Source organism: Canis aureus, chromosome X (genome assembly GCF_053574225.1).
Source record: "Canis aureus isolate CA01 chromosome X, VMU_Caureus_v.1.0, whole genome shotgun sequence".
Taxonomy (NCBI): Eukaryota; Metazoa; Chordata; class Mammalia; order Carnivora; family Canidae; genus Canis; species Canis aureus.
The window spans coordinates 86,395,685-87,549,117 of record NC_135649.1 but is presented as its reverse complement, the minus strand read 5'-3'; the positions used below and the strand labels follow the sequence as shown (position 1 = coordinate 87,549,117).

At 40.3% G+C, this 1,153,433-nt stretch overlaps 6 protein-coding genes, 3 non-coding genes and 3 pseudogenes across 32 annotated transcripts; 7 read left to right on the top strand and 5 right to left on the bottom strand.

Annotated features, from left to right (window-relative positions):
* Positions 1-22,767: 22,767 nt before the first annotated feature.
* Positions 22,768-22,870, top strand: LOC144309301 (U6 spliceosomal RNA). The gene has a single exon (XR_013375349.1). It is a non-coding gene; the product is annotated as a U6 spliceosomal RNA (small nuclear RNA).
* Positions 22,871-57,608: 34,738 nt separating this feature from the next.
* On the top strand, positions 57,609-58,259 carry LOC144308616 (large ribosomal subunit protein uL16-like; annotated as a pseudogene).
* A 44,234-nt stretch (positions 58,260-102,493) lies between these two features.
* On the bottom strand, positions 102,494-103,411 carry PPP1R2C (PPP1R2 family member C). Its single transcript, XM_077887851.1, has one exon. The coding sequence runs from the start codon at positions 103,301-103,303 to the stop codon at positions 102,677-102,679; it is 627 nt and encodes a 208-aa protein (XP_077743977.1). The 5' UTR covers positions 103,304-103,411; the 3' UTR covers positions 102,494-102,676.
* A 214,451-nt stretch (positions 103,412-317,862) lies between these two features.
* Positions 317,863-787,171, bottom strand: LOC144308397 (uncharacterized). Of its 24 annotated transcripts, XR_013374856.1 has the most exons (12): positions 771,073-771,312; positions 767,527-767,613; positions 753,957-754,061; positions 740,032-740,145; positions 689,379-689,476; positions 680,402-680,458; positions 594,757-594,907; positions 521,856-521,940; positions 460,263-460,507; positions 395,950-396,068; positions 332,068-332,266; positions 317,863-318,198 (listed from the first exon to the last, which is right to left on the bottom strand). XR_013374856.1 is itself a non-coding variant. In XM_077888794.1 (5 exons), the coding sequence occupies exons 1-4, from the start codon at positions 771,191-771,193 to the stop codon at positions 680,445-680,447; spliced, it is 327 nt and encodes a 108-aa protein (XP_077744920.1). In that variant the 5' UTR covers positions 771,194-771,308; the 3' UTR covers positions 662,034-662,327; positions 680,402-680,444. The 24 variants fall into 24 exon arrangements, 2 of the variants coding, with proteins under 2 accessions (XP_077744920.1, XP_077744919.1); XR_013374855.1 differs by lacking the exon at positions 395,950-396,068; XR_013374871.1 differs by lacking the exons at positions 317,863-318,198; positions 332,068-332,266; positions 395,950-396,068; positions 740,032-740,145; positions 771,073-771,312 and adding exons at positions 400,687-401,801; positions 621,173-621,262; positions 649,237-649,382; positions 785,309-787,165.
* LOC144308934 (dynein regulatory complex protein 9-like) lies at positions 378,669-440,732 on the top strand (annotated as a pseudogene).
* LOC144308933 (large ribosomal subunit protein eL28 pseudogene) lies at positions 554,602-555,032 on the top strand (annotated as a pseudogene).
* Positions 739,189-739,884, top strand: LOC144308967 (small ribosomal subunit protein eS19-like). The gene is made up of 2 exons (XM_077889911.1): positions 739,189-739,268; positions 739,545-739,884. Exons 1-2 carry the CDS (start codon positions 739,189-739,191, stop codon positions 739,882-739,884), a joined length of 420 nt encoding a protein of 139 aa, XP_077746037.1.
* On the top strand, positions 785,368-855,587 carry LOC144308396 (amine oxidase [flavin-containing] A). The gene is made up of 15 exons (XM_077888791.1): positions 785,368-787,084; positions 805,910-806,004; positions 817,827-817,964; positions 833,748-833,852; positions 834,620-834,711; positions 839,748-839,889; positions 840,546-840,695; positions 840,982-841,141; positions 842,059-842,155; positions 845,210-845,263; positions 849,351-849,408; positions 850,507-850,604; positions 852,267-852,378; positions 852,584-852,646; positions 852,840-855,587. The coding sequence occupies exons 1-15, from the start codon at positions 785,572-785,574 to the stop codon at positions 852,984-852,986; spliced, it is 3,024 nt and encodes a 1,007-aa protein (XP_077744917.1). The 5' UTR covers positions 785,368-785,571; the 3' UTR covers positions 852,987-855,587.
* An 18,591-nt stretch (positions 855,588-874,178) lies between these two features.
* On the bottom strand, positions 874,179-992,510 carry MAOB (monoamine oxidase B). Its single transcript, XM_077890271.1, has 15 exons — positions 992,382-992,510; positions 951,054-951,148; positions 949,572-949,709; positions 909,999-910,103; positions 909,179-909,270; positions 902,915-903,056; positions 896,992-897,141; positions 895,736-895,895; positions 889,330-889,426; positions 888,340-888,393; positions 886,955-887,012; positions 883,782-883,879; positions 877,312-877,423; positions 876,655-876,717; positions 874,179-875,170 (listed from the first exon to the last, which is right to left on the bottom strand). Exons 1-15 carry the CDS (start codon positions 992,425-992,427, stop codon positions 875,018-875,020), a joined length of 1,563 nt encoding a protein of 520 aa, XP_077746397.1. The 5' UTR covers positions 992,428-992,510; the 3' UTR covers positions 874,179-875,017.
* On the top strand, positions 959,105-959,211 carry LOC144309275 (U6 spliceosomal RNA). Its single transcript, XR_013375331.1, has one exon. It is a non-coding gene; the product is annotated as a U6 spliceosomal RNA (small nuclear RNA).
* A 51,130-nt stretch (positions 992,511-1,043,640) lies between the features above and the next one.
* Positions 1,043,641-1,043,747, bottom strand: LOC144309266 (U6 spliceosomal RNA). Its single transcript, XR_013375324.1, has one exon. It is a non-coding gene; the product is annotated as a U6 spliceosomal RNA (small nuclear RNA).
* Positions 1,043,748-1,060,920: 17,173 nt separating this feature from the next.
* NDP (norrin cystine knot growth factor NDP) lies at positions 1,060,921-1,086,981 on the bottom strand. Its single transcript, XM_077887599.1, has 3 exons — positions 1,086,608-1,086,981; positions 1,071,897-1,072,279; positions 1,060,921-1,062,189 (listed from the first exon to the last, which is right to left on the bottom strand). The coding sequence occupies exons 2-3, from the start codon at positions 1,072,068-1,072,070 to the stop codon at positions 1,061,962-1,061,964; spliced, it is 402 nt and encodes a 133-aa protein (XP_077743725.1). The 5' UTR covers positions 1,072,071-1,072,279; positions 1,086,608-1,086,981; the 3' UTR covers positions 1,060,921-1,061,961.
* Positions 1,086,982-1,153,433: the final 66,452 nt, after the last annotated feature.

Here is a 1,153,433-nt window from a genome sequence, read left to right as displayed (position 1 = left end):
CCTCTAAAATAAATAAATAAATCTTAGAAACAAATAAAATTCTGTGAAATTACTCTCCCCAGTTTTCCTTTAGGTGAAAGTTACATGGGCACAGAGGCAAGCTATAAATGTAACGGTCAGCAAGGGGGCATGATCCGTTTCCCAGACTACAACTGTAAGGAATTTCTCAAGTATCCTTTATGTCTGATGTCTTAAAGATGATGATATTGATTGTATTTCCATCCAAAAGGTCAGTAGTGCAGGATTTCCTAAATAAAGGATATAAATATAGTGACTTTTTGAGTGGTAGTTTAATGGAGAGATTTTAGATTAAATGTTACAATGTTTAAAAATGTAAATTTTATTTATATTAAGAAAAAATTTCTTTAATTCTGAATTATATTTCTCTTACCCTGCCATGGCAAATATTTTCTCTCTTGCAATTTCATTTGGATGTAGCAACAGCTAGAGAAGGAAGACTACAACTGTGATCCCTTTGCAGTTAGAGACATCTGATAACAATTCCAGCTCTGCCACTTATTTTCTCTGTGAACTTAGGCAAGTGACTTTAGTTTGCTGAACCTTAGGGTCTTCACTGAGAAAATGATAGCACTTCCTTCATATGGCTGCTGAGAGGGTTGAATGTGAAGTACCTGGCACATAGGAGGATCCCTGAAGTGCCAGTTCTTTCCTCTTTTTCCTCTGTTCAACTTGCAGAATGACCTTTGATTAAAAAGAATCATATTAAGTTCTTACAGAGGAGCAAGTCCAGTTTCCTGAGTTGAATTCCTTGTTTTGTCAATGACACGTGTATTAGAAAATCCTCTTCCTATTGCTGTGAAAAGTGTGTGTGATAGTCTCCCCCCTACCATAAACTCCAAAGGATTAGTCCAAGTTTTGGTTTTTGAGTTGAGAACTCTTTGTTGATAAAATTGTTATTGGCTTGGGTACTGCAGAGCTAGAGTTTTTGAGGAATGGAGAAAATCTCCCCAATCAGGTTTTTGTTTTAGAAATTCTGGGCCCCGACAGGCAGAGATGAGCACACAAGGAGATGGGTGTCTGGGAGGGCAATTTTCCCCAACGCCACAGAGGGTTTATTTTAGAGAAGGTATCCTATGTAGTATGATAGATGTCCGTGACTTTTACTATGCACAAGAGGTTGCCAGAGGCCTGAAGGCTAAGAGATATGAACTTGAGAGTTCAGATATAGATCTTTGGACCACTTTCAAGTTTGGATAATAAGCATCAGCTAAGATTATAGGCTCCTGCCAGAATATGCTATAAGAACCTCTGTGAACCAGGATAGGCAAAGTTTACTGTGGAAACAAGGAACTCATGAATCTCAGTGACTTCAAATGAAAGAAGTTTATTTATTGTTCACAGCCTTCATGGTTGACTAGGGACTCTGCTCCACACTGTTGACATCCTTACTCTGGGGCCCAGACAAAGAGAGTAAACACTCTCTGGAAACATTGCAATGCATGCAGTGGTTCTCGGAGAGCTTCTTCCTAGGGTGGTACACATCATTTCAGCTCACTTTCCACTAGCCAAGGTAAGTCACATGGCTGCACCCAACTTCATGTGGGTAGAAATTCAATCCTATCACGTGCCGGGAAGGAAAGTGAATGGAATACTGTGAACAATCCTACACTTTTGATCACTGAGTGCTCAGTTTACTCTCCCACTTTTATTTAGAAAACAGTCAACTCAAAGGAGGCAATCTGAAAGTCTTGTCTCATCTTGGCATCAAAGTCAAAGTCCAATGACTCTGGGTCATGCATGGTAGTCTCTACATCTCAGAGTGATATGTAATAATGACTACATCAGGTCTGGATGGAAGTTCTCTTCATCCAGAGACCTACAGACTAACACCTGAAAGCATCTCCACATAATATAACATTCACAGTAGAATTGAGGCAGGCTAATAGCAATAGCACTTCTATTTTAAAATTGGAAAAATGGACAACATTGGTCTGTAGCGATTCTACTGGGCAGACATTAGAAGGGTCCTCTGTCAAGGGAGTGGAGAATGCTTAATTATTCGGCCCCAGTTCTATTTCTTAGTTATGTTCTCCTTCGGGGCTAAGCCACTTATTCCTCAATCTACTTTTGCTCAGTCAAGACAAACTGTCACAGACTTTCTTCAGCCAGGCCCGTGGTTTCTTTGTCAGTACGGCTCCCTTAAAACATTGTTTTTTTAAATCTATTTCATTCCAGTTATGTGTAGATGCCAGTAGCCATACACAGTTCTTTCTAGATATCTTTCTTTTGACTTAAATGGGGCGGGGGGACTCTGAGGCCATCACTCTTTGGTGGGAGAGCTGTGTTCTCATGTTTGTAATAATCACGAGAGGTTAGTTGTTTATGCTACCTTAACAAACAAATGCAAATGCAAAATTACAGTGGCTTAACTAATAAAGGTCTGATTGCTCACTAGTGTTTTGAGTCCATTGAGGGTCAGCTGAGAGCTCTTCTCTATCTCCTCACTCTGGTAATCAGGCCAAAAGAAGAAAGCATAGTGAAACACACTATGGCTCTTAGAGCTCCCTTCTTGAAGGTATATATTATACCCATTCACACTTCACTGGTCAATGGGCACATGGGCACATAGGCCCAATGGGCACAACTAATTTCAAGGCAGAAGAAAGTCCTGCCAAGTGCACTGGAAGGAGAAAGACATGGAATATTTGTGAAGAGCAATAATTATGATCACAAACTACCTGAACTTTCTATTGTAGAGCTTCCAAAATATGACTAAGATAGCATTTCCTACCAGTCAGACCCATGAGGCTTTGGGAGAGAGGATCTAATATAAACATAATTGTAGTGGGGTAATATTTTACTATCAATTGGTATGTTTTCCATTATTTCTAAGTACCATTGTCCCATGGTTTCTCTCTCCCCTCATCTCCTTGAGCATCCAGGACTCACTGAATTAGTGAAGAAAAGACATAGCACAGTAACAGAGTAAATTCTCAGCTGGGGTGGAGACTTGGAGATTTCAAAATAGATGGTTCAAACTCATAGCACAAACAGTGGGTTGAAAGAATGGGTTTTAAATCCCAACAGCCTGTGTTTTGAGTAACAAAAATCAATATTTATGCCACAAACAGTAGACTGGTGATAACACATGCTGAGAAGGTCGGTTCTCCTTCCTTAGACTTGATAAAGATTCTATTGCCAGGGTAGCAGAGAAAAGAGGACATGCAGGTAAAAGTTGGAATGGTCTGAGTCTGTGCTGCAGGCTCCTTCCCCAGGTTTTCCTGATCTCTTATAATTTTTTTTTAACCTGACCGATTTACAAAGTAAATCAGGCATGGTCCTTTTTCTTACAGAGCTCAAAACCATGGGGGAGGGAATAGATATATTAAGAAATAATTATAGAACATTTGGCTAAAATGTAAATACATGAAGTGCAATTGTTAGGGGAAAAGGAGAAATTGATGCTTTTTTGGGAATCACAGACAAGAAACAAGCTTAAACTTTTCCACCTCTTCTAGTGAAAAAGCAGGAATAGAAGTCATGTAGCATTTGTTGAAAATTCGATTATCACTCTTATTCTATTCCTTCCATGTCCTCTACCACCAGTACTCCCATTGTAATCATGCTCGGAAGATCCTGTTTTTTTCCCAAATTGGTCCTTCCTTTCCACAGAGGTGTAAAATCTTCCTTTTAGACCTTCCTCAACACAACCACCATGGTTGCCTTGAGGCAGAGGAAGATCTACCATGAAGCTAATGAGTCTTAAGCTTCATGGCCCCTCATTGCTTGGGGCCCTCCTTAGCCCATGGGAGGGGCCTAGGTGATAAACTCACATTGTCATATGGTTTTCTACAGTTTACAACAGTTATTTCAACAGCAATTGGGTAAGATAACTGTCTCCTTTCCCTCCAACTTCTCCTCTTTCATTTTTCCCCAAATATAAAGTGGTCATGGAAAATCTATGGCCCTCTGTTGGATCTGACTATAAGGAAGTGGAACTAAGAAACTATATTAGTTCCCTAGAGCTAATGTTACAAAGTATCACAAACTCAGTGGCTTAAAACAACAGAAATCTCTTCTTTCATAGTTCTGGAGGCCAGGTGTCCAAAATTAAGGTGTCAGCAGGGCTCTCTTGGGAGGCTCTGGAAGACAATCCATTTTTGGCCTCTTCTAGCTCTTGGTGGCTGTCCGCATTCTTTGATGTTCTTTGGCTTGTGACCACATCATTCCTTTGCCTTCACATCACCTTCTCCTCTCTGTGTGTCATCTCCATTTGCCTGGCTCTTATAAGGATACCTGTGACCGTTTTTAGGCTCCACCTGGATATTCCAGAATAATATCTTTGTCCTTAAGATCTTCAGGATTCTTAATTATACCCCCAACACTCTTTTTTTTGTTTATGAGGCAACAGCTGCATGTTCCAGAGATTAAGATCTGATATCTTTGGGTTGCCATTATTCAACCTACTAGAATCATTTGAGTTGTGTTTAGTGGGATATATCTATGTAGCTTGCAGTCATTTCCTTGCACAGTTAAGCAGTTGCTAGTGACCCTGATAGAATTACCCTACTTCCCAAGGGGTTGACTCATCTCATACTGTAACATGAAGGTACAGGGCCATATTGTGATATGAAACTGCCCCACAGGGACTGGGACCAGAAGTATATAGAGTTAACCAACTGGAGTTTAAATAAAAACTTAAAAAAAAAGAAGTATGTAGATAGGTAGTGGAGGAAAGACAAATGTAAGGAGCCTGAAACTGATATGTGAAAAATTATTCTAAATATCACCACATATCTATAAAAGAAATTCCACAGCGGTTTTCCTTAAATGAAAAACAATTCTAAAAATGCACGTGCCACTATCCATAACAGGTTGTGACGTGGAAAAAAATTGTCCTAAGCTGTCAAAAAGAAAAAAACAAATGTTCTGTCATCCATTCTAGAAGGAAGTGTGAATGATCTTTCTATTCTTTATATAGGAAATGATTTTTTTTTAATTTTTTTTTTATTTTTTTATTGGTGTTCAATTTACTAACATACAGAATAACACCCAGTGCCCGTCACCCATTCACTCCCACCCCCCGCCCTCCTCCCCTTCCACCACCCCTAGTTCGCTTCCCAGAGTTAGCAGTCTTTACGTTCTGTCTCCCTTTCTGATATTTCCCACACATTTCTTCCCCCTTCCACTATTATTTATATTCCCCAAATGAATGAGAACATACAATGTTTGTCCTTCTCTGACTGACTTACTTCACTCAGCATAATACCCTCCAGTTCCATCCACGTTGAAGCAAATGGTGGGTATTTGTCATTTCTAATAGCTGAGTAATATTCCATTGTATACATAAACCACATCTTCTTTATCCATTCATCTTTCGTTGGACACCGAGGCTCCTTCCACAGTTTGGCTATCGTGGCCATAGCTGCTAGAAACATCGGGGTGCAGGTGTCCCGGCGTTTCATTGCATTTGTATCTTTGGGGTAAATCCCCAACAGTGCAATTGCTGGGTCGTAGGGCAGGTATATTTTTAACTGTTTGAGGAACCTCCACACAGTTTTCCAGAGTGGCTGCACCAGTTCACATTCCCACCAACAGTGTAAGAGGGTTCCCTTTTCTCCGCATCCTCTCCAACATTTGTTGTTTCCTGCCTTGTTAATTTTCCCCATTCTCACTGGTGTGAGGTGGGATCTCATTGTAGTTTTGATTTGTATTTCCCTGATGGCAAGTGATGCAGAGCATTTTCTCATATGCATGTTGGCCATGTCTATGTCTTCCTCTGTGAGATTTCTCTTCATGTCTTTTGCCCATTTCATGATTGGATTGTTTGTTTCTTTGCTGTTGAGTTTAATAAGTTCTTTATAGATCTTGGAAACTAGCCCTTTATCTGATATGTCATTTGCAAATATCTTCTCCCATTCTGTAGGTTGTCTTTGAGTTTTGTTGACTGTATCCTTTGCTGTGCAAAAGCTTCTTATCTTGATGAAGTCCCAATAGTTCATTTTTGCTTTTGTTTCTTTTGCCTTCGTGGATGTATCTTGCAAGAAGTTACTATGGCCGAGTTCAAAAAGGGTGTTGCCTGTGTTCTTCTCTAGGATTTTGATGGAATCTTGTCTCACATTTAGATCTTTCATCCATTTTGAGTTTATCTTTGTGTATGGTGAAAGAGAGTGGTCTAGTTTCATTCTTCTGCATGTGTATGTCCAATTTTCCCAGCACCATTTATTGAAGAGACTGTCTTTCTTCCAATGGATAGTCTTTCCTCCTTTATCGAATATTAGTTGCCCATAAAGTTCAGGGTCCACTTCTGGATTCTCTATTCTGTTCCACTGATCTATGTGTCTGTTTTTGTGCCAGTACCACACTGTCTTGATGACCACAGCTTTGTAGTGCAACCTGAAATCTGGCATTGTGATGCCCCCAGATATGGTTTTCTTTTTTAAAATTCCCCTGGCTATTCGGGGTCTTTTCTGATTCCACACAAATCTTAAAATAATTTGTTCTAACTCTCTGAAGAAAGTCCATGGTATTTTGATAGGGATTGCATTAAACGTGTATATTGCCCTGGGTAACATTGACATTTTCACAATATTAATTCTGCCAATCCATGAGCATGGAATATTTTTCCATCTCTTTGTGTCTTCCTCAATTTCTTTCAGAAGTGTTCTATAGTTTTGAGGGTATAGATCCTTTACATCTTTGGTGAGGTTTATTCCTAGGTATCTTATGCTTTTGGGTGCAATTGTAAATGGGATTGACTCCTTAATTTCTCTTTCTTCAGTCTCATTGTTAGTGTATAGAAATGCCACTGACTTCTGGGCATTGATTTTGTATCCTGCCACGCTACTGAATTGCTGTATGAGCTCTAGCAATCTTGGGGTGGAGACTTTTGGGTTTTCTATGTAGAGTATCATGTCATCGGCGAAGAGGGAGAGTTTGACTTCTTCTTTGCCAATTTGAATGCCTTTAATGTCTTTTTGTTGTCTGATTGCTGAGGCTAGGACTTCCAGTACTATGTTGAATAGCAGTGGTGAGAGTGGACATCCCTGTCTTGTTCCTGATCTTAGGGGAAAGGCTCCCAGTGCTTCCCCATTGAGAATGATATTTGCTGTGGGCTTTTCGTAGATGGCTTTTAAGATGTCGAGGAATGTTCCCTCTATCCCTACACTCTGAAGAGTTTTGATCAGGAATGGATGCTGTATTTTGTCAAATGCTTTCTCTGCATCCAATGAGAGGATCATATGGTTCTTGGTTTTTCTCTTGCTGATATGATGAATCACATTGATTGTTTTACGGGTGTTGAACCAGCCTTGTGTCCCAGGGATAAATCCTACTTGGTCATGGTGAATAATTTTCTTAATGTACTGTTGGATCCTATTGGCCAGTATCTTGTTGAGAATTTTTGCATCCATGTTCATCAGGGATATTGGTCTGTAATTCTCCTTTTTGGCGGGGTCTTTGTCTGGCTTTGGAATTAAGGTGATGCTGGCTTCATAGAACGAATTTGGAAGTACTCCATCTCTTTCTATCTTTCCAAACAGCTTTAGGAGAATAGGTATGATTTCTTCTTTAAACGTTTGATAAAATTCTCCTGGGAAGCCATCTGGCCCTGGACTCTTGTGTCTTGGGAGGTTTTTGATGACTGCTTCAATTTCCTCCCTGGTTATTGGCCTGTTCAGGTTTTCTATTTCTTCCTGTTCCAGTTTTGGTAGTTTGTGGCTTTCCAGGAATGCGTCCATTTCTTCTAGATTGCCTAATTTATTGGCGTATAGCTGTTCATAATATGTTTTTAAAATCGTTTGTATTTCCTTGGTGTTGGTAGTGATCTCTCCTTTCTCATTCATGATTTTATTAATTTGAGTCTTCTCTCTCTTCTTTTTAATAAGGCTGGCTAATGGTTTATCTATCTTATTAATTCTTTCAAAGAACCAACTCCTGGTTCTGTTGATCTGTTCCACAGTTCTTCTGGTCTCGATTTCGTTGAGTTCTGCTCGAATCTTTATTAACTCCCTTCTTCTCTTGGGTGTAGGATCTATTTGCTGTTTTTTCTCTAGCTCCTTTATGTGTAAGGTTAGCTTTTGTATTTGAGTTCTTTCCAGTTTTTGAATGGATGCTTGTATTGCGATGTATTTCCCCCTTAGGACTGCTTTTGCTGCATCCCAAAGATTTTGAACGGTTGTATCTTCATTCTCATTAGTTTCCATGAATCTTTTTAATTCTTCCTTAATTTCCTGGTTGACCCTTTTATCTTTTAGCAGGATGGTCCTTAACCTCCATGTGTTTGAGGTCCTTCCAAACTTCTTGTTGTGATTTAGTTCTAATTTCAAGGCATTATGGTCCGAGAATATGCAGGGGACAATCCCAATCTTTTGGTATCGGTTCAGACCCGATTTGTGACCCAATATGTGGTCTATTCTGGAGAAAGTTCCATGTGCGCTTGAGAAGAATGTGTATTCAGTTGAGTTTGGATGTAAAGTTCTGTAGATATCTGTGAAATCCATCTGGTCCAGTGTATCATTTAAAGCTCTCGTTTCTTTGGAGATGTTTTGCTTAGAAGACCTATCGAGTATAGAAAGAGCTAGATTGAAGTCACCAAGTATAAGTGTATTATTATCTAAGTATTTCTTCACTTTGGTTAATAATTGATTTATATATTTGGCAGCTCCCACATTCGGAGCATATATATTGAGGATTGTTAAGTCCTCTTGTTGAATAGATCCTTTAAGTATGATATAGTGTCCCTCTTCATCTCTCACTACAGTCTTCGGGGTAAATTTTAGTTTATCTGATATAAGGATGGCTACCCCTGCTTTCTTTTGAGGACCATTCGAATGGTAAATGGTTCTCCAACCTTTTATTTTCAGGCTGTAGGTGTCCTTCTGTCTAAAATGAGTCTCTTGTAGACAGCAAATAGATGGGTCCTGCTTTTTTATCCAGTCTGAAACCCTGCGCCTTTTGATGGGGTCATTAAGCCCATTTACATTCAGAGTTACTATTGAGAGATATGAGTTTAGTGTCATCATGATATCTATTCAGTCTTTGTTTTTGTGGACTGTTCCACTGAACTTCTTCTTAAAGGGGAATTTTAAGAGGCCCCCTTAAAATTTCTTGCAGAGCTGGTTTGGAGGTCACATATTCTTTTAGTTGCTGCCTGTCTTGGAAGCTCTTTATCTCTCCTTCCATTTTGAATGAGAGCCTTGCTGGATAAAGTATTCTTGGTTGCATGTTCTTTTCATTTAGGACCCTGAATATATCCTGCCAGCCCTTTCTGGCCTGCCAGGTCTCTGTGGAGAGGTCTGCTGTTACCCTAATACTCCTCCCCATAAAAGTCAGGGATTTCTTGTCTCTTGCTGCTTTAAGGATCTTCTCTTTATCTTTGGAATTTGCAAGCTTCACAATTAAATGTCGAGGTGTTGAACGGTTTTTATTGATTTTAGGGGGGGATCTCTCTATTTCCTGGATCTGAATGCCTGTTTCCCTTCCCAGATTAGGAAAGTTTTCAGCTAGAATTTGTTCAAATACATATTCTGGCCCTCTGTCCCTTTCGGCGCCCTCGGGAACACCAATTAAACGTAGGTTTTTCTTCCTCAGGCTGTCGTTTATTTCCCTTAATCTATCCTCATGGTCTTTTAATTGTTTGTCTCTTTTTTCCTCAGTTTCCCTCTTTGCTATCAACTTGTCTTCTAGGTCACTCACTCGTTCTTCCACCTCGTTAACCCTCGTCGTTAGGACTTCTAGTTTGGATTGCATCTCATTCAATTGATTTTTAATTTCTGCCTGATTAGCTCTAAATTCTGCAGTCATGAAGTCTCTTGAGTCCTTTATACTTTTTTCTAGAGCCACCAGTAGCTGTATAATAGTGCTTCTGAATTGGCTTTCTGACATTGAATTGTAATCCAGATTTTGTAACTCTGTGGGAGAGAGGACTGTTTCTGATTCTTTCTTTTGAGGTGAGGTTTTCCTTCTAGTCATTTTGCTCAGTGCAGAGTGGCCAAAAGCAAGTTGTATTGGGAAAAAGAGAAAAAGAGAGGAGAGAAAGAAGGAAAGAAAAGAGAAAGAGAAAAAAAAGGGAAGAAAAATAAAAAAAAACGAAAAAAAAAAAAGAAGAAGAAAAAGAGAAAGAAAAAGAAAGGAGAAAAAAGGGGGTGGGGGAAGGAAACAAATGAAAAAGCAAAACAAAACAAAAACAAAAACAAAAACAAACAAACAAAAAAAGAACCACCGGGGAGTATCTTCTGATTCTGTGTACTTTAAGTCCCTTGGCTTCTCCTGGAAGTTGTCCGTCTAGCTGGTCTTCTGGGGGAGGGGCCTGTTGTGCTGATTTTCAGGTGTTAGCAGTTGGGGGAGCTGCTGTGCCCCTGCCTGGTGCAGGGCTCGGTGGGGGTTGTTTACCCCGTGAGGCCGCAGGAGGAACAGCCCCAGTGGCGGGGCAGCTCTGGAAACCTGGATTCAGCTCCGGCAGGAACTCCGTCTGCAGGGCCTGGATGCTCCGGGGCGGGGCCGCTGATCTGCTCAGCTGGGGCAGGAGCGTCCTCGCTGTCCTGGGCCCTCCCGGCCTCTGCCTGTCCCGGGGGAGGCGGGATCCTGGGCTGTGTCCCGGCGCCCTGTGCTCCGGAGCCTGCGCTGGTGGATTCGCGCTCCCGGGCCGCGCAGCCCCCTCCGCGGAGCCGCCGCCCGAGCCCCTCCGAGCTGCTCCTGGAACCGCGCAGCCCCCTCCGCACGGAGCCTCTTCCTCTGCCCGAGCCCCTCCGAGCTGCTCCCGGGGCCGCGCAGCCCCCTCCGCGGAGCCGCCCCCGAGCCCCTTCAGCTGCTCCGGGTCCCGCCGGGTCCCGCCGTGCGCGCTGCAGCCCTTAGGGAGCTCGGCGCACTCTCCCGGGGCGCAGGTGTCTGTTAGTGTCCCGGGGAGCCCGAGGGCATCCCCGCCCTCCTGGGTCCTGCTCCACCTCCCCGCGAGCCCCTTTCCGCCCGGGAAGGTCGGTGCAGCTCCTGCTCCTCCGGGACGGGGCTCTCCTGTCCTGGGGACACTCGCCCCAGCCTCAGCCCGGCTCCTCGCGGGCCCCTCCCCCTTGGAGGCCTTTGTTCCTTTATTCCTTTTTCCCCGTCTTCCTACCTTGATAGAAGCGCGAACTCTTCTCACTGTAGCATTCCAGCTGGTCTCTCTTTAAATCTCAGGCCGAATTCGTAGATTTTCAGGATAATTTGAAGGTTTTCTAGGTAGTTTGGTGGAGACAGGTGATTTGGGGACCCTACTCTTCCGTCATCTTGCTCCTCCCCCCCCTCAGGAAATGATTTTTAGAAAAGATCCAGTAATTCATGGCCCCAAATTAGGAAAGCTCTATTGTTGAGGTAGGTCAGGCAGTTAATTCACAAACAATATTCATTTTTAGAGATTCTCGTGATACCTGACAAGTTTTTCTAAAAGTTGTAATTGTTTCGTGTTTTCTCATTCTAAGTAAAAATCAACTTTTGCAGTTGATTTTGTATTTATGTCTTAAAGTGACTCTCAGAATTGTGTAAGTTGTAGGTGCAGTAAAACCTAGATGACCCCTGAACTGGGAGCCCCTCAGACCGCTCTACTGTGCAGGCTTGCTCTGGAGTGAGTAAAGGGGGCAACTTCTTACATGTATAAAGGGAAATTGCCCCAGGAGTTGGAGCTCCTCAGCATTCACAAGGAATCATCCTTATTTTGGAGGGCGCCTAGGTGGATCAGTTAAGTGTCTGCCTTTGGCTCAGGTCATGATCCCAGGGTTCCTGGGTGGAGCCCTGAGTCTGGCTTCCCGCTCAGCCTGCTTCTCTCTTTGCCTCTGCCCCTAACCCTCTGCTCATGCTCTCTCTCTCAAATAAATTAAAAAAATTTTTTAAGAGAAATCATCCTTATTTTTCCAAGTTGGCAAAGCTGGCAACACAGAGCAGTTCCTCTCCAGCTTTTTGTCTGAGGCATCGACCTGAACTCAGTGCTTCTCTCAAGATTGGGCAAAAAATCAGGTACTTTGAGGTGATTGGTTGAATAAGTGATGGGCCATGCATCCACCCATTTTTTTACATACACTAATAATAGTCCCCAGGTGCAAGCCAGACCATCAGAGATGTGTGTAGAGTCGCACACTGAATTGCTTTTCCTGGACAATGTTTATGTGGTGGCACCAAGTGAAGTATAAGAAACTGCCCTATGAAGCTGGTTTCTGTATTTACTGTAGGGATGCTGTTGAGGAAGTTGTCCATTATGCTCCTGTTTGTGAGGACCCAAGGGAGACATTTCACTCTGGCTCTCCTGTGCATCATGTTTGATTTTTATCTCACGATGTAAATCATGTATCTGGTATTGTCCCTCACATCTCAGGTTCTTAGTGGACTGACGAGGACTTAGAATGCACATTTTAATATCAATATTACCCTTGGCTCCATCTTATAATAACTACTTGAATTTTTCCTTCACCTTGATTGTCCTATTTGCTTCTTATTAATCTTTTTTTTTTTACCTTATATTATTACATGTGTTTACATCAGTCACCCTAAAGTCAGTCTGCAACAATGCAGGCATAAACAAATAATAATCTAAAAGTCACAGTAAGTGATTAAAAAATAACAAAACACCTGAAAGCACATTTCCCTTCAAGGCATTATTAATGATATGATATTTCTGCACAGGCCTTTTGCCAGCAAGTCAGAACCTCATTTGGTGAGAAAGGAGCCAAGCTTCATTACTGAAACCTTAGACATTCTCAGCTGAGAAGAAAAAAAAAGCCACTTTATTTTCTTCCCTCTTACTTTTTTCCCCTCTTCCCTTTTTTTTCTTCTTGCACTATGATTATTGTTCACTTAGTAGCACAAAATTTCTCTGAAGCCTCCAGTTCTTTCTTATTCAAGTAGGTTCCATGAAATTACACAAGAAACAAAGGCCTTCCTCCTCTGCATGGCTTTCTGCTTCTGGGAGAACTGGCCATGCACTCTCCTTTCCTTTTCCCAAGTCAGCAATTTGGCTCATCCAAAGCTTTGGGGCTGCTGCTCAGAGTGTCAGAAGTAAGAGCAAGCAGAGAGAAACAGCAGCCTGTTTTTTAAAGGTGAAAAGAAACCCTGCTTTTTAAATGGCTGAACGAATCGTGTTATTAATATGGTCCAGAAAAGACAGACCAGGGCATTCACTTAACTTGATTGTGACACTAAACTCTAGAGTGAGATGGTACTTTTCAGGCTCAAGAGACACCCAAGAAATCTAGCTAAGATTATTTTACCTACCCGGGGCCCGAATCCCCTTATCTTCTTATTCCCCAAACAAAGGTTCTTCTGGTAGGTCGCTGATTAAGTCATATAAGCTGGATAAGTCTATGTGAATTCAGATAATCTTTTTTTTTTTCCATGTTTTCTCCAGCCCCAGTTAACACAACCTCCAGTCAACTCTTCACACGATTTTTGGACATTTCCAACTGGGATGTAATCTGATTTTTTTAAGTTACCATTATTGCTAAAATCTCTTGCCCCCTCAACATGGGCAAATTTTAACTACCTATCTATATTAGCTTCCTCTTAATTTATGGTGCTCATTGATTTCAAGTTCAGGTAGTTGCATCTTGTCTCAGAATTTATTAATCAAATTTCCATTCTACATCTCCCTGACTGTTAAGGTTCTTATGACCTTGAGACACCATTCCTTTATTTACTTCCCATAGGCTCACACTCCATCTTACACATCATCCTCCACCTTACGATTTACTGTCTGTTTCTATGTTCTGTCCACTGGCCATTCCACAGGAACACTTCCTATCAATGTTCGCCCTGGGGTCCTATGCAAATTATACTCCCATTTTCATGAAAATTTCTGCTCATTCTGTGCCCATTCATGATGGCTCCTCAGCAGCCTTTTCCTGAGCTACCTTAGAGCTCCTCAGAGGTCATATTCTATTTTGAATGGTAGGGACATGAAAGTGAGGCCCCCAAACAAATCATCTAAAATAAACAAGCAAGTCTAAGTGAAAACATCCATCAGAGAATGACATTTGTAGAGAATAAAAATGATTAAGATTGATTTTGAATGGCTCTCTATACTTGGGGAGGGGGGAGGACATGTGCATGTGTGTATGTAAGAGAATCTTTGCTGTCTGAAGAGAAATAGAGGCAGGACCTCACAATGTAGAGGCTAACCTGAGCCCATAATGGGAAGAGATGTGAGTGACATTACCAGGGTCTTCTTTACTTTGCCTCTCTACTTGGCACACAGGATGCTGGCTTTTTCTGAGGAAGAAAGAATGCTAGGGAGTCTTTTTACTTGACTCTCCTTACTTCTTAGTAAATAACAAGGAAACTGACACATCTTGCCACCATGCCATGTCCCAGAGGGGATCCACCTGCCATCCCCAACTGTTTTATATCCACCTTTTGTGGATTCATACAAGCGAATCAAGCACTCCATGAATGCTTAATTCCAATGTTCTACTTAGAGTGCCATTTTTACTCCACGTTTGACTCACTGAACTTGTTTACGTGACATTTGCTCAATCAAAATCCTTTCCACTCAGTGGCTTGTCATAAGACTTTAGAAGCTTTGTGCATCATGTGTAAATCATGCTTCACCTATGTTCTCTCTTTTTTTATCCTAACCCCCATAATTTCAATGTGCCACATTAACAAAAGCATCCACAAAAGGAGTCCAAGAAAGATGTTACACGTCATTTAATTGGTAAAGACCGTATTATACAGCCAAAGGAACATTAAACAAAACAATAACAATTCTTAACATGCTGAGAATTTATAAGATGAAAGGTACAAAGATTTAAAGCAATTTGCATGTAGTTTATCTAATCCTAATAGCCACCCTGAAAAGTGGGTATTGTGGAAATATAGAAAAGCACAGTTCTTGTTCTCCACTTCAGAAGGGGAAAGGCCAGCTGGCTAGTTCCTAGAGGAATTTGTTACCTTTGTGAATTTCAGCCTGACTCCCAGACTCATGGGCTTAAAAACTTGACTATATTGGCTCAGTGAATGTGAAGCCATCTCTCAGGGGTAAATCATAAGCCAAAGAGAAATCACCATCAGACAAATCAGATATTCAAACCCACATGCTTAGCATATGTATCAGTCAGGGGCTCAACAGGAGACAGATGGTGTGCTGAAATCAGGATAATTGGGAAAGGGTTTAATAAAAGAGTTATTTACAAAAGTGTGGGCAGGAGTAGGGAAACCACATAGGATAGTGCAGAACTGGAGGCTAATAAAAATTGTTCCATTTTTATCTCTAGGCCTGAAAAGATGAGAGGAAGGATTGGTTTCAAAGAGAGAGTTTCAGAGAAAGGATCACCTTAACAGGAGCCACAGTCTTCAGTCCAGGGACTCAGCTTACCCAAACCAATCTTATAGGGAGAGACTGTAGGGATCAATCCTCTGAAATCACTCTCCTTCCTCCAGTCTTTAGGTAGAGCTTCCCATTGGTGTAGCCCAACAAGAAGCCACAAGGCAAGATTGTTCCTTGAGGCAATCTATACATATCCACTTTCTGGAGTAAAGAGCAGGGTAGAGATGAATGGAGAGTAAGTGTTTAGAGACAGAATACTTGCTCCCTAAGCCAAACCTTGGTCAGAAGCAACTTCATTAATTTATCATAAATAATTACCATACCAAGGCCTAGGAATCCTTGGTGTTCATGTGGTCAGTCTATGAACACAGCCACTGTAGGCAAACTATGTGGCAGGACAGACCATGGGTAGACATTTGTTGGTGAGCATTGTCTCAGAGTAAGGGAAGTCAGGAGAATGGAGTCATTGATGATGTCAACATAAGATTGCCTGATACATCCATATACATGCATGCAGAGGGGATGACCTGACCCCTGGGACCAGAATACTGAAAACTAAAAAGTCTCTGGTGTCTAGTGCTGCATAACAAACGACCCCAAAAGTAGTAGTCACTACTATTCAGTTACTTAAAACAATAAACAACTATTTTTCATAATTCTGTGGGTTAGCTGTGGTTCTATAGTTTTCTTGAGCTGACAACTTGTTTGAGGCTAGAGGGTCCAGGATGGCCTTGCTCATATGTATAAGGCCTCAGTTGTGATGGTTGAGATGGCCAAACAGTTGAAGCCTCTCTACAGACAGACTTTCATCCTCCAGGAGGTTAGCCCAGGCTTGTTCACATAATGGGAAAGGAGTTATCAGCAGCAAGAGAAACTAAGCCTCACTATGTAAACACTATTCAAATCTTCACTTGTGCCATATTTGCCAGTGTCCCATTGGCCAAAGCAAGTCATGTGGATAAACTCAGATTCAAGTCTGGAGGAATAGACTTTACCTCTTGATAGGAGGAGCTTTCAATCTACTGCACATTTATTTCTATATTAGGATAGTTTATCTCCTGTGGGACAGGAAACACCCAAAATTTATTGGTTTACATTCTGTCTCCATTTCCCAATATTTGAACAATTGTATTTGTAATGTTCCACTATGTTTCTATAATGACCTGCAGCTCCTATTTTAATTGAATTTGTTGCCAGGTCTTCTAGCCATTTTGTATTTTTAGGGCTACTGGGCAATAAGTGTTGATGTTTAAGTTTAATTCTCAGACATGACTTTATTTTCCTTTTTTTCTATTTTTAGGGGGCTATTTTTTAGTCTCTTTGCTTTATATTCAATTACTTCTCCAAATTTACATAGTTTCTAAGCCACAAAGTACTAATGAAAAATAGAGAAGCAGCAGCAACATTTTTATTATTATTAGAACTGTCAGTATTATTCAGAGTAGAGTCCGAGTTCACAGTGAGGTAACAAGCAATTTTTCATTTTTCCCTTTTCTCAGGAACCAGCAATTAACACTCCATAAGAACTTACATAAGAATCAGTCTTTATTAGAAGGATCTGAGCTTAATGGTTTTCCATTCTATTAAATAGCCATTTATTCTTTTAAATTAGCTGTCATTTCAATAAGGAAGCCAATTGGTTGAGCAACTGGCCTACAAGGTGTACAAATTAAGCCATCTGTGGAGCAAGCATGTCTCAGGCTCCCATTATACTCCTCATCAGGGACAAGGACAAGCCCACAGGTTGATCAGTCCCTTCCTTCAGGAAAATTTCTGCCCAATTTAGGTCCATCAACTAATATCTAATTATGTCCGATATTCAAACACACTGCAGTAGCAAGATTTGGGATTTGTACGTCTTTTGGGTAACACCTAGCACACAGCACACATAAGTGTCTGAGGATATTTTCACTGATGAATTGATTGAAAATTGAAAGAAACAAATGGGCAAGGATTGAGGGGCAATAGTGGCTTCTATTGTAAAATACTACTGGGTAAATATTAATAGTTTAGATCAGTAAAGAATTCTGTTTGGCTGTAAAAATAGACACCCAGAAAAAATAGCTTATCAAAGATAGGGGGTTTGTTTTCATTTCAGATAACATTAAATTTAGAGCAAGAAAAAAAGTAGGTATGTTGCATTCATGAGTGTCATCAATGACACTATCTTCTTGGGTTTTCTTGCTGTATCATCTCAAGCACAAGCATTTACAATGTGCATTATCAATTTATTAGTATCTCATGACACATACTTTGGAAAACGCTAATTTAAATGAAACCCTTTATTTTATAGATCCAACATAATTTTTAAATAAATACTTATTAAGTAGACACTATATGCCAAAAACTGGTTTTGAAGCTCTATAAAAGGACAGATAAAGAAATCAAGACCCAAAGGGGTTACTTGAAAGGTGACACATCAAGTAAATAGATTGAGCCAAGGCCAGAGCATGAGCTCTCCAACTGCCATGCTCTTTGACAAACACAACTAAGTTTCACAAAAAATTATATAAGACAGGTATTATAATAATTCTTTTTCAGATCAGTAAATGTGACTCAGAGACAAAGAGTAACCTGCCCAAGTTCACCCAACTAACAAAATATTGATCAATAATTCTGTCCTGACCTGTCTGATGCCAGATTATTTACTCTTTTACTACAGCATGTTTATTATTTTCCTATTCTATCTTTGATATGGCAAAATATAGAACTGACTTTGGGTACAGAAACCGGCAGTCTCTAAAGACTTCAGGACTGAGATTTAGGGTTAGCTCCTTGTCTTAGAGGGAACTCCTGCAGGGACATGGAAACAAAGGCTTGGACATTCATGGTGTCAGTGATCTGACCATCTTTGATGGGGGTTACTCTACATATCAAGCTGTACTCTGCCCATCTGAGATCGTTGCAGACCCTAGATGTGTTACTGCCAGACTATTTTAACACCCCTATCACCAATAGAGAGTCTTCAGTGCATTATGAAGACATCATTGTCTTAAGTCCTGGGCAGGGCTGAACTTACCAGATATATGGAATAGTGGCTTCCATGAGTTTTCCAACACTCCTTTCATAATTTTGTCTTTTTTTGCTACACATTCCTGTTGCTGTACATGCCCTTTACAACCCATCTATCACTAAGTACTTTCTAAGATTTCTTCCTTAGATAAGTATTTTGGAGTGTTTCCTTTATCTTTTCCATTGCTGGTTTTCAGTGCTGCCTTCCTGGATTATTGTCATGGAAAGACCAAATAAGAGAGTGTCACCAGCCTCTTTCATTCTACAATATATTGCCCTACACTACCAGAAGAATCTTCTTTCAATCTATGTCATGTCCATGTTCAAAATGAGTTCACAATACCTAGCCTGTCATTAATGTCCGTTGTCAAATGTGTAGACACTCTTAATAGCTTATCCATGTCCTTTTTCTCTTTATGGCTTAACAACAGAACTCTAGTTTTATTCAGGGCAACAAGAAGCCTAATGAAAAGACTACATTTGTTTGATTTATTTATTTGTTTGTTTGTTTTTATTTTTATTTTTTAAGTAATCTCTGTACCCAACATGAGGCTCAAACTCACAGCCCCAAGATCAAGAGAGAGTTTGCTCTACAAACTGATACAGCCAGGTCTCTCTGAAAAAGAATACATTTGTAAGCATTTCTTGAAGATATGATTGACCTGTCCATCACAGTAAGAGAAAAGCAAGGGATAGGCCCCTAGAATAATTATTAAAAGAAGGCTGATTTAGCTAGGAGGAGTTAGAATGTGGGCTTGATGACTAATGCTCCATCTGGTAATTCTGAGGGAGATGAAATTCATACACTAAGGAGCAGAAAGACAGAAGGCACTTGTCTCTGAAGACTTCATGAGCTGCCATGACAGCTCTAGACAGGCTACCTCCAGAATTTGCATGCAAGAGAAAAAATTCTAAGCCTAAAAGTAATATTTATAGGCATTTTCTAATTAACATCAATAATCCATTACAGAAAATAAGACATGCTACATAAAAATGCTAACTGGAAACTTAATTCCTATTATTTTAAATGAGAAAAAAAAAAACAGGTTAAATGTCAACCAAAAGCAGTTCACCAATTTCTTAAAACATAATGGAAACATAGTTAAATGACAACATGTAAGTTACAATAAATTGTTTTGAGATGTAAAATGCTCAAACTATCACTTTCTAACAGGCAAACAATCAATGTGGTTAGCAACAAATAGTTGGAATTCCACTTCCAGCCAAAATGGAGTAATAGGCACCAGATTTACCCACCCAACAAAAACAAACAAAAATTGCACAAAACCTAAGAAACAATGATTTTTTTAAGACAATGTAGATCATGTGACAAAAGACAGTGATTCCTGAGAAAAGAAAAACAAATGAAGTAAACCCAATGATTAACCCAGTTTAGTGATTTGGAAGAATTCACAGGCTGGAGTGCAGAGAAGAGGAACTGAGGCAGAACCAAGAGGAATCCCTGAGTTAAGGAGATGTGTATGAGAGTCTGGAAAGAAGACTATGGGTAGAGTTTGCAAGACAGAGTATCAGAGAAGAGATAGCTTCCCACAGACAGACCTTTGGTGATTTACGGGGGGATCACTCTTGAGTATTTAGCAGAGTATTGACCAGTGCATGCAAGTGTGAAAAATCTTAGGCTGGAGAAAGAATCACCCAAAAGGACTATAAGTTATAATGCTTGGTGCTCATAGTAAATTGAGAGTAATCCAAGTAACTAGACTGGAAAACCTCATGATTCATGAAACATCAGAGTACACAGAAGGATTTTACCTCAGAAGTGAAGGATAATCAGTACTAGACAACACTGTTTCAGTCCCACTAATACATTTTAAAAGCAAAACTCAGAATATCTGGCATTTAGTAAAAAATTACCAGGCTTACAAAAAGGCAGAAAACCTGATGTATAATGACAAAAATAATCACACAATCAAAACGGGACTCAGAATAGGTACACTGATTAGAATAAGTAAACAATGACATTAGAACTGTTTACACAACTGTCTTTCATATGTTCAAAAGTTAAGTTGAGGTAAAAAATACAATAGAAGACCAAATTGAAATTCTAGAAATAAAAACTGCAATGTCAGAGATGCAAAATACACTTGATAGGATTAATGGCAGATTAGCCATTGTAGAAGAAATTATTTGCAAATTCAAAGACATAGCAAAAGGAACTATACAAAATAAAACACACATAGAAAAATTAGCTTTAAAAAGTAAAAAGAGCTCCCATGAATTGTGAGCAACAGCAAGCACACTAATCCACATATAATTGAAGTTCATGAAAGGAAAATGGGGGAATAAAGTATATGTGAAAAAAGCGATGGCCTCCAAATCCAAATTTTATGAAAAATATAGACCCAGTGATTCAAGAAACTTAGAATACCCCAAACACAAGAAAGATGAAAGTAACTACTGCAAAGCACATTAAAATAAATTTGCAAAATCAGTGATAAAGAGAAAATCTTAAAAATTAGTGATAACAAAAAATGTGTTACCTACAGAGGAGAAAAATAAAGATGACAGCAAATTTCCTGTGGGAAACAATCAAGTGAGAAGACAACAAAGCAACATTTTACTAGAAGTGAAAAAGGTCAATTTATAATTCTATACCCAGTGAAGATATCTTTCAAAAATGAAGGCAAAATAAAAATCTTTCAGATGAAAAGGCTGAGAGAATGTATCACTAGGACACAGGCACTATATGAAATGTTAAAGGAACTCATTCTGGCAAAAGGTAAGTGATACCAGATGGCAATAGAAATCTACATAAAGATGGGCTCCTGGCTGGCTCAGTCAGTAGAGCCTGTGACTCTTGGAGCTCTGAGTTTGAGTGCCACAGTGGGTATAGTGATTACTTAAATAAAACTTTAAAAAACTGGGAGGAGAGCACTCTCAAAGAGAAAAAAAAAATAAAATCTGTACAAAGAATTTAAGACACCTGAAAATTGTAACCATATGGATAAATTTAGATTTATCTTGTCATTTAATGATTTTTAAGCCACAATGGACTGTTTAAAATAATACCAATGTAATTTGGTGTTTATAACCTATGTTAGAGTAAAATGTATGAGAATGATACAGAAGTTGGGAGGCAAGAAATATACAATTGTTAAGTACTTATGCTATATGTTAAATGGTATAATATCATTTTAAGGTAAACTGTGATAAGTTAAAGTTGTATACTATAAATTCTAAAGCAACCACTAAATAAGAAATCAAAGAGTTAAGCCAACTCAGAAGAGAAAATGGAATCACAAAAATACTCAATCGAAAAGAAGGCAGAAAAAAGAGGAAAAGGAGAACACAGACCAGATAGAACAAATAAAAATCAAAGAGCAGGAAGATATATTTAAACCTAAATGTACCAATAATCATATTACGTGTAATTAGTCTCAATGTCCCAATTAAAAGGCATAGATACCAGATTTGATTTAAAAAGTAAGGTTTGATTATATGCTGCCTACAATAAAACACTTCAAATATAAATACGTGGGATCCCTGGGTGGCCCAGCGGTTTAGCGCCTGCCTTTGGCCCAGGGTGCCACCTGCAGCCGGGGATGTGATCCTGGAGACCCGGGATCGAATCCCACGTCGGGCTCCTGGTGCCTGGAGCCTGCTTCTCCCTCCGCCTATGTCTCTGCCTCTCTCTCTCTCTCTCTCTCTCTCTCTCTCTCTCTGTGACTATCATAAATAAATAAAAAAAAAATTTTAAATATAAATACGCAAGTGGCTTCAAAGGATAGAAAAATATATATCATCCTAAAACTAGTAAGAAGAAAGCTTTAGTGGCAATATGAATATCAGACAAAGTAGATTTCAGAACAAAGAATATTGCCATGGATAAAGAACTCCAATTCACAATGATAAAGGATCACTTTGTCAAGAGTACATAAAAATCTAAAATATTTATGCACCTAATAACAGAGTTTCAATATACATGAAACAAAACTGATAGAATGTCAAGAAAAGCTAGATAAATCCACCAATACAGTAAAAGATTTCAATATCCCCCTCTCAATAATTGATAGAACAAGTAGACAGAATATAGGATATTCTCTAAGGATAGAGAAAATCCTAACAACAATGTGACCAAATTGATGTTTAAATAGAACGTGCCACCCAAAGACAATTTTGTCAAGGGCATATGGAACATTTACCAAGGTGAGCATATGCTGGGTTCAGAGTATGTTGTCTGACTGTGATGGAATTAAATTAGAAATTAATAATAGGAAAATCTCTGGAAAATTCCCCAAATATTTGGAAACTAAATAGTCCACTCTTAAAAAAAAAAAAAACTCATGAGTCAAAAAAGAGAAATAAAAAGAGAAATTAAAAGTATTTTAAAACAAATAAAAAATAAAATGCAACTTTTTGTGGGATGTCACTAGACAATATTCAGAAAATATATTTTCTGAATTTATAGCACTAAACATCTATATTAGAAAAGGAGAGAGATCTCAAATCAATGATCTCGGTTTTAACTTTAAGAAACTGGAAAAAGAGTGCCCACTTCAGCAACACATATACTAAAAGTGGAATGATATACTAAAAGCATGGCCCCAGAGCAGGGATGGCACAGAAACTCGTGAAGTGTTCCGTATTTTTAGAGTATTATGCTAAGCGAAGTAAGTCAATCAGAGAAAGACAAATACCATGTGACTTCACTCATTTGTGGAATTTAAAAAACAGATTAACAAGGAAGAAAAAGAAACAAACCAAGAAACAGACTCTTAATTATAGAAAACAAACTGATGGTTACCAGAAGGGAGGTGAGTGAAGGGGATGGATGAAATTGGTGATGAGGATTAAGAAGGGCGCTTGTCATGATGAGCACTGGAGTTGTATATAAGTGTTGAGTCACTAAATTGTACATCTGAAACTAATATTACATGGTACATTAATTAATTGAAATTTAAATAAAAATTGGAAGAAAAAAAGAAACTCAAAAAAGAAAATAATTAGGAAAAGTAAAAATAAAAAAGAAAGTTTGGAGCAGAAATCAATGGATTAGGAAAGATAAAAACAAGAGAAAAAATATAAAACTGTAAATAAGTTCTTGGACAAAATGAATGACATTGATAGAACTCTTGCTAGACTAATCAGCAGAGAGAGAGAGAAAGAACACAAATCACCAACATCAGAAATGAGAGACAACCTCACTACAGATTCTATGAATATAAAAAGGATAAAAATGGTGTACTGTAAATCGCTTTATGCCAGTCAATTTGATAACAGAGGACATGGATAAATTCTTTGGAAGACATGAACTACTAAAGCTCTCTCAAGAAGAAATAGATAATCTTAATAGTTACTAATCTATTTTTTAAATTAAATATGTAGTGGGGTGTGGCTCAGTGGCTTAGTTTGTTGAGTGTCTGGTTCTTGATTTCAGCTCAAGTCATGAACTCAGAGTTGTGAGATAGAGCCCTGTGTTGGATTCCATGCTCAGTGTGGAGTCTGCTTGAGATTCTCTCTCTCCCTTGGCCTCTGCCCCTTTCCCAATTCTCTGTCTCTTTCTCTCAAAATAAATAAGTAAAGAAATAAAAAGTTTAAAACCTTCTCACAAAGAAATCCTCAGGCCTAGGTGGCTTCACTGGAGAATTCTAACATGTTCCAGAGAAATAACCTCAATTCTTCACAAACTCTTCTGTAAAATAGAGGACAGTAAACAAGCACATGAGAAGATACTCAACTTCATCAGTCATTAGGGAAATACAAATTAAAACTGCAGTGAGATACTACTACATACTTATTTGATGGCTCAAATTGAAAAGATAAACCATACCAAGTGTTGGCAAGAATTTAAAGGAACTGGAATACTCATACACTTCTGGTGAGAACGTAAAATGGTACAATCACATTGGAAAACACATTGGCAGTTTCTTAAAATGTGAAACATACATCTGTGATATATGACCCAGCCATTCCACCCTAAGTAATCACCCAAGAGAAAAACAAAAGTACACATCCATACACATACTTGTACAGGTAGTCCACAGCAACTGTTTAAGACATAGCCCTTAACTGTAAATAACCCAAATATCCATCAGCTGGCAAGGGAGTAAATAAATCCTGATGTAGTTATTCAATGGGATACTACTCAGAAATAAAATGAAATGACCTACTGATGCACAATGTGACATAAATGTCAAAATAATTATGCTGCATAAAAAGACTGGACCAAAAAAGAGTATATATTATATATATAATATATAGTATGATTCATTTACATAAAATTCTAGAAAATGCAACTTAATCTATAATGATAGATAGTAGATCAGAAGTTTCCCAGGGAAGTGAAGCTACAGCTCAGAGGGCAATGGGGAGCTCTTCCAAAGTGACACAAAAGACCTTTTTATAAAAAATATTTATTTATTTATTCAGAGAGAGAGAGAGAGAGAGAGAGAGAGAGAGAGGCAGAGACACAGGCAGAGGGAGAAACAGGCTCCATGCAGGGAGCCCAACGTGGGACTCGATCCCGGGTCTCCAGGATCACATCCCGGGCTGCAGGTGGCACTAAACCACTGCACCACCGGTGCTGCCCACAAAAGACCTTTTGCGAGTGATGGAGATGTTTATTATTTTGATTGTGGTATGGTCTCATGCATATCTATATATGTCAAAAATTGTAAATAGCATTCTTCAAAAATGTGCAGTTTATTGCATGTCAATTATATTTTAATAAAGCTGTTTAAAAAAAAAGTAATTGTTCTGGGGGTACCTGACTAGCTCAGCTGGTAGAGCATGTGACTTTTGATCTCAGGGTTGCGAGTTCAAGCCCCACACTGGGTATGGAGCCAACTTAAAAAATTTTTTTTTTAATTAAGTATTGTTTTATTTGCAGTTACTTAGCTTTTCGTAGCACTGGCAGCACGCTGGCTTTACATTCACTTTGTTGTCCCTTTTCAAAGTGTCTTCTCCACATATTATGACGTTCTACCAATTGTACTTAGAATGTTACTTAAGATTTCTTCCACATAGTATCATGTTTTAAAATGTCATGTTTCAATGTGAAAACAAAGTTTTAAATACAATTTTTACTATAGAAATACAAATTCAAAATGATCTTGTGCAAGGTACCTACATTTGTAACTGGAGTTCAGCAGAAGTCAGTGCCTGAGGCTCCTGAAGCTCAGGTGCTTGTATTTTATCAGGGATCCTATTCCAGGAAGCAGGAGAGGAACAGACAGGGAGACCACTACTGTAGAACAAACATAAAATTGTGTTGTCGAGCCCACTGTGGTTAGTGCGACTGAATGCTAGATTTGTGGCACTCGACCCTCAAGAAAATATTGCCATAAAAAGCACTCAAGGACTCCGCTGAGGACAGTGTGTGGATAAAGAGGAAGAGATTTATCCACTGGTTCCTGGATCCCATGGGCCAAAGGTTTACTCCCTGGGATGCTAACCAGCCTACACTTCTGCTTTAAGCAGGCCAGGGTGAAGGAGTCAGGCAGCGTACCAAGGAGACAAGCATCAGGTACGATCAGGAAGGGAGGCACTTCGGTTGGGAGGTAGGAAGAAAGCTCTCATCACACTGCCTGTCACCACAACAGCTGAAAAGGAAACAAAACAAATGAAACAGAGGGCAAGAGGATTGGAAATGACTGACACATCTGTGCTCTATGGTTTTGAAGAACTGGGGTGAGTCTGAACTAGTTTTTTATTCTGTGTCCTAGGTGATATAGGTAACCTAAGGTTCATCCTACTTGACATAATGTGACCTACTGCCTTGTTTCACGGGAGTATGCTTTTTCATTTTTTATTTTTTTAAGATTTTATTTATTTATTTGAGTGAGAGAGTGCAAACATGACAGCACAAGCAGGGGGAGGGGCAGGAGGCGAGGGAGAAGCAGACTCCCCTGGCTGAGCAGGGAGCCCGACCTGGGGCTCCACCCCAGGATCCTGAGATCATGACCTGAGCCAAAGGCAGCCACTTAACCAAGTGGGTCACCCAGGCACCTGTGAGTATGCTCTTTTAGTCAGTCTTGCAGCACTCGGCCCTGCTCTACAGTGCATTTACCTCAACCATTTTTATTTTTTATTTTTTGTATTGTTAGCTTAAACAACAGATATTTATTTTCTCACAGTTAATGGCTACACGTTCAAGATCAAAGTGCCGTTAGCTTGAGCACTTTTATAAACCACTAACTTCTGGGCTTCCCCTCCTACCAGTTAGAACACCACACCTGGGATTAGCCTGGGAATCAGTATTTTAAAAGGTTTCTAAGCGATTCTAATGCGTTGCCACAGTAGAATCACTTCTCTCTCCCGGCTGTCCCTTCTATGTTCCATACTGGTTACCAACTCCAACTAGTTTTCAGGCTTTCACTGTGTAATGAAATGTTCTCTCTTCATCTCTAAATACTATCCACTATTTGATGTACATTTCAACTCCTACCTCACCGACATCTCTTTCCCTAACCAGTTTACCCTTTGGGATCTTTCTTTCTACATCATATTTAATAGCAAAGCAACCTCCACACCTCTCAATCTATAGTGAAACTTTAAAAAAAAATGTCTTTTCATGGGTACCTGGGTGGCACAGTTGGTTAAGCATCTGCCTTCAGCTCGGGTCATGATCCCAGGGTCCTGCGATGGAGCCCTGTATTGGGCTCCCTGTTCAGTGGGGCAGTCTGCTTCTCCCTCCCCCTCTTCTCCTTGCTACTCTTGCTCTCTCTCTCAAATAAATAAATAAAATCTTGGGCAGTCCGGGTGGCTCAGTGGTTTAGCGCCGCCTTCAGCCCAGGGCCTGATCCTGGAGACCCAGGATCGAGTCCCACGTCAGGCTCACTGCGTGGAGCCTGCTTCTCCCTCTGCCTGTGTCTCTGCCTCTCTCTCTCCCCGTGTCTGTCATGAATAAATAAATAAATAAATAAATAAATAAATAAATAAATAAATAAATAAATAAAATCTTTAAAAAATTCTTTCCATACTTAATTGCCTTTCTCTTTCCACCCACCTTTGAGCTCCTGGGTTTTAATTTATACATGTTCTTAAAGTAAAGGGATTCTCCTCCTGAAAATTCCATTTGTTTTATTTATTTTGAAAAAATATCAGCATGCTGAACAGATTTTAGGGTGAGGTCCATTAATCTCCATCTTCTTGTGTTCATGTCCTTATATAATCCTATCCCTTGGAATGTGTGTGACATCTGTGACATGCTTCCAATCAATAAATTATGGCATAGGTGAGAGATGTCATCCCAATGATTATGTTACATTATGTAAGAGTCTATCTTGCTAGCTGTCTCTCTCTCACTGGCTCTGAAGAAGCAAGCTTCCATGAATCCTATAGGTCCAAGAAAATGAATTCTTCCAGTAACCTGAGTGAGCTAGGAGTCAAATTCTTCTCCACTCAAGCTTCTGACTCCTGGCTGATTCTTTGATTTCAATCTTGTGAGACCCTGAACAGAGGACCAAACTAAGCAATACTATAACTTCCGACCTAAAGAAACTGAGATAACAAATGAATCTTGTTTTAAGCTGCTAATTTCATGGTAATTCGTTATGCAGTGATAGAAAACTAACGGATATTTTGGTACAAGAAGTAGGATGTTGGGTAGCAAATACCTAGAAATGCGGGAGTGGCTTTGCAACTTAGCCGTAGATAGACTCCGGAAGAATCTGGAGGAACATTATAGAGAAAGCCTAAATTGCCTTGCACAGACTGCTAGTAGAAATCTGGAGTTGGAGGATGCTGTTGGTGAGGGCTCAGATGAAGTAAGGAATATGTTTTTGAAAACGGAAGGAAGGAGAATCCTTGTTATGGAGGGGCAGAAGGCTCAGAAAAAGGATCTCCTGCTGTTCCGGGCAAAGCACAACTTAGAAGCAATGAACTTGCTTATCTAACTAAGGAGATTTGCCAGTGAAGTGTTAACAGTGTTGCCTAGTTTCTTGTTGCTTGGAGTGAAATGTGAGAGGAGAGAAATAAATTGAGGGAAGAAGAAAAAAGAAAGAGGACTTGGTGATTTCGGAAATACAGTCTTTTCAGATGGCAAAGAGATGCTAAAATTAAGACAGCTCGGTCTAGAGAGAAAGAGTGTCTAGGAAGAGTAACCCTATAAGCTTTTGCTAAAACATCAGAAAGGTCAAGAAGTCAAAGGGTTCAGTCATACAAAGGACCCTTTCAAGAGATTGTGTTTCATAGATCCTGTCAATCAGACCATAGCCTTTCTAGAAAGCTTCTACGCCCTCTCAACAAAAGGTCCAAATAGAGAAGGGATTGTTTTGAAAAAAAAAGTCTGTGGGTGTGGCTTTTGTCTAATGGAGTAAATCCCATTGAGATCCATGAAACACCCACAAAGTTTCTGAGAAAACTGTCCCATGATAGACACTGCCAGCTTGAACTGAAAAGGACAAAGGGAGTACAAAATGGAGAGACTGTCGGATCCCCCAAATTATACTGGCAGGAAGCAGGCTGATAAAACTAGTAAGCAGCAAACACAGGCTACCTTTCATGCAAACGGAAGGACCATCAACCCAGAACCAAGAGCCCAGAGGGTGGAGCTGAGTGCCATGAAGAGTGATTCCCACACTGAAATCTAATGAAGTAACTCGCACAATTTGCTGGGCTCATTTTCAGAATAGCTGTGGACCGTTGACTCCTTTTTCCTTTCCATTCTGTCCCTTTCCGAACTGGAATGTCCAAGCTGTTGGACTGTGCTTGTCTCAATCATTGTATGTTGGATACGTTGGGAGCAGATAATGTGTCTCTTTAGTTTCAGGGGCCTGGGGCCCCAGAGCTGCACTTAAGTGCCACCCAGGAGCCTCCTTCATATTTGGACTTGATCTTTTTGGACTTTGAGCTGATGCTATAATGTGATGAGACTTTTGGGAACCTTTAGACCTGGGTAAATATATTTTCCATGTGAGAGAGACATGAATAATCATTGGGGGCCAGAGGGCAGACTGTAGAAGACTTTAACTCGGCTTTTATGATCCCTATCTCCCTCTGTTCACACCCTTGTATCATCTCCTATCTTCCCTTGAATGTGGGTGAAACCTGTGACTTGTTTCTAACCAATAGAAAATGTCAAGGTGATGGATGGTGACTCCCATGACTGTGTTATGTTACATAAGATTTCATTTAGCTCAAGGTTTCTCTCTCCACGGCTGGCTTTGATGAAGCAAACTTCCACAAATCCTATGGCAACAAGGAAATGAGTTCTGCCAACAATGTGAGGGAATTTGGTAGCAAATCCTTCCCCAGTCAAGCCTCTGACGGGAACCCAGTCCTGCTCAATACCTTAATTACAACATCATGAGATACTAAAACAGAGGAGCTGGTTAAGGTCATGCCCAGGCTTGGGACCCACAGAAACTGTGAGATAATGAATGTGTGTTGTTTGCAGCTAGTCAATTTGAGGTCATTTGTCATGCAGAGATGGAAAAATGAATAAGATCAGACTTTCCACTGCTGTTAACCATTCCTACTCAGGTAAACCACAGGGAAATTATGAGATCATAGTTGCCTTCCATTTTTCAACTTTTATTTCAGTCTCTTCATTATTCACACTCTGCGTGTTTGGACCCTGGGAGGGGAAGCCAAACTTCCCAACCCTTAGGGTGGTGGTTCTCAAATTTTAGCATGCACTGAAATCATTTAGAGAACTTATTAAAACACAGTGCTGGGTCCCACCCCTGGAGTTTCTGATTCAGTAGGTCTTGAGTGGGGCTCAGGACTCTGCATGTCTAATAAGTTCCCAGTAATATTGATGCTGTGGGTCCAGAGCCAGTACTTTGAGAACAACTTCCATGGATCATCTCTACTATAGTTCTTCTTTCTTATGGCCTCCATGATACACATTTTTTGCAGTTTGCTCTGACCCCTTTTCTCATGATGATTGATAATGTAAGCTGCTGGAATTTCCAGATTCTGGCTGGCGGTTGCTATGGCAACACACACAGGATTGCCCTGTGCTTGAGGCCCTGAGTGAGGACGGCCCCAGATGAATCATTGACATAAGTGACTTATAAGTGGCACGAATGTTTCTCTCGAGTTGTCTGCTTCCTTCTGTGACCCTATTCCTGTTGTTTTTTTTTTCCTTTTCTGGGAATGTGTTTTTTGAGTCTCACTCAAGATTCTTCCCTCTAAGATGATAATCATGAAACCTTTAAATTTATGGGGTTCTCCACATTTATAAAACAATATCTTTTCCAGCACAAAGCTGAATTTTATTAACCTAGCCACCCTATGAGGCATGCTGGGGATGCCTAATTGTTCTCATTAAACGTTAATGAGTAGAGAACTCAAAAACACTCAGATAACTAAGATCTAAAGTCACACAAGACAGAAAACAACAGAGGCAAGTCTGGAACCCAGAACTCCTGATTTCTCCATCAGCACTGGTGCTGCTGGTAGAAAAGATGGCACAGTCAAAATGATAACTGGAGAGAGCTTACCAAAGAGAACTAACAAGTGACAGTGAAGTACCCCAGTATGAGAAGGTAGCCCAGAGGCTCAGAGGTGACAGAGTGGTTAGGTAACCTGAAGAGAGAGCTAGAGTCACCGCTGTCACTACAGGAGGGTGTCCAATAGGAGCTGTGGCCTTCAGTGGCCGAATGCAGACACTGCCACCCCACAGACCAGCAGGAAGTGGGTTGAGACAATAAACAGCCAGCTTCTCTCCCCAGAATACGAGGGAGGCTTAGGATGAGGTCGAGACATTTTGCCTTGTGGCTGTCCGACTGGGAGGCTGCTGTAGATTTCTGAACAGGGAGCAATAGTTGAAAATGGGGTGTGAAGAGAACTGGCCTGCCAGTATGATCCAATGCAGATGGGAGGGAGGAGAAGTTGGAGGCACAGAGATGAGTTCGACGGATGGTGTAGAACTTAGAACATCTTCCATTTCTGTCCACACTGCAGTGGCCCTGAGCAGAGTGGGCAAAGACAGACACATGAGAGTTGTGTCAGGCTGTGTCACTCCTCCATTCCTAGGATATGTTTGTGTAAAAGAATCATCCTAATATACTCGGATATTTGATATTGAGTTTGAAGACCTTTTCAGGTTTTAAGTGGGTTATGACTGGCCTTTTGGTCTTGGTTAGGGTTCCTGAAAAGCAGACTCAGACTTTATTCTGGATGTCTGAGGAACCCCAACAGAGAAAGAGTGAAGTGAGGGAGAAAAACCAAGAAAGGTAGTATTATCAATCCAGCTCTCACAGTGAGCTACTGGCACTTAATTGCTGGAGTAAATTCTGGCAACAGGGTAATATGCACATCTCAGGAGCATCCCACTTGGAAGGCAAAGGACTTGGAACATTGGTCCACTGACTCCTGAGCATCATTGGTTGAGGGCTTCTCTTGGGGAATGTTAACTTCTGACACTTCCGGCCTGCCACACGCACAGGCAGAGTGGCCATCATGGTTTGGGACATGGCCTCCTGACCCAGAGATGGAAATGCTGGCAGTTGGAAGCCATTTTGAGTGCAATGAACCGGGTGTGGGTGGGGCTTCAACAACACCTGCTATATTGTCATTTCCAGGATGGTCCTCATCAGCTCTGTGGTCCCTACCCACTTAATACAGTGCCCTAAACTGCTATGTCCAAACAGATTTTTTTATATATAAATTTATTTTTTATTGATATTTCTCATTCATTTTCTCTCCTTTCCCTTTATTCCCTTTCACTAGTTTTTATATTCCCCAAATGAATGAGACCATATAATGTTTGTCCTTCTCCGATTGTCTTATTTCACTCAGCATAATACCCTCCAGGTCCATCCACGTCGAAGCAAATGGTGGGTATTTGTCGTTTCTAATGGCTGAGGAATATTCCATTGTATACATAGACCACATCTTCTTTATCCATTCATCTTTCAATGGACACCGAGGCTCCTTCCACAGTTTGGCTATTGTGGACATTGCTGCTATAAACATCGGGGTGCAGGTGTCCCGGCGTCCAAACAGAATTCTAGTTTATCGTGTACAAAATCAAGCCAGCATGTATAGCACTGTTGGAGAAGTACCATATTGGGCAGTGGAATTGGTGGTTAAACACAGGAGTGAATTTTTATAATTTTTTAAGGTTGTGGGGAAGACATATTGCCAGATTGGTGGGGTAATCAGTGAAGCTAACATATCAGCTGGAAGTTAACCAATGATTTGCACCCAGGACTCTGCGCTGTCAATCCAAAAGCAAAAGAGGAACACAGTAGGTAAGGAAAGTTGCCAGACAACATTCCCCCTGCTTTGCATTGCATATCTCTTTGTTGCTCTGACCTGGCTGCAAAGGACACCGAAGAGCCCTTACTCCACTGAAAAACAAAAGGTTCAAAGTGGTGTCATTTTCCATCAAGTTTCGGAATAGTCAATCATCCCATGACTTACACCTCACTGAGTTTGTATCTCTCGACTCTGCCAGGACATCTGCCCTGCTCTACATCAGAACACTCAGCATGATCTTGAATCCACACAGACACAAGTTTTTAAAAAATGAGTTAGAGGGAAGCATTTTCTGTGCCACACTGTGCTGAATTATTTACTCCCAGCCTGGGATTCAGAGAGCTAGCTCTTCCTCAGCCTTGAATTTTACTGCAATACCAAGAAAGAAAATAAGTAAATAAGGAGAGGGAAGAAATCAATCCCTTGGAGACCTCCTGGCATCTGAAGTATCTTTTGAAATGGAGCCTGATGCTGAAATGATTATGTCATTTCAGAGTGCAATGCTAATATGCTCACAACTCTGGCTAAATGCTGGAGCGAAGCACAATTTTGAAGCAATAAATTTGTGGCCCTGTGTGTAAGCAGGAAAAAAAAATGCACCTAAAACTTGCATGCATTTATTAATTAAGCGTCTCAAAATTTAGAAACAGACTCCAAGATGATGCCTTTTTAGCGTTGTGTGCAAAATAATAATAAATGCAGGTAATGGAAATGAGGGTCTCTCCCTTTCCTGTGAGGTCAGGGTCAGGAAAAGGGATACAATTGCACATGGAGTGGTACTTAATATGTCCATAAAAGAAAGCAATCACCTGCCTCCTTCTAGGATATGTGTCATGGAGGGGGATCACAAACATTCCCAATGTATTCCAAAAGCGCTGTCACCACGTGGCTACCTAAGTACAAGGTAACTTTATATTTTTTTTTGTCTCCTACTGCTCCTTTACATTTATTCAGAAGGATAACTCCTTCCCCAGCCCCTCGACAAAATCCTGGGAGTCCCATTTCTTTTCTGGAGTACTTAGGTAATAAAAATTCTTATGGTCACTTCTGGTCCAAGACACATTTTTTTTTTTTTGGTAATTATAAGTAACCCAAATTTCCAGGTCTGTGTGATGATCAAAATTTTGAACCTGACCTGGTGCTGGTAGGAAGCCTGGAGCAGGCATAGGGTGGGGAGAGACGTAATCAGCTTTTGATCTGGAGAAGAAATGGTGCTTTTTTTCTTTTTTCTTCTCCCAGTTGTTCACCTGCTTCCTCAGTCCTGCACCCAGTGTTTGAGGAGGGAAAAGTATGTAGTTGGGGGCAGCAGGGAGACAGGCCTTCTGTAACTAGAGTGTCTCCCCCTCCCCCCCTCACCAAATGCTGGGGCTCTCTCAACTGCAGTTCTCTTGTTGCAGGTGATGGACTGTCTCCTGTCTCATCTCTTTGCTGTTTTCTTGGCTGCTGGCTGTCCCCTTGGGTTTACTGTTAGCTTTATTCCCCAAAGATTCTTTTTCACTGTTTTAAGTGGGCCCTGCTGCATAGTTCCTAAATTGATCCTGCTGATGCTTCTCTCTCTCTCTCTCTCTCTCTCTCTCTCTCTCTCTCAATCACACACACACACACACACACACACACACACACACACACACACATCCAAATCTGTTTCACAGGAAACACTTATGCATCCTTTTCTCCAGTAGATTCCAGAACTTTTGGTCATGGTCCACCCAGTGTAGCCACCCACTAGAGCAGTTAGTCTATCCATTCCAGGTATGATGTAGATATTAATCTACTGTATCTCCCTTCCAACCATGGGCAACACATATTGCCCTGCCAAATGGTTTCTGCGAAGTCCCTCTCTCATGATCTGAGGTAAAGAGAGAAGTCATTCCTGGCCATCTCAATAGAGCTTCCTCAAATAAATCACATCTAAAAAAACATCTAAATTCTTAATCCTCAACCCTTCCCCCCTCCCCAGTTGTGAGTGAGTCACAAAACTCATAATTTTGGGTTTTCACCATTTCTTTCCGCAAATCCTATAGGAAACTTTATCTCACAAGTCCCTTTGGTATTAGTATCTATTAGTGTCTCAGCAGAAATTTCTATTTTAACATCCAATTACAAAGTAAAAAGTATGAGGAGGTTGTTTTTTCACCTCAGCCAGAACTTGGAATTGCCCACAGACTCAGCAATAAGGAACCCTTGGTTGGTATTTTGGAATTTGCAGAGGACTTCAGAATCACTTTTACTAAAAGCTAGGATGTTGACAGCATTTATTGGGAAACCACTGTGTGCCCTCAAGATAGCCATGATGTGTAAAATGTCATTTCTACCCCCCACCCCACCCCAGAAGAACTAGAATATAGAAACAGGAAGTGGTTTTCCTGGAGACAGTAATAGGTTGTTAGAACTTGAGAAAAACTCTTGTGTGATCAACCAACTGACTATGCCTGTTAACGAACATATGACAGGACTCAATTTAAGCATTTCTTTCCGTCCCTCAGGCCCATAGGCTTAGGCTGATCTGAAGGATAAGACAGCATGTGATCCAAGATCAGAAGAGTCAAGGAAAGTCCTTTCTGTAAAAGTCTTCAGGAGCCAGAAGTAGTACCAAAGCTAGAGGGCAGGATTGGATTAATCGTATGGGTAGACAAGAACGTCAGAAGAATGAATGCACCAGGGGCAAGAACTCACAGCTAAAGCTGAAAAGTGAATCCCCCTCATGAGGAAGAGATACACCTTGGAAAGGACCAGAACTCATCTCTCTCAGAACACCTTGGAAGCCTACTGGGGAGCTCACCTGCCTAGCTTTCTGCCACCCTACTTAGATCCATCTTGCTCCAGATAAACCCATGTCCAAAGCTGCATGCACGCACACACACACACACACACACACACACTAAATGGCAGAGAATGGCAGCTGCTCATCAAACCTTTTTTCTTATCTTCCTGAACACACAACTAGATCACATTTTCAAGCCTCTCTTGAGGTTAGGTGTGGCCATGTGACTGAGTCTTAGCCAATAGAATGAATTGCAAACTGTTGTGTACCACTGTCACATCAGGCCCATAAGAACCTCCCACATGCTACCCTCCATGTTGTTTCCCATTCTACTGACTTGATGCAAATGAGCCCAACAAGCTTGGAAGCTACGTGCTGAAGATGGATCTAACATCATGGAAAAAGCCTGAGTCCCTGAATCACTACTTGGAAGATTGCTGCCCACCAGCTGGAGCACCCATTTTGGACTTCACCCAAGCAAGAAATAAATTTCTATTATTTTTGGAGCATTATATATGTTGGGATTTGTATGTTGCAGCATCTAGGGTTACCTTAAGCAATACAGACACCAAGAAAAGTTGTTGGACCAATACACATCTCAGCTTGGGTTTCCTCTGAGAAGTTCAGAGTAAATATTGTAAATGTGACTTCGAGCTCCTTTGGGGCAGAGTCTATATTCTAGCTATCTTTGTATCCTCCTAAAAATAGTTATTGAAGGAGTATCACATATAGTAAGAATTCAGTAGCTGTTTTTTTGAAATGTTCAAATGTTCAAATCTTAGGCAGAAGTCTTGGCTGTGAAAATACTGAAGAGCCCTTACTAGGGCTAAATGAAGGTATACTGAATAAATGAATGAATGAGCAAATAAATGGCATAGTTTGGTGAAAATAAATCCCACCTGAGGAGTTAGAGAAACATTTTCTCATCTGTAAAATGAAGATGATGATATCTTGCCATATTACCAAATCAGAAAATATACTTCCAGGCCTTTAATCACTAAATTAGGAAGTGGTAGACACATGTAAGTTCTCTAATATAATTTGGATCAGTTACTTTATACGTTGATATGTTGTCAGTACATTGATGATAGGGTTGAAGCACAAGGAAGGAGAATTAGCTGAAAAGCATTTGGCAACATCTTAGGGAAAATAAAAAAAAAAAAAACTTGTATGAGGGTACTCAAGACTTCAGAATTCTCAAAATTCTGAGTCTCTTCTGATTTTCAGGCAAAATAATGCCCACCATTTGCCACTGGACTCAAGAGAACATCTTTGCATCAACAATGCTCTGCAATCATGAGCAGACATATGCCATCTGTACCTCCCTGGAGAATACCTGCCACTTCTTAGGTTCTTGCTTGGTGATCACAGTCAGAAAAGAATTAAGCAACACTGCTGTGCCAAATACTATGGAAGTTCATTCAGCCGTATTACATGATTGAAATGTCAGAATGTTTAAACACTTTCAGCCACATGAAAATACATTTGGACATGTTTGGAACAAAGCTAGCAGAGAACAACCACAGGAAATGTTCCTATAAATTAAGAATGATCCAGTGATCGAGGGAGTGGTTCTGGGTTGACTTTTGGTCACAGAACCCTGGGAGTGGGTGACAAAAGTGGTTACCCAGTGTGCCAATGGTGATGACAACCCCTTCCCAGCTAGAGTGGAGAGGTATATGCTGGAGGCTGCAATGGCTACACTCAACCCTGAAAGAATATTTCTTGCATTGGCTGGGCAAGTGACTATCATCAGAGGTCAAGTGATTTCCTGTAAGTTCAATGTAAGGTCACCCCTCCTTTAGTTCCTAGTCCTCCATCAGAAAGAGGAAGCCCACAGGCTAGGAAGAGCAAAGATTCCTTTATGCAGATTTCATCCTCCACCAGTAGAAGCCAAGGAATGGCTACCAGATTCTATGTGTTCCCATCACTGTTCTCAAACTGCCCGACACTTAATAGCACAGTCTGCTTTGGAATATCATGTCCTATATTCCTGTCCATGTCAGTCACTGGAAGAAACCTCGGGCTTCCAGCAATCCCCTATTCCCTGGCCTCTAGTCTCTTATGGCTCTAAGCATTGCCTTTTCTGTAACCATCCTTCTGTCCTATCTCCTGAAAGAACAGGAACTTTCTGTCAAGCATCTATCAATCAGCAGCCAAATTCCTCATAATCCCTTACACTTCCTTGGCTATTGTCTTCACTTTTTTGCTCTAACTGAAATTGACCTTTCCTCAGAGACCCCTGCTTCCCTTGCAGCTTCCTCAAAGAGTAGCTGTTTTCTCTCCCAGACCTTTCATAGCATTGAGTCTAGATGTGAGGTAGTATCTTCCTTCCTTCTCATTATCTCTTCCAGGTCTTTCTTCCTCATTCCTCCCTAAAACTACACAGCTTGGATGGTCTCAATATTGCTAAACCCAGTGGTCCACTCTATGATTGCATTTCACTTGATAGATCAGCAGCATTTTACTGAATTGATCACTCTTCCTGTTGAGACACTTCCTTCACTTGGCTTCCAGGACACCATACCCTCCTGCTTGCTTCCTACTTTATTAGTTGCTTCTTCTCCATCCCTTTATACTTCCTTCTTATTCCACTGACCTCTAAGTGAAGCCCCAGGACTTCATCTTTGAACGTTTTCCCTTTTCTGGGTACACTTACTATCTTGATGAACTCATTCAATCTCCTAGATTTCTAGACTCTGTATGCTCACAACTCCCTAAGTTATATCTTCACCCCAGACCTTCTGCTGAGCTTCAGATGTATACAGCCAAGGGCCCACTTGACATCTCCATCTGGGTGTTAATAGGCATGTCATGTGCAAATTGACCAAGTTCTTGATCTTCTCCAAACCTCTTCCTCTTGAAGTCTCCCTCACACCGCCAAAATCAGTTAATGACAATTCTAATCTTCCAGTCATTCAGGCCAGAAATCTTGAAGGCATCCTTGAAGACTCCTCTCATTCTCATGCTATACATCAAATTCATCAGAAAATCCTGTTTGATCTTTTTCTAAAATAGATATGGAATCTGACCAGTTCTTACCAAATTTACTACTATGACTCTGACCCATGCAATCGTTATGTCTCACTTGGATTGCTGCATAGCCTCCTAACTGTTCTGTCTACTTCTGTCCTTGCCTCCTTCATTTTGATTCTAAAAACAGCAGCCAAAGTAATCCCATCAAATATAGGCAGAACATATCAATCCTTTGCTTATACCCCTACAGTGGCTTCCTAGCTCACACAGTAAAAGTCAAAGTCCTTACAATAATGTTCAAGGCCCAACATGATTTGGTCAGTCACCACATCTCTAACCTCATCTCCTACCACTGGAGACTCCAAAGCTTTCTTGTCGTTCTCTAACCATCCCAGGCATACTTCTGCCTTGGGGCCTTTGCATCTGCTCTTTCCTTGGCATAGACTATTCCTTCTATAAATACCCATATGGCATACTCCTTCTTCTGGGTCTATCTAAAAGGTGATCATTACTCCGTCTTTGACTCTATCTCCATTTCCTGCTTAATTAATTTATTTTTTTTTACGTTAACTATGATTGCTATCTATCATACTCAATATATTAGCTATTTACCTTATTAGTAGTCTGTCTCTTCCACTAAAATATAATTCGCATTTGGGTAGGGATTTTGGCTTATTTTACCCACAGCTGTATACCTAGAGCCTAGAAGTAAGCTGGTAGGTAGCAGATGCTCAATAAATATTTGTGTAAATAATTATCTTAAAACATACCCAATGCATGGAAAGTGTTTAGAAAGTGTTTATCAAATACTGTGTGACTTCCCTTCCCTGACCAGAAATCCAATGCAGGGCCTCTTCTGACCCCAGAATCTTAGTTAGAACCATGACCAGTGATCCACATTCAGCATCTATATCTTCCTCAGGTGCAATTTCCATTAGCATTACCTGGGGTGTATCACCATCCCGCTCAACCATCGCTAGCATTTTACCCACACTGACCATGTGGTTTGAATTACAGTGTCACTTCGTGTTTCAGCATTTCTTCTTTTAGTGTCTGTATTTAGAGTCTGAAAGTAGTACCAGAAGACTCTACAATGATCCTGGAGGAATAGGGCTGAGACCATACTAGTGGTCATAATGGGTCAGACCATTCTTAATGTCCTCTAAAGTGTCAGTCTAATTGCAAACTAGCATGGTTCTATGCTCTTTATGTGATTAACTCATTGAATACTTTCAACAGCGTAATGAGGTTGGAACTATTATTATTTTCATTTTTAAAGACTTTTATATTTATTCATTTGAGAGCACAAGCAGGGGGAGAAGCAGAAGGAGAGGGCAAAGCAGACTCCCTGTTGAGCTGGGAGCCCGATGTGGGGCTTGATCCCAGGACCTGGAGATCATGACCTGAGCTGAAGGCAGATGCTTACCCATCGAAGACCCCCAGGCTCCCCCTATTACTTTCATTTTAGATGTGAGAAAACTGAAGCACGTAGAGATTAAGTGGATCCAGAAGTCACATAGTTTGAAAGTTGCAGAGACTGGATTCAAACTTAAACAGTAACCACTGCTAGAGTACCATGGGAAGCAGTGGTCCAGACGCTATCAAGCTGCAACCATAATGTTGTAATCCTGTGACTTCCTTCTCCAGTGGATGAAAGGGAAAGAGCAGGAACTAAGTCTTCTACCCTGGCTGTGTGGGAATTTGCTTTTCCTGCTCTATATTTCCCCCTCTCTGCCCTCCTATATGTTGAAATGGTAGGTGAGGGAATATTCTCAGCTTCTGCTGTCAGATAAGCAAAGATGAGATGTGCTTTTCCACCTTTTGCGCCAGCTCATACTTTAATGGTTGGAAGTTTCAAATCACATCCCAAGTTTCTTGGAACTCAAAATTGAGTTATCTGATTCAGTAAAATGTAGCTTTCTCACTTAAAAGGATTTGCCCAAGGGACCTCTGGGATTTCAAATATACTTAAAAGAAACAACTGTGTTGAATCACAGAAGCATAAGGGATTGCATTTCCCCTGGAGAACACACAGGATGTATTAAACAGAGGGGGAAATGTTTGAAGTCCAACAAGCTTTGAGCTTCATCCCACCCACCACATCTGAAAACTATCTGAGTCATTTGATGGAGGCAGACTACAGCTGGGCTCCCTCATTCTCACTGCTATTGTGGCCTACTGCCTTGACGTTGAGATGCTAGCTCTACAAGCACATTTTTACCTACATCTGCTCACCCCTTTTTAGTGGACTCAGGAAGAGCCCATTTTTTAAAGCCTATCTGAAGGAGGGTGGGCTGGGAGCTGCTGGGAGCAACTATCCCATCAACAGAAGACTAGATTTCTCATAGCAGCAAATACAGCTCTAGACAGAAACAGTGAAGGGGAATGCATTCATGCTTGGCTGCTATTAAAGAGATTCCAATAAAATATTAATAATTATATAATTAGATTTTGGGAAAATTACCTAACCTTTTTAATTAGGTGTTATTTTCATTCCTTTAAATGGGGGTAATACTAGTTACTGACTGGAGCTGGTGTGAGGGTAAATGAGAAAATATTTGTAAGGTGCTTGGGACAGTGCTGAACACATAGCAACTAGTCAATAGATACAAGGCATTACTATTATTGTTTTTTTTGTTCCTGACTGTCTCTCTTATGCCCATTGCTCTTTACTTTTTGTTAAAACCTGCTTTCAGATGTTTTCTTCACCTAGGGAACGGATGAAATTAATTCAAAGTCATATTTCCCTTCTTAAATCCTTGATTCCAGAACAGCACCTAACATGAAGCTCAGAGAGAAAAAATAAAATAAAATAATAAAATAAAATAAAATAAAATAAAATAAAATAAAATAAAATGTGAGGTTCTTCCAAGGAGCAAATTTGGTCCAGGACTATCCAGACCTCCACAATAAGGCAGTTTAGTGGAAAGAGGACTGAGGTGCAGGTCAAATCTAAGGAAATCCACATAACTTTGGAATCTTGGACAAGTCACTTCAACATCTTGGGCCTCTTCATAATATGAAAAGACTTAGGGCTCTTGGATCAATGTTTTCCAAATCTGTTCTTTGATATGAAACTATTTATTTAAATAAATTATTACAGGGAAATACCATATGTAGATCAAATTAAACAGATCTGGGAGGTAGGTTTTGGAAGCTCCTCTCCCCAAATTTCAGGAGAGTTCTGTGACCCTCTAGGCCACATAGAGTCACACTGCATACTCCTTAGCTTCATGAACACCAAAATCCCATCTGGGCCTAATGCCCTAGGCATGCTACCTTCCGTCCTTATATTGTTGCCGTCGTCCTCTGAACCTGCTCTGCTTATACCTACCTTGCACCTGGAGATGCCTCCTACCTGAAAGACATCCTATTTTCTCCTCCCATAGGATCTATATCACTAGGTGTAGTCTCTTACCCTTAGACCTCATTCACTCAATCTGCATAAAAATTCTAGACCGAAATAGTTCCACATGCATTCAGTGGTTCCTAGCAGGCCCCATTCAAACATGCCTATTGCCTGCTTGGCCCCCGAGGGCATCTGAATTTATGATGCTAGGTCTTCCCTGTCCTTCAAGGTCCCGCTCAAGTTCGGAGTTCTCTAGTTACTCTCATCTCAAGCATCTTGTTGTACTTATAGCTGTAATGATAAAAATAACAAACATAGGACAAAGTAGAGAATAATTTCGAGTTTAATTTTGGAGAACTAATTACAAAAAGAGAACAGCTGGTCAACTTTTTCTGGATCTCTTACAACAACTTATAACAAATATGCAATCTCTTCTTGATTGAGTGGTCAAATATGTGTTCGTGGAATAGAATTAATTTGAAAAGATTCCATCTGATAATTATGATCAGCCGTATATTAGGATGACACTAATTTCAATTAAGAAAAACCCTCAAAATTTCCAAGGCTTAGCACAATAGAATTTGATTTCTTACACACAAGTCCAGTGTGGGAGTACTTAGTATGGGGAGAACTTAAAAATCTTTTATTTTGAAGTAATTTTAGGCTCACAGAGGAATCACAAAGACGGTACAAAGAGCTCTCAGATACCCATTCCCCAGCTCTTCCTAATGTTAACATCTTACATAATCACGGTGCATTTATGGAATGTTCTGGAATTAACATTGCTATAGCCTTAGTAACAAAACTACATACTTAAATCATTTCACTGGTTTTCCCACCAATATTCATTTTCTGTTCTGGGGTCTAACCCAGAATACCACGCTGAATTCAATTGTCATGTCTCTTTAGTTTCCTCTCATCTGTGGTAGTTTCTCAGCCTTCCCTTGCTTCTCATGACCTTGGCACTTTTGAAGACAAGTGGTTTGTCAAATGTCCGGCAACTGAGGTTAGTCTGATGTGTTCCTGTGATTGGATTGGAGTTATGGATTTCAGAGAAGAATACCTTCTTACCACATCATATTAAGGGGGTACAAAATACCCACATGACTTATCCCTGATTATGTTAGCCTCAGTCTTCTTGCTTAAGCAGTGTTTGCCAGTTTCTCCACCATAAAGTCATGATTTTTTTCCATCCCATACTCTATTCCTTGAAAGCAAGTCACCAAGACCAGCCCATGTTCAATCCAAGTAAGCTGGATTTTCTGGAGGAAGGAGTAGCCAGGACTCTGTGGACATATGCTAAAAGCACCACCATAATTAATAAATATTTAGGGGGAGATACTTTGAGGCCATGCAAATATTTTGTGTCTCCTTAAAGTTTTTCCCATTAATTTTTGCATCCATCAGGGCTCTGCCGGAAGAAATTATTACTGTGGAGCTCCAATGCTGATTTTCTATTTCTCTCATTCCTTTGACATGTATTCTGTGGAATTGTATTATAACAAGTTTTTCCGTTCTTCCCCACTTATTTTTTATTCAATTATTTATATCAGTGTGAAATCATGGATATTTATTTGCTCTCTGGGTTTATAATCCAAAATTAATGTTATTTATTTTGTTACTCAAATCATTCCAGCTTTGATCATTGGGAACGCTTTCAGGTTGGCTCCGGTATCTTTTTGACATGCTTCCAACTTTTAAAATTTCTTTTCTATTTACTTTTATTTATTAATTAATTTCTGTTTTAGAACGTCCTTACTTTCTTTTACTACAAGATGCTTTAGGGTGATTTTCTGCCCAAGCTCTAAAATCAGCCAAATTTTTAAATGCTGCATTTTCATTTTCATTTAAGCCAAAATACTTTTAACTTCCACTGAGACTTCCTTTTGGACCCATAAATTATTTAGAAATGTGTTGTTTAATTTCCAAATATTTGACATTTTTATAAATAGCTTTTCATTACTGATTTCTAGTTTCATTCTGGTATGGTCCAAGAGCATACTTTGTATGACTTTGATTTAAAATATCATAACTTATGTTATGTCCCAGGATGTAATCTATGTTGGAAAATGTGCCCTGTGCACTTAGAAAAAAATGCATATTCTGCTGTTGTTGTTTGGCACATTACATAAATGTCAACTAGGTCAAGTTGGTTAATAGAGTCGTCCAGATCATCTGTAGTAGTACTGATATTTTGTAGTCAAAATATCAATCAGTATATCCCAGTCAGAATTGTGGATCTGTCTGTTTGTCCTTTCAGATCTCTCCTTTTTATTCCTCATTATTCCTCATATATTTTGAAGCTTTATTGTTAGATACACACACACACACACCTATAGGATTATTTAAAGAACTGACCTCTTTACCATGATGTAATGGCCCTCTTAAAAAAAAATTACCTATTTATTTGTGAGAGGGCGAGTGCAGGGTGGTGGAATAGAGAGGGAGGGAGAGGGAGAGAGAATTTCAAGCAGACTCCACACTGAGCACGGAGCCCAATGTGGTGCTTGATCTCATGACCCTGATCTTGACCTGAGCTGAAATCAAGAGTCAGACGCTTAACCGACTACACCACCCAGGTGTCCCTCTAATATCCTTCTTTATCCTGATAATATTTCTTGTTCTAAAGTTTACTTTTGCTGTAATTAACATAACTACTCCAGTTTCCACTCACAGTATGCATTACTCCATTCATTTATTTTTAACTTACCTATGGCTTTATATTTAACATGGGGTTCCTGTAGACAGTACATAGTTGAGTCCTGATTTTTTTAATCCAATATGAAAATCTCTTTAAGCTGGTATGTTAGACAATTCACACTAAATGAGATTATATATGGTTGAATTAAAATCTACTATCTTTTTAGCTGTTTTCTATTTGCTCTATATGTTCTTTTTTATTTCCTCACTTCTGCTTTCTCTAGGTATAATTTAACATTCTTATGAGTACATTTTATCTCTTCTATTGAACTATTATTTATACCTCTTTAAAAACATGTTTGTTGGTTTACAATCTGAGTTTGCCTTCAAAGACTATTACACTGCCTTCACATGTCATGTCAGAACCATATAACAGTATATTTTTAACTCATCCTCCCATCCCTTGTGCTTTTGATACACATACAGAAAAAAAGGCAATGTGAAGAGAGAACAGAGGGATTTGAAGATGCTGGTCTTCAAGATTAGAGTGATTCAGCCCTAAGCCAAGGAATGTTGGCAGCGACCCATAGCTGAAAAAGTCAAGGACTAGATTCACCCTATAGCCTCAAAAAAAAGTATGCCTTGATTTGATTCTGGCCCATGATACTGATCTTAGACTTCTGGCTTCCAGAGCTATAATAGACAAAATCATCACTGTTGTTTTAAGCCACCAGGTTTGTGGTGATTTCTTTTGGCAACCACTGGAAACCAATACACCTAGGTATTGTTTTTTCCTAGCTTGGTGTTCTCTGAGCCTCTTGGATCTATAATTTGATGTCTGTCACCAATTTTGGAAAATTCTCAGCTGCTATTTCACTATTTCTTTAAATATTTCTTCTGCTCTGTTTTCTCTTCTCCTTCTGAAATTTCGTTACAAATATGTTAAATCATTTGGTATTGTCCCATATCTCTTGGATCTTCAGTTTTTCTTCCTGCTCTTTTTTTCTTTCTTTGTATTTCAGGTAGGATAATCTCTACTGATCTGTTATTATCAAGGTCACTGATTATATCCTTGGCTGTGTGTTGAGTTTACTGATGTGCCCCTTGAACACATTCTTCATCTTTGTTACTGTGCTTTTCAGTTCTAGCATTTCCATTTTCTTTCATCTTATTGTCTTCATCTCTCTGATGAAATCAACTATCCTTGTATATAATCTACCTTTTCAATTAGAGCCTTTAACATGTTAATCATAGTAAATTCCCTACTAGTTCCAGTATCTGTGACATAAATAGAGCTGTTTCTGAAAATCGCTTTGTCTCTTCAGACTGTGTTCCTCTTGACTTTTTGTTTGCCTTTCCATTTTTTTTTTGATGAAAGCTGGACATGTTATGTCAGACAGTAGATACTATGGTATACATTTTTTAGTGCTTGGAGATGAGCATGCTATTCCATCTACCATGTTTTTAGTATTAAAGGTTGTAATAACATAATTGGGAGATGGGCTGAGTTTGAAATTTGCTTTCCACTTGGTTTGGGTCTTCTCATTGTCATGCTCCTCAAAGACAGTTTTTATTCTGCAGCTCCCCAGTTCTATTCCACTATTATTTTCACTTGGCACTAGTTAGCATGTTGGTGGCAGTGGAGGGGGTGCATTCTCTGATGTTCTGCTTTAGCTTCAGTCTTGGGCAGGTGCTATAAACCTGGGTTAGGGGTTGTAGCCTTCACAAGTATCCCTGCCCTTCTTCCAAACATAATGCTGGGCCAATTATGGGTTCCTATCTTATCCCCGGAGCAGAAATTTAGGGTTTTTTCCCCGCATTTCTTTCTCCCAGATAATACCTGGTTTCCACCAGTGCCATAAGGCTACAGTTTCCTTTGCCCCTAGCAGATTGTTTTTGTTTCTTATGAGAGACAGGCATGGAGTCTAGGTGGAGTTTTAGCAGTGGCAGATGTTCTCTTCCACCAGTCAGCACCACGGGGAAGGGGGAAGCTTTCTTAGAACTCACCCCCACCCCACCCTGTGAGGACCTGTGAGTCTCAATAGGAAAATCCTGCAAGATATGAACTTTTCTATGTTTTCAGCTAAGGGGTTTCAGTCTCCCACACTAGCACACACTCAGCCTTTTGCAATTTGATTTTTTTTAATCTAGTTAAATCCTCTTCTCAGTTTACGTGGCTTCTGGCGGGCTCTGTGCCAAGTAACTAAATGCTAACATTCTGTTCTTCCCTACCATCACCTCTCTCTCTCTAGATTTCAGGATAGTTGTTTGCCCTCTGACCTCAGTTTTCTCTTGTGTTCAATAAAAAGCCATTTCTTTGTAGTTTGTTTACCTTTTTGTTGTTGTAGAAAGGATGAGAGCAAAGCTCTTTCCGGCTTTCTATGGCTGAGAGATCCAAGCTGAAAGTGGTGGATGAAACTTTTCATGCATTGATTCAGGGACCTAGGTTCCTTCCTCTTGTGGTTTTACCATCCACTAGGGCTCATGTGTAATTATTTACAGTCACAGTAGGCTTTAACGTAGGATATATTCTTAGACATTAAATTACTGGGTGTTGCAATGTGCATTCTCCAGGAAGCAGACTCTAGGATGAAGATTACCTTGCAGAAGTTTGTTAGAAATTACCCTTGGAATCAAAACTTCTAGAAGAGAGAGGGGGAGAAGGAGGATTGGATAAAGGGAGAGGTTCAGTTGTGGTAGAGGTGCAACAAGGGTTCACTTGACCCCATGGGAAGCTCTGCAGCAGAGATGGTCCTAAAGAGTTGTCCTAAACACAGTGAGGAAGCTAGGCCTTTATATTTCTACATCATCTGGTCATTGCACACGGGCTGGTCCGAAGGCACATGTTGACAAGGCAGAAGTTCCCAGCTGAAGACAATATCTAGAGAGGCCTGAGAGATGAAGACCATCACATGGCAGCAGCTGGAGGAATAAGCCTTGAAGAGAATCTGGGGAATGCATCACAGCTTCTACTATAGAGAGTCAACACATACGCATATTTTAAGGCTCTTACCATCAAAAAATACCATCAAAAATTTCAGTTTCACAAACACTGTTCCAGAAATGATATAATCTTTTGTAGTTTTCTCATCTATAAAGTAAAAATGATTTAAAAAACATCTACCTCACAGTTTTCGTTGTAAGAATTAAACGAGTAAATATTTACAATATACTTAGGACAGTGGCCAGTATATACTAAATGCTAAATTTTCATTATTATTATTGTTGTTGTTGTTGTTGTTATTGTTGTCATTGTCATTTTACACTGGTACCAGTAGTGAATTCTTTCCAATAAAAATAAAAATTTCAGGGCACCTTGGTGGCTCAGTCAGTTAAGTGTCTGTCTTGGGGTAAGGTCATAATTCCAGGGTCCTGGGATAGAGCTCCACGTTGAGCTTCCTGCTCAGCAGGCAGCCTGCTTCTCCCTCTCTCCCCTATCGGTGCTCTCTCTCTGTCTCTCTCTCTCTCAAATAAATAAATGAAATCTTAAAAAATTAAAAAAATAAAAATAAAAATTTCTGGGGCACCTAGGTGGCTCAGTTGGTTAAAATGTCTTACTTCTGCTCAGGTCATGATCTCTGGGGGTCATGAGATTGAGCCCCAGGGTCCCCACAAGCGAAGAGTCTGCTTCTCTCTCTTCATCTGCCCCTCCCCTCATGCTTGTGCGTGGATGTGCAGGATCTTGCTCTCCCTCTCTCATAAAAAAAATAAAATCTTTTAAAAAATAAAATAAGAAATAAAAATAAAAATTTCCAACCTAAGACCACTTGTATCTTCTATTATTAATTATCTGCTCATGTCTCTTACTGACTGTTAGGATGTCATTTTTTTCTTACTTATTTGTGAGAATTTTTCTCATTTATTTAGAATATTCATCCTCTATTAGTCATATGAGTCACATAAACTAGAACATATTTCTAGCTTCTTGTGTATCTTTGAGTTTGTTTATATTATTATATTTTGATGTATTTGCTGTACAGAGCCTAACCAGTGGATCAATGTCAAAATAACATTAGTAATTATTATAATTATAAAAATACTGTTTAATGTTGGCTAACACATAGCGAGTATTTACTATCTGGGGGTGGTAAAAATTACTGATTCATTCATGCATTATCTTATTTCATTCTCAGCACAAACTGTTGAGGTAAGATCTACTTTTACTCCCTCTTAACAGATAAGAAAACCAAGGATTAGAGAGATTAAATATCTCGCTCCAAACTGGTAAGTGGTGGAACTGGGAGTGAAACTCAGGTCTGTTAGATTCCACAGTCAACATTTCCCAAGATGCACTCTGTGAAACACTATCCTGGGCAATACTACATATACACTCATGTGCAAATATATGCATACACACAAACACGTGTGAGTGTTCCAGAGTCAAATCAATGTGGCAGAGCCTTGAATGTCTGATTCCAGACATAGTCCATAGATATTAGCATATTAACGGCTCTGTACCACCAACTCACTGCAAAAATAGTGTTCTATATCTCACACTTGGTAAAATGTAAAATACCACACCATACTACTTGAGAGGAGGTCTTCAGCACCTAGCGGTCCAGGATTCTGCTCAATCATCATCAATACGGATGAAAACAAAGAGAACAACCTAATGAAATTAGCTAGTGACTCAAAGTGGAGAGGAAAAGCTGCTCCACTAGGTAACAAAATAAAGATTTAATAATCTGGAACAATGGACAGAGGTAAATAAGATAAGATCTGACAGGGATGAATGTAAAATCTTGCAGTTAGGTTAAAAGAAAAATCAATGACATGAGTACAATTTAGGAGAAAGCTTGATTTCACTGTAGTTTGCATGAGGAAGCCTGGGGGATTTAATTGATCATAAGCCCAATTAAAAAACAATTGAAATGTATTCAACAAGCAAGGAACTCCAGTTCTAAATCTGCATTATTAATACAAAGGTAGCGTTCAGAGTGGCGGAGATTGGTATCCTTTACCCTGGCCACTGTGCCACTCAGAGAGTGTGTGGAGCATCGTGGTATTCCTGGCAACAGGCTTCAGGGCAGGCAACAAATGGCAATCCAGAACCTACCCTGGTGGTGCTGACTCAGATAATAAGGAATCCAGCAGACACCACCTTTGGTCCAATAGTAGAAACAACTCAAGCTGTTTAGCCTGGCAAGAGTAGATTTGGGATAGCTATTGGAATTGGATGATGGTTCTGGGTATTTTTCATTGGTTTCTCCCTATTCATTTATTCTCCACCTTTTTCCATTGGGCTCTGTATCCTAGGAGGCTCCCTGCCCTTTATCTGCCAGTGGGAGGCACGGGGAAGATTAGAAGGTGGGAGGAGTGTGGAGTGGGTATTTATTCCCTTGGCTGCCTCCCTACTGGGTTGCTGGGTGGTCTTCTCCAGCTCAGCTGCCCTCTCTGGCCTCAGGTAAGCTTTCCTTCCCCTTGACCCTTCATGCTTAAGATTCTGCTCTTGTTAGCTCTGGGGTGCTCCTAAGATTCACTCAGCCCTGCTCCCATCTTTGTAAATCCCCTTCTATCACGCTGTCCCCAATTACCCTGCCCAAGTGTGTGATTTGTCTCCCACTGGGACCAGATTCGTACTGATGCTGGAATGATTAGGATGATGGCCTTTGAATATTTCAAGGGCCGTCATATGGAAGAGGGAGGGTAGAATTAACACAAGAGAGTAAAAGCTACAGGAAGATCGGGTTCATGTACTCCTTTAGCTAATCCTATTAAGCCTCTGCCACGTGCCAAGCATTGTGTTAACCCCTCAGCAGTGCTTCAAAAGCTCATAGCAAAGGGATTTCATGTAGGTTGGAAGCTGGAGAGGCCTCCCAGAAAAAAGACCTGCAGGATGAGTAGAGAATGCAGGGGAGAGAAAGGACAACCTAGGCAGCATTGTTTCCAGAAGAGGAATTTACAGGTGAGAGGGCTGAAGGGCTGAGAGCGAGAGGCTTGTTCTAGAAGATCAATGGAAACCTGATGTTGAGTGTCTCTCTCTCTCTCTCTCTCTCTCTCTGTCTCTCTGTCAGGTGGATAAGAGACTGTCATCAAGGACGAGGCCAAGGGTGCAGAGCTGCTGTGAACGTGGGCTTGATTCCAAGGGTCCTGGGAGCCCCTGATAGGTTTTAAGCCATGGAGGCCCCAAGTGTGATTTTTTCTTCCCATTGTAGAGGCAAGGAAGCCATAATGGCCAAGGACCAGAGCTGTTCAGATATAAATCCAGCTGCCTCCCCCAGGAATGGGGATCGGGTTCCTGGAAACAGCCAAGGAGAGCCTTCTTCTTCCTAGATGATGGCTCCAGGATATCTCCCAGGGGGAAGCCACACTGAGTGGAAAGTTAGACTCTCAAACATCTTTCCTAAATCTGAAACTTCTAAGACTCCTGTGGTCGGGGCCCCCAGACTTCACAGTAGGATAGAGGGCACCAGAGTTGGAGAATGCATTCACTGTCATCCAAAGCTAGATTGTCTTGTGCTCCAGCTTCCCCCCTTGGGCCAAGAAAAAAGGATACATGTCCAGACATGGAACCTCTGGGAATACGCAGGGCTCTAATGATTGTGCTCTCTCAGCTCCTGCTGAACACACAGGAGAGGCACCGGCCATGGCAAATTCACGGACACTGCTCTGCCAGCATCCGACCTTTGGGCCTGCAACAGTTGGCACTATGGGCTAGGATATTAGACGGTTTCACCAGTTTTTAGGGTTTTTTTTTTTCTTTTAAAACCAAACCCCACAGAAAGTAAAATAAAATAAAATAAAATAAAATAAAATAAAATAAAATAAAATAAAATAAAATAAAAATTTTAAAAAGGCAAAGCCCTCAGGCCCTGGGTCAGCGTCCCGGTGGGGCCTGGGTTGAGGTCTGAGGTTCTCTGGAGGCTGCGGAGGTGGTGTCAAGGACAGCAGTCCTCTTGTTTCGGAACTCCCTCTCAGGGACTGGGCAGACCTGTGTGTGCGATAACACAGCTGTGTGCAAATGCCAGCACTGGGGTGATAATTATAGAAACCTTCCCATTATGCTTGAATGGGGGCCAAGGCCTGGCCCTGGCAGCGGGGTGGGGGGCGGTGTGAGGCTGCAAAACTGGCACTCTTTAGAGCAGGTTGGCTTTTGCAGCCTGCATGGGCATGTGTGGTGTACCAGAGAGCCCAAGTTAGCACACCCTGTTGTCAAGTGCCTCTAGTGCCCACTTCTGCTCTCTTACCGTGGCTAGTCTCTCTATTCTGAACCAGACTGCAGCAAAAGTGGCACTCTGGCCTGTCAGGCTCAGTTTTCTGGTCCCTGTTCCACTCTGTTGTTCCCACGACTCCTCCTCTCTCTCTCCTGGCCCCTGGAATGGGTTCTTGCTCCTTAACATTCCGGGTAGAGAATAGATTTGATCAGAGCGAGGCTGTCCCTGCTCTCTGGCTACAGGGACACCAGAAGCAGCTTAACTTTCCAGACACTTCTAATGGCCTTAAATGAAGACAGACTTATTTTGGCTGAACTATCCAATAGCCAAAGATAATTAGAAAATTATCACAATAATAAAAATAAAAATAAAATAAAATAAAATAAAATAAAAAAGAAAAGTATTAATTTAGGGGCGCCTGGGTGGCTCAGTCAATTAGGGGTCTGCCTTCAGCTCAGGTCGTGATCCTGGGGTCCTGGGATGGAGTATCGCATCAGGCTCCCTATGGGGAGCCTGCTTCTCCCTCTGCCTGTGTCTCTGCCTCTCTCTCTCAGTGTCTCTCATGAATAAATAAATAAAGTCTTTAAAAAAAGAAAATTATCAATCTAGGGGCACCTGAGTGGCTCAGTCGATTAGGCATCTGCCTTTGCCTCAGGTCCTGATCCTGGGGTTGTGGGATGGAACCTCTAGGGCAGGCTCTCTGCTCAGTGGGGAATTTGCTTCACCCTCTCCCCCACCCTCCTCCATTCATGCTCTCTCTGTCTCAAATAAATAAATGAAATCTTAAAAAAAAAAAAGAAAATAATCAATTTATGCTTTGAGTCATAACTTTAACAAGAGCACAAGATAGGTCCTCCTAGTCTGGCCAGGGTCACCACACCAGAGCAACAGGAGGGACCAGCTGGGTACGGGTTGGGGGGAAGGGGAGAAGGAAGGAAGGAGTTGATGTAGGAGGGAGCCAAGCACAATGAAGTGAATGTGCAAGGGTTTCATCTTCTTCATGGAAAATATGCTGTTATCAAAAAGCGACTTCCTCCATAGGCATTTTTGCTTTTTCCAGTAGAGACGAAGAAGGAGAGTTTTTATGTAACGCATATAACAGGGAAAGTAGAACGGTGACCCTGGGAAAATCACAGCATTAAAAGTAATAAGCCTGCCATTGCCGATAAACCACACAGACACCATGCTGCGCTACCTTGAGTATAAAGGTGACATTTTTACAGTTATTCTGATAGTAACTTCTCCGACCGCAACTGCATTTGAAATAGCATGCTCTCTGTGTGAGAGACTCTTTCCAGAGTTCGAGGATTTCTGAGGCTTCGTCCTTCAGAGTCCATATCAGGCTTCTTGTTCCTAAAAATGCCCCCCCCCCCCAGCCTGGGTTTCCTGCTCTCACGGTATCTCCCTCTCACACAAATGATTCCCAGCATTGGTAACTGTTTACTTCTCTTTTCCACCCACTAGATTACGAGCTTCCTGAAGACAAGAACCACATGTTCATTTCTGAACCTCTGGTGTCTGCCAATGCCTGGCTTTATAAATGTTTAGAGAGTTGAACAACTAACGAGCCCTATTTCTTGCCTTATCCTTTAAACCAGTGAGAATGCAACTGGGAGCCAACTAAGTTAAATTAGATACATTGACTAATCCCTTCTATCCCCAAGTCGCTGTAATTTTAGAATGTGCTGTTTTCTGCCTAAATCAGGAAGTGAATGAGGTTCTAAAGCAAGATAATTGTTTGGCTACATGAGAATGTTAAAAGAGCGAGAAAGAGAGAGAGAGAGACGGAAAAAAAGAATGTCTCCTAAGCAGGATCTTTCATTTAAAAGAGTGAGGTAAGGTGTGCCAGAGGTGGACTGGAATTTTGGCCAGGCGTATACAAAGATGTATGCACAAAATTATGGAGACGTAGAAACATGAGTTCTCATTGTTAACAGAGCAAAGTCAAGAATTAGAGTCCAGAAGCAGTGACAACCAAAATTCTGACTGCAAGGAAAAATTGGAAGCCCTCCTTCCTTTTCTTCTGAAAAAAAACAAAAACAAAAACAAAAACAAAACTCTGACTTCATAAAAATAAGCTAAGAATGAAGGTGAAGCTTGCTTCTTTTCAGGATCAGTGGCTCGAAGGAGGTAGAAACCATTGGCAATCAATACAGAAAAGGCAATTTAATTAGGTTTTTATTGTTTTTAAAAGAGAAATGTATCAATTAGACTTTTCTAAGTTGTACAAGAGGAATAGAGAACATAAAAAATTCAATAAATAGAACAAATAATATATATATGCACTTCCATTCTCTCTTATCCCTAGTTACTGGAATAAGAAAGAAAGAAGATTAGGGAGAGAGAGAGAGACAGAGACAGAGAGAGACAGAGAGAGGAGATGGACTGGAAGAGGCTTCAGATGCTCTAACAGAAGATACAGAAACACATCTGTAAACCCACAAGGACACACAAACATTCTGGACTAAACACCCAGATAATGTTTTCTGTGGCTTAGAATCTCTATTTTGTGTTTTAGAATAAGCTAATAAAGAGGTTTTTTTAAAATCATGTTTCATTTTTTACTTCGGAGACCTCCATTTCTGGTGTATGAGTTTATGAGGCTGATGTTTGTGGTCTGTGTGTGTGTGTGTGTGTGTGTGTGAGAGAGAGAGAGAGAGAGAGAGAGAGAGAGAGAGAGACGAAGAGAGAAAATGACTCTAAAGGAATTGGCACAAAACATATGATAAGAACCTTTGTTCAGAGTAAGGACTATTTTAGATAGTGTTTTGAGATTTTTTAAAAATATTTAATTTATTTATTCATGAGAGACACACAAAGAGAGGCAGAGACATAGGCAGAGGGAGAAGCAGGCTCCCTGCAGGGAGCCCAATGCGGGACTCGATCCTCAGACCCCGGGATCACGACTTGAGCTGAAGGCAGACGCTCAAACTCTAAGCCACCCAGTTGCCCCTGTTTTGAGATTTTGAATGGATCCCTTTGCAAACTTATTTGGTTGCTGAAAGAGACAACATGATATTGTCTGGAGGAGGGTCAAAAAATAGATTTCATTGACTGCTGCTCCTCTTCTTAGATATCCGGGTCATCTATTTGTCCTCAGCTCACATTAGTCAGAATCCTGCAGTTGGATGGGGCTTGGGGTGCTTGCACCGCTGTTAATACACTGCTCCCTTCAAGACCCAGTGGAAGCGGGGGGAGGAAACGAAGTCAGCATATAAGATTTTTCCATCTTAGAAAAGAGATACTTGAGCAGAGAACCAGTCATTGACACAAGATAATTAATCACGATCCACCAATGTGTCTACTCAATTTGTCATGGTGAACATGTCTGGGTTTATTCCATGCTAAACCTTTGAATATTTTTCCTCTTACGTAGCTACATACTGGAGCTATCCTCTGGATAATCAACTCTGCGCAGTTCTGTCACCCTTATTATTGCACCTTTTGAAAAGATCCCACTTTCTTATTCAATTCCATAGCTATCTATTCAGAAAAAAAGATAGTATGTATCAGTGTGGGCTTATTATTTCATGAACTCAATGTGCTCATGAATCATTGAATGTCTTCTGTCACTGATTGCTTCTCGTGCCCATGTTATTATGTATTATTGATCCACAATGACTTCGTAATAAAATCAGTTTTCTCTTTATTCTTTCTATTGATGTTCCATTCAGTATCATTTAAACCTCTGTTAACTCACTTGTACCCATTTTGTTTTGCAGACAGAAATCTTTTCTGAGTTTATTCTATGGCTGAGACATCATGCTAGCCGCTGGAATTGAATGTCTTATGGCCATGACTCCACACTGCAAAATGGCTTCTAGCTTTGTTTATTGATTCATAAACTGATTTCACTTCTCAGCTCAGTTTCAATTAAATGAAGTATTATCATGAATAGCTCTTTAACAGTGGAAAAGAAACCCAAGTAGGTATGTGTTTTAAACAAACCAGCATCAAACATCCCTCCCCTAACTCTGCCCTCTTGGCCATATGGCAAAATATGACCAATACAAATGTTTATAAACTGTTGCCTTTTCCTCTTGGCATAGAAGTGGTTTACAGAAAAGGAGATATTCAAGTCTTATGTGAGATCAAGGCTTAGCTGTGCTGGTCTTGCACGAAAGGGGGTCAGGGGCTTGAGTTTGGGTCCCTTAACAAGATGGATATAATCCCGGCTGTAGCATTCAGAATGCTGATGAGATTCCCCACTGATTACTCTTCTCCATCTGAACTGGGCCAGGCCTTTCTTGTTTCTCTCTCTGGAGTAGAGGTCTCCTCCATTTTTCTTCTTTAAAAAAAAATAGAATTTAATAGTAAAAATAAGAACAATTATTTGGCTATGGCATAACGGCCTGTGCAAAGTTAATTCTGATTCCAAGACATATTTTAAGCCAAAATATATTCACTTTCTGAACTCTCAATGTGGCTAGAATGACTTTTGCTTCTTTCCCCCCCAAAGCAGAAAATCATAACCATATTGTATAAGAAAAATACCTAAAACACTATCTGAAACTTGCCTTACTTTTTCTTAATCTTCACGATTAGATATTACTGACAGAATTTTAGAATTTTGGCTGTAAGTCAAACTGAACCATTACAAAATAGATATTAAAAAAAAGCATTGAAGAAAGAGAAATTTATTACACTGGAGGATAAAGACCTTTTATTAAGAATGTTTCACAGGGGAGAGAAACTTTAAGGAAATCAGCTGGCTCACAGACTACCCAAAATATTTTGATAAAGAGAGAAGGAAGGAAAGATTATCAGGTGTGAGTGAAGGCATGCCAGTGTTATTGTGTTTGAGGTGTGTTTGGGGAACAAGGAATGGTTTAATGTGGTCATGATGTATGATTGGGAGTGGCTGGACACCAGGCCAATGAAATATTCTTCAACTAATTCTGAAACATTACTAGTGGGAATCAGAAAGAATACCAGGAAGTAAATCATCAGTGTATATAAATACAGCCAGACCACTTCATTGATCTGTATTCACAAAACCTGCCAAATCAGAAACAGAATCTTTTCTCTTCTAGACTTATTTCATTCTGAATCCCAGGCAGGGGAATAGTAATAATCATTATTGGCTCAATTGCTTTAGACCCAAAGGAATAGATCTCTATTGTCAGAAATAATGGCTGCATAACAATTTCTTTCCCCTGACCCCCCAAAAATAAAACCATAGCTCATGGATCTGTGGATCAGCTGGGTGGCTCTTCCGATCTGGGTTAGGCTCAGATGATTGCATCTAGAAACACTCCTGTGTCACTTGTTAGTAAGCGGATCAGCCAGGCACTGGTTGGTCTATGATGGCCTTGCTTGAGATGCACTCTCCTCCTCGAGATCGCTCATGTCCCCGAAGGCTGGTCCGGCATTGTTCACATAGATCTCCAGGGTCCCAGAGAGCAAACAGAAGTGCACAAGACCTTAAGAAGCTTAGTCTTGGAACTGCAACACCACTGCATTTTATTGGCAGACCAAATCATACGGCTAGTCCAGTTTCATAGGATGGGGTACAAACTCCACCTTTGATGGGAGAAGCTTCAAAATCAGGTTGCAAAGGGCATGGTTTCAGAGAAGCATAGAAAGTTATGCCATTTTTACAATCAATCTACCTTGCAATAGGAGGCCTAAAATTTGAAAAGCAGGTATCAGGTTGAGGAAGTGTCTCCCAGGTTGGAAAGAACTAAAGCATTGTTTGGTAGTGAAGAATTGCATCCAGCTATGTCTCTGTTGGTTTTTCTTTTCCTTTCACAGTGGCATCCTGGAAAATTAAAGATCACAGTATTAACTTGATCAAGAGCCAGAAATTATAGCGGAGTTAGAATCGCGTTTTAAAAAAGAAACCCACTTCTCCAAGTCTAACTCAAAGCATATAGTGAGATAATCCTTTATAAGTAAAAAAAAAAAAAAAAGTTTGAATAAGAGCTGAGATTTCATGAAGAAATATGCAAAACTTTTTTTTAAAAGATTTTATTTATTTATTTGACAGACAGAGAGCACAAGCAGAAGGAGCAGCAGAGGGAGAGGGAGAAGCAGGCTCCCTGCTGAGCAGGGAACTGGAAGTAGGGCTGGATTCCAGCACCTGGGGATCATGACCTGAGCCAAAGGCAGACATTTAACTGCCTGAGCCTCCCAGGGGTCTCACAAAACTTATTTTCAATCTTAATTTGAACTAATCAAAGTGGAAGTCATAATTTGATAATTTCAGTTTGTATACAAAGCAAAGTTTTATAGCTTGTGATTATGCAACAAGTGGCAAGGTAGAAAAGAGACTATCTTCTCTCTTCCTTCGGTGTGTCGCCATGGGCTATGCACTGGCCAATGCTACTGGTATTGTTAAGAACAAGCCATATCCAAAACCTCACTCCTACAGAGGTGTCCTTGATGCCAAGATCTGCATCTTTGACCTGAGGTGGAAGAAGGCAAAGGTGGATGAGCGCACACTATGTGGCCACATGGTGCCAGATGAATATGAGCAGCTCTCCTCTGGAGCCATGGAGGCTGTCCGTATTTGTGCCAACAAGTACAAGGTGAAAAGCTGAAGCAAAGATGGTTTTCACATCTGAGTGTGGCTCCACCCCTTCCACTTCATCCTTATCAACAAGATTTCCTATGCTGGGGCTGACAGGTTGCAGACAGGTATGTGGGGTGCCTTTGGAAAGCCTCAGGGCACAGTGGCCAGGATCCACATTGGTCAAGTCATCATGCCCATCTGTATGAAGCTCTAGAACAAGGAGCATATGACTCAGGCCTGACACAGAGCCAAATTCTAGGTCCCTGGCTGCCAAAAGATCCACACTTCCAAGAAGCAGGGCTTAACTAAGTTTAATGCAGATGAATTTGAAGACATGATAGCCGAAAAGTGGCTCTTCCTAGATGGCTGTGGGGTCAAATACATCCCTAATCATGTCTCCCCTGGACAAATGGTGGGCTTTGCACTCATGAGAACCTTGGCACTGTCCCCTCCTTATTCATGCCCACTGACAAATCCTACTTCCTGTCTAACAAAGAGAAAGACAGTGAGTGAGTGAGTGAGTGAGTGAGTGAGTGAGAAAGAGAGAGAGAGACTAGCTTCTCAGGAAAACCACCCTTCATTCTTGGAGGGGTTGCAAGTGACTTTCTGTTGCCTCCTGATGGCAAATAACTTAAATTGCAAAGACCAGCCTAAAGGTTTGACTCATTCTTTTACCATTATAAGCTTTGTAGCCTGTTTAATTTTGTTTTCAATAAGTGTTTGACTAATAAATCCTAATTTTGATTAAGGAATCTCCCAGACTCATTTTTTCCAAATACCACCACTAGTATAGATGCAATGAGCACTGTTCCAAGAGCATAAGGAATGGAGAAAGCAGGCTTATAGTTCTGTTGTTAACACTACACGCCCTTGATTTTTCTGTACCCTAATTTCCTCAACTGCTAAATATGGATGCCTTACATTTTTCCTGCATAAAGGTTATAAGTACAAATGAAATCTCATTGAAAAAGTACTGCATGCATTGCTAGGAGATTAAATTGGAATGGAGATAGTTTTGGTATCAGAAACCTTTGAATTTTATACACTTCTTTACCCAAGAATTCCACTTTTAGGGAATTATTTTAGGGAAATAATTAGGGATGTACATAAAGCTTTAGCTGCAAGGACACTGATTCCTGTAATTTCATGACAACAGATGCTGAAAATGACAAAAATGACCCAAATTAAGAGTTTGGATAAATAAATTACAGTAGACGCATACATTGAAGTGCTAAAGAGCAGCGAGAAATAGTAATCTAGAGAATTTTTATGAATATATACTCAATAGTTTCCATGTCACTAAATGAAAAAGCATGTAAAAATAATATGTTCAGTATAATTACATTTTTGGATTAAATATGAGCATAGAAAGACTGAGAGAATATGCTCTAAAATGTTATCAGTGGTTATCTATGTTGGAGATATGAATGGATTTTATTTTCTTATGTTTGATTAACACTATTTTCTACATGTATTACTTTTATGTAATAACTTTTATTGTTTTATTGTTATTGTTATTATTACAAACCTTATTACAAAGGTTTATGGAATAAAATTTATAACTATAAAGTATTTTTTATGCTTACTTCTTGAATCAGGGCAGTATAATAATGAGAACTCAAATTCAAAAGTCTGCATCTTTAAGGGCTTTGCCAACTGACATTTGTCCTTGTCACAGACAAAACACTTTTCTATTTATGTTTACAGCATTGAAAAATGCACAGTATCCTACAGCACAAGGAGGGAGATTTATAATAAAGCCCTTCATCTCGGTGCATGAGTATACCTGTAAATCATTCAACAGACTCACATTAAGTATAAGCCTCAAAGCAGCAGATGTATCAAACAAACAATAAAATTTGAGTGTGTCTGCACTATCTGCATCTTTGTTTCTCTGTGTAAGCATGAATGTGTTGCTAAACTCTCTATTCTAGAGCCATCTCATTGTTCATTCAACATATATTTACTTTGAGACTATGTATTATCACCTGAGCCTGGTACCATGATTCTGGAAAATCAGGTGGCTGGTGGTTTCTTGGAATCAGAATCCTTACAAACACTCAACAATGCCTCTAGCATAGTGTAGATTCTGTACATAATATCAAATAAGCAAAAATACATTAGCTCTGCCCTCAGGAAACTTATTTTCTGGTTAAAAAGGAAAAAATACATACATTGAATGACTAGGAAAAAAATGCCACTCATCCTTTCTTTCAACAAGATTTATTAGGAACTTATTGATGATGGGCAACTTGCCAGACACAGGACAGAGGATATAGGACACAAATTTAGAATATAATCCAGAATCAATTTATGCCAAATGGTGTAATTTAGAAAGGGGAGAGAGTAATAGTAGCCCCCACAAAACTTTCTTCAGAGTTGCAATAGACCTTGAGAGCATCTGGTCCAAACAAACCTAGCATGACTTTATAGAGGTAGAAATTGCATAGGTGTGGAAGTTTTCCTAGTAGAAATAGAGCTTGGGATGGGGTTGAAATGAGGGACACAATTTGATGGAAAGAATGACAGAACAGTACTCTTCCAGAGGAAGAAACAAAGGTTCTGAACTGGGCAAGTACATGACCTATAAGTGAGTCTAAGAAATAAGAACAGAAGCAGAATGTTTATCCAAGATTCAAACACAGACAGAAAGGTTCTCTATTGATTCACAACAAATACCAGGCATCAGAGGATGCAGCTCTTTAAGGACATTATTCTCCCTGAAAAGAGAGATAGAGTAGATACACAGTCCCAAATAGTTGCTCACCTTTACTCCTAAAAACAAACAAACAAACAAAACTAAGGATTAAACATAAATGAACAATCATTAAAAGCAATAGGTTGCAAAGGGGAGGGGGAAATCCCTGCAGTTTCTCTAGCCATACAAATACTTATTCTAAGATGTTGTTTTTGAAGTAGGAGTGAAAAGAACTAGGCACGAATTCCAGCTCTACCATTTACTACAGCACTAATTCCTCTTGAGATCATTTCTTCATTTTAAAATGGAACGATCATATTTCCACTTCTAGTCAGGGTAGAGCAAGAGGGACCAGATTTATATTCCTGGCTAAAACGACCACAGAAACCAGACAAAATATTTGAAACCAGTGTTCAAGTCATTGAAAATCAGACAGTGGACAGTGATCCCAAGAGAAGAAAAGGTATGAGATGAGACCTATTATAACCCCACCTTGCTGTTTGAGAGTGTTTCCAGGTTGTGGTGCAAAAAAGGGAACCCAGGCAGAGCCTCCTGGTCTCCCTGAGTTGGGCAGACAGATGTGAGAGTCAGGGGGACCAAGGCAACTAGAGATAGCTGGTCAGAATACCCGAGAGGAGAGAGGCACACAAAGAGAGCTCTGTGAAGATCTTTAAAAGGTTCCACTCAAGTACTTAAGAGAGTATTGACCAAATCATGTGTGTGAATAAGCTATCTGAGTTTGGGGAAAGAACCATCAGAGAGAATCAGAGATAACTGTGCCTAATACTCACACTGAGCCAGGATTATATCTTATCACCAGCCAGGCTGGGAAAAGTTGTAATTCATGGGGCGTAGGTACAGTACTCAGGAAGTTTTCTCCTTAGTAGGTAATAATTAGCTCTAGACCTATGTAACAAATTATAAAAACACTTCCTGAAATAACTGAACTATTTTCAAATAATGTAACTACATCCCAGAGCAAAACTGAAGAATACTTAAAGAAATATAAAAATATCCAGAACCCAACAAAGTAAAATTCAAAATGGCCATAATGAGAAGAATAATCACTCACTCACTTACTCAATCAATCAAATTCAACCCAGCATTGGCACACAGATGTTAAAATTAGCAGATTAAAAACTCTAAAATAGTTACTATTATTGTATTTTATTTCTTAAAGATTTTATTCATTTATTCATGAGAGACACAGAAAAAGAGGAAGAAACATAGGCAGAGAGAGAAGCAGGCTCCCTGCGGGGAGCCTGATGTGGGACTTGATCCCAGGACCCCGGGATCATGCCCCTAGCTAAAGGCAGACGCTTAACCACTGACCCACTCAGGTGCCCCACTATTACTGTATTTTATATGTAGAAACAGGAAAAAAATCAAACTTCCATACCTGAGAAAACATGGAAAGTACCATGAAAACTACCATGTTTGAGACAAAAACAAAACAAAATATTGAATGGGATTAACAGAAGATTAGAAAGAGCAGGAGTAAAAGCCAGTGAATACTGGGACACAGCAATGGAAACTATCCAAAATGAAAAACATAGAGAAAATAGGACTAAAAAAAGGGAGAAAGACTGAGAGAAAAAAAGGAAGGGAAAAAGAAAGGCAGGAAGGAAAGAAAAGAGCATTAATGGGCTATGGAACAACTTCAAGCAACACCAAGGGTATGTAACTGGAGTCTTTGAAGGAGGTGGGGGGGGGGGACAGAAAAAAGTCTTGAAGAAGCAACAGGTACAACTTCTCCAAATGTGATGAAAACTATAAAGCCAGAGATCTGAGAATCTCAACGAATCCCAAACACACAAACATAATAAGGAAACTATTCCAAAGTGCATAATAATCAAATTGATCAAAATCAGTGATAAAAAGAAAAACTTCAAAGCAGCCAGAGAAAATAAGACATATTATGTATAGTGGAATAAAGGTAAGGATGACATCATATTTTCTATCATAAACAATACAAACTCGAAGGCAGTGGAAAACATCTTTAAAGTACTAAAAAAAAAAAAAAAAAAACAAAACCCTGTCAACCTACAATTCTATGTGTAGTCAAAACCATCTTTCAAAAATGAAGACAAAATAACAACTTTTTATGATAGAACATTGAAAGAACTAATCACTAGCATACTATCAATACAATAAATATTAAATGATGTCTTCAGGCATCATACCAGATACCAGAAAGAAATGTGGATCTATACAAAGGTCTGCAAACTACTAGAAATGGTTAACTACCTGGGTAAATTTGTAAGAATTTTATTTATGATTTAAATCTCTTGAAAAGATAACTGATTGCTTAAGAACAACAGAAACAAATTTTAACAACCCAATGTATAATAGAGTTTTAAACATAAACATATGACAACTATATCATAAAACCTGGGAGGGGAGAAATAGAATTATGCTATTGTAGGATTTTAAAAAAGATTTTATTTATTTATTCATGAGAGACACAGAGAGAGAGACAGGGACAGACGCAAGCTCCCTGAAGGAAGCCTGATGGGGGACTTGATCCCAGTACCCTGGGATCACACCCTGAGTCAGAGCCAGAAGCTCAACCACTGAACCATCCAGGTGTCCCAATTGTAGGATTTTTATATACTATGTGTAAAGTGGTATAGTATCACTTGAAGGTAGTCTATAATCAGTGAAAGATGCTTGGTGTGAACCCTAAAGCAACTACTAATACAATAAAACAAAATTATAGCTAATAAGTCAATAAAGGATATAAAATAAAGTTTACAAACACTCAATACAAAGAAGGCAGAAAAAGAGGGAAAATAAGAACAAAGAACAGACAGGAAATATAAATAGAAAACAGACAGCAAGATGGTAGATGTGAACCAATGTAAATGATCTAACAATCCAGTTAAAAGGCAGGTTATCAGATTGACAAAGAAAACAAAACCCACTTACATGCTACCAATAGAAATACAATTCAAATATAGCATCAATAGGTTAAAAGTAAAAGAATGATGAAAGATAGTAATACTAACATTAGTCAAAATAAAGCTTTAGTAGCTATATTAACAACAAAGTAGATTAGTAGATTTTGGAGCGAGGAATATTACCAGAGAGAGAAAAGGCCATTTCATAATGAAAACAAGATCAATGCATCAGGAGGACATAACAATCCTAATCACTTATTAACCTAATAAAACAGTTTTAAAATGCATGAAGCAAAATCTGATAAAGCTGTAAGGAGAAATAGACAAATATATAATCATAGGTGATTTTAATACTTCCCTCTCAATAATTGATACAAGTAGATGGAAAATCAGCAAGGATAGAGAAGACTTACACAATGTGATCAAACAACTTCACTTAATTGACATTTATAGAACTATCCATTCAATAGGAGCTTCAAATCATCTCCCTTTCCAGTGCACAAGGAACATTTATCAAGATAAACCATATCCTGGGCCATAAGACAAGTGTCAATAATTTAAAAGTAGGTAAGTCATACAAATTAGATTATCTAACCACAATGAAATTAAATTAAAAACTAGTAACAGAAATATTTGTAAAATCCCCAAATAGTTTGAAACTAAATAACAGCACACTTGTAAGCGACCCATGGTTCAAAGAAGAAATCAAAAGAGAAATTATAAAGTATTTTGTACAAAATGAAAATGAAAATTCATGGGCTGCTGCCAGAGTGGTGCCTACAAAGAAATGTATAGCACTAAATGCTTATATTAGATAGTTTCAAGGGAGCCTGGGTGGCTCAGTTGGTTAAGCAAGGGAGTCTTGATTTCAGATCAGGTCATGATCTCAGGGTTGTGAGATTGAAACCCGTGTTGGGCCCTGAGCTCAGCATGGAGTCTGCTTGAGATTCTCTCTCTCTCTCTCTCCCTCCCTCTCTCTCTCTCTCTCCCTCCCTCCCTCTCTCTCTGTCTCCCCCTCTGCCCTTCCCCCTACTCATACTCTAAATAAATAAGTAAATACAATCTTTTTTAAAAAGATAGTCTCAATCAATGACAAACTTCTCTCTTAAGAAACTAGAAAATAAAAGCACCGTAAGCAGAAACAAGAAGTTGATAAAAGTCAAAGCTGAAATCAATGAAATAGAAAAAAAAATGCCAGAAAAGTAAATCAATGAAACCAATAATTCTTTATTTGAAAAATAAAACAACAGAATTGATAAACATCTCACCAGAAAAAGAGAGCAAAAACACAAATTACCAATATTGGGAATGAAAGAGGTGACATTACAGATCTTACATATATTGAAAAGTTAAGAAGGAAATGTTGTATATGGACAACTTGATGCTAATAAATTTGACAACTTAGATGAAATGGAAAAATTCCTTGAAAGACAAACTACCAAGGGCAGCCTGAGTAGCTCAGCGGTTTAGTGCTGCCTTCAGCCCAGGGCCTGATCCTGGAGACCGGGGATCGAGTCCCATGTCAGGCTCCCTGCATGGAGCTTGCTTCTCCCTCTGCCTGTGTCTCTGCCTCTCTCTCACTCTCTCTGTGTCTCTCACGAATAAATAAATAAAATCTTTAAAAAAAAAAGAAAGACAAACTACCAAGCTTACTTAACCAGACATAGATAACCTGAATAGGTCTACATCCACCAGAAAAAATGAATTTGTAGTTAAAAACATCTCCACAAAGAAAACTCTAGGCCCAAATAACATCACTGATAAATTCTACAAAAGATAGAAAGAAGAAATAATACCAATATTACACAAAATCTTCCCAAAAACTGAACAGGAAGGACTACTCTCTACTTGGTTTCATGAAGCCAACACAAACGCAAAGCCAGGCAAACACATTATGAAACAAACAAACAAACAAAAACCTATAGACCAATATCTCTCCTATAGCATTAACATAGGTGTAAGGATTATGAACAAAATTTTATCAAGTGGAATCAAACAATATATAAAAAGGATAATACATCTTGAGCAAATAATGTTTATCTCAGGAATTCAGTTTTAGTTTAACATTTGAAAATTAAATCAGTGTAAACAAACCTTAAAAAGTCACCATACCGGGGTGCTTGGGCAGTGCAATCAGTTAAGCGACCTATACCCTTGGTTTCATCTCAGGTCATGATCTCATGGATGGAACCCCACCATTGGGCTCTGTGCATTAAGTGTAGAATCTGCTTGAGATTCTCTCTCCCTCTCCCTTTACCCCTCCCCATCTTTCTCTCTCTCTCTCACTCTCTTACTCTTTCATTCCCTTGCTTTCTCTCAAATAAATAAAATTTTTTAAAAGTCTCCATATAAACAAACTGAAAAAGAAACCACATGAAGTATAATTCATTTGACATGATCTAACATACAGTTTTGATAAAGACTCTCAGCAAGCTATGAACTGAAGGTGATTTCCTCAACTTGATAGAGGGCATTGTGGTAGGCTGACTCTGACATGGCTTCCAATATTCCCTACCTCCTCTATAAGCCCTTTCCCTGAGTGTGGGCCAGACCTAGTGATGACTCACGTTTTTACAAATAGAATTCTGCAAAAGTGATAAGATGTCACTTCTGAGATTAGTTAACAAAATGAATGTGACTTTCATCCTGCTTGGCCTCTCATGCTCTCTCATTGGCTTGTTCTGAGGGACACTGAGCTGCCTATGGAAAGCCCCATGTAGCAAAAGACTGATAGATTCCCCAGGTCAATAGCTAAAGAGGAACTGACATCCACGATCAAATAGCCTATGAGGAAATGAATCCTGCCAACAACCACATGAGTAGGCTTGGAAGACTTTGGATGAAACAACAGCCACAGCTAATACCTTGAGCACAGTCTTATAAGAAACTTTGAGGCAGAGGCACCCAGCTAAGCCATGTCTGGATTCCTGACCCATGGAAATTGTGAGATAATAAATGTTGCCAAGGGCTACTGGGTGCCTCAGTTGGTTAAGCTGCTGCCTTCGGTTCAGGTCATCATGTTAGGATCCAGTGATCAAGCCCCGTGTCAGGGTCCCCACTGAGCAGGGAACCTACTTCTCCCTCTTCCTCTACCCCTCCCTCCACTAGTTCTCTCTCTCTCTCTCCCTCCCTCCCTTTCTCTCTTTTTCTCTTACTCTCTCTCTCAAATAAATATATACAATCACAAGAAAAATAGATGTTTGTTGCTTTAAGTTGCTATGTTTTGGGGTTATTCATTATGCAGCAACAGAAAATAAATATAGGCATGTACAAAAAAATCTACTACTAACATTATTCTTAATAGTGAAAGATTAAATACTTTGCCCCTGAGATCAGCAACAAGACAAGGATTTTTGCTCTCACCACTTCTATTCAACATTGGATTGGAGGTCCAGTTGGTATGATCAAACAAGGAAAATAAATAAGAGGTGTTCAGATAGAAGGGGAAGATGTGAAACTCTTTATTCTTAGCATGATCATCTATGTAAAAAATCTGATTACATCTACAAAAAAAGCTGCTAGAACTAAAACATAAATTTAGCAAAATTGCAGGATACAAATCAATACATGAAAATCAATTGTATGCCTAAATACCAGCAACAATCAGAAATTGAACTTACATAAGCAGTAATATTTAAAATCACATCAAAAAATGTGAAATACTCAGGGATAAATCTGACAAAAGATGTGAGAGATTTTGTATACCAAAGATGACAAAACATTGTTGAGGGAAGCTAAACAAGACCTAAATAAATGGAGAGGTATGCCTCGTTCATGAGTTAGAAGACTTAATATAATTAAATTATGAATCTCCTTATATTGATCTATAGAGTTAATATAATCCTAATCAAAGTCTCAAGAGGACTTTTTTGTAGAAAATGAAAATCAAATTCTAAAATTCATATGTAAATGCAAAGACCTAGAATGGCTAAAACAACCTTGAAGAACAATAATTTTGGAGGACAGATACTACCCGATTTCAAGACTTATTTTAAAGCTATAGAAATCATGACAATATAGGATTGCACCAAGATGGACAAATACATCAATGAAACAATAGAGAATTCAAAAATGGACTCATATCCATATGGGCAACTGATTTTAGACAAAGGTGTAATGGTAATCAGTGGAGAGAGTTTTCAATAAAAAGTGCTGAAACAATTGAAAAACCATGTGCCCCCCACAAAAGACCCCCAGTCCATATCTCATACCATATACAAAATTTAACTCAACAAGGATCCTAGACTTAAATATAAAAGCAAAAACTAAAAACTTCTAGAAAAAAACAGGAGAAAATCTTTGTGATCTTGAATGATGCAAAGATTTCTTACAGACATATCAAAAGCACCACCTATTTAAAAATTGGTAACCTGGACTTCAACAAAGTTAAAAACTTCTGCTCTTCAAAAGATACTGTTGAGAGAATGGAAAGACAAATCACAGACTGAGAGAAAGTATTTGCAAAGCATATGTCTGATACAGGACTTGCGCTCGGAATATATTTTTAAAAAAGTCTCAAAACTCAATAATAACAAAACAAACCACCTAATAAATGGGCAAAAAATTTTAACAGACACTTCACCAAATGTATACTGATGGCAAATAAGCACAGGAAAAGATATTCAACATAATTAGTCAGTAAGGAAATGCAAATTAAAACCGCAATGAGATGCCACTATGCATCTATTATATTAAATTAAAATTAAATTGAAATGATAAAGGCTGACCATACCAAGATTTGGTGTGAATAGAAGAAACTGGAACTTTCATACACTGCTGCTGAGAATATAAATGATATGAAAATGTTGAAAAGCATTTTTGCAATTTCTTAAGAAATTAAGCATATACCTACCATATGATCCAAGCAATTCACATGGAAGCACTTCCCAAAAGAAAAGAAAGCACATATTCATACAAAGACTTGTGCATGAAGGTTCACAGCAATTTCATTTGTAATAAGCCCAGATTGGAAACGACCCAAATGTCCTCAACAGGTGAATGCATCAACCTGGTGGTATACCCATACAATGGAACACTACTTGACAATGAAAGGAATGAACTTTGATATATGCTGCAACACGGATGAGATGCAAAATAATTACATTGAGTGAAAGAGCCCCAGCAACAACAAAAATGAATACATAGCGTATGATTCCATTCACAGCAAATTTGAGAATGTGCAAACTCACCTATAGTGACAGAAGGCAGATACCAACTGTCACCAGGTTGTTTGGGAGCAAGGTGGGAAGGGTGGGAAGGAGATGATAAAGGGGCACCAGGAAACTTTTGGGGGTGATGCATATGTTCACCGTCTTGATCATGGCAATGGTTTCACAGATGTATGCGTATGTCAAAACTTATAAAATTATGTATTTTAAATACACACAGCTTATTGGATGTCAATTATGCCTCAATAAAGCTGTTGAAGACTAAAAAGCAAAAAATAAAAGGATCATAACTCTTACAGGAAAAGACTATCATGATAGTGAGATGGGACAGGGGCTTTGGAAACCGTGTACAATGTGAGCCCCTATTATGATCTGTGTCTGTATCTTATCAACTTTGTTATGTGTTGATGATATTTACTTACACAAATTTTCACAAGACCCTTCTTGGTGTGTGGTGAGTGTGTCCCTCATGATTTTACCACAAATGATGGTTTTGTTTTTTTTTTAAGCCTAGTCTGGCATAAATCAAGAGTTCTTCACTTGTCAGAACATGACATACATTAAATCTTTCTCCCTCCCTATCCTGCTGTCTCTCAATCTTGACCCTGATTACCTTCCAGATGCTCTAGAAGGATAGCTGAAAGCACAATTGGGTTCATCATTTATTCAGCATATATAACGCAGCTATTTAAAAATTTACTGCTGAGATGTATATCATCATTGAAGTTAAAATAAAATATACTAAGTACAAGTTCCATTTTTTAAAAGGCTTATCCAATAAGTCAAACCAGAGAAAGCAGGAAGTCTGGCTCTTAACTGCAGAATCAGGAAAAATATTTGTGCCTTGTCCAATCAAACATTTGAGGCCAAGCAAACTCCTTGGGAAAGCTTAATTTTTTTTATTACCAATTTATGGGTTTAGGGATGAAATGTTTTAGAAGCCTCATTGCTAAGCCAGAGGAATCAATATTTTTCTGTTAACAGGCAAGCTGTCACATAAACAAATCAGCCGAAAACCTTCATTTAGCAGCTCATCAAAAATGCCTGCTCCAGAGGCAAACTGAAGCCAGTATTCTGCTGTATTTTGTTTTCTTAAGTTGGGCCAGCCAAACCCTTGCCAGCCAAATCTCTCCTATACTTACTCATAGTGAGTATATGTACCTCTGTGTCACGCCTTTGAGGAGATTCTAATTCTCTTGGCTAAATAATGTGTTGTAATTCGTTGATTCAGGAACAAAGCTCATCTTCTCTGTTATTTGGGAAAGGGGAATCCGAGACCTCATGTTGGTTCCATGTATCATGTCACTTCTCCTCTTGGAGTTACAAATGTAATAGATCATAAAGCCTCCTTGCAATGCAGAGGTTTATAACTTTTAAGGTTAGAAAGACCCTGAGACTAAGGTAACCATGTTTCTAGAGGCTTCTCATTAGAAAGCTATTTCAGTATCCATGTTATATTTTGTATTTCACCCTCCCGAATCGCCAGATAAGAGCAGTGCTTTACAGTCATTAAATGGAGCTAAGAGTGAATGATGTTAAGATGTACTGCTGTATGCTGAATGAGTCTTTGACCCGTCATCAAGCTCTATGCAGGCCTATCCCCTCTTTGAGGAAATTGGACATTCATTGGACCAATATCTGATTCGATCAAAGCTAGGTATCAGGCATTGTGCTTAGGTGCTTAGGATAAAAGCACCTTTAAGGTATAGTCCTTACCCCGAAGAAAAACACTCCGTGAATGTGAAGTATTTCACATGTGAAGTGATATATAAAATGTGATAAACATACCATCTTTTGGAAAACAGTTTAGTACGTAACGCCAGAGATTCCTCTGTGGGTGTATTCATGTGTGTGTTCATGTGTGCCTTCCAGCTCTTTGCTACAGCACAGTACCAATGACGAGGAGGTAGTTAGGCAGCATTTATTAAAGCTGGCTATGTATCACCTCCATCAGAATTCCACGGAAGCACTTGGAAGAAAGTGAAGTCTTGGGTCCCATTCCAGCTCTAATTAATCAGAATCCCTGGGAGGTAGGGCCTGTGAATCTGAACATGAACTCAGGTCCTAGATGACTCTGCACATGTCAAGTTGACAGAAGTGCTGCTATATAAACAAGTTACAAGAATGACCTCAACTTGTAACGTGTGAAGGTACAAATGGCCTTCCATGACTCTTGGAAAAGACATATAAGCTTTGTGCTGGTGGTTCCGGGATACTACCTCTGAAGTAGGGCTGGTATATTCCCAGAGCAAAAAAGAAGTGTTTACAAGGGAGGATGTCTGACCAGCAGGAGAGGGGTAGGGGGAAGAAGAGGTTCAGCATTGGGAAAAGGAGCATTTGGTTCTCACCCCACTTCTGCTGCCCAGTGGTCTTGTGATATCAGGAGACTCACTTCTCTGATAGTCAATCACGAGGCATTTTTAAATCCAAGGCAAGAATCACACACACACACACACACACACACACACACACACACAAATCACCCTTTTACTCCACTAAACATAAATCAGTGCCTTCCTTGCCTATCTGATGAGGTCATTGTGAGATGCTGGTAAGATAACATCATGGCAGTGCTTTTCTTGAAAAGAAGGGAGTGTTTAACAAACGCTAAAGTGTTCAGTTTGTTTCCCCATTACTGTTTCTCCTTCTGAAAGTATCTGAAAACCCAAGTGATGCCTTGCCATTTGGCTGGAAGCGGGGGACCTAGCTGGCCTGCCTTTACCACCATCTTTCTTGCCAAAGATGAAGAAAGATTATTCTCCGTACTTAGTAATTACCCCCCAGAAATTACTCAGTCCTGAAAGCAACCAATGGATTATCAAAAAGGCCACTGTGGTATGATCCCTGGACCAAAGGCCATGTGAGAGGCCCACTGACTATGTCTCCCTCAACACTGATTTCCACTTTTAATTGAAGAAATCTGTGAGCTCAGAACCCTCAGGATTATTAGCCCATGTTTACACTGGGCATAAAAAAAAAAGTAACTTGTTGCCATGGCAACAGGATTTCGTGTGAGATTTTTTTTTTTTTTACCCCTCTCCCCCATTGGACTTTCTCAAATGGAAACCTCTACATATTGCCACCCTTTGTTGGTTACAAGAATAGAGCTGTGCTGTATTAGTTATTTATGGCTGCATAACAAAGTACCCCCACAATTTAGTGGTTTGAAATCATGAGCATTTATTATCTCTCAGTTTCTGTGGGTCGGGATTCTGGGAGCACCTAGACCGGATCCTCAGATTCAAGATCTGTCACAAAGCCACAATCAAGGTGCCAGCTGGGACTGCAAGTCTCATCTTGGGAAAGATTGGCCTCCAAGCTCGCTCACATAGTTATTGGCAGGATTCAGTTTTGCAGGGACTGTTGGACTGAGGGCCTTAAGTACTCACTGGCTGTGGGCCAGGGGCCTCCTTCAATTCCTTGTCACATAGACATATCCACTGGGCAGTTGACAACATGACAGTTTGCCTTCCCCATGGTGAGGACTCTCTGAGAGAAAGAGGGAGAGTTTTCTGTAACCCAATCTGAAAAGGAATATCCTGTGACTTTTTGATTCCTAATCAGAATCAAGCTACTAGAGCCAGCCCACACTCAAGGGGAAGTGATTACACAACAGGCATGAATACCAGGAGGCATGACCACAGGGGACCCTTTTAGAGGCTGCCTACCACAGGCATTTAGCTCATTTTGTTTAGAAACTTACTAAAAAAAAAAAAAAAAAAAAAAAAAAACTTCTTCCAAGATCAGCCAGTGGTTTGTCAGTCAACAAACAATATTTGTTGTGTATCTTCTCTATGTAGGTGGTAACTAGTCAGTTAGGTGTTCCAATAGTACAAAATATGCTTGAATCTTCCCTAAAATATTTGCCCTATCTCCTCCTGTTCCGATACATGGTGCTCATATTTGTTTCTTTGTTTTACTTACTCTAATAGTTACAGACTATAGAAAGCGAAAGTTATCTGGGGACATGGGATAATCTATTCTAGGTAAGCATGTTGGCGAAGTCTACAGGAGCACATAAATATTATCTAGAGGTAATAACAATAATATAGCATAGAGCTTGAGAGTTTGGACTCTGTAATCAAAGAGGTTTCAATTCAGATATTGACTCCACCACTTAGTAGCAGTGTGGCTTTGGCCAAGTAAGCTCATTTCTCTATCTCAACTTAGTTACCTACATAACGAGGATTAAAAATAGTTCCTGTATCATAGGTTATTATACAGATTAAGTAAAACCGTGTATTTGAAAAGAGAAGCAGAGCTTAGCACACAGTCAGTACTCAATAAATACCATGTTATAATATGATTTATCGGGATCTTGACGTAGGATAGAGGTCACTCGACGTAGGATAGATGTCACTAGATTACTTCTAAGTGAGGAATCTGGAATTTGGGGCTTATTCTACCATTAGAACCCTCTACACTATGCTAGTACATTTTCCTTTATTTTCCCCCTTTATACCAATAACTTGATTGTGCTTTAATGTTCATTAAGAATGTATTTCACACTTAACCCCTCACACCTATCTTCTTGGGGGGTCAGGGGCAATCCTTATAGTTTTGACATATTCCTTAGCAAAAACCACCATTATAGTTTTATGGCAACCCACTTGCAGGTAAATATGATGTATTAGAGGAAGAATTCCTGCCTTCTCCAAGCTTGAAGAGTGATTTATGGACAATGACAGGTTAAAATGAGCTAGTTTCCCACGCTGATATAAAACAGGTATTGGGAATTTTGTCCTTCCTGGTCCCTGACTCTGCTCACTTAAAAGGTGATTTATTCTGATCTAGTCTCTATTTTTCCTGACTTTGCCATTATTTTCTCATGAGCAGACATCACTCTATGTTTTCTTCCTGCTTTTGTCCAGGGGGCAAGTCTCCAGAAATCATTGGCCAAGCCCTCTTGCCTTTATTTTGATGAGGCTTTTTTTACTCCCTGCAGCAGAGTCAGTATGCATTACATTTTGAGTTTATATCAGCCCCAGTCTTGGGATTTGAGGGGTCCCACTCCCTGCCCCAGCACCCATCTCTTTGTTTCCAGCTCTATCTGGTACCAGCCAGAATGAGCTGATGGGAATAGGGACTGCTGTTGTTCTGTGTGTTCCTGGGAATGTTGTAGCTCAACATTCATGTTTATCTGCTCCTCTGAGTTCTCGTTAGTTTGATGCCTTTGGTTGCCTGGGGCATAGGAAATAACATGTGTTTTGATTGATAGCTTTGAGTTGTAATAGATCATTGATGCTGTTCATCCTCAGCCTGTTACCCAAACCATATAGTTTTATATGACAAGAAGAGCATCCGGTATATAAAAAAAAAACACCTGGAATATCAGCAGGTTATTCTTGTAAATATGTACACTTCCAGGTATTTCTTGAAAACAACCGAACTAGGGCTTCACTCTGAAACTTGAGTACACTCTATATTTAACACCACTGAAGAATTGAAAACCAGTTGGCTTCTTCTTCTCTTGTGCTGAGAGTTTCATGCTATGTAGAATCGAAAGGGAGGCTGTAGTGCCAAGTTGATCCACAATTACCACAACACTTACTGCATGGCAGTCTCTGAGCCCAGCACTTCACTTGGCTAGTTTATCCAATGCTCATGACCTTGAGGAGTCTTACTATCCCCCTACCACAGATGGGAAACTTGAGGCCCAGAGAAGGTTCCAGAATCACATATAGACAGGTGATCTAGGATTTAGTCTCAGTTCTGTCTGCCTCTAAAGGCTCACTCCCATGGTGTGGAACAGAAGGGCACTGTACCGATCAACACTGTTGAAGCCTAGTTCTGAGTCATAATAATAATAGCTAAAATCTACATAAGGGCTTCCTAAGTTCCAGGCACTATTGTAAGTTTTCATTTGTTCCACCTCCAGAACATCCCTGTGAGGCAGTTATTATGATTACCTCCATTTTACAGATGAGAGAATGGAGGCATGAGTTGTTCAACATCATAGAGCTTTTAAGTGGCAGAGCCTGAATCTACAGGCAGACGGTGTTTGGCTCCACAGTCTCAAAAATGCATTTACCCTCCCATACTCACCAGTATATTTGATTAATTAATCAGGTTATTAGCAAATCTCTTTGTTTCAGTCATCAATTGCTCCATAACAAACTACTACAAAACTTAGTGGATGGAAGAAATCATTTTCTTCCATCCAGCTGGGCCCTTCCTGAATCCATGCAGCACAAGTTGAGATGAGTTACTTCCAAGGTGACTTCTTCACATACATGCTTGGTGCTTTGTTATCTCTCTCTCTTTTTCTCCCTCTCTCCCCTCACTCCTCCCCTCCCTCCCACCTTCTTTGTCTCCCTTCATATGGGATGGATCTCATCATCTGTGGGGCTTGGGTTTCTCACAGTATGATAATTTCAGGGTGATCACATTTCTAACCTGGCAGCTGGCTTCTAAGATGCAGAAAGAAGAATTTGTCAAGCCATCTAATGATGATACCTAGAATTGGCACTGTGTCACTTTTACCATATTCTGAAGGTCAAAGCATTTGCAGGGCCTACCCAGATTTAAAAGGTAGAGAAATAGACTCCACCGCTTGCCGGGGTGGTGATAGCAAGGTCACATCGCAGAACAGCATATAGGGTGGGCCATTTTTGAAAAATGTAGCCTGCCACACCCTCCTTCCCAGCACAATCAGTCATGGTTTGGAGACTTAAATGTCACAAACAGAATCAATCTAGTAAAGGAATTGCTGTTTATCTCACAGCGCTGTGTCATTTCTTTTAGCACTGTAATTTAAGAGAGTGTCCTTACATAATATATGAAGGCATGTCTTATGCATTAAGTCTACAACAAAGCAATCCAATGTGTTTCTTGATGGAATAAAATTTTGTAATTTTTGATGCCCAAGAAAAGTATCCATCAAAAGAGACCCATTCTTCACCAAGAGTTGAAATAACTCTCAATTTAATGTAAAATCTATTGAGGGCAGGGGTCAGAGATGAGACACAGTTTGTTTTGTGGAATAAGCATTGTACATAAGGCACAGACATAGACCTTTTGTCTTCTGGACTGACATAACACAGGGAGGTCTATTGATCATCCTGGACACACATCAACCATCCCAGTACATGGAGGTATATGCACTCAAGGATGTTAAATGCACACTGTGCCTGAACTTGGACTGCCTTCGAAGGAGTATGGCAATTAAAGGCTGTTAAACTCAGTTCAGAAGCCATGAGAGCAGGTCACGTGGCCTGGCTTCAGTACCAACATGTTTCGACACCACGTGGCATTTGCAGTAATGTGCAGTATGGCCCCAAATTCAAAATGGAGGCGTCTCTGTTCTGTGGAGTCCATAACTGGCAATGACATTCCTAATCTTTTTTTTTAATGCCATTTCCCAGTGCTGTTAGAATTATTAAGCATTCATCAAAATAACAATGATAACTTTTCTATGAATATAGCATGCTGCTACAATCCACACTAAATTTCCATAATTAACTGCTACCATCTCTATTCTTTTATGTGCTCGGTAAGTATTAAACTAATATACCTATACTGTTTGCTTCTGTGTGTTGTTACAAAAGAGCATAGTAAGAAAATGTGGGGCCTGGCTGGTTTATCATACTGGGCATTGGTGTTCAAGCCATTAGTACTGTTAGAATTACGTATCTTCAGGAATTTTGCAGCAGCATTCTCAGGGCACTGTGAGGACTTGGGTATTCACAAAGATAAATCCATTTAAGCTGGATCCAGGTCTTGACCCACCTCATATCTAGGATGAAAGCATATGTATTTCTCTAAGCTTAAGATGAAAAATAAGGAAGATCTTTAGCATCTAATCAGACCAAATATATTTGAACAAAACAGGTTGTCCAACCTTTCTTGGCTATGCTGATTATGCAATCGCATGAGCAGTTCAAAGAACAAGGCATTTAAACAGCACTTACACTCATTAGTGTTCCATAAACTCCTTGGTTTTCTTTCTGAGAGGAAAGTATTACATGACTTGACTTCACCCAAGATTACTTCACTTGTTCTTCAACAATTGTAATTGGAATAATTTAAACACTCATTCATCAAGGATTGATTTCAGTGTAGGACTTTTAGTTGGACAATTCTATTGACCCTGGACTTGGCCATTGTTCTATGGAGAGAGTGCATTCTTGGATTCTGACTATAGCCAGGTGCTTTAATGAAGTCTGATCCAGGGACCAATAGATGATGGTCTTGTTGAAGAAATTAAAGAAGCCCTTAAAGAAGATTGCAGCACATAAAGATATCCCTGTGAAAAGGGGAAATGAGATATCAGAATGCCCATGGTTTCATATCACCATAGCTGGTACACACTCTACTCAGTGTTCACCTGCTGCAGATCAAGTTTCCAAGAACTAGGCACTGGCACAGAGATTTGCATGCAGGAGGTTTATTGGGGAGTGCTTTGGGGATTAATAACTATGTTAGAGTGGAAGAAGCAGCATTGGTAGAGGAAGAAGTTGAATTGAGAAGCAATTACTACAAAAACCTGAGATGGCCATGAAGAATTTTCTCAAATTGGGTCACATGGGGCAGGCCTTTCTATACCCAGGTTGAGCAGTCATTGGATATAGGTTCAATGGAGAGAGAACGTAAGACCGTGGATGAAGCAGCTCTCATCAGCAGAGGACAATTTCTAGAGAAGGCTAACAGGTAAAGGTTTACAGCTGCCAACACTCTCACACCCTGAAGAAATGGGTGTTTCAACCTGCAGGTAGCATCTGAGCCACACATCATAGCACCCACTGCAGTGTTTGCAATATATAAAGCAAGCACCCCTGTAACAATTAAAGACATTTGGGTCTTTCCACTTATTAATGTCTACTGAGTTTTCATTCTACAAATGGCACTCATTCCTGAGCTCCTTCATGATAATACTGAAAAAGACATTTCAGGAATGTCAAGCAGTTGTTGATTTCTCAACCTATCAGTGCGTTTTCATGAATATGTATTACTTTTTCTTACAACTCATGCCTCATCTTAGGGGGAGAAAATGCCAGATAGTTCTTGAGGCATTGATTGCTTTCTACTCAAAAACGATGTCATCTGCATAACCAAAATCCCACATAAATTGGAAAATGAAGACCTGCTATTATTTCAGGATTCTAATACTTTCTGACTGCCTCATTGTCGTGTGTTCACAATTTGTAATAATCCTTTTGTTATTTTTTTCTAAAATAAGCCTCATTTATTTATTTGCTTAGTTTTGCTGTTTATTAGTAATAAAGTGCTTACTATGTGCCAGGCACTGTTCCAAGTGCTTCACAAATCTTAACTCATTTAATTCTCATAACAACACTATAAGTTAGGTAAAATCATTAAACTCATTTTACAGATGAGCAAATGGAGGCACAAAGGTTAAGTGACTCATGCAAGTGGTTACTAGTAGAGTCAAGATTTCAACCCAGAGCGACTAGAGTCTCTGCTCCTTATCCCAATGCTATGCTCCCTTGTAATATCAAATGCTGATGCCATGTGTCTTCTGATACCCCACATGAAAGATGATGTGAGATTGTAGATGTAAAATCTCCACTTCTCACCTCTCAGAGCTGCCTAAACAATTTATTAATGCCATAGTATCCCAGACAGTTCTGTCTCTTAAATGTGTATATGTATAATGGTGTGTGTGTGTGCGTGTGTATGTGTGTTTTGAAAGTGCTATCGATGGTCATAAGGGTATAAAGAAGAGAGTATGAATAAAAAGGAAAAGATTTCTGTACGTATGCAATTTATGTTCTTATTCTAAGAGGCAATAATCATATTATTCTGCCAAGATAGTATCCTAGAATATCATGGAAGTCTACACTAGAATTTAGGAGGACTAGGCTGGTGGTCTAAAATTACTCCTGATGAGAAAAATTTAAGGATGGAAACCTGAAGCAGTTCCATCCAGTCCAGGTTAGTCAGGAGAGCCTACCAAAGCAATCTATTTTTCCATGTGAGATTAACTAAACAACTTTGGTCAAGAATATATAACCATTTTTCCAGACCACCATAAGATTTTTTTTACTATGCTCAATTCCTTTACAAAATATCTTGGAGTTCTTCCAATTTTATCTTAAATGTCAGATACGCACCAGTTATTGTGACAGATATTGCCATCTACATTCATTTCTAGTGGTAGGGCCCTATTTACCTCTCTTGTGTTATGCTTTTTGAAATAGAGCTTCCTCAGAACTGTCACCTAGAGCAGTGCAGCCTCCTAAGACATGGGCAAAAAGCCATTTTGCCTGAGCTTCATTGCCTTACATGCTCTTTCTCTCCTAACCCTGAGACCAGTCTTGCCATATGACTGATGGAGCAGCATCATAAAATTTGCTTTCAGGCCTCCCTTTCTGGCTTAACTGTAGATTTCAGGTATAACAGGAATGGTGCAGATGCTGCTTGCCTACACTCTAATCTCCTCTATATATTGCAAAACTGACAGAGTTGCTTCCTGCCCAGATAATTGTGGGCAAGGGATCTAGGTGGTTCATAGTCTAAATCATAGAAGCATTTCTCACAGATGGGTATGACAAAAAAGGCTGAAGATTGTTGTTTTGGATTTATTTTCTAGCCAGGCACCCCACAAATTCCCCAACCATGTGTCGGATCATTCAGCCACATCACAGAGGCTGAAATGGAGAAATCCACTTCAGAAATTCACCCACTACTGTAACATATGGCCATTAAGCCAGTCAGTAAGAAGGCCAGCTTCAAAGCATTCCTTCCTGGTTTATTAAAGTGGGACTCCTCAGACCACATGAGAGCCATGAACACATTGTCAGAAGTCTATGAATATTCTGTGAAAATTTACTGATTTTCAATATTTAGATTTTGCTAATAATTTAAATATATAAAATTAAGAATAGTCTATATGATCCCATTGACCAATTAACCCTAAGTACTGTCATTGTATCTCAGTGTCTGCATGTATGGTTATGTTTACTATCACATTGGTGTTAAATAATCCATCAATTTACTGTCATTACCTGTATTAGGGTTCTCCAAAGAAACAGAACCAATAGGATCTAGACAGATAAACAGATGATGACAATGATAGGTAAATAGATAGATGATAGATAGATAGATAGATAGATAGATAGATAGATAGATTTATAATAGAAATTGGCTCATGTCATTATGGAGACTGAGAAGTCCCACAATCTGCTATCCACAAGCCAGAGAACCAGGGAAGCTAGTGGTATAATTCAGTCTGATTCCAAAAGCCTGAAAACCAAAAGGCCGTCAGTATAAGTCCTAAGTCCAGTGATCAGAGAAACAGGAGCTTTGATGTCTGAGGCCAGGAGAAGATGGATGTCTCTGCTCAAGAAGAGAAAATTTTCCCTTTCTTTGTATTTTTATTCCATTCAGGCCCCAGTGAATTGGATCATGCCCACCCGTGTTGGAGAGGGTGGATTTCTCAGTCTATGAATCAAATGCTAATTTCTTCCAGAAACACCCTCACAGACACATCCAGAAATAATGTTTTATCAACTATCTGGGCATAGTTGATGGCAGTCAAGTTGACATGTAAAATGAACCATCACATTACATAATTCAAACAAAATGAAGTAAATATAGTATCTACAAGATGCCTTTAGACTCCAGTAAAAGATAAATTGTGTAACAGCCAACACAGTAGGAACAAAAGTTTCACAATAGTTTGCAAAAGGGGAAAGTGGTGAGAAAATTGAGTTGTTGTATGGCACATGGTAGTAAAAGTGTGCCGAACTCAAAAGAACCTGCCCTGTAGCAAAACCACTTAGAAACAGGCTTACTCATGCCTCAGAGTCTTTGTACCCACTGTCCCCTCTGACTGGAACACTTGCCATGCCCTACCCCAATAATAGCCAAATACTCAAAGTTTTTATCCAATGTCACCTTCTCCATGAGGCACTTCGTATATTACAGACTGCAATTCCCTTTCCTTCAAATTCTCTACCTCTCCTTCCCTAGATTTTTCTCCTTAACCCTCATTATCACCTGACACACTCTACAGTTCACCTATGTATTTGGTTTATCATCTGTCTTATCCCAGTATAATGTGAGCTTTGTGAAGGCAGGAACTTTTGTTTTGCTCACTGAGGTATCTGCAGGCCCTAGAAGAGAGCCACTGAAAATGACAGGCCCTCAATTAATGTGTATTGAATGAATAAATGCATAAATGAATGAATATTTACACCGCGAGTCCCAGTTTGACTTTATCACATCCACCTTATTTATCACATTGATGTTGTTAATTTGTATTTTGTCACTTTGTAGTTTTGCTCATATTTCATTTGTAAGCCTGTTTTGATTTATATTTGTACAGTAACAATACATATGAGTGGCTTATTGTGCCTCGCATTATGTCTCTACATATTTAAATAACATAATAAGAGATAGTAAAGGCCACATGTGAAGTCTTTGGATTTTTTTCCTTTTTAGACTTTTTTACATTGTTCACACTTAAAAAATAACATTGGCTAAAAGATTGCTGGCTAATGAGAGTCAGGAAGGGTCCTGTTTGCTGGGGCACTCTGTGATTCAATCTTTGTGTTTGATTTTTCAAAATCCCCCTCTCCTCTTGGGCCCAGCCTTGGGTAGCAAGAACTTCTCCCCGAAGCTAAAATGAAAATGTGTGCCCAGAGGGAAAGAACAGCATTCTGAAGCCACCGTGGAAGGATTTACTAAAATGTTCTTAAGACGGGTGCTTGGGTGGCACAGCTGGTTAAGTGTCCAACTCTTATTTTGACTCAGGTCATGACCTCAGGGTCATGAGATGGAAACTTGGGGACAGGCTCCATGCTCAATACAGAGTCGGCTTGAGACTCTCTTCCTCCCCCTTTGCAGCTCCCCCCACCCCATTGTCTCCCTCTCTCTCTAAGATAAATTAAAACAAAACAAAACAAAAAACAGAAGAACAAGCAAGAAGTAGAACAAACAAGAGGACATAGGTTGTTAAGTAGTAGTTTTTACCAAAAACATAAAACACTATTACCGAAGCCAGCTCCTGCCTTGCCCATTAGTGTTACTCAAAAATTGGAACTGCTTTAAGAATCCATCTTTAAAATAAGGTCTCATTTCTCTGAAATTGTAGCTATTGTAAAGCACATTTAGAGGTTTATATGGTAGTGTATATTTTTCCCCTTAAGTTGATAGGTGTAACTATTAGCCAGTTGTTGAATGCACTGAAAAATCAATTGTTCTGGGGAAGATTTCCCCACCAATTATTCTATCCCAAAATGTTTTGATGGTGTTAGCTCAGTGCTTCAGATGCTTGCTAAGCTCTTTTTTTTTGAGCTATTTCTTTGATTGTTCTAGAAGGCCCAGGACAGTGCTTTCAAGTATGAGAAGGGACTCCATAATTCTGAAGATATTTTATAAACTCTTACAGCTTCAATCTTAAAGGTAGGAATAAAACACTGTATTCTAGGATTTAAAATGCTCCACCTCAGTTCACTCCCTTAGCCCCACATCAACCATGGATACCATATGCAGTAATTCTCAAATCCTTCATTTAGCCATAAAATAATAACTATTTTACAGCTTAAGCTTCAGAACTGTATATAGGAAATCTAGCCATCACAAAATGGCAGAGAAGAGAGGATGCTTCAACCTGTATGTGGAAAGTATAGATTACAGATGAGCAAACTCCCCTTTCTCTCTTTCTCCTTCTGAACACACAAAATACCCATTGCTATTGGATTCTACGACCAAAGAAAGCTGAATAAAGCAACATTCCTTTGTGATCCGCACCACCAGACACATTTTTCTAAGACCAATGATTTGTTCTTTAGTGTATGCATTATCTTACTACTGCATCAAATGCAAAAGTGATCATTGTAAATACCATACCATCTTCTTTCAGGGCTAGGATGTTGAATCCATGTGTCCAGTGGTAGTCTTCCATCTTCTCTCCCTTTGTGAGCTCCCCTGGAACAAGTAGCAAACATAGAGTTTACTTTCATTACTGAATTTCTCTTTCTTCAGTGTCTTATAGAGGGTGTGGGCTTTGAGAAATCTTTGTCTGCTTCACCCAACCCGGCTACACATTATCATAACCATATAATTACTTAAAGCAAAAGGACATGGGCTACTCCAAACCATCTGGGGGAAATCTTACTATGTGCAAAGCTTTGTGCAAACATGTTTCTTCGTCAGTGTCTTATGGGCTCTGATTCTAACACACGAATCACACAATTGCATCGAACATTCTTATCATTGAGCATTTCTAATTGTAATCTCCTAAAAATATCTTTGAACTTGGCAGTAGGATTTCAAGACCCTTCCTCTTGCCCAAAAGGATCGCCATATCTGCACCTGATATCCAGCCTGTTCTATTCTTCAGAGCCTTTTTATTTTACACTAGTACTTCCTAACTCTCACCAGAGGCTCATCTTGTTCCTTAACCAACCCTCTTAGCCATGCCCCCTCTTGGATGCTATAGTAGTTATCTATTGCTGTATAACGATATTACCAAAAATTTAGCAGCATAAAACAACACATGCTTACTTATTATTTCAGTTTCTATAGGTCAGAATCCAGTGGGTCACTCATGAGGCATGAGTGTTGACTAGGGCTGGAGTCTCATCAGAAGCTCAAATTGGGAAGGATCTGCCTCTAAGTGCATATGGTTGCAATAGGATTCTGTTCCTTGGGAGCTGTTAGCCAGAGGCCACTTTTGTTTCCTTGCCATGTGGACCTCTTCAACATAGTGGCTTACTTCATCAAAATCAGGAAGGGAGAGAATCGGCTAGAATGATAGAAGTCACAATTATATGTGGCCTAATCATGGAAGTGACATCACATCAATTACTCTACTGATTGGAAGAAAGTCACAGGTCTCTCCCACACTAGAGTGGAGGGAAATCACACAAAAATTGTGAATAACAGGAAGCAGGGAAAATTTGGGGCCATCCTAGAGTCTATCCACCACAAATACTCCACAATGAAAAATGATCTCTGAAACTTTACTAATAGAAATGAAAAATTAGCACATTTGCCAAACCAGTATCAAATACTGTTGATACCTCTTTCGTATTCCTCTAGGCTCAAGCAGTTGTAGTACACCTTGGCTTCACTTCCAACTGCTGGCCTCTGTATCTCTGTGTTAGAAACCTTCTCTTAAAGCAGGAGAGAAGGCCTGCTCTGTCCAGAGGATACATTTTTCTTTTTCTTTCTTCTACTATGGTGGACTGTTCTGAGATGCAATAGTTCATACAGCGCTTCTGGAGATGCCTCAGAAGACCAGGCAATCGCCTCCACTTGTTATGAAGCTGTGGCTAGCTTGAAAAAATAGCCTCTCCTCTCTTTCTCCTGCCTTCCCTGCTTCAGTACCCCCTCCTCCTCACTCCCTCTTTCTCAGATTTGCTCTCTCCAATGAAGTTCGACATATGAACCTTTTGCCTGAAACTGTTTCATGGGTAACCCAGGCTGAAACCTGTAAAATAAAATATTTAGAATTTGGCATGGACCTAGGGTAGGATGGTGGTGCATTCAGAGGAATGAGGACACATTCTTCCCGTCATTTCATTCCCAAACCTAGAGTATTTTTCAAACATACTTCTTCCTCACCCCCAGGTATCTATTGTGTTTAAACTTTTCCCTGAGGTTACACTGAAGTATTAACACTTCTGTACCTCTCAGTCCCATTTTCCCATAGCCAAGATAGAATGCGTGTCCTTCCTGGGGCCCCTGTTCCAGTGTTGGGAAGTATGTTTAGTATATATGATACTCTTTTTACCTACCCTGAGGGTTTTCCTGTTGATCTTTCAGGGTCATGGTTCATCTTGTGAGCTATAAAACCACTAAGGAAGAAAGAGTAGTTCTAGCTCAGATATAATTTTAAGAAGACACACAAAACAAAATGGGAAAAAAAGGGCCCTCAGGCTGCTCTATACTTCTAAAGTAAAGCTCCAAAAAATAAAATAAGCAGGCCACACACAAGGAAGCAGGCAAACTTTGTTTTGCTGAGAGGACTCTTTTCCTTGGGTTAATTCCAAGAGGGAACAGGCGCTGAGTGAGTCACAGAATAAGTAGGGCAGAGTTTGCCTTTCAGGGAATGCAATAGTGTAGGCGTACCCGTAGCCCCTCGAGGATGCTCAGCAGGCACGACTTCCCAAATCCCAGACTATGTCAGGCAGAAGCCTACCATGCAAAACTTACACATCCATGCAAACTTGCTCTGGTTCTGTTCCCATGCCTACCACAAACTGAGTTTTCAGAGTGAGCTCATCTCTCTGTTTGATCTGCCTTCTTAGTGAAAAGATGAGCGAGGCAGAGTTGAGTTTGTTGACAGTTGGTAAGGGATACCCCAACCTGGAGCTGTGCCAGGCTGAGGGCAAAGACAACGTAGAAATTTGGCCAATGCGGTTTGAGAGTTGATCAATGGGCTATCATAGCAAAGGGTTCCAAGATAGTTTCTGAGGCCAGTATACAGAGCTAGGTGTGGGATGAGCAAAAGGAGGAATTCTAGAAGGAAAAAATTCTAATTGGCAAGGTTAAGTGACCGTGTATAGTACCATATTCAGAAGACTAGTGTCCATGGCTGGGTGTTTGTGGAACTGGGCAGTCCCATGTTCCAGAGGCAGCAAAGACACTGCCCTAAAGTCAATCAATACATCATAGATTTCAGTGTGGGAGATAGACTCAAATCCAATAACTCATGATTTAGTAGTTATTTTGTGGCAATTTTTTTCCCCTAGAAGCAAACTCTTTCTTCAAATGCAAACTGACGGGCAAGTATAATAAATAAAGCAGATAATAGAAAAGCTGCTGTAATTGAAAATGAGGTAGTAAAGATGGATAGGTTAAGTGTTTCCCCACCTTCTCCAAAATCTGAGCCCCCAAGTCCCTTCCATGCCACTTCTAGTGCTCCATGGGATATCCTCTGAAACAAAAACTCTATGCTACCCGAAAGCAGCCAAGTAAGGAGACTAAGGTAGAGCACTGGGGGTGGCATAGGGGAGGGACTTGAAGCAGACGTTCCCATTCTTCCTGCCACTGAGAAGTTTACGAGTCAAATATTCTAGAGTACAATTTTCACCTCCACCATGCCCATGGAAAACATGCATGAGTGTTCAGAGCTCTAGTCATTGTTTAGAAAACACTAACAGTCTTAAATGCTGTTCCTCATTATCCACCCGTGTGTGTGTACCATAAAATAAAGACCTCTTTCTTGCTTTTTATCCTCCAGATAAATTACCTAATAGTTCTTGTGCCTTATCAAAATAAGCCTTTCAGAATCATGACCTTTGATCAATGCATGATCTTAGAATTTCTTCTGCATCATCTAAGACTAAATTATATTCAAAATAGCTTTAGTGTTAAATTTATTTTATTATACATCACTTCTTTGAAAAGCCATCAATGTCTGTGAGGTGTAGGTACTCAGAGTCTATTCCTATTTACTAGACATTTGGTTTCTAATATTTTAGATAAAAGAGAATGTACTAACTCTAGTTAGAATGCTATTATTTTACAGCTCCACCCTCCTAAAACACCCTCAAATTTTCTGCTTTCTTCACCTTCTCTACTTTGCTTGGTAAAATTTACATCATATTTTATTTTGCTTTCTTACTTTGACCATGTTCTTTTTTATCAGTTTTTTCCCCCTTTGGGCTTTGTAATTGCCTGTGTTTTCCCCTTCTTAATAAATACAGCATATGCTTTCACCTAATCACCAAGACTACCCACTTCAAAATCATATACTTTGTAAAATGAATCCATATGCTTAAAGATAATTTTATAGAGACTTTATGCACCTGTGTTTAATACTGACCTGTTGCTTTAGAAGCTTGCTGTATAATTGTCATCCTGGAATTTCTTATTACACAGTTTCTTGGCTCTCAAGTCTTCCTTGGTTTTTCTCATTCTTGGATTCCTTCTATCTTGGGTTTTGCTGTACCACAATCTCAAGAAACTTTATTTTTTTTAGAAGTGTGTGTAGTTATTAAACTTCTTCAATCCTTGTCTGTCCAAACTGTCTCTATTTGGCTTCTTGACCTTCTTAAGAGTTTTCCTGGATATAAAATGCTGTGTGGAAAAAAATTTTCTTTCAGAATATTGCCCCACTGTCTTTTAAGATGTGATGGTTGTAATGTCATGTATCATTATGGTTTCTTTTTCCATTCCCCAATGATCCCCAGAAGCTTTTAGGGTCATGCTTTTATCACCATTATTATGAAATTTTAATTACATGTCTCACTGTGGGTTTTTCTGTACTTATTGTGCTGGACATTTGTTGAGCTCTTTAAAGTTGAAGATAGAATTTTATTACACCCTCAGAAGTTTTCTTCTGTTATTTCTTTGGTTATTTCCTTCCCTCTATTTTCTTGTTCCATCTTCTTGGAACTCTGATTAGGTAGATATTCAACTTCCTATAAGTGATCTTCTGTATTTTTTAATTTTCTTTTTGTTTTCTCTCTTTTCTCAAAAGTACTTAATAAATTATATTTTTATTTTTCAAGAATGTTTCTCTTCTTTGCATGCTCCTTTTTGTAGCATCTTATTTTTATTTTATGCATGCAATATTTTCTCAAATCTCCCTGAGGATCTTATTTTATTATTTTTATTTTTTAAATTTTATTTATTTATTCATAAGAGATAGATAGATAGAGACAGAGAGAGAGAGAGAGGCAGAGACACAGGCAGAGGGAGAAGCAGGCTTCATGTAGGAAGCCCAACATGGGACTCGATCCCAGAACTCCAGGATCATGCCCCGGGCCGAAGGCAGGCACTAAACTACTGAGCCACCCAGGAATCCCCTCCCTGAGGATTTTAAGTAGATTTCTTCTTAACTGATCTTATATTGCATGAATTCTCTCATTTTTTTTCCTCTGGAGTCTTTTAAAAATTATTACATTAGGTTCCTCTATCATGAGTTATTGGTTTCTTCAAATGCCATGTAATCTTGTGTTGTACATTTGAACTAAGAAACATGGTAACATTTATCCAAAGAATACAAAAATACTGATTCAAAAGGGCACATGTATCCCAGTTTATAGCAGCATTATCAACAATAGCCAAATTATGGAAAGAACCCAAGTATCCATCAACTGATGAATGGATAAAGAAGATGTGGTACACACACACACACACACACACACACACACACACACACCTGAAATATTACAGGGCAATCAAAACGAGTGAAATCTTGTCATTTTAACAACATGGGTGGAACTGGAGTGTATTAGGCTAAGCAAACTAAGGCAACCAGAGAAAGAAATATATGATTTCACTCATATATGGAATTTAAGAAACAAAAGAACTTAGGGAAAAGAAGGAAAAATAAGATAAAAACAGAGAGGGAGGTAAACCATAAGAGACTCTTAAATGTAGAAAACAAACTGAGGGTTTCTAGAGGGGAGGGGATGGGGGGGATGGTCTAAATGGGAGATGGGCATTAAGGAGGGCACTTGTGATGAGCACTGTGTATTATATGTAAGTGATGAATCACTGAATTCTACTCATGAAACCAATATGACACTATATGTTAACCAACTTGAATTTATTTTTTAAAAGATTCATGTATTTATTTAAGAGAGAAAGAGCATGCATGTGCACAAGCAGAGAGCAGGGGAGATAGAGAGGAGAGAATCCTGAAGCAGACTCCATGCTGAGCATAGAGCCCGATGCAGGACTCAATCCCAGGCCACCGAGATCATGACCTGGGCTGAAATCAAGAGTCAGATGCTTAACCAACTGAGCCACCCAGGCACCCCTAACTTGAATTTAAATTAAGAAAAAAGAAAGAAATATGGAAACAGATTCACTTTTTTAAAAGTAGTTGATATTAATTTTCCCCTGGAGCTGTGTAGATCTTTCTCCACCTGAAAGGGAAAGCGTATCGTTCATGAAGGAGCTTTATTTGGGGGTGTAAAGGGACAGAAATAAAGGAGGCAAATTGAACATCTCCCTTGTAATCAAAACAAAGAAGCTTTTACTCTAGGGCCGCCAAGAAGCACAAGAGGACTCCAGACTTTTCCATTGCCTTATAGAGCCTTTCTCCTCTTCTTAAGTAAAGGTAGTCCCTCTATATGGGAGCGCAGGGTGTGTAATACCTATTATAGCTATTTTTGACATAGTGTTTCTGTTAATCATTCTGAATTCTACCCTACTTCCCAATCCAACTCTTTGTACCTGATAGCTCCTAGCTCAGAACCCCTCCACCTTCAGAAGCTGTTCAGTAACCTCCTCCCCTCTGTTGTGAGCTGTTGCATCCACCATGATTTCATCTGTCAAAATAACCCCTTATGTTTTCAGCCTTTCAAAAATTTGTCAAATATCTCTGGTCAATCCTTGCCCTTAATCCCCTTTTTAGTTCTATTATAGATGTATTCCCTTTTATACTTCTTTACTGTCATTTCAGTAAGGTTTGGAAAGAAAAAAATGAAGCCTGCCATCCTTAAGGAGGCTGAATGAATTTTAGATAAACCTCATTCTACTGAAGTCTGCTCCAAGGGAAAGAGAATTATAGAATGGAGTCAGGCTATTTATGCTAATTTTTATGTAGCAGTTCTATCTTTCAAAGTCTGTTTCCAGAAGTTCCCTTGGCATTCTAAATATTAAAATGCTGGTTGGCATAAGCTATTACTAAATTATACATGATCCAAATTTAATAATTGTCCACAAATGTTAATTGTTATTAAACTACACCTACTGCACAATTAAAATCTGTATGCACATGTTCACAAAGTTTATAGTTTTACAAAGTATTATGTATATCTCAGTTGAGCCTCATTACAAGCCTTTAAGGTAGGTTTATCAGGTTACACTAGCTGCTGCAGAGCTGTGAAGACAATTAGATTGCTTTATTTCTGGTCTGATTTCACTTAACTTGCTCAAAACTATCTTCATCTGTACAAACTGCCTAACTTTTCTCATACCTGATTTTCTTATCTGTAAACTTAGATTAATAACGGTAATGTCCCCAAAGGGTCATGGTAGGAAATTAGAATATCTGTAAACACTTAAAACAGGGCCTAACACATAATAAGTGCTCAAGAAATAGTAGCTATTTTTGTTGTTGTTGTTATTTTCTTCATAATTGTCTCTTAGTCCCTTCTAGGATGATAAAACTATGCACCATAAGTCAAACCACTCTTAGACTCAGTTAATAGAAAACAGATCCTGGATACAAATTCATGTGTTCTGACTCCAATTTCAAGTTTTATGATCATAAAATTCTATTTCTTCTCCTTAACCACTAACCAACAATGTGATGCTATGCAAATTCAATGGATGGAAGAGGGGGAAGATCTATTTAAAATAGACATTCAATATCCTTTATCTGTGCCTTCTCAACACCAGCCTATTAAATCTTCGTCACAATGTATTGTAGCTATTGAGTAAACATTTGGCCCAGTTAAAAGACTAAATCACTCACTTTTGTGTTCCTGATGGAATATAAACAAAATTTCTGTAACATTTCAAGTTCAAGGATATTTGATTAAAGTTATTTAAACAACGGGCGTTAATGACAATACCTAATTTAGGTACTCACTTCCACATTCTTGGGCCCTCTAGAGACAATGAACTTATAATGGTGAGACTCACTGAATGGATTTCTTCAGAAAGTTTATGACACTACTGTTCTTCAGATCTCAGATGAGTTGAACTACCAACACATCAATACATAGAGGGTGAATGTTTAAACAAACAAAATGCTTGGAGTCCCAGAGGGTCACGAACCTGCCAACGCACATATTTTCTACTGCTAGTGGTTACTATTATTTCTGATCCTGAAAAGAGATTTAGGATGTAGATTCTACAATTCCTTTGTTTTTGTTATTTTTCCTTAAAAAAATTGTTTTTCTTCTGCTTGCATGATGCCTACCCACTCCAGAATGTTTGCACACATTCTTTCTGAAGCTTCAGAACAGTGGAATCAAAGCCTCTCAGGGCATGGAAGTTTTATTTGTGGCAGGAAGAAAACAGATGGGATATAAACAGGTTTGGATACCCCCAGGGATATTAATGGTATTGCATGAAAATAAGTAAGTAATGCTAAATAGCATGCATGTTACTTTTATTGTTCCCCATCATACTATTTTTCAAAATCCAGTGTCACAGACAGAAGATAATTTTTAGGACCAGAAGAAATAGAAAATTAAAATACAATTTTCTTCTTCCTTATCATGAGGCACCAGAAGGGCATAGATTATAGTCTTGGAGTTGATACACCAAAACTATATATAGCATTCAAATTATGATCAACCTTTAGTGAATTTCAGAGTTAACGTGGAGATGCTTCCATCTCATGATGATCACTTGCATGTCTTTTCTAACAGATGGCATGACCATCCACATTTTGGTATGTTGGATGGATTTTTAAGAATGAAGCTCATACTTCAGGGCACCTGGATGGCTCAGGTCATGATCCCAGGGTCCTGGGATGGAGTCCTGCATCGAGATCCCTGCTGGGCGGGGAGTCTGCTTCTCCCTCCCTCTGCCCCTCTCCCTGCTCATTCTCTCTCTCTCTCTCTCTCTCTCTCACACACACACACACACACACACACAAATAAATCAACAAAAACCTTTTTTAAAAAAATTTTTAAAAGATGGAGCTGATATTTTTTTGTTATTCATTGGACTCGAGATTGTCATCAGTCAGTGTCTATACAGGGGGTCACTACTGATCAAAATCGGACAAACTAATGGGACAGAAATCCCCAATACCTTGTGGGTAAAAAGATTTGGCGGGGCGCCTAGGTGGTTAAACATCAGTTAAGCATCTGCCTTCGGCTCAGGTCATGATCTCAGGGTCCTGGGATTGAGCCCCACATTGAGCTCCCTGCTCAGTAGGGGAGTCTGTTTCTCTCTCTCCCCTCTTCCTTTGTCCCCCCAGCTCATTCTCTCTCCCTCTGTGTCAAATAAATAAAAATCTTTTTTAAAAAGAGATTTAGCAGCCCTATTGGACCTGAACAACAGGCTGATTAAAGCTCCAGCAGAGCTGACTGGCCAAGGGCAGCCCTGGATCCTCCCAGGTTCTATACTGGGAAGAAGATTTGGGAGCAGGGTGGGGCTGGGGGGATCCTGTGAAAGCAATCCCTAATGCTTAAGGCAGGTGTTCTGTCCCCTGTTTATTTCTCACTGCCAACTACCTTTTGTTATTAGCTTTGCATGCCACCCTGCCAATAAAAAGCCAGTAACCAGACACCTCTGTGACTCCATAGTAGCTATAGATGACTCATTTCTGAGGACTGAACAGAGACGTTTGGGTTTGACATTAGATCATTCAGAGCTCAGCATTTCTAATGTAGAGGTCTGTCGCAGGTTGATTTCCCCAGGAAGCTGACTCAGGGAGTAATTAGAGGGGCCTCTGGGAACTACACCAGTAGGAGGGAGAGGAAGGATGAGGGACTGGGCTGAAAAAGAAGTCCAGCTGTGATGAAGTCTCAAGGCTAAGCCTTGGCCAGCTAGCTCTGAAGATGGAATGGCCTTTCAAAGTCATCCTGAGTCACGTCCAAATAAACAGGCCCCTTAGAACCCTACACTGATCAGTCATTGGGTTTGGGCCCACCCTGGGAAGGAAGCATTATCTTGAGCCAAGTGTTTCTTTCAGCTGAGGCAGAAGAGTGGGCAACACTTGAGGGCTGTCTGATGAGGGCACCCTTTTTTTTATTATTAAATACATGCAACGGTGCCTGACCCCGTTCTAAGCCCTCTCCTTGGGTGACTTCATGAAGTCTTCCCAACAACTCCATGACATGGGTAGTTGGGTGTCTCACGAAATGAGGAGACTGAGGGGACGACGAGGCAGAAGGGGACCACAAGGGGGCACCTGGGTGGCTCAGTAGTTGAGCATCTGCCTTTGGCTCAGGTCGTGATGCCTGGGTTCTGGGATCAAGTCCCGCATCAGGCTTCTCCCTCTGCCTATGTCTTTGCCTCTCTCTGTGTGTCTCTCATGAATAAATAAAGAAAATCTAAATAATAAAAAAAGAAGGGTATCACAAATGCCTCTTCTTCCCTCACTCAAAAAAGATGAGGAATTCAGGGCTAGTGGGTTGTCCCATGTGCACCTTGATCTTTCTTATTTTCCCATACTCCCTTCATGCTCAGGTGCCCCCACAGGAGTTAAGTACCTCCACTTCCCCACACAGCTGTCCAAGGAGCAGTGTCGACCAGAGAGAGAGGGTGCCCAGTGCTGGTCTGAGGGGAGGCTTTCTAAGAAAGGACAGATGCTCCTTGAAGGCTTTCCTGAGTTCTAAATGCAAGAGGAGCCCCCAAATCAACTTGAAAACACACTTCAATCTGTCTTCAATTTATGTTCCCCATATACAAAAGGAGAGATCTTGTGGCTGTATACAAACATCACCTCCCTTGGCTTCATAAGCCCTCGCTGATCTTTTGGTCTCTGCCGCTTATGAGACGTAGAAATTTACCTCTAAGGTGAGGGAGTTGGAACAAAAGGTCTTGAAGGCCCCTTCCAGCTCTAAAAATTGTGTGTTGCTATCAAAGTCCATAGTAACTAGTAAAGAGACTTCAGAAGAAGAAGAAGAAGAAAAAAAGGAACATTCTAGGAATACAAAGTATTGTGTGTTACTATAAATACCTGAATGTGGTTCTTACCTGTGGTTTGGATTCATGAGACAGAATTAATTCCTTTCTTTCATAAACTTGGCGCTGTCCTGGAAGTTTCAATGCATTTTAAAATTAAAATGTAGACTGGCTTTACATCTAAATCCTGCTTCCTGTCCTCCCATTTCATCTCCTACTCTGCAGAACTTAGTGGCAATGAAAACACCAAGGACATCTTCAAAGAGAAGGTTACTTGAAGCAGCTGCCACTCAAGACTTGCTTTTCGGGAGTGTCACCTTTTCACTTTGTCTTCACCTGTGCCCCCTCATGGCTCATGGCTCTGGAGCTTGAGAGAACACAGGTAATGAGCTCTGAGTGTGTGCGCAGCTCCTGTCCCCAAGGGGCCCTCAGTCTGCTGGGGGAAAAGAGATAGGCTCAGATATACCCCACCCTATTACAGAAATGATCAGCACGTCGGCAGATGCAGAGCAAATGCGTGCACATGAGAAAAAATAATACTGGCTCCTGTTTATTGAATACTTACTAGAGGCCATGTGTTCTACTAACATCTTTTCATTTAATCATTCCAACAGCCGAGAATGGAAGGTATGATTTATGATTACTCCTCATTTGATTGTGAGGAAACTCGACTCAGAGAGGTGACCAGCTTCACCTCGGGTGGACTCAGCTGATGTTTAGCAGAGCCCTGGTTCAAATCTAGATCTCTGGGACTGGAAATCCGTTCCTGTCAATTATTCTGCTCTTCTTCCCCCAAGGCAGGCACCCACTATTCTGACTTGGGAGTTTGGAGTGCGGTTTGCACTGGAATGTGGAAGAAAGTAGAACACGCAGTAAAAAACAGGAAGACATATATTCTGGGAAAAAGGAAGAGCTCAAGCAAAGATGGAAATGTGGAGAAATCCTGGGACTCGGTAGTGAATGCCCGCGGCACCGGTGACTGCGTGTCTGTGTGCGGGTCGGTGGGTGAGGACAGCGTATAGGAAGGTGAGGAGGAAGGATCAGGAAAAGAGTAGCATGGGGAGGGGTGGTGACAGATTGAGTACAGCTGTGATCCGAATCAGCATACCTGTGGAAGCTTCTGGGCACACCTGCCCACAGTCCTGCCATTCAATGTGATGCATTTCTGCAAAATCGTATACACATCTCACACACAGGTGTGTGCACACGCGCAGTAACAGTGAGGTCTGTCCCACAGAGTTGAGGTCAGCTAATTAAAAAGCTGTATTGTGGGCAGCCCGGGTGGCTCGGCGGTTTAGCGCGGCCTTGGGCCCAGGGCCTGATCCTGGAGTCCCGGGATCGAGTCCCACGTTGGGCTCCCTGCGTGGAGCTTGCTTCTCCCTCTGCCTGTGTCTCTGCCTCTCTCTCTGTGTGTCTCTCATGAGTAAATAAATAAAATCTTAAAAAAAAATAAAAAGCTGTGTTGTAGAGGAGTGCTTCTTAAACTTGAACATCTATAAGAATCCCCTGGAAAGCTTCTAAGAGCACCCAATGGCCCAAACCAGCCCCAGAGATGCTGACTCAGGTAAATCTGGGGCTGGCCCTGAGAATTTGCATTCCTAACCAGCTTCCAGGTGATGACGATGCCACCAGCCTATGGACCACGCTTTGCCTGGCATCACGTGGAGCAGGGTTGCACTCGGCTGTGAGTGAAAGGTGAGATTTGGCATTTGATCATTAAAATCTTTCACTTCCTGAGACCAATGTCACATTTGTGCTCCTGTCTCCAGCTCTGTCCACCCTACTCCGTTCCACTCCAGATCCTACTGTGTAGCCATAGGGGCTTTTAAAATTAAGGGTCTGGCTGTGTCGTCCTCCGGCTGAACATGTTAGCAGTAGGTCCTTTGCTTTTGTGCGGCACATCAACCCTTTCAGAGCCTTTCTTGCCTCTGTAATCCCTCATTTTGTCCGGAAAAGATACCTTGCAGGTCATGACAAAGGCCATATTGCCTCTTTTCTACATCTGGAATGCCAGTCTCCCAGGGCCTGCCTCCCTATCTTGGTGAAATTCCATTTCTCCTTCAAGTACTTCCAGACCTCTGGCAATGCCTCTTCGGTCCCCCTGTGCAGCACTCTTGCACAGTATAGAAGTGGCCTGGTGACAAGGCCAAGCTCTCCACCAATCTGGCAGCTCCTTGAAGACAGGCACTGGGTCTCAACATTTAGGGCATGAATAAACAACTTAATAAATCATAATTGAACTAGTGTTATTCCAGACCTGGCAAGAATTAACTGTCACATCTGTTCTTCCTGGAGCAAAGGATTATGTGCTTTCTTAGAGTCTGAGCTACCACGGGGCAGGGGGTGGGGGGAACCCTCGCTCACAAATAGCATAAGGAAATGACAACATGCCATTAATAACCCAGAAGAAGCTCTATCTGTTTTAGGATTTTTCCATCTCGGCATTACAAACCACAAAAGCAACTGTTTTGCTTCCACAAAGAACATATTTTTTTTTAACAGCACACTTTCCAAAAGGACACTCCTTCTGTTGCATTTTGATCTATCCTGATTTAATTTAAAGTTTGGATATGGGGTCTGACCTTATCTATCAGTGGCTGAGCTGTTGTCTCATGGAAATGCAGTTTGAAACCCATTAATAGGGTAGCCTGTATATTATAACTTAGAAGCTCTGGGTTATCACTGATGCTTGCAATTGCTATGGAAACCGGGTTCATATGCACCTTTCAAAGAGTCTGCTTTAAAACAGGGGAAAAAAGGAAGAGGAAAAAAAAGGCTCCTTGAAAGAATGAGACATTAGTATCCAACATGCATAGGCAGGGTCCGTGATGCAAAAACGCTCTGCCTACACAGTGATAAAAACAATCCTTTATATTTTTTAGGAGCTAATAATGTATAACCTTGTATTAGAGAACTGTGTTTACACTGATGAGGAAGAAAGCCTCTGGCAACTTCCCCCCCTGCACACACGCACATGCACACACACACACACACACACACATGAACACACATGCACCCATAATTTTTGGCTTTCCCCAGACTTTTCCCAGACTGCATCCTTAAATCCTCCAAAAACCCCTGCGTGTGCAGCTTCAGGTGCTAAAGCTCAACCAGTGTGGACACTGGCAGAGAGCTCAGCCTCTTTCACCCCCACCTCTGATGTGTATTAAATGTCGCATCCATTGTGTATGGACTGAATCCCCCCCCCCCCATGTTGAAATGGCAGCACTAATTTGATCAGGTGTTTTCTTAAAAAAATTCGGATTGTCTTCCACCACAAATCTGGGTTTTCGAGTCTCCATCCTTCATCTCTCTCCTTGCCCACATTTCTTCTTAATGATCCTATTGCTCCAAGTGCCATATTGTATTGGGTAAACAAAAATGTGAACAGTCACCAACATGGAGGGGGAAACTCAACTGCCACCTGAGACTGGGGCAGGGGTGGGGAAAGCTAGAGAACAGGGGCGCCTGGGTGGCTCAGTCAGTTAAGCGTCTGCCTTCAGCTCAGGTCATGATCTCAGGGTCCTGGGATGGAGCCCTGAGTCGGGCTCCCTGCTCGGCAGACAGTAGGCTTGTCTTTCTCCCTCTCCCCTTTGCCCTGCTTGTGCTCTCCCCCCATCTCTCTTTCTCAGACAAATAAAATATTTAAAAAAGAAAGAGTGGGAAGGGGGCTATTTGATGACAAATGTCAGAAGTGGCTTCTGAGTGGTGTGACCCTACACACATCATCACTCTCTTATTCTCAAATGTCTTTTTCAGCACCTCATTTTGTCTGCATTTACTTATCTGTCCTCCTCACTCTGTCCCCTCTCACCAGTTTCTAGCTAAGTTCCCCTTCCCCACAGAGACCTGATTTGTCACCAGGGTAGCACAGGACTCGCAGGACTCATAAACCATTTATAAAACAGAGAGGAACTGGCTCAATAACCCAAGAAAAGGACACACAATTATTAACACATCAGAAAAACCCAAGAGGTTTATGGTCTTGGGTGCTGTTGTTTCTTTCCCTACAAAAATTTTTCCCTACAAAACTTGGCTCTTTCATCTCATTTCTTCTTCCCTCTTTCCCTCTCTCCTTCCTCTCTGCTCTGCTCCAGCCTGATGTGCCTCTCTCCCTCACCACTCCCCTGGCCTTCCACATGCTTCCTCGCCATCAGCCTGCATGTGGAGGATTGTTGAAAGTGCAATTGATACATATGCTCCATTCATCCAGTGGTATCTTTGAGTGAATATATCAGGTTCTTTGCTGAGCAAGGGCTCAGAGCAGAGGGTGGGAGGGAGAAGCACTAGAACTTGAGGCTCAGAGCAGCGTGTGTAGGGGGAGAGGGCAGCTTCTAGACCGGAGAACATTCTCCTTAGACCACTCCCTCTTTACAGCTATACAGAAAAGCAGCCCTTGATGCACTGTCAGGGTAGACATGTGTGCTTAGGAGTTGTGCAGGAAGAAGCCTCAGTCCCCACCAAGGACCTGCACAGAGCCAGTGTTGTATAGTGGGGGGAAGACTATGCCTGAGGAAGCCAGACGGGCCCGGGTTTGAATCCTGATTCCATCATTTAGCGGCTGTGGATTTGGACAAGTTACATAAGTCTCTTTATTATAAATTTCCTCACCTCTAGGGGCACCTGGGTGGCTCAGCGGTTGAGCATCTGCCTTTGGCTCAGGTCTTGATCCCGGGGTCCTGGGATCAAGTCCTGCATCAGGCTCCCCGCAGGAAGCCTGCTTCTTCCTCTCCCTCTGTCTCTGCCTCTCTCTGTGTGTCTCTCAAGAACAAATAAAATCTTCAAAAAATAAATAAATTTTCTTACCTCTAAAATGGGAAAAATACTATTTCAAAGAGTTGTTGGCATAACTGAAGGAGACAGTGTTTTTGAAGCCCCAGTACAGTGTCCGACACGTCACATATACTCAGTAAATGGCAATTATTAGTCGTAGTACTGGTAATAGTATTGATATAATTATTTGGTTGGGTGGAAAAGAGAATTATTCTTTTCCTTATCATCCCGTCAGTAAGATTTTGTGTCCTTTTTATGATAGTTCAGAGAGTTAATGACTCATTGAGAGCCAGTCGTAACTTTTAGAGCCAGTGAATTCAATCCTTCATTCTTTTTTTTTTTTTTTCCCTCATTTTTTCCCCTCCCTTCCAAACCCCTCACTCTGGCTACCTCCTTCTCTCCTTTTGTTTTTATAATGACCCCCAATTTTGGCCTACTCCCCAATCAAATTCTTGATACAAATTCTTCTTCATTTATTCTAAGTTGTGAATGGCTTATAAGCACCTATAATGTTATTCCCAGGTGATATTTGCATACGAAGAACAGAATCCTTTAACTGAAAATATTAAGATCCTCTGAGTTCAGTGTTTTTCAGATTACAGGCTGCAACTGAAAGGAACCAATTTAGTGGCTCTTGACTACCATTCTTTTATATTATTATGCCTTATTACATGTTATTTAGTGTACTAATGTAGAGGGGGAATGCAAACAATTTCAAAGTCTAGGGGTACATGTAATTGCCTTACCCTTCAAGGGGAAGTCACTCTTATTTGACAACCCATTTATCCTATTATATGTCCCAGATTTTAAATGACCAGCCTTGCTGAATCTCAGACTGAAAAATGAGTAAACAAAGGCTAACATGAGAGGAGTTACTAGAGGAGATGACATTGATAAAGAGTTGAAACTGAAACTGAACACTCAGATTTCTTTCTCCAAAGGAAACTCAATAGTTAATAACTTAAAAAAATAAAAATCCATTTTCCGTACAGCCCAAGACCATGTCACTTAATTAGGAAATCGCGATTTGGAAAAAAAAATTGTTCTGGATTCATTTGAGTAGGGTACCAAGAGCACCATGCATAAAAGGAAAAAACTGATAAATCAAACTGCATCAAAACTGAAACCTTTTGCAGAGCAAAAGTCTCCATAGGAGGGTAAAATAAGCTACAGATTATAAGAAAAGATTTGCAAATCAAAGAACTCTCAAAACTCAACAGTAAAAACAGATAATCAAACTAGAAAATGGACAAATGACATTTCACAGATGATGTATCATGCTTGCAAACAAGCACGTGGAAAGATGTGCAACATTATTAGCCATTAGTAAAATGCAAATTGGGACATCAGGACACTTTTATTTAAAAAAAGACTCAAAAATAAGTTCTTTATAGATCTTGGAAACTAGCCCTTTATCTGATATGTCATTTGCAAATATCTTCTCCCATCCTGTAGGTTGTCTTTGAGTTTTGTTGACTGTATCCTTTGCTGTGCAAAAGCTTCTTATCTTGATGAAGTCCCAATAGTTCATTTTTGCTTTTGTTTCTTTTGCCTTCGTGGATGTATCTTGCAAGAAGTTACTATGGCCGAGTTCAAAAAGGGTGTTGCCTGTGTTCTCCTCTAGGATTTTGATGGAATCTTGTCTCACATTTAGATCTTTCATCCATTTTGAGTTTATCTTTGTGTATGGTGAAAGAGACTGGTCTAGTTTCATTCTTCTGCATGTGGATGTCCAATTTTCCCAGCACCATTTATTGAAGAGACTGTCTTTCTTCCAATGGATAGTTAAAAATATACCTGCCCTACGACCCAGCAATTGCACTGTTGGGGATTTACCCCAAAGATACAAATGCGATGAAACACCGGGACACCTGCACCCCGATGTTTATAGCAGCAATGGCCACGATAGCCAAACTGTGGAAGGAGCCTCGGTGTCCACCGAAAGATGAATGGATAAAGAAGATGTGGTTTATGTATACAATGTAATATTACTCAGCTATTAGAAATGACAAATACCCACCATTTGCTTCAACGTGGATGGAACTGAAGGTATTATGCTGAGTGAAGTAAGTCAGTCGGAGAAGGACAAACATTATATGTTCTCATTCATTTGGGGAATATAAATAATAGTGAAAGGGAATATAAGGGAAGGGAGAAGAAATGTGTGGGAAATATCAGAAAGGGAGACAGAACGTAAAGACTGCTAACTCTGGGAAACGAACTAGGGGTGGTAGAAGGGGAGGAGGGCGGGGGGTGGGAGTGAATGGGTGACGGGCACTGGGTGTTATTCTGTATGTTAGTAAATTGAACACCAATAAAAAATAAATTAAAAAAAAAGACTCAAAAATAGTGACAACACCAAATGTTGGTAAGGATGCAGAGAAACTGGAATGCTCATATATGCTGGTGGGAATATAAAATGGCACAGCCACTCTGGAAAACAGTTTGGCAGTTTCTTAAGAAATTGCAACCACCATACGAGCCGGCAAGTGCACTCCCGGGCATTTATCCCAGAAAAGTGAAAACTTATGTTCACACAAAAACCTGTACACGAATGTTCATAGCAGTTTCTTTTGTTATACCCAAAACTGGAACCAGTCCAGATGAACTTCAGTGGATGGATGGATATACAAAGAGTGGTACATCCCAAAAGTTTACATACTGTATGATTTCATTTATAGAACATTCTTAAAATGACAAAATTCTAGAAATGGAGAACAGATGTGGCTACAAAAGGGCAACATGAGGGATCCTTGTGGTGATGGAATGTTCTGTATCTTGATCGTATTGATGTCAATATCTGGGTTGCAGCGTCAGGCTATAGTTTTGCAACATATTATTGGGGGTATAATGATTTATGAGTAGAATATATTTGTTCATCCCAATGACCCAAATCATATATCTCAGATATATTTGGACTTCATCCACAGTTCCTGAAAAAGGTAGCATTCCCCTGTAAGCACTGAAAGAAAATTAGGAGCCATAAAGGTGAAATGGGTGTCTTGCTGTTAATGAAAGTGACTTTTAGACCTCACCCAAGGGCAGGGGCTGGTTGCCAGGGGAACCAGCCATGTGATTATTGGGTTGAAAGTGAGCCCCACCCCCTGACCTCGGGGGGTGGAGATGCTGAAGGTTGAATTAGCCTATGGCCAATGACTTAGTCAATCTTAACTTTGTAATAAAGCCCCTGTAAGACTCTAAGGATTTTTTGATCTTTTTTTCTTAGAGAATTTTCATGCTTGTGGAACCAGATCCAAGCTCCATGACAACAGACGCTCCTTTGTTCAGGACCTCCCCCTGTGTATCTCTTCATTTGGCTATTGACTCATATCCTTTAATAAACTGCCAAATGTAACTGTTTTGCCTGAGTTCTGTGAACTGCCCTAGCAAATTAATCAAACCTAAGTTCTTCGTGGTAGGAACCCGCAATCTGTAGCTGGTTAGTCAGAAGCAAAGGGGCCAGGCTCCGGTACTGACTAGGGTCTCAAATGGGAGTAAGACTGAATCCTTAACCTGAGGAATTGGATGCTATTCTTCAGGTAGCATGAGAATTGCTTGCTGAGTGTGAGGGAAGCCCCTCCTCCCACATCAGGACTGGGTCCAGGAACCCTAAAAGAGTTATCCACGGAGGGAAGCCAGGTAAAAAGAGCTCAACATCTCTGTGTATCACTTCTCACAATGGCATGTGAACCTCCAATTATCTCAGTAACATTTTAAATAAAAAGAAAAAAAATTCACACACGAAAGACCTTTGGACTTATTTCTGTCCAGGAGCTATAATCATGTCACTGGCTCGGAGGAATCTGTCACAAAAGAGAAGCTCAGTTTTCAAAAAGCTAACTAGGTCAAACAATAAAGTAATAATAGCAAATTATTTAGCAAGCTATAAACCCAAAAGGTATAAAAAGTTGGCAGTTGAAGTCTATTTCCTATTTCTCCACACCTCAGAAGACTGAATAGGCCATAGTGATCAAAGTAGAAATAACACTGTTTCAACAAATGATAGAATATTTGAGAGAAGGAAGGGTTCCCAATGTCTTGAGAATCGAAGATACTCCATAAAAGGTGGTGTGTGTATGTGCCCGGAGGACTGAGGAAACTAAGAGTTGAGGCTAAGACAGTTATGAGAAGGGAGTACGGAGATAACATTAGATTTTTTAAAATACTGACAGCAAATCTGCCCACCTGGTGGACGGGACACAGCCCGAATAGACACTGGCACAATTTTAACCCAGTAATTAATGAAAAAGAACTTTTTTTTTTTTTTTTTTTTTGTGGAGGAAAAAAAGGTAGCATTCCCCTGTTAAGCACTGAAAGAAAATTCAGAGAAAATGTAAAGGCACTAAGCCAAAGGAAACGCAACTCTTGCCCCACCCAGTTAAACAGGCAAATCCCCCCAAAGACAGGTGTTTTTTCAGCCCAAATATTCATCAGACTAAGTAACCTAACTGTACCTATTGCGCTTTGATTTCGTAACCAAACCTTTCTCTAAAAGCGAACACATGAAGGAAGCTAGCACAGGTACAAGCGAGCATAAGTTAGTCCCCTTCACATCTAGGGAGCTATCTAACATATACAGCACCCAGCGTATTTTTTTTAAGGAACGCAGTTTGAAATCGCTCCCAGGATCTGCATCTGGCGCAAGGAACCACGCACCAACAGCATCAAGCAGTCGTTCTGCCTTTAATGTGTCGTTTTAGAAGTTCACCATGGAGTGATCCAGGGGCAGGTGGACTGCCGGGCGGCCCGGCCCTTGCGGCCCGGACTTGACAGAACGAGCAGCGCTGCGTCGCGGCCACCGGGTGGGCGGTAGGCGGCCAGCGGCGGCGGGGCGGAGCGACGGTCAGCTAGCTGTGGGACGGCTGGCTTTGCGGTTCGTCGCTTGTAGAAACTTCATCCGAGGACTCTTCCAGGCCGGTGCTGTGTTCGCTGGCACCACGTGGTGCTCCTCCGTTGTCATCCTCGTCTTTCTCGTGCTGCAGGTCGTTGGAGATGAGTCGTCTGGCCAGCTGGATGTTCAGGCCTTCGTTGTGGTGTAGTTTCCTTTTCATTTCGAACTGCCGCTGCTTTTCCTGCGCGTCGAAAAAGGTCTTGCTACTGTGTGCTCCATCACTGTCGGGCTCCCCCACCTGACGGCTCCATCGCGAGGTCCCGCTGGCGGCCAGGTTCTTAGCTACGACGTCCGGGCTCATGGTGTCCTTTGCGTCCAAGTCGCTCCCTGGGTCTTCTCCGTAGTCTCGCTGGCCGCAGTGGGGGCTGCTGGGCTCGTTTATCTTCATTAAGTCATAGTCTCTGTAGGCCCGACGGTGTGTTGCCAGGATGTTGGATTCATCCCATTTTTGGGACTTTTTTCTCCGTACCTCCTGGATGTTCCCTCCGGACTGCGGGGAGGAGGCCGCCACAGAGGAAGCAGTGGAGCTTTTATTCTTCAGAATCCCCTTGATGGGCCGGTGCGAGGCGGCGGAGGCCGCCATGCCTGAGGAGCCAAGGGCCGCGGGGCGAGGGTTGGGCCGCCGCAGACGCCTGCCCGCTCTCCTGGCTGAAACTGCAGCTCAGTCTGTTCTGGACGCTGGTCCCAAGGCGCTGGCGGTCTGACTCTGACCCTGCGTCACAAAAGGACAACGCAGACGACGCCACAGAGGTGGCCACTGCCGTCACGGCCCACGTCATGGCCGCCATCACCGCCTTGCAGGCCCTGCCGGGGTTTGGGGGTTTTTGAAGGAGTAATATAGGAAGTGTCCCCACATTGCCCTCGAAACAAGAAAGCACTGTGTTGTGAACGTCTGTGCAGCCTGTCTGTGTGCCGGAGGCTGTGTAAAACATGTCTCATTGTGGGTCCCGTCAGAAATTTGAGTCATTACTATGGCTGGAGAGATTGGAGGTGTAGGGGTGATTATCTTCTGCTCCTTCCTTCTGTTGCCATGCACATCTCCCTCTCCCCTACCTACTTACAAACACACACACACACACACACACACACACAACCCCTGGTCTTCCTCTCCTACTCTGCCTCTTGGTTAATGGCCCCATATCCAGCCACTTACACCAGCTGGAACCTGGCATCATCCTCCATGCCTTACTCTCCAATCCAGCCCTCAGACACTGGCCTAAATATCTCAAGAAACTCTCCGATTCTCTCTCTTTCACCATCACCCCATTTCAAGTCACTACCATCTCTTGCAGGGAATACAGCCACAGCCTTTGAACTGCTCCCCCCATAACCCCTCTTGCTGCCTTCCAACCTCTTATCCACCTTCTAGCCAGAGTGGTCTTTCCAAAACACCCATCAAATCTTGTCATATCTCCCTTTCAAACCCCTTAACAGCTGCCCATTTTCTGTAACATAAAGACAAAAAAACAGAAGAGATCAAAATAGGCAGCTCTCTGAACTGCTCAGACATACATCTGGAGCATATACCCCCCCCCCCCCGCCCCTTCGAATTCTGGCCTTTCTGTGGCCAGTAGCATCCACCTTCCTTCTTGTCCCAGAGGCCATTTCCAGGTTCTTCCCTCAGTCTGGAATGCCCCTTCAGTTTTCAGCTCAAACATGATTGCCTTATGCGGGCCTGTTTCCCGAGCCCCAGGGCAGACAGGCCTTCCTGTGCTATCATGGCCTCTATTATTTTCCTTGGCACTTGTGATTATACTATCTGTGGACGCTAGATGGGAAACTCTGAGAGAGGAAGGAAGATGTGTTTTTTTGGCTCATGATCATCTCCCGCTCTGGATCTTCACAACATGACGCTGTACTTGGCACATAGTAGGTATTACAAGAATATTTATCTAGTGAATAATGAGAGGTGATGGGGAACTGGAAGAATGAGATGTGTGAACAGAGAAAAGCCTTTACAGTCCTACAATTTGGCCAATCAGTCACGTGAGGAAGAAAAAAAAAACCCGTATGTGGAATTTGGGGGCTGTTAGAGGAGTGACTTTGGAACATTTTGTCCTTCACAGGCCTCATATTTCATAGGCAGTGACATTCTTCTAAAAAAAAAAAAAGAAAAACAAAAAGGAAATTAAGATCCAGTTTCACATTCTCCCCTCCAGGTAGTATTCACAAGATTTTTTTTTTCCTTCTGATAACATTTTGCTTCCTCTTCTCTCCCTCAAGGTCTTTCTGCATTTGTGAACCACAAAAGCAAAAGCATGAAAGAACCATAAAACTTTTACAAGGGTCTCAAGCACCTTGAGTTCAAGTTGTCCTGTATTCTCCAAAGTCCTACTAACTTCAGAAACTCTGCAATCACTTTAAAACTGTGTTATTCATCTCAGAAAAAGAATTTCCTGATACCCTACTCTTTGAAAAAAAAAAAAGCTGTATTATGTGGTGAGGGCTTTCAGGGATTCAAAAGCTGATAGTCAAGGCTATAGGAAAACCCTCCGGTATGTGGGGGGAAGAAAAAATAACCTTCATTATTCAAAAATACTCCGGGCTACCCTTCTAAAAAGCCTCACTGAAAAGCAGCACAGATCTGCACAAACGTGGTTTGTCCTCCTGGCTGGTAGGCACAGTGGGTCTGTACATGTTTAGCTGTAAACAGGATGTTAAGGGAGACGCTGATTCCAGTGCATTGGGATTTTGCTTTTGTCCATACACAGCACCCACCCCCACATACTGTGATCTGAATATACAAGCTGCTCAATATATAATGAGTCAGCGATCCGGTAGTTCTTACATCTTCTGAAATTCATCTTTTCAGTAGCACAAAGGCAGTTCATGCTGGGCAGGAGCACTGTGATTGTGACCTATTACATGGGCCACAAACAAAATGGTTTGAAGAAGGAAACCACCAGGCCTGACAGATTTCCGTTGTACGTTACTTAAAAGTAATTCTTTTTCACCTACCATTTGCTCATTATCTGCTTAATTAATGAAGGAGTCCCTAAGAAAAACCCGAATTTTGAGTTCTTGTTATCAAGCTAAAAATTCTCAATCTCAGTAACGTTATCACAAGCTTGAGTTGGAAAAGATCAGCAGGCTTTCCAACATTCCTCTCTCTTTACGTGATTCACTTGTTATTGCCCTAGGACAAGAGCTGAGCAGATATGTCTGAAGCTCCATCACACACACACACACACACACACACACTCTTCAGGGCTAACTAAAACTTTCCCAGTCAATGATACATTATATAAAATTTAGATGTATGCCTAGAAAGTTCTTTCAACAAATATCTAGTGACCATCCATTGTATTTCCAAGACTAGAACCTTCGTTTCAAATGCACAAAAAAGCAAAGTGGTGCTTCGGTGGTCCTCATTGGGTTAATGTTTGATGAATACATCTAAGTATCTATGCTGTTCTATCACTGCCATTTAAAAAATCATTTAAAAAATAATATTGATATTTAAAATGTCATTTGAACCCTCCCACGTTTGCACAGGATCAGAGTATTTGGCAGAGTGTGGATTGACTCCAAAGGTTTGTTTCTTCCCTTGAGAATCACCTATTTTTCTATGGAGACATTCTCCAAGCACTGTAAGTATGGGGGTTGGTTCAAAAGGAGAACCGGGCCAGGAACAAAGAAATTCCCAAGTAAAGGTGGGAACACCTAAGAAACCAAGAGTTTTTACCAACAAGGAAGATATCCTAGATGTCCCACTGGTTGCCATTAGTGAGACATTAGTAAAACTCAGAGATGGTAGTGGGCTATTCGGGGACCAATTGTGCTACTGGAAGTGGAGATTAATACTAGTTTAGCCATGTGGTATCTTAAGCCCTGCATCAGTTTATCTAAGAATTATCCATAGTACTTGGAGAATTATGTTGGATACATAGTATGAAAACAAAAGTGCTCTTTGGTTTTGAATCTGTTTCTTGCTCAATTTCTCTCTCCAATATTCCAAACCCAGATTTCTGACATTCTGCTAAATATCTCTATCTTAGATCGGTTATCTTACAAACCAACCTTGTGCCAAGGATTCAAGTGCAAGTAGTCTATACTTGGGAAGAGGTTGGCAGAGAACATTGGTAATGGAGTGGGGAAGTGAGAGAGGGGAGGTCAGGAGACAAATGGCACATCACCAAAACAGTTCCTCCTGTAGGCCACTAGAACTAAATCGTGCTGGGAAACTGGGAGTCAATGAAGAGGAGGGACCTCCGTGGCTCACCTCCACCTCATGAGTGAGAGTGCTATAGTATATTTATGCATCAACTGCTGCCATCTTTACTTAACGCTTGCTGCGAGTGGGGAGGGGCATTAATTCCCTGCACTTTGGATTTCTGCTGGAGCATTGGGAATGGATGGCCAATGTGCTGATGCAGCCTCTTGTTGGCTTCCTCCCATCCCTCTTCACAAACCTTCCCCTGCTATCCTGCTCCCTGGGCTCACAGTCCCAGATAAAAGTCTTTCACTCCAGCTCTGCTTTTACTGGCAGAACCCAGACTAAGACAAAGATTGTGCATCTTGGGGCAGCTGGGTGGCTCAGTGGTTGAGCATCTGACAACTTTGGCTCAGGTTGTGATCCCGGAGTCCTGGGGTCAAGACCCACATCAGGCTCCCCACAGGGAGGCTGCTTCTCCCTCTGCCTATGTCTCTGCCCCTCTCCCTGTGCCTCTCATGAATACATAAAATCTTTTTTTAAAAGAAGGATTGTGTGTCTTATCTTTAGTTCCCCCACACCTAACATATAATTGACACATGTCCAAACTTTGGCACATGCCCTTATTTCTGTAAAGCAGGTGAATGAACTGAGGTAAGTGGACAGAAATCTTTTGAAAGGAAGAGTCTGACAATATGAGCTCATCTAGAGAGGTTCAGTGAGGTGATGGTTTTCTATATTTTTCATTAAAAGTTTGAAAGCAGTAAAACTTTTTTTCCAAATGAAATATTACATAGAACTCCAGAACAACAATTGATAACTTTGGAGCTTAAGAAAGCAATGGAGTTAGTCTAAGTGAAGTGGGGACTCCAGGGTTATCATCCCTTGGCACCTCAGAGGTGGTTCCTGAGGCATCACAGGGCCCAAAGGAATGGGGCTAATTTGAAAACCGCCACGAAAGTGAGTTGTTGCCCAGAGCATGAGTGTCTGCTTATGCCAAGTGTTGATTTTCTGAGTGGTCACTTGTCTTGAGATTTTCTACCCTAGTGATTGACAATCACATTCATTGAGAGCGGGTCACAAAGGAGACAGGACATCACTGAAAATTTCTGATGTTACAGAGTCAACATCAACTTAGCCCCCCTCCAAGGGAATAATCCAGTTTGGGAATATTAAATAAAGAGAAAGGTCATCTGTGGGAGTGTTTGGCAGCAGTTATACAGAAAGAAAAGTCAAAGATATCAGAAAACAGGCCTTTCAGGGATTGGCTGCAGAGGTTGTAGGAGAGAAGTGTGCTTCCTTTTCCCTAAAGGATGCTATGATGTTTCATAGGAAAGTGAAACGGGGTTCCTCTTCTTACTTCTGACCCTGCTTGGTCAGGGAAGGAGCTATGGATAAAATAGAATATGGTTTTATCAATTATTTTCGTATATACACATAAAGTTAGATTCCAGAAAGTATGTATTATTTTGGCCTGATGGAAATCCTGAAAGTTATCTCAGCCAAGCTCAGGAGCCAGAGATGAGAAGGGGGTTGGATCTAAACTTGGGAGGTATCTTATTTGAATATGAGACACATGCTAGAACCCCTGACTCCCACCACTTCTAGAAAAGGGTGTAACACATGGGAAAGTGCACTGCTGTAGCAGTCCCAGAGGACCCATTGCCTAGCCGAGAAGATTGAGGATCAAAAAGGTATGATGGCTTGTTCAGGATCAGGCAGTGAGTGCCACAGCCAGCAATAAAATCCAGGCCTTCTTGGACCGCCACAGCAGTGCCCTTTCCCACTTGCTACACGCCCCTTCTAGAAGTGGTGGGAGTAGGGGTCCCAGCACGTTCTCATATTCAAATCAGATACCTTCCCAAGTTTAGATCCAACCCATTTCTCATCTCTGCCTTCTTTGCCTGCACCATTCTCCAGTAGCACTGGCCCTTGGGGAAAAAAAAGCAAAAGAAACAGAACAACCACCATTTCAGAAGGATTGAAATCCTGAACCTTGTGTCCTCCGGGTAGCAAGCTAAAATATGAGGTGCAAGCTCAGCTTCAGGCACAATTGGAAAAGTTTTTTGGGCAAGGAATCAATAGGCCAGCTGACCAAGTTTTCTAGTTCTGGATGAACCATAGTCAAATTAGAAAAGCAATAATGTGATCCAGGGCAGCAAAATTCAATTTTGCCAACAACACTGAGATTCCTGGAGGCAGCCCTTTAAAGATGACATTATAGACAGGATTATTTCCCATGTGTACAAATATGGCTGGGGAGAAAAACACACACATGGAGATATAACCCAATGTGTGATCCATTCTATTCGAGAAACAAATTTCCTTGTTATTATATATCTATATTTTTTAGAAAGAGCATTATAAAAACAGCAAGAGAGGGTAATAGAAAAAGAAATGAAACACTGCAAGTCTTTTTTATGATGTTTCACACGCAAAAAGAAAAATAACTCACAGAATCGTCAGATTTCTTAGAAGCTGCAGTAAATATATTGTTAGCATCCCCATGACTCACTAACAAGATGCTGTCTGCAGGGAGGTGGGGCAGGGAAGCTGTCACCGAATTCCAGTCAATGATTTATAGTATTTGTGACTACCACATGCAAAGATTGTCAGCTGGCAATTTATTCTGGCTGATGTAACCTGACAGAATCTTCTTCCTTTCTGACAACCAGTCCAGTAAGTAAGGTTAACACGTTTCAGCTCTAATAAACAGAAGTAAACCTAGCAGTGAAGTTTGGTTCCATCTTAGTCAGGCCTATGTGTTGGTTGTATTTAAACAGAGCCAGCAAAACAGTTCATGGCAGCCACCAAGACACACTGACAGGAAGGAGGGAGTCCAAGAGAGTAGAACAGTGGTTGTCAAACCTCAACGTGCAGCAGAACTCCCTGGAGGGCTTGTTAAGACACAGAGTACTGGGTCCCCCCGCCAAAGGGCTTCTGATTCTGTAGGTCTAGAGCACAAGGAATCTGAGAGTATGCATTTCTAGCAAGTTCCCAAATGATGCTGATGATGTTGGGCCAGGGGCTGCATTGAAAACCAGTGGAGTAGAACATGGTCTTGCCTCATCTAGCAGGTGACTCAGACAAATCCAGGTCCACTGCTGGAGACCCTGTGCTCTACACTCTGGAAAGATGAGCAAGTACAATGGGCAGTATATAGACAGGGGAATTCATGAAGGCCTTGTAGAGTGGGTGTTTTCTTAACTAAGCACTGAAGTAAAGAAAAGCCAGAGAAGGGGACCCCTGGGTGGCTCAGTGGTTGAGCATCTGCCTTTGGCTCAGGGCATGATCTCAGAATCCGAGATTGAGTCCCGCATCGAGTCCTGCATCGGGCTCCCTGCATGGAGCCTGCTTCTCCCTCTGTCTGTGTCTCTGCCTCTCTCTCTCTCTCTCTCTCTCTCTCTGTGTGTGTGTGTGTGTCTCTCATGAAAAAATAAATTTAAAAAATATTAAAAAAAAAAAAAGAAAAGCCAGAGAAGGAGACTTCAGGCAGAAGATGGAGAAGGTGGTCTGTGGTAGGTGATGAGTACAAATGGCCTTTGAGGAAGTGGTTCATAACATACTGCAACAGCAGAGTGACTACTCCCTTTATAACTAGATACAAGAATGGACCACTGCTCTTTGCTTAATCAAAGATTTATACCGACTACTTGAGTTGATTGCATACGTAGAAAGAAAAGTAGAAGAAAGAGTAGGCAGGGTGGGTTCCCCTGGCATTCCCTCTAACTAATTCTCGACTATTGTCTGCACTTGCTCAGTACAAACCAGAGCCACATGAATAATGATTCCTCAAAGGCAGAGTCAATTTCTCTTAGCTGATAGTTTTTCCCAGGGAATTGTCATTGTAACAGTTGCATACAGTTACACACAGACCTAAATATACTTGATAGGATAGTGGGTTGGGTTGGTGGTATTTTAGGCATCTGATAATGGTTGCAGGGTATATTCTTTTGGATAGTGCAACTTTCTTGGCACCTTTGAAATCTTGTCTCACAGATGGTCCTCTGCAGGTTAGACTGGCCATATCTGTCCAAGCATGCTTCATCCAAGAGCCAATTTCAGTGGTTCTCATGGCCCAATTTTCACAAGGACTTCAATTAGAGCTTGACAGAAAGTACCTCACATGTAGAGATCCTGTTTTTGAAGTCTTATATGTCTTCTGTAACTCCTAATGCCCACAGTAAGGGCTTGATAATGCTTTTGTTAATAAATAGCAGGGATCAATGCAAACATGTCCATCAGACAGTTATTGTTTGGGGCTGTTCCAGCTGATGGCTGTCTTCGCCCTAATAGAAAATCCTCAAGCAGTAGATGGACACAACTCTTCAAAGGGACTAGCTCCCATCCCAATATAAATGGTCACTCCAGATAATTGTGCTCAAAATAATACATTTTATTATCTGGGGTTTTTTTTTTTTGAGAAATATGCACGTAACAAAAGATAAAACAGAATATTACTTCATGGCTCAGGCAATATATCTCTGTCTCCATTGTTTGTTTAAGTCTTATTAGGGTCAGTTGTGACCTGAATTGTTTCATTTTCCATTTCTCTGTGCCATTACACTTCCAGATATTTCAGAAATAAAGTCCCGTTTTTTCATTTTATTTTTTTTCATGGGGAAGTACTGTGTATGACAAGGCCTGTCATCTCCTAATAAGAAATGACTCTTGGGCCACTTATAACTATTATTAAGATGACGTTCTCCTGAGTATCAACAAGAAACTGAGGTGCATGGCCTCTAAAAAACAAAACAAAACACTGAAGGACCAAAGAGAAGACAATAGCCAAAGCAAAATAGAAGAATCAGGTTTACAAATTTAAGCTTGGACTGGTAATATTTTCAAAAGCATCTTGAAATTTTTCCTTTAGAGAAAAAAGAGAAAAGCAAAGGAACATGAAGAAAATGAAATTTGGTATATCATGAGGTTTATTTCTTTTCAGTAGGCTTCTTGAATTAGTGACCCAATCTTCTGACAAAGAAAAAAGTCCCTCCCATTGTCTGCTCATCAAGGAACTTGTAGCAGAGAAAGTCATTTTCAGATCAGTTCTGAACTACAAGATGAAAATCATTAGTATGACATACATGCATACATAATGCATTGCCGCAAAATTGATACTGAGTATCACAGTGCAGGCATGAAGTAATGTATTAGAAAACCACCATAAAGTATTGAATACTTACAAACACCGTTTTTCTTTTTTGACAGCATAATGAAAAGTTTCAAAGCACTCTTGTCTTTCAAATTATAGTACCATTTTGTTTTTATGGTTTCATTTCCCAATAGATCTTTAGATATGTGCCAACAGTCATGGGGATGAGGATGGGTATGAAGATGAAATCACAAACTCAAAACTGTCGCAACTAATGCTTGGAATCCGGAAAGTTAGAGCAGATGCCTGAGTTATGAATTTCAATTTTGTGTGGAAACAATCTGTCAGCAACATAGTGCCGAGTAGCAACTGTTCTTTAGAAAATAGTTTGTCTCTTTTGGTAGCATGGCCATGCTTGAAGGATAACAGGTCATCAAAAGGTCATCTGAAATTTTGGAGGCATGGAAGCAGGGATACGAGGCTAGATTTTATTGCAGGTGCTGATGTCATACCCAGTCCTGTCATTTTTACCTAGGCTTCCCAAGTCTGTGACTTAGAAAGAATTCAACATTTACCTAGGCCAGTGCTTCTTGACATGAACATGCTTATGAAACATTGGGAGATCTTATTAAAATGAAGATTTTAATTCTGCAGATCTGGGGTGGGGTCTGAGATTCTGCAGATCTAACAAGCTCCCAGGTAAGACTGCTGGTCTTTGGAGCATATTTTGAGTAGCAAAGTCTAAGACCAGTTTTTATTTGTTTTTGTTTGTTTGTTTTAACCTATAGTATTTAGACATATAGTGTTTTGTAATTATGTCACAGGAAATTTGTTACCAATTCTAGTTAATCACCAAGTTTCTTCCACTGTAACTGTATATGTATGTATATTTCTCTCTCTAGTTCTATCTATATCTATGAATCAAAGTAATTTATGATTATCCCCATATTACTCTCCTTGACATTGTTGGGGAGGAAAAATTTTCCTCTACCTTTTAAGATTCTTTTGGCTGGTCTAACAATGACATTGACATGAGACAGACTAACAGGAGAAAATAAAATTTAATTACATACACATGGGGGTTCTATAAGAATATGAGGCCCCAGGCAGTCAGGCAGTTAAGGTTTATATGTTGTCCAGAAATAAGGAGCCTAAAGTCTGGGACTTCAAATGGAAGAAAGATATTTCATAGGAAGGTGAAAAAGAGTAGATGTTTGTTAAACAAATATTTCCTAGACCATACAGAAGCAAAGAGACACATAGGAATTTTAATAGACTTTACTAGGTTCCTTTCTGTCTACCACACCTAGTTCACATTATACTGTAGTTATCTATGGCTCCTTCTCTGGAATAGGTCCTCTATCCAAATTCTTTTAGGCAATTAGAAGGAAGGTCAAAGATTATTCCTAAGCCCTTTCTTTCTTTCTTTCTTTCTTTCTTTCTTTCTTTCTTTCTTTCATGAGACACAGAGAGAGAAGCAGAGACATAGGCAGAGGGAGAAGCAGGCTCCTCAGGAAGCCCAATGCAAGACTCAATCCTGGGACTCCAGGATCACACCCTGAGCTGAAAGCAGACACTCAACCACTGAGACTCCCAGGCATCCTGCATCCTGTTTCTTAAAAGTAATCAGCCTGAGAGAATCCACATGCCATAGAGATCCATTTGGGGGTGTCAAACCTTGCTTCACTGCAACATCTAGCTTCTGACACACTATTCTTAGTGGAAAAGAAAAAGGTAGATTCCTGACAGGGAATTACACATAGGCCTGATCATGCCTTTGGGAATGTGTTACACAAGTGAATGTCAACTGCCATGAGTGGAGGAAGGACAGAGAATTGCTAATCTAGTTCAATCTTTCAATTGGTGACTTGAAAAACAGGTCACATTAGCCCCTAAATATGTACTGGATTTTTTTTAATTTACAAAAAGAATACATCTCCATTTAATAAATGTAAACAGTGAATATCTATGCAAAGGAAGAAGTAATCAATTTTATGTATATTTGTATTCCCTCCAACCCTGTGTTAACTGTTTGTTGTGTGTACTTCCCGATGGAGTTTTCATACTTACACAAACATATTTTTTAATAAAGTATATCAATTGTTTTGCAACTTGCTGTTATTATTTAATATTTTGGAAACAACTATTGCAGGTCTAGTAGAAAAATATAACCAAGCATTTTCTTATTTAAAGTTTTAATCAGCTTAAAAATGATTCTCCTGGTCTTTAATTCTGCTTTTGTGATTCATAAGCTACTTTTATTAAGCAGGAAATGAATACCAATCAAAGTGTATTCCCAGGACACTAGAATGTAAATTCTATGAATTTCAAGATCTTTGTCTGGATCAGATGTATCCCAATTTCCTACAAAGGAGCCAGATACATACTAAGTACCTGACAAAAATGTATTTAATGATAGCTAAAAATAAAAATAAAAATAAAAAAGAAGAATACATTCATACAAAAAAAATCAACTAAAGTGGAATCCCTGTTGGGGGGGATGTATTTAATGAGTCAACATCAACTAGATAGTATGAGGGCAACTAGGAGATGGGTGGGGTGATCAGAATAGACTGTTGAGAGAAGGGACTGAGGTATGCCTTATATGTATTAAATGTTGATCTTGGGATCCCTGGGTGGCGCAGCGGTTTGGCGCCTGCCTTTGGCCCAGGGCGCGATCCTGGAGACCCGGGATCGATTCCCACATCGGGCTCCCGGTGCATGGAGCCTGCTTCTCTCTCTGCCTGTGTCTCTGCCTCTCTTTCTCTCTCTGTGACTATCATAAATAAATAAAAATTTAAAAAAAAATAAATAAATGTTGATCTTGACATCATACAATAAGAATCAACGTAATAGTTGGGCAAATTGTGTCTGTGTCTAAATTTTGTTTAATGGCTGTCACATAAATGGTTTTTCTTTATCCTAGCAATGTGATAAAATGGATATGCATTCTATTTGCCTTTTTATTGTACTAAAATTACCCTAAGGAGATCAGTTAATTTAAAATAACCTAAAGAACACTATGTAATTGATCAAATTCTAATTTGCAATCTATTGATATTCTCTTCTCTGATAAATGGTCATGATATATCTATATCTATAGTAGATACTTACATAAAGGCTTTTGACCCCAGTTCTTTCTAAACTTCAGAAAATGTTCATTTGTTAAGCAAATATTTTGATCCTTAGCACCAGGACCTAGGGGCTATGTGTATAGATCTTGGCAGTGAAGTTAGGGTGTGAGGGCAAGATGGAGGGAAATACCAATATAATAAAGATCCTCATGCTTAGCACAACACCAACCCTTAGAATGCTGAAAATCTTTACACCCACTCAATAATTATCATACTCAACTTCCAAGTAAAAGAAATCTGGGTATCCATTTCATGTATCAGGAGCAAAAGAGGCTTAGCCATATCCTGTACTGTGCTGATACCCCTCAAGTGCACTCTTCCATGGCCTTTGGCTCCATCTGGGGACAAAAAATTAGCAAGTCATGTGGCTTTCAGATGATCTTGGACAGCTAGAATTTTGAAGTTGTTCTATAAAGAGGAAAACAAAGACTCTTTGCTTCAAGGGAATTAGTTATAAAGATTCACTCAAGCTTTGAACTTGTTTGTATGCAATTCTACAGCTTTTAAGATGCAAATAATTTTGCCAGATAAACCAGAGGAGATCTGTTGAGAAAATACTGTGGACTTTGGCAGTTTAATAAAAGGCCCATTTTCAAAACATTGCCTTATGTACTGTAGGTCATGTCAGGTGATCTCATTTTGATGCTACTTGAAGTTAATAAAGTGGTGATAACTTCTGACAAAGGATGTTGCAATTTAAGATAGTTAACACTATCTTAAAGGGTATAAGGTGGAGGGTGGAGGGTAAGGGTGGAGGAGGCCAGATTCTACCCTTGTTTCTGTAGCTTAGAATCTTTGTGAACTGAAACAAATTACATAACCCCTCGGTTTCCCCATGTACAAACAAAATAAATGGTAATATCTTCTTGATGGGGTTGTAGAAAAAAGTCATCTGAAGGACACCTGGCTGGCTCAGTGGTTGAGTCTCTGCCTTTGGCTTAGGTCATGATGCCGGGGTCCTGGGATCTAGTTCTGCATCAGGCTCCCTCCTGGGAGCCTGCTACTCCCTCAGCCTATGTCTCTGCCTCTCTCTCATGAATAAATAAATAAAATCTTTTTAAAAAATCAACTGACATATTGTGTAGAACATTGGCTCAGTGCCTGGCACTCAGTAAATGGTCAACAAGATTAACTAGGATTATTGCTAATAAGAATAAAACATACATTCTAAGCATGAGAGTATTTGTATTAGTTTGTTTTACTGGAAATTCCTTCCACTTTTCTATTGAAGATAGATCTAGCCAACACATGGACTCAGCTTCCTGCTTGTAGTTGGCCAGCATTCTAGTTTGCTTCTAAACTTTTGTTTTGGCTGGATCTTGAGCATCAGAAAACTTAAAGGAGGAGAACACAGGAGAAAGAATATTATTTTAAAATTGCATTTCCTTGCAATCTAGCCTTGAACTTATTTTGCCAGATCAGTCCAGAGTGGTGCTGATGACATCTTTTGCCCTCTTACTAGCACAAGAAGAGCTGTCAGGAATTGATTCCCTGTTCCACTTTAACAAGCCCATTTTGAGTCATTATGGTTTCTTGGTTAAGTACTTCTAAAATGCATATTCTTTAATTGACAAATTATTTCATCTACTTCAGAGCTATTGCCATCTATAATGTCGAGCGGACTTAGTATTCAACTTTTGTTAAATTAATATGTATATATGTAGTAGAAAAAAACATGAGGAAAAGTTACTATGCCAAGGCCTGTGATAGAAAAGCAAATATTTCAAAGACTTATGTATAATTTAGTAGTCATAAGCTTGCATCTCCCCCAAATAACACGAATAGTGAAACTTGTTATTATCCTCCAAACATGTATCAGTCCTTCATTACTATAGGTATTGTAGGAGAGAAATGAACCTCTGTTCCTTCTAACAACCATTCTCTAGACAGGAACCAAAGTGCTACTTTTCAGTAAATCAGATCATGTTATTCCATTGCTCCAAAGGCTTCATTGTCTTTCCATTGGATCTAGAAAAAGAATCCAAATACCTTCCTCAACTGGTGGTATATTATTAGGGCCCTGACTCCTCCTTTCTTTCTGTCTTCATCTTCCACTGTCTCTCCTCCATCACTGCCTTCTGTTTCTCCAAATGCAGTTTGCTTCAGCCTTGGAAACTCTGCATTTGCTCTTCTCTTTATTAGAATGCTCTGTCCTTGATCTTTTGCATTCAAGGCTTTAATGTCTCAGCCCAAAGGCCACTTTCTTCATGCCCTCCTTGGCACTTACACTAAATTAACACCCTCACCATCCAAACACTTTCTATCCTTTTGTCTATTATTATTATTAAATACAGCCGTCAACACCACCCAAAATTATATTCATCTTGTTTTTTCATTTGCTATCTGTTTTCCCACCAGCATGAAGGCAGGACCTACTGCATCTTATTCATTGGTATATCCCTAGTGCCTGAAATCAGTACCAGGCACAGACTAGGCATTCAGTAAATATTTGGATGAATCTATGGTGATGCCTCAGAGAGATGGTATGTCTCTCTTAGATGCCTGATAAAGTGTGTTATTACCTAAAAGCAGGTTCTCATTCAAGCTCTGCCTTTCCTTAACTGTGTCACCTTAGACAAAGTATCCACATTGTTAAGCTGTACTTGATTCATCATTAAAATAAGGAGAAGGATATAGCAGGGTCTTTCAAACTAGAAACAAAAAATTAGTAATGTATACCCTATTTTTAATATTTCAAAAAGATTGATGAAAATCTGACATTTGATCCATATTATATTTGTAGAGAGCAAATACAATACCATTTTTTTGGTTTTATCTAGAGTTCTATTAGTTCAGAATAATTAGCAGTTTTATGTCTTTTATTAAATCAAGGATAATTTAATTCTTCAGTAGAAAATTTTCAAACGGGAAAATAAAAGAATGAGTTCTTGGGGCTGGAAAGGAATTGGAGAAAATAAACTTTAAGTGTCTTATCAGCTTCAAAATTCTGTGATTCTTAGTACCTCATTCAGAATTCCTAGTTGTGAGCAACAGTCCATTCTAGCTGGTTACTGCAGAAGGGGATTTAATAGAGAATGGCAGGTACCCTACAGAATCTCCAAGGCAGCAACTAGCAAGGACTAGACACTCCTTGGAACTGCAAAATAATGATACTCTAATTCTATCATTGTCAGTTGAATTTTACACAGAAATTCTTGGTTAAAGCTTATACATTATTTGATAGACAATACTAAATTTATACTCACAAATCATATGACCAACAATGAATGGGAAAAGAAGCCCTTTCCCTCACATCCTTGCCAAGTTCAGGCCATTAATAGATTGTTGGCCATCCATCTATTTGAGGCCATATTGAGACATCTTACTCCTCTTTGTGTGGCCCTCTTCACAATCATTTGTTCTCCTAGACTTTGTTCCCACTTTGGGAATCCAAACATATTTAAGAGGTAAATCCCTTTGTCCTTTGGTCCTCCAGTTTCCAATGAGGTATTACTCCTCAGGACACTAACTTAAAAAGAAAGGTTTGGAATTATTTCTCTCTCTTTCAATCATTGGCCTCTAGGCTCCATGCTTCCCCTCTGTCTCTCCTTCTTCCCACCATCCCAAGAATATTTTTCCAGTCTGAGTAGGAGTAGTGCTCCATTGCCACTCACATGATTCTTCCAAATACTGTCTATGTTCCAGATCTGCTCTAATTAAAACTAAAGTCACAATAAGGTGGCTAAGAAGCCAAATTTGACCACAGATTAATTTTATTTGGGTAGTAATTTTAAAAGAAATTATTTGAAAGCTTTTAAGTAGGCCAAATACTTTTTGACTCAGAAAACATTTTGTCACAAAAACAAAGAAAAACTCTCCATAAATGTTTAAAAGCATTTTCTTCTACCTTTGTGTTTTCTTTGACCCATTGGCAATTACTAGAACTTCTTCAAAACTCGATACTAGACTTTTCTTCTCTTCTTCTCTTTATTTTGTCACTAGCCCATCTCATCCATGCTCAAGGCTCTAGTTCCCATCCATTTGCAGTGATTCTCAAATTTATATCTCTGACACAGGTCTTTGATTTTTCAGCCTCTTATTTGTCATCTCTAGTTCTGTGCCTTGAATATTTTCAAGCTCAACAATTTCAAAGCCAAATTTATGATCCCTTCTCCTTGGTCTTCTTCCATTGTGCTGTATTTCAGTGAATGGTACCATAGTCCCCCTGGTAGTACAAAATCATGCAAAAGAAAACAGAAACAAAGAACAAAAGCTGGAGTCACCTTGACCTCTATCTCCTCTTCATTCCCTGTATCTTACCTATCAATCCTAACTACTGCCAATCCTTTTTACTGTTATAAAGCATAATGAGTCTGTCCATTTACCCCCATTTCTATCATGATCTCTCTAGTCCAAGCTACCATCATCTCTTGCTTGAACAGTCTCCTAAGTGATCTCCTAATACACATTTATTTCCCTCTAATTGGTTCTCTACCAAGGATCCTGAGAGAGCTTTCCAAATGCACATCTGATTATGTTAGCCAAGCCCCCTCTTCCCCAGTGACCTCAAGTGGTAGAAAGATTTTCTGTAATTCTTAAAATGAAGATTACAATCTTCATAGCCTTGTATGGTCTGGCCCCTGACTTTCCTATCACACCTTGTACAATGATGCTCCTAGATTTCCCTGCTTTAATCATACTGGCTTCCTTTTGGTTCATCCACTAACCATGTTCTTTCCTTTAATACTTTAGCAATCCTTTCCACCCCCAGTCTCACTCCCAGGCTGGATAACTCTTATTTCTTCAGATCTCAGCTCAAGTAATACTTCCATATGGAGACTTTCTGCAAATTCCCAGAGAATCTCAGATCCCCATGATGTATGTGTCATAATACCATGTATTTCCTTTCACAGATGGGTGCACATCTGTCTTTTGTTTTTCTTTTGACCTGCCATTAGCCTAACTTCCTAGTTCGGAAAATTCCCTATTGTAGATATTCTGGAGCCAACATATTTGGGAACAAAGTCAATTGACTCTTGGTAAGCATGCAACACTACTGACAGGAGAGAAAGAGCACAGGAAATCAAGAGAGAGTCTATATATTTCAAATATGCAATGCACCATGAACACCTGTCAGCATGTTGAACAGTGGGAATGGAGAGCCCTACCAGACATCAACTGCATGTGGACTTATTTGAATAAGGTCTCTCTATTAGCTTCCTACTGCTGCTGTAATAAATGATTACCAACTTGAGGGCTCACAACAACATACATGTATTCTCTCACAATTCTGGAGGTCAGAAGTCTGACATTAGTACCACTGGGCTGAAATAAAGGTGCCCACAAAGACACACTCTCTCCATAACATCTAGGGAAATATCTATTTCCTGCCTTTTCTTCTAGAACTTGTATTCCTTGGCTCAGAGCCTCTGCCACCATGATCAAAACCAGCAGTGTAGAATCTTGTTTCAGTCCTCACATTTGTACTTTTCTGTAGTAATGTCTCCCTCTGTCTTTTATAGGACATTCCATTACATTGGGCTCACCCAGATAATGCAGGATAATCTCCCCATCTCTAAGGTGCTTAACTTAATCACATTTGCAAAGTCTTTTTGCCATGTATGGTTACATTCATAGGTTTCAAGGATTAGGACATGGAAATCTTGGACCATTATTCAACCTACCTCATCTCTCTCTTATATTAGATTTTTGGCTTTAGGAGGGCAAGACCTGCATCTATTTATGTTCACTGTTGTGTTTGGCAGACCCTTTGTCCTCTAGTCAGAACTCAGAAAATATCTTCTAATGAGTAAATATGATTCAGCATCTCTTTTGAAGGATTATTAAGTCAATGTGGCTTATTTTTGAAAAATTTATTTTGTAGTTTATGTTGGCATAACAGTAGAGCACCTTATTAAACTTTGATTTACTAATCCTTCATAGAATGAGTGCATACTTAGTGTTAATGTTACTTAATATAAGCACTAATGTTTAATAGGTATTTGATAAATGATTTATATAAATTTAGGGCTATAAGACAACAGAGGAGACAACAAAGGTCTAGGAAACAGAAAATAGTTTGCTTAAAAGTTGACTGTGAAAGTGAGGTCTAGTAAGGATTTGAACTGAAATGGTGTTCATTGCACCAAATGAGATCTTGTGATATGTTGAGGTTCTTTCTATCGTTTACATGTTGTGAGACTAAAAAGAAGTTACTTTTTCTTTCCATGTTTTAGTTATATGTTCTTTGTAACAAAAGCAGCATTTGTCTTTCATATTTGTGATAAGAATTAAGTTATACAATGCATATAAGTACATCTAAGACACCAACAAATGTTACTGACCCTTTTCTTCAATTGTGGATGGTATATTTAGGACATTTGAATGTATTTCATATTTGTGACTTTCTTTCAAGAGCAATCACTAAACACAGAAAGAAAATTTCTATAAAAAAATATTTCCCAAGAAGGATGGAATGCAGGGAGGATTATGGATACTTGAGAATTCTTAAGAATAGATTTTGGGGGCCTAATTGCTGACCAATTCCTAGTTGTAATGGCTAGAACAGCTAATTTACCCTGACAGCCCAAGTTGCCAAATAATTCAAAGCTAACAGGCATAAAAGGTAAAGATTTAGCAGCTTGATTTTTGCCTTTAAGTATTTGTGAAGAAAAGCATCTTAGGGAATTTAATCCTACCTTTGTCCCTTGAGATAGGAAATCATAATTCTATAATACAGAGTAAATGTCTGAGTGCAGAAATAAATCATAAAAATGATAGTTTAGAGATTTCTGTCAGAAGGCCCCTTAATCTTACTCAACACAACACAGAAGGAAAGAAAAGATCATGAACCTTGAATGACATAACAAAACTTGTCACATTCACAGAAAGCTAAAACAGGGAAACAAGGAGGTCCTGGTGACATTCATCATGGGCGAAAAAAGAAAGAAAAAATCAAGAGAAGAGTATTTTTGCAAAAAATTAGAACCTTGGGCACTAGGAGGCTATTACAAGGGTGTTCACTATTGCATTGTTTATAAAATTAAAAAAAAAACTTGGGAAGAGTAACTCTGTACCAATAGATGAGTGATTAAATTAAGTCATAATGCATTTATATGCTGGGATATGACACTGCAGTCAAAACCAATGATGTAGATCCCTATGTGCCTATCTATAAAGAATATAGATATGTTCTCATATTGAAAAGCCAAACTACTATTTATGTTAAAAGGAGATAATATAGAAAATTATTTATTTATTCTTTATTTATATAGAAAAACATCTAAAAGCATATACATCATAATGACAAAAGTCATTGATAGCCTCTTTTTTGTTTTACAAGGAGATAATTCTGTGATTGTTTTCAGCAGACAAGATTTGCTTTATATAGATTATGGCTTTTTAAAAACCTATAACATTTGTTTATTTTGAGTATTCATTGATGTAATAATTAATTAATAGCTTTTTTCTTTTTAGAGAGAGAAAGCATGCACAAGTGGGAGGAGGAGGGGCAGAGAGAGAAAGAGAGAGAGAATATAGCAGGCTTCACAATCAGTGCAAAGCCTAATGTGGGGCTCCATCTCACAACCCTGAGATCATAACCTAAGCCAAAACCAAGAGGTGGACTGAATCACCCAGGTGCCCCTATTTATTAATTATTATATAATGATAATTTGGTTGGATTAGAATTCTACTTGAAAATCATGACTTAATGGTATTTTTTAAAGACTCTATTTATTCATGAGAGACACACAGAGAGAGGTAGAGACGTAGGCAGAGGGAGAAGCAGGCTCCCTGTAAGGGACCCCAATGAGGGACTCGATCCTGGATTCCAGGATCATGCCCTGAGCTGAAGGCAGACACTCAACCGCTGAGCCACCCAGGTGTCCCACTTAATGGTACTTTTAAAAGATTGCTGCATTCTTTTCTGATATCCAATGTGAATGATTATGTTAAGGTTAAGGTAATTCTCATTTCTATGACATATTTTTATCTTTATGGAAGGCTTTAGAAATTTTTTCTAAATCTCACAGTGTCTTTAAATTTCACGCGGTAGACATTTAAATTAGACCTTCCAATTAAAGAACCACCATTCTTCTCAGGTTTTGGAAAGTTCCTTATTTATTTACTGATATTCTCCTCCAGACTTCTTTGGTATGTATCTGTGAAACATATAGATGATTTCTATATCCTAACATTTTCCTTAATAATTTTATTCATTTTGTCTTTCGAGGACCAATATTCTGGAAATTTCCTAAACTAAATCGAACAAACTTTAATTGAACTTCTGGTAATCATATTTGTAATTTCAAAGAGATCTTTACTGATTTGGGATCATTTCTTTACCATTGCATCCTCTTCTTGTTTTCTGTATGCAATAATGCCACAAATTGCTTGTGTACTCTGCTTTTAAGTTTCCAACTGTTTATAGAATTATCTTTCTCTAGAAACCTTGTTCTCTATCTTAATTTTTTTTCATTCATGTAAGGTATTCCCCCAGATAGCTAAAGATCCTTGTTTTTTAATGCAAATACAGGAATTGGCATATTTACAGGAAGACTAATTGCAGTAGTTAAATGTATGTGTTAACTTGCCTGGGCCAAGAGGTACCCAAATATTTGGTCAAACATTATTCTGGGTGTGTCTGTGAGGAAGTTTCTGGATGAGGTTAACATTTGAATCCATAGACTCGAAGTGCCCTCCCTAATGTGGATAGACTTCATCCAATCAAGGATCCAAACAGAACAAAAAGGCTCAGTAAGAGGAATCTCCTCCTGCCTGACTGGCTTGGGACATTGTTTTGTTTTCCCAGCCCTTAAACACAGACTGAAATATTGGCTTTTCTTGGGCCTTGAAGTTGCCAGCATTTTTTTAAAAGATTTTATTTATTTATTCATGAGAGATTGAGAGAGAGAGAGAGAGAGAGAGAGAGAGAGAGAAGCAGGCTCCATCCAGGGAGCCCGATTCAGGACTCGATCCCGGGTCTCCAGGATCACGACCTGAGCCGAAGTCAGACACTTAACCACTGAGCCACCCAGGTGTCCAGAAGCCACCAGCTTTTCAACTGGAACTTATGCCATTGGCTCTCCTGGTTCTCAAGCCTTCAAACTCAGACTGGAACTACCCATTAGCTCTCTCGGGTCTCCAGCTGGCTGACTGCAGACCTTGGGACTTTTTAGCCTCCATATCACATGAGCCAATTCCTTACAATAAACCTCTTTATATTTATATATAACATATATTTTATATATTTGCAAATAGGTCTCAGTCATTTTGTTAGTCAGGGTTCTCCAAAGAAATAGAACATATCTGTATAGTCTCTGTGTCTACCCTATTGTTATATAAATTACCTATTATTAAAAATAATCTGTTGATATATATGCATGTGTGTGTGCATGCATGTATATATATATATATCTGTATCTATATATATTTCCAATAAGATATTGGTTATTGTTAATAATTAGTTAATTTATATAACTATAGGCTATCCTATATGTATATCCTACTGGTTCTGTTTCTCTAGAGAACCCTGACTAATAAACTGACCAAGAACTTTCTGCAAATGCCTGGCGTTTGTCAGCTCTGGACTTCACAATAAAAGAATCAGTTGAGATACAGTCAGGAAGGTGATTATCATACTGGGATTCCCCAAATTCCAGCATGAGGAGGCTGTTTTCTGGGGCACCCTAATCCTTCATAGATGCCCAAATTTACCCCATATATTTTTCTTTCTTTTATTTGGATATCCCCTCTTCTTTATACATTGAGGGATGAGGAATGCACAATAACATCTTGCATGCTATTTTGTACGCATGTATTGGAGAGAGATTCAGGAAGCCAACAATTACATGTACAGATCCTGTTTTTACCACCACTTCTTATTCCTGCACCTGTCATGCCTGCTAGCTTCCATGCTGAATTCCTTTCTACTCTTTTTCCATGTCAGTTATTCCCCCTCCCTTATCCACTACAACCCATCCCTGTGTATACACTCTAGACTTTGGTTTTCTCCTCTTTGCTCCTTGTGTTATTAGTATCTTTGTTTTCTTTCCATATTCTAGAAAGTTGTTGATATCTCTTATCTGATAATGACTTGCATTCCCATTTTTTCATTCTTATGAGTTCATCCCCTTTTCAGTAGCTTTGCTATTATTTTAATAGGGTTTCTTGAGAGAAAAGAAAAAAAATATATGTGGTCATTTGCCATCTATAGCCGAATAAGGGCTTTAAAGGCACTTTGGGTTATAGAAGAATGTTGAAAGGAAGGAATTCTTTTGATTATTCTTTCTCTGTAGTAATACTTTTTTTCTTTTTTTAGTCAAAGCTAGTGTGCACTCTATATGACTTCTAATAGTCCTGTAGTAGGGTAAAACTAGACCTTTTAAGGCCACTCATATAGGTGTAAGTGTGTATGTGTGTACCTATGAATGTGTGATTGTTTCTTGGTACAGTATTAGAAGTTCATCAAGGCTTCTACAAATGGGGGCTTAGCCTGCAGGAAATAGTCTAAAAATATAAATAGATAAATAGATAGATAAGATTTGAGATGAATCTGATCTCTGAGCTTGGGGGTAAGATGAGGATAGAGGTTTATTTAAAGCAAGAAAGGAAAATAATGGTCTTGGTTATATAGCAACAATGTTATCCTGGCCTTAGGTTATAAGTTGACAAGACTACAAAGGACTAAATACTAATGTCTATTTCAAGATGTTGCCTATGTGACATGAGGATGGGAGGAAAGTCAGGAAGAAAAGCAGTTATCGTTTCTGATCCATGCTCAAACACTTCTTGGCTGATTCAGATGTCATCAAAACCCCTTCTCGTCTCCATTTTTTCTATTGGCCAGTAACAAATATGGTTTTGTGGTCTTCCTTTCTCTCTACCAGCATGTATTGGACTCCTTCATCTTGTAATGTCTTTCTGAAAATCCTCTTACATCAGTAAAAAAAAAAAAAAACAAGTGTGTGAATATGTGGGTCTTCCCTATCCAGAAGGTTATTTAATCCTCAATTTTATTCATCAGGTCCTAGGTGAGAAATAGGCCTGTTGACAACTGAAACCACATTTCCAAACAAAATGAAGCCCTGATTTATGCATAAAACAATACTACACTTGAAGATATCTCTGGTCCCTTCTAGACATGAATAAATATCTTACCCTTGGTGGTCATGGTCTGAGAGGGAAAGTTAGCCTTTCTTTTCCCACTCCATTGATTTCTTGAATTTTTTAGTTGAAAAGGTCCTTATGGTACTCATTTCACAGATGAAAAAACTGAGACCCAGAGACATCGTCATTTACCCAAGGTCAAATGTTTAGTTTGTCAGAGATCTGGGTCTAAAATCCTTATCTTCTATTCTTTCCAGTTCTTCTTCCATAATAATCAAAATCATGCTAACAGCCAAATGTACAGACATAGCTATAAATAATCAAATTTTGCATATTGTTGATTTCCAACTGTCTTAGGAGCTTCCTGGATCTGATCTAAAACTGATCCCCATAGGCAGAGAGCAGGAAGAGACCAAAGCCACACCAAGCTGGTAGGTAGCAGTTTTATTTTATTATTTTATTTTATTTTATTTTATTTTATTTTATTTTATTTTATTTTATTTTTTTAAAGATTTTATTTATTTATTCATGAGAGACACAGAGACATAAGTAGAGAGAGAAGCAGGCTCCCTGCAGGAAGCCTGATGGGAGACTAGATCCCAGGACCCTGAGATCATGACCTGAGCCAAAGGCAGATACTCAACCACTGAGCCACCCAAGTGTCCCTGGTAGGTGGCAGGCTTGTCTTGGGCTGCAGCAAGATGAATGGATCCCCACACCAGCCCACTAAATCTTAAAAAGTTTATAAAGAGGCTTTAACTGGGTTCAGTCAAGAATACGGTGCAGGTGTTCTCAACAGCACATGTGATCTTAAGGCTCTGTCCCTGGAGCAGCCTCTGGGAGAAAAAAAGGCAAGTGGAACCCATAGTCCAAGGGCAGGGGAAGGGGTGAGGAGCCTCTTATTGCCCAGGTCCACCTTGAGGGTCAACTGGTGGTCACACCTTTTTAATGACCTTCCCCAACACATGTACTCTTATAGATCCCCAAGGTCTTCACGACTGTTGTCACACCCATTTGGCAGATGAGAAAGATAAAGCAAAGACATGTTAAATAACCTATCCAAGGTCACACAGCCACTTGCAGACCTAGGGTTAAAACCAAGCAGTCTGGCTCCAGAACCTATATGCTTCGCCATTACAACTCTTCTTCCTCTTTACCTGGGGAGGGTTGCGTTTTGGTGGCTATGTTTCTAACATGAGACTTTTCTCACTGATTTCTGGTGTGATCAGTAGGATAAATAACACCCGAGGCACACAAGTACTTCACCTGAGGCTTTGTCAGTGAGGAATTGGGCCAGAAAACCAAGAAACTTGGATTAAAAAAAATGACAGAAGAGAGAAATTAGGAAGACTTCCCATTTGAACACAAACGTAAGCTGCAGAGACACTGGAGCACAGCTGGGACATTGCCATTGGAAAATGAAATGATCAAACAGGGACAAAGTTACCTAGAGTTGCAGAAGCTTTTTGTATGCTTTTCTCCCTAGGCATTTTGCCAGTTGCTCTTAAAAAAGCAGGTCATGTCTTCCGCTGTACTCTCCGACCCTGTACATAGTAATATAAACTGGAACTGAGAAATACACATCACTGGAAAACTTGGCTTCGCAGGCTCAGATGAAATAGTTGGCTTCAACTCTCCTCCTAAGGATAGGCCCATGCAGGGGAGCCTGCGGCTGTAAGGCCAGGCAGTTCACCCTTGTCAGGAAAACCACCTCTCAGCACCTGAAACCTTTATAAACAATAACACTATCAGTTATCTATTGCCGTATAACAACTCATCTCAGTACTTAATGCCTTTAAGCAACAATTTATTACTTCTCACGATTCCGTGGGTTAGTTGGCTGGTTCTTATGCTGGTTTTGCCGGAATCACTTACGCAGCTGTATTGAGCAGTGGGGGCAGGAGGGGTCCGAGTTCTGTTAGAACAGCTGGGAGAGCCGGACCTCTCCATGTGGTTTCTCATCTCAGACTTTCTGCAGCATGATTGTCTTAGGTTTCCCAGACAGCATAAGAAACTGCTGTAAGACCTCATAGGGCCCTAGTCCAGGGCTTGTATAGCATCGTTACTGCCATGTTTTATTGGCCCACGCAAGTTATAAGGCCAATCTTCATCTGAGATTAGAGTGGACTGCTCAAATCCACGAATTCAAGGCAGTATGAGTCACTGGGGACTATTTTGTAGCGATCTAACACTCAGGATTTTTAAAAGCCAGACCAGTCTTTCTTTTCCATGATTGGCTGGGAATAATAGCAGCTTAAGCAAGAGGAGAAATAGCATTCAGGACTGAGCTCGCCTTTCAGGAAAAGGCATCAGGCCAAAGGAAATGTAAGCAACAGGGTTACTTATTGAGTCTTTCCTTGCTTAAATGATTCTCATGGCACTGAAATGACTCTGACATGGCCACAGCCATAAGAGGGTGGGCCAACGTAGATTTTACCTCAGGATATAGTGGAGTATTTCTGTCTTAAAGTTGGTTAGGGCTGAGAGAAGGGAAGGAGGTTGTGCAGAATAGTGTTGCCATAGGGCTGTCATACCTTAAAGTCAGGGTTAACAAAATAAATAACCATGTAGAAAAGGAGGAGGGGATTACCACACAAGTGTTAATTAAAGCTTTGTTTCCCCCTTCAGCATGCTCAGGAACAAAGCTGGCAACAGTTTCCATTGATAGAAGGTTGGTCCTTCCCTGTCCTTTACTAAAATATGTTGCCAAGAAGGTAGCATAGTAAGGACTGTGTCTGTGGTGTGTGTGTGTGTGTGTGTGTGTGTGTGTGGTGTGTTTTGGGGGAAAGGTGGCAAGAGTTCTTCTGGGAAGATGCTCCAAACTATATGTGTATTTGCATCAGATAATCTTAAAATGTAATCTTGCAAAAACTTTAATAAACTTCTACTTTTGTAGAAAACACTAACAAGACAAGCATCCAAGTATCACAAATGGATATAATAGGAAAAAGCTTCCTTCTTTTATCCAGACAAAGCCTGATTAACCACAAAGCAAGTGGGATAAGGTTGATCAAAGTCTGGTTATCAGGCTATTTCTGCTACATTTCTTGTTGGTATCCATACCCAAAGCAAGTGCCAAAGGTCAAAGTATTCTGCAAGAAGTCCCTATGAAGATGCCTGGTCACCATTTGGAGTAGTTCTACAACTGACTACCTCTGAATGGAAGGTTCCTGCATGTTGGGAGTGGGGAAAGGCCTTTTTTGGAAGAAAATATCAGATATAAATTTTGCTTCATTTACACTGTCTGTCAATCCACCTAAGATTAATCTTTAGATACACAGGTGGCTCAATTCTGTCAAATGGATCTTTAGCATGGCTTCCTGCTTGAAAGAAGATAGGTCAGCAGTCCAACTAATGCAGTCAACACATTCTGGTGTCTGTCCAGGTAAAAGGTACTAAAAAATCAATAGTGAAGAGAAAATTAAACACATTTTATATTGCCTCAACAGTACTTAGCATCCAACTTGGAAATCTCTTTTCTTTCTCTCTCTTTTTACCTAATGGCACTGGTTAGAGCTTCCAGCACAATGTTGAAGAGAAGTGGCAAGAATAGACATCCTTATATTGATCCTGATGTTATTAAGGAGAAAGCTTTCAGTCTTTCACCATTACGCATGATGTTATCTGTGGGTTTTTCAAAGATATTATTTAAAAGGGTGAGGAAGTTCCTTTTTATTCCCAGTTTGTTGAGTGTTTTTATGAAAGTGTATTGGATTTTTTTCAAATTCTTTTTTGCATCTACTAAAATGATCATTTTTATGCCCTTAATTCTATTAACGTTATGTATTAGATTGATTAATTTGTGGATGTTAAACCAATCATGTGTTTCTGGAATAAAATTTTATTAATTATGTTCTTAAAAGCTTGTGAGAGTATATCTACAGGGGTAGTAACATTAGTGAAAGCCCACCTCATAAATAGGAGAGGATATCGTACCGGGTTTGTGTGCATGTTGTATGTGTGTGCACGTGCACATGCATGTGCATTCTTGCACATCTATGCTTTCTACCCCTCAGGCTTAATAAGTTACAAAGATAGATTCTCTAGCCACCTATCTGGGGTTTCATGTAGAAGAGTTACTCAAGAGAAATAGAATCTCAAATTCATACAATGCATGATTTAAATTCTATATGCATAGTCTACACAAGAGGAAATAACTGTAAGTACTGAAATGAACTTTAAAACCTCATTGAGAACCAGTAAGGGAAGGCTGCTGCTGTCTTTTGGGGAGTCAGGAAGTTACATTTAATAGTTGTAGTGGTTTTTAGGGGCTGCCATAAGAAAGTGCCACAAAGTGGGTGGTGGCCCCCCCCCAAAAAAAACCCACCCAGAAATGTGTTCCCTCACAGTTATGGATGCTAGAAGTGTGAAATCAAGGTATTAGCCAGCTTGGTTTCTACTGAGGGCTCTGAGGGAGAATCTGTTCCATTTGTCTCCCCTAGCTACTGATGATTGCTTGCAATCCCTGCTATTCCTTGGGTTGTAGTGCCACCACACCAATCTCTGCCTCCCTTTTCACATGACATCTACCGTGTGCTTCTTTATATAGTTTTCCCTCAGTGCATGTCTGTGTCTAAATTTCTCTCATAAAGACACCAGTCTTTGGGGTAGGACACACCTTAATCCAATACACCCTCATTCTAACTTCATTTTATCTGTAAAGACCCTATTTCCAAATATTCTGAGGTTGCAAGTAAATATAAATTCTGGGGAGATAGTGTTCAACCTTAACTTCCTTAAACCACAGAATGCAGGAAACCATCACGGATGTTCACAACTTCCTGTAGCACCTTGACAAATATGTGAGCCAAGTATAGTCTATCCAATCAAGTTGTGTTTAAACTACAAAAGGATAAAGACAGATAGTTTTGAACATGCCAGAGCTCAGGAAATATCATTGCCATGAGCACTTTCTGAGAAAACTAATGGAGGACAAATATATGACAATAAAGAGATTAACAAGGAAATTATGAAAGACTTTACAATGAATTTTGAATATATTTAACAGTAGAAATAAGACTAAACCACATGTGGGGAAAACGTATAAAATAGTATGTAAAAGTTATACACAATAATAATGGAGAAATGATATAATATCTTAGGGGACTCTGTTAGTGCCTCAAATATATCACTGCAGCTTTATCACTTCAGGTTGTTTTAGCTGATTCTATGTACAAATATATGTATCTTTTCCCCAAAGGCACCATAAAAGAAGTACCATGGAATTAAAGTCCCCCCAGGAGAAGAACCTCAACAAATGATTGATGAGATTTGGTGAATAAATGCTCTGGATCCCTTGATCTTTGGAGAGACCACTCTAACGCATGTGTATTACAATCTTTCCCAGAAATTCTTCACAACATTAAGTTCTACTTAACCACACATAGCTGGCATAATACTCTTTTTATTGGTTGCTTTGTCTTTCCTGTGTACTTCTTTACTTTCCTATTGGTAGTCTTGCCTTTCACAAATAAAGAAGTTATACTTGAACCATTGTCTTATGATGTGCCTCTGAGGGAACTCAAATTAAGATAATGTAACTAGCTAAAATTGATTGGGGGAGAGAGAAAGAAAATATAAAGTATTGCACATATCCAATTGCTTCATCTGTAATTGCTGAGAGTCCAAGGAGATAATTTAAAGTTGCAAATATGAAGTCATAGAAGCATAAGCATAGTTAACTATAAATGGTAAACAAAAATATAATATAATTAACTAAAACTGAGTGGTAGAAGTGAAGGAAGGAAATGAAAAGGAAGAAAAAATATCCTAAGTTTATCATTGCTCAGATAATAGATACTGCTTAAGAAATGGAAGATTAAGGGTATTATGTAAATTTACAGTTATAAAGTGAAAATGGCAAAGTAAGGATGCCAAAAATTCTCTTCTCCATAAAAGCAATGAGAATATATGCAAAAAATAAAGAATCAGCTTTTTCAGAACTCTGGAAATTAACTAAAGGCTTGAAGTAATCCAGGGAATGTTTATGCAAGAAAAACAGCTGGTAAACCTTGGTTAAAAACAGCAAGCTTTGGGGCATCTTAACTTGTCCCATTCTCCTCCTCCCAGAGTCACGATGGCCTTAAAACATAACAATCCACATTGATGGTGAAGATTGGCAACACTGGAGAAAGCAGAATAGCACCAAAGCTCTTTCAAAGCATCATTCCCTCAAACTGTCAATTTGTGACCTGCCTGTCAATTGTGACCCCATAAGACCATGTTTGCAAGCTATCTGTATCTTACCTGACTGGGAGCTTATCCAGTGTGAAAAGCCTGATCCCCCAGGGACATTTGTCGAAAAGCAGTTACAGCCTATTGCTGACCTTCATGGATGCCTGAGGCAGTGTATAACAGTTGAGGCAAACAATAGACTAACCAAAAAAAAAAAAAAAAAAAAAACCCTGAAAACAGCAGTTGGGACATGAAATTCCATTGGGATATTCAAAAGCTCTGATATGTTCCCGGAAATCTGCAAGTCCAGGCACAATGCCCAAGGCTGTTTGTATGCTCAGGGCTGTGCACATGCACAGAAAGGATCTGAGGAGGCCCTAAGCTCTCACCTCTGGCTGTCCTTGAGATTTTGTGCAAGTAAGAAGTGAAGGCTAAGGCAAAGTTTTAAACTGCCTGACTGTTGAAAGCATACACCCACACATACACAGAGCCCCTCAGCAAAGACTGGAAGAGATTTGCCAGTCTCAGGCATTTAAGAAAATCTCTGGCCAATCATTAGGTGACCACTCAGCTAACCAAGTAGAGAGTCAGTGGCCACACATGACAAAGACACAGACTTTATGGAACTGGTTCAGAAAACTGATTCAGAAATAAATAAAAACTGCAAATAAAAAACAAATCCTAGAGAAAGGGAAGAATCTGATTTTCAGAGTTATCACATTATATTACTTCAAATATCCAGTTTCCAACAAAAAATAAATTATAAGACATGTGAAGAAATAAGAAAAAATGACCCACACACAGGTAAAAAAAAATAAATCATAGAAAATATCCCTGAGGAAGCCCAGACTTTGGATTCATTACACAAAGACTCTAAGTTAGCTATTGTAAATATGTTCAAAGAACTAAAGGAAACCATGTCTAAAGAATTAAGTAAAAGTATGAAAGTGATGTTTCACTAAATAATACCAATACTGAGACAGAAATTGTAAAAAGGAACCAAGTAGACATTTTGGAGTTAAAAAGTACAATTACTGAGATGAAAAATTCACTACTGGGGCTCAATAGCAGATTCAAGTAAGCAGAAGACAGAATCAGCAAATTTGAAGATGGGTCAATTTAAATTATCCACTGAGGTATAGAAAAAAAATAATGAAGAAAAAGAAACAAATTCTCAGAGACCTGTGGCATATCGTCAAGCATACCAACATACACATAATAGGAGTCCTTGAGAGGGAAGATAGAAAGAGGTAGAAAAAATATTTGAAGAAATGATAGCCAAAAACTTTCCAAATTTGACAAGATAACCTGAATCTACACATTCAAGAAGCTCACCAAATCCCAAGTAGGATAAACTCAGAGATCCACACTGAGACACATAATTAAACTGACAAAAGCCAAAGTCAGAATTTAGAAAGCAGAAAGAGAGAAGTGACTCATCACATACAAGGGTTCTCAATAAGATTAATGATTGAGCCCATATTGAAACCAGGGAGCCCGGAAAGTAGTGAGATGACAGAGCCAATGTGTATGTGTTTGTCCGAGGTGGGGAAGGAGGTCAGAGCTCTTAACCAAAAATCACATACCTGGCAAAACTGTCCTTCACAAAGGAGATATTAAGACTTTACCATAGAAACAAAAACTAGGAGAATTAATCTCTAGCAGACCTATCTCACAAGAAATACTAAAGGGGCCAATAAAGATATACAAATGACCAGTAAGTCCATGAAAATATACACAACATGGGGCACTTGGGTGGCCCAGTTGGTTGAGTGTCTGACTCTTGGTTTCAGCTCCGGTCACGATCTCAGGGTTGTGAGATTGAGCCCTGAGTTGGGCTCCTTGCTCAAAACGGAGTCTTCTTGGGATTCTCTCCTTTCCTCTCCTTCTGCCCCTCCCCCTACTTATACTCCCTCTCCCTCTCTCTTTCTAAAATAAATAAATAAATCTTTAAAAAGAAAAGATGCACAACATTCATCATCAGCAAAATCCAAATCAAAAACACAGTGAAACACCATTTCAAACACATTCAGATGACTAAGATAAAAAACTCAGATAAAAAGTATTAGCAAGGGGGCACCTGGGTGACTCAGTGGTTGAGCATCTGCCTTTGGCTCAGGTCGTGATCCCCGGATCCTGGAATTGAGTCCCACATTGGGCTCTCTGGGGAGAACTTGCTTCTCCCTCTGCCTCTGTCTCTGCCTGTCTCTGTGTCTCTCTCTAATGAATAAATAAATAAAAATTTTTAAAAAGTATCAGCAAAGATTTGGAGTAATCAGAACCCTCAGATACTACTGATGGGGATGTAAAATGATGCAGCCACTTTGAAAAACATTTTGGTAATTTTTTTTCATTCTGGTAATTTCTCAAATGATTATACACAAAGTTGTCCTATGACTGGGCAGTTTCACTGCAGGTATATATCCAAGAAAAATGAAAACATGTTCACACAAAAACTTGTAGATGGATCTTTATAGCAGCATTATTCATAATAGCCAAGAGTTGAAAACAGCCCAAATACTCATCAACAGACAAATAGATAAAAAGTAAGTGCCATATTCATACAATGGAATATTATTCGGCCCTAAAAAGGAATGAAGTACTAATACATACTACAACATGAACAAACCTTGACAATAGAAAGTAGAGACAGAAAGTAGATTGTTAATACTTAGGACTGGGGAGTGGATAGAGCAATAGGTGAATGCTTGCTAATGGGTACAGGTTCTGAGGTGATGAAAATGTTCTCAAATTGATTGTGGTATTACCTGCACATATCCATGAATAACTAAAAAACACTGAATTGCACATTTGAGCTAATTGTGTGGTATGTGACTCATATTTTATTAAAGCCATTAAAAACCAAACATACTAATGGGAGTCCTTTAGGCTTAAATGAAAGGATAGTAGACTGTGACTTGAATGCACATGAAGAAAGACAAAGAACCAACAAAGATTCAGTCGTCCAGCTTTTCTCAACACCATCATGCTGTGCATGCATTTTTGCAGAGAACCTTTTATACACTAAGTTGCATGTTAATGAGATCAGCGATTGTACCCCTTCAGAAATTGTAGACCAGGGAGGAGGACAAACATGGAATATATCTCCTCACCTGTGGTAAGTACTAAAACAAGGGATAGGCCGGTCACTGCAAATTATTAGCCCAATGCTGGAGCCTTTCATGCATCAGCTCATGGATCCTTGGTACTTCTGTGAGGCAGAGAATGTTGACTTCTCTGGAACCCACTTTTCCCGTCTTTGAAATAAACTCTAAAGATTTACCCCCAGGTCTCAATTCATAATAGAAAATAGGCTCAACCCCAAATTCTAGTAAGTTCATTATTATGTCACATCAACTTGATGGAATATTATATAAGTATTCTTTATGTAGTTATTAAGACAATGTTAAAACATGGCATAGAGTACTTTAAAGGTATTTTGACATGTTAAATGAAAGACATGTAAAATTATGTAAAAATGAAACAGATTACAGTTAAAAGAAATTACTGGTATAAGACTATAAATCTTCCTAAAAAATATGAAGAGTCCACATAGCAGAAGACTTGAAAAATTATAAGTACAGAAACATAAAATTAACTATTATGACAAAAATAAAACTGACTATATTTTTCATATCAATAAATTTAAATGGCCTAAAGTCCTTCATTAAAAGAATTCTAGGTTGGTTCATAAAATAAATTCAGACACATAAAAAAAAGTGATTCCAAAAAGTTAAAAATAAAGAATTGGTAAATATATACTAGGCATAAACCAAACCAAAAGGAAGAGGGTTCATTATCTTCATTTCAAATATAATATGGTAAATAGAAACCCACTAGTCATTGGAAACTTAGAAAATATTCTCGTTGTCCAAGATAAATCAAGTTGTTAAAAAATTAGAAAGTCTATAGGATATCTGTGCCACTGGATCTTCAGTTTGCTTCTCCAGATAAACATTCTTCCCTCTTCCATCCTGCTCTGATGCCCTGAGAAACTAAACAGCTCTTCTGTGGACTATGCCAAGTGCATCACTGGGTCCCCATGTCTCTGGCTCCTGGTTGGGTTTGGTCCATGGGAAATGCTAGTGATAGAACAAAAGATGGAAAGAGAATGAGAGCAGAATATTTATTCTATGTCTCCCTTCCTGCTGGATTGCTGCAGGTTAGCAAGATCCTTCTACCAAAGCTCCTGTCAGGTGGCCTTTTTCACATATGTTCTCCATCTCAAGGTACAGTGGCTTTCCTTCTTCGCCTAATTTGGACTCATATGTGGTGATGGCACCCCTTAAAATATCTGAGTTACTGTTCTGTCCCTTTTGTTTTCCCCTCTGCTCTGCCTCTAGCATTGTAGATTATCCTTTTATTAATCATCTCTCTTCAAGTTATCCCATTTAAGTATGCCCCACCTGTTTTCTGATGATACAAAAACTAAACGTCTTTCATAAGATGGATCTAATATTAATATCAAACTCTATCCTGAAAATGCAGAATAAACCTTTTCGAGTCTCCATCAAGCAATCATGAGAAAAACGGACCATGTATTGGTCTATGAAGAAAAACAAAATAAAATAACAAAACACAAAGCTCAGTTAATTCCAAAATGAAGGGAAACAAACAAAACCAAGAAATATTCTCTTGTGCCGGTGCAAAAACACTAGAAATCAAACACAGAATCAGAAAGTACTATCTATTGGAAATTCAGAAAAAAAGTTGTTAGTTGAGTCAAGGAGGAAATACAAATGGAAATTGCATTCTGAGTCCCAGGCAGCATTTTTTAAAAAATCAATATCTAGATACACTGTAATACATGCCTAGAACAACAAAGACCAGGGGCACCTGGGTGATTCAATTGGTTAAGCATCTGACTCTTGATTTTGGCTCAGGTCATGATCTCAGGTCACGGGTCTGGCACCGTGCTCATTGGGATCTGCTTGTCCCTTTCCCTCTGCTCCTCCCCCAGCTTGTGTTCTGGCCTTCTCTCTCTCAAATAAATACATAAATACATAAAATATTTTTTAAAAAACAACAAAGACAAGGTTTTTTTAAGCAGTCAAGGAGAAAAGAGACCTTACTTAGAAAGATAGACAGTGGGCCAGTTATGACAGAAGAGTATTTCCAAAGTGTTGAGGGAAAAATATTCATTACTCTAGAATATTATGTCAGATAAAGGCATTAGAATTCTATGAGAACCAGGAGAAATTACTGTTCACAGAAGCTGGCTGAAAGAATGAAAGGAAGTGCTTGTAATAATCCAGAAGGAATATATACAATATAAAACACAATGGTGAGCAAAGAAGTTGGAAAGCATGATAGTAATTCCAACCAATTAGAGAATATTAAGGGAGAAAATAAACTAGCTTTGGTGTATTTCAGACAAGAAGGAGCTAAAATACAATAAATCTGAAAATGGGAGAGTAGAGAGTAAGCTTTTAAAATGTTCTGGCTCATTCTATTCTTTGCACAGAAGCTAGAGTTGAGGATAAATTTCAGTTTTATTTTGTATGCCTATTCAAATCTAATGGCAAAGTCACAAATGCCAATTTACCTGGCATCCAACTGATACTCACATCTATACTAGTCAAGTGTTAGTAGATAACCAGCAAGTAAAGGAAAAATGGAGGCCAGTCCATCTTCTGAGCTGTACTTTATAGAACAGAAGAAAACAACACCAAGTGTTATTGATATCCAGGATGCTCATTGTTCACTCCTTTTTTTAAAAAAAGATTTTATTTATTTATTGGAGAAAGCACAAGAGAGCACAAGTGGGAGGAGGGGTACAGAGGGGCAGAGGGAGAGAGAGAAGCAGACCCCCTTCTAACCTGGAAGCCCGACTCAGGGCTCAATCCCAGGACCCTAGGATCATGACCTGAGCCGAAGGCAGACACCCAACTGACTGAGCCACCGAGGTGCCCCTCTCCTGAATTGCTTTTTTGGTGACTTACTCGGTGTCAAGGTAAATGGCCTGCATGTCATTGGTAGCTTCTCATTCTAAGGATCTGTTTTCAGAATGAAATGAACTTAAATAGAGAAGCCGACTTGTTGAAAAGATTCAAAGTCACAATGCAAGTATTTGGAGCCTTTGAGACAGGAGACTGCTTTCTAACATAGTACTGTCTGATTGTAGTTTACTTCATGGCGAACTTCATTTCCCTGTTTTCTCCCACTGACCTTTCGTATAGCTGACGTGGTCTGCTCTGCTAACTTGTGCAGTTCCAGAGACCAAAACATGAGTATTGTGTGTAGCAGTACAGCAGTTTGTAGCCCTGGCAAAGAAAGGCCAGCATCCTCTGCTCCAAATGAGTATTTAACTATCCAGCTATGCCGAGTTTCAGAGGCCATGAGAGGCTGAGAGTTGCTAGGAATTTCATCTGATGAACACTTCAGATTGTTCTAGAATGAGATTAATTGCCTTGTCCCTAGATATAGATGGCACATTTTATCTCTGAGGCCTGCAAAAGAACTCTCATCTTCATTTTAAAGCTGGCCTGGAGCCGCAGAAATTTAATGTTTGGGCTTGCACAAATTGGAAGGAAGATCCGGGAAACTCCCTCTCCACATTTCACTGTCTTCCCCTCCCCCCCCCAGATTCCTGGGATTTTGCTGAGTCTGCTCCTGAAAAAGCTTGCTCATCTCCCACACCCCATCTAATTAACTGGAAATTAACCTTCTCATTAACCCACAGATGGGGAAGACCAGTACACATATTTCAGCATGTGTACACTCACGTGGGCTCTCACTGGCCATGATTAAGAACAAAATTCCAGTTGATATATGCAGGAAGAAGAGTTAGAAGATATTTAAAATGGAATTTTCATTTCAGAAATTGGTTGCCAAAACATATATTCTTCTATGTTAACCAGAAGCCCACATTTGGGATATAATCTTTAACTGAAGAAAATATTGAGTTGTCCCAGGATCCTCATCCAAGTTTCTACTGATTTTGCCACATCCCGTGGCTCCAACCTACTAGCCAACAACACACCCAACGTGTGCATGCAGGTTGGTTTACTCATCTGCATGAGAAGACCCCAGGGGGTCTTCTAAAAATCCACCTCTATACTGAGGCCCTTACCTCTGCTAATCCTTTGTCATGTCCAAGCTCAACATTTTCCCCTTCAGCAAGACTTATGTAACACAGTAACTCTATTTATTGATTGCCCAGCATTTTTTTTGGCACTAATTCTACTGAAATTTCTTGTCTTTTGATAAGTCCCAGGCAAATCAGTGCCTAATTAACACCCATGCCTCAATTGTCTCTCACTTTACCTAGTCTTTTGGAGTCTTACTGTCAAAATCCAAGTATAAAGGCAAAAAAAAAAAGCAGACAATGGGTTTCCAGTTTTATGCTTGTCTTAGCAATTCTATGAGAGATATTTTGAAGCTCCTCTTGAAAACTCTGTGCCAAAGACCTGGTAATTGTTTTTTATGGTTTTCCAATGAAGTGTGAAGTCCTTCTAATAGCTGTCAATAGCTTTCTCTCTGTGTAGCTGTGGACACGAAGAAAGAGGCCTTTAACAACTGTTCTTGTTTTTCTTTTTTTTTCCTCCCTCTCTCCCATCATCACTACTTTGGTCTGATGTCTGGTTAAAGACTAAACATTTGGCTTTCTACCGTTGAATAGCCTAAAAGGAGTTCAGGATAGGTCAAATTCATCGTGTTGGATCCCTCCTAAATTTCAAAAGAAAAGATGATCATCGCAGTCAATATATATCCAATATATATCCAAATCACTGACTTTGACTCTGTGCCAGGCATATTGCTAGAACCTGAGGATATGTAGATAAATAAAGGAGGTCCTTGTTCTGAGGAGAGAGGTAACCAAAAGAAGGGGCTGATTCTAAGGAACTGTGAGCCTAGACATGTTTTGTCATCACTATGTTTCTAGTACTTAACACAGGGGCCAATCTTCGATAGATACACAACGAATGGATGCTGAATTAAATCATATTACCTTACTCTTATTGAGCCGTCCATAAGAACAGTGAAATCATCTTCAATACATTGTTATTTTAATATGCAAAGTCTATTAAAAGAAAAGGAAAGCCATCTTTTCCAGTTTTCCTAGGTATCTCTTCAAGGAGACAAGTCAGCAAAACCACCCCTTAAAAAGCCCTTTAATTTTTTAAGAAGGCACATGAAATTATTGATAACTAAACGTTTAATTAGTGTTTGTTATACTTAGCATAATAGTTTAGGTCAAATTTATGATTCACGAGAGCTGTATTTTTACGTGCCATATATGTTTTTTATGGTACATCAGAGTCCCTTTTGCGTAATCAATGTGCACAATATATTTCTGCCTATTATACAGGACTTGACACATAATTTTACTGTTTTAAATTGTTACAGTGGTTTGTAGTTATTGTATCTTTGGCTCTCTAGCACACTGTTGTCCCTGTGTATAATTTATTTTATATCATATTCTTGGTTAGAAACACCATCTCAATTATTACATTGTTCCTTGAGGAGAAAAGATGACCTGTTTCAGGAAAAATGCTCTCCTCTTCGAAAGCAAGAATGCACTGTGCCAGCAACAGGTGACTACCTCTGCAGTCATGTATCACCAGTTATATTTTCACAGGGATGTTGGAGTTTTTTCCTCAATCTGAATGTAAACCTTTCGAGGAGTCATTATTTGCCTCCAGCTCCTCTCTCCTGGCTTCTCCATCACCTGTCTAGCTTCCTGTAACCATTGGTAGGTTTTCCTTCTAGGCAAAGGGTGGTCTTGGCCCCAAGTCAATCCTGGATGCTGTAAATATCTGAAGCTCCAGCTCACATCAGGAGGAACTTAGAATTAGAACTTAGAACTTTTAATGCAACCTTGCTAAGGATCAGGTATATTAGGGATGTGTATTCTCCTCTAATCCCCATGCAGTAGCCCAATTGAGTTAATCCCACAATCTCCCCATGAATCCACCTCCCACTTAACTGGGTTGAGGTCCTGCTCAATCCTTGCCAAACTCTTCTCTAAAGTTACTGGACCTCATTTGGGATATCCTCAACCACCCCCCAAGGTCTGCCTTTGAAGGAACAGTGTTCACAAACATGTCATTGAGGGGCCTGGGTGGCTCAGTCAGTTAAGCGTCCAACTCTTGGTTTTGGGTCAGGTCATAATCTCAGCATGATGAGATGGATCCCTGCATCCAGCTCTGTGCTCAGTGGGAAGTCAGCTTGAGATTCTTTCTCCTTCTCCTTCTGCCCCTCCCCCAACTCACACACATGCTTTCTTTCTCAAAAAGAAAAGAAAAAGAAAGAAAGAAAGAAAGAAAGAAAGAAAGAAAGAAAGAAAGAAAGGAAGGAAGGAAGGAAGGAAGGAAGGAAGGAAGGAAGAAAGAAAGAAAGAAAGAAAGAAAGAAAGAAAGAAAGAAAGAAAGAAAGAAAGAAAGAAAGATGTCATCAACTTTCATCCAACTAACCTTTGCCATTTAATATCCAAACTGGACTTTCCCAAAGACCTTACCAATCTGAAGATTGGGCCTCCACAGTTAGAATGCCTGACATGCAATATGTGCCCTTAGGACAATGGATTCTCTGTTTAGCCATCTTTCCTAGGGCAAGCTTCTGCAACTTTCCCAGACTACCTGTCCTATTTTTGTCTCCTTTTCCAGGAGTTCATGCTTCTGAAGTACCAAGATGTCTCACAGCATCACTCATTGGACCTCGGTTCCACAGATAAGAACATTCTATTAATCCCATGCTCTACATAATATCTAGCACAAGATGGAGCACACAGAAATTTCTGCTGAGCCCATGCTTGGCCTCCAAACAGGGAGCGTCTGCAGATTCTGGTCCAGGGATGTGGGGCAAACGATAGTAGAGGAAATGTAAATTAAACATTAAACATTATGAGTTTATAATTTAATGGGGAAAAGATCAACAAACAGGAAATGAGAATGGATAATGCAGATTGTCTGGGCCCTATGTTTTCCATGGAGATAAATGTTGCCCCTTCCTACTCAGTCACTCAAGCAAGAAAGTAGGCTACCTCACTGCTTTTCACCCTTATGCACATTATTGGTGATCAGGTGCCACCAATTCCAAATATTTTAAAATTTTTTTATCTTCTTTTTTCTTTTTCAAGTTTTTATTTGAATTTCAGTTTATTAAAAAATAAATAAATAAATTTCAGTTTATTAACATACAGTGTAATATTAGTTTCAAGTATAGAATTTAGTGATTCATCCCTTACAAACAACACCTGGTGCTCATCACATTATGTGTCCTTCTTAATCCCCACCCCCATTTACCCCATCCCCTCACCCACCTCTACTCCAGCAACCCTGAGTGTGTTCTCTAGAACTGAGTCCTTTACAGTTTGCCTCCCTCTCTGTTTTTATCTTATTTTTCCTTCCTTTCCTCTATGTTCATCTGTTTTGTCTCTTAAACTCCACAAATGAGTGAGATCACATGGTATTTGTCTTTCTCTGACTGACTTATGTTGCTTAGTGTAATACCCTCTAGCTTTAACCATGTCTTTTCAAATGGCAAGATTTCATTCTTTTTGATGGCGGAGTAATATTCCATTGTGTGTATGTAATATACATATATACAATGACAATATAATATACAATATACATATAACATACATATATAATATAAAATATTTCTGTTATATAGAATATAACATCTTCTTTATTCATTCATCAGTCAATAGACACTTGGGCTCTCTCCAAAGTTTGGCTATTGTTGATAATGCTGCTATAAACATTAGGGTGCATGTATCCCTTTGAATCACTATGTTTATAGGCTTTGGAGAAATACCTAGCAGGGCAATTGCTGGGTTTTATGGTAGTTCTATTTTTAACTTTTTGAGAAAATTCCACCCTATTTTCCAGAGTGGCTGAACCAGTTTGCATTCCTAACATCAGCAATTCCTCATCTTTAATATCTCTCATATTTATCCTTCTTTCCCACCATCAAACTTACTACCTCAATTGAAGTCATAACTGTTCACTTGGACTATTATTATAGACACCTAGTTGACTTCCCTGCCTTCAGATTTTTCCTATCCTATCTATTCTTCATTTAGCAATTGTATTTTATTTATTGATTTATTTATTTTTAGCAGGCAAAAAGGTTTTATTTTTTGTTTCAAAAAATTTTTTTAAAGATTTTATTTATTTATCCATGAGAAACACAGAGAGGAGAGAGAGAGAGAGGCAGAGGGAGAAGCAGGCCCCATGCAGGGAGCCCGACATGGGACTCAATCCTGGGTCTCCAGGATCACGCCCTGGGCCAAAGGTGGCGCTAAACCACTGAGTACCCGGGCTGCCTATTGTTTCAAATTTTTATTGAAGTTCTGGTTATTTAACATATAATGGAGTATTGGTTTCAGGAGTAGAACTTAGTGATTCATCACTTACATATAACACTTGGTGCTCATCATAACAGGTGCCCTCCTTATCAGCCATCTAGCCCATCCCCCACTTACATCCCCTATATCAACCCTCAGTTTGTTCTCTATAGTTAACAGTCTCTTATGGTTTGCTTCCGTCTCTCTCTCTCTTTTTTCCCTTCCCAGATGTTCATCCGTTTTATTTCATTTAGTTATTTTAATGATGTCTTTTTTATTTATACCATTTAAAACTATTTTTTATTATTTTTTAAACCAAAGACATGTGTTATTATTTCTAACACTATAGAATAGCAAAAATGGAAAATAATTCTCCTTGCCACCTCAGATGTTCATTTCCTTCCAGTGGTGATTCCAGAATATAGGAAGGCTTTCCTCACCTCCCACTCCTTTCTTCAACCACTCCCATCTGCTTTTGTTCCTATCATTTGATGACAAAGGTTTTCACTAAGGACAACAGCAATATCTGTGTTTCTAAATGCAACAGAATTGAAATTTGCCATCTCAGCAACATGTGGCTCTGTTGGCTGCATGTTCCTTTAAGAAACTCTCATTGAACTCTGTACTCATTTCCTTTTGATGCAGTAACAAATGACCTCCAACATGGTGGCTTGAAACAACATACATTCGTTTTCTTACAATTCTGGAATCTAAAATCAGTTTCAATGTGCTGAAATCAAAGTATGAACTCTAAGGGATAATCTGTTCCATTTATTTTCTTTCTTTCTTTCTTTCTTTCTTTCTTTCTTTCTTTCTTTCTTCTTTCTTTCTTTCTTCTTTCTTTCTTTCTTTCTTTCTTCTTTCTTTCTTTCTTTCTTTCTTTCTTTCTTTCTTTCTTTCTTTCTTCTTTCTTTCTTTTCTTCTTTTTTAAGAGCTTCTGGAAGCTGTCTGCATTCCTTGGTTCATGGCCCCTTTGTCCATCTTCAAAGCCAGTCATGCAACATCTTGCTTCGTTCATCACCTTGCCTTTTCTTCTATGTCCAATCTCTTTCTGCCTCTCTCTGTAAGGATACTGGATTATCTGATGGGTCCTAAATGTAATCATAATTGTCCTTACAAAGAGAGGTTGTGTAATGGTTAATTTTACATGCCAACTTAACTAAGCTGACGGATGCCCACATAGCAGTTAAAACATTACTTCTGAGTGTGTTTGTGAGGGTGTTTCTGGAAGAGATTAGCATTTGATTCAGTAGACTGAGTAGATAGATTCACCCATAGCAGTGTGGATGGGCATGATCTGATCCACTGAGGTTCTAAATGGAATAAAAAAAAAACAAAGGAAGGGCTGATTCTCTTTCTCTCTCTCTTCTTGAGCAGGGATGTCTATCTTTTCCTGCCCTCCAACATCAGAGCTCCCAGTTCTCAAGCTTTTGAACTCAGACTGAATTATATCATTGGTTTTCCTGGGTCTCTAACTTGCAGACAGCAGATTGTGGGACTTTTCAGCCTCTATAACCATGTGAGCCAATTTCTATAATAAATCTCTTCTTGTATATATCTCTATATATATCATACTGGTTCTGTTTCTCTGGAGATCCCTGACTAATACAGACTGTGTTCTACTTATTTACTATTTATGAATCATAGTTCTTTTGAGGAAGTGTATTTTTAAATAAATTAATTTAATTTTGATAAATTTAAATTAAATTGAATAAATATTAACATATCTGAATATTGTGAAACATAACACACTTAGAGAAAAGTGCAAAAACCATAAATATTTAGCTTACCAAATTATTATAACATGAAGACATGCAACCAGCACTCAGGTCAAGAAACACATTGTCAGCAACTCAGAAACCCTCAGCGAGCTCCTTCCCAATTACATCCCCCTCCTTGTTAAATTTATCCCCAGGTGTTTTAACTTGTACAGCTTGAGATCTTTTATTCCTTTTGAGAAAGAGGGAAGCAGTGCCTGACATCCAGGAACTGGCTTGGCCCTTTTCTGGTAAGCATAAACAAAAAAATATTTCATAGAACACCAACACCATTTAGGCCACACTGTAACCCTGATCAAGACAAAAGCCAGACTCTTCTGTAAGCATATCTGAACACAGACAAAAACATGAACTTTTCTGAACTGTAGAAATGATCCCTCTCCCAGCTAATATGAGTGACTGCTGTTTCTTTATCAGTTAGAGCTTTGGCCTCACTTGAATCTTCTCTTTCCAGAGAAGATTTATTAAGAGCCTCAATCACAGAATTACCTCCATTTCCTGACAGCACACAATCCTGAACAAAGTCTCATGTGGACTCTCTCCTAAAGCACCAGAAGTGAGCCTGAATCCTGTAATAAGTCCTTTCTGGCATCCTCTTAACTGAGATGATCCCTTGTGGCCTGCCTTCTCCCTCATGACAATGAACCACAAACCTACCTTGTTCAACTCTGAGAATGTTCATAATGGTCTTTGCTTAAAGGGCACTGACATTTTCTAAGGTCATTGGTTTTTCCTCAGCAGGGTTTTCTAATGATTTTTAAATTTTTCATTTTATTTCTTATTTTTATTTAATTCTAAGTGATTTTTATTTGTGTAAAGGCAGCTAACTTTTTTGTGTATTAGTTAATTGATTTTGTGAATGGTCTCCTTGCTAATTTATAAGGTTTCAAAAATTACACTTACAAAATTGCAGAAAAAAAATTCTACCCTCTCTTTCCCAACATTTATTCCTCGGATTCCTTTTTCTTATTTATTTGCATCAACTAGTACTTGCAGAACATTATAAATATTTCTGATGATAATGGGTATCTTTGCCTTGTTTTTGCTTTATTGAGGATTTGTTGAGTTTCTCACTGTTAAACATGATGCTGGCCTTTGGTTTGAGATGTACATAATTTAAGAAATTATCATGGTTCAAATTCTGGTTCTGCCTCCTTGGTGCTATGCACAACCTTGAGCAAGTTACTTAAATTTTTAGTACTAATTTCTTCATCTGAGTATATGGCAATAATAATACTGCCTCATAGGGCTCTGTCAATATGAAATTCATTTAAAAGTGTGAAAAAATGCTTAGAACAGTGCTTGGTTCATAGTAATTGCTATAAAAATGCTTAATTATATAATTTAGCATATATGCTATTATATATTATATAACATAATACAACATGATAAATACTACATAATATAATAAAACAATGATATTTCATATAATGTATAAATATTATATATTACTACTCTACTCTGATTTAATTAAGAACTTCATCAACATTAAAGGTTGGATTTTATCAAATGCATTTTTGGTATCTATAGTGATAGTCATATGGCATTTCTCCTTTCATGGATTCATTTTTCTTAAACACTCATCTGATCATGTTATACCCCTGTCTGGACCCATCTCACCTGCACAAGATGGTATATATAATTCCTTAGCGAGACATTCAAGAAATTCCATGATATAACCCTGCTTTCATTTCTAACCTCACTACTTCCTCCCTCCACTCTCTGTTTTGGATTTCTTAAAGAATCTGCTCCATCAAAGTACCATACTCTATAATATTTTTACCATGTAAGTTTGTTGTGACGATTAAATATATTTTTACAATATGTGAAATGTATCAAACGGTGCCTGGCATAGTGTAAATGCAATATAAGTGTTCCTATAATTATTTTTTTTACTAAGAGTTTTACCAGTACAAGATGCCAAATTTTATCACATTCTTTGGGAGCATTTGTAAAGATATTTATGTGATATTTTTCCTTTGATCAAATAATCTTTTAAAACACGTATCTGATTATACGACACTATCATATAGGTTCACCACTGACTGCAAGGCAAGACATTCAGGACCTTGCATGATTTAACTTTGCTTTTGATGACTTGACTGTGGTCCTGTATATAGGTTTTAAGATTTCTCTTAATCCCAAACAGTTTTCACCAGGCTGTGAATTTTCAAGTATTTCCCACTCTTACATGATGTCCCTGATGTTAGTGCCAATTACAAGACAAAAGCATAGTATCGTAGGTGTTGGTGTTCATTGATCTGAAACCTTTTAATTTATTGGAGCACTTTTTTGCCAACCTTGTGTCTTCTTTGAGGCCCGGATGCCATTCCGTTAAGTCCTCATTAGTATGACTTCTATACTGCATATGTAAAAATCCCACATGTATTTTAAAAAAATGTCTCTCATTTCAATACTTAGGTCCTTGTTTTAGGAGTTTCCTGTTTACCAAGCATACATTATAGACAACTAAACTGTATTTGGAGATCCCCTCAGGGCTGCCTGAAAATTCCAAGGTATATTAAAATTGCGTCAACAATACCTTGCCCTTTCATAATATATTATGTGAAGGTTTATAATCTCTCTTAGGGAAACACAATTAATTTTTCAATGTTTTTCCCTTGTGAGAGAGGAGAGCATAATGAATACTCCTTCTCTGTACCTTTGGAGATAATTGGCTGGAAAACGATTGGGTGAAAATTGTTTTCTCACTCAAGGTCACTCTGTTGCACATTAGCACCACTGAGGCATGCTTCTGAATACCAGGAACATGCCCTTCAGACAAAGATTAATTAGATGCAAAAGTTAAAAGAGAAACAGATGAATCCTCAGCATGGCTTTCACAATATAAGAAGTGCAGTCCATGTTAATGGCTGAGCTAGTTTTCAAAGCTAGCCTTTTGAACTCATCTTATTATGTATCTAGTTTAAAAGGCTTGTATTCCTATTAATAATGAGATTTTAAAATGAAAGAGAGCCATATAATGATCTAGCATTCATGCGAAGGAAATTATTATTTACCATAAAAGAATTAATTCAGAAATGTCACCTACGGAGCCAAACAGAAGAAAACCCTGCTTTGCTCAGTGTCTTTCATCTGTTTACAATCTTCCATTGTACTGGAAAGGGCTACACCAGGGTTGCAAAGATGAGTCCCACTACCTGATGGCACACTTTTTAAGAGCACCAATCAGGACAAATATACAAACATCTTTGATGCAAGGGAGAAGATGGTGGGGCCCAGAAGAGAAATTTCAAAAAAGGGAATGATTATTTTCCTTGTTTTGCATTACAGATGCTTTGTCTTTTTTAAAATTTTATTCATTTATTCATGAGAGACACACACACACAGAGAGAGAGAGAGAGAGAGAGAGAGGGAGACAGAGGCATAGACACAGGCAGAGGGAGAAGCAGGCTCCATGCAAGAAGCCCAACATGGGACTAGATCCCGGGACTCCAGGATCATGCCCTGGGCTGAAGGCAGGTGCCAAACCGCTGAGCCACCCAGGGATCCCCCAGATGCTTTGTCTTGCTTCATCATTTTATCAAAAGTTTTGTAAGTCACAAGAATAAAGAGACATTGCGTAATAAGTCAAATAATACAGAGGCATAAGAGGACATAGCTCATAATCTGTTCCTCCATCTCTTCAATCTCCACCCCTGTTCAAGATAACCAATGTGAATGTTCCTTGTTTAACTTGTACGCCTTTCCAGACTCTCATATTAAAATATCCAAACTTATTTTATTCTTTTACCCAAAAGAATGGGATAATCCTACATATCTTTTCACACAACTTCTTTTTTCTTTTTATCTCTAGTTTAAGGTAAAAAAAGAACTAGAGATACTAATGCATTTCAATGGAGGAGATAGGAGTCTTTTCAATGAGCAAGAAATGAGTAGGTCTGGAGCAATTGAATATCTGTGTGGAAAAAAAAAAAAGATCCTTGACCCCCTCTCCCTCACACATAAATAAAAATCAATTTGATATGGATCACAGACTTAAATATTAAAGCATATAAGAATGCATAAAAGATCATTGTGTATATATTGTGAATATATGACCTTGGAATTGGCAAAGCTTCTTAACAGAACAAAAAAAGGACCAATCATAGTTGAAAAAATGCGAAATTAAACACGCACATATACACACGCGTACACACACATACACACACTCCTTCTCAGATTTCCAAAACAAACGTATTCATGTATACTTTCATCAGTATCATCTGAGGGCTCCAGTAGCTCCACACCTTGGTCAGCATATGATATTATAAGGTTCTCAAACTTTACTATTATTGTTGTTGTTTCTGTTTTAATTTTAGCCATTCTGGTTGGTGTGAATCTCATTGTGGTTCTAATTGTACTTTTTTGATAATTCATGAAGGTGTGCACCTTTTCATTGGCTACTATTTGGATATTTCCTTTTGTGAAATTTCCATTAATAATATCTTTTATTCATTGAAGAAAAGAGAAGAAATAAGTTGTCAGTTTCCCATTGATTTTGGAGATTTTTGTTTCCATTTTTGTTTTTTGGTTTACACGACAGAAGTTAATTTTCTCACAATTCTGGAGGCTGGAAGTCCAAGATCAACATTGTCAGTAGTGTTGGTTTCTTCTGTGGCCTCTCTCTTTGGCTTGCAAATAACCTTCTCCTAGTGTCATCACATCATCTGCCCTCTGTGTGTGTTCTAACCTCTTCTTCTTATAAGTACACAGTCAGATTGGATGAAAGCCCCTTATATGACCTCACTTTAACCTTTTATTGGTCTTTTAAAGTCCCTATCTTTGGAAGCATTTTTTAAATCTGTATTCTGAACATGACATATATATATATATATATATATATATATATATATATATATATATATATCTCAAATATCTTCTCACAGTCAGAGAATTGCCTCACCATCTTAATACAGTCTTTTGATAAAGAGAAGTTCCTAATTTTAACAGAGTACAATTAGCCAATCATTTCCTTTATTGTTAGTGCATTTTGTGGGAGCCTAGCTAAGCAAGCCCAAAATCTGTAGGGCAGGCAATCAGGAAGGCAGGATCATGAGTGGGCTGGCACCCCACAGGCATGGGCTATAGCTCATCTGCAGGCAGGCAGGCAGGTAGGCAGGATGGGAAGATCACCAGCAGGCTAGAATAGCACAACATGAGTAAAGCTTATTGTCCACAGACAGCAGGTAGGTAGGAAGCTCCAAGAGGGATAGGAGAGCAGTTGCAAACCCAGGTGCTGTTTGGAGTCTCCGAGCTCAGGAAAGGCCAAAGGCCTTTATCAAAGGTCTTCCAACAGATTAAATTGGACTCACAATGAAAATGTCCCTTTTAGAAAAATATTTTATTTATTTGAGAGAGAGAGAGAGCAGAAACGGGGTCAGGGGCAGAGGGAGAAGCAGGCTCCCCACTGAGCAGGGAGCCTGATGCGGAGCTCCATCCCAGGACTCTAAGATCATGACCTGAGCTGAAGACAGATGATTAACCGACTAAACCACCCAAGCACCCTGAAAATGTCCCTTTTGATTAACTTGAAGTCAACTGATTATGAACTTGAATCACATTTGCAAACTCCCTTTACAGGAGCACCCAGATTAGGCCTGTGTATGCTACAAAAGGACTATTGCCTCCCTTCCATTCCTCAGCTCTAGCCAGAGAATCTCCCTTGAAACTATGGCTCAGCCCAGTCAAGTTAACACATCTTCATCATATCAAACAGTTATCACAGAAATTCTCGTGTGTTATCTTACAGAACCACAATACCTAGTATGGGAACCACATGTGCTACTTACATTTAAATTAATCGAAATTAAATAAAATTAAGAACCCAGTTTCTCAGTCATGCTAGTCAGCTCCAATTGCTCAATAATCACTTGTGGATACTGTGTTAGCAAAGAGAACTTTCTCTCTGCTTACTTTCCATCATCTCAGAAAGTTCTATTGGATAGTGCTATTTCAGAAACTTTATTGCTTTGCTAGGTCTCCCATTGGAGTTCATTTTTTAAAGATTTATTTATTGGTTTGAGAGAGAGAGAACCTGAAAGAGAGAGAGCAAAAGCAGGGAGGAGGGGCAGAGGAAGAAGCAGACTCCCTGCTGAGCAGGGAGTCTATTGCAGGGCTTGATCCCATGACACTGGCATCATGACCTGTGGCAAATGCAGCCGCTTAACTGACTGATCCATCCAGGCACCCCTGGAGATCATTTTTAATGTAGGATGAAGTAGGGGCCAAGTTTTATTTATTATTATTTTTATTATTATTATTATTATTATTTTAGATTTTGTTTATTTATTCATGAGAGATACAAAGGGAGAGAAACAGAGACATAGGCAGAGGAGAGGCAGGCTCCTCTCAGGGAGCCCAATGCAGGATTCCAGGATCATGCCCTGAGCCAAATGTAGATGCTCAACCGCTGAGCCACCCAGGCATTCCTCAAGTTTTATTTTTTTCCCATGTGGAAATCTAATTCATTGAGCCAGAATTATTTATTAAAAAGTCCACACATACTTATTACATTTCAGTAGCTGGCACCTTCATTATAAATTGGATGACCATGTATGTTAATCAGGATGGTCTATCTCTTTTTTTATTCTGTTCTATTTGTCTATTAGTTTATCCTTTACCAATGACACCCTATCTTAATTCCTGTCTCTTTATAATAAATATTGATATTAGGGGCAGCCCGAGTGGCTCAGTGGTTTGGTGCTTGCCTTCCACCCAGGGTGTGGTCCTGGAGGCCTGGGATTGAGACCCATGTCAGGCTCCCTGCATGGAGTCTGCTTCTCCCTCTGCCTGTGTCTCTGCCTCTCTCTCTCTCTGTGTCTCTCATGAATAAATAAACAAAATCTTAAAAAAATAAAATAAATATTGATTTAATAATGAAAACTTTGCAACTCTTTTCCTTCTTCAACATGGATTTGGTGAGTTTTGATTTTTTGCATTTTTATATGCATTTTAGAATCAGCTTGTCAATTTGCATAAATAATTTTCTTGTGTATTCAATAGGATTGCATCAACTCAATAAATTAATTTAAAATAGGCATTTTATTTTGAATTTTAATGATCTTACATAACCATCCAGGTTGTTCAGCTAAGTTCTTACACACATTCCTATTAGCAATATGTGAAGTGTTCACTTCCCTGTGCTCTCATCACCACCAAATATTATCAATTTTTAAAAAATATATATTATCTGATATGCAAATGTCTGTTTTAATTTGAATTTTCCCAATTTCTCATAAGGTTGAACATATTTTAATATTTTTCTTCCATTTGAATTTCCTTTTCAGTGGATTGATTTTTTTTACTTAAAATTATTTGCACTAATTCATTTGTAGATCTCTTGGTGTATTATAGATGGAGTGGATACTCCACTATGTCACTCAGATGCCCTTTCAGGAAACAATCACTCCACCATTTGCCTGGAGCGTTGGCTACTAGCAGGTCACAGCTGTGCCCTCTTTGGAACTTACCCCTGGACAGAGGATGCAGCTCTGAGTAAGGTTATATTTCATGATTGGTCAATGCTGGAATACAGAGGGATGGTTTCTTTGTCTCAAGGCAGGACATCTCTGAAGGGCCATCCTGGCTCCAGAACACCCCCATCAGACTAGCTGAATTTGCTAGCACAACTGTACCATCATTCAATTTCTCCCTCTGCCTAATCTTGCTTCCCTGACTTTCCCATAGGTATTTTGGTCTAAGAACATTCCCCAGTAAACTCTCTGCATGCAAATCTCAGAGTCTTAAAGTCTTTTTCTCCAGAAATCTGACCTGTGATGGTTCATCGAGGAAGTGGTCCTAGGTAGCACAGTCTAAAATGGTATTTTGAAGATGGATCATCTATAGGCTGGCTGGCAACACAGAATCCAACGTTGGTGGTAGGTGGACTATGGAAAGCCTCTGGCATGTTGTGGTTGTATAATTGTTAAAATTTACACCAGTGGTAAACTCTTGTGAGATATTGGTGGAGTGGAATGCACCAGTAAGTACAATGTCTCAGGCATTTGGGATTTTTGAGTAAAGTAGTAATTGTAAGGTTTTGAGACTGGATGGCTATTGGGGGCCATTGCACTGGATAAAGTCAATGCAATACTGAAATGGATGAATCTGTGATTTAAAAAAGCTACATGGCTAAGTCAGATAGTCTCATTGGCAGCATAGAAAAAGGGGGTCCTTCTACAGTGATGAGGCAGAAAAAGTGGGAGATCAGGCCCTGTACTTAATTACTAGAGTAGCAAAGCTCTACAGGAAGTTGAATTCTCAGAAGGAAAGTGTTGGAAGGGCACAGCCAGAGATCCATAAGAATTTTTAGGAGGTGAGGTTGAAACTATCATATATTTAAACATGTGAATGAATATACATTTTAGCTCTCCCATTTCATCTTTTTTGGCCCAATAGACATAGGTATCAAAGGTATGGAAATTAGGGTAATCTGACTATAACCTATAAAATTATTTATATCTTATTTATAATCGGAATAGTAATTCTACTTTGGTCTTCTCTTCCATTTTCCTTCATTTATTTGAGTTTTTAAAACAACCTGGGAAGTTTATCTGATTCCATTATGCAATTTTTGAGATGTTTCAGGAGTACTTGAAGGATAAAGATTCAGGAAAATCTTTCAAAGGGGTTAGAGTAAAAAAAAAGAGTTTTATAATGAGAGAAAACCTACCTCCCTTCTGTTTTTCAATACTAAATAATCAACTTGCAATATTGGAAAACCTGAAAGACAAGAAAATTCACTTGAAGGACAAGTGCATATGGAAAAAAAGAAAGAACAACATGGGATTAAGAAAAGGAAATTAATATTAAATCAAGAGTAAAATGACAGTGTGTAGTCAACAGGGTCCTGGAGTTTTGTTACTAAGACTGCTTCACAGGATATAAGCCTAAATTGAAATGAACAATTTTCTTAAAGTCAATATTGACAGAATAATAGAAAAGATTGCATTTACTTGCCTCATGAGTCCAATGCAAGACCTTTTTGTAATCACACAAGTCAAAAAGATATTGCTTCTTAGGTTTTCATTGCTCTACTGTTTTTAAATTAAACCAGAAATACAGAAATGCCAATAAAAATTAATATTGAGAATCCTTCACGGAATTGTATTTTTCTAAATGCTAAACTTTTAGAAGATGAAATGACAAGAAATCCCTAGAACATTGACTATGCTAGGACAGAAAGATCATCTGAGAACATAGTTTTCTTATTATTTGGTAGAACTTCAGCGTGAGCTGTGCACAATGTACAGAACATATTCTTGCCTATGAAAGCCAGATAAAGCTATTTTCAAATATTCACTAGGCTTTTTTATTTTAAAGAGGAGCAAAAATGATGATATCTAATATTATCTTATGTAACCACATTGTAGGAGTAAAAATTCCAATATTGATGAGCATTGCACTATATTAAAATGTGTTTCAAAGAGACCAAGTTGTCATCATTTTTCATTCTATTAATATGTATTTTTAGTGACTTCATTGACTATTAGAAGCCTCTGCATAGAGTGATAGCAGGTGGAAAATATGGCTCTCCATTTGGAATTTAAAATGATCTTGACTCCAAAAGCATTGATTATTCTCTACAGAATTTCCATAGAGTGACTATAACAGCATCTTAGCTGATTTTATTTAGTCTGGCTTTGAAAAACAAATGTAAATTAAAATCAGGACATAGGTACAAGAATTGGTTTTGTTAATGTTTTCAGTCACTTTGTCGAGCCTGGAGCATCATTGTGGTTCCTCAGGGCGCTGTACTACTGCAATATTAAGGCCCTGGGAGAAGTTCAGAGCTTCTTTCATTAAGTCTCCTACCCCTTCCTTTCCTCACTCCCTCCTCACCATAGTTTCTGATGTTTGAAGTCCTGGGAAAATTATATGAGGATGAAGGCATGTAGGAGTTGCCAACTGAGCCTTCCATTTGGCACTTTCTTGCCTGGCATTTTTTCAACATTTGTGAAAAATAGATGGGTCAATTAACTACATTTCTGTGAGTATTATGAATCCAATTGCTCTTTTTCTTAAAAAAAAAAAAGAAAGAAGAAATGCTAACTGATCTTTTCGGGCTATAATACAGATGCATATTAAGATAATTTATCTTGAAATGATCTTTCAACAGGATTTTAGTGAGCGTGGGGGATGGGGGAGACATTTAGGGCACATCTTTCTCTCAGGAAGTTTCCAGGCTCAAGGGAGGAGCTAAATAAATTTACAGTGAACTAAACAAGTGTAGATGAATAAAATTATCAGAAGGTAATTAGCCCCATCAAACTTTAGCATGAATCAGAATCACTTGGAAGACTTGTTAAAACACAGATGACTGGGTCCACCCCATTATTTCTGATTTCTCAGGCTCCTGGGGTGGAGCCTGAGAATTTGCATTTCTTTCTTTAAAAAAAAATATTTTATTTATTTATTTGAGAGAAAGGGAGAGAGAGAGAGAGCGCAAGGAGGGACAGTAAAGGCAGAGGGAGAAGCAGACTTTCTGCTGAACAGGGATCCTGACTCGAGGCTCAATCTCAGGACATGGGAATGACTGCAGGAACTGAAGGCAGATGCTTAACCGACTGAGCCACCCTAGGTGCCCCAGAATTTGCATTTCTAACAATTTCCCACTTAATGCTGATGCTGCTGGTCTGGTCACCCCCTGATTACAGACAGAGTCTGAGAGTTTGCTATAATAAGTGATGAAGATCTGATACAAAGAAACCTGCATTTACAGGGGACCAATGTGTGGCAACATCAGTATGAGTTGTGCAGGAAAAAGGGAATAGAACTTTTGCAAAGCTGGTTCCTGTAAACATCTTGAACTTGTGGGAATTGAAGGAGTTTATCATTCCCATTTTATCGATGAGCAAAGAGAGGCTAAGGCAGGCCACCGGACTTATCTAGGATTACATAGCCAACACAGTGCAGACAGTGTAAGCGTTCCAACCTAACCCAGTTGGTATTAGTACTGTTTTTACACATACCTGTGCAGAAGAGTGTTGCAATGGAAGTGTTGGGAAGAATATAGAGTCCTGGAGAAGTTCAAGCTCCCAGTGAAATTTAAAAGATAACAAGTTGTAAATGATAGAAAGCAGTGTGAATGCTCTGGGCTGCCATGGGCAATGATGTAGTGGTAAGAACAGAATATGGATGTATAAGAGAGGACAAATAGGGATCTCTAACTATGGATGTAGCAAGAGATGGAAGGGAGAGGCAGATCAAAAGTAGCTAAGGAAGGGCCCTTAGAGACCAATTGCTGCAGGAGCTGGAGTGTCACACAGGAAATGCTTAAAATTTTCTTTTTTGTACAACTGAAGATCTATTCTTAGATTGGGGCCAATCTGGAAATTAGAGGTATTATACTAGTACCCCCACCCCATTACTCTACTGGGGCTGAGAACTGAAGCAGCAAGAGGTGCTTAGGAAGGAACCAAAGGAGGAAAAGACATGAAAATAAATAGCTAAACCATTCTCAGGATAGTGAGTAAATAATAGAAAGTGTAGAGAGTTTTCAGAGTATTTTTTTCTGAATTGATTGCCTATAGTTTCTTTTTTTAATTTTTATTTAAATTAGATAACATACAGTACAATATGGGTTTCCGGAGTAGAATTCAGTGATTCATCAATTACATACAACACCCAGTGCTCATCCCTTAATCCCTCCTTAATCCCCATCACCCATCTAGCCCATCCCCCACTCACTTCCCTCCATCAACCCTCAGTTTGTTCTCTATCATTAAGAGTCTCTTATGATTTATTTTCCTCTCTCCTTTCAACCCCCACCATATTCATCTATTTTGTTTCTTAAATTCCACGTGAATGAAATCATACGGTAGTTGTCTTTCTCTGATTGATTTCACTTAGCATAATACTCTCCAGTTCTATCCATGTCATTGCAAACGGCAAGGATTTGTTTATATGGCTGAGTGATGTTTCATTGTATATACATACCACATCTTCTTTAACCATTCATCAGTTGATAGACACTTGGGTTCTCTCCATAGTTTGGCTATCATTGATAATGTTGCTATAAGTATCAAGGTGCATGTACCCCTTCAAATCTGTATTTTTGTATCCTTGGGGTAAATACCTAGTAATGCAATTGCTGGATCGTAGATTGCCTATGGTTTCTAATAATTCACTGTAATTAGTGATGAAGATCTGATACGAAGAAACCTGCATTATAAATAACCAGTTTGTGGCAAACCCAGCATGAATCTTGCAGGTAAGAATGAGTAGAACTTGTGCAAAAACAAGAAAAGATAATTCAGAGCTATAGCCAGTGATTCCATCAGGGATCTCATCACTGTTTAGATGGAAGCAAACCCCTCACCCAACTCACAACATGTAAATATCTTTTGGTGAAAAAAATGCAGTTGGATTTGATGGTCAAATCTTTTGAGGAGGCTTCCTAAGATGTTCCCTTAAATTTAGGCATCATGTCTATCAACTACCAACCTACCTACATCTACTTACCTCCATATCATCCATCTGTATGTCTTTCATGGTCACAGTTGGCATTTGGTAATAGGTGTTTGGAAGACCTTTAGCCTAAAATTCCTGCGTGCATGTTCTATGGTAGGAATCTTGATTCTCAATCATCTATTATTAATTCATATAGGAGGGAGGACCCAAAATTATTTTTCAAAAATTCAGTGCCCTCTCTGCATATTTGATGACCTCTATAGCCACTGATTACTTGTTTTGCTTTGCATGAGTTCCACATTTTATTTTTTTAACTTTTAAACATTGATTTCACCAGCAACATAGAATATATGTACTTCAGATCGATTTGAGGAGTAGAACATTGAATTCATTTTTAACTAATATTACCAAAAATCTTATTCTGTGAATCAAAGACAATCAAGAGACAGGCAAACTCCCATTTCTCTAAAAACTCTAAAATTTATCCTTGATAAAAGATACCTAAATCTTCAGAGAACCACACACCTGGACCATGTTGTTTTCGCCTGTGCCCTCTCTCCCCAAATTCTGTTTTCATTGTATCACAATTTGGTTCTATGTCATTGACCTACACTGAGGGACATTCCAAGACCACATTCAATGAAACTGGTTCTGTTGTATTTATTGCAAGTGTTGTTGAGGATATTTGGATATTTTTTGGTGCACTAAATTTGTCTTCTTTGTATGACATCATAGAAGAAATTTCTTTCTGGCCTTTGCTGTACTACCTCTCAAGTCATTTTTGTTTTTATTTTCTGGCCAAATTAAATAACATTTTTCCCTTTTGAGTTGATCACTAGAAAGCTTCGAGCCAAATTCATGACTCCATCTTATGAGTACACAGGTCTTGCATTTACACTAAGCATTTTCTTCCGAACCTCACATGTGGGTTCAACTTACTTTTCTTATGTACATTCTCCTTAACTTCCTCATTTTCTCACTTGCTATCTGTGAATATATGTGTATATATATTATATAAATTTTTTATATAATATATACCATATATTTTTTATCTGCCTAATGTTTGTTTTTTAAAAAATATTTTATTTATTTATTGATGAGAAGCACAGAGACAGAGGCAGAGACATAGGCAGAGGGAGAAGCAGGCTCCCTGCAGGAAGCCCGATGTGGGACTCAATCCCGGTACTCCAGGATCACACCCTGAGCCAAAGGCAGATGCTCAACTGCTGAGCCACCCAGGTGCCCTAATGTTTGTCTTTAAGTGTAAATTCAAGGCTGTTTTTTGCCTCCCTCCTCATAAATTCATCTTCAAGAGTGAAGAGTGCTAGAATAGGTCAGGGAAAAAAGCACCACCATGATCTTAGAATTACATTCTATATAGTCTTTTTTTTGCATTAGCTTCTTTTACATAGCATAATTATATTGAGATTTATCCATACTGTTGTATGTATCATTAATTTGTTTCTTTTTATTACTGAATGATATTCCATTTGTAAATATACATACCCCAATTTGTTTATCCATTCACCTAATAATTGAGCATTTGGGTAGTTTCCAGCTTTTGGCTATTACAAATAACGTTTCTACCAACATTTATGTATAAGTCTTCGTATGAACAAATAAATGCTTTCACTACTCTTGGGTAATTTTATTAACATAGCCACTCCAGCTTTCTTTTGGGTAGTGTTAGCATGGTCTATATTTTCCCACCATTTTACTTTTAACTTATTTGTGTCTTTATATTTAAATGTGCTTTTTTGTAGATAGAATACAGTGGGATCTTGCTTTTTATCTAATCTGACAACCTCTGCCTTTTAATATGGTATTTAGACTATTTACACTTAATATGATTATTAACATATTCAGATTTACATTGTCTTATTATTTGTTTTCTATTTGTCTCATTTGTTCTTTGTCCTCTTCTTCTGCTTTCTTTTAGATCAATTAAAACTTTTTTTTTTAAATTTAAGTGTACTGACCACGTGATGTTACATTCGTTTCAGGTATACAGCATAGTGATTCAATAAGTCTTTACATTATGCTTTATTCACCACAAGTGTAGCTACCATCTGTCACCATACAGCGCTATTATAATATCTTTGACAAAATTTCCTATGTTGTACCTTTCATCCTCGTGATTTATTTATTTTAGAACTAGAAGCCAGTATCTCCCTCTCCTCTTCACCCATTTTGCCCATCCCTCCACCTTCTCCCCTCTGCACCCACCAGTTTGTTCTCTGTGTTTATGGGTCTGTTTCTGCTTTATTTGTTTGTTCATTTGTTTTGCTTTTTGAGATGCCACATATAAGTGAAATCACATGGTATTTGTCTTTATTGGACTTATTTCACTTAGCATAATACCCTTTAGGTCCTAGATTGATTATTTTTTATAATTTCATTTTAATCCCTTTGTTGGTTTATTGGCTCTATTTGCTTTGCCCTTTTACTGTTTTAATGTAGATTATACATTTCAAATTTGTCTACCTTCATTTGATATTACACTACTTCACAGAAAGTATGAGGACCTTAAATAGTAAATTTCCATTTCTCTCCTCCTGGGCTTTGTGCTTTTGTTATCATACACTTTACCTCTACCTGTGTTGTAAACCCCACTACATTATTCTACATTAGTTTTACCTTTGTTTAAGCAGTCAGTTGTCTTTAAAAAGATTTAAGTAACAAACTATCTCACATATTTACCCAAATAGCTACCAAATAGCTACCATTCTTATGTGCCTCATTCTTTTGTGTATATCTAGATTTTCATCTATATGATTTTTTAACCTTTCTTGTAATATGAGTCTTCTGCATTCTTCAAGCATTTTATGTCCAAAACGGTCCTTATTTTACCTTCATTTTTGAATGCTGTTTCTGTTGAGTAGAGAATTCTAGGTTGACAGTTTACTTCTTTCAGCACTTTAAAGATGTCGATCCACTGTCCTTTTGCGTTATTTCTGATCAGAAATCTGCTGTCATCTTTATCTTTGTTCCTTTGTAGGTAATGTATCTTTTTTCTCTGATTGCTTTTAAGATTTTTCTCTTTATGACCGGTTTTGAGAATTGGATTATAGTGTGCCTTTGTGTGGTTTTCTTCATGTTTCTTGGCTTGAGGTTCATTGATCTTCTTAGATCTCTAGGATTTGAGTTTTTACCAAATTTGGAAATTTGGGGGCCGTTATTTCTTCAAATATTTTTTCTATCCACATCTATCTTTCCTCTTCCATAAGTATACCAATTATACGCACATTAAGTGTGTGAAGTTGTCCTACAGTTCCCTGGTGACCTATTCATTCTTTTTTTTTCTTTTCTGTGTTTTAGTGTCCGTGTTACAGATAGTTCCTTATACCACATCTTTAAGTTGACTAATCATTTATTCTGCAACATCAAATCTGTCATTCATACCATCCAGTGTATTTTTCATATCACACATTGCGGATTTTTTCTCTATAATTTTTGTTTAGATCTTAATTTTTTAAAAGATCTTTAATGATTCCACTTAACATGTTCAATCTTCCCCGTGGCTTTTTTTTAACGTAAGAAATTGAGTTACATTAACTGTTTTAATGTCACTGTCTGCCACATCTGTGCCTGTTCTGGGTCTGTGTTGGTTGGTTTACTATTCTCTTCATTATGAGTTATTTTTTTCCTGCTTCCTTACTTGCCTCCTGATCTTTAATAGGATGTCAGACATTGTGAATTTCACCTTGTTGGATGCTGGGTATTTCTGTATTCTTACAAATATTCTTGATCTCGCTGTGGGATGAAGTTACTTGGAAACAATTTAATCCTCTTGGGTCTTGCTTTTAAAACTTGTATGTCAGGAATGGAGCAGCATTTAGTCTAAGACTAATTATTCTCCACTACTGAAGCAAAATTCTTCTAATGACTCTATTCAGTACTCCATGAATTATGAAGATTACCAGTCTAGCTGGTGAGAACAGGCTCTATTAATGTTCTTGTGTTCTCACCAAGTGCTCTTCCCTCTGGTCCTTTTGGGTGGTTTTCTCTTGGTTTTGGATACTTTTCTTACATGTACATGCAGTTGGGTACTCTGCTGAGTACTTGAGAGGGACCCTTTATAAATCTGGAGAATTTTCCTCCTGTGTAGCTCTCTTCTCTCCAGTGTTATGTTTTGTTAACTCTATTATTTACTTCTCCAAAGCCTCCTAACAATATCAGCTCAACTCAAGGGATTTGGTGCATTCCATCTGGGTTTGCCTTCAATACACTATGGCCTAGAAACTCTCTCAAAACTTTAAGCTGGGGCAATAGTAGGTTTCTGTCTCTCAGAGATCATATCTTTTATAGCCTGACATCCAATGACTTAAAATCTACCCTTTCGTGTGTTTCATCTAGTATTTTATTTGTATCAGATGGAGTGGTAAATCTAGTCCCAGTTACTGCATCTTGGTTAGAAAAAGCTCCCAATCATCCTTTCTTTGGCTTCAAGCTTCAGCTCTCTTTTGAATCAAATCTCTGAGGATTTTTCTTCCTCAAGTGCATGGATGGTCAGCACAGGATATCTCTGCTCTTGTCTCTGGAGGGAATAGGTATTTCCCTTTCTATTTTTTGCCTTGGATTAATCCTTCCTTAACTCTACTTGCCATCAATTGGAAAGATGGTGTGGCTCAAGATTAGCAAGTGTACCTGGTAACAAGGGCCCTGGAGGCCACCCTGTCTCCACTAAAATGTAGTCTTCACACAGGACAAAAGCTAGCTTTGTGTTTCCATTTAGCTCATGAAAGATCAGGATCCTCAGATTGATCTGCCTCTCATCACACCAACAGTTAGCTGAGGATTTGAATATTCAGAATTCTAGTCATGTATCTTTTCATCTTCTAAGACTAATATAGTCAATCCATTTCAGAATAAAGTAGGAAGAAAGAAAGAATTTTCACTTAAGTGCCAATTTTATATTTCTAAATATTTATACTTTGTTGCATGTGATTCTGTTAAAGTTAATTATACATGGTTCTCTCCCCCAATGTATTTTCAGTTTTTCTCTATCTTTATTATTTTAAGAGTTTTAAAAATCCCCTCGATATCTGCTTATATGTTAAGTACTTGAACTTGGTGGGCCCAGATGATAAATTATAGTTCAAATGAACAGGATGTGCAGACCAGGTAAGCAGCCCCTTTATAAGTGACTGGAGACAGAAACTTTCCTTTCTGCACATGTCATAATCCACACTAGTAAATCTGAATGTGCAGATACTTGTTATGGAAGTTGAGCCCTGAAAAATTTAACAAATATCAAAATTTTATACTTAAAATTCTAGTCTTACTCATGAGAGTAATTAGCCTTTCCCCAGACAGAAATTATCAAGCAATTTTTCTTCATATACTTACTCTTATCATTTATTGCAAGAATATTTTACTGTATTGGAAAATGTCCTAATGGAGAAAGGTTAACTTTTTTATGAGACTATGATTTTAGGGTCAAGTGACTGATAATATTCAGTCTTGCTTTCAAAAATAGGTAATAACTAAAAATCAGTTGAGAAAAATGTTCCTTAGAAAACAGACTGATAATAGATTTTCAAATACTTAGATTGAATCACTGGAAGGAAGTGACTGAAAATCCTTCTTCCTCCAACGCCTTTCCTTGGCAACAAAGCAGATCAAGTCATTAGCCTACAACCACTCTCCTTGAGAGGAATCATCATTCAGTTGGGAAGTCTTAGGAAGGTGGTATGATGCAGCTAAGACATCTGAGCCCAGATCAGCCATGAAAAGATGTGAGTTTTAAGAGATCACAGGCCAAATTTCCAATTCCCTATTTGTTAACATTCCTACCAAACAGTACATTTTTCATTCATTAAACAGATATTTTATGAGCATCTACCAGTTATCATGTACAGTGAACCAAAAGGAGAAATGGCAAAGGCAAATGAGTGCGAGCTTTGCCTCAAGACACACTCAAGTTGAAGTCCATCATAGTCATCCACGTGACATAGCCACCACCCCTCATGTTTCTCCTGTTTGGTAAAGGGCATTGATGGGAAGGAGAATACTACAGCTTTTATGATCATAACTGTTTAATTAAGATGGATATGTCTGTCTACCTTTTGTGCTTTATTGCATTTGTCTTTTTCTACTAATTAATAGTCTCTCCAGAGATAGGATTTGTATCTAAGATTACTTTCCCACAGTCCTTCACGTTTTTCTTCTCCCCACTGGAACCATAAGACAGTAGATTCCACACACGATACCAAGCAACCGTTTCATAAGTTTCAAGTATTCAAGCTCCTATGAGTCTCCATTATATCAGGTGTGAACCTAAAATTGTCAAGAAGCAATAATTAAAGAAAAGTGTTTATTTGGGATCAAAGAACTGCAATTCGAGGTACACAGATTTGAGTAGTAACCCAAATAGTGTCCTTCTAGGGAGTAAGAGTCAGGGGTTTACAAAGCAAAAAGGGAATATTTGTATATATACATTGTTGACAAAGAATTTCTGATTGGGTGTTGGCAGCAGAAAGCTAATCTTGACTGAATATAATTGGTTGCTAAGGCTATCACTAAGCAAAGTCTGTTACTATAGCAAGTTGCAGGTGTTTGGGCTGAGTCGTTGAAGTATTCGTGGTTTGGCCCAGTTCAAAAGTTCATGGTTCCACCAGTGAGAACATGTATAAGGCCTACTTTTTTCATGGCTTCCTGGCTGCATTTGAAAATCCGTTGACATAAGTGACCTCATTTCATTTCCCCTTTCACACAGGTAACATCAGGTACCTGCTACTTTTGACAGACTTTATATGATCTTTACCTGGTTTAAAACTGTGTATTCTTGGAGCTGGGGGGGAAAAACCCTATAGGATAGAAAATAGATCAGTTATTGCCAGAAGCCAAGAGTGGGAGAAGCAGTATTGACCATGAAGGAGCAGGAGGGAATTTGGGGAAGTGATGGAAATGTTCTGTATTTTAGTATAATGGTGGTTACTATATGCACTTGTCAAAATGTATAGAACTCTACACTAAAAGGGTGAGCTTTATTCTATGTAAATTAGACTTCAGTAAACCTGGAGTGGGGAAGACTGAATTCTAGGGCATAGCCAGTGTCCTTTAGGACCTATTACCTTAAGTCTGTGTGTGTTGGAGAAATGCTTAGAGGTGTGAATTCATACAGACATGCAATCTTTGGGGTAATATATATTTCTACTAAATGCAAGGGGTTAATGGGATGAATAGTAGTTATGACTTGAATTCTGGATGGGGACTATTATTTCCTAATGTTCTATCTAAAATTCTCAAATTATTAGAAAATCAGCAAAATGGAGTGATTAAGGGTCTGGCTCTGGAACCAGACTGCCTGGGTAGAAATCCTAGCCTTATCAAGTTACTAACCGTGTGACTTTTGGCAATTTACCTCTTGGAAAACAACGTAGTAGCTTGTACCCAGCCATATCAGTCAGCTGATATGTAAAAGGATAAGTATCTGTGTATTTTCCTAATCAAGGCAGTGAAAGAAAACCATACTGCAGGGCACCTGGGTGGCTCAGTCGGTTAGGCATCCGACTTCAGCTCCGATCACTATCCCAGGGTCCTGGGATTGAGTCCTACATTGCGGCGGGGGGGGGGGGGGGGGGGGAGGGGTTCCATAATCAGCAGGGAGTCTGCTCCTCCCTCTCCCTGTGCCCCTCCCCTTGCTTGTGTGCATGCTCTCTCTCAAATAAATCAAATCTTTTTTTAAAATAAAAAAGTAAAACCATACTGAAGTTAAAAAAAAATAAAACAAAACAAAAAAATACCACTAATCAAGCTGACTACCTGCTAGGTACTCTTTTAAGCATTTTACATATGTAGATTATTGAGTTCTCACAACGACCCTATGATAGTACCATTATCATCCCTGTTCCACAAATGAGGCAGCTGAGGTGTGGCATGAAAAGGCACGTTGCCAAAGGTCACACAGGGACTGACAAGGCTGGGATTCAAACTCAGGCAGTCTGGTTCCAGAAGCCAGGCTTTTATCCATTCCACTCCACTGCCTTTCTAATAATTAGAGAATATTAGTTACAACATGAGAAAATAATTGTTCTCATCTAGAACTCAAGTCAAGTCTGATTTCAGGGTTCACTTGTAATAAAGGAAGGGTGATGTTCTCATCCGCATCCAAACAGTGTTCACATCATTCATTTCCAGTCACGTTAAAGCAAACTACACAGGACTCCATTTTTGACAGGGAAGTGAAACGTAGGACAATATTTTGGAAAAAGAGGAAGCAATTTCTTTGTGGGAAGATCAAAAGCCAGGCTATGTCACAATTTATTGTGTTTCAGCTATCTACAGAACTGCTCTCCCCCCAACTTGGTTTATTACACGACTTTTTCATAGCTACAATTCTTCGCATTAGCCCTAAATGTCCTAATATTACATCGGGTTTTAAGACTGCAACTCAGTAGCAAAGCCATGACTCTACCACACACAAAAAGTCCTCAGCTATAGGTTTCTCTCCTTAGATTTTATGCAACTGAAAATCTGTAGGAGACAAATCCATTTGGATATTGTTATTTACTTATACTCTACCTTGTTCCAAAAGGAAAAAAAAGATATGCCTTTTTCTTCTGCAAAGTCCATAAACATACACATTTAAAAATGTATATTTTCTATAATTTTGTAGTAGATGATGTACTGACCAAATAAATCTGCTACATATTAGAATTCATAATGGGCATCACATTCATCCTCAAGCTACAATCTTTTCCCATTTTTCTTTGTCAGACTTCTGGAAATGTTATGCTAAAAATAACACTTTTAATGTGAGTAACAGGTTAACAAAATGAAAGTTGCTATAGAAACAGAATGCATACCAGAAAGTGGAACTACAAGGAGAAATGATGGTTATTGGCTGTAATGAATTGGCAAGGGCTTATCAATATATATCCCGTAGTCAGTTTCAGATAGCTTGGTACCTGCTAATAGCAATACTTCCCAATATTTTCCTGAGTTTTAAGAATGTGTGTAATCAAGGATGTTCACCAAGAGGCAGGAAGAAAAAAAGATGGCTGCTTCATGGATTCCTGCACCACTTGGTATAAGCAAAAGTGGGTCTGTTAGGACAGGGCCCTCGTGTCTCCTTAATGTCATGATTTATTTTGATGTCTTAACCATTAGTATTTGCAAGGTTGTCGGAATTATTCATGTCAACAGTAGGGAGTTCCTGAGTCTCTGAGAATTATCATTTACATGGGGTTTGGTGTGCTTGGTTTGCTCTGAGTACTAAGCTGGCAGCATTCTTGAGCAAAGCTTTAATAATTGGATATCTCTTGGTTAACTGCATGATTAAGGGATATTTTATTTATTATTGCACTCCAACTGCAACTTTTGACTGAATGTTGCCATGATTTGACCATATTTTATTAAAGAGGAACAAACAGCAGTTTTTTACATCGTGCACCACTCTGCTTTTATAGCCTACATTTTTCATGCCATAAATCCAGACACTTTGCAATCATTAAGACTATGCAAGGAGCCTTGGCTCTGTAACATCCTCTCCCCGGAGTTCAACCTGTGCTATAAAACAAGCCCCCACAGAAAACATGCATTCAGGCTCTGCTCTCCAAAAGCCAAAATGCCCCACTGGAAATAAGTTATTTCTGGTGGGCAAGTCCTAGGCCATCTGTGTTCAATGTTTTGCTACCTTTGACCCGGGTGGCTGTTGCTTCTTTCCCCCTCACCTCCTTCCCATGACAATTTGCTGTCTTTCTCAGTGTATTAATAATGGAGCCTCTGGTAAATGCATGAGGCCTTAAATGAGAGATGACTATATTGTAGTTGCTAGGACCCAGCTGGTTTCTGCAATGAGATCATGTAAGGCTTTAACGAGGCAGGTTTTTCCCTCCCTTCATGCATCTATGAAGCTTTCTTCCAAGGAATTTTGAGAGATTTGGGATGAGCACTGCTCTGGAGTTCAGTGAAGTTGCCCTGGGACTCCCTTATTCTCATGCTGTCTCCCCAGAACCTGGCTCCTCTTATGCAAGAGCCTAGGGCTGGTGACAGAGCTCTTGGGCTAGACAGACAGAGGAACAGTGAATAAGCTCAGGTTTAACTGCTTTCCTACCGGAGACTGCAATTTCCTCTAAGATATGGGAATGGCTCTCCAGAGAAAATGGAACCAAGATAGATCAGGGCGATTTTCCGACGTTATGGAATTCTGGACTTGAAACAGTATAAATGGCCTGTCTTTCTTCCCTTGACCACAAAGGCAGTCTTGACAATAAGAAAGGGTCATGTTCGTTGGCAACAGTACCTGATGAAGATTGTGCCACATTGGAGCAGAGGTGCTGTTTACTGAGCCTCGACTATGTACTGGGCTTTGTGCCTTATCTCATGCGTTAGCTCATTCCACTTTCACAACAGCCCTGTGAAGTAAGAATTAGCCTTACAATGGTTGATCAATTCTCTTTTTCACCCCACTTCTTTTGAATGCTGGTTCTCTTTCTTGTAGAACACAGAAAGAATTCAGAAAAACTGAATGCCCTTTTTCCTTCTGTCATTTTTTAATGCTACATCTTCCTTGGGGGAGACCCTAGTCTTTTCTCCTTCATAATGTTGGTCTTGAGATGATAATTTTAAACTTCTTTTTATGGCATTTATCCTTGATTTAATTCAGGAGTCAGTATGGCCTGGTGCGGACAGACGTCAGTAAACTATCTATAAAGAGCCAGAGAGTAAATATGTTAGGTTTTGCAAGCTATATGGTCTGTCTCAGTGACTCAACCCTTCTGTTGTGGTATGCAAAAGCAGCATAGATAATACAAAAAGGAATAGGCGTGGCTGTGTTCCAACAAAATTTAATTAACAGAAATAAGAGGCCTGCCCATGAGCCTCAATGTGCTGACCACTGGATTAAAAATAAAAATAATAAAAATAAAATGTGGCAGGAGATAGGGGGCCAAGCAAGGCATAGCCCTCAATTAATTAATTTCTAGGATCATGTTATTAGTAGTGTGGCCTTGGGCAAGTTACTTTATTCCACTGAAGGCTTAGTTCCCTTATCTGTAAAACAAGGGTGATGGGTCCCTCCTGGGATTATTGTGAGGATTAGAAGAGAGAAACATGCACTCTTGGGCTTCTCTTTCAGTTTGGTTAACACTGCTTGGTTGTTTCCAATATTCCAGGCACTTGTTTAAATACTGATGATAGAACCATAACACAAGGCCCTTGTTTCCTGTACCACCTCCCAGGAATCCAGGGAGCATTCATCCTGCCTCAGAGGATAAAGGAAGGCTCCAGATGGGAGGTATTCAAGGTCAGTCTTGAAAGGTGAGCAGAATATTTTAGGTTGAGAAGCAAGAGAAGGACATTCCAAGTAGAGATAACAGTGGGAGTGAAAAGATAAAAGCTTTGTAGAATTGCATGGTATTTCAGGAAACTATGAAAAATAGTCCAGTATAGAGAACATGAGAATGCATGGCGAGGTACATACTAATAGAACCTACCTGATATCCATTTCCCCTTTGTCCTTACTCATAGGTCCATGATTTTTTCCAGGGCAGAAAAATGTACTCACCTAAAATTACTCAATCCTCCAGTCTCCCTGGTTAGCTAGAGGTGGCCATATAGTGCAGTTCTAGCCAATGAGTTGTAAGTAGAAGTATCTAGGAAGGGTTGCATTTCGTTTTCTGGATAAATATAAAACTATATAAGGACAAGGCTTTTTTTTCTGATCTTGAAAGTAGATGTAACACTTGGAGATTCAGCAACCCTTTTGCGTCATGAAATCAAGAGCCACACTTGACAGTGATGAGGAAGAATGACAAAAGGAGCCCACCTGTGTTCTCTGTGGCACTGCTGAGCCAGCCCTAAAGACCTATTTCCAGACTTTTGCTATATGAGAAAAAGACAGTCCCATTATTTAAGCCACTGTGTATTGTGTTTTCCACTGTTCACAAATGAACAAAAGACTGATATATGCAGTGGCTTCAGAAGTGGTGGAAAGATGATGCATAGGTAGATTAGGCTAGTGCCGAATGTTATCCTATAGAATTTAGACCCTATTCTGTAAACAAGCGAGAAACAGTAAAGATTTGCAAGTGAAGGAGTGATATAAAATAACTTACTCAACAGTAGACCTCTAAGATCTAAATACATACCAGGTACTATGGGTACAGATAAAGAACAAAACCAAAACAAGGAGACATACTACCAAATAAAACTATTATAAATGACAATGTCTTATGAAGGAAACTCATGTTTTTGTTCAAGAATAATCAGAGTGGCCTGCATCAGATATGTAGGAAGGCCTCTTGGGTAACAACAGAGCTCAGACTTATAAGATGAGAAGTCAGTCATCAAAAATACAGATGAAAATAGCATTCTATGCAGAAGGGCCAGCATCAGCAAAGGGCTGAAATAGGAAAGAGTCTAGCAGCTCCTAGGAACTTTAAGAAACTTAGAGTGACTGGAGCTTATTACCCAAACTGGGAGTCGATGGTTTGGGATGGTGTGACATGGCTCAAGATAGGCAAGGCCTTGTAGGTTATGGCAACAGGTTTTAAGTGAACAAGAAGCCACTGAGGAGTTTGAAGCAAGTGATATGATCCAAGTCATGTATTAAAAGAATGTTCTTGATATGGTGTAGAGAACAGATTAGACATGAGCAAGAGTGGGATGGTACAGACCAGATAGCATTGTGGCAGTAGTCTAGGTGAAAGGTTATGGCAGGATGATGGTGGCCTAGTCTCAGGTGGTAACCATGGCAATAGAGAAATGCAGGCACTGGAGGTACACCCACATGACTTGCTGTATGGATTGGTTGTAAGGAGGTCAGGGAAAAGGAGGAATCAAGGGTAATCATCTCTGAGCTGAGCTTCTAGGTGGAGAGCAATACCACTTACTAAGGGAGAGAAGACTATGGTTGGGAGGGATACATTTTGAATGGGAAATTAATTGTTCTGCTGCTGCCATGTTAAATTTGAGATGCTTATGAGACACCCAAATAGGAAACCTCAAGTAGACTGTTGAATATGTGGGATGTCTATGTCAGATTCAGACAATTCCTCTGGCTGGAGACGATCTCACTACTCATCAGTAAAATTATGATATGTTAATCCAAAAGAATGGGTGAGCTCCCTTTGGAATATTGTATAAAGAAAGAGAAGACCTGGGGTCTCTTTGGGAAGACAGGAGGAGAATGGGTACAAGAGAGAGAGACTGGATTCAGGGAAATCAGCTCAGAAGTTACTGGATTTGTTTTGAGTGAGAAGTAAGGGAGGTTTGAACAAAAGCAGGAGCAATGGGAATGGAGAAAGAGGAATGAATTTAAGAGATGGTCCACAGAACTTGGAGCTTGATTGGATTGCAAGGGTGAGAAAGTTGAAGTCAAAGGCAGCTCTGAGATCCCTCCTTGCTTGATTAACTGTATCCTACTGCTCTCAATTAGTATGTGATACACAGAAGACAAAGGAAACTCCAGAGTAAGATAACAAGTTTGATTTGGGTGACACAAGGGTGAACATCAGATAGGCTTAAAGCCTGGGACTGCTGGGCGCTGCTTTTTAAAAATTGTTCTCTCTTTACCTAAACTGGAAGCAAATGCTCAGGAATGGTCTGTGGTTGCTGTGAAGATGGTGGGAAAGTAGACGGTTCCCAGAATAACCATGTGGGTTGTGGAGGACTTTTAGAACGTTCTGAATCTCCGTGAGTATAGCAAAGGGAAATCATTCTTGCGCTCAGTGCAATACTTAGTCCATGTTGGTTGCATCATGCACAGCTGAGCGTACCTTTACCTGGAGGTATACTGTGGACCTCCTACTCCATTGAACCATCTCCATAGAAACTTTACATTCTCGATGTGTCTTTTGTTGTCTTTCTGTGGATCATATCACTGATTCACTGTTAAATGGAATTGCTGCCAAGCCCTTGGGTTCTGACAGCTAAGTTGATAAAAAGAACTATAGAAACCACAAAGGTGTTAATACCAGAATGCTATGTTAACAATAAGTGGACCATCTTGCTTGAAAAAAAAAAGTGTGGCTAAGAATAAAGGAAGAAGTGCTTCAGTGAAGATGTCAATTGTCCCCTTGATTCCCCTTAGCTTGGTATCCTGGGTTGAATATTGGAAGTGGTCACAGTTATAATTTCTTGGTTGCTTCTTTTGCTTCAAGCCAAAGGGGTGAGAGATACTGGAGGTGTTGTAGCAGAAAATAAAATCACAAAACCCAGTCTGAGTAATAACAAAAATGAGACCAAGGCTGTTTCTTTTAGATGGCATTTTAGATGTCGACGAGGGAGGTAGGGGGTTAGTAAAGTTAATCAGAGAAAATCATTTACCTTTTATTTTGGATTTTGTCAGAGGCATTATATTTTCAGAACAATAAGAATTTACAAAATAAGATGTTATAAATGTGGGAGGAAGTGGAAGTAATGATAAAATGAAGTCAAGTTCTATCTTTACTGACCTGACCAGAAAAAGTGGATAAAGAATACCTGGGTCCTCATTAGAGTTATAATTATAAATAATTATGCTTTAAATTTTGTGTACTAAATCTTTTCCTTTACTGTCAGCTCTGACCTTGGAGCTCTGCTATTTGCGCAAACTAATTGGGGTTTTAAAAATGTGTTCTGAGACAGCCACTCAAAAATAATTTTCTCTTTGGATTGGGCACTCTTCAAGTAGAAATCACAAGTGTCTAAATGAGGTATAAAACATCCATTGATTAAAGAGTACAATTTGTTTTTGGAACTTCTTTTTGAAAGAGAAATGTCTGGTTGCAGAAAGGCTAGCCAGGAGATACTTGTTTAAATATTATTGAGCAATAGATATCTCCAAGTCACCATTTTTGAGATAACCAACAATTCCTGCATATACCAATTGAAATGGCACTGTGACATTGCAACTAAAACAGCAAGTAATTGACTTTATAATTATAGATATAATTTTGCGAGAAGGGGGAGGTTGGCCTCTCCAAAGTCACAAATCTTGGAGATGGCAAAAGGGGGCACATGTATGTATATGTTTTCAGCCATCTCAGAGCTTGGAAATAAGGAAAGATTTGACAAATCTACTCTCCCTGAAAACTTCAGCAAAAGATAAAAGAAATACTATAAAAGCTTTCTTTTTAAGTTGCACAAGGTAGGGAAGGTCTTAAAGAATAAGTAGACACTAGTGAAAAACACACACATCAAAGTGAACTAATAGAAGGTCATGTGCTGTGGCACAGACAGCCCATCTTAGCCTGCTCGGGCCACCATAACAAAATACCACAGACTGAGTGGCTTCAGCACAGAAATTGATGTTCTCATCATTCTTGATGTTCAGGATCAAGGTTCTGGTCTGGTTTTGGTTTCCAGTGAGAGCTCTCTTCCTGGGTTGCTGACAGCCACCTTCTATGCCCTCACATGGTCTTTCCTCAGTGCATTCCTGGAGGGGAGTAGGGGCAGGAAAGGGAGCACTAGCTCTCTGGGGTCTTCTTATTAAAGACATTAATCCTATCTGATTGGGCACCTACCCTTGCTACCACATTTAACCTTAATTACCTCTTCAAAGTTCCAAATACAGCTACACAGAGGATTAGGGTTTTGACATAGGAGTTTAGGTGCAGAAGAGGCAAACATTCAGTCTATAACATGGCTCGGGAAAGAGCAGCAGGTGGAGAAGCAGCCCCACTGGGAGACTGTGGGGGCAGGGCGGGGTGAGGTGTCCCAGTCCCTGTGCAGGCCCAGCCCAGAGCTATTAAAAACAGAAGTCCCAGGGATCCCTGGGTGGCTCAGCGGTTTAGCGCCGCCTTTGGCCCAGGTCATGATCCTGGAGACCCGGGATCGAATCCCACGTCGGGCTCCCGGTGCATGGAGCCTGCTTCTCCCTCTGCCTGTGTCTCTGCCTCTCTCTCTCTCTGTGTGACTATCATAAATAAATAAAAATTTAAAAAAAAAAAAACAGAAGCCCCTTCTTCCTACCCTTCACCCATCAGATATAAGGAAGGCTGAGAGGCAGGTGGGGGGCAGCAAGCTTAGATAATTAGCTGCTGAGAGGCCAAACTGTGGCTGGGCTGGGCGCCTCTCCCATCCCAGGGCCAATTGAGCTTGAGGCCAAAGTGGCACAGGCCACCCCCCCGGGGAGCATGCTACTTCAAAAAGTGACAGGAAAAAGGTCTTGGCGGGATAACACTTCAGGTAGCAGTGTTTCTACTCCCTGTGTGAAGATCAAAGAAGACAGGCAAAATGTCAGTTCCTGGGAATCGCTTGGGTGGGAGGAGGCTGGGACATTCCAGGGGCCATTTAACAGTGTCTGCCAGTGATGATAACAATACAGAGATTAGCCTTAAAAGCAGTTTCTCCAACTGTGGACATCTTGGGCTAGATAGCTCTTTGTTGTGGGGGATATCCTATGCATTGTAAGATGTTTAGCAGCATCCCTGGCCTCTCCCCACTAGATACCAGTAGTGTCTACCCCCCAAGTCTTGACAACCAAAAAAATGTCACCAGACATTGCCAATGTTAAGAACCAATGGCCTAAAGAGATGGCTGCTGGTGGTCTCATAAAGACAATTCATGCACCCAATTAAAACGACAGTAATTTGTTCAGTGAACTGAAACACTAAATAAGTTATAAGTCTACGATAATGCTGAAAAGGAAGCTGTAACATAATATGCCACAGGAAAAATCCGGCCTGTGTGAGTCAGTTAATTGGTACTCAGTCTTTCATAAAAGTGAGAGAGATTAACAAATTGTTCAATTACAGGAAAAGTTACAATCAATTCATTATTTAATTGTGCAAGACTGGCTAATTCAACAAGTTATCGTAGTCTGCCTGCAATGTCAAACATCTACACACTCACACTTACAAATATAACTTGATACTGCAAAAACAATATTCAATGCGAGGTCACACACTCATAAATGCAGTAATTGAGACTGCAAAAATACTCAAACTTATGTCAGGGTATGGATTAAGGGGTATAACTAAGGCAGACCTGAAGCCTGAATCTTTTGGAGATTGTCTTGAATAAACTGACCATTTTATGAGGGGTTGCTGTAAACACTCAAGTGTGTCCTGATATTTTTATATAATTCTTTGCACCGAGTAGCATCCAGACTTTCCAAAGGCAAGTGGTAGGTGGCCAGGAGGGTATAAACTTGGGCGAAGAGAGGTTCCATATTTCTGTGGGGGAACTTCAGGAGACCAGAGGCCTTCTCCATCCAACAGGGAGCACTCCTGTTTCTGTAGGGTATCTCTGTAAGTTTTGAGGTCTTTTGCCATGGAAGAAATTCTCTATCTTCAACAACAGTGTCCGTTGGTGTCTTTCTGTCAATCATATCACTGTCCTGTTGTGATGACTGAGCAGGTGCCTTTTGAATTTTCTGTGTCTTTTTCCCATCCTACAGGGTTACGTGCTAGGCATTAGGAAATGTAGAAATAAAACTTAAATTGGCACCAGTCTCTCGTTTTTCCCTTTGGGTTTTTCCTCCTCCTTTTATCTTTTGGGTGCATCAGAGGATCCTGTGTACTCACATTGCTGTCTCTGGATTCCCCCTCCTTATTTCTCTTTAGCCTAATTTCTTATTCCATTATAAGAATTTTTAGAACCTCTCATCTCTCTTGAATACTTTTTAGAAACCCTGATCATGAGATTATAATCACATTCTATCTGACTTTTTAAGAATATGATGTTCTAAAATGTGGGCTACCTTTACTTCTTTTTCCAACATTTCACTTTTAGAAACTCCAAGATCACTTTCTTCCAACATTCCTGTCATACTCACTGTAAGAACTCTATTCTTGTTGGTGGGAATTAAGCCCAGAGTAAGAGTTCAGCTTGATATTTTCCTCTACATGCAGATATGACATTGTCAGTAAGAAAAGTCAAGAATGTGTCAGATACTTAGTAGACTGGAGCTTTCTAGAGACATAGATTCCTTGCCTACACACCAGATATAGAAACAGTATTAGGAAAGTATAGTCTACTTTTTAAGTCATAATTGCAGAGAAGCTTTTGATTCTGTTTTTAACTTTTACATTGACATAATTTCAGACTTCCAGAGACATGGCTAGAATAGTACAAGGAATCCCATATACCTTCCATCCAGATGCCCACATGTTAACATTTCTCCACAGTTGCTTTATCTATGCAAATGATCTTAAATGAAAGACACGGGTAGAAAACCAAGATGCTCCCAAGATATGCAAACTATGACCCCAAAGATTGCCTCTGCCTCCCATCACACAAAACCCTACACAATTGCATGGCCAGATCTCGGCAGCTTCCTGGTTGCTCCCTTCCTCTGATACCATGCTGCTTATGTCTGTTTCTATCACTAGACATAGTCTTACCACCCCGGAGTGTAGTGACTATCATTATCTTTCAATTCCTAGCCTGCTACTCAGGGCTCATCACATTGTAAAAGTACTCAAGGGGGTATGGAATATTTTTTTTCCTTTAATACAGTCTGGTTTGCTGTTGGTTTTGATGTTTTAGCACTGGTCTTCTTCTGAAACAGATGATTCCCTTTATACATGGGTCTTCCAGTCAATATAGACTTTGAGGCATATAATGCCACAGCTGAAATTCTTGGGTCCAGAATCTTTGAGTTTGGTGCCAGCAAATACTTGGCGTGGGAACTTGGCCAAGTGGGAACCAATCCTCACTTGAGCGTGGGAACCAATCCTCACTTAAGGAAGAGCAAGAGGTTGGTGGTGTTAAAGAAAGGTTTTTTTTTTTAAAGCAGTTTGGTACAGGATGGCTAAAGTATAAAAATGTTACAGACCATTATGTGTTTGAATAAGGTTGCATTGCTGGTTAACAAAAACTGAAAGTTTGGAGCATTCAACAGTGGACTTTTAACCTAGCCAGTATAGCCCAGATAGTGGAATTAAAGCCAGTTAGTTCACACATGCAAATATTCAAGTATAAAAATGTTGGAAAATATAGTATGGAATCTAGCTGATGGAATCATAGGCTAAAGAAGTAATTAGAACACAAATCGAAATGCCGGAAAACAAAGAGAGACAGAGATCCCTCCACTGTTTTAGTAAGCATCTATTATAAGCATCTCTTCCCATCATCTTTTGAAAAGCTTTTCTGCATTTACGGAAACCTCCACCTCCTGAGTTCTGCCTCCACAGTATTGAAGTCAGAACTCAAATTCCCGGCATCCTTTGCAGCAGGCACGCAGTCATGTGACTTAGGCTCCCTGAGTCAAACAGATCTGTAAGAGACTTCAGTGTAAAAATAAGCGAAAAGCAAACAAACTTGGTATGGAGGTTCTGCATGAGGGCACTTCTAGTTCTGATTCTAGTGCCACAAATTTCGAGTTCCTGATGCAGAAATAGCATCGTGGCTGGCAGCAGTAATGGTTGAGGAAAGTCAAAGTCTTGGTGTTTAGTGCTTGGCTGGGGCAGAGATGGTTTTTCCTCAGGCCAGTTCTGGGATATGATTTTGACCACTTCTCTAGGAAACAATTATTTGGGCAAACACCATTGTCTTTATCTATAGTCTTTTTTAGTCAAAACAACTAAATTACAGGGGTGCCTGGGTGGCTCAGTTGGTTAAGCGTCTGCCTTTGGTTCAGGTCATGATCTCAGGATCCTGGGATGCAGCCCCACATCATGGAGCCCCACATCAGGGCCCCTGCTCAGTAGGGAGTCTGCTTCTCCCTCTGCCCCTCCCCCTGCTCATGCTTGTGCTCTCTCCTTCTGAAATAAATAAAATCTCAAAAAAACCCAGCCAAATTATATTCTGCTGTTTGCACCTGCCTAAGACAACATTAGAAATATTCCCCACTTCATTTCTCAAGGAGGCAAGTAATCAACAGTCAAGTCTGTAGCTATCAAGAGATAAAAAGGCTTTTCTTTGCCTTTAAGAAAAGCAAATCCAGAAACTCAAATGGTATAAAAGCATTTTGGGGGTAGCTCACACTTTATTTGGCTCCTCAGCTCTTACCTTACACCCACTTTGAATTCATACTGCCCTTCCTAGGAGTTCCCCAAAACAGAATCAATTCTACAACACCTGACCAGAAGTGGATATTTTCTCTGAGGAGTTCATGGACACATAAAGGACAGGTATCACTGTACCATCTCAAAATAGTACACTATGTTCCCATTAGACATCTCTGTTCCTTTCCTAAAATCCTTTTCTGGGTGATGGAAAGGCTAGAAGAGGTACATTCTGCTTTCAAGAACATAGGAATTTTTAACTATAGCTTTCAAAGTGGAGAATCCCTTGTAAGTATACTTCCCAAGAAATGGGTACCACATACTTAACAAATTCCTGCCTTATGAAGATTAGGGAAAATCTTTTTTTTTTTAAGGGAAAATCTTTTACCACTCTCTATCACTTTTGCAGGGTATCCACTATCTGGAGAATATGTGTCTTATTTTCCTTTCTTTTTTCTTTTTTTAAAAGATTCTGTTTACTCATTTGAGAGAAAGAAAGGACAGAGAGAGCAGGGGGAAGTTGCAGAGGGAGAAGCAGGCTCTCCCCTGAACAGGGAGACCCATGTGGGGCTCAATCCCAGGACCCTGGGATCATGACCCCAGCGGAAGGCAGATCCTTAACCACTTGAGCCAGCCAGGTGCCCCTTATTTTCCTCTTTTAAATGGAAATATAAATGACGATAACCATGGAAGATGGTGAAGGAGCAAGCAGAAATTGTTCTTTGTTGTCTCCTTCAGTACATGTCTTCTCGCATACGTGTGCCCACGCCGGTGTGCATGTATTACACAGGGATGCAGAGGTTAGTAGATGCATTTACATGGCCACCAGCCAGTGTGCTTTCTGTGAATTCTCCTGGTGTTTCTCCCAACTCTTTATTTTTTAAAAAGATTTCATTTATTTATTCATGAGAGAGAGAGAGAGAGAGAGGCAGAGACACAGGCAGAGGGAGAAGCAGGCTCCATGCGGGGAGCCCGATGTGGGACTCGGTCCCAAGACCCCAGGATCACGCCCTGAGCCAAAGGTAGACACGTCCACCACTGAGCCACCCAGGTGCCCCTCTGCCAATTCTTTAAATGTTCCGTTGTAATGGGCTTGCCCGTCGCGGCCCTCAGGAAGAGCAGGCCCTGGTCCTTTCTAGGAGCAGGAGTGTCTCTTTTCCCCGTAGCTGCCTGCCTGTGTTTGTTTTCATTAGTGGAAATGAAAACCCCTGGAAGCCCTGGAAGCCGAGGTGCCCCAGGCAGAAGGGATGCTGCCCGGCCCACCGGCCCACCGGCCCACTGCCGCAGGCTGCAGACTTGTGAAGTCATCCAGACACCCAAGAGACGAAGGCTCCGGCTACACCTCTCTTCTTTAGAAGCTCGGGAATGCGGGGGGGGGGGGGGGCGGGGGGGGACGTTACTTTGAATTATTTCAGGAGAGGAGGCTCTCGGCCGATCAACACGCAGCACTAACGTCGGCCCGTTTTCGAGGGCATGGACAGCTGCGGAGAGAGGAAGAGCCTCCCCAGATCTCCCCATTTCCGGGCTGCCTGCTCCCTCGGCCCAAATGGAGCCGCCATCTTCAGGCCACGGAATCTCTGCGTTGCTGTCGCTGGGCCTGGGCCTGGACGAAGGATCTGAGGAAGGGCCGCCGTTCGTCGTTGGCGTTTGTGTTTACAGAAGTTCGCTTCCTGTGGTGCCGGCTCGCTCGGCTCAGCAGGTGGGGAGCTGCTTCCCGTCGCAGCTGCTCTGGCCCGGCCGCCGCGTTCTGTCCGCGCCCCGCCCCGTGGCCCGCAGAGCTCGCTGCTTCCCTGGCCCCTCACAGCAGTGCTGACTGAAGCCTGCGTTGTTTTTCTCCCGAACCCATCTCTCCACACTTAGAGCTTTTCTGTCGCAATGAGAAACGTGACGGCTACAAAAATGCAGTGGGCTGTCAAGAAGGTCTTTGAGTAATAATATTTGACCCATTCCTCTCTTCGGTTTCTTTTGTATTGAAGGTAAACTCAATTTGCTGCTGAAACCAATTTATCCATTATTACAGCCAACTGCTTGGTCATATCTCTAAGCTCTTACAGTAGCATCCTCATTGATCATCACATCTGGGGCCTTATTTCAGCAAATGTTTATTGGTAGGTGAGGAGATATTTATTGAGAAGTTGCTTCTGGAGTAGACTCCTTTTTGGGCATGGTCTCAGGCTTCTGGAGACTTGTGAAGACCACAGGTCTTTTATTTTACAGACAGAAGGAACTCCTTTCCTACTTTCTTCCAGATGGTCAGAATGATCAGATCATTTCCTGATCGGATCAGGAAATGAGCAATGAGAAGAGGATGAGCATGTGATTCAAAGAGGGGGCATTATCTGAGACAGATCATGGCTCTGCAACAGAATCTCCCAGACACCTGGGCATCACGGGAGGAGGTTCGCCTATAGCCGGTTGTGAAATTCAACGTTCTGTTTTAAGTCAAGCGTTTTCCTTGATTAATAAGCTGTCTGATATTCTGTGCCAACCGCTGTGTTTGAGGTTTTGGGAGACACAAAGATGTGAATATGAGGGTTTCTTCCTCTACTCATTTATTGCATATTCCCACTTAGACAAAGATGTCCTCCCTCCCAGCAGCCACCTGCACAGAGAAGCCTTCAGAAGCTGCAAGAAGGAGCAGAAGGTTAACAGGATAAAGGTGGTTCCCCAAACTATCCACTGAGGATGTAAACATCTGCTCCGATGTTCCGCAGAGTTCTAAACATCTCCGTGTCTCTCCAATGTCCTCTCCCTCCATGTGTCAAAGTGATTGTCAAAACTGAGTATGCATTAGAATTACTAAGAAACTTAGAAAATAAATCTAAACGTCTAAAAATTGGTAAGTTTTATTCTGTATAGATCTTACCATAATAAAAAAAAAAAAACATATAGTGAGTCCTCTACTCTCAAGGAGGTGGAGCATAACTCTCCATTCCTTAAGTGTGGGCTGTGCATAGTACCTTTCTTCCAGAGAAAACAATATGGAAAGGGGGAAGAAAACATAGTTTACAGTGGAGAAACCTGACAAACCTCAGCCAGGTGCTCAAGGACAACATCAACAGTGATAAGTTATGTTGACAGCATGTACCGCCGATATGATGTGATGAAAAGGACACTACCTTTCTGGTCTTTCTCTCCAAAATCTATAACCCCAGTCTAATCATGAGAAAAACATCAACACAATCCCAATTGAAAAACCCTCTCTGAAATACTTAACCAGTAATCCTCGAAATTGTTAAGGTCACGAAAAACAAGGAAAGTGTGAGAAACTGTCACAACTCAGAGGAGCCTCAGGAGACATGACAATTGAATGTAATGTGGTATCTTGGATGGGATCCTGATACAGTAAAAGGACATTAGGGCACAACTGAGGAAATCTGAATGAAATATAGACATTAGTTAATAATGATGTTTCAGTAGAAGTTCATTAATTGTCACAAGTGTCCCATGCTAATAGAAGGTGTTGAGAAAGGTATACAGGAACTCTCTGGGTTTTTTTGTTTGTTTGTTTGTTTGTTTGTTTGTTTGTTTTTTGTTTTGGTTTTTGGTTTTTTTTTGCGATAACTCTATACATATAAACTATTCTAAAAGAAAAAAAAGGTTATGAAATAGATAAATATTCTTGGATCTCAGCCCAGATAAATCTGTGCCTTTGGGTGTGGTGTCTGGGCAACTAGTTTTACAAGCTCTGCAAGGGATTCTAATGCGCATTGGTATTTAAGAATCATTGGTTCTTGAATCAGAGGTTCTTGACCTCTGCAGGTCAAGATCCTGATATTAGTTTGCTGTCTTATTTCACCTCTCACTGTCTTCCTCAGTTCTTACAGCTAGATTTATCAATGAGCCTCATCTCTTGGCCTGGACTCAGCCCATTTCCTGGGTCAAATCTGAGCAAGCAGAGATCCGATTTATAATGGAAGCGAGCTCAGGCTGGGCTGGACATTTTCTTCCCTTTACCCAGTCCAGACTTGGGATGCTGTTCAACAATCATTGGCTTCCTGCAGCCAGCCATGACCCAGTGTGTAGGAGGGTGCTTCTGTGCCAATTGCTTTTCTATGGTCTCTTTAGAGAACTGCTCATGTCAAGACTTCCTCTTAGGTAGGAACCTCAGACCTCCTACACAGAAACCTCCCCTTTGCTAGTTGCCTTCATTGAAGGCTTTGGTCCCTCCTCCTCACTCACTGATTAGACCAATGATAATAGACAGAGCCCCTCCCATGATTCTGCCTGACTTCTATGTCATTGACTTCCACTTGTCTGGAAGGTTCCCTTACCGAGTACCATCTGCAAGGTGACACCTCCTTAGCTCTATGCCATGAACTGCCCAGCTTCCTACCCTAGGCTCTGCAGGCTTTGGGTAAGTTTGCCCCGTCCACACTAGGAATATTGGAAATGATCTTAGCTCAACTTTATCTTGGTGGCCTTGTTTTGCTCACCATAACATGTTACAGCTTGAGCCCATCTCTCTTATAAAGAGTCCTGTCAAGCCAGACTTTTCTTTCTCCTGCTATCCAATTTGTACCGCTAATGGATCTGCCACCCTATTATCCAAATACTTCAGTCTGATAGCAACATTTGCATATCTCCCACTCTCCACTAAGACTTCATCTTTCCCCCACACTCCCATTCTTCTGCATTTCATCTATATATTCTTCTTACTCTTGCTTTTTTGCTATTACTAGTGGCATTCCTTCAATTCTTCTCCCCAACCCACCAATATCACTAGACATTTGAAGAAACCCTGTAATTTGAAAAATTGACAGAAAACAAATGAAGAGCAAAAAAGGAATTTAGAAGAAACTGAGACAATACAGGAAGTAGAAGAAAATTCAAAAGAGAAAGAAAAGACCCATTATTGTTATGATCTTCAAATAGAGGAGTGAAAATAGGGGCACCTGGGTGGTTCAGTTGGCTAAGCATCTGCCTTTGGCTCAGGTCATAATTTCAAGGTCCTGGGATTGAGCCTCACGTTGGGCTCCCTGCTTAGCAAGAGTCTGCTTCTCTCTCTTCCTCTGCCTTTCTCCACTGCTGTTCTCTCTCTCTCTCTCTCTCTCTCTCTCTCTCTCTCTCTCTCTCCTCCAAATAAATAGATACAATCTTTAAGGAAAAAAAGAAGGGCAAAAACATTTCATCCATGAAACATAACAAAGTCCTATATTTAAAAATGTAAAATTAAGAAAGAGTTCTTAGAATCAAAATTTTGATACAAAAAATTTAAAGTATTATTAGAAAAATTTGATTTGGTTTTTACTTGTGCTTTCAGTTCTGGGCAAGAACATGATAGGTATCCTTGAACTACTTCTTGCTTCATTAAAATGATTAAATCAATCAGAGCCTTTTTAAGCTTCTGCTGCTGGGTGTTTGAGGCTGCTCTAGGACCCTTGATCACAAAGCTGGTTGGATTAAATGGGCCTAAAGTCTACACTGCAGGGCCATTTGTGTCTCTGCAGGGCCACCTAAGCAAGTAGGTCCCAAGATCAAGATTTAGGCTGAGGACCAGAAAGTTCCCTTTCAGCCTCAGGACAAAATCAGATTCTTAAATCTGATCTTACTTCAGAGCCCTGTACTTGGTGGATATTTTGGGAGCACCTATCAAGCTAGTAATAAATCCTATTTGGGTCCCATCTGATATTGACCTTTGTGTGTTTGTTTTAATGGACAGAATCCCAGATAGGAGGAGGTAAATGGTAACCAGAACCTCTGACATACCCCTTTCTTCCAGTAACTAGAAAGAAGTGTCAAAAACCTGCGGCATGTCTGGAATGTGGATGTTTAAAGAAATATTAGTAACCAAAAATAAGATAAAACAAAATATAATAAATTCCAAACATTATATCAGGACATTCATGTGACTCTATAGTCTACCTCTTCAGAGGTCTTATATTCTATACCCTCCCATTCCTCTTATCAATCAAAACAATAACAACAAAAATAATAGTTTAATTGGGTACTTACCTTGTGCCAGACATGTGCTAAGTACTTTACAAATGCTGTTTCATTCAACCATCATAAAAAAGTTTTCAAGAGGCCAGTACAGTTATTATCTCTATTTTACAAATTAGAAAACTGAGGCACAAAATATCAGGTAAATTGCCCCTGCTATCAGAAGACAGACTCAGATTCGAATATAGGATGACTGACTCCATAGGCTATATGCTCATTTTCAAACCTGCTGTCCACAGTGCCTTTAGCAAAATGCTGGTTCTTTGACTACAGTCTCTCTTCCATGTCTGTAGAAAGCTTGTTACTCAAAGAACGACTCAAATGTCATTTCTTCTATGAAACAGTCCTAACTTGAAATTCCTCTCTCCCCTCAGTATTCTCATCAATTTTTAAACATACCTTTATGACTTAGGTCAGGTTTCCCAGAAGCAGACTGGAAAATGAAGTTCTGTGTCCAAGTGATTTATGATGGAAATGATCCCTGGAGAAACTGGTAAGAGAGTGAGGATGCAGGACAGGGAAGGGGAGGGATCCAAGGAAAGGTAGACTTTCAGCCAAAAGGCTTTTGATCTTGGAGGGCAGCTCTGGAGTTTAAGTTACAAGAGTTTATCTTGATCCAAAGTAAGGGACCTAGAATCCCTCCTCACCTGCCAGTCATTGGCTAAGCTCCTCAACCCTAGAAGACATAAACTCCTAGGCATTTCAGGCTTTCAGTATGTCAAGGCAAAGTAGCTTTATCTGTCAAGGGCAGTTCTCTAGTGAGAACGTGCAAGCCAGGTTCACTTAGAAGAAAAGCCATCCAGAAACTGGGGATGGGCTCACAGAAATGGTAAAAGGGACCTGAGGGTATCTGAGCAGAGCCCCAACAGCATCTCGTAAACTCTATAATAGAATTTATAAAATTACTACATCTGCTCTATCTTAATATGTATATTCTTTGCTACACTACTTGATGAAACCCCCTGCATTTTTATTTGTAACTAACAAATGTAATTTGGATTTAATTCCCCTTAATAGTGAAGGGAGACTATGACCAGACTCATAAAATCTCTATTCATTTCTGGGCTAGTCTGAAAACCCCTCCTCCCCTATCACCTATGCTGGGTCCCATTCTTATTAAAATCTCCAAAGACCTTAACATCTACTAAAAGTTTCCTTTTAAATATGATGAGGGAAATGTGCAGAGTACCTAGCTAAGGACCACTGCCAAGGGCTATTTCCATTTTAATGAAGAATTCATTACTGAACAGCCAAGTTAGCCATTCCATCCTTCTAGAACCAAAGAAGTTCGTGCCCTCTCAACACCATCCTTTTCTCCCTTCCTAATCTCAATAATGAATTAAAAAATTTAAGGGTGACGGTGAAGGTGAAATAAGGTAAAGATAGCTAGTGCAATCATAATGTGCTTAAATGAATACCTCATTTCACAACATTAAGAGAGAGAGAAAGCTCTGCATGTTGAGTTGCCGCCATTACAATTGTGAATTGTGAATTGCTGTCTGTGACACAATCTGCTCAGAGGCTCAGAAAACCATTTTGTGCCAGTGCCTGCTCAGGGCTGGAAGATGATATTATTGCAGAGCCACTTGGTTTTCACAGAATATAGATAACAAGAACTGAAATGAAGAGGGATCCCTGAAATTACTTGTGTTATAAAGTAGAAGCAGGAGATCATTCTTTATCAAATTTCCACATAATAATGTTCAACATTATTGAGCACTTACTGTCGGGCAGCCAATACATGAGTGTTAGAGATGTGTGATCTAGTTTATCCTCCTAACTACCCTTTGATGTAAGCCCTTAACATCCTCCCTATTTTCTATATGAAGACACTGGGATCTGGGAGCTTAAATAACATGACCAAGGTCAGACAACCTAGAAGTTCAAGACACCAGAGATCTAAGTACAGGAATAAATGACCAATGTCCAGCATGCACTCTCAGAGCCTTCTGCCCTCTGCCTCCCCACACAGGATCAGAACATGGGGCTCATCCATGAAGTACTCTCATCAATATCATCCAATCATTTTGAAAGTTCCACATTTAAGGTAATGTTCCTCCCAATGCAACCTTAAAATATCTAAACAGCACTGAATGCAAACTTCTTAAATCCCTGATCATGTATGGCTCTCTTAAAGTTGATGTTAATTACAAATAGAATATTAGTTTGTAAAAATAATAGGAATAAGTGAAAACAGGAGAAGTATTCATTCTATTAAACAAAATGACTTGGTGTACATGTGTTTGAGAATCAAGTAGTAATGCTCACTGAAATTGAAAATTATGCAGATAGACTTCTGTTTTAGAATATGTGATTAGCCCTTATTCCATATATATAAAGAACAATACATATATAATTCTATAGTTTAAACTTTTCATTATTTCAAGCTAGTTTTACCTCTCTCATCCCTATTTAATTAAACTTTTAATTAAATAGCTTTCAATTAAACTATTAGTTAAACTGCATATTATTTTTTCTTAAAGCAGTGATGATTTCTGGTGTTTACATCTGTTGAGGGTAGACAGAGTTTTAAATTTCATTTGGCATTTTAAATTTTGTTTCATTATTTCTTCAGTTAAATTTCATTATAGGTATTCAAGGGCAGAAAACATTGCATGCCTGTCTTTCTTAGGGTATCAGGGTCTCATCAGGAAACAGATGGCATGTTTAAGTTACAATATTTTCTGGAGAGTTTAAAGTAAGACTATTTACAAAGATCTGGGTGGGGGATAAGGAAGCCATAAGTGATGGCAGAGTACCTAGAGCTAGTAACAAGGCTCTGGGCCCATTATCTATAACCTACTCTTGGCTTAAAGGGTCTTGGAAGAGGGAGCTGTTACCAAGACCTAGAAACCTAGGAGGTTGTGCAAGAGAGCTGTTGATATGCATCAAGACATAAATGGCTTGCTGTGGCCTTGCAGGAAGAAAGCTGAGAAAATAAATCCCCAAACTTGCTTTCCACCCTCCTCCCAATCCCCCACCTCTCCTAAAACCCCCCTCTGCAACTAGCAGAAGTCAAAGAGAAACCAGAGGGCAAGAGAGATTGCTGATGGTCTACCGTGGTCCACCTCTCATGGCACCAAGCCAGGATATTGAGACATTCAGGAAACAGAGTGTCCCGGAAGTGTGGGCACTGGGTTCCTTTCATCTCTATGTCCTCTACACATAGCGGGGTGCTTAGCTAAAGTGCGACACAAGAGTGATTCCTCTCATTGTTGGAGAAGAGCTCATCAGTGTAATCTGTGGGAAAAAAAAAACAGAGCTTTTGTGTTATTCCTAAGCACATCAATCAGATTTACTTCAAAACCCACTAATTTGATCCTCTCTCAAATTAAGAAAATGATGGGCCTACTCAGGAGCATTTCTATCTTGTGAGTTAAGTTTAGAATCAGACACTGGGTTTAATAATTGGAACTTATTTTTTCCTTCACTTGTTCTGAGTTAAGTGCCAACTTTTCAAATCTGTGCACCAAACTGAAGTCTCGCTTGGGAATTTTGTTTTTACATTTTCCTTGTTTTTACAGTTTTATTCCTATTTCTCCATCTTCTCCCTTTCCTGTCCCCTTTCCCTTTCCCATTTGGTGGTTGAAGCCCTAAAGATAAAGGATAACTCACTTGGGACAAAATCCAGGAACTCAAAGCTACTTTTTTTTTTTAAGTTTATGTAGGTATGCATATTATAGAGAGAGTGTGCACTAGTGGGAAGAGGGGAAGAAGGACAGCAGACTCCCTGCTGAGCATGGACCCCCCCCCCCCCAAACCCCTAGGCTCCATCTCCGGACCTAGAGATCAAGACCTGAGTTGAAACCAACAGACGCTAAACCGACGGAGCCACCTAGGCACTCCAAAAGCCATTTTCTTACTTCACTTTGCCCAGTTAAGTGACAACCACTGTAGCATGCACTCAATGCCCTCCCCTCCTTTTCTTTTTTTCTCTCATGTCTATATGATTTCCATATCCCCAGCTCACCATGATTTTCTCTCACAGAAGCAAGGCAGAAACTAATCCAAATGATCTCCTGGCTACATTCCACACCCACCACACAAATTACCTGATACTAAATAAGGGAGGGCCTAGTGGCCTGTGTTTCAAGTTGCCTTCAAGTCCTTTATCTTCTCTAGGACTGTGTCCAAAAGAAATATTTGCTATCCCTTCACCACATCATTTGTCTCTTGTATCTCCCTAACGACCATTTTGCTCTTTACTAATTTTGCAAATAGTCTTTGTTCTACTCACCCCCTTCCATCTTTCTGTGTCAAAACTCACTGACTTAAGTATCCACTGGACATGTGATCGTGTCAACCCCAAATCAATCCTTCTTCCTGCCCACAAAATTATATTCTCACTCCCTTTGACTCCAGCCTATATTCTCCTCCTAACCTTGCTTAATTGGCTATCTCCGCCCCCCACCCTACTTCATCCAGTCACACCTTACATATTCACTCTGAAGTAATTTATTTCTCACTAAATTATCGTACTGTTGATAATTATTTTTTACAATTATCCTTACCATTATGATTATCATCATTGTGAAACCAGTGTGTGTATTTTCCCTGTAAAACGAGAAAATGAGTTTCTGGCAATTACACTGTTTGCTGCATTTTATACTGAAGGAGCTATCTCTCCTGCCTCCTCAACCCTGAAACCCAACTTAGTTTATAGGATTTTCCTCTGAACACATTGCGTATTGATGACCAAGTTAGGCATTAAGTGCTCTGGAACATGGGAACAAATAACCCAAGAGAGGAGCCACTGACTTAGAAAAGAACAACATAAACTACCCGGTGGAGAAAACAACAAATGTTGAGCTTTGGAAATTAAGTGTTTGCATTCCTAAGAATGTGAGCAGTAAGAAGATCAGGCAAGTGAAGTGACAATTGTGACTTGTTGATCCAGGATAAGGAAAGAAATCACACCCTCTCTTCCAGGTATGGACTAATGGCTTCGTGGGGGGAACAGAATCAACTTCTGGTTGATGAAGACATCAAGCCAATGTATTCACTCTGGATATACTGGTTCAGTTCAGCCCATTATCGTATGAATAGACCTACTCAGTGAGAAATAGAAATATGCACTTGGTTCTTTCCTCCTCTTTGTTTGCCTTCCAAAGCCCTGTTGATGCTAGTTCTTCCTATGACCTGTTTAGAAATGAGGTAACTTCGTTGAGTGACTATTTATTCATTTTCTTTAGAGGAAGTACATAATGATATTTCAATCTATAAACAAGAGGAAGTTATGGAGAGATTCAAAGCAATCACTTTTTCATATAGATGTTCTCATACTACCTGAGGCCTGGGCATTTGATTTTTAAAATCAATATCATTGTCATCATTATTATTCATCATTAATTGTGCACATATCATGAATTTGGCTCTTCTATTCACTAGCCATCTATTTACCTCTCTATGCCTCAGGGCCCTCATCTGCAAAATGAGGATTAAAATAATACACACTTTAGGAGATTGTTTTAAGAATAAACAAACTAATAAAGGACAAATATTATATGTTCTCATTCATTTGGGGAATATAAATAATAGTGAAAGGGAATATAAGGGAAGGGAGAAGAAATGTGTGGGAAATATCAGAAAGGGAGACAGAACGTAAAGACTGCTAACTCTGGGAAACGAACTAGGGGTGGTAGAAGGGGAGGAGGGCGGGGGGTGGGAGTGAATGGGTGACGGGCACTGGGTGTTATTCTGTATGTTAGTAAATTGAACACCAATAAAAAATAAATTAAAAAAAAATAAAGAATAAACAAACTAATATGCACAAAGTGCTTATCACAATGTTTGATATTTACCCCCCTTAGGAACAGTTATTATTTGAGTAACGTTATCATCTTTATCACTTTGCTTTTTTCATGTGAGTTCACCTGTGGAGATTAAATTAACTATTATTATTATTCCAGCTTTCCAGATAAGGAAAATGAAGTTAAGAGAAGTTGAGGGGCGCCTGAGTGGCTCAGTGGTTGAGTGTCTGCCTTCAGCTCAGAGCATGATCCTGGGGTCCAGGATCAAGTCCCACATCAGGCTCCTTGCAAGGAGCCTGCTTCTCCCTCTGCCTATGTCTCTGCCTCTCTCTCCGTGTGTCTTTCATAAATAAATAAATAAATAAAATCTTTAAAAAAAAAGAGAAGTTGAGAAGTTTAAGCAACTCTCACAAGATGATACAGTTGGTCAGTGTAAGAGGTTGTCTGAAGGACTGTGTTAGCAGGTATAATCTACATTTTATTAATACCAGGTTAAGTGAAAGCTTCTTTTTTTAACTATGCTGACAAGAGATTGTGTTTGGTGCATTTATTCAGTGGTATTTTCATCACAAAAAGATCTCCGCCTCTCGGCTTCTTTGGTCCCATTTGTCTTTGCACCCTTCCATCCTGGGCCCTTCCAGAGCAATTAGAGATTGCAGAATGGAAAAAAAGAGGGTAGGGTGGTGAGCGAACAGCAGAATCAGGTGGAGAGAAGTGTTGATGCTCTTTGTCCACTTATACCCAGGACTCAAATGCTCAACTCAGCTTCAACAGCAATTTATCTTATAAATCAATTTGGCAAGGTATCGGCTTTACAATCTTCTACATTGAATCAGGAGTGGACTTTACAGCTAATATGCCAACAGGACGATTGTACACGGCAGTGACCTTTTAAGCTGGTGTAAACCAGTGTTCTTGCTCTGCTCTGCCTCTCTCCGCGACACCGAATCAGTTATGTTCCTGTCTGTTACTTCATGCAGAACAAAAGGCTGAAGCATTGACCCTCATTCTCCTTAGAAAACTCTATATAAGTAGGATGATGACATTCTGATCCCAGGTTATCTCTTCAAATTCTACATACCATAATAGCTGCCACCGAATCCTTTCTCTTAAAGGGAAGAAGTGGGATCCCTGGGTGGCGCAGCGGTTTGGCGCCTGCCTTTGGCCCAGGGCACGATCCTGGAGACCCGGGATCGAATCCCACATCAGGCTCCTGGTGCATGGAGCCTGCTTCTCCCTCTGCCTGTGTCTCTGCCTCTCTCTCTCTCTCTGTGACTATCATAAATAAAAAAAAAAAAATTAAAGGGAAGAAGTTTAATATCTATTTTTCTTCTTACTTCTCACTCATTGTCATTACATAAAATCTGGCTTCCCCCACCAAAACTTGACAGAAATTGTTTTCTGAAAAGCCACCCATGATGCACTAATTATCAAACGCTGAAACTTCTTTTTCTCCTGTCTGTTGCGATGCTTCTCCAGCATTTAACCATGTGGATGGGTCTTTTCTTCCTGAAAAATCTCCATTCCCTTTGTTACTATAGCGCATTTTGGAATTTTGCTTACCCATGTGAAGCCCACTCAATATCAAGCCTTTCAGTCTCTTTTAGATAATTCGAGAATTTCATTACCTTCTGTGTAGACAGAAATTTGGCCCCTCAAAGATGTCCACATCCTAGTCCCCTAAATCTGCAACTATGTTACCTTACATCACCAAGGGGAATTTTCAGATGTGATTATATTAAAAAAAATCTTTAAATGGGGAGATTATTCCTGAATCATCCAGGTGGGTCCAATATAATCAGAAGGGCCCTTATAAAAAGGAGGCAGGAAAGTCAAAGTTGGAACAGACAATATGATGATGGAAGTGAAGGTGAGAGAGAGTGTGAGAGAGAAAGATTTGAAGATGGTCCATTGGTGGCTTTGAGATGGTGGTAGGGGCCATAGCCAAGGAAAGTGGGTGGGTTCTGTAAGCTGGAAAAGGCATGGATGTGGATTCTCCTCCTGGAGCCTCTGAAGGGACTATAGCCCTGTCTACACCTTGATTTTATGACTTATGATCTCCCAAATGGTAAGATAATGAATTAATGTTGCTTTGAGTTACTAAGTTTGTGGTGATTTATTACAGCAGCAATAGGGAACTAATACAATTATCTTTTCAATTCTTTCTTTCTCACTCTGAAAATTCTCCCAAATACCAGAACTGACTTTTCAATGATCTTCTAGACACTTCTACATGGATGTTTTGCTGGCATCTCAAAGTCAATCATTCAAAATTAAAATTATCTGTCTCCAAAATTGATTCCTTCTGTGGACTTACATGACTGCATTCATCCCTACATTTGTTAACTATTTTATTATTTTATTTAATCACAACCCAAATATTTAATGAGTGCCTACTCTGTCAGATACTGCTGAGACTCTTAGAATGCAGAAGTAGGGATCCCTGGGTGGCGCAGCGGTTTGGCGCCTGCCTTTGGCCCAGGGCGCGATCCTGGAGATCCGGGATCGAATCCCACATCAGGCTCCCGGTGCATGGAGCCTGCTTCTCTCTCTGCCTCTCTCTCTCGCTCTCTCTCTGTGACTATCATAAATGAATAAAAAAAAAAAATTAAAAAAAAAAAAAGAATGCAGAAGTAAACAAAAGACAAAATCTCTTCCCTGTTGAGGATCACATGCTAGGGAAGAGATAGAAAAAAGATGAAAATAAACCAATAAATAAAATAGTTCCAGCTAAAGTTTAATCAAGACATTCAAGCAAGGTAAAAAGATAAAAGAGAAATGTCGAGTAAGACAGGGGAGCAGGAGGGGCAGCAATGGCTATTTTATTTTATTTTTAAAGATTTTATTTATTGATTTGAGAGAAAGAGCATGCACGTGCACGAGGAGGGAAAGGGGGTAGGGACAGAGGGAGAGCAGATTCCCCACTCAGTGGGAACCAGAGTGGATCTCAGAAACCCAGATTAAAACCTGAGCCAAAGGCAGGAGCTTAAATGACTGAGCCACCTAGGCACCCCCTGGTGATGGCTGGTTTAAATAGGGTGGTCAGAGAAGGCCTATGTGCAGAGGTGACATCTGAACAGAAACCTGATCTAAGAAGATCAAGAATGAGAATATGTGGAGGAATGGCATTGCAGGGAGATGGTGCAACAAATAGAAAGCCCCTGAGGCAGGAAGGTATTTGGATTGTTCATATTCCAGGGATTGAAAGGTAGGGGACAAAAAGGTAGAGACTTCTTTGGTCTTGTGTAGGAATTCTGATTGCTTTTTAAATGTGATGGGAAACCATTAGAGAATTTTATTTAAAAAAAAAATCACTGTGACTGCTCTATAGAGAACAAAATGAGAGGAGAAAGAGGAAGTCCAGTTAGTCCAGCTAAGTAATGAATGTTAGTGGCCCAAGGTGGCAGCCAAGGGGATGATCAGAATCAGGATATATTTTGAAAGTAGAGTTGATAATAACTGCCTAAGGATTGATGTGATGAATCAGGACAGGAAAGAGTCAAGGATAAACCTCTTTGAGGAGCTGAAAACATGTGGTTGCTATTAACCAAAATGAATAAGAGTGCATGAGTAGCAGGTTTGAGAACAAATACCAGAAGTTTGGTTTCTGATATGTTAAGATTGATATGTCTTTAGACATCAAAATGGGGATGTCACATAGGTAGTTGAATACTGATACGGAAGTTTGCTGCTCAAACAGGCACTCTGGACTGTTGACTGATTGGAACTTATCAGCATATAAATGATGATCAAAGCCATAGGACTTTGAAGAAGAAGCAACCAATGATGCAGGAGAAAAGCCAGGAGAATGTACTCCAATGTCAAATGAAAAATGTATTTTCAAAAGAAGGAAATGGTTTTATCTCTTGAATGCTGTTGAATACCTGCATAAAAGGAAGACTAATACAGCATTTGATTTGGTGATATGAAGTTCTGTTCATCATGGCAAGAGTTGTTTCCATGCAAAGGAGAAAGAAGAATTTTGGTTAGTGTAGGTTAAAGAGAGAAAAGGAAATGAAGAATTTGAGTTGGTAAGTATAGACAACACTCTGCAGAGTTTTGCTATAAAAGGAAAGAGAAAAAATGGAATCACAGCTGGAAAAAGACATGAGACAATGGCAGGTATTTTGTTTTTTAATATTGTAAGTATTATATCTAAATGGGAGATTTTATAGAAGTTTATGTGATAATGAGAATGATCCTATATAGAGAGGAGAATTTCCAGAGCAAAGACCTGAAGTGATAAGGAGAAGGGGGATACAGTGTATAATTATAGAGGTTACTAGTATTCATTTATTTTTATAGGTGGCAAAAAGAGAATATCAATTCTGATAGAACAGGTTATAGATTCGATGGAAACAAAGAAAGATGCGGGTATGTTGGAGGGTTGGAGAAGAGGAAAAAAGGTAGGACATAGACATCTTAAAGGGTAGCCTCACAACTTCACAAGCAAGATGAATCATGCTCCCTATGCATCAGTGAGGGCCCACTTGGTCAATGGTTAGAAGTCCTGAGAAGATTTAAGGATAGTTGGAAAATGGAAAATAGATTAGTGAGCTGGAAACATAGAAGGCTGTGATGAGAGCTTGTGATGTTTGAAGTGAATCATGAATTAGGCTGAGGACCAGGAGTACTATATCAGATGACTTCTAATGGGCCAACCATGTTTGGGGAAAGCATCCTAGGAAGTCGCCTAGAAAGCAAGGACTTCTGAGGAATGTACTAACCACTCTGCCTCTAGACCATTTCCAACCTGCTGTTCTAATCTACAGATCTTGGATTTCAAACGTAGCCTCCAAAGGGGTCTTCAACTTCCATCTCTGCCATCCCTGCTCACTTCAGGCTGACCAACTCCCATGACCCAAACTGGCATGAGCCAGTTCTTCATCTATCCTGACACTACTGTTTCTCTTGCCTAATGGAGATTTTGTGCAATTAAGTGGTTTTGGTGTACTGACAAACTCCTTAGTTTGTCACAAGTCTGAAGCTAAGAGGAGATTCTTGTCAGCAACCAAGGACTTCTCCCTTCAGTCTTGAACGGGTATTTCCTCCAACTGCAATGAAAAGTTTTACATATGTTTCTGTCCCCATGGAGTTTACTTGTGTCACTAAATGCATGTGTATAGACAAAACTTCCCATCCCCTAGATTCTTGAATTGTTTAATATGAAGCCATCCATTTTAAGTTTACTCAAACACCTGGACATAAGGCAAACACAGACTTCAGCTCAGTATTTCCTGATGAAATTCAAGTGTACTCTAAGACATGAAAACTATACCCATGTTAAAAGAAAAAAACAAAAGAATGAGCCACAGAGTGTGACACCTGGGGTAATGCAATTCAAAGATCTGTGATTTTTTATAAAGAATAGAGATTAAATGATATGGAAGCAGCAAGGACACATACCCCACCTCAAGGTCCTATCAGTAACATTTAAAATGGTTTCAAAGGAGGCACTGGCCTCAGGAAACTGCCAAACTGTGATTAGAATAAGAAGATAAAGGGAACGCCAAGTGATAAATTGGAAGATACAGGAGATCTTGCTGGTGACAAACCAAGAGTTTCAGATGATGTGGGACTGAGGATCAAGGAAGCATGGGCAATGAGATCAGACTTACTCATATACAGAGCTGGATGGGGAGAAAGTCTGGATGATGATAGACGACCTGAGAGCTTTGGATTTCTGGTAGTAACTGATGAAAACAGAGAGACTAGGGAGGTTCACAGGCTGGGAGGACAAAGGGATTCATTAGGGCCTCAGTTCTACTGAGGCAGATAGTTGCCATCAATGGCCCTAACAATGTCAAGCCAAATAATAGATATGGTCTTACCTGGAACACTCTGATCCCTATGGACCTATTTAATAGACTATAGAGAATGATGCCAGGCCCAGAGGAGGAATCCACAAGAAGCAGGTGCTCCTTAGGCCTATCTTGAATACTGCTGTGGGTAGCAGTGTTGTGGCCATTGGATAAGGGTTATCTTACCAGGCCAGACTTCCTCTTTGAGTCCCAGGCCCCCATGTCCAACTGTCTAATCAACTTCATTTCATTGGTGCTAAGTTATCTCAGACTCAACAAGTTTAAAAAAGCACTCATATAATCTCCAAACCCTATGACCCCAAATTTGATCCTCTTTCAGTGTCTCCTTTCTTACTGAACTCTGCAAACCAGACATCCAAGAGTCATCCTCGATGCCCATATAGATCTGTCACCTAGCCCTGCTGGCTCTCCTCCTTTAATTTACCCCAAATCTATCTACTTTTTCCATTTCCAGTATAAATGCCCTTCATAGATACTACCCTGGAACAAGCCACCATCATCTTTCCTCTGTTCTATTATAACAACCTCCCAACTAGACTCACTCCTTCCATGTCTGCTCCAGATTGACTTTTTAAAAATTTTTAAAAGATTTTATTTATTTATTTATTCATGAGAGACACACAGAGAGAGGCAGAGACACAGGCAGAGGGAGAAGCAGGCTCCATGCAGGGAACCCAATCTGGGACTTGATCCTGGGACTCCAGGATCATGTCCTGAGCTGAAGGCGGGTGCTCAACCACTGAGCCACCCAGGAATCCCTAGATTGACTTTTTAAAACATAAGTCACATTAAGTTTCTTTCCAGCTGAATACCTTTTCATGAATTTCCAATGTACTTAAAATCTCAGTTCCTCATCCTGTTATCTTAAGGCTCAACATGAACTACTCCCAGCTCACCAAATTCCAGCCTATCCTGGCTTTTCTGATCTTTGATCATGGTAAGTTTATTCCAAACACTGTGCTCTTTCTTGCAGTTGTTATTCCTCGTACCTCAGCTCTAATTTTTTTTAATGACTCCCCCTTTCTCATTATACAGGCCTTAAAGCAAATATCACCTTCTCAGCACCATTCTGTCTTAACATGCAAGTAGCTAACATTCATCCCTAGCCTGTTTTCCTCACTGTCACATTACCCTGTAATATTTTCTTTATCTCCACTGGAATTTATGTGCTTATTTACCTGCTTGTTGCCTGTTCTCTTCTAGTATGTAATCGCTATAGGGCAGGAACTTTATTATGTCCCCACAATATGCTCAGTGCCTAGAAGAGTGCTTGGTATGTAGCAGGCATTCACTAATAGTCATTGAGTAAATGTCAAGGGTTTCTACTGTTCAACAATTCTGCTCCCCATGGGTTGGGTATCTTTAGCATCACAAGATTTACCAATCAAAAATTTTAATGTGTGTGGGACACCTGGGTGGCTCAGCAGTTGAGTGCCTGCCTTTAGCTCAGGGCATGATCCCAGGGTCCGAGATCAAGTCCCACATACGGCTCCTTGCAGGAAGCCTGCTTCTCCTTCTGCCTATGTCTCTGCCTTTCTCTCTGTGTGTCTCTCATGAATAAATAAATTTAAAATCTTTTAAAAATTTTTAATGTGTTGTTATTTAATGTACAACCCCTTAGATTACTCCTTAAACTCTTCTTTGGTTTTATATTCCTACTTTTTGCTCTTTTGCAAGGATGAGGCTACTCTGATGATTTTGAGGGATCTAGCAAAAGATTACACTCTTACAATAACTTCCTAGACAGGGATCCCTGGGTGGCGCAGCGGTTTGGCACCTGCCTTTGGCCCAGGGCGCAATTCTGGAGACCCGGGATCGAATCCCACATCAGGCTCCTGGTGCGTGGAGCCTGCTTCTCCCTTTGCCTATGTCTCTGCCTCTCTCTCTCTGTGACTATCATAAATAAATAAAAATTTTAAAAAAATAAAAAAAATAACTTCCTAGACAGAGACTAAAAAAAACAAAACAACCCCCCCACCAAAAAAATCATGCTTTTTAGCACACAAAATTATTTGGATGAAATCATGTTTGACCTTTATTTTTTTAAGATTTTATTTATATATTTATTTGAGAGAGAGAGAGAGAACAAGCAGGATGAGTAGCAGAGGGAGAGTGAGAAGCTGAGCAGGGAGCCCGACAAGGGGCTTGATTCCAAGACCCTGAGATCATGACCCGAGCTGAAGGCAGATGCTTAACCAACTGAGCCACATAGGTACCCCCATATTTGATCTTTAAATGCCTCTATTTACCATTGACATATTTCGGAATATTCACTTATCACTCTAGGAAAAAAACAAATCAAGATCTCTCTTTCTCTATCTATATCTATACATATGCATACATATATATTCTGCTAAACTAGCTGCTTTTGAAAGTCAGTGTACATTGCAGAAAACATTTGTTTCATAGTAATAGCCACTTATTAGAAAGAGATGTTTGTTTCTAAAGGACTACCCTTTAGTCTTACAGAAAAAAATATCAATAACCACTGGAGTATAGAGAAATCTTTACTTTCCTGATTTTTTTCACTGCACTACTGGATGTCATTTGCTGGGGTGGTTGAGATAATGGTTGGCAAAAGTTCGCATTTCTAAAAGAATCCTGCTGAGACTATGTGGAAAGATTAGTAATGGCTAAGAATTGCGAGCTGCTCAGTTAATTGATTTTTTTTCTGTCTAGAGGATAGCCATTCCTTTATTTTCACTGTAGTTGGCATATAATAGACTGATCTCAAGGTGCACAACTGAACCCTTTCCAGTTGTGAGAACATGTGCTTTTAAATGGAAAGCTTGGTACCAATTGAATAAAGGAAAATATGAGCTGACATGAAGTCTTCCCATTTTCCCTCTTGGTGTATGCTATCATCATTCTCATGGCTTCAAACTGACCCAGAAGACAAATAACAAAAGGATAATAAATAAGTGTATTTATAGCGAGTACTACTGCGCCTCCTTTCATTATCTGTAGATTCTTAGTTCTTCATAACTGGAAATAAAAGCTCTTTTTGATCCTATTTCTAAGGAGCAGAGATAATATTTTCCTTTCAAACTAATCATAATAATCATATCTGACGTGTACTTTTCAGTTCTGAATCCATGAATCTTTATAAACATTAATTTTGAGAGCTCCACTATGAAATAAAATAGGTTAATCCCACAAATCAGATCTTCTATTCCCTTGCTGCTGGGATACCATGCAGAATTCCCAGAGATGGGATGGAAAGAACTGTGCTTTCCTATTCCATCTTTCCTAACAGGTTGGTGCAGAAAACATCCTAGTTCTTTCTTAGTGCCAACCCTATTGGCAGTTCTGAACTTACCAAGATTCCATTGCCAACAGGGTAATGTGTGAATTATAATTACTACATTAGTTGTAAGTAAAGCAGATTTGAGCAAGCTATTTCATTTGTGGGGCTCTTTGTTCAGTTGGACTTCCCAGATCAGATACAACTCAAATAGGAATGTGGAACTTCCAAGTCTCCTGGCGCTGATTATGATCAGAAGATTAGGATTAATGGTTGTCATTTCAATCATTCAATAATATTTTCTCTTCTATTGAAAAGAATTCAAGGCAACTGGGTGGCTTGGTTGGTTGAACATCTGCCTTTGGCTCAGGTCATGATCTGGGGGTGCTGGGATTAAACCACCCATTGGGCTCCCAACTCAGTAGGTAATTCATTTCTCCCTCTCCCTCTGCCCCTCCCCACTGCTCATGCTCTCTTTCTTTCTCTCTCTCTTTCAAATAAATAAGTAAAATCTTAAAAAAAGAGAATTCGGTAATTCTTTTCTGTATCCCTCCAAAAAAAACTTGCATAGGTTTAAAGGAGGAGAAAGGGATCTTATGTTTTGTAGAAGGTATTCTCAAAATTGTGTGTGTGTGTGTGTGTGTGTGTGTGTGTATTAGGCAACTCTTTTCTGCTGTAAAGTAAAAGGATAATTTGTGAAGAAAAATTTTATCTGTAGTCACAGAACATATTCAAATGGCAGCTGGTCTTCAAAATTACTTCAAATTACTCATATTTGGAGGGGAAATCAACATTTTAATTAGTATTATAAATCTGAAAGGTGATTTTCAATTGAGAAGGGGAAAATACTCTATATTTCAGATACCAAACATATCAGTTAACTGTTGCTATGTAACAAACTACCGAAAAGCTTGATGATTCCTTTTCCATCTTTTTTTCCCTTCTCTCTCTCCCATTACAAAAGTAGCTTCTTTCTCTGCCTAAACTCTGGGTACTCTGGTACCCAGATTTGGGAGGTATGGGTTCTGTTTCAGCACAGGCTCCTTTACACAGGTGTCTCTTAACACCATAGATCATCTCCCTTTCCTGAGTGGGCAAGGACTTGGCTTTACCATTACCACCATCACATTTACCCCAGAAGGAGCCACAATGGTTTCAAGACTCAGGTCTGATCACCTGATCCAACAGTGGCTCTGCCTTCTTAGGTGACTGTCTAGTAAGGTCAAGTGTCATGTTAATGCCTCATAGATGAACTTTGACCAATAATACAGTAGATAGAAAGGAACTAGCAAAAATAAATTGCTTGCCCTTCTTCTATTCCCAACACAACGAGATGCTTCAAGAAAACTGTAGTTCCATACATCCTTTCTGAAGATATCCTGTATGACCAATCAGTTGGCCAGTTTTCCTGTACTTCTGTGAACATCTTGGTAACACTTCACCTTGTGTTAGCTTTTCTTCCCTCCTTTACCAAAATTTCCTTTTTCCTCACCCTTGGTTCACTAAGTTTGCACCCTACCTCAAAAGCATGTAAATTGTGTATCATGCCTTCACACTGTGTGTTTTAGACAATTCAGGATAAAACAAGACAGGAAAGACTGTAACTTTTTTTTTTTTTTAAGATTTATTTATTTATTTATTTACTTACTTATTTATTTATTCATGATAGACATTGAGAGAAAGAGAGAGAGAGAGAGAGGCAGAGACACAGGCAGAGGGAGAAGCAGGCCCCATGCAAGGAGCCCGATGCGCGACTCGATTCCGGGACCCCAGGATTGCGCCCCAGGCCAAAGGCAGGCGCCAAACTGCTTAGCCACCCAGGGATCCCAAGACTGTAACTTTTCAAGCATTTGTTTATTTCTAAGTAAATATGGACTTAGAGGATTTGTTTGTGTTGAGTTTTGGCCAACAAATGGATAATGGTCCTCTTCGGGAATGACCCTGACTGGCTGCGGCATATTGTAGCTTATTTTGCTGAGCATAACTCTCAATTTTCCATGCTTTGAGACAGATGAGTGGAGTCATGTGCTAGAGAATGAAGGCAGCCTGCCTGCAGCAAAACCATACTGAGATGGAAAATGATGAGTAGTTTGTATGAACTATGCTCTGTGTGGGTATTTTTTTACTTGTAAAGCAAAAAGGAATTTTCTGCTGATCCACAGTGATGACAGAAACTCTATTTTATTATAATGGTCTATAAATATGTATAGATGTAACCTAGGAATAAACTTCTTATGCTACTATCTCTTGTACAATTATAAAATCAGAATTAAAAGTCAAATTCATCATATCTCACAACCAATAGAATTTGAATAAACAACATTAATTTTACATATCAGAGAGTGTTTTGTGGAAGCCAAACTAGTGCTCACAATTGATATTACTTCTACAAATATGGTGTGTCATATCTCCTGTTTTCTTTGTTCCAACAATTTTGAGGCCTTTTATTTTAGTTTCCAGAATATCATTTAGTCCTTTTATCATGTGAATGGGCAATTCACATGTTAATTCCGCCCCTGTCTCTTTCCATGAGCCCAAACCAATTTAAGTAGAACAGTGCTCCAAAGCACACAGTAGTATTCAGGATGTCACATAAGGCTTTTATGTTAATAAATAGTTTAAGCCAAAACTGAATACTTCCGTAGACTAATATTGTTTTACAGCAAGAGTCTAGTCCCCACCTTCCATAATTGTTTTGGAAACAATTGTTTCCAAAAATTGTTTAAGGAAATCAACATTTCCACAATGGTAGGTGTTAGAAAATTTTCATTTGTAGTATTATGGAAGGTGAACAAGAGTGAAGAACGGGCTTACTAGCATATGAGAACTTAAATGCACTTGATTCGTGATTCTTTTGTGCAAAGTGGTCACCTAAGCACAAGTTCAAAGATGTGCATTGAATTAATGTTCAATTATAAGGTTATCAAACTCATTATATAGCAATGCTATTCTTACTAATGGCAGATATAATCTGAATGGAAACTCTCACGTTAAAAAAATATTTTAATAAACTCATGAAAACACAATACTTTTTCTGGGATTTACTACAAAGATCAAGTCCTCCATTGGGGAGACATGCCCTACAGCTAAGATTTTAAGCTTACTTATCATCTCTTTATTAATTGGGTAAAAAGCCATGTGTCCTCATCCTAGAGAAATTTATGCATGTATATACATACAATATTTTGAATATAGTTTCAGTATGTTTATTAATGCCCTGATCCCAATCCAAGGACTAGTATAATTATGTTATTTCATTGAATTCTTCCAATTATCTTGGTAAGTAGTATCCTGTAGCAAAATCTGAGTAGCATATGAGTAGCACAATCACTCACCCTTTTGTATGCTGTTTTTTTCTAAGATTCCCTTAAGATACTTTTTTTTCTTAATCTTTGAATCAATAACTTCACCTGTAACTTTTCCTAGGAAACAGTCAACCTAATTTGATCATCAGAGTGAAGACTTTTATTTCAAAAGCACTTTTCTACTGGGGTACCAGGGTGGCTCAGTTGGTTGAGGGTCAAGTTATGATCTAAGGGTGGTGGGATAGAGCCCTGCATTGGGCTCCACACTCAGCGCAGAATTCACTTGGGATTTTCTCTCTCCCTCTCTCTCTGCCCCTCCCCTACACACTCTCACTCTGTCTCTAGGTAAATAATTAAAACCTTACAAAAAGCTTCTAATAAATCTTTGAATATCCTTTTTTCTTTGTATCCATTCCTTTTTCTTTTGTCTTTATTCCATATCTATCATTTTAAATAATTTTTTACCTTATTTCTTCATAATTTCATTTCATGCGATATTTTTTTAAGCTTAGCCTACAGGTCCCTGATTATGAGTTCAAATATTGTTTATTCTAGCTTTGGTGGTATCCAATGTGACATTTACCTCTTTAAACATTTTCATTTACTTCTAATATTTTGATTTCTCATAGTTTTTTTTTCATTGGCAGCTTATTTTCCAGCTCCTGCTTAAGCTTTTTTAAAAATAAGACTGTGCTTCCTGTACATTTTCTAAAATTATAATTTGTCTTTAACTCTTAGCCTTTAAGTCATGCTTATTTGAATACATGTGATTCATTTGCTTTTGATTATGTTTTTCTTCTCTTAGTTTTGTGATTTTATGATTTCTATTCGTGAGTCAAGAAGGGTGGTTTTCTTTAATTGGACCAGCTATTAATGAATTTAAAGAGACCTCTTACTAGTCCTGGCTTCTCTACCTCCAGATGTTTTTACGTGAAAGAATAAAACTTTCATCAGTCTTCTTTTTTAAAGATTCATTTATTCATCTGAAGGGGTAGGAGCAGAGGGAGAGAGAGAATCTCCAAAAGACTTCTCACTGAACGCCGAGCCTGAGGAGGCAGGGCTCAATCTCACAACCCTGAGATCATGACCTGAGCTGAAAACAAGAGCTAGACAACTAACTGAGCCAGCCAGGTGCCCCAAAACTTTCATCAGTCTTACACTACTATTTAGAAGGATGTCTCTATTACTCATAATCAAACATAATTTCTAATTAGTACATGTTGAATTTACAATGGAGCTGTAACATCTATACATATTTATATGGCAGATATCATTGTTATCATTCATGAAACAGAAACTACAAAAACTGTAAGGGAAAAAATAGAGAAAATTTCATTAGTATCATAAGGCTTTGATTACTTTTCCTAGTTTATATTAGATCAACCATACAAAATTATAAAGTATACAAAAGGGATAAAAATGCCATACTTCAATATGTTGAACACAAATTAAATGGTGGGAAATTTAGAAAGTATGCTGGCAAGTTTATAAAAGAATTGAATAATGTGATTCATAAACTTGGCTTTTTAGTAACTAAGGAAGGTGAATTAAAATTTACTACAATTCTTTTGAATTTGGCTATGGCTTCATTTTGTCCTGTCACCTTTTGCTTTATATATTTGGAGAGTATGTTTTTAGACATATACAAATCTAGAATTGTTATATCTTTCTGGTAGATTAACCTTTATATCATAATAAAATGTCTCTCTTATTAGGAATGCTTTTTGCCTAAAAGTTTACTTTGTCTGATATTAATCCAACTACACCAGATTTCTTGTGGTAAGTTGTTGTATGTAAATTTTTCTACCCTGTACTTTCACAATTCTTGTATTCTTATATTTAAGGTGTGTACCTTATAAGTAGAATAGAGCTGAGCTTTGTTTTGTATTCAGTCTGATAATCTCTGAAATACATCATTTACATTTAATATAGTTACTGATATATTTATATTTAAATCTTTAATTATACTTGCTTTTCTACATATGCTTGCTTTCTTTGCATTGACAAAATATTCTTTTTTATTAAAGATCTCCTCTGCTAGCGTATTACTCATACTTTCTTTTACTCTTCAAGATTACTCTAGAGATTAAGACATAAATCTTTTATTCATCAGGTTATAATATAAATTAGATATTTTCCCACATCCCAGAAAACATAAGGACCTTAGAACACATTAACTTCATTTATACTCTGTAGTAGATTGTATTTTTTTCAGATTCAGGAAAATGTTTAGATTTCTGTATTCTTTGTAAAAGATTATATAATCATAAACATTGTCACATGATTTGAAGTACCTTCCTGTGGTAAATTTTCTTGACTCACTGACATAAGGCTTGGCTATGTAACTTACATTGGTCAAAGGAGTGTAAGTAGAAGTAATTGTATGTGATATTGAAGCAGAAACTTTAAAGCCACTGGATAATTCTGCCATTTTTCTTTTTGTTCAGCCATGAAAATAATATGTCCCAAACAGTGGTTACTTTTATTGGCCGGATATTGAAATGAAGATAATTATGTATTCACTGAGATTTGGGGGGTTGTTTGTTACTGCCACATAACCTATGAATGCTGACCAAATCATTTCTTAGTCTTCTTTGTGGTATTGTTGAAATCTATTTTAATTTGAAATGTATATAAACCATCTTGGACATTATCATTACAGTTATATGCAGCCTAAATTTATTTAGAATTACTTACATGTTCATTTTTTTTAACCTCTTCATTCCTCCTGAACTCTCTGTATTTTTATCTGGGATCATTTTCCTTCTGCATGAAGAACTCCCTAGAGTAATTCCCTTTATGTGGATGTACTGGTGACCAATTTTTTTTTTTTTTAGTTTTTTTGTTTTTCTGAAATGTCTATTTTTGCTTTCCTTTTGAAGAATATTTTGGTGGGTATAGAATTATAGGTCAGCAGTTATTTTCATTCACTTTGAAGATTCATCACTTTGAAGATTCTATGGCTTTCTGGCTTCCATCATTTTAGTTGAAATGTCTTTTAAAATTTATAGTATTTCTCCTTTGAAGGTAAATATATTTTCTCTCTGGTTGGTGTCAAGATTCTCTTTTTGTCTTTGGTTTTCAGTAGTTTCACTGTGATGTGTTTAGTTGTCATTTCTTTTATATGTATTTTGCTTGTGGTTTCTAATACTTCTCCAGTTTCTAGGTTGATATGTTTCATCAGTTTTGGAAAATACTCAGCCTTTATCTCTTAAATTTTGCTTCTATGTCCTCTCTTCCTGGAATTCAAATTTCATATACACTAGATGTCTTCACTATGCACCATATATATCTTGTACTCTTTTTTGTATTTTCTTTTTGTCTCTTCGTCTTCACTTCTGAGCATTTTATTCTAAACTATATTTCAATTTTATAATTTTTTTCATTAGCTAAATTTCATCTTCTTTAAATGCATCTGTTGTGTTCTTAATTTGTTATTGTATCTTTTCTGTTATACAATTTCCATTGAATTCTCTTTTTATTTATAGTTTCTATTCCTTTACTGGAATCTCTGAATATATTAATGACATTTATCTTAAAGCTGTGCTTGATCTACTGAAGCCCTGTTTCTACTGTTTAATTTTCTCCTTGTTTACTTGCCTGCTTACTTTTCCTGCATATTGTTCACTGTGTACGAAAACCTGTAGAGGCAATTTGAAGCTCTGGATTATGTTTTCTTCCTTCTGTGAGGATTTGACTTTGTTTCTGTAGGGCCATTATAGTAGGTGCATTATCACCTTTAGCAATCAGGTATTGAGCTGTTTCAAAGCCTTATTTCAGTCATTTTGAATGCTGGACTAGTTGCCATTCATCATCATTCTTAAGTTAGAGGTCTTTGGGGATCCCAGTTTAAAAGCTGTGGTGCTTAGCAGGGTACCTCCTTCTTCACAGGCTCTGAACTTTAACCCTTCTCCCAAGCCTATTAAACTTCCAGAAGCTCTTCTCAGTTTTTCAGTTTCTTGGCCATCACTATTTCCTTAGCTTCTTTTCTCTTCAGAGACTACATTTTGCTCAGTTTCTCAGCCTCTCAGAAGGCAGTTTTGGATTTTCTTTTTTTAAAGATTTATTTATTGGAGTGAGAGAGAATGGAGGGAGGGGCAGAGGGAGAGAATCTTCAAGCAGACTCCCCACTGAGCATGGAGCTTGATGTGGGCTCAATCCCATAACCCATAATATCATGATCTGAGCTGAAATCAAGAATCAGATGCTCAACCGACTGAGCCACCCAGGTACCCCAGTTTTGGTTTTTCAAATGCCTATAACTATGTACTAATTTGCTGTTGTGGCTGAAAATAACACATGTTTATTACCTCAGAGTTTCTGTGACTCAGGGATCTGGACTTGGCTTACCTGGCTTCTCTGCTCAGGGTCTCATAAGAATGCAATCAAGATGTTGGACGGAGTACATTCTAATCTAGTATGACCTCATGTTAACTTGATTACATCTGCAAAGACCCTATTTCCAAATAGTTACATTTGCAGGTATGGTGGGAGGAGGCAGTTAGGACTTTAACATGTGTTTTCAAGGATACAGTTCAACCTACAACAGCAAATAAATGCTGCCACTTGGCTCATTCTGTCATTCTCAGTGCATGTACAGATTATAGTCCTATGTAGTTCCACTGTAATTTTTGACCTGTAGTAAATAGCCAGCACAAAGCTCATCAAGGATGCTGAGACTCTCTTTACAGATTTATTTCTCACAGTCAGATTAAAAGGTATGTTCTTAGAACCCTCTTCAGGCAAGTGAGCAGATGTTATATGATAAAGCCAATTTGACATTCCAATATCCCTAAGATTTTGGATGCTTTCCTCTACAGTTTACCAAGGCAATTCTGGCATTTCAATTTCATTTATTTTAGGTCACCTTTGGGTTCATGTTTCAGCCAACTGGTCAAGCAAACTGTTGGAGCCATTTCAAGCCTCTCAAGCTAAAACATGAATATAGAATCTTTGCTTAGTGGGTCCTGTTATGGACTAAATTGTGTGTTTCCCCACCCCAAATGTGTATGTTGAAACCATAACCCCCAATATAACTGTATTTTAGATAGGACCTTTAAGGAGATTAAATTAAAGTTAAATGAGATCATGAGTGTGGGACCCTAATCCAATAGCACTAATGTCCTTATAAGAAGAGTGGGAGACACCAGAGTGTTCCCCCTCTCTCTTTGCATGTGCAAAGAGGAAAGGCCATATGAGAACACAGCAAGAAGGTAGCCATCTGCAAACCAAGAAGAGATATCTCACCAGAAATCAAAACTGCTGATACCTCGATCATGGATTTTGAGTCTTCAGAACTGTGAGAAAATACATACCTGTCATTTAAGCCTCCCAGTCCATAACATTTTGTTATGGCAGCACAAACAAATACAGGACCATATCAATAAACTCAGCCCAATCCAGCTTTATATTCCTTTTACCTTAAACCCATATTTTTAGGATTGATTCACACACATAGTCCTCAGGTTTTTGACTATGCAAACTGACAAAATCATGAAATTGTTTTGGTGTGCACAGCAGGCCCTATGGGTCACACTTTCTACTTCACTCTTTGGGGCCTGCTGGAACTTGAGTCTAGTTATAGGTCTATAAGCAAAAAAGGAGTGGTGGAAGTAGTTCCTGAAAAGGATCAAGAGTGCCTTACAAAGTAACTATGTCAGGGCAGACCATTGCAATTTCTTCAGGCAAAGAAAGGCTATCTGTCTCAGGCAATAGTGCTTCTACTAGCATAAAAGGCTCAGCAGAACTTCAAGGTTAAAGATCCCAGCTTTATTAGGATCTGTCCATAGGTCCCCAATCCAGTTTTTCAGGATTTCATTCTTTCCCAATCAATGCCCTAACTTTATTAATAAAGATTCCTCGAGGTTGGGAATTCAGTTTGCATAATTCAGCCACTGGTAGGGAGAGACTCTGGGTTTGGTTTTCAGAAATATCAGCCCTGTGGCTACAGAAAATAAGGATTTATTTCAGGCCAGATGTAGAAGCTTTCAGGTCTTTTATGTAAACATTGAGCTGGGAATTCAAATCTCTGAGCTCATCCTAACCGTACTTTGTGTAGCACAGTTAGGAACACCAGCCAATTCCATTATATTCCTTAGTTTCATAAAAATATTCTAAAGCATCAGATGCATGGTCATCTAGAATCTTGCTTTCTATAAGTATTTGATTAGGAGTACCCAATGGTGATATTTTGTATATTTCTATTGCCACATCATGCAGTTGACTACTAGTACCCACCCTTCTTACCAATGGAAATAGATTCATTAGTGCATTTTTTAAATTATTATTTTTAGATTTATTTATTTATTTTAGAAGGAAGGGGCAGAAAGAGAGAGGGAACAAGAGTTTTAAGCACTGAGCCCAGATCCTGATGTGGGACTTGATCCTACAACCCTGAGATCATGACCCGAGCTAAAACCAATAGTAGTATGTTCAACTGACTGCAACACCCAGGCACCCCAATTCGTTAGTGCATTTAAATCTAATCAGAAATCACTCTTGGTAGAAAAATTTGTATCAGTTGGAGTTAAACTGGAGAAGCAGAACCACTAGGATTAGTCTATATCTGTATTTATGTCAGAGTTTCTCAATAGTGGCATTATTGAAATTTTGAACTGGATAATTTTCAGTAGGGAGATGGGGGCCTGTCCTGTATACCATAGCTTATTTAGCAGCATCCCTGGTCTCTATCTACTAGATGCCAATAGTACAATTTCCCCACCCCCACCAAATTATAACAACTAAAAATGTCTCCGGACATTGCCAAATTTCCTAAGGAGCAAAATTGCCCCATGTTGGGAAACACTGGTATTTCTATCTGTATCTATATCTATCTGATAAATATATATATATATATTTGAGAAAGACTTGATAGATGGAATTGGCCTTATATGATTGTGAGAGCTGATTAAGCAACCTCTGGAAGGCTGTTTCGCCACATATGATGCTAGGGTTTCAAGGCCACAGGGAAGGCAGTGAGGAAGGGATGATCACAAGCAGATTGGAACCAACAGGCTTGAGCTGGAGTCCTATGAGGAAGAACTAGAACTCCTGTAAGCCAAAAAATGGCCACTGCTTCCCTTCCACTTAAGAATTTCCCTTGAAGCTGACCTTAACTGGAAACAAACAAGGCAATGAATTCTGGGAAATGTAGTTCAGCCTAGGATAGTTGACACATTTGCAAGATAGTTTGTTCAAAGCAGGATTCCAACAAAGCCTGCATTCAAATAATAATAATAATCAAGCTGGTAGAATTTGTAATTACAAAGACTATAAAAGAAATGATGAGCTTAAATGGGTCAAAATCATATTAAATACCAAAGAAACTTCAGAACTCCACAAATTAAAAGTATGTCATATATGAGCACAAATTGTTTTTCTTTATTAATAAGATTGAAAAGGGATTTGTCTGGCACAAATTTATGACCCCTTTTATATTCAAAACGATTGTAGCCAAAGCAAAACATCTAACAGAAAGATAAATTTAATGTTAGCAAGCACATTTGATAATTGTCCCAGGAAAGATTTGGGGTAATTGAATGGAAGTATTTTTCAAGTAATCTTTGATAGTCGGGATTTTATTTATTTATTTATTTATTTTTAGGTTTTGATAGTCAATCTTTAAATGTGCCATAGAGACATTCATCTCAGAGATTCAGCAAAGCAGCATCAACTCTTGTGTCAGAGCAAACATGATCAGCATCTGATTGGAGAAGATGCTGAACATTTACTCCATTTTTAGCAAGACTGTCTCAACTTTTTCTCTAAGATTTCCCAGAACCCTCCTGAGGCCTCAAGCAATTCATGCAGTAATCCAACAAACACTTATCAAGCCACAGCTATATGCCAGCCACTTTTCTAGGTGCTTTCTATGTAGTAGAGAATCAAATAGACAAAGAATCTGTTCTTAATCAACAAGCCTTCCAGTCAGACGATGTAGACAATGAATCAATAAACAGATATGTCTAGTTGTGATAAATGCTATGAGAGGAAATATGGCAGGGTAAAAGGATGGAGCGTTATAAGGGGGGTGCTAGTGCCTTTTTAGATCAGGTGTTCAGGAAGAGTCCACTAAAAAGATAACCTATAAGCAGAGATCTAAATCAAGTGAGGAAGTGAATGAATGAAGATTTCTAAAGGAGGAGCAAAAGAATCATAAACACAAAGGCCCAGAATATTGAAGCTGTTGGCATAGTAGAGGCCCAGTGAGAAGGCCAGAATGCCTGGAGTAAAATGAGCCAGATAAACAGTTGGAAAATAAAATTAGGAGAGATCCAGGGGCCAGTCCTCAGAGACCATGGTTAGGATTTTCTATTCAGAGACAAAAGAAGCCATTGAAGTTTGAAACAGAGTGGCATGACCTGACTTTTATTTTAAAAAGACCTTTCTGGGGGTACTTGGGTGGCTCAGTTGGTTAAATGTATGCCTTCGGCTCAGGTTATGATCCTGGGGTCCTGGGATGAACTCAGAGTCAGGCTCTTGGCTCAGCAGGGAGTCTGCTTCTCCCTCTGCCTCTGCCCCTCCCCCCATTTGTGCTCTCTCACTCGCAAATAAATAAATAACATCTTTTTAAAAAATAAATAGAAAGACTTTGTGGGGAACAAGCATGGAAATGAACAGATCAATGAGGAAGCTATTGGAACAATCCAGGAGGAAAGGATGTCACTGACAGAAATAAGAAGTGGTTGGATCCTGGGTATATTTTTAATAAAGATCATGAGATTTGCTGATAGACACTTTTTGGGGTGAGAAGAGAAAAGAGGGCATCAAGTCAATGCAATTATTAAGAAGAACTCCATGTTTAACTTGTTTCTCTTCCTCTTCTCCAAGAGTCGGCCTTTATCTCCTTCTAAACATTCATTTGCCTTTAAATGCCTAAAGTATTACTCATTCCCCCAACCATACAAATGTAGACTCCAATCCAACTCTACCATTTCTACTTCTCTCTTTTTCTTACAAAAGCCCTTTGAACCCCCTTCCTGCCTATTTTCTATTCAATGTTCACCCACCACCCCATTCAAAACCCTATACCCTGACATTAACTTTTTCATTTAGGTGTTAAGCAGAAAGTGCCTGATGTAGTTAATTCATAATCCAGATAGAAATGACTAATAACCTAAATTAGAAAAGTTTTCTTTTGGGGGAGGTTTCTGTAAAGAGCTTTGAAATCACCCAAATGAGCCATTTTCTTGTGGGTGAATATTCTTAAGTAGTAATGGGTTTGATGATCACTTGTGAATTATACTCAGTTGATGACTGCCCCAACCCACACAGGTCTTATGATGACTTTGCTCAGAGCTTGGGCTTTATAAAAAAGGAAGCCACAAGGAAATGAATCATTATCTTTAAAAAGCAACATCATCATAGCTTGCTTATCATTATTAATAAATGAAGAAAAGAGGTGTAAAATGAGAACAAAGCCCATAACACAGATATTTGTCTTTATTTGAATGAGCAATTTTGAAGGCTTCTCACAGCAGCCTGACTTGGTATAGATGCCCAAGGAAATGCTCCACGCTTACCTGCTGTATCATCTGAGTCAGAGTGATATTGGGGTGTCCCTTCATTTTATCATCTTGAATGATCTATTGACATGGCTGACATATCTGTTTTTGCAGATTAAGTTTCTAGAGGGATGGGAAGAATCTGGATATTTTTGTGTCAAATCTGGCACACACACACACACACACACACACACACACAATAAAACCAAAAACTAAAAAAAAAAAAATCTCATTACTTGCTATCCCTTTTCCTTTGAGAAAATATGAACAAATAAAATCTTACAGGTTGTGTAACTGGATTCGGATATCCATTGAGTAACTAGAATAGAGGAGCTAGAGGCAGTTTCATCCACTTCAATTTTGTCATAGCAATGAAAGCACATATTCTTAGAACCACATATCATCTCAAATGGAGGGTGGCTTATGGAAAATCAGCTGGCTGTGCTATGTCAGACTGCTGGTTGCTAATATAATATCCATTCCCTCTTTTTTCCTTTGTTAAAAAATGCCAATTTTACTTGGCATTTTAGATAGAAGATAATAGATCTAGTTAAAAAAAAAAGATATTTCCCATCCTAGGTTTAGCCAGGTGACTAAGATCTACCTAATGAGATATAGATATAGAAGGAGTTGGAACAAAATTTTGGAAAAGGACTTACAAAGAGAGACAGCTAATGAATATTCCTTTTGTATTTCTCCCTTGCTTTTTAACCTTGAATTTGATGAAATTATTAGAGATCTAGCCACCATCTTGGATCTTAAGGCAACCTTGAGGATAGAAGCCATTTGCTAAGGATACCATAGCAAAGGAGAGGAAAATACTATATCCCTGCTGCATTGAATATTTTTAGACTTCTTTCATAAAAGGGAAAGATAAACTTGTAGTTCTTTTCAGTCACTATTATTAAAAGTTATTGTTATGAGCAGCCACATGTAATTCCTAAGTAATACAATGATTTACAATATACTGACTTGTCCTTGGAAGCCAAGAACATTTTGGCAAACCATAATAAACTAAAATATATATTTTTAGATTCTTTCCCTCGGTACTATTGCCATTGCTCAAAAGTTCTTGAACAAAGTGGCTATGGTGGCAGAGATAGATGTTATGCATAAGCTCAGCAACATAGACTTCCACTCACCAAGGCTGACTTGGATATAGCCACTACTGAGTGCCCAAACTACCAGCAGTAGAAACCATAGTCTTTAATATGGCACCATTCACCAGGGTGATTAGCCAGCTATCTGGTGGCAGGCTGATTACATTGGACTGCTTCCATTATGGAAGGGGCAATGTTTTACTCTTACTGCAATAGACATTTCATTTGGGTGTGGACATTCCTTTTCTGAACAAAATGCTTCTAGCAAAACTATCATCCATAGACTTAGAGGGTGCCTTATTCACTGTCATGGTTTTGCCTGCAGCCTTGTTTTCAATCGAGGAACTCACTTCATAGCAAATGAAGGGTGACAATGGGCCCATGCTCATGAAATTCACAGGTCTAACCATGTTCTTTACCATCTTGAAGCAGCTGCCTTGATAGAATAGCAAAATGGTCTTTTGAAAACTCACTTACAGCACCAGGTAAGTAGCATATCGTGTAGAGCTGAGCAAAGTTCCCCAGGAGGTTCCATATATTCTAAATCAGCATTTAATATATGATGCTGTTTCTACCTTATCCAATTTCCATAAACCCAGGAATCAAGGGGTGGAACTGGGAGTGGCCCACGTCACTATTGCTCCAAGTGATATACTAGCAGAATTTTTACTTTCCACTCCTGTTACTTAAGCCTCCACTGATCTAGAGGCCATAGTTCCAAAGAGAAGAATGTTTCCACCAAGGGACCCAATAATGATTTCTCAGCATTGAAAGTTGAAACCGCTGTCTGGCCAATCTGAGTGTCTTGTGTCACTGAATGAACAGGCAAAGAAGAGAGTTACTCTGGTTAGGGTGATTAATCCTGGTGACCAAAGGGAAATTGGGTCACTACTATTGTACAATGGGGACACGGAATGAGAAAGAATGTCTGCCTCTTGGTACTCCCACATCCTATGGCTAAAGTTAGTGGAAAACTACAATAATTTAATTTAGGCAGGGCTCCTAAAAGCCCAGATCCTTCAGAAATAAAATTTTGGGTTACTCTACCAAGTAAAGATCCAAAGAAAAGATACTTGCTAAGGACAAAGGGAATAGTTATAAATACCTGTTACATCCACATAACCACTGCAGAAATGAGGACTGTAGTAGTTATGAGTATTTATTCTTTATTATAATATCTGTATTTAATGATTTAATTCTTATATATAATTTAGTAATTTAATATTTTAATTTATTTTCCTTTGTCATCTCCTTATCATCTAACATAGGACCTATTAATAATTGTTAACTTTATATCATCTTTAAGTTACATGACATAGACAGGATGCATGAATCAACAAGGAGAAGGGTGACTATCACCCAAAAACACAAAAGGAACTTTCTATCCTCTTCTGGGAAAAGGAGTAGCATATTTTCTGTTTTATGTAAGATAATCTTTATTTGTAGATGAAGTATGGTCCAAGGAGATGTACTTGAGTCATAGTCAACAAAAATGGACTGTGATAGCTTTGTAATGTGTCAATTAGGCAAGATTAACTACATTTCCCAGAATTCATTCTCTTGTTTTGGGTCAGGTTAAGCCATAAGTATATTCCAGATCAGTTGCCTCAATTGTCCACTGCTGTAACTCAATAATTATTTTTTTTTAAAGATTTTATTTATTTATTCATGATAGTCACAGAGAGAGAGAGAGAGAGAGGCAGAGACACAGGCAGAGGGAGAAGCGGGCTCCATGCACCGGGAGCCCGACGTGGGATTTGATCCCGGGTCTCCAGGATCGCGCCCTGGGCCAAAGGCAGGCGCCAAACCGCTGCGCCACCCAGGGATCCCTGTAACTCAATAATTAATGTACCTGTGGTTGACATAAAAATGGACCCCCAATGATGTCCACATTCAAATCTTTGAAATATGTGATACATTATATTACATGCAAAGGGGAATTAAGGTTACAAATAGAATTTAAGTTATTAATCTGCTGATCTGAAAACAGGGAGATTCTTTTGCATTATTAAGTGGGCCTAATGTCATCACGAGGGTCCTCAAAAGTAAAAGTAAGAGGCAGAAGAAGAGTCAGTGTCAGAGTAATTTGATGTGAGAAACAGTTGGCCAGCCCTCGCTGGCTTTGAAGATGGAAAGGGGCCATGGATCAAGGAATGTGCATGGCCTCAGAAACTGGGAAAGGCCAGAAGATGGACTGTCCCTAGAGCCACCAGGAGAGAACCCAGCCCTGCCAACACCTTAATTTTATTCCAGGAAGACCATGTTGGACTTCTGACCTCCAGACCTATGAGAAAATAAGTTTTGTTATTTTAAGCCACTAAATTTGTGGAACTTTGGTACAATAGCTGATATAGTACCTGTATACAACCTGATACACTTTATTGACCCTCCTCTGGTTGTGTGCCTCAATTACTCACTTTCTACTATCCTTCTTGGGTCATTTCCCAAATAAACTCACTGTACCTGAATCCTTGTCTCAGATCTGCTCCCTGGAAATCTAAACTAAGACACTCTCCCTCCTCCACAAATTCTGCTAAAATGACCCAAAATATGTAAAAATAAGGCATAATCTGTACAATGATTAGGAGGTAAGGACAGCCATTAGTAATAGGCCAAAAATTCATTGCACAAATTTGCTTACATTGAAGAAACTAATAAATATGGTATATTTCAACAAGATTGTCTGGCAAATAAAGGAAGTAAGCAATTATTATTACTCCACAGAACCAGGAAAATCCCCACCTCTGAGAGGGAGAAGCTATAAAAGAGAGCTTCCAAGACAAAGTAGATGTGATAAAAGACAAAGCACACAAGGAATCATACCAAAATCTCTCAGGAAGATTAGCTAAATATAGCATTCATTCTCAGTTTTCTCTTGGTACAAACAGAAGAAAGTAAAAATATTATTATATTGATTCTCATGTGGGTGAATCTCTCAGAAGTTTGAGCTCCCACAACCTACCCATAAAAACTAAAACAAAATAATTCAGAGAAGAAACAGCTCCTTTTCCATTAAGTTGACTTCTTACTAATTGTATTATTCAGGGCTCTCCAGAGAAACAGAAGCAACAGGATGAGTGTGTGTGTATGTATCCTTCTTGCTGAGGAGAGGTCAGTCTTTGTTCTGTTAAAGCCTTTAACAGATAGGATGGGGCTCACCCACATTATGGAAGGCAATCTGCTTTACTCAAAGCCCATCAATTCAAATGTTAATTTCATCCAAAACCATCTTCAAGACAATGGAATAATGTTTGACCAAGTATCTGGACACCATGGGCCAGCCAAATTGACACATAAAATCAACCATCATGCTAGTTCCCAAGTTCCTTCCTGGGAAGGAAGTTTTTCCCAGGAAAATGGAGTTTTGTCCCAACATAGGAACACCATGTTCCTAGTGTGAATGAGCTAACCTGTGGAGGAGGTCATCTGAAACCAATCTAAATCCTACAAAGGCTGTGTGAGCTGCACCCATCAGGACTCACATTCAGCCACTGGAAAGAAACGATTTGGAAAATCAATTAACTTTCCTGTCATGAGGTTTTCTCTCCATAGCTCACTCCCCACTGCATGTAGACAATTTAATTCAATCTCTAACAAAATATAGTTACAGGAAACAGAAATACTTTCACATTCCCATTTTCTGGGACTAGAAGATTTGGATTCTGACACAGAATCCATCTCAAATCTCAGTACTCAAAGAACTTGGAGTTCCCTTGGTAAAGCTGAGACTATAAAGAAAAACCACTAGACTTTTGAAAAGTACTTTGAGCAGAATAAAAAGGCCACTTGGGGATTCAGGATAAGTGTATCCATGTGTAACTGTTTTATACCAAGAAAAGTTAAAGAAAGTTTAATTTGCATCTTCAGTAAGGTTTGTTGGAAATCTGTACTCACTGTGTTAGAATAGGCAGTTAGTCAGGCTCTAACAGAATACCTGGAGTCAACGACAAGGAGTCATAGCCAGCAACGGGGAATGTCAGAGCCCTGTTCTGGCAGCACTCTACAAGAAGCTGCATCAAACCAGACGGGCCCAAGATGGCAGATGCCATGACAGGAAACCCCTGACCAACCAAGAGGGAAAAAAGCATAAAACCCTGCTTCCTACCTCAAGTAATAAATATTCTGTTAACCCCTAGTTAACAACTATCAATAAAAGATAGAAATCCAACCCCCAGGACACCCAGCTTGTTAGCTGACTAGCTACTCTCTCTTTCTCTCTCTCCCTCCCTCTCCTTCATCTCTCTTTTCCTCTCTCTTGAGCTCACCAGCTCTCATATCTCAAAAGTGTACTTTTCACTTCAATAAACTTTCCTGGTTGTGTTACTCAGCTGCTGTGCTGCATGTCTCTCTTTGAATTAATTCTCATGACAAGACCAAGAATTTTCAGACACTCCTTTGGGTCTGGTTTGGTGGAGGCCCCAGGGCCTCCCCAGTTCACCCAGCAACCACAAAGGGAAAAGGTAACAGCATGTTGGGCAACCATCTTCATTGGTGAATCTCCAAAGCTCACGCCCTTGTGCTGGCAAGTTGCTTCGTCACTATTCTCCTTTGTTCTACCCTCTTTTTCTGATCTACCTGGGAACTGGATAGTCTGGTAGCATTTATGGGAGACTGATTTTCAGCTCCAAAGAATAAAGGGACACTTGTTATTTCCTGCCAAAAGATGTTCCTAGGCAACTAAAGGTCCTGGGAAATGTCTCAAGTTATTCCTAGAGATGCATAGCAGTCCTAAAGGGAACTCCCTTTCTTTAAAAAAGAATTATATACATATATGAGAAAGAAAGAGAGAGAACAGGAGGAAGGGCAGAGGGAGAGAGAGAATCTCAAGCAGACTCCCCGCTGAGCAGAGAGCCCTATGTCTGGCTCAATCCCAGGACCAATCCTGAGATCATGATCTGAGCCAAGATTGAGAGTCAGATGCTTACCTGACAGAGCCACCCTGGCACCCTGGGCACTCCCTTTCACAGTAATTAATTTCTGGCTTGCCAGGGGACACACACGTAAGGATTGATCGTCCAGTGCTCTAAGCCCCCCTGGTTGTCTTAAACTTCCAGCAGGAGAAATCAAGACTGGTTCATGGCCACTTAAGGAAGTGACACTCACAAGCACCATTCCAAGAGATCCAGTACACTGATCCCTAGATGACTGTCCAATATTCCCAGTCTCTTTCTAACCCATCAGCAATATTTCTTTTGGTCCTTTTCTTTTGTGTTAACATGTTGTGCTTATTTCATCTTTTCTGAGCGATTACAGATTCATTCTTCTCTGCCCTTTTGCATCTGCTCTGACAAGTGCTGGAAGGGGGACAACTCAAAGCCAACACTGGAAATATCTAATGCATTTGGGTTTGCTTTATATTTTTCCCTAATCCATTTGTATTTGTTACAACCTTTTAAAGTACAATGTTACACGAACATTGAATTTCCACTGACAAAACTTGCTGAGTTACTTTTTGGACAGCTTTACAACAAGCCTAGGTAGCCTTATAATTTTGCTACTCTAAACTATGCTCCTTTTTGGAAAATAAGCCCTATAGATAGTTACTCCTATCAAATTGATTCAAATTGGTTTAGTTTCACCTACTAGTTTCTAGAGGCCTGGTACATGCAGCTGGTGACTACAGGGGATAGAAAATTTAACAAGTAGATCAAGTAGATCCTAGAAGGTGAAAAATATTTTAACAATATTTTTCTTTAAAACATCAAGTTAAGGATGCCTGGGTGGCTCAGAGGTTGAGCATCTGCCTTGGGCTCAGGTTGTGACCCTGGGTCCAGGGATCAAGTCCCGCATCAGGCTCCCCCGCAGGAAGCCTGATTCTCCCTCTGCCTATGTCTCTGCCTCTATGTGTGTCTCATGAATAAATAAATAAATTTTTTTAAAAAATAAAACAAGGGCAGCCCAGTGGCTCAGCGGTTTAGTGCTGCCTTTAGCCCAGGGTGTGATCCTGGAGACCTGGGATTGAGTCCCACATCAGGCTACCTGCATGGAGCTTGCTTCTCCCTCTGCCTGTGTCTCTGCCTCTCTCTCTTTCTGTGTCTCTCATGAATAAATAAATAAAATCTTTAAAATAAAATAAAACAAAACAAAACAAAACATCAAGGTATTGTTCAGAACACTTCAGTGACAAAAAAAAATGTGGTCTCACTAAAGAATCTGCTGGATAGCTAAACACTTTAGACCACACAGTTAACATTAGGTTATGTACATTTTACAACAAACATTACCTGTTAAAATAAGCCAACATGAAACTAGGAAAGAAAAACTAGCTAGGCTTTGGTTCCTACATATCATAGCATCACACTCAGAAATAGAAAGAAATCTTATTTTCAATGATATTTTTCTTTACTTTTGTCCACATTTTAAAAATCTGTATGGCATGACAAGAGCTACTTAAGGGGAAGATAAGATTTCTACTTCTGTGTGGGTTCACTTTAAGAGATGATCCTGAGAGCCAGGGAGGCTTGCCCTTAAGCTCTGCAGTGTCTGGAAGTGTGTTTCGTGTCTCCTGGGTCATGGGAAGCTCTGACCCTCCTCGTTCATCCTCTCATACCCACTTCCACATTCTCCTCCACTGGTGGTGCAGCAAGGACCTGCAGGATGTTTTGCCACCTATCACAGAGGTCCTATAACTCACACTGTTGTGTTTGCATGGGTCACTATAAAATCAACTATAAACCATTTTACTTCCTAGCAAAGGACCCTTCCCAATGAGATTCTTCCCTGGGGGGTTGCCTTATTCACCACTTAATTGAATGCCATTCAACCCAAGCAATTCCGGGATTCAAAGAATTGGAAAATAGAGGTTAATTCCACCTGCAGTGGCTGCAAAGTAGAAGGAAGCAGATTTCTGCTGGCCTGACCAGAAATATTCAGACCATTAAAGGGACCCCCATCCCTGGTGACCATTGTTTGCCACCAACTGTTGAGAGGCCTATCAGAATGAGGGGAATGAGTTATTCAGAGAGCTCAGACTCATGACAATGTCCACTCCTGAGGAATCCATCCCAGGACTTTGGGGTTACTTATTGGATATTGTTCTTGTCATTCTTATCAGGGGTCTTCTGGAAGGCTGACATTCCTGGGACTGCAGGCATTGGGATGAGGTGTAAGCCCTGGGATACAAGGGGCAACCAAGACATCTCACAGCCTGCTAGCCATTGCTGTGGTGATGGGGTGAATGGACAGCAGGCTGGGGATGCCTATGGTCCACTCACCATCAGAACTTTCTGAGAGTGGGACCTGGGTGGCTCAGTGGTTGAGCGTCTGCCTTCTGTTCAGGGAGAGATCCTGGGGTCCAGGGATCGAGTCTCACATCAGGCTCTCCTCAGGAAGCCTGCTTCTCCCTCTACTTATGTCTCTGCCTCTCTCTGTGTCTCTCATGAATAAATAAATCTTAAACAAAACAAAACAAAACAAAAACAGAACTCTCTGAGAGTGAGTCCCTAATTAAGGTCCCATAAAGATCCCACACCCGGGAGAGAATCAGCTCTCTTTGGGAAAATAGGACCCTGCACTTCTATCGAGGCTCCCAGGAGAGGGTCGGAGCCTCCTCTTGGGAACAATGTGAGCCCACATTTACTTGCTCCTTTTTACAGAGGTCAACACTCCCTGAAGACAATGGAAAATTCCATTTCTGTCTCCAAAGATTCTCCCCGAAGGTGTATCTTGAGACACTAGGATCAGCTCCCATTAAAAGGCCTAAAAAAGGAAACAAAAACTTCTGGTTCACCAGATTACATACAATCTCAGTGCAGGGGAGGAAACTCATGTTGATTGCAAGGAAGGATGGGCAGGGGCTCCCCCTTCAGGAGGCAGGCGAGGCGGATGAGGTCTGCAGGTCAGGTACACCCTCCTAAACCAGGGATCATACTTTGATGATTCCTGGGAGATGTTCCTGGGGCCCAAACTATCCAAGGTGATCCTCTTTGGGTTCAGGAGGGATGCCTCTAGCCCAAGAGACTGCCACTGTCTTTCCTCTAAATGGGTAACCAATCTTCGATCCCATTAGACACTCCCTTAGGATGCATTTTGAGAAACTGGAACCAGTTTGACCCTGACACCTTGTATGCTTCCTTCCCAAGTACATTTCTCTTACTGTTGGCCTCAATGTAAACTAGAGGGTAGGGACATCTGACAATAAATAAATAAATAAATAAATAAATAAATAAATAAATAGTAGTCATAACTATAACACCATATTACACTTGATCCCTTCTGTAAAATGGACCAAAATCCCATATGGTCACATCTTTATGGCCCTATACCAAAACTCTGATTTGTCCATACTCCTTTGGAGGGCCTAAGGACACCCCTCTCCTCACCCTCTGCTCCTCAATCAACCATCAGCTTGGCTGCTTCAGGTTACTTCTACTTCTGTGCTGTTAATCCACCATCTTGCCTATGTTCTATCCTGTTCTCCATGTGCCACTCCCATTGTCTCTCTTATAAACAGTTGCTGCCAAGATCACGTACATGCCTCCCTCTGTTTTCCCCAAGTCACTTGTCTCCTCTTTGTTTGCTCCTTCTTTTGTGTGTCGGTCTGGAATCAATCTTGAGAGGACTGGATAAATGTTGTCTGACTCTTGCTGTATGGGGGGCTTTCTCCTCATTCATTTCCCAGGGTTAATGGCTATGATAATAGGAGCCAATTGTCTGGTTAGTCTACCTCAGGATGAGGACTTTAGGGAACATTCTCAAGCAAATGCCAAAACTCCTTTTCTTTCCAGGAGGTTCTCTGTCTTCTCTGGCCTGACAAGAACTGCCTATTTTCACCTTTTGTAGGTGGAAAGAAAACATGGATTGGTTCATTTGTCTGAGCTGAAGAGCTTTAGGACTGGAGTCCTCTTGCTCCGCCCTCTGGGCTCTTCTCTGCCTCTAGCCTCATAGGCGGCACCTCACCTATTCTACCTCCACCTCCCTGTCTGGTTCCTGCACCACCATGGGCCGGGCTTGCATAACCAGCTCCTATACTATCCCCAGTGTCTCTAGCATCATTGGCTCCTGCTCCTCCTACCTTCACTATCCAGGGAGGAAAAAAGCACCCCAAGCTATTGGGCTACCTCCTTATGATATTAAACTAAATCATCTCCCAAATCGGCATGAAGGGGCCCCAGGGTTCCCCTGGACTCAAAACCATCCACTTTAGACTTCCCCACAGGAGCCTCAAGTAAAATTGGCAGTGGGGAACAAATGGACCTTCGGTGTACACAGGTGCAACATATTCTGTATTAAAGCTAAATTAAGTTGTTGGCTCAATAAGACAGACATGTCTTTAGGGTTATTAGCATTACATATAAAACTTCTACCAAGGTTTACTAAATGTCAAATAAGCTCGTGTTATCTCTGTTGCAACTTGTCAGCAAAAAGATGACTTAATATGATGGTTAATTTTGTCTGTCTCATAAAGTTTTCATGGGTAATTGTTAAGAACAAGTAGGGTGAATAAACAAAAAGGTTTATAGGTAAAACTTTTAAATAGCTTTCAAAACCTTCAGTAACCTGAAACTTTGAAGTTGTGCTAAGTTAAATGATAATTGGGTTGAATTCATTGGATACCTAAGTGTTTTTCAAAGACGATAAAACACTGAAGCATTGCTTACTGAATGTAGATTGTCTGCTTTTGGACTCTTATTGCAGAGAAACAAGATACTTGTTTCTTGAGCAAGTTGGTAAACATGCTTCATGCTTTATTGAAAGATTTTACTATGGGGAAAGAAAAGAAAGACTGTACTATGGAAAAACATAGGTTTTTAGAAATTATGAAATGTATTCATAGATTTCAGATCTAAAAAATTCTGATATAACAGTTCACAATTGGTTACTACTTAATTTTCATTGGAGACTAAGATTTCTAAGAGTTAAAATTCTGCTAAATATAGGGGTGCCTGGGTGGCTCAGTCAGTTAAGTGTCCAACCTTTGGTTTCACCTGAGGTCATGATCTTATGGGTCGTGGGATTGAGCCTCATGTCAGGCTCTGTGTTCAACGTGGAGTCTGTTTGAAAGATTCTTTCCCTCTGCTCCTCCCCCTACTAATGCTCTCCCCCACAAATAAACAAATAAATCTTTTTTTAAAAATTCTGCTAATGTAATTAAGACTGATAGAAATAAGGGAAGCAACTCTGTATGAAAGGAAAGTAAGATGTGCTTTTGATTTAAAAAAGGTATGAGGAATGGGAATACATTGAGAAAAAAGTATGTGTAGTCAGAACTAAGATCAAAATGAATGGACTTGGGGCAGGGGGAGGGACAGAGGGAGAAAGAGCAAGAGAATATTAAGTAGGTTCCATACCTAGCATGGAGCCCGACTCAAGGCTGGATCCCACAACCCTGAAATCATGACCTGAGCTGAAACCAAGAATTGGACACATAACCTACTGAGCCACCCAGGTGCCCCAAAATGAATGGATTTTAAAAGTACACTGGCATATAATTGAAATTCTGCTTTTCTCTCTGTTAAAGAGACAAAGTGTTCTTGGATTGTTCATCTACTATTAGTAAGAAATTTTAAGCAAAGGGTTTATTCCTAATTCTTTATCTGCCCAGAAAACCAAAGCTTCCAAGTTTTGTCTTTATCAGGTCTTTGATTACTTAAGAAAATTAAAACTCAATATTAAAGGGGCTAAGTTTTGCTAACAACTATATAATTTCCTGTAGAATTGCTTATTGCCATGTTGGTTAAATATAAATATCAAATTTGTAATGATTTGTAATCCTATTTAGGCATGTGCTTTAAAACTTTCTGAGGTTTTTAGCAAACTTCCTGAGGTTTGAATTGTAACCGAAGCCTTTTTGACTAGTTACACTTGTCTATTTGGTCTGTTAAGTTACATGGGAAGTATTGTCAAACAAATAATAAATCTTGGGTTTTATATTGTATGGGTAAATACTGTAGCTGGTCTAGAAATTATATGAGATTCTTAAAGTTTTAATATGTTCTGGCATAAGGTTATCACTTGACATTCTAATTATTAAAATGTTCCATGTCACAGAAATAACTAGATTTCCTTGTCAGCTGCATGATAATGAACTCTCATCAGATCTTTAACCATGTCTATTTCTGAGTTTTTTTGTCATTTATAGTTATTGTTCTGATGCTCTTGCAAAATGTGTTTCGTCTTCAAGAAGATTCATGGAAAGGACTTTTGACAAATACATATTTCTAATATACTTAAGGTCATAAAACTAAGCTGAGTAGGAATTTCCAGAACTAATGGAAAAGCTGCATTTAAACAGGACAAGAATTAATAACATAGGACTAAATGAACTAAGGAAGATGATTATAGGTTTTTGTGACTTTTGTTTGAAACATTGCTGGTTCTCTAATGTTTGCTCTTTTAGATTTAAAAAAGTTCTCTTTTAAGACATCTATGACTTACAAAAATATAAAATATTCCTTTGTGAACAAACTGAAACATTTATCTTTTCTCTCTATTTGAACTCCCTGAAATTCAGAAACTCTCAGTGAGGATTTTTTTCCTTCATGGCAATATAATTATTAGTGTAAGTTCAGTGAGAATCTGTTCTCCTTGTAACAGGATGCCATTGGAAATGTTGATTATATTACCAAGGCTTTGATTGGTATGTCATATTTGAGAGACATGTATAGACTCAGATATGATCAAATACCTCCCAGGAATTAAGGTTGACTTTGTGGAGGCAATGGAGCCCCTTGGATATGTTGGCCTGGTCCCTTGCTTACAAAGTACCAGGTATCACCAGTACTGGTACCACTGGTACCAGTACCAGTACTGGTATCACCAGTATCTTACCAGGTGAGTAAGGAATGTCACTTCCTGGAGGGTGCAGGACACTCAGGATATTTTGGGGACCTCAAGAAGAGGAATTCACCCAAATCTATAGGTAATACAGGCAAGTCTGATGACAATGATTTGGCTTGGCTATAGCCTCAAGAGGCTATTAAAAGTTCAATCTAGAGATTCCTTGTGAGAAGTTCTAGTAAAGCAAATTTTAAAAACCTTATATGGCCATTCACTATTCTTGTTGAGCTTGTGTAAATAATTCAGCCAAATTTGTTTAAACTGGGCTTGTTTTACAAAATAGTCTTGATTTGGCTATCTTTGATAAAAATGAGGGTGATTATAGAGATAAAATATGTTTCAATAACACATCTTTGTAGATAATAGATTTTAATACTATTTATCATAAAGGAGACTAGATCCTAATTCTTCTGGTTTCCTCAAATATCTGGCTATGACCTTCCAAACAATGGTTTCTAATCTTCTTCCATTCTCTTGAATTAAAGTCATTAAAAACTAAAATGGTGGGGCACGTGGGTGACTCAGTGGTTGAGTGGTTGACTTTGGCTCAGGTCGTGATCCTGGGGTCCTGGGATCAAGTTCTGCATCGGGCTCCCTGCAGGGAGCCTGCTTCTCCCTCTCCCTATGTCTCTACCTCTCTCTCTGTGTCTCTCATGAATAAATAAATAAGATCTTTAAAAAGAAAGAAAACAAAACTAAAACTAAAATCATCCTTTTTCCTGAAGCCCTGCAAACAAAAACTGGACAAATTTAGGTCAACTTCAAAAAAACTGCCACAAAACTGAGGTATGGACAATCTTTGTGTCTGCTCTATGGGTCACTCAAAAGGATCACCAGAAACATTTGAATCTCAAACCAGAAAAACCCATTTGATTGCCACTGCCTGCTCTCACTCCATCTGAGGGTGCTTTGAGCCTGACATGTGGAAATCTCACAGACAGTGCTCAGGAATCAGGCACTGGGTTTATAATTTGCTCCAGCCATTAACTTATGTTCTTCTTTTGTTCCCATAGAAGTGTCTCTTATTAATTACCTGATTGATTGCTAAACAAAACAGAATCTATGTGATGGCTCACACCACCTGCTATATTTATATGAACTCCTCCTGGGAAGTAAGAATCCATGTAGAGAAAATCAGGCAGCGAGCCACTTGGCTACAAGATACCCTTGACCACATTCTCACAAAACTCAGGTGAGTCTACACAGTGACTAACACACTGTGCTGTGTATGGATCCATTCATCTGCAGAGGCTAAAGAAGCTTCTAGATCATTGGGACAGTAACTAACTGGACCACAGTTTCCCCATAAACCCACCCCTACCTCCTATTTCGTCCTCCTGATGAGACTCCTTGTTCTCCTGGCTTCCAGACTTTTCATGGTTATACCTTCTTGTTAGATTCTTAATAACCATTCTCCTTATTCTCCTGTTTAGACCTCATACCCTAAAGTTAACTAACAAAATATATTTTCTCTCACCTCAGCCAGGTAAGTCTTCAGAGAGCAGTTTGTAACAACCCTGAAACAAATGACTATCAGGACTCACTAGACTGAGTCACAACTTCCTTCTACTCCCCACTATCCATCCAGGTTTCCTAAAATTTAGATAGCAAGGACTTCTGGAGCCCTCTGGCACATCCCACACCAGCATGAAGTCATTACAAAAGATGGACCATCACCCATTTTCCCTTAAGATTTTAAGTGCCCAGAGTCCTTGAGGAAGAAGTGTTAGAGTAGATAGTTAGGTTCTAATAGGATACCTGGAGGTCAGCAACAAGAAATCATGGCCAGCTATGGGGAAGGTTAGAGGCCTGACCTGGCAGCACTCTACAAGAAGCTGGATCAAACCAGACAGGCCCAAGATGGTAGACGCCATGACAGAAAACCTCTGACCAAGTAAGGAAGAAAAAGTACAAAACTCAGCTTCCTGGCCCATGTAATAAATATCCTGTCCCTTAGTTAACAAGTGCCAATAAAAGAATAGAAACCCAACCCAAGGGGGCACAGCTCTGTTCCTCGTGTGTTCTCTCTCTCTCTCTTCTTCCCTCTCTCTTCCTCTCTCTCTCTCTCTCTCTTCCCCTCCTCCCCACCCTCCTTGGCTCTCATATCTCAAAAGTGTACATTTCGCTTTAATAAACTTTCCCATTTGTGTTGCTCATCTGCTGTGCTGCGTGTCTGTCCTTAAATTCATTCCTGTGATAAGACCAAGAACCTTCAGGGACTTCCCAATCTGCTGGGCAACAGTTGAAAGAATATAACCGTGGGAAAGATTGCATGCTGATAAAAACTAAGATTACTAAATTTAATCTTTTAGTTTAATTTATCATACACAATAGAGATCGTGAAGAGCAGACCAAAAAATGCAAAAAAAATAATAATGATAGTTATTTTAATAATTAAGAAAAAAAGAAGGGATGAGGGAGAAAAGCTTCTAAATAAAATGAATAAAAATAAAAATAAAAACATAAGGATATGTTTTTCTTATGAGAGACACCTAACTCTGGGAAATGAACAAGGAGTAGTAGAAAGGAAGGTGGGCGGAGGGTTGGGGTGACTGGGTGATGGGCACTGAGGGGGGCACTTGGCGGGATAATCACTGGGTATTATGCTAACTGTTGGCAAATTGAACTCCAATAAAAATTTTTTTAAAAGATATGTTTTTCTCTTATATTTTCCACAAAATCGGATGATGCAAGTTAAATGTAGTAGGAACTTCAGGCAAATATCCTGTTTGTCCCTCCAGATCCGCTTGCTGTCTTTCTACCCTGTTCTTTGTCCTGTGAGACTGACCTATAAAGACAGCATCAGGGGTTCAGTCCATGGGAGGCATTGGCAAGAGATGGGAATGTGGGAGGACAATAAGGCCCAGAGGTCTATTCTTCCAGCTGGGCCACTGCTGAGCAGTGGCCATGTTCCTCTCCTGAAGGTCACAACCCCTACACCTAGCCCTCTCCTAAACCCAGGTGCAGCCCACAGTTCTTTCTACATCCTGGAAAAGTCTCCTTCCCTGTACCCTTTCAGACCCAAGGGTGGGAACCAAACCCCAGCTGTTTTATTCCTCTTGCCTCGCCATCCCTTAGCTTTCCTTTAAACATTTTGATGCCTTTGTAACTCATTAAACTCTACTCAATTTCTTTGAGAATGACATCATTACTAGGCTACTTGAGATCAGCACTGATGTATTTGTGAGCCTTGTTGCTCAACTGTAGATCCCAACAGTTTAAACCAGAAATAGACGAGCCAGCTTACCTCATGCTCTAAATAAAATCCTTTGTGCTTATTTCTTATCGCATTTTCTTTAGGTATTGGCCAAGATGTCTCGCAATGACTGGATCTTCCCAAACACCTGAAAACAGCAAAATGCCTAGAAGGCCACACCCCACATGTTCCTTTCCCTGGCCACGAGCCTGTGCTGAACACACACCAAACCCTCACCCATGACCACAGACCCTCTGCCTGCTTTCTTGCACATTCCCCCTGAACCTTTCTCTATAAAACTCTAGTTGTCTGTCTTGTGGGTGGAGAGATTGGTTTTAAGACTTGAGCTTGCCACCTGCCCGGCTGCCAGCACTCAAAATAAATTTCTCCCTTTCTCTTTTTCAAATCCTTGTCTCTTGAATTATTGGCTTCTCTTGCAATGAGTTTATCTGAATTTGTTTGGCAATAGTGTTGGTAAACCCAGCCAAGAACTGTGCTTTCAATTTGTCCAGCCCCCAGCCAGAATCCCCTAGGACAGAGCAGTTGTCCAGGGCAGCATATGGGGCTCACCAGTTCATTTCCTGAGTTAGCAGCTGTGATAGATCGATCAGTAACATAAGCACTAATTAAAAAAATATTATAATAACATGAATAGGGGAAAAACTTCAAGCTGAAGACTGAAAAAGACCCAGAAACTTCATGGCCATGTGAGCCAACTGAGCAGAAGCTCTGGTTCCTCTTTCAGTGATAATGTTTCATACCAACTTTTTCAAAGTAACCTGGGTGATATTTGTCGAAGTTGATCCTGTAGTGATGCATGCCACCAGCATTATCCAAGCTCCCTAGGTTTTTCTGGTGCTTGCCGATGAGGCTGTGGCTGTGGTTCACATGGGCATGAAGTTTCCAGGTCTTTCTTAGTCTTAGTGGCATGTGGGCAGCCCAGATGAAAGAGTATGAGTGCTATATTTTTTAAAAGGATAAGTTCCAACAAACCAAAAAGGGTATCACAATAAGTAATTTCAATAGACAGAAAATATGATTTAAAAGCAATTTGAGGGGTGCCTGGGTGGCTCAATCAGTTGGGTGTCCAACTCTTGATTTCAGCTCAGATCATGATCTCAGGATCATGGGATCAAGTTCCATGTCAGGCTCCATGCACAGGTAGGAGTCTGCTTGGTGTTCTCTCTCTCTCTCTCTCTCTCTCTTTCCCTATGCCCCTTCCCCTACTCTGTCTCTCTCTCTCAAATAAATAAATATATATTTTTAAAGTAATTGTTCTAAAAAAAAAGTAATTGTGCTGACTACTTGAGATCAGCAATATTTATGTTTAGTGTTGAAATAATTGTTAACATGGTTATGAAATGTAATAAACAATTTTTCAAAAGATTTTTTATTTATCTATTCATGAGAGAGAGAAGCAGAGACACAGACATACGGAGAAGCAGGCTCCACGCAGGGAGCCTGACGTGGGACTCTATCTCGGAACTCCAGGATCATACCCTGAGGGGAAGGCAGACGCCCAACTGCTGAGCCACCCAGGTGTCCCTGTAAGAAACAATTTTGAAAGAACATAGAATTATAAAATAAACTAATTTAATTGTAATATCCCAGATTATTCTAACAAAAACAGCAAAATAAGGGGGAGGGATAAAAAGAAAATGTACCAATATTTCTTTATCCTTTCTGTTTAAAAGAAAAAAATTATTTTTCAGTTGTTTCAATGGAAAAAGCTATTTTAATGTGTAGATGATTACAAAATAACTTAAATAAAACTTCTAAATCACAAACAAAAAGAGCAAGTTATAGAAAAAGTCTGAAAGAACACACAGTAAAATATTAATAATATGTTAGAAAACAAAGTTCAACTGACTAAATTTGAAGACTAATTGGCTTTATTAAGTGATTCGGGAATCCAGCAGCATCCCATCTAGCAAGTAGAAAGATGCTCTGAGGAGTTGCACAAAATGGAAGGTTTTTATGGGCGATGTGGTGGGAGGCTATTAACAAAAGAAAAGATTGTTTCAGGCCCGGACCACTGCTTTTTTGGGGGGAAAAAGATCAGAAGGGTTTTTATCATGCAGATTAGATTGCCTCACTATAGTGTTGATTAGTTAAGTTCAGAGTGACTGTTACAAGGTCACATTTCTAGGAGAGGTTGAATCTAAATTTTGGTTTGCTGTCCTGGAGGGCAAAGGACTCCAGTTGGAGCTTGTCATTTCTTTTTTAACAAATGTTTACTCCTGAATTGTAAAGTCCTGGGGATTTTTAATTTTCATTTTTTGCTCATCTACATTTTATATTTTTCTATAATGCATATATATTTACTAGTGCAAAAACAAACTCATGTGAATTTCCATATCTTGTAAAATGAAATTAAGCTATAATATTTTGAATTTCTTGAAATTTGCATATCTCCTGGTTTGTAGTTTTGTTTTGTTTTGTTTTGTTTTTCCCTCAGAAGTACTTGAGGCAGTTTAACTGACTTAAAATGTTAAGACAGATACTGGGTCTGGATCAAGTTCAACAAATTTTGTCTTTGGAGATCCCTGGGAAATTAAGAGCAAGAAAGGAATCCCAAGTATAAGTAAACATACTGTCAACCTTAAGAATAAAATAGCCAGTTATTTTACTAGCAAAATAAGTTTATTCAGGAATAGCAGAGGAATTGCAATTCTGGTCAAAGAAACTATGGCAAACCATAGACAAGTCCAAAGAGACAAAGGCAAGGTCAGCTTTTATCAGGTTTTAGGAGGAAATTGGGGAAAATTGTTTTGAACAAAAGTTCACTGGAGAAGAACAAGAGTTGGCGGTTGTGGTGGTTTCTCACTGGCTGCAAGTGAGCAGGGCGGGGCCTTCTTTTTTTTCTCCTTAAGAGCAGGAGATAAAATTCTTGTGTGAGAAATGTCTTCTGTCGACAAGATAAGAATTATCTTCCTTCTTCCTGCGGGTGAGGCTGGCTGCACAGAGGTTCCTGCATGAGAGCTCCCCCTTTAGGGTTTCCCGACTCCATTTTAAATGAGGTTTCCTTTATTTATTTTCACAATACTAATTAAGTAATACAGTCATTTCCAAAATATATGAAAGGATCCTAGAAATAATTTAAGCCAACGAAATGATTTTTAAAAATCAATAATCCCCACTGTTATTTAACTTCTGAGAGACCTGGAGTGTACATCTTTAGGGTTTTCTCCCTAACTCCCCCTTTTCTAAGAAATTCCCTCCCCTCATGCACTTGGCCACGGTGGCCTGGCCGTCCATCGTGCCTTACCACAGCTCAAGGGACCACAGGGGACAGCTGAACCAAGCTGGGACACTAGACGTAGGCTTGAGAGAGCCCCGCCATTGTCTCTAGAGGCTTTCCCTATTAAAAACACATCGTTGGGACTGCTGATAGCCTTGTTCCTCCTTGTGGACTGGATAACTGAAGAGGTGAAAGAGGGCTTTGCCTGCCTACATTCTGACCTCAAACTTTTTGGTTGGGTTCTTCTTTCCATCTTGTCTCTTGGCTCAGGCAAAAGACCCTAAAAGTAAAGAATTGCCTGATGGGAACCAAAGCCCCAGAGATGCCCTGGGCCAGCAAGAACCCATCTGTGATTGACCTCAGGACAGTGATTGATTTGATCCCTCACTGCCTACCTGCATGTACCTACCTCCCCACCTCCTCCCCATGTCTTCCTTATATAAACCTGGAGGCATTATTGGCATTTTGCAGACAGTCTTTCAGCATTTGTGGACATTAGTTCTCTGTCTTCCTGGTGTTGGCCTCACTGAAATAAATTCCTCTCTTGTTTCAACACTACTCATTTCTCTGCCTTTGGGTTTCTTAAGTAGTGAGTGGCCGAATGCGGTCTGTTTGGGACCCCCGGAGGCAGGTGCTCTTGCACAGCTACATGCCGCCTTATAGAGATGGTTTGCAGAGACAGGAAAGAATGAAGAGAGACAGAGTAGGTGCGACAATGACTTGATGATATATTAGCTTTTTCCAGTTTTTTCCTGCATTCCAGCCACGTTCTTGTCAGGATTTTAGAGCCACCTCAGTATCCTGAAGGCAACATCCTCCAATAGTTCTTTCAGATTCCAGGCTGCGACACTAGATTGCCTGGATTCAAATCTTCTTTACTAGGTATGAGACCATTTGCGGGTTCTGCTATCATTTTAAGCCTAAGCTTCTTCATCTCGAAAAGGGAAATATTAGGCCTTATTTTATAGGATTGTGGTGAATATTAAATTAATTGATACATTTTAAATGTTTGACATTAATTAAGTACTAGATATTAACTATTAATTATATTCAAGTCTATATTTTAATAAATTATGTTAATATTATACAATATTAATTATGGTACCTATTAATTAACTATTCATACCTTTATAATAAATTAATTTTTCTGCTTAAGTACTTAGTATCAAGAGCCCATCCAGATCTGCAATTCTTTTCTAGAAGCACACTAGGAATGATTTCAAAGGCTGGTGATGGGGTGGGAGGTAGGGTTTCAACCAAGGAAGAAGAAATTAAGAGTATGAGCTTTTCAGTCCATAAGCACATTATTTATGTCCTGTTTTACCTTTTACTAGGCATGGGATCTTAAGAAAACTACTGAGCATTAAATTCTTTATTCGTAAAATGTAATGTAATGTAATAATAGATCTGGGTCATAGAGAAGTTGTTAAATGCTTCCAATGAGAATATATGCCAGTTATCCTGCACATAGGAATGCTGAACAAATATTTTATCATTTTAATTATTGTAACCAAATCCACATTCAGGTGACCAACACATCAATGTGCCAAGTTCAAGATTGAGATATAAGATAAGGGATATAGACATAGTTTATATTTGTTTGTCAAGGGCTGTAAGACTCATCAGCAGGCCTTTTCCCTAATTCATAATGTCCCAGCTACAGTTTGCTCTTCTTATAGATGGATTACTTTAATTTCTTGATATCTTAGATTGTTACTGTGTGTTAGTAATAAGATTTCTGATTCAATGTCTTAAATCCAGCAGAGACTACTGAAGTTAATTTAGCCAATTGACAGGGGTTATATATTTAAAGTGAGAAAGGACCTAAGATCCGCAAGTAAATAAAATCCTAGAAACCTATCTTCTTGTTGAAAGTCTTTATAAGATGGGAGTTGAAGAGCTGCTTGAATGTTTAAAAATAAAAGTTATGAAGCTTTATTTTGTTTTTCAACTAGCAAACTTTTCCAGGCCCCTACTAAACCTCTACATGTTTGCAGAAATTAATGAATGAACATATTATCAGAGTGAACCAAGTCAAAAACCATGAGGTCAGTGAAGAGACATCTCCAAGCACTGATTCTAAACTTAGGAGCACCAAAGAGTTACTTGGGAAGACTTTTCAAAACATTCATTTCCAGACCCCATAGACAGCTCAATTGAACCAGCACTTGTGGGTAGTGCAACCAGGGAAACTGCATTTTCAAAAACCTCTCCAAAAGATTCTAAGAAACACTCAAGACTAGGAATGTCAGCAATTCCTCAGCTGAAAGGCCTCAGAAATGCAAATTTAAGGGTGCTCTGAATGAAACTGACTTGCACCTTTTGTTCACTCTGAATATATCTTTGAGGCTCTGTGCTCTGACTGGGGGCCTCTTGGAGGAAGGAATCAGAATGGCCCAAAGAGGCACAGGAGTCTGTGCAAAGAACATCTGGTTGGATTCTCTTTCTACATAAAATTGGAAAGCTGGCATTAGTACAAGGTGTGATGTGGCCCCAATTCTATACCCTCTCTGTATCTATGCCCTTGACCCTGTATCTTTGAAATACCCTCCCATTCTGTGTAGGGTGTCTGCCCCTTCCTTGGCTCTGGGGTCAGCCATATGACTTGCTCTGGATTTTAGAAATGTGAATAGTCAGGGTCATGGAAAATTACTTCATGTTCCTGGTAGCTCTCTCATGCATAGGCCTTTGCCACGAGAATGCAGCCTTCTGGAGAATGAGGTATGTGGATCAAAGCAAGTAGCTGAATTGTCCTAACTGGGGCAACTGATCAGCAGCCATCCTCCAGAGCCTAGTGAAAAGATTTGAGCTCCAGAGTCACTATGCAGTTGATTACAGATGCACAAGTGAGCCCAACTGAGACCAGAAAAACTCTCTCACCCACTCAAAGTTTCATGAGTTAATACCTTATTGTTTTAAGCCATTTGTGGAATGCTTTGTTAAACAACATTATTGTCACAAGAGATAACTGATACACAAGGAAATCGAGGTATTCATGGTCCCAGGAATTTGAAAACACCCTCAAATATTTTTCTTTTTTAAAAAACAAAAGATTTTATTTATTCATGAGAGACACAGAGAGAAAGGCAGAGACATAGGCAGAGGGAGAAATAGACTCCCTGTGGGGATCCCAATGCAAGATTGGATCCCAGGATCCTGGGATCATACCCCGAGCCAAAGGCAGACACTCAATCACTGAGCCACCCAGGTGCCCCTCAAATATTTTTCTGAACCCATCTTCTTCTCTGTATCTTTGTAGGTATTATCAATAAATTGCCTAAAATGGGCAGGGGCCTATGGAGGTAGAGGTATGGGCAAGTAAGTATGAGTAGTGTAGGGGAGAAAAAACTGATTGTTTTTCACTCTATCCATCTTAGGTTCATTGAGTGGAGCCCACAAACTTAGCTGATAAAAGACAAATTAACAGAAGAAAAAAGTCTTAATTAGTAGGTATGCAGCATAGGGATTTCACCAAAAAATGAGACTCAAGAAGGTGGCTAGATGATTGAGCCTAGATGCCTCTTATGCTAAACAAAAGAAAAGGAGTTTGGGGCCTCTGGGTGAGGCAGGCAAGTTACAGGAAGGTGCCAAGGAAAAGTGCAATAAATAGGGTTGGTTAGTACAGTTTGTCACGAAGATTTAAGCCAGTGCCTTCTCCATTGCTAAGGCTTGCCGTTTATGGTAAGAGGAGGGGCGTGACCTCTACAAATAGAAATTTCCTTTATAAATGGAATTTTTTTTTTGTAATAAGTAATTTCTTTTTCAAAAGGAAAACCTGTGCCTTGTTTTTTTGTCTTTATAGATTTTATTTATTTATTCCTGAGAGACACAGAAAGAGAGGCAGAGACACAGGCAGAGGGAGAAGCAGGCTCCCTGCGGGGAGCCCAATGCAGGATTCAGGACTCCATCCCAGGAACCCAGGATCATGATGTGAGCCAAAGGCAAATGCTCAACCACTGAGCCACCCAGGTGCTCCTGTGCCGTTTTTAGTGCTTTTCTAGTGTCTGCTGGTTATAAATGGTCTTTAGTTCAAAATAATCTATATGCCAAAAGAGCCATACTTGGGGATGGCTTCTTTTACACTTCATTAGAAAAATCTCTAAAGAGAAGAGGAAATTTGTAGTTAGAGACAGGTGGTGGTCTCTAGGGCCAGAAGGAAAAAAGAATGTAGGCAAAAAAAAAAAAAAAAAAAAAAAACCAGAACATGAAAAAGTGGTCCTGAAAAATAACAATTAAAGAATCTATAATGGAACCTGATATTTCACTTTGCTTTTTAATCATGTACCGATTCTTACTAGAAATGGTCCACTTAACCATTGCTATAATTCCACAGATTCTACTATGATCCCAGATTGAAATCCTCAGCTGAACCTTTGGTTTGAGTCTGCCAAGGAAGACTGTGCACTCTTGTTGGAAACAACAGTTGTGTGGAGATATAGATTGTTTCAGCCCATTTGAGCGAAGTTCCAGCACTTGCTTTTAAGGAATAACAGCAAGTTAAAATGAAGAAATGAAAGATATTTGCTTTAAAATGCCATGCAAAGTGCACTGGGCTATATAGTCTTTCCAGAAACCTGCATTCCTATTCCTTATCTCCTTATGATTCTTTATGATTTTAGGAAATATCATAAAATAATTAGAAGACAGTGTGGGTGCATGTAATGTGGGTACATTATCCAATGGCAGAATCAATAAGAAAGAATATCAAGAGAATAATAGATCTGATTAAATAAAAACTGAAAGTGATTGCATTATAAAAATGCAATAAATCAAAATGAAAAGCAAATAACAAATGAATAAAATATTTATAACATATATGACAGATAACAGTTTGATATCTTTAATATAGAAGAAACTCTTCTAAAATAATGAGAAATGACAAATTGCTGTAGTAGAAAAATGGGCAAAACATATAAACTGTCATTTCACATAATAAGAACTATTATGGCCAATAGGCATATAAGATATTCAAACTCACTAGTAATAAAGAATGCAAATTAAGACTTTTGCTTCTGGCCAAGATGTGGTAACAGGGACTAGAATTACCTTTACACTTGAAACAACTAAATAAAAGAGAAACAAATATATGAAATGACAGTTTTCAAGACACTGGATACCAAGCAATGAAGGGCAATGATCCCTACGGAATGAGAAACAAATGAGGTGAATCCTGTCATTACTCAGGTTACTGACAAAACAGAGTTTCCAGGCTGAGTTAGGCACATGGAGGGACAACCCAGGCAGAACACAGAAAACTCCCTGAGTTGAGGAGACAGAATTAAGAGTTCAGGGAGACCAAGATGTCTAGAGTTCACAGGACAGGATACTGGAGAGGAGAGAAATTCAGAGAAAGAGAACTCCAGAGATCCAGAGATCTATAGAGTATTCAGCAGAGTACTAATCAGAACATGTGTGGTAGGGATGCCTGTTTGGCTAGTGGTTGAGAATCTGCCTCCAGCTCAGGGTGTGATCTCAGGGATTGAGTTCTGCCTTGGGCTCTCGTGGGGAGCCTACTTCTCCCTCTGCCTATGTCTCTGCCTCTCTCTCGGTGTCTCTCAGGAATAAATAAGTAAGATCTTTAAAAAAAAAAAGTATATGTGTTGTAGGGAACTATGCAAAGCCAGGGAAACAATCATTTGGAAGGATTAAGGTACTACTCAGTACTCATGCAAGGCTGGGAACAGTGCCTACTTCTATCAGCCAGATCAGAAAACTTGTAATTCATGGGGCATTGGGTAAACAAGTAAGAAAGAATTTGCCTCAATACAAGGGAATAGTTACCTCTGATGGGGTTCAGGACACATTACTGCAAAATAGGGCAATTTGGCATATTGAAATTTTTAGGCTGAAGGAATTTGCAAAATGACAAGTATAAAGGAAGGACTTTCTGATCTTCTGAGGCAGATCATGAGATTCTTGTGTGAAAGGTGTTCTCCTTTTACCCAGAGGAAACGAGCATTCTTATCTCCAGATAAAGGACACCCAGAAGAATCTGAAGGAACAGGTCTTGTTGTTTCTTTTAGTTTACTACACTTAGTTCATACACCTTTGTCCTAGCACAGTTCATACACCTTTGTCCTAGCACATTTTCCCATGACTTTTCACTTTTCATCAAACCTAGCATAAAAACTGCTTAGGCTTAACGGTTTCTTTATGTCTTCATTTCCTTATGAGGGCTCCCATGTCACATAAAACCTATACTAAATAAGTTTTTTTTTTTTTTTTAATTTTTATTTATTTATGATAGTCACAGAGAGAGAGAGAGAGGCAGAGACACAGGCAGAGGGAGGAGCAGGCTCCATGCACCGGGAGCCCGATGTGGGATTCGATCCCGGGTCTCCAGGATCGCGCCCTGGGCCAAAGGCAGGCGCTAAACCGCTGCGCCACCCAGGGATCCCAGTTTTTATACTTTTTTTCTTGTTAATCTGTCATTTGTTACAGGGTCTCAGCCAAAAACTTAGAAAAGTAGAGGGAACTTATTTTTTTCCTCCCCTATAGTCCTATAGTGTACACTGCTCCAGACCTAACAAATTGTAAAAGCCCAGCATGAGGGATCAAGTGTTTCCAAATAGTGACCATAAACCAGTAGAAATCAGTGACTGTATAGCAGTAGAAAAGGCTTAAAAATGTTTATAAAAATATGAAAATACCCAAGATCCAAGTTAAAATTCACAACGTATGCATTTAATGAAACATTTTCAAGCCTGCAAAGAAGCAGAGGAGCCCAATGAAAATTGGCCCATATGAGGATAATCAATCAATAGAAGATAATACAAAATTAGCACAGATCCTTAAAATTAGCAGGTAAGAACATTAATAGTTATTATAAATATATTCTGTATGCTCAAAGAGTCAGGTAGACACATGGAAGATGTTAAAAAGTCTCAAACTAAACTTATAGAAATGAAACTATAATGTGTGAGATATACTAAATATACTAAATGGGAATAAGAAAATTTTAGTCATTATATAAGAAAAGACAAATGAACATGAAGACACAGCAATGGAAACAAGCCAAAATGAAACACAGAGAAAAAAAAATAATTTAAAAAGCAAATAGTCTATATACAAAAAAACCATAGACATATATCTCTCATCTCCTACAAAAATTAACTCAAAATGGATCATAAACCTAAGTGTAAAACATAAACTTTTAAAACTTCTAGAAGAAAATAAAGCAAAAATCTATGTGATGTTAGGTTTGGAGATGAGCTTTTAGACCCAAGACCAAAAGCATGATCCATAAAAAAAAATTTGGTAAGTTGAACTTCAACAAAATTGAAAACTTTATAAAAAGCATTGTTACTAATATGAAAAAAAAGACACGCCACAGATCAGGAGAACATATCTGCAAATCAAATATCTGTTAAAAGCCTTATATTCAGAATACCTAAAGAACTCAAGAATAAGAAAATAACCCAACTAAAAATGGGCAAAAGATCTCACAGACACTTTGCCCAATAGAATATACAGATGGTAAATAAGCATATGAGGTGATACTCAACATTACTTCTCTCAGGGAAATGCAAATTAAAACCACAATGAAATATCACCATGCAAGTAGTAGAAAAGCTAAAATGAAAGTAGTATCGGACAATACCAAGTGCTGATGAATATACAGAACAACTGGAGTTCTTATACCTGGTGGGAGTGGAATATGGTACAGCCATTCTGAAAAAAACAGTTTGGTATTTTCTTATAAAGTTAAATTTACACGTATCTATGACCCAGCAGTCTCATTACTAGTCATTTATCCAAGAGAAATAGAATCTCAGAATCACATAAAAACTTATCTGTGTATGTTTATAGCAGTTCTAGTCATAATTTCTAAACACTGTAAATAACCCAAATGTCTATCAGCAGTTTAAAAGATAAACTGTGAAAAAAAAGTAAATAAAAGATAAACTGTGGTATATTCACACAAAAGAACACCACTCATCTATAAAAAGGAACAAATTATTGATATATGACATTACATGGATGAATATCAAAGGCATTATACTGTGTGAAAAAAAGTAAATCTCAAAAGATTATATACTGTATGATTCCATTTATGTGGCATTTGTCAAAGGCAAAATTATAGGGTTGGAGAACAGATCAGTGGATACCAGCAGTTAATGGAAGGAGGTTGTAACTACACAGGGGGAGTTTATTGGGTGTGAAACAGTTCTGTATCCTGATTATGGTGGTTGTTATACAAACTATATGTGTGTTTAAACTCCTAGAATGATACACATACACAACACAATGAAATACACTATGAAATAGTATACATCTATCAAGATGGCTAAAATGCAAAAGATAGACAAAGCAAGTATTGGCAAGTATGTGCAGCCATTAAAATTCTCATATACTACTGGTGGGGTACACATTTGTGAAATTCGTTTGTAAAGCTCCTTAGCACCATTTACTAAATTTGAACATATGCATACTCTAATACCTAGCACTTTCACTCCTTCACATATATAGAACATACATGCATATATATGTTCACACACATACATGTGTAAGAATGTTCATAGCTCAAATATGGATAAAAAAATGGATGATAATCTACAGTGTATAGATATACTGAAATATTATATAGCAAAAAAAGTAAGAAACTACTGCTACATGTAACAAAATAGATGAATCTCAGGAACATAATAATATTGAGAAAAAAACCCCAGACACACACATATAAATGCTTACCATAAGATTTCATTTTAGAAAGCTCAAAAAGAGAAAAATCTAATATATTATAGATCAGGATAGTGATTCTCTGTGGGGAGGAAGCAGGATATTTAGAGACTAAGGTGTGGTGACAATGACACAGCATCATCCCTGTGGTGCTGGTAATACTATTTCTTTTTCCATCAGCTGTGACTGTTAAAATAGAGTCACAGAGTAGACTGTCAGATCTAAAGATGTTAATGTTTATTCCTCCATGTTTTGGCTGTTTACTTTTATATTAAAGTCAATAAAGTCCAACCATTTTAGTCTACAGGTACCAATAAAATTAAAACATAAATACTGCCTAGGAATAGGAATAATAAATATAGGACATGCCTACTGCCTTCCCAGAGTAGTGGAACCTCCAGGTTTCAGGAACTTTCACCCACTGCTGGGCTTCAGACATAATGGATGGGCAGGGAGACCTCATGGAAAGAGCCTTCCAAGAATAAATTGCATTAGAATTTCGAGCTTGAGCCAATTGGCAGGAATAATTTTAAAACTAAGAATAAGATCTGTGTTGGAGTTGCTTTTCATTATTGATCCATTTGTGGATTGGTGTCAAGGGAAAAGTTTGCAAGTAGAAGCTAAAGGAGAGATTTTCTTGAGCATTCCCTACTTTTTTCTCCACTCAAGTGCCCCAAAGCATTTGATTTAGTAATTTTAAGACCCCTATGCCTTTGAGACAGTATTTCAAGCCTTTCTGTGTACATATTTGTTCCTTTAGTCCCAACACCTATCACTGCCCATAGCATATAGTACAAATCCAATCAATCCAAATTTATTTTATGGAAGAAGAAAAATAAGGTGGGTAGAAGAAAGAAAGGGAGAAACATGTTTCATAGGAATTCTAGAGGAATGGTATGGTAGACTCCATACCTGAAATGACAATGTTTAACGTTGCCAAAATTGAAGAAAGGCATGCATCTTTGTATCATAAGGCATCCCACATAGCACACAAGATGAATAAAAGTAAATTTCCTATAAACCTCTTAGTGAAACTAGAGAAAACAAGGATAAAGGTGAAAACCTCAAATGCTACAACAGAAAAAAAAAAGAACGAGAGAAAAGAAGGAAAGGATGCTTTTTCTGTAAGAAAAAAAAGGAATACACTTTGGTCAAGATGGTATCATAAGAACAGGCTTTGACCTTCAAACACTTGAAATGATGGATGAAGCATTAAGAAGGGAAAGTAAAAAGAGATAACTGGATTTATAGGCAAAATAAACATCTCAAAAACTAAAAGATAAAACAAGAACCCGAATACAGAGCAAAGGTGAAGCCACAAGCTAGCCAGAACTTAGGGTTGAAACCAGAGATGACCAGGTTTTTCATGAAAAAAAAACAAAAAACAAAAAACAAACAAACAAAAAAACAAAAAAACCCAAAACAAAAAGCAACAAGGAATTGAAATCTTCATTTAAGTAAGTGGCCAGAATCGAGGCCCCTCCCTAAAACCAACCTTCCTGAAAGGGGGTTGAAAATTGCTTCTGCTGGTTTGTAACTAGAGATTCAGCTCCCGAAACACAACAGGCCTGGGGCACTAGAAGACAAAGACAGAGCTTCCAGCTAGCTCTAACAAAATCAGCCATATCCCCAGTATCACCACAGGATGAGTACTGCCAATTGTCAAATGTGACCTATCTCTAGATGGGGACACTACATAGCTTGAGTGGAAGGGTAAGAGGAGAGAGAAAGCAGGAAAGAAAAAGAAAAAAATAAACAACACAGCCTAAATAGGCCTATTGTGCTTAAACGAGCTACAGCCATCATTCTCATTGCTGTCAATGAGCCAAATTATGGGACTTCTCCTAATGTCAGTTCTGGCCTACAGAAGATAGCCACCACCCATCTCCCTAGTGGTGTTGGCTCTCTTCCTGACAGAGCACACCTGATGGTTTTAGTGAATACTATGTCCTCTGTAGGCCTGCCCTTGGAAGGGGGAATTTCACTTCTAATCGTTTTCTAGGAAACATTAGTGTCAGGAAGTGAATATTTTCCTATTTCTTTTATTTAAAGTTTTTGTGTTTTTTTAAGATTTTATTTATTCATGGAGACAGAGAGAGAGACTGAGAGAGAGAGAGAGAGAGAGAGAGAGAGAGAGAAGGCAAAGACACAAGCAAGCTCCATGCAGGGAGCCCGACATGTGACTCAATCCCGGGTCTCTAGGATCATGCCCTGGGCTGAAGTCGGCGCTAAACCGCTGAGCCACCAGGGCAGCCCTATTTTCCTAATTCTTGCATTGTTTGACTTCCTGAGCAAAGAAAATGGCATGCTAGACAATGTCTCTTTTACTCCAGACCCACTGGCTTCTCACATTCCTAGGGTATTAGACTAGGAGCTCCCATTCAAATGCGTTCCCATTCTCCCATCCAGAGTATAATAAAATTTATCTCCCTTGGAGTCATAGAGACATCCCAGGCTAAGGGGGAATCTCTGTGAAAGCTTCCAGATTCTCTTTCCTACTGACAGTAAGTGTGGAAGGCATGTGTTGATGGGGTACAATCCCAAGTCAAAGCAGCCTGAATTGCTGAGGTAGTGTGTGTGTGTGGGGGGGGGAGGGATTGCCTGGGAGAGTCTTCTAACCTATGGTAGACTTTGTGTGCATGAGAAATAAAATTTATGTGGTAAGCCACCAGGACTTAGGATTGTTTATAACCAAAGTCTAAGTTTAGCTTATCTTAATACAATAATGTTATCCACTTTATTGACTTTTTCAAAGAATAAGCTATTTGATTTATTTGTTAAATATAGCAGTTTTGTTTTCTATATCAACAATTTCTGCTTTTGCTTCATTTCCTTTCTGCTTCCCCTAGGTTTAATTTTATGTTCTTTTCTAACCTACTGAGTTTGATTAATTTATTTTTATTTTTTCTTGGTTATTAATATAAGTATTTAGGGCTAAGATTTTTTTCTTTGAGTAATGCTTTAATTTTTATCTGATATATAGCAGTTATATAAGTGTACTTATTTATTTTTGAAATGATTTTTCCCTCTTACATCAGTTGTTCAGGAAAGAAGTTGTATTTTACTTTAGAGGTGGTAATTTTTTCTTTCTACTTTTATTGTTGATTACTCTATTGTTAATTTCAACTTTCGTGTTGAAATTCATCAGGAATGTTTTCTGTTTCTTCTATGCATGCCAAAGTAGGTGAACATGGTGTGTCATATTATATAAATCTTCTAGAGCATTATGGTTTTATTCTTTCCTGCTTATTCTAATTTGACACATGTAGAATATTGACCCCAACAATTATAGACTGTGCATTACTTACAAGGGCTCAGAAGACATTTATTAAAATTTACCATATGTTGTGCCGTAGAATAAGTTTCAAAGGACTGAAATCATTCAGAATATGTGGAAATTAGCCAGACATCAATAACGAAAAGATAACCAGAAAATTCCTGTATGTTTGGAATTTAGAAACACAAGTTTCAATAGACAATGAATCAAAGAAGCAATTACAATGGAAATTACAGAATATTCCAAACTAAATATTAATGAAGATACAACCTAACTTGGTGGGAATCCCTGGGTAGCTCCCGTTTGGTACCTGCCTTTGGCCCAGGGCATGATCCTGGAGTCCCGGGATCGAGTCTCACATCAGGCTCCCTGCATGGAGCCTGCTTCTCCTTCTGCCTGTCTCTCTCTCTCTCTCTCTCTCTCTCTGTGTCTCTCATGAATAAATAAATAAAATCTTTTAAAAAAATACAAGCTAACTTGTGAAATGCATCTAAAACTATGCATATAAGGAAATTTATAACCTTCAATGTATATACTCCCTTTATTCCTAAGGATATTTGAAAAGGTGCTCAATCTTATTAGTTATCAAAAATCCAAATCAAAACCACAATTAGATACCACTATATACCTACTGTATAGCTAAAATGAAGAATAAAAATAGCAAGTATTGTGAGAATGTAGAGCAACTAGAATCCTTATATATTGCTGGTACTACTATAAATGTATACAACCATCTTTGGAAAGTGGGAGTTTTTACTATGTACCATGTATCCTATAATCCAATAATTTAATTCCCAGATATATACCCAAAGGAATATATGTATCTGTGCATCAAAATTCATGTACAAAAATGTTCATTGCAGCATTACTGTAATAACCAAATCCAAGAAACAGCTCAAATATCCATCAGTTGAGTGGGTAAATGAATTGAATATATTTATACAAACTATAGCAATAAAAATTAATGAACTACTGCTATGTGCAATGATACTGATGAATCACTCACATAAATACAATTTTGGGCAAAAAAATCCAGACATTAAAGAGGACATAATGCATGATTTAATTTATATAAAATTCAAACACAGGCACAAACATTAATCTATGAGATTGGATACTAAAACAGTGGTTACCTTTAGGGAGGAGAGTGGGCTTAACATCTGAGAGGGGGTACAAAGATCACTTGGGGAGTGCTAATAATGTTCTAGTTCTTGATCTGGATGGTAGTTTGGGGCACCTGGCTGGCTTAGCTGGTAGAGCATGCAACTTTTGATCTCAGGGTCATGAGTTCAAGCCCCACATTGGGTGTGGAGTTTACTTAATAATAATACTACTAATAATGATAGGTGGTAGTTCATATTGTGATTATTTCTTGAGCTAAAATCTATGATTTGTGTTCTTTATTTTATATATTTTATATTTCTTAAAAATGTTAAACAACTGAGTTGTAAATTACTATTTTTGTCATACATGTAAACTAGGAACTGATAAAAACTGATCTGAACCAAATTTGAGCTGCAGAAACAGACACAAGAAGATGCTTAGGTTGAAAAACAGGGACAGTTCAAATTTGCAAATTCCTATAGCCCATTGAAAGCCTGAGCTAATGCTTTGAGAAAGGAATGCCCAATTCCATTTTTCCCTCTTGACATCAAATATTGTGATGCCTCTTCCGTCCAACTCTCTGACTCCAACTAGGTGTCCCACAATTCAATTCAATTCTGACACTACCCACAGCTGGTGCAGACCCCATAGGTTGAGGGCTCAGTCCCATAAGACCGCCCCCACTTCAGACACCAGTTGCAAGTTTTGGATGACCCAATTACCCACACTTCTATCTCACTTGGCTACTTATTGAGAGTTCGCATGATCCCCCCACCTCAGGTTCAATAATTTGCTATAACAACTCATAGAACTCAGAAAAGTGCTTTATTTACTATTACTAGTTTATTATAAAGGATACAACTCAGGAACAGCCAGATGGAAGAGAAACACAGAGCAAGGTGTGGCCGAAGGGGTGTGGAATGGTGAAGAAGTAGTCTTTCATTAACATACAAAAGACACTCTTATCACTCAGGAGATTCCAAGGGTTTTAGGAGGGATGCACCAGGAAACAAGGAGAAAGACCAAATATATTGTGTTGTATTTCAGGGCTGCAAATAATAAATGCTACTTGATTCTTCCCTGAAATAATTCAGCTTTATTCACATTAAGTATTTGCTCTTTTATTTAACCCCTTACTGTAATTATACTTTTCATGATCCTGCTTATTTTTATAAATGCCTTACTTAGCTTCTTTCTTTCTCCTACATCCCATAACGTCTTTGCTTTAGCCTCAAAAGCTATTTAGTTTCAACAAACCATTTCTCATGCTTTGACCAGTCCGTCTGGTCAAAGCCACTGTATCTTTCTCCTGAAGAAATAAAATATATTCCTAACTAGTTTCTCTGCTTTGGCACCCCCTCGCCTGCCCCCAAACCCGGTGTAGTGTCCACAAAGAAACCAGAGAGATCCCATTAAAGGTAAATTAGCTAAAATTGCTTCTCTATTCAAAATATTCAATGGATTCTTATTCACCAAAAGTCAAATTTGAAACCTTTACCCTAACCTATAAGACCCCCCCACCGCAAGATCTGATCCATCTCTTAACCCCTCTTCCTTACTAACTCTATTCCAGTCACACTGCTCTCCTTTGTACTTCTCCCACATGATTATATCATGGTTCTACCTCAGGATCTTTGTACTTGGTGTTCCTCCAACCTTGAATTCTCTTTTCACTGATGGCAGTTTCCTGATCTGAGGCAGCAAAGTGCAAAGTGAGCATAAGAACAGCTCATTGTACTAGAAAACTAGAAAATACTCAAAGACTAATGAGATCATGTCAAAAAGATGCAGAAGCTGGCTTGAAAGGGCTCCTGCTAGTCCAAAGTGGGACAGCTTTAGCATCAAAAAAATTTAAATAACAGTAATTTATTTTAGCAAAATGAATAACTAAAAATACAAGAGCCTAAAATAATATGAAGAAAGAGAAAGAAAGATGCTTCTTTGAAAAATATGGCTGCTAGGAAATGTAAAAGAATAATAAGACTATAAGGCCACCATTTTGCAATCCCTGATGTAATATATAATTCAGGAAGGATCATCAGTGGATATGAAGACTATCAGGTACGTTATTAAGGAACAGAATATTTGCATGATGCTAATCAATGTGTTAGCTCACAGATTACTTACAAATTGCAAAGGGGAAAAATGTACTTTCACAAAGAGAAACTGATAATCCCTTACCATAACCAAGTGATCAAACCTAGCAATCTCTAATCGTGGGACAACCTGGAAATACAAGCTTCTTGATATCACCCATTACAAAGCACATAGCATCATTTGACCAAGCCTCTAGATCAAGTGTTTTATCTATATCACAGACCAGGAAAGGAGAAGTTAAATTACAGCATGTAGAAACAATCAGACAAATGAAGCATGTGGGATATTCTAGAGGACGGCTGGCCTAGAATTTTTGTTAGAGAGGTCATCAAGAGGACATGACTGCAGGTTGACCTGTGAGCTGGAGCTGGGCAATTAGAGGCTCCTCACTCCCTCCCCTGTCCTTGGAATGTATGTTCTACCCACACTAGGAGTTACCTCAAAAACACAGCCTTGAGAAAGTAAGGTGTTATTGAGACTATCTGGAATGTGTAGGTAACTGAACTCTGTTAAAGCCTCTATATAAATCTTTAAGATTCTGATAGGTGGGTGTGGGGATCTACTCTTCTTGTAGCAGCGCAAGGCAAGCCTGATATGTAAATGCCCTTGCTTATGAAATCTGCCACCTACCAGTCTGAAGTGGGCTGCCTTTTTCTTTGCTCTCTCCCTGCCCTCTTGGTAGGAGGACCAGTTTGCACACCAACAAACTTCAATAACCAATGTCATAAACATGATCATGGGAAGAGGCATTAACAGTGAAATGCAATGCACAAATTGTGATTGGACCCTGGTCTGGAAAAAAATTATCATAGAAGACATTATTGGGGTATTTGGAACAATCTTAATTGGACTTGGATATCAGATGATATTATGAGATTATTGTTAATATTGTTAATATCTGTGGGAAATTGTTTATGGACACTAGTAATCAAAACTCCAAATTTTAAAACCGAGACACAAATTGTTTCCTATTTGGTTGGCAGTGATTAAAAAGAATTCTAAGAATTCTAAATTCTAAAAAAGAAATTTTAGTTCTATGTTAAAAGGAATTTTGAGAGTGTGGCAAAATGGAGTTTGCAATGCAATGTGCCATAGTACATGTGAATATTTGTCCTTTTAAACCATTTCCAGAAATTGATCTTTGGGAAATTGTCATGGATATGGAAGTCACCTCATGATAGCCACTCTGTATTTACAGAATTAAACTTAATGTTCAATAATAGAGTATTGGCTAAAAAAGGGACTAGTATGTAGCCATTAAAAATTATAATAAAGGCATATATTCACTGAGAAGGATAGAATTTCACGATATATCAATGAGTTAAGACAATGAGTTACAAAATACTGCATAGAGTTTGAGCCCATTTTACCAAACATGTACTTATAAGGATATGCTCAAGAATGGAATAATATGACCAGGGCACCTGGGTGGCTCTGTCGGTTAAGCATCCAATTCTTGATTTCAGCCCAGGTCATGATCTCAGGGTTGTGAGATCGAGCCCTGTGTCAGGCTCTGCACTGGGTGTGGAGCCTACTTGAGATTCTCTCTCTCCCTCTCCCTCTCTGCCTCTTCCCCATCCTGCTTGCACACACACACACACACACACACACTCTCTCTCTCTAAAAAAAAAAGAAAAAAGAAGAATGGAATAATGTAAAATGCAAATAGCTTCTTTCAGTAGCAGAATTGCATTCGGTTTATTTTTGCTTATCTCTATCTTTGAAATTTTCAACATAGCATATATTTTCACATAATGAAATCATCTAAGGTAATTTCTTTTTTAAGGCCATTATTCCAGTTTTTAAGCACATTAAAACATTAATTAAATATTAGAGCAGAAAGTTCTTAAAATGGCCTAAATATGGGGCAGCTTGGGTGGCTCAGCAGTTTAGCACCGCTTTCAGCCTAGGGTGTGATCTTGGGCACCTGGGATCAAGTCCTGCATCAGGCTCCCTGCATGGAGCCTGCTTCTCCCTCTGCCTGTGTCTCTGCCTCTCTCTCTCTCTGTGTCTCTCATGAATAAATAAATAAATAAATAAATAAATAAATAAATAACCTAAATATGTGTCTAGTAGTAATAAGAAGTCAGGTTTATAGTTCTACTGGATTATTTATTGCATTATACAAAAGACAATCTAACACCCTGGGCCTTTTTTTTCCTTCAGAATATGAGGCAACAACTCTTTTTTTTTTTTTTTTTTTTGAGGCAACAACTCTTGAATCCCAGATGCCCCAGAATAAGTTGATATTTGAGATTCCAGTTGCATAAGGCATTCCTAGTTTTACCTGCTTTCACACTTAATAGGGGCTCAGAACAAGAGATGTGGGGCTAGACTCCCAGGGACCAGATTTGTTGGGGGAGTGATTTAAGTTAAAAACATGGATGAGAATCAGATTCTGGACTAAGACATACTTAAACTGATGTGCCCTAAGTATTTAGCATTTGTTTATTACAAGTGAGGAACAGGGGCACCAGGGTGACTCAGTTGGTTAAGGGTCTGACTCTTGGTTTCGCCTCAGGTCATAATATCATAGGTCATGGGATGGAGCCCTGCATCAGGCTCTGTACTCAGGAGGGAGTCTGCTTGAGATTCTTGCCCTTCGCCCCTTCCTCAATGCATGCTAGTTCCTGTGCATGTGGCACTCGCTCTCTCTCTCAGATAAATAAATATATCTTTTTAAAAAATGAGGGACCAGCTGCTTTCCTATCAGTCCAAATTTTATTGCCTTTTATACTCAAAGATATTCATTCAAGTTTACCTTATCTTCAACTGTGCTATTCTACACTGTTCTCACCATAAATGGATATCATGAGCCAATCACACTAAAGATATAACAGGTGCATTCAGTAATTGGGGCCTTTGTACTGGCTAACCCCTCCATCTGGTATGCATTTCTCCCAGATAACTACATCTAAACTTTTTCACTGCCTTCAAGTCTATGCTCAAATGTCACCTCCTCATGATTTAATTTAAAATGTCTTGTTCAATACTTAAATGTTCTATTTTTCTAGACTTTTGTGTAGAAAATAAAACTACATTTTTCATTTAAGTTGTGCTGTTAGTTTTTCTTTTGTGATTTTTTTTTTCTCAACCGGACATCTTCTTGGGAGGCATAATAAAGGGTTTAAAATTTAGATGATAAAATAGGCAATGTGTCCCCCAGTGAACAAAAACTATCTCCATTGTTATTGTTTGTGAAATTTCAACTGACCAGAAACAACTTACACCTGTTTGTCTCAAAAATACTGGGAAAAAACCCCCAAAGATACACTGGCTCTGGCTCTGGTAAGTTTTATTTCTGCTTATGTCTCTTTCTCTACAGAGAAAAGACTTTTACTCTACCCTCTTGTGTTCAGTACCTGAGATCTGTGAATTAAACTAACAGAAGACACATTAACAAGATTAAAAAAACTTCTCTTACATTTGCAATGCTGCATACATGCAGGGGTCCTCAGTGATAAGTAAATCAAAGGGGTGGTTAGAAATGGGGCTTATATGCCATCTTAATAGGTGATGAGAGGGGTAGGAAAGGTACTTAGGGAAAGGGAAAACAACTCTTTGGAGAGATAATTGGATACTTGAGAGAAGAGATGGGAGATAGATAGAATAGTCTTTTGACAATGTCTGTTTAGATATGGTGCTGACTTCTTATCTCTAAGATAAGGGAAGGGAATTATGACAATCCAGTTCCTTTTTTAATATCTTATTTATTTATTCATGAGAGACACAGAGAGAGAAGCAGAGATATAGGCAGAGGGATATGCAGGCTCCCTGTGGGGAACCCTATGTAGGACTTGATCCCAGGAGCCCAGGACCACAACCTGAGCCAAAACCACTGAGCCACCCAGGTGTCCCTCTTTTGAGTTCTTTTTTGGGGGCTCTACTTTTAGGTAGATGAGGAAAACTCTGAGATGGCTTCTTTCTGGATCTGTTGATTCTCAATCACCTTCAGCTTAAAATAATCCTTATGCTAAAGTCGCATATTTTGGGGTTGCATGTCCTCATCCCCTTCAATAGCAAACCACCCTCAGATGTTGCAATTTGAAATAACAACAAAATATTATTTCTCACTGTTTTTGAGAATTTGCAAAGAAGTCCCTCTATAGATTTCACATGAACTCACTCATACAATTGCTGTCAGCTGGAGCACTGGCTGGATGACAAGGAACCCCACTCATGAATGGCCGTTGGCTCTGGTTATTGGTCGGGACATCTTTGTTCTCATCAAGTAGATTGGCTTCCTTACTCAATAATATCATGTCAGCATTTTGAGAGCATCATTGGGGAAGCTGCAAGGTGCGACTGGTACAGCGTCACTTCTACTGCATCCTATTAGTCAAAGCAAGTCACAGGGTCAGTCCAGATTCAAGAGGAGTGGGGAAAGACTCCATCTTTTGATAGGAGAAGTGAAAATTTTACCTTGAAAATAGAGTAAGAGGACGTGTGGTGACCATTTTTGACAAGATATGGGACCACACCACTCCAAGACACTGTCCACTGTGGGGGACATTGGATCATTTTTCATCTTCAGTTTCATGAATTAAATAAGAGTTTTTGAGAAAACCTGAGTTAAATGGCATTTTCATTTTGATTTGTTTCAGGTGTACATTTGTACCCTTCCATAAGTGGTATAAATTACACCAACAAAGTCTGGTGAAACTAAGGAATTTATGAAAAAGGATATTAAAGAGCTCTCAGAAACTCTTGACAAGGCATGGAAACCCCAGTCAAGGATGATGCCCCAAATCATGGTCTGTGGGGCACAGCACTGACCACGGTGCTGAATGCTGACACTAGAACTGCCACAGTACAAAGGAAATGGAGCTCACTCCTACTGTCAGCATTCACTGGGAAGGAGTCACATGACCTATAATTCAGGAAATAATACCAAAGAGCTTCTCTGGGCCAGACATGGAGTGATCTAGGCCCCGGGTTACAGCTGGCTCAGAAATAAAACCCCCAGAGGCTCCTGGGTGGCTCAGTCAGCTGAGTGTCCAACTCTTGATTTCGGCTCAGGTCATGATCTCAGGGTCATGAGATCAAGCCCCACATGGAGCTCTGTGCTGAGGTGTGGAGCCTTATTAAGATTCTCTCTCGGGAAGCCTGGGTGGCTCAGCGGTTTAGCGTCTACCTTCATCCCAGGGAGTGACCCTGGAGACCCCGGATGGAGTCCCACGTCGGGCTCCCTGCATGGAGCCTGCTTCTCCCTCTGCCTGTGCCTCTGCCTCTCTCTCTGTCTCCTCTCTGTGTATTCTCATGAATAAATAATAAAATCTTTTTTAAAAAAAGATTCTCTCTCTTTCTCTCTTCCTCTGCCCCTCTCCCCCCATGCTCGCTCGCTCTCTCTCTCAAAAAAAAAAAAAAAAAGAAAGAAAGAAAGAAAGAAAGAAAGAAAGAAAATAAAATTCACAGTTACCATGGAGCTTATATTTTAGCGGCCAGAAATAGATAATAAACCATACACATAATAAATAAGTAAATTATATATTATGTTAGGAAAGGATGAATGGTATGGAGAAATATAAAATATGTAGGTCAGTGCAAGAGAGATTAGAAGTGGTGTTGATGAACAGTACACTGAGAGAATGACTTTTATCCCAACTCTTGAAGGGGGTGAAGAGGTTCTCTACACAAATATATACAGGAAAAACATTCCAGAAGTAGAGAATAGCCTAAGGTGTGCATGTACCTGATATAGTTGAGGATCACAAAGGAGCCCAGTGTGCCTGGAGCAGAATGAATGTGGGAGAGAAGCAGGAGGCATGGTCAGGTTGGTAAGTGGTCAATCACAAAGGACTGTTGATTTTAAACCATTGACAGGACTTTGGCTCTTACTCTAAAGTAGGGAGCCATTGCTAGGTCTTGAACAGAGGAATGACATGATCTGACTTCTTTTTCAACAAAATATGTGCTCTCTTCAGTGCATTAGTTTATAAAAATCTGTGAAACAATAATAAAGTGTCAAAATAAAACTATCAAGTTAATTAAAAACAATATAGAAGAATATCTGTCCCTTGTGAGTGGGTAGATGGAATAAACAAAAACCCCCAAAACACATACATACCATGGACCAAAAAAACTAATGCATTCAATTACCTCAAAATTAAGTATATCCCCTCAAAAAAGCACATGATAGTTGAAATTTCTAGATTGCTTACACAAAGAAGATAGTGGCAATGTCTAAAACTGAGGAGTGTTTCATAGAGGGCAAGGACCTCCTGTAAAACAATGAGAAATTGACATAAACCTCAAATTTTTTTATATGGGCAAATGATATGAGCAGGCAATATACAGAAGAGAGAAGCTTAAAGTCTTATAAATTAATAGAGAAGTTCACAATCATAGGTAATCAGAGAAACACAAATTATAAGCACCAGGAGATATTACCTATGCCTGTTGACCAGCATTATTTAGAAAGTTAAATGATATCAAAGACTGGCAGGGAAGTGGGAATATAGCAACCCTCATGTACAGCGCTGGTGGGAGTGTGTACAGCGTCAGCACTTTGACAGTGATCTGGCTATATTCAGTCAAATGACATGTACACTTAACTCTAAAACCCAGCGATTCTGTTCCAAGACATACATTCAAAAAAAATTCTCAGGACACCTCTGTTGGTGAAGCATCTGCCTTTGACTCAGGTCATGATCTCGGGGTCCTGGGATGGAGCCCTGTGTTGAGCTCCCTGTTCAGCAGGGAGTCTGCTTCTCCCTCTGCCCCTCCTCTGACCTGTGTTCTCTCTCTCTCTCAAATAAATAAATAAGATCTTTAAAAAAAAAAAAACCTCTCACTTGACATACAAGAGGATATAGAAGAACATGAAGCTGTTTCTTCAACTGAAAGCCTGAAATCCAAAATGTACAAGTAAACCCATGGTGCTCTACTTGAAGAGAAGAGGAGAGAGCTAGAGGCAAAGCCCCACCCAAGTGTCCTCTTGCCCCCCTATCCCGCCCATAATGAATATGTAGGAAGGAAGGGGTAAATGGATATGAAAATAATAAATGAGTCCCCAGAGCTGCGCCTTCAGGGTACCTGGGAGACCTTGCTTGATGTACCCACCTAACCTCCTGCCAAGAGAGAAATGCTCAGTATTCATCCTGCTTCAGTGATTTGCTCAGCCCTATTCTCCCCTCCCGCACTCTACAGCCTGGCCTGTGCTTGCCAAATAGTGCCATTTTCTCTTCTGTGACAGAATATTGGGACACATAATTTCATTGTCTTCCTACCTCAGATGCTATAGGTCTGCCTCTGAGGGTAGGCAGAAGGAGATAGCGAAGGGTGATTTATTAAACCCCCCAACTCTCCCAAATTCACAGGGCTTTGCCTTAGGCAACATTGCCTGGCAGAGGGATCAGAATAGCTCATTTTTGCAGACAGCTTGCTATTGCTGTGAGAGGCTTTCAAAAGGAAGGTGGACCTTCCTAGACTGTGAAAATCCTGTTCGCTGAGCCAACCGTGGATTCCTTCACTGGAGTGAAGTGACCTGACATTGTTGCTTATCACTATGCATGTCCTGGTCAGACATTTCCCACCACCAGCCCCCTGCCCCCAATAGCCAAATGTTCTCACAGCTAGCTCTTTCATCCTTCCTCCCTCCCTAACGCTGCATCCCTACCTTCCTCCTTCTTTGTCCTTTTCCCTCATCTCACAATGAGTCAAAATGGCTTCTCTCAGGACTTATACAAGCAAAGACATTAAGAACCACTGTTATTAGTATCCACTACAGAGCCTGTGGACTTTGTCTCAACTGCTGTCTGCCTGGGCCAGAAGTAGGAGAAGCACTGGTGAGAGACCTTTTACTTCAATCTGCCATTTTGAATTACAGAAGTGGTCAAGAGAGCAAGAAATTGGTCCATCTCTCAGGATCTCTTTTCTGTTTGTTTGTTTCCCTGGCTTTGCTCTGAGTGCAGATTCCTCTGGTATTTCCCTATTCATTAAGATACTAATTTTTAGAACTAAGGTAGTACATATCTTAGTTCCAGAAGTAACTATGATTCTTACTTTGATTCTTATTTTATTGAGAGGTTTTGGCACAAATGGTTGTTAGATTTTATCAGTGGCTTTTTCTAGCATCTGTGGAGCTAATTGTGTGAGGCTGTTTTTGTCAATATATTAATCTAGTGTATAACATCAACTGGTTTCTTAATAGTGGCCCACATTCCTGGAATACATCCCACTCAGTCATGGTATATTACTTTCTTACTATAATGTTGGGTTTTGTTTGCTAGCATTTTATTTGTTTGTGTGGGGTTTTTTTTTTTTTTTTGTATTTATATTCTTGAGTGATATTGGCATGTAATTTTCATTCTTGTAATGTTTTTATCAGGTTTTGCATTATAAATGGAATTGGGACGTTTTATGTTATTCTCAAGGCTCTGGAACAATATAGAGAGCACTGAAAGTATCTTCTTTAAGCGTTTGGTAAGATCTCCCCAGGAAAACATCTAGGCTTTGCTCTTTTATGTGTGGGGGTAGTTCCTTAATGATTTTCTCTATTTCTTTAATGAAAATTGGTCCTTCTAACTCTAATGGAGGAAATTTTGGTAATGTATATTTCCTGAGGAAATTATCCATTTGATCCAGATTTTCGAATTCAAATTCAATAGAGGCCTCTGAAGTAGTCACAGGATTTAAAAAATCTTTTTCTTCTGTTTCAATGGTTAGTCACTACTTGTCATTTCTTATTTTATATATTTGTGCCTTATCTCTTTTTGTTTTTGAATGAGTTAGCTAGTGATGTGTCTGTTTTGTTATTTTTCTTTAAATAATGGGATTTTGATTTATTAATGAGGTTTATTGCCTTTTTAAAGATTTTATTTATTTATTCATGAGCCTCACAGAGAGAGAGGCAGAGACACAAGCAGAGGGAGAAGCAGGCTCCATGCAGGGAGCCAGTTGTGGGACTCGATCCCAGTACCCTGGGATCATGCTCTGAGCCAAAGGCAGATGCTCAACTACTGAGTCACCCAGGCGTCCCTGAGGTCTATTGCTCCCTATTCTCAATCTCTGCTTTTAAGGCCTTGTTTCCTATTCTCAACCTTTGCTTTCATCCTTATAGTTTCTTGTGCTTTCTTTTGGTTTACTTTATTCTTTTCCTAGTTGTTTAAAAACCTATGAATTTCCCTGTGATCACTGCTTTAAATATATCCCATAGATTCTGATATGTACTGTTTTCATTATCTTTTTTCTTAAAGATTCTGTAATTTCAGTCTGTGTTTCCCCTTCAGGAGTTGTTTAATAGAAGGCTTTTTCATTTCCAGGTGGAAGAGCTAATTTGTTTTATTTGCTTGTTTGTTTTGTTAGCAATTTCCAGGGTTTTTTTTTTTTAAGGATTTTATTTGTTTGAGAGAGAGAGAAAGACAGCATGAACAGGGGGAGGGGCAAAGGGGAAAGAGGAACAGGGAGTCCAACACAGGGCTTCATCCCTGGACCCCAGGATCATGACCTGAGCCAAAGGCAAATGCTTAACTGACTGAGCCACCCCAGGCAGGCACCCAGTAATTTCCAGTTTTATGGTATTGTGATCAGATACCTTGTTTATAATATTTCTACAAAATTGGAAATTACTGATGCTTTCCTTGTGATCTAATATATGATCAAATTTTCAATGTCTTATGGATACTTGAGCAGAATGTACATCTAGATGTGCAGTTCTAGGGGTGCCTGGCTGACTCAGCTGGTAAAGCATGTGGCTCCCGATCTCAGGGTTGTTAGTTTGAGTCCCGTGTTCAGTGTGAAGATCACTTAAAAATAAAATCTTTTAAAAAAAGATGTGCAGTTCTATATACATTCATAACATCTACCTTATTAATTATGTTGTTCAGGGATTCTATCCCTTTACATATTTTTTGTCCATGTGATTTTCTTGTACTCAGAATATTATTAATATAGACTGAGAGTGTGTATCTACATGTTGTCTTGCATATATGATGGTTTTTGTTTCCTAAACGTGGTTGCTGTGTAATTTAGTGCATAAATGTTCATCTCATTGTATCCTCATCTTGTGTGATGGCTTTTAGCATAAAAAATGTCCTTAATCACATTTGATGTTTTGGGGCTTGAATTAAACTTTGCCTGATATCAGAATCTCTATACCTGCTCTTTTTTGGTTTCCATTTGCTTAGTGTGCCTTTCTTATCCCTTCAGGTTTTGGCTTTCTGAATCACATAGTTGTAAGTATGTCTCATGTCCATGTCATATAATTGGGCTGTGTTTTGTGAGAAAATTAAAAATACTTTTATTTTAATAAATGGGTGTTAGGCATCTGCTACTAAACAAAAAGATGACTTCACAATTTAGCAGCTTAAAACAACAATCACTTACTGTACACAGTTTCCATAAGTCAGGAATCAGAGTTGCATAGCTGGAATTCTGTGTCTCATGGTCTCTCACAAGGCTGTATTCAAGTTTCTGGCCAGGAGTATGGTCAGCTCAAGGTTTGACTGGGGGAGAATTCACTTCCAAGTTCTTGTAGCAGTTGTCAGGCCCTAGGACTTTGCTGGTTGTTGGTTAGAGGTTCCAGTTCCTTACCCTGTGAACCTCTTTATAAGGTGGTTCACAACAAGGCAGCTGTCTTCTCTCAGAACAAGTGATAGAAAGTGAGTTGGACAGCGGCCACAATCATGTTGTATCCTAATCTTGGAAGTGACATCCTTTTACTTTTGCTACATGCTATTTATTAGAAGCTGATTATAAATTAACCTACACTCCAGGGGAGGGAATTACACGGGGGCTTGAATATCAGGAGGAAACAGGGATCTTTGAGAACATTTTAGAGGCTGCCTACCACAGTCTGCCCTCCTGCTCTCAATGATTCACTTCCCTTTCATATGCAAAATACAATCACCCTCTCTCAAGGTCCTCAAAATTTATAAACCATTACTATATCAGCTCAAAGTTGAGAAGTTCATCATCTAAATCCAGTGTGAGCAAAGCTCCTTGGGTGTAGTTCCTTTTTCTATAGATCTATAAATCTAGAGAGATAGGTGGCTTCCCCACAACACACTCAACATATAATTGTGGGACAGGCATAGGATACACAATGTTCATATCTCTGTTTAAAAGGCGGGGGAAAAATAAATAAATAAAAGGCGGGGGGATTGGAAACACAAAGGTTATTGATTCTAGAAATCTTGGAATCCAATCAGCAAATGTTGGATGTTCCTTGGTTAGGATTGGGCACTTGATTCCATTTGCTAGCTTTTGGGTTCACCCTCTGAGTCAGCATTTGCAGCTGAGTGATTTTCTCAGCCTGCTAACTTCCAGTAGAATTTTAGGAATCCAAAAGCCTCTTTTCATTTTGTTTTCTCTCTGTCCCTTATCATCCAAACTGGCAGTGTTTTTGCTGATATAGTTTTCTCATTAACTGTGTGGATCTTCTGTAAATTTCAGTGGGATTCACTCCATTAGAGAAAAGCCACATGCACAAATCTGTTTGAGATAAATACTTCTCTACTTGTGCTACTGCAGAGTGAGCTGTGGGACAACACCCTTAAGGTTTTGATTTAAAAGATCTGTGAGGTATACCCTTAATCTCTTTAAAGGATCTTGTGTATGACTGCAATAACTCTAAGGATCTAAATAGAACCTTTGATATTTCTTAAGTATTAACAAGAAATTTTACAGCCACATCCTTGATTTCATTTTTAGACAATGTTTTCCTAGAAGTGCCCTGGATTTGATCTTCGCTCAGAAGGCATTTCCTAATTTTAGCATTATTTGCCATTGTAGGGGTTGAGGATTTTCAAAACCATAAATCCTGGCTCCTTTTTAAATGCAGTCTTCCTCTCAATTTATTTCTCTCCTCTCACATTTTATTACAAACAGCAAGAAACAACCAGGTGGCATCTTCAACATTTTGCACAGAAACAGCCTTAGGTAGATGACCCAGTTCATTAGGTACATTTTCTACTTTCCATGGAACTGCAGACAACTACATTGTCACTACATCACAAAAATCTCCTTTTTTTCAAGTTGCCAATAATATTTTTCTTACTTTCTCTTGAGCCCTTACTACCATCCTTCTCAAAGTCCAAAATTTTACAGTGTGTTCAAGGCATTTTAAATATTCATTAGTACTCTCCTCAAAATTTACTGCCCAGTTTCAATGCCATGTGCATATTTTAGTTATTTGTTATGGCAGTACCAGACATCCAAGTATAAAACTCCGTACTCACTACCTATTGCTATATAGCAAATTACCCCAAAACTTAGTGGCTTAAAAACACAAACATTTTTATTTAAATCTGATAGTCCCTGTTGCATGTAAATCCTGGTATGGACAAGTTAGGTGCCCCTGGTTCAAAATCTCTCACAGGCTCTAATTTGGTTATGGATGGGTTTAACTCACTGTGGTAGGTAGTCTCTGATAATAAGAAATTATTCTCACTTTTTTTGTCATTCGTTTTTCCTACTTTCTCTCTGATCAACTTTACTTCTTTCTTTATCTCCTTACCATTATCTTGGTTGTTTTCTTGTCTTTATTCATTGCCCCTTATTAAATTTCACTTGAATTTATTCTTCCTTGGGTACTTTACAATTGATTATTTCTGAGATAATTTTGTCTTTTCTTTAATTCTTTCATGAAGTGAGTCAAGTCTCTTATCTGTTTTTTTTTTTACTATTTCCTTTCTTAGTTTTTTTTTAAAAAAAGATTTATATATTTATTTTAGAGAGAGAGAGAGTAAGTGAGGGGAGGGGCAGAGGGAGAAGAAGAGGGAGAGAATTTCAAGCAGATGCCCTGCTGATTGCAGAGCCTAACATGGGACTTGATCTCACTACCCTGAAATTGTGACCTGAGCCAAAACCAAATATCAGATGCTCAACTGACTGAGCCACCTAGGTCCCCCTCCTTTCTTAGTTTTTAAATTTCTTACAAGGCGGTTTTTCATATTCTCAAATGTACATTTGACTATATTTAATTCTTACCATTTTCTTCAGCTTTATGGTTATTTTTCCTATGGAAACTTATCCACATGTGGGTGAAATTTTGTTTTCTGATATTTTAGAACAGCTCTATGTGGATTTGCTGTTTTCCTTTTGTTCATTTTTTGAGGTATTAGAGTATTTCACAAAATTCCTAGTTTAGTGATACCCTTTATCTCACCATAACAAAGTCCAGACACTTTAAGCAGATCTGTTTGATTGGGTAGGGGCTGGAAAGGTTGAGTATCCTCTGGTTTTATGTTTCTCTTCTGTCCTATTGGACCCTACCTCTCCCCATTTAGCTCTTTTACTTTTCACTACCTAATTGCCAAGGGGAGTTTCTCTTTTCTTTATTGACTTTTTTTCTCTTCTAGAAGCTATATGTTTCAAAGATTGCCCCATTAAACCATAAGGACTATTGAATTCCTTCCCTTGTAATCCATGCTCTGATCTATTCAGATGCTTTCTTAGAATATTTAGACTAAGGTAGACTTAATCTTTCTGAGGCTGGAGTTGGATCAGTTGTGTGCCCCTTCTCTAGCCTTCTCCTTCTGTCTTTCCCACAGTTTTTCTCCTTTGGCCTTGCGTCTGGCAGATGAAAGGTGGTAGCATGGAAAACTGCACTTGGATTTGGAAATTTCTTTTTTTCTTTCTTGTTTCTTCTTTTGTTTTTTACCTATACTTACTTTGAAGTTTGGCAATATGTTTTCAAGTCATCTTGTTTTTTGTGTAAGTCTACATTTCCCATCTTGTTTGGGGGAAATATAGTGGGAGAGTGCCTTTAGCTACCTAGAAAGTTCTTTTAATTTTTTTAACACTTCTAATTACTTTTTAAAAGTTTATCTTCTTTATTAAATAAGAAGCTTCAAGAAGGCAGGGACCATGTCTATCTTGTTCTTTTCTCTCCCCTGTGCCTAGTATGGGTATAATTACTGAAAAGTCTAAAGAGCACTGGACTTCAAACTAAAGTAATGAATACTAGATTCAGAAGATTTGTGTTTGGAGACCTAGCCTATTTAGGCCTTAGATTTTTCATCTATAACCAAAGATCTCATAGTGTCATTGTGGAGCAAGATCAAGTATGAAAGTACTTGGCACCAGTTATTCTCTTATTATCTTGCTCATGCTTAGCTAACATTTACCTAACACACACACACACACACACACACACACACAACTCTGGATTAATAGCCTACACAACTTTCTTTCTGATCTTATACAATCCTAAGCATTTGGTAATTATGCTAAACCTTTTTATGTGTAATTTTTTCTAGACAGAAAATCTATTAGATAATCTATCATCATCCTTTCTTACAAATAGAAATATCTCATGTACCACTTTCTAAGATCTAGCTTTAGAAAACTTCATTTGTATATTCTTTTATAATAAATGTAAAATACAAATCAAAATGTTATTGTATATTTTATTTTTCATACAGGTAGATGGCCTATGTTCATAGTTCTTGTTAATGTCAAAAAAGATAGTATACTGACACACACACACACACACAAAAGATAGTACACTGAAAACCTACTTTTAACTTGAATTTTAGAAATGATAGTCCTATTAGTAATAATAATAATGATCATTAACATATTGAGTTTACTATATGGCTATCACCATCTTAAATACTTTAAACCTATCAACTCATTTAAACTTTATAATATAATGAGGTAGGTATTATTATTATCCTCATGATATAAATAAGCAGAGTAAGTTAAGTAATGTGCTGAAGGTCATCCAGCTGGTAAATACTGCAACAAATATTTGAACCCAATGAAAAAGATGCCATGAGTTAATTAAGCAAATGGTAAAATACTACTTATTTAGGTGGACTCTTTTTTTGACTCCTATTCAAGCTAAAAATTTATAAGAACAAGTAAATCTCAGATAAGATTGTTTTAAGATACAAAAAAAAGATTGTTTTAAGATACTCACAAGAGAGGCTTGAAATCTTCAATTCCCAGGAAAAAGGAGGATTCTAAATTGCAAAGACTCAATGCTCAAAAGCAGAAGACTGCAGGTGAGAGGAATAGGGTAGACCTGAGGACAGGGTGGGGAGTGGGAGGACTCCAACCTTAGATAATAGTTGAATTTTCACATCCATCCATCCTCAAGGGAGAGCTCAGCCTCTGTCTGTGATGTCTGCAATGCATAGCTTCAAGGCAGTCAATTAAGATGCTCTTATTTTTCACAGCAGTTCTCTTTGGGATTCTTTGACTTGGAAAACAAATGAAGCAAAATGAAGTTAATGGCTTTTTCAATTCCTTCCATCAAAGACTCCCAAATTATATCCATTGTATCAGTGAAAAATGCCTCACTAGAAAAATCAGTTGCTCTGGGACACAGTGATGGAGGAAAGGAAGAAGAAGATGCTCAGGCTAAGTGAAATCCTAAAGATGATACCAAGTTGCTGGCTGCAGCCACAGAAAATGAAGGCACGGGTGTTGGGAAATGATACAGCTGTTTAAATTCCAACCTCCATCTCACACTTCCCTCTTTAGAGGTCAGATGTGATCAGAGCAGAACCTCAGGCATACCTGACTTTTGTGTTATTGGGTACAATTAGCAATTTGATCCTTGGCAGATTCCTCTGTTCTTACCCAAGAGGTTAACCTTATGATTTACTCAAGAATCATCATTTAGATCCAAAATCCCAGAATGAGCTGAGAAAGTGGTTATAAAATAAACCTCAAGCAGACTAGATTCCTTTAAAATACACACAAGAGACTTGAAATCTTCAATTCTCTGGATAAAGTAGGATATGTACCATCTTGGTCTACTAAATATTAATCAAGACATGTAAAATATATTCTTTGACCTCAGTTAAAGTTACCATCGTTACTGTGAAATTTGTTGGCTGTACTGGAATCATCTCAGCCATTGAAAAGTCATATAGACATGTTAGGAAGTTAATCTGAATATCATCAAAATCTCATAAAAATGAACAGAACATCACACACATAGTTTTACCCATTAAAATAGGAACTTGGAAAATAGATGTCTTTTCCTAGCACATTTCAGAGGTGGTCAGGGAGAACAGGTAGGGAATGGATTTGTAGAGATTACTCTGGATGAGATAAACAGAGAAGGCATGCCCATCTTTAGACATGTCTTAGAATGGTGAAAGGGAAGGCAGGTTTTTTTCCCCTTTTCTCATTTCTACTCCATAACATTACTCAAATTCTGTAATTTTGGAATTAAAACATTTCATTAACTACAGACCAGTCACATCTCACTTCCTATGCATACTTAGAACTACCTGTATAAATAACAGATCTTCATGATAGCAACTGGAAGCCAATTAAAGACTTCTTTCTCCCACTTTAACATCAAAAGCATGGTAATTTGTTAAATCACCATGGTCCTATGGTCATCAGATTTATGAAGATCTTGCTAACCCAGCATGCCCTCTAGGTGCCCTGAATCTGGAAAAGACAAGAAGGAAGAAGAGGTTTGAATGGCTCATAAGATACATCTTTAATCTGGTAAACAGGATTAATTGGATTTAAGGGGTTAAAATCCGCCCAAATGACCAAAAATAAGATTGGAAAACAGCGGTTATTTCACAGATTCCATATGGTATACATGTTTGGGATGATTCTTTTTCAGGAGTCCTGGGACAGCTAGATAGCTGACTTATGACTTCTGCCCTTTTACCCTGATTTTTAGGGAATATTTGTTTATAGCCAAACTCAAAAGAACATACTGCACTACAGACACAAGACCCATTTCTGAGCCACATCTCTGAGCGGAGAACTTAAATCCCTCCTGTCAGAAAATAAGCATTCACCAAAGGATGGATGTTGCAGAAAACAAGTGATGAGAAACTCAGTCCACACTCAGAGTTCAGGGAAGGCCACTCCAGAAGGATGATGAGGGGGAAATGAAGCCATGTATTTAGGAACCAAATTAATACTTGAATCCGGAAAGCATGCAGGCTGACCACAGGATGAATGCATATCCTTCTTCCAACCAAATAATAGTTTATCATTCCTCTTGGAAGGATTGACTCTCTGAGTGCTGACTCTGAGAAAGCCTGTTCCCGAGTGGGTTGTCTCTGACAGGTATAAATGTTACCTTTTATCATCTATTGTCCACTGATGACAAAAGGAAACTAATTAAGCATAATTTCCAGGCTCTCAGAGTTAAGGTCCCCTCAGTGGCCTGAGAATTACTTGCATGGTTTGGAATGGTGCCAAGTGTGTGCTGGATCTGGGCAATGATCCTGCACTCAAAAAAGTCTAGAGTTAATGGTGAAATAATAGAGTCACAATTTGTGGGAAGTATATTTTTCTGTCCTGAGGAATGAAGTCCCTGCAGATGTGCAGTGAATGCATCAGTGTTTACTGCTCTTGTAAATTCTCTTAAAGCCTCCTCCTAAATCCGCAAAGTCTCCCAAAGCATTTCAAGTTTGTGGCATTTTCTATTATTCTTAAATGTGGTCTTTTCATGGCTTATTTACTAAAAGCCTCATTGTACATTTGTGAAGGACTTTCTTGGAATGGTGTTGCAGTGGTATCATTAGTTTCTCTGTACCAATAAATGCTCCCAGGATGGCTTCACAGCAGCCATATACAAATATCCCCACTGTCCATTTCCCTGAATGGCAAAATGGACTTTGTTTATTTTTATTTACAGCATTTCTATTCTTACCATCCGGAGAACTCTTCCAGCTAAACAACTAGTATTGAACAATCACTTCTTTACTCTCATTTCCTTATTGTATAAATCATATGTTGCTATTTCGTGGCTTGCACTGGTGGGGCCTTTACTCTTGATCCCATTATGGGCCCATGAATAGTAGGTGGGACATAGCAGATGCCCAGTTCAAATTTGCTAGAAGAAATTCATGAATGGATTAGTCTCATATATACACAGCTTGTCTTATTGCTTGGATCTTACTTGTGTCTACATAAAGTGGAAGGACAATTTCAACAACTGTTCAGTGAATACCTTTGGGAAACTTGTCAGCATGGAAGACCTAGAAATATGTCGTGTTCCAACTTTACCAGGATATAGATGACTCGCTGATTTAGTTGCCAGGCATGCAGATGAAGCTTTAGAAACTCAATCTGATGCTTGCTGTGTGAGCTAACAGCTGAGACATGACCCCTGAAATTCTGTACTGTACTGATGAACAGAACTAAGAGTTGTCATCACTGCTTCCCCCAGGGCACTGATGCTTGCCTTATTCCTATAAGGAAGTAGACTATGAAAAAATGCATATTGAGTGCTCACTTTGGCAGTACATACGCTGAAAAGTGCAAATTTGTAGTACACTTTGTTGTAACTGTGTTCCTTTACAGACAGGTAGTTTCTCTAGAAGTACTGCATGTGTGTAATCCTCTTTATGAATTACAAACAATTACTGGTTTCCATGCTTGAACAGTTTTATCTGCTTTGGCCCAATTAAATTTGGCAGGACAAATATTTGAGAGGGAGAGGTGTATGGTTTTATAGGCAAATCTGTGAACATTGCTTCTTACTGACGTTCACTGTGTACAAACTGCTTTTCATATTAACAGCACTCAAAGTGCTTCCCTGAACCTTCATCAAATGGGTTAAATGACACTCCTTGTATCAAGACTTCCAGCATATTTTATAGAAATTTACTGCCTAATTGTTTCTAAATAATGCATTTAACAGAAGGAGATAACTGTGTCGACTTCCACAAAGAGTATCACATAATTAGATACAGTCAACCAAAAAGCCCCATACTCTCGAAGACTATACTTAGATACCAGCTGTTTGTTTTGATTTCTAATTCATAGTTACTCGTTGCATGGGTTTTTGCAACAGGAGATGGAAGAGGATTTTGTTTACTTATGTATTATTATCTGTATATAAGGATTTCTCTTACTTTGCAATGAGGAAGTGAGATTAATTCCTTTTAATAATGATGATTTTTTTTTCCTACACTTGGATGAGTTTCCCTTTTTTCCTGCTTATAAAATACCCATTATTTCCTGGGTATTACAAAGTCCTAATATTACATTTTATTATCACGAAATGGGATATTTTTGAAACATTTCCATGTGTTTACACATTCTACAACTTGACTCTTGGAATTCCCTGCCTATCAGAGCACTGGAGTTTCAGTGTCTCAGGGAAGAGTAGATATCCTACCAGGAAAACTCTGTAATTTCTCAGCACGAAGGGACAAATTAAATTTTGGGGGGGGTCAAATCAAATTTTTATTTATATTCCTAGGAAAACAATAGGCTTGGAAATCAGACTTTGGAGAGAAAGAGACAGTTCCATAAATTTCCTTAGTATATCAAAGATCAAACATGGAAAACTCCTGGTTCATATTTCCAGTGTTCACCAATACCCTAGTGAGCTCCTTGAAGTTAGTGAGGTCATGCATTTACAACTGGCTAATGGACCATGAGCAGAAGTAATAAGTTGTCTTATAAAATTCAACACTCAAGGAGCACCTGGGTAGCTCAGTCAGTTAAGCATCTGACTCTTGATTTGGGCTCTGGTCATGATCTCAGAGTTGTGAGATCAAGCCCCACATTGAGCTCTATGCAGGGCATGAAGCCTGCTTAGGATTCTTTCTCTCTCGTTCTCCTCTGCCCCTCCCACTTCCCTAAAATATAAAAAATAAAACACAACCCTTAAAAAACAAATAATTCAGGGGCACTTGGGTGGCACAGATGGTTAGGCATCTGACTCTTTTTTTGGCTAAGGTTGTGATCTCAGGATTGTGAGATTGAGCCCTGCATCAGGATCCACACTCAGTGCAGTGTTTGCTTGGGATTCTCTCTTCCTCTCTCTCTGCCCCTCCTGCATGTACTCTCTCTGTCTCATAAATAAATAAATTTTAAAAACAAAAACAAACCCCCAAATAATCCAGTTAAAAATGGGCAGAAGACATCAATAGACTTTTTTCCAAAGAAGACATACAGATGGCCAACAGACACATGAAAAGATGCTCAATGTCACTCACGATCAGGGAAATATAAATCAAAACTACAATGAAATATCACCTCACACCAGTCAGAATGGCTAAAATTAACAACACAGGAAACTACAGGTGTCAGAAAGGATGTAAAGGAAGGGGAACCCTCTTGCACTGTTTGGTGGGAATGCAAACTGATGCAGCCACTATGGAACACAGCACGGAGTTTTGTCAAAAAATTAAAAATAGAACTACCCTATGATCTAGCAATTACACCACTAGGTATTTACTCAAAGGATACAAAAACGCTAATTCAAAGGGATGTTTATAGCAGCATTATCTACAATAGCTAAATCATGGAAACAGCCCAAGTGGCCATTGACTGATGAATGGATAAAAAAAAGAATATATATAATATACACACATAATGGAATATTATACAACCATAAAAAGAATGGAATTTTGCCATTTGCAGTGATGTGGATGGAGCTAAAGGGTATTATGCTAAGAGATTAAGTCAGTCAAAGAAAGACAAATACCATATGATTTCACTCGTCTGTGGAATTTAAGAAACAAAACAGATGAACATAAGGGGGAAGAGAAGAAAACGAAGAAATAGACTCTTAACTATAGAGAACAAACTGATGGTCACTACAGGGGAGGTGGGGGGAATGGGTGAAATAGGTGATCCGGATTAAGGAAGGCACTTGTGATGGGCACCAGGTGTTGTACAGAAGTGTTGGATCACTATATTGGAAACCTGAAACTAATATTACACTGTATGTTAACTAACTGGAATTTAAATAAAAACTTGGAAAAAAAAGAAATAATAAGTTGTCTCTTCTAGACTGAGAGCGAAATACTTCTGTTCAACTTTCCCTTTCAGTGATGAGCCTGGAGTGGTACATTAAAATTGCAGAGCTGCAAGATTGAAGCAGCCTGCATTGCTGAGTCATATCACAAAAGACAGTTGCACGGGTGGGTCACCTGACCTACAATAGACAATGTGTTCAAGAAATAAACTTCATTTGTTAATCTACCAAAACTTGGGAATTAGTTATTACTACATCATAACTCAATCCTATTTTGATTGTAACAGGCTCAGATCATTGGTTTTTTTTTTTTTCCATGAGGTTGAGAAAATACTTCTTTTTCTGTATGAAGGCCAGGCTATGAGTTTTACTGCTCCAGAATAAAAGGTAGGGAAGACACTGAGCCATCTCCTATGAATGGATGGATTATAGGACAAAAAAGGGGGTAAAGCAAGATCAAGACATGCAGGCATGGATGAGGGCTTTTGTTTTACCATGTCTTAGTGTCAGTGGTTGTAGAGTAGGAGTATGAATGTTTAGATTCTTTTAAAGCCACCTTCTGTGTCGATTTCATTTCCTATTTCTCACCCTATGTGTAGGATTTTGTCATTCAATGATTTAAGTTTACTCCTCCTTGGCCCTAAAGTTTGTACTGTAGCCCTTACAGTCCTATTTAACTCCCCTTAAGAGGTTACAAGCCTTTAAGTTTGCAAACACTCATTGGTATTCATTTTAAACTCAGGATCCAGTGGAATAGAAGCATTGCCTTCCAATACTGGCTTCAAAAGATGATCTACTTGCACGAAGCACAATCGCTGGATGTCCAAACTCCCTGATTACTGAGATCAGTCATCCTACTTTCTCTGAAAACCTCAATGTCTCTGACCAAGAAAATTATTTCCATTTTTCTTTCCTCTGAATGCATTTGAAAAATTTTCTACTAACCAGCACATTCCATTGCATTCATAATATTCCCAATGTTTCTTGGAGATTTGCTCCTCTTATATTATGATGCTCTCCCAAAATATCTTCCAAGTGCTCTCTTCTAAATAGTATTTGATTTGGCTTTTACTACTTTGTTGATGCCTTTATAGGCACATGCTTACAGGTTGCTTGCTATTGGTACCAAAGCTAAGTTCTGATTAAGCTTGTTATTCTCATCTACATCTTACAAAAGCCAAAGCGTTTCTTCCTCCAATTACAGGTTCACTTGTTTAACCATTTGTCATACATCTTTACTTATCACCAACCAAGACTGCAGTAAATTTGGTGGTAATTACTCTCTCCTAAATTGCTGTAACAAACTTTTTGATCTTATTTAATAATATGTTTTATTTAAGCTATAAATTACATATGGCTTCAATATAATCTTGTATAAATCAGTACAGAGAAATATTGTTAAGGATTTGCTTCTCCCTGCTTTCATTCTCAGAAGGTAATTTTATTTCTAATAATTAATGAGATTAAACACCTGTTGCTGTTAATTAAGATATGGTTGATGTGAATGTGGCTGAGATTTGGAAAATACTCAGGTCCAGGTGACTGGGATATCTCTTCAAGGAGGCAAGACTGGAATGTTTTTTGTAAGTCAGAAAGTTGAATTCTAACCAACTGCATTGTAATCCATCTGAATAGTTGGGGGAAAGTGGACCTAGCTGGGAGTCATAAAAAAAGACGTCCAAAGGGGGAGATGCACTGGACCTGAGGGACATGTTTATATTATAGTCAACAAATAGATCCTGATGCACTATGATTGCCTGCCCCACTACTAAAGATTTATCCATGGCCAGAACTATCCATCTCCTTTGGATCTAAGTTCATGCTGACCACACACTTTTAAATTATGATTTTAGTTTCCCAAAGACCTTGATACAAGGTAGGAAATGCACTGGACCATGGAGATGAGTGTTTGAGTTATGGATAAAGTGACCATATGTCCTGTTTTGTCCTGGACAGTTACAGTTTATAAGTCTTGTCCCAGCCTAATTATTAATAGTTCCCTTTTTTTCAATCTTAAAAGTGTCACAGTTTAGACAATAAATTATGTGATCACTCTAGTTTATGGGCAATCCTTTAGCAATGAATTTATTTGGCTTCAATTTATACACCAGCCCCTTATAAGTCTGGTTAGTTGTAGTCTGTCCCTGAGACCCTGATCAGCACAGAGTAGACTGACAAATTGATTTGCTAGATCTGCACCTATGAGGAACAGACTCTAGACTTTGGAATTCTGCCCAGGTGGTGCCACCCCGTAAAATCCTATATGACCTCTCCTTGGACCTCTCTATTTCAGTTCTGCTTCCTAGGATATGTGAGATTATGGTGGCCTCACTTACAGATTTTTTTCTGTGAGGTTCCGCTTAGCTTTCTAGGCAATTACCAGCTTTTAAATAGTCATAAGAGATTTTTAAAAAGATTTTATTTATTCATTTGAGAGAGAGAGAGAGAGAGAGAGAGAGAGAGAGCAAGTGAGCTAGAGAGAGCATGAGCAAGGGCGGGGAGAGCAGAAAGAGAGGGAGAAGCTGACTCCCTGCTGAGCAGTCATTGTGGGGCTCTATCCCGGAACTCCAGGATCATGATCTGAGCCAAAGGCAGATGCTTAACCAACTAAGCCATCCAGGTGCCCCATAAGATATTTTCAAATGTGAAAAAGTTCTTAAAATTAATTGTAGCTTTTGTAAAAGGTCTCAAGGATGTTCGGAATCACTAGGAACAGGATACTGAGTTCATGTACGATGCTTGGGGAATGAAGAATTTTAGAATTTTAACTCAGAAAAGTGTCATGTATTTGATGGCAGCAATGAGAATAGAATGTGCAGCTGGCGACAGCTATGTAACAGCTGAGAAAGATGTCAATCCCCTAAAAATAGTTTGTCCCATCGCTGAATAGTTTAGCCTGAGGTATCTACTGCTGTCCTGATGGTACTTAGGAGCTACCCTAGTAGAATTCATAATGATTCATGTATCCGGGAATGCCCAAGTGTAAGCAGAACCAAGACCCAAGCAGGAGCTGTGCCTCGGTCAGCCTGTGATATATCTATTGTCCATTGCTGCTAATGGTTGTCACATTCTTTGCCTTGTGGGTAGATATAAATGATAAACTAATATTTTTGGCTATTAGTGTGTGGATGTTGTCTTGAGGGTCTTGTTATAATCAGTCATAATGCTGGGTAAAATAAAGCTGCTATAAATCTACCATTTAAGATATGTAATAGTCAAACTATGGACTCCTTGTTGTAGAAGACATTTTTAAAGTCATAACTGTCTATTCTCAAGGAATAGGGTACAGAAATGGGGAAGGGGATATCATTCTGCATTTTAGGAATTATTGTCTCAGATGTCTTTTTTTAAGATTTTATTTATTTATTCATGAGAGTCAGAGAGGAGAGAGGCAGAGAGATAGGCAGAGGTAGAAGCAGGCTCCCCACCGGAAGCCCAATGCAGAACTTGACCCCAAGGACCCTGGGATCATGCTCTGAGCCAAAGGCAGATGCTCAACCACTGAGCCACCCAGGCATCCCTCTCAGATGTCTTTCAATTCATAAAAATAGTGGCCACTGTCTCTCTGTATGTGTGTGACTGGAATGCAAAAAAACAAAACACACGAACAAGCAAACAAAACAAACAGACCCTCAAATACAGAGAACAAATTGGTGGTTGTCAGAGGGGAGGTGAGTGGGACGATGGGCAAAATAGACGAAGGGAATTAAGAGATACAAATTTCATTATAAAATAAATAAGTCATGGAGATGAGAAGTACAGCATGGGGAATATACTTAATAATATTTTAATAAAGTTACACTAGTAACAAATGGTGATTACACTTATTGTGGTGAGCACTGAGTAATACATAGGATTGTTGAATCACTATATTGTACACCTGAAACTAATATAACATTGTATGTCAATTATACTTCAATAATGAAAAAAAATGGCCAACATTTGCCTACATGTGAGACAGAGTTTTTCTTTTAATTGTTAGCATTTTCTGGTTTTCTATGTTTAGTATACCCAGAATTATTTAGACTACATATTTAAAGTAAATCCATTAAATTCAAAGCTACAAAGTTCTCTTTCAGAATATTCTCAAATGTAGACTGAATATTTCTTTCCTTCTTTAATTATAGTGTGATGATTTCTCTTAATCACTAGAAGCATGATGATAATGATGATTATCATGATCGTGACCTATTATTTTAGATAACGGGAGGATGGGAAATGGTCAATCATATGTGCCGAGATGAAATAAGTCTGAATCTCCTTTTCACTCACTCCTCAAGTAAACCTGCTGACTTTACTCTTTGATAGTAACAAATTGGACTTCCAGCCCCATGTCTACTATCATGCAAATGCATGCTCTTAATTGAGGAATCAGGCAATGAATGGCAATATAAACTTAGAGTATTCTCCTGTAGGTGTGACAACTACATCTATCTTATATGACCTAGATTTCATTAGTTTGTCTGTATTATCTGTTCTCCTTTTTTCTTTTCTTTTTCCTCTCATCTATTTCATTTTTATTTGACCAAAGGTACCATTACTAAAATCTGGAAAACTGATTCTAGATAATATAGCATGATTAGTAAGATCAATAGTGATGGTTCCTCTTGGTGCCAGAGATCCTATTTATTTGGAAGTTCAACTCTTGTATTAATCCTTGGATTTATTTTTATTTCTGAAAAAGCAAATGATTTTTATTTTTAGCACAAACCAACCTTGAAACCAACTTTTTTGTGAAATAATTTTTATTTTTTATTTTTTATTTTTTTATTTTTTATTTTTTAAAAGATTTTATATATTTATTCATGAGAGACACAGAGAGAGAGAGAGAGAGAAGGAGGCAGAGACACAGGCAGAGGGAGAAGCAGGATCCATGCAGGGAGCCCGACGTGGGACTCGATCCTGGGTCTCCGGGATCATGCCCTAGGCTGAAGGCAGTGCTAAACTACCGAGCCACCCGGGCTGCCCAATAATTTTATTTTTGACTTAAAAAATAATATAGTCCTATGGTAAAATATTAAACATGAAAAAAATCTATGATTAAGAGAGTGAAACTACTTCTACAACTATAGAGAGATGTAGTTGGTTAGTCCCTATATCCAGAAATCTCAAGAGACTTAAAAGTCTAAAATGAATTTAAAATAATTAGTGAAAACCTAGATTAAATATATATATATATATATATATATATATACACACACACACACATACAATAATCAATACCTTTTATCTATGTTGGCAGTAACCATTTTAATAAGAAATTGTCTAGTAATGCATTTAATTAGAAAGGTATAGAAACCACATGAAGAAATCTATAAAATCATATTGAAGAATATAAAACAACACAGAGAGGGAAGATGCAATGTATTCATATGATATAAAAATGTAAATAATCTCTTAATGATGAGTATTATTGAAATTCTAATTAATATGGCTTTTATGTGAATAGGATAAAAAAGCTATTTTACAATTTATATGGAAGAATAGCCAAAGATTGCTCAAACAAATTATGAAAAGTAAAAATAGTGGCTAGAGTGGGGGAGAGGGGACTGGCTGGCTCAGTCAGTAAAGCATGTGACTCTTAATCTCAGGGCTGTGATTTGGAGTCCCACATTGGATGTAGAGATTGCTTAAAAAGAAAATATTTTTTAAAAATAGTGGCTAGAAAACTCCCCTTACCAGATATCCATAAAGCTACTATACTCAAAATCATGTTGAAATGAGACAGGAATAAACAAACAGATTAGTGAAATAGAATTAAAAGTTCAGAGATGGACAGCCCAGGTGGCTCAGAAGTTTAGCCCCACCTTCAGCCTGGGGCATGATCCTGGAGACCCGGGATCGAGTCCCACATCGGGCTCCCTGCATGAAGCCTGCTTCTCCCTCTGTCTGTGTCTTTGCCTCTGCCTCTCTCTCTATCTCTCTCTCTGTTTCCCATGAATAAATAAATAAAATCTTAAATAAATAAATAAATAAATAAATAAATAAATAAATATTCAGAGATGGATCCAAATAATGTGAAGCCTTTATATTTGATGAAGGTTTTGTTCCAACCTGGTAGAATATGGAGGGTTTATTTTAGCAAAGGTGCTTGCACAATGACTTTCCATCTGGAGTGAAAAGGCTAGATCCTTACCTCACACCATATATAAAAATTAACTCCAGATGAATTCAGAATTTAAATTTAAAGAATAAAAATATTCAAATTGGAAGAATATTTGTATAATTTTATAGTGGGATAGAATTATTAACCTAAGGAAGACAGGAATTTAAAAATCATAATGGAAAAAACCCCAGGAATTTAAAGACATTATAAAAAAGTGAAAAGTATGGCAAAATACACTGTAAATGCAACCTAGAAAATGCAAATTAAACCCAAAATTAAATCTAATTTCACTCATCAGAATGCCAAAACAATAACGATTTAGTTCATTAAACATAAAGTAGCATATAACTTACAGATATGGGAACTGCTACAATAATTTTGGAAACTAATCAGCCAATATCTTAAATAGATAAAAACTTAAACAGTTTTTTTTTTAATGTAGGTGTCCCTGACTTGAAGTTTTAGAGTTTATTCTATGGAAGTAAAGCAAAAGTTTGCTTTACACACACACACACACACGTGTGTGTGGTAGTAAAAAACCACAAACTAAACTACCACAAACTTGTGGTAGTAAAAAATCTAGGAAGAACTGCAATGTCCACAATACTGAACAGTTGAATGAATTGCATGCTGTGATGGTTAAATTATATGTCAACTTGACTGGGCCACAGGGTCCCCAGATATTTGCTCAAATATTTTGGTTATGTCTGTGAGGATGTTCCTGAATGAGATTAACATTAAAGTCAATAAACTTTGATTAGCAGATTGCCCTTCCTAAAGTGAATGGACCTCATCTAATTGTTGAAGGCCTGAATAGAACAAAGAGGCTAAGTGAGAGGGAACTCCTCCTGCCTGACTGCCTTTGAGCTGGGACATTGATTCTTTGCCTTTAGAACATACTGAAATGCTGGCTTTTCCTGTGTCTCAAGCCTGCCACCACTCAGACTGGAACTTTTACCATCAGCTCTCTGGTAGCTCAGGCCATTGGGTGTAAACCAGAATTACACTATTGGCTCTCCTGGGTCACCAACTTACCAAATACAGAACTTGAAACATGTCAGCTTCCATAATTGTGTGAGCCAATTCCTTAAAGTAAAATCTCCTGGGGTGCCTAAGTGGCTCAGTCAGGTGGGCATCTGCCTTCAGCTCAGGTCATGATGTCAGGGTCCTGGGATTAAGCCCCACATTGGGCTCCCTGCTCGGTGAGGAGTTTGCTTCTCCCTCTCCCTCTCCCTCTATGTTCTCTCTCTCAAAAATAAATAAAATCTTCAAAAAAAACTCTATACACACACACACACACACACACACTCTAGGTTCTGTTTCTCTGGAGAACCTTGACTAATGTGCACACTAAGGAATATTAAATATTATGCAGCTGTCAAAAAAAGAATGAGATGGGGCCTTATTTATTGACTTGAAGGATGCCCATGAGCTATAATATAATGCACACAGAATGATTCCATCACTGTTAAAACAAATAACATAATGAAAACTAGGTGTTTACAAATATACATGTGCATATGCAGATGTTTATATTTGAGTGGACATGATAAAAAAGTGTGAATGGACTCACAATAGGTGTGTACATTAGTTTCCAGGCTCAAGAAGTAGGAGAATGGAAGGAGTGTAGAGATTATTAAATTTTTACTTGAATACTTCTATCATTTCACTATCTGTGATATATTATGCTGATTTTGCATTTTTTGAAGATTTTTTGAGATAAAATTCACGTAACATAAAATTCACCATTTTAACCATTTAAAAATGTACAATTCAGTGATTTTTTTAGCATATTCACAATCTTGTGCAACTATCACCAGTACCTAATTCCAAAACATTTACAGCACCACAAAATAAAACATTGAGATGCCACCCGATTCCACACACTCCTTCTATCCCCTGGAAACCACCAATCAGGGGCACCTGGGTGGCTCAGTAGTTGAGAGTCTGCCTTTGGCTCAGGTCGTGATCCTGGAGTCCTGGGATCGAGTCCTGCATCGGGCTCCCCATGGGCAGTCCGTTTTTCTCTCTGCCTATGTCTCTGCCTCTTTATGTCTCTCATGAATAAATAAATAAAATCTTAAAAAAAACACTGATTGACTTTTTCTCAATAGATTTGCCTATTTCATACATTTAATATGAATGGACTACAATATGTGGCCTTTTGTGCCTGACTTCTTTCACTTAGCACAACGTTTTCAAGGTCTATCCATGTTGGAATCTGTTTCAGTACATCATTTTTATTTATGGCTGAATAATACTCCATTGTATGGATATACCAAATTTTGTTCATGTAGTTATCAGTTTATGGACACTTGGGTTGTTTTCTCTTTTTGATTTTTATAAATAATGCTGCTATGAACATTCTTGTACATGTGCATACATGTACACATGTGTGAATACATATATGGTATATACTCACATACATGTGCATGCACAAATTTTTTTTCAAGTGTGAAGATACAGAGTGTTTTGGACATTCAAGGAGTTAGAAAGTTCCCAGTTTACAAAAACTTCTTTAAAGATAACTACTCTATCTCTACCTTTCTTGAGATCAATACCTCCCTTTCCTGAGATTTATTTTTCATTTCGTCAAGAACAGTGGCAAAATTTACTCCTGCTTAAATATTTGCTGATGTATTATGTCACAAAATTTAATATTAGTCTAGACTGAAGACTCCAAAGAATCTCAACTGAATATGAGAAGCATGTGTGGGTATATGGAGTGGAGAAAGTGAAAGTATGCTAAGATTTTGTCATACATGGATGACATAGCTAATGATTAACTCTGCAAGTTTACATTTAAATATAAAATAATATATGTAAAATAAGATATAGATATATTTTTATGTTCATTAAAATTTCATTTGAAATACAGAAATACAATGTGTTGAAGAGGAACATGAACAAAGAGAAATTGATAATTCAATAAAATGCAGGAAGGACAATAAAAAGCCAAAATATGCTAAATACAAATTAACACAAAGGTTGGGAAATGGAGAAGATAAACAAATTGGGAAAACATGGGCAAACATATAAATCCTCATACCAAATATAGACAGACTTATTCCCCCAATAAATGAAAAGAGACCCTCTGACTGTGGAAAATGAGAAAGTTTCTTATTTTTATGCTTTGGCAATTGAGTTCTTACTTCCTGAATGCTTCTTACTTTGTAACATGATTCTACAACTTTATTAACCAAACCACGTAATCCTCCACATTTATATACTCCAAAAATAAATTCAATAAACATAAGGGTGCCTGTATCTTTTTGAATTACTGTTTTCATTTTCTTTGGATAAATACCCAGTTGTGGAATTACTGGATCATATGGTAATTCTATTTTTAATTTTTTGAAGAACCTCCATACTGTGTTCCACAGTGCCTGCACCAGTTTGCATTCCCATCAACAGTGCATGAGGGTTCCTTTATCTCCACATCCTTGCCAACACTTCGTATTTCTTGTGTTTTTGATTTTAGCCATTCTGACAGGTATAAAGTGATATCTCATTGTGGTTTTAATTTGCATTTCCCTGATGATTAATGATACTGAGCATCATATCATGAGTCTGTTGTCCATCTGCGTGTCTTCTTTGGAAAAATATCTATCCAGGTCCTCTGTCCAGTTTTAATCAGATTATTTGGTAGTTTTTGGTGTCCAGTTGTATAAGTTCTTTATATACTTTGGATATTAACCCCTTATTTGATATACCATTTGTAAATATCTTCTCCTGCTCAGTAGGTTGCCTTTTTGTTTTGTTGATGATTTCCTTTGCTGTGCAAAAGCTTTTTATTTTGGGGTAGTCCCAATAATTTAATTTAATTTTGCTTTTGTTTCCCTTGCCTGAGGAGATGTATTTATTAAAATGTTTCTATGGCTGATGTCAGAGAAATTACTTTTATGGTTTCAGGTCTCATGTTTAAGTCTTCTGTGTTTACTGCAGCAGTATTCACAATAGCCAAGATATGGAAGCAACTACAGTGTCCATAGATAGATGAATGGATAAAGAAGATGTGATATATATATATATATATATATATATATATATATATATATATATATATAGTGGAATATTACTCAGCCATTAAAAAGAATGATATCTTGTCATTTGCAATAACATGGATGGACCTGGAAGATATAATACTAAACAAAATGTTAGAGAAATACAAAGAGTATATGATTTCACTTATATGTAGAATTTAAGAAACCAAACAAATGAACAAACAAAAAACAGAGTTGAACAAAAAAGCAGACTCTTAAAGAGAACAGACTGGTGGTTATCAGAGGGGAGGTGGGTTGGGGTATGGGTGAAATAAATAAAGAGGATTAAGAGTATGCTTATCATGATGAGCACCAAGAAATGTATATAAGTGTTGAATCATTATATTGTACATCTGAAACTAATATAACACTGCATGTTAATTATACTTAAATTTAAAAAGACTAGAAAAACAATAAATTCAATATGGATAAAAAAGCTAAACCTAAAAAAGGCATAGAAGTGTATTTTTATAATTTTTAAGTGGGGAAAATATAGATATAAAAAAGGAAAAGAATGACTGCTTTTATCATAGGAAAAGTAAAGTTCCATTTTCCCCCCAGAACTAATATTGGTGAGGCTCCTGGGTAGTTCAGTCAGTTAAGCATCTACCTTCAGCTCTGGTCCTGATCCCAGAGTCCTGGGATCCAGACCAGGGTCTGGTTCCCTGCTCAGCAGGGAGTCTGCTTCTCCCTCTTCCTCCGCCCCTCCTCCTGCTTGTGCTCTCTATCTCTCTAAAATAAATAAAATCTTAAAAAAAAAACCCTAAAACTTGAAAGAAGATATTTGTTATGTATAATGGATTGATGTCAAGAACATATAAATAGGGCAGTCCAGGTGGCTCAGCAGTTTAGTGCCACCTTCAGCCCAGGATGTGGTCCTGGAGACCTGGGATCGAGTCTAGACATCAGGCTCCCTGCGTGGAATGGAACCTGCTTCTCCCTCTGCCTGTGTCTCTGCCTCTGTCTGTCTCTATCTGTCTCTCATGAATAAATAAATAAAATCTTTAAAAAAGAAAGAACACATAAATATATTGTATACATTAACACAAAAAGCACAAAACACAAAAGTAAAAGATGAAAAAGAAAAAATATAAATATTGCACTAACATAACTGTGAATTACATACATTCAAACCAATAGAAGCAAGAAATATCATTATTTGGCCATCAGGTAAAAGCTAAGGATTAGTAACATTAAGAGTAGCACAAATCTGGGGAGTCAGACTTCCTCATATGCTACTGACAATTGTGTGAATTGGCAAAACAATTTTGGAGGATAATTCAGCAGCACATAAACACATTTAGGTGCTTCAAAGAAGCATATAGACAGAAATTAATTGCAGCAGTTTTGGTGAATAATAATTGTGAAAAATTAGAAACACTTTAAATGACCATCAATAAGGGAATAGTCCAATAAATTTTGTAATATTCATGCCATTGCATATATGCAGCAGTTAAAAGAATGAAGTACATCTGTTTGTACTGAAAGTTCACCAAGACATATTGCTTTTGAAGAAACAAGTAGGGGGCGCCTGGGTGGCTCCAGTTAAGTGTCTGCCTTTGGCTAAGTCTCAGGTCATGATCCTGGGTTCCTGGGATGGAATCCAACATCAGACTCCCTGCTCAGTGGGGAGTCTGCTTCTCCCTCTCTCACTCCCCCTGCTAGTTCTTTCTCTCTCTCACTGGCTCACTCTCTCTCTCTCTCTCTCTCTCAAATAAATAAATAAAATATTTTTTAAAAAAGAAACAAGTAGTAATTGATTCAGATAGCTAACCTACCTAGCTAAATATCTAAATCACATATATGTGAATTAATTGACTAAAAAATGGAAAAATATCCACCGAAGTATTCTAAGTAGCTCTTGTTAAGAAATAGGTAGGAATGCAGGAAGGCTTTGCTCTGTGTCCTTCTGCATTGTTTTAATTTTTTACAATGACATTTATTATAATACTTGTGCATATTAAAAATATAAATTACAATTTAAGTAACCTTGAAAAACTATATCCTCAATATTCTTTATTGTCTCATTTATTTTCATCACTAGTGACTTTTCAAGTTAAATTGTCTATATCAAAGACATATGAAATTATAAACAGAAAAAAATCTGACACCTAAATCTAAGTTTTAAATAGTGTTTAAATTCAATAAGGTGTAGAATTATTCATAATTTTACAATAAAGAAGTACACAGTAAAGTACTATGTACATATCATACATAGATGGGCACAATTCACATGTTCTGTCCATAATATTTAATTCAAGGTACTAGACTAGCCTAGGAATCAGGAGGTCTGGATTCTAGTCCACATCCACCAATATGCTAACTCTGGCAAGTTATTGATCTGTTCAGATGTCATCATTCTATTATTTAAAGGGAATGGACACAGTGATCTGCATGGCCTAACAACCTATGATTCTATGACAATCTGAAAATCAAACATGTAGTTGAAGACATTTATTATGAATTTCATGTCCATAGATTCCATATTTTTAGGAATCTTTCAAATTCAAGTAGTTTCCCCATTTTCTCAAGAGCATCCTGGTCACACTATCTTTCTATATTTGGGGAAAAATCGTCACCCTGATATGATCATCTTTAACAAAAAAAGTTTGAGAAATGGCTACCCCATAGTAAGATACTGGTAGATAATGCAGGCAGCAAAGTATAGTGGGAATAGTATAATTTAGGAGTCAAGGAGGTATACATTGTCCAGAACACCTTGAAAAAGCTATTCAAGGGGTCTGAGCCTTGTTATCCACATCTATAAAGTGGAGCTAATACTATCTACTATTATATTTCACTATTTATAGTAACAGCCACCATTTACTAAGCCCGCATTGTATGTCTGGCAATGTATCAAGCACTTTCCACAATATCTAATTTAATTCTCACTATAAATCTTAGCCACAGAGCAAAGCTGAGTTATTCTGGGACTCACTGTAGCAACATGCTGATCAATTGGAGAGAACACATTTCTTATGGATGATGTAAGACTTCACTTTTGTTACCATGTGCTTCCCTGTGATGTCTGAATACAGAGTTTATTGAAGCAGATCAGTGCTAGTAACATAATAATGTTCCTATAGTGCCAAATAATGTTCCTTCTGGGCTCTATCTCATTACTCTCATTTTATTTTGGAAACTCCCAATTAAGGAGTCACTCTGAATAGAGGGAAATTTAATGCCAGGTCATCTCCTGGCTCTCTCTTTATACTTCTGCTGATAAATATGTATTATAATTCCATTCTTCCTTATATTTCCACTGATTCTAAATGCTACAGCCACTTGATCTTTGTCAACTCCACCCTTGTCACCCCACCCCTGTACAATGTCAGCCTCTTCAAGGTTCTTGCCCTGTAGGGAGATTCATCAATCTGCAGAAGAAATGCTTTCACTTAGTACTTTCAAAACTATATGCAATTCCTTTTTTTCTTTTTTTGATTTTATTTAAATACAAGTTAGTTAACATATAATGTATTATTAATTTCAGGGGTAGAATTTTAGTAATTCATCAGTTGCATATAACACCCAGTGCTCATTACATCACCTGCCCTCCTTAATGCTCATCAACCAGTTACCCCATCCCCCCACCCACCTCCCCTCCAGCAGCCCTCCATTTGTTCCTTATAGCTAAGAGTCTCTTACGGTCTACGTCCCTCTCTGTTTTTCTTATTTTATTTTTCCTTCTCTTTCCTTGTGTTCATCTGTTTTGTTTCTTAAATTCCACATATGAGGGAGATCAATTTTCAATTCTACCAACATTAATTTGTAAGGGCAATGACATTCCAATCAAAATACCTACAGGAATTTAAGAAAACAGAATGAGGCAAGCTAATTCTCAAGTTATCTAGAAGACAAATGCATAAGTTCAGCCAAGCAATCTTTAGAAAAGACTGGCAAGGAGAAAAAGCAAACAGGAAATAGCATATGAGCTGTGATTTGGACTGAAATTTCATGAGGGAGCCTTCATGGGTTAGAAGCATGTCAGCAACTATGCTCACTCTAATTATAATTATAGCAGTGTTCACTGGAGTAGCTACAATGAGGTCATTGTTGACAACATTTTCCTTTTGCATATGGTAGATAGGAATGGCTTATATTTTCTTAAAATATGGCATTAAATTTAGGGCCTTATGCTAGTGGCTGCTTACCCAAAAGCCATTTCCTTTCTCACTAAGGAAGCCCTCCCTTGGGTAGCAATGTGACCTGCTCCAGGAGAAACAGCAAGCTTGTGGATGAAAACAACCCTCCTGTTAACAACCTAAGGGTGGAAAGAACTTGGGTCCCAAGAATCATTAAAATGCTGGACCACCTCTTAGTCCACCCACCTGGAGGCTTTTTATTAAATGAACAAAATTTTATGCTTTAAGCCATTTCAGTCAAGTTATCTACGACCTGAAGCTACAAACATTTCTAACAAATACATGTAATGGGGTCGGGGTGGAGATAAAAATAAGCATTCTAAAATGCTCTTTACTTTTGAAGGAATAAGCAAATACACCAAAATCTGTTGATCCACATGATAGAAACAATGTTTTTATTGAAAAGCCATTGAAATCCAAAAGCACATATGGAGATAAAATGGAGAGAGCCAAGAGGTTGAAAACAAGGATTAGAAGCAGAAAATTACTCAACTATAAATTGATTTTCCTGTTTTTTTAAACAAAATGGATATACTGTGAAATGACTGAAAGCTTCTTCTGAATATTTGCATGGCTCTATTCAATCATTTATAATATATATATTTAAAACATAGACACACACACATGCACACACACTGCACAGATCTCTGGTTTGAATGAGTTTTGACAATTGTATATATCTCTATAATTAAAAGCGCAAATTAGATATAGAATATTTTTATCACCTGAGAAAGTTATCTCAATAGACAACCATTAATCTAATTTATATCACCATAGATTAGTTGTAACTGTTCTAGAACATCATTTAAGTGGAAGAATATAATATGTACTCTTTGTGGTCTGGATGCTTTTGTTCAACATATAGGTAAGATTTGTTTGTGTCTTTATGTTTGTGAGTAGTCTGTTCATTTTCACTGCTGAGTAATATTTCATCAGATGAATAAACCATTGTGGGTATCCATTCTTCTGTTGATGGATATTTGGTTTCCTTCCAATTGCTGGCTACTAAGAATATTTTTTCTCAGCCAGTGGTGTGAAACCTGAATCTTGAGAACTGGAAATAAATGTCTCTTTTGTCTTGCTGATAGCATGAGTGCAGCAATAAAACGAAAACTTTTACCTTCTTTCCAAGTTTTTCTGAAAAAGTAGTTTTTGAGGTAAGGAACAGTAATTAGTTCTAAGATACACAATGATTGCCATGAGTTGTTGGAAGTAAAATATCTGTAGAAAAGTAATTTAACTTTTTTAAGCCTCAATTTCTTATCCATAAAATATCTTTAAGGACCTTTTTCATTTTAACATACTATTCCATTAATTTTATTTCAAAGAGGAACAGAGAGGCTTTGGGGGAGGGAATCATTATATTGGTACTGGCTTTGAATGTCATAGACCACATGTGGGATGATGTTTCCATTCAAGTTTACTACCCAGGAATACTTACTTGTTTCTGTTTTTTTTTTTTTTAAACTTTGCTGAGGCTCTTATTTAAATTTTGGAAAGATGATTGTGATATTATGATTTATAAGAAATATATATTTGGTTAATGGATGACCAAAATATATTTCTCAGATATATTTGGTCTTCTTCCATGGTTCTTGGCTCATAGTTCAAGAATATTTACTTTTATTTTAGTTTTATAGATTCAAGATGAGGATTTTTTATGCAATTTTACTTTTTCTGAATGTGTCCACAGAGAATTCTTTGTTAAAAGAATTCAGGAAGCTGTTAAACCTAGCCATTGTCAAATATTTTAATTTAGTCTTTTATTTTGCCCTGCAGGAGAGCAGTCATAGTGAAAAAGTGAAATGGTTCTTACCTCCACTGGGTCCAAACACCAGCTGTCTCTGGGACTATAAAGCTTGACCCTCAGTCACTAAGAACTTTCCAAGGGAGCCCAGTCACTGAAAGTTCCCAATAGCATGCATGTCTGCTTTTACTTCAGTAAGGGCAAAAGGTATGACTTCCCTACCACTCTTGAAATGTTTTCTGTGCTTGACATTGGCCTTCAAGGGAAATACTTGTGACAGAGTTATCTATCCAGAGAGAAAGAATATAGTCAGAGCCCTGGTAGAAGAAGGCATGGGATTTGAGGATCTGCCCCCCCACCTCCCGCTTTTTTTTTTTCCTTTTACTACATGTAGTAACTCAGCTAAAGATGCTGGGATTCACTATTGTAGTCAGAGATGGAAAATAAGTAGCTCTCAGAAGATGGTGAGAAGAGCTGAAAATTACTATAAGCCAGTGGTGGCAGGACTGTCTATGAGATTTCAATGTCTGCCTTGTTCTTGCTGCAGAAGAAAACAGGAAGGATACTAAGGTACTTTTTTTAGGTTTATGTCTCTTTCTGGGAAGAACAGCCCAAACTGTTTTTAAGACCCAGGATCTGGGGCAAGAAATAGCTAGTCTGTGTTTTAGATGGCCTTGAAAGACACTTTTGGCCAGGCTCTTGTAGGGAATGTTAGGCCTACGTAGGAATTAAACTTGAGCTTCGCTGTAAGGGAGGAGATATAGAGAGGTTGAAGCTCAGATAGTAAGTGGCAAGTAGCCCCTTACCCACATATTCTGAACTTCATAAATAAATCCCTTATCCAAGGTCATACCCCTTCAGTGTGTGCTAGAGCCTGCATATACTGCTAAAGACCATCGTATACATCTCTTCCCAATACCATGTACAGTGACATCATGTTGGTAGCTTGAAATGGGAATGGGTGGAGATATTTACATCATGTAAATCAGCAAACATTACAGATAAGTAATTTGTTCCCCCCAGAGATCTAGTTGTTAAGTATTTACCCATTTCCAATGACTACATGGGAACATAAAAGTCTGACATCTTGATCCGACTTGAGTCAACTCTGTGGATCATTCTAGCTCTAGAGCCCCTCAAAAGATTGGTGGAAGCTGTTGTGTTTGAATTGCAAGTAGATCTCTTTTTGCCCATTCCTGCCTTTGATGCATTTCTTCTACAGATGTTGATCCCAAGCTCCTCCTAAATAAACATCCTATACCCTAAACCCCATCTCTTTCTGTTGTGCCCAAGATTGCGTATCCGAGAAACCACCAAGGAGCCGACACCATGCAAACACACGAGGGTTTATTTACAAGCTCGAGCTTGGGTCCAAGTATACCCGACACAGCGGAGCAGGGACTTGGTCCCCGAGGTGGGTTCCAGCTTAGTTTATGGGCTGGTCTAGGGGACCTCCAGAAGGGGCGGAGGAATTTCTCAAGTTCTGTTTACATTCTGATATGGGGCTTTCAAGGGCATTAAGCTCTGTTCTCATTCTAATATGGGGCTTTCTAGGGCATTAAGCTGTAAGCTGTTTTTTTCCTGTAACTGAAGCAAGGTAAATTTCAACTCTTATCCACAGGGACCTGAGGTGGCTGTACTTGTGCTGACGCTGAACTTAAGGTGGAATGGCCTTAATTTTCTCGGCCTCCACACTTTCCAGAGAAACTGACCTTCCAAAGAGGTTAAAAAACTTAATCAAGGTCACCTAGATAGTAAGGGAAAGATCCAGAACTCAATCATCTAACCCTAAAAAGGCCATGTATTTAATGATCATGCAGTGTGTCTCCAGATATCAAAGATAAATTCCTGGGTAGAAACCACTTTCTACTTCCCAACTACTTTTGATCCTACATGGCAATTTTAAGAACAAGAACCATTCAGAGTGGATAACTCCAAAAGACTTACCTAATGTACCTCATATTTTACGAGTTATTAACACTGAGGCAGTAATGAGATATTTGTACCAAGAAAAAGACAAAACAAAACAAAACAAAACAAAAAAACGATTTCCTACCAGGAGTCACTCACGTAGGATCAACATGGAAGGTGAGTCTGGATAAATTGGAGAGGTAATCAAAATATGTCCTGGTTTTCTCCTCCTTTCTATTCAATGCAATCAACTCGATTTAACACATTTATCATTACCTACAGTGTATAAAACACCGCAATGGGTACTGTGGGGGGAATACATGATAAGAAGTGTTTTCTAAACATTCTCCATATAATAGGCAGGTGAATTATAAAAGGCAGAAAACTAAAACAAAGCAAAGTGGTGCATTGGTGCAAACAAAATGCCAAGGGATTGCTAAGACTGACAATACTAATTTTGCTGATGATCTTGGAATAGGTAGAACTGGAATTTGGCCTTGAAGAGTGAGACTTTGACAATAAGTTATTAAGTGTGGCAAAGAAAACTTGGAAGGGAGAGAACAGCTGGAGCAATTATTTTGAGGCAAGCAAGTTTAGAGTGTGAAAGGGAAAAAGATTGTTCTAGCATATCTTGAATGTCTATGCCATTTACCTGTAATAACCTGATGTCCTTATTTTATTTATAAATCTTAGTCTTCTAGGAGGATCCAGAAGAACTAGGTTTTGGGTATTCTTTTGACCTTAATTCTGTACAAGAGCTTGAATGTTTAATTTTACCCTGAGGCTGTGCTGTTATAGTGAAATGTGAAGTAGACTTGTCTTTTGTTATACTGATTTAGGTACTAATAGTCATCAAAGTTGGGAAATATTTCCAAGGGAATCCTGGTTGGAGATGAAAGGCTGGGGGAAAGGGCAAGGCAGGAAATAAAGCTGGGAAAGTTAGGAATTTAAATTGTGGGGAGGCATTTTAATACTAGACTTCAGTGTTTTAACCATACTCATTTAGCATTGGAGCAAGAGAATGACATGATCAGATTTGTTTTCCAAGAAGAAAAAGCTAAGACTGTGGAGATGGGAGAAAATGGAAGGAATGGAAAAGGCTAGGACTGGCAGGTAATAGGGATAAGCCAGGTGAATGATCAAGATTTTCTGGATAGTGGGATCAGCAATGGAGAAAATGATGTAGCAGAAATACTTAGAGCAGAAATACTTAGAAGGTAGAGAATTGATTATATGGGGAGTCAAATATAGGGTAAGGTTTAAAGGAATTAAAGATTTATTCATGCTGGGTGGTGGTGGTGGTGGTGGTGGTGGAAAACATTGCCAGTTTGTCGTTTTACCAATGACAAACGAGGTTTATTCCTAGTTCAGTCTAGTTTTCTCCATGCCTCTCAGCAGGGCATTTTCTGCCTGCCCTAAGAAAAAGCATTTTGTGTTGCAAAAGCCTCCATTCCTTATTCATCCTCACGTCCAGAGAATTTGTTCCATGACCAATGTAGAAACACCAGCTGGCAAGAATGGATAAGGGCTTCAGATAACCTCACCCATTTTTCTGTATCTGTTTGTTGTCTAGAGGTGGCCTAGGAGAAACTCAGGATTAATCCCCATGTTTTTTTGTTTGTTTGTTTCACTTGGTTCTCAGATATACAAAGGCTAGGAATACAGTGTGGTAGGAGCACCTACACAGATTTCTAATATTTTAATCTATATTTTCAATTGAAGTCAGAATTACCAGAGGCAAACAATTACTCAGTTCCCTTTGAAGGACTTGATAGTATCTTAGAAGGATCTGTTAAATTCCCCTTATAGTAATTACTAGAATCACAAATAGTTTCCTGGTGTCCTGAGGCATTTGACAGTCATTTGGGATAATGATCCCCATCCAGTTTTATTTTAGTTTTTCCCCAAACTAAAGGACCTTTATCTCTTTATATGGATAACTCCAAAGTTAAACACATCCATAGTCATATAGACATGTTCTTACTTTGACAAGAAATGTAAATTACAACCTTCTCTAACCCATTGACCTTCTCTGGAGTTAAGTTTTGAATGTCTGAAAGAAAGTTCATCAATGAAATGTCACTCACCAATCCTCTAGAGGAAGGTAGCTCTCCTAGAGAATGAGAAAGAGAAAATCGCCAACAAAGGCTATTATTGATTAACTAGGTCAAATCCCGCAACCTGCCATACTCCTAAAAATGTGAAGAGAAAATGCTCTTGAAAATGCTCTTGATTTCATGTGTGTGTGAGAATCATCAAATTGGCTCTGGAGTCCTCTAACCTGATAGCCTTTGTCAACATCCCTGGTTTATGGTATGGCAAGATATTCCAAGCTTATCTTGAATTTTTTTGCTCCAGAGCTAAAATTAGATATTTTTCCAAAGAATCCTTGCTCCTTGTAATGAGAAATGATACTTAGAGACCACAATTCTGGTAGCAGAAACAATCAACTGCTATTAGTTTGAACATTCTTTCTGCTCTTTTTGAACATAATGAGGAGGAACCTTATAAACCATGTGATTTTGAACCCTATGAAACTTCATTTTCTATAAATCTAAAATGATACAATACCAGCAGTCTCAGGTAGCTTGACCTAACTTTTTTTTTCTTTTAAGTAGGCTCCACATCCAATGTGGAGCTTAAACTCATGACCCCGAGATCAAGAGTCACATGCTCTATCGAATGAACTAACCAGACACCCTTTGGCCTAACATTTTTAAGATAAAATACATTATAAGTTTAATCCAATTCAAATTGGATTTTATAGGCTTTTATTTCAGGGAAGGGAAATGGGTAGAAATATAGATGAAATAAAATTGTCCATATATCGATAATTATTGAAGCCAGGCAATACGTACATGAAAGCTTCTCTTCTGAGTATGCTAGCAAATTTCCATTATATAAAGTTTCAAAGAAGACTTTAATGATAGGAACAGTACTGTTAGTAAGTGATACTGAAGATGCATATAAAAGCTTTGAATAAAAGCATTTCATTAAATGGAAGCAAGAAAAATTATAAAGAGAGCAATATATTTATACATAATGTAAGTTAATATGTGTATATGTATCAAAATTAATACAATGGAATATTAGAGAATTTTGAAAATGGCATCTACATGATAGATGATAGATACAAAGGTAGATAGATACATAGGTAGATAAGATAGATGATAGATAGATCACAAATCTTTTTTTAGAGTGCCTAAATTACCTTTATTTTTTTATTTTTTAAATAAATTTATTTTTTATTGGTGTTCAATTTGTCAACATACAGAATAACACCCAGTGCTCATCCCGTCAAGTGCCCACCTCAGTGCCCACCACCCAGTCACCCCCACCCCCCCTCCCCTTCCACCACCCCTAGTTCGTTTCCCAGAGTTATGAGTCTTTCATGTTCTGTTTCCCTTTCTGATATTTCCCACTTATTTTTTCTCCTTTCCCCTTTATTCCCTTTCACTATTTTTTATATTCCCCAAATGAATGAGACCATATAATGTTTGTCCTTCTCTGATTGACTTACTTCACTCAGCATAATACCCTCCAGTTCCATCCACATTGAAGCAAATGGTGGGTATTTGTCGTTTCTAATGGCTGAGGAATATTCCATTGTATACATAAACCACAGCTTCTTTATCCATTCATCTTTCGTTGGACACCGAGGCTCCTTCCACAGTTTGGCTATTATGGACATTGCTGCTATAAACATCGGGGTGCGGATCACAAATCTTTTAAGAAGAACCTTTTACTTAAGTCCCCAAAAGTCTTCTATTAGACCACTGCTTATTTCATTCAGAAGACTATTTGTGACTTGAATCTTGTGAAACAAGATTCAACAGGTATTTATGGAACATCTTTAATATATGCGTCTGTGTGCTGAGCTCACTGGATATGATATTAATTCACTGATTTATGTTTATTTAAAAGGTTTATAAAATAAGACAAGATTACTAAGATAGAGGTGAGAAGGAAAGGAAGAAAAAAAAAGAACAGAAATAATTTTGGAAAATGAATCCAGGATGAGCTTAATGGAAAATTACATATTACAAACTCCTAAACCGTTGCTCTACGTGGGTTTCAATTAAAAACAATATTTAAAAATTTGACTATAGTCAACGCACAATGTTACATTAGCTTCAGGTATGCAACATAGTGATTCAACTTCTCTATGTGGGTTTCACATTTATTTTTAAGCTTTCTGGTCATGAAAATGAAAAATTCAAGCTTGATCAGCTTCACAGCTCAGAGTCGACCACAAAATAAAGCCAAGCCAAATTCTATGGAGAAGCAATTCCTGGTATTAAAAAAAGGAAAAGATTCTTGAGATACTAGTCTTCTTATGCAGAGCTAAAAAATGTCAGTCCTCTTTGGGGCACCTGGATGGTTTAGTTGATTAAACATCAGACTCTTGATCTCAGCTCAGGGTCATTAGTTTAAGCCCTGTATTGGGCTCCATGCTGGGCATGGAGCCTTTTTTTAAAAAAATATAGGCTTATAAAATGAGGTCTCCAAAGAGTAAGAAGGTAGTCTTTTCATTTGTGGACATTTTCTAGATTAGAAAACCAAGAAGTGATATCTACCTATATTACATTACACATCTCTTTGGTTAGAAGCAAAAGAAAACAATTTGCCATTGGTCAAGTTAAATATGAGGTGATGTATCCTTGTAAATACATAGAAATACTGAGGAAGGGGAAAAACTGCCACATTTCAGGGCAACTGCTCCCAGGAACTGAGAATCTGTGAGAGAATGACTCTTTGTCACTGAGAAACGAGATCATTTTGTCCCTAAAAAACTGAATTGGTTCTGTCTCTCGGGGTCCTTATGGGCTCTTGGTGAATCTGTAATTATCTCCTTTTAGAAACCAGCAGTTTCTGCTTTAAGTTCACATTCCTTCAGGGTTTTGGCTTTACCATGGTTCTAGCTAACTGGTTCACTCAAGATGGATCAAATAACTGTGGAAGGGGAGAAGGGTATAGGAGTGGAGATATGGTTTCTAGAGGAAGAGGTGGCAATGGGTTGGCCATTGCTCCAAAACTTTTCTATCATGCATCACCATTCTGAAATTATATGTGCTTAAAATTCTGACCTCCAACTGAAATCCAACTCCAGAGTTTGTGTATAATCCAGGGAAACCAGAAACTAATTTAGAGGGCCAGAATAAACTGGGGAATATGAGCAGAATGAAGAACAATATTTCTTCTGAGTTTTGGCTTGCTGGCATAGCAAACACATTCGTTGATAAAAGACGTTTTTCAATAAAATGCCAAAAGTAATAAATGGGAAACTCTTCCCAGTCAATCTATTAAGTAACTTTAGCAGTCAAGGGCAGGCAATTTAAGGGATATTTCTCATGAGTCCTAAACTTCAAAAAAACAAAAAACTCTACCTTATATAAGGTCAGTATATAAAAACTGACCCAGGCAGTTAGAGAGGAAGCCATGTCCTTTAATGAATATGCTCACCATGTTATAGAAGGAATTTCCTTCTATAAAAGCTTTGACTCTAATTTTCCCCCAACAATTAAATTTTATTTGAATTGAGAAATGCTTCCTTTTATAAGACCATGTGAAACGTGTATTTGTTCCAAAATAGAGACCAATGTGCAGCCTTTATATGATATGCTTAATATCCACTAAATGGTTAGTTCAGTTAATGGTAAAAACAATTTGATACCTATCAAAATAATGATCTATTTCACCGATAGCCATTTTCTTCAGCCTGGGACCAAAGCACATGAAATGAATATTTCAACAACCAACAATTAACTTTGGGAAAACAGGAAACATAAAGGTTAGAACCAAACCTATGTGTCTCCTGATATGATACAATAAAAAGTTCATAGCACACATATGGTGAATTCTTGCAGCAAAACGTTTAACTTGAAAATATTTAACTCAAAAGCAATCAGATCTATAGATCCTATTTCTAGTATTCATGAAATAGGAGAACAAATTAATCAAATCACCATGAGAAAATTGAGACTTCCAGAAGTTGGGACATTCTAAGGGCAAATGGCCTGGTAGTTTTTATTTACAAGTCAGTGTCATGGAAAGAGAGTGTGACAGCTGTTATAGATTGAAAGACTTCATAGATCTCACAAATAAATAGACTGTGTAATCCTTTTTTAAACAAACCAGCTGTGGAAGACATTTTGGGGGAAAATGAGACTATACACCAGATATTAGATGATATTAGAAAATAATAATTAATTTTATTAAGTACAATAATGTTATTGTGGATATGTAGGGGCATGCCATCTTTAGAGATGTAAACAAGCCTTTTGGAATGAAATATCATGGAGTCTGTCATTTATTTTAAAATGTTTCAGTCAAAAAACAGTGAAGAAATATGGCAAAGTATTAATCATTGACTAGATTTTGGATATATGGGTTCATTATACTATTTTCTCTAAGTTTGAAAGTTTCCCAAGTAAACAACTTCTTAAAAGAATCCAAAATTTTATAAGCTATTAAATCCTAGGGAGAAAATCAGGATCAGATAAACAAGAAAAAATTGAGATCAGATAAATGAAGAAACTATCAGCTGCATTTTGATTTTCTTTGACAGCAATCTCATAATCTTGCACATTGTTGAGCAAGCTCAAGAGAACACAAAGATGAAAGGTGAAACATGGCAGATATCCTGAAATCCTTTGCAAAAGTTAATGTGCTGTAAACAGAAAAATGTTATTCTTCTGTTTACTGAAACATCTAAGCATGCCACTGGTGATTTTATAATCTGAAAATGGGTGAGCATTTTTGAGAGAAATTCTTGTTGAATTCATGAAATTCTTATTTATCCTATGCAAGAAGCCTTCTGAGACTTGAGTTCAGGGTTTTTATATCCTGTTATTGTCAAAAGTTTCAGATCAGGGGATTTATTCACCTGATGGAAGTTTGACAGAATTGCTCACTTTGTGTCATCGTTATCATTTGGTCCATGTAATTGGAAAGGAGGTCATTTGGATATTGTCTTGTGGGATATGACCTTGATTCAACAGTGGCATTCATGTAGGCTCTCCCAGAGGCCACAGCACAGGAGGGTTCATGGGCCAAATTAAGGTGTGCAAATCACACCATTTATTGAAGCAATTAAAAACACACAATGAGAAGCAAGGGGAAAGAGGTGGGATAGGTTCACATACTCAGAACAGAGTGCCAGTAGAAGAAGGACCATACTAGTTGAATCTTGGGTTACGCAATGGTCCTGTCTCTGTCTTTCTCTACTGCAGTACTCTTCCCCACTGATAGTGTGGTTATGAGACCAGAGTTGAAGTTCAAGCAAGGGAGACCACTGACAGAGGGCCCCCCAGGCTAATGACACACACTTATTCTGTCAGAGAGACAAAGGTTAAACTTTGCCTGGCCACAGTCATACCTCACCAGTAAGTCTGCTGAATATTCCTGGGTTTTATCTGCATTTTCTGGATTATCTGCATTTTCTGCCAGGGCCAGAATGGAACTATACTCACTGATGGATGGTTGACTTAGGAAAATGATGTAGGTGTCAGCTATTTGTAATGATTATGACTTGGTCTTTCCATCGCTTCCTATCTCTCAGTAGACTCTTAATTTTTTTTTCCATCTTACATTGCATATATTCTATCTTTAACATATAGCTTACTAAATGACTATATATTTAACACATCTTCAGAATTCTTTCAAGCAATTTACTTACTCATTATCTGTACTTAACCATATCCATGAGTTTTGCTACTATCTTTAAGCTACTAGCTTTATTATATATAACAAAGTAGTCATCAGGGAAATGCAAATTAAAATCACAATGAGATACCTCTTTACACCTGTAACAATGGCTAAAATCAGAATCACAAGAAGTAAAAAGTGTTGACAAAGATGTGCAGAAAAATAAACTTAAGCCTCTGTTTTCCATGTTGGAATACTCCACAGAGTAGGTCACATTTATCATTTTCTTGAGTAATATTAGTCATCTTACAGTGATGACGATTATGGCAATGATAACCTACATTGAACCAAACTGTACTGTTAAGATGCTGTGAGTTAATTACATCTGCTGAAGCCCAAAATAACCACATAAGGTAAACTACAGAAGGTACTGATGCCATTTTACAGACAAGGATATAATCAGGAGAAGTGAAATGACATGTCCTCATTTCAGACCACTAACTGGACCACATCCTTATAAATAATTTTCTTTATTACAAGGGGAGCTAACTCACAGCTGTTTCTATTTTCCTTTAACACATTCTTTTTCTGGCTCTAATTCCACATTTACCAAACTAACTTCCAATCTAGAACTTTATTTTCAGTTTGGATGCTCAGTGTAGGCAGATCATTCTGGATAGTAGGATATTATCTAGCCAAATAAGGTTTTCAGGCAATATTGCTACACAGACTCCTGATAAACTACAAGTTCAATGAATACAGAAATCAAATCTGCTGGATTACTATTTTATTTTTTCGTTTTTGATTTAAATTTAATTTGCTAACATATGGTAGTACATCATTAGTTTCACACGTAGAATTCAGTTAATCATCAGTTGCATATAACACCCAGTGCTCATTACATTGAGGGCCCTCCTTAATGCCCCTCACCCAGTTACTCCATCCTTCCACCCACCTCCCTCCAGCGACCCTCAGTTTGTTTCCTATAGTTAAAAAGTCTCTCATGGTTTATCTACTTCTCTGATTTCTTCCCGTTCAGTTTTCCCTCCCTTCCTCTATGATCTGCTGTACTTCTCATATTCCACATATGAGTGAAACCATATGATAATTGTCTTTGTCTGATTGATTTGTTTCACTCAGCATAACACCCTCCAATTCCATTCACATTGATGTAAATTGTAAGATTTCATCCATTTTGATGGCTGAGTAATATTCCATTGTGTATGTATATATATATATATATATATATATATATATATATATATATATACCACAGCTTTATCCATTCATCTGTCAATGGGACATCTGGGCTCTTTCAACAGTTTGGCTATTGTGGACATTGCTGCTATAAACATTGGGGTGCAGGTGCCCCTTCGGATCACTACATTTGTATCTTTGGGATAAATACCTAGTAGTACAATTGCTGAGTCATACAGTATCTCTATTTTTTAACTTCTTGAGGAACCACCATACTGTCTTCCAGAGTGGCTGTACAGCTTGCATTCCAACCAACAGTGTAAGAGAGTTCCCCTTACTCCATATGTTAGATTACTATTTTATCCTCAGTGCCTTGCACCATGTTTGGTATATTGTTAGTATCAAAAGGACACTTTGTTGAACAAATGAATGGATGGATGGATCAACTAATGAGTAAAAAAGAAAAAAAACCTGAGGTGGAAGGCTGGATTTTTTACTTTTAAATGTAGCAAGCCAATATGTAAACTAATTTAGAAACTAAGCTATTCCATAGTGAGATGTCTGATATTTTCCTCCCCTTGGGCTCTAGCTTTCTTTGCACTACCTGCTGGATAGGGAGGATCCTTCATAGTCTTCCTGGTACCCAGAGGTGGCTATTTCTGTCCAAGACTGCCATGACCTGATAGCCCATGTGATGAGTGACATCTGGTGTCATTAATACAAAGAAGGTCCTGAGACTTAAGTGTACCAAAGATCCAAGGTGCTCCATGCCAAAGGGAAGAAAACATCTTGGTTTCTATTTGGAATCTTAACCTTTCTACATAGCTACCAAAGTTGTCTAGGTATACCCCAATGACATAAAAAAAATCAGGGATAAAGCTTACTTACTTTCCACATTCCCCAGGATACATGCTATGGCTGGATCAGGATATAAATTTCACTTTTTAAAATGCCATGCTGTCCTCAAAATCCCTCCACTGACAAAGCTTGTCAGAAATCTGACTATTCTTTTTGGCAAAAATTCTCTCCCAGGAGTCTCCAAATTTTCTCATATAAATGGACTTCAGGCACCTTGTTCCTCCAGTTCTTTTTTTAAAGATTTTAAAAATTAATTAATCAATTAATTTATTTGAGAGAGAGAACACTAGCAGGGGGAGAGGCAGAGGCAGAGGGAGAAGCAGACTCCCCACTGAGCAGGGAGCCCAAAGGGACTCAATTCCAGGACCCTGGGATCATGACCTGAGACAAAGACAGATGCTTAACCAACTGAACCATCCAGGCACCCTCCAGTTCTTAAGACTAAATCTTTGCAGTGAATATAGGAAAGGCCCTTGCCCTCACCCTTTCCCTTTACTCCTTTGTCTCCTCTCTCTCACCTCCAAGCACCCCTCAAAAAAGGAATTTGGGAACTTTGTTCATGCTTTTGATTACTGATCAACAGCCAAAGACAGTCAAAAAATGCTGGCAGGAAGGTAAATTATTACAATTGCTTCAGAAAACTGTCTGACACTACCTCCTAAAAAGCAATATTTGCATACTCTATGACCCAGAAATGTCATTCATAGGTATATGCAGAAAAGAAATGTATATAGATATTTATTAGAAGACATGTGAGAATATTATAGTGCTATCTGTAATATCTCCAAAGAATAGACTGCCCAAATGTCCTTCAACAGTGAAATAGAAAAACTGTGGTATGTTCAAATGAGAGAATATTATATAGCAATGAGAAGGAATAATTTACAACTACACACAAAAATATGGATGATTCTCACAAATTATTGAGCAGAAAAAAGCCAGACACAATAAGAGTAGGTAATGTATCATTCCATTTATACAAAGTTCAAAAACAGACAAAACTCATCTATGTGGTTAGAAGTTAGGATAGTGGGCACCCTCATGGGAAGGGTAGTGGCTGGAAGCAATACTTCCAGTCCCTCCAAGGCTTCTGGAATTCTGCTAATATTCCAATTCTTTACCTGGGTGCTGTCATGCAGGTGTGTTCAGTTTGCAAAAATATTGGGATGTCCTTTATGATTTATGTACTTTTTTATATACAATGTACTTCAATAAAATGTTTGAAAAGACAGGGATGCCTGAGTGGCTCAGCGGTTGAGCTCTTGCCTTCGGCTCAGGGCATGATCCTAGTCCTGGGATCGAGTCCCACATCGGGCTCCCTGTGGGGAGCCTGCTTCTACCTCTGCCTATGTTTCTGCCTCTCTCTCTGTGTGTCTTTCATGAATAAATAAATAAAATCTTTTTTAAAAGTTTGAAAAGACAAAAAAGAAAGTCAAAGCAAAAAAGAAATTTTATTCTGAATGAGAAAATATGGCAGTGGCTATACCATAGGGTGAACAATAAGTTAACACTGAAATGGGTGGAAGTGAAGAAAGTGAGAGCCATAAACTTTTTTTTTTAAGATTTAAAATATATATATGCACTTCCATTCTCTCTTATCCCTAGTTACTGGAATAAGAAAGAAAGAAGATTAGGGAGAGGGAGAGAGAGAGAGAGAGAGAGAGAGAGAGAGAGAGAGAGAGAGAGGAGATGGACTGGAAGAGGCTTCAGATGCTCTAACAGAAGATACAGAAACACATCTGTAAACCCACATGGACACACAAACATTCTGGAATAAAGACCCAGATAAAGTTTTCTGTGGCTTAGAATCTCTATTTTGTGTTTTGGAAAAAGCTAATAAGAGTTTTTTAAAATCATGTTTCATTTTGACTTCTGAGACCTCCATTTCTGGTGTATGAGTTTATGAGGCTTATGTTTGTGGTCTGTGTGTGTGTGTGTGTGCGTGAGAGAGAGAGAGACAGAGAGAGAGAGAGAGAGAGATGAAGAGAGAGAAAATGACTCTCTAAAGGAATTGTCACAAAACATATGATAAGAACCTTTGTTCAGAGTAAGGACTATTTTAGGTAGGGAATATTTTGAGATTTTTTTTAAAGATTTAATTTATTTACTCATGAGAGACACAGAGAGAAAGTTAGAGACACAGGCAGAGGGAGAAGCAGGCCCCATGCAGGGAGCCCTAGGCAGGCCTCCATCCCAGGACCCCAGGATCAATCACAAGCTGAGCTGAAGGCAGATGCCCAACCGCTGAGCCACTCAGGCAGCCACATAACTTTTTATATTTAAAAATGAGACTCAATATCTTCTACCTTGATAAATGATAAAATTCCTCTTCCACTTCTTATTTGGTACTTCCTTCCCTCCTATTTTTATTGGGTGTGAATTTCATATCAACCATATGAGAATTAATATATTTTTATCAACATTGCTCCGAACAAAAGATGCTCGTAATGTTTTCCAAACACACATTTACACACCTACAGGCAGAAAGCAAAGGAAAATAAACAAAATCAAGGTTCTACTGTAACTGCTTATTTGTTAATTACTATTTTTTTTCTGACAGAAAAAGAGATGTGATTGTCAAGCCTCCCTGAGCATTTATTTGTCCTCTTTCGGGAAGGGAAGAATAGAAATGCTAAATCACTCTATGTTTAAGACAGCAGTGTTCTCATAAGGAGCAAGAAATCCAACATGAAGTGGAATGACATTTGCCTTCTTTGGGTTTACTTTTCTGCTCTGCTTGATTAATTTCCTAATAGAAGAGGAGGGGACGCAAGGGGCACAGCTGATGTAGAAAGGATTAATCGGTCCCAGAATATTCATAATTCCAGTGTGCTCAAGCTTACTATACCATCTTACGAAGAATTAAGACAATTTTGCCAAGACTTCTGCATGGAAGATTAGAATACCCAAGTGTAACCCAAAGAAGTCAAAGATAGGTCTGGTGCAGCTGAAAGGATTTTCTTATAGTTTCCTAGTATTGACATGCTTTATTTAATACCAAAATTGTAAACTTTTAATCTTGAAAGGACCTTAGAGGAAACCTTCCCAGTGGCCACATCATACTGTAGAAGAAACAAACATTTTCTTCAGTGCTGAAATTTTCTTTGAGGAGGTGGTGCCACTTATAAAAAATAATGTCAAAATCTTCATGCAAACTTTACCTATGTGGCATATAGATCCCTGCAAGCTTTCCTAAATCAATGATATATTACTGTATTTGTCTTGGGCAAATATCAGCAGTTACAGTCCACGGACTAAAATAGACTAAGTTATTAGCCTGACCCCAATTAAAAATAAATTCAGTTTCCTAGAGATAAAAGATAGATACAACAAAGCACAGTATGGACCCCTAACCCTTATCTTCTGGAAGTTTCCAGGTGACTGAAGGGAGAGATTGTGAATGTACATTAGTATCCAGGGAACATGGCCATCTGCTAGCATTTTGCTGGTCTTACTGAATGGGTTGGCTAATGACACTCTATTTCTCCTAAAAGACTTTTCCCGCAAAAGCCATTTCTTTTCTAAAAGAAAAGTTGAGTGATTTCAATGTGCCTCACTAGACAAACCACTCTGGTGGATCTATCTAAAAGATTTCTTTTCAGCCAGAGCAATGTCTTTTGTAGTTGACTCTTCTGATGGGCCCTATTTTTAATTTCAACCTTAAATGTGGGCCACTGTTCTTTGCCTTTGTTGAAAAAGCAGAAACCACCATTGAGATAGATTATGGGTTTGGCACATTGTGTACTGCCTATTATTTATTTAGAAGGCAACCAAACTTATCTTTTGTGAGGCAGTAGAATATAGGGCAAAATGTGTGTGACTCGAAGTCAAAGAACGGAGCCTGAGACCTGACTGGGATGCTTATTGCCTGGAGATGAAGACTTCACCTCCTCAAAATGTCAGCTCCTTTCAACGTAAATAAGGAATATTAGAAATAACTTCCAACAGCACAGAGTGTTTGTAAGGATTCAGTTATAAATGTATGGAGAACTTTGTAAATATGAACTCTAAGGTATAGATAAAGTGGTTGAGTAGACACTTTTGTTGCCCTGCCCCATGTATCTCTGACTCACACGTCACAGTGCATGTGCTGTTGCTCCCGACCACAGACCCATCTCAAGTACCGAAGGCTCCCTGCTTCTCTGCCTCTGAGCTTTCCCTAGTGCCTTTCTCATTGGTGTATGTGGATGCAACTGGGAGTTGCAGGAAGTTAATGTTGCCCAGAGCAACCCTCAATCAACTGGTGGTAGGAATTGGTAGAGAAATTCCCCAGCCGAATACAAAAAATAGTGAAAGGGATCATAGGGGAAAGGAGAGAAAATGAGTGGGAAAAATCAGAGAGGGTGACAAAACATGAGAGACTCCTAACTCTGGGAAAAGAACAAGGGGTAGTGGAAGGGTTGGTGGGCAGAGGGATGGGGTGACTGGGTGACGGCCACTGAGGCCATCAAAATATACAAAAAGAAAGAAAAAAAAGAAAAAAGAAAAGAAAGAAAAGAAAAGAAAGAAAAGAAAAGAAAAGAAAAGAAAAGAAAAGAAAAGAAAAGAAAAGAAGAAAAGAAAAGAAATGCCCCAACCTTCCCCTCCCTATGTGGGAAAAATGCTAGAGTGTATTTTGTATAATTTTCCAGAGGGTTCCAAGCACGACTGACCCCCACCCCCAGTGGCCCACTGCAATAACCTGTTCTTTACCATACCCTCTATTGGCTTTTCTCCTCCTTTCTCTCAAGATTTCCATTTTCTCACATACGTGGCCTTGGATCACCTCCCAATAAAATACACAACCCAGGCCCTTACCTCAGGATCTGCTCTAAGGTATGGGATAGGTGGTTCTTGAATGTGTCTAGGTGAATTACTTCCTTCACACTCCCAGTTACAACCTCTTAACCAAAGCGAATATCCTTCCCAGGGAGCCTCAGGTGCTTAAGATGAGAATGCTGCTGCTCAGGGTAGTTTGAAGGCTCAAGGCCTCTGTTTCAACATCTGCAGTGATTACAGAGTCTGTAATCTTCAGATTCTGTAACTGACTGCAGCAAGTCTTGAGACCAACTACAAAAATTCACAAATGAGGAATGAGATTTAGGGTGACTCTTGCTCATTTTGTTAAATGTTTTAAATGTACTTTTGGGGGCAGATTATTCCTAAATTGTCCCCAGTTTACATTTGTGCTAATTAATGACTTGTATTCAATTCCTGTGTTTATTCAGTGAATATTATAGAGTGTCACCTAAGTATCAGACACAATGCTAGGCACCCAGGAATCTGGTAAAGACCACACACGTGGACCATATTCTCATATTCTCACGGAACTTAGATTGTCTTAGATACTCAGGCAAGGGGCACCTGGGTAGCTCAGTAAGTTAAGCATCTGCCTTCGGCTCAGGTCATAATCCCAGAGTCCCAGGATTGAGCCCCACGTTGGCCTCCCAGCTCAGTAGGGAATCTGCTTCTCCCTCTCTGTCTGCCCTTCCCTTTGCTTCTTCTCTCTCTCTCTCTCTCTCTCTCTTTCATTCACTCTCTCAAATAAATAAATAAAATCTTAAAAGAGGACCCTTTAAAAAAAAGAAAAAGGAGACACAGGAAATAAGCTACCAATCAGATAATCGACTTTTTAATTGTAATTGTGGTAAGTGCCTTGAAAGAGAATATCTAAATTTGATTGGGCTCCTGGACTTCTGAACACCAAACGCCATGCAGACCAACAAAATACAGAATTACTGCTGCATTCCTAGCCTTTTTGAAGTGGCTACTATACCCTTTTATTTGTATAGTTTGATTTCCCACTTCGTGTAACAGTGGAAGAATATAGCCCTGCATGTTTCTGTTTTGTTACTCTCAACAGCACAATGGCTGTCCATGCTATTAACTGGTTCCACAGAAGCTTTTACTGCTGACCATAGTGGCGGAATGAATTATTGACAGGGTTAATCTTCTCCCAAATAATTTAGCCCTTTTGCAATTTATAGCGGTAAGTTTCGCCAGTGTGTATTTACTACAAAAACCTCTCCCATCGGCTTTCATAAAAGCTGTAGGAGATATTTGTTACCTTGTCCTGTCACCCTATGTAGTGTTAAATATAATAGCAATGGTTTAATGTCATAAAACATAGTGAGGAAGACTGCTGAGGCTCAAATATAATCAATTTACTGCAATTCTACTTTAGGTGAAAATTTATTGCTAAATCGCCTTTTTAAGAGCTGCTTTGGTTATTTAATATTGATCTCAAAATGATTAAGAAGTGAAACGCTATTGATCTTTAAACAACAAAAAAAAAGTCCTTGTAATGAGAGTAAGAATGAACTGCCAAACTTTTAGGTTATAGAAGAAGATTTTAATGGTCTCTATTAGCCCCTAGAGTTAAAATTTGCTATCTATATCGTTCTTCTGCTTAGGTTGGAATTTCTTAGAAGGTGAAAAGTCCAGTTTACTAACTGTGGAATGAAAGACATGCATATAATAATGATATCTTTAAAAAGCATGTAACAGAGCTGGATTTGACTATGACTACCAATGACTGACACCAAAAATTCTAACTCACTACTAAATCTTATAAAACTACTAGGGCGTGGGTAGGGGAGGCATACAATGAGTCCTGAATTATTCCTGAATTATTTTCTGGTCATGCCTTTGTCCTGATATTCCTTGAGCTAGAGTGACTCAGATAGTCTTTCTTGATGCTTTAAAGACCTTTTATATTAAAAAAAAAAGACCTTTTATATTACTTGGGGGAAATGTCAAAGAACTCATGATATTGTGTTGGTTCGTTGTTAAAAAAATAAATTTTCTAGATAACTAAAATTTATTCCATTAATAAAGCAATTAATCCATTTTGGATAAAAACCTTTCTAAAAGTGTTCTTGCCTTTCTTTCCCCAAAGAAGTAGGTTTTTCATAACCATTTCTGGCTCCTCTGCTCTATTTCAAATAAAGGTCCTCTTCATTAGGAGGATGAACATGTTTGTACAACATTTTAAACACCTATATTTGTCTATTTCCCTTATGAAAGCATCTTCATATCATGACTAAAGTTTTTTTTTTAAATTTTTATTTATTTATGATAGTTACAGAGAGAGAGAGAGGCAGAGACACAGGCAGAGGGAGAAGCAGGCTCCATGCACCGGGAGCCCGATGTGGGATTCGATCCCGGGTCTCCAGGATCGCGCCCTGGGCCAAAGGCAGGCGCCAAACCGCTGCGCCACCAGGGATCCCATGACTAAAGTTTTTGAATGGGCTATTGTGTTTTAATTTTACTTTTACCTTGTAGAAATGTTGGGTTCAGTTTTTGGGAACTAACATGTGAATATTTTTCTCTTCTTCATTCTTATCCACAAATGTCCATTCTTCTAGCTGTTATTCAGGGTCATTTTTTTTTTTTTTTATCATCCCAGTGCTAGCCAGGTACAAAAATTCTTATCCTTGACTGGACCTTTAACTCATAACAAATTCCACCACCACCCTCACAGTGAAAATAAAGAAACTTAGACAAATACCAGTTGCATTATTTTATAATTCAATTCTCATTCATTTGCATAACCTCTATAGCACCTGCTGAATTTCCATAGTAAATTTTTTTCAAAGCAGCCATTGTTTTAAGACAAATCTTTCTTTGCCACACTCACCTAGATTTCAATACCAGTACTAAACTGGAAATTTAGTTTAAATTTAAAATTTTCATCTTCCCTGAGTTACTCCATCTCTGTACAGATATATACACACTAATGTGCTGTCTATATTCACCTTGCTTTATGAATTTGGAAGACTATAAACAAGGTAAAGAGGGCAGCTAAGAAAACGAAGTTTCACACTGAAATGGCAAGTTTATAATGTTAATTTTACTCAATTCATACCAAAGATCTGAATTAAAGTTTAACCTTTTGCCTTAGATAACAGTATTTACATTTATGTATTTGAGCCATGTGTTATATTAGCTATAAAGAGTTTGAAGCAGAAAAGGAAAGCAGGTTTACCAGAGGCTTTGTTTCCTCTCTGCAGAGAACTTGGTAATGAAATTGGCCATACTCAATGTTCCAGTTTCAAAGGACATCTGCACTTGCTAATTAACATTTCATCACCAGGCTTTAACATCCTGGCCATCCATCCGTTACCAATTCAAAAGGTGTGCTCTTTGCTTTCTGAAGGATTTGATTCTTAAATTGGAAAGCAAAGTGCATTTGGCTTTATTCAAAAATATCTGAAAAGGAACTTTATTATTTGAGCATTCATACTTTATTGTTATCTATCTTTCTGTTATTTATACTTATTAGCAAATTCCTGCTGCTCTAAATCCCAGCTGTATTCATATGCTCAATATAATTTCATTCACATTATGTTCAATAAATATTAGTTTAAAATCACAATAACAATAATGATGAATACAATTCTATGTGACTGACAATCTAATAGTAAACATTTTACTTCTGCAATATTCCCTTCTTCAGATCTCTTTTTTTTTTCAATACTGTATGCTACAGTATGGACCATTTAAAACCTTTCCAAGTTAGCAGAGCACTACACATTTTATTGAGTGGATTCTGATATAAAGGACATCCTGATAAAGATTGCATATGATAGGAATCATTCACAAAAACAGGAGATTATTTAAATGAATGTCATGATTAGAAAGTACATTGATAAGGACATCAGAATTTGAGAGAGAAGAGATTAACAAAGCCTACTAAATAAATGTCATCCATTTAAAGAGCAGGAAGCTTTATTTTGATGTTAGTGATTACTATAGGGTAAGAATCCAAAGGAGTTGGAAGAGAAGAAACCTAAGAAATCTTCCTCTTCATCCTATTGCTTGTCAAGGGCAGGAGAAATTGGCAGTATTGGAGGCCCACGGTGGGAGGAGGTGACATTCATCATTCTCTTGAAGCTGCTATTCACAAGACCAGTTAACCAGAGGACCTATAGGTCGGCCGACCTCTCTGAGGTGGGCATCACTAAAGCCCTAACCAAGAGGTTTTGCTCCAGATCACTCTCATTCTTGCTGACAGTTCCAGCCTCTTTTCCATAGAATCATTCTTCTTCTGTCTGTATGTATTGCTCAAATAAAATCATTCACTTCACAAGAATATTTGTTGCCTAGGACTTATCATCCATGGGAATGCAGTGATGTCATTGTCTTGGAAACTTCAAACAGGTGGTCTTGAATTCCTGAGAATAATATCCCCCTCTTCTTTGTATGTATGTGTGTATGTGCTTGTGTGCACACGCACGAGCACACACACACACACACACACGTGAGACTCCAATGACCTCAGGACAGATGAGAGGAAGGCAGCTAGAATGTGTGAGAGCAGAAAAGTGTAGAAGAGTGAGAAAAGAAAGCTCCTGAAGTAGATGTTGCTGACGTTCCACTTATTTATATCCCTTCCTGGCTTTTTACTGCTTCATTTCCAACTATCAGCCCCTGATTTCCTTTGCCGAAGAAAGTTCTCAGATCTTCACAGCCTGCTTTGTCCACCTTTGCGACAAACTTTAAGTGCCTTGGAGATCCGCCCACCATCATCGTTGCATGCTACATACAGGCCAATGACTGACAGCAGTTGGCTTCTAGCAACACCAGTTCCTTTATACTTCAGGTGGGATACCTCCAAGCTATCTATTCTACGCTGTCTCCTGAAGTTTTCTAGTAGGCTTCTGCTCCAGGTTTATGAACTTCTTGGTCAATACACACAATAAGATATGCTACCAGGATAACAGGCAAAACTTTCAGAAAAGAAGAGGAAAACTATTATCTGAAGATACACTCCTTACCTAAGAACATCAACTGAAAATCTTTTGAATTAAAGAGTTCCATAAAATGCGAGGATACAGATAAATACACAGAAATAAATCACTTGCATGTATGCCAGAAAATACTGTTGAAGTTAAAAGATTAAATCAATAATAGTATCAAATATCATAAAACCCAAAAGGCACAGTTCTAAAATGAAAATGCAGAATCTCTATGAATAAGACTGAAGAAGAGAGAATATTTGAATAAAAAGAGCAACATACCATACTGCTGAATGAGAAAATAAAATGCTTTAGAGATTGCATTTCTTACCAAGTTCACATAAAGGTTTAACTTAGTCCCAATCAAAACCATAAGAGACACACTTAACTATATGAAATAAACTGAGAGTGTTGGAGGGAAAGTTAGTCAGGGGATGGAGTAACTGAGTGATGGACATTAAGGGGGGACACTTGATGGAATGAGTAATGAGTGTTATATGCCACTGATGAATCATTAAATTCTATCCCTGAAACTAATAATACACTATATGTTAGTTAAATTGAATTTAAATTAAAACATTAAAAAAATTCACAGTTGTACCTAATACAGTTGTTTTAAAATGTGGCCAGAAGATTAAATAGGCAGGATACCTGGGCGGCTCAGTGGTTGAGTGCCTCCCTTCAGCCCAGAGAGTGATCCTGGAGTCCGGGGATCAAGTCCCACATCGGGCTCCCTGCATGGAGCCTACTTCTCTCTCTGCCTATTTCTCTGCCCCTGTGTGTGACTCTCATGAATAAATGAATAAAATCTTTAATAAAAAAGAATATTAAATAGGCAAGAACAAATGAAAAATACAAGTAAATCATAAAAATTTCAAAACTTACCATAAAGCTACCATAATTGAAACAATATGATACTGGTAAAGGGATGGACACATAGATCAATGGAATAGAATGGAAAGCCTAGAAGTAGACCAGAGAAATATAGTCAACTGATTGTTCAATTGAACGTTTTACAGAACTAATTGTAGATCCACATGCAGTTATAGGAAATAATGCAAAAAGATCCAGCTTCTCCCATTGGAAATATTTTACAAAATTATAACAAATATCACAAGAATGTTGATATTAACATGACCTATCAATCTTATTCAGATTTCCCTAGTTTTACTTGTATTCATTTGTGTGTGTTTTGTGTATTTAGTTCTATACAAGCTAATCACTTCTGTAAGTTCATGTATCCACTGTGAGTTAAGATATAGCATAGTTTAGGGGTGCCCAGGAGACTCAGTTGGTAGAACATGTGACTCTTGACCTCAAGGCCATGAGTTCAAGCCCCTGTTGGGTGTAGAACATATTTTTAAAAAACAGATATAGAATAGTTCAATCACCAAAGAATTCACAAAAGTTGTCCTTCTATAACCAGAGAAACATCTCTCATATTGCCACTCTCTACCTCATCCCTAAATCCTGACTGTCACCTAAATCTGTCACCATCACTGGTAGGTAAGAGCAGAAAGCTAAAATAATCCATGGAGTGATGGATTGAAGTCAGAGACAGTGGTATGAATTCATGTGTGGCTTCATATAGATATAGGTGGATAGAGACAGAAACAGTTTGAGTTGTGTGTGTACACATGGATGAGCACACATGGACATAATCTTCCAGCTCTGTCTGATGAGAGGGCCTAGAAGCAATGATACCCCAGTAGCAACAAGCACATCCAGAACTCCTATCTTGGTTTCTAAAGTTCATTTTCCAAGAAAAAGAACCAGGGCTACTTGTAGAAATAGATTCTAGGGCTGTGGCAGGGAGGTACAAAATCAACCTGGAGCATCCTGTAGTACCAGCAAGTCAGGAAGCATTCAAAAACAAATAAAATCATACCAAAGGGATGCAGGAATCAGTCTGGAAGTGCTTCCTATGGCCAGAGCTGGAGCAATTTAAGCAACGGCATCAATAATCTAGTATTGGATCATAACACAAACTACAAAATAAATACATGAGTCCTCACTGATACAAATAAGCAATTAAATAAATACATAAATGGTAAAGAAGAAATAAATCTTCCTTCCAAGAGAATTCCAGCTATTATTATGTAGATGTTCTCTACTCTAGGAGGTGATTCATTCTTATTCCTTCCCTCTGCCTTTACCATTGAGTGTGGCCTGGTCTTACTGACTCGCTTACAAAAAGCAGAGCATGGAAAAGGGAAAAACTATAATTCTAAAGCAAAAGCTACCTTAAACAAGTGAGCTAGATTAACACAATCGGTTATTAGTCATATTGCTAATATTGTGTGCTCCTTGATATGATGTGATGGGAAGAGTACTTTATGTCTGAAATTTTTCCCTCCAAACCCAGAACCCCAGTCTGATTGTCAGGGAGAGCATGAGAAAAACCTCAATTCAGAGACAGTCTACAAAACAACTGACCACTACTGCTTAAAACTCTTAAGGTCATAAAAAAATGAGAGAAGACTGAAACCATCATAGACCAGAGAAGACTAAGGAGACGTGACAGTTATGTAAAACATAGTCTCCTGGATTAGATTCCATAAAAGAGAAAGAACATTCATGGAAAAAGTGATGAGATCTGAGTAAAATCTAGAAAAAAATCATGAAAGTACTAAGTCATAAAATATACCCTTTATCAGCAATATGAACCACCATTAATTTAGCCTCAGTGAATTTTAATCTAATGTTATGAACGCTATTATTGAATATTTACCAATGAAAACTCTGTAATTAGTGTTCTTAAAGGACTTCATATATCAAAGTTATTAACCAAAAATACTACTATTTATATTCCTTGCACTAAATGGAATGTTTCCACTGGCTCCAAAGGAAAATATTCACCTTACTCTCAGGTTGGTATCTCATCTCTATTTTTCATTTTCTCTCTCTCTGGGGGTGTTTCTCATTTTCTTTTCATATACCTCTTGTTTTCTCTTTTTCCTGTTGTGTTTGCTCCCTTGGACACTCTATTCTGCCTTATAACTTCATTTTATTTATTAGATGGATGACTTCCTCTAGAATTATATAAATAGTGTAATCATCAAAGATCTTTCAGTCTCTCATTTGTTGCTGTGAATCCAGAATCACATTATCGAGGACTGCTGAGCACAACGGATGCTATTATCTGCAGGGAAAGCAAAGAGAACCTTTGAAATCACAAAGTCCTATTTCTTTGCATTCCAGGCACTTACAAAGAATGCAAATGGCTGTTTGAAACATGGAAAAATAAATTTGCCATATGTTTAAATTTATTTGCTAGCCACCTGGTAGAGGGAGTAGATGAAACCTTTTCCTACTTGCCTCTTGTCTGCTGTGATCTTCTCCATCCTATTTTTTTCCTTTTGTGAAATCAGCAGTGAGATGATTTTGACAAAGCACCTCTGTTTCTCATCTACACTATATAATGCAATACCTGGTACACGTTTCTTACTATGGTTCCCAGACTCCTATCTATTGTTCCTTAGACATATTCTTAGGGGGACAGAGTAAGAATTTTTTTCAACAAATTGAAAATTTCATTTTGATTGCAGTCTAAAAATATATAAAGAAACTTAATCTTGATCATCTGGATGACTACTTCATCACCCAGTACTGCCAAAGAGTTCCAGAAAGCAAAATTGTTTATCATTATGTTCACAAGTAAAGGCCGACTATATTATTAGTACCTGCTGCATGGAGGGCTTTTTACAGAGGTTCAATGGAGAATTGAGTCATCAAATAGCTCTCAGGGTAAAAAGTCTCATCAAACAAAAGAAGGAAGAGCCATTTCAGTCAGGATTATTTCACGATGCCAATGAATTCACTGCATAGTCGTTTCCTTCTTTCATGTGTTTTTTTTTTAAATTATTCTATTAAAAACAAAAATAGTGAGTAGTAAACCTGCAATAACTGTTTTTAATTTTTCAGTATCATATTTTGGAGTGCAGTATTAAATTGATTATAACATGAAAGTAAAGGATTGGTGATTTAAAATTAGATCAGCGTTAAAATTGAAAGATTGCATTAGTAAAAATAGCAATGAGACATACGATGGCCCATCATTCTCCATATAAAAAGAATCAATTAAACAAAATAATAAAACATTCAAATATATCTATTTTTATCAAAACCAACATCATCAGTTTAATTTTAGGGAAACATCCTTGATCCTATTAATATTTTTTGTTTTATTTATTTTATTTTATGGTTTTGTCTGCATTTATAATTCATTATCATTTAACAAATGAAAGGGCTTCTATTTAGTTTTATGGCTACACAAATTTTAGAAACATTTCCAGTAATGTGATGATGAGTATAAGATGTTTTAGGACCCTGGAGGAGACTAAGGAGCAAGAGTGGTATGAGCAGTGACTTCAGGTGAGAGATGGCATTTAGGACTAGATAGAGGAGATTGAATTCAACAGAGTAAGAAATAAGAAGCCAGTAAGAGAAAATTAATCCATCAGCATTATACAGGAGAGGAGTAGAATAGGGAGAGCATAGAGCCAGGAAAGAATGATGCTACAGAAATTTGGACACAAGGTGATAAACATCTGGGTAAGATGATGACAAAAATAACAGAGAAAAAGACATTTTGAAATAAAATAGAATAGAACATAGTGATTCCACCATGAAGCTACTTGGAATATAAACACAATGACTCTGATTGGATCTTTGGGCTTTTTCTTTTTGGCAGAGCAAGGGAAACTCATCTTGCAGCCAAAGTAAGACCTCAGTACTAAGAGACCCGGGGTTTGGTGCTGGGTCTGACACCTACTTATAGGCATTCATATAGTCTTTGTGATCTCAATTATCATCTACACACAAAATGCATTAGCTGGAAGGGTGGATTTCAAATACCATCCCACTTGTCCCCACTACTGGAAAGTTTTATTCTATGGTACCTGACATCTTTCATAAAAATCAAAAAGTTGAGAAAGATAAAAGCAGCTCAGAAGTTCCTAAAAATGTCTACATACAACTACCATATGACCCAGCCATTCCACTCTCAGGTATCTGCCCAAGAAAAATGAAAGCATATGTCAGTACAAAGACTTGTATAAAAATTTTATAGTGGCTTTATTTGTAAGATCCCCAAACTAGAGACAACCAAAATGTCCACCAACAGATAAATAGATAAATAAATTGTGATAGGTCCATATGATGGGATACTATTCAGCAACAAAAAGGAATTTTATATCAATATACACAACAACCTGGATGAATCACATTATAACTATCCTCAGTGAAAGAAGCCCAACACAAGAGAGTACATCTTATATGATTTCATTTGTAAAACTGCAGAAAATGCAAACTCTTCGATAGGGACAAAAATTAGATGAGTGGTTGCTTTAGGATGGATAGAGAGATGGGAGAGGGAGAATTATAAAGGGGATACCAGGAAACATTTGGGGGTGATGGATGTATTCGCTATCTTGATTGTGGTGATGGTTTTAAGGATGAATATATGTCAACATTGATCAAAGTTTACACTTTAAATATGTGTAGTTTGTGTGTCGATTACATCTCAATAAAGCTTCTCTCCCCAAATAGAGAAGTTTTGACAATTGATGCCTGGTAGCTGGCCTAGTTACTTCCAGTTACAGCATGGTGTTCTTCTACTGGACAGAAACAATATTGAGGACATTAATTTCAGACAAAGACTCCCCATGACGGTGATGGAACAAAATAATAGCAAGACTACTTCATAATGATGCCTGAACAGACCTACTAACAGAGACATTAGGTAGGGACACCTGGATGGCTCAGGCGGTTAAGCATCTGCCTTCAGCTTAGGTCATGATCCCTGGGTCCTGGGATCGAGCCCCATGTGGGGCTCCTTGCTCAGCAGGGAGTCTGCTCCTTCCTCTCCCTCTCCCCCTGCCTGCAACTCAGCTGCTTGTGCTCTCTCTCTCTCTCTGTCAAATAAATAGATTAAGTCTTAAAAAGAAATAAAATATTAAAATAAAAAAAATACCAGAGACATTAGACAATCACAGAATGGCCAAATACTACCCCACCGCCTGCTCCATCAGCATGAGTGACAAGTGCTTCTTCAGTGAATATTCTAGCTCCATTCTTTCCCTCCTACCTCTTAGGTAAAAATTAAGATTTTCCATCATCAAATTGCTCCAGAGTCCTGATAGCAGTCAAATCGTAACAGACTTTGCTTCCTGAACCTTCTTACCAAAACCAAAACAAAACACAATGCAACAACAAAAAAACCTACCATGAACCTCAATCCTCCAATAAGTCACCCCCAACCAACCTCGTCCATTTGCTCCTTTTTAAATATTTTTTAATTGGAGTTTGATTTGCCAACATATAGTATAACACCCAGTGCTCATTCTGACAAGTGCCCCCCTCAGTGCCCATCACCCAGTCACCTCATCCCCCCGCCCACTTCCCTTCCACTACCCCTTGTTCTTTTCCCAAAGTTAGGAGTCTCTCATGTTTTGTCACCCTCTCTAATTTTTCCCACTCATTTTCTCTCCTTTCCCCTATGATCCCTTTCACTATTTCTTATATTCCCCATATGAGTGAAACCATATAATGACTGTCCTTCTCCAATTGACTTACTTCACTCAGCATAATACCCTCCAATTCCACCCATGTTGAAGTAAATGGTGGGTATTCGTCATTTCTAATGGCTGAGTAATATTCCATTGTATACATAGACCACATCTTCTTTATCCATTCTTCTGTCAATGGACACCAAGGCTCTTTCCACAGTTTAGCCATTGTAGACATTGCTGCTATAAACATTGGGGTGCAGGTGTCCTGCTGCTTCACTGCATCTGTATCTTTGGGGTAAATCCCCAGTCGTGCAATTGCTGGGTCATAGGGTAGCTCTATTTTTAACTCTTTGAGGAGCCTCCACAGTTTTCCAGAGTGGCTGCACCAGTTCACATTCCCACCAACAGTGCAAGAGGGTTGTTCCACATCCTCTCCAATATTTGTTGTTTCCCATCTTGTTAATTTTCCCCATTCTCACTGGTGTGAGGTGGTATCTCATTGTGGTTTTGATTTGTATTTCCCTGATGGCAAGTGATGCGGAGCATTTTCTCATTTGCTTGTTGGCCATGTGTATGTCTTCTTTGGTGAAATTTCTGTTCATGTCTTTTGCCCATTTCTTGATTGGATTGTTTGTTTCTTTGCTGTTGAGTTTAATAAGTTCTTCATAGATCTTGGATACTAGCCCTTTATCTGATAGGTCATTTGCAAATACCTTCTCCCATTCTGTAGGTTGTCTTTGAGTTTTGTTGACTGTTTCTTTCGCTGTGCAGAAGCTTTTTATCTTCAGTCCCAATAGTTCATTTTTGCTTTTCTTTCCCTTGCCTTCAGAGAAGTATCTTGCAAAAAGTTGCTGTGCCTAAGTTCAAAAAGGGTGTTGCCTGTATTCTTCTCTAGGATTTTGATGGAATCTTGTCTCACATTTAGATCTTTCATCCATTTTGAGTTTATCTTTGTGTATGGTGTAAAAGAATGGTCCAGTTTCATCTGCATGTGGCTGTTCAATTTTCCCAGCACCATTTATTGAAGAGACTGTCCTTTTTCCAGTGGATAGTCTTTCCAGCTTTGTCGAATATTAGTTGACCATGGAGTTAAGGACCCATTTATGAGTTCTCTATTCTGTTCCATTGGTCTATGTGTCTGTTTTTGGGCCAGTACCACACTGTCTTGATGACCACAGCTTTGTATTATAACTTTAAATATGGCATTGTGATGCCCCTGGGTCTGGTTTTCTTTTTCAATATTCCCCTTGCTCTTTGGGGTCTTTTCTGATTCCACACAAATCTTAAGATTATTTGTTCCAACTCTCTGAAGAAAGTCCATGGTAGTTTGATAAAGATTGTACTGAATGTGTAAATTGCCTGGATAGCACTGACATTTTCACAATGTTAATTCTTCCAATCCATGAGCATGGAATATATTTCCATCTCTTTGTGTCTTTCTCAATTTCTTTCAGAAGTGTTCTGTAGTTTTTAGGGTACAGATCCTTTTTGTCTTTGGTTAGGTTTATTCCTAGGTATCTTATGGTTTTGGGTGCAATTGTAAATGGGATTGACTTCTTAATTTCTCTTTCTTCAGTCTCATCTTTAGTGTATACAAATGCCACTGATGGGATCCCTGGGTGGCGCAGCGGTTTGGCGCCTGCCTTTGGCCCAGGGCGTGATCCTGGAGACCCGGGATCGAATCCCACGTCGGGCTCCCAGTGCATGGAGCCTGCTTCTCCCTCTGCCTGTGTCTCTGCCTCTCTCTCTCTCTCTCTCTATGTGACTATCATAAATAAATAAAATTTAAAAAAAAAAAAAACAAATGCCACTGATTTCTGAGCATTGATTTTGTATCCTGCCACATTGCCAAATTGCTGTATGAGTTCTAGCAATCTTGGGGTGGAGTCTTTGGCGTTTTCTATGTACAGTATCATGCCATCTGCAAAGAGGGAAAGTTTTAATTCTTTTTTGCCAATTTGAATGCATTTTCTTTCTTTTTGTTGTCCAATTGCTGAGGCTAGGACTTCTAGTATGATGTTGAATAGCAGTGGTGAGAGTGGACATCTCTGTCCTATTCCTGATCTTAGGGGAAAGGCTCTCAGTTTTTTCCCATTGAGAATGATATTTGCTGTGGGCTTTTAAGATGCTGAGGAATGTTCCCTCTATCCCTACACTCTGAAGAGTTTTGATCAGGAATGGATGCTCTATTTTGTTAAATGCTTTCTTTGCATCTATTGAGAAGATCATATGGTTCTTGTTTTTTCTCTTGTTGATATGATCTATCATGTTGATTGTTTTACAAGTGTTGAACCAACCTTGCGTCCCGGAAATAAATCCCACTTGGTCATGGTAAATAATCTGCTTAATGTACTATTCCATCCTATTGGCTAGTATCTTGTTGAGAATTTTTGCATCTGTGTTCATCAGGGATATTGGTCTATAATTCTCCTTTTTGGTGGGGTCTGTGTCTGGTTTTGGAATTAAGGTGATGCTGGCCCCATAAAATGGGTTTGGGAGTATTCTGTCCCTTTCTATCTTTCGGAACATCTTTAGTAGAATAGGTATTGTTTCTTCTTTAAACTTTTGATAGAATTCCCCTGGGAAGCCATCTGACCCTGGACTTTTGTGTCCTGGGAGGTTTTGATGACTGCTTCAGTTTCCTCCCTCGTTATTCAGGTTTTCTATTTCTTCCTCTTCCTGTTTTGGTAGTTTGTGGTTTTCCAGAGATGCATCCATTTCTTCTAGGTTGCCTAATTTATTGGTGTATAGCTGCTCATAATGCTTTTAAAATCGTTTGTACTTCCTTGGTATTGGTTGTGATCTTTCCTCTTTCATTCATGATTTTATTAATTTGAGTCTTTCTCTTTTCTTTTTAATAAGGCTGGCTAATGGTTGATCTATCTTATTAATTCTTTCGAAGAATCAAGTCCTAGTTTTGCTGATCTGTTCTACAGTTCTTCTGGTCTCTATTTCATTGAATTCTGTTCAAATTTTTATTATGTCTCTTCTTCTGCTTGGTATAGGTTTTATTTCCTGTTCTTTCTCCAGTTCCTTTAGGTGCGAGGTTAGCTTGTGTATTTGACCTTTTTCCATTTTTTTTTTTGAAGGATGCTTCTATTACGATATATTTCCCTCTTAGGACTGCTTTTGCTGTGTCTGAAAGATTTTGAACGATTGTATCTTTATTTTACTTAGTCTCCATGAATCTTTTTAATTCTTCTTTAATTTTCTGGTTGACTCATTCATCTTTTAGTAGGATGCTCTTTAAGCTCCACGTGTTTGAGTTTCTTCCAAATTTCTTCTTGAGATTGTGTTCTAGTTTCAAAGCATTGTGGTCTGAAAACATGCAAGGGACAATACCAATCTTTAGGAATCAGTTGAGACCTGATTCTTGACCCAGTATGTGGTCTATTCTGGAGAAAGTTGCATGTGCACTTGAGAAGAATGTGTATTCAGTTGCGTTCAGATGCAAAGTTCTTTATATATCTGTGAAATCCATCTGGTCCAGTGTATCATTTAAAGCCCTTGTTTCCTTGGTGATGTTGTGCTTAGAAGATCTGTCATTTGCAGAAAGTGCCATGTTGAAGTGTCCTACTATTAGTGTATTATCTAAGTATGTCTTAACTTTGGTTATTAATTGATTGATATACTTGGCAGCTCCCACATTAGGGGCATAAATATTCATGATTCTTAGGTCCTCTTGTTGGATAGATCCTTTAAGTATGATATAGTGTCCCTCTTCATCTCTTACTACAGTCTTTGGGATAAACTTTCATTTATCTGATATGAGGATAGCCGCCCCAGCTTTCTTTTGAGGATCTTTTGAATGGTAAATGGTTCTCCAACCTTTCATTTTCAGGCTGGAGGTGTCCTTAGGTCTAAAATGAGTCTCTTGTAGACAGCAAATAGATGGGTCTTGCTTTCTTATCCAGTCCAAAACCCTGCATCTTTTGATGGGATCATTTTGCCCATTGACGTTCAAAGTAACTATTGAAAGATATGATTTTAGTGTCCTCGTAATACCTATTCAGTCCCTGTTTTTGTGGATTATTTCTTTGGGCTTCCTCTTTCTTTTACAGGGTCCCCCTTAATATTTCTTGCAGAGCTGGTTTGGTGTCACATAATCTTTCAGTTTTCGCCTATCTTGGAAGCTCTTTGTCTCTCCTTCTATTCTGAATGAGAGCCTTGCTGGATAGAGTATTCTTGGCTGCATGTTCTTCTCATTTAGGACCCTGAATATATTCTTCTAGCCCTTTCTAGCTTTCCAGGTCTCTGTGGAGAGGTCTGCTGTTAATCTAGTAGTTATTCCCATATAAGTTAGGGATCTCTTGTCTCTTGCTGCTTTAATTATTTTCTCTTTATCTTTGGAATTTGCAAGTTTCACTATTAAATGTCGAGGTGTTGAATGTTTTTTATTGATTTTTGGGGGGGGGACGTCTCTATCTCCTGGATCTGAATTCCTGTTTTCCTCCCCAAATTAAGGAAGTTCTCATCTATGATTTGTTCAAATATGCTTTCTGGTCCTCTGGCCATCTCAGCACTCTCTGGAACTCCAATTATACATAGATTCTTCCTTCTGAGGCTATCATTTATTTCCCTTAACCTTTCCTCATGGTCTTTTAATTGTTTTTCTCTTTTTTACCCAGTTTCCTTCCTTGCCATCAACTTGTCTTATATGTCACTCACTCTTTCTTCCACCTTGTTAACCCTGGTCATTAGGACCTCCAGTTTGGATTGCATCTCATTCAATTGATTTTTAATTTTGGCCTGATTAGATCTAAATTCTGCAGTCATGAAGTCTCTTGAATCCTTTATGCTTTTTTTCCAGAGCCACCAGTGGCTTTATAATTGTGCTTCTGAATTGGCTTTCTGACATCGAATTGTAATCCATATTCTGTAACTCTGTGGCAGAGAACTGTTTCTGATTCTTTAGTTTTTTTAAAAAATTATTTTAAAAGATTTTATTTATTTATTCATGAGACACACAGACACAGAAAGAAAGAGGTAGAGACACAGGCAGAGGGAGAAGAAGGTCCCATGCAGGGACCCCAACGTGGGACTGGATACTGGGTCTCCAGGTTCACATCCCAGGCCAAAGGCGGTGCTAAATTGTTGAGCCACCTGGACTGCCCTGATTCATTCTTTTATGGTGAGTTCTTCCTTTTTTTTTTTTTTTTTTTTTTTTTTGGTGAGTTCTTCCTTCTAGTCTTTTTGCTCAGTTCAGAGTGGCTGTATGAGCAGGCTGAGTCAAGAATATTGACCACAACCTAAGTATATTTCACCTTAGATGATTCTGAGGAGGTCAGAGACCAGATATTGAAAACAAAGATCAGAACAAAATAAAACAAAGGGACCACTAAAGTGAAAAACAAATTTTAAATCAAAGTATTAAAAAGTAAAAGGCAAAGAATTCCAAAAATGAAGAAAAAAGAAAAGAAAAAAGAAAAAAAGAAGAAAAAAGAGCAAAAGTAAAGAGAAAAAAAAAGAAAAGAAAAGAAAAAGGAAGAAAAAAAGGAGGGGACTGGGAGATGGTGGTGGTGAAGTTGTAGTGGAGGAAGAATGTAGTCTACCTGAGAAGTCCTAGAGGGTGATCCTCTTGATTCTGAATATATTAAGTTCTGTATGTTAGAAGATACTCAATCCCAAATTTATATAAACCAGTAATACTTGTAGAGAGCGCCAGCATTGTCCATCAAAACATAAACAGATAAAAGAGGGGAGGCAGAATGGGAATGAAGAAAGAATATAATCTTACAGAATGAACCAGCACGGTATACCACTTGGTTCCTGCTGCATGCTGGTCATGTTTTATTTATTTTTATTTTTATTTTTTTGGTCTTGTTTTGGAAGGTATTAAGTTCCACCATTGTAGAACAAAATGAGGCAGAGAAAACAAAACACACAAAACAAAAAAACACATCTTGTACATCTCCCAAAATTAAATTGAATATGTTGAAGGGAATCTAGAAGTGGAAAATATATCTAAGAACTGAAATTGTAGAAATATGAAAGTCAAAAAGGAAGAAACTTAAAAATGAAGAGGTGGTAAAATGTTGCAGTTAAGGTGGGAAAAGAGAAAAAATATTGGAAATTTTTAGTCTGATATAAAAATGAGTTGTACTGGAAAAAAAGAGGGGAGGAGGGGTACCCTCTGGTTCTATATACTGTAAATCCCTCCACTTCCCCTGGAGCTTTCCAACACTGCTTTGTCAAGAACTTGTCCTTCCAGCAGATCTTATGGGGGAGGGGCTGCTGTGCTGACTCTCAGGTGTGTGCACCTGGGGGAGCTGCCCCCCCCCCCGCCAGGTGCATGGCTCAGTGGGAGCTGTAGACCCTGTGAGGCCTCTGTCCACTGGCAGCCTCTCTCTGTCCCAGGCACAGGGTGACACCAGGAGGAACAACAATACTGGCGGCAGCCAGCTCTCCAGCACTGGAGTCAGCTCCCGCAGTAAACTACCGCAGCTCCCAGTCCGCACTGGCCTGGATGCTCCCGGGGGTGGGTGGCACTGATCTGCACAGCTCGGGGGCGCCGGGCAGCAGGAGCGTCCTCGCTGTCTTGGGCCCTCCCTGCCTCCGCCTGTCCCGGGGGGAATGCAGGATCCTGGGCTGTGATGATTCCCAGCACCCTGGGATCCGGGGCCTGCGCTCCTGGAAGTGTGTCCTGGGGCTGCGGCCCCCGAAGGCAGCAGGTGCAGCCCCCTCCACCCGGAACCACCACCTGTCTCCCCGAGGCCCCGCCAGGCACGCGCTCCAGCCCTTTACCGAGCTCTGCCCGCGGGGTGTGGGGCGCTCTCCCCCGGGCGCCCCTCCTCTGTTAGTGACCCCGGGAACCTAGATGCTCCACTGCCCCTCCCGCGATCCTGCCCGAGTTCTCTTCAAGCGCCTCTCCGTCTGGGAAGAATCCGGGGTGAATTGTTAAAGTTCCCGCTTCTCCGGGGCTGGGCTCTCCTGTCCAGGGGCTCTCACTGCCCCCCTTAGTCTGGCTCCTCGTGGGGCCCCTCCCCCACCGGATTCTGTTTTATTTTTTCTGCTTTCCTACCTTGTTAGAAGCACAAACCCTTCTCTCTGTAGCATTCCGGCTGTTCTCTCTTTAAATCTCAGGTCGAATTCGTAGGTGTTCAGGATGGTTTGAAAGTTATCCAGGTAAGTTGGGGGGCCTGGTGAGTTGGGGCCCCTACTCCTCCACCGTCTTGCCCCCTCCTCCATTTCCTCTTGCAGAGAATCTTCACAATGTTTCTCTGTGGTGTGCAGTCCCCTCCTCTCCTCGCCCCTCCTCCTACCCTCGCTGCAGTGATGACAAACCTAAATTTATTAACTAAAAGTGGTTCCTAGTGATCTCTGGTTGGTGGGCAGAGCAGAAAAACCTGGCAGTGGAGTTCTCTCAACCGGGGCATGCGGAAAACGTCTCTCCAATGCCTGCCATTCTCACTGCCCCTGAGGAGCACTTTGGAAGCCCCCGAGGCAGAAAATTTCTAAAAATGACCCAAATCCCTATCTTCATGGTGTTGATGATGATAATCTCAGTCCCTAGAAATAATGACAATCTTTCTTCAGAATCAATTTCTTAGAATCAATGTTTTCTAATTGAGACTGTTTCCTGAAAAGACCTAGAATGTCCGTTTTAACATCACTATTATGTCTGAGAATGGTGACCAATGGGGTTAACACAGAGGCTGTTATTTATATAGAGAAATCATTTTGACGTCTCTTTACAAGTTTAAACTCTGCTTGGTCTGTGGCAGTGGGGAGAGAAATTCCATTTTTGCTGACTTAAAAGAGATTGATCCATGAATGTGCTTTCCTTAGCTTCCTGCTGATAAATGCTTTTCCCCTGCTATTTTCCTGAGTTATTTCTGTCTCTGGATTCTCATCTTGAATAAGCAGACAGGGAATGGAGATGAAGAACAGACTCGAATATTTGGGATGTTTTCCAGAATGCACTGGCCAATGATGGAAAACTGTGATAGGGCAAAGAAAATTTGATTCGTGAGTGGTATTTTTAGAACTTTAAATATACCCAAATGTCAAACTAAACTTTTTTAAAAGGCAAGAGGATGGTATGTATAAACTTCTTTTTCTGTGCTACTAAAATCCTAAAAGGAATTTACTATCTGCCGTCTCATCTATGTTGACACTTTAAAGAGTTCTAGAAAGGAAATTTTACATCATTTTTTGTTTAAATATGTATAACAAGTAGCATGGTGATAGAAGCCAAAGACTAAAAGAATATTGAAGCTGTAAAAGGAGCTTTTGATTTGTGGCTACAATTCTTTGCTTTTAGCATAAAGTGGGGAGGTGACACTGAAATGGTGAGAACAAAAGGGAAAAATCATCTTTCCATATTAAATTCATATGTCCAAGTGTGGCAGTTTTGATGCCCACCTGTATTTTGGGACTGGGGCTCAGCTGGAGAGAGGTGGTGCATAAGGCTGGAAAAACTATAAAATATCCATGTAGTTAGAAACCAGGGCCCTGTAGTCAGGAGGCTAAGATTCTTATCTTTGGAAAGGCACCTGCTAACTATACCAACTTTAGGTAATTCACAAAACCTCTCTAAACCATAATGTCATTTTCTGAAAAATGGTATCTGCTTCAAATGGGGCCTGTCAGAATTACATAAAATAACGGATAAAAAGCTCTTAGCACAGGCCCTGCCACACTATAGGCCCTATATAAAGATTAGCTCCTGCTATTACTTGTGCTACTATTTTCTAGAAAGAACTGTAATTATATTCCAGCACTGAGCACTCTTTTTATTTATACCATGGTAATACACATATCTGAAAAAGTAAAATATTACTAAGAGTTCATAATGAAACAGCCTGACCATTTTGTTCCACATGTGATTCTCTCTCCCCATAGGAAACAATTCAAACCTGGCTGTGATTTTTTCTTGTATTTATGTTCAAATTTCTAAACATACAATGCTGCTATTTATTACTTTTTCCATCTTCGAACACCATATATTAATTCTTGTGATAAAAACTCAGAACTTTATGTTCTTATACGACCCCACAGTAACCTCATCTTTTTTTTAAAAAGATTTTATTTATTCATTCATGACAGACAGAGAGAGGCAGAGACACAGGTAGAGGGAGAAGTAGGCTCCACACAAAGAGCCTAATGTGAGACTGGATTTTGGGACCCTCGAATCACACTCTGAGCCAAAGACAGGCGCTCAACCGCTGAGCCACCCAGGTGTTCCTTAACTTCACCTTCTGTGCCTTTCCCTACTCTGGTAACAGAGTGCTATTCCATTTTTGATAAATTGAATATTCAGAGTTTATATTATCATAACTAAATATGTATTATTCAGAGTTAAGCCACTTGTATATGATAATCACTTTTCCTTTCTTGTACACCTTTGTGTTTCCTGGAAATTAATATAATTGCCACATTTGTTCCTTTGTTTAGCTTTCTATTTACCTATTAGTAATTCTTTGTGCACTCACCAATAAAACAGTGAATTCCTACCAATTCAGTCAAATATATCAGTTCATTTCTCTGAAGGGGTAGTGGGAAAGGGAATCACTTGAAGACCTCTATCTTTTTCATTAAATCCTCGTGTGGTTTTCAGGCATGCTGCATTGCTGTCATCATTAATACACCTCTCCCGATGATCCTGAGAATTTCCTTTGTCTCTCTCAGCTATATCAGCTCCTCTGATACATAGGCCCCAGTTCTTTTCTCTTTCTTGGCTTAATTCCCTTATTTGGTTTAAAGATATATTTATTTATTTGAAAGTAAAAGAAAGAGAGAAAGAGCGAACATGAGCACAAGTGTGGGGAGGGGCAGAAAGAGAGGGAGAGAAAAATATTCAAGCAGACTCCCTGCTGAACACAGAGCCCTACCTGGTACTTGATCCCATGACCCTGAGATCATGACCTGAGTGAAATCAAGAGTCAGATGCTTAACTGACTGAGCCACCCAGGTGCCTCATCCCTCATTGGGTTTAGGCACATTTTCTAAGAGATTTTTTAGAAAGATGCACAGGAACCATTCTGGAGACCTTCCGTGTCCAAAATGGTATTAATTTTATCTTTAATTTTGATTTGTAATTTGGCTGAAACTCCAAGAACCAAGAATCCCAACCTGGAAATCATTTTTCCTCAGATTTTCAAGCAAATTGTTCAATGGCTTTTAGTTTCCACTTTTACTCTGGAGGACTCTAAGGCCATTATGTTTCGGTCCTTTATGTTAGCATACAATCTATTTTTTTTTTCCTCTGAAAGGTTTAAAAGTAGTCTTTGTGCCCACAGTGTCGTGAATTTTAGTAATATTATGTTTTAGGAGAGGTATTTCTCTCTTTTTAAAAATGATTTTATTTATTTATTCATGAGAGCACAGAGAGAAAGAGAGGTAGAGACACAGGCAGAGGGAGAAGCGGGCTCCACACAGGAGCCTGATATGGGACTTAATCCCAGCACTCCAGGATCACGTGCTGAGCCAAAGGCAGATGCTCAACCGCTGAATCACCCAGGCATTCCACGGACAGGTATTTTTCTAATATGAGCATTTAATGGTATCAGTTTCCCTGTAAGCACAGCTGTAGCTGTGTCCCATAAATTTTGATACACTGCATTTTCATATTCATTCAATTCAAATTCTTTTCTATCTTCCCTGAGACTTACTCTTTGATTCCTGGATTATTTGGAAGTATGTTGTTTAATTTCCAAGCATTTTGAGATATTCTTGTTAGCCTTCTGTTATTAATTTTTTATTTAATTATATGATGAACAAAGATCATACCTGGGGATCCCTGGGTGGCTCAATGGTTTAGCTTCTGCCTTTGGCCCAGGGTGTGATCCTAGAGTCCTGGGATCGAGTCCCACATCGGGCTCCCTGCATGGACCCTGCTTCTCCCTCTGCCTGTGTCTCTGCCTCTCTCTCTCGTTGTGTGTCTCTCATGAATAATTAAATAAAATCTTTAAAAAAAAAAGATCATACCTGGTAGGACTTCCATTCTTTGATATTTGTTAAGGTTTGTTTTATGCTCAGATTATGATCTATCTTGTTGAATATTCCATTGTACTTGAAACAAATGTCTATTATATTGTTGAAGGGAGTGTTCTCTAGATTCCAGTCAGATCCAGTTGGTTGATGGTGCTGGTCAATATCTCAGTTGGTTTTCTGTTGACTACTTCTATTATTGAAGAAGAGTATTGAAATTTTCAACTGCAATTGTATGTTTTTTGACTTTTTCTTTTGGATCTGTAAATTTTTACTTCATATATTTTGCAGTTCTGTTTTTAAGTCAATACATGCTTAGGATTGTGTCTTCTTGGCAAATGTACACTTCTAGCAATAGATAATCTCTATTTCTGGCATCTTCTTTCTACTAAAGTCTACTTTATCTAATATTAATGTAATAATTCCAGGTTTTTCTTGACTAATTGTTTGCATGATATATTTTTCCCCATCCTTTTAACTTTTAATCTATTATGTCATATTTGAAATGAGTTTCTTGTAGACAGCATATGGGTCATTTCTTTAAAAATTTATTTTTAAAACGTCTTTGAATGTATATGTTTAGATTATTTACATTTTATCTATTTATCAATATGTTTGGATTTAGGTCTACCTTTTTTTAAAAAAAGATTTTATTTATTTATTTGACAGAGAAAGAGAGAGATAAAGCATGCAGGAGGAGCTGGAGAGGGAGAGGAAGAAGCAGAGTCCTCCATGAGCAGGGAACCCCGCTGTGGGGCTCAATCCCAGGACCCTGTGATCACGACTGAGCTGAAGGCAGACACCCAGGCATCCCTAGGTCTACCATTTTATATTTTTTTCTGTTTGTTCCCTCTGTTTCCTCTTTTCCTACCTGTTTATTTTTTTTAGTTATTTGATCAGTTCTTAGTTATTTGACCAGTTTTTAGTATTCCATTGCAATGTATCCATTGTGATTTTGACTGCATGTCTTTGTATAATTTGTTTAGTGGCTGCTCTAGGGACTACAATATACATAGGTAACTTTTCACAATCTACTTAGAATCAATGTTTTACAACTTTAACAGGAATATAGAAACCTTACTTCCATGTAGGTCTCTTTATCCTCCTCCCTGGGTACTACAGTATATATATTACACCTACATACATTGACAACTCCATTAGACAATGTTATAGTTCTCGCATGCAACCATTAAACATGTTGCAAAGAACTCAAGAAGAAATAGTCTACTGTATTTACCAAAATATTTACCATTTCTGTTGCTCTTCCATCATTCCTAACGTTTCAAGTTTCCTTCAATTCTATCTGTAAAATTTCCTTTAGAAATTATTTCTGGGGGGCATCTGTATACATTCTCTTAATTTTCCTTCATCTGAGAATGTTAATTTCACTTTCATTCCTATTGGGTATTGTTGCTGGATGTGGAATTCTAGGATGGCAGAAAAATGCTGTGCCACTTCCTTCAGTGGTTTCAGATGAGAAATCCACAGATACTTGCATTATTATTCTCCTATAGGTAATGTGTCCTTTTCCTTTGACTGTTTTTTTTTTTTTTTGGAAGATTTTTTTTCTTTGTCTTTAGTTGTCATCACTTTCATTATGTATGTCTAGGTGTGGATTTCATTGAGTTTTTCTATTTTAGGCTCACTTAGCTTCTTGAATATTCAATCTTTGGAAATTCTCCATCATTGCGTGTTTCAAAATTTTTTTGAGTATCTCACTCTTTCTCTTTTTCTTCTGGGATTACAGTGGCATGCAGGTTAGATCTTTTGTTGCCACCTCCACCCCATCCCCCCCACATACCATTTCTGTGGCTCTGTTAGCTATTTTCTACCTTTCTCTTTCTATTGTCTATATTAGGTAATTTCTATTGGTCTCTCTTCATTCATGACTCTTTCTTCTGTCATTTCCATTCTACTATTGCATCTACCCAGATAAGTTTTTCTGTTTTTTGCTTCAGTTATATTTTTCCACTCTAAATTTCCATTTTGTTATTTATATCTTCTCTTTCTTTGCTGATACTTGATATTTTAACTTTTGTTTCAAGAGCTTCCATGATTACTCATACAAACATTTTTAGAATAGATTCTTTAAAACCTTTGTAAGATCATTCCAATATCTATGTCACCTCAATATTGGTATCTGTTGACTACATTTTTCCATGTAAGTTGAGATATTAGTGATTCTTTATATGTCACATAAGTTTGGAATGTGCCCTGGTCATTTTAAATGACCAGGGCAAAACCAGAGGATCATGAGCCTCTGGTTTTGTTTATCTTCTCTGGAGAATATATATATTTGTTTTAGCAGGCACTTGATCTGCTTAGATTGAAGCTGCATCTTCCAACCCATCTTCCGTGGACTCTGGTTTCAAATCAGTTCGGTTTTCAAGGATTTTGCAATACTATTCATATCTGTCCTGTAGGTGCACTACCCAGTGGTTAGCCTGGGATGTGGGCAGAGGTCTATCTGTTAGCTCAATTCTCAGTGTTTTTGCATACTAAATGTAATGAGATCCATTTATCCATAATGAGTGGTAGATGAATGAGAAGTTTATAAACAGTTTTATGGGGAGATTTCAGTATCTTGGGAGATAAATCTTCATCTGAAAGCTGAGTGGCAGAGGCACTGAGGAAAAGATGTTTTATATTTATAAACAAACACAGCAATAGAAAAAAAAACAATACTTGGTGAATTACTAGAACAGAAAATTTACAGAAGATTAAAAATGACATAAATGAATAGGTGCTCAACTTTACATCAAAGAATGTGTGTATTGTCATAAAGAGATACCATTCACTCCAGTATGATTGAAAAAAATTAGAAGTCTGACAGTAGCAAAGATTAATAGTAATGTAGAACAACAGAGACTCATGGAAGTGTCATTATAGCACCACTTGTGGAAAACAACTTGGTAGTAACTAGTAAAATTGAAAAGAAACACACATGACGATGCAACCTAAGTTATTTACACCAGGGAGAGTCTAGTTTATATCTAAAAGGAGAAGTGTATAATATGTTCTTAGCAGAAATATTTGTAATAACCAAAAAATGGGAAACAACCTAAATGCTGACTGAAAGAACAAAATATCTTCTATTTATATAATAGAATACTATACAGCAATGAGAATAAGTGAAATGGAACTACAAATATCAACATGAAAGAATAAAACAAACAAATATAAATAAGAAAAGGAAATTTCAGAAGTATAAATCCAAAATATAGTCTTCCCATGAAGTCTTTTTCATCAAGCTTAAAAATATGTAAACAATCCTTTATATTATATATAGAGCTATAATTACTTATACAAGTATATAAAGAGTTTATATATATATGTGAATGTATATATATATATTCTTCAACTGTATTAATAATGTTTAATTTCTTAGGTTGAATGTGGGTACATTGTTATTGATTTTATTACTGTTTATATATTTTTAAAAATTGTGGCAAAGACATAGAGCATGAAATTTGCATGTGTCTTATCATTTCAGTGAATCCGTTTGTGAGGCAAGGACCAACCAAAGCAGCTCCCAGCCACTGTTTACTGTGGCCCCTCTTACCTTTTCTTTCCACCATGTATCCTCTAGCCACCCACACTGGCATTCCAGGGATTATTCAAATATATATTAGATTTTCCTACATTTCTGCCTTTTCTAGGATTTTCCCTCTGTCTGGAATGCCTCTCCCTATACATATACCAGAATATTATCTTCAAGATATACCTCAGTCCCACTACAAGAAGCTGTCCCTAACACAGGTGTGCTCTGGAGCCACCTTGTACCAGCTGGCAAAAGCCAACTGTTGTATTTTCAGAAATTTTTGAGCCGATTGACATCATATTGGTAGTATGAAATTAGCCATGGTGAAAATATTTATACCATGAAAATTGGCAACTGTTACAAATCAGAACTTTTATCCCCAGAGGGTCAGTTGTTAAGCATTTACCAGTATGCCATTGCCAACATCTCCTGATAGAATTTATTCTTCTTTCTCCTATACTCTCTTGGCATTCTGGAGCACTCATTACTCTTTTCCTTGCATTTTGGTTTTTAATGAATGCATCTGTCTTCCCTGTGTCATTGTTAGCTATTCTAGGACAGAGAAGAAATCTCATTCATCCTTGTATCTCCCACAACACCTAGCAGAGTCTTTTCATTATGACAGGTCCTCAATAATTTGATGAGTTGAATGTTCAAAAAGAAAGAGGCTCAAATTTCCCCCATCCAACCAAGAGTGAATTGGGGATGTACACTGTTCCCAAGTCATATGGCAATGAGTGGAGTTAGATAATACCCTTAATAGGGAAGAAGGAAAACAATTTTTAAAAATAATATGGCATAGGGGCACCTGGGTGGCTCAGTTGGTTAAGCATCTGCCTTCAGCTCAGGTCATGATCCCAAGGTCATGGAATCGAGCCCCACGTTGGGCTCTCTGCTCAAGGGGAGTCTGCTTCTTCCTCTCCCTCTGCCCTTCCTCCTGCTTTTGCTTTCTCTCTCTCTCTCTCTTTCTTTCTTTCTCTCTCTCTCTCTCTCAAATAAATAAAATCTTTTTAAAATATGGCATATAATACTCTCACTACTTATGCTTTTCCCTAATCTTAATAATCACTGAATTTCAATTATCAGGGAAACATTTCTTTATTCTTACTTTTCCACTTGTACAGATCAAATATAAGACTTAGATCATCTTTAATGTTCTACAGTTCAAAACAACAGAAGTTGCTAATATTTTACAAAGTTGCCTGAAAGAAGTAAGGCTTTAAAAAAAATCTAAAACAAAATAGTTACAATTGAGCAAGTTTGAGGATGAAAACATGTGAAAATCACTTTCCTACACAGCAGTATAGCAGGCTACATATCTTAAAAAAAACTATCTCACTAAATATAACTGAAAAACACTGTTTCATGAAACATCTAATTATTTTTCATGTATCAATGAGCTTTCAAATTAGTAACCATCGCTCAGAGCTGAAAATTAAATTAAAGTAGAAACTCAGAGAGGTGAAGGAACCTTTAATGTAGCTTTGATCTTGAGAACATTTGCCAAACCAGGTGAACTTGAACTTCAGATGTCCTGGCCTCATGGACATGGGGTATAGGGTACAAAGCTCTGATCCTACCCAGAGCAGAGAGTTTAACAGAAGATCACTCTTGCATATGGGCATACTACTGGAACTCAATAGACTATACTTTTGAAATAAAAGTAAATTAGACACTTCTTCTAACAAGGAGATAGAAAGAAAAAGTTTATATTAAAATTTGGCAATGAATGGGGGGAAATCTCCCTTGAGAATATATGTAGCAACAGGCTATTTCTCATGTAGATTGCAGTGGGAATTCACATATAAGGATGATTCAATAAAACCTAAGGAGATGTAGTTAAAGTGGTCCTGCTCTAAACATGCCCCTGGTAACTGACAGAAGGCAAATCTCCTTTGGACAAACTGAGTTTCAACCCTACCTCTTAGATAAAGTTCCCAAAAATATGAATTCACAGTCAAAAGGAGTAAAACATCAAACATGGTGAGTGCAAAGCAGCAAAAATAATAGAGCACAGAATCATATCCAGAATGATGCAGATATTGAATTATAAGAAACACCATAGGTTTTCTAAATAGGTTCAATATGTTTAAAGATATAAAAGAAGGATATAAAATATGAATAAAGAATAATACACCTGCAAACAAACAAGCAGATTTGAAAAAAAATAAAGCATTTCAAAGTGGCAGAAATATAATTGAAAATTTAAAACTCAACGAATGGATTTAGCAACAGATTAGAAATAGTAAGGAATACATGAACTAGAATGGAGATGAAATGAAATCATTATCTCATTAAAACTAACCCAGGGAGAAATTGAAAAACCAAATAGTACTATAATCATTAAATTTTTAAAATCAGTAGCTAAAATTTTTATCACAACTTTTTGGTCTGGGTGAAATTTTTTACAAAGTCAATTTCAAACACATATATGTAATATACTTTTTCAAAATTTAGCATGTACTGGCATGTAAATCAAGTCTCAATAAATTCCAAAAGATCTCAGACTATCTTCTCTGACCACAAAACAATTAAGTTAGGAATCAATGTCATAAAGATAATTTTTAAAATCCAAGTGTTATAGACTTAAGAAATACACAATTGGGATCCCTGGGTGGCTCAATGGTTTAGTGCCTGCCTTCGACCCAGGGTATGATCCTGGATTCCCGGGATCAAGTCCCACATCAGGCTCCCTGCATGGAGCCTGCTTCTCCCTCTGCCTGTTTCTCTGCCTCTCTCTCTCTCTCTCTCTCTCTCTCTCTCTGTGTGTGTGTGTGTCTCTCATGAATAAATAAATAAAATCTTTAAAAAAATTTATTTATTTATTTATTTATTTTTTTTTTTAAAGTCATTTGATTTTTTTTTAATTTTTTTTTTAATTTTTTATTTATTTATGATAGTCACACACAGAGAGAGAGAGAGGCAGAGACATAGGCAGAGGGAGAAGCAGGCTCCATGCACCGGGAGCCCGACGTGGGATTCGATCCGGGGTCTCCAGGATCGCGCCCTGGGCCAAAGGCAGGCGCCAAACCGCTGCGCCACCCAGGGATCCCTAAAAAAATTTTTTTAAAGAAATACACAATTAAATGTCACACAGGTCAAAGAAGAAATAGTAATAGCAATTAGAAAATATTTACATCTGAATTATGACAGAACTTTACATAAAATTATGAGGGGTACAGCTAGAGCAGAACATCCAGATTCTAAGCTTTAACTGAAATTGATCTACAGATGCAATGAAATTCCAAACAAATGCCAAAATGAAGGGTTTTTCAAAAAGATTACTTATTTATTTGAGAGAAAGAGTGAGCAAGAGAGAGAGTATGAACGGGAGGAAGGGCAGAGAGAGAAGGAGAATCAGGTTCTCCACTGAGCAGGGAGCCTGATGCAGGGCTGGATCCCAGGACTCCAGGATCATGACGTGAGCCAAAGGCAGATGCTTAACCAGCTGAGCCACCCAAGCACCTCAACAAAAACGTGTTTTTTATAAACTTGACAAACATCCTAAAATACACATGGAATTTTATATTGCTAAGAGTATTCAAGACTTAAGAAGTTGAGGGCCTTGCCTTACCTGAAATAAAGAGTTATTATGAAACTATATTAATAAGACAAAAAGTATTAGCCTAAAGATACCAAATTGACCAATAGATGAAAATAGAGGTCCCAGAAAGCATCTAATGTATATATGGAAACCTCGTATATGACAACTTTTACTGAAAATCTGTGCAAAAGGAGAGATAGTTCAATAAATGGTGATGTGACATTTGGCGATCTATCTAAATGGAAAAAAATTATATAGGACTCCTGTCTCATAGCAAGCACAATTAAATGGGACTTAGGAATGAACTATTTTTTCTTAAAGATTTATTTATTTGAGGGATCCCTGGGTGGCGCAGCGGTTTGGCGCCTGCCTTCGGCCCAGGGCGCGATTCTGGAGACCCGGGATCGAATCCCACATCGGGCTCCCGGTGCATGGAGCCTGCTTCTCCCTCTGCCTGTGTCTCTGCCTCTCTCTCTCTCTGTAACTATCATAAATAAATAAAAATTTAAAAAAAAAAGATTTATTTATTTGAGAGAGAGAAAGAGAGAATAGTGGAAGAGGCAAAAGGAGAGCATCTTCAAACTCTCTACTGAGCCAGACATGGGGCTAGGTCTCATGACCCATGAGCTCTCACCTGAGCTGAAACCAAGAGTCAGATGCTCAACAGACTGAGCCACCCAGGTGCCCCAGGACTTAACTTTGAATAATGACTAATAATACTTTTAGAAGAAAATATAAGAGATTGTATTTTTTAACATTGTTAAGGGGGTAATTTCTTAAAGACCCACAAATATAAATAATAAAGATATATATAAATATTGATAAATTTGACTATGTTATGTTTGAGACCTTCATGAAATAGTTCAAAATAGTGAAAAGTCACAAACGGGGAGAAGATTTTTGAAACAAAATACAAGTAACCCAGAATTCATATCTAGACTATATAAAGAACTCTTATGAATCTATACTTAAAAGACAAATATCCCAATTCTAAAAAGAGAAAGAAAAATTTTAAAGACACACTTCATAGAAGAGAAAAGATAAGTGACAATTAATTACATGAAACAACTATATTTATTAGTAACCAGGGAAAAACTAGTCCAAACTACAAAAAGATAGGCACTATTATATACTGACCAGCTGGCAAAAATTTAAAATGTGGACAATATACACTGCCTGGTGGAGGGGGAGGGGAAATGAAATAAATTTTTACAATTATTTTTTTAAGATTTTATTTATTTATTCATGAGACACACACACACACACAGAGGCAGAGACACAGGCAGAGGGAGAAGCAGGTTCCATGCAGGGAGCCTGAGGTAGGACTCGATCCTGGGTCCAGGATCACGCCCTGGGCTGAAGGCGCTAAACCGCTGGGCCACCAGGGCTGCCCTTACAATTACTTTAGAAACAAATTTATCAGTACTTGAAAAAGTACAATGTACAAAGTACAATGCATACCCTATGGGCCAGAAATTATTTTAAGTGTATGTCCTAGAGAAATTAGGAACATACATCTTGGGACTCATTTACAAAAATGTTCATGTTTGTATTGAGCATGCTTTATAATATTGTAAAACTGGAACCCACCAATACATATAGAGATCAACAGTAGGATGGAAAAATAACACCGTGGCATACCCATGCTATGGAATAGTGCTTAGCAGGATAAATGGATAAAATGTAGTTGCAGGGAACAGTGTGTATGAATCTCTGAAACATAGTGCTCTGCCAAGAAAAGGAAAAGCAGAAAAGAATGTGTACAGTCTGTTCAAAGCATAAAGTTTAAGAAAACATGGAAAATTTAACAATTTTATATTTAGAAATATAAATGTATGTGGTAAACGATTAAAAAAAATCAAGGAGATGGGCAAAATGGGTGAAGGGGAGTGGGAGGTGCAGGATTCCAGTTATGGCATGAATAAGGCATGGGAATGAAAGGTATAGTATAGGGAACAGAGTCGATGATATTGTAAGAGCGTTGTATGGTGACAGATGGTAGCCATCCTCATGGCAAGTATAGCATAATGTATAGACTTGTTGAATCATTATGTTGTACACCTGCAACTAATGTAATCTTGCAAGTCAACTATATTTCAATTAAAAACAAAATCAAGGAGTTGCCTCCAAAAGGGGAGGTAATGGGATTGAGATCAAAATGATTCGCACAGGTCTCATAGATATTATCCTTGTTCTGAAACTTATTGAAGGGGGTGTTCCTTGTATTATTGTTTTACCTTATACATATTTTATAAACATCCTTCTCTATCCACTCAATATTTAATAAGAACAGTTTTGCAACACAGAAGGCATGAGCATGGGTGTGCATTTCTGTTGTTTACCTAGGCAAACGGCTGGAGCCTACATACGTAGAGTGTGAAATATGATTTGGGTATATTACAGCAAAGTCTTCTCAGTGGGTCATATCCAGATTTAAAACTTAAGAATAATATATTTCAAAAAATAAAAAATAATAATATTTTTACTCAAGCATTACTTTCTCTGTTTATTTTATTTTTTTAAATTTATTTATTTATGATAGTCACAGAGAGAGAGGGGCAGAGACACAGGCAGAGGGAGAAGCAGGCTCCATGCACCGGGAGCCCGACGTGGGATTCGATCCCGGGTCTCCAGGATCGGGCCCTGGGCCAAAGGCAGGCGCCAAACCGCTACGCCACCCAGGGATCCCTACTTTCTCTGTGTTTAGAGAATGCAAAAGGCCACAAGGGAGGTAATTTTCGGACTCCTATTAACAAAGTCAAAATGACTTAAAGAAATCAGCATGCATTCAACCTTAATTTTTATTTCTTGAATCATAGATTACTAGATGGTAACTAGAAATTTGTATGTTACTAAGGTTCCACAGCTTTGCAAAAGAAAGTTCTGAAGGTCTAAAGAGAGAAAAGCATTTTTTGGTTGAAAATGTATGAACTACTGAAATGGTTCTCCTCCTTAAGCAGCTACTTTTCTCTCATTTCAGTAGTTTATTCTTATTGTTACTGAATTTCTCATTTTTCTTGTAATCTAACACCAGTTAATATGCTCCTGAAAAAAATGTCGAGAAAGAAACCAATTTGCCTGAATGTTGACAGTATTATAATCAGTAAGAAAAATAGGAATATATGGATTTGGATTTGAATAATTAGTATTTACAAATCCCCTTCTCTATTTTTGTACTGTGCCTTGATATGAAATTCAATTCTTTGCTGCCAAAACTGGCTGTAGAGAGGGAAAAAACTGTATGTTAAATTCATTCCAAATATTGAGACAGAGTAGAATTACTTCTGCCAAATTGAGGTATAATCTGAAGGTTTGGGTTCTTAAATATTAACACATTCTTAAAGTACATATTGAAATATAACATATACTTTATTCAGATTCTGAATCAATATTGACAATTTCAAGTATTTATCAGGTTTATGAATACTCAGGGTAATAAAGAATAGTTAATGTAAATAAAAACAAAGCTTAGTTGTTATTCTTTCACACGACAATTCTACTACAAGAGATGGACAGAGGGTGGTGAGACTGGTGTCTACTGGGAGCAAAAAGAGGAAAAGCTCCCTCTAAAGAAGAATCTACTGGAAACTGAGACTCTACAAATTCAGTTATAGATTTAGATGGGTTGTGTAGCTACAGCAACAGGCCCTTGTCAAAAATTCAATGAGTGGTTATATAATCACCTACTTCCACCCAACAGGAGAAGGGAGGAGAGAAAAATAATATTTTTTAAAACTCAGGGAAGAATTAATGACCTCCAAATTAGTCTCAGCGAAGTGATGATAGATTTACCTGTGACTCCAGCACTGATATTCCTTTTCAGAGGCTTAATCCCGGACTGCTAGAAACAGTAGGAAAGTGGCATCAGCTCTGGAGCCTTGCCATTTCCATGTGATGACTCTACTCCATACTGGCTCTGTTGTTGTTGGCACCTGGCTCTCTTCCACTGTGATTATCCTGTGTAGTGTCCTGTCAACATCGCTTGTAAGCACTGGAAGCAAAAGAAAAGACACTGGTCACACTTAAAGAAAAAAGTTGACTGGGTATTTTGTTTTCCTAAAACTACGTTTCCCATAACTTCCTTGGAAGTTACAAACCAAGAAAATGCAAAGGACACTGCTGGAAGAAGACATACTGTCCCTCTTCCTGACTTTGGGATGGCCTTAGTCCTAAATAGTCCCATTCAACTATTGGAGCCATCCTGGACGGTGTCCCCTTCATTGCATAGTTGGGGAAACATTGCAGGTTGATGGACTTGTTCAAGTGTATCCAGCTAGTGCTTAGCTGTGCTGTCACCAGGTGTCACAAACACTGGGGGATCATCCCCAAATGGTGAGATGGTGGGGGAGGGTAGCGAGGAGGTGCCTATCAGACATAGACTGTTCTCAGCAAAACAGTGTTATTTCTGCAGAGTAAGATGCTGAGGATGAACGCTGACACCTAGTATAATAAAATTGGCTAATATTCACTGTATCTTTACTGGGTATTGTCAAGCCTTGGGCTCTGTGAATTACATACATTATCTCAATTGATTCTTAAAAGAATCCTGCAAGGTAGGTAATCCATCAATATCATGCAGATGACGAGAAAATGTTCAGAGAATTCGTGGCTGAAGGGCAGCCATCTGCCCTCGGAAGGAAGTAGGAGTGGTTACAACCCATGTCCTGAACCTATATTTGTGTTGTTGTCACATATTTTTTACTTAGATTGTTGATTGCAGGAGAATTAAAATATCAGAGTTTTCCAAAGATGCTTTTATCCATTCCCATTTTACAAAAGACGCAGGGAACATACATTTTGCAGTTCCAGTATTATTTGCTTCATGGCATTACATTGGGAAGCTGCAAGAGAAAGTTTTCCCTGGCTCCTTGGCACTGCCACGGGCTGCAGAGAGGCTGGCCTTCAAGGACCAGGCAGTCTGCATCGCTATGCCCTCTGTCCCCCAGGCTCCAAATACTCTACTTTTTCAAATACTAGGGCTTAAAGTACCTGTGGCACACAGAAGAATTTGAAGAAAATGAGAATGGGTTTTCCATAGCATCGCCTCATGGTTTAGTTATCCATAGCTGCACAGTAAGTCATCTAAACTTAGTTGCATCAAAAAACCAACAGCTCTTATTATTATTATCGTTTTTTTCCAAAGACTGTATTTATTTATTTAACAGATGGAGAGAGAGAAAGAGAGGCAGAGGCAGAGACCACAAGCAGGGGAAGGGCAGAGGGAGAAGGACAAGCCGATTTCCCACTCAGCCAAGGAATGGGAGCTGGGGCTTAATCCCAGGGCCTTGGGATAATGACCTGAGCCAAAGGCAGATGTTTAACTGACTGAGCCACCCAGGTGCGCTTATTATTATCATTCTTATCTTTCACACTCCGGGATTGATTGGGCTCTCACTTAGAGTATTTCTTGTGGTTACAGTCAGATGGTGGCTGGAGCTGGAGTTATGTGGAAGGCTTGCTTCCTTACTCAGGTTACTGCCTGTTGATGCTCGCTGTCAGCTGAGACCTCAGTTGGGACTGTCAGCCACATGTCTACATGTCATGTCTCTGTGTGGCCTGAGCTTTCTCGGAGCGTGGCACCGGGTTCTAAGAGCAAAGCTCCCAGGAGAAGCAGTTAGCCAAGGGAAAGACTTCAATGACTTAGTCTGGGAGGCTGTGTACAGCACCACTTTTGTCACATTCTATTCATTAGAAGCAAGTCTCTCCGGTCAGTCCATATTCAAGGAGAGGGAAATTACATGCCATCTCTTAATGGAAAGAGTATCAGAGACTTGGCAAATATGATTCCAAACCACTACTCTTCTCTTGCTGATGAATACAGAAAATCATGTGGTGATCTCATCAATAGGGTTCTAAGGGATTAAAGAAAATATACACCAATGAAGAAACTCAGCTCTGTTGGGCAATGATTGTTTCATTAAACTACACAAAAGTAGTTCACTGGATAACCAACACGGTTCTCCTAACCTTTTCATGAGAACAACTGTTTCTCCTCTGTCCCTGATGCCAGCTCCCAAAGCCATCAGCTGGCCCATGTTGCCATCTTTCCTAGAGAGCAACCTTTATTCAATCCTGCCTTTCTCCCATTACTATATAAATCCCTTGCTGATAAACATCTCACACGCAGCTGTCCTACCTAGCTATCCACTGGAGATGGCACAAGGCCATCTCCCACCCTACCCCCTGAAATCTTAAAACTCAATGGGACACAAGGTTTGTGCAATTCAAAGCTTAGCCCTATGGTGCCCATCTAACGGGGCTCAGGGTATCTAATATGTAGGATATTGTGTTTTCTCTGTGCCTTACTTAACTGCCTGTTGATGCTATTTATAATTGTTATGCATTTATTTTAAAATGTTGAGCAATGTCCTACAACAACACATTGCAAAAATACTCAACAAAATTACCATAAAGATGTCATTACACATTCTCACTTTTCCTGAGGTCTCATGTGCTCCAGAACAGCCAGACTCTCAAATGCTATAGCATTCAGGCCACATGAACTCTGCACTACATTGTTTCCAGGACCAGGACCATTGTGACAGAACCACTAGCCTATGTCCTCCCATACACAGTTAAACTACCTCCCCCAGCCCCCTTGGAGGTTAGGTAGAGTCTATATGACTGAGTTCTAAGACCGATGGAATATGTGCAGAGTGAAGAGGGCCTGGATATGATACTCCCTATCTAGGGACACCTGGGTGGCTCAGTGGTTGAGCATCTGCCTTTGGCTCAGGTCATGATCCTGGGGTCTGGGAATCAAGTCATGCTTCTCCCTCTGCCTATGTTTTTGCCTCTCTCTGCACGTGTCTCTCATGAATAAGTAAACAAATCTTTTTCTTTTTTTTAAAGAAAAAACTCCCTATCTATCCCGTTCTCTTTCCCTTTTCTGGAAATATGGCAGGCCAAGTACTGAATATGATGGAAACACAAAGCATTAAAAGATGAAAGAAACCTAGGGTCATGAAGGGTCATGTCAAGAAAACTTGGCCCCTTAATGACTTTGTTAGACTATGATACCATAACAGAGAGAATTCTGACTTAATTTAGTTAAGCCTTTGGGATTTAAAAAGTTATCTGCACAATATCGCATTTACTGATTACCATCTCTCCTAGTTATTTTGGTAGAATAGGAATTCAGCAGACTCTGGTGTATGGAGTTGAGGTACAGATGTTCTTCCTAAAACCCAGGAATAGCCAACTGGATAAAGAGGAGAGAAATAAATACTAACACTTCTAGTGATGAGCATTACATAAGAAATGTAAAATTGTTGAAGAAAGTATATCACCACTCCAAAGGTAAAGAAAGGGCAACCTACCTCACCGAAGAAAAGCAAGTGAGAAAAAAAAGAAACGTTGTGTCTTGTTAAGGCCCAGAGAAGAGTTTTATGATTGCTTTCCCACAACTGTTGCTGGGTATAAAGGAGGAAGGTGCTCTGTGGAACTGTTCCCAGACCACCACATGTCCAAAGTGGAGAAAGAGAAAGCCCCCTGCACCCTCCACCTCATTCAATGTCCTTGACTTTCTTGTGGGTATATGTACGTTTGGAGGGTGAAAAATGGAGGGAAAAACTGAGCTCCACTAGCGATCAATAACCGAAGAAAAGTCAGCTTCCTTTATCCCTTCCCAAATTGTCAGGGGTCCCATACCCCATCATTTTGTCATCCTGTGGATGAGAATGTAGAAGATACCAAGAAACCAAATATAGGCCAAGTAGTTCTATACATTTGAGTTATGGACTCCAATCTAATTGTTCATAAAGATTCTTTTTGCTCTTCTGAGAACATGTATTCCTTATGTGTTAGACATTTACATCTCTATCAATATATTATCTATGTGTGTGTATATATACATATATATACATATATATACATATATATATACATATATATAGAGAGAGAGAGAGAGCGCGCATAGAGAGAGAGAGAAAGAGAGAGGGAGAGAGGGAGAGAGAGGTCTTGAACATCTAACCAAAAGCAAGAATGGCTACTCTGTTCAACCTTAGAAAGTGCTAGTGCATCCCTTGGAAAATGTTCCTGCCAGTTTCTAGTAGCAGCACTTTCATCACAGGATAAAAGGCTTAATAAGACTAATACATTCTAAATTACATTGCTTTGCAGTTTTTCTGTTTTTCAAGTGAAATAGGACTTCCTACTATTTTCTGAGAATCAGGATAGAATTCTAGTACTCAACAAGCACTCAGTCTACAATTTATTCTTATAGTAATGTTACATGGAATTAATGGACCAGAGTCCATAGTTCAATCATCTAATTTATTTCCTTATTCCCAATGTTTGTTTTAATCTTCTGTGGAGAAAAAAACACAAACGTTCAACAAAAGACTCCAATCGGAAATCACTTATTAGTATTTATATATAATGGGGCAAAAAATCACACTGGAAGTTGGCCTTGCAATGATGTGGTTGTTTGTGTCAACTACAAATCACAAACCATCCATGGGCCTCATACTGTATAATCTACTGGTCCCCTTCCCATTAACTAACTCCTGTAACTATAAGTTTAAATTCTATCATCCCTATAAAATTTGTGAACTATTAGTTCAAATTCTAGACTTTCAGGTCATGTGAGCCCTGAACTATCTTGTTCCCAGGACCAGGAACTAGAAAGGACCATTGTGATAGAGCTACTAGCCTATGTTCATGTCCTCCTATACACAGCTATGCTACATTGTTGCTGAGAAAAATTAATGCTATTTATACTCTACTGGGAGAAGACAACTGGAAGCTTCAGTCCTTCTGCCCAATTGTTGAACCTGAGGTGTTCTTGGGGATCCCAAACTTGAAATTGGTGTCAGATGTGAGGGTGGGTGGGATCTTGAGGATCCCTGAAGTCTACAAACACTGAGCCAAATGTCTCCAGAATAAAGATGTCTTATGAATATTGTGCCATAAATGAGAATAATTATTGGCAAATTCTGGTTAACCCCAGTGTCACTTCTTAGGGTTTTGCTTCCCTAAAAATTCCATGCCCTGTCTGCTACCAAGTCTTCATAGCAGAGTGTCCACAGTCTCACAGAAACATGGTAAAACTAGCTTTCAGATAAAATAGTGACTTGAGGGGCACCCGGGTGACTCAGTGGTTAAGCCTCTGCTTTTGGCTCAGGGCATGATCCCAAGATCCTGGGATCAAGTCCTGTATCAGGTTCCCTGCAAGAAGCAAGTTTCTCCCTCGCTTATATCTCTGTCTCTCTCTCATGAATGAATGAATGAATGAATGAATGAATGAATAAATAAATAAATAAAATATTTTTTGAAAAAAGAAATAATGACTCGAAGTTTTGTTTCTTAGTAGAGGGTTTCATCTTGTAATTGGAGCTGGACTTGTACAAAGAACACTGGCCTCAGGGTATAATGAAATTATGCTTAATTATGCAGCCAGGGACAAATGCATAATGCTAGGTATTAGCTAATGGTGCTGTATTTGCCCTCCTATATTTTCTCCATTGAAATATTCACAAAGAGAAACCATGGAGAGGCATGTAAGGATGCAACAACACTGGAAATTCAGGACTCTTAGACTCTAGAAGTGATTTCTATTAAACCAAAGCAACAGTTTGAGACATTAAATGGGTTCATCAGGTCTAAGTCAAGAAAACAGAAACAGCTCTAGGTTTTCCAAAAGGAGAGATTAAAAGGCGATTGGTTATGTAGTTGATGGAAAAACACAAGAGGGAGGTAACTCAGAAGTTGGCAATAACAAGAAGCTGCTTCCATTCTTAGGAAAGGGCCATCAGGTGAGGGCGGGAATCAGAAAGAGATCAGCAATGTGAGAGTGGGTGGAGCTATTTGTTGAAAGCTGGGATTTTGAAGAGGCTGCAGTGAAGGGACCACAGCCCTTGCCAGAGGCAATGCCTGAGGCAGAGAGAGAGCCAGAGAGCCACAGGAATAGGATACCTGGTTTCTCATTTCCTCCCATATTCCAATCTGCCAGTAGTGCCTCTCTTTGGCAAAACCCAGCCAGAAGCCAGCTGACATGCAAGTGTGGGAAACCCAGCCTGTAAAGGCCTGCCCCTTGTAACATAGAGCAGAGCAAGGAAAGATGAGGAACCAGACCTTAAAAAAACAGTCAAAGGACCAGGATAGTACTGGAGGCTCAGGCACACACTAACTTGTGGATCTGAACACTAAAAATATAAAGGAGAAAGAAAAAAAAATGCCAGTTGTTACTATGTATTCCCCATTCTACCTCAGAGACATGGAACCAACCTCAACCAGGAAACAAGGTAGCAGCCATTACGTACATGCATAGAAGCTGGCTAGCACCATTGTTCCACCCCTCTATAATGCCTCTTTAAGAAAAAAAATCTTTCAAAGAGTTTAAGTCCCTAGAAATGCAACATAACCATTGCTCATATACCAAGATGGTGGTAAACTGTCTTCTGAACTCTTAAGCTGGAAGATGCAACAGGGTTATGTGTGCAAGAGTCTATGGAGTTTTACATATTTAGTGAAATACACAAATTAAATAAATCAATACACACATTGAAAAAAAGAACCACACAATCCCGGAATGCTTCTACTTATCCAGGGATCCATTTGTCCTTACAATGTAAATTCAAAGGAGCAGGAGAAAAATCCCTTCTTGGTTAGGAGAGGTATAATGGATTAATGGTAGCAGGATCCCAGATATTTGTTAGGACCTATGTATATCAGTTGTCATTCAGCCAGGTATCACAAAGGAGGGTGCTTTTAGCATTCTGTTGGACAGGGGGGCCAATCAGGGGAATCGACACAGCCTGGATTGAGCCTCATCATTTAGCAACAATTGAAAATTCACCAAACTAAAAAGCGAGTACTAACAAAAAGATTTGATTATATCAGGAAAGGGAAATATTAGCTTGAAGGTACAGGAGTTAATCATACTTTCTTGAACTTGTGCTACATGTTATAAAGGCAAGTTTGACAAATAAAGCATTGGTTGTTCTCAAGAGAAAGAAAGAAAGTATAGACTGTGACTAGAAGGAAAATGGCGAAATGGTAGCAAAATCAGCTGAGATGATAAAAGACTGCATGAGATACAGGCTCATATGGAGAAAGACACAGCTAAGTGAGAGAAATACATCAAGAGATCTAGAAATGTAATAATGAAATTTAAATTCACAGCCTTATGAGGAAAGAACAGATTTAACACTGCAGGAAAGTAAATCAGGGATGAAGAGGACAGATTTGTGAAGCATTCACTGAAGATAGGAAAAAATAGACAAAAGATGATACCAAAGAAAAAGAAGGTAGATATGAAGACAAGAGCATGGAAACGTACATTCATGAAGAAAATTAGTGTTCCTAAAGAAGAAACAAAAGAAATAGTGCAGTAATTGGTGATACAACAGAAGAAAACGGTTTTCAATTGCTGAGTACAAAGCCCGATTAACGAATAGACACACTCGTGTCTGACATATTCTGATGTAAGGTTTGAATTTTGAGAAAAAAGGAAAAATGTGTCTGGATCGACAAAACAGGCTACCTAGAAAAGAATAAGAATCTGATCAGCCTCATATTTTTCCCTGTACCATTAAATTCCAGAAAGCAAGTAATGGCATCCATGCAATTTTGAGGGGAGAAAGTTGGGAAGTTAAAAAAAAAAAAAACTCTACTTCAAGGTGGGGGGAGATGGGCATAATGGGTGAAGGGAGTGGGAGACACAGGCCTCCAGTCACGGAATGAATAAATCATGGGAATAAAAGGCACAGCATAGGGAATATAGCCAATGATAATGTAAAAGTGTTGTATGGTGACAGATGGTAGCTACACTTGTGGTGAGATGACATAATGTATACAGAAGTTGAATCACTATGTTGTACACCTGCAACTAATGTAACGTTGTGTGTCAACTATATTGAAATAATTTTTTTTTAAATACACATCCTTTGCAGCCTGGCTGGCTCAGTTGGCAGAGCATGTGACTTTTGATCTTGGGCTTGTAAGTTCGAACCCTACATTGGATGTAGAGATCACTTAAAAATAAACTTGTTTAAAAAATAGACAGTCTTTGAACTCAGATAAATTTTTAAAAATTGTATTTCAGGTAAAGTTGCTATTTCTAGTAGATGCTGTAGATCTCCCACTTCAGGAAAGATATACTTATTCTCCCAACGCCAGGAGTGCTGGCGGCTGAGGGCTCAGAGCTGATGCTTTCTCTACAAATTGTCTTCAGCAGATAGGAACCCAAGATTACAATCCTCCAGAAGGCAGACTACATATAATCACTGCTCCATTTGGAAGTACAAAGTTCTAGCCCCCTTGCTCCAAACTTAGGGGCAACTCTGAAGGGCCATCCTATCTCCAGAACTTTCCTTGGATTTCGCTGAAACCTTTGTTGCAATTGCCTTGACAGTTCTTTCCCTGTCCATCCTGCTTCCCTCACTCTCTCATAACTGTTATTACCAAGTTCACTCCCTTGTCGACCTCCAGCATTTATATCTCTGTCTCAGAGTCTGTCCCTAGGGAACCTACCCTAAGATAATATCCATTTTGCAAAATGGAAAGACCTATTTGAGTACCAATCGAGGGGTGAAAACAGATAGCTTAAGAAAGATACGTAGTGAGGGATGCCCGGGTGGCTCAGCAGTTGAACGTCTGCCTTTGGCTGAGGGCGTGATCCCTGGGTCCTGGGATCGAGTCCCACATCGGGCTCCCTGTGAGGAGCCTGCTTCTCCCTCTGCCTTTGTCTCTGCCTCTCTCTGTGTCTCTCATGAACAAACAAAATCTTAAAAAAAAAAACAAGAAAGAAAGAAAAGAAGAGGTATAATACTTTGAATTTAAGCACTGAAACTAGTTAACATAGTTATTGTTAGAAATAGGCTTACAAAAGGGAATGAAAATATACAAGATAATTTTTGAAAGAGATGAGATATAAGTTAAATATATATTTAGTAACAATTGTCTGGCTCTAACATTCCAGATTACATGTTCTAAGATTAGGAAGTACAGAAGGAAGGACTAGGGAAACAAAAGAGTTATATATTTCTTATTTTACACAGGCAGCTGTTGAGGTTGAAGGAGTCAGAGGATACTATATATGGCCTGAATTGAATAAGTAGATAACTATAAGACTACTCTAAACTCAAATATGAATCAGACATACTTAGAAGCACAAAAGTGGCACAAATTAAAACATCTAGTTCTGTTGAAGATGACAAAGCATATTTATTATCATATACTATCAGGAGAGATACATATCAATAGAGACTCTCTGGAGATATACATATTTCGCTTTCAGTTACGTGGAAATCTTTATATGCAAACAATTACCCTGGAGCATAAAGATGCATGTAAAATTATTGGAGCATTTTTATCCAAGTGAAAAATTGGAAATAACATATCTTATCAGTATGAAAGTTATGAATTAAATTATTATTTATACAATAGTATACTATGAAGCTATTAAAAAAGAATCAGTTCGATTTAAAGGCACTGCTATATATGGATCTCTATAATCAGTGAACAAAAAGCAGTTGTAATACAATATATACTATATGAATGTATCTATTATAAACTCCCCGTTTAACAAAACTATATATTTGAAATGTTCTTATATGCACCTAAATGCATAGAATGGAACTGGAAGGATAAGCAGTGAACTGATAAAATTTCTTCTGAGGGAAACTTGAAATTGACAAGCCATATGAGACTAAATGGGGCAATTTTCTTTATCTACATTCTTGGAATTATTCACAGTGGTGATGCATTCATGCATCACTTACATATTTCAAAATGTGTAAAGTGAACAAAATTTTCTTCATAATCAGGAAAGGTTTTATTATTCAATAGCTAATGTTAATAATATTGGCCACTTTGGAATAATGCATAGAACTTCCCCTCACAAAAAAAAAATGTCAAAATAAAGTATTCATGGATTAAAGTTAACTGTAAATATAATGCAATCCTGAAAAAAATAAAATCTTAAAACAATTACAAAAACATGTATAATTGTAAAAAAAAAAAAAGAAAAAAGGGTAACACTTAGCAAAGAAAAAAATCAGGAAAAAAACGGCCTTCAAAACAAACGCTTATCTTTTTTTTTTAATTTGTTACAGTTTACTTTTTTTTTAAGATTTTTAAAAAGTATTTATTCATGAGAGACAGAGAGAGAGAGAGAGAGAGAGAGAGAGAGGCAGAGACACAGGCAGAGGGAGAAACAGGCTCTATGCAGGAAGCCTAACATGAGACTCGATCCCAGGACTCCAGGATCACACCCTGGACTGAAGGTGGCATTAAACTGCTGAGCCACCTGGGCTGCCCAACAGATGCTTATCTTAAGAGAAGCAAACGTATGCCCACTTACAATGACTAAGAACAAGACTACTTTTGTAATTGCATTACAACTTTGGCTCTGGGCAACCTGGTAGCCAAAAGAAACAATCAAAAACAGAACAACAATGGCAACAACAAAAACAACAGAATGATGGAATTAGTTTTAGAGTTCCCATTCTTGAGGAGTTAAAAAGCCAACAGTACCTTAGGGGAAATGAAACATTTACTCTAAAATATATTTCTGAGATAGGAGACACTGGGAGATATTGACAAGAAGATTTCTCTCATGATGCAGAATAGACTCTCATAAAACCACTCAATGAAATCTGAGGATGCAACACCAAGACACAACTTAATGTAAATAGCTTTATAGCAGGGGGCAAGAGAGTTCAGTATGACTGTGTAGCCTTAATGGTGTAACTTGAATCAGACGTAAGTTTTAGGCTATTTTAGCAGAATAGATGGCCCAGTTGTCCTTTCAACAATCCTCCATAAAGACCAATTCTTTCAACTGGCCTTTCAATAAAATTTGTGAAGTGAGCTCTTTATATCATACTCTGGAAATATAAACCATACACATAAGTATCACATGGATAGAACTAATAATCAGAAAAAGTAGTTCAGAGGAGGGAGAAGTCACCTTCCATTGGAGTAACAAGAGTAAACTATATGAAAGAGGTTATGCTTTGAGTTAGGCTTTAGAGAATTAGTAAGGTTTTCAGGGGTTGAGTTTGGGGGAATGGGAGTGAGCAATGCACATACAAGAGTGGAATAGCTATACTGAAAAATACACTACAGCTGAAGTTAAGAGAGCTGAGTGCTAAACCCATATTCTATGATAGGCATGAATGAAATAGCTGAGCTGAGAAAGCATAAGAAAAGCTTTATGGAACACTAAATACATACCCTGGATTGAAGCAGAGAATTGGGAAAAGAAAAGTTGAGAGTGGGTTGGACTATGAGGTGATAACAATCAATATGCTATCTTCTACTCTATTTCCAGATTCCACCCAAGGTTTCTGAGAAATGGAGAACAGCATATTCTTTGTAAATAGCATTAAAGAAGCTTAAAAAATCATTTAGTCTACTCCTTGCTTTCATGGAAGACGAATCTGAGGTCCACAGAAGTAAAGCAAATCATCGTTCAAGTGGATGACGTTGAAAGCAAAGCCAGGATTAGAATCCAGCAGTCCTAATTATTTCTTTATTCATAGGTTATTTTCCTTTAAAGATTTACTTATTCATTTGAGAGAGAGAGAGAGAGAACACAAGTGAGGGGGGCAGAGGGAGAGAGAATCTTAAGTAGACTCTGTGCTGATCGCAGATGTGGGCTTTGATCCCACAACCCTGAGATTTTGGTTTGAGCAGGGTGCCCCTGGTAGGTTATTGATAAGCCTTGTATATTGAGGATTTTCCTCTTTGAATGTTTCCTTTTTGAATCCAGAAGCATGTTGGAAAGATACTAGACTACTGGATGATGAGAAAGATCCTGGATGTTTCCAATCCAGGTAAGCTCTGAGTAGAAATCATTGTACGATTTTGGTCATTAAATTTTGAGGTTGTTTATTACACAGAAATATTATCTGTAACAATGGAGAGAGGTGACTAGCATATTTTCTAGGCTTCTTTTCCAGCAAGAACCTGTTCTGTCTCATCTCTGTATCTCCACTTGTCCCAGTAAGCTTCTGCCCCGAGTGGTTGATTGTCTCATTTCTACTTGTCTTCCCCAGAGCATTTTCTACTTCTCTACCTCACTATCTCAATTGCACCTTCACTAGCTCCTCCTCACCTAGGTTACACATTGTATAAAAATGGAAACATGACAAGTAGATGCTATCTCTCACTAATAAGAGCACAGCAGGAAAACGATTGGCCCTGCTCCATCTCATTACCACAATCATTAGCCAGCACACAGGTGAGTAATTACCAGATGTTGGCTATTCCTCAGACTTCTCTTCTCAGAATGTAGGGAGCGGATGCTCAGCCATGGGTCACTGACAATCCTCAGCAAGTGACCCTTCTGATCTTTCCTCCTCGGTCTCCCTCCTTATCCCTTTCCTCCCATCCATAGTGGTCTGTCAGGATAGACCCTTGATTACACCAAATGCTGCAGGCAGAACTAGTGCTCACATGGCCAATGCTGTCATTATTACTTCACCCTAGAAGAATTTGTCAAAGGTTCCCTCAGGGTCACATCACAGGTGGATTTGGAGGAGAGAGAGGATGGGAAGGCAAAAGAGTTCACACTTCCTTCTTTTCCATGTTAGAATTCTTCTACAAATAAAACATCTGAAGCCTACAACCCTGAATTTCAGTTCCCCAAAGCCCTCAAAGATATGAACAAAGCCAAATTTTAGAGGGAAATCAGTCTTTGCCAGAGAGCTGCCCACAGTGCCATGGATGCTGGGGCAACCCAACTTGATCAAGGGTTCAACTTGAACAAAGGAATTTTTTTGGAGATTTTATTTATTCATTTGAGAAAGAGAAAGAGAAAGAGAAAGAGAAAGAGAAAGAGAAAGAGAAAGAGAAAGAGAAAGAAAAAGAGAATGAGCTGGGGGAGAGGCAGATGGATAGGGAGAGGCAGACTGCCTGCTGAGCAGAGAGTCTGATGCAGGGCTCGATCCCAGGACCCCAGGATCACGACCAGAGCTGAAGGCAGATGCTTAACTGAATGAGTCACCTGAACAGGTGCCCCTGAACAAAGGAATATTGTCTCACAGTGGCCAGTTGATGACTTACTCTCCTTCACCTGAGATGGCTTTATATCCTGATTTTTGTTTTCTGAAAAGCTGATTCTGTAAGATATCAGCAGGTTTAAATAGCATTATCTCACAGGTAATATCAATTCAAAAATAGCAGCAGTGTCTCCGGTTTCACACTCACTGAAAGAAGTTTATATGTTCACAGGGAAACTTCAGTGAGCATATTAGGTGGCATTTGACTACTGTTGTTTGTTCCTAGGGAACTTACATCATTCGAAGGTAGAACTTAATGTGAAGAGCATCTGAGATCCTGAGTTAACTTTACAGACAAATTGAAATAACAGAGTTAGGAGCAAATTAGTTACATTCCCATCAGCAACAAAATTCCACACTCAACAGAGTGTGCTTAATGCTGCCGATCAACTATACCCTGTAATGAGTTGGCTCCTTCACCACTTCTGTACTTCATATATGAAAGCTGACTTGATGAAACAGGATTTTGCCTTGGGTGATTTTGGTCGGGTGTTCATATAATTTATATACAGATTGGAGTAATTTTGGGAGTGAAAGCACTTTCCTTCAATAATTACTCCATGCTAACAGGCATAAAATGAGATTGTCCTGGGCCAATCTGAATGCCCAGTCTCCATAAACCTGGGGAATATAAGAAAGATCTCAGTACTAAAAAACATCCCCACAACCTTTTGTCATACTATTCACCACAGGAGTGCCATTACAGGGACTCCTCTTAATATGCAACATCTTCAAGGAGAATAGCACTTGTTGTTATCAGTAACTCCTTAATGTAAATAAGAATATGATTTTTTTCCTTTTTGACAGGTGACAAGAATCAAAGTACTGAATTAAGAAGAATCTTAAAAAGGGAAGGACAAGAGATGGAACAACATCACTAGATCCCATTTTAGGAGGACTTGACCAGTAGGGCGCCCTTATTGGAAAATCACAATAGAGCTTTGTTTCTGACTCCAGAGAATCTAAAAAGGGATATGAGAGGTCCAGAAAGAAAACTCCGTTTAGGGTACAAACTTTTCTCAAGCTATCTCAGGCCATCCTTCCTACATTAAGGTTTATGTACTGCATGTACATTGCTGACAGACAAAAAGAGTCTTGAAATGGAAAACCTAGGGGAAAAGCAACAGAAGTTTATGGGATTTGATAGTTTGCTTGCACTGGATAAAGCAGACTTAGAAAAGCTGAAACATAAAAAATAATAATACAAATTAAAATGATTAAATTCATATGGTCAGAAGTGAAAATCTAGTTAATTAACCTGCAGTGATACCAATTTCTTGAAGAGGTCCTTTCTAGTGGTATTTCTTTGAGTTAATATTGCTGCTCAGTTTCTGAGGGTGGGGGGCAGGGAGAAGGGGTGAGTGGGAAAGAGGGTGAAGGAGAAGAGTGTCCTGGAGCTTACTATAGAAGCTACAAAACCCCCTCTGACCACACATATACCAACCTCAGTTATGGAAAATGACGCAGACTAATTTATAATTCAACATATAGGACTCAAATGGGGTAATTCAGTAGATATTTACATATAGGCAAAGGTCTGGTGTCCATATTTAGTTTCTACCTTCTTCCCCCAGGCAACTGGTATGGCATGATTTGAATTGGCCTTAGTTCATTCTTTTTCTTTTTTAAAGATTTATTTATTTATTTGAGAGAGAGAGAGAGAGAGAGAGAGCATGAGCAGGAAGGGAAGAGGGAGAGGGGGAGACAGAATCTCAAGCATATTTCACACTAAGCGTGGAGCCCGAGGTGGGGCTCAATCCCATGACCCTGAGATCACAATCCGAACTGAAACCAAGAGTTGGACACTCAACTGACTGAGCCACCCAGGCACCCTGGCTTAAGTTCATTCTGTTAAATAAAACATTTTATTTTGAAATACTTTCAGATTTATAGAAAATTGCGAAGACAGTACAGAGGCTTTCTATATACCCCACAGCCTGTTTCCCTTATTATTAACTTAAATTACTATGGTATGGTTGTCACAATTAATTAACCAATATTTATACATTTTTATTAAGGTCCATACTTCATTCAAATTTCTGTGTTTCTTTTTCTTTTCTTTCTTTCTTTTTTCTTTTCTTTTCTTTTCTTTTCTTTCTTTCTTTTTTAACCTCATGTCCCTCTTCTGTTTAGGATCCCATCCAGGGCACCCTGTGACATGTCATCATGCCTCCTCAGACTCCTCTTAGCTGTAATAATTTCTCAGACTTTGCTTGTTTCTGATGACCTTGACAGTTTTGAAGGAGACTGCTCAGGTATTTTGTAGAATGTGTCTCAATCGTCTGATATTTTCCTCCTGATTGGACTAGGGTTATGGGTTTTGAAGAGGAAGACCACAGAGGTGAAGTGCCATTTCATCACATTGCATCACATCAAGGGCAGATAGTACCAACATGACTGATCACTGTTTATGTTGACCTTGATCATCTGGCTGACATCTGCTTGTCAGGTTTCTCCACTGTAAAGCTACTCTTTAATTTTTCTCCTCTCTTTCCATACTATACCCTTGGAAGCGAGTCACTAGGTATAGCCTATACTTAAAAAGTGAAGAGTTATATTCCATCTCCTGGAGGTGGAATAGCCACAGAAATTACGTGGAATTCTTCTGCATAGATTTGTCTCTTCTCCCTCATTTATTTGCTTGTTTATTCATTCAGTCATTTGTATCAGTATGGACTCATGGATATTTACTTGATACTATGGATTCTTTTTTTTTAAGATTTTATTTATTTATTCATGAGAGACACAAAAAGAGGCAGAGACATAGGCAGAGGGGGAAGCAGGCTCCATGCAGGGAGCCCAATGCGGGACTCAATCCCGGGACTCCAGGATCATGCCCAGAGCCAAAGGCAGACGCTCAACCACTGAGCCACCCAGGAGTCCCTTGATGCTGTGGATGCTAACAAATGCCTCTTGATTTTGTTGTCTAAATTTTTCTAACTTTGGCCTTTGGGAACTCTTTCAGCTCATTCCGGTACTCCTTTGACACACCCCATCACTGCGGTTAGTTCTGTTTGTTTGAGCACTTCCTTATAGTCTGGTACCTATAAGATGCCCCAGGTTCATCTTGTTATATTTCCTGCCCCAGTCCTATAAACAGTCTTTTCTCCAAAAAGCCCTGGTTTCTTTTATTGGAAAATAGTATTGGAAACTTAGATCTGATTTTCTAAATTTGTTTGGAAGAAAATGTTAAATAAGTCTTTTCAGGTTGACATATTACTAGCAGCATTTATGTTGCCTTGACATTTTTATATTTATTAAAGAAATACATTTTTAGGATGAGTGGTAAAGCTGGAAAATAAGTCTTTGGATACTAAAAAATAAAATGTTACTAAGGATTTAAAGTGAATGTCTTAATTTCATTTTCATATATCCAAACGAGGATTTGAGAAGTCAAGTAAGTGTTGAGAAGAAGGGAAAAAGAAGGTATCTGAGAAATAGCAGGTATTAAAATAGCATAGTATTATTGATTGACTGATGGGTTTTACTAATACGTTGTTGGCCTGGGAAGTATTTGAAAGAAAGATTGAAATACATTTCTTTAGATTTTTTTCTAAGTAAGCTCTATTTACACCCTGTGTGGGGCTCAAACTTGCAACCCCGAGATTAAAAGTTGCATGTTCCAGGGATGCCTGGGTAGCTCAGTGGTTAAGCATCTGCCTTCGGCCTAGGGTATGATCCCGGGGTCCTGGGATTGAGTCCCAAATTGGACTCCCCCACAGGGAGCCTGTGTCTCTGCCTCTCTCTGTGTGTGTCTCATGAATAAATAAATAAAATCTTTTTTTAAAAAAAGCTGCATGTTCCATGAAGCCAGCCAGGCACCCCTGAAACACATTTCTTCAGAACCTCCCACAGGGTGAGGAAGTGATGTTTCAATTCCTAAATTCTAGTGCTTCAATGGCAGCACTGAGATTTTTATAGGTTAGACCAAAAGAAGAGTCCCAAGCTGGATGGAAAAGGGATAGGAGACATTTCTTTGACTGAGAAGACATTAATTTGTGTTTATCATAGATATGAGCAGGGGCCTTATGAGTCAGTTTAATCCTTTTACTGGTTATATAAACAAGTTATTTGGCCTCTCTAGACTCATGTCCTCATCTGTAGAAATATAGGAACAAAAATATCTATCTCTGTGAGGATTAAAAACAAAAAAAATGTATGACAAGTTTGTCAAAATACATAGCATGAAATAAGTGCTAATAGAAGTGTTTGGGTTATCTTTCAATGAATGAAGAAAGGCCTTTGGTCCCAATGGCCTCCAGGTATATCAGAGCACCATAGAAGCATCTATTGCCCTTGAGCATCATTGGTAGACTTGAGCATAATTGAGATGAACCTCAACCCCCTAATTTAATCCATTAATGAAGTCCCTTTTAGATGGAGGGAGAGTGGGGCTAGGGGAAATGCATCTTAGAAAAATCACATTCAGTAATGTGGTGAAAGCATTTCTAAAATCAGGAATCTGACTTAAAGTCTGGGTATTAACGTAGTGCCCTTTTTTTCTTCCCCTTCAGAGGTAGAACAGATTCCCAAGATAAGTTAATTGCTTTCACTTGCCTAATACAATACCCCTAGAGACACATTTTCACAGTCTGGAAGCAGACCCATTACTGCACTGCAGTGGGGGGTGGAGAGGTGTGGAAGGAAGGAGGAAGGCTCTTTGTCACTAACTGCCTGATTGATTCCAAATGACCATGGTGTACTGCTTTTAGGGTTCCAGGGTGTGTTTATTTAGAAGATGATTATGTTCTGTATGACAAAGGTAATTTTAGCTTGAATTTTACAATAAAGCATTTATGCAATCCCATCCCTCCTCAAAACCACCTTAGCTGAGAAGTCTTACTGTGTTAAGAACCACAAGACTGGCGAAGAAACAAGGTCTTTAATATTTAATAATAGGCAGGCTGTAGCTTTTAAGCACACACTGTCATCCTTTCTAAACGCAGGCACTATAACCCAGGAGACCAAATAACACATGGCTGCCAATTTCTCTCCTTTTCTTTGTAAAGTATTTCTGTGAAAGTGTCCCTAATCATAAGCCTCTAAGACACTACCCAGAAATAAGGTGGAGTGGAAGGAGCATGGCCTAGGAGTAATAGAGCTAATCTGTATTCTAGTGATACTCTAGCCTTGCAATTTGGGTAAATTACTTCTCTTGATATGGTTTTCTAATTCTGAAAGACTATACTTGAGACTAGAACCCCAAACTAATAACTGCTAACCCCAAATCTACTCCTCTTTTCAACATACCACCCTGCCACTATTTTGTAACTGCTTAAATTTCTTGCTCCTTCACCCAAAATACCGCATTTCCCCCCTCCATTATAGCTCTAGTCATGCACACACAGTACTATATAGTTATTTATATATGACAAGGACATTCTTTACCTCCCATGATATTTCTACCATCTTGTATAGTACCTAATATATTGTTAAGCGGCCCATTTTTGCTTATTGGATTGATGACCCTTATGCTTTTAACTTTTTTCTCAAATTTTTAAAGTAAAGATTTGTGTTTACTCACACCAAGAATGTAGTACGCATTGTGGTTCTCCATACACACGCTTGATGCTCTATCGCTGATCTTTTGGCAATTAAAATGTATTGCTTGAGTAACCCTTGTTTCTCCAGGTCACAGTATGGGAATCTGGAGAGGATGTGTAGTCATTTGCATAAGAGTAGCAATTATTATGACAATACTCACGGGATGGGAGTACCCCACCAGAAGGGTTGCTTGGACCTCAATCCATCCTCTCCCCAAGTGCCCTCTTTTCCCTGGCTGAATCAGTCTAGGCTCACGACTTCTTGTTGGCCATTACAATTTCCCAGTTGCATCTGTTGGTGCCACACCTTTCTGGTTTAACGGGGCTTTAATGATCAGTTATTGCATTGAAGTTTCTTATCACCTTCACTGCCAGTATAGGCCCAATGTCAGTTGGCCCTTTGCTGCTCTGTGCCCCCCATCTGAACACACAGATACATAGACACACACACACACACACACAATGTCCTCAATTGGGAGGACACTCTATCACCAATATTATGGCTTTTTTTAATTAAGAGCTTACTTTCCCAATTTTATGCATACCTCATCCTTCTGACAGACACATAGGTCATCTCTCTCAGGACAAGTTAGGACCTTTGTGGATGCCATCTGATACTTCACTCAAAGCTGGTATCCCCTGCCAGTACCCAAGCTTGGAACCTGGGTGCAACCATTATTCCCTACTTCTGACTAGGCATGAACAAATTCTAGAGCCAGGGGTGTAGATCTGTTCCTCAACCCCACACTCTCCAAAACATTCTTTGCAAGTTGTTCACCTTCCCTAAATCACCTGACAAAAGAACCGCACAATACACATTTTCAAAACTCAAGCTCAGATTTACATAGTTACATTTCCTTCAGAGAATATTTTAAAAGGTTTTAAGCTGGGATCCCTGGGTGGCGCAGCGGTTTGGCGCCTGCCTTTGGCCCAGGGCGCGATCCTGGAGACCCAGGATCGAATCCCGCGTCGGGCTCCCGGTGCATGGAGCCTGCTTCTCCCTCTGCCTGTGTCTCTGCCTCTCTCTCTCTCTCTCACTGTGTGCCTATCATAAAAAAAAAAAGGGTTTTAAGCTATTTAGATACAACCTGAAATGCCAAAATTTCTTCCATGCTTTTAAAAAATACAATTTTCATCTCAATTCTAAAATCAGAATCCTTGTGCTGGGTAACGTTAAAGATATACAGGCTATTTCTGCCATTTTCTCTGAAGCAAATTCCACTCCTCTTTTCACCCTCCCCAATCATCTAGTCCTTGATCTTGGTCCATTTCTGAATCAGAGATTTCAATGACCTTCTTCCAAAAGTCAGGAAAACCGCTGAGAAGTCAAAGAAATCTGAATGGGGAACATGTACCATGTTATTACAATTAAGGCTTCTTGCTAATGCTGGAAGAAAACCTCAGTCAGATATGAAAAACTAGTCAGTTAAGTACAGATCCCACTACTGCTCTCACTCTGGTCTTACAAGCACACTTTGGGAGATGTTCTCTGCTTTCTGTTCCTCTCCTTCTATTTTCAGTGACACACAAAAGCATAGGTCCTGACCCTGACCAACCGTGCTGTACAACAAATATTGCAGTCCCTATTTCTGCCTCACTAGGCATGAAGAAAGGAAGAGATGGCTGGTATAGCAAATGACTCTTCGATGCATCTGAACCACCTCCATAGAGGTGGAGAGAGGAAAATTAATATGGGCACTAGACCTTTAACTATATACAAATATTTATTGATGCAATAGACATCTCTGCCACTCCTGGAAAGCAAACTCACCCCTTCCCAAGAGGCTGATTGCAATGTTTTTCAATGTTGAGAATTTACCAGCTTCTCTGATGTTTCTTTTTCTTGACTTTGGGCTCAACTGCATAGATTATATATGGTTATATACAGGCAAATCTGATTATTCACAGTAATTATGTCCTATTAAGTTGCCATGAACTCTGAAGTAGTGAATACTGAACCACTGCTCCTAGGGGAAAGACAGGATTAGGTTCCTGCAAGCCTTTGGTCACAAGATTTATTTTATTTTATTTTTTATTTATTTTTTATTGGTGTTCAATTTGCCAACATACAGAATAACACCCAGTGCTCATCCCGTCAAGTGCCCCCCTCAGTGCCCGCCACCCAGTCACCCCCACTCCCCACCCTCCTCCCCTTCCACCACCCCTAGTTTGTTTCCCAGAGTTAGGAGTCTTCCATGTTCTGTCTCCCTTTCTGATATTCCTTACCCATTTCTTCTCCCTTCCCCTCTATTCCCTTTCACTATTATTTATATTCTCCAAATGAATGAGACCATATAATGTTTGTCTTTCTCCGATTGACTTATTTCACTCAGCATAATACCCTCCAGTACTATCCACGACGATGCAAATGGTGGGTATTTGTCGTTTCTAATGACTGAGGAATATTCCATTGTATGGTATTCCATTCCATACATAAACCACATCTTCTTTATCCATTCATCTTTCGATGGACACCGAGGCTCCTTCCACAGTTTGGCTACTGTGGACATTGCTGCTAGAAACATCGGGGTGCAGGTGTCCTGGCGTTTCATTGCATCTGTATCTTTGGGGTAAATCCCCAACAGTGAAATTGCTGGGTCGTAGGGCAGATCTATTTTTAACTCTTTGAGGAACCTCCACACAGTTTTCCAGAGTGGCTGCACCAGTTCACATTCCCACCAACAGTGTAAGAGGGTTCCCTTTTCTCCACATCCTCTCCAACATTTGTGGTTTCCTTCCTTGTTAATTTTCCCCATTCTCACTGGTGTGAGGTGGTATCTCATTGTGGTTTTGCTTTGTATTTCCCTGATGGCAAGTGATGCGGAGCATTTTCTTATGTGCATGTTGGCCATGTCTATGTCTTCCTCTGTGAGATTTCTCTTCATGTCTTTTGCCCATTTCTTGATTGGATTGTTTGTTTCTTTGCTGTTGGGTTTAATAAGTTCATATCACCTTCACTGCCAGTATAGGACCAATGTCAGTTGGCCTATAATAAGTTCTTTACAGATCTTGGAAACTAGCCCTTTATCTGATAAGTCATTTGCAAATATCTTCTCCCATTCTGTAGGTTGTCTTTGAGTTTTGTTGAATGTATCTTTTGCTGTGCAAAAGCTTCTTATCTTGATGAAGTCCCAATAGTTCATTTTTGCTTTTATTTCTCTTGCCTTCATGGATGTATCTTGCAAGAAGTTACTGTGGCCAAGTTCAAAAAGGGTGTTGCCTGTGTTCTCCTCTAGGATTTTGATGGAATGTTGTCTCACATTTAGATCTTTTATCCATTTTGAGTTTATCTTTGTGTACGGTGTACGGTCTAATTTCATTCTTCTGCATGTGGATGTCCAATTTTCCCAGCACCATTTATTGAAGAGACTGTCTTTTTTCCAAGGGATAGTCTTTCCTCCTTTATCGAATATTAGTTGACCATAAAGTTGAGGGTCCACTTCTGGATTCTCTATTCTGTTCCACTGATCTATGCGTCTGTTTTTGTGCCAGTACCACACTGTCTTGATGACCACAGCTTTGTAGTACAACCTGAAATCTGGCATTGTGATGCCCCCAGCTATGGTTTTCTTTTTTAAAATTCCCCTGGCTATTTGGGGTCTTTTCTGATTCCACACAAATCTTAAAATAATTTGTTCCAATTCTCTGAAGAAAGTCCATGGTATTTTGATAGGGATTGCATTAAACGTGTAAATTGCCCTGGGTAACATTGACATTTTCACAATATTAATTCTTCCAATCCATGCCGTGGAATATTTTTCCATCTCTTGGTCACAACATTTATTTAAGTAATCCCTACACCACCCAATGTGGAGCTTGAACTCAGGATCCTGAGATCAAGGGATTCATGCTCTACTGATAGTGCAAACCAGGAGCCCCTGGTCACAACTTTTTTGTCAATTAATGAGTACAGAACGTTGTTTTATGTGTGTTCAGTTTAAAAGCATTTATTTTATATATACTGTTGATCTGTTAGTGTTGAGCTTACAGCCAGCAGCACTATAACCCATAACTGAGGTCTAAGCAAAGCTTCTCTTAGCTCTCTGTAAGGCACAGCACAGCTTTCTTGCACTTAAGAGCACTAAACAGCACTGAAGTATTATGCTTGAGGGCCATTTCAAAAAGCAAAATCACCAAAAAAAGCACAAAAAGATGAAGAACATGGCACTAAATAAATTGCAAAAAGGAGACTTGTTTACAGCACATGAGCTGAAACAAGGCTGAAAGTCATTTTGTTTGACCTCGCCTGAGATGTGAGCTTCAGGTGGCTCAAATTGTTCACAACACTACGCACGTGTCCATGAATGACCACGAAAGTGTTGCAAGTATCAATTTGGGAGTCAAAAATAAATTTTAGTGAGTGGGCAAATTTGCAAATATGGAATCCACAAGAAAGGAGGATTAGCTATATATTAATATTTAAGTGTGAGCTTACAATTTTCAACCACCTACATCCAAGGATGTGGTATCTCTTGCAGTGCTCTTTGGAGCTGAGAGACTGTGAGCAAACAAAAGCCAGCTAGCTCATGAGAACACATCTATAGTTTTATTGCTATCAACAGCAAAGGAAGAAAAAGCTAGACCCACAATGATTAATAATAAAGGTTTGTATTTAAATTCAAACTTCAAACACTTAAAACTTAGCCTATTCATTAATTTCCCCAATCTGCAAAATATGGGTGAACTAAAGCGGCCATTAAAAGATGAGTGGTCTCTAATATATCATAATAATGATAATATCTATCATTTAACGGTTGCTTATTATATGCCAAGAATTATTATGCTAATCACTGTAATCATTTAATTTGTGCAACTTGTGCAACTTGTCCTGTGAGACAAGTATTACCACTCCCATTCTACATTAGAGGAGTCTGCTCCGTAGAGACACAACAAAAATTTTATGAGCCCATACCATTAGTAAACAAAATATTCAGGATTCAAACAGAGATGTTTCTGATGCTAAAAAAAAAATTACACTTTTTGGGTTTTTCTCCTTTTTAAAGGTTTTACTTTTATTCCAGTTATCATATGGTTTAATATTAGTCTTAGGTGTGCAATATAGTGATTCAACAGTTAAATAAAACATCAGGTGCTCATCAGAAGTGCCCTCCTTAATCCCCATCACCTATGTCACCCATTCCCCACTCACCTTCCCTCTCTATAGTTAAGAGTCTGTTTTATAGTTTGCCTGTTTCTCTCTTTTTATCCCTTTGCTCATTAGTATTGCTTCTTCAATTCCATATATGAGTGAAATCATATGGTATTTGTGTTTCTCTAGACTGGCTTATCTCACTTAGCATCATACTCTCTAGCCCCAGTCATTGCAAATGCCAAAATTTCATACTTTTTAAAGGCTGTGTAATACACCATTGTATATATACCACATGTACCTTTTTTGTTTTTTCCCCTCACATCTAGGGTTAAGGTTCGGGATAGGACTAGGGAAAGGGTTTGGGTTAGGATTTGGACCAGGGTGAGGGTATGTGCCTTGTATACTGTAGATCTGAGACCTTTCCATAGGGTTTTCGTTAGGGTTTGGGAGGGAGGGTTAGGAGTAGTGTTAGGGTTTGTATTAGGGTTATGTTATGAGCCTGGTATCTTGCAGTTCAGAGACTTCTTTAGAGAATAAAACCCTCGACTTCAGCTTGGGTGTGTCTAGACATGGCACCCATCCAGCAAGCTGAAGCAAGGAGGGGATTGAGAGCTCTAATACTCTTTAAAGAGACGTTCAATTGTTCCTTCTGTTTTTATCTCTACCTTCACATCAATTTTCAAAAATATTACCAGTTCTTCAAGGTTTGGGATCTTCTCCAGAATAACTCAGCTGCTTCTTAGCTTTTCTTACCGTGTGTTCAGGAATCCACTTTCTCAAATCTAGTGTTAGGGTTAATATTACAGTAAAGGTTAAGTTTAGGGGGACGGTATGTGCTGGTATTCTGTAGTACAGAGACCTCACCACAGGGGTAGTTTTATGGTTAGGGTTAGGGAAAGGGTTACACTTAGGTGTTCTCTTTATGGGTTAATGGTAGGATTAGGGTTTGTGTCAGGGTGAGAGTTAGGGCTACTGTATGTGCAAGGTATCCTATAATTCAGAGACCTTTCCAGAGAAGAAAATCCCAGATTTCTGCATGAGTGAGAATAGACATGGTTGATATTCATTGAGCTGAAGTATAGAAGCAACTGGGTGCTTAAATACTCTTTAAATAGATATTCAATTGATCCTTCTACTTTTTCCAAAACTTATACTTTAGGGGTGCTGGGTGGCACAGTTAAGCCTTTAACTCTTGGTCTCAGCTCAAGTCCTGATCTCAGGGTGGTAGGATTGAGCCCCACACTGGGCTCCATGCTTAGCTTGGAGTCTGCTTGAGATTCTCTTTCCCTCTCCCTCTGCCCCTTTACCCCTCTTTCTCTCTCTCTAAAATAAATAAATAAATCTTTATTTGTATTTATTTATTTATTTTAAAGACTTTATTTATTTATTAGAGAGAAAGAGGGGAGGGGTTGAGGAAGAGCGAGAAGCAGACTCCCTGCTGAGCAGGGAGCCCAGTGCGGAACTCCATCCCAGGACCTGGAGATTATGAACTGAGCTAAAGGCAGACACTTAACCAACTGAGCCACCAAGGTGCCCCAATAAATAAGTCTTTTTAAAAAAACGCTTATATTTTAAACCAGTGTTCTCAAAGTCAACATCATCTGGGAGCATGTTAGAAATGCATGCAATTTATCAGGTACAACTGTGAACCTACTGAATTAGAACCTCTGGATGTGAGGCCCAGAAACCCTTGTTTTAAAAATCCCACAAGGAGGGATGCCTGGGTGGCTCAGCAATTAAGCATCTGCCTTCAGCTCAGGGCATGATCCCAGGATCTGGGATTGAGTTCCACATGGGGCTTCCTTCGAGGATCCTGCTTCTCCCTCTGCCCCTGCCTCTGTCTCTTTCTCTCTGTGTGTTTCTCATGAATAAATAAATAAATCTTTAAAAAAAAAAAATCCCACAAAGAGATTCCAATACATGCTAAAGTTTGAGAACCAGTAGTTTTAACCACTATTTAATTATATACATTGAATTACACTAATTACCTAAAATTAGCATATATGATTAAAACTAAGTTTAAAATATAGAATAAGAATGGGTACAATACATTTTAACAGATCTATTGAAGTGCAATTAGCATATGATAAACTGAACATATTTAACATGCATAATTTGAAGAGTTTTGACATGCATATAATACCCATGAAAATGCTACCACAATCAAGACAGTGTATTTATCCATCACTCACAAACTTTCCTTATGTTTCTTGGTGATCTCACCTTCTACAGGTGTCCCACCTCCCTCTCCCCAAGCAACCATTCATCTGCTTTCTGTCATTATAGGTTAGTTTGCATCAGCATGCACTTGCATGTTTTATTCCTTTTATTGCAGAGCAGTATTTTATTTCCCAGTTTTTTATCTATTCACCTGTTGATGGACATTCTGGTTGTCTCTATTTTTTGGCTATTACAAGTGACACTGGTATAAACATGTGTGTACAAGTCTAGGTATAAATGTCTGCTTTCTTTTCTCTTGGCTAGACCCATGGTAGGTAGATGTTTAACTTTGCAAGAAACTGTCAAATGGTAGTACTGTTTTACATTCCTATCAGCAGTTACAAGAATTCCAGTTGCTCTACATTCTTACCAATATTCAATATGGTTAGTTGTGTTTTGTTTTTCAAATTTTAACCATTCTAACATGTTTGTACCAGTATCTCACTGTAATATTAAGTCATGCTTCCCTAATGAGTAATGACAATGATCATCTTTTCATTTACCTACTGGCACCAGCATATTTTCTTTGGTGAAATGTTAGTTCAAAACTACGCTCACTCTTATAAGACTTTTTATTTTGAAATAATCTTCAACTTACAGAAGAGTTGTAAAGATAGTACAGAGTCCATATATCCATTTCACTCAGCTTTCTCTAATGGAAATCGTTGACTTTTAGATTTCACTAGTTCTTCCACTAATGTCTTTTTGGTTTTCCAGAATTGAACCCAAGATACGTCACTGCAGTTAGTTGGCATACCTCCTTAGTGTCCTCTGACCAGTATCTGTTTCTCAATCTTTCCTGGATTTTCATGACCATGGCGCTTTTGAAGAGAACAGGTCATGTATTTTGTAGAATGTTCCTTGATTAAAGTTTGTCTGATATTTTCTCATTATTAGATTAGGGTTGCAGGTTTGAGGAAAGAATACTAGTGATACAGAACACCCTTCTCATCACATCATGTCAGGAATATCTGACATCAATACGAGTAATCACTGGTGTTAACCTAGACTACTTGACTCAGGTGTTGTCTGCAAGTTTTCTGTTCTGTCAAGTTACTACTTTTTTCCTTTTTTATACTTTGTCAGTTAGAATCAAGTTACTAGGTCCAGCCCACACTCACACTGAGGGGGACTGAGCTCCATCTCGTGAAGATTGGCATAGCTAAGAATGTGTGTGGACGGGGCACCTGGGTGGCTCACTACGTTAAGCATCTGACTTCAGCTCAGGTCATGATCTCAGGCTCCTGGGATCGAGTCCTGGGTCTACCTCCCTGCTCGGCGGGGAGTCTGCTTGTCCCTCCATCCCTCTGCCTGCTCATGTGTGGGCATGTGTGCTCTCATTTTCTCAAATAAATAAATAAAATCTTTTAAAAAAAATAATGTGTGTGGCCATACGTTAAAACCACTATGATAATCAGTAAATATAATTAATTTTATGCAATTTATATATAATAATAAATAATAAATATTAGAGGGGAGATATGTGAAGCTACTTGAATATTTTATTTCTCTTCAAAGACTTACCCACTAACCTTAGCCTTCATTAGGGGCTCTTCTTGCATCAATTTTTACTAATGGTGATTTTCTGTTTTCCTCATTCTTTCTATGTTTATTATTCAGAATTCTTTAGTAATGAAGATTTGTCTCTTCTCCTCCATTTATTTACTTTTTCTATCATTAATTTATATCACTGAAGTCATGTACATTTACTCTTTAGGTTATAATGCAATGCTACATTATTTATTTTGTCACTCCAATTTTTCCGGATTTGGCTGTTAGGGGATCTTTCAGGTTGGCTCTTGTGTCTCTTCGATATTTTGTTTTGTGAGTACCCCTTTCTTTTCTTTTTTTTAAAGATTTATTTATTTATTTATTCATGAGACACACACGGGGCGGGGGCAGAGACATAGGCAGAGGGAGAAGCAGGCTTCTCCCAGAGAGCCTGATGCGGGACTCAATCCCAAATCCTGGGATCACCACCTGGGCTGAAGGCAGGTGCTCAACGGCTGAGCCACCCAGGTGTCCCACCTTTATTTTCTGACACAAGATTAGCTCCAACCTTAGCTCATATTTTTCCTGTCCCAACCTTAACATCATCAATTTATCCAAGGTGTCTTGGTTTCTTTTAATGAGATAATGTTATATAGAAACGAAGATTGGAGCACTGTTATACTCATTCTATTACTGGAGTATCATTGCTACTAGGGTTTTTTCAGTAGATAGAGCAAGAAAATGTATGTATGTATGTATGTATGTATGCTGGCCCATTGTACCACATGTAATTATTTCTATATTTAAATTTATATGTGAGTATAAAAATATGAGTTCATACTGTTATCTCCAGCTCTAATCTAGAACTGCAAGGTTCATTCTCGCTTTCTACTTTTGCCTATTTGTAGCTTCTCTGACAGTGAGAAACTTAGCTCCCATCAACTACAATTTATTTACTTGTTAGTTTAACCCAACATAGCTTCAAAATAGCACACTCCAATGTGAAACACATTTATCATGAGAGTACAGTATTTCTGTACAGTTCTTTTTAGTTTTAGCCTTACAATAACCAATCAGAACAATCCTGGCTGATATTTTAGTCCTGACATATAGTAGTGTTCACTCTTCGTGTTGCACATTTCTTTGGGGTTTGACACATACAGAGTCATATCCACTACCACAGTACCATATAGAACAGTTACATCTCCCTAAAAATTCTCTTGTGCTTACTTGGTTTTAATTGCTTTTTTTGTTTTCTTATTACGGTGCTTTGAGAGTATATTTTGGATTCAAGTCCTTTAATGATATATGCCTTGAATACATTTTCTCCCAATCTGTCATCTGCCTTTTCATTCTCTTAACAGTGTCTTTCTAAAAGTAGATTTTAATTTGGATGGAGTTCAAAGTAGCAATTGTTTCTTTTATAGGTCATGCTTTTGATATACTATTTAAGAAATCTTTGCCTAAACCAAGGTCACAAAGATTTTCTCCAATGTTTATTCTAGATGTTTCACAGTTTTGGGTTTTACATTTAGGTCTATGATCCATTTGAAATTAATTTTTGAATGTGGCATAAAATACAGACAGACTTTCTTTAGCATAACTATAAGACTATCCCATTTCTTCAGCACCATTTGTTCAAAGAGTACCTTTTTGTCACTGAATTACCTCTGTATCTTTTTCAGAAATCAGTTGTCCAAACAGGTTTGGGTCTTATTTATGAATTCACTATTCTCTTCCACTGATCTAATTGTGTATCTTGACACCACTACCACACCATCTTGACTACCATAGCTTTACAATAAATCTTGGAATGAAGTAGTGTTAGTTCTCTCATTTTCTTCTTCCTTTTCAGAGTAGTTGTCTATTCTAAATCCTTTGCATTTCCATATACATTTTAGGATTAGCTTGAAAATGTCTCCAAAAACAGCCCACTAGGATTTTGATAGGTTTCACACTGAACCTAAAGATTTTTTTGGAGAGAGTTGAAATATTACTATGGAGTCTTTCAAGATATAAACAAGCTATATTTATCCATTTATTTAGGTCTCATTTTATTTCTCTCAGCAACATTTTGTAGTTTTGAATGTATAGGTCTTGTGCAACATTGGCAGGTTTACTCCTAAGTATTTAATACTTTCTGCTATTAGAAATGATATTATTTTTAAAATTCTAAATTCTGACTATTCGTTGCTAGTATAGAAATACAATGGATTCATATATATTGATTTTGCAGTCTGAAAACCTGCTAAATTCACTTATTACTTCTAGTAGCTTTTTTGTAGATTCCATTGGATTTTCTACATAGATGATAACGTCTTCCGTAAATACAGTTTCAGTTCTTTTATATATATATATATATATATATATATACACACATATATATGCCTTTTATTTCTGTTTCCCGCTTAACTGAACAGCCTAGATACTTCAATGTAGTTTTAAATAAAATGGCAAGAGAAAACACTCTGTCTTTTGCCTGATGGTAAGAAAATAATTCAATATTTCACATTAAGTATGATGTTAGCTCTAGGTTTTCCATAGATGCCTTTTATCAGGTCAAATGTCCTTCCTATTCCTAATTTTCTGAGATTTTAACAGGAATGGACATTCGATTCTGTTACATGCTCGTACTATGTCTATCTACATGCCTTTTAATTTCTCACCTTATTAATATACAGATTATTTTGATTAACTGTTAAATAATAAATCACTTTGCATTTTTAGGAGACAGCTAACTTGGTCAAAATGTCTATCATTTTTATATATTACTGAATTCTGTTTACTAAATTTTATTTAGAAGTTTTACATCTATGTCTATGAAGACTATTGATCTGTTGCTTTTGTTGGTTTTGTTTTTGTTTTTCCTGCTATGTCTGATTGGTTTGGGTATCACAGTAGCAGTGGAAACATACAATGAGTTGGGAAGCATGCTTTCCTCTGAAATATCCTGAAAGAGTTTGTGTATGATTGACTTTATTTCTTCATTACATATTTGATAGATTTGGCAGTGAAGCAATCCTGGCCTTAAGTTTTCTTTGTGGTAAGGTTTTGAACCACAAATTCAATTTCTTAAATAGATATAGAGCTCTTCAGGTTATATTTTTCTTCTTGAATGAGCTTTAGTAATTTGTTTCTTTCAGGGAATTTTTCCATTTCATCTAAATTATCAAAATTACAGGCATAAAGTTGTTCACAATGTTCTCTTCTCACTCTTTTAAAATCCGTAGGTTATATAGTGATCTAACCTCTCTCATTTCTGACATTGGTAATTTGTGTCTTCATTTTTTTTTTCCGGAGCAGGCTTTATCAATTTTGGTTGATCTCAAAAAACACCTTTTGGTTTCATTGATTTTCTCTATTATTTATCTGCTTTCTAGTTCATTGATTTCTGTTCTAATATTAATGTTTCTTTTCTTCTATTTATGTTGAGTTTTTTGCCCTTTTCTAGCATTTTAAGATGGAGAGTGAAATCACATATTGAACCTATTCTGTTCTTTTCACACAAGCAGATAGTACTATAAATGTTCTTTAGAAGTATGTTATTTTGTTTTCAAATATTTAGGGTTATTTCAGAGATCTTTCTGATAGTGACTTCTAATTGAGTTCCCTTGTGATCAGAAAGTATGCTTCATATGAATTAAAACTTTTTAATTAACTGAGACTTGTTGTATGGCCCAGAAAATGGTTCATCTTGATAAATGTTCTATGTGTACTTGAAAAGGATATTGCTTGGAAACAATTTGATCTTTTGAGTCTTGTTTTTGTGATGTGTAATGCAACTCCAGAGCAGTGAACAGTCTAAGGCTAATTATTCCCCATCACTGTGTCGAGATCTTCCTGAGCACTTTACCTAATGTTCCATGAATTACAAGTTTCCCAGGCTGACTGATGGTAACAGGTACGATCCTTGGCACTGTGTGAATATCAAGCACTGGTCTCCAATTCTTTCAGAGGGTCCTTCCCCAGTCTTGGGGAGTTTCCTCACACACAGTTGCTCCTAAGTACTCTGCTGAGTAACTGAGGTTGGCCCTCTCCAGATCTCTGAAGTTTGTCTCTAGATAGTTGGGTTCATCTCTGCAACTCAGAGATTCTCCAGGCTCTATCCCAGTTTCACTTCTCTCTACCATGGCCTGGAAACTCTCTCAAGACAGTAAACTGAGGGAATTTTTTTAAAAGATCTATTTATTTATTCATGAGACACAGAGTGAAAGAGAGAGGCAGAGACACAGGCAGAGGGAGAAGCAGGCTACTCGCAGGGAGCCCGATGTGGGACTCAATCTCGGGACTCCGGGATCACGCCCTGAGCCAAAGGCAGATGCTCAACCGCTGAGCCACCCAGGTGTCCAATAAACTGAGAAGGCTTACCTTGCCTGTTTTCTGTCTCTCAAGGATCACTATGCTTCACCACCTGCTGTCTGGTGTCTTGAAAAGTCTTGCTTCTTTTGTTTTTTTTTTCCTGGCTTTTGGGTTGTTTCAGGTAAGAGAGTAAATACTGTCCCTGTAACTCCATCTGGCCTGAAAGCATTAGTTCTACCTTCTACAGTCTGAACCTTTGGTTTTCAATATACAGTTCAGTTTTCTGAACTGTATATTGAAGTTTCAACTCATATAAAGCATACATTCATGGTCCCTGTCACCATGTTGACTACGTGCCAGGTAATCTATTACATTCCTGTCAGCATCCAGTCTGAACAAAAATATCACAATTCTTACATCAAGAGGACAATCTAAACAAAATCAAATGATTTAACATGCTGCTAATCACCTCTCCTATAGGATTGAGAAGAACTTGTCTTAAAGCCCTTTCCAAGATTCAGTCATCTTCTGTAGATTCAGATTAATAGAATAAAATTACTCATTCAGATGGACCATTTGCTTGAGTTGGGTGAGATCATATGTCTATATTTAGCTGAAATTTAGTTGCTGCTTGCAAGCAAGGATAAATCTTCCTGACTAGAGATACTGGCATCTGTCTGCCCTATTCAGCTCTTGTCATAGTGTAATTTATACCCCATACCTTCACACACACACACACACACACACACACACACACACACGATAAAGAGCTCCCTTCTCAGCTCAGTATTTTTCAGAAACATAATCACAGTTCTAGAGCCTCTCCTCCCTTCATGGAAACTCAAGAACCACAGAAAATGTTTTGCTCAAAACAAGCATCTCTATCAACTGTTAGGGACTAATTGCCAGACCCCGAAACTTTACTTGTTGAAGCCCTAACCCCCAATGCGGTGGTATTTGCAGGTAGGGACTTTGGGAGGCAATTAAGTTGAGGTTAATTAGGTCATGAGAGTGTTAGCCTAATGATGGGATTAGTGCCCTTCTAAAAAGAGGCACTCCCTCCACCAGCGCATGCTGAGAAGAGGCTACTTGCTACTTGAGGACACAGGTGCTATCTGCAACACAGAAACAGGGCTTTCACCAGATACGGACTCTGCCACCACCTTAGTCTTGGAGTTCTCAGCCTCCAGAACTGTGAGAAATATGTGTTTGTTTTTTAAGTCATCTTGTCTATGATATTTTGTTACAGCAGCCCAAGCAGACTAAGAGACGCACACAATATAAATGCAAGGAATTTTAATTTCAGAGCTGTCTGGAATTTTGATGGGCTAATTAAATACTCAGCCTATAACTCAATTTTTGGTCAGCAGTATTAGGACAGCAATATTGGACTAACTTAGAGAGATGTTAGAGTAATCTATAAAACACTTGCATAAAGCAAGCATAAGCAAGAATGTTTTAAAATTGGGTTACTGATATTTTCCAAAAGATTTGGCACAAAACCTCAATTCCAGACCCAGGACTTCATACACAATTCTTAGTAATGCTGTATTTCTCTTTATTCCTCCACAAGAATGAGGAGAACATTCTATTTACAGAGAGGCCATGTTGCCATGTTGACTAAGTGCCAGGTAATCTATTATATTCGTGTCAGTGTCTAAGTTGAACAAAAATACCACAGTTCTTATTCTCCCCTTCAGGAATTTTGGCCAAGTGATTGAGGTGGAAATCCTTAGCAAAAACACTTCATTTTTGTTTTCAGAAATGAAAGAAAGCATAGTATCTAGAAGGGAACATTCTACCTAGTTGTTATGAGAGATTCACAGGCCTACAGTTGGAAATGATAGCACCTGGATTTTGAAGCAGCTGTCTTTTTCACAGCCTCTTTCATTTTGCATTTGAGGTTTGAAATGTCCACTGGCCATGCCAAGTAGAGATTTGAGGCAACTGTCAAAATGATTTGGGGGGAAATGCATGCAACAACAATATATCACAGAAATGCAGCCAAACATTGCATTAAAAACAGTGAGCTATGGCTTTGCTTTTGCCTGAATTAGTTAGATAATTTCTTCATTTTTTCCTCTCTGATTTTCTAGTAGAGGCACGGCAAGAGAATATTCATTTCAACAATGACTCTTGTGTCACAAAGAAATATAACTGGTGTGAAAACAATTATCTCCAGTAAGGAGATAAAATCATTCATTTGGAAGAATTTCTTTTGACCGAGAGCATTGGTCAACTTATTTTATGTCACCTTAAAATTGTATTCCTAGTTATTTCAGAATTTAAATTCTAAAATTATGTAAAGGTAACCTGACTTCACCTATTTTCATGCTGACACAGTTGTCTTAACTGTCATTGTAACTAGAAATAATTGTCAGTAGTGGTGATCAGGATCTCTGTCTAGGCATACCCAAACATGTGCAATAACTGGTGGCTGTCAGAGATTAAATTTGCTTACATAACCTTAAAATTATTGACTAGAGAACCATATAGTTTAGAAATATATAAGTTTTCTTTGGATCATGAAAATTGAAACAATAGAATAAATGCAAAGAGCACAAGAAATGAAATAATAAACCTATGAATAACAATTAGCAAAATGGAAAAACTAAACAGAATCATCAAACTAAGCTATTTTTGGAAAGATTAAAGAAATAGATATATGTCTGCCTAGGTTGATGTGGGGGATAAAACAGAAAAAAAAACAACCCAGTATCACAAAATGGGTCACTATGAAAGATATAAATACAAACTTGAACATTGAAAGAAAAGCGCAGATTTCCTAAATATAATAAAGTAATACAAAGCAGAAAAGATCAACAAAAAGACTATAAGAAATATAACAAAATAAAGCAAAAGTCACAACATATATTAATAGAGTTGAAAGATGTTGGTCATATCAATATACAGACTAAAGTTACCTGTTAAAAGAAAATATTTTCAAGTTGACACATTAAAGCAAATCTAACTCTATTTTGTATATAAATATAAAAAATGCAGGAATTTTGTGGGCACCTGTGTTGGCTCAGTTGGTTAAGCAACTGATTCTTGATTTTGGCTCAGGTCATGATTTCAGAGTTGTGAGATGGAGCCCCATATCAGGCTCCATGCTCAGTGTGGAGCCTACTTAAGATTCTCTCTCTCCCTCCCCTTCTGCCCCTCCACCCCTGCTGGTCCTCTCTCTAAAATAAAGAGATGATAGATGATAGATAGATAGATAGATAGATAGATAGATAGATATCTGTTTCAAAAAATGCAAGAACTCCAAAAGTCTAAATATAAAAAGATGGAGAAAAATTGACCATAGAGATAAAAAAAAAATAAGAAAACCGAAAGTTAACAATCCTTTTACCAAATTAGAATTCAGGTGCCAAAGCAATAAATGAAACAAAGAAAGATTCACTATAATGCTAAAAGCCATAATGTAAGCTGAAAATACAAGTTATAGATATGTATCAAATAATATAATAATTACTCATATAACTATAGGAAGTGCAAGAAGAATAGAAATGCATAATTAGGAGGAGACTAAAACACCATTCTCAGTACAAAACAGGTAAAGTAGACCATGAATGAATGAATGATCTAGGAGATAAACAGAAAAAGCAATTAGATATACTGAGCATCATACCCCAATAATAGAAAATATAATTTCTTCTTAAGCAGACATGGCACTTTTTAAAAAATTGATGATATATTAGGACATCCTTTCAGAAGATCAGTTTGTTTCATAAAGAAAAAATATTATAAATAACACTGTATGATCATGGTATAATAAAACTAGAAATTAAAACACAAGCCACAAACAAGGCAAAACAAAAATGACCCTTTTGCCTGGAAACATATAGGATTTCTATGAAATCTTGGTAAAAAGTAAATACATACAAAACAACTACAGAATCTTTGAAAAACAATGGTAATTAATGCAGTACCTATTGGTATCTATGAGATACACTTAAAGCAATAATCAGAAGAAAATGTAGAATACTAACCATTCGCATCAACAAAAATTTAAAAATGAAAAATGCACGAATTATATTCTTGACTCAAAAAGGTAAGAGAAACAAAGTAAACCAAAAGAAAGCCGAATAAGGAAATACTAAAGATTAAACTAGAAATTAGTGAGGTGGATAATAGGAAGATAGTAGGTTAAATTACTAAATCAAGATCCCGTGTTTTTGAAAAAAATCCAAAAATTAGATAAATCGCTAGCTAATTTAATCAAAAAGGGCGAAAAGCATATAAATACGAAGTAAGAGGGAAGTAGCTATTGATGCAGAGGAAATATAGTGTAAGAATCTATTTCATACTTATCTTTGCAAATAAATTTGAGAAACAGAGATTAAATGGATACTCTCGTAGGAAAATATAGTTTACAAAAATTGACCCAGTAGAGACAGAGAGCTTAAACAATCCAATTTCCATAATTGAAATAGAAAAAGTTATCAGGAAACTGCTTCTCATAAAAGCAACCTAGCTCAGATGATTTCATAGAGCAATTTTCCTGAACTTTCAGAGGCCAGATAGTCCTAATGAGACAGGCATTTAAAGTGAAGGAAAATTTCCAAATCATTTTTATGAAGCAAGTATAGCACTGGTCCCATAAAAAATTATGGGGCCAATATCACTTATGAATATTGATGCAAAAACTCTAAATAAAACATTAGCAAATAGACCGTAAAACCACAGTATATTAAAAAAAATGATATGCCATGGCCAACTAGTGTTTATACCACGAAAGCATTGTACTTTCATATTATTTATTCTGCATCCTGCAATGTGTTTGACAAGTGCTGTATCGTGGAAGAGGACTAGGGAGCTCAGCTTGCTCTCAGATGATTTGCCTGTAGTTATTCTTTTCTTGAATTTTAGTTACTGGGGCCTACTCAGAGGTCCAAATTTTCTTCCAAATCTCAGCATGACTCACAATTAAAATTAAATCATTTCCTGACTACTGCCCTGAGATGCAAATCTTTAAAATTTGGCAACAGTAGTATTTCTCAAAAGGCATCACTTTTAGTAACTATCAGAAAATTGAGTCCATCCATTTCAGGGCAATTTTCTAAAGATACCCAGGCGGAAGAAAGATTGGGAATAACTGGGTGGCTACGTGGTTTTGAGTTTTACCTTCTATCATAAATATTGGACTATTATGGAAAATCTTAGAAGAAAAATATACCTGTATTCAGTATAGTCCTTGGATTGCTTATTTGAAAAATCATCTAAGTCTTTGGAGCTAAAAGAATCAGTAAATGAAACTAACAAGATTCTGAATAAACATCAGCTTACTTACATACCTTAGTAATTGATGGTAACTTTGAGCCTTTAATTGTCCTTCCTTTAGGGGGTAGAATACAAATCTGTCCATTGGTTTTTGAGAGCTGTATGTATGATATGGCAAATCAGAGCAAATGTGCCCAAATCCCAGTTTGGGGCCGTTCCTATTGCTGTTGGTTGAGCAATAACTTAGGAAATGGAGCTAGTAGGAGAGAAGACGATTCCTCCTGGTGACATTCAATAAGATAGAAGATTTGTACACGCAGTTAGTTACCCTACCTGTCAGCGAGCTTTCTACAAATCAAAGCACACTTCAGAGGACTTTTTCCATTTCTACATGAACCCATTAGGATGCTTGTTGGTGACCTAACTTCCCTTCGAGGTTGTTCTTGATCTTGATGTACTTTTATCTGTACAGTACAATCTCCCACTGGGGACGGAGGGAAATGGAATGACCACTGTAATTAGCCCAAAGGCCATCACCCCTGAAGAATGGTTCTGGAACCACCACTCACATAAAATTAGGTCTAAATGCTAACTTCTGCTGCAAGTTTCAACGGCCAACTTGGAAACAAGGATAACATGTGGATTAATCTGAATCACCCTTATTAGTGATCCATCAAATTGTGTATAAAATAATGCAAACTGATAGAAAGTGATGCCACACAATATTCATTTGTCTCGGTGAATAAATTTTTGGTTGCTACTTTAAAATAAAAACAACATATGGTTTTTGAGCGACCACAAACTGACAGCTATAATCCCTGATGGGATGTGGGGGCGGGGGGCAAGCTTTATTCCTTGGGTTGCAAAACGTTCACTTATGTTACGATGTCTCCTGCAGTAGGCATGTTGCTCCTCCCACATTCCCTCAATCCTTTTGATCATTCTGGGCAGCCCTCCCTCAGCTCTGAGATCCTTTTGCTTCCAATATTTGACACCTGAGACACCTTGGAGTACTGCCCTTGGGTTACTGAAATCGCTCCATTTCCACATTGTTCTATTACCTGGGAATTTACTTCCCTATCCATCTCCCCAGGGGTGGGTCCTTGGCCAATAACTGGCTTGTGAAAAAGTATGAAAGCCCAGACCCCTTATTCCTGTAGGGACAACCTCTGAGGTGTAGCACACTCCTCAGAGTCCCCCTTTGTGATATGGCTGCTCAGCTGCTCTCGATGGGACTTTGCCTGAAATCTGAAATTCTGCCCTTAAGAGCCCTCTTCACGCTCCCTGCCCTGCTTCCTCCAGTTCCTCACAGGGTTCTTCTGGCAGCACATCCTTAATTAATCACTTGCGCATAAATCCTTATCTCATAACCTGCTCCGGAGAAACTCAACCTGAAATACTACCCCCTGCCAAATTTAAGAACTTAAAAATGTACAAAGCCCCACTCATTTCCTAGAAACAGGCAACATTTCCTTAAAAACCCTTTCGCAAAGCAGGCAATTACACTTTCCTTGAATAGCTAATTGTGGGAGATGAAATGAGGCTTTGGGTTGTGATGTCCATCAAGGAAGGATTTTCTCAATATGATATCATTCTTTCTGCACATAAGTATGTGTGGGCGTCAGACAATGGAAAAATATACCAGGTTTTATCAAGGGCAGAAGCAGGAGTGGAAAGAAGGTGAAAATGTACAGAAAGGCCTCTTTAATAGCTTTTTAAAAAAATCTAACAAGAAAAATATGAGAAGGAAGCTGAGAAAAATAAAATCATTTTCATTCCCTCCAGACTTGCCATTATCTTTTTTCCCCCACTCCATTTTAGGAGAGGCATCTTTTTTATAGTGTTTATATGGTATAAATCTGGAGAGTGAAAAAGAGAAGTACATTGGCACTTTATAAGAACTTGCAAATATTGAAGAGAAGCCAAAAGAAGTAGATCCAATGATATACTTTAATTAATCTACTAAGTGGGGAGGTCAGCTTTCACCCCTGGAGATACTGGAAAGAGGTAACAAAGCCTAAGTGTATAAAAAGGAAGGAGCCACGGAAATACAAAAGTTAAACATGGACAGTCACTATTTAGAAGCATAGACATCACTGGGATGCATGGGGTCTACAGCCCTGCTTGAATGAAAGCTTTATTAGGGCAAGGAATGGGTCTGTTTTGCTCACCACTGGAACACTGGAAACTAGCTATACCTAGTGTTCAGTGGATTATCTTATGAATTAAATATATTTAAAATATTCTGGTTTGTTGATTTACAAAGGTTATATATCCTGTGATATGGCACAGAGCAGGTACTCAAAAATATGTGTTGAATAAGTCTAAATACCAGAAACAGAACACATGGTCTGCCAAGTATTATTTCACTCCTCAGAATGATGGGAACAAATGTTTTGAGTCATGACTTTCCTGGAAAATTTGAGATGTATGGATCCAATTGGCCAAACTTGGCCAAAATGGAATACCTCATTTCTCTCAAAGCCTGCAGAAAGGAAGTACTCTGGGGGCGCCTGGCTGGCTCAGTCAGTAGAGTATGTGACTCTTGATCTCAGGGTGGTGAGTTCAAGCACCACTTTGGGGGTGGAGCTTGCTTTTAAAACTAAAAAGTACTATGGATTTAATCTTAGGCCTGAAAGAGGCCTAAGGTTGATTTTCCAGCTTCCCATTTAGCCTAGATGGCAGGGTGGTTACTATAGCCCAAGTTACATAGATACTGGGAAATTTTAAAGGATTTTTAAAAGATGATAAAGCTGATATAATTTCATAGATATCTTTGAGACTAAGTGGAATGGGGCTTATTAGAATATGGCAAAGGAATAGAACAATGCAAAAAAGAGCTTTTTTATGTATGATATCTAAGATTGTCTGTACATAACATCTAGCATGATGAAAAGGTGTATTAGGCATTAAATAACATTATAGAACAGCATTAAGAGTGAAGGTACATGCTTAAAACTTTTAAAGGAATCATATGCACTAAATTGGTCTATGAGATTTAAAATGTATTTCTTTCATTTCCTTCCATGTCCTTATATGCTGCCACCTACTTCCTAATTTCCGCTGGCAGGTTCCAGATCTAAGCTTTGGTTCATAATTTTGATGCTTTTTACTGGCTAGGTGAGCTCGCAATAACAGCGCACATGTCATCCCAATCAGAAGACAGTTTGACAGTCAATTAACTAACTCACTAACAGAACAGTAACATTTTATTTGTGTGATGTGGTATAAGTCTATTGAATAAAATTAAATCTCAGTGGATATCCATTCAAGCCCAGTAAGAAATATTATAAAGATTGAGTACTCTATCATCTATCTATCTATCTATCTATCTATCTATCTATCTATCCATTATCTATCTATTATCTATCTATCATCTATCATCTATCTATTCACTCATCCATCCATCCCCATTTTTAATAAGGAAATTGGACTATAATTATATTAAGTAATTTGCTCACACAGATTGTTTCAAATCAATCCTGGAAGAAAGCTCCCGTCTTCATAGTAAAGATGGGAAACCTGACTCTCAAAGAGGATGTGACTTTTTTTGTATTTTCCTAGGGTTTATGATTTTGTGCTTCAGCTTGAATACGTTGGCCATGTCAGATGGTATTTAAAAAAAAAAGGCTGTAGTGTAAAAGCTTTATTGAAAAAAATATCTTATTAAATTTTTCTTCTCCATAAATAAGCAAATCGTCCCTTCTTGTTTAATGAAAATTGTTACTAGAACTAATGAATTCCTTCTTGGAGAGTTCAGTTAATATGCTTGACTTCTTTTAGAGAATTATCATTCTCAATGCTGGCTTTCTGCCAGCAAGTAGAAAACAGAAAAGAAAAAGAACTGGGTAAAAGGAAAGAAAACAAAAAGAAACAAATAATATATCCAGGGCACACCTAAAGGCGAGGTATACCATTAAACTCAATTGCCTGTAGGATCAGGTTGGACTTTTTCTCCACAGAGGCAGAAGCCATTTAGAAATCCTCTCTTGAGAGGTGTTTGCAAGGACCAAGGAAACAAGTTAGCTGTATCTCAGCATTTAGGTATTTTATTTCTTCTCTAATAGGACAAAAACACCCTTGCCCTTAAGAAATGCTTTATTATACATGCCAATTGGATGAACATTAGGTCTCAGACTAAAATAAGCGCAGTACTACTGAAATCTTGACTGTATTTCCCAAATCTAATTAATACTAAACACGTATGTCACTTACGGCAAAACATGGACATCAATCATGCCAAATTTAATTTTTAAATGTATTTAGGAAAACCATTTAAAATTAAAATTAAAAATAAATAAAAATGTATTTAGAAAAAAAAATTCTAGCTTGTGAGGTCAGCCTTCTTCAGCTCAACCTAAATTACTACCTCTTGACTCTCAGATGTATTAATCTTGTGAGTGAGAAAGGAAGGGTGTGTGTTACTGCCTTGTTACTGTTGCAAAAGAAAAGTTTTCTTTAAAGAGGAAGAATGAGGGACGCTTGAGTGGCTCAGTGGTTGAGTGTCTGTCTTCAGCTCAGGTGGTGATCCCAGGGTTCTGGGATTGAGTCCTACATCGGGCTCCTGGTGGGGAGCCTGCTTCTCCCTCTGCCTCTCTCTGTGTCTCGCATGAATAAATAAATAAAACTCTTTTAAAAAATAAATAAAAGAGAAAGAATAGAAAGGAGGATCTTCCCTCTCCCTGCAAACAAACAAAACAAAAACCATACCAAACCAAACACCTATCAGCATAACCATAAAATACTCAAGTGGTTCACAAAGGTGATCCTTTAACAAGTATGTATATTGAGTCCTGGCACAGCAGCCTGTGACTGAGTCCTTTTATAGATTTCTCAGTAGAGGAAGGAGAGATTTAGTGTCATCTGAGAAGATTTACATGTGGTGCAATCATGTCGAGGAACACCAGACAAATCTCAAACTAGCAGATAAATGAATTTCTAACCGTGACATCACACTAGCCATTACAGAGAAGACTGCTCCTACTCCTGAACTGCGATTATACATTTGGTCCTTGGGATTCAAATGCCCACCTCTCATATTGCTTTACTCATCAATAAGATTCTAGAGAAAGCAGATGAAATAGTCATTAAAAGCATAAAGCCACTGGAAAATAGTTGATTCCATTGACATTTAACTTGTGGGGTTTTTTTTTCCTGCCACTCCCCATACATAGGATTGATTTGGGTAATTCACTTTTGAAAATGTGGTTAATAACCCAAAGCCAGTACACTTGTGGCAATGACAGAACACTAACCGATGACCAGAAGGACAATTCAGTCTTGATAAACCAGAAGCCAATGCTATGATTTTTTTTTTTACGTTTAATGTGACTCTTAGATCCCTTAAAAGTTACCAGTACATTAGTTTCTGTCAGAGAACATGAAAGTCCAGCATATATCATTTACCTAATGAGCCAGTGATTTTTCATAACATTTTTATGTTCTTTCCCTCTTTTAACTGAAAGGCATTTGGGAGAAAAGTAAAGTCGATGATTTCACTGTGTTCATTAAAAGGAAAACTAAGGGTTTTTTTTAGAGGATTTATCGTTGTTTTTCATATTCCCTTTGCTGCTTATTTTGGATTTGTAACAAAAGAGATACTGAGATTTGTTATTGATAATGCAAAGCGCCCACCCCTCAAAATGCTGATCTTTTACTTTCTAAATGATAAATTGCCCCAATTTTTTAAAGTCCATTATCTCCTTCACTTCATCCTATGCTCTTTTTCTTCCTCCTGCTCGTACCATTTCCTTACAAAAAAAGAAAAAAAATCAAAAGACCTCATTAGATAGATCCAGAGCTCAACCGTTTATTTGAGCGCTTTCATACACATAACCCTTGTTCACGGTCATAAGAGATTAGTTCGTTAATTATCATAAGAGATCTAGGTAGCAAGGCGAACCTCTTCTTCAACAGCTCCTTTGTATTCTTCGGGCTCCTGCTTTCTCCAGCTGTACAGAGCCCGCCATCAGTTTTTGCACACCTCGTTCTGTATTCCAGCCTAGTCTGCACTTGGAGGGCAGCAGAGAGTGGCTAGGTGCATGACCAAGCACTGCCGTGTGGAAATATTTCTATTTATGTGGGCCCCTTCTTTGAGTTGAGCTCATTATCATGCAATCTGAAGGACAAGAACCTGGCAGGACTGTGGCTCGACGGCTGTGGAAATTCTGTCATCCTTAACAGGCCACTTTCTGCTTCATTCTCCCCATCGACTCCAACATGTCATGGAAGTTGACCCCTTACTGAGTGACTTGAGGCAAGTGCCTACACTACTCCAAGACTTCTTTTTCTCATAGATACACAAGCACGGCAACAGAGCTCACTCCTCAGATTTATTTTTTTAATTTATTTTTAGTTTCGGGGTTTTAAAAAAATGTTGTATTTTCAAAAATTTTTAGAGATTTCAGTATAGTTGACACAAAATGTTAACATTCGTTTCAGGTGTACAACACAGCAATTGGACAGGTCTCTATGTTATGCTGTGCTCCCCACAAGGGTGGTTATCATCTGGCACCATACAGCACTATTATAATCACTGACTATATACCTTATGTTGTACCTTTCATTCCCATGATTTATTCATTCCATGACTGGAAGCCTGTATCTCCCACTCTTCTTTATACTTATTTTTTATTAATTAAAATTTTAGGGGTGCCTGGGTGGCTCAGTCGGTTAAGTGACTGCCTTCGGCTCAGGTCATGATCCTAGGGTCCTGGGATTCAGGCCCAAGTCGGGCTCCCCACTCAGTGGGGAGGCTGCTTATCCCTCCCCCCAAATCGTGCTCTCTTGCTCTCTCTCAAATAAAATAAATAAAATCTTAAAAAAAAATTAAATTTTTATTTAAATTTCACATACACTATAATATTAGTTTCAGGTGTACAATAGAGTGATTCAGCACTTCCATACAACACCTGGTGCTCATCACAAGTGCCCTCCTTAATGCCCATCATCTATTTAACCCAACCCCCTGCCCACCTGCCTTCTGATAATCATAAGTTTGTTATTTATAGTTAAGTCTGTTTCTTTTTTTCCCTTCCCTTCCCTTCCCTTCCCTTCCCTTCCCTTCCCTTCCCTTCCCTTCCCTTCCCTTCCCTTCCCTTCCCTTCCCTTCCCTTCCCTTCCCTTCCCTTCCCTTCCCTTCCCTTTTCTTTTTTTCTTTTCTTTCTTTTCTTTTTTTTTCTTTTTTTCTTTTCTTTTGTTTTCTTTTTTCTTTTCTTTTTTTCTTTCCCTTCTTCTTCTTCTTTCTTCTTTCTTCTTTCTTCTTTCTTCTTTCTTCTTTCTTCTTTCTTCTTCCTGTAATCTGTACACCCAATGTGGGGTTTGAACTCACAGCCCTGAGATCAAGACTTACGTGCTCTTCTGACTGAGCCAGCCAGGTGTCCCAAGAGTTTCTGTTTCTTGGTTTGTCTCTCTCTTTTTTCCCCTCCTTTGCTGGTTTTGTTTCTTAAATTCTACATGTGAGTGAAATCATATGGTATTTGTCTTTCTGTGCCTGACTTATTTCATTAAGCATAATACTCTCTAGTTCCATCCACATTGTTGGTAATGGCAAGATTTTATTATTTTGATGGCTGAGTAATATTCTACTCTGTGTGTATATATGTGCATGTATACCACTCTTCTTTATCCATTCATCAGTTGATGGACATGGGCTGTTTCCATAATTTGGCTATTGTACATAATGCTGCAATAACCATCAAGGCACAGGTACCTCTCTGAATTATTTTTTAAATTTTGTCTTGAAATTAATTCAAAATTACAAAAAAGTTATCAGAACAGTGCAAAGAACTCCTGTATCCCCTTTACCTAGGTTTCTAATGGTTAACGTGTTACTCCATTTGCTTGCATGCTCTCTCTCTCTCTCTCTCTCTCTCATTATCATTAGTCTTTTCTAAACTCTTGGACAACCACCTGCCAATGCAATGCTTCATCACATTGTTCAATGTGTTCAATTGTATTTCCCCAAAACAATGACATTCTCCTACATTACCAGTCTAAATCCCTCAATATGGGGACTCAACATTGATATAACACTAACATCCAACCCAGGGACTCCAATTCAAATTAAAATTTGGGAGTAAATCACTAGTGACTCGATTCCCTGCCCATCCTACTGCTCCCCATTCCATATTCCCTGGGGGTAACAGAGTTAATTGATAAATTATTCAAGGCTAATCCCACACCCGAACAGGTAGATTATGAGAAGTTTGAGTACAGTAACTTGAGAATTTGTCTTGAGTCCAGCTTTCAGCTCAATGCCATTTAAAGTTCTCACGCTGTGACCAAGCCCTGCCATTCCCCGCCCCTACTTTTAGAACTTAGAGCTTTATGTCTTTTTCTTTTTGCTTAAGGACCTGTCCTTAGGGTTGAAGTCAGGGAGAGTTTTCAATAATTGTGTTTAGTAGTAAAACCTTTCAAATGAAATTCCATTGAACCAGTATGTACATAGAGACAGCTGGATTAGAAATCTGATTCTTCCATTTTTAGCCTTCTGGAATGATTTCACCTAGTTGGGTTGCCATTTCTTCATCTGTGAAATGGAATATTAGGTGAGGCTGAGCACTGAGGTCACATGGGAGGATATATGAAAGTAACTTTTTGTTAGTGCCCTGATAAACTATTTCAAGAAAACCAATTCTCAATATGCAGTAGAATAAAATCTGATATATAAATAAGAATGCAAATTTATTGCATATGACACAATAGCCAAGGAGACCACATCCAACTTTGTCAAGATATCCTATTCTTTATAAGAAACATACTCAGGAAGCCAAATTATAATAGCAGATTGCTTAGTTGGCAGGGGGCCAGTATTATCACACTAGCCATCTTGATCTCCTTACCATAACGATTAATATAATTTATCTTCTCTGTAAGACTAGCTTCCAAGTTGCCAGATACCTGTTGAGGTTGTTAAAAAAAATCCCTTCTCCTGGCTTGACAAATTTTTTAACTTATGGGCCTCAGTTTCAAGAATTTATTGTTTATTTTTTCCTTGACAGATTATCATACTGATTTCCTCAACATAAATTATATTATGATGTACTTCCCCCAGCAACCTTGTTGGTGTCCTGTTAGGTAGTTCAATATATTCAGGAAATCTTATTGGCAATAGAGAAATCAAGACATTTGGAAGGATCATCAGAAATTTGTTGTCATAGTCAAGGTCATGCAACATAAAGCAATATAATCAATTTCTCAGAGCTGAATAAAACCATGTATACCCAATTGTGGTAAACAGAGTCAAGAGTAATCCCCATGATCTCTGCCTATTGTATGCATGTCTTTGTGTCAACCCATTCTCTTAAGTGTGACCAGGACCTGTGATCTTTTTGTAACCAAGAAACACAGCAACTGTGATGAAATGTGTGATTATGTGCACATGATTTTGTTACATAGATTGTAACTCCCATTTGCTGAGACACTCTCCTGTGCTGACTTTGATGCTGCCAGCTGACTTGGTAGGAGCTGGCATAGGGAGAAGGCCATATGGTAAGCAATTGAGGGTACCCTATGGCCAAGAGCATCAAGAAATGCAAGCCCCTAGTCCAACAGCCTAACAAGAAACTGAGCGCTACCATCAGCCCTCAGAGCTTGGAATTTGAACCTTCCCCAGGTGAGCCTCAGATGAGACTACAACCCTACATTACATCTTTATTGTAGCCTTATGAGACTTTGGAGCAGAAAATCTAGCTAAATCATTCCTGGACTTCTCAGCAATAGAAAATGTGAGAAAATCAATGTGTGTTGTTTCAAGCCACTGAGTTTATGGTTATTTGTTTCACAGGCATAGAAAACTAATACCCCAATAGACCTTTTCCTTTTTAATGTTGCATGAGTCAAGTATTTCCTCAAGTCATGACACTCTCACTAGATCTTATAGTAGATATTTCCACAGGAAAACCCTCTTCTATGCACGATCAACTGTCCCATATTTCAATTTATGTGGAGGTCCCAAGGAGTGCAAGAGAGTGTATTCATGTATTTAAAATTCTAAGAACTAATTCCATGACATACTTCTCTCCTGCCCCAATATGAGCCCTATCATTATATTAACAATATCATCTCTTGTCATCTTTACTTCTTCCTTTGGTTGGCCATCTTCTCATCATGCCAGGAATTTACAACTTTGCCTCAACCAGAAGACAAAAGAAAAGAAAAGGAGAATTATACCCATAGCTGATTAACTGTCCCTTCTGAGATGAGTCTTGATCATTTCTCTTCCAGATAGCAATCATTTTCAAAGGTCTGCCCTCAAAGTGAATGCATAAGAATTCAACCAAGTGAAGAAAGGGAAGGAGAATGTTCAAAGAACAGGTTCAGAGTGCACAAATCCCCATGGTGGGAGAGCACACAATGTGAAAGAAGGCAGAAGATGTACACGAAAAGCCTGGGTAGCTGAGATGGAGTCAGATCATGCAAAATCTTCATAAAGTATGTTAAAGATTTAGCTTTTTAACCTAAGAACAAAGCGAAGCTGCCAAAAGGTTTCAGGAGTGTGGGAGAGGTCGCATGATCAAAGTATCTTTTGGAAAGGGTGCTTGGTGCTGGGGATTTACGCCAAAGATACAGATGCAGTGAAATGCCAGGACACCTGCACCCCAATGTTTATAGCAGCAATGTCTACAATAGCCAAACTGTGGAAGGAGCCTCGGTGTCTGTCAAAAGATGAATGGATAAAGAAGATGTGGTCTATGTATAAAATGGAATATTACTCAGCCATTAGAAATGACAAATATCCACTATTTGCTTCGACATGGAGGGACCTGGAGGGTATTATGCTGAGTGAAATAGGTCAATTGGAAAAGGACAAAAATTATATGGTCTCATTCATTTGGGGAATATAAAAACTAGTGAAAGGGAATAAAGGGAAAGGAGAGAAAATGAGTGAAAATATCAGAGAGGATGACAAAACATGAGAGACACCTAACTCTGGGAAATGAACAAGGGGTAGTGGAAGGGGAAGTGCGCGGGGGGTTGGAGTGACTGGGTGATGGGCACTGAGGGGGGCACTTGGCGGGATGAGCACTGGGGTTACGCTATATGTTGGCAAATTGAACTCCAATAAAAAAATTTAAAAAAAAAAAGGGGGGGAAAGAGTGCTTAGTCAGCTTAGTTGGTAGAAAATGAAGACTCTTGATCTTGGGGTCATGGAGCCCATGGTAGGCATAGAGTTTACATTAAAAAACAATTAAGTAATACCAAAGTACTCTCTGGAAAATATTTAGTCTGGCCAAAATGAAGGCGAATATAGTGAAAACATGGAGAATGGAAGGTGACTGAAGAAGCAACCTAGTGAAAGATTATAATAGCCTAGATTAGTGAGATAGGAATGAAAATGGAGATGAACTGGAGATAATTGGACAGAGGGACCTAAAGTTTTTACTCACTATTGTTTCTTAGACATTTCATTTCTCTAATCTTGAAAAGTTTTCTGGCTTAATTTTAATTTGCCCAGAGAATTTCCTGTCTTTCTAGAAAGGATGCATAGTTAACATACATTTGGGCCCTTGCATGTGTGAAGCTGTGCCAACATTGCCTTCATAAGTAAATGAGGGCATCAGCTGCTATCTTTTTCTCTCAAAATTTTATAAATGAGCTACTGTATCCTCTAGTTTTATATAGCAGAAAAGAAATCTGTTTCCCTTTGATTATCTTCTTTTTTGTTCATACTTTTTTTCTGTCTGAAAGTTTCTGAGATACTTTATCCTAGAATTTCACCAGATGTGTCTAGGACTGTATCTTTAATCCTGTTGGGTGCCCAATGAACACTTTGGATCTGAAAACTTGATTATGTTTGAAGCTCAGATAGGATAAGCTCAGATAAGCTCTAAAATTTCTTCAATCATGATTTTTTTTCCTTCATTTATCTTCTCTCCTGGAAATTCTATTCTTGGCATAAATCTCGAGGCTTGTTCTATTACATGTTTTCTTCTTTTACTCATGATTTTTATTTCCTCTTGTTTTGTTTTGTTTTTTTTTAGAACGTTTCTGTATTTGAACTTTCAAGTCACTTATTCAGTTTTCAGCAGCATTGATTCCATTGTAAAACTTCTTTGGAATCTTTAAATTCATAAATTCCACTTTTTAATTTTTAATTTTTTTAAGATTTTAAAATTATTTTTAATTTCTATGCCCGGCATGGGGCTCAAACTCACAGCTTCAAGATCAAGGTTTCATGCTCCACCAACTGAACCAGCCGGGCACCCCCACAAATTCCCCTCTTCAAAATTTCCAAAATCATTTTGCTATCTCATAATTTCTGTTTTGCATTTCCCTTTATTTTTGATAGGAATTGTCATCATAGATTTTTTGTTTTCCTCTAATACTGTAACTCTTCTCCTTGGAACTAAGTCGTCAACTGATCTGTCCACTTACTGCAGAAAGAGTAGAAATCTCTCCAAAATCCTTTGCAGATAAGGTTGGGGAAGCCTGTTAGGCCATGCTGGCTTTGCAGAAGGATGAGGTCAGAAGTTTTTCATGTTAAACCACTGGTGAAATAACGGCACTCTTGGTGTTGAGGATTCCATTATTTTAGTCTTCTCCGTGTGTGAGCTTTGAGTGGCTGTTGTTTTCGGCCCATTGGAAGGGAAACTGTTCAAAGCAGCAGTCCCACTCAACAATGGCAATGTCCATAGAATCAGCAGAGTCTCAGGCATTCAGTGGTGAGCAGGAAGGAAGGGTTGATCTCCATAGGTTCAGGCAATTTCTACACTCTGCTGTCTGCCCTCTCAGAAAGCCTTGGAATCAGAGCTCCCAACTCCATGCTAGATCACAAAGAATAGTTTCCTCCTTCCTGGTAATTGAAATCATGCTGCAGAGAGGGCAATTTCTCCCAGTCTGGTTTCTGCAAGGTCATCTGGGAAGCCCAAAGATCCTAGATGTGTGCGATCCCCTCCAGGTTCCTACAGTGAAACGTGGTCATCTCTATACCACCTCCCCCACCCCTCCTACCCAAAGACACACATATACAGAAGCTTTAACTTACACATTGATTCACCCCAGCAGAAAATTGAGGGAAATCAGGAGCAAAAGTCATGTGCTCAGGTTGCCATCTTCCCAGAATCCTTCCTCTGGGTGGGTGTATATATAATTTTTATATATTTATATATTATTGATGTATTTTTATTTCCTTTCATCTATACTAAACTCTCATTGAAGGCAGGAATGTCAGGTAGCTTATGGTTTGTTTGTTTGTTTTAAGACAAATTGTGTAATGAAGATAGTGTGACCCAATTTCAATAGATATTCCTTAATAATACCAATGGCATTCTAGGCATGCTTCATAATTGGTAAGAGGGTGAGCCAAGCAAAAACACATGCCTTGGACTAACAACTAAGAAATAGGGTCACGGCAGCCCAGGTGGGTCAACAGTTTAGCGCCACCTTCAGTCCAAGGCATGATCCTGGAGGCCCCGTATTGAGTCCTGCGTGGGGCTCCCTGCAGGGAGCCTGCTTCTCCCTCTGCCTGTGTCTCTGCCTCTCTCTCTATGTCTCAAATAAATAAATAAATAGATAGATAGATGATAGATAGATAGATAATCTTTAAAAAAAAGAAGAAATATGGTCGCATTAGCCATCAGAAATTGATCTTTTTCTCATGCTGGTTGCCAATTTTTTATCGATTAGTTGTTGCCCTTGAAAATCAAGATGCTATTGATCTGCATCAAGTACTTAAAGGGTTCTCAAGAAATATTTGTGGATATTGATGCATTACAAAAGAAAATAAGACTATGGTAGACTAGTCCATGCAACTTTCATTGTTTGTATTTCTTTTTTTTAAGATTTATTTATTCATGAGAGACACACAGAGAGAGAGAGAGAGAGAGAGAGAGGCAGAGACCCAGGCAGAGGGAGAAGCAGGCTCCATGCAGGAAGCCCAACGTGGGATTTGATCCTGGGTCTCCAGAATCAGACCCTGGGCTGAAGGCAGCCCTAAACCGCTGATCCACCTGGGCTGCCCCTCACTGTTTACGTTTCTTAAATAACTCTGTGTATCTTTCTTTACTTAGTAATTAATACAACTAGTTAGAGAAACTTTTCTGGTTCCCCGGTCACTTCGAAGGCTTTGTGAAGTGGTTTTGTAATAGTTTCATGATAAGGCACCTTAGGAGATGCTTGACCTGCCTTAAACTCTTGAATGTCCTAATTCTCAGTTGATCAATAGAAATACTCTCAAAGATGTATTGTTGAAAATATAAAGTATGTAAGCCCATAATTTTCTTCTGCTGTGAATGTAATTGGTTCCCATTTTAAGCAAAAGCACTTTGAGAATGTCAGAAAACTGAACCCTGCCTCTATCTGGCTATAGAAATAAGGAGTGAGGATACTCTAAATGAAGTCAGAATGACAGGGTGGTTGAAATAATGATGAAATTAGGACAAGAGGTATTTTCAAGATAAACTGGTTCACTACTCCTGTTGCTAAAAGCATATAGAATATCATGAAATGTTAAGCAAAGAAGATTACCAAACCACCCTTCAAAGAAGCAGCCTGTGGAAGAGTCAAAGGTCTATGAAAATGAACAGAAAGAATCTACTTTCCCCTCTTCTAGTTCAAATAAAATGGAGGTTTTCTTTTTCTAAGTTTGAATGAGACCAAAGAGGCTCAGGTGGCCCTGAGAGCCTTGGAATAGAGATTATTATGTAGAGATGACAACTAGAGAAGTCTCAACCTGGGGTTCAATTTAATTGGTTTCTGTCTACAGGACCCCATATTATTTATCCCAATATGGTTCCAAAATTCTCTGCTTCCCTGCAAAGTAGATGTTCCCGAAGATTACCTCCTGCCTACCAGACTGAACTTCTATTAGTTGAAGTGTTTTGTAATAGTTGTTGCTTCCATTTTAGCTCAGCTGGACTCAGGAAATGAAAGGGGGGTAGCTAGGGTGTATTTAGGGAACACAGGGCTGCAGCTCATTGGCATGAGGTTTAGGAAATGTTATTTCATGGCTTCCACTTCTGATTATAGATTTCTGCCACCACACTGGACACTAGTGCCCTACTCGCAACACGGCAGGAGAGACCCCGACCTGGAACTCTAATCTTAGAGTCCCATTCTGGCCCTCCTCAAATGGCACCCTCCTCCAAAAGATGAGGAGTCCATAGGGCCAAGGGGTCTGAGAATTCTGATTTGAACCAGGATTTCCATATTTTTATGGAAGTCTATTTGTCAAGCTAGGAGGATAAAACATATTTTATTTGATTTATAACAAATGGCTAGCTTGATTTCTAACATATTTTTAAATAAATAATGTGTGGGCCTTCATTTGTACTCTCAAGCTGGTCTCCACAAATGGTAGAAATGGGCCTTGGCACTACTCCCTCTGGGCCGCAGAAGACACTACCTAATCAATTCGTGGGCCACCTCCAGTGCTGACTCTTTCTCCTCTCACAACAAGACTGTAACTAGTGTGGGGTCCTGGCCGTCCTGTTAATTAACATGTTATTTCCTCTGAATTTTCCTGTCTATAGAACAACCAGGTTAGACAAGATGAGCTGAAGATTCCTTCCAGTTCTTTGACCTGTAAGTGTGGCAAAGAGCCGATAGCTGTTTTTGGCTTCTCAGCATTTACTGGGGTCTTTAAGTCACTTTGAGCCAAGGTTTCTGTGGGTAAAGCAGAGTGGGACCTCAGCCATATTTCTGTCCTACGTACGCAGTGGAGTTTCACTGGGTCTTACCAGCTTGTGCATATGAAAATGACCTTGATAACAGTGATAACTTCAGTTCCACGAGTTTCTACCCACATGTTCTGGGTGAGAGCCTCTGTCCTCCTCAAAATTTCACTCAACTATTGATGGGCATCTCCAGGATTTTTTAACAGTTCTTAGGTTTCTCCAGCTTAAAGCACCATGTTAGTGTCTCCTGAAGAAAGCCTTGCTTCTTAACCCTCCACACTGCACATGTGGCCCATGTTGGGTGACAGAGAGCATTACCAGAGGTCCTAGGGCACCAGTTCCTCATGCCTCCAAGGCTACAGTCCCACAAAACAAGCTGCAGCCATGGTCTGTGCCACAGATGGAGAAGCAAGGCCCCTCTGCCCTTCTCTCCATTTTATTCCCTACTTTGTCCATGGCATGGATACAAAGCAGAAGTGAGCCTGCTCCCCTCTCTCACACTGTCATGTGAAAGCAGAGTTTCTCTTGAAAGGATGCAGACACAGATCCAAGGCCCCCAGGACAAACCCTGACACTGGTTTTGACATCTCTGAATCTCCCCGGGGTCGAATGCTCTCTGGTCCCTTCCCCATGTGAATATTAATCAGGCAGGTGTCCATGGATTACTGGCCCACTAACCTTTTGGATATACCAGATATGTGAACACAACTGGAACACAATAAATCAGTGAACGGATGACTCACTGAGATAACTAAAGCCAAAGAAAACGATGGAGTACAGTGATACGAGCCTCACTCTCTAAACATTTCAGAAATTTATTCAGATTCACAGTGTTTATGATTATTAACTGAATATTTTAGGCCTTGGTGAATGATTCTTGCATTTTTGGCAATAGAGAAAGCTAATCATTAATATTCGCTGGGTAACAAAGTGAGGGTTGCTGGAGACGAGGCGGGTGAGGGGACAGGGTTACTGGGTGATGGGCATTAAGGAGGGCATGTGATGTGATGGGCACTGGGTGTTATATGCAACTGATGAATTATTGAACACTACATCTGAAACTAATGAGGTACTATATGTTGGCTAATTGAATTTAAATTTTAAAAAAATTCACTGGATACCTATGATATGCTGGGAACCAGGTTATACATTTATATGCATTATCTTATGTACTCTTTTAAGTCAGGTGATGGGAAACTTTTTCTGTGAATAGCCTGATAGTAAATTATTTTCAATGTCGTGAGCCATAATCATAACATCTCTGTTGTACTATTAGCTCTGAAAGCCAAAGTGTCAACCAATGAATGTGGCTGTGTTCCAATAAAGCTTAATATAAAAAATAAAAATAAAATAGGTTGCAGGCCGCATTTGGCCCACAAGCAAATTAGATTGGCTGACCCCTGCTTTATGGAATTCATGGATATGGTATTGTTTGCATCCTCATCAAAGTAACAAGGAGACTGAAGCATCAAGAGTCTACACAACTGGCCCAAGATCTCAGATATGAAGGAATAGAACTGGGATTTGAACCTAAGCAGCCTAACTCCAGAGCACACACTTCAGCACAGGGCCATTTAGGACACATGATAGTAAGTTACAGATTACCGTTGGTGGGAAACTTAGGGGCTGGGACCTGCCTTTGAACCTGCATTGTATGTGTGCTTCATGTTTTCTTCCTCAGTCATCATCGCCAACAGAGAGCTTGATATACAGGTTTCCCCTACAAACACTTTCATAAGTCGAAATGGCTTAAAGTAAAGAAGCAATTACTATTCATTTATGTGAAAAAAAAATGAGTATTTCCAAACCCCCCAAATCACCTCTCTTCAGCTTTTCTGATACCTTAGGACACATCTTGTGAACACATGCACAAAATAAATCAAGATAAAGCACAGATGCTCACAGACACGGTTCAGAGCTCTGGCAGCTTGATGCTGAGATGTTGAGTGTAGTTTCTGGGGAAGGAGCTTGGCAGGGCCACTCTCACTGTTTGGGGGGCCCGCTGCCTCTATAATGACTGGCTGCAAAACAAACACTGAATGCTCTTTTTGCTTTTTGCAAAATCCTCTTTGGATTTCTTTTGGTTAGCGGAAACAGGTGCTAACGTAGGTCCTTCCTAAAAGCAAAGTGGCCCAATGCGAACTTTTGAAACACAGAGTATACCTGCATACTCATGATCCATTAAAGGGAAAAAAGCCAGTAATAAATGAAAGGTCACTTTCTTGCTTTGAAGTATCAGGAAAGGGTGGTGTATGCCCCATCTAACAACCCTTAATTAGAGAATTGCAGTATTCATGACTTCTTAATTGCTCTAATGATATGATCTCACTTACTACTCATTAATTTCCTCTCCAACATGGCCCCTCAAGCCAGCTCCACCTTTCATAAGGAAGCATGAGTCAGTAATAATGATAATAATAGTGATAATGATGATAATTCCATTAACAACAATGCATTTGTATAGTACTACTCGAAGCCACTCTTTCTTTTTTTTTTAGGGCCCCTCAATGCAATGCCCCCAGACGACTTCCAAACATGTGGCCTCAACCCTCCCCACCACTCAGGCCTCGACCCTAGATTCTGTCCCAGCCCAGAATCATCTGGGTCTTCTGCTCTTTCTCTGTACTGGGGACCCCTGCCTCCAGTCTCTTGATCACACAGCACTGGGGTAAGTGGATGGCCTAGATTCAGATCCCAGCCCTGCCCCTTTGCCCATGGTCACACTACCTGAGCTTGCCTTGGCACCTTCCTCATCTACAATGTGGGCATGAAAATAACTGTAAAGGGCTTTGGGGAGGATTTCAATGAGCTTATATTTAAAGTGCTGAGAACAGTGCTGGGCGCACAGTAAACTGTCTGTGTGGCAGCTGGTATCATTTGCCGCATACCAATTACTGTAAAATGTTGTGTGTCATTTACTTGGTGCCATTGTTCTCACTCCTGCTAGAGTATAAGGTTTGTGAAGCCACAGGCTTTGTTTAGGTCACTGCTATATCTTCTGTACCTAGAACAGTGCTTGATGAAGTGGGGGTGGAGGGGAATGGTAGGCTGCCTAAAGAGGAAAAACAGGGGCATTTATAATTTAAGTTTTTATTTTAATTCCAGTTAGTAAATGTACAGTGTTACATTGCCACTCATTCTTCTAAGCACTTTGTATATATCAATTCATTTAATCTTCACAGCGAAAACCATTTTACAGATGAGGAAACTAAGACCTAGGTGTTAAGTGGCTTGGCCAAGGGTGAAATTCCAGGTAAGTGGCTCAGCCGGACTTTGAATTCAGGCACACTGGATCCAGATCCCATCACTTTAAGTATTAAGCCTGACAACCTCTCAAGGAGGATTTGTAAATATAGCAAAAACTAAAATTTGTCATTTTGGTAAGTCACCTCAGTGTAGGTAGAATATGGATTGTGTTTTGTGGTTTATTATGGAATAGTATACTATATTCTTCTTTTTTGTATATTTTTTATTGGAGTTCAATTTGCCAACATATAGCATAACACCCAGTGCTCATCCCATCAAGTGCCACCCTCAGTGCCTGTCACCCAGTCACCCCATCACTATATTCTTCCTTATTAAGGAGGTTGTAACTTCCTTTGCATGTGAAGGCATGGGGAAGCCCCCATCAATGGTCTCTTCCTACTCTTGACATTGATAATCTCTGCCGATGCCAATGCCCATCCCCCTGAGACAATTTCAAGACGCTATCATTTGAGTGTGTGGGAGGCACCTCAGGAATGCCCAGGAAAATGGATAGAGGCAGATGGACACTTTGAAATAGATGCATTTCCTTTCCCATCTTTCTACTTTTCTATCTGGGATTTTCTCTCTTGAAACTTGTACTTCCTTCGGAGATGCAGCAGATAGTGTTACTGGGCCACCCACATCTCCTTGGAATTGACCATTATTTTCCCTACATGTAGTTCATTTCCTTACTGCCAGCACCTGAGCCTCTTTGCCTGCAAACTCTCCTTGGCCTCTAAATCCTGCTGCATGATCATTTGAGTGTGGGGGCACCCACACACTCAAATGTGTGACACGGTGAAAGTGCCAGAGAACTAATCAATGATTGACAAGAATTGGTGTATAAATACCCCAGCACCATCACTCCTCAGCACGTGTGCTGCACTGGCCCTTAGTGTTCCCCAGATGGTTAAGCTCAGTTGTCTACAGTGGAAATTGGCTTGGAATTGTATCAGTCAGGATTCCACTGGGGTGAGGGGGGAGACAGTATGAGATATGTATGATAAATAGATTGATCGATTGCAAGGAATTGGCCTGTGCAATTGTGGGGTCCTGCAAGTCCAAAATTCATAGGGTGGGCCTTCAGGAAAGGCAAGCTGGAACTCTAGGGCAGAGGCTCATGCTATTTGTACTTTAAGAATCCAGGTGTTGCAGGACGCCTGGGTGGCTCAGTGGTTGAGCATCTGCCTTTGGCTCAAGTTGTGATCCTGGGGTCCTGGGATCGAGTCCTGCATTAGGCTCCCCAGAGGGAGCCTGATTCCAACTCTGCCTCTCTCTCTCTGTGTCTCTCATGAATAAATAAATAAAACTTAAATTAAAAAAAAGAATCCAGGTGTCACGCCATTTGGGAAGGAAGCCTTTCCTCACCATCTTTCAATATCTGTCTCATAGATGTGTGACAGCACCTGTATTACCATTGTCTGTCTCCTGCTTAAAGATAACCACTATTATTTATTGGTGCCTACTTCCCTCCTGGTTCAGTTCCTAATACAAGGTGGTCAACAAATGTTTGAAATGAATTAAATGAAACCTCTCAGTCCCTGGAATCACAATATGTGCTTACTTTGAACTAAAGGGACCTAGAATATATTTGTATTTTAAGTGCCATAATTTTCATGGCGTGTCTATTATTCCCCTATTCTAGGTCAACTTTTTCTTCTGGGTATCTACATTGTTTGGAGCAATTTGATAAGTGGAAGGCATTTTTTTCTACATGTTGCCATCTTCCGTATCACCCTCCTGGCTGCACTCCCAAGAATACCCAACAAGTTAATTATATTTGTAGACTTGCAAAGTAGCTTTCATGAGTAAGAGTGTCATTCATCTATGAGAGAACCCAGCAGAGTTTGCCGGCGGCAACTTGCCAGAGATGCTAAGTGCTTGCTAGCTCATTGAACCATCCACTGGAGCTCTCCATTTTGAATAGTAATAATTGCTTTAAAAAATTGTTTTTTAATTTATCGACTTTCAAATGAAACCAGAAACCTTTCAAGGCACTGCCTGTGCACATGTGACCCACCTGTCTTTTTCTGGCTCCCACAGGTATCCCCTTCCCAGGAGAGAGATTCACTTTCGCCCTCCCTTGTAAGCTCACCTTATCCCAGGCTTCCAGCCCTACCCCTGTGTGTGCTGTGTCAATGTAAGGAAGAGAGGCAGGATGAAGCTCCACCTGCCACAAAGTCCACAACCTTCATATTCAACTAATGAGAGGGGGAAATGTGGCCTGGTCTTCACATAAATGATAGTTCAGTGTTGACTGCTCCAGCAGAGCTAGTAACAGTAATAGTGGCCGTTACTCTGCATCAAGCACAATTTGCCAGACCAAATTGGCCACATTTGCCCAATGGAGATGTTTACATACATGACAGCATCAGATCTTCACAATAAGCTTATGTGGTTGATTTGATGAACCCCATTTTACAGCTGAAGAAACTGTGGTCACATAGGTCAATTTTTACTGTAGAAAAGTGAAAATTTGAGTTAGTTCTTAGAAACTACAATTTAAATCAGACTTACTGTGAGTCCAGTTCTGGTCTTTTACTTTACCTCTGACCCTGAGTCTCTGTCTTGATAAACATGTCAGTAAAAAACAAAAACAAAAACAAAACACATCAATGAAGATGATGTCTCCAATTGGAGTTTATGGAAGCCCTACTACATGCTTTGTGCTGTGTGTTTAACCAAGTGATGGGGCCAGGTTTCAACCCCAAGGCAATCTGCATCAGAGCCTGGGGTCTTCCCACTGTCCCTTCAAGGATGAGGCTTGGTCTTGCTTTCCTCAGTTGTGCTGGTAATCTCGGTCTTGCCTTGGGACTCCATCCACGTGACTGAGGGCTGTCTCTTATTCCAATCCACTACATGGTAAGCCAGAGAGATGGGATCAGGACTTGCTGGTGCTTCCCATCTAGAAGTGGTTAACTAACTAACAGGAAACCAATGAAAACATAATCACAAACTTGGAGAAACACAATGGAAGATACAGCTTATGAGCTGTGTGCATACTAGGGAGCCTGACCCAGTTTGAGGAAAGTGATCAGAAAAGGGTTTTTTTTATTTTTTTTATTTTTTATTTATTTTTTATTTATTTTATTTTATTTTTTTTTTAAGAAAAGGGTTTTCTGAGGAACTGATTTTTTAAAAAATCATCCTTGAGGTATAATTTGCATACACTAACATCAATCCATATTAAGTATACATGTGATGACTTTTGGCAGATGTATATGCCCATGAAACCACTACCACAATCAAAGTGGAACATTCACATCACCCCAAAAGCTCCCTTGCGCCCCTCTGTAACCAGTAAGACACCTCACTTGCAGCCCCAGGCAACAACTGGCTTGCCATCTGTCATGATAGGTCACATCTGTTTTTTTGTTTTGTTTTGTTTTGTTTTTTGAGTTTGATATAATTCCATACTATATGTGTACATTTCTGTCTGGTTTTGCTCCAAATAAAGTTTTTGAGATGCATTAAAAATGAATCTCAGGCCACCTTTTGTCCCAGATCTGCTGTCACAGATCTTCTGACACCCTTGACTGCCTGTCTACTGAGTATCCCATTGCCATCTCCCTGCCCCAACCAACTGGCTTCACTACCTCCTACCATCCAACCTCAGGCTCCCCTGACTGCTTGGCCTCCACTCTCATATATGTCTGGACTTACCAATAAGCACCTGACCCACTTTCCGTGGGGGACGTCTCATCTCTCAAGGCAAAGCCTTAGCTTTCCTGGCCCGGCCCTAGCTTTTGAAGCCTGAGAATCCATGGTAAAGAACTAGGAGCAGCCTTAATCTCTAAGACCCATACATTAATGAATGACAAATCAAGAAATGAAGACTTTCTTCAAGATCTGACTCAAATATCACTTTGGAAGTGATTGGACTCTCAAGGTACTTTATGTTTACCTCTCTTGAGCACACAACAATTTCTGCCATATTTAAGCGTGTGTGTGTGTGTGTGTGTGTGTGTGTATACATGTTTATCTCTCCATTTAGACCATATGCTCCATTAGAGCAAGAATGAGGTTAATTCACATTTGTGATGCTCAAGGAAATAGCAAAGTGGGGGAAAATTAGGTGCCTCGAAATGTAGTCTCCTCAATGACTCAAATAATTTTCCTTCCAGTTACTGAATTCACAAATTTAGAATTTGTCAAGGCAAAGCACTTTTCTCATACATAAAATATTGTTAATAATGAAAATTTTAAGTACACTAAAATTTTAAATACACTAAAATTAACTCATAGAGAGGAACAGAGCATATGCTAAAGAGTGACATGAAGGAGTAGATATGTTTTTCTAAGATTTATAAAACCTTTGACATTATAAACTGAAACACAGTCAAACTGTGAGGTCTAGTCTATTAAAAGCATGTACTCTATATTGAAAATGCTCACAATTCAGTACCAACAGTGAATGAATATTAAAACTCAGGGTGAAATCTGAGTCAACTCTAGTCAGTTTAACGGAGTACACAATGGTCAAGGAGACATTTCACTGTTATGTATTGATCTGTTTTACCTGAGTCATTTATTTGGGATAAAAAGAAATTCTGCCCTTTTATCCATAAGGTTAATCAAACACAGTCACCCACCACACTGTCCATCTCCATTTGATTATTTAAAAAAAAATGGCCCTCCCTTCTACCATCCCCATAAGTGGGCTTATGCTCTAAGCATAACCACCTGAAGTCTTTATAATTTAAAGGCATAATTTTCTGCCCTCATTTCCATAAAGACTTTTATAGCAGGCACAATCCACTCCAGTGGGTAAGCAATGTATCAAACTCTTGGTACATGCAAAGATTACTTCATTAATTACAAAGAAAAACTATAAAAGAGGCCATCTATTTTCACAGAAAATGCCATAGGTGGGCATTTCAAAGTATTTGGGTGTACATAAAATTATCTTAAGGATTTGTATCCAGTTTTACATGTACAATGTTTTAAAAGACAAACATTACTATAAGGCTTATAAGGAAGAGAACAGGTCCTTTTCTCACAAGCTGACTGGTACTCTGAGGAAACCACTTCTACTTTGGTGCTTTCGATTTCAATATATAACCCCCTACTGCTATTTCTTGATTTTTTTCTTTTGTTTTCAATATTATCTATTGGCTTCCTACTGTGGAAGTGTTCAGCCCTCGCAGGTACTCCTCGGCTACATCTTTCAAACACGCGTCTCCCAATGAAAACTTTCCCCTTCCCCTTATTTACTGGAAAGATCAACATTCTGTTTTGCCTTATTATTACAAGCTCAGCATAATCCCAGATTCAGCTACATAGTCTCCATGCTTGTATTTAATTTCTTTTAAAACTTTAAAAAAATATTTCCTGCAAAGTATATTCTCTCCTCTCTCCTCAATTAGTTTTTCTGTGCCTGTGTTCTCAAAGTTTAGTTGGAAAAGAAAATGAAAGGGGAGTTTCTCATGGTTCAGAGGTTCAGATTTTTCCTTTGCCCTCTCTCTGAGCTTGTGACCAATCCTCCACAATGGCTGGGGTACCTGAGGTCAGACTCTCTCCGGTTTGAATTCTCTGCAGGGTAAAATCTCTGCTCTTCCACACACACCAGGGAGCAGATGCAATTCATTTAAGTGCTGCTTATACACAGCCTATCAACCAAATATCTTTCCATCAGAGGCAATTCTTGCTTTCTGCACCTTTCTGGGGTTCTCTTGTGAACTCATCCGCCTCTCTGCTTCTTCCCCTAGGACATCAGCTTTCTCTGGCCTGTTAGAGCAGCTTCCACTTGCCCAATTTGCTCTCCAGCTTGCCTTTTTTTTTTAACTTCAATTTCCTCTCTTAGTGTCTTAGTCTTTTTACAAAATAATTCATGTTCCCTCTGTGGTCAGCTTAGTGGCTTTGGAGAAAAAAAAAATGGCAGTAATGGCATTTGTTGGATTTACCAGGTATCACCAGAATTCCTCATACAAATAAGGTTTAATTTTCCCAAACTTACATATATAAATCTGAAATCTGTCACAGAGCTCAGTAGGCTGAGCATCTAACTCTTGGTTTCAGCTCAGGTCATGATCTCAGGGTCCTGGGATGGAGCCCTCCATTCAGTGGGAAGTCTGCTTGAGATTCTCTCTCTGCCTTTTTCTCTGCCACTCCCCACTCCTGTGCACATGCGTTCTCTCTCTCTCTCTCTCTCAAATAAATAAGGAGTGCCTGGTTGGCTCAGTAGGTTAAGTGTCCGCCTTCAGCTCAGGTCATGAGCCCAGGGTCCTGCAATCAAGCCCCACCATGGGCTTCCTGCTCAGTGGAGAGTCCACTTGTCCCTCACCTTCTGTCCTTCTCCCACCCCGCCACTCATGTCCCCTCGCATGCTATCGCTCTCTCTCTCTCAAATAAATAAATAAATAAATATTAAAAAAATAAAAATCTGTCACCTAAGTTCTCTCAGATTCAGATTCAGGAGTTTTAAAGAAAAAGGATAATGGTCCTTCATTTTCGCCTACGTAGTTTTGGGGTCCCAACTCTAAAAAGCAAAAATAGTAATTATAATAACAGGCAAGCAAACCAACCCACTCATATTACAGTGAGAAATAAACTAGGTGAATGGTTCAATAACACAACTAAATGGAGAGACAAAATGATTCATCAAGACATGGTATTTAAAGTGGCTTATTATACCCTATTGCTAAGAGGTTTATAGCCAAAATAATACATATTCTTGTCATGTAAGAAAACAGAAAAGCAAAAGTCTCTGCAGAGTGGCTTCTCCTTTACATCGAAGAGCCATCTTTAATTTGTTGATTTCATGTCTTCTATGCAACTGTCATTATCCTGCTGGCAATGCCCTCCAAGGGCCCAAGGTGACTTCCTACCTGCTAATAGCAATAGCCTGTTTTGGGGGGCTCTCCAAAGCATCTGACTCTGAGAACCCTCCTACTTTTCTGGAGCCCTACTCATTTTGGTTCTCTGCTCTCCACTCCCTCATAATTGATTTCTAAAATCCCCCTGCTCACTTTTCTTCCCTTGCTGCTGAGCTTGGATTCCTCATTTCTTTCTTTCTCTTTCTTTCTTTCTTTCTTTCTTTCTTTCTTTCTTTCTTTCTTTTTTCTTTCTTTCTTTCTTTCTTTCTTTCTTTCTTTCTTTCTTTCTTTCTTTCTTCTTTCCTTCTTTCCATTAAAGATTTATTTATTTGTCTTAAGGGAGAGAGAAAGAGTGTATGTGTGTGAGCCTGGGGTGGGGAGTGGTGAGAAGCAGAGGGAGACGGAGAGAGAAACTTAAGCAGACTCCATGCTGAGCTTGGAGCCTGTCTCAGGGCTTGATCTCATGACCCTGAGATCATGACCAGAGCCTAAACCGAGAGTCACATGCTTGACTGAGTGAACCACCCAGGTGCTCCTTGGGTTCCTAATTTCTGAAAATACTGCAGAAAGGCTGGTTAAGGCCAATTTCAATTCTCCCTGACCTCTCAAAATGCTTTGATCACATTAAGCAGTTATATCAGGTGCTTCATAAAAAGGTTGGGGAGGGGGGCAATGCTATGGTGGATATTACGGGGCACTATCTGAATTCACCAACATTCCCCCTCTCAGAGCTGAGGTACTCATTCTCCCAGCTGTTGGGGGCATTGGCAGCTGAAGGCTCTCTGGTAAGACGACCCTGCCCAGGGTCAGGCCCCATCTCCTGGACCCATCAATGACTTCCTTCATACCCCACAAGTACAGATCCCAAAGACCCTCCCCTGTGAACGCTCTACAGGCTAATCTCCATCTTAGAGTTTATTTTCAGGAATTGAACCAAACAGATGCACACTAATTTGAGTAGCTGGGGCAAAAGTAAAGTAGTGCCATCACAAATCTCATTGTCTCAGGGTAGAGCATTTTAAGGACTGGGTATTATGGAGTCAGTTTAAAACACTGCTAAAACAATGCTCTCTGGGATCAGACTGTGCAGGTTTGCAACTTGGATTTATGGCTTACCAGCTCTGGGGACCTGCCCAATTTCTGTTCAGTGTAACCATGTCTTCTTTCCTCACCTATGCAAGGGCAATGACAGTATTGCCCATGCCAACATAGCGCAGGGCTTCTCAAACCTTAGCCTGTAACAAAATCATAGAGGGCTTATTAAAACACAGATAAGAGGTGGCTCAGCAGTTGAGCATCTGCCTTCAGCTCAGGTCATGATCCAGGGGTCCTGGGACCAAGGCCCACATAGGCAGATTCTCCCTCTGCCTATGTCTCTGCCTCTCTCTCTCTCTCTCTTTCTCTCTCTCTCTCTAGTGAATAAATAAATAAAGTCTTAAAAAAAAACACAGATGGCTGGTCCCCAATTCCAAAGTGTCTGAGTCAGTAGGTCTGGGGTGGGACCTGAGAATTAACATTTCTTTTTTTAAAAGATATATTTATTATTTGAGAGAGAGAGAATGAGTGCAGTGAGGAAGGGAAAAGGGAGAGAGAGAATCCCAAGTAGACTCCCCACTGAGTGTGGAGCCCAACACGAGGTTCAACACGGGGCTTGATCGTACGACCCTGAGATCATGATGTGAGCCAAAATCAAGAATCAGATGCTGAACCAACTGAGCAACTCCAGCACTCCAAGAATTAGCATTTCTAGCAGGTTCCCAGGTAATGCTGCTGCTGCTGCTGGTCTAAGGACCATACTTTGAGATCCACTGCCACAGGGTCTTGTGAAGATTAAATGAGAGAATACAGTAGTCCTTACTTTATCTGTGGGAGATATTTTCCAAGACCCCCAGTGAATGCCTGAAACTGCAGATAGTACTGAACCCTATTTTACTGTTTTTTTGTATACATATATACCTATGATAAAGTTTAATTTATAAATTAGGCAGAGATTAACAATACCTAATAATAAAATAGAACAATTGTAACAAGATACTAAAAGTTATGTGAATGTGATCTATCTCTCAGAATACCTTAATGTACTATATTCACCCTCCTTCTTGTGATAATGTGAAATGATAGATGAAGTGAAGTGAAAGATGTAGGCATTTTAACATAGTGGTAGGCGCCTAAGGACCTGATAATAGGTAAGGTTAAGGATCATCTGCTCTTAGACCACAGCTGACCCTGGGTAACTGAAACTGTGGAAAGCAGAACCACAGATAATGGGGGACTACTATATTTGCAATGTACTGAGCTTGGGACATGCTCAAAAATCTTAGTTGTCTGACTAGGTGCCTGGGCTTGTGCAGTGTACCATCAACATTTCTACCTAATTCATACTTTTTGCTTCTTTAATTTTGAACCTATCAAAGCAGAGCTTTGGAGAGCAGGTGGAGCATAGTCTAAATATGAATAGCTCAAGTGCTTTAGCCCATTGAGAAAAACCAACTTAATAAATAACAGTATTCTATCAGGTAAACTTTTTTCCAGTCATTACAAATACTACTTCCTATTCATGACAAGTGGGATAATTCCATTCAGGCAATTAACTACATGCCCATTTAGAGATTCTGTTTCCTCAACTCTACCTAAAAGGTGATTCCATGAAGCCTACGACCAAGATCATAGATAATGTCTGTGCATTGAGACCACATCAGGAAAGAGTAACTTGGAAAAGCAGGAATTCGTTAGCAAGGATTTTAGATTCTTTTCTACATGTCTCTGTAACTCAGATCAAACAAGACTTAGATTCAAATCTAACCAACATTTTTGAAAAGGTTTAATTTATTTATTTTAAAGAGAGAGAGAGTGTGTGCATGAATGGGGGGCAGGGCAGAGGGAAAGGGAGAGAATCTCAGGAAGGCTCCATGCTGAGCGCTGAGCCTGATGTAGGGCTTGATCTCATCACCCTGACACCATGACCTAAGCCGAAATCAAGCATCAGACATATAACTGACTGAGCCATGTAGGTGTCCCTAGCCAACATTTTCTGAGCACCTACAAATGTGTCAGGCCTTGTGTTGGATGCTTATCCAAATGTATTTTGTTTAATCCCCACAACAATGAGCAAATCTAATCTGTATTAAGGTGATAGAGGCTTAGTATTATTGTATAATGGAGTAAAGTCTGCAGGAACTGTGAAAGTACCAGAAATATCCACCCACCTCTTATTCATAGTGAGCGATTTGATGTTTATTTTAAAGAAAGGTTGGTTTGAATGTCAGAATGTGCACACTGACTTTCATTTTGCTCCTTTAGTATAGCTCAGCAGCTTGCAAACTCTTGTGTGCCTAACAATTAATATGAAAGATTGTACATTCAAAACCAGATGTACCATACCTTCTAGTTGATTTAAGGGTCTTTCAAGGATATTTTAGACTGTAGGGGATTTTTATCTTAAAGGCTGACTTTCAAAACTCATTCTTACATAAAATAAGACTTTTATGAACATTTTAAGCCAAAATTTTTTGGCTATCTAAATCCTCAACATATCAATATAATGTTTAATTCTCTTTCATCTAGTATAAGAATGAACCTCAATGAGGAATAAAGCCTAGGGGGATGGTTCTGAACCTCAGGGGATGGTCCTAAAGAAGTGGCACATGCTTTACTCAGACTTAAAGATAACCTTCAGGATTATATTGGAGTTACTTTCATCAATATTTTTCAACAAATATTTATTTGGCTTTGAATGCATGGCAGGTACTATTCTACGTACAACAGTAATAATGCACAAATTGCTGCTCTCAGAGAGTTTACATTTTAGAATCAGAAGAGACAGATGAGTAACATAAATATGGATGTAATATGTACATTATTATGTCAATATTTCATGATGTGAAGTAGTTTAAAGGGATAGAAAGCTACAGTGGGTGGTGGTGGTGGTGGTGTTAGTTTATCTAACACCATCAGAGAAGGACAAGAACCCAGAGAATGGTGTCCCAGCAATAAAGTGAAGTACAGTATTTTTGGAAGAAGAGGGTAATCAGCTGTGTTGCATGCAGAAGTAAATCCAATAAGATGAAAACTGAGAAATGATCATTGGTTTTGGCAACATAGAAGTCACTGACCTGGACAAGGAAACTGTGGTAGACTAATGGGCATGGAAGCCTGATCAGAGTGGGCTCAAGACAAAATAAGAGAGGGGAAGATAGTAAGCAAGAAACAGCTACTGGGGAGCTTTGTTCAAATAGCAACAGAGAAATGGTAGAGTTGTCAGAGAGGAGTGTGCAATGATGAGAGAGAAACATTATTGTATGTTTGCACACTAAGAGGACTGATCCAGTACAGAGGGGGAAAGTTAATGATATAAAGGAGAGAGGTGGACAGGTCCTTGAGGGATGTCCTTGAGTGAGAATTCAAGAATGGGATCACATGTCCAAGGAGAGGATTTGACCTTCTATAAGTAGTCTAAAAGCTCACTTGTCAAGATTCAAGGGAAGATGTACAATAAAGGAAAGATACAGAAGATGGAAGATGACTTTGGTGGGAAGCTATTAGTGTTCCTTTTTTAATGCTTCAATCTTCTCAGTGAAATCAGAAACAAGACCACCCATTGAGAATGAGCAAGGGCAAGAGGTATTGGTGGTTTGCAGAAAGAGGAAAAAAGCATGAAAAGAATCCTCTAAAAGAATGGGAGAAAGGATAGGCCTGGAATAAACAGTGGGATTTCCCAACAGCTCTAAGGGCTCACATGTAGGCAGTGTACATGTGGATTGCATCTGGTGAGCTGGCTGGTCCGGAGGCCATCTCTAGAGTGGCAGGCAGGATGGAAGGCCTAGGATGTCATATCTTTATCTGAGGACATGCTGCATTATTTCCTGCCTCATGTAACCATCCTCATAAATTTCTATGACCTTTGCCATTAAAGAAAGTTGACATCCTCTAGCAGGGACCGTTTGCATCTTTGCATCAATCACGATGCTGTCCATTGTGACAAGCAAGCAAGGAGAGAACAGCATAGCATTATTCTTCAGGCACCTTGCCAATACAATGAAGTCAAAGACCCTCCTTATTCATTCTTCAGGAATACAACAAACAGCTCTGCCTGCTAGAAACAGAAAGCATTTTTACTAGGGCCTCAAAGCCAGTATCTCTAAACCCATACTGGTTTTTCCCCTACCCCAGTCAGGTTTCCCCCCAATTCATGGCCTGATTATCCACTTAATACCCTGAATACTATTAGACTCATCTACATATGAAAAAATATAATTACTTTGCTTCTAAACCTTTGATGACTCCTCATTTCCTAAATTAAGTTTAAAACTCATGAGCCCAACGTGGGATGCCCTTCTAGTACGTCCTTCTCACAAGATCTTCACCCATCCATCTTTGGCCCAGACCTACCTTACCATGTTCCATACCTACCTCAGGAGGTAATTTAGGCTCCCAAGAGAAAAAAAAATAACTGAGATACTTTTGATAGGGAAAGCTTTAGTCAATTTCTATTAAGATCGTGACCTTGGATTAACTAAGAGAAGAACTTTCCATCATATGTCCCAGGAGAGCCTCTCAAACTCATTTCCCACATAGTAATATGGCTTTTAAGGTCTCTTTATTTTAGAATATAGCCTAAATTAAGAGAATGCCTAAAGTTGAATCTCCATTGCCAACATCTCAACTGTGGATCTGGGGAATTATGGTTCAGTTTATTTCAACTATGATAACATTTTCTTTAAAAAAATTTTTTTTATTAGAGTTCAATTTGCCAACATACCACATAACACCCAGTGTTCATCCTGCTAAGTGCCCCCCTCAGTGCCCATCACCCAGTCACCCCAAACCCCTGCCCACCTCCCCTTCTACTACCCCTTGTTCGTTTCCCAGAGTTAGTTGTCTCTCATGTTTTGTCACCCTCTCTGATATTTTCACTCATTTCCCTTTATTCCCTTTCACTAATTTTTATATTCCCCAAATGAATGAGAACATATACTGTTTGTCCTTTTCCGATTGATTTATTTCACTCAGCATAATACCCTCCAGGTCCATCCACGTGGAAGCAAATGGTGGGTATTTGTCATTTCTAACGGCTGAGTAATATTCCATTAAATATAAACCACATCTTCTTTATCCATTCATCTTTTGATGGACACTGAGGCTCCTTCCACAGTTTGGTTATTGTGGCCATTGCTGCTATAAACATTGGGGTGCAGGTGTCCCGGCGTTTCGCTGCATCTGTATCTTTGGGGTAAATCCCCAGCAGTGCAATTGCTGGGTCGTAGGGCAGGTCTATTTTTAACTCTTTGAGGAACCTCCACACAGTTTTCCAGAGTGGCTATACCAGTTCACATTCCCTTCAACAGTGCAAGAGGGTTCCCCTTTCTCCTCCACATTTTCTCCAACATTTGTGATTTCCTGTCTTGTTAATTTGCCCCATTCTCACTGGTGTGAGGTGGTATCTCATTGTGGTTTTGATTTGTATTTCCCTGATGGCAAGTGATGCGGAGCATTTTCTCATGTGCTTGTTGGCCATGTCTATGTCTTCCTCTGTGAGATTTCTGTTCATGTCTTTTGCCCATTTCATAATTGTATTGTTTGTTTCTTGGGTGTTGAGTTTAATAAGTTCTTTATAGATCTTGGAAACTAGCCCTTTCTCTGATACGTCATTTGCAAATATCTTCTCCCATTCTGTAGGTTGTCTTTTAGCTTTGTTGACTGTTTCTTTTGCTGTGCAGAAGCTTCTTATCTTGATGAAGTCCCAATAATTAATTTTTGCTTTTGTTTCTCTTGCCTTCATAGATATTTTCTTTAATTTAGTTTCAGCATTGTATTAGTTCAGCATTAGATCCTCCAGAAAACAAGCATCAAGATGGATGTAGAAGCACAAGAGCTTTACTGGGGGAAAATGCCTGCAGTAGATAATGGGGGAGGTAGCAGGAGAAGGGAGAGGCAAGGAGAGTCTTCAGACTGCAGTGTAGGTCTGACAACTGTGAAAGAAAGGACAAAGGAAGGAAGATCAGGCAGGAAGAATCTCAGGCTGTGGCTGAGGTCTGTGGCCCCAGAGCAAAGACTGCCCACCAGAGAAATCCATACCAGGCCCAAATCTCAGCTCTGTTATTATGAGTCACTGGATAGGAACAGCCTAAAGGGAGTGTGGCTTAGGAGGAATGATGCGGCCAATCCCAAAGGCACAGCAGCTTGGGACTGTCAGCTAATGGTACTCTTTCTAGAACATTCTCTCTTATGGGGCAATCTGTGCATTCACCTCCATGGCTGCCATCATCTTCATTATCTTTATTCCCAATCCTAATTCTCTGTTTTTACAATCATTACCAACAGGTAAAGTTACCATCTTCTGAATTTCTACAAACATTTATACATCAGGATATTTACTGACACTGTTCCCTCCCTCTGCCTTTCCTTTTCTTCTCTGCCTGGTTACCTGCTACTCAATCTTGAAGAATCAGTCAAATTAATTCTTCCTTTATGATGTTGTCCATACCTCAACTCCTTTTATGTCCCCCAAAGATGTTGGCAATACTTCAGTAAAGCATTTATAATACTTTAGTAAGTTATTTGTTTGCATTTATAATGCTAAACTTGAAAACTCCTTTAGTGAACAAACCATCTTTTATTTATTTTTGATCCACTAACTCCATAATTCCCAAAGTGCATCCCCTAGTGCCCCAGAGGGGTGCAGGGAAGTCACAAGGGCTGTCATGGGAGTAATTAAAATTTGTGAAGAAAGCAGAATGACACAGCATGAACTATAACCAGTTAGCTGCTTGGCTCCAACTCTTCATAAGTGGAACTGTTAGGGTATTTTTTTCTTTTGGCCTAGGACTGCTGTGAAAAATTGACCAAGGCACTAAAGGCTCTGTGAACTGAGAAAGTTTCAGAAACTCAGCTCTAACTCCCAATAAGCACAGTATTTGGCATATAACATCTGTTTGGTAAATAACTCAACTATTGATTTTAGAGAATTTATCTTACTTGGAAACATTTCCTCAGCACATCCTTTCTCTGTGCCAACCATGTACTATATACTTTAAATGGGTTATGCCATTTATCCTCCCAACAGCCCTGTGAAGTCATTATCATTGTGATCTCCATTCTAAAGATTGGGAAACTCTGACATGGAGTCACAGAGTCACCTTCAGGAGGCCACACAACTAAAAAGTCATGGAGCTGAGATGCCCAAGCCCATTCTATTAACCACTATAATCTACATACCAATTCCCAAAAGATTTTCAAAATAACAAGCAGTGAACTTGATGGAAAATAAAAGAATCACGTTAATTCCTTGCGTTATATATAGAAAGTGACCTTTTGAGAGTTAAGGAGATGTGTTCTTAATAAATAGGAAACACTTCTTCAACAACTATTATTGAGTGTCAGGTGCCTGGGTGGCTCAGTCCGTTAAGGGCCTGCCTTCATCTCAGGTCACAATAATCTCAGGGTCCTGGGATCAAGCCCTGCTTTGGGCTCTCTGCTCAGCAGGGAGTTGGTTTCTCCCTCTGCGCCCCCCCCCCCACTGTGCTTGCTCATTCTCTCTCTCTCTGCTGTGTCAAATAAATAAATAAAGTCTTAACAAAAACTATTATTGAGTGTAGGCTGTGTGCAAACTGCTACAAGGATACAAAGACAAATAAGAAATTGCTCTGAAACTGACAATTTTGAAACAGACAAAGTCGTTTTCACAACAGTTTCCTATCTTCAAGATACTTTGCTATTCTGATAGTCTGCCAGTGAACTTTTTCTCTTCTATCTATATTTTGCAGAGACACTCCTAGAGATTTCATTTTGTTCATTCAATTAACTTCTTCCTACTAGAGTTGAAATCTTTACTGTCTACACAAGCCACTGCACTTGCCCTACCTAAGTTTCAGCGGCTTCCGGAAACTGAAAGAATCTCCCATTCCCTCTTTCCTCTCCTTTCCAATTTAAGAGGGGTTCCTAGTTGATAAATGAACGGCAGCAAAGGACCGATGCACTTTAGAAGTTGGCAGAGCACACCAGGTAGCTTACAAAAGTGCTGAATCACTATACTGTACACCTGAAACTAATATGACACCGTATGCTAACTAACTGGAATTTAAACAACAACAACAAAAAAACTGGTTGGGCAGCCCGAGTGGCTCAGTGGTTTAGCGCCGCCTTCAGCCCAGGGTGTGATCCTGGAGACTGGGGTCGAGTCCCACATCGGGCTCCCTGCATGGAGCCTGCGTCTCCTTCTGCCTGTGTCTCTGCCTCTGTGTGTGTGTGTGTGTGTGTGTGTGTGTGTCTCATGAATAAATAAATAAAATCTTTAAAAAACATAACTGATTAAGCAGCAGGTAGGGGCAAGGGTTCTGCTGCCCTCGGTTGGCCAGGGAGTACCAGAAGGACAAGAGTCACCATACACAGGTGATTCCTCAGGTCACCAGCATTGGAATCACCAGAGGTTTTTTTTGTTTTTTGTTTTTTTTTTTCACCAGAGGTTTTTTGAAATGAAGTCTGAGACTCCACTATTGACTCCTGAAATCTGCTTCTTATGGAAATGTCCCTCCCACCCCCGCACACCCTCTGTGAGTTGCACACTCCCTAAAATTAAACTAGGCCAGATTCAGTATATTTGTAGAAAACATTCAGATTGAGCTATGTTTATAGTCAGCAATTCGTTAAGGTACAACTGTGGGCTACAAGTCTTACATTGTTCTGACAGATGGGAGATCTGGTATCTAGTTAGGATTCTGATGCTGACTCTATAGAACCTTTAGTAAGTCACTTAAACAGTCTGAGTCAGAGATTTTATTTGATCTCTGGTTTTACAATCTTGAAGCTCTATGATTGTATTCTACTGAGCACAGTCACAAAATAATTTAAGAGGCTATTACTGGACTCTTAAAAAGCAGAAAAAAGTGTTACAGATAATGAATATAAAATAAGATAAACATAAAACCCTAAAAATATAAAAGAAAACTTTAGAAGGCACTATTTCAGCCATGCACAAGCACATCACAGCTTTCCAGAAATCTGTATGAATAAATGTAAAATAAGGGATTTGGTTTTACCTGGATGATTATAATACCAGCAACAGTGGACTAGACTGAGTTAGTATCTGGAGAAATTGATGAGTTTTACATTGTCCAATGTGACAGATGTAAGGTTATTAATGTCAGTGAAGACATAAGTTAAATTGAGGAATACAGAAAATAATTTTATCATTGTGTTATCATATTATATTGTTTGATTAAATTGCAAATATACTTAATTTTTTAGATGTAACCATGCAAGTTTAACTTGTTACCACAAACAGCAATGCAGTATTGGTAATGAGTTGAGAAGTTCCAAAACTCTGGCTTTTCATATCTGACATTCCTTCCCTTAGAATATTCAAACCACCAGGAAACAAAGAACTAGCTTAGAATGGTAATATATATCCCTGGTTGAGATTTCCAAGTGGAAACTAAGTTGTATAATTTTCTTTCTACATTTATGTGTTAAAAGAGGTTGAGATAGAAGCCAAGAGGTTGATCAAAGTAAGCTTTTTCAGAATCTACATTCTTAAAACAGAAGGTTTTTTTTTTTTTTTAGATATGGTTGTGGAAACACATCTCTGAGAGTTTTTTTTTTATATTCTGAAAGTAGAAAAATACAGACAAAAATCTCTCATGAATTTAGAAGCACAAAGTCACAAATTTCTAACAAATTTAGAGGCAAAAATCCTTAACAATATACTAACAAACTGAACCCACCAATATATATAAAAAGAATTATACTTCACAGACAAGTGAGACTTATTCCAGGAATGCAATGCTATTTGAAACTTAATAAATAGAATCTACCAAATCAACAGAGTAAGAAAAAAATCACATGATCTTATCAATCAAAACACAGAAAAATATCTGATTCAAAACCCATTCATAATTAAAAACTCTTAGTAAATTAAAAATAGAGGCAGACTTCCTCAGGTTGATAAAGAAAATCTATCAAAAAAGAAATCTATAGCTAACATTATACTTAAAGGTAAAAGATAATGTTTTCCCCCAAGATAGGTAACAAAGCAAAGATGTCCACTCTCATCGCTTATATTCAATCCAGTGCAGAAAGGCAATGGCTAGCCATTGCAATAGGGCAAAAAAAGGAAACAAAGGAATGCAGATTGGAAAAAAAGAAATAGAACTCTTCTATTTTCAGATGACACTACTGTCTATGTAGAAAACACCAAGGAGCCTATCAATAAGCTGCTAGAAGTAACAAATTTAGCCATTAGGGAGATGGACACTAAAACCACAATGAAATATCACTACATACCTTTTAAAAAGCTAAAATAAAAATCAGTGATAATGCCAAATGTTGGCAAAGATATGATGAAACCAGCTCTCATACACTACTGGTGGGAATGTCAAATGGTACAACCACTCTAAAAAACAGTTTAGCAGTTTCCTACAAAACTAAACATGCACTTACATGATCCAGCAATCACATTATGGGGCATGATCTCAGAGGAATGAAAATATATGTTCACCAAGACACTTGTAAATGAATATTCATACTGGCTTTGGTCACAATAGAAAAATACCAGAACAACCCAAATGCCCTTCAACAGGTGAATGGTTGAAAAAACTCTGGTACATATATACAATGCAATATTGCTCAGTAATAAAAATGAACTAATGATATATTCAACAACCTGGTTGGACCTCAAGGGCAGTGTACTTAATAAAAAATGTCTCAGAGCACCTGGGGGGCTCAGTCAGTTAAGCAACAGACTCTTGATTTTGGCTCAGGTCATGATTTAAGAGTTCCAGTATCAAGCCCCACATGAGGTTCCTCACTCAGTGGGAAGTCTGCTGGAGATTCTTTTCCTCTCCTTCTCCCTCTGCCCCTCCGTCCCTGCTCATGTATTATAAATAAATACATAAATAAAGAAAATCTTTGAAAAATGTATCAAAGGTTACAAATATATGATTCCACTTATATAGCATCCTTGAAATGACAAAGCTATAGAAATTACAAATAGATTAGTGGTTTCCAGAGGACAAGAGTAGGGTAGTGAGTGGGTATGAATTTAGAAGTAATATGAGAGAGTTCTTTTGTGGTAATTGAATAGTTCTGTATCTTGATTGTAGTGATGGTTATTACAATCTATCCGTAGGATAAAATTATATGGAAATATACATGTACACACATATACATAAATTTAGGTTAAAAATGATGAAAAATGAAAAAGGTCTGTATTCTCATTAATAGTAATATACCGATGTCAATTTCTGAGTTTGCTATTGCATAATCTAGAAGCTCTACAAGGTGCCAATATTGGGGAAAGCCAGCTGAAGAATACATGAGAACTTTTATAACTATTTTGCAATTTCCTAGGAGCCTATAATTATTTCAAAAGAAAAAATTTTTATATAGATGTAATGAAATGGACTGTATGCACACAAATATGCATAACTGGTATGTTTCTGAGGCCCCAGGGTTATTCACTCCCTAGAAAAATTGAAGAACAGGCTCAGATCCCAGCTGGTATTGGATGATCAAAAGATTCTCCATTATAATAAGCACTTCTGGCTTCTGTGCAAAATCAGCAAGTCCATGTGGCAAAATAAGATGATGATTTAATATCAGGGCCTTCATAACCATTTCTTAGTCTACCTTTCCAACCTCATCTCCATCCATCCACACAAAGAACATGACATGCATGACATGTAGATGTAGTGGACTACTTTTTTTTATTTCCCTTGGGCAGAATGCATCACAGATCTGAGTCTTTTTCCTGCTTCCTATTTCCACTTCCTATTTCCTTCCCTCATTCTCCACTGATGAAACTCATCTATACCCCTCTCAAATACCTTTCCTTGTTATAAGATTCCACCCTACCCAGGCAAAATTATTTGCTTCCTCTTTACTGAAGAACTTATCACATTGTAATACAGAGTTTTTGATCAGTTTAAACCTGCCCCTGAGATAATAAGTTACTAGTGGAAAGAAACCATGTCTTACTTATCCCTTGGAGAGTGTCTGGCATTCATGCTCAACAGATTTTTTGATGACATTAATTTAATGTAATTAAAATGAATATTGAGAAATTGTTGACTTTACCAGCCAGAACATGAGTATTCTATGTGAATAAAAAGATTTAGAGATAATAAGGTTAGAAAAATGGATCCTTTCCCTCCGTACAGATAAGCCAAAAGTTAATAGAAATCAGAGACCCATTAATGGCCTGGATTAGACAAGACTCGGCACAAAAACAAGAAAAGAAGAAGACCTTTGTAAAGAGAAAAATGGAGGTTAGTCTCATTCAATTTAAAGGGTTCATAATGTGTAGGTAGAAGGAAAATGGCATCTCCAAGACAATAGGACACATGGTATTATTTTCTCACTTGAAAAAATTGTCAATTCACCATTGATTATTGTTCTGTGATAAAAAGACCAGTTATGTGCTACACTTAGATTCTGAAACTACCAATCGGACCAGCTGATTACCAAAATCCTCAGGAGTGAGTTGTATTGTAAAGAATTAGAATACTTATTAAGGAAGAATAACAGAAGAGAAGATGGCTATAATGTTTTCAACTTATGCATCCCTAACTTTGACATATACCCAGAATAAAGCCAGTTCTCATTACAACCAGTTACTTTCCTGATTCAACCTGTCATTATACCTCACCTGGACCATGGAAGCAGTTTTATGTTTACTCTGTTTTCAGCTCAGGGGCCTGAGCTACTAAAATATAGTCAATTCCTATCACTACTGCACTCAAACCTTTCAAATGCTTCTCATGTCCCTTAGAGAAAAAGTAAAGAATCTTCTATGATTCACAAGACTTGGAAGACCTGTTTCATTCTGTTATTACCTGCTAACCTTATCTCCTAGGGCTCCCCCTCTTACTTTGCTCCAGCCACATTCCTCCCTTGCTACGCCTCAAACAGTCTAAGTGCACTCCTTTTTGGGGGCCTTTGTCCTTTCTTTCCCCCTTCCTGAAAAGTTATTTCCCCACACAGCTCTTCCACTAACCTCTAGTTTCTTGTGTTAACTCAACAATCATCTGCACTCTAAAATTCCAACTCACTACCCTGCCACTTGACACTAATTTATGTTTTCCCCTAGCATATATCCCTGTCTAATATATCACATATATTATTCACTTGTTTTCTACTCTCACTGAGATACACATCATTATGTTCATCAAAATAAGAACTGCTACTTCACTTGGTGCCAGACACTGGGATGAGGCCTTTGCATGTGTTACCTCAATGCATTTCCACAATTTCCCTGTGAGTAGAGCAATACTACTCCTATTTTTCAAATCAGGAAATAGGCTTACATCAGTGGCCTTCCTAGAATATTTGAAATCTGCAGTGGATCCTTTTTTTTTCTTTTTACTCCCTTCTTCCATATGGCCAAATTGATCTCAGTGAAAGTCATAGAATAATCAATAATCATTTTCTCGATTCATTCTCTAGTTGTAAAACAAAAAACAATTTAAAAAGAAGAAATTTCAATTCAAAAAAACCAAGTGAAATAACTCAAACTCTGATGTGTGTGTGTGTGTGTGTGTGTGTGTGTGCTTTTACAATCACTTTACCATCATTGTTTATTTCAAATCTACTGATTAAATACAGGAATGTGGAGTATCTCAGGGACTGGAGATGTGAACAGCACATAAAGTGGGCTCGAGTAATTCTGACCCTCTACTTAGTCTCTCTATAGTCTGTACAAATGCATATAGCTGAGTCTGTGTGTGTTAGAACAACTAAGGGTTTTCAAATTTATCATGTTGATGTTTCACGCTCAATGTTTCTTAAAGGATCAATAAGAAAAATGTGCTTACGTAACACAAATATAGACATAAAGAGTCATGGAAGCTGGAAACAAAAAGCTCTCAGACTTCAAAGAGAGGGAAAAAAATGTCCTCATGAATGAAAGTCATCACAGATAAGGAGTTTGAGATCAGTCTTCAAATATAAATAAGTCTGAGAGTTGGTGAAGCAGGGAGGGCTTTTCCAGCATAAGGTACCATAGCGACAGAGGCAAAGAGGCAGAGAAGCTCAGCAAACTTTAAGCCTAATGGGGAGGACTCTGGTTTTACTGATACCTTGGGTGGGGAGTAGAGTTGTGGAATAAGAGAAGTCATGCAATACATGAGTTAGAAGAACTTTTGCAGATTAAACCCAACCCTCTCATCTTATACCTGGGACAAGCTATTCTGCAAGCTGTTCACAAGTCTTCAACCTACTCCCTTCCTCATACAGGACAATCTCTGTTATCCCTCAACAGAGCCAATCAAAGGCTTTTAATATAGGACTAGGAGAGGCTCTGAGAGAGGTACCAGCAAATGACTATCCTAACTCAATTTACAACACTGCCCAAGGACTGTGCCTTCCCCACCACTTTCTGGTGGAGCAGAAATAGCAGGAGCAAGGCAATAATTAGCTAGCCATACTGATTTGTGTATGTGATCAGGGACTGGGTCAAAAGAGAAGAAAAATAGGCTTCCATTTTTATTATCCCAGAATTTTCCAAACGCTCAGTTTTACATATTTACAGAATAGCACCCCTTCTTATTTCTTTGCTTCCCCCTTTGGATTCCACCCATTTTTCCATTCATTATCTACTAGTCCCACTAGGGATATATCTTGAGCCACCTCCTGGAAAGTCCCACAGTGCTTCCACCTCCAGGGCTCAAACCAGGCTTGACCACACTGGCTACCTGCTTTATCACCTGTACTCTCCTTCCTTATGCTTCATAACACAGGTCTGTTTTTTTCCACATATGCCCAAGCTTTATCATGCTTCTGTGATGCATATTGTGTAAAAAAAGTAGACATCTGCTTTCCATACCACCCTGTAGCTGGTGTGAAACTGACCTAATATCTTCTCTGTCATTATACTTTGCCATTTGAGGGACGACTACTCTGTAACAAACCCAAAGCAAACACAACTTGTGTCTGAAATACTATTTGATTTTGAAGACATGAATATATTTTGTGGTCAGTTTTCTCCCCTGTCATTTACTCCCCCACACGGTAACAAATAATTTTGTCATTCAGATACAGGCTTACGATATATATCATAAGATATAACATTTTTAAAGTAGAGACCGTTGCTATTTGGGTTCTGAAATAGGCTGCACAATGTGGCATTATCTTCAATTCTACAAGAAATCAAAAACAATGCTCCTTCTCAGGGCAGCTCTGCCATATTAGTACATCCCAGCAGCCAGAGGAGGATGAGAGCTCAACAAATGAGCAGGAAAAAAAAAAAAAAAGCTTGGATTTTTTATGATTCGAGTGGAAATAATGTCCCTTACAAATGTATGCTTGACTCAAATACTTTATGTCAAAATGTGAACAAATTAAGGGCATGAAAACATCAGGGTATTTTGAGACTTCAATATTAAGTGATTTGAAAAAATAGAAAATGTTAATTATGGAATTTAGATACCTGGTCTCATATCCACGGGACCAATCACCAGTAAACGTTAACATTGTTTCTGCTGTTTTCCTGGATGTTTGGGGGGCTATTTCATTATGTATTATAAAATTTTTTATATTAGTTTGAAATGCTACAACACATTTCACGGCAAATATGACTAATAATTAGATTATTTAAAATGGCGAAAGACTGGCAAAAAATAAATATCTAACTGGATGAGGTCAGCAAATTATGACATATCTACCTAATAATTCAGCTAAACTCTACTCAGGTAATAAAAATAAATAAGTTAGGTGAACTTGCCCTAACCATGTTCTACTCTTCATTTATTCAAGAAAGACTTACTAACAATCCATTTTGCACCAAAAATCTGTGCTAGGAATCACTAGTAAGCAAAACATACCTAGTTCCTGTTCTTTTTTTTTAAGATTTTATTTATTCATGAGACACAGAGAGAGAGGCAGAGACACAGGCAGAGGGAGAAGCAGGCTCCATGCAGGGAGCCTGGTGTGGGACTCGATCCCGGGGCTCCAGGATCACACCCTGGGCTGAAGGCAGCGCTAAACCGCTGAATCACCCAGGCCGCCCACCCAGTTCCTGTTCTTATGCAAATTTTCTCTTAATTGACCAATAAATCATATAATCCAAATATATGACAAATCAGTACCATGAAAGGACAATATAGAATGATCTAAGAAAAGATACCAGGAGTACCTGATATCAACAGAGATAGAAAAGGGTTTTCAAAACTAAACTGTAGGTTATAATAATTTTTTTACATTTGTACATTTCAAAGTATTTTTATATTTTATGTTTTAGTCATTTTTGCTTTGTTTTGTTTTCACTGTGTTATCTAAAAGGCTCTATGGAAACAAATAACAATACAGAAACCAGAAAACTAGAGAAGATGTGTTGTTATCTTCTATGTGTTATCTGTGTGTTTAGCTTAAATATTGCAAAACTGAGCCTTAAACTTTATGAAATTGATTTTAGGATCTATCTGAAATATAGCTGAATAATTACAGAACTTCCTGTGAACATTACAGCCCAATAAAAGTTAGAAGGTTTGAAGTATACCTTTAATGTTCAAAACGAGCACTTTAATATGAGACATCAAATCTCACAGCCAAGAGTGCTCGATCGAGATTAATCTGGACAATTTCTTCAGGAGATCATGTTATTTATCAGTAGTATGTATAATTCAGTGTATTACACAATCTGCACAACAGTAGCAATTTCATATAGAAGGGCATCAACACCAGCTGAGAGCATTTAGAAGACATACTAATTTGCAACCATTGCACTTAACAGCAACTTGCTAAACATGAAAACTACAAAACAACCTTTCTTTTTAATTAAAAGGAAACCTAGAGAAGTTAATTGACCATTCATTCACTCAGTGAGTATTTATGGAGTGGGTATAGAAGACACTGTACTAAATCATCAATCATCAACCCACATTGCAGCTTTTTTGAAGAACACCACTGTCTACATTAGGAGGATATTACTGGGAAGCTGCTATGACATAGCCTGCCCTTCATATGCAGTGGCCCATTATAAAGTTCTGTACTGTTATAGACGTCAGTAAATACAGGCATCTGGGATTTTCAGGGGCGGGGATGGGGACTCTCAGGTGAAGTGCGAAGTCATTACTCTGAAATATTGTGAATTTAGAAGGAGCCATTGACAAACTATTTTGCTACTGTGTGTGCTCGTAAGACGAGGTATCATTAGGAAAAGCCACATAAAGCCATTGCAGCTGTGTTATATAAAAAGTGGGGACAATTTAATAGAAAATGTCATCCTTTGCAGAATGCTGATTGCCTATTTTTTTCCATAAAGCCTTCTCATCAGAGGGACTCCAGCAGCTGCGAGAAGGCATCCTGTCACTGATGTTCCCAGACGTCCCAGCGTACAAAACTCTCCCTGTGCTGTTTGGCATCTAAAACATTCTGCTTTCTTTTTCTCGCCACCCCCCCTCCTTCGTACTCCATTATGGAATTTGGAATATTGTCTTCTGGGGAGGATGAAGCAAGGATTGGCTTTTTGACACTGGAATTCCAGTGTAAACAAACAAACAAACAAACAAACAAACAGAAAAACCATCTGCTGAAGCCATGAGGTGCTATTTTTCTGTGTTCTGGATTAAGAAACCCTAAAGCTATAACATTTGATAATTCTATAATGTTAAGGATTTCTTCTTAACAGATGGCAGTCATTACAAGTTACTGTAGAGCATAACTCTTCAGAGGCTAAGATAAAAATTTGTGCCCACACAAAAGAGAAAAGAGATTTGATGGAGAAGAGGCAGGGTCAAGTGCTTTTTTAATCACGTTACAATCCTCTGACTTGAAAGTTCTATTTTCTCATAATTAGTTTTAGAAAGGTGACTTGGTCGTAAAATTTACATCATAAAAATCACTGGGCTTCAGAAATTTAATAGCTACATGTCTTCACTGAGTTCAAAATAATCCCATAATTCTTGTCAACTGCTTTACATTCAATAATTCAGCATTTATTGTCACTAAGAGGATAAAGGTTTATGCTATTTGAGAATACGAAATGATGCAAAGTAAATATGTCATGCACTACCACAGCTGAAAACAATCGTCAGTGCCATGCACACAGTGGGGATTCACTTGCTCATCAACTCATTCTTCCCACAAATAGGTAATGAGCATCTCCTTTCTGGGATATTGGTCTAGGTGCCAGAGCTGTAACTGTGAACAAGAGAGACAAAAATCTCTTTTCTTATGGAGCTTATCACTACTGGACACACACACACACACACACACACACACAAACACACACATCTATGTTAAGTTAAAGAGTGACATACCTTAGTTACCAATTGTATAGTTTGGTAGTCAAACTTTACTATGCCTTCTAGGATTCCTGCCTCCTGGTATTGACACCAGAGAATGGTGGAATGTGACATCCTAAAATAGCCTTCTTTGCCATAAGGATTATTTTGAGTGGATTATTTTGAGAAACAGGAAACACAGGAGAAGCTCTGAAGAGTAGAAGTATTCTTTTGTATGGGACAGTTACATGTATAAAGAAATCTCCATTTCTTTTTTTAAAAATATTTTATTTCTTTATTTGAAAGAGAGGGAGAGAGCCTGAGCGAGGGGAGGGGCAGAGGGAGAAGGAGAGGGAAACCCAACTGGACTCTGTGCTGAGCACCATGCCCAACTTGGGGCTTTATCCTATGACCCTGAGATCATGACCTGAGCTGAAATCAAGAGTCAGATACCCATCATTTGCTTCAACGTGGATGGAACTGGAGGGTATTATGCTGAGTGAAGTAAGCCAGTCGGAGAAGGACAAACATTATATGTTCTCATTCATTTGGGGAATATAAATAATAGTGAAAGGGAATATAAGGGAAGGGAGAAGAAATGTGGGGGAAATATCAGAAAGGGAGACAGAACGTAAAGACTGCTAACTCTGGGAAACGAACTAGGGGTGGTAGAAGGGGAGGAGGGCGGGGGGTGGGAGTGAATGGGTGACGGGCACTGGGGGTTATTCTGTATGTTAGTAAATTGAACACCAATAAAAAATAAATTAAAAAAAAAAGAGTCAGACACTTAACGAACTGAGCCACCCAGGCACCCCTGGAAATCTCCATTTCTAAAGGTGTTTTCTTCACTCTATCAGGAAGGGAAGGATGACTATAAATCACAAGAGATTCTTATCAATGGAGAAGGCACTGAATTAAATCTGTATAACAAACCTTATTTGGTTGACCTTACTTTTCCAGGTCACCCGCTCATAAATGGACTCCTCCTTCCCGCCCCCCCTTTTTTTGTTGTTGTTGTTTTTACCTAAAGATAGTATTTAAGCTGAAATTCTAAACCACCTCTGAGAGTTACTCATTTTCCCCTGGTTATTGAGACAGGGAAACTTGAAGGGACCCCATAAAAAAAAACAGTTTTTCACTTTGTTCCTTTTCCTGCTTCTGTTCTTGCTAGGACCTGTACCTCTGTCTTACACATGTCTTAATGTATGTCTTCCTTGTAAAGGTCAAGGATTTAATGATTTCTTTGGAGCCTTCCAACACCATAGATAACATCTAAGGAGTGACCAGACAGGGTCATCATGTGTGTTTTCTAAGACCATGGAGTCCAGGCACCTTGTTGCCGAGACCCTTGGGCATAAGTGACTTATGGAGGACACCTGAGCACTCACTCATTTGACCAGTTTCAGAATGTCTGAGAGTACATATACACCAGATCACCATCCTAAATAAAAACTCCAGAATCCAAGCAAAGATAAGACTCATTCCACTTTTCCATTCTGAGTCTCCCAGACACTCCATCTGTATCTGCGCTCTCTGTATCTTCAATAAATTCTGCTCTCACTTCCTGCTGACTTGCATTTGATGTCCATCCTGTGCAAAACCAAGCACCCTCTTGGCTGGTCTTGCAGGACTCCTCTGGATCCTCAGACCCAGCCTGCCTACATTAGTATCTTCCATGTATATAAAAGATATACATGTTAAGTTATTTTTGTTTGTTTTTCTCTTGTTAAGCTGTCTTCCTGCTACAGGAACTTCAGCCAAGACAAGTGTTATACACTTATGTGATCATGTGTGCAGGATGACCTACATCCCATCATGTCTGCCACCCTGGATTGGTTAAAAGCAAGCCACAGACCCTTTGTGTAATCCTTTCCCATTGAGTATATGGGCAGGATCCATGGTTTACTTTTAACCAATCCAATGTGGCAGGTGTGATGGAATGTAGGTCATGTTGTGTATATGATTACATAAGTGTATAACACCTGTCTTGTTAGAGTTCTGTGCCCTCTCTCTTTCCCTCTCTCTGACTACTACTGGTTTTGAAGAATCAAGCTGTTAATGGGGTTCAAGACAAGCTATGCCAAAATATGGCACCTTGGCATACTGAGTAGTTTAAACTGAAGGAGTTTGGAAAAACAGCAGGTATAGGAAAGTTACTCTGACCTTCCTCCTGTCCTTCTCCCCTAAAGCAGGTCCCACATCCCTTGTGTGAGAGGCATCCTGCCTATACTCAGAGGAAAGAAGCATCCTTATTTCCAAAGATTAGGGAACCCTAAGAAGAATGTGAACCAACAGGCCTTGTTGAGCTTCCCCCAGCTCACAACACTTACCTCATATTCCTTGATCTATCATATTCCTCCATGCTCACCTACTCTTCATCAAACCTAGAGTAAAAATACTCAGGCCTAACTGTTTTCCTTGGGTCTTCATTTCGTTATGAAGGCTCCTTATCATGTAAAACTTATATCAAATAAATGTATATGCTTTTCTCCTGTTCATCTGCTTTTGTCAGTTTAATTTTCAGATTCAGCCAGGGATCCTAAAAGTCAAGAAAACTTTTCCTCCCCTACACTGCCTTGAATCCCATAGCTTCAAGGAAAATAATTGTTTCAACAACCTGAGGGAGTTTGGAAGGAAATCCCTCCCCAGCTAAACCTCTGATGGGAACCCAGTCCTGATCAGCACCTCCACTGCAGTTTTGTGAGACACAAAGCAGAGGACCCATCTAAACTCTGCCTGGACTTGCAACTCACAGAAACTTTGGTATAAGAAACATTGTAATTTTTTTTAACAAGGCAGAGAAGATTAACACAAAAATGGAATTGTGATCTTGCTTTTAGATCACAGAGATATCTTGATTAAGTCCCAATAGTTCATTTTTGCTTTTGTTTCCCTTGCCTTCATAGATGTATCTTGCAAGAAGTTGCTATGGCCCGGTTCAAAAGGGGTGTTGCCTGAGTTCTCCTCTAGGATTTTGATGGATTCTTGTCTCACATTTAGATCTTTCATCCATTTTGAGTTTATCTTTGTGTATGGTGTAAGAGAATGGTCTAGTTTCACTCTTCTGCATGTGGCTGTCCAATTTTCCCAGCACCATTTATTGAAAGACTGTCCTTTTTCCGGTGGATAGTCTCTCCTGCTTTGTCGAATATTAGTTGACCTTAGAGTTGAGAGCCCATTTCTGGGTTCTCTATTCTTTTCCATTGATCTATGTGTCTGTTTTTGTGTCAGTACCATACTGTCTTGATGGTCGCCAGCTTTATAGTACAACCTGAAATCTGGCATTGTGATGCTCCCAGCTCCGGTTTTCTTTTTCAATATTCCCCCTGGTTATTTGGGGTCTTTTCTGATTCCACACAAATCTTAAGATTATTTGTTCCAACTCTCTGAAGAAAGTCTATGGTATTTTGATAGGGATTGCATTGAACATGTATATTGCCCTGGGTAGCACTGACATTTTCACAATATTAATTCTTCCAATCCATGAGCATGGAGTAGTTTTTCATCCCTTTGTGTCTTCCTCAATTTCTTTCAGAAGTTTTCTGTAGGTTTTAGGATATAGATCCTTTACCTCTTTGGTTAGGTTTATTACTAGGTATCTTATGCTTTTAGGTGCAACTGTAAATGGGTTTGACTCCTTAATTTCTCTTTCTTCAGTTTCATTGTTAGTGTATAGAAATGCCACTGACTTCTGGGCATTGATTTTATATCCGACCACATTGTCGAATTGCTGTATGAGTTCTAGTAATCTTGGGGTGGAGTCTTCTGCACAGCAAAAGAAACAGTCAACAAACCTAAAGGATGGGATGCCTGGCTGGCTCAGTGGTTGAGCTTCTGCCTTCAGCTGAGGGCATGATCCTGGGGTCTGGGATCAAGTCCCACATCGGGCTTCCTGCATGGAGCCTACTTCTCCCTCTGCCTATGTCTCTGTTCAGTCTCTCTCTCTCTCTCGAATAAATAAAATCTTTAAAAAAAAAAACACTAAAAGACAACCTACAGAATGGGAGAGGATATTTGCAAATGACATATCAGATAAAGGGCTAGTATCCAAGATCTATAAAGAACTTATTAAACTCAACACCCAAGAAACAAACAATACAATTATGAAATGGGCAAAAGACATGAACAGAAATCTCACAGAGGAAGACATAGACATGGCCAACAAGCACATGAGAAAATGCTCCGCATCACTTGCCATCAGGGAAATACAAATCAAAACTACAATGAGATACCACCTCACACCAGTGAGAATGGGGAAAAATTAACAAGACAGGAAACCACAAATGTTGGAGAGATGTGGAGAAAGGGGAACCCTCTTGCACTGTTGGTGGAAATGTGAACTGGTATAGCCACTCTGGAAAACTGTGTGGAGGTTCCTCAAAGAATTAAAAATAGATCTACCCTATGACCCAGCAATTGTACTACTGGGTATTTACTCCAAAGATACAGATGCAGATGCAGTGAAATGCCGGGACACCTGCACCCCAATGTTTATAGCAGCAATGTCTACAATAGCCAACTTGTGGTAGGAGCCTTGGTATCCATCGAAAGATGAATGAATAAAGAGGTGTCTATATATACAATGGAATATTATTCAGCCTTTAGAAAGGAAAAATACCCACCATTTGCTTCAACATGGGTAGAACTGAAGGCTAGTATGCTGAGTGAATTAAGTCAATTGGAGAAGGACAAACATTATAATGTTTATATATATGGTTTCACTCATATAGGGAATATAAGAAACAGTGAAAGGAATCATAGGGAAAGGAGAGAAAATGAGTGGGAAAAATTAGCGTGACAAAACATGAGAGACTCCTAACTCTGGGAAATGAACAAGGGGTAGTGGGAGGGGAGGTGGGCATGGGGGGATGGGATACTGGGTGACAGGCACTGAGGAGGGCACTTGACGGGATGAGCACTGGGTGTTCTATATGTTAACAAATCAAACTCCAATAAAAAAACAGATCACAGAGATAACCATCACTCATCACAATAAAATACTTCAAAGTCATTTTTGGATAATTCGGTTATATCTTCTGTGAAGGAACATTTTCAAAAGTATGGCATCGTTGGGTCAAATAATTGTTTTGTGTCAATGTTTGTCAGACAAGTCCTAATGGCCTATGCTAATCTGATGGAACGAGTCAACCACATAGGATCGGCTTTGTCTTTACTGAATGAACTAATTTATAAACAAACTCATGAAGGTCCCATTTCTCAATGAGCCAAGACAGTGGGTCCATCTAAATAGCTTATGTATAACTGTGCTTAATGATATAGACCAATTTATCAAGAGCTTTTACTAACTGCATCTCTCCTAGTCCTAAGTCTGCAAGAGAAGAATGTCCCCCAGGTTTACAACAAGGGACCTGAGGCTGAGGGAAATGACAAACTAAAATCATATCATTAGTAAGTGGCAGAGGGGGGACTCAAGCCACCCAATGTCATTAGAAAGATAATGCCTTTGCTTATTTCCCTCTCCCACAGCAAACTGCATAGGAAATTGACTGTTCTGTCCCTGTAGTCTGCCCTGAGACAACAGAACCTTTCAAAACAGACTCTGAGCTGAGGCAGCTCCCCACCTCACCACCCTCCTTCACAGGAAGCTTAAGCCAGAATCAATGCTCTCCTTTCAATTAGAGATAGCTACAAGCTACATATGAACCAGTGGGAAAGAACAAAAGGGAATATCTCTTCCTTTGAGTAACTGATTTAGTCACAACCAGTCACTCACTACTACTACCACCACCAGGAGCTTTTAGTCTGGGAGATAGAGACTTACATTATTTCAATTTGATGTGTTGAGTCTTAAGGGTGGGCACTAATTGCAAGGGTACTATGAGACCACAGTGGACCAATGAATTTACCCATGGCTTTTAGGGAAGTCTTCTGACAGAAGAAGGAACCTTAGTCAAGTTCTACAAAGGCAGGTAAAATTCCAATGAGATGTTCCAGGCAAAGAAAGTCATAGGCAAATTACAGAAGCAGAAAGCAACTTGAAGTGTACAGAAACACTCAGAAGTTGAGTGTTAATAATAAATGAAGCATAAGACATGAAGTTGTCAGAGAGTTGGCTATAAAAATCATAGCCTAAATTGCTTATGTGCCTACCATATGTGAGGCTCTGTGGCAAGAAGCATACTTACAGACAGCAACTGAATTCTAACAACAGCTGAGGTAAGCACCACTACTATGTCCATTTTTCAGATGAAAAAAACTGAGGCCCAGCTAGGTCGAATAACTCACCCAAGTTCCCACAGCTAATAACTGGCAGAGTAAACATTACATTTCAGAGTAAACCTACCTGATTCCAAAATCTTAGCCAAATCCCACACTGCTTTTCTAAGTAGGAGACAGGTCTAAAGAACACTAGACTTCATCTTAGCCCATAGCAAAGGTCATAAAACTGTTTTTATTTTTTTAAGATTTATTTATTTTAGAGAAAGAGCTGGGAGAGGGGCAGAGGGAGGGAGAGAATCCTGAAGCAGACTCCCCACTGAGCACAGAGCCTGATGTAGGACTCAATCCCAGGACCCATGAGATCATGACCTGTACTGAAATCAAGAGTCGACCACTTAACTGACTGAGCCACCCTGGCGCCCCATAAAACTTTTTTTAATAGAGGATTGTATTATAAATATTTTAGGCCTTGTGGGCCATATGCCTCTGTGTTAACTTCTCAACTCTGCTGTTGGAGCAGGAAAGCAGCCATAGACAATAAATGAATGAGTATGGCTCTGTTCCAATAAAACTTTATTTACAAAAACAAGCATTGCAATGGATTTGGCCCATGGGCTGTAGTTTGCCAACTCCTGATGAGTAGGAAACCATTTAAGGGTTATAAGCAAGAAATGGACATGATCAGTTTTGGACAGCATGACTCTAATTGTCTGATTCGTGCCAGAAACATCCTCAAGCCATTCCAGTCTAGATGAAATGGCTGTTCATAAAAGTATCAGTAACTGAGACTCAGTCCTCTTATACTTTCACTTCTCATTCATTTTATCCCTTTATTTCAAAAATATTTATTGAGGAACCACTATGATCCAGGTACTGTTTAGGCATTAGGGATATAAGAACACATAAAAATACAGTTGCTTCTCTCATGATGCTTACTTTCTAGCAGGAGAATGACATACATGCACACACACACAAATAAGTATAATAGGTTATGATAAAGCACTCTGGAGGAAAGTAAACCAGGGCCAGCCAGCACTGGGCAGGTGAATTTTGTATGAAGTAGTTAGGAAAATCACTCTGATAATGGAACTTTTGAACAAAGTCTTGAAGGACTGTGTCAGATGGGTGTATGTAGGAGAGAACAAATTTAAAACCCAATAGTGGGAATATACCTTGAGAAACAGCAAGGGTGTTGATGGTGGATGGCACTGAGTGAAGATGAGTGGGATATAATATATGAAGAGGTCAGAGAGGGATCAAGGGTCAGATCAGAATAAGGAGGGAAAAAGAGGGATATTTCAGGAGTTTGGGGTGTAGTTTGTTTTTTAGAAAGTATGAGTTGAGGGAGGAGCAGAGGGAGAGGAGAGAAAGAATCTCAAGCAGACTCCTCATTCAACACAAATCCTGATGTGGGGCTCAATCTCACAACCCCAATATCACTATGTGAGCCAAAATCAAGAGTTGGATGCTTAACCAGCTAAGCCAACCAGGCACCCCAGGGTCTAGTTTAAAGTGTGACTTTCGTGGGCAGCCCAGGTGGCTCAGAGGTTTAGCGCTGCCTTCAGTCCAGGGCCTGATCCTGGAGACCCGGGATCGAGTCCCACATCGGGCTCCCTGCATGGAGACTGCTTCTCCCTCTGCCTGTGTCTCTGCCTCTCTCTTTGTGTGTGTGTGTGTCTCTCATGAATAAATAAGTAAAATCTTTTTAAAAAGTGTGACTTTCGTAGTGGCCTAATTGGGCAAAGTTTTTAACATAATATCTTAGTATTTATTGGTAGACATATGGTCTCGGAACAAGCCTTGGCAAGTACCCTGTTGTTTGGTAAGTGAATGGTTTCCCAGGAGAGTAAAATAAACCATTATCTCAGGTAAACTAACTTATAGGAATTCCCTGAAGCAAATAGGGAAGCTATATATTGTTTTATAGTCTTATCTTTATTGGGTGAGATTTTTCTGGAACAAATAACTAAGTCATGTTGAAACAGGTAATCTCAATTCTTAGTCCCATTTGCTCTGTGATTTTTTTTAAAGATTTTATTTATTTATTCAGGAGAGATACAAAGAGAGGCAGAGACACAGGCTGAGGGACAAGCGGTTCCTCACAGGGAGCCTGATGTGGGACTCAATCTTCAGATGGGGATCATGCTCTGAGCAAAAGGCAGACGCTCAACCACTGAGCCACCCAGGCATCCCTGATGTGTGATGTTGATGTAAATGGACATATGTCTCACATGCTTAAAAAAATTATACCAGGCCACCTGGGTGGCTTAGTCAGTTAAGTGTCCGACTTGTGATTTCAGCTCAGGTCATGATCTCATGGCCCATGAGATCAATTCCCAGGTCAAGCTCTTCCCTCAGTGTGGAGTCTGCTTCAGATTCTCTCCCTCCCTCTCCCTCTGCCCCTCCTCCCCACTCGTGTGCACTCTCTCTCATTCTTTATCCTTCTAAAATAAATAAATCTTTTAAAATATATCTCATGTAACCCTCACTTTCACCCAGTGAGGGGGAAAATTATTGTTGTCCCCACTTCCCAGGTGACGAAGTGGAGGCATTGAGCTTTTAGGTACCTCATCTTGGTCACCTAGCTACCAAAAACCTCAAAAGGAGGTCTGCCCAGGCTCTGTGCTGTGCCTCTCAACCATTAGGCCAGGTATGCCTTGACTCTAGACATGAGATCTGGAAAAAAAATCACCAGAAATGGAGGCTTTTCTCATAGACAGTCAACAAGTTCAAATACACAGCTGCACTGCTGCATTTTAGCCTCCAAAAGCATGTTACCACAGGAGCCACACCAGCAGTCTGCACCCTACATTTCAAGTACAGTTGGAAGGTTCTTCCACCAAGAGATTTTTTTAAGGTTTTATTTATTTATTTGAGAGAGAGAGGGTGTGTGAGAGAGCACAAGTGGGAGGCAGAGGCAGAGGGAGACGGAAAAGCAGACTCCCCACTGAGCAGGGAGCCCAACATGTGGCTCAATCCCAGGATCCCAGGATCAGGACCGAAGCCAAAGGCAGATGCTTAACCAACTGAGCCACCCAGGCACCCCTCACCAGGTTTTTAAATATAAATCAAGGAAGAAAAAGAAGCTGGGATGAGCCACAAAATTTAATTTAGTAACAGGGCCCCAAAAGGAGGCCTTTGCAACCTTGTGGAGTTTCCTTGCAGGTATCTGCAAATAAGGAAGGAGATCTGGAAAAGATGTGTGCAATGGAAATGACCCCAGCTCAAGGCTTAGGAAGACATTCTAATGGGATACATTTCCTCCTACAGTGCCAGAGGGACTAAGAAAAATAGCAAACATTCACTGAGCATTTATGGCATGTCAGGCACCTTTGGGGTTCTCATTGCTTTACATACATTATCTGATTTGGTCCACAGAACACCTCACTGAGGCACAGTGGAGAAATCAGGCCTACTTTACACAGTCAATGGAGAAACATAATATAATTTAAAGGGAAGTTCATGGAGAGCACTACTGCTCTATTTACATAAAATAAAATTAAGAAAATAAAGATAAATATCTATTGCCTATAGATTTCTGTAACTTTGTGTAATTGCTGGAGAAAGGGATTTTGACATTTACCCAAATTGAATTGTACCTGTTATTTTCCAGCTATTTATTTAAAGGCAATCGTATTACATCCTCCACCCATCAAATTGGATAGCATGTCTATCAGATAAAATGGTTAAGGATTTTTAAGGTAACAAAACACAAGTGTAAACAACAACGATTCATCTTTCAATGGACACTGAGGCTCCTTCCACAGTTTGGCTATTGTGGACATTGCTGCTATAAACATTGGAGTGCAGGTGTCCCGGCGTTTCACTGCATCTGTACCTTTGGGGTAAATCCCCAACAGTGCAATTGCTGGGTCGTAGGGCAGATCTATTTTTAACTCTTTGAGGAACCTCCACACAGTTTTCCAGAGTGGCTGCACCAGTTCACATTCCCACCAACAGTGTAAGAGGGTTCCCCTTTCTCCACATCCTCTCCAACATTTGTGGTTTCCTGCCTTGTTAATTTTCCCCATTCTCACTGGTGTGAGGTGGTATCTCATTGTGGGTTTTGATTTGTATTTTCCTGATGGCAAGTGATGCAGAGCATTTTCTCATGTGCTTGTTGGCCATGTCTATGTCTTCCTCTGTGAGATTTCTCTTCATGTCTTTTGCCCATTTCATGATTGGATTGTTTGTTTCTTTGGTGTTGAGTTTAATAAGTTCTTTATAGATCTTGGAAACTAGCCCTTTCTCTGATACGTCATTTGCAAATATCTTCCCTCATCCTGTAGGTTGTCTTTGAGTTTTGTTGACTGTATCCTTTGCTGTGCAAAAGCTTCTTATCTTGATCAAGTCCCAATAGTTCATTTTTGCTTTTGTTTCTTTTGCCTTCGTGGATGTATCTTGCAAGAAGTTACTGCGGCTGAGTTCAAAAAGGGTGTTGCCTGTGTTCTCCTCTAGGATTTTGATGGAATCTTGTCTTACATTTAGATATGGTTTATGTATACAATGGAATATTACTCAGCCATTAGAAATGACAAATACCCACCATTTGCTTCAACGTGGATGGAACTGGAGGGTATTATGCTGAGTGAAGTAAGTCAATCGGAGAAGGACAAACATTATATGTTCTCATTCTTTTGGGGAATATAAATAATAGTGAAGGGGAATATAAGAGAAAGGAGAAGAAATGTGTGGGAGGTGTCAGAAGGGGAGACAGGACATGAAGACTCCTAACTCTGGGAAGCGAACTAGGGGTGGTGGACTCCTAACTCTGGGAAGCGAACTAGGGGTAGTAGAAGGGGAGGAGGGTGGGCGGTGGGGGTGAATGGGTGACAGGCACTGAGGGGGGTACTTGACGGGATGAGCACTGGATGTTGTTCTGTATGTTGGCAAAATGACCACCAATAAAAAATAAATTTATTATAAAAAAAACAACAACGACAAAACAAACGTATCGGAATTTTTTCTGGGTAGATAAATGTTCTTTACAATATCTAAATGAATATCAAATACAATTGAAACCCAAGAAAGAATATTTTAACTATAGAAATGATCAAGGATACATTACATATGTATAGAATAACCTCCTTATTTTATATTTAAAAACCACAAAGTGGTATTTCTTCCCATATGAAAGCAACCCCCAGGGCACCTGGGTGGCTCAGTGGTTGAGCATCTGCCTTTGGCTGAGTCATGATCCCAGGGTCCTAGAATCAAGTCTCACATCAGGCTCCTCACAGGGAGCTTGCTTCTCCCTCTGCCTGTGTCTCTGCTTCTCTCTCTGTGTCTCATGAATAAATAAAAAATAAAAATCTAAAAAAAAGAAAGAAAGCAATCCTCACCATCACCCAAAGAAAACATAAAATGTAAGGAAATTCCATTTCAAACAAAATCAAGAAAAGCCATGGCAAATTATAACCTAAAAAACCATCTACCAAATGCAGTGTAATTCGAACCTAAACAGAGGTAAAGGCCAAGACAAATCTAAAATTTTGCAGATGCTGGGGAGTAATTGGTCATAACCACTGAGGACATGCTACATTCCAAGAAGTGTTCGAAGCATTAATTAATTTAATCTTACCAGCCCTGTCAAGTACTTTTATTATCCCCATTTACAAACAATGAAATAGAGAGGCACAGATAAAGTAACTCACTCAAGATCACTGTTGGCGAGCAAGAATTCCTGTCCCCTTCAAGGTCCTTCTAGCTAGACTAAGAATCAAATTGATATGAGACACATTAACAGGAAGAAATCCAATTTAACAGTGTACACATGGGAATCCACACAGACATGGAAACTCCAAAGACAGGCAAAATGCAGTGTATAAGTCATCCTGAAGTAAGAAGAGGATGGGAGACTGGGACTTCAAAAGGAAAAAGCACATTTCTGAAGAAGAATGAAAAAGAGTCTATATTTAGTAAACAAATATTTACTGGATCACTCAAAGAGTGGGACACAGAGAGAACTTCGGTCAAACAGGCCTTGCCAGATTCCTTCCAGTCCACCCTGAATAGCTTATATCATAAAGTAGTGATCTATAGTGATAGCTCTCTTCCCAGGGCAGATCCTCTACTTAAATTCTTTTTTTTAATATTTTATTTATTTATTTATGAGAGACACAGAGACAGAGGCAGAGACATAGAGAAGGATAAGCAGACACCCCACAGGGAGCCCAATGCAGGGCCTGATCCTAGAACCCCAGGATCATGCCCTGAGCAGAAGGCAGATGCTCAACCACTGAGCCACCCAGGTATCCCATCTCTACCTAAAATTTTTTACACAGTTGTGGGGGAAATAAAGAGGTGAAGGGGAGAAGAAAAATTCTTGTCTACCTTCAAGGTCTCCCAGCTGGTCTAAGAAGTCAATTTACATAAAACAGATTAACAGAGGGAACAGTTTTATTACATGTGCATAGATGCCCAATTATAGAATGGATACCTAAAAAATTACCCAGGTAAGCAGTTTTTATATTTTTTAGACAAAGAGATAACCAATCTATGGAGAATTGGCAGGACAAAAATACCTGAAGTTTGGGAGCTTCAATTAGAATTTAGACTAGGGTAATAAATTAGTAAAGTTACAAGGGTTGTTCACATAGCCTTCTGGGCTCTACATTTCCTATCTCTGGTGATAAGGATTTTTCTTTACATTCTGATACAAGGAAGGTACCTTTCACATGGGAGATTTATTTCTTGCTTTCAAAGGGACAGAGGAGGGTCTGAGTGCCTTTGCTACATATGCTGTCTCTTAAGTGACTTTTATTTAAAATAATCAATATGCCAAAGTAGCACATTTTGAGGTAGCTTGCCCTTGGCCCCTACAGAGCTCTTCCTGGATCTGCTGGGTTGTGATTGCTTTTTGACCCTAAATAATATTTGTGCCAAAGTGGTGCATCTTGGGGCAGCCTGCTCTTGGCCCCTAATTATCACACAGCTACTAATTATCAGAATTAGAGTGTGAACTCTGGAGTTTGAGTAGAGCACAAAGCTTTTCAAAAATAAGTAGCACACGAATCTCTTGCTTAACAGAGCAAGTTCTAGTGCAGGGCTGGGATGAGGTAGGGGATAATGAAGGATAATCAAAAGAAAGATAGGCAAGGGCAAGGCACCCCCATCCTAAGAGAAAACTACACTTAAAAGGGAAAAGACCGGGCACCTGGGTGGCTTAATCCATTAAGTGTCTGTCTTTGGCTTGAGTCATGATCCGAGTCCAGAGATTGAGTGCCACATCTGGCTTCCTGCTCAGCGGGGAGTCTGCTTCTCCCTCTGCCTCTCCTCCACTCGTACTCTCTAGCTTGCTCACTGTCTTACTCTCTCTCTCTCAAATAAATAAATAAAATCTTAAAAAAAAAACAATGGAAAAAAGACCCCATCCTCTTATTCTACACCACTCCAGAAGAACCCCTCCACCCAATCCTTCCCCATGCAAACAACTACCTGATAGGTAGATGAACATGTGGATGAAAAGCTGATTGGGTAACGCACAGGGAGGGCTAATCAGATTAAAACAGCCTGCCAACAATCTCATAAAAACCTCTGGATTTAAACCCCAAAATAGCAACCTTCTTCGGTCCCCTTCTTCTTCGGGAGCTTTGTACTATCACTCAATAAATGTTGCTTTGCTGCCTACCACTCTTCATCTGGTCTACCTCTTCATTCTTCAACATGGTGTGACCAAGAACTGAGGACACCAAAGGAAAAGAAATCCTGAAACAGAAAGACTCCTTAAACTACTCTCTGACACAGTCACAGAATGGCAGCGTAGGTCACAAAGTGGCAGCGTAGGCAACCCCAATTAAACCATCTTTTAGAAACACATGGTCAGTGTGGCAGCGAGGCAAGGCGAAGGGAGAAGAGGAAATGTAGCAGTGGAAAAGTTTTTCCTTCTTCCCTTCAAGGTTCTTTGGCTGGTCTAATAATTAAATTGACATAAGACAGACATATAGGAGAAAAATAAACAGACATTTAAGAAACCTGTATGCCTCCTGTATGCATGGAAGAAACCCAGGAAACTGGAGTAACTCCCTGACATGGCCCTAAATACCATTTTCAGCAAAAGACAAAGAAGAAGCTGGGGGTGGGGTATCCCTTATGAGAGATTACCAGGCCAAGCACAGTAAATAAGAGTACGGTTGTCATACAGATTTAGGTCTTTGCCTTCTCCATTGGTAAGAGTTCCTAAAGACTTAGCCATCCCTCCCTTGCTAGTACAGCAAGAGAGATGGACTTACAAAGGGAGATTTCTCTTATACATTACAAATGTTTCTTACAAAAGGGTAATTTCTCGCTTTTCAGAATTTCACCTATGTCTGCGGTTTCTTAAAAATAATGAGCTTCAAAAATCAATATGCCAAAGAGGCATATTTCAGGATGGTATATTTTAACTCTCCTTCAGGAGGCAACCAACTTGTAGCTAATCTTTAGCAGGACAAGACTGTCAAATGCCAAGTTGTCACTCTCAAGAAGCCTGTGGTACAGGGGGTTTTACTCTAAGACTGCCAGGTCAATCTTATCAGCCTGAGCTTCACAATCCACTTAAACCCATTCTGACATTCTGGATTTGAACCCAAGCAGGCTGTGTGTCACACACAGTTCTTCAGCCAACAGTCTATAACACATGTCCCGCAGCATATTTTGAAGATAGTTTTATATCACTGGGCTCAAGATGGATTATTCACAGCACAGGTTGGTCACTGGAAAATAAACTGGGGGAGGAAATGGAGGGAGCCCTCCTTTACTCCATTAGCCCAAATAAACTCTAAAGACTTGAAATGTTTAAACATAACAAAATGAAACATTTAAAACCCAAGAAGAGGGAATCCTGGTTGGCTCAGTCAGAAGAGCATGTGACTCTTGATCTCATGGTAGTGAGTTTGAGCCCCATGCCTACTATCAGAGACAGTGGTTCATCACACCACAAAATGTATTTCTAGGGGTACCTGGGTGGCTCAGTCAGTTGTGCATCTGACTCTTGATTTCAGCTCAGATAGTAATCTCGGAGTCTTGAGATCAAGCCCTGAGATGGGCTCTGGGCTTCTGGCTCAGTGAGGAGTCTGCTTGAGATTCCCTCTCTCCCTCTCCCTCTGTTCACCCCCTCCCGGTTTGTGCTCTCTAAAATAAATAAATCTTTAAAAAAATAAAATGTATTTCTATATACATCTATATAGAACATAAATTTAATCCTTACAACAACCTCATGAGGCACATGTTCAGAAATCAGCCCTACCTTTAGAAAGTCAATGTGTAATAATAATGATAAACTATAAACAATGGTTCAAGTCATATTATATGTTATGTACATGAACTCTGTTAATGTTTAAGAGATTCTGGCAAAGAGTCTGTTCTTGACCAAACTCTAATAGAGCTCCTCTAAATTGTCTTTTCAACTAGGGCTTGACTTTTGGGCTTCTTAGCAAGAATCCCGCTAAGCCAGTTTAGCCAGAATCACCAGTCCTTGATATCTAATCAGTTTCAAGCTTTAATTGCATTCTTTGTCCTCCACCATCCCCTCAGTGATGTCCAATCGACCTCGCCTGTCTTCAGGAAGAATTCTGTTAGGTCACTGTAGCCAAAATCCCTCATACCTCTGATGTTTCCTTTCACTAATTTTTCCATCAACTGACTTCCACTCTGCTCCTTGGCTAAAAATTCCCATTTTTCATTTATGTATTTGGAGTTGAGTCCTCTGTCCCTCACTGCAAAACCCTATCATGGTGGTTCTGAATAAAGTCTACCTTCCTTTTCTTTCACAAGTGTTGTGAATAACTTTTTCTTTAACAAATCCTAGGTTGAGGTAAACCTCTCTTTACAATTCTAGGCATAAATCCATGTTTTAAGCCAGTGGCTGCCATTGATGATAGACACCTGCCATTATGGTCTCAGTAATGGAGAGGATACCCTAACTTTCTCTGTGTTGCTGAGTTACTTTCTCTGGTCTTAAAGTCTTGAGTGTGGGTGCACAACCTCATGATGGAATCTGGTTATGGTTCTCTGCCTGGCTCCCCTGGGGCAGAGACAAAAAGAATAATTTCATGTTCCTGGATGGAAGGCAGGGCTCTGTGTGAAATGTGGGATTCCCAACGTTCTCTGCTTTCACAAGGAGAAGCAGAATATAACATCCCCAAATACGCCTCTTTGGCATTAGGATTATCTTGAACTGGTTATTTTTTTAAGAAACAACAAATACAAGAGAGGCTCTAAAAACTGGCTAGAAGGTACCCTTTTGTAAAAGGAACTCCCTTTGTGAGGGTGTCTTCTTCTCATAGTCTAAATCCCTAAAACTCGAATCAATGGAAAAGGCAATAATTTAAATCTGCATAACTATCTTACCCTGGTTTAGGGTGCCTTGCTTTATAACCTTTCATAACTGACTCCCAACACTCACACACACACACACACACACACACACACACCCTCTTTCTCTTTAGCTGGAGATAGTATAGAAGGTGGTGGTTTGAGCCATTTTAGAGAACTAAACAGCTCCTGGGTGTCTCCCATGTATACAGGAGGCATACATATTAGTAAATTTTTGTTTTTCTCCTTTTAATCTTTTATTATTGGGGGGGGGTCTCAGCCAAGAACTCAGAAGGACAGAAGAAAAATTAATTCTCTTCTCCTTATACCAGCAATAGGAAGAGGCTCAATACTTGACAGCTGTGACAAGGAAAATTGTCCATGAGAGGGTAACTTAGCAATCCATAGTGGCTGAAAATATGGGCACTACAGTCATCAGACTGGGATCCAATACTGGATCCAACATTTGCCGACCCTGTGACCTGACTTCTCTCTCATTTTCTTTTTGGTTGAGGTATAATTGATTTACAACATTATATTAGTTCCAGGTGTGCAACATAATGATGGATATTCGTGTATATTGCAACATGATTATCACAATAGGACTTCTCTTTTTAATGGTTTCCTACCAGAGAATTAAGCTCTAATGCCCCAAAGCAATCACTGGATGCAACACACAAATTTCTCTCCTATGGACCTAGAATGGTGCTAGCTATTTGCTCTCTTCATAAGAAACGAGAAAACACTCACTCAAATCTTTTTTTTCTAGGGCTTAATTCTCACACTGAACCCCTAATGAGAGTAGTTGCAGGCTAAATAAATCACTTCTCTTTTCCATGCCTATTTTTTTCATTCTAACTTCTAAAGTGTGGGTACAAATTGTACCTTGTTCATATTTTTTAATGAGAATTTAATGAGCTAAGACATGTAAAGCACTTAAAACAGTGCCAAGAACAAAAATATATGTCACTGTTATCAATATCACATTCATATTTGTATTTTCCGCTTCTTCTTGAAATATGGGTGCTCAGTAAATAGTTGAGAAATGAACAGGTGTGTGCGTGCATAAAGATAAACAGTAGTACTGTGCAGAATAAATTAGGACAGATGGGAGGCAGAAAGACTCCTTGAAACCCGCTGGAATAATAACAACTATATATATATATATATATATATATATATATATATATATATATATATTTGAAGAGGTTTTGAAACAGGGGAACAGTAGTGAAAATGGTGAGGATGCAGGTTTCTGAAATGTTGCAGAGATGACTCCACAGAACTTAGGATCTGACAGGATATGGGCAGTGGAGATAACTCATAGCTGTTAGCTTGGGTAACTGAATGAATGAATAATGTCATCCAGAGAAAGGAAAAAAAATTCCAAGGAGGAATTGATGAGCTGAGTTTGAGACATTTGGGTAATTAATCTTATAAGAAATCTTTTTCAAAGATTTAATTATTTATGAGAGAGAGAGAGAGATTGAGAGAGAGAGAGAGAGAGAGAGAGAAAGCATGAGCGGGAAGGGCAGAGACATAGAGAGAATCCCAAGCAGACTCCATGCTGAGTGGGAGTCCGACATGGGACTGGATCCCAGGACGCTGAGATCATGACCTGAGTCCAAACCAAGAGTCAGAAGCTCAACCGAATGCACCACCCACATACCCCTAATCTTACAAGACATCTTTTTTTCTGTAAAGATTTATTTATTTATTTATTTATTTATTTATTTATTTATTTATGAGAGAGAGAGAGAGAGAGAGAGAGAGAGTGAGGCAGAGACACAGGCAGAGGGAGAAGCAGGCTCCATGCGGGGAGCCTGACGTGGGACTTGATCCTGGGTCTCCAGGATCACACCCGGGGCTGAAGACCGCGCTAAACCGCTGAGCCACCCGGGCTGCCCTGATCAATCTTATAAGACTGGGTATATATTCCAAAAGTTCTCCTGTTAAACCCAAAGAATCCTCCAATCAGGATTGCATTCAAAACATTTCTAGAAGAGAACCATATTTGGTGGCTTGGTTGTATGCTTACAAGTCACAAAAACAACTATAACGATCTTAGGAAGAAGCAGCAGAAGGGTGCAGGAATTTATTGCTGTAATACAGGAGAATATGGTGGAATTAATTGGGAAGAATATAGCAAAGCCTCAGAAAGAGTTATAGTTGGGAAGGAGAGCCAGCACGTATCAGGAAGGGCTCTGTCTCAGAGTCTTCTTTCTTGGGTTGGCTTCCTTATTCTCTCCCTGGAGACCAGCCTTTTACTCAGGTCATCTGCTTGGAAGTGGCCATGACACCTGTAGCCAATGTCAGTATTCCCCCCAGACCTCCACCAATCCTTTTTTGTGGATCCCTTAGCTTTGGTATACTTTCCCTTCTGACGGTTAGCATCTGCGACCTGTTTAGAGGAGAGAACTGAGGGGGATCCTGGAGTCATTTGCTGGATGTGGCAGAAATGGAAGTGCCTGAGAATTTACATTCCTCCACCTCTAGGGTAGGCCCTAGACAATGATAATGTCTGAAGGCTTCTGAATGCCTGTTTCCTTGCCTCTTGGGGAAAACCTATATTCACAGGTTTTACAGTGGAATAAGACTGAGTTGGGGATCCCTGGGTGGATCAGCGGTTCAGCACCTGCCTTTGGCCCAGGGCGTGATCCTAGAATCCCTGGATCGAGTCCCGCGTCAGGCTCCCAGCATTGAGCCTGCTTCTCCCTCTGCCTGTGTCTCTGACTCTCTTTCTCTCTCTCTCTATCATGAATAAATAAAATCTTTAAAAAAAAGGGACTGAGTTCCCCCACCCTCTGTGGGACTTTTGCTTTTCCCTTTTCCTACCCTGTTTCCATCAGTCCCTGACTGATTTTTCTCGTGAACATTTACTTAATGATTTATTTGCAGATATATCGTCATCTCAGGGTCTGCTTTGGGGGAACCCAACTAGATGCATTAAAAGGTGTCTCCCCACGAAGATATTGGACATAAGATCACTATAGATGTAATTAGTTAAGATGAGGTCATTAGAGTGATCAGTATCCACAGAAAAGGGGGACATGTGGACACAGATGGACATGCATAGAGGGAAGACCCAGGGAGAAGATGGCCACATGGCTTGATTGAGGTAGCTACCAGCCAAAAAACGCTAAAAGTTTCATCGAACGCAAGAAACTAGAAGAGGCAAAGAAGAATTGTCCCCTAGAGCTGCCAAGGAGAACATGATTTCAGACTTCTGGCTCCAGAATATGAAAGACTACATTTATGTTGTTTAAACTACTCAATTTGGGATATTTTATGATGGCAGCCCTAGGAAACCAATACACTCATCAAGAGTAAATCTGCTCCCAAGTTTTACATCTCTTCTGGCTAAGAGATCATCAGAGATGGACACCAGATTGTCTACGCTCCTATTCTAAGCACAGATCTTGATTGGAGAACACAGGTCCTTCAGTGCTATGTAGGGGGTAGACTAACAGAGTATAAACATCAATATTGTGATTAAGAGGAAACAGTTCCCATAGCAAAGGGGAGCGCTCTTGAGCCCATGGATGGAGAAACACTCCCAAAATAGCCACTGGCAAGAGATTTTCTCAGGATGGAATTTCCCTGTCCTTTGTACAGTCCTAAGTATCCAACAAAAACTGATGGAGGAGTTTGGTTACTTTTTCAAATTCAGAAGATGTTCCAAATTTATAGGGATCCCAAAACATGAGATTTGAAAAATCCTCCAAGTTGATTAGTGTTGCCATTTTGATTCCTTGATTTGGCTTCTCAATGGCAACAATGCACGCTCCAGAATAACATTAATTCGGAATGAACAACAAATCCTGCTGTGCATTGAAACATGAAGTCAATTTATGTCAAATGTTGTTTCACAGAGCTTGAAACATAATAAACAGAAATGATACCAGTAAAATCTACGAATTTATTTAGCAGCAGCATAGTACTTTGGATTTTAAGCCAACTCTAAAAGAGAGGAGAAAAGAAATAAAGTTAAGGAAAGGGTTTTTGTTTTTGTTTTTTTCCTTATGAATCAAACTGGAAGCAGAACATTTTGCACACTGGCTCAGACATTGAATCTCATTCCCACCATTTCAGCAGTAGCCAATTCGAATCTGATTCAAAGCTGATGGTTTTCAAGCAGTTACTAGTATACATGTGTCTATTAATGGACAGGCACTGAGTCCCATTTCTCTTCTACTTCCTCTACTAATCAAGTTATGAAATGTGATTTTCAGTAACTCTGAACATATGTGCGATGAAATGAAATATAATTTGTTTATTTCAACATCCATCCAACTTTTCCTTTTGAATAACATTTATTTTCTCTTTTAGAGCAGAGGAATTTCAAAAAAAGGAAACTGGCTCCTTGAAGTTTCTTCTTGAGTGGAAGTAGTAGCTTTCTAATAAACTGGCTATTTTTTAATAAATTTATTTTTTATTGGTGTTCAATTTACGAACATACAGAATAACACCCAGTGCTCATCCCGTCAAGTGCCCCCCTCAGTGCCCATCACCCATTCACCCCCACCCCCCGCCCTCCTCCCCTTCCACCACCCCTAGTTTGTTTCCCAGAGTTAGGAGTCTTTATGTTCTGTCTCCCTCTCTGATATTTCCCACACATTTTCTCTCCTTTCCCCTTTATTCCCTTTCACTATTTTTTATACTCCCCGAATGAATGAGACGATATAATGTTTGTCCTTCTCCTATTGACTTACTTCACTCAGCATAATACCCTCCAGTTCCATCCACGTTGAAGCAAATGGTGGGTATTTGTTTTTTCTAATGGCTGAGTAATATTCCATTACATACATAGACCACATCTTCTTTATCCATTCATCTTTCGATGGACACCAAGGCTCCTTCCACAGTTTGGCTATTGTGGCCATTGCTGCTATAAACATCGGGGTGCAGTTGTCCCGGCGTTTCATTGCATCTGTATCTTTGGGGTAAATCCCCAACAGGGCAATTGCTGGGTCGTAGGGCAGGTCTATTTTTAACTCTTTGAGGAACCTCCACACAGTTTTCCAGAGTGGCTGCACCAGTTCACATTCCCACCAACAGTGTAAGAGGGTTCCCTTTTCTCCGCATCCTCTCCAACACTTGTGGTTTCCTGACTTGTTAATTTTCCCCATTCTCACTGGTGTGAGGTGGTATCTCATTGTGGTTTTGATTTGTATTTCCCTGATGGCAAGTGATGCAGAGCATTTTCTAATAAACTGGCTAACTGTTGGCTATCACCATGGATTACCCAAAACCACACCCTGCAGTAAAGATTCTGATACAAGTGTTTTAATGATGGATGGGTTTCTAGGGAAGCCTGGCCAAAGGGGAGGAAAAAGAAAGCAAGCAAACATGTCTTAGGCCAGATCTTCACCTCTATGCGATCCTGAGGAAGTTACACCTCAGATGTTGTGCTGTTTCTAGTGTAATAGCTGGGAGTTCTTACTTCTGCACCCATCGGTCATTGGATAATGGTCACCCAGTGCTCTGGTCTCAATGTTTGTGTCCCTCAGACTTTTACATGTCAAAAACCTAATCTCCAAGGTGGTGGTTTCAGGACCTTGTGTGTGTGTGTAGGGGGGAGTCTTTGAATGGTGACTAGATTATAAAGGTAGAGCCCTCATGAATGGGATTAGTGCCCCAACAAAAGCGACCCCACAGAGCTCCTTCGCCCCTTCTACCATGTAAAAACACAAGAAGTCTACAAGGCCATCATTTGATCATGCTGGTCTCAGACTTCCAGCCTCCAGAACTGTGATAAATAAATTCCTGTTGTTTATTAGCCACCCAGTCTGTGGTGTTTTGGTATTTTGTTACAGCAGTCCAAACAGACAAAAATGGGTTGTGGGCTAGGAGAAGGCATGTGAACTCCCTGGCAATTCCAACTTTATGATGTTGTGACAGAGCAGACCCAGTAGCCCCAAAGGCAAGCCTCCAAAGACAGCACCAGGTGTGCGCTGCTGAAAGTAAAACACACAGGACTTGAAGAATAGCGCTTAGAAATTGCAAAAGGAAAACACATATTAAAAAAAGGAAAACACACACATACACACATGACAACAAAAAAAAATTGAAGGTGATGGATATGTTTAGAATCTTGATTGTGGTGATGGTCTCACAGGTGTATGCTTATATCCAAACTCACCAAAATGTATACATTAAATATATGTGCATGTATTATATATCAGTTATGCCTCAATAAAGCTAAAAAAGCAAAAGTTAAAAGAAAGAGATCATTAGTATACTTGATAATCTCATTTATAATGATCTCATTAGGATAGAAAGTACAATTTTTGGTTCAGCTTCTCCCCAAAATTAGATGGCCCACTTTGGCCTTCTGTATTATAACCTCCATGCTAAACCTAGATTCCAGGGTCACAGTATGTCAGCTTGGATGTCAATGTCTTCAGTCCCCACTAATGTCACAATATGGATCTAACATAGACTCATACTTTTGCCTTCTCTTTTTTTTCCTTTCTCCAAATTTTTATTTAAATTCCAGTTGGGTCCATTCATGGACTAGCCTGACTTGTTTGAGTAATGCCACTGTCTTTCAATGACTATATGACATTAATGAATTTAGAATAAGATAGGGACACCTAGGTGGCTCAGTGGTTGAGCATCTGCCTTTGGTGCTCCATGAGTCCCCCATTGGGCTCCTGGCAGGGAGCCTGCTTCTCCCTCTGCCTATGTCTCTGTGTCTCTCATGAATAAATACATAAAATCTTTAAAAAATAAAAATAAAAAGTAAAAAAAAAATAAATTCCAGTTGGTTGGGACGCCTGAGTGGCTCAGTGGTTGAGCATCTGCCTTCGGCCCAAGGCGTGATCCCGGGGTCCAGGGATCGAGTCCTACATCGGACTCCCTGCATTGAGCCTGCTTCTCCCTCTGCCTGTGTCTTTGCCTCTCTCTCTGTGTCTCTTGTGAATAAATAAAAAAACCTTTAAAAAATAAAAATAAATTCCAGTTGGTTAACATACAGAGTAATATTAGTTTCAAGTGTAGAATTTAGTGGCTTGTCAATTACAAACAACAGCCAGTGCTCATCTCAAGTGCTCTCCTTGATCTCCATCACTTATCTAACTGAACCCCACTTCCTACTCATCTCCTGTCCAGTTTGTTCACCCTCAGTTTGTTCTCTATAGTTAAGAGCCTCTTTCCTCATTTGCCTCTCTTTTTTCCTCCATGTTCATCTGTTTTGTTTCTTAAGTTCACATATGACTGAAATCATATGGTATTTATCTTTCTCTGACTGACTTATTTTACTTAGCATAATATTCTCTGGGTCCATTTATGTTGCTGCAAATGGGAAGATTTCATTCTTTTTGATGGGGACCCACTGGGACATCTGGGCTCTTTCCATATTTTGGCTATTATTAATAATGCTGCTATAAACATCAGGATATATATATCCCTTCAGATCAGTATTTTTTTATCCTTTGGTTAAATATCTAAATAGTGTGATTCCTGGATCATAGGGCAGTCCTATTTTTAACTTTTGGGGGAACCTCCATACTGTTTTCCTAGAGTGATTGCACCAGTTTACATTCCCACCAACAGTATAAGAGAGTTCCCCTTTCTCTGCTCCTTGCCAACACTTCTTGTTGCCTTCTTCAATTTGAAATCTGATTGGCTTGTGACATAGGCTTCATTGAAGGCAAAACCATATCTTTCACAAGACTATAAAACTGCAGTTGCTGAAATCATTATTTTAGACAATATAATATTTTAAACATCAGGAGAAATTTTAAGTCTATTTATTAAGCTTTCACTATGTATTCAGGAAAGCCAATTAAAAATACCATAATTATACATGTCTTCCTGCCATGATCACTATATATTGACTCATTCCTGACAAAATCTGAAGAAGAAATAAGATTCCTTTTCCACAGCAATCTTCCCATGGCCTGCTATATTGGGAAGAATAAGCCAGAAGGGCTACAAATACTGTAACTAATCATTGCAGTGTCCAGGTAAAACTGCTATAACTTGGCAACGTGAGCCCAGACTTTGTCCTCAACTTCTTTCTTTGGAGAATTTCTACATGTTTGGGTCTCTCTGAAATCCTGAGGAGGCAGTTAGAGATATCTACTTATGTGAGAGGTTGATTTGCCTTTGGGAAGGACATTCCATACGCAAGAAGAATCATAAGGGCAGTTTGGTCAAAGACAGTAGCCAGTATCTGAGGGAGAAGAGAAATTTTGGAAAACAAAACAAAAAAAGAATGAGTCCCTTTAGTTGTCACTCATTTCTCCAGTCCATATCCAACAACTTCATGCCTAAGCCCCAACAGGAGGAGGCTCTAATAAATGAATGAATGAAAAGTTAATGTCTAAGGCCATTTGTATGATAAGACATCAGCCATGTCAGTTTTGGTACCTTTGCTGGTAATGGCAAATGGCATGGCATTACTGGCTCATTTCTTCCATGTATCCTAGATGCTCTTTTCTTCTGTTTTAATGTAGAATCTGATTATCTAAAGCTATCTCATTCATCTTGGGAGGTCAAATACATCATGTTCAGAAAATTTTCTCCAAATCTCAATCCAAGGCAGTGTGACCTCAGAAGGCACCATTAGAGCAGGGCTCAGTGATACTGGAAATGAGGGCTGGACATGGCCACCTCTGCACAAACTCTGTGGGCACAGCAGTAGCAGGAGAAACAGCAGGCCTATTGGTAGGTATTACCCCAAGATACCACCTTGGGAATAAGCAGTAAAGGAAGAAGTGATCACTTAATTTAACTGTTTGGAAGAAAAATGATGGGAGATGGAATTAAGGGTATATAAAAGCCATGCACAGAGACTAGCCTTTCACTATGCGAGGATGCAAAATGAAAACAGTGAACCAGGAAGATGACCTCACTGGACACTGAATCAGCTGGTGCCTTGATCTTGGAATCGCTAACCTCTAGAATTGGAGGAAAATGAAAAGAAAAAGGAACAGATAAAATCTCTTCAAAAACAGCTACTCAATGTCAAAAAGGGGTGGGGGAGGGCAGGCACCTGGGTGGCTCAGTGGTTGAACATCTGTCTTTAGCTCAAGTCATGGTTCTGGGATCTTGGGATCAAGTCCCGCATCAGGTACCCAACAGGGAGCCTGCTTCTCCCTCTGCCTATGTCTCTGCCTCTTTCTGTGACTCTCATGATTAAATAAATAAGATCTTTAAAAAAAAAAAAAGGCAAGTTGAAGTACAGAGTCAGAATGAATGTATTGCTCACCTGAAGGACCAGGTGCAAGAGATAAAGGCCAAAACCAGCACGGAAAAGTGCTACATGAAAAGAAATACTGAGTTGTAAATTTCCCAGACCCAGAAAAAAGGTAAGAACACAGAGGAACTCTTGCAGGAATGAGACTGAGAAAGTAAGGTTGAAAACCACGACACGGGATGCCTGGGTGGCTCAGTCGGTTAAGCCATCTGCCTTCAGCTCAGGTCATGATCTCAGGGTCCTGGGATCAAGCCCCACATCAGGCTCCCTGCTCAGTGGGGCGCCTGCTTCCTCCTCTTCCTCTGCCTGCCCTTCCCCCTCGCTTGTGCTGTCAAATAAATAAATAAAACCTAAAAAAAAGAGAAAAGAAAACCAGAGACGAGAACCGGATTCATATGGAGACTGAAATGTTCCTTAGACAGGAGCTGCAGAAACTGGCAGAGAAGCGAGGGTTTTGGAAGGAGAAATTCGATCCGGACACAGATATGAAACAGAATGAACCAGATGCTCTCAAAGCTGCAAAGGCCTTTGACTTAACATACCTTCAAGAGCTTGCAATGATGCTAGGAGAATATGAGTAGACCACGATTAAAGATCATATAGAATATGAGAAGACCAGAAAGAAGTCAAACGGGATAACTTGGAATTACACAGCATTATAAAGTTCCAGGCCTGGCAGCGAAGTGCTGTGGTATGGGATGAAATTGATGGTTTCAAAATGCCTGAAAGGGGAGCTCCTGGCTCAGGCATTGAGCATCTGCTTTTGGCTCAGGTCATGATCCTGGGATCCTGGGATCCTGGGATCAAGTCCCACATCAGGCTCCCTGCAGGGAGCCAGCTTCTCCCTCTGCCCATGTCTCTGCCTCTCTCTCTCTCTGTGTTTCTCATGAATAAATAAATAAAATCTAGAAAAAAAACCCCCCAAAACCAAAAAGCCTAAGAAGGATAAAGATGATATCAAGGATTCAAAAGGAAAAGGCAAAGACAAGTGGCAAGGCAAGAAAAAGTAATGGAGTCATCTGTGTTTTCCTCTGGTATTCTGGAGAGGAAAAGGAAAACTTGAAAGCATAAGAAATATCTTTTGCCATCACAGATAACTCATCTATGGTTGATTCTTATTTGGACATTCTCCCCCTCTTTTCAAATATTTATTTATTTATTTATTTATTTATTTATTTATTTATTTATTTGAGAGAGAGAGAGTATGTGTGGTGGGGAGGGGCAGAAGGAGAGGAAAAATCTTAAGCAAACTCCGCACTGAGTGCAGAGCCCCATTTAGGGCTCAATCTCACAACCTGAGCCAAAATCGAGAATGGGACATTTAACTGACTGCACCACCCAGGCATCCCCTACTTCTTTTCAAGTAAGCTCTACACCCAGAGTGAGGCTTGAACTCACGACTCCAAGATCAAGAGTCACATGCTCTCCTAGGCGGAGCTTGGTTATTTCACTTTGCCCATTATAGTAGTTTACAAAACCTGAATCAGGATTATATCATTGATAGGGCTTCTCGATATTTTGAAACAATTTGGCTGAGTAGAAATATTTCTAGGAACCTTGTGAAGATCCTTCTTTGCTCTTTATCACATGAAAACAAAACACAGTTCATGGGTTTAGTTACAGTATTGCATTAAAGCTTTAAGGATTCCTATAATGTCTCTGATTCTGATTTCATTCAACTCATTTACAGTGAAAAAACTCTTAGGAGCAAAATGAAGTATTCAGAAGAATTATAAGATGATGTTTATAAAATATCTAGCATAATTTATACACAGTAAAATTTAAGTAAAGGATGATTCCTAAAAAACAAATCCAGAGATTAAAAAATTATTTATTAAGCACCTGTGTATAAATAACAGGACCCCTGAGATCTATCATTTTACCACTCTATCATTTTTTTAAAGATTTTATTTATTTATTCATAACACAGAGAGAGGCAGAGACACAGGCAGAGGAAGAAGCAGGCTCCATGCAGGGAGCCCAACGTGGGACTCGATCCCGTGACTCCAGGATCATGCTCTGGGCTGAAGACGTCTCTCAACCGCTGAGCCACCCGGGCTGCCCAACCACTCTCATTATACTGTTAAAAGTAATACAACTATGCCAGCACCTACCAAACCCACTGTGGCCCCTCTTCATATTCTTTTCCCTTTCCTCTAGCAGTAACTATAGTCCTGACATTTGTGATGATGATTTCCTTATTTTTCTTTATAGTTTTTTAACTTAAGTATAGATTCAGATGTAATATAGTTTCTTTTGTCTTGGTTTTGAAAGTGTTTCTGAATAAACCCATGTCATTAGAATTTTTGTGACTGTCTTTTTTTTTTAAAGATTTTATTTATTTATTCATGAGAGACACAGAGAGAGAGGCAGAGACACAGGCAGAGGGAGGAGCAGGCTCCATGCAGGGAGCCCGACTCAGGACCTGATCCCCGGTCGCCAGGATCACACCCCGGGCTTAAGGTGGCGCTAAACCGCTGAGCCACCCAGACTGCCCCTTGTGACTGTCTTCTTTAGCTGAACATTATGTTTATGATAGTTGGATACAGCTGTTTTTCCTTCATTTTCATTTCTGAGTGTATTTTCTGGATACAACAGAATTTATGTAAATATATTTAAATGAGTGTGACTCTTAATCTATCTGTTCATGTGGTAGATTATATAAATTGATTTTCTTTTTTTTAATGTTTTTTTTTAATTATTTATGATAGTCACACACACAGAGAAAGAGAGAGAGAGAGGCAGAGACACAGGCAGAGGGAGAAGCAGGCTCCATGCACCGGGAGCCCGACGTGGGATTCGATCCCGGATCTCCAGGATCGCGCCCTGGGCCAAAGACAGGCCCTAAACCGCTGCGCCACCCAGGGATCCCGATTTTCTTTTTTTTTTAGATTTTATTTATTTATTTGAGAGAGGGGTGAAAGCGAGAGAGACAGAGAGAGAGAAAGAGAACATACACCAGTGCGAGAGGGACAGAGGGAGAGAGAGAGAAGCAGGCTGTCCGCTAAGCAGGAAGCCCAATGTGGGGCTTGATCTTAGGGCCAAAGGCAGATGCTTAGCCAATTGAATCACCCAGGTGCCCCATAAATTGATTTTCTAATATTTTACCATCCTTGCACTACTGGGATACTGCTAATCATCCTTTTAAAACATTGCTGCATTGGGTCTAGTATCTTGTCTAGCAAATTTGCATTTATAATCATGAATGAGATTTACCTTTAATTATCTTTTCTCATACTGTTTTTGAATGGCTTTGAATATTGTTGGGGATGAAAAAATAATTTTCCCTCTACCATTCTAACTTCTCAACTGGAAACCTTGTAATGAAAGGTAAGCAAGACAAAAACAAACAGAAGTTTATTAACATGTCTGCCTCACGTATACAAGGAAGAGACCCAGGAAAAAATGAGTAACTTTCAGAGATGCCTTAGAACTCAGACTTAAATATCATCTTCACTTAAGGACAAAAGAAATATCTGCTTCTTGTGATTTAGTCATCTTTCTCTTCCTGGTACAGAGGAAGATACCCTTACATGTGGAGATTTCCTTTGTACATTTAAGTGTCCTTTACAAAAGAGTAAATTCTACTCTGTTTTCAGAACTTCTCCTGAGTCTGCTGTTTCCCAAAATAATCAGCTCAAAGTAATCCTTATGCCAAGAGGAATATTTTGGGGTGGCCTATTTTACCATCCCTCAATATCAAGGTTATATTAAGGTATGTTCCCTCATTTGATTGGGAAGAATTTGTGTAAGATGAAAATTATTGCTTTGTTAACTATTTGTTACAACTCCCCATTAAAGGCAGCTGGACCTGTATTTTTTTCAAATTTTTAGTCATTTTGGTATTTTACAGATACACAATGTATTTCTTTTTATGTATTTTATTTGGAATTTGCTGGTCTTTTTTATTCTGTGGATTATTGAACTTAAATTATTCTGGAAATTAAGAGTAATATCTCTTCGAATATAAACTCTGCCTAACTCATTATCTCTCTACTCTTTGAATCCTTAATCCTTTAATGTCACTAATCTCTAATCACTAAAAGAGGGAGCTCTTTTAGTCTGTTTCTTTTGTCCTTGCACTTCGTTCTGAAATGTGTCCTTTGACTTCTCTACCATTTCACTAATTCTATGTTCACCTGTGTTAAATTAGTTAATGAATCATCCACTTAGATTTAATATTCAATTATTATATTTTCATTAAATACACTTGTCCATTTTGTATAGGTTTCCATACCTTGCAAATCATTTCAAGGTTGTCTTTTATTAAACATCTTCTATATAGTGTTTTTTAAATTTGTTTTTTGATGATTTCAATATCTGAAGTCATGCTTCACAGGAAGCATAAATTTCTGTGGTCTATTTTTTTTTTTACTGATACTTAGTCATTATAATTTGTTTCTTTGTGTGCTTGGCTATTATCTATCTCTGTACTTACTACAAGCTGCCTACTTTTTGAAAAATTGTTTACATGAACTCTTTGATGTCTAACATGAATATGATTAATAAAAAAAGGATTTGCATCTACTTTGGCTTAATAGTTGATGACATTATCCATCCTCAATCATGTTTATCTAAATTCTTAGCTTGAAGCTTTTTTGACCAACCAGATGATGTAGGTTGTAAACCATCAAAGGTCTGACTTGTGCTTACAACTTTTGAGAAATGTTTTATGTACTTCTTTACTTAGTGCCAGTACTCCAAAGTCAAGGGGCTGGGACAAATATACTTCTCATTTAGCCTTTATTACATGTGATGGTATAGCTTGTGAGGTTACTAATTTAAGGAACAGAGGTCTCTTATCATGCTTTTACACTTGGGCAGATCCTGGGATTTTCTTTCCTCAAGCCCTACAAAAATATATAATGACCTCAAAGCATCAGGAACTTCAGTGCTCTCCTATCCCTCTGATTTTTTTTTTCACTTAGATTTGGCTTCACAATTTCCTACATGTCAGTTCTTTCTTACTTTTAAAGACTTTTGGGGATCTCTGGGTGGCTCAGCGGTTTAGCGCCTGCTTTTGGCCCAAGGCGTGGTCCTGGAGTCCCGGGATCGAGTCCCGCGTCAGACTCCCTGCATGGAGCCTGCTTCTCCCTCTGCCTGTGTCTCTGCCTCTCTCTCATTCTCTCTCTCTCTCTCTATCATGAATAAATAAAATCTTTAAAAAAGATTCCTTAAAGACTTTTAACTTTATTTAGATTTTTGTTTTTAATGACAGAGTGAATCTGAATTCCTGACCTGCTCTATTATTTGATCACCTATTTATACTAAGGATGGTTTGGCTTGGGAATGCTGAGTTTTATTACAATGATTACTTTTGACAACATTTCTAGATAAAGTATAATTTTGAGGCTTTTTCACCTCTTTCTAATATTTGGGAGGATGGAAAAGTGGTGAGGTATTTGGCTTAATGATGTGTTTATTAATGACAGTAATATATTTATACATTTGGCCCAAAGAAAGAGAATTCTCTTGACTATATTCATGCTGATAAAATGTGTTGAAATGAAATATTTCATATTAGTATTATATGTACTTTTCAATTTAAGATTGTGGAATTGGATGATGAGGTTCACAACATGCTACTTCAGAATACAGCACCTGGGCAGACTGAATATTTTAAGCTGAGTTCGAGAAAGCAGCAGAAGCAGGAAGCTCAATATGAACCTCCAGCATATTTCTTCCCTGAAACAGGTCAGAAAATCTTCACATGAGAGATGCCCTCCCCATACCCAGAGGAAAGAAACATCTTTATTACTGAAGACAAAGGGATGCCAAGAAAAATCCTAATAAACCAACCTTGCTAAATATCCTGCTAATTCTTGATATGATTACTGCATATGCTTTAATCTCTCACAGTACTCCATGACTGTCTACTTTTCATCAAACCAGCAAAAAAATACACAGGTCTGTTTCTTTGAGTCTTCATTACCTTATGGAAGGTTTGCCTGTCACGTAAAAGTTCTATTAAGTAAACATATATGATATTCTCCTTTTAATCTTTGTCAGTTTAATTTTCAGACACAGCCAGGGACCCTAAGAGGCTTGAGGAAAACTTATTCCTCCATACAGGTCATAAATCTTTCAAGGGCAGAGACTAGGTCTATTTTGTTACTTGATTCCACATAGCAGCTAACACAGAGTAGAAATCAACAGATATTTATTCAATGAGTAAATTAATAAAATTGGTAAAGAAATCCATTGTGCATTTGCTGTTACCTCTACTGGATACCATTAAGATTTTTCTTTTTCTCTTTTTCTGTAGAAGTAACCCCCCCAAACAAAATAATCTGTGTAAAAAAAAACTCTACTGACTTCTGATATAATCTAAGTATTGGTGAGGGGATGGGTAGAGGAAGACTATAAGCAGTTAAAACACCTCAGGAGAACAGAGCAAAGAGTAAAAACTTTGTAGGTGTTCTTTGAAATTCTGATTAGCCAAGGAACTCCTGCAAGGAGATCTGGCCTCTGAAAGCAGAGTTCCAGGTCCCTACCTCCCACTGAATAGGTAAACATACGTGAAAAGCATATATTAAAAAGGAGAGCATAATCATAGGAAATGTTTTAATGTTCCTTCTGTGATGAGCCACACAGATATATACTATCTCCACTATTTATGCAAAATGCATTCATTCAGCAAATGAACAGCATTTTCCTTCCCTGCAGATATGTCCAAGAATTAATTTGTCTTCCAGGGGGCTCACATACGCATGGGAGGGATTTCTGTACATGAAAAAAATCAAAGTAGAGAGGTTTAGAGAAGAGAAAAAAATTTCTGCTTGGGAGTGAGTTCATGGGAGAAGTGGAGAGATGACAGATATATGGTCATGTTGATATATTAAGTTTTTCATTCTATTGCACATATTTTCTCTTCCTTGACTGTCTTTTTCCCATATCTCCATTGTTTGGAAAAATATGTAGTTTATAAGCATGCATAAAAGTTCCACATGTTTCTTTCTGAAAGATTCTAAGAAAACAAATTCAAAGATTTATCTCTACTTAAGGATATTTGTAGGGGAGTAAGGAGGAACTAGGTAATCTCTAGAATTAAAGATCAATAGGATACAACAAAAGAATAAGCACATAAATAATACAGAACCTCCCTCTGGTTAATATCTTTACCATATTGACCAATGGACTGATTTGGAAGGGTAAGGAATGTTGAAGCAGGTATGAATTTCATTTAGGTCTATTGGAAAATTGCCCAAGCACTTTATTAGAGGTAGTAATGATGTTCCAGATTTTTGAAATATATTATGTAAAAATATTCATTCTTAGAGTAGGCTTAGTTCAATTTTTCTTTTTCAGATTCTGCTTTTCCCATGAACAATCTTTAAAGATCTGCTTTTGAGGGGTACCTGGATGGCTAAGTTGGTTAAGCTCTTGAATTTCAGCTCAAGTCATGATCTCAGGATGGTGAGGTCCAGCCTCGGCGGGCTCTGCACTCTGTGGATTCTCTCTCTCCCTCTTCCTTTATTTCTGCCCCTCCTCCTGCTCATGCCCAAGCTCTCTCTCTCAAATAAATAAACAAATCATTAAAAAAAGATCTGCTTTTAAAAAAAGTCTAAAAGTATTTTTGAGCTTAGTTTGATAATTGAATTGTTTAGCTTAGTCTAATGTATTTTACATTTAGTATAAATAGTAGGAATGAGAGCTAGGATCACTTAAAACAATGGGCAGAGAGCTAGGAAAATATATGTAGATGTACTAACCCATGCATACACACATATCTACCATTCTATTTATATGTTTATTAGAGTAAACAGAGGTCATAGCAATGACTCTTGACTCTAATCTAGCACCACAAGGTTTATTCTAGTCTTCCCCCTTTACTGATTTATATAACTTCTTTTTCCAACACTGAGAAACCTGGACCTCATTATCTACTACAAGGGTCAATAAATGTTTACTATAAGGGGCCAGATAGTAAATATGTTAGGATTTGTGGGCCACACTTCCTCTGTCATATCTCTTCAGCTTTGAATTTCTTTTTTTAAAAAAGATTTTATTTATTTATTCATGAGAGACACAGAGAGAGAGAGGCAGAGACACAGGCAGAGGGAGAAGCTGTCTCCATACAGGGAGCCCGATGTGGGACTCAATCCCAGGACTCCAGGTAGGATCACACCCTGGGCCTAAGGCAGGTGCTAAACCACTGAGTCACCCAGGGATCCCCCAGCTTTGAATTTCATATAATTTTTTAAAGTAATCTCTAGGCCCAGCATGGGGCTAGAACTCACGACCCAAGATTAAGAGTTACATATTCTGGGACACCTGGGTGGCTCAGTGGTTGAATGTCTGCCTTCGACTCAGGTCGTGATCCCGGGGTCCTGGGATTGAGTCCCACATTGGGCTCCCCACGGAGAGACTGCTTCTCCCTCTGGCTATGTCTCTGCCTCTCTCTCTGTGTCTCTCATGAATAAATAAATAAAATATATTTTTAAAAAGAGTTACATATTCTATTGGCTGAGCCAGCCAGGTGCCCCCTCATGTATCATGAAGTACTATTTTTCCTTTGATTTTTTTTTAGCCCTTTCAAACTGAAAAAGAAGTACTTTGTGGGCCATTCAAAAATGAGCTAGATTTGGCCCATGGGCCCTAGTAAGCTGATCCCTATTCTATAATACAATTATGTGTTCAATCGTGGTGTTCACAAAGTTTCAGAATTGCTAACCTATACCTCTGAGATAAAAAAAATTATCAGTTAGAGCAGGGTTTGTATAGAGTTCTTTTAGTCTTTGTCCTTACAGTCAACATGTTATTTCCAAAGCTTTTACATCACCTCCTTTCTTCTCCACTCCCATCAGTGTGATAATGTCATTCTTGGAAGTACGGTTATTTTCCTTTGTCATGGTCTGCATTTCAAACTGGGATTCCACGGCATCTTGTGTGTGTGTGTGTGTGTGTGTGTGTGTGTGTGTGTGTGTTTTAATTGCATACATGAAAAATCACACCTTGTGGTGTGGACTTCTACATGTTTTGGCAAATGCACAGAGATGTATCTGCCAGTATGGTACCATGGAGAACAGTGACATTACCTGAAAATATTTCTCTACCTTTCTGTTAATGATGAGCCCTTTCCTCAACAGCTATTCTATGGAAATTATTAATCAGTAACTTTATGGTCAACCTCCCCTCTAAAACTCTCAAACCCTGGCAAATACTGATCTGTTTTGTTTTCCTATAGTTTTGTCTTTTCCAGAAGGTCATAAATGGAATCATGCATGTAGCCTTTGGCGTTAAATTCTTTTATTTAGCCTAATTATTTAGGATCATTATGCCTTTATGAAGAATTGACCTTTAGCGGTGCCTGGATAGCTCAGTCGGTTAAGTGTCTGCCTTTGGCTCAGGTCATGATCTCAGGGTCCTGAGATCAAATCCAGCATCGGGCTCTCTGCTCAGCAAGGAGTCTGCTTCTCTCTCTCTCCCTGTGCCCCTCCCTCACACTTGTGTGCTCTCTGTCACTCTCAATAAATAAAATCTTAAAAAAAATTAACTCCTTTGTCATTATAAAATGACATCTCTATTACTGCTAATATTATTTGCTGTGAAATCTGCTTTATCTGATATTAATAAAGGCTCATTGGCTTTCTTTTGATTGGTATTGCCATTAATTTTCTTTCTATCCTTTTACTTTAAACTTACTAATAGACAGCATATACTTGGGTCTTGTATTTTTATCCAATCTGGCAATCTCTTCCTTTTAATCAGGATATTTAAACTATTTACATTTAATGTCATTAATGATGTGTAGGTTTAAATCTATGATCTTGTTACTTCATTTCTATTTGCCCCAACTGGTGTCTTTCCCCTTTCCAACTATCTTTTGATTTAATTCATTCTGGGAGGAGTCATATTTTGTCATTCAATCTGCCAATGTCTTTTAATTGGTGTATTTAGACCTTAACATTTAATGTAATTATGGATATATTAAGGCTTAAATTTGACATTTAATTTTAATTTTTGTTTGTTCTCTCTCTCTCTTCTCTCTCTCTCTCTCTCTCTCTCTCTTTCCTTTTTCTGGGCTTTGTGTGGGTTACTTGACTATTTTTTTAATTTCATTTTGATTTATCTACAATACTTTTTAGTGTATCTCTTTGTATACCTTACTTAGTGGTTGCTGTAGATATCACAATATATGTATTCAAGTGGTGTGTTATTTACTCATATTTTTGCTCTTTCTGACTTCTTTTTTCCTTGATAATGTTCCAAGATTCTTTCTCTTATCATTTCCTTTCTGTTTAGAAAAATTTCTTTATCCATTCTTTTGGGGTAGGTCTGCTGACAACAAATTTTCTTAGTTTTACTTCATCTGAGAATGTCTTGATTTCCTTTTCATTTGGAAGGATATTTTCAATAGACTCAGGATTCTGGGTTAACAATTCTTTTCTTTCAACACTGGAAAAGCATCATGCCACTTCCTCCTGGCCTCCATGATATCATGAAAACCCTGCTTTCCTTTGAATTGGGAAGGTATTGTTTCTCTCTTACAGATTCCAAGATGTTTTTCTTTGTCTCCGTTTTCATAAGTTTGACTATTATGTGTCTTTATGCAGATTTCTCGGGGTTTCATTCAGCTTCTTGAATCCATATGTTTACATCTTTTGCATTAGGGAATCATCAGCCATTATTTCTTTGAATACCTTTGCAAACTCACTCTATTTCTCCTTTCATTTTAGGATTCCAGAGACATGAATGTTAGATCATTTAGTATATATCTAGATGTTAGATCATATTCTATATCTTTCTGTCCCTTATGATCTCTTTATATTTTTTATTCAACTTTCTCTCTGTTCTTCAGATTCTATAATTTCTCTTGTTTTATCTTGAAGTTTGCTGATTCTTTCCTATGTCCTCTTCATTCTGCTGGTGAATGCATCCATTGAGTTTTCTATTTTGGTTACTGTATAGTTTAGTTCCAAAATTTCTCTTGGGTTCCTATTTATATCTTCTATTTCTTTGTGAAGACTTCTTGGGTTTTTTTGCTAAGGTCTTCTATTTTTTTCATTTGTTTTAAGTCTGTGATTGCTCATTAAAATACTTTTATGATGGCCACTTAAATATTCTTGTCAGATAATTCTAACATCTATGTTATCTCAATGTCAGTATATGTTGATTATCTTTTCTTGCTCAGTTTGGTATCTTGGTTCTTGGTATGGCAAGTGATTTTCAGTTGAAGCCTGGATATTTGCAGATTATAAGATCCTGGATCTTTTTAAAAATCTTGTGTGATTGTTTTAAAAGATTTATTTATTTATTTTAGAGAGTGAGAGAGCATGAGCAGGGGAAAGGGCAGAGGGAGAGAAAAAGAGAAAATCCTCAAGGAGATTTCCCACTAGGCATGGAGCCCGACATGGGAGCTCAATCCCAGGACCCTGAGACCATTACCTGAGGCAAAATCAAGAGTTGGCTGCTTAACCAACTGGACCACCCAGTGCCCCTAAAATCTTGTGTTTTATCATGCGTCTTGTTACACTACTGATGAGAGTGAGAAAAGTGCCATCTTGTTACTGCCAGGTTCTCTTCTCAACCTCTGGTCATACCTGGGGAGGAGGCTCTTTATACTGTTAGGCAGGAGTAGGAATTCAGGCTTCCCATTTTGCCTTCTCTGATATCACTATGGCTACTAACGGGACGTTCACAACATGGTCTTCACTGACACCACAAGAGGTGGTGGACTCATTACCAGTGAATTGTTGTGAAAGTTCTGGTTCTCCACTAGGTCTCTCTTTTTTTTTTTTTTTTTTTAACAAGGCCCAGAGAAGTAAAAGATGAAGCCACCTGTTCAGCCGAGGTTAGAGTTGTTCATTGGGGCAAATTTACACAATAGCCAACCACCCAAGGAGGAGCTCCCGTTACAGGCCACGTTGAGCGCCCAGTCGGGCCCACTTAGCGTGCACTGTTCGGCATTTTATGGGTGGGGAAAATAGGCTCGCTCAAGAAAAGGCTCAATCTGTAGGCTTCAAAGTTCGGGCTCCTAATTTCTGCACGATTGCTTCCCCGAATTAACTTTACCCAGGAAAGCCAGACTTTTAGTTTTACTTTGTCCCGAATCCCCCCAAGAGCTTTTATGAGAGATCCTAACGGGTCCAATACAGTAGCTGGCACAGGAAGGCCTGCCCGGGGCCGGGAGCACTAAGTGGTGGTAAAAGTCATGACTCTCCACTAGGCCTCCTCTGGCACCATGCCCTTGGGAGGGGTAGGAGATGTCTAGTTACTTCCAGGTGGAGATAGAGACACAGGCTTTTCACATGGCCTCCAATGACACCACAACATGTGGTGGACTCATTACCAGTGAATTGTTGTGAAAGTTCTGGTTCTCCACTAGGTCTCCTCTAACATTATCCCAAGAGCAAGGGGTTGGGATGCTTTGTTACCACTAGGTGGATGTAGAAATCTAGGTTTACTATGCAGTTTCCACTCATGTCATGTGTAGAGGAAGGAAGGACTGGGGAACCTCATTAGTACCCTGTGGAAATGAGAGTACTGGCTCCCAATTTAGCCTTTTCTGATCCCACTTGTGATGTTGGGATTACTTTTCATAGGCTGGTAACTATTGTTTCATTATATTTCGTCCATGTTTTGGTTATTTCTGACAAGAGGATGAATCTGGTCCCTGTTACTCCAATTTGGCTAAAAGAATAACTTCCTATTTTCCTATTTTTTTCAGGTTTCAGTTTAAACAGTATGTCAATCACTATATGATTAAAAATATTTTCAGGCAGGTTCAGTAGGCATTTAATCATGAGTATTAAACTACAGACTAACCTACAGTTTGAACAATGAAAGCCTGTGAAATTAAAATTTAGAGATAGAGGGGAAAAAGGAAGAAAATAGTTTCATTACATACCAAGAAAAGTAGATTATTAAAAACAATACCACAATGTTCCAAGAAAATAATCACTATCGGATTTTTGTCAAAGGTTTTACTATATTCTACATAATTAAATCTTGTTCCAATGATATTATTCAACAGTCTGGTTTCATAAAGTCATCTCCTTCTAGAAAAAAACTAATCTGGAAATTATGCTTCCTGAGTTCCCTATAGGTTGAGAAGACTTCACCTATAGGGTTGTGGACTAGTGTTGAACTAGTCCAGCTAGTCTAACAAGTCCAGTGTTGGACAACAGTAGTAATATAAGCATATATCCATGAGCTCATTCCCTCAAACCCAGTTACATTAAAGCAGCCCAGAGTCTTGCTAAAGGCTAGAGGGTTCTGTTTGTTTTGGTTTTGTTTTGTTTTGTGTTTTGTTTTGTTTTGTTTTGTTTTGTTTTGTTTTAGAGGCTCCATACCCTATGTGGGGCTTGAACTCACATTCCTGAGATCAAGAGTTGGATGCTCTACTGACCGAACCAGCCAGCCACCCCTCTGCTAAAGGTTGTTTTTACCAAATCTCTTATGTTATCTTTGACATTTCCTTCCAAACTATTTGCCAATCTGTAACTTATGGCTCTGGCATTAAGTAAATGGGAAGTGAGAGCAGAAGTTTCTGATTGAGAAGATTATCACTTTATTCCAGGAACTCTGAGCGAAGAATGTAGTACCTTATTGAGATATAGTTCTGAAGCATGTAAACCTCCCTATAACATTTCATACCACTCTAATTGAGTATTACAAAGTACTGATGAGCAGAGGAATCGCTGAATCTAAAGTACCTTAGAATCTCTCCTATGAAATGTATATCACAGTCACTAACACCTGATAAGAGGTTTTTATATCTGGGCATAAATGTTTTTGAGAAGTCAGTCTATTGATCATGTGTCACCCCTTGCATAGGAATATAAGTGGAAATCTACACATATTATAAAGAGTAACCAGTATTACAAATATCTTTGTATTATAGCACGTGTCCTGCACAAAATTAACCTAGGAAAGATTGAGTTTCTTCTTTGATTTGACAGTTTTCTTCAGATTTTTCACCCTAGTAAAGAACAACCTTACCATTCTGTTGAGCCAATTAAGAAGATAATGAGCATACCAAGCAAAGCTAATTATTTCTAACATTTCTTCTTGCTCAAAAGTGCCAATTTATCAGTTATAAGATGAGGAAAAATCCTTTGGTGCTATCTAGCAGCTGTCTTGGGAGCAGTGAATATGGTTGGGGTGCCAATAAAACCTTTTCATTTGTATTACTCTGCTTTTGAGGCCTGAGCTCAGAGGAAAGCACCATTATATGAGTTTTCAGATGCAAATGTAATTATTTGAGGACAAAAAAGGGCCAGAGAGTAGCAATACCATATAACAACTATAATAGAATCATTCTATAATAAACATCAGAAAAGCAGTTTTTTATGACAGTGTCTTACAGTTGTCTATAGTGATGGAATTCCCAAAAGCATAAACTAGCATAAAAATTAACAGACTTTTTTGAGAATGCACAGTCAGATTGTGTGAGGCAAAAATCATCTGCCACCAAGGTAGATAGAATATACTGAAAACAGATAAGTATTTATTGCCTCATATTCAGAGCAAACAATACTCTTTTTTTTAAGATCTTATTTATTTATTCATGAGAGACCCAGAGAGAGAGGCAGAGACACAAGCAGAGGGAGAAGCAGGCTGCCTGTGGGGAGCCCGACGTGGGACTCAATCCCAGGACCCTAGGATCACTGCCTGACCTAAAGGCAGGTGCTCAACCAATGAGCCACCCAGGTGCCCCAGAGCAGACAATACTCTAATGACTAAAAATACTCATTTTATTTTGTCTTCTGAGCTACCAGTATTTCCTCTCACTTAAACATAAAATTTCTTAATAAAAAAGTAAACAAAATAAAAATTTATACAAGCATACTAAAAAATGAAAGATTATATTATTTGAAAATTTAAGATTTAGCTTTTACCCATTATAAAAATCAGTACTTTTTCTACATTGACAAGGATGTTTACATATAGTTGAGGATACATAAATTAAAGCTATTATAAGTGATTAATTACCTTTGCTTTTATTTATCTCTATTTACTTTGATTTCTTTAAAAAATTTCCAAGTAACCTAAGATTAGTAATTAATCACGTCAATAGTTTATAGAATATCTTAAATTATGATTGCAAGATTCTGAATAAGCTGTAAATTAATGAACAATGCATTCACAGTTGATATTAAAAAAATAACTTCTCGGGGAAGCCGGGTGGCTCAGCGTTTTAGCGCTGCCTTCAGCCCAGGGCTGATCCTGGGAACCCGAGATTGAGTCCCACGTCAGGCTCCCTGCATGGGGCCTGCTTCTCCCCCTTCCTGTGTCTCTGCCTCTCTCTCTGTGTGTGTCTCTTGTGAATAAATAGATAAAATCTGAAAAAAGTAACATCTCAGAAAATTATAACAATGAAATTTTACATAGTATAAGTGGACTAAGGTTTACATATGTTAAAATATTGGCTGGCATTCACAAGAATAAAAATAAATCAGAAGGATATCAGTTATTATAATTCAATTTAGTTGAGCATCTATGTTTAGATTTACATGTTCCTAAAATTTTTGTGTCGGTAATGATCACTTTCGTCACCTATACGACAAGTATAAGAGAGTCCCTAGTACTTTGATTATTTTATATGAAAATAAAATCACATATTGCATATACTTTATACAGAAAGAACACATATATCTTTTACTAATTAATTATTTTAAATTAGGATTTGTTCCTTGTAGAGCACTTTAAGGTTCACAGCAAAATGGAGAGGAAAATACTGATCTTCCCGGCCCCCACAAATGTATAGAATGCCCCATCATCAACACTCCTCACCAAAGTAGTACATTTATTACAACCAGTGAACATAAATTGGCACATCATAATCCACAAGGTCAATAATTTACATATTAGTTCAATCTTGGTGTTGTACATTCTATGGGTTTGGACAAACATATGATATATATCCATCATTTTATGGCATCACAAAGAGTATTTCCACTGACCTAAAAGTCCTCCGTGTTTTGCCTATTTTTCCCCTCAGCAACCTCTGGCAAGCACTGATCCTTTTATTCTGTCCATAGTTTTGTCTATCCCAGAATGCCATAGAGTTGGAGTCATACAATATGTAGACTTTGAAGATCGCCTTCTTTGACTTAGTTATATGCATTTATGTAACCTCCATGTCTTAAATGGCTTGATAGCTCATTTCTTTCTAGTGCCGAATAAGATTCCATGTCTAGAAAAATTCCATTGCCTAGATGGATCCCAGCTTATCCCTTCACTTACTGAAGGGCATCTTGGTTGCTTCTAAGTTTTGACAATTATGAATAAAGCTGCTATAAACATCCATGTACAGGTTTTGTGTAGACATAAGTTTTTGATCCCTTTGAATAAATAGCAAGGAGCACAGCCATAGGATCTATAGTTAGAGCATGTTTAGTTTTGTAAGATATCTCCAAGCTGTCTTCCAAAGTGTCTATACTGTTTTGCCTTCCCAATCAGCAATAAATGAGAATTCCTATTGCTTCACTGGCATTTGGTGTTCTCAGGGTTCTGGATTTGGCCTTTCTAATAGGTGTGTAGTGGTATCTCATTGTTGTTTTAACTTGCATTTCCCTGGTGGCATATGATGGGGAGCATATTTTCATATACTTATTTGTCATCTACGTATCTCTGATGAGGTGTCTGTGAAGATACTTGGCCCATGTTTCAATGACATGGTTTGTTTTTTTGCTGTTCAGTTTTAACAATTCTCTGTGTGTGTATAATTAAATTTTTATTCAATTTATTTAAATTTTAAAAATAAGTTTACCACCTTCTCTTATCCTCTACCCCTGCCTCTTGCAACCACCAATCTCTTCTGTGAGCATGTTTTGTCATTGTTATTGTTAAGATTCCACATATAACAGATCATACAGTTTTTGCCTTTCTCTGTCTGACTTAATTCACTTAGCATAATGCTCTCAAGGTCCATTCATGCTCTTGAAAATGGCAGGATCTCATTCATTTTCATGGCTGAACAGTACTCCTGTGTGTGTGTGTGTGTGTGTGTGTGTGTATGTGTGTGTGTGTGTGTCCCATATCTTCTTTCTCCATTCATCCACTGATGAACACTTAGGCTATTTCCATGTCTTGGCTATTATACAATAATGTTGCAATGAACATGGGAGTGCATGTATCTTTTCAAATTAATGTCTGTATTTCCTTCAGGTAAATTTCCAGAGTGGAATTGCTGAATCACAAGGTAGTTCTATTTTTTATTTTTTTTTAAGAACACTCATACTATTTTCCATAGTGGTGGAACCAATTTACATTCCCATCAACAGTGAAAAGGGTTTCCTTTTCTCCACATCCTTGCCAACACTTGTTATTTCTTGCTTTTTTCTTTTCAATAAAGCCATTCTAATGGATCTGAGGTGATATATCATTGTGGTTTTGATCTGCATTTCCCCAGTGATTAATGTTGTTTTGGTTAACAGTCCTTTATCAGATGTGTCTTTTGCAAATATTTTCTCCCAGCCTCTGGCTTGTCTTCTCATTCTCTTGACATTGTCTTTAAAAGAGCAGAAGATTTTAATCTTAATAAAAGTATAGCATATCAGTTCTTTCTCTCATGGACTGTGCGTTGGTATTGTATCTAAAAAGTCACTGTCATACCCATGGTCACCTAGAATTTTTCCTATGTTATCGTCTATGAGCTTTATAGTTTTGTGTTTTACATTTGGGTCTGTAATCCATTTTGAGCTAATTTTGTGCAAGGTATGTGTCTAATTTCATTTTCTTGCATGTGGATTTCCAGTTGTTATAACACTACTTATAGAAAAACTATCTTTATTGTATTATCTTTGCTTCTTTGTCAAAGGTCAGTTGACCATATTTATGTAAGTCTATTTATGAGCTCTCTGTTCTGTTCCATTGATCTGTTTGTTGTTCACCAATACCACAATGTCTTGATTCCTGTAGCCCCTTATAGGAAGTCTTGAAATGAGGTAGTGTCAGTTCTCCAATCTTGTTCTTCAATATTATATTGGCTATTTTGGGTCTTTTGCCTCTTTATATAAACTGTAGAATCAGTTTGTCAAGAACCACAAAATAACTTGCTGAGACTTTGATCTTAATTCCAGGAGAACCCAAATTGCAACAGTAAGTACATAAGTAAATAGGTTGCGTTTGATAATACTATTTGTATGTATAGAGACAGTTCTAGCTCTTAGTCTATTCCAGCCAGTCCCTGAAGTCACTATGCCCAACATAATAAGTTATATTTTTCTTGAATATCACAGAATAAGACAGTGTATTCTTGGGCAGCCCCAGTGGCTCAGCGGTTTAGCGCCTCCTTCAGATCAGGGTGTGATCCTGGAGACCCGGAATCGAGTCCCACATCAGACTCCCTGCATGGAGCCTGCTTCTCCCTCTGCCTGTGTCTCTGCCTCTCTCTCTCTCTCTCTCTCTCTCTCTCTCTCTGCCTCTCATGAATAAATAAATAAAATCTTTAGAAAAAAAGGCAGTGTATTCTTGTGATATTAGCTGAAAAGAATTTCTGTTCCTTCTTCATCTCAAGATGGATCCCTCTATTTGGATGAGATGTTCTCATGGTGCATACAAATGACCAATTACCTATAATTTTTCAAATGTATTTTACACAAACAGGCAGCTCTATATCTAGGAACTGAATCTATACGTCAAATTGGGAAGAACTGACCTTGAAAATATTGAGTCTTCCTATCCATAAATATGGAATGCCTATTTATTTAGTTCTTTGATTTCATTCACCACAGTTTTATAGTCTTCCTCATATAGATCTTGTGCATATATTTTTAGATTTATACCTAAGTATTTCATTTGGGGGTACCAATGTAAATGATATTGTGTTTCTAATTTCATATTCCACTTTTTTTTTTCTGTGGGTATATAGGAAAGTGATGGACTTTTGTCTCCTGCTAAAATCATTTATTAATTCCAGAGGTTTTGTTTGTGAATTCCTTTGGATTTTCTACAGAGACATTCATATCATATACAAAGACAGTTTTACTTCTTCCAATCTGTATACTTTGTATTTCCTTTTCTTGCCTTATTGCATTAGTTAGAACTTCTCTATGATTAGTAATGAGAAGGAATATTCTTGCCTTGTACATGATCTTAGTGGGAAAAATTTAAGTGTCTCATCATTAAGTATGATGTTAGTTGCAGTTATTTTTGTTTATGTTCTCTATAAAATTTAGGATGCTATAACTATCTTTTTAAACAAATATAACAAAATAGTTCAACTTGTATATGATTTATGATAATCAAAAGTCATAAACATTCATAATTATCTCATGTATTTGTTACATAATATTTAAACTATTCTAATTTTGCTTGAAAGTCTTCATTTAGAACATTTTCTTAAAATTGGCATTGATAACAACGTCCACTCCTGTTTATCTTAGTAATCTAAAGGTCAGCCATTCTGTAAAACTTAATTGTTCCCTTTTGAGCACATTTTCCCTTTTTTATTTTTCCTTTTTAGTGTATAAGTACTTGAGACCATTTATTCTAAATATACATAAGCTAAGTCCCTAGACTATTTAAATATGTGTTCCACTAAATATGATAACTTTAACAAGCTTGTTAATTTCCCTCTAGATTAAGCTATTTAGTTTCACAAAACTACATGACTGAGGAGGTGGACCCCTTTATGCTCCACCGGGATTCCCTCTCATTGAGAGACATGCCCCAGCTTCTGGGGGTGATGTAAACAGGAAGCCTTCATTTGTCAGTGATATCTCAGTCACGAAGTTAACCACTATCATGATCCATGTGGACACTGAATGTGTGGCCATCCTGACACAACTGGAAACAATTCTCAAGGACTATTTTAACTCCAAAGTGCCCTCGTAGGGTTGTCCAAGGCATCTATAGGGCCTGCATTACAGTTTGGACTTCTCCATGTGTGCATATGTGTTTTATCCCCCTCCCTTTCAGAGGTGTTGATCTCTTCATACCTGCCTGCTAAACCCTACCTCTGGATCTACTTCCAGGAGAACTTAACTTGCAACAGTAAGTAGGTAAGTAAATAGTTTGCATTTGATAATACTATTTATATCTATAAAGATAGTTCCAGCTAGTCCCTGAAGTCACTATGCCCCACACAAGAAACTATCGTTTTCTTTAACATCACAGTATGTTACTATACTTTTTATATTACTATATTTTTTATATTAGTTGAAAAGAATTTCTGTTCCTTCTTCTCAAGATGGATCTCTCTGTTTGGACTAGATGATCTCATGGTGCATACAAATGACCAAGTCCTACAACCAATTACCTATAACTTCAAAAGTATTTTACACAAATAGGCAGCTCTATATCTAAAATCTTTCTGTTTACAAACACAAAGAATTACAAATGACTATCTAAAGACATATACCATAATGCAAAAAATAGCCAGGCCAATTATACAATTTTAGGTAAAAGAAAAATGAAAATAAGTCACAAAGTCCTTGCCTTCAGTGTTTCACTGGAAACAGAATAACTTCCTGCAACCAACTTAATAAATGAGTGCTTTCACACCCTGTCTTTGCTAGGGGCTTCAGTCATCCCTTAGTAGCATAATATCATACACTGACCAAAAGAGTAGAACATCAAACTCAACTCACCTTTTCTTCAGTCCTCTGACGTCCTTCTGACATCAAGTAACTTCCGGGAACTTATAGGAGGAGAGAAGATGGTCCCATTCACTGTAATTGCCCAAATCATGGGGACATCCAATACTTTGGCTCCAAACTCCCTCTCCAAGTTTTCAATGTCATTCTTAGTGTGCTATTCCTTGTTTCAGGGCTGTTTTCTTCTTCATTATCGTAGGTTCTCATGAGTTGAGCCGTCTTGGTAGGACCTCCAAATTCTTAAGAAAAACAAATATGGCAAATTTATTACATTAAAGTTTTATTTAAGTTTCATTGAAGAGACTAGGCCTCTAAACCTGCCATGTAAAATATATATTTTTTAAGATTTTTATTCATTCATGAGAGACACACAGAGAGAGGCAGAGACACAGGCAGAGGGAGAAGCCGGCTCCCAATAGGGAGCCCGATGTGGGATCCAGGACCCCAGGATCACGCCCTGAGCTGAAGGCAGACGCTCAACCACTGGGCCACCCAGGCATCCCCATGTAAAAGATTTTACTCTTGGTAGAGACACAGAAAAAAACTGATTAGGAAATCATTGTTAGACTAGATACACGATGAAAAAGAATATTTAAAGATATTTAGACTGCTACACGATATTTCAGAGGAAAGAGGTAAAGAGGTTTCTGTTCTTCTCAGGGCCCTGTTACTCAGCTGTCCTGTCCCCCACCTACACAGGTAATGGAAGAATGGCTTTTTTTTTTTTTATCATAAAGCTCTTGTTTCTCAGTCATCTGCTACCATTCAGTTTTTTTAAAAGATTTTATTTATTTATTCATGAGAGACAGAGAAAGAGATGTGGCAGAGACACAGGCAGAGGGAGAAGCAGGCTCCATGCAGGGAGCCCAACGTGGGACTCGATCCCGGGGTTCCAGGATCAGGCCCTGGACTGAAGGCGGCACTAAACCGCTGAGCCACCTGGGCTGCCCATCTGCTATCATTCATAAGAAAAGTTCATTCAGTGATCCAAAACTCTGCTAATAACCGATAGTAAATAATTTCCCTAGCCAAAAAATAAAAATAAAAATAAAAATAAATAAAAAAAAATTCCCGTTTTGTCAGTTTCTCTGATAAAAGATGGCCGTTTCACCTGTTTTCAGCCCCACATATCCCAGTACCCTTCCCCAGAGCAGGGCTAAATAAATAAGAATTTGGTTTCATGCCTGAGACACTCAGACACTTCAAAAGGTGGCATAACCTCTCACCTGGACTGCAGGGTCTGGCTCTAGTTCACAGTGCTCTTTTTCCTCACTGTATCCAGGTTCCCTACCAGAGGAGCCACCAGTTCTCTTGGGTGGCACTCAATTTCTTCTCTCCAGCTGACTAAACTTTTTTCCTGTACCAGTTAATTTTTCCAACTACTAATAGAATAAAGGCAGTTTTCTAAAAAAAAAAAAAAAAAAAAAAAAAGCAGTCCCCAAGTATATTATCATATTATTAGTAATAATCATAACTTTTCTAAAAGAGTCTTGGAATTACATCACACCAGGTTCAAGTCAGTTTTTCTTACTCCTCTCTAATTCAAATTCTCCCATCCATCAAGATCCAACTCAATAGTTCCTTAGGAGAAGAAAATGGCATTCCAGGCTGTAGGTTTGGGATGAGTGGAGAGATGAGATTTAGAGGGTGCATGTAAATATGTCAAAGAAGGAGGCAGTATGGTAATGCAGAAATCAAGATGAGACCTACCTGCGTCAGGTGGGTATTGCTGAATCCTAAGAACAGGATTCCAAAGATAAAAAAAAAAGTTACATGGAGCTGCCACACTTTCTCAAATAGGAGAACTAATGCTCTTTTCTCCCCCATTCATATTAACGTGGTTATCGACTGTGCAGGAGCACTTTGTTCATGTACCTTCCAGGCCAGGGTAAGCTAGGAAACATTTATAGCCTCATGTTTTTGTACCAGAAAGGGGCAGCTATTTGGGTAAGTGTGGGTCTCTGGTATATTTGTGATGACTGACAGTAAAGGTTTTCTGATGTACCAAAATTGATGTACTAAAACTCCACTGAAGTGGAGAGTAAGTGGAGTTCTTTTACTCTTTACAGTTCAGCAGAGTGCACCTTTTGCATGATCTCTTGTTCCAAAGGGAGAAGTAAATGACAGAGTATGTTTAAAGGTTCCAATTGATTATAGGAAAAAATATGAATGACAATGGAAAAAAACACAGACTAATGAACCCACTACTAAATTTTGTCTACCTTCTAGTTTCTTTAGAGAATATGGTAACCACTAGTCATAGGTGGCTACTTGAATTTACATTTTTTCTCATTTAAATTTTACTTAGTGAATATAAGTTGAATTTAAATTTTAACTAGTTAAAGTTGAAGAAACCTTTTTTATTGCTCAGTCACACTAGCCACATTTCAAGTTCAGGATAAATACACATGGCTAGTGTCTACTATACTGGGCAGCAAAAATTTATAGAACATTTTTATCATTGCAGTAAGTTCTATTGGAAAATGCTGCTCTAAATGATAAAGCATCTCAAAAAAAATCCAAACTAGTATTCTCACCACTAAATGTCTTATGTTTATATATAAATATATCCATATAGAAGATATACATATATGTACATACACATACAAATTCTATATATAACACTGTTTTAATGAAAAACAAATGACTGACTCCAAATTATGATAATTCAATGTTTTAATATTTTTCCTTCAACTTGCATATGTAATTATATGCTCTCATATTTTTATATGTCATTTTGTATTCTTCTGATTTTATATAACATTATGTCAAACATTTTTTATGTTTCTACATAATTTTAATGATCATTTTAATGCCTGCATAATATTCCATCATTTGATATGCTGTAATTAAACCATTTCTCTAATGTTAGACATTCTCTTACTGCTTATTCTTTTCTTTATCCTGATTAAGGTTACAAGGCATTTTCTGTGTGTAAATGTCTCCGCTGTTCTCTTGTATTTCATAACTCCTTTATTCACATAGGCTTTACAAGAGACAACCCATTTAGAGCCTCTATAGTGCTCACAATATAAAACTGTCTTTCACTAATATAATACAACATTCAAAACAAATAGTTTATGGAAAGCAGTGGATTTAATATTTAGAATGCCTTTGGCATGGGATCCCTGGGTGGCTCAGTGGTTTGGCGCCTGCCTTTGGCCCAGGGCGCGATCCTGGAGACCCGGGATCGAATCTCACGTCGGGCTCCCGGTGCATGGAGCCTGCTTCTCCCTCTGCCTATGTCTCTGTCTCTCTCTCTCTTTCTCTGTGTGTGACTATCATAAATAAATAAATAAATAAATAAATAAATAAATAAATAAATAAATTTAAAAAAAGAGTGCCTTTGGCAGATGACCTTGATTTCATTGTCTTATTTCCATTATGTTGTAGCTTTTACTCACTTATATTCTGTAATGCTTTTGGCCTTAGAGAGAGTCTCTAGAAGAAGTCATGTGAACCAGCAGAAAAAACTGTCAAGACCCATTTTAATTTCACCTGCAGTCTCAATTACCCCCACCCTTCAAACAGAGCTGTACTCTTGACAGGGGTAGGGAATCTGGGATCTGATGGCCCAGGAGTATCTATTCTATGCCTATGCTACTTCCCAATTTTCCTCTATTTACACTTAGAGCCAAGATCCAGCATGCCACAGGCATCTTTATGGCCTCTTATCCAGGCGTTCAGTCTGCCTTAAAGCCCAACAAAGATTGGGGTCCCTACTGCTTTTCCATTTTCCTTTCAATTTATGGTTTCTAGAACTAGTGCTTGCTCTATGTTTTAAGGTGAATTTTAATTAGGGCTCAAGGTCTCAGCCTTGAATCTAGGGTTTGTCGGTATAATAATCACACAAGCTCAAAAGAACCTGAAAGGACTTACAGCACTTCACACAAAAAGCTTTAATAAAAGTAAATACAGTAGCAGAAGGTTTGATATGTCCAGGAGTCCCTCTAAGAGTCCTTTTTAAGTTGCTGAGGATGTGCTGTACACTCAGATTATGTACCACTAGGATATGGTTCAAGGTTCCTTGGCTTCAAGGAGACCAAGACACAAGTTTACTGAGAAGTCTTTAATACTCCACTGGTCACAACTAAAACCAGATTGTGTAGACTGTGAAATCAGGTGCAAACCACCAACCTGTAGATCCCTAGCCAATGTAGATGTCAGTAAAGGGTACCTCTGAGGGAATTTTGAGCTTTAAAGAGCATATTATAAATCATTATTTAGCACGTTTCATCTTTCTCTCAGCCAAGGGACAGTACTGGACTTCCAGGCATCCCTAGAGATGAGCATAGAGCTATCTCAGTCCAGGTGCAAGTTAACTCTATCCTCACACAGAGAGATAAGCTAAATACAGATCCTAAGTACATAGGCTTCTTCTTTCTACTTCTATTCTTTAGGGCAACAAGTATTTCTGTGTGATGTAAAGTTTGTTGAGAGACACATATCACGTCTCACAAAAGTTGCTTAAGCTTACTGCCTTTCTTTGGGTTGAGGGTCTCCAGGTTGAGAAATCCTTTGAAATTGAACTAATTTATTGAATAGGTAGAAGAAGTCAGAATAAGAAAAAGATCTGGGAGCTATGTATCAAAAGGACTCTCAGTTGCCACTGGAAAAACCTGGAGGGCATACTACTACATAAGGGTAAGTAGTATTTCAGCTTACAGTCTCATCCAACTTTGAAAGGGAAAAATTATAGAGAAATCTTTCCAGCAGCTTCTATCTGTTTTTTTTTCTTCAAGTGACCACAAGAAAACAAAATGTGCTGAACTACGTTCCCATAATGGTATTTGGCTGGAAACCTTGTGCTGTGGCTTTTGTTCTTTCTGGCTCTGTATTAGTTTGCTAGGGATGCTGAAACAAAGTACCACAAGTCTGGTGGCTTATATAACAGAAATTTATTGTCTCAGAGATCTGAAAGCTAAAAGTCCAAAATCAAGGTGTTGGCAGGGTTAATTCATTCTAAGGGGTTGTGAGGGAGAATTTGTTCTAAGCCTCTCTCTTGGCTTGTAGATGGCTGTCCTCACATCTATGATGTGTCTTCACATCATCTTCCTTCTCTGTGGGTCTGTCTCTGTCCAAATTTCTTCTTTTCATAAGGACACCAGTCATACTGGATTGGCCCACATTAATGATATTGCTTTATTCAGTTAGCTCTGTAAAGATTCTATTTCCAAGTGAGGTCACATTCTGAAGTACTAGGGGTTAGGGCTTCAATATATGAATTTGGAGGAGACACAGTTGAAACTATAAGAAGCACATATTGAAAATCAGGCTGCTTCTCAAAGCCTCTACAGTATCCTTTTCTTTGTATTCCTCTTCCTCTTGACAGTAATTGTCTTCAGGAGAGGCTGTGGCTGATGCTGCCTTCTGTCATGAAAGAATTCGTTTCTCTTTTTTCTTGAGATTTTATTTATTTATTCGAGAGAGAGAGAGAGAGAGAAAGAGAGGCAGAGACATAGGCAGAGGGAGAAAAAGCTCTCTGTGGGGAACCCAATGCGGCACTCGATCCCAGGACCCCAGGATCACAACCTAAGCCAAAGCAGACGCTCAGCCACTGAGCCACCCAGGCATCCCGAAAGAATTCATTTCTGATAGTCAAAATAACAAGACACATATATAGGGAGGTAGACATAACAGCCTTCTGGACAGGAATCAACTGTGACATAATTAGAAACCTACGTGTGTTTTCAAAACATAGAAACCAAGATAGCTTGGTTGCTGTGAGTGACCATTCAATGCCAAAATGGCAATGAAATCCGTTAGCTCCTAAAATGATCAGGAAGCCTGCTTAACTGTACTTAGATGAAGGTCATTAAACAATGTTTTGCTGCAATTTGATAAAAATTGTTTACTAACAATTATTTACTAATTTCTTACTGTTTACTAAAAATTGTTTTATAGTTTTTTGGTGTAATTGTCAAAAATAACATAATAACAATAATTACTCTGACAAACATACAGTTTTGTGAAACATATTGGAGCCCAAAAAAAGTTTTAAGTATCCTCTTTAATAGTACAACAAAAATATATTACGTAAAATTAAGTTTCTTTCAGAAAAGGATATTTGAAGAGGATAAAATAGTGATGTTTACAATCACATTCAGTATCCACTTTATGGCTTTAAACAGTATTTGTACCCAGGTGATAGTCATATGCTATGGTCAGAGGTCCTGGTTGGAAGCATAGGCTACTGGCATGTTCTATAGAAAAAACACATCTGGGGCTCATATCTTGCCTCTATCATTTAACTAGAAATGTTCTATTATTTGGTTTCTAAGCATAAGCTCTTTGAAGTAGCCAAATAAATATCATTACCCCTGGAAAATGTTTTAAAATAAATTTTATTATTGTATGTCTAGAGAATGACTTGGTTACTTTCTCACATATTCTTAACTATCTCCTTTTCTTTAATAATTCATGTGGGAAAAAATACAGATGAATAACTCTCCAAGATAGACCAGATCCTGGGTCCTAAAACAAACCTTAACAAGCTTAAAAGAATTGACATCTTCAAAGAGTATAATGGAATTAGGGTAGAAATCAATAAGAAAAAGATAACAGTAAAATCTTTAAACACCTAAAAATTAAACAAAAAAACTTCTAAGTAATCCAGAGGTCAAAGAGGAAGTCTTAAACAATATTTTTAACTGCATAAAAATACAGCATATCAAAACTGGTGGAATGCAGTTAGAGCATATCTTATAAGTTTTATAGCAATATGTGCTTATGTTAGAAATTAAGTAAAACCTGAAATCAATAATCTAAGTTCTTATTTCAAGAAACTAGTGAAAAAAGCAAAATAAATGGAAAGCAAGAAGAAGGAAGGAAATAATAAAGAGAAGAAGTTGAAGAAATTGAAACAGAAAAAAAGAACAAAACAATGGACCACAGAGTTAGCTCTTGAAAATATTTTTTAAAATTGATAAACTTCTACTAAAACTTAAAAGAAAAAAGACAGAAAACACAAATGGCCAATATTAAGAATGAAAGAGGGAACATAGCTAAAGATAACAGAGATCTTAAAAGGATAATAAGGGATACTTTAATCAACTATTCATATAAATTTGACAATTTAGATTAAATGGATCAATTTCTTGAAAACCACAGACTACTAAAACTCACACTCAAGATTAAATATATATCTGGAATTGTGTAACTATTAAAGAGATTTAATCCTTAGGTAAAATCTTCCAAAAATGAATATTCCAGGTCTATGTGGTTTCATTGCTGAATTCTACCAAACACTAAAATAAAAAAGTATGGGGCACCTGGGTGGCTTAGTCAATTAAGCGTTTGCTTTCAGCTCAGATCATGATCCTGGGATCCTGGAATTCTGGAATCCTGGGATCCTGAGATCATGGGATCCTGGGATCCTGGGATCGAGCCCCAGGTCGGGCTCTCTACTCAGCATGGCATGGAATCTGCTTCTCCCTTTCCTTTTCTTTCTGTCCCTCCACTCCCCACACCCCTGTTCCTGTGTGATCTCTTTCTCTCAAATAAAGATATAATTTAAAAAAAAAAGTAACAAGAGGGATCCCTGGGTGGCTCAGTGGTTTAGCACCTGCCTTCGACCCAGGGCGTGATCCTGGAGTCCCAGAATTGGGTCCCACATCGGGCTCCCTGCGTGGGGCCTGCTTCTCCCTCTGCCTATGTCTCTACCTCTTTCTTTCTCTGTGTGTGTCTCTCATGAATAAATAAATAAAATCTTTTTTAAAAAAGTAACAAGAATTCTACAAAATCTATTCCAGAAAATAGAAGAGGAAACATGTCGTAAATTATTTTTTTATTTTTTTATTTTTTTTTAATTTATTTTTTATTGGTGTTCAATTTACTAACATACAGAATAACACCCAGTTTCGTAAATTTTATGATACGTGCATTACTCTAAAGCAAAACCAGGTAAAGACAGTATAAAACAGAGAACTATAATCCAATGTTGCTCATGACTGCAGATGTAAAAACCCTCAGAAAATTAGCAAACTGAGTCAAGCAATATATAAAAAGAATAATATACCATGATCAAGTGGAATTCATCATGAAAATGCAGGGCTAGTTCCAATATTCAAAAAGAAATCAATGCAATCCACTATATGTACGGTTGAAAGTTGAAAGACACAATCATATCAACTGATACAGAAGGGGACTGAGGAAAAGTATAAACCCCATTCATGGCAAAAATCCTCAGCAAGCTAGTAACAGGGAAATTTTACAATGTGATTAAGGGTATATGAAAAAACATTTGGCTAATACTACACTTAATCATGAAAGTACTTCCACTTAAGATCAAGACAAGGCAATGACTGCCCTCTAACTGTTACTATTCAAAATCATACCTGAGTTCTTAGCCACTGTACAAGTTAAGAAGATAACAAAAGCCCACAAATTGGGAAGGGAGAAATAAGATTGTCCTTACTCACAAGGAACATTATTGTCTACCTATATAATCCTAAGAATCTATAAAAATATCCCACTAGAACTAGTAAATTGAGTTTATCAGATTGCAAGATACAAGGTTAACACACAAAAATCAATCACATTTACATATAGTGACAATGCACCATTGAAAACAGAAAATTTTTCAACAGTACAATTTATAATAGTTTCAAAGCATGAAATAATTAGATATAAATCTAAAAAGTACACCATCTCTAAACTGAAAATTACAAAATGTCAATGAAAGAAATGCAAGGAGACCTAAATAAAAAGAATGAATCTTTCACTTGATGGGATCAGCACGGGGTGTTATACTATATGTTGGCAAATTGAATTTAAATAAAAAAATTTTTAAAAAGCAAAAAAGCAAATAAAAAACAAATAAAAGTCTATGTTCATGGGTTAGAAGATTCAACATAGTAAAGACCAATTGTCCCCAAATTGTCCTACTAATTCAATGCAATTTCAATCAAGATCCTAGAATATTTCTATAGATACAGACGCTAGTCCTAAAATCCATATGGAAGGGCAAAAAAACTAGAATGACAATTTAGAAAAAGAAGAAGAAACTGAGATGAATTACATCACCTGATTTTAAGGCTTATTACATAGTTCTAGTAATTAAGAAAGTGTAGTGTTGGCATACAGACACATAGAGCAATGTAATAGAACAGAGAGTTCAAAGCTAGACCTACATGTGGGAATATGGAGTACACATGCTTTTTTCTACCCACAAAGTACAACTAAGTCCCTGAATATTATGTCTATAACAAACATGAGATTCTGAAAGGTGGAGAGAAAAATGCAGATCAGTTAAAAACCTTAGGACCCAAAGAGAGACATAGTGATAAGTTCCCTGGATTTTCTTTGTGCCTCATATATCTCAGACTGGGTGCTAGAAAAGCCAGCAACTAGGAAATGCCAATGGGCACAGTTAAAAGAGAAAACAAAAAAGCATGCTCTCTAGCTTAGGAGTTAGGTAAGAGGCAACCTAGCAAGAGATAAAACTTTTAGAAAATTACCTTTCTAATACAGTCAAACATCACTGGGAAAAAATTGTGGCCTGATCTCTGCCCATGCCAGCAATGGCTAAGTAAGGAGCCTAGACTTCCAACTTCACCAGGTTCTGAGGCATTCCAAACTCCATGCAAGTGTGGTATCAGAGAAGGTCAAGAAAGAAGCTGGTACTTTTATCCACATCAAGCAAAACAAGTGCCACCCCACCCACACCCCAAGTCATGGAGTCGATAGAAACCATGTGGGGAGCCTGGACTTCCTCCCACCACCTGGTAGTAATAAAGAACCACTCATCATCACTGAAATGATACCGAAGGGCCTAAGTAGAGAATTGAGATTTATAGTACTGCCCAGTGGTAACAAAGTGGCCTACCCCATGGAGTCACTGGAGATCATGTTAGGAGTACTCATGAGGCACTCCTACCAATCACAGCCAGGGAAATATCAAAGGAGGCCTAATGGGAAGTTGAAACTCCCACCCTTGCTCAGCAATAATGAGTTCCCTCCACTTCAGTGTCAAGCAAGGCTGAGTAAAGAAACTAGTCTTCTGCCTGCAACCAGCAGTAATGAGACAGTACTCTCCCTTCCACACTGAAGTGTCAGAGGAATCTCGCTAAAACAAAAGGTTTATATACAACACAGAGTCTCATATGATATACAAAGTGTCCAGGTTACAATATAAAAAAAAATCACATATACCAAGAGCTAGGAAGACCTCAAACTGAATGAAAAAAAATATATAATTGATACCATTCCCTGCAAAAATGATAGATGTGTTAGAATTATCAAAGATTTTAAAACAGCCATCAGAAAATTGCTTGAGTAAGAAATTATAAACACACTCAAAACACATTCATGAACACACATAAAAAAAAAATATAAAGCCTCAGCAAAGGAATTGAAAACCACAGCAAAGAAATGGAAGCTATAAAAAAGAACCAGATATAAACTTCAGGAGTTATACATACAAAAACTCAATGGATGGGATCAAGAGCAGAATGGAAGGCAAGTAGAGAAGAACTACTGAATTTGAAGATAGAACAACAGAAGTTATACAATCTGAACAACAGAAAGAAAGCAGACTTAAAAGAAGGAAAAGACTCTCAGAGGGAAAAAAGGTATGACATTTATGTCATCGAAGTCTCAGAAAGTGAGGAGACATAAGGTGGGGCTGAAAAAAATTCTTGATGAAATAATTGCTGAAGACTTCCCAAACTTGGCAAAAGGCATAAACCTAGAGATTCAAGACACTGAAAGAACCACAAAGAAAGCCACATAAAGGCACAAGTCAAACTTCTGAAAACCAAAGACAAATAAGCAATCTTGAAATCAGTGATAGAGAAACAACTACCCAATAGTGGGATTCAAATGACAAAGGATGTCTCATCAAAGCACATGGAGGCCAGAAGAACATTGTACTACATTTCTCCAGTGCTAAAAGAAAAGTGTAAAGCTACAATCCTCTATCCAGTGAAAATATCCTTCAGGAATAAAAGGGAAATAACATCATTCACAGACAAAGGAAAACTAAGAGTATTTGTCACTAGCAGACCTACCCTGAAAAAAAATGGCTAAAGAGAAAAGAAATGATTAAAGAAGGAATTTTGGGTCACCAAAAAGAAGAAAGAACACAGGATCAGAAAATATAGGTAAATGCACTGACTTTAGTTCTCTTGAGGCTCAAGTAAAATTATAACAATGCCTGTTATGGCTCTAAATATCTATATAAGAAATGTTTAAGATAATCCTATTAAAGGGGGGCAAGTTTTCTACACTTCAAACACTTCACTTAAACCAGTAAAATGTCAACATCAGTAGACTGATAAGTTATGTGTTTATAATGATACTTAGACCAACAATTACAAATGCTGTGCAAAAGGATACATTCAAAATCACTGTAAAAAATCAAAATGGATTATAAAATAAGTTCAAGTAGGGGCACCTGGGTGGCTCAGTTGCTTAAAAGTCTAACTCTTGATTTCCGCTCAGGTCATGACCTCAGGGTCATGAGATGGAACCCCACATTGGACTCCATTCTGGATGTGGAGCCCGCTTGAGATTCTCAATCTCTCCCTGTCCCTCTGCCCCTTCCCCCAGCTCCTACTTACTCTTTCTCTTTCTCTTTCTCTCTATCTCTAAAAAAAAACCAACCCAAAAATAGGTTCAAGTAATCCACAAGAAGATAAGAAAAAGAAAGTAGAATTAAAACAGAGAGAATAAGCAGGAAAAAAATAAAACAGCTGACTTGAACCTTAATATCTCAATAATTGCATTAGATGTAAATAATCTAAAAATAATAAAGACAAAGATTATCAGAATAGATTAAAACTGTGGCCCACCTATATATGCTCTCCATAAAAAACTCTTCAAATATGATATAAACAGATCAATATATCATGAACATAAATCAAAAGAAAGCAGAGTGGCTACATTAATTTCAGATAAAATAAACTTCAGAGCAAAGATAACTACCAGAAACAGTAAGTGTCATTATGTAATCATAAGAATTCAATTCACTAAGAAGATAAAATAAAATATGTACGCATCAAACAACACAGTAGCAAAGTATATAAGGAAAAAACTTAATGGAACTGAAAGGAATAATAGGCACAAGCAAAATTAAAGTTGGAGTTATCAACATCCTTCTCTCAACAACTGTTAGAACAATTAGAAAATCAGCAAGCATATAGAAAAACTCAAAAGCACCATCATCTAAGAGATCTAATTAACACTGAACATTCCACCCAACAATAGCAGAATCTACATTCTTTTCAAGAGCCAGTGGCACATAAAACAAGATAGACCAACTGAACAAATTTAAAAATATTGAAATCATATGGTATATTCTCTGACCACAAAATCAAACTATAAATCAATAAAAAAGATAACAGAAAAATTCCAAATACTTAAAAACTAAAAACTACATTCCAAAATAACTCCTTGCTCAAAGGTAAGTCTCAAAGAAAATTTTTGAAAAATACTTTGCACTGAATAAAAACGAAAATGCAACTTATCAAAATTTGTGGGACATAGCAAAAGCAGTGATAGGACATAAATTTACAACACTAAATATGTACATTAGAAAAGAGGATAAGTCTCCAATCAATAATCCAAGTCCTTACCTAGAAAATGTAGAGAAAAATAAACCCACAAATGTGATGGAAGGAAATAAGAAAGATTAAAGCAAAAATCAATGAAATTGGAAACAGAATAATAATAAAGAAAAATTAAGGAAACACAGAGCTGGTACTTTGAAAAGATCAATATAATTGACAAACCTCTAGAAAGACCTGGCAAAGGAAAAATAGAAAAGACATAAATAACCAAATTAGGAACGAAAGAATGATTATCATTACAGACCCTGCAGACATCAAAATGATAAAAATGACATACTTGAAATAGCTCTACACATATATATTTGACAATTTAAATGAAATGAATCAATTCTTTTAAAAAATGCAAACTACATGAGCTCATTGAATATTAAACACTTAATTTGAATTGTCCTATAACTTGAGGCACCTCAGGTGGCTAAGCATCTGATTCTTTTTAAAAAATTTTTTTATTTATTTATTAATGAGAGAGAGAGAAAGAGAGAGAGGCAGAGACACAGGCAGAGGGGGAAGCAGGCTTCATGCAGGGAGCCTGAAGTGGGACTCGATCCCAGGTCCCCAGGATCAGGCCCTGGGCTAAAAGTGGTGCTAAACCTTTGAGCCACCCGGGCTGCCCTAAGCATCTGATTCTTGATTTCACTCAGGTCATGATCTCAGGGTCCTGAGATCAAGCTCTGTGTCGGGCTCAGCACTTAGCATAGAGTCTGCTTGGGATTCTCTCCCTCTCCCTCTGCTCTTACCCCTGTTCATGTGTGTTCTCTCTCTCTCTCTCTCTCTCTCTAAATAAACAAATAAATAAATAATACATAAGTAAAATATTGAATTGCCCTATAACTATTAAAGGAAATTGAATTTTTAATTTTGAAACTCTCAAAATATCTACATCTATATGGTTTCACTGCAAAATTCTCCCTAATGTTTAAAAGATTTACCACCAATTTTACACAATCTCTTGCAGAAAACATAAGAGATAGGAACACTTTCCAATTCATTTTATGAAACTATTAGGACTTTGATACCAGAGCTAGACAAAGAATGTACCAAAAAAATAAAACTATAGATCAATATCTCTCATGAGCTTTGATTCAAAAATCCTCAACAAAATATTACAAATTAAAATGTAACAATATACAGAAAGAATGATGCACCATGACTAACTGGAGATAATTCCACTGATGCAAGTTTGGTTCAATATTTTTTAATAAAACAGCATTGTACTCAACCATATTAACAGGCTAAAGAAGAGAAAGCACATGATCTTACTTATCAACTAATGCAGAAAAAAGCATTTGATGAATTTCAACATCTATTCATTATAAAATTCACAGTAAAACAGAAACAGAACAACTTCCTTAAGGAAACTTGATAAACAGCATCTGCAAAAATTCTATGGCTAACATTATACTTAATGATGAAAAAATGAATGTTTTCCTCATGTGATCAGAAACAAAATAAGGATGTCTGCCTTACTGATATTATTCAACATAATGATGGAAGTTTTAGTCAATTCAATAAGGCAAGATAAAAAAATAAAAAGCATGCAGATCAGAAAAGAAGAAAAAAAGAAATATTTAAAAATCCTACAACTCATCAGTGAGTTCTTTAGAGTCAAAGGATATAAGATGAACACACAAAAACAAATTACATATCTATATACTAAGAAGAACATGCAGAAACCAAACTTTAAAACACCATAATACTAGAATTGTTAAAAAGCAATGAAAAGAAGGATACCTGGGTGGCTCAGTGGTTGAGTGTCTGCCTTTGGCTCAGGTCATGATCCCAGGGTCCTGGGATCAAGTCCCAAAACAGGGTCCCTGCAGGGAGCCTGCTTCTCCCTCTGCCTATGTTCCTGCCTCTCTCTCTGTGACTCTCATGAATAAATAAAGAAAATAGGATGTATATGTTGAAAATTTTTAAATACCAATGAAAGTAATCAAAGAAGACTTAATGCATGGAGACATATACCATGTTCATGAATTTGAAGACTCAAGAGAGTAAAAATGTTAATTCTCTATTAATTGATATACTGGGTTAAGAAAATTCCTATCAAAATTCATGCAAGGTTTTTTTTTTTTAGACAGAGACAATCTTATTCTAAGTTTATTCTAAAATTCATAGGGAAAAGCACACTCCCTAGAATAGTTGAAATAATCCTGATAAAAAAGAATAAACTGGGAAGATTCACTCTAGCTAATATTAAGGCTTACTATATGGCCCCAGTAAGCAAGATAGTCTGTGGTGTTGGAGAGATAGCTACCTACATTAATGGATCATAATAGAGAACGCAGATAAAAGCTCCTACACAAGTATAATCAAGAAATTTTTGACAAAGGTACAGATGCAGTTCAACAAAGGAAGAGCAGCCTTTTCAAGAAATGTGGGACTGGGGCACCTGGCTGGATAAGTCAGAAGAGTATGCAACTCTTAATTTGGGGGCATGAGTTGTAGCCCCACATTGGGCCTAGAGTTTACTTTAAAAAATTAAAAGTAAGTAAATAAGGGTGCTTGGCTGGCTCAGTTGGTTAAGCATCTGACTCTTGGTTTCAGCTCAGGTCATAATCTCATGGGTCATGGGATCAGGCCCCTAGTCAGGCCCTCTCCCCACTCACACATACACTTGTACAATGCACAAGTGTATTCCCTCTCTCTTTCATAAATAAATAAATAAATAAATAAATAAATAAATAAATAAATGGAAAAGAAAAAAAGAAATGAAATGAAATGGGAGCAATTTGCCTTCCACATATTATGCTGAGTGAAATAAGGCAATTGGAGAAGGACAAACATTATATGGTCTCATTCATTTGGGGAATATAAAAAATAGTGTCAGGGAATAAAGGAGAAAGGAGAAAAAATGAGTGGGAAATATCAGAAAGGGAGACAGAACATGAGAGACTCCTAACTCTGGGAAACGAACTAGGGGTGGGGGAAGGGGAGGTGGGCAGGGGGTGGGGGTGACTGGGTGACGGGCACTTTAGGGGGCACTTGATGGGATGAGCACTGGGTGTTATTCTATATGTTGGCAAATTGAACACCATAAAAAATAAATTTACAAAAAAAATTTGCCCTCCACAAACAAAAAATGAACCTTTCCCTTTTAAGTAAATCATTGCATCAAATGGACAATGGACTTAAATGTTAAACTATAAAAAATTTTAGAGGAACACAAAAGGAGAAAAGTATCTTTCCACATTATTTGTTACAACTGCATGTGAATTTACAATTATTTCAATAAAAATTCCAAAAAATTTTTGCCAACTACTGGAACATACACTTCACCAAAGAAGGAATAAGGATGGCAAATGCATGTAAAGATACTTAACATCTTTAACCATTAGGGAAATGTCAACTAAATCCATGAGGAGATACCATTACATACCTATTACAATGGCTTAAAAACTACGGGTATCAGTTGCTGGCAATAGTATCGGTGCTGGCGAAGGTGTGGAGCAACTAGAACCCTCGTACGTTGCTACTAGGAATACATAATTGTACAGTCACTCTGGAAAATGGTTTAGCAGTTTCTTATAAAGTTAAACACATACTTATTATGCAACTCACCTCTCTTACTCCTTCATATTTACCCTAGAGAAATGAAAACTTACCTTTATGCCAAACCAGTATATGAATGTCTGTGACAGCTCTATTTGTAATTGCCCCAAACTGTAAACAGCCCATGTGTTCTTCGAATGGTGAATGGTTTAAACAAACGCGTACACCCATTCGATGGAATACTATTCACCAATGCAAAGAAACAAAGTCTTGATAAATGGAACAACATTAATGAATCTCAAAGGCATTATGTTAAGCGAACGAAGCAAGTCTGTAAAGCTTACTACTGCATGATTTCAATTGTAAGACATTCTGGAAAGACAAAAAAAAATCAGCGGATGCCAGAATTTGGGAAGGACAGAAGGGTATGACTATAAAAAGGTAACATGAGGTCATTTTTTGGGGGGGATAATAGAACTGTTCTATACCCTACCCTGATGGGGTGGTGGATACATGAATCCATGACCAATGTATGCCAAAAGGATAGTGGGGAGCAAAAAGGAATCTATAGGAAACTTTTGATAATCCATAGACTTTTCCAGCAATCTTAATTCTTTAGATGGCTCAAGGTAGTTATTAAAAGATTTAAGATTCAGTGACTTGTTAGGTATATACTGTGTCTTGATCTCAAGTCTCTTCTGTCTGCCCAGGCTGTTTGAGAACAGGGAAATTAGAGATGAGGTTTCCATTTCCTTTTCAAACTTCTGGTACCTTTCTTTACACAAGATATGCAAACAAAATCATATGATTCTCTTTTCACACAGCACAAGTCCCATTTCTCATGACTTTTTCTTCTTATCTGAAAATTGTACACTTGCATTCACTGCTCCTTAGTTTTCCTCTCACATAAGCAGTTTGCCTTCCTTAAATGAAATTTTATGCCCGTTGAATTTCACAGAAGGTTTGTAACTAGAGAAGCTTTACTATTAGAAAAATCTTATTGTCACAAGTAGTGACTTAAAGTCATATTTTAAGGCAGCTGAAAAAAAAACAGCTTTTTCCTAAAGAGTTTGAATCCATAAACAAAATGAGATTTTTTTTTTTTTACCTACAATTTAGGTTAATTTAATTAAAACACTAGTGTCATTGTTTCCTCCTTATTTCCAAGCCATTTGCTTGTTATAGGAGGTTTGATGTTATATATTCATTTTGAAATAAATCTGCACAGCAGGAATAGTCAAGGATTTAGGAGTATTACCAAGAGCAGAACATTTGTTGAAAACCACATCAGAATTAAAGATTCTCTTTCTTCTCAGTCTTCTCCAATTGCCTTATTTCACTCACCATTTCAACCTTGAAATAAGAGAATCTCTGGAATAGTTTGCCTTATTCTGTGTTTACCTGCCACACATTGGACCCTAAGGAACGCTTTATTGAGCTCAGGAAGTCGCGGGGGTTCACGGTCACTTGCAGTGCCATTTTATCTCATCATACCAGTTCCGCCTGTCATCACTATTTTTAAAACCCCCAATACTCAATAAAGCCCTCAAGGATTAATTGCTTGAGTAAACAAGTTTCCCATTATCGTGCTCAACATAAAATATACCTCGACTCTCCACTCACTAGTTCCCATATAAATTCAGTAACACTTTACTTCTACATAATGCAAACACCTGAACATTATGCTTATTCATTCACACGTTTATTATTCAATTACCTGTGTGTCATAAATATATTCCATCTATCATGGTGGTGCATTGAAGGAAATTAACCATATTCCGGAGAAAGTTATGATCTGCCTGTGCCTGCCAAGCATGGCTCCATTCATAAATCAATACTTAATAAATGCTTTTGATGGCTGATAAGGATGACTTTATATAACTGAAGAGGGAAATACATTTTATCCCCCTTTTATGGCTGTGACAAGAGATACAGAGCAAATAAGAAATTATATCTCTAATAAGACAGTGAACCATTATCAGATCCAAATCTAATACCAATATCCAAATTTCCAGTCTTTAACGCATTGAAGATTCTGATAGAAGAAAGCATTTTTATATGCTTTGATTACCCCAAGATCATAGTAGCTTCAGGATACTGGTTGGTTTTAGGGGAGGGCCAGCACCAGGAAATGATAAGGGTCTTTGAAATATGGTTTGCATGATTTCTGAATGCAATCTTAACTTCCCAGAAAGAACTAGAAAATGGCTATGAGAAACCAATTGCAATAGATCTTGATCAAACTTGGCATTTACTTCAAAACAGATACTCTGGTCCATAAACAGCAACACCTAACTTGTGCATTGAATAGGGCATATTGGAAAGCATTCGATATGAAAGACATTGTCAAAATGTAAAGCAATTTAAGAGATGAAAACAAATCAGTCATCATTTAAATCCTTATAGCCCTATGTGAAATGAAGTGTTTCTGACCGTTGGAGATAAGTTCCTCATTTAGAAGTATCAGGGGCATCTGGATGGCTCAGTCAGTTAAGGATCTGACTCTTGGTTTGGGCTCAGGTCATGATCTCAGGGTTGTGACATGGAGCCCCACATTGAGCCCTGCATCACGCTCCATGCTCAGCAAGGAGTCTGTTTGTCCCTCTCCCTTTGCTCCTCCTCCCAGTTTGTGCGTGCGCTCTCTCTCTCTCTCTCCCCCTCTCCCTCCCTCCCTCTCTCTCTCTCTCATAAATAAATAAATAAATAAATAAATAAATAAATAAATAAATAAAATCAATCTTAAAAAAAAAAACCCACCCAATATCAGCTCTGTATATTGGAGATTCACAGAAGAAGGGGCAGATAGCTTTCATAATTTTATCACATTTACTACAAAACATGTGCAAATATTGGACATTAGTTTTCATTTGATTTGCTTCTCTGAACTTCCCTTACCTCAGTAAGCACAGATTTTATAATAACAGAAAATATTTTTCTCAGAAGTTTCTCAAATTTAGAAGAGTGGCCATGTACGCACATAGTACTCAAGATCTCATAACCCGGGAAAGCAAATTTCTCTTTATTCTCCAGAACTGATTTCAGGCTTAGAGCACAGAAAACCCTCTGAGCTGCTACCATGTCTGAAAAGACAACTAAGGCAGTGATCACCTGGTAGGCATGTTTAAATAAATCACTCTGCTTTGCTTTTTGCTTTTTTAAGATTATCACATCTTCCAGAAGAAAGATTGATTGAAGGAAATGATGGAGACAGACTCTTTATTCATTCAATAAAAAGATCTCCAAAGGATTCAATCTTTAACTTGGATTTGAGAAATGTTAACAGGGAAAACTAATCTTTCATGGTCAGGCTCTAACAGTGGTTCCTAGGAATGTGATTTTTGTGTATTCTTTACAGCACCGAATATTGATTTATAAGCTTTTAAAGAAATCTTTTTAAAGAAATCTCTCAACTCTTAGAGGGCTCCTGGTTTCTGCCTACGAACTTGGCATAAGTTCTTTTATCTTATTTTATTTCAAATAAGAAGGCGGAAACCAGCCTATGTCCTAAATATGCTTTGTCTAACTTTGACCCCCTCTAAAGGCAGACTCCGAGATGAGGATGTGAGTACACATACTTTATCTGAGTACTGAGGAAGTAACAAAAGAAGAGAGGAAAGCCAAGAAAGTGTGTGATCTTAAGCAGGTTACCACCTCGGGCAACTGCACCTTAATCTTGCTGGGAATCTCTGAAAACCCATGGGGAACAGACCTCCCAAGGATGGGATTGGGGAGTGGGAAGAGGATGGAGCATTTTTTTTCACAGGTCCTATCCTTCATTGGCTGAGTTTGTCTCAGGGGCATGAACTCCATCTGGAGAGGGCTTTGTAAAAGCAATGAGAGGAGGTATGATTTTAATCATTAAACCTGACCATAAAGAAGCTGGTGGTTGCTAAATGAGCCCTGGTCTTAGTAATAAAGCATCAATGTTGTAAGAAGTTGCTGGAGATGATCTGACCAGTGTTTTATCCTTACCAATGAAGTTCCATTTATGTCAGTACCTGTGGTGAGAACTCGATCCAAGTTGACAGTATGCCTGTGACTGTCCTTCCTCTGTTTCTCCTTTCCCGGATAGCCACTGATGCTATTTAGCAAGAGGAAGGTACTAAGTGGAGGAACTGTGATGCTTGCATCATTGCTCTCAAGCTGGACCTTTTCCTCTACTGCATCTAAGACAGAAGTGATCTGCAGAAAATTGTCATGTACATTGCTCAATACTCCTACTTAGAAACATGTATGAAAAACTTGTCCATAATTAAAAGTTTGTTTCCTCTTGACATCAAATACGTGGTGTCTTTTCCACTACCATTTCTCTGATTCTCCAAAACTAACTGGATATTCGACAATTCAACCCAGTTGCGACAGCAACTCTCCAGAGTTAGCACAGACCCCATATAGGTAAAGGGCTCAGTCCCTACTTTGGTCACCAATGTCTAGTCCCAAATGGTCACCCATACTTCTGACTGGCTGGCTATAAATTTGATAGCCAAATTCAGATTCAGTAATATGCTAGAATGACTCAAAACTCAGGAATGTACTTTACTTACCAATACCAGCTTATTATAAAGGATACAATGCAGAATGGCCAGAGGATAGGACAAGATACTGTGGTAGAAGGGGTGCAGAGCTTCCATGCTCTCCCTGGGGGGATGAACTACCTTCAGGGCACATCAATGTGTTCACCAACCTGGGAATGCCCCAGACCCTGTCATTTAGGGTTTTCATGAGAGTTTTATTAGGTAGGCATGATTGATTAAATCATTGGCCATTGGTGATTGAACCCAATCTCCTGGAGGAGGGAAGAGAGGCTGAAAGTTCTGACCCTCTAACCATGGCTTGGTCTTTCTGGTGACCAGGCCCCTGAAGCAGTCTAGGGGCCCTAAACCACTTCATTAGCATAAACAAGACACTCTGATCACTCAGAAGATCTCAAAGGTTTTAGAAGCCCTGTGCCAGGAAAGAGGGACAAAGACCAAATATTTATTTCATATTATACCACAATACTTTCATACCAGGTAAAATGTTGATGTGCCAGGGTAGCTGAAATTTCTCCTCCTCTGTGAACAAGGGAACTGCTGTAACTGAGCACACTGCCATTTTTACTTTGGCCATTAAGAACCTTGGAGTCTGAGCACCTGGGTGGCTCAGTCAGTTAAGTGTCTACCTATGGCTCAGGCTATGATCTCCAGGTCCTGGGATCAAGCCCCACACTGGGCTTCCTGCTCAGCATGGAGTCTGCTTCTCCCTCTCCCTCTGCTGCTCCCCGACCCCCAGCTTGTATTCTCACACGGGCTCTCTCTCACTCTCTCTCTCTCTCACATAAATGAATAAAATCTTTTAAAAAAAAGGAACCTTGGAGTCAAATTTGTAAATCATATGGGCTACTTATTTATATTCTAAATCTTTTTCCTCCCCACGAATTGAACGTTTTACAAATTCACTAGCCAAACACAAATATAGTCTTATGATAATAAATGTGTACACTGAGAGTCAAGGGAATTAAAATGATTATTCCATTTATTGTGCCTCTAACACTCAACAGTCTCTCCCACCTAAAAGTAATTAAACTTAACAGCTAGATATATATCTGTTTAGTCCTTTTTCTATGTGTTTATATAGAATCATATGCATATATTTGTATATGTTTATGAACATGAATAGAAGTATGCTATTAAGGTTCACAAACATATAGGTGCATATATTTCTGTATCTAGAACTTGTTAACATAAAGTCTTACTAGATACCATTCCTTAACGACACACACAGAACTTTCTCAATCTTTTTATTTTTACATAGCATACCAAAGTAAGAATTTTTCATAATTTAATTAAACATCTCTCCAATGATGGGTATTTAGATCGTTTCTAATTATTTATGAATACAAATGATTTTGTAATTCCTCATGAGGCAGGCATGAAGTACAACATTTAAAGTTAATATTTTACATGGTTGCACAGAACTTTTTAGACACCTTTGAAATGTCTGGAGAATTCGAATCTTATCTCTCCAAGACAGAACCCAGGCAACTCACCTTCACAAGTTCTTTCAGCTCGAGCACAGCCATGCAACTTAGATATACTAGTTCTAAACTTTGATTTGGTAGTGAGCAGCTTCCATGCTTAATCCACTTCCCAGGGTAGAGTCCTAGCAGAAGCACCTAGATGTCAAGCGACACAGTAGCAGGAGAGTTGAGCTCCAGGTGAGAAGTGACTTGGGCCCTGAGAGCAGTAGCTACTTTAGTCAAGTCTCATACATAGTAGCTGTTCAAGGTGAAGCATCTAGGCTTTGGCAGCAGCAGAGAAAGCAGCCTCATGGTTAAAAAAAATCCTTCTACCTCAATGTTTACTTCCTCTGTCAATTTTTATTTTGCATATTTGTGATTTTTCCCCTTTGTTCTTAATTAGGTTAGTGGTTTGTCTATTTTGTTGACTTTTGCAGGGCCGCATTTGGATTTATTATTCCTGCTGTTTTTCTGGTTTTTGTTTCATTCATACCTCTTGTTACCTCTATTGATTCGTTCAGTCTGATTTCTTCTGAATTATGATGCTGTTACTATTACAGATTTGAGTTCATTTATATGCATTCTTTTATTTTTATTGCTCAGATTTAAGGCAATGTATTCTTTGAACTGATCACTACTTTGTTTCCCACATATTCTAATATATGTTTTCATTATTATTACATTTAAGAAATTCTACAGGTTTGATTTATATTTCTTATTTTACAATAGGGTGATTCATAGAGTTTTAAAACTCTCAAGTGAAAGGGCCTATTTGTTATCTGATTTTCTTATTGCACTGTGGAAATTTTGTGATATTCTTTCTACCATATGAAACATATTGAGGGATTTTTGTGACATAACATATTTATTTTTATGAATTTTCACGTGTGGTGGAAAAAGACATATTCTCTAACATTTGAGTGAAAAATCTGAAGTAAGTCCACATGACCTAACTTGATGATGTTTTCAGGATCTTCCACATCTTTATCGATTTTTTTTGGCCCCTGTGATTCATCTTGGGGTGTGATTGGTATGTTAAATTTATCTATTATTATTGTATTTCTATTTCCCCTTGCATACTTTGGTATGAGGATTGAAACACCTCTTTTACTGGTTTGTTTGTATATTTTTGCTATACTTGTTCCTGTTTCAATCTTTGTGAATCACTTTGTTTTATTACATGTGTGTATGTAGCACAAGCAAAATAATTTTTGAAAATCAAGTGGAAAATTCTTTTCTTTTAAAAGGTGGTTTAAATGGAATATTCCTCAGCCATTAGAAACGACAAATACCTACCATTTGCGTCGACGTGGATGGACCTGGAGGGTATTATGCTGAGTAAAATAAGTCAATCGGAAAAGGATAAAATGATATGGTCTCGTTCATTTGGGGAATATAAAAAATTAGTGAAAGGGAAAGGAGAGAAAATGAGTGAAAATATCAGGGTGACAAAACAAGAGAGATACCTAGTTCTGGGAAATGAACAAGGGGTAGTGGAAGAGGAGGTGGGCAGGGGGTTGGGGAGACCGGGTGATGGGCACTGAGGGGGGCACTTGGCGGGATGAGCACTGGGTGTTATGCTATATGTTGGCAAATTGAACTCCAATTAAAAAAATTTTTTTAGGGCAGCCCCGGTGGCGCAGCGGTTTAGCGCCGCCTGCAGCCCAGGGTGTGATCCTGGAGACCTGGGATCGAGTCCCACATCAGGCTCCTTGCATGGAGCCTGCTTCTCCCTCTGCCTGTGTCTCTGCCTCTGCCTCCGTGTGTGTGTGTGTGTGTGTGTGTGTGTGATGAATAAGTAAATAAAATCTTAAAAAATTTGTTTTTAAATAAAAATAAATTTAAAAAAATAAAAGGTGGTTTAAGCTCATTTACGTATATTGATATGACTAATAGATATGATCTCAACTCTAATTTTATTTTTCCTGTGGTATGATCCTATATTTACCATGTTTCTTTATGTGGTCTGTTTTTATTATGTTTAAAATTCTTTTAATATTTAATGAATTTGTATTTTTTTCGTTCCACTGGTTTTCATTACACTATTTCCTTTGATATTGCTGTTAGCCCCATTTTGCTTTACATAGGCTTCTACTATTTATTTTATCAGGTTTGAATGATATCCATTGACCACCACTTATTACACTTATTACCACTTATTATTTCTTTCTTGCTTGCTTCTTTACTAATTTATTATATTTGTTTTGTCGTTGTTGTTTAAGTTTTTATTTAAATTCCAGTTAGTTAACATACAGTGTAATATTAGTTTCAGGTATACAACATAGCAATTCAACACTTCCATATAACACCCATGCTTATCATGATAAGTATGCTCCTTAATCTCCATCATCTATTTCACCCATCCCCCCCCACTGACCTCCCCTCTGGTAACCATTGGTTTGTTCTGTATAATTAAAAAATGGGATGAGTAAATTTGAACTTGCAAAGGGAGGTAGAAGTCTAGATCATAAAATACTGCCCAGATGCCCCCACTAAAATGTTCAGACTTAAAAGGACTGGCAATACTGAGTTTTGTGAGAATGGAGACGAGAAATCTCATACATAATGGGAGTGCAAAATCATACAACCAGTTTGAAACTGTTTGGTAGTTTCTAGTAAAGCTAAAAACATCCTATAACTTTTACGTGAACAATTCTATAACTGAGTATATACCCAAGAGAAATGAGTGCTTATGTTCACCAAACACATGTTCAGGAATGTTCAATGCAGGGTTATTTGTAACAGGTAAACATAAACATGAGAAAACCCAAATATCAATCAAATAGAACTGAGCAATAAATTGATATATACACACATACAATAACTATTCACAACAATGGAAAAGCTGAAACCTCGGCCACAAGTCATACACAGATCTCACAGTCAAATTATTAAACAAAAGAAGTTAGTCATAAAAGAGCACATGCTATATAATTCCACTTACAAAAACTTCAAAAACAGACAAGATAATCAACAATAATTGAAGTCAAAATGGTGGTCACCTTTGCAGGATAGTAGCTGGGAAAGGACACAAGAGAGCTCTCTGGGAAGCTGTTAATGTTCTCTAAATATGAGGAGGTGTATACACATGTAAAATTTCATTAAGCTGTACATTTAAGATTAATGCATTTTATGTAGTTATATATTATTGAAGATTTTATTTTTAAGTAATCTCTCCACCCAATATGGGGTTCGAACTTAGAACCCTGAGATCAATAGTCGCATGCTCCACCAAATGTGACAGCCAGGCTCCCCACTATGTAATTACATTTGAATACACATAAACACACATGTATGTGAACACACACACACACACATATACACGCCACTTCCAGAGCAGGAAATCACAATAGAGAGTAGAAGTACTTGAAAGCAATTCCTGAGGGGCAGGAAATGTGGAAGGGCTGGGAAGGCCCCCAGGGTGAGTGAATAGAGAACTAGTCATCAGTTTTTTTTTTTTAAGTTTTACTAAGGGTCACCCCCATCCAACTAGTCTTCAGTTGTGTGGAATCTCACTCCAGGAAATATGTATAATCCCAGGTATTATCTGGCTTGGTCCACTGTGACTGTCACAGTTAATGATAGTAATGATAGCATGTTGTTTTCTTAGGTCACCCAGAGCTGGCACAAGAGTGTGGTGAGCAGCCTGGTGCTACCCTTTGAGCTGTCACTAGTGACAGTATCTGTGAGAGAGCACCCCCCCCCACATTCCACTTTTAGCCAAAGCATGGGGACCAGAGCACTTTCATGTCTGTCTGACTCATCTGTCTCACCAGATAAGCCTGTAAGTTGACTGACCACCTTGGTGAATGGATATTGCTTTTGTGGTCACTTGGCGTCCCCTCTCTAGCACTTGACACACACTAGGAAGAACTCTGCATTACCATGTGCTCCTCAAGCTTGTTGAAATTCACTACCACTTCTCTGGTGGCCAACTTACTTACATATCTCAGGATTTGGGGTTTGTTAGACTGAGGAGGAAAAGATCACATAACCAATAAAATAACCACATTCTGCCTGTTGGCTTAGGGTAAGGCAGTTGAAAGAGTCCGCAAAAGTAAATGAGATTTTGGTGGTCACGCAAGTATTCATCCATCAAAGCTCTCTGCTGCACTGGTAGCTCAACTAAATGCTCTCTAACATCCTGTGTTGAACTCTCAGAAAGGAGCCTTGAAGGTTTGTTCCCTCTTTTGGGTTTGTGCCTCCTTTTTATTTTTTTAATCTTTCTTAAAGATTTTATTTATTTATTTTAGAGAGAAAGAGCACGGAGGGATAGTGAGAAGGAGAAGCAGTCTCCTCATTAAGCAGGAACCCCCATGAGAGGCTCAATCCCAGGACCTCGAGATCACAATCTGAGCCGAAGGCAGACACTCAACAGACTGAGCCACCCAGGAGACCCTGGGCTTCCTTTCTGTGACTTTCCATTATCTCCTTCTTTGCATCACTCAGCCCACCTCCAACCCACCCTGATATTCACTGCTACCCTTTGCCATTGTGCATCTATTAACATAACAAATATTTGTTGATGCTCTGGGATTTGTGCACAGCACTGAATGTAAGAAGATGTGTAAGACATGGTATTGAAAGTGGGGGTTTCAAAAAAGGTGGCTCTGAGATGAAGATAAGCATCCGTAACTTTATTAGACTAATCTTGGGATTCACCACCTGTAAAAGATAAGAAGGAAGCAAGATTGGACAACAGGCAACGTTAGGCTGTGATAAAGTGACAAGAAGGGCCTGAGACAAATTAATGGGGAACTTTGAAGCTGAAATGGCCCTATCAAGTTGTCCCCAATTGGGGCAAGAGGCTGGGCTTTTTATACCCTGAAACCAACCAGCCAATGGATGCTGGCTTTCCCCAGAAGGAAGGTATAATATTGGATGAGGCATCTAGCTTATACCAATGACAAGTCTGGGGAAGAGGGCTGACCGCTGAGAATTCTCTGCTAGTTGTACTCCCAACTGCTGGGAGAATACGTACTTCAGTCCTGAAGAGGGCATTTAGGCAGTACATCCCAGCATCCACAACAGGCCCTTTCCAAAAGGGACAGGGGATTGGTGGTGATATAGTCACAAAAGTGAATAATAAATCTTTATTGCTGCCCAGTCTGATCTGGTCAATGCTTACTGAGCTGTTTTTCCTCACACTTCTGACACCAAATGTGTGGAGGTTTTCCACATCAACAACCAGTTCTCCAATTGTGGAGATTGGACACACAAACTGTGTATCCTTCACTTCAATTCAATTCTGATGCTAACTACCCAGAATTAGTGTCACACTCCATAGTTTTAAGGGCACAGCTCCACAAGCCAACCCTCACTTTTGTGTCCAGTCACCAGTATTGTGTTCCCAGGATAAACACAGTTCTATCTGACTTGGCTCTAAAGACAGGGTTGCTACAACCCCCTGCAGGTTTGATCATTTGCTAGAATGACTCACAGGACTCAGGAAGATGCTTTGTTTAATATCACCAGCTTGGGATCCCTGGGTGGCGCAGCGGTTTAGTGCCTGCCTTTGGCCCAGGGCGAGATCCTGGAGACCCAGGATCAAATCCCACGTCGGGCTCCCGGTGCATGGAGGCTGCTTCTCCCTCTGCCTATGTCTCTGCCTCTCTCTCTCTCTCTGTATCATAAATAAATAAATAAATAAAAAGACTAAAAAAAAAGAAATTCTTAAAAAAAATATATCACCAGCTTATTGGGGTGCCTGAGGTTGCAGTCAGTTAAGTATCCAACTCTCGGTTATGGCTCAGATCGTGATCTCAGGGTCATGAGATTGAGCCTTGTGTCGGGCTCTGCACTCAGTGTGGAGTCTGCCTAAGAGTCTCTCTCCCTCTGTTCCTCCCCGCTGTGCTCTCTCTCTCTTCCTAAAACAAATCATTAAATCTTTAAAAAACATCACCAGTTTATTTTAAAGGACACAAGTGAATTATGATCAAGGATATGCTTCAACATCTAGAGGAAGAAGTACATAGGGTGAGATCCAGAAGTGTTCTGAGCACAGGAACATCTGTTCCCATGGAGTTGGGATGCACTATCCTCCCAGCACATGGATGTGTTCACCAACTCTGAAGCTCTCCAAACTCTATCACTTAGGGGTTTTATGGAGCCTTCATTTCATAGGCATGATTGATTAAATCATTGCACTTTGGTAACTAACTCCATCCCCAGTCCCTCTCCCCTCCTCAGAGGTCCAGGGGTGTGCCTGAAAGTTGAGACACGCTAATCACATGGCAACCAGGCCCATTCTGAAGCTCTCTAGAGGCCCACCAAGGGTAACCTCATTAGTGTAAACTCAAGTATGGTTGAAAGGATATTTGGGGACTAACAGAAGATGTGTGAATTACACCTCAGGAAATTCTAAGGTTGTTGAACTCTGTTCAGAAACTGAGGACAAAAGCCAAATACAGATATCTTATTATGTCACACCTACCTTTCAGCCTTCAAACGTCCCTCTCTCACACACTCTGAACACACTGGTCTTATTTCTGTTTCTGTAACAAGCAAACATCTTTCCCCTCTCAGGGCCTCTTACTTACTTTTCTATTTGTCTGTTATCATGACTTTCTGTGACATTGTCAGAGTGGTCTCTATCTCATCATTCAGTTTGAATAATGAGGTGATTGATGTCACCTTCTCAACAAGGTCTTCCCTGACCACCCTGCTTTCTGCCCTATAACAATAATCCTAACTGCTAACGCTTTCTTAGAACTATGTGCCAAGCACTCTCAAATCACCAAAAACAAACAAACAAACAAACAAACAAAAAAAACAACCCAAGTTACCTAATTTACTCTTTATAACAACTTCGTAAATTAGTTACTGTGATTATGATTTTATAGATGAGGAAACTATAAGATGAGTCACAAAGGCTTTGTCTCTGGTTTTAGCAAGCAAAGGTGGTGCCAGGACTGGACTTCAACCAGTCTGCAGAGTCCATGTTCTTGACCATGACATCATGCTGCCTCTCTCAGTCACAACCATCCTTTAAAATTTTTTCATTAATAGCACTGGTCCTTCTCATTAGTTATATTGTTCTATATTTATACACTTATTTCTGACTTCCCCAAATATGGAGTAATATCCAGGATGGCACAGACCTTGTCTGTCTTGTTCATTGCCCAACATCATGCCCCATTTTCAGAGGAATAACCAAATCCGATGACTAGTTATTGCAAAACAAGTGAAGTGCAGCCCTGTTGTTCCATTCAGGACAACTCTAAAGGGCTGTCCCAGCTCTGGAGCTTCCTGTGGCATCAGTTGAGGCCTTTGTTGTGACTGTATCATGGTTCAACCTCTTCCCCTGTCAAATATGATTCTTTAAGTAAGTAATTAATTCATTGGCTAATTAATTAACTTCCAGTATAACTGACATACAGTACTATGGTAGTTTCAGGTATATAATATAGTAATTCAATAATTCTATAGGAATATTGCTCAGCCATAAAAAAAATGATATCTTGCCATTGGCAAATCTGCTTCTTAATTGTCTAACTAATGCTGAGCTCCAGAGTATTCCTCAACAAACTGTCAGCATGCACATCTCCATTGGTCTGTCTCTGGGGAAACCCACACAATCTTCTCGAAGCCATCTATACATAAAATCTCTAAAGGGATTTAACAAAATTTTCAGGTCCCTCACACACATCAGACCAATTAAACCAGACAATCTGAGGGTGGGGCCTATGCATCTATAGTTTTAAAACTTACAAGGTGATTCCAATGTACAATGAGGGTTGAAAACCACTATAATATATGATACTCACAGAAGCAATAAGGATCTCCACTCACTTCCCTGACCAACTCAAAATAAATAGAATAAAATTATTCAGAATACAATTAAGGGATGGGGGACTGAGGTTCTGCTGGAGAAAACATAGAATCCTCTGTCTATATGTGTATAACCTCTCACTGTAAATGTGAATGAGCAGCACTGTGTGCAGATGAGTGTGATGTGGATGCAGTGACCATATGACTTCAATCTCAGCATCATCAAGGCCAGAACATCTACCTCTAGTTTAACTCTAGCAAGTTATACAGAGCCTGGCTTTTCCAAGATCAGTTTCTAAGTGGAAGAAGAGGCTGTTCTTCAGCACACTATCTTTGCATTTTCCTCTCTCCTGAGCTTTGGGAGCACCAAGGGAGCTATCCATATACAAAGAATACATTTGTTAGTAGTTAATATATTGGGAATTATTCCAAGACGATCGTCACTTGCAAGTAAATTCTGTGCTTGAAGAATTAGAGCTGCCTGTAATGTTGTTATGCAAGGGGAATAGAAACGTGAAGGAAGGATGTGCCACATAGATAATGCTATTTCATTTGGAGTATATAGCATTTCAGGTGAAAGTCAACTTCCTTCTGGTGTGTGTGTGTGTGTGTGTGTGTGTGTGTGTGTGTCACAGGGGAGAGGGCATATATGCAGCTATAAACAACCACATGTATATCAAAGAGGAGTAGCTATGCTATGCCCCAGTAACAAACAGCTCTCAAATCTCAATGGCTTAAAACAACAAAGGCTCTTATTCACATTGAGTGTTCGTTGTAGGTCAGCAGAGGACTCTGATCGGTGTTCTCAGTAATCCAGGCTGAGAGAGACTCCAGCTCTATGCCTGCACACTTGCTGAGGCAAAACCAGAGTATAGTCATGCACTGGCTCTTAAAGCTTCTACACAGAAGCGACACACATTCCTTCTGCTCACATTTCATTGGTCAGAGCAAATCTTATGTCTCCACCTAACTTGAAAGGATCAGGGAAATTTGCTTCAACAGTATGCCCAGGACAACTAGAAGTCTTTGGTAACTGAACTAATGATGATCACAACTTGTACTGCATTGGTAATACAGAGAGTTAATACCAACAGCACTGGCCTGGTAACTAGGAAGTATGGTTTCTATTTTTGGTTTTACTACTCATAAGGAGCTTGACAATCTCTCTGTGTTTTCCCCTTTGAAATATAATATTTAATGAGTGGGAAATATCAGTGAGGGTGACAGAACATGAGACTCCTAACTCTGGGAAACAAACAAGGGGTAGTGGAAAGGGAGGTAGGCGGGGAGATGGGGTGACTGGGTGACGGGCACTGAGGGGGGCACTTGATGGGATGAGCACTGGGTATTATGCTATATGTTGGCAAATAGAACTCCAATAAAAATATACAAAAATTAAAAAAAGAAATATAATATTTAGACTTTTTATTTTTCCATTATTTTTACACTTCATTATTTTTACAGGTCAATGTCTCTCAAGTGCCTGAATGCTGGTCCATGATAAGGCATTCATCAGGACCCAGAGAATTGAAAAATTAAGTTAAAAGGGAAGTGTAATGATCCCATCTTTATTGTTAGATCTCATTTTATGTGTGTTAAACCTCCTTTTATCTGTAACAGAATGTGGGTGATAACCACCATGTACTATTATTTAAAACTTTTAATAATAGTTATAGTCAAATGTATACAGTGCTTTCTAGGTGTCAATCAGTGGTCTAAATACATTATATAATTAGCTCATTTAATCTTTACACCAATCTTATGAAGTAGGTTTTATTATCATCCCTAATTTATAGATGAGGCAGAGGTAAACTAAATCATTTCTAAAGGTCATACTGCTAGTAAAGAGTGGAGTCTGAATTCAAATCCAGATAATATACCTCCAGAATCTTCTCTTATCATGATATCACACTACCCTAGCTTGCAAAAATAAAATCTGGAAACCAACTGTTGTTACCTTAATTTTGGGTTTTAATTTTTTTATTCAAAGTTCTTTTACAGTCCTACTCTAAGACATTAAGAAAAATATTGAGAAGTCAGTATGTCTCAGAGAATCACTAGGTTACAGTATTTATTAAGATAAAATTGGAGATCCTGAGAAGTCACACACTCATATTTTGAAGCTTCTTACACATTATGAAAATCAATTTTACCCCACATTTCCATAATATTCTGTTTATTGCAACAGAGAAACAAGCAGAACTAAATATAATTTTACATTTATTTGGGAGTATAAAATTCCAATGAAATAAGGAAATATTTGGACCAATTCTCCTTAAAATTATACTGGAATTATCTGCACTTTTCTTTTTCCTATATTATAGCATTTCATTTTGCTTCCTGATGTGATTGTGTGTATTTTTCCCAATAGACAGCTTCTTAGAGAGAAAAATTGTTTCATCTTTTCGGCTGGGGCTCTAAATAAACCTTACACAGTGCTCTACCCACCCTGGGCACCTAATTCAAATTTGCTTGACTAATTGAACAAATACATTTCTGTGTCTTTTGATGTGACTCCAGCACGTGTCACAGAGAATAGAATGGGGGTAAAGGCAGTCTTTTGGTGAGTAAAATAGTTTAACTCTTATCTATGGTGAATAGCCCAATGGGGCACCTACATTGCCTAGACTTCAAGGAACTAGACCAGGTTCCTACCTATTGAGTACCAGCTCTGGGGCATGTGTATCAGGCAAGGAACTCTACTGTGTTGGCAGAAGATAGCACAGGGCCAGCATGGTGCATGAAATAGAGATTAGGATGTATAGATGGAGCCAGGGCTTAGAACCTGAACACACCAGCAGTGATCCAGCCAGTAGAGAGAGGATCTGCAGAAGAGGATTGGAAAAATAACACTTCTTAGTACATAAACTGCTGTCAACTGGAGGTAAGACTTCTATCCTGCTTTCTGAGACCAGAAATACAGCTGACCCTTGAACAATGGGATGGGTTAGGAGGGATGATCCCACATACACTTGAAAATCCCTATATACACTGGGTGTTATACTATGTATTGGCAAATCAAACTCCAATAAAAAAAGTATACAAAAAAAGAAGAAAATTCCTATATAGGGGGCACCTGTCTGGCTCAGTCGGGAAAGCATTTGATTCTTGATCTTGGGGTTATGAGTTCGAGCCCCAATGTTAGGTGTAGAGATTACTAAAAATATATATATAAACCTAAAAAAAATTATTTATTTGAGAGACAGAGCATGCATGTGAGCACATGAGGTGGCAGGGGAGAAGCAAACTCTCTGTGGGGGAGAGCCCTATGTGGGGCTGCATCCCAGGATCCTGAGATCATGACCTGAGCTGAAGTCAGACACTTAACCAACTGAGCCACCCAGGCACCCCTTAAAAAATATTTAAAAAAAAAGAAAATCCCTGTATAATTTTTGACACGCCCAAAACTTAACTAGTAATACTAGTAATACTAGCCTACTGTTGACAGGAAGTCTTCCCAATAACATAGTTAATTAATATATTTTGTACATTATATGTATTACATACTGTATTCTTACAATAAAGTAAGCAAGAGAAAAGCAAATATTATTAAGAAAATCATAACAAAGAGAAAATACATGCACAGTACCGTTAAAAAATTCTGCATATAAGTGGACCTGTCCAGTTCAAACCCATGTTGTTCAAGAGTCAAGCGTACCCTCAAGTTAATGACCTTCAGACAAACACACAACAGGAACACATCTATAGTTGAACAAGTTGGATTTTATTACTCCTTGTTGTGAAAGAGAACACAGATCTTGGGGAACCATAAGATATCTCAGTAAGATGATGATAAAAAGAACTTATACAATTTGGGTTGAGTTATTGGAGGGAGGGACTGAAGAACCAAGGTTCACTTTTCTTTTTTTAAGTAGGTGCCACACCTTGTGTGAAGCCCGACATGGGGCTTGAACTCATGACCCTGAGATCAAGACCTGAGCCAAGATCAAGAGCCAGATGAATAACCGACTGAGCTACCCAGGTGCCCCAGCAAGGGTTCACTTTAAATTGGATTCTGAAAGAAAGTGGGGACAATACTATGATTAGGTGTTTTGTGGGAGGCACAGTAACTCTGATTCTCTCTGTGTTTAGATAAAATTATAAAATGACCTCGTTTTTTTTTCATCTTATCATGCTCTCAGAGTAATCTTGTCCATGGTTGGTATTCTGTAAGATTGTGTCCAAGAAAAGAACAAAACAGCTCAGCGTCAGACCAGTTTCTAAATAATATTAAGGTCTAACTGTGAATGTCAAATCAGTTCTGGATGTAGCAGGTCACTTTTTTCCTTCTGACTCATTAGGATAATAGAGCCTGAAAATAAGGTTGGGAACAAGTTGGTAACTGTAACTGAGTTCAGATGTGAGAGAATGAAAACTAAGGTGGTTCCTGACACTAAGCCCTAAGCATAAGTAGCTTCTAGAAATCTCCATTTTTTAAAAATAAAGACCAAGGCAAGGGTTTCTGGCTGGCTCAGTTAGTGGAGCATGCAATTCTTGATTTCTGGTTGTGATTTTGAGCCCCATGCTGAGGTAGAGATCACTTAAAAGTACAAGTTAAAAGAAAAAAAAAGACCAAGACAACAGCCACAAAGTCCCACACCCCTGTCAATTTATCTGCAGGTAAAGTTGACAAGAATCAAGTAATCCTACTATGAAATGAATTGTGCCCCCCTCGATTCATATGTTGAAGCCCTATGCTCCCCCACCAAAGTCATGGTATTTGAAGCTGGGGTCTTTGGAAGGTAATTTGGGTTAGATGGAGCCATAAGAGCAGGGCCCTCAAAATAGAACTAGTATCCTTATAAGAAGAGACACCAGAAAAAAAAAAGAAGAAGAGACATCAGAGAGCTTGCAAATTCTCCCTTGTGAGTGGACAAAGAGGTCAACACACAGAGACATCATGCCTGTCCACCAGCCAGAAAGTGCACTTTCACTAGAAATTGACCGTGTTGGCACCCTGACCTTGAACTACCAGCCTTCAAAACTTTAAGAAAAACTTCTGTTGTTTAAACCACCCAGTACATGGTGTTCTGTTACGACAGCCTGAGCAGACTAAGTCGCAGCTATAGGTACTGGGTCATTTAATTAAAAGAAGAGGCCTGTTTTGTCCATGTGAGCGAGCCTCCAGGCTCACCAAGTGGTGAGCTGGACCAGTAACCTATGAACAAGTTAGAAATGCAAATGTTCAGGTCCCACCCCACCCCATACCTACGCAGTTTTGTAGCTTTCCCACATGAGAACTGAGGTTAAGTTGATGATAAATAATAATCAGTGTGACACTGGAAACCTAAATTTAAAAAATCAGATACTCTTGAAAGTATCTGAATGGACACTATCATCTCTTCATGGTTGCAGAAATGGGGCTGATCTTGAGCTAGGAGAGGCCCAGTGTTTTACTAGGCTTCACAGCAATTCCCCATATCAGCTGGATGCCTACAGAACATTGTTTTCCTATAAGATTTCTCTGGGACCGGGAGAGTCATTTTCTCCTCCCACATTCATCTCTCATTCCCTTTAAACACAAAATGACTTCAAACGACTGAGTTTAAACCATTTTATTTTGCTCTAAAACACAAAACAAAATCTGTTTATTTCTTAGCTCCTCAGGCAAAGTGAGTCTTTTGTGTTTCCTGACTTTATATTAACTGGCAGTGCAACTCACAGATAATCTACGACTTTAAGGATGGACAAAAGCAACGGAGTCCTGACAACCTGAAGGAAGGATATCTGTGGAGAACTTTAACTCCCAATCTTGGCAAACTCGGGAGTCTTTGAGAACTGGGTGGTGCAATTGTTATTGGAGGACCATTTCTCCTTCTCAGCTGGACTTCGGCTTCTGGATGCCTTCCCTGGTTCATTCTGTCTCAATTGCCTTCCATCTGATCATTTTCTTGATTGAGTTCACCATGTGGCAATCTACCAAAATGGTGCCTGGGTACCCACAATTTACCCTTCCTGCCTCAACACACATGCGGCACAGAGTCATAGTCACACATCAGGAATAAAATGCCTTCACCTTTTCTCTCTTCTAAATCTAGCAAATATGGCCTTGACTCACTTCAAGAATCAGTTTTGAAGCTTTTCCCAATCTTTACCTTCAAGCGTCCTTCCTACAGTTAGGGACGGCTCATGCATTCTGACAAAAACTTTCACAGGATAGCTTGTCTTTTAATTACATAGGTGATATGAATGAATATAAGAAGAAGATCACAGTATATTAGGAAGGTTATTTTTTGGGGCACATGGGTGGTTCAGTGGCTGAGCATCTGCCTTCGGATCAGGTCGTGATCCTGGGGTCCTGGGATGAAGTCCCGCATCGGGGTCCTCGCAGGGAGCCTGCTTCTTCTCCTTCTGCCTATGTCTCTGCCTCTATCTCTGTATATCTCATGAATAAATTAAAAAAATCTTTTTAAAAAAAGAAAACGTATCTTTTATAATAACTATAATGTGCCTCTATTGCTTAGAAGAATGATAGGCATAAAGAAGGTACTCAATAAATATTGATTGAATGAATGAACAAAACCATGAGTTTTATAGTTGAAGAATCTATGATCCATTGATATAGCAAATGTCTTCATCTGGCAAGTTAGCATATGACCAGTGTTTTAAACTCACACAAATATTTGTAATGTTTAGTGAAGGGTCTAAAATCCCTTAGAGAAACATAAAACAGTTTATTTTTTTTGCAATTTCATTTTTTTTAATTTATTGAACTATAACTCACAAAGTTGTAATATTTAAAATGTACAATGTGTTGAAAAAATAATATGTATAATGCGAAGATCTGATACGTGTATACATTGTGAAAGGACCCCCACCATCAAATTACTTAAGACATCTATCACCTTATAAATTCCCCCACTTTTTGGGGTGAGAATCCTCAAGTTCTACTACCTTGGCAAATTTCAATTATAAAGTACAATATTATTAACTATAGCCACCATGGTATATACCAGATCTTCAGACTATATTCATCTTATAATTGAAAGTTTATACCTTTTTATCAATCTCAACATATTTTACTCACTCTCCCTTGGCAATTTTACCTGACAAACACCATTCTATTCTGTTCTATGAATTTTACTTTGTTTTTTTTTTTTTTAAGATTCCACATATAACTGTTATCATGCAATGTTTATCTTTTTCTATCTGGCTTATTTCACTTAGCATAATGCCCTCCAGGTTCAACAATGTCATTGCAAATGACAGGATTTCCTTTTTTTTTAAGGCTAAATAATACTCCATTGTGTATATAGCACATTGTCTTTGTCCATTCATCCATCACTGAGTTGCTTCCACACAATGGCTATTGTGAATAAGGCTACTATTGGCTATTGTGAATTTGGCTGCTTTGCCTATTGTGAATATTGACTACTTTGGCTATTGTGAATAATGCTATTATGAACACATGAATACAGGTATTTCTTTATGATAATGATTTATTTCTTTGGGATATATACCCAGAAGTGGGATTGCTGGATCCTTTGGTAGTGCTATTTTTAATTTCTTGAGGATCCTCCACACTGTTTTCCAGAGTGGCTGCACCAATTTATATTCCCACCAACAGTGTACAAGGGTCCCTTTTTTCCACATCCTTGCAAACACTTGTTATCTCTTATTTTTTTGATAATAGACATTCTAACAAGTGTGAAGTGATAACTTACCGTGATTTTGATTTGCATTTCCCTGATGATTAGTGATGTTGAGCTCCTTTACCTGATGGCCATTTGTATGTCTTCTTTGGAAAAATATCTATTTAAATCCTTTGCCTATTTTTTCATTGGGTTATTTGTGGGGTTCTTTTGCTATTGAGTTGTAGGGGTTCCGTGTGTATTTTGGATATTAACACTTTTTCAGATATGTGGTTTACATATATTTTGTCCCATTCCATTCATTGCCTTTTCATTTTGTTGATAGTTGGTTTCCTTTGCTGTGCAGAAGCTTTTAACCTTGATATAGTCCCGTTTATTTATTTTTTGCTCTTGTTATCTTTGCTTTTAGTGCAACATCAAAGAAAAAAGTCATCGACAAGACCAGTATCAAGGAGCTTATTCCCTCCATTTTCCTCTAGAAGGTTTATGGTTTTGAGTCTTACATTCAGGTCTTTAATTCACTTTAAGTTGATTTCTGTGTATAGTGTAAGATAGAGGCCCAGTTTTGTTCTTTTGTATATAGCTGTTCAGTTTTCCTAATATCATTTGTTAAAGAGACTATACTTTATCCACTGTATATTCTTAGCTCCTTTGTCAAAAATTAATTAACAATATATGCATGGCACTATTCTGCTCTATTTATCTCTGTGCCTGTTTCTATTCCAATGACATATTATTTTGATTACTCAAGCTATGTAATATATATTGAAATCAGGAAGTGTGATGCCTCCTCTAGCTTCATTCTTTCTCAAGATTGTTCTGGTTCCTTGGAGGCTTTACTGATTCCATATGAATTTTAGGACTTTTTTTTCTATTTCTGTGAAAAAAGCCATTGGAATTTGATAGGAATTTCACTGAATCTGTAGATTGCTTTGGGTAGTATAGACATTTTAACAATATTAATTATTTAAACCTGAGTACGGAACATCTTTCCATTTATTTGTGTCATCTTTAATTTCTTTCATCATTATTTTGTAGTTTTCAGTGTACAGATCTTTCAACTCCTTGGTTAAATTTACTTCTAAGTATTTTATGCTTTATTGTGCTATTTTAAATAGAATTTTCTTAATTTCTCTTAATTTCTAACAGTTTCTTATTAGTGTATAGAAATGCAACCGATTTTTGTGGATTGACTGTATCCCGCAACTTTACTGAATTTGTTTATTAGTTCTAACAGGTTTTTGGTATAATCCTCAGGGTTTTCTACATAAAATATCGTGTGATCTGCAAACAGAGACAATTTCACTTCTTTCCTTTCTAATTAGGATGCTTTAATTTCTTTTTCTTGCATATCACTCTGGCTAGGACTTCCAGTACTGGGTTGAATAAAAGTGTCAAAAGTAGGCATCCTTGTCTTCCTGATCTTGCTTTTTCATATATTGCCTTTATTTTGTTGAAGGACATTCTTTCTATATCCACTTTATTGGGAGTTTTTATTATGAAAGGATGTTGAATTTTGTCAAATGCTTTTTCTACACCAAGTGAAATAATTAGATGATTTTCATCCTTCCTTTTGCTAATGATATGCCTCACATTTACAGATTTGTTTATGTTGAGCCAACCTTGTATCCCTGGAATAAATCCCACTTGATCATGGTGTAATATCCTTTAAATATAATGTTGAATTTGGGTTGCTAATATTTTGTTGAGGATTTGTGCATCTATGTTCATCAGGGTTATTGGCCTGTAATTTCCTTTTCTGGTAGTATCCTTGTCAGTCTCTGGCATCAGAGTAATGCTGGCCTTATAAAATGAGTTTGTATTGTTCCCTTCTCTTACATTTTTTAAAAAAGTTTGAGAAGAATTGGTAATTTTTTGTATATTTTTATTGGAATTCAATTTGCCAACATATAGCATAATACCCGGTGCTCATCCCGTCAAGTGCCCCCCTTAGTGCCCATCACCCAGTCACCCCGTCCCCCCGCCCACCTCCCCTTCCACTACCCCTTGTTCATTTCCCAGAGTTAGGAGTCTCTCATGCTCTCTCACACTCACTGATATTTCCCACTCATTTTCTCTCCTTTCCCTTATATTCCCTTTCACTAATTTTTATATTCCCCAAATGAATGAGACCATATAATGTTTGTCCTTCTCCGATTGACTTACTTCACTCAGCATAGTACCCTCCAGTTCTATCCACGTTGAAGCAAATGGTGGGTATTTGTTGTTTCTAATGGTTGAGTAATACTCCATTGTATACATAGACCACATCTTCTTTATCCATTCATCTTTCGATGGACACGAGGCTCCTTCCACAGTTTGGCTATTGTGGACATCGCTGCTATAAACCCTGGGGTGCAGGTGTCCTGCCGTTTCACTGCATCTGTATCTTTGGGGTAAATTCCCAGCAGTGCAATTGCTGGGTCATAGGGCAGTTCTATTTTTAACACTTTGAGGAAGCTCCACACAGTTTTCCAGAGTGGCTGTACCAGTTCACATTCCCAACAGTACAAGAGGGTTCCCCTTTCTCCACATCCTCTCCAACATTTGTTGTTTCCTGTCTTGTTAATTTTCCCCATTCTCACTGGTGTGAGGTGGTATCTCATTGTGGGTTTTGATTTGTATTTCCCTGATGGCAAGTGATGCAGAGCATTTTCTCATGTGCTTGTTGGCCATGTGTATGTCTTCTTTGGTGAAATTTCTATTCATGTCTTTTGCCCATTTCATGATTGGATTATTTGTATCTTTGGTGTTGAGTTTAATAAGTTCTTATTAGATCTTGGATACTAGCCCTTTATCTGATATGTCATTTGTGAAAATGTCAATGCTAACCAGGACAATTTACACATTTAATGCAATACTTATCAAAATACCATGGACCTTCTTTTTTTTTTTAAAGATTTTATTCATTTATTCATAGACACAGAAAGAGAGAGGCAGAGGGAGAAGCAGGCTTCACACAGGGAGCCCGATGCGGGACTCGATCCCGGGTCTCCAGGATCACACCCCAGGCGGCGCCAAACCGCTGCGCCACCGGGGCTGCCCTACCATGGACTTTCTTCAGACAGTTGGAACAAATCATCTTAAGATTTGTGTGGAATCAGAAAAGACCCCGAATAACCAGGGGAATATTGAAAAAGAAAACCAGAGCTGGGAGCATCACAGGTTGTACTACAGGTTGTACTACAAAGCTGGTGATCATCAAGACAGTATGGTACTGGCACAAAAACAGACACATAGATCAATGGAACAGAAGAGAGAATCCAGAAATGGGCCCTCAACTCTATGGTCAACTAATATTCGACAAAGCAGAAGAGACTATCCACCGGAAAAAGGACAGTCTTTCAATAAATGGTGCTGGGAAAATTGGACAGCCACATGCAGAAGAGTGAAACTAGACCATTCTCTTACACCATACACAAAGATAAACTCAAAATGGATGAAAGATCTAAATGTGAGACAAGAATCCATCAAAACCCTAGGGGAGAACACAGGCAACACCCTTTTTGAACTTGGCCATAGCAACTTCTTGCAAGATACATCTATGAAGGCAAGGGAAACAAAAGCAAAAATGAATTATTGGGACTTCATCAAGATAAAAAGCTTCTGCACAGCAAAAGAAAGACAACAAAACTAAAAGACAACCTACAGAATGGGAGGAGAAGAATTGGTATTAAATTCTTTAAGAAGTTGGTAGAATTCATCAGTGAGGCTGTATCATCCTGAACTTTACTTTCTTGTGATTTATATTACTGATACAATCTCCTTACAAGTAATTGGTCTGTTTTGATTTTCTATTTCTTCATGGTTCAGTATTAGTAGGTTGTAGGTTTCTGGGAATTAACCCATTTATTCTAGGTTGTCCAACATGCCAACATGGTTAACATATAAATTTCATTGTGTTGGATACCTTGAATCAACCAACCAATCTATCTATCTCACATATATATGTAGCATACATAAGCATAATACACAAATACATAAGGAATATATGTTTATCAATGTTTTAGTATTGTATGTATAGCATATGCAAGTATAAAGACACATATGCATATATTCACCCAATCATATATAGACATGTTTCATACACATATATACACACGTGTGTGTATATTTATATATGTATATATTCAATGAGTTCTGTATGAGAATGGGAGAAACATGGAATTTTGCTGATTTATGTGTATTACGTGGTTCCCTTTTCTCCAGTTTCCTCTATTTATTTAATGTGATCTTAATTTTCTTTAAGTAAGAGAGTTCTGAGATTAATGTTAATCAAAAGAAAATGTCAGACAAAATCTTGTTTTTAATAATGAAAGAATTAGAGAGTATTAAGAGACAGACAAAGCAAAGAACCCTTGATGTGGAAGTAAAAAAAATGATGAATGGTAACAATGAAGGAAAAAAAAAAAAACACCACAGAAAGACCTGAGTGAGATGAATGGTAAAAGTGAGATAAGAGAGAGGGGCTAGCTATTCTAGGAAAAAAAATTTTTTAGAGAGATAAAGAGAGAAAGAGAGAGATAGCTCACATGCATGCAGTGGGGGGGATGGCAGAGGGAGAGGTATAGCATCTTAAGTAGGCTCTATGCTCAGTGCACAGCCTGTCATGGGGCTCGATCTCACAACCCTGGGATCAGACCTGAGCTGAAATCAAGAGTCAGACACTTAACTGACTCAGCCACCCAGATACCCCACTGGGACAAATGTTTATAAAGCTCCTGTACCAGATTCTGGAAAGTATGAGGGACAGATGAAAACTGTTATATAATTCCAAAATTATCTTATCTTTTGCAATAAGGGTAAAATGGCAAAAATTAAGAGTGTAACAAATGAATGAAGGAGGGAAGGTAGATCAAAGAGAACTCTTAAACGTTGCTACCATGCAATAAATTATACAACTTCTTGGAAAATAATTGGGCATAATCTTACAAAGTTGAACACACGTACATCTTGCATTTTAACAATCCTACCTGTAAGTACTTAGGACTCTCAAAATTATGCTCCAGAATACACGTAAGATTCTTCATGGCAGCAATATTTGTAAAAACAAAGACACCAAAGCTCAGGACAACCCAATTGTCCATTTATAGGAAAATGAATAAAATAGATTGTGGTATATTTATAAAAGGATTATCATATATCAATAAAAATGACTGAGCTAAATTATAGCAGATACTGATTAACTGATCACTGTACCTGTTTCCTCTTCTTTCGGGGCATACATCTAGACTACATTTTCTAGCCTCCCTTATAGTTATGTGTGATCATGTGTGTCACTTGGAATCCTCTGGGAAGACAAAACAATGATGGAATTAGGCATACAAAATAGTGAGCTGTGTGAACAAGAAATGGCAGACAGCAAAAGTAGGTAAGGAGAGACTTCAAATCATGATGCAGATCAGATCAAAGAGAGAGGAAGAAGGGATTGTGAATAATAAGATTGCAGTAAGGCCTAGAGAAAGTTTTGGGCAGCCCAATGTGAAGTTCCAGCACCAAGACTGCCCACAGATAAATTCTGTACTGGGCAACAACGTCCAGGTCCTTGTACACTTGCTGTGCTGAGTCACTGGCTGGGAACTGCCTGGGAAGGCTGGCTTAGCTCAAATGATGTGATAGATAATAAAGGCACTGAGGCTAGAGGACATCAGCTCACTGAATCCTTCCAGCAGTTTCTGTGTTGGAGGGAGATATGAGAAGCCCATCTCCATGGCTGCCACACCACATGACTGTGTTTTCACGAATGGAACATGAGAGGAAGTGATATGCATCATTTCCAGACATAATCTATAGTAATGTCCTACATGTTTTTCCTCCCTTAATAGCTTGGGAGAGGATAAGTATGGCAACCCAGGAAACTGTATGTTGAGGATAGCACAGGGTAAGATGGAGGAATTCTAAGCTCCTGATTCACCACTTGGATGAGAGCCATCCACTATTAAAGCATGTGCTTTTCAGACTCTACGCAGGCAAGAACTTCTATTGTGTTACAATATTGAGATTTCAGGGTTTGTCTATTATGACAGCTAATTATACCTTAAATCATGCCTTTAGTGACTCATTAAATCATGGATGAATCTTGGAAACCTAATTTTGAGAGAAAAAAGCAGATCCCCAAAGACAAAATACAGTAAGCTACCATTTTATGGACTCAAAACAAGTAAATCTAATAATATATTGCTTATGAATCACATTTCAAAACCATAAAATGATGAAAAATAGTGCTAGTGGTTAATTATGAAGGGAGATGGGGAAAGTGAGCAGTGAGATTAATCATAACTTCTTAGGTAATAATTATATCGTCCTCTGTAATCCTTTGCATGGAAAGGCTTGTTAAAAGCAGAGGATTCCTGCTAAATGGAAAACCGCTATGGTTTCCTAGAGACTGACAAGTGATCCTATCAAAGACCTCCTGTTCTTTGTAAGAACAACTGATCTTTCAAAATAAAGATTTTTCTCTAAAAGGTATTGTGAAATCATCCAACTGGAGAGATAACAAACTGAAAATTCAAAATATTTTTGCATGCTGAAATATCAGCAACAGATTATCAAATTAAATTTGAAAGTGTGTTCAGTTAGAAATTGTGTTTCACTGCAAGCACCCCGATTGCAAGGTAGTGCTTTCAAGTACATCAAGCTTTATTCTCTTACACTAAAGAAGTCTGCAGTTTGGAAATCCAGAGTTGGTATGGAAATCCTTGGTGTCCTCAGATGCATTCTTGCATCTGGAAACTTTGCAGCCTTCCAAAAAGTCCCAACCAACATTTATGCTTTCATGTTAGCCAGGGGGCTGAGAATAAGTCCTCTATTCTTTGTGGTAATATACTCAGCTAAAAATGAAGGTTCTCCTAAAAGAAAGGGGGAATGTCAATTGGGAAACAACTGGAAGCCTCTGTCATTGAGTGAAAAAAAATTAAAATAGGCCTAGAAAGAAAAGACACCTTAAATAAAACTGGACACAAAATCTCCTAAGCCAGACCTTCTACTCCTGTATAAAAGCTTAGGAAAATTCTTGCAAACACACCAGAAAGCATATCCAAGAAGATTCATAACAGCAATGTTCATAATATAAAAAAAAAACCACTAGAAACAACCAAATACCATTAATAGTAAATAAATGAATTGGAGGTATATTCATGCAATAAAATCCAAAGCTGCTGTGGAAATCAATCATGTATTTCAAAGGAATAATTAAAGCAAGTTCTAGTGGAATACTGTAATGATTCCATTGACAGAAAGTTCAAATACTGGCAAAACTAAGTACTATTTATGTATATATACATAGGCGGTCCTCTAGACTGAATGTGTCCCCCCAAATTCACACATTGATATCTTATTCCTCAATGTGATGGTCTTAAAAGTGGAGCCTTTGAGAGATAAATAGGATTAGATGAGGTTATAAGGGTGGAGCCCTCGCCCTCGTGACTGGGAATAATGCCTTCACCAGAGTCACAAGAGAGCTCCCTTCCTTTGCTCAGCTCTCCACCATGCAAGGATACAATAAGAAATGGCAGTGTACAAGCCAGAAGAGAACTCTTAGCAGAACCCAACCATGTTGGAACCCTTGATCTCAGACTTCCAGCCTCCAGTACTGTGAGAAATTTCTGCTGTTTGTAAACCACCCAGTTCATGGCATTTTGTTATAGTAGCCTACATTAAGACAAGTGAGATTTATGTGTGTGTGTGTGTGTGTGTGTGTATATATATATATATATCATACAATATATATACTTTATATATATAATATACTATATATTTAGTATATATATAAATAGTATATAGTATAAATATAGTATAGTATAGTATAGTATAGAAAAGTAAAACAAGGCCATTGTATTAGTCTGGGTTCTCTAGAGAAACAGAACCAATAGGATATATATAGCTATATGAGAGGAAATTTATTACAAGAATTGGCTCACAGGATTGTGTAAGTTGAGAAGTCCCACAATCTGCCATCTATAAGCTGAAGAGTGAAGAAGGCTGGTAGCACAATTCAGTCCAAGACCAAAGGCTTCATGGTCCAATCACAGCCCCATCCAAGTCCAAAAGCCTGAGAACCAATTGTACCAATGTCCAAGGACAAGTGAAGATGGAAGTGGCAGTTCCAGCAAAGAGTGAATTCACCTTTTCTCTACCTTTTTCTTCTACTCAGGCCCTTAACAAATTAGATGATGCCCATTCACTTTAGGGAGGGTCACCTGCTTTGCTCAGACAGTTCACCAATTAAAACAGTAATTTCCTCAAGAAATGCCCTTAAAAACACACCTAAAAATATGTTTTACCAGCTATGAGTACATCCCATAGCCCAGTAAAATTGACACATAAATTAACCATCACAATTCCATCCCTTGTCAATTTAACATCTATACACATCTCCTTAAACCATGCTTACATTTCCAAATAAAGACAATAACCAGGTCATAATTCTTCCCAACACAATACAACTACCCTGGGTGCAACCAAAAATACTCTTAACCCCTTCCTCCTAAGAGGAGGTAAACTTTCTGAACGATGATTTTTCTTTCAATATCCTGCAATTTGAATACTATGACGTATAATTAACAATAGTTAAATACTGATACAAAGTCGATACATCTTATGCTACATGATAAGGGAATAAGAGTAAATAAAACAAAGGTATTTGCTTCATATATGTGTATATATACATAATGTATCCATAACAAGATAAGGAAATATTTGTGACAATTATAATCCCTGTTTCTGTATCTGATCACATGGTCACAGCTGGCATTTATAACTATCTTCTTCCACTACCCATTATATATTACCTTTGCCTTCAGCAAGCACCTCAGTTGACCATGCTGCTTTTCCCTGCTGGCATGACCTAAACCTTCATTCCTGAAGGGTCTAGGCCATTGGCAGTCCTCCCTGGATTGGGTTATTATAGCTTTCCATTGACCTAATCACAAGGCTTGGTAATGCTAAGAGATTGTCTGTAATTTTTAAAATTTTATTGAGAGAGAGAGAGAGAGAATGAGCAGGAGAGGCAGAGGGGCAGAGGGACAGAGAATCTTGAGCCCAACTGAGGTCTAGATCTCATGACCTAAGCTGAAACCAAGAATCTAACACTTAACCAACTGCACCACTTAGGCACCCCAGGATTGCCTGTATTTTAGACATACTCTTCCTTGCCCCTGCTATGGAGCAGTAGTCCAATTTTCTCCCTTGATAATCCTGATCAATCTTGGCCCATTGACTCAAAGGCAATGAGGACCATCTGTCTGAGCTGCTGTAACAAAATACCAAAGATGGTGGGGAGGGGAGGGCTTTTAAAAAATAGAACTCTATTTCTCAGTTTTAGAGGATGGAGGTTGCAATCGTGGCACTAGCATACTAAGTGTCTGCTGAAAGCCTGCCTGTACTTTTCAATGTGTCCTCACATGGCCACCTTTATAAAGGCACCAATCCACTTCCCAAAGGTCCGACTCACTAATCACCTCTCAGTGGTCCTGCCTTCTCCTTTTACCATCACCTTAGAGATTAAGTTTCAACATATGAATCTGGGGAGGGACACATACTTTCACACCCTAACAAGTACAATCAACACAAAAGTCAGTGTTGTGGATGGGTTCAATTATGTCCACTCAAAATTCTTATGTTGAAAGTTAACCCCCAGTACCTCAGAATGTGACTGTATTTGGAGAGAGGGCCATTAAAGCAGTAATTACGTTAAAATGGGATCATTAAGGAGGGACTTAATCCAATCTGACTGGTGTCTTTATAAGATTAGGACACAAAGACACCAGACATGTTTGTACAGAAAAATGACTATGTGAATGCACTCTGAGAAAGTGACTGTCTGCTAGCCAAGAAGAAAAGTCTATGAAGAAACCAAACCTGGTGCTACCTTGATCTTGTACTTCTAGGCCTCAAGAACTATGAGAGCATAAATTTCTCTTGTTTGAGTCACCCAGTCTTTGGCATTTTGTTTTGTCAGCCTAAGCTAACTAATACAGTCGAGACTATGGATCTATCCGAGGGTGAGGCAGAAGGATGAAATCAGGAAGGACCATAGATTATCTTCTAAGGTAGTGATAATATTCTATAATTTTAATGTGGATGACAGTTATGTGGATATGTTAGTATTATTACTTTAACTACAAATATATTTTATATGCTGTCTTATTTGTATAGTATGTCTTATCATTTAAATATGGAGAAAAAGAAAGATGTAAAGACCAGCATTTAAGTAGAGGAAAAAGATAATGATGAGAGATATCTGAACAAAGAACTGTATTATGTAAGTAAGAGAAAGATATACTTTATATTTAGGACCACAGCATTAAAGCTTTAGGAGTCCAGTTTCTCCAAAGCTTAAAATGTATTTTATTCAAGGAGAAAGTTGAGTGTTAAAAGTGTCAATTTAATTTGTTAGTGTGAAAACTAATTATCATTTGTTAGCAGTTTATTATACCTACTGCTGTGACTACTTTATTGAATAAGAATTATCATCATTGATAAATTTAGAATAGAAGTAAAGATAGAGATAGAGAGAAAGATAAAATTAGAGTAAGAAGAGATTATCCACGTATGTGCATAATACAGAAAGACAACTTTAAAAGCAACTTATTATTTTAGTCAAACTACTTTCCCTTCATGACTGTTATAATTATTGTGTTATATGACTAGCTTAATGGAAGGTAGACTAAACCAGGAGTCAGGAGGATACATTCTAATTCTAATCTTAAACTCTCTAAGACTTAATTCCTTCATCTGTACACAAAGGGAATAGATATACCTGCCTACCTACCTAATGGTTCAACTTGAACATCACAGCAAATTAAGAGCTAAAAGGCCAATTAAACATTTTATGGTTTAGCTCATTTCTTCTAAACATGACTAAACTGAGATTTAGGGGGAAAAAACAAGGTAATTAATTTGAATATTGGGTCTAGAACTCAAGTCTCTTGAAGTAATCTCCCAGATATTAGGAGGAAAAAAAATGAAAACTGAAATGAAAATGAATAAATTGGGCAAACTGTAGAATTACAATACCTACAGAATAAGAGTTATGTAAAGATAGGAGAGAGAAAAATGGAAGAGAGGAAAATCATCCATGAAATAATTCAACAAATTCGATCAACCTGAAGGAAATATACTTCCATATTGAAAAGGCCCACCAAGTGTCCATCACAATAGGTGTAACTCTACCTTGGTATGGATTCAATATTGTGAAATTCAAGAATGTTGGGAATGGAAAGATTTTTCAAGCTCCTGGAGATAGGGGACAGATAACACTGGAGAATCAATGAAAAATTCTCAATTTAACAACAGATATTTCATTAGTTGTTCTCTTTCATTACAAACACTGAAATCTAGAAGAAAATGAATTGGTATTTTCAAATGCTGAAGGAAGAAGATTTCCCACCTTGAATCCCATACTAAACCCAATTCTTAATGAAATGTGAAGGTAGAATAAAGTCACAGATGAGGTAAACTATAAGGAAAAGCAGTCATGATAGCGGCTATCTCCAGGGATGTGGAGGAAGATGCAGTCAATCTAGGAAGAACAAAGAAGGGAATTCTAAAGGTGTGGTCATGATCATATCTTAACCTGGGTAGTCTATTTATTTTATTCTTCAATGAGAACAAATTCGTTATTATATTATCCATTAATAAGAATATAAAATATAAAATACAAAAAGAAAGAATGAAATTTAAAAAATGCCAAAATGGTAAATTGAAAAATGATTATCAATGGAGAAGTTGCATGGCAGTGGGGTTAAGAGGACTCAAGTGGGGTGAGATTTCTCATGGGTGACTTTTTATATAATCTTGAATCAAGTAAATATATTGTCGAAGTTTTAAATTAAAAATTGAAAAGAGAAACACAGTATCCTAAGGGTAAGGAGAAGTTGTGAATTATTAATCAAAGCTACATTTTCATAAAAGCATAGTATCTCCAAAATGGATGAAGAATTTCAATAAGCACTTCATAGAGGGGGAACCTTGAAAGGTCAATAAACATTTGAAAAAAGTAACCACTCTCACCAGTAATCATGGAAGTACTCATTGAAATAATAATAAAATACAGTTTTATATTTTGTATTTTTAAATTTATTTATTTATTTGACAGAGAGAGAGACAGAGAACATAAGTACGAGGGACAGAAGGAGAGGGAGAGGGAGAGAGAGAATCTCAAGCAGACTCCATGCTGAGCACAGAGCCCAACTCCAGCTGGATCTCAGAACCCTGAGATCAAGAACTGAGCTGAAACCAAGAGTCAAAGTCACTCAACTGACTGAGCCACCCAGGCGCCTCATAAAATACATTTTTATACCTATCATTGGTTTTATATTACCTTGGTTTGGCTAGGATACAGAGAAATGAAGATTCTCACATGCTAGTGGTAGCATGTAAATTGGTGCAATCTGTCAATATCTAGGAAGTAGATGACATGTATACCCTTTTACCTAAACATTCTTTTTTGGGATATATCTTACAGAAACTTACACATTTGCACAAAGAAGCATACACGAATATTGGGCAGCATTCACTTGTAATCTTGAAACATTGGAAACAACATAAACGGCCATCAACACAAGAACAGGTAAATAAATGGTTGAAACATATCATTAAAATGAGTGAACTTGGGCTAATCCACATGTACCAATCTAGTAAGTTTTGAGAGACAATATCGACTGGAGGAAAAAAATCAATTTGCAAAATGATTCAGAAGCAATGTAGAGTCACCTAGATATTGTTAAAAGATGGTAGATTCAGGTGTTTACATCATATACCCCCCAGCAAATGTAAAATACATGGAAGAAATTTTTATTTTGCAAAGTCTCTCTGTGGGGTTTCTCTCTTTGGTATTTCTCACACTTAGTGCTCACCTTTGCTACTACCATCCTCAGACCTACAGAAGAAGAGCACCTGCCCCTGGGGCAAAATACATACATAAAAATGCATAAAAGAGCTTATGAGCACCCCTTGAACTCAGGCCCTGATGCTCAGTGCTTCACACACTATCCACTCTGCTAAGCATCCGCTTTTAAACCTGAGGCCAGGGACACCTGGGTGGTTCGGCGGTTGAGCGTCTGCCTTTGGCTCAGGGCATGATCCTGGAATCTGGGATCGAGTCCCACATTGGGCTCCTTGCAAGGGGCCTGCTTCTCCCACTGCCTGTGTCTCTGCCATTTTCTCTCTCTCTCTCTCTCTCTCATGAATAAATAGATAAAAATCTTAAAAAAAAAAACCTGAGGCCATTTCAGACCCCCTAAAAGGAAGTCCACAAAACCAAAGACAATCATATCTCAGCGCTCAGAAGGTTTGTGATATATGCCACTGCCAACACTGGAAACAGACTCTAAGATAATCAGAAAGGCAGAGATACTAAAAAGAGAAAAAGGCTAACTTTTGAAATCTTTGTCAGATAATCAAGAACACAATAGATTTCTGCATACTGCAATATTTCCCAATAATGCTGAGTGTTCATTTTCTTGATCTTCTTTGGAAATCATTACAAATTAGCACGGTGTTTGCAATGTGGCATCTGAAGGAAATTCTGCAAAACTAAATCATTTATGGAACTCTTAAACTTGATTATGTATAGGCTCAGACATGATTTGTGCAGTATGGTACCAGTTCTTTCCATTTTCAACTAAATGAGCATTGAATGCCAAAATTATTTTAAGTTTTAATTTTGATAAAAATATTTGGGGAAAAAAATTGGGGGAGATTTCATTACCTTTTTACAAATTAAAAAATTTCTAGCTTTAGTTATAAACCTTTAACTAGGGGGTCTCTGGGTGGCTCAGTCAGTTGAGTGTCCAGCTCTTGACTTCATCTCAGGTCATGATCTCGGGGTCATGGGATTGAGCCCCGCAACAGGCTCTGCACTCAGCATGGAATCTGCTTGTCCCTCTCCCTCTGCTCTTCCCCCTGCCTGCATGCTCTCTCTTTCTCCCTCTCAAATAAATAAATAAATGTTTTAAAAATATTTTTACTAAAAAAGATTATTTACTAATTATACTTTTGTCTTTGGCTTTTAATCTTAATTTTGGCTTAGATTAGTGTGAACAATGCAACTAAATGTTCAGAAATTATATGAAAACACTGTAATAATTAGATATTTTGCTGAAATGAAGACATGAAAAGAATTTCATGAGAAATACATATAATAACTAATGTTATATTCCCCTTATTACTTACCTAAACATCATTAGCCTATCAACAGAACTAGATATGCACAATAATAATTAATTTTAGTGGTTTAGGTTTTAAACATATAAAGTTTTAAATTTTGTTACTTTAAAGGTATATTTGTCAAGATACAAGGATAGCATATGTCAATGTGTATTTTAGGTTCACCAATTTTGTTAGCTTGATTTGTAACTTCTGACCATTCAGACCTATCACACATGGACGGACCTCAGAGAAACAAAGAGAGTTGCAACTAAGAAGACCTAGTCTCCTTATAACAGGCTAGCATAGTTTTTAGCACTTGCACCTAAGAACATTTTAGACAAGGAACAATACTCTTTAATGGGCTGATCAGGCATTGCTGGGCCTTATTTTTCCATCTTCTTGTTCTCTCAGAGAATTCTCTAATTCACATTCCCTAACATCTTTTTGTAGCTGAGTTTGAGACCTCAGCCAGTGGTATTTGCACTTAAAAAACTGTCTGCCATCATAGGCGATGTTTTAATGTAAGAATTCTCTAGGTTTGGGTTAACAGACATTACTGGGGTGGAGGGGACGTTTTTGGACAAGGATACTTTGTGTTTAAAGAACATATACATAAAATATTACGATTTCACCGTTGGAATTGTGGATACTATTGCCATTCACGAAGAAGTACAGAGAATATTTTTATCTGTGTATTTATTTATTTTACCAAAAGAGAGTCACATCCCCAATTACAAGGCCATTCCTAGGAAGCTTCTGAAGCAAATGTTAATCTCACTTCCATCTTTCAAGATTCTCTGGCCTTAAGAGAAATGGCTGCTCTAAATTTTCTTTAAAGTACTGATTCAACCTTTCAACCACCAAACATCACATATTTATTACTTCCTTCCCCCATGGAGTTCATGATCTGAGAGACAGTGTCTAGAAAACAAACTTCATTTGTAAAGTCATAATTTGTTTTTCTGTTTTTAATGAATCAGAAACACCGATAACTACCAAACACAGCTTCTGAACAGCAGTAAGGAACTGTGATCCTACCCTGAAATGATGTGATTACAACAGAAGCAAGATAAGGCATCTTTCTAATTATTCTGGACATCTTTATTGAAATGAATATGCTTTTTTGGTTAGGCCTTTTAAAAATTTTGCAAACAGCCTGCAGATCTGACTTGTTTCTACTGGCTATGAATTTCCTTTACTTGTTTAAAATCTTTTAATTATTGACATAAAATAATAAAAATGCTGATTGAGGCTGGACTTCTGACTTTTGCCAGGTGACGATACAAGTGAATCCTCTCCCCAAATAAGAACTACAAAGCCGTACAAAATTGACAAAACAACCATGCCAGTGCTCTGTAAATTGACCAAAGGCATATAATAACCTGAGGGGCACTTATATGCGCAGGGGGCACAAAATTTAGCACCACAAAATATGCCTGTTTGATATGTGGATTATTTTAGGCTGATTGTTTTTTAAAAACATAAGGCCTAGAAAGAAACTTTAACCTTTCCCCTAACTGCCTAAAAGAATTTAGATAGAAGACTTGCTCCAAAAGAAGGGATCAATTAATCTATGGATCTCTCTCTCTCTCTCTCTCTCTCTTTCTCTCCAATATAACATGAACTAAGTGTAGTAGACAGGGAGGAACAAGTAGCAAAGTTGGTTAAAGTGATTCTCTGTGTGTGGCTTAGCAGAAATTTGTTTACCAAACACACTCTTTCACTTTCCTGTAAGGGATTTTCCTTCCCTTTGAAATATCAAACCCCTACCTCTCACCTCCTTAGCCTTAGATGACGCATAAAACTCAATTGCTTAACTGCCTACAGTCTTCAAATTCTTATTGGAGCCCTTGTATGTACGTAATTAAATATGATTTTCTCTTGTTAATTTGCCTCATGTCAATTTAATTTTTGGACCACTCAAAACAATCTTTTTTTTTTTTTCACTCAAAACAATCTTGAGGGGGACGCCTGGGTGGCTCAGCGGTTAAGCACCTGCCTTTGGCTCAGGGTGTGATCTCACCGTCCCAGGATCGAGTCCCACGTCAGGCTCCCTGCATGGAGCCTGCTTCTCCCTCTGCCTACGTCTCTGCCTCTCTCTCTGTGTCTCTCATGAATAAATAAATAGAATCTTTAAAAAATTAAAATTAAAAAATTAAAAAATAAACAATCTTGAAGGGTAGAGGAAATTCCTCCTGCCCAACATATGCTGGAAAAACTGCTACATTTTGGGAAGGACCTATTGGAGTCTATAGTTCTTGCCTGTGGCTGTTTCCATGGACATCCTCCAACACCAACCATGTCACCACTAGTCCCAGCTCAGTTAGTGTAGAAGTTCTGTCAGCTTTTCTGCTGCAGCTGAAGTGGATTCATTCAACTTGGGAGTGTTGGGTGATGCTCATGCCCATCAGTATTGTCAAGGGAAGTGATCTCTGGGGTCCAAATCAGGGCTAAGACTAGTATAAGACAAGTGTGGCCCTTGCCACAAAATTTAAGGAGGCACCAAAAAAAATATCAATCAAGACAAATATTTTAATGCAATATTTTTTAAAAATCAAAAATAAGGCAAAACATCCCATGATGAACAAAATATCAAAATTTTAAATGACAACAAGACTCAGCCCTCGCAATAGAGCCACTACAGTTGTGGTTGGGGCAAGCATATTCCTGGCTGAGGCAGGAATGCATACTGTTAATTTTGTGGGTATGATCATGACATTGTGGTTTTTTAAAGAAAATGTCCCTAACTTTTAGAAATGTGTATCTGGGATTTGTTTTAAATAATTTCGGTAAAGATAAAAGCAAAAAACAGTAAGGTAAGTATGGCAAATCTTGGTAATTGTTTAACTTAAGTGAACGGAGTATAGGGACTTATTGTGTTATTCTATCTACTTTTATGAAAGTTTGAAATTTTTCATTGTAGATCCTTTTGAAATAATCAAAAGAAAAGATTGTTTCAGGCCAGGTCACCTTTTGGTGAGAAGGGAACTGCAGAGTTTTTTATCACACAGACTATCTCACCAGTGCAAATCAGGAAATTTCACATTGCCTGCTTAAAGTCACATTCCTAAAAGAGGTTAAAATAGTAATTAAGTCTTGGTTTACTGTCATGGGGGGCAAATGACTCCAATTTGGGCCTGTTGCTTCTTTTCCAACAATATTAAATCAAATGAGGTCCAAAGCTATCTCAGAGGTCAAGATTCCCTCCTGGTTAAGCACCATTTATAAACCAGATGGCAGTTAATTATATGAAACAATTTTAGTGAAAAACAATACTTCACAGAATAATCTCCTTTTCATAAAATTATTTCTGTTCACCCATCTATCTATTTGATGATCCATCTTTATACAGTGGGGTTTTGATGACTTTCCAGCATTTATTTAACATTAATTATGAAAATTTTTGACTTTGGGGTTTGGGGCATTTTTTCTTTTTTTACTTTCTTCTCAAATACTGTATTATAGCCATAATGAGTGGAGTCATTACTGTTTTTAAAATTGCTAGTTGTGATCCATTAAGGTGATTTTGTAATCCACTAATGGGACACAACCCACTAATTGAAAAACACTGCCTCAGAGGACCTGAAAATATACTTAATTCTTGAAATGATGAAGTGAATAATCTAATTGGAAATATAAATATTTAATTTAGGATGCACATTACAAGAGACATGCAATTTAGGGTAAAGAAATATTCTAGATTAATGTCACAAGACATCAGAGAAGGGCAAAAAGTCACTGTAAATGACTAGTCAGCAATAGCTGAATGCTGTAGAAAAGTCAAGTGATATGGGTGACATACATGAGCAGAAAGAGAGGGAGAGTATTCCCAGTAGGGTTCTAAAGGGCACTGCATGAGAAGGAATGGAGAGGTGTAAATGATGTGTATTTGGAAAATGAGATGAACCTGTGTGGTCTGGAGGCACACCAGAGATAATAAAGGAAGAATCTTTTATTATCAAGGAGTATTTAGATTAGACACAGGATTCCTAGACTTGTCAAGCTCCTACAATTGGCTTAAATTAGGATTTTATTTATTCTCCAAACCCTAATAACAATAATGATAACCTTCTACTAGCTTTCCTGGAATATACTTCTGATCAAAAGAAAAGACCATCTTTACATATATGAAGGCCCTTCAGACTTTTTCACCATTGACTTCCTGTAAAATTCAGATACCTTGTTCTTCTTCAGCCCCATATCTTTCTTAACAGAAGCTTTAAAGGAGACTATAGGTGTTGTACACACTGCTCATAAACTGACTTGATTCACACTGGTACTTTTTAATAACCTTTATCCTAGGAGGATGGCCCTGTGTCCCCAGTGGAAACACCAGAGGCCTCAAAATTTATTTCTAACAATAATAGTGTAGCTGGGATTTTTATACTTGAAAATGCATCTTGTGTAAAAACAAAAAATATTTTTTCCTTAAAGCACTCACCCCCTGAAAGGAGCCAAGAGGTGTCTAACATAAATAAGGCAAATTTAACCCTTATGCATTTCAAGTGAGTATTAAAAGGGGTAATTGCTTTTGAAAAAAATTTAATATACTCTTTTTCCCCTTCTTTTATTGAATTAAATACTAATCTCTATGCAAATTTAGATCCCAGGAAGAAATTCATGGGGCCTTGGAGTACTTTCTGATATATATATATACACACACACATGTATGTATGTTCTGGATATATATTTTTTTTATTTTTTTAAGATTTTATTCATTTATTAGAAAGAGAGAGAGAGCATGAGCAGGGAGAGGGGCAGAGGGAGAGAGAGAAGGAGAAGTAGACTCCCTGCTCAGCGGGGATCCTGACCCTGGCCTCTATGTCAGGACCTTGAGATCATGACCTGAGCCGAAGGCAGATGCTTAATCCACCGAGCCACCCAGGTGCCCCTATATATATCCTTTAACCTAGAGGACACATCTTCTGTAATACAGGGAAATGTTGAGATTAGAGATGTCAGAGAAGGCAGTTAAAATAATACACCAACAGAACTGCTGTACATATTTTAAAACGTTCCCTACATAAAACTGCAAAAGTAGAATTCCTTCCTCATCTAGTATTGTATGAATTAAATGAAGAGGATGTTCTAATGATAAAGGCAGATTAAGATCTTAATTTTGGAAAGCAAATGATCAACAAAAACTAACATTTGTAGTTTGGGGACTTAAGAAATGACTTTAAAATAATTGATAGAAATCAATCAATAGAAATAAAATTTTGATGGACATACAGGGAAAAGAAAAAGGTTATTTTTCCCTTCCCCAAATAAAAATTATGGATTATATTGCAGATTATATTCTCTTAATTTGCCACTGATTGAGAATTTCTCAACTACTGTTACAAAGTAGAATATGCCAGATTTATTCTTATGTTTAGAGTGATAAAAATATCTTCTTCTACTTTCTTTATTTCTTGTGAAATAGGTTAGAATTAAAAATCAGGACAAAGAAAACTCATAGCCATTTTTTGGTTCACCAATAATTTACTAACCACCAGCCTTCAAGAAGCAGTCTAGAAAAGGAGACCAAGGTGTCAACAAGCCCTCCTAACCCCATGTGATGTAAGTGCTCATGTGAAATAAGGTTTAAACACAGGTTATTCCCTCTAATAGGATCAAGACACCTCTTTAGTACACAAGAAAATACCAGGGAAAATTCATGTATTCCCTCTAGTTATTCTTCTGATCCATGAACACAGCATACCTCTCTACTTATTTGTCTTTTTAAACTTCACTTGGTAATGTTTTCCAGAGATAATGCAATACTCGAACATATTTTTTTGATATTATTCCTAAGTATTTATTTTTGATGTCATTTTAGATTCATTTTAAAACATCATTTTATGATCGTCCCTTCTCAATATATGGAAATATAATTGACTTAGGGCACTGTCCTTGTATTCATATTTCTTGCTAAAGTCGTTCATTTTCTACTGCGTTTTTTTGGGTAGATACTCTGGTATTTTCATTGCAGATGGCCATGTCACATAAGAATAAAAAGAATTTCTTTATTTCTTCTTTTCCAACCTCTGCACATTTCATTTCTTTTTCCTGCCCTATTATACTGGCTAGACTCTTGAGTACAATACTGAACACATGGAGAGCTCACATACTTGCCTCATTCCTAATCATTACACTATGAAACTGTTTAGGCATTCATAATTCATTATTATGTTAGCTGCATATTAAAGATGCTCCTCATCAGGTTGAGTGAAGTTCCTTTGTATTTTCAGTTTGCTAAGATTTTTTAAATCTTTTTTTTAATTATTTATTTACTCATTCATGAGAGACAGAGAGAGAGAGAGGCAGAGACACTGGCAGAAGGAGAAGCAGGCTCCATGCAGGGAGCCTCATGTGGGACTCGATCCCGGAACCCCGGGATCACACCCTGGGCCAAACCAGATGCTCAACCGCTGAGCCACCCAGGCGTCCCAAAGATTTTTTTTAACATGAATAGATGTTGAATTTTTGCCAAAAGGATCATTTGTACCTATTAAGATGAGCACATGTATATTTCCTTTTATACTACTAATACGATGAATTATATTGATTTTTAATGTTAACAAATTTGTGTTGCTAGTATATGACCCAGTTGGTCATGATTATCCCTTTAAAATTTTACTGATTTGATTTTCTAATGCTTCTATAAGAAATTTGTCATCCATATTTATGAGGGACAGTCATCTATAGTTTGATTTTATTGTAATACCTTTGTCTGCATTTGGTATCAGAGTAAATGGTAAACTTATCATCTGAGAAGTATTTCCTCCACTTCTATTTTCTTTTTTCTTTTTTTTAAATTTATTTTTTATTGGTGTTCAATTTACTAACATACAGAGTAACCCCCAGTGCCTGTCACCCATTCACTCCCACCCCCCGCCCTTCTCCCCTTCTACCACCCCTAGTTCGTTTCCCAGAGTTAGCAGTCTTTAATATGGAGCTGGTACTTTTTCACCTTTTAACATATGATGGAATTCAAAAGTGAAACCATAGAGGTCTGGCTTTTTACAAGAACCATTCATTCATTCATTTTCTCTATATATCTCTTTCCTCTTTCTTTCTTTCTTTCTGGAGAAGGTATTTCACTACAAATTCAGTCTCCTTTATATATAGAGAGAGTTAATCAGGTTATCCATTTCTTCCTGAGGTTTGATATTATGTATCTTTCAAGGAATTTGCACATTTCATCTACATCATCAAATTCATTACCATAGTTATTAACAATATTTCCAATAAGGGAATATTTATTTAATATCTATATGATCTATAGTGATGTCTCTCTGGTCTTTCCTGATACTAGCAATTTGTGTACTGGTTTTCTTGATAAATTTAAGTATTTATCAATTCTAATGACATTTTCAAAGAACAAATTTTTTGGTTTCATTGATTTCTGGATTTTTTGTTGTGTTTTACTTTATTAATTTCTGCTCTTATTAATTCTTTCCTTCTGCTTGCTTTGGGCTCAATGTGTTCTTCCACTTCTAAGTATTTAAATTGGAAACATACAGAGCTTTAGCTAGGAACCAGAAATTTTGATGTTATTTGAATTATTTGAATAAAAAATATTTACTAAACTTTCCTTGAGATTTCTGCTTTAAGCTGTTTAATTTCCAAATATTTTAGAATCTTCCAAATACTTTTCTCTTACTTTTCAATGTAATTCCATGTGGAAACAATATTTTTTAATGCCTTAAAAAACATAAATTATTAAGATTTATTTTATGGCCCAGAATATGATCTAACTTGTGAATGTTCCATGTACTCTTGGAAAGAATGTGTATTCATTCCACTGTTGGGTGAAGAGTTCTATGATCATTGATTAGAGGAAGTTGGTTTACAGTGTTGTTCAGGTCTTCTGCACTGTTGCTGATTTTCTGTCTATCTTTTCTATCAATTAATGAAAGATAGGTGTTGAAAACTGAAACTAAAATTGTGCTGTGTCTATTTCTTATGTCAGTTCTATTAGTTTTTGCCTTCTGTATGTGATGCCTTGTTGCATACACATTTGGGATTGCCATGATGTCTTAAATAACCAATCCATTTATATAACATCCTTCTTTATCACTAGGAATATGTTTTATTATGAAACCTACTTTTTGTGACATTATTATGTTTTTCCCCCTTATTTATAACCTATCAATGTCTTTATATTTGAGGTAGGTTTCTGATAGTATAGAGTTGGATTTTACTTTTTTAAACCAACCTGAAATCCTTTGTCTTAAGTAGAATGTTTAGAATACTTTAATTTCACCTAACTATTTTTATGGCTATTATAATCTTTCCCCTTTTTTTCTATTACTTCCATATTTCTTGGTCCTTTTTTTCCCTCTTTCTATCCCTACCTTTGAATTAATTGAAAGTTTTTGTTTTTGTTGTACCTGCATGTTTACTATTTCTAGAACTCTATTTCTTTAGGTACAGCCAAATTTCCATCTGGCATCCAGTACCTTCTTTCCTGAAAAATGTACTCTTTTGCTTATTGCATACCAGATCTGTTGGCATTAGATTTTCTTTCTTTTTGCCTGAAAACTTTTTCAGTTACCCTCATTTATGATGTCCACATTCAGTCAGCCTCAGTCTTGAGCTACAAATACCTGGAAATATGGAATGAGGATTTCTCATCATTCCTGTCCTTTCTACTGCTATGCCAACCAAATTTTCTCTTGTATCTATAGAGGATCTGGGATAGGAGATCCTATCCCTCTGCCAGGGGTAGAAGGTTTTTGATTTGACTCTTCCCTCAAGACAAGCATATTTTTCTTGAGAACAATGGTAAGATGGTTTCCAATACTTTCCACAATTGGTAGATTGTCATTTCTGGATACTTAGTGCAAAGCAAATGATGCGGTTATAAGCAGGTTTCCTGTACATCCCATAATAGTAGTATACTTTTTGCTTGTGACTTGGGAAAGGAAGGTTTCCTATTTCTTTCCCAGGGATAAATGGCTTTTGCAACTACTCCAACCCGTAAAGGACTGAATCTTTGCCTGGATTGCAGGAGAGTTGTCTACCATTTCCATGCTCTCAGGCAATCAGAAGCAATGGATCTTTGCCTATATGTGACAAAAGATTTCCTGGCCTTATGGGTTTTGCTTTGTTTGAGAAAGGGTGTAGCAATTTGGTGGTGCTTCATGCCTGTGCGCTCAGGTCTCCTGCCCTCCTCCAAATCTTTCTCATGAATACCTGGCAGAAAGCCAAGTAAAAGAGCTCAGGAAGGAATGTGACTCTGAGATAGTATACACTGTCACACTATCCCATCCTTGGTCTTCAGGAATTTCTAAAATTTTAACTGTCTTCTTCTCAGTTGACTTTATGTAAGATAACTCTTCTTATGCTCTGCCAGAGGGAAACAGCTTGTATCTCTTTCCTTGATGGGGCCTGTTACTCTTTGGAATTCACTTTACATTGTTGCCTTGAGACCTTCATCTGTACCATAAGATCAGGAAAAGTTATGTATATTAGCTTGTTTCCTGTATTGCAGTGGGAGAGATTAACTTGGAACTTTCTAGACCCTTAGCATTATTACGGCATCTCAAGAAGATGATACAAAATGAGAAGACAAGGCTTGTACATCATAAACACCATTTGCCCTCAAATATCCCCCTAAAGTCTATTTGGATTAGGAGTAGTAATCACTGAAGTTAAAAAATGGAATGAAAATACCACTAAAATACTTGGTAATATTCTCTTCATATCTTGGGAGCAGAAATAAACAAATAGGATGAGAATTAGGTAGTTTTCATCATGCAGAAAGCAAACTTTGTGCAAACAGATCCTTAGGACTTAAAATCGGTATATTGGGGTTGGGAGAAATCTAGGGTATAAGGAGATAAAATGGAAACCCGTTGGGTAGCACTTACTAAATTGGTTAGCAGAAGGGAAGGGAATGTTTTTTGAGGCAGAGTGATGGAATATGGCATTTTTCATTCTGCCTTGGCTCTTCATTGTTCCCAAACTTCCATAATTACTTTAAGTGCAAAAGCAACTTGAGTAAACACAAAAAAGAAGGACTTACAAGTGCTGATTGAAGGTCTTGCCCCCAGAACATTCTTGCCGCCACAGTAGAGTAAATCAGAACCCAGTTGCAGAATTGATGTTCCCTGTGAAACAGAATATTATGTTCTAAGCCAAGGAATGTATAGGATATAGGGATCCTGCATTATTCTAAGCTGTAGGACATTTATTCTTTTCTGATATCAATTTTCCCTAGGGAACAGAGGATTATTTATATCCATTAAATGTTGTCTGTGAAAAAGCCCTTTCTCAGCATTTGAGCTATTTGTCTAATGGTGTAATTGGGAAGGCAGGGGAAGCAAAATAGTGGCAAGAAATTACTGGGCTATGAGGGAATAGTAAAAGAAAAGCTTTTCATGATGGATGTTTTGACAAATGAGTCCAATGTGCTTACTAAAAAATACTAAAAACAAAACAAAAAACTAGACAAAACCTAAATATGAAAGGGGCAATATTTGCCACCACAAAATGTATCTCTTTAGCATGTAAATTGTTATGGCTTCTTGGTCTTTCAGCTAATATGAAGTGTGGCATGGAAATTGTTTTCAGCTGATTTTTTTTAAGATTTTTATTTATTTATTCAAAGAGAGAACACGAGTCGGAGGAAGGACAGAGAGAGAGAGAATCTGGAGAAGACTCCACAACAAGCATGGAGCCCAACGCAGGGCTCAATCCAACCACACGGAGGTCATGCCCTGAGTGGAAACCAAGCTCAACCGACTACCCAGGTGCTGCTCAGCTGATTTTTTTTTAAAGATTTGATTTATTTATTTGAGAGAGTGAGAGAGCACAAGCAGGGTGAGCAGGAGGGGGAGAAGCAGGCTCTCTGCTGAGCAGGGTGCTGGATGCGGGACTCGATCCCAGGACCCTGGGATCATGACCTGAGCCAAAGGCAGATGCTTAACAGACTGAGCCCCCCAGGTGCTCCTGATTATTTTTAACAAAGAGAAGATTCAAGAAATTTTCATTTTGCCTCTCCCCTTAACTGCCTAAAAGAATTAAATAGAGGACCTGCTCCAGGAAGGGAGTTATCATGATAGATAATGATAATATACTATGAACTCCATATGATAGACAAGGAAGAACCTAGCAATACCTGTTTAATCAAATTCTTCTATCTCATTGCTTCCCAGAAAATACTTGTTTGCCAAACATTTACTCTTTCCATTCTTCCTGTGAATTTCCTTCCTATCCTTTGAAGCCCCAGAACTTTAGCCCTTCTCCTTAGTCCAGGATAACATTTTGCCTGCTTCTGGAATCTCTCATGTTTATGTGGACTCCCCGTATAAATGTAATTACATTTGATTTTTCTCCTGTTAATCTGCCTCATGTCAATGTAATTCTTAGACCAGCCAGAACAACTTGAATGGTAAGTAAGTTGTTTCCTCCCCAGCAGTTAACATACTCATCAGGATAAACTTTAACTGGCTAAACAGTACTCACCCAGGGTTCCACTGCACTCAAGAAACTGTGGGACATCTCACCAAAGGTGACAGAAGGTCAGAATTCTTACCATGTCAGTCTCCCAGATTCCTAGCTACAGGCTTTAATGGAAATAAAAGTGGTAAGAGTCTCTTTTCTCTCTTTCAAAACTTAGATTAGTAGGAAAAAGTATTTGTGGAATTAGGTCCTTCAGATTAGCAACTGTGGTAAATTTGGTAATAAGTACTGGTCATTTTACTGATCCACTTCTTCCCAGAGACAGCTCTTGTCTTTGTCTTTTTTGCCCTTTGTCTTAAGAAGGAAAAAACCATGGGGTAAGAAAACAGGCACGGGCTACTTGAGCTGGCCTCAAAAACTGGCAAGTTCATAGTTCTCATCAGATTGGCATTTGTTTATTTCTCATGCCAGACTGGCATCTGTTTAGACAAAATCTGCAATGGGTTAATATGCACCTGAGTTAAAGCTACTGCTAAGGGACATCTTAGAAGCTAAGGTTACAAAATTGGTGGGGCAGAAGTCAAGTACTTAGAGCTATTGGAAGGCTCACCACATAACCCAAAGATACCTGTGCTGGGATACATTCTTCATGGAATGGTTTAAATTGACCCTAGGGCACCTGCCAAACTCACAAAACTTTCCATACGAGGTATACTGTAAAAGAAAACACAATCCCCAACCCTGCAGCCCATCCCTCCTGGGTATTAGTTTGGCTCCAAGACACCTAGGGTTTAGCTAAGGCTCTTCATGTGTATATTAAGAAAAACTGGACAAGGTTTCCCATTCATCTTATTGTATGTCTTGAAAGCTTGAATTCATGACCAGTAAGAATATTTTCTCTGGTCTCTGTCAACTGTTGTGTGCATGTACCAGCACACATCTGATGGACAGCTAACAACTGGCATGGACCAAATAGAGCATGGACCCAATAAGGCAGCTGGGCAGAATAGCTAACAACATGGGCTCACAACTGGCATCTCAGCAAATCTTTGTCCAGCTATGCCAGCTCTCCCGGGACTTTGTCCTAAGGGTCCCAGGCCATAAAGAGTCTTTGTCTTAACATTTGTTGCTTTGCTGCTGCCAGAAAAATCCTATTCCAGTAGTTCTTGCCAGGTATCACAGATAAGCAGGTCTGTGAGGTATCTTCCATTTTGTGGGAAGCCAGAAACACTGTTTTCACTCCCCAATCCTTACCACCTATACAATGATTCTTACCATCTATACAACGAAAGCCTTTGCTTTCTTAGGCTAACTTAGAGAGGTGAACCTTCTGGATCCTGTGAAAGCTACGTTTTTGCACTCTCCTTTGGGGATGCCTCTTGAATCCCTGATTAGGCCATAAAAATGCTATTGGTTTGAGTAGTCATTGAGATTAATAGAGCCTACCCATCAATACCTTAGACAATGGATCGTTTACATTGGCCATGTTTGAAAGAAAAAAGTCTTTTTAGAGTGCTCTCAATTGTCTTATTAGTATAACAACTAGCCTTAGGGACTCTCATAATAAAATGGAAAAACAAATTAGACTAAGAACAAAAATCAAGGTGTGCTCAGGTCTTTTTACCTTCAGACATTTGCAGACATTGCATATTGTAAAAAAAAAAATCAGAACAATGGAAAAACAAATTTTGTCTGCTCAAAAAATATTGAAAGTAACTGCCCATACCTTACAAATCCTTGAAAAAAGAAAAAAATGAGGCTCTAGGGGCAATCCAAAGTCCATCTCTTCTTTTTTTATGAATCCTAAAACCTTCCTTATTTAACACAAAAGGCTAGTAAATTATTGACTTTAGGAAACCAAAGTCTTTTCTGAAGGAACTTGCATTCTTCCTCTATCCTTTGAAGATACAAATCTTACTATGTCTTTGGAATGTAAACACCCCAGGAGGTATATTAAAAAGTGCCCACACTCATTTAAGACCTAAGAAAGGAAAAAATAGACACCTTAAAAAAATAACAAATGCATAAAAAGATCTCTAGCTCAAACCCTAGACCATAACCTCCTTACAATTATTTCCAGGGAAAAATACAAATCTTAAAAGTCTTCTCCATAAATAGTAAGGGACTAGCAATCTGAGGAAGAGTACTTAAATCATTCCAACTGTTATTTATAAAAGAGTATCACATTTTAAAACAGTAAGCTATCTATAGGTTTACATCTGTCTATTAGAGAGTGTGGCATTTTTTCTACTTCTGGACAGTATTGCCAAAATTAATTTGTAAAGACCTCTACTTATTTGGATTAAAATGCAATGCTTATAAACTAAGCATTTCTTTTTAAAAAATATTTTATCCATTTAATTGAGAGAGAGAGCACAAGTGGGGGTAGGGGCAGAGGGAGAAGCAGACTCCCCGCTGAGCAGGGAGCCCAACATAGGACTACATCCTACAACTCTGGGATCATGACCTGAGCCAAAGGCTGATGCTTAACCAACTGAGCCACCTAGGTGCCCAAATTAAACCTTCCTAAATCTGAGACATATAATAGAAATGAGTTCAAGTGAATCATGTGATCAAGGATAATTTTTGATAAATAAAAGCTAGTTTAAGTTTGTTGGCTTAACGAATACGCCTATCTAAGGCTTATCGACACTGAATATGATGCAGACACAAAATCTATTTTACCTGGGTTTATTAGTCACATAAGTACATGTTATCTCCGTTTTAGTATTTGTCACCAAAAAAAATAATAACAGTATGATGGCTGATTTTGTCTAATGTCTCATGAAGTTTTTATGGGTTAATCTAACCATTTTTGTTGGGAGCAAATGATTTAGACAGATAAAAGTAAGATACGAGTTTTTATGTAAACTTCTTAGCAAAAATTACATGTTATGGTATGTGTACTTAAAAATAGCCTCCAAAATCTTTTTGGTAACGTGAAATTTTAGAATTTTGCTAAGTTAATTGAAATGATGAAATTCCTTTACTATCTAGATCATTTCCAAATAAGTTAAATAATGAAAATTGAAGACTGAACATAGGTTTCTCTACTACTGGCTTCCTTATTACAAGAAAACTAAAGACAAATGTGGGCTTGTTGGTAAACATGTTTTGTGCTTCATTTAAAGACTGTACTATGAAGAAACATGTTTCTAGAGATTATGAAATGTATTCACAAATTTGCCAACTTAAAGAATGCTGATCTAACAGACAACTCACAACTATATACTGCTAGTTTTCACTAGAAATTAGTTTCTTAAGGGTTAAGAATTCTACTTAACATATTTGGTTAAACCTACTAGAAATAATACAGGAAACATCTCCAAATGCAAGAAAGGTAGCATGTGAGCTTTTAGTAAATGAAGGTATAAGGAATAGAAATGCATTTTTGTTAAAAGTAATTTTATCCTAAAACAGACACATAGATCAATGGAACAGAATAGAAAACCCAGAAATAAGCCCACAATTATATGGTCAATTAATCTTGAGCAATGCAGGAAAGAATACGCAACGGGAAAAAGACAGTCTTTTCAACAAACGGTGTTGGAAAAACTGGACAGCGACATGCAGAATGAAATTGGACTGCTTTCTTACACCATACACAAAAATAAACTCAAAATGGATTAAAGCCCTAAATGTGAGACCTAAAACCATAAAAATCCTAGAACAGAACACATGCAGTAATTTCTCTTTCATCAGCAACAGCAACATTTTTCTAGATATGTCTCCTGAGGCAAGGGAAATAGAAGCAAAAAGAAACTATTGGGACTCCAGAAACTATTGGGACTTCATCAAAATAAAAAGCTTCTGCATAGAGAAGGAAACAATCAACAAAACTACAAGGCAACCTATGGAATGGGAGAAGTTATTTCCAAATGATATAACTGATAAAGGGTTAGTATCCAAAATATATAAAGAACTTATATAACTCAACACTCAAAAAACCAAATAATCCAATTAAACAATGGGCAGAAGACATGTATAGAAACTTCTCCAAAGAGGACAGCTGGATGGCCAAGAGACACATGCAAGATGCTCAACATCACTCATCAACAGGAAAATGCAAGTCAAACCACAATGACATATCCCCTCACACCTCTCAGAATGGCTAAAATCAAAAACATAAGAAGCAACAAGTGCTGGGGACAATGTGGACAAAAAGGAACCCTCTTGCACTGTTGGTGGGAATGTAAACTGGTGCAGCTACTGAGGAAAACAGTATGGATAGTCTCAAAAAATTAAAAAGAGAATGACCCTACGATTCAGCAATTGTACCACTGGGTATTTACCCAAGAAACACAGAAACACTAATTCAAGGGGATATATGCACTCCGATGTTTATAGCAGCATCGTTTACAATAGCCATATTATAGACATAGCCCAAATGTCTGTTGATAGATGAATTGATAAATCAAATATTATTCAGCTATGAATAACAGCTATTCAGATGTGAAAAAAGAATGAAATCTTGCCATTTGCACCAATATGGTTGGATCTAGAGAGGATAATGCTAAGCAAAATAAGCCAGAGAAAGGCAAATACTGTATGATTTCACTCATATGTGAGATTTAAAAAACAAAACAAATTAGCAAAGAGGAAAAAAAGAGAAAGAGAGAGACAAATAAAGAAACAGACTCTTAACTATAGAGAACAAACTGATGGTTACCAGAGGTGAGGTTGAGGGGAATGGAGGGAATAGATGATGGGGATTAAGCAATGCACTTGTCATGATGAACAGTGAGTGATGTAAGGAAGTGTTGAATCACTATATTGTACACCTGAAACTAATATAGTACCGTATGTTGATTATACTGGAATTAAAATAAAAACCTAATAAATTTTTTAAAACTTATTACAGACATTTTGACTTAAAAAAGTAATTGGGGTGCCTTGCTGAATCAATCGGTAGAGCTTGTGGCTCTTGGTCTTGGGGTCAGGAGTTCAAGGACATGGAACTTACTTTTTTTAAAAAGTAATTTGTCCTAAAGTGAGCCTGTTTATTTAGAAAGAGGAAAGTTAGAGCAACATCTGAATGTTAAAATGAAAGTTTAGCAGGATTTTGGAAAAGGAATCTTTGAAAACGAATTTTAACATTCTGTTAAGGTGGCTAAGAATAAAATGAATTTATTTAAAAATGAGTTTTAATATCAGAAATACACTGGTACAAAATTGTAATTTGGTTTTTCTCTCTGTTAAGAGGACAAACTTTTCTTAGATTACTGGTCTAGTCTTCATACTAAATTGTAAAAAAGGTTTTTCGTTACTTTTCATGTAATCCACCTAGAAAACAAACATTTTATGTTTTGTTATCAGATCTTTGATTTCTTCTACTTAGAAGTAATCTCTGATTACTTGGAAGAAAATAATCTTTGATTATTTGGAAGAAAAAAACAGTCTTTTCAGTATTAAATGAGGTAAGGCTTCTTACAACTATTTAACTTTGTATATTTGTCTGCAAAATCTTTGTCATGTTGCTTAAATGTATAACTAAGTGTTGTTTCAGTGACCTATGATCCTGTTTGACCAAGTGCTTTAAACTTTTTTGTTATTTTGTACAAACTTCCCCCAAATCAAATCCTAAATGAAGCCTTTTTAATGCCAAAATAACAGACTTTTCAGAGGGCCCCTGAAAACATGCAAAAGATTTGTTCTCTTTCCTTATAAAAGATAGATGTTAAACTAATTAGGCTTACTTGATATGTTAAATTACATGCAAGCATTGTCAAATAAGTGACAATAAAGATTCGTATATCAGATTTATGGTTAAGTACTATTAATGTGTTCTAGAAATGGTATAAAATTCCTAAAATTCTGATTACGCCCTGGTATACTGTAATCAGTTGTAATTTTAGTTATTACCTTAAAATGTTCTATATTACACAAATACCAAATTTTCTTGCTAATTGCATTGCAATGAACTCAATCAGACCTTTACCCATGGCCATTTTTAAGTCTTCTATCATTTACAGCTATTCTTTTACTCAGATGGCTTTTACGAAAATGTGCCCACAAAAATGCTTCATCGTCAAGGAGATTCATGGAAATGACTCTAGAATACAGGTTTCTGATAACTTTAAGATCATAAAAACCCAACTAGGCAGAAGTTTCCAGAACTAGTGGAAAAACTGGATTCAAGCAGAACAATAATTACATGGGACTAAGAGAACTCAAGAGGAGGTTTATAATTTTTAGAACATTTTCTTTGAAATATTGCTGGTTCTTTAATCTTCTGTCTTCCAGATATAAGGAAACCTTTCTTCTTAAGCTAAACATGACTTGCAGAAATTTGGTAAATTCTACATTTGTACGCAGAATTGAAACATTTACCTTTGTCTCCCTACCTGATCCCTCCAGAATTCAAAACTTTCATTAAGTATTCTCATTTTGTGGCAAGATAGTTATTTGCATAATATCAGTTAAGTATCTGTTCTCCTTGTAACGGGACATAATTGGAAACATTGGTCATATTACCAAGATGTTGACTGGAATGTCACATTTGAGGGAGACCTGCATAGACTCAGATATGACCAGACAGATTTAAGGAACTAAGGTTGACATAAAAGAGCCAGTAATAACCCTTCGAAATACGAACCTGGCCTCTTGCTTATAGCGTTCCCCAGTAGCAATGCCAGCTCGAGTACATAAGGTTCTATTCTGGCAGGTGCAGGACCCTTAGGAGATTTTCGGGACTTCGAGAAGAGAGGAATTAGCCCAAATCTATAGGCATTGCAGGCAAAGTCTAATGGCAAGTATTTGGCTTGGCTTCTGGCCTCAAGAGGGTTTTAAAAGTTCAAACTGAGATTCTTCATAAACAGCTCCAGCAAAGGAGATTTAAAAGAGCCTGTAGGATCAAACACTATTCTTGCTGCACTATGCAAATAATCAGGGCAAGTTTATTGAAATGAAACTTCTTTGGCAAACAAATTAGTCTTAATTTGTCTATCTTTGATAGAAATGAGGTTGATTATAGAGAGAAAAATTATGTTTCAAGAGCACGTTTTTGAATATTAGATTCTAATACTGTTTATTATAAACTGGACTAGGTCCTGAATTCGTTTCATTTCCTGCAATGCCTGGCTACAACTCTACAAATGAACATTTTCCATTTTTCCCTCACCCTCCCAACTTAGAATCATTGAGAACTAAAACTGACCTTTTCCAGAAAGCCTTGCAAACTGAATATGAATGATTTGATTTAAACTTCAGAGAAATTGCAACAATAACTCATGTAGAGGCAATCATTATGCCTGCTGCTATATGGGCCACTCAGAATGTTTACGTGAACACCTGGTGACATCGTGAGAGGCATTCAAACTGCAAAAGATGCATTTAGAAATTTCTTCTTCTCTTGACTGGCTACCTCCTAGACTCAGAAACCGGTTTATAATTTGCTCCAATCATTAACCATTGTCTTTCTTTTTGAGTCCAGAAAAATGCCTTATTAAATACTTGATTGCTTGCATAATGTAGGCCTAAGTTTGTGACCATAACTGCATCTGGGTCTCCTGAAATGAGTTTATGTGAATTGACCTAGTGTCAGAACTAAGAGACTGATTCAATGACATAAAAACCATCTACCAATTCAACTTCTAGAATGAGAAACTTCTTGGAAATATTTCAAAGGTAGGACTGCAGGGGAGCAAAATTAGACACCCCAAAATGTGTCTCTAGTATTTGGATTATTTTAGACTGATTATATTAAGAAATAGAAGACTCAAAGTTTTTCTTTTTGCCTTCTTCTGTATAACTGCTTAGAAGAATTTAGATAAAGGACCTGCTCCAGGCAAGATGATATCACCGTAGATAACTGAAGCATAACATGAACTAAAGGTGGCTGACAGGGAGGAACCTAGCAAGGCCTGTTTGATCAAAGTCCTTTCTATGTCCCATTGATTCGGGGTGGTCCTGCAAACATTTGTTTACCAAACGTTTACTCTTTCCATTCTTCCTGTGAATAGCCTTCCTTTCTTTTTGAAGACACCAACCCCTACTCACTTTTCTGAGTCCAGAATGACACACATACTTCATCTTACCTATCATTGGAGTCTCTAATTTATGTAGATTCCCTGTACAAATGTAATCACATTTGATTTTCTCCTGTCAGTCAGTCTCAGGTCAATTTAATTCTTAGACCAGTCAGAAGAAACTTGAAAGGAAGAGGAAAAGTTTCCATCCCCAATACGAGCAGGCAACAAATATCATTGAAGGAGCATAGACGCACTAACAAGATAATAAAAAGTTACTAAGCCAAGAACTGAGATAGCACTAGAAATCAGAGGTGTCCCAACAATTCCACTCTTTGGAGCTTACCCTACAGAGATGTGTGCCTTATGTGCATGAGGACACACCTACAAGAAAGTTAATAAGCTAGCTGTTTATAAAGGCAGAAAACTGGAAACAACTTTACTGTTCATTGCCAAAAGAACAGATAAATAGTGGTATGGTTCTATAATTTACAAACGTACATCAATTGAATTGACTTCACTACAGCTAAGTACGCTGGTGTACTAGTTAATGTAACAACTGGCTCTCTGAAAGAAAAAGCTCTGATCTGGTACATTTGCTAATTTTCGTGGTGTAAATGCTCTTGCCTCAGCCAATTTCAAGTTACCAATGTAATGTCATTGAATATAGGGCTGAGAAGAGCTACGTACAATTAGCTCCACTGCACCACTGGCTAATTGCAACAATATGGATGATACTGGCAAATTTCAAGGTTGACCATAAAATCAAGAAAGAAAAAAATACATATAATTCTAATATGAAATTCAAAAACCAGGCAAAACTAAAGGATAAATCTGCTTCTTTTAAAAAAAGAAAACAAGATATAAGTGATATAACTATGAAGGAAGGGACTAGGAAAACATTAACAAAATCACGGTAAACCTGTGGGTGGAGGGGTGGCATGGAAGTGGACGACTGGATGATCTACAGGCAGCATACAGGAAGCTTCTGGCAAGTTTCTATTTCTTGATCTGCGGAGTGTTGCACAGTGTTTGCTTTACAGCGCATTGTTAAACCATATATTTAGGTTTTATGCAATTTTCTCTCTGTTATATTGTACACTATTTTTAAATGATGAAAGGGATTCTTTTGTCACAGGGGTGCTATAAAGGTTCAAGGAGCTTTTCTAAACACTACCAGGAGAGCTAGAAACTGACTCTCATAATTTAAGTCACTTACAGGATTCTCTCAACTACATTTCCTCAGATTCCCACAAGGTACATGAAAAATGCCAGAGTTAATGGTAAATTTCTTATAAAACAAAAAGAAACAGAAAACAAAAGTCAAAACATCATATTTATTTCCAGAGTCAGACATTTTAACCTAGATACATTTTTACTCTATATTTTCGTCTCAGCTACAGGGGAAAAGAAAACACCCTTTCCATCATCATCCAAAACAGATTTTTATGCCTTTTTTTCATAATTAAAAGGAAAAGTTTTTACAGTTCACAACAACCCAAATAATACAAAATGTTCTAAAAGTAAAAATTGAAATTTATCCCCTCCAGCCTTACCCCATCACTGTCTATCCCATCATTTTCTTTTAAGCTTATTAAAGAACTTAATACAATCTCAAATGATCTTATTTGGGTTCCTGTCTAGTGTTTATCTTGCTCATGCCTTGAGGGCTGGGGGTTGGTCAGCTCCTTCACCACCAAATCTTCCAGGGTTTAGAATAGAGTACTGGTAGCTCACATTTGGTCTTCAATAAACTCTTCTAGAAGGAACACAAGAATGTCTGGAAAATTCATCTAAGAGATCATTCCACGTCAGCACCTACACCTACACCTACACCTCAGTCTTCTTAATAGCTGGCAAGTATTCTGGCTTGTGTTGGATCATTAACATTACTTTCAGACTTTTCCTTTTAGAATTCATGCTGTCCTTATCATCCTCAGGATAGTTTTTTTTTTTTTAAGATTTTATTAATTCATGAGAGAAAGGCAGAGACATAGGTAGAGGGAGAAGCAGGCTCCTTGTGGGGAGCCTGATGTGGGACTTGACCCCAGGACCACATCCTGAGCCAAAGGCAGATGCTCAACCACTGAGCCACCCAGGTGCCCTAGAGTTCTTCACTCTGACCAAGAAAGAATTAGTTTTTAACTTGTGGTTCTGTATGGATCCAACTCTCCATCAGCTGTCATTTTATTTTTGATGATTGCTGAGGTCCCCCAAGCAGAAGTAACTCTTTGATGATGGTAGGAGTAGCAGAATTAGGCAATAACACCCTAATTACCTAATTAATTAGGGGCACCCTATGTGATTGGCTGTGGGGACACGTTTGGCTTTTTCTGGTTCATCCTAGGTGAAAGTGAGGATAGGGGCAAACATACATGCAAACATGCTACATTTCTGTAGCATAAATCTGGTGCTGGAATTGGTGAATCAAAAGATCAATGCATTCAAAAGATCAAACATTTGAACTGTTGATCAACATTGTTCAAGTGCCCTAAGAAGTTACACCAGCAAATGATAAGAATGAAGCTTTCCAGGCATTTGAGGTGGAGAAAAATCTAGTGTTGGCTGCCCAATAAATAAAAGTTGTTTTGTTTTGTTCTTTTTAATATAAGAGTGAGATTGAATGTCCGTTCGTATGTTGATTAGTCATTTGCAGTTCTTTCACCATCAAATGCCTCTTTACATTCTTTGCTCCTTTTTCTAATTATTAGAACTTCTTAGGGGTTAATGAAGTAGGTCTTTCATCTATTACATATACAACTCCTCCCTGGTTATCTTATTTATTTCACACTAAGGATTTATTGCAACAGAACAATCAGAAATGCTAGTAAAGATTCATGCAGAAATAAGACCAGATTAAAAATCCACCAACAGATACATGCTGTAACTCTGACATAGCCACATAGATAATTCCGTGAAACCACTAAAAAATTATCTTAAAGATTCAATTATTTGCTTTCATTTTTATTTGACTTTAATTTCCAAAGCAAAGTATTTTTATGTAGTCATGGTTATCCATCTTTTACTTTGTCTTTTGTGTGTATATGGAAGGGGCAAGGGTTGTCATGCTCAGAAGAGTATTCCCAGATCACTTATATTTTCTTCTAGTGCTTTAATTTTAAAAATTGCATGCATACAAAATGTGATACATCAGAGATTAATATTTTTCTAAGACATGAGGTAGGGATCCAATTTTATGCTTTTTGAAATGGATATCCAAATTAACCACCACCACCACTTCTTGAATAATATACTATTCCTCTCACAGAGTTGAAGTGCCATCAATCTCAGCTACTAATACTCATATTTATTGAGATCTATTTCCAGGCTCTTTATTCTATTCTTCAGAAAGTTGTCTATTCTTTTTGAAAGTTTTAATTATAGTACCTTTATGTTATGTTTTGACATCTGCTGCATTTTATCCCCTCTTGTTATTCCTATTCATCCTGTTTTGTTCACTGGTATTTCATGTTTATATTTCCAGACTATTAAGAATTTCATTTGATCTCATTCTCCCAAAAATAATGTTGGAATTATAACTAGGATTGTACTAAATTTATAGATTTTCTTTCCAGTCAGGAATGATGTATGCCTTTCCATTTGAACAAATGATTCTGTAAGTCCCTCTGTAGAATTTCCAAATTTTTCTTTAAAAAAAAAAATTTTATTTTTAAGTAATTTCTACACCCAACATAGGGCTCGAACTCATAACCCTGAAATCAAGAGTCACACATTCCACCGACTGAGCCAGCCAAGTGCCCCTCTTAATTTTCTTTATACAGGTCTTATATATTTTTTTTATTTGGCTTCTTCTTGGTAATACAATCGTTTTGTTCTTGTATACGGAACCTTCCCTTATATACTCTAGTTTTCGTAGTAAGAATATCATTATGTTCGGTAATCAGTTTTGCGACCATCTTTTGTTAAGTAGAAGTCTGAGTTACAAGAAACTAATGACTTAATTTATTAAAACAGTCTGCAGAAATTGGATCCTAAAGATAATTACCAGCTATTAACAAGCCACTCTGTTTAGAAACGGTGAAGGTACATTACCACACTAGATCACAAAGACTAATTCAGCTACCATTTCTGCCCTTCAGGATGAGGATGACTATGATGTGAGAACTAAAAAAACAAAACAAAATAAATGAATGAAAAAGACGTAAAATAGGAAAAGAGATTATAAGTAATCTGACCCTACCTCCCAACTCTTCAAAGGATTCACCATCAACTTCATCCCTAAAATAAATAGCCATCCCGTTTCTACCTGAGCACTTCTTGACATGGAGAATGCACCACCTTCTGAAGAGCTCCTTGGCAGATGGATTTGGTTTAACAAAATTAGAAAGTGGGGCACCTGGGTGGCTCAGTAGTCAAGCGTCTGCCTTTGGCTCAGGGCATCATCCCTGGGTCCTGGGATCGATTCCAGTATTGGGCTCCCTGCAGGTAGTCTGTTTCTCCCTTTGCCTATGTTTCTGCCTCTCTCTCTCTCTCTCTGGTGTCTCTCATGAATAAATAAATAAAATCTTTAAGAACAAAAACAAAATTAGAAAGCGCTGAAATATGGTATCTTTACTCCCTTGGTTCTGGTTCTGTTTTCTGGGCACACACAGAGAAAGCGTACCTCCCTCTTCAACTGTAGCCCTTGAAACATTTAAAGAACGTTATCATGCTTGACCTCAGGCCTCATGGGGAAACCTGCCCAGTTTCTTCACCCATGCCCCAACTGACAGCATTTTCAGACCTTTTGAATTTTTTGCCCCTTCCACAGAAACTTGAATTTATACCACCTGGCAGAGAAATTGTCCTGACATTATCTCAGCAGACACTAGAACAGTAGCTTTTTTAGTACCTAGGGACTACAAAAAGCTACATTTCCATGCTAATTCAAATCTTAAGGCTCCAATAACCTCTAATTTTGCAGTGAATATTCATAAACATTTGCACTGTGTTCAGTATAATGCAATGAGAATTTAAAATTCATTTTTATTCTCCAGTGGGAAGCAAGGCCAGAAATTTAGGAACTAGTCCACCAGAGTGGACACGATTTATGAGAATGGTCCTAAATTGCTTGGATGTTTGTCATGTCTGAGTTGAAAAATGCAAATGAACATGTTGCTAGTTCCATAAATCCGGTACAGAAATATTTTATATTTGCATTGAGAAAAGCATCTTTTACTTAAAAGAAAAATAAGTCAGCACAGAATAAGACTAGATATCTGCTCTAGGAGAAAACAAGGAAACAACAACAAAAACCTCCACAGTTTACTACTTTTCATATATTTTTATTGGTAATTAGCTATTGAAAGTGAACAGGTATGACTGCTAATCTTCAGAGAGATAAAAAAATAATTACGCTTTTTGTGCAAATATGCATCTCCAGATAAAATCTATGAAGTCACTAACACATCATTACCAATCTTTAGGTATTTACTGCAGAGTCACTATTCAACAAACACTAAGGTAGGGCAAATCTTACACATATTCTGAAGGAAATATGAAGTGGTATTTTTGAAACTTTACTTCTAGGAATGTGTTAGTGAAAATATGCAAAAATCAGTGGGTGGTCTTTGATCCCAGAAGGAAAAACAAAAGCCAAATTCAATGCTGATATGAAATGACATTTACACTGGTTTTTAGGTAATGCATAGGTGATTAAGAAGAGAGGAAATGCCAAAGTCCTCATCTCTTTTATACTTTCAAATCATTTTCATTAGTACCACATGCACTTATCTAAATAGAAAAGCGACTCATTCTTTCTTGAATGGCAAAATAGGTTTTTTCTCTGTCATTAAATCCACCTGCATATCTACCTTTCTTCAGGCTGCCTCTGTGTGTAACTACAAAATGGACTGGATCACTGGTTTCAGATTCTGTGAACATTCCTGCTGATATGTTTGCCATTTTCTCATAAAATGGGATGTCAGAGCAACGTATTTTACCTATGCCATTATGTCTGCTAAGAAAAGATAATAACTTTTTGGTTTTTTCATAAGTCTTTACAGTTTACCTACCACTTGTTTTCACTTGTATTTGGATGGAAGCATGGCAAGTAGAGTCTCCTATAAAGGATGAACATCACCGGTGTCAGTCATGAGAGGAAGGGGAGGGTCCAGGTCGACAGGGGGTTTGAGAAATAAAAAGGGGCCTCCCAGTGGGCACATTTTTCAGACACCTCCGGGCCTTAGAAGACCTTGCAAAGCAGGAGAAAGCACCTGACCCGAGAAGTCACTTGTCCGAATAAGGGGGGACAAAGATTATGATGAATAAGACCTACTGTTTAAGCAAATTGTCCATTGTGTATGTTTCTCCCAGAGATTGCCTCCCCATGCTCATGTCTTGGAGGAGGAGAAAGCACTACTTAAAGACAGACCCTGGGAGCACCTGGATGGCTCAGTCAGTTAAGCCTCTGCCTACAGCTCAGGTCATGGTTCTGAGGTCCTGGGATCGAGCCCTGCATCAGGCTCCCTGCTCAGCTGGGGGCCTGTTTCTCCTTCTCCCTCTGCCTGTCACTCTCCCTGCTTGTGCTCTCTTTCTCTCTGTCAAATAAATGAATAAAATCTTAAAAAAAAAAAAAGACAGAGCCTGGACTCACACTGCTTGGGCTGGGATCCTGGCTTAGCCCTTCCTAGCTGGCTAAACTGAGGCAAGTCCCTCCAACATTCTGTGCCTCAGTTTCTTCACAATTATAGTACCTACCCCACAGACTGATGTGAGGATTCAATGAGTCGATATGCCTAAAGTCCTTATATTAATACTTACCATGTGCTGGGCATTATTCTAAAGGCGAGCTAGTAACTATTTCATCTTAACTGCAAGTGTGATTTGCAGCATTTGGGGAAGAACCATGAGGTCACTTCTGGGAGAACACTTTCTTTCGCCACACATTGGCAATAAGCGTTAGTGGAAGCCCAAGGGGAAGGTGAAGGGTAAAGGCAAATGTTGGCACTGCAAAGTTATCTTCCTCTTTCCAGGTGGAGACGGTCTCTCCATTGCTCAACCCAAAAGAACAGGGATCGAACGACAAGCAGTTAGTTCAGTACATATGTACCAAGTACCTGCTATATGCTGGACGGTATGCCTGGTGCCAGAGACACACACAACATGTTAATTGTGTGCATTTAATCGAATGGCAAGCTTCTGGAAGGCAGAAACTAAGTTTTATTCTCTTGTATTTTGCACAGTACTTTACTCATAAAAGGAGCACAATTAATATTTTGATAGTTTAACACATCAGGTAGATAGAAATGGACAAGTGTAGGAGCTCTGTTTATGGGCATTAATTACTTACACTAACATTCTAGGGCTATATGAGCCTGTGACTCAATTGGAAAAATATGATGGCTGATAAAATTCAGCCCTTCAAAGATGTCAAGAGTCTTTTTTAGTGACAAATATGAGGCTCTGCTAGAACTCGATGTTTCAGCATCCCCAGTACCTCCCCTCACTGCCTGTCGCCCTCCTATGTACTACCAACTGACACCCACCTGCAGGCTTAGATCAATACTAACATGGGTTTGGAACTGATTGAGTCACTCTAGTCCTACATCAAATGGAGTCTGCCATCAGGCAAAATTCAATAACCATGGATCCCTACAGTGTTCCCTAGGTTCGTGAGCTCCATTTGAGAATTGGGCTTCCTCGTTGGTTTGGGTCCAGCAATCTCTTTAGAATCCTGATATTCTCTTGAGCTTGAGACCCTGCTTTATACTTGCAATCCCCCCACCCCCTTTTGAGTCAAGCTAATTCCAAACCTTAACACGGAAACCTCTGGCTCCCAATTTCTAATGGTCAACTTATCTCTCTGTCTGACCTTACAAGCACTGCCAAGATTCACTGGCATGCTGTTCTCCTTGCTTCCTGAACTGCTTCTCACCATAACCTTTCACTCAGGCTCCAACAGCTTATACCCATCATCACCAACCATGTATTGAGACAGAGATTGTCACCTGAACACCAGAGTTGCCGCCAGGTGTGAGAGGATGCTGTCAATGCCAGCCCCAGCCCATGATATCCATTTTGATGGGCAACCCACAATGCCTCCAGCAAATAACAACATACGACAACACACAGGATTTTTCCTTTGAAAGTGGGTATCTTTGTGCCCTGCCGGAATTCTTATTTCTTTAGGCAAAAAAATAAAGAGAACATTGATCAATGAAGGATGGAAAATGGGAGACAGTCACATTAGCTTCCCATGCTCTGGAAAATCAGGTCTGAAGCATGTTTCACGAGTGCCTTAGAGAGCACTCAGTGAGATTAAAGCTCTAGTTGCTCACAAATCTGAGTCCCTCAATAATGCACTCTCACTCTGCACTTCCAGAGATCAACTCCCAAATAAAGTGCCTGCACCCAAGTCCTTGTCTCAGGATGCCTTTAAAGGAGCCCAAACTAAGTTGCCTCTCAAACTGTGTCAAAAAATTACCTTGTTTCATTTCTTAAGATAATATATCTGAAGAGACCTTTGTGAGGACAAAATTTCTTGGCAAAACACAAACAAATCCACTTTCAGGATGACTGAAACTATTCAAAATTCAAACACACTGCCCCAGCCAGGTTGTTCATCACAAATAATAAAAATGGATTGGACTGTTTTTTTTAAAGATTTTATTTATTTATTTGTGAGACACACACACACACACAGAGAGAGGGAGAGAGAGAGAGAGAGGCAGAGACATAGACAGAGGGAGAAGCAGGCTCCATGCGGGGAACCCAATGCAGGACCCAATCCCGGGACTCCAGGATCACACCCTGAGCTGAAGGCAGATGCTGAACCACTGAGTCACCCAGGAGTCCCTGGATTGGACTCTTTTGTCCATCATTAACAGCAAAATACATTTACTATAAGAGTACCAAGAGACTAAACAGTAAGTATGTTGAAGAATGGGCCTCAGCCAATACACAAGGAATCAAGGTCCTATCATAGGAATGCTCTACCCAGATCTTCAACACTGGTGCCTGCGAACTAGACACACATCACCATACCAGTGGAATGCCACAGATCGGGTTCACCAGAGGCATCCACTGAGATGGGAACTGGTGTGAAAGATGTTTATTAGAAATTAAAAACTGGGGGCACCTGGGTGGCTCAGCAGTTGAGCATCTGTCTTTGACTCAGGGCGTGATCTAGGGGTCCTAGGATTGAGTCTCACATAGGGCTCCTTGCAAGGAGCCTGCTTCTCCCTCTGCCTATGTCTCTGCCTCCCTTGCTGTGTCTTTCATGAATAAAAAAATAAAATCTTAAAAAAAAAGAAATTAAAAACTGTAAAGAGAAAGAAAGAAAGCAGAATTGGGCAGAATAAGCATTGTGATACAGAGCCAGGAAAGCTTTGACCAACATGGAGCAGCTCAGGAGGAAATAAGGCCCATGAGATGGTCTTGCATGGGGTCAAAAAGGCTGCCTTGGTACAATCACTCTGATTAGTCACCAGACGCAGACTGCCAAGGAAAGAGTCCAACCTTCACCGAGGTAGCTCTCTGCAACTGCAACAGACTCTGAAGTTGATGGCAACTGGAGGTTGTCTGCTGACCACAATCTCTACAGCCCAGTGGCAGGTCTCACCTTCTGCCACACCCTCCAGGATAGACTACAAATGACTTACACCACTATACTTCCCTTCAAGAATCAACGTTTTAGGAGGGAATAGTTGGCGGACTGTGTTTCTGTAATGGACCAGAGTATATCTTCCAGAAGAGAGGAAAGAAACTCCTTTCCCTTTCTAGGTTTTGATAGTGGGAGCTGGGGTCTTATCAACTCTCTTTTGGATTCATCCTAAACAGGAAGGGAGTTCGGAATCTGGGCCATCAAAATTACAATGACCCTCCATGGTTCCCACTTGTGGCTGTCTAATATCTCCATCCTCATATACCCTTTCCTCCCTCCCTCCCTCCCTCCCTTCCTTCCTTCCTTCCTTCCTTCCTTCCTTCCTTCCTTCCTTCCTTCCTTCCTTCCTTCCTTCTCCATATTTTTACCACCAAGGGAAAAAAATCCTCACCTAACACCACATGCTAAGGGGCTCCTGGCTGACTCAGTCAGGAATGCATGCAACTCTTGATCTCGGGGTTGTGAGTTCAAGCCCCATGTTGGCCATAGAGTTTACTTTAAAAATACAATGTGTGCTGCTTCTCTTCCAACTAAAAATGTATTTCCTTCAGTTACTGCTTCCAACTCCTCATCCAGATGTCTAGTGATGTGCATGTTTTGGTATCCTCAATTATAAATTCCCAAAGTAACCAGCAACAAACTCTCTACAACAGAGAAGGTAAGGGAAAAAAAGGGAATTTAGTTAAAGTATTTAAATTTATACAACAAAAAAGAAAGATGAGTAGATGTTATAATCCTTACTCCTATATGTTGTCATGAAATCATGACTGATATTTGTGATTTACTTTCTCTACCAATCGTTTCCTCATCGTCAGCCACTCTAGCTACTCTTTTCCAATGCAAGATCTTATTCAAGTCCATGATGTCAAAGAGCACTATTTCGATACTCTTAAATCTCAGTCTCCAACTTAAGACCCTCCCTTTTTCCTTTGGCCCGCATTTCTATTTCCCTATCAGAGAATGTCACATGAAGGCTAAACATTCACCAGACACCCAAAATGCAGCTTGTCCAAAACTAGTCAATCCTCTGTCCAAGCCACAACCCCTAAAATATTCTTCAGTATTCCTTGACCAAACCATATGACTTAGAAGCTTCTGGCATTCCCTTTCTACCCATTTTCCACAACAATATCCTTTTGGTGACCAATCTGTAAATACTACTTCTTAGATATTTCCCCAACATTACCCATTTACCCTTCAGCTCTCAACCTTTCTCAGTATGGCAGTTATAACAACTTCGAAAAAGACTATTCTGCCCAAGAGTCATTCTCTTTCATGATTTTTCTCTTCTTTTTGTGTAACTTTGTAAAATGGAAAGTATCAGGCCTCTAGTGGCTCCCCATCGCCCTCAGGATTAGGTCCAAGCTCTCTTTCTCTTCTGATTCCTAAGACATGCTTAGGAGTTCTACAGAATTGGAAATCTTTATTCTTCACTCCTGTAAGTCCTTAGGCACCTCTTGGAGTAGCCTAGACCATAATGTGAACGGCGCCCCCTGGAATACATCACTGTACTCTGGGAATGGTGCCCTTGAGCTTACGCAAAAGTATGAAAATGCATTTTACCTTCATGGTTCCCATTGCTTTTAACTCCTTAAATTATCTTCATTATGTATTCTCATTTTAGGTCAAATACCTTCTCTTGAAGTTGTCTGTATTTACTCTGCCTTCCCTAGTCTAAATAGACTGGGCTGAGATAACATTTTTCTACTTCAAAACATTTACATCTTCATTTTTTCAGAATTTACAACATTATTTCACAAATACCTTAAAACTTTTCAAGTCACCATCTCTCTAGTAACTTTTCAATTTGTTAGAATCCTAGTAATTCTGGGTGGCTTGCTTTAAAATTTGCATGCCTTTGTTTTATTGATATCTTGCTAGTTCTGGAATTTCCATCAGCAAATGAAATGTTTTTAACACAAAATAGAGCATGTAATGTATCCAATGAATTATTTATAGAATATACAACATGCATCCAGGAATAGCTTATATTATCCACAGTTTCAGTAAATACAGTAACCAAAAGACAAAGTACAAAATGGAGGGCAAAATCCCAGACTGTCAGAGACTGGCTTTTATGTGTGATGAGCTAAGGTCAAGAGGAGGGGAGCAGGACCAAATCACAATTTTTGGGCTCCAAAGAAGAGGAGTAAACATAATGGTAAACAGGAAACTCAAGGAATGAACACACACACACACACACACGAATGCACTATAAGTGTGCACATGGGCATGTGACTTTTTTAAAGGAGGGCTTCCGTCTTCTTCCTAGTAATTGGGCAACGATCAGAGATACAATTGCCTCCCCCCCGGGATCCCTGGGTGGCTCAGTGGTTTAGCGCCTGCCTTTGGCCCAGGGCGTGATCCTGGAGTCCCGGGATCGAGTCCCACATCAGGCTCCCCGCACGGAGCCTGCTTCTCCCTCTGTCTGGGTCTCTGCTTCTCTCTCTCTCTCTGTATCTCTCATGAATAAATAAAAAAAAAATCTTAAAAAAAACCAATTGCCTCCCCCCAAAACACAAGCTTGTTTTCATGTAATTTCCACATAACATTTTTCCATTTCTACAGTTTTTTGTTTTGTTGTCTTTTTGTGGATCTTGTTTTGTCTTTTTGGTGTGTGGTTTTTTGGGGGTTTTACCAAACTACTATTGACCTTGAAAGAGGTTCCATGGAGGTTCAGAGGAAAACAAGACTTAAGAACCATCTCTAGTGCTCTCTGCAGTCCTATTAGGTATTGCTACCTAATTCTTTATGCTTTTACTCTCCTCAACCTCTCTCAGGATACTGGCCTTTCCAGCTTCTTTCTTATAGAATATTTGTGTTTCAGATTACTTTTCTTAGGCAGAGCAGCTTCTATTTTCCTCTGGTTGAATTTCATTTTATTTCCTGCCCTGACTCTAACCTTCCCAAGTCCAACAGAATGATTTCTCAGTCCTCACTGGTCAAGGCAACACCTCCCAATTTAGTGTCTCCTGTGCATTTCATTATCTCTCTGTTTACACGGCAAGATATCTCTTCAATTCAATAAGCTGCTGTTTGTCATTCCCTTTGTGTTAGTTTTTTCTCCCTGCCCTTTACATTCATTTTAGTCTCTATAACAGAATTTAATTAATTTTCAAGGACTATTTCTCGATGCAGTATCCATAACTGTGATTAGCAGGGAGCTGGACTGCAATGGCATTTGTCAAAGTTACAGACTCACAACTAACTCTGCTTCACTTTGACAGTTTTCCCCATCACTGATTGATAATAAGAGTGCTTATGAAAAACCTTGGCATTCTGGAACAATAAACGGAAAGTTTTGATGAAAGGAAGTAAGACCACACAGTGCAAATTAAACCACAATGTGTAATTGGCCTCGTAGCCTCAAAATGAATACAGTAAAAATTCCACTCCCACCTTAGACTGAAATGAAACTAGACAGTAAATAGAAAGAAATATAAGAATAAAAGGTAAGGTAAATTAAGTGAACCAGTAAATCTCAGTATGGCCTACTGGTTTGCAAGATTACTTTAGTGTCTTCTTTTAAACTTATTATGGAAGTACAATTTGCATATAGAAAAACATACTGGCTCAGTGAACTTCCCCTACTTAATCCGCCCATGTAATTCACCCCAAGATCAAGAAACAGAATTTAACAATAAGCCAGAAGCTTCTGCCTCACGATCTCTTCTAATCACCCCACTACCCAAGGGAAACCACTATGTTGACTTCTAATAATAAGATTAGCTGTGTCTGCCTAGGGATTTTATATAAATGTGATCATATGGTTATATATTTTGTGCTCTGGTTCCTTTCATGTAACATTTTGTTTGTGTAATTCATCCATGCTGATGCATTAGGTTGTAAATTTTTCATTCTTATTATTGCATAGATTCAATTCAATCTTGTGAGTATATCACAGTTTATTTATTTATTTCCCTTGGGGCACCTGGGTGGCTCAGTCAGTTGAGCATCCTACTCTTGGTGTCAGCTCAGGTCATGCTCTCAGGGTCCTGAGATTACCCAGGAGTAGGGTTCTGTGCTCAGCAGGGGGAGACTGCTTGAGATTCTCTTTCTCCCTCTGCCCTTCCCCCTGCTATCTCTCTTTCTCTCTCTCAAATTAGTAAAATAAATAAATCTTCATGTTTTCACATCCCTGCTAATGGGCACATGCGTACTTTCCATTGTTTGGTTATTCTTTTACATTTTTTTAAGATTTTATTTATTTATTTGAGAGAGAGAACAGGAGCAGAGGGAGAGGGAGAAGCAGACTCCCTGCTGAGCAGGAAACCCAATGCGGGGCTTGATCCTGGGGCTCTGGGATCACAACCTGAGCTGAAGGCAGATGCTTAACCAATAGAGCCACTCAGATGCCCCTATTCTATTTTTTTTAGATTTATTTATTTATCTGAGAGAGACAACACGCAAGCAGGGCAATGGGAAGAGGGAAAGAATCTCAAGCAGGCTCCATGCCCAGCACAGAATCTGACCCAGGGCTCAATCTCATGACCCTGAGATCATGTCCTGAGCCAAAATCAAGAGTCAGACACTCAGCAGACTGAGTCACCCAGGTGCCCCTTTAGCTATTCTTTTTTTTTTAAGATTTTTATTTTATTTATTCATTCATGAGAGAGAGAGAGAATGGCAGAGACACAGGCAGAGGGAGAAGCAGGCTCTATGCAGGGAGCCCGATGTGGGACTCGATCCTGGGTCTCCAGGATCATGCCCTGGGCCAAAGGCCGCACTAAACCACTGAGCCACCTGGGCCGCCCCCCTTTAGCTATTCTTAATAGTGGTGCTATGAGAATCCCAGAATAGGCCTTTGATAAATATATGTGTGCATTTTTGTTGGGTATAGAAATAAGAGTTGAATTACTGGTTTATAGGATTTATGTATGTTTCATTTTATAAAAAATAGCAAAAAAAATTCCAACATAATTGTATCAATGTACTTACATCAGCAATGTAGTGTCTTATTTACATATCTTTTCATTACTCTCCTCACTTTACCAATTTTTTAAAGAAAAGCAAGCATGACATTCAATCCTGTTCTTTAACCAATAGATCCAATGACAGTCATAAAAAGCAGATAGAAACTTTCTGTCTATATAATTCTCTTCTGCTCTTCAAGGGAATAAGAGCCGATTCTTTAGGTTGCAAAGTGAAATGTGACAGGATCCCTGATGCAACAGGTGCTCAGAAATATTTGTTCAATCAATGAAGTCAGAAGAGAAGAATCAAGAAGATTATTCATTTTATGACTCCATGGTTAACATTTATTTAAATATACAGATAAGTCTAATTAAAACCACATATAAGTTAATAATTACATATACTTTTGTTACTTTTTTTTCTTCGGTTTTTAAAGGCCTAACATTTGCCGGGAAGGCAACAGGTGATGATAGTGCAATAGATTTGTTAATACAGTCAGAGAAGGAAAAGATCCAGACTAAAAGTGACTAATTTGATGTTGATATCACTGTTGACAATAAAATAATACTATGACAAATAGTTTTTAAAAGGTGACCAGCAGGTCAATGTGAGTCTCTGCAGGACAAGTCGGTGCCACATTCAATTTTTTGTTCCCTGTAGGGCTCACTGCTAGTAGATACAATGTCATTATTTGCGAAATGAATGAAAAATCTAACCCAACAAAACAAACACCCAGGAAACTCTCAGCCATGTATTGCATCTAATTAGTTCCTTTATTTAAAGTACCCAGAGTGACTGTCATGGGAACGAACAGAACAGCATGTTCAGAGAAAAAAACAGGAGTTGAGGAGAACAGAGATGATTATATGATGAGAAAAAAACCTGTCTGCACGGTGTGTTTTGGGTAATAGTTCACTTTTAACCCTTCAAGTCCTGCCATTCCCAAAATAGTTCCCTGGGCATCAACAATTAAACCAAATGGAATATTTTGATTTCTAATCATTTCTTCTGTGAGAAATTAGGGACTTTTATACACTGGGGCACCCAGTCTTATTTTTAAATGTTTTTCGAGAGCTTGTTATTTCTTCTGAGTATTGTTCTGAAGATCTAGATTAAGTTATGCTAAATTATGCTAAATTCAGCTAAATTTTAAAATAGTTCAATAACTAGGACATTTTGCTAAATTCTAATCTCAGAGAATAGATCTGTACCTTTTACTTTCTGATGATAACCAATATCCAACTCCCTTTAAGGAAGAAACTGTTGCCCTACTGTTTCAACTCAATGGTCCAGGTAAAATAATAGTTGCAGCAAATTTAGACACTCTGCATGGGCTGTGACAATAAGCAAGAAAAAAGATGAAATGCTAACATTCTCTCTTCGATTTACCTTTAATGCCTTCAAAGCAGAAATGGACATTTTTACATTTGAGTGCTAGGATTTGCTTTAGAATCTACTACACTTTGCTACTTAGCCATCGAGAAGATATGGGTCTGGGGAGGGGGAGGTGTTCTTTTCTTTTTCCTTCCTAAATTCAAAATGTACCTAAAATTTTCTGGATGCCAGATATGCTGATGAGTCATGAAATTAGCAAAATTCAGAGATGCAATTTAATGAGGGGATTCCAAATCGAACCTCTGCTCCAAGAAATACATGATTACGTTTCCTCAAAGGGAAATTACACAGCCAATTTCTAATTACAAAAGAATTCACCGACTAGTCAGTAGATTGACTAGAGCACTTGTTTTTCTTTTACCTTCCTGTCTTCTAACCTTGGGACATTTCCTTATTTCATATCAGCTCCAAAGAGTATGAAGGAAAAGACAAGGAATATGCAGCTCTAATAAATTTTTCCTTATGCAGAATTATCAAACTAGGTTAGGAAGGTTAACATATGTAGGAAAAGAAAAATATTGTCAACTTTAGTATAATTTTTCATATTATCTATGGGTTTTAAATATTCTTGGCATAATAAAGTGATCAATGGTATGAGAAAATAACTCCGATTTTTGGAAATGTTTGAAATTGAATTATTTTGCAATTGTGATTTAGTTGGAGGAACTGGAACACCTCCATCCACAACTGTTTTGGGAAAAGGTTAATTCCTCTGTGCTGGCCAAGAGCTATTTCAGGGCTCAGCGATGGAGATTTTGTAATTTGGCCAATTAGGAATAAAGGTGTAAACCAGGGAGTGGATTGTACTGGAAACGATAAGGAGGACAATACAGAAAGAAGAAACATAAAGAGGAAATTGGTGGGGTTTATGCAAAACTTAGGCTTCCCAGGCTTCTGTTTCAGGAATCTTAGTTCCAGGTTCCATATTTACTGTGAAACCTTGAGAAAGGCACTTATTTTGTTAAGCCACGATTTTCTTGCCTTTCAAATAAGGATAATGTTTTTCATATATAATATATATCTTTTGTAATAAAGAAGAGAGGAAATGCACCTGGGTAGCTCAGTCAGTTGAGGGTCTGCCTTCGGCTCCCCACATCTGGCTCCCCACTCAGTGGGCAACCTGCTTCTCCCTCTCCCTTTGCTGCTCCTCTTGCTTGTGCTCTCTCACTGTTTCTCAAATAAATAAATAAAATCTTTTTTTAATAAAAGGAGTTATTTATTTATTTATTTTTAATTTTTATTTATTTATGATAGTCACAGAATGAGAGAGAGAGAGGCAGAGACACAGGCAGAGAGAGAAGCAGGTTCCATGCACCGGGACCCTGATGTGGGATTCGATCCTGGGTCTCCAGGATCGCGCCCTGGGCCAAAGGCAGGCGCCAAACCGCTGCGCCACCCAGGGATCCCTAAAAGGAGTTATTTATAAAAACTTTTTGAAATACTACTTTTAGAATGTATAAATTGAACAAAGGTCCTTTCAGAGGATGAGTTACAATGCTCGTTCTAGAAGATTAGTTGAATTGTTCCATCTTGAGATTTCTGTGAGACCAGAGCAGGCATCCAGGTGAATTTGCATTTTGTAGCACTTTAAAGGAGAAATGTAAATGGAAAGTGGGGAGAGAAGAGGAAAGCTCTAACATATATTGAATATTTGCTAGGTACTAGGCACGTTACATTTATTATGCCATGTAATCTATCACCAACTCTGTGAAATGCCTAGTATTCTCCCTACTTCACAACAGAGTCTCAGAGGAGTTAAGAAATTTCTCCAGGTTCACAGGGCTAGTATGAGCACGAGACAAACCTTGAACAAGGATGCACTTGGCCTTACACCTAAGCTTACAGGCCCACCAGAGCATCTAAGTTGTCCACTGAAGAGTCCTTCAACAATGTCATAGGAGAAGAAAAAGAAAGCCCAAAGAATTCAGTTTGTTTTGAATTCAGTTTTCGAGAAGCCAACTACAAGTCCCAAGGGTAATAGAAACCTTGTGGGTTTTTTATCTTTAAAATTGGAGTAAATGGGGCAGCCCAGGTGGCTCAGCGGTTGAGCGCCGCCTTCAGCCCAGGGTGTGATCCTGGAGACCCGGGATTGAATCCCACGTCGGGCTCCCTGCATGAAGCCTACTTCTCCCTCTGCCTGTGTCTCTGCCTCCCTCTCTCTCTCTCTGTGTCTCTCATGAATAAATAAATAAAATCTTTAAAAAAATAAAATAAAAATAAAATAAAATTGGAGTAAATGTTGCAAACTACTCCATAATCTTTTTGTTTAAAATAGCAAATAATGTCTTTAATTATTCTCCATTAACTAAAACTAAGATTCTAAAACAATGAGTTCTATTTATTTCAGGATTTTTTAGATGTCCCTTGCTGAGTTGTCAGGTACCCACTAAAGATGGTCTGCTCAAGGATTAGTACTCTGAAAAAAAGAGGGAAATAAGGATATTTCCAGTGTTTACAGGCTGCAGATTTTCAACCTAATGCCTAGACTTTGTCTTAGAATAGTGTTTTTATTATCATCATCATCATCATCATCATCTAGTGTCAAATGGAAGATTCTTGGAGTCTGAAACTGTATCCACTAAAAATGTATTTTCTTCATTTTCTCATATGTGCAAAAGCCTAAACAGCTTGGGATCTGTTTGTATTTTAGGGTCAAGGAGCAGGTTAGCTTAGAGAGAGCACTCTGGATTTTGTAGTAAAACTGATTTATTTCAAAGCCCCTCTCTGCCACTAATTAATTTGAATCTCAGTTTCTATGCCTGAACTAACATGAAGGGTTATTGTGATAATCATTTGCTAATTATGTAAAATGCCTGGTATTCAATCAGCAATGAATAAATGGAGAACATTTTTATTTTAATTCCATTTTGCTGTTTTGGAGGAGAATTATACCTAATACTAATGGTCTTACAATTTTCATGCCTCTATGCAAGGAAATATTCTACATTGTGGCCAATTGCAAGACAGCTAACACTCTTGAAAGAATAAATTAGCAGTATTCTCAAAGTTTATTCAATCCAGTCTACACATCTGATTTTTTAAAAGATTTTATTTATTCATGAGAGACACAGAAAGAGGCAGAGACACAAAGGGAGAAGCAGGCTCCCTGCGGGGAGCCCTATGTGGGACTCAATCCCCAGACCCCAGGATCACCCTCCCACCCCCCAGCTGAAGGCAGATGCTCAACCTGTCAACCACTGAGCCACTCAGGCGTATACATATAAGTAAGTATATGTATACATGCTAAGTATGTCTAAGTATACATATAGCTTTTGTTTTCTCTGTTTTAAATATGATTCCACTGTTTTACAACTTCTAATGTTGCAGAGAAGTCAAAAGTTATCCTTATTTCATATACTTTGTAGGTGATCTAGTTGGGGTTTTTTTTCTGTACTAATTTAGGATCCTCTTCTTTATTTCTAGACTCCTGAGGTTCCAAATAAAATACACTGCAATAGACCTTTTTTTTTTTTTTTTTCATTCATCATGCTGGGCTCTTGTGGGGCTCTTGCAGTTTGGAGACTCAATTCTGGGTAATGTTCTTGCATTATTTCTTATGTAACGCAGGAAAAAATTATTCTGGGAAGAAAATGATCACTTTCAGAAGCCCTTATTTGCCTGTTCTACTTTTTACTTTGTAAAAAATCTTTTGTCTTTATTGTAAACAATTTCATTTTTTAATTTCAATTTCTAGGATATTTCAATGACTGAATATTCCAATCTTTCAATCAAATTTCTTATTTTTAATCATATTTTCACTTCCAAGAACTCATTCTTTTAATTTTTATTTTTTTAAGTAGGCTCCACACCCAACATGAGGATTGAAGTCACAGCCCTGAGATCAAGTCACATGCTCTACCAACTGAGCCAACCAGGCACCTCTCCAGAAACTTATTCTTAATCCATGATGATACAAGTTAAGTTCTTCTATTCTCTGCATTATCTCAATTTCTTTGGTCTCTTTTGCTGTGCCCATATCATCCTCCAAACATTTGGTGATTCTAGGTAGCCCATTCATATTTAAAGCTGAGATAACAAAAAGCTGATCAGAAGTTCTTTTCTCCATGGGTAGGCTTTGTCTGCCAATGGAATTCACAATTACATAATCAAATGGCCAAACAAATGTTTCACTGAATACCCTGCAGATGTCAGTATTTGTGGATCTTCTCTATAGAGAAGTTCAGTCTTAGCAAATAATCTTTGAATCGCTGCCAGGGGAGTCTGAGGCTGGTGGTCTTCGTTCTGGTGATGGGAGGATTGGAGTTTCACCTTCACTATGCAATCTTTCACTCAATCCCTTTTATGATCTCTCCAAAGTGCAATAATGTTTTCCAGTGCCCATAGATAATGGGCATAGTGCTCACAGGCCTTACCAGGTGCTCCTTCTCCAAAAAGCAGCTGGCTTTATGTAGGGTGCAGTGGACTGCTAAAGCTTCAATTATAGCACCAGCTGAGGGAAAACACCTCAGCACCTGTCAATATATGGTGCTCTCTCCCTCATATTTGAAGGAGTCCAGAAACCAATGGGCATAAATATGCATGACCCCTCTAACTAACTATTGTATCTAATAACTGGAATTATTATTGTTCCAATTACTACAAACTTGAGTTCAGTGAAAGTGGATATCCTAGCAGCCTAAAGAGAAACCCCTGCATCAGAGAAGAGAGGTACAGTCCCAGGTGTGGAAGCTGACACTGATACCTGGCCATTTGGGGCTTCTTGTGCCACTGAACCAACAGCCATGGAAGAGGATCACTGTACTGGGTAAGTGATTTATTCTGATTACCAGGGAGAAATTTGGCTGTTACTACACAATAAAGGCTAAAAGGACCATCCATGTTGAAACTCGGGGCATTCACTATGGCACATTTTAGCTGACCATACTCAATAGTCCTGATCCATGAAAAATTACATCATGGCAGTAAAAATTAGACATCAAAGACTCAAATCCTTTAGGGATAAAATTTTGAATAACCCCCAGGAAAGATTACCATCCAGCTGACACACCAGCAAAGGAGAAGACCACATGTAATGTGTTGTAGAAGAAGGAAGCTATGATAATCAACCTAGCCCGCATAACCATTTAAAGAAGTGGAATCGAATACAGCTATGTTTTGTGTAACTAATCTCTTTTGCCACACTATATTATGTGAACTCTGGAATTACCTAATGTTTTATACGTTAGGTAAGAATATCAAGAAATTTTTTATCATCCTGCCATGATACAACAACTAATGGGACTTCGTATAATTCCTCTGTTAGGAAAATGAAGATTTTATTCCAATGAAATACAAAAGTGGATATTGCAAACCAAAAGGAGTGGACTGTTGGAGATGCTTCTGTTTGGCACCCTTTCCATACCATTTTCCACTATTTTTTACCTTTTCTCATTCCCCACTGTCCCCCCCACCACCACCATAAGACTCTCATAATTACAAGCTGGCCTACATGGACCATCCCAAAGGGCTCCTGTTGGGTTACACCAGTGGGGAGCCCTGGCATTAGAATGCAGGGAAGGGAGGGGGGTGTGAGACTGGGGATTTATTCCCTTGGTTTTCTCCCTGAAAGGTTGCCTGGAGCTGGCTATTTTCCTCATCCAAAGGTCACTCATGACTGCTTTTAAGATCAACTAACTCTTGGGGCATGTGGGTGACTCAATCAGTTAAGCATCTGACTCTGAATTTCTGCTCAGGTCTTGATCTCAGGGCTGTTCAATTGAGCCCCACAAAGGGATCCATGCTGGGCATGGAGCCTGCTTGAGATTCTCTCTCTCCCTGGACCCCTCTTCCCTTCCCTCACTTAAAAAAAAAAAAAGAATGACTTCTTTAAAAATAAAAAAAGCAACCAACTCTACACAACATTTTTTTCCCTTTCTCTTATGCTTTCAAGGTTAAAATAATAATATCTTGTCTGCTACTAGCCTTATGTTCCTGCATGTAAATAAACCCTTCGAATTATCCTATTTCAAGTGTACCATCTCTGTTTCCTATGGGAACTAGGTCTGATTCCATATATATATTACAATAGTTTTTATATAAATAGGTTTAAACAAATTTCTGTTCTGTGTTATTTAGTCTCCTTCCATATACACACATGCATACATACTATAAACATTTTGTCATCAGTAACACTGAAAATATTATACTTTGGCTATATCCCAGTGGACATTTGTCTTAATTTCCTGAAGATCCATTAAAGAAGTGAAGTTGATGGCTCATGCACTGTGAATATTTTTAAGTATCTTAACACAAATTTTCATATTGCCCTCCGGTAAACTTGTGTCAACTTATACTAATTTATATCGGGCCCATATGAGGCAATTTAATGCATTCAACTTTAGTTAAAGCTGGGTGTTAATATTTTATAATTTGCAAATTTATGGATGAAACAATTTCATTGTTTAATTTGCATTTCTTTTATTATCTCTTAAATTGAACATTTTCATATGCTCACTTTCCATTTAAAAGATTTTATTTATTTATTTGAGAGAGAGAGAGAGAACAAGTGGGCAGAGGAGCAGAGGAAAACAGACAAGCAAACTCTATGCTGAGCATGGAGCCCCACTGGGGCTTGATCTTACGACCCTGAGATCATGCCCTGAACCAAAATCAAGAGTTGGATAGTTAACCAATTGAGCCATCCAGATGCTCCTCACTTTCCACTTATATATCTTTTTTTGTAAATCGACTATTCCATCCTTTGCCTTTTTGTCTATGAGATTTCATCTCTTTTTCTTATGTCAAAATACTTACCCTTTGTCAATATTTATCCTTGATGACAAAAAGAGTAAAAACAAGAAATAAGGGGCACAATTGAATTTTTTTCAGGGTAGGATTACTGAAGGATTGAATCAGAGATATTTTTCAGAGTTATTTTTAGGGTAAATTGTATTCTATTCTTGAAAATACACAATGATTATCATTAACATCACCAGGAACTGCATGAATAAGTTATCAACAGAAAAAAAGGAGTCTCTTTGAGTAGATATCAAAACTTACAATATAGTGTTATTTAAAATGCTAGCCTAGAAAATAAGAGTTTCTCCATGAAAAGAGACTGGCATGGCCCAGTTTCATGGAGGAATAGAACTGTGAAATAGGTCTTGAAAGACAAGAAGGAAGAAAAATAATGATATAGAAGTATGAACACCTGCCCCTCAATTCATATCAGACTGTCAACCATCCAGTTTGTATGACAGAGAGTTGTGATAAGGACCAAATGACACAGTATATTGTTTCTGAAACTTAGGTAAGCCAGTTGATAGAGGCTGCCACTATGCATTTCTTCACACTCATCTTCAATTCCTTCTCCATAGCACATTTCCTAGAAAGGCTACACTCACTTCTTGTCTCTCTTCCAAGAGGGGTACCCATGTGCTATAACTGGTTATAAACAAAGAGCTTAATAGGGGCACTTCTTTTTCCTTCCTGTTAAGTGACAGATGCACTTTCCATTTCTGGTTGCCATAGTGAAAGGAGCTACCACCATGTCCACTTACCTGCAATGGATGGTCCCTGCAGAACTGCTCCAGCTTCCTGATGAAGAGGAACAAACAGACATTCAGCATCGACCCAAATAACCTGAAGGTTCTCAACTCCTTCTGTAACAATGGGCTGATACAAAGCTAGATTGTGGGCATGGGGCCTGGGACTGACAGTGGTGCTCATGAAACTGAGATCCCACCACCTCCTAATTGCAGACCACCATGAACCAGAATGCCCAGGCCACTCTAAGCAGCATCAGGCCCATGATCCACAAGAACATTTACCCCCAGATCTGCACGTGGTTGCCATTCGCACAACCAGAGCCATACTGCACAGCCAGAAGCCTGTGATGGTAAAGAAGTGGCCTGACCTACCAAGAGTTCCTGAGCACCTGCCTCCCACTTCCAAAGCAATAAAGATGTCAACTGCCTGAAAAAGAGAGAGAGAGAAAGATGCAGATGGGGCAGCCATCTTGAAATGAAGAAGCAACCCCCAACACACTAGTTTTGACAAAATAGAAAGAATTTTTTAAGCTGTGTTCTTGAGATGTTGCTCAATCCCAGCCTGCTCAACTTTGTACTGTCTCCCACCATACTTCTGATTATGTGAAAATCTATACCATTATCTGTCATCTACTGTGATCTGTACAGGCCATCATATCCTAACTGTTGGAAACATTGAAATTGGATGCTCACCTTCCCCAATTTCTAGACTCTTACTTTTTATGCCCTTCAGGACCCCACGAGAAGGAATTTAAATTAGGTTCTCAGTTGGGATTCATACAACTTGACTGATATTCTGGAGCTCTTCCAAAGTAAACCAAAAGAAAAGAAAACACAGTGGAATCTTTACAAGAAAGTATATATGAATGTTGTACAAAGGCATGAGTGATGCTGACGTCATTGTTGGGACCAGATGTGAGAATTAGTAGAATTTCCGGGTAGAGAGTGAGATGGTACAGCCCTCTGTGAATTTCAAGAATCAAATAGCTGTGATATAAAGAACAAAACACTATTCCAGTATTCTCAGAGGTCAAACAACTCTGCTGAGAAAGCCCCCTGAAAGAGGTTATGAGAAAAAAAGGGAAGGATTTTTATACAGGTTGGAGAGGAAGAAGATGGTAAGAAGATGCTTTAATTTTTTTTAAGATTTTATTCATTTATTTATTCATTTGACAGAGACAGAGACAGAGTGGGGGAGGAGCAGAGCAAGAAGGACAAGCAGATTCTATGCTGAGTGCAGAGCCCAATGTGGGGCTCGATCTCAGGACCCCAAGACCATGACCTGAGCCAAAATCAAGTCAGACACTTAACTGACTGAGCCACCCAGGTGCCCCAAGATGTTGATTTTTAAAAAGACTAGTAAGACTTCTGGTTTCAGCTCTGACATATAAAAAGCTTGGAAGTCATCACATCACTCCTTACAACAAAAAGCAAACTAAGCACACCAAAAAGCAATGGCTTTTCTTGGAAAGGCAGAACCACACAATTGGTCTACTTTAAATACTCAGACTGTGATACTTTAAAGAAAAGAAGAAAAATAGTACATTACACTAAAACTAATACAAGAAAGCTGTGGTAGCCATGTTGATTTGACACAAAGTAGACTTCAGAGCAAGGAAATTTGTGAGGCATAAAAGAGGAATACATAGGGGAACCTGGGTTGCTCAGTTGGTTCAGTGTCTGCTTTCAGCTCAGGTCATGATCCCAGGGTCCTGGGATCAAGCCCCACATTAGTCGCCCGACTCAACAAGGAGCCTGCTTCTCCCTCTCCCTCTGTTGCTCCCCCTGCTCATGTTCTCTTGCTTTCTCTCTCTCTCTCTCTCAAATAAATAAATAAAATCTTTTTTTAAATGAGGAAGACAGGGCAACCCGGGTGGCTCAGCGGTTTAGTGTCGCCTTTGGCCCAGGGTGTGGTCCTGAAGGCCCGGGATCAAGTCCCATGTCGGGTTCCCTGCATGGAGCCTGTTTCTCCCTCTGCCTGTGTCTCTGCCTCTCTCTCTCTCTACTCTCTGTGTTTCTCATGAATAAATAAATAAAAATCTAAAATACAATAAATAAAAATAAATAAAAAGAGAAGACATAATAACAAAGGAGTCAGTTCTCCAAAAGACAGAACAATCCTAAGTATATATGAACATAACAACAGAGCACCATCCAAAATGTAGGAGGCCAAAACTTATTAAAGTGACAGGAGAAACAGACAAATCCAGTATTAAAGTTGGAGACCAATACCTCTATAACTACTTGATAGGTCAAGGAGGTAGGAGATCAAAAGGATATAGGTGACTTGAAGAGCAGTAGCAATCAACTTGATCTAACTGTTATTAATAGAATATGCTCTTCAACATCAGTGGAATATACATTCTTGTCAAGCCTGCAAGGAACATCCCCCAAGATAGCTCACATTCTTAACCATAAGATATACCTTAACAAACTAAAAAAAGAAAGAAAGAAAGAAAGAAAGAAAGAAAGAAAGAAGGAAGGAAGGAAGGAAGGAAGGAAGGAAGAAAGAAAGAAAGAAAGAAAGAAAGAAAGAAAGAAAGAAAGAAAGAAAGAAAGAAAGAAAGAAATCCTACAAAGTATGTTCTCAGACCACAATGTAATTTAAAAGAGAAAACAACAGAAGAGGACACCTGGAAAAATCTCAAAGTATTTGGATGTTAAAAAACACCTTTTTTTGGTATATTTTTATTGGAGTTCAGTTTGCCAACATATAGCATAAAACCCAGTGCTCATCCTGTCAAGTGCCCCCCTCAGTGCCCGTCACCCAGTCACCCCGTTCCTTCGCCCACCTCCCTTTCCACCATCCCTTGATCGCTTCCTAGAGTTAGGAGTCTCTCATGTCCTCTCACCCTCACTGATATTTCTCACTCATTTTCTCTCCTTTCCCCTTTATTCCCTTTCACTAGTTTTTATATTTCCCGAATGAATGAGACCATGTAATGTCTGTCCTTCTCCAACTAACTTATTTCACTCAGCATAATACCCTCCGTTCTATCCAAGTTGAAGCAAATGGTGGGTATTTGTCGTTTCTAATGGCTGAGGAATATTCCATTGTAAACAGAGACCACATCTCCTTTATCCACTCATCTGTCGATGGACACGAGGCTCCTTCTACAGTTTGGCTATTGTGGACATTGTTGCTATAAACACTGGGGTGCAAAAAAAACATTGGGGTGCAGGTGTACCTGCGTTTCACTGCATCTATATCTTTGGGGGAAAACCCTAGCAGTGCAATTGCTGGGTCGTAGGGCAGGTCTATTTTTAACTCTTTGAGGAAACTCCACACACTTGTCCAGAGTGGCTGCACCAGTTCACATTCCCACCAACAGGGCAAGAGGATTCCACTTTCTCCACATCCTCTCCAACATTTGTTGTTTTCTGTCTTGTTAATTTTCCCCATTCTCACTGGTGTGAGGTGGTATCTCATTGTGGTTTTGATTTGTATTTCCCTGATGGCAAGTGATGCGGAGCATTTTCTCATGTGCTTGTTGGCCATGTCTATGTCTTCCTCTGTGAGATTTCTGTTCATGTCTTTTACCCATTTCTTGATTGGACTGTTTGTTTCTTTGCTGTTGAGTTTAATAAGATCTTTGTATATCTTGGATACTAGCCCTTTATCTGATATGTCATTTGCAAATACCATCTCCCATTCTGTAGGTTGTCTTTTAGTTTTGTTGACTGTTTCTTTTGCTGTGCAGAAGCTTTTTATCTTGATGACGTCCCAATAATTCATTTTTGCTTTTATTTCCCTTGCCTTCATAGACGTATCTTCCAAGAAGTTGCTGTGGCCAAGTTCAAAAGGGGGGTTGCCTTTGTTCTCCTCTAGGATTTTGATGGAATCTTTTCTCACATTTAGATCTTTCATCCATTTTGAGTTTATCTTTATGTATGGTGTCAGAGAATGGTCTAGTTTCATTCTTCTGCATGTGGCTGTCCAATTTTCCCAGCACCATTTATTGAAGAGACTGTCCTTTTTCCAGTGGATAGTCTTTCCTGCTGTGTCGAATATTAGTTGACCATAGAGTTGAGGGCCCATTTCTGGGTTCTTTATTCTGTTGCATTGATCTATGTGTCTGTTTTTGTGCCAGTACCACACTGTCTTGATGACCACAGCTTTGTAGTACAACCTGAAATCTGGCATTGTGATGCCCCCAGCTATGGTTTTCTTTTTCAATATTTCCCTGGTTATTCAGGGTCTTTTCTGATTCCACACAAATCTTAAGATGATTTGTTCCAATTCTCTGAAGAAAGTCCATGGTATTTTGGTAAGTATTGCATTAAATGTGTAAATTGCCCTGGGTCACATTTACAGTTTCACAATATTAATTCTTCCAATTCATGAGCATGGAATATTTTTCCATCTCTTTGTGTCTTCCTCAATTTCTTTCAGAAGTGTTCTGTAGTTTTTAGGGTATAGATCCTTTACCTCTTTGGTTAGGTTTATTCCTCGGTATCTTATGCTTCCGGGTGCAATTATAAATGGGATTGACTCCTTAATTTCTCTTTCTTCAGTTTCATTGTTAGTATATAGAAATACCACTTATTTCTGGGCATTGATTTTGTATCCTGCCACACTGCCGAATTGCTGTATGAGTTCTAGCAATCTTGGGGTGGAGTCTTTTGGGTTTTCTATGTAGAGTATCATGTCATCGGCGAAGAGGGAGAGTTTGACTTCTTCTTTGCCAATTTGAATGCCTTTTACTTCTTTTTGTTGCCTGACTGCTGAGGCTAAGACTTCTAGTACCATGTTGAATAGCAGTGGTGAGGGTGGACATCCCTGTCTTGCTCCTGATCTTAGGGGAAAGGCTCCCAGTGTTTCCCATTGAGAATGATATTTGCTTTGGGCTCTTTGTAGATGGCTTTTAAGATGCTGACGAATGTTCCCTCTATTCCTACACTCTGAAAAGTTTTGATCAGGAATGGACACTATATTTTGTCAAATGCTTTCTCTGCATCTATTGAGAGGATCATATGGTTCTTGTTTTTTCTCTTGTTGATATGATCTATCATGTTAATTGCTTTACCAGTGTTGAACCAGCCTTGTATCCTGGGGATAAATCCCACTTGGTCACAGTGAATAATCTTCTTAATGTACTGTTGGATCCTATTGGCTAGTATCTCATGGAGAATTTTTGAATCTGTGTTCATCAGGGATATTGGTCTGTAATTCTCCTTTTTGGTAGGGTCTTTGTCTGGTTTTGGAATTAAGGTGATGCTGGCCTCATAAAACGGGTTTGGAAGTACTCCATCCCTTTATATCTTTTGGAACATCTTTAGTAGAATAGGTATTGTTTCTTCTTTAAACATTTGATAGAATTCCTCTGGGAAGCCATCTGGCCCTGGACTTCTGTGTCTTGGGAGGTTTTTGATGACTGCTTCAATTTCCTCCCTGGTTATCGGCCTGTTCAGGTTTTCTATTTCTTCCTGTTCCAGTTTTGGTAGTTTGTGGTTTTCCAGAAATGCGTCCATTTCTTCTAGATTGCCTAATTTATTGGCATATAGCTGCTTATAATATGTTTTTAAAACCGTTTGTATTTCCCTGGCATTGGTTGTGATCTCTCTTTTTTAATTCATGATTTTTTAAATTAGAGTCTTTTTTCTTTTTAATAAGGCTGGCTAATGGTTTATCTGATTAATTCTTTCAAAGAACCAAATCCTGGGTTGTTTATCTGTTCTACAGTTCTTCTGGTCTCTATTTCATTGAGTTCTGCTTGAATCTTTATTAACTCTCTTCCTCTGCTTCGTGTAAGTTTTATTTGCTGTTCTTTCTCCAGTTCCTTTAGGTGCAAGGTTAGCTTGTGTATTTGAGTTTTTTCCAATTTTTTGAAGGATGCTTGTATTGCGATATATTTCTCCCTCAGGACTGCTTTTGCTGTATCCCAAAGATTTTGAACGGTTTTATCTTCATTCTCATTAGTTTTCATGAATCTTTTAAGTCTTCTCTAATTTCATGGTTGACCCTTTTGTCTTTTAGCAGGATGCTCTTTAACCTCCACATGTTTGAATTTCTTCCAAATTTCTTCTTGTGATTGAGTTCAAGTTTCAAAGCATTATGGTCTGAAAATATGCAGGGGACAATCCCAATCTTTTGTTATCAGTGAAGACCTGATTTGTGACTCAGCATGTGGTCTATTCTGGAGAAAGTTCCATGTGCACTTGAGAAGAATGTATTCAGTTGTATTTGGATGTAAAGTTCTGTAAATATCTGTGAAATCCATCTGGTCCAGTGTATTATTTAAAGCTCCTGTTTCTTTGGAGATGTTGTGCTTAGAAGATCTGTCATTTGCAGAAAGCGCCGTGTTGAAGTCTCCTACTATTAGTGTATTATTATCTAAGTATGTCCTAACTTTGGTTATTAATTGATTGATGTACTTGGCAGCTCCCACATTAGGGGCATATTCATGATTCTTAGGTCCTCTTGTTGGATAGATCCTTTAAGTATGATATAGTGTCCCTCTTCATCTCTTACTACAGTCTTTGGGATAAATTTTAATTTATCTGATATGAGGATTGCTACCCCTGCTTTCTTTTGAGGATCTTTTGAATGGTAAATGGTTCTCCAACCTTTCATTTTCAGGCTGTAGGTGTCCTTAGGTCTAAAATGAGTCTCTTGTAGACAGGACATAGATGGGTCTTGCTTTTTTATCCAGTCTGAAACCCTGCGTCTTTTGATGGGATCATTAAGCCCATTCACGTTCAGAGTTACTATTGAAAGATATGAATTTAGTGTGATCATAATACCTATTCAGTCCCTGTTTTTGTGGATTATTTCTTTTGGCTTCCTCTTTCTTTTACAGAGTCCCTCTTAATATTTCTTGCAGAGCTGGTTTGGTGGTCACATATTCCTCCAGTTTCTGCCTATCTTGGAAGCTCTTTATCTCTCCTTCTATTCTGAATGAAAGCATTGCTGGATAGAGTACTCTTGGCTGCATGTTCTTCTCATTTAGGACCCTGAATATATCCTTCCAGCCCTTTCTAGCCTGCCAGTTCTCTGTGGAGAGGTCTGCTCTTAATCTAATACTTCTCCCCATGTAAGTTAGGGATCTCTTGTCTCTTGCTGCTTTAAGAATTTTCTTTTTATTTTTGGAATTTGCAAGTTTCACTATTAAATGTCAAGGTGTTGAATGGTTTTTATTGATTTTAGGGGGGCAATCTCTCTATCTCCTGGATCTGAGTGCCTGTTTCCCTCCCTAAGTTAGGGAAGTTCTCAGCTATGATTTGTTCAAATACACTTTCTGGTCCTCTGTCCCTTTCAGCGCCCTCTGGAATCCCAATTAAACGTAGATTTTTCCTTCTGAGGATGTCATTTATTTCCCTTAACCTTTCCTCATGATCTTTTCATTGTTTTTCTCTTTTTTCCTCAGCTTCCTTCCTTGCCATCAACTTGTCTTCTATGTCACTCAGTCTTTCCTCTACCTCATTAATTCTCGTCGTTATGACCTCCAGTTTGGATTGCATCTCATTCAATTGATTTTTAATTTCAGCCTGATTAGATCTAAATTTGCAGGCTTCATGAAGTCTCTTAAATCCTTTATGCTTTTTTCCAGGGCCACCAGTAGCTTTATAATTGTGCTTCTGAAATGGTTTTCTGACATCAAAGTGTAATCTAAATTTTGTAACTCTGTGGCAGAGAGAACTGTTTCTGATTCTTTTGTGGTGAGTTCTCTTTCTAGTCATTTTGCTCACTGCAGAGTGGCTAAAAACAAGTTGTACTGGAAAAAGGAAGAAAAAACAAAAACAAAAACAAAAAATAAAGAGGGGTATCCTCTGGTTCTATGTACTCTAAATCCCTCGACTTCCCTTGGAGCTTTCCAGCACTGTTCAGTGAAGAACTTGCTCTTTCCCAGTCCTTCTAACTGGTCTTCTGGGGGAGGGGCCTCCTGTGCTGATTCTCAGGTGTGTGCACCTGGGGGCACTGCCCCGCCCCCTGCCAGGCACGGCTCAGTGGGAGTTGTTTATCCTGTATGGCCCCTGTTCCCTGGTGCCCCGCTCTGTCCTAGGCACAGGGTGATACCAGGAGGAACAACCACACTGGCGGCGGCCAGCCTTCCAGCTCTGGAGTCAGCTCCCGCAGTAACTACAGGAGCTCCCAGTCCGCACTGGCCTGGGTGCTCCCGGGGCCGCGGGGGGCACTGACCTGCACAGCTCGGGGGTGCCCGGCAGCAGGAGAGTCATCACTGTCTTGTGCCCTCCCAGCCTCCGCCTGTCCCGGGGGGAGTGCAGGATCCTGGGCTGTGTCTGCTTGGCGCCCTGGCATCTGGAGCCTGTGCTGCTTGGAATTGCACTTCTGGGGCCACAGTTCCACCTGAGGTTTAAGCAGCTGAGTGGAGAGCGACCCACCATTCGGACCCCCAAAACCTGAGTCCACTCTGACCACAAAGCATGGAGCTCAGAGTCTTCTTGGAGAAATGCTTGAAGAGAAAACAATCATGTAACACACTGATTGAGTCCCTATGCTGTGCAGACTTGTCTCCAGTCCTCAAGAGCTTCTGTTCTAGCCAGGAAGCCCCCTCCCTAAGTAAACCCATGAATATATATGAATTTTAGATCATGAGGGGGAAAATGAAAGACAGCAGGGCACAGCCCCCTCTGCCCAGAGCTGCCTGACCAACCAGCTTCTCCACAGGCCCCGCTGGGCACACGCTCCAGCCCTTTACTGAGTTTGGTCCACGGTGTGTGGGGCTCTGTCCCCCAGGCGCCCCTCCTCTGTTAGTGACCCTGGGAGACTGGAGGCTCCATTGCCCCTCCTGCGGTTCTGCCCTAGTTCCCTGGTGAGCACCTCTCCGTCCGGGAAGAATCTGGGGTGGATTGTTAAATTCCTCCTTCTCCAGGACTGGGCTTTCCTGTCCAGGGAGGCTCTCGCCGCCCAGCCTTAGCCAGGCTTCTCGCGGTGGCCCCTCCCTAACTTGATTCTTTTTTATTTTATTTTTCCATCTTCCTACCTTCTTAGAAACACAAACTCTTCTGTCTGTAGCATTCCAGCTGTTCTCTCTTTAAATCTCAGGTAAAATTCATAGGTTTTCAGGATGCTTTGAAAGTTATCTAGGTAAGTTGGTGGGGAGAAGTGAGTGGGGGATCACTCCTCCTCCATCTTGCCCCGCCCCCCCTTAAACAACACTTTTGTAATAACAGATGGGTCAAAGAAAAAGTCTCAAGAACGTAATATCAAAATATGTTGAATTAAATGATAATGAAAATACAACTTCTCAAAATTTATGAGAAGCAGTGAAAGCAGAGCTTAGAGGGAAATTTATAGCATTAAATACACATTAGAAAGGAGGAAAGATATAAAATAAATTAGCTTAAGCCTTAGAGAAAAGGGCACCTGGGTGGCTCAGTGGTTGAGTGTCTGCCTTCGGCTCAGGTTGTGATCCCGGGGTTCTGGGATTGAGTCCCGCATCGGGCTCCCTGTGGAGAGCCTGCTCCTCCTTTGGCCAATGTCTCTGCTTCTCTCTCTGTGTCTCTCATGAATAAATAAATTAAAATCTTTTTTAAAAGCCTTAGAAAACAAGACAAAGTAAAGCAATTTAAGCCTCAAGCCTGTGGTAGGAAAAAAAAATAAAATTAGAGTAGAAATCTGGGAAACTGAAAATAGAAAACCAATAGAGACAAATCAGTGAAACCAAAAGATCAACAAGATTAATAAACCCATAGGGAGGTTAACCAATGAAAAAAGAGAGAAGACCCAAATTACCAATATGAAAAATGAAAGAGGTTTCCTCACCACTAATCACATAGGCATTCAAATGATAATAAAGGAACACTAAGGACATTTCTTTGCACACAAGGTTGATAACTAGCCATGGACTAATTCTTTCAAAGACACAAGCTGCCAAAACTCACAGAAGGAGAAATAGTTGATGTGCAAAGCCTTATATCTATTAATGAGATTGAAATAATAATAACTAATTCCCAAAAAACAAAGCACTAGACCCAGGTGATTTCAAAGGGGAAATGCACCAAATACAGAGAAAATGATAGCAAGTTAATCCAATTTCATCCAGAAAGCAGAAATAGAAAGAACACTTCTCACTCACTCTAAAAACACATCATGCTTCAGCTTTTCAACCCTCAAATCCCTTTTCCCAAGTTCCTGGATACCACTGATGTTTTTACTGTCTCTACAGTTACGCATTTTCCAGAACATATGACCCTGTAATGGTCAAAATAATATATTAAGCATTTGTCAAAACTCATAGGGCTTAACAGTACAGACTAAGCCTAATGTGTGCAAATTAAAACAACAACAAAAACACACACAACAAACAAACAAAAACCTCTAAGAAGCCAAGAGATCTCAGGTTGGAATGCAGAATATGACAAAAGAATCTCAATGTTTTCCAAAAGTTTGGAACCACCTCACTTCAGGTAGTGGATGAAAAGTTACTGATGTAATAAGTTAACTTGAAAATGAGCAGAGTTTGTAAGACTAAAAAGCAAAAGAACCTATATTTAACTACTGAGCTAGAGTTCATAAAACTGTTTCCCCAGGGGGTAGAGGTTAGCAATTCTGAAAACACCACACATTCAGACTGGAATTGAACAGTTAATTAAATGGATGGCAGACAATGAGAATCAGATCTCACTGCTGGAGTGGGAGGACACAGGGAAGGAAGCCAGAATGAGTCATGGAATGGTGTAGAGTTGGAGACCTTAGTATGAACCAGTTTCAGCTTAATAAATATACAGATCTTTACATATGGAAATATATGTCAATATGCATTAATGCCAGATGGTAATAACAGTGGTGATGATGCAGTATATATGGGAACTTTCTACACTATCTACATGGTAATTCTGCAAATCTAAAACCTCTGTAAGATAAAAATACAAAGTTCAGGGGCACCTGGATGGCTCAGTCTGTTAAGCATCTGACTCTTGATTTTGGCTGAAGTCATGATCTCAGGGTCCTGAGATGCAGCCCTGCATCAGGGTCTGTCGGGAGTCGGCTTGAGACTCCCTTCCTCTTCCTCTCCCTCTGCCCTTCACCTCGCACGCACACACTCTCTCTCAAATAAATAAAATCTTTTTAAAAAATAATTAAAATAAAATAAAATACAAAATTTATTAAACATGTATTAGCAATAGAGAGGATAACTTCACATGTTATAAGGATAGTGGTTAATTGATTAAATGGTAGAGAAAATCAACTGATTTTTTCCCATCTTTGCTCAAATCTCCATGTGCTCTATGATGTTAGGCACAAAGCCTAGAGATACATTGTAGAATTGTGAAAACTAGCCTATACTGTAAGTTTGAAAACAGAGAGGTAATGCAAACCTAGTTGCTTGCCAGCTATGGAGCCTTGTAAAATCTGTCTTTCCCTTTATTTTTTTTAAGATTTTATTTGACAGAGAGAGAGAGAAAGAGAAAGCGTATGCACAAACATGAGCAGGGGGAGGGGGCGAGGGGAGAGGAAGAGAGAGAATCCCAAGCAGACTCCCTGCAGACTGTGGAGCCAATGTGGGGCTCATCACCATCCTGAGGTCATGACCAAGCTGAAACCAAGAGTTGGGCACTTAACTAAGCCACCCAGGCACCCTGTCCTTCCCTTTAAAATGAGGGTACTGGACCTCATGACTTTTGAACCCTGTCCAGCTCAGGCATTCCATCACTCTTCATCCTTTAATCTAGAAGGCAAATCAAGCTTCTCGCATGCTCGTAAGTCTGATGCCCCCTTTGGGGCATGGCTATGTATCTGCAGATAGGTTGAGGGAGCCCATCCCCAGCAGCCACTTAGAGTCAAGGAGCTCTACAAGGTCCAAGGGAGGCTACAACCTGCCAGCCAGGGGGTATAAGGTTACAGTGGCCTCCCTTCCCCATTGTCACTTGTGTTGAAATTACTGCTGGGTCCCTGCCCAGATGCCCTTCAGCAGGCTACTGTGATAGGAGTACTAGGTCACCTGTCTCTCGAAAACTGGGCTATGTTACCAGGGACTGCTTTGGGCAAGAAGGCCTAGAACACTACACAGACCCCCCTTCTGGGCACGGGCACATAACTAATGAGTAATATTCATTAATGTATTAAGGCCCCACCCCCAGGCCCCTAGGTGGGACGATTCCATGGCATTCTTCACATTACACAGCTCTCCATGAGACCAAAACTGAGCCTAGATTTTCCCTGAACCCACATCTTGGCCTGGCTTTGTCTGCCTTTTCCTGACTGCCTCGCTCATCAGAGATTTCACCGGGGAAATCTCCCTCACTAAACTACTTGCACAAGCATCCCTGCTTCAGGCTCTGCTTTCTGGATCTTACCGCAAGAGAGCGTGGGGTAAGTTGTAGTGTGCTTCTAATGTCCTGAGGACATCACTGGTGTGGCTACTCCCATGCACAAGTCTCTAAAGCAGGACTCAGCAAGCTGCTTCTGTTAAGCACTAGAGAGCAGGAATTCTAGGCTTTGTGGGACAAGTACGGTTTCTGCCACATATCCTATTTCTCCTTTCTTTAAAACCCTTAAACAATGTAAACAGCATTCTTAGCTCTTAATCCATATAAAAACGAACAGTAGGCACGATGTGGTCCAAGGACTGTGGTTTGCTGACCTCTGCTCTAAGGCATGGAGGTTAAATAAAGTGGGCAGGGTCACCTCATTGCAGAGTGGAGGTTCAGGAGGACTCAGCTATACTTCCGTCTTCTCTGGGGAGAGTTAAAGCAAAAGCCCATCTGACAGAGATGCAGCAGGAATTCACTAATGAGCTTTAAAGGCTCCCAAAACATAATGGGCTCGACAAAACGAAGTATTCATGGATTTATCATTAAATATTCATCTCCTGTTTAATCAGTTGTCTTCTAGTTATGGTTATTATGAGAAAATCTTATAACAAAATCACTTAATTTAGAGGACCTAAAGATCTCTCAAGAAGCAAAACACTTCCTAGTGAACATTTGTACATGACTGAGCAAGAAAAAAAAAAGAGCAAGAGACAGAAGATATACAAGAGACACAGACACTAAGAAAGACGCTGAAGCAGAGATAGAGAGGTGGAGACCACACCTTGATATGAAAGAGAAAGAGAGATAGAGAACAGGCTGAGGGAGATAAGCAGGACAAGAAGTGGGGAAGAGACAGCAGGCAAGAAAATAAACATATGCAGAGAGGAAAGTGAAAACCAGATAAAGACCAAATGACACAGAGACAGGGATGAAGAGTCAGAAACAGCAAGAGAGAGAAAGAAATAAAGAAACAGAGGCAGAGAGAGAGAATCAAAGAGAGAGAAATGCTTTTAACACGCAGTATTTTTGGCCATGACCAAAAGCTTAATCTCAGTAAGAGAAGCTCTCAGTTAATGGTTCAATCCTTGCTTCATTTGGGCCTCTACCTTCACAAGGCAACAGCTAGGGCAAGAGAGCAAGCAGACGTGTGTTGTTTGATTTCAAGAGAATATTTTATATATTTTTTTAAATTTTTACAAGATTTTATTTATTTATTTGAGAGAGCAGAGAGAGAGAGAGCATGAGCAGGGGGAGGGGCAGAGGAAGAGGGAGAAGCAGACTCCCTGCTGAGCAGGAAGCCCGATGCAGAACTTGAATCCAGGACCCTGAGATCATGACCGGAGCCCAAGCAGATGCTTAACCGACTAAGCCACCCAGGCCTCCCAATATATTTCAAAATCTTGGACTAGATTTGCTGGCTTATCTACTAAGGAGGGTACAGATGATGTTGCAATACACCCCATGATGTCTGAGAACAAATTCTGAGTAAGAGAGAAAACAGGAGAAATGGAAATATGGAGGAGGAATCATGGAATGGATTGCACAATGGAAAAAACTACCGCTCTCACGGTAAAACTGCCCGGGTTCCAGTCCATAGCCGACAACTTAATAACCTTGGGAAAGTTATGTAATGCATCTGAGCTTGCTTGTATATTTTCAATTTTGCTCTGAGCAACTAAGGAATTTGGTCAAGAATTGAACAAAGCCATCAGCAATGAAGAAAATGAAGCTGACAACCCTCACCTTCTAACAGGGTTGTATGGATTTTGTGGGGTCGTGTATGTAAACTACTTTTTCAGTGATTAAGTGCCATATGTTTTGATTCTGTTTGGACTAGTTTTAGGCCAATAAAAGCAAGAATTAATTTGGCTTCACTGAAACTCCCGGTTCATTCAAAACAGTGAGACCTTTTACATATGGTAACTCAGATCTTTTATCTCCAATGGCACGGGCACAATCTAGTTCTCAATCTAGTTCTCGTGCTTCAGGGAAATAAGAAGGCCAAGACTGTGAGTTGTTCAAGATGAGAAAAGGAGTCATAAAGTAATCTTAATTTCTGGTCATTTTCTTTTCAAAGAACAGCATCAAAACTTCCTCTAGCCAGGAACTAGAATTGCAATGGTCTCTGAAGAACCGGAAAGTATTTTGTTAGTTTATATTTACATTCCAGCAATGTGATTTCCTGTTACTGTGTTCCTTCTTCTCATCTATAGTCAATACTGAGATGAGCCTCTGACCAGATCCCTCCTCAATGAAAGATGTGTTGCTCCAGCTGTTGGGCCTGCTGCAGAGACAGCCTCCAGCTGTCAGCCTTTTCAGGATCAGCCTCAGATGCAGAGAGCAGCCTGGCCAAGGTCTTGCTCACTTTCCTGGGTGGTCTATACCCAATGTCTTAACCATGTGGGAGCCTAACATGCCAGGCCATGTGGGCCCAACCAGGGAAAAAACTCTGAAGGGCTTTCCTTAATCCGCCACTCTTTATAGGATCACTAGAGGCTGTCACAGGGCCTACATCACAGCTGAATGTCTCCTTCTGCCTAGTCTTGCTTCCTTCCCTGCCCCTTCCACAGGAGTTGAATCTAAAGACACTCCTGAATAAACATCCTGCATGCTTAAAAACTGTGTCATGATCTCCTTCTCAGACAACCACACTGCGACACTTTCTCAGTCTCCCTTTCTCCTTTGTCATATCACACTGTGTAGCACAGCTTCATAAAATGATAGGCCAGGAAAGAATGGTTCCCTATCCTGAGTGGTTGGTGATAAGCTGAGAGAGGGCCCTACCAGGATTCCTTGGATCCAGCATACCCATCTGATATGCTCCAATCTACAAGAATAAACATGGCAGCTACAAGGGGCTAGGGGTCCATAAAAAAAAAAAAAAAGAACTAATATTAACAGAGCCCTTATGTTATGTCAAGCATTGTGCTAGACACTTTTATACCTACTCCTTCATCTAATCCTCATTAAGAAGCAGGTGTCATAGGTAATGTTCTCCTAGCTTACAAATAAGAGTCGAGGGTCGGAGATCCCTGGGTGGCTCAGTGGTTTAGTGCCTGCCTTCGGCCCAGGGCGTGATCCTGGAGTCCCGGGTTTGGGTCCCACATCAGGCTCCCTGCATGGAGCCTGCTTCTTCCTCTGCCTGTGTCTCTGCCTCTCATTAGTAAAATCTTAAAAAAAAAAAAAGAGTCGAGGCTCAATGTGTCCGTGGACTAAGACACAAGGTCAAGGTCATCTAACTCCAACTTAGAGTCTACACTGTAACTCACTTCTGATCTGAATCCAGAGCCTAAAAGTATTCCTTCCTGCCACCTCTACGAGATAGGGATTGAGTTTGGTTGAATATAACAAAACCCAAACAACAAGAACTTAAACATGATGTGTTTCCTTTCATTCATTCATGAAAGTCCTAAGTTGATTGGTGGCTGACATTGGCTCAGGAACCCAAGGATGTTAGAGCTCAGGTTCCAAAATCTGTTGGGTTTCTCCCCCTGGGGTCCCCTTCCAGCATTAAAAATACTTTTTAGAAAGAAAGAAAAGAAAGGGTGAAGAAGGGCCGAAGGATGGGTATCAGCTATTTGGCACCTTTACAAATTAGTGACTTCTGCTTACATCTCATTGGCCAGAGCTGTATCACATGGCCCTCCTGCCTATAATGATGTCTGGGAAATATATTTTGGAATGTAATCTAGGCCCACTGACAGCCTAAATTGAAGTTCACTTTCTGAGAAAGAAGGAAAGAATGGCTATTGACAAGACAACTAGCTTCTATACCTGAAGATTCATCTCAGGGATTTCTAAAGGTTTTATAGGTAGAAAGGTTGGGTTCCCTGGGAAATCGACTCCAAGATGAAGATTTGTGCACAGCTTTTCGAGGGACTGCTTTTGTGAACAACGTGCATAAAGGAGAATGGGAGAAAGTGAACAATAATATAACTGCAACAGAGACCAGTCGGCTTCGTGGAGAGCTTTGAAGCCGGGGTGACCTCCAGAGATGTTCCAAATTGAAGCAAGGGGATCAGCCTTGTAGCCTATATCACCCAGTTATTGAATGCTGTGTGCCCCTTGGAAAAGGGTATAACCTTGGAAGACACAGCCATTTCAGCCAAGGGCAATTCCTGGGAACAGGCTCAGCTCTGAACTGCCAGCAAGCAACACTCCAGGGAAATAAGTGTTTCAGACCTGAAGAGGAAATTTGGACACCACATCTCAGGATCCACAGCACCAGGCTAATAATAAGTTGACCCTCACATGTTGAAATACAGACTCTCCATGCTGATCTCACAGAATGTGTTAGACACAGTAGCAAGGGAGGCATATAATGAGAACAAAACTTTCCCTAGTACTCGTTTTGATGCAAATGCTACACCATTGCTTTTTGCAAAACTCCCAAAGCTAATGATTGCTATTACTCTAAATAATCATATAGTTCCAGTATATATAAACTGGACTCTTATGAATGTATGCTCTCTCATAACGTGACTTCCTAAACAGAAAAACAAGTGGCTAATCACCCCTACCCCTCAAGATTTTCAGGAACTTAGTCTACAAAATTTTTGATATAGAGAAATGCATTTGGATAATATATTTACAATTTATGTAGATCATCTTTTAGAAATACAACTAGTCCCTATGGCGACCTCGTACAAATTAGAAACCATCACCCTCTTTGGGGAGATGTAGCCCTGAGTTAAGGTGATCAGTTTGGCAAATTCAGACTTTGGCAGACTCCTTTGTCCACCATTTGTACAACCATATGTGAGTGTGACAAAAGCATTCCACACTCTTGATGTCAATTGATCCCCAAAAGTTATGATAGAGGATATTGTCATCCTATTTCTCAAATGAGGTGGTTTGGATTGTTTAAATGACTTGAAGCTACATGACCAGGAATTGTCAAAGCCTTGACACAAACCCCAAAATTCTGTCAGTCCCTGAGCTTCTTCCAGGATGCTATGTTACCAACCACAGCAGGACTGTGTAAAACGGTGATTAAAATAATAGCAATGACACACAAAACTGAAGGAAGAAATGAACCTACAGAGAAACTGGTAGGAAAAATAGCTTTGTGTGCTAAAACTGCCAACACATTGTAGAACAAATACACTGTATAAAGAATACATGCATTGTATAAATAAGGGATGATTTCACAGATAAATATTTCAAAATCTCAAAAACCATGAGTTATGTTGTGCTTACCTTTAACGTGTGTGCGCATCTGTGTGCATATACAGATATATTCATGCCTCAGGGGTTTTACTGTTCTAAAAGGGATTGGAGATGCTTTAGAAGGATATGTAAGTTACAAGAAAACACAATACATTGAAGATACAAGTGAAAAATGAAAATTAGAAGGGATAGAAAGTCACTAAGAAAAAGGCAAAAGAGTGCATATCATGAAAATCCGTTCGGTTGTTAAGGATACAAAACACAAATTTGGCTCTTAGCGCTGTAGAAGTCAAAATTAGAAGAAGGGAAACTTGGTCCTTTATATAATTATCCAAGTTAAACAGTTTAAAAAGGCTAGTTTGTAAGGAATAATACTATTAAATTTCTTCAAAAGTAGAACCTTCATGTAAATAAGCCACCTCACCCAACAGATGTAACTACAACTTACAAATTATTTATCAAATTAGTCTTAACACATGCCTGATCTTTTTTCTCAGGTTGCAAAAGAAATGTGTTGACTCCAAAAATGTTTAAAATACATAAAAATTTTTAAAAAGATTATCCAACATGCAGAGATAACCACTTTTAATTCTAGTGTATAATATATCTACATGTATGTTTGTGTACATTTAGACATATGTTTGTGTCTTACAGAATATATGTAACATGTAAAAATATACATATATTACATAATTTAGAATATGTATTGCAATATATGATAGAACAAAATTGGTCTCTCACGTTGGTCATTAGGATGCTTTAAAAACTTCCTCATGCTGTATATTCATTTATAGTATATGAAATATTATGCAGTCATTGCAAATCACATAAAAATTTACTTAACCAAACATATATGGCTAGATATATATGCATATCTTTTCTCTATTATGAATAATACTGTATATAATCACTTTGTGGAATTCTGATTACTTCCTTCTAATCAGCTACTCAAGAAAGAACCAGCTAGGTAAAAAGGCATCAACTTCTTAAAATAATTTATATTAAAATTCATAATCTCCCCTTTGGGAAACTAATACCAATTTCCACTTATTTAAAAATGTATGAGGGTTTGAGTCAACTTCCAAAGTGGCAGAGGGAGAACCCTGATGAAAGTGTACCCCCGTTAATATATGGGAAACACTGCCAAAGCAATCCAAGGCAACCATTTATTAACTCTGAAAATTAACCAAAGGTACAGGATACGCTGGAAAGAGTTTATTCAAGAAAAATAACTCTATCTTGGTAAGAACCGTGGGGTCTATGACACTTTCATTTGAGTCTTCTCCCACGCCCTCACCTCAAACTCATTGGCATGGAAGCCATAAAAAGCTGATGGTCTTATGGTCAAAAGAGAGAAGTGACCTCCTTTTAAAGTCTATCCCCAGGGATACCTGGGTGGCTCAGTGGTTGAGCATCTGCCTTGGGCTCAGGGCCCGATCCTGGAGTACTGGGATCAAGTCCCATACCAGGATCCCCCTGGGGGTACCCTGCTTCTCCTTCCTATGTCTCTGCCTCTCTCTTTATCTCTCATGAATAAATAAAATCTAAATAAATAAATAAATAAATAAATAAATAAATAAATGCCTATCCTCAGAGGATGGTCAACATTTTGACCACACCTACAGCTCTCTGTAAAAGCTCCAATTCCAGGGAATTGTTGCTACTTGGGCTAACTCAGAGCTCAACTATGTGAGACAAAACCTATCCCCAGGGTGTGACTGAAAACAATAGCAATCGGCTGGAATTATTAATATCACAGCTGTCCAAGACTGCGATATCAGTTGGGGAAAACAAGACCCTGGCCAAAAATATCAAAGATAGACCTGGAGGTGTAGGCACCCCTAAGAGACTTTGAAAAGCTTTGAGATATTTCTGTAGCCCTAGAGGGCTCTGTGCACATGCGGAGTGAGCTGATGCTTAGGAAAAAACTGAGAAAGAAGAGAGCCCAAGTCACTCACTTTTGGTTGAACATGAGGTCCTGTACAATCAGAAAGTGAAAGCTGAGGCTGACTTTGAAACAGCCTGATATTTAAAGGGATGCCTATACCCAGAGATCCATCTGACAAAGGATGGAAGGCATACTTCTCTTAGTATATTTAAGGAACTTTTATGACTGATCATTGGCTGACTATTACACTGTGCTGCTCCAGAGGTAACCCATAAGAAGCCAGACTTAGTTTTTTTTTTAATTTTAAGTTTTTTTTAAATTTAAGGTTTTTTTTTTTATTGTAAGTCACCACACACAGCAGGGAATATGAAGTCTATACAAATAAATAGTCCAGGAATGGCACTAAGCAAACAAGCAGGATCCAGAAAAATCAACCAGAGATACAACAACAAATCCAAAGTGTGATGGGGAGCTCTAACTCCAAAGTTGCCACAATATGTTATCAAAAATGATCAGTTTAAAGAGAATTATGAAATGTGCAACATACCAGAAAACTATGGACCCCACACAGGAAAAGGGTGAGCAATAGAAAATGTCTGCTGGGGCCAAGATTTTAAGTTAGACAAAGACTTTAAATAAGCCACATTAAGTATGTTCAAAGAAATAAAGGAAACTAGGATTCAAGAATGAAAGTATGCCAACCATGCCTTACCAAATGGAGAATATCAACAGAGCAAAATAAAAAAACAAGTACCAAAAAAGAAGAGGAAGAAGAAGAAGAAGCAAAAAAATGCTGGGGATTTAAATTATAATAAGTAAAATAAAAAATCCACTACAGGGGCAATAGACAGAACAAACTTGAAAAGAGATCAATTAAGATGATCTAGTCTGGGGATGCCTGGGTGGCTCAGTGGTTGAGCGTCTGCCTTTGGCTCAAGTCATGATCCTGGGGTCCTGGGATTGAGTCCCACACCAGAAGCAGGAGCCTGCTTTTCCTTCTGCCTCTGTCTCTGCCTCTCTCTTATGTCTCTTGTGAATAAATAAATAAAATATTTAAAAATATATATTATCCCAGTCTGAAGAACAGAAAGAAAAACAGAATGAAGAAAAAATGAACCAAATCTCAGAAACCTGTGTGATACTCTGAAGCTTATCAACATACACATAATGAGGGTCCCAGAATAAGAAGAGAAAGAAGAAAAGGCAGGAAGAAAAATAATTTGAAAAGATAAATCTAAATTTAAAAAATAAAAATAAAAACTTCACAATTTTGATGAAGAACATTAATTTACATATCCATGAGCCCATCAAACTCCAAAGCAGGAAAAACTAAAAAAAAATCTCTAAGTACACACACTGCAGTCATAATGTCAAAAGTAAAAAACAATGAGAAAATATTAAAAACAGCAAGGGCAAATCTCTTCACATATAAGGAATCCTCAGTGAGATGAATAACTTATTTCAATCAGAAAGCATGAAGGCCGGGACATAGTTGGATGACATATTCCAAGTACTAAAATAAAAGAAGATTCAAACAAGACATATATTCAGCAAAACTATCCCTCAAAAGTAAAAATAAATTAAAATATCCCCAGAGAAACACAATCAGATAATTTGCCACCAGTACACCTGCCCTATAAGAAATATGAAAGAAAGTCTTTCCGGCCAAAGGGGAAAAAAAAGTCAGATAATAATTTGGATCTCCATTAAAAAAAAAGAAGACTGTGAAAATAATTAAAAGGGTAAAAATTTTTTAAAGGGCAGCCCTGGTAGTCCAGCAGTTTAGCACTGCCTTCGGCCCAGGGCCTGATCCTGGAGACCCAGGATCGAGTCCCATGTCGGGCTCCCTGCATGGAGCCTGCTTCTCCCTCTGCCTGTGTCTCTGCCTCTCTCTCTGAGTCTGTGTCTGTCATGAATAAATAAATAAATTAATTAATTAATCTTTTTAAAAAAGACAAGATTTTATTTATTTGTTTGAGAGAAAGAGGGAGCAGGACAGGGGGCAGAGTAGGAGGGAGAGAGACAAGCAAACTTTGTGCTGAGTACAGAGCCCAATACAGCACTCAATTTCAGGACCCTGAGATCATGGCCTAAGCAAAAACGCTTGACTGAGCCACCCAGGCACCCCAAAAGGGTAAATTTTTTAATTGTATAAACATTTTTCACTCCTTTCTTCTCCTAACCAATTAAAAAGAAAACTGCATAAAACAATCATAACAAAACTGTATTTATAAAGTTAATGCAAAATTTAAAAATGTAATTTGTATATTAAGTAAGAATACAAAGGAAGAGGGGCTCCTGGCTGGCTCAGTCAGTTGAGTATGTGACTCTTGATCTCAGGGTTGTGAATATGAGCTCCATATATGGTATAGAGATTACCTAAAAATAAGATCCTGGGGAAAAAAAAGAATACAAAGTAAGATAACAGAAGGGAACTGTGTGAAAGCAAAGTTTTTGCATACTATTGAAATTTAGTTGGTATGATTTCAAACTGATTATTTTCAAAGTTCAGATGTTATTTATAATATCAAAGACAACTATGAGAATAACAGAAAATACAAAAGAAAAGCTAATAAAAAATTTAACTGATATGCTAGAAAATATCCATTTAACATAAAGAAATAATGAAGACAAAGAGAAGAGCCAAAGGATATAAGACTCATAGTAAACAAAAAGCAAAATAGCAAATTTTGTAAATCTTACCATAATAATTACAGTAAATATTAATGGGTTAAATGGCCCCATACAAAAGTAAGAGGTTATAAGACTACATAAAAAGAAAGAGAATCCAACTATATACTATCTACAAGAGACATAGTTAAAGAAACAAATAGATTGAAAAGAAAAAGATGGAAAGAGAGAATGCAGATAATAACTAAAAGAGAGCTGGATGTTAAAATAGACAAAATAGAGGGGCACTTGGTTGGCTCAGTCAGTTAAGCGTCTGATGCCTGATTTTGGCAGGTGGAGATCTCAGGATCATGGGATCTAGCCCCACATCAGGCACTGTACGGCACAGAGTCTACTTGTCCTTCTCCCTCTGCTCCTCCTCCTGCTCCTGATTTCTCTTTCTCTCTAAAATAGATAAATAAATAAAATCTTTAAAAAGTAGACATTAAGATAAAACGTTACTAAAGACAAAAAGAGAGATTATATTTTTATTTTAAAAAGTATCAATTCAGCAGGAAGATATAGCAGTTTTAAATATATATTCACCTAACACTGCCCCAAAATACATGAAACGAAAACTGACATAATTAAAGAAAGAAAGAAACAATTCATCAATTATAGCTGGAGATCTCAAACTGCACTCTTAATAACTGATGCAACAATTAGAAAGAAAATAGAAGATTTGAGCAACTCTACCAACCAAATTGACTGAACAAATGTCTATAGGAAACTCCACCCAATTGCACAATGCAAATTATTTTCAAGCACACATGGAACATTCTCCACAAGGACCACATAAGAGCCCAAAACACAAGTATGAATAAATTTAAAAGGACTGAAATGAAACAAAATATACCCTTCAATCACAATAGAATTAAATTGAAAACTGAAAATATAAGGAATTTGGGACCTCCACAAATATGGGGCAATTAAGTACTACATTTCTAAATAACACATTTCTAAATGAGTCAAAAAAGAAACTACAAAGGTATTAGAATTTATTTTGATATGAAAGAAAATGAAAAGAGAATATAGCATAATCTTTGGTAAGCAGTGATTAGATAGAAATTTACAGCTTTAAATGACTATATTAGAAAAGAAGAATGAACTTAAACCAATAATCAAAGCTTGTATCTTTAATGAGCTCAAAAAAAGAAGAGCAAACTAAACACAAGGCAAAGAGAAAGAATGAAACAGATTAGGTTGGAAATCAATGAAATAGAAAATGGAAAAATTAAAATACAAGCAAAAACAAAAGTTTATTTTTAAAAAATATCAACTAAATTGATAAACCATCAGCTATATTAACCAAGAAAACAAAAGATAGGACACAGAATGCCAAAATTAGCAAGAGAAAAGGGGACATTACTACTGACCCTTCTAAAAGCAAAAGGATAATTAAGGAATAATAGTATGAGCAATGTTACATCAACAAACTCAACAACTTAGATGAAAATTACAAATTTTAAAAACACTAACCTGAGTCAAGAACAAATAGAAAAACTGTGTATACCTATAATACTTATAATATGTAAAGAAATTGAACTTATGAATTACATATAGCCCCACTAATCAAATCTCAGGCCCAAATTGCTTTACTAGTAAATTCTATCAAACATTTTAAGAAAAAGTAATACAAATAAAAAACCCCAAGAAATACAAAAAAAAAAAACATTAGACCTAGTATGAGATCACGGAATATAAGATTAATATACAGAAAAAATTGTATTTTTATATACAATGAACAATCTGAAAATGAAATTAAGAATACAATTATTTTCTAAATCACATCAAAAAGTAAATCCTCATGAATAAATTTAACTAAAGAAGTATAAGATGGCACAGTGAAAATTACAAAACATCTTTGAGAGAAATTAAAAATATCTAAATACTCAGAGAGTCATTCCATGTTCATGGGGTGGAAGGCTCAGTAGTTAAGATGACAAGTTTATCTTTATTTATTTATGGATTCAATGAAATCTCTATAAAATTTCACAAGGCTCTTTTTTTTTTGCAGAAATTTAAACATTGATCTTAAAAATCACAGGGAAAAGCAAAGACCCATAACATCCAAGACAATTTTGAAAAGAGAAGAAAGATTGAGGTACTTTTACTTTCTAATTTCAAAACTTAATATAAAGCTATTATTTATGAAGACTGTGTGGTACTAGCATAAAAATAGGCATATATATCAATGGAATAGAGTTGATAACCAAAAATAAACCCTTTTATTTATAGTCAATTGACTGTTTCAACAAAACTTTTTATTCAAAGAGATAGACTTGGACACTTACCTCACAGCATATACAAAAATTATGCCTATACACAAAAATTGGTAATAGATATAAATGAAAGAACTATAACAATAAACCTTTTAGAAAACGTAAGAGAAAAATCTTTGAGTCGTTGACATTGACATTTTTCATTATACGACCAAACAGATAAAGAATTGATTAAAACATCTATATCATAATACAAATCTTGGATTTTGACAGGGTTCCCATCATTTCCTAACTGAAAAAAGTGTTCACTGTGCCAAAACATCGTCTATTCTAAACACCTGCTTTCATTCTGGGACCCTGGAATTTGGGTTCCTGTAAAGCTGGATATTTATGTGACCAGTCTCCAATAAAACCTTAGACACTGAGTTTCTAATGAGATTCCCTGAAAGACAGCATTTCACACATGTTATCACAATTTATTATCGGAAGAGTTAACTGTGTCCTGCGTGACTCCACTGGGAGAGGACTCTTGGAAGTTCATAGCTGGTTTCCCCAGGATTTCACCCCATGTACTTTTTCCCTTTGCTGATTTCACTTTGTATCCTTTTGGTATAATAAATCAGTCATTCGTGGTGAGCACTGAGTGATGTGTAGAATTATTGAATCATTATGCTCTATAACTGAAACTAATAAACCATGTTTTGTTAATTATATTTCAATGAAAAAATAAAATTAATCATAGTCTTGAATATGACTGTATACTGAGTCCTGTGAGTCCTCCTAGCAAATCAGAAAATCTCCTGGTGGTCTTATGGACCCAACATGTTGCCTCAACAAACTTGTCAAAACTGTATGAGAATATTCATTTTCCAGTACACTCATCAACAACAAATACAAAATCTTAATGAATTCAAAAGCAATTAATGATATTATCTTATATTTTCTTCAACTATTGAGTTTGAACTTTTGTTCCTATGCTAATTGGTCTTTTGTATTAGATATTCTGTAAATTACCTATTCATGTTCTTGACTTGTTTTTTCTTTAGGATACACACACACACACACACACACACACACATTTCTTTAATGAGCAGACTCCCTGCCACGGCTGGGTCATTTGAAGCTGCTGGTCCCTCAACCTGAGAGGTACTTCCAGCCCCTCTTTAACAGCTACTTCCTATTCAGATCTCAACTCAAGTGTCATCTCCTGGAGAAGCATTCTTTGATTTTCCTCAAGTGGTCAAATTTCCCTTTATACGTGTACTCAAAGTGCCTCTACTACCTCATTAGCCACAGGGAATTTTTGTTTTCATTTGTGAGATTATTTGATTAATTACTACCTCCTCCCCATCAGAGGATAAATTCTTTGAGAGCAAAGACTAGGTTTCTTTTTTTTTTTAAGGATTTATTTATTTATTTATTTATTTATTTATTTATTTATTTATTTATTTTAGAGAGAGCTGGAGTGTGAGAGAGTGCAGGGGGCAGGGGCAAAGCAAGAGAGTCCCAAGCAGACTCTGTGCTCAGTGCAGAGCATGACATGGGGCTCCATCCCTGACCCTGGGATCATGACCTGAGCTGAAACCAAGAAGAGTCCAACACCTAACTGACTGTGCCACACTGGCACCCCTAGGTTTCTTTTGTTCATTATTGTAATCCTAATCCTAGTACAGTGTCAGGCACCAAATAGGTGCTCAGATAATATTTGCTCAGTGGATTAGAGAGAATCCTCTTCTGTGAATGGATACATCTCCTAAGGCCAATAAACTGCACCTTAGAAAATATTTTTAAATGATACTTGATAGCGGCAAATAGTTTTCTAACTAGTATTGCATTTATTCATCACAAAATCTCTGTCAGGTGTTGTTTGCCCAGTTTTACAAAGGAAGATACCAAGGTTCCAAGTAATTGAATGACCTTCTGGGTCCATTTGTTTCCCACAGAAGGGTCTCCATTCACAAGCCCAATTATCCTCTCACAACTGCGATGTAACTGCTAAGGGATCAGTATTGTCCTAATATGTTATCTGGTTTCTCACTTCAACCCTGAGAACTGCCTTTTGCTTTTTAGTTTTGCCGAAATCAAAATTTAGTATCTGAACTGCTTGTTGGATAAATAAAAGATATTGATTTTATTTATTTTTTTAAGATTTTATTTATTCATGAGAGACACACAGACATAGGCAGAGGTAGAAGCAGGCTCCCCACAGGGAGCCTGATGTGGGACTTGGTCCCAGAACCCTGGGATAAAGACCTGAGCTGAAGGCCAATGCTCAACCACTGAACCACCCAGGTGCCCCAGATTTATTGATTTTAAAAGAAAAGATCAAATATTAAAACAGAGATGCTGCATGTTCCAGGCAGAATTGTGGCCCCAGCCATGATGGATCATGCATCTAAAGCTTCTCTTCTGGGATCCCTGGATGGCGCAGCGGTTTGGCGCCTGCCTTTGGCCCAGGGCGCGATCCTGGAGACCCGGGATCGAATCCCACGTCGGGCTCCCAGTGCATGGAGCCTGCTTCTCCCTCTGCCTGTGTCTCTGCCTCTCTCTCTCTCTCTCTGTGACTATCACAAATAAATAAAAATGTAAAAAAAAAAAATTAAAAAAAATAAATAAATAAAGCTTCTCTTCTATTGTGTAGTTACATCATCTGGGGCCCAGGCCCAGAGTGATGCTCAGATGCTATGCCTTGTTAAGGTGATATGAGATCACCTGTCCCCCATCCCCAGCAATTTCAAAGAGAGACCTGAGTCAGCTCTGGGGTTTCTGCACAAGGAAAACTCTCCCTCAAAAGGGTCTTGTATTAGTTATCTATTGTTGCATAACAAATTACCTACCCCCAAAATGTAGCAATTTAAAACAATAAATATTTATTGTCTCATAGTTTCAGTGGATCAAGAATCCAAGAATGGTTTAACTTAGTATTTGAAGCTCACAGTCCCTCATGAAGTTGCTGTGAGCCATAGCTGCATCTTCCAAGGTTAGAGAATCTGCTTCCAAGCTCACTTACATGGTTGTTGGTAGAACTCAGTTCCTCACTGGCCATTTGCTAGATACTCGCACTCCCTTGTCATATGGACCTCTCCATAGGCTTCTTGCTTGTACTCACAACATGGTCATTGGCTTTCTTGAGAGTAAGTGATTCAAGAAGAATAGAAGAAGAACCCAAGATAGAAGAACCCAAGATAGAAGATTCAATTCATAATTGAATCTCAGAAGTGATGTGCCATAATGTCTGTTGTATCTATTGGTTATGCCAAATAAACTTACTACAGTATTGGGAGGGGACTACCTAAGGGTGGTAGGAATGAATACTAGGAATAGTGGACATTTTGGAGGCTGGTTACAGGACCCTTCTCATTTTGATCAGATAGTGGAGTTGTTTCTCTGGACTCCCATCATCAAGATGAGAAGGAATGGTAAAATTAGCTAATGAGAAACCTTTGGCATCCAGTAGAGTCTAAAGTTAGTGACTCGATCATTGAAAACTTAGTCAACATTTCTGTGATATGATTGATAATACATGTGATACACAAAATGAGAGATGTTTAAGTGACAAGCTGTGGTATTATATCCAAAAATATAATGGGCAATTGCTTGATTAATATTTCTGATGACAAAAGGAGGCTTACATTGTCAGAGAAATGGATGGACATGCAAAGGGTAAAAGGCAGAGTTCTATATGTATATGCACCCGTCAACATACATGCATGTGTGTGAGTACTGCCATGCTGAACAATTGAAACATATCTCATGGGATACTTGGCTTAAAAATGACATCTGAACTAAGGTTTTCTCTACCTAAAGACACTGATATAAAATTGCTACGCTGTTTTATGAGTACTTGTATTAACATCCAGCTCAATGAAGCCTAGCTGGAAATGACCACATAAGTTATACAACCAGATACCAATTTAGACACTTGAGCCAACTTCTAGACCTCTTTTCATGCTTTTTCCTGTTTGAAATTCCATCCCCACTCCCAACCCAAAGATGCTCTTTCTCTCTGTTGAAATATTTTTCATATCACCTTTGATTTTCCAGATTTCCCTAAAATCAAAACCAATTATCAGTGCTTCTCAGTACTTATTTACTCATCCATTATAGTACTTATGCAGCTAAATATAACACAGACTCCCATAAATGGAGTGTCTGGGAAAAGCAGGCAGTGTCCTTTATTCCTAGTCATGGCTCTGAGCATGGAGCAGACCTTTGGAATACAGCAAATTCCTAGAGGACAAAAAAGATGGATTCTGAGAGTCTGTTGATTCACAAGGCTCCCTGCAAGGAAGAGAATGCATGCAGGGTGGCATAAATACCCAATTACATGTGATCTGTTAGAAAAAAAATATTCTATATATTTTGCACATAGAATAACCAAATATGCAATGAATTCACAATAATCAGTCAAATGACACAAATCATACCTGTTTCACATTGGTAAATATCAGGAAATTATTCTTTAACAACAACAACAAAAGCATTAAGTGCAGTAATCTTCATACCCAAAAGGAAGAGGAAAACTCAGGATTTGCCCTCAATGTTCCATATATCCGAGATCTGCCAACTCACTGGAAAACGTTTAAATAATGTAAGAATGGAAATTGGTTGTCCTATAGTGCATGGTAATAAAACAGAGAGCTGCATTTCAAATCTTTTGTCAGGACAGAAGAACTCTACGGAATGAAATGTTTTTCCAGATTTGCAATATGATAAAAGGCAACATATTTCCTTCATATTACTTAAATATAAACAAAATATTTTTCTACTCCCTATCATGTCTTCTCTGGCTGGCTACCACAAGCAGGAGCAGAAATCCTGAATTTCTACAAGTAGTAGAACAATACAATAGGAAGGTAGGATTTTTAGCACTTTAGATAACTAACCCTGGCAATGTTTACCTACTTGGGTTATCTAGAGGATTGTTATTTACAGTTCCTGCTGTTTTGCAAAAGAAGAAGGAAAAATTAAGCTCTCCCCCTCCCGGGGCTCTGGAAACAATGGAGTTGTGTTTTCATAACAGTCAGGGATTTGGCAGCAGTAACGGGGACTCTCTTAAGTTGGCATATGGCCCCCCAAGCAGCCATAGGTTTCCAAATGTTTGTGCTATGGGTTTTAGCCTAAATCAGAAGAGTCTCAGCATGAGTGGTATTTGCACTTTACAGAAAGGAACCAAAAAAAGCTGAGAAACAAAACAGGGAATTGGGGATTAAACTAATAAATTGGGCCCAAGATGAAGCCAGTGAATACCAGGCTCTGAACCATATGTTTAGCAAAAGAGCTAGAGTCCTTACATCTACTTGAGAAGGAATTTAACAGATGAGAAACAGACATGAAACAAATACTTTGGAAATTATTCCCTAAAAAAACAAACTCATAAAGGAGCTACAGATCCACCAGGTTGTACAATGAACAAAACTACTGTCCCAAGAGAGAGAAGACTGGACTCAAAACCAAGAAATATCAGTCTGGCATGACTTTGAAAGCATTTCTTGCATAGACTTCATAATTCCTTAAACGTTGAAAAGAGCTAATCCTGAACTAATATGGCCTCTACAGGAACTAAAATTCTTGAAGAATTTAAATCCAGAAGTTGTGAGTTGATGGCAGTTATAAGCAATGTTGAAAGTTTACCAGAAGATGTAACTGAAGAGTGCTGCTGAATTGTACTGAAGGGGACCATACTATGCTACCCCATAAATATGCCACTTTGGTATAAGGGTTATTTTGAGCTGAAGGAACTCCAGGAAACAGCAGGTGCAAGAAAAGCTCTAAAAACAGGGCACTGGAGGGGCACCTGGGTGGCTCAGTGGCTGAGTGTCTGCCTTTGGCTCAGGTCTTGATCCTGGGGTTCTAGGATCAAGTCCCGTATCAGGCTCCCAGTATAGAACATACTTCTCCTTCTCCTTCTGCCTATGTCTCTGCCTCTCTCTGTGTCTCTCATGAGTAAATAAATAAATGTTAAAAAAAATAAAAACAGGGTGGTTAAGAGTCCAACTCTTGGTATGCTTGGGTGGCTCAGCAGTTGAGCGTCTGCCTTTGGCCCAGGGTGTGATCCTGGAGTCCTGAGATCGAGTCCCACATTGGGCTTCTGCATGGAGCCTGCTTCTTCTCCCTCTACCTGTGTCTCTGCCTCTCATTCTCTCTCTCTGTCTCTCTCTCTTTCATGAATAAATTTTAAAAAATCTTAAAAAATTAAAAAGAGTCCAACTCTTGATTTCAGCTCAGGTAATAATCTCAGGGTCCTGAGATCAAGCCCCATGATGGGCTCTGCACTGAGGATGAAACCTGCTAAGATTTTCTCTCTCTCTCCCTCCTCTTCTGCCCCACCTCTCTGTCTCAATAGATAAATAAATAAATATCCATTAAGAAAAACAGGGCATCAATTTTCCTTTGGTAAAGGAAAATATCCATTTGTAATTTGTAATCCTTTCCTCAGCACTCTAAAGACAAATCTTTTTTTTTAAGATTTTATTTATTTATTTGAGAGAGAGACAGAGAGAGCACAAGCAGGGGGAGGGGCAGAAGCAGGCTCCCTGCTGGGGAACTTGACTCAGAGCTCAATCCCAGGACCCAGGGCTCAATTCCAGGACCCAGGATCATGACCTGAGCCAAAAGCAGGTGCTTAACCTACTGAGCCACCCAGGTGCCCCCAACGACAATTCCTATCACTTGAGGATGTGAATCTGCATAACAAACCTTACTAAATCACCTGTATTTAGCATATATTTCCTAATTAACTTCCCTTCACCTCTCCCTCCCCAAAAGCCCAAACCCCTTTCTGCAGACTCCCTTAAAATGTTATATAACCCCTGCAAATGCCCCCTCTTCTTTGAAGCTCCAGGTACCTAGAGGTCATAACCCTTTCTTCTCCTATTAATCAATACTTTGTCAATTTCATTTGTTGGGACCCATAACAGAATCAAAGAAAATAGAAGAAAAATTTTCTTCCTCTTCTACTTTGGGGAGAACCATTAAAAGACACAATTAAAGTAAGGTGAAATTAAAATTTACCAGTGTTATCTCACTGAAAATAGCACTGCCATAGCTGACCACCTCAAAAGACATTTTAAATCCCCAAGAACCCAACACAATTCAAAGAGCATGTATAAATCACAAAATGTTTCCATCAAAGGTTACTATGACCATGGGGAGCCATTGTAAAATCCCAATTACAAAATCCCATCCTCTTCAATACTGGCTGGTCCCTAACATGTTCTTCTGGCCTATGGCCTGGCCTCCCATTTAATTTTTTCTTTTTTTGAGTATAGTTGACACACAACATTACATTAGTTTCAGGCGTATGACACAGTGATTTGACACGTCTATACATTATGCTGTACGCCCCACAAATGTAGCTACCGTCTGTCACCATACAGTGCTGTTAAAATACCACATTGACTATATTCCTTATGCTGTGCCTTTCATCCCCATTCCTTATTCATTCTGTAACTGGCAACCAACAGTTTGTTCTCTATATTTATGGGGCTGATTCTGCTTTGTTTATTCATTTGTTTTTTCAAATTCCACATGACTGAAATCATACGGTATTTGTTTTTCTTAGTCTGACTTATTTCATTTAGCGTAATATCTGCTAAGTCCAACTGTGTTGTCCTAGTGGCATGATCCCAATTTCTTCATCTTTGAACCACTGGTACTGCTTGATCTTCTACTCTTTTTACTTTTTTTGTTTAAATTTATTTAAATTCAATTAATTAACATATAGTACATTATTAGTTTCAGAGGCAGCGTTCAGTGATTCATCAGTTTTATATAACATTCAGTGCTCATTCCATCACGTGCCCTTCTTAATGCCCATCACCCAGTTACCCCATACGCCCCTCCCCTCCAGCTCCTCTACTTTTACGCCATCCATTTCACCTGTTAATCTGCAGCCCCACTCACCCTTTGCAGGACTCTACCATTCCCTTACTTGCACCACCTTGAATAAAATTCCAGTGCATCCTTATATTTTTGGCCAATATCCATTAACTGAAAATCACAGCCCCCAAGCAGATAACTCCCTGATAAGCCACCTCATCTCTCATGGCAAAGAGCTATCAACAAATAAATTTATTTCTTTCTATTGTCTTTCACTCTTGCTTGATAATCCTATCTCCACTGAAACACATCTTGTTTCATATTAGCTTCCTCCCATCTACACCTGTAGTTTGTGAGCTTCTAGGTATCTCGTGCTGATGAGTTCATCACTAAAATCAGCTAAGATGATCCATATGGATGTTTAACACCTTAACTTCACTGTCCCCTAAGCTCTATAATTCTAATAACTCTCAGAAGTTAGTCCATCTAAAACTTCATTCTTTTCATATCTTGACACATCTGTATCCTAAGCATATAACCTCAACTCCTCCTCAAGTGGAATTAAAAGAAATCACATTTTTCTTTCCTTCACTCACAAAAGATGAAGTATTCCATAGCTTGCTTTTATACATTTCCCATTTACATGTACTCACAACTCCACACCTTAGATTTGCTTATCATAGATACCCTTGTCCTCACTTACATCGTTAATCTCTCCTTTGCTTGATCTTAAAAATCTTTCTACCTTCACACTCACATAAACTTAAAATTTCTCTAAAACTTTCCTGAGATTTGCTATCCCGCTAAGTTTTTGATCCTTCTTTCTTCTTTTATTGCTAAATTCCTTTCAAAAAATCGAATTCTTCCACTTCCGCAATGCCTTCTTATTCTTTAATCTCTCACAATCTAAGTATTACTTCTATCTTCTCTAAAACTACTCAATAAATTGTCAAAAGTGTCCTCCTAGATATGAAATTCAATGATCCCTTCTGACTCTTCTTTCTCTTTCAATTCTGCAAAATTTGATTGATTTGGTTATGTTCTTCTTGAATCTTTCTTTGTGAAATTGTACATCTCCAGTTACCTTCCTATTTTAGTGACCTTTTCTTTTTCTCACTTTACTGCCTTACATTCCTTTTTTTTGTATAGCCTTTTTAACGATCTCATTCCCTTGCTGTTCCAAGCTTTCAAAAATCTTATGCATGTTGATGACAGTGAAATCTACAATGCTAGCTACCATTTGTTTCTAAATCCTAAAATCCAATTTACAGACTACTGTCATATAAGGCCTCCTGAATAATCCTCCAGTTTCTAGCCATAAAGGATTAGCTGTGAACAGACTAAATCTCGCAATGAGAAAAAGGGTAAAATCTATTGCAATACAAAAATAATTGTCTGAAGGCATTAAAGAGTCAAAAGTCAAAGGACCAAGATCCCAGAGAGAAGGAAATACTTTGAGATGCACCTGACATCATGCATGCCATCCTCCCTTGAGGCAATTTGAAAACACATGAAGCATGATTCTTGGGGAACAAAGAAGAAAGAACTGCTAAGAGGGTGAAATCCGGAGGTCAAGGCCCACCATGGAAAAGACGCCTTAGTAAACAATCCAGATTTTTTGTTGATGCTGCGGAATGACCATACTCTTAAAAAATAAAAGCAGTATGAAAACAGAGCATTTTCAGCTCCAACAAGGTGATTCCTCTAACTTCAACTTATACTGGAAGACAATTACATCTTCTCTGAAGGAAAACACTATCCTGAGCCTCTCTAAATTGTTATAAATGAAATCTCATATTTACTTGAAAATTAAAAGCATGGCAAGAAGGAGAACCAAACAACTAAAAATCAAGAGAAAGAAATAAGGAACTTGAACCTACAGATGATTCAGAAATTACCAAACATGGACTTTAAAATTTTATAAACACAACTAAGTCATTCAAGAAAATAGATTTTTAAAAACAGAAATTTCTCCCTAGAGAACTGGAATCTATCTTTAAAAAGAACGAGAGAGTAATTCCAGAATGAAAAGCATAATAACATGAAATTAAACACTGAATATAATCAACGGCATAGCACAACAAAAGAATGCAGTAGTGAATAGTAAGTTGGTGGGAAATACACACAATGAAACACAGAGAGAAAATATAAGAAATGAGAGAAGAATGTAAGAGACATATGGGACGTGCAAAAGGTCTATGATATATTTAATTTATATTTCTGGGGAGACTGAAAGAAAGATGGGGTAGAAGTAATCTTTGAAAAGATACAAGCCTGCAATTTTCTCAAACAACATTATCAAGAAGCTTCATGAGTCTCAACTATATAATTACAAAGAAAATCACATATAGGCTTAAAATCATTAAAATTATGACCAAAAACAGAAAAAAAAATTAAGGATACACAGTGACCTATTACGTCCTAAGGACAATATGATCAGCATTCAAATTTTCGACATATACAATACACAGAAAAGACTACAATGATTTATTTGAAATGCTAAAATACAAGAATTACCAACTTAGAATTGAAGGAAAATGTCCTTTAAAATAAAGAGAAAATCGATAGATTTTTAAGCAAACAAATAGAACCTGATTGGATTCATTAAAGAAATACTATAGGAAGAGTGAAGAAGAAACAAGGAAAATTATCTGAACTGGAATCATAGTAATAATGCAAAATGCAGAAAGAGCCACTAGAAAGGATATTTAGATAAATTCACTGTTTGAAACAATATTAGTATTAATCTATGAATTTTTAATATAGAAAGAATTAAAATACATAAAAATAAGCTGAAAGCAGAATAGGAGTAGATGGAGTCAAAATGTTGTGAGATTCCTGTATTGCCTAGAAAGTGGTAAAAGATCATGCTTAGCTTAGAATCAAGTAAGTTAAGAATGCATTCATAATCTCTAGAGTAAAAATTAAGAGTAATTACAATGAAAATGGAATATTCCAACTACTTGATTAATCAAAAAAAAAGAAGAAAAAATGTCAAGATTAAGGAACATAAGAGGAGAGATGGAAAACAGGAAATAGTATTTTTTTTGAAAATAGTTTATTTAAATATAAATATATCACTACTTATATGAAATTAGACTAAATACTTTAAGTAAAAAGCTAAGATAAACTAAAAACACATATACTCACAAAAACTCTGCTGCTTATAAGAAACATGCCTAAGTCATATTCATTAAAATTATTTTTTAAAAAGGATAACACAATTTATCTTGGAATATTACTAAAGATAAAGAAGAAGATTCAAATTTGGAAAAGTCAGCTCAATAGGATAACAATCAAAATTTATATGTGCCTAGTAACGAAGCCCCAAAATACACAAAACACACACTGATAGACCAAAAAGGAATAATAAGCAATACAAAAACAATAGTTGGATATTTCAGCACATCTACTTCAGTGGGTAGAGCCAGCAAACTAAAATCATTAAGATTATAAGTGTTTTGAACAATACAATTCAAAAGCTGAGCTTAAGTGACATATGTAAGTATAGGGCATCTACCAAAAATCTACAGCAAACATCACACTTACTGGTGAAAGGTTGACAGCTTTCTCCTTAAGATCATGAACAAGGGACACCTGGGTGGCTCATCGGTTAGCATCTGCCTTCAGCTCAGGGTGTGATCCTGGAGTTCCGGGATCAAGTGCCACATTGGGCTCCCTGCAGGGAGCCTGCTTCTCCCTCTGCTTGTGTCTCTGCCTTCTCTCTAGGTCTTTCATGAATAAATAAATCAAAATCTTAAAAAAAAAAAAAGATCGTGAACAAAACAAGGATATACCTTCCTACCATTTCTATTCAAAATTGTACTGGAGATTCTAGCCAGGACAATTAGTCAAGAAAAAGAAAATCACCCAGATTGGAAAGGGCGAAGTTAACATACCTACCCACTAATAACATGATCTTGTATATACAGAATCATAAAAAAGCAACAAAAAACCTATTAAAGGTTATAAGTTCAGCAAGGTTACAGGGTACAATACCCACATATAAAAATCAATCATTTGTATATACTAGCAATGAATATATAATAATTGAATAATTGAAAAATGAAATAAAACAGTTCTATTTACAACAGCATTAAAAAGAATAAAATATTTGGGAATAAATCTAACAAAAGAAGTACAAGTCTTGTACATTGAACAATACAAAATGTCATCTGAAAAAATTAAGACCTTAAAAAATGGAAAATAACCCCATGCTCATGGATCAGAAGACTTAATTGTTAATGTGACAATACTTTCTTGTTAATTGTTAAGATGACAATACTCCCCAAAATAGTCTATTTAGTCAGTGCATTATCAAAATCCCAGTGGCCTTTTTTTGCAGTAAATGACAAGTTGATCCTAAAGGTGTATGGAAACTCAAGGGAGTCTACACAGCCAAAAAAATCTTGAAAAGAGGAGCAAAGTTGGAGAACTCTGGCCCCCCAATTTTAAAGTTTCCTACAAAGTTATAGTGTTGTGGGCAGCCCGGGTGGCTCAGAGGTTTAGTGCCACCTTCAGCCCAGGGCCTGATCCTGGAGACCCGGGATTGAGTCCCATGTCGGGCTCCCTGCATGGAGCCTGCTTCTCCCTCTGCCTGTGTCTTGCCTCTCTCTCTCTCTCTCTCCCTCCCTCTCTGTGTCTCTCATGAATAAATAAATAAAATCTTTAAAAAAAAAAACCCAAAGTTACAGTGTTGAAAAAGGAAAGACCTGTAGATCAGTAGAATAGAACAAAGAAATAAACTCTCACAATTATGGCCAATTAATCTCTGACTATGATATCAAGACAATTCAGTGGGGAAAAAATAGTCCTTTCTATTAGTGCTTCTGGGACAACAGGATATCCACATGCAAAAGAATGAATTTAGACTCTTCACACCATAAAGAAAAATAATCTCAAAATATGTGAAGGTTTCATTATAGGAACTAATACCATAATACTCTTAGAAGAAACTAAAAGTGTAAATTTCCATGACTCTAGATTAAGCAATGGTTTCTCATACAGGTCAGCAAAAGCACAAGCAACAACAGCAACAAAAATAAATTGTATTTATTTAAAATAACTTTGATATTTTGAGTGATACTAACAAGAAACTGAAAATGAGAGAGAATGAGGGAAAATCTTTTCCAATCAAATATCTGGTAAAGACTTGTATGTGGCATATATAAAGAACAATTCCTACTAAAAAATAAAAAGATAGGGGCACCTGGGTGGCTCAGTGGTTTAGCGTCTGCCTTTGGTTCAGGTCATGATCCTGGAGTCCTGGGATTGAGTCCCGCATCAGGATCCCCTTGAGGAGCCTGCTTCTCCCTCTGCCTATGTTTCTCTCTCTCTCTGTGTCTCTCATGAATAACAGATAAAATCTTTTTTTAAAAAATTTTAAAAATATAAAAAGATAAGTAATCCAATTTTAAAATTGGCAAAATATTTGAATAGATAGTTCTCCAAAGAAGATACACAGATACCTAATATGTACATGAAAAGATGTTTGACATTTTTAGTTAATATAGAAATGCAAATCAAAACAATAAGATACTATTTCACATATACCAAGATGGCTCTAATCAAAGATGATTTGATATGATAGACAATAACATGTATTGAGGATGTGGAGAAAATGAACTCTCACACATTGCTACTCAGAATGTACCATGGTAGAGCTGCTTTGGGATTAATGATGTATGTTCACACAAAACTTTGTACATGAATATTCATAGCAGCATCACTCATAATACCCAAAAACTATCCATTAGTTGATGGGCAGATAAACAAAATGTGGTTTATCTATACATTATTGTCCAACCATAAAAAGAAATGAAGTACTGATACACAATGAAGCATAATATGAACCCTGAAAACATTATTCTAAGTGAAGTCAGACAAAAGCTACATGTTGTATAATTCCACTTACATAAAATGTATGTAATAGGTAAATCCATAGAGACAGAAACTAAGCTGCATTTTTCCAGGAGCTGGAGGAAGGAGGAATAAGGGGTACATATTAATGAATTCAGGATTTCTTTGTGTGGTGATGAAAATATTCAGGAATTAGTGGTGATAGGTGCATCACTTTGGGAACATACTAAAAACCAATGCGTTTTATCACTTCAGGGGGATGATTTATGGTATGTTAATTACATCTAAATCTTATGAAAAAAATATAGCCCTATTTCTTGCAAAGAACGTGAATTCATAATGTGTAAAGTTTCCAATAGCCCAGCTGGCTTGTCCAGTAAATTACCTCCAACATTTAAGGGAAAAATTATAGTAATTTTAAGAGAACAGAAAAGTCCTCTTGCAGAAACTAAAGGAAACAGACACCTCCGAGAAGTTTTGTGAGGTCAGGATAACCTTGATACAAAATAGGTAGGTACATTATTTAAAGGCTTAATTACAGATAAAACTCTATTATGAATATTTTTTTAAAAACCAAAAAGGAACATTTTCAAATCATATCCATTCAATGTATAAAAAGGATAAAATGGCACAATAATTTTAGGAATGTACAGTTCCTTTAACATTCAAAAATCAATCAGGGCAAATCACTGCATTAACAGTAAATAAAGAAAAAAGTCTATAGAACTATCTCAATGGATGATTAAAGATTATTTGTAAAATTGAATATCCATAGAAACCAATAAGAACTTCCTCAATCTGTTATAGGGTTATTACACAAAACCGACCAAAGAAAAAACAGTGCTTATCAAATGTCATAATTAATGATAAATTACTGGACACTTTCCCCCTGACATAGGAAATGAGGCATGGTCACCCACCAAGACTAATTTTAACATGGATTAGAGGTTCTTCCTAGTGAAATAAGGAAAATTAAAGAGAAAAGAAACATATCAGGGTTATATAAAAAGAAACAAAAAACAACTAACTGGAATTTAAATAAAAACTTTAAAAACACACACACAACACAAATATAACACATACACCACACCACACCTACACATACACCACACAATCACCATATACACACTGCAAATACACACGACTCACCTCACACATACACACACATAGAAAAGAAACAAAATTGTCATTACGCACAGACAACATGATTGTGCCATAGTAGTGCACTAGGGAAAGAAAGGTTTGAATCTTTTGTATATATATGGTCAACAACTCAGTCCCCTACCTCACAGCATAGACAAGAGTTAATTTTGTATATATGCTACATTGAAGTGTGAAAAGTTAAAAAGAAAAATAGAAGAAAACAAAATGATAGTATCTTCAATGCTTGTAAGGTAGGAAAACTTTTTTAAAAAGATTTATTTATTTATCTGAGAGAGTGAGAGTGAGAGAGAGTAGGGAGAGGGGCAGAGGGAGAGCTACTTCAAGCAGACTCCCTGCTGAGCAGGGAGCCCAACACAGGGCTCCTTCCCTTGACCCATGAGATTACAACCTGAGCTGAAACCAAGAGTGGGACACTGAACCAATTGAGCTACCCAGATGCCCCGAGTAGGAAAATATCTTTTAACAGGATACCAAACAGTACAAACTATACAGGGCTACTAACTTGGATTTTATTAAAATTAAAAATTTCTGTTCATCAGAAGAGACCACACTTAGAGATGGAGGAATCAAGCCACAGGAGATTTACCTACTCAACAAAGAACTCTTATTCAGAAATCTGTAAGAAAATGCAGAGAGCCCAATGAAAAACAAATGGACAAAAGGCTTCACAGGCACTTCACAAAAGATGATATTCAAATGGCCAATGCCCAATCTTATAGCTCATGAGGGAAATACAAACAAAAGCTACAATTAGGTACTACTACATAATCTCTAGAATAGCTAAATTAATAGATTGACAATACCAAGTTTTGGCAAGGCTATAGAGCAACTGGAACTCTCAGATAGTGCCAGTGGGAGAGTAAACTGGCACAGCACTTTGAAAGCTGTTTGGCAGTATCTACTAAAGCTGTACACTTTCACACCAATAATTGAACTCCTAAGTATATACCCAATAGAAATGTGAACACATGTGTGCCAAAAGTCATGCAGAAGAGGCTTCCTAGCAGCATTATTTGTAATAGCTAAAAATGAAAACAACCCAATTATCCATGCACTATAGATTGGGTAAACAAATTGGGGTCTAAGAATAAAACATAAATGAACCACTACTACACAGAACATGAATGAATCTTACAAACTTACCTGTAAGCAGTAGATACCAACATGAAAGAGTATATATCATATTATTCCATGTGTATGATGGAGCCTGTTTATACCAGCGGTGAGAACTGATTTGGGTGTATTGCTTCTCAATTCCACCTCATTGATCATCTTCTTGGCAGTTTACAATCACCTGTGGTGAGAGTAGGTACACCACAGAAATTGTCAATAGTTACAAATCAGGGCTCCTCCCTCATCTACCCCTGAGAGCTGGTTGTTAAATATTGACCAGTATACCAATGTATTACCTCAAAACAAGTACAACTGTTCCATTCTGAGATAATTCAGAATAATAACGGAGAGCATCAAGGACGTTTCTGGGTAACATTTTGTTTTATGTGTTGATCCACTTCTTGGTTACAGTGTATTCATTTCATGAAAGTCCTCAAGTACTTAAAATCAGTCCATTTTACCATATGTATATTATTAAAATGTTTTCTCGAAGGAAACATGCTAACATTTTTCAATGCAAATCTCATACTCTGGATTTCTTTTAATCCTTTCACTAGGTTTTTAGTACTTCCAGGATCGAAACCTCCAGAATTTTTTTTATGTGTCATCCTTCCTTTCTTCCATTACCCCACTCCGAAGGATCATTAGCTAAACGTTAGCTAGTTTCATCCCTCTCTCATGATTCACTTTATCACTTCTAAAACACTGGTACAAGCCTGCATAATTTTGTCCATAAACCATTATACTATTGCCAGATCAATCTATCTTCTCAGAATTTTTCTGGTCAATAGAATATGGTGAAAAGGTAAATGATCAGCTATTTTGCATGGTATTCAAGGTTTATTTCTCAATATTCCCTATTGCCCACCCAACTTTCCAGCCAAACTAAAACTGCTGCATTCTCTGAATATAATACTTTGTTTTTCTGTATGTTGAAAAATATTTTTCACTCCATGTGGTACATATTTCTCCCAGTTCTGTCTATAAAAACTCTGGCTAACCTTTAAAGCACAACTAATTTCTTTATCCAACCCAGGACATGGTTGGAGCACCAAGTAAGTGTTCAATAAATACAAAGTTGAATAGCTCACAATAGTAAGACACATGATTCTACTCTCTCCCCTTGGAAAAACGTCACACATGGATCTGGAAAGCTCCCTTGAGTTCAAGGACTCAAGTTACATTTGACAGCTCTGGTAAGGCATGAGATGGAGGACAAGCTTGTGTCATTAGAGACAGTGAAGTAGTTGTATTTCATAGTATATGGGGCAACTCAGAATCACAGCCACATGGCATAAAGATTTTCCATCTGGATAAGGACAGTTATAAGAAGCTAGCAAACTTATGGCATGAGAAAAGATCCATGAAAGCCTTAAGTGATAACACTCCACACTCCCAAATACATGAATCTCAAAGAAACGTAACTCTTAAAAAATGAAGAAATCATTTCCAGCGAATAATATTTACCAGAGAATATCTACAAAGTACACATCAGATGCAACAACTTGAAAAAAGTTCTGACCCACTCACATAACACAATGGCCCAAGATAACAGTATTTAACTTGGAATAATGTTCAAAGACACCTTTGATTTTGTTTAGCGCAAATCATCACTCATCTCCAAGGAGAGAAGCACAGATGTCCAGTCATTAGCATAATAGAAGGATTGTTTTAAGATTCACATAACATTGGCGATCCTTTGAATTCTATTCAGCCTAACATATTTGGAGTTGAAATAGGGCCAGAATATTCCTTGGGAGCATTACATTTTTATTAGCTTACGTTTTACTTTTTAGAATAAAGATTTTCAAACCTACCAAAGAGTCGAAAGATTAATGCAATGAACATTTACATATACTTAACCCAGATTCACCACATATTAATTTTTTGCCACTTTCTGTCATTGGCATTTGACTTGGCTATTAAGTGGAAAACAACAAGAAATATAAATTTAAAATTTGTAAGTAAATTCACTTTGCAGCCCAAAACATGACAATGTCAACAACTCTAAGATTTTCTGAAGATTCATGATCATTGGTGATCCACGGGAGGAAATAGCTTTGGGCCTATCCATTTTTGAAACTATTCTGTAAACTGTCAGGTTTAGAAATACAATGTAGGACAGGTGTGGATTTCTTCCTCCAGCTCAGTAGACTCATACACAATTAATGATGCAGCACAGTGGGATACTAACAAAATGAAAAATAACAACAACAGAAAACACACCCCAATTATTTATTTATACCCCAGATTGCCCCACAAAGGATTTAAGGTTGCTTTCAAAAAGACATGTTGTATAAAAGAATACTAATGAACACTTGCGGGGATTCATATGGTAGGAAAACATCAGAGGTAATACTGGATTTGCAGAGCACAGAGTCCTTTATAGTTACAACAATTTAGTTATGCTTTCTGGTAGCCAAATAAAAAGTAAACATGATAATGAACATGACTCATAGAGTCCATAAGATAGATAAACCTGTTTTTCCTAGGCAACTTGCTTGTTTAGGATGTATAAATCCAAGAACGATTTCTTCTGGGGGTCCTGCAGATGAAGTTACTGACCATGCTCTATAATCACAGGGCCGTGAGTTTCATTGGGTTTCTACCAATTCCCTCAGGCTCAGTCAATGGCTTAGTGCCTAAGTATCATTCAGTAAAAGCAATTCCTTTACAGAATGGTTATTAGGCACTAAATAAAGGAACGGACCCAAATCTCCAGGTCTGATAGTCTCACAGCCTAATTCCAAGGTAACATTTATAAAATCCAGAGCAGAACATTGACCAACATACATGGATGGCTTGGGTTGGAGAGAGAAGGCGGGGGAGATGACAGATTCGTGAATGAGGTGCACAGATTTTCTTGGCAAGAACATTGATTTTATGTCAAATTGCATGTGGAAACATTCTAATTCTCCCAAGAGGAAGAAAGCAAATGCTACCTTATTGAGTCAGGTAACATATAATCTCCACTCTATTCATAATAACACATATAGTAGAATACTTGATAGTAATTTAGGAAAATATACCTTGCAATTACAATTGTTGTATCTATATTCGTATACAATGGGTCAAGCTAGAGTTGCAAATTTTCTAAAGAAAAATGTGACACCCTTATTATTTTGACCTTCATTATTGAATATGATGGCACAAAGAGACCTGGTGCAGAGGTTCCTGACAACCCATGCAGAGCCAAAGAACTACTAAAGCACATTGTTCCACTCCTTCTTGACAATACCCCACACTTAATTAGAAGGTTTAGTCTAGGGATCCCTGGGTGGCTCAGAGGTTTGGCACCTGCCTTCGGCCTTGGGTGTGATCCTGGAGTCCCAGGATCGAGTCCCACATCAGGCTCCCTGCGTGGAGCCTGCTTCTCCCTCTGCCTGTGTCTCTGCCTCTGTGTGTGTGTGTGTGTGTGTGTGTGTGTGTGTGTCTCATAAATAAATAGATACAATCTTTAAAAAAAAAAGAAGATTTAGTCTAAGACTCTATGACCTTTACTGAAATTTGGACATGCCACAGTGCAAAAGCTTTCTCTTATAACACACTACCATGTCAGTTACCATATACATTCATTCATTTCATAAATATTTGTGGAATGCCTACTATGTGCCAGGAACCATTCTAGGCACTGCAGATCAGCAGTGAGCAAGACAGTCAAAATTCCTGCCTTATATACAGGTTACAAAGAAAGACAAAAAAAAGTAAATACATGTCTGGTGATAAATGCTATAAAGAAAACCACAAGAGATAAGAGGGACTGTCAGAGATGAGAGATGGCAGTCAAGCTCCTTCACAGAGAATGTTTGAGGAATGGCTTGCTTAATAAGCACAACTGAGCAGGATCTAAAGAAAGCCATAGGGGGGCATCTGAGTGGTTCATCAGTTGAGCATCTGACTCTTGAGTTCGCTCAGGTCATGATCTTAGGGTCATGAGACTGAACCTCCTCCCCACCCCCATCAGACTCCACACTCAAGCATGGAGCCTGCTTAAGATTCTCTCAGTCCTTCTGCCTCCACCACCACCCCCAATCAATAATGTAAGCCATATGGATTTTTGGAAGAAAAGTGATCCAGGAGAGGGAACAGTAAGAGAAAAGTCCCTGAAATAGAAGAGTGCTTGGTCTGTTCAGGAGATAGCAAGAAGGCAATCATGGCTGGAGCAGAAGGAATGAAGGGTAGAATGGGTGGGAGAAGCTGGAAGCAAGGAGGTACCCAAGGGCAGAGCTTGCAAGGGCCTTGTAGGCCATGGCCAGGACTTTGATCTTATGCTAAGAGAAATAAGACTTTAGCAGTCTTTTCTGTTATTGTTCTGGATGAAGTGTTATATTATGGAGTGGACTTCTGAAAGAGGGTGCACTTGGCTGGTCCAGGGGAGGAGCATCTGCTTAGGAGCACATCTCCATGGTCTGCTGTCTATCCACAACATCAGGGAACTCAGAGAATTCTTGACTTCCATCTGACTGATTGCTGGTGACAGACAGGCTGAAGGCACTTTCTCCCCAGCCCATGCTCCTCGAGGTTGAGTGAGTTTGTGATCAGGCAAGCCAAGTCATACTGGTACACAGTACTGAACAAGGGAGTGGTATGATCTTACTCGTGTTTGTTTTGTTTTGTTTTTTTAGGATCCCTCTGTCTACTGTAAGGATAATACCAGATTGCACAGGGCCAGGATGGAAGCAGGAAACCAGTGAGGAGAAACCTTTAATAATCTAGACAAAGGCTGATAATGGCTTGCACCAAGGTGATAATAGTACAAACATTAATAAATGATCAGATCTTGGAATGTATTTGTAAAATAGACATAACAGGATTTCCTGATTTTATGTAAGGTTTTAGAGGTAAAATTCAAGCCAAGCTGTCTGGCTTGAGCAACTGCAAGAATGGAGTTGTCATTTACCAATATGGAGAAAGAGGGTGTGTGTGGATGGGTTGGGGACATGTTACATTTGAGGTAGCAGACAGGATTCTGGAAGGAAACAGATGGGACAGTCAAATTAGGTTAATTTGAGGGAAGTATAATAAAGGAACTATTTATAAAGTTATACAGATAGGAAAAGCACAAAAGTTAGTAGGTTAGTAGAATAACCCCAGGCTGTAATGTGCTGGACTTCTTATAACCCTTCCAACCAGACAAGGTAAGGCAACAGGGGCTATATAGAACTGTGGAAGGAATGAAGATCTTTCTGTAGGATGCAGCCAATACTCAGGCACCAGCAGGAAGGGAATCTGAAGGATAAATACCCCAACCTCTTCTCCTTCCTCCTCATTCTTCTGTTGGTGCCCCCTACTGTCTAAACCCAACAGAGAAGCATGGAACAAGGGAGCCCTTTTAATTAAGCCCATAAACTTCAGATTCCCAGGGCATAGCAGAATAAAGAAGGGGAGAGAACAGACTGGAAGGGGCAAACAGAAGATCTACAATACATGCAAGAGAAGATCAGGTTGAGCTGGCTAATGGTTGAGTAGGTATCTTTTCAAGACAAACATGCCACTCTCAATTCAGTATGATTCTAGTGAAGTCCTGTGCCCTGCGACAGGTCAAACTGATACGTAATTCAGTAGTGAAAGACTTCAGAAATAGTGTCTCTGTCAAATACTATCATGGACTCCAGAACCACTGACATTTATTGTTATATTAAGAAGTAGGTCATGGAATGTTTGGCAGTTATGCTACATCCCGACAGCATGTAGCTGGATTAAAACTAAAACCAGTGTTGTTCTTTAATACAAACAGCTCCTAATGAAAATTTCTTCTTTTGTAAGCTCTTGTGAAAACTTCACTTTTTTTAGTCTGATGACATACTTGCAAAATTTCCTTGCCAAGAGCAACAACAAACAGAGGCAAGAATATGCAATGGGAAAAAGACAGTCTCTTCAACAAATTGTGTTGGGAAAACTGGTCAGCTACATGCAAAAGAATGAAATGGGACCACCTTCTTATACACACACACACACAAACTCAAAATGGTTTAAAGACCTAAATGTGAGACCAGAAATGATAAATATCCTAGAATACTGCTCACCAAGAAAAGTAATCAGTCTCTGTTTAAATACCAGACCGTGTTCTTCTAAGACCTTAATGAATAAACTTTTAAAACCTGAAAAAAAATCCTATAAGAGAACACAAGCTGTTACTTCTTTGACATTGGCCATAGCAACTTCTTTCTAGTATGTCTCCGGGGACAAAGGAAACAAAGGTTAAAATAAACATCAAAATAAAAAGCTTCTGCACAGTGAAGAAAACAGTCAACAAAATTTAAAGGCAACCTGCAGAATGGGAACAGATATTTGCAAATGACATATCTGAGAAAAGGTTAGTGTCCAAAACATATAAAGAACTGATACAACTCAACACCCAGAACAACAAATAATCCAATTAAAAAATGGGCAGAAGACATGTATAGACATCTCTCTGAAGAAGACATCTGGATGGCCAACAGACACATGAAAGATGCTCAACATCACTCACCATCAAGGAAATGCAAATCAAACCCACACTGAGATATCACCTCACACCTTGTCAGAGTGGCTAAAATAAAAAAACACAAGAAACACTAAGTATTGGTGAGAATGCAGAGAAAAAGGAACCCTTGTGCACTGTTGGTAATGCAAACTGGTGCAGGCACTGTGGAAAACAGTATGGGGGAGTTCCTTAAAAAGTTAAAAATAGAACTGTGCTATGGTCCAGGAATAAAACTACTGAGTATTTACCCACAAAATACAGAAACACTAATTCAAAGAGATACATGCAACCCTATGTTTCCTGCAGCATTATTTCCAATACTCAAATTACCGAAGCAACATAAGTGTCCATTGATAGATGAATGGATAAAGAATATGTGGTGTGAAAAAAAAAAAGAATATGTGGTGTGTATATACATATGTGTGTATGGATGCATATTAATGGAATATTATTCAGACATAAAAAATAATGAAATCTTGCCATTTGCAACAATATGGATGAATCTAGGGAGTATAATCCTAAGGGAAATAAGTTAGTCAAAGAAAGACAAATAGCATATGATTTCACTCATGTGGAATTTAAGAAACAAACAAAGGAAAAAAGGAGATAAATAAATCAAGAAACAGAGTCTTAACTATAAAGAACAAACCTACGGTTACCAGAGGGGAGGGGGTGAGGGGATGGGTGAAATAGGTGATGGGGGCCGCCTGGGTGGCTCAGTTGGTTAAGCATCTGACTTCGGCTCAGATCATGAACCCAGGGTCCTGGGATGGAACCCCATGTAGGATTCCCTGCTCAGCAGGGATCTGTTTCTCCCTCTCCCTCCGCCCCTCCCCCTACTTGTTCTCTTTCCCTGTTTCTCTCTCTCAAATAAATAAAATCCTTAAAATAAAAAGGAGTACACTTGTCCACATGTAGTGATGAGCACTGAGTGTTGTCTGGAGGTGTTGAATTACTATACTTTACACCTGAAACGAATGTAACAGTGTATGTTCATTAAACTAGAATTTACACATTTTTTAAACCTTAAAAAAATAGAGATAAAAAAAAAACAACAGCAAAAACCTTGATACTCTATGGACTGACAAAGTGCATTTAGAGCTCTGGCAACCCTCTGGTTATGCTTCTTTGATCAAAAGGAACTTCGTGCTAAACCCTGACTCGTTTTTGTTTTTTTTTTTTTTAAATAAAGTTCAATTTCAGATTTAAAGGGAAAAATTATGAAGATAGTACACAGAGCTCTCATTTGCCCTGCACCCAATGTCTCCCATTTTTAATATCTTACATTACTATGGTATATTTGTTATAATTAACAAACCACTATCTATGCGTTACTATTAACTGAAGTCCAGGGATGCCTGGGTGGCTCAGCAGTTAAGCCTTTGGCTTAGGGCATGATCCCAGGGTCCGGGATCAAGTCCTGCGTCGGGCTCCTTGCAGGGAGCCTGCTTCTTTCTCCCTCTGCCTGTGTCTCTGCCTATCTCTCTGTGTCTCTCATGAATAAATAAATAAAATATTTTTTTAAACTATTAACTGAAGTCCATATTTTATTCAGATTTCCTTAGTTTTTATCTAGTGTCCCTTTTTTTCTTTCACTATACTATCTAGGAACACCACATTTCAGCTAATCATCAGGTCTCTTTGGGTTCCTCTTGGCTATTACATTTTCTCAGATTTTCCTATTTTCCCTGTTTCTTGGTTTTATTATCATTGGAGTTTGATTTGCCAACATATAGTATAACACCCAGTACTCATCCCGTTCAGTGCCCCCGTCAGTGCCCGTCATCCAGTCACCCATCCCCCCGCCCACCTCCCCTTCCACTACCCCTTGTTGGCTTCCCAGAGTTAGGAGTCTCTCATGTTCTCTCACCCTCTCTGATTTTTCCCACTCATTTTCTCTCCTTTCCCCATTAATCCCTTTCACTATTTTTTATATTTTCGCTGCTTCTGATGCCCTTCACAGTTTGGAGGAGTACTGACCAGGTGTTTCATAGAATGTCTCTCAGTTGGGATTTGTTGGAGGTTTCTCATGATTACTCTGGGGTTGTATTTTGAGAAAGGCCACAAATACGAAGTGTCATTCTCATCAAATCATATGAAAGGTATATATTATCAACAACATGACTTCTCACTGTTGGTATGGATCTTGACCACATGGCTCAGGTAATGTTTGTCAAATTTCTCCACCGTTAAGTCACTCTTTAATTCCTTACTTCCAGTACTGAACTCCGAAATGGAGATCATCTTCCACAGTCCACAATTATGGAATGGTGAGTTACGCTCCACCTCCTTTATGGCAGAGTATTACACAAATTCTGGAATTCTTCTGCATACATCTGTCTAGTTTCCTATTTAATTACTCAATCACTTATTATATCACTATGTATATGTGTGGATAAAGTGTGTATATTATATATACATAATAAATATATATATTTATATATGTATATAATATATATATATACTTAACTTTTTGGTGCTATATAATTGGCATTATTTTAATTCCTAATTCCAATTGTTCCTTCCTGGTATACAGAAAAGCAATTGACTTTAAGACATTAACTTTGTGTCCTGTGACCTTACTAGATTCTTTGATTAGTTATAGGATTTTGGAGGGCAATGTGTTAGGGTATTGTTCTACATAGACGATCAAGTCATTTGTTTTTCTTAATTTTTTTTGAGAAGTCATTTGTAAACAGTTTTATTTCTTCCTTTCAAATCTATATACCTTCTCTTTCTTTCTCTCTCTCTCTCTCTTATTCTGTCTTTTCTGTCTTACTGAACAAGCCAGGACTTCCAGTATGATGATGAAGAGGAGTGATGAGAAGACATTTCTACTTAGTTTCTGATCTTAGAGGTAAAGTGTCCCCTTGCCTTCTGTTTTTTCTAAAGAGAGAGGGAAAAAAATCTTAAGCAGGCTTCATGCCTAGTGTGGAGCCGAATACAGGGCTTAATCTCACAACCCTGAGATCATGACCTGAGATGAAATCAAGAGTCAAACGCTTAACCGACTGAGCAACCCAGGTGCCCCAAGCATCCACTTTTTAACCATTAAATATGATGCTATCTGTAGAGTGTTCTTTATAAAGTTGTAAGATGTCCCCTCAATTCCCAGTTTCCAGAGAGGTTTTTTTCATGAATGAGTATTGCATTTAGTCAAATACTTTATCTGCGTCAACTGATATAATCATATGATTTTTCTTTAGCCAATTGATATACTAGATTAGATTCATTGATTTTCACATGTTGAATCAGTCTTCTATACCTGAGATAAATCTCATTCGTTTGTTGAGTATAATTCTATTTTTAATACATTTTTGGTTTTAATTTGCTAATATTTTATCATTTTTGAGTCTATGTTCATAGAAGATATTGGTATGCAGCTTTCTTTTCTTATAGTGCTTTCATCCAGTTTTGGTATGAGGGTAATGCTGTCTTCCTAGAAGGATTTCAGAAGGGCATATTTTGCTTTTATTTTCTGACATTGTGGGGAATTGGTATCATTTCTTCCTTAAATGTTTGGAGGAATTTGCCAGTGAAACCATCTAGGCCCAGCTCTTTTCTGTTAGTGGGGAGGTTATTCATTATTGATTCAAAATTTTTAATAGAGATAAGGCTGTTGAAGTCATCTGTTTCTTCCTTGTGCATTTTGATAGTTTTTGTCTTTCAAGGAATTTTCCATTTAATGGAAATTACCAAACTTAGGGGCTTAGACTTGTTCATAACATTCTTCTATTGTCCTTTCAATATCCACAGGATCAGCGGTGATCATCACACATCCATTGCTAGTATTAGTAATTTATATTTTCCCTTTCTTCATGATTAGCCTGACTGGAGATTTATTAATTTTACTGATTTTTCAAAGAAGCAGCTTTTGATTTTGTTTATTTTCTCATTTGTTTCTGCACGAATTTTTTATTTTTTTCTTTTGCTTCCATTAGGCTTAAATTGCTCTTCTTTGACCAGTTTTGTAAGGCAAAATCGTACACTGTTGGTTTTAGATCATCTTTTACAACACTCATTTAAGACTATCAATTTTCGTCAAACACTGTGTGCACTAGATCTCATACATTTTACTAAACTGTGTTTTCATTTCCATTTAAAAATATTTTTAAATTTCTCAAGACTTTTTGACTCACGTGTTACTTTAAAATGTGCAGTTTATTTTCCAATTTTTTTAAAGATTTTTATTTATTTATTCATGAGAGACAGAGAGAGAGGCAGAGACATAGGCAGAGGGAGGAGAAGCAGGCTCCCTGTAGGGAGCCCGATGTGGGATTCGATCCCAGGACTCCGAGATCACACCCTGAGCCAAAGGCAGAGGCTCAACCACTGAGCCACCGAGGTGTTCCCATTTTACAAATATTTGTGACTATCTAGATATCTTTGTTACTGATTGCTAGTTTAATTTCATTGTGGTCTGAGGCATACATATGATTTTGACCATTTTAAATTTGGTTAAGTGTGTTTTATGATCCACAATATGGTCTATTTAGGTGAATGTTCCACGTGAACTTGAGAAGAATGTGTTTTCTTGTTGGATGGAGTGTCCTACAAATGCCAAATAGATCAAAATGCTACTTAGCATTATTCTTCCTAACCCATATCCTTAGTGATTTTCTGCCCCTCTGATGTATCATTTGTTGCAACTGAAGTGTTAATGATAGAGTTTTATTTTTTTAAGATTTTATTTATTTACTCATGAGAGACACAGAGAGAAAGAGAGAGAGAGAGAGAGAGAGAGAGAGAGAGGCAGAGACACAAGCAGCGAGAGAAGCAGGCTCCATGCAGGGAGCCCGACGTGGGACTCGATCCCGGGTCTCCAGGATCAGGCCCTTGGCTGAAGGCGGCGCTAAACCGCTGAGCCATCCAGGCTGCCCAATGGTAGAGTTTTATATTACTCCTTTTAATTCTACCAGTTTTTGCCTAATGTATTTTGGTATGCTATTGTTAGATGCATACACATTAAGGACTCTTATATGTTCTTGAAGAATAAACCCCTTTACCATATCATTTGTCTCCTGATCCCTGAAAATTCTCCTTGTTCTTAATCTACTTTGAGACTAATACCACTATTCCAGCTGTCCTTTGATTACTGTCAAATATAATATATATAATATAATATAATACATTTTTGTCCAATCCTTTACTTCTAATATGTCTTACTCTTTAAAGTGGAGTTTTTGAGAACCATATATAGTTGGATCTTATTTTTGTATCTATTCTGACGTCTTTTTTTTTGATTGGTGTATTTAGATCATTCTCATTTCAGTGATTATTGAAATGGTTGGTTATCATGTTTGCAACTGTTTTCTCTTTGTTGTTCTTGTTCTTTGGGTTTTCTCCTTTCTTTTTCTGCCTTTCCTAGCTTTAATTGAACATTTTATGTTTTTGTCTCCTGTGTTGTGTTTGGGCTTCCCTAAATATGCCTCTTTACAATAAGTCTGTGTTTTGACAGTCTTTCAGCTAAAATCCTGTGATTATGCTGGAGCCCTGTTGGTGTGGTGATAAACTATGGAGATTTAGGAGAATTCTACAATGTTATACTTAAATCTCTGATTTTAAGTGAGCTGATATCCCTAGGTGTGACCTTCACAAGTGTTTCTTAGTTTTTTTACCCTTCTCAGGTGAGACAAGACAACTAGAGGGGACCAGAGTAGGAACACTACCCTTGCCCCAGTGGGATAAGATGCTGGTAGTCTTTTCTCCTAGAAAGGAGCCCTTTATTATCAAGAATGCTCTGGAAAAATTTCACAATGGTTCATTTCCCCTCCTCTTGCCAGAGCCAAGAGAATACCTTTCTTGCTCTTCATCATGAGAACTTAGTGAGGTTACTAGAGATAAAACCCAGGAAATTGTGGGAACTCCCTAAGAAACTTAGGGAACTCCCTAAGGTCCACAGGTGTTTTCCCTTCTCATGCTAGTACTCTCTCCAGTAATTCATCAAAATTGCTATTTGTGTTCCTACTGTTTTATGGCTCCAGTAGCTCCTGCTCTGAGTTAGGATTATCTTGCCAATTATGCTCTAGAATCACTTATCTCTCCATATTCCACATTGTCTTGTCACCTTAGTTCTTGGATAGGCCCAAGAAAACTCAATGATTTTTTTTTTCAGTTTGCTCAGGTTTTTTTTTTCTTAATTTAAAAATGGGGATGAGGGGTGCCTGGGTGGCTCAGTCAGTTGAGCATTTGACTCTTGGTTTCAGTTCAGAGATGATCTCAGGGTCCTGGGATCGAGCTCCACATCAGGCTCTGCGCTCAGCAGAGAGTCAGCTTCTCTCCCTCTGTCCCTCCCCTTGCTTGTGCACACACTTTCTCTCAAAAGAATAAATAAAATCTTTAAAAACAAACAAAAAAGATCTTACCCATGAGCCACAAGCAGCATAGTTTGCTGATGCTGTCTGCTAGCATGCCAGCTTTTGAGCTGAGGCAGCCCCCAACCAATGACTGAGCATGGCAGGCTAGGCCCTGGCTGTTTGGGGGATTTGTCAGGTTGACAGCAGGCTTGAGGCCTCCCACTTCTTGATCTCCCTCTACCTCTGCCCCTCCTCTCGTTCACTCTCTCAAATAAATAAATAAATCTTTAAAAAAATAAAGATGGGAATAGTTACTTAAGAATTTTTCTATGTCAGAGCTAAAACTGGAAATCTGAATCATTGCTTGATGTTCTGACATTCCTTCCAATAAAGATCTCACCACTCAGGAGGGTGGAAACTTAAGTCTCTACCTGTAAAAGTCCTTAACATCACACACTCTGAACTCTCAAAAGGTTCTGTAAACCCAACATCTTAAAAAACCATTGATCTGGACTATAGGGATGATTGGGCCCATTCTTTTAACAAATACTATCTAAATATGATGTACTTTAGTTGTACGTCTACAGTGTTTTCCTGTGAGATTATTGCTACTATTTATAATCAATAAATATTTTAGAAAAGATACCTCAAGACTGCGCCAGCTCAAATGCATTGGTGGTTGTCTCCAAAATCTAAAAAGGTCAGTCTCCAATGTGAGTTCAAGGTAGTCCGTATTTACATCATAGACATGCCTCACAACAGAGCAATAATCTCTTTGTCTATCCCACCTATCTTTAGAGCAGGATGTGTCTTTCTCTATTTCCCTGGCTTAGCATGTCCTTAGCTTACTGAAGCAACCTTCTAGCTGTATAGGATGATGGACAACTTGATACTCAACCTTAGCAACCAAGTACCACATTTGGGCATGCTGTTCAGATTCATTTGCCAGCTAACCCATAAGGCTGTCAATTTTTAAGGCAAGAAAAAGGCTTTGCAGCAGGCCCAGGCTGTTGGTTTGTAGCTTCTCTCTTACCAAGGCTTTATAAGCCAGCATGCTAAAGACATTGGAAAATGTCTGTGGCAACTAGCGATTGTGTATGGAGCCTTTGAAAATCTCCCTAAGGATGATTGTGAGAATTAAAGAAGTTCATATATTCAATGTGCTTAGAACAAGGACTGGAGCAAACCACCTAGATCAATAAATATTAGCTTTTATTTATTATTATTAAAGTTACTCTTTAAGATCTTGTTGAATGAATGGATGAATCAATGAATCAGAATAGGAAAAAAACAGAAGGCAAAGAAAAATGGGTCTAGCTCTCAGGTGAAGTCTAGTAACTACACTAACTATGTTCACAGGGCTACATAAACTTGAAAACACTGGTTCTTAATTATATATATATAGTGGGGCACCTGTGGGGCTCAGATGGTTAAGTGCCTGCCTTCGGCTCAGGTCATGATCACAGGGTCCTGGGATTGAGCCCCACGTCCAGCTCTCTGCTCAGCAGGGAGCCTTCTTCTCCCTCTCCCTGTGCTGCTCTCTCTGCTTATACTCTCTCTCTCTCTCTCTCTCTGTCAAATAAATAAATAAAATCTTTTTAAAAAATCATATAAATAGTTTGGTTACATATTAGTGACTCCTAACTGGCAACATGTTATAATGCATTAGAAGTAATCTTACACATTTGTGCATAGTAATGATTAGATTACTACTACTATTTTTTAAATTTCAGAAAAAAGAAAAACTGTATTTAATAGTAATGCTTTCTCTTTATTCAAAAGTTGTTTACTCTGACAGAACTAGCTCTACCCCCACTAGTCTCAGAGAACTGCTAGGACAACAGAAGAAGGTCCTTAAGAGTACAAAGACCAGACATGTCTTTAGGAGACATGGTGGTCTCTAAAGTGGGGTACTCACACTCATAGTGGATGCATGATGATTCAATGTGGGATCTGGAATTGGATCCTGAAATAGGAACTAGGAATTTAGTGGAAAAGAGGAAAGGAAAAATATTAGAATTTCTAGTTATATCCATGTGTGAATAAAAAAGGAAGAAAAGAAGCTTTCCCACTACTGACTATGAGGCACCCTTATGTCTACAGTCAGGGAGCACTCGTGGGGACAGTTCCTCCTACAATGGGTTACATAACACAGCACATTCCTGTGGATTCCTGTTTACACCCACACAGCTATTAAGACAAATGGGTCATGTCATCTGGTTTTAACTAAATGAACCCTCTAAGGTGCTTAAGGAGCTAGAAATTATTTCTACCAGAGAGCAAAAGATCATGAAAGTGCATGCATGCTGACTGAAGGTAGCACTAATAACATAAGCTCAAGCAAACAAAAAACAAAAAAAGCAAAGCTAAAATCACTCCCCCAATATGAACTCCTTATAAGACAAAAAATGAGATAAAAAACTATTAATGTGATGTGATAAGCAGTTGACATCAAACTTGCAGAATTAACAATGAGACTATTTGAAGTATGGATTTACATCTAGTATTATTAATGATAAACCTCTTCAAAAGTGTCTATTTTATGCCATAACAGAGAATTGCAACTATGACAGTCTTTAAAATCAAAGACATAGATGAGCTAATTCCTGAGCTAGGTTGTAAATCACTGTATTATAATGTCAAACTGAAATTTCAAAATTACACAAATTTCTCATGAATTTCCTTAACTCTAGGAGTGACTGGAGAAACACACAATATTATGTAGACACTTAAAAGTACAGTCCTGGGGCACCTGGGTTGCTCAGTGGGTTGTGCGCTCAATTCTTGGTTTTGGCTCCAGTCATGATCTCAGGGTCAGAGATGGAGAACGGTGTCAGGCTTGTGTTCAGCGTGGAGTCTGCTTGAGATTCCACCTCTGCTCTCCCTACTCACATGCTCTCCAATAAATAAGTAAAATCTTTGCAAAATAAATAAAACCACAGTCCTAACATCTATGTATCTATGTGGAAATATGCTTAAACACTTGTAAACAAGCACATTTTTCACTGTATATATATTAAAATTAGAATGAAAAAATGACTTACAGGGGCTCCTGGGTGGCTCAATGGTTGAGCATCTGTCTTTGGCTCAGGTCATGATCCTGGGTTTCTGGGATCGAGTCCCACATCAGGTTCCCCACAGTAAGCCTGCTTCTCCCTCTACTAATATCTCTGCCTCTCTCTGTGTGTCTCTCATGAATAAAAAAGTAAAATCTTAAACTACTTACAGAATCTTGAAAGCAAATAAAACTTTAAAATAGCTTATTTGTAAAGTAAAAGATTATGGATGATTTCCTTTATTACTACTATTGCTATTACTATTATTCCTACTATCGTCATTATGGTGATTCACATATGGGGTGTGATTTAGGACAGAATAAAAACAACATTGAAAGAAAAATTGAACCATATAATGGACTTAAATCTGTAGGTTTTATAAAATGTGCCATGGCTGAAAATATAGCATTTTCAACAATTACAGTGTTCTAAAAATGTATATATTTTCTCTTCAGTTGCTAATTTCTCAAGGGCAGCTTCTCTCTTAAAGAGTTTTTCACAGATCCATCTTTTCTTCTCAAGTGGAAGTGAACCATTTACTGGATTACTCTCAACTCCTTAGTCTTCCCAATGGGAAACTTCCGGGACTATTCTTGATTTTTCTCCTGCCCTCTGGTTGCTCCTTCTCGGTCTCTCAGTCTCTGCAGCTGTTCCTCTGTCTGTCTCTTAAAATCCCCACTCTCTGGGGTTCTGCCCTTGAACATTTCTCTTTTCACTCTATTCCCATTCTAAAAAATTCATCAATTTCTGTGGATTCATTCAGCACATGATTATATACTGATAATTCTGAAATCTGTTACTGTAGATCTCTCCCCATATTTTCAATCTCATTGCCTCACAGGTGACTTAAGTGGAAAGCCTAAACCTTCTCACTATTCCTACTTCCTCTTCCTCTCTCCCTCCATCCTCCGTATTGTCTGTTTCTGTGAAAGGTAATCTTGTCCCTGTCCCCAGCCAAACTTAGATTTGGTTTAAATTCTCAAATCTAATCAGTCACTAAGACCAAGTGATTGCCAGGGAACCTGGGTGGTTCAGTCGGTTGGCTGACATCAGCTCATGTCATGATCTCAGTGTCCTGGATCAAGCCCCACTTCAGACTCTGAGCTCAGTGCAGAGTCTGCTTGTCCCTCTCTCTCTGCTCCCTCCTGCTCTCTCTCTCTCTCTCTCGCTCTCTCTAATAAACAAATACATTAATTCTTAAAAAAAAAAAGACCAGATGATTGCCCCACTAGGATAGATACCCAATCCATCCTCATGTCTACACACTCACCACCCCTACCTGTATTACTGTTGTAATAGTATGATGCATTATCTCTGTTAGAGTGAACAATCTCATAACCAGTGTCTCTACCTTGATACCTTTCCCACCTTAAACAATATGCCAAACTTTAGCCAGAGTCATTTTTGTGACATGTAAATCATTATGTATTATATTTAAGCATACAATGCATAAGCAACACCATAACCAATAGGAAAGAGTTTAAACAGCTCAGCCCAAGTTTTATGATTCAACCCCTACCCACTTTTTCAATCTTCAAGTCCTGTCCACCATTCCTTGTTGTATTGCAGGCTTATCCATTTCACAAGAAGAAAAAGCCCCATGCACTTACCTGATACTGGGCAGCACATTTTCTTATATCCAGATGTCCTTCTTTACAACCCTTTACCTGGGAGACTCCTACTCAACTCCACAGCTCCCTCATCTCATTGTTAATTTCCCAGTTTGGGTTGGCTGCCTCTCCTCTGTGGTCCCAAAGCATTCTGGTTGTACTTTTGTCCTCATGTTTAATACACTAAACATGCCCGTTTACTTGCCTGGGTTTCCTTACTGGAGAAGTTCCTGGAGAGTGAAGAGTGTGTCCTCTCTCATTTGCAGTGCATCCCAGAACCCAGCTTAGAGTCTGACACATAAATAGAAACTGACAAACAAAGGACTTTCTCCTTTCTCTGAGGTTTTCTGAGGCATGGGTAGGTTTTCCACACTCTGGACTCTTTCCTAGTGAGCCGGCAAGCAGGGCTACCATGAGCAAACTTGAGAAGTAACTTTTCAGACCCTACATACCTTCCATAATCCTTTCTCCTGTCCTAGGCACCAGATCCTGAATGATCTATGCAACCTCCAGCTCACTATGACCTATTCTAGACTGCTATCACATTGGAAAACATGATAGAGAATCAATGATATATGGATGAAATATTCACTTCCAAGATAATTTGTCTTCTGATGGTTAACAATGTTTGACTTAAAGGAATGAATCCCAAAAAGCAGTATTTCAAAATGTTTGACAAGATATGTACTAGGGATGGGGTGGCAGGGGCAGTAGTTTAAAAACACTACTCTAAATTCTTTATCAACTCTCCCATTGACAGGTGAGGTCCTCCCCATGAATCTGGATACACTTGTGAATGTTTCAACCAGTAAAATATGGCTGAAGGGACACCATGTGACTTCTAAGCCTGGCTCATAAAGAGCCATAAAGCTTCCACCAAGTTCTCCTTAAACACCCAATGTCTGGACATCCCTCTGGGGATGCTGGTGTTTGAAGCCAGCCTCCATACTCTAAGAAGCTCAGCCACATGTAGAGGTCACATGGACTGCAGCAGCTGATAACTGCAGAGGACTTAGGCCTTTGAGTAATGTTAGCTTCAGTGCTAGGCATGTGAGCAAAAAAGCTTCCAGATGATTCCAGCCTCAGCCACTGAATTCACCCCTAGTCATTTTTATCTTTCCAAAAGAGCCCCAGACATGATATGGCAGAGACAAACCATCCCATATGTTCTGTATGAACCCTGACACACAGCATCTCTAAGCATAACAAATTTTATTAACACCACTTAGTTCGGGGTGGTTTGCTACGTAGAAATAATCATAATACTGGAGATGGAAATTTGGAGAGCAGGGGGCACATATATATGCCTCTCATATCACACTAACAACATCAAATCTGACCCCATAAACACTGGACTTTAAAGACTACACAGAGTACCATGGGAAAAAATGTATTTCAAAGGCTATAGAGATGAGTTCTGGCTGACACTGAGAAATGGGCCCTCCAGCAAGCCATGGGGTGGGAGAGAAGGACTAATGTGTAAGCTTTGCCAATTTTCATGGTGTAAGTACTCTACCCTAACCTATTCCAAATTACCAACATTTGCAAAATTCCAGAAAATTTGAAAATCAGCTTTCGTAAGCCAAAACAGAGAATGATACAACACTGGGATCATGACGCTCTGGTGACTTGATTGCCTCCTCTCGTACACCTCAGCTCATTCTCAACAATGCCATGAGATTTCAATGGAACTATACTGGATCTTTGGGATGCCTGGAAATTTTGGGCTCTCTACAATAGTAAGAAACCAGAAATCAGAAGGGATAAGACGCAATGGGTTAGATTCAGGCTCATTTTCTTGATAACCATGTCACCATCTTAATTTAACAAATTCTATTCCATGGAATTCTGGAAATTCATCCTTAAAATCTTTATTAAAAAGTACTCCCAGGGCGCCTGGGTGGCTCAGTCGGTTAAGCGTCTGATTTTGGCTCAGGTCATGATCCGGTAGTCCCCAGATAGAGCCTTGTCGGGCTCCCTGCTCAGCAAGAAATCTGCTTCTCCCTCTGTCCCTCCGCGCTTGTCTTCTCTCTCTTGCTTGCTCCCTCACTCTTCAAATAAATAAATAAATAAATAGTCTTTTTTTAATAGTACTCCATTGGCAGAGGCCCCTCACTGTAGCTATAAATCAGTCTCTAGCTGTTTGAAGCAGTCAACAGATACATTATGAAAGTTTGAGAAGGTTCAAAATTTCCAGGAAGATCAGGGAAATAATCTGGATGCTACAAATAAGAAATAATAATAACCATGAGACAAACCTAATCAGATCACAGGATTTCTCTATCAGAAACTTCACTAGCATCCTTGCCTACCACAACATCATCTGACACCAGAGCCACCAAAAGAACCAAATGCCTTCAGCTCAGCCAAAACCGAGGTCAAACCCTGACAAGTATACTTACTAGCACTATGAATTTAAATGACTTATAAAACCTATTGTCTCTCTTCTATTCATCAGATGGGTGCAATCCCCTCTCAGACTTATCTTTTGTACTTCCTCAACTTTGTTCCTGTTCACTCCTCTCTTGATCTCAACTACTGCCTTCACTCCCACCACCTTTGTGGCCAATTGGGTCACCCAGGCAGATTCACTGCTCTTACCTCCCTTCAAAAAAGATCTTGCCTGGGACGCCTGGGTGGCTCAGTGGCTGAGCGTCTGTCCTTGGCTCAGGGCATGATCCCAGAGTCCCAGGATCAAGTCCCACATCGGGCTCCCTGCGTGGAGCCTGCTTCTTCTCCCTCTGCCTGTGTCTCTGCTTCTCTCTCTCTCTCCCTCTCATGAATAAATAAATAAATAAAATCTTTAAAAAAAAAGATCTTGCCCTTGGGGCACCTGGGTGGCTCAGTCAATTAAGCATCTGCGTTTGGCTCAGGTCCTGATCTCCAACTCCCGGGTTCAAGCTCTGCATCAGTCTCTGTGCTCAGTGGTGGGGGGGGGGGTCTGCTTCTCCCTCTGCCCTTCCCGTTGCTTGTGCACGTGCTTTCTCTCTCAAGTGAATAAATAAAATCTTTAAAAACAAACAAAACATTTTAAAAAGATCTTGCCTGTCAGCTCCAAGCAGCACAGTTTGCTGATGCTCTCTGCTAGCATGTCAACTTTTGAGTTGTGGCAGCCCCCAACCAATGGCTGAGCCTGGCAGGTTAGGCTTGGCTGTTTGGGGGGAGGGGGTTGTCAGGTTGACAGCAGGCTTGAGGCCTCCACCTTCTTTTTTTAAGATATTTTAAAATATTTTATTTATTAATGAGAGACACAGAGAGAGAGGCAGAGACACAGGCAGAGGGAGAAGCAGGCTCCCTGCAGGAAGCCTGACATGGGACTTGATCCCGGGTCTCCAGGATCAGGCCCTGGGCTGAAGGCAGCGCTAAATCACTGAGCCACCTGGGCTGCCCTAAGGTTTTATTTATTTATTCATTAGAGACAAACAGAGAGAGGCAGAGACATAGGCAGAGGGAGAAGCAGGCTCCATGCAGGGAGCCCGATGCAGGACTGGATCCCAGGACCCTGGGATCACGCCCTGAGCTAAAGGCAGATGCTCAACTGCCACCCAGGTATCCCAAGGCCTCTCGCTCCTTGATCACTCTTCTTCCTCCTTCATCTTTCACAGGCATGTACCTCTTCACCCCTACTTCCATTGCAACATCTGCTTCCCAGGGGACCCCACTGATAACACTGATCAACTCTATGCAGGCTGGTGTGGTTCTGCTGTGTGAAGACGAGAAGCCAGAGGCTGGTAGTCTCTTGACTCCTTCGACCAATTCTGTACTCCAGTGAAATGCCACACCACAAGGAGTAGAATCTGGTTTCCGGAACAGCTGCTATAGCGCTTGATAAGAACGGCCTAAAGGGGGTGCTTCGGTGGCTCAGTTGGTTAAGCGTCTGCCTTGGGCGCACATCATGATCTAAGGGGTCCTGGGACTGAGCACCTGCTTTGGGCTCTCTGCAGAGCGGTGGAGTCTGCTTCTCCCTCTCCCTCTGCCCTTCCCCCCTGCTTGAGTGCTCTTGCTCTCGCTCTATCTCTCTTGCTCTCTTTCAAATAAATAAAATCTTAAAAAAGAAAAAGTCAGGCCAGTAAGTTTCCTCTCCTTTTCTACCTGTGATGGAATGTTCCAAAACATGGTTTCTCCACCCAGCCTGTTCAAGGACACCCCATGCATGTGCCTGGGTGGACCTCCTGAGCAATCATCGGTGGCTCTTCAAGCCTTGTGGTCAATCGGTGGCTAGTACAGTAATCAATATCTTGGCTTTGTTTCCGAGCCTGTCCTACCAATTTTCCTCTTCCCCTCACTCTCCCTGCTGTGAGAATGCCTCTCCTAGAGAAAGCACGTTAACACTTAATCCTTGCCCAAGGCTCTGTTTCCAAGGGAAACCCAGATAATAAAAATACTATTTGCCTTACAAAGCTGCCAAGAAGGTTAAACTAGATAATGCACTGAGGACAGGCTGGGCATGCAAGAGGCAACGGAGCTTAATCCTCACTTGGCCGTGTCTCAGTCAGCAGGGCAGGAACTTCAAGTGGGAGGACCGGAGTTCCAGAGTCCACAGAGAATGCCCAAGTGCTGATTCCAGCTGCCCTCGTCCCTGTCTGCTCTGAAATCCTGTGGCTGGCGTCACTGCATGGTAAACCAAAGCCCAGCACAGTGTGAAAACAAGACCTCTCCATGCAGGGACCCTGTGACAGGGCACACAGAGTCACCTGAAAGTATTAGAAGGCAGGAGAGTTTTCCTTCCGAGCCAGGAAACTGGCTTCCCTATTGATTGCCTTGTGCAGTTGGAGGGGAATCCTTTTCTATATGGAAACGCTCCATGCATCCCCATGCTGAGTCGGTAAACCATACACAGCTTGTGAGATAGCACATATACTTTTAGAGAGATGATCTAAAATTAACATTTCTGCTAGTTCAAACACTAGGAAACCAGAGATTACTGTGCTTTGTAGAACAGAAGGCTTGTACACTCAGGGCATATGCCGTTTGCATCTGTTCCTAATTGGCATTTCTGGTTCAGGTGCAGGAGGGTAGACGGTTAAGGAAAGAGTGGAGCAGTTTTACCAGGCCCGGGATGCTGGCGCTTTGCCCCCTCTGGGAGGAAATTGTGATCCTGTCTCAGGACCATGGAGCACTCAGTCAGAGGTGGCTGCGGAAAGGGGAGGCTCAAACACCAAGGGATTGGACCATTACATTATCTGTGCATTTGTGGAGCAATTATAGCAGCAAGATAAGTAGGGGGCCACACTTTTAATTAGTCTTTCCCCCCAGCAATCTAGATAGAAGGCAACTATTAAAAAAAAGAATTAAACAGTCCCTAATGTCAATCCCACTAGAAGGACAGCCACTCAGTGTTTTTCAAGATGAAATCCATGGACCCCCTGCATTAGAATCCCTGGGGTTGCCCAGACGATTCCTTTTAAACAAGCACTTTGGGTGATTCCGATGAACACTAAATTTTAAAACCTCTGATTTAATTGAACTAAATTATTATCCAGTCCAACTTTTCACATGCAGTTCCCGGGAGAACAACACTGAATAAGAAATCTCGTGATAGACAGCATTCTCTTTCTTTTCCTAGGGAGGTAAATGGAGCAGAGGTCCCCGCCATGACTCCCTCCAGAACAACATGGAGTTGGCCTTTTCTGAACTTCAGACAGGCTGGACTCCAGGCTCCAGGCAGCCAGAGCTTCAGAAATATAAGGGTGTATCTCTGCGCAAACACCCATTTCACAATGGAGAAGCCATGTGGCTTGCATTTCCTTTTATGGTTGATTCACAAATCTCTTTATGAAAGTCATGATGGTGCTAACAAAGATCCCCTGGACTTGGAACATTCCCATTCAGCTTTGGTTCTCCGAAGTCAAAGCCCTGGGATCAGGGAGGGTTTAGCACTATAGCTTTTTCTGTCTGGATTTCACATCCCTGACCCCTGAGCACTCTGGTCAAAATCTGGGTCTTCCTTCAAGGCTACAGCATTTCTCGTATACAGTAGTACTATCTGCTGTACTGCAACACCCCCCTTTGTTCACGCATGACTGATTAACAGGGGAACGATACCAGCATAACATGGAAAGCAGAAACAGATTTACTGTGAGGTTGATGAAGCTAAGATTTATGGACCTTCAATTACATGGGCCCCTTTCAAGAGGCCCTAGGAAGAACCCTACCAGTGTATTCACATGGGAATATTCGTAGAACTGGCAAGGAGATATGAATACATGCCCATCAGTCCACAAGGCATTAAAATGCCTCTGCCTATGTCTCTGCCCCTCTGTGTGTCTCTCATGAATAAATAAATAAAATGGTTTTTTTTTTAAAAAAAAAAGATACAGAACTGTGCCAACTCCTGAAAGACCTCCCTGGTGCTCCATCTTTAGATTCACTCCCAGCGCCTTTGCCCGTACCATCCCTAATCCCTGACAGCTACTAGTTTGTCCTCCATCTCTAAAACTGTCACTTCGAGGATTTCATTCAGCCACATTACATTAGGTCAACATGTTTCCTTAGGCAACTCTTGACCATGAAGTTCCTCAGAATCTGTTTTTGATCACCACAACAGTTTTGGGTACTAGAGAACGTCTTTCAATTGAGATTTGTCTGAGGTTTTTCTGATGATTAGACAAAAGTTGTGACAGCTTCCCGGCCTTTTGGCTAAGATCAAGTGTAGACAGGGGTCAGGAATTTTTGAGAGAAAGACCACAGAAATGGAATGCCATTCTCACCACATCGTATCAAGATTCCATACTATCGACATGACTTATCACTGATGATGTTAACCTGCATCGCTTGGCTGAGGTGGTGTTTGTCAGGTTCCTCCATTGTAGAGTTACCTCATTTTCCCTGTTTGCATAACGTTTTCCTTGGAAAGAAGTGTCTATACACAGCCCATGCCTAAGGAGTGGGGAGTTACAACTACATGATTGAGGACAGGGTACGTACAAACATTATTTGAATTTTTCTGCATAGACTTATCAATTCTCCCCCTTTTATTTATTTATGCAATCTTGTATTTGTATCAGTATGGACTTGGGGGTATTTCTTTTATACTCTCAGCTGTAATACTATTTTACTTACTTTGTGGTTCTTTTTTTAAATTTTATTTATTTACTTATTCATTAGAGACAGAGAGAGAGAGGCAGAGACATAGGCAGAGGCAGAAGCAGGCTCCTTGTGGGGAACCTGATGCAGGACTCAATCCCAGGACTCGGGGATCACATCCCCAGCCAAAGGCAGATGCTCAACCACTGAGCCACCCAGGGGTCCCTTACTTGGTGGCTCTAAGTTGTTCCAGCTTTGCTCCCTGAGAGGACCTTCACTTTTTCCTGAGTCCCTTTGACAATCACCCCCTAACTGTGTGTGTGTGTGTGGGGGGGGGTGTCTGTATTGGAGCACTTTCTTCCTCTCTGTCACAGCAAGATGCTCTATGCTAACCTTGTATATTTCCTACTCCAGGTCTAGAATAATTTCTCAGAGGAGCCTCAATTCCTATTATTGAGAATGATCTGAAAACCCAAGATTTTTTCTAAGTGTACTTGTCAATGCTACACCTATAATCTCTGCACAGAGTAAGAAAACACATGTGGCAATACTTGTATAATATTTCTATATGTAGCCCTCTGTATCTATATTAAGGTAAATAGGAGGTCAAATGGATGTTCCAACTCAAATCCATTACTGCATGGATCATTCTGGCTTCCTCCCCTTCATTATCTGTTATCATCCCATTCCAACAGAAATTTGGCTCCTAACAGAGGTCATCCATTTACATAATTGTTCACTTCTAGTATACAGGTATCACACTTTCAGAATGATTTCTGGAATAAGAAACAGCGTCATCAACTAGAGTAGTGTTTGTGTATAGTTCCTTCTGCTTTTTGTCTTACAGACTCTATTCCCTTCCAGAGTCACTTACTTTTTTCCTAATGCTAATTTCATATAAAATTTGATATTCTTCTTGAAGGGAAGCCCCCTACATCATAGGAACTTCAGGATTCACAAAACAGGTAGCTGTCCCACGTGGAAGTCATGGTTTATATATGCTTTTTTCCATACCTAATGGTTCAAGGCACCTGGAAACAAGTGTTTTCACACGAAAGGGGAAAGACCTAGCAATATGTGAAGACCTTAAGGAAACACCTGAGGGGCACCTGGATGGCTGAGTGATTGAGCGTCTGCTTTTGGCTCAGGTCATGATCCTGGGGTCCCAGGATCAAGTCCCGTACTGGGCTCCCCATCGCAATCCTGCTTCTCCCTCTGCCTATGTCTCTGCCTCTCTCTCTGTGTCTCTCATGAATAAATAAATAAAATCTTTAAAAAAAGAAAGAAAAAACCTGAAAATCCTACAGAAGGGAATTCCTCTAGTGCAAGTGGCTCTAAATGTCCAAGAGTTGCAACTATCCAAAGTAGTTCCAAAGGTAGGCACGGATGCTGCAAAGGCACTTATTTCCCTTTAAGTTGACAGGAAATGATTATGAAGGCTGCATCCTGGTTGAAAGGTTTAATTTTGAGTTATGAGAATCTTCAGTGAAACCGTTCTCCAAGACCTAACTTAGAGGAGAAAAGAAAAACGCCAGTGTTTCAGGGAGCAAAAGACCGACAAGGCTGTAATGCTGGGTCCATGTTATCAGGGCAGATTTCTCTGTGCCAGCACATTACTAGGCTCGCATGCTTATTTTTGATAGTTCTTTGGTTAAGGCTTGCCATAAGTTTTGAGTGGTAGGCCTCAAGTCTTTTTTTTTCCCCATAAACCACTTCTTTCAAAATGCAGTTTAAGCCTGTGGTGTTGTGTAAGAAATTGCATGTGTGTTTACTTCTCTGATGCTCAATCACTAGATCGTGAACATGTCCTTCCTGGGCAGATATTTTTATAGCATTCATTTTTATAAACTCAGCAGGGAGCACAGTGACTGCTGAATAGTTAAATCTACATTATAACATAGTTTAACACCTCTGCCTGATTTCATTTGCTTCTCACTGAGTTCTTTGCATGTATCTCCTCTCTGCCTTTTTTTTTGTGGGCCAACCACTCACCTTCACATCCTGGTGAGGTAAGGTGGTCTTCTACCTTGACATCCTTGATATCCACCACCAGTAATTCAAAAGCAAACATTTCATCCATACCTGCCAATTAATAATGGATTGGTCTCAATATTTTTTTAAAGATTTTATTTACTTATTCATGAGACACAGAGAGAGAGGCAGAGACACAGGCAGAGGGAGAAGCAAGCTCCATGCAGGGAGCCCGATGTGGGACTCAATCCTGGGACTCCAGGATCACGCCCTGAGCCAAAGGCAGACACTCAACCGCTGAGCCACCCAGGTTTTCCTGGTCTCAATATTTTCATGGCAAGCCCTCCTTCTGTATTCTGTTTGCTGTCAGGATCAGTGATGGCTGCAGGATGCCTACTTTATGGTATCAGCCTGCTTGAAATTGTTTCATTTGGAGATAAAATTCCTTTCAGCCTGAACAACCAGCTGCAATAAAAACGGCTTGCATTCGTAAAGCAGAGAAGTTTCCACAGCGCCTCCTCCAATACCTGCCGTGACAGCAAGTGACAGATGGGGCAATCACCATCTTTGTCTTGATACAAGGTCCAGAGTAGTTAAGCCACACCGGAAACCAGGACTTCTCTCACCACATCTACTCCTATTTCTAACTCTCCAACTCTCCTGGTTTTCAATGCAGCAGTAGTATAGTGCACATAATGGACTATGGCATGAATTTGTTTCTCATTAAAAAAACTCATTCTCAAAAGGAAGGAACAATTTTCTTGAGTACAAAGTAAAACTAGTTTTCAAGTAAAAGAATGGAGTGTTTTTAGAAGGTAGTTGACAATTTTGAGACATTCTCTATGAAGCATCTTGATTTTAGAAATCGTTCACAGTGAGGGTCAGATTTTCTAGAAAGCAAACCTGTGGTTTATTGATCAAAGCTCATGACCTGCCTAATATGACATTTAACCCAGAGTTAGAAATGTCCTCAAGGTAGCATTTGCAAACTCTGACTGAGAACTGAGGGTAGCTGATATAGCTGATACAGAGCTTGTAACCCAGGACTCAGTAGAATGTTACTGTGGAGCCTGCAGAGAGCAGAGCTATTTGGCCTCCTAGCATTCATCTTTGGAGATTGAGAATAAAAAAATTCTGAGTAGCTTTGACTGCATCTCTGGGCCAACAGAATGATGAACAGAACAATGCCAACAGGTTCTTGCTTGAAGATAGGGAAATTGCTAAAACATAAAATTTCTCATAAGCTGAGATAGATTCTTGCTGAGGCTTGACTTTAAACCAGATCTCCTTGGGTGCCTGTCTTGATGGGATTACTTGAGGAATACCTTCATTTGCAGTCTTTAAGGCACCAGCTACCAGGACCCTCTGACTGGGTCCCTCAGATACTGTTGATTATCAGATATATTAAACATTTAATGAGGGGAGCCTGGATGACTCAGTTGGTTAAGCGTCTGCCTCCAGTTCAGATCATAATCTCAGAGTCCTGGGATCAAGCCCCATGTCGGACTCCCCGCCCAGCCGGGAGTCTGCTTCTCCCTCTGCCTCTCCCTCTGCTCATGTTCTTTCTCCATCCACCTCGCTAAAAATAAAATCCTAAAAAAAAAGTTAATGATATATCGGGAAAAAAAAATAAGAAATACTCCATTACAGATACACATTAGTTTTAAAATATAAACTGATTTACAAACTTTAAAAGATAAAAAATACCTACCTAGAAGTGAAAAATGTTTTTTCAAATCTCAGTACTTGTTGGATGAATGGCTGAAATAATATTACTTAGGATGCCTAAAGCCTCAAAGAGCTCTGATCCTGGTCTCCTTTCTATTGGTTAATCAACAGGAAACTTGCCCTCTACAACCATCCTCCCACTTGAAAGAGTGAAAGGAATTGGTGACATTTTAGAACTCAGGAAACACTGGAGCCAGGGAGCTGTGAGGGCCTCGGCAGCAAGAACTGAATCCCAGCTCCAGCTTCATAACTCAGTTCTGCACACCTCCCCTCCTTGTGTCATAGATCTCCAGTTGCAAGTCCAAGGACAGCCCAATTTACCCAGCTTGGCCCATGAGTGTATCCCTAGGGTGGGGGCACTTGAGCCAGCACCACGTAAAATCCCACCAGCCCCGTGACTCATGGGTGCGAGGAGAAAGCAGTTTCCAAAGGAAAAGTAAGGTGGTGCTATTACCAAAAGAAAATAGAAATTGGGTCACAGTGCAAATTGGAAAAAGGTGCCCTTCTAGGCAAATATAGTAGAAAAAGACACCCTTTCCCCACCCAAGAGGCAGAGAATTCAGCCCCACTGAGCCTTTTTGGGGGCCACCATCATGCAATGCACGAATTGCACAGATGTAAAAAATGGCCAGAAGAGAAAACAACATCAGATACCACTACTTATGGATGCTCCATCAAAGTAACTCTGGTCAAGTCATCTGATGCTCCCTAAGTAGTAGTTGTCTCAAATATTGTCTCGCTCATTCACAGAATCTACTCAAGTTTCTAGTCATTTGTATGGGACACTTTTCTTTTTTCTTTCTTTTTTTATTTTATTTTTTTAAATATTTTTTTATTTATTCATGACAGACACACACACACACACACATACACAGAGAGAGAGAGAGAAGCGGCTCCATGCAGGGAGCCCGACGTGGGACTCGATCCTGGGTCTCCAGGATCAGGCCCTGGGCTGAAGGCAGCGCTAAACCGCTGAGCCACCCGGGCTGCCCCTTTCTTTTTTTTAAAGATTTTATTGATTTATTCATGAGAGACACAGAAAGAGACAGAGACACAGGCAGAGGGAGAAGCAGGCTCCCTGCGGGGAGCCAGATGCAGGACTCGACCCCAGGACCCCAGGATCACGACCTGAGCCAAAAGCAGATGCTCAACCACTGAGCCACCCAGGTGCCCCACATGGGACACCTTTCTATGTATCTTGTTCTACTTTGGTCAAATACACGTTCTCCTTTCATCTGGGGATCCAAATCACCATGTCAGTCATACTCCTGGACCATAACTCTGATTAACTTTTTCCAAACCTCAGACCTTTATTCTTTTACTTTTAAATATTTTATTTATTTATTCATGAGACACACACACACACACAGAGAGAGAGAGAGAGAGAGAGAGAGAGAGAGGCAGAGACACAGGCAGAGGGAGAAGCAGGCTCCATGCAGGAAGCCCGATGTGGGACTGGATCCTGGGTCTCCAGGATCAGGCCTTGGGCTGAAGGCGGCGCTATACCGCTGAGCCACCCGGGCTGCCCTCTTTTATCTTTTTAATAGTTTTTATGGCTTTCTCCTGGAGCAAGGATCAGCAAAATGTGTACTTCTGGATAACAAAACAGAGCTTCTCACCACAGTTTTACTCTGGAGCCTGCTTCTCAGCCACACTGTCCCATGTGATCATTTTGACCAGGTAGCCTCGGCATCACTGACCAAAGATGGACAACTGGGGGCGGGGAGGGGTTGGTAAAAGAAAGACCTGTAAAGCCATTCTTCACTCTTAATACAGTGGTCCCTGCCCTTGGGCCCAGTTGGACTGACAGAGCTCCAGAAATGGGTATCTTGTAATGTGCCTGAGCCTTCATTTCCCAGATAATGAATAGTGCTCATCAAAAGAAGACTGTAATAAACACTCAATGAGCTCATGTAAGTGGGCCTGAGGGCTCTCTAATGAAAGTCACAGGTGTCCCCCTTCAACTCCTGCCTGTGTGCTGGAAATTAAATCTCCTTTCTACAATTCCTTCTGTCTACACCATATAGAGTATTTTCTTCTATTAAGGATTTGTTGGGAGCAGTCCGGGTGGCTCAGCGGTTTAGCGCCACCTTCAGCCCAGGTCCTGATCCTGGAGACCCGGGATGGAGTCCCACATGGGGCTCCCTGCGGGGAGCCTGCTTCTCCCTCTGCCTGTGTCTCTGCCTCTCTCTCCGTGTCTCTCATGAATAAACAGAATCTCAAAAAAAATCACTTAAAAAGAAAGGATTTGTTGGAATCCAATGTCACAATTCCACATTCTGTTCCACTAGAACAGTAGAAACTAGAATAGGTTTTTCAGGGGCATCTGGGTGGCTCAGTGGTTGAGCATCAGCCTTTGTCTCAGGTCATGATCTCAGGGTCCTGGGTTCAAGTTCCACTTCAGGCCCCCTTCATGGAGCCTCCTACTCCCTGTGCTTGTGTCTCTGCCTCTCTCTGTCTGTGTCCCTCATGACACATAAATAAAATCTTTTAAAAATAGGTTTTCAAAGAGGATCAAAAGAGCAAAGATAGCCCATAAAGTTTACATACACAAAGAAAGTACTACTCAGCCAGTATATAGGTGCACCCAATGCTATATTTTCTGTCCCTGTTATAGATACATTCAACTGGTGCCAGGAATCTGACCTTCAAAGTGTAACTACAGAAGAGAACAGGACATGACAGATAACAGAGGGCCCTAAAATGTTCAAGATTCAAATTTTGGACAAATTTCCTTTAGATTTTTCATTGTCGGAAATCACTAAAGGAGAAGCCTATGTGGTTTCACTGACTGACAAAGATAGGTAGCACTGCGATGCCAGCATTTTTGTGGGCATCATGAGTTACAGGCTGTAAAATATGATTAAGATTGTTTACAAGTCCAGCTTTAGAAGACATTCCATGTAAAGTTTGAAAATCTGGTTTTCAGTTGAGGTCTCATCACTTCCTTTCGGAGGGATTTTGGATGGATCACACTATCCTCCTCTGAGCATGTTTCCTCATATGTAAAGAGATAATGATTTCAGGGGGCATGTTCATCAAGTGCTTTGACAATAAGATGAAATGGTATGCAAATTATATACATAGATATGTAGATTAGACGCAGATTAGATATATTAGAAGAGGAAGTTTAATTAGTTATTTAATTGATTCCGCAAATATTTATTAGGCACTGGTTACATACCAATATTGTGCTAGGGAAGCCAAAATGAAGAAAATTTGTCTCCCACCATTGAGAAGTTTCAAGTTTAGCAAAGAAATAGATCTGTGAGCAAACAAAAATGCAGTGCTCTATGGGTCCAAAGGACAGGCTAAATAGCTATAAGAAGGAAGATATTCCAGATTTGAACTTTGAAGTAGCCTTGAATTCTGTTGTCATCATGCTGAGAGGAGAAGAGAATTCAAAGTTGAGACAGCACAATGTGTCATATTACTTTGGCATGAAGAGAACATGAGTGATGACAAAACGAAGGGAAGTGTGGCAGCAATGTGGAAGGCAGGATTGATGGGTATCCTAGGTTGAGTTCCCTGAAAGTAAATCCTAGGAGGAGGATTTGTGCTCAAGAAATTTACTAAGTACGTGCTTCCTTGAAAAAGCAGTAAGCACAGTGGAAACAAGACAGAGAAAGCAAATAAGGCAAACAGAGGCTTGGTTTTAGGCAAGGTCCCATTCAGGATAGCTTCAGGCCGGTTTTGCAGGGGAGTTGTAAAAAAATGAGTCATCTCTCAGAACTGTCTGATGCAAAGGCAAAGAAACAGACCATACTTCTGCACATACCAGTCCATTGCTGGAGAGTGACACAGGGGCATGTAAAACTTCAGATATATCTCTCTGTTTCTGTAGGACAGGCAGCTCTACTAGCCTGAGCGAGCAGCCCTCTGAAGCAGAGTTAACGGTGTAAGCTTTTATTTTATTTTAATTTTAAAGATTTTATTTATTTACTTGAGAGAGAGAGAGAGAGAGAGAGAGAGAACATGAGCAGGGAGGAGAGGAAGAAGCAAGCTCCCCAGGAGCCCAATGAGGGGCTCAATCCCAGGACTCCGGGATCATGACCTCAGCCATAGCAGACACTTAACTGGCTGAGCCACCCAGAGGGTGCAAGCTTTTAGACACAAAATACACACCAAACCTGGATAGGTGCCAAGAAATGGTAAGCAGCCCCAAAGAAGATCTTTGTTAGCTATCTCTGGCGTTGATAAAATAATCCAAGTTAGATTTTTGTTTTTAAGATTTTATTAATTTATTAATAATAAATGAGAGAATGAGCAAGAGAGAGAGAGACAGAAAGACAGAGTGAGAGAGAGAATGAGCAGGGGGAAGGGCAGAGAGAGACGGAAAAGCAGATTTCCCCACTGAGCATGGAGCCTTACTCGGGGCTTGATTCCAGAACCCTGGGACCATGACCTGAGCTGAAGGCAGACATGTAACCTACAGCCACCTAGGTGCCCCTAAAATAATCCAGGTTAGATGATAGATCGAATTTATAATCCAATCACCTTCAAAATGTTTTTCTTCACACGGCTGTTTGTAATTTTTTATGATAACACGTACCTCCTTGGGCACTTTCAGTTGGCACCTAAACTTTTTTGAATTAAGATGATACCTAAAATAGGCAAATATTACTCTAATACCCAAGCCAGATAAAGACATTACAGAAAAGGGAAACTATACACCAATATCTCTAATGAATGATGAATATAAAAATATTCATCAAAAATACCAAATCCAGGTGCATGACTGGCTTAGCCAGTGGACCATGTGACTCTTGATCTCAAGGTCATGAATTCCAGTCCCACATTGGGTAGTGATTACTTAAAAAAACAAAAACTTGAAAAAAAATAGTAATACCAAATCAAACTGGGCAATATATAAAAGGGATAATATATCACAACCAATTGTGTGGTTCATACAGGAATCCAAGACTGGTTAATTATTTGAAACGCATTCAATGTAATTTACCACATTAACAAATTAAATAGTAAGAGATACATGATTATATAAATACATGTAGAAAAAGAATTCAAAGGCAGCAAAGGATTGGGGCGTGTCTCTGCCCCAATCTCTCTCTCTCTGACATGAGTAAATAAATAAAATCTTAAAAAAAGAAAAAGAATTCAATAAAATATAACATTAATTCATGATACTACTCTAGCAAACTAGGAAAATAAGGGAAACTCCTTAATCTAATAGTGAATCTACAAAAAATATACCTAATATCATACTTTATAGTGAGAGATTAAATGCAATCCCCTTAAAATCAGAAACAAGGCAAGCATGTTCTCTCTCTCACTACACCTATTCAACTGAATACTAGAAGTCCTAGTTGAAGCAAAGAGACAGAAAAAGGAAACGGAAGACATACAGATTTGAAAGGAAGAACTACAATTATCTTTATTTGAGACAACATTAATTGATGCAGAAAATCCTAAAGAATCTACAAGATAAACTCTCCTACACCCAAGTTAATTTGGCAAGGTTGTAGGATACAGGTTTCATATACAAAAGTAAATTGTATCTTTAAATACCACAAATAAAATGTTGGAATTAAAAATCACACACCATTTGTGATATTTAAAAATGAAATGCTTAAGGATTGTAATAGCTTTTCTGATGTGGCAACTTGCAGAAGTTACAATTCCCAGACACTCAATCTAGTTATTGCTATGGAAGTATTTTAAAGATTTAAATCCTATCATCAGTTGGTTTTAAGTAAGGGAGATTATCTTGGATAATCTGGGTGACCCTGCTTTATGAGCTAGGCTAAGGTTTGAGAGAGATACCAAGAAAGAGGAAGCAGGAAGAGAAAGAAATTCTACTTGTGAACAACAGTTTCTACTCATATATGTGGAATTTCATATTGTTACCGATCTTCTCTTCCTGAGCATCCGTCACATCTACAAGAACCAAATCACTGTAATAAATCTCAGTGGATAGATAGATCCCTCCTACGGATCCTGTTACATGATTAAACACTGACTAATACAGGTGTAAACCTAGAATATTCTATAGGATATGTATGTTGAAAACTAAAAAAAAAAAAACTGAGAGGAATCAAAGAATAAATAAATGGAAAAATACATTGATCATGAGTTGAAAGACTCAATATTGTAAAGGTACCAATTCTCCCCAATTTGATCTATAAATCCAACACATTCTTCATCAAAATACAGAAAGCAGGGGCACCTGGGTGGCTCTGTCAGTTAAACATCTGCCTTCAGCTCAGATTGTGATCTTGAGGTCCTGGGATCGAGCCCCATGTAGGGCTCCCTGCTCAGTGGGGAGTCTGCTTCTCCCTCTCCCTCTTCCTCTGCCTCTCCCTGCTCATTCTCTCACACTCACTCACTCTCCCTCTCTCTCTCGCAAATGAATAAATAAAATCTTTTTTAAAAACACAGAAAGCATTTTTAGATGCCAAAAAGCTGATTCTAACATTTATATGAAAAGAAAAAGTAGAATAGTCCTCAAAAATCTGAAAAATAAAAAGTGAGAGGACACCCATTATCAGATTTCTTTTTTTTCCCGTTATCAGATTTCAATACTTATTACAGATGCTGCTGGAACAATTGGATGTCCATATCCAAAAACACAAGCTACAACACATACCTCACACCATATGCTAAATTTAACTCAAAATGTACCACAGAACTAATTGTAAAATGAAAAAAACTATAAAATTTCTAGAAAAAAAAATCTGTGTGACCTTGGGTTTGGCAATAAATTTTTAGATACAACACCAAAAACCTTACCTATGAAAGAAAAAAATTAATAAATGAAACCTTAAGTAAAATTTTACTTTTTGAAAGACATCGTTAAGATAATTAGAAAATGAAGCAACATACAGACTGGGAGAAAATACTTGGAATATTATCTGATAAAGGGCATATCCAGAACATAAAAATAACTCTTAAAATTTAACAACAAGAAAACAAACAACCTCGTTAAATAAAAACAAAGATTTGAACAGATACTTCATCAAAGAAAATGTAACTGTTATTACAGAAATGACCATTAAAATAATGACATTCCTATATATCTGTTAGACTGGCTAGGAAAACCTGACAATAAAAGTACTGGCAAGGATGGAAAGCAAAATGCCCTCTTACTCATTGCTAATGGGAAATCAAATAGTATGGTCACTTTGGAAGACAGATTACCACTTGCTTATAAAGTCATACATAGATCTGCAATATGATCCCACAATTGTGCTCCTAGACATTGCCAAATGAATCAGAAATTTATGTTCACACAAAAACCTACATATAAGTGTTTTAGAAGATTTTCATAATCTCTAAAACCTGCAAGTGACCAAAAGCCCATCCATGGGAGAATGGATAAGCAAACTGCAGTATATCCATACAACGGAATACTAGTCACTGATGAAAAGGAAGGAATTATTGATTCACACAGCAACAGAGATGAATCATAACTGCAATTGGCTAAGTGAAAGAAGCCAGACCCAAAAGAATACATAGTGTATAATTACATTATAGGACATTCTGGAAAAGGTAAAACTATATAAAAAACAGATCAGGGGGGGATCCCTGGGTGGCGCAGCGGTTTGGCGCCTGCCTTTGCCCCAGGGCGCGATCCCGGAGACCCGGGATCGAATCCCACGTCGGGCTCCCGGTGCATGGAGCCTGCTTCTCCCTCTGCCTGTGTCTCTGCCTCTCTCTGTCTCTCTCTGTGACTATCATAAATAAATAAAAATTAAAAAAAAAAAAACAGATCAGGGTGCCTGGGTGGCTCAGTTGGTTAAGTGTCCAACTCTTGATTTCGGCTTAGGTCAAGATCTCAGGGTCTTGAATTCCAGTCCCACATCAAGCTCCATACTCAGCGGGGAGTCTGCTTGTCTCCCTCTCCCTCAGCCCCTCCCTCCATTCTTGCTGTCACTCTAAAATAAATAAATCTTAAAAAAAAGAAAAAGAAAAACAGATCAATGGTTGCCAGTATTTAAGAAAAAGGGAATAGCTGATTACGAAGGAGGTACACAAGAGAATTTTTAGTGTGATGAAACCATTCTGTATGGTATTAGGTTGGTGGATACATGACTCGGTACATGTGTCAAAACCCTAAGTAGGTCACAAAGACTGAATTTTAAAGTGTGCGAATAAAAAAATCAATGAGAATGCCAAAGGATGTCCAGATGGAATTCAGATTATGACAAATTATTCTAGCTGTATCATAAATATATTACACAACCTCAGTGAAAAGTGTGGGGAAAGATCTGAGAGTAACGTCAGAAAATAGTGTTTCAACCGGAAAAATGTAAGGCTAAAACAAAAAGACTGTAGGTAAATAGTGTGCTCTTGCACGTAAATTTGTTTCTCAAAGGGTATGGGTTAAGAAGAATGAAAATTTTATGTATATACTATGGTTGGATATATGTCAGTAAATGATAGACAACAGAGGCATATTACTCAACAATCAGAGAAAAAAGTTAAAAATAAGCTAGGGAAAGACTAGCATGCATCCTGTGGTACTGCAGTAGAATTTGAGACATGAGTATAAATTCACATTTAGCTTAATATATATACAAATAGAGAAATAATTACAGGTGTGTGTGTACGTTGGTTAGTATGCATACATATATTTGCTAGTTCACTCTCCCGGGAGGGCCTAAAAGTAGTGATAACCCCAGCAGCAATGAAGCACAGCCAGGCAGTGCCCAAATTTTGTTTTTTTTTAATACCATTCCTTAATAAAAGAAACCAGGGCTCCTTAGAGACATAGACAATTCAGGGACTGGGACAGGAAATAAACAGGCTGACCCTAAAGCACTGTGTATTGATAGAAAGAAAGCAAGCGCTCAAAGGAATGAAAGGATGGGCATGTTTATGGGAAACAAGAGTCAAGTTGATAGAGTTCCCAATGGCCAAAGTGGGAACAGTCTGACCAATAAAATAAACAAAATGATACTGGATTAAAACCCAAGTGTAAAATAAATATTGTGGAAATAAATGGAGATCAACCAACTGAGAACATGCAAAGGCAACTGATTCAGAGCTTGCTGGCCCAAAGGAGGCCACCATCACTTGGACTTGTGTTTGTGCACTAGTGTCTTGGCATATACTCAAAGGTAATCAGAAAGGTAGGAAAGCTTTATATGAGAAAGAGGAAGGCTTCAGGTGTGTTCTGATTGGAGGCAGGCTAACTAGAAGCAGGTCCTCTTTTGTGATTGGCTAGGGATTCCTGTTTGGCTTTCTCTGGTTGGTCCTAAGTTAGAAGTAGGGACAACAAATAGGGAAGCTCTGGGTTACTAATCAAGTCCAGGCCATTTGGGACTGATTATTGATGGAGTTGCTATTTAGCTTCCTGAACTATTGCTGGAAATAGCAATCTGATTTCCTACAAGCCTGACTTATAGACAGCAAGCTGGCTTTCTGGGCTGGTTATTATAGATAATGGGTTAGTCTCCAGGACAGATTGCTGCAGGTTGTGGGTCAGAGTTTGTTTTTACTTTATTTTTCATATATATATGGTTTAGCTATTGTTCATTTGTACATTAAGCCTCTTACTATTCATGACTCCAAAATATAAAAATAAGTGATTGAATGAATATGAAGCAGAAATCTTCCTTACAGAATGTATGGAGATGGCCTCACTTCCAGGAAGTGCATATAACTCCTCCATCCTTAAGTGTAGACTGGATTTAGTGACTTGCTTCCAACAAATATGTATTCACAAATGGAACATAGAAAAACAAAACAAAACAAACAAACAAAAAAAACAAATGGAACACAGTAACATCATGGTGGACAAACTTGGAAAGTAATACTTTATCCAGCTGACGGAGGTCAACCTGATCAACAATAAGTTATATTGATTCCTTGTACTTTTGAAGTGATGTTTACAGAAAGGCACTTTATTTCTGTGGTCTTCTTCTCAAAACCCATAACCCCAATCTAATAATAAGAAACACCAGAAAAACCCAAATTGATGGACATTCTACAAAATACCTGACTGATACTCTTCAAAAAAGCAAAAACAAACAAACAAAATGACCAAGGAGTTATCACAGATCAGAGTAGATTAAGTAAACACACTGAATAAATATAACACAGTAATATAGATGGAATCCTGGAATGGAAAAAAAGACATTAGATCTTTAGAAGAAGAAGAAAGAGGGGCACCTAAGTGGCTCAGTTGGTTAAGCACCCTGCCCTTGATTTTGGCTCAGCTCATGATCTCAGAGTCACAAGATTGGGCCCTGCGTCACATTGTGTGTTGGGCGAGTAGCCTGCTTAAGATTCTCTCTCTCCCTCACCCTCTGCCCCTTCCTCTCCACCCCACCAAAGGCTCACACCTTCACATACCTTCTCTCCATCTAGAAAGAAAGAAGAATGAAAGAAAAGGAAGACAAGAAAAAGACTAAGGTAATCTGAAAACAGTATAGAATTTAGTTATTATTTTTGTTAACATTAAATTTTCAGTTTTGACAAATGTATCATGGTTACGTAAATGTTAACATATGCAGAAACTAGGTGAAGGGCAAACAGAAACTCTGCTATCTTTGCATCTTTTCTGTAAATCTGAATATTTCTGAATAAAAAGTTTATTTAAGAAAAATAATACGTGTCTCTTCAGGTACATTTTTGCTTGACATTTAAACTTTTCCATCATAAGTTTAAATATTTGCCAAAGATATAATTTCCAACATATTGTAAATATTGTGATTTTAAATTAAAACTGTCATATCTCTTTTACATGTATTCAATGGACTATAAATACCAAGCAATTTGAACCATGATCTCCAATTTAAAAAATACATGAACAAGCTCTTCCCTTAACTGTCAGAAATATTAAATTACTCCTTATTCTCCTTGAACTCATATTTCCAAATTACTTCTCCTTCATAATTTAATCCTATTGAGATACATTTTGATGCTTTTAAATCCCATTGATTACCCTAACATCCCTCCTCTGCAATAAAATGTGTATATAAATTAAAACTTTAATATTTAAAATTACCCATGACCTTAAGGCTTACATGTTGATTATAATTAGACTTTGATCCAGAAGAAATTTTTATGAGTAATATATGTTTGATCAAAATAGACTATATTACAGACATCTGGAAACTATCAAACCTAAAAAGCAGTTATTTATTGGAAAAACACAACTCAACGAAAACAAGAGAAGTTTACTTTTGTTTTACAAGAACTTTTGACTCCAACATTTGGAATTATTCCTATGTTGGTTAGTCAGGAAGGTAACGCTCACAGAAAGATTCAGAACAGGGTTCTGATTGAGTGAGAAGTATGACTTTCTTTTGTAATATGGAAGAAAGGAGATTGTGAAGTAAAAGGGAAGTGTGGAAATTGAGCTTGATTCCAAGTGCATTTTCACACAGAAAATGTAGAAAAGAGTAAATACGGAAATTTAGAGGGGCACCTGGGTGGCTCAGTCGGTTAGGCATCTAACTCTTGGTTTCTGCTCAGGTCATGATCTCCAGGTCTTGGGATCAAGCTGGAGTCCAGCTCCGCACTCAGTGGGGAAACTGCTTGAAGATTCTCTCCCTCTGCCCCTGCCCTCAACTCACTCGTGAGCATGCCCTCATGCTCTCTCAAATAAATAAAAAATCTTAAAAATATATGGAATTTTAGGACTTATAAAGTGAACCCCTCAAAACCCCTTAAAGCCATTGCCCCCTTGGAAAGACTGCACATATCTCTGGGAGTAAGAATTCTCCAGTATGAAAGCTACCCTCATGAGAATGCTCAAAGGCATGAAGTTTATCCTATGGCCAAAGGAGAACAATAAGAGCTGCCAAGCACAAAAGATTTTAGAAACAAGCCAGGTAATTATTTCCTGGATGCATGAAAGGAAAGAAGAACTGGAAGAGTAGTTGAGTTAGTGTAGTAGAGAAATCTTGCAAGAGTCCCCAAGAGTGAGCACCAGCTCTCTGATCCAAGGCATATTCTGATTACCAGACAATTCAATCCATTAAGTGGTCATCATCCTCCCCAAAGAGCCATGTCCCCTGGTATTTCAGTTCTCTAAGCATCAGGCAATTGTCTTCCCAACAAGATGAACTTATTCAGACAGAACAGAGCATTCCAAAGACTCAGAGTCCCTGTGACTACAACATAGCAAGCTGAGTCCAAAGACCCTTTTTTGTCTCTATGAATCGAGATGGAAACATTTTATCCTTAGCATTTTCGGCAATCTAGTTGACTCTCCATTTAAAGAAACCCTCTGCAGATTGACTCCTGCTTAAATGAATGCAAACAACAAAACCAGGGTCCCGGCAGAGGGGGCCCTTTATATCACAGCAGACAATCTGGATCAGTATCACATTGCTGCCATGAGAAAGCCTGTATTTTCACAGATTCTCCCATCTGTGAATTTCTCTCATTTAGCAGAAAGCTGATTACATAACTGGATATCTTTTGGAAGGACTATTTATGTAGTGGTCAAATTTAGATACCTACAAAATATTAGCTATTTAAAATAAACCATTCCTGGGGTGCCTGGGTGGCTCAGTCCATTAAGTGTCTGCCTTTGGTTCAGATCGTGATCCCAGGGTCCTGGGATCCAAACCCTGCAACAGGCTCTTGGCTCAACAGGAAGTCTGCTTCTCCCTCTGCTCCTCCACCCACTCCTGCTCTCTCTTGCTCGCTCTCAAATAAATAAATAAAACCTTAAAAAATAAAATAAACCATTCCCTTCAAAATATTGTCCTGATTGTGGGTAGATAAGAACGCATTTTCTCTGGGTAACTTAAAAATGTGTTTTGAATGTCTGACCCCCAAGGTTAAAGGAAAATTATGTTGTAGGGGTAAAAAGATATCTTGACTGGTATTATACAATCCAAACCCTGGAAGGCCTTTTAAATGCTTCAATGACTCCTCCTTGACCAAACTTTAGTCAGGCTCCTGAGCATGCTCCTTCTACATGAGGCCTCATCTTTGGCCTGCCATCAGTGTCCTGGAAGGGGATTATGGTTTGCTACGACAAAATACACCACTTTGGCATAAGGATTATTTTTAGCTGAAGGGAACTGAAAAATAGCAGGCACAGAAAAACTCTCTACCCTCCCTTTCTGCTTAAAGGCAAGGCATAAATTTCCATTTGTGAATATGCCCCCCACTCCTGCTCCCATACCAGGAAGAGGAGAACCATTCTTCATCACCATTACCAGGGACACGCTTATCGACCGAGAGGCTGCATGAGATTGAGTCTGCCTAACAACCCTTGTGAAAATAATCCTTATCTTCCACTGGTTTGCCCAACAGATTTTCTTCCTGTATTGAACACCCTTATAAACCCAAACCCCTATTCCTTTTTTTGTATCACTTCTCCAAATTTTATTTTATTTTTCAAATTTTATTTCTCTTTGCTAAAATGGTATATAACCTCCAGGTCTAACCACTTCTTTGGGTCTTCACTTCTTTTTTATGAAGGCCTTCAAATTCATACATAATAAAGCTTCTCTTCTGATAATTTGTCTTCTGTAAAACTCCAGTAAGAAAACTAACAGAAAAAAAAAAACTAACAGGGTAGAGGAAAAGATTTTTTTCTCCTCCCCCACAGCCTACTGTCCTTTGATCTGCCAAGCCCAGTTCAGAAAGAACCCCACCCAACAAGTTGACCAAAGATCCACTTCTCCTTCTGATCCCTACGTTCCTCTTAGTAATTTTCTATTTACTGACACTGCCGCCACTTCCACTCTTTCCATTGGTTATAAATCCACAGCTGCCCATACTGTATTCTTAGTGTTCTCTCATTCCTAGAATAATAGAACTGAATAAAGTCTTCACTGCCTGTCCAGTGCAATTTTTCTTTGTCAGTTTCAGGCACAGTGCTGAGTGTGCTAGTACTAGAGCATGTAAGACCCAGACCCTGCTATTCATGAGCATGCAGCTCACTGGGCTGAGGACTCATTTGAGGGATGCTTAATAGATTCACCCTCACTCTGTTAGGGAAAGTTCATAATACCCTTAAGGAAACAGAACTAGGACTAGACTTCTGAGGCTTTGTCTTTATGCCAACTCACATAGTGAGGAGGATGCATGGAATCTTCTACATGTTTCTTTGGTGAGAAGACAGGGTGCTCTAAGAAACAGGTATATTTACTTGGTGATATTCAGAAAAGTAAGAGGACAGATTATCAAGAGAAGCCAGGGCAACACTGTCAACATATGCCTTCCTTCTAACTATTAGTCTTTTTCTTTTCCCTTGACACTCACAAACTCAGCAGTGTGTTTAATACCAAGAAAGGCTGCAATCCAAAACACTGCTGACCACACTATTCTCAGTCTGAGAGTATCCCAGTTGGGACCTCCAGGAAATAAATGCTGAGACTAAATTAAGAGTATAAGAATGTGGGGAACTAGGGATACCTGGGTGGCTGAGTCAGGTAAGTGTCTGCCTTCATTTTAGGTTGTGATCCCAGGGTCCTGGGATCGAGCCCCATATCAGGCACCATGCACAGCGGGTGAGTCTGCTTCTCCTTCTCCCACCCCCTCTACCCTTGCCCCTCAACTTGTGTGCTCTCTCTCTCTCTCAAATAAATAAATACATAAATACATAAATAAATAAATAAATAATTTTTAAAAGAAAATTTGGGGAACTACCTACCTGAAAGATAAAACGAGGGAAGGAAGATTGTACAAGAATGGTGACTCAGACCTGGCAAAGTGTTAGTCAACCCAACAGGGAGCTCTGCAGCTAAGACTGCCCATGAGAGAATCCTCACATTGGACAGAAATGACCAGGCCCTAGTCAGCCTGATCATGCTTGGTCTTGGGCTGGGGACTATGTAGGAAGAGTGCAACCTCTGCTCAAAGCCTGAGGGGGATTCTGAGGGTGCTGTAGGTGAATGGAAAATTCATTTTTGAAGCAAGATCGGAGTGGCACAGCTCTGTGACTGCCAAAGAGAATGCAGAATAATCAGGAACTTTTCTTAAGTAGCAAACTGCCTTGAAGCATGGCTTTCTTTCGATCTGAGTACTGAGTACAAGAATGGGCAAATAGATCACCACAGCTTTTTTAGTCCTTTAAGAAATTAACACACTGGGGTGGCTCAGTCAGTTAAGCGTCGGACTCTTGATTTCAGCTCAGGTCATGAACTCCTGGTGGTGAGATCAAGCCCTGTGTCTGGTTCCACGCAGAGTCTGCCTGAGATTCTCTCTCTCTCCCTCTGCTCCTCCTCTGGCTTGTGCTTTCCCTCTCTCTAAATAAATAATTAAATAAATAGTTTTTTTAAAAAAATCTTTGAAAAAAAAGAAATCAACACACAGAAAATTGCACAAGACAAACATGCACAACTCAAGTATTTATCACAAAATGAATACCCATGTAACCATGATCAAGATAAATAAAATATTGCCAACATCCCAAAGGCCTTCCCCGTGGTCCTCACCCCAAATACTAGCTGCCATGCCCCCACAAAAGTAACCACTATTCTGATTTTATCATTATGATCCCCTAGATGGCACTCCGATTGCTTGAGGAAATGGCTTAAACCAAGCTTCTGCCCAAACTCAAGAAAACCGAATTTGGGTGGTCAGTAATATTGTTAATAATGCCTTCAAATATAGGCCTTCCTTTCAACCTTAAGATCTTACTAATGGATCACAAAGAAGCTGAAGGATAGAGAGTAAAGGTAAAGCAGTAGAGACCTAAGCAATTCCAGAATCCACTCAAAATCGAAATGGCATATGTAAAGTTAGAAATTATGTAAACAAAGAACATGAGAGTAGATGATTATCTAATTTCTGATTCACCACCAAGTTTGCAGAAACACTTTTGGCACAGATGAAAGTAAACTTATTACCCAGATCATCTTCAAGGCCAGAATGCCCCAAGAGAATATAAGCTTACTTTCCCAAAGTGCCAGAACTTTCCTCCCTCTATTCAGACTATTCTGAAAGTAGTTATCTCCAAATCCAGAACCAGGACTTGACTCCCAAATGCCCTTTATTAATCTTTTCTTTTAAGAGATTTTAAAATCATATATTCTTATAAAATTAAAATTACATAGAGGTGAAAAGGTAAGTTCCTCTCTTAGGTTGAGTAGCCCCAAAGGTAGACCTTGAGTTAAGCATTTAGACACAAGTTCTATTATTTGGAAGGTCAAGGAACATAGTGAGGGAGCTAAGAAATAACACAGAGAAGGGAAGAAAAGTCAATAAATGATGTGTTGATGAGCCGATTCTCACTGGGTACATTTGGGGCCAATTCCCTGTGAATCTCTAATAGATGTTGTAGTCAGAAGTTGTCACACGACAGCCCATGAGTCAAAACTGGCCCACTGGCTATTTTTATAAACAAAGTTTTTTTTCTAAAGGTTTTATTTATTTATTTATTTATGAGACACATAGAGAGAAAGAGGCAGAGACATAGGCAGAGGGAGAAGCAGGCTCCATGCAGGGAGCCCAATGCAAGACTCAATCCCAGGACCCCGGGATCACGACCTGAGCTGAAGGCAGACACTCAACTCCTGAGCCACCCGGGTGCCCCTAAACAAAGTTTTAATGGAATAGAGCTACACCCTCTTTTGTTTACATGTTTTCCTATGAGTTAAAGAATTAGGACAAACAGTATCACTTTCAAATCCTAAATCTTTTGTCTCGCCCTACAGAAAAAGTTTGCCACTCTGTGGTATAGAACATGCCTCAGAGTTGTCCCACCAGAGAGGAAGCTGAAGCATTCATCTGCCACCACTCATTCTTCATTGGCCAAGGACGAGCATGGAGGCACTAACTCCTCAGGCCTTCTGGCTGACTCCATAGGCAGACCAAGAACACTACTGTGTCCAAAGGAAACTGTCCCTTAGAGAGTTGCATGAGTGCTTGCAGTGAGAAATTAGGCATATACGGAAACAACCGAGTGCCCAAGACATAAAAGCAGACAACAGTGGCATCTGGTACTATTCCTAGCACACACAACCATCAACTCCAATCCCCATAGGTAACCATGTTAACAGTTTGTAGAGTATCTTTCCAGATGCTTTTCTATATACACGGAATGCGTTATACACATTTGGGTGCTCTTGCTTCTTTGGGGGCTGATGCCAGGACAGGCGTGAAAGAGTGGGGAAAGAAGGAAGGAGAATACTCTAATAAAAGTTTGTGGTACCATGCTGGTCACAGCTGCTGGCAAGGGGAGCCCCTCTGAATGCCTTAGAATTGTCCCCTTGTTGTTAGCTGAATGTTAATATGTTAAGTTCCCCTTATTATGGAGTTGCCCCCCAGGAAAATTGAATAAGCTTCTCTGGCTCTGGAGAAAGCTCTGAAGCAAAAGAGCTAGGGCAATAAATCAAGCACTTGAGGTAAGATGTGAAGTAAGTCAGTCGGAGAAGGACAAACATTATATGTTCTCATTCATTTGGGGAATATAAATAATAGTGAAAGGGAAAATAAGGGAAGGGAGAAGAAATGTGTGGGAAATATCAGAAGGGGAGACAGAACGTAAAGGCTGCTAACTCTGGGAAACGAACTAGGGGTGGTAGAAGGGGAGGAGGGCGGGGGGTGGGAGTGAATGGGTGACGGGCACTGGGTGTTATTCTGTATGTTAGTAAATTGAACACCAATAAAAAAAAAAAAAAAAAAGATGTTGACAATGCAAATGTAAACTGTCCAAGACAGCTGCATGTGAAATCAGGGGTAGGTCATGGCAGTGGGACTAGGAAACCAGTAGTGTTTACTACAAACCTAAAGCACACTCGCATAATGACTTGGGTGACTCTGATATACCAAGCTGGGTGGGAAATAGTCAGCTGCAGGAGCAATGAGTCATAAGATACTCTGAAATAGCAACTTATCCTTTTATCTGCCTTTGAATAAGAATGCCCTTCAATTATTGTAGCTGACCTGAATAGAAATGTAGAGCTATTAACTTCTCGGTTCAGTTCTCCTTTAGTCATTAGGTCCTAAATGCTATCACGCCTTCCTCACCTAGGACTCAAAACATCATGTACATTTATGGTCTTAATGTGAAAGGAAGTGATCGCCATATTATTCATCCCTCTGTCTAAAAGGAAAACGTGCAGTCTTTGTCGTAAGTGCCTCTTAATGAAGTATATATGTGATCCGCTTTTACAACTATGGACATAAAAGGAGTTGTATTCAACTTGGGTGATTTTGTCTTCTCTGATGATAAACTTCAAGAGGATTTTGCATCCGTATCCTATCGTCTTCTTGGGTCTTAACCCTGAGAGAGGCCTTGGGCTGTCATGCTCTTTACCTAACACAGTGACGTGAGTTTAGCAGTCATTCAACATCTATTGCTGAAACTAAGGATCAGTTCTTTCATTGGGAATTTATAGTATCCAACTGTGACCTGACTAAGCACCATCCCTTATTTTGTGGGTTTTTTATTCCTGCTTATTCCAGGAAACTAAGGAACCCAAGGGGCTGAAAATGAAATCCTTCCATGTAAAGTGGTTGTGGTTGCAGAAAGCAGCGCTGCAAAATAATGCTGAAAACTTGGGATGCCTGAGGTGTCTTAGTGATTGAGGGTCTGCCTTCAGCTCAGGGTATGATCCCGGGATCCGGGATCGAGTTCCGCATCGGGCTCCTTGCCGGAAGCCTGCTTCTCCCTCTGCCTGTGTCTCTGCCTCTCTGTGTGTGTGTGTCTCTCATGAACAAATAAATAAAATCTTTTTTAAAAATGCTGAAAACTTAATTCACTTCACTTGATTTGTGATGTGTGGAACTAGAAGGCAGAACATGCTTATATTTATTTTACCCAATCTATCTGTGGGTACAGATTAGAGTGAAGGCCATATACACAGAACGACAGACCATTTGACCCCCCATCCGGTTCACACACCTGGAACCTCAAACAATAGTCCAGGACAAGAACAGAGGGTGAGGAACTCAGTAGAGGCTGGGTCTGGGAGGGTCTTAAATTAGCCCGGGATCAGACAAGACCCCAGTGAGACCAGCAGCACAGAGATCCGATGATGGAGAATCGTGGCGCAGCTAAGCAACACAGAACATCAAAGACTACTAGGCGCTTTGTCTTGTCTGCAGAGAGGAGCCCGTCCCTACTGTGGAAATCTGGGATAACCACCATTAACTCCAGCCCTTTGCAGAGAGAGAGCTGCTGAGGTTCATTTGGAGGGGAGAAGAGGTTTGGAGAAGGGATTGGTGGATGTCAAGGGAGTTGTTATAATTAGGGCAAGCTTAAATAAAGACTTTTCAATCAAAGATTTCAACGAGTATAGTCCTTGAAGATGGAAAACTCACTTTAAGGGAATCACAGCAATGAAATCTAACGCTGAGACCAAAATGAAAGTGGTATAACACTTCAGCTCCATGGGAGATGTGAAGATGATTTTTAGCCCAGCTGCCTTTAGGCTTCCACAGATTCATAGAAGCCAAATGCGAGTTTTTGGTTTCCCAGGGAGAAATTCTAGAAAAGTGCCCCCTCCATTTTTTTTGTGTGTCAAGTAAGAGGAGGAACTGGACTCTACTCAGTCCATCTCAACTGCATGCTAAATAGAAAAGCCATCGCTAGATGGGCTGATCATCCCAAGTCACAGGTGAGTGTGGCACGAGGTGAATGTTTTCTGACAAAAAAAACACTTCTGGAGGAGGGTGAAAGCTGAGAATTGCATCGTGTGGGCAGCCTTGAGGGAATGAACTTTCATTCACCACCCCCACTACGAAAGCCTGGGGTTGTTTTTAGCATAGACAAGATTTAAACTACAATTAAAAAGCATTTCTAAGACTCATTTATACTGGGATCCCTGTGGAATTGACAAGTCATCTCCCTGACGTCATCAAGGTTGTCATGGGAACAAAGAAACTGGTAGCTTAGAGCATCTACCTAACTCTCTCCAAATAGTCGTCACAAGCAAAACAGGTATAAAATATCCAAGATAAGAGAAATCAGTGTGGGGGGGCGGCAGTAGGGGCATGGCACAAATTCAGACACTTCGGGAAGAATTGAGAGTCTGTGTAGGGAAAAGACACAAGGGAGAAAGAGACCAATAACACTTGCAAGCAAGAAATCAATACTTCGCACACAAAAGTATTAAAAGATCATATGATTACACCTGACCTCTTTGATACAAACCAAAAGAATATCTGTTACCTCTCAACCCGATAATTAAAAACAAGGAAAGAAGTGGTGTAGAATCACTGCAGAAACAAAGAAACAATTAGGAGGGGAATTGTCTTGTGGTCTCAATTAGTGGCAAGGTGACCTAAGAGAGGTTCAGAGAAGAAATACATAATGACTTTTTTAAAAATAAGCTAAGCATATTATTGTAAATGAACCATTGGAAATAAGAAGGAAAAAAAAGGATAGCGTAAGCGAAAATTGAATTGCATGATGGGGTTCCAGTACAAATTACCATTGGTTTATTTTCCAGGCTCTTTTACAGGGAGGTCAGAGAACTCAATACTGTATCAAAATGCAATTTTTATGCCTGTGAGCCTAGTTTTGCTGGTTATGTAATAATCTTCTTGGAAGAGACAGATCAACCTGGCTATGAGCTTCAGAACAATCAATCAATCTTATCTCAAAAAAAAACCTCCGGCCTTCCTGAGGATTCTCTGGCCATTCTCAGTGCCTTTGCCTGCAAAAAGAAAAAGAAGGAAAAAAAGAAGGAAAGAAAGAAAGAAAGAAAGAAAGAAAGAAAGAAAGAAAGAAAGAGAGAGAAAGAAAGAAAGATGAAAGAAGAAAGAAAGAAAGAAAGAAAGAAAGAAAGAAAGAAAGAAAAAAAGAAAGAAAGAAAGAAATTAAGAAAGAAAGAAATTAGTTAACGAAAATACCAATTCCCTGAAAGAATAAAACTGACCGAAAGCTGTTTTCTTTGCTATCAATTCTGGGGATCGCACATTAGAGTTTACAGCTCTGTCTGTGTTGGGATGTATGGGAGAGAAGGGAAAAGAAGGAAGTTAGACGTTATTTTCTTCTCATTTTAAGAATACGGTTAGTGGGTAGATTGACATTTTAATAGTTAGTTTCAACTGGTTGCTTTTTTGGATTAAACAAGTGCCTTTAACTGCCACCTGAGTTTTAAATGAGAGAGAATGTGAGTTCTAGTTTATTTTCAACCCTGCATATTTATTTCTAGGTAATAGAAAGGTGAATTGTAGCTAGCTGTTAAAATGGATGGAAAAATCAAATCAATACACCTCATTATCACAGTGAAGAAAGGGATCGTGTATCTAAGAGTGAGAAACTTATAACAGAAATATTTTTCAATTCAAGGGCATATGAAAGTGTCAATCAAAAACTACTCCATGGAAAACATAGCTAAGAAATGAATCAGAAAACATGTTCGTTGCTGGGGAGGGTCTCTGCCTTTATGAGTTTTCTATTGTCAAAATAACTCCTTGTAATAAAGCCACCTTCAAACTCAGTGGATTAAAACAACAATCATTTCTTTTCACTCACACATCTGTGATTGAGGCTGTGCTTGGCTGGGTAGCTCTGCTTTAATCTGAGACTCCAGCCTGGCTTGTTCCCTTGCTGGAGGGGCACACGTCTGATCTCTGTGCACTTATGTCGTGGAGTCCAGCTGAAGAAACAGAAGCCAGCCAGGACAATGGCAAAGGTCCCAGAAGATGAGCTCAATTACAGGCCAGGGGTTCATGTTTCCATTAGCATCAAGTTTCTACCATACCATTGGCTAACGCAAATCACATGGCCAAGCTAACCTATGAGGGGCAACAAAATAGACTCATTCCACTCTGAGGCCAAAGCAAATCCCAAAGACCATGTTTCAGGGAAATATACTTTTCCCACAAGTATGAAAGGAAGCAAGTAAATATTTTTTTTAACAATAAACTGCAACTGTTCTAACTAGCTGGATGATTTATGGCATATCATTCAATCTCTCTTGTCTAAAAATTCTTCAATAGAAAAAGTGAAAAAGATAGAAATGTAACATGATATCATGGGAAAACATGAACTTTAGAGCTGTATAGACACTGTTAAATCTCAGGTTTGTCAAGGACTAGCTATGGCTCTTGAGCAAATCACTAAATCTGATTCTCAGATGCTTCCTTCTATTGCCCTCCAAGGGAAATATTGTTGTTACCTATTGTAGCAAATACTCCCCAAACTCGGTGCCTTGATAGCAGAAAAGTTTATTTCTCATTTTTGACATGATCTACTGCAGTTTGGACAGCTATCCTGGGCAGCTTTCCACTAAGCCAGGGGTTAACAAAATCTTTTTTTTCCTTTTAAGATTTATTTAGTTATTTGATAAAAAGAGTGACTATGAGGGGGCAGGGGCTGAGGGAGAGAGAGAAGACTCCTCCATTGAGCAGGGAGCCTGACATGGTGCTCAACCCCAGGACCCTGAAATCATGGTCATGGCCTGAGCTGATAGCAGATGCTTAAATGCTTAAGCCATCTAGGTACCCCACAAGATTAAGAAATTCTAATCCATAGGCCATATCTAGCTAACCTCTGCTTTTATAAATAAAGCTTTATTTGGAACACAGCCATATCCATTCATTTATGTATTCCCTATGGCTACAATAACAGATTTGAGTTTTTGCAACAGAGATAGTATGGCCCACATCAAAATTATTTATTATCTGGTTTGTTATAGAAGTTTGTAGAGGTGGGCACCTGGGTGGCTCAGTGGTTGGTCATGGGATCAAGTCCCACATCAGGCTCCCCATAGGGAGCCTGCTTCTCCCTCTTCCTATGTCTCTGCTTCTCTGTGTGTCTCTCATGAGTAAATAAATAAAATCTTTTTTAAAAAAATAAAAGAAGTTTGTAGAGGCACCTGGGTGGCTCAGGCAGTTAAGCATAGGACTCTTGATTTTAGCTTAGATCATCTCAGGGTTGTGAGATCCAACCTTATGGCTCCACACTCAGCATGGAGCCTGCTTAAGATTCTCTCTCTTCCGCTCCCTCTCTCTCCCCCTCCCCCCACTCATGAAGCTCACATGTTTCCTCTCTCCCAATTTCAAATAAATAAAATCTTAAAAAGAAAAAAAACAAGTCAGATGCTTAACTGACTGGAGCCACCAGGACATTCCTGGAATATAGTTTTTAAATTAACATTTTGAGGGTGCATGGGTGGCTCAGTTGGTTAAGTGTCTGCCTTCGGCTCAGGTCCTAATCCCCCGGTCCTGGGATTGAGCCCCACATCAGGCTCCCTACTCTGAGGGGAGCCTGCTTCTCCCTCTGCCTCCCTGTCTCTGTCTTTCTGTCTCTCCTGAATAAATAAATAAAACCTTTTTTAAAAAGTAAAAAATAAAAAGTAAAATCAAATTTTGACTTCAAACCTTGTAAATGAATCATATACACAAAAAATTTGTATGAAAAAGCAAAGAATAAAACCAAGCATGAACAAAAGAGAAACCTAATTACACATAAAGTTGGCAATATTATAAATAATTGTTTCAAGTGATTATTTTGCATAGATATCTGTACATCCTTAGATGTTTACAAAGCACGCACAGAGAGATCTGTTTGTTAAATACTTAAGTAGAACAACAAAAAGATCTTAAACTTCACTCAGTCGTGACAACAGAGGGAATATTTCTATTGCAGTTTTACTATTGTGTATTGTAGAATAAGCAAGGAAATAGTTAATCTTTTTAAAGACCAAAATTTTAAGGTTTTGGAAAAAAGAAAAACAAATCAAAATAAAATACAAAAAAAAATCCTATAGTGTTAAATTTGAATTGGAAATGTATTTTAAACAATTTAGTACATATTAGTATATGCTAGCTCTGTCCCTCAAAGGTATTAGACGCAATGACATCCTAGTGGTTATTGAAGAGATCTAGCATTCAGATCTTGATGTAGAAGAACCACTTCCCACTAGAAGGAATCTACATGGAGACTTAGCCAGAGCCAAGTCTGTAGCAGGAAAAATAAAAGGGAGCCTGAATGATTTTACACTACACAGCAAGGGAATGCTCAAAGAACAATGGGAAAATGCCAGAAGGACAGGAGGCAGCAGGAAAGGGCCCACACTAGCCAAACTGTGGACAGGGTGAGCACAGAAAGGATAGGGACTCCTAACAGATTATAAAACACTCAAAACATGAAAATACTTTGGGGCACCTGGGTCGCTAAGGGGTTGAAATCTGCCTTTGGCTCAGGTCCTGGTCCCAGGATCCTGGAATTGAGTCCCGTGTCGAGCTCCCCGCGGGGAGCCTGCTTCTCCCTCTGCCTATGTCTCTGCCTGCCTCTCTCCGTGTCTCTCATGAATAAATAAGAAGAAAGAAAGGAGAAAGAAAGAAAGAGAAAGAAAAGAAAGAAAGAAAGAAAGAAAGAGAAAGAAAGAAAGAAAGAAAGAAAGAAAGAAAGAAAGAAAGAAAGAAGGAAGGAAGGAAGGAAGGAAGGAAGAAAGAAAGAAAGAAAGAAAGAAAGAAAGAAAGAAAGAAAGAAAGAGAAAGAAAGAAAGAAAGAAAGAAAGAAAGAAAGAAAGAAAGAAAAAGAAAGAAAGAAAAAAGAAAGAAAGAAAGAAAGAAAGAAAGAAAGAGAAAGAAAGAAAGAAAGAAAGAAAGAAAGAAAGAAAGAAAAAGAAAGAAAAAGAAAGAAAGAGAAAGAAAGAAAGAAAGAAAGAAAGAAAAAAGTAAAGAAAAGAAAGAGAAAGAAAGAGAGAAAGAGAGAAAGAAAAGAAAGAAAGAAAGAAAGAAAGAAAGAAAGAAAGAAAGAAAGAAAGAAAGAAAACAGAGGAAAAGGCAGGAATAGGACAGCAAGAGCTAGGCCTGTGAACTGGGTTTGTAAGCAAAGCCGTGCAGCTCAGGTTGGTATGCCTTCTGTCCTATTAGTCCTCACCCAGGCAACCCTGCCATCACATGCTGGAGGAATTGTAGAGCCAGCTAGTGGGAAGTTCAGGGCTCATGAGGACTCATCATGAATCAGGATTCTCCTAAGCAGAAAATTCTAGAAAGGCCTGGTCAGGCTCCCTTTGAGAGTCCTGAAATGCCTTCAGTGGTCACCACTTATTAACTAATGTGTGGCCCTTCTTTTGGGGAAAAAAGATGGTGTAGCACTTTGCTATCAAAATTTACCCCTGGGGCCCTGCAGGATTAGCATCCTCTAGGAGCTTATTAAAACTACAGGTCCCAGGCTCCTCCCCAGACCTACCGCATTGGGCTCTTCATTTGAACAAGATCCCCAGGTGACTCTTAGGTACAGAGGAGGGAAGAAAAGTTTGCCACTGCAAAACATGACTCTTTGGCGTATGGATTGTTTGTAGTCTGCTTATTTTTAAGAAACAGAAGGCGCAGGAAGGCCCTTTGCCCTTCCTCCAACTGCCTAAAAGAATTTAGATGGAGGATCTGCTCCAGGAAGAGAACGATGACCACAGATGAATACAGTATCCTACAAACTAGGTGTGGTAGACGGGGAGAAATCTAGCAAAATCTGTTGCTAAAATTCCTCTAGGTTCCCTTCCCTTATGGCTGCTCAGCAGACCACTTTACCAGATACTTCTGATTTTTCATCTTCCTAGGAAATGTCCTCCTTTACATTCAAGCCCCAGATCCCATCCTCTCCTTTCTCCTTAGCTCTGGATGGCACATAAAGCCTCAACTGCCTGACTACCTGTGGGCCTCATATTCTTAGGGAGCCCCTGTACCTACATAACTAAATTTGGTTTTTCTCCTGCTGATCTGTCTCATGTCAATTTAATTCTTACAGCAGCCAAAAGAGCCTTGAAAGATGGGGAGAAATTCTCGTTCCCATTTAACAGTGAAGCGCAAGAAGCCCTGGTATGGCACACACTTGGGAGCCGAGGGGATGTCACAGAGCCACCACGGAGCATGAATCCCAGCACTTCTCAGCTTCCACTGTCAAAGGTACACCTCACCCTCCCCTTCCATCACCTTCCCCCACCCCACCCCACCACCCCCAGCCCCACAAATCCCTATCACTCACTGGCTTGGCAATAAATAGATGCTTCCCAAGGTGTGCAGATGGGAGAGGAGTCAGGAGGGAGTTTGCAGAGAGGGGAGAGAAGGACAATGTGTCAAGGGAAGAGCTACTGCATTGATGACAGATAAAGGGGATGGTACATATGGTATGAAACAGGGCAGGTCACCTCAACTGAAGTTTCCATTTTCATCCTGGCTTTTCATATGCCAAAGCCCCAATGCAAAGGATCAGCTCTGACATCCTGCCTTGCAAGACTTGAGGAGATGCCACCAAGGATGACCTTAAGCAGGTTATATAAGCTCTCTGTGCACCTCAGTTTCCTCATCTGTGAAGTGGGGATAATAATAGTACCTACCAGGATACATGGGTTGCTCAGTGGTTGAGTGTCTGCCTTTGGCTCAGGTCATGATCCCGGGGTCCTGGGATCGAGTCCCACATCGGGCTGCCGATGGGGAGCCTACTTTTCCCTCTGCCTATGTCTCTGCCTCTCTCTCTGTGTGTCTCATGAGTAAATAAATCTTGAAAAAAAAATAGTACCTACCTCACAGGGCTCTGGTGAAGATTCAATGAGTCAAGCTGCTGTTCAACATCACTCATCTATTTCATAACATTCAGCCATGGTTTGCAGCCACCCTATGGGCTCCAGCATCTGACAGTGGTTCTAGACCACCAAGCTGCATAGCCACTCTGAAAGAAAAGAAGTTGGAGAAGAACTGGAAAACACTCCCTCTCTTCAATCACAGCTTTGAAGAACAATCATTTCCAGATCTTCTCTCCTTGCGATAACTCCTAAGTCTAAGAAGAGCCCACAGGTATTGCAATCCGTGGTGAAAATCTCAACCTCAAGTATTTTTCACTTCAGCCCATCATTGTGGCTACCATATCAGCACAGTGGGGACTTGGACCAGCTGTTCACCAGCGTCTCTGAGCCTGAGTACAAAAGAGCTTTGTCAATAGCCACATCAGGTGACTTGGAGAGATGCTTCCACAAAGGTTAACCATCAAGTGGATCCAGAGGGTATAACACTAAGTGAAATGAGTCAGAGAAAGACAAATACAACACAATTTCACTCAGATGTGGAATCTTAAAAAGTCAATGAAAAAACAAAAAACAGAAACAGACCCATAAACACGGAGAACATACTAGTGGTTGACAGAGGGGAGGGGGGCAGGAGAGAAGGTGAGGCGATGGGCAAAATGGTGAGAAGGGCAGTGGGAGACACAGGCTTCTGGTGAAGGAATAAATAAGTCACAGGAACAAAAGGCAGAGCATAAGGAATACAGGCGATGGTACTGTAATAGTGTTCCATGCTGACAGGTGGTAGCCAAGCTCGTGGTGAACATTGCATAATGTATAGACTTTGAGTCACTGTGTTTTACACCTGAAACTAATGTAACACTGTGTCAACTCTACTTCAATAAAAATATATAATTAAGAAAAAGTTAACCATCATTTCATTCACTGAGTGCACAAGGGAAGTCTCTGGGCTTAGTTTTCCGAACTACAGTCAACTAGCCTCACTTAACTCCAACGTGTATGCCTGTTGCTGAACACCATCATCAAAGCAACACAAGGCAAGGAGGAGACAAAAAAAAGCAATCAATCCATCGTATATATGGTCAGGACAATTCTGAGACAAAAACAGGAAGAAGAGCAGTGCAGTGTGGGAAACAAACAGAGAAGTTTCAAAATCAAACAGACCTAGGTGACAGAGCTGTGTGACCCAGTGAAGTAACTTCATCCCTCTGAGCTTCTATTTCTGCATCTCTAAAGAGGGGATCATGCCATCCACACGTCACAGACAAGTTGTGAGAGCTCCAGGAGACAGGCTAAGGAAAGAAAGCACTTGCCTAGAGGCCTACAGACAGGAGCCCTTCAATCAGTGGTAGCTCGTATCTTTTCAGACATGCAATTTAATAATATCCAGACACTTAAGGAGTATCCATGTATAAGAAATCCATGCAGTCTGGTGCCTCCAGCACCACAATGTAGAGGCTGCCCATAGAGTCAGTGTAGAGGCTTTTATTTAGTGGAAAATATACTTACTAAAAGTGATACTTAGAAATACATGTTGTTTATGCTAGCTGCTCCTTATTTACAGAACAAGTGAAAGGAAAAATGAAGTCTCCACCTGAAGAGCTTCTAGTCAGCCTAGAAAGAATAGTTACACACCTCAGAAAAATTACCTGTGTGCAAAACCAAACACGAAGGAAAGCCCTTCACAAATAGGCTTGAGGTCAAGGATGGGAAGGTAACATCAGCGTGAATTCCAAACTTTACATTATAGACAGTCACACTCCCATTCTTTTGTGATTTCAGATAATACTAATGACTAAACTTAAAATAGGGTCTAGTATGAGGTAAACACCATGGACGTGATATATAGATTATAGACAGATATAGATTTGAGAGAGTGCACACACATGTGCACACATGTGCATGCACGAGTGTGTGTACATGAGCAGGGAAAGGGGTGGAGGGAGAGGGAGAGGGAGAATCCTAAACAATCTCCACACCCAGTGTAGAGCCTGAAGCTCACTACCCTGAGATCATGACCTGAGCCAAAATCAAGGGTTGGACGCTTAACTGACTGAGCCACCCAGGCACCTCTGGAAGTGTTTTAGATTTACTGGCTTATTTAGTACTAGAAAAACCAGGAAAGCAGTCATTTTATTAACTCCATTTTACAGATGAAGATACTGAGGCACAGAGAGGTGTGATAAATTTACCCAGAGTCACACAGCTAGTAAGAGGTAAAGCTGGGATTTAACACAATACAGTCTTCTCCAGCATCCAGGCCTTGGCCTAAGGCCACACTCTATATTAGAGAATGAATCCATTTCCCATCACATGGATAAGTCTATCTGCTTGGATACACAAATGGAGATAAAGGCAAAATTAAGAAAGATGAAGATTGAGGGTTTGGGGTTTTCTTTCTCCCTGTAAAATATAAAGCAATATAACCAATCAACATGGGAACAGTGCTAGGAAGACAGTGGTTCAAAATTCACTCCATTTAATATGTATTTTATTGCTGTCAGGGTTGCTGTCTCAGTTTTCACATGGCCCGTGATAAGTCATAAAGCTTGGACGGATATGCTATTCTGTACTGCCCCTCCGGCCTGGAATAGAAGTTGGCAGGCTCCTCAAGCCTGCCGCAAGTGTAGCTAATCAATTACAGCAGCCAGAAATAGTATATATTCATGAGTACAGCAGTGGCCTTTAACCCACAGAGCACGACCATTCCAGAGGATAGAAAACCAAACCTTGCAGCAAAACCTCAACTTTCACCCCGATTTCCCATCCTGGGCAGGCCCAGAGAAGTCATTTTCAGCTTAGCCTTGCTGATAGTCATCTGCGTCACAAAACCATTACCCACCATGCGCCTTCCTACTTAACTCAATGTGTTCTGAGCCTGATAACCAAGACTGCTGGGGAGCTGGCTCAGGACTGAAGTTAATACGGAGACTCAATTGCATTTCACCCCAGAGGGGGCTGCTTACAGGTCAGTGCCGAGATAATCAGCCAAGCGGCTTAGGCCCCAGACGTCCTGGCTGCGGCTGCCGCCAGTTGTTTCATAAAGTGCAAAAATTCAGGAACATTTATTGACAAATAAAAGCGACAAGTGAAATGCTAGGAGAACCGCCTCCTGATTTTCTTAATCAAGATTGGACACGGCAAGTGACATTTCCCCAGGCATGGTTTTGTTTTTCCTGCCAATTCCTCCTCCCAAATATTTTATGTTAAATCTCAGTCTTCGAGACTGAGAAACCACCGTAAGTCATGAACAGCTTTCCCAGCCAGAAATGCACATGGCTTGAAAGGCAACAAAATACCGGTGACAGAATGACCTCACTGATTCAGAGGAATTCATGCCAGTATACAGTTATATTTTTGTAGGAGTTTTGTTCCAGGTACTATGGTTAACACAAATGTATTAACACAGATGTGTTATGAACTAAGGACTCGAGTAAATAAGACACGATCCCAACATCATCTGCTTTGACCGTCAGCTACATACGTCATCCTCTGATGTTCAGCACACCTAGATCACTGATTATGCACAAAAGGGCTACTATTCTGGGTGCAGATCCCTCAAAGACCAAGAAGAGAGATGTCAAAGCGTCTTTGTCTGATGGAACAAGAAACAAGAAGATAAAATGCTTTTCATTCTAACAGGAGCCCTTAAGCATCAGAAAAAGGAGTTTAGATATAGTATGGTCACGAAAGTTTTTTATGAAAAGAGGAGACTTGATTTCTTAGGTAAGTGTTTCAGAAAATTTAATCTGGAAAATATGCAGAATCAGTGGAGATAAACATTGGAAGCAGAAAGACAAGGTTAAAAAAAAAAAAAGCTATGGATATGGAATGACTAAGCCATAGGGATAAAAGGTCAGGCATAGGGAATATTGTCGATGGTACTATAATTGGGCTGTACGGTGACAGACTAGCTACACATGTGGTGAGCATAAGTACAGACTTGTCAAATCACTATGTTGTACACCCAAAACTCATGTAACATTGTGTGTCAACTATGCTTCAATAAAAAAATTAAATTAAAACTAATATGGAGTTTAGGCAGGGAATGGTCATTCAATGGGGCTGTGAAAAGCTATCCACTTCTGGCCAAAATCCACTTTTGAATAATAGGGCCTCTATTTACCCTCCCACGTGAAACAATTAAGAGAGCAAACAAAATATATACTCTAAGGGTTTTCAGGCATCAGATATCAGGCATAGGACAATGATTCCTATAAAAGGGTAAACAGAGAAGGGAAGCCCTATGATTGGCCGAGCTTACTGTCAAGACAAAGTTTCCAGGCTGCCACACAGCCAGAGGCAACTCAGACAGACCTCAACAGTCTCCCTGAGTTCAGAAGATGGAATGGAGAGGTTTCCAAAGAGGCCACAATGGCTTAAGTTTACAGGGCAGGGCAACACAGGAGACACTTGCCTAGATACAGAGCTCCATAAAGCTGTTGAAGTATAGTTAGTTAAGATGAGTCATGCTGGGGGCACCTGGGTGGCTCAGTCAGCTGGGAGTCTGCCATAGGCTCAGGTCATGATCTCAGGGTCCTGGGAGCCCACATCCGGCTCCACACTCAGTGGGGAGTCTGCTTCTCCCTCTGCCCCTTCCCCCAGCTCATGTTCACAAGCTCTCTCTCTCAAATAAAATCTTCAAAAAAAAAAAAAAAAAGAAAGAAAAGAAAAAGGTCAGGCTGGAGTAGGGGACACCCCTAATCCAATATGACTGATATCCTTAGAGAAAGGGAAATTTGGACACAAATGTACACAGAAAGAATGCCATGTGAGAAAGAAGGCAGAGATGCTTCTACAAGCAAAGTCATACATTGCCATTAAACCATTAGGAGCTAGGGGAGAGGCACAGAACAGGTTATTCCTCATAGCACTCTCCAACCCTGCCGACACCTTGATCTCAGACACCCCGTGTCCAGAACTGTGAGACAATACATTTCTGTTGTGGAAGCTCTCAGTTTGTACGACTTTATCATGGCAACCCTAACAAACTAACACAATGAGCATAAAATAATACACATTTTGGTAAATCTTGTCTTAGGTTTCTCTAAAGAGAAAGACTTTTTTTAATATAAGGAACTGGTTGGCATAATTATGGAGACTGAGAAGTCCCAAGATCTGCAATCAGCAAGCCAGAGACCCAAGAAGAGCCAATGCTGAAGCTCAAGTCCAAAGGTAGAAAATACACCAGTGATCAGGCAGGAAGAGTCTCTCTTACTCAGTCTTTATGTTCTGTTCAGGTCTTTGACTGATTGCATGAGGCCAACCCCCACTGGTGAGGGCAATCTGCTTTCCTGAGTCTACCAATTCAAAGGTTAATCTCATGTTAGAAACACCCCAACAAACATACCCAGAATAATGTTTGGCCAAATGTCTGGGTACTCTGTGGCCTAGTCAGGTTGACATATAAAATTAACCACCAAGAGTGTGTATTTTAGAGCACCTGGGTGGTTCAGTGGTTGAACCTCTGCCTTCGACTCAGGGTGTGATCCTGGGGTCCTGGGATCGAGTCCTGCATCAGGCTCCCCGCAGGGAGCCTGCTTCTCCCTCTGCTTATGTCTTTGCCTCTCTGTGTTCTCATGAATAAATAAAATCTGTTTTAAAAAGTGTATTTTATATTACTCAGCCATTCGAAATGACAAATACCCACCATTTGCTTCAACGTGGATGGAACTGGAGGGTATTATGCTGAGTGAAGTAAGTCAATCGGAGAAGGACAAACATTATATGTTCTCATTCATTTGGGGAATATAAATAATAGTGAAAGGGAATATAAGGGAAGGGAGAAGAAATGTGTGGGAAATATCAGAAAGGGAGACAGAACATAAAGACTCCTAACTCTGGGAAACGAACTAGGGGTGGTGGAAGGGGAGGAGGGCGGGGGTGGGGGTGAATGGGTGACGGGCACTGAGGGGGGCACTTGACGGGATGAGCACTGGGTGTTATTCTGTATGTCGGCAAATTGAACACCAATAAAAAATAAATTTATTCTAAAAAATAAATAAATAAAAAGTGTATTTTAGCAACAAAATTGTGCAATTTTGGTATGTTTAGTGGGTTTTTTTTTTTTTGCTTTTTTTGTGAATTGCTTGTGCATATCCTCGACCCAATTTTTCTAATGGAGGACACACTTAAAAGCTCCATGCTCATTTAAATAAATAAATAGATAAAAATAAAAGCTCAGTGCTCATTTAATTAAAAGGCCATATAGCAATTAATAAGCATGTTGAGCACAGATACAAGGACCCATAATTCAAAACTATTTATATTTTCAGATGTTCCCTTGCAGTTATTTTTCATTATGAAAGCTTATTGTTGCATGATAGCAGACATAATATATAATTTTGTATTATAGTGTCTTGATTTATTTCACATCAAATCTTAAAATATCATTTGATGGCCTATCCTAAACTCAAAGTGGGGAGGAGGAGGCAGTTTGAAAAGAAGGCATTTGTTGAAATATAACCAAAGGTGGAAAGGAAAGCTTATGGTTTCACTGTATTTCTTTTCCCCTCTTACTTCATATGTAACTGATTTTGTCTCTATGACTACTTCACTATACACTCTAGAAATGGCCCAGCACAGTCTAGGATTAAATAACACAGCAAAGCCACCGGCTTTGACTCACTCCTTCAGTAAGTACTCTCTGGAGACAGGGAACTGGTGCATTGGAAAACTATACAGAGGGTCTAACGTTGAGCCCCCGGGAGTACTGACACTTTGTGTGAACTTTGACCAGGTGAGGTAGATCCTCTTCTGAGATATAACCTGGCAAATCTGGCTTACTACAAACTGGTGCTACAAACTCTTAATTTGAATGGAATTAGGCACATAGTAGAAGGTTCTGAAAAATAGTGTTTTTTGTTTTGTTTGTGTTTTTTGTTCAAGTCACATCCAATCAGGTCTGAAAGTCATACATAGCAAAGGACCTTTCAGATATGCTGAGCTAAGCATGTCTGAAAGGCTGTGTTTCTCCAAGGGGTTTAGGTTACTTCCCTTGTACCCTAAGCAGTTATTTCTTGAAAGACACAGCTGGAGACCAGCTTGAGGCAATTTTTCTTCCAGCAAAGCAAGCAAAGCAGCCCAGGGCATTGGAGAAAAGCTGTACTTAGAATTAAGAAGCCCAGAAAACCTGGGAAAGAGAGTGACTCCCTTCAATTTACACCTGTAATGAGTAATGGGACCAAGATTCTAATCTGTTTCCTCATGTGTTCAAAGGAATTATCGGCCCAAATACCCTTTAAATCTAAGGTAATCTCTATTCTACAATTCTAAACCTGTTGGTTAGGAGACTGAGTTTAAATCATGGCTTTGCCTCTTATTAGCTATATAATTTTGTTGAAGTATTTATCTGTGGTTTTTACAGAGAACCACCTCCCTCATAAGCTATAATGTAAGCAGAATATGAAGTCCAATGTCTTGCATATAGCAACCAATTAATAGTAGCAACAGATCATAAAGAAATAATTCCCTTTTCACTAATCTACAGAAACCTTTCGCATTTTACAGAATTATAAAAACGTTTAAAATATATGTTTTTAAAGAACAGTAGATGGGGGCACCTGGGTGGCTCAGTGGTTGAGCGTCTGCCTTCGACTCAAGTCGTGATCCCAGGGTCCTGGGATTGAGTCCCGCATCAGGGTCCCCGAAGGGAGCCTGCTTCTCCCTCTGCCTATGTCTCTGCCTCTCTCTCTGTGTGTCTCTCCTGAATAAATAAATGTTTAAAAATCTTAAAAAAAAAAAAAAGAAAGAACAGTAGCTAAATTTGCGAACCTCACACATAAGAAATCTGAATGGTAGACCTGGTCAAATCACCCAGCTGGTTAGTTGCAGAATGAAGCTTGGAAGCCTAGCACCCTGGCCCTCAGCTCTGCCAGCTACGTCTACTCTTCAGGTTTACTTCCAATCTACCTTATTCCCAGACTAGAAACGCCCAGCAGTCTAGGTGTCCAGGTAGCAATGCCTCTACTTTCCCTCCACCTTTGAAAAGGTTCCACCAGGGAGAAGATGAAGCTCCCTTGGGTCTTCCTTGTGATCCATGCCTATTCCTAGTAAGGTAAGGCTCACCCATCCTGAACCTCAGCTCTCTTACTGACCTAGGCCATACAGGCAACTAACTAGAGCAGCTCTCTGCCCTAGTTCTTTCTTTTCCCAACATCTGTACCCTAGCACAACTGTTGGATGATCCATGTGTCTGGTCACAGGTCTGCTCATCCCCACTTTGATTTCAAAGAACTTATTTTCCCAAAGGCAGAAGCCAATGCCCTATGAAGGAAAAAAGAATACCTCTCTCTCTCCTTGATAAATGTATTTCCCCTCCTTCCTATTGGTAAAATCTAATCAGAGGACTTTTCTGACAACTTGCTTCTCCATTTAGTTCCCAGCTTGGAATTTATATAAATATAGATATTCCCCAATATAGTCTGGGTATACGAAAAGATAGAGAACCATTATTAAGATTCAGAAGCGGTCATAGATCCTCATTTCCGTGTGTCATAGGTAGAGCAACTGAGGGCAAGGGGGGTTCAATGACAGCTTCTTTGATTCAAGAACTATGTGGTGGAGTTTACTGGATCAGACACCAGCAGAATTGGTAAATGAGCCTTAGAAGTTTGAGGTTTCAGAAACCTCTGCAATATTTTTCATTTTTGTCTTTTCTGTATATAAGTGAGGAAATGGAAGGAGACAGGACAGTCTGGCAGTAGAAATGGAAAGGTATGGCAGCAGCACTGGAATAGATGAAAAAGGATTGTTTTCCCCCATCCTCATCTGAGTTTCCAATGTACTATGCGGAAGGGAAACAAAGGCAGCACATTTCAAAGAGGAAGGGTCTGGATCATTGGTTTTAGAAGGGATGACAAGTTGCATTTGCTGAGCTTTCTGGGGAAACTAGAACACATGTGCCTTGAGTAAGTGTCAACTTGCAGGGGCACCTGGGTGGCTCAGCAGGATGAGGGTCCAACTCAGGTCATGATCTCAGGGTAATGGGATCGAGCCCTGGGTTGAGCTCTACACTCAGTGGGGAATCTGCTTGAGTATTCTCTCTCTCTCACACTGCCCCTGCCCTCTCGCTCTCTCACTCTCAAATAAATAAATAAACAAACCCTTTAAAAAAGTATCAGCTTGCATAGTCAAGTTCATCATCAGAGAGTGTGAACTTGCCTTATATATGACCACTGAAACTCATGTCAATAAAGAGAAAAAGTGTCACACACACGTATACACATACATATATACACACATATGTATTTCTTAAAAGATTTTATTTATTTATTCATGAGACACACACACACACACACACAGAGAGAGAGAGAGAGAGAGAGAGAGAGGCAGTGACACAGGCAGAGGGAGAAGCAGGCTCCATACAGGGAGCCCGACGCAGGACTCGATCCCAGGTCTCCAGGATCAGGCCCCGGCTGAAGGTGGCACTAAACCGCTGAGCCACCGGGGCTGCCTGACACATATGTATTTATCAATGCCTTTTTCTTCCTGGTTATTACATTTTTGTGTTTACCATTATTAGAGATGGCAGAATTTAAAAAGTCGTTCTGGGACATGGACTTAACTATTCTGTATGACATATCCTTGAAGGGAAACACCAGATGAAGACAGTTTATATTTCACTGAAACTAGTCATATGTGAGGCTTGCAAGAGAGAGTACTCAGAAATGTTCTAACCAGATATGGGACTATAGATATGGCAGGGCTGAAGCCCAGGCTCAAGTCCATATACAGTTCAAGACACAGAATTCATTTCATTCCTTTTTCATCTGGCTATTCTTCCTCTGTCTTTATGTGGTGGAACTTTTTTTTTGTTGAATATAGTCTACTTAAAGGTTGAAAAATAAAACTTCTACACCAAGTACATTTAATCAAGATCATAACAGAAGTATATAAGAGCGGGTCAAGATAATAGATGAAAAAAATTCACTTCAATAACTTAAAGGCACAAAACCACAAGGATCTGGTGAACAGAAGAGGACATGACAGTAACGACATCTGGAAACTGGAAAGCTAATGGGCAGGCAAGGGTAAAGGATTTTAGGAGACATGAACACTTTATCTTAAGCCAGCAGCAAGGAAACAATGCAAAGTACATCAATTCACACCACAAAATCCTCCATGGCAGCACGAGATACCACTAGAAGTGAAGAGAGACAGGAAAAAGAAAGATCCAAAAATAAGGAAGGTGAGCTTAAAATCTATTTAGGCACCAGTTAGGTCCCCAGATCCATTCCTGTACTCCCTGAAGCTTCTCCCACTCCCTCCAGAACATTATTGGAAATTTATTCTTTAGCAAGGGCAAACGTAGAGTCTGTCTGCCTGGTATCCTCCAACTTAGTCAAGATGCAAAAGATTGAGTATATCAATATTGGATGATGATCTCTCCCCAGATCTCTGCCCTACTCTGTGCCCAGAAATACTGGTCATTATGCCTTTATCTTCAAGGAATGCCACTGAAAAAGCCATTGCTCAGGAATATGACCAGTGAAAGAGGAAAGCCTAAATCAAAATTCCCCCCAAAAAATGGCCCGGCCACATAACCTTGCAGTGATATTCACAGTTGACAACTCCCACTGGTGCTACAAGCTTCCAATTAGTTTTTTAGTGCCCCTCTTGTAAATATAAATGGACAGTCAAGGATCACCAGATATGCAGGAAAAAGGCAATTAGAGGAAACAGATCCTCTGTCTGACAGTTCTTCTCCCTGAACAATGCTCTAGCAACACCTCACTGAGCTGAGAAGATGTAACAATAATGAAAAAAAAAAAAAAACAGGACACAGAGAAACAGAGATTTAAGAGGATTCTTAAATATCAAAAGTATAGGGATGCCTGGCTGGCTCAGCGGTTGAGCATCTGCCTTCAGCTTAGGGTGTGATCCTGGGGTCTGGGATCGAGTCTCATGTCGGGCTCCCTGCAAGGAGCCTGCTTCTCCCTCTGCCTGTGTCTCTGCCTCTTTCTCTGTGTCTCTCATGAATAAATAAATAAAATCTTTTTAAAAAATCAAATGTGTAAGTACATGCATATATTATATGATAATGCATATATATGAAATGCATATATTCAATCATCTCAAATACACACTAGTTTCCCTCTCTCTTGTCCTTGTGAACAAGGACACACACAGTGACTGCTTGAAGATTTAGTTCTTTAAGCACTTCAGAACTAAGATTGTATATACAAAATCCCCAAACCGAACCTGTGTACACCAAATTACTAATTACAGTCCACTAAAATAGTTTTCATGTAACAATTGCTATAATTTACACCATTTACTGAATGGCTATTATGTACTAATAATTAAGCTGGGTGCCTCTTATACATTCTCTTATTTAATCTTCACAGGCAAGGCAATATTACCAGAGAGGTGAAGTAACTGACTGGCATTCAGACAGTAAAAGAGATAAGCCCAAATTTCCCCCAATTCACACCCATTTGGGTAGTATGCAACACGGGTAGCATACATGCAGATATAATCAGTTATACCTTGTAAAATAAATAAGGAAATGGAGTGATGCTTGGAAAAATAATACATTCACCTGTTATTTCAAAACAGAATGGAAGTGTTCAGTATATGTAAATTTTAAGAAAATGCAGAACAAATGGAAGAGATAAAGTGGGAAATCCCAATGTGGGAAGAGGTACTGAACCATCAACAACTTCCTTTTCTACCTTTGTAAATGAGTAAAACCACTGGAAGGCAGGAACCAGTTCTATTCTCCTCTATAAGAGTCGACACTCAGTAAGTGTTGGCTGAGATCATAACAATCTGTGATGCAGAGTTCCTGCTCTTGTAAGACCTAGATTCTTGTTTCAGATTAACAACAGTCCCTCCATCATTTTTGAACCACTCTGGAGACTGGTAAGTCTGTGCTCGCCGCTCTTGGGCACTGTGCTTAGGATAGGAGATAGGATAGGACTTTGAACCCTGGCTTTGGTTTATTCCATCTGCTGGCTACTTATTAGGATAGCCTAGAGTTCATCATATGCCCAGACTACTCCAGTCCAAATGCCTATCTGAATGAATGAAATGTGCATCATTGCATGGGGATTTTCCTTGGGCCTCTGATGTAAAAAAGGTATTCAATATTCTGATGAATCTTTAGAGAATGAACAAAGCAGATGAATAAATACGACACAGAAGACCGTCTGTCACATGAACAACCATTTTTAAGGTGAGGGTAATGTAGACTGGAAAAGGATGACCACCACTTCAGAGAGTACTTTCATATAAATTATAGGAGAGGTGCCTGGTGGCTTAGTTGGTTAAGCATCCAACTCTTGGTTTCAGGTCAGGTCATGAACTCAGAATCATGAGATCGAGCTCTGCATCAGGCTCCATGCTCAGTGAGGAGTCAGCTTGAGATTCTCTCTCTCCTTCTGCCCCTCCCTACCTCCCTCTCTCCCTCTCAAATAATAAATAAATAAATATATTTTAAAAAAGTATATGAAACAGTAGATACCAAAGTACATGCAAATCAAAACCATGGGTAATGAGAAAATAAGAGCCTTAAAATGAAGCCTGCCTGATACAGAGGAGAAAAGAACGGATTCAGAGGATGTGTAGAAAAGTGAAACCACTTTTTTTCCATGGTGGACAAGAGGTAAGGGGAGATAGAAAGAGATATAATGAGAGAGAGGAAAAAGAAGAGAGTTATAATAGAGAACTCAAAGAGTGGCTGCCTGATAGATTTCTAACAACGGAGAAGGATTTCTCATAAGCAGTCGTTTCTAAAGTTCTAACTTAAGTGACTCTCTCTTCCAAATAAACAACTCCTAATAGAGATGGCCGCCATGGAATTTTTGTCTATTTTATTCACACTAGAGCCTGGTGCTAGAGAGGGCTCAGAGAGGCATACCTAAATCTATGAAGTTGAAGGGCTGGCTCAAACAAATAGATGTAATACCCTTGCACTGCACCCTATGTTGAAGGGGTTTCTAACTCATGGGGAAGGTGCACCAAGGTGTCTTCCAGCTGTCCCACCAAATCTGTTCTCCATCCTGTTCTCTGCCTTGAAAGCCTGATCTGTATAAACTCTAGCAATGTCTTCCTTGTCCTTTACTTTCCAGTGGGTTGGCTCATGAAGACCCCTGTCAGAAGATCAGAGAGAAAATTAGGTGAGGTCAGGGTATTTATTTCCATATCTCCCTCCCTGCCAATTTGCCTCAAGCTGGATGGCTTCTTCAACCAAAAGCAACCATCAAGAAACTCTCACCTTCTGGGTCCCAGTAAGTCCTTCTTCATCTCTTTTCAGGCCAAGCAGTAGTAACATCTTCACAGGTACCAGCACCAAAGCCTTTGGTTCCCAAGGTATCTTTTATGGTTCCCCTATATCATACATCCATCTTTATAAATAGTGCCCTTATTAATTCCTCCTTAAATTATCCTAATTCAAGAGCACAATCTGTTTCCTGTTGGGGCACTGACTAATTCAAATTAGCTCATTTCAAAAATAATCCTTCTGAGGCACCTGGGTGGCTCAGTGGTTGAGCATCTGCCTCTGGCTCAGGTCCTGAACCTGGGGTCCCGGGATCAAGTACTGCATCAAGCTCCCTGTGGGCAGCCTGCTTTTCCCTCTGCCTATGTCTCTGCCTCTCTCTGTGCTTCTTATGAATAAATAAATAAAATCTTTCAAAAAATAATCCTTCTAGGGCAGCCCGGGTGGCTCAGCAGTTTAGCGCTGCGTTCAGCCCAGGGTGTGATCCTGGAGACCCGGGATCAAGTCCCATGTCAGGCTCCCTGCATGGAGCCTGCTTCTCCCTCTGCCTGTGTCTCTGTCCGTCTCTCTCTCTCTCTCATGAATAAATAAAAAAAAATAATCCTTCTAATGTGCATCTTAAAATAAATATTAATAAATAAATAATAAATAAAATAAATAATAAATAAAATAATAATAAATAAATAATAAATAATAATAAATAATAACTAAATAAATAATAAAATAATAAATAATAATAATAAATAAATAAATAAAATATTAATAAATAAATAAATAAATAAATAAAAATTACAGTTCATTGAAAACTGACTTTTACTAGAAATCACATAAGGAGTAAAGGAGACAAATATTCATATGAGAAAAAAATACAATTGATCAAAGGAATTCCTCTGTAGATCTATCTGATGGCTACAGAAAAGATAAACACATCTTTTTGCATGCATGATCAGTCTGCCCATAACATGCTATACCAAAAAAGACCACAGACCTACAAACTCGGGAAAGATGTAAAAATCTATAATAATCCAGTTTGTTCTCTGCCTGGAGCAATTGGTAACATTTTGTTTCTTCCTGTTTTGGTAATGAATGTATGGTGTTGGGGAAAGAAGTAAGGGAGCCTGAGAAATAATTCCCCCAGAACTTCTTGGTTTTGTACAAACTGCAATTTGTCTGATTATTTCATAGTCTTCCTTAGATGTATTTTATTTTTAAGTTTTTTAAAAAGATTTTATTTACTTATTCATGAGAGACACACAGAGAGAGGCAGAGACATGGGCAGAGGGAGAAGCAGGCTCCATGCAAGAAGCCTGATGCTGGACTCAATCTCAAGAACCTGGGATCACACCCTGAGCCGAAGGCAGATGCTCAACCACTGAGACACCCAGGCGTCCCCTTAAAGGTATTTTAAATGAAGAGAACCTTAATCTTGGGTTCTATATCCCAAGGAACTAAGATTCTTTGAAAAAACATAAGAGGACTTGCAAGCATGTGAGCTATAAAATTTCCCAGAAAATCTAACAGAACATTGGATTTGCCCTCTGCAAGTGGCAGAGGCTGTTCGATCCAGGTCAAAGAGCAAAGTTTGTTTGACCAGAACTTGAACTCTAACTAGACCCTGAAGCAAGGATAACATTTATCTTGTTCACATCTTTCTGGCAAGTGCCATATAGAAGACAATACATATTTGTTGGATGAATTAATGACAAGTCACCAAAATATCACAGTAATAGGCCATGAGGGAGGGAAAACATGAAAAACATGGGGCGGCTTCCCTTCCCTGGTTCTATTTAAACCAGAAGAGATCTTTGGCTACACCTGAGCCACTGGATTGCTGAAGTCTAATTTAATTTTGTATGTAATTATCTACATACTAGCGTGTCCAGTGCTTAATCACAAAAGAAACCAAAAACAGGGCCTCTGCCTTAACAGAGATTATAGGACTTTTATAGCTCTTCATCTTGGTGTTCACTTTTGTTTTCTTTTAAGGTTCCAAGGTACTTTGAAGAACGATGTGACAAGCATAACAGCCAGGGTTTCCACGGCTTCTATTGCTACCTCAAGCTATCCATTTGTCCAAAATGGGACCTAGAACAGCTGTCAAACTTACCTAATGCTTTCCTTGGTTCTAACAATAGTGTCTTTACTTCTTGGACTCCATTTAAAAAGTGAATGTGTGGTGGTGCCTGGGTGGTTCAGTCAGTTAAGTATCTGACTCTTGATTTCAACTCAGGTCATGGTCTCAGGGTCGTGGGATTGGGCCCCACATTGGACTCCACACTCAGCAGGGAATCTGCTTCTCTCTCTCCCTCTGCCCCTCCCCTCTACTTCTGCTCTCCCTCTCAAATAAATAAAATATGTTTAAAAATCTTTTCAAATGAATAGAGAGAGAAATAGATAAGTAAACAAAAAGTGGATGTGTAGAGGCACCTGGCTGGCTCAGTCAGTGGAAATGTGGGACTCTTGATCTCAGGGTTGCAAGTTCAAGCCCCACACTGGGTGTAGAGACTACTTAAAAATAAAATCTTTTATTTTTAAAGATTTTGTTTGTTTGTTTATTTGACACACAGAGAGAGAGAGAGAGAGAGAACAAGCAGAGGCAGCAGCAGAGGGAGAGGAAGAAGCAGATTCCCCCCACTGAGCAGGGAGCCTGATGTGGGGCTTGATCCCAAGACCCTGGGATCATGACCGGAGCCAAAGGCAGATGCTTAACCAACTGAGCCACCCAGGTGTCCCTAAAAATAAAAACTTAAAAAAAAAAAGAAAAAAGTGAATGTGTGGTGAACACACCTAAAACAGAGAGCAAAAAAGGAGGCATTGGGAAATGTGCATATTCTCCTAGTGGGGAAGAGGAGTTGAAATTGTGTCGATAGCAACAAGGAGAGATGAAGCCTAGCACAAGGAGAGATGAAGCCTAGCACACCAACACTGTGACTGGGTACCAGAGGTGCTTCGATTCTGCCAAGGGCCTTGGTGGCGTTCTTAGCCACAGCGCATATCAAAAGTAATTTCAAAAAACATTTCTAAAGGGCTGGAGCAGTGGCAGACTGCTAGGGACAGTTGAAAGTTGGCTTTAACCTTGATATTTAGCCAAAATTTAATATTCTTTTGCTATCTTAGCCTTTGAAAGGCTGAATAACCAAACACCACATTAAAATCTCTTCTGGCATCCTTGAATAATACCCATCATATAAAAAAGTCATGTTGGTTTTTCAGGTTTATCACTACCATCTCAGTATTTGTTTCTAAATGTATAAATAGCCTATAGCCTTGTTGGAAAAATCTACTTTATGAGATTTAAAATATTGAAGTTCTATCAATCTACTGAAGTATAAATATGTGCTTATTATGAGTTAAATGCAATATAATTTTTAAAAGATTTAATTGCTGTATTTCATTTATTTTTTAAAGATTTTACTTACTTACTTGAAAGAGAGATCACTAGTGAGCGAGAGAGCACAAGTAGGGGGAACAGCAGAGGGAGGAGAAGCAGGCTCCCCGCTGAGCAGGGAGCCCAATGCGAGGCTTGTTCCCAGAACTCTGGGATGGTGACCAGAATGGAAAGTAGACACTTAACCAACTGACCCACCCAGGCGTCCCTAAATCACTGTATTTCACCTAATATTTCAGCATTCATAAAACTGAGCTACCCCCGAACTGGGATATTTCATACAATCATTACTTTTTGCCCATCCACTGTTTTTTCATTAAAAGTCTTAAAAACATAGGAAGAATCATGGATACCTGAAGAAAGTAACACATGTGGACCTGGGGGAAGGACAGATTTCCATAGGTAAGTGCTGAAAGAAATACTGTCACCTGGCCTAGGCCCACTTCGACCAAGATTTCCAACTTGAGGGGGCACCTGACTGGCTTACTCAATAGAGCATGTGACTCTTGATCTGGGGGTTGTAAGTTCAAGCCCCATGTTGGGACTAGAGCTTACTTGAAAAAATAAAAATAGGATCATGTTTATAAATATACCTGGTGCTAAATAAAGATTTATCAAAAAGCAAAAGATTTCCAACTTGAGGAAGAGAAGGCTCAGAGAGCATGAAGTGACAGTACCTGCAGTTATTCTATGATGACCTAGGCTAGTCTCTCCCCCCTTGAGAATAGTCTGATTTGGAATTTTAATGTCCCTTCCCAAATAGACCCAGGGATGGAGAAGTATAACATCTTTCTCTTTTCACACGTGACAGATGCCAGCAAATTATGTAACATTTATTGTCACGGAGCTAAACTAAATCTCTCACTATTGAAGAAATAAGAATGAGATCATTAAATTAGGAGAAACTAAACTCTGATATGCAAATTTCTTTAATTAAAAATATATTTGGGGGATCCCTGGGTGGCGCAGCGGTTTGGCGCCTGCCTTTGGCCCAAGGCACGATCCTGGAGACCCGGGATCGAATCCCACGTCGGGCTCCCGGTGCATGGAGCCTGCTTCTCCCTCTGCCTGTGTCTCTGCCTCTCTCTCTCTCTCTCTCTATCATAAATAAATAAATAAATAATATATCATAAATCATAAATAAAAATTTTTTTAAAAATCATAATTTTTAAGACTATGCAACAATGTGAAAAAATTATTTTATGTGAAAAAATCAGAGTATAAAATAATCTATAACTACAAAATTATTTAAAATATGTATGAGAACAAATATTGAAAGGAAACAGAAAAATAAAAAGAAGTTGCTCCATCAGTATGATGCAATTGAGGGAAAAATATTTTCTACATAAAACATCTTTTAAAGAAAACATCTTTTAACTTTTGATTTAGAGTTAAATGTTTATAAATAATATAATTTTTTAAAGATTTTATTTATTAATTCATGAGAGACACAGAGAGAGAGTCAGAGACACAGGCAGAAGGAGAAGCAAACTCCCTGCAGGGAGCCCAATGTGGGACTCGATCCCAAGATCCAGTGATTATGACCTGAGCCAAAGGCAGACAGACATTCAACCACTGAGCCCCCAGTCGTCCCTAAATATCATAAATTTTAACTTGTTATTTATGGTTATAAATACTGTAACATTTAACTCTACAAGTTACGTTCAAATCAGGATTTGAACTCACAACACTGACTTCACCACACTGTCTTCCCACAGCCTGAAGCTGCACTGCAAAACAGGAAGTGCAGAACTTTTGGGACCATTGATGGGCTTTTTGTCTCTTTTGGGGGGGCGCCCTTCCTTCTAATGTCCCTCACCTCATGTGCATGCCCTGTGCTCTCAAACTGCTAAGGAAAGCATATACCACATGGAGTTATTCCCCACTAAGCATGAAATGTCACACTTCCACTCTTAAGAGGATTCACATTTTCAAAATAATCAGAAAGTGTTAACAGAATACAGCCAAACACAGGTCTCTGCTGGATGCTGGAGGCTTCAAACTACAATTACAAGGAAAAGAACACACAATAGTCATTTCCGAGAGCAAATGTCAAAGATAGCTGGCAGGGCGGCACAGAGAGAGGGTGGGAGAGACTTTCCCAGAGCCCAAGGAATGATGTCACAGAAGCAGCCAGCTTCATCTAGCACTCCTGTTCTGAGGCAGTGTGTCTCACACAGACTCTACACATATGCTATTTTTCTTCCTCCATCCCCCTGTCAGCTCAGGCACCAGCAAATTTGATATCATTCTTCATTCTGAGTTTTTCTCTCTACCAGTCACTTGTTCATAAATTTCCCTCCCTGCATCACTGAAATCTGTAGCAACATTCCTGATAAATTCCTCATGCCCTTACCTCCCATCATCCATAATATTATCTCCTTCATCTAGGAATGCTCTGGATATTCAGCTCCAAAGACTCCAGCCAGTGTTTTCTCACTGTTCATCTTATATATGCAGGGGGCAGAAATTCAGCTCTCCAACTAATTGGATCATCTCCATGCATTTTTAAGAAAGGGGCAAAATGGTCAAGCTTGCTTTCAAGAAGTCTTCAAGGCATCACTGTTTTTCTGAACTCCATTTCTCTGCTCTCTCTCTCTCTCTGCTCTCTCTCTCTCTCTCTCTCTCTCTCTCTCTCATTAGCTCTCATTTCTTCCTCTGCAAAGTTGAAGAGCAAGGATCCAGGAGAGAGGATGTGGGACAGGCTGTTTTGACAAGTGCAATTGCAAAGGAGACGTTCACTGTAGTCATAAACGAGCTGTTTTGGAAGCTTTTCCTCTGAAATAGTTTCCATAACATGGAGAACACTTAATGCAGTCGTATAGCTTACAGTAAATGTGTAACAAGTGTGGACATAAATACTGCTCTTTTTAATCTCTGGCTATGCATAAAATGAGCTTGCACCAGAAGAGAAATAAGAGACCTGACCATCTGAGTGAAGAAATACCTGTTCCACCACAGGATTGGCCAGCATGGAAGCTGGCCAAGTCTATTCTGGTTACCCAAGAGGAGCTGACCATACAATGGAGCATCACATCATCATCGGCACTGTTTCATTCATCCTAACCCCTTCCTTCCTTCTGCTGATCACTTCTATTGGAAGCTGTGATTTGTGTATAATCCACATCCCACTTGAAAAGTAAAAGACTTCTCCAGCTACTTAGAGTACTGATGGTAGCTAGCCCTCTACTTTCAGATACCCTCTGGGGATGGCTTCAGCAAGAAAAAGTCCCCGATCCAAGATCCTCCCCACTACCCGTCCAGTAACTGCTCAACATAGAGGAGTATAAAGGCCTTGTACACTCACACTGTATCTTGGGACAACTCTGAAGGATCACCCCAGCTTCAGGGTTCCAGGTAGGGTTGACGGAGAAGTCGGTTGAGATTGCATTGCCATCCAACTTCTCCCTCTGCCCAAGCCTGCTTTCATCCTCTCCCTTCATATAACAAATCCAGCATCTGCTAATCTCTCTTTTACCTTGATTCTCAGGGAGTTCAACCTGCACCACTGCTGTAGGTGTTTCAAGATGAGGTATTTCATACACGGAATTAAGCCACAAAAGTGTTCAGTAGTCGGAGGAGTCAAGAGGGGAAGGGGACCCTATTCCCCAGATCTATTCCCCAGAGGTCAGGAGGAAGCTTCTCCCACCCAGGTAGATTACAAGCACTATGCTGACTAGTTTAGGGAAGAGATCACATATGGAGCAATCGATGAAATGAATCAACATCCAATTAACTGTGTGATTCTCTACAACCTTTCTCCAAGACTCAGATGGCCTCTGCATAAGACAGTCAAATTAAGGAAGGATGTGACAGGAATCATCCTTCCCACCATCTTTCAAATTTTCATGGTGACACCAACATTTACAGTTGCCCTGGGAAATTAAATACTGTTTTGGGTTTATTCTCCTGGAATTGGGGGTGGGGAGCAGGGGTTTTCACTTGGCCGTGCCTACTATAATGACAGTCAACTCTGTGAATACGGGAGTAGGGGTTCTGGCTAAGTACATCTATCCCAGTCATAGTTCCACAACTTGGGAAATAACCATACTTTCAGCCTAAAACTCCATTCATCACCTAACTTCTGGCTACCATCTGATTGGTAAGGTACAGCAACATTCGACCGCTTCAGGATTAGGTGAGCCTCTAACTGGCAATCCCTAATGAGGCTCTATTTCCCATTCCCCAGTCCACGATCACTGACAAGTGGCTCCGCATACAATGGAGGAAAGTTTTGAGGCAAATTTATAGGATATGCTTAGGACAATGTCACAGGTATCCTCTTTCCAGGGGACCCAATACCTGTTTATTCAAGGAGTTGTGTTTCAGCCACCTGGCTCAGATCTGAGGACAGGGCCAGAGGCTATGATTCTCACCGTGATAATTCAACTAAGGTCTCTTTAACTAGACCTAGATATCCCTCCCCACAATTATACAGATCTTGTAATACTTCAGCAGGTGTTGTGAGTACTTTAATTAGGGCATCCCTCAAAAGCCCACCCCCTACTTTTAAGACCAGAGCATTCATTCCCCCTACTTGCTGAGTGTTGACAGCCAACAGTTCTCAACTGAGTCCCTCTTTGAGGCTTGCCTGGGTGTGAAGAACAGCCTTCTTTAAGATCATGTCCCCTTTTAGGAGCAGCAGATACCTAATGCCTGGCCTCTGTAGAGGCATAAAGGCCCAGGCAACTTTGCTCCAAATCAGAACCCTCTGCAGGTTCTAAAGCTCACTGTAGCATTAGCTGTAGCCTCTATGGTGATCATACCATAGTTCAGCTTCTCCCTCAGCCTCATCCTGCTTCTTTCCACTCCCTGACGGGTGTTAATCCCAACATCAGTCTCCAGTAAAATTTCACAATGCAAATCTTGTCTCAGAATTTGGTCCTAGGAAGCTGAACTGTGACAATAAACTGAAAACTTACTTCAGTCAGGGCCCCTGAAATCAATGAGCCATCCCCAGAGATCCCTACACAACAAAACATCCTAATTGCCACTCTGGCTCTGCTGCCTGTAACCATAACTGGACCCATTTTGTCTCTAGTAGTTCAATGTCTCCCTTTGGCCTTTACCACCCTGAGATTTCATCCTTCTCCGTGAAATGAGGAAGTCCAGCACAATGGTGACCTCTCCCACCATTATCACAAACTTGAAGAAGGTGGCTATGACAGAGTTTTCAAGGCCACATTCCCATGCTTTTCTCAGTGCCTTGAGAAAAAAGGAGTAGGTCATTGGCCATCTGCTAGCAGATACAGTGGGAGAAGTCGAGAATGGGCACATATAATAAATCCACTCCAATGTCCTAATTTTTCTGAGCCCTTGAGTTCCTCCAGGCTACTTCTGGCACCTGAACCCTACAGGCCACTCTTATGTTAGATCTTAGCCAACCATCTCAGCCATTTCAGGGAATACACAGAATCAAATCTGTCTGGACTGTCCAGACTGCTGAGTTTCCACATGAAGCAGAAACTATCAATAGGTGGATTTAGCCAATGTTACATTTCGCCTTCTCTGGTCTAGTACCTCGAGAATTCATTTTCATATAGACTCCCCAGATTATTGCTGGTACAATTTTGCAGGAAACTTGCTCTTTTCACCAATGTTGAAGCTCACTCCTCCCCATTCTGTCTTTGAATTTGTCCCTGACCAAGCATACTATGACAGGACTCCAGTTATGGGTCTGGATTCAATGGAAGGATGGTGGCCATGGGGTTTGATGAAACTTGGCATCCCCTTGTAAGGTAACTTCTTCCAACAAGGTTAACACAGGGTCTTCACACAACAGACGAGCCACATCCACCCTGAGACTAGTGCTCCTGTGTTTCTGCCCAGGTCTCTATTCACAACTTAGTGCTTCTCCCTCTGAATGCAAAGCTGGGTCTCACATTTCTTCTCTCCTGACTGCCCAGATGGTACTCACATGTATTCACACAGCACATTTACTATTTCGTGGAATGTCGCCTTAAACTGGTCATTAGGTACCATCCTTTTTAATCTCTCATTGTCATCTAGATTCACCCAAGGTAAAAAACACAAGAGAAATAACCCTGGATTCTATAGCATGTGAGTTCATCCTGCCATGAGGCAGTGAAAACAGAGGGACCAGAGTATAGGGACAAATGCCAGGCTTTCACATGGACCTTGGGTTGCTTTATTCATCCATGTAAAGAGGGTTTAATTACTGGCATTCATATCTAACTTTCCTAAGTCCTTGTATGTGCACAACTGTGTTTAGAAAAAAAAAGAAGGCAAGAGCTCTCTTCTAGGACTTACAGAGCTGATATATTAGGGTGAATAAGAACACTACATCTTTTGTAAATGGTAATAAAACTCAAAATCCAAGCCCTAAATCCTACTAACTTGCCTGAGGTCACACAATTAGAAGGGCTGGATTCTACACTCAGATTTTCCTCCACCTAACTCCCATTGTCTTCTCCTATCTGGACCAGTGGAGAAGGTACATCATGCTTGCACACAAAACAAAGTTAGATTAAAACAAATTCCAAAACACAGTAACAACAATCAAGGTAGAAATCCCCATTTAGCTTCTGTTTAAAAAGCAGGAATCAGGGGCACCTGGCTGGCTCAGTCGGTAGAGCATGCAATTCTTGATCTCAGGTTTTTTAGTTCAAGCCCCACATCGAGTGTAGAGAGGACTCAAAAATAAAATTTTTAAGGGCACCTGGGTTCGCTCAGTCGTTTAAGTGGCCAACTCTTGAATTGGGCTCAGGTCATGATCTCAGGTCCTAAGATGGAGTCCCATATCAGGCTTTATGCTCAGTGGGGAGTCTGCTTGAGGATTCTCTATCTCCTTCTCCTTCTGTCCTTTCCCCCCACTGTTTACCTGCGCTCTCATTGTCTCTCTCTCTCAAATGAATAAATAAATCTTTAAAATAAAAATAAAATTAAATTTAAAATAAAAAGAACCAGCACTTGGGAAGCAGCATGAAGTGGGAGTTACAGATGACTATTCATTTTCTAAGGGGCACTTAAAATCAAACCACATACATTGGCATCCCAAGATGTGATCATTCAATCCAGTGGGATCTGGTTCCTCATCTGAACAAAAACCTCAGGCCTTCGGAACCCAAGCATATTTACACACAAAGCATCATGCTTTGGGAATTAAGCATATGTTTGCGGTAAAATATTTCTCTGCCATAAACGCTATTTTTCTAAGTAATCAACTTCATCAGATTCACTTATATGATTTTAAAAGAGGCAGAACTTCAACAAAGCATCCATTTCATTATTGCAACTTGCAAAAGGGTAATTCTTGTCCATGCTATTGCTTGGTTAGTTGAGAATTCATTCTTAGTTAGAAATAGGGGAAAAAAATCCCTTAGCCCAATGCAAAACAAAATCATGTAAAAGAAGACAGAGTTCTTTCCTCCCCCAATTCATTTGCAATTCTAATGTTCACTCATATTTTAGGCACTGATGTATGATGAAGCTGCTTATTTTCTGGAGTCAAATGTGGCATGATTATTTTTTTTTTCTCTTCTCTCTTCTTTAGTCTCTTAGGGGCACTTAAAATCAAACAGTCTAGTTCACCAGCAACTTAACTCTAACATTTTCTTTGCAATGATTGCAAGATTTTCTCAAAATTAAAATTTGCCCTAACAGCAAGGCACGTCTCACTGGTTTTTTCCTGTTTTTAATAGTGTTAAGATAGTAACAAGCACAATGAATACAGTGGTTATATTTCAGTCTCATTTGTCGTAAGTATAACAAAAAGGATAAGTTAAGGATAAGTAAAGTCTTGGAAAATCCCAACTCGCAATTTGGATAAATGAAATCTATTAATGTAGGGCTAGTTATTATGGACAATATGTTTAAAGACTGCTTTCCTAGAAAATGTATAGTTGAAGATGCTAAGAGTATCAGACACTCAAAATCCATCAAGGAAATATATGCATTACGAAATTTTTATTGGTGCCTTAGAGATTCCTAATGATGTAGCAAACATTGTGGCCTTGTATTGATAGCATCTTGCCAAGTAATTTTGAAGTGATGAAGCTAATGCTGTTTTGTCTGAAAAGTATTATAAAAGGACTCTCTGCTGCTTCTTTTCGATAATTAGTGAGTAGGTCCCCAGCAACCCTGTGCCCCAGAGGTAGCAGAAATACAATCCAAGTTGAGTCTTCTTGCCTAACCAGTAAGGGAAAGGAAAACGAAAAAAATAATGCATAGCACAGGGGGTGCTCTTTACTGCAATCTCCAGAGATTATATCAGACTGTGCACAAAATGAGCCTTTCATGAGATGAACTAAATAATGTACCTGGGATCCTAAAAAGTTACAGTAAATTTGTATTGCTTATAGATGTAAGAATTGAGAAAATTTGTTCACCTAAATAAGTAGATGAACACAGATAGATTTATTCCAGCAAAATCACTCCAATTCAAGTTCTATACTAAAAGTCAAACAGTGATTATATCATCAGAAAGCATTTTTAGGGGTGCTTGGGTGGCTCAGTCAGTTAAGCACCTGCCTTTGGCTCAGGTTGTGATCCCAGGGTCCTGGGATCAAGCCCTGCATCGGGCTCCCTGCTCAGCAGGGAGTCGGCTTCTCCCTCTACTTCTGCCCCATCCCACACTTGTTCTCTCTCCCATGTTCTCTCCCTCAAATAAATGAAACCTTTAAAAAAAAAAGAAAGCATTTTTAATGATGGATTAGTCGATAATTTAATTAGGTCCTCCTTTAAATAACTTGAAAAGAAGGAGCTGGAAAGCATGTGATTTTTCTTTTTTTAAGTAATCTCTACATCCAATGTGGGGCTTGAACCTACAACCCTGAGATCAAGAGTCATATACTCTACCAACTGAGCCCACCAGGTGCCCCACAAAGCAAGTGATATGCACATGGATTTGTTCTACAGTCAATTCAGTCATTGACTTTCTCATTTTCTGGGAAGCATGTACAAAAACCCTTACTAGGAGCACCTGGCTGGCTCTGTTGGAAGAGCATGCATCTCTTGATCTTGGGGTCATGAGTTCAAGCCCCATGTTGGGTATAGAGATTACTTAATTAAATCTTTAAAAATTTTTCTTAAAAAAACGCTTACTAAATTCCATAGAGGGGCAATACATTACTCCTGTTACTCTTTCACTTAGAGGCACCTTGTGTGATATCATATACAAAGAAAGGACTAGGAAAATTGCAATATTCTTAAGTTTTTATATACTGCTTTTATCTTATCATGTAAATTACCGTTTTCACTAAAACCTTGGGGTGAAAATAGACACTAAGGCATGGGGAAATGAAATATTTCATTCTGTATATTGTTATTGAGAATGTAAAGTACAGAGGAAATGAGCTTTGTAAAAGATTGATATCCCACATAATTTTTGTCTGTTTCCCATAATTCTTTAAATATTTTTTGAATATTCATATTCTTAAAAAGACAAAGTATGAAACCTTCTTATGAATTGCCAACTGGATGAAATAAGACATGGCATATTCATTTTTTTCCATACACTCATGAAATCCCAGCAGAGTAATAATGGTCCTATTCTCTAGAGGGGCAATATCCATAATGCATCCTTAGATTTTGGTCCTATCCCCAGAAGCAGACCCTGAGATGAAGATTCATGTGTGAGTGATCTGTTATGGAACTAAGTGCTTCCAGGGGGGAAGTAGTCAGAGAGTAAGGAGAGTAGTAGGACTGGGAAGAAACAAATCAACAGTGATATTTTAGGGTAACCCCAGCCTTGGGATCTCTGGGATTTAAGTCACACCAGTTTGTCCCACCTCATACGAAGGGAGCTGGCCTAACTGCACTCCTATATACCCATCAGCCATTGGATATAGGCTGCCCTTGGGCAATGGAAAGATGAACTCCCAGGCATTCCTTGCTCTCAATGTCTCTAGACAAGACAACTATAATAGTTCAAGTGTACTTCTTTTTTTTTAAGATTTTATTTATTTAGGGATGCCTGGGTGGCTCAGCAGTTGAGCATCTGCCTTTGGCTCAGGGCATGATCCCGATCCTGGGATCGAGTCCCACATTGGGCTCCCTGCGAGGAGCCTGCTTCTCCCTCTGCCTATGTCTCTGCATCTCTCTCTGTGTCTCTCATGAATAAATAAATAAAATCTTTTTTAAGATTTACTCTAGAGAGAGCATGTGCATGCACAAGCAATGGGAGAGGGGCAGAGGGAGAAGCAGACTCCCGCTGAGAAGGAGCCTGTTACCCAGGACCCTGGGATCATGACCTGAGCCAAAGACAGACACTTAACTAACTGAGCCACCCAGGCGCCCCAAAGGTACTTCTATAAAGGAGGCTACAGGTATGAATCACTAAGAGCAAAATACATAGAAGCTGGGGTTTGAGTAAACTGAGTCAATACACAGAAGCTAGGCAATTGCAGTGGCATCATCCACTACATAGCCAATAAGCTTATTCTCCTTCCAAGTTCCCACTCTCCCCATGTCTTCACTCTTGCTTCCTGAGATCACATCCCAAATAAACTTCCTGTATCAAAGGCCTTGTGTCTTACATTCTGCTTTTTAAGGAACACAGGTGAGTTCCTCCTCCCCATGGGAGGAACAGCTTCCAGGATCTTCCCCAAACAGACTTGGTCAACATCTAGGCATGTTTGGAGCAGCAGCTTCTCTCTTTACAGTGGATTTTATTTATTGAGTACCACCCTCTCATTTATACCTTACTATATACAGAATAAGCAACTGTTTTTGTAAAATTAACATTAAATGAGTGCTATTTACACTGCCAGGAACCTCCCCATTAGGAAGGACCTCAAGGTTTCCCAATCAAGCTTGTTATAATTTGCTTATTTATTTTTCATAATTCTACATCAGCACCATGTAGCCCAAGTAATTCAAGCAGAAAAATGTATCTTATAAAATTGGTCAATCCTCCTGATTGGTTTTGTTTTTAAAGATTTTATGTATTCATTTGAGAGAGAGAGAGAGAGATCCAGAGACAGCACAAGCCAGGGGGAGAGAGAAGGGATGAGGGAGAAGCAGACTTCCCGCTGAACAGGGAGCCCGATGTGGGGCTCAATCCCAGGACCCTGGGATCACAACCTGAGCCAAAGGCAGACAACTGACCTAGCCACCCAGGTGCCCCAATCTTCTTGATTGCACTTCTTGGATTTACAGTTATGCCACTCCACCTTTTTCCACCTTGCTCCTTCCTTCCTTGTTCCATTCTCAAAACTTAGGCACTGAGTTGAGATTATGTTCACTTATTCTTAAAAAAAAAAAGAGGCCACTTGAAGAGACAAGTAAGAAAGAGACTTAAGAAAAAATTGCAAACATATCTGATCAAAGACCTGCACTCAAATTCCACAATAACAATGAGCAGAGATGCGAAGAGACACTTCACCAAAGAAATGGATGGCAAAGAGATACATAAAAAGATGTCCAACGCCATTAGTTATTCCAGAAATGCAAATGAAAATCACAATGAGACATACACCCTCAAGAATGGCTGAAAAAATTTGTTAAACGTAACAACTGACAAAACCAAGAGTTGATAAGAATGTGGAGCAACTAGAACTCCTGTAGTGTGTCTCAGAGCAGTGCAAAATCATACAGCCACTTTGGAAAACCCGTCTGTCAGTTTTTCCTCCTCTTTCTGAGGGCAGCTCACTTCCAATGATTGGCCAAGGCAGGAATAGGCCTCATTTTAACGTGGAACACCTCTAAAGGACCATCTCAGCTCCAGAGCTACCCCCACTGGATTGCCTAAATTGTTTATCCAGACTACATTGTAGCCCAATTTCTCCCTGTGCCCAATTCCAATTCCTTCCCTCCTCTAGAAGTGTTGACACCAGGATATGTCCTAAGAAACTTTCTGCAGACTTACCTTCCTCTTCTAATCTGCTTTTTGGGAAACCCAACCTGAGACATACCTCCTATCATTTCTGGTCAGCATTATATGAGAGAATCTCTTATGTGAAAAATTCAAGGAGAAACTGAGCCCCTTGCTTTTAAAACATGACCTAAATCTCTGGACTTATGGAGTATTTCTTTAGGGAGTAAAGACAAGGAATTCTGAGTTAGCCTCTTGGTCAGCCAAGGCTCTCAGGCATACTTATAATTTAACCCTACGACAAAAGTATAGTTCCATGCCCAGACCCTGCTCCTAACCTCCTCTATTGCTCTGTGAAACAGACTGGATCTGCTAAGGAGTACACTAAGGGGTGGATATTTGTGTGCAGGAAGTTTACTGGGAAGTACTCTGAGGATGGACACCTGTGGGGGATGGAAGACAACAGGACTGGACAGAAGGAGAAGTCGGCCTATGATGCAGTCACAGCCAAGGTGTGGCAGGCAGAATAATGACCCTCCCCAGAGATACTCATGTCCTAATCCCTATAACCTTATGAATATCACCTTAGATGGCAAAAAGGGACTTTTGCAGTTGTGATTAAGTAAAGGATCTTGATATCAGCTTGGATTATCCACATGGGTCTAATGTAGTTACATGAGTCCTTCTCAGGAAAAGAGGGAGGCAGGTGGGTCAGAGTCAGAGAATAAGAATGGAAGCAGAGGTCAGATAAGAGAAAAGATGCTATGTTGCTGGCTTGGAAGACGGAAGAAGGAGTCAGAGCCATAGAATACAGTGGTCTCTAGAAGCTGGAAAATGCAAGGGAATGGATTCTACCCCAAAGAGCCACCAAAAGGAACACAGCCCTGCCAACACCTTAGCTTTAGCTCAGTGAGATCCATTTCAGATTTCTGACCTCCAGAACCATAAGATATAAAATCTAAGTTGTTTTAAGCCTTTAAATTAATGTTAATTTGTTACACCCAGTAATAGGAAACTCTATAAAAGGTCTCCGCCAATTCCAATAAGAGTCCTGAAGCTGGGATGGCCTTTCAGAGTTGTCCCAAGTTGGGCTGATGAACTGGGCCCTTTGTATCCCCAAACAGACCATCCACTGATATAGTCTACTCACCCACCCCCCAAAAAAGTGTGACCCGGAGTTTATCTTTAAGTAAACTCTATGCCCAATGTGGGGTTCAACTCACCACCCCAACGTCAAGAGTCAGATACTCTACTGACTGAGCCAGCCAGGTACCCCTAGCAAACTGGTGTTTTCAACCAAGGGAAGTTCCCAGAGAAGGCTGACAGTACTCCCAGAAGTGGGAGGAATCAACACTTAAGTCCTTGAAAGACGAGAAGATAGATCTGGACAGCATACCATAGAATCTACTGTACTCAGATAATCTAAGTATTGTCCCCATCCTCACCTCCAGCATTTGCAGTACTGATATGCAGTCCCAGAAGGGAAAACAAATTTGGTTAGATGTGCTATTACCAAGCAAATTAAATTCTTTTATCCAATTCTCACTCCATCATTCTTGAGTTTACTTGCTTTATTGGGAGGGGCGAGCCTCCATTCCCATGGGTCTCTGAAGTTAAGAAAAGCTTCAGAGTACAGACTTTCCCAGAAACTATTCAAGGAGCAAGATCAATACAATTATTCTGAAACATGCTAAAAGTCAGAGAGAGACTGTTTAGCTGAAGACTCTAGAGGAAAAATTAGGAATTCATTTTCAGAAACACATTTCTAAATATTGAGTTCCTCAACTTATCAAAGGATGCAATACTAATTTCACACATGTTGTCAATGTCATTGGTTGAAATATTAGAAGAAACTATTCAATTAATATTTTAAGGGGGGTAAAGAATGAGTTTGTTTTTAATGCAGCAAGAGCTATTTTTTTGGCCACTCCACATTTTATCACTATTATCTGTTAATGCTTGAGCTGTAGAACATAAAAATACAGCTATATCCAAATCCTGCCTAGAGTGTAAAATATTTCCATTTCCACAGGTTCTGACCTTCATTACACTTTGAGTTAATTCAGTACTCTCCTCCACTTGTCCTGCTACCAGTCACAACTCCAATCCATACTGCATACTGTCGCCAGATTAATCCTTTTGAATGACATCTTCCATTATGCCATGCTTTTAGTCAAACCCTTTTAATATCTACCCAATGTCAAACTAGTTTCAAAGTCTTCTCCTTGGCATTCGAGGCCCTCTATATGATATCTCCAAAACACCACTCCAGCTTTGCCAATGGCCCCTCTATCCTCGGATCCAGCCAAATCATGATGCTTCTTAAACTTTCCACTGTTCTGCTTTTGTTACAGTTCTTCCTTCAACCAGGAACACTTGACCCATTCTTGGTAGTTTATATCTAAACCATCCATGAAAGGAATTGTTACAAACTGCCACATAAAAGCTTTTGCTGATTGAATTAAATAGATGTGATCTCTCCCACTTCCAGTTCTCAAGAAGACTCCTGTTCTGGTTAGGCATTATTCTGATTGCAGGTAAGAGAAACCTGCTCAATTGGTTGCAAGTAAATGGATGGTTCATCTGAAGCATAAAGGGTTACCAGAAAATCCAAAGTCCCAAATGGCAGCCACAGCTCATGAGAGTCAAGGGAAAAACAAACCCAGAAAAGCAAAACAGATTGCTATGAAGAAAGTAAAAGCAGTTTCTAGAAATTGAAAACATGATTTATGGCAATACGAATAAATGGACTGAGTAGCAGAATGGGCATAGTCGAAGAAATTACCTGAGAGAATCACTCTGCTCCATCTTCCAGGGAAACAATTAATTCACCAATAAGATGCTGAAAGAGTAAAGACAGGAAATGAAAGACTGGCGGGGGGGGGGGGGGAGATTACAGATAATGAAATTTTAAAATGTTGATAGAAAAACATTAATTCATAACCCCCCAAAAAATATTTCAACTTAACAGCAAGCACTAGCATGGATAGAAGATGAATAGCTTCCAAAATATTAGTGGTAGTGTGGGGCAAAGCCCAGTGGTGGTGGTGGTTGGTTAGGAACAAAGGAATCTTGTTTGCTCATTTCTCGTTATTGCCAAAATAATAGCAAAGGATCTTAGTTTTAATTTGCATTTTCGCATTACTGGCAAGGCTACTCATCTTTTCATATGTTTATTGAGTTATTCATATTTCTTCTGTAAATTGCCTATATATATATATATACTTTGCCCATATGTCTATGGGATGCTTTGTCTTTTTTATTGATTTATGGTACTCTTTATATGTTATGAATATTAAAACTTTGATAGACTGGGAGGAAATTAAGTATATATTTCTTATCTTTAAACTTTCTTACTTTTTTTGCCATAGCACATTTTTCATTATTTAAAAGAAATGTGCTAGAGGAAGATATAGGTGAAGGCTATCATGATATTAGGGTTGGAATGTCTTTCTGTTTTTCTTCCTCTGTGATTTTTTTTTTCTTAAAGAAACAAATAAACCAGAAAATATGAACAGATCTAAGCACACAGGAATTTTTAGATTCTACATGGAAAATTGTTGGACATGGTAAATAGTTATATGCCAGGCCCAATCCTAAATTCTACATCTAGATTAACTTGTTTGTTCAGCACAACTACTTGTGATTGGCTACTATCAGGCTACTATCATTATTGCCGTCTTTATTTGGCAAATGAGAGAACAGGTACAGGGAGGATAAGTACTTGCCCAAGGCCACACAGAGGTAAATGGCCAAAAGAAGATTTGAAAGGAGGCACTCCGGTTGCCAGCCCAAGCTTTAAAGCTCTGGGCTCTAAATCACCCTCACGCAGAAACTGCAGAAAAAGAACTTTCCAGAACACAAACTGTAAATGGACATTATTTTCCATCGCCACCTGAGTCCTGATCCTGCTTTCTTCCCTGTGAGGATGCTGGCTTGGGGGTGCTGAACTTGGCTCAAGAACCAGGAGAGTCCAATGTTTGTAAAAATTGCCATAATCTGAACTACTTCTGGGTACTTGTTCTTGCAGAGTAGTTACGTCAGGCATAGAACAAAAGGTGTAGAGCATAGCAACAAATGAGCTGTTTGTGCACCCAGCTGCCTCTGATAATCCTCGAGCAACTCCAATCCAAACCAAGACATGTTGCATCTGTCCCTCAGTGCAGTACCTCACTTCTGTTAAGTTCTGAATCCTAAGTATATACATCGGGCATTACAAAAGGGGAGAGAGAGACAGAGAGTGTGTGTAAATCTGACAGACCTGAATAACCTCATATCCCCTGATCTACATGAGAAAACAGTAACAATAACAAAAAGAGTCCTGTTGTGAATCATAAACCTGCATTTAACGGAATAAATAATAAATGTAATATCCTGTGTCAGTCATGGTCCCAGCAGGCAACAGATGGCACACTCAAATTAGGAGAATTTAAAGAGGGATTGTTAGAGGTAATATCCCCCGGGAGGCAGACTGAGATGGAGATTCTCAAACAAAGATTATCGTGAAGTGCTCTGAAGAGGAACACTCGGGCACGACAGGGAAGCAGAACTGGGCAGAGGGAGGTGAGCCATCCCGGGCAAGGTCTCGGCAGAGTGTAATGGGAAGCCTGGAGCTGGAAGGGTCCTTCAGAATTGTCACAACCTGGGCTGAGGAGGCCAGGCCTTTACGTCCCCAGCACTGACCAGTCACTGGCTATCGGCTGCCTAAGGGAAAAGGCATAACTTCGGGCAAGGCGGCCCCTTCAGGGGAGAGCAGTTCCCCAAAAAGAGATTCTTGACACCTGAGGGCATCCTAGTGGAGCTAAGTAGCCCCTCCTGAAGAGGGATCTGAGCAAGCACAGCAGCTGCTACGGGGTCTCTTAAAGAAGCTACTTCCAGGGGGTGCCTGGGTGTCTCAGTTGGTTAAGTGTCTGCCTTCGGCTCAGGTCATGTTCCCAGGGTCCTGGGATCAAGTTCCACATAGGGCTCCCTGTTCAGAAGGGAGTCTTCTCCTCCCTCTCCTTCTGCCTGCTGCTCTGCCTGCTTATGGTCTCTCTCTCATTCTCTGTCAAATAAATAAAATCTTAGAAAAAAAAGAAAGAAAAAGAGAAAGAAAGAAAAGAAAGAAAGAAAGAAAGAAAGAAAGAAAGAAAGAAAGAAGAAAAGAAAGAAAGAAGAAAGAAACAAAGAAACAAAGAAAGAAAGAAAGAAAGAAAGAAAGAAAGAAAGAAAGAAACAAACTACTTCCCAAAGTGCATGCATAGCCTATGGAAAATTATCAGAGAACTTCATTCACACCAAGAAACAGGAAGCGTTGCACGTTGCCATTGAGAGACTGAATGGATGACAATAGCCAGACCGTACATACAAACTGAAATCTCACCCATAATACACAGCGACCAATGCAGGAAACCAACACATGTTGTATGGTAACCTGCCCAGAAAGCCAGCCTATACTCTCTAAATCAGACTTGGAACTGTCAGATTATTGCTATCTTCTGCAATAATTATTACTCCTGTAATAATTGGCCCAAAATGGCTGAGACTTGACTAAATCCGTGATGGGTGCTGTAATTCCCATCCACACTTCCAAGTCAGGACCAGTGGGAGAGAGTCAAACACACACCCCTAACCAGCCATGGAAGACGCCTGGCTTCTCATTAGCCACCTCCAGCTTCCCTGTGACAGCGACCTCCCACGAGGACACACCTAAAGCTGTCCTCTTTTTCCAAGATAAAGCTTTCCTACCTCTCTGCCAGCCTTTGAGCCTCTGCCAGAGCACACATGATGGTGGGGGACTATCTTGTGATAGCAAGCCTTGAATAGCTTTCATTCTCACATGGGTGGTCTTCCTTTATTTCCAACACAACAAAGCCTCCCCGGAGAAGATGAGCACAGTGAGTGGACAATTTGCCTTGCCCTGAGGCATCTGGACCCAAACCTGGAGATTCTGAAAGCCAGCCAAGAACTATCTTGGCTTTACAGAAGATGTATTCAGAATCCTAACTAGGCCAACTTGCTTTTTTTTTTAAATCTTTTTTTTGTTTGTTTAATTTTTATTTATTTATGATAGTCACACACACAGAGAGAGAGAGAGAGAGAGAGAGAGAGGCAGAGACACAGGCAGAGAGAGAAGCAGGCTCCATGCACCGGGAGCCCAACGTGGGATTCGATCCCGGGTCTCCAGGATCGTGCCCTGGGCCAAAGGCAGGCGCCAAACCGCTGCGCCACCCAGGGATCCCCCAACTTGCTTTTAAGACACATCTAGGAGGGTGGCTGGACCAGAAGAAAAGAGCAAGTCCAAGGCTCAAGACACACATCACTGAAGAAGGAAGATCTTCCAAGATACAGGAGAAGAAAACAGACTTCAGTGTTACCAGTCCAGTTGACAAGCCACACTCTTATTTATTTCAAGTATTTCACATGAGCAGATACCCTGGGGTAAGGTACTTTGCAAATGTTCCATATCTAACATGAGGGGATTCCTTTGAGAGGAACTAGATTCAGGGGGAAATGAGTTCCTTTCTTAAGTACAAAAAGGACGGACACTTCCTGTGGTGTCTTCTTCCCACCCTAAATCACGGTGCCATGGAAACCTAACTGGGTAGCTTCTGTTGGAAGCGAGGGGCTTCCCAGATCTCTCTGTTGTTCCAGCACAACCACAGTTAAGGATGGAACTTCCAGGCCACACACTAGTATATTCACCCAAAGAAATGACTCAAGCTGGACACTTTCCAAATTACAACAGGCCAGTGGGAACAGGGACAGAAGAGGAGGAGGGGCAAATTGTGCCATCAAATAATGTGATAGAGGTTAACTGTATCACATCAAGCTGGGCCTGGGTGAGACAAACTCGTTAACCCTCATTAACACCTCAGCAGCAGGCCTTAGTTTCCCATATTAGCTGGATTTAGAGCTGAGCCCCTAGAGAAGGAAGTCTAACTGGATCCAGCTCAGGAAGGGATTTCCGGGAGGCTTGGGTTACCATGATCATACTGACAAATGGTACACGGAGCATATATTCGGAGGTGGGTAGAGAAAACACTGATCAGAGAGCAAAATAGAGGACGAGGAAGAATGTAGGCTTTTGCCTTGAATATAGCTCAAGAGCCAGCACTGAGGGCAGGCAGGAGGAGTGGCCATGAAAGATTACTTAGTCAGCCATCATTCCTAGTCTGCCTGGCCCAACACAACCCTTCCTAACCACTGGCCAGTCCCTCCAGACCTCTCTAAGGTCTCTGGTTAAAGGAAGGTCTTCAGTCTTCAGCAAGGCCAGGCCTCGCTCCCCACCATGGCTATTGGCTTACCCATCTTGGATTCTGTGGGAAGCTGGCTTAGGAAGGCATTTCCAACTCCCCGACGGTTCACAAAGAGCATGCATGTACTTCCTAAGCTCTGTGGTTTAAGACTTGCTCCCCTATCTCACCAAGAGGGAAAAGTAACATTTATAAAATGCTTACTAGAATTAATCCTTGGTAACCACTCCTGGAGTTTCTTACTCTTTTTTTTTTTTTTTTTAATTTTTATTTATTTATGATAGTCACACAGAGAGAAAGAGAGAGAGGCAGAGACACAGGCAGAGGGAGAAGCAGGCTCCATGCACCGGGAGCCCGATGTGGGATTTGATCCCGAGTCTCCAGGATCGCGCCCTGGGCCAAAGGCAGGCGCCAAACCGCTGCGCCACCCAGGGATCCCAGTTTCTTACTCTTTATGCTAAAAGGGATCAGCCTGTGCCACCCCAAAATAGGCCACTTTGGCATAATGATTATTTTGACCTGAAAGCAATTAAACAGCAGACATTAGAAGTCTCTGCCCCCCCCCTTTCTGCCTAAAAGCAGGGCATAAACATGTTATGAAGGTATTCCCCTCCCCTCTCCTAGCCACCAAGACAAGAACCTAGAGATGGCACCAATCTGAGTCTGCATAACAAATCTTACTAAATAACCCTTATCTGCCATTTGTGTCCCCACCCCAGCTGTTTACTTTCCCATGATTTACAGCCCCTAGAAGCCCAAATCCCTTTTCCTTTGTCCACCTGCTTCTCCACAATATACTGCCCTTTGATAAAATGGCATATAAACTCTCAAGCCTCACCACTTCTAAGCTTGGGTTTTGACTCCTTTCCTGTAAAGTTCCTGTGTGTATGCATCATGTATCATTTCTCCTCTTAAAATAGTCTCTCTTCTGTCAGTTTAATTTGCAGGCCTCAGGTGCTGAACCTAAGAGAGAGAGGAAAAGTTTTCCCTTTCCTACAAACCCTAACCCCACTTTACAGATGGGGAATTGAGTCACAGAAAGATTGAAGACAAGAGCTAGTAGCTAGTGCCAGGATGTGGAACCAGGCAGTCTGACTCCAGTGCCTACGCTCTTCTTTTTAATCCCTGTGTTCTTGCTTAAATACGCCACTGCAACTCCAGTTTGGAAAAACAGAATTCTCCCATGTGGCCCAGTTTCACACAGGGGTCACTTTGTACTCAAAATACACACTGAGTCTTTAAATACTAGACTCATACTCAGGGAGGCAAGAAAAGCTGCACAGAGCAGAAGATGGAAGCACGCAATCTGCTATCCCCTTGGGAAGTCTCAATCTGGAGGCCACGCCCATCGAGTGTAAGATGGGCAGTCTCTTCAAGCATTTAAATCCCTCCATATCTCTTTCTGCACACATACAGGAAAATTCATAGATGTTAAATGTGCACATACAGCTAGGCCACTATGCATAAAACATGGCATGGCATATAGATTTCCAAAAGGCCTCAGAAATATGATGACTAAGAGAAGAGATGGAAAAGGACCTGTGCCTGTCTTCCTTCTACTCAGCTCATGATTACAAAATGTGATTTCTGCTGGTCAACTGCAGGCAGAGATGAAGCCTCATGCAATCAGCAAAATGCTGGGCAGTGCTTCTAGTAAGCTCGGGAGGAGAAAGCACAGCCAGGAGAATGAGAAGGAGGGACAATCTCAAGGAGGAGGACTCCCAGCAAGGCTGCTGGGGGAAGGCAAGGCACTGGGTGTTCTGATAGCTCTGCAGTTTCTCTCTGCCCCAGTTGTATTGCTACCATCCCACCGAATGGCTTCAAAGCCCTGGACCCGGTAGAAGGGCCTGGATAGGCCATGACGAAGTCATGCACACATCTATACCACTCTCAGAGGCTCGGATTATATGGTGGTCAAGGAAGCTACAGCCCAAACTTTCACCCTATCAGTAAGATGCTCCAGGCGGTGGCTGTGAGGCTGGTGTCCCTCCACACTCCTGACTCAGACAGAGCCACTGGGCCTCACATCCCTGGATTCGGGGATGTGAGAGAATTGAGAAATGAGAAATGAGAAATGTAGACAGAAATGGCAGACACTCCACACCCCACCTCAAGACTTCATCCCTTCAAACGAAAAGGGATGAGCATACTGCTATCTATGCCTTATGGGGTTTGTGCTACATGAATTGCAACTCTGTGTTACGGTTGCAAGGACTGAGCTTCAGGTTGTCCCTTAATAACAATTAATTCATTTAAAGCAGACAGTTGGGGGTGGCTACCACATGGGGGTCTTTAAAATATGCCTTCCAGGCTCCGCTGAGCTCAGGATCAGGGGAGTCCACAATGACAGACTCAGGATACACATGTTGACCTCACTAGCAGAGATTTTTCTACTATCTGCACACTCCAACAGCAGCAATGGGCAGGGCAGGGGGGGAGGACAAAGGGAGAAGAGGAACAAACCAGAGAGAATATGAGGAAGACAACATGCAGGGAGGAAGGAAGGAGGGAAAAAGAGAGAAACAGAGGGGGTAGGAGGAGAGGGGAGTTGTAAGGGGGAAGGAAGAGGCGGTAGAGAGAGGAAGAGAAGAAAGAAAACAGGTGCTGGGTGGCTCAATTGGTTTAACAGCTGCCCTTGGTTCAGGTCATGATCTCGGGATTCTGGGATCAAGTCCCACATTGGGCTCCCTCCTCGGTGGGGAGTCTGCTTCTCCCTCTGCCTATGTCTCTGCCTCTCTCTCTGTGGTTCTCATGAATAAATAAATAAAATCTTGAAAGAAGAAAAAAGAATTTTAAAATTTAAATTTTAGGGGAAGAAAAACAATAGCAGAAAAGTTTTTTTTCTTTTTTCTTTTTTCTTTTTTTTTTTTTTTGTCTGTTGTTTCTTCATGCAGAGAGGATCTTGGTTGCCACTGCTGCAGCTGGCTGTGCTCCATGGTGACGGAGCATTTTTTTTAAGATCGATACCAAGTAGAATGACTTAGGCAAGCCTAGGAAAAGAAGAAACACGTACAGGAAAGGCAAGGTTGAAGAAGAGAAGAGGAGGAGGCTTTATTGTATTATTAGTGCTACAAGGCAAGGAACCCCAGGGAAAACAGGTTCCAAAGTATTTGCTGGCCTGATTTTAGTGACATTTCTAAACCTGCCTAAAAGCACGCTGTAATTGTCAGCAGGTAGATTTTATCTAAGAGAGAGAGCGAGAGGAGGGAAAGACATCAGTCATCAAATGCTGTTTACCGTTTTGCCTCTCACGTTGCACTGAACCAAGGATAGAAAACAGTGTGAGAGAACACAAATAAAGATGGGAAGGTTTCCAGAGGTTTCTCCCAGTGCAACAGCGCAGTCTGACAGGGGCAGGAGTAAGGGAGCAGGGGCTGAGCACTGCACAAAAGATTCACTCAGATTCTGCAGTAATTGCCCTGCAGGGTATTTTGCCAGGTATCATTTTGTTTTGTATTTTCTCTTTGTAAAATGGTATAATATTTTATTTTTGCTAAAAACATTTTGGCGGGGAGTCACAAAAATCAGACAGATAATCAAGTTTAGAGGTCTGGTATGAAAATAGAAGCCTAGGGACCAGCAGCACCAGCAGCACCAGCAGCACCAGCAGCACCAGCATCCTCTGGGAAGCTGGTTAGAAATGCAGAATTTGGACCCAGCCCCAGGGCCCACTGAATCCGAATCCGCATACTAATCAAATCCCCAGGGGATTCACACAAGCACAGATGAAAGTTTGAGCAGCCCTGGCCAAGAGAAAAAAATTATAGGCTAACATCTCAAGTGTTTGTTTATCTATAGTCTGCGCTCTGCCCGGGATCCATTGTGCCTACCTGGGTAGGCCCTGGTAACTGACACGGGCATCCTCCGTTCCCTTCCCGCACAGCCCAGGCACATTCCTTAATTGATTAATCAATAGTGGATGCTTGGAATACTGAATTGTGTCCTGAATTGTGAAAAGAAATCTAACTCAGTGGTAAAAGGGGAGGGGAAGGCGATCAGAATTGGCACCCTGATTTAGCTTTTGTGTATGTGAACGTGTGTGTCCCTGTGCGTGCGTCTCTATCCGTGGTTCTCAAGCTTTAGCCACGGTCAAAATCATCTGGACAACTCGCAAAAACAGACTGGTGAGTTTCTGAGTCAGTAGGTCTGGCATGCAGCCTGAGACTTTGCATTTCTGCTCCACTCCAAATGCTGATGTGGCCAGTCCAGGGCTCACCCTTGGGGAACCCCTTGTCTCTACTCTCGCCCACCTCTCTCTCATTCCTACAAAAACTGTTTTCCATCCCTTCTCTTTAGATAAGCCTCGTTCTCTGCAAGCAGAGGTGTTGTAGCGTGATGTGGAAGCAGACATTAGTTACTTACCTTGGTATATTTAAGAGGCCAGGAGTTTTAAAAATATTTTCCACAGCACTCTTAAGAATATGGTCTTAAGCAGTCTAAAGAGGAAGTTTACAAGAGTCATGTGTTTAGATAGAGAATGGGTGTTTGGGGACAGACAGAGCTGCACTGCATCCCCCAAGTAATTACCTAGATGGTTGAGTCCCCAGGCCTCACCAACAGGACAATGAGCCAGCTCCTGTGAATCTTGCCAGCAAGATTTGGCCAGAGATACCCTTTTCTTTACCCTAAAACAGAGGGGGGAAAAAACCTATAAAAAAGAAGAAAAAGGCTGTCTTGCAACATCTTTGGGAAAGAAGTAAATTCTTTAACTTATTTTAAAAATGTGAAGTCTTCTTTACTTCAGGGAGTATAATAGAACTAGAGACATAAAGTCAAAGACATGGTCTTCAGATCCAAACATGCAATTACAGGATATTTGGGATAATGTAGGACTGTTAAGAACCAGGTGCCATAGAAAGAAGAGAGACTCATCCAGCCCAAAGGTTAGGGATAGGGCCTCCTAGAATAGAGTGTGGCTAGCCTGATTATCAAATAATGATCAATAGGCAGAATAACAGAATAGATATGCTTATTACTGCATCGGCAGCTTTGTGGAGAACAGATTAGAAAAGTCAAGAGTCAGGAAAGGGGACTGGTTAGCAGATGGTTGCCATAGTCTGTGGAGACCCAAACTAGAAACTGGTAGTGGGGAAAGAAGAAATGGACAGTCAGGAACCATTAAAGAAATGGAATGATCAGGTCCCAGATTGGCCATACATTAGCTTTTACATAGATTCTTGCTTCTCAAGAATGACACCCAAGTGTGTGACCACAGCCCATTCAGGACAACCTTCTGTAGAGAACCTCATGCTCCTTCAACCTTCTATCAATACCATACTCATTCCCCTCTAGCCTATCAATTCCTCTAGAACCTTCTGTGTCACTTCAGTCCTCTTGTTTTCAGCCTTGCCAGTCAAACAAGACTCCATATGAACTATGTTGCTGTTTTTTTTTTAAAGATAGATAAATTGGGACACCTGGGTGACTCAGTGGTTGAGCTTATGCCTTTGGCTCAGATCGTGATCCCAGGGTCCTGGGATCAAATCCCGCATCAGGCTCACCACAGGGAGCCTGCTTCTCCCTCTTCCTTGTCTCTGCCTCTCTCTCTCTCTCTGTTGTATCTCTCATGAATAAATAAATAAAAATCTTTTTAAAAAAGATAAATTGATTGGTTGGTTGATTTTGAGAGAGAGAGACAGAGAGCTTGCATGGGCAGGGGGAGGGGCAGAGGGAGAAGAATCCCAAGCAGACACCCTGCTGAGCTCAGAGCCTATGGGAGTGAGGGGGCTCGATCTCCATCACATGACCCTGAGATCATGACCTGAGCCAAATCAGGAGTTGAGATGCTCAACTGACTGAGCCACCCAGGCACCCCATAGACTATGTCGCTTTTACGTTTCCCCTCTCTCCCAGTGTTTGCCCTGGCCTCACTTCCATCCCCCAGATACCAAACTCTGCTAGCAGCCCCACTGTAAGTCTGACTCATACCTGGCCTCCTGGAAAATCATCTTTGTACATTGACTCTTCTAGCAAAGAGTCACTTGCATTTATATAACTGTTTCTTTGCTGACCTGTGTCTGGCTAAGTTCTGCCTTCTAGTCATCCCTGCCTGTCTACATCATGCTCCTATTTCAATGTAAGTTATGGTTTTCTTTCTGAGTCAAGATTTCTGAGTGCCGGCCTACCAGGTAAACTCCTAGGCCCATCTGCCTCAGCAACTTCAATCCCTGACAGTTATCTGCCATCAGGGTTTTATCATTCGACCCAGCAAGTGTCTCAACATCCACTACTTGGCCATGGTAAGAGGTGCTCTAGTACCTTAATTAGATCTTCTGGGTCCTCCTCTGATTTCAAACAAACTATGGTGGACAGTTCTGTACAAAGATACACTTATGGGGCACCTGGGTGGCTCAGTGGTTGAGAGTCTGCCTTTGGCTCAGGTTGTGATCCCAGGGTCCTGGGATCAAGTCCCACATTGGGATCTCCACAGGGAGCCTGCATCTCCCTCTGCCTATGTCTCTGCCTCTCTCTGTGTCTCATGAATAAATAAATTCAGAAAAAACAAAAAAACAACAAAAACCCACTTCTACCTTTATCTCAGCTCAAGCCACATCTCTCCTTTTAGCTTTTTGCTCTAGGACCTTCGCCAAAGTATTAGCAGTTTTCTCTGCCTGCAGGTAAGCGAGATCCACAAGGGTGGGAAAGTAATGACTCCAGGGGCAATTTGTAAATAGGGGGAATGGAGTGATAGGGTAATAAACAGAAGTTATGGCCTCCCATCAATTTCTTTACACTTTTTAGGAGGTCCAAGTGGAATGAAGACCCTCTCCCTCATAGCAATGACCTCAATTATGTATTCTGATATTTCACTTTCCACCTTTCCCATCTCACCTCCCCACTTCTCCACTCTTGCCTCATGAAGTCCACTCCCAAATAAACCACCTGGACTTGAGTCTTCAGTTTGGGAGAGCCTAAGGTAGAGTCTAAGAGAGTCATATAGTTTGTTTCACACTTTCTTCAAAAATTATTCTCCAGGGGGCACCTGGGCAGCACAGTCGGTTAAGCATCCAGCTCTTGATTCTGGCTCAGGCCATGATCTCAGGGTCCTGGGACTGAACCTCACATGGAGCTTCTTGCTCAGCAGGGAGTCTGCTGGAGATTCTCCCTCTCCTGAGTTGGAGAGACTCCAAATCTATTCAGTGCAGATTCTGCTTGGCCCTGACCCTCTGCTCCTCCCTCTACCCCACACACTCTCTCTCTAAAATAAATAAATAAAATATTTAAAAATTAAAAAATAAAATTAGTCTCCAGGGGGAGCCTGGCTACTCAGTTGGTAAAGCATCCAAACTCTTGATCTCTAGGTCATGAGTTTGAGTTCCACATTGGGCGTAGAGATACACAGATACATACATACATACATACATACATACATACATACTAGATGTAAAGAGAATAACTCTCCAGAAAATGTCAAATATATAACATTGAAGAGGAAGAAAAAAGAGCTATAAAGATCCATGAGGTAAAGGTAATAAAGGTAGTATTAAAATAGAAAAGTGGTGATACTAGGCACAAGGAATTTTATATGTAGACAAAAAGTCTAAGGCCCGGGTTATCAATGTCCTTGGACAGTGAAGGACTAATCCTTAGGCAGACCACATAGGCAAACTTAGAGCTCTTAGTAAAAAGATTAGAGGGGTGCATGTGTGCCACCAAGGTACACACAGCATCACAGTCTTTAAATTATAATGTGGCGATGCCTCTGGAGTAGTACGATATAAAGACTGACATGAAGAAGTAATTTATTTGAGATCCATTAGCCTAGTGGTAAAAAAAAAAAAAAATGTTGACCTTTTGGAGGAAACACAGAGTACAGAAGAACAGAGAGCAGGAAGAGAATATATACGTGTTTGGAAAGGGATGAAGTGAATGTTAAAAAGCAATTGACAGATTAATTGATCCTTAGTGCCTTCTGCCAAGAACTGTAAGAACCCAGATTGGCAACATACAGAAAGCAGGATATAGACTCACCATTAGCAAATGCTGTTGGTGCCCGGCCCATATCCTCTCATACTCACTCCAGTGGTTTTAAAATATGTCCACAAATTCTTTAACACACCTCCCCTCAAAAGGTGGAGACTGATAACCCTCCCCTTAAGCATGAATTGGAATCCGTAATTTGCTTCTAACGAAAATAGCATATGACAAAAATGGATTATGGTGTGTGACTGCCAAGACCAGGTCATAAAGGCATTGTGGCTTCTTCTTTGCTGCCTCTCAGATCACTCACTGTGAAGAAGTCAGTTGCCAGGCCTTGAAGACACTCAAGTGGCCCTAAGGAGTGGCCCTTGTGGCAAGGAAGTGAGGCCTCCCACCAACCACCATGCAAGTAAGTGAGATCTTGCAAGCAGAGCCTCTGCCCTCAGTCAAGCCTTCAGATGCCTGGAGCCTGGCTGCCATCTTGAATGTAATTTCAGGAGGAAACCACAGCCAGAATTATCCAGTTAAGGTGATTTTTTGACCCACAGAAATAATAGCTTAGACATAATAAATATTTAATACTTGAAACCACAAAAACTCATAGAAGAAAATATAGGAACAAAGCTCCCTGACAGGGGTTTTCACACTGATTCTTTGAATAGAACACCTAAAGCACAAACAATAAAAAAAAAAAACCTGAGGTGCCTGGGTGGCTCAGCGGTTGAGCGTCTGCCTTTGGCTCAGGGCATGATCCCAGGGATCAGTCCCACATCAGGGTCCCTGTGGGGAACCTGCTTCTCCTTCTGCCTAGGTCTCTGCCTCTCTCTGTGTGTTTCTCATGAATAAACAACTAAAATCTTAAAAAAATAATAAAATATTTGCAAATCATATCTGATAAGGGGTTAATACCCAAAATACAGAACTCATCAATTCAATAGCCAAACCCCCCCAAATAAACAATAAAATGAACAAAGATCTGAACAGACCTATTTTTCTAAAGGAGATATACATATACAAGTAGCCAATAGCTCCATATCCAAAGGGACACAACTTCCCTAAACATCAGGGGAATGCAAACCAAAATCACAATGAGATATCATCTCATACCTGATAGAATGTCTGTGATCAAAAAGACAAGAAATAACAAGTGTTGGCCAGAACTGGGAGAAAACACCCTTGTGGGCTATTGATGGGAACATAAATTGGTATAGAGACTATGGAGAACTGCATGGAAATTCTTCCAAAAAATTAAAAATAGAGGGGTGCCTGGGTGGCCCACTTGGTTAAGTGTCAGGACTCCTGATTTCAGCTCAGGTCATGATCTCAGGGTTGTAGGATCAGCCCTCACATCGGGCTCCTTGCTCAGTGGGGAGTCTTCTCTCTCCTCTCCTTCTACCCCTCTCCTAGCTCTAAAATAAATAAATCTTTTTTAAAAACACTAATTCAGAGGGATACATGGACCCTATATTTACTACAGCATTATTTACAATAGCCAAATTATGGTAGCAGCCTAAGTGTCTACTGATAGATGAATGGATAAAGAAGATGAGGGGGGCGCCTGGGTGGCTCAGTGGGTTAAGCATCTGCCTTTGGCTCAGGCCATGATCTCAGGGTCTTGAGATCAAGCCCCACATCAGGCTTCTTGCTCAATGGGGAGTCTGCTTGAGATTCCCCCTATGCCTCTCTCTCTCTCTCTCTCTCTCTCTCTCCCTCTCCCTCTCCCTCTCCCTCCTTCAACTAAATAAATCTTAAAAAAAAAAAAAGACAAAAGGGAGCACCTGTGTGGCTCAATCGATTAAGCACTTGCCTTCAGCTCAGGTCATGATCCCAGAGTCCTGAGATCGAGCCCTGCTGAGCAGGGAGTCTGCTTCTCCCTCTACCCCCCTATGTGTGCTATCTTGGTCGCTATCTCTGTGTCTCTCTCTCTCAAATAAATAAATAAAATCTTTAAAAAAAGACAAAAAGATCATTCTTAACCCCACAGTCCAACTGTACCCCTCACTATCATAAATTTAGCTCACTGCTAAAGGTTGGGATGGAAAAAGAAAGAGCTGAAAACACAAAGGCTATGTCTGCTTCATCTCCAATCTGGTATAGTGGAGATCTTTAGTTCAGGGTACTGACCTCAAAGGAAATAGGTTTGGGAAAACCACATTTTCAATCAACTGCTCTACCCCTCCTCACTCTATCTGATTTAGGTGGAGATTGCTCTTAACAAGATCTTTTTTTCTTTTTTAAAATTAACCTCAGGGCTCAGTCGGTTAAGTGTCTACCTTTGCCACAAGTCATGACCATGGGGCCCTGGGATCGAGCCCTGCATCTGACTCCTTGCTTGGCAGGGAGGCTGCTTCTCCCTCTCCACTGCCTGTGCTCTCTTGTGTGCTCTCTCTCAAAATAAATAAATAAATAAATAAAATCTTTTTAAAAATAAAATAAAATAATATAAAAAATAAAAGTAATCTCTATGCCCAACGTGCGGCTCGAACTCACTCTAAGATCAAGAGTCTCATGCTCCACTGCTTGTGCCCGCCTGCTAGGCATCCCAACAAGATCTTCTGAATTAGAATGAAAGACAGACAATTCACTAGCAGTGCCACATTCACATAAATAAGCCCTCCCAGCTTCACCACCAGAGGAACAGGAGATCTGATTTGTTGTCCTGGAGAAAATGAGAGCCTGAGAGAACGAAGCTAAAACAAAGAAGCCAAGGAGGAAGGTGAAGAGTAGGGTCCTGTGGCATTTCCACCCCTGGTTCCAATGATTTCCGAATCCATTATCATCTCTGGCCTTCTTACAGATTGCTTACATAAGCCAATAAATTCCTCTTTTGCCTTATCTAATTTTTAGTTGCAGGTGAAAGAAACCCAACATGTGAATACCGATTAAGATATTTTAATAATCCTGAAATAATCAGGCAGCTCTCTTCTTGAGACTCCAGCTCCCAAAATGGTCTTAATCAGGCTAATTGAGCTTAATTTAAAAGGTCAGCCTTCACCTAAAAAAGAGAAAGATGATGCACTAAAAAATTATGCCGGGTGCTTTACAAAGTGAATTTTTTAAACTGACATTTAACCCTGACAATTATCACTCCATGTAGACATTCCCATTTCATCTATTAGGAAACCAAGGCTCAGAGAAGTTAGGAAAAGATTTGCCAAAGGTTAACCCCCAACTCTAAAGGTAGAGCCACAGATGATCCCAAAGCTATCCTCCCCCAAGTGTCATTTATCTCAATCCCTAATCATTAGGACTCTGAGGTCCTATTTACCGCCCTGTCGTTATTTTTGCACTGATGTAAACCCCCAAACGAATCCACGCTGCACTTCCAAAAAGATGATGCCACATGTGATGAGCATGGAGGTGCACCATTCTGCTCTCCCTTCCAGAACGAACTGGTCAGGAGCTGCGAGAACTGCAGTTAGCTAATGGCTTCTGTCTTTTAAGCCAAGGCTGTTTTCCCAGAAGCCCCAGATGCTGACTGAGCAAGGCAGGGGCAGGAGAGTCTAACCATTTCTGTTGAACGGGACAGTGAGACCTCTAATGAGTCGCCTTTGCTTTAGGGCTCCCCATTGGGTTGTCAGAGGCCTAACCATATATGCCAAGTCTGAGGGAATTCTGCCCAGTTCTCAGTCCCCTTCCTCGGGAATCAGCCCCGCATCACTGTCTGAAGGCTTTGCCTGGGCAATCCTGCTTCCTCTGGCTCACTTTCCATGGGCATTTGTCCCCCAATAAACTAGTTTCATCTTTTCTCATTTGAGAGAGAAAGAGCACAAGCCAGGGGCATGAGCCAGGGGCAGGGGGAGCAGAGGGAGAGGGAGAAGCAGACTCCCCACTGAGCAAGGAGCCTGATGCGGGACTCGATCCCAAGACCCTGGGATCAGGATGCAAGCTGAAGGCAGACAGTTCACTGACTGAGCCCCCCAGGTGCCCCTAAACTACTTGCATTTTTAATTCTGCCTCAGACTCTGCTTCCTAGAAGACCCAACTGGAACACAAACCAGTGAGTAAAGGTGCAAGAGAAGTACGATTATGATTCAAGGCGAAATCATTCTTTCCAAGACATAGTTTCCTCCAGATAAGTCGGCTGTGCCACAGCAAAGTAATTCTAGTCCTGCTGAGCCCGCAGTGTTGAATATGCCACATGGCTTCTCTCAGCTGGCAGAGACCTGCCAGGCACTAAGATTTATGAGACCATTTCTGTCTTAGTGATCCAGTCCCTCTTTATTTTTTTAAAGATTTTTTTATTATTTATTCATGAGACACACAGAGAGAGAGAGAGAGAGAGAGAGAGGGAGAGAGAGAGAGAGAGGCAGAGACACAGGCAGAGGGAGAAGCAGGCCCCAGGCAGGGACCCAACATGGGACTTGATCCCGGGTCTCCAGGATCACACCCCAGTCCGAAGGCAGTGCTAAACTGCTGAGCCACCCAGGCTGCCCCACCAGTCCCTCTTTAGGGAAATGATTGCTTCCCAGCCCTGCCACGGGTATTTACCATCAGGGCTATTACAGCCCACCGAGTCATCCATGAGAGAAATTCAAGTTGATAATTAACATCCTGAGAAAGGTAATTGTGGAACGGTTAAGCACGGGCCCGTAACTTCTGGTTCAGTGTCAGTGAGGACAACCTGTAGGGCATATCATACTTAATGAGTCAGTAGCTACCAAAGATGATTATAAAAACCCAAAGCATATTATTTTTATCACCATGTGCAGAAGCTGCAGACTCTGTCCTTTTGACCTGTTTTGTGTTCTTGTTCCCAGCTAAATAATAACTATCCAGGAGTAGAGGAAACAAATGATTCTTCTCATCATTAAGAAACATTCTATGTCCACAGTATGTTTCTCTAAACAGAAAACCTGCAGGGTAGGAGCTCTTCTCCTTTATCCTCGTGAGTTAAGTTTCTGGGTTTTTTGGGGGGTGGGATTGTTTATTTATTCATGAGAGATACAGAGAGAAACAGAGACATAGGCAGAGGGAAAAGCAGGCTCCCTGCGGGGAGCCCCATGTGGGACTCGATCCCAGGACCTCCAGATCACAACCTGAGCCAAAGGCAGACACTCAACCACTGAGCCACCCAAGTGCCCCCCACCCCCATCACATCTTCTTCATGGGTTGGCTGTGGTTTTATTTTATTTGTTCTCAAGTTTGGGCCCCAAGCTAAGAGAGTGGCCATCACTGGGAGCATTGCCAGTGGCTGAGGTAGAAGATTAGCTCCGGAGGCTTTCCCACTAGGAAGACCTCATAACTCATTGGCCAAAATGGGTCATGTGATTCCACTTAACAACAAAGGAGTGGGAAGTTTAATCTTACCATGTATCCAGAAAGTAGACAGCCTGAAAGGAGCAACACCAATGACCATAACAGTGAACAAAATGGTGAACTCCTCATTTATAGTCTACATAAACAACACAGGAACAATTTGTGGGGTAGTCAATAAGGCCAAATGTTTGGGGTTTTTTTCCTGGTAATTTATAAGTAATCATTGCCCTGAGAATCATTTCTATGTATAGCAATGAAGACACTAAATCACTTTAGAGCCAAACCTCCTCAATTTGTAGGAAATAGAAGTTCCCCTTTGGTTGCACAAAAGCAAGGTAAACAGGAACTCACTGTTAGGGAAAGAAGATTTGGAGCTCTAGCCCTTTTGATAATTGGGGCAGAATCACCCAGCCACCCGCACCACCCCCCCAACCTCTGCCCATTTCCATGAATTAGAATTGCCAAGGACCTTCTGTGAAGGACGAGGCTAAAACCACAAACTAGGGATACCTGGGTGGTTCAGTGGTTGACTGCCTTTGGCTCAGGTCATGATCCCAGAGTACTGGGATCAAGTCCCTGCTCAGCGGGGAGCCTGCTTCTCCCTCTGCCTATGTCTCTGCCTCTCTGTGTCTTTCATGTATAAATAAATACAATCTTTTTAAAAAAACACACAAACTAATTGCTGAGATTCAAAGTTACTGAAACCCATTTTGGTGGTTAGAGGTGTTTCTAGCTAGGACCTGGTGATAGAAAAGATAGCCAATCTTTTTTTTTAAGATTTTATTTATTTATTCATGAGAGCCACAGAGAGAGAGGCAGAGACATAGGCAGAGGGAGAAGCAGGCTCCCTACGGGAAGCCTGATGTGGGACTTGATCCCCAGATCCTGGGATCACGCCCTGAGCTGAGGGCAGATGCTCAAGGCTGAGCCACCCAGGAATCCCTGGCCACGTCTTGATAACAAAATCTTCCTACAAGTGGTGAAGATCACTCGCATAGGACAGTGGCTCCTATACCAGCATCTCCAGTGCTGAGGGGGCATATAGTTATGGGTTGGCAGATAATCTGACAGCAGGAATCTGCCCCAAAGCTCCTCCTGCTTGTGGAATCTGACCCAGGGAAGTGCCTGTCGGTGAAGGCCTTAAGTAACAAAGCTCGCTAAGTAACAAAGCCCTCGTAGATAAAGGACTGTAACTTGGAGACCCATGCAAGAATGAGATAGTCTGTAATTGTGGGCAACTTGGGAAGTAACTAGCCCCACATCAAGCACCTCAATCATCAAAGGTCACTTGATAGAGGCAGAATCGAAATGCAAGGCAAGACAAGTGGTACCCCTTGGAGTTGTGGGCAGCTTCTCTGCTTTTCTCTTCTTCAAAGCCTAGCAATCAGGATGGACCCTTAGGGCTGAGTCAAGCATTATTCTTGGCTTATTATAAAAAGGAGGACTTGGAGAGAAAGGCTGAGCTCTGCTCATATGACTATAGGAAGACAAAAGAAACTCAGGGCTTTGTATCTTGGGATGTTATCTTTCCCTGAACCTGCTGTGATTTGGGAACATTAATATATAAAGCCATGTTTTCACATCCCAGTAAGAACCCCCGAGGGCCAATTTCTCTAATTTGTTTTTAAATGGCCTGTCCTGATTCCTGGGGAATCCTATGTGAATACACAATTGTACAAGTCACAGTCATCAGTAATATTTCTCTGAATCTGATGCCCACACCTGCTCCAACACGATCTTCCAGCCTGGGTGGTGGTAGAGGTGGGGAGGCACCATTTCTGGGAATCCCCAGGGACACCTCCCCTGAGCTTACAAGTATATTTCTCTGCCATTCCATGGTGTCCGCCATTTCTCTTTCCTCCTGCTGCGTGCTTCCCAGTAGCTGAGATGTCACCGCGCTCAGGCCCTCGAAAGGCACTAACCCTTCAGTTTATAAAACCTGCCATCATAGGTGAGGCCCTTGACATAATGTTGGAGCTTAGTAGGTTATACAGAGCTCCTGCTCCAGCACAGATGGGCTAGATTTTCCTCAGAAGTGGGGACAATTAACACACACACACACACACACATACACACACACACCACCGTCATATCTCTGCGTGTTCAAGGTTATCCTGGAAATAAACGTAAATTAACTCCTGAGTCGCAGATATTGGAGTGTGACCATTCTCTCCATTCTGGCTTGTAGCCTCTCACCCCGAGATTCAGGTGCTGGTCACTGAGAGCTATCCCAGAGGATCAATAGAGTGGGAGGATCAAAATCAACCCAACCATTGAAGCCAGGGGCGTTGTTCCTCAGAAGGATAGTTGAGACCATCTGGTTTGTTCTGAGGAGTTATTTCTCAAAAGACTTCTAGGCCCCTCACAAAAGAAGAAACCTGATGACCCTGAGTCCTACTGAGCAAAGGCATGAAGCTCATGGAGAGATTGTTACTACATGTGCAGAGAGCATGTTGTCCCTTATTTAGTGAAATGCAGTGGCGGGCTGCTGGGCAGTGAAAACTGAGGGCCAAGTGTTCCACACTTGACAGCTGGGGTCAGATGTCACTACTTCTCCTGAGCATTCAGACCACATCCTTTTCTATCTGTTGTCTGCATGCCACTAACTTGTGATGAGGCAGAGAGACAAGGCAGTGCCTTCCTTCCAGGTGATGGGTAGATTGTGCACACATGAACTAAGATGGGAAGGTGGCCAACATGCTGAAGGAATGGTAGGCTGGTGAAGCTTAATGACGTAAAATGATCCTGTAAGCAAAATGTGGAAGAATTTGCCTAAGCTATGTCACTTGTGGCCAATGGTGGCTATCAAACTTTGATTTGGTATTTTTTATTATTCATAGGATTCCTATATGGAATGTGTGGAAGAATTTGCCTAAGCAATGTTGCTTGCAAGGTATCTGGATGGCTCAGTGATTGAGTGTCCACCTTTGGCTCAGGTCATGATCCTGGGGTCCTGGAATCAAGCTCCGTGTCAGGCTCCTGACAGGGAGCCTGCTTCTCCCTCTGCCTCTGTCTCTCGTGAATAAACAAATAAAATCTTAAAAAAAAAAACAATGTCACTTGTGGCCAAATGGTGGCTATCAAATTTCAATTTGATATTTTTTCAAATTATTTACAGGATTCCTAACCAAACAGTCTTGTTTGTAATCAGTGTCCTAGAACCGTATCTAGTACCTAGAGTAAGCATTAAATGCCAATTGTTTTTAAATGTCAATTTTGATGAATGCTTGTTTCTATGATTTTCCAATGCAATGGTGATGGAAAGAGAACCCTATGCTCTGACGTCGAACAGCTTTGTCTCTCACGCCTTGTCAGAGAAGACCAAATTATAAAACAATGCAAGACGTGCTACCAGAGAGGCAGGCATGGTATTTTTCGGGCACAGAGATGAACCTCTCTATCATTGCTTGGCCTGGTGGAGTCCAGTAGGGCAGCATGGATGAAGGGATGTCGAAGCTAAACACTGAAGAGTAGACAGCCTTTCACCAGGCACAACAAAAGGACATCCTCGGAAGAAAGAACACATGCAAAAGCAGACCAGGCACGAGAGACAGGGCAGAGCTGCTTGATCAGAAAACTAGTCTGACCTTAATGCCAGAGTTTTGTTTCCTCAGGCTCTGCTTTGGAGGGACCTAGGCTAAGGTCTGTGAGTAGGTAAAAAGGAAGTGAAAACCAGGAGCACCAGCTGGCTCAGTCCATAGAACATATGACTCTGGACCTTGCGGTCATGAGTTTGAGCCCCACACTGAGCACAGAGATTACTTTAAATATGAAAAGAAAGAAGAGAAGAGAAAAGAAGAGAAGAGAAGAGAAGAGAGAAAAGAAAGGAAAGGAAAGGAAAGAAAGAAAGAAAGAAAGAAAGAAAGAAAGAAAGAAAGAAAGAAAGAAAGAAAGAAATGAAAACCACACTGCTAAGGGCCAAGCGATGATGTTCCTATCAGCACATAAACACTGCTCACAGAATTATCCTCAATATCCAGGCAAGTTGGCTGTGACAGCATTTGAAACATGACAGGAACAAGGCCACTCTACAACAACACACACACACACGCACACTGTAAGTTAACATTCCCTTTTCTGACTACTGTGAATGATGCTTCTTGGCAATGACAACCCTAGCCCCTCTTTAATCCTCCCAAGTCCTAAATAAAAATTAGGAAAAATAATCAATTACTGAATTAACCCTGCTGCCTAATGACATCCATATTAGAACTGATCCCCACTTTGTTAAATCCTCCTCAGGATCAACCAACACAACACCTAAGCCCTATAAGAAGCCCCTCTCTCTTCCTTGTTACTGAGAGGCCCCTGGCATGTACTCTCCCTTATTCCAACAAGCAAGCTAAATAGACCTATCTTCTATTATCATTATTATAGGTGTACTCCTCGTTGTGTTTGGTCATGGGTTTCAACAGCAGCTTATTTGGAGGTGCTGTCCAGGAAGCAGGAATGTGGGACAAGAGATGGGTGACAGGGTGACAGAAGGAGGGCAATTCAATATGAGGACATGTTATCAAGTTGGGCACTCCTAAGAGGGACTGTTGGGATCTGACTTCAGAACCTTTTTTAGAAACTTATGAAATGTGTCTGAGAATTACCTGCCTAGGGAAGAAAAGGAAGCACTTGCCCATTAGTTCCCATCCTCCTTTGATCAAGGGACATCCTACTGGTATTATTAATTCCCTTGAAGGACAAGAACCAGGGTCAGAAATGTCCCAGGGCAGAAAGCAAAGTAGATCCAGCATTTGCCCAGGGCCAAGGGCTGTTTGGTGGCCCCTGTGTAAAATGGCTAGAGCCTTGTCAGAACTGGCCACCACAGCGGTCACTAGAACAACAGGTAGAGCCAAGAACGCTTGTAGAGATGTCCAAGAGGTTTCTCGTTTTAAAATATTTTCTTTATTTATTTGGCAGAGAGAGAGAGAAAAGAGTGTGCACATGCATATGTGAGCATGAGCAGGGGGGAGGGACACAGAGAGAGGGAGAAGCAGACTCCCCACTGAGCAGGGAGCCCATGGGGGCTCAATCCCAGGATCCTGGGATCATGACCTGAGCTGAAGGCAGACACTTAAACAACTGAGCCACCCAGGCGCCCCCAAGAGGTTTCTTTTATGCCAAACTTCAATTCTATGAGGAGTAGTGTTACCAAATTGTCAAAGATAGTGCTGAAGGGTTGTAAATATGCCACTCCAAAATATGTCTCTTTGGTATAAGGATTATGTTGGTTGGATTATTTTGAGAAAGATCAGACACAGGAGAAAATTTGAAAACCGAGTAAAAAGTTACCCTTTCCAAAGAGACATTTACATTTCTAAGGGAAATCTCCATTTGCAAGGATGTCTCCCTTTCTGTAACAACAGGAAAAGGCTAACTTTCTAGAAACTCTTACCAATGGAGAAGGCAAACTTCTATCTGCCTGACAACCTTCTCTTGTTTACTGTGCTTTGTCTGGTAACTTCCCATAACTGGCCTCCCACACCCACACTTTTCTTTTCTCTTGTCTTTAGTTGAAGATGGTAGTTAAGTCTGAATTCTTTGCCACCTCTTAGAGCTACTCATTTTTCCCTGGGTATCTCACATGTGTAGATATCAATAAACTTTTTGTTTCTCTCTTGTTAATTTCTTTTTATCACAGCATTCTCAGCCAAGAACTCAGAAGGGTAAGGGAAAATGGATGTTTTATCCCCTACACAGCAACGCAAAATTTCTAACAGAAACCCAGTCGTTAATGAAAATTAGCAAGTAAGTTTATAAACTGAACACCCAGCTCCAGTGAAAGAACAGAAATGAAAACCTAGGAGTCTTTGGGGGCAGGGGGACAGAGTTGCGGGAACACATGCAACATTAACAAACAAGAATCTTCTTCGGGATGCCTGGGTGGCTCAGTGGTTGAGTGTCTGCCTTCACTCAGGTCATGATCCCGGGGTACTGAGATCGAGTCCCACATCAGGCTCCCCACAGGGAGCCTGCTTCTCCCTCTGCCTCTGTCTCTGCCCCTCTCTCTGGGTCTCACATGAATAAATAAATAATTTTTAAAAAATCCAAACAAACAAGGGCCTTCTTCCTGGACACTGTAAAATTCAGAGAAAGTTTGCAAAGAGGCAGGATGAGAGAAAATTGGGGTTATTCTTAGAAACTGATTTAGAAAGGAGTAAGTTTTTTTTTCAAAAAAAGAAAAAAAAAGGCTTGTTACTAGAAGATACAGCTGACCTCAGAAATAAGCAGATGTGTCTCCACCACCGGGAGACGGTTTTAGAAAGGATTCCCCTTGTTAGCTCAAGTTTATTCTTATTCCTAAGCACAAACCGCCTGGGGGATTTGGACATGGGTTGATTGCGGAATTGCATATGTTGAGAACCAGAGTAGCATAATAGTGGGGAATACAAACTTTGGAACCAGTCTGCCTATTTTGAAAGACCATGTTTATGACATTTAACTAGCTGCATGCTAGTGAGCCATTTATTTAGCCCCTCTAACTCGGTTATCCCTATCTGATGGATGAAGAAAAAAGGCCTATCCCACATAGCCACAGTCAGAATTACCTGACAGCATCTGAAAAGTGTTTAGCACAGTTCCTGGCACAGAATCATTCAAAAGATGTTTGCTTTCAACATTTTAAGATTGTCAGTGGAGTGATCAGAAATCTACCATGGACTCAGACATTAAGACTCAGCTTAACTTGCTCAGAAATTCTGTTCTGAAGATTAATAGCCTTTGCTTACTCTAATCTTGACAAGTTGTTTACACAAATGTCCAGAAATCCATAATTGTATTTACCTTCCGTGATTAAGACCCACCATCTTGAATCCTATGGAAAACAAGTTCCCAGTAAACAGGACTTTAAGATTGTGGTACAGTACTGGCCTCTGGTGGCAGCTAGCTCTGAAACAGGCAACTGAAAGGCTTTCAATTGAATGCTTCAGGAAGTGAATTGATCAACACACACCCAAAGCTCTCAGCAGTCTCCGGTTTCAGAACTGCTCCAAGTTCTAAAGTATAAATCAGTCCTAAGCTTTCTATGGAAGGCAAATCCCAAATGACCAGCAAACATGTAAAAAGATGATTATGGTCCCTAAAATTAAGGACATGAAAACAATGAGATATCCAACAGATTGTCAGATATTAAGAAGGCTGATACCAAACGGTGGCAAAAATGTGGAAAAATGGAAACTCTCCAAAGCTATTGTCCAAATTTGAAGTGGTATTTTGCTATACCAATAGGAATTTAGCAATATATAGTAAAAGTGAAGATGTATGTGGCCCACAGCTCAGCAGTTCAAATTCAGCGGATAATATTCTAGATTGAAGGGTCTCAAGGAGACGTGTTAGAAGGATATTCATAGCAGCATTATTTTAACAGCAAAAGAAATTTAAAAATGAAAGGAAATATCCTAAATGTTTAGCAATAGGAGGATGGCTCATTTGTCATATGCACACACTTATATAGCAAAGAAAAACAGAATGAGGGGCACCTGGGTGGCTCAGTGGCTAAGTGTCTGTCTCGGGTTCAGGTTGTGATCTTGGGATCCCCGCAGGGAGCCTACTTCTCCATCTGCTTATGTCTCTGCCTCTCTCTGTGTGTCTCTCATGAATAAATAAATAAAATATTTTTTTTAAAAAAAGAAAAACAGAATGAATTAGAGCTACATGTATCAACATGAGTGAATCTTTAAAGTAACAGCATAAAAGAAGCAAAACTCAGGCATCCCGGGTGGCTCAGCGGTTTAGTGCCATCTTCGGCCCAGAGAGTGATCCTGGAGACCCGGGATTGAGTCCCACATCGGGCTTCCTGCATGTAGCCTGCTTCTCCCTCTACCTGTGTCTCTGCCTCTCTCTCTCTCTCTCTCTCTCTCCCTCTCTCATGAATAAATAAATAAAATATTTTTAAAAAAAGAACCCTGAGAGTCCTCCCAAAACTTTCAAAAAAAAAAAAAGCAAAACTCAGGATGACACATATAGTATACTGTTTATGAATATAAAAGCACAATGCTGCATATTGTTTTTTTGGAAAACTAAATATGTAATAAAATAATAAAATCATACAATGGAAAAAAAACAACTTTGGCACAGGGATTGCCTTTGGGGAGGGAGGAAAGAGAATGGGATTGGGGAGGAGGAATGTAACTCCATCTGCAATGCTTCATTTCTCGAAATTGCCTATTTTCTCTGGCATTTTTATATAAATCAGTGTTTACTACATTCTCTATTTTGTGCATATTTATATCTATACAGTGGAATATTACTTTGCCACAAAAAGGAAGGAAATTCTGACACTTGCTACAACATGAATGAACCTTGAGAACATTATGTTAAGTTGCAGAAAAAAGCTAGTCACTAAAGGACAAATACCCTAGGATTCTACTTACATGAGGTCCCTAGAGTAGTTGAATTCACAGAAGCAGAAAGTTGAATGGTGGTTGCCAGGGGACAGGGCAAGGAGGAAATGGGAAAATGGACACTGCACTTCTGTTTGTGAAGATGAGCAAGCTCTGGAGATGGGTGGTGGCAATGGTTGCCCAGCAATTTGAATGCACTTAATGCCATTGACTTGCACGTACACTTTATTTCATTTTTTTGAGAGAGAGAGTCGGGTGGGGTGGGAAGAAGTAGAAAATCTTAAGGAGGTTCCACGTTAAGTGCAGAGCCCAACCCAGGGCTCTGGGATCATGACATGAGCCAAAATCAAGAGTCGGGCACTGAGCCTCCCAGGAGTCCCCGTATGTACACTGTAAAAACGATTAAGATGGTAAGTTTTATGTATATTTTATTATAACAACAATTTTTTAAAAGCTATAAGCCAGTACCTGCCCTTTTGGGTGACTCAAGTGTGGCAGAGAAGTATGCTCTATTCAGGCTTACAGTCATTAATAAAGATGTCAGTCAGGGAAGAGGTGAGAGGATGGCTGTAGCTAACATCTCAGCCTTTCATTAAAGCTATAGTAGTAAGATTTTTTTAAAAAAATCAAGATTTGGGGTTACCATAACTCAAGACCAGAACAATTTTATTTTACTGCTCCTTGAAATACTAGCTTTTCCTGCCCTCTCACCAAAAACAGATGAGGGCCCACCAGGGCCTGCTGGTTTTTAAACAAGGTCTAGTTTTCATTCCCCCTAAATCCCACCCTCAGCAACAGAGGTGTGACTACAATTCTTAGAAGAGTCTCGGTTGTGGTGACAGGACACCAGAAGATGGCAGCAAAAGCTCAGCTAGTGGGAAAATCCTTTTTCCAGAGGCCCAGGAGAACAGGGAGAAGTCGGGATCTGGCTTCGATGCCACCCCAATTCTGGACTGAGCTTCCTGGGCCGAGAAAATCACACCAGGCACTAGGCCATCCAAATCCAACCATTCAAGAAAAGACTCTTACGAAGTGAAAAGAAGACTAGGGAAAGATAAAGGAGAACGTGATCAGCGAAACTCATCAAACTTCTAGGTCCTTGGCTTGGGGACCCAAAGCTGGGTGACCGAATCTCTTCCCTTGAGGCATTCAGTCTAGCGTGAGGTGTAAACCACATGTATTCACATGAGGAAAAACAAAAGGTTCAAGGTATTCGGAATGTCACCCGGGCAGGGTATTTTCCAGATCCCTTCTCCTTACTATTCTCCACCCCAAGAAGCTGCTGTGTATAGAACGGAAGCCAGAGGACACTGGAATCTGTGAATGCAGTGAGGAGATCAGAAGGGAAAACGGGGGGCGGGGGGTGCCATTGGCTTTTGAGCCCATGCCTCTCCTGCCAGGCTGCCCTGGGCTTGTCCCATGAAGAAGGTCATGGTTCCTCTCACAAGACCTGCCCTACAGGATTCACTCTGGTTCTGGTTTCGCCTAATGGCTTCATCCCCTCAGCTCTTCTGATCTGATGGAAGTAATAGCTTCTCGTTGGCTTCCTGCGCTATCTCTTCAAGTCCTCTTCACTCCACCTATATTTTAATTAAACCTTTTATAAATCAACCCTCCTTCAATGATCCTAACGTGAGTGCCTTGCCTTTTCCTGTTGAGACCTGGCCAGGCCCAACACCTGGCTAAATCACATTCCTCCTCCACGACTGAGCTCAGGTAAAGATGAGAAATAGCAGAAGGGGTTTACATGGAATTCCTACCAGTTTTCTGCCAAGTTGTTCTCTGAGGGCACCGGGGAGGTGTGCTGCTCACATCTCCCTTCAAGAGAGCCTATGGTGGGGAGCAGTTGACTTGACAGTTTCCTGCTGGATCCACCACAGAATTCCCAGTAGCTCAGGCCTCTTTCTTGAGCTATTCCCCACCAAGCACAGCAGCAATAGAAGAGCCCCGCCATTTTGGCCCAAGGCAAGACGCCTAATGGACAACTTTTGCTCTGTTACTCTGATTAGCCTAACCAAACCTTTCTCAGTTTGCTGCAGTCTGAGGCTCTTCCTCCAATCTTTCCTTTATATTCCTTTGCAGGCATCAGATCTGCATTGTTGTCTGAAGTATATCTTCCTCCTCTACTCCTGGCTCCTTTCCACTTCATCCCTCACATGCATCTTTCTGGATAAATCCCTTCTTGATTTCTGCCTCTCTAGAAACCTCAATCAACTTATTATCCAAGGAAATTCTATTCAATGAAGTAATAATACCAGAACCAAGACTAGCAAGAGCTCATGAGACATCCTCAAATGTTAAGCAAGATTTAAAACATTATGGCTTGCCGTTAATTGATGGTAAATGAGCAGCTTAATTACCAGAGTGCCTTCCTATTCAATATTGGATAAGGAAAAATAAGAACTTACATATATTATTTTTTTTAAATATCACTTTCAGGGGTACCTGGGTGGCTCAGTGGTTGAGCATCTGCCTTTGGCTCGGGTCATGATACTGGGGTCCTGGGACTGAGTCCCACATCAGGCTCCCAGCAGGGAGCCTGCTTCTCCCTCTGCCCATGTCTCTGTTTCTCTCTATGTGTCTCTCATTATTTAATTAATTAATAAAATAAAATACCACCTTCATGGGTGGCTAGGTGGCTCAGTCTGATAAGCGCTTGACTCCTGATCTCAGCTCTGGTCTTGATCTCGGGGTAGTGAATCCAAGCCCCATGTTGGGCTCCCTGCTGGGCGTGGAGCCTACTTTAAAAAAAATATCACCTCCATTACCAGGAAAAGATAGATTTTCCTAGATAGATTTTCCTGGCACATGGTCAATATTGTCAATAATGCTGTGCTGCTACCCAAGCAAGTTATCTGCAAGTTCAGTGTACAGCAAATAATTTTCATGACACTGGTATTGTGACTGAGGATAAAACAAGGTTAAATTTGTTAGTACTCAAAGTGACAATCTGTTCCAGCACTATATTTGCTATTTAAACCAGTGAGATAAATTCTGTTTTTGAAATCTGAACCTTTAAAGAAACCAAAGGAAGTTTCTCAAATCTTCCAGTAGCATTCATCCCACATGAATCAGAACAAGTAGTAAGTGAAGTTTCTCATCCATGTGACAATTTTGCCTACCTTAAATTAAGAAGTTTCCATCATATAAGAAGATGGCTCAGTTATCAGAATAAATTTACTTCCAGGCTTGGGGTACAGGCACACAGGACTAGAAACACCAGAGATCAGGCTACACTTCTAAGGTACTCAGTCACGTCTGTGGGACCCTCACACACCTGCTCTCCTGTCTGTTCTCTATGTGCCCAGTCATTGAACCACAATCTCTATCAATCACTTCTTTTATTTAAAAAAGGACTTGGAGGGGGCACCTGGGTGGCTCAGTTAGCTAAGCATCTGCCTTCAGCTCAGATCACAATCTCAGGGTCCTGGAATGGAGCCCTGCCTGGGGCTTCCTGCTCAGTGGGGAGTCTGCTTCTCCCTCTCTCTGCTTATGCTCTTTCTCAAATAAAAAAAAAACTTAAAAAAAATAAAGAAGGGCTTGGAAAGACAGTCCTCAATTCTGGAGAAAGTTTTAAAAGCATTTAATCAAGCACACTCTCAGAACAACAAAGATGTTTCATATACTTTCCCCTTAGGATTTGGAAAAAGAAAAAAAAAATAGAAAGGAAACAAAACCCCAGTGGAGAAAGGCCACAGAACAGGAAAGCATGGTATGAAAGACCTAGTCCAGGCAGACTGGAGGTAAACTGCAGCTTGGACCCTATCAGTCAGTGAGATGAATGAGAGCTGAAAGGCTTTTTCCAGGACCAAGCCTACATAAGCAGGAAGTTTTGCTGCCCAGGGCAGAGAAGCAGATGTCAGGAAGATTTATATTTTAGAATGGTCTACTTTAGCAAATGAGTTGCAGTCAAACCCTTTTGTTAGACTCGAGAATCTTACATTAAGCAAAAAAGTCTTATTACCAACAGACTGAAAACACAGCCATTACTCTAATTCAGCATTGTTAACAATGAAAAACAAGGATGATTTTCTTTCTTTTTCCTTTATTTTTAATATTTTATTTAAATTCAATTTGCCAACACAAAAACAAGGATGACTGACTGGCAAATCATGTCTATTGAAGAAGAGGAACAGACTGTCAGCTGTACTTGCTCTACTACTCCTCACCCACCCACCACCTCTTCTTACATTTCTGGGCTTGTAGAGGAACTGACCTCAAGAGCGTAAGAACCAAATGAAAGTGAACATCCACATTCTAGCAATTCTACTTCTAAGGATACTGACAGACATGGGAACATTTCTTAAAGTAATGAAAGAAAAATATACTATTAACCCAGAATTCTATATACGGTGATAAAGTTCTTCAGGAATGAAAGTGAAAGGATCTTCTTACATGAAAGAAAACTAAAGATATTTGTCATTGGAGATCTACTCTAAAAGGATGGCTAAAGAAAGTTCTTCAAGACAAAAGGAAATGGTACAAGTATGAAACTTAGAAAATCATGAAGAATGAATGACAGAAAGGATAGAAATATAGGTTAAATACTCTCTTCCTGTTGGTTTTATTAAATTTCGTTTGATGGTTGAAGCAAATATCGTATTATCTGATGTGGTTTTCAATATATTTAAGACAGTTAGGGGAGCCCAGGTAGCTCAGCGGTTTAGCGCCGCCTTCAGCCCAGGGCGTGATCCTGGAGACCCAGGATTGAGTCCCATGTCAGGCTCCCTGCATAGAACCTGCTTCTCCCTCTGCCTGTGTCTCTGCCTCCCTCTCCCTCCCCCCTGCCCCCCCTCCCCGCCTTGTGTGTGTGTGTGTCTCGTGAATAAATAAATAAAATCTTTTTAAAAAAAAAATAAATAAATAATACAGTTATATTATAAAGGAGGAAGGCAAAGAATAAAATGGAGGTAAGCTGGGATCCCTGGGTGGCGCAGCGGTTTGGCGCCTGCCTTTGGCCCAGGGCGCAATCCTGGAGACCCGGGATCGAATCCCACATCGGGCTCCCGGTGCATGGAGCCTGCTTCTCCCTCTGCCTGTGTCTCTGCCTCTCTCTCTCTCTCTGTGACTATCATAAATAAATAAAAATTTAAAAAAATGGAGGTAAGTTTTCTACATTTCACTTGGATAGTAAAAGTGTCAACATCAGTACATTGTGAGCTGAGCCTGTGATCCATTCATAGTCCAACACTCAACAAGGACCATTCCAAGTGCTAGAGGTACAGCATTGAACAAAGTACTCCATCTCTGCCTTTACTCAGTTCACTTTTCAACTGTTGAGTTCACTTTCTCTTTGGGTGCTTTTCTCCATCCATGGTGTGAGATAAACACATATGTGGCCTTTACCTCCGGTTCCTTGAAGAGGGCTCCTAAAACCCTTGCCATTTCCTGAGAGGAGTGTTTTTTGTTACTCACAATGAGTGCATTCAACTAGAAGTGAGTTTACGCTAATTAGGTTACTATTGGTGGGCTCCTAAATAACTTCAGGATGGAGGGGCTGGTTGCCAAGGGAACCAACCACGTGATGAGAGGTTTGAAACTTATGTCCCCATCCCCTGGTCCCCCAAGGAAGGTAGAGAGGGTGGAGATTGTGTTCAGTCACCTATGGCCAAAGGTTTAATAAGTCATAGCTACATAATGAAACCTCTTATGAGAACTACAAAATAATGGAATTCAGAGAACTTCAAGGTTGCTGAACACCCTGAAGTACCAGAAGGGGTGACACACCAGAGAAGATGTGGAAACTCTGTGCCCCACTCCCCACACTTTGTCCTATGCATCAATTGTATTTGTTCTGGAGTTGTCTCCTTTATATTAAACTGGTAATAGTATAGTAAGTAAAGCATTTTCCTGAGTTCTGTTAAGTAGTTCTAGCCGATTATCAAACCTGAATGAAGATTGGGGGAACCCCTGAATTTGAAGCTAGCTAGGCAGAAATGTGGACCGCCTGCATACTCCATCTACAGCTGCTATCTAAAGTGGAAGCAGTCTTATGAGACTGAGCCCTTAATCTCTGAAGTCTGACCCTAACTCCAAGAGTTAGTAACAGAATTGATTGGGTACCTGAGTGCCTCAGTCGGTTAAACATACAACTCTTGGTTTCAGCTCAGGTCATGATCTCAGGGTCATGAGCTCAGGCTGCACCATTGGGCTCCACACTGAGCAGGAGTCTGCCTGAGATTCTCTTTCTTCCTCTCCCTCTGCCCCTGCCCACCTTCTCAAGTAACTAAATAAATCTCTCTTAAAAAAGAGTATCAGAAGTGAATTCAATTGTTGGACACCCAGTTGGTGTTGGAGAACTGAAGAACTGAAGTTTTAAAAGATACCCTATATGGTATTGGGGAGAAAAAATTCTCTCCATCTGCAGGTTACATTTTCGAATACACTGTTTCTTAGTCTGATTAATTGAAAAAATAAGAAGGAGAAGGTTTATAGAAGTACTCAACTGGGAGGTCAGAGTTAGAATGGGCTACAAATGATGCCCATACCATGAGAGAACCACTGGCTAGGACCCTCTTGACTATGTGAGAGACTTAACTCTTGAGTATTCAAAAGTTTTGGTCCAGACTTCCTCCACGGCCAAAATGGAGTAACAAGGACTGTATTTATCCTCCAAGCTCAAACAAACAAACAAAAAAACTGAGCAGGGAGTCCAGGGAGACCAAGGAAGCTAGAGTTTGTAGACAGAGTAACATAGAGGAGAGAGCTTCAGAGAGTACCTTGAATATTCAGTACCGTCTGAAAGGAGTACCTTGTGCTCACACAGGGCCAAAAATATTGCCTGACTCCACCTACTAGATTGGAAAAAAGTAACAATGTACAGGGCACTGGAAAAGCATACTCAGGAAGATCTTAAAATCTTGCCTTAGTAATGGAGAATAATTAGCCCAGGCTGAATAGTCCTCCAGAACCTCATAACAAATCATAAAAGCAAGACCAGAAAAAATTAAATTGTTACCAAGTACCATAACTAGATTCTAGAATAAACCTGAAGAAGATTTGTAGTAATACAGAAATACTCAGCACCCAATGCAGTAAAATCACAATGCCCAACATCTGATCAATAATTACCTGGCATGTGCAAGGAAGTGGGAAAATACAACTCATAATGAGGAAAATAAATCAAAATAGACCCAGAATGATACAAATGCTAGAAGGGGTAAAAAAAAGGTCATTAAAAATTATTACATAACTCAATCCCATGTTCATAAGGTATAGACATGTAAGACTGAAAAGGACCTAAATCAAGTTATAGAAATGAAATATAGGGATGCCTAGGTGGCTCAGTCAGTTAAGCATCCAGCTCTTGATTTCAGCTCAGGTCATGATCTCAGGGTCATGGGATCGAGTCATGATATTTTTTGTTTGTTTGGTTTTGTTACATCTTACATTATGCAGAAATATTTTTGTATAAATTGTTTAAAAGTTATTTATGCAAGGTTTGAATGCATACCTGTGTTTTTATTGTTTTGAGATTGCCAACTTCCCTGGTTTCCTTAAGGTAGGAGAGAACTTAACCTGTATTTCATCGACACAAATAATCCATCTACACATGTGCCCAGATATGGCAAAGCAGGTGAAGACCTTCCAATTAAAAGCATGTTTAACTGGAAGCTGAGAGCCTGCTTTGTCCATCAAGAATTACATAAGCATGTGGATAAATGTTATAGTCAAAGTAAGACACTCTGCCAAGTTTCCTCTGTATAGAATTTACCCATTTCTCAAAATTTAAAAATTCAGACTTCAGCCTTTGCACTCAGGAGGGTTTTGCGCCAGCATGAGCTCTTGTACTCTACACAGATCTAATTTATACAGTGAGTCAAGAAATAGAATAAATGATCCAACATAGCCTTTCTTTTCCTTTTTTCTCTCCTTTGAAGTGAGTTGAGTTCTCGTTCAAGGTTTATAACATGGCTATTTCCTAGTTGTAAAGTTATGCCTTCATAAGTGCCATTGTTGTAAGGTAGTGTTTTCCTAGACTTTCCCTGACGCGGTTTTACCTTTGTTGAATTTGTATAAACAATTGTACAAAAAAAAAAAAGCAAAAAAAAAAATGCTGGGCATGGAGCCTGCTTAAGATTCTTTCTCTCTTTCTCTTTCTGCCCCTACCCACTATTCGCACACATGCTCTCTCTCTCTCTAAAAAAATAAAATAAATTGAATTTAAATAAAAAGGAAATAAAATAAATTTAAAAAACTATCCACAAACAGTTTGGCAGTTTTCTAAGAAGTCAAACATATACATACCCTGTGATCCACTAACTCTACTCTTAAGTAGAAGAGATGAAAGCAGCTGTCTATACAAAGACACATGCATGAAGACAAAGCTGTTCACAACCGATTTATAGTAGGTAAGAACTGGAACAACATAAATCTCCATCAGTAGGTAAACAGATCAATAAATTGTGGTAGATTTATAAAGGGAAATGCTACTCAACAACAAAAAAGGAATGAGCTATTGACACACAACATATGAATCAACACATTACAATAATGTGTACCTCAAAGTAATTGTTCTGAGTGGCAGAAGCCAGTCCTGGTCACCTAAGACTGCATAGTCTATGATTCCATTAACATAAAAGTTTTGAAAAATCAAACTCTAAACCAGTATGACTTTATCTTAATTACATCTTCAAAGTCCTGATTTCCAAATAAATGCAGTCAGAGGTACCAGGGATTAGGAGTTCAACATATCTTTCTGGTGGATAGACTTCAACCCACAACACCATCTGAATAAGCAAAAAGCATTTCAAGAAGATGTTTAGCATGATTCCATTAATTAAAGGAAGACGAGGCATAAATACTTGATGCCAAATTGTTGAGATTTATTTTAAATTGCAATCACGTCTATGTAATCATGACCTAAACTGAATCAACACATTTCAAAATGCAATTATAAATGCAATCTTGTTATCAGGAGCAGTATCATTGCAAGCCAAGGAAATGCAAACAATTGTCCAATTTCAGTCATTTTTTTTTATGGTTTCAGTGATGGTTTACCACCATCTACTTGCAGTGCCTGAGTGCCAAGAAAAAAACAAAAGACTGTTCATTAATTCCTTTGATTCAGATTTGGTGGAGCTGTAGGCATTTACCATCTCACCCATTCCTTCACAGGCTCACAGTTTCTCATCTGCAAGCACCAAGCAGCACAGTGCATGGTAGCCTAAACAGGAAAACAGAAGCCACTTTAAGTATTTACAATAGATGGAATTTAACAGTGAACTGTCCACACAAATGATAAAGGAAATCAGAAGCAAACAGAGTGGCTCTGGAGATAAGCAAAACCAGGAGCCAACCCTTACCCTAGAAGTTCAAGAGAAAGAGAGAAAGGAGGCAAATTCTCAGAGGCCAAGGTCAGCTGTCAGAAATTGAAACTACAGCCACTTAGGTCTCAGGAAAGCAGAGAAGGAGAGGGGGAAAATATCCTAATTTCCTGCTTTCCCCCACCTGCTAATCTCTGATAACTCACCAAGGTCTCCCATTGGCCAAACCTAGCCAGGAGCTAGAGTTCACAGAAGCCAAGAGAGTGCAGGCTGCAGGGCTAAGGCAAAAAAATCTATGGGAGGGGCACCTGGCTGATTCAGGCAGTAGAGCCTGTGACTCCTGATCTCAGGGTCATGAGTTCAAGGCCCACACTGGGCGTGAAGGATACTTAAAAGAAGTCTATGGGAAATAATGCCAAGTCTTACGCATCTTCCTCCTAGATGTTGTTATGTAGAAGGAAAGCAATTCATATTTGTTGAACCCTGAAAACAAATATGCCTAGCTAATGAATTCATTAGGTGTTCAGTAAATAGAAATAGCAGTTTATTTTTTATATTTTTATTTATTCATGAAAGAGAGGCAGAGACACAGGCAGAGAGAGAAGCAGGTTCCATGCAGGGAACCTGACGTGGGACTCGATCCCAGGACTCCAGGATCATGTCCTGGGCTGAAGGTGGCACTAAACCGCTGAGCCACCCAGGGATTCCCTAATTCTTCCTAGACTTTAAACTAGCTACAGCCTAGACATTTTTCACTTAGGTATATGGTAAGCCTTGCTTTAGAGGACTAGTTATTGTAAAGCATTGTTGTGAGTCGGATCCATTCACAATACCAACAGGCTAATTAGGTCACCTTCATGAGTTAGACTATTACTACCCTTGGGACCTAGAACTGTTTGGATTTTTTAAAAAATAGCTTTTGTGGTGACCTTACAAATTTTTGCGCTCACACCCAATTTCACTTGGCATTGGAAGAGTGCTAAAACATAGTCGTAATTTTTAGTATCCTTGAACTCAAAATGACAAGCATTAAGAAAAATAACTACTAGGATCCTAGCAGGATGTTCATCCTACCAGTAATGGCCTTTACGATGTTGTATCAGTAGGAACAAGGTCAATGTAAAGAACATGGGTATAAAATGTGTATTTGTGACGCGCCTGGGTGGCTCAGTCAGTTAAGCATCTGCCTTCAACTCAGGTCATGATCTCAGGGTCCTGGAATTGAGCCCCGCATTGGGCTCCCTGCTCAGTGGGGAGCCTGCTTCTCCCTCTCTGTCTGTGCCTCCCCCCGGCTCAGCTCCTCCCTGCAATAAATAAAATCTTTTTAAAAAATGTTTATTTGTGGGGCAGCCCAGGTGGCTCGGTGGTTTAGCGCTGCCTTTGGTCTAGGGTGTGATCCTGGAGACCCGGGATCGAGTCCCACATCGGGCTCCCTGCGTGGAGCCTGCTTCTCCCTCTGCCTATGTCTCTGCCTCTCTCTCTCTCTCTCATGAATAAATAAATAGAATCTTTAAAAAAAAAGTTTATTTGTGGAACAAAGCTAATAGGTTCATTATTCTTCATTAAGAGAATGCTGGCTTCCCTAGTGTCAGACTCACCAATGTTTCAGACATGGCATTCCAGTCACAGCCTTGACACGGGATTCTCTGATCTCACAGCAGTGAAACAAGGGCTCAGTGCTGGTGGTCTACTCCTCTCTACCAGCATAATTAACATCAAAGGCAGCAGAGAGGTTTGGTCTCCGGTAATCTCAAAGAAGTCACAAAAACAGACATGGAAAGCCCTAGATCAAAGTATAATCTCAGAACACCTGAAAGTAACATGTGGCTCCTTGCAAGGTGGCCACTGATTCACAAAGAGAGCACCGCGAGAGCTGCGGGGAAGGAAGCAGGAGGACTCAGTAGAGTCTCTCCCAGACAAAGGTTCTAGTGCTCATTCAGCGGCCTTTTCCTACGTGGGCTCAGGTGGGCCATTTAATCTTAACTACATAACTGTTTAAGCATCGTGCCTATGTGGCCACCACTCCCACATCTTTCAAGCCCACACTCAAATTTCTCCAGCTGAGTTACAAGTCATATTCACACCAAGGGGATGTGACAACACAGACACGGCCATAGCGTGGGTTCCAGAGGGTATCTGGAAAATGTAGTCTGGAGATCCCCGGGTGGCTCAGCAGTTTAGCGCCGCCTTTGGCCCAGGGCATGATCCTGGAGTCCCAGGATCGAGTCCCACTTCAGGTTCCCTGCATGGAGCCTGCTTCTCCCTCTGCCTGTGTCCTTGCTTCTCTCTCTGTCTGTCTCTCATGAATAAATAAAATCTTTTTTTAAAAAAGTAGTCAGACAAACAGCCTCAGAAGATACTTTATTTTTTTAAGATTTTATTTACCTATTTGAAAGGGAGACAGAGAGAATGAGTGGGGGAGGGGCAGAGGGAGAGGAACAAGTAGACTCCCCACTGAGCAGGGAGCCCAACATGGGGCTCAATCCCAGGATCGAGCTGAGATCATGACCTGAGCTGAAGGCAGACACTGAACTGACTGAGTCACCCAGACACCTCCTCAGAAGCTACTTTAAGCAGTTGAGAAGGAATATATTCCTTCAAATGATACACACAAAAGGCCCAACTCTGGCTTTCTGCTAATAAACATTTCCACATTCCCACAGACCTCAAGTAGCTTTCACGTACAAGGAGAGAGATGACTAAGTCGGCATCCCCTGCCTCTTAAGAGTTATTATGTCTAGTAGCTGAGACAGATGATTATATTATATTGAACTTAAATGCTGGCATATGAAGTGTTTATTTACCAAGACAAAACAAATGTTTGGTGGTGCTCCATGAAGCAGAGGGTACTCAGAGTGGCACTTGAGGTCTCTGCATGCCCTAAACAAAGCCAAGTAACAGGATAGGCTGCCAGGCATTACCTAGTACATACTGAGATATTAATAAGTCTTACTGAGCTATTCATGCTCCAGAACATAGTAGCTCAGGCTGTCACAGGAACCAGAACTTAAGTCAGCAAAGCAAGGGATTTAAGCAGTTAGTTTTCATGACACCTTGGAAGCATGAGGCAGGTTTCCTCAAAGCCCCATGGAGCTATATTTGTGGGACAACTACTCACTTTCAGCTGTTCCCTGCCTCTTGGGAAAGACAAAGTTCCACCCAAAGATTGGGCAAGTCCAAGGCTGCAACCAAGTGAATACAGGGTAGCCATCAAACGCCAAGTTGCTCTAGTGAAGAAGCATTGTACCAATGCCCATTTCCTGGTTTTGTCCCTATGCTAGAGTCACATAAGATTCTACCACTAGGGTAAGATGGTGAAGGACACATGAGACTTTGCTCTATTTTTGTAATTTCTAATGAATCTAGAATTACCTCGAAACATAACTTTTTATTGTTGTTGTTTTAATGAAGTAAAGGGTCTCAGACATCTCTCCCAAGGTCACAGATCTTTTGAAAACTTGTAATTAGATCCCAGGCCAGACAGAATAGCTTATCTGATTAACTAGCCTTACAAATTAACCCTGCCAAAGTGGGGTCACTGCCACCCACCCAAATAAGCAATTTATCTTTTACAGTAGGTATTCTTAATTTAAGGACCCAAAGTATTATCCATGGAATCTTCATTTGGGAAAGCATTCTGTTTTATTTTTATTAACCTCTAACTTAAAATTAGCACTCTTTTCAGCTAATTTACTCAAACCATTGCACCATTTGCAGAATCCATGAATTTCACAATAGAAATGAGCTATTTTCATTCCTTATCACTTTGTTGCAGATCTCAAATCTGTGTTTTCACCACCTCAAAATTATGACTATGGTAATTAGACTAGCCACAGGATGTCACATCATCATGGTCTTTGTGCCTACAGATACTAGTACAAGACACTGGGCAGTTGCCCAACACTGGGTCAGGCTGACTTTCAGATACTAAAGAACGAAGTAGAAAGCCATTTCATGGGTGACCAAGACTCCCATGTTGCTTTCCAGTACTCCCTATCTACAATTATTTTTCAATCCATACATGGAAGGTGGGGAGTCCTTCACATTCAGTTTTTGCAAAATTAACATACTCAACTGAAAACACAATTCCTGGGGAATGGAGCCTGGGTGACTCACTCAGTTAAGCAACTGACTGCTGCTTTCAGTTCACTTCAGGATCTCAGTGGCATGAGATCAAGCCCTGCATCAGGCTCTGTGCTTAGCTCGGAGTTTGCTTGGGACTCTTTCTCCCTCTCCCTCTGCCCTTCCCCACTGCACTCGCGCATTATCTCTCTCTCTCTCTCTCAAATAAATAAGTAAATCTTAAAAAAAACACACACACAACTCCCCACAAGTCAGCAGGATTTTTCTAACAGACTAACAGACAGTACATTGACCACAAAGGTAGACCAGGCAAGTTCTAACACTAATCTGACCATTGAGGTAAATTTAATATATTTTAACAGTTACTGTTAACAGATTATACATTGATATAGATCATGCATGGTGTAAATGTGGTGAATAACACTTGTTTTTCTTCTTATACTCTTTTTCTGCACACGGTTTGTGTGTGTGTTTGTGTGTGTGTGTGTGTGTGTGTGCGCACTACACAGGGCTCAAACTCATGATCCCACATTAAAAGTCTCATGCTCTATGGACTGAGCCACCCAGGCACTCCCTTTTGCACACAGTTAAGAAATAAAGACATGTACTAGGGTGATACAAGTTATTTTAGGAAGGGTATTTGTGTATTATTCTGAGAACATGCCCCACACTAAAAAAGAGTAATTTTTGCACAAAAACCAATCACACATGAAAACAATTTTCCCAGGAAGGCAAAGAAGGCCACATTACCAGAATGCTGAAAGAATTTATTAACCAAGATAAAGCTGCAATTCAGAATTCTATTTCCTTGACAAAACCCAGCCATTAATACTTGGAAACATTGCACAACTCTTGCAAAAGGGGTTTTTTTGGTGGTAAATTTAAACCAGAGGTTCATCATATTTTCTTAAATCTAAAATGGTATCAAAGAATTCGGCCTGGCCAAAGATGACTGATTGTCTTTCAAATAACAGCTTTGAGGGGATCCCTGGGTGGCACAGCGGTTTGGCGCCTGCCTTTGGCCCAGGGCGCGATCCTGGAGACCCGGGATCGAATCCCACGTCAGGCTCCCGGTGCATGGAGCCTGCTTCTCCCTCTGCCTATGTCTCTGCCTCTCTCTCTCTCTCTCTATGACTCATAAATAAATAAAAATTTTAAAAAAATCATTCAAATAACAGCTTTGAGGGACATCTGGGTGGCTCAGTGGTTGCGTGTCTGCCTTTGGCTCAGGGCAGGATCCCAGGGGTCTTGGGATAGTGTCCCATGTCTCCCTCTGCCTATGTCTCTGCCTCTTTCTGTGTGTCTCTCATGAATAAATACATTTTAAAATCTTTTTTAAAAATAACGGCTTTGAGATTTAATTCACAAATTAAAAAATTAAGTATATAATTCAGTGGGTTTTTTTAGTATAGTCACAACATTGTGTAACCATCACTAATTTTCAAACATTTCATCATCCCCCGAAAGAAATCCCATACCTATTAGCAATCTCTCCCCATTCCCTGACCTTCACTCTTCCCCTGGTAACCACTGATCTACTTTGTTTTTCTGGATTTGTCTCTAGAAGTGGAAACACACAAAATGTGGTCTTTACTTCGCATAATGTCTTCAAAGTTTATCCTTTTCATTAGTGAATAATAGTCCCCTGTACAAATATGCTACATTTTATTTATCCATTCATCAGTTAGTGGACATTTGGGTTGCTTCCACTTTTTGGCTATTATAAAAAATGCTGCTAGGAGCATTTATACACATTTACAGGTTTTTCTGTGGACATACACTTTAAATTTATATATCTAAGAATGGAATTGCTGGGTCACATGGTAATTCTATATTGAACATTTAAAGGAACTGACAACGGATCCCTGGGTGGTTCAGTGGTTAAGCGCCTGCCTTCGGCCCAAGACCTGATCCTGGAGTCCCGGGATCGAGTCCCACATCGGGCTCCCTGCATGAAGCCTGCTTCTCCCTCTTCCTATGTCTCTGCCTCTCTCTCTCTCTCTCTCTCTCTCTCTCTGTCCCTCAGGAATAAATAAATAAAATATTTTTAAAAAATAAAATAAAAAACTGGCAAACTGATTCCCTCAGCAGTGACACCATTTTACGTTCCCAGCAACAATGTGTGAGGGTCCAATTCTCTATGTCCTTGTTAATACTTGTTGTAGTCTTGGGACATCCGGGTGGCTCAGCAGTTGACTGTCTGCTTTGGCTCAGGTCGTGATCCCAGGGTCCTGGGATGGAGTCCTGAACTGAGATCCCTGCAGGAAGCCTGCTTCTCCCTCTGCCTGTGTCTCTGCCTCTCTCTCTCTCTCTCTTTCTCTCTCTCTCTCTGTGTGTCTCTCATGAATAAATACATAAAATCTTTTTTAAAAATACTTGTGGTCTTTTTTTTTTTAATTTCAGCTACCATAATGGATGTGAAGTGGTATTTCATTGTGGTTTTGATTTCTATTTCTCAAATGGCTAACGTGCTTATTAGCCATTTGTATAAATTCTTGGGAGAAATGTCTATTCAAATCCTTTGTCCATTTCTTAATTGGGTAATTTCTCTTTTGTTGAGTTGTAAAATAGCCTATTGATCTTAGGGTGAATGCTTTAATACAACTGGAATTTAACTCAAAAAACCTTGGAGAATAAGTGTTTTTACCTAGCAATATGAATTAGGGAAGCTCTAATTCCTTTTGAAACAATTTGTGAATTGAGATTTTTCAACCCTGGAATCCATTGAAACAAGAAAATTAGAACTGATTGGTTGTCCAATAAGACATGCATATTGTCTTATCCAAAGACCACCTCAATTTAATGTTGTGATTCAAGCTAAGCAACCTTCACACTGGTGTCTTTAAACTTTAACTTGCCTGTGTTTACAATGTACTGTCTTGGAACACCCAGCTGGCTCAGTCAGAGGAGTTTAAGACTACTGCTCTCAGAGTTATGAGTTCAAGCCCCACCTTGTATGTAAAGATTACTTAGGTAAATAAAATTTTAAAGATAAGTACATAAAATGTACTGTCTTATTATTTAATGGATTAAGGTACATATTTTTCTATTAGAAGCTTGTTTTAAAATTGGTATCTTTTGGGATCCCTGGGTGGCTCAGCAGTTGAGTGTCTGCCTTCGGCCTAGGGCATAGTCCTGGAGTCCCGGAATCGAGTCCCACATCGGGCCCCCTGCATGGGGCCTGCTTCTCTCTTTGCCTGTGTCTCTACCTCTCTCTCTCTCTGTGTGTGTCATAAATAAATAAATAAATAAATAAATAAATAAATAAATAAATAAATAAAATTGATATTTCAAATTCTTTTCTTTGAAATCCCATGTGTTTTATCTGTAGGCGGTTCAGAATAATGTGTAAAAAGGTTTAAATAAAACACATAGGGGATGCCTGGGTGGCTCACTCGTTGAGCATCTTCCTTCAGCTCAGGTCATGATCTCAGGGCCCTGGGATCAAGCCCCCAATTGGGCTCCCTGCTCAGCAAGGGGTATGCTTCTCCCTCTCCCTCTGCCCTTCCCCCGATTCATGTGCTCGCTCACTCTCTCTCTCTCTCTATCTCTCAAATAAATAAAATCTTATAAAAAATAGTCATTTCTCCCATTTTAGTTCCTGCTGTGTGGCAGGTGCTAGACACTGAAGATACAAAGATAAACGGCTGCCCCTGACCTCAGTGAGTTTATAGTCTGCCATTTTGCATATGCAGGCATAGTAGAATCAACACATTCAAAAGAAAACTCTTCAGGATCCCCAGGCAATACCCCTCCAAAAGAAACCCAGCAGTACCCATCTCAGCCAATGTCTACCCACCCACCCAGTTGTTTGGGCCAAAAATTTCCATTAACATGATTCATCACTCATCTCAGTCAATCCATCAGTAGTCATGGAAGTTCACACTTCAAAGCCTTCAAATTTAGATCCGCTTCTTACTATAACCCATCAAGTCCACCTGGCTTACCACCACCTGATAGACTACTGCCAAATCCTCCACACTGGTCTTGTTCCATTCTCGCCCCTGCACAAGTCAGGGTGAACTTTCTATCCTGTAGGTCAAATAGCGTGCCCCTCTTAAACCCTCCCAATAACTTGACAGTATACATTAAAAAAAAATTCCCACCCCTTTACCATGGCCCTCAATACTACACAATCCAGCCCATTTGCCTTATTTTCTTCCACTTTCCCCCTTATTCAAATTCTCGGGGTGCCTGGGTAGTTCAGTTAATTAAGCTCTGACTCTTGGTTTCAGTTCAGGTCATATCTTGGGGTCGTGAGATTGAGGCCCCTGGCAGGCTCTGCACTTGATGCAGAGTCTGCTTGAGATTCTCTCTCTGCACCTCCCTCCTGTGCACTCTCTCTCTCTCCGGTAAATAAATAAAGTCTTTAAAAAAAATTCTTCAGGGCCCCTGGGTGTCAGTCGTTGAGCATCTGCCTTCAGCTCAGGGCATGATCCCAGGGTCTTTGGATTGAGTCCCACATCAAGCTCCCCACAGGGAACCTGCTTCTCCCTCTGCCTGGCTCTGCCTCTCTCTGTGTGTCTCTCATGAATAATAAATAAAATCTTTAAAAAAAATTCTTCGCACTTAGAGTTCTGGTAAAATGAAACTCCCTTCCCCCAGGCATTCATTCTTCTGCTCCCTTATCATTCAGATGTCTACACTAGAGAGGCCTCCCTCTTAACTTTAAAAAAAGCCACCCTTGCTGCAGTTATTCGCAATCACATCACCCTATTTTGTCTTTGTGGCACTTGGTCCTGAACCTTCTGACATACCCGGGCCCATCTCATTGTGGTAAAATGTAAATTCCTTGGGTGCTAGTATTCATTCTAGAACCTGGAGATAACGTAGTACAACATGAATGTCCACTGCCTGACTCAGTGACAGCCACGCCTATCTTTCTGGTAACTGAAGTTACCAATAAGTATGGTTATTTGATTGCCAGTTTGAAGATTTGCTTATTCTGTTTTCTCAACTACCTCCCCTGCTCACCATAAGACTTCTTCACTTCCTCACTTGCCTCTTTTCCCCCCTACATTCCCCTCCACTCAGGATCAGACATAAATAGACACTTATCTGGTGCTTCCCATACAAACATGGTCACCCTTGTCCTTTTTTTTTTTTTAAGATTTATTGATTTGAGAGAAAGAGAGCAGAGGAAGGGAGAGGGATGATCAGACTTGTGCTGAGCAAGGAGCCTGACACAGGGCTCCATCTCAAGACCCTGAGATCACGCCCTGAGCCAAAACCAAGAGTCGGACGTTTAACCAACTGTGCCACCCAGGTGCCCCAGTCATCCCCTTTCTAATGCAAGCGTTGCCTGTTTGCTGTCTTAGCAGCAGATCTTGCCAACAGTAACTTCAAATTTAAAAAGGTACCCTTGAGGCTCTGTAGAATGCAACTATAAAAGGCTGGAAGTCTGTGAAGCAGAGTCTACCCTCCCTACCCTCCTTCATCAAACAGATGACTACATAGGCAGTATGATGAATGCATCACGAGGTCTTTCATATAAGAGGAGATTCTAGACTTCTTGTTAGGCAAGAAGTCTAACAGACCCCTGCAAGATCTGGCCAAGTAAGCAGCTAAACTAGATGACTCCAGTTTGAAAAGGAATAGACTTGTTCTAGAGACGAGCTCTGGAGTCATGTCAATCAAATGCAGAATCAAGAGGTAGCCAACCAATGGCCCATCATCAAACCCAAAGTCTGGTACATGTCCAAGCTGATTTTATTGCCCAGGATCATTTTCTGGACTCAGGATCTCAGCATGAGGCCCAAACTCCATACCCCCACCTCCAAGACAGCTCCAAATCTACAGGCTTGCCCTGGTTGGCAAGCAAATCAGAGTTGAAGGAAGGCTTTTGAAACCAGTTTCTTCTTCCATTACAGGTCCCATTCGTTCATCAGGTGGATCAGACTGAATGAACCTCTTTGATTCAAGGGCTCCTATGGAGACAGAACAGCTTCACAACTTCATCATCCCTGAAAAGACTAAGACTGCAGAGAAGCCATCAGAAACACCGGCCCTGTAACTTCAGGCAGTAACTGCTCTGATGCCTACTCTGCTACGACCCCAGACTAATTCCCATCAAGCCAGGGGATCCCTGGATGGCTTGGTGGTTTAGCACCACCTTCGGCCCAGGGCATGGTCCTGGAGTCCCAGGATCAAGTCCCACATCGGGCTCCCTGCATGGAGCCTGCTTCTTCCTCTGCTTCTCTCTCTCTCTCTCTCTCTCTCTCTCTGTATGTGTGTGTGTGTGTGTGTGTATGCCTCTCATGAATGAATGAATAAATAAAAAATCTTAAAAAAAAAATAATTCCCATCAAGCCCACCCACTTGACCAGCTCTTCTATGCAGTCAGAACTAAGTAAGGAAATGCAGAATTCGAAATTTGTGGGGAACAGAAGAGCAACATTCTGCAAGTCCCAGCTTACTAAAGAGGGGGCACCTGGGGCAGACCCACAGCTCTAGTCATGAAGTCTGGTAATCCATTGAGAAACCGTGGCATTTTTTTTCATCACAAGAAATGTGCTCCATGCACATACGTGCATGATCAATGACACTGGCCCAGTTATTAAGCTCAGGAAGGGGTACACAGAGGTGAAGGGGCAGTGACCCAGCCCGGTGGGCTGCCCAACATCCAAATAAGTAGACTGGAGAATGGCTGGAGGTCAGCTACATTCACTTTCCCACACATTTCCTGCTTACCTCCAGTGAACAGGAGACGGGCCTCCACAGCCAGCCATGTTCACACTATCACCCAAATGGGGCATACTCTGCAGGTGGGCTGCTATAATGTGGTGCCCCAAGCTCAGAAAGCTTTAGCCCCTGTGGTTAGGACGCATTCTGGCCCAGTAGTAGACATTGACCAGTAGGATCCTACATTGTATCTCTCATTCCTGTGCTCATTCCATCCCCCTGAGCAGTGCAGCTGAGTAAACCTGTTAATGGTGGCCCTACTAAAGATTAGCAGATTTGTGGACCAAGACACGGTCCAACAGGCCAGCAGAAAATGTAAACCACCAATTGATGGATAGGATAACCTCTGTAAGGGATGGAGCAGTATCTCACAAGACCACCCCCGTCAAACAGTTTTGTTTTCCTTTAGTGACTTTACTGAGCCTTTGTCATTAGAGTTCTTCAAGATATTAACCTACGGGCATTACCTCAATATCCAGACATTATTTCCTCAGCTGTGCAACCAAACACCCTGCTCCCCATATTCGTATTTTTTAATTTTTTTGTATTTTTTAATTTTTTAAGCAATCTCTACACACAATAGAGATTGTGCTGCCCAAACTCACAACCGCAAGATCAAGAGTCACACCCTCCACCAACTGAGCCATCCAGGTACCCCCTCATATTTATATTCTAAGTGTTCACTCTCTACAAATATTTCAAACACAAAAACAAAGGTGCTGCCTCTATGCTTTATATACCTGCACAATTGGCCTCGTTTCCAAACGCTAGTCCATAGCCAAAGAAGATTCCCTTTTGGAAACCAGGGCCAGAGTCTGTTCATACTAACAGCAGGAATTGTTCCAAGGCTTGGCCAATGGAGAGTTCGACCTCTGCCACAACAAGCGTTGCTCATCTTTTAATTGCTCTTGATCTTTCACATCTGAAGGTCACAGGTCTTCATTAGCCTATACTTCTGGAACACCCCTTGCCAGCCTTCAGAAAGGGCTTTCACAGCTATTACTAAAATGAGAGAGACCAATCTGGCTTGAACAATGAATGGATTTGCACCCAAATCAAGAAAAAACGCATGGCTATGGATGGAATTAGGGCAATTTACCTGGACAATTGTCTCCTTAGGATCTTGCTTCAGATAGTGTCAATAGCTCCAAGAGGCTTATGTTCATCACTTCCTTCTGACACACCGGGAATAAAGAGATCCCTGGCGATTATACTTGACATAATGGGTAACCTTTGAGAAATCCTTTGTGACACCTGAATTTGGCTTAGAACAAGGGATAGGAACACAAAGATCTGGCACTCGTCCAAGCTCTGAAAATCTCTGGATCTTGTATGAATTTTCTCAAGGCTATTCTGGCACTACTGACTGGACATCTTCAAAGAAATGGCATATTTCAGACTTAACACAGGTACCACATTGACTCTAGCCACCACCACCTTGCTTAGGAAAACTTTACAACTTGTGGACCAAACCACTTCATTTCCAGTTCAAGCCACATTGGAGGATAAGCCTCAAGGCTCTTCAAGAGTCTGTACCTATGGGACTCCTGGGTGGCTCGGCGGTTGAGTGTCTGCCTTCGGCTCAGGGCATGATCCTGGGTCTGGGGATCGAGTCCTGCATCGGGCTCCCTGTGAGGAGCCCACTTCTCCCTCTGTCTGTGTCTCTGCCTCTCTCTCTGTGTCTCTCATGAATAAATAAAATGAAATTTTTTTTTAAAAAAAAGGTCTGTACCTTTTATCTCTGCCCCCATCACTCCCAGGCATTTAACGTGCATTAGTGGGATTTGAGGAAAACCCAGGTCATTTTGTCTCCCACAAACATGAATATTGCGCCTCTTCCACTTTAGGGGTTAACTGCCCACCCCCAAAACAGTTCCACACCACCTACAGCTTCTGTTCCTCTGGTATCTACCAATGAATGCTCATCAGAAAGAGAGTACCTAGAGGACAGGAGTCCTCCCCAAAATCCTAGGGCCTAGATGTTCCCAGCAGCCACCAGTCATTTAGTTCCCTCACATCGACAGGCTCTACAGCTCAGGATTTCCTGGTTTTACTGGACCAGTCAGCCTTGTGAAGAGAGTACATTATCCTTCATCAGATTTGGGAACTTAACTTCTAATTTTTTTATTTTTAAAGGATTTTATTTATTTATTCATGAAAGAGACAGAGGCAGAGACACAGGCAGAGGGGGCAGCAGGCTCCCTGTGAGGAACCCGATGTGGGACTTGATCCCAGGACCCCGGGATCACGACCTGCGCCAAAGGCAGGCACTCAACCACTGAGCCACACAGGCGCTCCTGGGAACTTGACTTCTTTTTATCCAGCTATTGGCCTTTAAGGGCTTTAAGATTTCTTACATCCAAGTTTGACACAGCACAAAGCGCTGCTGCTCTGTAGTCCAGGCTTCCCTCTGTTTCTCACAGCATCTGGCGGTCCTGTGGAGCCCACTCAGGCCTACCAGCCACCCTCAGCTCCATAAACATCCAGGCTTTCCATACCCTCGCTGTTACCTTACCCCACAGGCCCCTTCTGATCCTAGGGGTCCCTCTCTGGCTTTAGGTCCCAAGGGCTATCACAACATGGGTACAGCTGACCTCAGCCCCTGTCTGAAGAGGAAAATGCTGACAGCTTAATGTTACTTCTAGGTGCCTGAAAGAGTAGCCTCACTGAGGCCCAGACAGACTCAAAGGGAAACTATATCCTCGCAGCGCCCTCATGTGTTAGGGAGTGGTGGTGCAGCTGAGCAAACCCTTGCAAAAGAACAACGCTGGACTCAAAGCCCTAGGGGGCACTTGACCAGATGAGCACTGGGTGTTGTGGTATATGTTGGCAAATTGAACTCCAATAAAAAAATATACAAAAAATTGATTAGTTAATTAATTAATTTAATTAAATAAAATGAAACCAAAAAGGAAATCCAGCAAAATTCCAGGATTCCACAAAGCTTAGCCACACAAAATGAAACAATTAGGCACACAAAATGAAACAATTCACCCTTTTAAACTGAGAAGGAAAGAAACGTTGGGACACCTGTGTGCCTCAGTGGTTGAGTGTCTGCCTTCAGCTCAAGGTGTGATCCTGGAGTCCCAAAATCGAGTCCCACATTGGGCTCCCTCTCAGGGAGCTTGCCTATGTCTCTGCCTCTAACTGTGGGTCTCTTATGAATAAACTTTTTTAAATCTTTAAAAAAAGAGAGAAGGAAAGAAACACGTGCAAGGTAACACAGTAAAGAAAAAAGCCAAGTCAAGGTCCTTGTAGGCCAACATAAGCCTAGAATACTTTAAAGCATAGGACTTCACTCAATAACTTTAGACTCCATTTTTCTCCACAGATGGTTGCTTAGTTAATTTATAATTGCATTTGGGAGTTTTAAGAGTTAGAAACAGTCAACTATGAGTAAAAATGAAGTCTGAATCAGAGAATTGTAGAGAGACTTATTGAAGAAAAAGAGGGGGGTGCCTGGGTGGCTCAGTGGGTTAAGTGTCTGCCTTCAGCTCAGGTCATGATCTTGGGGTCCTGGGATGGAGCCCCTAGCTGGGATCCCTGCTCATCCGGGAGTCTGCTTCTCCCTCTCCCTCTGCCCTGCCCCATCTTATTCTCTCTGGCCTGCTTTTGCTCTCAGATAAATAAATAAAATCTTAAAAGAAAGAAAGAAAAAATAAAAGGAGTTAAGTTTTTTTATTTGTTTCCTTAACTTTCAGACTAAGGACAAGAATTAAGAAGAGAAATAGAAAACCAAAGAGACCGCAAACCGTGAACTTTAGCTTTTTAACATTCACAGGCACGGGGCACAAGTGGTTGGCCAAGGAAAGACTGGTCAAAAATCAGGGCAGGCCATTTTTCAAAAGTGCTCTCTGTCACAAATGAAGCTGTCCTTCCAAAGATTAACTCATGTGATTACTGAAGCTTCTCATCAGGTTCTAGCAAACGCTGAGCAGTTTGGTGAAGAATGTCATTTTCTAAAAGAAAACTGTATCTAGAAGCCAACATAAAGGTATTTTATTTCTTCCTTATTCTCAACTGCAAGACTAAACTGATGGTGAATGTGTAATGGGGCCAGGGGTCAGGAGCACACCAGGGGAAGAACTGCTTTCAATTGAGCAGTCTGAGCTACATTTTGGCCATAGGCAACCTACAAAACAACCCACAACAGCCAACATCTGACAGACTACACTCTCTCTCCTTCAGGAAGAGTCTTTCTCTAGTGCTTTTAGAATGAACAATGTTTTTTTCCAAGAAAACTAACCAACCATTGGCCATTATTATGGGAGAGAAGGTCAGGCCATGCCAAAATGTGCCACATTGACATATTATTTTTTTGACCTACTGTTTTAAATAAAAGTACCTTAAGGAGCAGCCAATGCAAAAAGGACACTCTGACTCTCCCCACTTTTGTCTCCAGAAAACAAGAAATAAATCTCTGATATTAAAGGTACCCTCCCTATACTAAGAGGTAAAGAGACATCCAGGTCACCAGAGATTGGAAATTTAGAGCCAAGAAGTCTTTATAAACAACCCTTGTGACTTTTCACTGATTTACTACTCCATCCCAAATTCTGTTTAGAATTCCTTACTAATTGAAGCTCCTGTTAACCTTAAAAATAAAACTGCCAGTTATTTTGGTAAAATGGACTTATTTGGGAATAGCAGAGAATTGCACTCTGACACAAGCAAACTACAGTAAAACCATAGGCAGGTCCAAAGAACAAAGGAAAGGAATACTCTTTTATAGAGGAAAGGGGGAAGTTCTGAAGGCTGTTATAAATAAAAAGGCCATTGGAGGGGTGTCTGGGTGGCTCAGTGGTTGAGCATCTGCCTTCGGCTCAGGTCGTGATCCCCAGGCCTTGGGATCAAGTCCCACGTTGGGCTCCCTGCAGGGAGCCTGCTTCTCCCTCTGCCTAAGTCTCTGCCTCTCTCTGTGTGTCTCTCATGAATAAATAAATAAAATCTTTAAAAAAAAGTCCATTGGAGTAAACTGGGGGTTAAAAGTATAGTCACTTTTCATTGGGTGAGTCTTGACTCTCATTGCCTGGGGTTTTAGGGTGAGGTGAGGGAGCCAGGGCGCATTTCATCCTCCTGCTGTAACTGTAAAGTAGTAACCAAGTGCTAAGTTTCACTCTTCCCATTGGGTCTGCAATCTTGGGGTATGAGAGCGCCCCCTGCTGGCCTTCCGACTCCTTTTTTTTTTTTTTTTTTTTTTTTTAAGATTTATTTATTTATGATAGACACAGAGAGAGAGGCAGAGAGACACAGGAGGAGGGAGAAGCAGGCTCCATGACGGGAGCCCGACGTGGGACTCGATCCTGGGACTCCAGGATCACGCCCTGGGCTGCAGGCGGCGCTAAACCGTTGAGCCACCTAGGGATCCCCTCCCGACTCCATTCTAAGTGAGATTTCCTTTTATAGATTTTGCACACTCCTAGTTTTCTTTGCCCTGTCAATTCCTCCCACATTTATCATCTCTTTGCCTGAAAACTGTAAAAACTGCCTGTCTTGGTCATTTCTTTAGGTCTCAGCTTCATTACTGGGCCTCCATGTGCACAAAAACAAACTTCATTTTTTTTTTCTCCTGTTACACTGTCTCATGTCAATTTAATTTAATTCTTAAACCAACAAGGATGGCTTTGTGTTCAACTGAAGCACCACTGAATATATAATTATGTAGGAATGAAACAGTTACTATGGTTATATAATAGAAACAGTACCACACATTATAACTAAATTATACATTATATAATTCAGTTATAATAAAATTATACATTGTAACTATGTATACCTACACTACTGCTGTAACTTTTGGGATAATGATTATACTATTGACCTTATTGCTTTTTGAAGCAAAAAAAAATCTTAAACCTGTGAGAATACCTTGGAAGGTAGAAGGAAAACTTTTTCTTCCTCTGTCTTAGTTCAATCAGCTTCAAACCACCAGGGACAAACCTGTAGTCTGACAATCAGGTTTGTTGACCCATTGTAATAAGTGAGAACAACGGAGGAATTATGGGGCATCTCCCACCAAAGGAAAAAGTAGTTATTACACAGTTTGCTGGGAGGCGGTGGAGTTTAGGTAGAGGATGAGTTGAACAAAGAGAACAAAGTTTCTCAGTGAGTAGAAAAGGAGGAGTCATTCAAAGGACTCCTGGCTGTATTTCATCAAATGTCTTTTCAGTACATGCTATAATCATATGGGGCTTTTTCTCCCTTTAATCTGTAGCTTTAGGGTACCTGGGTGGTTCAGTGGTTGAGCGTCTGCCTTCGGCTCAGGTTGTGATCTCAGGGTCCTGGGATCAAGTCCCGCATCAGACTCCCTACAGGGAGTCTGCTTCTCCTTCTGCCTATGTCTCTGGCCTTTCTCTCTGTGTTCCTCATGAATAAATAAATAAAATATTTAAAAGTAATAATAATAATCTGTAGCTTTAATGAATTAGGTTACTAGATTTACTGGTCTTCAGCTACATTGGTCCCTTGGTCGAACTGTGTTTCTGTTGATACATTGCTGGAGTCTATTTGCAATTAAGGGATATTGTTCTATAGCTTCATTTGTCTCTCCTCCCACCCTTCCTCTCTCCTTTCTTTCCTTCCTTCTTTTTGTATTATATTATCACTGTTGGGCTTTTTACATTAGTGTTAGCGTCATAAAAGTAACAAAAAGTTTCCATCTTTGCTTTTTTTAAAAAAAGGTTCTTATGACATTTTATAGCTGCAACGACCTGGAGAGAAATATCGTTTCCAGATCATTTGTAGCTGGCTTTATCTGTATCTGTTACCCCAAGTTGTTGGATGACAAGGCAGATTATGGCCTCCTCAGTCTAGACGAATTTTTACTGCATCACATCCAAGCAAGGCCTTTCCACTGCCCATAATTTGCCTGCCAAGTGTTTCATGAAAATTAAGTCTTCCTCTAACTCTGATTAGGTCCCCAAAGTTCTAAGAGTACTAAGAGTAGGAAAAACTGGGGCCATTCGTGCTTTGCAAATGAAGAAACCCAAGATGAAACGCTTTCTCTTGAGTCCTAACCATATTATGAAGGCAGACTCCTACATGAAAAAAAAAAAAAAGTTACGCTAAGAGAGTTAATCAAGGTGACTGAACAGGAGCCTAGTAAAGGCAGGGTCAGTCAGACTAGAACAGAATTCGATTTTCTAGTTATTCTACAGCAGCAAAACTTCCACTAGAAACCATGAAATAAGAGAGTTAACCCCTGCTGGCAATTGGAGAAAATCTTTTATTATTGCCTGTCTTACGATCTGATTAAACAAAGCTCCAAGTTATTAGTTTGGGCCAACTGATTTCAGAGCCAAAGACAAATTACATTTGAAAGTCACTGACATTTGAACATTATTGGAAATTTGAGGCCATTTCTACTGTCAGAGATGAGCAAGTACATAAAGACTCCTGAAGCATGGAGAGGGTGGGGAGCAGTACCGCTATATCTTCTGTTTATTTAGAGGTAAGAAAAAAAAAATATTTAGAGGTAAGACCAAGAATTTGCTTGACTATGAAAAATAAATAAATCTGGAGTCTCACCCCAATTCGGTCACGCACTAACTCTATGTTTTTGGGCAATTACACCTCCAAAGCTTCAACTGTTGGAGTTAGGAAGTACAGATCTCACTTAAGGATGCCTAAAAATGAGGCACACCTGGGTGGCTCAGTCGGTTAAGCATCCAACTCTCAGTTTCGGCTCAGGTCATGATCTCAGGGCCGTGGGATTGAGCCTCTCCTCAGGCTCCATGCTCAGTGGGAAGCCTGCTAAAGATACTTTCTCCTTGCCACCTCCATTCCTCCTCCAGCTCTAGTTGGCTCTCATGTGTGCATGCACATGCACTCTCTCTCTCTCAAATAAATAAATAAATCAGGATGCCTGGATGGCTCAGCAGTTGAGCATCTGTCTGCCTTTGGCTCAGGGCGTTGATCCTGGAGTCCCGAGATCGAGTCCCACATCGGGCTCCCTGCATGGAGCCTGATTCTCCCTCTGCCTGTGTCTCTGCCTCTCTCTCTCTCTGTGTGTCTGTCATGAATAAATAAATAAAATCTTTAAAAATAAATAAATAAACCTTTTAAAAAAAAGAGGGACTTAAAAGATGCCTAAAGACAAAATGTGAACAAAGTGGAAACACTGTGAGTTGTATAGCACCATACAATGAAATGTGATTTATTGGCAATGGATAAAGACCCTTGATTCATTTGAAGCCAATCTCAACGCCAAGAGGAAAGTCAAGGAGCACCAGTTTCAAGATAAGTCCTACTGTGACAGGTGTCATATAACATAAGTCACTTTTAGAAGTTGTTAAAGTAGGGGTGCCTGGGTTTGAGCATCTACCTTAGGCTCAGGTCATGATCCCAAGGTCATGGAATTGAGTCCTGCATTGGGCTCCTTGCAGAGAACCTGCTTCTCCCTCTGCCTATGTCTCTGCCTCTCTCTGTGTCTCTCATGAATAAATAAATAAATCTAAAAAAAATAATGAAAATGAATGGCAGAACCCAGATTTCGATGTAGAAATTTATATTCACTTAAGAATAAGATAGAGAAAAAAATAAGATAGAGGAAAAAAAGTGTGTGGATTCAGGGGCACCTGGGTGGTTCAGTCAGTTGAGCGTCTGCCTTCAGCTCAGGCCATGATCCTTGGGTCCTGGATAGAATCCTGCATTGGGCTCCCTGCTCAGCAATGAATCTGCTTCTCCCTCTCTCTCTGCCTCTCCTTCTGCTTGCTCTCTCTCTCTCTCTCTCTCTCTCGCTCTCTCAAATAAATAAATAAAATCTTTTTTAAAAAGTGCCTGGATCCAATGTTGTGTCTGTTAAATCATTGTACTAGGACTTACTTCCAACAATTTGCTACACTTCCCACACATTGACTACGTTTTGAAATGCTCATGCTTCATCTTAATCTAGGATCAAGTAAAATTGACTCTCTGCTCTAATTCATGGTTAACCATTTTCTTACTCAACCGGACCACTAGTTCCCAAAGACTAGGGATTGACAGGTGAGGAAAAGAACAAACAGAAGAAAATGAACTAGAGAAAAAGCCAGCATACCTAAATAAAACGCCAACACAATGAAGAAAACTTTACACAATGTTTGTCTACACTCTTCACATAGACTGGCTTCCAGGGCTGCAGATTGAAAGCTGACACCTAGGACTCACTCTGATCTCATTAAACAGGTGCTCCCTTTTGATTTTTTTTTAAGCAGGCTCCACACCCAGTGCAGGGTTCAAACTGGACTCAAATTCACAAATGTGAGATCCAGACCTGAGCCAAGATCAAGAGTTGGGACAATCAATAGACTGAGACACCCAGGTGCCCTTCCCTTTTGACTTCTGGCTTAGAGGTATTTCAATTAGAAAATCCTGGCCATAGAGCAGCCCCGATGACTTAGCGGTTTAGCGCCACCTTCAGCCCAGGGCGGGATCCTGGAGACCTGGGATCGAATCCCACGTCAGGCTCCCTGAATGGAGCCTGCTTCTCCCTTTGCCTATGTCTCTGCCTCTCTTTCTCTCTGTGTCTCTCATGAATAAATAAAATATTTTTTTTAAAAAAAGGAAGATTCCTTTTGTGGCTACTTGGGACACTGAAGTAGATCAAGAATGGAACTGAAAGGGTGCCGGGGTGGCTCAGTGGCTGAGTGTCTGCCTTCGGCTCAGGGAGTGGTCCCAGGATCCTACGATAGTTTCACATCAGGCTCCTTACAGAGAGCCTGCTTCTCCCTCTGCTATGTTTCTGCCATTCTCTCTGTCTCTCATGAACAAATAATAAAAAAAAAAGAACGTAACTTGAACGTTCTTTTTTTTTTTATTATTTATTCACCACAACATCATTTACAACAGCCAAGATATGGAAGTAACACAAAGTGCCCATCAACAGACAACTGTATAAAGAAGATATGGCATACAGGGGCACCTGGCTGTCTCAGTCAGAAGAGTATGCAATTCTTGATCTCAGGGTCATGAGTTCAAGCCCCATACTAAGTGTAGGTCCCACTTAAAAAAAAAGTAAGATGTGGTGGGTTGTACACATAATGGACTATTACTCAACTACAAAAAAGAATGAGACCTTGCTATTTGTGACAACATGGATGGATGTAGGAGGTATTATGTTAAGTGAATTACGTCAGAGAGAGAAAGAGAAATATAATATGATTTCACTTATATGTGGGATATAAGAGACAAAACAAATGAACAAACAAAAACAGACTCATAAAAAACAGAGAACTGGTGATTGCCAGAATAAGAAGGTGGAGGGCATGGGTGAAATTGGTAAGGGGATTAAGAGGTACAAATTTCCAGTTATAAAATAAGTAACTCATGAGGATGAAAAGTACAGTATAAGGAATATAGCCAATCATATTGTAATAACATATGGCAACAGACGGTAACTACACTTACCATAGTGAACATTGAGTAATATGTAGAATTGTTGAATCACTATGTTATATACCTGAAACTAATATACTACTATAAAAACTAATATAATATTGTATGTCTACTATAATTCAATTTAAAAAAAAGAGTGGAACAGGAAAGCCACTTTGAGGCTGTTGAAGTGTTCCATACCTGGACCAGGATTGTGCCAAAGGTAAGTGGCAAAGGAGGACAGATTCAGGATATATCTTAGATAAAGAAAGTACTAGACTCTCCTGTAGGGGTGTGGGTGGCTCAGTTGCCTAAATATCTACCTTCAGCTCAGGCTGAGATCTCAGGGTCCTGGGATCAGCCCTGTGTCAGGCTACCTACTCAGCAGGGAGTCTGCTTCTCCCTCTGCCTCTGCCCCTCCCCCTGCTTGTGCTCTCTCTCTGGCAAATAAATAAAATTTTTTAAAAAGGTGGGGGATGTGGGCAGCCCCGGTGGTGCAGCAGTTTAGTGCCGCCTTCAGCCCAGGGCCTGATCCTGGAAGCCCCGGACCAAGTCCCACATCAGGCTCCCTGCATGGAGCCTGCTTCTCCCTCTGCCTGTGTCTCAGCCTCTTCTCTCTCTCTTTCTCTCTCACTCTCTCTCTTGTTCTCTCTCTCTCTCATGAATAAATAAATAAAATTTTTTAAAAAGGGGGGGTGCCTGGGTGGCCCAGTCGGTTGGGTGTCTGCCTTCCACTCAGGTTCCTGGAATCAAGCCCCACATCTTTCCCTCTCCCTCTGCTATTCCCCTAGCTTGTGCTCTCTTTCTCTTGCTACCAAATAAATAAATAAAAGCTAAAAAATAAATTAAATTTAAAAAAAGACTCTCCTGTGGACTAACATGTATGGGCTGAGAGAAAGAAGGAGACTTAAAAACAACTCCTAGCTTTGACTTGAATAATAGGGTCAACAGGATCATCATTATAAACCAAAGGTTTTTAAATTTTTTATTTAATTTTTTCAAGATTTTTCTTCTTGCTCACTCTTAAAAATAAAGGTATGTGTCTTTGGGTTTCAAACTCTGATATGCATTGGAATCCCCTGTGGCTTATTTTTTTCTTTACTTAAAATACAGATGCCAGGGCCCCACCCCTCTTGAATCACAATGAGGGAGCATAGGGCCCAGGCATATGCTTTTATAACAACCTTGGCAGGGCTCAGATGTATAAGTGTGAGACCCACTGGTTTAAGGCGAAAAACATGACATGCGGGGTCACAGCAAGTTCTTTAAGGATAGATAGTGAATCAGATTTACCGACAAGTTCATGGAAGCCACTATTTCTAATTACCATAAAAATGGTATTCAGGTAACAGTGAACTCATGAATAGTCTCACAAAACAAAATGTGTTTCTAAAAGATAAGTTGGAGGACATGGGGAAGGGGCAGGTGAATAGCAGTTTCTAAAGGAATTATCTACTCCCGAGATGCTGTCTGCACACATTTGTTTTGTGTAAGTAAGGATTTCTCAGGTAGTATAATTATACACAGACACACACACACACACACACACACACACACACACACAAACACTGAGTAATTTGGTTACTCAATGACTATTTCTGGTCCCGCCAAAGTTTGTAGAGCTCCAAAGTGTTATCAATATCAGTAAAAAAATAAGAATAGGGGATGTCTAGGTGGCTCAGTGGTTGAGCATCTGCCTTTGGTTCAGGTCATGATCCTGGGGTCCTGGGATGAAGTCCCTCAACAGGCTTCTGGTGGGGAGCCTCCTTCTTCCTCTGCCTGTGTCTCTACACCGCTCTCTGTGTCTCTCATGAATAAATAAATAAAATATTTTTAAAAAATAAGAATACATTCAAGGGGGTGCCTGGCTGACTCAGTCAGAAAAGCACTCTGGATCTCGGGGTCCTAAGTTCAAGCCCCACGTTGCATGTAGAGATTACTAAAACTAACTAACTAAATAAATAAATAAATAATTAAAAAAAATAAATTCAGTAAATATTCACTGTGAAACACTACACTCAGTACCATGAAATGTTAGAGAATGGGAATAAGAGGCACGGCGATGGTTTACAACGATGGCTAAATGTGGGAAAAAGGAAAGAGTGCCCACCGTGTCACAGATTGTTAGCATCAATTATTTCACTGAGCCCTTACAAGTCTACTGTGAAACAAACATCACTGTGTTCTTTTTCGTGATGAGAAAACCAAAGCTTAAAGACATATGTTACTGCGTCTGAGTATTGCTTCTAGTAAAGCAGCAGAACCAGAATCTCAGCCCATATCTGCCTGGTTCCAAAGCCTGTCTGTTCCATGAAGCCCATGAGGAACTTAAACCAGTGAGGGTGTTCAAATCTTAGCATAAAAGTCTATCTTTATGCCACCAAGTTTTAGAAGTGCTATAAAATGGCCCTTTCCCCTGGTGGGCAGCATGGAGGCCGCATAATGTCTGGAATTACTGCAAAAGATGTGAACCAGCAGGAGTTCGTCAGAGCTCTGGCAGCCTTCCTCAGAAAGTCTGGGAAGCTGAGGGATGCCTAGGTGGCTCAGTCGGTCATGGGTTTGCCTTTGGCTCAGGTCATGGTCCCAGGGTCCTGGGATGGAGCCCCCATCAGGCTCTGGCTTAGCAGGGAATCTCCTCCTTCTGCCTCCTCCCCACCCCCCACCCCACCCCACCCCTCCCACTGCTCATGATAGTGTGCTCTCGCGCTTGCTGGCTCACTGTCTCTCTATCCTTCTCTCTCTCTCTCTCTCTCTGATAAATGAATACAATCTTTGGGGAAAAAAGAAATGTCTGGGAGTCTGGAAATCCCTGAATGGGTGGACATTGTCAAGCTGGCCAAGCATAAAGAACTCGCTTCCTATGACAAGAACTGGCTGTACACACAAGCTGCTTCCACAGCACAGCATCTGTACTTCCGGGGTGGTGCTGGGGTCACCTCCGTGACCAAGATCTACAGGGGATGTCAGAGAAATGGGGTCATGTCCAGCCACTTTAGCGGAGGCTCTAAGAGCGTGGCCTGCAGAGTTCTCCAAGCCCTGGAGGGGTTGATAATGGTGGGAAAGGACCAGGATGAGGTCCGCAATCTTACATCTGAGGGACATAGAGAGGTCTGGATAGAATCATTGGACAGGTGGTAACTGCCAACAAGAAGCATTAGAACAAATGCTAGGTTAATAAATTGCCTCATTTGTTTAAAAAAAAAAGGTAAAATAAAACGTACTAACAGATTTCTAAAACAACCCAAATCATGTGGGTACATCACTGGGGGGAAAAAAAAAGCATACCAGACACCTTCTCTTAAAATTTTCAGCTACTCCTTGATGGAAAGGTAGGATTGTGAAAGAGTTGTGGAAAGCCAGTCCTTCTTCCTCCCCAACATCTTAGACCTTTTGTCACATCTGCCAGGAAAAAATAGGACTTCGGCATTACCACAAGATAGAGCACGCTAACAAGAAGCACATATACTCAATTGTGTGGGACTCAATTGTGTGGCAATTTGCTGCAAGAATTGAATCTTTCAGGTTCCCTGAATCTTGACGTAAACCTAATACTAAAATAAGTAAATATATGATTTCCATGGGAAAGCAGGGGTAGGTTTGGGTCTTGTCATGTCAAATACAATTTTAGGTTAAGTACAAATTTGAGGACAATAAGGTATTAAATACATAGGAGGTTTTTGCCTCTGGTGAGGCATGGACTCCCTAGGGGATACTATTTATCATTCAAACACAGAAAGGGCAAAAGCAAATTTTTCCAAGCTTTTTTAATATCATGAAGGTGGCAGAGCCTTATGAAAATCAAACTATTTGAAATGCAGAGTTTCCAGCAATTCCACAACCTGAAAAGGTTGATTCTTTATTCTCTATGAATTATTGCTGGTTTCCTTGCTCTCTCTGTGTCACAAGATAAAGTCAGACTGTTGGAAGGACACGAAGGAGCCCTCTCTCATGAATATTCATATGTAAGAACCCCTCATCCACAGCAACCCATCATAGTGGATCATTGTATTAGTTACCTAGGGCTGAATAACAACTCACCCCAAACCTTGATGGCCTAAAACAACAAATATTTAAAAGTTTCTGTGGGTCAAAAATTTGAGAGTGGCCTGGTGGGTAGTTCTGATTCAGTGAATGCCCTGAGGTCGTAATCAAGATGTTGGCCAGGGATACAATCATCCTACACTGAAAGGGAAGGAAAGTCTGTGGCTGGAGGATCCAATTCCAAGCTCACTCATGCAGCTGTTGGCCAAAGGCCTCAGTTCCTACCATATGGGTCATACCAGAGGGTGGCTTGAGTGTCCTCACAACATGGCAGCTGGTTTACCCAAGAGGCCATGATCCAAGACAGTGAGAAGCAAAGAGGAAACCACAGTGCCATTATGACTTAGTCTTGGAAGTTAGCATCGCTTCTGCCACGCTATTCATTAGAAGTGAATCTCTAAGTCAAGCCCACACTCAAGAAGAGGAAATCCAACTCCACACTCTGAAAGGAGCACCAAAGAATTTGTGGACCTATTTTAAAACCACCATTAACTACCTGAAGCAAAAACAAGTGTGCTTCCCTGTGAAGCAGAGGAAGTTCTTATTAAATATTAGTGGTGTTCTCTTGTGATTCTCAGTGAAGAGTAGGGAGTTGCTTGGTAAGAAAACAAAATAATGGGGATGCCTGGGTGGTTCAGTGGTTGAGTGTCTGCCTTTGGCTCAGAGTGTGATCCCGGGGTCCTGGGATTGAGTCCCATGTCAGGCTCCCCACAGGGAGACTGCTTCTCCTTCTGCATGTGTCTCTGCCTCTCTCTCTGTATCTCTCATGAATAAATAAATAAATAAATAAATAAATAAATAAATAAATAAATGAAAGAAAACAAAATAATGGTGACTTACTCTATCATGTGGGAAATCATTTTGATGCAATCATGGCCATCATCACTATCAGGCAAGGTATCCCCAAACCCCAGAGGTTACAGAACAGAAAGATTCACAAAGCAAATTATGATACAAATAATTAATACAGAATTTATTGAATCAGTTTAAAATACAGTGAGGAACAAGAGAGAAGATATGGGGTAGCTTAATACACTTAGAAGAGGATACAAGCAGGGTGGAAGGGCCACACACTTAAATCCTTAGAATGATCTCCTTTTCTCTTCTCTCCCTCTCTCCCTCAATATTTCTCTCTCTCTCCCCTACATCAGCCTTCCCCCTCTGATGGTGTAGTTATAAACTATGTACTGTGGTCCCTAAGCCCACAACTTGAAGATTCCTGAGACCAATGGTATACACTTGCTCAGCTGGAGAGACACAGGGACAAGCACCCCTGGACATGGATACAGCTTGTCAATAAGCCTGCTCAACAGCTATGATATTCATTTGTTTTTCTTGGGAAGAACACATGTGAAGCCATCTTTTTACCCTATCGGACGTCTGTTACCAATGGGTGGCCAATTTAGAGGTGACGTAACTGTCAACCAGAGGTAACATGATCATGCTTCGGTCTTGATCTTTCCATCATCACCCTCTATTCATAAGAACAGTCTTGTCTGTTCCATTATAAATTCCATTTATTCTATCTTTCTTTAAAAAATATTTTATTCATTCATTTGAGAGAGAGAGAGAGTGAGCACAAGCAGTGGGGCAGAGAGAAAGAGGGAGAAGCAGGCACTCTGCAGAGCAGGGAACCTGATGCAGGGCTCGAGCCCAGGACCCTAAGATCATGACCTGAGCTGAAGGCAGACACTTAACTGACTGAGCCATTCAGGTGCCCCCATGTATTCTATCTTTTAACATCTTTTAGATGACTTACTACCTAAATTTAAAACCTCTTGCATATTCTGCCTCTTTCACATGATCACTCATTATCTATACTTAACACATCCTATGAATTTTGCCTATATCCTATGAGTTTGTAGCTTACTATTTATGCCTAACACTTATGACTTTCATCTATCCCAATTAATTTCTTTTCTACAGCAGAACTCAATCACTGAAATAGAGTACAAATATGAATGATAGCAGTTGTATTATTCTCCAATAATAACCCCAAGCCCCACATTTTCCACTGTCTCAAAAAGCAGACAGCCAGGGCAGCCCAGGTGGCTCAGCGGTTTAGCGCCGCCTTCAGTCCAGGTTGTGATCCTGGAGACCCGGGATCAAGTCCCACGTTGGGCTCCGGGCATGGAGCCTGCTTCCGTCTCTGCCTCTCTCTCTCTCTGTCTCTCTCTCTCTCGCTCTCGCTCTGTGTCTCTCATGAATAAATAAAAAAAAATAATTAAAAAAAAAGGCAGACAGCCCTTTATTAACTGGGGGAATCTTTTTTTCCCACTATGGATTTGGATTGTGTGATTTCTTTTTTTTAAGATTTTATTTATTTATTCATGAGAGACACTCAGAGAGAGGCAGAGACATAGGCAGAGGGAGAAGCAGGCTCCCTGCAGGGAGCTCGATGCAGGAATCAATCCCAGGACCCTGTGATCACCACCTGAGCCAAAGGCAGGCATTCAATCATTGAGCCACCCAGGCGTCCCTGGATTGTATGATTTCTAAAAGAAGTGAATGCACTTAGGAGAGGCACTTAGGTCGGAGCTGTTATGGCTGACAGCTCTCTTGGACAACAGGAGGTCTGTAACCCATTCACATACCCTAGCCGCACTACTGCCTGCTGACCAACCAGTGACAAACATCAAGGTCTGCCCAGAAAAATGCAGGATACTTAGTGGATGATTTCAGGAACCAGACAGGGTCCCCTCGCATCATACAGGGTGAGTTCTCTGGAAACAGATGCTGTGACAGAGCTTGGGGTGCAAGATGCTTATTAGCAACCAACATGTTTGAAAGAAAGGCAGAACAGAAGAAGCAGCTGAGCTAGAGAGGAGGCCCGATACAGCCTAGTCCAATCCAAAGGGAATCTCTGAAGATAGAATTGCCCAGCAAGGAGCACCTGGCTGGCTCAGTCATAGAACATGCAACTTTTGAACTCGGGGTTGTGAGTTCAAGCCCCGTATTCCAAAGAGAGACTACCTAAAAAGAAAATCTACCAAAAAAAGCTGTCTGCCAGAGTTGTCTCCCATCTGGCCAAAACAGCAGGCCTTTTAGACCATTGTCTCCCTCAGCCATTGGATGTGGGCTGCCCCGGAAGGACATGACCCCCTACAAGGCTGCTCTCTGCACATCAGGCAGACCCTGGAAGCTCTGAGAGCTGGAGGCTGCCTGCTGATTGCACTCCTCACCCCTGGGTAGCAAATCTTTCCTTGGAGAAGGATCTGGGTGGTACATCTCTGTGTTGAATATGGAGACAGATCTTTCCCCATGAAATGGGATGTGGTCTTCTTGACAAGGAGGAGAGAGGATTCAGACAGATCCCAAACAAAGGGTACTTGGGAAGCAGAGGCCAAACCTAAGGGTAGAAAAGCCAAGTGGCAGTGAGGGGAAGCTGATGAAGGGTGGCCTGTTTTCCAAGGGAAGACCAAGGTCTCTGGGTACATCTCTCAGGAAATGGAAAGTCAAATGAAGCGAGAACTTTAATTTCTATCTCTGCTCTCTGTTCCTCTTTTCTTTTTTTTAAGATTTTATTTATTTATTCATGAGAGATACAGAGAGAGAGAGAGAGGCAGAGACATAGGCAGAGGGAGAAGCAGGCTCCCTGCAGGGAGCCCAATGTGGGACTCATCCGAGGACAATGGGATCACATGCTGAGCCAAAGGCAGATGCTTAACTACTGAGCCACCCAGGTATCCCCTCTGTTCCTCTTTTCTGAAACTGCTTTATCCCTTTAGGGACAGGAGAGCCAGCGGATATCCCTCAAATCTCCAAGAGAGGAAACAGCGGTGATTTCTGGCCCTGGAAATCTTCCCATACCTAAGCCAGATGCCGCAGGCAGCACTAAGCTTCTCGAAAAAATGTTTTGGAGAAAACATGCAAAAAATAAGACCAAGCCTTCTGGTTATATTTACAAATAAGCAGATGATCCCTCTTCAGAAAGGGAGAGATCCCAGCAGATCCTGGTTTACTTAACAAACTTTCCACCCCATGGAGTAAAGTAGCTTTTTCTGAAATGTTTGCCAAGGAACCAGATTATAATCCAAACTTAAGTTCTAAATTTTCAGTTCAGTCAGAGATTCCTATCCATGGTGATTGGATTAGTTAGGAAACAGTAGCAAATAAACCCTGACCTCTCAGAAGCCTAACACAACAAAAGATTATTCTTCACTCAAATGAGAAGATCCGTAACACTCAGTGGGAGACTATGCTACACATGTAAGTGACCCATGGCATAGGAGCCCCACCATCTTGAACCTATACCATTCAGAAAATACATCTTCCACTCAGTTCCACATGCGACTCATTATCTGGAATCCAGTCACCTAACTGAAACCTAAACACAATGGAATTTCGGGAGTGTAGCCTTCCTGTGTATCCAGATACTGAAAACTGAAAGGGGATATGGTGAGCACATAGCATGGCCTCTGACTCAATGAGAACAGCTGGCTGTCGGGTTCTGCACAAGAGCCTGGCGAACTGTCAAACCCACTGGTCAGGCACTCTTACTTTTATCTGGATTAAATAATCTCAGACTTGGAACTACATACTGACAACACAGAATAATTGCTTTTGGAAAGAGGACATTAAATTATACTTTTGAGACAAACTGGTACCCAGGGACTACTGCCTTAGCTTACCTATAAACCTTGAAATTACTGAGGTATAAAAATGCTGAGCACAACTCAAAATCTCTGTTAATATGTTCAGGCTGAAATAATATTTTAGAAATAGTCTTAACAATTTCAAGAAAACCAGAATCAACAGAGGACTGGTGATCTGTCAAAATACCAAGAAGCAAGATAATCATTTCCCCAGAAGACAAGGTAGCTCCTTGTAGTTTCTGTGAATTATCTCCTTTAAAACTATGGATAAATAGAATGTTTCCAGAACATTCATGTTATCTGAACACATGGATAAACACAGTATCTGAATATCTTTTATTCTCTCAGTTCAATAAGACCATGATAAAAAGTTGAATCAATCACTGCGCTATACTCTTGAAAGTAATATAACACTGTGTGTCAACTATACTCAAAAAAAATTTTTTTAGGGCAGCCCGGGTAGCTCAGAGGTTTAGCACCGCCTTCAGCCGAGGGCCTGATCCTGGAGACCGTGGATCGAGTCCCACATCAGGCTCCCTGCATGGAGGCTGCTTCTCCCTCTGCCTGCGTCTGTGTGTGTGTGTGTGTGTGTGTGTGTGTGTGTGTGTCTCCCATGAATAAATAAAATCTTAAAAATACATTTTTTTAAGATTTTATTTAGGGACACCTGGGTGGCTCAGTGGCTGAGCGTCTACCTTTGGCTCTGGTCATGATCCTAGGGTCCTGGGATCAAGTCCCGCATCAGGCTCCCCGCACAGAGCCTGCTTCTCCCTCTGCGTATCTCTCTGCCTCTCTCTCTGTGTCTCTCATGAATAAATTAATGAAATCCTTTTTTAAAAAAGATTTTATTTATTTATTTTATCAGAGAGAGAACACATGAGCAAGAATGGGGAGGAGGGCAGAGAGAAAGAGAATTTCAAGTAGACTCCACACTAACCATGGAGCCCAACTCAGGGCTCAATCCCACGACCCACGAGATCATGACCTGAGCCAAAACCAGCGTTGGACACTCAGCCGATTGAGCCACCCAGGTGCTCTGAAAAAAAAAAAAAACCCAAAATATAAATAAATAAAACCATAATAGATAGCCACCAGCAGGTTTCATCACAGAAACAAGTAGATGATTTACTTTCATTCTGCAAATATTCTAGGGCTTGAACACCTGCAACTTGCTATAGTGAGAGATTTTGCTTAGTGGTTGCCATAGCAACCAATTATATTCTGGCAAGACTAGTTTTCTGCCAACTATGCAATAAAAAATTCTTTAACAACATATACAATATTCCCTTTTTGCTTTAAAAAAATCCTGACTTTTGCTCCCTTAGTGGGACACCATATAGGTTACTACCCAAATCTCTGTACCTCGAATTGCAATTCTTTGATCCCAAATAAACATTCTTGATAAATTATTGCCTCCTGACAACTTTAGATTGACAAGTTCATGCACTCATGAACCTTACATTGTATAGAAGGATATAGGTAATTAAATAAATGGCTGTATCAAATCATGTGCATGCCATTACTGAAAAAAAAAATTAAAGAAATACACGGCAGGGAGACCTAAACTAGAAAAGACAATCAAGGAAAGCTTCTTGAAGGAAGTGATTTTTCAGCCTGGTAAAAGATGCTGTAGATCAAGATAATAAAGGAGAAGGGGCAGTTATGGTGGGGGAAAAAAGGACAATTTTATTCTAGACCTCTTCAGTGAACTTCTAGGGCCTACACATAAGTGATAACATTTTGGTGACAATCGGATGACTCTTGTCTGGAGAGCACATAGAAAGATCTGAACTTGGGAGTCTTCACCCTGTGTTTGGTAAAGGAAGCCAGATGAGAAAATGAGCTCATGCACTCAGAGGACACATAGTAAGAATAAAGGATGCCAAGAGCAATCTCATGAAAGATAAGAAACAGCCAGAAACAGGTAGAAGAAAAGGAGTCAGAAAGAGAGCTGCCAGAAAAGCAGGTAGAAATCCAAGAGTGTGGTGCCCCAGAAGCAAAAGGGAGACAGGCAACAATGACTGCTGTTGAAAGCCACAGAAAATGAGAGGACAAGGAAATGGGAAAGAACTGAATAAGCAAGAGGTGAAGCAGGACAAGACTAAAAGAGATTTTTTTTTTTTTTTTTTTTTGCTATTGCTTTGGTCGACACAAAATGAACAAACCTCTTAGAATCTCTAAAACTAACAGAGTTTTATTGGAGCCTAAGTTAGGACAGCTGCCCAGGAAGCATGCTGCTCCGGAGATGGAACAGTTACAGGCTTACATGCTTTTTTTCATCTCGTAAAAGCTCGGGAGAGTATAGATTGACATACAGGCAGGACTCAGAGGAGTTTTTAACATCATGGAATGCGGAGAGTAGGGGCATTGATGGATATCTCAAGGACAAGATGGTTTTCCTTAGGCTATTCAGTCACAAAGCTGGTGCGCAAGGTATGCGTGGTGGGCCATATATCAGGCTTTTGGTTTAAACAAATTTTATGTACAGTCATGCTGACTTAGAAGGAAATCTATGGGCCACCTGGGTGGCTCAGTGGGTTAAGCGCCTGCCTGGGCTCAGGTCATGATACAGGCAGGGGTCCTGGGACCGCATCAGGCTCCCTGCTCAGCGGGGAATCTGCTTCTCCCTCTCCCTCTGCCCCTCCTCCTACTCCTGCTTTCTTTCTCTCTCTCTCATATAAATGAATAAAATCTTTAAAAAAGAAAAAGAAGGAAATCTAAAATGGCTTCCCTCCTATCTCAGGCCATCAGGAGTTTTTTTTTTCCGCATTCATTCTTTAACAGGAGAACCTCTTGCCTCACTCTTTGACGGGAGAAATTTTGATGGAGAGCATTAAAAAGAAAGAGTTAAAAATACTGGGGAGGGAATGCAGACATAGAGAGGAAGATAATAAAAATACCCAGAAATAATAGTAATTTTAAAAGAAACAAGCCCAACCTGGACCGATTAAAAAAAAAAAAAGTCATTTGCCTCCCAAGACAGCAAACCAAGACTGTATTTCAGCTTTAACCTCTCCCAAGAATGACACCTTGTGACGGTGGATCTGAAATTCCCGGATCAGCACTAGGGAGGTATAATCTGCCGGTTAAAACCCGGTTTCCTTAAAAAAAAAAAAAAAACTGTTACCTGCCCCATCCCACCCCCACCCCCAAAAGCAGCCGCCCAGGACTGAAACAATCCTTTCTTTTCTTTTGCTAATAACTTCCTTGTCTCGCCCTCCTGCCTATAAAAACCTTCCATTCTGTACAACTCCTCAGAGCATATTTCCACTTGTAGGATGGGATGCTGCCAGAGTCCTGAACAGTTTAATAAAGCCAAGTCAATCTCCCAGGTTTATTCGGTTGAGTTTTATTGTTCCACAATACTAAAGGAGATAGGATCCAGGCTACAGGTTCTACTAGAACAAGAAGGAAGGAGGGGTGCCTGGCTGGCTCAGATGGGAGAGCGTGTAACTCTTGATCTTGGAGTTGTGAGTTTGAGCGCCACGTGGGGCATAAAGATTACTTAAAAATGAAAACTTAAAAGAAAGAAAGAACCACAGGTGCCTGGGTGGCTCAGTTGCCTAAGCATCTGCCTTTGGCTCAAGGCATGATCTCAGGGTCCTGGGATCAGGATCCCCCCAATCAGGTTCTCTGCTCAACGGGGAATCTGCTTCTCCCTCTCTCTCAAATAAATAAATAAGATATTTTAAGAGAAAAAAAAGAACGAACGAACTGGAAGGAATGAGAAGACTGGAGGAATGCTGATAAAGATTTGTAGATTTAATCACAGGGAGTTGACAGGACTTGTTACCTCAGTCCAGGCCTCACAAGATTAAAAACAAGAAATTTGAATGTGTGGACTTTGGGGCAAGTTCACTGACTGTAAAAGTAACAGTGAACCTTAGGGGATGCCTGGCTGGCTCAATCTGAGGAGTGTGCAATCCTTGATCTCAAAGTGTGAGTTCGAGTCCAACCTTGGGTGTAGAAATTACTTAAAAATAAATAAACTTTTTAAAAAGAATATTTGTTTATTTATTCATTAAAGACACACAGAGAGGGGTAAAGACATAGGCAGAGCGAAAAGTAGACTCCTCACTGAGCTGCACTCAATCTTAGGACCCTGGGATCACACCCTGAGCCAAAGGCAGACGCTCAACCACTGAGCCCCCCAGGCATTCTAAATAAATAAGTTTTTAAAAGAAAGTAACAGTAGATCTTAGAGGATCTTCAATTGATTTATTTAACAAACATTCACCTAGTACTAGAGTAGCTTTTATGAGGATACGTCAGTGAAAAACATACTGCCTTAATCTTATGAACAAATGAAAAAAAAAAAAAGAGCTTCTCCCCTCTTCAGTAAATGGTAGCTCTACCGTTCCACCATTGATCTAGTTGCTCCTAGGAGAAACCAGGAGCCAACCTGAACTCCTGCCTTTCCCTCAGCTAGCCTCTGCCTCCTGCCTCCCCTCTGCATGCACATATGCACCTGTGCACCTATGCACGTAGACACACAAATACGCACACGCACGCCACAGCCAACTCATTGGGAAGGGCTGTCAATTCTAATTCCAAAACAAGTCTGGAATGTGCTATTTCCAACTCCACTGCCTCAACCTTGATCCCAGCCATTAGCACTTTCCACATGCACTACAGCCATAGCCTCTGTTAAAGAATTTATTTTTTTTTAAGATTTTATTTATTTATTCCTGAGAGACACACAGAGAGAGGCAGAGACACAGGCAGAGGGAGAAGCAGGCTCCATGTAGGAAGCCCAATATGGGACTCGATCCAGGGGCTCCAGGATCACGCCCTGAGCCAAAGGCAGCTGCTCAACCGTTGAGCCACCCAGACATTCCTCAGTTAAAGAATTTCAAAAAAAAAAAAATCAACTGAGTAAATGTTAAAGGACTTACTGGCTTTATCCAGCTATTCATGAATCAGGCGGCATCCAGTCTAGATAACAGAAAGTTCTAAAGAACTATACCGGCAAGAGATTTTACAAGCAGAAGGAGCAGGAACAAGGAAATTATACTAGGCAAAAGTCAGATTGGTTATTGAAAGACTACTTTCCTTACAGGGGATGGTAGGGATTTATCAAGCTGATTACCTAACTCATGTTGGTCAGGCAATTCCTGGTTAACTGGTTTAAGATTCCACCTCAGGCACAGGAAAAACTCTCCGTTTCAGTTTGGTGACACAGGGTTTAAGAATGAGCAACTCCATTCCTGCTGTGTAGTCTTTAACATCCCCTAACTTGTCTTCTCTTCATATGCGTTCCTAGCTCTTTCCATCCGCTCTCCACACAGGGACTAGAACATAGATTACATCACTTTTATGACCCTACATACAATCTTGTAATCGCTTCCAACTGCTCAGAAAATAAAATCCATAATCCTCACCATGCCCTGAAAGACTCAACATGACTCTTCTGTTCACCTTTCCAAATTCATCTTAGTACATTTTTCCCTTCTTCAAAACATCTCCTCCACATGGGCCCCGTCTAAGTTTCTAGAATATGCTAAACTCTATATCAACTCCGAGCCTCTGAGCTTCCTGTTCCTCTGCATAGAGCATATTTCCCCTGGCTTTTTGCCTGACTGCCTCTTATTTAATTTCTATCTGACTCCTGAAAAACACGTTTGTGCGACTCCATCAACAGTGTCTCACTTTGGGGCCACTGGGTGGCTCAGTGGTTGAGCATCTGCTTTCGGCTCAGGGCATGATCCCGGGGTCCTGGGATGGCTCAGGGTGTGATCCTGGGGTCCTAGGATTGAGTCCGGAACCAGAATCCCTGCAGGGAGCCTGCTTCTCCCTCTGCTTGTGTCTCTGCCTCTCTCTCTGTGTATCTCATTAATAAATGAGTAAAATCTTAAAAAAAAAAAAAATGTCTCACTTTACTCCTTAGGGGCACCTGACTGGTAGAGTATGCAACTCTTGATCTGGGGATTGTGAGTTTGAGCCCCATGTTGGGTGTAGAGATGACTTAAACATTTTTTAAAGATTTAGGAGTGCCTAGCTGGCTCTGTAGGAGGAGCATGCAACTCTTGATCTCAGGGTCGTGAGTTTGAGCCCCATGTGGGATGTAAAGATTATTTAAATAAATAAAACTTTAAAAAAATAAAATTGAAAAATAAACTTAACTGTCTCACTTTAATCCCTCTCTTCATTTTAAAGATTCCTATCCTGAAAGACTATCCATTGGAAGAAAGACAGTCTCTTCAATAAATGGTGCTGGGAAAATTGGACATCCACATGCAGAAGAATGAAACTAGACCACTCTCTTTCACCATACACAAAGATAAACTCAAAATGGATGAAAGATCTAAATGTGAGACAAGATTCCATCAAAATCCTAGAGAAGAACACAGGCAACACCCTTTTTGAACTCGGCCATAGTAACTTCTTGCAAGATACATCCACAAAGGCAAAAGAAACAAAAGCAAAAATGAACTATTGGGACTTCATCAAGATAAGAAGCTTTTGCACAGCAAAGGATACAGTCAACAAAACTCAAAGACAACCTACAGAATGGGAGAAGATATTTGCAAATGACATATCAGATAAAGGGCTAGTTTCCAAGATCTATAAAGAACTTATTAAACTCAACACCAAAGAAACAAACAATCCAATCATGAAATGGGCAAAAGACATGAACAGAAATCTCACAGAGGAAGACATAGACATGGCCAACATGCATATGAGAAAATGCTCTGCATCACTTGCCATCAGGGAAATACAAATCAAAACTACAATGAGATACCACCTCACACCAGTGAGAATAGGGAAAATTAACAAGGCAGGAAACCACAAATGTTGGAGAGGATGTGGAGAAAAGGGAACCCTCCTACACTGTTGGTGGGAATGTGAACTGGTGCAGCCACTCTGGAAAACTGTGTGGAGGTTCCTCAAAGAGTTAAAAATAGACCTGCCCTACGACCCAGCAATTGCACTGTTGGGGATTTACCCCAAAGATACAAATGCAATGAAACGCCGGGACACCTGCACCCCGATGTTTCTAGCAGCAATGGCCACGATAGCCAAACTGTGGAAGGAGCCTCGGTGTCCAACGAAAGATGAATGGATAAAGAAGATGTGGTTTATGTATACAATGGAATATTACTCAGCTATTAGAAATGACAAATACCCACCATTTGCTTCAACGTGGATGGAACTGGAGGGTATTATGCTGAGTGAAGTAAGTCAGTCGGAGAAGGACAAACATTATATGGTCTCATTCATTTGGGGAATATAAATAATAGTGAAAGGGAAAATAAGGGAAGGGAGAAGAAATGTGTGGGAAATATCAGAAAGGGAGACAGAACGTAAAGACTGCTAACTCTGGGAAACGAACTAGGGGTGGTAGAAGGGGAGGAGGGCGGGGGGTGGGAGTGAATGGGTGACGGGCACTGGGTGTTATTCTGTATGTTAGTAAATTGAACACCAATAAAAAAAAAAAAAAAAAGATTCCTATCCTAAACCCTAGGACAATCTGTAGTACTTTCATGTGTTTACTTTTGTTGTCCGTCTTCCCCATGTAGATTCCATGAGGGCAAGGACTATATGTGTCTTGTCCTCAGTTCTTAGAACAGTGCCTGGAATACAGCAAGTACTAAAAAAATGTAGCTTGAATAAATGAATTGATGAAAAACAATTAGCCAATGAACAACAGAGCAGAGTCAAAATGGACTGAATTACGTAAAAGTTGTGAGAGAGTAAGAAGAGATAATAAATTCTCCTTGTCAAATAAAAATAATTATGGGGCGCCTGGGTGGTTCAGTCAATTAACTGTCTGCCTTTGGCTCAGGTCATGATCCAGGGGTCCTGGGATCAAGCCCCACATCAGGCTCCCTGCTCAGCAGGGAGTCTGCTTCTCCCTCTCCCTTTGCCCTTCTCCCTGCTTGTGGTCCCTCTCTTTTTCTCTCAAATAAATAAAATCGTTAAAAAAATAATAAATAATTATAATGAGGTAACATTTAAGGCAAAACTCATCTATGTTACTAGAAGTCAGGATGATGGTTTCTCTTAAGGGAGGGTATGTAATGACTATAAGGGAGCATGAGTCAGCCTTCTGGAGTGATGTTAATGTTCTGTTTCTTTATTTGAACACACCTGGTTGTGTTCAGTTTGTGCAATTTTCTGGATACACAGTGTATTTCAACAGAAAGTTAAAATGGAGAAAAAACACACAGTTTATATGGAGCACATGATATCAAAGTACAATGGTGGATATTCACAATGGTGCCTAAGTCACCAAAAAGATTATGTTTATTGTGAACTACTTTCAAAAACTTCCATGTATTATGTATCGTGTAGTTTCTGAAAGATGTATAATGTATAACAATAAAATGTATAATGTAGTTTCTAAAAGATTTCCACTCAAAATAGGTTACATTAGGCAATATAGTAGATGGTTCTGTTACCTGAAAAACTGACTCAAGTGGAACACCTTGTGTTTTAATGATATTCAAGAACTAAGATATTTAAAAAAAACTAAGATATTAATACACTGAAACCATTAGAACAATCGCAAGAACCAGGCTAGGATACTGCTCCCATTTTATAGAAGAAAACACTAAGGTTCAAGGACATTACCTGATTTCTTTACAGTTGCACATGGAAAAAGTCCAGTCAAGTTCCTCCAACTCCAGGAGCAATGCAGTATGCTTCTTACTACTCTTGGTGTGAGTCCATGGAATTCTGGAAGAGAAGAGGTAGAGTCAGTAGGGTTGGGCCATCTCAGGGAGAAAGGTCTGTTAAGATGCTTTGTAGGTGGCCCTTATCTTCAACACTTGCCTTAACATCTTCCATGACTCCAACTCCCACTTACCTCCTATGAGTGGCACTTGGCATACTTTTGAACAATAAATAGGATCCTTCAACAGGCATTCACTGAGTCTTACCATAGATATAGCTAAGCTCTCAGAAGAACCATCTTTTATTTCTAGGAGCCTCTGGTATATCTATCTGTTCCCTGGTTGAAAATAGTAACAAATACAAACAGAAAGGACCTTGCAAAATGACTACCTTCTGTTGGGGCCTAGAAATTTCACCCAAAGCTGACAGAAACATTTAAGCCAATGCTTGGGTAGCAACTCCTTCAAATTCCAAGTCCAAGACTGATTGATTTATGATCTGATCAAAAACTGTCAGGTCTAGGTTAAGGGAAGATGTGGGATGTCAGAGGAAAAGGAAGATGTGAGGCCCACTTTGGTATATAGAGGTCCTGGGAAGATCAGTTTTCCCAGGATCCTATCAGATCTGGATGGCTTGGTGCAGACCTCTTCTCAGGGCAATGAGATGAGTATGTATAGTTCACATAAAACATAGCCACAGAACCCCAACATGAGCTTCAGAAATTGTGATCCTAAGTCCCAGGAAGAACCTGAACTCCATCCAGAGTTCTAAGGTAAAGCACTGGATAGGACCCAGAATGCAAAGAAGACCTGAGAGCAGATTAGGTTTAACAAAGCCACAGTCAACCCCTCTCAGGCCTGTGGAAGACCATATACTGCAGAGAAGAAGTTCCTTGTTCCCCCCCAAAACTGTGGGTCTTGCCAGCGTTTTCAAGCCTGTTATGATCCATCATCCCAGATTCCACCTTGAGGACTGAGACATTTATTATCCCAGCTGCCAGGAACATTGGTGGCTGGTATATCTCAGTTTAGACCTGCCCAGGAGTTGCCAAAAGCCAAAAAGAATCAACTGCCTCAAGGTCATGCTCCTTTTCTTGGAGTGGACCTCAACCACTGACTGGACAAGGTTAGAGTGGAAAGCCTGGTCCCCTCATCTCAGGGTCAGTAGCAGCTCCGAAGGGACATCCCAGCTTCAGAGCTCCCTGGGGGATGAGCTGAGTCCTTTGCTATTTCTCTAGCACAGTTCACCTCCACCAAGCCTTCCTCCTTCACTTCCTCAGATGTGGATCCTAAGAACGATCCTGAATACACTTCCTATACACTAAGACATACACTAAGCTCTGGTTCAGGATCAACTTTCTGGGGACAGGGCTTCTGACCTCACACAAGCCCTTACAAAATGTAAAAAGTATTTTAAGTTGGGGGAACAGAAAGGGCATGGGTGCAAATAGCTAAAATATGAATGGAGTAAGGGCACCTGGGTGGATCAGTGGTTGAACGTCTGCCTTTGGCTCAGGGTGTGATCCGGGGATCCTGGGATCAAGTCCCGCATTGGGCTCCTTGCATGGAGCCTGCTTCTCCCTCTGCCTATGTCTCTGCCTCTCTCTCTCTGTGTCTCATGGATAAATTTAAAAAATGTTCTTAAAAAAATGAATGCAGCAGAAGGTATCTTCCTTAGAACATTGTTTTTAGGAGTGGTAATGTGAGAAACTGAAAAGTGGTCAATAGGATGCTGCAATTTACAAAATAATGTAGCTTCAACTTAGTTTTAGTTTTAGGTTTGTTTCAGCCTAGGGTTATTTTACAACTGGAGTCCCAGGCAGAAGTGCTGAGTTTCCATTTGTGGTAAATTTTTCATGGGTAGACCAAGGGTTGATATTTTTAATGTCTAAGAAGCTCATATACATCAATAAATAAAAGCATGGATACTTCAAAAGATATAAATGTTTAATGGCATGAGTAGATAACTCAAAAGCAAGCAAATATTAAGAATGAATCACCTCGGGATGCCTGGGTGGCTCAGCAGCTGAGTGTCTGCTTTTGGCTTAGGGTGTGATCCCAAAATCCGGGGATCGAGTCCTACATCCGGTTCCCTGCAAGGAGCCTGCTTCTTTTTTAAGGTAATTTATACCCCCAATACAGGGCTCAAAACCACATCCCCAAGATCGAGACCTGGATGCTCTATCAACTGAGCCAGCCAGGTGCCTACACTCGAACTTTACCGTCTTATTTATTTCAATGTGGGATATGGTTTTCTTTAAAGGGTAAGAGGAATTTGGATTTTAAGAACAGGTAACATTTGTTAGAACATTATTATTTGTCTCAAACACACACGTACTATAGTACTCCTATACAAAAAAAAAAAAAAAAAAAGCTTTCTCTTTATTATAGTAATCACACCAAGGACATTTTGCCAAGATTGACACTCCTAATATTCAATAGAATATATGTTTTAAGATTTTTATTTATTTATTCATGAGAGACACAGCAAGAGAGAGAGGCAGAGACACAGGCCGAGGGAGAAGCAGGCTCCCTGCAAGGAGCCTGATGTAGGACTCAATCCTGGATCCTGGGATCACGCCCTGGGCCAAAGGCAGACACTCAACCACTGAGCCACTCAGGTGTCCCAATAGAATATTACAAAAATATGGAAGCACTAGAGCCCTTGTATACTGCTGGCAGGATGTAGAATAGTACAATCACTTGGAAAAAAGTTTGACAGTTTCTTAAAGAACTGAAACATGGAATGCCAGGGTGGCTCAGTGGGTTAGGCATCTGCCTTCGGCTCAGGTCATGGTCGTGGGGTTCTGGGATCGAGCCCCACATAGGTTCCCTGCTCATCAGGAAGTCTGCTTCTCCCTCTCCCTCTTCCTGCTGCTCCCCCTGCTTGTCATCTCTCTCTCTCTGCCAAATAAATAAATAAAATCTTAAAAAAAAAAAGAGTTGAAACATACCACAACTGTAAGATCCAGGTATTCCACTTGCAAACATTACTCAAGAGAAATGAAAGCACAAGTCCATACAAAGACTTGTATGCAGATGTTCACAGCAGCTCTATTTGTAATAACCAAAGCTATAATCAACCCACAATTCAAAAGCTGAATGGATAAACAAATTGTAGATCTATAATTGCCCAATATCAACAAATACCCAACATCAGTAATAAAATGGAATAAGGGATGCCTAGGTGGCTCAGTCAGCTGAGCATCTGCCTTTGGCTCAGATCATGATCTCAAGGTCCTGGGATGAGCCCCCATCAGGCTCCCTGCTGAGCAGGGGAGCCTTCTTCTCCCTCTTGCCTCAGTCCCTCCCTCCTGCTCATGCTCTCTCTCTTTCTCTCAAATAAATAAATAAAATCTTTTCTAAAAATACAAAAATAAACAGAATCAGCTGAGATACATACAACAACATGTATGAACTTCAAAATAATAAGCTGAGAAAAGAAGCCAGATTAAGGAAAAACAGTATATTCTGTTTGAAGTCAGTGTATACAACATTCTAGAAAAAGCAAACCAATTTAGAATGACAGAAAGCAATATCAGTGGCTGCCTGGGAGTCACATGTGGGAGGGATGATGAAGCCCATCAAGGAAACTTTGGGGCTGATGGAGATGTTCATTTTCTTAACCATGGTGATGATTTTTGCATGCATACATATGCTAGAACACATCAAATTATACTCTTCGATGTGTGTGTTTTATGTCAATTACACCTCAATAAATCCCTTAAAATCAATAAATATAAATAAGATAGAAGGAATAACATTCCATAGAATGTGGTCATAAAAAAGTAAGAGATTGGGGCACCCAGATGGTTCAGTTGGTAGAGCACACAATTCTCGATCTCGGGGTTGTATGTTGGAGCCCCACGTTGGGTGTAGATATTACTAAAAAATAAAAATCTTCAGGGGCGTCTGGGTGGCTCAGCAGTTGAGCGTCTGCCTTCAGCTCAGGGCATGATCCCGGGGTCCTGGGATCGAGTCTCACATTGGGCTCCCCGCTGAGAGCCTGCTTCTCCTTCTGCCTACATCTCTGCCTCTCTCTGTGTGTCTCATGAATAAATACATAAAATCTTTAAAAAAAAATCTTCAAGAACATAAAAGAGATGGGAGGGAGACAGATGAAACAGGTGATGGGGATTAAGGAGTATACTTGTGGTGACACCTGGGTGGCTCAGCGATTGAACGCCTGCCTTCACCCAAGGATGTGATCCTGGAGTGCCGGGATCAAGTCCTCCATCGGGCTCCCTGCATGGAGCCTGCTTCTCCCTCTGCCTGTGTCTCTGCCTCTCCCTCTTTCTGTGTCCCTCATGAATAAATAAATAAAATAATTTTAAAAAGGGAGTTCAAAAAAGAGCTTTATACATCCTAATTTTTCAAGAAGTGCTTGGGGAGCTACATAAGGAATAGTGATAGAGCTGAAGAATCCTGTGGAAAGGACAGTTACTAAGTGACTTTCTATTCACTAGGTCACCAGCTCCGTAATGCCCCTGGGAGAGACCGAGGCTGTTGAAATTCCAACCATGACACAATAATCAAAGGACACAATGATCTAAAATTTGGGAAGAGCCAAGTAAAATACCAAGCACATATGATCCTGCTTCAAATATAATCTAAAGTTCATCCACCCAAGAGAGAGGGATATGAAAAATCAAGAGGCTCCTAGACAACCTAGTGGGAAGTCATCTGACAAATCACGGCCTATTATGTAGACAAGGAAAGGTGGCGAGGAAGTACATGTGAGGGCCCATAACATCCTGTGGAATCTGTCCTTTTAATGTAAGCACACCTGTGGACAATTTTCCCAAGCATCCATTAATATTTAAACTTAAACCTAATTGAAAGATTTTTAGTGTTTCACTTTGGTACAAGCCAAGGAGAGTGAGCAAGAAAAAGAGAGAGAGATAACAAAGAAATGCGAGAGGCCTGGGGGCATGCTGTCTCTGATTTAATGCACCAGTCACGGAAGCAGATAGCCTAAACTAGTTAGGAAGATTGGATCTGCCTCCCTCCTCAATGCAAAGGATTAATCCTACTCAATGTATCCTCCTTCTGAGGCTGCTCTGAAACTGCTGTTTCACATCTTCTCTGGATGCTCTTGGCAAATGGCTTGGAGATGACATAATGAAAATAAGCTTTGGGACGCCTGGATGGCTCAGTGGTTGAGCATCTGCCTTCGGCTCAGGGCATTGATCCCGGGGTCCTGGGATCAGGTTCTGTATGGAGTTCCCTGCAGGGAGCCTGCTTCTCCCTCTGCCTATGTCTCTGCCTCTCTCTGTGTCTCTCATGAATGAATAAACAAAATCTTTAAAAAAGAAAATGAGCTTTGGGTCTTGTTAAATGATGTTCACATACACAGGAAGAATAGGCTCACATTTGTAAATTCTGACTCAGCCAGTGGCAAGTGTGAGAAGTAACACAATTGTGCAACAGGCAAGATGAGAAGGATGAAGGGGACAAGAAGAGAGGAGAGAAGACCTTTATTTGGGCATAGGAGAAGGAAAGGAAACTGGATGGCCTATAATGGCAGACCCTTAAAACAACTGGGACCCTGCATTTATTGGAAGATATAGCTTCATAAGGAGATAATGATTAATTTAGCCTAGATTAATAGAGACCATCCAGGCAGAAGTTCATATAGAGAATTAAGCCTAGCCTGCAGCACAAATAAAGGGATGACATCATGAACGTGCACAGAGGCAGCAGGCAGGAGGGCAGGCAGAGAGGGCCAAGCCGGGAAACTGACATTGGATATACAATTAAACTAGACTACAGCTCTATTACTCAGATTTTTTTTGACGATTTTATTTTTGTATTCAGGAGAGACACAGATAGAGAGGCAGAGACACAGGCAGAGGGAGAAACAGGCTCCCTGCAGGGAAGCCCGATGTGGGACTTGATCCCAGGATTCCAGGATCATGACCTGAGCCGAAGGCAGACACTCAACCACTGAGCCACCCAGGCATTCCTCTGTTACTCAGGTTTTACCAAATAATGATGCTTTAAAACTGAAGTGTTAGGGACGCCTGGGTGGCTCAGTCAGTTTCGCATCTGCTTTTGGCTCAGGTCACGATCCTGGGGTCCTGAGATGGAGCCCTACTTCAGGCTCCCTACTCAGTGGGGAGCCTGCTTCTCCCCCTCCCTCTGCCTGGGACTCCCCCTGCTTGTACTTTCTCTCTCTCTGCCAAATAAATAAATAAAATCTTTTTAAAAAATAAAATTGAAGTGTTAGCATTTCTTTTTTTCTTTTTTTAAAGATTTATCTATTTATTTTAGAAAGAGAGAAGAGTGAGGAGAAGCAGAGAAAGAGAGCAAGAGAGAAGTGGAGTCCCTGCTGAGCACGGTGCATGACACAGGCTCAATCTTACAACCCTGAGATCACAACCTGAGCCAAAATCAAGAGTTGGACACTCAACTCACTGAGCCATCCAGACATCCCTGAAGTGTTAGCATTTCAGGAGTGTTATATGTATACAGTACGACTACCAATAGCTTCTGTAGACCATCCTTCAGAAATAATGCAGTGGTGCTGCTGAACATGTACCAACCTACAACATAAGAACATTTCCTGGTATAAGATACAGATAGCACCTGTGACATAGAAGTTTGCAATCAAATTGGGAAGCTGAACAATGTAAACAGAGATGAATAAAGTTGTTAATGTAAGTTCAAGGCAGAAGCCATCTTGTTGGAACAACTGGACACTTGCCTGCAGTGGTAACTCTGTGTAACCCAAAAATAATAGGGCAGGGAAATTTTAGCCGAAGTGTTGGAAGGGCTATCTATGCCATTTCTGCTGGGACAGCAAGTATTTATAAGCAAACCATGACTATTAAATATAGCAGTTTTGTCCTTTGCTCTTCAATTGTGAGCAAGAGAGGCTTCCAAAATGGTGTAGAAGAACCAATTTTTTCCTCTACCCATCTTGGGTTCTCAACAAGTGAAAAACAAGCAGAAGTATGTTAACATATGCATCATGCATACACCTGGGAGAACTCAGTGACAAATAACTCAAAAAAGTTGTTAGAACTTGGGCTTAAGCAGCATCTTCACAAAGAGCAATCTATCCATAGAGATGTGAAAAGATGAAAGAAAAGGATTTTAAGCTTCCAAGCAGAGCAAACTGGGAAGGTCAATAGATGGTGAAAATTAATGGAAGGTTCTCTGTGGAGGTCCATTTTGGTGCTGACTTTCCATCTTCATGGCCATAAATCCTGCCTAGGGGAGGGGATTTATAGCAGTCCTCATTCCCAGAAGTTTCTGCTTTACTCAGATAAGGAAAGCTCCAGGAAGGCTTCATTTTGCACCTATGAATTCTCATTTGCCTCTAGCTCAAAATAATCTCATACCAATATGGCATATATTTTTTTATTTATTTATGATAGTCACAGAGAGAGAGAGAGGCAGAGACACAGGCAGAGGGAGAAGCAGGCTCCATGCACCGGGAGCCTGATGTGGGATTCGATCCCAGGTCTCCAGGATCGCGCCCTGGGCCAAAGGCAGGCGCCAAACCGCTGCGCCACCCAGGGATCCCCAATATGGCATATTTTGATTGCAGCATATTCTGCTGACTTTCAGTGGAAACAGGAAAAGTAATGGAGAATGGACTCCTCTCTCTGTCCCTGGGGGACAGTGTTCCTAGGAAGACTTTCCATGGTAGTTACTCTCTCCTGGACTCAACAGAAGCCAAATATCTATTCCAATCATTCAAGACGTAATGACTGTGGGGACCTGAGTGGCTCGGTTGGTTGAGACTCCAGCTCTTGGTTTCGCCTCAGGTCATGATCTGGGTGTCATGGAATTGAGCCTGATGTCAGGCTCTGCGTTCAGTGGGGAGTCGACTTGAGACTCTCTCCTTCTCCCTCTGTCCCTCCCCACTCCCTTGCTCGCAAACACACTTTCACGCTCTTGCGCTCTCTCAAATAAATCAATCTTTAAAAGGTAATGACTGAAGTTGTCATTGAGACTTAGAAATCAATGGACTAGAAAACTTTCAATGATTTTCTAAGTCAGAGCTGGTTGTCTAAGGGCAGATCTTTGTGCCATGGACCCTTCTGCAGTCTGGATAATACTGTTTCTAAATTAATAAAGGAAAAGACCTAAGATTACAAAGGAAACAATTACATTGAAACACAGTTACCAAAGTATTAAAATTTTATAATACAATAATATGTGTGATTCTTCTTTTTGAGAATCTTTATTAGTGTATTAAATAGCAAGATCTAGCAGAGCTTTATGACTAATTTTGAATTACTGTGATGAGTATAAAGAACTTTTGAGATAGCTGCAAAAAGTGTGTGATAGAACAATGCATGCCTATGATTCTTATTGGTGACAAAGTCCCAGGAACTGCTACTACTACCGTGGTTTGTTACCTACATGCATAATTGAAGGAAATGCTAATCTTAGCTAGAGGTTAGTAAAAATGCAAACGAACGTTTTTTTTCCCCTTTTGAGATCACAGATCCTCCTGAACTCTATGAGTTGACCTTAAGTTAACAACCCTTAGTCTTGGGACCCCTGGGTGGCTCAACGGTTGAGCACCTGCCTTCCACTCAGGCCAGGACATGATGCTGGAGTTCTCCGATGGAGTCTTGCCTTGGGCTCCTGCATGGAGCCTGCTTCTCCTCCCTTTGCCTATGTCTCTGCCTCTCTCTTTCTTTGTCTTTCATGAATAAATAAAATCTTTTTTTTAAAAAAAAAAGAACCCTTAGTCTAAAAACCTGTGGTCTTAATATACACACAAACACACACACACACTGGGTCTGTTAGTGTGTCCTGAGAAAGTACCCATTATATACCAAACTACACTCTCAGAGACAATAGCCAGTCTTTCTAGACTCCTTCCCTCCTCAAATCATGGAGAACGGCTCAAGAGACAATGCAATGCCTGGCAATCCTGCTACCTGCACTGTAGGTCTATTCATGTCTATTCATGTCTTTTTATCTATAACTCTCTCTGCTTGCCCTGTGTCCAACACCTTCAGATTACTCTCATCTTTTAAAAAAAAATTTACTGCAGAAACACTTGGCTGCCTTACTTGGTAGATTATGCAACTAACTCTCTCTCTCTCTCTCTTTAAACTAATCTCTGCCCCCCAAATGGGGCTCGAACTCATGACCTGGAGATCAAGAGTCAGAGGCTCTACCAATTGAACCAGACATGTGCCGCATGCATGGGACTCTTGATCTTGGGATAGTGAGTTAAAGCCTCAAGCTGGGCATAAAGCTTACTTAAAATAATTTTTTTGCAATAATCATTTCAGATTTTATTAGTTCCCTCTGGGGAAATCTTTAATCGTAATATATCAGCTATAAACTAGAAGGATTTTTGCAAACACAGGTTCTCTGCACTTAAACCAAGAGCTGTGAACTCCAAGTTTTTTATTCAGAACATGAAGCAATTGAAAATAATGAGGCTGACTCATGCTCACACCTACCAATCTAAACTTCTAAAGAACTTTCACCCTCACGCAAAAGATCACGGTGACTGATAAGAGAAATCAAGTCACCTCTTTTTAAACATTCTTTTTCCCTGGGTGGCGCAGCGGTTTGGCGCCTGCCTTTGGCCCAGGGCGCGATCCTGGAGACCCAGGATCGAATCCCACATCAGGCTCCCGGTGCATGGAGCCTGCTTCTCCCTCTGCCTGTGTCTCTGCCTCTCTCTCTCTCTCTCTGTGACTATCATAAATAAATAAAAAAAAAAATTATAAAAAAAAAAAAAAAAATAAATAAACATTCTTTTTCCAGCTCAGCTGATTTAGAATGGCATATTTACTGTGCATATATACTGTGATTACTGCCTCATTTTTTGAAATATTTTTTAAGTTGTATGTGGAGCCCAATGCGGGGCTTAAATTAAGGATCCTGAGATCTGAGATCAAGAGTCAGACACTTAACCGACTGAGCCACACAGGTGCCCCATCACTTTTGAAGTATTTTTAAGGGACTCGTTTTTTAAAAATATTTTATTTATTTATTTGACAGAGAGAGAGAGAGAGCAGGGGCAGGAGGAGCAGTAAAGGGAGATGCAGGCTCCCCACTAAGAAGGGAACTGGATATGAGGCTCGATCCCAGGACCCTGAGATCATGACCTGAGCCCAAGGCAGACACTTAACCACCTGAGCTACCCAGGTGCCCCAGGACTCATTTAAAAATAGAACACAGAGGGACCCCTGGCAGGCTCAGTCCATAGGGCATGTGATTCTTGATTTGGGGGTTATAAGTCTGAGCCCCACCTTGAGTGTAGAGATTATTTTAAAATATTTTTTAAAAATTAAGAATCAAAAATAAAGGGCCGCCTGGGTGGTTAAGTCAGTGAAGTATCTGCCACTGGCTCACATCATGATCCCAGGGTCCAGGGATCCAGTCTTGCCTCGGGCTGCCTGCTCTGAGGGGAATCTGCCTCTCCCACACACATTCTCTTTCTCCATCTCTCTCACTCGCTGGCTCTCTCAAATAAATAGAGAAAATCTTAAAAAAATCAAAAATAAAAATTAGGGACTCCTGGGTGGCTCAGCAGTTGAGCGTCAGCCTTCGGCTCAGGGTGTGATCCTGGAGTTCCGGGATCGAGTCCCACATCGGGATCCCTGCATGGAGCCTGCTTCTCCGTCTGCCTGTGTCTCTCCCTCTCTCTTTCTGCGTCTCTCATGAATAAGTAAATAAAATCTTTTAAAAAAATAAATAAAAATTAGACGGTGGAAAGTAAACACAGCTCCAAAGTCTTTCTTTCCCTATCAGCAGTTGACCATTAATCAGGGTCCTGATAAGAAACAGGACAAACTCAGTTGGCATCCTTAAATGGACTTTTTCAGAAGGGAGTGTTTGCAAAGGCATGTGCTGGGTTAAGGAAACCGACAAGGGATGCTGGAGCCTTCAAAGAGACTCGCAGGGTGGGGAGCTGGCCATTGCTCAGGGAGGATATGGTGTTAAGGGAACCCGGCGGAGAGCTGGAGCAGCAACACAGAAGGAGAGAAGTGATTATGACCATGACCTCATCTAAGTGGAGGATGGAAAGAGATAGTGATGCTGATGGTGATGCAATGCACCCCGACCTTTCTCACCAGCCCCTTGGCCTCTTGCTAACCCCCACCCCTAATGGCCCAACCCAAGCAGAAGCTAAAAGGTAGGGTGTCCAGGCCATGCCTTCCAGGGGGGTCAGAGCAAGGCAGAGTTAAGTGGAAAATCAGTGTGCAAGAGGGAGAAAGGCAGAGGAGCCAGCACATGCCCTCAGCCCTTTTCAAGTGTTTATACAAAAACAATTTGAGAAGATTAATGGCAGTTATCTGGTTTATAATTCAAGTCCCTCTTGAGATGATGCTTTTAAGGAAGGTCTTGTTTGCCTGGCGTTCCAGTTCCATATTGATCAAATTGTGTAGATAATTGTTTGTTTACTTGACCATTTCACTTGGCCTCCCTGGTCCCAGTCAGTGGGAATGCCTGGAGCTGCATTTCTTAAGTGATGCCCATTTGAGCTTAATTGTTTATCCACTCTAAAGGGAGCCCTGGCTGGGTGGGTTGTTGTTTTTTGCTTTTTTTTTTTTTTTAATCACTCCTGTTCAAATTCTGTCTCGAAATATTGAAAGTTAAAGGGATGATTTAAGGAAGAGCCTGGACTTTCCATTGCCTACAGCCACATGATTCAGAGGGTTCTTCCAACTATTGTCTATTTAGGCGAAAGAAAGAGTAAACACGTTTATAAATGTCAGACGTGGCCCCCGTAGGGGCGATTGATGCAGACAGCCAGAGCCAGCATTTAAAAAATTATCCAGAGGGCTTGATTCAATATCATGGCTGGCCAGAAGTCTGGCAAAGAACTGATCCTGATGTGCTTGGAAAGCCTTACCTTTCCCCGATCCCCTGTCACAGGGCATAAGAATCTTTAAAGGAACCAGCAGCTCTGGTGGTCTGAGTAGTGAAACTTCATTGTCAACCATGGAGCAGCTGGGAAAATGTGATTCCCACCATCCTGCTCTACCACCCAGGGCCTCACTCTGAACTGAAGTCACCTGTCACGTTTTAAGAAACTCATTCACATACCTTTATATTTCTTCTCGTATCCGGGAGACTCCTCCGAGACTTTTGTTCAGTCTACATAGAGCCTATCTCAGGGATAGCCTCACTGTCACCAGTGTGGCTCCTTCCCAGAACAGGGCTGTGTTTCAAAATATTATTTCTGGTTGTAATCTGTTTTTTTCCTGTACCTCTGTACTCCCATGGGTGCTCTAAGGGCCGATTCCACTCTTCCAGTCTACACTGAAGGTGAAGTTAAGGTACATATTAAAAACCATCAAAGAAACTTCTAACTTGGGATGCCTGGGTGGCTCAGTGGTTGAGCATCTGCCTTCAGCTCAGGTCGTGATCCTGGGGTCCTGGGATTGAGTCCCGCATCGGCCTCCCGCCATGAAGCCTATTTCTTCTCCCTCTGCCTGTGTCTCTGCCTCTCTCTCTCTCTCTCTCTCATGAATAAATAAAATCTTTTTTAAAAAATTTAAAAATAAAAATGTTTTTTAAAAAATTGAAAGAAGTCTTTCATGTTGCAAACCACCTCAGAACTACTCTCTACTAGATGGGGTGCTGCCTGAATCATGAGTTATTTAATAAAGCCAATGAGATTTTCAAGTTTACTTGGATGAATTTTGTCTTTTGAGCACACATGAACATCAGCTGGGGCATTTCTCCGATACTCAGGCTTAGTCCTTTACAAGCAGCCTCAATTTTGATGACAGCAACTTTAGAAGGTAAGAGAGCAGCAGTAAGAAGATTGTCTACCTGTTGGCCTTTTTTGATTGCGATCCCGGAGGACATACAACATTTTAGGATAGTAACTCGAATTACAGTGATGACATTCTACCAGGATGTATCAGATTTTGAGGAGTTTCATGTAATTTCTAGAACAGGTATATACCTATACCTATACAAATACAACATACGGCTTAGTATTACTTCTTTTTTGACAATGCTTCCCATGTAATTTAACATATCAAAGAAGCCTAACAAATCCATTGAAGTGTTGCCAGAAAGGTCTGGAAAAATGCTGAAGTTTCTTCCTGGCCAAAAAGGCTTCATTTAGAATTTGCCTTGGGAAGAGGCCACCTGGGTGGCTCAGGTGGTAAAGCATGTGACCCTTGGTCTCGGGGTCATGAGTTCAAGCCCCACCTTGGGCGTGGAGCTTGCTTTCAAGAAAAGGTTGGGTGGATTTGCTTTGGGAATATTGGTCAAAAGTACCAAAAAAGCTTTTAAAGCCATTATCTAATGGGATCACAGAGTATTACAAAACTTAATAATAATTACCTATTAACAAAACGTCACTCTCTTAATGTTAAGACTCGGTTTTCCTAAGCATTCAAAGATCTGATAAAGAGAGCAAACATAGGAAATTATTTTGATAAAATGCAGAATCTTTGTTTTCTAGGAAGAGCACTGTAAAAGTAAAGGAACTTTCACAATCTGTTATCAAAAGTAGGCCAAAAGCCAAAAACAATTTATCCTTTTAACAGAGAAAACCAAATTCTAATTTTGCACCAGCTTACTTTTGCAGCCAGGGCGTAGTGGTGTAAGAGCATCTGGCTCCTGGGATCCCAAACAGAACAGGTTCAGCCACTGGCCACTCACAAAACCTGAAGGCAGAGAAAGGAGTGGAAGTCAAATAAGAAAGTAATTTATTTTGGTGAGGTCACCACAGGGCAGACAGCGGACTACTGACTCAAAATACTGTCTCCAAAGTGCTTAAACTTCTCAGTTTCTGTAAGGAAAAAGCAGGACAAAGGGTCAGGGGTACGTGCAGGTGGCCAGAGCATCATTATCACGGGTGGAGTCTTGTTGGCTCAAGATGGTCCTTATTGCTTGTAAGAGACAAGGTTCTGGGTAGTTCCTGTTCCCATCAGGGGGGTACTTTGCCCATAGGGTCTTATACCTGAGTTAAGAGATAGGCTGGAAGGAACTTAATTAGAAAGTTTGAGGTCAAAATGGAGGTAGCTGAAGTCCTCTTTCACTTTTGATATTAAAATATATTCAAATAAATATATGGGAGGCCTGGGTGGCTCACTGGTTGAGCGTCTGCCTTTGGCTCAGGGCATGATACCAGGGGTCCTGGGATCGAGTCCCACACTGGGCTCCTTGCGGGGAGCCTGCTTCTCCCTCTGCCTATGTCTCTGCCTCTCTGCGTCTCTCATCAATAAATAAATAAAATCATAAATAAATAAATAAATCTTCATTTCAACCTTAGTCCTGAACCCACATAAAATTCCTTTCCAAAGATTCCTTCTTCACAAACTTTCCACTTTCTTTTTCCTCATAAAATGCATCTCCATTCTGCATATCTTCTTTTCCCGAAAATATAGCTTATTTCCTTTGCATTTCAAGATTCTCCCCTTACTATTTCTAGTAGCTTTAATTACATATATGAATGAGAATTCTTATTAAGCCTTAGAAACCTTAATTTCTAGTGAAAAGTAAGAAGTAAATGATTATGAATGATATTAGCATTCTGTGGTTTGACAGACTCATAAATACTTTTTATAATTTCTGGAAGCATATGCTTTCTCATGGTAAATGTCTCAGTGTGGCACAAAGCGTGTTTACTAACAGACAAAAAAATCTTTAGCTTCTCTGTAATATGCTAAATGTGGATAAACCTATGTTCAGTAATGAATTTCTCCATATTTTATACTTAATTTGGAAATGATCTAAATATTCAATAAATTTCCATCACTTAATTTAACTTCACAAAACTGAAATTTCAAGCTACCAGAGATTTAAGAAGCTATTTCTAAGTACATATACCATAAAATATATTATTCCTAAAGATTTGATTTATAAGCTCTTTTTCCCCTTACGTGGAAATCATTTTCTTCCGACAATTACATTTAAATTACCCATGAAAAACATCGTGAGACATTAGACAAAAATCAGCCATCATTCTAAGTTCTTTCTGCTGCCAATTTTCCAAAAGGGATAACATAAATTAAACTAGTAAACTCAGGTAGAATAAAAGCTGTTTACTTGCATTGTATTCAATGTTGATAATAATACTAAAGAAATGTCTGCTTCTATTCCATCAACAAACTTAAACTAGCTTTTATTTACTGGAGATGATCCCCAGATGATGTGAACTGGAAAATCATTTGGGTTAGTTTCTATCTTTCCGAGAGTTTTATAATGTCCAATCCTTACAAGCGCTTGCCTTCAAACCAACTGAATAGGGAGGACTCTTTTACAAATTATTTTTAGCAATACCATCCAGAGGTAGAAAAATATCTCGCATTTTAACACATATACAGTAAACACACACAAACAAACCCAAAGATCTTATAGCTCTTGCCTTTACCAGTTATTTGTGGAGATGTCATAATAAGCCCAATTTCAAAATACCAGTCTCTTTTTTTTCCTTCCTGAGAAACTTCTCCCTAACGTTTACACTTCAAAGAATGGCCCAGGTCCTTGAGAAAATGGGAATACAAAATTTCACAAAGGGACACATTAAGTGCAGGACGATTCCATTTCCAATGTCCTGATTTTTTCCAGCAGTTTCAGAATAAGGTTTGGGGAAATTGGCAAAAGGCTAAGTGAATTTCTGAACTAGAGCCATACCTTTGGCTCTGTAAAGAGTCACAAGACAAAGACAGTTGTGTACAATTCTCCAAAGAATTAGGTTGTGACTTGCTTTAGGTACTTTCTAGCTTTTTGTTGTTAATACTTTTGCAATGAATCACCCAATGAAGCTATTTTGGAACCTGGAAACCTGTTAGAGCCTTCAGTACACTAATTAAAATAGGCAAGAAAACAAAGACAAAACAAAACAAAAACTAGGCATCCCATTCTGTTTCATTTGGAAGCCCTTGTTTTTATTTTTTATTTGGGATTGGGGATCCCTTGCTTTTCAAGTACAGTTTTACTTACTTTTTTCTTAAGTACACTTTTAAAATGATCTTATCTAGGGGTGCCTGGCTGGCTTAGTCAGTAGAGCATACAACTCTTAATCTTGGGGTTGTGAGTTAAAACCCTACCTTAGATGGAGAGATTACTTAAAAAATAGAATCTTTAGAGACACCTGGGTGGCTCAGTGGTTGAGCGTCGGCCTTTGCTCAGGTCTGCCTTTGGCTCAGGTTGTGATCCTGGGGTCCTGGGATCCAGTCCTGCCTATGGCTCCACGCAGGGAGCCTGCCTCTCCCTCTGCCTTGTCTCTGCCTCTCTCTCTCTGTTGTCTCTCATAAATAAAATCTTTAATAATAAAATAAAATAAACCAAAGCCTGATTTATGGCCCACCAAGCATATCTTTGCACACCTGCTTTGTGACTGAGTAGCCTAATAGAAAACCACCTTGTCCTTGAGATATCCATCAATGCCCGTACTCCCTGCATTCCTTGATGTTAAAAACTCCTGAGTCCTGCTTATATGCCAACCTATAATCTCCCAAGCTTTTACAATATATAAAAAAGTGAATAAGCCTGTTACTGTTCTCCGGAGCACCTTCTTCCCTGTGAAAAGTGCGCTTCCCGGGCAGCTGGACTGGAATAACACTCAAATCAAACCCTCTTTACTTTTAGAGATGCCAAAAGGTTTGTTCATTTTCTGCCAACAGGACAAACCAAAAGGCCAGGGTTTCTTTCTGGCTTCCGTGATACACACGTAGCATTAACTTTATCTACACAAATCAAGACAAACACATTCACCTTCACATATCAACAGTAACTAAGAGAGCTGCCTCCTGGCTCCAAGAAGGCCCCCTGTGCACAGCCACCAAAGCCATAGAATATTGGGGGAAGGCCTGGACCAGCAGAGCCCAAGGAAAGGAGACTGCAGACCAATTCCAAACAAATGTGGAACTGCAAGCTAAATCATCAGCAGTTGCCAACATGGAATCCAGAAATGGAGCGAGGGCATCGGGTTTTCCACCGGGGAATTGCAGTCTGAAAGGCTAGAGGCTTGGCTCCACGCAGACCCACCCGGCAGCCAATTGGGCTCCTACTGGAGATGTCTGCCAGGTCAAGCTGACCCGCCCTTTTAAAGAAAGCCAATTAGATCCGAGCCTGAATGCAAAAAAAAAAAAAAGCCAAGTTGACCAAGAGGCACTTACCATGGCCCTCGGAAACGGCCAGTAAGACAGTGAACCCAAGAGTTCTGGGGGCGCCATGCACGATTCTCCTTGTCCCCAGATGCCAACAGAGGCTAGCTTCTAATCCCGTTGCTGACACCATATTCGTTAGAAAGCAAAATTCAGCCAAGTAAACTTGAAGATTTCATTGGCATTATTCAGTCATGAAATTCAGAGCAGCACTCCAGCTAGCAAGTAGAGGAATTAAACAAAATGGAAGCCTCTTACAGGAAAAGAGGGAGGGTATAGCAACAAAGTTTAATAACTTTTTAATAACTTTTCTTTAAAATAACTTTTCCTTAATAGGAAAGAGAACAAAGGGTTACTTCATCTTTGTGGGAGGAAGCCCCCCCCCCTCCCCGCCCCCGCAGGGTTTCTAACCAATGCAGATTACTTTACTAGAGCCAATCAGAGAATTTCAGCTTGACTGTTTCAAGGTCACATTCCTGGGAGAGTTGACCCTGTAATTAAGTCTTTGGTTTGCCGTGGTGGAGGGCAAATGACTCCATTTTGTGCTTCTTCTTTCTTTTTGAACAATTGAATAGAGAATATCCAAGCAAAAATTCGTATAGAGGGAGAATTTAGGTCAAGAAGCAGCACAGTATAAAAAGTAATGAAACATTTGTGTGGCTCTTGCTTAGAACCTGTGTGTGTTGGGGAGCTGGGGATGTGGAGTGCAATTAGGAAATTGACAATGCAATTAACTAGATGACAACTCTTACTTGGATTTGACCAAATAACAAAATTTTATAAATTGAAGTGTTGGTATTTCAACAATGATATGTACATACATGAAGTATATTTGCTAATGGCTTATATGGACTATTACCCAGAAATAACTTCAGTGATGCTGGTGAGCATAGGTAAGTACATTTCCTGGTCTTGATATCGTACTATGGTTTTATAAGTTGTTATTGTTGGGGGAAGCTAGGTGAAGGGTACATGGCACCTTTCTGTGCTGTTTTTGCAACTTTCTGTTACAAAAACCTTAAATTTTTGTATTAATGTTTCAGTGACTCTTTATCCTATATATTCTGCTTTACATAACTGAGAGCACACCCCAGTTAAATTTTTATCATACTTTTTCATTCAATCTTATATCATAATTTTCTCATGCCATGAAAAAAGTCCTTGTAAACATAATTTTGTTTGGCTGCATGATCTTCAATATTTGTAACATATTCCTATCCATTTCCTTATTGTTGCATGTTCAGTTATTCTGAGCTGTAAGTGTTCTTTTTTGGAAAGGGTTATTATAATAAAAATTATTGAAATAAAGTCTTTATACATAAATCTTTTCTCTGTGTTTATATTTTTATGAACAATTCACAGAAGAAGAACAGTTCAATCAGTAGGAGTGAATATTATTAAGGCTTTTGATACATATCAGGAAATTGTTTTTCTAATAAGTTTGTACCAATCCACTTTCCCAAGAGTTAGTTGTGAAAAAACTTTTGGTCACAGCTAGACCCCAAGACCCAAAATTACTGCTCACCTGCTTGTACGCATAGAACTTTGTCCCATATTTTTCCTTAAGCCCTTCTTTCCAGCTCATCTCTTCAACTCGGGGAAAAGACCTAAGGGGCATAGCATCCCTTGATGGGAATCATACTACCACTCAAGTGACAACAGCTGCCTCTAGGAAGGGCTTTTCCGGCCCAGAACACCCTGACTAGTTTTAGCTAAACTCTCAACTCATGCCTGCTCTGACCCATGGAGTGACTGGCAGTTATCTTTAACTTATTATAATACTAAATCTTGCCCAAGGAGGAACGCAAGCCTCATTTACATCCTACACAAGGTATGGATAAGCATGTTTTTTAAGGAGCATGTGTGACTTTAAGCCAGCCTCTACAGACCATGACAAAGCTCCCCTTTCTAAATATTCATCCTAACCCTAAATAAAAGGAACCCATCCACCCTTGCTTGGGGAGTCACAGCTTTGGATGTCCTTATTTGCTGCAAATAAAGTTTCCTTTGTGCAACAACTCCACCTGGTGTAGTTTCTATCTGCGACTTACCAAGGAGCGAACTCATGTTAGTTTGGTTACACTTTCTCCACACTCAAATTGCCATTTCTGAAAGAACACATCAAGAAACAGTTCAGGCAGCAGATTCCTGAGACTTTGCTGACCTCCAGTTCTAGAAGACACCACTTGAATACATCTCAAAATTTTGATTTTGCCAACTAAGCCTGTTTAGAGTGGATGAATGGCAGAGACTAGGGTTGCTTGCAAGTTAAAATATATTTTTTAAAAGAGCCTTAAGGGGCACCTGGCTGGCTCAGTCGGTAGAGCACATGACTCTTGATTTTGGGGTTTTAAATTCAAGCCTCATACTGGGTGTAGAGATTACTTAAAAATCAAATCTTAGGGATCCCTGGGTGGCTCAGCTGTTGAGTGTCTGCCTTCCGCCCAGGGCGTGATCCTGGAGTCCAAGGATCGAGTCCCACATAGGGCTCCCTGCGTGGAGCCTGCTTCTCTCTCTGTCTGTGTGTGTCTCTGCCTCTCTCTGTGTGTCTCTCATGAATAAATAAATAAAATCTTTTTAAAAATCAAGTTTTAAAACACATTCAATCCTTAAAATGACTTTATAAAAATTTTTTTAACTAAAAGAACCATAAATTTTGTAAACCTGAAACTAATGTAACGCTGTGTGCTAACTATACTTCAATTAAAAAAAAAAGGCATATACTCTGCATACTAGGCCTGAAAGTGACAAAGATGATGTTTTGTTGTGAAAAAGAAGGTATCTCATTCATAGTATTGGTTTCATTGAAGGCTATCTGTGCTGAATACCTTCTGGTTACCCCTCAAGATCTACTTTCCTCTCTTCCACACCACTTTCTGCATTGAAAGCTGTCTCCTTTTCCCATATGCTCTGGCTTCTTGTTGAGTTCATCCAATGGATAGATTATAGGAAAGGGTAAGTTTGGGTTATTTATCCCATCACTCCTTCCCTGTGAGCTCTTCAGGGGCTACTTGTGTGCCTCAACCAGTGCTCACTGCTCCTCCTGGGGTAATCCTCTCCCTATGACTTCTTACTTCCAGATTCCATGTCTTTCTGGCCCTTCCCAGTGGTGATAACAGCTCTGCTATCACTTCCTCAGGGGTACCTCACTGTCCTTCGCAGTCTTCCTATACCCTGCCCACACGTTGGTAAATATTCTAGTTACTAAATCTTCTTCAAATTATCTCTTAATTTGTGCGTGCCTTCTTTTCCAGGTGGGGTCCTCCTTGAAAGAATGACTAGCTGTGGTGGTCTAAGGGAGTGAGGGTCCCATATTACTTTCAGAGATGTGGTGGGTGCTGTGACTGTGGATGCTGTGCTTCTGTTGGGAGGGATAAGTACCAGCTGGATGACAGTGGGCAGGTGCAAGTCTCTGAGGTAGATTTGACATCTATCAACCTTGTGCTCAATGTTTTAGGCAGGTAACTACCTCTACAAAAGGACACAAAGATACTGAGTTTGCAAGCCATCAGCTTCCAAATGGTTCTTTTTTTTTAAAGATTTATTTATTTATTCATGATAGACATAGAGAGAGAGAGAAAGAGGCAGAGACACAGGAGGAGGGAGAAGCAGGCTCCATGCTGGGAGCCCAACGCAGGACTCGATCCCGGGACTCCAGGATCACGCCCTGGGCCAAAGGCAGGCGCCAAACCGCTGAACCACCCAGGGATCCCTTCCAAATGGTTCTTATGTCTCATGTAAGCACTCTGGATAACAGGGGGAGGATCAGTAGAGAAATCTAAGAAGAATGTCCCATGGACCCCAGTGACCTGAACAGAGTGACCCATATGCATCTTCTACTTGCTGAGATGAGCAAAACCAATGAACAGCATATGGGGAACACCCAGGAGCAGTGTTGTGCCTAGCAAAAGGAAAACTCAGAATTACTAATCCTGTCTTTATTTAAAATTTGGATATTTTGTTCATGGTTAATTTTGACATTAGCAATTTAAAAAAAAAACTACACTAAAATATTTATCTTGATTACTCAGTATTTGGCGCTCCCTAAACTTTGCACCAGAAGAAAGTGCCTCATCTTCCTCACCCTAGTTTGCTAGCCCAGCTATAAGGAGTTAGCTTTGACTCTTCTCTTTCCCCTCAGAGCCTGTACTTGGCTCTCCTTTCCAAATACTTCCAGAATCTGATCACATCTGGCCACCTCCACGTCTACCACCCAGGCTCAAGTCACTGTCATCCTTCACATGGTATTCTGCTTACTATTCATGCATCACACATTACCCCCCAAAAGGTACTAGTATACAATAACCACTTAATTTTGCTCACGGTTTTGTGGGTCAGGACTTCAGGAAGGGCTCAGCCGGGCAGCTCTTGCTTGGAGTTCATTATGTTGTTGTAGCCAGGTGTCAAACTAGGGCTGTAGTCATCTGAAGGCTCAACTGGGTTGGCTGTCCAAGATGGCTCACTCATGGACCTAACAGCTGATGGTGGCTGCCAACTGTGAGAGCTCATCTTGGACTGTTCAATGAGGCACCTAACACACAACCTCTCCAGCATGGGGGTCTCTTAGATGGGGGCCAACTTCCACTGGGGCAAGCATCCTGAGAGAATCAAGGGGAAACTTCATGACATTTTACGACCTAGCCTCAAAGTCACATGTCATCACTTCCACCAAACTCTATTCCTTTAAGTAGTCTTAAGATCACTCAGATTCCAGAACAAGGGCCCTAATTGTCTATCCATCACAAAGTAGCCAGAATTATCCTTCTAAAATGAAAGTCCAATTATTTGACTCTTCTGCTCAAAACTTTGAATGGCTTCCCATCACACAGGAAAAATAACCCAAAGTCTTTAGCATAGAGGCACCTTACTGGCTCCATCACCGGAGCATGCAATTCTTGATCTTGGGGTTGTTAAGTTCAAGCCCCATGTCAGGTGTAGAGATTACTTAAAAATAAAAAAAATTTAAAGATTTTATTTATTTGTTCATGAGAGACACACAGAGAGAGAGGCAGAGATATAGGCAGAGGGAGAGGCAGGCTCCCTGTGGGGAGTCCAATGTGGGACTCAATCCCAGGACCCCAGGATCATGACCTGAGCCAAAGGCAGACGTTCTACCACTGAGCCACCCACATGCCCAAATAAAGTATTTTTTTAAAAAACTCCTTAGCAAAAAAAATTTAAAAATTAAAATAAAAAAAACACTCCTTAGCATAGTCTACAAGGTCCTATAAGATCTGCTACCCTTACACCACACAATCTTCCACTATTCCCTGAATTGCACACTCCACTCCAACATTCCTAGTCTCCTACCTGTTCCTCAAACAAGATAAGCATATTTCTAGACTTAGATATTTGTACTTGCTGTTCTTCTGCCTGGAGTGCTCTTTCTCAGATATCTTCTTAGCTTTGCCTCTTAATTTGTTGTCATGGTTACTTAAATGTCACCAGATGGAAGAATCCTTCCCTGTCCACCTTATACAAAATATTAAACCCTCCCCTATTACTCTCCTTGTCCTTGCTGTGTCTGATTTTTCTTCAGAGCACCTTTACCACCTGCCATCCTATATAGCTAGTTATTTATTTGTTTATTGTATCCTCTTCTTTTCCTTTTCTAACCTCGTTAGAATCTAAGCTCTATGAGGGCAGAGACATTATCTGTTTTGTCCCCTGATGTGTCCATACCATCTAGACCAGTTCCTAGCACATAACGAGTGCTTAATAAATATTCTTTTTAAAATATTTTATTTATTTATTTGTGTGTGAGAGAGAGAGCATGTATGAGCGAGTGGGGGAGTTGCAGAGGGAGAGGGAGAGAAAGAATCCCAAGCAGAATCTCCGATGAGTGTGGAGCCCACCACGAGGCTCCATCCCACCACCCTGAGACCATGACCTGAGCCAAAATCAAGTCAGATGCTTAACAGAGTCACCCAAGTGCCCCAATAAATATTTCTTAATGAATCAATGAAAGGACATAGCTGTGATTACTCCTGAATGGAATATACATCATTATCGTTAATGGTTATAATCGTCCATTTTATAATCATCCAATTATTTCCTTAGGATAATTCTCTCAAGTAGAATTACTAAGTGAGGGATCCCTGGGTGGTGCAGTGGTTTAGCGCCTGCCTTTGGCCCAGGGCGCGATCCTGGAGACCCGGGATTGAATCCCACGTCGGGCTCCCGGTGCATGGAGCCTGCTTCTCCCTCTGCCTGTGTCTCTGCCTCTCTCTCTCTGTGTGTGACTATCATAAATAAATAAAAATTTAAAAAAAAAGAATTACTAAGTGAAAGAGTATCCAAATTTTTAAGGTTTTTAATACATATTATCCTCAAATATACTGCTGAGATTCACAATTCTATCAGCAGTATACAGGAGTGCTTTTCTCCCACAATCCCCCACAATCCCAGCTCAAGGCACTATTTCTTCATTTGTCTACTTCCGACATTGTATATTGACTTCCCTGTATTTTAGGTGTGAATTTAATTCAGTTACACCACTCCCACATTCTATCCTCACTCCCATTATTGCTTGTTGGCTCATTAAATTAGTTTCTCCTTGTATCTTTGAATAAAATACTTAAACCTTTATTTCAGTTTCTACCAATTTTCTATAGTATCTTTTGACACTTGATAAGTATTGTGACACTTCTACACTTTTCTCTACTCCTTTCTTCCCATCGTCTGTCAGCTGTTCCTTTATTTTTTATTATCAAGATCGGTAGCATATTATTTTTTGCCACTGTAACTAAGTGTTCTAAAAGTAGAATAATCAATAAAACTCTTATAGAATAACATAGTCAATTGTAGAGCTGAGTTATGTGGCATAATTATATAGTGTTTTCTTCTCTCTAGTTCCATGGTCATGATCCTCATGTCAAACAAAGGAGAATTTGCATCGTGTCAAGATCAAATGGATTTGCTTTTTTAAAATGCAACAAATTGCTCACTAATGCCACTTTTTTGTTTGTTTCTTTGTCTTTCCTTAATTGAGAGGATAATAATAGGTTTTCATTACAATACTCCTAATATGTTCCAATTTATTCATTTCATATCTCCTTTGAGACTATAGTCTTAGAGCTCACTGAATTCTTATTTGGTCCATTTGCTTTCTAGACTACCAACCTATGGTCACTGATATTTAACTGGATTTCCAGTTGGTTCCTTGCCATTGGATAGCCCTCTTTCTTCGTTTTCAGCCTTATTTTTCTGGAGTGCACACTAAAAAAATGTACTTTCAGAAAGAGAGGTAAACTTTTTTTTTGCTTATTTGATGAATTTCTTCTGCCTTCATAATGATTAATAACTTAACCTCAGTAAAGAATTTGGGCTCAAAATAATTTTTCTTCAAAACAATTTTCTTCCCAACACTTAATATTGAAAAATTTTCAAACCTACATAAAATTTAAAAGAATATTTTCATCAACAGGGTGCCTGGGTGACCCAGTCAAACATCATACTCAATTTTGGCTCTAGTCATGTCCTCAGAGTCCTGAGATGAAGCTCTGCCTCGGGCTCTGTGGAGCCTGCTTAAGATTCTCTCACACCCTATCCTTCTGACCTCCCCTCCGCTCATGGGAACACACTCTGTGTATGCGCTATCTCTCTCTAATAAAAAAAAAAAGAATATTTTAATCAACACTAATACATGCTTCACTAGATCCACCAATTGTTGTGCATATCACCACATTTTAACACATTTTCAGTATTTTTTTCTAAATTATTTGAAAAGAAGTTGAAACACTCATAATATTCACCTCGAAGAACTTCTGCCTGCATCTCCTAAGAGCAAGAAAGTTCTAGAAAACCACAGTACCATGATCACATCCAAGACCACACTAATGAATAACATCATCAAATAGATAGCCTATATTTGAATCTTCTCAATTGTCACCATGTCTATAGATTTTTTATTTTCCTATACAGAATCCAATCAGATTTCTCACAGTGTTCAGTCTTTGTCTTTTTATTCTCTTCGTCTTCAATAGTGCAAGAGCACTTTCTTTTAGTTTCTAACAAAGACTTTTAAAAAATATTGTATTTATTTATTCCTGAGCAACACACAGAGAGAGGCAGAGAAACAGGCAGAAGGAGAAGCAGGCTCCATACAAGGAGCCCAATGCGGGACTCAGTCCCGGGACTCCAGGATCACGCCCTGAGTCAAGGGCAGACGCTCAAGGAGTCCTGTAACAAAGACTTTAAAAAAAAAAAAAGATCCAGGCCAGTTGTTTTTTTTTTTTTTTAAAGATTTATTTATTCATGATAGACATAGAGAGAGAGAAAGAGGCAGAGACACAGGAGGAGGGAGAAGCAGGCTCCATGCACCGGGAGCCTGACGTGGGATTCGATCCCGGGTCTCCAGGATCGCGCCCTGGGCCAAAGGCAGGCGCCAAACCGCTGCGCCACCCAGGGATCCCCAGGCCAGTTGTTTTGTAAAATATCCTTTGTCTGGATTTGTGTTATTGTTTCTTCATGATTGGATTCAAGTTAGACATTTTTGGTAAGAATATTGCACATATGATGGGGCACCTGGGTGGCTCAGTGATTGAGTCCCGGGGTCCTGGGGTCGAGTCCTGCATCAGGCTCCCCCCTGCAGGGAGCCTGTTTCCCTCTCTGCCGCTCTCTGTGTGTCTCTCAAGAATAAATAAATAAAATCTTTTTTAAAAAGAATATTGTGCATATGAGATTGTGTACTTACTATATCACATCAAAGGACATTTTCTATTAGATTCTTTTTTGAGTGAGTGAGCTCTACACCCAATGTGGACCTGAAACTCATGACCCTGGGATCAAGAGTTGCATGCCTTGGGGTGCCTGGGTAGCTCAACGGTTGAGTGTCTGCCTTCAGTTCAGGTCGTGATCCCAGGGTTCGGGATCGAGTACCACATCAGGCTCCCCATAGGGAGCCTGCTTCTCTCTATGTCTCTGCCTTTCGCTCTGTGTCTCTCATGAATAAATAAATAAAATCTTAAAAAAAAAAGAGTAGCATGCCTTACTGACTGAGTCAGCCAGGCACCCCTATATTAGATTATAAGTGGTGATTTTAGGTTTGATCAGTTGGTTAAGGTGATAACTACTGGATCTCTTAACCACAAAATAATGTTTTTCCTTTAGAGTTAATAAAATAATCTGTGGAATACTACTTGGAAACCATGTAAATATACTGTTTCCTAATAATCTTTCACTCAAGATTTTTAACATCTGCTGAGATCCTTGCTTGAACCAATTATCACAAGAGTTGAAATGGTGTTATTACAAATAAATATTTTCTGGATTTACAGCCTGATAGTTTCTGTAAAGAGTAACTTTACTTTTTAAAACTTCTTTCTCCCAATATTTTATTAATTTATGTTGTCATAACACAATGGACTAATGCATTTTGATTAATCTTTTATTAACATCAAAGTACTTTTGATGTTCTAACTGTTCCAGTTTGATTAGGCAACATTACTTATGGCAAAGCTAAGTGCCCTCTGGTCAGTAAATAGCATGTGGACTGATAGAAACTATGAATGAACTCTAAATACTGGATGTAAATACCATAATTTGGGGTTTCCCTAAATGTGGTGACTGTTGCAGTTGGGTATGTCCCATGTGAGGAACCCTGGATATTATGCCTGTGAGTGAGTAAGTTATTGGCTCCTATGGGGCTTAAGGCTGTTACTCCAGGCTAGATTCTGTACTGGAACTGGAGGGGTATCATTAGGGTGAATTCCTAGAAATAAGAATTCAGTGTCAAAGGGTAAATGCATACATGATTTTGTTAGGCATCATCAAATTCCTCTCTCTCCACAGGAGTTGTAGTATTTTGTGCATGAGCTAGCAATAATTGAGAGTGCACTTGTAGTCTGCAAAGAAGAGCATTTTCAGACTCAGTTGATGTTGTCTTCAGACAATGCATAAAACTAGGTCTCTGTGAAATAAAATTAGGAAGCCCTAAGAAGATACAATGAGGGCTGCCTGGGTGGCTCAGTGGTTGAGCATCTGCCTTTGGCTCAGGTTGTAATTTGAGTGTCCTAGGATCGAGTCCCACATCAGGCTCCGAGGAGGGAACCTGCTTCTCCCTCTGCCTGTGGTCTCTGCCTCTCTCTGTGTGTTTCTCATGAATAAATAAATAAAATCTTTAAACAAAGAAGATAGATACAAGCACAAAAACTTTAAATTTCTGCTTATCTAAAATGCCATAAATAATACCAAAATATACATTGGAATAAACTATCAGCAGTGAAAATACCAAACACAAGGTCAATATTTTAAGATACAAATCACTTACAGAAACTAACTACAAAAAGGCATGAACTAATCATTCACAGCAGAAGAAATTGCAATGGATAGTAAATATCTGAAGAAAGCATTTGATCAGTAATCAAAGAAATGCCATTGCAAATAGCAATGCCATGCTGATTTTTCTCCTTTCAAGTTAAGAAAGGTTAACAATGGCTTAATGTGAGAAAGGGGGCGGTGAGAACCTAGGCACTTTTTTTTTTTTTTTTTTTGTGAAGGAGCATTGAGAGTTTTGTTCAGACTCCAGGAAACTAGACAGCCATTCTTAGACATTATTGATGAAGTATAAATTTGTAGGATCTCTTGGGCAAGTGATTTGGCAACTTCAAAGAGCTTTAGGGATGCCTGGGTGGCTCAGTGGTTGAGCGTTTGCCTTCAGCTCATGGTGCATCCCGGGGTCCTGGGATCAAGTCCCACATTGGGCTCCAGAGGGATCCTGCTTCTCCCTCTATGTCTTTGCCTCTCTCTCTGCTTCTCATGAATAAATAAATGAAATATTTTTTAAGAGCTTTATTAAAGTTCCTATTCTTACACCATACTTTTAATTTTAGGACTCGATCTCAAGGAAATTCTTAAAAAGTATGTACAATATGTTATGCACAAAAAGATCCATCCCTTGGGACACCTGGGTAGCTCAGCGGTTGAGCGTCTGCCTTCGGCTCAGGGTGTGATCCCGGGGTCCTGGGATGGAGTCCCATATCGGGATCCCTGCATGGAGCCTGCTTCTCCCTCTGCCTGTGTCTCTGCCTCTCTCTGTGTCTCTCATGAATAAATAAATAAAATCTTTAAAAAACAATCTCTTTTAAAAAAAATCCATCCCCATGCTATCTATTATATTTAAAAATTAGAAAGTATTACATGCATAATGGTAGAGGATACCAGTTCAGTAAAGTACAGTCCATGACATGAATATAACATAGCTTTTAGAAATTAAAATGTGAGTATGTATTGAGTAGTTATCTAAGTATTTTGCATTTGCTCACTGAATTCTCACTATAAGAATACTGTATATATCCTCCTTTGGCCCTTCCAGTGCACCCACCACTCTTCTCTAGCTTCTAACTGGTAACCCAGGGCTGCATCAACAGGATCCCTTGCCTTCAAGCTTCTGGTTGGGATAGGTCAATGGAGAGGTGGGGAGGTAGGCAAGGAAGCTTGGGTATTATTTGTTCTGGCTCCCTCTCTGGGAGTTTCCTGTGGGCTGAAAGCCTCCTTGAACTAAATGCTGAGACTTGTGTCAGGCAGCCCCTACCAAACACCACTGTCACCAAGTTCTGATAACTGCTCTCTCCCTTTACCTCTTCACAGTCATGCCTTCTTGCTGTAACCAGCCTGGAGGTACTGCATGATTCCTTGTGTTTTCTCTTCATCTTGCCCACATCTCTTAAAAAATTTCCTTTATGATAATCTCTTCAAATGAACTAATTAGTTTGCTGTTTCCTAGTGGAACCCTGACAGATACAATGCCTGGGGAGATTCTGTATTTGAGGAGACAGGCACAGAGAAGTTAAGTAATTTGCCCAAGGTCACACAAGGGAGGAAATAATAATTGTAGGGCATGTCGAAATTGTTCCTTTATCTATTTGAAAATAACTTTCATTGTTTTTAATACAAAAGGTATACAAAATACACAATACAAACAAATAAAATGAAGAGAGGAAAATACCCGTATTTCCACTCTTCTAACCCATTCATTATTTATTTAATAAGACTCCCACATTTTTTTGGCCAGCCAAACTCCTACTTCTGATCTTGGGCTTTATGTTCAATTGTCTCCTCTATAAACTTCATCTGGATGTCTCAAAGGCACATGAAACTGAATATGTCCAAAAATAGGCTCATGACCTTCCAAATTCTAGCCACAACCAAGCTCTGTCAATTTTACATGTAAATGTCTCTCATGTGTCCACAGCTCTCCAGCTGCCACCACCTACCTTAGTCCAAGGCACCATCGCCTTCTTTCTTTGAAGAATTTCAAGCTTTGGTCTCCCTGTACCTATCTACTCTTGTGTCCTTCAACCCATTATTTATGCAGCAGGCAGACAGAAGGTTTCAAAACGCAATCTAGTTGTATTGCCCCTTGCTTAAAATCTTGCAGTGGCTCCCACTGCTTCAGAATATAGACCAAGAGTTTTCCTTTGGCTCAGCTAACCTCAGCAGTTTTGCCTCCCATGCTCCTTTCCTTCTCTTGCTTAACTCCACTGTCTCTGGCTTTCACCTTCGCCAAGGAACCATCCTTCTCTCTAACACAGGGCCTTTGCCTACATTGTTCCCTCTTTCTGGGACACTTTTACACACCTTCTCAAAGTTAACCTCCGGAGTGGTCAAAACACCAAAACACTTTCTTATCACTAGGAACTTTTCCAACCTAACATTTATCAGAGCTTACTCGAACACCTCAAGAATGTGGTTGCCAATCTCCTTTACTAGCTCCTCTAGCAGACCATACAATGAAGGTCTTTGGCTGTCTTGTGTTGCCTGCACATCCCTAGTACTTTGCTCTGTGCCCAACACATAATAAGAAATCAAATATTTGAATGAAAAGAAATAAATGCAACAGGGATAAGGAAAAGTTGGAGGAATCATATTAGAAAGGTCTGACTTCTTTATATCTATTATTTCCTCTTTCTTTGCTTCAAAGTCTTACAAGATAAAAATGATACTGACTTAGTCATAAGTCTCAACTACTTTTCTAGAAAGTAAAAGTTACTAAAACTGGATAAAGAAGAGTACTTGTGTAGTTCAGTGGGCTAAGCATCTGCCTTCAGTTCAGGGCAAGATCTCAGGGTCCTGGGATAGAGCCTGCCTGGGCTCCCTGCTCAGTGGGGGAGCCTGCTTCTCCCTCTCCCTCTACACCCCTCCCCACAAGCTCTCTCTCAAATAAATTATTTAAAAAACTTTAAAACTAAATAAAGAAAATACTATATTCCCTTAGTTTCTTTTTTTTAAAGATTTTATTTATTTATTCAGGAAAGACACAGAGAGGCAGATACAGAGGCAGAGGGAGGAGAGCAGGCTCCATGCAACCCTTATAGTTTCAACAAGATTGTTTGATACAGAATTAGGGGGGGGGGTGCCGGGAGAAATCTTTATAGGTGGGCATGGGTTATTTCTTTATTTATTTGAGAGAGAGAGAATACAAACAGGGAGGAGGGGCAGAGGGCCAGGGAGAAGCAGACCACTGCCTCCCCCCCAACAACAGAGAGCGCTGAGAAAGGGGAACAATGTGGCTAGACCCCAAGAGCCAGCAAACATGACCTTAGCCGGAGGCAGACACTTAACTGAGCTGCTCAAGTGGCACAGATTCTAGTTAACTTCCTGCAGATCTCATCACTTACTCTAGATGTTATAATTATATCTATTTTGAGGGCTCTAGTGATGACAAAAACAGCTCTAGGAAGACAAAGTGGAACCGTAAAGGGATAAAGCTAGTAAAAGGCTGGTTACACAGCAAGATATGTACACTAAATATCTCCCTTTTTGGTAGGGTGGGGAAACACGGTTTTTTTCTTTTGTTTCTGTACCTTCACCTTCACTTTTCAAGTGCAGGTCCCACTTAATCCGTGATAACTGAGAAGTTTTTTCGTTTTTTTCTTTTTTGTTTTTGAGATTTTATTTGAGAGAGCGAGCACGGATGGGGAGAGACAAAAGGCGGGAGAAGCAGGCTGAGCACGGACCCTGACGAGGGGAGCTGGGTCCCAAGCCCTGAGGATCCTGAACAGAGCCCAAGGCAGAAGCTTAACCCACTGAGGGACCCAGGAGCCCCTAATATCTGAGTTCTTGATTTTCTCGCCTACTTGCTTCGTTTGGGTCAAGCACCTCAGCTCGGACAACCCCACCGAGGACCAACAATGGCCAAGTAGGCCCCAAGTGGCGGTCCCCACTTCACCCCGCCCTCTCCCCAGGGAGGGGGTCCGCGGCTGCGCAGACCTCTCCCGGCCCCTCGTGACGTCACAAAGGAGCCTACCGTTGTGTGGCGTGGCCCTGTGACCCTGCCGGCCCGGTCCCTTCAGTACCCGCTTCCTCGGCCACCTGGCTCAGTCCTCTGTCAGTTAAGGCATGGGCTGAAACCCCCACGCGGCCGCCACTCGGGGTAGGCGAAGTAGGCGGAGCCAAGCTGCGGTCAACCGGGGCTCCCGGGGGCGGTTGGGAGCGCGCTGGGCCCCGACCCGGTGAGGCTGGGAGGGGCGGACGTAGGACGTCACCTGACGCCCCCCGCGCTGGAGAACTATGAGCTCACACAGCTCGGCCCCCGCCCCGGGCAGTGGCCGCGGGAAGGGCGGCGAGGCGGAGCTTGCCCCTGGAGCAGGGGGCACAGCTTCCCGGATCTCGGACCCGCACTCCAACTTGGGCGCGGCCACATTCTCCGCGTCCGGGTCCAGCATCCATTCAGAGTGGCGCACCTTGTCCAGTCCGTTTTCCAGCTTCCAGTCAAATGCATCCGTAGAGGACTCGGAACACCAGAAGAGCTCCAGCGTGCCGGCCCAACTCGGCTACATTCCCGACCCGAGGACTAACACAGACTCTAAGATCGGCCTTTGGGGCTTTGGCGCCCCACCTGGCCTGAACCACCAGATCTCCATGTCTGCCACCCGCCCGCCCACCGCGGAGGGGGCCGCTCCGGCCTCCAACCCGGACGCCGACCTCCCCGGGGTCCCGGTACAAGGATCTGTCCCACCCTCAGGCTCCCCCCGAGTGTCGACAGCTGACTCCACCCCATCCGCAGGGCTCGAGTACCCCCGAGTAGCAGTACCAGGACGTCCTACAACCACCAACTCTTCCGGAGAGTCAGCGCAAGGGTCTGTCCCGCCCACGGTGCCCGACTTCCTCCGGGTATCGATGCCAGCACCACCTCCACCCAGTAACACTTCCCAGTTGTCAGCACACGGGTTCGCCGTGCTCTCAGTGATCGGCTCCCCCCCGAGCTCGGTGCAAGGACCACCTACACCCAATAACTCCCCCCTAGTGTCACTGCAAGGGTCCCGGCAGTTCTCAGTACCCGGCTCCTCCCGACTATCAGTGCACGGATCGGCCCTGCCCTCGGACTCCTCCCGAGTGTCGATACCAGGGTCCGCCCCGCCCTCCGTGCTCAGCTCCGCCCGGAGTTCGCTGTCAGGATCTGCACCCTCCTCAGAGTACTCCCGAGTGTCGATACAAGGGTCCGCCCCACCCTCCGTGCTCAGCTCCGCCCGGAATTCGCTGTCAGGACCTGCACCTTCCTCAGAGTACTCCCAAGTGTGGGTGCAAGGGTCCGCCGAGCCCTCAGAGGTCAGCTCCCTCCAAGGTTCGCCTCAAGGATCGGTCCTGCTCTCAAGCTCCTCCGGAGCGTCGGGAAAAGGGTCCATCCTGCCCTCAATGTCCGGCTTCCCCTGGGATTCGGTACAAAAATATCTTACGCTTCTGAACTCCTCCCAAGTGACACAAGAGTCCACCCAGCCCTCAGTGCCAGGTACCCCCCGAACATCCGTGGAAGGATCGGCTCCGCCCCCGGGCTCCCCTGGAGAAGCAGTACCAGGGACCGCCCCGCCCTCCGTCCGGGGCTCCGCGGGGGTGTGGACGGAAGAATCAGCTCCGCCCCCGGACTCCCCCCCAGAGTCTGTAGAAGGGTCCGCCCCGCCCTTGGCCGCCTCCACTCCTGTACCTACGCCCAGCGAGAGTCTCTACCAGACCATGGCGAGTAGAGAGAAGACGAGTATCGAGGGCCACATGTTTGACGTAGTCGTGATAGGAGGCGGCATCTCAGGTCAGTGTGGACCGTAGTGGCAACCTGGGGGCCCTGGCCGGCCCGGGGTGGGGAGCTTGCAGTAGCGCCGCGGCATTTGGGGGTCTGTCGTGCGTGCTGGAGTGCAACAGTACCCGGCCCCGGATCCTGCAAGACGACAGTGGGGGGTTGGGCCGGTTTTGCTGGTGGTGGGAACTGGGGGGGGGGGGTAGAACAATAATAGTACTACTAGTACTATTAAATACTAGCATTTAATTAGCTCTCACTGTGCAGTTATATTCAGTGCTTTACTTGCATTTTCTCAGTCCTCTGCAGTCCGGTGAGATGGGTATTATATTTGCTCCCACTTTACAAAACCAAGTAACTGAGGTCTAGAGACTTTCAATAACTTTCCAGAGGTCAAACCACTTATCCAGAAAGTGGCTGAACGATTTTTTTCCATTTAAGACCTTCACTTCTAATCCCTAAGGTGGCTGCTTTGGCTCACTGACTTCGCGTTTCTTTGCCCTAAACAGAACATCAGTGTTGGGATTTTTGTAGTGTCGAGGTAGTAATAGTGTTATTCTGGTCCTGCTTTTCTCCAAGCACTTTTCCTTAGAAAATTTGGTAAGTGAAGACAAAGTAAGAATCGTTTAGTAAAAGATTTTTTTTTAAAGGAGAGACGGGGGGCTCTCATTTTTAACCTACGCCTCCTGTGTTTTAGAACTTGCAGGAATGTGTAGGCATTTATTGCCCAAAGCGAATCACTTTTGAAGCAGAGGTCCATAGCCCCTCAGAGAATGCCCTGCTGTGTCCTTCCATAAGAGCTCCCTGGGACCAAATCCTGTCCTGTGTGGAGCTGGTGAGCCTGGGTTCTCCTGGCCCCTGTCTTAGGCTTGCAGCTGACCAAGTGTGTGAGGCTTGCCAGTATCTTCCTGGAAACCTTATCAATTATGATTGATATAGTAAATCAATCATGATTGATATATTAAATTGTCACTTAGGCTGTCATAACTGCTAAACTTTCAAATTTAGGAATGGTGTTTCAGCCCTAGCTAGAATCCCACATGAATCTGCCCAAGACCTGGGAGGGTGTTAATTTCTGAAATATATCTGCAGGATCTGATTTAGAAAGAGGGAGAAAGAAAGTGGAAGGGATGAAGTAGGATGGCCCCACAGTAGCCATTTCTATGTATAATTTGGTGGTGGTGGGACTCTGATAATGCTTAAAAATTAATTTTGAGTGGAGATAGCTTTTGACTTAGTCTTTTGAGGATCAACAGTCTGAATCACCAGAGAAGAGGTTGGCCTGAGCTGTTACTTTGAAACTCCAGCCAGTGCCAGCAAAAACATACATGTATGTCGGAGCATCGGACGAGAGCAGATCCTGGCGGAGAGTAAGAAAAAGAAGTATATTTCTCTTGTTTCCATTCATTCATTCATCCATTCATTCAACAAACACTTGCTGAGTACCTGCAATGAAGAGAATTGGTGTTTCCCAAAACCTAATCCTCCCATGCAAGCCTCCTAGAAGGAATGTGATTGTGGATCACTGGGAAATAAATGTTCCCATAGCGTAATATAAATAAATAGATTAGTTCTCTCTCTTCCTCCCATCTCCATACCATCCATACTTCACAATTTGGGGTTCTTTCTGGGATTTTGTCTTTTTCTGTTCTTGTTCAGTGCTCCAGTATTCCTTAAGGAGTGTTTTGTCTTTTATTTTCCCTCTGCCTGATTACCTGCTCTTTCTCCCTTTCCAAACCTTATTCCCAGTGGTTGGTGGTGAGCAGAGGTGGATTTACTGTGTAGCTTGCAACCCTCATGCTTTATGGCTTACAGTTGCAGGTGCCTTCTGCTTCTCATTCTGAATAAATAGCTTTATACTGTGTCCTGTATTGGTAATTTTGCATTCTTTTTTCTTAAGGAAGGCACCCAGATTATATTATCTTCAGACCCCTTGAAACCTGGATCTATTATCACTATGAATTATTAATTTATTTGTTTCATTTGGGGAGAAGTAGAAGGCCTTTCTTGCACAGTAGTTCACATATCTGTTCCAGCAGCCAGCTATTAGTGACAGTGGATCTTCCTCTAAAATCATCTCTATCACTCAGATTTGAGAGATTTTAACACCAAAACTGACCAAAACATTGCATTTTGGCTATGGTGCTTTCCCAGACACTTCACAACTAAAATTAAAAGTAGATGCAAGTCTGGCTCAGGATAAACCCTGCACAAAACTGGGTATTTCATGAGCAGGTGAGAGGCATTACTTCTCAAGGGTTCTTGAGGACCAGAAACACATTATCTTTGCATGTGCTCATCAAAGTGCCGTGAGCTACTTAATCCCTGTATCAGTTTTAAATGCTTTAGGGTATTTCTTCTAACTTTTGTTGCAACTTGCATATATATCCAAACACTATACTATCCAAACACTTTTAATATATGGCCAATATCCAACATCTGCAGGGGCATTCCTTTTATATGACAAAGTAGCTCCCAGAAGAGTACAAATTCCAAATAGTATTCCTCAAGATCAATCCATAGTAACAGAAATGTCTTTCATTTTTGATAACTATCTTGGCTGCACAGAAAATGGCAGCATCTTAATATACTTCCCTCTTGTCATTAAAAAACCCCATAGAGACGCCTGGGTGGCTCAGCACTTGAGCGTCTGCTTCAGCTAAGGCCGGGATCCTGGTCTGGGGATCAAGTCCGGCATCGGGCTCCCTGCGAGGAGCCTGCTTCTCTCTCTGCCTATGTCTCTGCCTCTTTCTGTGTCTCTCGTGAATAAATAAAATCTTAACCAAAAAAACAAAACAACCCAAAACCCCTCTAAAACAGGGGCACCTGGGTAGCTCAGGGGGTTATGCATCTGACTCTTAGTTTCGGTTCAGGTCATAATTTCACAGGTCCTGAGATCAAGTCCTGAGTGGGGCATCATCCTCAGTGGGGAGTCTGCTTAAACCTTTCCCTCTGCCCCTCCTCCAATCGTGCAGACACCCGTGTGCGCTCTCGATCTCTCTCTCCAAAATAAATAATCTTTAAAAAAAAACATAAAACAGAGCCACAAACCCCCCTTTTCTGTTCACTAGTCAATTACATAATTGTGTATACTGTGTCAGTGGAGAGGGGGAAACCCCCTGCTCATTTTTAAGTAATATAATATCTTTAACATGCTCTGGTTCTTAACCTGTCATCCATCATCTATCACCAAGTCCTTCTTGAAACTGCTTTTTTTTTCTTTAAGATTTATTTATTTATTTATTCATGATAGACATAGAGAGAGAGAGGCAGAGAAACAGGAGGAGGGAGAAGCAGGCTCCATGCCAGGAGCCCAATGTGGGACTCGATCCAGGGACTCCAGGATCACACCCTGGGCCAAAGGCGGTCACTAAACCGCTGAGCCACCCAGGGATCCCCGAAACTTCTTTTTTAAAAAAATATTTTATTTATTTATTCATGAGAGAACAGAGAGAGGTAGAGACATAGGCAGAGGACTCGATGCAGGATTCGATCCCAAGACCCCGGGATCATGACCTGAGCCAAAGGCAGACGCTCAACCACTGAGCCACCCAGGTGCCCCTTGAAACTTTTTCCATTCTATGACAGTTGGATCCTGAATCTTTATTCCACACTGATGGCTCCTTTTCTGTTCTTTTCATTGTGCCCATATTCTTGTGAACTTCGAGGTTTCAAGTGGCCTCGAGGTTCAGTTGTTGATCACTGTTGTGCTCTTAGACGCTTTTCCCCCTCTTTTTTCTCATTCTGGGACTTCAGAGTTCCTTTATCAATAGAAAGCTCTTAAGTTTCTTTTTTTTAATTTTTTTTAAAATTTATTTATGATAGTCACAGAGAGAGAGAGAGGCAGAGACACAGGCAGAGGGAGAAGCAGGCTCCATGCACCGGGAGCCCGACGTGGGATTCGAACCCGGGTCTCCAGGATCGTGCCCTGGGCCAAAGGCAGGCGCCAAACCGCTGCGCCACCCAGGGATCCCAATAGAAAGCTCTTAAGTTTCGAGTTTGGATCTCAGAGTTTCTTTCTCCGAGATGCTGTTCTATAGCTCCTCTGCTCCTGGATATTTCACACTTTAACGTTCTGTTCTTTGTATTCACCATGTCCAAAAGCTTCGTTGCCCTCCAACCCAACTTGTTTTCCTTACTTCCTTGGCTCCATTCTTGGCACTACCATCCTTTACATCCAGTCAACAGATCCTTGTAATTCCTCGTTTGGGCTCTTTTTTTTCTCCATTCCCAGTGACCCCGGGCCCCTTTGGCTCACCAAGTTATGACCTCCTTTCCAGTGGCCTCCCTTTACTTTGGGTTCTCCCTTCATGTCCATCCTGCAGTGTTCTCTAGAGCCGATTTTTTTTTTCAATTTGAGCATAGTTGACACATAATGTTACCTTCATTTCAGATATACAATGCAGTGATTGGATAACTCTGTATGTTATTCTGTGCTCACCACAAGGGTAGCTACCATGTGTCCTGTTATGCTGCTATCACAGTAGTATTGATTATATATTCCATATGCTGTACCTTTCATCCCTGTGGCTTATTCATCCCATAACCAGACTTGATTTTTTTAAAGATTTTATTTATTCATGAGAGACACATAGAGAGAGGCAGAGACACAGGCAGAGGGAGAAGCAGGCTCCTCGCAGGGAGCCTGATGCGGGACTTGGTCCCAGGACCCTGGGAACACACCCTGAGCAGAAGGCAGATGCTTAACCACTGAGCCACCCAGGTGCCCCAAGACTTGATTTTTTAAAACACTTATTTCATCACCATCTTCTTCTGCCCAAGACCTTCCTTCACTGGTCTGTTAGCAGCCCCTTGAGCTTCCGTCCATACCCCCAATTATCTAGCCCTACTCTGTTGGACGAGTAGTGTCCCCCACTCCCCCCAGCTTGGAGTCACACTGCTGTCTTGTCATCAGTGCCACACCATGTTTATTTTGTCCCTTCACTTCTTCCTTGTTTTCTTCTGTCTTAACATGGGAGTGCTTCTCTCTGACCGTTTGTTTACATTTTATCCATTCTTCAACACCTGATTAATGATCTTTTTAAAAAATATTTTATTCATTTGGGAGAGAGAGAACACACATGAGCTGGGGTGGGGGGGGTGGGACTTGAAGAGTGGGGAGTGGGACAGTGTGGCAGAGGGAGAGGGAGAAGCAGACTCCCCTCTGAGCAGGGAGCCCAACGTGGGACTCAATCCCAGGACCCCGACACCATGACCTGAGCCGAATGTAGATGCCTTATGATCTGAGCCACCCAGGTGCCCCTGATGACCCTTTCCTTAATCACTCAGGCTACCCTTGATTTTTCTGTTAGTTCTTGTCATCTCTATCTAGCAATCCACACTTTCTGTGTCTAATTCTTGATGTTATATTAAAACTATAGCAATTCAATCATTGACCATAGATGCTGACAAAGATATAACAAATGACAGAAACCCAATGGCATACGATTTTAAAATCTGCCCTGAACCGAGAATTTCGAAATTGGCCCTCTCTAGGGGGAGGAAAAAAGGAAAAGAAAAGTAAAGGGGAAAAAAAGCACACCTCAGGGGGAAATGTATACTTCAGGGTCTTTGGGCCAAAGGGGTTTTTGCAAGGCAGTCCCATCCAGTCACCTAAGATTTTAATCCTCTCAACGGCATCTCCTTGGTGAAGATCTGGCTGTAGCTTTGAAAACACCTAAGGAAGCAGAATGCTCTGCCTCTCAAAGCATCTCATTATGAGCAGAGATGGCTCTGGTACCTGGACTCATTCAAGACCTTTGAGAGCCTCTACCATATGCCAGGCAGTAGCTAGATCACGGGGAAAAAGGCATGATGAGTAAGTCGTTTCCCTGCCTATAAGGTACCCCATCCTCTTGGAAGAAGTAATCAACTAAGAGAATAATTGATATTCATACCGTGAGAAAAATATTATTGTTATGAATGTGAATGAGGTGCTGGGACCTTGTAAGATAAGTTTCTAAGTGAAAACAGTTCAATCATAATACTGGATAGTCCTGGGTAGTAAGAGCATTTTTCCATTGTTTTTGCAATTTTTAAGTGCCATGTGGAAAGAGATACTTCTAACTAGCGTCTAGGTAGCGGAACTCCCCCATATTTTTATCCACAAGCTAAGCTCTACTGAAAGAACTGAGAGCACCAGCCACTCAGACTTGGTGCTGTATAAAATCAGTGGAGATTGAATCCTTTTCATCCTCTGAGACAGAAAAGCTATTTTGCAAGAAGATTGACTGATGTTCTGAATTCCAACAATTGAGTTCACAACATACCACAATTTCCCTTTTTGCCTGAAGATTCATTTCTGCTGAAAGCATTTTTGGCATTTTAACCCAGAACTTGGCGGCACACACTTGTGGTTCTGTAATGATAAAGAAAAACGTTTTAAAAATGCTGCTTATTTTTGGCGCCTTAGTTATTTAGGTATTCTGAGGTTCAGTGCAGAAGAGGCATTAATGTTCTGCTTTTTAGGACACTTCTTTGCCTCTGTTCTGTATTTTCTCTCTCTCTCTCTCTTTTTTTTTTAGGTTTTATTAATTCCTGAGAGAGAGAGATAGGCAGAGACACAGACAGAGGGAGAAGCAGGCTCTATGCTGGGAGCCCAAGGCGGGACTTGATCCCGGGTCTCTGGGATCACTCCCTGGGCCAAAGACAGACGCTCAACCGCTGAGCCACCCAGGCATCCCTGTATTTTTTTTTTCTCAAACCAGGATGCCTTCACTTTAGAAACCTTTTTGATGTTGAACAAAGACAACAAGAATATTTGGGTTCTGATTTTTTTGGTATCTTCATGGTTGAATGAGATTTGGGCTTTAGCTGACATTTAATGGGCCATTGTCACATTTAGCCAATACTAATTAATTTGACTCAATACATAATTCTCAGTGTGAAAAATATATTTAACAACAGGTCAAAGTACAGTCTAATTATGTAAGTATAGTATAACTATAGTATAATTGTACCACAGAGACTCATAATGGAGAAAGAGAAAGGTAGAAGCTTGTTATTGGCGTATATGGGTCATACAATCTTTGTGCAGGTGTGACATATACTTATTTTATATATAAGCAATCTTGCCAGTATTTGGATTCAGGTGTACCCAGGAAGACTGAGGTCCTGTTGTAGTTTTACAGCACACACAGGGGTTTGCAAAAGTATAGCTATCCAGTCAGCACTTGTTTGAGGACTATGCTTGCATGTACAAGATGGGTAGATTTTGTAATGACAGCTCCTTTCTGTTAGGTTTGAGTGATCAGAACTGCACAAAATAAGCCAAAAGAACTTTAGTCACATTTTTCACTCTCATAAGGTTTGAGACAAATTGATTGTTAGGACTTTTTTTTGCCTTTATGGTAAAAAATATTTTATAGTTTTGCCAGGGATTTGTATTCTTTTCTGGATGATCCGTTCCTTATTATGTTGTCATTTGGCATTATAAATTAGGGCAGTTTAAAATTTTTTTTAAATATTGAAACAAATTTTTTAAAGTAATTTCTATACCCATTGTGGGGCTCGAACTCACGACCCCAAGGTCAAGAGTTGCATGCTCCACTGACAACCAGCCAGGCTTCCCCAGGGCAACTTAAAATCTCTAAACTATGGTTTTGTCATCTATAAAATCAGAGATTGGGTACGTTGGATTATGTTCTCTGTGATGTGTCTTCCAGCATCTCTTTCAGTAATTAGTAGTCTTCCTGCTGTCTGTCTCTTCAGCTTTCTCTCTTGGGACCCTACCCCCAACATGTTTTTCCTTCCATTTTGTATTCTGGAAATGTCTCATATTGACATCCTACATTAAGTTAAGTCAGAGTCTGCGGCTTTCTTACACAGGTTCATTCGCCTTGCCCGTGAATTCTCTGAGCCTTCGTTTATAAGCCCTTTTATATGGGATCCCTGAGTGGCTCAGTGGTTTAGCGCCTGCCTTCGGCCCAGGGCGTGATCCTGGAGTCCTGGGATCGAGTCCCACATCGGGCTCCCTGAATGGATCCTGCTCCTCCCTCTGCCTGTGTGTCTGCACCCCCCCCCCCCGTGTCTCTCATGAATAAATAAACAAAATCCTTTAAAAAAATAAAAGCCCCTTTGTAGTTGTTGCTAAGCCAAAGTAAATAAAACCCCACTTTATAGCAATAATTAATCAATTGATTAGGGAAAAGTGTCAATAAGAACATAAAAATCAAATGATAAGCTTTGAGAGTTGAGTTTATTACATATTAACCATGTTCAAAGGTCACAGAATTGTAACCTGTAAGGGCTCACAGAGACCAATGCAGAGGCTCAGAAGGATCAAGTGAATTACCAAATGCCACAAAGTTCTTAGCAGCATAGCTTGACTTGGACTCCTACAATGTTGACCACCAGCACTGCTGCTTCTATACCCTGCCTCACTGGGCTTGCTGTATAGGCTTATTCTTAGAACTGCAGTAAACTTTATTTTTGCTTTACTTTGACACTTGATGCTCTAAAACCTAATGACTATTTTTCACAGTAATTCATATTCTAGAATATATTACACTACATGTTACTGCTTCATGGACATTCATACTTAAAAATATGGGATACTCCATTAAGGCCAGATGACTTTCATATGAAGAATTTATTTCCTTTTTTGATAAGTCCATACCTGGTGTGTTTAAGATAATGTGTAGCAATTGTTTGAGTAGTCCATCAGCAGTTCTTAACCTTTTGGATCATATGTCCCTTTGAATATCTGTTGAAAGCTATTGATCCTTTCCACCAAAAAAAAAAATGCATATTTTTACTCACAGAATTTTTCCCCTTGCCCCGGGCCAGCATCAGATGTTATGGAAACGTCTTCAGTGTTACTGTCTCTGTAGTATAAATATTTGGGGCTGAGACTGAAACTTCGTAGAAATGGCAACAAATAAGAATTCAAAGGATTCACTAGGTCACTAGACAGTTACAAGTAATGAATATGTAAACAGACAATGATAAAGACAGTCAAGACATCTAGGCTGAAAAATAAGGCACATGCATCTTCTGTATTAAGTGCATGATAAATTGTGCAAGGAACCGGACATGTTTTGGAAAGAGAGAATTCAGATAGACAACACAGGTGAAGAAAATGGAAGGCTGTGGTGGTTGATATGATTTTTTAAAATAATTTTCCAAGATTGGTATTTACAGATTTTAGGTATTGGAATGAAGCCACTGATATTAAATACTACATTTGTCATGGTTTACAATTCTCGGTCATTGAAGGCACTTGACAAAATTTGGACCCAAGTACAAGAGTTAAATTCTCTAGTTTCTCTGAGAGTCCACTTGTCTCTCCAGTGACCCTATGAGGCCCAGGAACCTTCCGTGCCATTCCTACTAGAAATCTCCAATGCTTTTGGTATTTGAGGTTGGTTTGGGGGGGGGGGTGTTCAGTGGTGGCTTGACAAAGAAAGCAGGAAATGACAGACAAACAAAGGATTTCATGGAGGAAGTAATACTTGACAGAAGTACTGTGGGTTTTGGATAGATTCTAAAATGCAATTAAAAAAAAGCTTTCTTTCTTTCTTTCTTCCTTTATCAGTAAATCATTTCTTTTGTTTTTAAAATTAGCAACATTGTTTTAAATTGAAATGTCCAGATTAAATGGGTTTGCTTTGAGCCATGTCTTAAATTCCAGACCTTTTTCCCACATGCCTGCTTGTACTTGTTCATTCATTCGTGCATTCATTCATTCATTTGATAAATATCCATTGATTGAGAGCTCACTGTGTGGTTTGAGCAAAATTGGTGTTTTCCTGCTTTGGGAACGTAGCTTCTAAACCTTCAGTATGAGCTGTTGTTTGACTATACTTTTTATTGTCCTCGGAGTCTGGAGTCCAAGAGTCCAGACATGCAGTTAGGCAAGAACTCTGTTGACCAGATATCACATTGCTGAATAATAGAAAGTTAACTTGAAAAACTTAATATGTGATGCACACTCGATGCATTCCTAGGTGGTGATAAATGCCAAAGTGGAAGAAAAATGTCACTTTTAGGAATTAAGAGGAAGTACTAGGAGAGCCAGCCGAGAATAAGCTGTAGCTGCACTACAGTTGTGCTTCAGAGCTCTTATCTTGTGCTCTAAGCATTGTTCACCTGGGTCCCTGCCCAGGAGAGTTTATTACTGTCAATATTTGATCAATCTTAGAAAAGATGAAACCAGCTTTCCCAAAGTGTGTTTTGAGGAGTAGTTTTTTTGAAAAGGCAAAAGGTGGAGAAATGCTGAGTTGAACAGGTCTCTTCACTACAGGACTTAGAAAGATCCTTTAATATGCCAGTGTGTGCCATACATTTCCCAGAAGAAATGGCATTTGTCACAACGGCCATGAACACCAACACTTTCCCCATGAGCATCTTGAATACTAGTATTCCCTAAAACATTTGGAATTTATTGCTTTAAACCACACTGCATCCTAGTGTGCAGAATCTAGGGCCAGCAGTGTGGAGGGCCCTTGGTGTATTTTTAAAAAATTTATTAATTTATTTGAGAGAGAAAGCATGAGCGAGGAGAGGGAGAAGCAGACTCCCCACAGAGCAGGGATCCTGATGCGGAACTCAATCCCAGGACCTGGGGATCATGACCTGAGCCAAAGGTAGACGCTTAACCGACTGAGCTACCCAGGAGCTCCGCTCCCCCACCCTCCTTGGTGTATTTTTAAAGTTTCAGTGAAAGAATGGGGAGGATCATGAATTAAGGAGTAATTGCATTCCCCAACTTGGGTGAGATCCATTTATCTAAAGTGAAGATGAATGCTGAACTATAATCAAATAAATTAGGACTGTCTAGACAATCAGTCTGTCGAATTCAGGGCAAATTGAAGTTAATTGTTAGCTTTCATCTGTTTGTCATTTGAGACAGCACTGTCTTTTTAGCTTATCAAAGGGATTAGAAAATTTGGCATTTGTAAAAGCAGAGAATTATTTCTTTGAAAGGAAGCACAAAATACTGATGGATATAGGGATGGATAGATAGATATGAATGGTTCTATGTATCAGGGACAAGTTTGTGTGTATTGATACTCTCTGTTCTCTTTTGCTAAAAAGTACAATACTGGATCAGAGACCAGAGAAAAATGTACTAGTAGTACAGACGCTGCTGACTTAGGTAGCCATAAAGGTTAAAATGATGCAGTGCCTTTTCCCTATCAGTTTTTCTTAGTTGCTCAAGATAAATATAATCTAAGCATTAGAAACTTCCCTGTTGCCCTCATCCAGGTGAGCATGGTTTTGTTTTCTCGGTATTTGGTTATTCTATTCATTGCAACAAGCATTTAAGCACCCACAACATGGCAGGACCTGTTCTAGGGATGCAAATATGTACAGCACTTTTCTGTTCTCAAAAAGGTCATAACACACTAGTTAAGAGTCAGCTCTCTGGGCAAGGGGTCATGGTGCCTTGGACGAGCGCAAAAGGCCGCTATGGCTTGGACAAGAGTGGCTGTCGTGGCAGGGGGAAGCAGGAAGATTCAGAACAAATTCTGAGGCTACAGCTAAGAGGACTTGCTACTTGAAGGGATGAGGTATATGACAACGGAGAAGAGTCAGAAACGGCTTCAAGAGTTTTGACCTGAGCATCTGACTGAATGGTGGTGCCATTTACTAAGGTGCGAAGGGCCAGGGGAGGAATGAGTTGTGGGGAAGTATCAAGTGTCCTGTTTTAGATGTATTGAGCTTGAGATGCATCAAGTCAATGACCCCACTTTCTTGAGGGCTTCCTTCTAGTGCAGGTAACATAAACGCTGTATGTCTGGTGCCAGGTGGTGCTGAGTGCTAAGAAGAAAAATAGAACAGGCTGACAGGGACAGAGTGGGACAGAATATTAAAACACTTCCCTGTATTTATTGAACACTGGGGTCACTGGAAATTTTTCATGAGGAATATGCTACGTTTCAAGGTGTGTTCTGGAGTGGAGATACCACATCACTTGTTGTAGAAGGAAAATCAGAAATCGAACTGGAAAGGGTAGCTTGAGTCAAATGGATGGATTTCTTTTTTCCTAAAATAGAAGAATATGAATGTACTTGAAGAAGGGAAGTGTGAGAAGGGCCCTTGGCGATGTCGAGGAGGCAGGGGTAAGCGTGAAACTAGGTGTCGCAGTAACAAGTGAAGGATCATTTCTTCGAAGGCTTCACTGCGGAGATTATTAATTCCTTCTCCAGGTGCGCTATGTGGGTTAAATCATTCCCTGTACTGTTTCAATGGGGAGGTTAGCCATCTCAGGACATTGGAAGCAGTGCAGATTCCATGGGAACCCAGTTTCCACGGGCAGTGGCTTTAAGAAGCTGGAGCTTGGTTTGAGGTTGCCATAGCAGCGCCGCTGCTGCCTGCATACATCATTCATCCAGGCCCTCCTGATCTAATAACCAGCATTAACAAAAAGAAGAAAAGAAGAGATGAGCCAAGTATTTTGCTTCTATTTTCTGTATAGTATTTCAGATTGAACGTGATTTCTTAGTAGCATTATATAAAAAACAAACAAAAGAAACCAATTGCCTGAACTCTCAAATGAGGTGAGCCTTTAGCAGACTTGCTTGCTTTTTTTAAAGCCTAATACATCCTTTAACCTATTTTAGTTTAGTTTAAGTGAAACCTAAATGATGGAAGAAAAATCAGAAAAGGAATTGTATTGTTTTAAAATCATTCTTATTTAAAATATTTAATTGCGAAGTGATTAAAGATTTGCTTGTGCCCTGATCCTCTGATTTTCCTGTTTTTCAGATTTTTTTCTTTTTTCTTTTTTTTTTTTTTTTTTTTTTTTGCATTTTGCAAGTGATTGGATCCTTTGGATCCTTATTTACACAATAAGTCCTTATCAAACTCTTTGCCAGTGTAGCTTCTCCGGGCTCTCTACTCTCCTAGAAAACCACAGGACATTTGGGAGTCCTGAGTTCTTTTCCTTCTAAGGAGTTGGATTTGCCATGATTTGGGAGAGGAACAGCTCTCCGTGCAGATGCAAGGAATGGTAGATTTTGCCAGTGCTCACTTAGACCTCTTCCCTTAAATGGACCCATGGGAGAACCATAGACTTTAGACACAAGGACACCTGAGAGTCTAGGACACCTTTCCAGGGCTGTCCTTCATTCCTTACAAGCCAATGAATCTCATACACTTGCTGATTTATTTTTTTTATTTTTATTTTTATTTTATTTTTTTCACCTGCTGATTTAATACACACTCTTGCCTCCCTGACTTTATCACTCTCATCACAGATCTGAGGCCAAGAGTTTATACTTCTAACAGTGCATATGGGAGCTTGCTTCTACTGGCTGGAAAGGCCTCTTTCCAATTCCACACTCAGTGATACCTCATTGGTAGCTTGAAATAAGTAGTTTGAAATCAGATATCACTGGAATGTCTATACACCACAGAAATCAAAATGGTGCAAATCAGATGCCCTCTCCACAGCCCAGAGATGATCGTTAACCATTTAGCAGCATACCACTATATCAAGCCCTTTCCTTATTTTGCAGGGGAATGGTGCATACCAGGGGGGCTATATGGGGAGCAGGTCTCTTCTATCACTCAAAATTCCACGTGGCAATGAAATGATGGAAAATGAATAAAAGCAGGAGCTATAGTGTACACTGCTCTATGTTTTGGCTAATCTGTATTTCTTTGGACAAAAATAATTAGATTTAATATGAGATTTTCTCTTTTCATAACAAATAGGAAAATAAAAAATATTTGCTTATAAATTCTTTTCATGGAAGGAATAAGTCACAGAGATGATAAGTCCAGAGTAGGGATTATAGTCAATGGTATTGTAATAGTGGTATATGGTGACAGACAGTAGCTACCCTTTGGTGAGCACTATACTTCGACTAAAAAAATAATAAAATAAATAAAATAAAACCCATTTTGTAGTACCTACATTATATTTTGTGGCTTGCCTTTAGACTTAAAAGCTTTTTCTTTTCTAATAATTTTATCCCATTTACCAAAGAAAAGCACTAAATAAACATTTTGAAAGATAAAGGCAGAAACCCTTAAGGTAATTTGTGGAGTTGACAATTGAGATTTGATCTTTTTCTGCAAATGATTATTGAGTTTTGTGGTGATGAGAAAAGGGTAGAATACATAGTGATACACAGAATAAGAATAAAATAGGAGTTAAGGAGTGTAATCTAAGGCTTACATCTTGAAGCAGACATTGTCTTCATTTGTTTCATTCAAATCAACAGCCACATTTGTTGAAAAACTTCCTGGATTGTAAGTATTTGCCTGTGCTTTACTTTCAACTTACTGACTTATTTATTCAAAATTAGTTATTATTATTCAAAAATAAATTTTTGGGGTGCCTGGGTGGCTTAGTCGGTTAAGCATCTGACTTGATTTCAGTTCAGGTCATGATCTCAGAGTTGTGGGATCGAGCCCTGCATGGGGCTCCATACTTGGCAGGAGTCTATTGGAGATTCTCCTTCCTCTGCTCCTCCCCACTTACTCTCTCTTTAAAATAAATAAATCTTTAAATAACTTTTTCAAAAAATGGCACTTTGCTTTTTTTTCCATATTTGGTATTTTCTAGTCTTCCAGTTATTGTGGAAGTTCCTTACGAGTTTTTTCACAATAAGCGCACAAACTGAAACCTTGGAACCCTATTTACTCAGTATTGTAAAAGAAATAGTTTTCCTAAATAGCTTATATCTTCCCTCCTCAAATTCCAAGATCTTTTTAAAGATTTTATTTATTTATTTGAGAGAGAGAGCCAGTGTGGGAGTGTGCTGGAGTCAGGGGTGGGGGGGGTGGGGACAGAGGGAGAGAATCCCAAGCAGGCTCCATGTTGAGCATGGAGCCCTACCCTGGTGTGATCTCAGGACCCCAAGATCATGACCTGAGCTGAAATCAAGAGTTGGATGCTCAACTGACTGAGCCAGCCAGGCCTCCAAGACCTTTTTAAAACCATTTTTTTTTTGAAATCCTAAATGCTTTAAACATATTCCTTATTTCTTAAACTAAGAGTTGAAACTGTCCTTGCTGAGATAGGGCCAATCATTTTCCTGGAATGTAGAAACAACCCTTGTGGTCCAGTTTTTAATTTTGTTTATATCCTTCAATATCCAATTGCAAAATGACCTTTGTTACTGGTGTGATCATTGTCCGGACCCAGCTCGCCCTGCTCCCTGCCCCCACTCGCCAGCTCTTAAGTGGTACTTATTCATTATTGGCCCTGAATGCCATTCCCTAAACTTGTTTAGAACTACACATTAGATTTGATTTTGTACAGGCTCAAAGCGAGGGTGTGGGAAGTCAAATCCTTCACTTTTCAAGAGACTTTGTTGTGGTCATTTTGGGTGCTTTGCTTTCTCATCTGGAATATGGGGATAATGAAATTGACTCCAAGGGATGATTGTGAGAGGTAACAGGAAAGGCACAGAAACCTGATCTGTATATGTAGCTCCAAACCAACTGCTAAGTTGCTTCAGGGCAGCCAAGGGGGAGCCAGGAGCCGATGCTGTGGGACTCACTGCTGCTGGAGGTCAGAGCCACCTCTGCTTCTTCATAGGCAGCATGCAGAGGGTGACTTTCTCCTCCTTTAGAAGAGGAGCTACCAATTAATTCTTGTAAACTGTTGGCTGTATTTTTCTAATCGGTTTATAGTTCTATTGATTAAGGTGAACTGGGAAAAACGTAACCTTTTTGTATCTGAGTGTCTCTGCTTTTATATATAGACTGGTACTTTGACATAAGAACAAAGATTTGTGCATAAGTATGCTTTTAATAACAAGTTCGTCCTTTTTTTTAATGACCCTCAGCAGGAGTAGCCTTTGGCTCTGTCCCAGAGAACACATTGCACCAAGGTTTCCAGACATTGGCTTGAATTTATTTAAATGTCATGGGATGAATGCTTTCTTTGTGAGCAGATTCCAAAGATTTGTTGCATACCTAAATCTTTGATGAATGTCAGCCACAGAAGGGTACACTGTACACAAATGAGCAGATAGCAGTGCTGGATATTATGGTTTAGCCTCCTCGCATTCTAGATCTTCTGGACCCGAATTCATCCTTGATTCTTTATAGGAACAAAATGCTGTGTTGGTCTGGGTCCTCTGAGAGCAGACATCAAGACATAACTAGCCATGTGAGAGATTTAGTGTAGGAAAAGCCTGCAAAAGATAAAGAGGAGAGAGAATGGGAGCAGGCAAGTTGTTAAAAATGAAAACCAAAACCAGGGTAGTCCTGTATGATTTCATACGATCTGGATTTTGTTGATCGAATGCCAGTAGTACCATTTAAACATGTTCCTCTGGCCCTGAGTATAAGCTCTAGAGGCTTGATCACATCAGAATTTAGTGTTTGCTCCTTGTCTCCCTCCCCTTCCTTCCTCCCTAACTACTTCACAGGTGCTGGTGTATTCTTCCATTGGGAGGCAGATAGCATCTGGTTATCTCTCTGTGTGTGATGTTAGCAGATGTTGATGCCTCTTACACTAGGTCCATCAATTTATTAGGCATTGCAACATTCTGATATTCTAATTTGATCTATCCTCACTTACTCACTAGCATACTTTTACACAGCAGAACCTCCCTCCCCCTTTGTTAGTTCTTTGGTTGTTTTGAGGTTCACTGCAAATAGGAAAGGTAGGATGAAGGCCAGATCCTTTTCGTTTCCTTTAGTCATTTTCAAAATGGTAAGGTGGTTCCTTAGTGTTCTCCAGAGAACCTATGAGGGTTTTTATGTGTTTAGTATGATTATGAATTCATGGAATTAAGCCATTGCTGCTGTTATTTTGCCCCGCCCCCGCCCCCCGCCCCATCTCCCTCTTGCAGTTGTTATTTTGATTTGATACTTAAACTTCCATCTTTGGCCAATGGGAGTTTCTATAGGTAGGGTTCCTGAGCCTCTTGGTCACAGTCTCTGAAAGCCTTCTTGCTTTGTGGTATGACCTCATGTTCATACTTTTTTTGTAATGGGAGTTTAAAGATAACTAGGTATAAGATAGCACTAACAGTACAAATAAAAGTAGATTTAAAAATAAATGTGTGCACACATATATTTCCTTATTCTGTGAGCTGAGAGATCCCAGAAGCAATGACACCCCAGTAGCAAGGAGCACACCTACTGCCCAGATCTTGGTTTCTTTCTTTTTTTAAAAAAACGATTTTATTCTTATTTATGTATTTGAGAGAGAGAGACAGAGCATGAGTGGGAGAGAAGAGGGAGAGGGAGAAGCAGATTCCCCGCTGAACAGGGAGCCCGAGGCAAGGCTCAATCCCAGGACCCCGGGATCTGACCTGAGCCGAATGCAGATGCTTACTGACTAAGCCACCCAGGCACCCCCAGATCTTGGTTTCTAATACTGTTCTTCAGGGCCACTGGGGGTGCGCAGTTGGTTAAGTGTTTCTCCTCAGGTTGTGATCTCAGGGTCCTTAGATGAGCCCCATGTTGGACTCTGCACTCAATGTAGGTCTTCTTGTCTCTCTCCTTCCCCCTCTGCCTCTCCTCCTGTGCACTCTCTCTCTCTCTCTCAAATAAATAGATCTTAAAAAAATACTGTTCTCCAATAAAGGAGCCAAGGCTCATTGGAGACATGGCTGATTCTAGGCGTGAACAGTGAAAGACAAGGTGAGCCTGAAACATCTTGTAATATCAGAAAGTAAGGAATTGGCCGAAGCACACGCGCATGCACACACACACACACACACACACACACACACACAATGATTGGGATGCATCAGAAGGACACAGAAGCCAACTGAAAGAACTCCCAGTGACCAAAGTTGGAACAGTATGAGCAAAAAAGCAAATAACATAATATCAGATTATAACCCCAAGCATAAAACCACTATTTTTATGGGTCCATAGTGATACAAATAAATGATTGAATAAGGAAATAAACAGAGGAGAAGAGAGAAATCTCCTTTCGGAAGGATTCCTAATAATTTATGTAGATAGTTCACCCTCAAGGAAGCAGAACATAACTTCCTGTTCCTTGAGTGTGGGCTGTGCATAGACTTCCTTCCAAAGCACATAGGAGGGAAAGGGAGAAGAGAAAGTAGCTTTATCGTGAAGAAACCTGGCAAGCACCACTTCAACCAGATGATCAGGATTAACATCAGTGAAAATCCACATCGATAGCATGCATTCTTGATGTAATGGTAATCCACAACATTTTCTCTACTTTTCCAATATTACTTTACTGGGTTTTAAATCTATCTTTTGTGATAGTTTTTATTTACATGTAAAAACCTGCTCTAAGCTTTGAGCCAACTAATAAAGTGTGATGCATGGTTCCTACCTTTGGTAACTTTGAATCTAGTGGGGAAAACAACATCTAGCAAGAATGTAAGTCATAGGATGTGATTTATAAGGGCTTTGTTTTAAGTAGGCTTCACGCCCAACGTGGAGCCCAACATGGGGCTTGAACCCACCTGAGCTGAATTCAAGAGTCAGGCGCTTAGCTGACCAAGCCACCCAGATGGCCGTGTGAGGGGTTTTTCAGTTGAGAAAAGTACTGAGGGCTGGTGTAGCCAGGACAAGTTTCCAGGAAAACATACTCTTCTGTTTATGCAATCAGGTTTTCTGGAAGAAGGGCACAATAAGGGTGGATTTAGGGGTTCAATACATTCTCTTAAATAGGATTTCATTACCACCATATACAGTTTGTCAACCAACCTTACGATAGTGAAATGATTATAATGTAATATAAGATGAGTTCCAAAATTGGTGCCTTAATTAATCACAGTGTGGTCAGACTTTATTAGAAAGATAGCAAAATCAGTGGGTTATGTATAAGGTCCTGCGTTCATTTGATGTGTAGATCTGGCTAAGTCTTGGATGTCTCATGTTTGGGTCTTAATATGGCCCTTGATTTTGTGTTTGTTTGTTTGTTTGTTTGTTTCCTTACAGGATTGTCTGCTGCCAAACTCTTAGCCGAACATGAAGTTGATGTCTTAGTTTTAGAAGCACGAGATAGAGTTGGAGGAAGAACATACACCGTGAGGGTAAGTGATTTTAATACTTACATATAATCTCTCACTCAAACTAGAAATGGGGACGCTGGAAGTCACAGAGCTAGAGGTGATCTCAAGAGCTCATGCAGTTAAGCCATTTGTCCTGCAGAGCCCTAAACTGCTCCAACAAACACTCTTTTCAACACTCACTGAAGAGTGACAGCCCCTGACCTTCAGTAACTTGTATTCTAGTGATGAAAACAAGCGGGAACAAATAACTTCAGTGCACTGTCAGAATTTCCATACTAGAGACCTAACTAGAGTATGCAACGTCTCAGGTGTGGTTACAGTTTGGCTGGACTTGAAGTGACTATACATCTATGGCATGTGTGCACATGTGAACGTGTGTGCACACACAGTATAGGTTTCTTGTTTATTTGTCCAAGGATGCACAACTTAAAAGTAAGTGGGGCTACAGTAAGCAGAAGCAAATATAGCATATTTTTGTGCAATTTTGTCCTTAGTCTTTGTTCCCTAAGAGGAATGTTGCTGCCAGAGACACTCTTCAGGTTGGCTGGACATGAGGAGGGAGGTCAGTTCTTGCTGCATCAACTGCGTTTTTATTCTTTGGCTAATGTCCCATTCTAGAAAAATGCATGCTAACTATTGTTTACTGTTATTCAAGGACATGGTCGCAGGCAGTCAAGGCTGTGGGAGCTGTTGAGAGTGCACAGGGAGATGACATGGGGTGGGGAGGATAGGGCCAAACATGGAGGCTTGGGTAGCACAGAGCTTTAATGAGGGCAGCAGCAGAGGAGCCAGAGAAAAGCAGCAGAGGCAGAACAGTGCCATGCAGATCAGTGAAGGAAAGAGAAAGGGAGGATGAATAGAGCCAGCTGTCAAGGGCATTTGACATAGGATGAGGGCTGAAAAGAGGTCCCTGTGCTTGGCAGTTAGATCATGAATGAGAGCCTTTTCTAGAGCACACAAATGGAGTGTTTTAAAGGCTGGGGACTGAAAGGACAAAACTAAACAGTTGCAGTGATTGGAAAGAGAGGAAGCCATCTATCTAATTAGAAGATGAATCAGACTTATGGCAAAATGGTTTATATGGTGCTCATTACAACGGCTTGAGCAATACAGACATTCAATTATTTTGCGTTAAGAAATCTGGTGTTGGGGAGTCCAGGCTGGTGCAGAGGCTCAACTTTTTCATCAAGGCTCTAGTCTCTTTGTGTTTTTCCTGCTTAGCCATTCTTTGCATGTTGGCTTACTGCCTAGTGGTAACCAGATGGCTGCCGTGACTCTAAGCACTGAGTCCTCATTTAAGATAAGAAAGAGCATGAAGAGGCAGCCCCAGTTTTCCTTTTACGTTTTTATTTAAATTCCTTAGTTAACATGCAGTGTAGTATCAGTTTCCGATGTACAATACAGTGATTCAACACTTCGTACAACACGCAGTGCTCCTCACAACAAGCGCCCTCCTGAATCCCCATCCCCTGTTTCCCCCATCCCGCCCCCACCTCCCCTCTGGTAACCATCTGTTTGTTCTCTAGAGTTAAGAATCTGGTTCTTCTCTGGGAAACGAACTAGGGGTGGTGGAAGGGGAGGGGGGGCGGGGGGTGGGGGTGAGTGGGTGGCGGGCACTGAGGGGGACACTTGACGGGGTGAGCACTGGGTGTTATTCTGTATGTTGGTAAATTGAACACCAATAAAAATTATTTTATTAAAAAAATGGGGGAAAAAAAAGAATCTGGTTCTTGGTGAGGCGGCCCCAGCTTTATCTGCAACAAAACTTTCCCTGTACCAGAAGATCCCGGCAGACATCCTCTAGTCTCCTTGGCCAGAGTTGGGGCAGAGAGCTACCCTTAGGTGCTAGGGAGCCTGGCAAAGCAAGTATTTAACATTTCCAGGCTGCATCATAGAAGCAGGCATGGGCAAGGCCGTATGAACAGAAATGGAATAGCCAACCAACATCTGAACTAGAATGTTGTACAAGCTTTCACTGATAGCACACTACGTTCCCCCTGTCATTTGCTTCCTACCTTTTTAGATGTATAGGGATGTACCATAGATCTGTTTTCACTTTGCTCTAGCCTTGCGACTCAAAGTGTGGTCCATGGCCCAGCAGCCTCAGAGTCACCCAGGAGCTTGACAGGGAACTTGACAGAAATGCAGTCTTTTTTTTTTAAGATTTTTTTTTGGGGGGGGGGGATCCCTGGGTGGCACAGCGGTTTAGCGCCTGCCTTTGGCCCAGGGCGTGATCCTGGAGACCCTGGATCGAATCCCACGTCGGGCTCCCGGTGCATGGAGCCTGCTTCTCCCTCTGCCTATGTCTCTGCCTCTCTCTCTCTGTGACTATCATAAATAAATAAAAATTAAAAAAAAAGATTTTTTTTAATTCATGAGACACAGAGGGAGAGGCAGAGACACAGGTAGAGGGAGAAGTAGGCCCCTCACAGGGAGCCCGATGTAGCATTTGATTCCAGGACCCCAGGATCACACCCTGAGCCAAAGGCAGATGCTCAACCAGTGAGCCACCCAGGCGTCCCAGAAATGCAGAGTCTTAAGCCTTGTCCCAGACCCACTGCATCCGAATCTGCATTTCACCAAGTTCCCCAGGGGATGTTACAGAAGTGTTGCTCTATGGTGTATGTTTGCTTGCTTGCTTGAAATTAATGTAAATGCAGATAAATTGTATCTAGTGAATTTCCGAGTACTTCTTCAGACATAGTCCACTGGGAGGCTGCTGGTCTGGAAGTGAGGAGACAGGATTCTGGCCCCTGTACTGTCTGACACTCTTCCCTTGGGGAAAGTCCTGTTGGCTCTTTGCATCTCCATTTTCCCATTTGGGCAGTGAGATACAGTCCACATGTACTTGAAGCTCCCTTGCAACTTCAAGTTCTAGTTGAAGACAGTGTATTGTAGAGCAAAAGGAGGATTGCGTACCTCACATGTCTGACTTAATTAGATAAAATTCTCCTGTCATTTTCTGAAAATTATTTCTTCACTTTGGAGATTGTTATTAAATGATTCCTTAGCCCTATGTTTCTTATCTCTCAAATCTTGTGGATATTAAATAGGAGCATCAGTCATGTTGCAGTTTCTCAGTTAAGAACAGGTTTCTTGCTATAAGGGAAATGAGAATTTCAGCATGCCTGTCCCCATCTGTGTTATTGCCCCAGGCTGATTTTCCATGCTGCATCATTTATATATGTTAGCACCATACAGACACTATTGTGTATTGAGCATGATATTGTAACTCATCAGGTATATGAGGAAGGAACTTTGAAATGCTTACAAACTAGACTTACCTTTTATAAGGTTTCCAGTGAATAAAGGAGAAAAAAAGGGCTTTGCGAAAAAGGGACAGAAATGCTATTTAATAAGAAACTGAATTGAATATTGTTAGAATTGCTTCTTAGAGTATAGTCAATTAGGATAATTTGGAGTGGAGATGCCTTAAGAGTTCCTCTTTAAGTTCTGATCTTTAAGTTCAGATCTTTAAGTTCTGAAATGTTAAATTTGGTATTGTACTTGACAGCTATTCAGATAGATCTCCTATGAGCTCAGAACTTCCCAATTTTTCAGGGTGCCTGGTTGGCTCGGTTGGTGGAGTGTATGACTTTTGATCTCTGGGTTGTAGGTGTGAGCCCTACGTTGGGTGTAAAGATTGCTTAAAAATAAAATCTTTAGGGGCACCTGGGTGGCTCAGTCAGTTAAGCATCTGCCTTTGGCTCAGGTCATGATTCCAGGCTCCTGGGATCAAGCCCTGCATTGGGTTCTCTGCTCAGTGGGGAGCCTGCTTCTCCCTCTCCCTCCCCTCCTCCTGCTCTCTCTCTTAAAAAAAAATAAAATCTTTTTTTTAAAAAAGAAAGAGGTAGAGAGAGAGAAAGATGCAGAGACACAGGCTGAGGGAGAAGCAGGCTCCCTGCAAGGAGCCCGATGTGGGACTTGATCTCGAATCCTGAGATCACACCATTGGCCAAAGGTAGATGCTCAACCGCTGAGCCACTCAGGCATCCCTAAATAAAGTCTTTAAAAAAAATAAAATCTTTAGGGGTGCCTGGCTGGCTCAATTGATAGAACATGTGACTTTTGTTCTTAGGGTTGTGAGTTCAAGTGCCATGTTGGGTGTGGAGCTTACCTAAAATAAATTTAAAAAGAAAGAAAGAACTCCCCAATTTTTTCTTAGTGCAGTTCCTTTATAATTCTTCAGGACCAAATTTATGAAGTCGAAATGCCTGCATGGCTATCATAGGGATGGTGTATTTGTTTCTATATAGTTGCATGTTTGTGGCCAGGGATGGTGTATTTGTTTCTATATAGTTGCATGTTTGTGGCCTCTTCAGAGTCTGAGAAATAAGATCAAAAGCAAGACCCTCAAGGTGCAGGTACAACAGAGCAGAATATGGTAATATAGTTCTGATATCTTCATGCTGAACCTGATGCACCTCCTTTAGAGTCTTTCACCTTTGTAAAGAAACATTCTGTAAAAGAAAACAAATGAACACAAAGACAACAAACAAACAAGAAGCCAAATAAGTATAGAGAACAAACTAGTGGTTGCTAGAGGGGTGGTACCTGGGTGGGGAGGGGGTGGACGAAATAGGTAAAGTGGATTAAGAGGTACAAACTTCCAGTTATAAAATAAGTAAGCGAACTTTTCCCAGGGTTGAAAAGTACAGCATAGGGAGTATAGTTGATAATATTGTAATAGGTTATATGGTAAAAATAGGAGTATTCCGTAAAATGCCTCACACGTTTTACTACTTCACTTAGGATTATTTGCTTTAAAGATAGTTTCAGTACTCTAAAGGCATCATGTGTGGAGGTTCCCATGAGTTCTCTTGCTGTCTTTATTAAAGCCTAGAAATTTATTGGAGTACTGACTCCAGTTTTGTTTTATATTTAAAAGGGGTGCTGGAGATGAGAGAAGGTTTAGAGAACAGTACCAGGAGTTAGTAAAAGACAATGTAAGGATTATATAAGGGACAGGTGAAAGAAGTCAAAAGCACAAGTCATTTCTGGTATTATGACAGAATGGAAGCCCTGATTAACTGCCTCCATTGAAATAAGTAGAATGCTGAATAAAATATACTCTGCCGCCTTGACATGGAAATCAGAAATTTGCAGACCTCCTGGATGTTGAACGGACATCTCAAATTTCACACACCCTACCTGAACTTCTGATCTTATCCATCAAGAACTCCATTCCAGCAGCCTTCCTTGTATCAAAGGATGGCAACTCCAAAAAACTCGAGAGTCACACTGAAAACTCTCAGGCCTCACATTTACTCTGTTGACTCTGCCTTCAGATATATCCAGAATTCACTGCTTTGCACCACTTCCATGGCTACCACCTGTTGGGAGCCACCATCATCTCTACGCCAGATTGCTGCAATGATCTCCTAACTGATTTCCCTGCTTTTACCCTTGCCTCCTAGAATCTATTCTTAGTGCAGCAGCCAGAGTGAGCCTGTCAAACCTAAGTCGGATCTTTGGCACATCTCTGCTCAAAAGCTTCCAAAGGCTTTCCTTCGCACTCAGAGGCCAACTGGTGTCCTTACAATGCCCTGTGAGGCTTTCCATGACCTGCCCCCTAATAACATTTCTAACCTCATGTCACATTCTCTTTTCTTTTTTCTTTTTTTTTTTTTTGAGAGGAGAGAAGAGTAGAGGGAGAAAGAGGGAAAGAGAATCTCCCAAGAAGGTTCCACATCAGCACAGAGCCTGACGTGAAGTTTGATCTCACAACCCTGAGATCATGACCTGACCTGAAATCAAGAGTTGGACTCTTAACCGACTGAGCCACCTGGGTGCCCCTCCAGTTCTCTTTTCCTTGCTCACTCTGTTCTAGCCAACTGGCCTCCTCTTTCTTGAGCACGCTAGTCACCCTTCCACCTTAGAATCTGCACTGGTTGTACTTTCTGCCAGGAATGCTCTTCTCTTGGCATACGGACAATTCCTTCATTTCCTTCAAGGCTTTATGTAAATATTCCCTCTTCAAGGAGGCCTACATATGCATTGTATCTTAAATTGGAATCTTTCCTCTGCAGTTTCAGTCCCCCTGTCATATTGTTATTCTTTGTTTTTTTCTTGTTCTTGTCAGCCTGAGATAGTTACTATGTTTGGGGTTCACTCCCAACGGGTCTCTTTCCACTTAGTGTAAGTTCCTTCAGAGGAGGAATCTTTGCTTTGTTTGCTGATGCAACAGAAGCTCTTTGAAGAGTACCTGGCACCTTGTAGGAGAGCATGATCTATTTGTGGAATAAACAAGTGCATCCCCAAAGCAGAAATAGACTCAAATCCTTTACACCCAGGCCTCAGATTATTTACACAGAGAAAGTTCCAAAGAAAATAAGTAATTCATAGTTAAAAATGAGAAAGCACACAAGGAAACAAGGCACCACAGAAGGATAAGCATAAAAAAAATGATCCAGAAAGATTTTGTAACAGTCAAATAAGATGAAGAGTAAAAAATTACTGTTCAGCATGGTTTTGTTTTATTTATTTATTTATTTACTTATTTATTTGGTTTTGTTTTATTTTCAAATTTGTAAATTAATTTATTTTTTAACCTTTGGTTTTTCTGTTTGGCATGTTTTAAAGAAGAGAAGTACTTAGGGGCCAGGCCCCTGGGTGGCTCAGTCAGTTGGTTGGGTGTCTGCCTTCAGCTTGGGTCATGATCTCAGGGTCATGGGATCAAGCCTCCAGACTCTGCTCAGCAAGGGTCGCTTCTCCCTCTGCCTCTGCCTGCTGCTCCCCCTGCTTGTGCTCTCCCTCTCTCTGTCAAATAAATAAATAAAATCTTTTTTTTTAAAGAAAAGAAGTGCTTAAAACTAGGAGCAGGGTAAAGAAACTAAAAAAATGATCAAGTAAATTAAAAAATAATTTCTAGAAATGAAAATATACTAATTAAAATGAAAAACTTCAGCAGGCATATTTAATAGTATATTAGACACAGCTGAAGACAGTGAATGAACTGCTAGAACTGAAAGAATTATCTAGCATGCAGCTCAGAAGCAAAGATTGGAAAATATATTTTCAGGGGTGGCAGGCAGTTAAGACACGAAAGATAGAATTATGATGGTATAAAGAAATAATAGCTGATGATTCTCAGCATTGTTGAAAGACACGAGGAAACCTATCAGGTCCGACACATGATAAATGAAAAGAAATTCTCACTCAGGCACAGAGAAGCTGTAGTATACCAAAGAAATAGATCTCACAAGCAATTATTTCTTAAAAGACAAAAAAGACAAATCATACATACATACTCTTAAAAAATCAACAATTAGATTTATAAGTGACCCTTGGAACAACAAAAACAGATGCCAGAAGATATCTTCCGTGTTCTGAGATAGAGAGAAAGAGGAACTAAACTGAATTCATCACCTGCTTGAACTGTCTTTTTGCCAGACTGACAAAAACAGAGACTTTAGGAACCAGTTTGGAGGAAATTATAAAGAAAAATGTATTTCAAGCAGAGGGAAAACAATTACAAGCAAAAGGTCTGAGATTCAAGAGGGGACAGTGAGCAAAGATGTTGGTAAATATTTAAATAAAATTCAGCAGCATCAAAACCATAAAACAAAGTAATGTCAAATTTGTTTGGAGACAAACCCAAACCAAAGTACTTTTATAGCTTACAGATTGGAAAAAGGATGATAACAATTGAAGTATAAAGATTTTTGTATTTTTCAGTAGGAAGATAATCTACTGATAAACTTTAGACTATATTAAGTATGCATGTTAATATTGTTAGGAAAATGTCTAAAATAGGCCTGTCTGTATAACTTCCAAACAAGTACAAGAAAAAACTAAGAGAAAAAAAGAGAGCCTTCAATCCAAAAGACAGAAAGAAATCAGGGCAAAAACTATTTGAAAAAACATAATAAAATAAGTAAGTTAAGACATTTAAAAAGGAATAATAAATATAAATGCTAAATTCATCAATTAAAGGAAAACAATTGTCAGATTTAAACTCTAACTGAAAGACAGAGAAAGAGATAGACAAAGGGACTCCTGGATAGCTCAGTGGTTGAGTGTCTGCCTTTGACTTGTGATCCAGGGTCTTGGGATGGAGTCCCACATTAGGCTCCCTGTGAGGACCCTGCATCTCCCTCTGCCTATGTCTCTGCCTCTCTCTGTGTGTCTCTCATGAATAAATAAATAAAATCTTAAGAAAAAGAGATAGACAGTATTAACTATATTAATATCAGACAAAGTAAACTTTGAGCAAAAGTTTGAAGTAAGTGTCTGTACATAATGATAAAAGACCCAGAAAATCAAACAATTCTGAACTTGTATACAGTGAATAATGTGCCCCAAAATATAAAGCAAAAATTAACAGGAATCAAAGATAAATGCCCAATGAAGTAGGGGATTTTTTTTTACATAATTTTCTAAGTTAATGATAGATTAAGCAAACGAAAAAGCTCATTTTTTTAAGCTTATTCTAATGGACATATATGAACTATGCATATCACTTGAAATTGGTTTTTTTCGGGCAAATATGAAAAGTCTTTGAAAATTGATCATGTATGAGTGCATAACATGAGCCTCAAGAATTGTCATAAAATCCACATTCTTTGAGTACACTGCAGTTATGACAAAAAGATAAAAAAAATCCCAGCTGTAGACGTTAAAACCCAACAAAGTTTATAGAAACATGAATCTAAAGAGAAATTGTAATGGAAGTGTGAAAATACTTAAAACTGTACAAAGGAAATATTAAACTAAAGTTGTGTATATAGCTAAAGCAGTATTTAGAGGAAGGTTTATAGTCTGAATTCTTCCATTGAGAAAGAAAAAAGGCTCAGTATGAATGAATTAAGCATAAAAGGAGTTAGAAAATTAAGAATATAATAAATCTAAAAGAGACAGTGAAATTGCATAAATCAGTGATACAGAAAATAAACATTCAGTAAAGAGGATCAATGAAACAAAGGTTGATTCTTTGAAGAGACTAAGAATAGAGAAGTGTCTGGTAAGATTTTTCAAGAAAAAGAAAAAAGGGACATCTCAAATAAACAGTAAAAGGGATGAAAACGTAAATATAACTACTGATTCAGTAAAGAGTAAATGAAAAATTGATGTCATGAACTTTAAACCAACAGTTTTGAAACATACATGAAATGTATAAGGAAAAATATGCTTATCAAAATTAACACTGATTTAAAAAGAAACAGAAAATATGGGTTCTGCTTTAGCCTCGAAGTAAATTGAATCTCATAGTTTAAGATTTTCCCAAAATTGGGCAGCCCCGGTGGCTTAGCGGTTTAGCGCCGCCTTCAGCCCAGGGCGTGATCCTGGAGACCCTGGACGAGTTCCACATCGGGCTCTCTGCATGGAGCCTGCTTCTCCCTCTGCCTTCTCTCTCTCTCTCTCTCTCTCTCTCTAATAAATAAATAAAATCGTACAAAAAAAAGATTTTCCCAAAATGAAAACGGCATGCCTGGATAGCTCTAGAGGTATGTTCTACCTAATGTTCAAAGAATAAATCATTCTATTTATATACAGACCCTTCCAAAGGATAGAAGAAAATATGATCATTGATTTATGAGATTGGCAATACTGTAATGCAAAAGACAGATGAGGATGAGGTAGAAGAGAGGAGAATCTCAATTTCACTCATGCATTTGGCTACAAAAATCCTAAATAAAATGTTAGCAAAGCTTATCCTGCAATGGAAAGATAATATCAGGTTGGGTTTCACCAGGAAGGCAAGGCTGAATAATATTTGACAATCAGTTTTCTGGAAATAACACTTGAGGTGAGTTGTCCCAATTCTGAATACACAGAGATTGGACAAATTGCACTGTACACACACCCACAGATCTCTGAAGCACCAGAGAACTAAGAATGTGGTAAAGAATCACTGGACCATCATCTGGAAAGGATTGACCTACTTTTCCCCTGGAGGTGGGGAGTGGGGAGTGGGAGTTTACTGACCACCGAAGAAGCAAGTGAGAGGCTGAGTAGTACTTTCAGAAGTCATACAAAGCTAGAGCAACTGAAGGTCAAGTCCAGAACCCACCAAAGTGGGTGCATATGGAATATGGAGGGAGGTATTGGTAAAGTCCTCATACTTTGGGTTGGCCTGTGTCCTTGGACTAAGGGTGAACTTTAAGAAGAATAGAGCAGGTGTGCATTGCAGCCCAGCTTCAAATCGTCTCAGGCACAGGAAATGCAATAAAGTTACCTGGTATCATAAGGGTCCCCAGGTGCTAGGCAGAAACAGACAAATCCTCTCTGAGAAAGATGATCATCCTCCTAGGATTCAGATTCTTTCCGTATTTTTTCAAATTCAATGAGTGGCATGCCACAGAAAATCATCAGGCAAACAAGAAACAAAGGCAACATGGATAAGAACGGGTATAAACAACAAAATAGAAACAGACCCAGAAGTTATTACAAACACAGGGAGGGGGTGGAAGTCACCAGTATGTCAGTCTATTGCTTAAATTACCAGGAAATGTGTTAATAAAAAAGCTGGGGAAGGGATCCCTGGGTGGCGCAGCGGTTTGGCGCCTGCCTTTGGCCCAGGGCGCGATCCTGGAGACCCGGGATCGAATCCCACGTCGGGCTCCCGGTGCGTGGAGCCTGCTTCTCCCTCTGCCTGTGTCTCTGCCTCTCTCTCTCTCTCTCTGTGACTATCATAAATAAATAAAAATTGAAAAAAAAAAAAGCTGGGGAAAATAGAGAACTGCACACAAGAGGAGAAAGTAAATTTCAGTTTATGAAGGAAGGATGGTGCTATTTGTAAAATAATTTGTTAGGTATATGAATCTTTTTATACTTTGTGTACCTTTTTCTGTGATATATTTTTCCCAGCTAGTATTTTTTTTAAGATTTATTTATTCGACAGAGAGAAGAGAGTATGTGATCATGAGCAGGAGAGAGCATAAGCAGGGAGAGGGGCGGAGGTAGAGGAAGAAGCAGACTCCCTGCTGAGCAGGTAGCCCAACATGGGACTCGATCCCAGGACCCCAGGATCATAACCTGAGCCAAAGGCAGACACTTAACCAACCGAGCCACCCAGGAGCCTCATTCTGTTTTTTTTTTCTTTTTATTATTATTATTTTTAAAGATTTTATTTATTTATTCATGAGAGAGACACAGAGAGAGAGAGAGAGGCAGAGACACAGGCAGAGGGAGAATCAGGCTCCATGCAGGGAGCCCGACGTGGGACTCCATCCCAGGTCTCAAGGATCACACCCTGGACTGAAGGCGGCGCTAAACCGCTGACCCACCCAGGCTGCCCGATTTTATTTATTTGAGAACGAACACGAATGGAGTGGGGAAGGGCAAGAGAGAAGCTGACTTCCCACTGAGCAGGGAGCCTAATGCGGGGCTCCATCCCAGGACCCCGGGATCATGACCTAGGCGAAGGCAAATGCTTAACCAACTGAGCAATCCAAGGGCTCCCGCCCCCTCCCGCTCCAGCTGGTATTTTAAAATAAGATCAAGAGTCCATCATTGTGGGCTGATTTAAAACTTCATCTGTTGGAAATCGGAGAATTAGGCCTATACCAACAACCGCAGAGAAAAGCATAGATAAAAACTTTAATTCTTTGAAAAAGATCTAGATTGGCACAATGTACGATAGCATTCTTTATGTGTAATACATGTTATTGTTGAATTGCCTCACTAGTAGCTGTACAAATGGGATTGTTTAGTGATGAGTGTCATACAGGGTTGTGTCCCAAATCCTTGGGTGGAGGAGAAAGACTTGCTGCTTTCTTAGGAGAAAGTGAGACATTCGTTAGTTGTAAAGAATAAATGTTTTTGTCTTTAAGACCTAGAAACCTTTTTTTTTTTCCTGAGTTTTAACTAAAGTCTCCTGGTCACTTTTTCTCTTTCTACAGAATGAACATGTCGATTACGTAGATGTTGGTGGGGCTTATGTAGGACCAACTCAGAACAGAATCTTACGACTATCTAAGGAGCTGGGTCTAGAGACTTACAAAGTGAACGTAAATGAGCGTCTTGTACAGTATGTCAAGGTAAGTCTGACATTTTACTCAACCCGTGGGAGAGCATCGTATTTGAGAAAACATTTTTTTAAGATTTTATTTATTTATTCATGAGAGGCAGAGAGAGAAAGAGGCAGAGACACAGGGTCTCCGCAGGAGCCCGATGTGGGACTCAATCCCAGAGCCCGGGATCATGCCCTGAGTCAAAGACAGACACTCAACTGCTGAGCCACCCAGGCGTCCCTGGTTTTGTTTTTAATTGTTTTTTCCTCAAAACAACTGTACCAATAGGCTCTCAACTTTACAGCAATTATTCCACCTTTTCTTTTTCTTTTCCTTTAAAAAAGCATCCTTGTGGACTCTGGGAATCGCTGCCCCGGGTCAGGCCTCAGCTTGGTTCTCCTCTACATCATCCACTGTTGCCCTTAGAGGCTGCACTCTCACCCCCAGTCCAACTGGAGTGGGGGTAGGAGGCTCTCAGCTGTTTTTCTGCTTCATCCTTGATGGGGAATGGTGGGAGGCAGGAGTCACCTGTTGCAGACACCCACAGACACAGAGCCCCAGGCAGCCCCTGAAGCACCTATGAGGCAATTCTAAGGCCCTAAGGAACACAGTAGTCTGAGACCACGTCTTAAGACTGAACACATATTCATTCTCATTCTTACCTGACATTTTTTTAAGATTTTATTTATTTATTAATGAAAAAGAGAGAGAGGCACAGACACAGGCAGAAGCAGGCTCCATGCAGGGAGCCCGACGCAGGACTCGATCCCGGATCTCCAGGATCACACCTTGGGCTGAAGGCGGTGCTAAACCACTGAGCCACCCAGACTGTCCTTACCAGACATTTCTTTGCACACTTTGATAATTTCCTCTGTATTGGGCCTGGACTCTTGGGAGGTCTAGCTGGGTTGTGTAGTTTCATGCTGTTGAAACGAGATTGTTTAAACTCTGCTGTTATCCATGCAAGAAATGGCAGCTGTTGCCAGTGTTTTTCTGTCTTACTGAAGCCAAACGTGGAGCAGCTGGGGTCTGGAAATGTGCCTTGGGAGGTCAAGTTTTGTGATCTGCCCCTGAGGCCCACTTCCTGGAACTAGCATCACGAGGGCAGGCATAATTGACTAATTTTTTTGAAGATTTATGTATTAATTAGAGCGAGCACATGGGAGGAAGGGGCATAGGGAGAGAGAGTCTTAAGCAGACTCCGCACTGAATGGGAAGCCTGACACAGGGCTTGATCCCATGACCTTGAGATCACCACCTGAGCCAAAACCAAGAGTTGGGCACTTAACTGAGCCACTCAGGTGCCCCTCATTTACTCATTCTAATGCCAAGATTGCCACACCAGTAACTGCACCATTTCTCAACAGCTCTACCCCAGGCAATCACGTGGGTCTGGAGCCTCCAGGGACTTTTGGGCTTCAAGTTAAGGGTACTTGTGATGTATGCACACTGACACACAATCAGGGGATTGTGGGAAATTCTGATAGCTGGTTTGGGATGATTCGGGATGCTTAGGGGAAGTGTCTGGCCAAATTAGGTTCAGAGGTCAAGGGAGGAATGAAGAAAGTATAAAAGTATAAAAAATTATACAAAGTGTTGATGAACACTGGCTTCCATAGGCTTCACAATCAAAAAGAGAAAAATCCCTTTGCTTCCCCACTATATCTTTTCTGCACGATATGGTGTTTCCCTGGACTAGTCAATAATAACAACAGTGAGAATGATAGCAACTAACATTTACTGAGCACTTTTATGTGAATTAGCATATTTAATGTATTCACACTCAACTACTCGTTAAACGGTCATGCAAATTCACTGTCCAGTCCAACTGGAAAGCAAGCGAGTCTGATGATTGTTCTGGAATCCGAGCAGACTCATGCTTATAATCTCTTACTCTCTAACATTCAGGTGCTGAGAGATTTTTATTTTCCCTGGAGGCTCACAGTAAACAAGGAAGTGCTTTTTTGTTCTTGAACTCATGACATCCACCTTTTTAGGCAGGCACAGTTACCCGCATTTTACAGAGGAGAAAGTTGAGGTTCAGAGAAGTAAAGCCAATTGACAAGTAATGGTCTACCTACCCTGTGAGCTTATACTGTTAATGAATTTTAAGACTGACAAGGTAAACTAAAGATCACTCTTTTTATTTAAGACATAATCTCATTTAAAGAAAAGATGGTCTTTAGAAATACTATTAAACTATCCTCTCACATACTTTAACCTGCCAAAGAACACATATTTCCCCCCCAAGGTAGACAGCAATGTGAAGATAAAACAAATAGTGGGTCAGTTAGAGGTTAACTTATTTTATCTGAAAGAGTGCCATTCTGCTAGTGTTTCTAATAAATCATATCATTTCTGCAATGAGAAATAATCAGTGTAGTAGATGTTTTTATAATAACTAGGGAGCTATAAAGTGAGGAGGCCAGATTAGGGAAATTTTATATTCCATGTAAGATTATTAATAAACCATGTAACAAAACATAATTCTACTTCTTTAAAAATATCTCAGCTCTCACTGTTCCATCCACTTTTGGGGAGACACATGGACTTTTCCCCATCACCGTAGTGTATCGGGTTAATATTCCAAATTATCTTTGTGGAACTCTCTGTATCAGCTCTCATGACAACCTCAGCTTCTATAATCTACCATAGTGCATTCTTTTCAGTAAGTAATACCAAAGTGGTGGTGGGTGAATCACCAGAAGATTGCCATTGTGTAGTTAAAACTGAGCCATATTCTTTGTGGCTCAGATTGCTTCAGCTTTTAAATTTTCCCAGTATGCAGCCTTAAAGAATGCCTCAATTATTTCTTCTGTCAGCAGACTGACATTCCTCCAGTTTCAGTTTATTCCAGGATGATTTTTAGTATTCACCAAAGAATTATTCTTGACCTTTGGTAGATTGCATTTACAGTGCAAATTCTGACTTGACAATGTGGAGTTTCAAGCCTGAACCTCTGAGCTGAGCAATGGGGGTAAACGTTCAGTGGTATTTTGCACCCTGTAGCCTTTCCCAGGGAGTCTATTTACTTCATGCATAGAAGGTTCACATCGTTATTGCCAAATTCATTCATTGGTTCAATAAATAGTTACTGGATAGTCTCTTCTGTACAAGACATTGTTCCAGGCTGGAAATACAGTGGTGGACAGACAATCAAAGTTTCTGCTTGCATGGAGCTTACCATTAGCTAACATTTCTGCCTGTATCCTTGGATCTTATGAATAGAATACGTATTCTAATTCTAGTTTGGTAGATCCTGATTCTTTTTTCTTTTTTAAGTTTGTTTGTTTCTGCTTGGTTGGCTTTAGTAGTCTCTACACCCGATGTGGGGCTTGAACCCACAACCCCAGGATCGAGAGTCACATGCTTTACTGACTGAGCTGGTCAGGTGTCCTAGTAGATCCTGATTCTTATACAAAAGGTTTTTGAACAGGTTTTTTAAAGTAGTAAATTTGATATGGGTCTATTTAGGAGACTCTGATTTGTGAAATTAAATCAACCATGTTGTCTTTAACTTAAAAGGTGGATTTGAAGTGGCATCAGCTAGGTGTGTTTAAAACATTCTCTTTAGGGCACCTGGGTGGCTCAGTTGGTTAAACGTCTGCCTTTGGCTCAGGTCATGATCCCAGAGTTCCAGGACTGAGCCCCTGGTCAGGCTCCCTGATCAGTGGGGAGTCTGCTTCTCCCTTTCGCTCTGCTCCCCGCTCCCTCCGGGGGTACTCTTTCGCACGCTCTCCCTCTCAAGTAAATAAATAAAGTCTTTGAAAAAGATTCTTAAAAATTCTCTTTATTTCTTCTTTTCCTTTGAATGATATAAGGGAAGCAGGTGGATTTGAATGCTTCTTGGATTGATCCATAACTTGCATTAGTAAATTAGATGCACCATTATGATTATTTTATGAGTAAGTTTCATTGAGTTGCGGAGACTTTTTGTTAAGTTTTGCAGTGCTAAGTCTTGGAGAGGAAGGAAGAAACGCTTGATTTCTTTATTTTTCTTTTAATGGGATCTTCCAGATCTTAATAATGCAGGTAGGGTGTAGAGAGGGCGAACACTGCCTCCAGAGATGGAGCAAGGCATTTTGCAGGCACTGCTTTGAGGGAGAAATCAGCACATTTCTGCATTCCCACTTTCTCCTAGCTTTCACACCCTAAATGAAAATCGAGACTATAAATATATACCACACATTTCTTTTTAGAGAATAGTGTGATGAAGATTTATTTGAAACAACACAGGCTTTCCTGATAGTAACAGCTCACCAAGCAAGTTTTCCTAGTATTGTTTCTGTTCTTCCCACAGCCATTTACTTCAGGTTTCTATGCCAACAACTGAAATCAGAGGCTTTGCAGAATGTGTGTGCTCTGGAATACTAAGTAAAAATTTTTCTGTCGTTGCTAAGAGGTGAACTTTGTTTTAGCCAGTAGGCCATGCTGAAAGCAGAGGATTTATTTTTTCATAGTTTGTCTTAATGCTCGCCAGAAATAGCTGCGTCTTTGACCCCTTGATTTATAACAGAGTGTTTCTTTTGGATTAGGGACATGTATTTTTAAGCTGCTTTCAACACCTTTCCATACCAACTCACAGAAAGTGTATCTTTTGTGTTCAAAGAAAGTTATGCTTTCACTTTCAACTCTGCTCTGTAGGAACAGCAAGAAACCAAAGGCATTAGGCTTCTTGTGGGGATGTTACTTGTTGTGTTTTGGTCTCCTTTCTTTTAATCACGTAAATCCATCCCTCCTCACCCCGTGCATAGGTATTGCCTTCCATCTGTAATGTGCCTATACTTGTGTCACCTCGTTTGAGTTGCCGAGTGATCCTATGAGGTAATAAGCATTTCCTCCCATCTTACAGATGAGAAAACTGAGGCTCAGAAATCTTAGGTGTGCCAGAGTAAGGCTTTCTAGGTCTTGAGCCCAGGGTTCTACGGATCACATCACATCATTCCTTATCCCACAGGCATAAAGTCAACTTGTAAATCCTTTTAATAAACTACTGTGAGGTATGACAAAAATCACCTTACCCTAGAAGGTTCTGAAGTCCTAACATGCAACTCAGGTGGGAGGGGCTCCTGTGGACCTGGCCTCCTGTGGACACAGGCACATCCTGGGGATGTGCCGGGGAGCCATATGTGATGCCATTCACCAGGGTGGCTTCTTCTCTTGCATCCTGAGCCATAAATCTGGAGTCCCTCTGGCCTTCAGTGAGCAACTGACTCCTGAGCAACCCCCAGACTATCCCAGTCAGGCACAGCAGGCTGAGGACTACAGATGAGTTCTATTACTGTTAAAATACGAAGTCCAGAAGTCTAGGGCATGGTTTGGAATTGTTGGTTATGTATTCTTTTTGCTAAGTGATTTATGTGAACTCATTAGTCAAAGTATGATTGAGATAAGAGTATTTTATTTTATGTCATATCCTGCTTGATTTAAAAAGAAAAAATAATAAAAAGAAAAAAAGGGTAGGGTGCCTGGGTGGCTCAGTCGGTTGAGTGTCTGACTCTTGATTTTGGCTCAGGTCATGATCTCATGAGTTGTGGCAGGAGCCCTGCATTGGGCTCCATGCTCAGTGAGGAATCTACTTGAAGATCCTCTCTTTCCATCTCCCTCTGCCCTTTCCCTCCCCTCTAAAAATAAACAAACAAGTCTTTTAAAGAAAAGAGAAAGAGAGGATTTAAAATAATTTATAAAAGTCAGGGTAGAGATGAAAAAAAACCATTTAGGTAAGAACAAGCACATGGTGATGGGAAGGTACTCATGATAAGAAATTCTGTTTGATCATAGAAATGAAGTAATATAAGAGGGATTATTTGCTTTCTTCTCTAAATTACAGTTATATATGGGTTCTTAAAAGCAAAGACTAACCATGTTCATATATTTTCACTTTAATTTATCATTTAGTACAAAGATATATGGATGTCACTTGTAAAAAATAGTTTTTAGTAACTTCTATTCTTTTCCACCATCCATTTTAAAAAGACTTCATTTCTTTCTTTTTTTTTTCATTTATTTCTTGTGTTTACAGGAGAGTGTAGACAGAAATTACTCTTGAAGCCTTATACTGTTTAGAAAGCTAGGTTAGGATCACCTGTGTGGCTCAGTTGGTTAAGCATCTGCCCTTCTCATGTCATGATCCCAGAGTCACAGGATAAAGCCCTGCATTGTACACCTAATGGTTAAGATAAATTTTTATATTATGTGCATTTTAACACAAGTTTTTTTTGAGAGAGAGAGAGAGAGAGTGAGTGAGAGAGAGAGCCTGTACATGTGGGGTGGGGAGGGGCAGAGAGAAAGAGAGAGAGAGAATCTTAAGCAGGCTCCATGGTCAGTGTGGAGTCTGAGATCCCATGACCCAAGATCATGACCTGAGCTGAAAAAAGTTGGATGATTGACCAACTGAGCCACTGAGGTACCCCTACAATTTTTTTTAAAAAGGAAAAAAAAAACAGAAGGAAAAAAAAACATAGCAACTAACCTGACTTTTCTATATATTGGGCTGTCACTTCAACCAAGTAGAAGCCTTATGCTCTACAAACTAAATCAGACATTTCTCCCTGAAAATTTATAGGAAAAAAAGAAGGCTTTGAGAGAAAGTGGCTAATGTTGACCTAGCTCTCTTTTTTTATTTTTAAGATTTTTTAATGTATTTATTTGAGAGAGAGAGCGAGAGCACACGTGTGCATAAGCAAGGTGTATAATTCAGTGACATTAGATATATTCACACGATTGTGCACCCATCATCCGTTCACTCTTTTCATCTTCTTGCTACTCATTTTTATTTTTTATTTATAAAAAATATTTATTTATTTATTTATTTATTTATTTATTTATTTATTTGAGAGAGAGAGCACGAACAGAAGGTGGGGAGAGGGAGAAGCAGACTCTCCACTGAGCTGGGAGCCCAATGTGGGGCTGGATCCCAGGATCATGGGATCATGATCCGAGCCGAAGGCAGAGGCTTACCTGACTTAGCCACCCAGGGACCCCTTGCTATTCATTTTTTTTTAATCTTTTTTTTTTTAATTTTTATTTATTTATGATACTCACAGAGAGAGAGAGAGAGAGAGAGAGAGGCAGAGAGAGAAGCAGGCTCCATGCACCGGGAGCCCGACGTGGGATTCGATCCCGGGTCTCCAGGATCATGCCCTGGGCCAAAGGCAGGCGCTCAACCGCTGCGCCACCCAGGGATCCCTGCTATTCATTTTTAATAGTTCATCACAGCAGTCCTTTTCTAACTATTCCTTGAGAAGTAGTCTAGAGTCACCCTCTGTGACTCAGTGAACTGGCTTTCAGTGGCAGCACAGAAAGGGCATTTGGTCAGACACAAAGGATTTTTCTTAAGGCTGTGGAGCTTTGCAGTCACCTCCTCAAGTGGGGCCTGGGCATTGTGGTTAATGGCAAAAAGAACCTTATTGGTGGAATGAAACATCACATAAGCAGCTTCCTTAAGAGAAATTGCTCTAGGCTCCATGATAACCCAACTGCTGGAGGTTCTGAGTTTTCAGATTAGAATGTAGTTGCCAGTTTGAGATCACAATCTCCTTTTTCCTCCCCCTATTTTCTACTCCCTCCCTATTCCGACTTTCTCCCTATTTGCCCCCTCTGCAGCCCCTACCTTGCCCCCACAGTACACACCCACTATCCCAGCCCAAAGACTTAATCATTGGTCTTGAAGTTTCAAACTTTTGTAGAATAGCCTAACAGTTGAAACCTGAAACACCCTTGAATGTCTTTTTTTTAAGATTTTATTTATTTATTCATGAGAGAAACAGAGAGAGAGAGAGAGAGAGAGGCAGAGAGACACAGGCAGAGGGAGAAGCAGGCTCCATGTAGGGAGCCTGACGTGGGACTCAATCCTGGGTCTCCAGGATCACGCCCTGGGCCAAAGGTGGCGCTAAACCGCTGAGCCACCCAGGCTGCCCTAAACGTCTTTATAAATCCCATACCTGGTCCATTCTGGGCACTTCCTGAAGAAGGGAAGTTCCGGTGTCCCAGGAGCACACATTGACCCAGCCAGAAAGTCTTTGGTGTCCTTGCCTTGTCCTGCCTTTTAATGGGATTGATGCTGCCATATGTAGCCCTGTATTTCAGGCCTGGACTCTAATAAGCTTTTTCACTTCTATGTCAAGTTCATTGAATGAATACCTTTTGAAGACGGGGTGGACTGCAGAGTTTTAGTAAGTGGCAGTTTCCCCTACTTTAGAGGTAGAAGAATGCCATAAGAATGCACATATTTGGTTCAAGGTCCTACAGAAGTGAGTGAGAGAGACAGACAGATATGGAAGTGGAATTGATAACTAAATTCAGCACACATAGAACTTGAATCTGAAGGGACAGATAATGATCACAATGTGGATACCTTCTATTTGAGCAGTCTAGTATTGTTTGCATAACACTTCATTTTGCTGTTTGCTTTGTGTTTGGATTTTATGCTACCAGAAGAAGAAAATTCTGGGTGGAGTCACAGAAAATGTGAGTGTTAATTATAGTTAAGTGTAATGATCACTTTGATCCCGAAAACTGTTGAACTGAGTCCTTTTCATATAAAGGACTTTACTCATGGCAGGCTCTCCAAGCAGAGGGATCGATTCCTGGACTCCTAGTCTATTTCCTTTGATTCTGACAGTGCTTGTGTCATTTGTCAGACTCAAATGATACGCTGGAAACCTCAGGCTGAGATTTAATTTTGTGTGTTTGCCAAAGTACCCAATGGCCTAGTTTCCACAGCCAGATCCAGCAGATAAATGTCTCTGTAAAAAATCTCAGGCTTCCGACACGATGGGCAGAAATCACCACCGGCCCACATTTGGTGCCCAGGGGGAGTCATAAAAGTGGACTCTGAGGCACAGATATGGGCACAGTCGCTCATTTACATAATTATTTGGGCCAAAAAAGTCCTGAGTGTCCCTGACTTTTCCCAACTTGTAGATTTTTAAAAACTCCTCTGATGTTCAAATGTAGGAAAGATTGTGCGGAGGATTTAATCGCTCCTGGTCCCCTCTCCCTCCCACATCTCCACCGTCGTGATCACAGGAGCCACTGCTGAAGCAAGTCCATGCAGTAAAGTGGCAGGGCTGCATCTGCCCAATCACTGGGTGACGCAAGGTGAATGCACTCAGTTCATAGCCAATCTGGCAAGAAGCTCTGCTTTGACCTTGACCCTCTCTACTTGCTCTGACGTACTTTCTCATTGTACTGCCTGGTTTCCAGGGGCAGAGTCCCAGCCTCGATACTCAGCACAGAGCACTTGCAATTTTAGCTCGACATACAAGTGATTTCATTTGATTTCTCCTGTTTGACTCAGTGTTGTGGGATGACATACATTCTTGTTCAGGAGACGTTCACATGAGACTGTATTCCCATTAGGGTCCTTTGGAAAATAAGTCCTTTGGTTATCAGGACTCCTCTTTCTAGTCCCTGTTCTTTGTGTTCCCTCAGGACCCTGCGAGCATCAGCCAGAATAGGAAGAAAGCATACCTAAGGGAATATTTTCTAAGCAACACTAATTCCAAAAGTGTTTTGCCAAAGAGGGAGTTTCCTGGTCAGATGTATTCTGGAAATGCTCCATGTTCTGCCCCTATCGTTGAGTGCCAAGATGTCTGTTAGCATATTAGGAGTCCTATGAGAACTGGCAGAAGAAAATTAAACAGAAAGACTTTAACTATAAGCTGAGATGTCCTAGATCCATGACCATGGAGCCCATTTTCGGGGGTTCATCCGTAAAGAATAAAGTGAGAAATACTCACACAGGAAATGGTTTTTGAGATTTTCATCTTTTTCTCTTTCCTTCAACACCTGACACATAAGGAGTTCGAGTAAATTTGATGGTAGTATTGATGATGGCTGTTTTAGAAAAGGTATGTATGTGGAGTTGATCGTTAAAAATCAGCGCTAAATTGGTGTTCATTAGAAGATCTTGTCTGAGGTGGGAAAAGAGGGTGTCATTTTGCATAGAAAGAGGCTGGACCCTTTCTGGAACCTGGAGGAGCTAGATGTGATATGAGATGGGCTCTACATGCAAGGCTTGTATCCCCCCACCCTTTAAAAAAAAGGTTTTATTTATCCATTTGAGGGAGAGAGCAAGAGAGAGCACAAGCAGGGAGCAGGGCAGAGGGAGAAGCAGACTCCCTGCTGAGGGGGGAGCCCGATGAGGGGCTCCATCCCAGGACCTTGGGATCATGACATAGCTGAAGGCAGATGCTCAGCCAACTGAGCCATCCAGGTACCTCTGTATTTCCCCCTTGTATTCCTCCATTTAACGAGTATTTCTTGGAACATTGGTATATACAAGGCAGTGTAGGAGATATAAATATGTGTGAGGTATAGTCCTTGTCGGGTGCATTGAAACTAGTTGGGTAAGTTCTTACATAAGTCAGTTTAATAGTATAGAAAATAGTGAGGTGCTATGAGCAACAAACAAAGTGCTCTAGTGTGTCAGAGGCAGCAGAAGTCATTTCCAGCTTCGGCAGCTAGGTAGGATCTTTGGGACCATGTTTCTCCCAGAGCTGTATTTACTCATGCCAACAACCTCTAGACCTAGAAAGCACATCCTCTTTTTTAAAAATTTTATTTATTTATTCATGAGAGACACAGAGTGAGGCAGAGACACAGGCAGAGGGAGAAGCAAGCTCCATGCAGGGAGCCCGATGTGGGACTTGATCTCCGGCCCCCAGGATCACGCCCTGGGCTGAAGGCAGTGCTAAACCGCTGAGCCACCCAGGCTGCCCCTAGAAAGCACATCCTAATAGGCTCCCAATGAAGGATTCAGCTCAGGGTCACTGCAGGTCCAATCTTCCTAACATGTTAATAAAGCTGTTCTGGAAAAACAGCCACTCATCCTCACAGTATAACACGTCCATCTTTTTTTCTAACTGCCTGTTTCTCCTGAGTTAATGGCATTTGTGAAAGAGGAAAATGCTCTGTCAATGATCTTTGCTTACCCAAGAGCCTCCAGAAAAGCTCATATTGTTGCTATCCTAATTGCTTTGTTTATAATGTCTGGATAGAACTAGAATCCCTTTGGAAAGGTGGCATGAATATTCATTTGAAACCTTGCATTCTTGATACCATGGCATCATTTGTACCTGAGCTAATTTTTTAAAAATATTTTATTTATTTATTCATGAGAGACATAGAGACAGAAGCAGAGACATAGGCAGAGGGAGAAGCAGGCTCCCTGCAGGGAGTCTGATGTGGGACTTGGTACCAGCACCTTGGGATCACGCCCTGATCCAAAGGCAGATGCTCAGCCACTGAGCCACCCAGGTGCCCCAGTACCTGAGCTTTTTCGTTGTCTTTTTCCTGAGATGAGACTGTACAGCTCCAGTGCTGCTGCATTGACGGATAGCCATGCTGGTCCTGAGAGAGGAACTGATAATAAGATGAAGTACCAGGTCCTGAGCAAACACCTAAGAATGTGCTGCCAGCCCTTGAAAGTTGTGTGAGAAGTTGTACATAGCAGTTTGGAAGTTCTCTTCAATACAGAGGAAGCAGAGGCATGAAAAATGCAAACCATAACGCTGTGCACATAGAAGAACAAACCCAGATGTTGGCTGAGTTCCCCAGGGACGTGGGTGGGCAGAGGAAAAGGCTGAAGATCGGATCCTGGGGAGTCAGTGGATGGAGGAAAGGAGGATTTTGCAAATAAAGCTGGACACTAGTTGGAGACGGCGCAAGCCGTGCGGTATGATGAGATAGATGTTTCCGTATCAGTTAGGATGGCTTGTATTTGGTAGAGTGGAATGATTTAGGTTTGAAGAGAGCTTGGCTACCTGCATTTGGAAAGAGGAATAAAATGAGTTTTTCAAACTATGAATACGACATAGTACCACCATCCTATTGAATGGGTGTCTTTTTTGATAATATCTTTATTTAAAGCATCATATGTACTGTAGAAAAGAAACCACCAAAAGATTTCTCTTAGAGACTTGTCAAAACAGTGAGACAAGGCTGCCAAGGAATTCATATGAGTTGGGTAGACTTGTTCCTAAACCAGTCTAGAACATATCTGTTTATCTTCAAGATGATTAAAAAAATATTTGGCAGCTCTCCTCGATGGCCTATGATACTCTTTAATAACACACACTTCCTTTTGTTTAACTAAAACAGAAAAGTACAGAGAGATGAAGCTCTCCAACATGCCGGTCAGTAAATGTTACTAGCTTACTCAGTACTTGGTATATTTTATTGGACCAACAAGAAAGAACGATGTGGGAGCTGTAAACTCTCAACTCCTGGCAATAGTCTCTTGTTATTACGAACTTCAGTACATTGAGGATGTGGTTTCTCAAAGGGATTTAAGTATTTGGGGCACAGTTCCAGGGACATTGTGTTCTACTCGACCTCAACCATTTCTACTGTGTCAGAGACACTATGCTTTAGAGATTAAAGGCCACTTTGGAAGGCTTGGAAGGCTTCAGAGTATAGGTACAAAATGAACTTGACCTTTACCCAAGATTTTGTTCCTTTTATTTTTCAAGAGCAGTAGCCATTTGGAAATATTGAGGAAGTCCTGACTCTTTTGTGAGAAAATGATACAATCATATTTAAGAGATTGAGAAGGTCTGGGTTTGCAGGCTGTTCTCACTCCATCAGGAGGCAGCTCCAGGCCCTGCTACTACACTAATTTAGGGATTCACGCACATAAAAAGTAGTCTTGAGTTCTCTAGTTTAGAAGCAGGCCACGGAGGAAATAAATCTCCAGGGGTTTCTGAGAAAGGAAGAGGTGACATATAGGTGCTGCCTATTTCCACATATATCCATTTCTTTAGCAAACTTAAGTTTTCTTCTTTTTTAAAGATTTATTTATTCATTTTAGAGAGAGAAGGATCATGAGTGGGAGGGGCAGAGGGGGAGAGGGAGAGAGAATCTCAAGCAGACTCTCCACCAAGTGTGGAACCCGGCATGGGGCTCAATCTCACTACCCTAAGATCATGACCTGAGCTGAAACCAAGAGTCAGATGCTTAACCAACTATGCCACCAGGGATCCCAGATTTAGGTTTTCTATGGAATGAGAGCAGAGAACCTGAACATGAAGAGTGAAACTAATTAATGAAATCCCTTTATCAACTTGATATCCCTGTCAATAGGATAAAAATTAATGTCCTAATGGGTCTTTATGATCATCTTTTAGAATTGCCATGGCTCCTGTTTGTCAAATGATTGCCAGGCTGGACTCCTCTCTCTTTGAATTGTTTAATTTTCCTGCCACCTCTTTGTTTATCAAGGCTCAGATCATGGGGTCTTTAGGCCGTGTGTGAAATAAGACTCTGGTTGGCATCATCCTGAGGAGAACTTGATTAGAAATGTGGGACACATTTGTTGAATTATATTTATGATACTTAATGCCCCCAGATGATTGAGCATGTTTGGTTTTATAAAAAAATACTTTTTTTTTCAAAGCAAAGATCGATTTTGTATGAGACTGTTCCTTGAGGATGAACACATTTTACAGAGGAAAATGTAGATTTCCCCCAATTTCAATTAAGGGAAGAACTGTAACAAGAACCAGCTGCTCTGAAGGCTGCCCATGAGCTGTTAACCCCAGTTGTCCTCCTCTCCAGAGCTAGCATAGCCTTCTGGGTAAAATGTCTGCCCATTTTTCTCCAGACATGCTTCCTCATTTTCTTTGGTTGACCCTGTTTTCTCAACTTCCAGCTTATACCCCAGAGCTTCTTTGTCTCCATTTTTATTCCTTTTAAACATAAAAGATTTGTGTGGAAGATTTCTACATTTCACATTTCCACACTCTGCTTTATCCAGTTGGGAAGGTTCAGATATCTCTAGAACAAACCTATCTCTACATTCTATCAACCCTATAGGAGGGACAGAAAGCTTAATGTTTATGAGCAAAGGCTTTGGAAACAGGAAAATTTCCGTTCTACTGTTTTCCAGCTAATATCCCTGGGCTTTAGTTTCCTCCTTTATAGGATGGAAATATTAATAGTGCTTGCCTCCACAGGGTTGCGGGGAGAGAGTGCGTATGGAGAGCTTAGTCAGGGCCAGGCATGGAGAAAGATCTCAATAAATGTTAGTAATAATGGTAGTGATAGTGGTGGTGGTGATGATAAAGGTTTGGAGTCTCAGTCCTGTTGCAGCATTACAACATCACATTTTTCAAATAAGAAATCAGATCACATAATCTGCCAAGGTTATTTGAATTTGCTACTGTGGCAGGCAAAATTAGTTGTCACTTAATGGCTGCCGTATAGCGTTACTCAGTTGAAGAGTGCATGGGTGCATGCATGCGTGTGTAAGTGTGTGCACATGAATGCAAATACTTTTAGGTCTTATGTCCCTACCTTGATGGTCAGGAGTTTTGCTTTAGCTCTCTTCCCACGTTTTTTTTTTTAATCTGACACAGTAGTTAATACTGTGCAGTGCACACAGTAGGCTTTCTGCGAATATTGAGTATGTTTTTATTTAATAGAAAATAAGTCTTGTGCAAAATTGAATAAATAGACAATATTTTGATCTTATGAATGTTTTATTTTTAGAGGAACTACATTAGGAATAAAACCTTAGAAAATACCTAGACCTGGTCTTTCTTCTCAAGGATTCACTTCCTCCTCACTCTGGTGTTTGCGTAGCACAAGACTTGTCCCACAATGGAAATGAAGTCAATGGTGGCAAATAATTAGCTATCTTTATGTTAGATGTCTCGGTACCAAGCAATAGAAAGCCAACCTTGGCTGACGAGAGATTTATTTTTTTTTAATTTTTTAAAAAGATTTTATTTATTTATTCATGAAAGACACAGAGAGGCAGAGACCTAAGCAGAGGGAGAAGCAAGCTCTCTGTGGGGAGCCTGATGTGGGACTCGATCCCCAGGACACAGGGATCACAATCTGAGCCAAAGGCAGGTGTCCCTAATAAGAGGGATATAGTGAACGGTTATTAAAGAGCCCAGAGAATCAACAGGAGGCTGGAGGGCCAAGTTTAGGAATAGGCAGTAATCAGGGGAGCTTTGGCAAGTTAGGGGCAGGAACCACAGCCATGGTCTTTAGAGCTGGAAGCATCGTGCAGCATGCTGCCATGGGGAAGGAGAACCCAGAGTTAGCTTTCTTCTGTTGTTGGGTGACTCATTCGAGGATTAGAAGTCAGAGGGGGTAGAGAAAGGATCTAGCCCATCACCTGCGATAATGGGAGATGATACCCAAGACCCTCTTCCCTATACATCTATCCACAAAGGAGGAGAGACAGTTCCCCAAAAAGAAACCAGGATAATAATTGGGAAAGAAACATGGATGCTGGGCAACCAAAAAATGTCAAATGCCCATTATTCTCTTTCTCATATGTTGAGTCATGACGTTAGGCATGGTCGGTCGTCCAGCCGATCTTTATTTAGCCCGTGTGAACCCTAAAACACAGTCTGAGATGTTCTGCTTTGTTGTTCCGGTCTTCTGGGTGGTTCAAGGATAGTCTTCCGTGTCATCATCCTGCTCTCATCTGAGTGGGAAGCATCCCTTCCAAAGAGATTAGATAGGAACTTGAGGGTTGAGAATATTGTGGCATCAGCATTAGATATTAGGATGAACTACCTTTATTTATTTTCTCTATGTAAGTAGGAGTAAGTTCACAGCTATTTTTTACTGTTAATCAAATACAGGTAACACAACACCAGAGGACTTTTTGCTAATCTAACTGAAGTTTGGGGCCTATATAAGTAAAATATATTTACTTTCTATCAAAGGCGATGCTTTTGCAACAGGAGAGGATACTGTTAGTTTGAAAATGGCCTTTATGTTGGCTGGGTTTTGTTTTTTAGAATGCCATTCTCATTTAAGGTATTATCCTTTGCTTCTATGTTGTAGGGGAAAACTTACCCATTCCGAGGAGCCTTTCCTCCGGTATGGAATCCTATCGCATATTTGGATTACAACAACCTGTGGCGGACAATGGATAACATGGGGAAGGAGGTAAAGTGTGTGTTCAGCTTACATGTGACCTGTTACTAATAACAACAGCAACTGTTTAACATCCTTCAGTTCAGGGAACATTGCTCTGGACATTAACACATATCATTTCCAACGCACCCAGATCCTCTGCGAAGTCGATAGTATTTCCCCTTACAAGGAAAATGAGTGCAATGAGGATTATAGGGTAATTTCCCCAACACCACACAGCAAGGGAACCAGGATTCAAACCCACATCTCTCTGATTATAATGCCTATGTGCTTTCAACTTTATGCCACTGAGAATTTGTGTGGTGTATTTTTGCCAGGTATCCTACTCATAGTTGCCTTATCCATGTGTGATGCTCCTTTCGATAGTAAAATAAAGAGGATTGTTCCCCCACAGTTTTTGTACCTAGTGCCAGGCTCCATAAGATCACTCTCACACACTTAAATTGGGGACTTAAAATGGGCATTGGCTTTCAATAATAATGATCATCATCATCATCATCATTACATATTAATTTACATACACATTTATTCCCCCCCTTTTGCATGACCATCATCATAATTATTATAATCATTATTATTATTATGGAAACATCATTAAGGCATAGAATCCAGAGATCTATACATCCCAAACCCATCACTATCTATATTAGAATTCTGTGCCAATCACACATTCCAACACAGACACAGAGACTGCTTTTCAGAGTTTGTCCTGAAGGCCTCTTGGCAAGATAGTGGGCAGTAACCATTACACCTGAATGTGGGCCCTTCTTCCTCCACAGATTCCAGCAGATGCACCATGGGAGGCCCCACATGCCGAGGAATGGGACAAGATGACTATGAAGGATCTTATCGATAAAATCTGCTGGACAAAGTAATCTTGACTATTTAGAATTGACTTACTATCTTTCCTTTGGATCTTTCTGTCCTATCTTGAACTACAATGGGGTTTTTCTCTTTTCTTTTTTTTAAGATTTTTATTTTTAAAGTATTCTCTACATCTGACACAGGGCTTGAACTCACAGCCCCAAGATCAGGAGTTGCATGCTCCACCTACTGAGCCAGCTAGGCACCCCTGCAGTGTTTTTTTTCAATAAGTTATAGGAAAGAAGGTTAGAGGAAACCTAATGATCAGTCAGTAGCAACTTTGAGGTAACTTTAGACACTTCAGAGTGGGTTTGAACATAGAATGAATCTAAAACATAAGAAAAAGAGGAGGTGAATTAAGTGGAATTTTTTTTAATGAAAGCGCTGTATGATTTGCAATAAAACAAGTAATTGTGTATTCAAATTATATAGCAGTCAGCTACAGAAGCAATTTGAGAAGATATTAAAGTAATTCCATACAGCTGTAGAAAAATGTGGAACAGAAGGCAAGCTAGTCTATTTTAATGAAAAATATAAATTTTATGATGTTTTCAATGAGAACCTGTGTAATGAGTTGAGTTACTTATAGATTGTTTAGTCAGCTTTTTGGGGCTGCTATGTGAAAGCATTGTACCAGTCAGTGAGGAATGGTGGTGAAAGCATTAGGCATGGCCTCTAAACTCATGGAGTTAATATTATTCTAGCAGGAGAGACTGACATTATCCACATAATTCCATAATGTTACCAGAGTGACTGTAACAGGGCTTTTGATCTGAGGGGAAGGAAGAGATTCTTGGATGCAGCAATCTTTAAACATAAACCAAGGACTTAGTGCATCAACTAAAAATTAATCACAGAAGATGGGAGGAGATAGGAAAGGGTGGACAGTGTGGAGGACATGGTATTTTCCAGGAATACCATATAGTGAATGAAAGAGAGAGAGAGCAGAAAGATGATGGTGTGGAGGGAAATGTTTTCTAGAAACGAGCCATAGTATTTGGGTATAGACAAGAAGGGAAGATGATGTGGGAATATCAAATCTACAAGGAATGTGCCACAGTGGATGAGGGGAGGCCAGATGTATAGATAGTATGGAGATGACATGTTCCAGGAGTGAGCCTTAGCAGATAGGGAGAGAAAGGAAGAGTGGATGGTGTGGGGGAATGGTATCTTCAAGGAATGAGCCACAGTGGAAGGGGTGAAAAATGAAAGTTGGATGATGTATGCATGCAGATGGTATCATCCATGAATGAGCCACAGTGTATGCTGGTAGACAAAAAAGCTGGATGTTGTATAGGGAAAAGTTATCTTTCAAGAATGATCCAATTGATGGGGTAGAGAATAAGGATGAAATGTATGAAGGGATGGTATTTTCTAGGTATGAAACCAAGTGGATTGGGGAAGGCAAGAATGGATATTTGGTGGGATGTATCTTCCATGAATGAGCTTAATCATGGAGAGAGACAGGAAAGTTTGACCATGTGGGGGAATGCTGCCTTCCAGGAATGAGCCACCGATGGGGGAGACAAGAAGAATGGAATGTGTGAGAGGATTGTATCTTCCAGGAATGAGCTACAGTGGATAGGGGTAGATAGGAAAGATGGATGATGTGAATAGATTTTATCTTCCAAGAATGAGCCACTTGGATGGGGGGGGTGGGATATAGGAAAGCTGGATATATGGGGGTGATGGTATCTTCCAGGAAGGAACCAAATGGATGAGGGGGACAAAGGAAGAGAGGATGGTGTAGGAGAATGGTTTCTCCCAAGAATGAACCATAATTGACGGGGGAAATAGGAAGGCTGTGAGGCAATGGTAACTTCCAGGAATGAGCCACATGAATAAGGGGAGCCAGGAAAGCTGGATGGTGTAGAACGATGGTTTCTTCCAGGAATGAGCTACACAGATGGGAGGAGAGAGGAAGGATGGATGGTGTGGGTAGATTTTATCTTCCAGGAATGAGCAACATGGATGAGGGGTGGATAGAAAAGAAGATGGTATCTTCATGGATAGAAAAGGTGACAGTATCTTCCTGGAAGGGGATAGACTGGAAGAGTTGATGGTGTGACCAGATGGAATGAGCCCTGATGGATGGGGGGGAAGAAAGGATGGTACCTTCCAGGAATAGGCCATGGTGGACAGAGTGGGGGAAAGATAGTAAGGATGAATGGTGGGATGGCTTCTTCCTGGAAGAGCAGTTTATGGAGGTAGACAAGAAGAGTGGATGGTGTTGAGGGGATGGTATCTTCCAGGAATGAGCCACAGTGGGGGAGATAAGGAAGGGAGGATGGTATGAAATGATGGTATCATCAAGGAAAAAGCTACAGTGACTCTGGGTGGGGGACAGGAAGGGTAGACGATATGGAAACAAGGTATCTTCCAAGAATGAGCCAGTTGGCGAGACTGAAAGGATGGTTGATGTGGTGGATAGTATCTTTGAGGAATGCATCAATTGATGGGGGACATAGGAAGAGTAGAAATAGTTGAGGGGATAGTATCTTCCAGAAATGCACCACTGTAGGGGGACAGAGGAAGGGTGGATGGCTGGAGGGGAAATTTATTTTTCAGGAAAGAATAATAGTGATGGAGGTAGGGGCGGAGGACTGGGAGACTGGATGATGTAGTCCAGCTATCCTCTTAGAAACAACACAGTGGATGTAGGAGGGAAGATGGAGGTTGGGAGATGGTATCTTCCAGGAATGAGCCACAGGCTATAGGGGGACACGTGAGGGTTGTACTGGAGAGAGGGGTATGGTATCTTCTAGAAATGAGCCATATAGATGAGGGAGATAGGAAGACTGGGTAGTGAGGGTAGATGGTATATTTTAGGAATGAACTACATGGATGGGGAGACAAGAAGACTGGGTAATGAGGGTGGATGGTATCCTCTAGGAATGAACCACATGGATGGGGGAGTCAGCAAAGACGGATGTGGTGGGAAATGTTACCTTCCAGGAATGAGCCATAATCCATGGAGGTAGACAGGAAGGATGTGGAGGTGGGGGGGAGCGGCGGGCAATGATATCTTCCAGGAATGAGCCACAGTAAATCGGGAAGATGGGAAAGCTGGATGGTATGGAGGAATGGTATCACTCAGGAATGAGCTACAGTGACTGTGAGGGGAGGTAGGAAGGGTAGATCAAGTAGGAACATAGTATCTTCCAGAAATGAGCCTCAGTGGATAGGAAAGACAGGAAGGATGGATGGTATGGGGAGTTGATACATTCTAGAAGTACACAGTAATGGTTGGCAGTGGAGAGGATGAGTGGATAGTGTGGTGGGATGGTATCTTCTGGGAATGAGCCACTGTGGATGGGGGAGGCAGGAAAGTTGGAAGGTGTGGGAAGATGGTATGTTCCAGGAATGAGCCATTGTAGAATGGGAGGAGACTGGAGGTGTGGTTGGTGTGTTGGGAAGGTTTCTTGCAGAAATGAGCTACAGGGTTGAGGGTGGATGGGGAAGGGGAGATGATGTGGGATGGTAGTCTTTTCCAAGAATGAACCACAGTGCATGTGGGAAGACAATAAGGATTTGTGGCTTGGTAGGATGGTATCTTCCAGGAATGAGCCATAGTAGATGTTGGGGAATAGGAAGGGTGGATGGCCTGTTGTGAGTTGGTATCTTCCCGGAAGGAACCACAGGGACTCAGGTATTGGGGTGAGGTGGGGGGGAGATAGTAGCTACAGGAAGGATGCATGGTTTAGGGGATGGTATTTTCTGGTCGTGAACTACAGTGACTGTGGATTGGCAGACCAGAATACAGATGATGTTTGGACCCAGTATCTTCCAGGAATGAGCCATAGTGGATGGAGGAGACAGGAAAAGAGAATGTTGTGAGGGGATGATACTATCCAGGAATGAGCCACAGTGACTGAGGGAGGAAACTGGAAGGGTGAATGATATGGCAGGTAACTTCCAGGAATGAGGTGTAGTAGATGAGTGTAGACAGTATAGAGGAGTGATGCTGGGGGATGGTATCACAGGAATGAGCCAGGCATAGGGGAGATATAAAGTGAATGTTGTTAGGGGAATGGTACCTTCCGGTAACGGACCACTGGATGGGGGAGGCTGGAGGCGCGAATAGTGTGATTGGTGGTATCTTCCAGGAATGAGCTTTGTGAATGGTGGGAGATAGAAAGGGTGGATGGTGTGGGAGATGGCATTTTCCACGTAGAGAGAACAGAAAACAGCTCTTGAAGGCCTTGAGATGGGAAATTGATATGTTTTTGTTATGATATGACAGTGTGCCTGGACTCTTAAGGATATCATGAGAAAGTAATGTAATTAGCTGGCAGAGAGTTGGTTGAGAGGCTGATGGTGGAAGATAGAACAGCCGCATTCAAGATTTTTGCGTCTTGCCATGAATGCCATTGAAGGGTTTTGTGGCAAGTGGTTTTTGTTTTGTTTTGCATTGTCAAAGGACATCATTGGCTGTAAATGGCAAAGAATCAAAAGGGGCTGTAGTCATAATAAACCAGATAGGGATTTACCAGGAGGAGCCATCACTTTTATAACCCAGGTAAGGGACGTTAGACTAGACCAGGGTGAGGACAGTTGTTCAAATAAATGAGAACTGTATCCTTAATGATCCCTCATAAGCATATTGACTGTTTTTAGACTGTACCAAAATTAATATATTTGGAGCTAACCTGTAACTGCCTCAAAGCAGAGGAAAAGTTTATTTTCACCAGGAGTTAAAATATGTATTCCTTCAGAGATTTGTTTTTTTCCCCCAGATGCAGTACACATGCTGTTTAACCACACTAAATTGTGTTTTAAAAACATGCTGTCCGGGGTGTGTGGGTGGCTCAGTCAGTTAAGCATCTGCCTTCCGCTCAGGTCATGATCCCAAGGTTCTGGGATCCAGTCCCGCTTTGGGCTTCCTGCTCACTGGGGAGCCTGCCTCTCCCTCTCCCGCTGCTGCTCCTCCTGTTTGGGCTATCTCTGTCTCAAATAAATAAAATCTTTAAAAGAAGAAAAAGATGCTGTTCTGGGCAGCATGTCTGTATTTACACCTGACTGCCACTTTTGTTGCATGACCAGGACTGCTAGGAGGTTTGCATCCCTCTTTGTGAATATCAATGTGACCTCTGAGCCCCACGAGGTGTCTGCGCTCTGGTTCCTGTGGTATGTGAAGCAGTGCGGAGGTACCACTCGGATATTCTCGGTGACCAATGGAGGCCAGGTATGGAGTTCGTTTGCGCCCTCTAACTTCATTTGTGGTTTTGCCCTCACCCAATGTGGCATCTTAATAACCACTCCCGTGTTTGGAAACGTGAGTGAATTTGAACTGTGAATTTTTGAAATAGTATCAACAGACTTGTCTGAAACCAAAAGTTCTCCTTTCCTTTTTCTCGTTCCTGGAGATGAGTTCACAGCTAAAGAATGTTTCATTTTGAAATAATTAGGTTTCGGAAATTGGGTTCCTTCCTTTTGTGGGGAGGTGGGTAAAATTAGTCTAGCTCTGTGGGAGGAGCTTAGTGACTCCGACCAACTGATTTTCAAAAACTTCCAGAACCAGTAAAATCACTGTACTTAAAGTCGGCTCGGTCCAGACAGGCTCTTGTCCCATAGTGCAAGGTGTAGAGTCTTTCTCCACTAAGTGAATAATTCCTCTCCTCAGGAGGTCTCCAGAACTCCCTAAATTCTTGTGGCCACAAGAGTTATTGGCCATTTAACCCTTAGCTTTAGCCAGTGTGGACCAGTTGCATCTTGGAAGTGTGTTTATACTTAGAAATTCCCCATTGCTTCTTTTGACCTGTGTTTTGCTTTCTGACCTATTGACGACCAATATTTGGTGATTTGGTGTTTCTAGTCCTCATTGCCTCCCTTCTTCTATAGGAACGGAAGTTTGTGGGAGGATCCGGTCAAGTGAGTGAACGGATAATGGAGCGCCTTGGGGACAGAGTCAAGCTGAAGCGCCCTGTCACCTATGTTGACCAGTCAGATGACAACATCATCATAGAGACACTGAATCATGAACTTTATGAGGTAATTCAGCCTAGTCAGAAGGAGCACATACTAGATAGGCCTCGTGTCTTTGGCGGCTTCTAACCAAAATATAATCCAAGCAGTGGTATAATTTGTGCTGGTAGGTTTTCAGCTCCACCTTCCAAATTACCATTTATGATTCGCCTGCCCTGTCTGTGAGTGTGGCCTCAGTTTGTATTGTGGTTACTGCTCAGGGTCATTCTAAATGATCACCATGATGTTTCTCACCATCTGTACAGACTGAGACTCACAGGTCTGAGGGTGGTATTCTATGTCTGTTTTTCAGTGCAAATACGTGATTAGTGCCATCCCTCCAACTTTGACTGCCAAGATCCACTTCAGACCAGAGCTTCCATCAGAGAGAAATCAGTTAATTCAGCGTCTTCCAATGGGAGCTATCATCAAGTGTATGATGTATTACAAGGAGGCCTTTTGGAAGAAGAAGGGTAGGCTGTGCTTCCTCCTGTTTAAATTGCGTTAAGTGAAGGGACCCCACTCTTTTTAGGGACCTTCAATTCTAGTAGACGTTGATAGTAGACATTGAACGGGAAAAAAGACTACAAAGATAAATATTTTTAAATTTGTAGAGAAAGGGCCAGAAATCTCAGTCTGTCCATCTCTTCACAGCCCCAGGCTACGAATGACCTCAAGAGCACTTACTGTCAATGAAAGGGAGGGAAGGAAAAGATCCTACCAAGTGGCGGAGGCACCATTGCCCTGCTTCCTGGCATATGTCCTGCCACTTACTCTAAGTGAGCAGAGTGACTCAAAGGGGTACTGTGGGAAGAGTACCCACACTCTTGGGCTTCACTTGCTTACTTAGCTGAGTGGCCTTGGGTGTGATACTACCTCTCAGCGTCAGTCTTCTTGTGTAGAATAGTAACAGCAAGACCTGCTGTCAGGAAGTTGCGAGAATTAGCTGAGGCAGGGCCTGGGTGGATATGGTGGCTCTTGTTGGTAAACCTGCTCCTATTCAAAGGATTCTGTCTCCCACCTTCTTCCATGGGTTCCTAAGGGTGATTCCCTCTGATGCAGACCTCTATTAACTGTGTATTCTGGGTCTCCGGGGCCACATTACAACTTGAGCCCTGCATTGGTCATACAATGACTTTTATCTAAAAGTCATTGGGATGGGTCATTTTCTACGTCTCTGAGTCAACAGACATCCTTGTATAGTTAATGTGTGTATTTAGTAAGGAAATATCTTCTAGAGTTGGGGCAAATATTTGAAATTTGCCTTCCTTTTAGCAAAAGAGTTTATGTTTGGGTATGTATATGTGTGTATAGGTATATATACACAATTTTTTCCCTAAATTTTTCTTGAGGTCAGTTTTAATCTCCTATGGATTTTCTCCTTATTAAGATTACTGTGGCTGTATGATCATTGAAGACGAGGAAGCTCCAATTTCAATAACCCTGGATGACACCAAGCCAGATGGATCACTGCCCGCTATCATGGGGTAAGTTAGAGCTGGATGCTTTGCGTTTTCTAAATCGTGTTGGTGTCTTGGTGTGGATGCTGGCAGAGCATATGGAATTGAGCTCAAGTGATCATAAATAACACGACAGAAATATATCATTTCCATGTTTTAAAATATTAATGTTTTGTATGTGGCACAAAACACTGGGGAAATTTTACAAAAACACTATTTTGAACTCGTGCTCATTTCTTTCTTTCCCCCATGAAGCTATTGAGGACAGAGCGAAGGAAGCAGCTAGACAGGCGGATGGTAGACAGCCCCGCCCAGAGGTAGAATGTCCACAGTCATCTAGAATGAGAATTGACTATTTTACTGTGTAAAACCTTTCAAAGTTTGGGTTTCTGGGCTGTAGCCTTTTCTGCACTCCAAACATCGTTACACAGCAAACGTTAGTATGTTAATTGTTACCCAGGGATATAATACCGATCAGCAGTGAGGAAATGCAGTTTGAGGAAGAGCCAGGCCTTGAGTGGGTGTCACTCTTTGTGATAGGTCACTCCACAGCTGTCCGTCACTAGGGATCGTCCAGGGTTTGGTTCTGTGTCTGGAAGAGGAGAGCTTTCCTCTTCTCTGCCCAGCACCCCTCCCCCACCTGCTCTGCTCTTGGGGGGCTGGGAGTCCAGAGAATGAAGCAGTGCTTTCACAAAGGAATTGGCTAAGGAGTCCTCCGCCTTCCCCGCTGTCCTGCCTTTGACCCTTCCTCAAAGCTCCACATATAAAAGAGCTGTTTATTCTAGCACATTACAACGGAAGAGCTCGGCTTCTATAACAGCCAAGTGACTTCCAGAGACCAGCGCTTTTCCCCCTCACCCTTGGGAGAGTCAAACTCACGCACATTGCATCACTGCAGGGAAATTACAAAACCAGAAGGCGACCCATGACCCCAGCCAGACTTAGCAGGCTCTGCTCCTGGACTGCCCACAAGACATTTTTTTTCCACAAGACATTTTGTAACCGCTTCTCTGGCTGCAAAATACCAGAACTAGCACCAGCCTCCCTGGGAAGGGCGGGTGCCCACAACCTAATAATCAGAGGAACAGCACATCCTCTTCAACTCTAACCCCACTGGACAAGAAAGGATACAGGCTGTGGGCAGGTTGCCATCACCTTCTGTGTGCCAGAAGAAAACCGAGGGTTGATGTAATAGATTCAGGAGACACTCAGGACCAATCCAACTGTGGATGATGGAAGGACATGGATGTTCTTCTTGCCCTGGGAGTTAGATATTGTGGCATCTGCCTTCCTGGGCTGTCTTCAGCTTTTTTTAGCCAGAACATGTATGGCAGCAGCTTTCCAGATAGGAATGGGGTTATTTAGGCAGTTCCTAAAAAGTGATACTCTAATCTTTTTTTTTTTTTTATCTAGACAGTTGCCTACGCCCTGCTCTTGCCTTGACACTGCATTGTCTCCACCCTGCTCTTTGCTCTGGGCAATGAAACCCTTAACGACGGGGTGGTAATTGTCCAATGCTGTGTTTGTGATACTAGTACCTTTTGGCAACTAGAAAGGACCTTGTACTTTTGAGCCATGAAATGTCCCCAGCCCAAAGCCAGTATGTTTAATTTCCTCAATAAAACCTCACTCACCAGAATGGCCAACACTAACTGCCCTTTAGAAAAGGAGTTGTAAGAAGCACCCAGGATCTAAAAAGGTTTTCAGGGAAATCATTTAATGTTTCATCTGATACTGATGGTTTTCACTCAAGTCCTGTGTAATCCTCAAATGACTGATTCTTACATAAACTTAAAATTTAACCAGAATCATTACTAGCAAGCCATAACATAAGTGTTAAATCAAGCAAAGTTATGACTATGTCCCATAAAGTTCATTAGTTCAAATGTCTCAAGTAGTCCACAGATTCCTCTGAAATGCTGTTCTCTAGATTAACGCAAATACATTTTGTAATCTTTGCTTCCTGTAATGATCTCGAATAACAGCTCCGAAGGAATTGCCAATCAAATTTTGGAGCAGTTTAATTTGAGGGTGAGGGAGAAGTCGAAGTATCTGTTTTTGGCTCTTGCATTCTCAGTCCTTATCTACTTGTCTTTTTTGGTCTGGAACAAAAGAAATCAAAGTGTAGTACTTGTTTTTAAATGCAAAAGTAATTTCCTTGTCCTTTAGCTCATTTGGATTTTTGAGCACTTTCTACTAATAGCATATGGAAGGACTTCTGGTCATAATTCAATTCTTTAAAACATACATGTGATTCAGTAATATATCACTATTTGTAGATAAATTATAACTGAGTTTTACTGAGTTACTGAATTTGGGGACTGGGCTAGGTCAGTTTCCCAGAAGCCAACTTGGAGATGGAGATTTGGGTACAAGGGGTTCCTCAGTGTGCGCTGGGGTTGCTCCCTGTGGGGAAAGGGAATGAATCAGGATCGCGCAGAGGGAGAGTTTGGGCTCCAGTGTTGTCCCCAGCGGAAGGTCTCAGAGCTCTAGAACTGTGATGGCCCTTCAGAGATGTCATGCACTGAGTGGACTTTCATACCCACTGCACTCCAGAGCCTGTCACCCTGGGGAGGAGTGGGACCTTGAGCCAGGCAGCCCTCTACTATAGAATGCAGTGGATGGGGGAAGGGTCTAGCCCTGAGCTGAGGGTAATGAGTGTTTAGTCATAAAGAGGGATCTGGGGGGCCCACCATGGCATCTACTACAACTGCTTTTTTAGATTTGGTTTTGCAGCTTTTATCAAGTATTTGGCAGAAGGCAGCAGTCAATTACCAGGATATCATTTAACACAACATTAATTCAACTAACATTTGATTTCCAACTATATACCAAGAACCACGCTGAACTTTGGGGGTAAAACATTGAGTGGGAGGTGACCAGTTACTTAGGAGCCCACAGTTTAGAGGGGTTTTGGAGCAAGGCAGATGGAAGACAGTCTGGCATTTGCTCTAATAGAGGGAAATAATGGGAGTGCGTGGGAGAGTTCATCAATGCTGAGTAGGCGGAGGCAGGAACATTTTAAAAAGAGGAGGCAACTCTCCTGTCACCTAATCGTTCAAATGTACCCTCTCTCTCCAGCTTCATACTTGCCCGAAAAGCTGACCGACTTGCCAAGCTCCATAAAGAAATAAGGTAAGAAGTGACATCTGAAACATACGTAAAAGCTTAGCTTTATATTGGGCTTGTGCACCAACAAGTATGATGGCATCAATGAAAACACCACAATTCACCAATAGGCTTAAAATCCCAAAATATCAACCTTTTGTCACCATAGCAACCTTTTTGTGACAGTCCCCTGGACTCAGTGCTGGCCCATAGGGGTAATTAATTTAGTTTTATATATTTGTGTTTATTTTACAGGGGTTGAGAGGTAGAGTTTCCCTGTAGGGTAGATGGAGAAAAGTTATAGGAAATAGTTGTTCAAAAAGCTTTAGAGGCTGAAACCTGATCACCCTGCAAGACCATTATCCCTTTTCCAAGGTTCTCTGAGTGTACTTTTTCTGAAAAGCAAATCCATGCATGTGGGTCAACTTGTATACATAAAATGATCCCCCTTTGATTATCTAGGATACAGCTCTGATGTTCCCTTCTCCTACTAGCTTCCTCGTATGAAACCATCATTTTAGAGGACAGAGGCTTTTTTTCTCCTTTCTCCCTTTCTCTTTCTGGCTTGTTGTATTTGTTATGTTTTGCCTTGGAATCCTTTCCTTTGTTCAGATAAAATCTTACTGGGAACTCTTATCTGGAAACAGTCATTTTGCTGTTGGGGGAGTTGGAGGGTTGCCTCTGGAATTTCTGGGCTTCCTTTCTTGAGGGTAGCCCTAAATCCTTTGTAGAGGACCAGGACGCGCACACGCCTGCACGCACACACACACACACACACACACACACACACACACAAAATTAAGCAGGAAATCCCCAAGCAGCCCTTGGTTTGAGAGTTACTCTGATGACTTTGGGATGCAGGCTGCAGAAGTTCTCCCATTTGCACACGAATTTGTTCACTTGAGCTACTGTGAGGTCTGATTTCAGGAAGGGAACCACTAGCTCAAAGAGGAAGAATGGGGCTCCAGCAATAGGGAATGGTTTGTCCAAGTTTCTCAAGCTAGCTTGTGACAAAGACAGGCCTAGGCTCCAATGCATACTTTTTTCCATTATGCCGCCCTAGCTTGACATTTTCTTTTGGATTTCCTGCTTTCCTTCTTTATTAATAGTAAAATAAATAACAGCCTGGATGTAGACGTTTGGTTATGATTCCACATGGTGGCTGAACTTCTCGAAAGTTTTTGTAAGGCAAAAAACGCTTAGAACTCTGAATGTGTCTTTGACTGGAGCAAGATTCCCAGAACTGACTGTGTCAAAAATCTGCCAGAGAATGTTTGTAAAATACATTTTTTTCTGAGGCTGATAGATTATTTGGTAGGTTAGGAGTGGGGCCTGAGTATTTTGTATTTTTTAACAAGCTTTTCAAATGATTATGACGAGCAGCCAGGTTTAGAAACCAGTGCGTAAATACAGCTATAAGCAATTTGCACAGTGACATCTTTTGGCCATCATTTAAAATATGTTCTATTATTTTTAGAGCCGAACTAACAGATCAGCAGGCTCTAACATTTTTGACTTCTATTACCTTCCCCAAAATTTTACATTTTAATGGGAAGAAGGGATGGAGAAGATAATTTCCTGATGGATTTGTATGAACTCATCCTTGACTCATCTAATACTGTGAAATACAGTAAATAATGACTTCATTTCTATTATAAGTGGTTTACTGTCCATGAGTGAAAAATTAACTGCAAGGTAGGTTATTAGATTTTAGATTTCATTCTGTTTATTTTATCTATTTATTTTTTTAAGATTTATTTATTTATTTATTTATTTATTTATTTATTTATTTATTTATTTATGAGACAGAGAATCAGCAGGGAGAGTGACAGAGGGAGAGGGAGAGGCAGACTCCCCACTGAGCAGGGAGCCTGATGTGGGATTCAGTACCAGGACCTCAGGATCACGACCTGAACCGAAGGCAGACCTTCAACTGACTGAGCCACCCAGGCACCCCCTTCTGTTGGGGTTTTTTTTGAAGATTTTATTTATTTGAGAGAGAACAGGCACAAGCAGGGTGGGGAAGGGCAGAAGCGCCACTCAGGCGCCCCCTCATTCAGCGTTTTTTTAAAAAAGATTTTATTTATCTATTCATGAGAGACAGAGAGAGAAAGTGGCAGAGACACAGGCAGAGGGAGAAGCAGGCTCCATGCAGGGAGCCTGACGTGGGACTCGATCCCGGGACTCCAGATCACATCCTGGGCTGAAAGCAGGCACTAAACCGCTGAGCCACCCAGGCGTCCCCTTAAAAATGTTTTCTAATGAAATTGGTGACATAAAATTTTCATTAAAAAAAATTCCTGTTTCTTTTGTTACTAGTAAGCATATAACCTTCTCTCCCATCCTTTTCCCCTCCTCTCATTTTTGGCCATTTTTCTCTTCAGCTTTCAGTACTTGACTTTCAGATTTGAATTAAACTCTTGGCCACATTTTGTAGCAAATTTTTTCCAGTTGTTTATTAGTGCATAACAAGTATTTTGGAGCAGTTTCAATGTTTAAACTCTATAAAGACTAAAGAAAGTAAATACCAAAGCACATAACTGGTTCAATGTGAACCTGGTCAAACAAATCCTGAAATTGAACCATTCATTTATAAAAGGAGTGATTTTAGTAAATTAGCACTTTTTAATTTCACCAAGAGTGATTGTGACTTTAAAAATACATGTTTCAAGAAGTGCTTAGATCATTTAAGTTACTGATTTTTAAAAATTTTAATGTATTTATTCATGAGAGACACACACACACACAGAGGCAGAGACACAGGCAGAGGGAGAGGCAGGCTCCATGCAAGGAGCCCGACGCAGCCCAGGGCATGAGCCCCAGGATCATGCCCTGGGCCGAAGGCGGCGCCAAACCGCTGAGCCAAGCTACTGATTTTTAAGACCTACCGCATGTCATGTTCTGTGAGAATCATTTATATAATGAATTATGAAGGCAGCCAAAGACTGTCTGAAGTAGCATCATGTAGCACATCATGCCACTCCTGGATACCCCTGTACACAGACCATTATGTCAAGTTACCGACAATGACTACAGTAGAACGATGATAGGCCTCTCATGGTTTAGCATATTTTTATTTTATTTATTATTATTATTTTTTAATTATTTGAGAGAGAGTGTGTGTGCGCAGAAGTGGGAGGAGGGGCAGGGGGAGAGTTCTGAAGAAGCAGGCTCAGCAGGGAGCCTGCAGTCTGACACCGACACACCGACACCGGACTTAATCCCTAGGACCAGAGAGCATGACCTGAGCTGAAATCAGAGAGCATGACCTGAGCTGAAATCAGACACTTAACTGACTGAGCCACCCAGGCTCCCCTATTTTATTTTTAAAGATTTTATTTATTTATTTATTTATTTATTTATTTATTTATTTATTTGAGAGAGATTGCAAGAGGATGCTCATAAATCTTAAAACATAAATAGAGGATAGTTAAAAAACACTGTCCTAAACATTATATGGTCTCATTCATTTGGGGAATATAAAAAATAGTGAAAGGGAATAAAAAAGGGGAAAGGAGAAAAAATGAGTGGGAAATATCAGAAAGGGAGACAACATGAGAAACTCCTAACTCTGGGAAACGAACTAGGGGTGGTAGAAGAGGAGGTGGGCGGGGGGTGGGGGTGGCTGAGTGACGGGCACTGAGGGGGGCACTTGATGGGATGAGCACTGGGTGTTATTCTATATGTTGGCAAATTGAACACCAATAAAAATATAAACTTATAAGAAAACACTGTCCTATGGTCTATAGACATAACAGGGAATATTCTAGAATTCTACATATTCTAGGAAAGTGATTTAACATCATTTCCTGCACTTAATCTAATCTTACTTTCCTCATTTGAATCTTGAACATATATGATATTGGGCAGTAAAAGAGGCAAAAATGTAAAAGGAAAATTCCGATGCATTTTCAAGTCAAATGACTATATTGAGGCATAGAACGTTAATCTGAGTGCAAAGATTCATGGAACTGTTCGTGTTGTATAGTTACCAGTGATTTTAGTTTCCCCTTAATACATCTGGTTCATTGGTGAAAGCCCTGGAACTCACCGTGTTTATTCTATACTCCTCAGTTATTACTTCCTTAACTTTTTTAAAAATTCTTCTTTATAGGAAGAGGAAAATCTGTGAGCTCTATGCCAAAGTGCTAGGATCCCAAGAAGCTTTACAAGTAAGAAACCCTCAGCTTTAATCCCTAGAAGGTTCTGCTCTGTTTGCTCTAAGTGGTAAAGCAAAGCAGAGTCTGGTTTCCTGACAGTCTTATGAAGAGAGTCTTATGAAGGGATATGCTTACTGGAGGATTAACTTCAGTCACAAAAAGGCCAATGAAGGCTGCCGTCAGGTGCATGCAATTTCTGATGCAGCAGTTCTTGGGCTGTTTCACTATTCCCTGGATAACTGGTAGCCAATTGCAATCAGGGCCTGGAGTCACAGGTATTATCTCTGGAGTGAGTGAGATCAGTTCCCAGAACAGAGTTCCTGCCCTCCTGTCAAAACCAACTGACTGCTTTGAGGTAAAATCCTAAGTACATCCTCATTTGTTGGTGAGGGTGCACTAGTGTATACTTGACAGGATGGGTGGAATCTAGACTCTCTCAGGTCAAAGCCACACTAATTGATTTTTCCATCTGTAGACTCAATTCGCAGCTCATGTAGGGATTTCGGTGCTTTCAATCTGCCACTGAAAGTGATGATGGGAATGAAATTCTGTCTGAAGATCCTATTAGCTAGCTGGAGGCTATTTCAGGGGATTATCTCTGAACTGTTCAAATAATAAACTTGCAGACTGTTAAGGAAAAACTCAGAGAAAGTTCTCCCATGTCTCTTGGAAACCATTGCTCATCTTTAATGGTCTTCATTTTAGCAGGATTCCCATCATTCACTTTCCTGAACCTGATTGTTTTTTTTTGTTTTTATTTTTTTTTCTGAACTTGATTGTTGAGGGGGTTTCCCCAAAGACTTAGTCTAAAGATTTCAGAGTCTGCACGGCAACACCCTGTCTCCCAGATATTGGAATATTCCATGTCTCCCCTCGTCAATAGGTTGAAAAAGTCAAAGTACACATGTTTTGTCACTTGCTATCTTACCACAGGCCATTTACTTGGTCCTGTCAGGTTTCCCCTTAAATGAAACAGAAAGAACCAGGGGCACCTTTTTTTTTTTTTTAAACATAAACTTGTTAAGGTAAAATATACGAGAGCCTTCGTGGTTGGCTGGTAGCATTTCAACTTTGTCTTCTCTTTGGAATTCTCTCCCCCACTGAATGCAGCCCGTACACTATGAAGAGAAGAACTGGTGCGAGGAGCAGTACTCCGGGGGCTGCTATACCGCCTACTTCCCCCCTGGGATCATGACTCACTACGGAAGGTACTGGCCAGACACTGTCCCCATTCATCGAAGCCATGCACTGACCTTAAACCCATAAGCGAAATTGGATGGGAATTTTAGAAATAGTAGCATTCTGTGAGTGCCCCGGGTAGTTAGTATGTGTATTTCTGGATATCTGTACATAGAACAATTGCTCTCAGTGCCCAGAACGGTAGCAGAACACCTGTGAGGAATTCAGGTGTCAATGATCTGTGTGAGAACAGCAAGCTGCAGTTGCTTGAGCTCAATTAGACATTCAGTTTCACATGAGTCCCCTGGGCTTCTGGGTAGCAGCTATACCTAAGGACGTTGGGCTAAAGACATCTTGCTGCAGCCACTCCTCTTCGAGGGGGTGGGGGGCATCCCTGGCGTGGACAGCTAAAATGTGAGCAGAAGGTGATCCTGGCATAGATTACAGGAAGCCCACCTTGGCTTCGAAGCCCCCTGCCCCAGAGGAGCCATTGTCTCTTGTAACAGCCTCATCGGCACGGTGTCTGTCCAGGAACATGCCTGGCTGCACAAGGCAGGACACTCAGGGAAGCCCAAAGGGAGAGCCTCCTGCTGGGTATTTGCAATGCAAGACATTCTTCCTGGCCCAGATGCAATTACCAGTGTGGCAGGAGGCATTTTGGCATAACTAGTGTCTCCTGGTACCCTCCCTGGCATGATACCTTCCGTCAGGTTCTCAGGGGAACCGAGCTAGAAAGTTAACTCCAGGTAACACATGTCCACAGAGAAAGAGGGCCTTCTTAACCCTTTCCTTACGTGAGCTTTTTCTTTGTGTTTATTTCATGAAATCAAATAGTCTTTGTCAGTGATAAGAGGGATTGATTAACTGGGGTAGTTCTGAGGGCAAAGTAGAAGCCTAGAAGTAGAAACCAGGGTCAGGAACAGATGAAACCAAAGATGTCTGAGTTGGAAAAAGGTGTGGAGGCCTTTGAGGGTGGAAGGTGTGCCACTCAGGAGACTGTATGAAAGTGGCTGCAGATATGGTAGGGGTCAAAGCCGACAAGCTGGGAGGGGACACTTGCCCATTCAGCTCAGCCCTTCCATGGCTTTCTTTGCTGAGACCCCTTTGTAAGAGAAGGCCCATTTCCCTGTCCTCAGATAAATCCACAGAAGCTAACTGTGTCCAGAGGTGGTTATTTTGAGACAGATGTATAATCCCTTGGCTCCATCCTTTGCTAGAAAGCAGTTCATCTCTGTCTTCCCACTTGCCACTGTGGTTCCTCCTGATACCCTGGGAGTGCCCGCATGGCTGGTGTCTGCTGCCAGATACCCTCTTGTGAAGAATGCACCCCTTTGAAAAGATGGTGTAGGGAGCAGGATCGACCACAGATAGGAAACCTAGTACAGAGAAATCCGATTGTGGGTTTCATGCGTGTGCTTGTATTCTAATCCTGGCTGGCTCGGAAAAGGCCAGCATCACCTTTAGTGATTGATGATCTGACAGCCTGATTCTCTCTGGCTTGAAAGTTCAGATCCTTGGGCACAGGCCCAGGGAACAGGGAAGAGCCTTTCTCCTTTGGCAGAGCCAAATGGGAGTTTTGGGAATGATTGGGGCTGGGCTCTGTTCTCTGGGATTAATGAGGGCAGCAGCGATGGGCTCATTTACCCTCGCTGCCTTCCCAGGTAACTCATGACCTCTCTGTTCTCTCAAAGGGTGATCCGCCAGCCATTTGGCAGGATTTACTTTGCTGGCACTGAGACGGCAACACACTGGAGCGGTTATATGGAAGGAGCTGTAGAGGCTGGGGAACGGACAGCTAGAGAGGTAAGGGAGGGAGCCACGTCACCCTCCAGTGGTGTTTTTGGCATCTGGATCTTTCTGCATCTTGACACTGATCAATTTGTACATCCACTTCGCAGCTCACTACACTCCTGGGTGTGGGGGCTCCTCTATGGCTAGCAGGGGCCTTGGCATCCCTCGGAACTATAGAAGCTCACTTCATAATCATACCATGGCCACTTTCTTGCAGGTCTTAAATGCTCTCGGGAGGGTGTCAGAGAAAGACCTGAAGACCCAGGAACCTGAATCAAAGGTGAGTTTAGTGGCTTCTTCTCCATGGATTGGTAACTGAATGTAAAAGTCTTGCCTCTCACCTTCTCGCCTATGAGGTCATTGTCGATGCCACCCTAGGGCAGGCGCGTGCACTGACATGGCAGACGTGTTCTCCCCACCTTTGTCAATACGAGTAAGAATGCTCTGCTAACGATCTCTGCTCATCCATCCAGGATGTTCCAGCTATGGAAATCACCCACACCTTCTGGGAGAGGAACCTGCCATCGGTGACAGGCCTGCTGAAGCTCATTGGATTTACCACATCAGTAACTGCCCTGTGGATTGTGGCGTACAAATTCAGGCTGCTGAGACGATCCTGAGTCTTCAGCCCCACACTCTCTGCTTACTCTTCCCCAGCACCATCAAAAGCAAAATGTCGACAAAGGCTGTGTCATTGGACCATCTTTAAATGCACTGATTTAAGTTTAGTCTCAGTCAGTGTCATAAGTAAAATCAACCCAAAGAATCACCTCATTAATTTCAATAAGATCAAGCTCCATCATGTTATTTGCCTGGGTAGACTAACTTGTATTGGTTGGTAGAATAAAACCTGTGATTAAGTCCTTGATTTCAAGATGTCTAATTGAAGTGCTGATCAGAAACCATTTCTGTGTCCTGTTTGTCTCCTCTAACACGAAATGCCTGGTTGATAGCAGAAATGAAGCATTTCGCTTTCTGTGTGTAGTGGTTGAGTAGGTGAAGGCCCAGACTGTGGCTGTCCTTTCCAGTCCTTAGGAAATAGAGAAGTGTAGGTCCAGGGCCCAGGGGCTCGCAGCTTCCTGGGGGTGAGCAGCTCCCCCTTTGGATGAGGAGTAGTACTTTAAAGCAGTGGAGGTGTAGACTATTGAGGGATGTCTTCCGGACTGCGCCTCAGGGGTCTCTTGGCCACTTCTAAGTCCTGTGAAGTTTCTAGACAGCTAATCCAATGTTTCGTTTGACTTGCTGTGATTTGTGTGTAGCTCTCCAGGGGAGCAGAGTAAATTAGTGGCAGGACTATTTGCGAGGAGGCCTCCTGATGAGCTCCACATGACACCAACTGCAAGAGGCATCTTCTCCTCCTCCTGGAGGATGGCTAGACATGCCTTCTCTCGCTATGGTCGATAACCTTCTCTGCCAATTTCAAGAAAGCACTTTCCTCCTTTCAGGTAGACCTTGTCTGTCTGAAGGCCCCTAGTGGCATATTTTTTTTCTTTTTCCTTAGGACCAGAGTAGAATTAGGCAGATCTGTTAACTAAAATGACAAGGTTACCTTTGAGTAAATATTAGCATGCTGATCTCTCTCAAATAGGAACTGAAATACACATGATGAATTTCTGATTGCTATTTGTTGAGACTATCAAATAGAGAAAGGAAAGCGGGGCTTTATATTATAACCTCACTGGCTTCAATTAAGTTTATAACAGACATGAAATTGAGTGATTTTAATATGAAGACTGAGTTCTCTATTTGAGGAATAAAGCAGGCCCAGAACAGTGCCCGCATCTTTCTGGCCTTTCCCATTTTAAAAACTCAGATTTTTTAAAGCTCCTTTCAGAGGTTTCAGCCATAAAAGACTACTTTTTTTCATATAAGCGTCTGGGGGAAAAACACCAATGTGATCAAATAAAGCAGTTGATAAGATTCAGTGGATCTGGGTACACAGGTGGATAGTAGTAACACCCTATCCCACATCATGGATGAATGAGGCATTTCATTTTAGATAGCTATACTAAAAATTGTAAATAAAAATTTTGATGGGCATACATCCACACATTCAACAAGCTACATTCAGATTCACTTTTTTAAAATCATCAGGTCAATCCTTATGTGTCTTGATTATTTTATGTTTTATAAGAAAGTGATACCATTGTGTTTGCCTCTCTGCTGAATGTCATATGATTGTTTTATAGCTGATGAATTTCTCTTATACTGCTCCCATATTAAAATTTTTGTTTCATACCCTTATTATCTCCTAATGCCTCTTAACCTAATCTGTCTTCTGTTGAATGGGAATGATAGATTGCCAGAGAAGATCAACCCAAGTTTATTACATAATTAACCTTACAAATTCACAAGTCACTGGATCCTGATAATGAGGGCTTAGCATTATTTTTCTGCCAGTGTTTACTTTTTAATTGAAAAGTGTTTTAGCTAACGTAGGAGTTTGGGCAATGTCTTGGATATGCTCCAGTCCATAAGGAGTTGCCACATATTATATCAAACTGCTCGGAGAAATCACATCCCTGATCTATGTCAGTTGTTTCTGTTCACTTACTGATTAACTTGTTTCTGACACACCTTTTGGGAAATGCTGATTTAAACTTTTTAACTGGCAACAGTTTTAACAGTAAGGAGGTTGTTAACAGATCTAAGTCTCTAATGTTGAAGGACTCTTGATTTACCCTCTTCTCAAACTTTTTTGGAAAACCAATTAATTTACCCTAATGAGATCAGCCCTGTTAAACTATAGATTAAGCTTAAAAATGGATGTTAGTTTGGGTGTGCCTAGAGAGGAAATCAGAACTGAGAACTCCCACCATTTTATTTGTCCAGCACCAAGATAATCCCATAGGTCTTTTCTTCCCACCCTAAGAAACTAAAGGCAGTTGAAGCAGTTGAGAGAACCTGGCACCTCCTTCACAGTCCTGAAAGCAGCATTGGCCTCACTCCACGGGAAGGTCAAGAATTAGACTTAAAAAGGTAATCTTTTTGTCACAACTGTTCGATGAGGACCTGAACCACCCTGAAGAGAAAATACCGAAGGATTGATTGTAAACTGTGTTTAGTTTGATTGTGAACTTGGTGCTGGATGTTCCGTCTGAAATGTGCCCAAATGCTACATGTGGGAGTACACATCTGTGCATGTGTTGCCATTGAAGTGATGATTTTTCTGTATGGTACTGTTTTATTTGTTAATAAAGTGCACTACCATCCCTGATTCAGACCTGGCTCCTCTTTTGAGTTAATGGGGGGTAGGCTTAAAAGGATGCTTTGTACTGACTCCCCAAGTTCCCCTGGTTCCCTTGGACTCATGTTCCATCACGGTTTCCTGGGAGCTGATTAACTGCTAGTGTATTGTGTTCCTGACTGGGTCACAATCAGTGTGGAGTCCAATGGAAGCTTTCTCTAATAAGCTTATGATACCTTGAGCATATCCCTGTGGTTCTCTGCTTCAGTCTCACCATTTGGAAGAGAGTGGGTTGCACTTGAAGGCTTCTAAGAATTCTTTTCATCGCTGCACAACGGAATTTATACATTTGCCGCCAGCACTCCTGTCTATTTTGGCCTCTATTGGTATGGCGGGAGCAAGTCACTCAGCCTTCCTGTATCTTGCTTCATTCCTTGTCTTAGGTTGGATTCCCTGGAAACAAATAGATGTAGAATCGGGGCAGAAATTTTTCTGGGGACGGCTCTCAAGAAGCAAGCAAGGCAGGAGTGGGCAGGAGTTGACCTACAAAGGAACTGCAGCTGAGGCCTCAGCAGATCCTAAAGGGGAGCTGGGAAGGCCCTTCAGAATTGATTCCCATTAAAATAGGGGATCTGGCTTCTCTGCCTTCATTAGCTGCCTTCTTGGGTTGGGTGAGGCAGGTCCAAGAACCATTCCTAGTGAGGAACTGTAGTGAACTGAGCTAGCCTGCATTCCCAGTAGCTGGTGGATCCAGAGAGAGGCACCCAGAGTATCCACTTTACACCCCACGAGAATACAGTTGCCCTTTGTCTTGTAGAAGATGTTGTGAACTTGAGCTTTGGTTTTACAGATAGAATGGTGCTATCTCTGTGAGCCTATCCCTGTTAGATAAAGAAATTGCTTTTAGAAGGTTGTACCTCTGTACTAGTTATGTAGAAGAAAAAACTCATAAGTGGAAGAAACTCTGGAAGTGAGTCAACCTCTATCTCATTGAAGAAACCCCTTCAGCAGGTTACTAACAACACATCAAATGCAGGGGTGAGAGAGGGATGTGCATTTATAAGCAGGGGCCCAAAATCTGATGTTTTGGGGAGTTAGGCAGCTGAAAATGAACTGTAGCAGGTATGATATATTAGGGAGTAGTAGGGATTGTGGCTGACCTGGTGAGTATCTGCCTCTCTCAACAGTATCTATATTCAAATTCCTAAGAGATTGTTAAGCAATGAAAAGCATTTGAAAGCTTTGCTCACACATCACAATTGTTCCGAAGTCTCTGATAAGTAAAACAAGCTTTGGTCTTATATCATTTTAAAAAATGACAGATTCTTTTAGGGCGCCTTTGATTTTCTGTGAAATGGCACCAAGACCAGCAACCATTTTGTCTAACTATTTAGAACAGGTAAGAGAGGCCTGTGTTGGAAGGGCAAAAAGACCAGGGTGGGGAAAGAACCCCTTCAAAGCCCCTCTTAGACCAGAAATCTCCCTCAAGAACTAACCCCCCAGCCCAGCCCGGGCAATGCTTATCTGCCACCATGTCAATGTCATGGTTGACAAGACCAGTGCCAAACTTTATCGGAACAAACCCATCCTCTTAGTGGGATTGAACTCACAGCTCTTTTGTCAGTGTTCAATCTGTGCTGACTACAGTGTAATTCTAGTAAACAGGGCATCAGCATTGGATGGATTTTTAAAACTATGAAGCTACTATCTGCTTTATACCAAGGTGGTGGTAAAATGCAAGGTATGTCCCTTAGCCTGAAGGGGCTGGCTGGGACATTGGAAGAACAGACAGTCATTCAACACACGCTTACTGAGCACTGACTATGTGCTGCTAGGCACCGTGCTGGGATTCAGCAGTGAACAAGACAGAGCCCAACCTCGTGGTGCACAAGGTCTAGTGTAGACGCCAAGGAACACATTCACTATGGCTCTGGTCAGTGCCATGACAGAAAAGCATAGCATAGATGAATGCAGAGGAAGTGCTTGGGGTGTGTGGGGGGGAACATGAGATTTAACGGGAAGTTTCTAGAGTTTGTCCTCAAGCCTCCATGAGCATCACCATGTGGCAAATCAGTGAGAATACTTCACTGGGTAGAGAAAGGAAGTTACAAAATAACAAGATGTCTTAGTCTGATGGGGCTGTTAACAAAATGGGGTAAACTGGGTGGCTTATATACAGCAGAAATTAGTCTCACAGTTCTGGAGGCTAGAAGTCCAGGATCAAGTCCAAGGACTCCATTGAGCATTGTTTGCCTTTAAGTCTTTTTACTGTTCTCCACTGGGCCCTCTTCTGGGCCCTGTTCAGCGCCTGGAGATCTGTATCGCCAAAGACTATCTTCCGGCCCCCTGTATGGAGGGGCCGCCTAAATTTGTTTTAAAAGAGTGCCATCTTCTGGCCAAATACTGCTGATTCAATGGAAAGCCTAAAGTATCCAAAAGTCGTTCTTGGGGGAAACTAACAGGTGTCACCTCCATCCAGAATTTCCTCCAAACACATGTCTGTTCTCTCTTACTTCCCATTTGCTGCATGGATCAAAAACATTTAATGTTTAATATCCACAGCCTTTCCTCTGCCCAAATTCCCCAGGAAGAATTTTTTGTTGTTGTTAGAAAAAATTCTGGGCTTGGTTGCTCAGCTTCTATTGTGTCCATCTGGATCCTGGGAGAGGAAAATTGGTGGGAGGTGGGAGAAGTGGAAGGGATTGCTTTTACCTTAGATAGGGCAGGGAACTAATCCAGGAAAAGCAGGAGAGAGGGGCTAGGGGGGAGAGAAAGTTCTAGAAAACCAACTTGGGGCTATGGAGTGCAGCTGGAGAGAAGGGAGGTTTGCAAAAGCTGCCTTGACCACCTAGAAACACAGGAAGTGAGGAAGGCTTTTAGGAAGTCTGGCTAAGAGTCCTGTGGTGCAGTAAGGATCTACATTAGCCATTATACCTTGAAGGTCTAAATTGTGTTTCTTTTAGATAATGTGTTGCACTGGGACCACTTTAGAGGCCCCCCAAACAGCCTATGTTATTCTGGGCTATATAAATTCAGAAAGCATATGGTTAATAGTGCCCGGCATCCTGAAGTGTGTCTATGAGTCCTGTGGGTTCAGTTAATGGGATCTCAGATGAACTAAACAGAAGAACCTCAGAAAATGTGCCCTGGAAAGACCACATCTAAGCTGGTAAACTGTGCACCCCAGACTGGATAGACACGAAATAGGTCTCACAATGAATTAGATTTATATTAAGGAAAATGAGATCTTCTTGCCCATAATGTGTTTTCAACTGACTCCCATGGACCATTATATTGGCATCAACCAGTAAACGTGGGAGGGGCAGATGTGGGGCCCCTGTGTGGGCATAAAGAGGCTGCCAGTGTCCAATAGGCTTTGTATTTAGACAGCGCAGAGCAGGCTGGAGCGTGCATCCTAAAGACAAGTTGGGTGTTGGGGTCCATTGAGACAGGCTAAAGGCAGATGAGCTTTTCCAACAAACCAACCACCAATGGCCATTTTAACTCTATGGGCTGTATTGGTTTCCTATTGGTCCTATCCCAAATGACCACAAACTCAGCGGCTTAAAACAACATGAACTTAATATCTTACAGTTCTGGAGCTCAAAAGTTTGAAATGAGTCTTCCAGGGTTAAAATCAGGGTGAATCCATTCCTTTCCTCTTCCAACTTCTAGAGGTTGCCAATTTCTTTGGCTGGTGCCATATCACTCCACTCTCTTGCTACCATGGACACATCACCTCCTCCTCCTGACTCCTTTCTATGAGACCCATGTTAATAATTGTGCCCACCTCAACAATCCTGGGTAATCGCCCTATTTTACAATCCTTAATCCTATCTGCAAAGTCCCTTTGCCATGTAAGGTAATATATTCATAGTTCTGGGGTTAGGACGTGAACATCTTTGTTAGGGTCAATATTCAACCCACCCCCTGGGCCATAATGCTCTTGAAAGCCAAGGATTAAAAGCCAGCATTGGTCTGTCCTCAAATTCCTGCTATTTCAGGCACCTGAATCTGGAGCAGCAAGCAGAACATTTAATGACTTAAAAGCAGATGAGCTCGCTCCCACTTCCACAAATGCCGCCCCTCCCTGCTCCACCACACACACATCTGAATATAGCCATTTCTTGCTTTTGTCCTCTAGATAGAAAAACGCTGGAATCTGTGATCCTCAGAAGCAAATGTATTTGTTCTACATAAGCACAGAACCAGACTCTAGTTTTGTACCTTCCATAAATGAGAGAACAGAAATTTTTATTCTAACCCAACTTCCTTCAGCCTTTGCTCATGACTGAGTCCTGTGCTCTTACAGGAACCTTCTCGGTCCTCACTTCAAGTAGCAGAGCCTCAAAGTAAAAGTACCCTACCAGGCACCTGTCAACAAGCGTTGATCACCCAAGAGACGAGGCAACATGCTGATTGAGCAAAGCTAAGTTTATTAGACTCGCTGCGGTGAAGAATATCCCATTGGCAGTGTTAGCAGTGTCTCAAAGTGGAGAAATCAGGGCAGAGTTTTTAGGTTTGTAGGGTTTTCGACTTGGGCTCGGTGATTTGCAGGGCTGATCTTGCAAAGCAGAAAACTGGTTGGGGTTGGCAGAGTCTATGACATAGTCGTTCAGGATTGCTAGGCACAGTGAGGTTGGGGTCTTTGAAGTGAGCCTCGGTAGGTAAAGCCATTTTTGGCAGTTCGAAGTTTCGTGTGCCAGGAACGAGTATGTCCTGGGACAAGTAGCCAAGTTATTTTGACTGGTTCCTGTATTGTTCAGCTCAGGGACAGGAAAGCAAGTTGGTTTCAGTTCTTAGAACTGAGAATACTTAGGATTGTGACATGCACATTTTAATTTTTTAAAAGATTTTATTTATTCATGAGAGACACACAGAGAGAGGCAGAGGGAGAAACAGGCTTCCTGGGGGAGCCCCATATGGGACTCAATCCAAGGACTCTGGGATCACGCCCTGAGCCGAAGGCAGACACTCAACCGCTGAGCCACTCAGGTGCCCTGCGTGTTTTGATTTCTTAGCCTTAAGAACTCTTTAGAAACAGATTCCTTGAGGCACCTGTGTGGCTCAGTCAGTTAAGTGTCTGCCTTCGGCTCAGGTCATGATCCTGGGGTGCTGGGATGGAGCCCCACATTGGGCTCCCTGCTCAGCAGGGGGGTCGGCTTCTCCTTCTCCCTCTCTCCCTTCCCCTGCTCATGCTCTCTTAGATAAATAAATAAAATCCCAAAACAACAACAACAGATTCCTTGTAAAGTCATCTTCCTTTTCAGATAAGCATATGTGCTAAGAGCTTGGGTTTATGGAGGCAGCTGGGCCTGGGTTTGAATCTTGATATCGAGCATGCTTTTTCTCATCTGCTAAATGGAGCTCGTCAGTTATTCTGAGAATTCAGTGGGATGATGTTGGTGAAAGTTGTTAGTAATGATAAATGTTAGCCTTAAGAAAAAAAAAAAAAAAGAAGATTCGGGATCACAGTTTGTGGTCTCTTATGACTCCTACTTCTAAAATACACCTAGAATGACTTCTTTCCTCTGCTATCATCTCTCTGGTCATCTCCTGCCCAAATGTCTGGGTGTCTCTTTTACCATACCACCGGAGTAGCCTGAGTGATCTTTTTAAAAATGCAAGTCTGGTCCTGTCAATTGGGGCTCAAGGCCCTCCGTAGCTGCTGGTTGCACTTTGGGTAAGAGCCTGTCTGGCGGCTTGGAAGGCCTTGTCTGCTCTGTTCCCTGCCTGCTTCCCTAAGCATGCCTCAAGCCACTCTTCTATCTCAGAATATTCTGGCCATCTAGAGCTGCTTATAAATCCTCAGACATATCCAGATCTTTTCTGTCTTCAGCTACCTTCTCTTTAGAAGGTTCTTTTCCCTATTCTTCACTTGGCTAAACCCTTTGGGGCGCAGATGATATATCATTTCCTCAGTGATGCCTTTCCTGATAATGCCTTTCCCACAATTAATTCTCCATTATAATCTCTTATTATTGTCTCTGCTTTTCCTCCCTAAAGCTTTGAGATTGCCCATTTATTTAAATGATGTTTAAAAATATTAAAAAATAAATGACATTTAATCGCTCCCCAACTGGTAGCTCCCACCACGAATGGGGTGCATGTGTGCAGATATCTGGGGGCCACCAGACCTCCGGGCAGAGGGACAGGGTCTTGGGTGGCCAGAGCCCGCAAGCTGATCATTTCCCGGCATGAGGTGACCTTGGCCATTTACCCGATATGCCATACAAATAGGATCATTTTTTCCCCCTGTGTGATTTGTGAAAAGCACTGACTTCGGCCAGTATTTTTGGCACACATCGAGATATAAGCAAATAAGGATCAAGAAACATCATTAATATTCACATTTTCCTAAGCAATATCACTTGCAAGAGAAAAAAAAACCACCAAAAAACCTAAAACCCACTGTCATTTTCCTGAACCCACAATTTCATATGGTTCCTGGCATCGTAATGGTAATGACATAGCTTCAAACGTACCCAGCCACAAATTTAAGTTTGCTGCTCTTTAATTATTTTACTTCCATTGCAACATGTCCTCAAAAGAAGGAATTTAAATGAGCCAATTAGTTACCGGAGGTCAGTCTGGAAGAAATAATTGACAGGAGTAGTCCTCAGATCTCACCAGGGCTCCTTGGATTTAAATTGGAATCTGAGAGAGAGGCATTTATTCATTATTTATTTCACTCGATCATTTATGACATGCCTGGTCTTGGGGGGAAGCTGGGTATCTGGCTGAAATACAAAATTAACAAATTAAAACTAACAAGCACAGAGAGGAATGAATCCAGTCTCACCCCCGCTCACTTCAAGGGCTGGGACTGACCCTGGGTGCAGCCGGGAAGGGTGCCCCTGGCTTCTTAAAGTTTGGCCAACCTTCTCCTCTGGGTGCCCCCCACACAGCTGCCCCCCACACCCACCCTGCACTCCCAACTCCCAGCAACATGCAAGAATCTGTCCATGGTGGAAATTTCTGGTCAGGTAAAGAAAGAAGACAGTATTGGGACAATATGAGGGTTGTTTAGCATTAGGCAAGTGCTTTCAAGCATTCTGCAGAGAACAATCCTCAGGATTGTTGGATGAACGTCTAGGAAAACCGGCTCTGCATGGCCAGTCCCTCTGAGACAGCAAGGAGCCCATGCCCGGTGCAACGTCGTGTCCCCATGGACTGGCCAGGATGAGCAAAGGGCAGCAGCCTTGGTGGCTGAGGAATGTTCAGAGAGAAAGGTGGGCTTTCCATGCAAGTGTCCAGCCATTCTCAGTCCAGGCTTCCAGGGTGTCCTGGGAGGTTGGCAGAAGGCACCAGTAGGAAATCGGAATCCAGAGCCGGGCATGCTTTGGAGCTCAGGCAGGAGGGCCCCACATACATAAGGCAACAGAGACCCGTCCTCTCGCAGAATTCCCAGGGGGCTGCTGGTGGTTATGGGACACAGAGCCTCAGTCCTGGTCCCTGAGGCACACCCATCTTTGCCAGAGGATGGGGTCTGGACCCAGTCTTAGGCCAGTGGTCTGCACCAGGCACTTTAATTTCCCTGTTCTCACCACATCCCCCTACGAGGCAGGGGTGTAGCTGGAACCCCCGTGCTTCCAATCTCCCACCCTCGTCTCCCAGCTCTGTATGACTCTTCATCCCCTTCTGAGGGCTGGACCCCTGAGTCCACCTGCCCTAGTCTCCAGGGACTTTGACTCACCCCCCTGCCAGCACAACCCCCCACCCCGGGATCCTGCCGTTCCACTCTGCTCACCTGTCCAGGTGACTCTCCCAAAGCAGGGGTACTGTGTGATGGCCGCTGCAAGCCTCCATGGGTTGGGATGGGGGCTACAGCCTCACTGGCCCGGCCGACTCTCCTGCCCTTGGCTTCCTGAAGGAGGACATTCTGGAGTCAAGCAACTGAAGACAAAAGGTAGGAGTCCTCCAGGCTGACAACAGGGGAGGCAGCCCAAGACAGGGGAAATAGTACTGTCTACAGGTAGAAGTCCCAAGGGACGGTTCTCAGGCCACAGTCTGCTGGGTGGACAAGAGGCCGACAGAACTTACTAGGGCCTTCCCCTGTCACCCATCTTTATTCTAGCTCACCCACCTGCTTTTTTACTGAGCTCATTTATTCTTTCTCTTTTTCTTTCTTTTTTTTTCTTTTTCTTTCTTTATTTCCTTTTCTCTCTTTTTTTAAAGAATAATTTATTTATTTATTTATTTATTTATTTATTTATTTATTTACTCATGAGAGGCACAGAGGAAGAGAGAGGCAGAGACACAGGCAGAGGGAGAAGCAGGCTCCATGCAGGGAGCCCCATGCAGAACTCGATCCCAGAACTCCGGGATCACGACCTGAGCCGAAGGCAAATGCTCAACCGCTGAGCCACCCAGGTGTCCCTCTTTCTTTCTTTCTTTTGAATATTTATTCATTTTATTTAGAGAGAGAAAGAGAAAGCCAGGGGGAGAGGCAGAAGGAGAGAGAATCCCAAGCCGACTTTGCACTGAGCACAGAGCTCAATGTGGGCCTGATCCTACGACCCAAGATCATGACCTGAACCAAAACCAAGATTCAGACGCTCAACTGACTGAGCCCCCCAGGCACCTCTCACTGAGCTCTTTCAAACAGGGAACACAGGTCCGAGGTCAAGCCATGAAAAGTATCTTTCAGCATCCCCCTCCTGACCCCTGAGAAGCATGGGGCACATTTGGGGCCCTCCTTGCTCTGTCAGCAGGACCCTGGAGAAGAAGGGGGTGGCCCACTGGAAGCACACCAGGAGGAAGCCAGGCAGGGGCTGGGGGAAAGGGTCATGACTTTCAAGGAGGAGCCTAGGAAGTGAGGGGGAGGGAGAGATCACAGGCCTCTGGACATCACTCACCTCGTGCGGACGCTGCTCAGAAGACCCCTGTTCAGAGTGGATTTTATTTCTAGGTTGACCACAGCAGGATGACGCTTATTCACACCAGGGTAAGACGGCCAGAATCCACTTGCTGGGCTGGATGTGCATTTCGAGAAACCTCCTCTCCACGAGGTTGTCTGATGTAATATTTCAGACGGTGTGAAAAAATAAAATAGGGACCCTTCAGGCCTTGGTCACTCTGTCCCCGCTGGAGTCCCTCAGATTCCCCACCCGGACAGTCCTTGCCCTTCCCTTTCCCGTGTCCAAATGCTTGTCTACGATCTCCTCCATCCTCTGCTTACCTGCCATCTTTTTTTGGGGGGCGGGGGGCGGCAGGGGACACAGGTCTTGATTTTCCATTTTGTTTTATTGACTTGATATTTACACATATAGCTGTATGTTGCCTCAAATCCTTTGGGAAGTAACAGACAACAAGCAAATACATAAATAACAGGAGAGGATTGTCTAGCCAGGTTTCTGGACACCGGAAATCTAGAACAGAAATGTTTTCAGGAGACTAAGAAATAACTACTCACCTTTTAACACCAGGTTATTACCATCATTGAAAAGCTATAACAATGTAGCTTATAGTGGATGATCAGAGTGGAGTCACAGTGGTTCCTCTGAGCACACCAGACAGGTTTCTTTTTTTTAAAAAAAGATTTTATTTATTTATTAATGAGAGAGAGAGAGAGAGAGAGAGAGAAAGAGAGGAGAGAGAGAGGCAGAGACACAGGCAGAGGGAGAAGCAGGCTCCATGCAGGGAGTCCGACGTGGGACTCAATCCCGGGTCTCCAGGATCACGCCCTGGGCCGAAGGCGGCGCTAAACCACTGAGCCACCCAGGGATCCCACCAGATATGTTTCTTATAGGGATCACAGCTATTTGTAATGAGGAAATACGTATGGAACGTGTACACAAAATGTTTGCATGTCTCAGGGTTCATCTCCAGACATTTCTCTATCTGTACTCAATCCTGCCCCCCCAAATTATATCAACAGCCCCAATCTCTCCCCTTAACTCTAACAAGTATGGTCAACAGTCTACCTGACGTCCTGCTTGGATGTTCACGCATACGTAATAGATCTCTCCAGTGTATCTCAAGCGGCCCAGAGTCTCTGGCTTGGACAAAGCCGCCCCGGCCTCCTAACTAGCCTCCTGCTCCCACTCGTACTGCATGACAGCCTGCTTTCCACATTGCAAAGTGAGTCACAGGCTGAAGTCCCCAGGAAGCTGACTCCAGGTTGGAGATTTGCGTGCAGGGAGTATTCTGGAGGATGCCCTGGGGATCCATACCTGTGAGGGAGCGAGGGAAACAGGATTGGGCAGAAGGTGAGGTTCAACTATGCCCAGCTTGCTGGAGAGCTGTCCGCTGATCCCATGAGAGCTCTGGAGCTGGGATAGTCTTCTGTCCCTGCTCCATGCCCAGTCATTGGATGTGGGCTACCCCTAGGAAGGGGCAGATCTTTGGGCCAGGGTGTTTCCTCAGCCTACAGAAATGGGCACAGCCACGAGCTATCAGCTTCCCAACTTCCAGGGAGACTGGGTGCCCTCAGTCCCAGAGGAGGGACCTGGGTGGCACAGCACAGTCTTCACTACCAAGCAATTCTTGTAAACATTTGCCAAACCCCCTACAAGAAACCCTTCAGTGGATGATCTTCACACTTGGAATAAAAACCAGAGCCTTACTATGGCCTAAGACTTCCTACGTGATCTGGCTCCCATCAAACTCTCCCATATTACTTCCTACTGCTAATTTCCTGTGACTATTGCTCCTGCCTCACGGGCCCCCCTGCCCTTCCTTAGATGTTCCAATCACATTCTCACCTTTGGGCCTTGCCCTTGCTGTTTCTCCTGCCTGGAATGCTCTTCCCCCAGAGAGCAGAATGCTCCCTTTCTTTATTTAGGACTCCGTCTAAACATCACTTTCTCAGTGAGGCCTAAGCTGACCACCCAGTCTACTATAGTCACCCTCTCCCCACATCACAACATTTTCCTTGCTTCTGCTTACACTTTCTTGATGACATTTCTCTCCACTGACAGTGCATCACAGTCTTGGTTGATGGATCATCTACCCATTAGCAGTTAAGTTCCATGAAGAGAGGGTCTTCTTCAGTTTTGTTCACAACTATGCTCCCAGAACCTAGGAAAAGACCTGGGATAGACAGTATTTGACGTATGTCTGCTCACTTAGAGCTGAATGGTGATCATTCCTTAATCCGTCTAATGCAATGGGCAAAGAATACATCAGGAAGATGTTGGGGTTAGACTGAGTAGTAAGGGAGCAAGCACAAAAGAAGCTGTCTAAGCTTTGGAAATACCAGCAACTCAGAAAGATCAGGCCCTTGGTGTTCTGGATAACTTCTTATAAGGCTGGCTCAAGGAGTCAAGAGAATACTCAGAGGTTTGGAACAACTTCCAGGTGGGTTTGTAACTGATTTTTTAAAAAGGATTTTTAAAATTTATTTATTTATTTATTTATTTATTTATTTATTTATTTATTTATTTGAAAGAGAGATTGGGAGAGAGAACACAGAGGGAGAGGGAAAAGCAGGCTCCCCCACTGAGCAGGGGCCCTACTATGGGGCTCGATCCCAGGACCCTGAGATCACGACCTGAGCTGAGCCACCCAGGTGCCCCTCCCAGGTGGGTTTGAAACCCATGGCCACCTCTTACTGATTCTAGACCTTTGCCTTGTAACATCTTTGAGACTCAGACTCCTCATCTGTAAAATGAAGATGATGGGGATGATTTCAGGATTAAAAGAGATGATGTACAGTGTCTTGTAAATAATACATGTTTAAAGGAAGTAACTGTTATTATAATACAATTAATAATAAGCATGATTATTATCCAAAGACAATCTTATAAGAAGTTCTTAAATTATGTCAAGTTGGGTGGGTCTTTTAGGATGCTTTGGACTGTAAGTACCAGAAAACACATATTCAAACTTGTTGAACTTATTTCTCATATGGGCCAGCCATCCTGAGACAGGACAGGCTGTAAGTAGGTGCATCAGGGATGCAACTCTGTACCTCTGTGACTATTTTGGCCCTGATCTGTTCTGTGTATGGGACTCATCCTTGGCTTGAAAGCCAGATAGCTATAGAGATGATAGCTATCTCATCCAGACACTTGCAATGTCCACATGAAGGATGGCATGGGCTTTTTATTTCATGGGTCTGTTTTTTTCTAGATTTTATTTACTTATTAGAGACACAGAGAGGCAGAGACATAGGCAGAGACACAGGCAGAGGGAGAAGCAGGTTCTCTGTGGGGAGCCCAATGTGGGACTTGATCCCAGGACCCCGCGTTCACACCCTGAGCTGAAGGCATATGCTCAGCCACTGAGGCACCAAGGCACTCCTCATGGGTCTGTTTTTAAAATGAGGGACCCTGGGGTGCCTGACTGGTTCAGCCAGTAGAGCATGTGACTTAAGATTGTAAGCTTGTGCCCCATGTTGGGTGTAAAGATTACTTAAAAACAAAATCTTAAAAAAAAAAAACCTCAGTTTCCTAGAGGCTCCAGCCTACCCACCCTCCACCCCCACACACACCCAAGAAGACTGCTTTTGTTCCATTAGTCAGAGTTGCACAACATAGTCAGGCTTAAGTCAACCATTGACAAAGGAAACAGGCCCACCACCATTGGTGTAGACTAAACAATACCCACACCTTGGGGCTGAAGATGTGGCCAGCTTACCTATCCCACAGCATAGCAGTGGGTGAATAGCTGAACAAAATCAAGATTATATTAGGAAGAGAGTGGAAGGATGCATATTGAGTAAGCCTAATACCCAACATTCCCCCTACCTTGTGGCTCAAAAAGATGGCCATTGACAATGGACATGGCCTGTAAATCTAGAGCCCCCTCTTTGAGCCCTGTTCCTATATTGCTCTTTTCTATGGCAGGTTTCATCGCCTATACTGCCCTTTGCTTAAGTGGCAACTTTGGCTTTGGGTGCCTAAAATAAAGGGGGCTCGAGGATGCAGGGAGTTGGCAGGAAGGCTCTTATATTACTTAAGGACACAATTTACTTTCCGATTTTAACATTCTAAGCAGCTTTCAGAAAAATGTTACTTTGAAGAAAATCCTGCCCTAGCAGTGCTTCTAAAACATAGAAATGCATAGGCCAATATCACCAGTGAGCCTCGGGCTCCAGAGGGAGTTATATTTATCTAAACCCAGCCTTGACCAGTGGACTGGAGCCCGAGCATTTGGCAGCGCTGGAGGTTATGCAGCAGAAGAGAAGAACAGCAGATGGAGGACAACGGGAGGTCAGAGAAGAGGAATGGGTCATGGGGATGAGGGGCTTGTGGCTCAAGCCAGCTCTCAACCTCTCCTGAAACACCTGCTGGTCTTTTCCCCACTACCCTCAACCCTCCGCCATAACTTCAGGACTTTCTCTTTGCTTTTCTATAACGCAGGGAAGATTCTAGTATTGAAAAGCACTTGACAGCAAGTTAGGGAAAAGAAAATATAATACAATGAAATGGCCCAGAGGGAAGATAGTTGGATATGTCAAATTCAAGTGCAAAAGCTCAGTGCCACTCAGCATTGTGCCTTGCAGGGAAGTAGATTTTCAAAGAGAATAAACTGAGCCAGAATGCTTAAGGAAGAAATGGTTGGGGATTAGAGAGGTAAGTAAAGGTGAAAGAAGAGGTCAAAAGGGGTCATGGATGGGGGCTAGAGGCTGAAATGTCATTCTGCTGGAGTGCCATATGATATTTCAGTGATTCATTGCATGGTCTCAGCAGAAATGACAAGAGCAATCACATCAGAAAGGAGCAGCCCAGAGTAAGGGCAGGGTCTGATTAGATCAGTTATTTCCGATACCGGAGCTGGGCTTGTAGTGTCCACAGACTGAAATGTCATTAAGATCACTCTCCAGGAGAATTTCCAGCTCAGATGAGTCTTCCTCATCACTTAAAAAAACCAAACCAACAGGAAACAAACAACAAGAGCAAACCCATCACATCACATCAGATTGTCTACACAGTCCCCTAGAGTCCAGAACATTCTAGAGTATTTAGTTTGGTTTTAGTTTGGTTTACAAGGTTTAATCCCTTGGGGATTTTGTTTTGTTTTTTAAACATTTTATTTATTTATTTATTTATTTATTTATTTATTTATTTATTTAAGAGAGAGAGCGCGTACACACGAGCAAGGGGAGGGGCAGAGGGAGAAGGAAGAGCAAACTCCCCACTGAGCAGGGAGCCTGATGTGTGGTTATTACGATCTGTTCTTTCCAGCAGAGACTGTGTTTCTGTTCATTTTTTCATCCTCTGTATCTTGTATGGTGTGTGGGCCACCATGGTATCTCAAAAAATAAATGGACTCCTATAATTTTCATTATAGTTGTTATTTATAATTCTGACAATCTTGTTACATCTGTTTACTCTTTGTAAAGCAGATGTTCCTATGCCTTCTTTTGCAGAGAGTTAATTCTAATTTTTTCTCCTACTTATTTTGAAAGTATTGTCTTCTTGACTATATGTTAGTTGATGTAGCACTACTAACTGTTTGAATCCAGTTTCCTTTTTGGATAGATTGAGTCTACAGCCATGATTCTCACCTGAGGGTGCACAGCAGAATTATTGGAGTGCTTTGGAAAGAACCGCATGCCTAAACTTTACATGGAGAGTTTAATGTAGTAGGTTGGGTAGAAGGCAAGTGTCTTCATAGACCTTCTCTCTGAAGGTCTGAAACAGACTTTCTCATAGGACTGCTGCTCTGCCTTCATTCTCTTTTAGCTACTCAGCTATACCCGGGTGAAAAGAAGATGCTTATAAAACACTTGGAATAAAAGTAAACAGCGTTGATCCCTGAAAGATAAGCATGGATCCAACAAGTTAAAGAGTAAGACATGTTTCTGGAATCATGGGAACTACTTGACTTAAGAAAGGCTATCTTTGGTTGGGAAGCATGGTTGTCTTCAGCTGGGTCCTCCCCCAGAAGCAGAGCCTGAAGCACTGACTTTGATGTAGACAGTTCACTCCAGGAAGTGACCTTAGGGAGGAGAAGTGGGACAGGAAAGAGTGATACAGGGAAGGAAGGAATGCCAGTCCCCAGGGTGCAATATCTGGGGCTTGGTCCTGCTGGGGAGCCTCTGAGGAGCCATGCAGAATGCACCTAGGAAGAGATCACCTGAGGGAACCAAAGAAAGGAGTATTCATCTACCGTCAGTCAGAGTTTTCCCTAGAATGTTTAACTCCCCTACACTTCCAGGGTTGCCCATGGATCAGACTGGCTGCTGAGGATGGTGCTGTCAGTAACTTGTACCTCTGGTCACTGGGTGCTACAGCAACGGCTGGAGTCAAAACACAGGGTGAGAGGACATGGTGGTGCCCAAGAGGTGTCCTATACACAGTGGCCAATATACAACTTAAAAGAGAAGCTAAGAGAGGCACAGTATGGCTTTTTTTTTTTTTTTTTTTTTTTGTCCACAGCTAAATGGCATGTGGTTCTTTCCAAAGCACTCTTTCTCTTCCACTGTTCATTTAAAGCTGCATGGTGAGAGACTTTCCTTCCCTTCTTGTGTTCAAACACGCTGGCAGGCCTATGGTTCTACTAACCACTCTTAAATTAGAGGCAATCCGAAGGTTTCTTTAAGTCACAAATCACAGTTTCAATTCAATAATTTGAATGCCCCATATTGTAGAACAAGCAAATCTCTGAACTCAATTTATTTTTTATTTTATTTATTTTTTATTTATTTATTTATTTATTTATTTATTTATTTATTTATTTATTTTTAAAGATTTTATTTATTTATTCATGAGAGACACACAAAGAGAGGCAGAGACACAGGCAGAGGGAGAAGCAGGCTCCCTGTGGGGAGCCCGATGTGGGACTCGATCCTTGGACCCAGGATCATTCCCTGAGCTGGAGGCAGACGCTCAACCACTGAGCAACCCAGGTGCCCCAACAGTTGTGGGGTTTTACTGGGAGACTTTCATGCTGGCCCTTTCTGACTTTGACTACCCCAACACAGGCAGTGCCTTCCTTGGGGTTTATTTTATTTTATTTTATTTTATTACTATTTTATAGATTTTTTTTAATTGGAGTTCAATCTGCCAACATATAGCATAACACCCTGTGCTTATCCCGCCTTGGGGTCAATTTTAGTACCCATTCAACTTCTGTTCCTCAGCCATCTCTGTGACAGTCATCCCTTGCTTGCTGGTTGGAAGCATCCTGAGTGTAGTCCAGGGCTTCAGATTCCTCAGGGCTGTGTCAAGCTCTCAAAGGAAACAAATCCCTCTCACTAGGCTGGAGATGAGAAGGTAGCACGCCTCTCCTTCCTCCTTGGGGTGCATTGGATTCAGAGCATGGCGGCTCTCTCCAGAGAGAGCTTGTCACTAATTTAACCTTCACAAACCCCTCCCTACTCTTTTGGTACCCTCAAAACGGGTGGGGAGTTTCAACAGAGGAGAAGCTGACTTTTAGATCTTTCCTGTAAAGTGTCCCATTTTTGTTCATCTCAAGATTTACCTTGGTAACTGATACCTAACCTGACTGGGCATCTCCGTCACATCATATAAGTTAACAAGATAGCACAACTGCCATACTACGTGGTGAGTGCAGGGCATGAGGTCTGTGCATGTGGCCATCAGGAGAACAAAGAAAAGGGACCACATCACCCAAATGGAGGGCAAATGGTCCAGGGGATCCTGGAAAAGGTAACTCCTGATTTGATTCTTCCTTCGTGAAAATTCAATAAATCTCTTTCCCTCAGTTATATCAAGATATCATTGACATGCAGCACACTGTTAAGTTTAGGGTATACATTGCAATGATATGACTTCTAGATACTGTGAAATGATTACTATAGTTAAGTTTCATGGGCATCCATCATCTCATACAGATATAGAAAAAGGCAAAAGAAAAAATATCTTTTTTCCAGGTGGTGAGAACTCGTAGGATTTACTCTCTTAACAATTGTCTGTCCCATCCCTGGGACTTATTTATCTTTTAACTGGTCCTTTGTACCTTTTGACCCCCTCCTGCTAAGTCCCCTCCCCCTCCATCCTGCCTCTGGAAACCACAAGTATGGCCTTTTTTTCTGTGAGTTTGGGTTTTGTTGTTTTGTTTTTAGAATCCACATATAAGTGAGATCATACAGTATTTGTCTTTTTCTGTCTGATTTATTTCTCTTAGCATAATGTCCTCAAAGTCCAGCCGTGTCACAAATACCAAGATTTCCCCCTTTTCTAGGGCTGAATCATATTCCATTGTGTATACAAATGCCAGCACTTCTTTATCTATTCAGCCATCAGTGGGCACTTAGCTTGTTTCCATGCCTTGGCTATTGTCAATAATGCTGCAGTCAACATGGGGGTGCAGATATCTCTTCGACGTGGTGTTTTCATTTTCTTTGGGTATATTCCCAGAAGTGGCATTGCTGGATCATATGGCAGTTCTATTTTTAATTTTTTGAGGAGCATCCATACTGTTCTCCATGTTGGCTGCACCAATTCACATTCCCACCAAAGGTGCACAAAGGTTCCCTTTCCTCCATATCCTCACCAATATTTGTTATCTCTTGTCTTTTTTTTTTAAGAGAGAAAGAGAGCACATGTGCATAAGCGAGTCTTGGTGAAGCTAGGGGCGGGGCAGAGTAAGAGGGAGAGAGAGAATCTCAAGCAGGCTCCACACTCAGCACAGAGCCATACATGGGGTTCGATTCCATGACCCTGAGATCATGATCTGAGCCAAAATCAAGAGCTGGACGCTTAACCAACTGAGCTACCCAAGCACCGCATCTCTTGTCTTTTTGATGGTAAGTCATTTTAACAGACATGAGGTGATATCTCATGTGGTTTTGATTTGCATTTCCCTATTTGATTCTTTCTTAATGGATATACTGGAGTTATTAATGTGACAAATTTGGGGGGGAACTTTTTTGGAAGGAAGCATACTCAAGAAGATATCTCTATGCCAAGTACATTACATTTTTTGACAGATTCAAAAACCAAGATGATCACATACAAAGTCTTAGTGGGTTCTTTAACTTCCTCATTTAATCTCTAAAGTTCCTATAAACTCATGAATGTAAATGTCACTGTAAAATCAGATACTCTACACTGTTACTGATTAATTGTGGAGATTTCTCACATTTCATTTATGCTAAGAATAATAAGCTTCATTTTCTAAAGGACAGTATGAGAATGGGCATTTATGGATTTAAAATATACTTTGACAATAACTGACCTTGGGAGTTGAGAGGTATGAATACTTTGAAATGATGATATCATTTAAAAAGTAGTTTAAATAGGATTTAATGTACCGTGAAACTGTAATTTTAAATTAATGAGTGTACCTAGTAAAAAGCTTTGTATTGATAAAGAATATGAAGAGTCAACTGAAATATTATAATTATCTTAATAGTTAAAGCATCTTATTAATATGTCAATTATTTTGACAGGTTTTTTGAGGGGGGCGAAAGGAAGACACTCTGTCTTTTAGCATCTTTATCATATCATTATAAATCATTTACCAAGTGCTCACACATGCATCAGCTGTGATGGATCACACAGTCAAAATGTACGCATCATCTGGGCTTTGAGGAAATTCTGACTGAATGCTTTAAAGCCACAATTATATGCCTAAAACCGGGTCTTAAAAATAAATAAATAAATAAATAAATAAATAAATAAATAAATAAATAAATAAAAACCTGGGTCTTGATTTGATCTGTGAAAACCTTCAAAGTCATTACCCAAAAAAGAAAAGACGACAGACATCTGGTCAATCCACTTTATTTTTACTTGCTAGTGTGTAATGAATGACCTTTGTATCCAGACATAATGGGAGGATACAAAAGGAAGAAAAGACAAGATTGCTATCCTGAAAGAAATTAAAATCAGCTTCAGCTGACATTTCACAGGACAATAAGACTTACAGATATATACTGAGTAGCACTGAGTAGCACATAACAACCTAGTGCAGAGTAAACCCACACAAAGGGACACCATCGGTGACTATGGCAGGGAGTGGAAGAAGGTGGTTGAGGCATACATCCTGTGGGGCGGAAGAGGCAATGGACCTGTGACCTGTGTTCTAGTCCTCCAAATATCAGTGTCTTATTGTGGACCTTGGGCAATTAAGTTCCACCTCTCCTGGCCTTGGCTTGATCAACACTACAAGAGAAGGTGAAGACTAGATGTTCTTCAAGGCCCAGCTATCACAATACAGGATTCTAAGGACAAGTGGGGAGAACTTGGACAAAGAGGATGTTACATGTAGGAGAAAGGACAAGCACAGAGCCACAAAGGTGGGGGAAAAAACTAGTTTTTTTGTGCGTGGGCAAGGTGCGTCGTGGGACAGTGAGAGCTTGCTTAACTATGGTAAAGATTCTGGGAAATGGGCAAGACAGAGCGCAAAGCTAGGTAAGGGACAATATGCAGGGGCCAAGCAGCAAAGGACATACTGTGTTTCCTGTGGTGGAAAGTCTGACTTATCTTCATGCTCCTCACCTCATTCTACAGTCGCGATGTCCTCTTGGAACCTTACTGCAATTCCTTCCCCAAACCCACACACCAGATAGAGTAAGAAGAAGGTGTAGTTACAGACGCTTTCTCTTTAGACCCGCACAAGCAGACCCCTTTTGTGTGCCAGGACGCCAAGAGCAGTTGCAGAAAAGATGGTGGTCAATCCGATCAGCCTCAGCAGGCCTGGCACAGAGGGCAAATGTCTCTCCAAGAAGGTCGTGGTGATGGGCTGCGCAGGGACATCCTGGGTTCAGAGAACATTCGGTATCAGTATAGGGCTTTACCCACTTTGCTCCAGAAATCCTTTGTTTCCTCCAGTTCTTTGAACATGATCTACTCTTGCCTACGTCAAGGCCATTAAATAGAGTGTACCTGCTGCTCATGGCATTCATCCCCATTCCCCACTAGGCCCTTGACTTAGCTAATCGTGACTCCTGGGGGAGCCTTTCCTTTGCCCTCAGGCCAACATGGCCTCTTCTTTTTACACCCTTGGCAAGTCTTCTTCATGACACCTGTACTTTCTGGTTATCATATGTCCTCCTCACATGTTGTTGCTCTGTGAAAGCACTGCCCTTAACATGGTGGCTGATCAGAGTAGGTGCACAGTAAATATTTGTTGAGTTGATGGGGCGCCTGGGTGGCTCAGTCAGTTAAGCACTTGCCTTTGGTTCAGGTCATGATCTCATGGTTCTGGAATTGAGTCCTGCATCAGACTCCCCTCTCAGTGGGGTGTCTGCTTCTCCCTCTCCCTCTGTTTCTCCCCACTCTTCATGCTCATGCTCTCTCTCTCTTTCTCTCAAATCAATAAAATCTTATAAATAAATAAATAAATAAATAAATAAATAAATAAATAAATATTTGTTGACTTGAATGAATCCATGGTCTACTCATCCCTCAGTCCCATATCTGACAGAAGCACAAGACAATGACTTGGACTGGCAGGGCTATTCTTATGGACTTCACATTGATAAAGGAATAACTTTGACCTTTTTGACTCTTGTCCTCTGCAATGCATTTCACTCTATCCTCTGTGTGTCCTTCCTTCCAATCAGGAAAGCTTCCTGGAGTTTTATTACAAAAATAATAGTGTGTATATTGAAAATGCTTTTCTAATCTAAATCTGCTCCATTTCATTTCACCCCTGGTTCCCTAGACAGGAGATGCTGACATAGCTTCCTTTCATTTCCTACCCCCTGTTGGTAATCACCAGGTTAGAGATTTATTCAGGAGGCATTTATTGAGTTCTTCATATGTTCTAGAACTCTCTGACCAGAATAAAAAAATGTATATTTTCATAATAATCTGCAAGGAATATGGCATTCTATAGATTTATCAATTTCTTTTAAATCTCCCACCTCTGTCCTAACTCATGGTATCTTTTAATTTTAAAAGATATTTAACAAAAAAAGAATTTCCTTTTTTTTTTGAGAGAGAGAGAGAGAGAGAGAGAGGTAGAGGGACAGACGGAGAAGGAGAGAGAAAATCTTGAGCAGGCTCCACACCCAGCGAGAGCCGGATGCAGGGCTCGATCTCACGACCCTGAGATCATGACCTCAGCTGAAATCAAGAGTGGGATGCTTAATGAGTGAGATACCCAGGTATCTTTTTAAACATGCATGGGTTGAATCATTCAGAGAAAGGTATGTAAATATTACAAGTGGTTTTTTTCTGCAAATAATTGTTTTTAGAGAAAAGAGATTTAAATTCATGAAATAAAATATAACCTACCACTGATTCTGGTTCTGATTGCCAGATTTCATCCTCTGGGATCTTCCCCATGGCATGCAGGATCTGAAAAGAGTATTTTGGTGAATAACAAAAGTGGCACCATTTCCAGCTCATCTGCTCTTTAAATAAAGGACTAACTGATGACCTCTTAGGATATCCATTAAAAACATGAGGGGAAAAGCCAATGTAGTCCATTCAATCTTTAAAAGGCTGTAAAAGGAAAAAAAAAAAATAAAAGGCTGTAAAAGGTCTTTCATCCATGACATTTAAGAGCCTCCAACCATTAGGCTCGCCAAAGATTTTAGTAGTTGTAAGCATGCCTCAATAGGAATGAGATCATAGGGATTGTCAGGAAGCATATAAATGAATTCTGAATCATAATAAAAACATGTTTGGTTCTATAATATTAGACCTAGGTTATCTCTCAAGTACATCTACAGGAATCTTTTGTCCCATGGGGTCTTTTTACCTTGGGTGACATGATAGGTATTTTCATCATTACTTTTGGGTTAAAGTGTTTGTTGCACCTGAGAGTACTATTAAAATGGTGTTTCATAGGTCTTCAGGAGTTGGCCTCCAGGATCTCAGACATCTTTGACCTGCTTGTAGGGCCCATGCGTTGCCTTTTTCCCCACAGTCTATGACCCGAGGTCTTACCTCTCGGGCCGCTCTCTCTCCAGCCTCCACAGCGCCCTCCATGTAGCCACTCCAGTGGGTGGCAGTCTCCGTGCCTGCAAAATAAATCCTGCCCACAGGCTGTCGTAGAACCCTGGAAACAAAAGCAAAGAGGTAAAAGTGGTCAGTCTCAGAGGGTGAGAAAAGAGCCTTCCTACAAAGACCAAGTCTGGTCGGATTCCTCTGATACTAAATTATCAGGAGTATGCTGGCAATTCTGGAATAGTGTTTATAGGTTCCTCCAGTTCTTGCATGATCCTTGTCACAGACAAGGAATAAAAGCTGAAGTCGGTCTCTGCACCAAGTGCTTACAAGATAGGGACTGACATTAGCGGAGTATGTATTTGCTTCAACTATGTGAAATGAGGGAGTACTTGGGCCTGGTCATGTCTAGTTCCTTTTATGGCTCACCAGCTCTAAGCACGGTGATACATGCCCCAGTTCCCTACCTGGTTATTCCACCAATGAACTTGGCAAATCAATTCCTCTCACTGAGCTCTGGATCCCCCATCTCTTAGAGGGCATGGTGCAATGATTTCTAAGGACTTTTCCATCAGTGACAGGTAACAAATCTGTGGATCTGACTCCTATAAAATTACCCCTCATTGGGGGCGCCTGGGTGGCCCAGTGGGTTATGTATCTGACCCTTGATTTCGGCTCAGGTCATGATCTCAAAGTCATGAAGTTGAGCCCTGAGTTGGGCTCCCCACTCAGCAGGGAGTCTGCTTGTCGTCCTCTGCTTCTCACCCTGTGCTTTCTCTCTCTCTCTCTCTCTCAAATAAATAAATAAATCTTAAACAAAGACTACTACTCACTGAGTGCTTACCTCTATCCTTGTTAAGAGTTTTGCTGCATGAAATTAACAGTTAGCATTTGTTGGATGCTGAGCACTCTTCGAAGAGCATTAATCCTCACCACAACCTTATGAGGTCAGTGCTGTATTAACCCCATTTTGTAGATGAGAATATGGAGCTACAGGGGCTGTGATGTTGTGATGCACTGTCAAGACCCCCCCTTCAAGAATGAAGGATTTATTCTCAGCTACTGGGAGTGCTGCCAGAAGATGCCCTCAATGTCAGTCCTCTCTGGAGATTGTCTCTGCTGAAGAAAATGGCCTCACCTCAAGGTCATGCCTTCTTCCAGAGGCAGGAGAATTCAATGACTAATCATCATGGGGTGATAAAGGCTTAGACCCCCATGTTCCAACTTGGAACAACCCTTAAGGGCCATCCTAGCTCCAGAACTCCCTATGGGGTCAGTGGAGGCCTTCCCTGGAAGTACATCACAGTCTAATTCCTCCCTCTGCCCACTCTTGCTTCCTTCCTCCCACCTCCACAAGTATTCACACCAAGGGTTGTCTCGAGTACATATCCTGTGTGCTAATCTGTGTTTTGGACTCTGCTTCCTGGGGAATCTAATCAGCAACAAAGATAGTCATTCACTCTAGGTCATGGCTAGTAAGTGGCAGAGCTGGTATTTGAATCCAGGCCATTTGACTCCAGCACCCACAGTCCTTTGTTTTTTTAAGATTTATTTATTAGAGAGAGAGAGAGATCATGAGTTGGGAAGGGGCAGAGGGAGAGAATCTTCAAGCAGACTCCCTGCTGAGTGTGGAGCCCAACGTGGGGCTCGACCCCACGAACCATGAGATCATGACCTAAGCCGAAGTCAAGAGTTGGATGCTTAACTGACTGAGCCCCCCAGGGCACTCCAAGCACCCACAGTCTTAACCAGTTAGTTACTCTTCCTCCCTCTATCAAATTATTTAATCTTTTTAAGGAGCTCCATGGCATAGCTACTATTATCATTATCTCATTTTACACATGAGGAAACCAGCTCAAAGAAATGTGTGCTGACTTGTCAAGAGCCACTTCTAGAAAATAGCAGAGCTAGGATTTGAACTAGGTCTAGAAGATGTCAAGGTCTGTTTTATCCTCTGTGCTTTGCCTTATGTACCATCATCACTAGTTAGCAAAGAGTGCTCAAAAGCTATATAAAGGGACAGAAATGGACTGCACTTGGCTTCTAACAGGGGTGGTTTGTTGTTGCTCTGACAAAAATACCATAAGGGAAACACTGTTACCATGTCATTATTCATCTTATCTCAGGTTTCCTTTATATCAAGTAAGGGATGCGGATGTCTGGAGTGAACACCCAAGCTCTATCTTGGTCACCACTGAACACCGCCAAACTTTTCATCAGAAAAACAAATGGGCTTGCTTCAACTGGTGGCTTCTCCTTTACTGGGCCTCACTGTAGCCATTAAGAATTAAAAAGGGATGGAAAATAGAAGGGAAGATATTATAGAATATTAAATACTGCCAAAAATACATGTAATAATCTGGAATGATCCATAGTCAGCATTGCCTGGAGAGCCTAGGGATATTCAGGAAAGATGCCATGCAAAAGAAGGTAAATTTGCTTTCTTCAAGTTCATCAAATGTTGCTTTCATCAAATGAGGGCTTTTTTCTTTTCTTATAAGATTCTATCTATCTATCTATCTATCTATCTATCTAGTGAAAGAGAGTGCTAGCAGGGGCAGGGGGCAGAGGGAAAGGAAGAGAGAGAATCTCAAGCAGACTCTGCCCTAAGTCCCTCACGCGGGGCTCGACCGCATGACGCTGGCCCAAAATCAAGAGTAGGCGCTTAACCCACTGAGCCACCCAGGTGCCTGTGCATGTTCACTTTCTGCAAATCGAGGGAACTAAAACCAAAATGGAAACCTCTGGAAGGCCTGGCCAAAGCCTAGAATTAAACATTAGATAAGAAAATAAAGGTATAGAGAACTAGTTACGCAAACAATTGGAACATAAAAATGTAAAAACTCAGAATCAGTTTCAGACAAAGAGATATTTTTCCACGACTTGTCATATGTAAATTTTCCCTTGGGGCGAAAAATGTCCAACAGCTAGAGAAGAAAAATCCCTGCCTCCTCTTTTGCAAGCAAGTGAGCAGACAGTATATATTTGCAAAAAGGAGATTTCCATGTATATTTCTCATGGCTTGATGGAGTAAAATATTTCTTTATGTGTTTCACTGCTTAATCACTACAATTAGTTTTTCTGTATACACAGAAGTTAAATTCCTTAAGAAGTGTATGTTTATTTCTTAACTAAGGCACCATCAATACTGTCCTTTGTCTTCATCTGGAAACAGAGCATTTTCTCTGTATTTTCAGGGCCGTGAAAGTAACACTTTTTGCGGTACCTCAAACGTCATGAACCTGAAGGGTCAAGGGCAGCCCTGTGGCAGCCGGTCCTTGCTCAGTCCAGGAGTTATGTCACCAAGATATGCTGAGCTTAGTTCCTACCCTACAAATTGAAGCTGGTGATACAAAGCCTGACATATGTCCTTGGGGAGAAATAAAGATGAAACCAGGGCATTACCATGTCACCACCAACGCCCCATACGATAGGGTTTATATTGCTTCTGTCATGTGGCCAGGGTCAGGCTGATGCAGGGGAATCTCCTTTTTGCTCCCCACCATCCCAGTACCTGATAGACATTTTCTTGAAAAACCTTAAGGAACTGAGCATGAAACTTGCTATTCCGTGGTCAGAAATCCAATCGCATTGCAAAGCCAAAACCCAAAAGGATTGCTCCGACTGGCTTTTCTTTGTTGAAAGGGTAAGTTTTGTATTCCTGAATGTGTTACATTAGGCAAAGTATCCTATTTACCTTTCTGATTGTCCATTCAATCCCCAACATTAGCCAGAGCCCAGTCATGCAGAACTTTCCCCTAGACATCCCATAAACTTGAAGGATTTCAAGTTCATAATGTTCCATGTGCCCACGGTGCATTCTCCAATACCTTTCTCTGCCTTCTACACTCCTCAGGTGGTATGTGTCTTATGCAGCCTTCTTCGATTTCTCTTGGTGAGGCTAGCCCAGCATCCCTCCCCGGTCCCCACGGCATCTGTATGCCCATCTATTAGTGTACTTACCAGAGCACATTAGAGTCCATGTTTGCTGGCCTCTCTTCCCACCCCCACCCCAGCATCTTCACAGTGTTAGCTCCTTCGTAGCAGGGAGGAATTTTCTCAGTATGGAAGTTTCCAGCACAATGCTTGGCAAAGGGTTGGCACTTAGCCAATAAGTCCCGAATGAAGCAATTACTATGGACGTATTCTATAATCAGCATATCCCAAAATGAGCTTAATGACCCAGGAGCTAATCGGGTGGTGCTCTTTAGTCCCAGAATGTTCTGTTACGTGGTATTTTGCCATCTTCAGGAAGATAAGGAAAGTGTTCACCAAAATCATTGTGTATCTTCTGACAAGCAGGTTTTAATCCTTCTTACGACTGATTTTTGTGGACAGACTGATCATCCACCTATATTCACCCATACTTTCTTTTTATTGTATACTCCCAACAGACTTTTCCTCACTACCCTACATTTCCTATTTTATTTAGATTGAGCTGTTGGCATTAAATTATTGTTTGGCTTAGTATTACTATAATGGTCATAACAATTACAGCTAGATCATCAATCCATGCCTTGTTGTCATCAAACACAATTATCTAAACACCAATGAGTCCTACTTGGATGCACAATGCTGTTAATGCTAAAAGCCATTGAATTGTGCACTTTGGGTGAACTGTATCGTATGTGAATTATATCTCAGGAAAAGCATTTCAAAAAAAAACCCTCGGGCACCACGGTGGCTCAGTCGGTTAAGCATCTGACTCTTGGTTTTGGCTCAGGTTGTAATCTCAGGGTCATGAGCTCAGCATGGAGTCAGCTTGAGGTTTCTCCCACTCCCTCTGCTCCTCCCCATGCTCATGTTCTAAATAAATAAATAAATAAATAAATAAATAAATAAATAAATAAATAAAATCTTTATTTAAAAACCCTCATGTTGGGGATCCCTGGATGGCTCAGCAGTTTGGCGCCTGCCTTCAGCCCAGGGCATGATCCTGGAGACCCAGGATCGAGTCCCACATCGGGCTTCCTGCATGGAGCCTGCTTCTCCCTCTGCCTGTGTCTCTGCCTCTCTCTCTCTCTCTCTCTCTCTCTCGTGTGTCTCTCATGAATAAATAAATAAAATCTTTAAAAATAAATAAATAAATAAAAATAAAAACCCTCATGTTGTCATTAACATACTGGTTATTATCCTTTGTATGCCATCTTGTGTTTTCTCATACATTTGCTAAAGAAAATGAAGTCCAGAGAGAAGCAACCTGTCCAGGATGACAAAGTTGGTTATTGGTAGAATCAGGACTGTACCCAAGTCCCTGCACTCCCAGTCTAGAATTCATATTGAAGAACCACTATATGTCTGAAATAGAGCCTTACTATCCTGATATTTTCAAAGATACGTGTTTGGGAGGTCAGTGTCTTTAGTAATAAATTTCTAAGAAATTCTGACTTGAGGATTGCTTTTTTAAAAAGAGATTTCAATTATTTACTCATGAGAGACACACAGAGAGAGGCAGAGACATAGGCAGAGGGAGAAGCAGGCTCCCTGTGGGGAGTCTGATATGAGACTTGATCCCAGGACCCCCGGATCATGCCCTGACCTAAAGACAGACACTCAACCACTGAGCCACCCAGGTGCCCTGAGGATTGCTTTTTAATACTATACCCATGTTGACACTTCTACAGTTATTTATTTATTTATTTATTTAATTTATTTATGAGAGCATGCACAAGCATGGGGAATGGGCAAAGGAGAGGGAAAAGCAGAATCTCTGTTACACAGAACTCTAAGATCTTGACCTGAGCAGAAGGCAGACACTTACCTGACTGAGCCATCCAGGCTCCTGTACAGTTCTTTTTTTTTTTTTTAATATTTATGTATTTGATAGAGAGCACGCATGAGAGTGAGGGAAGGGGTAGAGGGAGAGGGGGGAGAGAGAGAGTCTCAAGCAGACTCTACACTGAGTGCAGAGCCCAACATGGGACTCAATCTCACAACCCATGAGATCACAACCTGAGCTAAAACCAAGAGTTGGACGCTTAACCCACTGAGCCACCCAGTGCCCCTACAATTTCATTTTAAGGAAATTTTACTAAGCTCTGAACTCACTATAAAGATAATTCTTCTGACAATATAAGCAAACCCTCTGACTACCTAAATTCCTATTCTTATGTGGCAACCTTTGTGGGTTATATTGATTAGGATTGTTCCTTCAGAAGAATTCAGAGTGCAAGGCACCCATCATGGTGCAGAATTATAAAGACTTCACTCTGGAAATTCATAAGATATAAAGGAAATTGGGGACTTCTTTCTTTCTTTCCTCCTTCCCTTTCTCTTCCTTCCTTCCTTCCTTCCTTCCTTCCTTCCTTCCTTCCTTCCTTCTTTCTTTCTTTCTTTTTTTTTTTCTTTCTTTCTTTCTTGTATATACAAAAAATATATTAAAAAGAGGGAGAAGAGCTCAATGAATTCATTTAGAGTTTGGATTCAGGTTCAGGGAATTTCAATAAGAGCTTTACATGATTTTACTCTACCTTCCATATTGAGTCATGATCCCAGGGGGAAAGTAGGTGGTGTAGCAGCCCCCGGAGTACTGCTCCTCGCACCAGTTCTTCTCTTCGTAGTGTACGGGCTACAAGAGAGAATGACAAAAACTCAAAAAAGATGCAAATGAAGGTATCCAGTATAAAATAAATCAAACACAGCCTGGTGGGCTTCATATTAAAGAACCAATATACGTCTTAAATAGACCCTTATTATTAGCTGGATATTACTTTAGGCAAGTAAATGTCCTTGGTAAGAAACTTCAAAGAACTTTTAACTGGAGAAAGTTCTCTCACTTGGTTCATTCATGTCTCAGGAACCATTGATGAACTGCAGTTGTCTCATTCCACTTTTTAACTGGTATTACCGTTTTTTAAGGATTATTTTATTTATTCATAAGAGACACACAGAGAGAGGCAGAGACATAGGCAGAGGGAGAAGCAGGCTCCCCACAGGGGAGAAGCCTGCTTCTCCCTCTCCCTCTGCCTGCCACTCCCCCTGCTTGTGTTCTCTCTCTCTCTCTGTCAAAAAAATAAATAATCTTTAAAAAGGTAACTAAAATAAGCTTTATCATTTAGTTTTATATTGAAACAAAAATCAACATGGCAAGTTTTAAGAGAAAAATGTCAACTTAAAAACAGATATTGAAAAAATGTTTTGTCTAAAAAGCATGCAGTCACATAAGGCATGTTGGACAGTTGTGTGAAATGCATCCTATTTTCAAAGCACAAGGCCCTACTTGAGGGGTGTCAGTGGGTCCCGGTCACTGGTGGTCTTGCCACATCTCATGTGAAGCCCTCTTCCCTCTGCATCTTAGGGCAACAACCACTTTGGGAGCCCTTGTCCCTGGCTGTTTCCAGCCACTCAGGAGAGAGGGTGGACTTCATCTTTCCCCTTTCCCTGCTCCCTGGGCTTGCTTCTTTCCACATGATAAACGCTGAAGCAAGAATAAAACAAGTGCTTCTCTTAGTGCCAGGAGCAAACAAGGAAAGCAACAGATAATTTTTATCAACCTCAGTGAATCATCCACATCCTTCTTTGAAAAAGAGATTTTCCCACATTAAAAATGCTCAGCTGTTTTGGAATTTTAGAGCAACCTCTTTCCCCTCCAACTGGGGTTCCCCAAACAACCATCTTACAGGTTGCTGGAGGGATCTCAGTGACACCCTGCTTCAGCCTGAGAACGTCTCAGAACAGAACAAGAAAGCTTGAGTATTTCCCAGGGTGAAGTATCCAGAACAGCATTTTAAAACAGAAAACCAGGGGCGCCTGGGTGGCTGAGTAGGTTAAGCACCTGCCTTTGGCTCAGGTCCTGTTCCTGAGGTCCTGCGATCCAGTCCAGGATCTGGCTCTCTGCTCAGCCGGGAGTCTGCTTCTCCCTCTCCCTTTCCCTGCCCCTCCCCCTGCTTGTGCTCACACACTCTCTCTCTAATAAACAAATAAAATCTTTGGGGAAAAAAAAAACAGAAAAAACAGTCATTTTTAACAGATGTGAACTGATTTTATTTTGGTGTGTGTATATTTATAGTTTTGCTATTCCACTTGCACTACCCTCGAGCCGAGATCTAGGCTATGCTTATATTTAAACTTGCTGAAGGGTCTATAAAAGCACACACAGAAAAATGAAACAAAACACATTCTTCGTTATTCTTATGCTTCTCTCCAGAGCAATCAGTCACTCTCATTCATTTGCTGAAAAGGAACTCCGAAAATCCTCAAGTTCACCTACATCATGTGCAGTGGGGGGGACGGGTCTGTGGGGCAGGGTATCTTGCTTTAAAAGAATGAGCCTAGATGACACACTGAAAAGCTACAACGATCTGAATGGGAGGGACTAAGCTACTGTGAAGCTGAGCAAGCTAAGTGTGGGAGTAATAAGATTAAGCCATGTAGCTGCTCAACTAGGTCGTGATGGGCACTGCAACGATTTGGATTTAAGAGGCTTAACAAGTTAAACACTCTTAGCTCCCTCATTAGATTTTTCTCATGCTTTAACCGCTCACTTGTCCGTGGGTCTCCCTTGTCTTCAAAATGCTTCATGGATAACAGGATTTAATAATCGCTTTCAAAAGGTGATTTAATCCATGTTCAAATGTTGAAACCCCAGCAGTCTGGTGCATGTAACAAGAACACGAATTCATTGCTTTAAATATGGACGAGGTGGGGTGATTATGTCTGCTGGTGAGGGGTGCACTGGGCTCTCTGAAGGTCGCCAATGTCCCTCCCCCCGCCCCCCCCTGGTCGATCCCACCCCATCCTGCCTTTAACCACCTGGGTGGGGTGGGGGCTACTACTCGTGTAACTGGCAGATCACAGTGTCCTCATCCTCAGGCTACTTCTGAAGGTATCTGTGAAACTCAGGTGGCAGGGCTCAACCTGAGCCAGTCACACCCCTAATGCTCAAGGGTAAAACAAAGGAAAAAGGGATGTGCAGGAGAGGGACAGGCCACCCGATTTTTACCTCTGAGAGGGTGGACAGTGGGGTGGGTGTTAGGGAATGCTTATATGTTACATCAACAATGTAAACATGCAAATCTCATCATTTTATAAGATTGGTGAGAGAAAACTCTTTGCCTTCCCATACTGGCTGCTAGGATCCGGGGTCTCACCAGGGGTAGCAGAAGCTTTACTCTTTTGCCCTCTGACAGAGGTGGGAGTGGAGTGGCCTAATGTTCCACTCCAGGAAAAGCTCTGAACTCAGGGACAAGTGTAGCATCGCCAGCAACACAAGAGTGTTACAGGATTCCTTTTTTTAAATTATTTATTTATTTATTTATTTTGAGAGAGAGAGAGAGAGAGTGAAAGAGCAAGCAGGGGGAAGGGGCAGGGAGAGAGGGAGAAGCAGACACCCTGTTAATCAGGGACCCAATGTAGGACTTGATTCCAGGACCCCGGGATCATGACCTGAGTGGTAGGCAGACACCTAACCGACCAAGCCTCCCAGGTGCTCCGATGTGGGATTCTTGAGCTGCCACAGCTGCAATCAAGACCTATGTTCTTTGGGATAGCTTGTAAGTTGACCAGCCCTCTGTAGGCCCCTCTGAGAATATGTCAGAGAAAACATGAGCTCTAGAACCCTACTTGCATGAGCCTATCCCTGGGACCCCCTTGAGGACAAAACCAGGGGTCTCTCTCTTGGGAAAGAGATGAAATGCAGTCTTACCTGCAAAGCTTCTTGGGAACCCAGGACTTTTGCATAGAGCTCACAAAGTTTCTTCATCCTACAGAAGAGAAAGACAAAAGGGCAAATGAAGAAAGAAGGGAAGTAAAAGAGGCTCCCATCCCTTCATTCAAAGACCCTGTGAGCTACTGCTTCCACTTGCCATTTCATTTTAATTTTTCAAAAACAGGGCACTATGTTCTATTTTGAATGTCTTAAGTCTATGTGGTCACCAACAGTATTAAGGAAGAGAAAGTGACACATGGTGGGCATCACTGGGCTCACTCGGCAATTTGTTCATTCATTTAAGAAAACATTGTGTCAGTCCGCTAAGGGCTAGAGATTCGGGGGGCATCCGGATGTGATCCTTGCTTCCCCTCTGCCTCCCACCACCCCAGACAATGGATGGAGTGGAAAAAGAAAAGGGCAGGAAAAGCTTTGAATTCTGCTTCTGCCTCCTAAGTACTATGAGATCTTGAGCAGGTTACTTAAGCTCTCTGAGCCTTAGTTTTTATCAACCAAGTGGCATGTTTTTTTTTCTTTCGTGACGTAAAACAGTGTAGTCCTCAGACCACCATCAGGCAGCAGCAACATCAACCTGGGAACTTGTGAGAAATGCAAATTCTCGGGCCCCGCCCCAGACCTGCTGATTCAGAAAGAGCAGTGGCAGAGAGATGTGTTTTCCCAAAGCTTCCAGGTGATTCTCAAGTCTGAGAACCAACCAGACAAAAACCTCCTACCTTCATGGATCTTAATAGTCCAGTGGCAATTTTTTTTTTAGGTGAGTGGCCCCATCTAGACCTCCATAACCTCTGGCCAAGCACAGCAGTGGCGATGGTCACAGAGAAGCATGGTAATGGAGAGGAAGGAATGTGCCATAATGTGATTAAGAGGCTCTGAGTTGGTAAATATGCATCTGTGGTGGTGTGGGAATAAGTAGCTGGGAGTGGTGAATGCTGACTTCTGGAAGAAATTGCCACCTCCAGAGAAGCTCGTCCCTCTGTACCTATCACCTGTTAATTGTTATGCTTCACTCATGCAGGATAGTTGCAGACTGCCCTGCCATGCAGTCATCTTTCTACCTGGTTATCTCTTTCCTAAGTACATTTTCAGCCCCTGGGCTATGTCTATTTTTGTATTCAATATAGCTCCTTGCATGGTATCCTATGTACAATAAGCTCAATAAATATTAATTTGAACACTCGGTTCTTAAATTATTGGCACTGTGCCTTTATAAAAGACCCTTATATTTAACATAGCAGACACGTAGCATTGGCAGTACACAGGTTATTAGGCAGTCTTCAAGTTAAAAAGTTAAGTAAAATGGAAAGGTGGGCAAGGAGGCAGAAAAGCAGGAAAGAAGAAAGAAGAGGCACTTTTCTCCATACCTTTCATCTTTGGTAAGACGTGCCAGTTTTCTGGCTTTGTGGGCAAGGATAAATCTAAAACATACAAATCAGAAAAAGGGGGAAATTAACAGCTGCTTTCATCCTGGCCCCCTTGTCTACAGCTACAACATGTGCCTGGAGTACAAATTAAAAGTCAACCAGAAGAAACAAATCAAATGCTAGTTTATTTCGTTCAGTGTTTTACTCTTTATCTGCTACATTCTTGATAATACGAAGATACTAAGATCATACTATGGTTAATCCACCTTCCCCCACCCCCCTATGGCTGATGGCCAACAAGAATGAGTCCTTGGTCTCAAATGCTCACCTAAGGGGGTCATCCAGCCCTTGCTCTTTGGTTCTGTCTCCACGATGGTGTCTTGTTAGTGTCTGGTCTTCTAAAATATGCCTGCATTTCTAGCTCTATGATTGCCTTCAACTTAATACCTGGCTTTTATCTCCACAGATGGCTCTCTCAGAAATCAGTTTGTATATATCTTAGGGCCCATCTCAATTTTGGTTGTTTCAGGTAACCACCAGTCTGGGCCAGGTTCTGACCCCCAAGACATCCCCGATCTGTGCTGGTTTTCCCTGCCAAGCTGAGAATGGGGCCGGCCTTGGCTCCTCTCTGGCAGGACTCAGAAAATCTCAGCATCCCACATAATTACTATTGATGCCCACACAGGATCCACAAGAAGCCCTTTTGGTAAAACACCCTAAATCATCTTTATGTTATGCTTTTCCACAAAAGACAGCTCACCAAAATATATCTACCTCTAGCACCAAATATGAAGCAGAAAACTGATACAACAAATTTTAAAATGGTAGTGGTATTCTACTTCCACTCTAAATATTTATCCATTGGAATACATTATTTTTTAAAGGCATTAATAACTTTTCTACTGCCAGATTTGGGGCACATCTATTAATAGCATGGGAAGATTTTTGTCAACACCGAATAGCAACCAACTCCCCAGAAGCGTGCCTTACCCCATTATGGCGGCATAGTTGCCATCAGGTTTGGTATCATCCAACGTGTAAGCAATTGGAGCTTCCTCTCCTTCGATAATCATGGTTCCACAGTAATCTTGGAAAACAGCCAAATGGAGAAAGATATTCATCACCCTATCAAACTATCCATAATAGTTACTGTGAAGCACACATTTTCAATTTAAGAAGCCCAGAGTCCAAATATAAGATGTTATACTCTAAATAATGAAGGCAAACCAAACCGATGTCAAAAGGAAGGGTGAGTAGCCAACATTTTGTGAAGGACCAAACTGTAGACGCCTCTCTGCACAGAATAAAGCAATGTGATTTATGAAGGAATCCAGGCCACAATTCAATACAATCTTGTTTTCCCCGTCAGTAAGACTCATGTCTCTTCCCACTTCCTCTTTCATAAGAAATCAGATAAAACCAAAGATGTGTAAAAAAAAATATATTAGTCTGTTATCGTGAAACAGCAGGGACTGAAAGTTCACATTTTATGAGGAACCACTTAGACTAAGCCAACTAGTTCCTGGTTTTCTGGAGACAGAGCAGAGAGCACATGATAACTAACCTCCACAGAGTCCCAACCCCTCATCTGTTAAATGATTTCCAAAACAACTCAGGCAACAACATCAGCTCATTCTGGTCAAAAGTGCTTCTCTCATTCCCTCCAGTATTTCCTTGCAAATTTGAGGTTATTTGAGCAAAATTATGGTGGAGAACCCTGAAGCAAATGTTGTCTAGAAAATCCAATGAGAGGAATCAAAAAAGAAGGAAGAAAGAACAGAGAACTTTGAGGATATGCACCACCTTCAACCTGTGTGTGAGCAGACTACACCTGAAGGTTTGTTTGTTTTACCTGCACTTGCCTCTCTCTTTCTCTCTCTCCTTCCATATCCCCTCCACTGCACACATGTGAGAATCCAAGTCCTGGTCAGCCACTGCATTAAGGGGTGCTTGCATGCCCCTCAAGTGTGCAGGGACAGGAAAGATGTTGAGAAAAATTGAAGTATGGGAAGAAGAATTGTCTTAAGTCCATCCAAAAAATCAAGAAGACTTAAGGATACAAGAGAAATAGCCAAGGAATAAATCATCTGTTATAAGAAGAAAAGAAAGAAGAGATGAAGAGAGAGAGAGTGCACACGGATGATGGCGGGGTCAGCTAGACTGGACAGAGAGGTAGCATAGGACACCAGGCTGCCCCAAATGGATGGAGGGGCTCCTTAGACACTTCCTTCCCAGAGCAAAGCTGGCCTCTGAGCCATGCAGGCACACTGGGCAGAAGTGAAGAAAAAAGGGGCAGAGAGGAAAGTTACATTCATGCCGGGACAAATTATGTGGCCTTGGGTGACATTTCTATCTCTTGTAGGTAGATTGCTCAGAAGCCCTGCCCATGCACACCGGACTTCTTCCGGTCAGCTTGGTCAGGCCTCGCTCCTAAAAAGGAAGGGACAGTCAAGGACATATGGACATTTAAGGAAGTCCTTTAATGAGAGAAGCAGCCTCAAAAGCAGAAATAAACTAACAACAAAGAAGGAACTCTTGGGGAAAACAAGACAATGATTCAGGGAGTAGGAGAAATTTCCCTGAAAGTGGTAAGTAACATTCCCAGAGAGAAAAGAGAAGGTATTGCAGTTATGGGAAGTGATAAAGAGGAAAATTTAGGATGAAATAATTTAATAGAAGCTTTTTGAGTGTGGGGGTGTGGAGGGTGAAGGTTTGAAAAAAAATGATTATGCTAAAAAAATGATTATGCTCATCTGGAAGAATAACTGAAGTTTACCAAGGATGAAATTAAAGGAAAAATAATGAAGAATGTCCTATCAGATATCAAGCATACTATAAAGCCACAGTGATTAAAACACTGCAGCACTGTCACTGAACTAGGTAATATAAATAAATGTGTGCTCTCCAACTTGGGGTGTGCACACGTAGATTGCACATCTAGATAGTAGAGGAAGATGTTAAAAACTCTTATTTTCTATTTTTATTCTTTTTAAAGACTTTTTATTTATTTGAGAGAGAAAGAGAGCACAGAGGGAGAGGGAGAAGCAGACTCCTTGCTGAGCAGGGAGCCCAAAGTAGGGCTTGATCCCTGGACTCTGAGATCATGAACTGACCAAAAGCAGATGCTTAACTGACTGAGCCACCCAGGCACCCCAGAAATTCTTATTTTTTAATCTACCTTTTCAAAAAGTCTACTTTTGTATTTTTTCATATTTTTTTTTTACAATTTTAAAAATTTAAATTCAATTTGTCAACATATAGTATAACACCCAGTGCTCATCCCATCAAGTGCCCTCCTCAGTGCTGGTGTATATTTTATAATTAGAACAATGCATTTTTCAGAGATTCATGTACATAATTTAGGAATAAACATACACATTGGTAATTAATGTTTACATTATTTTTAATGTATAGTGTTACAAAAGATATCTGGATCCCTATGTCAAAGAACAATGGAATGGAATTGCTAATCCAGAAAAGTCCCATGTATATGTAGTAAATTCAGTAGGCTGAAACCATCATAAACAAATTTTAAAGATATTGTGCAACTCATGCAGAAAATACTTGTGAAATATTTGCAACATATATAGAAAAACATTAACAAGCAAAGGATAAGTATGTAATTTACAAGACAATTTAATATAGTCTCAAGCCTTCTTAGTGATTAAAATTTACAAATTCTAGATAAATGAGATATGTTCTTGTGCTGATTGGCAAAAAGTTTAAAATATTATTAGTAAAATATTATTAGTTGGCAAGGACGTAGGAGGACAGGAACTCTAACAAAAATTTCAAATGTCTACCCATGTCAGTTGACTTCAGAATTCCACTTTTACAAATATATCAAAAGGAAATCCTTCTATACAGATCTGCAGAGCTATATGAAGAATGTAGTTTACTGCAGCATAGTGTGTAATAGCAAAAACTTGGAAACAATCGAAATGGGTATCAACAGCAGTCCTATTTGATGGAGCCATACAATGAAATACTGTTTATTCAGTTGGTGAAATGAGGTAGATTTAAATGCGCTGACATGGAGAGACATGTCTATGGTGCATTGTTAACCAAAAAAACAAATGTCAGGATGGCATGTATCTTGTTTTTTTTTTAAATGCTTTTTGAAAAATATGTAACATATTTACTTAGAATTATATTTGCATATGACTGTTACACACATTCTTTTTTTTAAGATTTTATTTATTTATTCATGAGAGATGAGAGAGAGAGAGAGAGAGAGAGAGAGGGAGAGAGAGAGAGAGAGAGGCAGAGACACAGGCAGAGGGAGAAGCAGGCTCCATGTAGGGAGCCTGATGTGGGACTCATCCCGGGACTCCAGGATCACACCCTGGGCTGAAGGCAGGCACTAAACCAGTGAGCCACCCAAGGATCTCCACATTCTTTTATATATATTTAAAGTGTATATATATTTTAATATATATGTATACATATATTTAAAGTATTACCTATGCATATGATAAATTTCTTTTTTTTTAAGATTTCTTTATTTGAGAGAGAGCCTATGAGCAGGGGGAGGGGCTAAAGGAGAGGGAGAGAGGATCCCCCAAGCAGACTGTGTCTGAGCTTGGAGCCCAACATGGGGCTTGATTCCATGACCCTGAGATTGGGACCTGAGCCAAAACCAAGAATAAGACGTGTAAGGGACTTAGCCACCTGGGAGCCCCATATATGATAAATTCCTAAAGATAAACGACTTAAGTTTTTACTAGTTGTTCCCTTTAGGACATGCCAGGACACACACCATAGAGAGGGGCATTTTTCACTTTTATTTTTTTGTAAGTTTTATAGGGAACACCTTGACTTCTGGAAGTTTTTTAAAAGCTGGTATTGCTTCTGTCATTCTCAACAGAAATTGATATGAAGTAGATTTAAGGGAAAGTGTAAATGGTGTAGATGAGCAAACGCAAGGGAGATTGAAGGCTTCAGGTACTAGTAATGACCTGCTCTCTCCAGGTAAGTGGAGGTGGGAGGAAGGGCCAAGGTTGCTGTGATGGTCCTCGCAGGTGTGTGGGGAGGGCGGTGATGAAGATGACTGGATTTGGGGTGATTTTGCTGGGAGGCCAGCAAATTTCACCAAGATTTTATACAACAAGAGGTTGGGAAGCATTTCCTAGGATAACCAATCTACAAGCAACCAAACACTAACTAAGGCTGCTTGTATCAAAATGCAAAAAATTATGTTCTCTTTAATAACCCAGACCATACTGCACTGATAAAACAAAACAAAGCAAAGAAAGAAACTAGCAAAACTCTTGAATGGTTGGTGGCTGAATGTCCTTCACTATACTAGGCTGTTGGGGCTACGAAATTCAGCCCCTTTTATCTCACTAGCTTATATTCCTTGAGCTTTTGTGTTTCTCATTAATTATGGCATTTTCATTTCATTTCCCTTATAGCATCCCTCAAAAATTGTTATTGAACCATTCATCAATGTAACAGAAATAATATTGGATGCAAGTTTTCCCACCCTCCCCTGTGTTTCTACATTAGCCTAAGTAAGGTCAACGCTGAACTCAATGCATTGTCATGAAATTATCAGTTTACAAGATTGTCTTCCTGGAGTTTCTAGGTTATGGAAACATGCTTTTGAATTCCCAATGCCAACCACAGCCCTTGTTCATACAGTAGGTGCTCAATGTTGGTCAGTTGAAGGAATACATTAATATAGTAACTCAAGGGACGCCTGGGTGGCTCAGGGGTTGAAAAAATTTTTGAAATTTGAAAATGCTTTGGAGAGCTTTTAGTGTCTACAATCATTTTTTTTATCTTATTTGAGAGAAAGCAAGAGAACACAGAGTCTGGAGAAGAAGAAGCAGACTCTCTGCTGAGTGGGAAGCCTGAAGCGGGGCTCAATCCCAGGATCCCGGGATCATGACCTGAGCTGAAAGCAGATGCTTAGCTGACTGAGCCAGCCAGGGGACCCTCTACAATCATTGTTTAAAACTGTTCCTCAAGGCTCATTACCAACAAGGACTGAGTCAGACCCAGCCTCTTCTTGAGGATGGACAACTTGGGTATTCTTTTGATATTAGTACCTAACGTTAAACGTTCCTAGCACATAGCAGGCTTAAGATAAAGGTCTGTAGATATTAATGGAAAGTAACAGATTCTCTATACAAATAAAGACATTCTGAGCCATTAAAGGGAAAAAACTAATCTCTATTCCACGGCCCTAAACCCTATCTATTTGCCACCAGCCAGCTATCTAACGTGGGGGCCTGGGTCGTGAGAGGAAGCAGCTCAGTACGAGCAAGCTCTTCACAATTTGTCACTGTGCTGTTCTCCCCAAAGGGTAGATCACTTGCTCAACTGATGTACCGATCCAGCAGTAGTCTGAAATCAGACTTCCTGCAAAGGTAGAGGATTACGAGCTTGCATTGCGGCTGAAAAGGGGCAGATATGAGACGAATCGCCTTGAGGGAAACCGAACTCTTCCCCTTGGCCTCCAGCATGACCTCCTTTCTGCAGTCTTGATCCTCATTTCAATCCACCCTTCCCTCAGCCCTCAGTCCCAGATACCGACTGTTCTTATGTGACCTCCTCTCAGAAGAGAAGTCGATGTGATGGGAGTAAATAGGATAATGCTCTAGCACGGTGCTGTCCCATGCAGTAGCAACCTTGCCACATGTGGCTTTTTACCTCTGAAATGAAAGCAATTAAAATGAAATAAAGTTAAAAAAAATGTGGTTCCTCAGTCTCACTAGCCACAATTCAAGTGTTCAATACCCACATGCGGTTAGCGGCTGCCGTACTGGACAGAGACTCTCTAGAACATTTCCATTCTAGCACTTTTGCTGGCGTCCCTATAATGTTCTACCCGGTACAGCAGCACGCCTGTTGAATATATATGAATGAATGAATCACCTTAACTCTATAATATAGTAGAATCTCAACACGAATGAGAGATTGCCTGGAAGTTTTCAGAATCCCTACATTCACTAATGGCTCTATAAACTCACACTTTAAAAAACTGTATTAGAAAGTGACCATAACTGTTTTCACAAGATTTTGTGGCAGGGATAAAAACAAAACTTGATGTTAAATTATGTAGAGTCAGTCATAGTCCAAGGGAAGCTGATTTCCATGAGTTTGTGCCAGTGTATTTTATTTGATAGAACTATACTCAGAACGTCGGGGCACCTGGGTGACTCGGTTGGTTGAACAAGTGATCTTGTCATGATCCCTCTGCCTCCACCCCTGCTTGTGCTCTCTCTTTCTTTTTCTCTGTCTCAAATAAGTAAATAAATAAAATCCTAAAAAAAAAAGAACCTTACTCAGAACCCAGACTAATGTTTTCTGCCCAGCTTTCTAATAAAACCAGTTATATGCAAATACAGGTCTTTGCACCTCGTTTCTCGGAGCTTCTGATAATACTCACCCTTTTTCCTCCAGAAGGGCTCTTTATAATAAACTATGCACTTGATGACTGAGCCCAAAGGCACACGAGTGATCAGCTGGTTTCTCATCATTGGCAGAGGGGGGTTGAAATGAATCTTCATGCCCAGAGTAGGAGGAATGGCACTAATCACATACTTAGCCTGGAAGAAAAACAATGTGCTTAAACATTGTTCCTGGGGTTTTTTTTTTTCCTAATGTTTCTCCTTCATTTTACCCTTGGCCCCCTTCAAATATCTTTTCTTTTTTTGTCAAAGATTTTATTTGTAAGTAATCTCTACAGCCAACGTGGGGCTCAAACCCACAGCCCCGACATTAAGAGTTGCATGCTTCAATGACTGAGCTAGCCAGGTGCCCCTCGAGTGTCTTTTAAATGGAAGAACTGGGAAAATCATGTTGAAACCAAAACCAGCTCTTGTTCCCTAGTTTAATTCCTCCCATGACTTTCCATCACGCTTGGAGTCAAGGCCAGGTTCCTTACACTCACCTCCAAGGCCATACATGAAATGGATCCCTGTTACAGCTCTGATCTCATCTTCTGTTACTCTTCCCCTCACTCCTTTACTTCTGCCACATGACCACCTTGCTGTTTCTTCATCATGCCAGTCTTGCTTCTACCTCAGGACCTTTGCATTGGCTGTTCTACTTGGAATGCTCTTCCCTCAAAGAACTGCATGGCTCAATCCCTCATCTTTTTTGGTTCTGTGCTAAAGTATTGCCTTCTGAGCAAGGCCTTCCCTGACGACCTTATTTAAAATTGCATGACCAGTCCCCGCACCCCACCTTTTGGCACACCTTCTCCTCCTTCCCTGATTGGTTTTTTTCCATAGTACTTACCACCATCTGGTATACTTTAAATCTTAACTACATATTTGACTATGGCCTTTCTCCTTCGCTAGAATGTAAGCCACATGAGGGCAAAGAATTTTATCTGTTTGGTCCCCTGCTGTGTTCCCAACTCCTAGAATACTGCCAGACACATAGGAGGCATAAATAAATATTTTCTTTTGTATCAAATTACAAGGGAGTCCTATATAGAGCTGTGATAATATATGATTTTTGTAAATCTGTCCTCTCTCCAAATATTTTGGTTCTGTTTTCCCTTCTTTTAGACAGAGGTATCTTTTTTACTTTTGGCAAAGGGATTGTCTATGAAGTCTGGACTATTCTTGGCTTTATATCAGCGTTGGTTTTCTATGGGATTCTGGCCACATGCCCTAGTTTAAGGCTCTTGGTTACCTCATACACCTCATGGTTTAGGGTCTCCACAAGGACATTTTCTCCTGTCTGGTCAATGTGGGTCACAGGCCTCTCCAGCTTCACTTGGTCTCCAAGGAGGTCCATTATCCGTTCACTCACTTGACCAGATCCGCCCACAAATTTTCTCTCCTGGAAAGAAAAGAAGACTCAAGAGGTGGGTAGGATATACAGGAATGAGTTTCATTTATTAAGTGGCTAGTTTTTCTCACATATCTCTATGTGAAATGTAGAAATTGCATTTTTGCTGTTGGGAATAGTGTATTTGACCATTGTTTTCCAACTTGTGATTGCTGGCTTTTGAAAGATCACAGCCTTTCTAACAAGGTGACTGTTGGCCAATTCTCTTATGAATTCCCAGGCTCCACCCTCGGCTGGCCATCCTCAGCCTGGCCCCCATGTCCCACCTACCTGGCTACTACTCCTGCTTTGTGTTCCATCTACATCCTTCTGTTGGGTCACTAGGTCTGGTGAAATACCACCCACAGCTGGGCCACTGTTTGCCTGAGTGTACCTAAGCCAGGTTTTGCCTTTCCTGTTACTCAGGCTGAGAACCTCCCTGGCCACCCTAGGCCACCCTACTCTCCATTGTAGGCTGCCCGACTCATCCTGGGTCAGGTGCCAGTTGCTTCCAAAGGCTCTGCATAGCTATGCACACGGTTGAGCTGCCTTCTTCTAAATATCCAGTTCAGATAATTTTGTAAAAGTTTAAAAAAATTTCTGTAAAAGTTTATTTCCAATAGATCTAGGGAGAAAGGAAAGAGAGATGAAGAGGAGAAGGATGGATACACTGGATCAGATGGATTTCACAGATATATACAGAACTTTGCATCTGACCGCAACTGAATACATTCTTCTCAGTGCACATGGAACTTTCTCCAGAATAGACCACATACTGGGTCACAAATCAGGTCTCAACCAATACGTAAAGATTGGAATTGTGCCCTGCATATTTTCAGACCACAATGCGTTGAAACTAGAACTCAATCACAAGAAGAAATTTGGAAGAAATTCAAACACGTGGAGGTTAAAGAGCATCCTGCTAAGATGAATGAGTCAACCAGGAAACTAGAGAAGAATTAAAAAGATTCATGGAGGGATCCCTGGGTGGCGCAGCAGTTTAGCACCTGCCTTTGGCCCAGGGCGCGATCCTGGAGACCCAGGGTCGAATCCCACGTCGGGCTCCCGGTGCATGGAGCCTGCTTCTCCCTCTGCCTATGTCTCTGCCTCTCTCTCTCTCTCTCTCTGAGTGACTATCATAAATAAATAAAATTAAAAAAAGATTCATGGCAATTAATGAAAATGAAGATAAAACTGTTCAAAATCCTTGGGATACAGCAAAAGCAGTCCTAAGAGGGAAATACATCGCAATACAAGTATCCCTCAAAAAATTGGAAAAAACTCAACTACATAAGCTAACCTCGCACCTAAAGGAACTGGAGAAAGAACAGCAAATAAAACCTACACCAAGCAGAAGAAGAGAGAGAATAAAGATTCGAGTAGAACTCAATGAAATAGAGGCCAGAAGAACTGTAGAACAAATCAACAGAACCAGGAGTTGGTTCTTTGAAAGAATAAATAAGATAGATAAACCATTAGCCAGCCTTATTAAAAACAAAAGAGAAAAGACTCAAATTAATAAAATCACGAATGAAAAAGGAGAGATCACCACCAATACCAAGGTACAAATGATTTTAAAAACGTATTATGAGCAGCTATACGCCAATAAATTAGGCAATCTAGAAGAAATGGACGCACTTCTGGAAAGCAACAAATTACCAAAACTGGAACAGGAAGAAATAGAAAACCTGAACAGGCCAATAACCAGGGAGGAAATTGAAGCAGTCATCAAAAACCTACCGAGACACAAAAGTTCAGGGCCAGATGGCTTCCCAGGGGAATTCTATCAAACGTTTAAAGAAGAAACAATACCTATTCTACTAAAGCTGTTCCGAAGGATAGAAAGGGATGGAATACTTTCAAACCCAGTTTATGAGGCCAGCATCACCTTAATTCTGAAACCAGACAAAGACCCCATCAAAAAGGAGAATTATAGACCAATATCCCTGATGAACACAGATGCAAAAATTCTCAACAAGATACTAGCCAATAGGATCCAACAATACATTAAGAAGATTATTCACCATGACCAAGTGGGATTTATCCCCGGGATGCAAGGCTGGTTCAACACTCGTACAACAATCCACATGATAGATTATTTCAACAAGAGAAAAAACAAGAACCATATGATCCTCTCAATAGATGCAGAGAAAGCATTTGACAAAATACAGCGTCCATTCCTGATCAAAACTCTTCAGAGTGTAGGGATAGAGGGAACATTCCTCAACATCTTAAAAGCCATCTAGGAAAAGCTCACAGCAAATATCATTCTCAATGGGGAAGCACTGGGAGCCTTTCCCCTAAGATCCGGAACATGACAGGGATGTCCACTCTCACCACTGCTTTCAACATAGAACTAGAAGTCCTAGCCTCAGCAATCAGACAACAAAAAGAAATAAAAGGCATTCAAATAGGCAAAGAAGAAGTCAAACTCTCCCTCTTCACAGATGACATGATACTGTACATAGAAAACCCAAAAGACTCCACCCCAAGATTGCTAGAACTCATACAGCAATTCGGCAGTGTGGCAGGATACAAAATCAATGCCCAGAAATCAGTGGCATTTCTATACAGTAACAATCAGACTGAAGAAAGAGAAATTAAGGAGTCAATCCCATTTACAATTGCACTGAAAAGCATAAGGTACCTAGGAATAAACCTAACCAAAGAGGTAAAGGATCTATACCCTAAAAACTATAGAACTCTTCTGAAAGAAATTGAGGAAGACACAAAGAGATGGAAAAATATTCCATGCTCATGGATTGGAAGAATTAATTTTGTGAAAATGTCAATGCTACCCAGGGCAATTTACACATTTTATACAATCCCTATCAAAATACCATGGACTTTCTTCACAGAGTTGGAACAAATATTCTTAAGATTTGTGTGGAATCAGAAAAGACTCCGAATAGCCAGGGGAATATTAAAAAAGAAAACCAGAGCCGGGAGCATCACAATGCCAGATTTCAGGTTGTACTACAAAGCTGTGGTCATCAAGACAGTGTGGTACTGGCACCAAAACAGACACATAGATCAATGGAACAGAAGAGAGAATCCAGAAATGGGCCCTCAACTCTATGGTCAACTAATATTCAATAAAGCAGGAAAGACTATCCACTGGAAAAAGGACAGTCTCTTCAATAAATGGTGCTGGGAAAATTGGACAACCACGTTCAGAAGAATGAAACTAGACCATTCTCTTACACCAGACACAAAGATAAACTCAAAATGGATGAAAGATCTAAATATGAGACAAGAATCCATCAAAATCCTAGAGGAGAACACAGGCAACACCTTTTTGAACTTGACCACAGCAACTTCTTGCAAGATACATCCATGAAGGCAAGGGAAACGAAAGCAAAAATGAATTATTGGGACTTAATCAAGATAAGAAGCTTCTGCACAGCAAAAGAAACAGTGAACAAAACTAAAAGACAACCTACAGAATGGGAGAAGATATTTGCAAATGATGTATCAGATAAAGGGCTAGTATCCAAGATCTATAGAGAACTTATTAAATTCAACATCCAAGAAATAAACAATCCAATCATGAAATGGGCAAAAGACATGAAGAGAAATCTCACAGAGGAAGACATAGACATGGCCAACATGCACATGAGAAAATGCTCCGCATCACTGGCCATCAGGGAAATACAAATCAAAACCACAATGAGATACCACCTCACACCAGCGAGAATGGTGAACATTAACAAGGCAGGAAACCACAAATGTTGGAGAGGATGTGGAGAAAGGGGAACCCTCTTGCACTGTTGGTGGGAATGTGAATTGGTGCAGCCACTCTGGACAAGTGTGTGGAGGTTCCTCAAAGTGTTAAAAATAGACCTGCCCTATGACCCAGCAATTGCACTGCTGGGGATTTACCCCAAAGATACAGATGCAATGAAACACCGGGACACCTGCACCCCAATGTTTATAGGAGCAATGTCCACAATAGCCAAACTGTGGAAAGAGCCTCAGTGTCCATTGACAGATGAATGGATAAAGAAGATGTAGTCTAGGTATTCAATGGAATATTCCTCAGCCATTAGAAATAACCAATACCCACCATTTGCTTCAACGTGGATGGAACTGGAGGGTATTATGCTGAGTGAAGTAAGTCAATCAGAGAAGGACAAACATTATATGGTCTCATTCATCTGGGGAATATAAAAAATAGTGAAAGGGAATAAAGGGGAAAGGAGAGAAAATGAGTGGGAAATATCAGAGAGGGAGACAGAACATGAGAGACTCCTAACTCTGGGAAACGAACAAGGGGTGGTGGAAAGGGAGGTGGGCGGGGAGTATGGGGGACTGAGTGATGGGCACTGAGGGGGGCACTTGACGGGATGAGCACTGGGTGTTATACTATATATATGTGGACAAATCGAACTCCAATAAAAAATATAGAAAAATACCACTTAGATAATTTCTACATATGGAATGAAAACGAAACTATATGAAACTTTTGTTCCTACCAACTCCAAGGAAATGAAGGACATTTAAAAACTGGAGGGCAGCTCGGGTGGCTCGGCGGTTTAGCACCGCCTTCAGGCCAGGGCATGATCCTGGAGACTCGGGATCAAGTCCCGCATTGGTTTCCCTGCGTGGAGCCTGCTTCTCCTTCTGCCTGTGTCTCTGCCTCTCTCTCTCTCTGTGTGTCTCTAATGAATAAATAAATAAAATCTTTAAAAAAACTGGCAAGAAATAAGATAAAATTATGTGTTTTTTTTTTCATTTCTCCATGTTAAGGTGAAAAATGAAATTTATAAACTGGGTTTCTTTTCTTTTTAACATTTTAGGTATATTTAGATTTGCAAGTTCTTACTATTTAGAGGAATTATTTGCATCATCTTCCTAAACGTAGTGCTTTTCTTTTTATGCTTAAACTCTAAAATAGGCCCTGGGTCTAATGAGTAAAAATATTTCTAACAGTAAGTCTGATGGAATTCATACACTTTCTTTTTTTTTCAACCAAGAATGGGAATAAGGTGACTTCTGATAATTTTTACCTTTTATTTTTTTATTTTTTAAAAAAATTTTTACCTTTTAAATTAATCCTGGATCACATGCTAACTTTGATCCTTGTGGAAACTCTTCTTGAAAAGTTACAATAAACTGACTCTTGTGTACTTGGAAACAAAAAAAGAGAAGGATGAGGAGAAGAAGGAGGGGAAGGAGGAGGAGCAGGAGAGAGAATGAGGAAGGAGAAGGAAGGGAAATGACCACCAAGCAGGTTATTTAAGATCTCCACTTCCTATTGGGCCTAGCACAGAGCTTTATTTTTTTATTTTTATTTTTTATTTTTTATTTTTTAGCACAGAGCTTTATACAATGCGGGGGCTCAGGAAGCAGGGTATGAAAGAATGAAAGAATGAAAGAAGGCACGAGTGAATGAATTTTGTGTGCTGCGTGTGTGTTTGAAATTGAAAATGCATTTCTGACTTTCCTTTTCGAGCTTTCCAAGAAGTGCTTAAGCTATGTTCATCAGATGGTCCCCTACAAACTTACCAAGGAACAATCAGATGCATATCCAAATGGAAAATTGCAAAAATATATAGCAAAGCAGAGAGGTGATCTTAAAACCACATTGGTGCTGGATTCTCACACTGGGTACCTAACAACAGACTGTCCCTCACAAAAGCCACCTTGAATTGCCATCATAAAGTTCTAAAATCCACAAGTCTACCTCCCTCTTCATCTGTTCATGATTGAAGGATGATGCCAATCTTCTATTTAGGCATGGTGGTTTTCTGTTGGAACAGTGTTGGGGGGGATGGATGAGTACCTGCCCTCCATTGGTTGTTGAGATGATCCTGGTCGTGCCTCCACACTGCTTCACATACCACAGGAACCAGAGAGCAGAGACCTCATGGGTCTCTGCAGTGACACACAGATTCACAAAGAGAGTAGCAAGTTGCTTGGCAGATCTGCCCAGGAAGAAACAAGAGCACAATTAGAAAATGCAGGAGGGCACCTTCTTCATACTCTGGAAGTTATTCAAGCAATAAATTCACTTGACTAACTTTAGCACACTTTGGCAAGTGGCAGAAAACTGTCACTAGAATCCAGCATTATAATACATGACTTCAGAGCTTTTGGGAATGAGATTTATTTTCCCCTTCACCAAAACAGCTTACTCAGAATCAGTTCGTATTCCATATACTGTGTTACCATGATTTCTCTCCATACACCTGCTCCTCTTCCTGTGATCCCCATCTCAGTAAAAGGCATCACCTGACTGCTAAGGCCAACACTCTAGAAATCAACCTAATTTCTCTCTTTCCCTCACTCTTTCCACCAGCCCAGTCCATCAGGAAGTCCTACTGTCTTTCAGCAATCACCTCACCATCACTACCAAAAATGTAGCATCATCTTTTGTTATGAGTATTGCAATTATTTCTTCCAGACTGGTCTCTCTGCCTCCACTCATCATACCTGGTATCCATTCACCACACTCAAAGCCAGAAGCTTTTTACCTCCTCCCCACTGTGGTGCTCTTTCTATAGTATAAATCCAGTCATGTCATTCTCTTGCTTAAAACCCTCCAGTGGCATCCTATCAAAACCAAAATAGGATTTGGATGGATCTTTCACCTTTGCCTGCAAAGCCCTAAGTGATCTAGACCAGGCCTACTTTTTCTATGTCATTCTGTACCCTCTCTACTTCTTCTAACATCTCCTTAGAAATACGAACTCTTCTACATTTATGAAATTGAACATGAGCTTCCAATATCCCCAGTACCCTGGCATTCTCTGTCATTTTACCACAGTATAATGTCTTTAGAACTTTTTTCTTCTCTGTCTTAAATTATCTTTATTATTGGTTCACTATTTTCCTTTTTCTCTTTGTTTTAAAGCTTTTATTTATTAATTCATGAGAATACACAGAGAGGAGAGAGAGAGACAGAGACACAGGCAGAAGGAGAAGCAGGCTCCATGCAAGGAGCCTGATGTGGGACTCGATCCCGGATCTCCAGGATCATGCCATGGGCTGAAGGCAGCGCTAAACCGCTGAGCCACCCGGGCCGCCCAGTTCACTATTTTCTATTGCTATCTCCCCTACTATAATATCAACCAATGATAATAGGAATCTTAACTTTCATGCTCAGCAGTGTCCCTGTTAATAAAGTAGTGTCTGGCACATAATAAGCACCCAATAATTACTTGCTGGATCACTGACTGCATTAATGGTTATCAGTTAAACATTATTTTTAAATTATCTATAATATGCAAAGGATATACTAGATCATGTCCCAAACACAGAATTAATCTCATTTATTTTTTTTAAAGATTTTATTTATTGGGAAGGGGGAGTGAGGGAGAAGCAGAGAGAGAAGATATAACAGGCAAGCAGACTGTGCTGAGCACGGAGCCAGACATGGGGCTTGATCCCATGACTCTGGGATCATGACCTGAGCTGAAATAAAAAATCAGACACTCAACTGACTGAGCCACCTAGGTGATCCTACTCCCAATTATTTACTCAGTTATTTCACTGTCTAATGGAAGACAAGCTCAAAGGATGGATAAGGGGGAAAGCAATTAATAGAACACAGATAGGCGAACTTTTGCTTGGGGTTGGCAGGCCAACAATAATGAAAGGTTATATCCTATTTTGAGGCATACCAGAGAGTGAATGATCTCTTGCAATTCCAACAACTCAGTTGTATCTAACACTTTCTTTAAAAAGATTTCATTTTGGGGAGGGCTCGGTGTCTCAGCGGTTGAGCATCTGCCTTCGGCTCAGGTCATGATCCCGGAGTCCTGGGATGGAGTCCCACATCGGGCTCCCCATGAGGAGCCTGCTTCTCCCTCTGCCTATGTCTCTGCCTGTATCTCATATATAAATAAATAAAATATTTTAAAAATTATTTTAAATTACTCTCCCACCCAATGTGAAGTTTGAGCTCAAAACCCTGAGATCAAGAGCTGCATGCTCTACCGACTGAGCCAGCCAGGTGCCCCTATCTAACATTTCTAAAATTCACTAGTACTAACAAATACTCTGGGACGTCTTTAGTAAGAACCAATCCCCACTTTTGACTTTGAAATTAAGTTTGAATAGTATTAACCTGCTTATATCTGAGACAGAGTTTGCCACCCATTTATTCCGTGGGTGGAATAAATAATACTGCCTTCCATTACTGAACTCTTTCATACTCCATGGGTTTTAAACCTCTTGTACTGGTATGTCTTAACAATTCTATAAAACAGCAAATTCTCCCCAGTTCACAGTCTGAAGACTGCGTCTCAGAGAGGTTAGTAATACGTTGTATGCAGTATTGGTATGCATACTAAATGGTACAACTTCAAATCAGATCATACCTGAAACTAGTATTAATAAGTTGAAGTGACTTAAATAAGTTTCATAAGATTCCTCATACCTGAAGAGAGGGAAATTGCTGACTCATGCTTTCTTAGCAAAGGCCATTTGTGGCATCTATCTAAAGCAAACTCCCAGACATGAGTTTAAAATATTACTTCAAAGTGAAAACATCCCTTTGCTGTTTCCCAATGTCTTATTCCGTTTGTTCCTTAATTTGTAAGGGAATTTAGGGGGCATAAGGTCAAGGGAGTAATAAACAACTAAAATTTAACATTGGCCCAGCAAAGACAGCCAAGATTAAAGACAAAAATACTGCTGTGATTCTAGTTGTTATTGTTGCCAACTGGGTGGGAAAGAAATAATCCTGGCTTGAAATACAGGGAGCTCTCAAAGCAATTCTCTCTGAAGGGCCAGGCCCTTCCTAATCCTTTATTTGATTTACTCTGGGAGCTTTAGTGAGAAAAGAAATAAGAAAAACATCTGATGGATGGAAGGTCAAGGAAGCTAGTGCAATAATATTTTCATGTTCTTTGCCCTGTTGACTTTTTAAAAGATAAATGTTATTATCTTTTTCTACATGAAAAATACATACACAATATATAAAATTTGGAAAATTCATAAAATAAAAAGGTGAGAGGATGAGAGTCTTCCATATTTCTGCTCCCCAAAAGATAATCACTGGTTTCCTTTTGAGACTTTTTTTAGTTCTAGGTTTTGAAAAGTGTATTTACATAGTCTTGACCACATTGTAAATTTAACTTGTTTCTGAGAAACACGTTTTACTTTTTACTTGTTTTATTTTATCTTGAAATACACTTTTTAAGTGATAATAACTGAAAGACTGATCACCATTATTCTTTGAATATATGATCGTGCTTTAGTTTGAGTAACAATAGGTTGGATGTTTTTGGGATTACTTCCTTTAAAACCAGAAAATGATAGCATGTAGATTTTGCTTACAAAAAGTTAACAATTAGCTTGTGTTCATACAATCTTAATATCTCAGAATGTTTTATTTTGTCAGCCAAAAACCTAAAATATTACCTAAGAGGATTGGGCCCAGGCCAAGGACTACGGTAGAAAGTCAGAGCTCTATAATCCCAAAGGAATATAATTAGTCCTATCCTCAAGGGGTTTCAAAGCTCTCTGAAAAGATTTTCCTGAATTTATGAAAAGCTTTTCATAATGGAAGTTATAAAACTAATGCAGATAATTACTATGTTTTAAAAAATATAATGGATAGAACTTAAAATATTGAAACTGTATTACAATAAAAATAAGTTACATTGCAAACAACACTCTCAAAAAAAGTGGCAAATAGCCTAAGTGTTTAAAAAGATATAATTAATAATAGACATTGATTTCATGAAAATAAAAGGATTTTTACTATTCCAGAATTAGTTGCTTTTGAAGGTTGAAGTCACAGGAGAAGGACAAAGATGTTTATCATAGAGTATTATATAATAATAATAATTATTATGTAAAACTGGAAGTAACCAAAGTGTCCAACAGGATGATGATGGATAAATACATTATGGTAGTCACTTTCCATGAAATATTTTGCAACCATAAAATATGATATTTAATGATGCATTTTCAATGACATGGATAAATGTTTGCACTGTAATATTAAGTGATAAAAACATTGTGATGGATGTCCATTGCTTCTGCATTGCATATAGTTTCCTTTTTAAAAATGAGATCATATATCACACTGTACATACTCAATGACAGCCTGCATTTCTATGTGTTTAATATTATAAGTTTTTAGAGCCATTATTTTTCTACAACATGATTTTTTAAAATATTTTATTTATTTATTTGAGAGAGAGAGAGCATATGACTGGGGGGAAGGGCAGAAGGAGAAAGGGAACGAGGCTCCCCACAGATCAGGGAGTCTGACTCGGGACTCAATCCCAGGACCCCGGGATCATGATCTGAGCCAAAGGCAGATGGTTAAATGGCTTAGCCACCCAAGTGCCCTCTACAACATGATTTTAAAAGATCATAGACTATTATTCCATGTTTGGACACCTCATTATTAACTTATCCTATTTTTTATTTTTGGACATTTAGACTTTCCTTTTAAAAATAATGCTTTGAGGGGCAGCTGGGTGGCTTATTGGTTGAGCATCTGCCTTTGGCTCAGGTCATGATCCTGGGGTCCTGAGATCGAGTCCTGCATCAGGCTCCCCACAGGGAGCCTGCTTCTCCTTCTGCCTGTCTCAGCCTCTCTGTGTGTGTCTCTCATGAATATATAAATAAAATCTAAAAAGAATAAAAATAATGCTTTGAATATCCTTCTTTCCTTCTCCCTCCTTCACTCTTCCTTGATGCTTTTCTCTCTTTCTCATCTTTTCTCTCTCCTTTAAGCTGAGTTCTAAAAAGTTGAATTTGTATTATCAAGAAGTATATACATTTTATGTCTTTTTAAAAGATATATTTATTTATTTTAGAGAGAGAGCATGCAGAAGCAGGAGGAGGGGCAGTGGGAGAGGGTGAGAATCTCAAGTAGATTCCATGCTGGAGTCTGACTTGGGGCTCGATCTCACAATCCTGAGATCATGACCTGACCCAAAACCAAGAGTCAGATGCTTAACTGACTGTACTACCCAGGCACCCTGTAAATATTGTTTTTCTTACTGTTTCCACGTCTTAAATTGAGAGATTCCTAGAAACTTGTTCTTATTTTTAGTTCTCAGTGTCCACCTTCCCTCCCTAATGCCTGAAGAATGAATACATCAACCCCAGATCCAGACACATTCTCAACGAATGCTGTTTAGCATGATAGGACAGTCGCCTTGAACTTGGCTTCCATTTCTCTTACTCTGTTTACCAGAAGTTCACTATGTGCTTGGACCCTTACAATCCTTTCCTTTCTTTCTGCTGTCCAAGATCAGGGAAGCCTCTTCATGTTGTCTGTCTATATCGTCTCACAATTTGTAGCCTGTTCCCAGCTCTACCAACCAGAATTTAATGCTGGACTCTCAAAGTTGCATGTTTTTCAATCAAGGGGAGTGGTTAGTCCAGTTGTGCGGGTTTACTCTACAACTGTGAATTATCCAGAGAATTTCTCTAGAAGTTCCTCTTCAAACCCTTGAAGGGTGGCACCCCATCCCATAATGTGTTTGAGAGGCATAAGCTAATGCACCATCTCTACACTTGACCACGAATGAGGGCTACAAAAGTTTTCCTATATAAACAACTTGATAAATGAGATCTTCGAGCTGGAGATCTTTAAGTTGTTCTACATAAAGATGGTGGCACGTTCTGGTCTGTTCTAAGGACTTTACAGGGTAATATCACCTTCGTGATGCATCACTATTCTGAAGATGTATAGACATCCTTGGGACAGAACCCAGTTTCTTTCTTTTTTTTAATTGATTTTACTTATTTGACAGAGAATGAGAGAGACAGAGTGAGAGAGAGAGAGCAAGTAGGGTAGGGAGAGGGAGAGGCAGAAGCAGACTCCCTGCTGAATGGAGAGTCCAATGTGGGGCTTGATCCCAGGACCCTGGGATCATTACCTGAGTAGAAGGCAGATGTTTAACCAACTGAGCCACCCAGGTACCCCTGGGATCCAGTTTCAATATTTTTTTTAGCATTCCATCTGGCCAAATGGTGTGGTTTTAGACACAAAGGGTTCCACACCCACTGAATGGTACCGCTAAATAAACCTGAGAGATGGTTACTGTAAATGCCTGTGCCTAATAGTGAGTCTTACTCTGTCCAGCAGATCTTGTCCAGAAGCTCCTTCATTGTCATGTGGTCCCACTCCTCCGCAAGAGGTGCCTTCCATGGGGCATCACTGGGAATCTACACTCAGATAAGGATTCAGAGGGGGGGAAAACCAATGTAATTTTCCATTTCAAATAACTGTTTCAAGAGTACTAAAAACTCTCCCTTGAAGAAGGAAAATGTAGGCTTCCCAAGTTCCCCCATTAATGACTTTCATGGCACAACCAATGTCTCTGTAGCTTTCCTGTTATAGATCTATGCCTCTGGATCCATACTTAATTAATGGTAACACTTCCTGCACAATAAATGGAGGCTATGTTGAAGTTGGGCTGTTTCCAGATATTGATGGCTAAGTCACTCATGTGGAGAGAACATTCATAAGTTCAGCTCTTTGACAAGGGTCAGACGGCTGCACCAAATCATGCCTAAACTGGAGTTTCAGGTCAAGCCCTGTGTGTCCTTACTTAGGCGCTGCGGGGCTGCGCATGGTGGTGATGCAAAGACCTCAGGAGTCTTATTCTGCTCTGTTCTAAGGACTGTCTGAATTAGAAACATCATCCTAGGAAGCCTGAGTGATGTATGATCTCCCCTCTCACTGGTGGATACAACCAGCAGTCTGGTGGGCATCTCATTCTTTTAGCGGTTAAAAGCCAGTTCATTTGCTCACTCCCTAAACCTTTACTGAGAGATTTTGTGTGCTAAACAACACGAGAGGCATTGCTCATACACTGTCCCTGCTTTCTTTGAAGGACTAAACTTATTATGAAAAATACAGATTCAGTCAAAGAAGCTTTAGTAAGCTTTACCTCTCGCCCCATGTCGTCCATCGTCCTCCAGAGGTTGTTATGATCTAGGTATGCAATTGGGTTCCATACAGGTGGGAAGGGGCCCCTGAAGGGGTACGATTTGCCCTGTGGGATACAAAGTATTTTTATTTATTTAGTCATTTATTTATTTATTTATTTATTAAGATTTTATTACTTTAGAGAGAGAGAAAGAATGCGAGTGGGGTGGGGAGGGAAGGACAGATGAGAGAGAGAATCTCAAGCAGACTTCCTGCTGAGCATGGAGCCCAACCGGGACTCGATCCCGTAACCCCGAGACCATGACCTGAGCCAAAACTAAGAGTTGGACTAACTGAGCCACACAGGTGCCCCCAATCAAGCTATTTTTAATAGGAAGCATTTACTACAATGTAAAAATAGTTAAATGTCTGCAAGCAAAAGCAGATATACACCTAATATATGATATACACTTAAGGGAGTATCACACACACTTGTGTCCTCAGAGAACCCTACTTAACTTTTTAGCATAGAGATTTCCATCTCAACTCTCTGTTACCTAAATAAATTTGGTGCTAAAAAATCCCCCACAGACAATAAAAGAGTTTCTCTCAGCAATCAGAACCCTTACCATGTAAGACTGAAATGCCAGTGCAGAAGTTAGGTTACCTAAAGCAATCCCATTTTCCAGTGATACTTGCAAATGCCTCAGAGTGAGGGGACCCTATGTATCAGGAGCATCAGAAAAATACAACTCTAAATGTTATACGAGTTAGAAGAGGATGAATAACCAATCGTAGGAATGCAAACATCCGTAGGAAGAGCCACGAAACAGAGCCCAGCAAGCTTTCCCAAGGAATCAGAGGTGCTACATCAACACGGGAATTCCCAGAGGAAGCACAAGCTTAAAGCAGAAAGAAGCAGAAAGAAGAGACAGTTTAAAGCCTCTTCTGGGGACATATTTGCACTCCCTGGTTCTTCGGGCAGGGTAGAGTGACCTCACCACAGAGATAAAGGGCACACATTTCTCCAAAGACTGATAATAAGACCACCTGTGAATCGTCTCTGGGGGTTTAACTCAATGCCAGTTAAGGACATGCACAAAACCCACTTTGGGTCAACCTGAAAACCGATTCAGAAGTCAGGCTGTGCAATCCGACATCATCTTTCACCCAACTTGGAATAACTCAAGTCCATGGTCAACCAAAATGTCCCCATAACTCTGACTCATTCAGCAAAGATTCAACTCCTATTGATCTTGTAGGCTGACAAACGTGTTGTGAAATGAGAAGAGATTCAAGTTCATCTGTGTATTCATCCTGTGGCCACGTTGGTCTTCGCTTGCCAACAAAGCCGTAAGGTCCTCAGGGAAGTTTTAAGACGCAGGCTTACTTTTCTTCTTGTACTGGGTAGGGTTCTCCAGGGAAACAGAACCAACAGGATGTGCGTGTGCACAACTGTATGCATGTGTGTCTGTGTGTGGGGGGGAGCAGAGTGTGAAGGGGATTCATTTTACAAAATTGGCTCACACAACTGTGGAGGTTGAGCAAGTCCAAAAGCTGCAAGGTAGGCCAGCAGGCTGGGGACCCAGAGAAGAAAACTGCAGTTCGAGTCCAAAGGCCATCTGTGGGCAGAATTCCCTCTTCCTAGTCAAGGCCTTCAACTGATTGGATGCGGCTCACCCACGTTACAGAAGGTCATCTACTCTACTCAGTCTACTGATTCCAGTGTTAATCACATCTAAAAAATACCTTCACAGAATCATCTAGGATAGTGTTCGATCAATTTTTCTGGGTATTGTGGCCCAGGCAAATTGACAAATAACCATCATTCTTTTTAATCAACTTTATTAAGGTATAATTTACATACAATGTAACCATTTTAGGGCAGCCCAGGTGGCTCAGTGGTTTAGCACTGCCTTCGGCCCAGGGCGTGATCCTGGAGACCAGGGTTCCAGTCCCACATCAGGCTCCCTGCATGGAGCCTGCTTCTCCCTCTGCCTGTGTCTCTGCCTCTCTCTCTCTGTGTCTCTCATGAATAAATAAATAAAATCTTTAAAAAAACAATGTAACCATTTTAATGCACAATTTTGGAAGTTTTGACACATATATGCACCTACCAGGATCAAGATATGAAACACTCCCATCACTCCAGAAAGTTCTCCCTTGCCTCTACCCTGCCAATTCCTGCCCCCTCTTTTTTTATAGTCATGCAAAAAAAAAAAAAACAGTAACTTTATTTTTAAAAGATTTTATTTATTTATTTATTTGAGAGAGAGAGAGCATAAGCAGAGAGAGAGGCAGAGGGAGAGGGAGAAGCAGACTCCCTGCTGAACAGGGGATGTGGCACAAGGCTCGATCCCAGTACCCCAGGACCATGACCTGAACTGAAAGAAGACATCTAAATGACTGAGCCACCCAGGTGCCTCAAAATAATAACTTTGATCTGTGGTCACACAAGTGTTACTTCTCGTTTGTTAAGTTTGCTCCTCTTCTTTCAGTTTTATTGAGATATGATTGACATATAGCTCTGTGTAAGTTTAAAATGTACTATATAACTACGTGGCTTTTAAAAAATGCTTTATTGAGATATAATTCACATACCATATCATTCAATTTGCAAGCTGACTTTATTTTTTATTTTTATTTTTATTTTATTTTTATTTTTTTTGTTTTCAAGAATTTTTTTAATAATAAATTTATATTTTATTGGTGTTCAATTGCCAACATACAGAATAACACCCAGTGCTCATCCCGTCAAGTGCCCCCCTCAGTGCTCGTCACCGATTCACCCCCACCCTCCACCCTCCTCCCCTTCCACCACCCCTAGTTCGTTTCCAGAGTTAGGAGTCTCTCATGTTCTGTCTCCCTTTCTGATATTTCCTACCCATTTTTATTTTTTTAAAGATTTTATTTATTTATTCATGAGAGACACACACAGAAAGAGAGAGAGAGAGAATGAGAGAGAGGCAGAGAACACAGGCAGAGGGAGAAGCAGGCTCCATGCAGGGAGCCTGATGTGAGACTCGATCCCAAGTTTCTAGGATCACACCCTGGGCTGAAGGCAGGCGCTAAACCGCTGAGCCACCAGGGCTACCCGCAAGTTGACTTTTTTAAAAGAAGTTTTGTATTTATTTACTTTAGAGAGAGAGTGAAGGTAGGGGCAGAGGGAGAGGGAGGGAATCTCAAGCAGACTCCCTGCTGAGCACCGTGACCAATCCAAGATTCAATCTCATGACCCTGAGATCATGACCTGAGCCAAAATCAAGAGTCAGATACCAACCGAGTCACCCAGGAGCTCCTGCATGCTGACTTTTTAAAACCCCGTGCTCATGCCTATATCAGAGTTCAGCACATAGAACTTAGTGGAAATTTGCGGATCTATGGGCTCACTCTCCACAAAGGACATGTGGGTCTCTGTTCTAGCTCTGCCTCTTCTTAAGTTCATTGACAAAGAAAAAGTGAGTTGCTTAATATTCTTGGGGCCCCAGATATCAGTGCTTCCAAGTCAATATCTCTGAGCCCCATCATCTTCCTCCAGGAAGTATGCCCAGATTATTGTAAACCGATGAGTTACAATACAGATTATTGTACATACAGAAGTATGCCTGGATTATGGTAGCAGCTGGGTGACTCTGACTTCTCAGAGTCCCAGAGCCTTCCATCTGCCACTAACTCCAGGGCACCAGCTTCCTGCATTTTATCGTTCTGTGTCACTCACCAGGATCTAAGCTGAGAGCATGGGCTCTGGAGCTAGCCTACCTGGGTCAAGTCACAGCTCTGCCACTCACTAGCTGTGTTAAGTTGCTTAACCTATCTGTGCTTCAGTTTACTTGTGTGTAAAATGGAACAACAGTAACTACCTCATAGATGGGCTGGAAAAATTGAGTGGACCCACATAAATCACTTTGAACAGTGGCAGGCAGGTGGTAAGTTCTCGATAAATGAGTTATGGCTGTAGTCGTTATAGTTGTTATCATAACCTTTGCAGGCCTAGGACCTGTTGGCATAGAATGCTGGCACCTAGTAAGTTCGCAATAGATGTTTGATTTCATTTTAGCAGTGTGACCTTGAACTTGTTATTTGCTTGACAAAGCAAATGTCCTAAATTCCAAAATTTGGAATGTCCTAAATTCCAAAATGACCTTTGGTACTTATGCTTTGTCTTAGTCCTTTTGGGCTGCTATGACAAAGTACCATAGACTGGGGTGCTTAAACCACAGGGATTTATTTCTCACAGTTCTGGAGGCTGGCAAGTCCAAGATCAAGGTGCTGGCAGATTTGGTTTCTGGTGGGGGTGGCTTCGTAGTTCAGAGACGGCCATCTTCCTCCTGGGTCTTCTTAGCAGATGAGACAAAGGGTCTCCCTGGGATCTCTTTTATAAGAGCACTGAGCTCACTCACGAGAAGGCTCCAACCTCATGATCCAGTCACCTCCCAAAGGCCCCAGCTCCCCATACCATCACACTGCAGGTTAGGATTTCAACATATGAACTTGAGGGGGGCCACGCTCAGTCTAGAGCAGGTGTGTTACTCTACTGTTAACTTCCTTCTTTTGCAGTCTGCCATTGAGCCCAGACTTGCTCGGGCCTTTGCAGATCCCCACCAGCAGAGTACTGCCAACCTCTGATCCCCTTCCCCTCATACACACCAAGGTACTTAGACAAAAGGGGGTGAGGGATGGAACTTCAATAGTGAAGAAGCAAGCCAGCCTACCTACCAGGGGCAGAGTGCATCCAAGACGGCCATACAAAGACATCTCGCTGGATTCCTTAGGGTGGCCGAAGGGATCAGAAACTCTGCCCTCCCCTCCAAGGCGTTCTTCACCTTTTCCCAGAGCCAGCACCAGGAGTCAGACTGGAATTCTCAGTTTTTGAAACAACTGTCTTCACGTTCCCAGGAGTGGCCATGGCTGTTGGCACAGACCCTGCCAGTGTCAAGGCAGACACCATCTAACCACATCTGCCGGACTCGCACCCTTCTTCAAGTCGTGGCTGGGGATTTGTGGCAGAACCAAAGTGTTTGTGAGACCAAACAAACGCAAAACGCCTGAATAACTGAATTGTTTGGCTAAGTACAGTTTTCTTCCCCTCCATCTTGGTCCTAAGGGGTTTTTCTTCTTCCCATGTAAGGGGTGACTATTCAGTCTGCTTGTGTGGGTTTTTTTTTTTTAAGATTTTATTTGTTTATTTGAGAGGAAGAGACAGAGAACGAATGAGAGCACAAGAGTAAGGGGAGGGAGAACCAGACTCCCCAGCTGAGTGCAAGCACAATGCGGGGCTCGATCCCAGGACCCCAAGATCATGACCTGAGCCAAAGGCAGACACTTCACAGACTGAGCCACCCAGGCATCCCTCAACCTGCTTGTGCTTTTCTCTTTCTGTCAAGGACACGAGTGTGTGGGGAGGGAGACGGAAGTGTCTGGCAAATCCTCATGAACCATCCACCGGCCAACAAGTACATGCTGGTGCCTAATATCAAAATCCTTGTGATACAAATTGAGTGAGCATCGTAGCAAGCACCATGAGGAAGAGACACTACCACAGAGATTCTGGGATTTGAGACCAAAGCACATTGTCCTATGGGCTTTCTGGAAGAAACAGTGGAAGGAAGTCAGGGGACAAACATGATATGGAGGAGTCCAAGCTCTTTGGACTCTTTGGTCACTTCAGGGAGGTTGGGTGCTTGTGAAGAGGTAAGACAGGGCTGAAGGGCATATGTTCCTGCTGGTGGGGAGAATGTGAAGCCCAGGAGTCATGCTCGATGTGACATGTCGTGTGTGTGTGTGTGTGTGTGTTTTATCCAATATAGAAATTTTAGATGACAAACTATAAAGAAACAGTAAGTATTCATAATCCCACCAAGCAGAAATCTATTGTGGGTATTAATATTTCAGCTATGTTTCTTTCATTTTTTCCCCTATATTTTATCCATTCTACACTTGAGGTCCTATTTTACATACAATTATTGCCTGGCTAGTTTCCAGTCAATATTGTGTCCTAAATATTTCCCATGTCATTTGTTTTCTTGATAAGCATACTTCCCTTGACTATTACATGATATTCCATATATGCAGACACTGGCAATTTCTCAAACTGTGATCCCAGAACCCCCTCAGGGTCCCTAAAGTATATTCAGGGAGTCTGTGAGGGTCTCCCTTTTCCAAGCACACCTGCAGGAAGATATACACTTTTGCATATCTTTTTCACATCTGGCTTGATGGCAGAGAGCTGGATTCTCATTTCTGCATTAGCATTCAATCTGTTGCAGTATGTTGTTTTGGTTGAAATGTATAGCAATGCCACTCACTCATTTTTTTTTTTTGTTTTGTTTTAGAAACTATTTTTTTTCCGGGATGCCTGGGTGGTTGAGTGTCTGCCTTCAGCTCAGGGTATGATCCCAGGTTCCTGGGATCGAGTCCCACATCAGGCTCCCCATAGGGAGCCTAATTCTCCCTCTGCCTATGTCTCTGCTTCTCTCTGCATGTGTGTCTCATGAATAAATAAATAGAGTCTTTTAAAAAAAAGAAACTACATTTTCATACACATATGTTAAATTGTCATCAGGTTATTACTGTTATTTCAGGTGAATTAATATCTAAAAAAATTTCTCAGTTTTAATTTCCAATATGATAAATTTAGATAGAACCACATGAGCAAAAGCTCCTTGAGGTTCTCAATAACTTTGAAGAACGTAAAAGTGTGAAAAGCATTGGAATAGAATCTCAGGAGAAGTGATACAGGATGGTCTTTAAGAGGTCAACAGAACTGATTCAAATGCACTCTGAAACTTGATCGATGTGTGACTGTAGGCAAGTTGCTTGACATTTGTGCTGTTTTAACTGTGAGCTTGGAATGATGGTACCCATTTTACAGGGGCATTGTACGAATTAGGCAAGTTTATACATAGCAAACAGGACTCCCACTAAACAGATGTTGCTGATGGTTTTGTGAGCATGATAAACGTCCTGTCATTTATACAACCACTTCTTACCTATAAATCCACATCCACGTTTTTTATTAATCTCCCTTGGATAAATTCTTACATCTAAATTCTTGGCATGAAGATTTATGTTTGACTTTTAATTTTTAAAACATTTTTATGAATTAAAATATTTTTTCATGGTTCCAAAAGATATATATATATATATATATATAACATTCTATCCAAGAACAATAGAATACACATTATCCTCAAGTATGCACAAAAGAATCCCCTGGTTAAATCAAGTAAAAAGAGACAAGAAAAATATTACAAATTTAAGAAGACTGAAATCCTACCAAGTGTATTTTCCAACCACAATGGTACAAAATAAAGACCAACATTAAAACAGAACTGGAAAAGCTACAATGCAAATATTAAATATTTAATATGTAAACATTAAGCAGTACACTACTGCACAAGCAAAGGGTCAAATAAGAAATCAAATGGCAAATCAAAATATGTCTCAAAGCAAAAGAAAAAGGAAACATGATATTCCAAAACCTATGGGATGCAGCAAAAGCAGGAGTTTGAGTGAAATCGATGCTATAAATTCTTGAATTGGGAAAAAAAGTCCAGATAAACACCTTACCGTGACACCACAAGGAACTAGAAAAAGAAGAAACTTAGCTGAAAAATCAGAAATAAATAAAAGAGAGACCAGAATAAACAGCATAACATTGAAAATCATGGCCAGTTTTTCCAAAAAAATAAATAAGTGAAGAAAGTTGGCAGTGCTTTACCAACCAAAAAAAAGAGAGAAACCTTAAAAACCAAACTGAGAAATGGAACACAGGACACCAGATAACCACAGAAATCCAGAGTGTGATAACAGAGTACTAGAGACAGTTATATACTAAGGAGTCGGATCACTTAGAAAAAGAGCCAGAACACTTCTAAAACTGCACAAGTTACCAAGATGGAATCTTCAATCTCGAATCCAAGAAATAGGAACTCTTAGACCAGTAACAGGAATGAAAGTTGAATGAGGAATCAAGACTCTTGCAGCACAGAAAAGCCCAAGACCACACGGTGTCATTGGTGACTTCTACCAAACACTTAAAAAAAAATAATGACAATCTTTATCAAAATCTTACAAATAATGGAATAGAGGGCACTCATTCAGAATCATTCTGGGAGGCCAGTATTACCCTGATACCAAAGTAAGATAAAAACAATACAAGGACAAGAAAGTCTAGTTTGTCCAATACAAGTACTGCTTGATAAATATTTCTTCACTCCCCCACTCTCGATTTGCAGGTGTCTTTAGGTCTAAAGCGAGTCTCTTGTAGGCCACATATGTTTGGCTTTTAAAAAAAGATTTATTTATTTGAGAGAGAGAGGGCCAGATAAAGAGCATGAGTGGGGGGGTCGGGTGGGGTAGAGGCCTAGGGAGAATCCGGCTCCCCGCTGAGCAGGGAGCCCGACATGGGCCTTGATCCCGCCATCCTGGGATCGTGTCTTGTGCCGAAGGCAGATGCTCAACCGCTGAGCCACCCAGGTGCCCCTGGACACTGTCTTCTGCCTGCATCACCACATGGTGAAGCCGGAACAAGGGGCAGACAGTGGCTAGGTTTTTGCAGCCAGCCAGAAGCTCAGGAGCACACGAAAGGCCTGGAATTGTCCAAGTAGGGAGAAATGGGGAAGATGGGGGTGGAGATGGTGAAGGTATTCAGCAAAGCCCTACGAGAATAATAATAACAAACAACAATGACAACAGCTAACACAGAGTGTGTACTCTGTTCAAGCCCTTTTCTGTGCTCTTTACGTGTGTTGATTCATTAATCTGCGCAATGACCCTTTCAGATGGAGAAACTGAGGGAGATGAAATAATGATCATTTGCTCTGGGTCTCATAACTAATAAGCGGCAGCAGGATTTAAATTCAGACACTCAAAGGCCAATACTCTTGATCACGAAGCTTCCCAGCCTCTTAATTGTAACTATGAAACATTATGGGGCTAACAGTTTTCATTAAATTATTTAATTTAGGGGTGCCTGGGTGGCTCAGCCAGTTGAGCGTCTGCCTTTGGCTTGGGTCATGATCTCAGGGTCCTGGGGTCCAGTCCTGCGTCTGGCTCCCTGCTCAGAGGGAATCTGCATCTCCCAATTCCTTGCCTGTGCCTTCCCCTGCTTGTGCTCTATCAAATAAATACACAAAATATTTTTTAAAAATTATTTAATTCTCATAACAACCCAGCGAGTAAACTGCTAATTGTAGATTTCATTTTATAGATGAGTTCTGAAGCACAGAGAGGTCGAGTAACTTGTTCAAGGTCACACAGCCTATATGTGGTAGAAATAGAATTTAACCTTGGGTTCATGTATTTGGGGCTCAAGGTCTTACTTAGGTCACTGCTCTTCAAGCCACTGCTCAGTTGACTTAGAGAAGGTCTGTGGAAGGTCTTTTAGATCTGGCAACCACTTGAGATTCTCAAACCAGACAGAAGCTAATGGTGTGTTCAAGGGCCAGTGGGATCTTTTACGTGGCTGCCCCTCCTGTTCCCAGGCAGGGACCAGGCTGGCCCATCCTCAAACAGTTGCCATGAGCGCTCATTCCCTTACTGATTCAACAACTATTTCCTGAGCACCTCCCGGTGCCTGTGCCCGTTCCAGCTCTGGGGCGGAGCAGTGAGCCACAGCAGACACGAGTCTCTGCTCTCCTGGGAGCTTACATTCTCATAGGCGAAAATAGGTGCTAAGCAAAATAAAAAGAAAATCACGTGGGACGCCTGGGTGGCTCAGTGGTTGAGCGTCTGCCTTCAGCCCAGGGCATGATCCCAGGTTCCTGGGATCGAGTCCCCCATCGGGCTCCCTGCAGGGAGCCCGCTTCTCCCTCAGCTTGTGTCTCTGCTTCTCTCTCCGTGTCTCTCATGAATAAATAAATTTTAAAAAACAAAGAAAGAAAATCACGAAGTACATTAAAAGGTGATGAGAACTATGAAGAGAAAGGGAGCGGGAGAGACAGAGAGGGCATGGTGGAGGTTTGGGGTGGATTGTGATTCTAAATAAGGCAGTCAAGAAAGGCCTCGCTGAGGAGGTGACATTTGAGGGGAAGGATGAGAAAGAGGACAGAGAGGGAAGCACACGACTGTCTGAGAGTGGGGTGGGGGTGAGGGTGACAGCTTTTCAGATGGAGGCCCCCGCAAGTGTCCTGGGGTGGGCATATGAACGAACTTCATAAGGAGCAGGAAGGAGGCCAGCAATGTCTTCTCCCTTCTACAGGGATGTGCCCTCGCTCACTGGAACAATCCGGGCTCCCGAGCCAGTTTCTCAAGGCGGCCGCCAAGGAGATGGCCTCTGTGCTCTGGCCAGGGAGGCGAGTGTCTCTGATCTTAGCGGCCCATGGTCACCAGTGCGTGGTTGCAGCTTCTTTCCTCCAAGGTTCTTTGCCTTCAGATCTCCATCTGTGCGCAGCTTGGGACACTTCCTTCAAGGAGCCTTCCGAGATTCACCCCACCCCACCCCCACTCAGGGCACTAACTAGAAAGTGCACTCCATTTTGAGCCCCTACCATATAAGCTTGTACCTGCCCACGTCACCTCGAGAGTATTGTCTACGTGTTCCACATGGGCATCTCTTCTCTTTCCAGCTCCTTCGGGGAAGGGATCAATCATTTGCACCCTCCCATAACGTTTAAGAGTGTTGCAGATGCCATCGGTGTTTGACAACCTTTGGATGATTGGATGGATGAACGGACAGATAGGTGGGTGATTGGCTGAAGAGAGCTGTAGATGGAATGTATGTGTGTCCAGACCCCCCACCCCCCCAAAATTCATATGTTGAAACTTAGCCTCCCAGGTATGATGGTGTTAGGAGATGGGGCCTTTGGGAAGTCATGGGGTCACGTGGGTCCTGCCCTCACAGATGACATCGGGGCTCTTATGCAAGAGACCCTAGGGGACTTCTAGGGGACTTCGGCCACGTGAGGACGCAGGGAGAAAACGGCGATAGCAAATCTGCCGGCGCCTTGATCTTGGACTTCTCGGCCTCTAAAAATAAGTTTTGGGGCGCCTGGGTGGCTCAGTGGTTGAGCCTCTGCCTTGGCTCAAGGTTGTGATCCCGGGGTCCTGGGATCGAGTCCCATATCGGGCTCCCCACAGGAGACCCTGCTTCTCCCTCTGCCTGTGTCCCTGCCTCTCTCTGTGTCTCTCTCATGAATAATAAAATCTTTTTTAAAAAAAGAAAGAAGTTTCTGTTGTTTACGAGCCACCCAGTCTCTGATATTCTGTTACAGCAGCCTGAACTAAGGCAAATAGTGTAAAAAAACAAGAAGAGGAATTCTTTAGGGTCTGAGACAGAAATCTGACTGAATGTTTTCTAAACAGAATCCAAATTACTTTTTTCTGAAAAAAAATTAAAGTGCTCCAAGTAGGAAGCAGAAGATTGTAACTCTCTCCCTCCCGCCACCCCCAAAGACCTAATCAATGTCTTTGTCTTCTTTACCTTCATAATCATTTGTAAATACACCTGCCAATGGAGACAGACCCTGAGTGCCACAGAGGAGAGTCTCCAAAAATAGCTCACCCATTTACCTCAAAAAGAAAGTGTGTTGAGAAAGACCCCCAGGTTTTTGTTGTTATTGTCATTGTTGTTTTAAGATTTTATTTTTAAGTAATCTCTACATCTAACGTGGGGCTCAAGCTCACAACCCTGAGATCAAGAGTCGCATGCTCCAACACCTGAGCCAGTCAGGCACGCCTTAGAAAGACATGAAGTTTCGTGGCTCTAATCCTGTGCCACTTGTATCAGCCATTTCCAGCCATATCACATTGCAAACCATCAGGACACACCGTTGATGCCAAGGGTTGTTTCCAAAGCAGAATAATGTCCGCAGCTAAAATCTGTTTCCCTGTGCCAATTTTTTTCAGTCTGTGAATTAGGAGACACATAAGTGTTTATTTGATCAAATAACACAAGCATCTAAAATAACCCAATACAGGGATCCCTGGGTGGCGCAGCGGTTTGACGCCTGCCTTTGGCCCGGGGAGCGATCCTGGAGACCCGGGATCGAATCCCACATCGGGCTCCCTGCATGGAGCCTGCTTCTCCCTCTGCCTGTGTCTCTGCCTCTCTCTCTCTCTGTGTGACTATCATGAATAAATAAATAAATAAAATCTTTAAAAAAATAAATAAATAAATAAAATAAAATAACCCAATACAGGGCAGCCCGGGTGGCTCAGCAGTTTAGCGTCGCCTTCAGCCCAGGGCGTGATCCTGGGGTCCTGGGATCGAGTCCCACATCAGGCTCCCTGCATGGAGCCTGCTTCTCCCTCTGCCTGTGTCTCTGCCTCTGTGTGTGTGTGTGTGTGTGTGTGTGTGTGTGTGTGTCTCATGAATAAATAAATAAATTTTAAAAAATACTTGGTTCTTTGGGACACCTGGGTGGCTCAGCGGTTAAGCGCCTGCCTTTGGCCCAGGGCATGATCCTGGAGTCCTGGGGTCCATTCCCACGTCGGGCTCCCTGCGTGGAGCCTGCTTCTCCCTCTGCCTGTGTCTCTGCCTCTCTCTCTCTCTCTGTGTGTGTGTGTGTGTGTGTGTGTGTGTGTGTGTCTCATGAATAAGTAAATAAAATCTAAAAAAAATAAATAAAATAAAATAAGTCAATAGATACTATCCCTTTATTTAGGGTATATAATTTCTGAACAACGTATTACCCAACATGTACCAGTGCTAGCAAAGTTCCAGAGTCCTCTGGCCTTGAATAATGTGCTTTTCAAAAATCAAGACAGCTACCCAGCGGCTTTAGCTCCTCTAGGAGAAATGTTGGCTCACATAAAAGGCTGTGCTATCACAATGCTAGGGATTATATGAAAGCCAAAAACTTGAAGCAGAAGTTGTCAGCCTTCTCTGGGACAAGGGCCCCTCTGAAAATCTGTTGAAAACCATGGAATCTCTCCAGGCAAGTGCACACATACAGACAATTCTGCTGAAAACACCAAGTGGGCTTGAAACTTACCCGTGGGCCCTTCCCCAAGAGTGCAGGAATTTGGGATTAAAAAAAGGATGATGAGAAAGCCAAGAGTCGGCAAGATGAAGGGGCAACCGGAACCCTCACCCTCAGCTGGTGGAAGTGTAACATAGTCAAACCACTCTGCCAAACTGGCCATATTTACTCAAAGCTGTGTATCTTGCGTAGCTTTTGATCCACTTCATGATGCCCAAGAGGATGTTTTCTAAATAATACGCAAGAATGTTAAATGTCCATTCACTGTCGTGCAGATGAATAAAGTGAATTATATTCCCACCGTGGAGCACCACATAGCGATGAGTGGTCTGCAATTACCCATTATGAAATACATGAACTTCGCAACACAAATTTACAAAAGAAGCCAGACCCAAAGATGACAGGCTGTATGATCCCACTTATATAAAGTTCTATAATGGGCAAAATTAATCTATAGAGTAAAGAAGTCAGGACACCAGTTATCCTTGGGACAGTATCAGTAAGGGAGCATGAGGAGGCCTCGGGGGGCCAACCATGTTCTATGTCTTGGTCTGGGTGCCCACTTCATGGCTGCGTTCACTTTGTGGAAACATGTCAAGCTGTACATTTATGTTTTGTCTCCTTTTCTGTAGGTATGTCGTACATCAATACAAACGTACATACTCTGAATAGACGAAAAACCACTGAACTGTACACTTGAACTGAGAGAATTGTATCATATGTGACATATCTCAATGAAGCTGTTATTAAAGGATGAATGGTTGAGGGACACCTGGGTGGCTCAGTCGGTTAAGCATTTGCCTTTGGCTCAGGTCATGATCTTGAGGTCCTGGGATTGAGCCCTGCGTTGGGGGTTCCCTGCTCAACAGGAAGTCTGCTTCTCCCTCTTCCTCTGCCTTTCCCCCTACTCATGCTCTCTCTCTCTCTCTCTCTAATAAATAAATAAAACCTTTAAAAATATATACCTAATCCCTCTACACACAAAAATAAGTAAGCAAACAATAAAATGAAAGTATTAAAAAAAATCGATGGTTGATGTAACTTCTGAATGCAGGGTGAGGAAGGTTAAGAGCCAGAAAAAGAGCCCTGGAATTTCTTTAAAAACGTAGATCCATGGACTACTTGAGTAGATGGGAACTTAGGGTTTTCAACATGGCCCAGCCAGCACCAATCTACTGTTATGGAGAAAAGCTTCCTGCCCAAGCTGATGCACTGGGATGGCATCCATCTCCCAAACTAAGGTCCCTTCCCTGGAAAGAAGTGTTCAATATCCACATTGACTGTAGGCAACTGACTTCTTTGGGAGAGATAAAAGAGGAGGTAGTTTAAACAGTGAGTTCTTTTTGGATTCCAGTTGTATTTAGAGTAGTCATCATCACTGGCAACCTAGACATTGCTGATGTCTGTGTCAGGCTGGCAGTGGCTAGTCTTCCCTGAAGATGGAGATTCACAGTTGTCAGAGTGCAGAATGGCTGATCCCAATGGCTGTTGATGTCTCCCAACAGAAGATACTTTTTTAAAAATGAAGATCCATTCCTTCTTTAGCAGATGGGCTTTAGAAGCACCCCACGTCATCTCCAGTGGTCTTCAACAAGAGCCTTGTCTGTCAACAGGATAGCTCTACTTCCCCTCTCGTATAATATCTTTTTTGTTGTTGTTGTTACATCTCTGTGTTTTAACTACTGACTGAAATGGCCCTTCAGGGAGTCCAGAAAATTTCACTGCTCCATTCTATTCTTTTCTCTACCTGCCCCCCCCCCCCCATCACTCTTACTGGTCAGAAACCAATAATTCGGGCAGCCCGGGTGGCTCAGCGGTTTAGCGCCGCCTTCAGCCCAGGGCCTGATCCTGGAGACCTGTGATCAAGTCCCACGTCGAGCTCCCTGCATGGAGCCTGCTTCTCCCTCTGCCTGTGTCTCTGCCTCTCTCTCTCAATCTGTGTCTCTCAAAAATAAATTTAAAAAAAGAAACCAATAATTCATTCATCTCTGAATCCACAGACTGCTTAAAATCGGTTGCTTAGGGTAAAAAATCACCCTTGATTCCTCTTTTTTCTCCCAACCATACATAATTCATTCAGTCATCAAACACTGCCAGTTCTACATCAAAATGTATCTAGAATCAAACCCCTTCTCATCTTCTTCACTGTTACTTCCTTGGTCCAAGCCACTACCAGCCCTTGCCTTTATTACTGCATGAACTTCCTAAATTCTCTATTTTCCACTTTGCGCTCCCAGAATCTCCCAGCAGCCAGAATGAGTTTTTGATAACATATAACTAGAGCATGTCACTCTCCTGACCAAATTCTTCTAATGGCGTTTCATCACACTCATCAGAAATCCAAGGCCCTTACCATGGTCAGTAATACTTACTTCTCTTTCCTCATCTCCCATCCTCCTCCCTTTATTCAGGTCACATTAGCCTCTTTGCTGTTCTGTAAACACACAAAGCTTTTACCGGATACTCACGTGTCTACTCCCTCATTGTGTTCAAATCACTACTCAACTGTTACTTCCTCAGAGATGTTTTTCCTGGCAACCTTTATTATTCTAACTAGCAAATGAGATTATGTGATATAATTATTCATATGTGTGTTTAATGCCTCTTCCCTCTGGAATGCAGACCCCACAAAGGTAGAAATTTTGTCTTTTTCATGGTTGTATTCCTGCTACCTATAATGGTATTCATTCAATGAATATTTGATGAACAAATAAAGATCTGATACTATGTTCATTTGAAGCCATGGTTAGAGGCTAGAGGAGATTCACAGCAAATAGTAATGATGCCAAGAGGGCAGCTGTGCCTTGATTATGTGTCTGGAAGGTGTTTGTGAATTCTTCATTTAAGATGTCAGGTCACTGCCCCATGGTGATTACCACCGAGTCTGTCTTGACAGCGATCAACATTGACCACAGGGAGGTTCAGGGTAGTGAGAGGGAAGGGTCAGCTGTACACCAGGTGCTCCTGTTCTGTTAGGGTAGGGGAGGTACAGTGGAGAAGCATAACTGTAGAGAAAGACCTTCCAGGGAAAGAGCTATACACCCCACTCCTTAAACATCAGCACCTTTTACAATTATGGGCTCCTTTGCATAAAGCAACTGCTTGGTTTAATTAGGCCATGCCTAGTAACAACTACCTTTTGGTAAGTACTCACCATGTGCATGGTACTTCACATATATCATTCTTAACCCTTACAAATATTTTGTGGGGTAGGTTTTGTTTTTATTTTATTTATTTATTATTTATGAGAGACAGAGCATGGGCATGTGAGCGGAGTGGGGAGGGGCAGAGAGAGGAGGGGCAGAGAGAGAATCTTAATCAGATTCTACGCTGAGCATGGAGCCCGAAACAGGGCTTGATCTCATCACCTCGAGATCATGACCAGTTCTGAAATCAAGAATCAGATGCTCAACCTACTGAGCCACCCAGGTGTCCCTGTAATTGTGACTTTAGAAGCCCTAGGCAGGGATGCCTGGGTGGCTTAATGGCTGAGCATCTGCCTTCAGCTAAGGTCATGATCCCAGGGTCCTGGGATTGAACCCCACATCAGGCTCCCTGCATGGAGCCTGCTTCTCCCTCTGCCTATGTCTCTGCTTCTCTCTGTCTTTCATGAATAAATAAATAAAATCTTTTTTTAAAAAAAACCCTAGGCAGAGAGACAAAGCAAAGGATAGCTACCAAATTAGAACTAACACTATATCTAGCCAAATGATGAAGAGAATCAAAATCATCTTACTGATAGGCTTGTATGGGCCCAAGAAAAATCTCTCAGCATCTTAATTTTAAGTGCTACTGACACTGGAGCAATTTGTTCTTTCATTCAGTAAAAATGTATTAACTACAAGGTATGAAACAGCTACCATGTAGTGCTCTGAAGAGACAGAAATGAAATAAGACACAGTCCCGGGCTCAAGGAGTTCCAAAAGTTCAGCGGCACATGGCTGGCTACATGGCTGCGTATTGCAAAGCCCCTTGATGGAACCCTGAGTTTTTTGGGGAAAGGGAGGTATTTCATAAACAGCACAGTTAGCAGGGTTCACGACTGCATCTATCCTATTCCAGACACCCCCTATGCATCTCTGCCCAGAGCCATCCTGTTAGCAAGATGGCAAGGTCTACAGATGCCCCAATAAGTAAAGCTTGGCCTAGAATTACTGAAGAGAAGAGTGGTCTACCCAGTGGTCCATGTGGTGGAGGCTATGATAAACATGCCCATCTCTCCAGTCAGAGCCAAGAGGGTTATTTCTTCAGCTGCTAGCATTATTCCTGGCAGGCAGCCCTTGGTTCTTAGCCCCCTGAAGAGATTACCACAGCTGCAAAAAAAACAAAAAACAAAAGCAAAAAACAAAACAGAAAAACAACCCACTTTGTCCAAGGTTAGGCCTTCTCTGGGGAGCTCACTTCCAATGACTGTGACATATGGCATAAAGCTCTTGTCCTTCCGTCCCACTCAGGACAGCTCTGAAGGGCTGTCCCATCTCCAGAGTTCCTTGCAAGGTTGGCTGAGGCTTCCAATGAAACTATATTACAGTTTGACTTCTACTGGCTTTCCCTCCTATCCAAGCTGTTGAATTCCAATGCACTCCCTAATACTATTACTTCCTGCATGCTAATCTCATGAAAAACTTGTAGAGCCAAGCACAGTGGAACCTCATCTGAAGAGAGGAATTTTCTGGAAGTAGGCTTAGCGGGGAGGTCCTAATATTCTTCTCCATGATCCTCACCAGAGACTTGCTGTTGGAAATGGGAAATACAGCCATAACTGCCACAAACGTAGTCAGGTGTACAGACCAAAAGGGTTCCGGAAACTGAGAGCAGAAAGTTTGTAACAAGCCAAAGCTCCTTTTGACATCATAGGTCATAGTTTAAAAATCCCATCAGTGTTCACATGAAGGTTTGTCCCAGGAACAAGAGTTAATTTGCCATCTTACAAATGTTTGCAAGGACTTGAAAAAAAAAATAAGAAAACTCCTATGACATGTTTTGAGTTACTTAGAAAAGAACCTTGGAGTAAAAATCCACATGATCTCCAAATTCCAACGGCTCTTGAACAAGTCTTAATATTGAGATCGTCTCTTCTATGCATTTGCGGTTTTTCACAGACAAAAAATGTAAAGTGCTCATTAAAATAGCCATTATTAAAGAGTTGTAAAGTTTCATGCCTGTATAGACATGCTATGGTTTGGAAAATTTGCTACCAAAGTCTGATGTTGTGATAATATATATTCAGTCTTTGTCCTCAATTCCTGGTCTGTGAGACCTTTGGAATTTCCTGAGTGATATGGGTGAAAAGAGCATCATTTGTTATTCATAAAAGTCCCTTTTAAACCATAACTAAGGTTATGCTAAGGAGGTGACTCTTGGTGGCCCCCAAAAGCTTTAGGAGGGTAGCTGGTTTCCAGAGGAACCAACCACGTGATTAGAAGCTTGGACCTTTGTGTTCCTAGACCTCTGGGCAGGGGAGAGAGTCTGGAGTTTGATCTAATCACCAACGGTCAATGATTTAATCAATCCTGCCTAGCTAATAAAGTCTCCACCAAAAGTCCTAAACAAGGGAGTTCAGAGAGCTTCCGGGGTGGTGAACAAGGAAGGATCCATCCATATACTGGGAGGGTGCCCCCCTCTAAACTCCAAGGGAATGGAAGCTCCACTACTCACGACACTGCTGGACCTTGCCCGATATACCCATTCATCTGCCTGTTCATCTGTATCCTTTATTACAAACCAGTACTAGTAAGCAAACTGTTTTCATTGAGTTCTGTGAGCCATTATAGCAAATTATCATACTTGAGGAGGGAGTTGTGGGAACCTCCGATTTACAGCTTGTCAGTCAGAAATACAGAGGGCCCTGGACTTGCAACTGGCCTCTGAAGTGGGGGCAATTTTGTAGGACTGAGCCCTCAATTTGTGGGGTCTATGCGAACTCTGGGTCATTCGTGTTAGAATTAAATTGAATTGTAGGTCACCCAGTTGGTATCTGGAGAGTTAAATAATTGGTGGGTGTGTGGGAAAAAAAAAAACCTCACATATTTGGTGTCAGAAGTGTCATGAGCAAAAAATAGTTCCCAGTAAGAGGTAACATGATTTTTCAGTAATTGAATTATAGGGCAGTAAGGAACTAAAACCAAATACAATAGCCTTAGCAAAAAAGGGATATTTGGCTTAACCACAATCATTGCAAAGCCTTATTTTAGGATATTCAGACACCAGACATCACTTGAAAAAGATCAATTTTTGTCCCCACATACGTGTGATTAGAGGTAAGAGCATAGCCTGTGATGTTCAACATGCGCTAGGTAACCACAGGAACTCAGGCAAGTGAACTCAATTGTATGCACCTGTAAGGGCCCAGAGCCGGCCTCCCTGAGATGAGCCACTTTGGCATGAACATTATTTTGAGTTAAAAGCAATCCAAACCCACAGATTCAGGAAAAGCCCTTGACCTCTCCCTCAAATGCCTGCCTGTACCAGGAAGAGAGCTATTGACAGAGATTCCCTTTTACCTAAGTTTAGGGCATCATAGAGCAGTCTTTTCTCAAACAACTCCTTTCACCTTCCTATTAATAGTCTTTCTCTCATTTGTATCCTCCAGCCCCTACCCTTCTCCTTAGCTCATGTAAGCTTCATGTTGCCTAGCTGTGCTTGGAATTTTCACGTCTGTGTGGATTCCCCATAAGTACACATGCCATTAAATTTTATTTTCTCCTGTTAATCTGTCTCATGTCAATGTGATTCTTAATCCAGCTAGAAAGCTCTTGAAAGGCAAAGAAAATTCTTCCTCCTCGACACACTTTTCTTTTTTTTTTTTTTTTTTTTTTCGACACACTTTTCTATAATGTGGGTGTAAACAGAACCAACATCATGGTGTGATTGCTAGCAGTGAGTGAGATGATGCATACGCATCTCATAACAGAGTATCTTGCACATAGTAAATGTGTAAATACTGAAGAATATCATCGCTACTGTCCCTACATGTTTCCTTCCATGAAAAGTATTGCTGCCTATCATATCTTGGGCCTCCCATGATGGGAGGCTCTCTGGACTCTCTGTGGGAATCCCACTATATAAGCGACTGGTGACTTTGTAGCAGGAGGCACAAAGCTTCCTGCCCTTAACGGCATCACTCAGCATTTTGGGATTTACCGGCAGAAAAATCCGTTTCTGACTGCTTACCCTAGCACCCTCCCATCAGGGAAGGTGCTCATCCAGTCCCCTTCTCTGTCAAGCCCTCTCTGAACCTCCAGGGACTGGATCCTGAATGCCAGCCTCAGAGAGCAGCTCTGCTAATCCCCAACAACTGCACCACTTTCCTAGCCCAACTGCAGCCTCCCTGGGGTCACAGGTGCCAGACGACAGGTGCATCCCTGATCTTTCAAAGATATTATCCAAATGCTTTTGATGTTCCTAAACTGTATAGAGTAATGAGAAGATGAGAAAGCTCTTTGTAACCTGGGTACACAGACACGGTACAATATAAAAGAGGAGAGAAAGAGAGGGAGGGAGGGAGGAAGAGAAGGGTTGGGAGAGCGAGAGCGAGAGAGAAAGAAAGAGAGAGAAAAGGAAGGTAGGTAGGTAGGGAAGGAGAGAGGGAAGGGAAAGAAGAAGAAAGAAAGAAATTAGGACTTCTAAATTCTTTTGATTTTTCTCAAAATAGACTATTTCTCAAAATTATTATCTTTGGGTTAAAAGACTACGGTTTTGAAATCTTAGGATATGTGATGGTCTAAGTCTGGAACAAATGTGTCTTAAAAAGGCAAATTATCAAAAATAATTCCCTCCTAAAGAGTTTCTCTACCGCATAAGACATATATGTGTGTGTGTGTGTGTATATTCATTTTATGTATTATCATATTCACTTTTCATGACCACACTGGAAGGTAGAAACTAATAGTTCCACATTATAAACTAGGAATTGAGGTTCCTAGGAAGCAGTAAACTACACATGGCCAGGGGCCATGGTGAATTTGCTAAAAGCTCAGGACTCTGACAGAGGTCTGTGATTCCAGACTTAGTCTGTATTTCTCTACAGAGAGGTTCTCACAAGATGGAAATTCAGATCCTTAACTGTCCCCACAACTTGCTCTGTACTCTCCTTTGAGTAACTCACGCAGTTCCAAAGTCAGCCTCTGATCAATACTGGCACAGACACCAACCTTTCACTCCATAAACTGTTTGAGGAAAATGCCTACTTTCTCTAAGGATATAAGCCAAAACAACAATCGGTTCAGATGAGCCAGAAAATTCCCACCCCCAAAAGAAATTTAATGCTTTGAAAGAAGAACTCCACTTTGAAATAAATCAAAAGGGACTTCACACATAGATAGAAGGGTTTCCTTGGCCTCCAAAGGAGCTTTGCTGCTATGAACATTAATCCCTTGCATTGAAACTGTGTTGATTTAAGGGAGAGTCCCTTGGTGAGACAGTGAGAGGGATGCTGGGCAAATCCCAGTTAGAGGAAAATTTGGGGTCTCGTGGAGAGATCATGTGGCAGGAGAAATCTGGAGTGAGATTCAGATAAATGAAGAGGTGAGACTGGCAAAAAGGCAACCTGTGAATTGTTCATGGAAGACACCCTGGAGACACTTTAAGGAATTCAAACTTTATAAACTGCACTGAGATGAAAGGATTATCCCAGAGGCATCTGCTTATTTGAGACAATTATTTTCAGGAAGAAAATGTTTTCAAAGGAAATCACTTAAGTGGTACTTTTGAGTTGGTGTCCATATTCTTTTTAAAAATATATATTTATTTTCTATTTTCTATTCTTAAAAAAGAACACTGCAAAGGACAAGTCATGAGCTAGAAGAAAGTGGGTAAGAGAAATAAGGATCGTGATAGGCAAGCACCATAATTATCACCACCATCACCACCACCATCATCATGGCTAATACTTTCTGAACACTTGCATTGTACCATGGACACTTTCAAGATTTTACAAAGCTAATTCATTTCTCTCTTTCAGCAACCCTATGAAGAAGATGCTATTATTATCTTCATTTTTTTAGACTAAGAAACAAAAAGGTACAGAGAGGTTGAGAAACTTGCCTCCAATCACACAGCTAATAAACAGTGAGTCAGAAATTTGAATCCAGGTCTCCGGGTTCTAAGCCTGTGATCTCAATCTCTATGTTATTACAGATGGACTAGTTGTTTTATTTTTTGACTTTCCCCCCAAATACACTTGATAATATATATATATATATATATATATATATATATATATATATATATATATATATTTTAAGGCTATGAGGAGCTTTGATATGATCATTCCAACATATCTTGGAGCTGCTGGAAGATAGCGAAAATTACTGGAACAAAGGCTTTCTCTTTCATAGCTGGGAGAGATGCTCTTTAAGATGTATTATAATTCATGGCTTCTGTTAAATTTGTGAGCGCTTACCTCTTTCTCCTTCCTGACATTCTTTTCAATTATCTTTCCTTTTCCATGTGTAAGCCTATGTATTTATGCTTAGGAAGTCTGTCACTGTAGATGTATTCTTTTTTAGGATTTTATTTATTCCTGAGACACACACACACACACAGAGGCAGAGACACAGGCAGAGGGAGAAGCAGGCTCCCCCCTGGGGAGCCTGATGCAGGACTCGATCCCAGGACCCCAGGATCATGCCCTGAGCCAAAGGCAGATGATCAACTACTGAGCCACCCAGGCGCCCCACTGTACAAGTATTTTGTCCTTCTTCGATCTGCATCATTTAGACTCCCTCAAAATTAAGCTATGAACTTAGAAGGTTCTTAAAATAACCCCAACACCATACTTATGTGTAACTTCAATTTTAAAATGCTGTTCAGGGATACTGTATCATATGATTGCTCCAACTTCCAGGGCAGGCCACAGGGTGCTAAGCTATCTTATGCTGACCTACAGTTGGTTTAAATGATGGCCATGGCAATGAGAAAGGCAGGGTGGTCTAAGTGTAGATTCAAAATGTTCCTCTCCAAAATTACTGAATGTCTGATGAAAACCCTTAAGTTTCCCAGATGTGCATACATCACATAAATCGTTATGAGCTTTAGAGCAGGATCCTAAGAATACTGTCATCACCAACTAAGGTGATGAAGTATTATAACTAATTGTGATGACAACTTAAGCCTTCCCAACATGTGCTGAACTTCACTTTTATGAGAAGCTCTGGGTTGAATAAGCCATGTATTCTTAAAAATCATGATAATACATGACATTTTTATTTTATTGGGTTCTTGGTTAAGGGCGTGAATGAAGAAAGAGAATCAGCTCTTCACAGGGAAGGATGTATATTTTTCTTTTGTGTCTGCCCCCCCCAAAAAGAGCAGAATGGTGGCTGGAGTGAATTGATATCTATGAAGAAGAAATACATACATATTCACGTGTTCATGTGCATGCATACACACACACACACACACATCGTATTTATTTGCTTCTGAGCAAACTTAATACCTGCCAATGGCTTCTCATATCACCCAGAGTATAAGCCAGTGTTCTCATAACCGTCTATACATCCTTTGCCATTTACTGTTGGATGCTACCTCTCTGACCTTCTGTGTTGTGTTGGGGCCTGTGCATACTGGTTCGGGAGAACTGATAGAGCTCATCTCTCAGCTCTTCATTCAGTGACAATAAGTTGGTATGTATGCCATGCAAACCCTACAGATGAGATGCAACAAAAGTTGAGATCTCACTTCCTCCCTGACTACTCTATTTGAAACAGGATCCCACTCTCTCACACCACTACCCAAGCCCTCCATTCTCCATAGCATGTATGACTTTCTGAATACACACACACACACACACACACACGGGGTTAGGGTGCCAACCACCATGCAGTTGAAAATCTACATATAACTTTTAACTCAAAAACTTAACTACTAACGGCCTACCGTCAACTGGAAGCCTTACAGATTATCTAAACAGTCAATTAACACATATTTTGCATGTTCTATGTATCATGTACTATATTCTTGCAATAAAATAAGCCAGGGAAAAGAAAATGTTATTAAGAAAATCATAAGGGGGGCGTCTGGGTGGCTCAGTCAGTTAAGCATCTGACTCTTGATTTTGACTCAGGTCATGATCTAAGGGTCATGAGATCGAGCCTTGCTATGGCACGGAGACTGTTTGAGATTCTCTACTCTCACCTTTGCACACATATTCTCTCTCAGAAGAAGAAGAAGAAGAAGAAGAAGAAGAAGAAAAGAAAAAGAAGAAGGAGGGGGAGGAGGAAAGAGAAAATCATAAGGAAAAGAAATATATTTGCAGTACTGTAGTGTAAAAAAAATCCACATATAAGTGGATTCACGTGGTTCAAGCCCCTGTTGCTCAAGGGTCAACTGTATATATTTTTTTCAAATGTGACTGAGTGGATACTTTATTACACATTGCTTTTCATGTATATGAGAGATTTAACAGATCTGGCTAAAAAGTCTCAGAACCCTTTGTAGATACTATTAAATTGTGACATGGGAAAACGAACAGATTTTAAAACCCAAAATCTTTTGCATAAGTCTGCTTAACTGTAACTCTAAAATATATTCGAAAACCAACTCATATACCTATTAGCGTTGAGAGAATGAAACAAAACTAACATTTAAAAAAGTTTCAGACAAAGCAACATGTGAATTTTGGGGACAGCTGAATTAGCTTCATTTTAAGCAAATCCATTTTTTATTTTGCATTTTACCATATTTCTTCAGTATGCCTGTTACTGCAAGTGAAAAACAATATAAAACCAAACACGGCTAATCCCAATTCTATTTTAGTTATATAGATCGGTTTTTTCTTTGTATTTTCTTTGTTTGTTTATCGCCTGTCCTCCCGGCTAACATGTAAGCTCCAAGAGGACGAGGGTTTTTCTGTGTTGTTTGCCTCTGTATTTGTAAGTTTACTTGTGACTTAACCATGTGGACAAAGAAAGTAATCGTCAGCTGTGGAATTTTGGTGGGAGCTGGTGATGGATGTGTTAAGATGGGAGGCACTCTTGGTGTCTTAACATCATCTGAGGTAGGCACTTAATTTTCTATAGGACAAGATTACTTGTGTCTTAAATATTTCAGTTTTTCCCTGAGAGCAATACTAAATCAAGGTCTGCTCAATTGTGCTGTAAAAGGAATAGGCTTGCATAGGGGCAAAGACCAATTCTTCTAGTCGTGCATGCAGGAAACATTTATCTACAGCTTACTATGTGTTAGGTCTCAATCCAAGCACTGGAGATACAGCAGTGAACAAAAGAGAAAAAACCATTTCTGCCCCTAGGGAGCTTACGACTTAGCTGGAGAAAGCAGATAAAAAACATATACATCCATGTGATGGTAGGCATTTGTGAGTGCTGTGAGAAAACAAAGCAGCAGGGAAGGGACAAATTTGGGATAGAGAATACCAGATGGGGGCAGCGGGGAGAGGCTACTCCTTAAGATAGAGCAATCAGGGAAGGCCTCCCCAAGGAGGAGGTGTTTGCATTGAGAACAGAGAAAGAGCATTCCAAGTGGAGGAAATAGCAAATGTGTGTGTGTTTAAAGATTCTATTTATTTATTCATGAGAGGCACAAAGACAGAGGCAGAGACATAAGCAGAGGGAGCAGTAGGCTCCATGTGGGGAGCCCAATGTGAGACTCGATCTCAGGACCCAGGATCATGCCCTGAGCCAAAGGTAGAAGCTCAACCACTGAGCCACCCAGGAGCCCCAACAAATGTGTTTTGGTTATCTATAGCTGCATAAAATAACTCCACAACTTCATGGCTTAAAACATTAATCTAATATTATCTCTTACAGGCCTATGGATTGACTAGACTCAGCTGGGCAGTCCTTGCTCGAGGTCACCAGTGTGGCTGCATTGGAGAGCGCCTGGGGTTGGAGCTATTTGAAAGCTCCACTATACTGAACATCCAAGATATCTCTACTCTCAAGTCTAGTGCTTTGGGAGAGATGGCTGGAAGGTTGGATTCAGCTGGGACAGGTGACCAGTAAGCTTACATGTGTCCCCTCAGGCATGGTGGTCTCTGGTATCTGGGGTCTCAGGGTATCTCAGGATATCTGGACTTCTTGCAGGATATAACTCAAAGCAGGATCTAACTCAAAGCAATGATAGGGCCCTCTTAGGTTCAAAGGGAGAGTGCATAGAACCCACCTCTGCCCCACCATGGGAGGAGTGTCAGAGAATTTGTGGCCAGCTTTAACCTGTCTGGACATACAGAAGCAGTGGGGTAGGAATATCCTTGACATTCCAGAATCCAGAGTGGCTGAACTAGAGTGTGCTAAGTCAGGAGGGGGCTAGGGATATATCATATAGGTACTTGTAGGCCAAGATAAAAATTCAATTTTATTCCTTCTTTGAATTATTTCCTATTGCCTTTTTTTTTTGGTCCTAGGGTTTTATAGTCAAGAATCCTTGGCTCCAGCCTAGATATATAGACAAGATGTCAACAGCAATCTGGGAGAAATGCCTGCGACCAATACGGGAGAAATATGAGGCCCCTAAAAGAGCAGTGGTGCAACTATCCTGGCCTCAGAAAGAACAGTAGTAGCTTAATACAACCTGTTGTTTTTAGATGGACTCTCATCCTTTTTAATCCAAAGGATCAATATCATTAGGTACTGTTAACAATACTCCTCGACCGCCCAACAGCTCCTCTATGTAGGTCACCCTTAAATATATAGTTGCATCTTCTCTCTCTCTCTTTTTTTTTCTGCATCCTCTCTTTTGTGCCTAAGGTCGATGCCGTCTGTAAAGCAATGCCTCTTATAACCTTATTATGATCACACCTTGCAATGGAAAAGTCAAATGAACCCGAGACATGCATATGGCTGTCAACTCTCATGTTTGTTGTGTGTGGTGCAGAGTTCCAGCTGTCTCCCCAGAATGAGCACCTTTAATACTCCTCAAGATTTTTGGATTAAGAATGAAAATAGGGGGATTCCTGGGTGGCTCAGTGGTTTAGCGCCTGCCTTCAGCCCAGGGCATGATCCTGGGGTCCCGGGATCGAGTCCCATATTGGGCTTCCCTGCAGGGAGCCTGCTTCTCCCTCTGCCTGTGTCTCTGCCTCCTCTCTGTGTCTCTCATGAATAAATAAATAAAATCTTTAAAAAAAAAGAATGAAATAGGATGACTCAATGTCTCCCGATGGCTCTTGATGTAACCAAATGGACTGTTTATGTCAGTAAGGCCTCCGCGAGCTCCTAACGCCACTAGGAGATCAGCTAGGTCCCAGGAGGTCAAACGAGAATTAAACAAAAATCAGCAGGAGGGAGCAAGAACCTGATTACAACAAAGAGGAGGGTTCAGTTCTCTGCACCCTTACCCTTGTCTCTTCTTTCTCGAGACTTCCCCACTCTTTTGTAGGATTTTCGTGGACATCAGTACCTTGGCTGTGGAGCCAAGTTCCCAGACTTCAGAGGGAGATGAATCAGGGTGGTCGATCCCACCTCATCACTTACCAACTGGGGGATCTTGAGCAAATCACCCAGATGCTTTGTGCTTCCATGTCTTCATTTGTAAATAAGGGATAATAGTAACCACCAGGCTTTTCTGAGTATTAGGGAGATGACGTATATCACATGCTTAGAACGGTGTGTGATATAGATGTAAATCTCAAAAGATGTTGGCTATTGTCATTATTAAATTCGGTTTTGAGGGACGCTTTGGTGGCTCAGTGGTTGAGCATCTGCCTTTGGCTCAGGGTGTGATCCTGGGGTCCCGAGATCGAGTCCCACATCAGGCTCCCCACAGGGAGCCTGCTCCTTCCTCTGCCTCTGTCTCTGCCTCTCTCTGTGTGTCTCTCGTGAATAAATAAATAAATAAAATATTTTTAAAAAAACAAAAATAAATAATTTCAGTTTTGAACTGAATCACCAGGGGCCATAAGGCCTGGGTGTGTTTGGTGCAACGTGAGAGCCCAAACGGCCGGTGACTGTGAATTATGATTTCTTTTTCCTGGTTTGCACGTGACCAGACACTGTCTGTGGCAGCTGCCCTTAACATTTGCCAAATGAAAAAAGGGGAAATAGTAAATGTCAGCAGTAAAAGACTCCAGGCCACTCTGCAGCCCTTTTGCTCCGAGTTTTGCGTGGAGCATGTGTGCTGAAAGATGAAATGAGTAAATGAATACATTTTTCCACCAAGCTACAGGCTTATTTTCTCTACAACTCAGTACTTGTGGGTATCTTCTCTCAATGTATGTTATAATAATCATTTCTAGTACTTTGGGCCAGTTCTATGGGTTCTCCTGAGTTAGTCAGAGTCAGGGACAATTTGACAATTTTAATAAAATAATGGCGCTCTACAAAAAGTTTTTATGCTCTCCATAAAATTATCCCTTTAAATTTATTCAGCGATGTCCCTCAAGCTTTTGAGAAGTGTTCAAAGCATTCTCTTTGGCTGCACCTCTGACCACTTTAACCTCATGGTCATGGTCTCATGACTAAACATACCAGACATGTGGCACCTCCTTGTGCCCCTCGGAGAGTTTTTAAAATGTGATTCAAAGCTGGTTTGCCACAAGGAAGCAAAATACATAGGAGGAATATCATTCTATTTGCTTTCCAAGTTTTTTGTGATGTCAGATATTTGAAGTGAAGTTAATCTGTGCCATGATGTAGGATTTATGTTGTAAGGATCTAGGTATATGTTTTGTACAGGTGTTTAAAAAATTGAAGATGTATGCAAAATGTTTGCAAAAATACAACCTTTGAGGTCTGTGCTGTCCACTACAGTAACCACAAGCCATACATGGCTATTGAGCATTTGGTATGTGGCTAGTCCAAATTGACACGTGCTAGATGTATAAAAGACACACCAGATATCAGAGGCTTAGTTAAAAAAAAAAAGAAGAAGAATGTAAAATACCATATTAATCATGTTCTATGTTGACTACATGTTGAAACTATACTATTATGAATATATTAGGTTAAATAAAATATACTATTAAAATCAATTTCACCTCTTTCTTGTTACTTTTCAATATGGTTATCAGAGGGACGTCTGGTGGCTCAGTTGGTTAAGTGTTTGCCTTTGGCTCAGGTCATGATCCCAGGGTCCTGGGATCGAGCCCTGCATGAGGCTCCCTGCTCAGCGGGGAGCCTGCTGCTCCCTCACCCTCTGCCTGCTGCTTCTGCTGCTTGTGCTCTCTGTCAAATGAATGAATAAAATCTTTAAAAAATATGGTTACTAGAAGATTTAAATGGCATATGTGGCACATCTATTTCTATTGTACAATGCTGCTTTAAACTGTTTTGGTGAATGTTCCCAGATTTCACGTAGATGTCAAAAAAAGAAAAAAATAATAATGTATTTTGATTCTCTGAACTTAGGTTATTTAGGGATTAGTAAACTTTGACATGTGGTGTCTCCTGACAGTTCTAGAAGAAAACCAAAATTGCTTGAAAGGAAGGACCTCAACTGGGTCTAATAATAACTGTCCCATATGTCAGGGCCTAAAGAAACCAGAAGAGAGCTGAAGGAAACATAGAAGATGAATGCAACCAGGAAAGGAGATTTTGTTCTCTCTTCTATTATCTATTTACTCTTATGTGTCTGAGCATGTGAGTTTAGTTGCAACCAAAGGCTGATGGCTTAGCCTATTAATAATATGGGACACATATAAAGGACAGAAGCCTGGATTTAAAAGAAGGAAGAGTTATAGTTCAGTGTATAAGGATCATAAAAATATTTTCAGGATGAGTTTATTGGCCCTCTTCTCTTCTGATAAGAATTTGTACAGCCTCATCCTACCTGGTGCTTGCCATTCAAATTCTTAACTTGGTAGTAAGAATCCACACAATCATTAGAAAAGTTTTTCAAAAGAAAGGTAAACAGACTCTAGCTTTCTTATCAAAACATCCTTAGTAATTTCAGTGTATCATAGCAGCCTTGTTGGTGAGAATTAAGATTAATCGTATCTTCTGTTAGCATCTTTTCTCTTTAATTTAAGCTCAAAGCACTAAGCAGCACAGGTACAAACACCTTTCTTTTGAAAATGGAGAAACCGAGGTACAAAAGCACAAAGAACGTGGCCAAGGTGGCACAAAAGGTCAACAATGAAGCGCGCGCGCACGTGTGTGTGTGTGTGTGTGTGTGTGTGTGTGTGACACTGGGAAAATCCTGCAGCCCAGTAATAACAGGGTAAGAACCTTTGACATTCTGCATTCAAACAGCTGCTTTGGGATCTAGACTTGTCTAAACTCAAAGGGTTGAAGCTCAGTCACTAAGCCCAGCTGGAAGCAGTTTGGTCATTGTTAATAGATATTTAACCCCGGGAGATTGCTGCTGGGCAGATGCGAGTTACAGAGTCTAACCTCTTCTCATAGTCCATGAGCTCTCAAAAGTAGTCTGTGTCTAATTACATTTTTAAAAATAAAAATGAGAGGAGTTCTTTATAAAAAAAAGTTTCAGCAGTATTAAAAAAATCAAAAAAGAAGGAAGCAAATGATCTCAAATCATACTATCCAGGTTAAAAACAGCTATAACTTTTGGTGCCTGACATTCCAGACCCCTTTATAAGCACCTACAAGACAGAAAGATGGATGGGTGGGTGGATGGATGGATGGATAAATAAATGCTCAAATGGATGACTGACAGAGAGAGAAAGGAAACAAAAAAGGAAGGCAGAAAGGAAGGAAATAGAGAGGTAGGGCAGGAGGAAGGGAAAAAGAAAGAAATGTAAGTATCTAAGAATCAAATCATACCATATTTGTTATGTTTAATGACCTAAATGTATTCAAATTTAATGGAACAAACACAAACTGAAGTGAACTGAAGGAAGTACTAAATTTCAAATGAATGTTGCATAACCCCAAGAAATATTAGTTCCTAAAAGAGCCCTGTAGCAGAAAGTGAAAAGGTCATAAAAACCAGTAAGTGATTTGAGTCTGTGTTTTTTATGGGCCACAAGTTTACTTTTGGTATAGATTGATTCCATGCTATGAAAGAAGATGTCACTAGCGTTCAATTTGCTTATACTTCTTCCCTTCTCACCATCCTCACATCCTGATTTTATAGATTATTATATCTTTTTTTTTTTTTTACCATATGAAGATTGGTTTAAAAATATAGTCTGGGGGCGCCTGAGTGGCAAAGTTGGTTAAGCGTCTGACTCTTGGTTTCGGCTCAGGTCATGATCTCAGGGTCGTGAGATTGAGCCCCACATGGGGCTCGGTGCTCAGTGTAGAGTCTGCTTGAGATTCTCTGTCTCTACCCCTCTCCCCAGTGGCATGTGCTCACTCTCTCTCTCTCTAATTAATAAATAAAAATAAAATACAGTCTGTAGTATATTCTGTACTACAATCATAATTCTTCCAATTCTTTATATTTAAATCATTATTTAAATGTATTTATTGTTTAAAAACAGTTTCACCAAAGCTTATCCATCCCTGAGTTAAGTCCCCATCTGCTGACACCTCGAAGTGGAATACTGTTATGGTTAAATTTTAATTGGGTGCCACTAGGTGAAATAGGTGATGGGGATTAAGGAGGGCACTTGTGATGAACACTGGGTGATGTATGGAAGTGCTGAATCACTATATTGTACATTTGAAACTAACGTAACGCTGTATGTTAACTGAAATGAAAATAAAAACTTAAAAATAAATAAATAAATAGGGTGCCATTGGCTTAGTGGATAGCACGAAGGTGGCCAGAAAAGAGACGTCACAGGATTAAGAGGTAGTGAAAGTGGTAACACATTGGCAAAACTGTCGTCTGGATAATTTGGAAGGCACACCAAGTACTTACTAGCTTTGGCACTCTAAGGGAAATTGTTGAAGAGTTCATGATCACTGGCTTTTACTTGTAATTCCTTTGCTTTCAGCAATAGTTGAGCTCCGGGATCGAGCAGCCAGGATTAGAAACTTAGTTTTCCTTGCCTTCAAATTCTCAAATTTTATGACCTGAGCTGCTGTCTTTTCTGGTTTAATTGTGGCATGGGAATCTTTTTTTCTTTTATACTGTATTTTATTTAGTCATTTTTTTCTATTTTGGGAGCTAATTTCCTTTCAATATTGAATCTTTGGTCTCACAAATCTCATGCTGACTGTAGCCCAAATTCTCTCAAATTCTATTTTTTAGCCCAGCACTTGCAGACTAGTGACCTGTGTTAGATGCTCACTAAATGTTGGAGGATTTGAATAGAGTATAGATGCCTCACTGAAAGTAACTGATTGGCAAACCACTATATTACAGAGTGTTCTTATAACGCAATATTATGCATCTGTTTAAAATGGGATCTATAAAGAACTTTTTTTTAAGCAGAGAACTTTTAATGACCCTGGAGAGGATCTGTGAAATATTCATGAGTGAAAAAGCAGACCTAAAAATAATTGTTTAAGGTGAAAGCATAAAAATAGGACTATTCAGGAATGTTAAATATAAACAAAAAATATGTCGTTTGTGTGTGTGTGTGCAATACTGAAGTACACATAATGGAACACTATTCATCCTATTTTCAAATAGGGTTTGACAAAGTACAATCCAGAATGTGAGGAGGATACAGGGTTTGAGAAGGAGCCAGTCGGGGGCACCTGGGTGGCTAAGAGGTTGAGCGTCTGCCTTTGGCTCAGGTCGTTAACCCCGGGGTCCTAGGATGGAGTCCCGCATCAAGGTCCCTGCAGGGAGCCTGCTTCTCCCTCTGCCTGTGTCTCTGCCTCTCTGTGTCTCTCATGAATAAATAAATAAAATCTTAAAAAGAGAGAGAGAGAGAGAGAAAGAGCCAGTGGGATAAATGTCGTCAACTGCAGAACATTTTAAGGAAAGGAAAATCTTGAACTAGATTTTTCCAAGATACAAGCACATATGCCTGGAAGGAAGAAAGGTGGGCAAGCCAGGCACTGGGGTTCAGAAGGCGATGATGGAAAGCCTCTCATCCAGAGGACAGCAGGGTGTCAGTGTACTCTTGGCACCCAAAGAACTTGGTTCACACTCTGACCCCATCGTTTCCTGCCCTGTGCAATTAATCTCTTTAGCCTTTATGTTCTTACCTGTGAAATGGGGCTAAAACTAGTTCACAACCAAATGACTCACAAATAAGACATCACACATAAAAGCCCTTACTTGGAAGGGTCCGGCTGTCCAAACCACAGTAGTGTTACTATTATTTGTTGGTTATAGCAAAGGCCAAGAGAAAGACAAGGGCTCTGTGAGCAACAGACTCCAAATTCACGTGTAAGCCTTTCTGTGGGCTGCTGAGGGGGTGGCAAGGTGGGCCAACACATTTTACACGATCTTGTACTTCCCGTCAATCCCTCAGTAACTGCAGGCTGCCAAAGCTCTTTAACCTGTTACCTGGTTGCCCTTATCAGCCACCGTGCTTTGGTGAACTGGGACCGTTTCACTGCTGCTGCTGCTGCTGCTGCTGCTGCTGCTGCTGCTTCTTTAAGATTTTATTTACTTATTTTGAAAGAGAGTGAGAGAGACAGAGAGAGAGAGAGAGAGTGCACAAGCAAAGAGGAGGGCCAGAGGGAGAGGAGAAGCAGACGCTCTGCTGAGCAGGGAGCCTGATGCAAGATTCGATCCCAGGACCCTGAGATCATGACCTGAGCCGAAGGCAGATGCTTAACCAACTGAGACCCACAGGCGCCCCCTTTCACTGCATCTTCTTTGGACTACTTGGCAGCATCTAATGATGATGTGGCTCAGGGGCTGTCAAATCTGGCCCAAGACTGAAGCTAAGGGCCTACTTCCTTTAGTGAATTTCACCATCATAACTGAATTCTATACATTCTCTGCCCTCTGCCTCCAGTATAATTAATTTATTGATTGAAGATTTTATTTATTTATTCATGAGAGACACACAGAGAGAGGCAGAGACACAGGCAGAGGGAGAAGCAGGCTTCTTATGGGGACCCCGATGCAGGACTCGATCCCTGGACCCTGGGATCATGCCCTGAGCCAAAGGCAGACACTCAACCACTGAGACACCCAGGTGCCCCCTTCAACATGATTTAAAACTAACTCTGTGCTGCCTGCCACTCTAGCCACTATTAAGTTTCTCCAGATGTGCATATGTGTGTTCACACATACAGAATAGGCTTACCGATTTTCTCATAAACTAAGTTCCCAGTGGAAACCTTGAAGGCCTAGAATAAATTCATCTCCTATCCCAAAATATTGCTCCAAATCCAGCCGTTGAAGGCATAATTTTCAGCAAATTATTACATGCCAAAAAGCTGCCTGTATTTTCTGAAGAACACAAAAGAGCACTTCGGTTTCTAGAATAATTTAACATAAGCTTCAGAATGATCACTAGACAAATGGGTTTCATTTGCTGAAGAGGAAATTACTATTCTCCACATTTTAAAAACATCTCCCATGATGATAGATATTTGTTTCCAACAAATAAGAAATGTTGTGGAGTGAGGGTGGGAGGGGAAGAGAAGGTTCAGGAAGCCCATCTGAGCTAGAGCAGACTCTCGGATCCAGTGAGCTGTGTATGGCATGTGTGAAGTTCATGGGAAATGGGCAGCTGTTCCCGGGCCAAGTACAAGAGTTTGTCTAACCTGTTCCTGGGGACTTGCGTCAGCACAAGAGAAGCAAGTGAAGCTGGACTTTGATCCGGGCTTCCCTGCAATAATAGGATTGGAGGCGGAGCTGTGGAGAAGGGAACATTGACAGCCTGAAGACCAGACACTTCTGATTTGCTGATTTCTGGTAGATGCTGAGGTCCTGGGTGGCAAATGTGATTGTATTCTGAATATTTTATTTCCCAATATCTGAGGCTTCATTCTGTTGCTGTTCCCTAATACGGAGAGAGCATTGAGCATCTGTGATCTCTTTTTGAGAAATTCACAGAACGAGTCTTGCTGATAGAGATCTAGTCACCACCCTCTGTCTTTTATGTGCTTTTGGTGTACTGTATTTTTCAACTGGATTTCAGCGTTCTCAACAAACCAATGTGGTGAGCCAAACGGTACCTCCTCCACGAGGTTGCATGAGCAATGGCAGTTGCAACAGCAACAGCTAGGCAATATATTTGAGAGATGTCACCTCATTCATATGCCTCTTTGAGCATTGAGGCTGGCTGACCACATACATACACACAAGAGACTTGAACAATGAGCTCGGCTTCTGACTGCCAGGAAGCTAAGACCAGAGTATCTTTTTTTTTCTTCTTTTTCAGTCTCTCCAGAGAGCTAAAGTTTGGAAATGATCAGCAGTGTGCGGTTGGGCTAAAGCCCTTTCACATTTTAGTAGTCTCTAGTTCCAAAGTTCAGACTGATACAAGCTTCCAAAACAGAGAAACTGTATTTGCCAATAGCCTATATTGTCCCAAACTTCAGAATTTTCTCCACTGTCTTCAAGACAAGAACCCAACAGAATAAAAAAAATCAACAAGAGAAAAACCACATGCACGCACGGAGACACAAACACACTAGGTGAAAGAGAAAGAGGTGTAAATCAAAATACAGTGACGTTCCTTAAGAAGTTTTTACTTTTCGTCTTTTTCTTTTTAATTATGAGACAGTCCCTAAAAGAGAACAATTTTTACAAGTCACTTCCAAGACATCTGAACAGCTGCCTTCTAAACTGTACTAGCAAGAATTGGCATGACTATTTGTGAAACAGATTAAAACTTTCCATACTGTTAAGCTCTAACGGCTGCATCACGGATTTCAGAAGTGAGGAAAACACCTTCTAAATTATAAAGAGTTGAGCTGAAGTGATCACTTTTCCCACCGATAATTAAATCCCAATATAGCTTGGTATCACATCTTTTATTCACGAACAAGGCTTTGGAAAACCACATGTTAGCAACAGAAGACAGATCTATGGGAGTACTAAAAATGAACGCCACTCAGTAATTACAGGCATTTCTGGCAGATTGGAGGCAGACAGGAAAGAGGCCCGTATATCACAGCACATCAGGGGGTTATGGATGCTTGTTACGGGGCTGGCACAAACACACCCCCTCTATCAGAAGACTATTCCTTCTACAACTACCAGGGAACTGGTGATACTGGGAATCATCATTTCTCTTCTTTCTCTCTCTCTTTTTAAGATTTTGTATTTATTCATTTGAGAGAGAGAGAGAGAGAGCGCGTGCACGCACAAGCAAGGGGAGCAGCAGGCAGAGGGAGAAGGGAGCTGAACAGGGAGCCTGATGCAAGGCTCGATCCCAGGACACTGGGATGCTTAACCGACTGAGCCACCCAGGTGCCCCAAGGGAGTCATCATTTCTTAAGAAAGACACCCTTCCTTCAGAGAGCTAGTCCATCAGGAGCTACCGGACCTTCCCCCCCTTATGAGTAGCTCCATTCCATTAGTTTCACTTCTGACCAGCAAGTTCAAGTTCCTCAGCCTTATGTTATTAAATCTGCCCACAAAACTGTCTTCCATGAACGACCAGGTAAAAAATTTAAAAAGCAGATTCCTTGAACAGACTGATTTGAATAGAAGAATCTGACAATATGGTAAGTGGCATTAGTGATATTCTCAGTTTTTGGGTTAAGAAATACATGTGTCGGGGGGGATCCCTGGGTGGCGCAGCGGTTTGGCGCCTGCCTTTGGCCCAGGGCGCGATCCTGGAGACCCGGGATCGAATCCCACATTGGGCTCCCGGTGCATGGAGCCTGCTTCTCCCTCTGCCTATGTCTCTGCCTCTCTCTCTCTCTCTCTGTGACTATCATAAAAAAGAAAAAGAAATACATGTTGGGGGGGGGGCGCTTGGGTGGCTCCGTGGTTGAGCATCTACCTTTGGCTCAGGTCATGGTCTCGGGGTCCTGGGATCAAGTCCCACATTGGGTTCCCGACGGGGAGCATGCTTCTCCTTCTGCCTATGTCTCTGCCTCTCTCTGTGTGTCTCTTATGAAAAAATCAACAAAATCTTAAAAAAAAAAAAAGGAAATACACATGGGGCGGCTGATGAAAAAAGACACAAATATATTATATATTTGCACGAACTGTAGTTTGCACCAAGCAGTAGTTACTGAAATAGGCAATAGAGAGTAGTGTCCAAATGCCTACAGCACTGCCTACCATGACAGAGACAAATTTCTGAACTACATTCTTTGGTAGGTAGAAGGAAATAGAACACCAGAGTTGTTATCATTAATTCCAGAAACAGACACAGCCATCCAGAATGCTTTTCACCGGTTAAAAAGAAGAAAAATGACATGTGAGCAGGCTCATAGAGGTGATGAGAGTGGAGGACAAATGCTTAGTTTTGGGAGAACTTATTAGGCATCAGGTCTTTATCATTATTTATTATCTGGAATTGGCCACAGGAGGTCAAATGAGCGCCTCTATCGAGACTGAAAAAGACCTTTATTTCATAGCCTCATTAGTGTTTCAGTGGTCTTGGTAGTGAGAATTAATTCCAGAGTAAGTCAGTGTACCAAATATATATACATATATGCATATGTATCCGATATTTTTAAGCATACTGATGTTTCTCATTTCCTCCAGTAGAGGTCAGGAAATAGCAGTACAGGAATATGAAAAACTATGAACCAAGAGAATATTTTCCGGTGACTTTCTCTAGCTAGGATTATGGAAGGGTCTTTAAATTGCTTTTCTTTACTCATCTTTTCTAATTATATTTTTCCTTTTGTAATAATTAAAAAGCAACAACATTTATCTGAAATTTTATAAGGAGCATTATATTTTATACGGGCATACGTATTTACCCGATATCGGGTCAGAGATACTGCTTAATTATTTTAATTTTTTTTCCTTAGCCGCACATAGATTATTTGAAATCGTCTAGGAAAGCAGCACATGTGGCCATCACTCTGAAAAATTATTTCAGTGTAACATCATTTCCGCAATTGATGACTGCGAGCAATCTCTTTCAAATAAGGAACTTAACGTCAGCCGTAAGATAACCAGAAGAACACAGCATCCTGGGCATAGCTTCTGACTGCCAAGAAACCCGGCACACACAAAGACATAGAAAGGAATATAATCTCTAGTCATCTCCTTTGTCTGGAAAAATCTAAAAGCGATCCTAGTGTTCTGGGAAGTCAGTCTCTGCGTCTTCCATATTAGGACAAGGAGGACAAAGAAATTGGTCAACGTGACCTACATTTAAAAGCAAGGAATCCAATGAAGGATGTTTACGAAGCTTGTTGATTGATGTTCAACAAATTGCGCTATCACAATGCTACATTTTCATTTCTAATTCATGTGCCTCTTTTTCTGCTAGACACAGATGGAAGCAAGGTGAAAAGGCTTATAAAACAAAATCTGAAGGTCAACCAAAACATTTATGTATAAATGAAGGAAACCTTTTACCTCATTGTACCAAGTTAGATGATTTTTATTTCCTGTTTTATTAAATGATTCATAATGTACAATCTGCTATTTGTCCTTCTTGATATTATCATTCACAAATAATATAAGGGAGTCTACATTGTTAGTGTAAATTAAAATGGACTACTCCTGGTTTCTTCTGTCTACTAAAGGGATGATTTCTACAGGTGAGAAGTATGTCTCTGTACTGCTCACTTCCACCTGCAAAGGCAAGTATGGAAAAGAGGGAAAGCTGAAGTTTAAAACCTCTGCCAGTTCCCCATGGGACTCCGGGGAGGGACCCAGAGTAGGTGACTCTCTGTTTGTCAGAGAACAATAGTGACTTTTTGGACCAAGACGAAGATGCTGGGAAAATAAGGATCAGGAAGATATGAGAAGACCCTGAAGACAGCAACGTGGTGAGTGACTTGGATGCACAAAGTGTGGCCAGTGAGAAGTCCCCAGGGGGCTCACTGGTCTAAGAGCTCATTAGAGTAAGAATGTCTCATATTCAATTCTAAGCTATTTGTGTTTCTGCAGTGAAACCCTCCACTCCCATTGCTCGACATGTCAGTCAAGTTTGTTGCCCACATATGCTTGGGTTGTTCTGAAGAAAATAAAGATAAAGTGGTGAATTTGGGGCCACGTGGGTAGCTCAGTGGTTGAATGTCTGCCTTTGTCTCAGGTTGTGATCCCGGGGTCCTGGGATCCTTGCAGCGAGCCTGCTTCTCCCTCTGCCTATGTCTCTGCCTCTCTCTCTGTCTCACATGAATAAATAAAATCCTTAAAAAAAAAGAGGTGAATTTGAACACAGGTTGGCATGGAGCAAAGGGAAGACAAGAGACACAGGCTATAAGACATGAATGAGCATAGGTGTCATGGAAGCAGGAACCGTGAGCCACAAATGATCATGGGAAGGACAGACCCAGTAACCTCAGAAATTTTGGGGAGGTCAATGGAACTTCTCCATCAATCCAAAGATGGAATTTGGGACTTGGGCCACTTTTATGTGAATCTCCAAAGAACAGTAATCTTAGATGATATATAGGATACAATGACAAAATTTCAAAATATTACATTAGGCATATTACACTTTTCATAATATGAAGTCTAGGGCAGCATTTATAAAGCTGTACACAAGTTTTTATGACACATGAAAGAGCCCAGGTATTTAAATAGTGGCATTAATAAATCAATTACAAACATTTTTTCCTTATTAGTTTTGTCAAACTTTGTGCCAAATGGGCAATACCACTTTGTCAGTAGCCTTCCTAAACAGGTTAGAATTCCCACCCAATTACCCTTTGATGACAGTGAATCTCAGAATGGTTGAAATACATGTATAAAATACATGTGCATCATTCAGGAATGCAGTAGATTCTCTGAGTGAAAGATCTGCAATTCACATATGGAAAGACCCATAGAGAAGTCTTCAAACCCTTCAAAGGCTGGCCCAGGCTTACCTTTACATGATGGATGAGACGCTCTACTTCATTCACTTTGTAGGTCTCCAATCCTAGCTCCTTGGCTAACCTTAAGATACGATTCTGAGTTGGCCCAACATAAGATCCTCCAAGGTCCAAATATTTAACCTTTTGGTTCTGTTTTCCCACAGAAAAAAAAAATAAAAATAGTTGTGAAAATCTTTTTCCTAAGACAGAAAAAAGAGCAAATAAGCAAATTGGCATTTCACATGTTATAGACACACCTTGAGGTGTATCCATGGAAAATGGGATTTTGTTTTCATTCACATGACTTAGTTATTAAACCATTCTTTACCTTAAAACAAACTGGATTGAACTTTAAATAGGCAACAGACTTCTGAACCCCATCACTCACAATATATACCATATCATGGTTTGGTTTTTAGTGCCTTGAATTTGTAAGCTATGAATTAGTGGTTAAATTTCTCTTTATTTAGTAGTTCAGGCAAATTTTGAGACACTTAAATGCTAGAGAAAACCAAACAATCACTTCTTATGTGGTTAATCCAGACATTTGAAAGATAGCATGAGGGAACATTTGGCCATAAATTGAACCTTAGATATTGCTCTTATATGTTTATAGGCAAGTTTTCTATATGGTTACACATCTATCAGCTTCACTTCCAATGACTAAGGACCGATCCTTGAAGAAGGAACTAGAAAACCTCCCTATGTCTGAAGGTGTCCAAGCATAATCAAATACCTATTAGTCAGGTAGAAGACCCTCCTTTCCTGTTGTTTGTCCATTTGTCATCTAGCTCCACCACTCCACCACGCTCCCAAAGATAACAGAAGTTTCACAAAGATGGGAATCTTTATTTTATTCACTGACGTATTCCAAGCACCTCCTTACTGGTGCCATTGGGCAAGTGCCAAGCATCATGAAGTTAGAAAAGAGACAGAAGGGACGCCTGGGTGGCTCAGTGGTTGAGTGTCTGCCTTTGGCTCAGGTCGTGATCCTGGGGTCCTGGGACTGAGTCCCACATCAGGCTTCTCACAGGGAGACTGCTTCTCCCTCTGCCTATGTCTCTGCCTTTCTCTGTGTCTCTCATGAATAAACAAATAAAATCTTTTTTTTTTAAAGAGAGAGAGACAGAAGAAAATATTGGAAACAGTAACAAATTGAGAGAGAGGCTGTGGGACGCCTGGGTGGCTCAGTGGTTGAGTGTCTGCCTTGGCTCAGGGCATGATCCTGGGGTCCTGGGATCGAGTCCTGCATCAGGCTCTCCACAGGGAGCCTGCTTCTCCTTTTGCCTGTGTCTCTGCCTCTCTCTGTGTGTCACTCATGAATAAATAAATAAATAAATAAAATCTTTAAAAAGAGAGAGAGGCTGTGGAGAATGTTTCGAAGTAATTTCCACTCTCTTAACAAGAGTCTAATGAAATTCAAGACTTTTAGAAAAGAAAAAAAATACCCAGCTTCAGTCCCACATTTCTTCATCCTCATCCTTAATGTCTTACCCTGATGGTGTAAGTCCTGCCTCCCACTCGGTCCCGGGCCTCCAGAACAACCACGTTCAGGCCAAAATCATGCAGAAGTTTGGCTGCTGCCATGCCTGGGGGAAAATACAATAAGAAATCACAGTCAAACACTGCACAGTGACTCCAGGTAAGCGCCTCACGTTGATGCCGATGAGAAAAGTCCCTGTTGGCTCACACACATGGCTTACTGTTACTACACCTTACAGGTGGCTAGGGTTTCTCAGTAGAGGCCCAGATTCCAAGGCTGAGAAACCAAGTGCTATTTCAAGTAAGAACAAAAGAGATTTAATTTTTGGGAATGTCTCAAATCATAAAAAAAATCTTTGGTCACTATACCAACATGTCTTATCTCTAAGGACTAAGTTGCATGACTACATATCTGACAACACAAATGAAAAAACACAAGGCCACACTTCAGAGAAATGGATAAGCCCCAGTAGGCACTGGACCAAATGTAGCCATTGACTTCATCCTCAAGGTAAATCTGAAAAACTGGTAAGTCAGGAGAAAAGCAGGCTTTCAAAGCATCTGAGAGGACCTAGAATTTACTGTTAAATTCTGTATTAATGCAAACTTCTGGAAGGTGATGTAAAGTTTCAAAACCAAGGACATAAAATTCAATCTCCTATGTGTCCTAGTTCCGCACGTGACCCATCACCAAAGAATGCAATGATCCCATGCATTCATTCATTTAATTATTAATGTAGTAAAAAAATGCCTACACATTCTCACCACCATGAATTTAACTCAACCTCTATCCTCATTTTATTGAGGAAAACTTACATACGATAAACTTTATTCAACGACTTCAATGAGTTTTGACGAAGTACAAAGCTTACTATAGAGTCCATATATTTTGCTTTTGGCATAAGTACATTCTAGGTGTAGTTTTTGACAACAGAGATCTTAAAATCTTGCATCTTCAAAACCAGGCTTACAGAGTCCAGTAAGATTGTTCTCAGACTGGAGAACTCTGGAGCTCTTACCATGATGACTGAAGTTCCTCAGTTCTAATCACCTTCATCATTTGCCTTATGAGATCAAACAAAATCAAGAAAACGCCAAGACACTGGGCCTTACAGACAAATGAAAACAGCTTCCATCTTGTCTTTTAAAGATAAGAGTTCTGGGATTTTTAGACACCCCCCCCCCCAGTGCAAAAAGAGAGAGAGAGAGATTCCTATAAAAAGAACTAATATTCATTGGATGCTCACTACATTTGAGACACCGTTCTAAGTGTTATACTAATTCAGTGAACTGTCACAACAACAACCCATTCAGAAGAGGTACTATTGATCTCGTTTTAGGGCCGAGGACACTTAAACACGCAAGATCCCACAAGGAGCCAGCAGGCAGAGCCAGGCAGCTTCACTCTAGGGTCAGAGTTTGTAACCACACGTACTGCATTTCACGGGGACTCAGAGCCATCATCTTCAGAGATCACATCTTTCAATTTCTGCTCCAGGGGGAAATTACATTTCAAAAGATAGTTCACTTTATTTGGCTCAACTTGTTTTTAAAACACACTTGTATCTTGTGGTTTGATAAGAATCCGTATAACATAAAATACTAGCCCACCGCCAAAGCCATAGCAAGAAGCTGAGGCTTCGTTCACTGTCTATCAGCTATCCTAAAAGAGGAAACTCATTTTTTAAAAGAGGCCGATCTGACATTTCATTATTTGAGTTCATCTGTCTCTCCAAGCCCTGTCCTTGGAGGCGGGGCAGGGCTTTTAGCTGGCGGCAGGGTAAGGGTCCCAAAGTCCTCGGCCACCCACACACAGTGTGCACAGCACTGCACAATCGGATCATTTGGAAAGATACCGTTTGGATTTTTTTTTTAAACTCCAGTGCTAGTTTTACCTTCACGAGGAAAAAAAAGGAAAATATTTCTATTTATTTTTTAAACATTTCTATTTAGATTCAAAACTGCAGACAATTCAATGCCATTTCTCTTATCAGCATCAGTTCGACAAATGAAATATGAAATAACATGCAGCCATAGTAACCGCTGTTATCAGGGAATTCAGACGGACCCGCTAAGCGTGCTGAGGCTTAAACAAAGGGATTCAGAATGAATTACAACATTGCCCATGCACACTAGCATTTTCTATTCTACAAAAGGCACTGTCTTTTGGTCCGCGCAGTTACTCAGTAGTATCTGATGCTAAACATGAGCAGTTATTAAAACAAGCAAGGTCTTATCAGACCATACAATAGAGACTTCTCTGTGCCCATGTGCCTTAAAAAGTCATATACAGAAAATTATAAAAATATCTTTAAATAGGGCAACATGAAAATATGTGGCTGGAAATACTTTATAACTGGTCTAACAGTCACAGGGGTGGGGGGGGGCAGTTTTCCATTGCTTCTTGGGTATCAATTGGCAAAAACTGATTTGAAAAATGATTGGTCCAAGTTTGGGGGGCTTAAGGAAGTCACTGCAGTTTAGGAGGAGGGAATTTCAAGGGACCTAAGAAGCTGAGGACTTGGGAATCTGGTCAGGAGGTGATTAAGGGGGCGCCTGGGTGGCTCAGTGGTTGGGCGTCTGCCTTCGGCTCAGGTCATGATCTAGGGGTCCTGGGATCGAGTCCCTCATCAGGCTCCCTGCCCCGAGGGGAGTCTGCTTCTCCCTCTCCCTTTGCCCCTCCCCCTGCTTGTGCACTTGCTCTCTCTCTCTCTCTCTCTCTCTCAAATAAATAAAATCTTTAAAAAATAAATTAAGCAGTAGCTCTCCAGAGGTTCCTCACTGGTGACTAGGGGAAGGATGATGGTTTCACTGATGGAAGAATAAGCAAAGCCACCCCAGCTTACAACAAGGTCATTTCTCAAGAGTTCACTCGCCTGCCAGTTGTTGTTGGAAACTTTTAATGCATTTTGCCATAGAACAAAAATAGGAGGGATGATCCATTCTGGGAAGTCTGGGAATCTTAAAATGCAATACCATGGTGAAAAAAAAGAAAAAAAAAAACACCCCAAATCAGAAAGCAGCAGACATACATTTGCCCGAAAAACACTAGACAACGTGACTGGAACTGTTTAAACACTTACACAACCATTTCCGGACACAAGTTAAAAAACAATAGCAGTTTTTTAAAAAGAAAATATTCACAGTAGTAACGGCTGCCGTCGTAAAGCATCGGGCACTTGTTTTGCTCTGTGCGAAGCATTTTGCAAGCAAAGCTTGTCTGGTCTTCACAATGAGAAGAGGTATTATTATTCTCATTTTAAAAAGAAAAGAAATGGAGGTTTGGAGACATTCACTGACTTGCCATTGATTACACACTCGGTAAATGGCCGGGTCAGAGTTCAGCCCCAAACCCGAACTCTTAGCCGCCACCCTTGGACCAAAGAGGAAAAATTAAAAATACAGTGACCCTATTACACTGATTGATGCAAAGTATCCAAAAGCGTTTTGCTCTCCATCTAAATACAAGACCCTTAAAGTGTCAGTTTTTCTCTTAAATGGTTATTTAACTTTGCAGACTAATTTAGGAGCGAGCTTATAATCGCTTTGTACTTTTAAAAAGTTAATTAAACCGGAGATTAACATGCAGGATCAATTAATATTTTACAAACGAATCATCATTGGCACATTCAGAAGCAGCCCCTCTGAGCCCCTGACAGGCCCCTGATAAGATCAGCTCATTTGTTGACTCCAGATGGTGCAGTGTCCGTGGTATTTTGGCTCAAAGAGTCTTCCTTGGATGAATGATGAATAGCACGGCACACCCGAGTAATAATGGACTAATGCCTAATGCCATGAAATCATAAAAATACGGCATCCTTCTTCTCAGGCAGTTTATTTGGAAGAAAGTTTCATTAAAATGATGACTAGCTCGATTATCTGGAGCCCTCAGTTTGGATTAGACATGGAACTTATTTTAAATATCTAAAAATCAGTGGCGCACTGCATTATTAGCATTTGATGCTTCCAAGTTTTTGTGTCACAGAAAAAGACCCAAGAGTTAGATGATGCAGGAGACTAGAAAGTACTGGTAACAAAAGGGGTTTCTTCAAGGTGTCTTAGAAGCATTGGAGGGTTTAGGATGGGGAGGGAAGAGAAAAATCATAATCACCACTTGCCTCATGCTTTGCTTTGTGAATCTGGCTCATGCCCTCCATGTCAAAACCCAATATTTAACAAAACTTTTTTCAGAGTTTTTAAATGCAAAGCTAATTGTTTTGAAAACATTACTGGGATCCCTGGGTGGCTCAGTGGTTTAGCGCCTGCCTTCAGCTCAGGGTGTGATCCTGGAGACCCGGGATCGAGTCCCACATCAGGCTCCCTGCATGGAGCCTGCTTCTCCCTCTGCCTGTGTCTCTGCCTCTCTCTCTCTCTGTGTCTGTGTCTCTCATGAATAAATAAAATCTTTTTTTAAAAAAAGAAAAAAAACATTATGAAACATCGGTACTTCAATACCATGGAAGGATTTTTTTTCTCAGTCTAAAGCTACCCACCCTCCAAAAAAGTATCATGTTAACCAAAATTGACAAAGAAAGTCGCTGTACCTCAAAGCATCTCTAACCTTATAACCCTGGTAAGAGATATAAGCATTCCCCCAGGAAGGATGAAAGCCAAAAATATGTAGATAGCCCTCGATACCTCTGTCACTTCTGACAAAGGAATGGTTTTATAAGAAAATTCTAGAAACAACCAAGTGACCTTCTGATCAAAGAACTGGGATTCTTTGATGTCACTAAAGAGAATGCCTTTTAGTTATTTAACACAAATACACACACACGCACACACACACACACACACCACAAAGGGCCTGGGGTAAGATGAAAATATTCCCTTTGTGAAATGAATTCATTACAGGAAAGTGGTATTTGTAGATGGAATTCAGTTGTTAATTGCTGAACTTTTCAGCACAGAGAGGAGAGGCACGTAAGACAGCACAAAACAGCTAACACTTTGAGCACTGACTGTATGCCAGTTCTATTCCAAGTGTTTTACATATAAGAATTTATCCTTTTGGGGTACCTGGGTGGCTCAGTGGTTGGGCATCTGCCTTTGGCTCAGGGTGTGATCCCTGGGGTCCTGGGATCAAGTCCCGCATTGGGCTCCCCACAGGGAGCCTGCTTCTCCCTCTGCCTGTGTCTCTGCCTCTCTCTGTGTGTCTCTCATGAATAAATAAATAAAATCTTTAAAAAAAAGAATTTATCCTTTCAACAACTCTACGAAGTGGGTAGATATAGAACATGAGGTGCAGAGAGGCCAAGTAATGTGCCCAAGGTCACACAGCTAACAAGTGGCAGAGCAGTATTCAAATCCAGGCACTCTGACTCCAGATAACGAACATCCCAGCAGCCATCCTCATACTAAAGGGTGAAACACTGAGAGCCTTGCATTAAACATCACCGACCGTACAAGCATCAGGGCCTTTGTGTAAATTACAGGAAGAGGCACACACCCTGCAGGTAAGTTTCAAAATGGCATCTTTCCTTTAGGAGAAGCCAGGGCACCTCGGTGCAAATGGCTTGGTTGGCAGAAAGTGGGCTGGATCGCACTCTCTGTCCCTGCATCAGGCCAGCAACATCGTGCAGGGCATTGCCTGAACAGATTATGCTGTGGCCTTGAAACTCAGAAAACTTCTTTCCTGAATGATAAGAATTTAATTATCTGTTCTTTGTCTCCTCAAAGCTAGGACACAGTTGGCACTTGTGCGATTATGGAATGGATTCATTTAACACCCTCAACAAAGATGACATTTAATTAGTCAATAAATAAATAAATGGCTGCAATGGTGTCTATGTAAACATAGTATATTTAATATAGTATAAGAAACTAAAATATTTGCACACACTGAAACTGATTTCCTCTGGTCATACCAGAAATGATAAAGAGGTGCATCTGGGTGGCTTAGTCGGTTGAACATCTGACTCTTGGTTTTGGCTCAGGTGATGACGCAGGGTCAGGAGATCATGCCCCGCGTCGGACTTCATGCTCAGCATGGAGTCTGCTTCTCTGTCTCTCTCTCTCCCTCCCTGCTTGCACTCTCTCTCTCTCAAATAAACAGATAAATCTCAAAAAAAAAAAAAAAGGTAAAGGATACTTTGGCGTTTTCAAAGAGAAAGAACTGGAAAGAAAGAGCCAACTGATAATATTAATCATTTTACATTTGTACTGCACTGTAGTTTCCTATATTCACAAACATTCAGTCCTTAACATGACCTCTGAGGCTGGCATTATTATTCCTGTTTTTTAGATTAAAAACTGGAGGCTGAGAGAGATTCAAAGGCTCACTCAGCATTATACAACCAGCTATGGCTGGGCTAGATCTAAAATCCAGTTCTATTTCTATGTGCTATGTGTTTTTCATTAGTCACATAACTTCCTATAATATACAATGGCCTATGTTAAATAAAATTCTCCAAGCATACCAAATTTTAAAATTAAAATATATCTTTATTCCTTCTCTTGGAAAGAATACATGGATAAAAATCACCTGCAGCCTGTCAGTGCCCAAAGTCCTGAAACCATATCGTTACAGGATGATCTGAAAGCTTCTGGAAAAATGCAGTGCCCTCAAGGTCAGCTCTCCTGAATTATTGCTTAAGTGCTTTGGCCGAACAGTTCTTTCTCCTTAGGTACAGACCGACTTCTCTTTCCTGAGAACACACCAATCACAACTTTTTGGAAAATAGAGGCAACATGACATAAACCAAGCATACCAACGAGTACTGCCATTTGGATCACTGAGAAGCAAAGTCTAGAATTGGACTACTCACATCTTGCTCACAAATATGAAAAAGATAGATTCCAAGCCTTCTTGGAAGCTCTTTGCTTTGTTTTCTCTAAGATAGACAAAACATATAACAGAAAAAACAAATGACAATTGCTTCTAAAGTAAAGGAGACCTTTACGAAAGCCTCAGGCCATGGGATGATTTATGCTATTGAAAAGAATAAAAAACATCAAGCGTTTGTGAGTTTCCATAGAAACCTTTCTCCGGATGACACTAGAATAACATTGCTTCCAAGGCCTTTCAGAATATGTCTAAAGCCATAAAAATTGTTTCTTCATCATGCCTTTATATGTAAATGGTTACATTTTCCTAAAATGTCAGCAATCTTCATAAATCTTATTTCATAATCAAGCTTTTGTCTTTACCCTTTTTTGTTGAAAAAGAGTGGGATAGCTTCTGTATATTGTAACAGAGGTGGACAAACTTTGTTTTTACTTTACCTCAACATGGAAGCCCATGAAAAATAAATGCAAACCCAGAAATTACAGGTTTGTTTTCTCAGTTTTTTAAATGAAGATTATAATGCACAAACTTTATTATAGAAAACTAAACTTTTAATTCACCTGCCTCAAATCCTTTTGGGAAATTCCATAGAATACATATAAATAAGGGGATTAAGAGTACACTTATGACAAGCACTGTGTAAAAATGCACAGAATTATTGAATCACTATATTACACTCCTGAAACTAGCGGAATACCATACATTAATTATACTGGAACTCAAATCAGTCAATCAACCAACCAACTAATCAATAGTGATGAATAATTATAGAATCTTTAATAAGTTATAATTGGGATCTCAACAATCATTATTATCAAGCATAATTCTCAGATTAAATTTAAAAAAATTTTAAGTGATCTCTAAGCCCAACATGGGGCTTGAACTCATGACTCTGAGATCAAGAATCACGTGCTCTGCCAACTGAGCCAGCCAAGTGCCCCAGAAATGTTTTAATACTAATTTATATCAGAAAATAGTAACAGAAAACAAGGATTTATATTTACTTATCTTCAAAAATTTAAAAGATTACTGCTATGGAATCAATAATTACTACTAGCAATGTTAGACTGGTAAGAACAATTTTCCTGAGATATATCCAATCATTAGGATAGAAATTAAATACTTAAAAAAAACCTGTTTTTTAAGTATAGAAGGTAATCATAGGATGCCATGATGCTCATGCTCTCTCTCTCTAATAAATAAATAAAATCAAACAAAAACGTGTCTTTTGTGCTTATGGGGAACAAAGAAACACTGATTTAAACAAAGCTGGTTAGTGCTCACTTGGGTAGCAGATATACTAATATTGGACCAATACAGAGAACATTAGCATGGCCCCTGCACAAGGATGACACAAATTTGTAAACAAAGCTGGTTAAGGATAGGTGTGCTCAGGTAGTTTTGGGCAAAAGGTCCTGATGTCTGTGACTTACTCTGAAATGCATCAAAAAATGAGGGATTGATAAAGAGAGAGATGGATAGATGGTTACAATGGAAAAAATCAAATTCAGCAAAACTGTTAACTATAGAATCTAGTTGGTTGGTACGTGAGTGTTGACTGTATAGTTCTCTGAAAATTTTCATAATAAGAAAATTCTGGAAAAAAAGTTAAACCAAGTGGTCAGAAGGTACAAACCTCCAGTTTTAAAATAAATAAGTCACGAGGATGTAATATACAACATGGTGACCATAATTAATAACATCATATTGATATTGGAACTTGCTAAGAGTAGATCTTAAAAATTCTCATCATAAGAAAAAAGTTTTTGTAACTATATATGGTGGATGTTAACTAGACTTGTGGCAATCATTTTGGAGATAGGGTTGTAAGGGAGGTAATAGAGTTAAAATGAGGTCATTAGGTTGAGACCTAAACCAGTATGACTGGAGTCCCTTATAAAAAGGGAAAATCTGGTGATAGGCATGCACACGCAGAGAAGACCATGTGATAATGAAGGCAGAGGTCAGGGTGAAGCCTCTGAAGGCCAAGGAAATGACAAAGACTGCAACGACCAACCAGAAGCTAAGAGAAAGGCACGGGACACATTTTCCCTCCTAGTTCTCAAAAGGAACCACCCTGTGGACACCTTGATTTGGGAGTTCCCACTTACAGGCAATATATTTCTGTTGTTTTAAACTACCTGGCCTGTGGTATTTTGTTACAGTAGCGCCAGCAAACTAATACACACAAGAAATTTTATCTTCCATGGTAAGGTAATATCACTGTTAATTGAACTTACTTTGGGATAACATGGGGATAAAAGCCCTAGATGACCAGGCCAGTCTGGCATTTATGTGCCAAGGAGCTCTGGCATGTTGGCAGGGGTAAAGTGGAGAGGAGAGAAGCGGTGCTATTTGGGGACCTGAGAAATGGGGCACTAGTCCAAACAGGTGTTACGTGAGCAGTTGGGTGAGTGTCATGATAAGAGAGCTTAAGGATCTAAGTTTCAGCCTTTGAGCTGTAAGAAGCATAATAGAGAGCAATCCTTGCTGCATTCAACACAGAGCAGTAAATAATAATCAAGGTGCATCAGTCACCTAGAACCGAGGTGATGAATGAAACTTTCTGAGATATGAGTTAAGAAGTTAGCTTTGCCAATGTTAGACAATTTCCATGCTTTGTATAAATTCCATACTATTTTTAGAATGTCTAACATTAAATCTCTCATTGAACTCTACTCAAATTTAAACGACTGTCAACGCCATTTATGAAACTACTCAACTTCCTGAGAAAAATTCTGCCTTTGGAATCTCATTGCCTCTCTCAGTGCCAAGGAAAAGCCACAGCACAGGGATGCCTGGGTGGCTCAGTGGCTGAGTTATTGCCTTTGGCTCAGGGCATGATCCTGGGGTCCTGGAATTGAGTCCCCCATCAGGCTCCCCACAGGGAGCCTGCTTCTCCTTCTCCCTTTGCCTATGTCTCTGTCTCTCTGTCTGTGTCTCTCATGAATAAATAAATAAAATCTTTTTTTAAAAAAAGCCATGGCACACCCAGATATGAGAAGTTTCATCCTGCCAGCTCAGGTGCTCCTGGTCTCTGGGCACTCAGGCCAGGAGGGAAGGAAACATGGTAGCAAGGCAAGAGTGTGAACTCAACCAGAAATGGGCCACTCAGAAATGAGTGGTAGGAAAATGTGTCCATTTAGATCTTAACAATCACTTTCAAATAGAAGTCAAAGGCATGGAGGAAGCAGTTCTGGAATTAAAACATTGACCTCAATGTTACAGGCCAAGTATGGGTTTTTGTTCTTTTTTTTAAGCTTGTATTTATTTATTTATTTATTTATTTATTTATTTATTTGAGAGAGAGAGAGAGAGTGCACAGTAGGGATAGCTGCAGCCCTGCAGGCTGAGGGAGAGGGAACAGCAGACTCCTCACTGAGCAGGCAGCCTGATGCAGGGCTAGATCCCAGGACTCCAGGATCATGACCTGAGCTGGAGGTAGACCCAAGTGAGCCACCCAGATTCCCATTCTGTTTTTGTTTTTTTGTTGTTTTGTTTTAAATCCAACCTGACTCATGTTAAGGCTATAAGTCCCATCCCGAGATTGTGTAGACCTAGACCCACATAGGAGTGTGCAGATGTGTACATGCATGCTAAACTGCACAGTACACATGACCAGAAGTATCATCTGTGGTTTGAGGGTGACATGGAGGTAGCAGTGTGCAAGCTGACACTGCTCCTGTAATGGTCACTGGGGATTGAGTGTCACTCTTCTTGCCAAAATAGGGAGACAACATACAGCTACCATCCTCATGCATATTTTTTTTATTGGCTCAACTGGAACAGATCTTGTGTGCAGAATTCCAAATAGGTAAGTAAGGAGTAATAAAGAAAAGGGGGGGGCACCTGGGTGGCTCAGTGGTTGAGCGTCTGCCTTCAGCTCAGGTCGTGATCCCGGAGTACTGGGATAGAGTTCCACATCGGGCCCCTTGCAGCAAGCCTGCTTCTCCCTCTGCCTGTGTCTCTACCTCTCTCTCTCTCTGTCTCTTATGGATAAATAAATAAAATCTTTAAAAAGAAGAAAGAAAAAGAAAGAAAGAAAGAAAAAGAAAGAAAGAAAGAAAGAAAGAAAGAAAGAAAGAAAGAAAGAAAGAAAGAAAGAAAGAAAAAGAAAAGGAGGGTCCCTGGGTGGTTCAGTCGGTTAACCATCTGCCTTGGGCTCATGATCTCAAGGTCCTGGGATTGAGCCCCATATCGGGATCTCTGCTTAGTTAGGAGTCTGCTTCTCTTTCTCCCTCTGCCCCTCCCCACCACTTCTCTCTCTAGTAAATAAATAAAAATCTTAAAAAAGGAAAGAAAAAAAAGCGAAAGGTATGGCTCTGCTGGCACACACCATCAAGATCAGAGTCCTGTGGGGAGTGTGAGGTGACCTGTGCTGCTGGGAGGGGATTAGGGCAAAGGTATGTTTTCTTAGAAGCCGTTTTAACACCTTAGCCTTGGAGCTAACTTTCCCTGCTTTATCATCCCAGCTCAAGGTCGGTTTCTCCAGCATAGAGCTGAAGAGACATAATACATCTTCCATCACCAGGGAGAGTCAGTAATCTCTAGGGTTCAGGAATTTGCCCTCAAAAAAAAAAAAGAAGAAGAAAGAAAGACAAGATCCTATAGGATATATTTTTTTAAGATTTTATTTATTCACGAGAGACACAGGCAGAGGGAGAAGCAGGCTCCTCGCAGGAAGCCTGATGTGGGACTTGATCCCGGGTCTCCAGGATCAGGCCCTGGACCAAAGGAAGATGCTCAAACACTGAGCCACCCAGGGGTCCCATGGCCTCTGCCTTCCTAAGAAAAAGTACTTGCTGATGTGGCTACAAATATTTTCTTGCACATTCCTTTTTTTGTGTGTGTATTTTTTATTGGAGTTCGATTTGCCAACATATAGTATAACACCCAGTGCTCATCCCGTCAAGTGCCCCCCTCAGTGCCCGTCACCCAGTCACCCCCACCCCCCGGCCACCTCCCCTTCCACTACCCCTTGTTCGTTTCCCAGAGTTAGGAGTCTCTCGTGTTCTCTCACCCTCTCTGATATTTCCCACTCATTTTCTCTCCTTTCCCCGTTAATCCCTTTCACTATTTTTTATATTCCCCATGAATGGGACCATATAATGTTTGTCCTCCTCCGATTGACTTATTTCACTCAGCATAATACCCTCCAGTTCCCTCCACGTCAAAGCAAATGGTGGGTATTCATCATGTCTAATGGCTGAGGAATATATTCCATTGTATACATAGACCACAGCTTCTTTTCTTGCACATTCCTAAGTGCTCTAAGATAAACTACTTCTACCCCTGGAAGTTACATTGCCTGGGTTTATTTCTCAGTTAGTAACAGATATTGAGGTTCTGGCAAGATCTTGCCTTTACTTTTCGTTCTAAGTCAGGGATTGAAAATCTAAAAACAGTGGGGAGCAGGGCAGTAGGTAATGTGTGAAGCGGGCAGATGTAAACAACAGCCAGGGCCAAGGGCTGTGGAGATATGAAGACTGTATTGTGTGCCTTGAACAAAAGCACTTAAATCAACTTTCAAAACACTGGAGAGCCATTCCCAAATTATAATAGACGTGGCCTGAGAGCTACCAGTATAGAACCTCTGTTATAAGCTACTTTCTGGGCTTCGTCTCATTAACAAGGATGTGGCTTCAATAGATGGCAAAGTTTTCCTGGATCCTCCCTGATACCTCAGCTCTTAGTGTGGCTTCACAAATGGCTTTCCCTGATCCATAGCAGGGCTCTTCACCAAACCACTAATCCCTAGTTTTCATCAGAGTTACAATGTAAAGCTAATTGACAAACCTGAAACTAATGAATGATCAAATCCTATCCATTTTCCCCAGGGTTTCTGTCTTTCTTTTTTTTTTTCTGCCTTATGACTTGGGTCCAGTCACCTACCTAGGAGTCAACTCTAAAGCCGCGGATTCATCCTTGAGTTTTCCTAGTACCTCATCCCATCAATGCCCTACAAGAGGTTTTTCCTGTTATTTCAGACAAATATATCAGAGATTGGTTGAAACCTCTCCAGTTCTGGACAAAACCCAGCTTGTGGCTTGAGAAAAGACTTAACGGAAAGCCAAAATAAGCTGGTGAGCTGGCAGTGTTTATGAAGATAAGGCCTCAAATGGAATTTAGATGAAATTACTTACATGGTTATTAGATTCAATTCTTTTTAGGGAAAATTATACTCTAAATCTCACTGAGAAGTCCTGGGTTGCAAGGTACTCGGTGCATCACCTGTTGCATGGCAAATACCCAACAATATCTGTTTGGTGAATACATGAGTCCAACATCTTTGGGAAGTATTTGGCTTTGAAATTAGAAGAATTAAGTCCCAACCCCCTGGTCTCTTAGGTACTGTATAATCTTGGGCAAGGAACTTCTGAGTTAATGCAAAGATTATGTGTGCAAAATTATTTGCATATCCTGGGCCTGCTGTTGCTATCTGGTGATAGGCAGGCTGGGCTTGGAATTTAATTATGCCTCTACTTCTCCTTCACTTCCTCTCCTTACAAACACTGACTGACAACTAAAAGCTTTTCATAGCATCTCATCAACTTTTGATTCAGTATAGATGATTTATCTATAGGCCATGTCTTACAATATTAGCATACCTTCCTAGGTTTTAATATTTCTTTCAGATTGTGCATCACACACACAAAAAATGGCCCAGTCTTAAACTATCTTCTTTTCAACCTGTGACAAAGTAATTGGATAAATTATATCAGGACCTGGATGAATGCCCACTGACCACAGCAGAGAAGAAGTAAAGCAGTTTTTTTCCTCTGTTGATAGCATTTTTGTCAGACTTAGTGCAATCTAAGCAGTATCTTTTGATTAGTCATCACCAGAAATATTTGAATATCTCCTTGCTAATATTAAGACCATTGTATTTGACAGATACCTTCATGCAATTAAATGAATGATGCTTTTGAACTTTAGGATGTACTTTCTCACTGTCGAAAATGGCTACTTCATACTTTTTCTTAAACTTCCTTACATGACACCACCCACCCAGCCCTTTGCAGCTGATGACTCTGCTTCATTTTTTATTGAACTCATTCATCTTTTCCCAATAAATGCACAGACACCTTCACCTGTGCCTATATACACTGCTTTACTGCTTATGACCTAAGTGATGCAGCTTCTTTAAAGAAACCAACATTCCCCCACTCTGTTTGGACCCCATTCCTTCCAAGGTTTGGTCCCCTGATACCTGTACTTCTCTCCCACATTGTCAATTGCTCCCTCTCTCCTGGATCATGGTCATCAGTGCACAAACACGCTTTGGCATCTCCCATCTTCAAAAACCCTTCACTGGGACCCAACATCTCCTTCTGCCTCTAACTCCTCCCCTCTGCATCCCTTCATTGCACTTCTTCAAAGAATTATCTACATTCCTTGCCTCTATTTCCCCACCTGACTCCAGTCAGGCCTTCATCCCTACCATTCCTCCTAGACTGCTCTTGTCAAGATCACCAGTGATTTTCATGTTGCCAAATCCAATCAGTCAAGTCTCTGTCCTTAAATTACTTGTTCTCTTAGCAACTTTTGGTCTTGTCTTCCCTGACTCACTGTCTTCACTTTGTTTCTGGGCCACATAACTAACTTCCTTGGGTTTCTTCCTCTCCCTGACTCAGTGCTCCTTCTCAGATGCTTTGCTGGATCCTTCTCTTCTTTCCAATCTCTAAATGTTGGAGAGCCCCAGGACTCAGTTCTTGAACCTCTTTTTTGTTTCTTTATTTGTTTGTTAAGGATTTTATTTATTTATTTGACAGAGAAAGAGAGAGAGCACAAGCAGGGGGAGCTGCAGGCAGAGGGGGAGGGAGAAGCAGACGCTCCACTGAGCAGAGAGCCTGATGCGGGGCTCGATCCCAGGACCCTGAGATCATGACCTGAGCCAAAGGCAGACACTTAACTGACTGAGCCACCGAGGCACCCCTTTTTGTTTAATTTTTTTAAAGCATTCCCAGGCGATCTCACTTAATCCCATAGCCTTGAAACTTCAAGCTTGATATATAAATTGCCTACTTAACAGTGCCTCCACTACAGAATGGGAGAAAGAAGATTGTTGCAAATGACGTATCAGATAAAGGGCTAGTTTCCAAGATCTATAAAGAACTTCTTAAACTGAACACCAAAGAAACAAACAATCCAATCATGAAATGGGCAAAAGACATGAACAGAAATCTCACAGAGGAAGACATAGACATGGCCAACATGCACATGAGAAAATGCTCCGCATCACTTGCCATCAGGGAAATACAAATCAAAACCACAATGAGATACCACCTCACACCAGTGAGAATGGGGAAAATTAACAAAGCAGGAAACCACAAATGTTGGAGAGGATGCGGAGAAAAGGGAACCCTCTTACACTGTTGGTGGGAACGTGAACTGGTGCAGCCACTCTGGAAAACTGTGTGGAGGTTCCTCAAAGAGTTAAAAAAAGACCTGCCCTACGACCCAGCAATTGCACTGCTGGGGATTTACCCCAAAGATACAGATGCAGTGAAACGCGGGGTCACCTGCACCCCAATGTTTATAGCAGCAATGTCCACAATAGCCAAACTGTGGAAGGAGCCTCGGTGTCCATCGAAAGATGAATGGATAAAGAAGCTGTGGTCTATGTATACAATGGAATATTCCTCAGCCATTAGAAATGACAAATACCCACCATTTGCTTCAACGTGGATGGAACTGGAGGGTATTATGCTGAGTGAAGTAAGTCAATCGGAGAAGGACAAACATTATATGTTCTCATTTATTTGGGGAATATAAATAATAGTGAAAGGGAATAGAAGGGAAGGGAGAAGAAATGGGTAGGAAATATCAGAAAGGGAGACAGAACATAAAGACTCCTAACTCTGGGAAACGAACTAGGGGTGATGGAAGGGGAGAAGGGCTGGGGGTGGGGGAGAATGGGTGACGGGTACTGAGGGGGGCACTTGACGGGATGAGCACTGGGTGTTGTTCTGTATGTTGGTAAATTGAACACCAATAAAAAATAAATTTATTATTAAAAAAAACAGTGCCTCTAGCTATTTAATAATCATCTCAAACTTAACATATCTCAAACAGATCTCTTGAGTCTCCTCCCCCAAATCTGTTCATTTCCAGTCTTTTCCATTTCATCACTGGCACCACAATGCACCCAGTTGTTCAGGACAAAATTCAAGAATCATGCTCGATTCTCTTTTTTCCCCGACCACCTCATCCTCTGATCACTACATTGGTGGGTCAATTCTACCTGAATACAATTGTTAGCACCTCTCCTACCACCACCTTGGTGTAAGATGACACCATTTCTCATTTGGACTATTGCGATAGCCTTGCAACTGCTTCCACTCTTGCTTCTTTGATTTTCCAATTTACAAAGCACAGAATAGCTTTTAAAACAAAATCAAATTCATGGCACCTGCCTGTTTCAAATCCCCCAGTGAGTTACACTGCAGAGAGGTGATCCCACCATTGTTTCACTTACAAGGCCCCATAGGACCTCATCCTCGCCTACCTATCTTGTCTTACTAGCCCTTGCTCATTTCACTCCAGCCATATTGACTTTCTGTTTTTTGAACATGTCAAACTCGTTCCTTTTTTTAAAAAAAAGATTTTATTTATTTATTCATGAGAGACAGAGAGAGAGAGAGAGAGAGAGGCAGAGACAGAGGCAGAGGGAGAAGCAGGCTCCATGCAGGGAGCCCGATGTGGGACTTGATCCCGGGACTCCAGGATCACACCCCAGGCCAAAGGCAGGTGCTAAATTGCTGAGCCACACAGGGATCCCCAAACTCGTTCCTAACATAGAGGCTTGGCATCAACTGTTCCCATCTCCTATAATACTTTTCTCCCTAATATTTACATGTTCAATATCTCGTGTCTCAGCTGATACCTCATCTCTAAGGAAGAGGCATTCCTTGACTCTTCTCCATCACCTCCCTCTATTTTATTTTCCATGGACAACTCACCACTGGCAGTATTTTGTATGTATGTATGTAGGTAGGTAGGTAGGTATTTGCTTAATTCATTGGTTATTTATTGTGTAATCATCTTCACTAGATTATGAGCTATGTGAGGGCAGGGATCTTACTTCTTTTGTTTCCTGTTTTATCCCCAGCACCTGAGAGAAGACCTGGCATGTAAGTATCCTCAATGAATCATTGTTGCTAGCCGGAAAGAATGCAGACAAGTAGATTAGTTCATCTGCGGAGGATGAAGAGCAGCTCATTCTGCAAAGAGCTTACCCTGGTGGCTTCATCTGAATGCATTTCTACACAAAAACTGATGTAATCACAGGGGCACCACCTGGGTGTCTCAGTTGGTTAAGCATCTACCTTCAGCTCAGGTCATGAACTCTGGGTCCTGGTATCGAGTCCCTGCGTCCGGCTCCCTGCTCCACGGGGAGTCTGCTTCTCCCTCTGCCTCTCCCCCCACCCCTGGCTTGTTCTCTCTCTCTCTCTCTCTCTCTCATCTTTTAAAAAAACCACTACGTATTGCAAAACTTAATTTATTTTTATTTTTTAAAAAGATTTTATTTATTTATTCATGAGAAACAGAGAGAGAGAGAGAGAGAGAGAATATGAATGAGAGAGAGGCAGAGGGAGAAGCAGGCTCCACGCAGGGAGCCCGACGTAGGACTCGATCCTGAGTCTCCAGGATCACGCACTGGGCCAAAGGCGGCACTAAACCGCTGAACCACCCAGGCTGCCCGCAAATCTTATTTTAACGCCAATGTGACCATTTGATCCTTAGTGTCCTACATTAAAATTTTCAACCCCGGGATCCCTGGGTGGCACAGCGGTTTGGCGCCTGCCTTTGGCCCAGGGCGCGATCCTGGAGACCCAGGATCGAATCCCACATCGGGCTCCCGGTGCATGGAGCCTGCTTCTCCCTTTGCCTGTGTCTCTGCCCCCCCCCCCCCTCTGTGTGACTATCATAAATAAATAAAAATTAAAAAAAAATAAAATTAAATTTTCAACCCCAAATTTTCTGTTCCAAATAGCTTTTGAATTACATATCTAATACAAAATTTTTGCAAGGGGAAAAATGCCAATATGGAAATGGAATCTTCTACTTGGACAAGGATTCAAACAGGTCCCCAAATGACAATACAGTGTCCACCCCACAACCTGTCTGTCCCACATTTAAAGTCTATAGAGTTTCCTTTAATCAATAACGCCATCTTGGCATTGGTTGGAAAATCCAACTGTTTCCTCTGCCGAAGATCAATTGAGCATCTGATATTTTAAAGAGATATATTTAAGGCTTTTGTTAATTATTAATGTTAATTATAATCCTCTGGAGCATTTACATCCCATGCCTGCACCATTATATAGTGGAAGAGAAAGATACCTGGTCTATATTGTACTAGTTACTTACAGAAATTTCTTATATATTAAATAAGTTTTGATATTATACTGTAGCTGAAATATTTGTGTGTGCACGCATGTACATGTGCGTGTGCTTCTGAACGTTAAACAAACTCTCTGTACTCTAGCTTTGGGCATAGACTAAAATTGTAATATCAGTCAGCATTCCAACTTGAAAGGTGAAACCACCTCTAATGGAAGAGGCCAATGCTGTCTTGTGGAAAGCAGGTGTAATCCGGACCCAGGAATACTGCAATCCTAGACAAATTCCTCTTAAACAAAGGAGCCAGTAGAATTGAAAAAGCCAGAGTCACCACTTACACTCATGGTAGCAAAAAATATATACATCTTTAAAAGCCTTTAGTAGGAGGCACCTGGGTGGCTCAGTGGTTGAGTGTCTGCCTTTGGCTCAGGTCGTGATCCCAGGGTCCTGGGATCGAGTCCTACATGCGGCTCCTGCATGGAGCCTGGTTCTCCCTCTGCCTAGGTCTTTGCTTCTCTCTGTGTGTCTCTCATGAATACATAAATAAAATCTTAAAAAAAAATGAAAGCCTTTAGTAGCAGCATTTTAAATCTGGAAAATTATGCTGTCACATCATGTTCTTCTGTACCCCTTTGTCCTTCTGGATTTCTGTTTGATTCAGTGAGTCTTTACTTCTGGGGCTCTTTTTTTCTCTCTGTATCTTTGTGATGGTCTCCATGCTCATTCTTAGCTCTGCATCTTACTATGTCCATCTGTACCATAGCCCCCCAATTCCTTTTGCCTCTCCTAACCAACCCAAACACAAAGCCAATATTTATTTATTTTCCCATATGTTGACTTGGCCAAAAACATGCAGGTTCAGAGATTTGGATGTCATCTTAGCACAGGTGAGTTTTGAAACCACTGAACTCCCCTAGAGTTTTGTGAAAGTAGTAGAATCCCAATACAAACCTCACATAGAATAATACCACGAGGAAAACATGTTCAAGGAAGTTTCCTTATTGGATTAGGCTATTTTAATTATAGTATCAGAATCGTCCTGTGGCTACTGGCCATACACCTGGGTGTGAAATCCATGCACGAAAAGTGGTTGAGAGGCTCACAGAGGACTATGTGCATTAGAAGGGCATCACAGTCCTCCAGACAGAGCATTTCAACATCTTGGATAAAATGTTTCTAGTAATAGTTGCCTATTAGTTCAGAAACATGAACACCAGCTCATTCAAAAAGAATGGATTCTACCCCGTATTCTAACTACAAGTCAAGAAAAAATTGAACTAAAAATAGCCCTCCCAGCAAATATAATTAAATAATAGACTGAAGAAGAATGATCAACTTGGCTAGTAATTAAAAATGAAAACCATTTTCACTTCTCAGTTTGAGAAACTGAGAAATACCATTTTTGCTCTCGATTTGAGAAAGACTGAAAAAAAAAAAGAGATGATATAAAATACTGCCAACAATGTGATGAAACAATTCTGGCTGAAATTGTCATTGGTTAAAACAGTTGAGAAAAACAACTTGGGACGCCTGGGTGGCTCAGCGGTTGAGCGTCTGCCTTCGGCCCAGGGTGTGATCCCGGAGTCCCGGGATCGAGTCCCACATCGGGCTCCTGCATGGAGCCTGATTCTCCTCCCTCTGCCTGTGTCTCTGCCTCTCGTTCTGTGTCTCTCATGAATTAAAAATAAAAAGGAAAGAAAAACAATTTGGTGATAATCTGGCATATTTTTGAAACTGCCCATTTCTTTAAATCCAAAACGATTACTCTATGATTCAATTCTAAGAGATAATACCACATATAGAATAATTAGTATTCTTCAAGATCTTGAGTGCAGCATCATTTATAATAGCACACACAGAATACATAATGTCCAATAATCTGGTATTAGTTAAGTAAGCTATGGCACATCTATTTGATATTAATTAAATTATGTTCAGAAAGATTGCAATATTGTGAAAAATGTTTATGTTTTAATATCAGGTCAAAGATACAAAATTGGGTCTGGAATATGACTGTAAACATAAACGTGTGGCACAGATGTGCATGCACACACACACACACAGTCAGAGAAAACAAATGCACAAAAAGGCTGGAAGAAAACATTATATGTTCTCATTCATTTGGGGAATATAAATAATAGTGGAAGGGAGAAGAAATGTGTGGGAAATATCAGAAAGGGAGACAGAACGTAAAGACTGCTAACTCTGGGAAACGAACTAGGGGTGGTAGAAGGGGAGGAGGGCGGGGGGTGGGAGTGAATGGGTGACGGGCACTGGGTGTTATTCTGTATGTTAGTAAATTGAACACCATTAAAAATAAAAAAAAACAAAAAAAACAAAAAAAACAAAAAAAAAACAAAAAAAAACAAAAAAAAAACAAAAAAAAAATATACTCAAATACTAAGAGTGGTTGTTTTGTTTTGTTTTGTTGTATATTTTTTTATTGGAGTTCGATTTGCTAACATATAGCATAACATCCAGGGCTCATCCCGTCAAGTGCCCTCCTCAGTGCCCGTCACCCAGTTTTGTTTGGTCTTAATTTGAGTAGACTCCAAGCCCAGTAAGGAGCCCAACAAGGGGTTTGAATTCACAACTCTGAGATCAAGACCTGAGCTGAAATCAAGAGTCAGACACTCAACTGACTGAGCCACCCAGGTGCCCCAAGAGTGGTTGTTTTGGGTGGTAGGACTTAAATATGAAATTATAAATATAATTCATCCAGAATTAGTGTAAAAATAACTTATTTAGTCATGATATCATGCAAGTTGTTTTATTTACTAGACTGTTTCCAGGATTTGCTAGAAATATAAATTATTGACTTTTGTTATAAATTTATAATCTTTAGAGAACAAAAATAAAGCAGAGTCACATAATTCCATAAACTCTATAAATAACAGTGTATCTTTTTTCATATTGCTACTGACCCTCCGGATTTCAGAAAAAAAATTCTATGTGAGCACATTGACAGAAGTGCTTTCCCAATGCTCAACTGTATATCAAACCAAATAAAAATAAAATCAACTATGTGATATTTTATGAAATTTACTTACTTTACAACCCAATGACCAGATCGGGGAAGGGAGAGAAGGATGTACATTATTATTTCAAAGCTTAGGCGCGGTTTCCCTTAATTGCTTTTTCTTTCAACACCACCAATGTATCTTTATTAGATTATCTTGTGAAATTTAGAATTTAATAACATTGTTTATATTATGCTTTCTAAACTGATGAATATAATGTAATTATTGTTCACCAATTAAGGGATTGAATTTGGCATCATGATCTATAACTTCAGGCTCATGGGCCATGTAAAATGCCCTAAAATTCATAGGAAAGCTGCAGAAAGGAAAATACTTAGTATATATTAAATGTAATACCTAAATGCACACACACACACATATTCATGTAAATACATACATTTTATATATATAGAAGTATATACTTAAATATACACATATGTATTTTCTTTGGTAGAGGTTTTCGTGTCGATATGGGGGCATTTTGCCCAAAGGATCTGTTCCAGTCCCAACCATCTGGGAAAAGCCTGTGTGAGAAACAGGCAGCTCTGCTGGTCAGGCACCTCCACACACATCCCTTTACTACAACTAGAGGCCCCTCCTGTCTCCTTCCAGTCTCCTTGATCAATACAAAATAACTACTTTTTAGGAGTGCCCACACTATGTAGTATCCAGAAAAAAATCACTACAGATCACATTTTAAAATTTTAAGATGATTCTCAAAAGGTTAAACATAGAGTTACCATATGACCCAAGCAGTTCCACTCCTAGGCATATACTCAAGAGAAATGAAAACATACGTCCACATGAAAACTTGCACATGAATGTTCACAGTAGCCTAATTCACAATAGCCAGAAGGTAGAAACAACCCAAATGCCCATCAACTAATGAACAGATAAACAAAATGTGCTCTATCCATACAATGGAAAATTATTTTGTGATAAAAAGAACGAAATACTGATACCTGCTACGACAAGAATGAACCTTGAAAACATTATGCTAATTGAGATGAATGATAAAGATGTGACACACACACACACACACACAAAATGGATTATTACTCAGCCATCAAAAAGGATGAAATCTTACCATTTGCAACAATGTGGATGAAACTAGAGGGTATTATGCTAAACAAAATAAGTCACTCAGAGAAAACCAGTTATTGTACAGTTTCACTCACGTGTGGAATTTAAGAAACAAAACAGGATCATGGGGAAAGGAGGGAAAAATAAAACAAGACAAAATCAGAGAGGGAGACAAACCATTAGAGACTCTTAGCTTAGGAAACAAACTGAGGGTCGCTGGAGGGGAGTGGGTGGGGGGATGGGGCAATTGGGTGATGGGCATGAAGAAGGGCACGTGTTGTGATGAGCACTGGGTGTTATATGCAACTGATGAATAAGTGAACTCTACATCTGAAACTAATTTTGAATTTAAATAAAATAAGATATTATAAAAAGAAAGAAAACATTATGCTGATTGAAAAGAAGCCAGACACAAAAGCTCATGTATGGTATGATTCAATTTATATGAAATGTCCAGAACAAGCAAATATCTAGAGACAGAAAGTATATTAGTAACTGTCAGGGTTTGGGGCAGTGGGGTTTTAGTGGTGGTGGTATGGTGTTGGGAAATAGTGAATAACTGCTAATGAGTATGGGGTTTTATTTTGGAGACATGAGAATGTTTAAAGGTTGCATTGGGGTTGTGATAACACAATCCTGTGAATATGTTAAAAATCATTAAACTGTATAATTTAAATGAATGAATCATATGGTATGTGACTTATATATGTGTGTGTGTGTTTGTGTGTGTGTGTATACATGTATATGTTCATCTAAATAAAGCCATTACTAAAAAAATTTAAGGTGATACACAAATAATGAAGCAACAGAAAGAGAAATTAAGAAAGCAATTTCATTTACAATTGCACCAAAAATAATGAAATATCTAAGAATAAACGTAACCAAAGAAGTGAAGGACCTAAAATTTGAAAACTATAAAACACTGATGAAAGAAATTGAAGATGATGCAAACACATGGAAGGATATCCCATGCTCGTGTATTGGAAGGACAAATATTGTTAAAAAGTCCATACTACACAAAGCAATTTACCCATTTAATGTAATCCCTATCGAAAAACCCAAAGCATTGTTCACAGAACTAGAACAAATAATCCTGAAATGTGTATGGAACCACAAAAGACCCCAAATAGCCAAACACTCTTGAAAAAGGAAAACAATGCTGGAGGTGTCACAATTCCAGATTTTAGGTTATATTACAAAGCTGTAGTCATCAAACAGCATGGTACTGGCACAAAAATAGACACATAGATCAGTGGAGCAGAATAGAGAGCCCAGAAGCAAACCCACAATTATACGGTCAATTAATCTTCCACAAAAGAAGGAAGAATATACAATGGGGAGAAGACAGTCTCTTCAACAAATGAACAAATGGTGTTGGGAAAACTGGAAAGCTGCATGCAAAAGACGAAATTGAGCTATTTTCCTACATCGTCTCATTTTCGGTATTATATTTTTCACTGTATGCCACACTTCTACATTCTATTTTAAAGGGCTTCCCTGATGTGAAACCCTTGGAGGCAAATGCATTTCAGAACTTCAATTCTTTTCAGATTTTAGAGTACAGAGGCACATATTATGAGACAGCTCTAGTGACAGCTGGGACAGCCGCCTTGAAATCACTGGCATTATTATGACTGCAGTAAAACACATGACTAACAGCAACCCCCACACGTCAGTTCTGATCAGGTTTTGCTGAAAGTTCTAGAAAACAGTTTCAATTTTCAGAGTTCTGGGTGGGCATTTGGGCAGCGCAGATAATGAACTGTGGTCTGAAGCACAGTGGATTAGAGACAGCTGCCATCAGATAAGTGCTGAGGACCCTGGTGTCGAAAATGGGACAGGAAAACTCAGGGCAAGTGAGGACACTCCTTTCATGGAAGATAAAATTTCCTACAACTAGATGGTTTAATAATTTGATGGTGGGTTTGGTAGAAACCCATCCTAATCCCATCCTGAGTATTAGAGTAACTCAGAAGGTGGGGGACAATGCAGAAAGGTACAAATGCAGTTTAAAACCAAAGTTGTTAATGTAGTTCTTAAAGAAGGATTCGATAAACCGATTAATATTGACTGTGAATCTGTGAGGTACAGGCACCGGTGGTGAAGAAGACAGAGGGCCCAGGGGCTTACAGTAGGGAGTACAGAAAAGGTGCAAAACCAGGTGCCACGGGAAAGTAGAACTGGGAGAGAAATGTAGTTTGCACAGGGCTGTCAGATATGGAGATTGAAAAAAAAGACTTATTTATTTTTTAATATTTTATTTATTTATTTGAGAGAGAGTGTGTGCACAAGCATGGTGGGGGTGGGGGAAGATGGAGAAGCAGACTCCCCACTGAGCAGGGAGCCCCACGCGGGGCTCAAGCTCAGGACCATGAGATCATGACCTGAGCTGAAGACAGATGCCTAACCAATTGAGCCACCTGCACCCCCAAAAAATGAGTTTTAAAGTAAGTTCTGAAAGATGGTCAGGAGTCACCAAAGTGGCAGGTGTTGGGGGACAGAGGAAGAAGAACTGCAAAGAGATTCCACATGGAGAAGAGCAAGTATAAAGGCCAGAGCCTGGGGTAGATTATTCAAGGACTTGACCGTAGGCCAGTGTGACTGCAGAGCCAAGACTGCTGGCCGATGGCGTTTCTGAAGTAGGCAGGGGTCAGGCCTCCAGTGTGTCTGGGCCACAGTCAACATCCTGGACTCAACCCTGGGGTTAATGGAAGTTACTGAAGGGTCTGGAGCAGAGGAGTCACCTCATGAGACTTATGTTTTAGGAAGATTGCCCTGCCAGGAGAACTGTCTGGAAGGATGCATGCCAGGCTATTAATAGGGGTCACTTCGGGAAGGTTAGGATAGGGTGAAAGCCAGTGGAAGACATCGACATGGCCAAAAAGCACATGAGAAAATGCTCCGCATCACTTGCCATCAGGGAAATACAAATCAAAACCACAATGAGATACCACCTCACACCAGCGAGAATGGGGAAAATTAACAAGGCAGGAAACCACAAATGTTGGAGAGGATGCGGAGAAAGGGGGACCCTCTTGTACTGTTGGTGGGAATGTGAACTGGTGCAGCCACTCTGGACAACTGTGTGGAGGTTCCTCAAAGAGTTAAAAATAGACCTGCAATTGCACTGCTCGGTATTTACCCCAAAGATACAGATGCAGTGAAACACCTGGACACCTGCACCCCGATGTTTCTAGCAGCAATGGCCACAATAGCCAAACTGTGGAAGTAGCCTCGGTGTCCGTCGAAAGATGAATGGATAAAGAAGATGTGGTTTATGTATACAATGGAATATTACTCAGCCATTAGACACGACGAATACTCACCACTTGCTTCAACGTGGATGGAACTGGAGGGTATTATGCTGCGTGAAATAAGTCAATCAGAGAAGGACAAACATTATATGGTCTCATTCATCCGGGGAATATAAAAAATAGTGAAAGGGATCATAGGGGAAAGGAGAGAAAATGAGTGGGAAATATCAGAGAGGGTGAGAGAACATGAGAGACTCCTAACTCTGGGAGACGAACAAGGGGCAGTGGAAGGGGAGGTGGGTGGGGGGATGGGGTGACTGGGTGATGGGCACTGAGGGGGACACGAGACAGGATGAGCATTGAGTGATATATGTTGGCAAATCGAACTCCAATAAAAAAATATACAAAAAAAAAAGGATAGGGTGAAGGCCAGCAGATAATTAACTTCATCTTTGAATGACTTCATTGGGTTCACTTCTGGCAACAAACATTTCTTTTTTTTTTGTGTGTGGCTTAAAGATATCGGAAGTTGAAAACTTTTTCCTCATTAAAACCGAATTATTCTTCCTTTTGTGTAGGAATGGAGTGGGTAGATAAGCCATTATGCTAAGTGGAATAATCCAGACATAAAAGGACAAATACTGTCTGATTCCATTCATATGAAGGTCCCCAGGTAGTCAAATCCGTGGGGGCAGAAAGCAGGATGGGGGGTGCCTGGGGCTGAGGAGAGCAGGGAATGAGGAAATCAGGTTTAGTGGGGACAGAGTGTCAGTTTAGGATGATGGCAAAATCCTGGAGATGGACGGTGGTGATGGTTGTACGACAGTGTGGATGTTCAAATGGTGCATTTTAGGTCACTAACCCCAGCACACTGCTGGCCTGCTCTGAGTGGGAGCCAGTGGGGGTTGGGGGGGGGGGCTCTCCAGTAGCTAGAGAAAGGCCTCAGGCAAAGATTCGCAGCAGTCAGAAGCCACAGGTCCCTGTATATGGGAAGGGGTGCTGAGGGGCGGTGGTGGGATCACTACAGTGTCTGCCACAAAAGTCAAGGGTCTTGGCTTGAAAACTGGTCTGAAGGTGGTTCTGTTTCCCCCAAGCAGGGAACACTGGAAGCAAAGCAGGGAGCAGTGGGCCAAGGAGACCGAAGGAGAAGCCAGACAGGTGGCAGGGAAGCAGGACACCGGAGTGGAGGGGATAAAAAGAAGTGATGTCTTCAAACGCCCGGTGAATACACAGCACAAGAAGCTGCAAAATCCTCCCTTAGATGGCGGGAACTACTCTGGAAAACACTTTAGTTGAATAAGAGCTTACAGGGGCCGCCTACCCTGTCCCACTCTGTGCCACAAAGCTCAGATGCCAAAGATGGAGCAAACAATATTCAAGCAGACAAATAATGTGAGCACCAGAGCAGCTCTCAACCTGTGTTTCCGTTCCTCATCTCATTCTGACCTTCCACTTAATGTAAAATTATGCAGATCAATATACTGCACGTGCCACCTTATAGGAAGGATGGATTTGTTGAGAACGAAAAACCTGACATTGCCTTTCTCAGGTGTGCAAGAATTACAGGAACCAAGGTCCTTGAGAAATGCCCGGCAGGTGTTAGTGCTACATTTTGCATATGTATTTTGTGTTTCTTCCTCACCCCTCGCTGCAATTATGTTAGCAGTGAGATTGAATAAGCTCTCACTTTGCAAATCATTTGCAGATGTCCCTCTTCATCACTGAAGTCTTCACTGTATTTGACAACGTTTGAAAACGGATGCCAAGAGTTTGTATGTTAGAACGCATGGTCTGAAGATGGGTTTAAATTCTAAGTCCTCCCATTTTTTTTCAATCCCTGTTTTCAAAGAAAAGGGATTCAAACAGCACACACATATAGATCTTCATCGGAAACGTAAAATTCACTAATGCTTTTAAATTTAAAGATTGGTTTCAGGACGCCTGGGTGGCTCAGGGGTTGAGCGCCTCCCTTCAGCCCAGGGCGTGATCCTGGAGACCCAGGATCGAGTCCCACATCGGGCTCCCTGCATGGAGCCTGCTTCTCCCTCTGCCTCTGCCTCTGCCTCTCTCTCTCTCTGTCTCTTATTAATAAATAAATAAAATATTAAAAAAATAAAAATAAAAGACAGCTTTCCTGAAATGTACCTTTAAAAGAACACAGGAGGAGAAAAAAAATATTTTGTCAGTTTCACCTGCTTTTCATAGTTTTTGCTCGCCAACAAACACCCAAGAATAAAGCAAGCCGAAGTCCCAAATGATTTTTCTTCTGCACACAAAATGTTTTTGCTTCCTTCTCCCCCCCACCCCCACCCACCGCCTTAGAGTCATTTTAATCTCTTTATGCTTTTTTCCATTTCTCAGACCAGTCTGCTGGAAGCTCAATACTGTGGACCAGCAGACTGATTTATCTACAGAAAACTCATTTTCCCCTTGGACACATTCTCCACGATATCAGAGAGAAAGGAACTAGGGGAGAAAAGCAGATCACAGGCAGTGTGTTTTGGATGGTCTGCCTTTTATCAACGAGGACCATGTGATTTCCTTTCAGACTCTGACCACTCCTGCGTGCAGCCCGATTTCCAATGACATAAAAGGTATGTATGGTATTTCACCCCTCCGAAGGCCTGAAAGATCATACCACCTATGAGTGAAAAAACTAGCAGATGACACAACACCTGACAATCAAAACCAGAGTCATCGCCACATCCATTCTGACTTGGCCCAAAGGTGAGCTCTGTAAAGGTATACAGAGGCTTCCTTTATTTAACAAGTACATTTATTTTTGTATGCACAAGCCAACAATTAATGGGCACAGGAAATATAACCTCACTTCATTTCCTGCTTGTGTGTGTGTGTTAAGCTTGAACTGTTTCTTGATACTCATTCCTGGCATCCAGCATGTAGAAGGCGCACACTTCATGTTTTCTAAATGAGAGACTATCATCAGCAGGGTGATGGCAACTCGGGCTGCCAGCCAAGAGTTGGGGTAGATGGTAAACACAAGGGGCGGAATCACCGGATTAGAAACTAGCCAACAATTGCCTTTTACAGATATTTTTGTAAGTAACGAGCTTTGTCTTTTTCAAGCAGAGAACAGAATCCTCAAAGTGTTAATGTCATTGCGTTACTAATAGTCTGGCTCTGTAAGGTTTGGCTTGGTGAGGCTTGGGAAGAACAGGATCTCTCTCTCTCTCTCTCTCTCTCTCTCTCTTCTTAAATCATTTGTTGACTGCAGAGGATCGTATCTCTGGACATGCCAATTCAGAATGTTGTAATTCATTTAAATGCTATCAATGATCGTTTCCAAAAGTACAGCCAAAAGTTACCTGTCAAAACTCTACAACACACTCCTTTACATTCATGATCTATCTTCCTCGTTCATTTGTCAAATCCCTCTATATGAATGTCCTTTGACCAAAGACCGCCAACCTGCTGCCCTCTCCACTCAAACACTGCCAACCCCCTCCCTCACTTTCTCCCTGTTGCCTATTTTTACAATCACTTTTAGTATCTTCAATTCCCTTGGAGAAATCCTACAGGAAGCTGCATAAAATAGTAGCAGGATTATGGGAAGAAGAGAGGTTTGCACCAACAGTACTATTTTGCCAAGAACCCAGAATCTGAGGTGGACCCAAAATGATAGCCTGGGATAGATGGCCAGTCTGTGACCTTCTGTGTCTAGTCTTCACAGATTATAGTCCTTTGTTTCAGAATTTATCCCTTGGCTACATTGCCACAAATGTTTCCAATAAAGGAATAAATCTACATTTGTAGGAATTCCAGATAAGAGGCTATGGATCTCAGCTCTAAATCAGCCCACAGAGTGGTAAGAGAATTAGATTTCCTGCAGCTTGTTTGGGCCACTATAGAGGTCAGCCTCCACCCTCCGCCCTGTTCTGGGTGCTCGGGCCACCTAAAAGATCCAGAACTGATGAAGTTCAGCACTCTTCCCAGGCCTCTACCTCCAACAGAAGAAAACCTCATGGTTAGAACCTCTTGTGATGTACAGGGCAAAAATACTGTTCAACTACTGTCTATCAAGATGAGGGTCCAGGGCCAGCAGCCTCTGAGACAGATTTGCATGTAGGTGCTTCATCAGGGTTCAACAGGTGTAGGGAAGTAAGGAAGCAGGACTGGTCAGAGAGAGGAGTTGAACTGAGATGCACAACAGAAGCCTCAGTCAATCCCACAGGGAGCCCCAGAGCTGAGAGTGCACGTCAGAGTTGTGTTGAAGTGAGGCAAGGGGGCCAGGCCTCTATACTCCTCCAACTGTTGCAGGCTGTTGCAGGGTGCCCGCAAAGCAAGGGGCGTGCTCTTGGGTGAGTCAGATCCCCTTAGTCAAAGGCAATTTCCAGAGAGGGACTCCGCAAATAACAAGCAGATCGTCAAAACTCTCAGCAGGTGGGGGAAGAAGTGCCCTGAAGGGGGGGCTCTGACAGCCAACCACGCTGCCATTTTAGGGCCAATGATAAGAAGAGAGAAGCTGAAATCTCAATGGCCTGTGTATATTAGAGCGCAGATTTTTTTTTTTTTTTAGAGTGTAGATTCAAATTTCAACCATTTAGAGCGATGTTTGAAGGAAATATAGTTGAATTGGCCAATTAGGTCTCTGATAAATCCTATTGCTAAATGTTCTTTGAGGCCCCAAGGTGACACTCTCATCTTCCTCTCCTCTGTGGCGTCTGAACCAGATGAACATACCTTTCTCAGCATCTGCCACCCATCTGCCATTCACTTGTTTCATGTTGCACATTCACCTGTGCGGAGCTGTATGTGTCTCCCTCGGCCTGATGTATCCCTCAAAGATGGAAAAACATGTATCACCCATCTGTCTCTTCCCACACCAGCCCAATGCTTGGTAAACAGGGCATCTGATAAGCATTTATTGAATGAACAAATCCATCAAGAAATGAGCAAACTTGACTTCTTTTTCTCCCCTGTGGAAACAACAGGATGAGAAAACACACTTGATGAAATGAGGAGCTCATCTGAGTGTAAACCTTGGTCTGGGCTTATCAAGGGCTGTTTGATTTTGACCAACCGGCATAGCATGAAAGGGCTATTCAGAAACTGTCAACTGTTATCTTACAGGACTCCCAAATAAACTAAAATCTAGCACAGATTGGAATGCAAACTAGAGAGGAAATTAAAATGCAAAACATGAAACAGCTGTTTGATCCTCTGTTACAAAAGACTGTGGACAAAGGCTATGTCCATTTCTTATCTAGATGGGTAAAAATAATCACAGAAAATTATTTGTTACAGAGCTATTTTCTTTTCTGCACTGAAACACAACAGAATTATCTAATTATGTCAAAGTTCACAACAGAATTTTCTAATTATGTCAAATTCTAGATGCACAGGATAAATGGTGTCCAAAAAATTTAGAAGTATGATAAAAAATTATAACAGTGGACATAAAGCACTCATTGCCAAAACCAGTTGCAGAGAGCAAAATTTACTTGCCACTACAGAAATTTTACAAAGCTGAAGACATTCGTAATTTCTAGTTGCTGCAACTTCATTAAGTGACAACTACAAACTGGATGAAGGAGCATAACTTTCTCTGTATCGTGCCAGAGTGTGGGGGGGAACACTGGTTGCCTGTTGAAGTAACTAAGAAGCCCATTATTGCAAATCTACCCTAAAGGAGACTGGCAAAATTATCTTGGGAATGACAATTTTGCATTAATTATTAAATGCCTTCAAAGGATTCCCAACACTTATTTCTAGAAAATTCCTAAAGAAATCATCAGAATTATGCCCAATGGTTTAGGCATAAGGATGTTCATAATAGCTTTGTTTAAAATAGCAGAGGTTGGAAATACAAATCTTCAGCAATAGACATTGCTTAAATAAATACAATCCTATGAAGAAATATAGTTATGGAGATCTTATGGGACAAGTGCATTTAAGACATGATGTGTTATTATTTATTTTAAAAAACACCAAATAGATCCAAAGGTGATGTGCAACAAAAAAATATAAGTGACATTAGTAACATTGTTTTTCCTTTTGGTGGGGATCAATTATAGATGATTTTCATTCTCTTTTTGTCCTTTTCTGCAATTTACAGATTTTCATAATAAATATGTATTATTTCTACAATTCGTGTTATTAAAAAAATGTTCCCATGTCTCCAAAAAATTTCCTTAAACTATAAATCATCAGGGAAAAATGCAATTTCATACACCCTTTTTTATGATTTCCTTTTTTTTTTTAGGGATAGATAGGGAGTGTGTATGTGTGCTTGAATGCGGAGAGGGGCAGAGGAAGGGGGAGAGATAGAATCTTCTTTTTTTAAAAAAGATTTATTAATTTGAGAGAGAGAGAGAGAGCATGCACATGAGCAGGAGGAGAGTCAAAAGGAGAGGGAGACAAGCAGACTCCCTGCTGAGTGGGGCTCAATCTCATGACGTGAGTCAAAATCAAGAGTTGGACGCTTAACCAACTGAACCACCCAGGTTCCCCTGTGGTTTCATCTTTCATTTATGTCAGTAGCCTTTCTTCTTAAAAAAATTTAGAGGGAATGTTGGTTATCAAATAATTTGCCTATTAATTCTTTACTTTATCCCAAATCATCTGAAAAGGGGGCCTTGTCGAATAACAAAGCCTTTCCAAAGAGCTCGTTGCTTTAATGTAGGAAACTGGAAAATAACCCAAAGAAGCAAGATGGAATTAAAGACATCATTATGAAGACATGATTAAAGACAGAAACACAGCTGGAATCATGGGAATAAAAAGTTGCTCCAACTCCAAAACACGAGGTCAGGATCCCAAATTCAATATGAAAGAATCACTGGAAATGTTTGAGAGGTAAACCAAAAGGGGAGTGGTTGTTCAGGCTGGAAGGAGAGCAAACAAAGCTAAGGACCTAGCAGGACACCTTCCTCATTGTGCAATGCTGATAAATGTGGAGGAGGAAGATGTGGCCAGAGTAAAAATGTCCTACGGAAGAGATGACGAACATCAGATCAAGGGTTTAAGCTTTCGACACAAAGCGGAAATTAACTAGAACCTGCCACATAAGATAGCGCTGAACAGGGACTATGGTATTACTAACATTTGAAAGGTCATCCCTACCTGGAAGTGCTTCCTGATTGTGCCTTCTCTCTCATGAAACAGTAGGTTTCAGTGACAACTTTGACATAACAAATAGGATGGGCTGTTCACTTTGTGTTGGAGACTGCCCAAGATGTGAGTCTGTCATTTAGTAAGCTGTGTCACAGCCCTCGGGCAGAAAAATCTCTTTGGTTTTATTTAAAAAAAAAAAAAAAAAAGGAAATTTTAAATAAAGTCACGTCCTTCAATTTCAGTTGTAAAACTTCAGAGGGAGAGCATGAATTATTATCTTTGTGATACTTCCTTTCTGGTCACCTCTCAACCTGTTCCAGAATTTCTATCCATTTTTTGGCTTCCCTGGCTCCACGGGTTGCCCTCTTCCACCTGTCAGGCAAGTAACCGCCCACCTTATCTTTACAGCAAAGATTTTCAATGGCTCCCTATTTCCAACTACAGATGGGACTTGCTCATAAAGAGAGGAGTTCATTCCTCAGGACTGTAATTTTATTCAAAGGAAGGGGCTGTAAGGCCTGGGATCGGCCCTTTGGCGTCTCTTGGTTTGCTTTTCCTGAGACCGAAAACGAGGTGCTCTCCCTAGGAGGTGAAACTTTACCAAAATGCTTGCATCTTCAGTCACCAATGATCCTGTTAAAGCCAGCAATTTTTTAGCTGGTGAGAAATTTATATGACTTGGATGTTCCTAATCAGGAAGGAATTTTATGCCATTAATACACCCCTCTCTTAAGGGAAATAATTACTTTTATGCGGGGACATTATGAAAAAGCTCACCCTCACAAACTTGAGGCCCTTCCAGATTGGCAATGCTGCACATTTAACCTGAGCAAATCTCATTCTGAACATAACCTCTCAGTTTGGCTCAGTTTGGGACTCAGGAGAGTATTTGATCTTGTACATTTCCAGGATCCCCCTCAGTTAATACCACCCATTGGCAGGGCACCTGGGTAGCCCAGTCAGTTGAGCATCCAGACTCTTGGTTTCAACTCAGGTCATAATCTCAGGGTCCTGGGATCAAGCCCTATGTCAGGCTCTGCGCTCAGCATCAAGTCTAGAGTCTGCCAGAGACTTGTTTGCCCCTCCCTCTCCCTCTGCTCCTCCCCTGCTTGTACTCTCTCTCTCTCAAAAAAAAAAAAAATACTGCCCGTTGACTTGTAAAAATGGCACAATTAACACTGACTGACATTCCAGGAGGTAGTTCTGGGGCCCTCCCTCCATTTTATAAACAAGGATCTGGAGGCTGGGGAAGTAGGTAAATAACCCAAGCCACAGTCAGGGACAGAGGGAGGACTTGAACCTAAGCCCTAGGCCCACAGAGTCCTTCCTTGTGTTTCACTGCTCTGTTATCCTGCTTCCTCGAGAAGGTGAAAGGTTTGCTCCATGTTTTCTATAGGTTTCTAGCAGTGGAGCGTACCTTCTCTGGGTCCAAAAGCCTGGGAGGACCCAGGATGATCGTGACCAAGAGATTCGACTGACAGTAATTCTATTTCTGGGAGCTAGAGTGGGCTGGGTTCCTTGCTCAACACCAGAGATGGGGGGATAAACCACAAGAAGGCCCAGACTGTGAGCAGCCTAAGGTCAGACAAGGGTTCATAGATGCTTAAATGGGTCAGTTAAATTAAAATTGGTTAAGACTGTAAGTAAAATAGCCATCAAGTCCAAAGATGAAAACGGTTAGTGGTAGTTCTGATACAGAGTCACCTGCGACTGTACATATTTCATTTGTCCCAGGTGCTGACTGACATTCACCATTATACTATACTATATTACAGGTCTCTTCACCTGTAATAATTTAATAGTCATTAATCTTTTTTATTTTTAGAAAGAGAGAGAGCACAAGCGGAGAGGGTAGTGGTGAGGATGGGGAGGGGGTTGGGCAGAGGGAGAGAGAGAGAGAGAATCTCAAGCAGGCTCCATGCCAAGCACAGAGCCCAGTTTGGGACCTCGATCTCACAACCCTGATATCATGACCTGAGCCGAAATCAAGAGTTGGACGCTTAATCCACTGAGGTACCCAGGCACCTCAATAATCACTAATTTTAAATGTCATTCAAACTGTAGAAGTTCTAATACAATATTCATCAGTCAAGCGCATGTGTGTATATAGTGCGAATCTTCACAGGAATAAAGAAATGTACGCATATTCGAATTTGATGGTAACATACTAGCTGTAATACTTGGCACCAAAACATTTTATGGACTTCACTGTGTCAAAGGAACATGGAAGTGCTACTCAGGTCCAACGTGTTAGAGAGGTAAGTTAAAACTAAATGATCTCTTCCCGATCATAGGCTAAATCTGGCCAGAGGGGGCACCTGTGTAATTTGTTGTCAAAAATGCAGGAATCACTAAAGCAGCTGATTTTCAGTTACAAGCTGTGGTGTTTTAAAACAAATTTTGATGACATACATTATCGGCCACATTACTAAAATCCTCTTGATGTGTGTGTCTTTGTAGCCATGGGAGTGTGAACAAATGATGTCAAAACACATTCCACATTTGTGTTACAGGGGAAGTGGCCAGCTCCAATAATTGGCAAAGGTTAACAGACTGGAACAACCTGCCATGAGATTTTCACTGGGAGCAGAAGAAATCAAACAAGGAAACAAATGCCAAATTGAGTAACAGTGGGGTGATCCTAATATTAATGTCCGCCCAGCACCGAATGGATTAGAAGTGTTCATTAACAGAAATGTGTTCGGCAGGCAGAATTTCTCACGCATTTCTCTCAAATATATTTTCAATATAATTAGAGTTTAAGCTTTTTCTTTAAACTTTGCTGCTGGCATTTATTTATTTATTTATTTATTCATTCATTCATTCATTCATTCATTCCTGAAAAACACTGAGAGACAGAGACATTGAGACACAAGCAGAGGGAGAAGCAGTCTCTCTGCAGAGAGCCTGACGTGGGACTCGATCCCGGATCCCAGGACCACGCCCCGAGCTGAAGGCAGACGCCCAACCACTAAGCCACCGGGTGTCCCTCTGCGGGCTTTTAGATCATCTGTGTTAGTAAATCATATACAAGCCAAGAAAGTAGGGCTGGGAGACAGCATCCCTCTACAGAATAATGGTCTATGAATGTGTGTGTGTGTGTGTGGGTGTGTGTTACTGTATGCACACCACTAACCATTTCCTCGACCTGAAGTTTGACAGTGGAGTCAGCTGGCCCAGTGCCACTTCGGAGCCATCTGTGGTTGGTGGCCATTTGTCAGCCTGTTGAACAATAATAGCCAGTGTCTACTGTGTGCTTGCCAGATGCCAAGCCCTTCGCGCACATTTTCTCTTCTAATTTTCTCCATCACTTTTCAAAGTGGATACCGTGATTATCCCTATCTTCTGGATAAGAAAACCAAGACACGGGAAGGTTACCAATCTCTCTTACGGTGGCGCAGCTAGTTAGTGGTGGAACCAGGGTAGATGCCACGCTGTCAACAGGGCCCCATCGTTGCCCGGACCCCTCAACATCTCCAGCCAGAAACGAAAAATGCTGCCATGGATAATGGCCAAGCTGAGCCTGGAGCCTGGAGGCTATAGAAGGATTTAGAAATCATGACTCTGGTGGCGCCTGGCTCTGCCTGCATGGACCACCGGGCAGGTCCCTCCCACCGATGTGCCCCAGGTGTTAGAATCAACCAGAGGGTATGAGGCTCTGTCATCCTTAACCCTCATAGAGCTCCTGGGAAAAGTCAAGCTCCGAACACCTTGCCCGGCATGTGGACGGCACTCGAAATGCTCACTCTTGTTATTATTTATTATTAATAAGCAATTAATCCTGTCCAATGAATAAGTAATATGTGCATGTATTATTAATACATTTGTCATTATAATGAAGACAGGAGGCAGGTGGCTGGAATGAAGCCCCGGTCAGAACCTGAAAGCAGTCAGGCCAGGGTGCTGCTCACATCCAGATCTGGGGCTGCCAATGTTTCTCTTGACAACGAACACGGTGGCGAGTCCCGGAGCTGGAGGTGAGCCTGAGCTCCGGAGGCCCCTCGCTGGAAGGAGCAAAGGGATGGAGGAGGCAGGAGGAGGCGGGGACGGGCCAGGTCCTTACTGATGCCTGCACTAGTGCCACCTTAAAAACGCCTCACAGCAAGAAAAATTATTAGTTGCTGAGGAGGAGGAAATGATTACACAGAAATGCCTGCTCCTCCTCCCACAGGCCGAAAAATCCTAGCAGCTAAACAAGGATGTATTTTCCAAAAGGTTTAAGCTGAAGCCGTAATGACCAGCATGTACATTCTTTCTAATCCTAGCAACAACCCCCTCTTGCCGATAAAGGCGTCAGGTGTCTCCGTTAGAAGGTGAGGCCGCTGAAGAATAGGGAGGTGAGGGAACTTTTATGGTGACACAGTAGGTACATGTAGGAAATGGGATCCATAATGAGTCTGTTTGACACCAGAGCACCTATTTTTTTTTAAACACTGCCATACTGCCTCTCTGTAGCCTCTCTTTGACAGGGGATCTCCAGATTTCCAAGCACTTCTATATAATTATTATTTTTCCAAACATTCAGGTGGGTTCTAGGAGCCCAGCAATGTCCTCCATCTTTCCTCATCAAACGTGAAGATGAAGTTTTGCCATAAACACGCAGGCCACATCTGCCTACCGCATCCTTCAACTCATGACCCCTCGTGGGCCACCCGTGACAGCCCCTGCCCAGGCCGGGCCCACTGGTCTGGAGCAGGCTCACCTTCCTGGCCCGCACGGGGCACCTGCCACGTGTGGGTTATGATTTGGAAGGCTGACTCCAACTGTTGCAGGATCTCAACCAACCTCAGAGGGCTGGATGTACTCTCTCAAGCCTGGCAAAAAATGTCTTCCTTTCTGCTTCAAATTTCCCTATTTTTTTTTAGCTTTTATTTTGAGGATTGAGCAAGAGCCATTCCAGAATTGCAAAAGATAGTTTCCATGGCTTCACCAACCCAAACACTGAAACCGAGACACAAGACAAGAAAGAATATGCCTCTCTCCAGCTCCATGTGGGAAACGCTGTTACTTTGTCAAAACTCCAGAGGTGACCTGCCCTTGGGTGGAAGACATTTCAGTAGGTTTGCATTTATATGCTGCACCAGTTTCTTAAAAGACTTTTCGCCAAGTACCCTAGAATTTTTCAAATCTCAAAAAAGAAAGTTGTATATTAACCAGCTGTACCTCCCGTACATCTGTGTTTATCCTAAAAGGGGTGATTAAAATTTGCTGATGGCTTGAAAGACTATCAGAGAACTAGCAGAATTTCCCAAGTTTAATAATTAACAACATTTAAAAACCAGAGTCAAATTCCGACACTTCTAAATGGAAATCATTGTGTGGGTCACCTCCTCATTCTAGAGTTCCGATTGGACCGCTTCTCCCACCCTCTGTGTGATTTGGCACGAAACACAAAAGGGTTGGTAGTAAGTAGGTGGGTACGAGTTTCAGATCCAATCGATTGCTACTGTGTCGGTGTAAAGTTAAAGTCCACCTCCCCAGGCTCCGGAGGCTCAGCCCAGTGGAGGGGAAAGTGAACAATTTACCAACTCGCAGAAAAGAACCAGGTGGCAGGGGAGAGTAAAACAGAGGCATCTCATCCAATCCGGGGGGGGGGGGGGTGTTAAGGGCAGTCCTGGGAAATGGTATCTCAGCCAGGGTGTGAGGTTAACCAAGTGTCTTTCAGCATCTGTTTCCGCCTCAAACTACAGAGGATGATGGAAGATACCTTGCTCCTTTCTACCCCCTCTTCCAGCCTCTCCTGGGCTTCCTCTCTTCTCTCTTGGTTTCATTCATTTTATTTGCTTCAGTGGTTTTGGCTAAAACTTCTCCATCGCAGGCACCTGTGAGCCTAACTTCTCTTCTGCATTTCCACCTGCTAGACATCTGTCCCCGGGCATCCTCCCAGCACCTCCGACTCTCTGTGTCCCATCCGTCTTCCACACCTGTTTCTCCACTTGATGTCCCTCTTTTTGCTAATACCATCACCATATTCTTATGACTTGACACATGTCACTCTGTGAATGAAAATCCTCTGTGGTCGTTCTTTGACCACACAAATAACTAAACCTGTTGGGGATGATGTACAAGCCTCCCCACAATTCATCCCACCAGAACCCCCCCACACACACACACACGCACACACACAACTCTCTACACTAAAGTCCTTGAGGCTTCCTAAGCGTGCTCCTGCATTCTTTCACATGTTTGTGATTTGGCATCATCTGTTTCTTAGCTCAAAATGCTTTCTTCTTCGTCTAGTCTCCTGATGAACTCCTATCCATCCCTTAAGACCTGCTTCAAATGTCACCTCCTCTGTGAAGTCTGCCCAGATTTTCTCAGGCAGAGTTTGACATTCCCTCCAATCGCCTTCTCTGGAACTTTGTGCATGCACCGCTAAAGCATCTATCAGGGGTCATGAGTATTAATGGTTCAGGACTGTCTTCCACGTTAGCTTGTGAATGCCCCCAGGGCAACATCCCTGTATAATTCATCTTTTATTCCCTTTGGGATAGGATGTGGAACAGGAAGCAAATGGTCATCGCATAAATGAATAAAAAATTAATGAACGGACTCCTCTTGTGGCAGGTACCCACTCTCGACCTTGTATTGTCTTTGCTCGGGTATCTCCTCTCCCTTTCTGGGTGGACAAATCTTCCAGGGCAAAAAGCAATGTGATCTGTTCCTGCACCCCCTATCGCAGCTTACTCCAGTGCCTACTGTTTGAATAAATGAGTAAACTTCTTATAGGACCTTGTGTCGTACGTCAGACTTCACAAAGCTACTGTCACACACATTGTTTCACTTGCCCTTCACGATGACCCTGTCATCTAGCTCTGACTCACCGGCCTTACCTTCATGCAGCAGATAAAACCACTGAGGTAGGGCCTTGGAACCTTACTTTCTTGGTTTTGAGAACAATGCCTATTCCAGGTAATGTTCTTGTGAAAAGGCAGATTTGTTCACCTGTCCCATGTTTTGAGAGTCTGGGGGTGAGTGTAGAGGTTCACCGCTGCTTGTAAAAGAAGAGCCAAAACTCTTGTCTACTCTTCCCCAACAAGCCTGACATGAATAACTGGAGTGACCCTGAAAGCTTGGAGTATGAATCAGAAAGACCAGTAGAAGGGAGGAGGGAAGAGAAAATTCTGAACCCATTAGACTTTGGGCAAAAACAGACTTTGGGAGCCGGGCAAGAGAACCTCCAGCTTCTGTGAGATGGGAGGCTATGTGAGTCAGTGTCAAGAAGCACTCAGTAATATTTTCTAAAGCACCTAGGTAGAAATGCTTTTAAGTCCAAGTTCCTGTGGAAGAAAAAAATGTCAAAAATAGTGCAGGAAAAGGGAATTGATTGAGCCTTGGCCCACCTTAACACACCATTGTGCTTATGTATCTGTGTCCCTGCAGCACCCAACACAGCTTGGCAGAGTGAGCTCCGGAGGGTCCCGCAGACAGAAATGGTAGCCTGAGGGACGCCTGGGTGGCTCAGCAGTTGAGCATCTGCCTTCGGCCCAGGGTGTGGTCCTGGAGTCCTGGGATCGAGTCCCGCATCTGGGTCCCTGCATGGAGCCTGCTTCTCCCTTTGCCTGTGTTTCTGCCTCTCTCTATGTGTGTCTGTCATGAATAAATAAGTAAAATCTTAAAAAAAAAAAGTGGTAGCCTGAGATCTGAGCCAAAGGTGTGGAGGGGGCAGCACAGGACCGGGATCAGCACCCAACATCCAAGGCCTTGGTTTACTCACCAGGTCCAGCAAGAATCGGGTACCTCTGTCCTGTCCACTCACCGGGAGCAGGGACTAACCCTGCTCTTGAGACCTGGTTAGGGCAAGTGTTGGCCAACACATGCAATGGTTTGGAGAGGTGTCCTATCTACTTCTCAGGCACCCGGAGGCCCTGGGACTTTGATCAAAGCATCTCCAGGGGTCTGTTTAGCTGTTCTGGGAGCATTGTTTAGTCCCACTAACCCCATCCCACTGACCTGCCGTCCTCAGAGGGTAGTTTCCCCACCGACCCCATGCCTCCCTCTGGCTTCTGTCTCTGTGCCTCGGTGGGCATGCACACAGCATCGCTGTGGTGGGCAGAGGGTGGTCTCTGCCCGCAACCCTGCCCATATAGGCTAGGCCAGAGAGACAAGCTTCTCCATTGCAGCCCTGTTGCACTTGTACACGCAGCTTGTTCATCCTGCTCTAAGGGGGGGGGGGGGGAGAAGAAGAGCTCTTTGCCCCCAAAGTCCCTGCTGACCCAAGGAGATCCGTGACAATCACAGAAACACAGGGTCAGGGCGGTCTCCGGCAATCCATTGTCCCAAGGTCCAAGCCCCGCTTTCGGAACAGGGAGCTGTTCAAGGTCGTTTCCCTGCTCCGAGCGAGGGTCACAGCACGCTGGGGTGCCGCCTGCTTCACGCGGGGGCACGGAGCGTCCAGGTCAGGCTGGAGCAAGTGACGGACCAGTGCGTCACCCCCGCGAGAGATCTCTCGCCCCCGGCCCCCTCGCTCCTCGCCGCCTCGAAAACGCCCCAGCGCAGGCCTGGCAGCCTTCGGAGGGAGAAGTTCAAGGCCTGGCCCCGGCCCCGGCCCCGGCACAGACGTTCGGCCCCCCGCTTCCGTCCAGGACCGCCCCAATCCTGCCCGCGAGGGAGGCTCGGCGCGCGGCGCTCGGGACCCGCCGGATCCCCGCCCGCGCGCCCGGAGTCCCGGGGCCCCCGCCCCCGCCCCCGGCCCTCGAGCGCCCGCGCGCCTCCCCCGGGGCGACCACCTGTCGGGGCGCGGGGAGGAGGACGGCGGGCCGCAGCCGCCACTGACCTGAGATGCCGCCCCCCACCACGACCACGTCGCACTTGCCGCTCATGGCGCTCGCCTGGCTGCGGGCCGCCCCGGTGCCCGCCGCTCGGCCGTCTGGGTCTCGGCCCCCGCCCGCCGCGCTGCCCCCGCGCGCTGGCGCCGCCGCCCCGCCGCTATATCGCCCGCCCCGGGCCCGCCGCCGGGCCCCGCCCCCGCCCGCAGCCCCGCCGCCCCGACCTGGGGAGGGAGGGCGGGCGCCGGGGCGGGGAGAGCACCTGGGGCCTGCACGGGCCGCGGGGCGGGGGGCGAGGAAGAGGCCGGCAGCCCCGGGCCTGCCTCCTGCACGGTCTTTATTTCCCCATCAGCCTCCCTGGTGCGGGCGGTGGGGGGTGCTGGGCGGGTGGCGTGTTGGGACGGCTTCCTGCAGCCCCCCATTACTCCCCAGAATGGAGCAATCCCAGTAACAGCGAGCGTTCAGGGAGCGCTTTCCCCATCCCGGGCACCGCAGGAAGCGCTCTGCGTGCCAGATTCCGGTGAAGCCTTCCGACCCATTTTGCGGATGAGGAAAGCGAGATAAAAGTAGTGCGGGGCGAAGGCAAGATTTAAACAAAAAGAAAGCAGGAAGGTTCTGAGAGCCACTTTGATCCACCGCGCAGTATTGCCGCTACCTTGGGATATACTGGGGAGGGATTCCCAGCCCCTCTCATCCTCCTTCCAGATACCCCCCCCCCCCCCCCCGCTCCGCCCTATGTCCACAGCCAACTCGGGAAGACTGAAGGAGCGAGCAGAGTTATTTGTGGCCCCGGTATGTGGGTCTGGGGACCTTGGCTTTGCCCAACATAGGGGCGAGTCAACAATATTACAGGTGTTTAAGCTGAGGTGGCCCAAGTAAAACAGAGGGGTACTTCTTCAGGGGACATGGAAAGCCACCTTTCCGAAAGTGAAAAGAAGCCATGTAGGGTGGCTTTTCAAGACATAATTGTGCGAAGTGCTTCCGTTTAGGGTAAGGGAGCTGTGGGACCGGGGAAGGGGCGGGTTGGCTCCAGGGCTGGAGAATTGTTTGAAGCGAATCTCCACCTCATCCCACCCCCGTCTGTGTATCCACTTGCTACTAAAGCATCCTGAGCTTCTGCTGCCCTCACACTAGAAGACGGTTTGGGCACGTCTGTGACTGAGAAGTGACCTGTGGCAGAAGTCTTGATACTGCTCTGATCCGGTTTCTAGAAACTTTCGTCTCTCCTGCTTTGGTATAAAACAGCCGCTGGGCTGAACCTGGATCCCCACTGCCCCACCCTGAACACAGCCTACGCTGGCCTTCTCTTGCCAAGCCCTACCTGTCCACCTCCATCCACTGGGCCCTGAAGCTTCTGAATTTTTAGCTGTGAACACTCAGTTCCCTCACTAGCCTGCCTGTGAACCTCCTGTCCAGTGGGGGTGAGGTGAGATGGCTGAAGAGGATACTTATAGGGTCTGCTTGGGATCTCTTTGGCATGGCTCCAAAAAGACAAAGTCAGCCAGGCTCCAGGGCATCTGCAGCTTTGAGTTCAATGCAGGCTATCTTTTCCATCTCTCTCTCTTTCTCTCTCTCTTCCTTCCTTTCTTTTCTTCTTTTTAAAGATTGTATTTGTATTTATTTATTTGACAGAGCGCGAGAGAGCAGGGGAAGAGGGAGAAGCAGGCTCCCCACTGAACAGGGAGCCTGATGAGGGACTCGTTCCAGGACCCTGAGATCGTGACCCGAACCAAAGGCAGACACTTAACGGCCTGAGCCTCCCAGGGACCCCCTATCCTTTCTGGATGTCCCAGCTGGTGAGGACGCCACGAGAGGAAGTGTTGTTCCGTGGTGTCTGTGGAGAAAACTGACTGGCAAACAGCATTTTCCACAGGCAAAGGTGATCAGTTTACCTTGTGCCCCATGAGGTGCAAAATGGGTTGATGAGAACTCAGGAGCCTTCAGAGGCTCTCGGAGGCCACCTTATATCCTATATCCAGGCAGTCGTCAGGCCTGCTCGGGGCCCTTGGTCTCCTCGGTATGCGAACTCCCAGGGTTCATCTCCTCTCTCTGCATCGTAAGGCCAGATGAAGCCTCTAAAAGCAGTGCTTCTCAAACTTGAATGTGGGTACAAATCACTCAGCTCTAGGGTGGGACCTGAAAAGCTGCATTTCTAAAAAACCACAGGTAATGAAAGTCAGGGCTTCTGGGCCACAGACCACAAGCCTTGGACACATTCTCCTCCACTCCAGGCCTCTACTTTCCAGTGGTTCCAGAACCGGCTCCATGCTCCAGAGTCCCTGACCTATCTCAAGGGGTTCCAAATGAGAGGGTGTCTGGTCATTAGACAAACATTTATGGAATCCCTGCAATGCTGAGGCCTGGGGAAGAGATGAACAAAGGCCAGAACTGCCCCTGCCCTCTGCCCTGTTCGGGTTCACACTCCTTCAGTGAAGACATCCAGGGAGAGGAATCACAAGTATAATTCTGAACGTGGCTCTGGAACACGTAACAGGGCTAGATAACCTAACCCAGGCAATCAAGAAGGACTTCCAGGGGGAAACGACTTCTCTGCTGAGACTTGAAGGATGAACAGGGATTAAACAACTGTAGAGAACACGCACACTAGGTAGAGTCGAGGCCAGAGCATTGGAGGACTGGACACAGCTCAGTGTATGAAGAACATCTTTGACCACCTTTAGAATTTATTACACATACCACAGAACTAATCATGAATAATGAGAAAGGAACAGTGAACAATTAATAATGAATACAATGTTAGGAAGCATCATCTAATTTTGTGAGTCTTTGTGTCTTCTCTTCCCAAGTAGGTAATAAATTCCTGCAGAAAGGGTGATTTTGCATTCTCCTTTATTCATCCACCCCAGAATGATTTACTGATCATCAACGCTGTGTTGTGCTGGTTTCATCACCAGAAGTACGCCCTTATACATAACAAATGATGCTAATCCTCGAAAAGACAAACATGAAAATGGACAAATTTAATGAACCCAATTCATATTGCAACGGAGTCGTGTTCAACACCTCTACCCAAGAAGCCCACAGGAATGCTGCTTGCCCCAAGCAGTGTTTATTTGCCTTTCCAACTTGATGATATCTATGTCTCATCAATTAAAAGGAACTTACTTTCCTTTCATTTTTTTTTATTAGAAGACCGCCAAAGAGATAACATGTCCTTATTACTTCTTTCTTGCTGTCCAGCCTTTCATTAGCGGATATTTCGGTGAGTCTCTTGTGATGCCACAGGAGGTTTCAATAAAGAAGCAGGCTGTGAAGAACAGAGTTCAGCAGATATTATCTAAGTTGTACATTTCACTGGTTTTGAATGCTGGAAGTTTGACAGGGGTTAGAAAATATGTTTTAAAATGAGATCTAGAGCTTACTGGTTTTTTTCCCCTCAAGTTCTTTATCACTCCTTTTACAAACATTCACCGAGGGATCAAATGATGGCTGCCAGGACAGTTCTTTGGCAATGCTAAATTGCAATTTTAACAATTCATGTTAGGGCCTCCAGTTCTGCCCAGTGAGGTAGCCATCATCAGCCTGGATCCTAACCTGAGAGTGTCCCAATCCCTTCCTTGGAGACAAGAAGGCAAGAGGCAGCCTTTTGACAGGCCAAGACCTTGCTTTCAGCCTCAAGGATTTGTTTGGAGGAGAATGGCATTCCCAAGCAGCCTGATAGTTAGGGAGTACCCAGCTTCAATCAAAGTCAAAGCCCTTCACTGGACGTTTGCCTAGAAGCTAAAGGTCCAACTCAAGGTATAGAGGCTAGTTTAAGATGCCAAAGGGAAAACCTGTCCCAGGGCCAGGGGACCGGTCAGGAACTGGCTTGAGTAGAGTTGGAAGGGAACAAGTCGGGAGCTAGGTGGGTGCTCATGACTTGCCTTAACAGGCCAACAGCTATGAGGATGTGCTGAGCTGGCTTGCAGAGACAAGATTGAGATGGAAGAGAAATGAATCTTCCTGCCCAAAGAACCAGAGTAGAGCTCTTTCTCCTGTGACCTAATTTTTGTAGCACAGGCAGGGTAGGGACAAAGACATCTTGGCAGAGACACCAAGCTCCAAGACTTCAGGAAGATAGAGGTCATACCTCTATACGTGTTGTATAGCATGTTGAAAAAGACCAAACCTTATTTGCAACATAAGTGCTAAGCCAACTGCACCCCAAAATGATTTTTTAAAGATTTTATTTATTTGAGAGAAAGAGAGAAAGAGCAGAGGCAGAGGGAGAGGGAGACACAGACTCCTTGCTGAGCAGGGAGTCCAACATGGAGCTCAATCCCGGGACTGCAGGATCATGACCTGAGCCGAACACAGACACTTAACCGACTGAGCCACCCAGGCATCCCTCAAAGTCATTTTTACAATGATTGATGCTGAGACTAAGAATATCTCTACAAATCATAATAAGGGCTCCTAAACCCTTTATTATATCAGGGTTGACATATCAGAACAGATAATGTGGGGAGGACTGTATGGGACATACAGAGGAAGGGAAAACAGCAAAATATTCAGCTCAGGAAGATGAGACAATCAGACCAGACATTTCCCAAGAACACTGGGGTGAAGGTTTTCACGAATTCTTTGGAGAAGAGGGAATTAGAAATTACTATTAGAGCCTCACTGGATACTAATTATGGATTGTTGAACGGCACTATTTTCAATTAACTACTCTTGCATATATAATTCTAATTTCATAGTGTGAGGTCACTGATGCAGAATCGATCCCTTGGTTATCTTTACGTAGTCCTGAGTGAAATCACCCCTCCATGTTTTCTTGTAAAGAGATATTTGTGTCACATAGATTAGAGATGATGATCACAATAGAGAGTGTGGTGACTCTTGGAATCAGATGAGAAGAGGGATCCCCTTACAAATGGCTGCCACACAAGACACTTTCCCAGTGAGGATGGTTACACATTACAAAATGATGCTAACAACTAAGCTTGAAATGACTTGAAGTTCTTCTGAGTAACAGAAATCCAGTTTATAGACATGATTGAAATGAAGATGTTTAAGAAAAAAATGTATTCTTCACGATGGATGTTGCGACTTTTGAAGGGTTTCAACTATGGACAAGTATAAAAGTAAGTAAAGTAGGGGCACTTGGCTGGCTCAGTAAGAGGAGTGTGAGACACTTGATCTCAGGGTCATGAGTTTGAGCCCCACGTTGGGTGTAGAGAAATGAATAAATAAATACTGTTAAAAAATAAGTGAAGTAAAAAGTGACCAATGTACTGCACAAACGAAAACCTGAGCAGATCTCTGAAAAAAATATTGAATATAATAATTCAAATATATATTACACATGCATAGGAAACCCCTTCCTTCTGCAACCAACAGCACCCACTTTTTTTATAGCCGAAGTTAGAACACAGGACTTCTGGTTATGAAAAACAAGTATGAAAAAGCTCAAATGTTTTGAAGTTGCCATGGCATTCTGTGTGACTGTAGTTCTTGTTCACAGAATATTCTACTGTGCGTGTAACTGATGAATTCCATAAAACAGGGCATTTTCAGGCTCTTAAAAGCAATACTTAGAGTTCGTGTTTAAATAGAAACTCTGACCCACTGGGAACAGAATGGATGCTATCTGGCAACGGCTATGTATGCTTTCTGGGCATTTAAGTCCGGGCACCTCATTAGTGCTGGTTGGCAGCAGCTCCAGGTATATTCCCTCACAATGTTTACTGTAAAAATAGTAAGGGACAAGGGAGGCTAGGTAGGGAGAGACAGGTAGGGGGCTACATAACCAGGCTCACAGAAATCTCAGATGTGTGAGCACCTGGGTGGCTCAGTGGTTGAGCATCTGCCTTTGGCTCAGGTTGTGATCCCAGGGTCCTGGGATCAAGTCCCACCTGCTTCTCCCTCTGCCTATGTCTCTGTGTCTTTCATGAATAAATGAAAAATTTTAAAAGCCAGAAAGAAAGAAAGAAAGAAAGAAAGAAAGAAAGAAAGAAAGAAAGAAATCCCACCAGACATGGAGAAATGTTATAGACAAGAAGATAATCAGCCAGAGAGAAGGAAGCATAACAAATCTACCTTGTTTGTTCAAAATATAGGTGAGATGTTCTCATAATATTCACAAATCCGCCTTGTTTATCATGAATGTTATAGACAAGATATTTACCAAGTTCCCTGATCAGTTTGCTCTAAAAGGCTGACCGTAAAAGCCCTCAATGGCAACCCATTCAGGGCCTCTCTCTCACTCTAGAAAGATTTCCTTTCTGTTCTCATCTTCTCTTAATAAACTTTCACTTTACTTCACCCTATCGTTCATGGGATTCATTCTTGGACTCTGAGACAAGAACCCTGCAAACTGCAACAACAGCGAAATGTTCATTGATAACAAAATGCTAGATGAAAAAGTAATACTGTTGAGGGTTAAATTTCCATGGTTAATTATCCAAATAACTGAGACGGAAACAAGTTATTTCCTGGCATTATCAATGCACCAATGCCCCATATGAAATTCAGTTTTGGAATGTTCAGGACTAAAAGACAAATTCACCCACCCAATCCTCCTGAGGGAAAATATCCCCTGCGGCCTAGATTATCTCCTGTCCTGATTTGGTATTTTAGTTCTGTCCTAAACTCCACCATTTCCTGGAAGCCTGCTCCTGCTTTAGATCACAACCGATTTAACTATGCTGGGAGTATGAGCTAGAAGAAATCACTCATTGTCCCTACCTTTGGAGGATTAATATTTTAACTTTCTGTCTACTTCAAAGTAATGAGACAGCTGCTCAGATGAGTGCTTATTTGAGGACTGACTGTACATCCAGGCCTCTCTCATGTGTCCTTGGAGATGTAGGGAAAATATTAGAGAATCCTTGCCCTAAACAAGGTTGCCAAATTTCACAAATAAAAATATAGGATGCCCAATTGACATTTGAATTTCAACGAATAATCTTTTTTTCACATAAATGTGTCCCATGCAGCATTTACAACATACTCATACTAAAAAAAAAAAAATGATTCATTGTTTATCTGAAATTCAAATTTAACTGTGTGTCCCATACTTTATCTGACAACCCTAGCCAGAAAGGATACTATGTTTCTGGTTCAGGAGGAGACATCAACATGAAGTCAATTTGAGAGTAATAAATAGTAGGTTATAAGCAAGTATTAAATTGTGGGGTACAGGGAAAGAGCAGAGTTAACAGAGGTCAGATTCCTCCAACATTGTGCTACTTAAGGAACTCCATCTTTGGGGCGTTTCCTATTTCCTCAGCCCTTAGCCTTGTGGTAGTGATGTTTAGTAAATTCCCAATGTGGGTAATGAATAAACAAATAAATGAATACATTAACCAGTGTGAGGGGAACTTAAAGGGGGTCTTGAAGGAAGACCAAGATCCGTAGATACAGAGTAGCTATGAGAAGGAATGGAACATATCCATCTTGACGGGAGGCTGGGCAGAGGGAGCTGTTACAAAGAAGAGTGACTGAGAATGATTTAGGCAGGGCCAAATATTCCACAGCGGCTCATCCTACTCTTTGCACTTTCCAGCAGAAAAAGAACTAGGGAAACAAAGTTAAAGTCTACAGAATTGCATGTGATGCTTTTAGAAACACATTTGGAGGTCTTTCTACAATTATCCAAGGGAATTCTTGTCACCTATTAGTGCCTCAAGGACTGTATTTTGAGAATTGTTCAACTAGAATATAGGTGTGAAGTTTCTTGTACTGAAAAAATGAAAAGTAAGAGACTAAATCTTAGATTTTTAACATTTTGATGCGAAAATGTTCATATCAAGAGTACATCCTCTGGCCTGGCCGACTTCAAATGCGCCTTTAAAAGTCATTTGAGGGATCCCTGGGTGGCGCAGTGGTTTAGCGCCTGCCTTTGGCCCAGGGCGCGATCCTGGAGACCCGGGATCGAATCCCACATTGGGCTCTCGGTGCATGGAGCCTGTTTCTCCCTCTGCCTATGTCTCTGCCTCTCTCTCTCTGTGTGTATGTGACTATCATAAATAAATAAAAATTAAAAAATAAATAAATAAAAGTCATTTGAAGTCATCAGAGACCAAGAAGGAATGATTTAAACTCTAGAATTTCTTCAGGCTAGATCAGAGTTTCTCAAGTTCTGCACAGTTGACTTTTTTGGACAGAAGAATTCTTTGTTATGGTGGCCGTCCTGTGCACTTGAGGATGCTTACCACCACGCCTGGTGTGATGGTCAATTTTGTGTGCCAACTTGACTGGCCACAGAGTGCCCAGGTTAAACATCTCTGAGTGTATCTATGAGAGTGTTTCCTAATGAGATTAGCATTCAAATCAGGATTTATGAAAGCAGATTGCCCTCCCCAACATGGTTGGCATCATCCAATCCATGGGTTGGATGAAATAGATTGATGAAATAGAACAAAAATGCGGAAAGGAAGATTTTGCCCCTCTCTCTTCCTGCCCGCCTGCTTGACTTGGGACATCTTGTCTCATCTTCTCTGACCCTTGGACTAGACTTTAAACCATTGGCTCCCCTGGTTCTCAGGCTTTTGGATTTGGATGGAATTACACCACTGGCTTTCCTGGGTCTCCAGTTTGCAGATGGCAGATTATGGAACTTCTCAGCCTCCACAGGTATGTAAGCCAATCCTTCATTATATATCTCTCTATTCTATCTCTGTCTTTGTCTCTGCCTCTATCTCTGTCTCTCCATTGTACTGGTTGTTTCTCTGTAGAACCCTAAGTAATACACCAGCCTTCTGCACATTGGATACCAGTAGCATCACCACTGCCCTTCCCCTCCTCCCTCCACCATTTATTTGTGACAAACTAAAAATGTCTGCAAACATTGTCACATGTCTCCTGGGAGAGAAAAATTGCCCCTTTGTTGAGAACCATTAGTCTTAGATGAAAGCATGCCATACTAGGTGAATTGGATGTTTAAGAAGTCTCTAATGTAATTTCCCCCTATCCAACTGAGACAAATAAGGGATAATTTGAGCAAATAAAGCCTATGCATTTGAGAAATTTGTCTCTAAGATGAATAAAAGTGCTGCCAGACAGTAGTACTAGATGATGAAAAGGCAAATGATGAACTACATCCATTGAGATCACACATGTTCACTTCAAAGATCCTGACTTCAGTGGTCCTGGGTCAACCTCAGTCAGGTTTGCTGGTTGAAATAAGTGCATCTGACAATGAAAGACAAATCATTGCCGGCTAATCGCAGAGATGATTACCTTTAATAAATGTTTCTACTTCTACATTTTCGGGCAGAAGAAAAATTGCCCGTGATAAAAGAAAAAAGACCGTTGAAAATCTGGAGTCCCTCCCAGGAAGCAACTATTCTTAGTTGATAAAGACTGTGTTCTCTCAGTTCAAAAACACTTGGGACATTTGTGCATTCAAAAGCATCCTACCAGAGACGCCTGGGAGGCTCAGTGGTTGAGCATCTGCCTTTGGCTCAGGTGGTGATCCGGGAGTCCCTAGATGGAGTGCCACATGGGACTCCTACAGGGAGCCTCTGCCTATGTCTCTGCCTCTCTCTGCGTCTCTCATGAATAAATAAATAAATAAAATCTTTAAAAAACAAAACAAAACAAAATCACCTTACCAAAGCAGGTAGATCCCATATTGTTTGCCTCTGGCTATCCTATCCTGGAGACATTATTTCATCACTTTGAGAAACAATTACTACTTCCAACTACCATTCAGAAGCTCATTAATAATTGATCCTTATGGAAAAGAAAAAAAAAAGAGTTGATCCCTATGGGAAAGAAAAGCTGCCAGATATATTTACAATGCATTTTCCCTGATTTAAAAAATAATTTTTACCTGTGGTGAAGTTAGAAAAAAAATCATCTTTCTGGTAATTTATTAAGTAAAATTTAGTATGGGATTCAAAATGAAGCTAAAATGAATTTATATTTTGAATCTCCACTGTTGTAGGGAATCATTGACCAAATATTAGAGAAAATTCTCTTACCTTTTTTTAATGTAAAGCATTGAGTGAAAGTTTTGACACGTTGAAAGATAAATATCAAAGGGGATTTTTCAATAAGATCTCTTAATTTCCTACTCATGGTAACATTAAGTAATAATCAGATATAGGAGTTTTATTTCCAGCAACATGACATATATACTAGATGTCCTAAAAATTCCCCCAATATAAAACCGCTAAAAAAATTAGATAAAATATAATAAATATCACAATATGTTAAATAAAAGAAACCAGACACAAAAGCTTGCGTATTGTATGATACTCTTTATATGAAATATCCAGAATAGGTAAATTCATAAAGACATAAAGCAGGGGTGCTTGGGTGGCTCAGTCTGTTGAGTGTCTGCCTTCAGCTCAGGTCATGATCCTGGGTTCTGGGATCCAGGCCCACATCTGACTCCCTGCTGAGCCGGGAGTGTGCTTCTCTCTCTCCTCACCCCTACTCGTGCTGTCTCTCTCGCTCTCTCGCTCTCTCTCACTCTCTCTCTCAAATAAATAAATAAAATATTTTTAAAAAGACATAAAGCAGAATGGTGGTTGCCAGGGCCTGGGGATGGGGTGGGGGAGGGAGTTAACTGCCCAGTGGGTACAGGGTTTCCCTTTGGGGTGATGAAAATGTTTTGGAGGTAACTAGAGGTGGTGGTTGCACAACACTGTGAATATGATAAATGTCACTGAATTGTACACTTCATTTTTTTTTGAGAGAGAGAGAGAGTGCACTCGTGTGCAGGAGGAGGGGCAGAAGGAGAGGGAGCGAGAGACTCTTAGGCAGGCTCCACATCCTAGTGTGGAGCCCGATCTCCTGACCCTGAAGATCATGACCCGAGCTGAAATCAAAAGTTGGTGGCTTAACCGACTGAGCTGCACAGGCGCCCCTGAATTGTACACTTCAAAATGGTTAATATCATGTTATGTGAATGTCATCTCAATAAACAATGTAGGGAGGCATACCGAACATTGTTTTCAATGTACCTCCAAGTTAAGAAGAAAGTGATAGAAATCATGAGGAACCAAAATTTAGGAGGCAGATGGAAATACAAGTGATCATCTGAAACTACAGCTATCCTGGGGCTTTTGATGATTTCTTTTTTTAGCCCAAGGAATTGAACTTTAAGGGCAGCACAGGACAGGAGGCGGTGCTTTCGGCTCATGCTGCTTTCAATGTCAGAGCTGAGAACCCCGAATGAAGCCCAAACAGTAAAAGGAATGAGTCAGTAAAAAGGCTCACTGGACACAAGCCACCTCCTTGAAAGAAAGAAGAAAAAAGCTCAGCTTAGGATCTGCTGTGAAGAAAAAATAAAATACAATAGCAGTTTCTTCCTAACCCACTATAGCAGCAGGTTACAATGAATGGAAGAAGTGACAGGGAAAGGCATTAGCTAAAGACTTGAAATTGAAAAGGGACATTTATCATATTAGGCTCTTAAGTTAAATTCAACTGCAGGGTAAAAAGGTAAGGAGTTGAAATCAAAAGAGTTTGTTAGTGCATTGGATGTAAAACAGAAAAGAATGAAAACGTTTGAAGGTGATTTAAAAAATAATAGGTCATACAAAATTTAGAGATCATCAAAGGGGAGAGTGTTTCAAAGCACAAATCCTAGAAAGCCCAAGAATAGAAAAGAAGAAAGAGTAATAATTCATAGGAGAGTGATGCAAAGCAGGCTAAACAGAGGAAGAACGTACAAAACCAACACAGAAATGCCAAACTATGAATTTTCAAGTGAAGTCAATGTGTAGCTGACCAGCGTGGGGACAAAAGAACAGCCACGGGACTCAAAAGAGAGTTGGTAACAATTTCTAACAGGAGTGGCCGTACCCCAGGGTGAGGCCTGGGCAGAGGCTATCTATGGCAGAGGCAAGAGTGGCAAAGTCCAAATTCCAGAGGTTCTGGACCTACCCTTTGGTTATTTACAAGATCACTTGAAACTCCAGTTACCCCTCTAGTAGAAACACACATGTCAGGACATGTGACAGTGTAAGGACGCTGTGATTACCAGGGAGGAAGGGTTTCCTCACATTGCACAACTGATGAGTGACAGAGCTGTTACTTCACATCAGGTCTTCTAACCAAGAACACAGATTTTTGTCATCTTCCCAAATTCTCATCTTAAAAAATAAAATAAAACAGCCCAAAAAACTGAAGGAAAACAAAAAGCAGTGATGCAAGTAAGCACAAAACGTCTTTGCTGTTGTTTTGTTTTTGTTCTGGACTTCTTGTCTTGGCTTTGGAATCTCAGAAATATTGTCTTGTTAGAGGGAAGGATTGAATAAGACAGATACAAATCCTTCTGCACATAGTGCAGGAAACAGAGCTGGGTGACAGGACTGGGGGGTATCAGGATCTGAGGCGGGGACATAAAGACCAAAGCAAAAGGAGACACAGTGACCAAAGGGTTTGAGAGGGGAGCAGCAGAGTGCACGTGGGGGCCCAGAGGGAACAGATGATGTCCGTGCTCACCTCTTATTATCTACCCTCCCCCAAATGGGAAAGCCAAGAACGCTGTGGTAAATTATTCAGAAATCTAAGATTTTGCTAATGTGGAGACCATGAGCTAATGGGAGATTATACCCTACCTGCTTTTTTTTTTTTTTTTTTTTTGGTGTTATTGTGTCCTTTCTTTTATAAAATGATGACAGAAGTAGATAGCTCCTAGAATACCTTTACTTGGCACAATTAAAATGTAACAACCTTACACCAGCCAACCGATTTATTATTGCTATTGTAATTAGGTCACTTGTATTGGTCCCTGAAATGGCCAAGTCTGATTATCTTGCATTTGTGAGACAAAAAAAAATGACAGATTTTTTTTAAAGATTTTATTTATTTATTCATGAGAGACACAGAGAGAGGCAGAGACATAGGCTGAGGGAAAAGCAGGCTCCCCACGGAGAACCTGATGTGGGACTCGATCCCAGGACCCTGGGATCATGACCTGAGCTGAAGACAAAGGCTCAACCACTGAACCACCCAGGCACCCCCTTAAATGGCAGATCTTAATAGTGTGCCAGCAGCTGCAGTGTGTATGTGTGAATGTGCCGAGAAAAAGAAAGACAAAGACACAGGACAAGAAAAAGAGAGAAACACAGAAGGCCAGTGTGGAACATGTGAGTTTTAGAGAGGAATTCTGGGAATGAGGAGGGGAGAGACTAGGACACTTGAGCCTGGAGAGCATTAAGATCTTGTCTCGGCTCTGCATAAATACGGTGCTTTCCTTAGCCTGGAAAAGCTCTGGAGGGACACCTGGGTGGCTCAGGGGTTGGGCGTCTGCCTTCAGCTCAGGGTGTGATCCTGGGGTCCCGGGATCGAGTCCCACATTGGGGTCCCTGCATGGAGCCTGCTTCTCCCTCTCCCTGTGTCTCTGCCTCTTTGTCTCTCTGTCTCTCATGAATAAATAAATAAAATCTTAAAAAAAAAAAAGATAAGCTCTGGAAAGCAGAGCTTGGGACAAGAGAGTTCATGCAGATAGCCTATTTGGGGGGATTGTCTCCAAAGAATGGTACTGTGGATTGGGAAGAGGGAAACAAGTAAGGAGAGGACACAATGTGGGCCCCTGGGTTCAATCTCACTGGGACCTGCTGGGGAACTGCATAGAATGAGACTCACAGGGCGCCTGGGTGGCTCAGCAGTTGAGTGTCTGCCTTCAGCTCAGATCGTGATCCCGGGATCCTGGGATGGAGTCCTGCGTCAGGTTCCCCGCAAGAAGCCTGTTTCTCCCTCTGCCTATGTCTCTGCCTCTCTGTGTGTGTCTCTCATGAATAAATAAATAGAATATTTAAAAAAAAAAAAGAATGAGTCTCACAATCATCTGCCAGTGGTACAGGAGAGTGGGGGCATTTAGCCGCTGACTCACATTGTGCTCTGGTCAAGAGCTGCTCATGGGCTAGTTCTCCCACACTTGCAGTCTATGCCTATACCAGCGCCAACAAGACTTCTGCGGGTATCTCCTACAGTGATATCGCACTAACCCCAGGACAGTAAGGGAGAAGTACAAGTTATAGTTGAGTTGAGGTGCTGTGAGCTTATACTTGGGCAGAACTGGTTGCACTTCAAAGACTGAAGCAAAAGATGTGCCGGGAGGGTGTGAGGTCATGCACCAGAAGAGTCTGATGCAATGCTTTTGTCAAGTAGAAGAAGAATCTGGAAGCAGTTGCCTCATCATAAGAAACAAATTTTCAGGTGAAGCTCTAGTTGGATGGGATGCCCTTCCCACTAACCTAGAGGCATTCTGGGTTCATTCCAGGGACAGCTTGAGTGGGAAGGCAGGTGTCCTAATACGCTATGCACCTAAGCCCAGCTGAAACCACAGCTGATGTGTTAGGGTCCGTCCCTTCCCAGGGTCCTAATCCCCTCTCACATTTACACAGGGGCTGCAGTGATATGCTTTTTATATAATTACTTACTAATTCAGTGTCAAGTGTTACAGTGATGGGACTCCTTAAATTCTCCCTGACTTAGACTGGCTCAGTCCCAGCCTGGGTCAGAGATGAACTGCCACGTTTGCACAGCCCTGCTAAATAAAGTTACATGACATTTTCACACGACGTTTCTTATTTGGCCTTCATACCAATCTCAAAAAGGAGAGGTTTCAAATGGCAGAATGGCAGCTACCTTCCAGAGGTAGCATAGAATGTACTTCTAGCAATGTTCTTTCCTCCTGGATATTCTACTTCTTGTCCACAATAACTTGAAAACAGCTCTTTGACCCAAGTGACTGTCTTCTTACAAATGAAAGCTGGGACGTTGCAAGGAGCAGCTTCTGGCATAGTTGTCAGTGTATCCCTAATGGGCCACTTGATATTCTTGGTGATAAAGAACTGTATCAAGTCCACTTATTTTAAGAAAGAAAGAACTTGTTGAAGAGCAGGTTGGTTCCCAATCAGTGGGATTACAAAAGAGTGAGATTAATAAACAAACAAAAGCCAAATTTACAAAATTGGCTGGGTTGTATAAGCGACTTAAACCAATAAAGGCTTATTTCTTTCTCAATCCACAGATCCATCTTGGGTTGACTGAGTGTCTCTGCTCAACATAGTCGTTTGGGATCCCAAGCTGATAAAGCCAAGCCACCATCTCAGACCTGACCAGTGGCCATGCCAGAAGGGAAAGAGAACCCTGGAGGATCTCACTCAACCAATTAAATTCTCAGCCCTGAGCTAACACTCACTACTTCCAGCCCTGTTTGTCAGCTGGAACAGGTCATATGGCTGCACTCATAATTTATACAATTATGAAATTGCACCACGTACCCCAAAGAGTTAGAGTGTCACCTTTGGGTACTGTTGGCCACCACTAGTACTGCCAAAATAAAGAGTAAACTGCCCTGATCATCCATTCTGGTTTCAAGGCCTAAAGGCATCTTGAATTCAAAGTCCACATGAATTAACTGCATTTGGGTCACATGACCGTGCCGTAGATGCCACTGTGTGGTCTCTCACCATGTCATTGTGTGGATTCAATGGCGGATTCCCCCAGTGCAAGAAGGGAGTTTAGATCCTGGGTAGTCAAAAGGGAGACAAATGTTCACTACCTGATAAATGTCCAATGCACTCAACTTGCAAAGGAAAATAGAAAAAATATATCAACAGTCCTGTTCAAAGTATCATTCTTATTTGTCCTCTGATTAGTGTGGAAATCATGATTCATGATACATGTACCATTCATGCATATCTGTATCCATATATTCATCTATGCAACAAATGTTCACAGAGATCTATCTGCTTCCAGGTACTCTGAACAAACCAAGATGAATAAGGCATGATCTTTTTTTAATAAAGATTTTATTTATTTTATTTATTCTTTTTCTTTTAAAGATTTTTTTTATTTATTCATTTATGAAAGAGAGAGAGACAGGAAGAGGCACAGGCAGAGACACAAGGCAGAGGGAGAAACAGGCTCCATGCTGGAAGCCCGATGCGGGACTCGATCTCGGGTCTCCAGGATCATGCCCTGGGCCAAAGGCAGGTGCTAAACCACTGAGCCACCCCGGGATCCCCTATTTATTTATTTGAGAGAGTGAGCGAGAGAGAGCACAAGCCAGAGGGGGGGCAGAGAGAAAGGGAGAAGCAACTCCCCATTCTGCTGAGCAGGGAGCCCCATGTATGACTCAATCCCAGGACCCCGGGATCATGACCTGAGCTGAAGGCAGAGGCTTAACCAACTGAGCCACGCAGGCGCTCAAGACATAATCTTCCAGATAGTAAGTTAGACACGACATAAATAATTGCAGTGCAGTATGATTCATCTTTATGCAGAAATTGATGTTAAGGGATGGTGTTGGCATAAAGGAGAGAGTAACTTTAATGTGGGTCGGGCACGCTAGTCAGCAATGCCCATTCTGGGAAGAAGCTATAGAAGGGAGAGGTGAGGCAGCCCAGTATCTGCCCTGGGGAGAGATGACTACTGTCGTATGTCAGGAGCATAAAAAAGCAGATAGAGCTGAGTCTGGAACTAGAGCTGCCAGATTTAACAAATCAAAATGCAAGATGCCCAGTTACATTTGAACTTCAGATGAACAACAAATACTTTTTGGTGGGCGCATGGGTGGCTCAGTGGTTGAGCATCTGTCTGCCTTTGTCTCAGGTTGTGATCCTGGGGTCCTGGGATCAGGTCTCGCTTCAGGCTCCCCGTGGGGAGCCTGCGTCTCCCTCTGCCTGTGTCTCTGCTTCTCTCTATGTGTCTCTCATGAATAAATAAATAAAGTATTTAAAAAAAGAACAACAAATACTTTTTTTAAAAAAAGCTTTTATTTATTTATTCATGAGAGACACAGAGAGAGAGAGAGGGGCGGGCAGAGACAGGCAGAGGGAGACGCAGGCTCCATGCAGGGAGCCCGATGTGGGACTCGATCCTGGGACTCCAGTATCACGCCCTGGGCCAACAGCAGATGCTCAATCACTGAGCCACCCAGGGATCCCCCGAATACTTTTTTTAAGTGTAATTGTGTCCCATACATTATTTGGGACTTATTTATACTAAAAACTATGCTAAAAACAAGCTATTATGTGAAATTCAAATCGAACTGTGTGTCCCGTATTGTATCTGGTATCCTAACTGGAATGCTTTCTTACTCATTCTCTGGGACACATCTCAAGTGTCCTGTCCTCCAGGAAGCCTTCCCTGAAATGCTGGGTTGGCCTGAAAACCTCTGAAACCCTCGTGGGCCCACGTGTGTGCCTTCATCACAGAATATCGCACATTTTTGCAGTTATCTTTAAAGGCGGTGTGGTCTTTCACTAGCTTCTAAGTTTTCCCAGGTCGTGATGGAACTTTGTATTTGCAGCATGAAGCCTGTGCAAGAGATGTTGGTTGTCATTAATTAAGATCTATAGGAGTAGATCCGTAGCCTTGCAAATAAACACCCCAAACATACCAGCCCAAAGAGGCTAAAAAGAAAAGATTGTCATTACCCGCTCTGTTTCTTGGGTAATAAAAGAAATGCAAGAGTTTGATAGCTGAGCCCACATCTCATCCCTGGCACTGAGTGAATGTAAAGGGCAGTTGTAAAAGCTCCAAGAAAGCATATAGTACTCTTTGCAAAGCAGCAAAGTCCAAACAACGTAGAAGTTTGACCTTTCAGTGCAAATACATGTTTGATAAGAAAGGTTAGAAAACAGATATTTTGCATTTTTCTATCTCAGAGTACTGCTGGAGTGCTGAGAAAATGTGAAGGAATTGGTGCTTTAAGAGAAAAGCATTACTGTAAACCACAAAATAGCTTTGCAGGGAAATCTAGCCCATTTCCTTGGCTTGATATGGGAATCATCCCAGCAAGATGAAAATCTAGCTAAGAATCCAAAGTGTCCTCTATCAGTCCAAAGCTGTCATTTTACAGATAAAGAAATTAGGACCCAGAGAGACTAAGTAACTAGCCCAAGGCCATGGAACTAATTAGTAACCAAGCTTAAAGGTCTTCTGACCCCCAGTCCAGCACTCTTGCAATAGAAGATCTCCAAGACCATCGAGTAATCCATTCAAGTGTGCATTAGATCTTGATAATGAAAAATTCCTTCTTTCCTTCCATCTTATCTAACTTCTTCATCGTGTTGAAGTCTTCCCTTTGGTTCTTCTTTCAATGAAAAGGAAAAAAATAAGCCTTATGCTCATCAACCTATGCTTTGTATATTTATTTTTAAAAATTTTTTGCCCCTTTTTATTGGCTTTGTATATTTAAAACACTATTCAGTTGACCCTTCACTTGTCTCATTCCCATATAAAAATAAAAAGTTTTCTACTGGAATTTGTTCTCCTGGGCAAAGTGACCCTCCTTTGACCTATTATTATAGGTCTTCAGATCCTCCACGGGAGAGCAGAGAATGGATATGATGTTTTAGTATGGACATGCCCAATTTGAGAATAAACAAAAAACATTTTCTTTCTGTGCATTTTCATGCAACCCTATACATTTGATGATTGCATTCCTTTCAGAGGAAAAAAGGGTGCAGAAAATGACATTTATTTATTTTTTAAAAGATTTTTAAAAACTTATTTATTCATGAGAGAGGCAGAGGGAGAAGCAGGGTCCATGCAGGGAACCTGACATGGGACTCGATCCCGGGTCTCCAGGATCACGTTCTGGGCTGAAGGCAGTGCTGAACCGCTGAGCCATCCAGGTTGCCCCAGAAAATGACTTTTAATTACTGACTCATGATAATGCCATCCACTTCAAATCATGACATGGTTTTACTGCTACCACTAGAAAGCTTGCTGCGATCCCAAGACCTCTGCCCTGTAACTAAGCGTTAATATCTCATGTGCCTTACAGCTTAAAGGGCTTCCTTGTCAAAAACTTTGCTTAAACGCATTCTCCTTGCTATCATTATGCTCTGCCTTAGATGTATTTTTTATTAAGAATGCAAAATCACAAGCAAGCAGGCCATAAATCTTATCCAGGGCAAAGTGTATTAAATTTCAAGGAAGATAAGTCTAGAGTTCCTTCTTAGCCAATTCCCACTAAATTTTCAATATCCATTTTACTTAATCTCTTTCTCAGCTCCGTCCTATGTATTGTCCTTATTTTTAATCTATAAAATCTCTAATTACTCTGTAATAACACAAGCTTATCTTCTTAGAGACATTTCCTTGTAAGTTTACCTAATAATATTTAAAGGTACATGATGCCTATACTTAACGAGGGTAAGCATGAATATCTACTCAGAAGCTGTAATATTGGGGAACAGAATAAATATTAAGCCTATCTTGTTTATAGTCTGGCATAAGAAGTTTTTCTTCTGATACTTTTGTCTGAACCTTCCTCACTTGCCTAAGAATACCTGCTTCTCCTCTAAGCATACAAATCTTCCGTGTTCTTAAAAGTTTAGCTTAAAATCTCTCTCCTATGAGGACTCGCTGACTAAAACATGGTTCCCAAACTTTTATAATTTAAATCATTCATTTCCACCTACTTTTCTTTGGCACAATACCAGTACTTTTGCCTCATTGTACTGATAACAGTTTGCAATTGATATTTATTTGTTTACATGCAATTATACGTCTCCCTTGGATGTCTTTCTCCATCCCCCCCCCCCATAGTGTATCCCCAACATCTTGTACAATGCTTGGTATTTGTTAAATGAATGAATAAAAGCAACCTCATCGTCCTAACAAACCTGTAGTAAGCATTATTATCCCCATTTCACCAATGACGAAATTGATTTTCATAGCAGTCAAGTAATTTATCCAAGATTTCAGAGTATTGTCTGATAGAGCTGGATTTATCCAGGAAGGTCTTCTGATTTACTAGCTGTGAGGCTTTGCGTGAGGTTCTTGCCTTGCTCTGCTTCTATTCCTCATTGTAAAAATACTATCTACTTTACAGGGTTGTTGTGAGGGTTAAACGAATAAAGCTAGGCTAAGTACAGAGCTCTTGTGCTCTCTCCTGGACACACCTGGTTGATAGCAATTCATCATCCTTTGGGTAAAACTGTTCAAATAGCTACTAATCCAATAATTTTGTCTGCAAATACATAATGAAATGCCTTGTCAAATACCTTGTTGAATATAAGATTCACTAGGCCTACACAGTGACTTACCTAACAGTTTCATTAACACTATTAACAAAGAAACAAAATTTGGCTGGTTTGTTGGGGGATTCATTCCAGCCTTATGGCCCTGACTTCCACGTGTGTGCCCCAAACCATCTCTCTCATATCTGTTTGAGAATTTTGCTCAGCAGTTTCATTAAGCACAATCTTCCACAGGTTCCAGAACCCACTTGTCTTCCCATTTAGAAAATGGAAACATCACTCTGGCTTCAAAATAGGTTCATTTACCTTTATATTTTGTTCCCAGAGCATATGATAAAATACATTGCTCATTTTACTTTCGTGGATTACTTAATTCAGTACTGAGTTCTTCCAATGTCTTTGGAATTGATTGGAATGTATCCAGGCCCTTAGTATTCTAATAAACCATTTGTCTGGTAAGAGAATAACTATTTATTGCATGACAATGAATGAACAAAGCCCTTTACAAACATCATTTCCTTAAAGTTTTGCAGCATTGCTTTGAGTTAACTATTATCTCCCATTTTACAGCTGAGAAACTGAGTCTTAGAGATTATATTTCATGTTTCCTGGTGACTAAAAAAAAATGGAAAGAGTAAAAATGAAAGATGAGAAGATGCTAGGACTCCTAGAGGTGTTAATCGCCTCTTAGTTCCTATTTGAAGTCCCTTTCTGGACCCTCATAAACTGCCCCCCCCTTAACCAAGCTCTAAGCCATATCTTGAAAATTACTTGAAAATTAGGTCCCAGCTAGGAAAGTTTTCTGGAGGACGTTACAGACAAAAATTTATTTTGTATAAATGGAAGTTTATGAGATGAATAAGGAGTGTTTTTGGAAAACTCAGTATTCTTGGAAGGTATAATAGCTCAGTGAATGCAGCACAACATCCAGGATGTCTCAATGTTCTCAAAAGGAAAAGAACCTGAGGGTGTGATAGAGGATAAGGTGGAGAGAGAGATGGAGCATGATCATGTACTTTGCATATTAAGAATAAGGAATTTGAAACGTATCCTAAAAATTGAGAGAAGTCACCGAATAATTTTAAGCTGGAAAATGAATTTGTATTTCAGACTGATCATGATGACTTAAGCAACCTAAAGAAATCTGAGATCCCCTAGATTGTGAAGAGACTGGATATCCAAGAGAAACTTTGGAAGATGGCTATAGAATAGGACGTTAGGCTCACCTCATCCCACAAACACATTTTGATAGGTATCTATCAAATCATCCTAAATACCCCAGAAATTGACGGGAAGACTGACAGAACAAACTCAACAGCTAAAGGGAAAGAAGAGGACATAATAAATAAGATAGGAAATACAGACATATAGTTTAGGGGAGAAACAGATCTCAGCTGCTGTGGAGGGGAAGGAGCCATGGTCATAGGGAAGGGCTAGTAAATGAGAGGAATACACAGGGGAATGTACAAGGACAATGTTCACCCAGAGCCATTGGCCTAGAAAATGAGAGGGGCTGATTTTCATGAGTTTTTGCAACCAGCGGAGCTTAAAGCCTAGAGGTTTTTTTGTTTGTTTGTTTGTTTTTTAAGCCTAGAGTTTTAAACGTCATCAGGCTTGGCTGGGATGGAGCCCAGAGAGCACTGCCCTGCTCCTGGAGAGAAAGCAGGCAAATAAACCAGGGGCAGATGGCATGGAAACAGTCACCAGAAGAGCACCTGGGGGCACACAGTAGGGGGATTATTTACTCTTTTCAGAGCTTATCTCTGAAAGGCAGCATTCATGGAGACATCTCTCTAGGAGCAAAGGAGCTGACCAACACTGTTTCCCTCTCTTCATCTCAGCAAAACACTAAGCCATCCATGGGAAACAGTGCAGCGCGGGCACTGGATGTCTAAGTTGCTTACACCAAGTCTTACCACCTGGTGGAACTGCCCTTTTCAGTCAAACTTGCCTTAGTCCCAGTGTGGCAACCTCTCCCCCCAAGAGGACCAGCACAAACCCCTGCTCACACCACATCTTCCAACCAGTTTTTTTTTTTCTTTTTTGCAGGGTCTCAGATCCAGTGGAGGTGGTGACAGGTCTCATTTCACAAGAGGACCAGAGCATATCTGGTTAAAACTCACTACACGCAGGCCACAGACCAAACAGTGTCCACAGCAGGCAAGGAAAGCCTTTACAGATGACTGGCCTGAAGGAGAGAGCAGCAAAAACACAAGAGTAGAGCACACGCAGCATACACTGGAGACCCCCTGAAGCTCCAGGCCCTGGGTTCTATATGACTTCTTCTTCATAAGGCCATTACTTTCAGGAGCAGGAGACATAACTGGCTTCTCTAACACAGAGAAGAAGGCAGACTTAATCAAATCTGAAGACTGAGAAATTTATCCCAAATGAAAGAACAAGATAAGGCCACAGCTAGAAATCTAAGTGAAACAAATAAAAGTAACATGCCTGATGGAGAATTCAAAGCAATGATTATAAGGATACTCACTGGGCTTTAGAAAAGAGCAGAAGACATCAATAAGACCCTTATCACAGAGATAAAAGAGATTTAAAAGAATCAGAGATTAAGAGTGCAATAAATGAGGGCACATGAGTGGCTCAGCCTTTGGCTCAGGTCCTGAGCCCATGTTCCCAGGATAGAGTCCCACATCAAGCTCCCTGCAGGGAGTCTGCTTCTCCCTCTGCCTATGCCTCTCTGTGTCTCTCATTAATAAATAAATAAAATCTTTAAAAAAAGAAAAGAGTGCAATAAATGAGATTGGAAACAGGCTTAATGAAATGAACAACAGGATGGAAGAAGCAGAGGAATAATTTACTGACCTAGAAGACAAAATAATGGAAAATAATGAAGCTGAACAAAAAGAAAAAGAAGAATTATGCAACGTGAGAATAGATTTAGGGAACTCAGTGCCCCATCAAACATAATAATTATTACAGGAGTCCCAGAAAAAGAGAGAGAAAAGGGGGTAGAAATTTATTTGCAGAAATAAGAGCTTAAAACACCCCAAACCTGAGGAAGGAAGGAGACATCCCGATCCAGAAGACACAGAGAACTCCCATAAAAATCAACAAAAGCAGGCCAACATTGAGATATATTGTAAATAAATTTGCAAAATAGAGTAATAAAGAAAAAAATCTTAAAGGCAGCAAGACAAAGAAGTCCTTAACATACAAGGAAAGGCCCATAAGGTTAGCTAGAAATTTCTCAACAGATTTGGCAAGCCAGAAGGAAGTGGCATGATATATTCAACATCCTGATTGGGAGAATCTGCAGCCAAGCATACTCTATCTAGCAAGGCAATCATTCAGAACACAATAGATAAAGAGTTTCCTAAACAAACAAAAACTAAAGGAGTTCATGACCACTAAACCAGTCCTGCAAGAAATATTAAAGGGGACACTCTGGGTGGAAAGGATAGACTCAAAGTGATAGTATAAAGACAGGAAACACAAAAGCAATAAAAAAAGAATATTTCTGTAAAAATCAGTCAGAGAGCTCACACACACACAAAGGATATAAAATATAATAACATATACCTAAAATATGGGGAAGGACAGGAGAGAAGAATGGGTTCAAAACTGAATGATCATCAACTTAATATAGACTCCTATTTGCAGAAGAGATTACATACAAACCTAATGGTAGCCATATATCAAAAACCACTAATAAACATACAAAGGATAAAGAGAAAGAAATCCAAATATATCACTAAAGAAAATCAGCAAAACATGAAAGAGAGAAAGAGAAGAAAGGACCAGAGAAAATCTCCAGAAACAACCACAAAACAAGTAATAAAATGACAATATGTACACATCTATTGATAGTTGCTTTGAATGTAAATGGACTAAATGCTCCAGTCAAAAGACATAGGGTGTCAGAATGAATAAAAAAAAAAAAACAAGACCCATCTATATGCTGCCTATACGAGAGAGTCATTTCAGACCTAAAGACTGTTGCAGATTGAAAGTGAGGGGATAGAGAAACATTTATCATGCAAATGGATGTCAAAAGAAAGCTGGAGTAGCAAAACTTACACAAGCTAGACTTTAAAACAAAAACTGTAACAAGAGACAAAGAAGGGTACTATATCATAATGAAGGGGACAATCCAACAAGAAGGTGTAGCAATTGTAAATATTATGCACCCAACATGGGAACACCCAAATATATAAAACAATAACAAACACAAAGGAACTAATCGATAATAGTACAATAGTCAAGAACTTTAACACCCCACTTATATCAATGGACAGATCATCAAAACAGAAAATCAACAAGGAAACAATGGTTTTGAATGACACACTGGACCAGATAGACTTAACATATTCAAAACATTCCATCCTAAGACAGCAGAATACACATTCTTTACAAGTGCACATGGGACATTCTCCAGAATAGATCACATATTAAGTCACAAATCAGGCCTCAACAAATAAAAAAGATTGAAGTCATACTATGCACCTTCTCAGACCACCACACTATGAAACTAGAAGTTAACCACAAGAAAAACATCTGGAAAGACCACAAATACATAGAGGTTAAACAACATGCTATCAAACAACGAATGGGTCAACCAGGAAATCGAAGAAGAAATTTAAAAATGCATGGAAACAAATGAAAATAAAAACATAACAGACTAAGACCTTTGAGATGCAACAAAAGGTGTTCTAAGAGGGAAGTGTATATACCAATACAGGCCTACCTCAAGAAGCAAGAAAAATCTCCAAAATCCCCTTACTTTACACCCAAAGGAGCTATAAAAAGGACAACAAATGAAGCCTAAAGCCCATAGAAGGAAGGACATAATAAAAAGTAGAGCAGAAATAAATGATATAGAAACAAACAAACAAAAAAACCTCAATGAAACTGGGAGCTGGTTTTTGAAAAAATTAATAAAATCGATAAACCTCTAGCCAGACTTATCAAAAAGAAAAGAGGAAGGATTCAAATAAATAAAATCACAAATGAGAGAGGAGATCACAACCAACACCACAGAAATACAAACAATTATAAAAGAATATTATGAAAAACTATACGGCAACAAATTGGACAACATAGAAGAAAGGGCTAAATTCCTAGAAACATGTAAATTACCAAAACTGAAACAGGAAGAGATAGAAAACCTGAACAGACATAACCAGCAAAGAAATTAAGTCAATAATCAAAAGACTGTCAACAAACAAAAGTCCAGATCCAGATGGCTTCAGAGGCAAATTCTAACAAACCTTTAAAGAGGAGTTAATACCTATTCTTCTCAAACAATTCCAAAACATAGAAATGGAAAGAAAACTTGTCAATTCATTCTGTGAGGCCAGTATTACCCAAAAGCAGATAAAGACACCACTAAAAAAGAGAACTACATGCCAATATCTCTGGTGAACACAGATGCACAAAGTTTCAATAGAATACTAGCAAACCAAATCCAATAATACATTTAAAAAAATCATTCACCATGATCAAGTGGGATTTATTCCTGGATTGCAAGGGTGATTCAATATTCACAAATCAAGGAATGTGATACATCACATTAACAAAGGAAAGGCTAAGAACCTTATGATCATTTCAATAAGTGCTGAAAAAGCATTTGACAAAGTACAACATCCATTCATGATGAAAACACCCAACCAAGCAGGTTTAGGGAGAACAAATCTCAACATAATAGAGGCCATTTATGAAAAGCTAACAGCTAATATCATCCTCAATGGGGGAACCTGGGAGCTTCTCTATTGTCAGGAACAAGACAGGGATGTCCACTGTCATCACAATTAATTAACATAGTACTGGAAGTAGAGCTTCAGCAGACAACAGAATGAAATAAAAGGCATCCAAATCAGTGAGAAAGAAGTCAAACTTCCACTCTTTGCAGATGACATGATACTCTATATAGAAAATCCAAAAGATTCCACCAAAAAAACCTGCTAGAACTGATAACAAACATTCAGTAAAGTTGCAGGATACAAATCAAGGTACAGAAATCTGTTGCACTTCTAGACCCAATAATGAAGGAACAGAAAGAGAAATTAAGGAATCAGTCCTATTAACAATTGCAGCAAATACAATAAGATACCTAGGAATCAACCTAACTGAAGAGTCGAAAGACCTATACTTGGAAAAGTATAAAACACAGATGAATGAAATTCAGACGTCACAAAGATATGGAAAGACATCCCATGCTCATGGATTTGTAGAACAAATATTGTTAAAATATCTATACTACCCAAAGCAATCTACACATTTAATGCAATCCCTATCAAACTACCAACAGCATCTTTCACAGAGTTAGAGCAAACAATCCTAAAATTTGTATGGAATCACAAAAGACCCTGAATAGCCAAAGCAACCTATAAAAAGAAAAAGACAGCTGAAGGCATCACAATTCTGGACTTTAAGCTATATGACAAAGCTGTAGTAATCAAAACACTATGGTATTGACACAAAAATAGACACATAGATCAATGGAACAGAATAGAAAATCCAGAAATGAACCCACAATTATATGGCCAGTTAATCTTCAGCAAAGCAGGAAAGAATATCCGGTGGGAAAAAAACAGTCTCTTCAATGAATGGTGTTGGGAAAACTGGACAGCAGCATGCAAAAGAATGAAACACCGAGGCTCCTTCCACAGTTTGGCTATTGTGGCCTCGGTGTCCAACGAAAGATGAATGGATAAAGAAGATGTGGTTTATGTATACAATGGACTATTCCTCAGCCATTAGAAATGACAAATACCCACCATTTGCTTCAACGTGGATGGAACTGGAGGGTATTATGCTGAGTGAAGTAAGTCAGTCGGAGAAGGACAAACATTATATGTTCTCATTCATTTGGGGAATATAAATAATAGTGAAAGGGAATATAAGGGAAGGGAGAAGAAATGTGTGGGAAATATCAGAAAGGGAGACAGAACGTAAAGACTGCTAACTCTGGGAAACGAACTAGGGGTGGTAGAAGGGGAGGAGGGCGGGGGGTGGGAGTGAATGGGTGACGGGCACTGGGGGTTATTCTGTATGTTAGTAAATTGAACACCAATAAAAAATAAATTAAAAAAAAGAATGAAACAGGACCAATTTCTTACACCTCAAACAAAAATAAATTCAAAATGGATTAAAGACTTAAATGTGAGACTTGAAACCATAAACATCCTAGAAGAGAACACAGGCAGTAACCTCTTTGACATCAGCTACAGCAACTTCTTTCTAGATGTATCTTCTGAGGCAAGAGAAACAAAAGCAAAAATAAACTATTGGGACTACTTCAAAGTAAAATGCTTCTGCATGTCAAAGGAAACAATCAACAAAGCTAAAGGCAAACTGTGGAATGGGAGAAGATATTTGCAAAGGACATATCTGATAAAGAGTGAGTACCCAAAATCTAGAAAGAACTTATAGAACTCAACACCCTAAAAATGAATAATACATTTAAAAATGGGCAGAAGGGGCAGCCCGGGTGGCTCAGCAGTTTAGCGCCGCCTTCAGCCCAGGGTGTGATCCTGGAGACCTGGGATCGAGTCCCACATCGGGTTCCCTGCATGGAACCTGCTTCTCCCTCTGCCTGTGTCTCTGCCTCTCTCTCTCTCTCTCTCTCTCTCTCTCTATCTATCTATCTCTCTGTCTCTTGAATAAATAAAATCTTTAAAAAAATAAAAAATAAATAAAAAATAAAAATGGGCAGAAGACATGAGCGGACATTTTTCCAAAGAAGACATCCAGATGGCCAACAGATAGATACATGAAAAGATGCTCAACATCACTCATCATCAAGGAAAAGCAAATCTTTAAAACTACAATGAGATATTATGTCACCCCTGTAAGAATGGCTAAAATCAACGATGCAAAAAACCCACAGGTTTTGGTGCAAATGTGAAGAAAGGGAAACCCTCCTCACTGCTGGTGGGAATGCAAACTGGTGCAGCCACTCTGGAAAACAGTAAGGTAGCTCCTCAAAAAGTTTAAAATATAACTACCCTCTGATCCAGTAATTGCACTACTGGGTATTTACCCCCAAAATACAAAAACACTAATTCAAAGGGATACATGCACCCCTATGTTTACTGCAGCATTATTTACCGTAGCCAAATTCTGGAAGCAACCCAAGTGTCTATTGATAGATGAATGGATCAAGAAGATATGATATATAGAGAGAGCAAACTAATGGTTACCCAGGGGGAGGTGAGGGTGGGGGCAATGGATGGAAGAGATGGTAGGGACTAAGGAGGGCACTTGTGACGAGCACTGGGTGATGTATGGAAGTGCTGAATCACTATATTGTACACTTGAAACTAGTATTAGACTGTATGTTAACTAATTGGAATTTAAATAAAAACTTTAAAGAAACTGGATTTCCTTCATTCAAGAGAGGAGTAGAAGGTTCTGAACCAAAGCAAACACAGTCAAACTGTTAGCTGCCTCAAAGGAGAATTTTAAATACCAATTTTTCATCCAACTAAAATGTATGATTTTTTTCCCTTTAAGTGAGCTCCATGCCCAACATGGGGCTTGAACTCAGGACCCTGAGATCAAGAGTTGCACACTCTACAAACTGAGCCAGCCAGTCACCACTCCCCAGTGAAAACGTACTTAATACCTATTATTTAGATGGTCTAGAAAAAAAGACAAAATTCCACAGAATTAAAAACAGTGGAATATAAATTACTTGGACTGGTCAGAATTTGGGGGCATTTTGAGTGTTGGTACAAATCATTCAAGAGTTAGCTTTTAACTGTATGTTTCCAGTGAAAAGTACTATTTGGTGTCAATTGAATGCATCTTCTTTCTGACCCTGAGTGCACTGGGTAGGCAAATGTTAACGACCCATAGGGAAGCAAGTACATGTAGTTCCATGGTTCTTTTCTGCATACGGTCCAGACACGTGGAAATTTTACCCTAGAGACAAGTTAACAAAATTAATATTTTGAGTTATAAGGTCCCATGTATTTAGATTCTGCAGGCAAGTTAGCCTCTACAGTATGATCAGAATTCAGGATAGATATAAACAATTAAGCTTGAGGTTAACTTTCTATAAAATGATTGATTGCTGAGATTCAAATATTATATGTTAAAAAAACACAAATATTATATGTTAGTTTCAAATAGCAACAGGTTGGGCACCTGGGAGGCTCAGCTGGTTGAGCCTCCACTCTTGGTTTTGGGTCAGGTCATGATCTCATGGGTCATGAGGCAGAGCCCTGAATCCAGCTGCTCACTCAACAGGAGTCTGCTTGAGATCTCTTCCTCTCTCTTTGCCCACCCCCTCAAATAAATAAATAAATAAATAAATAAATAAATAAATAAATCTAAAAAAAGAAGTAGCAACAGGTTTTCAGGGTTGTTAGACTAAAACAGTTGTGCCTGAATTATATTTTTATCTTTAATGGTCACATTCTCCTCTCATTTCCATATAAAAATGATGGCAAGTAGTCCCTCCATTTCTTTAAACACCCCAGAGAATCTCACTTTCCCTAAAGAAAACTTCTGGTTTTGTTTGTTTGTTCACTTGCTTTTGGGAGGTTAGTAGCAGCAGATAGGACCTTATCCTATCTGCTTCAAACTTAAATACTTCCTGTATTTTTTCCTACACCACTGAGCCGGTCTGTTGATTCAAGACACCACCTTTCATTTAGCAGGCACACTTTAAGTCATTCTGAATCATATCAGTGCCCGAGGTGCTTCATATCTAGGCCCTCTTTACAGTAAAGAGCATATGACAGTGCTTGATCTGCCTGTTCTGAGAAAAAGCAGGTGTTATTTAAATTCTATGGTAAGAGCAGAGCTTGCTTATTTGATTTTTCAAGGTAATTGCTCAGACTTAAGCCATCCAAAGCAATGAAAAAAAAATTTAATATTTATCATTTGAGAGAGAGAGAGAGAGAATGAGTGAGAGGGCAGAGGGTGAGAGAGAGAGAGAGAGAGAATCTCAAGCAGGCTCCCAGCTGAGTGTGAAGCCCACTCAGGGCAGGATCCCACAACCCCAAGATCATGACCTGAGCAGAAACCAAGAGTTGATTACTTAACCGACTGTGCCTCTCAGGCGCCCTGAAAAATTTTATCTGGGACAAATTTCATTATGTTATTTTTCAGTTGCTTCATTAACAATCACAGAATATTTAGTTCTGTTCATAACAACAACAGATATTTTAAAAATAAGTTGGCCAGATGTTTATGCCTGAAACAAGGCAATGGGGTTGCGGGGATGGTGTATGCAAATATGAAACAAAGGATGGATTTCATAGATTGAGATTCTGATATTTTCTTGGCAGTAAGAGCATAAGTTATGAACTACATGGTCCTGAAATCCTTCCTAGAGGAAAACAATGCTTCCTTTATTTAGTCCAAGTCTCTCAAAACAAAAGACATCTGTAGGAGTCAACTTCAAATTCCAAAGGTGTTTTGAGTATGGATATGAAGCACATAAAACTTTATAACATTATTTTTAAAATGTTATGCAAAATCATATATGTTTTCATATGCATATACTTTATTAATGTCAACTTTTTGTTCCCCTTCTCATTTCTTTTTTTGCTGGGCATCTCTACCAATCTCCCTTGCCCACCCTCACCCACAATCACCGTTCCTACACACACACACGCACACACCCCCACACACTCCCCCACACACACACCATGTTGACTACTTAGTATGTGTCTGTCCATATTTCTTATACACAATTGATGTTTGTCATTGTTTATTAATTAAAAGTAGGTCATATTACACTCCTATTTTTGCATCTTCTTTTTCTTTACATTCCTATAACAATCCCTTCAAATCAAGTGGTACCTTCATTTTAATGGTTAGATGATAATCTATAGTTGATGGGCATAATGTATCCAACCATTCTCCTTTTTTAAAGATTTTATTTATTTATTCATGAGAGATGCAGAGAGAGAGGCAGAGACACAGGCAGAGGGAGAAGCAGGCTCCATGCAGGGAGCCCGATGCGGGACTCGATCCTGGGACTCCAGGATCACTCCCTGGGCTGAAGGCGGCACTCAACCACTGAGCCACCCAGGGATCCCCAACCATTCTCCTTTTGATTTCATTTATTTGCAGTGTTTTATCTCCATGAACCACACAGCAATAAGTATCCTTATACAAATATCGTTAGATATTGGTAATCTATTTTTAAGTAGGAGATTTCCAAGACTGAGGCATTCAGTCAATGGGCATATGCATTTTTTAAATTTAAGAGACACTGCTAGATTGCATCTTTCTAACATGATTTTAATCTTTTATATTTTGAACAGCAGTGCGTGACGGAATCTTTTCCCTTGAATTCTTTCCAGTAGTAGCTGTTATTAATCCTTTTAACTTTTGTTAATTTGACAGAATAAAATGAAATCTCATTGTTAATTCAATTTGCATCTTTTCATGTATTTGTTGGGTCTTCACATTTGCTCTTCTGTCAATTGTCTATTCATATCCTTTAACTACTCCTCTTGTCCAATCATAAGAGCCCTTTGTAATAGATATTGACCCTCAGTCTGCCCTCTGTAACACACATACTTGTTCAGATCTCATTTTTAACTGTTTATGGTAACATTTGTCCCGAGATATAATCAAAATATCTATATTGCGCTCAATGGTTTCTGAGTTTCAATCTTGAGTAAGAATGTCTTTATCCCTTAGATCTGCACTGTTGAGTATGGTAGCCACTAGCTGTTGAGCTCGTGAAATGTGGTTGGGCCAAATGGACACAGGCTATAAGTGGAAAATACACAGTAGATTTTGAAGACTTTGTATAAAAACAGTGTAAAATTTCTCGTTAATGACTTTTATATTGATTATAGGCTGAGATGATAATATTTTGGATATATAGAATTAAGTCACATATATTACAAATTTTCCTGGGAATTTTGAATATAAGTCTTTATCATATATGTGTATTATGCATATATTCTCAAGTCAATAAATTTCCTTCTCACGTCTTTAATCGTGTTTGATTTTTTTTAAAGATTTTATTTATTTATTCGTGAGAGACACACAGAGAGAGGCAGAGACACAGGCAGAGGGAGAAGCAGGCTCCATGCAGGAAGCCCGATGTGAGACTTGATCCCAGGACCCAGGGATCATGCCCTGAGCCAAAGGCAGATGCTCAACCACTGAGCCACCCAGGTGTCCCAGCATAAGCCTATTTCTGAACTCTATTATATTCCATTTATCTTTTTATTTATCGGTATGCTAAATCATACTGTATGAGCTTTATAGTAAGCCTTGAAATCAGTGTTAAGCTCTCTAACACTGATTAACACTTTCTTTTATTTTTAAAACTTGTTTTGGCTAATTGACAGATGAATGGATAAAGAAGAAGTGATGTATATATAAACAATGATATATTACTCAGCCATCAAAAAGAATGAAATCTTGCCATTTGCAATGACATGAATGGAACTAGAAGGTATTAAGCTAAGTCAGTCTGAGAAAAAGAGATACCATATGATCTCACTCATATGTGGAATTCAAGAAACAAAACATATGAACATAGGGGAAGGGAAGGAAAAATAGAATAAGATAAAAACAGAGAAGGAGGCAAGCCATAAAAGACTCTAAACTCTTGGAAACAAACGGTTGCTGGAGGGGAGGTAGGTGGGGGGGTGGGGTAATTGGATGATATGCATTAATAAGGGTACGTGATGTAATGAGCACTGGGTGTTGTTATAAGCAACTGATGAATCACTAAATTCTACCTTTGAAATTGACAATATACTATATGTTAACTAAATTGAATTGATTTTATTTTTTTTTAAGATTTTATTTATTTATCCATAAGAGACACAGAGAAAGAGAGAGGCAGAGGCACAGGCAGAGGGAGAAGCAGGCTCCATGCAGGGAGCCCAATGTTGATCCCGGAACTCCAGGATCATGCCCTGAGCTGAAGGCAGACACTTAACCGCTGAGCCACCCAGGCATCCCTGATTTAAACTGAATTTAAATAAAGAGTTAAAAATAACTTGCTTTGGCTATTCTATGCTTTGCATTTCTGCGTGAATTTGAGAGTCAGTTTGTCCATTTTTACTCAAAACAAGAAACCTGTTCATGTTAAGACTGAGATTGCAGTCAATCTATAAATCAATTTGGAAGAAATTGACATCTTAACAATTTCCAATTTTCTCTTTAGTGAACATATTGTCTTGCATTTATTTAGAACTTTTTTAAGTTCAGTCAGTGATGTTTTATAGTTTGTAGCATAAATACCTTCCATATTTTTGTTACAGTTATTTCTATGTATATTACACTTTTGACACTGTTCCAAATGTTCTTTTTTTAAGATTTATTTATTTATTTATTTATTTATTTATTTATTTATTTATTTATGATAGACATAGAGAGAGAGATAGAGAGAGAGGCAGAGACACAGGAGGAGGGAGAAGCAGGGTCAATGCCGGGAGCCCTACGTCGGACTCGATCCCGGGACTCCAGGATCGTGTCCTGGGCCAAAGGCAGGCGCTAAACCACTGAGCCACCCAGGGATCCACTGTTCCAAATGTTCTTTTTTTTTTTTTTTTTTTTTTTTTTCCTTTTTTTTTTTTTTATTGGTGTTCAATTTACTAACATACAGAATAACACCCAGTGCCCGTCACCCATTCACTCCCACCCCCCGCCCTCCTCCCCTTCTACCACCCCTAGTTCGTTTCCCAGAGTTAGCAGTCTTTACGTTCTGTCTCCCTTTCTGATATTTCCCACACATTTCTTCTCCCTTCCCTTATTTTCCCTTTCACTATTATTTATATTCCCCAAATGAATGAGAACATATAATGTTTGTCCTTCTCCGACTGACTTACTTCACTCAGCATAATACCCTCCAGTTCCATCCACGTTGAAGCAAATGGTGGGTATTTGTCATTTCTAATAGCTGAGTAATATTCCATTGTATACATAAACCACATCTTCTTTATCCACTCATCTTTCGTTGGACACCGAGGCTCCTTCCACAGTTTGGCTATCGTGGCCATTGCTGCTAGAAACATCGGGGTGCAGGTGTCCCGGCGTTTCATTGCATTTGTATCTTTGGGGTAAATCCCCAACAGTGCAATTGCTGGGTCGTAGGGCAGGTATATTTTTAACTGTTTGAGGAACCTCCACACAGTTTTCCAGAGTGGCTGCACCAGTTCACATTCCCACCAACAGTGTAAGAGGGTTCCCTTTTCTCCACATCCTCTCCAACATTTGTTGTTTCCTGCCTTGTTAATTTTTCCCATTCTCACTGGTGTGAGGTGGTATCTCATTGTGGTTTTGATTTGTATTTCCCTGATGGCAAGTGATGCAGAGCATTTTCTCATGTGCATGTTGGCCATGTCTATGTCTTCTTCTGTGAGATTTCTGTTCATGTCTTTTGCCCATTTCATGATTGGATTGTTTGTTTCTTTGGTGTTGAGTTTAATAAGTTCTTTATAGATCTTGGAAACTAGCCCTTTATCTGATAGGTCATTTGCAAATATCTTCTCCCATTCTGTAGGTTGTCTTTGAGTTTTGTTGACTGTATCCTTTGCTGTGCAAAAGCTTCTTATCTTGATGAAGTCCCAATAGTTCATTTTTGCTTTTGTTTCTTTTGCCTTCGTGGATGTATCTTGCAAGAAGTTACTATGGCCGAGTTCAAAAAGGGTGTTGCCTGCGTTCTTCTCTAGGATTTTGATGGAATCTTGTCTCACATTTAGATCTTTCATCCATTTTGAGTTTATCTTGGTGTATGGTGAAAGAGAGTGGTCTAGTTTCATTCTTCTGCATGTGGATGTCCAATTTTCCCAGCACCATTTATTGAAGAGACTGTCTTTCTTCCAATGGATAGTCTTTCCTCCTTTATCGAATATTAGTTGCCCATAAAGTTCAGGGTCCACTTCTGGATTCTCTATTCTGTTCCACTGATCTATGTGTCTGTTTTTGTGCCAGTACCACACTGTCTTGATGACCACAGCTTTGTAGTACAACCTGAAATCTGGCATTGTGATGCCCCCAGATATGGTTTTCTTTTTTAAAATTCCCCTGGCTATTCGGGGTCTTTTCTGATTACACACAAATCTTAAAATAATTTGTTCTAACTCTCTGAAGAAAGTCCATGGTATTTTGATAGGGATTGCATTAAACGTGTATATTGCCCTGGGTAACATTGACATTTTCACAATATTAATTCTGCCAATCCATGAGCATGGAATATTTTTCCATCTCTTTGTGTCTTCCTCAATTTCTTTCAGAAGTGTTCTATAGTTTTGAGGGTATAGATCCTTTGGAAAGATAGAAAGAGATGGAGTACTTCCAAATTCGTTCTATGAGGCCAGCATCACCTTAATTCCAAAGCCAGACAAAGACCCCGCCAAAAAGGAGAATTACAGACCAATATCCCTGATGAACATGGATGGAAAAATTCTCAACAAGATACTGGCCAATAGGATCCAACAGTACATTAAGAAAATTATTCACCATGACCAAGTAGGATTTATCCCTGGGACACAAGGCTGGTTCAACACCCGTAAAACAATCAATGTGATTCATCATATCAGCAAGAGAAAAACCAAGAACCATATGATCCTCTCATTGGACGCAGAGAAAGCATTTGACAAAATACAGCATCCATTCCTGATCAAAACTCTTCAGAGTGTAGGGATAGAGGGAACATTCCTCGACATCTTAAAAGCCATCTATGAAAAGCCCACAGCAAATATCATTCTCAATGGGGAAGCACTGGGAGCCTTTCCCCTAAGATCAGGAACAAGACAGGGATGTCCACTCTCACCACTGCTATTCAACATAGTACTGGAAGTCCTAGCCTCAGCAATCAGACAACAAAAAGACATTAAAGGCATTCAAATTGGCAAAGAAGAAGTCAAACTCTCCCTCTTCGCCGATGACATGATACTCTACATAGAAAACCCAAAAGTCTCCACCCCAAGATTGCTAGAACTCATACAGCAATTCGGTAGCGTGGCAGGATACAAAATCAATGCCCAGAAGTCAGTGGCATTTCTATACACTAACAATGAGACTGAAGAAAGAGAAATTAAGGAGTCAATCCCATTTACAATTGCACCCAAAAGCATAAGATACCTAGGAATAAACCTCACCAAAGATGTAAAGGATCTGTTCCAAATGTTCTTTTAAAATTTTGTGTTTAAGTGTTTGTTGTAAGTATATAAAAATATAATTGATGTTTTTGCATTGACTTTCTATTCTATGACTTGCTAAATTCACATTAGTTGTAATCATCTTTTTGTAGAATCCTTATGATTTGCTACATACAAATTATTATACATAAAAAATACCCCCAAAAAATTAAAGATAAATTTTTTAAAAGATCTTATTTATTTATTCATGAGAGACACAGAGAGAGAGAGAGGCAGAGACACAGGCAGAGAGAGAAGCAGGCTCCATGCAGGGAGCCTGTTGGGGGACTCGGCCCCAGGTCTCTGGGATCAGGACCTGGGCGGAAGGCAGAGGCTTAACCACTGAGCTATCCAGGCGTCCCTAAAAATAAATTTTTTAAAAAAGATTTGCTACATACACAACAATGCAATCACATCATCTGCAAATAAAAACAGCTTTGTTTGTTTCGTATTTTTACACACATAGTTTTTCCTTTCTTTAGGGCACTAGCTAGGCCTTCCAGTTAAATGGTGAATCAAAGTGGCAAGAACAGACTTTCTTTTTTTAAAAAAAAACAACTTTTTTTTAAAGATTTTATTTATTTATTCATGAGAGATACACAGAGAGAGGCAGAGACACAGGCAGAGGGAGAAGCAGGCTCCATGGAGGGAGCCCGATGCAGGACTCATCCCGGAACCCCGGGATCATGCCAGGAGCCAAAGACAGATGCTCAACCAGTGAGCTACCCAGATGTCCCAAGAGCAGACATTCTTATCTCAATTCCAACCTTATGGGTAAAATATTCAATATCTCTCATTAATTATGATGTTATTTGTAGGCTTTTTACCATTGCCTTGAAGGGACTGTTGTTGGTGGAAACATGGAAGTTGCCAACAGTTCTGGTGAGGACTCAGAAAGAAAAAGAGGGCAGCAGTAAAGAAAGCATCATCTCCATCATCTTAGACTATACTTTTATTGTCATACACAGAATATTCCTAGAAATAGCAATGTTAAAGGTGCTTCTGGTGGGTCTCAGATGGAAATAAGGAACGTGTTATTGGACACTGGAAGAAGGTGTTGGAATGTTATTGGACACTTAGGAAAGTGGCAAAAAAAAATTGCTGAAATGTGTTCTGTTGGGTGGAGGGTAGAATATGTAAGCAATGGGGGCACCTGGATGGCTCGGTCGGTTAAGTGTCCAACTCTTGGTTTCAGCTCCCATCATGATCTCAGGGTTCTGAGATTGAGCCCCATGATGGGCTCACCACTCAGGGGGGAGTCTCTTTGAGATTCTTTCTCTCCTTCTTCTTCTGCCCCTCCTCCCACTCATGCTCTGTCTCTCTCTCTCTCTCTCTCTCGAATAAAATAAATAAAATCTTAAAAAAAGAATTTATAAGCAATGAACTTAAATATTTAGCCGAGGAAACTTCTAAACAAAGTGTGGGAGATGCAGCCTGGTTTGGCTTGGTGCTTATAATTAAAAGGGTGAGGACAGAGAGAAACTGAAGAATGAATCGTTAAGCAAAGAGGAACCAGGATTTATGTGATGATTTGGAAACTTCTCAGGCTATTCAGATAGCATGCTCTGAAAACAAGGCCAGGCGTCTGGCTGGACAAGTAGTTTTGCTAAAATGATTAGCACCAGAAACCAGGAAGAGAGATGTAGTTGTCCAGGAAAGATCTGTGGAGGACCCTCTTTTCTAGAAAACAGACTAGACAAACTTATACCAGCACAAACGCTGCCAGGCTGGAATGGAGATAAGAAATGGGCTAAAATGAAGGAAGAATTGTAGAGCCACAGAAAGAGAGGCCCAGGTCAATGGGATTTCCTCAATTCCAGAGGAGAAACCATCTCTCAAGGTTAGTGGGTAGAGCTGCCACCCAGGGCCAAGGGGTCAGGGCTGTCCCAGTGCGCAGAGAGAACAGAGCATGGAGCCACAGAGAATTATTCTGAGGCCTTAAAATCTAAAGGATTTTTTCCTGCTGAATTTTGAACTTCCTTGGGACCTATGACTCCTTTTATCCTTTTACCAATTCCTCCTTTTTGGAATGGGAATGTCTAGCCTGTGTTTATCCTACCACTGTCTTTTGGAAGCAGTTATCTTGTTGTCTGGTTTCACAGGTTCATGGATGGAGAGGAATTTTGCCCCAGGATGGACCATACCCTCTGACCCATGCCTGAGTTAGATGACTTTGAACTTCTGATTCCCAGAACTATAAGAGATTTGTGTGGTTTTAAGCCAGTAGGTTTGTTGAACGCAGCAACAGGAAATTAATACAAAGGTAAAGAGATGGCAAATAAAGTGTATGAAAGAAGACAAAAGAAGGAATCAGGGAAAAAAGAGCCAAAAAAAAATTTTAAGACTGTGTATACAAGGTAAAAGCTTCCCTTTTATGATGTTCGCCCAAAATAGAGAAGGAACATATCTCTAAGATGTTTTCTTTTTTTTTGAAAAAGAGCATTGAGAACATCTGATTTAAATCCTAGTCAGTATAGCTGCCATAATAGGAAACTTATAAAATAAAAATAAAGAGGTAGCATTTTAATGAAAAAAAGTTGAAATTACCACTATTGGGAATTATAGTGGTAATAATATTTTCCTGAAAACTCCAAGGAAAACAATAGGAAAGTTATTAAAATTAACGAGTGAATTTATTATAGAGGATCAATAAAAAGTATACAAAAGTTTTGTCTTTTTTATATACTTGTCATACCTAATGAAAACTGCAATCTTTTTTTTTTGCTTATTTGAATTTTCAGACGTTTATATGATTACTATTTAATACTTGAGTAATAAAAAAAAGTGTAGTTGGTAGTGAGAAGAATGTGAACAGGTTCCTGATTTTAAGCAACTTGATTATGTTCTAAATTTTGTAGTTTTTAAAATGTTTCTTATGCTTAAAGTTCATCAAGCTTTTTGAATTTGTGGGTTTATCATTTTCCTCATAATTGGCCTTTTTTGTGCTTCTGATTTTTTTCTGTCTCCTCTCCCTTCTGTTTTTGAGATCCCAGTTAGATATAGGTCACTTGACACTGCCTCATGTCATACTAGTTCTCTCTTTATTTGTCTTTTTGGTCTTTTTATTTACTCACTATTTCATTGCTGGTGATTACTATTGCTGTGTGTCAAGTTCACCAATCTTTTCCTCTGCAAAGCTCAATGTTCTATTAATCGTATGCAGAGTATTTTTCATCTCAAATATTTCCATTTGTATTCCTAATATTCCATTTGAGTCTTTTCTGTTTCTTGCATGTCTTTACTTAATGATGTACTTCTTCCTCTTTTTTTTTAAGAAATTTCTTTTTTTAAAGATTTTATTTATTCATGAGAGACACACAGAGAAAGGCAGAGACATAGGCAGAGGGAGAAGCAGGCTCCCTGCAGGGAGCCTGATGTGGAACTTGATCCCAGGTCTCCAGGATCATGACCTGAGAGGAAGGCAGATGCCACCCAGGTGCAACACCCACCCCCCACCCCCTTTTATGTAGGCTCCATGCCCAGCACAGGGCTTGTACTCATGACCCTGAGTATAAGAGCCACATTCTCTCCTGACTGAGCGAGCCAGGTGCCACCATATGTTTGCTTAATATGCTTGGTCATCCCCTACCTTCTACAACATGTGGACTATGGCTATAATAGTTTTAATGTCCTTGTCCATTTATTCTATCTTCTCTTCCATTTGTGCATACGTTTGTATTAGTTTATTTTTCTCCTCATTTTGACTCATAGGTCCCTGCATCTTTGCATGCCTGATAATTTTTTATTGGTTTTTAGACATTGTGAATTTTACTTTGTTAGTGGTTGCATGTTTTTGTGTTCCTAAAAAAATGTTGGGAGCTTGGTTATGGGATGTAGTTAAGCTACTCAGAAACAGTTGATTATTTTGAGGCTTTGTTTTAACCTTTGTTAGATGAGACCTGAGTAGCCTTAAGTGTAGTTCTCATTTTGTCTCATGATTTAGTCAATATTTATGTAATTACTGTCTCTGATTATGAATTATGAATTATGCCTGTGAATTATAAGTTATGCCTCTCTGGCTGGTGGGAACACAAACTATTCTTGACTCTGTGTGAGTTTTGGGGATTTTTTTTCTTCTGCTATTTTTGGGTTGTTCTTTCCCCCAGCTTCTGGTAGCTCTCTTCTGCACATGCATGGATCAGCTCTGAGCTGAAGCATCAAGTTGAATCAAGCTTCCTGTGCAGATCTCTGGAAAACTCTCTCCTTCACCACTCTGTCCTGCAAACTCAACTCAAGGAGATCACCAGGCTTCCTCAAGGTTTCCCCTCCCTACCTTGCTTCCAGGATATTCTCTTCAAGCAACAGGTTGGGGCAGTCATTGGACTCAACTCATTTGTTTACAATCTCTAGGGATTGCCATCCTGCACTGCCTGACGTCCAGTGTTTGAAAGTTGTTGTTTCATATATTTTTCCATTAAAAACCAGTTTAATATCCCTGTTATTCCATTTTGAATGGAAGCAGAAATTCAAAATAAACATTTATAATATGCATCATCAAGGTGCAATTATTAAACCTTTCTTTAATGCAAGAATTCCTTGACAGTTAATAAATATGTATATCATTGACAGATAGTCATGTAATGCATAATAAAAGTGGCATTGTAAATCAGTGACCAAAAACAGGAATTAATCAGTAAAATGAGCTGGAAAATTATTGAGCTATTTGGGAACAAAATCAATTTATATCCCCACCACACAAAATACTTGAAATAAATGTCAATTGGAATAAAAAATAACTATAAATCGAAAACAAGGAAATAGAAAAAAATACAAAAATAGATATGAATATTTATTTAACTCCTCCAAGCACAGAGTTTCTAAGTTTAAGTTAAAAACTGTTAGGAAATATAGATCTGACTGTTAGAATTTTTTTAAACTACATTTCAAGAAATGTTAAATGCAAATGAGAAAAGCGAGAAAACTATTTTCAGTAAATATTTATACACAATGTTAATCACTTTTTGTAAATTAAAGAGAAATGGAAATTAACACAAAAATGAATATGACCCCAAACTACAAATAAGTCCATGTTACCAGTATATATTCCTCATAATGTTAAATTCAATTACTGAGTAAGTTTGTGATAAATTACTGAAAAGGGTAGTAATCAAATAACTGCAAACTAAAAGTAACAATGAGAATTTTTTTTACTTATCAGATTAAAGATCAGGAAAAGATGAAACCCAAAGTTGGCAAAGTGGAGGAAATTAAACGAGTGCTTATCTATATTGCCAGTGGAAATAAAAATAAGAATTCTTCTTGTGAAAGCACTTTGGCAATATTTATCAACAGTCTTTTTTTTAAGATTTTATTTATTTATTTATTTATTTATTTGAGAGATAAAGAGAGAGTGAGCATGAGTGGCAACAGTGAGAGAGACAGGCTGACTAGGCACTGAGCACAGAGCCCCATTCTGGGCTGCATCTCACAACCCCGAGATGATGACCTGAGCTAAAACCAAGAGTCAAAAGCTCAAATGACTGCACCACTACCAACATTCATACCAATGCAGTCTTAAAAATGCTCCTCTCTTCTGATTTTGTAGTTCCACTTCTGGGATAGCACCCATAAGCAAAAATAATTCTAAATGCAAACGTCTATTTATACATGGAAAAATTCAAATTATCAGAAATTGCAAATAGTCTAATATTGATTAAAATGAATTTATCTAAATAATAAAATGGTATGCTATCATTAATAATGTTCATCATTAATAATGTTCACAAAGAATTTAGAGATAAAACAGAGTTGTCAAGTTCAAAAACAGCAATAAAATCAAATATATAGTAACTATTCAGCCATGTGAAAATTTCATGGAACTTACAACTAGGATGATATTCACAAATACATTATTGATTATCATCCCTGGAAATAATTATATAGACTGTATTTTCTTCCTCATGTTTCTCTGCATTTCCCCAGTTTTAACACTGAACATATATTAGTTTTATAATCAGCAAAAAGGTAACACAGAAAAATACCAATTTTCAAGATGAATTTAAAATTTCTTACGAGGTCCACTTTAAAATAAATTTCATGCTTAGTGTCCTCTAGGTAGTTTTACTGATAAGGTGTGAAAATATTCAAATTTCCTGATTTAAGAATTATTATTATTGTTAACATTATTAATATTTTCATTACCTCTTGGAGCTGAAGATAAAACTTCATTAGTGATAAAAAGTTTGGGCAGGAATTTACTTCTCAAGGAATTCTTCCTCCCTTCATTTCTATTCTTCCTACTTCATTTCTATTTCTGTAGCTCATTTACTCATCTTCAAGGTCCCAGAGAGTAAAATCTTTGTCAGAATCAGTTCCAAAATAATGCTGCATTAGAGAGAGAAGTACTATCAAGTAGACCAGGATTTAAATTTACTGGCTGTACATCTGGCAGAGCTAATAAACTTTTCCGAGTCTCAGGATTTTTACCTGCAAAGTGGAGACAGTAAAATCCACTTCCTACAATTGCTAAGTGTTAAAATAGCAGACACAAGAAAACCAATCACTTAGTAGGCATTCAACAAATTATCACTATTATCAATTATTAGCAGTAATATTTCATAGAGTAAAAGCTAACTAGATATTTCTTGCTGACTAATGGAAGGGATACACACTGAAATTATTCAATTAGTTACACTCTTTGGAAAAATAGCAAAGCAATCCTGATCTGTACAGTTTTGCATTATTGTTTACATACTTGCTCCTCCCACAGGTAATATTTTTAACAAGCTACGTAGAGGAATACAGTTTCCACCCAAAGAAGGCAATTTTTAAAAATCACTTTATCAAGGGATGATTAAAACACAAACAGCTGTAGGTATTTAATGTGAACAACTCGATGCATTTGGAGGTAAGTACACACCTGTGAAACGACTATCCCTATTAATGCGGTAAACTTATTCCTCATCTCCGAAAGTTTCCTCCTCCTTGTATGTTAAGAGCACTTAACATAAGATCTACCTTCTTAGCAAATTTTTAGTCTGTGACACAGTATTGCTCTGTATGTAGGCTCTGTATTGTACAATGGATCTACAGAACTTATTTTGCATAATTGAAACTTTGTACCCTTTGACCAAGACCTCTCCATTTCCCCCTCCACCCACTCTCTAGCCACCACCATTCTGTTCTCTGCTTCCACATTAGATTCTGCATATAAGTAAGATCACGCAGAACCTGTCTTTCTGCCTCTGGCTTGTTTCCCTTAGCAAGAAGGAACTTCTAAACATAATTTAATAATGTAACAAGTGAACTAGGGAGTGATGAAGGAGCGACAAGAATCATCCTGGGATAACCTCCAATCTTCCTTACTTTGCCTATGGTCATAAATATAATAATGGAATTGTGAAATTTCAGGCATAGACAGTCTTGAGTATCTTCCTTTCCACCAATACTTCATAGAGAAGGGAATCAAGACCCAGTGAGCTGAAAGTACAATGTCAGAGGTAGGACTAGGGCCAGATCAGGCTTTGTGGTCCCCAGTCCCACCTTCCCTGATGCTATATTTCATGATAAGGAGGCAAGAGAGTAAAAGGAGGAGGAGAAGGAAGATGGTGGCAATGGTGGTGGTAATGCTGCTAAAGAATAAGAAATACTACATGCATAAAGTCTTTTCACCTGGATCTACAGAGTGACACTGATTTACAGTAGCATGTTCTTTTCAGAGAGAGAGCAAGCAAGTGTGCAAGTAGGGGGAGGGGCAGAGGGAAAGAGAATCTTTAGCAGGCTCCACACCCAGTGCAGAGTCCCACATGGGACTCCATCTCAAGACCCTGAGATCATGACCCAAGTTGAAATCAAGAGTCAGATGCTTAACCTACTGAGCCTCCCAGGCACCCCTACAGTAGTGTGTTCTTATGGTCTGAATTATGTCCCCCACCAATTCATATGCAGTAGTTTTAACTTTGGGGTTTGGGTGCCAGGAGTCATGAGTATCAAACTCGGACTTAATGACAATTCATTGGATGGTCTTATGTAACTTTTGGCTTTATTCCTTCACGCAATGGAGGGAATTGCAATTCCTTATTTTCTCACATAAATCTTGATAAATGTCCATTTAAGAAATCAATCAATTGGGCAGCCCAGGTGGCTCAGCGGCTTAGCGCCACCTTCAGTCCAAGGCATGATTCTGGAGACCCAGGATTGAGTCCCACATTGGGCTCCCAGCTTGGAGCCTGCTTTTCCCTCACGTGTGTCTCTGCCTCTCTTTCTCTCTCTTTCTGGGTGTCTCTCATGAATAAATAAATAAAATCTTTAAAGAAAAAGAAATCAATCAGTTGATCAAAAATATTTTCATTATTTTAGGCCTTCTAGACACATGGGGTCTTTATGTTTATTTGAACTTTTTCAAGATAGACACAAAGAGTGATTAAGAATAAGCAATTTTTGCATATGGACGTGATGAAGTGATCTTCTTTCACAAAGGCATTCTACTTGAGAGATTTTAGGGGCCCTGGAACATGGAGCTGGGGAAGTAGAGTCCTACTTCCCGCACTAGAAATAATACATCTACTCTTTGGGAGTTAAAAGGATGATCTTCATTTTTCTTACCACACAGATGATCTTTCCTTGACAGACTAAAAAACCACCTAACAGCCTTTATTTAGTTTGGGGGTAAGTGCATTCTAATGACAATATCTCAACATTCATAGTTATCAAGAAAAGCAGAGTCTCACTGGTTTTAACAAAAGTTTTGTCAAAATTTAATATCCGAGGGTCTTTATTTGCAAATTCTGTTATCTCCTGTGGCTGTGCCATCCAATTATTTAATCTGTCTACAATCGCTATCAGCACACAGCAGAGATGGATTGATAGATGTTAATAGATTGATGAGTATGGAGCTGTACGTATAACTCTTGTGACAAATTGCTCTGTTTTCAGTTCATATATGTGTGCGGAGATATTATGAAAATAAATCAATTTCCTCCTCCAAAACATTGTCAAAGGCTAAAGGCAAAAATATTGTGCTGGCCTCATCTAACTTTTGAGCCTTCCCTTAGCCACATGTAGTTCTCAAACTTCTCTGAGAAACCTTTATAGAACTGTAATAATTTTTGCAGCACAACAAACTTCTCAAAAATTAAGTTGCTTAAAACAATCATTGTTTAGCTTATAATTCTATGGATTGGCAGTTTGGGCCAGGATGGGCTGGGCTTTCTCACATACCTAGGGCAAGGGTTGCAAACTTTTTCTGAAAAGGGGCCAATAGTAAATATTTTAGGTTTTGTGGGCCACAGAGTCTCTATCACAGCTACTCAAGCCTACCCGTATAGCACTAAAGAAGCCATAGAGACCGAATGAATGAGCATGGCTACTTTCCAATAAAACTTTATTTGCAAAAACAGGCAGCTGCCTAGCAAACTGTAGTTGCCAACTCCTGGTCTAGGGTCAGATGCTTGTTGGCTGCAGGCTGGCTGGTCTAGAATAGGGTTAGTTGAAATAGCAAGCACTTTTCAAGCTTCTATTTGCATCCTGTTTGCTAACTTCCTATCAGCCAAAGCAAATCACAAAGTCACCCCAATTTCAAAGTGCAAAAATAGACTACACCTATTACTAGGAGAAGAATTTGTGATCTTTGAGCTCCCAGCCAACCATAAGTCACTTATCTAAATGATCTTCCACAATATATACTAAAGAACCAAGACACAGCTAGAGCTATATAGTAGCCAGACATTGGTGTTGGGTCCCTGGGTTCCCCCTCTTCTGCCAGAGTTGGAATGGTTCTTTCTAGGATGAGGTTAGATGGTCCTGGAGAGATTGCCACCATATGCATCTTATGTGTAGTAAGGGACCAAGTAGGGTAATCTGAGAATATCAAAGTATCCAATTAGTCCAAAAGCATCAATCACTAACAGGAGCATTAGAGCCACTTCTTTAGAGTTAACAAGAGGGAGACATTTGTCCCCAGGAGCACCACCCAATCCAAGTGCAACCAGACCAGCAGAAAACTCAACTTATAGCTCAGTTTTACCACCTGCCACCTTGCCAAGCACATTATGACCCTAAGAGTACTTACCATAAGGTCTGCTGGCTGCTCTCCATACCTCTCATGGTGCTTTCATGTTGTTTCATAATGGTTTCTTCATTTCTATTTTCTTCTTTTCATTGGGAGTAGAAGCATGTCTTATTCACCCAACATCTGTTGAAGGATCACTCAAATGTAAATTTGGGGTGCAGATAGGACTATGGTAAGAGAGAGCAAATGTAGGCATAGGGGGCACATTCTTAAGAAGGTAGATCCTAGGGAGGTGTTGCTCGGGCCTGTTAATGGCAGCATGAAAACATCGCAGATCAAATGCAGCCTGTTCCATAGTTTGCTTGGAGGACAGATAATCATATTAACTGAGCGTCTGTCGTGGGCAGGCCCACCTTAAATTCCCTCATTTAGTCTTCCTAAAACCCCTTTGGCAGATGTATCATTATGCCCATTCGACAGATCAGAAAACTGAGACTCAGAGCAGTTCAGTAAATTACCTAAGGCCACTCAGCTAGTACATGACAGAATCAGAATAGATACCTAAAGCATGGCCTGACAACTCCACTTGCATCCTTCAAGACTGGAAAAATAATGTGGGTGTTTCTTCCATTATGTTGTCTCATCGCTTCGAACAAAGAAGCATTCATTTTCCAAAGGTTTGATACCCAAGCTTTCCTTGGCTCTTGGCTTAATAAATTTCCCAATTATCCAGTGACTGTCAGAAACAACAGCAGTTTGGAGTTTGGGCCATGACACATGACCTACCCTCCACCCTGGGCTTGAATCTTGTCATCGTTTATCAGAATTAAGAGAGGTCCTAGGAAATCAGCCATTTTGCTTGGCCTTCACTTCAAGGCTGGGGAATGGCCTCAGTGTCTCTCAAATTTTCCACTGGAGGTCTCTTCCAGGCCTCTTAAAAGAAAAGACTTTATTTCTAATGAAGATCTAAAATGCCTGCAGTTTTAACTTAAATCTATTACTGTACTTCTGTCTTCTGAGAAAATAAAGAAAAATGACCCAATTCATCCCCATGAAAATCCTATTATATTTCAAGATAGTAACGATCCCTTTGGCTCCTCTTGGCCTCCTCTACCTTCCTTAATTAGTTTTTTTGGCATTCTTTGATCCTGATCATAATCATATCTGTCCTCATCTTTAGGCATTCCTTCTTTATAAGGACCAGACTGACAATCATTATTCCACTTCGTAAGAGATGAGTCTTTGAACTTTATCATGTGAAGCAATAAAAAGCAAGAGCTTGAGAGTTAAATATTCTAGGTTCAAGCTTAGAAATTATTAGCTACAGGGATGCCTGGGTGGCTCAGCGGTTGAGTGGCTGCCTTTGGCTCAGGGCGTGATCCCGGAGTCCCGGGATTGAGTCCCACATCGGGCTCCCTGCGTGGAGCCTGCTTCACCCTCTGTCTCTGCCTCTCTCTGTCTCTCATGAATAAATAAAATCTTAAAAAAATTATTAGCCACAAATTATTAGCTTATCTACCTCTGAGCTACAATTTCTTCCTCCATCTTGCATTTTATTTGTATTTTCTTTTGGGGGAGGATATACTTTGAAACTTAGGAAGTTTTATGTTTTTATTGGAACCTAAGTATTGTGATAGGCAGAATAAGGGCCCCCCAAAGGTGCTCATGTCCTAATTCCTAGAACCTATGAATACACTTTATTATAGAGCAAAGGAGAATTAAGGTTGCAGATGGAATTAGGATTGTTAATCAGCTGATCCTAAGATAAGGAGATCAGGCTGGATTATCTGCATGGGCCTGATATCATCACAAGGATCCTTAAAAGTGGAGGGAGAGGGAAGACAGAAAAGAAGGAGACAGAAAAGTCAGAGTGAGAAGGATATTTGATAAAGGAACCAAGGTCCGAGTGATATGATGTGAAAGGCACTTGACTCCCTTTGTTGGCTTTAAAAATGCAGGAAGGAAGCCATGAGGCAAAGAATGCTGCGTTCTCTAGAATCTGGAAAGGCAAGAAAAATGAATTCTCCCCCAGCACCTCCAAAAATAATGCAGTCCTACCAACACCTAAATTTTACCCTGGTGAGACCCATTTCATACTTTGGACCTCCAGAAGTATAAGATAATAAATCTGTATTGTTTAAGCCATGATATTTGTGATAATTTCTTACAGAAGCAATAGGAAACTCATTTAGTTACCTATATACTAATGCCTCTGAACATACCTTAGTCCCTTTGTTTATACTGTCTACCATGAGCAATGTTGAAATTAGCTTGTAAACACTTGCTACTCCCCATCTCTTCCCTACTGCATAATTTTTAAGTAATATCCTTTTGATCCCAACATACATAAGGCAGTGAGCAAATTTATCCTGCTTGGTATGTACCCCATCCTTTTTCATCCAATTTTTTGAATACTACATTTACATTGTCAGATATAACCATTACAAACTACTTTCTCCCTTCTTTTCTTTTAAAGATTTATTTATTAATTTGAGAGAAAGAAGGAGCATGTATGAGCAGTGGTGGGGTCAGAGGGAGAAGGAGAAAATCTCAAGCAGACTCTCCACTAAGCGTAGAGGATCTCACAACCCTGAGATCATGACCTGAGCAGAATCAAGAGTCTGACGCATAACCAACTGAGCCACTCAGGCACCCTTTCTTTCTCCCTTCTTACCACAATTTTAGTCTTAGATAATTTCTCCAATTGGTTTTCTGAAGCTTGTTGTCTAATAGATTTTTCAGAAAGGGCTCATGAGAATAATATTCCCTGAATTCTTGTGGATTCACAACAGTTTGCCTGTAGCTTCTATATTGAAAGGTCACCAAAAAGATTCCCATTAACACCACCAAACTTCCCAATCCTCACACAATCCTTGGGTTGAGGATGCACCACTTCCCATCCCCCGATCCTCTCCGATCTCTGCTTCCTTGGTTCCTTATTCCTTGGTCCCTCCCCAGCATCTCAGGCTGAAACCACTCAGATGTCTCCTTCCATTTCCTCTTTTCTACCTGTTCCTCATAGATGGATGTTCCCAGGGTCTCCTTTGAAGTTTGCTCATTCTTGTGGCTTCCACTTATCATTTCTGGGAAGAAGACTGCAATACAGGTGTCTATGTCTGGCCTTTATCTTGCCCAGCCCAGCCCCGCACAGCATTTATAAGGCCTAGCACCCCATGCCCCATGGAATGTGCAAGGCAACTCACAAACTGGCCACTCTAGCACGGCCCTCCACATTTAACCACCTCACTGCATCTGCAAGTCACATGTCCCTTATCTCTCTACTCTTCTTCCTACAGTGTCCTCATCTAACCTGAACTATAGCCTTGATCTTCAGATATGATCATGTGACTCCATTAGTAAGCATGAGGCCTTTGCTCAAATGCCTCCTTCTCATGAGGCTCCCCTGTCCGCCCTATTTCAAACTTCTCTCACATCCCCACCAGCATTCCCAATGTTCCTTGCCTTACTCTACTTTTTCTTTTTCCCATAATACTTACCACCTTCTGACATACTATCCGATTAACTCATTCATCATGTGCATTGTTTGTTGTCTGTCTCCTTGTTCAAATTAAAGCTCTGCAAGGGCAGGAACCTCTGTCTGGTCTGTTGTGTGGTGTGTCCTCAGCACTTAGAACAGTGTCAGGCACACGGTGAGCCCTCAACAATTAGCCACTGCGTGAAGAATCGAATAAAACAACAGCAGAAGAACAACTCATAAGGCATGTGGGACTTAGAAAGAGAAAAAAGATGGATGACATGATGAGGCCAGAGGACAGGGTTCAATAGTCTACCCACATATAATGTCATAGGTTCCAATGTAGGGTATTGGTGGTTATGCAAAAGGGAAATATAATCAGAGGATCCAAATAGGGCCCTGTCTGATATGATAGATGAATTATTTCAGACCAGAAATTCTATGCGATATTTATTACTAGAATCTGAAATTGGTGGCTTGGTATGACAGGTGATATGGCAGGCAAAAGCAGATACAAAATGGAGGCCCTCCCAACAACTGTCTGCTTCAGCCTTGGGGGGAAGTTTCAGGATATATTAATCAAGGTTTTTCATTTTATTTTTTTTATTTTTTTACAATAAATTTATTTTTTATTGGTGTTCAATTTACCAACATACAGAATAACACCCAGTGCTCATCCCGTCAAGTGCCCCCCTCAGTGCCCATCACCCATTCACCCCCACCCCCCGCCCTCCTCCCCTTCCACCACCCCTAGTTCGTTTCCCAGAGTTAGGAGTCTTTATGTTCTGTCTCCCTTTCTGATATTTCCCACACATTTCTTCTCCCTTCCCTTATATTGCCTTTCACTATTATTTATATTCCCCAAATGAATGAGAACATATAATGTTTGTCCTTCTCCGATTGACTTACTTCACTCAGCATAATACCCTCCAGTTCCATCCACATTGAAGCAAATGGTGGGTATTTGTCATTTCTAATGGCTGAGTAATATTCCATTGTATACATAAACCACATCTTCTTTATCCATTCATCTTTCGATGGACACCGAGGCTCCTTCCACTGTTTGGCTATTGTGGCCATTGCTGCTATAAACATTGGGGTGCAGGTGTCCCGGTATTTCACTGCATCTGTATCTTTGGGGTAAATCCCCAACAGTGCAATTGCTGGGTCGTAGGGCAGGTCTATTTTTAACTCTTTGAAGAACCTCCACACAGTTTTCCAAAGACAAACTCAAAATGGATGAAAGATCTAAATGTGAGACAAGATTCCATCAAAATCCTAGAGGAGAACACAGGCAACACCCTTTTTGAACTCGGCCACAGTAACTTCTTGCAAGATACATCCACGAAGGCAAAAGAAACAAAAGCAAAAATGAACTATTGGGACTTCACCAAGATAAGAAGCTTTTGCACAGCAAAGGATACAGTCAACAAAACTCAAAGACAACCTACAGAATGGGAGAAGATATTTGCAAATGACATATCAGATAAAGGGCTAGTTTCCAAGATCTATAAAGAACTTCTTAAACTCAACACCAAAGAAACAAACAGTCCAATCATGAAATGGGCAAAAGACATGAAGAGAAATCTCACAGAGGAAGACATAGACATGGCCAACATGCACATGAGAAAATGCTCCGCATCACTTGCCATCAGGGAAATACAAAGCAAAACCACAATGAGATACCACCTCACACCAGTGAGAATGGGGAACATTAACAAGGCAGGAAACCACAAATGTTGGAGAGGATGCGGAGAAAAGGGAACCCTCTTACACTGTTGGTGGGAATGTGAACTGGTGCAGCCACTCATTTTATTTTTTTAAGGAAAAAAATGTTCATCTAAAAATATGGCATCCTTCATGAATCTGTGCGTCATCCCTGTGCAGGGATCACACTAATCTTCTCTATATTCTTCCAATTTTAGTACCTGTGCTGCCCAAACAAGTACTGTGTTTTTTATTTTCTCTACCTTATGGTGCTTTGACATCTTGGGGCATTGACGACTTGGGGAGGGCCTGCCTTTTCTAGAGTTAGCTAATTCCTAGAGATAGCAAACACTTTGCTGCAAACCAACCAGTCCTGAGTCTGTATCCACCATCCCCTTCCTTTTAACGGGCTCCTGCAGTCCAGAACACTGTCCCTTTGCCCTAAATCACCCCAGAGTCAGGTACCAGCCAACTAGGGTTTGCCCTTCTAGCCCAGGGCCCGCCCCAATTATTCAAACTATTCAATCCTAGGTCTGCCCTGTTTGCCTACCCTGCTTCGCCCATTCCTTCCTGTGAAAACCAAAATAAAAGCTCAGCCCACGTTTCTGCCTCAGTTCTTCTGCCTCCTGACTGACCCTGGTGATTCTGCATGTGGCCTTACATGGCTTGGAATGCCTCCTGATTCTAGAGAACTGTGGGTAAGAACTTAATCCTTCCTGGCAGTCATGTCCATGTCTGTGTATCTTACCATACCTTGAATGAAACAAATCCCGGGTACCTTTTATTTATTTTTTAAAGAATATTTTATTTATTTATTTAAGATAGAAAGTTTGAGAGAGCATGAGCAGGGCTGGGGGAGGGGCTGGGGGAGAGGGAGGAGCAGAGAACCAGACTTGGAGCTCCATTCCAGGACCCTCAGCACCCTGAGATCATGACCTGAGCCAAAGGCAGATGCTCAACTGACTGAGCCCCCCAGGTGCTCCCCAGGGTACCTTTTAAAACAAAATAGAAACAAAGAAACAAACGAAAAAATAGAACACTTGCCCTGTGAAACTTCTGGTCAGATTTTTACAGCCCAGAATTTCAGGTTTTTTAAAAGATTTTATTTATTTATTTTAGAGAGAAAGAGAGAGAGTGAGCAAGAGTGGGAGGGGCAGAGGGAGAGAGAATCACAAGCAGACTCTGCATTGAGTGCAGAACGGAACTCGATGTGGGACTTGTACCCACGACGCTGAGATCACAAATTGAGTCAAAACCAAGAGCTGGATGCTTGGTTGGGCTCCCTGCTCAGCGAGGAGCCTGCTCCTCCTTCTCCCTCTCTTCCTCTCCCCTGACCCAGGCACCCCTGACCCAGAATTTCTGACGGAAATCTCAGCTAAACTGATCTGGTAAATGCCTTCCCCTTGCTTGACTAAGTAACACAAGGAGAGTATTAAAAACAAGAACAAAGCACAAGGGCAGCCCCGGTGGCTCAGCGGTTTAGCGCCGCCTTCAGCCCAGGGCCTGATCCTGGAGACCCGGGATCGAGTCCCACGTCGGGCTCCCTGCATGGAGCCTGCTTCTCCCTCTGCCTGTGGCTCTGCCCCTCTCTCTCTCTCTCTCTCTCATGAATAAATAAATAAAATCTGTAAAAAAAAAAAAAAGAACAATGCACGAACTGTGTTGGGTCAAGTATACTGACAAGTGTTGAAAACTTGCACTGATCCAAGTAAACATCTCTTTTCTTTTTCCCAAAGATACTTGAAAAGCTTAAAAGAATTTCATTACTGAGTTTAGGCATATTTCTCACGTAAGATTTGTGAGTCTGCCTCTGTGAATGTGAGAGAATCAAATATATTACATTTGTAAACGTCGTTTAAAAAATCTAACGTGATTCGATTGATTAAAGATGGTCCTGGTGTTAAATATTTGGGAGAATATGATCTGTCAGATTTATGAAATAAGTGCACAGTAATTAAATAACCAATTAAGTTGAAAATTATTTTTCTCATGCAGAACATCGCCAGGCTTATAAATGTAACTTAAAAGTTGAGCTTAAAATCTTAAAAGTATAGGTTTTTATTTCTATAACATGGATAAATTAAATAGTAAGACACAAGTGACCGTAAGAATGTTTTTGTGCATGAAAGCTCTTTGGGCAGAAAAGTCACACCAATTTTCAGAGGCTTCACAGTGAACCTAAAATCCAGTCTAAGATTCCTAGCACAGCACAGTCCCTAGAGAGGCAAATCAGGGCCTGCCTGGCTGCTCATGCCATTTTCAGGCTCCTCCCTCGGCCATCTCACTTCCCACACCTGGTCTCCATGGCTGCCTAGCACTGGTTGCCAGATCCTCCACCCCAGCATGCACGGGGGCCATCTTGCCCCTCCTCTCCACCTGTTTTCTCCTGCTTATCCTTTGAGTCTCAGTTCGAATGTCTTTTTTTTTTAAGATTTATTTATTTATTTATTTATTTATTTATTTATTTATTTATGAGAGAGAGAGCACAAGCAGGGGAAAGGAAGAGAGAGAGAGGGGGAGGAGCAGGCTCCTCGCTGAGCAGGGAGCCCAATGAGGGGCTCTATCCCAGGACCCTGGAATCATGACCTGAGCTGAAGGCAGACACTTAATCGGCTGAGCCACCCAGGCACCCCTTGAATGTCTCTTCTGACTAAGTTGGCCTGCACTCTGAAATGAACTCACATAGTATTCTATCTTTTTTGGGTTAAATCCACGTTGGAATTCAGCATAACTTCCCCTGAGTGGTAACTTATTTGGCCAGCCCACTGATGAGTGTTTTCTGAGGCAGCAAGCAAATCCTTTGTTATCTTCTGAAATTCAGCACAAAGTTCACAAGTGACACATCAGATCTCCAGGACTAATCCTCAACCACTGACGTTTAAGGCAAGGGAATGCCATCCCTCAGCCCCTCCAATGACCACGTCCTTCTAATGCAATGCCCTCTCTGCTCGGCTCTACATCTGGGTGCAACCCTTTGGCCCAATCTCTTCATCTATGAAATTATATCTGACGATAAGCAGAGGCCTAATGTTCTAAAGAAATGGAACTATAATAATATAGGGGGAAAATGTTAAAGAAACTCGACCCCTATTTCACTGCATTCACTAAAAATTTATTTCGAGTGTATTTTTTTAAGATTTTATTTTTAAGTGATCTCTCCACCCAACACAGCTCTTGAGCTCACAACCCTGAGATCAAGAGTCGCATGCTCTACTAACTGAGCCAGGCAGGTGCCCCTATTTGGAACGTATTATAAACCTAAACGCAAAACTTAGAATTGTAAAGCTTCCAGAAGACATAAGAGGAGATTTTCATGACTTTAGGACAGGCAAACTTCACCCACAGGACACAAAAAGCCTTAACTGGTTTTCGGTGATTAAGGTTATTTATTTAAATAGGTTATTTATCCCACCACATGCCCTGAGTTGGTAAGCAATATATTGATACACTTGCCAAGCTGATATTTGGAGTTTGACATATGGTACATCCCCTTTCATTTCTGAAAATCCTAAATCTTTTTTAAAGTTTTTATTTAGGGATCCCTGGGTGGCACAGCGGTTTGGCGCCTGCCTTTGGCCCAGGGCGCGATCCTGGAGACCCGGGATCGAATCCCATGTCGGGCTCCCAGTGCATGGAGCCTGCTTCTCCCTCTGCCTGTGTCTCTCCCTCTCTCTCTCTCTCTCTCTCTCTCTCTCTCTGTGACTATCATAAATAAAAAAAAAAAATTTAAAGTTTTTATTTAAATTCCAGTTAGTTAACATACAATATAATACTATTTCAGGTGTATAATATAGTGATTCAACACTTCATACAACACCTGGTGCTCATCTCAGCAAGTGCCCTCCTTAATCCCCATGCCCTATTTAACACATCCCCCTCACCCACCTCCCCTCTGGTGACCATCAGTTTGTTCTCTATAATTGAGTCCATTTATTGGCTTGTCTCCATCTCTCTTTTTCCCCTCTCCCTTTGCTCATTTGTTTTGTTTCTTATATTCCACATATGAAGGAAATCATATGGTATTTATCTTTCTCTGACTGACTTATCTCGCTTGGCATTATACTCTCCAGCTCCATCCATGTCACTGCAAATGGCAAGATTTCATTCTTCTTTATGGCTGAGCAATATTCCATTGTCCATTCTTCTTTATCCATTCATCAATCCATGGTCACTTGGGCTTTTTCCAAAATTGGCTATTGTAGATAATGCTGCAATAAACATCAGGGTGCATGTATCCCTTTGATTTAGTGTTTTTGGATCCTTTAGGTAATTACCTGGTAGTGTGATTGCTGGTAGTTCTATTTTTAACTTCTTGAGAATCCTCCATGTTTTCCAGAGTGACCCCACCAGTGTGCATTCCCACCAACAGTGCAAGAGGGTTCCCCTTCCTCCATATCCTCACCAACACCTGTTGTTTCTTCTGTTGTTGATTTTAGCCATTCGGACAGGCGTGATGTGATACCTCATTGTGGTTTTGATTTGCATTTCCCTGCAGATCAGTGATATTGAGCATCTTTTCATGTATCTATCTGTTGGCCATCTGGATGTCTTCTTTGGAAAAATGTCCACTCATGTCTTCTGCCCATTTTTTTAATTGGGCTATTCATTTTGGGGGGTGTTGAGTTTTAGAACTTCTTTACATATTTTGGATACCAACCCTTTATCAGATATGTCTTTTGCAAATATCTTCTCCCATTACACAGTTTGCCTTTTAGTTTTGTTGATTATTTCCTTCGCTGTGCAGAAGTTTTTATTTTGATGTAGTTTATTTTACTTTTATATCCCTTGCCTCAGGGAACGTATCTAGAAAGACGTTGCTACAGCTGATGTCATAGAGGTTACTGCCTGTGCTCTCTTCTAGAATTTTTGTGGTTTCAGGTCTCACATTTAGGTCTTTAATCCATTTTGAATTTATTTTTGTTTAAGGTATAAGAAAGTGGTCCCATTTCATTCTTTTGCATGTTGCTGTCCAGTTTTCCCCACACCACTTGTTGAAGAGACGTTCTTTTTTCCCATTGGATATTCTTTCCTGTTTTGCCAAAGATTCATTGACCATAGAGCTGTGGGTTTGTTTCTGGGTTTTCTATTCTGTTCCATTGATCTATGTGTCTATTTTTGTGCCATTATCATACTGTTTTTGATCACTATAGCTTTGTAATATAGCTTAAAGTCTGTAACTGTGATGCCTCCAGCTTTGCTTTTCTTTGAAAATCCTAAATCTTAAAATGTTCATACTTAATAACATCTCCAGTAATATATCTTAATGGACCCTGGATCAGAGGAAAAAATATTGTTATGAAGGACACCCTTGGAAGATTTGCTGAAATTTGAATATGGAGTGTATAATTTTATTCCAATTACAATATCCTTACTTTTTGGCATGATAAAATATTTAGGGATATATGGATATTATAATGCCATTTACTCACAAAAAATTTCAGGAAAATATCAATACATATATGAGCAAAAGATACATGAATGAAATGTGGAAAATATTAACAACTGAAGAATCTAGGCAAACAGGATGTGAGCATTCTTTGCACTTCTCTTGCAATGCTTCTGTAAGTTAGAATCTTTGTTTTAATTTTAAAAACTAAAAAACGTTCTTGCTGCAACCTAATTGAAATCTATCTTCCAACAATTTCCATCTCTCTAGTTCTAATTCTGCTCCTTACATGATCTTTCTGGATAAATTGATTTTTCCCCACTATAATAGAATTTCAGACATTAGAATAATGATATCATGGCTCTCCCAAATTTGTTTCCACCAGATGATCTGGATGGGATCTTTACCCCTCAACTTTCACATCTTCCTGATCTCCAATCCTCCTATACTCAAGATGGGCAAACACACACACACACACACACACACACACACACACAGATGCACGCACACACGCATCCATCAGCCCCACATGTGTATATATATATATATATACTAAGTGTGGAGTCTTATTTTGAAAACTTCTATCAGCTCCCACATGTGCAGAGCCATCCATGTGAATGGACAAGGAGTTACTTTCTTTCTGCATAGAAAACCTCAACAATGTCCAGAGCTTCTCAATGTGACACAGCCTGTCACCCTGTGACACAGCCTGTCACCCGCTGCTTTGACATAAGAAAACTAGATAGCAAAGCATCGTCTCTTTTGGTGATACTATGAGACACACAGAGCCTTCGGGACTCGCAGCATGTGAAAAAGAGAAGAAGTAAGACATGAAAGCCTGCTGTAGAAAGGTTGCTCTGGTGTGATGTGTTTTTCCCCCACCCTTCTTTTCAGAGCCAGGGGGGGAAAAATGATGGTTTCACCAGCCCTTTCTTAAGTGAATGAATGAGGGTTTCCTGATGAAAACCATCTCACAAAATGAATGGCTCCATCACCCAATCTAGTGGCACAATCAGACCTTATGAATCAAGATCGCCACAAGTTCTCATCAATGCACAAAAACACAGGACGAATCTGAATTCAGAGGATGTGTATTCACATTTGAAGTGCTGACTGATGGCAGGGACTGCATGAGACCTGCTTGAAGCAGTCTGGTACATTCAGCATTGCCAAGACCTTGCCATGGCAGTGAAAGCCTCAGAAATGTATTTGCATCAAGATACCTCCCAAAGTGTTTGTAAGTGTGTTTTCAGGGCCTGGCACAGGACGGGTGAAATACAGCTAGCCTCTTGAGCTCTCTTCCACTTCCTTGATTTCTGAGCATCCTGTGCTTGCAGACTGTGTTACAGTAGAACATTAGCGCCATCTAAAGGCTGCGTACCAAATGTCTTGCTGGCGCGAATGTTCCTCAGAAAGCTGTTTGCTGTGATGACATAGTTCTATGGAGGACTGATGCTGTGAAAAACTTTGCCTACCTAGAATGAGGCACTGGGCCACGTCGCAAGCTATGTGGTGGTGATCTTGGCATGCTTGGAGAGGTGCATATAGTCTGCAGCACTTGCCTAGTTTGAAAGAGCAGGCCCCGTTTCTCAGAAGCTGTGTTGGCTTGCTTTCTTATATAGGTTATCTGTCATTCTTTAGCTCTGGAAATGCACCCTGCCCCTAGGCCTAGTCTGACGTTGGTGTTGAGCAGGAGCGTGGCATGGCTGGGGAGGATGGGGTTAGGGAGAGGAGGATGGGGTAGTCATCCAGTAGCCATTAGCCTTGGTTGGAGACATGGGAGCTCCGGTCCCATGTTGCTGTTTGCTAAGTTTGTGACCTAAGTTTCTCTGAGCCTCTCATGCGTAAAACAAGGCCCTTCAACTAGATTCTCTCTAGGGTTCTCTCCTGTTCTACCATCAGTGTGGTTCTGGGGAGGTGATGTAAGATGGCCTCGTCCCATACTTCTACTTCATGTCATTGCAGTGAGCAAAATAAAATGATCTAGGCAGATTTCTGTTATGGAATTCTTTCTTTAAAAAAAAAAGATTTTTTAAAATTTATTCATGAGAGACAGAGAGAGTGAGGCAAAGACACAGGCAGAGGGAGAAGCAGGCTCCCAGGGGCGAGCCGCATGCGGGACTCGATCCCCCAGGGTCACGACCTGAGCCAAAGGCAGACACTCAACCACTGAGCCACTCAGGCGGCCCTCTGTTACAGAATTCTGAAGCTCAGCTGAGTTTCACCCAAATCCTTCGGATTCAAGGCCAAGGAAATTCTGATCTGAAGTTTCCTTGGCCTGTTTACAGGGCCCCCAGGGGTTAGCCGGAGTCCCTGGATTCCCTAGAAGCTCCCAAGGACCTTTTAGGAATAGGGGCTGGTCTTAAAAGGACTTGAGTGGTAGGCGGTTTTGAGAATAGACTGATCTTTGATCCTGAGCCTCTGATGAGTCATCCAGTGGGAATGTGTCTGGTCTGAAGGTCAAACTTAGGTGGGTGTGGGGGCAGAGGGTGGATGGAGCAAAAATAAAAAGACACTGAAGCTTAATAGGCAGACATCTGTGGTCAGTTGGCCTCGGCTCCTTGCTGCTCAGGAGACTCAGGGCAAGTCATCCGAACTCTCTGAGTTTTGATTTCCCCATCTGTAAAATGTCACCAACAGCAAAGTCAGGGAGAGGATTAAATTAGAGACTGCACTCAGCGAGTCTAGCACAACGCTCGATGCGGAGTCAATATTCCATGAGTGACGTCACTGGCTTGTAATTCTGAAATCACTCTCCTGTTTGAGACAGCACAGTGCACAAAGCCAGGCGTAAGCTTCCTGCACATCAGCCCAGGCCCCAACGGTAGACACCCCATCTTCGACCTCACAAATGCTGGCCAGGTTCCTCTGACACATAACTCAGGTTCTTGCTTTTGTATTTTAAAACGTCCTCTCTGCTCAGTGCTTCCTGAGTCTCTGCTGTTGGCCCTGCCTTTTCCCTGCATGATCCTGTTTCTGCTTTTAGCACAGGTGGCTTTGCCGTCAGGGTATTTGAAGTTTTCCTTTGACGGGCCTGCAACTAAGCAACTTAATTATGAATGAGCACTCTGCCTAAAAGCCTGCATTGCTCTCTTGTTTCCTCAAATACCCTTGGCGTCTATCCAGGGCCTCGACACACAAAAGCAAAAGGATGGCTGACCCATCCACCCACTACCGAACGACCCCCGATCTCTTCCCATCCATCTGCTGCTTGCTGCCTTTGTCAGAAAGGAAGAGAAAGTGAGCTAGGAGGAAAAGAAAAGGAGATGTGTAATACATTTTTCATGAAATAGACCAGTTTAAAAAAAACTTAATTCTCAAAATGAACGGTTCACTATGTTCTGAGACTACTCAAAGCAATATTTTAATGAGCTCGCTCTCATTTTTAATCCTTTATATAAAACAGCACCCGGCACAAGTCTTGAAAAGAAGAAAAGGCAAAATGGAGAAACTTGATAAGCAAAAATATAAGTTTTTTTAGTGGCGAAAATACAACAGAAACAGATTTATTTTATTTTATATTTTTTAAAAAGTTATGTTTTATTTAAGAGAGAGAGAGAGACAGTGCAGAGAGGGACAAGCAGACTTCCAGCTGAGGAGGGAGCCTGAGGTGGGGCTCGATCTCAAAACCCTGAGATCATGACCTGAGCCAAAACCAAGAGTTGAATGTCCAACTGAGTGATTCCCCCAGGCATCCCCAGGAACAGATTTTTTTTAAAGGCTCCTTTAGATTGACAGTAGCTACATTTGTGGCGAGCATAGCACAACATATAGACTTGTCAAATGACTCTGTTGTACACCTGAAATTAATGCATTATGTATCAACTATAGTTCAATTTTTTTAAAGAAAATCTTCTTTACCTTCAGAATAAGTAAGTGTTAGAGCAGGGGTGTGTGTGAGTGTGTGCATGTGTGTGTGTGTGTGTGTGTGTGTGTAGCTAGAGTATTCATAATGTGGGAAGAGATTTTCATAATCTGGTATGAGAATATACGTGCTGCCGAAGTGAGCACACGATAATCTGGTATGAGAAAACCCAGTAGTGCCAAGCATAAGTGATACACTCTGGATCACATAGCTGGTTAGTGGTAGAGCCAGGAGCACATTCAGGTTTCTTGACTCCTAGAGCACTGTTGGGTGAAGCCACACTGACAATAAAGTCTCTGAAATGTCCAAGCAACTGCTTTTTTAAAAAAGATGTTTTTAATTTATTCATTTTTTAATTTTTTTATCTTTTTTATTGGAGTTCAATTTGCCAACATATAGCATAACACCCAGTGCTCATCCTGTCAAGTGCCCCCCTCAGTGCCCGTCACCCAGTCACCCCCACCCCCCGGCCACCTCCCTTTCCACCACCCCTTGTTCGTTTCCCAGAGTTAGGAGTCTCTCATGTTCTCTCACCCTCTCTGATATTTCCCACTCATTTTCTCTCCTTTCCCCTTTATTCCCTTTCACCATTTTTTTATATTCCCCAAATGAATGAGACTATATAATGTTTGTCTTTCTCTGATTGACTTATTTCACTCAGCATAATACCCTCCAGTTCCATCCACGTCGAAGCAAATGGTGGGTATTTCATGAGAGACACAGAGAGAGACAGGCAGAGACATAGGCAGAGGGAGAAGTAGGCTCCCTGAGGGGACCCCGATGCGGGACTCGATTCCAGGACCCCGGGATCATGACCTGAGCCACCCAGGTGTCCCTAAGTAATAATTTCTTGCCAGGTTCCAAGATGGCTCATTCATAATTTGAAGGCTCATCCTCGCTGCTTATGTTCTTAGACTCGCCCAGCATATCTGCCATTTTCCTCAGGGATTTCAGTACATCCATGAAATCTCAAAAATAATATATAGTTTGAATTGTCATGCACTGTGAGTGTAAAATAAACACCCAATTTTAAAGACTTGGTATAAAAAATAATGTAAAATATCTCATTAATAGGTCTTCCTATTGATTACATGACAAGATTATAATATTCAGGATATATTGGATTAAGTAAAATATGTTGTCAAAATCAATTTTATATATATATAGCTACTACAAAATTTAAAATAATTTTTTTTTAATTTAAAATAATTTATGTGGCTCACATTAAATTTCTATTAGGCAGTATGGATTTAGGTAATATAGACTTGTAATGTCCCAATTTTATTTTACTTTAAAGATTTTATTTATTTATTTGAGAGAGAGGGAGCCTGAATGGGGAGTGGGGCATGGGGAGAAGCAGGCTCCCCGCTGAGGAAGGAGCCGAACACCCGGCTCGATCCCAGGACCTGGGAGCATGACCTGAGCTGAAGGCAGCTGTTTAACCGACTGAGCCACCCAGGCGCCCCTACAATTTTCCAATTTTAATATGATATTCTACTCTTTGTTCAAATCCAAGACTTGCTACAAAGGTGTCTGGCTCTGGGTGAAAGACTGCTATTTTAGAAAAATAGAAATTAACGTAAGGAATAGATGCCCGAATTTGTACTATTTACTACAGTCCTTCCTGACTTGGAATGGAACATGTAGACCGTGACTCTCTGGTGTTCCCAAATTTAAATTTAATGAAAAACGTGTCTTTCTGCGGCTCTTTCAGCAAGTCAGCACTCAGAGCACACTTTAGACAAGGCTTGTTAGCTGGAGCTGTAAGGGGAATTGTCAAGGGGGGTGGGGAGTGGAGGGAAGAAGGGAGAGAGGACAGTGTTTCTGAGAATAATTGGATAATTGGAGGATAAGAAGGCCATACACTTCTTTCAGAGCAAATTAATTTCCCAGAAGAAGTCTTGAGAAACTTGCACATTTCACTGCTTTGGTTGTTTCCATATAAGCCTGACTCAGGCTCATAGGAGGGCAAATAAAATGATCTAATAGTTTAAGCTAAAACTTCAGCGATAAAATTACAACCAGCTCTGATTTCTTTCTATCAATGTAGTACCATAACTTTACAGAAAATAAAACCTTTTTATTGTACAGTCATATAACAAGGAATCTTAAGAATGCGTACTTGTTGCTGGGGAAAGATATGGTCAAGAATAATGTCGAGCTTGGGATGCCTGGGAGGCTCAGTGGTTGAGCATCTGCCTTCGGCTCAGGTCGTGATCCCAGGGTCCTGAGATTGAGTCCCGCATCAGGCTCCACACAGGGAGCCTGCTTCTCCCTCTGCCTGTGTCTCTGCCTATGTCTCTGCCTCTCTCATGAATAAATAAATAAAATCTAAAAAAAAAAAAAAAAAAAGAGGGGATCCCTGGGTGGCTCAGCAGTTTAGTGCCTGCCTTTGGGCCAGGGCGCGATCCTGGAGTCCCGGGATCAAGTCCCAAGTCAGGCTCCCAGCATGGAGCCTGCTTCTCCCTCCTCCTGTGTCTCTGCCTCTCTCTCTCTCTCTCTCTCTCTCTTTCTTTCTTTCTCTATGTCTATCAAGAATAAATAAATAAATCTTTTTTAAAAAGTAAATAAATAAAAATAAAAATAAAAAGAATAATGTTGAGCTTAAGCAAAGCCATGTTTGAGAAGTTATGACTTGCTTGAACTATGAATGGTTCTAGGTTTCTCCACATCATCCACTAACTCATTTACTCCTCATAATGATATCATGGAATTTATACATACTTACAGAGGCCAAGGAATCCAAGGCACAAAAAGGCCAAATAACTTGCTTGAAAGTCACAAACAGCAGATCAGGGATGTGAACTCGGGCAGTCTGGCCCCAGAGTTCATGCTCTTAACATGCAACAGTGTGTGTGCCAAGCACTATGAATTAGTCAGTGAAAGTGGGCAAACAGTCAAACAAAATCTTAGGATGTGAGTTTCAACGCAACATTGGAGAGTGCTTTTGCGTTGTTCACGAGAAACTGTCTTTCCAGAAGAATCGGGAACATAGTATTAGCCAATGGCATGAGCCCTGGTTGAGAAGTCAGAAGACACGGAATCAAAAACCTCTATAAAGCGAGAGTTGAACTTCATGCCTTCCGTGTTCCTTCTCAGACTGGTGTTGATGTTAGCACTCTCGTTTCTCATGGCCTCTTCCAACAACAGGTACCTAAAAAGTCATGAATCACGAATGGAACTGTGGAATCAAATAAGGACAAGGGAATGAGATTGTCCCAATGCGAAAAAGGAAATAATTGGATGTTAGGATTATGGGAAAACACATTGCTGGTGTAGACCAAAATAGAAGAGAACGCATTGTGAAGAATTTGGTTATTTAAAACCATAAGCAGGGTTTTAGAATGCCAGCTCTTACAAGGAGAGAACTTACCTCTTGAAATGTATTTCCACAGCACATATGCATGTACAGATACTGGATATATGCTTTGCGATGATGACGACAATGTTACTTTTGGTGATGATTTTGAAGATAATAAAGAACTCTGGGATGCCAGAAAAAAGTGTGAGTGATTCAAAACCACAGCACTTATTCCTACCAACTGTAAAGTAAGGGTAATATTAACCTCAAGGTCAGGTGGGAGGATTAAATGAGATAAAGTAGAGAAAATGCTAATCACGATGTCTGCTTCATTATACGCTGTTATTCAAGGTTGACAACAATGGTGACAAAAAGATGATGACGGTGATGACACAAGTCAAACTGCTCCTAGGGAGCCCTGTCCAACTCTCAACAATTTTAAAATAGAACATTCAAGCTAACATGTTCGTCTAACACTGGAACATTGAAGCTACTCAAAAGATTATAGCCAGGGACGCCTGGGTGGCTCAGCGTTTGAGTGTCTGCCTTTGGCCCAGGGTGTGATCCCAGGGTCTGGGGATCGAGTCAGGCTCCCGGTGAGAAGCCTGCTTCTCCCTCTGCCTGTGTCTCTGCCTCTCTCTGTGCATCTCTCATGAATAAATAAATACAATCTTAAAAAAAAAATTACAGCCAAATGTGATAGGATTTTAAAGTCATAAGCACAGCTTTGGCCTCATGTAATTTAATTTGGAACGTACTTATTTTCCCCAGATGTTTATATTAGAATAGTATATTCTCTGAAGTTCTACTGGGTCAAGGTCCTGTGCGCTCTGTGTACGTTCTGGAATCACAGTTTGCTAATGAGAACTGACGTGTTCTGACACAAAGTGGTTTGGAGCATCTTTCCTTCTGCCCACATGCTTTCGAAAAAAGAAAAAGGAGGCGTTTAGAAATGGCAAAGAAAGCACAAGACTTTAAGGTCAAAAGTCAACTTCCGGTTTCTTATCTGTACGATTTTTGTAATAATTAACTTATTCCATAAGGATATTCTGAAAGCCAGATGACATCCTATCTGTGCCAATGCTGTACAAATGCCGATGTTGTATCTAAAGTCACGTTTCTCCTTACTTCCAAGATGGCTGCCTTAAAGCCAAGCACACAAGACTATCTGCTCGGTTGATTATCACTTATAGTTAGCTCTCCGTCTCTCTGGCCTGGGTACCTATTAAAAGCAAGGCTATGGCTCTTTTTTTTTTTAACCTCAGTTTCTCCAGCTCTTGGCATTCTAGCTGACGCACGGTGGGTGCTGGCATATATGTTTAAACTATGCTTTCAGAGGAAGCACAAACATTGATGTGAACCCCACGTATTATGGACCACGCATGTAATGAGATTAGATGGCTTAAACACACTTGTTTCCTTTTTTATAGGCCACTAAAAGAAGTAAGAATTACTGCCGTAGGCTTGGTTCCCAAGAGTCAGATGCTAAGGTGGAGCTTGTGGCGCAGGTATTGGCGCAGGTCAGCACCTGTGGGAGCAAGGGGTCCGGGGTGGGGGCAAGCTTGGGCCCAAAGACACATGGAGGTGGCATGCCTCAGTCAACCCAGACTCTGGAGCTAGAACTGCCTGCTAACGTTGTCTTTCATTGAGCCAGGATGGCCAGGGTCTTAGACCCCCCAACTTCCATCAGTTTCTGGATCCGAGCCACCTCTAGAAGAACATGCCCTTGGGCAAGGTGACCCTGTAGCTGAAGCAGCTCCTGAAGGGATTGACGGCTAGAGCAACAAATCCTTCCTTGGCTCATGTCCACATTCACCGTAGTCACCAAATTTAAAAAGTTCTGTCTGCCAAGTGAGAAGATGGTATTTTTTTTTAAAGATTTTATTTATTTATTCATGAGAGACACACAGAGACAGAGAGAGGCAGAGACACAGGCAGAGGGAGAAGCAGGCTCCACGCAGGGAGCCCGATGTGGGACTTGATCCCAGGACCCCGGGATCACGCCCTGAGCTGAAGGCAGACGCTCAACCACTGAGCCACCCAGGTGCCCCCGAGAATATGGTATTAATATCAGAGGGTACACAACGGCTCTAATCAATGAGAAATTTGAAGTGACGCTCATAATTGAATTAAAGAAAAGGCCAATGCTCTTACACATTTATGGCAGATTATACCCAAACGTTTCATTAATATAGTGAAGACTGGAGGAAAACCCTGATTTGTTGGCACGTGTTGTTCTCTCAAGAAATATCCTCCTTCTGCAAGTAGTTGCTGGACACCAGTTTGCACACTGAAACAGGCATGACTAAGCGAATGCTCCTCCCAATGTGTAATGCTACAGCCATGCACAGAACCTCTCTTTCCAGAACCAAGCCTCTCCACTGTTCTAGGTCCCGAAGGGAATGGCCATGTCTGTCCTCCACAATGTAACAGTGCCCTGGCGTCATGAAGGGAGCAGCATCAGCAGGATATGACTTGCCTCTCTGATTGATATAAGCCTCCCCAATGGCCTGACCCCCATGCATTTGGTGTTCCATATTGGGCAGCCGTCTTGCTCATGTGTGTATGTTGCAGCAGGACCTGAAGAAGTGGCCCAAAGCATGTCTGTACCGTAATTCCTCCCATGTCACAAAGAAGAAATGACATACTCGAACAGATCCCCAGATTGGTCTGGGAAACTCAAGAAAATCAATTCAGTCCTTAATCCCCTCTATCTTCCAGTGCAGTGTTAACCCATCATTATTAAATGCTTATAAATGATGAGGGTAAAATCAGTTAACAAGAGGCTTGCCCTCCACCATCATGGATTATCCTACAGAATTTGAAGATGTAAGCTACTAAGATTATAACGCATTTTCGTCTCCCTTTATTCATGCATAGCAAATGGGGAAGATGGGTGAACATTCCTCAGGCATTCCAGGAGTAGTGCTTTTAACTGATCAATGTTTTCATTTTGGTTCTCTCTCAATCCTTCGGGGTAGACATTAAAATAAGGCTAAATATGTTTAATTTTTCAAAGACATAATACAAATTCCATAGTAACTCAATATCCAATAATGTCTAAATTCTCTCCGTTCCCAGGGCTATTTTGAGGTCTTTAGGGAAAATATAATTCTTTTTCCTCTTTCTCAGCCTTGATATGCCCCCATTAAACTTTATTCTGTCTCTCTCACTCTTTTCCAGCCCATTCACTGTATTCAGGATCCAAGAGCCTGAAAAGACTGAGAATCTGTTCGCTGGTGGGGGAAGGGGAGCACCCATAGCTGTGGAGCAGGAGGCCTGGGTTCTAGTTCCAAATCCAAGACTAGGTGTGTGACTGTGGGCAAGCTCCTGGGTTTCTGCAGGTCTCCATTTGCTCATCTGTTTAGGGAGAGAAGAGGACGGGTGCTTTCTAATGACTCTCCCAATGCCACTGTTCTATGATTCTCTAGTTTTCCAAGCATATTCTCCTCATTTCTATGGGAGAAGCTTTGACAATAGATTGTAATGTATGTAATGGGATTTGAAGGAAATATTTTCTATGGTTTCCAGGGAATTTGGAAAATATGAGTCATATTAAGTGCCCCCCTCTAGTCCCAAATTGGTAATAAGGAAATAAAGACTGGAGTTTGGGGCATATGACTCTCAAAGCAAATTGGATTTTCAATGCCAGGAAGAGATATTTTAAGGCTAGAAGTATTATTTTCACTCTTTGATTAGTGACATGAAAGAATAGCTATAAATGTGACCAGCAGTTAATGCTTTCATTATCAGTTAAGGATTATAACCATTTAACTTTAGGTATTAAATTTAATTCTTTTTTATGACAAAATTTCTCTTTATGTCATGACCAAATTACCGCTTCACATTTGCCTTCAAAATGGGGAGACCTCTAATCAGTGAACTGGCTGGCTCTGTCACCATGAAGGTTAAGATCAAGGTCAAGGTTTAATAGCACTAGTTGTATTCTGTTCCAAAGTCACAAATACAAATTTAACCCTGCTGACTTTCTTTTTAAAAAACGTGTGAAAGCTATATGCTGGAGAGTGTACAAAACCATCATCTCTACAGGAAAAGTAATTCACAGGTCAACTATACGAACAGTGGGGTGCACTGTCATCTCTGGTAAACCAAGACAGCATGGTGTCAAGGTTGCCCTAGAAACTGAGTCGCCAATCTGGGGTAGTGTTGCGGTGCCTAAAGTGGACATGGCACTATGCCAACACCATGATTATTTTTGTAATGCTCAGGAGTGTCCTATCATTGGACCTGGAGCACTAGACAGTCAATCGTACAGAAACCATGGTTGGTGAATTCTTTGTCCTCCTGGTCCTTCAGACTTCACTTACAGATACTTATTCTTTTCTAAGAAAAGTGAAGAGATGACATCTATTTCATTCCATAGTGCCTAAGGAAGCCAGAATGCATCAGATCTTATGCTCATTTGATAAACTAATTTCTGAAACTAAAGATAAAATTTCCGGGGCACCTGGGTGGCTCAGTTGGTTGAGCATCTGCCTTCAGCTCAGGTCCTGATCCCAGGGTCCTGGGATGGAGCCCCATGTCTGGCTCCCTGCTCAGTGGGGAGTCTACTTCTCCCTCTCCCTGCTCATGCTCTCTCTCACTATCTCTCTCAGTGTCTCAAATAAATACATAAAATATTTTTAAAAATAAAATAAAACAAAAAATAAGAACCAAATGTCCTAAGGCCCCTTCACCCTAGTCTACTGATTTCAAACAATGTCTTTCCCATGCATTCTAGAACCTCATCTCCCTCTTTTCCTGGAACACACACACACACACACACACACACACACACACCCCATAGGGGATGCATTATCATAAAATATTTAGTAGGAGAAAGCAATACTTACACAGTCAAAATTTTGAAGATACTGTCTTTTTATTTCACAACATGGGAATAAGTCAAATTTTGAGTCTCAAGGACCAAAATATAGATGAGCCAAATGTTCAGAAGATGAGCCAGGCTACCATTTTGGCAGCAAGCTTCATATGGACAAGTGGATGGTAGAGAATGATGCCCGCGACATGGCTAAAGCTATAGTACACCCACAAATAGATTCATACTCGGTTGTCTAATTTGCATGCATGAGTATAGTGCGTTTTCCATGCCACTAGTACATATATGCCTTTTTCAAAGTCACTGTAGGATCCGTATTTGTGCGGGTCTTTAAAAGTCTGCTCCCTTACAAAAATTTACCATAATTTACCTGCAAGAGCCTTCAGATGACAAATTCTTTATGCCACCTTAACTTCCCAAAAGTCATTTCTCAATAATAATTACCACTATCAGGAGTTCCAGCATCATGTAAGAGAATCCATTTGTTAGTTATTAATGTCAGTTAGCTGGCTGTGAGTGAGCCTCGCTATACATATCCACATGCTTGGTGCCTGGAATTTTGAAATTGGTAACCTTTAGCAGTGATGGCAACCTTTGGCCAAATGACAAGATCAAAACCAACCCAACCCAACCCAGAAGGTACCGCAGAAAGAGTTGGGCTTTCCTGCTTTCCAAAGTGACTGTTTCCCTAGTCTGCACCGAACAGTGACAGCCTGCCTCACTCTTGCATGGGGGCCCATTTTCCCCACTAATGCTGAATTGTTGGAAATGCAAAGAGCATTCAGCGCCAAGAGGGGACATGCCTGAATCTGAAAAGGAACCAAAAGAAATTGTACCAGGGAAAGGGGACAGGGATGGAAAACAAGTTCCCAGAGCATCTCTCAGTGTCAACAAGCATGGAGAGTCTTTATTACTAGAATATGCAAAATCCCGTGGGAATTGCTGCTTCGTTGTTGATGGTTTTTTTTTTTCCTTGATTTTTCTTGCCAGTCCTTCCCTGGCTGGTTGAACTGCCTCGGTGAGAAAGGAGGTTGTCCCATTCAGAAGCCACTCAGCCACGGGCCTCAGGAGCTGCACTCCTCACAGTGACAGGAGAGGATGTACCGGTAGGTGGCGGTGAGCCTCATGCCCCCCGAACAGCGCAGCCGAAGTGCCTTCAGCTTGGAGGTCTGGGGCCGGCAGCAGTGACAGGAAGAGCGGAAAGGCTGCTTGAGGACAGTGCTGAAGGACACCAAGGGCTCAGAGCGTGATGCCTGGCTGCAGTGCCCCTCGCACCTGGCCAGAAGCACCATCTGGGGAGAGAAGAGATGAGGTTACCCTTGGGGATGCCAGAACCACAGCCAGGTCCCACAGCGTCCTAACACTCTTTGGCAATTGCCACTGGATTAGACCAGGGGCTCTCAACCCTGGTTGCACATTAGAATCTCCTGGAGAACTTGTTTTAAAATGTCAGCCCCCAGGGGTGCTCAGTCAGTTGAGCAACGGACTCTTGGTTTTGGCTCAGGTCACGATCGCAGAGTAGTGAGATCGAGCCCCTCATTGGGCTCTGTGCTGAGCGTGGAGAATGTTTGAGAGTCTCCGTGTCTCTTTCCCTTTGCCCATCCTCCTGCTGACACTGTCTGTCTGTCTGTCTGTCTCTGTCTCTGTCTCTCCCTCTCTCTCAAATAAAAAATTAAAATTAAAAAGAATAAGATGTCAGCATCCAGGTGCCATCTCAAACCAATGGAATTAAAATCCTTGGGGATAGAGCCCGAGCTTTCGTGGCTCTTCAGGTGATTCCAAAGAGCGCTCAGGGTGTAGAACCACTACATGAGGCCCCCCCACCATGATGTGCAAATAAAAACCAAAGAACAGGGGATACCTGGGTGGTTCAGTGGTTTAGCACCTGCTTTCGGCCCAGGGCATAATCCTGGAGTCCTGGGATCAAGTCCTGCCTCAAGCTCTTTGCATGGAGCCTGCTTCTCCCTCTGCCTGTGTCTCTGCCTCTCTGTGTGTCTCTCATGAATAAATAAATAAAATCTTTAAAAAAACCAAAGAACAAAAGCAATTTCTCGGGACAGGTGATATCCACCACCATTGGACCAATGTCAATTCGACCAGTCTCGAGATGCAGAAAGTCATTCTGAATTGAAATCAGAAGTAAATGAGGAAGGACTACAGAAAAAAAGGAATTTGTTATGTGTAAGGAATTGCTCAAGAAAATGAATACAGTTCCTGAAGAAGAAAAAGAGGGTAACCTGAGTGATCAGGAAGAAATATTCTGGACACTACAACTTGAAATGAGAGGATGAAATACATCAGGGTTATACACTGAAAGAGCCTGAGATTTGTGCAGTTGAATCTTAGAGTCATTCATTCTGACCATCTCCATTTCTTTTTTTTTTTCAATCTCCATTTCCAAAGGTAGGTTAGGATGATACTAAAGCTTGGGTTGGGAGCTCTTGGGTGGCTCAGTCGGTTAAGCATCTGACTCTTGATTTTGGCTCAGGTCCTGATCTCAGGGTTGTGAGATCCAGCCCCGAGTTGGGCTCTGCACTCAGTGGCAAACCTGCTTGAGATTCTCTCTCCCTTTCCCTTTGCCCTTCCCCTTTGCTCATGTTCTCTCTCTCTCTCTCTCTCTCTCTCAAATAAACAAATATTTTTTTAAAAAGTAAAGTTTGGGCTGCAGTAACAGAGGCTATGTGCTTTATAGTGGCTCTTAATTTGGCTTTAGTAAACACTCTTCTTTAAGAATCCAATGCAAACTACCCAGGTTATCCCCAGAACAATGGACATAGGCACACGCTCAGTATTTTGAGTCCAGCTTAAGGGGACAGAGCAGAGGCTCATTTATGTCTCCCATACATTCATCCCAGTGTTCTTATGTACACTCAGGGACAGATAGTGGTAGGGTAGGGTAGGGTGGGCAGCTTGATTCATTAAGAATTAAAAGAAGGAAATGGCCTGTTCATCTTTCTAAAGGAAAGACAAGTTGACTTCTGGTCATTATAGGTTATTAACATCATTATCGAAGAAGATGCTGGGATGAATCCAACAATAGGATCTGAGATACTGGGGAGCAACTGGTAGGGCTTTGTGAAGTTGGAGTAGGACCTACTGATTTATTTTCTCTGAAAGATCATGGAGGCAGAGAGAAAATGGCAGCCTTAAGCCATCTTGAATTTATGAAAGCTTCAGTGCCATCCCGCCTGCTCTTCGTGTTGTTAGGCAAAGGAAACATGATCTGAAATAGGTTTTGAAGATTATACCATAGATCAGCAGTCCACGGGCCAGTCCTTGGCACCCACCTCATCCCTCTGAGGAGGAGCCCAACATCTTCCCCAGTGCCTTCTCCCCACACCTGCGGGTTTGGGGGAAGAGATCCCTGGCAGCTCACTTTAGAGTAGTGTTAAATGTGCTCGTCTCTAAGGTGGGTCATCTCTTATGCAGATTAAGCAATATTCAGAGATCATCTCCCCAAATGGAGTCTTTTGAGCTCTAATTGCAGTCCAGATGAATACAGTGAACCTGTGTCAACAGAGCTAATTCAAAGGGGCATAGACATAGCAGTGCCTCTCGCCTGATGCACATGCAGGTGAGCCAGATGTAGATCTGGAATGATCCAGCAGTTAGCACTGTCCATCAAACGACCAAATCAGCAGCGTTGGGCCATTTGTAGAAGCACTGACCCGATCCTGACTTCACTAAACGTTTTCAAGGTCTCAAGTACCTCCTTCAGCTCTTTCTGAAGGACAAGAACTCCAGCACTGAGGACCCTGGGTCCCTCTATCTCACGACCTGGACTTTCTGGACAAGGAGAATACATGGGCATGTACAGTCAATAAACACGTTCAGCGTCAGCATGCTGCCTTTGGCATAATGTCCAAAATCCTGAACTGGTATTAAGATCCTCCATGACCTGGATTTCACATCTTTCCCGTCTTACTTATAACTGTTCTCATTTTTGTCACTCACTCCCTTACAACTGTTCTATTTCTCGTTGCTCACTCCCTATTCCAATCGAGCTTAATCACTTAGAAGTTCATGGAATAACCCGGAATTTCCCTGCCTCTTGCCTTTGCTCATGTCTTTCCCCTTCCAGGAATGCCCTTGCCTCCTAGCTCTGCTTAATGAAATCCCAACTGTCCTCCATGGCCAACTTCAAATGCCCTCTCCTCTAAGAAGACCCTATGAAATAATTATTGGGCCCTTGACGTTCTCAACACACATATGCAAATCTCCTGTCTGGGAGATTTCTGGTATATAGACCCCATCTCGAAACTGGAAGTGGTATAAAAATCTAGCTCCAGTTTGTGAATGTGTGTTGGAGGGCTATAGCAGGGAGTTTGGAAGATAAAATCTAGAAATGAGTGTCTTTAAGGAATGGAAAGGATAAATATCTGCTTTACAGGTTCACTCCTGATGTTTTTATCTCTGCCATGCCTCACCTGTCTTATAGATTTAATGAACATCTTCTCACCTCTTCTAGACCAGAGCTTCTCAAACTATAACATGCATGTAAATAAGCTGGAGATCTTGTTAAAATGCAGATTGTGAGGCCAGAGATTCTGCATTTGACTCAATACTCTGGTTGATGTCAGTACCGCTAACATCCACACTTTGAGTAGCAAGGCTCTTGAACCTGTTAAAGTCTGAAGGGTTCCATTCTAGGCTGATCACTAGATAGCGATCATTAGCTAATAATAATAATGGCAGTTAACATTTATTGAGGGCTTACAACATTTAATCTCATTTAATCCTCATAACAATCTGATGGTAAAGGCACTCTTATTATCTGTACCATTATTACAGATGAGGAAGCTGAGGCTTTAGAGAGTTGAAGTAACTTGCCCAAACTCACATATCTGATAAAAGGTAGAGCTGGAATCAAACCCAGGTTGGTTCAAAACAAAGCCTCTGATCTAAATCACTATTATATCCTGTCTTCTGATATTAAAGTGTTTTCCTGAAGCATGAACTCACATCCTTCTCCAATCTACTTTGACTGGCTTCTGGGAGCCCCAACCAAATCATAACCATGCAAGCCTGTCCTTCTACTTATGAAATTCTTGGGATACATCATCACCACCTCCAAGCTTATGCAGAGCTGAATCTTGAAAGAGCACTCCTAAATGAAATCTCCACTGTCAAGACCCTCCCCCAGTGATCTGGGGACTCCCAGAGACGCCCAGAATTTCCTTGGATGGTACCACACGGGGTCTAACTCCTTAATGAATTCACCAAACACCACTTCACCTTCAAAGTTAAATTCACCTGCCAAAACCCAGTTTGTGGTCAATGCACATTCTTCGTGCCTGGGTGACTTGGCCATGCTTTACTAACGGGATGACTCCTCTACATTTTACACTGCACTTAACTGCTCTTATTTTTTAAAAAAATATTTTATTTATTTATTCATGAGAGATGCACAGAGAGAAAGAGAGAGAGGCAGAGAGAGAAGCAGGCTCCATGCAGGGAGCCCAACGTGGGACTCGATCCCGGGTTTCCAGGATCACACCCTGGGCTGAAGGCGGCGCTAAACCGCTGAGCCACCCGGGCTGCCCTTAACTGCTCTTAATAGGGAGCATCTGCACTGCTTCATTATGAAATCATACAATGAATATCTTTTGACAAAGAACCCACATGGGGCTCCATCGTCAAAGGAGCAGGTTCAACAGTTGGTTGTTACTCATTGACCTATTGACTTCTCACAGCTTAGGTGGGTGACAGATGCATGCATGTTATCTGCTTTTGATCCAGTTTAATTTTTGCTCTCTGATGTTCCCCCAAGCAATTGGCCTGATGCTAGGAAGCTAGGCAACTTCTCCAGCGGTTCCTTTGTATCCCCCCAACCTTAGAGTCACTTGGCTCCAGCTGGCTGTGAAAGTCAGCTTCTTCTAATATGAACAGAGCTGCAAGGTTCACAGAATTTGCTCAGGGATGGGCTCCTTCATGTTCTAATCTGATTTCCACGTGCTGAGGCTAAGAATAATGAAAGGTCCTTGGGTAATAATAAAAGAATAGTAATGATGATGATATATAACATGTATTGAACATTTACTAGGCTACAGGCTCTGTGCCAAGCCCTTCATATGCAACCTGATTCTTAACTGCCATTTCAAAAGGTAAACTTGCCCCATTTTACAAATGAAGAAACGAAAAGGCGGAGGATGAGTCACTAGCCTGATATCACATCACTGTACAATGGAAGGCCAGAATTCTGGACTGAGGCAGCTTGACTCCTGAGCCTTCTGCCCTAACCATGACAAGTCAGCCTGTCAAACCCTGGAATTTCCTAAGTTGCTCAAGCTGGTCACAGGCAAGTTCAGGCTACATTGTGAGGGTTATAGCCAGCTGTGATTCCTGGGTCCTGACCAAGGATTACACCCGGAGACCCCAGGCCCCTGCTCTCTCTGGTGACCTACCATACTTCTTAGGCAGTTATGTCTTCTGCTGCAATATACAACTATCTTCTGAGTGAGAGAAAACCCAAACACAGATGGTTTTCATCACGCCTTGTTGAAAGATTCTTACCATTGCCAGAGCCACTTTTCCTCCTCTGTCATGGGGGACCTCTGTGAATTCCTGGCTCAGGCCATGACTGACTAGATGTCTTCATCAGTATCAGAATAAAGACTCTGGCTCAGAACATCCTATCCTAGAACAGGAGTTTGGCTAATTTGCCTCATTTAAATGAGAAACTTTTTTGTTAAGACTTTTTTCTTGGCAGTGAACACTACATACCCCTTATCCCATGGCACCTCTTGGGGCACCCATTTCTTCCCTCCCCAGCACCCTCAACAAATGACTAGTTCATCTCATCTCCAGGCACCCAGGTCAACAAAGGGTCTGTGCCGGGCCAAAAGCATCAGCAAAATTGCAACCTGAGGAATGAAGCAGCATGGGGTATGATGGAATCTGGTCCCTTCTGTCTGGTCACAACTCAAACTGACACAAAGCCTTTGTACACAGAACATTTCCTTTCCCTCTATCTCCCATTTACTTATAAGCACTATGAGGGTAAAAACATTCTCGTTTCCCTCCTATTTTTGTGCTTCCATTGCCTGCCACCATGCCTACACACAGTAGGCATTCAGTATAAATTCATTCCTTTTTTTTTTAAAAAAAAAAAGGTCATATCTCCCAGTAGTTGTGTTATAAATTCATTATTCCTGAATCTCCCTATTTCTTCTCCAAATACTGTGGGCTGCGTCAGCAGCACTAGGAGAGGCTTGGGGACCTTAACAGCTTCCCGTCTCATTTCCTCTGGGAATTTCTCCAGGCTTTGTCCTCTGAACTGTCCTTAGTTGCTGCCCCTGTGGGCCTTCAGAGTTCAGACAACCCTATGCACTGGTTCCTTGTCTTTGCAAGGTACACCTATTCCTCACCCAACTCAGGCTTCACAGCCTGCCCTACTGGCTCACCTTCCCAGCCTCAGCTCCTAAAAACCCATCCCTGGCTCAAATCTAGAACTTGTCCCCTCCGCTCCCTGCTTCTTCTGCTTACCTGGGAAGGGACGTCAGACAGCAGGATCTGTTTCTCTTCTACTTTTATTCCCACTCTTAACACCCAGCACGATGGCTTACATCTACTTTGCTTTTCTGCATGCTCCCTCCACCCCTGCCAGGTTTCTGTGTTTAACAAGAATCACGATGAGGTTCACTCTCCTAATCCCTTCAGGCTATCTGAGATCCCAATGGTTATTGAGGTCTCAATAGTGACTGAAATAGAAAGTGAGTCTCAACACCTGTCCAATTTATAACTTCATCATCAAGATCATAGTATCATTTATTAATGTCTGCTATGTGCCAGACACCAGGCTGAATGCCTTACAAATATCATCACCAAGACCTATACCCCCACCTTTAGATAGATAGCATTAGCCCCATTTTACACGGGAATAAATTGAGGCACTAAGGAATTGTTTCTCTTCTCCCAAAATCACCCACTTTGCACACTGTGGAGCTGGAATGTGAAACCAGATTTCCTGTTATGTCAAAGTCTGAGATGCCTCAGTTCCCTTAAAGATTCTCCAGACAGCTCATGTTCACTAGCCACTGACCTTTTGGCTGTTTGCTCTATAGCCTTTACTCACTCAGAATTTCAGGGAAGATTGTCAATGAACCTGCCACTCCCAAGATCCTTTGTAACCAGTCCTAGGAGGTGTCACCACTGAAAGCTACCAGGCACATCATAATCTGTGCTCACACGGATCTCCTTGGTAGACCACCATGGCCAGTCTTTTCTGCCTGACTCTGTCTCAGCCCTTTCCTGGATTAGTAGGCAATGGGTGACAAGGCTCAGGGCTAGGGGCAACAAACAGCGTCACGGAAGGCTCCACAGAACTTTCACTACTATCCCTATTTTCTGGAAACATTGTGGAGTATCCATCATTATTTCGGATAATGAAATAGTCTGAAATAGTGGCCAATAGTCTAAATAGTGGCTTCTATGATCTACCGGCATTTCTTCAATATAAAGATCCAAGTCATTGAAAGAAAAATCATCTGAGGCAGACATTGCTCCTCCTGGACTAAATGAGCAATCTACTGAATACCTTTTTAGGGTTTCAGTTTTCCCTCCTGGTAAATTGGGATTAGTGGTGTCTTCCAACACAGGTTTGTTGGCAGTGATTACATCATATATTATGAGATGCCTGAAACACATCAGGTATTCAAGCAGATGCTCTCCGTCCCCTGACCCTGGGTCACAGCTCCTGGTCATCTGTCTTCCCAGGGCCAGACACTGGAGAAATGTAAGTCGGGAAGCATTAGCAATTGACAGGCAAATGATAGGCACGTGTCTAGTAAATAACGGCCTTTGAACATCATGTGGAGGGAAACTTTGCAGAGAGGAAAGATTTACCCGAGTCTCCTCATTGTAAAAACCCACATTGGCTGTTTTCTAGACACAGGCTAAATGTTTTATCTCAAGTGTGTAAAGAACAATTTCGTTAATGAGACTCATTAGAGAGAAGACCAGCCTGAGTCTGGGAGAGTCAAGAATTAGAGATTATTTAAAAATGAAAACAAGTTTTTGTTCTTGGATACCTAGGGAAAATCTAATCCAGAAAAGGTCTGAGTAGTTGAGATCCTGCCAGACATATTTTAAGGCCAAGAAAGAAAGGTTTATAATTACAAGCACCATTTACATACAGCTATTACTATATTTGAGATGGTTTGAGATGTTTGAAAACAGATCGTTCCCATGAAATTACAAACATTTCTGCTCCTATCACAATTTTGCGCTATTTGCCATGGCATTCTGGAAGAAACTGATGTGAACGGAGGTAGACTAAGGTCTGTTTCCAGGAGTCATGCTCAAGCACCATGAGTTTGTTGGACTCAAGTTAACGACATCTCTTTTTTGACCTTCTCTTAACTAATTTGATCATTGCCAAGGTGCTTTTCTATCATTTCACCAGATCTTTCCAGATTGTTTTTAGAGACGCTCCTATTTCTCCGTTCCTTCCTATCATCACATTGACCTTTCCTTCTAAATAATTTTAATTACCCCCACTTTCTTTAAAGAATCATGATTATGGAGAACAGCTCAATAGAGGGAGAACCCATCCATGGAATAAGAACCACCAAATACTAGTGCTGTTGGGGGAGGGGAGGAGGAGCTAATAATTGCTCAGGCCCACGATTTCTGAGCAATCACAGTTGTAAAAACATGTCCTGTCTTTTTTTTTTTCTTCTCCCTTTGCTTTAGCTTTTTTTGCCTAAGAAGGGATTGCAGTCTTGCAAAAATTTAAGTTTATCTATTTACTCCTTTTTTTAGTTCTACAAGTACAAATAAGAGCCAGAAAGTTTTTAAGTGGAAAGTCTCTATTTTTTCCCACAGTCCTAGATCTTATTAATATAATGGTTAAAATGATTTAACTCAAATTCTGATTCCCCCAAACTAAAACAAGCCATTAACACTGAGTTGTAATCAGAGAAGTGATGGAAATTTTAAAGGCAGACAGAAGTCATGATGTTTTGAAATGGAGGGTAGAGACATTAACTTATATGGTCTTCATTCTAGTGGTTGATATTACAAAAACGTCCTAATTACACTTGTAATTTAAAAAATACTTGCCATATGAGAATGCTTAAGTGGTTTTGGTCTCAGGGCTACAGTGAAAATCTCTGAGGCTGGGCTAAACAAATTCTTATTTACCAAATGTGGGCAAATTTCATTCATGTGACTGGGGGCAGTGATGGTCGTGAGATTCTCATTCTGAGTCTGTCCTTTGCCTACCATGCACCTCCCTTCTGGGTGGTCCAGGTGGCCGGCCACTCTCAGTGGCCTTTGGAGTGTGGTATTCCTTCGCACGCCCTGTCCCAACCTGACACATCACTCGCCTAGGTTGCCTGCGCAAAAAACACACAACCTAGTCCAAACAAGAATGATTTGGATAATCCGTGTAAAAATGATAAATGATCCAATTGCCATTTCTCTTTTGAAATCATTTTAGCATAAGCATGTCAGGTGGACGAAGGCTTGGACCACGAAGCCAGTGAGCAACTATTCCCTCAGGAATCTCTTTGAAGAGCCCCACCACCACCCCCAGAAGTACGTTTTACTGCTCAATCATATTTCTTGAGTCCGCGTCCTCTTTATTGCTGGTGGAGGTAGGAGGAGTGACGATAACCTAGAGACTCTACTCTTCTTTCTTGATAAAGAGCACTACCGTTCATACATTTCACAGCTGGGGACGAAACACACCTCTCTCACCTTGTGTCGAGCAATGATTTTATTGTGAGAACCTTCCAGCCTTTCCTATTGACTTCGAGCAGCCTGGAAAGAGAGAAGCTGTCTGGGTGTGTACGTGGTCCCTCAGGCAGCTTTACCGACAAGGGTTCAAAGCTTGCTGGGAAACCCTAAGAGCTTGACTCTCCCCCAAGCCCCGTGGGCCAGCCAAGGAGCTCAGGTGTGGGCTATAGTCAGCGTTCTCCGTACCCTGGACAAAGGAATACGGCTCCTCTCCTGTCTCTGGGAAGTAACGCTACCTTCACAGAGATCTGGATCTTACCTTTGAGCTACACTTGTACAATGGGTGACTGATAGAATCGACATAGTGATGCCTCATGCAGCGCAGAGGGTCCGAGTCCATCATGAAGGAGCTGTCCGTTTTGCTGTCCGTATCTCCCATTAGCGCCAGCAGGGAGAGCATAGAGAAGGATGCAGCTAGTACATGATTTCTCATTGTTGTAAGGAAAACTTCTGAGAAGGAACAGCAGAGGGAGGCAGAGGACTAAAAATTGGAAATGCCTTCGCCTCCCCCTAGGCTCCAGTTCCTTTCAAGCAAAGGGCAGGATCTGGCTGAAGCTTTCTGGTTGTCATTGTCCTTTGTATACTCGAGTTTTGTCTTACTCTTTCCACTTGCAATCCATCATCACAGTATCCGCTGCACAGCTGGAATGAAAACAGAAATTATTTTCCCCAGAAACATTTACCCAGAAAAACGAATGGAACCCAGGAGGTACTGGGTAGAATTTTTCCGCGTCATGTTGAGTGAGGAATATTGGTTTCTAGAGTGCCATTAGCATAGGCTGTCATCCAGTCTACCGGCTCCCTCCCGTAGCTCATGCTACATATTTATAACCATTTGGAGGTGGACACAATGGTCTAATGGAAGCACATGTTGACTTTAATTGCCGGATCCCATGTCTCTAGGAGCAAGAATAGTTTGAACTCATGGTAAAGATTAAACATGTGGTTCTGGCCACAGCATAACTGAATTGGGTGGTCTCATCCTCATCCCTGGCTGGTGGGGGCGGGAGGGTCTATTCAGTTTCTCCGTAAGCTTTGGTGTCAACGTCAGCTCCCAGGGCTAGAAAGGAGGCAGGTCAGCACTAATGAACACAGGCCACGTCCCACGGGAAAGAAGTACATTTTCCATTTCCAAGTCCATACCCACCCACCCACCTAGTTTTCCATTTAGGGCTCATCCTGCTCCGGGCTCATCCTGTTTTTGCTTTAAGCCCCGTGCCACCCAGCATCAATGACAAACTGCATCTGAAATATACATTATGCTAACTGGCCTCAACGCATGCGTACTTGCCAAAGGGTCACACATTTCTGCAGAGCCTCTGTTGTCTGAGCATATGCTACAGTTTGAAAAAGTGTCGTCAGAGCAGAGACTTGCCATTAAAATGGGATCAGGGTATATCGGTTTTCTTGAAATTTGCTTTGTTCTTTTAACCATATTATTCTTGGACAAAGCAGAGAGCTCCCCTTATCACCTGACTAACCCTCCTCGGCATGGCCAACATGGGGGCTTTTTATCACACCAGAAAACGGAGTATCAAAAATATTTTTCAAACATTTAGGACAATTGGGGAGGCCTGTCATTACATCCCAAACAAAAGGAACATGATAATTAAAGCTTCAGAAAAACTTTCAAAGGTATTTCAGGTAAGACTGTGATTATTTTGTTCATTGTACAACATTTTTTTTACTTTCTACTCGTGGAGAGTCCAAATAAACAGGGCAAAGTATTAATAAGATCAAGATTAGAAGTTCCAGTCCAGGGGCGCCTGGGTGGCTCAGTCAGTTAAGCGTCTGCCTTCGGCTCAGGTCATGATCTCAGGGTCCTGGAATCAAGTCCTGTGTCAGCTCCCTGCTCAGCAGGGAGTCTGCTTGTCCCTCTCCCTCTGCCCCCCCCACCCCTCGCTCATGCTCTCTCTAGCTCACTCTCTCTCAAATAAATAAAATCTTAAAAAATATAGAAGTTCAAGTCCATATAAGTCAATTAGTTTTGCTTTGATAGAACAGCCCCAGTCCCACTTAACCTCAGTTGTGAGTGTGGGGTGGGGGATCCCAGGCTGAAAAGGGTGTGTGCCAAAGGGCCATTTCAGAGACGAGCTTCCCTGGCAATGGCAAAATCTCAGCGTGTCTGTGTCAGAGAAATCCTATAAATCGCAGGAACGGCTGGGGCCAGTAATGAGGAGACCCACCTGGGCTCGAGCCCTGCCACTGAGTAGCTGGGAGACCTTGCACAGGGCATCTAAACTGGTCTTGCCCCAGTTTTCTGATCTGTAGACTACGAGAATTGGAAAAGATGGCATCTGTAGTTCCCTCTTGCTCTAAAATGGCACCACCTGATATTTAGGGATTCAGACACCACCGTCTCCATATGGGAGACGGAAGATAATCCTGAAGTTAAGACCATATTTTCATACAGCTTTGCACCACTTTCTCTCTTGAGCATGCTAATGGCAACATCTCATTAAAATTGATCAAACCTGAGCATAAGTCTCCAAATTGGCAAGGGATGCCAAAGAGCATTTTTTGTTTTCTTTTCAGCGGCACATCACAATGAACCTCATCAGGTTTTCAACTCAAAGGGCCAGAGCTTTCTTGGGTTCAATGTTCAGAGTCTGCCACATTACTGACCATTTCCTGAGTTTCAAAATGACTGTATTATCCCAAGTGGTTATCCATCTCTTTGAAGCCTTAATTAGTCTCAGAAAAAGGAATTTATTAGATTTCTTCTTTCACCACTCCAGTCTATAGATATTTCCCCCAGGAGCCAATGGTAAAGGACGAAGGGAAAAGTAGACATTCCAGTCCTGGCTCTCCCCCTCCCCACTGCCGGCAACTTCTTTTCAGAGCCATGGCCAGGAGGTATGGTTAAATGAAAGAAGCAAATAGAAGAAAAACATATAGCCCAATGGCAAAAACAAGCAATAAGGGTCAATAACAAGACCCTATATATGTGAATGTTTACACCCAGCTAGTCCATTTCCAAGAATTATCCTACATGTGTGCTCACACAAGCATATGGTTATTCACTTCAGCATTGGTTGTCATGGCATAAAATTGGAAACTGCACAAGATATCCATCACTAGAGGACTGGTTAAATACATTATGCCACATTCATGCAGTGGAATACTATGCAACTATATAAAGAAGGATGCAGAAACTCTACTGATTTGTGTTAACCATGGAAGGATAAGAATACATATTTGTGTTCATTTGTATTTACACAGAGAAGCTCTGGAAGGGTGTTCAAGAAGCTATTCAATTAGTTATGGACAGATAGGGGAGAAAGACTTTTCACTATATATATATATATATATATATATATATACACTTTTATTCATATACTTCTGAACTTGTAAATGTATTACTTATCCAAAACTTCATTTTAAAAAATTATACTTTCTCTTTTCAAAATTTGGCTTAAAAATAGTGATTAAGCTAATGGATGTTTAATGTTTGTGCCAGTTTCACTATTTTAGTAGTATTACATTTTTACTTCTTACAAATATCAGAAGACATGCTAGTCTCTTGGTCAAATAGTCTTCCTGGTGGGTCATTTAGTTCTTAAGCACTACTGCCACCTAGTAGTGACATCCTGAATTGCAAGCACAGTCGAAAAAAATTTTTTTCCTGAAAGGGGAGTAATATACTTTTGCAAGCAAATATTGTGACGCATCTAATGATAAAGAGATAGTTAATGTCACACAAAATGTAACTTTATTATCTGATTTTCTCTTTAAAGATGATAAGCAGAATCCAGAAGTAGTAATAAAGAATTTAAAAATGACAGAGAAAATGTTGCTTTACTGCTAATAAGAAATGTATTTTTCAGTTTCACAAACTCACAAAGCATGGTGTTTTCTGCTCAGTTTTTATATTAAACTCTGAAATAAGAATTCAAGCAACAATTTAAATATGCCAGAGAACTCACAGAACTCTCAAAACACAAAAAGTAAGAGTTTTGCTACTTAACACTGGGATTTTTGCCTTAAGTATTCAAATCGAATGAACCAACACTATTGTGTTGAAGCAGAAATAAGCATCATGCTCAAAAAACGAGTGACATGAAGTCAAGTTGTCTTAACGTGGTGTTGGTCAGAGTGTGCACGGAGGAGAAGTGCCAAGGAAAGCAGTCATAAAGAGGAAAATCAAAATGAAGAAAATTCACATCACTCACCATCCCTGATTTATGGCAGCCAAGGGGTATCAATGTAGGAGCTACTGTCATTTTGCTCAAAATTAAATTAATTCCAATTTGCTTCTTTCTTTCTTTTCTTTCTTTCTTTCTTTCTTTCTTTCTTTCTTTCTTTCTTTTTCTTTCTTTCTTTCTCTTTCTTTCTTTCTTTCTTTCTTTTTTTCTTTCTTTCTTTCTTTTTCTTTCTTTCTTTCCTTCCTTTCTTCTTTCTTTCTTTTTTAAAGCCATGGAGCATAAAATCAAGTGCTGCCCATCAAGACTTAGAAACTCAGCCCAGCCCATGATGGATTGAGTGAGAAAGTGACTCTTTTGCTGAACTGGGTAGCTCCGGGGTGGCTCCGTGCTCTGGGTCCAGTCTCTGAGACTTGGACTTGGCGGAGGTACAGAGCCCACATTCTCATAGCTCCAACGTGGAGCCTCTGCCGGCAGGAGAGGCACGTAGGCCCAGCGTGCCCGACTTTGGAGCTACCCTCCAAACGATACCAGTGGAAAAGAACAACTGGTGCCCAGATTTCCCCACCTGTCATCCTCAGGGAAATAATATAGCAGAGCTTACAGCGGGCCCAGCCTCCTGGGTGAGAGATGGTGTTGTGTCCACAGATCAGCTCACTCTTGGGCTGACCTTCTGCCTGGCAGAGGGTAGAGTGCTGGTTTCACGCACATTATTCCAACAACAGGCTAAGATAAGTGGCATGTGCCAAGAATGGCCTTTTGCTTGCCGCGCTTGCCAGGCAAGGGAGGGTGGTGCTTTGGCATCCATATTCCCACCCTGGGCTGTTTTCAGGACTAATATATGCACGTAATGCCTCCTGTGGCTTCTTTCTGCAAATATTTATTTATTTATTTATTTATTTATTTAGATGTTATTTATTTATTCATGAGAGACACACAGAGACAGAGAGAGGCAGAGACACAGGCAGAGGGAGAAGCAGGCTCCCTGCGGGGAGCCCAATGTGGGACTCGATCCCAGGACCCCGGGATCACGCCCTGAGCCGAAGGCAGACGCTCAACCACTGAGCCACCCAGGCGCCCCTCTGCAAATATTTATTTAACACATATTTATTAGGCACCTACTCTGTGTCTCCTTTTGCTTTAGCAGATGACCGTGAAGGATTAGGGGGAAAAAATAGGTCGTATTCTAGTGCCTTTTTCCAGCTCACTGCATCCACAAGCAAAGAGTCTTGGCTTGTTGTTTCCCGGGTAACTTTCTAGACACAAGGACAAACTCCCTTAACATCTAATTCACATCCAACATGCATTGCATCATTTCTAGAAAGATCAAGTAAAGCAGATAAAATACCATGACTTTGGAATGGTGTCAGCATAACAGACAGAAGGATTTGATATTTACCATCATTTAGGACAATCATATCAGGCACGAGTAAGGTAAAGACAGCAGAACATAGAGCCTCTCTCAATGGAATCGCCAAAAATTTAAAAAAAAAAATCAAAGATGTAAGTGTGGAAGGGAGCTTGCGACTAGATAACACTTCATACGAGGCTTAGGAAAGAAAAATTCTAGGTCTAATCAGAGAGTGTGAAGTGCTAAGTAGCCCCTTCTCAGGAACTCAAAGAATTCCAATTGGATTCAGTCAACTAGATGCCTTGGAGAATAAGTCAGATGCCTCTTCCCAGGGCACTTAATTTATAAACTGTAAACAGCATGTTGGATTTTATAAAGCATCCCATGCGCCCAACGAGTGGTTTTTGATATTCTTCTTATCTGGAGGCACATCAGGAGCAGCCAAGTAGCCAGGCCTGGGCTGACCCAGAAGCAGCAGGGTACCAAGGCTGGGCAACCACAAGGTCACTGGGGAGGATATGGCTTCTGCCTCTGTCATCTCACAGTGTGTCCAGTCTCCAATGAGGTGGAAGCGTGTGTGGGGCCATGCCTGTCCCCCTAGTGCCACCGTAGAAGGGAGGGTGACATCTTTGCAATTCAACAGTGGTCCTCCAGTCTGGGACCGGACTCTGCGCTTCCCCAACCTGCACTACTAGCCAAGCATGGCCAAACTCAACAGTGGCAGTGATGGAGGAAGAGAAGCCATAGGGGAAGCAGGAGGGCGGGAGAAATACAGCCTGCGAGAGAAGCAATAAATCACGGCTCTGGAGTAAATAAGAGTGAGGAAAAGAAGAACTGGGAATAGAAGGAACTTCTGAGAATGAGCCAACTGTCAAGTGGCCCCTCCCGTGTGTGTGTCCTTGGATTAAATAGTTTTACTGTCTGGGGAGGGACTGGTGTGGGAGGACTTGACCTTGAGACTTGACTGAAACTTAAAAGTCATGATTTTTGGGACATCCAGAGGAACTTCTTGTTGTTATTCAACGCCACCCCCCCCATCTCCAGCTTTTACCTCTTCATCTCCAAACCCATATCCCACCACTGTTAAGTGTCGTGTGTCCTCGTGTTTTGCACTCATTTGCCAGAAATATTAGATAATTATTCTACTGCATCCTGAAACCCGAAGGCATTTTATTGTCGCCTGCTCTACTAGAAGGATGGTTGATCTGAGGGGCCTCAAGCTCTGATCCTACCCATCTCATCATTGGCTGTGCCATCTTGAGCAAGTCCTTTGCCTTCTCTGGGACTCTGTTTCCCCGTCTACGAGATTGAATGGACTGGTCCAGGTGCTTGTGTGGTTCTCCCCATTTCTAACATTCTCTAACCTGAGCCTACCTTCTCAGAGCACGGCACCTGCTTTGAGGCTTCATTTTCCCCAAAGCAATACTCCAGAAAGGGTTCCTTTCTTACGCAAGAGGACAAGTCATAAGGTGGTGCCTGAAGCAAAACTGAAGGTCAAACCATAAGAATTTGCCCTTTTCATGAGGCCATATTTGTGCCCTGAAATAAAAAGAGCCCTTAATAACCAATTGACTCAGTGCCTGAATATATCAAATATAGTTATAAATTAATATGTTGTTGATAATAAGAAGTGGCGAGTGAGGCTATTTACCCATTCCCTAGGTCCCTTTTAGTGCTGTCTTAAAATTCGTAGTGTTTCTTTCCAATCTTCACTAAATGGGGAAAGGACAGAGGCTAATAGTAAGCAGTCATGGTAGGAGTAGACTGCTTTCTTTTGATGATGGTGATAAAAGCTGAGTTCAACCCTCCTGCATCTTTCTTATGAGTGAACTTATTCCTAAACCAAGCTTGAGCCACAGGTCCTCATCCCCTCGCAGGGCCATTTCTGACACCCTGGTTCAGGATAGAAGAGGAAGATTGGTTAGAAGAGCTGTTCACTCTGCAGATATAGAACAAATAGGGTCTTAGCAGTCAAGAGCAAGGCATTCTGCTTGGTAAAGCATCTACAGAACCTTTGTGCTAAGGGAGGCACATGCCTGGAGCTCCAGGTGGGGACTTGGGCCCAAAAGAGTTGCCTGTTGGTTACGGCTTTTGGATCTAGTGCTGGGCTTCTGTGGCCTTCTATAGTTTTTTTCTATGGAAAGACTCCTTGTGAGTTCTTAATGGTTAACATAGCTAACTGAATTTTAGAGTACAAAACCTTCCATATTGGAAGTGATGAAGTCTGATGACCTGTGTGCTGAAAAGCATGATATGGTTGAAGTCTTTTCCTTTGGGAGTTTGGATTATTTCTGTAAATCTACCACTCCCCTAAAAGCTGTCACTGCTTTGCTGATGAGCTGTCAGAAAATGCTTAGGGGTGGCCTTTCTGCGGTGCCATGAATTAACCATAGCCCTAAACAGGGAGTCCCTTTCCATCCTTCCATCAACAGAGAATGAAAATATGAAGAGAGGAGGCCATAAAAAAATAGCGGAGGAGAAAGAAGAAGGATTTGTTTATGTTCAAAATCTGCCACTGCCTTTTCAATGATTTCAAATAGCCCAATTTCAGAAAGGGAAGGCTCCCTTCATTTCCCCCACTCCTCCCCAGGAAGGGGATTTCACATCAGGGGTGAGACACACTCCTACCACTTACCTTTGGAAAGGAAACAGAAGGATTTGGAGATACCCACCCAGCCCAGGGACTCAGTCCCGCCGAAGCATGAATGTATGCTCTCCCTATGGAAAAGAAAAGGCGGCCATGTATTCTGGGGACCTGGTTGCTGAAGCAATTTGACACTTGCTCTGCTACTGGACTGCTGGCCCTGATATGGCCTTAGGAGAAGGGAGGTAATCAGTGTCAGCTCAGGGTATAGGCCTCCTTTTACCCTGGAGCCAAATGAGTATGTTGGCTTTTCTTCAAAGTGTCCAGCAAAGTGTTTCCAAAGCTGCATTCGAATATCCTCAGCTGCAACAGCGTTTTGGAATGGTGGGTAGTGATCTCGCGTGATAGCTGTAGAGCCCTTAGTTAGAAATGGGGCGTAAACAATGAAACCAACTCAGCCTCCGTTCAATTTGTCTATTCTGCCCAACAGAGGGATTTGAATACTGAACTCAATCCCACTGCAATCCAGAACACCCGTGAATGCAGACTTAATGTCAATGGGGCAAGGTTAAAATAAAAGCATGTACACATACGTTTTTCTATATTGCTCATAATTCTGAATGTACTGGGGCTGTTGGTTCCCTGCTGGTCTTTTTGCTTCGCTTAAACTCCGCACACTACAGCTGCATCGTTGGACTGTTGGTTCTCCTTTGACAATTCTGTTCTGCTGCCTTTGGATTTCAAACCTCAAAAGAAATATTTAAATCCTGACAAGGAGCAATTTCCCATAGTTTGAAGGAAAAATCGCAGAAACGCATCAAGTCCTAAAATATCGCCTGGTGTTTAAAAAAGAAATTGGACTTTAATTCTTCACGTCCATTTTAGGCATGTATATGCCTTCATTTTACTTAGAGCTGAGGATGGGGGATGTTTTTTCCCTGGAGGAGTTGACCTCCTTTTCTGCCGCCAAGTAAAGAAGGCAACTTTAGAGGTCAAACCCTTCTCCCCCAGAGGGAGTAGGTAAAATTAAGGGAAGCTTCCCTTTCCCAAAGTGTGCTATTTGAAAATCTGTGGCAGCAGATTTGGAACATCAAAAATAGTCCTCCCTCCTTCTCTTTTGTTACTTCTCCCCTGACCTGCTTTCTCCCTATCTGTCTTCCCTATTGGTGGCAGGATGGAAGGGGACTCCATGTTTAGGGCAATTGTTGGTTTGTGGCGCCGCAGAAACGTCACCCCTGAGCATTTTCTGACAGCTCATCAACTGTCTAGAATGTGTTAACCTGTTGCCCTTTCATTTTTAAAGGATACTGCAACTGGTTGGATCATAGCTTCAAAGGAGACGTTGGGATTGAGCCAGGCCTTGGAAGAGAGAAAATTGTCCGAAAAATTCTGAGCTTTTGCAGAAAAAAAAAACAGAAAAGAAAAAGAAAAATACATTGACTGCAAATCTTACAGAACCAAGTTTAAAGCTACGAGTCAACGTTCACGTGCAGATTTTGACATGAGGGTGAAAAGGACCCCAACTGGATGAATTCCTGATTGTAAGCACTGGGGATATATTGTCGACTGAAGTTACCCATTCTTTGAATGTTCTGAGTCAGCACTCTTTCGAACAAGAAAGTAGTTGTCCCAGACTGTGAACCCCATCCAGGGTGTTGTTACGTTCTGACTGTTGAGAATGGGTCTAGGGGGTGGGACTCTCAGCCTTGTAGGCTTACCCATCAGCCCCTGAGACCCTCTGATGAAGGGGACAGTGAGCACGAACGGCAGCAAGCAAACTGTCGCCAGACACACAAGAAGAAAGCTTTGCAGATGTGAGGGCAGCTGGCGTCAGAAATAATGCCCTCGGCACAATCTTCCTCAAAAACTCGAATGTGTGGGTGTGTGAATTTGCGGCACGCAACCTGCACAGCCAAGCCAGTGCTCAGTTCTATACCAGCCTCTCCCACCCCGCTGCACACACATGGGGGCTTTGGGAGGAGTCCCCACCCTTTGCATTCTGCTGGAATCAAACACAAAAATTCGTGGTTGCTGATCTGACGGGTGAGGAGTGGGTACCTACCAGCTGGAACTCTGCCACTGGCAGGGGCAGACAGGAAAATAGGAATGCTCTTAATGTCCTCCCAAAGAAAACCTTTGATGGACAAAAGAGTGGTTGTATTTTTACCCTCTCCCTTCATGCTGCCAGGCGTCTTTAAATAGATCCTCTAGCCTAGGGACTTGTATGGAATAATTCATATTAAAACCCAAGAAGTGGCAGAGGAGGGGAGTTGGTTCTTTCTTCTCTTTCTTTCCTTTCGATCCACCCCCCCCCCCCCCCCCCGTCAAGTGAACAGGAAAAGACTCATTTTAATTCAGCTGTGTTAAATTTCTCCTTCTGGGTCTTTTAATGAACTTTAGCTAATTCGGAAAAGACGACGAAAACCCCCAGGAAAAGAAAAGGAATAGGAAGCTGCATTGTAGATTGCTCTTTGATACCTTTTGGTCCCAAGGACATTAGCAGCATCTTTTAAGGATGCTGCGCAGAGGGGGTTACATGAGGCTCTTAAATGGGAATGTCTAATTGAGAAGTCCAGTGCCTTCCATTTGCAACTCATAAACCAATCGGTTGTTCTGCTGTTGAGAGCAAGGAGAAAAAAAAAGGAAGAAAAAGTCCTCCCCAGCTCCCCAGCCCCATGCATTTTTAGCTCGGCTCCAGCTAGGATCCACTCCTCCCCTCTCGCTTTCACCAAATGGGCTTCCCAAAGACATTCAGGCCCATGCTAGCCAAATTAAAAACCCTGTCTGTCCTTCTTTTTCCTTGGGAAGGAAAGGATGTGGGAAGAACGGAGGGGGGGGAGGAGCAGGGGCCCGAGGATCCGGGGAGCTTTGTTTCGAGCCACTTGTCTCTCCCCCTGAAACAGAGAATAACCACATTTCTCTTAATGTAGGCCGAAGTGCATCCAGGCGTTCCCAGAGCTCTGCTACCCCCAGCCCTACGCCGGAGATGCGCGGGTCACTGTGATGGTATGCTCGTCGCTGCCAACCCGGGTCACCCCAGCCCTGCTCTCCACCGCCTGAAGGGCAGCCGAGCCATGGGGCTCCTCCTCTCTGCCAGTGGGTTCAGGCGCAGGGCTCCAGAAAGCCCCCCAATCCCCGCAGCCCGGCAGAGCCGCTGCCAAGAATGACATCCTGAGAATACTATGAAGATGGGGAGACCTCACGGGCCCGCTCTCCCCGGATGGAGCAGGACCCAGGCTGTCTGGAAAACAGACAGAGCAAAGAGCAAGCTCACAATGGAAGGAGCTCAGGCGCAGGGAAAAGGGGGCGGGGTGGGAGTGGTGGAGAGCAAAAGAAAATAAAAGCCACATGCCACCCAGGAAGATTCCAGGGCGGGCGGGAAGGAGGTGGCGGAGGAAGGACTTGCAGGGGACAAGTACCCAGACATGGCACTGCCAGTCTAGCTGGATTCTTTTCTGAATTAGATTATGCGAAAGAAAGCGGGGAAATATATAGCCTGCCAGCTGTTCAAAGGCTTACAACCTTGCTTTTATTGTCCGGGTAAGTTGGTGAGGTGGGGCATCAGAGGAATTCCAAACATACCATCCCAGAGAAATTTTAATATGTTCCCCAGTGTCATACACGAAGAGGAAATGACAGCTGATCACAGCCAGGGCAGGCCACAGCAATCTGGGCCCGGGAGCTCACCCACCCTCACTTGGCCCTGCTACCCGCCTTTGCTTTAGCAGTTCTGTCCTTCCACCTGCCTCCCCATCCCTTCTGCCCCTACTGGCCCAGCCGGAGGTTGGGCGGTGGGGAGGCGGTTACTGGATAAAGTAGCAGGAGCTGACGTTCATGGGAAGAGGTGAGGTCGGCCTTCAAGGCCGCTGGCCAAGAAGCTGAGGCTGGCTAGGGTGAGTCAGGCACCCCAGGGAGTCAGAGGCATTTTAATCCAACCATGGGGGGATTATCTGCTGATAAGGACCAAATCAAGGACTGTAGTGATGCTGTCTTCAAGGGTGGTTGTTGGTTTTGTTCCCCCCCCCCCCCACCCCTGTAACCTACCCAAGCCAGAAAACACAAGATTGTATTATCCGAAAGCCATTCTGTATGTGGCTCCGATGGGGACCCGGGTTTGGGGAACTACTTCCGGCAACTTCTTCCCAGGGGCCCCTTGAACTTAGGCCAGACCCAGAGGTCATTGGTTTGGATCCTGGGGGCGGGACATGTAAGGGGTGGGAGCCAGTGATAGCATCTTGCTCCGTGCATGTTTCTCATTCAGTGATTCATCAAGTGGCCCTGATGTCAGCTGCTGAGTAGGTGACTCACAGCCATCCCTGATAGAGACAGCACGTGGTCCTTTCCAGAGTGTGCTCAAGGGAGCAGAGAAAGGATAAACTGCCCTTTTTCCAGGCTTCCTCTACCCAGGCGGGAAAGATCCGGGCCACATTAGCTGTGAGTGACGCGTACCCAAGATCCGGTGATAAAGGCCTCAGGGGAACCCCTTCATCATTGATGGAAAGAAAACCCATTGATAAGCGACAATCACTTCAAGCAAATCTGGGGATCAGCAGATATTTGAAATGGTCCTTTGTAACAAGGAAGTCATTGACCCGTTTAGCCATTGGCGAAGTCCATTTCAGTCCCCAAACCTAACTGGAGACAGCACACAGACTGAGAATTAGGGCATGGGACAATGTCTCGTTCACCTTTGCATCCAGCAGGGCTAGCATAATTTCTTAAGAGAAGGATGGAATGAATAATTAACCAATAAGAATAACAGCGCTTGAATGAATCGCAAGTCCTTAAAATACAGTAGAAATTGCCGGCCACCATCCGTGCCTACGATTCCGAGAAACTCCCATTTTTCAAGGGCCCGGGAAAATAAATGAGTTGGAAATTGTTAAATGTATTGAAAAATGATTTATTTTCCCCTTGACAGTGTCATTGGAACTCAAATTAAGATTGAAACCTCCACAGGCATGTTTCCATCTGTGGGTGTCAGCTGCTTGGTACACAGTCGGTCAAGAAAGCCTCCATCAGCTCTCCCTTTACCTGAACCAAATGTATCTCAAAGTAAATGATGCAAAACTTTGCATTTTGTGTTCAGGCATTCTCCTGTAAGGGTCTGAGTAACAGTACAAGAATATTGCTTCCACTCAGCTCGCTGCTTTGTTAACAGCAGGAGGGTTTTTTGTGTGTGTGTGTTTTCTTGTTTTCTGCTTTTTGTTTTTTGGGTTTTATTTTTAAATCACTGAAAAATTGCCAAGCAATAGAACCCATAGTACCTTTTCAGGCTTTCTCAAATCGAGAATATCCCCAGGTTGTAAATTACCTCATTCAAAAGCTGGATTTTCACTCAACAATGCTCAGTAGGCTAGTTACTGGAGGAGATCAGGAAAGTTCCCCCATAAACCCCGTTCCCACCCCACAGTGAAATCTGGTCCAGGAGACCCTCAAGTTTAATTTCGGAAGCCAGGCTGGTGCGGAGAAAATGGGCACATACTCGCATTTGGTCTAAAGGCACCCTGGAGAAGCATTCTGCGCCCCCCCCGCCCCCCCCCCACCCCGTATTCGGCTGACACCCACAGCCCACACTGCCTTTGGGGCGGCTCTAGGTTTTCAGACGCACCGGGGATTTAGTGTTTCTGTGTTGGAGCAGTTTGCCGATGCCGGCTCCTTGTAATTAAAACACGCTCCTGCTAGAAATGAAGAGGCGTTTCGCAGCATCCATATCCGTTACTAACGCCAGTTGCAAAGAACAGAAAGTGGGACTCCGGTCTGGCCACGGAGTTTCCTGGTCCGCACCTGAATCTCGGTGGGGCCGGGAGCCTGCACCTCCACCACCTCCACGCAGGTTTATCTGGGCTCGTGAATTACAATGAGCCTCAGTTACAGGGCGTTCTGAGTCATTAACATTCTGTACACAAACTTCCCGTCCCCCAAGAAAGAGTTATGCCCGGGCCTCCTACAGCCCAATTGTTCATTTAAAGTGAGAACTTGCATTCAGGAGCGTGAAAGAACCCCCCTCGAATATTCCTCAGGTGTTTACAGGAGCCATTCCTACAGGTCCTCGTCCCTGCGCTGGTGGGAGCATCCTTTCTCGGTCACCGCTTGGACAGCGTAGCATCGGTGGAGCTGCAGGGACAAGCTGACTACTAAAAATAACCCTCTGCAGTAAGGCCAAGGCAAACAGCATGCATTTCCTCGGACTTTTTGCCCAATCAAAATCCTATAGTAAACCCATCCTCCTCTCTCCCCAGTGCTCCTGACTGCGTCTATGGAAGCGAAGTCCTTGCACGTTGGGAGGAGAGTGCAAAGGAACAGGATTCCTGCAAAGCGTGACACAGAAAGCTAGAAATAAATGTTGCCTATTGTTTGAAGTCATTCTAAGCACTCCGGCGGAGCCCTGGCAGGAGATCAACAGCATACAGAAGTAGTAATAAAAGTAAACAGTGCGCTTTAAACTCGCAGGCTCGCCCGCCTTCATAGTGCCCCCATTGTAACAGGGATGAGGGCGGTGGGGAAGATACTGGGGCTTCAGGAATCCACGTCGTCCAATGCTGCTTCCCAGTCTCCTTTCACCGGGTCAAATATAAGAACCATCACAAAGTTACATCGAACTACTACGCAGAGAGTTTGAAAATAAAATCCCTTTCGGTCAAACCCGGAGGGATTTTTCCATCCAGCCTCTCGGAGAGGCTCCCCTCCTCTGTCACAGACTTCAAAGACCCGTTCATTTAAAAAAAAAAAAAACACACAATGCTAGCATGCTACCGATTAATGCAAATTCAATTAATGCAAATTTAAGTGGTATTTAAAGGTTGTCTCTTTGTCTGAGAGGAGGATGAAATGCTCGGTTTGGAGAGAAGTAATTTCCTAGGCAAGCCGTCAGCGCTTGTTTTCCTGCTTACCTTGGGGGAAACGCAGGGCTCCTTTCTTCTCAGACTTTTCTGAGAGCTAGAAAGAGGTCCTGTTACTTCCAAATGCTTTTGTTCTTCTGTCCCTCTGTCACATGGCTTGCCTTTTATATTTGCAACACACAAAAGTTAGGACTGTTGTTTAAGCGACACAGGGAGAGAGAGAGAGAGAGGGAGAGGGAGAGGGAGAGAGAGAGAGAGAATGTCAAATGGAAAAGTGCCATTGCAGTCATATATCAATCAGGCGTGCGGCCGCAGCAGCGCTCTAGCAAATGGGAATGCCACGGAAATGTGAGGCGCTCCTTATCGGGGACTCAGCCACTGCCCACCGCTCGGCTCCCTTCCACGGAGCATCTTAAGGCTGCGGACAGCATAGAGGAACAGGGCAAGGGCGAGCAAGTCCCCTCTCTTCCTTCCTTCCTTCCTTTCCTTTTCTTTTTTTTTTTCCTTTTCTTTTCTTTCTTTTTTTGAGGGGGGATAATAACAGGCTAAATGAGTAATCTGGGATTAATGCTTTGGCAAGCATGCCATCGAGATGGGCAGTCCGCAGCGCGGATCCAGAGTTTGGGAAATGCAGAGCCGGTGGCATTCTGTTTAACGATTCAGCAGCTGCCTGAGATGAAGTTGAAATTCTAAGTAAAGTGGGGGGGGGGGCGGGGGGAGAAAGATGGGAATCAGAACCACTTCTCAGGCGATAGGGTTGAAGCAAGTGCAAAACGCTGCTGCCCTGCTCTCTCACAACGCGTGTGCGTGGCGAGAGCTCTTTTTGGGGTTGTTCATCCATTACGCGAGTTTTAGCGGCGGATCCACGGTGAAATCCACAATGGCACTTTAATAAGCGCCCTCATCTGCATCATTTAGAATAAAACTCTCGGGAGGGCTTAGGAACAATGGGAAAGTGTAGTTGCTGACTCCTTGGGATATCCGAGTGTGAAACTAACAGGTAAGGCCAACCGGCCGCAAAACAGCTCCTTTTGTGGAAAAGTGGCAAAGGTCACTATGGGGGGGGGGGAAGCGGGGGCTAAGTGCTCGCTAGCTGGATAATGCCGTTATGAGCTGTGAAAATACAAAGGGAAATATTTCCTGCAAGAGCTGAAAATTGAGACCGAAAACCATCGAGCAATTTTGGTGGACGACACAAAGAACCATTGGGTCATTTGTAAATTAGTTTATGGCAGGCGGACCCAGCCCCAGCACAATTTTTTTTTTTTTAAATTAACACTGGTGAAGAATTAAGCTGAGAATATTAAAAAAAAAAAAAAAGGCACTTCGCGGAAGAGTAAATCTATCCTAAAACCGAAGAAGAAATTTCTCTTGGGAGCTCCATAGAATTGTTGATGCCGGAACTGTCATGTTCAGCTGTAGGAAATCATTTATTATTCATTAATAAATTGATAATCACATCATTGCTTTGCCACAGAACTTTTAGTCCAAACAGTCCCTGATGTTTACAAGAGGGATCCCCGGATTTCCAGTTTTACCTCCACCTTTTCAGAAGAAGCCTTTTCTTTTCCTCTGCCAGCAAAAACCCTGCCTACCTGGGACCAGCCAGTTACAAACAGAATCCACCTACAAGGATAAAGGATAAATGACAAGTTCAAAGCCTTGCAAGAAAACCTGGCACGAGGCCGATGATGATATTGGCTGATGTCTTAAAAGCAGAAGATCAAACAGCAAATGGAAATTGGGCCTTAAAATGGAAATAATCTGAAAGGGGAAATGACTTGTAGCTGACTAAGAGCCAGGGAAACAGTCATGAACACATTTTCTGGCTCAATTCTGTGGGTCAGATTGGGAGGGAGGATTGACTCTTCGGCCACCAACATTTTCAAAGAGCAGAGCCTGATGCCCATCTACCTTTCCATTTCTCTTAATAAATAATGTGTGGCTTTCCCTGCAGATGTTCACTGCTCCACCCTACCCTCTTCTGCCTTGGGGTTCTTGGAGCTGCTCTGTCTCTTCCGTACGAATGTGAAGAGGTACGGTTCTTCCTGGTTGCATTTTTCCAGCTTTCTGCCATCTGCCCTTCTGCAAGAGCACCACGGAAAGTGTAAAGATTGCAAACACATTGACTGCTTGGCCACAGAAGACAGGCTCCCTCCCAGATGGAGAGCCCCGCTGCTTCCTCCAGCCGTTATCTTGTTAGGGGTGGCGAAGAATACCATCTGCTGCCCCTTCTGAGAGAAAGGCTTTGCCTCCGCCCATTGGGCTCCAGAAGACCTGTTTCTAAGCCTACCAATAGGTATCTGGCAACAGCCACTCTTTTGATCCCATCATTGTGCTTTTCCGAACGGTCACTGTGTAGAGAGGGAGATGTCCATCAACTGGATGGGAAATCTTTCAAGGGATCACTTCTGAGCCTTTCATTTCTGGTACTGCTTTCAGGTTGTCTCTTTCTTGGTAGCACTAGTGGCTATTTATGGGAGTCACCCAGCATCCAAACACCCGTGAAGGGATGGGTAATCCCAAGACGGCTCTGGCTTCCTCCCCATAGAACCGGAAGGGAGCAGGTATGTCCTCTCTCCTCTTTGAGCAGCTGGGGAGCCAGGTGCAACCAAGCCTGGCTCACCAGATGTGCCATTCAGGAGGAGTGGCCAAGGCATGCAGACATCCAAAGCTTATTCTCTCTGGTTGCACGGGAATGGAGAGCCCAGGGGACACGACAGGCAATGTCGGGGGGCAACAGAACCCAGCCACATGATGATGGCTGTCTTTGGGACACAGGGTCCAAGGAGGCACCCTCAGCAGCCTGCTCTTTTGGGCAAGCCTGGATCTCCAGCTTTCCTGGTGATTCTGTGAACTGCTCCTCATCATCATACCCACAAAGATCCCAACAATAAATTCCTTTCTGCTTTAATTAGCCAGAGACAGTTTTTGAGGTTGGTAACCTAGAGTCCTGACCTGAACATAACATTTTCCAAATTTAGGTGAACCAACATCATTAGCATACAAATGGAAATATAGCCTTTACTTCTTCCCAGCTACTTTCCCAAATAAACAAATGTTTCCAGAGTCATTGTCAGTCTGCTATAGTCGCTGTTATAAAATTTCAGAGGTAGAAAATTCCTATGTGGACATCTCACAAGACCCATAGCTCTTATATATAAATACTTATCAAGGTACCCACTGAAAACCAAGAACATTTGATATCATATCAACATGGATAAAGATAAGTGTGTGTGTGTGTGTGTGTGTGTGTGTGTTTGTGTAAAATCCCAACATACCAGCATAATCTGCTAGGTGTGGTTTACAATTATCTACTTGAACACTAATCTTTACCATCCTCATGAATTTCATAGTATTAGTTCAAAAATACCTATCAATAATAATAATAACTCTTTAATGGATGTTTACTCTCTGCTGGGCTGTGAGCCAAATATTCTATATGTATCATCTCTTTTAGAGAGATACACAACAATCCTATAAGGTAAATACTATTATTCTCTTTTATAAATGAAGTGACCAAAGCTCTGTGAGGTTAGGTGACTTCCCTATGGTTGACACAGCAAGCAAATGGCAGATAAGGGCTCTAGCTTTCTTGTCCTCAAAAGGCCATGGTTTAGCCACTATGCCATGCTTCCCCTCGCCATTCAACAAAAATTCACTGAGCAAAGCTTTTATAGCTATGAGTTGCTATTTGTAAGGGGTACAAATAAAAACAGGAAATGGATCCAGTTCTTTGGGTATTCATGATACTACAGGGAAAAGAGAAATGCTTGTTTATGAAAACACTGCAAGGTAGAATGTGACCAGGGCTACAAGAAAAACAAAAGGTGCAATAAGATTGGAGGTGGTATGTCCAGGAGAAGTCCATTCGGTCTGGGCTTTGAAGGCACCAGGTGGGAACGAGAGGACAAAAGTGAGCTTGTAGAACAAACAGACAAAGTTTCTATGGTAATGGCAGAGAAATATGTCAGTAAAGACACTTTCAAGGCAAATAACAAAAAAAACTTGAGTACAGTGGCTTAAAACATAAGGACATTTATGGTCCTTAATCAAGAAGCAAGTAGTTCTAGGGTTGGCACAGTGGCCATGGTATCATCAGACACTCAAGCTCTCTCCACTCTTATGCTCAGCATTGTTGGCTTCTGTTCTCTGTCAGGTTAATTCATGAACACAAGATAGCCAGTGGAACTATAGAAATCCCATCTAAATTCAGGAATCAAGAGGAAAGGAGAAAAGAGCCTGCTCTTTTCCTGCTTCTTCAATCAGAAGGAAAAATCTTTCCAGAAACCCCAGGGGCTTCCCCTTGCATCTCATTGACCAGGCCGTGGCCACATTCCCACCCCAATAGTAATGTCTGCAAAGGGAAGCACAGTTGCTATGACTGGCCTGGCTTATCCTGATCCGTGCCCTGAGCTGGGTGCATGGCCCACTAAACATAGTCAGATTCTTAGTGATAAAAGAGGATAAACACTGGTTGGGTAGATAACCAGTAGTATCTGCCACAGCGAGAGAGACCGTATGTACACCAGGTGACTTCAGAGTGTGACATATGCTATGAGTGATGAAATAGAGAGTAACTGAAGTAGCACAAAAAGAGGGCTGAGTTAATAGGGTGACGAGAGTTGGTCTCTCTGGGGGATGGAGCGGTGATATTTGAATTTAAATGTTAAGAGTAAACTTCGTAAGCAGAAATGCCGAAGTGTGCAAGTGGTAGATGTGTCAGAGATGAAAGCAGGAGCTGTATATATCACAAAGTTTTATTGGCCAGTGTAGAGAGTTTGGGTTTTGTTATTGGTTGAATTGTGTCCCCTTCATAAAAGATATATTGAAATCCTAACCTCCAGTACCTCAGAATGCAACCTTATTTAGAAATAGGGTCTTTACAGAGACAATCAGATTAAGCTTGTACTAAGGTTGACGTAGAGCACGTGGAGTGAAGTGGGGTAAATTTTGAGGGTAAATCATACAGGACATGCTTCTGAATTAAATGTGGAAGGTGACAAAGAGAAAAATCCAGAACCATTCCTGTCCCATGGTGGCCTGAGGGAAGCACAGGCTTGGTGAGGGGCAGGGCTGGAATCATTAAATTCAGTTTGAAACAGATTCAGTTTGACATTCTCAAAACATCCAAGCTAAAACGTAGAGAAGATGATGCCACATACAAGCCTGAATTCCAGGGGGCAATTTCAGAGCTGGTGCTATACACAATTGCTATACACAATTACCAACCTGTGGAAGGTATTTAACGCAATGTGTCTGATTGAGATCACCAGCTAAAGATTAGGAACCTGGGGGCGCCTGAGCGGTTCAGTCAGTTAAGCGTCTGCTTTTGGCTCAAGTCCTGTTCCTGGGGTCCTGGGATCGAGTCCCTCATCAGGCTCCCTCCAGGGAGTCTGCTTCTCCCTCTGCCTATGCCTTTGGTTCTCTTTGTGTCTCTTATGAATAAACAAAATCTTTAAAAAAAGATTAGGACCTAGGATGGAGCTATAAGCTCAGCTACATTAAGTGTGATTGAAAAGAAGTCAGAGAGGTAAGAGAGACACCAGGAGAGTAGGTTGTCACCAGAAATAATTAATAATAGTTTTATTTTTGCTTCTGAAACACAGAAAGCTATTGCTTAAGACTAAAGAAAGGAAACTATGGCATTAGACCTGTGCTTCTCAACTTCAGAATAGACAAGAGATTTAAAAATGCTAACGCCCAGGCCTCAGTTGGGCTAATTAAAACAGACTTTTTAGGAGTGGAGACTGGGTATTTGGGATTTTAAAAAGCTCTCCTTGGTTTCTCAAAATGTATAAATAGAATTACTGTCTGATCCAACAATTCCACTCCTGGGTACATATCTAAAGGAAATGAAAACAGGATATTAAGAGGCATCTGCACCCCCCATGTTCATTGTAGCATTATTCACCATAGCCAAGATACGGAAACAACCTAAGTGTCTGTCAACAAATGAATAGATAAAGAAGATGTCACACACACACACACACACACACACACACAGGAACATTATTCGGCCATGAAAAAAGAGGAAATCCTGCTGTTTGCAACAACTTGGATGGACCATGAACGCATTACGCTAAGTGGAATGAGTCAAACAGAGAAAGACAAATACCATATGCTCTCCCTCACATGTGGAATCTAAAAAAGCTGAGCCCTTATAAACAGAAAGTAGAGGTGGTTACCAGGAGCTGGGGATGAGGAAAATGGGGAGATGTTGGTCAAAAGGTACAAAATTTCAGTTAGGAGATGAATAATTATGTGACCTGATGGAAATGTTAGCTAAGACTATGGTGGTGATCCTTTTGCAATATATCTGCAGCAAATCAACACATTGAACACCTTAAATGTATACAACATTATATGTCAATTATATCTCAATAAAGCTAGAGAAGAAAGAAAAAGAAGACAAGGAATAAAAATAAATTAATTAAAATAAAGTTTCTCTTATAACACCAAAGGCACAATCCATTACATAATTAACTGGTCAGCTGGACTTCATTAAAATGAAAACCTCTGCTCTGCAAAAGACAACAGTAAGAGAATGAAAAGAAAAGCCGCAGAATGGGAGAAAACATTTGCAAAAGACTCATCAGATAAAGGGCTGGTATCCAAAATACACAAAGAAGCCTTAAACTCAAAAATAAGAAAACAAACAATCTGATTAAAAAATGGGCAAAAGACCTGAACAGACACCTCACCCAAGAAGGTATGCAGATGGCAGATAAGCATACGAAGAGATGCTCTACATCATATGTCATTGGGGAATTGCAAATTAAAACAACAGTGAGCTACCACTACATGCCTATTAGAATGTCCAAAATCCAGAACACTGACAACCCCAAATACCAGCGAGGATGTGGAGTGACGGGATCTCTCATTTATTGTGAGTAGAAGTGCAAAATAGTATATAGCCACTTTGGAAGACAATTTGGTGATTTCTTGCAAAACTGAACATACTCAAACCATATGATCCAGCAATTGCATTCCTTGGTATTTACTCAAAAGAGTTGAAAACTACATCCACATGAAAACCTGCACGTGGGTATTTATAGCAGCTTTATTCATAATTGCCAAAACTTGAAGACGGACAAGATGTTTTCAGTAGGTGAACAGATAAATAAACCATCATCCAGACACTGAACTCAGTGTTCACAGGAAACGAGCTATCAAGCTATATTGCATATTACTTTACAATGTTATATGTAATTTATATGTAAATTTTATATGTACATAAATTATTTATTTACAAATACATATAAATTTTAATTTTATATGTAAATTTATATGGCTGATGTTAAGCATATCAATGCATAATACTTTACAATTTTATATGTCAATATAGGCCTTAATAAGGCTTATACTTTAAAAAAACGCATATTACTAAATAAAGGAGTGAATCTGAACAACTACATACTGTATGATTACAACTCTATGGCATTCTTGAAAAGGCAAAACTATGGAAACAGTAAAATGATCAGTGTTTGCCAGGGGTTGATGTGGGTAAGAAAATAGGTCAAGCATAGAGACTTTTTGGGAGAGTGGATAGATGTCATTATACATCTGTCCAAACCCATAGAATGCCCAGCACCAAGAGTGAACCTTATTGTAAACTATGGACTTTGGGTAACAATGATGTCAATGTAGGTTCATCAGCTGTAACAAATGTACCTCTCTGGTGTACAACGGTGATATGGAGGGAGGCTGGGCCCGTATGGGGGGGAGGGAAATATGGGAGTTCTCTGTACTTTACACTCAATTCTTCTGTGAACATAAATCTACTCTAAAAAATAAAGTCTACTCAAAAAAATAACAACATGGCACATCCCCCACCCCCTCAAATATTACCGAAGTAAGCAGAGGAAAAAATAAACCTCCCTAGGCGATTCTAAAGCACAATTAGAGTTAGGAACTAGTTCTTAGCCATTTAAAAAGTATCCAATCAATTCAATAAACAATTTCACGATGTAAATTCAAGCTCACAAACCACTGGATATGTACTCATTTTAGTGAATAATCTCTTTTGGCATCTTTTTCACCATTTTATGAGCATCTTCAAAGCACTGAGAGGATATCTTTTTCTTACAACATACTGTACATCTCATCAAAGGCATAAATCAGGACAATGTTCGGTGTATAAAAAGACGGCGAAAGAAAAAAGACTCTCAGCCCTAAATTTAAGCACCTTTTGAACTTTATAAAAAGCACTTTAAGAGCAACATTGCTAATGCACTAAGAAAACTAAGATTTTTATCTAGTCCTTTTTAAATACATTCTATCTGTGAGTTGTTCCATAAAGATAATGAAAAATTATTTTATACACAAAATTAGAAATGCAAAGATTCAACGCAGTCCGGAGAACATTCGGAAAAAAAGAAAAAAGGACATATTTAGTGAGGAAACAAATCCTCTAACAAAATGTGTCATCTTGCTTCATTATGGTTCTAAAATTAGTTCTTCCTTATTTAGGTGAGAAAGAGAGCTAAAACCATCACTTAGTACTCTGCCACTCGGCTGGGCGTCAGAGGCTCCACGCTAGAGGTAAAGACCCTGCTATCCATTTTGTTTCAAAGGTCTTATTCTTCACCCCACAGGAGCCCTCAATAGTGTCTGATGAAAATGAGCAACTCTTAACATTTTTCTTCCCTTGGTCTTCATCGTGTTACACGATCCACTCCTACCCTGGCACACTTTTCCTGCATGGCTGCAATGCTTTTCACTAACACCCACCTGAATGATTTTAGTTCCTGCTTCCAATGTTACCTTGAGGTCAGTTTTTGTTCTTAGTCTCATTTCTGAACTTCAAAACAAGAATTTCCACTCATTCCTGAGAAATTGCCATTGAAATGTACCATTGGCACCCTTCACCGTGGTATCCAATGCAACTGATTATCCTCTAAGACCGCACCATTATTTGCACCCTTTTAAAAAAGATTTTATTTATTTATTCATAAGAGACACACAGAGAGAGGCAGAGACATAGGCAGAGGGAGAAGCAAGGTCCCCTGCGGGGAACCCAATGTGGGACTCAATCCCAGGACCCCAGGACTACGACCTGAGCCAAATGAAGATGCTCAACCACTGAGCCACCCAGGTGTCCCCATTATTTGCACCCTTAACTTAACTGCACCACAGATACCCCAGCCTGGAAAATCTCATTAGCTCAGTAGTTTGGGGAGTCATTAACAACCTCAGTTACTTCATCTGTTTTATGGGTAAAGAAAACCAATTTAAGAGGCTTGGTGTCAAGGTTACATGACACATTGAACTGACATGCTTTTGAAGATTATCACGGGGTGTTGTTGTGTTGTTGCCCTGCTGGAGAACCCCAAAGGAAGTGGTGAACTCAGCCCCAGCTAGAAACAGGCCCAAGGTCTTTGACTCCCATATTACAATTCCTATGAAACTACTGGCAGGCTAGGAAGTAATAACTTTCTCAACAGAATGAAATCAAACTGCTCCGATCCTATTTGAACTTCAACTTCTTTTGTTCTTACTATATAATAATAGATTCTGCTGTCAAATCTGATTTTCTCAAATTCTCAAATTTCACAGTATTAAGAATGATTCACTTTCTTTAATATCAACATTCATTTGGAAATGTATTTTTAATTAATTTTGCACATCTTGGTGATCAAATACCAACTACATTCAGTAGTAGCCCAACAAATTCATGTCAGGTAAGTTTTAATCTTACTTAAGGTCAATTTCACACAGAAAGAGTTATTGTCAGAGTTTTTACTGACAGCTTCTAATTAATGTATACTTTTAGAAGGATGAATAATCATCAATGGGATGTTCAAAGAAAGATTGTGTTTCTTGATCATCCCCCCCACACACAAAATGATACCACTTATCATATTTGACATTTCTTCTTTATTTTTCCCCAAAGAATTTTTTCACATATTGAACAAGTTCCCCACATTTAAGGCTTTTTCAATTAAGACTTAATTTCGAAAAACATACTTGGTGGTTTGAGTCAAGAAAAAAATAACAGGCAGAGAGGTTTTCCCTAGCTGTTCCGTGTGATGAATAAAGGCAGCTTCATTTTGTCCATTTATTTATTCAATCTGTATTTATCAAGCACCTCTTAAGTGCAGAAGACCTTGCCTTTCTTTACTGAATCAATGAATAGCTCTATTTTTAGAAATTTCTTCTGATTTTCCTAGATCTCGGTGAAATTATTTTGAGACCTCTTTTTCAGACCCACTCATTCATTTATTCAACAGATCATTCTTGAGCAGTGCCATGCCCTCTTTTAGGCCTTGGAGACAGAGAAGCAAACAAGACAGACAAGGTTCCAGGTCCCATGGAGCTGAAGTCCCATTAGGTAGACCGACAACAAGCTCATAAACAAATATACAATATACTTTCAGGTGACAGTAAGTACAATGATGAAAATCAACCAAAACAATAATAAGGAGATCCAGAGTGAAGAGGACAACTATTTTAGACTGGGCAACCAGGAAATGCACTCAGGAGGAAGTGGTATCTCTGAACAGAGATAAGGGTGAAGTTAGGAGAGAATAATGTTGGGAGAGGATCATTCCAGGCAGAGGGAACAGGGCAAGAGTAGAAGAACATGAGGCAAGAGCTAAATCGTGTAGAGCCTTGTAGTCGTGATAAGGCATTTGAGTGTATTCTAAATGTGATGGGAAGTCACTGGGGGGTTTTGAGCTTGAAGGTGACATGGCCCAATTGGGTTTATAAAAAATGACCCTGGGTCTTTTGTGGAAATAGACAGTCTGATCAGGAGGCCAATGCAAGGAAACATGGTTAAATGCTGACAGTATTTCGAAAGTAGAGCTCTTGCAGAACTTGCTGAAGGACTGAATTTATGGTTTAGATGAAGAAGAGGAATTGACAATGATGCTTAGGTTTTTGCTATGAACAACTGGTAATTAGTTAGTGTTCTCATTTAATTGAAACAGGGGAGATTAGAGAATAGGTACAGTGGATGAGGGAGGCAGAACCAGGAACTGGGATTTGGATATAATAGAACATCTGTTGTGCAACAAAGAAAAATGTTCTGCTGGACACAGAGACTACAACTGTAAGAACATCAGTCATTGGAAGAAAACTGAAGAAGACGGGATCAAGACAGATGTGTGAGTTTATCATTGTCCTTCCCACTCTGGGGTAACTTCACCCCAGATACCAGGTGTGGGAGAGGGGCATGACTTTTGGGATATGGGGCTTTTAAGCTGAATGGTTAGGGAAGAACCAGGCTCTCTTCCAACATGATGAGGGACGAGGATGTAATAGCAATATGATCCAGTAGAATCATGCTCCTTCCCTATCTTGCCAGTCCATCCTCTGACGTGAATCAGGGACCAATACATAATAATAATAATAAGATATAGCAGAACCTTGTTCCATCCCTATCCTGCCCGCTCCTCTTTGAGTGTTCGGGAAGTGAATGAGGGATCCAAACTATGTGTTGCAGCTGTAGGACAAAGAAAGCTAGCAGCAGGATTTGCCACACTAATACTCATGATTAAAGAAGCACCAGCTCCCATCTGGGCATGTTTGGAGGGCTGTGGTCCAAGTCTCATGGTTGACCAGGATTGATGGCCGTAAGCACTAGCCTTGGCCAGTTTCTATGGAGACTTGCAAGAGGCCAATTTCCTCTCTACAGGGGATAATTCATGGACAAATTAATACTTATCTCTTTAAAAAACTTGGATTAAGTTGGTAGTGGTGGAGTGATGAAATGTGCTTGGATTCTGGGAACAATCTGAATGTAGATTTCCTTATAAAAAACAAAAAAAATAAAAAATAAAACCAAAACAAAACAAAACAAAAAGCCCAAACAAACAAATAAACAAACAAACAAAACCCTTACTAACGGTTGATCTTATGAGCTGAGTGGGAAAAGAGGTATCAAGGAGTATGTAGAGTTTTCTGTCCTGAACAACTGATTTAATCACGTCACTGACTGAAATAAGGAAAGTTAGGGAAGTGTGTAGTGAGGGTGGAGGTGGAGTCAAGGAGGTTCTGATCTGGAAATGGCTGATAGACACCCACATAGAGAGGTGGACAGCTCCTGGAGTTTAACGGAGAGATCTGGGCAGGGGCTACAATTTTTGGAGTCATCAGCATGAAAATGCCTCCTAAAGCCATGGGACTGGGTCATCTTAGGAACAAATATAAAAGTGAAAAGGGCCAACAAATTGAACCCTGCTTGGGTTATGTTAATATTTAGATGTCTAGAGTAGACCTAATGTCCACTTCTCCTAATGCCCACTAGACTCTTGATTGCCTTCACCAAGAAAAGAGGGAACATTCGAGCACAGTGTAATCTCACAACAATATCTGCAATTTACAGCATAAGGCAGGCCTGAGATAGATCAGGAGCATCATGTTCCAAGGCAATGAGGGAATATTTACAAACACAGATACAAAACATGATGAGTGTACAGATATTAAACGACAGCTTTCTCTCTGCTCCTCCAAGGAGAATTACCTGCCAGCTCAACAGAAAATTGACAAAATACATACTCTGCCTACTCTTTCAGGGATTTCAATGAGAATGATATAATTACGTCAGTTTTTTGAGGAAAATCTGTTTTGCTTTGAATGCAGCATTTTATCCTATTTTTAACGGGGGCCGTATTTTACTCTCCTCCTGTAAAACTACAGAACTATTTAATTATTAGACATTCCCTTCACTTGATATGTCTCTTCTCTGTTTCGAGACTAGGTCTTTCAGGCCAATGTTTCAGTTACAGAGCGTTGATATTTCATACATGGTTATTCTGCTACAGATCATGCCTCTATTCTTTAATACTCTAAGGAGAAATCATCAAGGAAATTTGAAAATGCCATCATCCTTCCCTCCACTTCCGGATTTACAGCCAGGAATGGGTTGTGGCCTAAGCCAAATGAAGTAGACATTAAATCATGATTCGTAATACTTAATCAGGAACCGAAAGAGTCTTGGTTGGTAGGAATGGAGCAACACATAAAACATCCAACAGTATAAAATAGGGAACTATTCCATTCTCTTTTTATTTTAGCTTATTTCCTCCCTCTCAAACAAAAAGATCTGGGTTTTTTTAACAGTTACAGTGCAACATTTGGGATTCTAAAATTTGTCAGGTACAATCTATGTGTGAGAATAACCAAGACATTTCTGGGGAAAATAAACAGTAAGTTATGAAGGGTGTGGCAAAAACATCTACTGCTCACCCAAAATCTGTTTTTTTGTTTTGTTTTGTTTTGTTCTACATTTCTCAGCTTCCTAGTTGTTAATGGGATGATGCGATCTGGTTCTGGCCAATGTGTCAGAAAAGGTGTTATTACTTCTGGGTCAAGCCATTTAATATTCTGGGCCACATTTCTTTCTTCCCATACTTTGGTGAGCTGAAGGCCATGTATTAAGATTATAGCATCATACATGGAAGTAGCTTGTGTCATTGAATCTCTGCATGGAAGACAACTGGCCTGGAGCATTACCTGATCCATGGTGGAGTTTGGGTGAATGTGAAATAAGTGTTTGTTGTATTAAACTACAGAGATTTGGGGGTTCATGTTTTCCCATAGTATATATGTATATATTGACACAAAAAGAGATGCTCCTCAACAGATACTACCAAACAGATCAAGGAAATATAAAATCATTCATAAATAGACCCATGTCTACTTGAAAGTTTAGTATATGACAATGAGGTTTTAGACCAGGGAGGAAATGTGGATTACTGGTGCATGCCTAAGTTAACAAATTAACCCCAAATTCGGTGTTACAAAATAACAATAATCATTTATTGGCTCTCATAGATTAGTGGTTCAGGAATTCAGACAGAACATCATGGAAACAGCTTATCTCCACACCCTGTACACTATCTAGAGCCTCAGCGAGGGCAGCTCAAAGGCTGAGGGCTGGATTTTTCTGAAGCCTCATTTACTCACATGTCTAAGGCTGGTGCTGGTCATTGGCTTGTGGCCTAGTTGGGACTGTCAGCTGGGGCAACAACATGTGGCCTCTCTGCGTTGCCTGGACAGCCTCACAGCATGGTGGCTGGGTTTTAAGGGTGAATATAGCAAGAAAAAGATATATATATATATATCTTTTTCAGAAATATACTGTCATAAAAATACAATCTGCCAGAATGATAATGGGTAATATGTTTGTTAAGGATCCAGTACCACTTATGTCTTCCTACTGCATGCCCTCCTACTATAGAGATGAGAATAACAAACATTTTCTTATATACAGATTTGGTTTGAACAGGTTACTGAAATTGTAGCTATAATTGTATGAAAGAAGAGATGCAGCAGATAAGATTTTCTAGAATTAAAGATGCTTTGGTAGATCTTCCTCAAATTACAAACTAGTACATAGGTTAAATTTCCATCTACATTATTTCATTTAGTTATCTCATATTTTTGGAAACAATTTGGGTTATTTGCTGAGATATTTTTAACATTCAAAGCCTTGAAAAATTCCAGGCCAGAGATATTTTTGTTATATTATGTGAAGTAGAGTTACAGGCTTTTGTTTCCTATGTGTCTATGTACTATAGTAAATGAAAAAACAATTTTCAAGGAGAATCTTAGCCTTGCCCACGGTTTTCCCATGTCTTACCTTAAAGCAGAGGTAATATGGCTCCTGATTCAGTCATATACCCTTATTAAGTAGTTCCTAGCTTTCCACAAAAGGATGTCAATCCTACTCCCAGGTGATCGATTGTCTGCAAAAGTATTCCAACGTAGAAAAGGCTGACTGTTGGAACTCATAAGAGTGCAATCTCAAACCCTCTGTTGCTCTATTTTTTATTTAGCGTTTGTCTGATATAAAAAAATATCTAGGGAAGGGACGCCTGGGTGGCTCAACGGTTGGGCGTCCGCCTTTGGCTCAGGGTGTGATCCCGGAGTCCCAGGATCGAGTCCTGCATCAGGCTCCCTGCGTGGAGCCTGCTTCTCCTTCTGCCTATGTCTCTGCCTCTGTCTGTATGTCTCTCATGAATAAATAAATAAAGTCTTTAAAAAAATGTATCTAGGGAAGAATATCTGAGGGATATAGAATCATTTCTGTAGCCAACACTGTCATTGCTCTGCCCCGATCCCCTAGGATCCCTTTTTATCAGTGTGTGTTCCTCCCACAGCTTCTGCAACTCTTTTGGGGAAGACTGACCTCAAGGCACTGGAGCCACTTTGCCCACAGGCACTAGAGCAGGAAGTACCAGGGACTTTACATCACCCCAACCCACACCCCTAGATTCCCTTTTATGGATGACTGATGGGTGCAGGAGAACAAAGCCCAGTTCCTTCGCCCCAAGCCAGAACAGACCCTGAGTTGTAATTTCTCCTCCAGAGCTCCGTGCAGAATCAGGTTGAGGCTGGCACATCACTGGAACTCACACCCTTGCTCAGCTTCTCACCCTCTTCCATCTTGTCCCCCTAACTCCCTTGCCAGTTTCCCCTGGGAAAACTTTTTAAATAAATCACATTTTGGGTGCACAAATTTGGGTCTTCAAGTTAGGGTCTGCTTCTGAAGAATAAGACCTAAGTGCTATTCATCTCCTTAGCTATTCTACTATCTTTGTGAATAGGGTTGATCACTAGAGAGTGGGCTACATGGTATAGTTCTAAAGAATCAGAATCTACATGCCGATGAGATCCCTCGGAGACCTGTGTGTACATTAATGTTCCAGAAGCACTTTTCTGAGAAAGAGTTTTATGAACTGGTTCAAGAAGAAGTAAGACATTGGAGTAGACCAGAAATAGAAATGGAATAGACCAGAGTAGACCAGAAATAGACCGTGGAAGAAATCACAAACCTTGTCAAAAATGAATTATTGAGTTATTTTCATTTTTCTAATATTCCAATGCTATTTAAATAATTCCAAAGTAGAGAAAGTGATGGAAAGCTTCCAACTCATTTTATGAAGCCAGCAAAACCACGATATTAAAACCTGATAAAGATTAAACACTCCAAGAGAAAGCTTATTTAAATAGTCCAGTGAATACATAGAAACAAAAATCCTAAATCCAGCATGAAAAGAAAAGAATAGTACACCATAATGAAAAAGAGTTTGTACTAGGAATGCAAGGGTTACTTAATATTTAAAAATCCACCCACATAATTTATCACATCAAGGGAGAAAAGTCAAAATTTCAATACATATCCCAAATTAATTAATCGATGATAAAATTAAATATTCCCTAATTACAAATATGGGTACTAAACTGGGACTAGAAGAACACTTTGCCAACATGGTAAATAAATATTTTGCAAACCAACAATTTACATTATTCTGACAGGCTTTTCAACTGAAGAGAAGAATAACACAAGGCTTCTTAACATCATCACTATTCTTTTTCCATTCGTTATAAGTTCCAAAAAACATAACAAAACAAGAAAAGAAATAGAAGGTATAAATATTGGATAGAGAACAAAACTAATGGTATTTTCAAATTTTTTCTTGAAACCTCAAGAAAATCATCCATGAAAATGTTATAACTACTAGGCAGTGATGGATAACAATGTAAATACACAAGTAAGATAACTTTTCACATATTAAAAATATTATTTCATTCACAAAATGACCAAAAATATGATGTATTTACAAATGGTCTTAACAAGAAATGTGTAATGCTGTGTAAGGAAAACAAACAAACAAACAAAAAAACACTGAAAAGAAGAGTTTATGATGCACAAAGGACACTGTATTTCTGGCTAAGAAAATCCATTATTATTAAAGTGTTAATTCTTCCCAGTTTGCTTTATAAATGTGATACATTTCTGATCTAATCCAACACCAACTTAACATTCTTGCAACTTGACAAAAATGCTTTTCGAGTTTATCCAGAAGAATAAACACACAGGAATAACCAAGAAAATTTTAAAAAGAAAAATGAGAAGGGACTTGAAACCAAATGTTGAAATATATTATAAAGCCACAATAATTTGAACAATCTGGTACGGATGCAGGACTAGCCAAACAATTCAAGGTAACAAAAATAGACGGTCCAGAACAGACACAGGAATGTTTGAGAATTTAGCATACTATGATTGCAGTCTCATTTAAGAACCATATTTATTATATAACTTGACTAAATATTTGTGGAAAAATTCATTTAACTTCATCATATTCCAGAAGAGATTACAGTTGGGCTAAACATGTAAACTTTTAAGAAAAAAAAAAAAACGTGAATGTCCCAGAAGACAAAACAGATATACATTTATGTAACTTTTGGGGTGCAGTAAGTTTTTCTAATCACAACACTGAAAGCAACATCAGAAAAAAATACTATTTGACAATATAAAAACATTAATACATAAAAGAAACAACAATATATGTTAAAAACTCAGGCCTATTGTGCTCCTGTGTTGGAATACACAAACGGAATTGGGAAAACATCATTACTACATATGAACTAAAAACATAAATATACACAGTAAAGTGCTTTCACAAATAAAAAAAAAAGTGAAGTTAAAACTGGCAAAGACCATGGAAAGGATAATTCACCAAACTGCAGAGCCCAAGGCTTTATTTTTAGGAAAAGTTTAGCTTCTTTAAGAACAAAGTGCAAATCAAAATAACAGTGAATGTATCAAACTGACAAGAATTCAATAAAATTATATTCCACAAAGTCTTGGTAAGTGGGCCAGCAACCGGTATTCTCAAATACAGCTGGCCAGAGTGTAAATTTTTGTAACATTCTATATAGAAAAGTGGTCATTTATATACTTAAAAAAAACTCAAATTTTGACCATTGGGCTTCTAGGAATTTGTCCTTAAGGAAATACTTATAAATTTTTGTGATGATTTATCTATAAGTATGTCCACAGCATCATTTCTTATAGTATCTGATCTTGGAAAACAACTCACTATTTTACAATAAAGGATTAGTTCAATAAATAAATGCCTTTATCTAATGAAATACATAGAAGCTATTAAACATATTTTTAAAGACTATTTAATGACTTGGGAAAATGTGCATGATATACAGTTTAATTAAAAACAGATTGCAAAATAATATGCAGTTTGGACCTCTTGTTAAAAATCATATCCATGCATAATATAAGACAGGAAAAATACACGCCAGAATGTTAACAATGCTTTTTTCCTAGATGCTGGGATTTCAGGTTATTTTTAACATCTTTTTTCTGCTTACCTGTTTCAGATTTTCTTCGATGAACATGCCTTCTTCTATAATCAGAAACTATAAATACATTAAAATTAACTTTTAAAAAGGCAAAAAAAAAAGAGAAACAAGCAGTCTTGTGGACCTCTTGGTGTGTCCTGTGGAAAGTATGTTATCAGTATGCATTTGTCATGATATGCAGTGCCTCCTTCGGGGGAATACCCAGGAGAAATGCTTGTCCATTCTTGACATGAACAACCAATGACAGTTGCTCTTATCCTGAGCAGTTGACCTGTTTTTATCTGATGGACCCTATGAACCATGTAAACCAGAAAGCTTGGAGACAACCTATGTTCACCTCTGTAAACAAGGGTATGAATCTATGTGACATATAATTGTTCCACTTAGGAACATTGTCATCTCTATTTTATGTATTCTGAAAAGTTAGCTTAAGTCTTCTCCAGGAAAGACACAGAATTTGTATAAAGTAGTAAGTACACCCATTAAGGGCTCTGAAGCAGTAAGAGAATTTCCCAGCATGCAAGAACCATAGAGCACAGCAGAGGTGAATCAGTACTAGACCCACTAAAGAACTCATTCCTGGTGTGCCTGGGTGGCTCAGTTGGTTAAGCATCTGCCTTAGGCTCAGATCATGATTCCGGGGTCTTGGGATCCAGCCCTGCATCAGGCTTCCTGCTCAGCGGAGAGTCTGCTTCTCCCTCTCTGTCTCCCCGTCTGCCCTTCCCACCTACTCATGCATTCTCTCCCTCTCTCTCTCTCCCCTCTCTCAAATAAATAAATAAAATCTTTTTTTAAAAAAAAAGAACTCATTTTTTAAGCAACTGAGAAGAGTAAGTCATTCATTCACTCAACTAAAGTTAATTAGCTGAGGGTCTCTGATATGCCAGATACCGTTCTAGGTATAAGATCATTAATGAGGATATTGCATAATTCCTATTATTAGGGACTGAATTGTGCCCCTTCCCCATTCATATGTTGAAGTCTTAGCCCTCAGCCCCTTGACTTTGGACTTCTGGCCTCCATAACCTTGAGACAATAAATTTTTGTTGCTTATGTCATCCAGTCTATGATACTTTGTCATGGCAGCCCTAGGAAATGAAGCCACCTACCATTGAGAGGATAAGGAACAAATAAGTAAACAGACAAACAAATATATGACCAGGAGATGTGAACTGTCTCGATTGAATACGCAGGAAGGATTGTCATGGGAAAGTGCAGTTTAAGCTATGAACTGAAGGATGAGAAGGAAGTGGCCCATGAATGAGGGAAATCATCCCAAGTAGAGGAGCATGTGTGCAGGTCCAGGGCAGGGAAGAAGTGAGGTGGCTCCAGAATCTAAGAGTCAGTCAAGCTAGACTGGGTCCTAGGGGAGGCACTGGAGACAGACATCGGGACCCACTCGGATTCTTCTGTCACTGTTGTCATCTTTTTTTTTTTTAAGATTTTATTTATTTATTTGAGAGACAGAGTGAGTGAGAGAGAACACACATGAGCAGGTGCAGAGGGAGAGAGAGAAGCAGACTCCCTTGCTGAGCAGGAAGCCTGATGCAGGGCTCAAACCCAGGATCCTGGGATCATGACCTGAGTCAAAGTCAGATGCTTAACTGACTGAGCCACCCAGGCACTTGTGTTGGAGCAGATGTGGTGAAGTGTAATGAGTCCTCAATACCCAGCGTGGGCTCTATCATTCATTACTAACATTACTAACTTGGTTTTGGGATCAAGCTCTTTGTTATAAAAAGTATCTTCGATCACAGATACATGAATCCAGAAAGTCTGGTGAGGGGAACAGGAAAACTTTCTTTCACAATTCATTCTTTTTTTCTTATTCTTCCTTATTTGGGGGGAGGGTTCTTTCTATTTTATTTATTTATTTTTAAAAACTTCCAGTATAATAAACAGTGTTCTATTAGTTTCAGGTATACAATATAGTGATTCAACAATTCCATACATTACTCAGTGCTCATCACAAGTGTACTCTTAATTTTGGTAAAGATGTGGTTCATGATACTCTCTGCACTTCTTAAACTCTTTTCCCTTTCCTAAGACTTCCTTGTGCCTCTAGAATTTCTAGGTCACTGCCTGATTCCTGGAAAAATGTATGAAAAGGTGGTGGCCACCAAGGGAGGTCTTAGTAAGTAGAAAAACTGTGACCCCATGGTCACGTGTGGATGAAGGTCCAGCACTGGAAGTTTCTCTAAATAAATTTCATTCTCTTCACACCCTCACAGTCACTCATCAACCACCTAAGTTCACTCATTCGATTACACCCCCACCCCACACCCTGCCGTCACTGAAGGGTAACCTCATTTTACTTTGAGGGCTAACTCCCAATTAGCCTTGGAGCTGTTACCTACTAGTGTCCTCTATTGATTCTGAGCAAGATTTTACTTTTATGACCAAGTCCCCAAAATGCTTATTCCGCTAATAGCAAATGTTCACCATGTAGTTACTCCAAAATTGATGTTATTTAAGGTTCCAACGCATATCAAACTGATCGTTCAGTAAGTACATTAAAATAGATCGGGCCCTTTAAAGCTATAGATTTTTTTTTTGACTTGTCATCCTGAGCAGATTTCTGTATTCACTTTATACACAGCACAAAGACAGGATTAAAATGGCTTCAAGACACTCATTCTAGTTAAGCCAAAGCACATTTTTAAAAATAATCGAATAAAAGCCATCTTCTTTTTTTTTTCAAATAAGTTGAACAGAAAGGAATTCTTTAAAACGAAAAAAAAGAGATCCAAGAATATTATGAATATGCTCTACAACTTAAAATTTAATACTGCAGCTTGATTCTCCACTAACTTTTTTGTGCATTTCTAATATAGACATATGGCTTTGGGAGCCCATCTAGAAGAGTAACCAATAAGTAATGGTTGAGCACAGCTGAACGCCCACTTATACGTGTAGATGAGTATAAGGCTGATTTTGAACACATTCCCTTGCCAGTTTGTTATAGGATGCTAATATTATTACCCCTTACTTTTCATTTGCATGCTTATGAAAGACCAAATAGCCCCCACCCCCAGTATGTTGTCATGGGTACGGAGCCCTGGGGACCAGTACCCACAGGAGGTGGAAGTGTTCTGTGGCAGTTTTCTGGGTCAGTGAACAGTTTCCAACATGAATCCAACAGGTCTTGCCTTTCTTTGCCCACTCCTACAGTCTCCATTGTACTATATGTTGTGCTCCGTTGAGAAGTCACTAACTTTGAAATATCAGGGAATGCTGGATGCTTTCCCAACGGCAACACGTGGGAACTTTCCAACTAACACAATAGCCTTTTCTCAATAGGTATTTGCTTTTACTTCCTTATAGCTTTTAATACAGTTGGCCATTTCCTCCTTGAAATCCTCTCCGCCTCCAGCTTCAGTAATGCCACACTATTGCAATAATCCTCCTGCAGCTATGAACGTGCCCTCTGTAGCCATGCCTTGTGTATCCTCATGTCTGTGGTTCAGTGTGGACTCCACTAGATGTTTCTTTTCCACAATTTGCAAATGACAAAAAAAAAATCAACGCCCCTGTCGTCTTTGAAAACTCCGAAGACCATCCCATAGTGACTTGACCTGTCACTGGTTGCACACTATTTATATCATTTTGGACAATAATCACATACAGCCCTGGGACATCTCCTGTAATGTAACCTGATATTTTCATAAGTTTTTTACCTTCTTCTTAGAAAAAAACACATTCTCCTCAGGGGCAGAGAGAGGGAGTTAGCAATTTGACATGTAACCCATTGGTCCTCCCCATTCCTGTCATAGGGATCGGGGGGGGGGGGAGAATTGTTAGAGCAGAGTAAACGGGGAAAAGGTACTTGGTTTTGGGTTTTGAAATTTTTTAAAAGATTTTATTTGTTTATTCACGAGAGACACAAAGAGAGAGGCAGAGGCAGAGAGAGAAGCAGGCTCCCTATGGAGCCCCGATATGGGACTCGACCCCAGGACCCCAGGATCACAACCTGAGCCAAAGGCAAACACTCAATCACTGAGCCACCCAAGCATCCCTGGGTTTTTGAATTTAGGCTTTTGGAAATGGTGGCAAAACCAGTAGCTTGATAGCAAAGGATTGAGTTCTAAGAGTATATAGTCTTTTATAATTGTAAAAGCCAATGATACTCAGGAGTCATCGACTGCTAAAGAAAGGCATGGAGCTTTTGCAGGGAGTGGGAGATGAGAATGGAAACCTGTGTTCTCAATATCATTTTTTTTTACATTTTCGGTTTTCCTTCAAAGCATCTAGAAGACCTGAGGGTGACAGACAAATAATCATAGAATGAGTGAAAGATCAATTAATTAATTTGAAACTCTAACTTAGTAGCCATCTTCAGATTGAAACACAAGGGCCTAAAGTTTTACATTTCACCCAAAGATTGAGAGAACTATATTCAAAAACCAGACACTCCCCCTTCTTCCTACAACTCATCCATTATTCTGTTCAAGAAATAGACTTCTCGTTTCAGAGAGGTGGGCAGATGTAAGGTGTCCTTAGCAATGCCTCCTACTTCCACAGAAGCCATAATGCCAATCTTGGAGAGATGAGAGGACTCAAGTCCAAAGGGTTATCTGAAAATATCTTTGCAGTTCGTCATCACAGTCATGCAGAAAAATGTGATGATGCAGATGAGAAAAAAAAGCTCATGGAGACATCATTTAGGGGATAGAGGACAATAGCATTAAAAGCGGAACTATAGAAGAATTCTGTTGAGATATGCCATGTATATCTGCTCATGTAAAATAGCTGAGTTATGAAAGCAAAGTTTTAAAGAACCATTACAAATGTCCAATTAAAAGCCAACATATGATTATAAAAAATGTACCACTCCAGTGCAGGATGCTGATCGTGGGGGAGGCTGTGCACGTGTGGGGGCAAAGGGGTATTGGGAACTCTCTGTAACTTCTTTTTTTTTAAGATTTTATTTATTTGAGAGAGAGAGTGAGAGCACGAGCAAGTGCATGAGCAGGGAGGAGGTGCAGAGGGAGAGGGAGAAGCAGACTCTCCCCTGAGCAGGGAGCCCGACTCAGGGCTTGATCCGAGGACTCTGAGATCATGACCTGAGTGAAAGGCAGATGCTTAGCCAACTGAGCCACCCAGGCCACCCCTAGAACTCTTTGTAAATTCTGCTCAGTTTTGCTGTTAGCCTAAAACTGCTCTAAAAAATGAAGTCTTTTATAAAAAAAAAAGCCACCATACTAAATCTGTAGAGACAGAAGATTAGGGGTCGCCAGAGGTTTGGGGGAGGCCAGAATAGGGAATGGTTGCTTAATGGGTAGGGAGTTTTCTTTTGGGAGGATGAAAACTATTTGAACTAGATAGACGTGGTATTTACACTGCAACATGAATGTACAAAATGCCACATAAAGGGTTTATTTTATGTTATGTGAATTTCCCCTCAATTTCTTAAGAAGTCACCATAGAATAGAGGAGCTTTTTCAAAAATACTTCACCTGGAATTGTAATCTCCCAACACAGTTCTCTAAAAAGGACTTCTGTGATCCAATTTATTCTGAAGCAGTGCACATGTATCCTCTTCTTGGATATACGTACTCTGCTTTAGTGTATTACAGACACTGAGTGCTCATGCAATCAAGCTCTTTATGCTTTTTTTAATTAATTAATTAATTAATTAATTAATTTTTTATTGGAGTTCAATTTGCCAACATATAGCATAACACCCAGTGCTCATCCCATCAAGTGCCCCCCTCAGTGCCCGTCACCCAGTCACCCCCACCCCCGCCCATCTCTCTTTCCACCTCCCTTTGTTCGTTTCCCAGAGTTAGGAGTCTCTCAAGTTCTCTCACCCTCTCTGATATTTCCCACTCATTTTCTCTCCTTTCCCCTTTATTCCCTTTCACTATTTTTTATATTCCCCAAATGAATGAGACCATATAATATTTGTCCTTTTCCGATTGACTTACTTCACTCAGCATAATACCCTCCAGTTCCATCCACGTCGAAGCAAATGGTGGGTATTTGTCGTTTCTAATGGCTGAGGAATATTCCATTGTATACATAGACCACATCTTCTTTATCCATTCATCTTTCGATGGACACCGAGGCTCCTTCCACAGTTTGGCTATTGTGGCCATTGCTGCTATAAACATCGGGGTGCAGGTGTCCCGGCGTTTCACTGCATCTGAATCTTTGGGGTAAATCCCCAGCAGTGCAACTGCTGGGTCATAGGGCAGGTCTATTTTTAACTCTTTGAGGAACCTCCACACAGTTTTCCAGAGTGGCTGCACCAGTTCACACTCCCACCAACAGGGCAAGAGGGTTACCCTTTCTCCACATCTTCTCCAACATTTGTGGTTTCCTACCTTGCTAATTTTCCCCATTCTCACTGGTGTGAGGTGGTATCTCATTGTGGTTTTGATTTGTATTTCCCTGATGGCAAGTGATGCAGAGCATTTTCTCATGTGCATGTTGGCCATGTCTATGTCTTCCTCTGTGAGATTTCTCTTCATGTCTTTTGCCCATTTCATGATTGGATTGTTTGTTTCTTTGGTGTTGAGTTTCATAAGTTCTTTATAGATCTTGGAAACTAGCCCTTTCTCTGATACGTCATTTGCAAATATCTTCTCCCATTCTGTAGGTTGTCTTTTAGTTTTGTTGACTGTTTCTTTTACTCTTTATGTTTGTTTGCATAAGGGCTCTCATCTCCAACTCTCTGCATTATATCTGATAACATTACACAGAACGCATTTTGGGAAATACTCTGCTGGATCTTTCTAAGACAAGAAACCCCCCACCCATTCTTGTTTTAATGGTTCTAGGAAAAAGGTTTTTATACAGCAACCTTTCTTGGTATTTGTTGAAAACAACTTATCCTTCAAGCAGAAATAACATGAGATCTTTCGCTAATGTTCAAGACTACAATGGGTGGCCTTAGTAAACCCAATTCTAAATGAATGAAGAGATGTTAGAGTAATAAAGACATAATACTGCTCTTAACTACCATTTGGTTTGTAGGCAGGAGTGGCACACTAGGAAAACTTATTATCCCAGCCATGCAGAGATCAGCTAGCCTTAGAGTTTGAGATTTTATTCATTTGCACAAATTGCATTCTATATACACTTTGATAAGTATGACATAATATGAGGGTACATCTAAAATAGCTGACTTTTTAATAGCAGATATAAAGATGTCCAATACAAAGGCAATTTAATAGAGTGAAATGGCTCAAGGCTATTTCTTCATTATAAGTAAATACATCCTCATGAATCTTCAGTCTAAAGCCATTTTTTAGATTCCCAAAGTGTTGATTTAATAATAATTACCACCACTAACAATATCTGTGGAATGGAATTATCTGTTTTATGATTGAAATCAGTTATCCTCAACCAGGGGTGGGATATAATTTTGGTGTGGGGTGGTGGTGGTGGTGGTGGCGGGGGTTGGGGGGGATGGGGCCCACTGCCTTCTCCCAGAGAGATGGATCGGAATCTCTGGGAGGGATGTTTATTTGAAAATGAGTTGGAGGGTATTATGCTGAGTGAAATAAGTCAATCGGAGAAGGACAAACATTATATGGTCTCATTCATTTGGGGAATATAAAAAATAGTGAAAGGGAATAAAGGGGAAAGGAGAGAAAATGAGTGGGAAATATCAGAGAGGGAGACAGAACATGAGAGACTCCTAACTCTGGGAAACGAACAAGGGGTGGTGGAAAGGGAGGTGGGAGGCGGGTGGGGGTGACTGGGTGACAGGCACTGAGGGGGGCACTTGATGCGATGAGCACTGAGTTATGCTATATGTTGGCAAATTGAGCTCCAATAAAGTTTATTTAACTCCAATTAAAAATAAATAAAATAAATAAAATTAAAAAGAAAATTGTCAATATTATAATTACAGATTTGATTTTCATCCCAATAATTAATTCACCTTGAAGATGTAATCACAATTAAGAGGATGTAGGAGTTTTCAGCTCCTCAAATGCAGACATGCATTAGGAAAGAGAAACATAAAGGAGCATATTGTCTAGAGACAGATTAAACAGATGGGCTATTTCTTCACCACCCACACTACACATTAGCTTCCCCAATGCCTGAGCCCTGAATGTCCCATAGGTCTGGACTTCCCCAATCCGAGTGTGAGTGGGTGGGGCGGGTGTTCCAGGAAGTAACATCTCAGGAGCCCACACTCTGACTCAGGCTTTCCCTAGAAGCCCATCTGGCTCTTTATTCCCAGAATTCCTGGCTTTGGCATCTGGGATCACCTGTTCCATGCTTCTGACTTTCCTCAAAGTCATAGTGCCGGAACCCAATGGATTACTACTGCGTAAACGTGCTGGGTTGTAAGAACATCTCTGGTGTAACTGCCTGCTTCAAAATGACATCATTCTCCTGTGCATGCACACAGCATCTACACATGTGCACGCGTGTGCACACGCACACACACACACACACACACACACACACTGCATTAGCTGGCCCTGCACTCCTGGCCACTGCTGATTGGACCAGGGCTACATAAACAACCCACCTGAACCACTTTCTTTCTCCAAGGAATTTAAAATTGAGGCTCAGAGGTACTGGGACCTTAGGTGACAAGCAGAAGAAAGACTGGGCTGGGAACATCCTATTGGACCATGAATCCCTGAAGAGGCAGAAAAAGTCATCCTGGAGGCAGAGGGTAGCAAGAGGAGGACAGTCAAACAGATAAGCAGAATGAAGCAGGTTTAAGAGAGTAGGTGGCCCTGGGGAACAGAGAAGCCCTGCTGTACTTCTGATGGTTTTTCAGGCTCTGGTTCAAGACCATGCTGTGTTCTTCCTTCATTTTCTGGTTTCTGACATACCTCTATGTTGTCATAATAAATCCTCCTGATGGATTTTTGTTTTCAACCTAAGATAGCTCATGCAATTTTCCGTTACCTGCAGCCAAAAGATCTGTCACTAAAAATCAAAATTTTAAATTATTAGTTCAAATTTCACCGTCTTTAGACCATTCAATTCCAGTTTTTAATGCACCTATAAGAAAGAGTACTTAACTCACGTGTGAAACTGCCAACGTTACTTTCAGCTCATATTTTACAGCTTGTCACATGTATATGGATTTCGTTCCTATCAGAACAATAGAAGCTAACGTTAACGTGTGACATAACGTGCAACATTACATGTAATATAGCATATTTCCGGGTTCCAACGTTCAGGGCAGACATCTTCAGGGAGCCATTATTCTGTTTAACACAGCCTGAGTACCTTGGCTGTTCCACATGGCTAGCGTCAGCTTTCTGACAGCACAGGGCTCTCAGAATGGTCAAGCTTCTTACATGGTGGTCGACTGGCTCTTAGAGTGAGCTTTCCAGGCAGAAAGCTTCAATGTGCAAGCATTTATCAAGTCACTGCCTGCGTACAGCTTGGCAGCGCCTCATTGGCCAGAGCAGGTCATACGCTGAAGCCCACGGTCAATGTGGAAAGGGAGTACCCAGAGCAAGTGTACACGCAGGCGTGGCTGATTCAGGGCCCCGACTCCAACGGTTATCACAATCACAACTGGAGTGTTCTTTCCAGTAAGCTTTGCACGCCCTCTTCGAATGTCCAAAGTTGCAAAAGAGAGAGCATAAGCGGTACAAAATATTGTCTAATTCAAGAAACGATTCCTCCTTCGAAATAAGAACGAGAATGGACATACTCTGCTATCACCAACTCGTGCACATGACACAGATTCCCTGAGAAGCTTCCTGGGTCCCAGGTCTTGGATGCTAAGCTCTTGACCAGCCACTGGACGCTTGAATAAGAAGCATTATTAGAATCCACAGAGAGCGTCAACTATGTCCCCACAGGCACTTACACAAAGCAAGAAAGAGCAATTGGTCCTGGGTGCTACTTTTAAAGAACACTAATGGGTCACACGTGTTACTTTGTTTATGTATAGAGCAAGATGAGTTGTCCCACTGCGGTCAGCCCAGATGAAACGTCTCTGACTGCTTCTAGTCCTCCATTGATGCTTCTTGCCGAACGCAATGATCATTGCAATGGTGTTAAATGGTGATTTTTTTTCTATTTTTGACATTCCTTTTAATTCTATTTGTGACCTTTCTACTGGAAGGAAAAGTATAAGAGCACCAGAAGCATCTTTTGTTCTAATATTTGATCTTGACACAGGGCTCCTGAGACCCTTGCAAATTCCTAAGTGATAAGAGCACTAGGAGTATCCTTTGTTCTAAGATTTGGTCTTTGATCCTGGTTCCTGACATACAGGTCCTAAATCCATTGTTATTTTCCTGGTGATAGAGAGTGTCTTTTGTTCTAGTGAGGTGATTCTTGGTGGCTCCTGGATAGTTTTAGGATAGGGGCTGGTCACCAGAAAGATCAAACCATGATTAGAAGCTTAGAACTTTTCGCCCCGCCTTTCATCATTTGAGAAGGGGAGAGTGGCTGGAGATTGAGCCTATGTGAGGAAGCCTCCATAAAAATTCCCAAAGTACAGACTTTGGAGTGCTCCTGGGTTGGTGAACACATCCATGTCCTGGAAGGAGGGCACACTTCAACCCTCAGAGACGGAAGCTCCTGAACTCAGGACCCTTCCAGATCTCACTCTGTATCTCTTCATCTGGCTGTTCTTTGTATCCTTTAAAATATTCTTTGTAATAAATTGGCCCTAGTAAGTAAACAGTTTTCCTAAATTGTGTGAGCCACTCTGGGAGATTATCAAGCCTCAGGAGGGAGTCGCGGGATGCTCCAATTTGCAGCCAAGCTGGACAGAAGTTGGGGGTAACCTGAGACTCACTACCTGTGATTGGCATCTGAAGTGGGGGGTAGTCTTGTAGAACTGAGCCTATGGGGTCTATGCTAACTCTGGTGAGGGTCAGAATCGAATTGGATTTTAGGGTGCCCAGCTAGAGTCAGAGAATTGGTCAGTGTGGGGAAAGCCCCACAAATCTAGTGTCAGAAATATCCAATGTGGGAATAAAAGGAAAACAAGAGTTTTTCCTAGACACATGGACACATGGATTCTTATTTATTTAGTGGGTTATAACCCTGTATTATTGTTTATTTTAAACTTAAATGGTCTCAGATTAGCCAATAGTGGCTCTTGTGCCCTTTTGTCATGTCTTCTTGGCTCTTTGAGCACTTCCTTACTGGTTAGCATAATAAGACGTTCCAGATTCATCTTGTACTTTCTCTGCCCCCACCCTGGAATCTCCAATTTCTCCAAGAAGTTCAGATTTCTTTTTTGGGGATAGAAACCAGATCTAGGTGCAAGGCATGTTCAATTGCTACTTAGGGTATCTCTAGGGTCGCTTCTAGGCCCTCTCATTGGACAGAGGTAGCAGACAGATGTACGCATACACTTATATGTACACAAAACAGAATTTTTGGAAAGTGGACAATGCACAGAAGAAGGGAAAAGAGAGACTGAGATAGGCACAATAATGGTCTCCCAAAGATGTTCATGTCCTACTCCCCAGAAATTGTAACTCTCCTGGGTCACATGGCAAAGGAGAATTAGAATTACGTGTGGAATTAAGTTTGCTGGTCGGCTGGCCTTAAGATGGAGAGATGATTCTGGATGATCCAGGTCCACCCAGTACAATTACAAGGATCCTTAAAAAGCAGAAGAGAGGGCCACCTGGGTGGCTCAGTGGTTGAGCACCCACCTTTGGTTCAGAACGTGACCCCAGGGTCCCAGGATCGAGTCCCGTGTCGGCCTCCCTGCAGGGAGCCTGCTTCTCCCTCTGCCTATGTCTCTGCCTCTCTCTGTGTGCCTCTCACAAATAAATAAATAAAATCTTTTTTTAAAAAGCAGAAGAAAGAGACAGAAGACAGATGGGTGGCATGAGAGGATCAACTACATGGCTGGTCTGAAGATGGAGATTCCATGAACCAAAGAAAGCAGTTGGCCTCTCAATGCTTTCAGTGCTAGAAAGGGAAAGAAGCTGATTCTCCTTGAGAACCTACAGAGGAGAATGCATCTCTGCCAACATCTTGGCTTTAGCCCCATCAGACCCGTGTGGGACTTCTGACCTCCACACCAGGAGGATAATAAATGTCTGTTGTTTTAAGCCATTCAGTCTGTGGTAATTTGTCACATTAGCCATAGAAAACGAATAGCAACTGCAACTCTTTTGTCAGGTCAGAGCCTAAAAAAGCCTAAGTCACCTCTGGGCAAAGCTGAGAGAATCACTGCTTGTGCATGTATGTATGTATGTACATATGTATGTATGTTTGTATGTATTTTGACTCGAAAGAGCCCCAACCCAACTCATCTGGGGAAATGTTCAGTATCGTTTCAGGCACAAACCTGGAGACCCTCAGTCATGGTGGATCCAACCAGAGACAATTTTATTTCTGTAAAACCTGAGTGTACAGGGAGCTCTCTCTGAGAAGCCAGCAGGGGCCCAGGCTCCTGTCTCTTGGCCTCACCAGCTCCAGGGTACTGGCCCTCACTGCGGGGTCTGAGGTGGCTCGCCACTACATTCTCATTCGGCCAGTGGACGGGGGAAAGGGGACAGGTATAACTCTTATCTGTATTTTATTTATTTATTTTCAAAGGTTTTATTTATTTATTTGGGAGAGAGAGAGAATGAGTGAGTGGGAGAGAGAGCACAAGCCGGGGAAAGAGGCAAAGGAGAGGGAGAAGCAGACTCCTTGCTGAGTAGGGAGCCCAACGTGGGGCTCCATCCCAAGATTCCAGGATCATGACCTGAGCTGAAGACCGACGCTCAACCGACTGAGCCACCCAGGTGCCCCTCTTCCCTTTAAAATTGCCCACACATCACTCCAATTCATATGCCATTGGCTAGAAATTAGCCACACGGCCACACCTCTAAGCAAGTGAAGTTAAGTAGCCTTGTGCTATCATCAAAGTTCTATTAGGATTGAAGAAGAGGAAAACAGGTAGAGAAGACAAGTAGCCAGGTCTTTCACATGGGTAACTGGTCTTCCTTAGTTAGGCTGTTTTGTGTGTGTGTGTGTGTGTGTGTGTGTGTGTGTGTGTTTTTAATGTTGTAAAAGTATATTGTTTCTTGTCTTGCGTAATTCTTCAGAAAATGAGTATTAAGCTCAGGGCTATTTCTACCTTATATGTTGATTCTTAACCAAAGGGGTGAACTAGTAGCTCACAAGAATCATTGTACCTGTGGGTTTCTTAATCTATTTAGCTGTCCTCTGGTCATCTGAGCTAACTTCTGATCAGGGTTCTTGAGCCTCCAGGCAGTGCTCCCCATCCCAGGCTCCTCCTGAAACTCTTCTCCCAGTTTTCTAGCATCACAGCCACCTTCTCCTGTGTGTCCTCAATGCTTGCTCTGTCTTCCTCAGTTTTCTCGCTGGCAATGGCCTCTGTGAAACATACCTGAACCAGAAACATCTCTCATCCTCACTTTTGTCATTCCTGTATTCTTTTCTTATTTGCTGCAGTGACAAAGTCCCCCACACGTAGTGACTCAAAACAGCACAAATAGGGGAGGAGGGTGGGAGGTGGGGGTGAATGGGTGACGGGCACTGAGGGGGGCACTTGACGGGATGAGCACTGGGTGTTATTCTGAATGTTGGTAAATTGAACACCAATAAAAAATAAATTTATTATAAAAAAAAACAGCACAAATATATTATCTCACAGTTCTGTTGACGAGAAATCTGACATGCGTCTCACTGGGCTAAAATCAAGATGTGACCAGACCCTCATTCATTCTAGAGCTTCTAAGAAGAGAATATATTCCTGGCCTTTTCTGGCTTCTGGAGGCTGCCTGCATTCCTTGGTTTATAGCCCCATGATCCATCTTCAAAGCCAGCAACAGTGGGCTAAGTCCTATTCATGTCACCTCACTCTGACCTCTTTTGTGGTTGCGTTACCCTCCGAGTGTCCCCATCTGCCCCCCTCTTCCACTTTTAAGGACCCTTGTGATTATATTGGGCTAATCACATAATCCAGAAGAGTCTTCCTATTTTAAGATCAGCTGATTAGCTATCTTAATTCCATCTGCTGTCTTAATCCCCCTTTGCCCTGTAATTTAACACACTCACAGTTTCTAGGAATCAGGACGTGGACATCTTTAGGAGAGGCACTATTCTGTCTATTGCAACTCCCAGACGTATTCCCCTTCTGTTGAAACCAAAAGCACAACTAAGTCTCTTTTCCCTCTCCCCCTGGTCTTTTCTCCACCCCAAGCCTAAGTCAGGTCATTACTCACCTCAAGGATTGGTAGTTAAGAAATAAGCTTTCTATCAATTATCACCTTACTTTACACATAATTGCTTTATTCATTTTAAGTTATCCTGTAAATGAATGTGTCACTCTTCAGTGTTCTTTAAGAAAAAAGATAGCAAAACGGAAAGGCAATCCTAACCCACACTTTTAATCTGTCTTGTACTTGATTGCAAGTTTTAACCACTTGACTTTGGGTTTTTGGCACTCTGTACAAAGTCAGTAGCAGCTTTTAAGAAATGGAACTCAACCTCACTCAGATTGATTTGTCAAGCCTGTTAAATAGAAACATTAATGTCATTTGTAATTTTGGAAGTTATGCCTGAGGCCTCAAAGCTGTTCCTAAACAGAAGAGCAAGTGAGGAGAGTGGGGACAGAATGAGATGTCCTTGAAATGTTTTTATGTTCAAATCATTTTAATGGGATTAGCTACACTGCAAGAGCACCCTCAAGGCCTGGAGCAGAGGGATTTGGTAGCCAAGAACATGGAAGGCGAACCAGAAAGGCTGGATTCCTACCCAGCTTTTATCACTGGCTTGTAGGCACTAACCACAATGCCTTCAGGTTTCATCATCTTCAGGTCAAGGGGGTAGATACCTGGTGTCAAACAGCTGCCTGCTAAAACAAGACCAGGAGAGCAGGGCACTTGAGTGGCTCAGTGGTTGAGTGTCTGCCTCTGGCTCAAGTCATGATCCCAGGGTCCTGGGATCGAGTCCCACATCAGTCTCCTTGCGGGGACCCTGCTTCTCCTTCTGCCTATGTCTCCGCTTCTCTCTGTGTCTCTCATGAATAAATAAACAAAATCTTAAAAAAAAAAGACCAGGAGAACAATTCTTGCTCCTCCTAGAGTTGATAGCAGATTGGAGAGAATGGTCTCTTCCTTGTAACTCTCTATTAGCTTGCATCTGATGGGATTGAGTTATAAAATGAGTTGGCCTGGATGATCTCCAAGGCCCCATGAGGCTGGGCCCATCTGGGGTTTGGTGACACAGTCTTACTCAACTGACAGCAGCTGCTCTGCCCTCAGATGGCCCGACCTCTGTTGTGCTCCAGGACCAAGGCCTCTCTGTGGCCTGGGTTGTGGCTTTACGCTGCACTTCTCTCTCCCTTCCTGAAAGATGAATCAGACTGGCATGACTCTTGCCACTCTCTGAGGGAACTAAGCAAATGTGAGTGTGCATGTGGGAGTGTCCCTTCCTAAGAACTAGACAATGGCATTTAGAGATGAATCAATCTTATCAGGCAAATACAGTCCATGCTCTACTTTATTTTCTTGTTAAGTAAATGACAAGCCAGTGAACTATTTACGTTTTACTCTGTGTGTTTTAGTAATGTAATATGACTAAGGCCTGGCTGGGCTATAACAAAATACCATAACCTCGGTGGTTTATGAACAGCAAATATTTATTTCTCATTGTTCTGGAAGTGGTTGTCCAAGATCACGGCGCCAGCAGATTTGGTGTCTGATGAGGGTCTGCTTCCTCATAGTGCCTTCTTACCATGTCTTCATAAGGTAAAAGCAATGAGGGAGCTCTCTGGGGGGGTCTCTTTTATAAGGGCACTAATCCCATTCAGGAGGGCTTCACCCTCATGACCCAATCACCTCCCAAAGGCCTCACCTGAAAGCACTATCACACTGGGGATTAGGCTTCAAAATGTGAATTGGGTGGGGGAGATGCATTCAATCTATAGCACATGGGGTTTATGAACAAGGAATCTTTATTTTTTATTTTTTAATATGTTTTTTAAAGATTTATTTATTATTTATTTATTCATGAGACACACACAGAGAGAGAGAGAGAGAGAGAGAGAGGCAAAGACACAGGCAGAGGGAGAAGCAGGCTCCATGTGGGGAGCCGGACGGGGACTCGATCCCGGGTCTCCAGGATCAGGCCCTGGGCCAAAGGCGGCACTAAACTGCTGAGCCACCTGGGCTGCCCAACAAGGAATCTTTAAATGCGATGCAGGGATGAAAACGCCACCTACAATTTTGCATGTGTCCATGTGTGCACATCTTCCTGATAAGAGGATCCATAACTCATCAGATTTTCAACAGAACCCACAAGACAAGACTAACTAGCATAAAGGAATGTTCCATTGCCAGAGTCAGCATAAATTATTGCGATCTTCTGGCAAAGGCAGCTCCAAGAGCCAAAGGAACTGCAGACATAATATCATTAATAATTCAAAGCATTGCATATCAAGCATCATGTAGTAACAGTCCTCTTGATCAACCACTTCTTAACAGACTCTCCAGATTAACCAATGTTTTGTGTTTCACCTGTAAAATATATTCATTGCTGCCTCCAGCCTTGAAGCCACCTCTCTCTCACATTTTTGGTCTCACCCACAGAGGTAACCCATGCCAAGATTTAATGATGGTTCCTGCCTATTGAGTTCATGCCAGTATATTATATTCTATGATTTGGCTAAAAACATCAAAAATTGATTGAATATGAGCATGACAAGAAAGTTGCAAAGTTGGATTCTTTGCAGATTCTTAATAAGGCCAAGTTGGTTTTTAAAAAAATAGCCATAGAACTTTAAGGAAAATATTTAAAGAATTCTGCACTCTGAATGACACGTATCTTTCAGTTTCTGCTTCACTTTAGAGAAACAACTGGAGATGATAGAAGAGTGTGGTTTGCTCAAGCAGGGTGATATTTAGAAGAAGCCTTGATTCTTCATCAAAGGATTGGGGGATGCATGCAAATTTACAGGCTTTGAGTTAAAATAAAAAATCAAAAGTTAAAATAAAATAAAAAATAAATAAGAAATATATTAAAATTTTTAAATTTTTAATTCCAGTATAGGTAACATACATTGTTATAGTAGTTTCAGGTGTGTAGTATAGTGATTCAACAACTCTATACATTACACAGTGCTCATCTTTTTTAAATTATTTTTAAAATTTTAATTCCTTTGTAAATCATTTTCATGATTCCCAGATTGAACCGACTTTTTCTATTAGCCAAACAGCTATCAATTCCCATTGAATTAATTTAGAGCAATTCTGCAATACTGGGATCCCAATTAAGAGAAAAAATGAATTCCAGGATCCATGGTTTTCAAGGACGTTGATATTAGTACTTTCATTGATCCAGAAAACAGAAAGTGAATGGATATTTTCAACTTTACAGAGGGGGGAGTATGAGTAGGAGTATGATTCTATACTCAGGATCAATATATTCTCTGTGTAAGATTTAGGCTTTCCAAGTCAGTTTGAGTCTTCCAGGAGGCAGATACTAAGGTAGGATTAGATTTGCAAGAGATATACTGGAGGAAATTTGTATGAAGGAGAAAGGGAAAGAGAACCAGAGTTGGTGGAGATAGGCTTAGGCCAAGATGCAGGTTTTACGCCCATGCAGGGAAAGTGGGAAAAGACGGAAGATTGGGTGGAAGGAAGTCTTCGAATACGGTGCAGCTCTGAAGATGTCTGCAGATGGGGAGCACTAGAATAAAACTGCCCATAAGAAATGGCCAATGGTTAGGCTAAAATGGCCCAGCTCTAGTACTCCTGCTGTGCTCAGTCATCCCAGACTGTGAACGAGGCAGTGGGTCCCAAAGGAGTGGCACTATACACAGCCACATGACCATGGACTCCTTTTCTAGGTGTGACCATTGGAAATAAACACCATTCTTTAGGCAGGCTCAGACAAGTAAGGTGTATTTAAAAATGGAGGATTTTTTTCAGGAGACTTCTGAAGACTCATCTTTCCTTTTCTGCCTGCTTCTGGAACCTTGTGGTCAAAATAATTCCTCACAGATTCTATTAGAAAGCTTGTGAAGTTTTTGCCCATGCATATAAGTTGCTTCTTTGATAGGCTGACTACAGATTTAGCAAGTATTTAGCGAGCACCTATTAATGGCTATGATAGGCGCTGTGTAGACAAAGCCTCCTGGAGCTTACACTGTAGCAGCAGGGCTAGACAACAAACCACCAAATCTATGGACAAGATGGCAGTAATGAGAATGAGAATTTCCTTGGAATGTTTTTATATTCAAATCATTTTAGAATGATTTGGAAAGGACTGGTGATCAGAGAATTATGGACAGCTATCTCTCTAAGGAGGGGACATTTTAGGTGAAACCAAATTGAAAAAGAGGGATGAGAGTTTGGGAGCAGAGGAAATAACAAAAGCAGGGATTGTAAGGTGGGAGTTTGGGACATTAGTGGAGAGGAACACCACTTGGAGAGGCAGGAACCCGCTGAAGTGGGGCTCATAGGTCATGAGAAGGAGTCAATTCTATTCCAAGAGTGATGAGAGGCTTTGGAGGATTCTAAGTAGGAGAGCAACACGACTAGACTTACATTTTAACTTTGGTGGTTCCAGAATTTCTATGTGGAAGGAGCTTGAAAGTGGTAGGATGCTTAAAGGGTACTGAGGGGGAGATGGTAGGCAGGGAGGAGTGGGGAGTGGTGTAAAGCTGCATTACCACTTGGCATAAAATTGAGAAAATGTCCATGGTGCCTATCGAAGAATGGGGGTGGGGTTAGTGGTGATTATGAGGTGATTCAAGTGTCCAACTCAACTCCCTCTCATCCCCAGGCCTCACCACTGTGTTGTTTTTAAATCACCATGACTGCTATGTGAAGAGTGAACACAGGTGAGCAAAAGCAGATGCCTGGTAGCTAGATATGATGCTTTTTGCAGTGGTACAGAGAAGAGATGATAGTGGCTTGGATTAAGGAGGTAGCCATGGCAATGGGGCAAAATGGATTTATTCAAGATTCCTGTTTCTCTGCGAGGATGTGATTGACTTGCTCACCAGTTCTGTAGCATCGTGGGCATGACCTGTGCTTTTCCCTTCTTCTTTATGGCGTGTTTCTGAATTCAGGTGTATAGCAGACACTTGGTGGTCTGCTCTGATCCCCTCAACCCCTTTTTACCATTCCTGTGTGTTCATCTCGTGGCCGTGGTCTGCTTTTGTCAACAAGGGTCTGCACTTGTGACTCTTCTTCATAGGATTCGAAGAGCTTTGCCCAAATATGACAGCTGCAAGTGCCTAGGACTTTCCATTCCTCCCACTGCCACCCCACCTTCTCTCTGACCTGCCCTTAGCCAATGGCTGGCAGGTTTGGGAGTATGGAAGCCCAGCTCTCTTCCTCTGAGTTGAAACAGCTTTCGAGTATAACTTACCCTCCAGAGCTCTTCACGGGATCAGGTTGAGGCTACCCTCTGTGGGGTTTGCTTCTGACCCACCTCACTTAGCTGCTTCTTCACTGTCTTACTGCCTCCATTTCCTTACTGGTTTCTTCTGGGAGCATTTTCTGAAAAATCCACTTGTACACAAATCCTTACCTCAGGGTCTACTTCTGAAGCGCTCAGTCCAAGACTCTACTGCATTCCCACCGCTACTTCCTTAATCCAAGCCCCTATCATCTCTTACACTGTACCACTGCAGCAAGCATCATACTACTTGTTTCCAAGATTTTTCTGCCATGACCCTTATCATTAGAGAGTCACACGTGTGACTCTCTCCAGTGGGCATCGGTCACTCCTAGGCTAGCATTTTCTTTCCTCAAGAAAGTCTATCGTGCAGTTGGTTAAGAGTATCGGCATGACAAGCATAACCTCGAATATGCACTGGTTTATTTTTAATAAGTTAAAAATTCGCAGACATCAGCACTTTAGCTATTATCAATAATAACTGATTTGCAACAGATCCTAAAACTGATCACTACACGGCAGGATGGCCCAGACGGGTGGTACAGAACCATATGAGACTTAGGATAAAACTATATAAGACAAACGGCTCAGGGATGCCTGCGTGGCTCAGCGGTTAAGCGTCTGCCTTCTGGCTCAGAGCGTGATCCTGGAGTCTCAGGATCGAGTCCCACGTCGGGCTCCCTGCATGGAGCCTGTTTCCCCCTCTGCCTGTGTCTCTGCCTCACTCTCTCTCTCTGTGTGTGTGTGTCTCTCATGAATAAATAAATAAAATCTTTAAAAAATAAAAAAGATAAATGCCTCATCTTACCCCAAGCACAGTTAACACCAGGGGAGCAGGAATATACTATAATCCAAATACATTTTCTTTTCAGCATGAAGATAACTTTTTATGGAAATAGCAAGTAGAAATATTTAAGTATTAAGTTGAACCATATGAAATCTCCACCAGCATTTTCATGTGGTTCAAGCGAGCACCAATTATGAACATTGGCTGGATTTTACAGATTTTATACATACAGTATAGATTTCAAGAAGCCTTGCCTTGCTCTTAACCTCGACCAGAAACCTTCTTAAGTAAATTGCACGTAATTTCAAACACACTTATCTAAGACTGTCTACTCCAAGACTAAGTACATGGATCTCCATCATTTTCATACATGCAAAGCCTGCCTGGAAACCGCAGTGTGCTCAGGCCTTTCTTCACCCTTTAGGTACCACCTCACTACTAATGCCTTACCACTCACCTGGGAATGAGACAGCAAGGCATTTCTTAGCATTCTCCTGGGACTATTAGCCTCTACTCAACCCACTCCCACTGCTCATTTTGGTGCCAACCTCTACATATGAATATTGGACACAAGATAGAAGATCTATGTGGGTATCAGACTCGACAATGTTCCAACTACATGACTGCGCATTGTCTTGTTCCTCTAATTAATGACTTCAGCCTACATTGTATTTCCTTTCTACATATTAAGAACGAAATAAGCAATTACCTTTCAACATGACTGAATTTTCAAGTTATTTTAATACTGAAAGTAGAAATCAAAAAAGCAAGGAAAACCAAGTCTCTGAGTACCCATCTTCCAGATGGTATATTCAAATAACAATGTATTTCTTTACAACTGTTATAAAGAACAGATAGCTTCATGTATTTATTTCATTCCCACTGTTGTGCACTGCATTGTAAGATGTGATCTCTCCCAGGAGTCATTCCATACCTCAGTGTCTGCAAAGTCGGTGGGGGGGCAAATGTCCCCACTCATTTTCCTTCAGGGGATTTGCTCCTCTGTGGTTGCCCAACATGAACCGAGGATACTTTGAATCAAGTTGCTTTTTTCCTTCACTGAGAAACCCAAGACAGACCACAGTTAACAATAGCCTTAAAAATAACATCTTGGGAATAATCATCACATGTTTCCTTATTACAGGAAATGCATACCAAATGTCGCCTTGTATTTAAACCTGAAAAGTGGGCAGAGTGTGGGCAGACACTTACACCAGAGGCTATTTAAGGAGGGCAGGTTTTCCACCACTAGTAACAGTTGGCCGTAGAACTCCATCTGTTGCTAACTCAATTTCACGTGTAACTATTAGCACAGGTGCCACGGGTTAATATCATAGGCACAAAAGTCCTTGTCATGTAACCTTGAGGATGCAAGTGGCTCATTCAAATCCCTCTGGCTTGTCCGCACATCCAGTATCAGTGAGGAACAAAAACAGAACAAACTTGCAAGGACTATGTCTCATGGGGCTTTTTGTCCTTGGAACCAGAGACATGAATTTAATTTCAAGGCCCACTTGAACACAGAGGCTCTTTGACATTGCTCCCCCTTTCCCTGAAACACACTGGCCACATGCTGTGGGGGACATGAGAGCCAGCCACATAATTTGTGGGACCCAGTGAAAAATGAAAATGCAGGGACTCCTCGTTCAAAAGCAGGAACAAAGGTGCCTTAAAGGTACTAAATATAAAGCCTTTGCCTTTCTTCCAGTTTTTCTCTTGCCTCGTCATGATGGTTTTCATTTGCTATTTCAAGTCATTCTAAGTAAGGAACAATTAAAATTTTAAATGATTAGCATGAATTCACCATTCATCTTATATTGTGCAATGCCAGCTATAAAAGCAAATATAAGAGCATTTAACCCATATGTGGAATTACTGAAATGACACAACTCAGATTTCCTAGCTCATACATACGTGTGTATTGTGTTCTCACCAGAATGGCAGAAAGACTGCACAAAACTAACTCAACTGCTTTTATTTCACTTCTTCGTATGCACGCATTCTACTGACACTCTCAATCTTTGGCTTCATGGTGAGTAAGGAAGGACCCGAAGGAAATGAACTAAAAACCTGGTTTTGCTCTTTCCTTCTACGTCATCGTGTTCTGTGTAAGTGGTTGGCTAATACAGGCGAATAACACAAGTAAGAAAGAACAGGATAAAGCTCCTTGTTCCTTCAGGTTTCTTAGAACATCCTGCTTTCACGCTGCAAAGGGGGCAATTTCTCATTCAGATGGAAAGTGCCACATCACAAAGCTGACAAAGATGTCAGCTACTCCCACTTACTCAGTTGGAGATGGAACACGCTTGACATCTCTCTACACTCGCATCATGGACCCACTGGAATTCTTTGCACATGGGCATCACGATTGCTATGTGCTCATGGGGTGGCAAGGAACAGTAGACACTCATCTCACTATTATCTTCTCCGCTCGTGCTCATGCTCCACTGTTATGTCAGATGTACTAACAAAACACAAGTTCAACGGCGAAATTAAAAAGGTCCAGACAGTAACAGCAGGGCATGGAACCAAAGTGTACGGGCCTCCGTGTAACTACACAGATCATGCACGCTTGAAGCCGTCCCTGGGGAACATTCCTTTTTGTGCTTCAACATTTATGAAGCAACAGGTATGTGTGAAAAAAGCAAACTGCAGATGGACAATTTGCCATCCTTTAAGTCTTTGAGGGGATGTTTGGATGATTGCCATATCCATGTTTCCAATAGAAGAGGTACTTGCTCAGCTTCTAAGGTGATGCCTAAAATTGCAAGAGAATATCTAGCACTCCTGGGATAGGCCTTATCCCCAGAATTACAATCCCTTGAGCTAAACAGGGGAGAAGGCAAGATCTGTACAGCTGAGACCTAACACCGAACTTACAAGTTCAACTTGACGTTCAGAACATATTACCCAGGAGGATTATTATAAACAGGCTACAGGCAACAAGGTAACCAGACACAGCTCCCAGCAGCTTGCCTAAACAGCAAATTAGTGAGCCCTTGTGGCAGAGTTGCTGAACGCCAAGTAGTGGCAGACAACAATTTTTTTTAAGAATCGTATTTTCTTTTTAATTGTGATAAAATATGGAAAATATAAAATTTACCATCTTCACAATTTTTAAGCATACAGAGTGATGGTGTTATATTCCCATTGTTGTGCAACCAATCTCCAGAACTTTTTTCATTTTGTAAAACTGAAACTCTGTACCCAACCAACAACTCCCTACATCCTCCTCCCCTGAGCCCTTGGAGACCACCATCGTACTTTCGATGTTCAGGAATCCAACCACTTACATAGTCTGACCACCTTATGTAAATAGGTGGGATTATACAGCATTTGTCTTATTGTGACTGGTTTACTTCTCTTAGTGTAATGTCCTCAAGATTTGCTCATGCTGTGTCAAAATTTCTTTCCTTTTTTAAGGCCAAATAATATTCCATTCTTTTCCTCTTTTGTTTATCCATTCACCCACAGAGGAACAGTCAGATCGGCTATTGTGAATAAAGCTGCCATGAACATGGGTCAACAGTATTCCTCCAAGACCCTGCTTTCAATCCTTTTGGACACATACCCAGAAGTGAAATTGCTAAGAAAACAATGATTTTTTAAAAAAAAAAAACAATGATTTTTAAATCACACTTGTGGGTTCATGATCCATGTCAGGAGATGACATGATGTTTTGAGTTGTCAGGAGACTACCTTGGGAGTTTGAGAGGTAGGAGAGGTAACATGGACGTACTGAGTTTGAAAAAAGTAGAAGCGTACCCCATGTGGTTGTTTAACAGTGTGGCCTTTCAGAATGGATGGACAAATCGCTAGCTAAAATAAGCATCAAGACAAATATTCTAACCAAAAACCTTGGATTAGGATCGAGGGAAGCTAAAATAAGTACACTGAAGATGCGCAGAAGAAATAGTCGCCGACCATCCAATTGTTCTTGGAAAGATGAAACTATTAAGGCACTGTTTATGGGTTTCTAACGCAGCACTTGGAACAATGCAGAAGAACACTCCGTGGTGAGATATCAATCTTCAGACAAAAAAACAATGTCCCCAGTGAGATATTCCTGCGACGCCCTAAAGTAACCTCGCTGCAAATATGTCAGCATTCAACACTTAGCCCCGTAACGGGTTTCACTGATGGATTTTAGAATTATAGAATTTTCAAGCTTGTAAGGACATTAGAGATTATCTAGTCCAGCTCCCCTAATTGTAAAAGGAAGAAACCAAGGCTCTGCGAGAGGCAGAGGGACTCTCCCAGGACCATAAATAAAGGTAATTGTTGACAGAGGTAGAGCTGAGTTTCTCAATTTTAGTAGTGAATCTATTAATATCCTCAAGGCCACCCTTACAGCAGCAACCTCACAAGTATCTGACAATATAAATAAAATAGTTCAAGCCTGAAAAGACAAGAGCTTCTGGACTGTTTTCCGTAACACAGCCAGGCTATCACTGATGTCTTCCAAGTATACTATCCCACTCTAGGGATGTAACAGATACTATTTCCAAGACACATGAAGATGTTTCATGGTTGCAAACAATCAACATCATGAGGGCAATAGTCAGTGCCCTAAATGGACACTGTACAAATGTACAAATACCTACCCCCTCTTTTGGGTTAAGACATCAAGACCTCAGAAAGTTCCTGCTAAAATGGAATTATACTCTTCAAGAGTGATAATGTACAAATTCCTTATGGACATTGACCTTCTAGCAGAAATTCATTGATCAGCTTAGTTAGCTGTCACCTTGGCAAAGGTGATACTTCCTGGCATTGAGGGACTCAGGACCCATGCATTTTTGTTGAGTGTAGAGAGAACTTGGGGAGAGAAAGGCTTGCAGAGCTGAGGTGTGCGGGTGGGTGGGAGAACTGTTTGGTGCCCTGAGGGAGAGGAAAGCATTGGATGGGGGGAAAAAGAACACCTAAAAAGAAGGTGTGGGAATATCAAGGAAAAAATTCACTTACCTGACAATTTTGCCTTGAAGGGCTGCTAAGAATGCTACAGTTGGAAGAGAAATGTCCATGTGACCCAGGCTACATGCAGCAGGTGACAAGTTTCTGATCATCCAACAATCTCTAAGACAAAAAGGTGTATATGCAATATGGGCTCTAAACACTGGATTCCAACCTGCTTATACCCCTCACTGTGATATCCCTACTTGACAGAGAATAATCTAAAATTGACTAAGATAGCAGCCATATTCCTATAAAAGGAAGAAAAACTAAAATGTGATGGAAAAACCCTCTGGTAGTCCATCAATGGTGGAGTCAACTAGTTTAAGGGAACAGTGTCTCCTCTGTTGCTGAACAATTGAGACAAATGGATAGGTGAATAGATCCTTTGGGAACTGGCTAAGAGTAAAGCAGAGTGAATATTTATTTTCTTTACCTTATCTTTATTTTTCCTATATCCCTGTACTGCATGTTGATTCAGCCATTAGAGATGGTAAAGGTTCAGATAAGTTCAGGGAAATCCCACAGGAGTGGTTATTTTCCATTCTTTGTTTGGTGGATGTGTCTGTTTTGCAGCTAGCCATGCTGGGTGGCTGCTTCCCTGGACCTGACTCCTGGTACCCAGGAAATTCCAGAGATGCCAGGACCTCTGGGTTCAGTCACAGAGAAACCCACATCACACCTGATCTACATATTTATGTGAGGAATTTGTTCCAGACAATTCTGTACACATCCTGGGGGTGCAGATTGGTTCTTGGGAAGGTCCCAGAGGACTCACTCCTCACAGAAACTTACGACTCATAAGAAACTTCAAGAATACTGTGATTAAATGTTCACGAAAACAGAGATTCCTGGACAAGCCATATTCCTGTGTCGCCTTATGCAATTTCTGCTCTCCCCTGGTTAACCCCTTGTCCTTTTCCCACTCCCCAGCATAATCACAACCTTAAGAGACACTTTACCTAACTTCACAAGGGATACCATTTTGAACACCATCCTAAGTGGTTACCTATATTTATCTCAATTATTTCCACTTGTCAGATACATGCTGTCATCATTCCCTTTTCACAGATGAGGAAGTTGGGATACAGAGAGCTGACATGAGCACCTCAGGTCCTGGAAGAAAGGAAGCTAGGACTCAGACTCAAGACTGTGGAACTGCAAAGTTGGTGGTCTTCACCACCCCCTGTTTTAGTTCTTAAGCATTTTGTTTTCTCTGCGAAGTGTGGAGGCCCCTTATTCTTCCACTTCCTACCCCATTTCCCCAACTCTACATTTTGAGGCCCCAGCAACGAGGCCTCCTCAGAAAGGGCTGGCCCGTGAGGAAAGAATCCTTTCCCCTTCACTCACTAAAAGCTGCTCTGGGCCCTTGGCGTGGAGTCTGGTTGCCTGCTAAAGAGTTTCCATTCCCAAGGGGAGACTGCCCAGGAGAGATGGCCATCTGGGAACAACCTTCCTGACGTTCCTCTGGCTACACATTTTGTTGATCTCCTTAAGCATGTTTTTGTAGGGGTTTCTGTTTCTTTTCTGGCTTGGTTTGTGACTTTACTTCATTTCTGTTTATTTCTCATTATTTGGCCCAACACACTTGTTTTCGTTTGACTTTTTTTCCCCCTCAGACCTCTGGCATATACGACCTGTAGCTCATTTTGCTGTATGATATGCCCTCCTGTGTGTGTGTGTTTTGTCTGAAGTCTTTGGAAGCCAAAACTTAAACACCAGGAAAATGAGATGAGTCAAAGCTTTTTGACTTAGGCAAAGACCATCTTGTTAATGAAACACATAACCACCATTCGATCACAGTGTAGATACCCTCAACTGTTCACTACCCTCCTCTCATAACTGATGAAAGCCGCCATTGAACATGTAGCATCTGTAGCCTTAAGAGGAAATTAAAATGTGAAGCATTTCGAACAGTTTTCCTTTGGCAATCCAGCGATGGGACAAGGAAGGCGGGGCAATCATCAGCTCTAAACCTTGGGGAAAGGGATAGACTTAACTTGCGGCCACCAAAACATGGGGCAGGGGAAAGCATAACAGGGCAGGGGCACTCACTCATTTCCCATAGAAAATCATTTGTCACGCTGAATAGGGCATATCATGTTTTTGTGTCCAACTTCTAATTCCAGATAATGTTTGGAATTTTTTTTTAAATAACCAAGCTGGCTTGTAGTCTGTCTGGACCTAATTATTTTCCTCACACATCCAAGAATGTGTTTGGGATACTTCCGTCAGAAAAGAAGGGATACAAAACAATACCATAATAGACTAGTTTTAATGCCACCAAGAGAGAGGAGGAAGAGAGCCACATTATATGCTTCCTGGGGGAGCATATCACAAAATCCACAGAGGAGAAGGCCCAACTAAATCGATCCCAAGTACAGCTAAACACAGTAAGGAGCTTTACAACAGGGCTAGACTGTCCTTGTAGTTAGACGTCTTTACAGTTTGCTATGTGCAAAGGCTTTGGAGTCAGTGAGGTCTGAGTTTGAATCCTGCTGCCCAACTTACTAGTTGGGTGACAATGGCCATTCAGTTACCTCATGTGTGAAACAGAAATAATACTGTCTATTGTTTACAGTCCCTAACAGGCTCAAGTGAAATGATGCATGCAGAATGATCAGTACAATGCTGACATTTAGTAACTTTTCAATACATGGTTATTCTTACATATCATTCTACCACTGCATGTATGTCCTATTAGCATTTGTTGAGCTCCTTATGCATACAGCTAACCCCATATGGAATCACACATATTATTTCATGCATGCTTACAGTAAATCTTGGAGAAAAGCTCTCTTGTTATTATTCACCCGATTTTATATTCTTAGAAACTAGAGTGAAGGCCGGCTTAGACAAAAGCAAATGGCAAAGCATAGGGCAAGAAGCAAACCTAAAACTGAAAGATCTAGCAGCTCCTCTCCAGCCATTATCCCCAGAAGTGTAGTGGAGAGGACTGAACACATGTCCGGCGAGTCCAGCAAGTCTTCCCAGGAGGAGATCCCAAGAGCGGAAATAGCTAGATGTAGAGCGAGGAGAAAGAAATAAGGCAGATGTAGAAGGCAAGAGCCGGAATAGCTTCTAACATGGGGCCTTCCCCCTTCCCTCTACCCTTTCCTTGAAGTAGTGTTTACGTCCCAGGTCTCATTGCAAAGTCCCAACAGCTACTTCATTTGGAGAGGTGGGCATGTGTACCACTCTGATCCTCAGGGACTAAAGAAATGTGTTCAACAAAAAATAAGTCCATCCATAACAATCATTTGTGTCTATTAAATAGTGGATGTTTATAGAGATCATAGAACAAGAATGTTCTATATAATAAACGACTGCACTTTGGGGCACTAAAACCGGCAAAATGATAAATTCATGAATAGTGCTCAATTTTGTTGGGCATGACAATCAGCAGTTGTGCAAAATCAGGAGCCAAGGTCAGCTTGGACTTAATTCTAGGTCCAGGTTCTTGTGGGCCACCCAGCTCTGTGGCACTCTCTGTTCTGAATCAAGAAGGAGAAAGGATTTTCTCTGTTGGTTAAGATCACTGTCGTGGCGGATGTCGGATGCATGTGTTGGCCCACGCCCCCGCTTTTCTCCACTAATAGCATGACTTTTCCTGCGTGGGGGGCACTGCTCCTCCCTGACCCCATCCATGTGATTCTTTTCGGGCCACCTTTCAGGATATCCCATCCACCTCATCAGAAACAAGAGCACATAAATGAGGCCTAGACAGTCACAGTACCACATTCCTCTGGACACAGTGATTACTCAAGAAGTAGGTACATTCTTCCAGCCAGGCTAATCAGCCTTTCCCTTGGATTTTTTTTTAACTAGATCTGAGAGGGAAGAGCTCTCTTTCCTTCTCTGGCCCAAGACTGTGAAGACATAAACCTAAACCAGGCCAGGCTACTACCAGATGGAAACACCCCATCTGTAATAAAAGTCTATGAAGTGGACACACGCAGAGAAGATGAACCAGAGTCCTGATGGAGTTCAAGTCCCTGATTCTAGGTGTCTCTGGGTCCAGCTCCACCCTTCCTGGATCTGAAGCTGCTGTGAGTTGTGTTTCTGTCACTTGCAACCAAGAGTCCTGACTAATAGGGAGAGAAAACTCAGCCAGGTATACTCGGGACAAAACAATTGATATGATTAAAGGGATAATAGAAGTCATACATCCAGTAGAGAAACTTTCAGAGGACAGACTTTGGAGACTGTGAATCAAGCAACCAACACAAAAAATGCGGAGGATTGATTGGAGCCACTTGACTCTTTGTCATATATATAATCAACACTTCCTAGGCTACAGAACAGAGTTGAACTTCTTAACAGGATGGCAAATCTAGATATTTCATTTCTACACTTGGACACATACCTCTATATTTTGCATAGTGTTTCCTACAGTTCACAAACCTCTCAAAGCTAATTAGGAATTGTCTTCCGGGGGCTATAAGATGCAAATAATGCTAAGGATGAAATTGGAGATTCATGCTTCTATGTAGACTCTTGCTAGCTGTGTGTCATTGTTTAACCAAGCCTTAGATTCTGCATTTGTAATTTTGAAGTAATGAAAACACTGAATATAAGTAACAAGGGAGTTGAGAATATTAAAGTGAATCATCTTTGTGAAGTACCTGGTACGGTGAGTGACACATCATCGCCTCTCAATAAATGGATCATCATCATTATCATCATCATCAGGTTAATTAATAGGTGCCTATGAATTGATTCACTAAGGATACACAGACATCAAGTATTTAACTTTCATAATAAACTTCATATTTAATTTTGAATATGTCACTCTAATTGTTTCATTACATAAATACAGGAGCCCTCTGGTGGTCAAAGCCACTTCCCGAACATGCTCAACAGACTACCTTTATTTAAGTATTAAAAGAAGTCACATAAGGATATTGTCATCTCCAGCCTATTAAGATGAACTACAAGTTATAGATTTACATATAGTTGAATTGTGTCCCCCTCACCCTGAAATTCATATGTTGAATGAAGTTTTAACCTCCCATACCTCAGAATGTGACAGCATTTGGTAACAGGGTCTTTAAAGAGGTTAAGTTAAGGTTAAGGAAGACAAGGTGAGGAAACAAAGAGAAGATGGCCATCTGCAAACCAAGAAGAGAGGCTTCAGAGGAAACTAACCCTGCCAACATCTTGATCTCGGACTTCCAGCCTCTAGAACCATGAGACCATAAATTTCTGTTGTTCAAATCACTCAGTCTGTACTACTTTGTTATGACATTTCTGGCAAACTAATACATATGGATCGATGTCCCAGTCAATAAATGACATTGGTTTTCCTTTTAGTGTAAATTGTGCCCACAGACATAATTGTTGTCGGCTCAGAGGTCCATTTGGATGTACCCTGGGATGACACATGCCGTAAAGCATGGCATTGAAGAGGTTTGAGGAAAAGGTTTCTTTTCGCATGAGATTTATTTTGTTTTGTGATCAAATATGAGCTATTGAAAACCAAGCCAAGAGTACCTATCTGCGGATAGCTAGGGATAGTTAAAAAACATCAATCAAAAATAGCAGAAGCACTGGGGTGCCTGGGTGGCACAATTGGTTAAGCATCCAACTCTTAGCTTCAGCTCAGATCATGATCTCAGGGTTGTGAGATTGAGCCCCCATCCGGCTCCATACTCAGTGTGGAGTCTGCTTGAGATTCGTTCTCCCTCTCTTTCTTCCCCTCCCACTCATGCTCTCTCTCTCCCTCTCTCTAAAATAAATAAATGAATGAATGAATGAATGAATGAATGAATAAAGTGGTAGAAACATCATCCTCATTGATGCAGTCCAACACATGTAACAAAACTTAATGCTATAAATAATTACTGTTTGTAATAGCGTTTTCACAATTTGCTGGAGTTTTAGCTTAGATTTTTTTTCCTGAGACTTCACAAGAACCCCTTTATGGAGCTATTTTTCTTATTTATGCTTTTAGAGATAAAGAAGTCCAAAGTCAGAGAAGGTCAATAAGAAGGTCAGTTGCAGAGGTACAATTCAAACCTAAACCTAGGCTTTTTGACTCGATGCTCTCATGTTCCTTTCACTACTTCCTGCTGCCTCTCCATGTTTTCCATTTTACATGAGCTCCCATGGCAGAGATCTTCTTAAAGCATCTTTATTAAATAGATTTTTTTTTCACCAAGAGAGTGGCAGCCATTTGTTCTACAGATTTGTGTTTATGGACTAAGCACATGAAAAAATTTGAATATAAAACTATGGAACTAAAAATGAAAAACTATTGAACTGGATATAAAGATGAATGTGAGATCTCTTTTCCAGAGCACAACATTGATTGGAGATGTACAGATCTAAGGTTTCTATGCCAGGAGATAATAAATTAGGAAGCTTTTCCTCCTTATAATTTCCTGTTATTCTGTACAGAAAGTATTTAATGAGAAAGAGAATTGGTGTGATCTCTCCATGTGCACAGAAGTATGTTTTTATTAGAGGAGGAATTCCAACATTGCCCTTTCTTAGTTCAAAGCTGATCTTGTGACTAACTGACCCTTGGAACATCTGAGAGAGTGTAAATAAGAATCGATGAAAAAAATTATTTAATTAGTAGAATTCAGCACTGGCAAAGTGCTCCCACATCAGATAATTAAATTCAAAGGTATAGAATTCCTGTATCAAATGCAGTAAGCTTTTATTGATTTGGAGTCCATTAATTCATGATGATTTAATCTCGCTCAGGCTGACGTTTACCTCTGCACTTTCCCCGAAGAAAGAATGTGTTAAAGAAAACACATTTACCGGGTAAACAAGAATAGGTGGACGCATTTTCATCTTGTGTAAGCAAAGTAATTATTTTAAGGCACTTTGGCACATTCATTGTAAACCAATTGTATCTAACCCATTGGCTGGCATCCTCGCTTTTTTCGAAAGTTCGCAGTAGGTCATATGGCTTTTACTAAACACCTACATTAGCACTTGTTTCCACTAACGAAAAGAAATCCAAAGAGAATTTTTGCTTTTAGGAAAAAAGACGAAAAGCAAAAGTAGCATGCAGCATTTGTCCTGCAATAAGCTGTTATAGAAGCAGCAGCTCCTTCAAGCTCCTTCACCAGTTGCTACACACAGCATCTCAACATCCAGCCACCAGAGCTTTGTACTTTGTCTATGAGCATTTGTACTTTATCTCAATTTATTTTGTGCATCTTAGCACAGTATCCGAACGGCCTAAAAGAGGTGACTTTTAGGGTCTGGAAATGCTCAACAGTTTTCCATATAAATGAATGGCAATTGCTCCTTTGCTTTGCACCATTTCTGCTTGCAAAAGTTTTCATAGGACTGCTCTATTTTTGGATAGCGGGGCAAACCTGTATTCTTTTCCGAAATCTTGTGCTTATTTGGAGAGTCTGTCTGTCTCCCCAACGGGTAAGGGAGATGAGCCACAACTGAGTGTTTGTTTACAGTGAGGCTAAGAGGCCAAACTGATAGCCCTTGTCCTGATCGGGAATGAAGCCTCGGTTGCTGGGTCCTGCGTGGCCTCCTGCTGGTAGAGGGTAATGAAAACAGCCGGATCTGGAGTTCTCCAATGGTGGCAATAATTTTCATATCTGTTTTTTTCTTTCTCTTATTTAAGTTGGGCTTCGCATGAAACCCAATCCATATTTTCCTTCATTTACATTTGAAATTGTTCAAGTGTTGTGTTGGTAGGAGATTGAGTGAGTCCCCAAGAGGCCTTTATGAACCTTCTAAAACTTTTCCTTCAAAACAGGAAGTTGCACTTTACCCAGTGCAAACAAAGTGTAGTTTGAAAAGGTCTGATTTGGACTTCGAAAAATTCGGAATATATTTCTATTTTAATTCTCAAAACACAGTTTCTCCCGTTCTCCTTACCGTCGTCAATCTCTGTCTAGCATCTCCATCACCTCTACTGCCTTTCTCTCTCGCATAAGCCAAGTTGGGAGGGCTCTAGCCTTATTCTCATCATCTTACACTTGTCTGTTATGGGCAAGGGACTCTATCATTCTATAAATATACTAGATACGTCTAAATGTAATCCAGTTCAACAGCCATCTCTTATTGCCTGAGCAAGGAAATAGGCCTGCCTGCAGGGAGGGAGGAGATAAAAAAAGATTTCAGAAGTGACCTGATTTCCGCTGAGGAATGCCTGAGTGTTTGTTGCACTGAAATATATCGTGATCACCCTTTGCTCCCCAGGTGGTCTGGGAACTCGATACAAACTCTATTTCAGATTTTTTTTAATTGACTGGAGAAGTGAAAGAACCTCTCCATGTTTGGGAACAAGCAATTTAATTAGTGGTCTGAGGAGGAGGAGATGGAGGGAGGATGGTGGCCACCTGCGTAGGCTGGGACAGAATGTAGTCAGCCATCTGTGCTCCCACAGTCCTCGGTACATACATCCAACTAGCACTTCAAGGCAACTATTGATTTCTGCCTCGACTTCTCTTACAAGGACTCATGAGCCCCTTGAGAGCAGGGGCTGCTCCTTTCTCAAGCAGGTTGTGTGGGGTTGCTCCGGCTGCTTGATAAGGCCTGTTTCTTCAAATGGTGCTCTTAGCCCGGGCACCACTGGAGGCCTCGTGGAGGATTACAGAGCCAGTGTAAGGCAGGGCCTCTGTCATTGAAGGAAGAGGGGGTGGAGGAATAAAGGAGCAGACTCCCTGGTAACCAGATGTGGAGGTAGAAGAGCCCTGAGGAAATATGGTGAAAACAGGGAAGACAGGGGTTTGGAACTCCCTCCCACCCCTCCACACCACCCCCTCAGATGCCTCATCCTGAGCCAGGGCACCATTGTTCTGGTCAGTACTACAGCAAAACAAATCACACACACCCATCCCACCCCCAAACTCTGGCTTCAAACAACAATCATTTTATTATCTTTCCTAGTTTCTGCACGTCGGGAATTGGGGAACGGCTCTTCTAAGCAGTTCCTGTGTGAAATGTCTGGCACGGTTACTGTCAGACAATGACTTGAGCTGGAACAATGAGGGGCTGGAGCAGCCAGGACCTGACTGAGCATCTCTCTCTCTCTCTCTCTCTCTCTCTCTTTACAGAAGTCTCAGGGCCTCTCCACATGGTCCCTCCACGTGGGCTAATCTGGGCTTCCTTAAAGTATGGAGACTTCAGAGTAGTCAGTCAGCTCCTACGGAGGGTCAAGATTGTGTGTCTTAGGGTGCCCTGGTGGCTCAGTAGGTTAAGTGTCTGCCTTCGATTCCGGTCATGATCCCAGAGTCCCAGGATCCAGCAGGGAGCCTGCTTCTCCCTGTGCCCCTACCCCCTCTCATGTGCACGCGCACAGGCACTCTCTCTCTCCCCCTCATTCTCTTTCTCTCAAATAAATAAATAAAATCTTTAAAAAAAATCATGTGTCTTAATGCTGCAGTGAGCAAGCTGGCAGCTGAGTTTCCTATCATGACCTAGCTTCAAGAGCCTTATAATGCCCCTTCTGCAATACTGCATTGGCTGAAATAGTTCCGACAGCACATCCAGCTTCATGCAAGGGAGACACAGTCCCCAGTCATGATGGGAGGAGTGTCAAAGCTGCATTGTCCAAGAGCCCGTGAGCCGGAAGATACCGTTCTGGCCATCTTTGAGAAATAAACAGTTTGCTGTGGCCAACAAGACAGCCAACAGCTGTGGGGGCTCTTTCCTTCCCACCAAATTTGTTTCCCTATAAACCACCCCCCCACATACACCCACACCCACACATACTTCTTTTTTCCAGTTCCAGTTTTCTTTTTGTTTTACACTGAGGGAATATGGCACAACATTAATCCTAAATATGTTAAGGTTTCTGTCTACTGCATGTGAATTTAGGTTTCACGAAACTTAAAAATACCACCGGTTTGATTATTCACACACATCCCCAAGTAATTTTCCCTAGGACAGACTATTTCTAATTCTCTGTTGGGGGTGGGGGAAAGAGAAGCTAAATGAAAATCAATATTGATGGGTAATGCTGCATGAAAAATGTGGGTTGTAAGTTATTTTTACCAGAGAGGTAGTTTCCTGTGGAAACTGTGACTGGTAGTAAAGCTCAGTTCTAAAATATTTTGAGATAGAAGCCAAAATCTTGGGTGGGGAAAAAATAATTTGCTCTTACACAGAGAAAAGTCAATTACTTAGTACTAAAGTATGTATCTTTTCGAAAAGCAATGTGTGGCATATTCAATAATAGCAAGGATGTACCGGCCATTAATTACTGCTCAATTCCCCCACCAATGTGTGGGCTATTTTCCATTATAGATTTCTTAAGAATTACTGGATTTTTAAATTTCACTGAAAGTATCTAAAGCAAGTGGCAAGTGGTTATTGAGCTTGGTGAGTTAATGAATGTTATCCTTAATACCTCACTGTCAAAACCTGGTGCCATTCATTATGTTCTAGAGATAGATTATTGCACAGGAGAAAGTCAAGCCATCACAGATTTGTATTTCAAAAAGAAATATAAATGACCTTTGTCTCTCTCTTTCACATCAGTGACCCTGTATATTGAATTGGAGAGGCAAAATTCAGGAAACCGTCTTCATCAACAGTAAACAAAGAACAATTAACAACTTTTTTTTAAAGGAGAGGGATAAATCATTACCTGGGGCTAGATAATTGAATTGTATAAACTTGTTAAAGCTTCAGTCTAACTATAAGCGTATTTGCAAGTAATTATTACCCGCAGCATAAATAACTTTATAATATCTACCTGAGTCAACATTAGTCAGATTCGCAAAGCACCAAGGAAAATAAGCAATTAGTGGTTCTTTATCCAAGAAAAGCATATTACTTAGTTACAAATAATTCCAAAATTCCCAAAGGAACGAGTGGGTGGAGGCTGGTTCTCTGCAGCCCATGGCCGAGCTTCAGGAGATGTGGCACAAGGCCATCTTCTGATAACCCCTGTGCTTCCTTTACTTTTCAGAAGGTCCGTAATAATAAAGCAGAGTTGTGAGACATTGGAGTCTGAGGGATACTGCTATAGAACCTGCCCATGATTAGGACTTGAAGCGCTTGTCTTGATGAGCCTCAGAAGCAGGTGTCCAAAAGATCCTCTGCCAAGAGCTTCAGATCTGTGAGAGAAAAGCCTCAAAGTGGCCCACAGAATAATCAGACTGCGAAACTCCTGGACTCCATTTCAAAACAATATATGAGAGGAATGGAAATGCTGGAATAGCTATAAACTATCTGAATATTATCACATGATTTCATGATTTTTAGTACAAATGCGTTCATCCTCCCCTCCCTATCTTCTCCTGGTTGCTTTGGCTGATTCCTATCAAGTAATTATTGGGGACTCATTTTTCTAGACTAATGGAGGGCAGGACTTCTTTTTTTTTTAAGATTTTATTTATTTGAGAAAGAGCTAGCACAAGTGGGTGGAGAAGCAGACTCCCCATTGAGCAGGGAGCCCGACCAGGGGCTCGATCCCAGGATTCTGGGATCTTGACCTGAGGGGAAGGCAGACGCCTAACCAACTGAACCGCCCAGGCGCCCCAGGACCTATCTTTTCAAATCCAAAGTTCGAAAGAACATCCATGTTTGAAATCTCACTTATGTAGCCCTCAGCCAGCATATTGCCTGCACAAGGGTGAGGGAGCAGCCAAGGCAGAGGTTGGGATGATTACAGTGTGTAGCTCTAGCTTCAGGCTGTTACATTGCTGGGCACCGACTTGTCACCCAAACCATTTCTGCCCTGCTCAGTCTTGCTGGTTCCAGCCATTTCTCTGAGGTACCTATGGGCTGTGGTGCCCTAATTCCTCCTAGGAATGTGCTCTTCTGAATAAAAGAAACACATTATCTGCTTCCTATCTGATTATATGTTTATAAACACATACCTACTTCTAACCTTGTCCTCACGCCAGTTCTGGATCAGCCCAAGGCACTCACTTGTTGTCTTAACTTTAGAAACTCTGTCCCAATAATTTGAGAAAGCCTACATCAGTAAGAGTCATCAAATGTCTAGGGAAAATATTTTGTAATACACAAGGTGTTGCTCAGTAGAGTAGCTTGGTCTTCATTTTTTCCCCTTTCGTCTAAAAATCTCCGTTCATAACTGAGAGCAGACCATAGCGACACGAATCGCCTACGTACCCACCATTTTGTCACCCCTTCCATTCTGTGTGTCACAGTCCTCTATAAAACCGAGGACTTTTCCTCCCTAGTTGCCAGTAAAGATGTTTTGGGTCCAGTTATACTGCCCTGAATAGTTTATTTGCCAAAGATCATTTCATATCCCAAAGTGTCAGATTCTTGAGTTGACTCACTCAGGCTAAAGGAAAGAGCTGAATTCATCGAAGTCATATAGGAAAGACAGTGGGTTTTTTCCTTAAATGTTCATTATTATTTAAAAGATTATATCTGGGGTACTTGGGTGGCTCAGTGTTTGAGCATCTGCCTTCGGCTCAGGGCATGATCCCAGGGTCCTAGGAGCCTGCTTCTCCCCCTGCCTATGTCTCTGCCTCTCTCTGTATCTCTCATGAATAAACAAACAAAATCTTTTAAAAAAGAGAGATTAAAACATATATTAGCCACCCACATCTAGCTCCCAAATCATACAGTATTATTATTTGCATTTTTTCAAATTAAAAAAAAAACCAACACACCTGCTTTCCGACTTGCTTCAAGGTCCACTAATGAGGCAGGCATCGTGGTGGTACTCTCTGAGTAACATTTGGATATGCTCCTCTTTAAAAATTGGATTCAGAGGAAAATCAGATTTAGGACTTGTGGTTGGCATGGGGTAAGTGTTGAGAAATGTTCCCTTGGCTTGAATGAAGGAAAGAATATGGCCATCCGGAACCTTTTTTTAAAAGAAAAAAAAAAAAAAAGCTCTTAATCTTCCCGTTATACTCAATTTCTTTTCTATGAGTGTGGGGCTAGCACAGCCCCTTTGAAAAAAATACAAGGTCATAATGAAGAAGAATGAGAAAGAGGACAGCTCTCAAGACTGTCCTTTCATTCCTATGTTTCAGACAACACATACAAAGATGCTTGTGCGTACGTGCACACACATGCAGGCACACATTCTCTTGCCACCACTTCCTATCCATGTACCTGGGGCTCATCAATATCCAGTGATCCCAATACCTTGTCTTGGCTTAGCTGACTCATGCTGACTTTCTATTTTCGAGGCAGGAATGACTCCGTCTCCCAGATGCATTCCTGCCCTCAATCCATTCTGTAAATATGTTTCCTGACCACCGACTTCTCGTTTGTCTCCTTGGGCAAGTGTGGAGTCTGCTCCTTTGGCATCTCCCATCACTCGATAGCACAATGTTGGGGACAGATGTACTCAAGACAAACTTTAAGAACAAATGACAAAGAATGCATTTCCTACCTGTCATCAAAATTCTCAGTCTGAATATCTCACAATATGGATGATTCCTGACATCTTTTTTTAAGATTTTATTTATTTATTTATTTATTTATTTATTTATTTATTTATGAGAGAGAGAGAGAATGAGAGAGAGAGAGACTGCTTGAGTGGAAGGGGCAGAGGGAGAGGGAGAGAGAGAATCTCAAGCAGACTCCACCCTGAGCATGGAGACCAACAAGGGGCTGGATCCCAGGACCCTGATATCATGACTTGAGCCAAAACCAAGAGTTGGAGGCTTAATCAACTGTGCCACCCAGATGCCCCATTGCCTGCCATCTTTTATGGATATCACACCTACGGAGAGTGCCTCCAGGCCTCGGGACAATCCGTATGTACAGAGTATGATTCTTCCTCCAGTTTAATCCCATCCCAGCTTCAATTTCAAATATAATATTTGATTCTGTCCGCTGATGTCAATGTCTAGCAATCCTGAACCTCTGCAGCAGGAAGATAAGGAACAATCTCCCTGTGGTAGCATATTTATCACAGTGGACGGTGAACACAGCAATGTTTGCCCATTACCTGCCATATATGTCTAGGGTTCATTCAGAGGTATCATCATATTATTGTAGTTCAGGGGGTAAAGGGAACAGAGTTGGGTGTCTGCCTGACTCAATTTTGGCCCAGAAAAGAGTGCGAACTCTTATTTCCCTGATTTTTTCTTCAAGGCCACTTTGGGGCTCTTCCCTCCACATTTGTTAAACCTTCATTGAAAGAGGCAGATGAGATATCTCCATGTGTTTTGTGCTGTTTTCTAGACGGAATATTGACCTCTATGTACAAAAGCAAAATCCAAAATTTAAGTCTTCCACAACTTTGGCATGGTTATTACCAGGTTCAGCAACACAAAGCACATATCCCTAGCACTTTCAGAGAAAACTTTCGTTTATTCCCAAGAATGGCATGGTTCCCTGAGATGCCTGTCACTTGGAGGACTGCATTATGGTCCCAGCCAGGATGGTCATGGTTCACACCTAAGCCACATAATCTTCACCCACTCTCCAAAGTAAACTATCTGGTGGAAGGTAGGGGAATTTGTAAACAAATATATTCAGAAGAGCTATAGGATTGGCCACACGACTTAAAGTAGCATCAATAATTAAAGAATAAAAAAGTAGTACTACTAAGTATGAGTTATTCTTAAGTAATGGGTTGAGAGGCGTTTGATGTACTCACATGTCTCCAAGGATCCGCAGATGGTCAGGATGCATGAAAGGATCCACCCGTCATAAATCATCCCTATGTCCCATTGGTTCCACTTTTTTACCCTTCTCTTCCCTGTTCTCTGTTAGGACCCTGTGGGTCTGGACTCCATCACAGGATTCCCATGCCCTATGGCTCCCACTTGGGTTTGGCCAGTAGAGAACACCTACAGAAGATCAGAAAGGAAGGTCAGGGTATTTATGCCCCTGGCTCCCTCCTTGAAGTGTTGCCTGTGGCTGGCTGCATCCCCCCAACCACTTTTTCCAGATTGCCAACTCTCTGATGACTCCAAGACTCACCCTTTTCAAGTTCCAGCAACCATCCCCTTCCCTCAATCCTTCAGGCCTGGAAGCTATAACAACTCAGCAGCTGCTAGTTACAGATTACTGTGCTATCCTTTGCAGTTCCCCTGTACCAACTTTGTAAATAAATCTTCCTTGAATTATCCTGTTTTTGAGTGTGTCGACTCTTTCCTATTAAAACTCCATAGACTCGAATGTCTGGATTTTTCCAGGATCCCTGAAAGACACGGATGAGGCAGTACATATAATGGCACCAACCACTTACAAGATCTGTGTGGAATGTGGGAGCTGAGGTATGGGTTGAGGGATCCTGGGGGGATGCAGCAGGGAAGGCTGGTCAATTTTTTATAATTTATAATTGACCACTATCATGGTGCACTTATCTACTGCTCCAGTCATAGGCAGGTAGACAGGAGCTGTGGGACATGGAGCCCAGAAAAAAAGGAACTCAGTCCCCTACGTTAATGTCTCCTTCCAGGGAACTATGTCCTGAGCTTCTAAGACTCTTCGTTGACTGAGTTCCCTCTGAAGGTCAGCTTAGGCCAGCTTTATAATTAAAAAGTCTTTCGGAACTATTTTCCTTAAATCTCTCTTTTTTTTTTTTTTCTCTTTGTATACTTCTCTGCCCATACACTTCCTGCCTTCATGCTTCCCAGACCTCCGGGCCTGTGTTCAAAGGGGAAGCCTAAACCCAAGCCCAACAGACCCATTCTCCCAGGGTTAGGGGTTCCCCACACTGCAGTCATGATACAGTGAAGGAAAGTTCTACATAATTAGACCACTTGTGGGCCTGTGCTGGGAGGAGATTGGGTCTCTATGGGAGTCAAATCTCCCTCCTCCCTAGCCATGAACAGCAAGGCTAAGGAGTTCCCTGAGATCTGGCTTCAGTGGTACAGGGAATTGCTGTGAGTTTCCTCACCCCTCTACCACCCCCCACCCCCGCTGGAAGTCCTCACAGGGGGCGCTGTCCATCCCCACAGGTTCAGGACCAGAGATCCATTTCAGGCTGCCTGAATGCTGGTCACAGAAGCACACGCATGTGCCTCCTTAAATCTTTTAAACTCTATAGGGGAAAAAAATCAAGCAATAAAAAGTTATAGGATCTGTTTATGGCAGAGAGAGGGCACTTAAGCACTCTTAGACAATTTGCCTGTGTATTTAGGAAAGTGAAGAAATATCAAATTAGCTGACAGGACCAAATATTTCCTAAATAACTCCCAAACAAAGAATTGCAAAAGACTATCTGAGTCAACTTACTACTTCCAGGTAGGATCATGCTTATTCCACCTGACTCTGCCTACCGTAGGTCTTCAGAGAAACAGTAAGGCAGTCTTTCTTACTTTCCAGGACTGCTCTGAAACAGAAATGGAGAGTTAACAGTCATTTTTGTAACTGAGGTTGTATAAGTGGTGACTATGGGATAGGACAGATCAACATTCAATCTGATAGAATGTTCTTCCTATCTCACCCCTCCAGCACTGGCATGCAGGAACCAGACACCTGCTTCATGTTTAAAAGTATCTATATTATATCTGGGCTGATCAGAAGATGTCCAAGGAGGAATTTCTAAAACAAGTACACAATCATTTTGATGTCCCCTGGTGTGGTCTGTTTATAGATCATCTCGGTAGCTTTTACTATACCTTATAGCCAATGTTTATGTGGATATGACACATGATTTCTTGATTGGAAAGTGTTTTCTAAATAAAATTAAGGATGCATTTTATTATGACATGGGAATGTAGAGATTTGAGGCCAGGCCCTGACTCTACCACCTATACCTTAGAAGTTTGTCATCTCACTGACATGGATTTGGTGTTCTCATGAGGGGATAGAAGCCACTAATGGCCACTTCAGGTAGAATTAAAATCCTACTATTTGAACATGAAAGATGGAGTGTCCCCGGTGGATTAACTGGGATTCTGCTAAAATAATTCTGTTATAAATGACTCCAAAACTTGACAACTTATAACAGTAAGTATTTCTAACTCAGGGATCTGAAGATTAGCTATAGTTCAGCTGGTATCAGCTCCAAGCTTCAACTTGGCTTCAGGTTTGCTCCAAGCTTCTTTTCATGATGGACCCGGCAGCTACCTGGGGCATGTTCTTCTCCTGCCTGATGGTAGAAGCATACACGCACATACATACACACACACACACACACACACACATGTGGAAATACACAATACCTCTTAAGATATCAGCTGGGAACTGACACCCTTTCACTTCTACCTATATTCCATTGCCCAAAGGAAGTCACATGGCTAAGATCAAAGTCAATGGATCATGGAAAATCTTTCTTTCCTAAGAAGCACTACAAATCCACATGGCAAAAAGTGTGAATGTGTAATCTTCTTATAAGATGAGAATTAAGAATTAGGAGCCCATATCCAATCTACTATCCCATTGGCCATGATCATCATTTTTATCTAAATTCAGGACAGCAGAGGACTGTCTTCAGGGCCCAGAGACATTTTATTCACACTGATGCAGCCCCAAATAATTCCACATCGGTCTTTCAGTTCTCCAGTAAAACAGATTTCTTAGCTCTTCTCAAAAGTTCTCATGTAAGAAATTCAACATAAAACTGGAAGTTTCCCACAGTGGCTGGCCCAGAAGGCCTGGCAGTGTTGCTGATTGCCAGAAATGCAAATCACCAGACTTACATCAAGAGAAATCAGGAGTTTCATCTCTAACTCAAAGTTGACCGACCCCTCTTGAAATCTGATCTTTATTCTTACTTGTGAGAAGATGCACATCCAAGTCTGAATCAGAAAAATCACCAAGCTACCTTTCTCAGGAATGGCCAGACCTCTATGGGATATTGTCTTTTTGGTTCCCATTTGTGACACTTAAAATTATGGGTTTTGTAATGGAAATGTTGGCACAATCTGAACTCTAGCTGCAGACTGTACAAGAGGCCTCATGTCTAATTTTTTTCTGCATGTAATCTGCCAAGACACATACCCATAATGTAAACTTCCTTGGTTTGAGTTTATAAATTGGATGTCTCTGACAAACTCTAAGACCTGAGGGGAAATCACTCTGTCATTAAAACTCAGTTTATTTAATGAGCCATTAGTGAAATAAAGGGTGGGAGAGAAGCTCAGTTTGTACCTATCTTTCAAAACTTGACCCAAAAAATACAATTCCCTTCAGATGGCAAGACCTCCCTTCTGCCATTGAGCAAACCTGTGAGAAACCATCATGGGCTGTATCCAGGCTGAATCACAACCATGACTTCATTCAGCTGCCTCGCTGTCAGAGCAGACAGTTTCAGTTGAGTGAACTTGCTGGACAGAGAAGGGGAGAAAGGCTCCTACAAAGAAGCTCCTGGCTGTGGGGCAACAGGGTCATCTCACAATAGTGACACAGGCTTCGAGCTACTCCTTAAAATGAAAGGGCTGTTTCCAAAGGTTCTGGAAATGAACTCAAGTATGAAATAAAGACTTGTTCAGAGAAGATATGATTCTGTTTATGTGATTATTATAATTAATATCCTCTCTGGAAGGCATTCCAGTATATTTGGTTTATGAAAATTGATTTTTTTAATGTTATAAGACGAAATTAGTGAAACATAACTTTCCCTTTCAAAAAAAGTGGAAATGTTAAAGGGGAGACATGGAATCAAAATTGGTCTTTGCCTCAAAGACAAATTTTAGCATTCTACATCACCAACAATGGATATCTTTATAACTGGCCTTCATAACTCAGTTTACTGGAACTTCCTGGGAGAACTATCCCCCGATTAGTTAGTTCCTTTAAAATATTTCTTCATTCACATGTTAGAATCTTTGTGTAAAAATCTCATTATTTTAAATTTTATATAAATGTATTGGAATAATGTTCTTTACAGGCAGAGAACAGCAGAAAGAAATGTTTCTTTCCTTGATCATACTGTACTAGTGATCCTGTATTATTTACTACTGTGTAACAAACTACCCCTAAACTGTCTTAAAGTAACATTTGCATTTATTATAATCCATATTTATTATTTATGATAACCAACAACTAGTATTATCTCGTAGTTTCTGTGGATCAAGAATCTGGGCATGGTTTAGCAGGACCCTCTGTCTCAGGACCTCTCACAAGGCTGCAGTCAAGGTGTTGGCAGGGCTGTGCTTTCATCTGAATGCTTGACTGGGGAAGGTCTGCTTCCAAGCTCACTCACATGATTGTTGCCAGAATTCAGGTCCTCTGAGGTTACTGGACTAGGAGCCTGATAGGCTGTTAAGTAGAAGCCTCCTTCAGTTCCTTGCCAAATGGGCATCTCCAGATGTAAATAAGCTTTCAACATGGCAGCTTACTCCCCGCAGAGTGAGGGTTCCAAGAGAAAGAGAAAGAACATGTAAGAAAGCACAAGGAAGAAGGAAGTCCATCTTTTTGTAACTTAATCTCAGAAGTGACTTCCCATCCCCTTCACTGTAGTGTATTTATTAGGAGCAAGTCACTAGGTGTAGTGCCCTACTCAGGATGTGAATACTAGCAGGCAAGGAGCATGGTGGGACTTTTAGAGGCTGCCTGACACAGATCTTTTAGCCACTTAATAAAATATGGCTTAAGGTAAAGACAAAATATTTAGACAAACATATTAGAACTTGAAACATAAATGAATGTTGTCCCTATCGAACTAGACAAGTTACAAGGCTCTAAATATTCCAATAATGACACCCTTACTCAGAACATTTCTCAAGTCAACTTTAAAAAATTTTATTCAGGGTTGCCTCTAGTGCCAGTGGGACATTCTTTGCAGTCCCTAACTTTACCCCAGTCCAAAGTTGTGGCAAATCTTTTTTCCTTTGTGGGTAGATTTGAATAATAGAAGGAGTTAAGAACTATTCAGATAAATAAGGTCAGTGATCCAGGTCAGTAATGTTTTTAGTCTTGGCTTTTGTAAATATGAAATAAAAAGACTGATTTCCATATGTGGCTCATAAATTGGTCCAGAAGGCAGCGCCTAAAGGGGATTATTTTGATTTAACTTTCATTCGGATGTTTAAAATTTGATACTTATCTGAAGATTTTCAATCTGCATCCTTCATAACTATGGTTTATGTGTTTACACATTTCACTCTGCATCTGATACTCCAGGGCAAATAGAAAGCACAAGGCCATGCTGGGACACCTTGAAATGAAAGGGACACTAGGGAGAGACCCAGAGTTGGGGGGTAGGGAGGGCTCCAGAGTGCACTCCCACCCCATGAATAGGCAGGACGCTTTTACAGCAGTGCATGTGCACCTGAGACACCCTTCAGGTTCGTAGTCAGTGAGTCACTCTAAGGCTGATGTGCCACACACACACCCTGGGACCCCCTTCAGGGCTGAGCAAAATCTGAGAACCCGCATAGCCACTGGCCTTAACCTGGTCAGGAAGAGAAAGGATCAGAGTAACATTACATCACAATTGAAGGGGAACTATTCTTGGTGGGTCCTCTCCAAACTCAAAATCCTCAGGATTACAAACTATTTATCAATAGCATACTTCCTGTGATTTCCATTCAGCTCCATTTTCCTAGGTGCAAGGTGAGAGGTAAGAAGCTGGGCTCAGGTTCAGTGCTGACTCCTCAGTCTGAGCAGTATGACCTCCAGCTCCATCCTCCTGTCACCTCCGGTCACTCCTCTTCCTGCCCCCAGATGCGTCTTTCCCTCTCCTCACACCTGCAGGAGCAAAAGCAAGCCTGCGAGGCTGAGAGCTCCAATAAGGACTCTCCTGGATAAAGAATTGCATTATTACTCCATGTTCGACAAACCCTCATAAAGCAGGGAAGCAGCACTGCCCGCGCTCATGGCAACAAACTTCCGAGTGTGTCATACGTTTACCTTCATAAAAAGAAGGTGACAGAATGGCCCCAGCAAGTGTTGATTTCTCGATTCTTCTCTGAACCATTTCACTTTGGTGACGACCCCTCCTGCTCTTCAGAGACCAGATTTTCTCACTTTCTGTGGTGGACTTAAGGAGCGGCCCCTCATGGACTGACTATACCTCCCGGTATTTGTGTCCTCCGATAGTCCCCTCCCACATTGCCTTTGAGTTTGGTCACGTGGCCTGCTTTGGCCAATGGGACACTAGCAAACATGGTGCCAGTGCAGTCTTGATAAATACTTATACACTGGGGTTTATCTTTTTAGAAGGCCACTTGGAAGATCATTCTATGCTGTAATGGAGCCCAGCTTAGATGACTGAAAGGATGTTGAGAGGCCACAATGTAGGGAAAGCATGGAGAAAGCACGAGAGGCCAGCTTGGACATTCCCACCTCAACCAAGCTCCCAGCTGAGTGCAGCCATATGAGTGACCTCAGCTACATAACATGTAGCAGAAGGTGGCCCCAGCTGAGCCCTGTCAACCCCAGAGAATTGTGAGAAATAAGGAATCACTCTTGTTTCACACCACATTTTGGAGTGATTTGTTATGGAGTAGAAGGTAACTAAACCTCTTCTCCTTCCTTTCACCAGCCACAAAACAAGAAAGTGTCAGATAGTAGTCTTTACATTTGGGAATTGATTGCCTGGTTGTATGTGTCCTGAAGGTATCTCAGCCGGTAACTGAAGTCTGCATTTCCATTGTGAGTTGGAAGGTGAGGTCACTTGGGAAAGGGTCTCTTCACATGGATAGAATGAGAAAGGAATTACTTCGCTACAACTTTGAGGATTTCACTCTGGGAAGCAGCCAGGAAGAGAGGGGCTCTCTTGTCCCTCATGCCTCCATTCATCCCTTCCTCCTTACCTTTTCTACTGACCAGGACCCATCCTTTATTTTCTTTAACATTCAATCTTCTTATCCATTTTGCATTTTCTGTTGCATGAAAAGATGTTCTTCTGGTGATTTCTTCGGTTTGTTCTTCCAGGTCTGTTTCTCCCCTCCCTATCCTTTTCTGGGCCTGGAGGCTGACTGCTACAGTGCCGCATCCGTGGGGCTCACCCAACCTCTGGCTTCTAGTTGGGTTAGGCCAACAGGAGGCATTGACAGTAAGTCAGAGCGTTGGAGGAGAGCGGGCTGGAAATGTAGTTCACTCGCTCCCGACCTCGCTGCCAAGCCACAGTTTCTTTTATCAACACTGCAGTGTCAGTAAGTAATCTCTCTCCTATACCCTAGCTCTCTCTGGGTCCCAGGAACAGTGCCCTCCACCTGCCCCCTTAATTCTAGGGTGGTAGTGCCTTCCCACTTTTGTTAGTACTTGGGGTGCATCGGCAATCTTCGTAGTTCCCCTAACCCTGTCTGCAATTCTATAAATCGTTCTTTTTCCTTCGGTCATCCCTGGAGTGTGTCATCTGTTGCCTGCAGGACTCTAACTGACAAAGATTTTAACTAACAAACAAACATACTGTGTTCATTTTTAAAAAAACTAAAAAATCTCTTATTAGAGAGATGCGTAACTGTCAGTATCTTCTTACCTCCATAAAGCTAAGAGCCCCCGTGTTGAGTTGGTATAGTTCTAGCCCAAAGCAAAGTTACATAGCAAAGTAGAAGGAACCAAGTAGAAGGTCACTTTGTGTTTCAAAGGGGTAAAGAGGATGTGCCCTGTCCATAAGATGAAGTCCCTAGGGCTGCTGAGAGGAGCGGTGTTTACAGTTCTGTTGGGGGATGGGGGTGGAGGCCTCAACTCCATCTGGCTGGGAGACTGTGCTCTCCTGAAGGGCCACAATGGCCTGGGGCCAGCAATATTTCACTGAAATAGAGCCAGCAACAGCAGGCAGATGGAGGGGACCAGGGTCCTCAAAGGGCTTTGAAGAGGCAAATAGGGATAACAGCCATGCAGCAGCAGGCTGACCAACACCAGGAGTGGCTCACAGGTGTCCAAGAGGACAGCCTGTAAGTAACTGCAGGGTGTGGGGGATGGCTGACACAAATGAAGGATGCTGGGCTCCTTGCCAATCTGGCTTTTAGGCCATTTTAAATTTAATTTGGAGAAAGTTGATGTGATAGGACTGGATCTCTGAGGGTTGTAGAATGGATTTTGGAGAACTGCTTTGTATTGACTTTTTTTTCACTGATAGCGATGGTTATGGGTTATTTATTTATTTTTTTAAGATTTTATTCATTTATTTGACAGACAGAGAGAAAAAGAGCACAAACAAGGGGAGGGGCAGAGGGAGAAGCAGACTCCCTGCTGAGCGAGGCCCTCCCAAGTGGGCCTCGATCCCAGGACCCTGGAATCATGACCTGAGCTGAAGGCAGATGCTTAACCAACTGAGCCACCCAGGTGCCTGGAGATGGTTATGGTTTTATTTTAAAAATCTCTTTCATGTGAAATAAGATTCTATAAATACATAGAGAGTCACTTGAAATCTCTTCTGTAAGTCATAAGCCAATCTAGAACAGGAAGGTATACTTTTTAAAGCTCAGTTGAGATCAATGATCTAATCAGGCCGAGCCATGGACAGTTCATGGAAAAAAAGCACAAATTCAATTCCTGGAGGCCGGGTTTTTGCTTTGACTTTCATGTGTAACACACAGAGTTGCAGGATAGAGAATTTAAAAGGATATTGTTAAATGTTGGGACTGCAAGGAAGGAAGGAGGAAAAAGGGAAAAAAGTTGTTGAAAAAATACAAAATATTTTTGCATAGGGAGGTTACAAGAAATCTCTCTCTAGAAACATGGCTACATCCTCCCCATGTGGATCATCATGACAAAAGAATATGGGCTTGAATGTGTGCTATGACGGTCTCAATCCCGCTATTCCCCTCATTTCCTGGTCACTTCTATAAAGTCTCAAATGATGCATTTTTTTCTTGATTTCCATACTACAAATTAGAACTTCCAAACCGGACACAGGGAATTAAACTTTAAATGTATAGAGATATCACTGTAGACCAAGAGGTACTATACGTACAT

Bases quoted from the DNA above. Each gene is read 5' to 3' on its own strand.
- MAOB (XM_077890271.1), bottom strand. From the start codon at position 992,427: ATGAGCGGCAAGTGCGACGTGGTCGTGGTGGGGGGCGGCATCTCAG. The intron at 909,271-909,998 runs GTAAAGCTTACT...ATCTGAGTGTAG, and splicing joins TGGACGACATGGGGCGAGAG to ATTCCCAGTGATGCCCCATG. The intron at 897,142-902,914 runs GTACTCATCCAT...TTTTCTTTCCAG, and splicing joins CAACAACCAATGGAGGGCAG to GAGAGAAAATTTGTGGGCGG.
- LOC144308397 (XM_077888793.1), bottom strand. From the start codon at position 771,193: ATGGTGTCAGCAACGGGATTAGAAGCTAGCCTCTGTTGGCATCTGGGG. The intron at 754,062-767,526 runs GTAAGCTGGTGC...CTTCTCTTCCAG, and splicing joins ACTACGCCCTGGCTGCAAAA to AATTCCATGGACTCACACCA. The intron at 715,530-753,956 runs GTAATGTCCTTG...TTTCCTGTTTAG, and splicing joins TGCAACTGTAAAGAAATCAG to GCTACCATGCACTGTGCTGC.
- NDP (XM_077887599.1), bottom strand. From the start codon at position 1,072,070: ATGAGAAATCATGTACTAGCTGCATCCTTCTCTATGCTCTCCCTGCTG. The intron at 1,062,190-1,071,896 runs GTAAGATCCAGA...TTCTCTCCCCAG, and splicing joins TGTACAAGTGTAGCTCAAAG to ATGGTGCTTCTGGCCAGGTG.
- LOC144308967 (XM_077889911.1), top strand. From the start codon at position 739,189: ATGTCTGGAATTACTGCAAAAGATGTGAACCAGCAGGAGTTCGTCAGA. The intron at 739,269-739,544 runs GCTGAGGGATGC...AATGTCTGGGAG, and splicing joins TTCCTCAGAAAGTCTGGGAA to TCTGGAAATCCCTGAATGGG.
- PPP1R2C (XM_077887851.1), bottom strand. From the start codon at position 103,303: ATGGCGGCCTCCGCCGCCTCGCACCGGCCCATCAAGGGGATTCTGAAG.
- LOC144308396 (XM_077888791.1), top strand. From the start codon at position 785,572: ATGAGCTCACACAGCTCGGCCCCCGCCCCGGGCAGTGGCCGCGGGAAG. The intron at 839,890-840,545 runs GTATGGAGTTCG...CTTCTTCTATAG, and splicing joins CGGTGACCAATGGAGGCCAG to GAACGGAAGTTTGTGGGAGG. The intron at 840,696-840,981 runs GTAATTCAGCCT...TCTGTTTTTCAG, and splicing joins TGAATCATGAACTTTATGAG to TGCAAATACGTGATTAGTGC.